General features: G+C 46.7%; 10 protein-coding genes and 2 long non-coding RNA genes across 19 annotated transcripts in view; 6 read left to right on the top strand and 6 right to left on the bottom strand.

Moving 5' to 3' along the window:
- Positions 1 to 64,007: 64,007 nt before the first annotated feature.
- CHCHD3 (coiled-coil-helix-coiled-coil-helix domain containing 3) lies at positions 64,008 to 191,673 on the bottom strand. Of its 3 annotated transcripts, none has more exons than XM_066182655.1 (9): positions 191,536 to 191,673; positions 189,936 to 190,011; positions 170,768 to 170,852; positions 155,622 to 155,766; positions 114,741 to 114,755; positions 113,762 to 113,845; positions 89,099 to 89,169; positions 69,802 to 69,937; positions 64,008 to 64,689 (listed from the first exon to the last, which is right to left on the bottom strand). In XM_066182655.1, the coding sequence occupies exons 1-9, from the start codon at positions 191,614 to 191,616 to the stop codon at positions 64,663 to 64,665; spliced, it is 720 nt and encodes a 239-aa protein (XP_066038752.1). In that variant the 5' UTR covers positions 191,617 to 191,673; the 3' UTR covers positions 64,008 to 64,662. The 3 variants fall into 3 exon arrangements, with proteins under 3 accessions (XP_066038752.1, XP_066038753.1, XP_066038754.1); XM_066182656.1 differs by having other exon boundaries at positions 189,942 to 190,011; XM_066182657.1 differs by lacking the exon at positions 114,741 to 114,755.
- Positions 191,674 to 239,258: 47,585 nt separating this feature from the next.
- Positions 239,259 to 240,539, bottom strand: LOC136290092 (uncharacterized). Of its 2 annotated transcripts, none has more exons than XR_010720946.1 (4): positions 240,421 to 240,539; positions 240,047 to 240,159; positions 239,796 to 239,922; positions 239,259 to 239,709 (listed from the first exon to the last, which is right to left on the bottom strand). It is a non-coding gene; the product is annotated as an uncharacterized lncRNA (long non-coding RNA). The 2 variants fall into 2 exon arrangements; XR_010720947.1 differs by lacking the exon at positions 240,421 to 240,539 and adding an exon at positions 240,340 to 240,416.
- Positions 240,540 to 240,719: 180 nt separating this feature from the next.
- On the top strand, positions 240,720 to 545,726 carry EXOC4 (exocyst complex component 4). 3 transcript variants are annotated; one of them, XM_066182652.1, is made up of 18 exons: positions 240,720 to 240,820; positions 259,322 to 259,511; positions 264,624 to 264,818; positions 278,942 to 279,126; positions 280,618 to 280,727; positions 288,737 to 288,980; positions 294,051 to 294,228; positions 330,063 to 330,208; positions 333,190 to 333,278; positions 393,761 to 393,857; positions 469,854 to 470,073; positions 493,116 to 493,252; positions 499,830 to 499,985; positions 503,932 to 504,110; positions 520,356 to 520,497; positions 522,387 to 522,565; positions 523,867 to 524,026; positions 545,403 to 545,726. In XM_066182652.1, the coding sequence occupies exons 1-18, from the start codon at positions 240,735 to 240,737 to the stop codon at positions 545,638 to 545,640; spliced, it is 2,931 nt and encodes a 976-aa protein (XP_066038749.1). In that variant the 5' UTR covers positions 240,720 to 240,734; the 3' UTR covers positions 545,641 to 545,726. The 3 variants fall into 3 exon arrangements, with proteins under 3 accessions (XP_066038749.1, XP_066038750.1, XP_066038751.1); XM_066182653.1 differs by lacking the exons at positions 520,356 to 520,497; positions 522,387 to 522,565; positions 523,867 to 524,026; positions 545,403 to 545,726 and adding an exon at positions 517,688 to 518,011; XM_066182654.1 differs by lacking the exons at positions 393,761 to 393,857; positions 469,854 to 470,073; positions 493,116 to 493,252; ... (4 more) ...; positions 523,867 to 524,026; positions 545,403 to 545,726 and adding an exon at positions 340,285 to 340,551.
- Positions 545,727 to 556,262: 10,536 nt separating this feature from the next.
- Positions 556,263 to 602,745, top strand: LRGUK (leucine rich repeats and guanylate kinase domain containing). Its single transcript, XM_066184504.1, has 22 exons — positions 556,263 to 556,397; positions 557,006 to 557,128; positions 557,620 to 557,727; positions 558,401 to 558,482; positions 559,553 to 559,653; positions 560,031 to 560,112; positions 562,324 to 562,448; positions 565,667 to 565,810; positions 568,022 to 568,102; positions 568,702 to 568,788; positions 570,640 to 570,746; positions 574,495 to 574,614; positions 578,177 to 578,273; positions 580,642 to 580,755; positions 583,914 to 584,115; positions 585,216 to 585,323; positions 589,747 to 589,904; positions 592,768 to 592,826; positions 596,157 to 596,276; positions 599,117 to 599,146; positions 601,589 to 601,734; positions 602,013 to 602,745. Exons 1-22 carry the CDS (start codon positions 556,263 to 556,265, stop codon positions 602,162 to 602,164), a joined length of 2,481 nt encoding a protein of 826 aa, XP_066040601.1. The 3' UTR covers positions 602,165 to 602,745.
- Positions 602,746 to 605,778: 3,033 nt separating this feature from the next.
- Positions 605,779 to 619,883, bottom strand: SLC35B4 (solute carrier family 35 member B4). Its single transcript, XM_066182651.1, has 10 exons — positions 619,694 to 619,883; positions 615,223 to 615,336; positions 614,644 to 614,746; positions 613,350 to 613,399; positions 612,596 to 612,677; positions 610,812 to 610,872; positions 609,783 to 609,892; positions 609,532 to 609,607; positions 608,740 to 608,815; positions 605,779 to 607,932 (listed from the first exon to the last, which is right to left on the bottom strand). The coding sequence occupies exons 1-10, from the start codon at positions 619,768 to 619,770 to the stop codon at positions 607,698 to 607,700; spliced, it is 984 nt and encodes a 327-aa protein (XP_066038748.1). The 5' UTR covers positions 619,771 to 619,883; the 3' UTR covers positions 605,779 to 607,697.
- A 7,095-nt stretch (positions 619,884 to 626,978) lies between these two features.
- LOC136289162 (collagen alpha-1(VII) chain-like) lies at positions 626,979 to 738,835 on the top strand. Its single transcript, XM_066182650.1, has 84 exons — positions 626,979 to 627,051; positions 642,851 to 642,984; positions 646,229 to 646,409; positions 646,909 to 647,068; positions 649,269 to 649,362; positions 650,344 to 650,517; positions 651,480 to 651,640; positions 653,148 to 653,277; positions 655,581 to 655,697; positions 656,211 to 656,366; positions 657,864 to 657,980; positions 660,167 to 660,313; positions 660,447 to 660,566; positions 661,318 to 661,476; positions 663,218 to 663,346; positions 663,574 to 663,723; positions 665,941 to 666,078; positions 666,471 to 666,617; positions 667,411 to 667,530; positions 669,749 to 669,895; positions 670,030 to 670,218; positions 671,526 to 671,665; positions 673,230 to 673,353; positions 674,565 to 674,708; positions 676,298 to 676,488; positions 677,140 to 677,214; positions 677,748 to 677,828; positions 677,918 to 677,944; positions 678,133 to 678,177; positions 678,753 to 678,821; positions 678,920 to 678,997; positions 679,231 to 679,257; positions 679,425 to 679,478; positions 680,298 to 680,369; positions 680,614 to 680,673; positions 680,861 to 680,896; positions 681,395 to 681,430; positions 681,676 to 681,711; positions 682,743 to 682,775; positions 684,273 to 684,335; positions 684,627 to 684,686; positions 685,381 to 685,416; positions 686,601 to 686,663; positions 689,605 to 689,649; positions 689,860 to 689,931; positions 690,979 to 691,032; positions 692,466 to 692,504; positions 692,680 to 692,715; positions 693,430 to 693,555; positions 694,033 to 694,149; positions 694,956 to 695,069; positions 699,327 to 699,410; positions 699,597 to 699,800; positions 700,592 to 700,627; positions 701,199 to 701,243; positions 701,799 to 701,843; positions 702,442 to 702,477; positions 703,221 to 703,256; positions 704,443 to 704,502; positions 705,043 to 705,168; positions 705,728 to 705,799; positions 705,933 to 705,968; positions 706,232 to 706,291; positions 707,018 to 707,062; positions 708,471 to 708,506; positions 710,061 to 710,096; positions 711,823 to 711,879; positions 711,963 to 712,034; positions 714,073 to 714,144; positions 714,541 to 714,576; positions 718,827 to 718,907; positions 719,619 to 719,672; positions 719,929 to 719,982; positions 720,934 to 720,996; positions 721,393 to 721,455; positions 722,856 to 722,972; positions 726,609 to 726,690; positions 728,124 to 728,191; positions 729,812 to 729,860; positions 730,468 to 730,506; positions 730,955 to 731,110; positions 733,626 to 733,682; positions 737,124 to 737,294; positions 738,457 to 738,835. Exons 2-84 carry the CDS (start codon positions 642,915 to 642,917, stop codon positions 738,468 to 738,470), a joined length of 7,221 nt encoding a protein of 2,406 aa, XP_066038747.1. The 5' UTR covers positions 626,979 to 627,051; positions 642,851 to 642,914; the 3' UTR covers positions 738,471 to 738,835.
- An 18,092-nt stretch (positions 738,836 to 756,927) lies between these two features.
- UCN3 (urocortin 3) lies at positions 756,928 to 757,410 on the top strand. Its single transcript, XM_066184530.1, has one exon. It carries the CDS (start codon positions 756,928 to 756,930, stop codon positions 757,399 to 757,401), a length of 474 nt encoding a protein of 157 aa, XP_066040627.1. The 3' UTR covers positions 757,402 to 757,410.
- Positions 757,411 to 764,225: 6,815 nt separating this feature from the next.
- On the bottom strand, positions 764,226 to 774,420 carry TUBAL3 (tubulin alpha like 3). 2 transcript variants are annotated; one of them, XM_066184528.1, is made up of 4 exons: positions 774,403 to 774,420; positions 768,672 to 768,915; positions 766,874 to 767,022; positions 764,226 to 765,650 (listed from the first exon to the last, which is right to left on the bottom strand). In XM_066184528.1, exons 1-4 carry the CDS (start codon positions 774,403 to 774,405, stop codon positions 764,667 to 764,669), a joined length of 1,380 nt encoding a protein of 459 aa, XP_066040625.1. In that variant the 5' UTR covers positions 774,406 to 774,420; the 3' UTR covers positions 764,226 to 764,666. The 2 variants fall into 2 exon arrangements, with proteins under 2 accessions (XP_066040625.1, XP_066040626.1); XM_066184529.1 differs by having other exon boundaries at positions 764,226 to 765,606.
- A 13,296-nt stretch (positions 774,421 to 787,716) lies between these two features.
- On the top strand, positions 787,717 to 833,901 carry NET1 (neuroepithelial cell transforming 1). Of its 2 annotated transcripts, XM_066182648.1 has the most exons (12): positions 787,717 to 787,865; positions 803,221 to 803,287; positions 805,802 to 805,861; positions 826,546 to 826,653; positions 827,302 to 827,469; positions 828,163 to 828,225; positions 828,643 to 828,739; positions 828,840 to 828,916; positions 830,124 to 830,381; positions 830,735 to 830,905; positions 831,624 to 831,810; positions 832,794 to 833,901. In XM_066182648.1, exons 1-12 carry the CDS (start codon positions 787,759 to 787,761, stop codon positions 833,177 to 833,179), a joined length of 1,749 nt encoding a protein of 582 aa, XP_066038745.1. In that variant the 5' UTR covers positions 787,717 to 787,758; the 3' UTR covers positions 833,180 to 833,901. The 2 variants fall into 2 exon arrangements, with proteins under 2 accessions (XP_066038745.1, XP_066038746.1); XM_066182649.1 differs by lacking the exons at positions 787,717 to 787,865; positions 803,221 to 803,287; positions 805,802 to 805,861 and adding an exon at positions 822,341 to 822,487.
- Positions 805,315 to 823,786, bottom strand: LOC136289161 (uncharacterized). The gene is made up of 3 exons (XR_010720728.1): positions 823,542 to 823,786; positions 805,660 to 805,699; positions 805,315 to 805,338 (listed from the first exon to the last, which is right to left on the bottom strand). It is a non-coding gene; the product is annotated as an uncharacterized lncRNA (long non-coding RNA).
- A 5,111-nt stretch (positions 833,902 to 839,012) lies between the features above and the next one.
- On the top strand, positions 839,013 to 841,455 carry CALML3 (calmodulin like 3). Its single transcript, XM_066182647.1, has 2 exons — positions 839,013 to 841,032; positions 841,226 to 841,455. The coding sequence occupies exon 1, from the start codon at positions 839,407 to 839,409 to the stop codon at positions 841,015 to 841,017; it is 1,611 nt and encodes a 536-aa protein (XP_066038744.1). The 5' UTR covers positions 839,013 to 839,406; the 3' UTR covers positions 841,018 to 841,032; positions 841,226 to 841,455.
- Positions 841,456 to 853,897: 12,442 nt separating this feature from the next.
- Positions 853,898 to 860,586, bottom strand: part of ASB13 (ankyrin repeat and SOCS box containing 13) — a 12,106-nt gene continuing 5,417 nt past the window's right edge. Inside the window, 4 exon segments of the mRNA XM_066182645.1 lie at positions 853,898 to 854,109; positions 854,821 to 854,851; positions 854,853 to 855,013; positions 858,631 to 858,765. Of these exon segments, the coding sequence (XP_066038742.1) occupies positions 853,979 to 854,109; positions 854,821 to 854,851; positions 854,853 to 855,013; positions 858,631 to 858,765 (458 nt within the window). The 3' untranslated portion in view covers positions 853,898 to 853,978.

Below are 860,586 nucleotides of genomic sequence, written 5' to 3'. Positions count from 1 at the left end.
CCACCAGTACAAAGTGCACCGAGAGGAATACAGAATTTCAATCCAGGAGCTCCTGGTGTCTCACTAGCCTGAGGAATGTGGGCTCTGGGAAGGTTTTTGGGAGGTCCTGGGGGGTTAGGCTGATATCCAAACTGAATTTTATTGCCTGACATTGGAGGTTATCAGAGGACTCTGCATCAGCCATGGCTTCGAGACAACCTTCCCAGGAGCTCCAGAAAAAGGCTCAAAGGATTTTAAACTCAGAACCCCTGGGTTGATTTTAATGAAAGCTTAAAAGCAACATCTCCAGGAGAGGTTTTGTCCCAGACGCTGAACTTAGGCTGGAATGAAACTCTGCTCTTGTGGAGAGAGGCCTAAACTGGGTTCAACCTGGACATCCAACCTTCAGATGAATTACACTTGATCACATGGATTTATGCGTCTCTGATTTTAATTTTCTGTGTCTCTGATATTAATTTTCCCTGTCTCACAAACACTTCAGGTCCAAATAAAAGAAAAGGTTTATTAACTTATTTATCTAATTTATTTACATACTTATTCAGTCACAGAGACAATCTTTATGTTCCCTATTCCTTGGCTTGCCACCCTTTTTTATATCTAAAATAATTTATTTTGCTTTCTTGCAACAGCTCCAGCCCAAACAGAAGGCAAGGATGAATTAGTTACTTACTTATTTACTTATTTTGTGATACAGGCAATGTTTATGCTCCAAATTTCCTCGGGATTCAGCGCTTTCATGTCTAAAAGCATTTCTCTGGCTGTTGAAGTGGCTGCTTCGACCAAACCAATCCTTCCAAGAAGAGGGACAAACCAAGGCCAGCCTGCCCTGGTGTGATGGGATGAACACCCCTCAGCAAGGCTTTTGCAGCTCCATTTCTCAGCTTTTCCATTTCCACACTGTCCTTCCAGGAGGGAACTGACTTGGCAAAGGCAGGGAAGAACTGTGCTCATCCATACAATTGTAATTTTTTTTTGGTGACACAGTTGAGTTGTGGGCTTGGCAGTGCTGGTTTAAAGGACCCATGGTCCAAGGGTTTTTTTTTCCCAGCCTAAACAATCTTCTGATCTCACCTGTGCTCAAGAATCAGCTATGGAAGCACTTCTAGCTGTCCAAACCCTGCAAAAAATCCCATTCTGCTTGAGCTGGGGCTTGGGAGGAAGGCAGGGGAAGAATGAACTCTTCCTTGGGAGGGGGATGAAAACTGTGGGAAATGAAACAGAGCAGGCAGCAGAAAGACTGACAGCCAGAGCCTGCTGGATCTATGACTGTTGACTGCGAGTTTGGTTAAGGTGGCAGTTCCCAGTTATAGCATCAACCCACCTAAAAGCAGAAAGGAAATATCAATAATGAAATGGTAAAGGCACAAAAAATAAAAAAGAAAAGAAAAGAAAAAAAAAAAGAGCAGAGCGAGGCTGTGAAATAACAGGACTGCACTGATTAAGACAGACAGAAAGTGATGGTGCTGCAACAACTCCTGGCAGTGCTGGGAATGAAAGTCTACATTTCATTGTGAAAAAACATAAAAGGAGATGAATTTGCTCCTGTGCTGCCTGCAGCTTTTGGTAGACTGTAAAACAGTTTGCCTGGTTTCTCTGAAGGAATTGTTTTGAGCAAATACCCAAGTCAGGAGGATTATTCTTTTTTTTTTTTTTTTTTTTTTTTTTTTTTCTTATAGAAGGCACCTGGATATAGCACCTACTCCTCCAGTTCTGGATGGATCCACACCTCTCCATGTATTTTATGAGGTCTGAAATGGCTTGAGGTCAGTGGTTTCTGAAGGAAACAGATGAAGCAATTGGTTCTTGCTGCTTGGTGCATATTTTCCCATTGCTTGAGGAGAAAATTGGCCCTGGAACTGTGAGCATGCATCAGCGTGTGAGGGGAGCAGGGGTCAGGCAGGCACAGCACTGTTATAAATAAAAGGAAAATGTGTCCCTTCGCACGGTGCTGGGATCCAGGGCTCATTTCCCTGGAGCTCCACACGTCCCATGTTATTTATGACCTCTAATGGCCCCATCCCAAATGGTGGCTGCTCCACAGATGGGCCTGGCTCCCCAAAGGGGACTGTCCCAGCAGTTGGGCAGCACCGGCCACCTCCTCCTCACTCTGTTTTTGTCCAGGACACCCTGCAGGAGCACCTTGCTTTGGGGTCAGGCTCAGTTTTTTACTGCCTTGAAGAAATACTGGCTGTGCACAAAACTTGGAAATGATTTTGAAGCGCAAGGCAAAGTCATGTTTCGTGCAAGGAGTTTCCTCGCAAGGGAAGTTTTTAAGATTATGGCTTTCCTGCACTCAAGATCAGCACCTTAAATCCATGGATCTCCTCCCTCGTGGCAGCTCTAGGTTTTGTGCATCTTGCTCACAGGAAAATGTCACAAAATGTCTTTTCCAGATGCAAAATCAGCTTAGGAAACCTCGGCCTCCCTGTCCAGCTCCTTTTTTCCCACATCCAAAAAGCAGCCCAGGACAGCTGCTGGTGGGACCACACCAAAACTCACATCCCTGAAACATCTGGGCAAAAAAAATACCAGCTGGGGGTCGTTTTATTGGTGCTCTCTTAGATGAGGGGTTGTGCATTTAGGGGTTATTTTAAACCAAGTGGATTTATTCAGTGGATTTTCAAGATCATCCCTACTCAAAATATCAACTTTGTGGTGGAGAAAAATCTGTCCTTCCCTCCTCAGGTGGGGGCAGCTACTCTCCCTTATTTTTTTTACCCCAGACCAGCCCCTGCAGGTTGGATATTTGAGAAAATTTCTTCCCTGCAAGGGTTTTCAAGCCCTTGCCCAGGCTGCCCAGAGAAGCGGTGGAATCACCACCCCTGGAAATGTTAAAAAAATGTGTAGATGTGGCACTTGGGGATGTGGTTTTGTGGTTGGGCTTGATAGTGCTGGGTTAATGACTGGACTTAATGATCTTCGAGGTCTTTTGCAGACTTCTCATTCTAAGGGTAGCCTGCAAAAGAGAGGGAAAAAAAAAAAAATCTGTTTTACCAGGGGAGTATTTCCTCAGCTGGTGTAAAAATTGTAGCAGCGCATTTCCAAAGGCCAGGACGGATGACGGCAGCCCAAGGATTCCCCACCAAGCTCCACAAATTCTGGATGAAATAAGCACAATTCATTGCGAGTCCTTAGCAAAAACAAGCACACAGCTTGGTGCTTAAATTCCCCCACGATCTCAGCTATTTTTATGTACAGCCAGCCAGCTCTGTATTTATTTTCCCAGCATCATCCCCTGCTTGTTTTACAGGAGCGGGGGCTTGACACGCAGGGTGTCAGGCAAATAACTCGCCCAGTGCTTAAAAAAAAAAAAAAAAAAACAACAAAAAAAAAAAACAACAGGGAAAGAGTCAGGAATCACAGCCTGGCATCGTGCAAATAAACACATCTGTCCTCTGGCTGCCTGGAAAACTGTGGGTGTGGGATTTAGAGGAAGGTGAAGAACTGGGGGCAAGGGGGAAGGGGCAAGAAAAGGAGCTGAGAGCAGCCTTCAAGGAGTGTGTGTGTGAGAGTGGGAGCCACTCAGAGGCTGGTTTGTGGGGATCACTGCATCACACTTCCACATTCATCTCCCCTTTAAGCAGTTTGAGTTTCCTTTGCTCACTACCAAGGCAACAAACTCCCCCAGGGAAGCAGGGTGAGCTCCCATGGAGTGGTTGTAAGCAGCAGTGAGAGCAGCCACTTGTGGAGGCTCAATGGTCAAGCCCAGAGCAGCTCAAAAAATACAGAAAAAACCCACTTTTTTGGCATCTAAAAACATCTCCTTACAGAACCCTGGGATGGATCTTATGAACACCCAGCACAAGGGTGACCCTGTGAGGAGCAGGGAGTGTCAGGGGTGCCTTAAGTTTGAGCTTTCATGTTTTTCAGATTCTGCGCTGCCCAGGAGTACACTTCTGAGCCTCACATTCAGTGTCACCCAGCTCTCTGCACAGAGCAGGGAGACAAAACAAATCCTTTTCCTGATGAAGACCAAGGACAACTTTCAGGTCCAAAAGCGCAAACAAGGGTGGACTGAAGAGAGAAAACAAGGAGGATGGGACCTCACAACCTGAAGCTGTAACTGGACAATTAAACTCCAATATGCAAATGAACCAAAACTTATAAAACTGTAAGATCTCATGACCGGTCATGCATTTTGTGACCATTTTGGGTCCACCTTGGGTGTAGCCCTGGCCTCGCTCTTGTCCTGCCCCAAGGTGTCATCCTAAAGGCCTTTTAATAAATACCTACTTTATTCTCTAGCTCTGTCCAGTCTCTGTTTCAGGTCAGCCTTCCCAAGGCATCACCACATGCGCTGTTCAGAGGCTGAGGGGATGCTCAGACACGCTCAGTGACCTGTGCTGACGGTGCTGGCAAGTTTTCCTTCTCTCATCTGACTCCAGACTCCTCTCCCTCAGCTCAGCTGCTCTGCAAACTGAGCAAGGGGCAGTGGTTTGGCAGGAGCTGGGAGCAGAGTGAGCTGTGCAGGGCATCCTGTTCATGGTAATGATCTGACCTACGGGCACTGCAGGTGTCAGAGCCTGGGACAGACCCTCAGCAGCCCACACTGGGGCAGGGGACTGTCCCCAACACGTCCTGGGAGGAGCCCTGAGCCAAACCTCAGCCCTTTGACATGACAAGCAGAGGGGCAGTGTCCTGGTTTAAGGCAAATATGGGAGAAATCCTCCCAATGGGGTCCCTCTGTGAAGCAAACCCAAATGGCTCCTCCCTGCAGCCAGTCTGGGAAAAGAACCTCCTCAGAGAAAAGTGGAAAAAACAATTTATTTAACAAACAAAGCGCCCACAAGCATAAAAAAACTAATATCATGAACCAATAAAACCTTTCGTTGCTCTGAAGTGGGATGATAAATTCAGAAAGTCCATTGGGTAGCTCAGCCCTCTCAGTCTCTTATCAGACCCTCAGGAGACCCAGGCCCTGGTGGGCTGCAGGTGTGAGCTCTCAGTGCTCCTCTGGGTTTTTCAGTCCAGAGCAGGTTTAAACAGTCCCAAGAAAACAGAAAAAAACCCCACAACAATCCACTTCTCTGCCTCAGCCAGCTAAAACTAACTAAAAGCACAGGAGCTCTCTGTCCCACAGTCCCTCCGTGCTGCAGACAACACCATCCAGGAGAAGACTCTGCGCTGCTTCTTTCCCCCATTCCCTCCCAGAACCAGCCTTAAAGGCACAGAACTCAATATCCAGCACAAACAGGACAGAGGATTGGGGATACAAGCATCATAAAGTCACCCTAGGACAGGCAGCTTCGCCTGTCACCTCTCCCAGGAGGAGTCACAGGCCTCAGGGACAGAAGGGCTGGAGCTCAGCTGGCGGAGCCTTGGCTTAGTTACAGCATCGCTGGTGACCCCGTGGCCTCGGTGACAAAGTGTGCTCAGCCCTGGGGCTGCAGAGGTTGGACACCTCTGGCTGATTTATCCAGAGGCACCAACACAGCCCAGCAAGGTCCCAGCCCCGGGAAGTTTGTGGAAGATGGATAACGCAGCACAGATATTAATGGGCCAGAGGGGAAGGCAGCAGAAAATGCGAGGAAGGTCTGTACCTGACACTTGCCTTCCAAACAGAATCGTCCCTTGCCTGGTTGAAGGAGGGATTTGAACCTGGAGCTTCCAGTGCTGGAAGCACAAATCTCCAGGGGCTGCACGGAAGAGTGAGGCTGCACTGCTGACCCACCAACAGAGAGGTTCAGACCTGAACCTCCAGCCAGACATTCCTAGTTAACAACAGGAATAGAGGAGAGCGTCTCCATGCCCGTCCTCATTGTCTGCCCAAGAACAACAGAGAATTTCCCCACACAGAACTTTCCTCCCTCACAGCCAGGCGAGTCTGGGCTCCCTGTTGGCACAGCCCCTTGTTTGTTCAATCCGGGGACGCTCAGAGTGGCTTTCTATCCCACCAAAATCCAAACTGATCACCTGGTGCTTCCTCAAAACAAAAAATTACAGGTAATGCAACACACCCTAAAATACAGATGGTGAAGAGATCAGCCAGGCTGAGCCTTGGAACAGCGCTCCTGTGCGGCTTGGGATTGCTCAGCCTGGAGGAGGCTCCAGGGAGAGTTTTTTCTGACCTTTTAGTACCTAAAGGGGCTCCAGGAGAGCTGTAGAGGGACTGGGGACAAGGCCTGCAGGGACAGGACACAGGGAATGGCTTCCCACTGCCACAAGGCAGGGCTGGATGGGATCTTGGGAAGGAAGTCCTGGTTGAGAGGGTGGGGAGGCCCTGGAATGAAATTCTCAGAGCAGCTGTGGCTGCCCCTGGATCCCTGGAAGTGTCCAACCCCTTTAATGATGGCAATGTGAACTCTCCAACCAGGTGGAAGAGAGGTGGGAATTTATCCCTCTGCTACACAGGACAATAAAACGCATCCCAATTCCTGCCTTCGACCTTTTCTTGACAAGAGTCCTCCAATTATCAAAAGCAAACAGAGATTTTTGGGCACTTCTTTTTCCCAGGGACAATTTCCTGTCCCTTGAAGGGGATGGAGCTGCAGGAAGCCCAAGCCTAACCCTCTGAATGGCAAATCGCCCTGAACGGCTTCCCAGAGGCCACCTAAATATTAATCTTCCAAATTTCCTCAGAAATTGATTCCCTGTCACTGTACTCCGGTCTCCACCTGATTTTTCCATATATCCCATCATCTCTAGTGCCTGACTGTTTTCAAGGTTTGTCCACTGTGTTTCAGCTGAGGGTTTGAAGCAGCTTGAGGACAAACGGGGGTTTGGAGTGCTCCTCCCAGCCCATTTCCTGCTGGCAGCGCGATTTATCTTCACAATATTATGTGATTTTGATGTTCAGACGAACAATGATAATCAAGAAGACAAGAAGAGAAAGATTCATTTAATTTTTCTCTGCTCATGTGGTACGTTTCATGCTCCCGCCTCCCTCCCCCTGTTTACTCTGAGCTTTCACTGATTCCAGGATCTGTTACCGGGTATTCCTTGGAAACAACTCATCTCTGTTTACTGTCTCTGCAGGAGGTACCATTGCCTCTCACAGCTTAAATTATTTCTTTTTTTCCCCTGTTTGTTTGTGTTTTTTCCATCTCCAACCTTCCTTCTTGCCTCCATTTCCAGAGCACGTGGATATTCCAACTTCTTTGGAGACAAACCCTCGTGCGCAAGGATGCTAAAGGTGCGCAAGGATGCTAAAGGTGTGCAAGACAAGGGCTCGTGGTCAGAGGCTGCTCTGGGTGCCCTGTTTTGGTACCTCAGTGATGGAACCTCACCAGCCAAGGGCTACTCAGGGCCTCCTCTCCTCTCCATTATAACCCACGGGGTGAAGGGGAAAACTCCCCAAATTTAACCATTTATAGACTGAATCACCTGAGTATGAGACAGGACTTGTCTCCCAGGACAGTGGTGATTGATTTTGATAAAAACAGGGTGGTCTTCCGCCCTGGAAAGACCTCACAATGACTTCATCCATGACTTTGGACATCAGGAGGAATTTCCTCATGGAAAGGGTGGACAGGCATTGGCAGGGGCTGCTCAGGGAGGTTTGGAGTCCCCATCCGTCCCTGGAGGTGCCCAAGGAATTCCTGGATGTGGCACTCAGTACTCTGGGCTGGTGACAAGCTGGGGACTGGCCACAGCCATGGACTCCATGACCTTGGAGATCTTTTCCCATCTCAGTGATCCTGGGATTCTGTGACCCTCATTTCCATGGTCACCAATGAATGTACCTCTGCTGTTTTTCCTGAGGGAGTGCCAGGAGGTGAGGCTGGGAGATCAAATGGCTCCATGGCTTATTTTGAGGTGACAGATAAGCTGTAGCCCTCAGCTTGGTTGCTGATTCTACAGGAGCATTTTAAAAAGAGGCATATTCCTTTTTTATTTTTAGGAAGCACTCCTCATCTGGCAGTGCAGGTTCCCTGGGGTCAGTTCTAAAGTCTCGATTCATGTCCTGGGGTCAGTTCTAGGGTCTGGATTCTTGGCCAAGATCATCAGGATGGGCACCAGCCTCGTCTCCTCCTCCAGCATTCAGCTGTGCCAGAAGGAGCTCAGCCCAGTTCTAGGAGAAATGATGATGTGAGGGATGATCCTTCAGCCTGAGAGGGCTGGATAAGGCTGATGTGGAGCAGCCTCAGTTTGTGGTGTTTGTCCCCACCTGGGTGCCCCAGTTTGGGTCAGCTCCTGCTCTCCCTGTCCACAGAGACTTCCTGGAGAGGGCACAGCTGACCCAGCTCCCTGCAGGGTGCCAAGGACAGAGAGCAGAGGGGACAGAAATGGGAAAGCCCAGCAGAGACAGTGATGCCTTAAGTTTGAGCTTTCCTGGTTTTCAGATTCTGTGCTGTCTAGGGGTACAGTTCTGAGCCTCATATTAAGTGTCAGTCAATTCTCTGCACAGAGCCAAGAAGGAAATCCACAGGAATCACAGACCCCCAGGTATAAAAACACCAAGGAAAAAAGCAAAGTAACAGGCTGGCAGCTTGCAGAGATCTGGTGCAAGGCACTGCTGTTGTTCTGCCGGCGTTTGTGATTTCCCTGCCAGCCTCACAAGGTCTCGGGGTTGTCTTGAACCAGTGGAAGGATTTTGTGTGGAACTGAAGCCTTAAGTTTGAGCTTTCACGTTTTGCAGATTCTGTGCTGCCCCGGGGGTGCAGTTCTGAGCCTCACATTCAGTGTCACTCAGCTCTCTTCACAGAGCAAGGAGACAAAAATCCTTTACCTGATGGAGACCAAGGACAACTTTCAGGTCCAAAAGCACAAACAATGATGGCTGAAGGGAGGAACAAGAAGGATGAGACCTCATAACCTGAAGCCGTAATTGGTCAATTAAACCCAATATGCAAATGGACCAAAACTTATAAAAGTGTGAGACCTTGTGACTGGTCAACCATTTTGTGACCATTTTGGGTCCACCTTGGGTGTAGCCCTGGCCAGGCTCTTGTCCTGCCCAAGGTGTACTAAAGGCCCTTTAATAAATATCTATTCTCTAGCTGTGTCCAGTCTCTGTTCCAGGTCAGCCTTCCCAAGGCACCACAGCCTGTGGAAACCGGGCTGTCGCTGCCTGCACCGACCCTTCCCCGTGCTGAGCCAACACTGCAGCTCTCATTTCCAGGCAGCAAGCTGGAACTGTTTCCTTGCCTCTCTGCAGATGCCAAAGGTGCCTGAGCTGAGACAGAAGCTTTTCAGGGTGGCTCATCATGAAAATGCAGCACCACCAACCCTCCCAGGGCTGGAGCTGAGCTTTCCCCAGCTCCGTTTGTGTGGAAACTGTGCCTTGCTCCGTGGGCCAGCACGGCCTGTCAGGAGTGGGACAGGCACAGCCTTTGCCTGTCAGATGGGGGGATTTTTCTCTCTCTCTCTCTTTCCCTGTCTCGGTGCCTTTGGTGCAATGCAGTATTTTCTGCTCTGGCTGCTTTGCTCACTGGAGCCCTGCGAGTGCTGGAGGAAAAGAGGGAGCTGCTCTGCAAAGCTGCTGGATGCAGCCACCATTCCCATCTCCAGAGGGTCCGTGCTCAGCCTGGGGATGGAGCAGAAGCCTCAAGAAGGGATTTTACACCCTGGCTCTGCTGCTCTCGGTAAAGTGAGGACTGGGAATGGAGAACCAGCAAAGCTGTCCAGTGGGGCAGCCTCGTTTCTGAGGATTTTGGGTCCAGAGCAGCTCAGAAAATATCTCAAGATGTTTCTTCTTCTATCAGCTGACGTGGGGAGGGATTAAAGAAGACAACAGTAATGCATTGCTTGTCACATCTAGGATGGAAAAAAAAAAAGGGCAAATCCAGGGTTTTTCTGGCCAGCAATAGGGAAAAGCCCACATGCACCACCCTTGTGGTGTCAGTGTCCACACCACAGAGCACCTGGCCCATGGCTTGTCCATCACACTGAGACAGGAAAATTATGTTTTGATAGATTTTTTTTTAATCTCCAAAATGCCTGGAATGTAAAAGCAATTTCCCCCAAAAATGTGTTCAGGTTTAGTCTCAAAGGCACAAAAGGATTTGAACACAACTGGGGAATTGAGAGGAGGGAGGGAAGGAAGGAAGGAAGGAAGGAAGGAAGGAAGGAAGGAAGGAAGGAAGGAAGGAAGGAAGGAAGGAAGGAAGGAAGGAAGGAAGGAAGGAAGGAAGGAAGGAAGGAAGGAAGGAAGGAAGGAAGGAAGGAAGGAAGGAAGGAAGGAAGGAAGGAAGGAAGGAAGGAAGGAAGGAAGGAAGGAAGGAAGGAAGGAAGGAAGCCCAGAATTCCCATTTCCTCCTCACTCCTGTCCCCTCTAATGAGAATCAGGCAGAATTCCTCTTTCCCCAGCAGCCTTGGAGCCTGTTTGAAGCAATTTGAAGGCAATTGAATGAGAAGGAATAAACGAGTGGATATTGCAGTTTATGGATGGCTGAGTCAAACCCACAGGCAGTGATTAGAGGCCCACAGTCCCTTTCATGACCACAGTAAGAAAATTACTTAAATTTGTTCCATTTTAGCTCCAAACAGGAGGTGAAGTTGTAGTGGGCTGGAATGTCAGTTACGCCACCTTTTAATATTCATCTGGAGGGAAGGCAAAACAGAACAGATTTTTTTTTATTTTAATTTAAATAAAGTGTTGGTCAATCCAAAGCAAATTTCTCTGGCTTTGATCCTCTCCTGTTAGTTTGGATGCAAAGAAATGATGGTGGGGAAAACAGAGAATAAATAATTACAACTTCCCTACTCTTTCTCCCACCTTCATTTGCCCTACAAATAAATTCCAAAGCAGCTTTTTACCCACCTGGCCCCTTCTCATCATGATCTGTGATGGTCCCTCACCTTTTCCCTCACCTGTCTGCAGTCTTTGATATTCTTAAACCACCTTCTCTCATCAGCGTCACCCTCATGATTTTGGGTTGTTTGTTAATATGGAAAAGATACCATAAGATTTAAAATATATTTGTCAGCTTATGACTCTTACAGTCTTGTTTTTAGCTCTCCTGGGATTTAGCCATCATGGCTTCTGAATTTGGATATCAAACCTCATCCTCTGCAAACTGATGGGAATCTGACATTTTTCAAAGCTTTCAGAGACGTTACAAACAACAGCAAAAAGAAAAAAAAACAGTAAAAATAATCAGAAAAGCCACAGACACTTAAAGCATCAACTGCTGAAGACATATCACGTTTTTCAGTGGATAAAAAAAAAAAAAAAAAGAAGAGAGAGAAAACAAACACGTCGTGGATGCTGAATTTTCATGCTGCTGGTGGTAACTCTCACTCTGGTCTTAAGTGCTGCAGTGTTTGTGCTGTTGCTTGGCCAACTCCACCGGGAAGGGCTTTTTCCAGCTCACATTTGGCAAAGACAAAAAAATGTAAGGCCAAAAACGGTGCCAGCAGGACCCTGCACACCCTCAGAGCCGTGGGGTTTCCAGAGGGGAAGGAGGAGGACGGTGAGCACGGGCTGAGGTGTGGGATGGGAACCCAGCTCCTGGAACAGGTTGGTTTATGTCACTCTGTCACAAGGCGAGGATTTGTGAAAAAAAAAGATGGGCACTGGAAACAGCATTTTATCAGCTTTTAGGGAAACTCGACCTTTTTTTTTTCTAAATTTTTTTTTTCTGATGAAAAAATGTGCCCATTTAAAGAACCCCCTTCTTTTTCCTTGCTTATTTTTCTTTATTCTTTTCCTTTTTTTCCTTTTTTCTTTTTAAGCTTTTTTCTCTTTTTCATCTTTTTTATCTCTTTTTCTTTTTCATATTTTTTCTTTTTTCTTTTTCTTTTCCATTTTCTCTCTTTTTTCTTGTTTCTTTTCTCCTCTTTTCTTTTTTCTTTTTCTTATTTCTTTCTTCCTATTTTATTTTCTCTTTTTGTCTTTTTTAATATATTTTTCTTTTTTCTTCTTTCTTTTCCCTTTTCTTTTTTTTTCTCGTTTTTTTCCATGTCTTTTTTTTCTTTTTTTTTCTTTTTTCTTTTTTCTTGTTTTTTTCCCTTTTATTTTTATTTCTTCTCTTTATTTTTTTCTTTTCTTTTTTTCTTTTGTTACTTTTCTCATTTCTCCTTTTTTTTCCCTGTTTGTTCATTTTCCAAAATCAGTAACAGCAACAAAAATCAAGCAAACAAATCCAAGAACTTCCTATAAAAAAAGGTCCCAGGCTCCTGACCAAGCAAACAAGTGAGGAAATCTGATTTCCCAAAGAACCTTCAGGAACCCCCTCCGCCCCCCCCCCCCATTTTTATCAGGAATACTGCATCCATCAGAAACTATTCCTGCCTTTTTACAGGGACTCAATGAAAACTGTCCAAGATTAGGTCCTCTCCTTGGGATGGGAGATCTGGGCTTTGTTTTGGGTGGCCAATGGAGGAATTCCATCGACAAGAACAAACGAAGTGCTTCACAAAGCAACCCCAAACCCAAAAAATCATGGAATCTTAGCTTGGAAAAGCCTTCAAGAGCATCAGTTCCAACCACTCCCAGCACTGCCAAGGCCACCACTGACCATGTCCCCAAGTGCCACATCCACATGGCTTTGAAATCCCGCCAAGGATGTGATTCCACCCCTGCCCTGGGCAGCTGTGCCAATCCTACAGCTGGGGCCAGAGAAGATGAACATTGTCCCTGTCCCTGTCCCTGCACTGCAGCAAACACCAGTCCTGCCAACTGCAGATCCTTTCCCACCTCCTCCTTGCTCACGAACCATTTGGAGCTCAGCCACAGCCCTGGAAGGGAGCCCAGATATTGATGTTCCTGGACCTTGGCTCATGGCAGCCAGTGTTTGGTTTTGCAAACAACTGCTGATTAAACAGAAATTCCCTGCCGGGCAAACAAAAAAGAACCTTTTCTTCCCCGTTTTCTGCCCATCCATTTCTATGCCTGGGCTGGACCAGGAGTGTTTTGCCAGACAAAATCTCCTTGGCACAGTCCAAGCTTTGGCTCACACGCGTGCTGATGTTCTCAGGGATTCAGAGCCTGAAGAAACTGGGAGATAGTTTTGGACGAGGGGAAAGTTAAACTAGCACTTAGGTAAAATTCCAAATCGTCTTCAGTGCTCTCCATCAGCCCTGCAGAGTTTGGTTTCTGTCCCTAACATCAGTTTTCACTGGTGACAGCCCCAGTCCACAAACATCCCTTTTCACAGCCCTTCAAAGCACCCTCAGTTTCCCCAAGACAAAAATGATGTGAGAACTCTGCAGTTGCAAAGCTGAGATGCAAAGAAATTACGGTGAGGTAAACAGAGAATAAATAATTACAACTTGAGCCAAAATAGCTCTAATTTCACTCAATTTGGCCTCCAGGAGATCATTCTGTCCATCCCAACAAGGCTTTGTTGTCCCCAGCTGGAGTCTGTGCCTTCTCCAGGTTTGTATTTGCATTGCTCGTGATCCTGCTGCTTTCAGCTCCGGTGGAACTCTGTAGTTTGTGGTGCTGTACATCCCAAAATACTTATAAAGGGAATAAAGCAGACGATGTTTGGGAACAAAAATAATAAAGATAATGTGTTGGGTTTGAAGACAGGGGATGGCTGGAGGCTGGCAGTTCTTGGCCATGAGCTGGTATTCACAGTTCACAGAATCATGGAATATCCTGAGCTGGAAGGGATCCACCAGGATCATTCGGCCCAGCTCCTGGCCCTGCACAGACACCCCAACAATCCCACCCTGAGCATCCCTGAGAGCGTTGTCCAAACACTCCTGGAGCAGCCTTGGGGCTGTGCCCATTCCCTGGGGAGCCTGGGCAGTGCCCCACCACCCTCTGGAAAGGATTTCTTTTTCATCCATGCATTTAGGAATAAATGTAATTTTTCCACCACAAATTATTTCTCAAAGTGGTATTTTTTTTTCCCCCAAACTACACTGTTTCCCCAGCACCATCTTCAACACCAAACCCAGCAGCTCAGTGGCTCAAACCTGAAATGTTTGGGTGGGAGCATTTCTCACTTGCCTTTAGCCTCATTCTCCCACAGTGGGAGATTTTCTGCCTGGAATAAATCACGGAATCTCAGAATGGTTTGGGTTGGGAGTGACAATAAAGCTCCTGTAGTTCCAACCCCCTGCCATAAGCAGGGACACGAAATCTCTTAACAATGTTCCACCACCATTTTTCCCCTAAGATCCTAGAGAAAGATGCTTATCAAGAAACATATCCAGAAAAAAAATTGAGCAATTCTCTTTAGGCAGTGGAGAGTGATCCATTGGAATCAATTTTTCTCATTTCCTAGGCTTTTGTCTTCCCGAGTTAATATTTTCACTGAACTGAAAACTTGTAAGGATGCAAAGATAGAAATGTCTTCATCTAGCTGTAACTGCAATGGAATCCCACGGAATAAAAATAAACAGGGGATTTCCAGCCGTCTTTCATACTTCCATTAAAGTTAGTTCTTCTGGAGGGAGCTTGGCATCCCGCTTTGGGATGACAGAAAGGATGCTGGATGATTTCAGTGATGCCATTTCTGGGTTTGCTCTGCCACTGCTGCTCAACTCTGCTCAAGAGGCTGAAAAGTCATCCAAATTCCCTTGGACAAGTGACCCTCTGACCTGGACAGCAGCTCCTGTCAGTGGAAATATGCTTTAGTTGGATTGACTTTGAGTCAGTGACCTGGAAGGAAAAGCCTCTGGTGTTCCTTTACTAATCGTGGTCAAGCCAAAGGAACTTGTAGGACACGGTTACAGGAAAAATAGCAAAGCACCTGCATGGGTATTTTGAGTCCCAAACACCAAAGAGCCACTAAATCCACAGAGAACAGCTCTGAAAATAACATGTTTGGATGGAACTAAGTAAAGAAAAAAAAGAGCTTTATCCTGATTTATTCCTGATTCACACCAGCTTAAAAGATCTGGAGGAGACTGATAGCAACAGCTAAATGAAATGTGGTGTCCTTGGGAGAATGGAAAATTATTCCATTTGAGGGAGTATATTGGGCTGAACCCAATTCTCAGAGAGCTCGATCATCTCTGGACACTGAACTGAGTAACCCAGAGAAGGCTCAAGGTCTTATCTAGAGAAAAGCTTCTCTTAAAAGCCTGACTCTGAGTTTACAGGAGAATCTTTCACATCCTCACTTCCACTTGGATGGAAAATGGAAACAGAAGAGGTTTGCTGCGTTTAATTCCAGAACCAGGAAGTTCAAAACCAGAGTTAAACTCAGATATTGAAGAGAAGGAAAAAGGAGGGAAAAAAAACAAACCCTAAACCAGCTTGATTATGAGGTTTGGGACAAGCCTTGTTTTGTTCAAATCTGTATTCCCAGCCCCAGTGGTTTGGCTATGGGAACAGCTGGACCTCAGGAGTCACCAAGACATGGGATACAACCAAGGTAGCTCTTGATAGTCTTTCCCCAGAACCAGGAGAATTCAGATGAAGCCTCTTGTCTCAGACTGGGATGAAACTGGAAACTGGGATGTGCCTGGGTGCAGATCTTTGGGTGCAGTGGTGGAGAAGTCTCCTGCAATTTTCCCTCTGAAGTTTCCTCCATGTGGGTGAGCCACAGGGGCGGGTGCAGGGTCCCCCTTTTCCTTTTACCTCCTTCACCCCACAAACAACCCAAAACAGGGCACAAGGCACTCCCACCGGCTTTAAGCCCAAGTTTTAGGACAGAGAAAAGCAGCTGCCTCAAAGAGCAGGCCCGGGATGATGTTGCCCTTATTGAACTGCCTCGCCAGCGTTTTTTACGGCGGTTTAAAACACCATCAAGGCGTCATCAAACCGCCTTTCACTTCCAAACCCAAATGGCCATGGAATGGAGCCCAGAGTGAAATGCTAAATTGGATCCCATCAAACCAGCGTCAGATCACACAGGCTAAGCGGGAATGAATGGCTCCTAACGACGGAGTTCATCATTATAAAGTAATGACAAAGGATACAGAACCACCGAGGTCTCCAGCAGAGCAACCATCCCTTCACTCACCCCCTCCCCTCTCTCCAACGCCTGCTGATTTTTTCCTATTAGGGTGAAACTTCTTTTTTTTTCTTTCTTTTCCTGGGGTGTGTTTTTTTCTCCCTGCAACTGCCAAAGGGTTTCAGGGCTCATTCAGGATAAATTATTCAGTCTAAACCGAGATGCCATAAATCTTAAATGGCAAACAATAGATGATTCTCCCTTTAGACACACGGAGCCTGCAAAACTAATCTCCTGCTAAGCAATGGTGTGTCCCACTCCAGCTGCTGATGGCAAAATTTACAGGGGGTAGCGTTTGTTTCCTCACGTGCGTCTATATTTAGGTTGCCACAGGGCCTCCCCTTCCCACAACAACGTGTGAACTGGTCACCATGGGAGAGAGAGAGACAGGGAAACAGCTCACCCAGTTTGGGAAAGGCTCCATCACACAAATTTCCAGCTATTTTTCCTGTTAAATAAGGACACTTCAAAGTGGAAGAAAGGATGGAGCAGCTTGTGTAAGTGAATTAGGATTAGCAGCCCCATGTGTTGTTTTGCTGAGATTTAAGCCTCTCACGTAGCGGGACTTGTGCTTCTCTCTTTGGAAAGCTTGGCATGAAATCCATACTGTTTAAAGTAATTTTATGCACCCTGAACCCAGCGGGCCCAGCTGGGAGGAGGTGAAGCTTCAGACCCACCTGCAGCACTGTAATCCCTGCTCCATCACCCAGGCGAGCTCCTCCTTTTTTTTTTTTTTCTTTTTTTTTTTTTTTCTTTCCCTCCTCCAGAATTCAAAGCACACACTTAAGTTTGCAGCATCTGGAGGGTGTTGGTGCTCCTTAAGGAGAAGAACCAGCTCCAAAACACAGAAAATCTCCGGCACAGCTTCGGTGCCAGGAACCATTTGAAGTAACACTGTGGGCTAGCACCAGCTCCGGCCACCGCGCGGCAACGGCTGCCAGCGGATCCGGGGGAAAGCACATTTCCCCCTGGCTGGGTGAGGAGCTGGGGCCTTCTGTGTTTAAATCTTTCTTCACACTGCACACAGCCCCCACTCCTCCCCGCCATCTGCCAGGCGCGCCGTGCCCCGGGCCAAGTCTGGAGCCGGCTGCTTCTCCCGGCAGAACCTTTCCCCAGCCCGGATCTGCCCCAGCGCTTCCGCACGCTCCAACTGCTCCTCTCTCCACCCCGAGAGGAGCCAAGTCGGGAGCTCTGCCGCCGTTCCCCCTACCCCCACATCAGCTGGAGCAGCAGTGAGCAACTGCTCGGGCTTCTCTCTACCTTCCCGGGCCATCTGGACAAGCTCAGACCCGGTGCCGAGGGGGGATGGAGGAGGGCCAGCGGCACCTTGGTGTTGTCAGGCGGGGAGAAAGTTATAGTCTGGAAGCGGGAGGTTTATGTGCGTACATGAAACGCTCACGGCTTCCTCGAGCTCCTTTATGTCTGCCGAGTCCTCTGGGGATGGCATGGACTCCTAATGGATGCTGCATTAGCTAATCCAGTGATTCAATTACTCCTAAATACTCTCTGGTGGCCGGGGCTGGCCTTCCTGCTCACTTACTGGAAATAGTTGCTCTTCCAGGGGGATGGGAGCAGAGCTTCCATTATAAGAAGCAGCCCCCTCTGTTTTCCTTTGTGTTGTCCTTCCACACAGCTTCCAAGGGCAGGGATGGAGGCAGAGAGACCTGGCTGAGATCCAGGGCCTCCCTCCCCACGGGACGGGCACAAACCCTTCCTGGCTCCATGGCTCAGCCATGCCCTCAGTAGCCACCAGGCGCTGGGAGCTGGGCTGCACCCACCTGGCTCAGGTGAAGCCAGAGGTGCTGAGTCCTGGAGACACTCAACTCCCTGGAAACAGAATCCAGGTGATGTCACAGGTCACCTCACCCATTTGCTATGGTCATCCTTCAGCTGGACAGCCCTGTGTCCAGTGTTGGACACAGTGCTGCGTTCGTGACAGATACTGAGGGGCTGGAGTGTGTCCAGGGAACGGAGCTGGGGAAGGGTCTGGAGAAGCAGGAAAAGCTGAGGGAGCTGGGAAAGGGACTCAGCCTGGAGAAAAGGGGGATCAGGGGGGACCTTGTGGCTCTGCACAACTCCCTGACAGGAGGGGACAGCCAGGGGGGTCGGGCACTGCTCCTAGGGACAGGGACAGAAGGAAAGGGAATGGCCTCAAGTTACACCAAGGGAGGTTTCTACTGGATATTGGGAAAGATTTCTTTCCTGAAAGGATTGTCCAGCCATGATACAGCTGCCCAGGTAGTAGAATCACCATCCCTGCAGGGATTTAAAGCCATGTGGATGTGGCACTTGGGGACATGGGTTACTGGTGACCTTGGCAGTGCTGGGGAATGGTTGGATTTGATGATCTCAGAGGGTTTTCCCAACCTAAATGATTCCATGATTCTATGATCCCTAAAGGGGATGCCAAAACTGTGGATACTGGGCTGGACCAACTCCTCTCCAAGAAATCATTATGTCTTCCGCTGCCCAAATTCACATTGCAGCTTTAAAGGGACATCTCTTCTTTCCCTACACACTCTGCCTCTGGATGGATAAACCTGTGTGCCCTCCAGCAAATCTTAGTGCTTTGCAGTATGGACAGAGCTTTGTAAGCCTAAGATCATCTTTAGTCCTAGTTCTTGAAAGTACTAGGAAAGTACGAGGAAGTACATCTTGAAAGGTGGGATGAAAGATAAATTTGTCACTCGGAGGAGTAAGGAGCTCCTGCCACAGAAGAGGAGGTTTGACCCTGGAATGTAGGGTGGCTGCAAGTTGGGGTGGATACACGCATGGAAATAGTGCTCCACTCTGGAAAGTGCTCAGCCAGGCCACGGGAGGGGTTGCCATCAGTCTCAAGTGGCTTTTACATAGTAAAACACTTCCTTAGAAAAAAAAAGTTCTTAGAAAAACGAGGAAAAATTTTGCACGGAATGGGGAGTGCCAGGCACAATTCCCTTTGATTTGTCAGGGATGAGCTGTCAAAGAAGATCCACTTTTGGCTTAACTTTTACATTAGGATTTCTGTGTTCACTTTTGACCAGGGAAGAGCTGAAGTACATACAAAAGACATTGTCTGCATGGCCTTGAAAGGGAAAGATAAAATCTAACAAGCTTCTGCCAAAAACTTCATATGGCCAGAAACCACAAGGCAGATTTCTTACATTGGTTCTTAGCCCTAAAGAGCAGAAGAGACCAAATGGATGTATTAAAAATATATATAAAAAATTAAAGCACATTAAAAATACAAATATTAAATATTCAAAATTATATTTAATATATATGTCTGTATGTACACAAATACTTGTGTTCAGGGCTGTTCCAGTATTTTCAGGGCTGAAAATTCCCCATTCTATTTAGGGAAAACCCCTTGTCTTAATCCAGCAGTCATAGGTGGGGCACATAACATAGAGAGAGTGGAAAGGGAGGTATAAAGAGAAAACCTGCAACACAGGGGTGAAGAATCAGACAGACACAGCCTGAAATTCAGATAAATAGCACCTTTTCTTTGCATTGCAGAACTAATTTAGAGAAGAAATTATGGATGAGGAAGGATTGGAGTCACCTCGGAAGGTGGAACAAAGTATGAGATGACTTTTGTTCCTGTAACCCAGGAGGTGCAAAGTTCCTGCTGCTCTTGACCTTGGTGGGTCTGGAGACAACCAGGTGGTTGTGGGGACCACTCAGCCCCAAGGACAGGCTGACAGGGGACAGCCAGGCCAGGCCCTATTTAACATCCCTAAAATCCTTACCAACCCTCCAGACCAAACCTCAGGCATTCAGGAAGAGCCAGAACGAGGAAGGAGGACCACGGGCATTTCCAAGCCCTGTTTGTGCACCTCAGTGGAAGCAGCGATGGAGTTAACTCTGCTCCCATCTCCATGTGGAGCAGGCAGCCTGCCAGAGGCTCCAAGTCTGGGAAATCAGCAGGCACATCTTGGCTCCCTGGGAACAGATTGTTACCTCGGCTCAGCTCCGAGTGAGAGGATTCCACGGTCACGGCCGAGTGTCCCCGTGTCACAGCGGTGATGTCTTGGGAAGGCTGACCTGGAACAGAGACTGGACACAGCTAGAGAATAGATATTTATTAAAAGGCCTTTAATACACCTTGGGCAGGACAAGAGCCTGGCCAGGGCTACACCCAAGGTGGACCCAAAATAGTCACAAAATGGACGAGTGGTCACGAGGTTTTACACTTTTATAAGTTTTGGTCCATTTGCATATTGGGTTTAATTGTCTAATTACAGCTTTGGGTTGTGAAGTATCATCCTTCTTGCTTTTATCTCTTCAGTCCACCCTTGTTTGTGCTTTTGGGTCTGAAAACTGTACTCATTGTCCTTGGTCTTCACCAGGAAAAGGATTTGTTTTGTCTACAAAGTCTCTTCTCTCTGTGAAGAGAGATGAATGACATTTAATATGAGGCTCAGGACTACACCCCTGGGCAGCACAGAATCTGAAAAACATGAAAGCTCAAACTTAAGGCATCAGCAGGGAACTGGGGACCTGCAAAGAGGAAATGGCTTTGGATCTCCACCAAGTTCTGGCAGTTGTTGCTCCACCAGTATCCCCTGTCCTGGTGTGACCTGCTGATACGTGGATGCTTTGTGTTCCACCCCTGGCAACTCCCAGCCCTCCACGCTGCTCCCAAGGGCTGGAAGTTCCCCAAATCCGCCCTGAACCCTTCCCCACGTGCTGATCCCAGTGCAAGCACCCCTAGAGTTGCTGGTTTGAGCTGCAGCAAAACCAGTTCAGTTGGGTGACAGGGCACTGACAGGCACTGAAATCTTGTGAGAGTCCAGCAGGGGCAAGGTGGGCACAGCACCATCCCCTCTCCTGCCAGCCACCTCACCCAAAAGCTCACATATTCAGGGCTGTGCAGATGAGAACCTCTGAGGAGCACCTTCCCAAGACAACAGACAAGATCCATGAGGGAGCTGCCTTTATTTCTGGGGCAGGACCATCAGCTGAGCTTCAGGTAGTGGAGCCACAGAATCAAACCCCCTTCTAAAACCTGCCAAATCAGAAAACGCCGCTGTCGGGAGACCTGAGTAAATTCTGGAATGTGATCCATTTAGAGGGGGAAAAAAAAACCCAGCAAATCCACAGCTCACCCTGTGCTGTTCCCTCAAGCTGGAGCTCAGACATAGAATTACGGGCCTGTTATTTGGGCTGGAGGGAAAATCCATCAGAAGTCACCGGCGAAGGGCACGCAGTGCGCATTGGAGCAGCTTCAGCTCGGGCCAGCACAAGCCGGAGGGACTCCATCTGCTCCAGCCAGCCTTGTCACAGTGCCACACTGGCATTTTATTTGTGCATCCTCGCTGCCATGACCAGGATCTACACGGGAACCTTCTCCCCAGCCCCTGTTTGCTCTCAGCATGCAGCGAATTCAAAGCTGAGCTCCCGACAGCACGAGGAGTTGGAGCAGAATTGGCCGCAGCGTCACCAAATCAGCTGGAAAGTTTGCAGAGCTGCAGCGAGGCAGGCAGGCTCGTTTTTTCTCAGCTGATGAAAAGCCTGGAGAGCATTTTTATTAAATCCATTGAGGGGAAACCCCAGGATCAGTGGCAGAAGGGGACAAGGGGTTGTTATGGAGAAAAATCCTCTCTTAAACCACACAGAACTCTTGGAGGGAGGCCCAGCAGAGGCACGATGAATTATGAAAAATTATCAACAACTCTCTACAAATGAAATGGCCACAGCGCTGTAACAAATCAGCTCTGAAAAATACACACTCCAACCCCACTGGGAGTTGGAATCCAGAGTGTGTGACGATATGGCTTCATCAAAGCCCACACAGCAACCAGGGGACAAGTCCTTTCTCAGGCACAGAGCTGCTGTTTGCTCAGCAAACCCAGAACAGACCCACCAGGGTTATATCCAGCAGCCAGACACCAAGCAGGTGCTGGTGAGAAGCATCTCTGTGATGTGCAGCTTTGAAAGCCTGTCCTGTACTTTGAATCCTTGCTCTGAACCCATCCCAGTCCTTATCCCTTCTTTACTGAAGCCTTCTGCTCTTTGGTGTCTGTCCCTGACCAAGAATTCAGCTGTGTGCCTGCTGCTTACCCATCCCTTTCCCTGACACAGTGCCTGATGCCAGCTTCTGCTCCTTCCCTGCTTCTCAATTTTGTGTCATGCTCTCTTCACTGGTTTTTTTGCCTTCCATCCAACTCTAATCATCCCCTGTCCCAATTTAGGGACCTCCAACAGCTGGCTTAGCTTCCAATCATGGAATCATGGAATGGTTTGGGTTGGAAGGGACATTAATGTTCATCTCATTCCAATCCCTTGCCATGGGCAAGGACATCTTCCACTATCCCAGGTTTCCCCAAGCCCCATCCAACCTGGCCTGGGACACTTCCAGGGATCCAGGGGCAGCCACAGCTTCTCTGGGCACCCTATTCCCACAAAAACCTGTATCCGAACATAACAAATATCCAGGTGTCCTCTTTCCACTGCAGGATTTGCATCTGCAACCTTCCTTTTGCACGGAATGCAGGATTTGAAAGCAGCCTGGCAGAAAAATGGGGGGTTTTAACCATCAAAGAAGCCAAAAGGAAGTTGGCCAAGTGCCTTACCCATAGGGAGCCTCTGTGAGGGAATCCCTCACCACCGTGGAGCATTTCTGTGGAGATGCTCAGTGGAGTTGATTAGAGAGAAATAATCTCTCCCTCCCAGACCTCCCCTGGCCTTCCCTCTCAATTCAGGTGGAGAAAAGGGGCTGAAGAGAGAAATCTCTCTCCTTTTCAAGTGCTTCCTCCTCCATGCTACAAAGTGCTGTTCCCACCCTGCAGCGGCCTGCACGAAGCGGGGACGTGCAGCACATCAACCTTTCCCTGGGAAGCAGGCTCCCAAGGAACAAGCCCCACTGTTTCCTGCAAGTGAACTTTAAAGAGGAGGAAGCCTTTGTTTCTCGGTTCCTTTCAGGTGCTGATCAATACCAAGAGCTTCAAACCCCCACAAACACACCTTCCCCTGCAGTCAAACCAAGCCTGGAGGCTCCTTTTGCTCCTTCTGATGCTGGGTGGCTTTTCTTCCAGCCCTGTTTCCCCACCCTCGTGCCACCAGAACGGGACCCCGAGCACATTCTGTATTCCAGACGGCTCCACATCCACCGAGCCAATTATTGAGCAGGGCCGGCTGCCAGGGGAGCGGTGACCGATGCCACCTCCCGGGGTGGGCCAGCAGAGACGGTGACATCTCGGTGACACAGGGCAAGCCCGTCTCAATCCCAGCTGCGTGTCCAGCTCATCCATAATGCAGCCGGGCTGCTCACGGCTTCTCCCTGTTGCTTTCGATAGCGGATGAGCAGGAAAATCACTGATCATTAGCAACAACAGACAGAAGGATCCCAAGGGCAAACTTAATGTTGTATTCATAAAGCCAACCTTCCTCGCAGGCAGTCTGGGTCCCCGTGGCAGGGCTGCTGCTCAGGGCATCTTGGAAAACGCAGGTTTTATTTCAGCAGTGCCCAAAAATCAAGGCCACCTTATGCAAGGCACAACGCGGTTTAAGGAGATCATCCCTGCCCTGTCGAGTTTAAAATTCAAATAGTCAAGAAAATGTGGGAAGGGAGCAAGAGATTTAGGGAGGTGAGCTGGCTTTCCAAAATCGGATTGCAAATTAGTTCAGGGCTGGGAATGCCCCTGTGGTGTCCAGCCAGAGGCAGAATCACAGCAGCGTGGTGGGACTGCCCTGTTAAGGACACGTTTAAATATTCCAGGTGCTGGAGTGTTTATCATTTTTCTTGGTCCTGCACCCTGGCCACCAGGAATTGATATCTCTGATATTTAACCTGACGTGCTACTCTCCCCAGTCATAAAATCCAGTTTGCTGCCCAACATTATTTCTCTCCTCTGGTTTTTGCACACTTCAGAGGTCTTTAGTGTTTTAGGATCTGTTGGAGGATGTGCTCCTGCCTGTCATTGCCCAGTGGAATTGCACACCTGCCCCACTCTCACTGCTCTTCCCTCAATAATTCTGGTTTGTGAAAGTAATTCAGGTTACACTGTGCCAAATTACCAGCCCTGGTAATTTGGAGGTAGCTGCACAAGAGAAAACTACTTTTATTCGAAGATCATTCCAGAAAATAGTGTTTCCCACCCTAAATATGTGCCACCACCATGTGCAGGCACCTTGCAGGTACCTGACAGGATGGCACCAAAATGTCACACACTTAGCCCAAGCCTTGGTAAAGTCACGTCAATTTAAAGTGAGGCAAGGCCTGACAACTTCTTCCCATCAAATCAGCTGGGAGCAGCATTGCCTCTCTTTGGGAAACAGCTGATCCCTCAGTCTGGATTTATAGGGATTAAAGAAAAACCTCTGACCTCATTTGGGACCCATAAACGGAAACCATAACACCTGATGCCAGCCCAATACCATGAACGGCTGTGGCCAAAATTATGCGTAATTGCTAGATAAAAACTCATGTTTGAAACCACCCTCCATGGCTGCAACATCCTGTGAGGAGAAGACCATTCCTTTGGAAACCAGGGAAGGATGTTCATAGCAACATGATCCATATAGAGAAATAAATATATAAATATAGAAAGGAAGTAATGCAGGTTCTGAGCAACCTGGAAGGTGTCCCTGTCATGCCAGAGGGGTTGGAACAAGAGGGTCTTTAAGGTCCTGTCAAATCCAAACCGCTCTGTGATTCTATAGTTTAATTATTTTTTTAAAAAATGTTGGCTCATCCAAAGGTAGTTTTTAATGTTGGCTCATCCAAAGGTAGTTTGAAATCGTGTTTTGCAGAGCTGGAAAAGCACCAAATCTCATCAGGATCTTTATTTGGGACTGGTCTCCTATAACCTTTTTTTTTGTTACTGATTCAGACATGGGGGGTCATCGAATTTTCTGCAGATAATGAAGTGAGGGCAGTTGTTGGGATTCAGGAGGACACAACCATTTTGCAGTCTTATCTTAGCAGAGAAGGTGAGGAGGCACAGAAGTAGAATACGAAATTTAATGTGGCCGGGCGTGAAGTGACTCACAGGGGTAAGAGCAGTCTCAAGTTCAGTGCAGTTTAAATGATGCTGAATGAGAAACAAAAAGTAAAATTCAGACTTCACCCACGGAATCAGCATTTCACAGGGATGCAATATAATGTCTGGGGGGTCAGGGGGTCAGCAGGAGAAGCAGGTGAGGGCAGCAGCAGGCTCAGCTAACGACCACTAAGGTAGTTAGAAGGAGACTCATTTGCTTCCCTTTCTGATGCCAAGCCCCATCCTCAGCTGCTCCTCAAAGCTGTCAAGGGCTCGGGCTGCTCACACCCTGCTTCCTGATCTTTATCACTTTGCCAAAGTTTAATTGGCCCAGCTGATGCTTCCCTGCTGCAGGCTGGGGAGTTGGTTGTGTTGTTATTTGCAAAAGGAGGAGGGAGCAGGGAGGAGGGGAGGCAGCTCAGGTTTCAATACAAAGTGAGTGCAACGCATTCCGAGTCAAAATGCATCGGACAAACTGTGAGAAAAGATTGTTTCAGCTTCCTAGGGGAGCAGGGCTGGCTCTTCCATGCTTTGGAATAGGGTTTTGACACGAGAAGAGAGAGATGGAGTCATTCTGATACGTGGGGAATGGCTTCTTCTGACTCCCTGGGAGCCGTGTACTTGCTAAGTTAAAAAACCTCCAAAAACTTCAGCTTTCCAATTATTCAAGAAAATTGTGTTAGTACATGGTGACCACATCCCCTGAGTCATTTGTGTTCACTGGCCATGCTCCGTCCCCTCACCCATCCAAGAAAGCAGCTGGATAAACCCTGGAAAGATTTGCCTTGCTAGCCCATCCCAGTGATGGGTCCCCTCATATTTAGGACAAGAATTTGGAGCAAGACAATTTTTCTCCATAAACTCATCAGGGCCCCTTTTGGCTTCCCAGGCAATGACTGAAGAAAAAGGAAAGGAAAGGAAAGGAAAGGAAAGGAAAGGAAAGGAAAGGAAAGGAAAGGAAAGGAAAGGAAAGGAAAGGAAAGGAAAGGAAAGGAAAGGAAAGGAAAGGAAAGGAAAGGAAAGGAAAGGAAAGGAAAGGAAAGGAAAGGAAAGGAAAGGAAAGGAAAGGAAAGGAAAGGAAAGGAAAGGAAAGGAAAGGAAAGGAAAGGAAAGGAAAGGAAAGGAAAGGAAAGGAAAGGAAAGGAAAGGAAAGGAATATAGAATAAAAAAAGAGAGGAGGCGAGGCGAGGCGAAGGGCAGGGAAGAGAAGAGAAGAGAAGAGAAGAGAAGAGAAGAGAAGAGAAGAGAAGAGAAGAGAAGAGAAGAGAAGAGAAGAGAAGAGTTGAGTTCAGTTGCAAGGGCCCTAGAGTGACCATCCTGCCCAACTCCTGACCAATTTAGGGCTGCCCAAAAGTTCAAGCCTGCTTTTAAGGGCATTGTCCAAAGGCCTCTTCAACACCCACAGATCTGGGGCATTGACCACCTCTCCTGGAAGCCTTTTCCAGTGTTTCGGTGAAGAAATGCTTCCTAATATCCAGTTTAAACCTCCCCTGGCAGAGTTTTGAACCATTCCCACATGTCCTGTCAGTGGATACCAGGGAGATGAGTGCCTCCCTCTCTGCTTTCCATCCTCAGGAAAATGTAGAGAGCCTCTCAGCCTCCTTTTCTCCAAACTAGACAGACCCAAGGTCCTTGGACACCCATCACAGGACATTCCTTTCAGCCCTGTCACCAGCAAGAGCAAAGAACACAGAAGGAATGAGAGAGGAGAAGAACTTGACACAAGCAGATGTTGGCTGAGAGTCTCTGGATTGACAGGACAGATATTGACTGTCCAAATCATGACAAGGCATCATTTTGGGATGCACTGTTGGGCTTGGACCGAAACCTCTCCAAGAATCCTGCTCCCAGCCCAAATCCTGGCTTGCGTTTGTCAGCACTGACGTAGCCTGGTGCTCCTATCCCACAGTTTTCCCACTGTCAGGAGACAGAAATGAGACTTTTCTACTCTCACCTGCTGCTCAACACAGAGCACCTATCACACTCAGCACAACTCTGCAGGATGAATCTCAGAAATGAATCCTGGTGACAACCAACAGAGCAGGCACGAAGGGGGAATTCATGGAAATCCAGCCTTTTTCCTTATAAAAACAGGAGAAAAACTAAGAAGAAGAAAGAAGACGTTTATAACCCTGAGCAAAATGAACATCAGTGTTTTAAAATCGAAGCTAGGAAATGCCCAATTTGCCAGTGTGGATATTCGAATCCAACCCCTTTCATATCTATTATTACATTATAATGTTGATTACCTGGCTGAATGGGTTTTGTCTGCTGAGCTTGGTTCCCAGGACACAACTTTCTTACGGAGTCAGGCACCAGGTTTTCTCCCTGTCACTCAGGGGGTGACCCCATCCCTTCTTTCCACGGGATTATGAATTTCCTTTCAAAACACTCTCCTGAGATGAAGCTGTGGTGTGATCCTCACATTAAATTCTAGGAACTGATACATAGATAAAAAAAAAAAAATACATCCATTAGGGCTGTTTGATTTCAGCTGCAAAAACTCATTTCTTTCCAAAGCAGAGCCTTTTTTCGAGCTTTCTTTGTTAGATCTCTAAGGTACCATTAATTTTTTAGCTGCAATTCTAACTATTCAACATTTTTACGAAGTGGATTACTTGGTTTCAATGAATGGTCAACAAAGAAGATTTTAGTCTAAATTACTTTCTGTGTGTGCAAGATGAAGGGACTTTTGTGGGAAAGCCAAGGCTGAAATAGGGCTGGTCACACCCCAAAAATTCTCTTTTGACGGAGGAGAAATGAATAATCAAGATTTAGTTTTTAAAATTAGTAATCAGGATTTAGATGTTTAAAACACACTAATGAATCCAATACCTTCTACAAAGGACGAGAGGGCAAAAAGAAGTAGAGTGGTGGTCAGGTTGTGTTTCTGGAATGAGCTAAGGCCAAAATTTAGTCCCTGATCTGAATCAAACCACTGCTGCAGACCACAGCCTTCACAGCTCCTCTGCAGTAAAGGAGACCGACCCTGTTTAAAAAAAATGGGATCTTTATGAGTTTTGTTTCCCTTAATAAGTCAAGGAAGCTGGAGATTGGGCAAACCCCAGAGTTTTAAGCGAAAATACCACACAGTCTACAGGAAACAAAGAATAAATTGGAGAATCCCTAAGTTGGGTGTCTCTGGCCCAGCTCCCCACTCAAAGCAAGGCCAACTCCAGAGTTAGATCAGCTCTGAATTTAGATGAGGTTGCTCAAGGTCATCTCTTGGGCTGTGGGTTCAGCAGAGAAACAACCCAGTGTCGTGGTTTGATCCCAGCTGGAAACAGCTTCACACATCTAGGGGACAGGGAGACAATGGGAAGGGTAACAGTGAGAGAGAAAACTCATGGGTTGAGATAAAAACATTTTGACAGAGAAAGCAAAAGCCACTCATGAGCAAAGCAAAACAAGGAATTGACTCCCCACTTCCCATCAGAGCCATTCCCAGGGCAGTAAGGCTCCATCACGTGTAAAGGTGACTTGGGAACACAAACGCCATCACTCCAACCATCCCCACGTCCTTCTCAGCCTCCCAGCTTTATATACTGACCATAGTGTCTGGAATGTCCCCTTGGTCACTGGGGTCAGCTGTCCTGGCCATGCCCCTTCCCAAGCTCTTGGTCTGGAATGTCCCTTTGGTCACTGGGGTCAGCTGTCATGGCTGTGATTCCTCCTGTGACCCCCCCAGCCTCCCCAGGGCTGTGTGGGGTGAGGAGTTTAAAAGACCTTGACTCACTGCAAGAGTTGCTGAGCAATAACCAAACATCGCTATGATAGCAAATCCAAAACAGCCCAATTCCAGCCACTGTGATGAAAATTTACTTCATACCAGCCAAAACCAGCAAATCCAGGGATTTCCCTTGGAAAGGTTCCTCAGTCATGGGCAGACATTTGTGTCCAGAGGCTCTTCTACCTCTGCTCAGGAGTGCTCCTGGCTATAAACGTGTCCTGATTCACCAGAGTAATAAACTGCCTTGTCCACATCCCATCTGTAAGACGTGGATGTGTCCATCCACTGCTCTAATCCAAAAACATTCTCGCTTTGGAAACTGTCACCAAAGCTGCCTTACTTAGCAGTGGGATAACCCAAACCATGTTCCCTGCTCTCTCTGAAGAACTTCACAGCCCTCATAATTAAAACACATTTAATTGCATCCATTGCGTGTTCTATACAATGTCAAGCCAAAGAAACGAGTGCTGAGCCTGTCACCAGCCAGAGGTGTGACAAAGGTGATGTTCCAGGCCGAGGGATCATCTCATGAGGGAGCAGCTTCAGTGACATCCTCCCATCCTTTACCCTCCTGCAATTAGAGCTCTTCTCCTAATGCCTGTCCCCACGTGGGCACAGGCCACCAGCATCCTGCCCCTTCCCAACTTCTGAGCGCTCCTCTTTGTAGCCTTCATGTCCTTTGAATGCAGAATTTGGGATGTAATTATTTATTTACATGACTGTGCAGCCTGGAGGGGCTCGCTTACAAGGCTTGCGTGAGAGGACTGTGATTACTGGGGCTTTGCAGAAGATGATTAAAGCAGCGTGACTAAAGTGCTTCAAGTGATCTGTCCTGAAAAAGGGCAACGCATAAAGTGCCCTCTTCCTGCAGCTGCTGCCTGTGTTCAGAGACAGATTTGTTAACTGCAGTGACAAAAGGAAGCTTTTTTCCCCCTTATTCCTTCTCATCGCCTCGGCGTTAATCAAATACAGCCCGCGCTGGTTTTTACTCCTTCCAGTTGCCCGCTCAAATTGTTGACTCATTTCCAGGCAGCTCCACGCTCACCAGGCTCTTGACAGCAGCGAGGTGGGAGACGGGTCCCCAAAGGCATAATTTGAAGACAGGATATTTTACAGAGCTGTCAAGAAGTTCTTCATTTGGGCTGCCGAGCCTTTATTACTCGTGACGCGCTGTAAAACAGAGACGGCCCAACTCGCATCTCGCATTTCAGGAAGTTTGCAAGAGTGAAAAAGAAAAAAAAAAAAAAACCCACACCAGCAAGAGCCCTTCTCTTCAGGGTGGAGCTTTATCTAAGCTGCTGCTCACCAAGGGAGATAAACGTGGGCCCTCTCAATCTGATTATCACAGCCATTTCACAGGCTCGATACCATCGTTAATCCGCGGGCCACTATGAAATTAAACTGGCTGATCTGCTCGGATAGAGGCCAGGCTTGAATGGCTGAGGGATGAAAAGGAAGGGTGTAAAAGGGGAGGATGGAGGAATTTCTTTTCATCCCTTGGTTTGTACGGAGCCGGGTTGAATATTCATGGTGGGTGGCAAAGTTTGGGAGAAACGGTGAGGGGATAAAAAAACAGCAGTAGGAAATCTTAACTTGAGGGAGTTTGTCTGGTCACAGATATTTTCTCTGAACACTTACAATGGAAATGCTGGATGCTGCCTGCTTTTGGTGCACAGATGGAATGAGCTACCTGCTCCAAAATCACAGAATAAACTGAATCAGAGGACCCTCAAGTTCAACTCCAAGCCCAGCAATGAGAAAGGAAGAAACCGAGGTGGAATTTAGAAGCATTTACTGGTTTTTTAGAGCATTTTCCAGCTGGACAAAGTGGGTAAGATGTACCTTGGAATTACAAAAACTCTCCTGAATAGTAGCAGCAGCATCCTATCGCACCTGTGAAAAGGTCAGGTTTCCATGAAAACTATGATTTTGTGGGAAAATCATGAAAACCATGATTTTTGTGATCCTGTGGGAAAAATCATTGGCACGGCCGTGTGGCCTTATCCAGGAGAAAGGGGAGAAAAAGATGAAGCAACGGCTGAACATGGTTTTTATTTGTGAACATGACACTCACAAGGAGGGATCTCATGAAGGAGCCACTTTTCCAGAAGACAAGACCCCTCCTTCTAAATAATCCCCACCCTACGCAAATACCAGATTTACTCCCCAAAATAGTTTCTCCTCAAACAGGGAATGAAAGGAGGGAATTCTGCCCCGTGCAGCCAAAGTGTGACTTTTCTGAAAAGTGACAAACTCGGCCGGTTTCAGTGAAGTCACAGGGATCAGAGGTGGGGCTGGGTGACACGGATCAAGCCTCGGATTGTCCCTGCCACTGTGGGCTCGCTTTGGTCCCATCAAACTTCCACCTCAGCAGCACCAATCCCACAAAAAACAGAGGCAGCAGGAGAGTGTGGGAGAGACTGGAAAGGCTTTCGTGGGAGGAGAGGGGGTAAATTGGAGAGGAAACCTCCCAATGGGGTCCCTGAGAAAAGCAAACCCAAACGGCCCCTTCCCCCAACTGGTCCAGGAAAAAAAAATCTCCTTAGAGGAAAGTGGAAAAAACTATTTATTTAACAAAGTGCCCACAAGCACAAAAGAGGAATAACATGAAACAGCAAAATCTCACTGATCTGAAGAGACATGGCAAAATTGAAAAGTCCTTGCTGTGTGTTAGCTCAGCTCACTCAGGGCTCGGTGGGGCCGCAGGTGTGAAATCCGGGTGTTTTCTGAGTTTTCAGTCCAGAGCAGCTTTAAACAGTTTCAAGAAAGAGGAAACAAAACAATCCAGGGAACTTCTCTGCCTCAGCTAGCTAAAAACTAACTAAAAGCAAAGCAGATCCCTGTCCCACTGTCTGTCCCTGCTGCAGACAGCACAGTCCAGGAGCGGAATGCGGAGCAGTGAATGCAGTTTTTGCAAACAAACTGCAAACTTCTTTTCCCCCCTTTGCCCTCAAAACCATTCTTAAAGGTGTAGAACTTAATATCCAGCATAAACAGAACTGACAATTGGGGATACAAGCATCAAAAAGTCACCCCAGGACGGGGGGGGTTGGTCACCTCGCCTCTGAAGAGGCAGAGCCACAGCTAGGAGTTGGATTCTTCAGAAACAGAACCATGTGAGGAGTTATAAATGGAGGGAGCTTTTAATCTCCGAGCGAGCTACAAATCGAAGGTGAACCTCATTAACTTGGGCACTTTGTGTGTTAAAAAATGAGAAGCGTTTCACCTAATGAGGAGCTCTTAATAGGTGTTGGTTTTTTGCTAAATTATCATATTAAGCAGAAGATAATTAACAAGCATTTTCTTAATGTGGTGCTCTGCTGATAAAATCTCATTGTCTATAAATCATCAAGACACCGCCAAAAAAAAAAAAAGCCAAAAATTGCTTTTTAATTATGCTGGGCATGATGGACAAAAAGTACAGGATGATTTCAATTGTTGGGGAACTAGGAGGGAAAGACAAGAATTTCCAACCTGCTGGGACATGCATGAGGTCCCTTCAGGTAAATCAAACCCTTAGGGCTGGTATTTAAAACACTTTACAGTACTTAGGGACACTGATATGTCATTTTTGAAATGGCTTCCTCAGGGGTATGGTGTGGCAGAAGTTTCAGAGAAAATGTCAGCTCTAAAGTGCTACTTTAGAGGCGATGGAGGTGTCTCCTCTAAGGAAAAAAAATATCCTGGAAAGGAAAGTGAGCCAAGATGAAGCCTTCAAGGTATTTTCTGAAAGTAATGGGATATTTAGTCCCAATTTGCTGTCACAAAGATGCAGCACAGTGACGATGCACTGGCCAATGTGGCCTGAGAGCAGGCAACTGCCAACACAGCCATCCCTGGATGGCTTGGAGAGCAAAACTTGGGGAATTTCCAAAGCACCAAGGCCTCACCAAGCCCCTTTCAGCTTGGCCAGCACTTCTCATTGCACACCAAGCCAGGAGATGTTGGAGGGGGCCCTCCGGTAAACCCAGTGCTGGAAAGACAGGTTGGAATTGGTGGGAAGCTCATCCCATTCTACGTGACAGTTCTACAATGCCTTGCATTCCACTTTGATTCCTACCAGTTTTTACTCCATGTAGCCATCAAAAAAAAAAAAAAAATAGCTAAGAATGTCCTGTATTAATTCTAATCCATGTCTCTCTATCCCTTGCTTAAAGACATAAGAAGGCTGTGGTTAAACCCAGAGCTGACCTGCAATTTCCCAAGTCCCTCCTGTTCCTCCCAACTCAGTTGTCTGTTTATCAGCCCAGTGTCTGCACAGGAGAATGGTTCTCATTTCTGGCCACATGAGTGGGATGGAGGCAGCCCTGAGTTCCCAACACCCAACACCATCTGCTTTGCTGGGACATTTATTTGACAAACCCTCCCTCCCAAGCACAACTGACTTGTGACTCGTTTCCAGCCAGGTGCATCCTCTCAGCTCTTCCCTGTCATTTGCACCAGGCTTCCTCACTGGGAAAAATCCCTGCTTTGGTGGCTTTCAGCCTGGATCTGACCAGCCTGGATCTGACCAGGATCTTATTGTTCCTGCAGAAAAACCACAGAGCCGCTGGCAGCAATTCCTGAGACATCCTGGTAGCTTTCCTAGAACTGCTGAATTAATTTCAGCCTGTCCTCATAGTTCTGCTGTTCCACAGCTCTGCCTTTCATATCAGCTTTGCCCTTTCTGCCTGTAGGGGAATTTGGGTGGATTTTGCAGGGAGGAAAGGGATTCCCTGCCCACATTCCCCCAACATTTGCAAACTGTGCTGGCTCAGAGTGATACCACAGCAGTTTTTTTCTTGCAAGTGACCACTTGTTGTTGACCTGGGTCAAACCAGAAGCAAAGAACAAAACCACAGAAATCAAGCACAGAAGCTAAGAGGAGAAAATCAAAATCTTCAAGCCCAAATCCTTTCCAGGCATCTTGGAGTTTGGGTATGAATCCTTCATTTCTAATGGAGAATCCAGAGCTATCCAGAGCAGCCCAGCTGCCCTCAGGAATACTCACAAATCTGAGGGCATGGAAGCAGATCTCAGATCTTTCTGCTCTCGTGGAAAGTCACTGGAACAAAAGGAGCTTTCTCATGGTCACTGTCAAAACCGTGATGGAAGTCCTGTCCTGCAGTCCTCAGCCCACCTGGAAAACAGTCATGAACCTGTTTTTTTTCCCAGAAAATTGCCTTAAATACATCACATGGTCATGTCCTAAAAATAACTAGACTACCCTCACGTGGTCAGAAAGGATCTTGATGAATATCCCGATGTTCCAACTACTTTCCATCCTTCTATGCTTGATACATGGAGAGGAGAGGCAGAGTTCCAGTGCAGAAAACCCCAAAAGGCCTCTAATAGTTCCTAAGAGGGAAAAACTGGAGGACCGATCAATGGATGGATAAATGAATGGATAAATGGATGGATGGATGGATGGATGGATGGATGGATGGATGGATGGATGACAGATGGATAAATGGACAAATGGATGGATAAATGTCACTCTTTGGGACACAAAAGAATGAGGCAGGCAGCAGCAGGTCAGCAGGAAAGTTCTATCTTTATTTTTCTGACTCCATCTTATATACACTTTGATCAGAAGGTAAAAGATTAGCTACACAAGTTGCCACACTCTTCGACCTCGTTGGGGAACATCACCATCAATCACATTTCTCCTCCCGGAGGAGAAATATGTAAACAAAATAGATAAATTCTAAAAATATCCATAGTTTTGTTGAAGCTGCGTGGGAGTAAAATGCAAACACTGAAAAGCAAGCAAACTTAGGGCGACAGATAAATGGATGGATGGATGGATGGATGGATGGATGGACGGACGGATGGATGGATGGACGGATGGATGGATGGATGGATGGATGGATGGATGGATGGATGGATGGATGGCCGGACTGGTGAGGAAGAGCTGGGGTCATGCAGGCTGGAGATGTGAGAAGCAAGAGGTTGGGATTCTGCCCGAGGAGTTGGCAGGGAATGGTTGGCAGGGAATGGCTCCTCTCTGTCTTGTCCTGGGACCAGCACTGAGGGAATGGATGCTGCTCTGTCTATTCCCCAGCTCCCGTGGGAAAATGAGAGACAGAGCTGGAGAGACAGCGGGAGGTGAGAACAGATGAAAGTGGAAAATAAGGGAAGGAGAACAGAGCCCTCAGCGTGACCCTGTGTTGGGAGGGGACAGGCTCCAAGCACAGCCCCCATGTTTGTAACCCGCCCTTGGCACTTTATTTCACATCCAGCAGCACGAGGACTTGTTGGAGGTGACTCAAGACCACCAGGAGCCTTCACCCAGAGCTCACACGGTGCAAACTCTTCCATCAACACTCCCTCCCTGACAGCTCCTCTCCCTTTCCTCCTTATCTCACCTCTGGGTTACAGCCAGCACTCGACTGGAATTACCTGGGGCTGCTGCTGCACCAGCTCTGACCTTTGCTGCAAATGTTTTCAGGGCAGGGTGACCGACAGGGTCCCTGGGTGTCTTCTCCCTCCAGCCAGAGTGGGGAGGGCAGGGTTGTTTGGGGCTGTTACAGCGAATTTCGTCCGTGATTTATGGGCAGGGAAGATCCATTTGTAATTTAAAATTGCTTTCAGCACTTGTGTGTCTGCATGTAGGTAATATATATATATAAAACATAAACCTTAATTATATATATATATATATATATAAATATATATATATTATATCTATTATATATATTATCTATTATATCTATTACATATATAACCTTATATAATATATATAAAATGAAACCTAACAAAAGGGAGAGGCACAGGGGAGTTTGCCAGGCTTGCAGCTGGGAATGTGCAGCAAGTTTTACAGTTACCACGGCATTTCCAGGGCATTTGGCCACAAAAGCTCTGGATTGAATTGCTTAGCATCCCTCTCTGTCTCCCTGTGACTCCTCCGAGCATCACAAAGCTCGGGAGCACCATTTGAAATTTCAAAAGGAGCTGTTTTTTGTGAATGAGATAATCAGTGCTGACTAATCAGCCACTGTGGCTCCATCGTGTAATCCCTGCACCTCCAGAGCAGGGAACAAAGCCACGTCCAGATAATCCCCTTGGGCTTTGCCTTGAAGCTGTCCCTGGGCCCTGTGGCAGGAGAGGAAGGAAGGATTATCCTGTCAAGAGTAGAAACAGGTCTGTGTTCTTACAACTGGGGCCTCCTCGGGCCAAATTCCAGGCCAGGAACTCCAGGAATGAGGCATGGGGCCACCAGCCATGTCCCAGCCACTTTTGTGTCCCTGTATGGCTGGCACAGAGGTGACCAGCAGTGGGAAAGTCCCAGAGCCTTGCAGATGGGACATCTCACCCACGAGATTATCATATCCTCCAGCAGCTGAGAACGGGCCTCAACCACAACTTCACATCCTTTTAGGAGGGGAAATCCCTTCCCAGCCCATAACCTGTGCCAGGCTGCCTCGCTGAGAGGTGCAGAACCAGGGGAAAAGGAAAGCTGGGGTTGCTGAGAGTGTAACCTGGTGCTCAGAGCACCTGAGGGAGGGAGAGGAGCGTCTGTGGCGTCTGGACTGCTCCTGCATTTCACTACAGAGCCCTGGATCACACAAACAGCAAAACCCGGGAGAAATCCCATAAACTTAAATCCCCTATGGATTTATATGCCATGGAGGAAGTGTGTGCTGTGCAGGGAACGGTGGGCAGCAGCGCAGCCGTGCCCGTGTGTGAGGGTGCACAAATGCACACCTGAGGTTGGCAAAAAAGCACATTTCTGAGCCCACATCTGCTGCAGGAGTCGATTTGCTGGTAAAACAGCCTCAGAGCTGCCTTGCTGAAACCAACAGGAGTGGTGAACATCCATCCTTGGGATCTAAACTTGCTCTGCACTTCGGTTTAAAACACAGAAAGCTGCATTCCCCTTTCTACAAAATCCACTCCGGAAAGAAGCAGCTGTTCCTGCTGACTGTCTTTGGAGAGCCCCGCTCCCTCCAGACCGAGGACTCTTCTGTGCTGACACACATCCACACCCACTTCTTCCTGCTCTGAGCGTCTCCAAAGGGAGCCATCACTCTCTCCAAAGCACTCTGCTGCAGTCAGTGGTGATGGGCAATGTAATAATACCTTTTATTGGGTCAATACATCAGCTGGAAAACAGAAGCCATCCCTTTCTGCAGGCCAAAGAGTGACCTGTGTGAGTGGGCAGGATGGGCTGCTCCAGCTCTTGGTCTGGCCTGAAAGGCAGGAGGGAATATTTTCCTCTTTTCCAACAGATAGGAGGGAGTGTTTTCCTCTCTTCCAACAGGTAGCTGGCTGTATTTTCCTCTCTTCCAACAGGTAGCAGGGACTGTTTTCCTCTCTTCCAACAGGTAGCAGGTTGTATTTTCCTCTCTTCTTTTGTCTCTCGGTGCTTTATTGCATTTCCTGTTCCCTGAGCAGCCTCAATAAAACATCTTTCGGAAGGGTTCTGGGCTGTGCAGTAAATATCCTCCTTCATCTGCCAGCTTAGATAGGGATCAATCAATCAGAGGAAGTCCCTGGGGATGCCAGGGTGCATCATTCAAGGTTAGGGACCAGACAGGCAGGTGACAGCAGAAGGATTGCAGTGCTTCTGCTAGAAATTAACTCCCCCCAACCCCCCCCATCCACACCCTGCTTTCCAAAGTAATACTTTAAAAAAAAAAAAAAAAAAAAAGGAAAAAAAGAAAAAAAGAAAAAAAGTGTTGGAGACCCTTCCAAAGATGGGAAAGTTTCATGTCCCATCCTGGGCAGGGTTTCCTCAAACAGCCTGGAGGGGAACGGGCATCCCTGGGATCACCCATCTGGGCTCTCCTGCCAGGGGACATCAAACCCAGCCGTGGATTGAGGGGCCCCACAAATGCAACGGCTTGGGAACCTTCCTTGGCAAGGTGGGTCAGGACCAGGGTGGAATATTGAATTCCCAAATTTTGAGTTTGACTTCAAAATATTGATTTTGGAATCCCAAAGAGCCAGGTGTGATCAGCTCTGTGAGGGTTCAATACCTCTGAGGGTGTCCAGCACCTCACAGCAAATGGCTTAAATAATTTTGTGAAACGGCATGGTCGAGGGTGTGTTGAAAAAGCAAAAAGGTTTTGATTAAAGAAGAAAATAATACAGAAACAAAAGAACAAAACTGAGCACAGTGTAGGGACAGGTCCCACACACCTGCTACAACACCCCAAAAATGCACTGAGAAGCCTCGTGCTCTCCCTTAAGTATTGGAAAATTTGGGTGGGTTTTTTTTTGCAAACAGCCCCATAGAGAACAGCTGTTCCCCTTTCTGAGGCACAGGTAAACACACCTACCAGTGCCTTTGTCTTGGAACTGAGCCAGTCACTGCCAGGAGAGCAAAGAAACTTCTGGTGTTCTTCCCTTAAAAGGTTTTGGGGTGAGTCTTAAACCTTCCCTATACGGAGACACCTGTTCAGGTGTGGAAATGTGTTCCTACAGTGGAATAATCCCCATGGGCAAAGACTGATGGTGGCTTTGTGCTGCCAACGCAACGAGAAATGCCTTTCCCAGCTGGAAAATCCAGGGTGGCTCCAGTTTGGTGGGTGCAGCAATCAGCAGCAGAGCAGGTGACAAGAAATCTGTCCCCACAGAAAGAGTTTCCCGACAAAGCCTTGACAACAAGGTTCTCCTGCTGCCTCTGAGCATCTCTGGTATTAACTCTTCGGTGCCTTCCAAAAGGCAAAGAGGAATCCAAAGGATGAACTTATTGCTCCGTTGTTAACACATTAAAATGTCAATATCGGCCTTGGGTGGGACAGGGGACTGTGCAAGCTCCTCCTGCGAGGAAGCTGCGGCCCTAAGTAACAATGACCTTTTAATTGGGCCATTATAAGGTCGGGGCTTGGCCAGCACTGCCGGGAGAGTTCCCTAAGCAGTTAATCCACTTAGCAGAGCCTGGATCTTTGGAGAGGGTGTAAGTGCTGTGGTTGTTGTCTGAGCTGCATTTGAGAGTCATTAAAGGGTTGCTTTGTGCAGGAAGAGTCTCGTTTGAGCTGGCATCAGCTCCCGGCTCCAGCAGGAATTACCCTTCACTGGAGCTGGGACCAAATTCATCCTCTCACCAGCTGGAGGGACATTCCTTTATAATAACAACCCTTGAACTTCCATCTTTCCAGCCCTGCTTCATCATCTCTCACGGCTTGGACCAGGCCTTGCTTTGGCTTTGTGAGGACCTGACATCCTAAAATTGTCCTGGAATTTCCTTTTGCCCAGGAGGGATGGGAAAAGCAGCAAAACCAGAGCAGCAGCCAGTTTATTTCCACCACTGCCCTGCAGCTCAGCCTCTCCTCCTTCTCTCCCACCTCCAAATCCATCCCAAATCTGCTGCCTACTTCACCTGGGACACTTTGGTGCTGCTGGGCATTTTTGGCAGCAAGGGATTGAGAGAGCGGCTCCATCAGAGCTTTTTGTAACCACAGGCTTAAATTCCTGTGAGCTGTTTTATCCTCTGACCCCTAATGAAACTGGAGGAAAGGAACAGTGATGAGCTGCTGAGCTTGGACCATCTCTGAGAGTTTTTGGAGATCCCTGAGGAGGAAGAGGCTGAGCCAGGAGGGATTTGGAATTGTTCTGTTTTGGTTTTTGTTTTGTTTTGGGTTGGTTTTTTTGTTTGTTTGTTTGTTTTGTTTTCTACTTTGCCTTTTTTTTTTCTTTAAAAGCAAACAAAAAGTACCCATGTGCACCTCCAGCACTGAAGTGCTCTGTGCCAGGAAATGACAAAAATACTCATGGCTTGCTTGGGTACCTGAGTTTTTTAAGCTCAGAGAGAGTTCCTGGGCAGGTGGCAAAGCAAAAATAAGAGAGTGGAGTGGGAAGGGGAGAGATGAAGAGGGGAGACAAGGAGGAGGGCGTGGTTGGCTTTCATCTCTTTCAGCTGGGTCTCCTCAGGGTGCTCTGGTCAACCAGAAATGCCCAGCCTGGCTTGAATGGACTCCATCCTTTACAAACCAGGCTCCCAGGTCAAGCTGATGTGACTTTTGGGAGGGTTTTGTGCCCCAGCAGATCCCTCCTGCAGCCCAGGGCGCTCCTGCTGTGTGTCCTCTTCGATGTTCCTCTCGCCACTGTTGGGTGGACGCAACAAAATCTGCTCTGATTGCAGAGCAGGAGCCTGGAATAAAAGGGGCAAGGACAAAATCATGTCCAAACACAGCTCTGCAGAGGCTGCTCAGGGTGGAAGGTCCACAGCTTTAATTTCATGTATTTTTGGAGTGGCTGAATGTTGTTTTTCTATAAGACACAGCCCAGTGCCCAAGGACATTTCTTTAATCACTTTATCCCATCGTGGGTGGGATAAAACAGATATTTGCTGTTAATTCTTTCTCCCATTTGTGCCTCTCTGCACTCAGATTAACTCCTTGGTGGGGCATTAAGAAATCACCAATAAAACAAACACTCTGGAATGGATTTTCTGACCAGGAGCAGTTCCTGGCTGAACTCTGCAGTTGGGACAGGCGGGATTTGAATGTCAGGTATTGGCAACACCTCCTAAAGTGCATTGCAATTTGGCAAACCCTGGGGTTTGTGATCACTGGATGAATAAAGACTGCATTTCATAGATTAATCACAAATTTAATATTTTTTAATCCTTTTTTTTTTTCCTTCAAGTACCATCTTTTCCAAGCGTCACATTCCCAGGAATGGAGAATAAGGTTGGAATGAGCAAAATAAACAGGTCATGACGAGACCGCTTAGGTGGTTAGTGGAGATTGGATCTTTTGTACCCTCACCTAAAAATGAGTGTGGATGAAAATAATCCAAACCCAAAATCTTTAATTTTTTTCTTTCTTTTTTTTTCTTTTTTTTTAATTTAATGAATGGGACCATGAGCAAGATGAAAAGCAGATGGTGGGAAGACAACATGGAAATTCCTAATTGCCCTCCAGGAAAAGTATCCATCAGGAATATTCCCAGCAATGGATAGATGGCAATTCTTGAGTGATTTCAGCTTTGGATGCTGAACACAAAGTTCCTGCTAAAAGTTTCCTCCGAACCTTCCTGTGGAAACTGTTTGTTTAGAAATATTGGTGTTTTGCAGTGAATAACAATGTCAGTGAAAAAGTCCTCCTGGAATATTTGCCATGAATTCCCCCAAGCCTGTGCATTAATCCAGGTACCATGTTCATTTTTATCAGGTTTATTCTTCCCTAGAGGCTGAGCCAAAGAGCTTCCAATTTACCCAGGTCATTAGTGATTTATATGATAATTGGATCTAAGTTGATTTTAACTATTTGCTTTAAATCTCCCGGGATTTGTATTCTTGGACATTTTAATGCCACTGGAAATTTCACTGATTAAGCAAAGACAAGGATGTGTACTTAATTAGTCCTGAAACCAATTAGTCTTTTGTCAGTCAAATTAATCTTGTATCTGGACTTTAAATGAGTTCTAAGAATTTTGGGGTTTGACCTTTGTGGGCTCGAGGGTGGAGTTCAGCACATTCCCCCTGGGATGCTCAGCTTTGTCCTCCTTTTTTTTTTTTTTTTTTTTTTGCTGCCATGGAATGTCTGAAATGCAGTCACTGGTGATCATCAGAATGGGGAAAAGGGACGTGGGAATGATGGTGGAGCTGATCTTTCGAGGATGGAAGGCAACAAGAACATTGAAGTGCTCTGCTGGGTCTTCCTGCCCTTGTGGCAGTGGCCAAGGGGGTCTTTGTAGTGCCAGGACAGACTGACAGCATCCGTGGGCTGCCTGGGGTTGTCTGACTGCAGCCTGGGTGCAGGAAGTGTGATCTTCTTCCCATGCAGAGTGCAGGTTTAAGACCTCGTCCCAGTTGGGGTGGTTTTTTTTGTTTTTTTCATTAGGATTGGGATGGATATCCCAAGATCACAGAATGGGGAAGGTTGGGAGGCACCACTGGAGGTCACCCAGTCCAACCCTCCCCTGTTCCAGCAGCTGCTCAGGATTGTGTCCAGACAGCTTTTGAGTATCTCCAGGGAAGGAGAGTCCACAACCTCTCTGGAGAGATCTGTTCCCAGATCCCTTCTATCCTTGCAGGACCTCCTGAGGATGGCGATGACCCACCTGCATTTCTGCTCTTTGGGACCCACAAGGACTCTGGCAAGGTGAGCGTGACACCCCCACTAATCAAACTCATTGTTTTCCTCAATTTGGCGTGATCTGGTTTTGCCCACCACAAGTTTTTGGGTGTAGGACCCCAAACTCTCCAAGAATGTGGCCTGTGGACCCAGAGGCCAAGCCTGACACTTGAGAAATGCCAAAATTTTGGGTTTTTTCCCAGGTTTGAGGTGTGCAGCAATAGGTGGAGGGGCATCAGTAAGACCAATGTCCCCAGAGCCGGGGAGGAAGGGGCAGATTTGGGGTCTGGGTTTATCCTGCCCAGAGGAGGAGGAGGAGGAAGAGGAAGCTGTGCTGGGGAGGGCTGGGATGTGGTGGTGGGAAAGGTCTGGGAGATGAAGAAGGTGTGGCAGTAAATCTGCAGAATTCCCCTTGTGTCCTTGCAGTCTTTGGCCATCTGGGATTCTGGAAAGTCCAGAATTGGATTTTAGGCTCAATTGCATCAACACTTGTCCACCCAAATTTATCCTCCACCCTTTGATCCTCCTCCTGCTATGAGCACTCCCGGTGGATACCCACTGCAGCAAGGAGTGACCCCTGGGCCAAGGGTCAGGGAGGAAGTCTGAGATGGAGCCAAGAATAGACCCCTGCTCCATTCAGCTCCCTCTCCTGCCCTTCCCAGCAAGGCAAACAGCTGGACACATCCAGCCTGCCGGGGTCGGGAGCCGAGCCAAAGGTCAGAGCTTGGGCACAAAGATGGTTCTGTCTGCAAGGCTCTGATCTGGGCTGAGGCTGAGAGTCAAAGCTGCCTCAGATACAGATGGGGCTAGGGGCTGGGAGGCTGAGGCAGAGCAGGGATGATCTGGGAAAAGAAACTTGGAGAGGGAGGAGCGTGAAGGGATGAACGGGTGGAGATTGTGCAGTTCTGTCGGTGGGGCAGCTCCTCCCAGGGCTGTGGGCACCAGGAGGAGCCGTGGGTGCCTCAGGTCTGTAGTAATGCATTTGTATAATTTGAGCCATTCTGATGTACCAGCAAAGCTGTTTGTGAGTAATCTTATCAACCACCTGCAGTTACTGTTATCAGAACCCTCAAAAATTCGTCCAAGTTACTAAGAAAAACAGAGCTAAAATAAAAGGAAAAGAGCCTAAGAAGCTGACTACCAAGAATACAAAACCTAAATAAAAGAAGCACAACGTGATAATAAACTCTAACCAATTAAATATCTTAAAAAATATGTGCTTGCCACGTAGACAAGACAAAAAAAATAAGATAATGCGTAAAGGGGTAAACAAGCAGCTTAAAATCTGTGACTGTAACTTAATGTAAACAATAAATTTAACCTCTCCTCAATCACGATAGTTAGCTAGTTGTAAAAATACCTGTTCTCCTACACAGGTCCCCCGTCTGACCCTGACTCTTGGTGTCATCTTGCCACATCTGAGCCGTGTGGCCTTGCACCTACAGCCTGAGCTCTCCTCCCTGTAGATGATCCCCCTGTAGATGATTCCCATCATTTTCAGGAGAGGACCTGCAGGACTTTGTCCTGTTGCAGCCTCGTGGAGATCCCTGGGGTCTGAGGGCCCTTGCTGGGCCAGAACTTCCATCCGCCTTCTCATTTCTCAGTACCTGGGGATCTTTGTCTTGGAGGAAACGTTCAGGACTGTCCCTCTGGCCAGGGAAGGATTTAGAGGGTCCCCTGCAGTTGGGATAATCATTTTTGGAAGGTGAAGAGCACAGCATCCCAATGCAGATCCACCAGAGTGAAAGGCAGGGAGAGCAGACAGGGGAAGGAAGAAAAATCCACCCTGTTGGCTTTGAGGTTTCACTCAGGCTCTCTCTCTGTAGCATCTCTTTAGTGTTTTTAGCCACTGAGAGGCCTTAAAATGCAAGAATTAATGAATGGCCATGGTTTTCCTCTGATAACCATCCCCACCATGCAGGACAGGACCTTACCTTCCTGTCATTCCTGCAGCCTCCCCCATTCTAACCCCAAATCCTTCGGATTCATTTGTTGTCTCATCCTGTGAATTTATCAGAGGACAGAATGTGGCTGGTGCTGTCTGGTCAGGGGTTTCTGTAACTAAACAGTGACACCCTTCCCCTTAGGATAAACCTTTTGCAAATCCCAAATTGGGGAATCAGGAATTTAGGAAACTCTTCCTGCAAACCTTCCCCAGCCTCTCCCCGCCTGCCCAGCTGGAGAGGAGCTGTCTGCAGAGAGCTGGGGTTTAATTCACTCCCGAGCCTGGATGGATTGTCTGCTCCCCCACTCCAGTTGGAAGCCCTTTTCTAGGATGTCTGAGAGCTGTCATTTATTACCCACAGAAACTATAAGCTGAAATCTATAGCTGCAGCTCCAGTGAAGGGTAATTCCTGCTGGAGCCGGGAGCTGATGCCGCTCAAACGAGACTCTTCCTGCACAAAGCAACCCTTTAATGACTCTCAAATGCAGCTCAGACAACAACCACAGCACTTACACCCTCTCCAAAGATCCAGGCTCTGCTAAGTGGATTAACTGCTTAGGGAACTCTCCCGGCAGTGCTGGCCAAGCCCCGACCTTATAATGGCCCAATTAAAAGGTCATTGTTACTTAGGGCCGCAGCTTCCTCGCAGGAGGAGCTTGCACAGTCCCCTGTCCCACCCAAGGCCGATATTGACATTTTAATGTGTTAACAACGGAGCAATAAGTTCATCCTTTGGATTCCTCTTTGCCTTTTGGAAGGCACCGAAGAGTTAATACCAGAGATGCAGCAAAGCTGGGAAACACAGTGGGACCAAATTCATCCTCCTGAATGGAAGATCTGCTCCTACAGCTCCCTGCCAGGATCTCAAACACCTGCCAGGATCTCAAACACCTGGGCATCACCCAGGGCTATGGAGCAACACCCTAAGAGAAGTGAGGGAGCACCAACCCCTCCCTGTGCAGGGCCCTCCTGGGGCTGATGCTGCTTCAAAAGGCTGGGAAGAAAAAAAAAAAACACCAAAACCCACTAGGGCTGCAAACCAGTCCTGCAAGGACAATTCCCACCTGACAAACCCCAGCTGGATCACCCTGATGTTACCTCAGAGGAACTCCATGTTTCTAAGTCGCTTCCTGCTTTTTATTCCATTTATTCCATCCCCGTGTTGTGTTACGTTATGAAAGTATCCAGCCTCATTTTATATTAATTTGTGGCCTCACTTGGTGGCTCTCTGCCCGGCTCCACAGGCAGGCACCGTGTGCTGAGTTTGCCCACCCAGATATTCCTCACACTGGATAATTCCAGGCTGGGCTAAGCCAGCCCAGGTCCGCTCAGCTTGGCCCTGGGCCTGAATTTCAGAGTTAAAAATACCTTTACGTCTCTGAGAGCACCGACTCGGCTGCACTCGGGCAGGGAGGGATATCCAAGTGGAAAACCACGTCCTTCCTCACGTGACAAGTCACATTTGGCCTGGAGAAGTGGCTTCTCTCTGGGGAGTCAAGTCTTCATCTGTAGTCAGTTCATGAGATAAAAATAGGTCAGATCTTGTTCCCCCTCAGGGTTCTGGGCTGTGGGTTTGGGGTTGTTTTTTTTTTTTTTTTTTTTCTTTTTGTTTGTTTTCTCTTTGTGCTGGTAAAACCCTCCCTGAGATCCCAGGGAGCTGAATCTGGGATTTCCCTGCACACTCACCTGGTTGTCCCCAGAGCTGTGTATTTGGGGTGGAAAGGCTGGAATCTCTCTGCCGGCTGCAATCCCCAGAATTTCCAGGGGAACACCCACAGCCAGGGCAGCTCAGCACAGACTGAAGCATCCCCACAATCAATGGGAAGCTGAAATTCCCGGTCCCCGTGGAGTGTAAATGTTGGCAAACACAGATATGGCTGTTGCTAAGCTACAGTGGAGCTGATGGGGGAGCACAGGGAAGCCCAGATCCCAAATCCATGGGGTGAGGAAAGGGCTGTCTGTGCACGGGGAGCCACGGGAGACTCTGCTCCCTGCAAATGCAGCCTTGGATAAAATCTGGCATAAAATCCAGGGATAGCCTGGGGCTGGGTGACATGGAAAGCACACAAGGATGCTTGAAGATGTGTCTCTTAAGCTCGTGGAGGCTTTACAGAGCTTAGCCCCTCGCTGTAAAAATAAAATCAAAAGCTGTTATGTAACTCCCAACCCCTTTAAAGCTTCCAGCGCATCCCTTGAACGTAAAAAAAAAAACCAAAAAAATCATTAAAAAAGAAATGGGGATGATTTTAATCTGGAAAACCCCTCAACCATCAAAGCAGTCCAAAAAAATCCTAACAGGCATTTCAAGCAAAGCAAATGAGCCCCACACCCTGACCAGGGGGAAGTTGCAATACAGGCAAACTGGGAGCCTTCACCTCCCACCCTCACCGGGGTCTTGCCAAAGTCAGGGCAGGTCTCTGGGGGTTTTGCCTGCAAGTTTTTTTGCTCGGGGGGCTTTTCCTCGACTTTTCCACTTCCCACCACTGCTGTTGAATGAATAAAGCCTAATCAATAGTCCTAATAAAGCTTCCCAGGTGGTAGGAGGGAAAGAGACGCCCCAAAATTACCATTACAGTGGGAGAATTGATTCCCCCTCCAGTGACTCAGCACCCCAGGTCACGAATTTGACATTTTGTTTAGCTCTGACTGGTCATGGCCTCGCCAGCGTGGACAGATGTCCCCAATGTCACATCACCCACCCAAGGCAGAGAGCCCAGGGTGTCCCAGCTGCAGCCTGAGGTGATTTTCCAACATCTCAGCGCCCCGTGGAATTGATTTTCCTGGGAATTGGTGGGGTTAATGCCACATAAATCCACCCCGTCTCTTGGCAGGTGCTGCTAAGAGCAGGGTTTGGCCTGGCTGGTGACCAAGGAAGGGATGTCACTGCCTGGCTGGGGAAAGTTTACCTTAGTGCCTCCTAGCAGGACGTTTTTTGGGGTATTTCTCCTTGGAGAAACTTTTTACGTGTCCAGGGTTTGACAGCAAATGTTTTCTGTCTCCAGAGCAACACAGCTCCGTGAGCAGGGAGAGCCTGAGTGCTCCTCAGTGGGGGGAGGAGAAGCAGATTCCCTGGAAAATTCAGCTCCTGGTTCTTCTGCCGAGTCCACCAGCAGTGGCACCAGTGGGTGCCTCTGTACAAACCCCTCTGGGCTGGATCCAGCGTGATCCCCTGGGTCTTTTCCAATCCAAACAATTCCATGATTCTGTAATCAACAGCCTGAGATGGGGCTGAGCCTCCTGCTCCTGCCAGGCTGCTCTGGGACAGGGAAAACCCAACAAGCCCCAGGTGCTCCAGGTTCTCCCTGTCCAGCTTTTTTGTGGATGAGTCAAACCCAAAAACTGGCCTCATGAGAGAAAACTGCAGCATCCAGCAAAGAGCAGGGATCAGCAGGCAAGCGGCTCCCTGAGGATCCTGAGGACGGGATTATTTGCCCAGAAAAATTCCCTTAGGGGCACAAAGGCCGATGCTCCCCTGATTTTGTCCCACGTTTGATGGAGACAGGGACAAACAGGGAGCACAACCTGCAGCAGCACAGAGAACTGAGGAGGGAAGAGATCAATCTCTCCACGTCCAGCATTCCATCCTGAGATGTCCTGCATCATCCATGGTCACTCAGAGCAGCAGCAGCAGGGCCACAAAGGGGAGCTGGGGATGTTGAACCTGGAGAAAAGGAGACTCAGGCGTGACCTTATCACTCTCTACAACTCCCTGAAAGGTGGCTGTGCTCAGGTGGGGTTGGTCTCTTTCTCCAGGCAGCAACTGACAGAACGAGAGGACACGGCCTCAAGCTGCACCAAGGGAAATACAGGCTGGATGTTAGGAAAAAGTTTTTCACAGAAAGAATAATAAAAAACTGGAACGATCTGCCCAGGGAGGTGGTGGAGTCACCATCCCTGGATGTGTTTAAAGAAAGACTGGATGTGGCACTTGGTGCCATGGTTTAGTTGAGGTGTTGGGGCTGGGTTGGACTCGATGATCTTGAAGGTCTGAAGAGACTGAAGGTCTCGTCCAACCCAGTGATTCTGTGAATTCTGTGGATTCTGTGAATCCTGTGAATCCACACCCTCCAGGATCTCACCCAGCCCTCCCCACGGGAGAAGAGCATTCCCAGCCCCCTGGATGGAGAGCTGAGCTCAGCACTCAGCACAGAGCAGACCTCAATGCCATTTTTCTGTCCCTGTGCTGAAGTGTTCCCAGCAGCAGCTCCAGCCACGATTCCACAATTCCATGCAGGAGCAGCCGAGTGGGAATGAAGACAAAGCGCTGGGAGGGTTTGATGGACGACAGGCAGAGCTGCTTCCCAGCCTGGCCACTCACCCAGCACCCAGAGGAGGACACAAATCAATGCAAAGTGTTGGAACTCCAGAGAGAAAGGGAAAATCAACACATCCATCACACCCTCGCACACATCCGCTCGAGTTTGAGCACTGGCAGAGCTTTGGAGCAGCTGGATTAATGCAGGCTGGGATGGGCATTCCAAGGGGGTGAGGTCCCTTTTCCTTCACTAAGAGGGAAGTTCTTCCCAGTCACCTTCAGTATCATCGTTGGGCTACACAATTTTTTCCTTAAAAGAAAGGATTTAGCCCCACTTTAAGGAAGGGGCACTGAGGGGATAAATCTCACCCCGTGGCTGAGCTTTGGAGAGGAAGAATAAATTTGGGTTAGGGAAGATATTGGGGAGGAATTATTGCCTGGGAGGGTGGGGAGGTTGCCCAGAGAAGCTGTGGCTGCCTCTGGATCCCTGGAAGTGCCCAAGGCCAGGTTGGATGAGGCTTGGAGCACCCTGGGATAGTGGAAGGTGTCCCTGCCCGTGGCAGGAGGTTGGAATTAGATGCATTTTAAGGTTCCTTCCAACCCAAACCATTCCAAGATTCTATACATGAAACAGAAGAGGGATAAGAAGCCAGATCACAACCACAGACCCTCACTTTTTCCCTAGCTCTGGAATATGGAAGAGGCTCCCAGGGACCTCCTGTCCCTGTCTGTGTCCCCACCTCATTGAGGAGATGGAATTCAGTGCAGCCCAAGTGTGACTGTGAGGGCACAGCCTCGATTTTATTAAACCCTGTCAGGCATTGATTCCTTTCCCTTGTCAGTGATCAGCATCGTTTAGGAGGGTCCTGGGCATACAAATGAAGGTTTATCTGGATTCCAGAGAGCTTGGTTGGTCAGATTTTTCTTGGCAATACCAGAGGGGGAAGTTGTCTTCTCCCCAGCCTGGTTGTCTGAAACACCACAAGGTTTCTGCAGCCTGCTCCTTCTGCCAGGCTGAGCCGTCCTCTTCCTTCTGGGAACCCCAAACAATCCACCCTAAGAAACAGCTGCTGCACACAGTTTGTCAAGGTTATTGAGATCATGGCCATCAGACTGCTCTGAGCATTTCAAAATCCCATTTCTGTGGTTCTCTGAAAGGGCCCAAGAACAAGGAACACATTTATAAAAATCAGATTTAATGAGGAGGTTCTCAGTGGTGGGAGTCATTTAGTGAGACTTTCCCACCTTGCAGCAGTCACTGGGCTCTGGCAGAGTCTGCTGCAGAGGTTCAGTCTGTCTGCACACCCTGCTGGGCTCTTCCAACCTGCTGCTTTGTGACGGCTGGGACCTGACTTTGCCCAGAGAAAAGCACAAGTGCACGTTTGGATTTGTCACAGAACCAGGGAATGGTTTGGGTTGGAAGGAATCTTCAAGATCATCCTGTTCCAACCCCCTGCCATGGGCAGGGACACCTCCCACTGTCCCAGGGTGCTCCAAGCCCTGTCCAGCCTGGCCTTGGACATTCCAGGGATCCAGGCGCACCCACAGCTTCTCTGGGAATTCTGTGCCAGGGAAGAATTTCTTCCCAATATCCCATCTAATCCTGCTCCCTTCAACCAGATTTGGAGAGAAAAGCACCAGGACCAGCCTCCAGCTCCCAAATCACCTGGTTTGGATCTTGGACAGAAACACCAATGCAGAGATCCACTGAAATCCATAATAAACTCTCTCCTGAGCATTCCCAAGGCTCACACAAAGAGACTGGGAGGACTTAATCAGAGTTAAACCCAGATGTAAACTCATTTCTGAACTTGTCATTTTCCAAGCTCACAAGGTTGGAGCAGAAACCCTCCAAATTCCTGTTTTTTTGCTGGGATCCAGCAAAAATGAAAACTTGAAGCAGCCCCCTGGGTATTCCCATATTCCCTCCAAGGATCAGGAGACACTTTATGGGGAGCACTGGCTCCCTGCTGCCCCTATAACATCCCAGCTGCAGAAGGCATAAATCCCTCCCTTTTCCCCAAAAACAGGATGCAGCCCTTCTGGATTTCTCCAACCCGGGGTGTGAGTGCAGGATTTTTTTTTTTTTTTGGAAGCAATGTTGGTGTGAAAACAGAAGGTTTGGAAAATGGACTCATCAAGGACACTGTAAACTCTTGGATTTAGGGAGCAGGTTTTGTGCCAGTCCATGTGGTGCCAGCCACAAAAGCGTGACCAGAGATGCTTCAATGATCCCAAATAATTCCCTTTTAATGGGCAAAAGGAGAGTTGGTGCAAACTGGCCAAACATCTGCCAGGGAGGGGTGAGGTGAAGTTCATCCTGCCCCAGGGTGGGAAAAGATCTGCTGGAGCTGTCTGGGGGCTTCATCCAAAACATCCAAATCCTTTTCTGTGACATCTCCTTCTGAAACCTCTCCCTCACCAGCCTCCCAGGCCCAGAGGGACAAAGTGCACCCAGACCCCCAGTACTGCAAATTACAACAGCTCTGGATGCAAAGAGAAGGCAATTTTGTTATTTTGTTTGGGTTTTTTTTAAAATTTTTGTTATTTTACTGGACATCTGAAATGGCAGGAAGCTCTGAAATGTGTAAAACAGGGCTGCACTTCTGTTTCCCCAGAGACACTCAGCCGGGGTTTCTCCCCACCATGGCCAGGCTCACCTGGGATATTCCCTTTTTACAACCTCGGGGCCAATAAGGAAAACCGGTGCAGGGCAAACCAGTGAACATCGAACCAGTGAATATCAAACCAGCGCCCATCAAAGCAGTAAACATCAAACCAGTGCAGAACAAACCAGTGAGCATCAAACCAGTGCACAGCAGTTACCCAAAAACTCTCCCTGAGCCCCCCATGCTTCCCCCCACCTCAAAATCTGGGTGCTGATCCCCTGTTTCCCCCATCCCCAGCCTTCCTTTTCTCCTCATCTCCCTTAGCGGAGCCCCCAGTATCCTGTTCTTGTCTCTATCTTAATTTTTAAATCACTGAGAAAATGACCAGAATAAACATTTGCCTTTTCAATCAGAGCACACACGAGGAGAGCCCAGCAGCTGTGGCCAGATGTGTCCTCAGGTCCCTCCCAAGGCTGTTGTCACTCCCCAGCACCCCCAGGAGCAGGCAGGCACGGCTGTGTCTATTACAGCAAAGCAGACAGGGTCAGGGCACAGGGCAAAGTCCTGCTCACAATTACACATCTTTTTAAGCTCTGGCAGCTCTGTCACAGCCTCAGAGCACCCTGAGCAGCCTCCCAGCAGACCTGGGAGGTCTTTCCTGGGCTAAAGGGCTCTGAACCATGGGATGGTTGGGGTGGGAAGGACCTTCAAGCTCCTCTTGTCCCATTACACCTTCCACCATCCCAGGTTGCTCCAAGCCCTGTCCAGCCTGGCCTTCCCAAAACACAGACTGGGTTTGGTCACCCTGTTGTGGAAAACGAGGGAATTTCATCGTGGAAACACAACTGTGCCATGCTGAGTGATCTCTTTCCCATTTTATTTGTGGTGGACAAACAGCCCTGGGCTCTGGAAATGCCACCTTAGTGCAGAGTCCTCCTCGCACTCCAAGGGTGGATGTTGTTCGGAGAAAGGGGCAGAGAGGGTTGAAGGAGGAATTCTTTAAAATAAAACAGTCCCCAGGCTGCTCCCCAGGATCTCCAAAAGCTGGGAACAGCGTGGCCCTTGAGAGGCAACCTCCTGCCCGGAGATCAGCCCGTGGCTGCACAGCTCCTGGCCGAGGGAAAAGCCTCACTCAGCCTCAGAAGAGTTTGGGGAGAGCTGTGACCAATCCTCCCCACTCCTGCACCCCAAATTTCAGTGCCTGATGCTTTTACATTTTACCTTTGGGAAGAAAGAGGAGCCCCTCTCCCATCTCCAGGGAGAACGGCTGGGATGGGAGCCCGCCCAGCAGGATGGGGAAGATTTGGGGCGTGTGGGGAGCCTGGGAGGGGTCCCCCATCCCCTCCTGCCATCCAAACTGGGGGAAAGACTGAGGAAAAGAACGTGCTGAGAGGTTTTCAGTGTGCCGTCACCATGGAAACCCCTTCCCCAGCATCCCAGGGATGCTCAGGGTATGGGGTGGCCACAGAGCCCGGGGAGGGAACGGGGCAGGGGAAGCAGAACAGGGGAATCTCCGCCCCTAAAGGCAGGACAGGGTCAATCTGCACATCTCAGCCACGGGGAGTGGCAAACTGAGCCCTGGCACTGCCTGGCAGATTTGGGCAGCCCCTGAGGAGCCTGAAAGGATGTCCTGGGGGCCACGAGGGGGAACGGGACCAGTACAAGGTGCTGCAAACTGATAAAGGGTCAGAAGGAAACTCCCTTTAGTCCCATCCTCTGGAGTGACCCACCGTGGGGAATCTGCTCCTGGACACAAAGCCAGGAGAGCAGGACAGGGAAAATATTGAAAATGAAAATACTCTGCTCAGCCTTGCGCCCTGCAGCAGCTGTCCTCAGGCATCCTGAGGACCCCAGATCCCTTCTCCACTCCATGCTCGAGCCAACCTCGTCCTGGGCACAGAAAAAAAACCCCCAAACTCACAGGGTGGTCACAGGGAGCTGTGAAATCCCCTTCTGCTTCCCAGGAAAGTGGTGAAGGAAGGATGGAGGATGGATGAGACATCCAGACCTCGCCATCAGTGTCTCCTCCTCCTCCACCACCTCAAGAAGCTGCTCCAGAGCGTTTGCAAGAACCAGGTCTGCAGGACAGGAATTTCGGGGCCACACCATCAAACCCCACCTCGAACGAGGTTTCAGGCTCCGTTGTCCTCAAGGGAAACTGAGCTGCATCAGGATGAACATTTTGTAGGTGTCTGACAGCTTTTCAGGGTGGTTTTTTTTTCTTTTTGTTTGTTTTGTGCCGCACAAGTATTTATTGTGTGTTTTACCAAACGGCAAGAAAGATGTAAACAGCAAATGATCAAAGCAAGAGATCTTTTCTATCTAAAGGCAGGCGAGGCAGATGGAGTTAATTAATGAAGATGTTTAGCAAGAGAGGGGCTGGTATGCAAACAGGTTGTTCCCAGAAGTGTCAATCTAATCCAATAAACAACTTGTGGGGGTGTAAGACACTGCTGCTTTTGTCCCTTCCTTCCCTTGACAAAGAGCTGAGTGAAAACTTTTTGTTTGTTTCATCCTGGCAAGAAGGGTTTGAATTAACAGCACGCAAAAAATAATTCCCTGCTCCCTTTGGAAACATCTCTGTCTGCGTGTCCTGATCCTGTGGCTTGAGGCAGAAGAGGAGTCAGGGATACAGAAGCAAATTCCACGCTCAGCCTGCCAGAGAGGGAATTAATTATGGCCAACAATAACAATGCGGACATCGCTGCAAGAACTGCAGCCAGCCAGGAAGCCTCTTCCCCATCAGAGGGTAATTTGGGATGTTGTGTCAGGTTTTATTTTTATTCCACGAGATATTACCAGACATAAACCTCTGCGCTGCCCCGAGTGACGGCCCCTTCAATCACCCTGCTCTGTGATCTGCTCCATAACTCAGGTTTACAGTCCAGCTTTCTGCCACAGATTATTGATCAATTATCTGGCTGGGGCTGCAGCAGGATGAGAGGCCGATCCAAGGGAAGAGGAGCTGGCAGCCCGCTCTGGGACAGCAGGGATGGGTGCAGAATTCCTGGGGGCTGCAGGGATGGGGATCCGGCATCTCCCAGCAGAGAGAGGAGTGAGGTGGGGGAGATTCCAGAGCAGAGCAAGGAGTTGGCTCCATCTAATTAATCCAATTAATTAGCTGCAGGATGGGCCGTGGGGACAAAACAATGATCCAAGTGTTATTCATGGAAATCCAGGCTGGTTTTGGGTTGGAAGGGACCTTAAAATTCATCTCATTCCAGCCCTCTGCCATGGGCAGAGACACTTCCCACTGTCCCAGGCTGCTCCAAGCCCTGTCCAGCCTGGGACAGTGGACACTTCCAGGGATGGAGCATTTAGGAAACCACACCAGGTCCTCACTAAGGGCAAAGGGATGTTATTTTTGTGCAGAAAAAAGAATCTGAAATCTGTTTCTGTGCACCCTCACCTGGGTTTTTCCGAGCTCAGGGTCGGAATGTTTGAATGCTTCTTTTCTGCTGGAAAAGAAACATTCAAACCCTTCTCAAAATGCGTGTTGGAAGGGATGGAGGGGGACTGCAGGAAGAAGAGGCACTGACTCAAGGGCTTCCAGCTCTAGGTGATGAAGAGGGGGTGGCACAACCATGAAATAAAATTATCTTGATGTTTTCTTTCAAGAGCCTGCTGTGACCACAGCAGCCTGGGGTTGCTGAGGGATCTTCCCTCAAGACCAACGGGTTTAGAGCAACTGTACCAAGGACACACGCCAAACAAGAGTTTCCCCTGGCTGAAAAAGTCTCCCGGCACCTCAGCACCTGCACAGGGGCCAGACTCGATGTGTCTCAAAGCAGGAAAGTTCCCAGCTGGGGGATGACGGAGCAGGAATGTGACTGGGAAATGGCCTGGCTCACCTTCACCTCACATTTCCACCAGTGCGTGGTGGAAAAGGAGGTGGAAGGAAGGGAAGGTTTGGATGGTTTTTGCAGGGGCAGCCCTGCGTTGGCATGTCCACAGAAGATCCTCTCCCAGTGGGAATGTGGTTTGTGGGGGTGAACATTCCCTCCGGGGCTCCTGAGGGAGTGAGGTGATCTCAAAGGTCCCTTCCGACCCCGTTCTGTGATTGTGTGAACTTTTCAGGGAAGGTTTAGACCCAAATGGGCTGAGATTTGCTGTGTTATCCCCACACCCTGCCTGGTTTCAGACCCACTGACACCCCGTGAGCAGACACCTCCCCAGCCTCCCCCAGCACGGATCGATAACAGCTTCTAAAAATGATCCTAAAGGAACGAAAGGTTTGGCATTCGCACCCCCCTAGGTGGCTGTAAGTACAGCGAATTAACATGGAACTGCAGCCGGAGGGACCTCCCTGGAGCCTGGAGCGGCCTTGGTGACGTAAATTTACGTGAAGCAGCAGCGATCTTTTGTGTCTCCTTCTCCAGCAATTCGGCTTCTCTCCGAGTCTGCCTTGAAGGGAGATTTCCTGGCCATGGGGACAAGGCCACTGCACTGATGGGCGCCTGAAACCACAGACCAGGTGTATTTAACACTGGAAGCACAACCCAGGTGTATTTAACACCTGAAACCCCTGACCAGGTGTACTGAACACCTGAAATACCAGGCCAGGTGCATTTGACACTGGAACCCCAGCCCAGGTGTATTTAACACCTGAAACCTCCAGACCAGGTGTATTTAACTCCTGGAACCGCAGTCTAGGTGTATTTAACACCTGAAACCACAACCCAGGTGTATTTAACACCTGAAACACATCCCAGGTGTATTTAACAATTCAAACCACAGCCCAGGTCTATTTAACTCCTGAAACCTCCAGCCCAGGTGTATTCAACACCTGGAAGCACAGCCCAGGTACATTTAACACCTTGAATCCCGGCCCAGGTGTATTTAACTCCTGAAACCCCAGCCCAGGTGTATTTAACACCCGAAACCACAGCCCAGGTGTATTTAACTCCTGGAACTGCAGTCTAGGTGTATTTAATACCTGAAACCACAGCCCAGGTGTATTTAACATCTGAAACCCAAGACCAGGTGTATTTAACACCTGAAACACATCCCAGGTGTATTTAACAATTCAAACCACAGCCCAGATGTATTTAGCTCCTGAAACCTCCAGCCCAGGTGTATTTAAACCCTGGAAGCACAGCCCAGGTGTATTTAACTCCTGAAACCTCCAGCCCAGGTGTATTCAACACCTGGAAGCACAGCCCAGGTACATTTAACACCTTGAATCCCAGCCCAGGTGGATTTAACTCCTGAAACCCCAGCCCAGGTGTATTTAAGAGTGGTGTGCTCAGGCCCACAACCCGTCTGCAGGCACCTGGGACACTGCAGCATCCCAGGGATGGAGCTGCACTGCAGGTCCCCACATCCCCACACTCCTGCTGCTTCTCCCAGGGCTGGAACAGAAGAAAAAAAGGATTTAGGTTTTGTTCCTTTCCTGTCCCTCCTCAGCAAAGAGAAGGGTGCGAAATGCAAGCAGGTTACAGAGAATTTCCCCGGCAATATTTCACACTGCCCCCGGTCCCTTTTTTTTTCCTACTGAGGATTCCCAGGGTGAATATTGAGTAACCCGAGCTCCCAAACACTCTGGGAGGTGATGGATTGCTGCTGAATGCAGGCTGAAGTTTTAAGCCAACAATTACTTTCCTCTGAAGACTTTTTTCCCCACCAGAAGCTGGTGGGCAGAGCACCTCCGAATTGTTTTTATGACCAATGTTGTCTCCTCCAGGGGAACTGGGATCTTTTAAGGGATGCCAGGTTATGAATTGCTCTCATTACTGGTGGGGGGGGGAAAAAATGCCCAGGGCCATGTTGGTGTTTTTCTGTACATGATCCTGCTGTGTGTGAGGGGATTAATCACCACTTTTAAGGAGGATCAGAGCTGAAATTATTTAACCTCTGAGCAGGAACTCCATTTAAAAATGAAGGAGCCCACTCAGAGCCTGCTTGGATCCAGAGCCTTCTCTCTCCTGCAGCAGGGAGGAGATTGAGGCTCCCCAGGGGCAGCTGGGATGGACCTGGGCAGAAGTTTATAATCCCTTAAATCAAGTGGAGAATAACTTCTGGCAGGGGAAAGAGATCACTCAAGGACAAACCCAGGAGAAGGGCTGAACCTCCAGAACATCAGTTTGGTGTTTCTGCTGCTTGTCATTGGTTTCTTGGAAGTCAGAGTGTGACACATCGAACACCACCCCCTAAAAAATTAAGCAATCATTGAAAAAAAAGCCGCTTTCCCCTTAATCCAACATTAAACACATTTAATAAAAGTTTGTCTCCGCTTGGGGGTCATGAACTTCCTACAGGCAACTTTAAGCCTGCCCTCAGCACCTCATGGTCTTGAGCAGGTGATTGTTGCAGGCTGAGATCCAAGGGAAAAAACACCCCGTGATCCACAGGGCATCAGGGACAGCAGTGACAAACTGAAATTTTGGTATTTTTAAACCAAGCTGGGCAAAGTGGTTGTTTGGACTCTGCTGTTTCTCACCCTGTTTCTCAAGGGCAGAGCTGCCGAAGCATTCCAGCTTTCCCAACAAATCCCTGGGTGTCCCAGGGTGGCCACACAGCTCCAGGAGAGATCCAACACCATTCCTTAATGCAGCTCATCCAGAGCAGAACTCAGGAACAGGAGTGAGGAGCAGCCACCCACGCAGCCAGAGCCCACCCTTGGTGGGTCCATCACACATTCCGTGCCCACAGGTTCTCTCCTCCAGCGCCCATGGAGCCTTCTCCAGCCTGGCAGAGCTATTCCCACCAGGAATCAGAGGCATGAAAAGGCTGAATGATGCATTTAGTGATGCTGAAATTAGAACCCACATCCCCCGATCACAGAACCATTGGGGTTGGAGGAGATCTCTGCGACTGTCGAGTCCCAGCTGTGCTCGATGCCCTCCTTGTCCCCACCCCAGAGCCCTGAGTGCCACATCCAGGAATTCCTTAGACACCTCCAGGGATGGGGACTCCAAACCTCTCTGGGCAGCCCCTTCCAAGGCCTGACCACCCTTTCCATGGAGAAATTCCTGCTGATGTCCAACTGGGGTGACCCTCAAGGAGCACTCGGCATCTCCTGCATGGACCAAAACTCAAATTCTGGTTGGTTCAGCTGGGGAAAGAAGGGAGGTTGGTGCCTTGAAAGGCTGACCTGAAACAGAGACTGGACAGAGCTAGAGAATAAAGTAGATATTTATTGAAAGGCCTTTAGGATACACCTCGGGCAGGACAAGAGCCTGGCCAGGGCTGCATCCAGGGTCTGCTATGAATAGTCACACAAAATGGACGGCCGGTCACGAGATCTTACATTTTTATCAGTTTTGGTCCATTTGCATATTGGGGTTTAATTGTCCAATTACAGCTTCAGGTTGTGAGGTCCCATCCTTCTTGTTCCTCCCTTCATTCCATTGTTGTTCGTGCTTTTGGGCCTGAAAGTTGTCCTTGGTCTCCAGCAGGAGAAGGATTTGTTTTGTGCCCCTGCTCTGTGCAGAGAGCTGGGTGACACTGAATGTGAGGCTCAGAGCTGCACCCCTGGGCAGCACAGAATCTGCAAATATGAAAACTAAAGCTTAGGGCATCAAGGTGAAACCACCTTTTGGACTCCTTGTCCTGAGTCCCACTGCCTGGAATGTTCAGAGAACACCTGGAGGTGGCACTTGAGGACGTGGCGTGGTGGTGGCTGTGGGTTGGTGGTTGGATCTGATGATGTTTAAGATCTTTTCCAACCTTAACGATTCCACCTTGAACACAGGGGCCCCTGGGACCTGCAGGAAGCTCCAGCCTTGCTGGGCAGCAGAAGGGAAGGACCTGAAAGGCCAGCAGGTCCCAGAGAGTGACCCCAGGTAGTGGGAGGAGCAGCCCAGCCAAGAGCAGGAGCTCTGTGGGAGCCCTGAGTCACCGAGGTTTGATGACACACACGGGTTTGATTCTCTCTCTCTGGTTCCTTGGTAACAGCTTTGCTCAAACCCCCCAAAGTGCTGCCACGTCAGACTAAAATCCTTCCATTTAAAGGGAAAAAAAAACCAACAAACAAAAAACCCACAGCAAGGCCAGGCTGGGTGGTGATTCACAGTGATGCTGCTGCAGAGGCTGCACTCGGCATTCGAGGAGCACACGGAGCTCACTGGTGGAGTGAATGATTCTCTGAGCAGATGCACATCCCAGAACTCGGGGTGCTTTCCCAGGAAAATACCCACTGCAGAGGGCCTGGAGTGGGTCACGACCAGCTCTTGTTCCACTGGAGGCTATTTAAATCCCTTGCTGTCTCTCTCACACCTCCTCTCTCCAGAAATGTCCCCCCAAACCTGCAGGAACAAAGAACTCAGGCACTCATTTGCCACAACATTCCCTTGCTGCTCCTCTGACACCAAACTGGGAGTTGGGAGCACAGGAGTTGGGAGATTTCCCTTCTGTTTGATGCTAAAAAAAGTGGTTTTCTTCCTAAATCAGTTCCATCCACCTGCTCCAGCCTCACTCAGGTGTCCCATTCCCAGCACTTCACATTATTCCCAAAAGCAGCAACGGGATGGACTTCCACAGTCTAAAACCACAAATCCTCTCCTGCTCTGTTCCTTTCCTGTGCTCCTGCAGCTGCAGCTGGATCCTGGTCACAGATTTCTCGTGGCAAAGGTTAATTTTTTCAGGCAAAAGCAGAGGTTTCATTTGTCAGCCCACTTCCAGGAGTGGGACTTTCAGCAAAAACAAAGATCAAAGCCCTTTCCCTGCCCTCAAACACCCCCTGGCTATCAGCCAGACCTCACCCAATGCTGCAAACCCCCTTACAACACATCAGGCTCTGCTGTTTAAAGGCAGCTCTGGGATACAGAATTCTTGTTTGCCTGCTTTTCACCAAGAGTCAGCTTAGAAGACATTCAAGCTGACTTTGACCTTTTCAAAGCAGGCCAAGTGTTAATAATATTAAAACTGAGAAGGGGGGGGGAAAAAATTCTCACTACCTGACACAGGAAACAGGAGAGAGGCCCAGTGAATTCTCATGTCTGGCAAAAATATTTCATCCATTAATGGACTTTCATCTCCTTGCTCCCACTGCACCTCTCCCACTGAACCCTTTGCAGATCTGATCCCTCTACCACGATCAAACTTGTGAATTTGTAGCTCTCAGATTTTATGGAATAGTGGACCCCAGCATGTGACAAGTCCCTCCCAGCCCTGCTATTTCTGTATCAGCAACAGATGAACACGAGGGAGAATCTGCTTAGTTTGCACTTTACCGGGGAATTAGAGCCACTTCCTGCAGCTCCAGCCTCCCAAATGAGCACTGGCAGTTTGATCTTCATTTTGGGATCCCTGGGACAGCTGCACTGCCCTGTCCACCCACAGGATTTGATGAGGAAGGAGGGATGGTTTTCCTCCACAGAGTGGGCAGAAAATACCTGGTTTCATATGACACAGGCAGAAAAAAAAAACCCTCACCTCCAGCTGCTGAGCTGCACCCCAAGCTGGAAATGGCTCCAAGGCCAGGTTGGATGGGGCTTGGAGCAGCCTGGCCTAGTGGAAGGTGTCCCTGCCCATGGCAAGGGTGTGGGATGAGATGATCTGGAAGGTCCCTTCCCACCCAAACCAATCTGGGATTCCATGGAATGCCTCTGCTGAACCAGCAAAGCAGCCCAGGGGCGAAGAAGGGATGTGAGGGATCCAATAAAAGAAGCAGGGATCAAGGTCAGCAATGACACTGGGACACCTCCAAACAGCTCCCCAAAAAGGGTCCCCGGCCAAAAGGTGACCTCAGCCTCGGTAAGGAAATATAAAATCTTGCAATAAACACACCACTGATGCCTTGAGTTTGAGCTTTCATGTTTTTCAGATTCTGCGCTGCCCAGGGTTGTAGCTCTGAGCCTCATATTGTCACTCAGCTCTCTTCAGAGAGTAGGGAGACAAAACAAATCCTTTTCCTGCTGGAGACTGACAACTTTCAGGCCCAAAAGCACAAACAAGGGTGGATTGAAGAGAAAAAAGAAGGACGGGACGTCACAACCTGAAGCTGTAACTGGACAATTAAACCCCAATATGCAAATGGACCAAAATTTACAAAAGTGTAAAACCTCGTGACCGCTCGTCCATTTTGTGACCATTTTGGGTCCATTTTGTGACCATTTTGGGCCCACCTTGGGTGTAGCCCTGGCCAGGCTCTTGTGCTGCCCAAGGTGGATGTTTAAAGGCCTTTCAATAAATACCTGCTTTATTCTCTTAGCTCTGCCTAGTCCCTGTTCCAGGTCAACTTTCCCAAGGCATCACCGCTGCTGGGTGAGCTGCCTTAAATCCTGCCCTGACCATGGCACAGGCACTTGTGAGCACCATCAGAAAGCGGCTCAAAAGTTTTTTTGGCACAAGCCCTCTGACAGACTGGGGGTTTAGGGTTATTTTCCCTCCAAACCACCCCATTTTCACCACTGCCAGCTGCAGCTTCCCATGCAGGGGGTGAAGGGTTAACCTCGGGGTGTTGCTGCAGCCTGAAACTCAAGGTGCTCCCTCCAGCACTTCCCAGCAGTTACTGGCTTGAGAGAGAATCAAACTAATTACCTTAGTAATTACCAAACTAATTACCTCTCTAATTACCCAGTGTCTTTGTTCTCGTGGAGCTGACATTCTTGCAGAGCAGCCCTGGCTCAGTGCCCCATGTTCTCCTGGAATTTTGCTGCCTCTCTCAAGGACTTGAAGACCCAGGTCCCCCCTCACACCATGGCCGAGCTCAGGTCCTGTCCCTGTTTCCCAGGAGGGGCAGGTGCTGCTCCAGTCCCTTGGCTGCTGAACACTGATGATCAAATGTTCATGATCATTGAGATGTCCTTGCTCCCAGGCCCTGTTTGACACTTCTGAGAGCAGCCAGGGAGGTGACGGAGCCAACACAGAGCTGACAGCAGCAGGGTGTTCACCAGCTGGACCCCCCAGCAGCGTCCCTGGCACCCTCACTCCCTGTGGATCCTGCCCTGGGCTCTGGGGGTCCCTCACTACTGTCCTGAACTCTGCTGTGGCAGTGGGAACAGCCCCCAGCTCCTCAGGGAGTCAGTGCTGGAATGCAGGGACATGAGTGGTGTCACTAATGCTGGCCATGACCCCCAGAGGGTTTTCTGGGAAGGGCTGGGGGAGGCTGAGCACAGAAAGGACTCTCCTGGCTGCAGGAGCTCGCCCTCCTCTGCTCTCTCCTCCCACATCCCCTCCTGTGTCTCCAGCCAGCTCCCAAAAGTGTCAGCTCAACACGAACCATCACAAATTATGTGATGTGGACTGTCCAGGTCACAGAATCCACATCTGCAGCTGTCTGCACCCAAATCTAAACCCTTGTCTGCTTTTATCTGGCAGCACCCAGCTCCTGAAGGAACAGGTCTGACCATGGGGAGGGAGCTGCAGCGTTCTGTCACCTGGCATGGGACAAACCACAATTTCTGGGTGCTGCAAATCACATTTGACACTCTGGACAAAAATCCTGGCACTTCCCCACTCTCTGTCCCTGCTACTTGTGAAGGAGGCTGGCCTTGCTCTGTCCCAGCAGTTCCTGCTGTCACCAGCAGCTGGTGTTGGTTTGGGATCTGCAGGTGCTGAAACAAGTTCACAGAATCGTAAAATCATGAATAGGATGGAAACTTCTCCATAGGTTTTCCATACTCAAAAACCCCGGGAGACTTCCAAGATTTTAAGATTTCAGCACCCACAGCTGCAAGTGGGGAGAAGGAAGAAATCAAACGCCTACAGCAGGACAGGGATGCAGGTACACAAAAGGAGAGGTGGCAAAAGCAGAGATGGTGGTGAAACTCCAGAAATATCCAGAATTATCACTGTGCTTTAAAGGCAAAGGTTGTCCACACCAAGGACAGCTCTGAAGTTCACACCATGGGTGTAGGAGAAGGGAATACAGGTGACCTTGCCCCTGATAAACAACAGCTGTGTTAATTACCCAGTACAGGCTCACCCCTGATGAGTCACAGCTATATCCAATAAAGATAAGTGTGATAAAAGGGAGTGGGTTAACTGGTGAGGATGATGATGAAGAAGGATCTTGGGGAGAGAGAATCTGTGCTGTGAGGTCAGTCTGGGGCTGCAGAGCCTGTTGTTGGAACATGCAGCCACAGTCTAGCTGGGTAAAAGCCTGCAGTCAGAGTCTGTAAACTAATTCCTGCAGTCAGAGTTTAGCAGGAAATAACCAGCAGTCAGAGGCTGCAAGGGAAACCCACAGCAGGAGCTGCTGCAGCCAGAGTCAGGGAATGGTTGGAGTCAGGATGGCTGAGCTGTGAAGAGGAATAAACCAGGACCCTTCTCATGCTGTGATAAACAAGAAGTCTGTGTCTCGGCTCATTTCTACCTCTGACAAGAGGGCTGCTGCAACACATGGACAGCTTTAAAGTCCACACCAGGAACAGTTTTAAAGTCCACACCAAGGACAGTCCTGAAGCCTTCACCAAGGCCGCTTTTAAAGTCCTTACCCTGCTGCTGCCACCAGCCTCTCCCAAGTCACACAGGCTGCAGATGCCACCCCTGATGCCACAGAAGATGTTTAAAGAACACAACACCTCAAACACAGTTGGAACAAAGCAGGCAAGGCTGACTCTCATTGCTCAAGGCTGTCAGGATGAGAAACCAATAAACATTTGGCAGTAACAGAGACCTTCCTTCCCGACACAGCTCTTCCCCTGATTTTACAGCATCATCTGGCCTGAAAAACGTCTGCTTTTCCTCTATGCTGCGTTTTGCTGCCAATTCTGAGTCTGGCAAGGCTGGCTCTGCCAACTTCTTGGCTCTCTGTTACAAAAGAGAACATTAGAGAGAAGGATTTGTGAGTTAGCTGATTTGTAAACACTACAGCAAGTCACCGTGTAAACAAGGTGCTTATGGCCCTGTTGTTTCAGTTTACCTGGCACCTGATGTTGAACTCCAGGATCCTCCCCTCCCACCAACATTACAGTTGCTTGGTGTGTAAAAAAAAAAATCCCAGCTTCTCCGGGTAGCAAAAAAAAAAAAAAAAAATCCTTAATTAAACAGTGCTCACAAAGCATCTTGATAATTAGGAAAGTCACTGGTAATATTCTGCATGAATAATAAATGAGATCCACAGGTGCGCCCACAGTTGTTCAGTAGGACGAGGTTCAAACACAGCCAATTAGAGGGGGAGAACAGGTAAATAAACAGCAGAAGGCTCCAGACTCGCTGCTCATTTGACATCATTGCTTTCACTACTGGGTAAAAAGTCTCCTCTAAGATTGCTTGGGACAAGGAGTGTGGCAGTTTGAAACGGAAGAAAAAGAATTAAAGGAAACTGTGTGCTTGCATGAAGCTGGTTTGGAGATTCTGGGGGTGTTTCTGCCCTTGGACAGAATCCCAGAATGGTTTGGACTGGAACCTTAAGACCATGTCATTCCAATGCCCTGCCATGAGCAGGGACACTTTCCACCCTCCCAGGTTGCTCCAAGCCCATCCAACCTGGCCTGGGACACTCCCAGGGATGGGGAACCCACAACCTCTCCAGGCAACAAGAGCTTGTGGTGCTCCATTCACAAGCATTTCCCAAGGAGGGAAGTGCTGGTGGATAAATCACAACACTCCCATCACGTGGGATCCTTTTAGGTGGCTGTGATGGAAAACAGCTCAATCCAAACCTCGTTCTTGACACCAGGGCTGGTTGTGCATGAAAGTCTGAGCTTGAAAGCTTCAGCAACAACATCTGCTGGGAAAGCGTGATTGACACAGCAGAGGGAACACCATCCACCCCCGAGGAGTGGGAAGGGAGACAGACTGCAGCATCAATCTTGTGCATAAAATAGATTTATTGTTGGTACAGAGCGAGGCATTTTTGTCAGGACTTGATACGAGTGAGGAGCACAACAAAACCATCCCACGGAAATAAAGGCCAGTGGAGCACCCTAAGTGTTGGATCACGGACACCATTCCAGCAGAAGGCCTGCAGAGAGAGCCACGTCATTTGGGGAATAAGTTAAAGCACAGTTTACAATTCTACACTGCGAGGAGAACTCTGATATCGGGACCAGCGGCCGCATCCCGGCGCCGCGAGGGTTACACCCTCCTGCCTCTGACAGAGGGATGTTTCTGAAGAGATGCTACAGTGAAATAGCAGCATTTGAAGGATATCTCCCCCCTCTCTGAGGTCAGGGAAAGGTTCTTTTCTTTCCCTTCCTTCAATCACCAATAAGTGGGCTTTGATAAGGAGGAACAGCGGGCTCGGGCGGGCGAGCTCTGATGGAATAAGATCCAGGTCTCGGCTTCTCGAGCGCTCATGCTGATTGAGTCGTGAGGATGCTGCCCTTCAAATGGCTCTTCCACTTCTTCTCTTTATTGGGCTGCCCTGAATATGGGCTGCTGGATCGTTCTTGGGGAGGAAAAAAAAAAAAAGCTCTTCTGCTGAAATTAGTTGATGGTCTTGTGCTTGATTCGGACGATGCCTTTATCCTCCTCTGCCAAGCATTCTCTGCTGCAAAAACGATCGGAGGGGAGGGAAGAGAGAGGGAGAAACACATATTTCAGTAACTCTGAGTTATTCCAGACACTCCCTGAAGTTTGGCTACAATTCGTCCCTAAGATCTGCGATTTTTTAAAAAATAAAAATACAGAACAAGAAACCTTGTTGATAAACGCATCATGCCAGAGACAAGTCACAGAAGCAGAATGAAGCAATCTCAACAAGGCAGTGGCTTGGAGGCCTGAAGAGTCTCACTAATGATCCATTTTCATCTCCCCTCATGCTGTCATGGCTTTAGTGCTCTGGCTATTAACGGAAATTAAAACACCTGACCTTACAGTAAGAAAAAAAATCCCATTCCCAGCAATTAAACTCTTGAGGAAAAATATCCTGAAAACATCCAACACTCAGTATCCCTCACCTGACTCCTTCCCGGGTTCTGAGTCAATCAAAACCCCAAGAGTCTGAACATGTCGCACTCCTTTTGGGTTTCATTACAAAATCACAGGTGATGGAATGGTTTGGGTTGGAAAGAACCTTCAAAATCATTTCCATCTTTTCACTAGACCAGGTTTCCTGTGCCTCAAAATGTTGCAAGCCAGGCTGAACAGGGCTTGGAGCAACCTGGGATAGTGGGAAGTGTCTCTGCCCATGGCAGAGGGCTGGAATTGGATGAATTTTAAGGTTTCTTCCAACCCAAACCAGTCTGGATTTCCATGAGTAAGACTTGGATCATTGTTTTGTCCCCATTGCCCATCCTGCCCACGGCAGGGGTTGGAATGAGATGATCTTTGAGGCCCCTTCCAACCCAGACCATTTTTCTTGCCTACAAAACCCATCAAACGAGCGAGGACTAATTATGAGTCTCCTTGCAAGAAATGGTAGGAAGGGATTTGATAATTCTGAGGCTTTATGTCAGGAACAAACACAAATTTAAGCCTTGAAGTCTTACAGGTGACCTCCAAACAGCTGATTCGGGTGTCTGAGCAACAGCAGACAGCCTGGAACTCTGGACTGCATTGACAGTCATGGAAATTAGGGAAAATTAACAGTAAAGGGGATTAAAACCATGTCAGGTTTGGCTTCAACCAAATTCTCATATTCCTAAAAATAACCTGGTAAACTGTGCTATTCCACCCAGCTCCTGCAAGGGTTAAGAGCTGCACTTAGATTTGAGGAAAAATGTCTTTCCCAAAAGGATTGTCCAGCCTGGCACAGGGGGCAGAGGTGGAGTCCCCATTCCTGGAGGGATTTCAAAGCCCTTTAAAGTGTGCATGTGGCACTTGGGGACATGGTCAGTGGTGGCCTTGGCAGTGCTGGGAATGCTTGGACTCGATGATCCTGGAGATATTTTCCAACCATAACAGTTCTGACTTTAAAATTCTCCAGGGCATCCACACAAACAGACGATGCCTGTCCACAAAATCCTCCAGAATCCACAGAGGAGAAGAAGAGGCTGATGGAATAAAAGGAGCCAGTTTTGTGCTCCGTGGGTGCATTTGCAAACAAAAATTTGGGGAAGTTTCATCCGTTCCTAAAACCTCCAATCCACGGCACCCCCATGGAGATTTCTGGAAAGCTCAGGAAGGCTCCTCTGCCTGGAAAATTCCTTTTTGCAGAGGAATTATAGACTCACTCCAAGCCATCTCTGGGCTGAATATTAACTTTATGTTGATTTAACACTGAGCAAGTTAACAGGGGAAACTCCCAAGGGATCTGAGAAAAAAACGGGCTACTTTTGGTTAGTGTCCTAAGGAAAGAAATTGCAGATATTTGTTCATCATATCCATATTTCTGCCCACAAAATTTCACCTTCAGACAAACGGGGGGGGGTTCCAAGCCTTGCTTTGGTTTTATCTACATTTTGGGGTTTCTTAGTGTTTTTTCTTGCCTTTTTAAATCAATGCATTTAAAATATTTTCCCTTTTTTTTTTTTTTTTTTTCATAGCTCCATGAAGGGAAGCTGATCCATAATAAACCTCCTTCAATGAGGGCCGCGTTAAATGATGAGGTCTTTTTGTTGCATTTCAATTCAGTGTTTCCAGATACACAAATTCCATCTGTTTTTTCTCTTAGACTGGAAATTGGTACCAAGTAAAAATACAGGAGGATGAGGCTAAAATCCTGGTTTTATTCTATTTAGGATGCATAATTAAGGACCCACTTGATCCAACAAATTAAAATAGTGGTTACAAGGCTGAAGGATAACATTTTGCAGCCAGGCTGTCAGGCACCAGCAGCTGCTGGTATTGTTATTTTAAGTACTCTTAAACCTCACCTGCCTGCAGAGACCTGAATCCTTCTGGAATTCAATGGTTTAACAGGAAATTATTGCACAGATCTGTTAAACCATGGACTAGTTGTGTTTTTATGTAAGAATCAGAACCTCGTGTAGCCCAGGGTGAGGAAAAAATTGAGGGAAAAAACCTCCAAAATGCATATTTTAACAGCTATTGTCCATATCCATGGCTGGAAAACCAGGAAAAAGGATTAAAAAGCCATGGACAGTCTGGCTGGAGTTACTTCAGCAGTGGCAGCACAAATAAACGCCACCCACAATCCAAATATCTTCCCCTTAATGGCTCCATTAGGTTAAGTTTTCCTCTCCATTACTGGCATTATCATTATAATAACGTGCAAACATTAATAACAGAGTTTAATTTGTCTCCCCAGCTCCTCCTGACTTTGGGAAGAGATTTCAAGGGAAGATACAACAATGTGTCAAACCCCTCTGAATTAACAACTCTCTGGGCTTTTCTAAGGAGGGGAGAAAAGGACAGATAGAGACATGAGATTACAGACAGCATGAGAAATAAGGAGCACACAGAAGAGAGGGGGAGATAATTATAAGCAAGATAGGAAAGAAAGAGGAGTCAATAAATTCAATTTATGAAAAGCACAGAGTGTGCTCAGCCCGAGCACAAGTGCCCAGACTCACCGCCAGGAAATCGGATTAGTTCACTTATTTGCTTTCCAATATCTTGCTCTATTCCCTCTAGCAAATTTTCTTCTTCCTTTGTTTCTTGTAGCCAGTGTCAGTTAACTTTTTCATTTCTGAATCTGCCATTTATCCCCCTCCTCTGGCTCCCAACCAGAGCGCACAGAGAAGGTAATTTTGAAGTGATTTTATAGCAGCGTTTAGGAATTATTTCAAAGTAACTGTCTGGACTTGTGGGCAAACAGGGAGTAAAAATAATTACAATTACAGCTGCAGCACGTGGAGGATGGGCTGGAGTTCGTTATGAAAAACAATTGCTCCTGCTTGCAAATATTTCCATCATAAAAGGCTTCTCCTTCTCTGTTATCATGAGAGAAACCTCTCTGAATTCTCATCTTGAAGCATGTGTGAAACAGAATAAGAAACATTTAGGAAACACTTTTAACTACTTGACAGGCTTGGATGAAGATCTTCAACAGAAAAGAAAGGTGTTTAAAAGGGTTCAAAAACCTAATGCTCATATTTATGCAATTTGCTTTTCCTGCACCTTCTGAACATGAATTAATTCATCCTCATCAGAGTCTTCTGAAGAAATTCCTATCAGATACAAACTCGAGTTAGAGCTTAAACATGTCTGAGTAATTAATCCATCTTCTTCTGGTTACTTTTAAAAATAATAAAAAAACATTATACATGCAGTCAATTAGTGCTGCAGATGCTGCAGGGCCATGGGGAAACCCACTACAGAACAAACCCAAACAGGGTTACAAGTGACAGAACAAGAGGAAACAGCCTCAGGTTCCACCAGGAGAGGTTTAGGTTGGATGTTGTGGAAAAATTTCTTCACTCAAAGGCTTGTCCAGCCAGGGCAGGGGTGGAGTCTCCATTTCTGGGGGGATTTAAAAGCCTTTGGCACTTGGGGACATGGCTCAGCGGTGGCCTTGGCTGTACTGGGGAACAACTGGACTGGATGGTCTTAAGAATCTTCATGATTCTGTGAGTCTCGTGTTATTCACTGGACTTCTCCTAAAAAAGGAGATTGGTGCATTCCGAAACGGGCAGGAGGAGAAAACATGGAATCACAGAAGGGTTTGGGTTGGAAAGGACCTTAAAGCCCATCCAGTGCCACCCCCTGCCACAGCAGGGACACCTCCCACTGTCCCAGAGTGCTCCAAGCCCTGTCCAACCTGGCCTTGGCCACTTCCAAGGGCGGGACAACAAATCTCAAGACAGGATATATTAAAGGAAGTGAATTTGAAGGGACAGGGAGCTCTCAGTGCCTGAGGAACAAGGAGCAGTGTTCATTCCAGCAGATCTTTGGGAATACCAGCTGGAGGCTGCAGCATTTTAAAGCAAAAGGTCACGGAGAAGGATCAGAGCCAAAGTCTCCTGGATTTTCTGCCTAGGCAGAGTTAAGCCCAGGGAAGGTGATTACCATGATCAAACACCAGCCGTGCTCGCCAGGTCTCCACAATCACATAAAGATGGGTGTCCTGACGTGCTCAAATATTAACTCACAGTTTTGGGCAGAAATAAAAGATCAACAGACTGATTGAAGCACTTTTTACACATCCTGCACGTGGGCTGTGAGCACATTTCTTTTGTTTAAGAGCACAATTGAGGTCAATATATGCATTTCTGTATTTAAAAGATGCAAGCTGATGAGAAAGGGTAAAACTGAGAAATTGTAGCTTCTTTTAATTTGATGATTTACATATTACTGTCATTTTCCTTCATGCTGCACTAATAAAGCATAAAGATTTTAATTGGCAACGACATCCATACCCTACAAAACTGGAAGAAAGGAGGGCAAGAGCAGGTGAAGGGCAGTTTTAGAGCCTTGCATAACACACGACAGAAGAAATCAAGAATTCCAAGTGGAGACCAGTGTAGTTTGAGACATCCATGATTTTCTCATATTTATGGCAAAGACTACCAGGTATTTTAATCCCCTTGTTTCACTGCTAAAACTGCAGATAACAGGAAACATCTGCCAACAGCAAGGGCTCCTACACTGAACAACAGCTTCCCGGGGGAAGAGATGGAAACCCGAGCATTTAAATCAACTCCGAGTGGCCTCCACAGAGCTGGAGTCCTGGGAAATGCTTAGGCATGGAGGAAGGACTAATTGGAAATCGCTCTGCTCATCATTCCATCATTTTTCAGTGAGAATAGGTCCAGCTCACCTGTTTGGCGTTGTTGACACAGTGCAGGTACTGGCTGGCCAGGGCAGAGCAGCTCAGGGTCTCCTGGGCATGATCCCGGTAGCACTGGAGGATTTTCTCCTGCAGTTCCCCACAGATGGGGTGGGACTCGTATCTCCTGTGGGAACAGAGAACAGCTTCATGGTTTCCTTCTAAAAACATCTCAGGAAAGACAAAAATCTTGTATTAGTATTATTATTATTATTATTATCATTATTGAATTGGTTTGGGTTGGAAGGGAGTTTAAAGCACATCCAGTCCCACCCCCAGCAGGGCAGGGACACTTTCCACTATCCCAGGCTGCTCCAAGCCCCATTCAACCTGGCCTTGAGCACTTCAAAGAGGAAAGAATTCTTCCCTTTGAGGGTGGTGAGGTCCTGGCACTGATTGCCCAGGGTTGCTCCAAACCTGGAAGTGTCCAAGGCCGGGTTGGATGGGCTTGGAGCACCCTGGGATAGTGGAAGGTGTCCCTGCCCATGGAAATGAGTGATCCTTAAGGTCCCTCCCAACCCAACCCAACCCAACACACTCTGTGATTCTAATTCTCATTTTGCTGACTGGCCAAGGCAAATCTATTTTTCTCCAGCAGGGAAATGAAACACGAAGCACAAACTCTGCTCCTCCAGGGAATTGATTTCTTGGCAATCACTGAAGACGTCGTGCTATAAAAAGGGAATGTTAAGTCACCTTGATTTTACAGTACATACCTATATAAAAACATCTCTCCCTCCTTTCATTCATTACCCTGCATCTGTGAAATCTAAACCAGAATTTAAATGCAGTCCCAGGTGCTTCCACACTTTATGATCTCCAAGTTCAAACTTCTGCAGGCTCTTACAGAGAAGGATTTTCCCTTAATCCCCCCTCTGCTGAGATCAGCACGTGCTTCAAAGGCGTGCCAGGCATCAAAATGTGCAACCACAAACTGCTGCACGTGCGGGGAGGATGGCAAGGTCTGGACTGGGACAAGGAACAACAGAAACACCAGGGATGTTCTCTGCACACATCTCCCAGCAGTGATGATTTAGGTCCAACTAAACCAGAGCTCGATTAAAATGCCCAAACCCCTGGTGTGAATTGATAAATCAATACAAGAGCGCCTGAATTAACTGAAAATACCCACAGTAAACCTTGCTGTGCCTTTATTCACAAGTGATTTTAAAGTGAATTCTTATGTACAGGTGGAGAAAGAAAGGAATGGACTGCTGTAGCATGGCTGCATAAATCCTGTCAATGTATTTAAAGCCATTTCAATGGGGGAACTCTGTAACTCACGATAAAGAGCTTTTGAGTTTTTTTTTCTTTCTCAGAGCCACATCATCAGTGACCAAAATCCAGGTATTATTCCTTCTTGGAATGTTTTAAAGGATTCTATACATTGCCAACCATGTGGGAGCCCTGTGAGACACATCACCTCCTGCCCCTCACTGACTTGTTTTCACACTCTGACTTTTCAAGGGGGGATTTTGGAAAACCTGCCCTCAGCCCTGTCCTTCCAGGCACTGCAGGTCAGTGAGAACAAGGCCACTTCCTTCAAATCAACCAAGTCCATTTCTTGGATTAATGTGAAGGTGAGCACTGTCTCTGTATTGATCAGCTGTGCTTGTTCCACTCCCCTAATGCTCTGCTGGCACTTTTGGGAAAGCACTAAATGAAATCACTGCCTGGCATTAGAGGGCCATAAACCACGGGCTGCAGGATCTCCTGTTGGGAAAGGAGGCTCCATCCTCATTATGGGAACCCCTCTGAAGGGGTTTCCCATTGATTTCTGTCAGGGATGGATCACAGGACTTATGGATGGTCAGAAACAACAGCAAGGAAACTCCTCCAAAGGAGAATGAAATATCTCCGTAACAGAGAACCTCCTGAAGTTGCTATGATTACATCAATTAATATTTAAATGGGACATTGGGAAGGAATTCCTGGCTGGGAGGGTGGGGAGGTACTGGGATGGAATTCCCAGAGAAGCTGTGGCTGCCCCTGGATCCCTGGAAGTGTCCAAGGCCAGGCTGGAAGAGGTTTGGAGCAACCTGGGAAAATGGAAGGTGTCCCTGCCATGGCAGGAGGTGGATTTGGGTGGGCTTTAAGGTCCCTTCCAACCCAAATCATTCTTTAGTTCCATGAACAAAGGTCATTTTACAGAAGCATTTGAGGGTCTGTGGGGTTTGACTGAGAGAAAAGCTCGTAAGAAAAGGTAAATAGTGCAAACCCAGCAATTACATGGAATTTTTGGGAAAATGTGGAGGTTTTAAATGCCTGAGTGGATAAAGCAAGCTGGTCTGGTCCCAGGCAGGGTCAGGAGATCCTCAGAGCAGGAGGTTCCTTTCCTGAACTATCCCATGTCCTGAGAGAGATCAGTATTTTGGGACATGTGGCAGGGAAAGTGTCACCAGAGTATCATGGAATGGTTTGGGTTGGAAGGGACCTGAAAGCTCATCCAGTGTCACCCCTGCCCTGGGCAGGGACACCTCCCACTGTCCCAGGCTGCTCCAAACCCCAATCCAACCCTGGACACTTCCAGGGATCCAGGGGCAGCCACAGCTTCTCTGGGAAATCCATCCCAGGGCCTCACCACCCTCCTAGCCAGGAATTCCCTCCCAAGATCCCATCTAAATCTCCCCTCTTTCAGTTTAAATCTCTCCCCCCTTGTCCTATCACCATCTGCCCCTGTAAAATAGACAGCATCGTGTCCTACATGGCACTTATTTATTTACTGAATCGCTCAGGGATTTCACAACTAAACTGAAGGAAACCCACAAGCCATGGCACAGTGCAGCAGGAATGCCAGGGAATGCTGACAGATCTCCAGCTCCACTCAGTGCAGCTCCAGAACTCCTGAAGAGAACCAAATCTCCAGCCCAAATCTCCAACGCTCGTCTCAGCGCAAGTCAACACAAGCAGCAGCCACATGGCATATGAGGAACAGCGTGGTTTTTATTAAGTTTGCAATTCCTTGATCTGCTTTCCCTTCTCCAGCTGCTCCTGAAGCACCTCCCATGCCAGAATAATCTTTCAGTGCTGGAATAAACCTCTGAGGGAGCCGTGCACCCACCTTCTCCAGCAAGCTGATGCATCACAACCTCATAAAGGTAACAGGATGAAAACACAAAAGGAAACGAGAGAGAGAGAGACAGCCTTAAAAAGAAATCTTCTATGCTAAAGCATGAAAAGGAAATTTAATGAAGGGAACTTTGTACTCATCTGGGCTCTCTCAAAGAGCATAGCTTATTGTGCTCCTGGGGGCTCGGGGAGACGAGCCCCTTCATGGCATTCAAACAAAATGTCTACTAAAGAGGAAATTTGAAATCACCACGGTGAGCTTTGCGAGTTTCGTGCTAAAACTGACACTCTCACTGAAGGAATCTGAATGGCTGATGAGTTTCCAGCTGTGCAGGTATCTGGCATAATCCACCCCCTCCCAGATCAGGACTCCAGGCAATTGTCATAAAATATGGGGGGGGGAAAGAATAGCAACAAAAAAAAGCAGAGCATGTGATAAAAATAGTGCCATGAGATGGGCAGGAGTACCCAGGGCTTAATTTAATTCCTCATTAAAGTGCTGACACCTATCAAAGGCAGCTGATTTTATTTGTGTAACCCTTGGCTACTTGTGAAGTCCTGAACAAAACAGACCAGGCGGATCCTCTGTGTCCGAGCAGCACAGAGCAGCCCAACCTGCAGCTCTTTCAGATCAAATCTTGCTGTGCCTCCTCCACAGAGCAGCCCAGCACATCCAAACCACAACCTGGGGGTGGTTCCCCACACGGGGTCATGCTTGGGAAGTCCAGAGAAGTCTTAACAACAAAACCCTAAAAATGAACGTGATCCCACTGGGCCCCAGAGCACCAGCACAGGAGAGTGCTGCAGAGGATGTTCTGACCTGTTTTATTCAGTCCTACTGATGGAGGACAGGAGCCAGGCTGGGACCAGACCTGGCAGAATGCAAAATAAACAACAACAACAACAACAACAACAACAACAACAAAAAATAGGAGGATGTTTCTTTCCTCAGTGTTCTCAGAATAAACACCAAGAGAAGGAGGAACATATGGTGAAACAAAAGGAAACTGAGGCAATCCACACCCTCATGAAGTGTGTAACAGCTTCATTGTTTTCCGGTGCTTTATGAAGAGCCAGGAGGGGGTTCAGAAGGATTTGTGGGAATTTAATCAATTAATATTCTCTGTGTCCAGCAGAAATTCCTTCTGAGAAAGAGCAAAACGTGTTTCATGGAATCATGGAATGGTTTGAGTTGGAAGGGACATCAAAGCTCACCCAGCTCATCCTGACATGGACAGGGACACCTTCTGCTATCCCAGGGTGCTCCAAGCCCCGTCCAACCTGGCCTTGGACACTTCCAGGGATCCTGGGGCAGCCACAGCTTCTCTGGGCAGTTTGGGAAGAGAATGAGTGAGGGGTACAAGGTGGAGTCACAAATTCAGAGAGGAAGTCAGTAGGGACCTGGAAATAGCAGGGAAGCAGAAATGGGACATCCAGGGCTTGGAAAGCTCTGTGATTTGCCTGGATAACACTGATGAGGATGTGGCAGGATGAAAGGGGGATGATGTGAATTCGGGATAGGAAAGAATCTGCAGCGCTGCTTTCACCAGACACAGTCAGGGCAAGGTTCCACTCCTTTTGGCCAGGAGGAAAAAAAGTGTAAAATAAACCTTGGTAGCCTGAGCAGAGATGGATTTAGCTGAGCAGATGGACAGGAAAGGCCAGAGTGGAGGGATTTTGTATGTGGGGGCAGCAAGAGAGAAACGTGAGCCCAGCTCAGGAGATCCTGAGGGAAGGGCAGCTCAGAGCTGAAGTGTGAACACCTCTGAAACAGCAGCAAGGCTCTTGTGCTCTCCATCACCACCCAAAAAGGTGCTGGTGAGAGGATTCTTCTTATTTTAACATTACCTCACCCAAAAAAAGCCTCTTCCAGCAGCACCGCTGCCAAACGAATCCACGGGACGGGTTTGTAGCACAGAAAAGAGTTGTAAAACAGAACCCAGGGAAAAAAAAAGACAAAAGGGCATATGGTAATGAAGGTCCTCACTGCTGCAGCATTATTTTTAGTTTTTACATTAATTTACTCTTTATATTAAACTATTTTTAAAGATTGTCTTCACACATGCAAGTAGGTGATGGCTTGAAGGCGCGTTACGAAACGTGTGAGGCACAAACCAAATGGTTCCGTTCTCCTCGGAATCGTTTGCAGGGAATAACACAGATCTGATTGCTGAATATCTACAAATGCTGGTCCCTAATCAAGCTGTGCCCACACAGAGCCCTCACAATCACTGCGTGGGAAGTGCTGCCAGCAAAAGATCAAGTACCGCAGAGTTGATTCTTGCTTTTATTTACACTCCGATGCGGAGTGTGACTCCTCCAAAAGGTGTAAAAGGAAGAATTTTCCTCACGAATCTCTGCTGAAATGCTGGAGGAGAACCACGGTGGTTTCTGCTCTGCAACTGAGAATGTAAAATCCACGGAGTAATACTGAATAAATGACTGAAAGGTTGAAATACAACTTACTCCACCTTTTGTGCTACTCATAATCAAGTCCAGTGTTAGTCTCCCCTGTGTTTTTTTTAATATTCTTTCTACAAAAATCCCAGCACCCTCAAAATCACAGGCAAATGTTTGTCATCCTCTCATTCATTTAATCTCTTGGCCAGCCTTGTCAAAAGCTAATAAAGATGGAGAGGAGAGGAGAGGAGAGGAGAGGAGAGGAGAGGAGAGGAGAGGAGAGGAGAGGAGAGGAGAGGAGAGGAGAGGAGAGGAGAGGAGAGGAGAGGAGAGGAGAGGAGAGGAGAGGAGAGGAGAGGGCATTCACACACACTCACTGCACAAAGAGAGACATTTAATTATGTCTGGGGAGCACCAAGTTCAATATGTTGACAAAATCCTGGTTTTACAGGGCTGCCTGTCAGAAAGTCCTACTGACCTTTCTAGAGGGCTGCATTTTTAACCTGGAGAGTGTTTCCCACCTGGTAAAACACCTGGAATGCTGGCTGGATACTGGAGCAGCAAAGTGGAAACAATTTCCTTGGTTGTGAGGATTCATTTACTGCACACAGGGAGGGAAGAGCTTCTCTGAGCTTATCAGAGAGAAATGATGACCTTAAATCTGGCAAAACAAGTAAATACAAGCAGAACTCCAGGAGAGCTGCAGAGGGACTGGGGACAAGGCCTGCAGGGACAGGACACAGGGAATGGCTTCCCACTGCCACAGGGCAGGGCTGGGTGGGATCTTGGGAAGGAATTCCTGCCTGGGATGGAATTCCTAGAGAAGCTGTGGCTGCCCCTGGATGGACCATTGGGGCTTGGAGCAGTGTGGGACAGTGGAAGGTGTCCCTGCCATGGCAGGGGGTGAAACTGAATGGGTTTTGAGGTCACTTCCAACCCAAACCATTCCAGGATTTGCACATGGAAAGTTATGCACATCCTTAAAGCCTTTCTTGGGCAAGCACTTAAGAGGAAGACAACAGGATGGGGATCGGGAAAAAACATCCTGGTTGTGAATTCTAATTTGTTGGAGTAAGTCTTGCCAAGGAAAATCTTCAGGCCCTCAGGACACCACATGAGGATCAGACCTCTTCAGCCCAGAGGAGGACAATTGCAAGAGCTGAATCTCAATTATCAATGAATTATTATCAGTGAATTACAGGATGAAATGATCAATGGATCACAGGACAGAGGCAGCCAGACAGGTTCCTAGCAGTGGGTTTACAGTGAAGAAAGAATCCAAACCTTTCCCAAAGAACAGCTAATGCAAAGCTGGAACTCACTGTCAGGGGATTCTGGGCTCATCAAAAGCACATCTGGGTTCAAAAATAATTACACAGGACAGTGTGAGATGACCATGAAGAGATTCCAAGCAAGATTTGGCTCAGGAAAGCCCCACAAATGATATCACTGAACACTTCCCTCGTTTTTACAGTTTCCCTAAAAACCCACTCCCAGCTGTTGCCCAAAAAGCGCAGGAGACTCTGATCTGACCTGCTGTGGTTGCCTGAATTCCAAATATCTCTAGGAACAGGCCATCAAATGAAGGCAGGATTCCCATCTACCCTGGCAGACAAGATGAGTTTGAATACTTTTATTTAAATTGATATGAACCGACTTGGATTATCTCAAACCACTATTTGTTTACAAAATTCCCCTCCAAAAATAGAAGGAAAACCCTCTTAAAATCCAAAGCACACCAAAAGAAATGCACAAACGTACCTCTCCCACAGCTGGTTCCTGCAGCTGCAAAGGGAGCAGCGTGTTGGAATTACCCAAATTTAGGATGCACTTTTCTTTTTAGCTTTAGGGACAGTTTTTCGTGAATAGCAGGATACTAAAATAAACAATCACATGGATGGCAATGATACAAATTCCTTCTAACAGGGGCATGGATGCTGCTACAAAGTAGGAAAGAGAATTTAGCAACTTCAGGCTTTAATTAGAAGGAACTCGAGGAGAAGCAGTTTTATCTCTGTGGAATATTTTGTAGTACCTACATGTTATATATAGAAATACACAGAGAAATACTTCTTGGCCTTGCACAGATCAAACCCAGCTCCTAATTTTGACAAGTTCAGAGACAAAGAACGATCCCAGATGTAGCCAAGCCTGTCCCAGCACTGCTGAGGACAAAATCCAAACTCTTCCCAGCTCCAGAGTTCAATCAGCTCAGCGTGGATGGAGCCAACCCCTCCAATTCCACGATGACATGATCAGCAAACCAACATTTGCCTTCCAAACCTCATCATGTAAACCCAGATCACAGACTATTTTTAGAGCTTGCATGTGGCATCACTTGAGCTCAGCCTTACTCACCCGACAAAGAATTATTTAATGAAGACTGGCAAGATTCCACTTGGCCGTTCAGGAGAGCACAAGTCAAGGATCAGCCCTGCAAACAACGCCATGGGCTAGAATTCCTTACTATTTACTCCTTATAAGGAATTTGGAGGAGGTTTCTGAAGGTTTAGGGAAGCAAAGGAATTGAGGCTCTCCTCAGCTCCAGCTCCAGCTCATGGAAAGGCAGATCCAGGCTCTGGGAGATTGAGCTGATGTTTTGCTATTTCTCCTTGAAGTGGTTGATGCCAGATGCAGGACTACTTGGATATATTAACTGCCATTACATGACAGATTAAACCTGAATATTTCTAATTTTTAAAGGAAAAAAAAAAAATCCTGCAACAGTTTGAAACCTGCTCCTGTACGAAGGTGGCAAAAAAGACAGAGTTTCATCCACTTAAATGATCCATTTTCATGTTATCTCCGTCCCTGCATTAAAACTTCCACTTTACCTCACTGTGTGTGTAAAGCACACACACCAAAAAAATAAAAATACAGACAGACCCAAATGAGCAGCATAAACCAAATCCAGGACAGCAGAGCACATTCTGGATTTATTACTGCCACTTATTTCCCAAGAGCTACAACTCACCGCAGGCTTTGTAAAGACCTAACATCACATCATCATCCCCAAACCGTGGTGATAAAACCTTCACTGAGCCTCACACTAAAAAAAAAAAAAAAACACAACCCAAAACCAACCAGTTTTGCTTTTCCAAAGGTGCTAAATAACATGTTCTAACAAGCAGACGCTCTTCTCCTCTCTAGCAAAGGTCAACTGCAGCACTCAACACAAAGCACCACAAGACACTAACTCGTGGCACATTATTATCCAAATATTACTCTCCAGAGCAATATATATTTAACTATTCTCTTCAGCTATAAAAGGCCCCCAAAAACCCTGTTAACTGACCACAAAAATAAAAGATATTATGGGCAGAAGCAGCGTCCAGAAAAAGCAATCACCAGTTAAACACTTCAAGCCTCGCCGCTCGCGTGGGTGACGATTACTCGAGGGAACTGAAGGTTGTAATCTTAAGAGACAGCAGAATAAATGCCAATTTTTCATTTGGGCATGAAGTTATTTAAGAAAACAGGCTTGGATTCACTCTGCTAAGCCACAAAGGCCACGTGCGATTCCACAAGTCTTGGATTGGGATGAGCCCGAGCCACTCTTCTCATAAAATACAATCAGCTGGGCTGCAGCAACAATCAAATGCCATCAACTCCAACAAAGAGCAATAATCCCACTGAGAACGTGCTGCCGGACCTTGCTCTGAGATATCTCAGCCTTAAGGTGATGTACAGTGTGATACAGAAACATTAAAAATGCCCGCAACATCCTTTGTGGCACCCGAGGAAGGAGAATGTTCCTCTCACCAGGACCAGGTCAGGAGCTGGAGGGTTCAGCTGGAAATGACAACATTCACAATTTTTCATAATTCTCATTATTTAAATTATTTTTCAAGTTTTCAAGTAATTTTTCACTGCCCGTTGGTGTGTGTTTCCCTCAGGCTGTTGTAAGATACGAAAACAAAGATGCTCCCAGGGCTGGAGACCCTGGCAGAGCTGGGAATGTTCCCCTGGAGAAGGGAAGGATACAGGGAGAGCTTCCAGCACATTCCAGGGCCTAAAGAGGCTCCAGGAGAGCTGCAGAGGGACTGGGGACAAGGCCTGCAGGGACAGGACACGGGGAATGGCTTCCCACTGCCACAGGGCAGGGCTGGATGGGACCTTGGGAAGGAATTCCTGCCTGGGCTGGAATTGCCAGAGCAGCTGTGGCTGCCCCTGGATCCCTGGAATGTCCAAGGCCAGGTTGGACACTGGGGCTTGGAGCAACCTGGGACAGTGGGAGGTGTGCTTGCCCATGCTCCCTGCCCAGCCCTGGATGTCTGGAATGTCTCTTCCAACCCAAACCATTCCCTGGATCTCTGAGGGCACCAGGGGGGCAGTTTTAGGCACCAGGCAGAGGGTCCTGATGGAATCCTCAGTGCCAGCTCACAAAGACCTTTCAGAGGTCTCTCCTCACCCCCTCCGTGTGCTGGCAGAATTAATTAGACATTGGCTTATGAAACAGAACTTCACTCTGCTCCAAGAAAGTCCTTCTTGTGTTTTCTAACCTCAGCACCGAGGATTTTCGAGCTCCCATTTCTTCTTGCAAGGTCTTCAGGTAGTTTGGTAAAGGGATGCTTTTAAGCTAAAGCAGCTCAAGTTTGACAAACTTTAGATTAACCACTCACGTTTCCCCCAGTTGGGTCGTGCCCCTTGATTTCCACTGGTTCTCACTAAAGTTTGCTGCTAATTGCCGCTGAGTGAAGAATTCAGCTTGCTGCTGCTGAGGCTCGTCTCGTTACAAAGGACGGTGCCAGGCTGGGAGAAGGAAAATAGTTCTGAAACCTGGTGATCTTTGCCACCCTGCTGGGATTTTTTGGGTTTGTTTGGAAGGGGCTTAAACGCAGCAGTCTGAAATAACCCTCACAGAACTGTCATAATTTAGGGGAAAATGCATCAGTGAAGGGAATTGTAAGAGAAACAGCATTTTTTTTAGCACAGACCTTTCCTCCTCCTCCTCCTCCTGGCATCACCTGTGCACACAGGTATGAATTCAGTGACCTCTTTCACTCCATACAAAGAAAAAAGTCCTCTCTTGGGGGTGCTGCCACTAGAAACCAGCAGGATTTTCTCACATTCATCCCACTCCCTGGGAAAGGTGAGTCGACTCCAAAGCTGAGGAGGGAAAAAGTGCAAAAACCTCCCCCCAAAAAAGGTACAAGGGAGCTCAGAGAGACAATAATGAACATAATTACAGTCAGTTATTGTTTGCTCTACTCACAAGCCTACTTTATAATGCTCCTGCCAGCAGAGCTGCTTTATGGGATGTCTTTTTCATGCAGCAACCTTTTCATAAATCAAAGCCCCCAAAAGCAATAGCAGGCAGTTTCTCCTGCAGCCTGTTTGAAAATAAAAAGTTAACACCGAGCTCTGGCTGTTATCAATCTTCATAAATGTGTCCATGATACAGCAAATCTGTTCCATATTACCCCAGCTCTGCTCCTAATGCATGCACAGGAGCAAACCCAGTGGCTTTATGGAGCTCCTAAATGTCCTGGAAGTGGGAGCCACGTTAAGTGGCAAGGGAAGTTTGAAAGGAATAACTGCTCTTCTCATTTCTTTCCATGCAGGATGAAATTATTCCCCTTCCAGCTTGAAAAATGTGTATTTTGCTACAACTGGAATTTTCACAGACAGAATAGAGACCCCGGGACAACATGGGTCGTGTCCAAGGAACTGCAGCTAGAAGGGGAAATTATCAGGATTTCAGTCATTGCTTTTAGCAGAGATCAGTGGGACTGAGGGTTTTTATATTCAGGCCTGAAAACCTGACAGAATTAATAAACTTATTTCAGAAGCACCCACACCCTCTAAAGGAGGAGAAAGGGCACCTGGATCTGTCTTAATTTCTATTTTCCAGGGCCTCAAGGGGCTCCAGGAGAGCTGCAGAGGGACTGGGGACAAGGCCTGCAGGGACAGGACACAGGGAATGGCTTCCCACTGCCACAGGGCAGGGATGGATGGGATCTTGGCAAGGAATTCCTGCCTGGGCTGGAATTCCCAGAGAAGCTGTGGCTGCCCCTGGATCCCTGGAATGACCAGGGCCAGGTTGGACAGGACTTGGAGCAGCCTGGGACAGTGGAAGGTGTCCCTGCCATGGCAGGGGTGGCACTGGATGTCCTTTAAGGTCCCTTCCCACCCAAACCATTCTGTGATCCTATGGTTTAACCACTTTATATGAAACCTAAATGCTCGTTTTACAAACCTCATTTTCTGAGGTTGACAGCCCTTTGCAATAAAACCCCAAATTTGAGATTATTTCCCCAAATATTTACTGCCTACTTTGCCTTTAAGCTGTGATTTCCCTCAGGTGCAGTCCAAGCACAACGGCTGTGGTGGATTTTTTTTCCCTGATTTTCCAACACTACTGGAAAGAAGATTAAAAAAAAAAGAGGGGAACCACACATCATGTGCTAACAGAGATAATTGGTAATTCATTCTTCACCCTGTACCCAGGAACAGGTGAATTCTCCTAAAAAAAAAAAATTCCCACCACCAGCTCTAGGAAACATTCTCCCTTCCCCAAAGGAAGGTTTGTGCTGGAGGCTCCCAAGTGAGATTTGTAGGATTTGATCCTACAGATGGCTTGGCCTCATTAAAAACATCCTCAGAAAAGGTATTTGTAAATCTCAGCCACAAAAGATTAGGAAATACAGAACAAATTAATAATAAAAAGGAGCTGCTGTGGGGTTTAACCTCCCAGCTTTAATGCTGTAATTGGGAAATCCCAACAAAGGATATAAGGCATTAAAACAAGAGGCTTTATTGCTTGTTTGGAATAAACCTGGGGAGGGAGCAGGCAGCCAGATGTGCCCTGGCAGAGCCTGGAATGCCAAACACACTGGGAGGAGTTCCCAAACATGCAGCCAGGGAAGGGATTGTCCCCAGTGAGGGCAGCCAGGAATTCTCCCAGCTCTCGGCTGAATTCTTCAAAGGAGAATCAAAACAAATTCCACTGGGCCCACAGAGGTGTGAGGGCAGAGTTTCACTCTCTGATTTCACAGGGAAGTCCTTAAAATGACTCTGTGTTCCTCTGTAAGCAAATAGAGCAAAGCAGCAGTGCCTGAACACATTTCTCTTTCCAACACATCCACCCTGAACAGGAAAAGGACCTTCTGGATAGGGAAAGGAGCTGCAGGTCAGAAAATCACAGAAGGGTTCGGCTTGGAAAAGACCTTAAAGATCATTAACTTCATCCAGTTCCAACTCCCCTCCCACAGGCAAATTTTCCCACATAGTTATCCCACAATATCCCACACAGTTGTCCCACTGTAACCTACACAGTGATCCCACTGTATCCTACAGTTATCCCACTGTATCCTGCAGTTATCCCATTGTATCCTACACATTTTCCCACTCTACCCTACACATTTATCCCACTGTATCCGACACAGTGACCTCACTGTATCCTACACAGCTATCCCACTGTATCCTACACAGTTATCCCACTGTATCCTGCAGTTATCCCATTGTATCCTACACATTTTCCCACTCTACCCTACACAGTTATCCCACTGTATCCTACACAGTTATCCCACTGCATCCTACACATTTATCCCACTGCATCCTACAGTTATCCCACTGTATCCTACACAGTTATCCCACTGCATCCTACACATTTATCCCACTGTATCCTAAACATTTATCCCACTGTATCCTACACAGCTATCCCACTGTATGCTACACATTTATCCCACTGTATCCTACACAGTGATCCTACTGTATCCTACACTGTTATCCCACTGTATCCTACACAGTTATCCCACTGCATCCTACACATTTATCCCACTGTATCCTACAGTGATCCTACTGTATCCTACACTGTTATCCCACTGCATCCTACACATTTATCCCACAGTATCCTAAACATTAATCCCCCTGTATCCTACACAGTTATCCTAGTGTATCCTACACAGCTATCCCACTGTATCCTACACAGCTATCCCACTGTATCCTACACAGTTATCCCACTGTATCCTGCACAGTTATCCCATTGTATCCTACACATTTTCCCACTCTACCCTACACAGTTATCCCACTGCATCCTACACAGCTATCCCACTGTATCCTACACGGCTATCCCCCCACAACAATAATTATCCTGTTCGACCTGTCCCACCTCCCAGAAAATATTGTATTTTACATATTAATTCACAGAAAATTTAAAAAAAGATTCCTACTCCTGACTCGGTGCTTTACAAACATTAAGATTGCTTTCTCCATTACAGAGAGCAAAAGATCTCACTGTGTGAAAAACTGGGGATAGCCTGAAGGGAGATTTAATGAATGTATCCATGCTTTCTAGAAAGGAGGAAAAAAAAAAAAAGATTATGCCAAACATGGAAAGAATTGACTTGCCCTCTTTATTAATGTGCTATCTAAATTTTGAATAATGGATTTTAAAAGTTAATGTAACTCTCAAAAAATACCGTCAAGAGCTTCAATCCTGCTTCCTGACCAAACAAGCCCATTTAAATTCCACATCAGAGCTCAGAGATTTCAGTGAAAACACATCCCCATGCACAGATTCTCTGTGAAAGAGAAACACACAGATATTCCACCAGGCTCCCAGTTTGTTCTGAAGGAATTTGCATCCAGCTCCAAATGCCCAATTCATGTTGGACCCAGCCCTGCTGAGAGCCCTCGCTCCTAATGGACTGCACTGATCAAAGGAACCAAGTTCAGGATCTGCCTGGCTGCAGGGAAACCCAAAGTTGTCATGTCTGCAGTGACAATCACAGGAAAACACACTGCAAATGGCTTTAGGGAATTCTGAGATTCCAAAGGACTCTTTTATCTGTTTACAGGTGCAGAGCAACTGAGACGGGGGAACTGGTGCCCACCAAAGTCCCCTCTTTAAACTGGAACTGGATGGTTTTACAGGTCCCTGGGTCAAAGCACAATCCCTTGTACAAAGCAGCAGAAACTCCAGCAGATTTCTTGAGTGAGCTCTGCTCCTGCAGCCCTCGGATGACCCCATGAGGGCCAAGCCCTGACTGAAAGAACTGTGCAAAGGAAAGAGTTTATTCAAAAGGAACAGGGTTTGGGATGTGCAAGATAAACAAGAGGCTGGAAAGGTTTATTAAAGTCACTTTACCAAAGTCTCTTCCCACCTGAAGCAGCTCTGTGCACTCAGAATCTGGACTGGTCTCAAGCTAACAGGGGTGACAGCATCACCTCCATGCAGGAAAATTGCACCCACACTTGGCTTGTGGAGTGAAATGTGTTTGAGATCAGACACCTCTGCCTGAAGCACTTTTAAAACCTCTCCTGGTGGCAGCACAGCTGTGTGAGAAGAGGTGCAAGAGCAGAAAGAGAAATAAGATCTTTGGGTACCTCTGTTGCTAAGAAAAGCTCCGTGGCTGAGCTGAGTTATGGTATTTAATTCTTTAATTCCCAGCATCACTTACAAACAGCTCACAGCTCGCTAAGGGATGTCAGGAGTAACTTGGCACCATCATCCCCAGACAGAACACATGACAAAAAAATCAAGGACACCACCAGCAACAGTGTCATCAGGGCAAACTACCCTGCAATGATTCTCTCCTGACAAAGCATCACCTCTACTTGCCGTATTTGTAAGAGACAACATTAATTCAGGAGGTCTCTGTGCAGAGCTCACTGCCCTTGGTTAAGCAGAAAAAAAAAAAAAAAGCTTAAATAAAGGCACAAAGCCTGCAGGATTTTTTTGTAGCTTCCTATTTTCTGTTATTGAAACAACAGTAATGTGTTATTTCATCCGTAACTGGTGATTTGTAGTTGTAACTTTAGGTTTTAAAAGCAGCAACTTTTAATTCAGGGCCAGGTTGGATGGGCTGCAGCAACTTGGTCTAGGGAAGGTGTCCCCCCATGGCAGGGGCTGGAATGGGATGAGCTTTAGAACCATTTGGGGAATCAATGATGTTATTTAAGGTACAACAGCAGCTGCTACAAACTGGAAGTCTGGGTTTGCACAAAGCACAGATTCTCTGCCTGGCTCTCAGATTTCTGTGTTACAGAGCACTGAGTGCAGCACGATGGTGACTGGAGATATTTGCATTAAGAAACTATCAATATTCCTAATTTACAGGCAGTGCAAGAGCCCTTCAAAGTCACCATATGTGCCCCAACATCAGAAGGGTAACGAGGACAGGGAAATAAAGCCACGCTTCCCTGGACTCGCTCCAAAGTCATCAATAAAAAGCTGTTTTTCTCTCTCTACCCTGCTTTTATTCCCCTCAGTGTCCAGAGAATTGGCACCACTGCTTTTTGTGAGACAATTATATCTGAATGTCGAAGCGTTGCTGTTATTAATTTACTGTGGCTTCATTACGCTCCTTCTCGGCTTCACAGTTCACAACAGCATCAGTCAGAACTCACAGGAAATACTGTGAATATTTCAAATATTCACAGCTGAGCATCAAACAGAACTTCATGGGGGAGGTGTCCATGGCAGGGGGTGGAGCTGGATGATCCTTTAGGTCCTTCCAAGCCCAAACCACTCCGTGATTTTCTGATGATAACAACGCCTTAAATTTTATTTTTAGTAAACATTAACGACTTCGTGATAGAGAAATCCTAATTAAAGGAAGAGATGATATTGATGATTTGTCATTTCTTCCCATTCCTTCTAGGGGAATTGATGGAGTGAGTCACGTCCAAAAGATTCATAATAAAGGGATAAAGCCTCTCAAATCTGTGATTCAGAATAAACACCCAGACGATGCAAACCTCGGGATTACAACTGTCAGTGCCCAAGCAAACTTCGGGGAATTAATTCCATTACTGGGGGAAACCTCACCCTAAAATGACCAGCCAATCCCCCAGGAGCACTTGGGGTTTCCATCAGGGTGGATGGCTGGGAATTAAGTTTTTTCCCCCCCAAAAAACCCCAGCAGCAAGAAGCAATTCCACGCTGTCCACCAGAGCAGCAGAGCAGGAGAGGAATGGCAGAATATTTAGGGAAAAACCCTAATGCACAGCTATGAATTCTAAATATACCGCCAGAAATCAAAACCCACCGAAGATAAAAAAAACATATATTTTAGGCTGCCTTCGCCCTCTCTGCTTCTCAAATGAATAATGAAGATGTCACTTGGCTCGAGACACCACGGGGGAATAAAATGTCACCACCGCAGCTGCCGAATTTCCCGCTCCCAGCCCTCCAAATTAAGGGGAAAAAAACCCCACAAAACAGAAGGGAGAATTTGATTAGGAAAAGTTCAAATCCTTGCCCAAAGCCCGGCTCTTCCTGTAACGTTGCATTCTTCTCTTCTTGTGTAAACTCCTCATTATAACAGAGCCATCTTCATAATGGAATAATTGGGGTTATAATGTAACTGTGGGAAGATAATTCCAGCTTTAGGAGGGGCAGCATGGCCCTGTAATGTTGTTTTAATGTGATTTGGGGACTGCAGGAACTGCCTGAACCTGCTCATTTAGGATTTGATCAATGGGAATTAGGCTCGTAAAGAGATGAAGCATTTGATAATTCCCAATTTGATCGATGTTGAATCAGGGCCTTTGTGGAGATAAAAACATTCCTCGTGGACATTTGGAATATCAGTTTAATGCAGGCAGCAAGAGGAACTGCAGACACGAGACTAGCCAGGTCTCTGCTCCAAACCCATGTGGGATATTTGTATTTTCTCCTCCTTTAATGGGGTTTAATTATCCCTAAAGACTGATGAAGCCACAGCTGATGAAATTTCAGGGATTAAATGGAGGAAGGAAAATCCAGGAAATATTTAATATATAACAACACCCTCCACTTCTTGCTCTTGGAAGTGATGCAGCTTAAAAAGTGGAAGAAATTCAAGTTATATCACTAAAACTGGGTACCTAATTCTAGACATGCCTAAAATAAAGTCAGACGATTTGCTAATAACACCACAATTAGATCCATTAATCTTGCACTTGGAACCTGCAATCACAGGCAGCGCATGGCTTTATGCATTAACAAAATTCAGCAGCTCAACCTTATTTAATTCTTCTTTTACAGCCAATTAAACAACTCTTTAAACACCACTGGAGCCTCTGTCCTCTCAATCCTCGTGTGCAATTAAACTGCACATGAGAAGTGCCCGTGACACCAAAAGTGCATCTTTAGGTGTCACTAAATCATTCCTCATTTATCCATCAAGTTCCATAAAAGAGGCAGTGATAAAATAACATCTCCTGCATTGAAACCTTCAATAAAAAAAGACACGGTGTTTAAAAGGATTTTATGTAAGGAAAAACCTTTAAATTGTAAAGTAATATTGGTATTTCAGGCACTTCATCCAATCTGCCACAATTTATGTGCGTATTTCAGGTGCCTTTTTACTCCCTGATTTTTTTTTTTTTCCCTTTTGTTTTCTTGGAAGGCAATGGAGCAATACTGGATCCACTGATGTAAAAATTCAAAATAATTTTTAGGAAATTTGGTTTCAAGTGCAAAAGCAGCACAGTAATTGCAGTACTGTTATCACAGACCACTCAAATGGATGATTTCAACTTATACCTTGAGTTTCTTGAAAATTAAGGAAAGTCCAATCCCATCAAGTGTTAGGAATGTGATTCCCTGTCCAAATCCTCCTCAGTAAACATTCCTTGATTTCTGCACCTTATAAAATGCTTTTCTTCAATTTCTTTGATGCTCAGGACTGGCCCCTGCTCTATCAATCAGCTCCATTTGTGCACAAAAAGGAACCCAAAGTATTTGATTTACTTTGGAAATCCTTTATGCATCGGGAGGAAAAACCAAATCCCAAACCCATCTCCCGCCTCTGCCCACTGAACCCACCCAGAGTTCTTCAGCAAAACTTCAAACCCCAACAGAACGTTATTTGGGAATAATGCAAGTGAAATGAGGGAATCACTGGATTTAGAAAGCCGGAAAACATCCCTCTGTAACAAAGGAAGGAGACACCCAGGTGGGAATTTTATCCCAACCTTCCTGGGCTTCCAGACGTGATGGAAAACCCTCCAAATTATGCTGAAATCAGACGTTGATCAATGGTCATCCTGTCCCTCCTGTTTAAGGGATGGATTAATTTAGTGCTCAATATACTCTCTGCACCATTAAACGCCACAAAATTTTTTATATATACACCAGAGAATATTCAACAATTCATGCTGTTAAGAGATAAAATGAGTCTTTTCTTACACTTTAAAAATTTTATTTGCGTCATTATCAGCAGCTCAGAAAGGACTTTTCTCTTCCCGCTCATCAAAAAATCCAAAGAAAACACAAACCAGACGAAAATCCCTCCACAAATCTACAAAAATCGCGGCAGAATAATTCATTTTCTGCAGCATTCCTTGGTTAGAGGAGGGAATTGAGGCTGTAAAAAGTTCTGTGTCCTCACTAAAATGATAAATGGAACCTGGAGCCTGAGGCATGAAGCGGCCCAAAGGGAAGGTCCAAGGCTAAGGGTCACTGTCACTTTGATCCATCAATTACCAGATCTTCTCCTCACTTTCTTCAGGACTGATAAAAATTATTTAATTTGACCTTCACTGTTGAGGGCAGAGCGAAATTCCTCATTTAAATCCTTCCCATGGTGTGACTGTGATGCAAAGTTGGAATCCCATTTTTGGTGCTCCATCAGGGAAAGGGAATCTATTTTTAGATTATTTCATGCTTCTTATCAACTATAAATTAATAAATGTGTACAAAGTGTGCCTCCCACTTCTCTGCAGCTTATGGTGCCTATACACTGGCCTCCAAATTCTCTCAAATTCCCTGCTTTCAACAACCACAGGGACTGATAGGATCTGTGAGGGAGGAAAGGGGAATTACTGTGCATTTTAATGTGGTAAGAACTCATCCAGCTGCCAGGAAAAAACAGGAGAAGGGACTCACTTGAACCGAGCTGAGACTTCATCAGCAGCTTTTTGGTATTGCTCAGTGGTGACCTTGTAGAACTGGGCACTCTGGAAGAAAAGATCAGAATAAAAACAGATTTCAGATAGTATCGTTTACAGGCATGCTAATATCGAGTCAATAAAGCTGATTTTGGATTTAAGCTGTTTCAAAAAACCCTCAAAAGTTAACCATAAAATGACAAAGTTTTGCAAATCTCTCTTTTTGGGGTGTTTTTTTTTTAAATCAGTGTGTCTTGATCATGCAAAAGAAATGGCTCTTGGGGAGGAAACACTAAAGGGACACAGGGTAAGAATCCCATATTTAGCACAAGGTGTTCCTGGAGTCATTGCAACTTCTTCGGTAGAAATTAAAATCAAAATCCTGATTCTTGACTTCTTTGCAGTGCCCTTTTTGTGTTCCTCACACACATCTCCCCCCCCGCCTCACAGGTGACACTCGAGCCAAGCTTCAAAGTCACACAATAAATTAACTACGGCTCCACTTTCCCTTTTGCTCTTTGCCTCGGAAACGCCTCTCTAAGGAGTTCCTGGAATATTCCAAACTCCCAGGTCACTTCAATCAGTTGCTAATTTTAATTTTTAAAGCCAGGCAGCTTCAGAACAGATTTTCATCTCCCCTGAACCCAGGGGTGGCTTTGACTGGGTTCTACAAAATCATTCATTTCCAAAGGACAGGTGAGAGGTGCTCACCAAGCACCAGAAGTTTTCAAGGTGTGAAAATGCTGTGCCAGGGGAGGTTTAGCTTGGATATTGGGAAAATTCCTTCGTGGAATGGGTGCTCAGGCACTGGAACAGCTGCAGGGGCGGAGTCCCCATCCCTGGAGGGATTTAAAGCCATGTGCATGTGGCACTTGGGGACACGGCTCAGTGGTGGCCTTGGCAGTGCTGGGGGAACGGTTGGGCTGGATGATCTTAAAGGTCTTTTCCAGCCCAAAGAATTCTGTGATGCTACAGCCTGAGATAAATGCCTGGAATGTTGTTTTGCTTCACGTCTCAATAATACAGAGGTGGCATTTTTCAGGAGGTTTTTATAGCCTCGGCACAGTTGGACCTCAGCTATAATAACCAAGGCACCTGGCTGCCCAGCTGGAGGGAGAAAGCAAAGTTAGAGCAGCTCAAAGCTTCCCTGAAACCATTTTCCTCGGAATGCTGACGGAAACAGGGAGTGGAGAGGCAAAAAGGTTGTGCAGGCACTTTGCAAGGACTCTGGTGTAGCTTTGAGTCATCGGCATCCCAGGGAGTGATGTTAACATGGCAACAAAATCCTGACAATCCCACACTGTGTGATTACATCAAAACCAGCTGAACCCTCCCTTTAACAACCTGGGACCTGATCCCGTGCTTTGGAGTTATTGATGCCTCAGTATGGATTTGGCATCGTTCAAATATTTCACTTGTGTCAGGCTGAGGGAGCTGGGAGTGTTCACCCTGGACAAGAAAAAGCTCTGGGAGAGCTCAGAGCCCCTAAAGAGACTCCAGGAGAGCTGCAGAGGGACTGGGGATGAGCCCTGCAGGGACAGGACACAGGGAATGGCTTCCCACTGCCACAGGGCAGGGCTGCATGGGATCTTGGGAAGGAATTCCTGCCTGGGCTGGAATTGCCAGAGCAGCTGTGGCTGCCCCTGGATCCCTGGAATGTCCAAGGCCAGGTTGGACACTGGGGCTTGGAGCAGCCTGGGACAGTGGGAGGTGTCCCTGACATGGCAGGAGGTGGAACTGGATGGGCCCTGAGGTCCCTTCCAACCCCAACCATTCCATGATTCCATAACACACATGGATGCCACGATCCAGTCCATGGGAAGCACCATTCCAATTTTAATTCTGGGTAAAATGAAGCAGTTTAGCTTAGGACACTGATGTATGGAAAAGCAATATGATGACAACACTTTTAGGGGAGGAAAAAAATAGAAAAGGCTGTAAGTGGAGAGATCACTGTTCCATAAAAGTCACAGGATGACACAGGCCTGTGGTCACTGGGTGAGCAAACATGTCCTGAGGAATATTCATCATTTTATGGGCAGTGCAGGTCTCACTCCTGCAAAAACACTTCCTGAAATTCCAAAAGAGGCAGCACCAACTAATGAAAAAAAAAAAAAAAAAAGAAGCAAAGAACAACATTTTTCCTTCCCACTGAAAGCTTTTTTCATCCTCCGAGCTTCTTCCTTGCGAATGATAATCTTGAAATGCACCGAAATCAGCGAATAAAATGCCAGCTCCAGACAGGGGTAAAATTGTATTGCAGGGCTAATATTTTCTCACAAATGATAACAAATTGGGTAAGAGGCACTGCAGGCAAAGGTCAGGCCTGGATCAGCAGGAGCAGAGGGCTGTGCTGCACTCCCCACCGCCAGCCCCACACCTCATCACTCATTTGCGCTAAAGCCCGGCTTTCCACGCACAGCACCGGCGCTCATTTATTTCTTCATAAATCATCGTCGGCCTGTGAGAAAATGAAAGCGAAAATTCTCCTCACACCAGCGACCCCCTGGCATTCAGCAAGGCCAGCTGCCCAATCCCAGCCAGGCTCAGGCTGCTGGGATGGGATGGGATGGGAATGGGATGGGATCCATGGGATGAGCCCGTGATGGGCAGCAGGGCGAGCGTGGCCAGGGCAGAGCTGAGATGATGGATGGTTCTCCATCACCCCCTGTCCCCTCCCAGGCCAACATGGACTAGAATCTTATTTAAGCTGCCATTTATCTTTCTTTGGCCCGGTCAATAAAGATGAACACAACAGTTGTAAGGATCGATTGCAATTTTTTCTCATTTTCAAGCATGAAGGAGCATTTCTGACATAAAAACAATATTCAGGGTGTACTTGTTCTGCTTTTTAATTGCAGTTCAAGTGATCAACTGAGCTGCTCTGTATGCCCACAAGTTTTAATCCCACAAGCTATCAAGAAATCATTTGTTATCTTAGATGAAGTGTGCTATTTGTTGGCTCGGGTCTACTATTGAAATTCACTCAGATTCTCTTTTAGAGATAAACTCTCCGTAACCCAGAGATGAAGTTTCGTTTTCCAAGTCCTCTCCAATCCTTCAGATAAAAGTGCAGTGGTCATTTCCCTAAATACAGATTAAAAATGGTGCTGTAACATCATTTCCTCATCTCCAGATAAAAGCAGACATTTATTGTCCTCATCCCTGAAGTGTCCAAGGCCAGGCTGGATAAGGATTGCAGCACCCTGGGAGAGTGGGAGGTGTCCCTGCCATTGCAGGGGTGGCACTGGATGAGTTTAAAGTCCCCTTCACACCCAAATCCAGTGGTTTTGGCCCGAAGATAATGAAGATATTGCAGTAAAAGTGAGTAACAAGTGGCGCCTTTTCCAGAGCCACCCTCCAAGTGAACTGAGAGAAATAGAGGCTGAACGAGAAGTTAAAAAGAACTTCAATTTTAATTCTAAATCCATCCAATTTGCCCTGATACATACACAGAGCCACAGAAAATATAAATAATGCCCTAAGTCAGGAAGAGAAAAATGAGATCTGGCCACGGGTGAAAGTGTTTTCACCACGTTTGCCACTGAAATCATTTTCCCTGAGCGAAAGTGGGAGCAGAAGCTTCTTAAAGCTGGAGGAATAAGAGGAGAATTATTTCTCTCCACAGCTCTCATTTCAAAGGTCTGTGTAAGAAAATAAATTGAAAATAAATTCCTGGAGCCCCTCAGAAGGTCACTGTTTTGTCTGCATGGGGGACCTCAAAGCACGAACACACGTTTCACTGCGGGCTGAAAACCTTCAGATTTGCAACCAGGGAAAGTTCTGAGAGATCCTGTGTCATCCACGCTGATAAAAGATTATCAAAAGAACCAGGAGAACTTGAGATCCCTCATTTAATTTCACCAGAGATACTTCACCTATATGCACTATTCTATTAAAGACGTGGTGGAACTGTTTTTGCTGCAGACAGACCACGACTGATTTTGGCATTGAATCGTTGCTTTTGAGCCCTTCAAGAGATTCATTATGAGAGTAACATTCAGGCAATCTATTTAATATTTTTTAAATTAAATAGTTACGTAGTTAACAGTTGATTTGACAAAGAAAAGAAAAAAAGACTTTTGACTTGCATACAAAAGAGACAAACCTGCCCTTTGCTTCAAGTCAGTGCTGGGAAAGACAAAAATGAGCCCAGCTTGACTCCAGCTCAGCTCAGCACCTGCTCCACCCACCAAAGGAACCAAGGGCTTGGGCTGTTTGGCACCTTTGAGAATCAGGGGAGAATTTTTAATTTAAAGACTTCTCTTTCCTTCTCATCCTCCCCCACAGAAAGACTCAAAGCATCGGGCAGGCAAAGATTATCCTGCTCCCTGAATGGCAAATTGGGAAGTTTTCTGTGCCTCTTTTTAATCCATTTCTGCTGCAGTTAAGCTTCTTTTCTCCTTTAATTGTACTTGTGGCCATTTCATCTCGGGATCTTTAACGAAGCAGTTTGTGGATAATAGGGAGCATTTTGTTTTAATCATCCTGTTGACACAGAGCCCGAGATCTGAGCGGCCTCTAAAGAGATTTCCACAGCCACAAGGAAATTGTTTCACTTATTTTAGTCCAAACTCAAGCATGACCAGGCTGCTCCAAGCCCCACCTTTGGACTTGGACACTGCCAGGGGTCCAGGGGCAGCCACAGCTGCTCTGGCAATTCCAGCCCAGGCAGGAATTCCTTCCCAAAATCCCACCCAAATCTCCACTTTTCCAATATGAAGCCATTTCCTGTGTCCTGTCCCTGCAGGCCTTGTCCCCAGTCCCTCTGCAGCTCTCCTGGAGCCCCTTGAGGCCATGGAATGTGCTGGAAGCTCTCCCTGGATCTTTCCCTTTTCCAGGTGAGCATCCCCAGCTTTCCCAGCCTGGCTCCAGAGCAGAGGGGCTCCAGCCCTTGGAGCAAGTCTGGGGCCTCCTCTGCACTACAGAGAAAAAGGCAAGGTTAGAAGAAATAAAACTTTAAAAACATCCAGTCATGTTTCATCTTTGGAACTGCCACCAAGCGAGCGAGGAGGGAAGGAATTAGGGAAGAAAAAAAGAACAACAACAAAAAAAAAGAGAATAAAACCATCAACTGTTCTGTGCCTCCACCCCAGTTCCAAATTACAGCTTTATAAATATGACCATTCCAATGGCATTTTCACTTGGATTTCAAGCCTCTATTTGTCCCTGAATTGATTTTAATAAGCAATGGAAAAACCAAGCATTTAACATCAGACAGCTTCCCAAGTAACACTGCATCTTCATTCTGCCTCCAAATGATCTATGGATGAGGGAATTTCTTCTGAAATGTCAGCAGATCAGGCCTGGGCTTGAATTTTTAGATAAGTGATTCATTTTACAAGTTCTGACTGCTCTCATTTGATCCAGCTGCTCTAGTCAGTCAATTGGTGCAGTTTTTATTCCAGAGACGAAACTAAGGATGTCCAAATCCGCATTCAGAGATCCTACAACTTCAGACTTGTACTCTTGTTTTTAACTCCTATTATGAGCTCCTTTTCAATGAGGGGACTGACTGTCCTCACGGGGGGAAGTTCTCTGAATCTGCCACAGGACTGAAAATCAGCTTTTTAGGAAATTTATCCAAATGGAGCATCTTTCCACAAAAAAAGAAAAAAAAAAAAAAAAGAGGTCTCTGCCCAAAGCAAACCAGTTTTCCAATCCTGAACTACAGCATAAAAGGCGCCTTTGCAGAAGGACCCAACAAATCCCTTCCAGTACAATTCAGGACAACTCAGGGACTAAAGATGAATGGACAGAGCAGGGGGTGAGTTTTTACAGCAGAGGAGAACTTTTTTATGTGCAGTAAGTAGGAGAAGTGGCTGCAAGGTGGGGAGAGGGAATTCAAACTGAAAGAGAAGCCCCAGAGGAAAAAAGAAAAAAAAAAAAAAAGGAAAGAAAGAAAAAGAAGCAGCAAAGGAAGCAACCTGGGATCCTGGACTGAGCCTACAGAGGACACCCAGGTAAGGAAGTTGAGGCTGAGGAAATTATCAGGATTTTGGTGGTGCTTGCCTAGAGCTCCCTACTTCAAATTCAAGTGCAATTCCCTCTCTTCTGCCTTTAAAAAACTCCCTCTGTCCATTTTAAGAAGCTGGGTCAGGACCAGGCTGTGCTGTGACAGAAGAGATGCCTGAACTGTTACAGACTGGAGGGAGGATTTGGGACACCCAAAACCACCCAGCAGCTGTCCCTACAGAGAGATAAAACCCAAAAAGTATCCAAAGATGTTGAAAACACCACAGAGCCACCCAAACAGAAACCTGGGAGGCATCCCTGCCCATGGCAGGTTGGAATGAGATGATGTTAAAGGGCCCAAACCAATCTGTGATTCCATAAAACAAAGGAGCCCTGCCTGGCAAACGTCCTGCAGGAAGGAAATTCACTTCCCACCAGTGTCTGCTTGATTCCACGATGAGTGTTTGTCAAAGATTTCAGTGATATCCAAAGATCTCAAAGATATTCAGAGTGCAGCAGGGAGGGTAAAATACTTAACTCAGTTATCAGCAGAAAACAGGGGGGGGGGGAAGAGAGCGATTTTTGACCTTTTCTTTCAAATTTTCCAACTCTGGTTTTCAGGGACCACTAACTAATGCCTTTAAACTGCAACTATTAATGGCTCTGAAGTTTCTCCCCAGCCATGCCTCACTTCACTTTTCTGCCCTGCTACAACATCGATCTCTAATTTGTTAACGCTCAGAGCTGCCAAAGAAAATGAAAACCTTTGTGAAAAGGACAAATCTATTCCAAGTTCTTACAGCTATTCAGCCAAGCAGCTAATCTGCATGTAATTGTAGTAGTGGTGTTAATACAAACGTGCTCAGGCTTAGAGATGCACCTGAAAATGCACAACTTGTATTTATGGCCCCTCCTGATGACAAGAAGGCTCATTTAAATCATTCCCATTTACAATTTCCCTTCTTCTCAGCTCAGCCCTGTCACTATTGCATGGTTTAAATTATCTTGTCCTAATGGGGTTGGTTCTCCAGGACCTAAAGCAGGCTTTGCCCCCCCAAAAATGAACGTGGTACATCTTTGAGGCACACAGGAATGGGAATTGCTGCTGCCAGGGGTGATGCCCAAGAAATCTAAGCTGGGAATTCCCTCCGTTGGTGGCATTGGGTGCAAGATGGCAGCACAGGAATGAGGATTTCAAATTCCTGTTGCTGGTTTCCAAAATCCTGGAATGGTTTGGGGTGGAAGGGACATTCAAGATATCCAATTCCAACCCCCTGCCATGGGCAGGGACACCTCTCACTAGCCCAGGGTCCCCTCCAGGGATATTCCAGTGTTTTATTCCAAGGTACAGAGCTGTCCATTCTGGCACGGATCATTTCCAAACACACAGCTTTGCTACAGCAGCACCAAGTCAGCTCAGCCTAAATATTCCATCCCATTCCTGCACAGCTCAGCTCATCCTGCATGGATGACTCCCACGAAGTCCTGAGGTGTTGGAGACTCAAACGAAGACAGTTTGAGGTGATCCATGAAGTTGTTTTGGCCACACTTCAGCTGAGTTCAGGGCAGCCCTTCCATGGTCTACAGCAACCACGGTTTTAAGAGGAAATCTCAAAGTCAGAGAAACTCTGGGGAAATCCCTTTAACCACCACTTGTTTTTCCAACTCGTTTTGGCCAGCTTTTGGAGGCAGAGATCCCATGGAAGTGGTCAAAAAAAGTACTTCCCTCCAAGGATAAGTAAGGGACAGGGATCATAAGAGGTTGTGGTATCTCCAACCTCGGAGGTCCCCAAAAATCCCCCTGTAAAAGCCCTCACCAACCTGCTCTGAGCAGGTGCTTGGACCTCCCAAGGCCCCTTGCAGTCGGAACAACTCCATAAATATGGAAACTCGGATCGGTTCTCAGGGTGAAAATCACTTTTGGCTTGTAGACGTGCAATCTGCTCTGCAGCTGGAGGTGAAATTCATCTTGTGGCAGCAGCCCAACAGAAAGAATCACAGATTAGCTCTGTCTTCTTTCAAATCAATGGAAAATAGCTGGGTTTAGCTCTGTTTATTAGATCTCCCCTCTCACTGCTGCCTGAGATTGGCTGCCTCAGGCCATAATGAGTGCAAAATTACCATTTTTTGAAAAGCACAAATAACGCTCACGCGCCAGCCCGAGAGAGACCACGGATAAAGTTCCTGAAAGAAATTCGAAAATATTCTGTCTCTTTCAATCCAACAGCCCTGGCAACAGTGTCACAGCACGGGCTTGGGGTTGTTTCTCTCGCTGCTTTAAAAAGTTTTGTCTGTGTTGGGTTTTTTGGGGTTTTTTCTGAGCTGGTATTTGTGGGAACTTTCCTCAGGAAGCAGTTTGATCAATCCTATCAAATTCTCATTTTGTGGAATTATGAGCTGCATGATCCAAATAGGACGAGTTTGACACTCAAAACCACTTTAATGTTTGCATTTGGTCAGAGCAGTGAACTTCTTTAAGAGTTGCTGCCACAAAACACAAATTTTGGTGTCGCTATCAGGTGTTATTTTGATGGTTCAGAGATCAGCAGCAGAGCAGAGAGGGGGTGAATACGGAGAGCAGATTTTTCACCGTGCAAAGTTCATGATCCAAGTGAGAACAGCCACAAGAAAAGGCAGAAAATCTGATACCAACTGACTGACAGCTGATGCTGCTACAGCAGAAGCCAAACTGTAAAAATCTACGTATCAATAACAGGTTTTGGTGACGCTGAAGCAACTGAAGAATTTCAAGGATGGTTCTGGCAGCAGGACACCAGGGGAGAGCAGTGAGGAGGTATCAGCACTGGTGCAACAAAAATGCTGAGGATATAAAAAACCCCTGATGAAAAACAATGTAGGGATTTGTTTGGGTGAGTGATAAGCACCTGAATCCAAGAAAACTGCATTTTACACTCAGATTAGATGGAGAACTCTGCTCATTCTTAATTTTGGGACGAGTAAGAAAGGAAATGAGCTCTGAGCACGTTTAAATCAAAGCGATGTGAGAATTTTTCAGTGCTCCACCAAGAGTGGATCCCAGCAGATCCACTGAGCTCAGGAACTGCCCCTTGGAAGAAAAGCAGCCACAACTAAGGCAGGTGGGCTCTCCCTAAAAACCTGCTCAGACCGATTCCAGGACCTAGGACAATGAAAGCATGACACAGTGGAATTATCAGCACCAAATCCATTGATCTGGAGGTTAAACAGTCACTGCGTTGCTCTCAGTAAGGCAAAATCCACAAAATTCCTACAGCTGGATGACACATGAGGCCAAACAATTCAAACACAGACTCCTACAAACCTCCCTGATTTGTGACTGCGTTTTGTGACCTCTGAAGATGATTCCCACTCTTTCCTGGGCTCCTTTTCCCTGCATTCCTCATGGGTTCTGTTTATTCCCACTGCCCGTTCCCATCTCCCTCCCTCAGTGCGTTGTTGAAGCCAGAGCCGTTATTCTGCATTTCAGCCATCCCACAGGTCCTTGGGGGATGTTCTGCCCTACAAATGGATTTTTTTTTCACTGTAACCCTTATTTTTCCTTCCCATTCACCTGCATTTCTCCAGGCATTTCCCCTTTTCCCTCCTTGACCCGAAGAGACTTTCAGTTGTTTTTGTGAATGCACTTTGTGTCACACACATTGTCCCCCTACCATGGCCATTTTTAAAATAAAATCTGTGAATTCAACATTTCCCTGTGTAGGGTTATAAAAGGTTTGCCAACCCCTGTCAACTCCATCCTGGAATTTGTCTTTTAGGATGGGATTCAGCCCTGGAAGTGTCCAAGGCCAGGCTGAACGGGGCTTGGAGCACTCTGGGATAGTGGAAGGTGTCCACGGAACTGGATGAGTCCCTCCCAACCCAAAGCACTCTGAGATTTACAAAGACACCATCATTTAGACCCACAAATGCTCTGTTAAAGACTTGTGTTATGCCCAAAATAACACCTCACAGCTGAGGGAAAAATTCCACATTGTAGCTCTTTCAAAAAGCCACAAACACGACCATCATCATTTACAATTCTCCTTCACTCCTCACAGCAACAGGTCCAGCTGGATAAATTCCATCTCTGTATTGATTCCCCAGCTGTCTGAAAATACATGGAGATACTTTTAAGTTTGGATTTTTGCGTTTTACTTTGTAAAGTATGAGAGCATTGAGGATGAATTTGATGTAATCGATGTTTTTTCTCCTCTTTCTCCCTCCAAAGTACCAAAGTGACTCTCAAAAATTCCCACATCTTTGATTTGGGCAGCTACAGGAAAAACAACCCTTTTGTTACTATAAAATCTGGAATTACCTCATAGGGACAACACTCTCAGGCACAGGGTGGGAGTTTTGGGGTTGTCCTGTGGAGGGTCAGGAATTCCAGCCAGCAGGAATTGTGTTTATGGCACCTACACCCTGAAATTTCCCACTAATTCTGTCTTCAAATGCTTAAATCCTGGGCAAGAAGTGGAATAAAACACTGCCAGTAAACTCAGTCACATTAAAAGAGGTTCACATGTCTGAAAACTTTTAATTGCATCAACTACTGCAGTAAAAAGACATCAAATGGCCCCTCAAACACTGGCACTAAATCCTTGTTCTGTCAACCACTGGTAAAACTCCCACTTCAAAAATATCCCGCATACCGCATGGTACAAACACACACAGCACTTTGCACTTGATTTTCCAATATAAAAGCACAGGTCTTGTAAGGATTTTTCAGTTTTTCATGAAGTTCTTTCAATTTTACAAGTACCTGAAATAATCTCTTGTCAGTTCATGGCAACAATTCAAAGAAAAAAAAAACCTCATTGATGTTTTCTGAATTTAAAAGGGTCATTTACTGCTTTTTAAAAAGCCTTTAAAAGACCCCAATTTCTTCACATTCTCTAACAAAAGGAAGCCCAACCTCGATTATTATCCAATAACTCATCTCACCTATACACAACATTATTTTGTTTTGCTCAGTTGAAATCCCACTGAAAAAACTCCTGCCTGCTCAGCCACAAAAGATTCTCAAATCATCAGCGTTCTGCACATTATTTTAAACATATAATTAAAGAAAGTTTCCAAAAAATTCAGTGACAGGAGCAGCAGAAACTCGTGAGAAGGAAGGAGGCTCAAGAAAGCTGTTTGAGATGTGCAATGAATACAGTCTGGGCTGGATTTGTTTCACAGGGCGTGTTCAGCTGACAAGGAATTATTTGGAAGCGTAAAGTCAAAAAATATTGCACCTATTCAGTGGAATTAGAGGGACATGGGAGAAAGGATATCAATAGTTTTTGATTTAAACACAGCCTCAGCTACAGGGAACTGCAGTGAGTAAGGGCAGACTGAGCTCCTGAGCCCTGGCACACAGGGAATGGCATTCCCTGAGAAAAGGCTCTGATTTCACACTGGGGCTCTTCTTTCATTCCAAAACAACTTTGATTTTCGTCTTAAAGAATCACGGCATGGCTTGGGTTGGAGGGGACCTTAAACCTCATCTCCTTCCACCCTATCCATGGGCAGGGACACCTCCCACTGTCCCAGGCTGCTCCAAGTCCCAGTGTCCAACCTGGACTTGGACGTTCCAGGGGTCCAGGGGCAGCCACAGTTGCTCTGGGAATTCCAGCCCAGCCAGGAATTCCCAATTCCCAAGATCCCATCCAGCCCTTCCCTGTGGCAGTGGGAAGCCATTCCCCGTGTCCTGTCCCTGCAGGCCTTGTCCCCAGCTCCTCTGCAGCTCTCCTGGAGCCCCTTCAGGCCCTGGAATGTGCTGGAAGCTCTCCCTGGATCCTTCTCCTCTCCAGGTCTGCATCTCCCACCCTGGATCCGTGGGAACTGAGGGGCTCCATCCCTGGAGCAGCTCCATGGATTCATCTGGATCTGCTCCAGCAGCTCCAGGTCCTGCTGCTGTTGTCCCCAGGGCTGGGACAGCTCAGCAGGTGAGGTCTCACCTGAGAGGGGCAGAGGGAGTGAATTCCCTCCGCTGTTCCTCTTTACAGAGCAATCCAGAGCTTCCAAAAAATATCTTTTTGGTGTGTTGTGTCCTCTTCCAGTTTCACCTGCTGAATGCAAAGCTCTCAAAACCAAAAACCAGCAGGAGATGGGAAATGAGAAAAAGAAGGAAAATCTTTGTATTATTGTTGTAATCCCAACAAGCCACACACACATCCAGCCCCTAAGGCTGCTGCAAATACCACCAAGCAGGGTTTGCTGGAAACTGATGCATGAGGTATTTCAGGATAACCCAGAACAGTCCCTACTCTTCGGTTTTGTAACCTGCATTTTGCTGTTGCACTGCACTGCACAGCAAATCCACGTGAAACAGGAGCTGCCCGATACGAAAAACAACAATTGCCCATCTTAAAAGCTGGAATCTGATCCAAAAAAGGGAAGTAGGATGCACACATGTCAAACAAGGAGTGCCAGAAATGAGTAAATATTCATTCAAAATCACGCCCTCACAAGTTGCTGAATAAAATGGTTACAGGAAAAGATTGCACATTTTAACTCCTGTCTCTGGATAATGAATTGTGTGCTGCCTCCTTGTACAGAATTCATCCGAGAGTTCACTCGATATCTGGATGGTTCCACTGCTCTTCTCTCGCCTGCTGAAAGTGAGGCAGTGAAAAAAAATGGTGAATTTCCCAAGGGATGAAACAGAAGCAGTTCCAGTGAGGACCCGGCAGAGATTTCCCAGAGAAGCTGTGGCTGCTCCTGTATCACTGGAAATGTCCAAGGTCAGGCTGGACAGGCCTTGGAGCAACCTGGGATAGTGGGAGGTGTTGAGATTGGAACTGCATGAGCTTTAAGGTCTTTTCCAACCCAAACCATTCTGTTTCCATGATTCCCTGAACTCCTGACATCCAGAGGAAGTTTGGCATGAACAGACATCAGAGTTGGCACGGAACAAAAATGATCTGCAGTGCTTTTAAAAACACATATGGCATCAAACAGCAGGAAATATTCAGCAGTATTGTCTCAGTCTGTGGAAAAAAGGGAATATCTTTATTGGGCTTTAAGTTGATAAATACATAGACAATTTTTGCTGCAGGAAAAAACTCTGAAAAAAAAAATATCTCTGATTAAAGCAGCACCAGATACGAAAAACAATCTTACCTTATTAAGGTAAGACATTTAAAACAATCATAACTCTCTTCTGAGAATCAGACAAATGTTTGAACTCCTCTGCTATGGTTCATTTGGATTTGCTTCCTAATTACCACAGCTCTGCTTTGATGTTTCCCTGTGCATAAATTTCCTGAGTGACTGTGGCCTGCAAAGGGTTAAACTCCCTGACATGGGGGAGAAAAAATAAAGATTTCTAACACGGGGGAAAAATAAAGATTTCTAAAGTGGCAGGAGAGCATCCACTGATTTCAAACACGTGATTATCCTCCCCTGTTCCAAAAGGAAAGGCCTTTTGAGGCACAGCAATATGCATGTGAATAGATCTGCATTGAAAAGTCCCAGCTCTCAGGTATGAAAATGCTTTTTGGATCCAAAGGAGACAGATCTTGGAACTTTCATTTCTCCCCGACAGCCTGATGGGGCTGAACACGCCACCAGCGTTTCTGAATTTCAAAAATGGTCATTTCTGTCCCCAGTCCCAGCTCTGAGGGTTCATCCGCTTGTGCTGTGTCAAATTCCCAATTAAAAGCAAGAGCAACAACGAGCCCAGCCCAGCAGAGCTGGGCCTGTCTCATACTGAGCTGGAGTCAGACACAGAACCCACAAAGAGGGTGGAAAAAAGTTAAATCAGAATAAAAAAGAGAAGGAATTTCCACCTTGCAAGGATTAGTGTAAAAATGACCCATTATTTTTCCAGGAGGATCTCACAAGTACAGAAATCGATGTCATCTCATCTCTCCTGAAGGAATGGGCGGTCAGAGATTTCAAAGGAAATTTGCAGTGCCCAAGACCAAATGGTTTTGCTCTTTAAAGCAAAAATTTGGCTGTAAAGAAGTTGTCACTAGGCTGGTCACCAAGTCCATCACTCTGATTTTCTCTCTTCTCTCCTATTTTCTCCCATTTTCTTCCCACAACTCCCTCTGATCATCTTTAATGAGAGTTCCTGCTCCCAGTATTAAATTTATTGTTTTAGTTTCGAGGGAGAACACAGAAAAATACAGAAAATACAAAAAGAATTTTGCCTTACTGTAGTGAAGGCATTCTGCCTTTCTCAAGGCAGAAGAAAAACCTTCACTGAAACTTTCATTCCTGTGGCCAAGCCTGGCCAAAGCTGGGACCTGAGCCACAAATAACGTTAGAAAGAGCTGGTACAGCTCTCCTCTCTCTGCACTGCGGTCACAGCCCCGGATTTTGGTTCAGCTCTCACTGTGGCCAGACTCTCCCCGATTTTAAGGATGTTGCCACTGGACACAACCACTCCTGGGCAGGGCTTGACCTCCTGCACGTGAAAAGCACAACAAAGTGAGGTGAAAAGATGATAAATCCAGAGCAGGACGTGGTGCAGAGCCCAGATTTCCTCAGGCACTGTAAGAGCTGCATCCTTCACACAAAGCTTTCCCCAAACCCAGCATCCTCTGTGCTTACACTACCTAAACAAAAAAATTATTCTTTCTTTTAACACAACGGTGAACCAGCAAAACTCATCTGGAAAAAGCTGGGCCGAAATCACAGCTTATTGTTCATAAACCTGAATCAAATGCCCAAAAATCCATCGCTGAAAGATGTCAGGGGTCCATCTCCAGCTCCTCTGGCTGCACAGATCCCCCTATCACACCGAAGGCCAAGTAATTAATAAATTGTTTTTCAACTTAGACTGGATTGATCATTTATTTTCAAAATCCTTTTTCCCATCATTTACTCATTACCCGCCTCCTCTTGATGGAAGAGGACATTTATTGCCTTCTGCATTTATTGTGCTGGCAAACAGAAACGTTCAGCAGCATTTCCTGGAGATTCTCTAATTTATCTATCAGTTATGGGACTGGACTATTTTTAGGGGCAGGAAAAATTAAAATATCACTCAGAGTGACAGCAGTGAAAATGAAGGCAGCGAGTGTTCCTGTAATAAAGGAAGAGTATTCCTACGATTCCATGATTTCAGCCATTGGGTTTGCAGGATTGTTTACAATAAAAAAAGACTTAATTTCTCACAAACGTTATTGCTTTCTAATGAGAATAATTACTAACTAATGCTTGGGCAAAAAGGGATTGTTTGTATCTAATCATAAAATCATTAAGGTTGGAAATCTCCTCCGAGGTCACTGAGTCCAACCATTCCCAGCACTGCCAAGGCCATCAGTGTCCCCTATCCCCAAGTGCCACCTCCACAGGGCTCTGAAATCCCTCCAGAGATGGGAATTCCACCTCTGCCAGGCTGGGCAACCCTTTTAGGAAAGGAATTTTCCCTGAAATCCAAACTAAACCTCCCCTGGCCCAGCCTGAGGCCGTTCCCTCTCCTCCTGTCCCTGTTCCCTGGGAGCAGAGCCCGACCCCCCCGGCTGTCCCCTCCTGTCAGGGAGTTGTGCAGAGCCACAAGGTCCCCCCTGATTCCCCTTTTCTCCAGGCTGAGCCCCTTTCCCAGCTCCCTCAGCACCTCCAGACCCTTTCCCAGCTCTATTCCCTTCCCTGGATACTCTCCAACCTCTCCAGATCTTCCTCATCCTGACCAGCCCAGAGCTGCCCCAGGATCTGAGGTTCCTCAGCAGGGCCAGCACAGGGGAGTGGTCACTTCAATTTAGAGTTGCAATCATTTCTGATTATGTTACCTCAGCTAAGAAATCCTTCAAAGCACCTCCCTGAGGGTTGCTTTAATCCGGCATTAACTTAGCACAGTATTTGTTCCCAAACTTCAGCTTGTGATGGGAAGATGGTGGGAGGAGGGAACAGACCCGGGTGAAGAGAAAGCTGCTTATTCATTAACTCCCCATATGTTAAAACATTTTGCCACATCCTATGCAAAGCGATAAACACAGCTTTTAACATTCAAAAAAGCCCTTCAGTTTGTTCCTTTTTTGCCTATTTTAAACATTTCCCTCTCGTGACAGTTTTTAGGGTTTTTTTTTTTTCTCCGTAAGAAGGAGAAGGGAAAAAGGGAGATGAAGCTACTCAAAAAAAACCCCACGGTCACCAAGAGGGGCTGGGCAATGCTGGAATGTTGACTCAAAAAATGACTGGTGCTGGATAAACTTGACCTCACTGGGATTCCACCATCTCAGGCAGCTCCAAGCCCCAATGTCCAGCCTGGCCTTGGACATTCCAGGGATCCAGGGGCAGCCACAGCTGCTCTGGCAATTCCAGCCCAGGCAGGAATTCCTTCCCAAGATCCCACCCAGCCCTGCCCTGTGGCAGTGGGAAGCCATTCCCTGTGTCCTGTCCCTCTGTCCCTTGTCCCCAGTCCCTCTGCAGCTCTCCTGGAGCCCCTTTAGGCCCTGGAATGTGCTGAAAGCTCTCCTGGATCCTTCCTTTCTCCAGGCTGGGAATTCCCAGCTCTCCCAGCCTGGCTCCAGAGCCTGAGATTGGATCCATCTCCTCTCCAAGAAATCAGTGGATTCAGGGGCTTCACTTGGAATCTCAGGAAACCATGAAGAGTCTCTCTTCCCTTTCCCTCTCTTTTCTCTCCCCTTTTCCCATAAAAATCCCTCGGGATGGATTCTGAATGTCCCAAATCCCAGAATCCAGGAGCAGTTTGAGTGGGGAGAGAACTCAAAGCTCATTCCAGTGACACCTCCCACGATCCCAGGCTGCTCCAATCCTTCCTTGGACACTGCCAGGGATCCAGGGGCAGCCATAGCTGCTCTGGCAATTCCAGCCCAGGCAGGAATTCCTTGCCAAGATCCCATCCAGCCCTGCCCTGTGGCAGTGGGAAGCCATTCCCTGTGTCCTGTCCCTCCAGGCCTTGTCCCCAGTTCCTCTCCAGCTCTCCTGGAGCCCCTTTAGGCGCTGGCAGGGGCTCTGAGCTCTCCCTGGAGCGTCTCCTCTCCAGGCTGGGCATTCCCAGATGATCTGGAGCAACCTGGGATGGTGGAAGGTGTCCCTGCCCATGGCAGCTTTTAGGATGAGCTTTTAGGTCCCTTCCAACCCAAATTCTTCTATAAACACATCCCAGCTCCAGGGCTCTGACTTATCAATTTCCACCCAGATACCATCACCTCTATGACTTGTGCTAATCCTTCCAAAAGAAAAACTTGGAATTAAGTCATCTTTTTCCCCGAACTAAAGCTACAAAATAATCAGAAGTCTTTCTAAACATCTTTTTTTTCTTTGCACATGCTGGAGGAATAAAAAACTGCAACAACCTGTATGAAACTGTGGCTCCACATTAAAAGTTATCAGGTGTCTTAGTGCACAGCAGGAAAAATCCTGGAATATTGGTTCTGACTGGGGTTTTTTTGTTCTCTGTAAAGACACACATACATAATGGAAAAATAATCTATAAACAAACATTTAGAGAAACATCAATAGCTGCTATTCAGCGTGGAACAACTCCTCATTTTGTTATTAAGCAGCATTTCAGCCTTGCTATCGATTGGATATGTGATAGTGAAAGATGAGACTGAACCAGGTATTTTTCATGGTAAATATGAAACTCTGCATTTTTGGTGCACTTGGGGGACAAAACCACACGGCTGAGGTGTGTGTTTAATAATAAACATCTCAGCTACTTAGTCAGAAATGGTAAATAAAAGATTACGAGGAGGAAAAAAATGAAATCAAGGCTGAGACCCAACTGTTCAGAATTATGATTGTGGCTGGGCAAGATATGGAGGCAGAGCATTAAATACAACACTCCAGCCCGGGCTGTCAATCACGTGGAGGTTTCAGATATTGTAATTGGTAGCAAGTTTCCTAATCTCAACCTGCCAGGCAAGAAGCAATTCAACAAAAGCTCCGTCCCCCAAACAGAATGAAATCTGAAAAGAGGAATTTTCTAATATTGGCAAGATCACGGGGTGGGTTGACAGCTTTATTATGCTAAACTGACAAAAACATTATGCCGTGGTCAGTGCTAGGAAGGGTGGGTTTTTCAGGAGCAATGTGGAAATACAAAGCACTGGGAAAGTCGGATGAACTCCTGCTTTTATCTCCCTGGTGCAGCACATGAGCTGAGACACAGAAAAGTCTCTTGGCCCAAGTACAAAATGAGAAATGAATATATCTTGATTTTTCTCCCCAGGTCTCCCACCGCAGCGATTTGGGAGAGCTACAAGAAGTTGCTGTGGCAGCTGAATATCCATTTAAAAAGGAAAAGAAACCACTAACTTCACAGAAATAACACAATTCATTAACAATGAGATGATATGGCAGCCGGTGGAATTCATCACATGGAAGCTGTAATGTATTTTATTGCTTCTATTGGAAAAGTGCTTGGAAACAGAGTTAAAGTATTGACTCTATGTGTGTGTGTGTGCATATATACATTTATTTATTTGATACAGAAAAAGAAATAGAGCCAGGCAAATAGAAACAGGACACAAACACCGAGAGCGTCTCAAAAATAGGAGCAGAGTGGGAATGATGGAACTATTTTCTTTCAAACCACGGATATTTAGGGAATATTGGAGTAATTCCATGCTTTCATGGGAATAAGAACACCAGGTTTGTTGAGCTGATCCTGCCTTTTCCCTAAGTGCTCATCAGCCAAAATAATTTCCTACTTGGCTGGATCCAGCCTCAAGTCTCCAAACATGCACCTACATCCCTGCTAGTTGGCTTTGGAACGTGTGAAGGAATGCACACAAAATGTGGGGAGAGTAAACATGTTTGCTCTGGCAAAAACAGGCTTCTAAACATGAGAGGTGAGAGCAGAATCATCCTCTGCTCCTGGAATTCTCGCTGTTACAGCCACGTGAGATCACAAAGAGTAAACAGACTGATAACTGAACACAAATAGAAACAAACAAAAAAAAAACCCTTTAAATTGCTAAATTACCTCGTAGGGAATGAAAACGTTTGTGGTTATTATCCTGCTTTGTACCAGTCCCCCCTCTATTATCTACATCTTGCAAACTCCACTTTAGAAAAAGCCCAGCAAACAGCTGCTGATTACTGAGTTGTTGAGATCTGAAAAGGTAAACAAGGCTCTGAAGCATCTGAACAAATGCTGGGCTGGCATTGTTGGCACCTGAGCGCTTCTGCTGATGAGAAACTCCCACGAAAGCCAATTCCTGGCCGGGAAGCTGCGGATCAGCTCCTCGGCTCAGCACTGGGGCTATCACTGCAGAGCATGTTGGGCCATGCTAAGCCTTGAATAGAAAAAGGAAGAGATCATTAAGTTATAATTTCCCCACACAATTGGTATAAGCATTTCCTACCAACAGGATTAGGATGAATACAAGATCCCAGAATAAAGCTGCTCAGCAGTGAGGATGGCAGTTTAGTGTCTAGTAAATTTGATTTCTCTGAAAATCCTGACACATCATAATAGCAAAATCCTATTTACTGTAGCAAGCAGGATGGATAATACCATTTAACACCTGGGATAGAATGTGCCATCAGCTCAGAGCTTTGTGCTCCATGTGCTCATCTTACCTTAAGGTTAATGCTCCTTGACAGCCTCCATGGAAAGCAGAATCCCCAAATTAAGTGCCGAGCTTGGGATTTGCAAATCCTTCCTCGACGTTGTAAGTCAGGGGAAAAAACGGATGCAGGGAAGTGGATCAACATTTCCTGAACTTAATGTCTGTATTCCCAGGCTGGGATCCAGCACTGAGGCCTCTGAGGAGCAGGAATGTCCCCACACCAAGGCCACCACAGCCCCACCACGAGGTTGTGTGGGGACCGTGGAACGGGCCAAGAACTGTCAGAGCAGCGACTTCTGGGCCGTTAAATGTGTAGTGAATCCAAGGGAACACTGAAACCATTCCTACAGAATGGCAGAATCGTGGAATTGTTTAGGCTGGAAAAGCCCTCTGAGATCAGCAAGGCCATCAGGGAGCCATATCCCCAAGTGCCACAGCTTCAAGTTGTTTAAATCCCTCCAGGGATGGGGACTCCATCCATCCTTTTAGGAAAGGAATTTTCTCAATTTCCAAACCTCCCCTGGCCCAGCCTGAGGCCGTTCCCTCTCCTCCTGTCCCTGTTCCCTGGGAGCAGAGCCTGACCCACCCCTGGCTGTCCCCTCCTGTCAGGGACTTGTGCAGAGCCACAAGGTCCCCCCTGAGCCTCCTTTCCTCCAGGCTCAGCCCCTTTCCCAGATTTGTGCTCCAGGATAATCCTATTACCTCACCCCACAACCACCTTCACATCCCAAACTGCTCAACACTTAAAAAGCATTTCTAGGAAACTCAGGAGCATAGAAACTTGGCTCCAGTGGAAAATATTATGATTAATATGAGGATCCATATCTTGCTCATTCACACTGATAAACTAAATAGTAGTGTCATGCAGCAGGGTATTAAAATTAATTTCCTTCTGCTCCCATGACTTGGGGCAGGATTCTCCTAATGATGCATATTAGCATTAGGAAGCAGTGCAACATGAAAATAGCTGGGTTTGCTGGAGGAAATTGGAACTGGGGAGTCCCATCAGTCTCAGAGACAGAGCAGGAGCAGACACAGCTCACTGAGTGTCTGCGTGATGCCAAAACTACGACGAGAAGCGGGAGAGGGTCATGTGTCCTCCAGAAAAAAAAATGTTGTAAAGCAAAAGTTTTGTAAAGCTTTTTGTAAAGCAAAAGCAACAGGGTGAAGGAAAACTGGGATGGGAATTGCTGGGATGTCAGCTGCTCTGCATGAAAATCGTAGGCAAGTGTTGATGGGGACTGGAAGCTGCAGAGCAAAGGGACACTGGAGATGTAGAGCTGGTTATGAATAAAATCCATGGGGCTTGGGACTGGCCCTGAAACCAGGCAAAAATACTGCACCTCTCCACTGGAAATAGAGGGACAAGACAGCAAAGATATCAACAATGTTTTCCTGTAAACACCAGAAATGGAACAGCTTCAGCTCCAAGGACAGACAGAGATCCTGAGCTCTGGCACGCAGGGTAGGAATGGCATTCCTTGAAAAAGTGTTCTGATTTCACACTGGGGCTCTTCTTTACTCCAAAACAAATTTAGTTTCTCCTTAGAGAGTCATAGAATGGTTTGGGTTAGAAAAGACCTTCAGGATCACCCAGTTCCACCTCCTGCCATGGGCAGGGACACCTCCCACTGTCCCAGGCTGCTCCAAGCCCCGGTGTCCAGCCTGGCCTTGGACATTCCAGGGATCCAGGGGCAGCCACAGCTGCTCTGGCAATTCCAGCCCAGGCAGGAATTCCTTCCCAAGGTCCCATCCAGCCCTGCCCTGTGGCAGTGGGAAGCCATTGCCTGTGTCCTGTCCCTCTGTCCCTTGTCCCCAGTCCCTCTGCAGCTCTCCTGGAGCCCCTTCAGGCCCTGGAATGTGCTGGAAGCTCTCCTTGGAGTCTTCTCCTCTCCAGGTATGTATCTGCCAGCTTGGATCCGTGTGAACTGAGGGGCTGCAGCCCTGGAGCAGCTCCATGGATTCCTCTGGATCTGCTCCAGCAGCTTCGGGTCCTGCTGCTGCTGTCTCCAGGGCTGGGACAGCTCTGCAGGTGGGGTCTCACCTGAGTGAGGGACAGAATCCACCCCTCCCCTGCTGCCCACAGGGGTTCTGGGTCCCAATGCCCACAGCCAGGGCATGGCCAGCTTCTCATTCACCAAAATCCCCAAGTCCTTTTCTCAGGGCTGCTCTCCATCCTTTCCCCGCCTCAGCCTGGATTTGCGCTTGGATTGCCCTGACCCTTGTGCAGGACCTTGCACTTGTAACTAAATAATTAACACAGTGTGGGGTGCACACAGCTCAGCGACTTCAGCACTGTTTTCTCTCTGGGTTTTGCTGCAGTCAAGAACCACTTTCATCCTGTAGGTGCACAGTGAAAAGCAGTGACAAATTCCCCTCCAAACTTCACCGAAATCACAGCTGCACATCCCAGGCAGATGCAGAGCAAGGGAAGGCTGTTCTTTAACTGCTTTGTTCAACTCTCTGCTATTGCTCTGCTGCTGTGGAGCATGTAATAACTAATAGCTTATGTGCTATCTTTGACCTAGAAACACTGGCAGCTGTTAGGGGAATTGCTGGGGTTTGGGGAAGTATCAAAAGGTTTTTAGCACATAAACCAAATTTATGAACAGTTATTCCCCCAGAGAATGGAATTGTTGATGTTTTACTATCGCAGCTGTCACTTGTGCACAGTTATTTTGTCCTGTATTAATAATACCCTGTAAAGGTTGAGCATCTTCCCTCAGTCACTGGAAATATTTTATAATTGACAGGCTTCATCTGGCACTGAATATGGATAATTTTCTCCATAAGGAGCACGCTGTGCTGACACTAATCTGTCCTGTTGTCATCTCCCTTTATTATCAACGTCTGCATTGTTTTTGCAGCGGCACCGAAGAACACAAATACGAAGCTTCTAATTGAAAAGGCTAAGTAATCAAAAAGCCAATTAATCATCGAGATGAGCTCTGACACTCCATGATGCAACAGCCAGAAATACCACATAGGCATAACTGAAGTGTTTTTAAAGTGTGCTTATTTGATGTGGGAATGATCTGAGATTGTAATTAGCATTCTTTGTCACAGGTGACAGACTCGGATTGAACATTTCTTCACCCTGACATTAATGCTCTGAGCTCCACTTGCTCCCACCCCACCTCCTGTTCCGAAATTTCCCTCTGCTGAGCAGCCCATGCTCTGTCTCTGTGCACCTTCCACTGAAATCAGGACAGGTTCAGGAACAACAAACCAGCCTCTTTTCATGCTCTGTCATTTGCACACCTTCCTTTTTTTAATTTTTTTTTTTTAAGCTCTATTTCTATCCCAGTTTTCAAAGTTCCCAGCAGAGAAGCTCACAGGTGACCCCACTGAGGGCCACGGGGAAGGTGGGATTGCAGGAGGTGTGACCTCTCTGCTTGTCCAGGTTTTCACTCCAACATCTCCACCTCTCTGAAGAAATTCCAAGTCAGATTTGGAACACAGAGCTCGCTCCTCTCAGAGCTGGAACAGCACTTTTTTTTGAGTAGGAGGGAGATGAAAATTTACCTTGATGACAAACTGGGTGACAACTCGGAAAAGCAGAGGGTTTTGCCTCACAAATAAGGAGTCAGAATGAAAAGACAAAGCTTGGTACCACAAGAATTCTGCTCTGAACGCAGAGCCAACATCACCCATGGTATAGAACAAGGAATTCAGAACTACTTGCTGTAATCCTGGGGATTTCCAAGCCAAGCAGAGAAACCAAGAGATGGCAGAATTTCCTTTTTCACATCCCCTGGGGGTGGCACTCCAGCAGAACTCCAATGAAGTTACTTAAAGTTCATGATCTCCCTTGCACAGCACAAAAATGTATTTACACCCGGAGTCTTCACTGACAAGAGGAAGTGAAGCCACTGTACCAGTGACTGGCATGAACGGGAAAAATGACCAAGAAAAACATCTCAAAAGATGTAAAAGGTTAAAAAAAGGTGAAAGAAAAAGCTGTCCAAGATCCATGGTTTATCAGACATCCTTTGCCATGAATTATTCCACACTAAGAGCACAGCTAAAACCACCCCAGAAAAATCCAGTCTGGATCAAATCCCACTGAAGCTTTTTTTCTCAAACACCAAGGCAGTAACTGGAGAAGAAGGAAAGTGTTCTGTGGCATTTTTTGGTGAAGGATCTTAATTTTTACCTGTTTAAATAATGCACCGGTTTAGAATCATTAAACTGATTTCCTCTCATCCTTTCAAACTCCTTTTCATTGCCAAGAGCATGGGACTTCATTAATGTCACCTTCAAAAAGGGAGGACAAAACCCCGAGATGGTATCGGATGTACCCTCCATTTAAAACACTCATTAAGACCAATTATGCACACTGACAATTCATGCAACATGTTCTTCCTCCTAATCCAGAAAAACAAGGGGTTTTCTTCTGGCCTGCTAAGCTGCATCAATGAATATGTATCTTGTTTGATAATTCTTACAACCAGCTAACGAAAAAAAAATCCGAATTAATCACCAATATGTAAACTCAGGAAGAAGGCAGAGGGGTAAAGGAGGCAAATGTATTCAGGCTGGAGGTTACAACCAACCTGGGAGCCAGGAAATGATGACAGCAGTAATTATTTGAAATTAACATCCTATAAAATAATACCCTGTAAAGAATAGGAATGTTAACAGCAATATGTTAAGCCACTGTAAGCAAGTCCCACAGCTTCCCAAGCTGCTCTCTACAGTTTAATTTCAAGTCTGTGATGAGATAAAGACACAGAAGTGCTTTTTAAACATGGTATAAACTTGGAATTAAAATTAAACTCTCCATGTACTGATGGAGGAATCACTAATTCCACCCACTGAAAGCAGAAATTCACTATGTGCCTTCACACTTCACTTTTTTTTTTTTTTGTGGTTGTTGTTATTTTAATTTAAATTATTTTACTTGGTGACACTTCTTCACTTCCACTGGCTCTTCAACAGCAGTGGTATAAAATAACCTCATTACTTCATTTTTCTGTCTGTAATTACCGTGACAGATGAAATCCCACAGCGAATGTGAGAACTTTGTTAGTAAAGAAAACAAAATATTCTCCCATCAAACCTTCCACCTTGTCAATATTAAGCCAGAAACAGCAGCAGCAATAGAAAAATAACCCCTCTGGCCAGAATTTTAATCTTTATCTCCTTTAAAAAAGTCATCTTGTAAATATAACCAGGAGCAGAAATGAACAGAAAGGGAAAAAAGGGGGAAGAATGTTCATTAAAAGGGAAAAAATTGGTTTTACCCTCTCTTCCAGCCGAGCCAGCTGCTCTTTGTAGTAAGCATCATGTTTCTTCAGCTCCCTCTCCTTCTCTTCCACCTGTCTGGCCTAAAAAAAAAGAACAGAAAAATAAAAATATTGAATTTAGGATATTATCCATAGTTCTGGGCTTTTTCCTCCCCTCCTCAACAGCTCTGCCCGAGTTTGCCCAAATGGATTTGGAAATGTCACCAGAAAGCTCCAGGCTGGGATTTCTTTTGGTTTTTTATAATTTGAATTAACTTGGCAAATCACTTCTAAACTTAGGAAAACCTAATCCTAAACAGGTGGATATTGGGGAAGAACAAAATCCTTTTGTGCATTTGCTAAAAAGTGCATCCAAAACTCTCCTGTCCTCTTTAGTTAGGAATTAATTCTCCTCTGGAAACTCCCAGATTGGTTGAAGTATCCACTAAGCTGAAAAATTTGACCCTGGGTCAACTCCCATGTCCAATAATCCAAAATAACACAGAATATTTTAAAATATTTATCTTTTCAATCCTAATATGACCTGAGTGTTCTTTTAAGAGACGCTGCTCCCAGCAAACTGATGTTTTTGGCTTTTCATCTGCAGTATTTCCCATTTTCTTGGATTAAGGGGACTCATTAAAAATTAGAAAATACATTTAAAAAGCACACATGCACAGAGGAATTTATTAAAAATATATAAAGCTGTAAGTCCTGCAGTGTAAATAGCAGACAAGTGATTTTTAACAAGCTATGAAGGATTTAACGCCTAAATTATCAATGCAAATACTTTCCAGGTTCACCATTTTTTAATAAAAAACCTCAGTGACTAATAATTATCTAATAAAGGTCATCACAACAATTACACCACATATTGCACAGACACAAGACTTGCTTCCCTTTGTCAAGATTAATTTTGGGGGTTTTTTTTAGCAAACACCCAAGGAATACATTAAAAAGTTTGGATTTTCCCTCGTTTCCTTTTTCAACTGCTTACCTGTGTTTCTATGTCCTGAAGCATGTAAAAAATGTTAAAATTCCAATTAAGTTTATTACATAATGGTGAACAGAAAGAATACAAAAAAAAAAAACCCACATGCATGTCAGGTGTATCTGGAAAAATGGACAAAACTACTTGGAAATTGTTGGTGTTTTTCAAGCAACTTCTTCAAAAATGACCTGAAAATTCATATATTTATGAATCAAGCTCTGTCCTCTGCCAGCATCTCCATCAGAATTCCATGGAGCACATGCCCTGTCCACCAGCACTTAAATCAGCCTTGCCTCACTAATTACAGGTTTTCCAGAGCTCATTCCATGAAATATTCCACAGCCAAATTCCCATGGTTTGTATCGATCAGGGTTTGTTTCTCCTTACAGATAATCCCTGATGATGTCCCAGATCTGGTGGTTACAGAACCACGTAAAATTCACTGCAGGTTTTATGTCCCCCTCAAACCATCCTCTGCCAAATACGGATTCATGGAATGGTTTGGTTTGGAAGGGATCTGAAAAATCTTCTCATTCCAACCCTAACATCTTCCACCATCCCAGGATGCTCCAAGTCCTATCCAACCTGGCCTTGGACACTTCAGGGATCCACGAGTAGTCAAGTTTCTCTGGAAACTTGTGCTAGAACACTTCACATTCCAGATCTAATATTCCAGATCTCATACTTCACATCTCATATTCCTTATCTCATACTCCATATATCATAATCCATATCTCATATTCCACATCTAATATTCCATATCTCATATTCCAGATCCAATATTCCAGATGAAATATTCCAGATGTAATATTCCATACTTCATATTTCACATCTCATCATCCATGTATCATATTCCATATCTAATATTCCAGATCTCTATTCCATATCTCATATTCCAGACCCAATAGTCCATATCTCATATTCCAGATCTAATATTCCATATTTCATATTTCACATCTCATCATCCATGTATCATATTCCATATCTAGTATTCCAGATCTCATACTCCATATCTCATATTCCAGACCCAATAGTCCATATCTCATATTACAGATCTAATATTCCATATCTCATACTCCATATCTAATATTCCATATCTCATATTCCAGATCTAATATTCCAGATCTGCAAGGCATCTTCACGGGTACCCAATGCAAACATTCCATGTCTAACCGTCCCATGATCCCCAAAACACAGAAGATCTCCAGAGCATTCCTGGTGTGCAAAACAGGCCAGTGACAAAGAGAAGATAAAATTAATATTCCACAAAGCCCAGGAGAACTCAGGTTCAGTTCTTACAATCCAGTCGTGTTCCCCATGATTCTGTCCACGACCTGGAACTAAAACTGACTTTGGAAAGGCAATGGGATGGAACAAAACCCAGGGAAGAACCTCCTGACTGAATTCACTCATCCCATTTCTGACGATTCAGAGCTTTGCAGGGTGTAAAGCACAACAGGTCAAGGGCACAGCAACGACAGAAGAGACAAAACCCATCCTTATCCTCCAGGTTTAAACTGAGCTTAAATCCTTTTCCTCTGTCCTGCTGTGATCAGGGAACGCAATAACATTTATTCCAAGGATATCCCTCTGAATGGAAGATTTTGCCCTGGAAATTTGATTTACTTGGGAAGTTGGTTTGTTTCTTGGGTTGATTTTTGGGTTTGGTTCACTGTCCCCCTTCAAAATAAGCAACCAATCATCCAACCAGTTGGATTTTACTGCTCTACAGTGACACTGCTCAGTGCCCTGATCTGTCACTGATAAGAGAGAAATATTGTATATAAAATACTAAATAATCTGTTTACCCAAAGGTTTGCTTCCCTGCGTTTTGAAGGTAACTGGAAGATTTGGTTGGCAAGTAAGAAATTCAGCAAAAAGGAGTTTTTTCCACCCCTGACACTTGTACAGTAACGCAGACACAGCAAACTTCAAATGAATAAATAATAAATAAAATTATTCATTTATACAGGAGACTATAAATATGCCAATAGAGGAGAACTGAGTGCCAAAATAACAACCTGTAAAGTAATATTATATTTATGGGGCTGCAGCAACAAGATCCCCGTGAATGCCAATAAGCTGCAAGAAAATAATTAAGAATAGCCATGTTTTCAATTAGCTGAATGCTGCACTTCAGGTGTAAATGAGATACTGGAACAGGCTGGTTGTTTCTTCATGAAAAAAACTCTAATAAACAAAACCTTTGCTTGGGTGCTTTGTGAAGAAAAGCTTCAAAAAGCCACCTCTGGTTCCCAAAACCACCCAAATTTAATGCCCAAACCAGATCACTCATATTAAATACAGGTTCTCCACAATCCCAAGGAAGTGGGATAAAGGTCTAAAAGCCAACCTGGGTTTTGTTTATTGGTAGGAGTTGCCATCACTGGAAAAATGAATTTCTTCCCTAACAAAAAAAAAAAAAAAAAAAAAAAAAAAAAAAAAAAAAAATCCAGGAATCACCTTGTACCTGGCTGCAGAGACACCTGCAGAGCCATCCCGTGACAAAACCAAGCCCTGCTCCCACTGGATACAACAAAACCACATTTATTTTGTCCTCTGTGAGGCAGAACAGAGCAAATATGCAGCTGGTTGAAAAATCTGTGTTTAATAATTAAACTTTAAAAATAAAAAAGGGAATCTATTGCTGGATGGAACAGGATTCCAGGTGTGTGTGGTCATAAATTGCTATTATTTAAGGGGAGGATAAAAAATCATTATCAGGTGGTTTATTGTAGGTTTGTAGGCAGATTTCAGACTCAGCCTTTGGCAGTCCCAGGTTTGGAGCTGCCCCTCAGCACAAACTCCAAGCTGCAGATTCATTAACATCCCAAAAATTTACAGTGGAACTGCTGAGATGGCTCCAGTTTGGGTTTTTCTGGGAAAAGAATGATCTGCTTCAAAATGAGAATTTTGAATTGAATTGAATTTAGTTTGAATTTATAAATGGACATTGGCCAGGCAAAATTCTTTGAACGTCTTGCTTCAGGGTCATCTCACCAAACATCAGGAGATGGGGTGGGTGGACACCAAGGGACTGGTGACCCCCCAAGGCACGTCCAAGGATTCCAGACCTGGCACTGGGGCCAGAAGAGCTCCTGTCACATCAGGTTTGTGAGTGAAGATTTGCCAAAGGAAATGCTGAGCACAGCAATGAGGGCTCCTCTCATGGGAAAGCCCAGATGGAATATCTGCAGGTCTTGGGATGAGCTTGAAGGAAAAAATCATGGATTAAAGGTTAAAAGGAAGTGGTGGCAGCAGCATCCCACAGGAGATCTGCTGGCAGCTCAGGATGGGTAGGATCCACCAGCACAAGTGAGACCTCAAAACATGATCTTCTCGAAACATGATCTTCTCAAAACATGATCTTTTCAAAAGATGATCCTCTCCAAACTTGATCTTCTCTAAACACGATCTTCCCAAAACATGATCTTCTCTAAACACGATCTTCTCAAAACATGATCTTCCCAAAACATGATCTCAAAATACGATCTTCTCTAAACATGATCTCAAAACATGATCTTCCTCTACCACTTTGTTGGAGGTTTTCCATGTTTTTTTCCAACCTGAGGTTGGCTGGATGAGCATATCCATGGATTAGAGCTCCTGTGAATTCCAGAGTTCGGAATTCAGGTCCAGGCTGTGAGTGTCACATTGTAAAACAGTTTTTGGGCATTTCATAAATCATGGTTTGGGCTGGAAGGGACCTTCAGGATCATCTCCCAAACCCCTGCACAAGCAGTGACATCTTCAACTCCATCAGGCTGCTCAGAGCCCTGTCCAGCCTGACCCTGGATGTTTCCAGGGATCTGACATCCACTGAACTCCTCTCCCACTCACCCAGGTATAGCTCTGTGCACCCACGTTTGCACATTGATAAAATCAGATGAAGCTTAATTATTTGCACAGATTATTATGATCAGCAAAACTGCTCTCCTCTTCCACTGCATGGAGTGTCCCAAGAAAAATGATTCCCAATTTCCACATTTAACGGACGTTGAACTGCCCCAGTTTTTATTTTTAACTCTCTATTTCAGCATATAAATACACCCATCATTCCAAACAGGCAACACCAGGAACTTATGGATATTCCTGGGAACAGATGCTGGTCCCTTCCCCCACGAAGAATTCCTTTTAAATTTTCACTACACACCAAATCATCCCAAAAACAAAAAAAAAATCATGTGGACACATCACTTGAAAAGAGGGCTGTTCATTTCCACTTGTGAAGGTGGAGAATTGTTAGAAATTGGAAACGGCAGCACCAATAATGCATCATAAAATGGAGTCTTTGACAAGTGTAATTAAAACAAGCTTTTGTAATTACCACTAAATGTGCTACAGTACATTTTCTAAAAATAATGAAGTCCTAAAAAGAGTGAGTCGAGCAGATAAAAAAGATCATATTGAGAGGAGGAGGCTAATGGAGAAAATTAAAAAATTGAATTTGTGAACAAGTAAGGATCTAGTGTAGAACAGAAGATGTGACAAGAAGCTTCATTTACTGAATCTCGTTACAGACCAAAGGAGAAGAACACAAATGTGCAAATGCCACGAAAAGAGTTACAGATTCCAATCCTGATGTGAGTCATGGGAATACTCACAGGAAAACCCACAGGAATGTTGCTCTCCACCAAGGCAGAAATTCAGTGAGGTTGTTGCCCCAACAAGAGCAGCTTCTGTTCTGCCAGAATAAAAAGCTGAACAAGATAAATCTCAGAATCACTGAGGCTGGAAAAGCCCTCCAATATCATCAAAGCCAAGCTGTGCCCAATCCTCACCTTGTCCCCAGCCCAGAGCCCTGGGTGCCACCTCCAGGAATTCCTTGGACACCTCCAGGGATGGGGACTCCAAATCTCCCTGGGCAGCCCCTCCAGAATGTGGGACACCCAGAGGAGGAGGTGGAGGATTTAGAGAGAGCAGAGAGAGATCCCAGAAGTTTCTCCTCAAGCAGGGGCAAGGAAGAGGCCACAGCTGGCACCCCAAGGCCATATCCAGCTGGGATAAAACCTCCCAGCACGGAGACAGGAAAGCTCTGCTGAGCCTTCTCCATCTGCAAGGACCCTCAGACCCCGTGCAGGACAAGGCTCATGGAGGAGAAGCAGCAGGAGGGAAGTTCTGGGTCACCATCACTTGAGAGGATCCCGAGTTCTTCCAGCCTGATTTATTTTGTGATCCTACCCCAAAACGAGGGCAACAAAGTCACCCATTTGTACGAAGTGAGCAGGAAGGAGCAATTACAGAATCCCAGACTGGTTTGGGGTGGAAGAGACCTTCAAGACCATCTCATTCCAACCCCTTCCACCAGACCAGGCTGCTCCCAGCCCTGTCCAACCCGTCCTTGTACAATATCACCACTAAAGGAAAGCTGCCACTTCCCACCAAACTCCGAATGAACCATCTGGTTTGCTCAGCTCCGAAACAACAGACTCCGAAGACTTTTTATTTCCTTGCAAATAAAAATTAAAATACACTCATGACTATTCTAGTGATTAGCAACAGGCAGAAAAGCCGTGTGTTTCCATCCAACCGTGGTTCAAAGGAAAAAAGAGACGCTGAAAAAAATCTGAATTACATCTCTGCATGTCACTGGGAATGAAAGAGAGGCATGACTTACTCCTGAAACTCTATCCATGCTTTTCAGTCAGCCAACACAGTCCAAGGAGATCAAACATTTTAAAGACTATCTGTACTGCTGCCAGGTATTTGTAGCAATTCAAATATTGTCTCTAACCGTGGCTGACAGCTTCTGATGTTTCAGTCATATGTCAAATATGTAGTTTTTCACTAAATTGAAAGAAGCAGAGACTGCTCCATATGAGCCAAAGTGGTTTTCTCTCTATAAAACAGAGCAAGAGGACCGTTATCCTGTGAAATTCAGGAAGAAAAAACCTGTCAGGAAATTGATTTAGGACTGTGTTCTACTTCCATCTTTGTTGTTACACCGCTATTGTAGCACATCGTAAATGTTTTTTGCCATTTGTTACTGTGTTCAGAATTGATATTAATGATGATTTTGCAGAAATACTTTTAAATTCCTGGATTAAACAACGGAAGGGTAAAGAAAAGTTATTGCTAAGCACAGTCAGCCAAAATTTGATGCATTTTTAAGCAAAACATGATGTAAAACAAAGCAAATGTAAGGAAGCACCGCACTTCCAAAAATTCACCACTGAAGTCCAAAACTAAGCCAGAGAGAAGAAATTTACACCTCAGTAACCTCATATCCAAATATTCTGAGAAAATTTTGAAATTTAAGCTTTCCACCTAGGACCCTTCACTGTTCTGTCCAAAACCCAGCATCATTTATCAACAGTGCCGTATTATCATCATTTTTAAAGCCCCGGTTCTTGTGCTTTGCAAACTGAAGATTCAATGGACTGCACATAGGGAGTGAAATAATTCTTAGGGATGCTGCGTTAATAAAAGCAATAAAAATTCACCACCTCATTGAAGCCACTTCAAAGCCAATCTCATTTGGAATCCCATTGAAAACCTCCCGTATTTTGCGTTTATTAGAGGCCTCTCAGCATCAGAGGCCGTTCTCCGGAGTTATTTTCCATCTGTGAATATCCCACTTCTTCTATCAAGTGATCCAAACTCGGCATGAATTGATATCATTCCCTCCCAGCACAAGTTGCCTCAATCTGTGATCCCGGGAAGCAATTCCCACTGAAGGCAAAAAAGTGATGATGCCCATCACAAGGAGGGAAATCCACTTTGGAATGGCAAATAAAAGGACATTTATCGCTGCTCTGCTATTCAAGGGGTTGATTTCTGCTCAAGACACAGAACTGAGCCACTTGTAATTACATCAGGCGTTTCTCAATTTGAAACACACAACACAGGCAGAACCTTCATCTCTGGATGCTCAAAAAGGCACTAAAAATACAGATAATCCGTTGTCTTAAAGGTATTTTATCTTTGTTTTTCGGAATTTTGATCTTGTTAAATTGAATTCTTTTATTTAGTAATAAAAAACCCATCAAAACTCATTGATTCTGTCTCAAATTATGCAGCCATTTTATTTCCCAGAGATTTTCCAATTCAGTTTGAGAATAAAAGAACTGTAACCGGCAGATAATTTCACACTGAAGATGTAACTCAGAAACAAATCCATCTTTAAACAGAATATTTGACTTAACAGTGAAATTCAGGGATTAACTTCTGCATTGCCAAGGGAATATAATTTTGTGAGAACTTTTGCAATGTCCAACTTTCCCCAAAGGCCTTTTGGCATCGAGACACAAAAAAAATTCACATGGTAAAGAAAATATTTACAGGTGACTGATGTGCACATACATGAAACTAAACCAATTAATAAGTCAGTTTTTAGCTCTGTTTCATTTTTTTCAGCCCTCTGAAAACTCATTTCAAACAATTAATAGGACAGTTTGTAGTTCTTCACTTCATATCCATAAAATATTTAACTAAGTGTGAAAATCCTCAGTTAATACCACGCAGTTACCGTAACTCTTGAAATTACTACCTACAAACAAAGATCCAGCAAAGCCTTGGGAAAGTGGGAGAACACAGCAGGATTTAATGCTCTTTGTATTTTAATTACTAAATTACAACGCTGGTCTTTCAGCGTCTTCTTTAAAGATTGAACAACTTATTCAGAAATAAAAGCACCAGAGAATTATTACTTTGAGTAGAGCAGCTCTGAAAGGGGCTGGGGATTGATTTATGCATCGATTATTGGTGAGCATCTTCCTTTTATATAATCCTATAACACGTGTCATTGAATTTCTGTGTCCAACTTCCACTCACTGCACTTTTATTTCTCTTCTCATTTGATTGCAGGGTCTCCAGGGCAGAGCCTGGAACTCACTACACATCTGTGCAGTGTTTAACATAATTATACTTCAAGCTCTGCTGGTGTTTGTGTTATTCTAACAGAAATAAATAATATTGTAAGCACTGAAAATATTCAAACTGGATGGAAAAAGCAGATTTAATGCAAGGCAGGAAGGGAAACAAAGACTTGAGTTATGTGGAGACCGTAACAGAAAAATAATTTACAATAATTTATTTTTTTAAAAAGCCTTTGCCCTGCTCAGATGGTGAATGTTTGAGTGTGCCAGGAATTTGGGACTGGGCAACTAAACAAACCCTCAAACTTATAATTAAGTAATTGGAGGCTGGAAATACATGCAAGAGAGGGACTGATGCTGACATTTCTATTCCGTGCTCTGACATCCCCCTCATGAACATTTGCTGATACAACATTTAAAGGGTTTAGCACTGCAGGGATTGTCACAAAAACAGGGTTCTAAATGGTTCTACTAAAATGTTTATACAGTTTAGTGTAAATTTTTGTCACATTTGGAAAGAATAAACCAGCTGTCCAACACCATATTCAAAAATAACTCAATAGCATCTCATGCACAGAAAAACCTAAAGCAAGAAATAATGGACTTCAATGAAAATCTCAAGGGTTTCATAGAAATTCCTGGATTGAAATGGCCAAAAACATCAAACCAGAGAAGATCATGGCAGGTAAAATCCCAGAAGGGTTTGGGTTGGAAGGGACTTTGAAGTGCCATGGCAGGGACACCTCCCACTGTCCCAGGGTGCTCCAAGCCCCATTCAACCTGGCCTTGGACACTGTCAGGGATGGATCCAATGAGGATGAGTGGAAAATAACTTAGAAGCAAAAGTCAGCACCAGACAAATGAAGTTTTTTTTATCGTGACTATAAACCCCCAGAGAAAAACTTGATATTCCTGCAGGAAAAGCCAAGGAAAACTTGTCCCGTGTGTTAAAACAGCAAAATAAAAACAGAAGGGGATTTATGAAGAAAAGGGGAAGGAGAAGACAGCACCACACTGAGATCACAGTATTATAATAAAATTCAGACAGTCCCAGAGCTCTGGTCACTCTCTGTATATTTATATTCTGGTCACTGCAGAGAAAAGCTTTGGAAAAGAAACAAGCTGGAGATACATAAAGACCAAACCCCTGAGAAGAGCTCTGTGTACAGGGGAGAGGTACACAAAATAATTAAATGTTCAGAGAAGGTGAGCCAGGCTCTCCTATTTACTCCCTCTCATAATACAAGACCGAGGAAATATTCAGTGAACAGTGAAATTGAAAAGCAACAAATTTGAAACCAATTAAATGCATAATTAACCTGCAGAACTCATTGCCACAAGTTATCAGCGAAGCCGATCGCTCAGCGAAACCCGAAAAAGTTGAGATGTTTGTATTACCTCTGAAAACATCCACATTTTTACCTTTGAGCTACCTCGGACTCTGGATTCCTTGGAGCACTAAACATCCTTTAGCAATATAATATTAATATAAAACAATTAAGAATGATGAAATCTGTCACATATCAATTGAGATCATAAGCAGAAGGAAACTCCGAGGAACTACTTTATTTCTGGTGGTGTCTGACAAAAACCCTGATTTGAGTCCCAAATTTGAGCCCCTTACAGCTGCTTGGATGCTGTTTTTCAGTTTAAAATCGACCTTGCCAGCTTTTTTTACCATACTCAAGATGAGAATTTATGTGGGGATGAGAGATGCACACCCAGAGCTTTGTGCAGAGCAGCCTCTCCTTGTTTGGGGCAACAGCTGAAGGGGGGTGAGGACCTGCTGTTAAATGGAACTCAAGGTATAAAACAAAACAAAGAATCTCATCAGCAGGGAAAATAAAGAGCTAATGAGGAATTTAATACTGCTGAGCCACGAAGCCTGACTGGATCCAATGGCTTGAGCAAGTCTCTGCTCATTGTCCTGAACACAGAGAAATCCAGGCAGGAAAAAGAGCAATTTCCAGCCTGAAGAAGAACAAAAGTGCTGAGAAACACATGGAGGACAGAGACAGTGATTCCACGTCCCAGACTGACCAAAGGAAACCACCACTGGTGGCTCCTCAGGCTTCTGCCTTCCCACTTCTACTCTGGGAAAAGAAAAGGATCCAGGGAGAGCTTCCAGCACATCCCAGGGCCTCAAGGGGCTCCAGGAGAGCTGCAGAGGGATGGGGACAAGGCCTGGAGGGACAGGACACAGGGAATGGCTTCCCACTGCCACAGGGCAGGGCTGGATGGGATCTTGGGAACTGGGAATTCTTGCCTGGGCTGGAATTGCCAGAGCAGCTGTGGCTGCCCCTGGATTCCTGGAATGTCCAAGGAAGGATTGGAGCAGCCTGGGATCACGGGAGGTGTCACTGGAATGAGCTCTGAGGTCCCTTCCCACCCAAACTGCTCCTGGGATTCTGGGATTTGGGACACTCAGAATCCATTCTGAGGGACTTTTATGAAAAATGGGGAAAGAAAAGAGAGGGAAAGGGAAGGGAGACCCTTCATGGTTTTCTGAGATTGCAAGTGAGGTCCCTCAGTCCATAAATTTCTTGGAGAGGAGATGGACCCAATCTCAGGCTGGGAGAGCTGGGAATTCCCAGCCTGGAGAAGGGAAGGCTCCAGGGAGAGCTTCCAGCACATCTCCAGGGCCTCAAGGGGCTCCAGGAGAGCTGCAGAGGGACTGGGGACAAGGCCTGCAGGGACAGGACACAGGGAATGGCTTCCCACTGCCACAGGGCAGGGCTGGATGGGATCTTGGCAAGGAATTCCTGCCTGGGCTGGAATTGCCAGAGCAGCTGTGGCTGCCCCTGGATCCCTGGAATGTCCAAGGAAGGATTGGAGCAGCCTGGGATCGCGGGAGGTGTCACTGGAATGAGCTCTGAGGTCCCTTCCCACCCAAACTGCTCCTGGGATTCTGGGATTTGGGAAACTCAGAATCCATTCTGAGGGACTTTTATGAAAAATGGGGAAAGAAAAGAGAGGGAAAGGGAAGGGAGACCCTTCATGGTTTTCTGAGATTGCAAGTGAGGTCCCTCAGGCCATAAATTTCTTGGAGAGGAGATGGACCCAATCTCAGGCTGGGAGAGCTGGGAATTCCCAGCCTGGAGAAGGGAAGGCTCCAGGGAGAGCTTCCAGCACATCTCCAGGGCCTCAAGGGGCTCCAGGAAAGCTGCAGAGGGACTGGGGACAAGGCCTGCAGGGACAGGACACAGGGAATGGCTTCCCACTGCCACAGGACAGGGCTGGATGGGATCTTGGGAAGGAATTCCTGCCTGGGCTGGAATTGCCAGAGCAGCTGTGGCTGCCCCTGGATCCCTGGAATGTCCAAGGCCAGGCCGGACATTGGGGCTTGGATCACCCTGGGATGGTGGAAGCTGTCCCCACCCAGGTAATCCATGGTGCCCTTCCTGCATCTCCCAAAAAACCACCCCAAAATTGAGGAAGCACCATCCTGTGCAGGAAGACGAGCTGTGCCCTCAGTTCAACTCCTTGTGCAGCCTCAGGAAAGATTTCTTTCCTTTCCTTTTCCTTTTTCAGGCTCTCAGGGCCGCCTGCCAGGAGTCTGAGGGCTGTCTGCAGTGCTTGGAGACTCCCCAATCCATGCATTTTCTAAAGGAATACCATTATTTTAACACGAACTGGGGGTTTTTTTTCTGTTGTGGGTGAGAGCGTCTGGAAGGGAAAGCAAACACTTAAAAATGCTTTCTAAAAAAGAGGTTTCATCCCAGTCAATAGGATGCTTCAGGAAAAGAGAAGCTGCCAAGTACTTCTATAACTATGGGGAAAAAAAAAAAAAAACAACACAAAACAAAACAACAAAACCACCCTCTTTTGGGAGTTGCTAAAACATGTCAGTCTTTACACAATCTTTTTGTGCTGCCCAACGCTGTGAGCGCTCGAAAGCAAAGCTCTCTGCTGGATTTGTGAAGCGTTATTTTCTTTTTTTTTTTTTTTTTCCCTGCATGCCTCCAATCTATTTGTCATGCAATACAGCCTGTCCCAGCCCACAGTGAGAATTAATGCTTAATTTTCTAAACGTGGAGAGACACACCAGCTATTTGCACAAGTAATGGCACTGGTATTTGCATGAAATTGAGAACGGCAAAGAATTGTTCAGATTAGATTAATTTAAAAATGATAGAAGAGTTACAACTTTGCTCTGTCCTTTAAGAGGGAGAGGCAAAATCTGCGGAACAAAACATGACTGATCATAAATAGAGAAAAGGATCTCATAAAATGTTTATTCATCCTCTATAACACAGAGTACACGACACCCTGCTGAGATGCAGGTTATTAAACAAGATGTGGCTCTGCAATGAAACAGGAAAAACACCTGGGCTAGGGATTGGAGGAATGGATTCTTCCCCTGGAGGATGAGGAGGGGGTGGGATGGAATTCTCAGAGCAGCTGTGGCTGCCCCTGGATCCCTGGAATGTCCAAGGCCAGGCTGGATGGGGCTTGGAGCAACCTGGGACAGTGGAAAGTGTCCCTGGCCATGGCAGAGGTGGAACTGGATGAGCTTCAAGTTCCCTTCTACCCCACTCTTAAAGAGATTCTCCTTTTTAAAAATTTTAGGACTAGAGGAGTAACAAATACAACAGAGGTTAAGAGATTTCAAAAAGAAATTTCAAAAAGGGAAAAAAACCATACATTTTTGCAGTGCAGGGAACAAGAAATTATATCACATATTTTATATTTAGCTATAATTACATTTAATTGCCTTGCTACTATCAGCAAGTTATCCCATCTATCAGCGTGGAAACTCAGATACTCAAGTTCACCCGACACTCTGCCTTTATTTAACACAGACACCAATGGATGGAGAGGCTAAAAAACCTGGTTTTCCAAGAGAAATCCCACTTTTTTTTTCTCATAATAAATTTTATTCTGTGGCAATCTCTGACCATTCAAAATGATATAAAAATTATTTATGTGCAGGAAAATACTCACAGGGATCTTTTGGTGCATTTGGAATTATGGAATCACAGAAGAGTTTGGATTGGAAGGGACCCTAAAATCATCCAGTGTCACCCCTGCCATGGCAGGGACACCTTCCATTGTCCCAGGCTGCTCCAAGCCCCAGTTTTCTCCATGGCAGAGAGTCTCCAGCCCTGATTTTAAACGCAGATAAAACCCATCTTTTACCTTTCCAAACGCAGCCAGCTCCTGGCAATGACAATTTTTCACTCCTCTGTTTATTCCATAGAACTCGATCAGCCATCTCCCACATTCTATTCCATTTCCAGGTGGACAGGGCTGGGTTTTCCATGCCCAAGTTAAATTGTGGATTTTCCATGCCCAAGTTAAATTGTGGATCTTCCATGCCCAAGTTAAATTGTGCTTGGGCACTGAGATCCTGACAGGGAAACTGTGGTAGAAGCGCAACTGTGATTCCTGCCAGTGACTTACAGCTCCCAGACATTCCAGGGGAAAGCTGGAATTGTGAATCTCTTTTATGTGGAATATCACCCTGGGTGCAGAAATTCAGCTGTTATCCACTAAAATTCAGGAGAGTCTTGTTTGCTCCTGTGGAAGCTTAATCTGTAACACAGAGTGAGCAATAATCTTATTTAATGATGGGGAAAAATTCTCATATCTCCTGCAACTTAACTGGAGTTGATTAAGAACAAACCAGACGCAGCAGTTTGCCCTGAAATTTAAGCTGTGAGGGTTTAAAATCTTAAGAGAAATACGAATTTCTAGTTCTCTAAATCTGTAACAAAAAAATCCAAAATGCACATGGTCTGTGCTGCACGTAAACAGAGCTGCTGCATCAATGAAGATTTAAAAACAACCCAAAAAAAAACAACCAAACCAAAAACTGAGATAAAATCAATGAGCAATTCTCAGAGTGGAATGTGTCTATTCAAACCAGACATCTTATTTTCATTATGTTTGATTTTTTTTTTTCCCTGTCGGGGAGTTGTGGAGGTCTCACCTTTCAGGGTTTTTACTTCTGCCAAAGTCTACATTAATCTAAAAAACCAGAGAAATATTCTAGACAACACATTTTTATTCCCAAATCGATATTCCAGCAGTAAACAAGCAGATTTTCAAGGAACCACGGAAGTATTTAATGTTCAGGACACTCAGATTAAATGAGAGCCAATAATGGAGCTGTGGTCAAGTGACATAAAAAATGCAGGCAGGGATTTGGAATTCTTAATTCCACCAAAATTAAGCTGGAGAGCAAACACAGGTGGATTTTTTTGGTTTGCTTTAGGCACACAGGTGGATTTTTTTACTCACTCTGAGTATAAAATTTTGCACATCTGTGTGATTAGAGATCAATATATTTTTATTATTTATAAATGTGTTAATTATTTAATTTATATTTATTTTATCTTAAAATATATTCATACATCTAATTATTTTTATTTATATATTTATTTCTTTTTATTTATGTCTATACTTAATTTATTATCTAAGTATAAATCTACCCCCAAATTCTGTGGGACCAAAATCAGATATTGATACTTCTACAGGTTTTGGGGTTTGTTTGTCTTTTTTAATATAACAGGGAGTGTCAAATATTCCCTGAATATTTGATTTCCTCTTTGCTCAGCTCCTCACAAAGCTTTAACACAAACATCCCCAAAGTGCTCAAAAGTGACAATATTTCAAATGCATTTCTTGCACAACAGAAAAGAAAATCTGAAGACAAAGATTCACCCTTGTAGGGGTATAAAAGTTGGAGGTATAAAATTGTGTAAAATTGTATAAATAACTGGTAAGGGTGCGAGCACAGGTACACTCCGGGTGTTTTGAGCTCCACGAGAGGAATCACTTTTATCCTCCTATTCCCTGAGTATAATTTACTTTTTCTGTCTATTATTTAAGGGAGGAATAATTGTGCCGAGGATTTTATTCCCCCTCTCTGCTTGCAGATATATTTCCACGTAAAAAACCTAAAAAATTTATCAGAAGTTGAGTAGCAGAGATGGTAAAATCCTGAGCACAGCCCATCTCCTGCTCCTGAGATGTTCCCAGAGCAAGACTGATAAATGAAGAAGACACCAAAATGCAAGAATTATGGAAAAATGGAAATAAAATGGGGGAAAAAATTCAGGATCTGGCAAGAAAACAAGGAAAGCTGATAGAATTCTCTTCCTGAAGGCTACAGAAGGTTTGCTGGGGAGGTGGGTGAGGAGGCAGAAGACAGAAAGGTTCTCCCTGAACATTTATTCCCCCCTAAGGAAGTCAGAGAGGAAATTTGGGTTGGAATCTCCCATTTCCATCAGGATAAATCCCTGATTTATGAGGAAATCCCTGATTTTAGCAGGAATCCTGGGAGGATGAGCACGAGGTTCTGTAGCTCTGGGATCTGGAATAAGGATGGAGGAGGATTCTCCTTCCAGGTCTCACACTTGGCTCAATTCTCACCTTTGGACACCACCAAGGAAATGGGAAAGGAGCAGAAAATCCTTTTGTAGCTCTAATTTTATAATTCATACAATTCCAAATTTATAATTTATAAAACCAACTGGACAAGGGGATCTGAGCCACCAAACGACCTCTTCCACCTCCTCACAAGCTGATTTCCTCAAGGACGGATTGCAGGAGGTAAGAAAACCTTTTTTTTGGTCCACACAAGCTTTAAAAATAAGATTTCTGATGTGCCATCAAGGAAAAGAACCAAAAAGAAGCAAATCGAGGCAAGAAAAGTTTCAGCTGAGGAGAGACACGGTAAAAGGTGACAAAATTCCAAATTATGGCTTGAGAACCTGATTTACCAAAAAAACACAAGGAATTGCAACTGGAAAAAGGGAATTTTCTTATTTTCCTGAGGATTTTTTTTTCTTTTTTTTTAAGATATTGATGGATTTTTTAAAAAATTAAGATGCACAAACAGCATGAGGAATGGGAGATACAATCATGCTGCTCTTTTCCTCAGGATGTCAGCAGTAAAATGATTTCTAGTATTTCCAGAAGTGCAAAAAGAAAAAGCCGTGGAATGCTCAGAAATTCGTGATTACTCCTGTAAGCAATTCAAAGATTGCCTTAGTATTAAAAAAAAAAAAAAAAAACCAAACCTCTGGATAAAAAGGAATAAAAACATTTAAGAGAATAAGTTAAATGGAGTAGGTTAATAATTTGTATTATCTTATCACTGAGGTTTAGACAGTCATAAGCCCATAATGGCAAGGAAATTTAGATTTACAGGAGAAATTACATCTATAACCGTGCCCACTTGCCTGAATATTAAATTTTAAAAAAAATTAATGATCTGCTTATGAAAAATATCAGATCAGAACCATCTGAGCACAGTGCAGAGGGAGGTTGGATTCCCATTAATTTTGAAATCATTCCCACTGGTGCTCATGGCTAATGGGAGCGCTCTGGAATTCCATCAATAAAAGTCATTATCATAAAACCTGGCTCCACTCTGCCCTACTCCTTTCTCCCCAAAACATTGATTTATTTTTTTTTTTTATACAGGAAAAATTATTTACATTTTTCACCAGTGCCCACATTTGGGAGAGGTCTCAAACATCCCTTCAGGCTTAAGAGCCAAAGTTCAAGGGATCTTCTTTTCTAAAATTATTGCTGCTGGCCCCAAAATTCCTTAAAAGATTCACAGGGAACAAAAATTATGTCAAATAATCGAGTTCCAAACACTCCTTTTTTAACAGCTTTGAGTGATTCTTTTTAGCACAACTTTTTCCTGCTTTAAATAAACTACAGAGGTTTTTTGTTTGTTTTTTTGTTTGTTTTTTTTAGATCGTATGGAGTCTATTTTTATGTAGAAATATTAAAAATACATATTAAAAAAAGCCAAGCACTCAGCATGCAACAAAACCCAGCCATGCAAGCTCCACATGCCCACAGAGAGATCTAAGGCAGGAACAAATTAACTTAATCTTATTATTTGAAGGTGCAGGACTGGAAAGAGCTGTTGAACATTTGAGGGGAACCTGTGTCACTTTGATCTGCGTTGTCACAGAAAAAGCCACGCGACGTTTTCAAATTCAAACCATTCCTAATAAAGGAAAGCAGGGCAGAGAACTCTGAGGATTAAATGTGTTCAGGAGAGACAGAGGGTGAAAATAAATAAAAATAAGAATTTTCTACAGCGCTATCCCACCATAGCAAGTCCTTATTTTTCCTAGATTTTGTCCTAAAATTACTTTTAATCACTACATCCATGAAAACCATGGTGGAAGGAGGGATGCACAGTAAAATATCAATATCTGATATCATTCTGCCCCTGCCTCCAATGCAACTGTGACTAAGAATTAAATCAATCCAGAAACAGAAGCGGGAACTTTTCTGTTCTAAAATTAAAAATCAGAGGGCAGGAGTTTCATTTTCCCACCTGTTAGTACAGCAGGGTTAATTTAATCCATTCCTCTGTCTTTCAATCTCTATTTCCAGAAAGAAAAACTGGCAGTGACAATTTTATACAATATTTGATCAGCACTGACGCTGGGCGTGCAAAGCAATCAATGCTCACTCTTATAAACAACCCAGGTAATGTATTAAATACCTTAAAATTAAAATACTGTGATAATTCAACCTCAGGGTTACTTCAAGTTGGTGTCTTCAAAACCCTTTTTTCATCAATTTTCTGTGCTCCGAGCAATATTTTAGTGATGATCACGTGAAGATCTCCACCAAAAATTATTAATTCAAAATAGAGTTTTGGAGAGAGGCTTTCGTCTTGTTTTGTTTTATTTGGGTTTTATTGGTTGTTTTTTTTTTTTTTTTTTCTCTTCTCAGAACGAAGCTTTTTTCACTGTTTTAACCTTCTCGGAAATATTTCCATCCCTGGAGGGGTCCAGGGCCAGGTTGGACAGAGTTTGGAGCAAAGCGGGACAGAGGAAGGTGTTCCTGCCCATGGCAGGGATGGAATGAGATGATCCCAAAGATCCCTTCCAACCCAACCCAGTCCTGGGATTCTGACTGCTAAAAACAGGTTTTGAGGAAAACCATCCTCCTTCAGCAGGGGGTTGGAGCTGGATGATCTCCAGGTGTCCCATCCAACCCCAGCTCTTCTGGAATTCCATAAAGACATTTTTGCTTTTCATCCTGAATAGCTGTCACCTATTTCGAGCTGGCAGTGCCCCCACTCAGAGTTCATCCATTTGGGGCAGACTGGAAGTTGTCAGGACTGCCCTGCCCACGCTCCTTCTTAAATATTCAACCAGCAAAGCTTTGGGAAGAGAAAAAATTCCTTCCCCAAAGGGTTGTCCAGGGCAGTGCTGGAGTCTCCATCCTGGCGGGATTTAAAGCTGTGTGGATGTGGAACTTGGAGACATGGTCACTGGTGGCCTTGGCAGTGCTGGGGATGGTTGGATTCAATCTTGAAGGGTTTTTGCAACCTAAATAATTCTATGATGATATGAGAGAGTTCTAAAGCGCTGCAAACTGCAGATGATAATTTCATTCTTCAAATCTGCAGGTGTATTTTAAAAAAGATCTTTTTAAATGATCTTGGCTTCGCAGAATTCTGGATTGCCTCTGGTATCATCCCAGAGCTGAGTGCAAACACCCCAAACTCATGATTTGGGACCAAATGCTGTGGTCAGAATACGGTTTGTTGACTAAACTTGTTTTAGTTGAAGTGATGTTTTCACTTCTGCTTGCAAGTTTGAGCTCCTTTGATGTTTTCTGCTGCAGAATTCCGGAACTGGGCAGTGCTGCATTTGAGGCAAAGTTGCAAACTCCCAGAAATATCTTCAATCAAATCTGATGGAGTTATAAAAGCACAAATTCTTGAGCTGCCTGAAGATATCAATTTTTAGCAGCCCTGAATGCAGGTTCTTTCTGGCTGTGCTTGGTTTTTTGGTTATTCCTTGTTGTTCAGTTGTGCTCAACACCCCGGACCTCAAATCCATGACTTATTTCCCAAGAAACAAAAGAATGAGTAATCTGGGATCATCTGCTTCAGCAGCCACCCCTGGAAAAGGATCCCTCTCCAGAAATGAGCAGAGGCTGCGATGCCTTGGGAAGGCTGACCTGAAACAGAGACTGGTCAGAGCTAGAGAATAAAGCAGATATTTATTAAAAGGCCTTTAGGATACACCTTGGGCAGGACAAGAGCCTGGCCAGGGCTACACCCAAGGTGGACCCAAAATAGTCACAAAATGGACGAGCGGTCACGAGGTCTCACACTTTGATAAGTTTTGGTCCATTTGCATATTGGGGTTTAATTGTCCAATTACAGCTTCGGGTTGTGAGGTCTCATCCTTGTTTTTCTCTTCGGCCACCCTTGTTTGTGCTTTTTGGCCTGAAAGCTGTCCTTGGTCTTCAGCAGGAAAAGGATTTGTCTTGTCTCCCTATTCTGTGAAGAGCTGACTGACACTGAATGTGAGGCTCAGAACTGCACCCCTGGGCAGCACAGAATCTGGAAAACATGAAAGCTCAAACTTAAGGCACCAGCTGAAGCACCGAGAGCAGGAGCTGCTTCTCCATCTCCACCAAAAGGCAGCACCAGCACCAGAGCCGATCATTTCCTACCATTTCCTACAAATACAAATTCAACCAGAGCAAGCAGAAATAACCAGAAATCCAAGCACAGCCAGAAAGAACCTGCATTCAGGGCTGCTAAAAATTGATAACTTCAGGAGCAGCTAAAGAATTTGTGCTTTTATAACTCCACCAAATTTGTTTTAAGGTATTTCTGGGAGGTTTCATCTTTGCCTGGACCTCAGCACTGCCCAGTTCTGGAACTCTGCAGCAGAAAACATCAAAGGAGCTCAAACTTGCAAAGCAGAAGTGAAAACATCAGTTCAACTAAAAGCAATTTAGTCAACAAACTGTATCTGACCACAGTATTGGGTCCTAAATCATCAGTTTGGTACCTTCCTGATGCGTGTTCTCCCTTTAGCTCCACTATCAAAAAAAAAAAAGAAAAAAAAAATCACCTTTAGAGACCAAAAGGATAAAACCACCAAAGAAAAACCAAAATATTTTGCTACTTCAGGCCTGGTCTAGTGGAAGGTGTCCCTGGCCATGGCAGGGGTGGCACTTTAAGGTCCTTCAAACCCAAACCATTCCATTATTCTATGAAACAAGAACAAGTTAGGATGAAAAATTCCCTCCTCGCACCTACACCCATCCTTTGTGCCTTTGAAAATATTGTGGTGACAAGTCCAGCACATCCAGACCGTGGCAATTTCTCTCTTTTCATTCCAATTGTGTTGAATTATTATCTTTTATGTGGACAACAGTTACAGGCATGACACCCAAATGATCAGGGAAGGTCATGTAAAAGGAAATTAAAGACAGGAACAATGATTATGGACGGAAGGCTCAGTTTGATGAAGCTCATTCTCTGAAATTATACTTTATCTCAGCCCCCCATCAGCACTCACCAGTTCAAGTTACAGCCTGGTTTCCTCCAGGAAATTTTTATTATTAACTGCAGCTCTTAATATTAACTGTGCCGAGGTAAAAACAAGCTGATCGAGACACAGCCGTGTTTTGAAATTAAAGTGCCACTACGGGTCGTGCTGAAAAATAAAATGACGGAAGAAATTCTGTGTACAAAAGATCCTTCCCAACCACTGAGTTAAAGAGCATGAAAAAGATTCAATTTCAGGTAATTTTGTGCATTTTTAAGGACTGGCAAGAAGTATTAAGATAAAGAAATCCTCCAGACACACAAAATGCATTCCTGCAGGTGTAGAGTTCTTCGTGGGCACGTTAAAAATTAACCCAAAAATAAAATAGCTGTGCTGGGGAAAAAAGGATTCCATGGAGTGATTAGTGCAGGGCTGGAATTGCTAAACTGTCATCCACAGGTTTTAGCTGTCCATAAAACCAGCCAAAATTATGATTTTTTCTTTTTGAAAAATTACATCTTAAAAACTACTCTTTTCTCTTCAAGTGAAACATATTGTTGGTGTAAGTCATGTTCATTCTCTTTTTATTACACTCAAATTGAATTTCCAAACGAAAAAAAAATACTTTAAACAATAAAGAATTGCTAAAATATCTCTACTTGTAAATATTTAACTCAATATTGGTTGTATTCTGCTTATTTTCACACCCTCCAGCTTGAAAATAATTTCTCCCATAAGCAGAAAAAGAAATAAAAGACAACTAATAAGGGGGGAGGAAAAAAAAAAATCTCTATTTGCTTTCTGAATTGTTTTTCTCTCAATGCTTGTCAGTTTGCAGCCCCTCAAAGCGTTCTCTGACTAAAGATAATAATGAAGAATTCTGGAAATTAAAGCTGGAATGTTGCTGCACTGCAGGGATTTGCCACATGGGGGATCCCAAAGTGAATGGACTTGAAAGGAAGTCGGGGGAGAAAAGCCAAGAGATGATGACATGGAAAAGATGGAAAACTCAGGGTTTACATTTTAAAAAGGACAAATCCAACCAGACCTACATAAACATGGAAACGTGTTGTTCACTAAGCAGCTTTAGAAAAATAACTTATTTTTTCCACTCCTCTGAAGCCAGAGCTATAAAGGCAAATTGCTTCTAGCAGTATAAAAGGATAAAAATTCCATAATTTTATTTCTTTTCAGCATTTGAATCTTTTCTATTTTGCAGAGATGTCAACTTAAAAAGGAATTATCCGTCTATAAATGCATGCCCACACAGCAATGGCTGCATGGACATTAGCACACATGTCAAATCTCTATTTCATGCTTAATATTTTCACTATTATTTCAAGAATTCACACTTATTCACCCCTAGGAGTAAGTCTGAGGTCTAAACCAAACCACATTTCATTCCTTGAGTAAATTAAATTTAGTTTCATTTCATTGCTGTGGATGTGGGGGCGGGAAGGAGGAAGAGGTTTTTGCTGGCACTGAGATTGGTACCAATAATTCGGGCATTAATTTGTACTATTTGTATTCCCAACACCTTTAACATCCCTTAGACTTCAGCAGATCGCAGCACGCAGCCGGCAGCTGCTCTCAAAGAGAAAAAATCCATGAAAAGGCCATGTTTAAAAACATTTCCAGTCCACAGGAAGTGATAGAAGACATGGATAAAAGTCCCATTTTTTCATCATTATATGTCACTGCCTGTTTATTTTACTTTGTTACCAATTTGGAAGGAGATCTTTCTGAGGCCAGCACTTGATAAAAACTGCACTAGACTCAGTGGTATTTTAAAAAGCATTTTAGATCAAAGCCTCAGAATAATTCAATTTCAGAATCATTGAATCATTTAGGTTGGAAAAGCCTTCTAAGATCGAGTCCAACCATTCCCACACTGTGAAGGCCACCACTGCCCCATGTCCCCAAGTGCCACCTCCAGAGGGCTTTGAAATCCCTCCAAGGATGGAGATTTCCCACTGCCCTGGGCAGCTGTGCCAGGGCTGGACAACTCTTTTGGGGAAGAAATTTTCCCAATATCCAACCTAAACCTCCCCTGGCCCAGCCTGAGGCCGTTCCCTCTCCTCCTGTCCCTGTTCCCTGGGAGCAGAGCCCGACCCCCCCAGCTGTCCCCTCCTGGCAGGGACTTGTGCAGAGCCACAAGGTCCCCCCTGATCCCCCTTTTCTCCAGGCTCAGACCCTCTCCCAGCTCCCTGAGCCTCTCCTGGGGCTCCAGACCCTTCCCCAGCTCCATTCCCTGGACGCCCACCAGCTCCTCAAGGTCCTTCCTGAGCTGAGGAGCTCAGAAGTGACCCCAGGATTCCAGGTGGTCCCTCAGCAGTGCCCAGCACAGGGGACAGTCACTGCCCGAATCCTGCTGCCCACTCCATCCCTGGTAAAATCCAGGTGCCGTCAACCTCTTGCCCACCTGGGCACACCTGGGGATGGTCCAGGCTCTGTCACCAGCACCCCCAGGGCCTTTTCCAGCTTTCCAGCCCCTCTGCCCCAGCCTGGAGCATTCCATGGGGTTGGTGTGACCCAAATGCAGGAGAAGGAGCAGCCCCAGGTCTCACTTCATTCCCTCAGACTCTTCTCCAGTCATGTCCACTAACTCCAACATAGGAATTTTGTGGCTCCATGAATTAGTATCAGGACAAAGCTGGTCCCAAATAAACTCTGGCTGCTGCACCAGACTAGATCTAACCCAAAAATACAACTCCCCAGATCAACCTCACGGTAAAAAGCAACAGTCACAATTCCCACTCTAGACAGAGCTTAGTCCTTACCTAGGAGTCATTAAAGCTCCACACAGAGCTGAAGACCACGACAGATGTTAATTCCACATCCTCTGCTCTGAAGGCAATCCGAGCCTTCCCCGAGCTCATACTGCTGATTAATCTTAGGCTGAGCTTGTACTGCTCTTCCTCTCTCTGTTCTAACACAGTCATCATGGAACACTGGTTCTTAACAATACAAGAACTGTATTTTTCTCATTTCACATAGATCTTCACACCATAAATCGCTACTGTGTTCTACCCCAGGAAAAAAAAAAATATTTCTGTGAATAGTGTGAGATAATGTACTTAATTATATATTTAACTTGCAAAAGCCCTTTGAGAGCCCCGGAGAGAGAATTCATTCTATGGAAGCTCTCTTTATTAATAAAAGTACTTATCCCAATTACTTTGAACTTCTATAGACAGTGCCTTATTTCAAACTATTTTAATCAATCCTCACAAAATCTCTTGGCAACGGCCTGCAGAAGTACACAGAGGCAAGGGAGCCGTGGTGCTTCAGTGGAGCTACCAATTCTTTATGCTTATTATTCATCCTTACTATGCTTTTTAATTAATCACACAAAATAAAACCAATGTGGTTTGCCAGCCTCCAAGTTCTCCTTTATTAAAAAAGTGATTACATCCAGTAATCTGGAGTTAATATTAGAAAGGCTTAGAGAATTTTCCAGTCTGTACTACTCACAAAGTAACTAATCATTGCAGGAGATTTAAATTAATTTGGGTCAAATGAGATTCAACATCATCTTCCAGGTGCAGCTGCTCCCTCTGCAAAGGTTACTGATCCCACTGCCACGGGGCTGGGGCTGCTCGTGTCAATCCAGCGGCGAGGGAATCGGATTAGCTCAAACCATTCATCCCAACTTTTCCAGCAGAGGGATAAAGCCCAAAGCGAAGCAGGGAAGTTTTGCATGAATGGCTGCTGAGCCAGTTAGTGAGGAACACTCAGTTCCTGCCAGGGAAAAAGGAGGAGCTGCTGGAGGCTTTCATTTTCCCCACTGATATTCCTGGATGGAGAAGGTGGTGGACAGAGCCCGGAGTCTGTCCAGACAGGAAATGACAGGGATGAGCCATTCGTTGACTGCTCGTTTCAACTCCTACCCTGTGATGCTCTGCCTGCCAATAATCCTGAAATTATGGATAATGGGATGGGATTTTCTCTGGAGCCAGGATGGGAGAGCTGGGGGTTTCCAGCCTGGAGAAAAGAAAGATGCAAACAGACCTCAGAGCCCCTGGCAGGGCCTAAAGGAGCTCCAGGAGAGCTGGAGGGACTTGGGGACAAGGCCTGGAGGGACAGGACACGGGGAATGGCTTCCCACTGCCACAGGGCAGGGCTGGGTGGGATCTTGGGAAGGAATTCCTGCCTGGGCTGGAATTGCCAGAGCAGCTGTGGCTGCCCCTGGATCCCTGGAATGTCCAAGGCCAGGTTGGACACTGGGGCTTGGAGCAGCCTGGGATAGTAGAAGGTGTCCCTGCCATGGCAGGAGAAGAAAATGAGAATGTTTAAGGTCCCTTCCCACCCAAACCATTCCAGGATTCTCTGTCTGAACACAGTTATTCTCTGTAATGAAGGGGATGGAATGGGACGAGCTTTAAAAATCCCTCCCAATCCAAACCACTCTGTGATTCCATGATTTATATTTTATGGAATCATTAATACATTTTACACAAGAAATGACAAATGTCTTAAAAGCACAGAGTCACCTCTTCAACAGAGAAGTTACTGATCATAAAAACCAAAAAGAGCTTTATTTTACAAGCACCCATTTCATTTCCTACTGAGATCAAGTGACCTCAGCCCAGCCTTAAGGGTTACTCTGACTTGTTTATTCCATCTTTGGAGCCAAATCCAGCTTGAGGACAACGAGCAGTGCCAGATTCTCTCCAGCTGACGGCTCATGTTAAGCTAAGCCCAGGCTGGTGTCCATTAGCAGGAAAAGTGGGATAGCACAGGCAGAGCTCTGCTGGTGGTGCCCGCGTGGGAGCTCAGTGATTTAGAGAAATCACCAGCAACTGCTCAGTCAGTAATTAAACCATAAAGGCCAGACCTGAAAGCTGCAGCCTTTTGAAAGCAATAACCATCAGAATTCCCAGCACCAGTGGAATGGTTCCCATCTCAGACCATCAGCACTGTCTGTGCTATCATCCTCTCCCTTCCTGTGGCTTCAGCCCAATCACCCCCAGCTCTTTTCCTCACTGCTCACTCTAAATGCCCAGCCCTCACCAGATCTGCAGCTATTTCTTAGCACATGATGGGGATGAAGTTTTAGCAGCTCTGTTTATTCATTCCCAGCCTGGCTGTCACCAGGATACTAAAAAAAAAAACCCACCATGTGAAGTCAAATAAAACTTGAAAGACTGGCCAATTGTTTTCTTCCCATTTTTTACACCAAAGGCTGCATTAGCTAAATTTCACGATTCCCCTAAGTGCCTTTAAAATTACAAGCAATTTAGACTGTGATTCACTTTCATGCAGCCTCTGACTGCATGCAATTTTTTTCCCCCCATCTCAATTATATCTTAATATTACGGGGGCTGAAATGCATTAAATAAATCATATTTCATAGTAAAGCAATAATACTTACATGCATTTTAGAAGAAATCGTCCTGCGTTATAAATGTATTTATAATGTCATTACCTTATTTTCCACATTGACTGAAATATTAGACAGCAGCCACTGCTCCGAGCTACGGATGGAAGCTTTTAGCAAACCTTATGTTTATTCTGCTCTGGTAATTAGCTGGTTTAGTTAATATAATACAACGTTTACAAACAGCAATTTATCCAATATACAAACTCGCTCCTGTAATTAGTGAAACATTGTTATTGATTAAGATTTAATATGGCTGCTGCTGTTTCTGCAATGTTCTACACAAAGGGAACCATCACTAATTTGTCCGAGGACAGTTCCCCAGTCAAAGTCATCTCCTGGCAGAGGACCATGAATTTCATTATCTAGAAAATATTTTCTGCGATATTCTACCCAGGTTTAAGCGGTTTTAAAGGAGCAGGTAACAACAAAGAGAAATTTGAGATATAATTACACACCCACTCTCTCAGAGAGATCAAAACTACTTGATTATTTCTTTAATGCAAAGCAAATTTAAAGCGATATTTCTATTATAAAGATGCACTAAAGGTACACAAAAATACTTTGAAGAACACACACAAAACCCAAAAAATCTCTGCCATCGTTTAAAATTCAACACTACAATGGTATTAAACACAAATATCAAGTGTTTTATCAGTACTATCAGTGAAATAATGAGCATTGGAACAGGTCTCCAGGGCAGGGATGGAGTCCCCATCTCTGGAGGGATTTAAAGCCATGTGGAGGTGGCACTTGGGGACATGGTCACTGGTGGCCTTGGCAGTGCTGGGGGAATGGTTGGACTGGAGGATCTTAGGGAGTTTTCCAACCCAAATGATTGTATTTTGTGTAGGAGTATAAAAACTGATTGGTCCAAAAAAAAGATTATTTTGGGAAATATTTGCAGTCTTCACAGGAAAATAAAAAGTTGATGTTATGTCCTAGCTTTCAATGAAAGGTGTAACCAAAAGTGGGGCAGTGTTCTTTGACTCTTCCAGGACCCATCCTCCCTCCAGGGGAATCTTCTGTCCATGGGCCATCGAGGCTCACTGCACGGCTGATACAATTCCATCATCCCAGGGGGAGGAGCCCAGCATTCCCACCTGGATAAAAGCCGAGATTTGGAACTCCAGCACAGCCCGTTTGCACTGGATTCCCAGAGGAAAACCAGACCCAGCTCAGCACCACTGGACCTTCAGAGGAAAACTTCACCCTGCTACAGGATCATCGCTCCAACAGAACCACATCTGTCACTGCAGAAGAACTGGATTGGGATGACACCAACACCCTGACCAACAGGGGGCAGGTCGTGTTCTGACTCTGTCAGGGTTTTCTTTTTGTTTGGTTGGTTTTTTGTGCTACTGCATTTATACTTTAATTTTCTTAGTAAAGAACTGTTATTCCTATTCCCAGATCTTTGCCTGAGAGCCCCTTAATTTCAAAATTATAATAATTTGGATGGAGGGGGTTTACCTTCTCCATTGCAAGGGAGGCTCCTGCCTTCCTTAGCAGACACCTGTCTTTCCAAACTAGGACATGTTACCTCATTAAGGATGAACTCCCACTACCAACACTGGAACCAGAACTGTAATTTCTATTAATGGCACTCTGGATTCAGTCTTAAATCCAGCACTGTCACCCCAAGTCAAATATCAAATCTGGACTCTTCCACTGCATTAAGCAGTTCCCTTTTAGGAATATCGCATTTTATACTTTTATTAGCAAAAGGAAATCAGGCAGCTCTAAGTGAAGCCCCATTTTAGCCCTTTAGAGTTTCAGATGAGGCACCACACCTCAGGAAAACACAGCAGTAACAAACAGTCTCAGAAGCACCAAAACACTTTATCAATAAACAGAACTCGTTCTCCATCCAGACATTTTTCTCCAATTTTGAAAATTTCAGTTAGCTTTTAAATTCCACATTTTAACAACTGCTGCTGTCCAAAAGACTTCAGTTTTGTTGTCTGGGGTTTTTTTAATCTCCAGGCATGTTTTATTTTTACAACGCTATTTTGTTTGGAAGAGTTTTTCACTATGAAAAAATGAAGAAATTTTCACTAGCAAAGCAAAGGGCATATTTAAGAACACAAAACAGCCCCAAAACCTTCCTGTAGTCTTGAGAAAATATATGAATTATCTAAAAGTTCAGTATAAAGTAGAAAAATCATCAACATTCTGGTCTGGAAGAGACATCCTCATAATATTACATGACGTGTTTAGACACTTCCGGAAATGATAGCAATAACCAATAAAAAAATTAGAATATTAATTAAAATGAGCAAAATTATTTATAGACACTACATATATACACTGCTCAAGTGGGTGACATCCCTGCCTAAAACAGGGGGGTTGGAATTAAATCATCTTTAGGGTCCCTTCCAATGCAAATACATTCTGTAATATAATTTAAAACCATTCCTAGATACTTGTGGAACACAGAGCAAGACTCAAGGACTCACTTTTGAATGTACTCTTACAATTTAACCCGGTTGCATCCACATAATGACCAGGGGAATATTGCAGGAACGAGGTTTCTGTTACAGAGAAAGTCATGAAAATGATGATATCCATTAAAATGCTCCGAAAATGTCGAGTTTTATCATCTTTGCTACAGAACAGAGCAGGCTGAGCATAAATTATTTATGATGTGTAACAGTTTAATGGAGTATAAAATAGCTTTTTTTCTTCTCACGAGTAGTACAAGCCCTGATTTTTTTGTTGTTGTCAGCTCCGCACTCGGCGATGTGCTCGACCCATTTACAGCTGTGACATGCAACAATTTGTAAAATTGTTCTATAGAAACTCTAACTTAAAGGAACGACTTACACAAGCTATTTATTACTCTCTTAAAGTGCTATCACAGCACCCTGCCAAGAACACAGCAGGAAATTCCAGGAAAGCACAAGCAGCTCCTCCAGAAATTTTAGGGAAGCCCTTGCATGAGAACCTGCAGCACAACACCAAAACCTCTCTGTGGGAAAGGGCTCTTCCATTCCCTTGTGGCCACATCCATAATTAATCCTGCAGGACATGCCCCAATCTCAAGGAATGCAGGAACGAGTAGAAATTTGGGATTACTCACGGGACCAAAGGGATTTTAAGGTCGAAGAGGTAAAACCTTCAATTAACAGAACTATGGAATGTACAACAGATCCCAAAGGAAAAAGGGTAAAAAGTGTAAAACCCCTGAGTCCCCCCAGTTCTGCACAAATTATTAAAAGGAAAAAAAATGTTCTGATAGGGAATCCTGGAAGGGTTTGAGTTGGAAGGGACCTTTGGGATCATTTAATTCCAACTCCTTGCCATGGGCAGGGACACCTTCTGCTATCCCAGGCTGCTCCAAGCCCTGTCCAACCGGGCCTTGGACACTTCCAGGGATCCAGGGGCAGCCACAGCTTCTCTGGGAATTCTATTCCAGGGCCTCCCACCCTCATCACATAAAACTTCTTCCTTCAATCCAGTCTTAATCCATCCTATTTCAGTTTCAAACCACTGCTCCTTGTCCTGTCACACAGGATGTTTCTGTTTTATAATCAGCAGCTTTTGTGTGCCTTGGATGTGGAGGCCATGATAATATTTACATCTTTTTTGTGGAAATCACCTTCATTATGGAAGTTGTCTGGAAGACAACCAGAAGCCCTCAAGCCAGAGAGGAATTTACAGTGACACGGACACTTCTTCAGGAAAATCCACTTCATCAGAAAGCTGAAACAGCTCAGATTGCATTCTGAAAGCACCTGTTTTTCTTTAATATTTAAGAGATCTGAGGGTGAAAATTTTTGGCACAGCTAGATTCTGGTTACACCTGTAACCACCTGAGATGTAGGAAGGGAAAATGTTCCTCTCTTTGCCAGTGGCTGTGCAGGGATACATTGGATTAAAGCTTTATAGCCAGGCCACTACACAGTAAAAAATCTAAATACTAAACTTTTAAGGCAGCATAAACTGGAGATTCCCCTAATTAGTTTTGTTCCTCTGCATAATTAACCATCACACCCTTGAAACCAAATGTGAACAGTAAAACTGATTTTAAAACCCCCTCTTTTCCTTCCAAATTATGATCAGACTTGCACTGAAAACTACTGGGAAAAGAAATAGTTGTCTCCTTACTGTTCCACCAGTAAAAAAACCTTGTGTCACTCTCTCCATAAAATAAAATTACTTTCCATTCATTTTCCACTCCACAGACCCTCAAGCTACAGTTCTAGAAGCACGAGAGAGAGTTAAAGATGCTCCACGCTTCATCTCCACCTTTTCTGAAGGCCTAAGCCAAATTCATTTCATCCATGTCACAAAAAGAGAGAAAACCCTTCACTAATATTAAATAGAATTTCATTTTCTTCTGCTGAGAAATTTCAGCATTTATGGAGTTTCCGAGGAATCTGGTTAGAGCCAGCAGAGAGGCGCCCACCGTGACAGTTTCAGGGCATTTCCTCCTTTTACGTCCAATAAAGTCAAATTTAACTTAACCACGTCCATAAGACACTGGGGAAAAAATAAAATGAAATAGAAAAAAGGGAGCCCAGAGATCTCCAGAGCTTTGTAGAACACAAAAAGTCCTCCCAGGAATGCAGGGATTTATAGGGAATTCTGCTTGTAATTATTCCTTCCACCGACTCTAGAACATTGCAACATCAGGGAATAAAGGCCGAGAGGACAAAAAACTCCCAGGCATCAGAGAAAAGAGGCAGAAGTTTGTCCTGAAGATACGGACAAAAGGATGTTGTTGTTCTTCCATAAGGAGAGGGGAAAAAAGGGAGAGAGCTGGAGAAAAAGAAAGCAAAAAATGAAGAACTGGGGGGATCAAGGGAAGGAGGAACCTCCAGGAGCTGGCAGAGATGGAAAGAGACAGATCTGAGAAAGAAGTGGGATACTGGGAAAAATTCGGACAGAAACAAGTCCAAAAAAACCAATTTAAGAGCAGAATTTATGAAAGAAATAGCCACATTTAAAAAGAAGAATTAAAACTCACATATGAGCCTACACAAAACCAGCACTGAGTCACAATTCCAACAGTCAAAACTACTTCTTGTTTTCAGGACAACTTGGAAAGCTTAAATGATGTCCTGGGTTTGTCTAGCAGCTCACATGGAATAGGAGTTGTATTCCTCTCCTCAATATCTAAAATGTGATAAAAACTTATCTGAACTTTAGAAAGATGAAGAAAAGGAAAATTTGTTTTTTAAAACAGAACATTACCGTCAAGCAAGCGACACGAAAACAGCAAAAGACAGCAAAATCATGATTTCAGGAGTTATTTTATGTGATATTTCTTCTCTGGTGAACTTCAGTTCTGAACTTTGTATTTCTGTAATCTTTAAATCTCATTTCTTTATCACCTTTACCCATTCTCAGGCACCAGACCGTCAGCACTCTGAATAAATAATTACAAACAGCTTTTTCCATGATATTCCACATCCAATTCACCCTCACAGGGAAAAATTTTTCCCTGATCTCCAATCCAAACCTACTCTCTGTCAGCTTGGTGTCACCTGCAGATGTGCTGAGGGTCAATATCCCTTTATTTTCCTCAAGGTCGAGTCTGTTGGTAGAAAAATTTAAAATTAACTTTCCAGACCGATCAAAAGTTGCTATTTTTGTGCCGTGCATTCCCTCGCTCGCAGGTAGTGGGTTCAAAGAATGATTTGCTCAAGTTCAGTATCTCCTTCCTACATCATTACTCTGAAAAGGAATAACTACAAGGGTTTGGGTTTTTTTTTTTCTCATGCTTCAAACAGGCAGATAAAAGTGAGCAGGAAAATTAAAATATGACATGAGTTACTACGATGTAAAACAAAGAGCCAGCTGACCTCTCCATCTGAGCACTTCTTAGATGTCCCTTTATGAAGGCAGAAACAACCCCCACTAATTATCCTTCTTTCCAGTGCATGAAAACCTGAGAGTTATTCCACAGAAGTATTTCCTCACTCCAAAATATTATGTGCATGAAGCCATTGCTGTGATTCTGCTGGCATGACTTGAGTATTTGAAATATTTGAATATTTCAGTTGTTTTACGCACTGGAAATGACTCGTTATTGCTGCACACAATAATTCTCTTCCCTTCCAGAAGATTTCCAAGCAGCTTTCTGGTTCCAAAGGCAGGAACCACCCAGCAAACGGGTCCAGAAGTCCCTCATTGGATTCTTCACAGGCTTAAAGACATAAAAAAAACTTTCAAAGTCAACCTGTAACCTCCAAAATTACTTCAACTGTTTCAATTCATACTCACACTCTTCATGCTGACACTCCAACTCTTCCCTCAGCCCAAAACCGCTCACCTGCGCCCCAAAGTCCTTTCTCAAAGTCGTGGCTTTGTGCCTTTATTATGGATTTGAAATGCCCTGATTTTGGCATGCAAGCACTCAAGGTGTGTTAATGACTCGGAATTGTGACAGCTGCTGCAGAAACCAGCCCTTGGCTCCAGCACAGCCCCATTAAGCATCCATCAGAAACTACTCTGGATTTGCTCATTTATTACTCGTGCATGGCCCAAGGGGGGAAAAAAGGGGGGACAGCAAGACTTTCTTCCTCTGAAGCAAAATCAAAAGCCACTTACTTATCCTAATGTCACGATTCCCACTGTTTATCTGCATGATAATTAGGAAAATGAGGAGTAATGAGGTTTATTTATTTATTTATAAGCGTGATTTGAATTCAAAGATCTCTAAAAAAAAAAAAGACACTGCAGTATCTTATTATGTTATCAGAGGGGTGGATTTTCCAAACTCTTAATAAATTACTGAAAGTAATGAGACAAGAAATATTATCACCTTCTTTTGCCTCAGCCACCCCGAATTTATGTGGACAAACTTCTCCCAGACCACTCCTGTGTGAAATTTTTTACGGCATTGACAGCTGAAACCAAATTCTGCTTTCAAAATTAAAGTTTTGTTAGCTACTTGTTCAAATCAGGTCTTGTGCGAAGTGGATGGTGCCTCTTTGTCATTAAATCTTTATATTATATACATTATTGAAAGTTTATTTTTGTTTTCCATTGGGAGCAAGGTGTCAGATTCCTCAAACACCCAACTGTGCACATGAACTCCAAATTCCTGGCAGGAGGTTGAATTTCCAACTCCAAAGTCTCCTGCGCTTTGCAGGGCTGAGTGCAATTAAAGACCCTCAGCCTTAAGAGGAGTGGGCTATCAGGAGAATAATTCTTATTACTGAACTAGAAGGGTGTTTTAACATCCCCAATTTATTAAGCCTTACATTAAACTCCTCCTTTCTGTAAAAAAAAAAGAGGCAGAGCAGTTTTTCCTCCAGGCACATCGTACTACAGCTACCACAGAACAGATCATATAACACTTGACAGGACTGAAAGATTTCTTAAATTTGTATAAAACCTCCCAAAACCTACAGACTTCACCGTGACATTCCACGTTTTTTCCTCATCCTCTCCCTGAAATATCCTTTTTAATTCATTTGTGTGCACTTGCTTTAGCTATATTGGCACCTATTGCTACAACACTTGAGCACCTCAATAAATTCCAGACAGCCACTGACATGAAAAGATAGTAAAAAAATATTTAAAAACCCTTAAAAACTTAAAATTACATCTAAAAAGGACTTCCCTCAGGCTATTCTCCAAGCTGAGCAAACCAAGTGACCTCAGCCACTCCTGAAAACAGCAATAAAACAAAGCGCCTGATTTTCATCCCTCTGTCCCCCAAAACACCTAAACCTGGTAATTCAACCCGAAATGAGGACAACCAGAGCACCCTAAAGGTGATGCCTCAACTTTGAACTTCCATGTTTTTCAGATTCTGTGCTGCCCAGGGGTGCAGTTCTGAGCCTCACATTCAGTGTCACCCAGCTCTCTGCACAGAATAGGGGGACAAAACAAATCTTTTCCCAGATGGACACCAAGGAAAATGGTTACAAGTTTTCAGGCCCAAAAGCACAAACAAGGGCGGACTGAAGAGAGAAAACAAGGATGAGGGGATTTCATAACCTGAAGCTGTAATTGGACAATTAAACCCCAACATGCAAATGGACCAAAACTTATCAAAGTGTAAAACCTCGTGACCGCTCGTCCATTTTGTGCCCATTTTGGGTCCACCTTGGGTGTAGCCCTGGCCAGGCTCTTGTCCAGCCCAAGGTGTACCCTAAAGGCCTTTTAATAAATATCTGCTTTATTCTCCAGCTCTGCCCAGTCTCTGTTCCAGCTCAACCTTCCCAAGGCATCAAAGGAGACACAAATGAATATATCCCTACCCAAAACCAGCTTCATCTGAGAGCAAAGAAATATTGAATAAAAGTCAAGAGTCGGAGAGGCCCGGGCGATTGTTTCGCCGAGTGGAGGAGCCTCGGCGCCGTCGTGCTTCCAGCCTGGTGTCACACGAACACGTTTTAATCCCTCGCATGCGTTTGTAGCGTGTCATGTACAAGGACAAGCCTTGACAAGGCTTTGATGTGGTTTTTGTTGTGTCACACGACTGGCAGGGTGTACGAGCTCCAAAGGCCCACAAGTAATCAAAAGGAGCCTGGCTTGGAATATTTATAGACAAAGAACGGTATTTAAAACGTTCTTCTGGTGCTACCTCCAGGGCAGAAACAAGACTTGTCCCTGGAAGGGGGGAAGGTGTGTGGAAAAAGGGATTATTAGCCTTACTTTTTGCCCATGCGTGACAAGGAATGATGATATTCATTTGGGGAGATAGCACGGCAATTCTGTTACCGTTCAATAAAAAGGGAGTAGCACGAACAAATTGGTTAATGAATGAGGGAGGAGAGAGCAGAGTATTATGCAGTGAATCTATAAAAATGAACTCAATTTGAATTCAACCCAAAGAACAAATTGATGGAGCAGCAGGCTTTGTAAAGCACTAGATCTTCATCTGAATGCCGAAATAACACAGTGATTAATTTTGCTTCAGTCAAATATCTTAGGGTTTGCTATATAAGAATTAAAAAATAACATGCTTTAAATGCTGCTTGACTATCAAAACATATTCACCATTCAACAAGAAAGCTTAAAGGGAATAAATGCTCCTTCTCTGTACTTTGCTTGCCTTCAAAATTCTCATTTTACTGTGGTTTTCCTGTCTGTCAAAGTTTGACACAGAGGGAAAAAAAAAGCCATTAACTGTTACATAGAAAAATTATAAAAAAGACATCTATAACATGCTGCCAAGTGAAATGCTGAAGGAAGGAGAAAATTATTTCTGTTGTTCCACTGAAACAAATATTTTGAATGTCAGCATGGACGCTGTAAAGGGACAGAAGAGAGATCCAGGAAAAGGCAACTTGTGGTTCCCAGGCCCTTCATGGCAATTTCAGCGAGGAAATAAAACATTTATTTGCCAGTTTATGTGACATATCACACTGGGATTCCAACTCCAGCACCACCCACAGGCTATTTTGAATTCTTTTTACCGTTCTCCTCTATCAAGGTGGAGGAAAAATTTTTCACTTACTAATTTTAGACATCAAATGAGCCTTCACTTCTTCAAGACCAGGTAAAAAAATCACTCATGATTTGCAAATATGTGACAGCCAGCCCCTTTTCCTTACTGGGGATAAAATTATCAACTTTATTTGTTTAGCAAGAGTTTCTACCTCACGCAGCAGTTTCGTATCACCTCTTCAAGATCCCCTAAAAGACCTAGCCCAAATATCTGAATTTCTATCCCAACCTTTCAGTGCTGCAGTAGAAATACCAAAAAAATAGGGAGAGGAAGAAGGAGTGTGTGCCAGGAGAGACATAAACCAAAGGAGCAATATTCTGTTTATTCCAAGGAATATGAGTGCAGTCAGTGCAGTAGAATTGTGTATATTCCAAAGATAAATGTCTTGCTCATTGTATCCCAGTCTCTTCTCTAAAAACCAACCAAATGTCTTTCCCCCAAAACAAAACAAACAAAAAAAGATAGATCCCATCCTCAATATTCCAAAATACCTTCTTCCTCCTGTCTTCCATGACAGGAACAACCAAATCCAGGTTCCTTTTGCCCATAGGAAAAAGAGTTTTTGCTGCAAGAAAACTGCCACTTCCAAGCCATAAAAACATCACAAAAATAACCATGTGCATAGGACTAAATCGAATTTTATGAGTGAAACTCCCCAAATCTCCACTTTCAACGAGGTTCCATGAAATATTTCTACTTTCTAAATTATAAAACTGAGGAACAAGAGACAAAACAACCACCAGCAGATTTAATTTCGTACCATGTGCTTCCCAAACCTTAAATCTCATGCTCAAATATGAGCCTTTAGTACTTTTACTGCCATAAATTGTGAATTACAGTCTCTGCTCGTGCTTGCTTCTCCAAAAGCCGTCCCTGCAACAAGCAATCCTGTTTTGCCTCAGGCTGTGTAGTTTACCTCAGATTATTTCAGAATCATCTAAAAAGATTCATTTTTCTATTAAAATGATGAATGAGCTAAATGAGGTATGTAATAAATACTGCAGGTTTGTAAACAGACTTTTCTCCTGAGAACTAATGCCTTAACTCATTTAATTCTTCCCCCTGGTATTTCCTAGTGAAGTCATCCTTAAAATATGGTTTGTCCAGGCCTGGCTGGAAAGAGCAGGAAGGGTCAGGATTTAATCTGTTTATGGAAAATAGGGAACATCCTCACGACAAAGTCAATGAATTGAGGACAGGAAAAATAAATGCAGCCCCAAAGGGGAGGTCATTGCCCAGCACTGACTGGGACCAGTCACCCCAGGGTGATGGGGAAAACACCAAACCAGTTCAGGCAGAGAGGAGCAAAAGACTCCATTTTAACAACCTGTATTCAATTATGACAACAGGTCAGATTTCCTCCTCACATAACTCAACACACTTCAGCTCTGATATGGCCAGGAATGTATTTTGTCTATTGATTTCAGGGCTCAGAGAAGTAAAAGAACTTCACATCTCAAATAGGATTTTGCTAGGGAAAAAAATCTCCAATAATCTGATTATCACAGTGACCTAAAGTGCAAAAAAAAAAAGTGCTTTTTAATATAAAGATACTTCTACCACATTGATTTTTTTTTTTTTTTTTTGAGCGAGGAGTTTTTTGATAGAACTTCTTGCACGGAAAATAATTTACAAAACAATGAGATTCCTCAGCACCAACAGATTTCACTCTCAAACAGGTGCTTCAATGAAAGCCTGGAACAACACACGGGCAAATAGATATAATTGCATTAGTATGGATACAGACTTCTAATGATAGCAATAATCAAATTTTAATGTTCTGGTTACAGCACATGAACAGAACAATATTTCTGTGCCTCTTCAAAGGGAAATGAGACTTTAATGTCATTGGCAGCTCAATAAAACCATTTTCTAACATACAGGCTCCTAATGACAACTCGTTTCAGCCCAGACAGAGGAGCAAATGTGTTCACAGTAAACTCCAGGTCATTATCAGGAGATGGAAATACAACAGGTCCTCTGCACTTTGGATAACTATTGATTTTCTACTCCATATTCTCCTCGTCTCACCCTGACTTTCATAATGACTCAAGTGATGGAACATCAATAAACTATTTATGGCAAAGCCACCACATTGAAAGCCACTCCACAAGACTGTGCCCAACTCAAGTAGGCCCAACTTTTAGATTTGCAGCAAAAACCTCCAATAATAAATACGGCAGAGAACACGTCTAAGTGATAAAATATCATAAAAGTATTCTTGGAGCCATCATAAGAACCTTCAGCTTCAGCCTTTGCTGCAGAGAACCACACCACCATCAAAATTCTTTATGGCTGGGCTGAAATAAAAGATTTGATTTATTCTGAAGCCCTTTCTCAAGAGGGACGGGCAGAAAAAACCATCATATCCACACTAAGAGCGTGTGGAAAAAAGAAGTATTTTTAACCAGCTGCAGCTCTTGACTTCAAGCACACGATGCACTTTGTCCTTTGGTGAAATCACACTGAGATGCTTTGCAAATGTCACGTCTCCAAAGTGAGTAAAGCTGAAGGTACAAAACCACCTCGTTCGGTGGCAAGGCCAGTTCAAGCAGCTCTCATTTTGCTCCCCTGACAATTGCCCTCCACACACACACACTGCAATTTCCTCAATGGTTTTGGAGTTGTTATAAAGCAGATTGGCTGCATTTGGAAAGGGCTCCGAGATGGGTTTGTGAAGTATTTGCCTCAGTTTGTATCTGCACTGACACGACAGAAAAGGAGAACTGCAAAGAAGAAAATAAAGAAATTCTTTACCACCAAAGCACCCCTTGAACCCAACCCTGAGAGCACTGAAAACAGCCCTGAAGAAAAGCAGAGGGGGGAAAAAAAAAAAAAGGATAATCTTGGAATTATAGAATGTTTTGGGTAGGAAGGGCTCTCAAAAATCATCTAATTCCACCACCTGCCATGGGCAGGGACACCTTCCCCTACCCCAGGCTGCTCCAAGTCCCATCCTTGGACACTTCAGGGATGGAGCAGCCGCAGCTTTTCTGGGAAAACTGTGCCAGGACCTCCCCACCCTCATTCTTCCCAGGTTCAGCTCATTCCAGGATCAAATATCGCACAGCCAGAGATGAGGGAGAAGCCAGAGGAGATCCAAGACCTCTCCAGCACCTGGAGAGCGTCACTCTTCCAAGACACAACCCCAAATCTGTGGGATAAGGAAAGCCAGGCTGTGTCCAAAATATTCCCAGCCAGGGGCATTTCAAGGATTGCTAAAGGAATTGACAGCAGCTGCCTTAATTTCTGCTGAGTTAAGCACCAACAGTTGATTAAATTCTCACACTGACGCCACAAGGGATTTCCAGGGTTTGGATCAGGGTCTGGAAATTCCACTCTGAACAATAATTTCTACTTTTGCTGGCACAATGTCACAATGTGTCCTTTGCAAACCTTTGGATTGCTTCAAAATACGTTTTTGTGGGAGCTGACATCCCACCAGGAGCTTGCCAGCCTCCCTGAACTGAGGGAACTCCCTGGGACATGTCACAGCACAAAAGCAGTTCAGGTATTAACACATCATTCCATCCTTTGTTCTTCCTCGTCTGTATAAAGAGCTAATTCTAACTTTTGGGGGTGTTAACACCACAGATTTCTTCTTTCTGAGATTATAAGCAGCACTGGTATTAAAATTCTTCAAGAATGGGAAATATGACTTCATTTTACCTCTATTTATTAAAACCTGAATTAGCACCCTTTACAAAGGAAAACTCAAATTCTTCCTTTCTCACTGTAATTTCTTTTCTCTTGCACTATCTGAACAATTCAGCAGCAGCAAAGGAATTTATTTTGCCACCGGCACTTTGGGAACACTTTTGTTTTTTCTCCAAGAAGAGTCTGACAAATCAAATCTGGGCTCCATAAAATACAAACCTGCTGTTTACTAGAATACAGAATTCCTCACAGTACCTGACAAAGGATACACAGAAGTGCCTTTCCCTGTGGTACAGATTTTGAATTCAGCTTTGATACAGGAAATAAATGCTCAGGTGGGGTAAGCAGTGAAGCCAAAGAAATAAAATCTGACCAATTACAGGAAAATAAAAGAGTTCACTTATAGGAAGGTAAGAATTACCCAGTATTTTCGTATTTAAGGAAACAGACAAAACCTTCTTGCTATTTTGTAATCTTAGAGTACACACTTCAAAGAATGAACAAGCCAACAGTGGAAATGGCAAATCTGCAGCGGTGATAACAAACCAGCACCCAAAAACCACCAGATATTTCCAAATCACACAGATGGAACCGGGAAGATTGATCAAAACCGAGATGACCCAACTGCTAACTTTGATATTCTGAAGCAAATGAAAATTAACCAGCAAAATAACTAAATAAAGCAGCTTCATATCCATAACAAGGAATTTCTTGAGCATTTGGCAGAGGAGAAATCAAGCTTGTGCTTCCAAAAATCACCACAACAGGGAGAAAAAGATGCAAACCCCCAGTAATTATGCAAATCACAGTCTACATTATAAATCTTCAGCTCCTCATTAGCTCCAGGCCACAAAACCCTTATCTCTCCCAGACAATATTAAGAATCCAAGGATTTAAAGCACATAACTAAGCCTGTACCTTGGTCATAATTCCTTTCCATTCTCCTTTGTTCCCATGTTTTACAATGACAAAATATTCAACATTTGTTTACAACACTGAAATTATTCTTCAACAATAATATCACCACAGAGGTAGAAAAACATCCAGAAATGGCTGGAAAAGACACCAACGAACACTGAGGTGGAATTGGTTTGGTTTTAAATTGGGATTTGGAAAAATAACATGAAGATCAGATTTTAACTCCCACAGCATAGAGGAAGCTATCAATATTGAAGTGATTGATTACTAAGATACCAACCCATAAACCTTAAAAACCTTGGATTTTCCTCCATATTTAGAGGGCCTAACAAATATTTATGTTGCTGGTGACATAAGTAATTCCCATTTATTTTCATAGCAATGCTCACATTAAGTATTTTTAATTTTTTGCCTTGAAAATACCAATTTCTTTAGCACTCACACTCAAGTATATTTACATTTCTAAGGCATATTCCCATCTCAGAGAATAATGATTATTGTTAGAAAGAAGAGTCAATAGAGACTCACTAAAGCAAGCAAACACTCTACAAAGGAAGTTATAAATCTGTCAGACATTTGAAATGGACTGAACTGTATAATGTCAGTTTTCCCAGGAAAACAGCCAACCATATGTTCCAATTTCCTTGTCAGGAAGGTTTGATACGTCAGCTCTAACGAGAGATGATCCTTTTAAACAGAATTTTTCACCAAGCTGGTTCCAAAGTTGGAAACGAGCAGCAAAAGCTCTTATAAGAAGGAATGTTTGAGCAAAATAAAATGACACGCTGCTACCTGGTTGATACAGGTTAGCACATGGTCAGAGTGTAATGAACCAGGTGTAAATGTATCAACCTCTGAGGGTCCAGCCCATCCAGAGAAGTGGCTAAAATTAATTAGCCAGACTGCTCTTCTGAGGTGTTTCGTAAAGTAAAAGGTTTAATCAAGAAAAATATCAAAATAACAAATGTTACAGAAAACAAAAGATAAGCCACTCACAGGTGTCTGAGGAAACCTCTGACACCCTGCTAGAAACACTCCAAAAAGCCCTTTACTTCCTTTGTGCTCCTTCCTAAATACTGAATGTTTTAGGAGGGAAAACCTGGCCTGCTGCCAATAAGGAGAGATACAGGATTTAAAAAAGGGTGACAAGGTCCAATCGGTGCTTATCTCTTGGCCCTGAGCCAATTACTGTCAGAAGGGTCTGGAAAAATCCAGGTAAACTTCTTTAAAATATCTAGAGGTGAACTGAAACTCTTTCCCTATTTGGGAACACCTGCTGGGGGTGTGGAGTGCATTACCACACCTGATCACGACAAAAAAACAAGAAATAACGGGAAGAGACCTGCTCTCCTCTTGTACCAATAGGCCTGAGGAGAGAATTGCTCGGGAAATCTGTGATTTGTGTGAAGTTAGAGGACTCACAAGGCGCTGAGCCTTCTGCCGCTCCTCCTCCGTGGCCGCTCTCTCGCGAAGGATGGCTCGAGTCAGGTGCTCGTTGGAGGAGATCCTCTCCCGTTCCAGGAGCTTGCCAAACTCATCCCGAACGTACGTTTGCTCTTGTTTCAACCTGCAAAGGAGGTGCAAGGAGATTGAGGCTCAGAGAAATTTTCAAAACCTACTTGCCAAGCTGTAGTGGTTTTACGTTTGCCGAATTCCGTTTTGCCAAATTTAGCGTAGTGGTTTGAGCGTCTGCTTTCTTGTCTTTCTGGGAGAAAAAGGCAAAGGCAAAACAACACACAACTCTTATCTACCCAAAACAATAAGGCTACCCCACCCCTAGATATTTTACTACAAGTGTAGTTTCAAAGTAGAGCAGCGCCTTTGAAAGCTGCCACAGAAATGCTGTTTTTACTCTTGGCTTCGTAAGATGCTTAAATACAAATACTCACTAAAAGAATCCAGAAGTTTATTTCAAATGGCAGTATGAAAATCTGAATACACAAAAGTTACAAGTTTTCACACCACTGTTCATTAAGCCATACAAAGTACAACTGATTCAATGAAATATATTTTTAAGTAAGATGCAGAGAATTCTGTTGGTTGGCTCGGCTTTCGTCTGGTTTTATGGAACCATTTTTCCAGGAAAATCCTTTTCCCACCAGCCAGCAGGCACTCAATTTCCACGTAAAAGCTTTCCTGCACTGGGAGAGTGCTTTCCTCCCTCTAAACACACCATAAACCCAAGGACTTCATCCATTTCCCAAGCTCCACGAAGATCGAAGGACCATAATCAACCTTTCCCAGCAATTTGAGAGGAGGAGAGAAAATAGTTATTGAACTCGTTGCAACAGAGGTAATAAAGACAACTTCAGGCCCAGAAAAGTCGCAATATTTACATGTCACAAGCCATAAATAGATTTGAACCCTTCGGTGGAGCACTTGAGACAAGCACACCGTGTCTCATTTTCATGGAAACACTCGGAAATCGCTCGGTGAATAAAACCCGTGTGTTGTGACACCGAGCACGGAACTCAGAGCAGTAATGGAGCTATGAAACACTGGGTTTCAAAAAGATTTTTTTTTTTTTTTTGAAAGAGTGATGGAGAGGAAGCTTCAATATTCTCAGTGCATTTGTCTGTTGTCAAGGGAGCTCTGGAGAACAAATCCTAATGAGTCGGGTCACTTTGTAAAAGGTACCAGCATTAGAGTACATTAGATTCTTCCCCAGGGAATACATTTAAGTGAGGTAGGGAAGAAAAAAGACAATTACAAGATGTATTACTTCAGTGCTCAGCTCCAAACCCTCTGAAACGCAGCAACCAACTGGGAATCTTTATAAAAGTTTATTAAGCTGCATCTTCAATTACTTGAGGAAAAAAGAAATAATAAAAAAAATAAAAAAAGGCAGATTATGCAGACATGGACCAAATTCCATTAAGTGATTTCCCAAGGTCCCCCAAATTATTCCAGCAGGATTGATATAACAAATCCTTCATACAATCATAACAATCCTTCATACGGCACAGTCAAAACATGATGGTTGTCTTTTGGATTGGAGAAATCATGTTTTGCCTAAAAAGGAAAAAAAGTGTCAAAATAGTAGTCTCAACACCTTTTTCTGGTGAGCAACAGAGAGAGAGCATTTAATGCTTCCTTAGGCTGAAAGAAGATCCTTCCTCATCTTTCTTGGATTTGATCTCCTGCAAGTGGTTTTCCCTGAAAAATGTCTCTTCTTTATGTTGCTGTAGATAGCAGAGTAATTAAAAGATATGAAATATACTTGACATATAAAATAGCTGAAAAATCCAGCCAAAAGTTTCCACATTTTAAACTCTAAAAAATTAAAAAAACAAAAAACAAAACCCACAAACAAAAAACACCCCAAAAAACCCCAAAATTAAACAACCCCACAACACTCAGAAATTTACATTTAATTCTTCTTTACATCAAATCAGGTCTTCTTCCTAATCTCTCATTTAAATCTAGATCAAGACACTCAGATCACCTCAGTTGAAGAAAATGCATTTTACTGTTTGGTTTTTTCCTCCCTTTCCCTTTCCTTGCAGGGTGTTCTACCGTAAAAGAAAATTACACTATTTCATTATCGAATTTCATAAAATTTAGGTCAAAAAAGGAACTTTTTTTACGTCCAAGACTGCTCCTGGCAGCACCTTCAAGCAAAAATTTCAAGTCCTTTTCATCAACTCTCACCCTCACTCGTGTGACCAGGATCACACAACACGACGAGTTCAACTCCTCAAGCATCCACCGAACTTTCATTTCGGGCAGTTTTTACTCACAAAACAAAATTCCTAAACAGCCATCCTCAACTGATTGAAATTCAGCAGAGTTTTTTTAACAAAATAAGCGGGATTTTGAAGTAATTTTCATTTATTTGAGTTCCATAATTGGGTGGCTTGTAGGAGCTTAATGAAACAAACACTCGGCAGATCCCGCTGATCGCAAACATTCGCCTGCATCAACCTCCAGTAGGTTTTTTTCCTTGGCATTACAAATTCATTTGCCTGGCATTCAGCATGTACTGAACAAAGGCAAACATCAGCTGGATGTACAGTAATAAATTATTTTATTATCTGGACAAAAGTAAAATATATATATATATATATATATATATATATATATATATATATATATATAAAATAATAAAATAGAGAGAGGCAATTTGTGAGGAGTTAAAACAGCACAACTTGTCACTACTCCAGGAATTCCACAGGAAATTTTTCAAGTGACATTTTTAATTACAGCAGAGATAAAGGCTCAAGATAATGGTTCTTGTGTTTGAGCACAGAACTCCAGACAACAGAGAGTGTTACACTGATCATTTATACAAAAAGGATGTTTAAAAAAAGCTGCTGAAGCAGCAGAAAAGGCTGCTGGCTATACATTTTCCCCACACAATTGATATCTTTTTGAATAAAATCCTTCTAAATAATTACGAAATACTGCTTTAAGAAGTGTGGAGTGGCTGATTTAATGAAGTGTGGCATGCAAGGCAATCACTTCTCACGGTGCTATTGGAAAACACACATAAAGCATTAAGAAGCAGCTCCAGTTAAAGTCTGCGTTAACACTTCACAATATTTCATTTCTCAACTGCTTTATAGCACACAACCAGTACCAAAAAAAAAAGCAACAATTCCTGCCTTTCCCCAGCACAGTCGTTGAGAACTTCAACACTCTCAACTTGATGCTATGAAGAAAATTTATATATCTGTATGTTTTTGTAAGAGGATGGGTAAATCCTGATAAACCAATCACCCAGGATTTAGGGATCCCCGAAGATTTATTCCCGGCAGAGGGGCATAACAAGAATTTGAGTATTTTTGTTAGCACATTGTCATATTTAGGCTCCACTGTAAGACAAATTTTTGACTGTCTTAGTCCTAAAGTCACTTTAATCAAAATAATGTTTGCAGTACATTCCACCTCTAAATCAGATTCGGCTCACGCTGAACACAAAAGGCCTCCGCGTCACCTCGAGGAGCAATCACGCAACAACAAGCAAAAAGAATTCTGGAAGACACTCCCAGATATAAAAAAAAAAAAAATACATAAATATAAAAAATATATCTTAAATGCAAATAAATAAAGAGGCAGTTTTTGCTAATTTAGATTTTTTTGAGACGTAGGTAGGAGGTACGGAAATCAAATACATGTGATCAAACCACCCATCCCAACGTCCTCTCCAGCAGGGCTTCAGACCAAAGGGAAAATACTTCACCCAAAATAACATTTCTGCTTCTGCATTCCATCTTTTCATTCCTGTCTTTTCTTCCTGGAAGAGCAGGGAATGTGGGATTTTAGGGGCATTTGTTATTGTACGGCTTTTGAACTATGAATGTCCTACGTGCAAGATTAAGCAAAGGAGAATTCACCTGTGAATTTATCAAATATTTCAGAGCATTATCTAAGACAGACTGAAATGCTTAACACACATCTCTTAAAATCAAGTAATAACAACACAGTAACACAAAGCAAGAGGAAAAATAATTTCTCAATGAAGTAATGACTTAAAATTAATAACTGACAACCATCATATCAAGTCCAACAAGATTAGAGAAGCCAAATAGAGAAATGGCTCCACTTTCCAATTAGAAATTAGAATTTGAAACACAGAAATAGAAATTTCAGACCCAAACAAGAAAGCATCTCTGAAGGCCAAGGAGTTTTCTGCATCACAAGAAATACAAAAACACACTCTAAAAAAAACAGATTGAAAAACCTTTGATGCACTCCAAGTAGTTTCCATCCTTTCCACATCTAGTTTTTAATTAAGTTCAAGAAAAGCAAACTGTTAATTTTGCCATGTGGATTTGTGGCCCAGGACTCTCCTTGTGCCCAGCATGACCCCTGTTAGCCACAATAACAAGATGAGTAATTTAATTCTAAATCCACAAGAACTCCCTCTTTTGTTTACTTCAAAATATCCATTTCTGTTGTTCTTGAAAAACACCTGCAGACGTTAATTAAGGAAAAAGCACCTTTTAATTCAGAGACAACAGCAACACGCTGAGAAAAGCCGAAAAACATTAGTTTTGTGCTTTGATGGCCACTCCACGGTTTATTCTACATAAATCAAGAACCCACAGAAATCCAAAACTGGCAAACAATACTCTTAGAGAAATGCAGTGATTTGTCATTTTCAGCCCTCATTTTCAGATATTGGAAATTTATTACACTATCAAAGCCTAAGCATTTCCTTTTTGCTATTTTTTTTTCGGGGCAGTGATTACTTGCCAGTTGTTTTATCTTTATTACAGTCTCCAAGCTACACAATCTGATGGATCTGCGGCGTTCCGCGATAAACTCGCTCAAGTCTAAAGCGTGAACCGTGTCATTTTTCATTACTTCCAACCAAGCAAAAATCAAAATATTCCCCGTTCCAAAGTCCACTGTCAGGAAAATCATCCTGTCCTCTATGAATTAGAGAAAAATTTAATGAGGTATCATTCAGTATGGAACCCAAAAAGTCACTCCAGCTGGAGATAAGATACAACATGAGGAGGATACATGAGGTTTTCTGCTTTCTTGGACCTCAAAAAGCTCCTTAATTCCTCCTGACGGACTCGCTGGAGATCCCAAAATGTTTTGAGCAATGTGTTTAGGCCACGTTGCAATATTAACGAGTGAATAATGTTTGTGAGTGCTGAGTTTCAATATTTCATGAGCGGAAGGCTGGATGTGCCATGGAAAGCCACGGCTGGAAATCACCGGAGCTGGCGAGGGATTTGAAAGGATGTGAGAGACGTCAGGAAAACATTCTCCAAGCTGAGCTGAGCTCTGAGAGGTGTGAAATGGAGATTTCTCCGACTCCATTTCACCCGTCTGCAAAGTCAGAGAAATTACCTCAAGTTCGTCTCATTCTACAAACACGTAACTAAGGAGAGAGATGGGGCAACAAATTATCTGAAAGGTCAAGTCTCAGAAAACACAGAAAAGTTCTTCAAAACTGAAGTTTCTACCACTGTTCACTCATTAAAAACATTATTCTCCACTCACATAAGACTTTGCACAGCACAGGTGACAGGAGCCGTTCCTAACACTAGTAGCAACCACACTCTTAACAACTGTTCTAAAATTTCACTTTTAAACCTTTCAGATCAGGCAAATATTAACAGAAAATATCATTTTTCTGCACCTGAAAAGCCATGGTGTCAAAAGGACATTTTTGCCTTCAAATTTTTGCTGCTGCTATTGCTCAGGCTGGAGAAAAAGAGGTTCATGGGGGACCTTCTGGCTCTCCACAACTCCCTGACAGGAGCGGCAGCCAGGGGAGGGTTTGGGATCTAATCCCAGGGAACAGGGACAGGAGGAAAGGGAATGGCCTCAAGCTGTGCCAGGGGAGGTTTAGCATGGATATTGGGAAAATTTCCTCATGGAAAGGGTAGTCCAGCCCTGGTACAGCTGCCCAGGGAGTGTTGGGAGTCCCATCCCTGGAAGGATTTAAACAACTTGAAGATGTGGCACCTGGGGATGAGGTTCAGTGGTGGCTTGGCAGCGCTGGATTGATTAATGGTTGGACTCCGTCTCAAATGAATTTCCAACCTAAAAGATTCATGATTTCAAGATTTCAAATCCAAACCCAAAATGCTGAAGCTTTAAAAGGATGGGAATACGAACTCAAAAAGGATCATGCAGCCCATCAAACCCAGATGTATCATCATTTCATGAGGCCTTAGTGCAAAACCAGTCAAATGTGACGACAGGGACCCAAATTGGCCCCACTTTACCCACCAGAACCAGCACCATTAAAACTCTCTGACAAATCCATCACAACTGACCAAGAGCTCTCATGACTCCGGCGCAGGCACAAGAGGGAAGGGATCACACTTCCGAGCAATTACGCTTGAACTTCACATTATTAAATTTAATGAGAACTCCATCGCTTTATTCCATACCCACTTCTTCCTCAGGGTGACTGCTCCTCCTTAACATTTGCCATACACGCATATAAATTAGCCCTTGATTCATTACACACGGTGCTGAGAACAGCAAAGTGGTTCCAGCACTGATCCCTGAGCTGCCAGTGACCTTTTCCCATCCCAACAACCCCTCCCTCGTCTTTGGCCCATCCCACACTGTCACACAGCTCCCACAGGAGTTTGGGGAATATTCCATAGCAGCAACTTGGATCTTTGCCCAAGGAGGGCAAGGGATCAGGGGATTGTGATCTTTCTTCAGGCTAAACTCCAACCTGGAGTTCTGTGCCCAGCTCTGGGACCCTCAACAGCAGAAGGTGGAGCTGCTGGAGCAAATCCAGAGGAATCCACGGAGCTGCTCCAGGGATGGAGCCCCTCTGCTCTGGAGCCAGGTTGGGAGAGCTGGGGGTGCTCACCTGGAGAGGAGAAGGATCCAGGGAGAGCTTCCAGAACATACCAGGGACTAATGGGGCTCCAGGAGAGCTGCAGAGGGACTGGGGACAAGGGACAGAGGGACAGGACACAGGGAATGGCTTCCCACTGCCACAGGGCAGGGCTGAATGGGATCTTGGCAAGGAATTCCTGCCTGGGCTGGAACACCCAGAGCAGCTGTGGCTGCCCCTGGATCCCTGGAATGTCCAAGGCCAGGTTGGACACTGGGGCTTGGAGCAGCCTGGGACACTGGGAGGTGTCCCTGCCCATGGCACGGGGTGGAATGAGATGAGCTTTAAGGTCCCCTCCAACCCAAGCCGTGCCGTGATTCTTTAAGAAGAAAATCAAAGTTGTTTTGGAATGAAAGAAGAGCCCCAGTGTGAAATCAGAGCCTTTTCTCAGGGAATGCCATTCCCTGTGTGCCAGGGCTCAGGAGCTCAGTCTGCCCTTACTCACTGCAGTTCCCTGTAGCTGAAGCTGCTCCATTTGCTGTGTTTAAATCAAAAAACTATTGATGTCTTTTCTTGCACTCCTGGCTGGGAGGGTGGGGAGACCCTGGCACAGGGTGCCCAGAGAAGCTGTGGCTGCCCCTGGATCACTGGAGGTGTCCAAGGCCAGGTTGGACAGGGCTTGGAGCAATCTGGGACAGTTGAAGGTGTCCCTGCCCCTGTGGGATGAGATGATCATCAAGGTCCCTCCCGACCCAAACCATCCCATGATTCCAAGATTCCATCATGTCTGTTCTCAAACCAAAGAAAACACTGAAAATACAATTTTAAGAGTATTTTCCACCTCGTCTCACATAACCACCAGTGCCTCAGTTACCCCTATTTGAAACACCAGACTTGTCACAGCACCCAAACACTCAGTCCAAGCCACACCATCCAGCAGAACGACTTCATCATCTCTTTCCCAGCTGCCTTCCAACCCCAGGCTAACATCTGTCAGTGGAAAAATCCCTGCTAATGGCCACGTGATTTTTTGTGCCAGTCCTTGATCAGAAGATCCAAGACACTCATTTGAAAACTCAGTTATCTACTCAACTTACTCCAATTAATTCAATTTATCAACAGCACTTCCACGGACAGCTTGTGAACACTCAGAGCAACAAAGACAGTGACTCTTGTCAGTGGTTGAGTTTTCTTGGAGATTCCTGAGTTGTGGGGGTGTTTTTGAGGCAGTGTTTGATGCTGGAAGGAGGAGAGGTGAGTAGAAAAGGGGGCAGCTTGTTTGAGGGGATTTTTAATTACACTTCATAAAGCCACTGCCTTTAAAATATGTGCATTTAGATCAGTATTATATGGAGACAAAATAGATGAGCGGATTCCCACCTTTATGCCAGAGGCACGCAGAAAACCCGAGTCAGAATTGTAAAACTGCTTTACATAATTTGTGTATGTTTAGCTAGCCACATAACTCCACTTGAAATTACTTTCCAACTTAATATCCTTCCCCTTGGGATCTGCAAAAGCAGTCCTGGAATTATGACAACCTTAATTATCCGTTAAAATGAAGTGACAGTCAGAAAAATTTTTATTAGTATCGTTATTATCATTATTATTAAGTGTTTCTCTGCTGCTCATCTGCTGCTTTTCAAAATGAAAGAGCTCATCAGTTTAAAAGCAAAGGTTTGTTTAAACTTGCCAGGGGGGGAATAGTTTTCTTCTTTCCTACCTGAACCTGAAACTATGAAGCAGGATTATTTTTGTGGACGCTCTCTCACTGGCTCCAAGTCATTTTCGCATCTCTCCTAGAAATAAACTGATCAAGATGAAGCTCGGTATCCAAGTTGTCAGCTGAGATGGCAGGTTTTAAAATCCAAGTGAAAAATAATCCCTTGAAAATTGGGGTTTATACAGGCAGGAGTGAATTATAGCTCTGCTTTCTCCAATTTCCACCTCCCATCTCCAAGATTCATCTCTCCATATCCTGAGAGCCAGACATAATGGTATTAATGGAGAATCAGAGCAGGAAACCTTGGAGAGTAACTGCCACTGCCAAACACCTTTTTTCTTCTAAAAACATTACTTTTTTTCACTGAAAACAACAGAACTTGAACAGGCTTCTAAGGCAGTTTGATACTTCCCAACTTCACAGACATTTTTATGCTTCCTTGGCGTTCTGCAGGTAAAAATCCCACACTAAACTTCCCTGGTTTGGAGAGCTGGCTGCCCAAAAAGGCACCAGCTACAACAGCTCACCTGCTCACCGTACTTATTTCAGAGTTATATCGCTGTTTAAATCCCAAGTTCCTTAACACTTAATCCTGGTTTCTTCCCTCACCTGCAGAGGGGCAGCCCTGGCCCAGCCTGACCCTCCTCCTTCCCTCTTTTCCCTCGACACGGCAGAATTATCCCCTAATCCTACAGACCTCAGGAATATTATGATGGCTGCTGAGGAATAAATCCACTGCTAAATCTTTTGCTGAGCGTGAGATCAGACAAGAGGAAAAGTCTGCTGAGAGAGGGGGGGAAAAAATGTTGGGAGAGATGGAATGGCTGGGAAGGAAAAATAGGAGGAACTCAAGGTGGGAAGTGAGGCCAAAATCCGCTGCTGTCTCCACAGCCCTGAGGCTGAAGGGCCCCCTTCAGTACTCCAAGGAAAATAGGTTTATTTTACTTTTTTATAAAATCAGTTGCCCCTATAAAATCACCTGGCTTTCCTTGATGTGATTATCAGTTAGGATCTCTGGTTTTGCAAACCAATGCAGCTTCTCTTGCCAGGAGATATTGAACTCTTATTTTTGAGCTATCCCAAGTCAAAAGAATTATAATCACTTTTACTGCTTCAGAGTATTCCCAGCTTTTCCTTTGACTGTCAGCAGCAAAGAAGATGGGAGTTTTCCAGACTCTTTTCCCACTTAATCCAAACAATACCAACAGGTCCCTGCGGCAGAAGACAAAATAACAACTGTTTCCTAAAAAAGAGCTTTTTGTTCCCCCTGAGGACAATCCTACAAGACAAAGCAGGCTTCCTAATTCAACATAGCTGATTCCTTGGGAAAAAATAACCATTTAGGAGGAAAAGAATGCTTGGAAGAAGTTTTCACCACAGTTAATTCACTTCCCATATGAACTGAGGATACATTAAGATGCTCCTCATACCTTTACCTCATTGAAATATAAAATGAATATTGTAAAAAAATCCACTGTTTTCTTTTCCCCCTTGTTCTCCACACCTGTGCCAGGAAACTGGAATAAACATGTCATTGCAACAGAAATCAATAGGAAGTTTTAAAGTATCCACTAGCACAGAAAGGTCAAGCCCCGGTATTGATTTTAATATAACAGTTTTGGTTTGCAGTTTCCCAAAGGCTTCTTGTCCAATACTCTTCCTCATTCTGCTCCCACTTTACATTTCACTGGTGAATTTGTTCTGCACCAGCTCTTTACTCCAGGTTTACTAAGAGCTCATCATTTATGCAATGTACTGCTGAGACAGGAGAAAAAAAAAGCTTGGGGGGGAGGCACTCAGAGCATCAATGAAACCCCAGAGTGATGAGCAGTTATCTCCAGACCCTCCTTGAAGCACAACAACAAAATAACAAATTTAAAAAAATAAAAATCTAATGGTTACAGTTATAATAACTCGCCACAGAGCAACTCTGTGCACCAGGGCAGAGTCAAACCTGATTAAGAGTTTAGAAAGATTCCTCCAAACAGATGAGGATGTCACAAATGAGGTTGCAAACAGTTGTCCAGGTGATGACAGATAAAATGTCACCCCCTCTGGAGAGCAGTGAGGCATGGAGAACAGAATCCAGCAATTCATCCCCAGGGAATGCTCGATGAGCTCTCGTCTGTATTACTCAAAGAAACGATTTTTCATGTGCTGTCCAAGAGAAAAGTTACCCAGGTTTGACCACCTGGTCACAGGTGATGAGATGGCAGAGACACAGAAAAAACTGAGAAATCAAAAGTCACTGCAGAATCCTGGAATGGTTTGGGTGTGAAGGAGCTTAAAGCTCATCTCATTCCATCCCCATCCATGGGCAGGGACATCTCCCACTGTCCCAGATTGCTCCAAGACCCAATGTCCAGCCTGGACTTGGACATTCCAGGGATCCAGGGGCAGCCACAGCTGCTCTGTGCCAGGGCCTCCCCACCCTCCCAGCCAGGAATACAAGAAAAGACATCAATAGTTTTTGATTTAAACACAGCAAATGGAACAGCTTCAGCTACAGGGAACTGCAGTGAGTAAGGGCAGACTGAGCTCCTGAGCCCTGGCACACAGGGAATGGCATTCCCTGAGAAAAGGCTCTGATTTCACACTGGGGCTCTTCTTTCATTCCAAAACAACTTTGATTTTCTTCTTAAAGAATCACAGCATGGCTTGGGTTGGAGGGGACCTTAAACCTCATCTCCTTCCACCCTATCCATGGGCAGGGACACCTCCCAGTGTCCCAGGCTGCTCCAAGCCCCAGTGTCCAACCTGGCCTTGGACATTCCAGGGATCCAGCGGCAGCCACAACTGCTCTGGCAATTCCAGCCCAGGCAGGAATTCCCAGTTCCCAAGATCCCATCAAGCCCTGCCCTGTGGCAGTGGGAAGCCATTCCCTGTGTCCTGTCCCTCCAGGCCTTGTCCCCAGTCCCTCTGCAGCTCTCCTGGAGTCCCTTTAGTCCCTGGAAATATTCTGGAAGCTCTCCCTAGATCCTTCTCCTCTCCTCCTCTGTCCTACCTTTAACACTTTTAGAGCAGAGCTGGCAGCAGAATTACTGAAGGGCCACCAAAGCAAAGCAAAGACTATTTTTAAGCCTTTTCCTGCCTTAAAATCCCTCCTCACAACAGGAGCTTCCCCTTAAGAAACAACTCCTGGAATCACAGCACGTCACAGGACAGACAGATTTCTGGCACACCAACACAGTCCCAGGGGTGAATATATTGAAGACTTGAACAAAATACACTTCCTGCACTATTGAAGGCACTGCCATGCCCAGCAGTTTGCAAAAACACCTCACTCTACACATAATTAATATTTGCCCCGAGCCAAATCGTATTTAGAAAGTGGAAGCTGGAAAGCCAAGCAAGAAACTGAACCCCGCCCAAATATAATTAGCCTGATCTAAATGATGAGCGAAATAGAGAGAGTGAAATTTCACTGATTTTCAGGGGGGAAAAAAAGGCAAGTCATCATTCAGGAACGTTCAATTTCCATGGGAAATCACATCCATCACTCGCCTCTGAAGCAGTGGTTTGTATATTTTAGTGGAGGAATCCAGCACTCTGATGAGGTTGGCAGGATCTGAAATTTGATCATTATGCTGATGATAGAAGTTGTTCTTTTTGCTGCCTCAAAATACTTTTTTCCTTCGCCCGCACTTTCCATAAAGCAAACTTGAAAAACAGATTTACTGAGAACCGTCAGTATCGTGGAGCCCAACAAATGAGCAGCTTTGTATCCAAGGACAAAGGTAATGGATGGAGTGGATAAATTCCACTCTGTTCTCTGATGGGAGAAGGTAATTGACTTATTTCTCCGATGCCTGTTCTCAAAGCCGTAACATTAAGAATTTTCTCATTTTCTTGGGAAATTAGAAAAAAATGCTAAACATTTGCTGAGCTCGTCCAGAATAAGAAAAGAGAAAAGGCAAAATGCAAATTATCACTCCCTGGTCCATTGAGTCATGTGGATTTCTCTTATTATTCAGAATTCTTCTCTTTATTATCATTTAATACTTGTCACCACTGTCAAGCTCAAGTTTTTGTGTCCATCCTCTCATTTTTATGTTCCTTTGAGTATCACACTAAGACTGCAGCTCTGACACATTAACTGCTCACAGTTACTATTGCAGACACTGCAAATTCTGTGGTAAATCAATGATAATCAATTTTCTAAATGAACTTTCCGAAATGAAAACGCTTTTCAGATGAAACATTTGAATTTGTTCAAAAACCAAAGAGAGGAACAACAGCTGGGCTGAGTAAAAGGAGGAGTAAAGTGGAAATCAGTGCAGAATTTTGGAAATAAGTTCTAAGGTGGGTCTCAATCACTACTTTATTAATTATTCCAAGTCCTCTTAAATAGAAGCTGTAATTCATATATTGTTAGAGAGTTGATGCCATTAAAATACAATTTAAGAATCATTCTTCAGCTCTAATCCCCAAAATAAGCACACTTATATACTTATCACTTTATATAGAGCAGCCCATCTGTACCGTGCATGGATGTGTGAATAAATAATTTATCCAGGAAGTTCAAATTAAGATTTCTTCCCTTCACAGTCTGAAATGAGTAAAAGACATTTTGCAATCAAACCCAAATGTGGTCATACACTGCTCAGGGAACAGCACCAAAACCAGCTATTAGGCAGTTGGAATCAGACAACAAGCAGTCAAAAGTTTCAGATAATTTTATGTTTAAATGTTATTTCATTTAAATATTGGGAAAAAAAAAAAAACTGGTTTAGAGAAAGAAGTGAGAATATAAACATGTAAAATACACCATCCATGGTGAAACAATCCATAAGATGAACGTGCAGGTAAAAACTTTAATTTTTATGTCGCATCTCAACAGGATTGTTCTTAAAATCAGTAGGTTATGAAAAGAAATTGTTAATAAATCACAAGGGCAAGGTCAAGAAGCTGAAATGAAGATCTCAGGTTTTTGTTCTGTTTTCCAACACTGCATCAATGTGTTTGAATTTATGTCACAAATTATTACAGTTTCATAGACAGAAACATATTCCATGTTTCTATTAGCTGGAACATTCTGCACATGCAAGACAAAATAATTTATCTGAACGAGTTTCTTGAATGTTTTCAAAGCAGAAACCTCCACCAGAATTCAGCCCATAAAGACCTTAAGTTTTACTTATGGAAAAAGATTTGCATCTTTTACATCTTTTTGTTTCATCCAAGACAAAAACCCCTCTATGCCCTGTTAAAAACAGATTTTTATAATTGCAAATACTGCGTAAAAATGATAATAAAACAACCCTTGCTATGGCTAAAAATTAACTAAATAAATCAATACAAGAAGTAAAGCTGTTAACAAGTTTTGATGTTTTTCCTTTCTTTATCATCGCCATCATCAATTTATTTTGATATTTTACCCAGTCTGCTCCCTCCGTTTCACAGATCAGTGCACAAGCTGAATTCTGGAAGGTACTGAAAGTGTCCCATGATAAAACGCTGAAGTTGCAAACCAAATATTTCCACATTTTAATCCCATTTAGCTGAAGTCTTGAGCACTCCAGAAGCTCAAAAATAACCCAAGTTTTCCTGTCAAAGCCCAGTTGAGGAGAGAGGGGGGGATTTCACTGTAACTTATTGATTTCCTTTACTGCTGATGCAAAAAAAAAAAAAAAAAAAAGAAGAGAAAAGCCTAGTTTGTTTTTTTTTTTTCCCTGGGACATTAATATAGTCCTATCTAATTATATACTCCATCAACCTAACTCAATTAAATAACAGAATGCTGGGTAGGAAACGGCTGAGATCTATGCAGACAGTTGAAGTAGTACTAATTACAGCCTAATTTTTTTAATCCATCATAATGAGCCTTTCTCCCCATTCTCAGTGGAGGACAATGTGGAATATTTGTATTAAGACTCGGTGTGTTGTGTTATCTATTTACAACAGTCACAAAGAAACACAGAAGTTCAGCAGGTACCAAAATTTCTACATTGAAAGAGGAATTTTTAATTGCTAATAATGGCTCTGCCCAGGCTTCCACGGCCACTGCAATCTCTGAGAAAAAAAAATGCCTAAGAAAGGAATATTTCAATATAAAGAGAGGAATCAGAAGGATTTTACTGCTGTGAACTGGTTTAATAGAAAATTTTACATATTCAAAGTACCTCAAAACACCCTGCAGCTCCCAGAAATCTCCAGAATTCCCAGAAAAATTCCAGAAATTCCCACTTCTGCTGCTGATCCAAGGTACTTTTGCTCAGCCCCTGGGGTCACAGGGACCCCCAGCCCTGCTCTGTCCCTGCAGCACAAAGTGATTATTTGGGCTCCAGAGAAATCAGCAAAGCTTGAGCTTAAAAGGCAGCAAAAAAAAAAAAAAAAAAAAAAAAAGCCACTCTCAGGAGGTCAAAAGGGATTTAGAGCAACAGTTGGGATCAGCTCTTACAAGGAAATTCCAGCTCATTTGTTGTTGAACATGGATTTAATATCCAAACCTGCTGCAGCCCCCAGAGCTCTCACAGCCAGCTTGTCTCAGGGCACAAAATTCAGTCATTTCCAGTAAGCAGATAAATAAAATAAAATAAAAAGCATTAAGTTTGTTTGAACTACTGTTATTAATGAACCGACCTCCTCTTCTGAGCTTCAGAGTCTCTCCTGGCTCGTTCCAGTGCCAATTCCTCAGCTATTCTTTTCTTCAGCTCTTCATCATTAACTGTAATTAAAAGAAAATTCAATGAAATGTTAGCAGAACACAAGTTATTCCCAATTACAGAAACAACTGCGTAATACGGTGCCCTCGATTGTTTATTTGCTTTTTTTCCTCACAGCAGTTGGAGTTGCTTTCTTGTGGTTTAACCATCTTTGAAATTTTAGCACGACACCAGAGAGCCTTTAAAAATTGTTTCTTATTAAACAGCTTTTCAATCAGTGCAATCTTTTGAAAATGAAACATCATGGACTATACATTAAATTCAATTTTTTTTCTTCAAAATATGTCTTTGTAAAGTAGAACCATGATGAGACAAAGACATAAACAGACAAAAAGTCATAAAATGCTGCTTTTTGTTCATATAGAACCAAAAGAAATATCTTTGTGTAACAAATCAATATTTTCAGATGCATTTTACACAACAAAGCTCTCACAACATCCTAAATATTCATATTTCTGGTTCCTTGACCAAGATTTTGCCCCAGATTCTCCTGATTTTGTTTAATCAAGCAGATATGGAAAGAATATTTCCTTCACTTTGATTCTGTCAGATGAATCAATGAAAGTCTTGTTAAGAACAAAAAAGGCAGGGAAGAAACTTCTTCAAGAATGTGAACAGAGGGAGAAAAGCCGGAGAGCCACCAATCCTACATGGCTGCAAGACCAAAACCACTAAAATCCAGCTTAATCCTAATCCTGCCTGGAATTAAGCCCTTCCTACACCGAGTTGAATCTCTGCTATGCTCTGGATTTCCAGGTAATTCCCTTGCAAAAAAAAAAAAAAAAAAAAAAAAAAAAAAACACTAAAGAAAAATTTAAAAATTAAAAAATAAATTAAACAAAATTTTAAAAAAATTTAAAAACCACCCAAATTCTGGCTCAAATTCTCCTCCATGGAAGCCCAGAGCTCCAGGATGTGATCTCACCCAAAACACCCAGGAAAACAAGAGCTGCTGAATCCTAGAAGGTGCCACAACCCTTGGTGCAGTGAAAAAAACCCTGACAGGGGAAGTCAAGCCCAGGGAAGTTCATTTTCAGGCAGTGCAGGATCTCTGTGACCTCATCTCCAGGAGCTGGATTTATCTGCAAAGATTATCCAAAATCATTATTCCACATTCCTGTCATAGATCAGACTCCCAGCGATTCTGCTGATCCTAAAGCAGCCTCACAAAAGAGGTTTTTATGAATGAATGAAGCAGCTTCATCAATTTTATGGGAGTTTTGGCCAACTAATCCAGTTAAAAACATCTTAGGAAAAGCAGCAGGAATCGATATCCAGCGTGCCAGGCTCAGGAAATGCTGAGATCACAGAAACAGGGGGAAAAGTGGGGGGAAACTTGTGAATCACCAGCGAGACCCCAGCCTAAAAACATTTTAAAATTAAAATTCAGAGGGAAATAAGAACCTTTCAACAGATCTCTGGCACAAAGGTGGGGGAAAAAGGAAACTCCCATTTTATCGGGATTATCTTGACTGACATAACAACGTTAATTATCTTGTTCACCAGCATCTAGAGGATGAAATTTACGGTTCTGGTGGACAAAAAGGAGTGCAAGAACTCCAACAGACCAGAGGATGGTTTATGTCATCATGAGGAAAGATTCGGGCAGCAGCCAATAAAGACATTTGACCTTAACAATCAATTAGGCCGTCCATCGATCGGCCAAATACTAATAGGGAATAAAAGTGGAGCTATAGATCATTCAATAGAATTATTGTAAGATATAATTGGGGAGCTCCCAAATGGGAGCTTTATGATGTTTTGGTTTAAAAAAAAAAATTAAAAATTGCAGTTCCACACGGAGGTGGGATTTGTTCTAGGGGGAAGAAGCATTTAAAAAGGGAAAAGATAATTTATTTGAGAGAGGATCAGAGAAAAGATTGTTTAATATTAAATGTTAAATAACGGTTCTGACGGCCATCTCTGCTCACACTGCAGGGCACTAAAAACACACAGCTGACCACTGAAATATTAGAAAATGTTAAACCTGGGGCGTGCAAGATTGCTAAAATATTAATATATTAATATTATTCTATTAAAAATTAAATTATTGCACAGCCATTCCCACCACCACCCCGTTTAACATCAGAAGTTCCTCAGGGTGCTGAAATCAGGGCCAGCTCCATCCCAGAGCAGACAAAGTGGGAAGATTTTCAGGCAGGAACATTTGGGAAGGACACACCTGCACCCCAGGGCTTCCCCTGCTCCTACAGGAGCACAAAAGTGAGTGTGAGAGTGTTTAATGCACAGCTCCCATCACAAAGCCATTTGTGAAAGGAACACACCCCAAAACCCCCCAGGAGCAGCTGCTCTGGCCCCTCAGCACACCAAGGGATGGGTGATTGATTGGCAGCGTTCTCCTGGGATAATGGGAATGGAAAAGCCCAAAAAATGGATAATGGGGATGGAGCAGCCCCAGCTGAGGCTGCAGAAAGCCCCGAGAGGCACCAAACTGCTCCAAGAACAGCCCAGACACAGAATGGTTGTACGGGGTTTGTGTGGGCAGGGTTTGGTACCGGGGGCTACAGGGGTGGTTTCTGGGAGCTTCTTCAACGTACAGCAGAGCCAATTCCAGCCAGCTCCAGGATGGACCCACCACGATGGACCCACCACGATGAATCCACCACAATGGAACCCACCAGGATGGACCTACCACGATGGACCCACCACGATGGACCCACCACGATGGACCCACCACGATGGACCCACCACGATGAATCCACCACGATGGACCCACCACGATGGACCCACCACGATGGACCCACCACGATGGACCCACCACGATGGAACCCACCACGATGGACTCATCAGGGTGGACCCACCATGATGGACCCACCACGATGGACCCACCACGATGGACCCACCACGATGGACCCACCACGATGGACCCACCACAATGGAACCCATCAGGATGGACCTACCAGGATGGAACCCACCAGGACGGACCCACCAGGATGGAATCATCAGGATGGATCCACCAGGAGGGACCCACCAGGATGGACCCACCAGGATGGACCCACCAAGATGGATCCACCACGATGGACCCACCATGATGGACCCACCACGATGGACCCACCACGATGGACCCACCACGATGGACCCACCACGATGGACCCACCACAATGGACCCACCACAATGGAACCCACCACAATGGAACCACCACAATGGAACCCACCACAATGGAACCCACCACAGTGGAACCACCAAGATGAAACCACCAGGATGAATCCACCAGGACAGATCCACCAGGATCGTTCCACCAGGATGGAACCACCAGGAATGGTGGTGATGCCTCTGGGGTAATGGATGTAAGAAGAAGAAAAAAGAAAGTTTTGTGCAGCAGGACAGAGGAGAGTGGAGTGAGAATATGAGAGGAACAACCCTGCAGACACCCAGGGCGGGGCAGGAGCTGCTCCAGAGCTGACATTCCCAGGAGATTCCATGGGAATTCTATTAATTCTATTTTCTCTCCCCTGCCCAGCTGTGGGAGAAGCTTTGGTGGGAGCCTGGAATCCAGACAGGGTCAACAGTGACAAAATCCAGGAAGCTCCTGCCAGGATCTGGGCAGACCAAGCAGGGACTGTCCTGGCACAAGGAGGTTTTGCCACTTTGGTGGCCTCTGGGATACAGCTCCCTGACTTTTCCTATTTGTCCACTAATTCTTCGGGAAAAGTTTGAAAGACAATTTCTTCCTAAAATCGAATCCAAACCCACCCTCCTTCAGCTTAAGGCCACTCCCCCTTGTCCTGTCACTACAAAGCAGATTTCAACACTTCAACATTCAGTCTTCTCCAGAGACCAAGATTCCAATCCCTCCAACATCCTTCGGGAAACCTGAGAAAGGCTTATTCCACCATCTTTTTAAAATGCCACAAACCCTGATTTCTATTAAAAATATATTTTAAAAGAGCGCATCAAGCCGTTTGCTTACCCCTTTGTATTTACTCTCCCGCTCGTGCTTCAAAATCAGACAAATAAGGAACCAGAAAGCCAAGGTATTTCCCAGGATTCCAAAGGTTTTGGGAAGTTTCAGGGACAACTGATAAGGACAGAGATGCAAAAGGGACTGAAGGACTTCCCAACAGCTCCTGATGTTCCAGATGCATAAAATGTGCTCTGCTTTGGAACTCCAAAGGCCACCCATGAGCAGGATGGGAGCAAAGCTTCACGTGATGCCAATCAGCAATTTTATCCTCCACGTCTACAACAGTTTGGCACAGAAATATGTTTTACAACTCTCGTAGTATTTGACTCCAACTCCTCAGCTCTTGTTAATCACAAACCCATCCCTTTTTCCTCTCTCTCTCTCTCTCTAAAGCAGTTGCTTCACGGAAAAGAAACAATCAGCGGGATGTCAGGATTACACGCCGAGCAGTAAACAACAAACCTCAGGGAAAGCAGACACCTGCAGCCTCAGAAATGTTAGCCAGAGAAATCAGGAATGTGATATGGACAAATTATTCAAATAACTTCCAACCTGCAGAGCTGGGAATCTGCCCATTAGCCCTGCAGTTGGGAAAAAAAAATCCATTAATGCAAACAGCATTTAGTAGCAGGCACCTTCACTAAATTCTCTGGAAAGGGCAGGTGCATTAAGTTATTAATGAAGAGACACTTAGGTTTGATACAATCAAATGCCTTTTAGAAAATACTTAGCTAGGTAATGTTCAGATAATGAATTTTAAAAACCAAAAAAAACCACCAAAAACACACACAAAAAAAAAAAAAACTCAAGTTCTGGTTTTTCCTTCTAGTTAAGCTTGGAAATTTAGAAGAAAATTGCTGTCCAGTGAACAGGATACTGGAAGGTTGTTCCAAGATCTCCACACAACCTTTTTTTTTTCTTCTCCAGGCTGGACAACCCCAACTTTCTCAGCCTCTCTTCGTAGGGGAGGTGCTCCTTTATTAAAGTTGTGGCCTCCTCTGGACTTACCCAACATGAGAAGGCGGAAGGCTGAAGGGAAAGAGAGGGTGTAAAGAATTAAAGAATATGAAATATTAGTCAAAAAGGAGGCACCCCCACACTTCCTCCAGCACCGTGTTCAATCAGCCTCTCCACATCACACCTCAAGCCAGGATAAACTTGGCTAAAATCTCTTTTGCTTCCATCAAAATTCATGGACTTAACACAACAATCCCTTTGAAACATTCCCCAAACAGAGAACGAAGCTCCAAGGAACCTCCCAACCACTGCCAGCCACGGGAAGACTCCTTTTTGTGCTGGAAAAACCAATTCCCAGTGAATTCCTGCACTTTCTTGCTCTCACCTCTGGCATTTGGTGTTGACAACCAACACCAGGGCAATCAAACCATGAATCTCGTCCAAGGGGAAGTTCTCCCATCCCTTTAAGTAGGAATATTAACCAGATCCTTTGGGACAGGGCACCTCGGGGCTGCCTTCAGCCCCATCATCTGCCTCAGCCGCTGGCACAGGGCAGTGGCAGCTTTGGGGGGAATTAATGAAGACGTCACCAGGAAAAGTCCTAATTGTGCAATTAACGCTCATAAATTTTGGATCAGGAAGCCCCAGGGGCCTGGTGCCCTCCCCAGCTCACACACATCGGGGCTCTTCCACAATTAAAACTATTTCCCACCCACATTCAGATGAGTAAAATGCAAATATTATAATATGCAAATCACCTTGATTTATTCTTTGTGCCTAATAAAAACTCTGGTTTGGTCCGTATCTAAATTCCAGAGATCACACAAAAATCTTCACTACCAACAGGAAGAAATTGTTCCCTCAGACACTGAAGAGGTTGCCCAGGGAAGCTGTGGCTGCCACATCCCTGGAATTCTTCAAGGCTGGGCTGGATCAGTCTGGGATAGTGGAAGAGATGATTTCAGTGTCAGTTAAAGCTGTAGGGAATTTATTTGGTTTGTTTAAATCAGGTGGGAAGACAATGACACCCTGAAATCTACTCTGCTTCCCCTAATTTTTAATTCTCCAAGAGCCCTGGATTTGCTGGGAGCAGCACAGGAGAGAAAACAGGAAAATGTTGTAACTAAAGTGCATCAGTATTTCTGGCAGAGAATTATTTTAAAAATTTGGTGGGTTTCAAACACTGCTGTACCTGATCTTTAACCTTATAAACAACCCAAGTAAGCCTTGAACTCAATGAAAATAATAATGAACCATCCCTTCAGCCTGCCAGCAGAAAAAAAAACTAAAAACACTAAAAAAGTCATTTATGTTCTTTAAAACCCAGCACTTAAACTGCTGTGGGCTTTCTTAAATATTATTATTTTTAAAGAGCATTCTCAAGAATAAACTCTACTTTCATATTCACACAAGTTTAATTACCAGCAACTTTTTAACATCCAGCAACTTTTCCACTGGAATTCCAAATTCCAGGCACTTCCTCCAATCAGGAATTCAGTACAAACAAAGCTCCCCTCCAAGGACAGAAATTTTTATTAACCGTTAAATATCGGTAATGCGCAGGAATATTTTCAGACGAGCTCATAGGATAATGAAATACAAAAACAAGGCAATTAAGTGTGCATAATTTAAAAATATTTAATATTTTACTTTCCAAAGGCGCTCTTGCATAGATTACACTCCCTATTTTCCAATGTAAATGTGGGGTATCAATCAATTTATACTAATTCCAATTAGAAACAATCAGTGCGTGGTCTAGAAGTAACAAAACAAAGTTAGTTCCTATTATATTTGGAATATTCTCCTTCCAACATCCCGTTAATGTTGGGATAAAGCAAATCACACTGGATTTATGAGGGGGCTGGAAAAAAACAGGATTAGGAGGTTTTCCCCCTGTGATACTCTGAATTAAGTTCTACCTGCCTGTGCTAACAGGTCTGATTTACAAAACTAATTCATTTCTGAGATTCACATCACCAAAAATATGTGGGTTTGACATATTTTTGATAATTTGAAATAATCTTGTCTTGGAGGACTTGAATTTGATTAAGAGGTGACAGACACAGGGACGCTGTGCAAGAGAAGAAACATGAAATATGTTCGGTACATCTCAAAATATGTGAGAGCCCATAAAATCAGGCACTTCCCACCAATAAGTGCATTGAGTTTAAAAAGGCAGTTAATAAAAAAAATTCCCCTAATTTTTAGTTTCTGCAGGAACTCCTGCTGTGTGGCTAATGACTGTGTGGAGTTTTAATGTGACTTTTTCGATTGTTCTCATTGCCCCTGGAAGGGAGGGAATTATTTCAATCAAACTTTCTTCATCACCCATCCTTCCCTCCCCACCCCTGTAATCAAATACAGAGATAATAACTTATTTCGGCAGCTGTTTAGCCATAAGTCGTTTTGCCCTCCTGTTAATTTCAAATAATTAATAAAAATAACGAAACAGAAGTATCAAACCCCTTTAAAATACCATCTCCCTGCCTTAAACTGAATACAGCAGTGGAGAAAATTCCCATTTCAGCTGGTTTAGTATTCCCTGCTCCACACACACACACTGGAAGGTTTTTCTTGTGGAACACAATGGATGAAAGCATCAGGATTCTGTAATTCAACATTAAAAAAAAAATAATAATCATATTGTAAGCAACGATAAGAAGGATTTGATGATTCTGCTTTCAAGAGGATTAAGCACGTGGTGTCCTTTCAGGACAATTTAAGTTGTCCAGTTCCTGATCTTTATGGTTCAAAAGTTTATTGTAAAGCTATTTTATCTGACAGCGCAGGGAAATTCACTGGTGTTCTTTTCATCTTCTTGGACAAAATCTGTTTTAAATTCTTTCACACGCTGTTTCAACAAACTCCTTCCACCACCGCAGAGGGCAGGGAAATAATCGTGGATTTTTACACGTAGCAGGTAAGTAAAAAGGGATTTATTTTTTTTTTAACTGAAACATCTCTTAGAAGTCACCACTAATGGCAGAGAATTGCCAACCACTCCTGCTTCAGTCCAGCTCTCCCAAATGGGCCTCCCTGCACTGCCAGGGCTACAAAAATAGCAAATTTTGATGTTGAGTTCATCCAGCACCACCGTGCCTAAGGAGGAATCTCCAGCTGTGATTGTGCACTATCAGTGGCACTGAAAAGTCAATCTTGCCCAATTTCAGCTCTTGGATTGGAGCCACTTCGGGCAGGAACAAGGAGATCACAAAGCTGCTCATCACTCACTCACAGAGGCCTTGAGGGAGGGTATTTTTAGACCTTTCCATGGGCAGGAACACAGGCTCCAGGCACGGAATTTTACTGTCAAATGTTCACATTCCAGCTCTTTGTGGGGCAGGCGGCTCCGCTTTTATAGATCCACACCCCAAACCTGCACCCACCACCCAATTTACCCAAAGTTCATTAAAGCCATTCATTAAGTGCCACGTCCAGTTGTTCCTTGATGTCACAGATCAAACGTGTGTGACATAAATTCTTTTTTTTAAGGTGGTGACATTGGCACAGGGTGCCCAGAGAAGCTGTGGCTGCCCCTGGATCCCTGGAAGTGTCCAAGGGCCAGGTTGGACAGGGCTTGGAGCACAAAATGATCTTTAAGGTCCTTCCAAGCCAAACCAGTCCATAATTCTATGATCTTAAGGGGTTTTTTTCCAACCTAAATGAGTGAAGAAATCCAGCAAGGAGGAGGATGGAAAGAAAAATGCAGAATTATAAAAGCATCGGTAAGGTGGAAGGAGAAGCAGGTGGGACTCAGAGAAGCAAATCTACAATGAAAGCAGGAAAAGACAAGAGTGATGGGAAAAGCAAGTGGCAAATAATGATGGGAAAGGTGTTTTAAAAGAGGTTTTGTAACCATTCTGTAGCAGATCTACATCCAGTATGAAGTTTCCCCATCTGAGCACATCCCCCTGAAGAATTTTCTATGAAATCCACAAAACTCTGCAACAGTGCCACTGACACCAATCTATTCACAAGATTTCAAAAAAAAAAAAAAAAAAACCTATATGAATAAATTAATTATCCTTGAGAAATCTGTTTAATAAAGATCTGTTTTAATCTAAAACTGGTTAATAACTTTAAAAGCTGTTCTGGAAGAGAGGAAGGGAAAGAAAAACATAAGAGTCCCTAATCCTGTGGAAAAAAAAAACAAAACCAAGCAGTGGAAATGTCCTTACAGGTAAAGGTTAATGAAAGAAAAAGGAAGATAACACTCATCAATACCTCTGCTGATCCCACTAAACAGATTTCTCAGTCCTTGGAGTTGCATGGGAAGATAAATCAGGATATCAAACTTCCACATTGCACACATAAAGCATTAAATTTTAAAGGGATCTAAAAAAATTTTTCCCAGCAGAAGCTGAATATTGAGAAAACTAAAAAAAAAAAAAAATGTGACTATCTCCATATCAAGTCCTAATTTCATTTATCCATGACATGGGCACCAAAAGGCTGCAGAAATCCTGAAAGCAATCACTCCATCTCAAATTGGCTACAAAGCAAGCAGCAGTGAGAAATAAGTGGATCTTTAGCAGCTGTTGTGGTGTGCTCAAATCTCATCTCCTGTTCATTCACTCAGGTGATAACAAGAGGCTGCTACAAAGGATCCATCAGAGCACAGCAAACCATAATTGGAGGATTTGTTTATTCAGCTCTGATGGAAACTCCAGCACGTTCAGCCTTGGAATTGCTGACTGGAGAAGGGATGGGGGAAAGAATTTAAACATTTGTACGACGTCCTGGACGCGAGAATCGCTTTTATAAAGGAGAATTTCCAAGTGTTTCCTTATTCCTTGAAGATTTCCATATTCCAACACCCCACACAGCAGCTTGTTTGTTTTGGAGAATAATCTGGAAGTGAGTTCAGTGACCAAGTGGAAAAAAACATTTATTTCATGTAATATTAACAGCAGGAGCCAAGAAGTCAGCTTAGAAATCGCCAATATTCACATTTCAAATATCTGCACCCTCAAGTAACTCCTTGTGCGCAGGCACAAGGAATTAATTAACGAGAATTAATCCTTTCTCTCAAGGAAACTGGAGGTGATTTACACACATTTTGATGTTTTTTCTCCAACTCAAAAGCAAAACCAGCTTTTTCTATCGAATTATCATGCACACAGCTACAGCACTGTCAACCCTGAAATGTGTGTTTTCAGCCCAATATTCAGCCCTGCATTGCTGCTTTCAATAATAACTGAAAACAGGCTGTAAATAAAACGTGATTATGATGTTTATTGTTGTTTTCATTATTCAGAAATTGTGTAAAAATAAAAGATAATGCTGAAATGCTTGAAATTCTCACAACATCATTAATCTAACACCTGCATTTTTAATGATTTGCAATGAAATCTGCTAATAAAAATCATTTGCACCAATGGCTGGGCTCAGCTGATGCAATATTCGCTACAAATGGTGTTTTTTTAGGGTTACAAATTGTGAGCAGGAAGAAAACCAAGGTACTACAGGGGAAAAAAAAGAAGTTGAAGAGGTGAAACGTGAAAATCTTAAGAAGAAAGAATAACCTGATTATCACAAAGATGCTCCCAGATAATTCAGGAATTCCTGAGGTTCACTTTGAGTAGAACATTGTATTTTCTTCTGCCAACAGAGCGGAAAAAAAGCAAAAATTAATGTGTTCAACACTGGCACAGAAACACAAAACCATAATTTTGAATGGTGCCCCTCCATGAATTCCAGCTTCCTTAGGCTTCTGATCAACACCAAAACCCTTCTTCTAAATAACCACTGCCTTTTAATTCTTCCTACCCATTTCTCCTGATATTTTTTTTTTCTCCATAAATTTCCTAAATTGGTGCCATCTCCCTTTGTTGAGAAATGTCCATCAGTAGCATTGGGGATAATAATCCTTTATCAAGGATAAACTGCCTCCCTCTCATGGAAGGGGAAAAAGGAGAAGGGGAAAAGGAAAAGGGGAAAAGGAAAGGGAAAAGGGGAAAAGGAAAGGGAAAAGGGGAAAAGGAGAGGAAAAGGAGAGGAAAAGGAGAGGAAAAGGAGAGGAAAAGGAGAGGAAAAGGAGAGGAAAAGGAGAGGAAAAGGAGAGGAAAAGGAGAGGAAAAGGAGAGGAAAAGGAGAGGAAAAGGAGAGGAAAAGCAGAGGAAAAGCAGAGGAAAAGCAGAGGAAAAGCAGAGGAAAAGCAGAGGAAAAGCAGAGGAAAAGCAGAGGAAAAGGAGAGGAAAAGGAGAGGAAAAGGAGAGGAAAAGGAGAGGAAAAGGAGAGGAAAAGGAGAGGAAAAGGAGAGGAAAAGGAGAGGAAAAGGAGAGGAAAAGGAAAAAAGGTGAAGCATCTTGGACAAACCATTCAACTCCTTCAGTAAAAAGTTCCAGAGATAAAAGGAGGAGCAGAACCTTTCTGGGAAGAACCCTAAAAAAGCAGCTGAGATTAAAAGCTTGTTTTCAGGTGATTAACATGAGGTGAAATCAAACGTGGTTAATGAAGCTAAAAATGAGAATCTGATAAATAGGCTCCGTGAAGCATTGCCAGAGGCACACAACAAATGTCCTTCCCTTACTTCTTAAATTTCTATTTTAACCGTCAGGTAGGAATATCTGAAGCCAAATTTTCAGCCTGGTGTTGGCCAAAACTTTAATATGACACCATTGAAAATCAAGGAGTTCAGAACACAAGCGAAGCAGGACGGGGGAAAAAAAAAAAAACTGTGGTAATAAAAACTTCTCCCATTCCCCTGAGGCTGAAGAAAAAGATCTCTAAGTGGTACCTCCTGTTTAACTAAAAAACAACTGCACAAAGCTTTCAAGCAGCAGCAGCACCAACAAAACACTTAACCTGCCTCAGCTGACAAGCCATGAAGAGCTTTAGGAACACTTTGCTGAAGCCTGAAGATGAAAAGAATAAAACAAAGCTTTTCTTCTCATCTTTAATGTGATTAAATCGTCCATTTAAAGTGTTCTTTTCTACCACACTGAGGAGTCTCTGGCTGTAAATAAATTGGGACGGGAAGAAAAGTAGCAATTTACTGTTAAAACCTAAAGGTTTTATTACTTGGAGGTCTCCTCGCGCTGCTGAAGTCGTGTTACATCTACCGAGTGCTATTTTTCAATAATTTTCAAGGAAACAAATGCACTTAAAACTCCTCTGCTCCTTCAGTCGGTGCAAAGATAAATTTGGGTAAGAATATCTGTTGTATTATAAAACCAGAGAGGATTCTCCACAGCAGAATGACAATTTCTTTGCTTGGTGCCATCAAGGCTCGTGTTGGTGAAATCAAACAGCTCGAATTTACTCGTTGGGTTTATCTCGTTAAAACTGTCAATGTTGGGTTTTTTTTATTTTGTTCTTTAAGATTAAGAAAAAAAAATCATTCAAACTGCTTCAAATGACTTCTGTTCCAACAATCCTTTAAATTACAAAGCTCTTTATCTGAGCCAACTATCTGAGCTTTCTGACCTATAATCCCAGGAAGGTCTCTGAAGGACAAAGGAGGGATGGGACAGAACACAGACAATTCTGCAACAACACACATGGGAGATTTCTAACAAAGACCAAGACAAATGGATTCCAAACAAGCCTTTTCTTCCATCAAATTCTGGGTTTTAATGCATAAAGTAGCCAAAATAAGGGAAAAATGAAAGGAAAAAAAAAACTAAAATATGTTGTTAGACAGGTTTTTAATTAATTTTAACATACATAAAAAGCCCCAGTTCAAAAACCCTACCACACAAGTCTGGCTCATAACCAGTAGATAAACTCTGGCTGCATTTTCAGTAAGCTCAGCCTAAGGCTGGGCTCAAAGGCCTAAAGCTTTGCCAGGATTTAAGTACAAAACAATTTACTCAGAGCTAGTAAAAGGCAACGGCACCACTTCCATCCATAAATACATAAAGATTCAGTCCTTAAAACTCATTATTTCCTGATGTTCTGCAAAGGGCTCCACGAACTTAATTCTTCCTCCTGAATTGAGCTCAGTAGAAATTAAAACAAGAATCACACACCAGCCACCAAGAGTTGTTTTCCAAAACGATTTTCCCGCTAAGCGCTGGAACACGAGGCTTTAACAAGCACAAATCTTGTGCTCCCACATTAAAAAGCAGAAGGTTTTAACTTTTAACTCACAAGCCATTGCTAAGCAAATACTTTGGATGTGCTTGTTAAACAGCAGCCACGACCAAAAATCCCTTTATTTGTGCGCTGCACAAGATTTGGAGAGGCAACGTCTGCACTCAGCAAACCCCTAATAGAGCACAGGCAGCCTAGAGCAGAATAGCATGAAATTTCATTTCCCCAAATCCACCAGAGACCCAAAAAAAAGCACATGGAAGGCAGTACATAAAAATTACCTGCTTCTAAGAATAGATGGAAACAAAAAAGCGATGCTGCTAAATGAAGGCTCCTTGAAAAACAAACCCTGCCTCTCTGCAAGGAGCCACACGCAGAAAATCATTCGGAAAAGGCAAAAAAACTACAGAAGAAAGTGACTGTCACTGCAATGAGTGTGCCTGAGACCTATTTCCTTCCACTTATGAGGACAGAAGCTGGCACATGCAGGGCTCTTCCTTTACATTTCATTTGGAATAGCCCAAGTTCTCCATCAGTTGTAAAATAAGAAACCATTAAATCAATTAAATGTCCCCGTGATATCTGACAGTAGTCATGGGATAAATTGGCTTTCGCCCCGGCCCTCGTGTAGGGAAACAAAACCAAACCACAGCTCAATCCCACAGATTGAAAAAGTGAATTCCTCCATTTGCAGAACCCTTGGAAACCTCAGAATTCGTTTCTTTAGTTCCCTTTCCAACACTTAATATACAAATAAACAAATAAAGCACCAGTGGGAGCAGGAAGGGGGCTGGGAATCGCTCACTGCAATTCCAGCCTTCAGTGTCTCCCATGCAGGGGCCACTTCTCCCACACAAAATCGAGCAGGATTATTTAATTCCAAAGAAAGAAACAAAAAGAGGAAGGGAGAGAGGCAGAGAAATAAATCCCCTGCCCCATTTGGTCTGGCCTGTCAACTGCAGAGTCACAGAAACACAGAATCCCTGAATGGTTTGGGATGTGCAGCAGGTGTTTCTGAACAGGGAAAAGAGTTTCAGTTCACCTTTAGACATTTTTAGGAAGTTTAACTAGAAATTTCTCTGGTTTTCTCACAGCAATTGGCTCAGGGCCAGCACAAGAGCACGGATTGGGCTCTGAGAGTGTAACTTCATTGGCAAACTGTCCCTCCTAAAACATTCAATATTCAGGAAAGAGCAAAAAGGAAGTAAAGGGCTTTTTGGAGTGTTTTCAGCAGGGTGTCAGAGGTTTTCTCAGGCACCTGCGCTGCGGCTTTTCATTCATTTTCTGTAACATTTGTTATTTTGTTATTTTTCATTATTAAACCTTTTGCTTTACAAAACAACTCTGAAGAGCAGCCTGGTCCAATTATTTCAAACCAATCTGCAAGGGCTGGACCCTCAGAAATTGATACATTGATGTAAGACTCTGACCATGTGTTAACCTGTATCAAAGATGTACTTTCGACTTTTCAGCTGGTCCGGGAACAACTTCACTATCCCACAGTGCTCCAACCTGGCCTTGGACATTTCCAGGGATCCAGGGGCAGCCAAAGCTTCTCTGGGAAATCCATTCCAGGGCCTCCCCATCTTCACTGTAAAAAACTTCCTCCAGCCAACCCCAATTTATATCGTGTTAACACAAGTGGCATTTCTTGGAGCACATTAAAATATGTTTAATTATAGATTTAAGCTGCTCTTGTGGGGAGTTTCTGGTGGTTTAGATCACTGCACACCACGTCAGGATAACAAAGGACACGAGGAGATGAGGTTCATTGTAACATCAGTTATGGGTTAAAAACACCACATTTGCAGGGGATGTTCCAACACCTTTTGCCTTTTATTCCTGCTTGCCTTTAGTGGAAAATACCTCGTTCCATGGGATGTCTCAGCACTCGGAAAACAACTGAACCCAGAGGCGCAGGGATGCTGAAATCCCACCAGCAGGGCTACAGTGGAGATTCAAAATGCTGCTTGGGAATGAGACAAATGTTGGGAATACTAAACCAAAGAGTAATCCAGCTTTTTCATTCGTGCCTTGTAAGATGAAAATTCACCAGGTTCTAGATGTTCATGGGATGGTTTGGGTTGGGAGGGACCTTAAAGCCCATCCAGTGCCACCCCCTGCCACAGAAGCGACACCTTCCACTGTCCCAGGGATGGGGCACATCCCTTTTACACGTTTATGGATATTTTCCATATTCAACTCCCATGATTTGCCATTTTTTCCCTGGAATTTCAGCACCATTTGACAAGGGCCTTACCCAGCCCACAGAACACCCTGCACATCACCCAGACAGCAAAAACTTTAATTTCTGCAGTGCTTCCTCCAACTCCAATGCATAATTCCATGTTCCCTATACTCCTGCAATCCAGGGACAGGAATGTCAAGCTCCACTAAAGATTTGCTGGTCCACTGCCAGCACTAAAACTTTGACATTTTTAGCAGCCAAATATGTTTCACCTTTGGATAATAAAACACTTCCATCAATACCTTTAACCCAAAGGGTATCAACGCATATCACTGCAAAGAAAAGTCATCTCCAAGAAACTCTGTGACAAAAAAGTAGCAAAATATTATTATTAATATTAATAATAATATTAATTTATAACAAGCAAATCACGACCTTTCAGGCTTTCAGTGATCCAGAACCATCTCAGTGTTGCCTGAGGGTCCTACTCGATTTATTTCAGGTTTTCAGTACGAGTTTAAGAAACCCTTTTTAGAAAGAATTCCCAGAGCTGTTCATAGAGGAGGGCAAATAAACACAAATGCAAAACCCAAGTTCTCCTGGCTCCTGCTGCAGGAAGGAAAAGTGGAAAATCCACATCAGGAACTTCCTGAGCTTTCCAGGTGTCTCACAGCAAAGGGAATCAAGCCAGGCACTGCCAAACCTCTGCTTTTTTCCCCCGTTCTAAAAATAAGAGGAATTCTAGAAAGTAACATCACAAATGTCAGTTCATTTCATCTTTCAGTTCATGCAGAGAAAAAGGAACAAAAAGGTGGATGGAAGCAATTAATACATGAAAGGGCAAAGAACTGCCAGGGTTTATTTGCAGAGGATTCTTGCTTAACTGGCAGAAATTCAGCTCAACTCTCTAAACTTCCAGGTGCTCACAAAAACTGAAAACACAGAATAACTCTCAGAAGCAATACCCAAGAACCTCCCTCTCATTTCTCCTGAGACATTCCAGTTTTAAATCCAGCTTTTCATGCAGTACTCAGCTATCCATAATTGCTAATATCATCAGGACATGGTGCAGCTCTTTAGAAACATTAAATTTAAAAAGTTAATAATCCTGATTTCCCTCAGGACTGGAATGTGCTTCCCTGCACCAGGAATAGGATGTCCTTAAGGATCTCCCCACCCTCCCCAAATGTGTCCCCGAGAGCTTTCTCCTGTGTGACCCCACAAGCAAAAGGTGAAGTTCGTTCTCCTAAAGTTCAGTTTAACCCTAAGTTTGCCTCCAATTAGAACCCAACACTTGAAATCCTCAGTCCCTGAACAGCCCAATAATATCTTTATGTGTTTCTGACTGACACAAGGTATCCAGGGCCACTGAAACTCCACCCAAAACCAGACAGCAACACAAACAAAGACACCAATCCACCAAAATTAATCCACGAAAACAAGCCAGGTATGACCCAGCTCCTGAGGAGGCTCATCTTACTACACCCCTACAGAATATTTTGTGACAGGGGGCCTTGGCTGATTCATTTAATGAGGACATGATAATAAATACAGTTAAAAAAACAGGAGAAAAATCCTCTGTGCCCTTAAAAGAATCTGTTTCTGCAAAGGGGAATAAAAAATACTGTCTGAGATCCTGAGACTCTTGACAATTTAAGAATTTATTATTCTTTTTTCCCCTAATAAACTATTAGTTTTCCCAATATCCACTAAGCTAAAATGAATTAAACCATCCCCTCTGTCAGAAGTTTTTGGTATAACACACCCCCAAGGAAAAAAAAAAAGAAAAAAAATTGGCCTTGTCTGGCCAAATTACTTTTCATCAATACTGCTTTAGGAATTACAGACAAGACCTGAAAGATTTTACACTTGTTAAATATTTTAGTGCATTTAATATTACTCAGAAGCCAGCAAGTGAGCCAAGCAAGCTGAGATGCTTTCAGACAACTGTCTTTAGGTGTCAGATTTCGGTGTAAGTGGATGTAATTTCATTTTCTGACCCCAAACTGAAGTCAATAAATTCATCGTCATTGGCAAGCAACAACAAGAAACAAGGTCTTCCATGTAACTTGAGCCATTTTTCCTCCACCAAAAGCAATCAGAGGCTTGCCTGGAAGAAAGGGCTGGCTTTAAGAGCTCTGAAGTTTCTCCCTCTAGACATCTGAGCTTATTTTTGTCAAGTGTTATTTGCCTGGGGTACAGAAGCACTTTCCCCCAAAATCACAAGTTCTTAAAGGAAAGCTACACTTAACATTTTCCAAGCTTCAAAAGGTTGAGCAATTCATGGAATTATGGAATGGTTTGGGTTGGAAAGGACTTTAAAGAGCTTTTAATTCCATCCCTGCCATGGGTACAGACATTTCCCACTGTCCCAGGGTGCTCCAAGCTCTGTCCAACCTGGCCTTGGACACTTCCAGGGATCCTCTGGGAATTCCAGCCCAAGAAGGAATTCCCTGTGTCCCATCCAGCCCTGCCCTGTGGCAGTGGGAAGCCATTCCCTGTGTTCTGTCCCTGCAGGCCTTGCCCCCAGTCCCTCTCCATCTTTCTTTAGGTCACCCCAAACTTCTCCAAGCTGAAGAATCCCAATTTTCCAAGCCTTTACTCACAGCAGAGGTGCTCCATCCCCCGGATGAACTTTGGACTAATTTCAAATCTTTCAACAAAAAGAAAAACCCAAAACAAACAAACCAAATCAAAACAACAACAACAAAAAAAAACACCCCAACTAACCAACAACAACAACAACAAAAAGTCCTATTTCCCACAAGCAAAGAGAAACAAAAATGAAAAGCTCAAGACATGCAACAGTGTGAATGAGCAGAGAATTCCTGGGGTGTTACAGCCCTCCCACACCCCAGAATCCCAGGAGCTTGCTCACAAGGGCCATTCCCATAATTCACATTTAAAGATGAACAAACACCACAGGAGAGCAGGGAAGACAAGCAAGTGTTGTTCCATAAAAATCCTTTTTATCTCAAATAGTTTCTTCAGCGCAGTGAAATGCAGGGACATAATGAAAAAGCTACTGTTTAAAAAAAAAAAAACTTAAAAAGAATGTTCTCTTTCCATGGTTCCCTGCTCACTGCAGGGGCTTGGAATGAATCTTTAAAGTCCCAAAGCAGTCTGGGATTCTGGGATAGACTCCCCCAATTAACAGACAACCCAATTTATGCTCCAGAAGGAAGGAAGATGTTAAATTCCGTTTATTCAAGTCTTGCTGCAAGGCTGCCACAGGACTGGTGTTTAATCAGGGCTGAGTTCCATGGGATTTCCTGTAAGCATCAAGGCAAAAATGGGGAATTCTGCTCCCATGAGCATTTCTGGAGCGCTGAGAAGAGCCTCACTTGAACTTTCCAGGTTTCTGGGAGTCCACAAATCACCTGTTCCAATCTCTGCTCAGTGTGCTGCTGAAGGGTTTTAAATCAGAGCAGAGCATTCCTGGCAGGAGGTTTTGACACATTTCAACTCCCTCCACCCCCCTCAATAAGGAAATCTAAGGAGTTAAGAAAGCCATCGATCTGTGTGAGCTGTACATCACTTACTTCCACCATTCCAGGGTAGGAAAAGAGCATATTCTCCTTTTAATATTTGCTTAAAGTGTCTTTCAGCAGAACCTTCCCAGACTAAAAGTCATCTTTGATTAGAGGACCAGGAAATTTCCCTTTCGGAACTCAAGACATATTTGGACATTTGCTGGTTTCTGGGGTGTTTCGGAGTTGTTTTTAAGTCTTTAACAATGGATAACAGTGTGGAAAGCCAAGCCTAATTTGTGTTTTACACTTGAATGTCAGCCAGAAGAAAACAAAAAGGGAACTTAACTCCTCTAAAAAAATCTACAAGCTAAAGACGAGCCAAAAAGTTAATGCCAAAAAAAAAAAAATCATCTCTGAGAAAGGGCAATGGGTTCATTAGGATGCTCTGAAGGGCACAAATGATTCCTTTTTTCACATTAAAAGCTGCAAAAACCAGGAGCAAACCTGCACCTGCTCCTCGGTGCTGTCTCCCACCGGGCGAGGAGGGCTCCTTCATCCGATCGATGACGCTGTCGGACAACTGCAAAACACAACGGGGGCACACCTCAGCTCCCCATTTCCCCTCCAAACGTACAAAACTTCATAAAAACAGAGCCTGGAGCCTCTCTAGGAGACATGCCCGCTGCTAAAATTCAATCCCCGAGAGAAAACAATCCCATTATTAGTGAGGTGAGTGCAGAAAGAACAAGATGGGTTTGGCTGTCACAGAGGATACAGGGAAGAGTAAAAGGAAATAACACCTTTGGACACGTTGCTGGTAATTAATCTGCATTTCTGCCTCTCTCAGTGGTTTAATTTGCCCCTCTGAGGTGCAGAGCACTCAGCCCAGGAGGAATTTCATCCTGGGAAAAAGGACTTGTGCAATAGAAATGGTCACAGCCGAACACAAAGTTCATTTCAGTGTTGACACAGACACACACAGAAAAAAACCTCAAATTACGCAGAATCCAACAGAGTAAGAGCAGCCTCCAGCTTCAGATCTGTGGAAGCCCAGGGATAAAATTAACAAAAGGGAAAGAATTATTAGCATAAGAACTTCTGGTTTCCAATTTCTGTCATCAAATCCCAGGTTTATTTAGGTTGGAAGAGACCTTAAAGAGCTTTTAAACCCAACCCCTGTCATGAGCAGGGACACTTTCCACCATCCCAGGCTGCTCCAAGCCCCATCCAACCTGGCCTTGGACATTTCCTGGGATCCAGGGGAAGCCACAGCTTCTCTGGGCACCATGTACCATGTTTCAGAGCACATAAACTCCATTCCATACAGAATATATAAATTATATTATATTTATATCACTGTCACCTTTTTATTCAAGAGCATTAAATGCTCAGAAATGGAAAACACACCAGTTGGCTGAAACAGGATGAACTCCCAGGGCTCCTCCTGCACATCTCCTCCCCTAAAAGCAGCAATAAATGATAAGTTATTATCATTCTTGGTGTGAGCTACGCAGTGACTGACATGGAAAAATTCCTAAGCTGCAAGAATTCTTGAAATTCCTTGTGTCACAAGTTCTGCTCTGGGATGTGACAGACAGCAAAGGTGACGTTCCCGTCACCTGCCCTAGAACTGGACGTGGCTGTCCCATCTCTGGAAGCGTCCAAAGCCAGGCTGGACGGGGCTTGGAGCACCTGGGCCAGTGGAAAGTGTCCCTGCCCACGGCAGGGGTGGCACTGGGTGTCCTTTAATGTCCCTTCCAGCCCAAACCTCGCTGTGACCGATGATAAGGAGGCCGAGCCGGGCACAGGAAGTTGGATCTCACGACCGCAGGACATGGGAAAGGGAGGAGCTCCGGCGTGTGGAGGTCAGGGAAAGACAAACCCAGCTCCTGCAGCCACACATTTCCCCTAGAACGGCTCCTGATCCCCACCGGGCTGCAGAGAGGCGAAATCACCGCGGGAGAGGGAGGGAAAGGGGACAGCAGCGGGGACACGGCAGACACAGGGAGGCGGGAGAAGGGGACAGGCAGAGTGGGAAAGTGGAGCCGGGGCCAGACCAAGCCCGCAGCGCTCCGGCGAGCCCCGGGCCGGGCCCCGCGCTCACCCGCACGCCCTTGACCACGGTGATATTCTCATTCTCGTCCGCCTCGAAGGTGACGCGCCGGGTGCTGCCGCCGCCGCCCATCTCGGCCCGCGGACACACGGACGGCCCCAAGGAGACTCGGCGTGCGCGCTGCCAGCGCGCCCCGCAGCAACGCCGCTCCCCATTGGCCCGCCGCGCGCCCCCGCCCGTAGAACGCCGCTTCCTATTGGCTGAGCCGGCGCGTCGCCATGGAAACGGCGCAGCCCCCTCTGCCGGGGAGCGACAGGTACCCGGAAAGGTGCGGGAACTTTTTCGGGGCGAAACTTCACGTGGGGGGAGAAAGGACTACAAGTCCCGTGATGCTCCGCGGAGGGAGGAAAGGGGCGGGAGGGCCCGTCCGCGCGGTGCGCGCTGGGTAGTGTAGTCATGTCCGTCCCTGAAGCTGTGGGGTACCGAGCGCCTGCCAGCACCTCCGGGGTGCTGAAAATCCTCAGAGGAGCGGCTGAGGGAGCTGGGAAAGGGGCTGAGCCTGGAGAAAAGGGGGATCGGGGGGGACCTTGTGGCTCTTACAACTCCCTGACAGGAGGGGACAGCCTGGGGGTCGGGCTCTGCTCCCAGGGAACAGGGACAGGAGGAGAGGGAACAGCCTTGGGGAGGCTCAGGGTGGATTTTAGGGAAAATTCTTCCCAAAAGAGTTGTCCAACCCCGGCACAGCTGCCCAGGACAGAGATGGAGTCCCCATCCCTGGAGGGATTTCAGAGCCCTGTGCATGTGGCGCTTGGGGACATGGGGCACTGCTGGGGAATGGTCAGACTTTACCTTAAAGGGCTTTTCCAAACGTCTCTGTGATTCTCTGATATGAAGTTCCTGCTTGTTTTCCAGATTTTCAATTAAATACCTGGAGTTTACCAGTTTGAGATGGATTTTCTGCTTACACACACCTGAAGTGGGTTCAGATCAATCAACATCAGAAACAATTAATAGATGTGCACTGATTGCTACACTTTTCTTTTTGCCATTCTGCTTTTTTGTTGTCTTTTTCCCTGGCAGAAATGTACTCTCTGCTAACCACTGAAGGGAACTCCTACCAGCCCATGCACCACAATTACACTACTCCAAAAAGAAGCACTTTATTTACGGCCTCAGGCTGGGCCAGGGGAGGCTCAGGGTGGATTTCAGGGAATATTCCTTCTGAAAAGTGTTGCCCAGCCCTGGCACAGCTGTCCAAGGCAGTGGTGGAGTCCCCATTCCTGGAGGGATTTAAAGCCCTGTGGATGTGGCACTTGGGGACATGTGTCAGTGGCCTTGGCAGTGTGGGAATGGTTGGACTCGATGCTCTTACAGGGTTTTTCCAACCCCAACAATTCCACGATTCCCTCTGTGCTGTGGGCTGAGTGCCCCCTGGCCTCGCTGCAGCCCTGGGTTGGAGCTGGTGCCCCGTCCCCTTTTCCACATGACATTCCCATCAGCACAGCGCCTTCGGGCATGTCATTTTCCTTCCAATAGATTAATAATGTTATTAACGAATTGTCTTTTCAGCCTACGAGATAAGCTGCGTCTGGATCTGGCTCTTCTGGGGGCCTCTTTTGCCTCCTGAAGTCCCAAATCTTCTGCTGGGTCAAATGCAAACAAATAACAACACAACCATGATAACTGGGAAACTTTCTCTTTGGTTCTTTTCCCCTTCCAAGCCGTTCATTTCTTGCCTCAAGGACGGAAAGCCAATTTGCCCCAAAGGGACACCAAAACCTTCCCCTCCCCTTTTGTCCCAAGGTGGTTTTTGCAGGGCAATCCCGGCAGCTTTTTGCAGCCTGTTTGTGAGCTGACACCTCTCATTTCTCTGCCTCCACCCAAAAAAACCACCACCAGCATCCACGGGACTGCTCCCGCATCCTTGATACATTTTCAAACCATTTTTATTTGGATATAAAGTGCCTGTCAGCCGACGTTGCGGCAGCGTCTGCCTTCCTTGGGGCTTAAGATATTGCTGGAGCCTTGGCTGATGGCCACTTTGCTACCAAATAAAAACTGCTGGGGAATATTTCAAGGGCACAAAGCTGCTCTCCTGAAGGGTGTGACGTGATGTTTATGGGCTGTTTTTATAGATGTTAAACCAATTTTGACAAGGGGGCACGGTTAAGAATTCACCATCCCTGAAACTGTGGTTTGTTTGGTTTTGGGGGTTTTTTTTTCAGGGAGTAAATGTGGATCTCTCTGTCTTCATTCCGAGCACCAACAAACTGAGAGCATTGAGTTTTCTTCATTTTTCTCCTCTGGGGACTTTTTTTTCAAGGGTCAAATTGTGTTTATTCAGTGAGTGATGGGACTTGTGGAAACGCTCAGCTCCAAATCAAGCAGCTCTTCCCAAGATATTGGGCAGAGTCCAGACACAACCCTCGCCTCGCTGAACAGAAAGATTTATATTTGGGAATTAAGGTTTTAACAACAGCTCTTTCCTACCAGGGGCTTTTTTATGATTGTTTTCTATGGCTGGAAATTACAGAACATATGCAGAGATTTCAGCGGAGAGGGGCGGGGGGGGAAGAAGGGATAAATGGGCAGAATTAAATCTCAGAATGGCTTTGGGTCATTTCTGCTGTGTCTGGGAAGTTCAGTGGCCGTGGAAAGAGCAGGGCTGAGGTACCCCAGAATTTACGGCTCCCCTGTAATAGGTGGAAATGAAAGACTCCTTGCTGCAGGCCAGGGTTATCTATATGTCAGGAGCTTCTCTCTGTGGGCTGTCAGGCCTATTGGAGAGCTCTTTTGAGGGTATTGCTAAATGGGAAAAAAAAGAAAAGAAACACTGTTAGGAATTAATGTTGGAAAAAGCTGGAACAAATTTCCAGTCCAAAACTCATTGGTTAACTACTGGCAAATAAACTGGCGTCCAGCTCACAACTCTCAGGAGCAATTTGCAAATAGAAAGGGAAGTTGTGCTGTGTAAAAGTGAAACGTTTTATATGTTCACATAAATAATGTGCTTATTTTAGGAGTAGTGTAATTGTGGGCTGGTAGGAGTTCCCTTCAGTGATTAGCAGAGAGTACATTTCTACCAGGGAAAAAGACAATAAAAAAGCAGAATGGCAAAAAAAAGTGTAGCAATCAGTGCACATCTATTAATTGTTTCTGATGTTGATTGATCTGAACCCACTTCAGGCGTGTGTAAGCAGAAAATCCATCTCAAACTGGTAAACTCCAGGTATTTAATTGAAAATCTGGAAAACAAGCAGGAACTTCATATCAGAGAATCACAGAGACGTTTGGAAAAGCCCTTTAAGATAAAGTCTGACCATTCCCCATCAGTGCCCCATGTCCCCAAGTGCCACATGCACAGGGCTTCAAAATCCCTCCAGGGATGGGGACTCCATCTCTGCCCTGGGCAGCTGTGCCAGGGCTGGACAACTCTTTTGGGAAGAATTTTCCCTAAAATCCACCCTGAGGCTCCCCTGGCCCAGCCTGAGGCCCTTCCCTCTCCTCCTGTCCCTCTTCCCTGGGAGCAGAGCCCGACCCCCCCGGCTGTCCCCTCCTGTCAGGGACTAGTGCAGAGCCACAAGGTCCCCCCTGATCCCCCTTTTCTCCAGGCTGAGCCCCTTTCCCAGCTCCCTCAGCCACTCCTGGGGCTCCAGATCCTTCCCCAGCTCCATTCCCTGGACACACTCCAGCCCCTCAAGGTCCTTTTTGTCATGAGAGTCCCAAAACTGAACACAGGAATCGAGGTGGGGCCTCACCAGAGCCCAAATAATGGTTAGGTTATTGTTATTATTATTTTATTTTTCGGCGAAAAACTTTCACTCTTTGTGCCGCCATGTGCTTTTCCACATTTTCCATTTTTGTGGCCGGGTTATAAATGCCTGATCCTTGGTTAAAACACAGCTCTCTTCTCCAATCCTGTTTGTCCTTGCCTGAACATATCCCATTGTGGCAGAAATATTTCTCCCACCACTTAATACTCAATTTTTCCAATGTACTCATCCAGTACTGAAGGGACAGCCTTGCCAGGCATTCCCAAATAAATCCCAATGAGCCCAGGAACAAATAACCGTCAAAATTCAGGCTCTTGTGTCAGGAATTTTAAAATGCCATGGAAACCCTGTTTAGGTGAGGTGCTGACGGCTCATTGCACTCCTGCTGTCAAGTTTTGTTCTGTGGAGACTCGTCCTGCTCGGTCACTGTCACGCTGAGCACGTTGCACCCTGAGACTTTGCCAGCTATCCCTTGGTGGTCGTCTGCTCCTTGGAAGTGTTCGGTGTGGAAGGGTTGGGATTGTTCCTCAGCCCCTCCTCAGCAGCCACTGAACATTGCAAGGTCTCAGAGTGTGGAAATGGCTCCTTCCTGTGGCGTGGGACACGGAGCCTTCTGCTGGAAATGGGGATCCGGGAGTAAATCGTGGAATGTGTCTTCAGGATGTGCAGACAACCCTGGGATGGTTTGGGTGGGAAGGGACCTCAAAGCCCATCCAGTGTCACCCCTGCCATGGCAGGGACCTCTCCCACTGTCCCAGGCTGCTCCAAACACCAATGTCCAACCTGAACCTGGACATTCCAGGGATCCAGGGGCAGCCACAGCTGCTCTGGCAATTCCAGCCCAGGCAGGAATTCCTTCCCAAGATCCCATCCAGCCCTGCCCTGTGGCAGTGGGAAGCCATTCCCTGTGTCCTGTCCCTGCAGGCCTTGTCCCCAGTCCCTCTGCAGCTCTCCTGGAGCCCCTTTAGGCCCTGGAATGTTCTGGAAGCTCTCCCCGGATCCTTCCCTTCTCCAGGGGAACATTCCCAGCTCTCCCAGCCTGGCTCTCCCAGCTCTGGAGCAGCTCCATGGATTCCTCTGGACTCTCTCCAGCAGCTCCCGGTCCTGCTGCTGTTGTTCCCAGAGCTGGGGCAGCTCTGCAGGTGGGGTGTCACCTGAGAGGGGCAGAGGGGCAGAATCCCCCCCTCCATCCCCTGCTGCCCACGGGGGTTCTGGCTCTCAGTGCCCTCAGGGCACGTCCAGCTCTCACCCACCAACACCCCCAAGTTCTTCTCCCAGGACTCTCCACCCATCCTCCGCCCAGCCTGGATTTGTGTTTGGGTTGTCCTGAGCCTCGTGCAGGACCTTGGCACCCACCCCTGCTGTGCCAAACCCTGCTGCTGTTGGCGCTGTTGGCACGAGTTTCAGTTCCTGTCAACTTCACGCTCTGATCGACGATGAATTTTTCTTTTTCTGAGCAAAACAATAAGAAGGAAAGGTGAGTTCAGCGCTTAGCGTGTTGCGTGCAGGACCCTCGGATTTACCTATGGGCTTCAACGTGTGACATGTTAACACAACGTCACATTAATCCGTGATAATTTATGTTGATATCCTTTTGTCTGACCGGTGTGGTTCCCATCAGCAGCAAGTGAGCTGTGGGATTTGTAGCCAGCCCGACTGTCATCTCCAAGTCCAGATTTGATTCATGGTCTCATTTCCTCTTTTTTCCTCCCACTGCTCACAGACCTATTTTTTTTTTTCTTTTCTTGCCTTTTCCATGGTCCATTTATTAAATGCAGAGTTAGAAACACAATTAGAATTTACTCAAGTCTATAATGTCTGAATATTAAATCTTTGAAGCAATAAAAATTCTTTCCCAAACATTTCTTATCTGTGTTTTCTCTTCAGCTGATGAGCTCGGGCCTAATTACTGAATGAGTGACCAAAAGAAAGGACCTGATTTGATCCATTGCAAGCAATCACTGTGTGAATAATCCTGACATCCCCAAGCACAGATAAAACTCCTCTAATCTTAAATCAAACTTCATTTTAGGGAGTTTTAAATGAACTTTGGGGATGACTTCTCATCCATTCCTCAGTAAAAATAAAGTATAAATTAAGATGGTCATATAGAGAGCGTTGTGTATCTGGGTTTTTGTTTTGTTAACAGACAGAAAGGGCCAAGGGACTTCCAAAATGAATGTTTAGGTGGCTGTGTACAGCAGAGTGGATGGACTGGATGTCACAAAGAGCTCCATGAGTTCAGGTGACCCCTGAGGGATCAGGGATTGCCTGTCAGGGGTGGTCTCCTGCGCCTGGGTAAATCCAGGAGGGCAGGGCTGAGCACAGAGCTGGGCTCCAGCTGCTCGGGCAAAAAAGCAGGAGGAGTTCGTGTTTAACATCAACGTCAGCTCCAGCGTTCCCTGACCTTCCCCAGGCTCTGCCCCCCGTGGAGTTTTTCATCAGAGAACTTGGCTGGGCTGGAGCATCATCCAGGCCACATCCCAGAGCCTCCTGCAGGGAGCATCAAGGGCTGGGGACTTCCGTGGAGGGAGTTGCTGGTCACGAGGCCTGGGAGCTGAGCTTTCACCATCAGGGTTTTGATCATTGTCTGCCCTTTCTGCTCTGTCTGAACAGAGGGAGAGAGAGATTTGAAGTTATCTCAGTTAATATTCGCTTCTTTCACCGCATCGTTAAACACCTCCCTCCCTCCCTCCTTTTGTTGTTGGGGGTTTTTTTGTGGGGGCTGAACTGCAGAATTCCTCTCTGGAAAATATTTTCTGATGATGTCTCTGGGTGGTTTGTTTTGTTTTGTTTTGTTTTGTTTTTTTTGTGCTTCCTCAGCAGCCAGGAAGGCCAGGCCTGGTCTGCACAGGGAGGAAAAGAGCAGCATGGTCATGGTGAGCTCCACGGAAACGTGGGAGAGTCACTGGGAAGGGACTGGGTGTCCATGGGGACGTGGAGATCACTGAGGAGCTCAGCCTCAGCCTGGGGGGGGTCTGGCCACCAGGAAAAAGGCTCGAGAGGGAGAGAAGAGAAAGGAAAAATTAGAAGAGAAATTATTTTTTCCAATGTGCAAGGTGAGATGTCCCTGAGGGAGCATGTGAGGAAAAGCTCGAAGGCACAGAGGATGGGGAAGTCTTTACTGTCCCCCAGTAATGCAGGAAAGGGGGTCTGAAAAAATCAGGATACAAATACTTGCTTGGAGTCTTCACCCTCCTGTAATTAAATTTTCTGTGCCTTGTCTCTTTATTTATGAGTAGGATCTTTCTACTTCCCCACTGCTTTTGTCCTGAATTCCCTTCCCAGTCCTTCCAGCAGTCATCCCATGTCAGGACATCAACTCCACAGTCACTAAAATAGATTTTTTTTTTCTATCATGCAGCTTGTCCAGGCTGTCCAACATATCCAACATCGTGTGAAACAGCAGCTCTAACAACAGTAAACTAAGTGGAAAACTTAAAAACTGTGTAGGATGCAACTTCAAAACTGCAATCCTACTTAAAAATGGAGTAGGATTCATATGGAATTCTTCAGAGTTTTTGATAGTTTACTGTTCAAAAGAAAAAGCAATTCTTAGCAGTCCTGGATATTCTTTCATTGAAACCCCTCCATTTCTACAGGGAAATTCAAGCCTCAGTCTTAGGGTTGATCACTGGGGGAAAGTGAAACCCTTGGTTAAATCCAGTGGCCTAAAGTTTATTAGAGGAAAATGGATCACCATCACTTTGCTCCATGTTGCCTAATGCCAGAAATATTTTATTCTTGAAGAGACCTTAATTCCATGTATCCAAACCCAAAATGGAGGAGAGCAGTCAGATCGTTTCTTCACACAATTTTCTTGGAGAGCTTCCCCCAGGGAGATCGTGGTGCTTTAATTGAAATGTGCCTGTATTTCCTTCAGCTCATTATAGGAGCTTTAAACAAGACCCAGCCTGTGGGAATCAGCAGGGAAAAGTCCTCTATTTGCCATGCAGGTTACTCCACTGGCACTGTTTGCTTTTCCAAGAGTAAATTTTCCAACAGGCTGACAGCTCCGTTGTTTAAGCGCCATCATAATTAAAGAGGAGATTAAACAATTCAGGGGAGCAGTGACTAATTGAAGGAGGTGCATTTCCCTCTGAATGCAGCATGAGGGACACCCAGTGATGACATTCTGCCCCAAAAATGTATTCCAGAGCTTGGTGCACTGTGGAAAGGAGCCCAGGCAACAACTCAGTGGTTGAAATAAAGCTTGACAGTGAGTCAGGGAGCTCAGTGCTCCTGCCTTGACTGAAAGATGACTGATGGGTTATTTGATTACAGAGCCGAAACACTTCCACAGGGAGAAAATATTGGAGCTTTTCAACCTCACAGATGGAAGTGGAACAGAGGATGGGTGTTAAAGGAGGAGAAATACATTTTGTGAGAGAGATCTGCGAGGATTTGGGGCAAACCTGAAGGAAAAGTAAATCCTCTGTGTCCACCCTGGGTGCCTGGAGCAGAGTCTCCTTCAGCAGTGTTGGCAAGGGAAGGAAACAAACACCAATATCAAAGGCAGGAGGGCGAAGAGGATTAACTGATGACCTCCACTGATGTTAAAAATCCTGTCCCTGCAGCTGCCAAGGATTTCAAGATCATCAATTAATCTGCATATTGCGGGCACGGGGAAGATGAGGAACAGACTCTTGCAGTGCTCTGAAGACTCAGGTGTCTGCTCAGATTGGACTGGGGACATCCTGTGAGAACTGCAGGGGGAAATCAGGGAGCTGTGCTGTCTTACTGCTGGTGTCAGACACCTCAGTCTGCTGAAGATGTGATTTTAGGAAGAAATTCTTTGTTGGGAGGGTGGTGACACTGGCACAGGGTGCCAAGAGAAGCTGTGGCTGCCCCTGAATCCCTGGAATGTCCAAGGCCAGGTTGGATGGGGCTTGGAGCAGCCTGGGACAGTGGAAAGTGTCCCTGCCCATGGCAGGGGTGGCACTGGATGGGTTTTAATGTCCCTTCCCACCGAAACCATCCTGGGATTCTGTGATTCCCAGAAATGGGAGCTGGCTGAGCCTTAGATGCCTCAGAGCATCCTGGCACTCCAATTTTTGCCCAGTACAATTCCTTCCAGCCAGGTCAGAGCCTTCAGTGCGAGCAGGATGAAATCTCTGCTCCGTGGCTGAGTTTGCCTCACCCTCCCAGGGAGGGAGCAGTGGCCCTTCCATGATGAGCTTGAAATGGGAAAACAGCCTAAAAAAGGATTGTGGCAATCAAAGCGGAAAAGAACTTTGGTTGTCCTTTCCTTTGGCACAACCATTTCAAGGACCTCTTACCTTTGCTGGTACCTCAGCAGATCTAACAGATTCAAACTAAACACCTTCCTGAATTATTTTCCTCATCAGGTTCTTATTAAGATACAATAAACCAACCTAAAATGAATATTTCTGTCTGTTGTGGTCACACACTGGGGAAAGCTGGATCGTGCCATGTTTCTGCAGATGTTTGATCCCTTACTGGGGAAGGTTTTTATCTCCGATGTTCCACTCACACAGCCCAGTGCTCTCAGATTTGTGTGGGGAGCTTCTCCAGAGGTTTGTTCTGTGAAATTTGTTCTTTTTCTTTCTGGAAGAAATCATGCAGTCAACTGCTTGTGTGTGCAACGGAGGCAATCCAAGCAAAAGCCAGAGTTGTGTGTTATTTGCCAGGACGATCAGGAATGGTGAAACAGCAAACTGATTAATTATGCATGACCCAAGCAGATTATTTACTCAGTCAGACACTAACACAGGATCTTTTGTCTTGTTTTCGGTCTTGCTTGCTAATCTGTTTGATTTGGCAGTTTGTAAATAACTGGTTAATAAAATTTGGGAATATTAAACCTGAGTGGTGAGGAAAGGGCAGCCAATGCTCACATGGAAGGGCAGTGAAAGAGACGGATCTTTTTTAATCAGCTGGAAGGGGGAAGAAGTAACAAAGCAGGGAGAGGAAACAAAGACAGGCACCCAAAATGCAGTTTTGTGACCCCACCTGGGGTGCTGTGTCCAGGTCTGGGGCTCAGAATCATCTCTGCTAATGCACCATTTCTGTCTGACATTACCCTGTAAACGCTTTATGGTTTTAGCAGCTTTTCCCCTCCCATCATTGAATATTTACCAGTTCTAATTTAACATTGGGTTGTTTCGGTGGAGCTGTTTGGGCCATGGACTGGACTGTGCAGACGAGAGGAAATTAATTGTTTATCAGTCGCACATTGAGGTAGGACTTTTTGTGTTTCCATCTCCAGCCCCTGTTATCACACAACCTCTCATATCAAGGTTGTGGCTGTCCCTGGATCCCTGGAAGTGGCCAAGGCCAGGCTGGACAGGGCTTGGAGCAGCCTGGGATGGTGGAAGGTGTCCCTGCCCATGGCAGGGGCATGGAAATAAAAGCACTTTGAGTTCCCTTCCAACCCAAACTATTCTGTGTTTCCATGGTTATAGTTTCAAAAAGCTTTAATTAACATTGAGAAATGCACCTACAAAATAGATATTATGTATTATATATTATATACTATATAGTACATAATATATAATATATAATGTATAATACATTACATATTATATATTACATATTAAGTATTTCATAATATATGTTTATATGTTATATGTTATATGTTATATGTAATCTAAGTAATCTATGTAATTTGTAATACATGGAATATATTATATTCAATATATGATATGTAATGTCTAATATATAATGTATAAATCGATAATTGATATTGAATAACATTTTGCTCTCAAAGGCATTTGGAAAGTGAAGCACTTTCCTCCCTGTTTTACAGATACAAAAAGCAAGGCGCAACACAGAGCAGGAGAGTCTCTGGCTCGGGATCACACAGCCCCTGGCAGGGCTGAGAGTTCCTCAGGGTTTACCCTCTGAGGAGATGGACCCTGTGGAGCACCCTGCACATCTGGTGTGATTCCCATCCCATCCCATCCCATCCCATCCCATCCCATCCCATCCCATCCCATCCCATCCCATCCCATCCCATCCCATCCCATCCCATCCCATCCCATCCCATCCCATCCCTGCTCTACGTTTATTTCCAGCTCCATGCTGTGCTCCACAAGGTGTCTGACCCTGCAGGGGACCATTTGCTGATCCCTCACAGTGTCTGTGCTGCAGGAATGTTAAAAACCTGATCCCACAGAGGTTCCTCGTGCAGGACACATCCCTTCTGTGCTGGGATAACGGGGTGGGTTTGATCAGCAGCCCTGGGAGGGTTTGTTTCCACACCCTGGGGTCCTGTGTGCCCCCCACACTTTTATTTCCTGCACACTCTTCAATCCCAGCTCTCCAGGCAGTGATTAATGCTCTCAAGGACTTCTCCATGGCAACAATCAATCTGGCATTCCCTAATTTTCAAGTGCTCTACTTTGCCACATTAACAGGGTTTCCTGTTAAAGGACGTGTGTTGTGTCCTGTATGTTTTTAATGCAGGATTTGACTCCTGAATGAGGAGCTTAAATTTGTCTATTTCCTTTTATTCCAAAGATTCCTGAGGTAACAGCAGCAGAGTGCTTCTCCCTCCAGATGATGTGTCGACCTGTGATAACTGGGAAGATTTTTTGTCCTATATTTCTATCTAGGGTTAGTAAATGAACGATTCCACGCTGCAGAGATGCAGGAGCTGACAAGAGCATCGGAATCCATTGGAAGAGGGAGGTAGGAGGTCCAGACAGACACGGATGGGAACAGCAAGAAGCAATTTCCTTCTCAATCACGGCGCCTGTGCCCAGCAGTGTGTCCTCAGCAGAGTCCAGTATGTAAATTGGGTTTCTATTTTCGTGGCTTCGAGGTAACCAGCAACAGATGGTGTTTTGAAACACTCATAATTTTGGCTAATAGAGTCACTGCTGCCAACTGTCCTGTCCTCCAAGCAGTGATTAATAGATTATTAGTAATAAATAATACCTCATGATGATACAAACAGTCCAAACCTTGGTGTCCTTAGTCCTGAGCAACTCCCACATTCTCCAAGACTTGGTGCTCCAGCCTTTGGATGACAAAGTCGTTCCGCTTGATCCGCATTCCCAATCCTCATTTTTATTAACACACGTCCTATCGGCACCTTCCAGCTGCCACCTCTCCAGTGGGAATTCCATATGGCCATCAGGAACAGAGCTTGCTCATGCAGGACTCTGCCATGGAAACTTTGATCAGAGCTTCCATTAAATTCCCAGAGCGTGAGAGGCAAAAAAACTCTCGCCGGCTCCGCGCACTCGGATCCAGATGGTCCCTTCCAGCTCCATGGGAAGAATTGGAAAGGAAAAGTGAAATCCTCTGAAGGTCATGAGTTCAATCCTCACTTTTGATGGTTCTGGGCACCATTTGTGATGGTTCTGGCTTCTTTTTCTCTGCCAAGGTCGGGATGAATAGAAAACGGGGAACATAGATTTCGAGTTCGGACTTGGATATTTATTGTTTCTTTTCTATTTACAGACTCTAAGAGCTCCAACTAGCAAGTTAGAGAAATGAGGCTAAATGGAGCACCTCTGACTCTTTCCAAGGTTATTTAAGCGATAATTACCCAATAACAAGGTGACACCTCTATTATTTATGGTTTTGACCCAATAATGACCATCCAAGGCCCGCAAGGTGGACCTTTTCACCCAATTACAGAAAACCACCCAAACCCATGAAGAAGAAGGAAGGAGAAAGTGAAGAAGAAGGACTCAGACAACGCCTTAAATCTTCCATATTGCTTCACATATACTACTATATACTAAAATCTTAAATCCAAGTTTTTCACCCTGTGAGATCACACAATACTGTTCATACCACACACCCACAACCCCAGTGCTATCACTCAATCTCGAGAGCCAGTTCCAAAGCTTCAAGTCAAACGTGGTGCCTGCCCGAGGATCAGCACCTTTTAGCTCAGAAAGCCTGAAATTTTCAGCGTCCAGGGTTCTGACAAAATCCTATCTTTTATGGTTATTGAAATAACCTGGATGTGGCAGTGACTTCTGCCTGAGTGAGTGAGTGGTGCAAGGCCAAACATTCCCAATAAAGGAGCTTTTTTTGTCCCTGCCTGTCTGGAAACAGGACACAGCATATGGAAAATGCAGCAGAAGGTGGGAGACAGTCCAGCTTGTGGCCAGGCTTTAAAAAAGGGAAGCAGGATCACCCTGGAAGTCACTGTGCTGTAAAAGCAATGCCTGCACTTAAATGAAGGGGAAGAATTATGTGAGGGGGAAAAAAGCACTTCAGGATAACTCAGTGTTATCCTGAAGGATCAAGGGAGAGCCAACAGAGTGAAACAGAGATACTCGAGCCTGGAATGACAGGTGCAGTACAAGCAAAATGCATTATATTATATTATATTATATTATATTATATTATATTATAATTACCCTATACCATATTATAATATCATTTATATTATATTACATTGTATTATAGTATATTACATTATCCGATCCTATACCATATTATAATATAATTTATATCATATTCTAATATATTCATCATATTGTAAGTTATTTTATGTTTGTTATGTTATGTTATGTTATGTTATGTTATGTTATGTTATGTTATGTTATGTTATGTTATGTTATTATTATATTATTCCAGGTGGAGAGACACAGCTAAAGGAAGGTGCAAATGCCTTGCACAGCTCAGAATAACCTCCCCAAAACCAGCATCCCAGGAATATCATCCCTCTCTCAGAGAAGGCAGCAGCATTTCAGTTCTCTCCTGTTTAACGCATCCAACGTTTTCAGGCTGCTGCTGAAAGAAAGAACTGCCTGCTCTGAAATTCCTGGATTATTCTCAATGCCCAGGTGGGACATGCTGCCGTTCCATGTATCCTTGCTCTTACTCCTCCCCACACTTTGCTCATCCACACCAATTTCTCCGGCACTTTTGCCAGAGAAAGCACTGATGATTTAAAAACTTGGCCCAAAACTTCAGAGCAGCAGAGGCAATAAACATTAGTCACTGTAGCAAACTAATTTGTTCTCCATATGGCATTTTCAATGGAGTGTGGAAGATTCACAAGTGAAATAATAATTACAAATGAGGAATACTTTGAAAAAAAGTGTTTTTCTCCCAATGCATCACTTAAAAGGGTTTCTAATTAAGTCAATACTTGATTATGCTGGAGATGACATTGGCTGCCAAATTACAGTTTGTTGGGTTTTGTTCTCAGGGAAAGATTGTTCCCAAGGGCAGTAAAATTCCTGCATCTATTCAGCCTGCGGGGCTGCTGAGATGTGAGAGAGGTGAGAGAGGTGTTTAGTTCCCTTGGGAATATCAGGAGGTGAACATTTTCTTAATAACACTCCTGCCTATAATAGAAAATTCTGCTCAGCAAGATGAGGGTCTGATATTACTGATCCAGCCGTGCCGAACACAGATGCCCTGAGATACCCTTGATGTGTACCTGGCAAAATCCAAATCCAAATCAGAGCTGGGAATTATTCTCCAAGGGAAAAGGGACAGAGCTTCTGGAGATCTCAGCCCCAAGATAACAGAAATGCTGAACACCTTGTTCTCCTTCCAAACTCTGTTGTGGGGGGTTGTCACCACCCCGAGCTCTTCCCTGCCAGGGGTTTGCTGTCCATGGGGGGTTTCTTCTCCTCTGGGTGTCCCCAGGGGTGTGTCCATCCCCCTGTTCCCACCCAGGGCTGTTTTTTCCTGGGCAGTGGCCATGGGGGTGTCCCCAGAGCTGAGCTCAGGGACAAGGCCCTTGTTCAGGGGACATTTGTGGTGACAGGGACACCCAGCTCAGCAAGTCCAGAGCTGTCCTGAGACCTGAGACCGTCTGGTGTTGGATCAGTCCACAGGTTTCTGCAAGTGATGTCCAAAATCCCATTTACCAGGCTGGAGTTTCAGCCCAGACTCTGAAGCACTGGCAGGTTTGGATCTGGAGATTCAATTTTAAAATATAAAATGTAAATTTTGATGAAGATCCAAGACCTGTTTCAGGTCTCTGTTCATTTTCCAGTCTAGTCTTGTAAGGACATTCTTCCCTGCAGGGAGTTTTGCAGGGATTTTCTACCTGTAAATAGGAAGAAATGTAAGAGTGATTTCTTCCTACTCCCTTGTATTATAAATACATATTATATTATTGGCTTTTCACAAATACTAAGATGAATGCTACATGTATAATGTTAAAATAACTTTATAAATATAGTTTTTATTTCTGCTATTAACAAAACTTAGAAATAGTAATGAGATAGCTAATATATAGTTATGCTTGTAATTGAACTGTCTGCTTAGTTAAGATAACATCCAATAAACATATAATGAAGACCCTACTACTAACATCTTAACTATCAGCACCTGCTGCCTGAAAAAAGTATAAACCAAAGCCCAAAGTAAAAGTCATAATAAAAAAAACTAAAACCACAACCAAAAAAATACACAGGCTCTAAAAAAGCAGACGCAAAGAAAGGCCGTGCAAAATAGTTCCTAAAATATGTAAACTAGTTTGTAAAAAAGTATAAATATACATAATAGTCTATAAATATACAACAAGTTGTTATAATAAAAACAAAATTTAAAGTATCTCCAAAAATAATAAGCAAGTTCTTGACTAAATACCAAACATCCGACCATTTAACCCTTTACTTTATCTCCTGTTATCTTTCTATTAAACCTTTTAAATTCTACCAAAAAAAGTAAAGCTGGTTTTTCCACTTGTAACCAAAGTATTTGACAAGTTTTACTCCAACATCCATTTTCCACCTCCCAAAGCAGGTTCAGGCCAGTTCTCAGCTCTGATTTTCACTGCCAGCCCATCAGGGAACTCGCAGAAGTGCCACATCCACAGATGACCGAGCCTGTGCAAAGATTCGGAACCCGTGAGTGCTTTTTTTTTTTCAGCCCTCCAAATGCTGATCGTGCTTTTCTTTCTTTCATGCAACTTGGGCCCTGTCTATTCAGATCTTTATACAAATTTGGATTGCAGTTTCTTATCTTTTAATGGTTGTCCAGCACATGCACAGAGCCGGGCCGTGCTCTGGAGGCAGAACATCCTGACGGCAGCAGAACGGGGCTGGATTAATTAAATGACCCTCACTGAAAGACAGCCAAGGCCTGAGGCCTCACATCCCACAGGGAAACCTCCACTTCTGGCACATTTGTTGTTCCAGGGCCTAAAATGCTTTAAGGGTGAGATTTTTTTATTTTTTTTTTTCAAAAGACCCTGTGGAGAATGTAATTCATTCTTTCTCTCACTCGACTCCTTTTGGGAAGTGCCCAAACCAGACATTTCCTTTTGTCAGGATTATCCCAAAATAGGCCACAGGCCATGCTTTGCTACGGCTGAATTTGGAGGAACGTTTTTTCTTTTGCAAATATATCCAGTCAGCAGAAGAGATGGAAAAGTTAAATCAAAGATTCATGGAAAGGTTTGGGTTGAAAGGACTTTAAAGCCCATCCAGTGCCACCCCTGCCATGGGCAGGGACACCTTCCACCATCCCAGGCTGCTCCAAGCCCTGTCCAGCCTGGCCTTGGCCACTTCCTGGGATCCAGGGACAGCCACAACCTTGATATGAGAGGTTGTGTGATAACAGGGGCTGGAGATGGAAACACAAAAAGTCCTTCCTCAATGTGCAACTGATAAACAATTAATTTCCTCTCGTCTGCACAGTCCAGTCCATGGCCCAAACAGCTCCACCGAAACAACCCAATGTTAAATTAGAACTGGTAAATATTCAATGATGGGAGGGGAAAAGCTGCTAAAACCATAAAGCGTTTACAGGGTAATGTCAGACAGAAATGGTGCAGAAACGATTCTGAGCTTTAATATCTGATTTGAGGCTATTCCAGGTCTGGGAATATGCAGTGCTATTGCCATGGAAATTTATGAACGAGCTCCTGGGGCCACATTTGTTTCCCATTTATTGTTTTTCCTTGACTTTCATGACTCCAGGGTTGCCAGTGCTGGAGGATAATTGATGTTGATTTTCATTGTCTGGTGTTGTATCATCACCATTTCCCACCTGGGTTTTTTCTTTTTTCTTTTTTGTTTGTTCGTTTGTTTGTTTGTTTGTTTTTCGGGTTTTTTTGGTTGGTTCTTTTTGTTGGTGGAATTCTAGAATATCCTGAAACTAGTAAAAGTCAGAGCACAGACCTCTAATGTGACTATCAGAGATATTGTCTAGAAGTCATTTCCATCTGCCCTCTCCCCATTCTCCCTCACCAGGATTATGCTGAACATGACAGATTTGGTACATAAAGTGCCTGAAGTGCAGGGAGGAGGATGAGAGACGATTACCCCACATCACAAAATGCAACTGTGAGCAGAGGAAAAACCCTTGCCCTCAGGAGAGGCCTAATAAAATTAACTTACACGTCAAGATCCTCACTTTGAACACAAAAAAGATTCACATCACATTTAAAAGATGTCAGGAGAGGATTCAATTGTGTCATTGTGCAGTTCAAGCCCTCAAAGAACTTTGCCAAAATTGTTAAGACTCTCTTCATCCTTGGGTGTTAATTAAGTGAGATAATGCCGTGGTATTACTGAGGTTGCAGCGTTTGAAACGGTCCCTGTCAGCTGCTGAAAACTCTGCCAAAATACTGCTTTGGGGGTGACATTTTTCACAAGGTTTGCCTTCAGAGCAGGGGGAAAAGATGCCTTGGCATGATTTTGGGGAAGAGCCCACTTAGGAAAGGCTGTTGTGCACGAGCCAGCCGAAGTCTGCTAAACTCTGGGCATCCACAGCTCCTGTGGAACTGTGTCAGGTTGGATTTCAGGGAAAGGCTTTTCTCCCAGAGGGTGGTGGGGGCGCTGCCCAGGCTCCCCAGGGAATGGGCACAGCCCCAAGGCTGCTCCAGGAGTGTTTGGACAACGCTCTCAGGGATGCACGGGGTGGGATTGTTGGGGTGTCTGTGCAGGGCCAGGAGCTGGGCTGGATGATCCTTGTGGGCCCTTCCAACTCTGGATATTCCATGATGCTCTGATTCTCTAACGACAGAAGAGGGGCAGGGGATTATATCACTATGGAACTGCGGGGTGGGGGATTTGAGGCAGAGATCACTCGAGCTGGAATCCAGCCAGGTCACTGGATTAACCCCCTGGCTGCTGGGAAATGCTGAGGGGTCTTTCAGGGCCCGGAGTGTGGAGGAGCTCATCTGGTCTGCTGGCAGGAGAAGGGGGCGAATTATTTACTCTCTTTAACACTGGGCTTCTGCACCGCCAGCGTCACAAAAGATCTTCCTTCTCAGGCAGATGTTGGCTGCCAGTGGGAAGCTGAGAAACGCCAGTTTTAATTAAAAGCTTTATTTTCAAACACAATCCGGAGATTATAAGCGGTAAGAGGGACTTCTCCGCTGGGAGGCTTCAATGTGAGGCCCTGAGCAAAACAGCAGTAATTGAAAGACAAGGCCTAATTCCCCTTCTCCCAGCTGGGTCTGAGCACGAGGCTGGGACATCAATCCAGCCCTTGAAGGAGGGCTGGCAGCATCTCGGGTTTGTCATAGCCTCTGTTGTCAGAGGGAAGGCAGCCAGAGCAAGGCTTTACATCCTCCTGTCCCTTCTCTCTAAAGTCGGCCTAGGAAGAAAAAACACAAAGGAGAGGGGCAAAAAAAGGAGGAGGCTGTGCAGATTCCCAGTAGAAAATGGAGTTTTCACCCTATTTTTGGTGCACTTGCACCCATTCCTACCCGTTCCCGGATGGTTCTGGGTCACAGGAAGGCTTTTCTGGATTCAGCAAACTCATCCATTTCCCACCTCAAATGAACACATAGGAAAAATGGGACAACACCAGACAGGAGCACTCCATGCTGCTTTTCCTTAGATGGATAATCCCCAGGGCTTTTATTGGCCACTTTTAAAGGCATTCACTTCTTTTTAACAAAAAAAAAAAATCAGCTCACATCAACAGCTCCATCTGTTCCACAAGTCAGCCTCAATGTACCCACCCTCACTCTTTGGGAGGGTTTTTTGTGGTGTCTGCACATCAACTTCTGATTCCTTGATGGGTCTGTTCTGCTTCTCACTTACTGGAAGTCAAAACAAAGAAAACAGAATCAATAATTTCCCTTTAGGATGTAATTCCTGCTTTCAGTTATCCACACATCATCCTTTTGTCCTGGACAGCAGTGACCAAAGCCTCGCAGGGAAACTTCTTCCACTGCCTGAGCAGTCTCATATTCAAACTTGTCCTTATTTCCAGGCTGAACCTCTCCTGCTTCAGTGTCCATTCTCTCCCACAAAACATCACCATGAAAAGCCTGGTTGAACTGGTCAGGAATGATTTATGCTTGACAAATCCATGCTAACCCTTCCTGATTGTTTATTCTCCTTGTCCCCAAGGATACGTTACAAGAAGAATCTCACCATGGTTTTTCCAGGGATCAGAGTCCTTTACATTCCCAGATTTTATTTTTTTTTTTTTAATCAGCCTAATCACAGAATAATGGAATGGTTTGGGTTGGACGGGACCTGAAAGATCATCCAGTGCCACTCCCTGCCATGGGCAGGGACACCTTCCACCATCCCAGTCTGCTCCAAGCCACATCCAACCCAGCCTTAGACACTTCCAGGGATCCAGAGGCAGCCACAGCTTCTCTGGACAACAACCTCTGAGGAAATTCAGGTCACCTTATCTTATCTAGTTCTACTTGAATATGAAAACAGATTGAAGAATAACAAAAGAAGGATAATGATGCTCTTTTTAGTGGACTGATGAATAAAAATGGGTTTGCTTTTAAAGATCAGGGAAATCCAGAGTTAAAAGCTTGAACTCTGAGGGCTTTTTATGGAATCATGGAATACACTGAGTTAGAATGGATCAACAAGGATCCAGCTCCTGGCCCTGCACAGACACCCCAACAACCCCACCCTGTCCCTGGGAGCATTGTCCAAATGCTCCTGGAGCTCTGGCAGCCTTGGGAACATGACCACGGATTTCTGGGAATTTATATCCCAGGTTGTGCTTGCCCTCACCTGAGATAAATGTGACTCCTTTCCCTAAGTCCTTGTTCTTATTTTGTATTGGCCTGAACGTGGAAAAACCCTAAACCGGGGCAGATCTGCAGGGTTTTTCCTCCCCCTTTTCCAGGCTTTTTTTTTTTTCCCTGCCTCTCCCAAGCCCCGCCGCTGTTGTACCGTCTCGAGTTCTGTACATATATTTAAATGTAATAAGATAGATTACAAGAATTGATTTTCCCCAGGGTCGGGTCGATAAGGCTGCATAAGCAGGGAATGTACAATGGATCAGGAAAGAGCTGGCTGGAGTAGATTAATTAATGAGATGCAGGATAGAAACATCCAAGGAGCCGTGGCTCCTCTCGGCTCACCTGAGCTATTAACGGGAATCTCTGGCGGCATCGAACGCTCGCTGCCAACCCAACAATACACAAATTTCTCTTGGAGTAATCACAGCAGTGACAGAGCTTTTGAAGATCCAAAGGTTACTCTGCCCTCACTCTTTCAAGGAGAAATCACAGTGGGAAGTAAATAAACTTTGGAGCGGCGCAGCGCTGACCTACCTAATCTTTATTGCGATCTAACGGGGGGGAAATAAAAAAACCCGCTGTAAATTCTGAGCCCCTTCTTGTTTTCCCAGGGATATTCAGTGTTTGGAAACAACAGGGAAAAGAGGAGAGGGGATAAAAAGAGACGCTGCTTTCTGGCAGCGCTGGGAAAAATATATTGGGTCGTCTGTACCGAGTACTATATTTTTATTCATAGAATTCTTAAGGTTGGAAAAGATCATTGAGTCCAACTGCCAACCTGACACTGTGGTCACCATTAAGTCATGTCCTCGAGTGCCACATGCACACATTTTTTTTAACCCTTTCAGGGAGGGGACTCCACCTCTGCCCTGGGCAGCTGTGCCAGGGCTGGACAACCCCTTTGGGGAAGGAATTTTTCCAGTGTCCACCCTGAGCTTCCCCTGGCCCAGCCTGAGGCCATTCCCTCTCCTCTTGTCCCTGTTCCTTGGGAGCAGAGCCTGACCTTGCATGTGCTGCATCCTCCTTACTACATTTTTTTTTCTTTTATCCTTTCTTGGTTGTTTTTCCTCTCCTCTTGTCCCTGTTCCTTGGGAGCAGAGCCTGACCTTGCATGTGCTGCATCCTCCTTACTACATTTTTTTTTCTTTTATCCTTTCTTGGTTGTTTTTAGGGTTCTTTTTTTTTTTTTTTTGGCTCCAGACAAAATATTTGTTTAAATTTTTTTTGAAAAATTTCCCGTGATAGAAAAAGATACTTTAAGTAGCAAAACTTTCTTCTGAAAGACATTGCCAAGCTCATCAGGAAGAATGGGTTAAAAGTTCAGCCTGAGCCAACTCCAACACATGGTGCAGTCACTGCAACTTCAGGATCATTTCAGAGCAAGGACAGGGTGTAGCTCTGTGAATTAGGACAGGCTGGACACAAAAGAACCAGGGCTGTAACACTGGATTTTCACACCAGCTGTGATTTTCCAAGCTCGTTCCCCAAGCAGTGAGATTTTCCTAACAGGTTGCTTGACCTTTTCATTACCATTATTTATGGGCCAGTAATGTGCAGCATCTTTTAAAGCCTGCTGGGTGAAAGGTTGATATTTTAAGGGAACTTTCTTCGGCTTCAAGTTTATTATTGCTGAAAGCGGCGCTGTCGACATCTGACATTTATGGAGTCTGTTTAACCTCTGCTAATCCCTGAACATTTGGCAAATGAATGACCAGGTGCTGAAGGTTTTCCTGCCTTCTGCAATATCACCAGAGACATCCTGATTTACACCGAATGTCTGTATGGGGCCTGGCAAGGCAATGTCCTTAATCAGGACAACTGATTCCTCTCTAGGAGATGAATTTTGGGATGCTTAGCTGCTTTTTTATGATTTTTCATGATCCTTAGAGAAGCTGGGGGCCCTCAGCCCTTGTCTGTGTTTTCCAGCTTTTTTTTTTTTCTTGATCAATTGATCACCATTCCCTGTCCTTCAAATCATTGGGCAGCCACAGAAGGTCAACATAGCTCTGATTTTGCCAATATTTCCTTGGGTTTTGTGTGTGCCCTGAGCAGGGTGTGCAACACTGGATTCCTGGTCTTGAGGAGGATAAAGTGGAGCTGGAAAAGGTTATATGGGAAGGACGAGGTTATATGGGAAGGTTGGGAAGCAGCAGGGTGGCTCCCACAGCAGGAATAGTCATAGAGGTACCACAGGTCTCTGTGTATGGGAAAATGGGGGGAAAAAAACAAGGGGAAAGGGAGAATGATGTTAGAAACCTGTAAAAAGATGAAGGTCTTGGGGAAAGTGAACTGGAAACAGTTGTTCACTGACTTTTTAAGCCAAGAATTAAGGGAACATCAGTGAAATGAGGGGATGGCTGGGTCAGAGCAGGGAAGGAAAGGCCTCACACTCCCCACTGCAAGAGGTGGGGGATAGAATTTCCCAAGCAGCTCAGAGAAGCATGAGTGGATGAAGCCCCTAAAACTTATTAAGCACAAAGACGGCAAAAATTAAACACAAATAATACAAAATTCACTATCTGCAAATTTCTGGAGGCTGGAAGAGCACACCGAGCAAGTCTGTTTGGGTGTTTGAGCAGGACACTGAACAAGATACACCTTTGGGCTGAGCTGGGATATTTTTTCTTACATTCCTGTCTATGAATTTGTAAAATTCAGGTCCCTAAATTAAAGAAGAGGTAAGACCTACCTATTTTTTTTGTGCAGTGGAATGACCCACTTTTTGCTTTTTTTTCTGTGGCTGCTTTAAACAGAGACCCGGCAACTGAGATCTGTTTCATCTGGAAGCAAATGCACAATTCACAGCGTAAATTGGAGTAACAGAACCACTGGGATGTTTTCTGAATGGGAATTGTCGTGGTGCATTTGATGCAGACCTCGGGTTCTTGATGTAATCTGTTCCTCTGTCCAGGAAATGCTTCATTTGTCTTTTCCTCCCAAAGGTGATTTGACTCGGTGTTTTCATTCCGGGGTTTGCAAGTGGCGGTAGCACAACGTGAAATTTAGCAGCAGTGCTAAATCCATGCTGGGGATGTTCTGAATTAGTTATTCCCCAATTGTGACTGCAGATGGAAAAAAAATGAAATAGATGCTAAGAGAGCAGCTGAGTTTTATTTCATTGATGTCGCTGCCTTGCCTAAGTGCTCTGACATATTGCACGTGTTCCCAGCATGTAACACGAGGGTGACACAGTCTGCTGGGCTGGATCACTTCAGCCTGGGTTCCACAGGGCTTTGACATGACAGGTTATGACAGAAAGTGCTTCATCCCACCCCAGAGTGCTCAGCTTTGCACACAGACCAGACTCAGGATGGTTGTGGGATCAACAAAGATTCCTTGCGAGGGATCTGCATCTCCACATTAAACCAGACAAGCTGGGGAGTTAATCTTTGGTTTTTCCTGGGCAGGAGATGTTCCCTGTTTCAGCTGTCTTAACCTTCTGCTCAGCAATGCCCTTGGAGCAGCTCCAGTCTCTCTCCATTGTCTCTGCAGATAAAAATCAGCCAACGTAAACCAGAGAACCACAAAAAAAATATTCAATGGGAAGGGACCTTAAAGCTCATCCCATTCCAACCTCCTGCCATGGGCAGGGACACCCACTGTCCCAGGGTGCTCCAAGCCCTGTCCAGCCTGGCCTTGGACACTTCCAGGGATCCAGGGGCAGCCACAGCCTCTCTGGGCAACCAGTTCTACTGCTTGACCACACTCTGAGTAAAGAATTTTTTCCTAATATCTAATCTAGCCCTGCTCTCTGTCAGCTTAAAACCACTACCTTTGTCCTGGCACTATCTGGCTGTATAAAATGTCCCTCTGCCTCCTTTTTAGAAACCCCCTTTAGGCACTGGAAGGGGTTGGAAGGTCTCCCCAGACCCTTCCCTTCTCCAGGTGAACACTCTCAGCTCTCCCAGGCTGTCTCCATAATGAAATAATGTGTAAATATTCACATCAATAGGCTTTGCAGTATTTGGACGTGCAGCATTATCGAATATGACACTAAACCAGCATTGCCATGGCTCAGTACCAATGCCAGAAGCAGGAATGCTGTGGGTCTTCTCCTCCCTCTCCTCATCCCATCCAGTTCGTTATCCCACTGTCATTATCCTGGATGTCTGAACTGCTGTGGTGCTGCTGCGATGCAAAGTGAAGTTCCAGCAAAGCGGCCCTGCTGCTTCTCTGGGTATCTCAAGCATGTCTGATACAGGTTCACATGTGGTCAGAGTCTCACTCACCCAACAGGCTGAAGTGAGGAAAAGAAGGGACGTTTATTATGGTTTGGGGTTTAAATAAGATTTGGAGTTTGATCGAGGATTGGAGGACAAGAGGGACACCTCTCTGACCCCAGTGGTCATTTCGGAAGTCCATCACAGAAAGGAATGAAAACAATCTACTTTGTTTATGGTACATGCATGCGAATTTCCACTAGAAATGTGTAAACAATCATCAGAGGGCTGAAAATCAGGGCGACAGTCCAGCCTTTGCAGAGAAGTGGCTAAAATTAATTAGCCAGATTGCTCTTCAGAGGTGTTTTGTAAAGCAAAAGGTTTATTAAGGCAATATAGCAAAATAACAAACATCACAGAAAACGAATGATGAGCACAGGTGTCTGAGAAAACTCACACCCTGCTAAAAAACACTCCAAAAATCCCTTTATTTCCTTTATGCTCTTTCCTAAACACTGAATGTTCTAGGAGGGACAATCTGGCTTGCAGCCAATGGAGATACAGGGTTAGAGGAACGGTGACAAGGTCCAATAGATGCTTCTCTCTTGGCACTGAGCCAATCCCTGTCAGAACAACAAAGAAGTTTCTGGGCTCTTTACCTTAAGGGGTGAGTCTTAAACTTTTCCCTGTATGGAAAACACTTGCTGGGTGTGTGGGGTGCATCACTGCACATGTCCATGCATGGCAGCCCTGCTGTGCTGGCCCTGGTGGTCCCAGGACCCCACTGGCACCCTGGATCCACTCCAGCTGTTCCATGGATGGGCAGACATGTGGGAAAAGTCGGAATTTCAGGTTCCAATGGTCCCCAAAGGCAGATTGCTGTGGTTACAGCACCGTTGCTTCCATTGCCTGCTGGCGGAAACAGCAAATTCTATGCTGGGAATGACATGGAACAGGTGGAATGAAGGATGGGAACACCTCCTACGCTCGGGGATCAGCAACTGTGTGGGGACTGCGGCTGTGTAGGAGCAAGGGCTCTCTGCCAGTTGACATTTGCAATTATTGTTGCTATTTGTCACTCTCCCAGTCAGAAAACCAGGTCCAGAGTTGGGCACAAAAGACATGGACCTTGCCCAAAATAGATGCACCTTGCCATGAAATCAGTCCACTACAGGATGGGTTTTCCCTGGATGAGGATACCAAGCAATTAAGGAGAAAATGAAGCATTTATTGACCTGCTCTGTGAACTTTGCCTTCCTCAGGGGGCACGAAAAGCCAGGGAGGCATCTCAGCATGTCTAGAGAGTCTGGGAAAAATAAAATCTGGGACAGAGATTGGGATGTTTATTAGTTATTAATCATAGAATCTCAGAATGGTTTGGGTTGGAAGGGTCCTGAAAGATCATCCAGTGCCACCCCCTGCCATGGGACAGGGATACCTTGCATTAACCCAGGGTTCCCCAAGCCCCATCCAGCCCAGCACTGGACACTTCCAGAGATCCAGGGGCAGCCACAGCTTCCCTGGAAAACCTGTGCCAGGGCTTCAGGAGTCGCTCAGCATCAGTTGTGTATCTCAAGGCGCTTGGCTCCAGCAGTGCCTTGTCATCAGTGCCATGGGAGCAACATTTTAGGGATTGATGAAGCAGAGATAGACAGTGGCATATTGATTTAGGAAAGGTGGGAAGGTAATTTAGCTGTCAGGACAAATAAGGGAGGGGTGGATTTTCGCAGAATTCAGTAGGAAAGGGGAGAAAAGAGAAGTCAAACATGATCTTGGGTTTCATCAGCCAGAAGGCAAGAAGAAGAATGGTGTTATTAAGTGTGTTTAGTTAACAGAGGTAATAGAGGGAGTTTAGAGGGAAGTGACTCCTTTGGGAAGCTGGAGCTGAATTCTGCAGCTCCTGGAGTGCCCCAGTGGAAATTCAGATAAAGCTGTAAACAACTGCAGATGAGTGGAAGGTGAAAATGAATGATGGGATAAACAAGATCCCGAATATGAAATGAGGTCAGGCAAAGCAGATTAATGTCACCTAATTTGTGCTCCCTGGATGAAAGAATATGCAAATTGAGACCTCGGGAAGGTGAGGGAAGATGCAAATCAGAAGAGATGGACTGGAGAACAGAAGGCAGATCCCTGCAAACCACTGATGAACAGGAGAGTTTCAAACCTGCCTTGGATGGGTACAAAACCCCAGGGGATTGCAAAATATAGGAAAAAAATTGGAGGGAGAAGGGGACGGCCGCAGAGAGAGAAATACTCAGGGAATATCCACAGAGAAGACAGGGCCACCAAACCGTGAAAGTCAAGAGAAAGCAAGAACTCAAAGGGAAGGATCACAATGGGGGATAAAAATAAAGCAAGGTTTGGCCACTTGCTCAGGTAGGAATCATTCCAAAGTGGTTTCCAGGGAGACAGATGATGCTGGATGGACGCAGGTGAATGGAGAGGGGGAAAAATGAGTGTAAGAGAGATACACAGATAAAAGAAGTGAAAAGAGATGGGACAATAACTGGAATCACAGAAGAATCTAGAAGAGTGTTTTTTGTGGAGGGGAGAGTGTTTCTGAAAGGGGAATTGAAGTATGAAAGAGAGGAGAAAATGTCCGTAGAGCAGACAGGAGGGAGTCAGGGAAGTTGGAGCTAATTTTAAGATTTGAAAGTGAGGTTCATGCAAAATTAATTTAAACCAACACAAGAGTTGAAAAGCTTCCGAAGGAGCAGGTCCCACTTGTGCACATCTTATTTGAAAAATTAAGAACAGCTACATTTGCACACAGATGAGATTTTAGACCCAACTGTTCCCAGCTTTATTCCCATTCCATGTCCGCCCTGCACTGAGCTGATCGTGGCAACGTCTGCTTGCTGGCAGCTCTGGGTCTTGCCAAATCCCTCCGTACTTAAATTGCAGCCCAAATTTAATTTACAGAGCCTGGATTATCACACATAGTGCCCAGACAGAGAAATGAGCTCTCCTCTGCTTGTCTGCATTAAAAACCAGCTCTGGTTTGACAGCCGTGGAGAAGCAGGGCCTTGGGAAGCCAAGGTAGGGATTTAATTCCTGATCCAGAGCAAAGGTTACTGAGGGATTCTTGGACAACAGTGTCCAAACTTTCCACGGACTGGGAAAACCCACCAGCTCTTCTCCTGCAACTCACAGGATTGCCTGAGGTGTGAGTCTTGACCATGAAATTGCCCCGCATGGAAAACAATGACATCTCTGCCCTTCCCAGGCAGGATTTCCCTCTTTGGTTTCAGAAATGGCTCAGTCCAGGAGCCACGGCGGACATCACTCATTTCACCCTGTCCCTTCCAAAAATTCACACCCTGGTAGGAACCTGCACCACAGAGGTGCCACTTGGTGGCTTCCAGTGGAGTCACTTGGGGCATGGCCAGGACGAAGCTGCAAATGGAAGAACATTTCCACATTTAAATCCCTTTATCCTTTCTGGGTTTAAGCCCAAGTGGCAGCAGCCATAGAACCATAGAATTATAGGATGGTCTGGGTTTGGAAGGGACCTTAAAAATCATCTCATTACAAGCCCCTGCTATGGACAGGGACACCTTCCGCTAAACCAGATTCGCAGAGTCTCTACCTGGGCCCCATCCAGGGCTCCCCTGGCCAAAGCAAGGTGCTAAATTGCTCGGATTTATCTGAAATCACCACTATATCTGACTAAAAAATACACGATCAGAACGGCTCCTCTGTGTGTCTTTCCACATCCATTCGCAAGAACGATGGCAGATCATAAAAAACCCGGCGACATCCCCCAAGCCCAGAGGGTTTAATGAAGAATTAAGGAGATTGTAACAGCATAGCTGAAATAATACTGAGGAAATTGAATTATTCCACCCATATTAAATGCATATATTCTGGAGGGTTTCTGCCAAAACGACTCTGCTAACCCGTGTTGTGAAATCCAGGCTGTTTTCACTTGGGTGCATTAAACAAAGCTGCCTGCCACAGCACAGCAGCTCTGAAGAGAAGGGAAAGGCAGCAGGATGAAAAAGCGCGGCCGACGTATGGTTATGTCAGCTCTAAATTGTCTCACAGATGTTCCTGCCTCCATTAGATGGAAGACTGGGTAATTTATAGGAGTCATTTTTAACAATTTGATTGTTGGTATATATCTGCTGAATTGATTGGCTGGGGAGACAGATCTTTATTTTTGTAATGGCAATAACATCCTTTGCAGATTACTGCTCAATTTATCCCTGATGTTAACCGTGCTAGCCAGCAACTCTCCATTTATATGCTGCTGTTATTTCTTAATTATCAGTCTAATTGCAGGGAAGAGTCCAAGACAGATGAGATTGGCTGGGCTGGACAAGAAACCACACAAGTGAGGGGTTCAGCACTTTCTCCTTGGATCTGCTCCCAGCTCCAGCTGAGATCAGTGGGATTTAAACACTCAAGCTTTGTGCTTTTAAATCTTTTTTGAAGTCTGCTAATCCTGTGTGGATTAGAGTGATAGTTCCCACTGAAATCAACGGGAATTTGGTTACGGATGAGACCGACTCAGACAATGTTCCCATTTTTGCAGCTAATGATGCTGGAGATGCTCTTCCTGGCAAAGGAGGAGTTTCCTATTCCTGGAAGCTTGGAGGAATGTGGGGATGTCCATGGATGACCAGAGCAGTGGCTGTGGAATTCCTGGCGCTGTTTTTGAGGGCAGTCAGTGCCATTTGACTCCCAGGTGCCTCAGCTCCTCCCTGCTCTGTGTGTTGGGAGGAATTTTTTCCTGGCCTCTGAGAGTCAGGTTGTACTTTGTTGGCAGTATTTTGTCTGCTCTGAGCTCTTTTTGAAAAAGTGCCTTTGTTTCAGCTGCATGTTTGAATTTGACAAAATAGCACCCACACCTTTCCTATCTGTCCTTCAAGTCTCCAAGCCTCAGCACTATTTTGGGACAGTGAGATTTGCAGATTAATTAAGCAATCTTTGATAAAATACCTTTTTACGTTACCTTTGAAATTGTCACCTCTCAGCTTTTTCTCTCTGTTCTCAGGATAGGACAGAATGGGAAGTCTCACTCTGTTCTTCATAAATTTCTGGTTTTCCTGCATATTTCTGTCAACTAAATAATTAATATTCTGAGTTGTCTTCTGCATTTTGAGTCATTTACAAGGGCACATCACTCAGTTTAATATACAAGGAACTCAAGTCTTCCCCAAATTCCGGGCTAAATTCCTATGTTTTGTGCTATTAAAAACTAGTCCTTAGTAGATTAAATTCTTCTTTCAGGTGTTCAGCTCAAAAACCAAATGCAGGAATTATATTCAGTGTTTCCCTGACCTTGGAGAGTGTTTTGTTTGACCAAGAATACAGGAGAGGAGATTCAGTCCATAGTCTGGTAAGCAAGGGACTCCCTGAAATACTCTGGATTTCCTGGAATGAAAGGATGGAGGAAAGGAATGAAAGAGTTTGTCGGAAAATAATGGAAGGACCTTTTCTGCTTTTTGGACTGTGGAAATTTTGAGGCAGGAAGGAAAAGCAATGAAAACAGAGGTAATTCATTCCTCCCTTGCTCAGGGTGAGTTAATAGGAGGTGTAGTGAGCACTTAAAAATACGGGTGCTGTTTACATGTGGTGCTGCTGCTGGAGAGGTTTATCCCTCTCTTTTCATGTCATGATTTATAGAATTCTGTTTTTTTCATGTCATGATTTATAGAATCATGGGATTGTGGAATGTTTTGGGTTGGAAGGGACATCCAAAGTCATCCAGTGACACATCTGCCATGGCAGGGACACCTCCCACTGTCCCAGGCCGCTCCAACCTGGCCTTGAACATTCCAGGGATCCAGGGGCAGCCACAGCTGCTCTGGCAATTCCAGCCCAGGCAGGAATTCCTTCCCAAGATCCCATCCAGCCCTGTCCTGTGGCAGTGGGAAGCCATTCCCTGTGTCCTGTCCCTGCAGGCCTTGTCCCCAGTCCCTCTCCAATTTATGTCACGCGCTCTTCCCTCTCTTTCATCAAGGGGTGAACTGTTACTGAGATTCTCCTCAGAAGTTCTTATTAACCCCTGGATTGTTTGGGGGTTGTTGAGAGCAGGATCAGAGCCCTGGATTGGGGTGGGTTTTTTTGGTAAAATCTGTTCTGTATGTATTAAAAAATTACTGTGTCCGCATTGCTTAAATGTCACCAAGCCCAGCAGGCTCAGGGTGACATCAATGGCTCCGATACAGAGAGGCACCAGCTCCCCTGGAGTTTATCGGTGCAAATCAAACCAGCCTCCACTCAGCTGGTAATCCAGGGCTTCTAAGTGATGCTCAAATCCAATTTATTAAAAACACATTTGTTTTTCAAGCACCCAGGACTCCTGATTAATTCCCAGCACCGTGGGGTATTTAATGCTGTGGGTTTCGTTGTCATCTTTGATTTTCCACGCGGCGCTTGATTGATAGGAGCCATTGTGAGCCCGTTCTTTGAGCACATTGTTCTTGTCAAACAGCAACGTGCATCTCATTGATGGGAAGTCAGCGTGCCTTTTCTGGATGGCAAAACCAGCCTGCGAGCTCGGGGACCATGTGCTGAGCATATGCACCAATGAAGGAGGGCTGGGAAATTCCGCCAGGAAAAGTTTAACGTCGTCGGGAAGTTCCTGTGCCAGTCGAATTCAGCTGGTGTGACATACCCAGCAAGCCATGACTCAGATGTTAATCAGTGTTAGATGCTCTTTTTTATTTTCGTGCTACTGCTGAGCGCTACAAAAATCAAGCGTCTTGTACTGGGAGCGCGAATCAATTTGAAATTAAATTAGCCTTTTGTTTGGGAGGCACTTGGGATTTGTTTGGGCTTTTGTTAGCTGCCCCCAGCAATGGCTTTGCAAATTGCAGGTGGTAAAGGGGAGGAAGAAGCCTCTGCCTCGTGTTTTGGTTCATCCTTCTGCTGCCTGTAGGATTTCGCCCTGTACAAAACCATCTCCTGTGCCCCTGGAGAGACAAATCTTCCCTGCTGCTCCGAGGTGTTGCCGAGGGAGAGAGTGCAAATTGCTTTTTAGGGGAGCAGTGAGATCTTCAGGCATGAAAACCAGGAGTGAAACTCTGTGCTCCTGTCAGGGCACCCTCTCAGCTCCCTGTTGTGACACTGGTTGAACTCACGGAAATGCAAATCCGAAGGTCGGGCAACTTGGGAGTGGAGCTACAACCTGGAGGAAGAAGTTTCTCACATTCAGGGTTGCTTTACGAGTAGAGGAGTCACCTCTGAATATCAATAGGCACCTTCACAGGTCTTTCCACTAATGATACATGAGCCACAAAAGTAAATATTTTCCTTTTCTCCTTTTGTTAAGGATAAAGATAAAGATAATATCTTCTCGTTCTAATCCCACATAATCAAATATAGGACAGACAACACGTTAGAAGGTGGAAGACAGGAATTAAATTCTTTATATTAGAGTCTGGGAATTAAATTGTTTGGATTAGAACCTGGGAAGGTGAAGAAACCACAATGTTAATTTTTTTTCTGCCTTTTTCTGCACTTCTAGCAGGATATTTCTGGAGGATTCTTTGTAGGACTAAGGACTTTGTAAGGCCAAAGACCTTGCACATGGGAGAAAAGTTCAAGGGTGGCTCCATCCCATATTTGAGCAGAGCCAAATCCTCACCATGGACTGGCAGCTGTGTCTGGGTGGGCTCTTCTGAAATGAAATCAGATGAAAACACCCACAGTGAGCTGTGGTGGGCCAGGCTGCTTGAAAGAGGATTTTGTGATCAGAATCTTGCTAATCTTCAATCTAAATCCTCATCCTTATGCCACAGCAAGGCCTCTTCATGGGGACTTTTTGATATTAGGGCTCATGTCCATGAGTGGTTTTAAGTCAGCTTGACTTTTGGCAGTTCTTACTTTCTAAACTCCACGATGAAACTTTCTTGGCTGGTCAAGCTGTCCATAGAGATGCTAAAAAAATCTTTTTGCATCCTCTTTCCCCGTGAGGGAAGGCGTGTGATTGTGGGGGTTTTCTTCCCTGCTATTTGGGGGTGTGAGGGATTTACTGCCTCTGTTTGCCAAATATGGGTTTTTTAGGGGAATGCATGAGTCAGGATAAGAAAAATGGCTGGGAAAACTCACAAACTGTGGAAGAAAGTGGCTTAAACCGTCTCAGCTCCAAGCCAGCGTCTTTGACTCTGGGCTGAGCTCCTGTGTGCAGATTTTGAACCTTCCCTTATGAATCAGCCCCTCTCCACAGCTGCTGTAAGCTTTGACATGAAGTTGTATAAATCTCCTGCGAAAGTCCCTGATTTTCCCAGTGCTGGTAAAGGAAGAACATTAATTACCTGAAATTGTCTCTGCTCCACTGAGGCACAGCATTTGCCTCCAGCATAGCTGATTTTCCAGGATGAAAGCGATTCCACACATGCCTTCCTTTCCTCTTTACTCTTACCCACGCTCCTGAAAAAAAAATCCCCTTGTACCCCTCAGCATAAAAGCCCCAAACTTTTAGATTAATCAAGATATAAATTGCACTCCTGGGAGGGAGAAATTTTTCTGTGTCTCAGGAAAAGAAAAAGCAAAAAATCCACACTTTCTACTGTGCTGCAGTCCAGCACTTTGGCTTCAACAGGTGTGCAAGGAGCTGAGAGCCAACAGATTGTCTGCTTTGAAACTGAGACACAGCAATGCATCAAACATGCAAATCTGCTCTGCTGCTGCAGCTCCTTTCCAGGATATTTGCCCGAGGGAGCCGAGCAGCTGCTGCAGGAGCTTTGATAGTTTTAGCACGGAAAATCTATTATTCATACACACACACACTGAAGGGAGGATTAATGGGGCTTCTAAGTCGTGCAAGGATGTTCCAATCTGTCCAAGACAAGAGTGGAACCTCCAGCTGAAGGAACAGGGTGGGAGTTGGGTCAGCTTTTGAGAGGAGCAGGACTGACATCTCTTCCAGGTGCTGGATGAATCACAGGATCACTGAGGGTGGAAAAGACCTCCAAGGTCGAGTCCAACCTTTGATCCTCACCTTGTCAGCCACACCAGAGCATGTCTAGTTCTTCCTGGAATGACTCCTTGGACTGTTTCTCTGGAAGCTGTGGGTGTGACTGTGCTTTGTTAACCCTGTGTGAGGAGCTGTCCTCTCCTGCCGACCCTCCTGTCCAGCATCTCCTCCTGCCGTCACGGAATCGTGGAATCAGTGAGGTTGGAAAAACCTCCAAGGTCATAGAATCCAACAATTCCTGCCATGCCGACCCTAAATCCATGTCCCCAAGTGCCATGTCCGTGTGGCTTTGAAACCCTTCCAGTGGGATCCTTCTGCCCACTCAGGTGAGGTGCAGTACCTGCAGAGCTGCCTCCAGCTCTGCTCCCAGCACAGGAAGGACTTGGAGATGTTGGAGAGAGTCCAGAGGAGGCACCAGGATGAGCAAAGGGATTGTTCAGCCTGGGGAAGAGAAACTTTGGGGTGACCTCATTGTGGCCTTCCTGGACCTGAAGGAGGCAACAAGATGGAAAAGGACATTCCTTGTTTACAAGAGATGGAGAGACAGGACAAGGGGGAATGGCTTCAAATAGAAAGACAGTAGGTTTAGATTGGATATTAGGAAGAAACTCCTGTCTATGAAGGTGGTGAGGCCCTGGCCCAGAGCAGCTGTGGCTGCCCCTGGATCCCTGGAAGTGTCCATGGCCAGGTTGGACAGGGCTTGGAGCAACCTGGGATAGTGGAAGGTGTCCCTGCCCATGGCAGGGGGTTGGAATGAGATGATCATTAAGGTCCCTTCCAACCCAAACCCAAACCACTCCATGATTCTGATTCTCTGGTGACTCCACCACTGCTGTGGGCAGCCAGTTCCATGCTTGATCACCCTTTCGGTGAAGAAATTTTTTCCAACATCCATCCTGGACTTCTCCTGATCCCTAAACCTCCCCCATGTTTTCTCACCCAAGGCACTTTCTGGTGTGCCTCAGACCTTCAGAAGAGACACATCTGCACCTGAGTCTGTCCAGGCACAGATCAGGAGCTGCTACCTGGAGATAACACAGAGGTACCCACAGGTGTCTGGAGATAACAGAATTTTCACACTCTGGCTGGGTTACTTAAGTATTGGAATATTTTAGCTGTGTATATCCATGCCTTGTAAGATCATAAAAATTTTACAAACAGCCACCAGCAAAAAAAATAGAGGAGAAAACAGAATGATTGAGGTGGGAAGAGACCTCTGGATGTCACCTGGTCCAAGCTGCAGTATCTGAAGTAGTGAAGGATTAGTGGAAGCCTTTGGGTGAGTAGACAATTAAATCCCTGTGTCCTGAGTCACGCTAATGGGAAAGTCACAATAATGTGTTCTAAAGTCCTCAAAATTCTCTCTGAAATAATCAGAGCCCCAGGGCTGGAGAGGAAACTCAGAGGGTGCAGCACTTGAGGAGACTGAGAAGAATAAATTTTAAAAAGCTCATGTGGGGTCCTCTAGCCTTGGGTCCCTCCTAAACAGGACAGACAATTGCTGGCATCTTCCTGCAAAAGCTTTTTGACATTCCGATGCATCCTTTTTAATTCATCAATAAAAGCCTATTTATTTGATCATCCAAATTTCCCTGAAATCCTGATTTCCCCAGAGCATCTTGCTAAAAGTGCAAAACCAGAGAGAACAAAAAAAAAAAAAAAAAAAAGAAAAAAAAAAGAGTAAAATGGAGAAGTCCTTTTCTCTTTAATGAGTTCATTTGCTGGTGTTCAACTCACAGATTTGCTATTAATGTTAAATTAGCTGGTTAAATTAGCTTATTATGGAAAATGTGTACAATACTCTCCATTTGGGATAACTGGCAGAGAACAGCTACACAGTTAAACTGAGGAAGAAGTTACTTTTTAGACCAAATAAATTAGAAAAAAAGGAAATATTCAAATCAATCAGTGATTTGAATCTTTGCTCAGTATGCTGAGTGTCCAAAATTCAGTATTTGAGCAGCCTGGTCTGGTGGAAGGTGTCTGCCCATGGCAGGGGGTTAGAATGAGATGAACTTTAAGGTCCCTTCCACCCCAAAAATATTCTGGGATTCTTTGAAAGAAGAGGTCACATGTTTTTGAGGGAGCTGCATTAATACATGATACATTTTTACACTTTAACATGCCTGCCCACAGGCTGTGTTTGTGTTCACACTCACTTTACACATGGAAGGAAATGGGAGGGGCCCTGTTAGTTTGGTGTCCTTGGACACTCAGGAATTCTGGATTCTCTTCCCGGCTCTGCAACCACCCTTGGCTTGAGAAAGTCATAGAACCAGAATTAGTAAGGCTGGAAAAGACCTGCAAGATCATCAAATCCAACCTTCAATTGAATGCCCACTAAACCACGTCACAAAGGGCCACTTTTGCTATTTTTTTCAACACTTCCAGGGATGTGGACTCCACCTCTGCCCTGGGCAGCTGTGCCAGTACTGGACAATCCTTTCAGGGAAGATATCTTTCCTGAAATTCAATCTAAACCTCCCCTGGCCCAGCCTGAGGCCGTTCCCTCTCCTCCTGTCCCTCTTCCCTGGGAGCAGAGCCCGACCCCCCGGCTGTCCCCTCCTGTCAGGGACTAGTGCAGAGCCACAAGGTCCCCCCTGATCCCCCTTTTCTCCAGGCTGAGCCCCTTTCCCAGCTCCCTCAGCCTCTCCTGCTTCTCCAGACCCTTCCCCAGCTCCATTCCCTTCTCTGGACACGCTCCAGCCCCTCAATGTCCTTCTTGTCATGACAGGCCCAAAACAGCCCCCAGGTTTTGAGGTGCCTCAGCTGGAAGGTGATTTTACCTTGGGCAAATGCAGCCAAATAAATGCAATTTGATTCAATTCTTGGTGTCTCCACGAGCTGATTCAAATGACTCCTCCTATCCCCTCTGTGTCTTTTGCATTCAGGCACCACACAGAGATGCCTTTGACAGGCACTTGTTGACACTTCAACATAAATTTACACTTTTTGCTGCCTGTGAAAAGCCAGCATATCTCATTAAAAACCGATATTGATACACCGGCGTGGCACCTTGCTCGGGATGCGAATTCAATTTCTCCTCGCTGCCGTGCCCTGTTGAGCAAACATATGTCATGGCCTTTGAGGCTGAACGTGACAGATGTCTAATTGACCTAAATAAATCTCCGGCATGCACCAGAAGGTCCTAGAATCCCCTACCAAATCTTAATCAAACCTAATGAGACCAACGAGTGAATGCAGAGATGAGTTGTGCGATGCAGCAAATGCATCTAGAACCTCGGGTGATTGATTCAACCCCAATTTTCTCCACCTGGAGCTTCAGAGGACTTTGCTGGCTGCAAGGCAGGGAAGAGGTTGAAGCAGAGCCATTTTAGATGCAGTCCAGGTGGATCCCATCCCAGCAACAGCATGGAAGATTTCTCCCTTCAGAAGGAGTGGTCCTTGTCAGGGAGGAGATATTGTGAATAGACCTGACATGAAATGAAATTTCATCAAAGATCGGAGCCAGAAAGCCACAAAACCCTGTAGGACAGAAGTGCTTTGCTAGTAATGAGCTGTCTGCCCTTGGAGGAGAGCCAGACTGGTTCCCAAATAATTCTTCAGCTTGAGCTTTCTCTTGCAGCTACCTGCTGGAGTGATGGAATTTGTGCTCCCAGCCCAGATGTAGCTGGAACTTACGTTAAAAGAATTTTAAAAGGAGCAGGGTCATGTCAAGCCTTAATATCAAATGTGGTAGAAATTCTGAGGTTGAGTGTGTGGGCCTGGGACATCACCCCAGCCTTTTGTCACTCCCCCTAATTAACCCATTCAGCCAAGACTGAGGTTTCTTATTCCAGCAGCACTTGCTTGTGCCACCACATTGTGCAAACCAATTCGCAAATATGCAAATTAAATCGTATTTGCTGCTTGTCTTGAAGAGTTTACAGTTCCCATCAGTAACTCAAGGGAAAAGTCTGGACAGAAGAGGTGCCCAGCAAGCAGGAATCCCATTTTCAAAGAATTCAGGAGATAATTCAGAGGAAAGTAAGTAAAGGCATGGAGCAGTTTAGGTTTGTGCTTCAGAGCCCATAAGGAACCAGTCCCAGGTAAGGAGAGGACTCAGGAGTCCTGAAATTGAGGCAATGTGGGATAGATCCCAAAAATGACCCAGGAATCAGGGAATGACTGGAGCAGCATCTCACTGAACTCGGGGTATTCTGCATAAACAGGGAGTTTTTGTGAGTTTTCATCAGGTTTAAGTGAAGGTAAATTTGCCGTTTGATCCAAATTTTTCTTTCTGTTGTGGAATCTTGTGATTTAAGCAGATGAAATGGCCTTTGAGCCTGCCAAGAAAATTTGCCTCTGCTTCTGACCACAAAAAGCCTCAGAGCTGCTGCACGAGCTGAATGTGCCTTTGGGAAATTTAATCAGATCCTTTTTGTCAGGGCTTCCAAAGCAGGACAAAAAATTGGGTGCCTGACAGAAATCCACTAGGTTGGAGCAGGGAAGGCAGGAGCTGGGAGAAGGTAAAGCACAAAAATGTGTGTTTGCTGTTTCCTGCGTTACTGCTGTATTGGAGGTGTCAATCTGCCACGGAAATTTGGGATGCAGAGATGGTGGATTCAGATTCAGCAAGCCCATTACATTTACAAAAGCTCAGGAGAGATGTCCCAGCAAGACAGTGATGTAATAACTACACGAAAACGTATTTTCAAAAAGATGGGCCCTTGGCTAAACTGTGTGCACCGGGGGATCTCTCAGCAGAAAGCTTCACTTATTACTTTCTTAAAATCCTTATTACATTTCCAGCTCTATAAAAACTGAGTAATTACTGTCTTCAATTACCTCTTGGCGCCAACTTGATTAATGTCCTTTACACCGATTGCTTTGTGAACTGTTGGAGAGAAAAGATGATCTGGGTCAACTCTATAAATGACTTTTTCAATGCCTTGTTAAGCTGAAAAGTAGGAACTTGTGTTCTCAGGGAAGGGTCATCACTTGATGGCTCTGAGGTGCTGGAATGGATGGACAGGTGGGAGCCAGATTTCAAAATCAGGGTCCAAAATTTTGGTGATCCAGTGGATGAGCCTTTCAAAGTTGGTTCTCTCTCTTTCCCTGCAAATTCCCCTGCTCTAAATCCCTGTCCCTGAGGCTACAGAGATGGCACTAAGTGGGAGGATCAATGGTTGTCTGTTCTGGCTTTAATAATTAAAGTTATTGAGCCATTATGTCTTGGATCAACAAACAGGGCTCACAGGTCACTCTGCCTGGCCTTGTAAATTGATTTTTCTACAGACAGCATTAGGGTCAGGGGGTTTGCCTGACCTGTTCTCCTAGGTCTGGGTATAAACAACTGCTGATTGGGACCATCTGGTCACGCTTTGGCTCAGGCCATTCATTATTCTCAGCACGAAAAGACTTTTCTCCTCCAGCAGAAGTGAGCAGTGTGTCAGTACCCTCAAGCAGGGACCATGGAATGAGACAGCAAATAGAATTTGCTGCTGGTTTAGTTCTGCTACAACCTCAGCATCTGATAGCTCATTAAAATCCTGTATTCTCTCTGTTGGCCCAAGTCACTTTGGGTGCTGTGAATAGCTGGGCAAGTGCTCCAGAAAACTTTAGCAGCTGCTCATCACCTGATTCAGCACCCAGTGCTGACAACGAGGAAAACACAGGAATTTCTTGAACTGTCAGGGAATGATCTGGAAGTGGGTAGAAGGAAGGTGGGAGACGAACACGGACATTTGATCAGTGTTGAAAATACTCCTTAATAACTCAAACTGCCTGAAGAAATCTCACTCTGCCACTCGGCCTCCTGCCCCACAGAGCCCCATTCCCACTGGTATTTGGCTAAGCCAAGTCCTAAAAGAGGAGGGTTAAGTGTCCTGGAATGGCTGCTGGCTCCTTCCCTCAACACAGCATGGAATGTTGTGTTGATCCACAGAGCACTTCCAGAATCCAGGCTGAGTCTTTCCCTCACGCCACAATCTCCCTTCTTCCTTTACGAAATCAGCCAAGCACTTGTCTTAACTTCCTGATTCCGGCTTTTTTGTGGATCCATCTCTTCTCCAAAGGTTCCCACACCATGAGCAACTTGAGGCAACTCCAAGGCCCCACATGGGCCAGTGTGTCCTGGGAAGTGCCACCACTATGGATACCTCCAGCTAAGAACCCCACCGTTTGCTGCCAGCTCATTTCCGGGCTGATGACCTTCAAAGAACCCCAGCTGCCAGGTTCCAGTTTGAACCCACAGAGCCAATTACCAGCAGCACTAATTAGAGGGACGCTGAGCTAAACACTGCAGCGTTTCTGCCTTCTCTCAGGCAGGGCTTGCAGCTGGCTCTGAGCATCACAATTGTGGATGCTGCCCCTCTCTCTCTGCCTCCCCAGACAGCTTTTAAAGCTCTCCCAGGCACATCCACATGGTCTGCAGCCACTCTCTGATTGCAGCATAAATGTTTTCATTATGATCCAAGCCTCGGAGACACATTCCAAACCTCTGGCTCTTCCTCCTGCCCGGCTTCTATGTGGCAGGAGAAGGTCAGCCTGAAAACACTTTGTAATTGCTGAGGATTAATGTTGTTTTGCAATGCCAAATCCAGATCCGAGTTGCCAAAGGTCTTCTTTGCACAGAGGATTTTCAAGCAGAGACAATGGGAAATTTGCTCCTTGCAGCACAGTAGAACAATTCCCAGCAGAACGTTATTCCATGCTTGGGTTTCACTCTGTTATAATCTCACCTGTCTGTACTTTGATATTTAACTCCAAACTGTCCCCTCTCATTCCTTCAGCAGGCCCACAGTGCCACTTTCCTGATCAGGGCTTTCTGCATCCCTCATTCTCAGCCTGAATTGTCTCCCTTTTCCTTTGATACCTGCATGAGTTCGGAACACTCGAATTTTACCTGGCTTAATGCCAGACCTCGATTTTTTTCTTTCTTTCTTTCTTTCTTTCTTTTTATTTAATTTGTTTTGCTCATTTTCACATTTTGGGTGGATTTTGCAATTTGAAAAACTTCAGCCTGGGACTGAACCTTACTGATTTCAGTGTGGGGTTGTATGGTCCCCCAGAGGGGAGGGGTTAGAAGAACTCCTCAAGGTTGGATGAATGTTCTAATCCCTGTGCTACCACCACAGGAGGCCACTGCTTCCTGTGACAGAGATTCAGACAGTGAGCTGTGTTCATCTCAGTGTGTATTGGATGGGGAAAGGGTGACAACACCAGATTTTTTCATGTGGGAGACAAGACTTGTCTCTTTCTGGCTGAGAACAAGGGCAGTGAGCAGCTCTGCCAGGGTGAAGAGGCTTCTGAGTTGCAGAATGAAAACTTTCTGTCTCAAGGGATGGCTACTGGTGAAAATGTTGGCACTTAGAGAGCCTGCAGGGATTTCCAAAACAGAATTTTGCTGCATTCCCAAGATCCATTATCATGCCTGGACCCCACAGTGACACCTTCCAGAGGTGAGAGCTGGACCCAGAGGTTCCAGGTGTGTGCCAGCCCAGCTGCTCCGTTTGCTGTGAGCCTTGGTGGCTCCAGGCTCCTCTCTGTATTCCCTGCTCTTTCCCAGCTCAGGGAGAACTGAGCACATGGGGACACCATGGAAAGAAGGAACCCAAACAAGGGGACAAAAAAAATCTCTAGATTTTCTTTTCCTTCTGCAGCATGTTGATTTATATTTCCAACTGTGGTGGGAATAAAGTTCTCCTAGGTATTCCAGCCCCTTCTTATTCTGTGGAAGCAGAGGAGCATTCACTTTATAAAAAATACACTGAGGAATTGCTGTACCCCCATGGCTTTTCCTGCCATCACATTCCAGCAACTTCTGTATCCACTGAACTAAAACCACTTCAGACAAACAACTTCTTGCTGAAGAGGCTGCAGCATTTTGCAAAGGTTCCAAAACTTACTGAACTCGTGATGACCACAGCCGGTTGCCGAGACTGCAACTGAGAGACCAAGAGGTTCATAACCCAAGGCTACAAACTTATTGCTTCTTCCCTTGGAAAAATGAAAGTGTGTTTATCTCCTCTGGTTCCTTTCTTCCTCGGTGTGAAAAGCACACAGCAAAGGCTGTTCACTCTTCTGCACTTTTTCAACTCTTTTTGTCTGCCTGAATCCATGGCTGCCCTGTACAATCCCATGAGCCTGGTTGGGTTGGGTGGGGCCACTCTGCTCCCTGGAGCAGTGATCCATGAGGGAATGGTTCTACCAATAGGGAGAATTGCAGGAGAACACAAATCTAGCATGGATATTTGTTGTTATCACACATCCAGGTTCTGTAGCCCCCAACACAAGAAAGATGGTGACCTCAGTTTCATGAGGGTGTCATCAGCACAGGGACAGAAGAAGGTGGAGAGGGCTGGAGATCTTCTGCCATAGTGATGTCAAATCACAGAATCATGGAATGGTTTGGGTTGGAAGGGACCTTAAAGCCCATCCAGTGCCACCTTCCATTATCCCAGGGTGCTCCAAGCCCCATCCAAGCTGGCCTTGGACACTCCCAGGGATCCAGGGGCAGCCACAGCTTCTCTGGGCACCCTGTGCCAGGACCTCGCCACTCTCCCAGCCAGGAATTCCCTGCCAGCATCCCATTCATCCATCCCTGCTCTCTGGCAGTTTAAATCCATTCCCCCTTGTTCTAACACTCCAGAGTCCCTCTCCAGTTTTCTTGCAGGCCCAAGAAATGGCTGAAGGCCTGGGGAAGGTAAAACAGGACACATGGGACACAATTTTAGTAGGAAGAACAATTTCTGCAGGGGCAGGGACAGGGTATGATGGGCCTGGGTGAGCAGCCCATCAGCAGATCTTTCTCAGTGACAATTTCCTGCAGGACTCACTGCCTCAAGTCCCCTTATCAAAATTATGAAACAAGTAAGGAAAAGTCATCACGTGTTCACTTTAAGAGCAATGGAACCAACGTGGGTTCCACAATTTACATTTCAGCCTTCACTGAGGTGTATTTTATTATCCCACTTAATTATGCTACATGAATCTCCACTACGGTACAGTTAAAATGTGGCCTCTGCCCCGATGAGTTTATAATTCAAATAGATGAGGTACATGAGTTAAGGAGAAAGATCTAACACAGGAACCAGCAGCACAATCATTTGTAAATTTAGGCTGTGTCACTACAATGTTAAAAACGTCAGCGGTGTTTAGTGGAAGACATTAGGAAAATGTGAGGATGAAGGAAGAGGGGACACAATGGGAAGCAGGAGATGATTTGGGGAAGGATGGGGAATGGAGGGTGGCAGTGATGGGGTGATGAAATTCAGCAAAAGGAGCAGCTGAATGGCCTCCAGTGCCCGGTCATCTCCAGCACTGCTCTGACAGACGCCTCTTAGTTTGTGGGAAATACCTGTTACTTGTGCTCATCTAATTTCTCACCAGACTCCTGGAGCTGGGTATTCCTTGAAGTGTTTTTCTTCCCCAAACTTGTAAAGATCATGAGAAAAAAAAAAAATGATATTACATTGTAGGACTTGCCTTTCCTGAAGGGGAGTTGTTACACAGAACAGCAGTCACACCAATGCCGTTTTTAACGCAGAGATGAAGAGACCTTTTAGTTCATTTTATCACATTACATTTCGTTTTATAGATGTACTGCAGGTAACACCTCATTTTCTTGCTGAGTACTTAATATTGCCTGACCAGACTTTCAATGGGAATCACAAGACCTCTGCTGAATCGTTTGGATACACCACCACCTCTAGGAACTTTTCAGGTGCACTGACAGCTTAAAATCCTGCAATTCCAAGCAGATCTTACAAGAGACTCATCTTTCTTGTGTTCCAAAGGTCATGTGGACCTCAAAGGTCACCTCTGCTCCACTGACATCTTTAAAAGCGCTGTCAGATCTTCTGGTGACTGAAAGATTATGGGTGAAACAGCCCAAAATCTCCCACCCTGCCCTGTCTCCAGCCCCACAGCAGCAGTGAAGGAGTCATGGGGTTCATCTGCAAAGATTTTGTCCTTCTTGCTGACAACAACAGAAAAAAAATGAAGACATCAGTCTTCAGCCTTATTCAGTGCCCACAGAACGCTGCTGTGCAATAAAGTTGATTTAAGTCTGTTCCTGTAGATTTGGTGCTTCACTTGGCCCTTTATCACAAGGCTTTCAAAGCCTGCAGCTCTCTGAGCATCCTCACTCTGCACACGAACCCTTCACACCACCAAATATTTGGGAATTACTATCACTGACCTCGTGCAGATTGGCTGCTGCTCAACAGGTTCCAGTTGGAACAAGGCTGCCTGATGGGTTTGTGCAGAAATTTTAGATTTGCCCAGCCTGAGAAGTCAGGGCAGTGACTTCGGGGTTTATTTTCCTCACCAAACTGGACTAATTCCAACGTGATGCATCGTAAAGTTTTTGGGCAAAGGGTAAGTCAAACCCTTCTCCATCACCTAAGCTGCAGAGCTGAGTCTGGGCACATAAAATAATGGAATTGTTAAGGTTGGAAAAGACCTTTAAGACCATCAAGTCCAACGATGAACCCAGCACCACCATGTTCCCCATTAAACCATGCCCTCGTGTGCCCCATCCTCACATTTTTTGAACACTTCCAGGGATGGTCACTCCACCACTGGCCTGGGCAGCCTGCTCTAATTCTTTACAACCTTTTCCATGAAAAAAAAAATCATAATATCCAATATAAACTTCCACTGGCACAACTTGAGGCTGTTTCCTCTCATCCTGATCTCACGGTGTCCCAGGTATGGGCAGGGGGAGGGATCCCAACAGTGGTCAGGGTGATTTTCATTGGCACCATCAAAGGCCACACAGCCAAAACCCATCAGCCACAAGTGACAGACACAGGATCATTGAAGCTCAGAGAGGGATATTACAGTACGGAAGGCCTGAAGGGATTTTTCTTAAAGAAATTCCCCAAAGAACCCCTTTTTCTCCCTAATTTTTATTTTTTAGTGAAAATGAAGGACAAGAAGGTGCTGGTCAAATAGTGGGAGGCTCAGATTTCTAACAGCAGTGTGGGAAGTCCTTTCAAAGGCACCTCTCATTCTCTGTAAAATCACAGAATCACTCGGGTTGGGAAAGACCTCCAAGACCATCGAGTCCAACCTGTGCCAAATCCCCACCTTGTCCCCAGCCCAGAGCACTGAGTGCCACCTCTAGGAATTCCTTGGACACCTTCAGGGATGAGGACTCCACCACCTCCCTGAGCACTCATTCCAACACTTGACAACTCTTTCCATGAAAAAATTCCTCCTGATGTCCAAACTGAACATTCCCTGGTGCAGCTTGAGGCCGTTTCCTCTTGTCCCATCACTTTTTCCCTGGGAGCAGAGCCTGACCAGGCAATTGGTCTTTTGAATATCCTTCAAAGTTCCTGTGTTGAAGACCGAGCACAGATCATTCCATTTTCTTCTCCTCTTGGCAGCAAATCCTTGAGATTGTCAGGTAAGTGGGGATTGTTGTTGTGTGCTTGATTTCAGCATCCGTGGGCCACAGGCCCCCTGTGAAATGGGGGACAACCCTTTCCATGGAAAAATTCTTCCTGATGTCCCAACTGAACGTTCCCTGGTGCACCTTGAGGCCATTTCCTCTCATCCCATCACTTTTTCCCTGGGAGCAGAGCCTGACCAGGCAGTTGGTCCTTTGAAGATCCTTCAAATCCCTGTGTTGAGCTGCAGACCGAGCACAGATCATTCCAGTTTCTTCTCCTCTTGGCAGCAAATCCTTGAGATTGTCAGGTGAGTGGGGATTGTTGTTGTGTGCTTGATTTCAGCATCCGTGGGCCACAGTTCCTCCTGTGAAACGGGGGTTGTGGTGCTGTCAGTGATAGATTCACTTTGTCAAAAGCGCTCTAAAAGTACAACAACCGTCGTGTTATCCTGCTCTTTTATCACCTCGGAGCAAATTAAATTTGAGGCCAGCAGGGCTGTTCAGCTGCTGAATCTTGTGCCCCATTTTCTGCAAGACAAGCCTTGAAATTGGCTGGCTGATGTCTCATTTCAGGAGGATTGATACCGGCGCCGCTTCCCTTGGAAACACAAGAGCGCGTTGCTGGTACCGGGAGTTTTACTCACTTCAGTTCAAGTTCTTGTTGTTTCTCTTGCCTGGAGCTTCTGCTGTACACAAACCAGAAAATATCCAAAGCTGCATTCGGCAGGATGAAATATTTCTGTGAGCACTGGAATTTCTGAAGTCTTATCTCCAACATTTGTCATGCTCAGCTGGCTGTGGTTTAATAAGGTGGAGCTCAGATCTGGGGGTTTTTCCTGGGGTTGAGGCATCCATTAATTCTTCCTCCCAAAAGGATTTGCTGAGATAGATGATCCAAGTGGTTCCAACTCCCCCTCAGAGCCAGCAGGACTTCTGGGACTTCCTTTTCTATCCAGCCACCAGCTTTCCCCCAAACTGTAGGAATTTAGGCTTGGATATCACCTGAGGCAAGAGCTGATGCCCAACAAATCCACAAGTCAAAACATGAGGAACCTAATGGAGCTGGGTTAAAATAAGAAGTTCTAAAAACTTCTTTACAGAAGTGGGGGAAAAAACCCATAATTAAACATGGGGGAGTTGGAATGGGAGTGTTGTTTTTCATGTCTCTCATAAACCTGAGGTTTCCCATGGTTCCAAAGGAAGATTAAGACTTAAGGATTTTAATTTCAAGAAGCCAACAAGCAGCCTGCACCCGTTCACCTGAGGACTTGGAAAATGCCTGTGGACAATTGTTAAAATAGCATTCCCTTTGTGCGGATAAGTGAAATAAAGGGAGGAAAATAAATCAAATAATCGGATTTTTTTTTTTTTATGGTTAAGAGGAGGAGAACATCCTCCCTTACAGCATTTTACCTGCCTTTGAAGAGCAACGCTTCACACCTGCTCTGCTTTCCTTCAGGGACTGCATTACCAGAGGTTCTGTGGCTTTGACATTGGAAAAGCAGCAGTATTTTTCCACTTAACCTAATCTTAGCTATTATTCTTCTGCAGCAGCAGAACACAGCCCAACGTGGGAAATGTCAGGAGGCAAAAAACAATAAGGAGACATTTGAGTCACATCTCTGCCTTGATTCCCAGCATTGAGCCAGGCAACTTCTTCTCCCACCCCAGGAGTTTCTTCTTATTCACAAAGACAAAAAGAATTGATGGCAGCTACGTGCTGGGAAGAGAAACTGATTGTTGCTGTGCAGAAAATCCAGAAAACAAAGTTAACCGGCTTTAGTTCACACTTATTTAATGGTAAATAGGAATAACGAGGTCATCCAGGTGTGTGACTAATCCTACAGCCAAATCCTGATGTTTCAGCACACTTGTAGTCAATTCTTTACTCAGGCAGTTTGGCAAAGCTTGGTAAAGCTTCACAGGAAAACCAGAATTATTTGTAAAGAGGGTGGCTGCCACCTGATTCTTTACCCATGCACCAATTTCAGCTTAATGCAGCTGAAGTGGGGGTGACCAGCTCTGTAAGAAGGGTAAAATAGATTTTATTAAACTGGCTTGAGAGATGCCAACAGGATTAGGCTCACTTTCTACAGCCAGAACTGCTCCTACAGCTTAGATGAAAATTCTGGCCTTCCCTCTGGTCCCATCTCCACTGCTGGAAGTCAAAGGGGATTTCATTATAACCAGTATAAAGACGTTGCACGCAAGGCAATTACACCTGTAAGAAGTTGGTGTGAGCTGAACCCTTTGGTCTGACATTTTCACTGATGTTTGGAACGAAATAACAAAGGACTTGCCGTCTTTTTTTTTCAAATGTTAAAGCTGTGGTTGAGAGACCACAGCCCTAAATCTCTTAGGTTAAGGAATTCCCAAGAAATTCCCAGGAAACACTTAGAAAATACCAGGAGATAAACTGTGGAAAGGGAATGCAGGGAAAATTACCTCAGGAAAGGAGGGAAGCAATCCCTTAATGTCACACAAGTCATCTGGGGAATGGAACTCTGGCCAGTGGAGTTTGTAAAACACTTCCCAAGGGAATAAACCACATTTCCCAAAGAACTGCTCTGCCTCTTCAGAATTCCCTTTGGCAGAACTCTGCACTCTGTGGTGTTCCGTTGGGAAACTGGCCCAGTTGATGAGGAAGAGCTCAGTACAAACTCATCCCTCCTTTCCTTTTTTATTATTGGAGGGAGGATGAGGAGGAGGAGTGAAACCGTCTGTGATTCCCAGTCCCTTCTGAATGGGGGGACTCTCCACTGAGCCAGCCTGATCTCTACTGACAGGGCTTCATTCATCGTCATGAACCTTTTGTTTGTCAGTTTGCATTTTCTTTGGTTTGAGTAATCCAGGAACCACCCACTTTACCAGATACACCTCAGAGTACTGAAATACTACGTGAAAGGAAGGTGGAAAAGAAAAAAATAAATTCTTTCCCCTGTTTTCCCTTCCATCAGTTTTCAGATTGAGACCCTTTTTTTTTTTTTTTTTTTTTGTGAATTGTGTAAGGAAAAATGATGTTCTCATGATCCTTCAGCCTCATCATATAATATATCAGAAATCAAGAGAGATCTCAGCGTTCACCGGCTGCATCAGGCTTCTGTTGGTTTCTCCCGTTCCATTCAAAGAAAACATAAATTCCCACTTGTGGTTTTGCTTGGGTGAGGAGCGAAGGGAAAGGGCTGGTCAATGAAAGCAGGCAGTGGTTTAGCAATTAGAGCCCAGGATTGAAAGGCAGCCAGGTCACACTTCTGGGGGGAAGATTTGCTGTTGTTTGTCCTGATGAAGTTTCTCCTAAATGAGGTGATTATTGCAGCTGTCAGGAATGAAAAGGTGGGGCCCATCGATTTCACCCCCACCGCAGGCTCCAGGCCGTGCGGGTACCCAGCAGTCGATGGGAATTGCCAATTAACAAAAACAATATTGGCAAGTCGGCGGTTTGAGGAAAAGCTCCCTCCAGCCAGTGCACAAACCTCTCGCCATTCAAGTCACCGTCTTCGGGCAAAGGCATTGGCAAGCCTGCTCAGAAAATCAAGGAAAAGGAGATTTTTATTTTGGCATAGCTGAATAGGAAACTGTGGAGCTGCGAGCACGCCTGCACAGGGGAAATGTAGCAGAACAGCTACAGGGGAAACACACTGAAGTGCACACCCACCTGGAAATAAAAATCACTTCACTTTGGAGTAATTATTCTGTTCTGAAAACACATTGCTTATTCAGGAATAAAGTGTCTTTTATTTCAGAATTAAAGTGCCCGTGCTCTTACTCTGCCTTTCTGCTAATGATCATGGATACAGCTGTTGGTTGTAATAAATAGAGGCTCTTCCACAACAGCTACGGTGGAATTCTTCCCCTTGTAAATAAGGAATTATCATGCTTCAAATTACCTCGTATTTCAAACACAGCTCATATAAATGGGTACTCTTGACTCACCTACGGATTTCAGCGACTTCCATGCATTTAAATCGTTAAGGCGCAGCTTTGGTCAGAAAAAACACCTCTGGAGGAGCAGGGTGTTTGACGTGATGGAGTGAACCTGGTTTAGAAAACACCCAGCAGCTCCAAGTGATGCAAACGATGGTTGTTCCTGCCTTTCCCACGGATTTCTGCTCCTGCAACAACAATCCTGGGGTTTGCATGGTGTTTTTTAACACAAACTCTCAAAGGGTCTGACTGGAAGAGTGTCTTTATCCCTCACCTAGAAATGGGGAAAGTGAGGCAGCTCTTGGGGGAGGTTTGTTTCATGTTTGGTGAAAAATAAAAAAGCTTTGGATTTCCAGCCCCGGACAGAGTGACATCCACATTTCCTTTTATCAAAGGTGATCCTGTGGAGAGGAGGGTGGTGTTCAGTATCGTGGAACCACAGCACTGTAGGATCATGGAATATCCTGCGTTGAGTGTTGGATGTCGGAGCATTTTTGAGGTTGTGAACAAATTCCATTCCCTCACCTCCATCTGCTCCAAAACCACAATTCCTGTGCCAGGGTTTGCTTTCAGAGCTCTCTTCAAGGACCACCTGAGCTGGTTCATCTTCGGTCACCTCACTGCCTTCCCACGGAAAACTGGGGGAAATTATTCGGAATAACATTGTAGCTTAAAGACATTAAATTAAGGGGAGAATCAGCGGCTCTTGTGGGTGTATTTGTGACCAGGCTCGTTCAGGCTGTGACACGCTGTATTTAGCATTATTAATTCATCGAACAGGTTAATTTAAGTACTTAACCCACTTTACCCACTTTTACCTCTATAAACGTTTAAATCCCTCAGTGTTCAACCAGCCCTGCTCCGTGAGGGCTCTAAGGGGATGCTTTGGTTCCTCATACCTCCGTTTCTTGCCGCTCCCAGAGTGAATGACGGCTTTTGGGCACAGGTGTCTTTGCAGGTGTATCTTGTCAAGTCGGTAATTTTTTCACCTTTTACTTCTTTTTAACTACCTGTCGAAGGTTTGCGTGGGAATTCGCGTCACCGCCGCCATAAAAACTACAACTCCCAGAAGGCTCTGCGGCGCCGCACCCCACCTTGATGCCGTGTGCCCCGCCCTCCTCGCCTTCTATTGGGTGACAGTCCGCCCTGCTCGCCTATGATTGGCTGCGGCGCGCCAGCACGCGTGTCTGCGCCGTGTTTGAGGGGGCGCAAGATGGCGGCGGGTGACACCGTTGGGAGATATCGCGGCACGGTGGGCAGGAGTAAGGACCCCTCGGGGCTGCTCATCTCGGTTATCAGGTAGGGGCGGCCCCGCTCCGCATCCTCCGCGCCTCTGAGGGTGACCCAGGGCCGGGTGCGGGCCCTGCTGTGCTGGGGAGGCCTGCCCGGGCCGGGCCTCTGGGGTATGGGGTCCCTCCTGGGCACTGGGTGACCCTAAGCTTGGCTTCCTGCTGGCTTTGGAGCGCTGGGGAGGCTGCAGTGCTGAAGGAAACCTTGTCCTGAAGGTTGTCCCCGTCCCTCTGCCGTGCCCGGCTCACTTCCTCCTGCTCCCAGTGCTTTGCTTCATCCCGGGGTCAGAGAGATCAGGACCGGCTGGATCGAGGGGCCGAGACCAGCGGGATGAGGTTCAACAAGGCAAAGAGCCGTGTCCTGTGTCCTGGCCACAATAACCCCCTGCACTGCTCCAGGCTGGGGCACAGGGGCTGGGAATTCGTGCAGCAGAACAGGACCTGGGGGTGCTGCTTGGCAGTGGCTGAACACGAGCCCAGGTGGGCAGGAAGGGTAATGGCACCTGGTCTGTGTCGGGGAGGTTCTTTTCCCCTGTTCTGGGCACTGATGCGGCCGCACCTCGGGTGGTGTGTCCAGTTTTGGGCTCTCAGCTCAGGAAGGACCTGGAGGGGCTGGAGAATGTCCACGGAATGGAGCCGGGAAGGGTGTGGAGCCTCAGGAGAGGCTGAGGGAGCTGGGAAAGGGGCTGAACCTGGAGAAAAGGGGGATCAGGAGGGACCTTGTGGCTCTGCACAAGTCCCTGACAGGAGGGGACAGCCGGGGGATCGGACTCTCTTCCCAGGCAGAGAGGGAATGGCCTCAGGCTGGGCCAGGGGAGGTTTAGGTTGGATATTAGGAGGAATGCCTACACAAGAAGGGTCTTCGAACACTCCAGGAAGGGACTCCATCATCCCAGGGGCAGTGGTAGAATCCTCGTCCCTGGAGGTCTTGAAGAAAAGACTGGGTGCAACACTCAGTGCTCTGGTGGGGGATCTGTCACAGGTTGGACTCAGTGGTCTTGGAGATCTTTTCCAAACTCCCTGAGGCTGTGAATGAACCCTGCAGGCAGTCCCAGCTTAATGACATTCCTGAAGGCCAAGGCATTGTCACGTTATTGCTGTGGAGTCCATAAGTGACCCCCACCCTCGAGCACAGCAGCACTGAGTGCAATTCATCTGCCTGGAAACCTGGAGGAGCAGGAATTGCAGTGGGTAAACTCCATCCTGTGTGGGGATGCCAGAGTGGACAAAGCCAGCCTGTCTTGTTGGGATTGAAAAGCAAGAGTTGTGTCCAGTCATGTTTAGACGTTGATTTTTGTCTGCCCACATTCCTGGACTCGGCTCTGCTGGAGGATGGTTCTGTGATAGACTTGGATGTGAACTCACTGTTTCCTTCCCCCAGTCCTTTCTTTGACTGCTTGCAAATCTTTTCTGTGCTGCTTCAAACCAGTGGATTGGCAGCTGAATGCCCACACTGAAGGTTTTAAATGTTCTTACATGTTTTAAATGTTCTACCATGATTTGAATGTCCTTACACAGTTGGGTGTGGGCAGCTGCAGTCACACCAGCAGGATTCTGTCACTTGTAATGAGCTCCCGAACTTTGGATCCTCCTCCAGTGTCTTGGAGAGAAACTGTTGTCATTCTGTTACTCTGGAGAAGTTGTTGTGGCACTAGTTCTGTATGTAAGACATGTTATGATTTAAATATCCTCTGTGAATGATGATGTTTTGGAGAAAATTCCTGGTTTTTTACATCGCTCTGGCCTTTAAAATCTTGCAAAACTTGAGGGAGATGTTGGCTCTATTAAAAAAAGAGGCAGCTGGTGCCTGTGTCTGTGGAAGAATAATAAATGTGCACTGGCTGTGCAGCATTTCCTGTTGTAATCATCTTTTTTTCCTGTCGTTTCCAAGAGTATTTTAAGGGCTTCCTTTTGTACCTCTATTTTAATAAATCCGGGCTTATTAAATTTATTTCAAAGCAGAAGAGTGAGCTCACGGTGCTCTGTTCTCCAAATAAAAAGAAACGTTTGTCTCATAATCTTTGGCTTCCAGGCACTGATAGCTTGGCCAAGTTTAGGCCCACCGTTTAGACACAACACTGAGTTATTGACTTTATGAAATTAAAGTTATTCAACAGAACAGCCTGATAACTAAACTTCCAGAATTTAATTAGGAACTTGGTTTGGACATGGAGATTCTCTGCAGAGCTTGACGTGTCAGGTTGAGCCAGACCATGAAAACCTGAGGGTAGAACTGATTGCGGAGGAAGGAAAAAGTGTTGTGGTAGTAATAATATTGATGTTTCTTAGGCTTAGCCAAGTGCAGGAAAAAAATGGTGTGAAAAGGAATTTAAATCACTTTTTTCCCTTATGTTTTGTGTAGGAGCTCAGGTGAGGATGAACTTGCCAAGCAACAGGTGAATTTTTTTTTTTTAGAGTCGTGCATGGTCATAAAATACAGCACTGCAGACAAATCTAAACCTGGGTGGCTTAAATGTAGTTTTACTCAGCTTCAGGAAAATACTACAAATCTTTAACAGCGGCGAGCTGCTGGTTTGAAATGTGACCGAATTTCCTTTTGTTGATGGCTTTATTTCCAAAACATTTATGCATAATAGAGGCTTCTGGCAATTCTTGTGGTTTTACACTTGCCCGTTCCTGTTTATTTAGGCTGTTTATTTCTCCCTTGTTGCTGTGTGAAAGGTCCATAAAGGGAAGAGTGGATGAAAAACGGCAAAAGTTTGACTGCATTTTTCTGCTGTAAAACGAACAAAACCCGAGGAGCTTCTTCAAGTATTGATGTTTTACTCGGTTATAGCAAAGGCAGGGATGTTTTCCAAAATTCAAACCTTGTTTAGGTCTGTAAAACCTGTTGGTATTCTCTGTGAAATGCTTTGAAGTGTGAAGCTGAAAGGCCTTCTGTAAATAGAAATTATTTTATTAATGAAGGGATAATTTCTGCTATTTACTCGAGCTCAGCAGCTCTCACTCACAAGAGACTGAATAATTCCCTTTTCTGTGATCCCAGATTTAGGGATTCTTGTAGTTTTGTGACTGGACTTCCCAGGAGAAAAGTGTCTCACTTCCAGGGAGAGTGTTTGGGGTGAGATCCATGACAAAGTTTAACTTGCATAGCAGCACTGAAATCCAGTCAGAAATGGAATTTTCTGGGGTCTGGGGCTCTGGGTTGGGAATTTTAAGTGATTCCTGCTCTCTGTGGTGCTGCTTTTCAGCAGCTCTGAGATGAAGGAAAACCCAGCAGGAAGGAGTGTCCCACTTGTGATTCCTTTCTGTCCCTGGGAAGTGTCACTTTTTCCTGTCGTGTCAGGGAGCACATTTGTTCTTTGGGAACTGTTTCCTGTGGGAGGATCCATGGATTTCACCTTGGTTTTCTGGTTGTTGCCAAGAATAGAGACTGAAGGCAGCCTCAAGGATGGATTCATTGGGAAGAACATTCCATGAGCGCTGTCAGGAGTGAGGGATGTGCAGCTGTCCCGGGGCAGGACTGATCCATCCCAAAAATCCCCAAATTTAGGAAGGTGTAGTCACACTGAATCCTTGGCCAGTTCCCCTCCTGTTTCTCCCGAAGGAGAAATAAAGGGATTGCCCACAACAATAAATCTTTTGGAAGTAAAGAGTGTCTGGGAAGCTTAATGAGTGTTTAAATTCCCACTTTGCCCTTAAATTCCCGCTTTTGCTGCAGCTCCAGGGAGCTTTCCTTCATTTCCCTGTGCCTTTACAGCTATTGGGAGTCTCTTCAATTTGTTCTTGTCCTCAGAGTGCTGAGAAGAAATGAACATTATTTGCTACAAGAAAACAGCTCCTGGGATTGTGACTTCCAGAGTGGATATTGGATATCAGGGTTTTATCCCTGTGCTGCTGCACTTGTGCTCGTTCCTCAGCACACCCACCTCCAAAACCTGCTCATTCCTTCCTGGAGGAGAAAGATCCCTCAAGTTCCTGAAATATAAGTACTTTGTAAGGTCAAGATGCTGGCACAGATGACCAGAGGCTTTTGTGGAGAAATCTCCTGCTGATCCCAGAACTTTTTTTTTTAAACCCGTGCAGATAAGGGAGCAAATTTGGCTCACCTGCTGGAGGACAATTTGGTAATCTCTTTTCTTTTATCACTCAGAGGACAAACACGTGTTTGTATATTGATTTTTCTTAACCTTTTGTTTTGTTGGTAGTTGGTTGAAGCAGCTTTTGTATTCTGAAACGAGCAACCTGGCATTTAGCAAATGCTTTTTTTTGCTGTTTTTTCTCCTTCAAGATCTTGTCAGATTTTTAATTGGTGAATGTGTCTGCCTTTTTATTTATTCTTGGGTGTTTTTCTTCCCAGTTAAAGGTTGCCATTTTTTTTAAAGCTGGCCTTTAATAGCTTCTTTAATTGGGGGGAAAACAAACTTTAGCAGTGACTCCAGAAGACCTCAGTGAAATCTTCGTGCTGAGTTTTCAGGGGAGGAAACGCACCCAGCAGATCTCTGCAGGCAAAACAGCTTGAACACACTTTATTTTTCACACGTGGGGATTCTTTTTCTTTCATGCTTGTGGCCACTGTTTTCATTGTAAGTCAACTTGCTGAATGGGATTTTTGCTAATGACCTGGCATTTGGTCTTCTCTGTGTGTCTAAAACAGCAGAGCTGAGATGCCAGTTTGTGATGGAGGATGTGGAGCTCTTGCCCTCATCATTGCATTTGAGAAATAGCTGCTACAAGGAATAAACTCGAGTTATTCTGATCTGTAATGGTCTCTTAAAGCCACTTTTATTGCAAATGGTGTTTTTTCCACTGTTGTAAAGGTAGCAGTTCTTCTACGAGGGAAGTACTTCGGAAATTCCCTGAAAATAAATTGTAGATGGCAGAGTGTGGTTGTAAACTATAAATTTCCTTGAAATGATCTCCAGGCACTTGTATAAAATGTTTAGGTATTTGGCAAGTGTTGGGTTGTGTAGCTTGATACAGACCCTTGGTTGCATTTAAAAATGGGTAAAGGAGCACATGTGAATGCAAAACCACACAGAAAAGGACAAGAGCTGTGACTGTGCCAAGTTAAAAGCTCAACGTGCTTTATTTTTCAACTTTTATTTTAGCTTTAGCCACTGCGGAGCTGGCGTTACACCTACTGTGGCAAAACCAGGAAGTGGAAATTCTGGGTTTTGTTAGGAAATTATTCTGGGTTTAACTCTTTCAAAGGTTGTTGCTTTCAACAGCTCTTGGTTCAGCAATTGAAACCTTCAGGTGAATGATGAAATTCCCCAAGGCTCTTGCTGGTTCCTGCAGGGCTGATACCAGGGGTGGATTCATGGTACAGCATGAGCAGTGGCTTCCAAAATATTCTTTAATTATCCAGGTGACAGGTCTGAGTAGCATTGTCCATCCTGTGCTCTTGCAGGTCTGGAAATGCTGATCCTTAGGGCTTTGACTTTCTCCTGGGAATGTGGGAATACCTGGAATGGCTGATTTAATTCTTGGATCTAAGATTAATTGCCGATAGAAGAGTTGGTCCCTGTGCGTGGAGGCAGTGGAGTGGGAGCTGAGTCCCTCTGCCTGTGCCTGGAGCTGTAACTGCTGTTTCCTGGGGCTGTCTGCTGCCTCCAGCCCTGTTCCCACATGGAAAATGTGCAGCTGCCTGGTGTCCCTGGGCTTTTCCTCTGTGTGGGATGGAAATTCTTCCTGTGCTGCTGAAGGAGAGGAATTCTGTTGAAGCCACTGCAGTCCAGTCTTTGTTTCAGTCACTCGCTCCCCTGGCATCATTTGCATTGGTGTGAGGAGATTTGATTAAAGGTTGGTTAATTTAGCAAAATAAAGAATTCCCTGCTGGTGTTTGTTTAGATGGCTGGAGGCTGCTCAGCCTTTTCGCTGCATCTCTCCTGTACCCATGTGCAAGTCCTCAATGATAAAAAGATCACCAGCTTCTGTTGAAAATGCTCTAACCAACTGTGTAAATAGCATGAAAGATTAATGGAATGTAAGTAGAGGAGGAAAATGTTTTAAAATGCTCTGTTTGCTCTGGGTGCTTAACTGGATTGTGAACAGACTTGGTGCTGCTGCTGTTCCTGTAGGGAGTTATTTCTTTGCACGGGGGAGAGGGAGTTCTCTGCAGGCTGAGTGCTTTGTGTTCCCCTTGGTGAGGGTGGAGCGTGCTGGCCTCGGGATTTCACTTCTTTTTTAATTTATTATTTATAATTGTTCAATCACTTCTCAGAACACCTCATTTCTCGTGCCCATTGGCTTGGACACCACGATTTTTGACTCCCTGCTTCTCATCACCTCACGGTCTCTGTGAAGAAATCTCTTCCCTGAATGCTTTAATGCATTGCCTCAAATCCAGAATTTCACGGGCACAATCCATTAACCTGTGAAAATAATGAGAAAACATCCAAGGTGTTGCTGCCAAGTTAAATCGTTAAATACCTTTTGGAGTTATATTTTTTATTTTTTTCCTTCTGTCTGGTTTTGTTTTATAAAGACCCAACTTTTCCAGTGGTTTCCATGAACCTCTGGAGAGGTTTTCAAAACATGAATTATCAGATTATAGACTTTGAGGTTAAATAGTGCTGGAAGCTGTAGATCACCCCACCTGGGACTTGTCTTTAAGACAACAGTTTTCAATTATAAAATTCAAATAAGTCCATTTAGTTTAATGAACCTGTGGAAATTTGTAGCTCAGTGGAGACCCAGTGGGTTGGGGTAGAGTTGTTCTCGTCCCAGGGAGCTTTAATAAAACATTTTTCGATGTGATCTCTTGAAATGGAGCTGCTTGTGATGTTTTGTGGTGGCTGTAAGAGCAGTCAGGAGGGAGAATTTTTGCTGAACTGCTCTGGACAGGCTCCTTCCCCCAGAGAGGATGTTTTTACACCCATAAAAATAAAGTTGGAAGAAGCGGGAGGGGAAAATACGAATAAACCCCTGAAGATTTTATTGTTTCCTCACTTAAGCATTTTATCCTGATTTACTCGGGGACTTAAGTGAAGTAAATGTGTTCCAAATGTGTCTTTGATTTCAGGTGCTGCTCGATATTTTCACTGCCGGGCGCAGTCCTGGAAACGATCAGTGTGTGATGTCGTGTTTCCAGCTTTGAGGGGGAGAAGGCAGTAACAAATGAGTGCTTTTGTCGTGGGTTATTGCTGGCAGAGCCCTTCAATGCATCTTGCACACCCTTGGGAAGTCAACACTTGATCCTCCCGACAGCTTGCACTTCCAGCTCCCCTCGCTGCAGCAATTCCTGGGATCTCTTTCAGCTTGACAGTGCCCGAGGAACTCTCTGGGCAGTGACATGTGGGAGGTGATTCCTCTCATCTCGCTTGTTTTGTTCCTCTCCCTCACTGACCTCTCCTCTCCTCCCTGATGTTGTTCCCTGGCTCTCAGCCTTCCTGCCTGGCACTTTAGTTCTGAAATAAAAGATTCCTCGGGCTCGGTGCTGCTGTTTTTCTCCTGTGGCTGTCAGAGCGCCGCAAATGCTGCAGAACCATCCCAAAGGTTCAAACCCGAAGAAAGCAAATGCTGGGATTGCTGCGTGGCCACAGCCATCAGCAAGAGTGGCCTGATGAGAGTAACTGCGTTCTCAGAGGTTTCTTTTTACTCTGCTTTGATTTTTTCCCTCCTCCTTTTCTAAGACTGAAGTTTCCTTGGCACATTGCGGTTGTTTCCTGCAGAGAGGAGACCGAGCTTTCTACACATCCACAATGCTCTGCTTGAATTATTATTTGTTGCTTCTAGCAACTGCTTTCTTTTGTTTAACTCCACAAATCCTTTGTTGTTCGCGATTGTCTTTTAGCTCAGGCTGTACTTTGCTTTTCTTTACCTTGTTGTACTCCGGTTTGTGTTTTGGGTCCTTGGTGTGGTGTAACATGGAGAATAACAGGACAAAAGAATCCCTTTCATTTTCTTTCCTGAGGGGTGATTTTGATAGTTTTAATGCTGTACTGTTTATTTTGGACTGGTGCAAGTATGTGTGATAATTATGTGACAGTTATAATATGAATTCCCCTGTGCTGGGCACTGCTGAGGTCCCATCTCAAATCCCGAGGGCAGTTTTGGGTCCGGCTTGATAAGAAGGACATTGAAGGGCTGGAGTGGGTCCAGAAGGGAGCTGGGAAGGGTTTGGAGCCCCTGGAAAAGCTGAGGGAGCTGGGAAAGGAGAAAAGGGGGTTCAGGAGGGACCTTGTGGCTCTGCGCAAGTCCCTGACAGGAGGGGACAGCCGGGGAGGGATTTGGGATCTAATCCCAGGGAAGTGGGACAGGAGAAGAGGGAATAGACTCAGGCTGGGCCAGGGGAGATTTAGGTTGGATTCTAGGAAAGATTTCTTCCCTGAAAGGATTGTCCAGCCCTGGCACAGCTGCCCAGGGCAGGGGTGGAGTCCACATCCCTGGAGGTGTTAAAAAAAAAAAGCAAAAGTGGCACTTTGTGACATGGTTTAGTGGGCATTCAGTTCAAGGTTGGACTGGATGATCTTCCAGGTCTTTTCCAGCCTTACTAATTCTGGTCCTATGACTTTCTCAAGCCAAGAGTGGTTGCAGAGCCGGGAAGAGAATCCAGAATTTCTGACACCAGACTTAACAGGGCCCTTCCCATTTCCTTCCATGTGTAAAGTGAGTGTGAACACAAACACAGCCTGTGGGCAGGCATGTTAAAGTGTAAATATATATCATGTGGTTTAGATTTTTGATAACAGGAAAAAAATCCTTCTGGGAAGGGCTGTCCCGGGTAGTGGTGGAGTCCTCATCCCTGGTGGGATTAAAAAAAGTGTGGATGTGAGACTTGGGGATGTGGGTCAGTGGTGGCCTTGGCAAGTTTGACTTGATGAATTTATGGGTCGTCTCCAGCCTTAATGTGATAAATTGTGAAACACAGTCAGCATTTTACAAGACTTCTGTGTAGAACCTCCCCAGCACATTTGTTATCTGCAGATTTCTGAGCCAGCAGTAAAAGAATTAACCTTCAACTCTCACGCAAGCCATAAACCAGTGAAACCTTCCCCCTGTTTCTTTGGGAGGAATGGATCTTGTGTATCCCAGAAATTCTGCATTTTGCTCAGGGCTGCTGCTGTTAAACCGATTTTTGGTGGGTTTTTTTTTCTGGAGGAACAGGTCAGTACATCAGTGAGTCCTGCCTTGGCCACACATGAAATGCAGCTGGAGCTTTGAGCAGGACAAGCTTTCAGCCACACTCTGAGCAGCTGGTACCACAAACTGTGTGTTTGGAGCTTCAAAGCGGTTTTAAAGTGAGGGACTGGGAGCCTCAACAAGGTTTGTGATACAGCACAGAGCCCTTGGAACAGGGGGTGTGAAGTTTACTGTGGAGTCCTGTGAAAATTGGAGCTTCGTTTGATTCAACACTCAGTTCAAATGCACTTCACAAAAATGTTCTTTTTCCTGATCAGATGAGAAATATTTAAATTTGATCAGCTTGCTTTTTTTTTCCTCTTTATTTTGGTGGTGTTTCCCGCTGTCTTTAATGAGTATTTTCATTTGAATGAGCAATGCTGAGTGAAGAAAAGCGAATTGCACGCTCAAAGAAACCTGATCCAGAAGGAAAAGAGGATTATTCCTGGATTTCCAAGCTGCACCTGTGCATCCTGTAATACTCTTTTCTGCCTTTAACCACAAATATTTACATAAGTCTGCTCTGATTTCGGGGAGCAGAAGAAAAAAGGCTTCTAGAAGGACAAAAAGATGCTGCACACCCACAGTGATGGTCAAAATCAGCAGGGTCTTAAAGCCTCCTTTCCTGTAAAAATTATCTGGTGCCAACTGAGCATTAATTTCCTAAAACTTGTATTTGCCTTATCTGTTCCTTCAGTTTTGCTTCATGAAAAGAATCCGCAGAAGCATAATGCCCACATACTGTTCCTGCAATGTTCTTCCTGTGAAACAAATTTTCTAGTCAAGAAATTGATAATTAAGCCTCAGTTTGCCATCCACAGCTTAGCAGTAATCACACTTAACAGGGCTGGCCCTAGGGCAGGTAGAATAGGCAGGCAGTTATCCACCCAGCCTGGCTGGAGGCATCAGAAAAAGCAAATTTACAGAAATGAAACATGTATTATTCATTAATGTTAACACTTTTCTCTTAAGAAATTGACATAATCTAATTTTCTTGGTGTTTTATTGGGCAGGTAGGAAGCTGTCAGCAGGCTGGCAAAAGGAATTGTTCATCTGTACTAGAAAACAGAGGGAAAAATAGAATACAAACTGTGTGGGGAAAAAAATGAGTCCTCAGTGTAAAGAAAAATTCTTGCTGAATCTCAAACCAGATTCCTGTTCAAGGTGTAGTTGTGAGGTTGATGCTGTAAATGGATCATCTTAAAAGTTGTAGCTGAAATTTTTGCCAAAGTGCAAAATTTAACGAGGTGGGGTGCAGCAAAATGCAGGATTTGGTGGGAAAAAATCCTCCTGTGAAGGGAATGAAGTGACAGGGGATGAGATGAGTTGGGGGGGTGTGGATGGCACTGCGAATTCAGGGTCACAACACTGAGTTTGTGCCTGCTCCAAAGGCATTCAGCACCTTCCAGACCTAAATGGGGATGGACTGTGGGCATTTGGAGCTTGAAAATCCCTGGATTTGTCTCTACCTGAGCTATTTTTTGTTGTTGGCCCTTGTGGAGTAAATGAGAGGAGAAAATAGGACAAAGGAGAATGGATTTAAGGTAGAGGAGGTTGGATTTAGATGAGGTTTAAAGAAGAAATTCTTGGCTGGGAGGGTGAATAGGGACTGGGATGGAATTCCCAGAGAAGCTGTGGCTGCCCCTGGATCCCTGGAAGTGTCCAAGGCCAGGTTGGACAGGGTTTGGAGCAGCCTGGGACAGTGGAAGGTGTCCCTGCCATGGCAGGAGTGACACTGGATGGAATTTAAGGTCCCTTCCCACCCAAACCATTCCATGGAAATGGAGCTGCTGCTGCAGTGCTTCAGTCTGAGGTAAATTCACAGGGTGCTGTGTGCTAAAACTGAACTTTCCCCATCAAACAGGAAATAGACCTGAAAACAGAGGTGGAGGAGACTCCAGATTTGTTTAGAAACCCATTTTTCCCCCACATTTGCTGTGGACATCTGTGTGAACAAAATACTCCATCCCCTGGAAGGTTTGTGGTTTGACAACACCAGCTGAGCTCTTTGGCCCTGTAAGACCTGCCGTGGTGCCAGGAAAAGCATTTCTTGTGGTTTTTCTCAGTTTGTGCCGAGCTTCCTGGTCTGGGGACTGAGCAGACAAATGTGGTGTGCATTTCACCCCCATCAAAGCTCTTCTTGTAGGAGTTAGGTGCAGATAAGCTGCCCACACTTGTGGGAACAGGAGTGACATACAGAATAAAGATGAACCCGTGTGTGATGTGTGTTCTCTGGTGGGATCCACGGTGTTAAATCCTGGTTTGAGGCTGGGATGCTTTTGAAGCTGGGAAACAGCATTTTTGCAGAGGGAGGTGAGTGGTTTCGTGGTTCTGCAGCTGATCATCCCTGTAGCTTTGCTGTTCTCCTGGAGTTATCTGTTGTGCCACAGTGGTGTTTGTTTACTGCTGCTGCTGACTTGTTCAGTGTTATAAATGCACATTATATAGTTGGCTTTTGATAAATATTAACATGAATACTCTATGTATAATTGTACGGTGTTATGTTTTATTAAAAGAGTTTAGAAAGGTAATGAATGTATATTTTTTTGATTGTACCAGAAGGTTAACAGTAGAAAGACTGGGTTGTTTTTTTTTCTTCTTCTTTGTAACATCTAAACTGACCAAGCCAGAACATATAAGGAAAAGGTCATCACCTTGTAACCCACCATAAAAACTACTTTGTTTGTTTGGTTTTTTTTTCAAAATGAAAATAACCAAAAACCTCAAGAGAAAGATTTCTAAGACCCATGTTACCAGACAGATTGGAGCCACCCACAAATAAATCTACCAGATATTATGATTGGGGATACTTGAAACAGATAAAAACTCAAAAAGAATGTTTTGAATTGTGCATTAAAATCTATTGAATATGTAACACAGCAATCCTTAAAACACGGTATTTGAAAGAGAACTGTGTGCTTTCTGGTGACGCACCCCAGCTGAAACTTTTGCTCTTCTGTCTCCTAAATTATCTATTTTTATTTTTTTATTGAACTTATAAATTTTTCTAAGGGAGTGGAACTTGTTTTTCACACTCAGTAAACATCATGTTCTCTCAGCTGCCGACAATAACAGGAGTGTATCAGCTTGTGAAGAAATAATAACTTATTTTCTGTCCTTTTACAACACCTGCCTGTTGTTCTCTTGTGTTGTTTGGATGCTGGAGAGTTTCCTATTTCTTCCTTTCCTCCCCAAATTAATGCATCGCAGTGTGGGAGTAATTTTAGCCAGCAGATGAGGCTGGGCGGTTGTTGTTCATTGGGCACATGCACCTCTGGGCCAGATCTGTGCAGAACATTGATTTGTCAAAGCACAAAGAGGTATCCAACACTGGCTGTGGTGTGAAATAACTTCCTACAGAGTGTATGGAGTGTGCTGCTGTTGGATGTTGCTGGGACCAGATAAGTCACATTGGTTTGTAGAGAAAAATGTCTTTTATCCCTGCAGAATGTGTGGCATTTTTGAAGCTCTGTCTCTATTTCTGTGGTAAATACACACCACAATTTTCTACCTTATAAAAATGAGACGTGGTGTGACTTCAAGTCACAGAATAGCTGGGATTGAAAGGGACCTTAAAACCCATCCAGTTCCATGGGCAGGAACAACTCCCACTATCCCAAGCCCCATGTCCAACCTGGCCTTGGACATTCCAGGGATCCAGGGGCAGCCACAGCTGCTCTGGCAATTCCAGCCCAGGCAGGAATTCCTTCCCAAGATCCCATCCAGCCCTGCCCTGTGGCAGTGGGAAGCCATTCCCTGTGTCCTGTCCCTGCAGGCCTTGTCCCCATCCCTCTGCAGCTCTCCTGGAGCCCCTCTAGGCCCTGGAATGTTTTGGAATCTCTCCCTGGATCCTTCTCCTCCCCAGCTCTCCCAGCCTGTCTTCTCAAAACTGAGCATTTTACTGAGAGAACCATTTCATTTTGCGCCTCAGAGGCAAATTCTGAGACTCTGAGGTCTGTGGGGAGGGGAAAAAGCTTTAATACCACAAGTGGGGAGTACTTAGTTGGCCATTTATTATAAATATGTAAATGAAAAATCTTGCCTTTCTCTTCACTAAAAAGTGAATTACCCTTTAGCTTTTGATGGCTGTGGTGTGTGCAGCTGATTTGAGAGGACAGGTGGGAGTAAATTCAAACTTCTTCTGAGTTGTGGCACTTTGTCCCTTTACCTGAGGTGCTGAGGCAGGAAGATTCTTGGAGAATATGGAATTAATTCAGTTTTTTAGGGAGTTGCAGCCTCATGCAGAAGTGACAGACCTGGCAGTTATGTATATAAATATACATAAATGTGAATACTTTTCCCTTTGTATTTACCTTTGGAAATGAGCTATCCCTGGCTTTGATGTGAGCTGTTGGAGGAAGCAGTTGGAGGCTTTGGGCATTTGCACAATTTTTCAGGACTCCTGAAAAAGTCTTTCCATCTCCTCCCTCTGCTCGTTGGGTTGGATGCTGGAAATAGGAGATGAAAAATGCTTGTGACCTACAGATCAACTTCTACTAAAATGAATAGTCCCAAAGGACTTTTTTTATTAATCTAATTCCAGTGTAAATTCAGTGACCTGAGGGAAATAACAAGGTTCATTTATTTTCTCCTGAGAAAAGTGCTGCACATCCCATGATAAAAACATTTCAGGATTGTGTCTGATCATTTTCTCTCTCCTGTCTTCCATCTGTGGGAGTGACTCCAGTGAATTGAGCGTTTTGCATTCGTGTAATCTGTATTTTTAACTGTGTAAAATCAGAAGTCAATGAGATTTGGCTCAGTGAATTTCTGTTTCACTGTAGCATAAAAATGTCTCTCAGCAGACTCCCAGGCAGTTGGAATTACTGTAATCTTGGTGAGCTCTTGCTAATGAGACAGGCATCTGCAGCCATCCAGCTGCCAAGTACAAATTCCAGGTATCTTACAGAGGAGAAGGAGGATTCTCATTTGGAAAAAATCAAAATGAAAAAAAAAAAAAAAACAAAACAAAAAAACCCCAAGCGAACTGCTCAGGAATCCCCCCTGGAAACCCCCCACCGAGTTCATCATCTGCTACTCGGGATCTAAACTGATTTTCCTTCTGTTTGTCGTCTGCTTGGAATATTTTTTCAGGGAGTTCTGAAATGCTGATGTGTATTTATCATCTTTTCATAATCCTGTCCTGTTTTGTGATTTCCCCCTTCAAAGTTCTTCCTGCAAAGATCCTTTCCCAAACAATTTGGATCCTTTCTATTTGACAAACACTGTGTTGACTTTTCTTTTTCCTTGCGACACATTTTAATAGGACTAAAATAAGCAGAGATGCCCTTGGCTTACTTTTCTGCAGTGTTAGCAGGAGCATGTATGATCTCAAGAATATTAAGTATTCCTTGCTTTTCTCTTCTCTTTTTTTGTGCAGAGCAAGAAAAAGAAAAGCTCCTGTACCATGAGATTTAGATGGGAAATTCAGGTGTACAAAGTTTCAAATTCCACGTGATTAATCCAGACTCGTTATCACTGGAAATAACCAGGTCCTAAACATCAAACCTTACATTTCTAAAACTTACTGGGTTTTTTAGTAAAATGTAAGGAAAAAAAAAAATCTCTGTTGCTTTTTTCCATTTGGGTCTTGGGTTTTGATTTAAACTCTTAGACCCTGCATGTAAGGAAATAATCTACTGGTGTTGAAGGTAAATTCAGGTGAGTGGAGGGCTAAGAAAAAACCTTTTGGGGAAAATTTGTTGTTGTGTGGAATTTTTTATCCTTTTTGGTGTAGGATTTGTTGCCTGGAAACATTATTTAGTGGTGCCCTTGGCAGTGCTGGGTTAATGGTTGGACTCCATGATCTCAGAGATCTTTTCCAGTCTTAATTATTCTGTGATGTTTTGAACCAGAACAGATTAAAGGACTGTCAATAAATACAAACTTTCTGCTCAAAATATGAGTGTTGTGGTATTTTTAGTGGTGATTGTTCCCACAGTATTCTCCCAAACCAGGTAATTAAGAAAACCAGGATGTTCCCAATACAGGTGTTTTATTTCCAGCATAACCAGCTGGAAATCCTGGAATGTGGCAGTTGACCAAGCCTGAAGCTTTTGTTCCTCTTGGTTTAGTTGCCTTTTCAAGGGTGAGAGGAAACCAGAACTCTGCTGGTCATTGTATGATCTCAGTAGAAATAATCTGGTGGGATCTCCAAGGTTTCTGACCTGGTTTTGTCCTTCTGCCACTTTTGGGGTTTCTGAGATCAGGAACTCACAAACAGCTCTGCTTTGCTGGGCAGATGTCAGGTGTTTTTAGCAAAATGTATTTTTCCTGTAGACAGGACAAGCTAAATTCAAATGCAAAGACAAAAAGACTGAGCAACGCAATACAAACCTGCTTATAAAATATGGCTGGGATTTGTTAGGAAGCCTGAGTTGGAAGGCAATTTGCTGGAGCAGTGGAGTCCTCGTGGCATCTCTGACATGAGCGATGTTAGTCTTAGCTTTGGAGAGAGATCTTCAGCTTTTTGTAACCAACTGCTGGCACTGCAGATGGATTCTTTGGCAAATCCAGAATTGTGAAATTGAATTTTGTTTGATTAAAGCTACAGAACTTTCCCAGCCTGTGCTCTGGGCCAATTTGGTTCTGCTGCTCCTTTGTCTGTCTCCATCCAGGATTCTCCTGTGATCTGTGCCTCGGGTCAGGGAGGATGGATGTTTTCATTAACTGCTGGGACAGGCAATCCTGTGCAGCTCCAAACCCAAACAAAATGTCAATTCCTGACGAGGATATTCCTTGTGTCCACTGTAGCCATGCTGAAGGACATTCTTCCAGCAGAAATAAGCAGCTCTTCACAAAGAAAATGGATTTATCTCTTAACCGAGGTCGACTTTCTGCCAGCTTTACACGTGATTTTTGTTTGAGTATGGAATGGTTTGGATTGGAAGGGACTCGAAGATGGTCTGGTTCAAACTCCTCTGCTATGGGCAGGGAACTTTTCACTAAAATTTATATTTTCTTGGCTCTGAGCAACCTTGTCTAGTATTCTTACTTTTCAGAGCCTTTTTAAAGAGCTTTGGCTAAAATATAATTAAAAAAAATCATTTTGTTTGTGAAAAGCTGAATTAAGACACAACTAAAGAAGTTTGGGAGCAGAATATTAATGTAATATCACGAGAAAGGATTCCTGTTTCTGTTACTACCATGCAGCATGGAACTTGAAGTGCTGTAGTGAATTTTATGCTTTGGAAGAAGCTGCTTTGAGGGGAGACTCGTGGGGGGCTGCAGCTTCTTCAGGAGGGGAAACTCTGATCTCTGCTCTCTTGGACAGGGACAGTCCTGAGGGACTTTATTTCACTTATGTGCAGGTACTTTAAAGGTACATGGGGCTGGGTCAGGGGAGGTTGAGGTTGGATATCAGGAAAAGTTGCTGCTCTTTCCTGGGATTTTTATCCTCTCAAAGGGAGAAGGTGAAGATTTTACTGATTCTTGAACAGATATTTGGAGTGACATCATGGAGCTTTGAGCTATGTTCCTCTTTACCAAGTTTTTAGCAGTTTTGTTGCAATCTGAAACTTAATTGATTTCAATAAAAAATACAAAAGAATCTTACTACGTGATTTAGTGGTTAAAATAATTGAGGGGAGGAAATAAGGTCTTGGGGCCTTTTTTTGTTGTGCTGGTATAGATTTGAAAACTGACTGTTGGAAGACCTGGATAGATTTGTAATGGATTTCTCTGTGTCCCTGTGACATCCCTTACCTTTGGCAGGTGAGTTATAGGAACCACAACAGTGCACAAGCTGCTCTGATTCCCAAGACTGAAGTTAGGATTTTTTCCTTATAGCTCTTCATAAATAATAAATCAAGAAGTATTTCAGATGTTCCATTGTGCCTGTATTAATGACTGTCTGGCAGTGTGATAACCAGTAGAGAACTTCCCCTGAAAAGGGGAAAAAAAAAGCTCTGAAGGGTTTAAAAACTGGCAGAGCAATAAGCCACAATATTGATGGTTTTTATTTTCTCGCAGTGCATTGATCTCTACCGAGCACCGGCCGGTTGGATTATCCCTTTTTCTGACCCACAAATGGGGCAACTGAGAGGTGTTTTTAAAAACTTTTATTCCATTTTCAGTCTCATGTAAAGGGTGAGACAGTACAGATGTTACAATTCACGCCATCACAATCAGAAGCCAAACTATTTCCTTATTACAATCCATTATAAGCGTTTTTTTGGCCTATCAGCTTTTGCCACACTGTGCTGTTAAATGCCTTAAAGCCAATCATCTAAAATTACCCCTCGTGGGTCCTACTATAATGCATCTTTTGTAGATCTGTTTCTCCAAAGTATCTGGTCTATTTGCAAGGTCATCATTAGAAATTTGTTCCATTTCTCTCTCAACAATGTCTGTCCTATTCCATGGCCTTTCTAAGTCAGTATTTTTTATCTCAAAGTTTGCATACAGATGCATGTTGGAACCCTGGGCACTGAGAATTTTAGGATTTCTGTGCTGACAGGCCCTGACCCTCAAGAGAACACTTCATTGACCTGAGGCCTTGGAAAAGGCTCCCAAAATTGAGTGACAGCACTGAGATTATGGGTGTGGAGTTTGAATAGAAGTGTGTGATATCACAGGGTGGAAAACTTAGAATTTAAGGGTTTAGAATATAGTAATAGATATATATAAAGCAAGATGGAGGTTTTAGGGCATAGGCTAAATTCTTTTTCACCACCTTCTTCACAGGTCTGGGTGATATCTTATAATTGGGTAGAAAAATCCTCATTGCAGGCCACGGGTGGTTGGTTATTGGGTTAAAAGTAGAAATAATTTAGATGTCATTTCTTTATTGGACAGTTTGTGCTTTTAAAAGGCTTTGTGTAGAGAGATATAGACAGAGCCATTTTCTACTTTGTTAGCTAGAACTCACAGCTTGTGAGACTGTAACATAGGTAACAAGTAATAAACATCTGAGTCTGGACACAGAAACTGTTTCTCGAGCATTTAATCCTGACTGACAGAAAAGAAGATAGAAACCCCACGTTTAATGGTGCCCCGCGTGAGGATCGAACTCATCACCTTCACACTCAGATGCATACTATGTAAACTTCCTGTCAAGCTTAAAAAATTCTCTACAAATCCATTTCCCACACTGTAGCCCTGTTTTCGTGCCTAAGACGTTCTAGTTTTCTGAAATTCTTTTCCCAGGGAATTTTCTGTAAACAAGAGACACATTTTTGTAAGCGTAAACTTCGTTTACATTCTTTTCCCTCGGAAGGACTTCTTCTTGATGTCCCTCTGGTCTGACCAATGTGATTGAAGAAATTTGTCTTTGTTTCACCAATCAAATTGGTCTGTGTAGAATAATATAAAAAGGGAGATACATCCCAAAACCAGAGGAGTCATTTTCGGCTTTCTGCAGTCAGAGTCTGTGTTGCTGTGGTTTACAACAGCCTCTCTGAAATAAACCCCTTGATGCACTCAGGACTTTATCCAGCAGCGATGACGTGGAGGACCGGGAGAATGAGAAGGGGCGGTTGGAGGAGGCCTACGAGAAGTGCGACCGCGACCTGGACGAGCTGATCGTGCAGCACTACACGGAGCTGACCACGGCCATCCGCACCTACCAGAGCATCACCGAGCGCATCACCAACTCCAGGAACAAGATCAAGCAGGTGAGAGCCGGCCCTGAAGGGTTTTCTGTGCTTCTGACTGTCGCTAGATGGACACGAAAGAACCACGTTCACACAGTCAGGGTGTATCTTGGGTTTTGTAACCAAAAAGAAAAGGAAAAAAAAAAAATTCTATTCCATCTGTTGAACCCTGGTTGGGGAGATTTTTCTTTATCTGTTGTAACTCCAGAAGGGAGGGAGTAACTGCCTTCTCTGATAACAAGCCAGTTGTTAAAACCAAGTGGCGCATTGTTATCTCTGCTCAGCCTCCCACTCCCTCCTTGGGGATATCTCCTGTTAATGGGCCATTAAAGCTCACCAATGACAGGACACATTACATCATCCCAGTGTTCCTTTTGTTAATGGGCCTTTAAAGCTCACCAGTGACATGACACATTACATCACCCCATTGTGAGATGCTCTACCCAGGGAGGAGGAGCCAAACCATTTCCATCTAGATAAAAGGAGCCACAAGTGTCACCAGTCATCCAGTGTTCCCAAGGGACTCCCAAGGGAAGACTGGACCCTTGGCTCCACAGCACCATCCCTGCTTCCAACAGGACCACATCTGCCCCTCCAGGAGGGTTTACTTTTGGACTGTTTTCCAACACCCTGACCAACAGGGTGTCAGGTTGTATTTCTGACTCTTTCAGGTTTTTTCTAGGATTTCTTGTTTGCTTGCTTGCTTGCTATTCTTCTGTACTACAACATTTGCATTTTTTATATCCCTAGTAAAGAACTGCTCTACCTATTCCCAAAATCTTTGCCTGACAGCCTTTTAATTGCAAATTTATAATAATTTGGAAAGGGGGAGGGCGGGGCTTACATTCCAAGGGAGACACCAATCTTCCCTGCCAGATACCTGTCTATCCAAACCAAGACAGGGTGTGAGAGCAGAAAGAGGGACGGTTTATTATCAACCTCGAAATATATAGTTTTTGGAGTTTGAGCGAGGATTGGAGGACGAAGTTGACACCTCTTTGACCCCACTTGGTCAAACTAAAAGTCCATCAAATTTCCTTCCTCCGGAAAGGAATGCGAAAACATCGCTTTGTTTATGTTACAAACATCAGAAGGCTGAAAAAAATCAGGGTGACATCTGGCAGCTCCACAGGCTCTGCTCTGTCGCGATAGGACACGAAATAAAGATGCTTGACTCCAGTCAGGAGGCAGTAAAAATCTTTAGAAATCTTTTAGAAGGTTTTATTTACAATTCATTCAGCCCTTTTATAACGTGCTGCATTAAGAAGACACGTTATTGGACAATAGGACTGACACCTCTCCCATTGGCTAAGGAACAGAAATAGCAAACAACACCTGTTGTTATGGGAAAGGAATATTGTCACCCTGATTTTTTCAGCCTTCTGATGTTTACATTTTTGTACTGGAACTTCTCACAAATTTAGGTAAACAGAAAGTGATGTTTTAAAAACTTTGCATTCCTTCCTGGGGGAAAAGGCAAATTGATGGACATTTAGTTTGACCAGTGGGGTCAGAAAGGTGGCAACCTCATCCTCCAATCCCTGACCAAACTTCAAAGACTATGTAAGTCGAAATCCCGAATAGACTCCCCTTCTTTTTCGCTCTAACACTGACAGTGTGAGTGTCCTTTTCGTGTCCTCTAGCGACAGAATATTGTTTACACAAGGTTGTTTTGGGAAAAAGCAAACTGTTGAAAAGTTTCCCTTGGGAAGAGCTAGCAATTCTCAGGCTGAGAAAATATCAGGTCCACACTGCTTCAGCTGCAAATCTCCTTTTTCTCCTGGCTGCTGCTGTTTTGTTGGTGGTTTTGTTACCAGTAACTGCCAGTGATGGAAGCTCTGAGCTCCTGTTTTTAAGTTCTTGTTTCTCCCTCTGTTTTTCCAGCGTCTCGTCTTCATTCTGAATGGAATGAAAATTGAGTTGTGGAAGTGCTGTTGCCACTAAATTCCTGCCAAATCCTCACCTGGTGTACTGTGACCAGCCCTGTTGGAACAGGTCCAGAGGAAGCTCTGGAGCCAGGCTGGGAGAGCTGGAGGTGCTCACCTGGAGAAAAGAAAACTCCAGGGAGAGCTCAGAGTCCCTGCCAGGGCCTAAAGGGGCTCCAGGAGAGCTGGAGAGGGACTGGGGACAAGGCCTGCAGGGACAGGACACAGGGAATGGCTTTCCACTGCCACAGGGCAGGGCTGGGTGGGATCTTGGCAAGGAATTCCTGCCTGGGCTGGAATTGCCAGAGCAGCTGTGGCTGCCCCTGGATCCCTGGAAGTGTCCAAGGGGGCTTGGAGCAGCCTGGGACAGTGGGAGAGGTCCCTGCCATGGCAGGGGGTGGAAGAAGATGATTTTTACGTTCCCTCCAACCCCCACATCTTGGCATGATTCTAATTCTAAGCTAGGCCTGAATACCAGTGACTCTGTGTCGCTGCAGGACCATCCAGTCCTGCCATTGTTCCAAGCTGTGTCTCACTGGCAGCATTTTCTGTAGGATCTCACTGAGAACAGAAGTTTTTGAAAGTCAAACTGCGAGGTGGATGTGAAGCACAAAGCTTTGCAGTGCCCCTGTTCGTTTATTGTCTGGGCATGTTGCTCTCAGGTTTTTGAAGTCTCCAGGGCTGCTGAGCTCACACCTTTCCATCTCATCTCTTCATGTTTTGCTATCTTGGCCTCCAGCCACCTCCTGAATAGTCTGGGTGATTCATCAGCTTGCTTTTTTGCTCACAGAATATGAATTCTGATGCCGTTTCCAAGCTCAGCTGTGTTGTGTGAACGCCCCTGAACTCTGTGCCCCTGAACCTTTCTGCAATTTTGAGTGCTCACACTTGGGTATGGTGCAAGTAAATAACTCTGGCACTCGTGGCTGGGGAATTGTTTGAGCTGCTCTGTCCCTGCAGCAGCAGATGAGTTCTTTGGGCTCCTGTCTTACACTTCTGTGCAGTTTGCTGAACCTAAACTTTGCAGACCAGGCACCAAATTTTTCTTACTTCATTTTTTTTTTTTCCTGGCTCTGTGGAAATCTCAGCTTAAAACCTTTCCCAGCAGTGCTTTAGGAGCAGCAGATTTTTACCCTTGTTGGGGTTACATCCCGACCCTTCTGGTTTTGAAAATTCATTTAACATTTTCGAAGCAAATGAGAGCATTCTGCTGCTTTCCAAGGGTAAGAGTTCATTCCAGGATTTATAGATGAAGCTCAGCACTCTGAAAGCAGAGATCAATTCCACTAAATTTGAAATCAACTGTAGGCAGTGGCCTGGTTTCACACAGTGTGCAAAGCTCTGCAGGGGTCAACACAAGCAGAGAGTGGGGTGACCTTTGGGTCCCACCTAGAGGAATGACTGTGAGGGTGAGGGACCTTTTGATATTTAAGTTTGCTTATTAGTTTTGGTCAATATGTATTGAGGTTGTTTTGACCTAATCACGCAGGAGGGCCCAGATCTGGTTTGTCATCAATCTGTGTTAAAACTCCCAGGCTTGCTCTTCTTGTTCCCCTCTGTGCAAGGTGGCAATTGCACAAGTGACAGATTTTCCAGATCCTTCTATGGAGCTGCCTTTTGTAGTCAATTCTTGTGTGAAATCCTGGTGGGAAAAGTTTAGTTTTGAGTTGAACTACAGAGGTGTTGCCTCTGTAAAACAGAATTATGAAGCGGAACAAATTTGGGCTCCCAAGGGGAGGTGTTTTTTTTTTAAAGATCTGCTGTTCATTCCTTGCCCTGCTCCCAGCTGTGGATGGAGTTGATGATGTTTCTTGCAAAGACAGGAGCAGGAATGTCTGGTGAGATTCCTTCTGGCCCCATGATTGTTTTGCTGACCTAATTTGGCTCTCTGTAGCTGCAGTCCAGTGATGAAGCTCTGCCAGGTCAGTGAAACATTTCCAATTAATGTCTTGAACAGGGATTAGATGTGAAAAAATCTCAATGTGTGTTTTAGTTTGCCTCTGCTTTTTAGGACACTCTTTACTGAGGGTTGTTTGATTTTTTTGGCTGAGGATTTTTCCATGCTCTTCTTTTCAGAAGGATATTTTGGAGTGCAGGATTGAAATCTCAACCTCTCCTCTGGACAGAGGCTGTTTCATGGAGCTGTTGTTATTTACCAGTGTCCAGTTTTGCTCCACTGATGTGTTTTTTTCACGTGTATTTTTTTTTTTAAAACTGCCTTCAGGTGAACAAGGTAGGAGAAAGTGCAGCTGAAGTGGGATTTGTGGAGTGCTTTAAAGGCTCATTATTTAAAAATAAATTGAAGGGCTCCTTCTGAGTGTCTCTCTTCATGTGTAATTCAGTGAGAGTTCAGCCTGAGATAAGGTTGGGCTCCAAGTATTCATAGCTTATCACCAAACAAGAGTGGTGTGAAGGCAATGTGTGAAGCTGTGCTGTTAATTGCTTCCACGTTTTAGTATGGATTGTTGATTTGCATTCTGCAGGAGAAGCTAGGTGACACTGACCTTACCAGGGAGAATCTGAAAGCAGGGAATGCTGTGAGTTGAGAGAATGGAGAAGGAAAACTCTTGGTGTTGCCTGAAGGGAGAAAAATTAGAGATTTTTGCCACTTGGAAGATGGCATGAGGCTCAGAACCAAACTGCATGGCAGCACTAAAGGGTTTGTAATGGCTTGATAAATAATGGAAATGCTGAGTTGAAGTCATAAATGTTCTGATTAAATCTTCTCTTCCAAAAAAAGATATTGCTCAAGTTATTGGGAAAATCGTTTTGCTCTTAGCTGGTCTTGTTTCAGAGAAATAACACCAAATTTGAAGAAAGGAGGAGACTGCCAAAAGATTTAATAGGCAGATGGAAAATGTTTGCAGCAGGAAAATTAGCGGTGGCTTATTTGCTTCCACGGAAAATTGGATTCTTGCTGTTTGCCAAAATACTGAATTGGTTTTGGGGAAATGGCCTTGGTTGTGGTTAACAGGATCTGGTGTTTAATTGCATGTGGTACTTGAATTGCATTTTCACTAGCGGTATAAAACTTGGATTAAAGAACATTTCACTATGAGAGAAGTTTGGGTTTTAGGGTCTGTAAAGTTCTCCTGAGCCAAGGCAGCATGAAGGAAATCGAATTTGCTTTTAGCCCGGTGATACTTTTGGAATTCCTAATAAAGCAAAGGTGGGGCAGATGTCATTGACCCTTGCCGTGCTGCTGCAGGTGAAGGAGAACCTGCTGTCCTGCAAGATGCTGCTGCACTGCAAACGGGACGAACTGCGCAAGCTGTGGATCGAGGGCATCGAGCACAAGCACGTCCTGAACCTCCTGGATGAGATTGAGAACATCAAACAGGTCCCTCAGAAACTGGAGCAGTGCATGGCCAGCAAGCGCTACCTCAACGCCACGGACATGCTGGTACTCCTTTTCCCCCTTTTCCCCCTTTTCCCCCTTTTCCCCCTTTTCCCCCTTTTCCCCCTTTTCCCCCTTTTCCCCCTTTTCCCCCTTTTCCCCCTTTTCCCCCTTTTCCCCCTTTTCCCCCTTTTCCCCCTTTTCCCCCTTTTCCCCCTTTTCCCCCTTTGCCCCCTTTGCCCCCTTTGCCCCCTTTGCCCCCTTTGCCCCCTTTCTTTTAAAATTAATTTTCCAGACACCTGCCTGGATCATCTTCTTCCTTAAAAACTTGCCAATTGTTTCAAACTCGTTTTTATTATAGAAGGAACTGTCCTGTGTCCCTCCTCTTCCACCCCCAGAATGCTTTGGTCATTCCTCAGAGGGGAGGTCACAGCTTTGGTCGTTATTCAGAGGGGAGATCCTTGCACAGTTTATGTGACTTTGCCTCATTGTCTGGATGAGAGGACAAAGTCTCAAGGTTTAGGTTGGGCATTAGGAGGAATTTCTTCACAGAAAGGGTGATTAGAGGTGGGAGTGAACTGCCCAGAGAGGTTTGGAGTCCCCACTCCTGGAGGTGTCCATGGAATTCCCGGAAGTGGCACTCAGTGGTGGGGATTTGCCATAGGTTGGACTTGATGACCTCAGACATCTTTTCCTATCTAATTGGTTTTGTGACTCTGATTCTTTTCCCCGGGCTCTTGATCCTTTCTGCTTATTTCCAGCTCTTATTTAGTCTCTTTTTCTCCCTTCCTTCAAGTGTTTTTTCTTTTCAGTTCCATCTCTTTTATAAGCTTGCCTTTCAGTTCCAGTCTTGTGCAGGAGTCAGAAGTTTCCTGGATTTCTCTAATAACAACTTCTTTTTCTAAACTTAACAAGCACATTTCCTCACCAGGCTCCAGTCTTTCCTTTCCTGCAACTGTCTCCTAGCAATTAAAAACAAGAGAGGTGATTTTTCTCTTCTCAATCCTGACATGTGGAGTGCTCTGTCCATTTCTGGGCCCTCCAGTAAAGGCAGATGGAGTTACTGGGTCCAGTGGGGGATGACAGGGATGGTTAAGGAGCATCCCACACATGGAGAGAGGCTGAGAGAATCCTCAGGGAGATGGTTTTGATGGTTAGTATTGTTTCATAGAAAACAGAGCCAGACTCTACTTGATGGTGCCCAGGCTTGGGAGAAGAGGAATGGGCACAGTCTGAAACTGAAACCCAGGGAATAGTTTGATCCTAAACCAGCCCTTTTTTACTGGAGGGATGCTTGAACACTTGAACAAGTTCAAGCCCTATAGACCCAGAGAGGTTTTGGGGTCTCCCTCTGTGGAAAATTTCCTAGTCCAGACTGGACATGACTCTGGGTGCCCATGCTTGGGCAGAGAAGTGGATTTGATATTCTCCACAGGTCCTTTCCATCCTGACCCACTCCGTGGTTAAAAAGTCGAGACAAAAGTTCCATCTCCATTTCTTACTCCTCTTTTCCAGACAGTGCCTTTAAGGCCATCTTTTTATTGCCTTATTTTTTTGGCTTTTTTTCACTTTACTGTCCTTTGTTGTCTCTCTTAGCTGTGCCTCTTCATTTCTTTTTAATAAGTCATTACCCAACAGGAGAAAGAGCTGGAAATTGTCACCCTGAACTTTAATTTCCTCCTTTTTGCTTTATCTTATTTTGAACTTAAACATGACTTTGTGAAACTTACCTTGTTCCCTCTGCTGGATTTCTCACATTTGTTTGTTTTTGTTTAGTGTTTTTTTTGTTGGGTTTTTTGGGGGGTTTTTTGTGGGTTCCTATTCAAATTAAAAGAATTCTTCTCAAAATTCCAGACAAGTAATCTATTTCCTATTCAAAATCTGTGTTTTAGGAAGTGTGAGAAGAAAAATAGCCTTGCTTAAGATTTCTCCTACATTATGCTTTGGAAATGGTTTTCAACCTGTGTATTTGATATCTCACTGGTTTGCAGTATTTTGTGTATGTTATTTTAAGTATAAACACTTATGTATATATAAATATTTGTGCTTGGGTGAAGCTGCCTGTGGCTATGAGGGAGAGACAGCATTAGATCTTTCTGATTTATACACTTCTGCACCATTTCTGTTGCTGCTCTGTGTTTGGTTGTTTTTTGTTTTCAGCATAGCAAATACTTTCTAATAAATCAAATAATAATGATGGAAAAAGCAGCTGTTACTTCATGGGCTTTTTTGAATATCCATCAAGGAATGCAGAGAAAAACCTCAAGTGGAAATTGAACACTCAATTTCAGCCACTTGCAATTCTCATTTGAAGACAAATGTGCCTGGATAAAGAAACAGTAATTCACCTGCATTTGCAGCTTTTTCCCTGGCCAAAAATCACTGCAGGCTCATTGGCTTTTGCCATCTTGTGTTAACACAGCTCTGCGAGGCTGTGATGTTGTAATCACTCACTGGCTGCAGGATAATTCCCTTCTCCTTTGATATGATAGGAACATTATGTAAAATCATTACTGATCTGTCAGGGAGGCACAGTGTCCATAGATCTGCCTGTCCTTTGGTTTCATTCCTCAAGGTAAACAGCTGCCGGTGGCTCAGGAAAAGCCCAAAGTGATCTGACAAGGAGTTTGCAGCCCTCACCCTGCAACTGCAGCCCTGATTGATGCTGTTCCTGTAGCCTTGTGCTCCATCCAGTCAGAATCAGACCTTTGCAGCCCTGTGCAATCCCTCCAAAGGCATCATTCCAGCCTGCTGCATCCCATCCCTGCAGCCTGCTCTTTGTATTCCACTCACATTAATTGGAAGTAATTTTGCCACTGAAGCGTGTTTCAAACCTCTGCATTTAAATTGAAATTTTAATTCCCTTATTGTTTGGAAAAGACGGCTGAGGATGGCTTGTTACAGGTTTCATTATCACTCAAAACTCTCCAGCTGCTGGTTCTAATGTGCAGTGACTGAGTAATGCAGGCAAGGATTGTTAATAAAAGACTGGCAGCTTTTCCCAGTCGGATAAACACAATGCAGAGGTACTTTGTGACAGCTTACATTTGTATGAAGTTAAATTTTTTTTTTTTTTTTAAGTGACAGCCTTTTTTTTTTTCTTTCTGATTCTGTAGCCAGGCAGAGCAGCACACAAATATCAGGTGTTCCCGTTGTGTGTTCCTCTCCAGCATCTTGATAGTTCCAAGAGCACGAGGCAATAGGATCACATTAGCTGTCCTATAATTGCACATTACAGGGTGTCTAAAAGAACCCATTTCCAGCATGCTTTGAATTGTGAAGCTTTGGAGAATTTGGGAATGCCTGGAACAGATAAAATGCCTGTTTGAGCTGGAATGCATTTTAGGGCATTTTCCATCTCTTTATGTGCCAGTTTTATAGAGTGAGTTTGTACATTTGCCTGAAATGGAGCTGTTCTTTCACACGCTGAATTACTGACAGCAATATTCACTTTTATGGGGCACTTGAGTGCACGTGCAGCCATTTGTGGGTGGTTTTTGTTTAATGTAAAACAAGGAAAGGGTTCTGGGGGGACCTCCTGGCTCTGCAGAACTCCCTGACAGGAGGGGGCAGTCAGGGAAGGTCAGGGTCTGCTCCCAGGGAACAGGGACAGGAGGAGAAATGGCCCCAAGTTGTACCAAGGGAGGGTCAGGTTTGATATTGGGGAAAATTTCTCATAGAAAGGGTGGTGGTGGTGGAGTCCCCATGATGCCTTGGGAAGGCTGACCTGAAACAGAGACTGGACAGAGGTAGAGAATAAAACAGGTATTTATTGAAAGGCCTTTAGGGTACACCTTGGGCAGGACAAGAGCCTGGCCAGGGCTACACCCAAGGTGGACCCAAAATGGTCACGAGGTCTCACACTTTGATAAGTTTTGGTCCATTTGCATATTGGGGTTTAATTGTCCAATTACAGCTTTGGGTTGTGAGGTCTCATCCTTCTTGTTCCTCCCTTCAGCCACTGTTCGTGCTTTTGGACCTGAAAGTTGTCCTTGGTCTTCATCAGGAAAAGGATTTGTTTTGTCTCCCTGCTCTGTGCAGAGAGCTGACCAGCACCTAACATGAGGCTCAGATCTACACCCCCGGGCAGCACAGAACCCGAAAAACATGAAAGCCAAAACTCAAGGCATCACCCTTTCCTGGAGGGATTTAAGATCCATTTGCATGTGGCACTTGTGTCCGTGGGCCAGTGGTGGCCTTGGCAGTGCTGGGAATGATTGGACTCAATGATCTGAGAGTTCTTTTCCAACCTAAACCACTCCATAATTCTGCTCTTGAGGGGAAATTGTGTCCCAGGAGGAGCTTCCTAAGACCAGTCTGCAGAGAGGGGAGCAGAGCAGGGGCCAGGGACAGATTGATGTCACTGCCCTGGAAGCCTGAGCTTGGCTGCTGGAAGGAGGAATCCAAGTTCTTCCAGAGGAGCTGTTTTGGGAGTGCTCCACACCACCAGAAACCAGAGCAGAGATCAGCAGCAGTGGCCGGGACAGGAGATTCAGCCTTGGAGGAAACAGTTTCATGTCCAGTCTCTCCAACACTGGACTGTGCATTGATCACTGCATAGTAATTAATAAACTAATTAGCTCAAGATCATGGAGATCTGTGCTGTTACTTTAATTCTTCTGGTTCCACTGTTGACCCATGAGATCCCCGTAGGGAAAACTTAATATTTGCCATTTGTTTCTATAATTTAAGAGCTGAAATGCTGAAAACAATGAAGAAATATTGAATAAAGTCATTCAAGGTCATGTCATATAATTAAATAAAAAAATCTTTAGGCAACTTTGGTTTTGTGTCTGCATTTGCCCTTGTGGCAGGTAATAAACACTGCAGAAATTATCCATGGGATAAGAGGGAGGATCATTGCTATTTCCTGCTGATTTTTTTTTTAATTAGGAAGACAAGAAGGAAGAATGAAGGTGGGGAGGAGAGATGGAGCCCTTTGATTATTCTTCACTTAACTTCTCCCATCCTTGTGATACAGAATGAGGAGTTGGTGTTTTCCTCACGGGCACATCCTTCTCCTGTGTCTTTTCCCCAGGAAATAAAAAGCTGTCAGCATTTTGTTTCTCCAAAAGCAGGGAATGCTCCAACACCTACTTTCTTTCCTTTTCCAGTGCTGACTTCAGGTTTTTTAATGTCAGGAAAACAATAAATCTCTTTCTCTGCTTTCTGATGTGAGTAACAGCAGGAGCATTTTTTGAGCTTTCTCACTGCACATTTGCCATTTTATTAAAAAAAAAAGTTTTGTATTTTAAAGGCAGGACTTTACAACACAACTGAGTGACTGGGTGACAACAGGAGCAGAAGTGGAAGGGTGTTAATAAATAGAAATGCTGTGCAGAAGTTATGGAACCCCAGGATAGTTTGGGTTGGAAGGGACCCAAAAGCTCATCCAGTGCCACCCCTGCCATGGCAGGGACACCTTCCACTGTTCCAGGGTCTTCCAAGCCCTGTCCAACCTGGCCTTGGACACTTCCAGGGATCCAGGGGCAGCCACAGCTGCTCTGGAAAACAAATAAAGGTGGCCCAGGAAAAGGAGATAGAGGAGAAATGAAGCAGGGCAGGGATATCCTGGAGAACAGTGAGGACAAGGAACCCCACTGGCTGTGGGAAGAGGCAGTGAAAATACTGAAATACTTTCTCAGGAGCTGAGGGTGTTTTTTGCTCTGTGTGTAAAATATTTATCCTCTTCCTACTCAGCCCATAATGAGCATCTCATTCCAGAGAAGCTGCGGCTGCCCCTGGATCCCTGGAATATCCAAGGTAGGGTTGGATAGGGCTTGGAGCAGCCTGGGACAGTGGGAAGTGTCCCTGCCCATAGCAAGAGGTGGCCCTGGAAGAACTTTAAGATCCCTTCAACCCAAACCATTCTATGATTCTTTGTCCTGCTCCATCACTCCTCACTTTTCTGTGCACTCCACATTAATCCTCTGGAAAAACCTTTGGAGTGAGAACACCTCCCTGCACAACTCGGGCTGTTTGTAGCCCTGGGCATGGCTGAGAAATTCCATTTTTATTACTTGACTGCAGCTGCCACCTGTGGCTTTGCTCAGGATGGCACAAGGAGAGGCTTTCAATTAAAAACGCCTTGTAGTGAGCAGAGTCCTTACACCTTAAGTAGCCTGGAATAATGAAATAAATAAAAAATAGCAGTGCAGTTCTCAGCCTGCATTTTATTTACTGCCCTGCCTTTCAGCTGGAACAAGGAAAATCAATAAAAACACTTTCATTTTGTTTTCTGCATTCCTTAGTGCAGTGCTGGGATTCAGGTGCTGCCGTGGAAGAGGTTTTTTTTATCTTCTGGAATTAAATAAGTAGAAATAAGAGACCTGGGTTTGTTTGGGATTCCGCAGAAATTCTTTTATAGGTAAATTTAAATTTGGGCTCTGCTTGAAATTCTCTTTTGAGAAGTGACATCTCCAGGGCTGTATCTCATTTCATGTGAGGTTTCTGTTAATTGCTAATGATTGGCAAATCTGCTGATTTCTTAGGGTGAGGGACAGGAGAGAAAGAGGCACCTTGGGTTTTGTTAATTTTATTGATTCCATGTATACTTGTAATGTGTTCTGGTGATTCACAAAAGATGGAAATCATGGCCTTGGTGTGTCTGGTGAAAGGTCAGGGGCTACACAAGGAGGACCTGGAGGAATTTGGTTTGTCCAGGTTGAGTTTGGTAGAATACCTGTAATTTCTTTTTGCAGAAGGACTGGGGGTGTTTATTCTTTGATCACTTTTCACCTCTTTTCTGTAATTTTTTTCCCCCATCTTTTTCTTAAATGCGGCTTTGATTATTTTTTAAAAGAAACTTTAGGCCGGTTTTAACCACATTAGAACACCAAATTTCTGTCCCTTAGAAACACCTTCCTTTTTTTCCCCTGGGCATAGTTACCAATGTTATCAACGATTTTCTCTCATTCTTTTCCTGCTGTAATTTACATTATCAGGGCAGTCTCTTGCAGGAAGTTTTAGTACCTGAAGCTGTTTAATTTGCATGACCCCAGCTCCTCCTCAGGGCCTCTCAGAGCATCATCAGGGGCTCTTGGCTCTGCTAATTACAGCCCCTCATTTGAGCTGGTGAAAGTTTATTTAAGAAGAAATCAGCCTGTGATGAAGGTGGGGCAGGGTTGGAATACAGAGGATGCTTTTCCAGCAGTCACTGGTCTTTCCAGGAATTCTTTTTTAAACTCTGGTGTGTAAGACAGAATTTTATCCCCAGTAAAACATTGCAGCAACACCACGAGAAAAATTGTTGGAGGGTTATGGGGGGCTATAAAATAATCCAGATAAATCTGATTGAATTACTTTGGAAATGCAGCTTTAAAGCTGGCAGAAAGGTGTGATAAATTCAGTTTTTCCTAAAGCATTTGAAACATTTGGGATGAAAATGGAAATGAGAAGTGAAAGGGAAAAGTCTTGGGTGATTTCAGTGATGCCAGTAGATAATTCTGCCATTTCAGGGAAGTCATTTGTTCATGCTGGTGGAGAAATTGCAGAATTTGTGTTCAGGTCCAAGTGAGCAGTTGGATAAAACTCTTGTTTTTAGCCCCTCTCTTCCTCGAGCACCACTTTTGGTTCCAGCACTTTGTTGCTAGAAAGGCATTGATGAATTACAGCGAGTGGAGGAGGAAGGAGAATGATTGATGGGTGACTGAGGCAAATGCAAAGGAATTAAATTTCTGTAGCTGGAGGAAAGGACAGCAAGTGAGGAACATAATTTTATAAATATTTAAAAGTTTGCCGAGGGAAAACAGTGTTTGGTCATTGCCATTGGAACACTCCAGAAAAATAAGAGCTGCTTGTCCTTTGTGTAAAGGTGTTTCAGACCAGGTTTGCCCAAAATAACCCTTTTACTGTTGTCTGTACGTGTTTTTCTCTCCATCCTCCCTCAGATCAGTTTGCTTGTCCCAGGATGAGCTGTTTTCCTGCAAAATGAGCATTTTTTTGGTGTGTGTAGCTCAAAAATCTTTCAAAGAGATTTTCCAAACCTCTCCCCCTCTCAGCTTCAGTCATCTGTGTCATTCCCCCCCTTTTTGTGCATCATTTGCCCACAAATCCTTTCATGCCGTGGAGTGAGTTCAGCCCTTCCCAAAACATTGCAAAGGAACCATAATCACAATTTACAATTCTTTCTTTGCTTTTTGCTTGTTGATTCTTACGAGGTTTTTAAAGGTGAACAAAACTGGGAACAATTTCGTCCCTCACCTGTATATCCATGGTGTTAACACCCAGTGCTGTCCATCAGCTCCTTGTTAATCCTCATTAATGGTCCATTAATGGGTTCCTTTGCTCCTTTTCCTGGTTTTAGGGAGAAGGAGGCAGTAGCAGTCAGGAATATCGTCACTGATCTCTGTGCTTTCCATGCTTTTACCTGAAGACTCTCTGCTTTAGGATCACCAGGGTGGTTTTTTAAGTTCAGGGTGATCTTAACTAATTCCTCTTCACTGATTTGTCTTGATGCCACCTCGCACTGTGCCGTGGCAATTTGGCAGCAGACAATTCCCAACCTTTGGATTTCTTACTTCTTAAGTTTTCCTTGTATCCTGTTATTTGGCTGCCCCCTCCTCAAAGGCTGGAAATCACTTTTGAACTTCATCCTGATTCACCTTGCAACCAAAATACTGCCACAAATTTACTGATGAAACACAACCTTGATAAAACTTGTGTCAAGGTTGGAATTAAAAGATATAAATACAGTGTAAAGCAGGTTTAATCAGGTACTCAAAGTGTTGCCAGCAGTTGAGGCTCCAAGTGCTTCAAAGACTTTTGGGGTTTTGGGTGTTACTCTGTGATGCCCTGCATTGTCCATCAAAAATACGGGAATTTTGCAGCCCTAAATTCAGGAGCTCCTTGCTTATTTTACTCCTAATAAACTTAGGAGTGATTTGGGGTTTTGAGGTGGGTAAAAAACAGACAACACAAACAAACCCTGCTGAAGTAAATGTTTTCTCACTGCTCTCCAGGTACAGTTCAAGTCCAACAGCTTTATTTATTCCCCTCCCTTTTCTCAAGTTGCTTTTTCCGTGGCTTTTGCTCAATCTGTCACAGCTCCTGTGCCGAGGCAGTGGGTGGCACAGGAGTTGGGTGGCACAAAAATTGGGTGGCACAGGAGTTGGGTGGCACAAAAATTGGGTGGCACAGGAGTTGGGTGACACAGGAATTGGGTGACACAGAAATTTGGTAGCATCTGAGAGGGTCTCTTGCTTCTGTTCTGCCTCTCACAGCGCTTTGGGTCACAGGTTTGGGTTGGAATTGGGTTTGGTGTAGCCACAGGACATAATCCTTGTGCAGCCTAAAGGATGAGACCTCCTGGGCTTTTTCAGTCATGACTTCAAGCAAATTAAATTTAAGCCATTTTCTCCCCATTTGCAGGATTTGGAATAACGTGGGGTTTTTTTGGTGTTTCTGTAATGGAAAGAGGAACAACCGTCAAACACCATTGTCACTATCTTCTTCTGACACTTTTCTACTTAAAGTCTATCCAGTGCCACCCCTGCCACGGGCAGAGACAGTTCCCACTGTCCCAGGGTGCTCCAAGCCCTAGTGTCCAGCCTGGCCTTGGACACTTCCAGGGATCCAGGGATTGCTCCTGGAATTCTATTCCAGGGCTTTCCAGGGAAGAGAGGGCTCAGCATTTGTGGGTCTTGTGTCTCTTTGCCAAGTCCTAAAAGCTGCAGTGTGAGGACTTGGCTGTTTCCAGGCTCAGTCCTTATCTCCTGCACCTCAGGTGCAAATGGAATTCCCTGACCTGCTTGTTTAGATCTGCCTACATTTATTTAAGCTGGTTTTTAGTCATTTTCCCTTCCTGTACCTTGTGAGAGTGAGTCCCTTGTAAAAGCAGCAGATCAATTCTCCTTTTAAATGTCAGCTTTGTATTCACCAGCGAGGCAGCTGGAACCTTCTGGGTTGTTGCTTATTTATTTACTCTTTCATTCTGAGGGCTCAGCTTTTTCCCTTTTGTCAGATTGTGTTTGTGTATGGCTTTTTTTTTTTGTTATCTGGAGTTATGACCCACCACGTTGTTTTCTTTTAACCTTTCTCAGTTGCGTGTTCGTGTTTTCATATCTGTTAATCCAAATTCAGAACGGGCTGGTTTCTCAGCCAGAAATGATTTGGTTTTCTAGTAAAATCGTTAATAACTGAGGAAGGAATTCTTCCCTGTGAGGGTGGTGAGCTTGCCTGGAGAAGCTGTGGATTCCTCATCCCTGGAAGTGCCCAAGGCCAGGTTGGATGGAGCTTGGACCACCCTGGGATAGTGGAAGGTGTCCCTGCCCGTGGGGACTGGGTGATCTTTCATGTCCCTTCCAACCCCAAACCATTCCATGATTCCATAATTTTTTGATTCTATCATTATTTTGGGGGTTTTTTTTTCACCTCCCTGAAAAAAAAAAAAAAAAAAAGCATCGAATTGAGACTTTCCGCTTTATCTCTGCTCACTTCCAGGCCTGTGGGGGGTTCAGCAGAACCTCTGAGAGAATAAATAGATTCTACTGTGAGCAGATTGGAAAACTTTGGCTGAAGTCGGGGAAGAAAGAATTTTTGACAAATACCTTGTTAGCACTTAGGTTCTCGTTTGTTGTAAAATGCTGAATTAAACCCTTCCAAATTGCCTGTTACACTAAGCAAGTGTTTAGCTGTGTTTTCTTTTTGAGGCAATTAAGCCCTGCTATAAACTGCCTGTGACCTTTAAACAAGCTGCCTAATGGTGCTGGTGCCACGGTTATTTTCTATAAACTTGCAATTTTTAGCTTATACTAAAGCACAGCTCTTTTTTTTTCAGGCTTATTTCATCTCCATTTCCTAAAGGGTCTTTGCTTTATTGTAGGTACTAATGAGTAGAGAGAGATAAGAAGATTTGAACATCAGGAATTACTATCAGATCATCGAAGCCAAATTCTCTGCTAATCCAGGCCAATATTTTAATTAGTGTTTGACTAAATCACAGTTATTTGTGTGTTCACGAGCAGCTTTCAATGGGACAGAGAGCTGAATTCAAGAATTAAAGGAGGTGCTGGTGGGGACTGCCCATTCTTTTGGTACAATTTGCTCATTGTGAAGCAGTTTCATCCCCGAGAATAACAAGTTGTTTATTTTTATTCTCTTTTCCAGCTGCTCTTGTGTTGCTGTGGCTCCTCTCTGCACCCCAGCCCCTGCCAAAAGATTCATGTGGGGGAGCTCTTTTACCTGTAATTATCCTTTGTGTCTAGCTAGTCTAATACAGTGCCACGATTCCCCTGCAGAAAAACAAACAAAAATCACTTTATTTCCATTTAACTGAGCCGCGTGTGTAGAAAAAAAGAGCCAGGAAGAACCATCAGCTGCTTTTTCTGGACCCTTGAACCACTTGTAGTCCTTCTGTACATCTCATTTCCAGGTTTCCTTGGGCTGCTTTTCCATTTTCAGTATTAACTGGAGCCTTGCAGGGTAACTCTTCTTCTCTCTGTCCAATTCCACACCTTTCAGTCCTTTTGGATGCAGCCAGCAAGTGATGGGAGTGTTAAAAACCAGGGAAAGCTGATTGGCATCTCTTGTACAATCCAAGTTTTGGTGTCTTAGGAGCTGAGTGGGGGCAAAAAGTCAAAAAAGTTGATCTGCCTTTAGTGTGTATTTCATTTTGTGCATTTTTTAATTGATGTTTTTGCTTCCTTTTGGTCACTTTTGCTGTTCTGGGCTGGTTTTAACCTCATATTTTTTATTCTGGGATATAATCTTGGGTGCTGCTTTATTGCCAGGACCTAAATCATCTTTTTGTGAGCAAATTTGTGAGCAAAACTGCAGAGACAAAAAACGTTTGGTTTGGTTTTTTAGCATAATATTTATATTTGTTGCCATCTAAACCAACTGGAGACTTTCCTTTGACTTCCATGAACATAATAAATGGTTGGATATTCCGTTTTTTCCTTAAAAGATGCCCTTGACAGCTGTATTTAATATTTTTGTGAGCAAGGAACTCTAGAGGAACTGGCAAGACAAAATCAGAGCTGAGTGGAAAATTTAAGTTCCCATTCCTTGCATTTCAGAGAAAACTTCTCCTGGATGGCATGGAATTTTTTTTTAATGTCACTTTGCTCTGGATTTCACTTCTTTTCTGGCTGCTTTTTCATCTCTCTGTTTCTCAATATGGCAAATGTGCTCTGGTGGGATTTTTGGCTCAGCTCCCAGGGCAGTTGCAGCTCCCCCGAAGCCATTGGAGGGGTTCAAGCGCCTTTGGAATGGGGAAATTTGGGGAAAAAATTTCCACCTGCCAAAGGAAGAAGAGAGGAATTAACACTTCTGCCTGAGTTTCCCACGTGGTGTCTGCTGAGCTGCTCCACTTGTGTGAGCTCTGCCACCTCCTCTGGGGAGAGGGAAATCGGGTTTTTCCTTCATCTTCAGGGGGGTTTAATGATGTGTGATGGCCAAACTTCCCTAACTTTTCCCAGATGGATACTGGGAAGGAAGAGGATGGACAGTGTTGTGTATCAAGTGAGGAGATTTAAAAATGAATATAAAACGCTTGGCTGTCCCATGGATATTCCAGGTTTTTCCTGGGCTTGGAGGCCAGCAGAGGAACACACTGGTGATGGATGTTCTTTCAGCACAGTTAATATTTACTGGTACTGAGGGAGCAGCTCTCAGCTGGGCCAGCTGCTCACTGTATCTTTGCTTTTAATTTTTAATGTTTGGCTGACAGGTTTGTTCTGAACCGAGATCCTGAAGTGCAAGCAAATGTCTTATTTCACTGACAGCATCCTCAGTTAGCAGCGAATGGGTTTTTAAATTTTATTTTAAACCTCTCCATGCCAAACATGCTCTTTCCAGTTTCTTTCAGCATCAGCACTGAGAGTTTGGAAGCTGCAGAGGGATGCCATCACTTATTTATTAGTAACTGGAAATCTCAGTTAAATAGAAAACCAGCTGCGAGGGATGCACAGCTTTCAGGCACTGATTTGTCATTCCTGGTGGGTTTTGTCTGTGTTTGGGTTTTGTCTACATTTATTTTTTAGGGTAGAAAAGGAAATAAGGGAATTTCAGTGCCCGTGAGATGTCAGCTGGTCGTTATTTCAGATTTTCAAATGGTGTAGCCACAGGACAGCACCCTTGTGCAGCCTAAAGGATGAGGCTTCCTAAGCTTTTTCAGTCATGACTTTAAGCAAATGAAATTTAAGCCATTTTCTCCCCATTTGTAGAATTTGGAATAATGGGGTTTTTTGGTCTTTCTGTAATGGAAAGAAGAACAACCATCAAACACCATTGTCACTATCTTCTTCTAACACTTTTCTACTTAATAATCCTCTTATTTGGGGATAAACCATGCTTTGATTTTTATTAAAGAACTGTGTTTTCACTAACTTGTTTTATACATCTGCTTAATATTTGAAGGCTGCGCATTAAATCTTAATTATTTGGATGTTGGGCCCTTCTACGTTATTTGTTTGGGAGCAGAAATAAAATATTACTTCAAGATTTTCTGCTTTAGAAGGGTTTTAAGGATAGAATCATCCTGGGATTCAGACACTCCCCTAATCCAAGAGGAAAATTGCAAAATTGAATGAATTGATGGTGGAAGTTGAATGAATCAATGTCTGAAAATTGTCCCGTTTCCCCCCCTGGTGGATTATCCCTTTTTCTAACCCAGAGATGGGGCAACTGAGAGGTGTTCTAAAAAGTTTTATTCCATTTTCAGTCTCATGTGAAGGGTGAGACCATACATGTGTTACAATTCACGCCATCACAATCAGAAGCCAAACTATTTCCTAATTACATTATAAGCGTTTTTTTGGCCTTTCAGCTTTTACCACACAATGCTGTTAATGCCTTAAAGCCAATCATCTAAAATCACCCCTGGTGGATCCTACTACAATGCACCTTTCGTAGTTCTATTTCTCCACAACATCTAGTCTATTTGCAGAGTCATCATTTGAATCTTGTTTCCAGTTCAGTCTCTCTCTTAACAATGTCTGTCCTGTCCCATGGCATTTCTAAGTCAGCATTTTTTATCTCAGGGTTTGCACACAGATGGACAAGACTGTGTGAGCCTTCTGTCAGGCTTTGAGAATTCTCTACAAATCCATTTCCCACTTTTCCCCCTCTCTCTTGAACGGGATTCAGAAACTCCTCTAATCCAAGAGGAAAATCGCAAAATTCAATGAACTGATGGTGAGAGTTGAACGAATTGATGTCTAAAATTTGTCCCCTGTTTTTCCCCCCAGGTGTCAGCAGTGGATTCCCTGGAGGGTCCCCTCCTGCAGGTGGAGGGGCTGAGTGACCTGAGGCTGGAGCTGCACAGCAAGAAGATGAACCTGCACCTGGTGCTGATCGACGAACTGCACCGGCACCTCTACATCAAATCCACCAACCGCGTGGGGCAGCGCGGCAAGGACAGAGCCAGGCTCGGGTGGGACAGCCTTCCTCAGCCCCAGCCACAAACCTGGCACACACAGCCTGCAGCTGGCACCCCAAACTTGCATTTCTGCCGCGCAAATCCCTCAGGATTGCGGCTGTGGAGAGCAGGAAATTCAGATTTGTTGACACACCTCCGAGCCTTTTCTTGATGCTTCTCATGGGGTTTTGCTGCTCCCCACAGCTGCTTTGTCCATTCTCTCTCCTCTGATGGGAGAGATTGCACAAATCCCTTTGTGCATTTTATCCCTTTCCTACAAATGTCACGGTCATGAGGCTCAGGTCAGGGAAAAACTGCTCGTTTTCTAGGAAATATCCAAGTTTTATAAGCCTCCCAACCAGCCGTGCAGTGACAGGATGGAGGCCACAATAGTTGAGTGTCTGAGCTGAAATGTGTTGGTTTTGATGTGTTTCCAAGGTGTTTTAAAGGTGTTGAAACTTCTTCCCTGGTTGGTGCCTGTGGTCAGTGGAAATTCAGTTAATTTAGGCTATTTTTTCCTGATTTTGCTAATTCTGAGTTGTTGCAGGGAAGGAAGAAAGTGGCTGGAAGAGAGAGACAACAGTGTTGGGAGATAATTTTTGCAGGGTAGGAGAGGTGGGGAGCAAAAGGGGAACCAGCACTTGATAGAGATGCAGAGAAAAGATAAATCAGCTTTTTATTGTGGGAATGAATAAAAATCTGCTTGCCAAAAATGCGAGGCAAGACAGCCGGTTGCATTAAATGAATTTATGAAAGAAAGGATTGATTGAAATTGAAATTTCTAGGAAGGAGGGTTGCTAGCAAGTCATCAGTCTCTTCCTTACTCATCTTCTTAATTAAAAACAGCCACAAAGCTTTGGTGTACCCAGACTGGGGGACTTGCTAATTAACTCCACTTTTGTGTGGCTGCTCCAGGGACCTTTCTTTTACTCTGGATTCTCTTTTTTTCACTTTCCCTGATGCACAGTGCCGATATTTGATAACATCAGCTCTTGCAGCAAGGGTGGCTTGTTGCTTTGGGTGGTTCTCCTGCAGGATATGAAGCCTAACCCTTGTTTTTTCACATCTCCATGAGCATTTTGACCTCTAAGCAAACATCCTGAGCTCCACTGTGGGCACCTTTCATATTTCTTTCTCCTAAAAATGATTTCTTGCTTGTGTCCCCTTGCCCCTTGCAGTGGGACACATTTTTGGCAATTAATACAATGTGGATTTATGATGAAAATGGCCAAGCAGAAAATGTTTTAATTTTTTGGTAAGGAGGTTCATTTTGGGAAGGGATGCTCCTGGCTGTGCTTGGAACAGGAATGTAAAGGGCAGGAAAAAGGGTGGAGGTTTCTGGTGGGAATAAAGAAGTTTGGAGGATTAAGAAGCTGACAGAAGGCATGGAAATGGGAACATCTATTTCTTAGGCTTAAAATGTAAGGAATAAGTGGATTATTTGTTGTGAATAAATATTGTAAATAATAATCAACTGTTTGCTTTAATTCTTGCCCCCTCACACAGGTCCCTTGTGAAAGACGCTTCTCCTGTGCCTCTGATGGATGTCACTAATTTATCTACACCTCGGAAATTCCTTGAGACTTCCCAGTTCAGTACTCCTGGAAGCTCCAGCAGTGAGTATTTGAGCCATTTATATTCATTTGTAGATCTTCAGCTGATTTTTTTGCTGGAGTAGGAGGAGGCAAGTCATCCCCTCGTGGCTCAGGGGAGACAAAAACCTGGGAGGTGATTTGTGCAGCGTCACAAAACGAGTGGGTGTTGTGTCTGGGGGCAGAACTTGCATTTTTCCCTCGTGGAAAATCATCTTTTCCCTCTCCTAACCCCCAGAAGCTTCAGTCTCTCCTGCCTGTTCTCACCTTGATCGTGTTCTTGATATCTTGAGCAGCAGAGATTTGCAGTGGGTTCATTCTGTGTGGAGGTTTCCTCAGCATTATTTACTGCAGGCAGCCAGGTTCGTGTAGATATTACTGAAGTTTTTGATTGTGTGGGAGCCAAAAGGTCAAATCTGTTCCTTGTGGGAGCTTTGTAACTTTGACTAAAGGTCTGGCTGTACACAGGAATAATCTGGAGCTGATCTTTTATTCGTGTTACTGCAACAAACACCGAGGAAAACTCTTTCACTGGTGCTTTTGTTTGAGCCTTTGGAAGGGCTGCAGGGAGGGGAAATTAATCTTTGTATTGTTTCAGGAGATTAATAAGTGGGGTTGTCCTTGATGAATAATACAGAAGTGACCTCCAGTCTCTTCCCCCTTTCAAACCTGTTTCAGTATTCCTGAAATGCAGAGAATCTTTCCTTCTCTTTCCAGCCTTATTAATTCTTTTGTCCTTTTGTATCTAGTTTTGTCACACTCTGCCTCCGAGATTGTTCCATTTGATTACTCTTATCTTCTGCTCCTGGAGGGGTTTTGTTCTTCAGCTCTGCTCCTGCCAGGCTGGTCTTGGAGTCTGGCGCTGTTTTTCTGTGTCCTGGAGGTTTGTGAGGAGTCACAAACTTCCAGAGCTGGAAACTGCAGCCTGGTAACTCGAAATCGGGAAGAGAAGATCCGTATGAAAATCCTGAGGGAAAAACTTTAGAATTCCTGTTCTGCTCTGTGATCAGTGGGAGATTCAGTTCAGTCTTCTTGCAGAAGATCACAGGATTTTGAGGAACTGAGGAAACAAACCACAAAAACCTGAATCCCAGCCTCAACCACTGGAAATAAAATGGTTTGGGTTGGAAGGAACCTGAAAGACCATCTAGGTCCAACCCCTCTAAATGTTAAAATACTCATTTTCCAGTGATATTTATAGTGCCTGCTATTTATTCCCCCTAAAATACTGACCTTATGTATAGTGATAAAACCCAGAAGGTCTGAACTTATGGAGCTGATGGGGATCTCCCACCTCACAGCTGGGGAACGGAGCAGGAGGTGCCCCTCCTGATCTTGTTTTTGCAGATCTCTTCTTGCTCTTCACACCCAGCGCACCAGCAAATCTCTTCCTTGGCTTCTCTTTGTGCTCTGCATCCCTCAGTGTAGTGCTGGGCAAGTGTCCCTCAGCCTGGCAAAGATGTGGATTCTAACAGAAAACATTCGATCGGGCATAAAATAAAATATGCACATGGTTCTGCTTCAAGTGCACAATGTACTTATGTAGATTATTTTTTATTCCCCGTGTAATTTTATTTAAAAGTAGCCTTTTCCAGGACTGCACAATTAGCAGAGAATTTCAAACTTATGCGTATGCATAACAAAAGCTGTTTCTGCCTGTAGCCACTTAAGTTCTTTGGCTCTTTTATTGATGAAACAAAGTGTCTGTGCATATTAATGGGTGTCATTCTAAAGCACTGAATCGTTCATCCTATCCCAGCAAAGATGCCAAAATTTGGAGTCCTTCCTGCACTCCCTTCCCAGAGGAGATGTTACCTTGTGCTGTAGAATCTTTATAAGGAAATTAAAGCCGTTCCCGCCGCGCGTAAAATAAACAAACCCGTCGGTAACGCTCACCTGAGGATTGGAGATGTGGCAGCTCACCAGTAACACTTTCCCTTCATGCCAGTTCAGAGGAATTAATTTCTATTTCTCCTCTTGAACTTTCTGTACTCTGAAGGGTATTTAGGAAGGTTCCTGCTTTGCCAGGCTCTTCCTGGAACTCTGAAATGTGCTCGCAAACCCAAGAGTACCCTTTCCTGGGAAATCTGGGACGATGCTTCTTAGAAATCCAGCAGAAGATGAGCTGGTGGGGACAATAAATACTGCTGTGGGTGGCATATGTAGATTTGATGCTGAATTGCTAATTTATTTCAATGATTTTTTTTTTTTGGAGAAAAAAGAGTTTGTAGGGCCAGGCAGTGTGGTGGTTCTGAAGTCAGGGCTAGGAACTGCTCCTGGTTCTCTTTCTTCGAGAACCAAAGACTTCTGCAGAATCCCTGCAGGAGCCAGAGCTCAGAATGTCCAATTTTCAGGGTGAATCTAAGAAATGCCATTGTGCCAGTTCGCTGTCACAGGTGCCTCTACTCCAAACATGCTCAATAAATCTTCAAAAGATTTCTTCTCTTCTTAGGAGCCTCACCTGAGGATCTGACACCAGCTGGGTAAATCGCCTTTCTCATTTTTTCTTAAAATATAATGATCTGGGGATGTGTTTGGGGAAGGAAAGGGAAAATCAAGGAGATTTTAGATCCATGTGGTCAAAGCCAGGAAAGTAACACATAATTGCTCTTTCTGTATAATTTCATGAGTTGTTCCTGTGTGTGGTCCCAACATCAAATAATTGGCTGCAGTGCACTATTTTTTTTTATTTGGAGACTTGATTTTCATGCTTGTACAGATTAGGAGGATTTTTAAGTGGGTTTTCTTTTGGGTTTGGTAGCAATGCGGAGCAGAAAATTCCCAAAATCTTCCAAGGACCCATTTCGGTAGGAATTGCCCCATTTGTAGCTCCATGAACGTGTCAGAACAAGGATTCAGCCCCAGGAATTAGCAGGTGATGTTCCTTCAAATCTGAAATTATGCCTTTGGGCCACCAGGAACTCATGTGCTTTTTCTCTGGAAGGATTGAAGGTACAAAAGGATATCACCAGAAGGACATAAATCGTGGAAAGTAGTACATTAAATTTTACAAGACTCCCATAAAAGCCCTTGGATAATGAAACCTTCAGTAATGAGGAGCAGCAAATTTTGGCCGTTCACTGGAATGAAAAACAAGACCCAAGAGCCTTTTCTTTCAGCTGCTTTGCTTAAATGAGTTCCCAAAGTTGGCTTTTTAGGGATCAGACCGGAGCTATTAAAAAGCTCCTTGCAGCAGGTTGGTTCCTTGGGAAATGGCAGCGCTGAGCAAATGAATTCCAATTGGAGCAGAGGTTTTTGTAGGGCATCATCAGAGCAGGGATCGGGGAAGCTCCCCCCCTCTGTAACTCTGGAATTAACTCATTCATTCCTCTGGCGGGGAAATCAGTGACTCACATGGTTCAGCTTCTAGGAGTTTAACCCACGGCTCCACTTTTGCCTGCTTGAGCACAGAGTTGAGCGTTTCCAGGTGAAAAATGGTTTGGTTGATGAAAAAATTGTGAAAATGGCTGCAGTTTTATTAGAGAATGTGGCGAAATCATCATTCCTTCAAGGTGTTGTCTTAGAAGGCTTTTGATAAGATGCTGTTAAGTGTTCTGCTTCACAAGAGGTTTGCAGACTTTGTTAGGACAAGAGGATCAGCCCAGTCAGAGTGGATTCAGGAAAGGCAGCTCCTGCTTGGCCAACCTGGTCTTCTGTGGACAAAGTGACCCCCTTGGAGGATGAGGGAAGGGCTGGGGATGTGTCAGGTCTACCTAGACTTTGGTCAAGCCGTTGTTTCCCAGAACATTCTCCTGGAGAAAGCTGTTGAGCCTTCATCAAAGACTTGGGTGAGGGGATCCAGGGCACTCTCAGCACTGACCCTGGGCTGGGTGGGAATTGGTCTGCCGGAGGCTTGGAAAGCTCTGCAGAGCCCTTACGTGGGTCCCATCTGCCCCAGGGACCTGTGAGTGTCCACATGGTGTGGATTGATCATTTCCCTTGGATTCTGGGGCTTCCTTCTGCTCCCCATGCCTGCCTTCCCCTGGTTGCCCTGAGAACAGGGGTTTGCTGCTAAAGGCTGAGATAGAGAAGGCGTTTGGTGCCTCAGCCTCTTCCTTCTGTCCCTATTTCCACCACATCCAGCAAAGGATGGACATTCTCCCTGGCCCACCTTTGATTGCTTATGTATTTATGGAAATATTTTTGTTGTCCTTTATGGCAATACCCAGGTCCCTTCACAACCTCACAACATCATTCCATTCCTCCTGGGATGCATTCTGCTTCTTCCAAAGGCCAGGAACTCTCCTTTGCCCCTGAATTCCAGTCAAAGCTCTTTGTCCAGCCAGGCTGGTCTTCCTCCTGCCTGCTCATCCCTTGGCTCCTGGGGACAGCCTGCTCCTGTGCCTTTAGGATTTCCTTCTTGAAGGATGTCCAACCTTCCTGGACTCCTCTGCTCTCCAGGACAGGCTCCCAGGGGAGTCTCAGCCAAAGTCCTGGACAGGCCCAGTGCCAGTCCAAGGTGGCAGAGCTGCTCTCCCCCCACTTCCTTCCAAGAATCAAGCTCAGAATAATTTCTGGATCCCAAAGAATAACAAAGTTATTCATGTTCCCAGTTTAGGAGTAAAAACAGACAAAGCTCTCCCTTCTGAGAGCTGATCTCTGGGGACAGCTTTCCTCACCCATGGATTCCTCTGCCCACAGGGAGCAGCATGTGGGGTGCAATTTTCCAGGAGAACTCCTTAATAAATGCCTGGGTCCTTTGATGCCTTTCTGGAAGAGGAAGGGGGCAGGAGGAGCTTGTTCCTGTGACGCCTCAAATTTGAGCTTTCATGTTTTCCAGATTCTGCGCTGCCCAGGGGTGCAGTTCTGAGCTCACATTCAGTGTCACTCAGCTCTGCACAGAGCAGGGAGACAAAACAAATCCTTTTCCTGATGAAGATCAAGCACAACTTTCAGGCGGAAAAGCACAAACAACGGTGGAATGAAGGGAGGAACAAGAAGGATGAGACCTCATAACCTGAAGCTGTAACTGGAGAATTAAACCCCAATATGCAGATGGACCAAAACTTACAAAAATGTGAGACCTCGTGACCGCTCATCCATTTTGTGACCATTTTGGGCCCATTTTGTGACCAATTTGGGTCCACCTTGGGTGTAGCCCTGGCCAGGCTCTTGTCCTGCCCAAGGTGTATCCTAAAGACCTTTCAATAAATACCAACTTTATTCTCTACCTCTGTCCAGTCTCTGTTTCAGGTCAGCCTTCCCAAGGCATCACCTGGGCCAAAGCTTTGTGGTCAAACAGCCCCTTGATGGCAATAAATGGCAGGAGAGGATGTTTGAGGTGCGAAAGACACGAGGAACAGGACAATCCTCAGTTACCCAGGGTTGGGATCTTGGCAGATCAACGGATCAACGGGCCCCCAAAGCTAACCCAGAGCTCCGGTTTAATAGGGACAATGTGCAGGGAACACACTGAAAAAAGGTTTCGCACAGTTTTATCAAACAGTCAGATCTAACAGAGCCTCCAGACCCGTGTGCAGCTCCCAGATATCGAATTGTTCACTTTGCTCTTGTTTGGAACAGATGTAAATCAATGTCCTGACTGTTTGAGGATGCTGGAAATTGGTTTGCTCTTTGGAAAATGGAAGAGTGTTTGTCTCACTGTGCTGGCAGAGTTCTCAGCAAGATTGCTGCTTTTACTCCTCTTAAATGCTGTCCTCACATTTGGCTACAGCTCCATTTCCTCCCTCTTGGGTGTTCATTGTGTGATATTAAGAATAATTTACAGGGTGCTTACAGAAGGGCTGCAGCCTCATGATGGGACCTGTCCTCTGAGAGGCTGCTGGGGCTGGGAAGTATCTGCACTGAACTCAGAGAAACAAGATATTTAGGGTTTGGTTTTCTTAAAGAATAGGTTAAACCTTTCATCCTGTAGCATTTCCACTGTTTTTTTCACAGCTCTGGTTCCAAAGAGCTCATTTTCTGTGTCTGTGCCTGAGTTTTGCTGTGGATTTTGGAGGATAACAATAACAGAGTGGGCAGAGACCTGGCCAGCAGCCACAAAGTCCTTGGCAACTCTGTGGGGTTGAAAGGTCTGTGATGGAGCAGAGCTTTGAGCAGGGATAGTTCTGCAGCCAGTTGTTAAATTCCAATTGGTGTTTGAAATGTCTTTCTATTATCTTTTTTTACTGTTTTTGTTCTTTGTTTTTTTTTTTAATTATTGCCTTCTGGGTGTTTCTAGTTGCTTCTCCTGTAACTTGCTCACGTTTAATTGAAAGAAGCGTGTGTGAGAGAGAAGTAAGCACTGTTTGATCTTCCTGATGTTCACTGTCAGAGGATCATGGAATAATTTGGAGTTGGAAGGGTCTTTTTAGAGGTAATCCAGTCCAGCCCCCCCGCCATGGGCAGGGTCATCTTCCACCATCCCAGGCTGCTCCAAGCCCCAGTGTCCAACCTGGCCTTGGACATTCCAGGGATCCAGGGGCAGCTGCTCTGGGAATTCCAGCCCAGGCAGGAATTCCTTGCCAAGATCCCATGCAGCCCTGCCCTGTGGCAGTGGGAAGCCATTCCCTGTGTCCTGTCCCTTGTCCCCAGTCCCTCTGCAGCTCTCCTGGAGCCCCTTTAGGCCCTGGCAGGGGCCCGGAGCTCTCTCTGGAGTTTTTTTTTGTCCAGGTGAACATTCCCAGCTCTCCCAGCCTGGCTCCAGAGCAGGATCCATTCCCACCTCACTCTCTGCTGCTGCTCTGGGTTCAAATGTGAGACCATGTGAGCTGTGAGCTCGGTTTGAGCCACAGGCGCAGAGTTTGGAATCACACTGCAGGAAAAAAGGAACCTCTTGATTGACTGAGCCTGAGTTTGGTGTAAACTGGCACTGAGGGGAGCGTTACTCATTTATTGTGATTATTTATAAATTGGCACCATCCTCGGCCTGTTGTTTTCTTGATCTTGCTCTAACTTAGCCCTGGTGCTGCTCCTCTGGTCAGGGCCCAGCTCCAGGCAGCTCCCTCTGCCATTTCTCACTCCTTCCATCCTTCTGCTGGATCTTTTGACATTCCTTCAGCTTCTTGGAAAAGTTTAGAAGGGAGAAAATCTGTCGAGGAGTTGAAACCATGGGAGTCATCTGTCACCCAGCAGCCTTTTCAGAGCTCAGCCCCAGTCAGATGAAACAGCTTTCGGATTTTAATTTTGATCCAAGGATCTGGCGTGGTGGATGGCACAGAGGGGCTGTAGATCTTCCAAGATTCTTTTCATTCAGTTTGCCTTGCAGACACTTACTTCCCATAAGTGTTTAAATATATTTATTAAATGTTTCACCCAGTCTTTAAGAGAGCCACACTTTTGTTGTTGCTGGGTGTTATCTGTAAATTAAGAAATGTTGCTTAATGAACCTACTTAAAACAAGCAGAGTCTCTCTCTTGCTTTCCCATCCCCTGTCGCTTAGCAACAGGATTTCTCCCTTTGCAATCCCTGTTACTTCAGGACCATGTCAGCACTATCCTCTCTAATTCTTCTCACTTTACCCTTCTAGAAGCCTTGCTGGAAGATTTGAGTAACTTCATCAACCCCATGACAGACGTAATAAAGCAGAAAAAGATAAAATCAAACAATCAGTCACTCCGGCAGCGTAAACTTGGCTGAATTCATCAGCAGTCCCTTAAGCTTGATAGTGTTTGTAATGAAAATTCCTCTCTTGTGAAGAAACTAGCAAGGAAAAAACAGCTGGGGAAGAACTAAGTGGGTTTTGGCTCCTTGAAACCCATTCAGGGGATTTGTAGGGATATTGTACCTTCTCATTTATGAGTATCTCAATTGCACCAGACTTCCCCTATTTCCCAACACAGAATTTGCACCATGAATTGTTCCTAAATCAGTCCAGTGTGCAGGCTGCTGTATTTATGTCTGGGGAAGCCCTCAAGCAAACAGAAACATCCACTGCTTCCCCCCCAAAACCCAAGTGTTTGTGGTTTCCTTGTTCATCCTTGGTTGCTCCACGTGCTGGGAGTTGTGTGAAGCCAGAGGAGCTCCCGTGCTGCTTCTTCAGGGCGCTGATGTTGGGTTCAGTTGATAAAATGTGGGATTGAAATCTCTTCCAGTGCGAGACTCAAGCCTTCTGGAGCTCAAAGAGGACACAGACCTGGATCCGGAGGAGAACAGCGCCGTCTTCATGGGAATCCTCATCAAGGGGTTGGCCAAGCTGAAGAAAATCCCAGAAACGGTGAAAGCCATCCAGGATCGCTTGGAACAGGAGCTCAAGCAGATTGTGAAGCGCTCCACCACTCAGGTGGCTGACAATGGTTACCAGAGAGGGGAGAATATTTCCCAGGAAAATCAGCCTAGGTAAGGATATTTCAACTCTCAGCCCCTTGATTCCTGCAAAAAACAAACAGAAAAATACTAAAAAAAATGAGAAAATTACAATTCAGCTCGATGATTTCGGATATTTCCAAGGAAAACCAGCCTAGGTACGGATATTTCAACTCCCGGCCCTTTGATTGCTGTTAAAAAAAAAAAAATCCTAAAAAAAAAAAAAAAAAAAAAAAAAAAAAAAAAAAAAAAAAAGAAATTTAACTCGGTGATTTTGGATATTTCCCAGGAAAATCAGCCTAGGTAAGGATATTTCAACTCCCAGCCCTTTGATTGCTGTTAAAAAAAAAAAAATCCTAAAAAAACCCCCAGAAAATGAGAAAATTCAGCTCAGTGATTATTTCCCAGGAAATATGAATATTTCCAAGGAAAATCAGCCTAGGTAAGAATATTTCAACTCTCAGCCCCTTGATTGCTGTAAAAAAAAAAAAAATCCTTAAAAAAAAAAGAGAAAATGAGAAAATTCAGCTTGGTGATTTCAGATATTTCCCAGGAAAATCAGTCTAGGTAAGGATACTTTACCTCTGAGCCCTTGATTGCTGCAGAAAAAAAATAAATTTAAAAGTCCTAATTGATAATATGACTTGAAATGAGAAAATTCAGCTCGACGATTATTTCCCAGGAAATATGAATATTTCCCAGGAAAATCAGCCTAGGTAAGGATATTTCAACTCCCAGCCCCTTGATTGTTGCAGAAAAAAAAAATTAAAAAATAAAAAAGAGTCCTAATTGATAATATGACTTGAAATGAGAAAATTCAGCTCGGTGATTTCGAGTGTAGCAGAGTCCAATTAAGCTGATGCAGGTGCAAAGCTTTGAAATCATGTACGGAACTAATTCTTTTCACAAATGTATGGCCAAGTCTCTTAATTGTTTTGCAGCCCCATTTCCGTTAATAGCAAGGTGTGGAAGCCAACTGAGCACTGTGTTTGTGCTGCTCCTCAGAAATTCGCTGCAACTGGCCTTTGGAACAAAAGGATTCCAGCAGGAATCTCTTCCAGCTGAAATGTTCATCTCCACATTGTCGTGAGCGTTGTCCAAAGGGAATTAATGGCAGAAAATTAAAGTGTGCGTCTCCATTATGCGCAATGTTTGTAGTGGAGAATCACTCCCAAGGAAAACATCAGCTTGATAAAGACTCCTTTTTTTTTTTTTAATTCCTCTCATTAGCACTGCTGTGGAAACAATTCCTTTTTGAAGAATTTGTTGAGATACAGGGCTGATAACTCAGTGAAAATGAGCTTTTTTTAGATGGGTCAGAAGGCAGAATTTTAGTTTCTCATGCCAAGAGCGTGACACATTCTTGATACTTGTTTTATGAACCAGTCTGGAGAGGTTGTGTGGCTCCTGCTTGTCTGTTGGAATTGATAAATTGGATCAGATCATATATCAATGCCATTAACCTGCCCAGAGGGTTGAGTGAGGCACAGAAAGGTTTAATGGCTTCTGGCATCTGTTGGAGAGTGTGAGCCTTTAAGATGCTCATATTCTAGAGCCATGGAAAGTGTCTTGAATTCCTGTTGAATACAGACATAATTAGAGCTGGTTCTAAACCTAAATCACACGTGAAGTTTACAGCAAGCAGGTGAATTCATTTATATTGAAAAGAATAAATTACAGTGTGGAAGGGTGTCCCCACCCCTTAAATTAGCTTCAGTTTTAAATCAAAGCTCAGAGACTTCCCTGCTGTCAGGGGAAAAATAAATCTGAACAACAAGGCCCTGCTGCTTCAACAGAGCTCTGTAAGACCCAAAATTTGAGCGCAAGGCAGTGCCCAGAACTGCTGAACTGTTTATTAGGCTGTCAGGTGATCCTTGAGCTCCCTTCCAACCCAAACCATTCTGTGACCGAGGATGAGGCAGAAGATCTGCTTGGGGAAATTGTGGTGTAGTTCCTTTTGAGACCCCTTGCAGCAATTATTTAGAGCCCCTCTCATTGTCCAAGAGGGAAATGATTTGTAGAACTTTGCCAGAAAAGCTCCAGATCTGATAACAGCCACTGCTGATCTCATTCTTTTTAGTTTTTCAATTTAACTCTCTTTTCCTCCCGTCCTTAAATAAGCTGTTCATGTAGGTTTGTGCAGCCACCTTTTACATTTGTGTATAAAAATGTTGTTAATTACTCCCAAATTTTAACACTCAAGACTTTTCTGGTTTCTGATGACTCTTTGGGTGTTCTCTCAGATCCTCAGAGCTTCAGGAAGGGCAGGAGCAGGTTCTAAGCAGCTCCTTGGCCCTGGGGGAGGATAATTTTGAAAACTCTGCCTGAGTCTCACCGTGTTTTTGCTGAGCTCAGCTTTAAGTGCACAATTTAAAATTCTTACATATTCTTTTTTTCATTCTTCTTCAATTCATTCAATTCATCCATTCATTCTTCTTCAATTCTTAAATTTTTTGTTTAAATTCTTAATTCTTAATGGTTAAAATTATTTAACATTTTTAGATCTCTGTGCTTGGAAGAAGTTCATGGAGAAAGGCTTAAGTGTATGAATTGCCTCTGTCTTATCCTTAATTAGTGGCTCATTAGTCACACCTTTACATTTAGAAATCCTTACCTGGAGTTGTGGAGGACAAAGTTGAGTTTCCTTGGGGTGCTGCTGCACAAACCTGTGGGGCCCTCCTGAATTTTGGAAGAGTTTGGACTTTAGAATAACAATGTGGGTGGATCCCTACTTGAGGGACAGATTTATGGGACATTTTGGTCAGGAAACATTAAAAATCCAATCTAAAAAGAGATGGGAGATTTGACACTTCTGCTCCTAAATCCTCTTGCTTGGATTCCATGTGCTTTTCCCTACACTTCCATATTATATTTTGAGTTTTTCCTTCTTCTCCAGGCTTTGAAACAAACACAGGAATTATGTCCAGGCCACCCCTCTGAACAGGCACAGACTGAATTGTCATTAATGTCCTTGCTCAGGTGGCAGCAGTCACCCACATCACTCCCATTATTGCCTGGACCATGCAATTCCATGAGTGTGTCACTGTTCCCAACACATTTCCCCTCTCTCTGGGTGCAGGGGTGGCTGTGACAAATTGCCTGAGCCAGGCTCTTGTCCCTGCCTGTCCCTGTTCAGCTCAGGGCACTCCCTACTCCATTCCCATCCAGACCAGGCTGGGTTTTCAGCCCTATTTGATGGGTTTTGTCTTGTTGCCTGTGTGTCTTTTGGGTCACCTTCTTTCAAAAATGACCTGAACAGATTTATAGGACTTTGAAGGAAAAGAAAAATTAAGGTAAGAGGTGCTGGCTAAGCTGAAAACAGAGAGGTGTGGGAATACAGTGATGAGAATGGAAAATGTACTGGAGTGTGGATCTGGGGGATTTCATGTCCATCAGTCTGGAACATGGGAACAGGGAGACGCTGGAATTTCAAACACAAAGTGTGGTAATATCTTAGTAATGGCTCCATGAAGAAATTGATAATGTGAGGTCGGGCTCACCCAGTGAGAATAAAGTGAACTTGTCCAACCCTCCAGGTAGTTCAGTTCTACCAAACTGTTCTTTCCTGGGGCGGCAAGGAGCTGCAGGGATAACTGAGTTCTTCTTCATGGGATATCGGTGGAAGCTGGGCTGGCACTGAGAACATTTTCTCAGCGATAGAGAATTAATTTGGTTCCATAATGCCACATTTTTTTAGCATTTTCTGCTATTCTGAATTCTGAAGAAAAGGGACACACACACACAATTTATTGGGTTTTGTTTGACTAGCTGTCTTGGTTCCAGTGGCTCTTTGGTTTTGGGTTGAGAAGGTCACAGATTAATTCAGAGGGCTGGACCCAGGCTGGGAGAGCTGGGGGCGCTCACCTGGAGAGAAGGATCCAGGGAGAGCTTCCAGAACATTCCAGGGCCTAAAGGGGCTCCAGGAGAGCTGCAGAGGGACTGGGGACAAGGCCTGCAGGGACAGGACACGGGGAATGGCTTCCCACTGCCACAGGGCAGGGCTGGATGGGATCTTGGCAAGGAATTCCTGCCTGGGCTGGAATTCCCAGAGAAACTGTGGCTGCTCCTGGATCCCTGGCAGTGTCCAAGGCCAGGCTGGACATGGGGCTTGGAGCACCCTGGGATGTTGAGGGTGTCCCCAAAGCCATTCCCTGTTCTGTGAACGCTGGAGGTGCTGGAGAATGAGCGGGAGCAGCTCCAGCTCCTGCCCTGGGGATCGCAGCTTCTGCTGGGCAGACTTGGAGCATGTGGTGGCTCCAAAGCTGCTGCAGGAAATGTGATGGAGCCTGTCTGTCAGAGCTACAAGTGCCTAACATATGGATTTGGGAAGTGTTATCTTCACGTTTTGGTGGGGTGACGTGGGGACTCGAGTTGCTCATTAAACGGCGAACTCCAGCGGGATTTTTCTCCTCTCAAACAGTAAAAAGTGTGCTGGCTCTGCCTTACCACAAACTGTTCAGGACTTTGCAAAGGGGCTTTAATTACGACAACTGGGCAGTAAGGAACCATAGTAGCAGGTACAGTGCAGTAGATTTAGATGATGTTATAGATATAAAAAATAGAGGAGTAAAATCATGGCAAGTGCTGAGGGTTGGTATTTTAGCTTTCTGATATTTCCTGTCGTTTGAGACCTGCCGTATTAATTGAAGAACTCAAAAAGAGAATTCTTTTTATCCTGTTTGTGTGAGTCAGTCAGTTTTTATTGCCTTGGGACTCATACTTTTTTTCTGGGGGAAGAGCAGGTTGTTTCCCTCCCTCCTTGCCTGCAGCCCTACCTGGGGTCTCGCAATGGGCTCTAATATGATGTTAGTCCAGTTTAATTACCGTGGAGTTATTAATGGTTTTGTCTTCCCTGTAGCCCTAAACAGGACACTTTTCAAGTGAGCAGTGCTGATACGGGCAAGGGAGCGAGGAGAAAAATCCCCAGGAATGTTCGGATACCAAACCTGAGCTGAAATTAACCCACAGAGAGAATTTGAAGCCAGGTGCCCTCAGCATGTCACAAAAGAGGACACGAAACCACAGTGCCCTGTCTCCCTTGCCCTGCTGTGTGCCCGTGGAATGTTCCAGAAGCTGAGCAAGAGCTGTTTCTCTGGTTCCCAGGTTGCTGCTGGAGCTGCTGGAGCTGCTCTTTGACAAGTTCAACGCCGTGGCTGCTGCACACTCGGTGGTGCTGGGCCACCTGCAGCAGACTGTGGCCTCCCCCTGCAGCCAGTACGACGGGGAGATCAAGCTCTACGACATGGTGGACGTGTGGGTGAAGATCCAGGATGTCCTGCAGGTAAGAATCCCTCAGCTGGGCACCTTTCCACCCTTGGAACAGCCTTTAGAACCGTGCTCAACGCTCAGCAGTGCTGGGATTTGTCTTTGGGTTGGTTTGGTTTGGTTTGGTTTTTTTTTTTTGGGAAGTGGCCACATTTACAACAGATTGTAAAACTCCAAAGAGCTTAAATATCAGCAAAAAAAAAAAAAAAATCCCGTGGATTCATCCTTATGGTGTTTGGAAAGGTTGATTCCTTTTGCCTACCAAGTGATTTATCAGCAGCTTTCAAAGTGACATTTTTGTTCTGTGTTACCATGTCATGCCTGTCTTATGAAGTGTCACAGCTCTAATGGCTTGTCTTCTGCTGTCGTTATGGCTGGGTTTAGGCAGCTCAGACACTTGCTGCCGGCGTGTTTGCAGCAAATTCTTATTTGATTCTTCCTCTGAACTGCAAGAGACTAAAGCTGTACCTTGCTTAGGCTTCATTCAGGTGCTGTGCCTCTCGCCCAGGGATCTGAGGCTCTCTCAAGCAGCAGAGCTCTCATCTGTCACCTGTCTGTTCTCTCATTCTTGCTCTTTGAGTATGTTCAGTGTTACACTAAACACATGTTTAATATATATTTTTAAATTTATTTATTTGGAAATTAGCTTTATCCACAGTGCACAGATGTGGAACTTCACCTGAGATGTGATGGAGGAGGTCAAAGGAGTGAGCCTGGCATTGTTTACAGGAGGGGGAAGGATTTATTTTATTTGTGTTGGTCATTCCAGCTCTGGGCTGGGGATGGACAATGCTCTGTGCCTCGTGCCCTAACTCACTTTTTCGGTTTGGGGCTGGTTTGTAGCTGTTGCTGTGCAGGATTGTTTGAGTGTGCAGTGATGCAGACTTTTTTCCTTACACAAATATCCCAGCAGTGTGCATGGTATGAATTTAAACACTTGCACATGATCAATGTAAGGGGCCTTCAATCCCCTCCACTGAATCTTTACCCACATATTTGTCTTTCTAGAGGAATTATTATTAAAGAAATCTCGATCATTTTTCCTCATTCCACAAACTTGCAGCTCCCTTCAATACTGTTCTTGCAAAAATTTGCTTGGAAATGTCCAGCCAGAGGTTCATGAGGGGTTTCCTGAACAACAGGGTGTCACACAATTGAAGTGACAATAAAGAAGTGAAGAATAAAAGGGAAGAATTCAATTTAAGGATGTATGGAATGGGTTTGGAATGGGGAATCTGCAGCCATCTTCCTGTGGTCCATGAGGTCCAGAAAAACTTTGAGCCTTGAGTTCTGCAGATTTTGCTCCAGAAAGACAAAACCTTTGGAGCAAGAACCCTCCCACGATTGTTCCTTCAGTGTAGCAGAACATCGAGGTTGGATATTCCCGTCCTCTGTGGGAGTTTGGGATGGGTTCAGCCCTGGGGTGTGGTGAAATTTGGAGTGATTTCTGTTGGCCGCTCCTGAGCAAGGTTGATGGAACTCGAAGCCTGTGGAGATGTGAAGAGCACTGAGGAGACAATGTCTGACCAAGATCTGTGGGAAAAGTCTGCCAAGAAAAACACAACAACCCTCTTGGAAAGGTTTCATTGTTCTTGGGTGTCAGGGGGAGTCGGAAAAGCTTCCAGAAGAGCTTTTACAATGCATAAAAGCAGCACTTTAAGATCCATAATCTCTTGCTGGTTTAAGGTAAGAAATGAGCATTGACTGGCATGAGAGGGAGGAAATGCTGCATTTCTTTGTTCAAAATCTTGTGGGTGTTTGTACCTTAGTTCCGCTGGAGTGGCTTAAAATATTTTTACCTTAGAGTGTAAAAAAAACCTTTGATCCCAAAGCTTAAATTATCTCTAGCCTTGCTTTTCTGAGTAAGGATAATTTTTGGAGAGGAGATCTTAACGTTTGCAGCAGGGGGAGCAGAAAACTCAGTTTTAAAAGTGTTTAAAGCCGTTGGGGGAGGCTGAAAACTTGGAGCAGGTGGCTCAGGGAAGCGGTACAATTCCTTCAAATCCCAGTGAATGGAATTTGGTCACCCCAGCAGAGCGACGTCACACGAGTGCAGTTCACTGAGATAATGTTCTGTGCGCTGTGCACCTCTGCCTGTGAAATTCCTTGCAGCAGGGTGATCTCTCCATATCTGTACAAAATAACAGGTGGTGGGCTGGAAATTGGGGGTTGTGGGGAAGGAGTTGTTTTCTGCAGCTCCTTTTTGGAGCTGGATTTCTGAATAATAACTACAAATATTTATATATATATATATGTATAAAACTGCAATAATTCCCTACTAACTGCACCAGGCACTCTGGTGTAGTGTGAGAGGTGGCTCAGTGTTCAGGTACAAAACATGCAGATATTAAATATTTTTGACCTTCTCTGAGAATGGAGGAATAACACAGAAGACAGAGTGACCTTTTCCAGTTGGTAGTGGAGTGCTAGAAAACAAACAAACAAACAGAAGCAGTTTATCAAACTATTAGAGCAGCCTTGTTCAGGAGAAAAAACTGTTTGAAGTTATTATTTCCTTGTCTCACAGCCAGCGTAGCCCTTGGTCATGTTGTTCCATCTATGGGAGAGGGGGGAAATTTGTTTAAATTTTAACTCGCGGTTTGGCATTTTGTGTGGAGCTAATTGAGCTCTTCAGTGCAGGAGTGGGTGGAACATCCTCCTGAAGAACTTCATTAATGCAGGATCAGGGCCTTGGCTGGGGAGAACTGGGAGCTGGTGAGTGATTGTGTCAGGATAAATTGTGAGAGGATTCTGAGGTTTCCTGGGACAATTCAGGGTCAGGAGTGTTGGGATGAGTCAGAGGAGCCCCTCTGCTCTGGAGCCAGGCTGAGAGAGTTGGGAACATTCACCTGGAGAGGAGAAGGCTCCAGGGAGAGCTTCCAGCACATTCCAGGGTCTAAAGGGGCTCCAGGAGAGCTGCAGAGGGATGAGGACAAGGCCTGCAGGGACAGGACACAGGGAATGCTGCAGGACCCTGCTGCAGGAGAAGCCACCAGTGACTTGTCCTGTTGGTGACATGTCCTGTTAACGGCTCAGGCTGGAGCTGTTTGCCTCCAAGGAAGAAATCTTCTTTCTTAGCTGTGAATTTTGTCATTGATGATTCTCAGTTTTTTGGGGCCTATATTTTTCTCCCTCCCACAGAAGAGAGGGAAAATCACACATATTTTCTCTGGGCCATAAATCTTTAGCAGGCTCTCTGGTGGGCTGTCTGCTGAGAAGACACTGACAACTAATAACGTTCCTTTTTTGGGGGGGGTTCTGTCTAATGCTTTCCTGTGTTTTCCAAAATTGGTGTCATTTAGCAGCCCAAACATTGCCGAAACCATAAGGAAACAGGAGAAGGAGGAACTGAAGCCTCCTCTCTGCCCACACACTCCTGTTGTGGTGCTGCAGAGCTGAGGATATCAGACTCTGAGCTTTGAGAAGCCTCTCCTAAGGATGCTCCACCATCCTCACATCCTTCCTTATAAAAAGGAACAGCATTTGATGGAGGGAGCAGGGAAATGAGATCATTTTTTGCCTCACATCTGGGTCTGGTGGTGGGCAGTGGGAGTGATCTTGCAGAAAAGCTGCATTTAAATCTCATTTGCTGTGTCACGCTTGTCCAGGAGTCCTGGGAGCGCGCTTGGGGATGAATTTCAGGGCTCTGCTGAAGAAACCTGAGTCCCTCTCTGGTTTTTAAGGGCATTAATGGCATAAAATACTGGAGCCCTTCTGCAGCCAGGTGAGCAGGGGAACGTTTAGTGCAGCTCAGCAGCCTCAGTTACTCAGTGGGAAAGGTGTGGAGAGGTTTCAGCTCCATCCCAGCCTCTGCCAGCTGTGCTGTCATCCCACTCTTCCTTTTCCACAGCCCAGGATGTTTTCCTTGCTCTGGCAGCTCTGCTCATTCTCCTGTCAGGAATTTAATTGGCGGGAGTTGTTTTGGCCAAGGGTTTGCTGCTGGCTGCCTTTCCTGCTCGCTCAGGTCCCTGAGCTGTGGCAGGGCTGGCACAGGAGCAGCCAAGGGAGGGAAGGCACAGTGGAAAAAGGAAGGGAAAGGGTTTTTTCCAGAGCTCTCATCTGTCACCTGTCTGTTCTCTCATTCTTGCTGTGTTTGTGTGTTCAGTGTTACACTAAACACATGTTTAATATATATATTTTTATTTATTTGTTTGGAAATTAGCTTTATCCACAGTGCACAGATGTGGAACTTCACCTGGCATGTGATGGAGGAGGTCAAAGGAGTGAGCCTGGCATTGTTTACAGGAGGGGGAAGGATTTATTTTATTTGTGTTGGTCATTCCAGCTCTGGGCTGGGGATGGAAAATGCTCTGTGCCTCATGCCCTAACTCACTTTTTCGGTTTGGGGCTGGTTTGTAGCTGTTGCTGTGCAGGATTGTTTGAGTGTGCAGTGATGCAGTTTTTTTTTCCTTACACAAATATCCCAGCAGTGTGCATGGCATGAGTTGAAATATTTGCACATGATCAATGTAAAGTGTGAACCTTCAATCCCCTCCACTGACTCCTGACCCAAGGGAAGGGTTTCTCTGCCAGCTCTGCTCTGTGGAGCTGCTTATGGAAAACCCAGGTGGTTTCTGCTGGGTGGCTCAGCACAGGTCAGAACCTTTGCATTTAAAAGCTGAACGAGCTGTTTGTGTCACAGTTGGTTCTCCGAAAGTAAAATCAGCTCCTTGCACGAGAGCTGTTAATGTGCCATAAATCCTGGCTGGAATGCCAGAGCAATATCTGAAATTGCTGCTGCCTTTGGGAAGTTCACCAGGTGATGGTTTGAACCCAAGGCAGTTATTTTTCACCAAGTGTCTGCACAGATATTTAATGGCTTTGTGGTCATCCTCCAAATAATGAGCCTGACAGTCTTTGTGGTTCTTTTGAAAGGGTGTGACATGTGTGGGACTGCTGCCCTTGGACTCCTGACTGGTTTGTCTCGCTAATGCTCATCTCGTTGAGAGACCACTGGTCATAAAAGGGATTTGTCTGCAGCGTAAAAAAAAAAAAAAAAAACCCACAAAAAACCAGCTTCCCTCAGTGTCTAGCAGGAGAAAGTGAGGAGGGAGAATTCCACTCCTCAGAATGCTGATATTTAAAAATGGAATTTAAATAATTAGAGTAGGTGACTTGATATTTTGCCCTTCCCCCCTGTTATTTGAAGTGAGCTCAGCACATGCAGGAATAAATCCAGCAGGGTGTTACAGTGTTTTCTGCAAATATGTGCTGCTAAGAACATGAATTTCTGGGGAAGTTTATGGTGCAGGAAGAGTTTCATCTTTCTGGATCTAAGAAGGGAGCAGCTGATTTTGCAGGAAGGTATTTCTTTAAAATTGGGCCTTGCCAAGAAGGTTTGTGATGTCCTGCCTCCCCTCTCTATTGAAATGTTTTAAAGATTTGCTCCAAATACACCTAAAAATTGAAGTCTTCTCGCAATTTCAAACAGCAAATAAATTGGTACCTTTCTCAAGCTCTTAAGAAGGTGCACTTGGAATTTGGAGTGATGGAAATGGCCTGGTTAAAGGAGGAAAAAAAAATGTGTCAGGAAGTGCAGAGAGATTTCATGGAATCAGCAGGAGACAGCAATGACATCTTGGCCTTTTAAAAACAAAGAATATGAAGTAAAAATGCCCCAGATCGATCTGTTTTCTCTTTGACTGCACGATCCTGGCTGAACTGTGTTCAAAACTAACTGAATTATGTGGTAACAGGTACCTGGACCAGCTCCAGAGCTGAGCTGGCTGCAGACTTTGGATTATTTTCTTTCCCAGGGATGGCCCTTGTTAACCAAGCTGTGCCATATTTTGTTTTATATTCTGTTTGCAGGGTGACAGAGCAGAACTCTTCTCCCACACTCCTGCATTAACAACTTTTCTTTGGACACTTTTTATCCTGGAGCTGTTGATCCAATGCATTTCATAAACACCAACATCGATGCTGAAGTTCAAAGAAATCAAGCCCAGAATAGAAATGATCTGTTTGAACAACACACAGTCACTTGTGGTGCTCATTGCAGAAGAGGTCAATGGGCTTTGGGGAGATTTTAAAAAATATTAACTCCTTTAATGAAATATTTGCAAGTTTATGAGCCAGGAAAAAAATTATCATCTTTGCTCCATGCTGTAGAGCATCAAGCTGCTCTGAACCTCATTTAAGGTGGATTTTTCTTTTAATTCTTTATCACATTTAGTTATATTATAGTTTTAGAGGGGGTTTGGGGAGTTTATGCCTAAATATTCATGTAACTAAATCCATGTGAGTTAAAAGCAACTTCAGCTTCTGCTGAAGGTGCTGAAAAAGGTGCCCAAATTCTTGTAGAGAGAAATAATTTCAAAAAGCTGTTTGGTGGAGTTGTGAAAGTCAGAGTCAGCTCTGCTGGGTGTTAGGCTGAGAGGAAAAGGTTGGGAATGCAGGATAGGGAATGACACGTTCCCTACTTCAGTATTTGGCAGTTGGCACAAAACCTGTGCCTTGTGAACCCTGGGCCATCATTAAATTCCTTTTAATTGATACCACTTGAGAACACGGAATTTTTTCCAGCTTTTTTTTTTTTTTCCCCCCCAGTGATGCCACTTGGAAGGTTTTCTTTCTCGAGTTGGAAGGTTCTGTGACAAGGACTAAGAGGGGTGTGAAGTGACCATCACACCTGATGTGTCTCAGTGATTCCAGCAGGAACGTGAATTTTGGAAGTGAAGGATGCAGAATTCCCAGCCTGTATAGGGCTTGTTAGCCTTCATCTTCTTGGCGCTGATAAATAATGGGATGATGTGGAAGAAACGGGAACTCTGCTGCAGACTTGTGCCTGATCTTTTATTTTAACTATTTTTGAACAGTTTTGTCAGCTCTGATGTGGATTTTTTTTTTTCCCCCATTTTCTGTCAGTGTCTGCTGCACTTCATCCCTGCCGTCAGCTGTTTTTAGGAGGTGCTGCAAGGAGTTCATCAGCATTTGTGGACATGTTTTATAGGACTATAAAACCTCTCTTTTGATGTGCTGAGCTCATACTCTATCCCTGGCTGAGTGCCTTTGAAGGCAGCCACTTGTCCCCTTCCAGCACCATCAAACCACTGTGAAAGGAAAAAAGGCCAAAAACTCCTCGTGCCCTCCCTGCAGGGCTCCTCCTCTGCCAGCAGAGCCGAGGGATCCATGCAGGCAAATTCCTGCTAATGGGAGAGAGGAGCTGATCTCTGAGGGAAGTGATTAGAAATTGTTTTGCTTAAAAGCCTTTTCTGCTCCTGTGCTGTTCTTTTTGTGCTCACCACGCCTGACATTTGCAAAACCTTAAGGTAGAATCTTTTTTTTTTTTTTTCCCTGAGGTTTTTCCAGCTCTTGCTGTTTCTTTCCTTATAGGAAATCTCTGATTTTATTCTGGATGCCTGAAGGAGTTTTTTTGGTTGTTTGGTTGGTTGACTGGTGGGGTTTTTTGTTTGTTTTTTTTTTTTTTGGTTTTTTGGTATGTAAGAAGCTACAGAATTGCATCAACCAAAATTTTTCCAGGATCATAGAATGGTTTGGCTTGGAGAGGATCTTGCAGATCATCTCATTCCAACCCTGTGCCATGGGCAGGGACACCTTCCCCTAGACCAGGTTGCTCCAAACCCCATCCAACCTGCATCTGCAGGCTTTGATATTTTATTTTGTACATTTTTTTTTTTCTTATGGTAGTGCGGCCCAGCTGCCTTTTGAAGTGGTTTTGTTTACGAATTTTGCAAATATCTCTCGGTGGGTTTTGAGCAGTAGATCATTGGGTTTCGATGTGCACAAGGGTTTCAGCGGATAAAACTTAGATAATAAATAATGGATAATAAAGGCTTGAGTGGGACTGTGATTCTTGAGGGCAGGTCCATCCACCGAAAAAAATATTTAAGCCCATAATCAGCCTCGAAACTTTTCTCTTAATCACTTTACATTCACTTTTTTTGGCTTCAGCCATATTTGCTGTACCAACTTTTAGCCCCTCAGCTCCAAAAGGATGTAGTTCTTTCTTCCAAATATCTTGTGTAAATGTGTCTGTACAAGCCAGCAGCAAGTGGCTGATGATTCACTGGTGTTCTCAGCGCTGAGAGAGGCTGCAGAGCTCCAAGCCTGCGTGTTTTGAGGGAAATGAAAAACTCCCAGTTCATGCTGGGAACAACCAATCCCCCTCCACCCCCAAACCCTTCTGTTTCGCTCAGCGGGGTTCTGGTCGTGGCTCTGTGGGTTCGGCGTTCTTGGACATCTAAATATACACTCAAAACTCCATTTATTTGTCAGGAATAAACTGGGGAGAAGCTGCTTTCCCTCTGTTTTCATGGCTGAAATGGAAAAATCTGGATTGCATTTCACCCCTTCGTTATATCATCCTTCCTTTGTGGGAAGTGCCAATATGACGGAGGCAGACTCAGGAATTATTTTGTATTTCTTTATTATAAATGTTCTGATTTCCTCTTTTTAAGTGAACTGAAAAACTATTTCAAAAATCTGAACTAAAATAAAAGATTAAATTTGTTTCAGCTCACTTTATTTTTTTTTTTTTTTGGTGTTAGTTTTACATGCTTTTAGATTGGAGGAATTTTGCTAATTGGAGAATCACGGAATGGTTTGAGTTGGAAAGGATCTAGAATTAAATGAGCTTCGAGATCCCTTCCAAGCCAAACCATCCTGTGATTCTGACACAGGAAAGACCCTTGCCTATCAAAATACAGATTATGAGTACAAAAACAACAGCAGGATTTACCAACATGTGCATGGGTTGTAATCAAACAACTGGAAAGGAGTCACTGTGTCCATGCTAGGAACCATGGAAACCAAATTCCTCTTGGAAAAGGGGGACAGGAGGGAATTAGGTAATTAAATGTGGCCTCTACACAGTGATTTTCCTCTCAGGGTGTAATTAAATGCCTTGGAAAGCTCTTTGGGGTCTTCATTTACTGGCAGAGGCTGAAGAACTGTAGCTGGGTGAAGCTGGGAGCTGCAATCTGATTAAAAACCAACAGTGTTGCATTGTTAATCCATTCTTCCCAGTCAGAAAAGCTGCACTCCCTCTGCTTTGAATTTGCTAGGAAAAAAAAACCCCAAAACCTTTTAGTACAGCACCAGGAAAGAATGAAAAATCCCTGTGTCCTACACTCCGTGGGCCCAGTGCTTTCTTTGAGTGGAGCTTTCCCTTTATTTTTTAGTCTTCCAGAGCCCTGGAATGTCCCTGATCATCTCTTGCCACGGTTCCTGTGGGTGAAATGTGATTTTCCAGTGGAAAATGTGCTGGTGGTGCCCACTCTTCCCAGTGCAGCATTGACTGAGGAGCCCTGGGAAGTGCTGCAAAAATCCTTCTCAGAACTGTTAACTCAGGCCTTGCTGTTCTGCAGTTTCTGGTGAACCACCCCATGAATTTCTGTGATGGATGAGGTTTTCCAAAAGAGCCAAAGGCATTTAGGATCTAACTCCCTTGGCAATCTAGTGGGAATTGGACAACTAATTACTTTGGATTCTTTGGAAAATCCCAGATCTAATTTTGTATTATAATAACATGGTTTTAGAGGAAGGTAAACCTCCAAGAAAAATAACATTCAGTGTAATTTTTTTTTTTTAACTTTTTTTTTTTTAATAGACGGGAGAGCTGTTTTTCCGGCCAGTTCTCCTGTGCTGAACCTCCTTTGGAAAAGGCTTGGAGCAGGAGGTTGGATGGATTCTGCCTTTTCCTGTGGCCCTGTGCAATACCTGAGATGAAAACACGAGCAGGACTCTTGTCCGATGCACTCCAACTGCACAGAGGTTAATTGTGTCATTAATTTTCTCTCCTGGCCTTAAGCAGTTGGAATTTGCTGCCTTGTGACAGGGAGAATAATCCAAATTAGTTACACCTCCCAGCAGGTCAGTAAGTAAATAAATCAGAGCGTAATACCCCAAAATCTGTCTGTTTTTACTGACAAAGGACACTGGGACAACCCAGCAGATTCGTCTGGGACACAATAAAAGGATGATGTCACTTTATTACAATGATTTGGTGCTCATTCCCTCGCTGCTTCTTCAGGGTGTCACATGCCTGGTGCCCTCTTAGAAAAAAAACTGCATTTCCCAGCCCCTTTTTCCTGCCAAAGTGATAAATGATGGTGCCTCTGAATTGTTCCTCTCGTGATGGTTTGCATCAAATCACGAGGGTGACTTTCCCTTAGAGCCCAGTCTTGGTGCTGAGGTGGAGGAAATGAAGATGTTCGCGGAGATGCTGTGGATGTGACAGCTGTGCTGGAGAATGTTCTGAGGACTTTGCGGTCTCTCAGGAGAAGTGGTGCTGATTCCTCCCTGTTCGAGTCGCAGATGCTGCATTGCAAGGGGATTGCAGCTCTCCCACAGGACGCTTCTCTTTCCAGTGGGACCCATTTTCAAGTGTGGATTTGTGAGGGTTCATCTCTGCCAAGTCCACACTGATTTTTTTTTCACTGTCCTGCCTGCCTTGCAAGTTCTTCGGTGCTCACCAGCACTGCTCAGGCATTTAGAAAATAAGAGATTTGGAAGTATTTCTCAGGAAATCTTTCACACTCAAGAGGAGTAGTGGAAAAAAAAACAAGGATTCCAGAGGACGGCACGTTTGTGAAAATCACTGTGAAAATAACTTCCAGTGCGTGGTGAGGTTTTGGTTCTGCTTTTGGTGTGGGGGCAGGCCAAACCCCTGGAAAACATCACACTGCGAGCAAAACTTGAGCATCCTGATGCAGCTTTTTAGTGGGAAGTGGGATTGGAGGAGAGAGAATTCCATCCCTGCCTTCATGTGTGGCTCAGGACAGGGCTGTCACACCAGCAACTCGTTTATGCTTTGCCTGGAGCAGAACTGTGACTCCCTTTCTGTTAATTATTAATTTGTCATTTTCAAATCTTAGCATTTTGGAGCTGTTTGGAAGGATGAGGGAGCTGGAAGTGGATGAGCTTTAAGGTCCCTTTCCCAACCCGTTTCTGTGATTTTCTGATCTTTGTGCAACAGGCACCTCAGTGCATCTGGGTTTATGCAGATCAGAGGAGGTGATTTGCAGGAATTTGTACAGTCAGCCTTCCCTTAATGGCAACCTGTGTGATTCCCTGAATTCTCTGAGGTTGCAGGTTGTATGAAACAGGTTAGAATTTGATCCTCGTATTCCCAAATCCCTCCTTCCTTCGCAATGATTCTTTCAGCATAATGTTCTTTGCTTTAATATTCTTCAGAGGCTGAGTTTGAGCGATGCTCTTTGTTACTTGTGCCTCATATCTGCTGTTTTGCCTCTGCTCCCTTTGCTTTATCTCTTAGCTGGGTTTTCTGAGAGCCAGCCAGATGTTAATCTGAATCTTTTTTTTTTTTTGCACTGACAGCCTGAAATGTGCTTCAGCACCAGCAGCAGCAGAGTGATTTCCTCATGTTCACAGTCCACCCAAACACGCTTCGACATTGGCTGCAAAGTCACTGGGATGAAAATCCCAACATCAAACACGGACTGAGGGGATTCTGCAGGTGCAGAGGGGGCTGAGATTTTAGGAGATTTATCCCCAAGGTCACCAAAACGTGCTTTGCCTTTCCAGGAGTCTTTGTTGTCACTCTGGGTGGGTCATTCCTCGTGTGCTGCTCAGCGCCCTGGGAGGTGCCAGCCTTGGCATTTTCTCATTTCTGTCTTTTTTTTTAAGGCCAGGAGTTCAAATGGAAGGTTTGGTTAAACATTCCTCTCTTTTACATTTCGTGTTGCTGTGAGCTATAAAATTACCAATTTCCTGAAAGATCAAGCTGGGGGTTCACAGATTAATTGGTGGTCTAAAAACAGCCTCCTGTGATATTTCCTCATGGCCTGTGTGGGATTATTGTGTGATCTGGTAGGGGATTGTTCTTTTGGATGCATAATTTTGTGCTGTGTTCATGATCCTGAGGGCTTTTGGCTTTATTTTGAAAGGTGGTGTAGAAAGAATGTGAATCCCTTTGACATTTCCAAGCTACAGCCCCCTCAAAATTGTAACTCAGTGTCTGCTGAAGGAGTAGATGCTGGAAAACAGGAGCAGCGCAGTGAGCAAATGCATCCAGGGCAGGGCAATGCAGTTAAATTTAGGGGGAATTCAGTAATTTGGAATTTTTTTTTATTTTATCTGAGGAACAGACGGGGGGCTCTTCCACACCCCCACCTTCCCTGTCATCCAGTGTCCATGAATTCCTGAAAATGTCTTTATCATTCCACTGTAGTCCTGGCTGAGATACTGGAAGGGCAAAACTTCCTGAGGGTGTGGAGAGTATTTAAAAGACCTCGGTGAGCAGAGAACTGAAACTTCTGGAATTTATTGGGTGTCTTTATCTGCTCAAAAAGTCTCTGCATAATATTGAAAGAGCTGCCCGGTGAAAACGTGGTTGCAGGGGGTTGTTGCCCCTTTTAAGTTACACAGTGCCGCGTTTGGGGTATTTTGAGATGTTGTGCTGATGTGGCATTAAGGAAGGGGAAAAAAAAGCAGTGGCTTTTCCATTTGTTTTGGTTTAGGGTAAATTTGGGAGGAAATTTGTAAATGGGTTTTTTTTGGGGAGCAAATTTAAACTTTTTGGGTTTTTTTTAGTTGGTTTGGGAAAAGAACTTTTTCGGAGAAAAGTGGGAAAAAAATTTATTTAACAAATAAAATGTTTATAAATATAAAGAATGAATAATATGAAATAATAAATATAAATAATAAATAATAATAAAATCATCATAACGTCACCCTAGGACACCATTATAGGGGAAAAAACGGATCATTTGGGGCCGTAATTGATTTGTATTTGCAGAGGGTTTTTTTTTTTTTTTGCCTTGCTAAATAGTCTGGCTGTGTCAAAATAATCCCAGCCCCGGCACCTCGGGAAGATCCTGATGATGTTGGCATTTCTGCACCTGCTTAATTTGGGTTTGCAAGGGAGGCCAGCGAGGCTGCCTGGGAGACTTCACTTGAGCGATGTGCTGGCGTGGCAGAACAGAGCCCGGTGCACTTTAATGAATCTGAAATCATTTCCACCACGTATTTGCTGAACCTCAGCTTCTTTTTTTGCAATCTTGAAAATGCCTCATTAATTGCTGGGAGCCCGAACATCCCTTTGGACAAAAGAAGTTGGGGCCAAATTAAAGTTTCTCTTAAGCAGAGCTGACTTGTTCCCTTTGGATTGTCACCAGAGCGGCCCTGGGTAGTTGTGTTTGTTTTAAAGGAGACTTTGGGTTGAAAACATGATATTTTTTTTTTTTTTTTTTTTTTTTTTTTTTTTTTTTTTTTTGCTTTGTCTGCCTCATTTCGAATCTGAATTTTTACAGAATCGTAGAACGGGTGATGTTGGCACACACTGCTAAGTTTGAGCCTTCTCTGCTGCAGGCTGCCCCTCATGCTGTGGTCTCTCCACTCACCCAAACTCCTGCTGGCTTCTCCCTCAGCTTCTGAACCATCCCATCCTTGGATTAGGATCACTTTTGCTGGGATGATCTGTTCATATTTTAGTCATTTCCCCATCCATGTTACTGTGTTTCACTGGAGGGTGAGGTCGTGCTCTACAAATACTCATATAAGTTGTAAATACAATTTGTACAGCTCCGTGCTGCCGCTTTCCTGCTCAGATTGAAAAACATCTTGCATTTAAATCTTGTTTTCTTTTGGATCTCAGGTGCTGTAACATCCTCTCAGATCCTTGTTCTCCTGTGGGCTGGTTGATGAAACAAGCTGGGTTATTTTGAAGTGTCAGATGGAGGCAGAGGCTGCTCAGGAGCTGTTCTGTTGCTTTCCTGGTGTGTTTTCCTCATTCCCCAATCTCCCATCCTCCCTGAATTTACTGCTCTGCTCCTTCCTTACTGCTGCACATTATTGTCTGCAATACTTCCTATTGATTTTGTGCGTTGGGGATGATTTTCTTTGCTGAGCACAGTTGTGAGGAATTGGAAGTCATTTGCTCAGAGAAGGGTTTGGGCTTCCTAAGATCTAGAAGATTGTTTAAAACCTCTTCTGTAGCTTGATTTGAGGAGGTCTGGTACTCTTGTTTGGAGAGTTGTCATTTTATTAAGGCCACTGGGTGCATTCCTGTCTCTTTGGCTGGCTTTGTTTTCAGCCAGCAGGAAAAGCTGTTTCCTTTAAGTTTAAAAAACCTTACGTTATGAATTAAATTTCATATTCCATTTTGGGGTTCTCCAAAGTGTTTACTGAGAACAAAAATCAGAAAAAAATTCAATTTAGTCACTGTCAGATCAGTCTGGTGGAGACTTGAGGGAAAAGGAGCATTTTGAGGTGGGAAGAGGTTTATTTCCAACATTGCCCTGCAAGGTGTGAGTTGTTGAGAGGTGAATAATCCACATGCCCATAATCTGTCAGAACTGTAACTTGGAAAATGTTCTATTTCTAGGATTGAGCCAAGAGTTTAGAAATCACCTGTTTCTGTCTGATGTTTGAGCTGGGTTTTCCTTGTGCCTGAATTTGCACTTGAGAGGGCCTTAGGATTGTCAGGGAGGTTTGATCCATGGTGTGGGGAGTTCTGGCCCTGATCCAGAGGAGCAATTAATGGGATGAGCTGATGGAAGGACCTTTCCCAAGCTGGAAATAGTGCCTGAGGGCTCTGCTGGCTCCTGGCCAGGCTGCCCAGCACCCTGCAGGATAAAGGCATTATTTTTATAATAAATATTGCATTTAATATAATACTTTATATATTTTTTAAAATTTTATAGAATCCCTAAAATTTTGAGGGATTTCAAAGTGTGTGAGCAGGGCCAGGAGTTGGACTGGATGATCCTGGTGGGTCCCTTCCCACTCAGGATATTTTGTGGTTATTAGAAATATTTTACAATAAATAACCACAAGTCCAGCCTTTTCCAGAAGGTGGTGGCAGCTCATTTCCATATCTTGACTGGGAAATAGCCCAGCCTGAACCTCCCAAGGTTCAGAGTGTGTTTTGTGGAATATCAAGTGTGTTTTGTTGAGTATCTCTGGCACTTCTGGACCGGGAGGATAAGGAAATAAAGTTGTCATTTGTATTCTGCTGTTTGTCAGCCTGCAAACAGGGGGGATCTGGGGATAACAGTTCATTATTTACTTAACAAAATCTGTCACGTTGGGGATTAAAAATGTCATTTCTCAAGAAGTGGAGGGGTTGGATGTGCTGCTGGAGCCAGGCACCTGTGTCAGAGCTGTTGTGTTTCCATATGGGAATGGATAACAGCATTTTCTCCTGTGCTTTCAGCCCTGCCCTGCGCTGAAAATGGGGAATTGACATTTTTGTAAAGACAGGGGCATCTAATTGCTCCAAGAATTGAAGTGTTCTGTATTCCTGCATTATCCTCATCAAAAAGCTGCCTTTGAAACTCCATTCCTGACCTGCTGAACAGATTCCCAAGAAATCCCAAACCTAAATAGACGAGGTTGATTTACAGCTCCAGTGAAATCACAGAATCACGGAATCATCCAGATCATCTTGTCCAGCCCTCAACCTGGCATCGGAGGAAAAACAACGTGGGAAAAGTAGAAAAGTTTTGGGGTTTTGGTTGTGTTGGGTTTTTTCCTTCTCTGGTTCTCCAAACTCACCATCTTCCCCAAAAAGGAGAAGAGTTTCCGAGTCCAAAGGTTGCTCAGCTCCCGTGACGTTCGTGTTTGAGGCACTTCTGAAATCCTCAGTTTCAAACCCTGACCTGGGTTGAGAGAGTTGGATTCAAGTGGAACTTTTTGCAGAGAACTTGCTGCAGAGTGTAGGGAGCAATTAGAGAAGGCAGGAGACACCTTCTTGCTAAAAAAATCCAAGACAGCTCAGTGACCCAACAGCTTAAGGTCACAGAGTAAAGGAGAATTTTTTACTGATTATTTTTTAGAGAGAGCAAGTGAGGGGGTTTTTTTTGTTTTATTTCATTGAAGAAAGCAAAAATGAATAATAGACCCTTTCTGCAAATATAACTTAAATATGAGATCTTGAAGGTAGTAGGACAGTGACAAAGAAAACCCTTCCTCCGGTTTTACCTTTACAAATGGAAATGTCTAAAATCCGTGATGGCTCTTCAGTCAGAGGCGGATGAAGGGGTATTATGTGGATGCATCTTGTTGTCATGATAATTCAAGAGGGACCATTTTCTTATCCATCTGAAAGCTGGGTGGTGATAGATGTCAAATATTTGTCCTGGGTGGTAAAGTAAATATTTGCCACCTACCTGTCCCCATCAGCGAGCAAATCGCTCGCAAACAACACCATATTGCAGGAGAAGAGGAGGAGGAGGAGGAGGAATGAAATGGCATAAAAATTAAAGGTGAAGCCACTGAATGAAAAGGAGACACTAAATAAACCCAAGAGTTAAATAAAAACGAGGTGGATGGATTCCCTCGTGATGGAGAAAGCCAAATTACAGAGTGCATTATGCAAAGGTGGGGAGATGACAAATGTCAGTGGGAATCTGTAAAAGCTGTTTGCAGACGAGGCACGGAAGACAGACTTGTTGTAGGAGGTGGAGGAACATGCCTTTATTTAAAGAATTCCTCTGTCTAGGGAGAGAAGAATTCAGAGTAAGAGGGGGCCACGTCCAGGGACAAAACCCCTGTGCTGCAGGGGCTGGAAGGTGTAGGCAGGAATTCTATCTGGGGGCCGAGGAGTGGGAATGGAGTGGATTTTTTCCGTTTATTTAATGGGATTAAGCTGTGTCAGGAGATGTAGGCTGGATTTTAGGAAAATTTCTTCCCCCAGAGGATGGTGGGCACTGGAAAGGCTCCCCAGGGAATGGGCACATTCCCAAGGCTGCTCCAGGAGCATCTGGGTAATGCTCTCAGGGTGGGATTTTAGGGAGTTTGGATGATCCTGGTTGGTCCCTTCCCACTCAGGATATTCTGTGATTAAACATCCAGAGGAGCAGGCTGACTATCAAATAATAAAATCACCAGAAAAGGAGGTAAGAAACCCAAATTCCAAAGTCTTAAGCAGACAAAGGAAGCGAAATTCCTCATTGGCTGCTACTTCTCACTTGTCCAGTCTTGGAATGATCTTGCTCTGGAGAGGAAGAAAAGCACCAAACAGACAAACATTACAGCTGCCGAGGTTGGAACTGTGTTTATTTGGCACAAATGACTTAAAATGTAGAAATCAAGCCCCAGGAGAGCTGATAAGCTGAGATGTTTTTTGAGAGGAGGCTGTAGGAGGGAAGTGAAGATGACTCTTGTGGGTTTTGTGGATCAAATCTATTTGATGGATCTTTAGACCCTTAAGAACAGGACACCTGCAGAAGGCATTGTGGGTTTGTTGAATTGCACAAGATTTTGTGTTTAAAAAAAAAAAAAATCAACATTACGGGAAAGAGAAATGATTTCTTTGAAACCAGTCTGGAGTTGTGAGAGTGTAGACGAGGAAACAACCCAGAAACTCTTCCCTTCTGATTATAAAAACACCCAGGCAGAGCTGGAGGCTTTAGAAAGAACTTAAAAATGAATTTAAGCTCCAAGGCACGATGTCAGAAGACTTTTTTAGGAAGGAGGAGTCTGAAGTCACTGAGGAGCCAGGAAAAATCAGCAGCCTCTCCTTAAAGCCTCCAGCTGAGGATTGGAGAACAAGCAGAAATGTCTTATTTACATCTACAAAAGAGCCTGCAAATTATTTATGTAGTGGAAAAAAATTGGCTCTTGTGAGCTTTATTTATTTATTTAATCACTCAGAGCACTTGAAATGGATAAAGAACTTTGCAATGGGGTTGTTTTGTTGCTTGCCGGGGTTTTTTTCTTTTGTTTTCAATTGACCAAAAAAGAACTGACCGGGAGATTTCAACTGAGAATCGATGGAAAATTATCAGAATGGAAGGAAGAAAGGGTAATTCTGGTTCGGTGATGATCCTTGGGGTGCTGATCAGGGCTTCAAAAAGGGCTGTGCGGGGTGACAGCAAATTTTGATGCCTGCCACAAAATCTTCCGTGTTATTTGGGACAGGAAGGGACTGATGGATCCATGAGATGTTTACATAAGTGTGGTGAGGGGGGAAAATAAAATTATTTGTGGAGATTCCGTGGTTCTAAATGAGGCAAAGACAGGAGAGTGTCATTTTTTTAGGAGGCTCAGTGGCAGCTACTGTGAATGTCCCAAGTGTGATGCACACTGGGACATGGCGGGGAATGTAAAGGATGGAAATCCAAGGAAATTTCATATTATTTCATAGAAAGGAATTCTGGCAGCCTTTCTGGTGTCTACCGGGAATTGGCTGGGCTCACCCTGAAGGATAATTGCAGGACAGGAAGGGATTAGGATTGGAGCAAGGGGTGTTTGTAGCACATTCTGCCCTGGGGAGAGAGGCTGGAAAAGTTGGGTTTGATTCCCTTAGGAAGAGAACAGATGAGGAGGAATGATAAAATAATGGGTGGGAAGGAGAAGTGGCCAATTCCTGCTTCTTCCTGCCCCAAGACACAGAATTAGGGAATGATTTGGGTTGGAGGGGACCTTAAAGCCCATCCAGTGCCACGGGCAGGGACACCTTCCACCATCCCAGGGTGCTCCAAGCCCCAATGTCCAACCTGGCCTTGGACACTTCCAGGGATGGGACAGGGACCATCAGCAGGGCTGTGGGGCGGGAAAGGTTTTTTGGGACTGCAGTTGAATGGAGGAGCTGCTTCTTGAATCAATCAGTGCCTCTGCCAAAGGCCCACGTTCATGGAACCGTGGAATTAAGGTTGGAAAAGACCTTGGAGATCACCAAGTCCAACCATCGCCACCACCATGGTCACCAGTAAAATATGCCCTTAAAATGCCACATCCGCACGTTTTTTTGGACACTTCCAGGGATGGCGACTCCACCGCTTCTTCCTCATTTACTGTCTCTGTATGGGTTTAAAATTTACAACTGGAAATGGACTGAAGGAGGCACGTGGGGAGATGTTCAGGCATGAAGTATGTTCAGAAAAATCTGTGTTTCACACAAGTTGTTGCAGGTGGATTTACAGGTGAAGTGAATGAAACTCCTTGTCTGCTCTGCCTGACAAATGTCAGATTTAAGGAGATAAATCTGTGGGGTTTAGATGCTTCTCTGTGGGTTTTGTTTCCTCTTGCAGAGAATTTTATTACGGGCTGTCGCCCTCTTCTTCCTCTTTGTAGTACCAGAAACGAGGTCAGGTCTGAGGGAATCAAAATTAGCTGAAAAGTTGGACAAATGTGAAGAAAATATTATGAAACTCGGTGATTATTATAGTGCTGTTTTATGTATATATATAAATATCTATACCTATATAGATATAAAATACTGTGAAACCCAGTGATTATTATAGTGCTGGTTTATGTATATATAAAAATATCTATACCAATATAGATAGATATCAAATATATATCAGTATATTTATAATTTTATATTTATTTATTATATATAAATATAATCTTTATTTATTATATTGATTATATTTATTTTAGTGTTTATTTATCATAGTGCTATTTCATATATATATATGTAAAAATCTATATCTATATATAGATAAATATAAAATAAATATAACAATGTACTTACCACTGTGTGGTGCCTTCCAACTCAGAATATTTTCTGGGATTATTGTATTCTCTGAAGAAAATACTACGAAATCCAGTAGTGCAGTGGTGGCCAGGTTGTGCCAGGGGAGGTTTAGGTTGAGTGTCAGGGAAAATTTCTTCATGGAAAGGATTTTAAAGTCCTGGCACAGCTGCTCGAGGCAGTGGTGGACTCCTCATCCCTGGAAGTGTCCAAAACCAACTTGAGGACGTGGTTGAATGGTGAACATGGTGCTGATGGTTGGACTTGATGGTCTGGGAGGTCTTTTCCAGCCTGAACGATTCCAGGATTCTGTGATCAAGGATTTAGGAAAAAACTTAAGGTGGAGGGAGGCCTTTGGCTTCAAATCTGTCAGGAGAGTTGGGAAGGGGAGTGTAATTGTGTTTTCCAGGCTGTGATCCTGTAGGAAGTGCTGAGTTTAAGCCTGGCCAGGGAGACTGGAACATTCCCTGTTTTCCTGTCTATCCCAGTGGAGAGTGTGTGATGTTTTGGGATATTTATTGTGGATCCCTCTGAAAAACTTCCAAACATCTCTCAGACAGGACAACATTCCTTGGAGGTGTCAGGGATGGACTGGGTGATCTCCTGAGGTCTCTCCCAATTTTTTGCGATCCCTGCAAAATCACTGGGATTCAAGCCCTGCCGCCCACAGGGATGGGTGAAACACCAGAGAGCCAAATCCCCCAGCTCAGGGCTGTCAGGGCTGTGGAACTTTCCCTGTGTGATTCACTTCTGCCTTCACTTCTGCTGCCCCGCCGGTTGGGATTGGGAAGAACGTGGCAATTAAATGTGGAATTAACGGGAGGGGGAAGGGACGTGTTGCATTTAACTTCACACTCGTGATTTAAGTGCCAGAATTAAAATCATCAGCTCCCTGTGTGGTCTCCTTATTTGTAAGAACTCGAGTGACATTAAAATTGGATTAAAATGAGCTTTTGGTTGAAGGGCCGATATTAAAATCAAGGGAAGCTTGAAGGAGGAGGGGAGGGGGTGGTTTCCCTGCAAAACTCCCCGTTGGCAGAGGGGAATTTTGTGTGTTTTTACATGGATTGTGCGCACCCATCCTCCTCCTCTTAAAAGCTTTATCCTCACTGCAGCCATGCCCCAGCCTCCTACTTGCCTTGATTTATCAATTATTTACACTTGGGCTGTAATGCATTTAAACTTTAGGAAAATAAAGGTGGATATTAGTGCTGCATTTCTGACTGATAGGATCGGGGGGGGGGAGCTGCAGCAGACTAATGGAAGGGAATAAAGGGAGCACTTGGGAGCTGCTGGCTCATCCTTGACAGTGATTTGTGTGTCTGCAGGATTTCAAGTGCTCAGAGTGTTTAAAATGTGCCTGTTGCCTTTCCTTTGTCTTGGCTGCAACCTGTGGGCCTGGATTTTTTTTTTTTTAATTTTTTTATTTTTTGCCCTTCCTTGGATCCTTCTCTTCTCGATGCCATTTTTATTTGAATCTCGGTGATATTAATAAATGCGCTCTGGATCTCTTTGGATTCCAGGGCCTGGAGCTTTGTTCCACCCTGTGTGGTCTCTCCCTAAGCCTCTTCCTTTTATCCCTTGTAAATAAAAGTGACAAATCTCCCTGCCCCGATGTCCAGCTGAGTAATGGAACTTCTTCCATCCTTCTCTCCTCTCTCAACTTCCATGAGCTGTTGCTGTGAGGTTTTTTTTAACTGATTTTTAAAAAAAATTTATTTTATTTGAAATAATTCTTTTGGCTGGAAGCTGTTCCTGCTGGGAGGAGGAGGGAGAACTCCTAACTAAGAGCTTTTTTTAATCCATGAGAAGGGATTGGTGTCACACACCAATAAATAGGTGACTCTCCTCGCTGCCAACGTTATTAGATTGCAGGAGACAGTAAATTCACAGACTCCCTCGTGAGTCACAAATGTCTTAAAAAAACCTCACAAGTAATTATCTGAAATGGAGACAAGTTAATGTAGGTTTGTCTCTTCTAATTCTTGTTCATGGTTAGAAGCCATGGAGTAATTAGCTTTTTCTCCTGAAGTTGTATTTAGATATGTTAAATGTACCGTGGCATAGCTGGACATGTAAACTGATGTACTGACAGTCCTCTTGATATTTTTTGAGTTACAAGGGATGCAAGAAGGCTTCTTTTAAAGAACTGTGATAGCTTGAAGTGATGGGTGATGTTCTGTGCAGCATCCTGAGTAAATAAATGCACTTTTAACCTCTGAAATTTCAGAGCAGGAGGGAGATGGTGCAGCGGGAGTGGCTGAACCTCCAAGGACGGAATTTGCCGTGGTCGTGGCAGCTTTTCCTCTGAGCAAGCAGTTGGAGAACTGGCGGCGTGCAGGAATGGATGCTCAGCCATCTGCTTTATCCTGGCTCCACCCTGTGGCATTCCCCTGCCAGTGGCACGAACATTCCAAGGAATTCTGCACGAACCTGGACCCGGGGCTTGGTGCCAGTGCAGGATTTGGTGTTTTGGGAGGGTTGGAGTGTTAAAGACGTACATTGTATTTTCCTGCTGCTGTCCCAGGCAGGGTCGGTGTTGTTTGGAATTCTCTGTTTCTGTCCTTGTCTTTGTTGTTCAGTGCCATGTACCGAGAAAATGAATATTCAGGGGTATTGGAACCTGAATTCAAATATCCAGCCCTCTGGGCCGGATTAGTTGCTGAGGTGATACGTTTTTTGCCTCTTCTCCTTCAGTTTTCAAACCAAACCAGTCCCCAGCTCTCTCATGCAATCGCAGTGCAAGCAAAGAACATCATCATTAAAAATCTCCTGAGGTGGAATTTCAGCAGGAAGGACCAGGCTCTGGGAATCCTGTTGGGGACAGTCTGGATGAATTTACACCCCAAACCATGACAGAGGTGTTCAGCAGTTAAAGGCAGGCTGGAGATGTCAGGGTGCTGTTCGGGAGAGGCTCCTTCTGAGCAGCAGCGCCAATCCATTGTTTAAATCCTATAAAAACACAAAGTGGAGGGGGTTTCGTGGGAGGCTTTTAGCTTTAAAGTGGATTCCTGTTGCTGCTGCATTTACCCTCCCTTTTGGCAATCTGAGGAATTGTTTTTACTGAGGGGAACAACGACGTGTGTGATTGGGTTGGGTATCGGAGGCCGCCGAGTGATTCCAGCAGCGCTTACACTCCTCTGGCTAAACAGAAGTGATGGGTGCAGGTCTGGCTGGAGCAAGTTCATCTCAAATGATTTGAACACTTGCCAAATCCAATGTGTTCTAGCAGGGCACAGAGTGTTCTCAGGGCTGGGGAGTGCTTTGGGAATTAAGGGGAGGATTCAGGGCTTTCCAGCTGGAGGCTCTGGTGGGGCAGCCACAGCTTCTCTGGGAATTCCAGCCCGGCCAGGAATTCCTTGCCAAGGTCCCATCCAGCCCTGCCCTGTGGCAGTGGGAAGCCATTCCCCGTGTCCTGTCCCTGCAGGTTTTGTCCCCAGTCCCTCTGCAGCTCTCCTGGAGCCCCTTTAGGGACTCTGAGCTCTCCCTGGAGCCTTCCCTTCTCCAGGTGAGCACCCCCAGCTCCTCCTTTTCCTTCTCAGTTCCAGCTTCATTCTGATAATCAATTGGCTTTTTTACCTGCCATTAATGGAGGAGGAAAGATAATCTTTACCTGGGAATTGAAAGGCTCTTGCTTCTCCCTGCCCATTCTCGTCCCTGTGTAGGAATTAATTTCATTGTTCCCGCTCCATCCCTTTAAAGGAGTCAGAAGTGTCTTGAAGGTCACATTCCTTCAAGAAACTAATGATGGTGTTTTTCCTAATCCCATTACAAGGCCCCTGGTATCATTAGATGGAGCTGGTACTGTTGAGCTTCATTTGATAAGCTGATGAAAGAGGGAGGAAAAGGCTCCCTGATGCAGAAAGGCATTCAGGGATCTGCTGGAATGGAACATGTTCACAAACATTATAATCTGCTTAACAGTGGCATTTTGGTGCTGCACCTTTAGAGAGCAGCATAAAAGGCAGAAGGGAGCAATCCTGATGGATGCTTTAAAAGCTGGAGTGCCTCATGCACAGCAGCTGTAAACAGCTGGAAATTTTTATTGGGTTGTTTTTTGGTTTTTTTTTTCCCCCTCGGGCCTGATAATGGGAATCTTGTCTATGCTGTGAGCTCCCCCCTCTGGCATCACAGTATTTGGAATAAAGTCAAAGACCCCGAAGCCTCACAGAAACAGATATTTCTGGAACGAGCTCAGGGCCACTTTTCCTTGTTAAAATCTGATTTTCAACCTTCAAAACCAGAGCGCTGCCAGCGCTGCTACAACTTCCACCCGTTTGGGAAGAGGATGAATATAAAGCCATGGGTATTGTAGGTTTGACAAAGAGGTTCTGCAGTTCTGCTCTCATTTCAAAGACGTCGGTGGCCTTAAAGCTGGGCTTGAAATGGTGGCTGCTGGGTTGGTGTCAAAGGGGAACGTGCCCTTTCATCAACCTCTTGGTGGCACTGGGCTCGTTCGTACAGAAACCTCCATTTCTGCCCTGGAATTTCGCTGTTCTTTTGTAGGAACTCTTCATGCCACTAATTTTCGGGGCCGTGTCTTCTCTTCCAGGTGCTTTACCTCTCTGGGCCACAGTTGTAAGTTCAGGCGTGGTTGGATCTCGAAGGGTTTGGTCAATTAGAAAATGCCAAATGTGGGTTTCCGAGGGGTCAGGAAAGCGTTTGGGGTTGGTCTGGTGCTTGTTAAAGGGGCGGATGGTGGGTGCCAGGGTCTTAAATCTGAAAAGGGTGAGATCTGGAAGTCAGTTCTGACATGGAAGAGATGAAATAGGAATTTACAAAATGAAGGATTCTTAAAATGCAGCATCAGTGCTCTTCCTGTGACTGTTTAAAAGCCTTTTATAGATAATGAGGCAACAACCCTGAGTTTAACTATAGCAGATTTCCTTTTTTTACTCCACTTTTCCTCCTTCACACTGGTTTGTAAATCACTTTTTGGGTGATTTGTCTCCTGTTACAGCAGCAGATTACGAAGAGGTGGGTGGAAGTTTCCTGGGGTGGAAGTTTCCCTGCTCATCCTCCTTTTCCCAAGTCACTGTGATGACGTTTTTTAATTGATCTGGAGGAAGATGAAGCAGCTGGTGGCTCTGTAGTCCTCTTACTCACTTTCATTAACTTTCATTGTCTTTACACCATTTCTTTCTCACTCTTTTCTCTCTCTTCACATTCTTTTCTCACAATTTGCTATTGCAAGGCAAAAGTCTCTGCTCCTCAAAGCCCTTGCTCAGCCTTCTGAGCTAATCCCAGGTGCAGCCGCTCTTCCCTCAGATTAGGATTTGAACGAAATACTTACTTTACAATATTTTGGCCTAAAGCATCCTGGGATGGCTCCCAGAGCTGTGTGTGGCTGCTGGACAGCCCTGCAGGGAAGGGCAGGGTGCACAAACCGATAACAAAATCCACATACCCCCGCCAGTGAGTTGAAATCAGAGACTGGTTGATGAGAATAAATCTTAACTCAAGTTGAAAATAGGGCTCAGACTCTTCTCTGAGCACCATATTCAGTTTTTATATTGGTTCTAGCAGGTCTGGAGGTTATAAATGTGCAAATCCAATAAATCATCAGCACGAGGGAGGGAGCCCAGGGCTTGACTTCCTCACTGGGAGCATGGTGGGTGGCTCAGGGCTGGAGCTGAGGAGCAGCAAGCAGCACTCTGGCTGCTCTCTGGAGTGTCTGGCACCAAAGCACGGTGCAGACACACTAAATTTCCTCCTGCTGGAGAAGTTTGTGTACTCCTGACTGGTGCTAATTGATGGGCTGTGCCCTGGAGGGGCATCAATCTCTGCGAGTCAGATTTATGAGGACCCTTATGTTTGTTTGGCAGCGTGAGGCTTGTTCCAGGGATAAATGGAGCGAGCAGGGAGAGCTGACACGCTGAAAAATGGGAGATCCTATTTCTCCCCTGGAATCCTGCGCTTTCAGAGCCATAAAACTTGAATTCCTGGCATTTGGGACGAGCTGGGGAGCCGAGGACGGGGAGATGTGCAGGTGTTTCCTGAGGGAAGGATCCCCAGGTATTTTTGTTCCCGTGTGTGCTGGAGGGATATCACACGTTTTTTTGTCAAGTGCCTGATTAAGTTTGACATTTGAAAATAGAACTTCACGGCGAAATAAGTACTGTACTTGTGAGTATTTAATTAAGATGTTTAGTTCCTGTCAAGGTTGGTAGTTTCTCTTTCCTGTTAAGGGCAATACGTCTTCAACTGCTGAAATTTCAGAAACCTGTACTTAACCTTTACTCGTCGTTCCATTTACATCGAAATCTGATTAACAACTTTGAAAGTTCAGAAGCTGCGACTAAATGCAATTAAAGCCCTTGTGGAGTCTGTTATTAAGAGCTGGCATTTAATGAAGACTGAGGGCACACTACTGTTACCATCCACACTGGAGCAGGATGTCTTCAGCAATTAGTTGAAGGCATGGAATACACAAAGTGTGCTGTATTACCCAGCACGGAACATGGTTGGTATTTAAGCAACATGCTGCCTTTTTTTTTTTTTTTTTTTTTAATTTTTGCCCTCTCTTTGCTGCATTTTCTGTGAAAGTTTGAGCTGCAGAAGCTCAGCTCAGGTGGGCTCAGCACAACCCTGGTTTTGGTGTGCATTAGAATTCTTCCCTGAAAGGTGGATGTGTGGCAGGCACTAAACACGAGTGGAGGCATCCTCTTTCTTGGTGATTTAAAAATGTTTAGCTTTACTTCAGTTGTGAGTATGAATTTCTAGCTGTATTCTTCCCCTCCTCCAAATTGTGCAGAGCCACTGGAGCTTGGCTAAATGATAATTGCAGGGCAGAAATCTGCACTCAATTACCTGTTCAACTCTTCCACTCCTCCTTGACCTTTCTGTGTGCTGCACGAACAAAAGGAAGTCCAGTCAAACTGAGAAGGGGATTTAATCCTTCAGGGAAATGCTTTATTTTGTGCCATCTATGAGGCAGGTGGTAATTGGACTTTCTGATCAGGTTCATTGTTTTGGTGAACTGCAGGGTGCATTTGGCTCATAACTGGACCAGATTTATATCACCAACTTATCACTCCTGTCAAAAGGACCATGTGCTAAAGGGATGCATGGACTGGACTTGTAGAATCGTGGAATGGTTTGGGTTGGAAAGGACTTAAAAAACCATGTAATTCCACTCCCTGCCCTGGCCAGGGACATCTTCCACTATTCCAGCTTGCTCCAAGCCCCATCCAACCTGGTCTTGGAAACTTCCAGGGATCCAGGGGCAGCCACAGCTTCTCTGGAAATTCCACTCCAGCCCCTTCCCAACTCCCAGCCAGGAATTTCTTCCTAATATCCCAACTCAATCTCCCCTCCTTGTGTGTAAATGTATGTGCAGACATATTATATAAAACACACACACACACACAAAGATGTTTTTATTTGGTCATCAAATCGTAGCAAGTACAAGCTCCCACCCTGAAGCTCACTTGTCAAAAATCCCAAAAGATTTCTTTTTCTTTATTTGTTCTGTGTTTTGTTTGGGTGCCGAGAGCCTGATACCAAAATGAAGAAGTGGCCTTGTTACTCGGATCATTTCTGCCTCTGTAATCTGTGTTTGCAGAACAGCTGAGGTGCCTGGAGAAAAATAAACGCTGTCCATTTGTTTTATGACCCAGTTAGTCAAATTGACTATCGGTAGCTTAAATAAATTTGTCACCAGTGTTTGTTTCTCTTTTATTAAAATATAGAAACAAACCAGCAGAACTACCGTTCTGAAAGATGGGAGGAAAAATGACAGCTCAGATCTTGTTCCCATTTATAGAGACCAGGTTAGACATTGGGACTTGGAGCAGCCTGGGACAGTGGGAGGTGTCCCTGCCCATGACAGGGAGCTGGAATGGGATGAGCTTTAAGGTCTCTTCCCACCCAAAACCATTCCGTGATTCAACACAGCACATCTGCCTTGAAACTGCACCATCAAAATGAAATCACTTCTAATTTTTCAGCAATATTAACACGTGGGCCAGCCCGAAAATCCTGGCAGCACTTGGCCTCCAAAAGCAGCCTCAAGTTTCCCTTTCCCACCGCCCTGAGACATTCCTGCTGCTCCCCCAGTGTCACTGGCCTCCATTTATTCCCTGCGTCTGCACAGCCCCAGTTTGCCACTTGTTCTGCTCTCATCGTCCTCTGGAGGATTTTAATAAATCTCCTCTTTCAGTGTTACAACTTGTGCTCCGGCCCACAGCAAGACAGAAGCTGGAAATCCACTTTAAAGGCAAGAAAACCCAGATATTAAAAATATCCACTTAAAAGCCAATAAAAACACCTCCGTTTAAATCCTCAAGACTTGTTACTTAGTCAGGGTCCCTTTCTTGGCAGCTGTGGCAGTTGGGATGAAAGTTTTGCTTTTCAAGTAATTTTGAGGTTTGTTCCCTCCCTTCCTCCCTCCCTGGAGGGAGATGAAATTTCCCAGGTCTGCAGTAATTCACAATTAGCATTGATAGTGAGGGGAGCACTGATAGCATTATCTGCAGAGTTTGGAGGGGATTTTTTTGCTCTTTCCCAAAAATGAAAAATGGAATTCTTCTTGTACGGGAATGGAATTGGGAGGTGCCTTTAAAGAATTAATTCTGGAAGGGATTTTATTTTTATGTTTCAGTTAAATTGGAGGAGCAACAGGAAGATTAGATAAAGCAGGTTGAGCAGCATTAGAGGTGTTCAGAGCCCCTAAAAATTTAACTTTCGCTTTTTCAGACTTCCCTCATTGCTTCCTCCTTTCGTGTGTTTGCCACATGTGTGCTCAGCCCATGTTCTCTGTGTGATAAAACTGACACAGGAGGCTCAGAGCTCTTACAATTCAATTAACTGTTTCTCTTTGTTCATTGAAATGCCACAATTCCTGCAGCATTTTAATTATCAGGGCTTTTGATACAGCAAATTACTGGCTAATTAGCTACAGACTGCTGCCTCACCAAGCTTTTCTTGCCTGGTTTCTGGCGTTTTGTGAACAGTTCTTCTGTCTCCAGAGCTTGGAATCACAGAAAAGTTTGGGTAGGAAAGGATCTGAAAGATCTTCTGGTCCCATCCCCAATCCATCTGTCAGGAATGATGATGCCTCTTTCCAATGGTTACAATAAGTGCCCAGCAATGCATCCAGCTTGAATTCCCAGCTTTTTTTTTCCCGTCAGGATTCATTTGCAGTTGCTTTCCTTGCCCCTGGAATCACCTGTGGCTGGGTATCGGCATCTCCCGGGAAGGTTGTGCCTTCCCTCCGTGTTTGCTGATCCCACCGAACCCCGGGATGTTGGAGAATTGGAACCTGCTGTTGTGTTTTTAACCAGCTTTCCTCGTTGGAATCCCATCAGGAAATCTCTCTTCTGCTTTGCCGGCCCAGCTGCTGATTCCTCCTGCTTGGTCCAACTGAAATGTAATCCCAAAGCTCTCTCAGGGGCTGCCACACCTCAGGAGGAGCCCACAGCGTTTCTGTCCAGGGTACCAGAGCATTAAACTGAATATAAATCTTCCTGTCAGAGCCTGGAGTTGGACACCAAAATGTCAGAGACATCCTCAGATACCCTGGGGGTCGTTTCTGTGGGATTTTCCCTCTTAGACTGATCCCTTGGGAAGGCTGACCTGAAACAGAGACTGGACAGAGCTAGAGAATAAAGCAGATATTTATTAAAAGGCCTTTAGGGTACACCTTGGGCAGGACAAGAGCCTGGCCAGGGCTACACCCAAGGTGGACCCAAAATGGTCACAAAATGGGCACAGAATGGTCACAAAATGGAGAACTGGTCACAAAGTCTCGCAGTTTTATAAGTTTTTTGTTCATTTACACGTTGGGGTTCCCTCAGAGCCATCAGCTGGAGTTTCATTCCTGGTGGTTTCCAAAGCCAGGCCTGGGTGAGAAGTTCTCACTGGCACAAAGCCGGTCCCCAAACACAAACCTTATCAGCTGCTGGTTTTATTTCTCTTATCAAGTGGAAATGGTCCCAAAAGGTGCTGAGTTCCAGGGGGGATGGTTCCTTCGTGCAGGAGCCTCAGAGTTGGCACTGGGTGGCTTTAAGCTGAAGGAAGACAGGGTTAGATGGGATTTTGGGAAGGAATTCCTGCCCAGGAGAGTGGGGAGGCCTTGGAATGGAATTCCCAGAGAAGCTGTGGCTGCCCCTGGATCCTTGGAAGTGGCCAAGACCAGGATGGAGCAGCCTGGGATAGTGGATGGTGTCCCTGTCCGTGGCAGGAGATGGAATTAGATCAACTTTAAGGTCCCTTCCAAGCCAAAATCATTCTGTGAGTGGTGCTGCAACTTTGTTGAGATCCCCAGAGGACACAGAGCTCTTGTGATCTCCTCACCTGATCCCTGGGTAAGACAAGCCATGGGATTTTCTGGAATTGATTCCCATTTGACAGAGGGCCTGTGCTTTAGGAAGACATCCAGTCCTGACTGGGGGAAAGAGGAGTCAGTGACAGCAAATTGGAACCTGTGCTATCCCTGGTTAATTTATGCTCTGGAAGTTTGTGGCTAATCCTTCGTCACAACCTGTCCCGCTTCAACATTCCAGCCTCTGGATTTTTTGACAAAAATCCAGCAGGGAAGGTGTTTCCCCAGCGCTGTGCCCTCTGTGTCCTGCTGGCTGCTCCAGCCACCCCTAAGGCTGCTCTTCTCTCAGCTAACGAGCCTGAGCTCGTGTGTTGCTGGAATTCCTGTTCTCCAGGCTTTTCATAATTTCCAGGCTGCTCTTGGACACCTTCCACCTCTTTTCCCTGATTTCTTGGTTTGTCACGCCAGGGTTTGATTTGGCATTCCAGATGTGAGGTCAAAGCTCTGCATTTTACAGCCCTTCCCTCTGAACTCATCAATACCCATTACTTTTAATATCCCCAAAATTTCCAGAGTCAACTTTACACCATAATCTTGTAGATCAAGACTTCCTTCATTTTCTGTGGAAACTTTCCTCTGCTGACATTGAAATCCTTACAGTACATTGATTATATTCTTGAAAATAGGAATAAAAAGCACTAACAGGAGACATGATTTTCTGTGTTCACTTTATTACTTGCCATTTTTCTCCCCAAACATCATCATTTATAAACCTTCTCTAGTAATTTTCCATAGGAGTGTGAGCCAGGAAAACTTCAGGTCCGTTCAATCCAGAAAGGGTTTGGAGCAACATTTAAAGGATTTAAATTTAATTCACATTTAAAGCCACATTTAAAGAATCGTGGAATGGTTTGGGTTGGAAAGGACCTTAAAGATCATCCAGTTCCAACCTCAACACCTTCCACCATCCCAGGTTGCTCCAAGACCCAATGTCCAGCCTGGCCTTGGACACTTCCAGGGATCTAGGGGCAGCCACAGCTTCTCTGGGAAAAAAACCTTTTCTTGTGCTTCCATTGATCCAGCTTCTAATTACTGTTGTTTTAAAAATGAAGATGGACTGAATTTAGACTGAAAATGACAAGGTTTCCATCCAACAAAAGAAAAAGGGGCTGGAATAATCTGGTATTTCTCTTGGAATACAGAGGACAAAAAGAGGAATTAAGATTTCTGGGAGCTTGTAAAATCCAGTGTCAGTGATTTTCTCATTTCTGGTTGAACATTGTACTGCACCTGCCTGGATTTCTTGGTTGAGTTCTGGTGTTTTGTTTGGCTTTTGTCACATCCTTGGTGGACATAAATCTTTATCTCTTTCTGTTTATTTAAAGCTAAATTTGTCACCATCATGAGAATACTTTACCCAGGGTTTTTTCATCTTCTGGAAATCCCTGTCGCTGGACATGAATTCTATTATTCCCCCTTAATTATTTTTTAATAGAATCTTCTATCATCTGTTCTGTGATATTGTCTCTGATCAATATGAGGTGGAGAGGCTGGTAATTACCTGGGCTTCTCATTCACCCTTGAAAAATTCATGGTGTAATGGTTTTCCTTGGATTTTCTGGACCTCCCCCAGGCACAGGAAGAATGATGAAAATCAGGGTTTATGGTGTGGAGTTTGAAACTGGTTTGGTGATGGAGCAGAGTGTCCTCACTGCAGCTTCCATCTGAATTCAGGGTATGTGAGGGTGTGAAATACCAATTAAAGCTTTTAATTTATAGAACAGAATTTATTCAGAGCTCGACCCTCCTACCTAAAACCTCACAAAAGGTACAAAAAACCCCACAAATTAATTTATCTGTCCCCCTGGCCAGGTGTGTTTTACTGCCCATACTTTGTTCAGGTCAATCTTGGGCATGACAAGGCATAAAAACCTATCCAGCTTCTATTCTATCTAGGAATTTTCAGCAAGGCTACATTATTTTTGTTACGACTAGAATTTAACTAACTTGGCAAAAGGCAATGTTACTGAACTGTAAACTAGGTATTAGGTCTTCTTCTTACTTACTGACACAGGCTCTTTTTTTGTTTAAGGGGCTTTAAAAATCCTCTATTTATTTAAAACTAAACTTGCATTTCTAGCTCAGGTCTGGGCGGATTTATGTATCTTCATTTCTCGGAAGGTTTTAACTCAATCCTCACATTTTTGGACGCTCCTGGGCCTGTGTGGAGAGTCCCAGGAGCAGATTTGTCCTTGTGCCAGTTCAGAAGGGACAGAGCAGAGCGAGTGTCACCAGCTCAGCCAGGCCACACACGCTGCCCTGACCTTTTGGAACTGGAGAATTGAACGACGCCTCCAAATCCATAAAAACCGCTTTGTTCATAAACCACTTCCTTGTTCATTTTCCTTCCACAAAGAGCAGTTGGGTGCAGGGTGCTTTGTTCTCCTGCATTTCTGGACAGCTTTATTTGTTTGAGGGATGTAAACACAGCCCACGGATGGCAGGACTCAGCCACGGAGCGCAAAGTCCAAGTCCTCGTTCCAGATGAATGGGATGCTGCAAACTTCCCAGTCCCTCATAAATCTTGCTGTGCGGCCACGTGATTAATGTCTTAACGAGGTTTTTGATTGATGCCTCAGCAACTCCTAATCAGGTGTTGTGGGAGCAAATCAGGAAATCCCTTACTTGGCTGCTTCAGAGCTCCTTTCGCCTACAAAGGCAGGAAGAGCCTGGGTTTTCGTGGCTTTTAAGTGGATATTTTTAATATCTGGGTTTTCTTGCCTTTAAAGTGGATTTTCAGCTTCTGTCTTGCTGTGGTTTTTAACAAGTACAGGGCCTGAGCACAACTTCTAACACTGAAAGAGGAGGTTTATTAAAATCCTCCATGAGGACGATGAGAGCAGAAGTCTGAAAAAGCGAAAGTTAAATTTTTAGGGGCTCTGAACACCTCTAATGCTGCTCAGCCTGCTTTATCTAATCTTCTTGTTGCTCCTCCAATTTAACTGAAACATAAAAATAAAATCCCTTCCAGAATTAATTCTTTAAAGGCACCTCCCAATTCCATTCCCGTACATGAAGAATTCTGTTTTTCATTTTTGGGAAAGAGCAAAAAAATCCCCTCCAAACTCTGCAGATAATGCTATCAGTGCTCCCCTCACTATCAATGCTAATTGTGAATTACTGCAGACCTGGGAAATTTCATCTCCCTCCAGGGAGGGAGGAAGGGAGGGAACAAACCTCAAAATTACTTGAAAAGCAAAACTTTCATCCCAACTGCCACAGTTGCCAAGAAAGGGACCCTGACTAAGTAACAAGTCTTGAGGATTTAAACGGAGGTGTTTTTATTGGCTTTTAAGTGGATATTTTTAATATCTGGGTTTTCTTGCCTTTAAAGTGGATTTCCAGCTTCTGTCTTGCTGTGGGCCGGAGCACAAGTTGTAACACTGAAAGAGGAGATTTATTAAAATCCTCCAGAGGACGATGAGAGCAGAACAAGTGGCAAACTGGGGCTGTGCAGACGCAGGGAATAAATGGAGGCCAGTGACACTGGGGGAGCAGCAGGAATGTCTCAGGGCGGTGGGAAAGGGAAACTTGAGGCTGCTTTTGGAGGCCAAGTGCTGCCAGGATTTTCGGGCTGGCCCACGTGTTAATATTGCAGAAAAATTAGAAGGGATTTCATTGTGATGGTGCAGTTTCAAGGCAGATGTGCTGTGTTGAATCACGGAATGGTTTTGGGTGGGAAGGGACCTTGGAATGGGAAAGCTCATCCCATTCCAGCTCTGTGTCACGGGCAGGGACACCTCCCACTGTCCCAGGCTGCTCCAAAGTCCAGCCAGCCTGGCCTTGGACATTCCAGGGATCCAGGGGCAGCCACAGCTTCTCTGGGAATTCCAGCCCAGGCAGGAATTCCTTCCCAAGATCCCATCCAGCCCTGCCCTGTGGCAGTGGGAAGCCATTCCCTGTGTCCTGTCCCTTGTCCCCAGTCCCTCTGCAGCTCTCCTGGAGCCCCTTTAGGTCTTCTGAGGGGCTCTCAGGTTCCCTGAATCCTCTCTCAGGACATCACTCCCATCCCCTTGGCTGTCCTGTCACTTTCCAGTTAATTTCTTCATCCTGAAGAATTTGTGGAACTGTTGAATTCAGGGCACTGGAGCAGAAAGAGCTTTGATCTGCCCAGCCCAGTTTCTCATGTGCTTGAATTTTTTAACTGAAAAATGAACTCCCAATTCCTGTCTCACTGGTTTCATCTTCTCAGAGGTATCCACGTCCCTGGAAGTTTCCAAGGCCAGGTTGGAGCAGCCTGGGACAGTGGAAGGGTCCCTGAACATAGCTGGGGTGGCACTGGATGGGCTTTAAGGTCCCTCTCAACCCAAACCATTCTGGAATCTGATGAATTTTGTGGATAATTATCAAAATCAGCTTTTACAGCTTCTGATTTTTTTAGAGCTTTGTATCCAACCATCCTCCCCTACCTTTCTAGTAAATAGTTTAATTGAGTAAATTAACAACAAATTAACATTTTTCTCTCATTTTTCCCAGTTTTTTGGCATTTTTTGATATCTTAGAGCAAACTCATCTCCTGGTTCTCTGTTTCACCTGTTACCCACAAAGTTAATTCATTCTCCTCCCATCCCAAACCGCTTTAGGCTTATTGTAATCCTGGATTTCACACTTAATCTTCCCAACTCCTGAATATAAAGTGACACCAAAATCATGGAATCCATCATAAATAGGTTTCATCCATAATGGAAGAACAAATTGCTTAATGTTTTTCTTTTTTTTTTTTTTCAACTTGATTAGGTTTGAGGGTTTAATTAGATTTTTGTGGCGATTTTCAGGTTGTTAATTTAAGTGGAGAAGATGAAATGCAAATAGGTGAATACGAACGGGTTTGGTAAATTAGTGTCAAAAATTAGCAGAGTGATTATTTTTTACCAATAAACACAAATTTTCAAAGCCTGTGCTCAGGTAAAGTTTTAATTGAGAGGGTTTAGGAAACAGATTTTCTGTGTGTTTGTATTATTATTTTATTTTTCCAAGCCATCCCAAATTGTTTCTAATTAGGGGCACGATTCCATTTGCCCGGATATTTATTCCTGTGTAATTTGTTTCAACTTAGGCAGCACAGGAGTGATGAATTCTTTTCATTACCTCCAACTCTCTTTGATGGGCTTTGACTGGCTAATTATTCACATGGAACATAATTCACAACACCCTCTGAGCAGGTAAAAAAAAATCCTGAAAATAAACAGACTTTTGAAATAACACTGACAAAAGTTCATTTTCTAAGGCTTTCGTTTCATCTTCAGACACGAGGAAATGAAAATGGAATCGCTCGGAGTCTGGTTTTACTTCTGCACCTTGAATTCTTTCAAATATTGGGCTGTAAATGTTTCGCAGGAGGGACCCTCATATCACAAAGGGAGCCCCCAACCCCTCACAGAGTGATTTGGGATTGGAAAATCAATCCTGAGTTCCACCGGCAGCTGTGGGAATTCATATTTTCGATGATGAGAGAAGCATGTTTGGGTTGGGAGCTTTTAAAGGACAATTTTTGCAGCTTTCCAGGGTGTTTTCCATCACATGTGACCCCCAGCACACACATGGATGTTTTCAATTTCTTATAAATATATTGGAAGTATTTAAGCACGTAAATGCATTTATAAACTCAAGGTATTGTAGCTCCACTGCTCACTATTGCAAACCTTTGTTTTTAAGAGCATTAATTATATTTATAATCAGTGTATAAAGCTCAGCCACCCTCTCCCCATGGCCGCCATGGATGGAATCACTTTTGGGAACTTTTTGCAGGTTCCTTTTGGGACCATCAGGGTTTGGAGCAGATTGAGTTGGTCAAAAACCCCGTGCCTGGAAGTGTCCAAGGCCGGGCTGGACAGGACGTGGAGCAGCCTGGTCTGGTGGTCATGGCAAGGGATGGGACTGGATTATCTTGAAGATCCTTCCCAACCCAAACCATCCTAAGGAATATAAAATAAATTTTTATAAAGCAGACCCACTCCTCGGGATACCATTTTTGAAAAAAAATAAAGCCGCGTTTCTGCCAATTATAATTTTGGTGAGTTTTGGTTGTTTTCCCACACAGAACCTAAAAACCGCCAGGCACTCCAGGGACGTGCTGATGCTGTTTTAGCCCAGCTGCTGAGCTCTCTCCCTCCCTTTTCAGATGCTGCTGACGGAGTACCTGGACATGAAGAACACGCGCACGGCCTCGGAGCCCTCGGCCCAGCTCAGCTACGCCAGCTCCGGCCGCGAGTTCGCCGCCTTCTTCGCCAAGAAGAAACCCCAGAGACCCAAAAACCCTCTGTTTAAGTAAGTGCAGGGCTTTTTCGAGCTGTGCCTAAGCTGCCTTTGGTCCCTCCAGTGCTGCTGGTAATCGCAGTTTCACAGTGGGAGAGGTGTGGAAGTTGATGGGGATTTAACGCCCGGAGCTGAAGATGTGTTACGGATTCAGCGCCTGCTTTTAGAGCTGAGCTCTTCCCAGGGCTCATTGCAGGACTGGGAATCCCATTACAGGAGCTGCTGCAGAGCATGGAGTGATCCATTCTGCCTCTCTTTGTCCGTGGCAAATTCAGGACCTGTTAGAGGGAGCGATAAAGGGCACTGGACAAAGGGAATTAAGATAAGTGTGTAATTACTGCATAGACTAAGCACTTAATCCTGTCACTAACTCCTTTAATTCGGCAGTCAGGCTCTGCAAAGAATTAAGTGGTTGGGAAGAGAGTGTAAGAGAGAGGAGGATGAGAGAGGCTGGCTGGCCAAGGGAAGGATTTGGGGGAGAGCAAATTTCTGCAGCAATAAGGAGTGAGGAGTTGCTGAGCAGCGCTGGTGGGAGAGGAGATTCACACCTGGATTTGGGGGAGCTGTGCTGGAATTTTCTTCTCTTCCACCCCTTACCTGTGCTGGCCGTTCTCTTGGGCCTCTTGAGGATTTTGGAGAGGACCTTAAAGTGCTGTTTTGGCAGAAGTACTCCCTGTAGGTGTCCTCTCATACTACCTGAGATCCCAGTTAGAGATCCGAGTCTTCCACATTCTTGATAAGCTCTCCTGTTATTAAAGAGTTGCCTTCTTCCCCTGTCAACCCATGATTATGACCCCTCACCTGTTTTTTTTTAAACCCCTCTATGGCTGTTTTGGGCTGAAAATCCCACTTGGAATTTACTCTGACCCTGCAGATGGATATTGGAGCAAAACAGGGCTGCTCATCCCTGTTTCCACATGTACAAGGACCCAAATTTGGCGTTTGAGGATGAAGTTTGGGATTCAAGTTTGAGGCATGAGGATGCCCTGGCTCACCTGGAGCAGGCTGAGGCTGGGTGGAGTTTGTCAGCAGAGAGGAGGCGGCTGTAGTTGTTCGGAGGAAGGTGAATCACCTCGTGGGGAGCAGCGTCTCTCCCCACTGCTGGTGCTGTCACCGAGCGCTGCCGTCCCCGCAGTGACAGCAGCACTTAGTGGCATCTCTCGTTTGGTTATCTGGGCGCTGTCAGCTGTCACCATATCTATGGAGATCTCCCTTGAAATGGGATTTCTCAGCCCACTGAGGTTTGTACGTGTTTGACGGAGTGTTGTTCTTGTCTCCCTTCCCATCTTCGGGGCTTTCCGTGCCAGGCTCCTCCATTAGCTCTGTCCAAATCCAGGAGCTTTCCTCTTGTCACCACATTTCACTCCTCAGCAGTCTCTAAGGGCAAGGCTGCACCTCGTGTTTTGCTCACAGGGGGATGCAGGTGGTGGTGCTGTGTCCTGTGGTAGCTGTGAGCTCGTTTGATTAATATTAAATATTGAGCTAATTTAATGAATATTAAATATTTCTGCTAGTTGTGTCTTCGAGGAATAGAGGGAAGTTGTGTCCTGCTCTCTGGAAATCAGGAGCTGGTGTTTAGATGAAACTTGGAATCCTTATTTTCTTTAAAATGGATATAATAATAATAATAATAATAATAATAATAATAATAATAATAATAATAATTTTAAAAAAATCTTATTTAGTTGCAATGTTGGCTTGCTAAAGAAAGCTTCACATGAAGAGTAATTTGGGAATTTGGATAATTCATGCCATCACAGACCTGGCTTTCTTCTCTTCCCAAAAGTAGCCAAGGGCGTGCTCAGGTTGCCAGCTCAGATTTCCGAGATGGAAATCGGGAAATAATAAGGCAGGAGTGAATTGTACAAGCAAGAGCTGAACACCCAATAAATCAGTCCCAGACTTGGCTGTAATTCTGTGTAATTCCAGAGAAAACAAAAATATTTTGAAAGCTTTGTGGGAGGATCAGCGTTGGGAAGGGAGTTGCAAGGGTAGAGGAGTTGAGTGGGAACGGGAGTGTGGGAAGAGCAGCTCGAGGAGGTGGCAGAGGAGGGGAAATAGGGCAGAAAAACTGGATGGTTGTGGAAAAGAAGGGATGAGATCTGGGTTTGGTGCCTGGAAAGACCTGTGGGATATATGCTGCTGTTACTGTCTCACTGAGGCCAGAGGGGGAACGCAGAGCCAAGAATTTACAGCTCATTTAATTAAAATCAGAAGGGTTTGCTGTATTTTGATAAATCGTTATTAGTTCAGTTGCAATAACACCAACACTCACAGTCCAAATTAAAGCAGAAAGGCCTCATTAATAGTAATAATCTTAACACCAGTGCCCAGGAAAGCTGTGAAATGCTTTCCCCCTGTCCCTGGTGTGATGCTGGTGTCCCTCTGGGCACCACCGAGGCCGATTCCATCTTCCTGAACTGATTGGGGAGGGAATGAGAAGTGTTACAGCAAACCTTCAACACCTGGAGGTTTTCTTGTGACAGAAGTTTCCTTTCCCAGTCTGAGGCTGTTTGAAGGTGCTTTGTCCCCACCACAAGCTCCTTTCTCCCTGGTCCCCAGAGCCCATCCAGGCACTCCTAGGGTTTTTTTTTTTTTTTTTGGGAAGTGCCTGCCTGGAGCAACAGCCCTTGGCCATGAGGGTATTCCCAGCACTGAGCTGAGGCACAAAGCCCTTGGCCATGGGACACTTGTGGTCACGGGGACATTGAGCTGTCTTGAGTCACTGAGGTGGCACATCAGGGCCCAGTTTGGGGCCTTTTTCTATAAGAGCCAAAAATCCTCTTGATGGGGCAGAAATAGCTGGAAAATGTTTGGATTGTTCCTTGTGGATTCTTAGAGCCATGCAATAAATAAGAATCCATTGGTCCCTAATTTCCAGGAGAATAATAAATTTGTATTTTGTATTATTAAAGAGCTGAGTGGTGCTCACAAGAAGGATGCTTCCAGGGCTGGCTGAGTGCCTGGACTGACTGAATCCCTTTGAATTCCAGGTTTGAATCCTCATCCCATGCCATCAGCATGAGTGCCTACCTGAGGGAGCAGAGGAGGGAGCTGTACAGCAGGAGTGGGGAGCTGCAAGGTATGGAAATGGGAAAATTCCCTCCTGCAGGAGCTGGAGTATCCTGTCCAGCCTCTGGCAGGTATTGATCTCTGCTCTGAATCTCTCCAGGTTTTAAGCTCTTGTTGATTATGAGGTTGGGAAGGGTTTCTCTTGATTCTCTCAGCATTTTCAGCTGGAGGTCCAGGTCTTAAAAACTATCCATAAAAACAATAGGTGAAATACAAACAACCTCACCTTGAGCACTGGGTTTGGGTATTGGAGCTACCTTGGATATTTATCTGCAATTTATTTCCTTACTGTGATACTTGCCCTGCATTGCTTTGGGAGCTGAGCTCAGGCAGCTCGAATTTGAAGCTGGATGGACTAAAGTGAACAATTCTTTGTGTTTTGTACACTTGAGGAGCTGCAGAGTGTTTGCAGATGGTGAATCCGGGCACTTGGGCTGCTTTTGCTGATTTTTATTGCCCATGGCAGGTGCTGTGTGTGGCCGGGGAAGTGTTCCCTGCTCCAGGCATGACATCATTGCACTTGTTTTTTCCTGAATGACCCAGTGGTTGGGTTTGGCAGCAGAATCAAGGGAATATCCATGTACAGCAGGACTAAATTCTTTTGTGTCCCTTACTCCACTTTCTTCTGGGGCTAACCATAACAAGAAAATAATTTATGCTCTTCAAATATCACAGCAATGACCAAGGGCAGAATTTCTCCTGGAACTCTCATCCATGATAATTTTCAGCTGGCTTTCAATTGAGAACGTTCTATAATTTGCAAGAGAATTTTTGGCTGCCTCCTCCTTTCATAACCTGTCCTCAGCGACAACTTAAACCCACGAGGGTGTGAAAAAAAAGCCTCAAGAGGCAGAGATTGTTCTTGTGACAGCTTGACTCACTTGGGTGACTGCAGAGGTGATCTCAGCGTTGATGAGCAGGGCTGTAATGGTTCCGTTAATTCTGCTAATGGTTCTGTTAATAATCTCTAAATTCTGACATCCTTTTGGGTGGACTGAGAATGAAGAACCTGAGCTCATGCTGAGGATGACAGCTGCCCAGCCCCTGATCCCACAGCGTGTGGGAAGGAAGGGAAGTGGAGGTACCTGGCAGCTAAATTGGGATCTCACCTCTTACACACCTGGGAGGTGCTGAGCTCACAGCTCTCTCTGCCTTTTGGGATTCAGGTTCTCACCTTCAGAAGTGTCACATGTCCAGGGCAGCCTGGGAGATGTCCCCAGGGTCAGTGGGATGTGGCTGAGCTGTTCCATCCCATTATCAGGTTTTATTCCAGGAGGATTTCAGTGGTTACTTCTCCACAGTAAGGAGCTCTCTGTTACAAACTGAGTAGGACAAATGTGGGCTCAAAGCCAAGAATTCTGCAGCTGTTGAGAATTTTGAGCTTTTTGGGGTTGTCAGGGAGCCTGCAGCGCTTGCTCCAGAGTTTCCTGTCCCTTTGGGAGGAGTCCTGGTGCCTTCTGTCATTCCCAGCCGTCCACGTGGCTTTAAGAACAAGCAGAGAACGGAATTGACTCTCTCCATGTCCATTTCCTCTTCCAGGGGCCTTGTGGCTGAGATTTGGGGATTTTTGTGGTTATTGCTACAAGAACTGTTAATTGTTACACTGAGGGTTTTAAGGAGCTGCTGTCCCGGGTTTGGAGCTCGTTCAGAGCCAGATTTCACGGCAGACTGATTCCTTATGGATACAGGACAAATCCTGGGGCAGTATTTGGGATATGAGCAGGACACTGGGAGAGAAGGACGCAGCAGAGCTGCTCAGGCTGCCCAGGGAGCCCAGGGTGGGGAAGGACAAAGCCCTGGAGCTGCCAAAGAGCTAAAGGAAAAAACAGGAATTGGTGTGGGAAGGGCCAAAATCCTGCTGCCCTTTGCAGCTCACTTGGAAGAGCCTGGACGTGATGCAATAGGTGACAAAAAGTCAGTGTGGGGAGGCAGTGGGGACAATAGATGAGATGACTTTGCTGGGATTCTTTGCAGCTGAACCATCAAGAAAAGTTTCCCTTTGAACTTCACGTTAAAAATGCAGTAACCTCTGTCTCTATTATGAGCTGCTGTTCCCTTTTAGGTTGCTCATTAATCTTCCTGAATCCCAGACCACAGCAAGATCTGCATTTGGGGGGTTTTTTTAAATATATATTTTTTTATTATTTTTTTATCCCTTTTAAAGAGAAATACAGTTTAATTGTTCAATCAGGTTGGTGGAAAGCAGGCATGTGACACTCTGTCTTCTGTGAACACTGCACAGTTTCTGTTCCCAACAGCCTTATCCACAGGGATGATTTTTCAGTGGCAGCAGGGGGAGGGTGACTTGTTAAGGAATCTTTTTTCCTGAAAAGATCTTCAAAGAAACATATGCATGAAAAGAAAGGAATTTATAAAAGTTTAGCTCACGCCAACTTTCTGAAATAAGAATTTAATTTAAATAGCCTTAAAAATGTGTGAAGATCAGAGTGGTGCTTTGTCATTAACCCCTTTGATTTGGACTGAAATAGTGCAGAGCATGAGGCTCACATTATCCCTCAGTGGGAGAAAGGGACCTGCTGCAAGTGATTTAGAGCTGGAATTCTTCGGTCTCATTCCACTGACATTGCAGGGGAAAGATCTTGGCCATGTGTTTTTTTTCCCTTGAAGCTGGCCACACAAGTTCTCTGACAACTGTCATTAATAAAAAAAGGTGGGGGCAAGTACAGAAGTGAAATATTTCCTCCTGGACTGGTACAGTCTGGGGAGAGCTGGAGGTGCTCACCTGGAGAGGAGAAGGATGCAGGGAGAGCTTCCAGCACATTCCAGGGCCTAAAGGGGCTCCAGGAGAGCTGCAGAGGGATGGGGACAAGGCCTGCAGGGACAGGACACAGGGAATGGCTTCCCACTGCCACAGGGCAGGGCTGGATGGGATCTTGGCAAGGAATTCCTGCCTGGAATGGAATTGCCAGAGCAGCTGTGGCTGCTCCTGGATCCTTGGAAGCGTCCAAGGCCAGGTTGTACAGAGCTTGGAGCAGCCTGGGACAGTGCTAGATTTCCCTGGACACTGGATGGGCTTTGAGGTCCCTTCCAACCCACAGCATTCCATGATTCTCCAAATGGCATGGAATACCAGCTGCCACTTCACCCCTTACCCCTCTTCTGTTTTTTTGCACTTGGCTTCCAGAACAGATTTCTGTTCAAAGGGAAACATTTAGGAATTGTACAGTCTGTTTAGGTTGGGTTTGGTTGGTAATTCCACTCTGTCAGGTCAGCTCTGCCCTGTCCTGGGGCTGGGCTGGGGCTGGCCATGGAATGAATGGGAGAATGGGAAGTGCTCCAAAGCTCCCGTGGTTCCCAAGGGTATGAATGGACTCCACACCTGCTCAGCACCTCCCAAAATTTAGACTTGTTTCTTTTCCCCTGGAAGCTCAGTGGACTTCTGCAGTAATTCCACTTCCCCGTGGCTTTGTGGAGCAGGATTTTCTTGGGAATGTGCCTGTGGGATGGATTGTCCAGGGAAGGATGATGGGAGCAGGAGTAGGGTCAGAATTCCAGAGTCAACACTCAGTCCCATGTTAGACCCCGCTGGTTTTTATTGATTATTGAAGGTATTGATTAATAGGCATACAAATAGTGGCTGCCCGGCATGGCAGGGGATGCTCCATGTGCTGTTCCTTGAGGAATCACTCCTACAAATACTTGTGTTCCATTGAAGGATAGAAAATATTCTTGGAATTTTTTTCATGCCTTTGGTTTTTTTTCCTTTTCATTTGTTTTGGGGGTTTTTATGAAAAGTTCTGTCTCTGATCCTGCTGCTTTGGCAGCTTGTGGATGAGTTTGTGCTCTGCTGGCACTGGAATTTGGGACAGGGCTTGTTGTACAAGGAAAGGAGAAAAAAAGTCGCCTGACCTCACAGAGAAAGTCTTGAATAGAACAAAGAATGAAATTTGTGCCCCAAAGTTGAATCCTCCCAGCTGCTGGGCACATGTTGTGTGCTGAACTGAAACAGCAAAAATTCGATATTACTGTATAAAGTTATTTGGGCAGTTTCTGTCCAGAGCATTCCAGGGATGCAGTGCACTTCTTCCTGCTTCAAAAAACAAAATTGGATAATTTCCCCTTGCTTCTGTTTGGAAGAACACGAGGGGAATTGAACGAGATGATTTCTAAGGACCCTTCCAACCAAACCATTCTGGGACTCTGTGAAGTTTCAGTTTTGCGGAGGTGATTTTAAATACCCAGAACTTTTGCAGTAGTTATTTTTCTCGTGTTGGGAGGAGTAAGAGTATTATATCAATTTATTTATAAACTAAAAATCTAATGCAAGAGGCCCTTGTGGCTTTTAAATATGCAGCACTCAAATATCTAAAAACTGACCAGTGGTTTAGCTGGAAGTGGAGAGAAATTCCACACCTTGGAATGTCCAAGGCCAGGTTGGACGGGGCTTAGAGCACCCAGGGACAGTGGAAGGTGTTCCTGCCCATGGCAGGGGTGACACTGGGTGATTTTAAGGTCCCTTCCAGCCCAAACCAGTCTGGGATTTTAGGAACCTTCCAGGCTGCTCGCCTCTGGCAAAGGATGGCAAATGTGGCAGTAAAACAAAGCTCTGGTATAACGGCACAATAAATTGTAGTGGATAATTTTTAGAAACTCCACGGATTTTTTTTAATTTTTTTTTTTTTCTTGCTGGCTGGGTGATAAATGAAAAGCCTTGAACACCCCTCTGACACAAACTTAAATTTGGGAAGTGGATTTGTGTTAATCCCCACTCTGCTGCTCAACCGTTCTCCACGCCCAAGCTGAAAAAAAAAAAAATAAATTCCTTACCATAAGGTTTTAAGTAATTAAAGAAAACCAACCAGAAACTCTGCTAATTAAGATTTTGACGCCAAGAAACAGCAGCAGAGACACACAGGATCTGATATGACAAGGGCACCGTGTAAGGCCAGGTCCAGGGAAAATGCAGTTATTTGTAGGTGCCTTGTTCCATTTGGATTCACCCAAGGGCTGCCGGAGGGAGCCAGCTGTGCTCAGCGGTGACAGAAACCAACGCTGACATTTGGGATAATGAAAATTCGGTTCAGCACCTCGCCGAGATGCGGATGATAATGTGTTGTCACTCAGAGGTGGTGGGGACGGCGGGGGGGAGAAGGCAGCAGGATTCGTGTCTCCTTAAAGGAGACGTTTGTGACAAGTGGCCTGTGCTGGTTAAAAATATTCCTCAAGGAAAGGACGGGGAATAAAATCAGCCGAGGAGGGGGAGCTGATGTGATATCCCGAATTTCCTGTCACACCGCTGCTTTTTGTCTCCTCGTGATGTGCAGGATCACAGTTTGAGCTTGGGCAGGGCTGGGGGGAGAGGGGAGGACAGGGGTTTGCAGGGTTTTGCCAGCTCTGAAGCAATCAGCTCCCCCAGCCCCTGGAAAGCCACTCCTGGTTTCCTCGGCGTGTGTTTGTCCCGGTGTAGCGGATTAGCGGCACGGCCTCTTCAAAGGCTGCCCAATCAAGGAGGGGTTATTAAAACCAGGCTGCTTTATGACTGAGAATTAATTAGAGCAGCATTTTCATGCAAAACATCCAATTTTTTTTTTTGATTAGCAATGGAGCGGGGCCACAATTAACACTCTGGGAAGCTTAAATTTCCAGCGTTTTGATTCTCGGGAAAATGAGATTATCAAACTGGGGTCAAGCCCTTGACAGCAAAAGGGGGATTATGTGTAAGAATATCATTTGTTTCTTGATTTTTTCCTCAGAGATTGTTATTAAAGCTACAACAGTTCAGAGGGAGATACCTAAAAAAAGGAGGCAGGAGGGTCCCTTTGCTTTGTCAGTGCAAAGAGCTCCTGGTGTTGGGGAGAGCACGTTTGGCATTTCATCTGCAGCAACAGGTTCCCATTGCTGGGTGGGGTCAGCCCTCCTTTTCCCATCCATGTGGGTTTGGTTTTTTCCTTGTCAGCACTGTTTTTGATCCCTTGCAGGTGTCTAAACGTGTGTATTGCTGCTTATTAAAGGCTGACCTCAGCCAGCAGTCGAGTCTGTGAAAAAGGATCAGGGCATCTCTCTTAATCCTGGAGAACATTTAGAGGGGGGTTGAATTTCCCACTTCATTCTTGTCGCTGCTCAGGGAGGTGGGAAGTGTTGAAAGTCAGGCTTGGGCTGTGAAATCTCTGCTTTGTGTCGGGGACTTTGAGCAAGGTAAGGCAGGAGGAGGAATTTTGGTGTCAGGGCGATATTTGCTGCCAGCACGGGGAGCGTCACTGTCATGGAATGGTTTGGGTTGGAAAGGACCTTAAAGATCCCCCAGTTCCAGCCCCATTTCCATGGGCAGGGACACCTTCCACCATCCCAGGCTGCTCCAAGCCTCATCCAACCCAGCCTTGGACACTTCCAGGGATCCAGGGGCAGCCACAGCTTCTCTGCACCTCCCTACCTCAGTCTTGACCTCAAGCTCCTCTTCCTTTAATCTTTGGGCCTTACACTGGTCTCTCTTCAGAGCCCAAACACCCCTCTGGTGCCACATGGTCCTGTTGGAACAGGAAAACCAACAGCAGGAACATCAAGGTGGTTTATGAGGAGAGGAGCTTCTCAAATAGAGATGGGGAATCAGTGCTGGAATCAGCTTTGAGTTCTGTCACCAGCCTGGATTCTCCATCCTCACAACTCTCCCACTTCTGCCATGCTTCTCTCCCCTGTTCATGTGAGGGAGCACGATCCTCCTTTTATGAAATATCCCAGAAATCCTCCACTCTCCACTCATTTTGCTGGAAGCTGCTCCGGCTGGGACTGGTTGGGTGGTGTTGTTACAGTTGGGACTCGCTATGTCCCAGTGCCTTGTTTGCAAAGCAATCCTTGATTTTCAAGGCATTTATTTACAGCTCCTTTCCAGCTTTGAATCTGGATTACTGAAGCATTTGAGGGCTTTGTGGCGAATTTACAAAGACAACATGGAATTATCTTGTATTATGCAGATTAGAACAGAATAGGTGGAGAACGTTTATGCCTGTGAGGTATAATACCCTGTTTTATATCAATTTTCTGGATTTTTTTTTTTCCAGGAGGAGCAGGCTTTTGGAAGTACTGAGCCATGGAATTTGTACTTTTGCCTGAATGTCAGTAGTGAACCATTTATTTAAACGCCACGGAGTTAGGCTGTGAAATGAGGAATAAAATACCCATGGGAGTTCAGATCAGCTGGGTCAGAATTCAACCTGGTGGAAGCTGAAGTTGATCAGTTAATCCTGATTTTTTTTGGATTTTGACTCACCAGACTGGCCAAAACTGCAAAACATTTCCTTTATATGAGATTTATATATATATATATATGTATATATATATATTTGGACTCTGATCCTTGTGGGTCCCTTCCAACTGAGGATATTCTATGATTCCATCTTCCTTCTAGAGCGATTAATTGCTACGTTGGCACTGTACTTTTTTTTCCCCTTTTGTTTCTTCTGGCCTTTTAGGTAGAGTCCTGAGATGCTCGTGGATGTTTATGTTTTCCGTGTTTACGTTTCCTATTGAAATCTTGCTGACATTTGAATTTCTCATCAAGTTCTTCTTTTCGTATTGAAGTTTCTCCGCATCCATCATTTTTGCAGGTCAAATTTCTTTGTTTTCACCAGCTTGCTTAGCAAGACCTTGATAAACACATTGCTGAAACATCCCTTTTCTTTCTCCCATTTGATGGAGTGTACAATCAACAGCCCAACGCAATTATCTGTGGGGACTGAGTCGCTTTCTTGCCTCTTCTGCAAATTTTTTACCTTTCAAGCTGAGACTTCTCCAGGAAGTAATTCCACATCACAGGGGATGGCAAATTCCAACAGGGACCTTCAGGGGTGAGCGTGGAGGGAGCTGCTGCTGCTCTTGTACCTGTTCAGGGGGTAAAGGAGTGTTTAATCTCTGGCCCTGTCATTCTGCTGCCTCTAATCTGTGTCTGAAATCCTTTCAAAATGCGACATCGTTGTTTTTCAAGGAGCATAACAAATGCACCCCAGACAGCTGTTATTAGCATTTGGGGTTTTTCCCTCGCAGCCAAGAGGTTTTTTTATCTTAATAAGGTTGAAATGGAACTTTTCAGTGGCAGAGGAGTGGGCAGGCTTAGAAAACTCGGCTTTCAAGGAGGGCTGAAGCCATTTAGGTGAGCATGAATTAACGTTTCCCTCGTCTTGTAAAGGTCAGCCTTTAATTGAGATTCACCACGTTCAGCCCAAAGCCCGGGTTCCAGAGCCCTCTCTCCGAAAAGGAGGCACAAATTGGCAGCATAATCTCATCAGAGGCTGAGGTTAGGTGGTAATAAATCACTCAATTCAAAGAGAACGAGGCTGCCACGGAGCACAAAACACGCCAGATGCTCCGAAGACTTTTGTGGCTTCGAGTTGGAATAACAGTTGGAGGATCTGTAGATGTCTTGAGTTTTTCCTAATAAGGAAGAACTGTTGAGGAGAAAGTAATTTTTACCTAATTAAAGGATTAAAATGCTACACATTTGATTCAGTGTTGGCTGTTATCCGTTTTACACACATAGGAATTGGAGGTGTCGCTCTCCTGTGTTTCCATTTGTGTATCATAGATCAGAAATTATTGCCAAAAAAAAAAAAAAAAAAAGAAAAGACAACAGCTTTCACAGATCCATTATTCCCTGCCTTTTGTGAGGAGATAAATGTGTGCTGAGGAGGTGTTTCTCTTTTGCAGGATGGAGATGGAACTTTAATCAATGAAGGGATGTGATTTAGGGGTCTGAAGATACAAAAGCTGCCAGTTTCTCAAGGGCTCCGTGGGCCAAGTGCGTCAATTGCTGTTGGAGTATTTGTTTAATATATCACAGACAGTGTTAGAATATTTTCTTACCAGAACACAGAGATACGGATTTTTTTGGGGTGAGGAGAGTTTCCTTGAATAAGGTTTTGCATCCAGTAATAATGTGAGGAGATGGACAGGGAAAAGGGTGTTTTTATGGAGGCTGGAGATGGAGAAAAGGAATGTCTGTGAGAATCATGGAATCAGAGACTGGCTTGGGTTGGAAGGGACATTAAAGTCCATCCAGTGCCACCCCTGCTATGGGCAGGGACACCTTCCACTGTCCCAGATTGCTCCAAGCCCCATCCAGCCTGGCCTTGGGCATTTCCAGGGATCCAGAGGCAGCCACAGCTTCTTTGGGCACCCTGTGCCACAGCCTCACCAACTTCATGGGGAAGATTTGTTTTTTCCTGATAAAAGCATCAGAGCTTTAAATCCTCCTGTCCATGGGTTTTTAAATCTCTTATCTCCTGGATTTTTGTTGGTTTTGAGGCTTGAATAGAATTGCCCATTCCGGACATGATGGTTTGGGCCTCATAATTTAAATTCCATTCAAAGGTCCATCAGGTGAAGTCATAGAAGGACATCATGTGCATGTTGAATCCATCTTTAAAGGAGCTAATTTTTGTGATTATTCCAATTTAACTGGCCTGAGAGGTGTGGACTTGGATGCATTCATTGAAAAATTTTGGAATGAACCACCTAGCACTGAGAAAATGGAACCTTTCTCTCAAACTGGCCGAGGACCTCTCCAGCTTGATAATAATAATAACGTGAGGAGTGGAGGCTCCCTGTGGTGATCCTTGTGGTCAGCTGCCTTTGGGACATGGCTGGGTGAATCCACACTCTTCACCAAAGGGGAAGGCTGCGCTTTGGGATCCATTTGAGTTAACTGTCACCAGAAAATGTGATTTTGGGCAAAATGAGAGGCATTTCTCTCCGTCAGTTTCCCGGAGCATTTTGGAGTGCGACAAGTTCTCAGGAGTCCCAGGATTGTTGCCTTGACGCAGCTTTTCTTGTGTGGATATTCCCTCTCTCCTCCTCTAAAATTACGAGGCCCCTTTTTCCTTATGACAACGAGTCTCTTTTCATCAGTAGGTTCAGAGTTTCAGCAAATGTGTGGTGCTGCCACAGAGTCCTTGAGTTTTGTGTCTCCAGTGGCGACCAGCATGGCATTAATTGCCTCCGTTTGGGAGAGGAGTGCTCATGTGAAGCTTCCTCGCCAAAAATTCATTTGATTGTACACCAGACAGAGATTGGTCACCCTTTATAGTCATTAATGTGCCACATTTGTGAGATTTCCTAAAGCAGAGAGGACGGAGAGGGTGTTCCACGTTCCAAGTGGTGTTTGCAGTTCCCCACATCAATGTGCACACCAGGGCCTGCATTTAAATTCACGCTCTGGCTATCAATTTCCCAAATTCTCCCGCTTCCCTTGCCAGTCTTTTAAGCCTTGCAGTCACCACAAAGGCGGAGAAGTTGTTGAAACCAGATTTTTCTGTGTTTTCTCCACATAAAACTCACGCAGCTGCCTGCAGGAGGGTTGTTCCAAGTGTGCTGGGGAAAGCCAGACTGATTCTTTTTCCTCGAAACGTTGGGTGCAGCAAATCCACGCCACAGATCTCATTAGTGTTTTCATATCTCATCGTAATTACTTAATAATATAATACCAAAGCCTTGCTGCTCAGTAGCTGGATTTTTACATAATATCAAAAAAATCCTGTAAGTGATTTGGGGCCTCGAGTACATCTGTGCTCCTCTTTGGGGATTTTAATTGCACTGATCGTGCGGTTGTGTTTGACTTAATTGTCATCAGGAGTTATTGGATGAGCTCCCTCTAAGCCCCTGCATTCGCTGCACCTCAGTGGCATCCAGGAACGTGGGGACAAATGGAACAAGTGGCACTTCCTTTGTCTGCTTAATGAGTGTGGAAGTGATTTCAAATGGCCTCTTCCCTCACGCGGCCCTTCCATAATGGGGGATGTGTTCATACGATGGGGGAAAGCTGTAATTCCAGTGATAAGGGGTTTATATCACTCAGGGCTGTGCCCTCAGCGAGGTTAGATGCCAATTTGGCCTGACCCCAGGGTGAGGAGGGGTGTGCCCAGTGGGTGGTTGTACAGAAATCAGTGCTGGCGCCTTTCTAGCTGCCGTGGAAACGTGAGGATTTATCTGGAGTTGGCTTCGAGTTATTGGAACCGCAAGCGGACAAAATTTAAAGTCTTAAAGGGTTCAGGAGCCGTGATGTGAAATGGAATCATGATCTTGGAAAAGCCCTGGAAGATCATGGAGTCCAAGTGTTCTCCCAGTAGTGCCAAGGCCACCGAGGTGCTGAAGGGCCAGGAGAGGCTGGGGATGCTCAGGGGAGAGGGGACACAGCTGAGGGAGCCCATCCATGGGGATCAATATCCAAAGGGAGGCTCCAAAGGATGGAGCAGGCTCTGCTCCAGGGCCCAGCAGTGGCACCAGAGGAACCGGCAGGGACTGAGCCCAGGAATTCCCCCTGGACAGAGACCAGAGAGGGGCAGGAGTCTCCTCCCTGGGGACATTCCAGAGCCACCTGGACACTGCCCTGTGCTCTGGGAGTGGCGCCAGTGACTAACTGTGGTCCTTTCCAACCTCACCCATCCTCGAATTCCATCTCTGGAATGACAGGCTGTATTGTTCCCTGCATTGTTTCCACCTTTATTATTTTTCCATGTGAGTTAATTTGTAAGTGAAGCATTTTGATGCAGAAAACAAAAATAATTCACCACCATCAACTTCTTACACCATTCCCCTCTCTGACTTAAAACCACCTTGAGATACTCCTAACTGCAACTTTCACATTGAAATGTGGATAAAAACGAATTCCTTGCAACCTTTACTTCCTAATTAGTTGCCTGGAAGAGGGAAATGCTTGGAATTCTATTAGTGGTAATGGCTGGGGCGTGTGTGTGTGTGTAGAGAGGACCTGATGCTTTGCAAGATGCATTTCCATGTAAATTTTGGGCATCTCTTATCCTTAATTGAGGAGTTTGGTGGGGCTTTGGGAATTGATCTGGGGAAAAAAAGCCTCAACCAAAGGCCCGTCCTTGCTTGATAAGTGAAGAAGCCAAATGTTTGTTCAGAGGTGTGTTAAGGAACCGACTTCAGCTCCTCTCACAAACACCTCAGGTCTCACTTGGAGTTTCAGTGGACCAGTTTTGAATTATTCCATCAATCCCAACAAACCGAGCACTTCTCTCTGCTCTTCCATTGTCTCTGTCATTATGTCCTGCCTTGCTGCTGGAATATTCTCCCAGAGCCTCTCTGGAACATAGAATAGAGCATTACAGAGAAAAGCCAGGGGTGGGTTTTACTCAAATATTTGTAGCTCGTCGTCCTTCTTGTTGTTTCAGGAACTCATTTCATTTATAGAAGTTTATATAATTGATTTCATTGATTATTCCATGATTCGTTATCAGAGCCTGTGCTTTTTATCCAGAATCTTTGAGCAGTTCACACATTTGTGCGTCTGAACTTTTCAGACCACGGGGCGTTGCGTTTTCATCGGCACGGGGATTTTGGGGTGGGTCTACCCTGAGCCCCTGGGCTGGGTGGAAATGCTCCTGTGCCACCTGCGCACCTCAGATCCACCTGGTCTCCTGCAGCTGCGAAGTCTTTGTGTCTCTAAAGGCTTTATTTTTATGACTCTTGTAACTGGAGGATCCAATTTAGGAATTTAACAAAAAGTCGCCCGCTGGAGCTTGGCCTTTACCTTTGTATGACAAAAGATGCTTTTCCTATTTCAGGTGCTGCAGCTACAAAACAGAAAGGGGAGAATAACTTTATTTTTCTTTCTGTTGAGTGGTGATAGAGATCTGAAATACAGAGGGAAATCTGCTTGGGAGAGGAAAAAAAAAAGGCATCTCTTGTCTGGGAACTTGAGGAGCAAATGCTCCATTCTCATTCCTATTCCCATTCTCATTCCCATTCCCAGTTAAAAGATGCTACCAATAGGGAGATGAAGGAATTCCGGGACTCAGAACTGTGTCCTTCTCTGCCTCTGCTTTGACTCCTTTGGAAAACTGGAGTTCTTGCACAGAAAACTTGGTGTTATGGTAAAAAAAAGATTGGTAGTAGTTTAAACATATGTCATAGAGGACTGGTTTTTGCTCATCAAAGGATCACCATCGAAGGTATCAGCCAAAAATGATACCATTTGAATTCATAAAAATGGGAATTGACATTTATGGTTTACTCTTGTAACTCTGTGGATGTAACAGCCAAAGGGAAATGGAGTTAGAATCGATTTAGAATGATTCCCACAGAGAGCAAAAATGCAAAAGGACAAGGGAAACCCCCCCCCCCCCCCACTGGACAACAATTCAAGGGAATTAACAGCATGGATCTCGTTAGGATGGATTTAACACACTGCCCAGCAAATTCCTGAGGGTTTGTGGTGGATCGGGGATCTCTGCCATGGGTAAGGAGGGATCTGTCTCAGGTAAAGAATTCCAGGTCTTGAGAGACGTCTCAAGGGAATTTTGAGGCATTTGGAGTATGGTAGGTAGAGCTTCGTCCTCCATCCAAGGAGTCATTTCTGATACCTCCTCTTTTATTGACTCCATTCACATTCTCCTCAGCCAGAGGTGATTAAAACCAAGTTAATTGGAATAATATGTTCTCCTGGTTTAATGGTGCACTGTGAACCCTCTAGTAAAAGACCAAAGAAAAGAAATTTTAGTTGAAAATTTCTTTCATTTCTTTTGTAGTTTTTTAATTCCGTGCTATAATAGCCCAATCCCTATCACCTTAAAAAAAAATAATCTTAAAATGTAATTAGTGTAATCTATCCAGAAGACACTTGGTTTACCATCTTTTCATTAGTAAAAATCAGTCCCAGGCTGCCTTTCTGGCCTAGTTTAGTAAATGAATCTGATCTCTCAGGGCAACACAAAATCAGCTTTAGGTGGGAAGCGCAGTGGTTGTGTTGGTTTTTTGGTTTTTTTTAAAGTTGTTAACTCTGTGTTTAGTAGATGCAGGAACTCAGAGAGAGAACCATGGAACGGCTTGGGTAGGAAGGGACCTTAAAGATCACCGAGTTCCAACCCCTGGCATGAGCAGGGAACCCACAAAATCACATAGAATTAAATCACAGAAGGAGAGTAGGAATTAATTTCCCTCTTTTCCTATTGGAATAAAGGAAATTCATATGAATCCCAGATGATTTTTTATTTTTTTTACTGGTCTGGGAGGTTTTCTTGGAAATGTTCTGAGCAAAGCCCGGTTGGGTTGGGGTGTTGGATGATGCATTAGCCATTCTTTCTCAGCTTGTAGGAAATCACTTGTGTTGGGGTACAGCCACAAATACCTTATTGCCAGGACCAAAAATGCTTCCTTTTATCTTTTTTTTCCAGTCTTTTTTCCCCTCACTGGATGTAGAAACTTCTGAATTAGTCCAAGCCAAGCATAAACCATGTCTTGTGCACTGAGTCATTAAAACAATTGAATTAAATGTGGAGGAAGAAGATTTAAACCTCTTTCTCTCTGTTTTAATAGGAAGTTGATGGAAATGGCCGTGGATAAGCAAATTATAATGCATTTGGATGAAGAAGTGGCAAGTTGGAGTGAGAGGTTGGAATGTCTGGATGGGAAGTTAATGATGCAGTTATGAAGCAGAATGAGGGGGATGGATGTGGTGGATGTAATACCAGGGAAATTAAGCAGGTTAATTCCAAGCCTTGCTGCAAGATTCCATTACTCTGCACTCTGAGAGCAGATTATTACAGTTATTTAATGTCTTTAACCCACTTAATGCTTTTGGATCGTGCTTATGCAGAAAACCAGGGAATGGAAGTGTTTTAACTTCACCGTTTTTGCAGAGAAAGGGATTTTGGTTTTAATTTGAAAATAGCCACATATGGCACACTCAGTGTGCAGCTGCTGATGTTCCCATGGAGAGCAGAGCAGGGATTTAATTGGAAATATTTACCTGGAGAAAAGGGCTCTGCTTGTCTTCCGAACTGTTTTCCAGTGTGGTCTTTCTTATTTTATTTGTTGCTAAGCTTCCTCCTTTCCCCTCTTTCCCTCATTCCCTCTCTTTCCTCCCAAGGTTTTTCAGCCTGGAGAAGAGAAAACTCCAGGGAGAGCTCAGAGCCCCTTCCAGGGCCTAAAGGGGCTCCAGGAGAGCTGCAGAGGGACTTGGAGAAAGTGAAAAAATCCTGAAAATTTGGATGCATGCCTGGAAGTTTTGTTTCTTCACTTAAAGTGGAACTTGACTTTCCAAGTACCTTAGCTGACCTATTTTTGCTTTAAAATGCTTCCGTTTCTCCTGAGCGTCTCAGAAATGTCCCAAACCAGCTCTTAAGCTGGGTGGTTGGGTGCAGGTTGGGCTGAGCCCTCAAAATTGGGGGGGAAATCATTTTATTCCAGTTGTGGTGCCTGATTTTTTAAGAAATACATGGACAGGCTCTGAATTTCCCTGGGTGAATGCATTGAGTGGCCAAGTCTTTCATGCAGCTTCCAGCAACTTCATATCCTGGAGGTCTCACCATTTTTTTTGAGGACCCAAAAGTTTTTGGGATTGAGAGACTTCGGAGACTGGGGAGCCTCAATAAATAGAATTGCATCTGCCTTGCTTTCTGTAGAAATTTGCTCAAAATCCAGGGTAATGTTACTACTTTTTACCTCACGAGTTTTACATAAAACACATAAATATGCTTTTAGTAAGTTTTGGTCAGCATTCACAAGGGAGAAGTGGAGCCAGCAAAGAAATAGGTATTTTGGGGCATGAAGTTGATATTTTAGGGAAAGAAATAGGTATTTTGGGGCAAGAAATAGGTGCTTTAGGGCAAGAAATGGGTATTTTAGAGCAGGGGAGGACAATAGGAGGCTGCTGGGCTGGCAGGTCATGGAGCACGAACCTTTCACACCTGTGAGGTCTGTTCTGCTCTTCCTTAAAAGTGCCCGTAGGAAGAACCAGATTTCTTCCCACAGTGTGGGTTTCAAATGAAATTGAGTGGAGACTGCTGTTAGGGATTATTCAGGAAAACACATCAGGAAATTATCTGTATTCCCACCTAGTTAACTCAGGGGGCAGAGATGGTTTAGATGGCAGCAGCACCGGTGCCTGCCTCGGCTTTGAATGATTTTTGTTGTGCCCTGAACCATCTCCCAGGAGCACCTGAACTATTTAGGAATAACCTGATCCGTGGAGATGGATTAGGAACCTGCAGGTGTTTTGTGCTCCCGGTCCATACCCCTGAACTGACGCTTGGATTCACTGCCTGACCATGATCTTGGCTTTTCTCCATACCACACATTAAAGGTGTTTGGGTTTTTTAGGGTTTCTAACAGAGCCTTCCCATGGGATGGTTCATGCTGGGCTTTTACAGAGAAATCCTCTGCTTTTTGAGCACAGCTGCTGCTGTTGGGGGAACATTTCCACGGATCAAATCAGCTGTGCAGAATTACTTCCCCGGTGAGACCAAGGCACCTCCGTGTTTCCAGCTCTGCATGGAAGTTTCAGGGTATTGGTGAGGGGGAGAAAAAAGAAATAAATCTGTTCTTTGACAGGACCAGCAAATGTTCCTGGTTTCTGAGAAGCAAGAGCTGTGTGTATTTACTTGGACCTTTTCTATTTGATGCCTGCTTCTGACATTCTGGACGTTTATGGATGTATTTGCTTTGTCTGGCTTTCTAAGGAGGAAGCCATCTGGTACTGTCAGTGTTATTGGATCACCCTTCCAAAAAGAAAAGGAGACTTTTGCTTTTCATCTTCCATTTGAGATAGCTCATTAATTAGAAATATACTTATTGAGAGACATAATACATTAAATATATATTATATATAGGGAAATGTAATGCACTGGGCTGTGCACTGATCTTGGATTGTGCAGGGGAGGGCACAAGCCAAGGAGAGAAGTTCAAACCTCACTTGGCAGCAAAATCAGACCATGAAGTCCTGTCAAACACTGCACATAAACAGTGCTGGGGGCAGCGGGAAGGAAGGGGAGGCAAAGCTTTCCCTCAATTCTCTGCACTTTGTGCTGGAGTTGAGCATCATTTCCAACCAAAGGCTAAAACCCCAAACGTCTTCATCTTGTTGTTTCTCAGACATTCCTGGTGGGTCGTTCTCAGCCAGTTGCCTCGACAGCTTCTCCTCAAGCTGATAAATGAGGGTTGCATTGTTTTTATTACCCTCAATATGTTGTCTGCTGTGCTGTTAATGCTCAGTGGCAGGAGAAGTTCCTGCTCAAGCTCATGCAGGGAATCGCTGAAGTATCCAAGAGGCCCCAGAAGCAGATGTGAGGGATCTGATTTTCTCTGCTTGTTAACTTATATACAGAAGATAAAAATGAATCTTTTTCGCTTCAGAAATTCTTGAGGGCAAGGTCATGGATTCATCCTGACAGCTGGCAGAGAGTCTTTAATGGAATTGTGAGCTGGGCTGCTGCAGCATCTCTCACCTTCCTCTTCCAGGGCCACGTGCAGGGCAGCGAGGTGTGAAAATTGGGAAAATTCCTCTTGTCCTCTTCTGGGAGCAGGACACTCCTTCAGACAGGAGATGTTTTATACCTCTCTCCCAGGATTTACACGAGCAGTGGACACGTTTTGTGGCAAGTCCTGCCGTGTTTTTCTCCATCCCTTGTGTTCTTGCCCCTTTGGGGTGCGTCTTGTCCTGGAAACCCGAGGAAGCGGCGGCGCTGGCCCTGCACACGCTGGTGAGGCTTTATCTGCCACTGGAACTCCTCTGTCATCCCCAGCCTGACCATGAGGGTTCTTTTGCCACCATCTTTTTTCCCTTTATCTCCCAGATCGCGTGGTGAGCTGGGGAGCGCCGTCCTGAGGGAGAGGGCTGATGCCATTTCCCCGTTGTCCTTCTGATGCCTTTTGGGACTGCCTAAAAACTGAGGCCACACAGAATTAAGAGGATAAAAAGCAGTTCTATTTTTTGAAGGGCCTTCAGGTACATTTAGGGCAGACGAAGCCCACCCAGGGGCTACACCCAAAAAATGGACCACGGGTTTTCATACTTTTGTAAGTATGGTCCATTTGCATACTGGGGGTTAATCATCAAATAATAAATCAGCTAATAATTATAATAAATCAAATAATAATTACAGCTTGAGGTAATGAAGTAATTTACCCCAAGTTTGCTCTCCCCCAACTCACTTTTGTTTATATTTCTGAGGGTCTGAGGCTGTGAGGTGCCCGTGATTCCCAGGCCCGGAGAGGAATTGTTGTGTCTGACCAAAATGGGAGAAGAGTGTATAACAGAGTTACACACTAAAGAATTGCAGGATTACAAACACATGAAAAATATAAAAGCTGAAATCCTAAGGCATCACTTTAAGCCCCGCGGTTGCCAGGGAATGCCGCCATCTTGGGGAGGGGCCCTGCCACCATTTCCCCTTTGCCTCCCTACGTGTGGGTTCCATCTTGGGAAGGGCACTGCCACCATTTTGGGGAGGGCCCTGTTGCCATTTCCCCTTTGTCTCCCTACACGTGGGTGCCATCTTGGGAAGGGCACTGCCACCATTTTGGGGAGGGCCCTGTTGCCATTTCCCCTTTGCCTCCCTACATGTGGTTGCCATCTTGGGAAGGGCACTGCCACCATTTTGGGGAGGGCCCTGTTGCCATTTCCCCTTTGTCTCCCTACGCGTGGGTGCCATCTTGGGAAGGGCACTGCCACCATTTTGGGGAGGGCCCTGTTGCCATTTCCCCTTTGTCTCCCTACGCGTGGGTGCCATCTTGGGAAGGGCATTGCCGCCATTCTGGGGCCTCTGTGTTCCCCTGGGATTCCTGAGATTTGATGACTTTGTGTCTATTGATTATTTACTTCTCCATTTCTGCCTGTTGCCATTTTGCTTGTTGGTAAAGCGTTATTTTTTCTCTTTATCAACTCATAGTCATTGCTTATTGGCGGTAGGGGGTTGGTTGAATTTAAATGGAGGTAACTTATTTTAGTCCACCTCTTTAAATTGTCTTCAGTCAAGACAGGGGGCTCCAAGAGGGCTGGAGAGGGACTTTGGACAGAGGCCTGGAGGGACAGTACAAAGGGGAATGGCTTGCCACTGCCACAGGGCAGGGATGGATGGGATCTTGGGAAGGAATTTTTGCCTGGGCTGGACTTCCCAGAGAAGCTGTGGTTGCCCCTGGATCCCTGGAAGTGTCCAAGGCCAGGTTGAACGGGGCTTGGAGCACCATGGGACGTTAGGAAGTGTCCCTGCCCATGGCAGGGGTGGCACTGGATGAGATTTAAGGTCCCTTCCAACCCCAACCATCCTGAGATTCCATGTATTCCATCACCAACCTCTAGGAAACATTTCCCAGGTTTGGGCAGTATTTTATGATAATTTTTTTTTTGGCAACACAGATGTCAGAGGAGAGGGAAGACTTCTGACTCCAGAAAAACAAACCAAGTGAAGGTCTCTGCTCTTTCTGACCTGACTGATAAGGTTGAGTTTAAATTTCAGGTTTGTATCGTGCCCTCAATACCTGAGCGTGTATATTCAAAGAAATGAACCTATTCAGTTGGTAAACAATGTTCAGGAGGAAAAAAAAAAAAAAGCTGCTCCATTGATTTGTTCTGTGTATTTGTATCTTTGCATTACGTACTCCTGTGTTCTGGGACTGCTGGAGAAGATCTCAAATGCAGGGAGCACAAGTCTAATTATTTTGTTCACTAGAGGCAATAATTGGCTTGTTCAGAAGTAATGAGATAATTCAGATGTAAATTCGTTTTGGAGAGGGGGAATTTTAATAATGGATAATCTAGGAAATTATATCATGAATGAAAGAATATTCTGTTTATAAAAGGAGCAAGTAGTGTAACTACAGAAGGTTGGGGCCATTTCAACTCATTCACAGCTGGAAGGAAAATCTGGGTGATTGCTGTTGACTCCTGTGTAAGTGCTGGGTGCTCTGAGCTGGTGCAGAGGGGTTTTGACAAGGCTCTTATCCTGCGAGTATTTCCAGCATTCAGGAACTTCCCCATGGAGAGAGTTTAAGAGCCGAAATTTGTGTTGATAGCACATGGGGGGCAATTGTAAGTGTAAACCTTATGAACATGCTCTGGTGAACAGAATCCAGACTTGAGCAGCTGTGTCTTGATATTTTTTTCCTTAACTTTTTCCTTAGCATTCCTCAGAACATCCTTCAGGCAGTTTTGCTCAGCCTGGTGTGTGTTTCCCTATAGAAACAGGGTTTGCTGTTTGCTGTCACAGCTCTGATTTTGGAGGGCTGGGCTTGGTTCGTTTAATGTCACAGCTTTATTTTCCTGATTTTCAAGCAGAACTGCTCTGTGCTGATTCCACATCCAATGGCTGGCTTCCTCTGGAGCTCCTGAGGAGTCTCCATGCCTCGGACTTTCAGCCTTGGCCTGGTGAGCTTTGCTCTAGTGGAAGGTGTGGAACAAGGATGATCTTTGGGGTCCTTTCCAACCCAAACCCTCCTGGGATTCTGTGAGCCTGGTAAAGCAAAGTGTCGGTGTCCAGTGGTGTCCCCAGGAGCTGTAAAGGTGAGGATGGGATAAGTGGGCACTTTCTGCCCTCCACTTTAAGTTTTGACTCTGACTCTTTTGTCTGTGAATTCAGGGAATTGAGCAGCAGGGGAAGATTTGAGATGCTGAACCTTGCTGAAGGATCCTGATGCCTCCAGAGGGGGGAAATGATGCCTTGAGTTTGAGCTTTCATGTTTTTCAGGTTCTGTGCTGCCCCGGGGTGCAGTTCTGAGCTTCATATTAAGTGTTAATCAGCTCTCTTCACTGAGTAGGTAGACAAAACAAATCCTTTTCCCGCTGGAGACCAAGGACAACTTTCAAGCCCAAAAGCACAAACAAGGGTGGGCTGAAGGGAGGAACAAGAAGGATGAGACCTCACAACCTGAAGCTGTAATTGGACAATTAAACCCCAATATGCAAATGGACCAAAACTTATAAAAGTGTGAGGCCTCATGATCAGTCATCCATTTTGTGACCATTTTGGGTTCACCTTGGGTGTAGCCCTGGCCAGGCTCTTGTGCTGCTCAAGGTGTGCCCTTTAAGTAGCATAAATACCTTCTTTATTCTCTAGTTCTGTCCAGTCTCTGTTTCAGGTCAGCCTTCCCAAGGGATCAGTCCTGGATTTAACCAGAAAACATTTGTTGGCATTTTTAGCATCCTTCTGCTCCTTTCCCCTCACCTTGCCCTTTGTTTCACCCTCTCCCTCTCCTCTGGAAGATCTGAGTTAACGTGTCAAGCCCTTCTGGTTGGTCCTGTGCTGAAGAGCTGAGGCTAATTTTAATCAAGCCTGAACTGTCATTCCGGTTCATCAATGTCACATTAGCGTCATTTCTCTTCATCAATGTCACATTAACACCAAATCCCAACTCCCTGATTATTAAAGTGGATGGAAATCACAGCTCTGTGTGTGGCCAAATAGCTGCTCATCAGCGGGGGGTGCTTGATGGGCGCCCTGATCGTTTCATTCAGGCCTTAATCAAGGACCCTCTGTTCTGCTGGGTTTGTCCTCGTGCTGTGGAGTCACATTAACAGCTGCACACACTCCCTCTGTCTGTTCCACTCACATCTGGAGCAGAAATCTGGATTTCAGCTGAAGCACTGCTGGAATTAACAGCTTCAGCCCTCGGTGGTAATGAGACAGAATTAAGAATTGGTGTTTAAGACTGGGAAGATTGGGAAGGTGGGGAATCGTTAGGGAGGGAGGATGAACAAATGTGTTTAGTGCAGAGCACTGCCTGTTTGTCCCTGAGATAAATCTTCACTGCCTCATTAACCTGGGCTTTGTTTGATTATTGCCTTGATTTCTTCTCTTTCCCCCCTGTTCTTTCCCTGTATCTCTGCCTTGCCCCACGCCCACAAGTTTGTCCCAGTTTTGATCCAAACTGGTCTGGTTACAACTACAAAACTGTTGGTTGTGCCTGAATTTGTTCAGGGTCATCCACGCTTGGCTCTGCATGTCCAAGGTAAAGCTGTGGGGTTTTAATCCAGACTAACCTTTGTTACTTCTGTGGGCTCTGTTTGTCTTTTTGTTTTGTCTGTGGCCAGACGACAACTTCCACATTTCAGCAGAACGGGTGTTTTGACAGAAATGATCATGGGATGTGATTTTGGAAGCACAGATGATGCTCAGGTTGGAGCTAGGTGGTCTTTAAGGTCCCTTCCAGCCCAAACCATTCCATGATTCCATGAGGAGTGCAAATCATCGCCACAAAATCTTGTGGCTGCTGTTACTCCTCAAATCATTCCGTGCCCTGCTGAATTCCCTTGAGGCTCTTGCCTACCTGTGACCCCTTATTAAAGAATAAGTTGCTTTTCCCCAACTGGCACAAAAGATCCCAGGCCAGTGCAAGGAGCATTTTGGTAACTCATTAGTAATTAGCTGAAATTGCAAGTTAACCAGCAGTGGTGCCCAGTAACGTAACAGGAGAAGTGACAGGATTAAGCTGCTCAGGCACCAAATTAAATTCCTACGATCCCTTCAGTATCTCCACACTTAGAAGAGTATATTTGTGATAGAATTCCATACAAATACCCATGGATATGTGAGCATTTAAGACTCAGTAAAGGAGTAAGAATTGAGCAAAGGGGTTTGTGACGCATTTTCTGCACTCCAGCCCAGGCTCTTTCTGCCTGAAGCCACCTGAGCTGCTGAATTTCCAAGACATCTTTTCCCCAGTTCCTGCCTCAGTTTCTGTGTGCAGTGAGTGCTTTCCCAAGAATTTTTACCCAACTTTTAGTGCATAATTGAGTCAGTCCTGCCACAGACTTCACTGGCATTAGACTTAATTAGTGCCAGCCTCTTTAAAGGGAAGAAAAAAGCCTGTCCTGGGCTGTTTGTCAGTGGCAGATCCGCTCTGTCAAGGGGAGTTACAGTTAACCTTTAACTGGTTTGGATGGCAGCTAAAAGGTGCTTCCATCCTCTTCAGCTGTCACCAGGCCTGGTTAAAGGTCAGCATTTTGCTTCTGGCACTGGGATCCTGCCAGGGCACTCTTGTTTTCCCAAGAGCCCACCTCATCCAGTCTCTGATTTCCAAGATATACCCTCAAAAGACGACCAAAAAGCAAATAAAATAAAGAAAATGCAGGATCCATCTTAAAAACAACCAGGTAGCAGAGCACATGTTTTGGAAAGAACGAATTCCTTTGTTCTTCATGCCTGAATTTCATTGGAGTCCTTAAACCAAAAGCCCTGGTGGCTTCTTTATCCTGATGTCACTTGTCAAAGAATCCACTCATTAGGAAGAAGCTCAGCTCCTTCTTTCCTCCTGCACTTTCCTCTTTTTGGGGTCTGGTTTTAGGGTATGCAGTGAATTCTGGAGTCCATAAAAATCGGAGTAGCTGTGGGCAGGTGTAAAGTGTTTGCCTTTCTCAATATTTTATATCTTTCGTGTTGTTAGAGCTGTGTGATAAATAATGGGGTTATTGATATATTGGTAGGTGGTTTTGTAAGGCTTTAATTGAGCAAGGAGCCTTTACAACTGATTTCAAACTCATTTGTGGGTGACACTGTGAAACACTTCTTTATTTTGGTAAGCTGCATCTTGATAAAACCCAAATAATTTTGCCTTTTTTCAGTGATATCCACCCATGGTGGAAAAAACACCCATTTTTGGGGGGATCATTTCTCAATGAATTGGTGCCGAGATTTTCCTGGAACTGCCACACAGGGGAAATGACAAGCAACGACACAATTTACAAACAAGAGTAATTTCAGCTGTTTGTACACTATTACATCTCTGCTCCCCAAGGAAACTGCTGAAGGAACATTGTAAGTTTAAGAACAGCTTTATTTTTATAAACACTTCTTTTAATTGCCCAGCTGAAGTTGTGTTTATTACTGAAAATTCCCAAGGCTTTCTGCAAACACTGCCATCTCCATTTAGTTATGTGCTTTCATCCTCCTGGTTATGCTCTGTTTTTCTCATCTCTTCTTAAACTCATTGAGTCTCCAGGTTTCCATATATTATGGAAATAATAATACATTATTATTATTTTGCCTGTTTGCCGGAGACCAATTCCAGCTTTCTAAGTGAACAATACTAAAAGTTAACGAAAGACTTTGTTTTTAAATACCATCTTCATATAAGGCTTGGAAGTGTTACAGAAATACTCGTATTTATTCAGTGTAAGCCTTGTCTGAAGTATCTTAATGTTGATTTTCCAGAGTGTTAAAAGGAACAGAGAGGGATTTACCTCATGTATGTGCAGCACCAAAGGCTGTATTTTATAACTGTTTTACCTTTCTTGGATATCATGGACTGCTTTGGGTGGGAAGAGAGTTTAATGCTCATCCAGTGCTACCCTTGCCATGGGCAGGGACACCTGCCACTGTCCCAGGGTGATCCAAGCCCCAACGTCCAGCCTGGCCTTGGACATTCCAGGGATCCAGGGGCAGCCACAGCTGCTTTGGGAATTCCAGGAATTCCTTCCTTTGGGAAAGTTCCTGCTTCCTCTGTCTTCCTTTTGCCTGAAGTGTGCAAGAGGATTGAGCTTTATTCCACCTTGCAGTGATCCCTCCTCTTCTTCTGGTTTTGTCACTCATCCAGAATTCCAGTTTCCCATCCAAGGATTAACCTGTGTCCCATTTTGGGGAGGAGGAGGAGGAGGAGGAGGAGGAGAATCCATTTCACCTTGCAATGGCACCTCCACTGCTGGAGGAGGATCCCTGGCTGGCCCTGATCCAACCAGCACTGAGTGAATGTGAAAGGTTGGACTCCCCTGGCTCAGCACTCCATTTCTGCAATTCCCTTTGAAACCTTTCCCGGTGGATTCAGCAGGATTGTGACCTATTTTTGCTATTGCTGCCTTGAAAAAATTCAAATTACACTCCGTGAGTACTCCAGAGCTGTTTTATAGTCAATACAAAAAGCAGCTGGGATGTGCTTTTCTTTCTCAGTCCTGTTCTGCTGTCCCAAATATGGTTTTTAGATAGAAGCTGAATGTAAACTCCTGTCTGTGGTTGGGTGAGAATATAGGATGATCCCAACTATTCATTTTGGGACTGGTGAGAATTTCTTAAAGCTCAAGTGACCTGACAAATGAGCATTTTTTTTTGTTTGTTCTTTGATTTTTACTACTTCTCCCCAGTCTCTCTAATCCTTTCAGCACATGCAGAAACGGATTTCTTGAAAACCTCTCACGGCGCAGTGACCCATCCTGTGATTCCCACCAAACACTCATTACCTCCTGTGTGAAACCCATTTCCCTAAATTCTCCCAATTCCAACATCTTGATTTCCGAGTGCCTGTCCCACTTTTCTTTCTCTGCCATTAACAGCAATTTCTGAATACATCTCCTTGCAACAAATTAAACGAGGTTACAGCTTGGCGGCCCATCCTCACAAGAGCCTCAGCTCGGCTTTGTGTCTTCAATCTTTGAACTTTGGCTTTGTCCTTTTGCTTGTTGTTCCCTGAATGCTCTGGGCACGAGGACAAAATTAAAAAGCACTTTAGCCGCCGCTGAACGGTGGCTGATGCTGAACCCCTGGTCTTGAAATGGAAATGAAAGCCCCATCTTTTTTACATCCCTTTTCTTAAGCAACAGGATATTGATCCGCTGGGTTGAAGTCTTTAAAGGAGCTGCCCTGTTATCTTTCTCGCCGGTTTATTTTTCTGGAGGAGCGCGTTTCAGCTATCTCTGCGTTCAGCGGCCTGAAAGAACGCGGAGATCAGATTTAGGTTATTAGGGGGATAAATCTCGTGCTTCATTCGGCGTTTTCTTATCCCGCCTCGTGCCGCCGATGAAAGCGGCGGGATCTGAGGCCCAGCTTTGTCTGGGAGTTTTTTAACTGTGGGAAGGGTTCCTGTTAAATGCCTATTTGAGATTAAAGTCAGATGCATCAAAACCGTTGATGTGTTAAGCCCGAGCGAGCTGAGTTCCTGTTTGGAGTTTCGATGTGTTCTAGTGCAGCTGGACACGGATCTTTGTATGGGCACTGTCCCAGCTCTTCCATGGAGTCGTTTCCTGGGAGCTGCTGCGTAAGAGCCGAGCTTGGACCCCTTTTGGGAGCAGTTGTGGCTTTGTAGTGGCTATTCCCAGCAGCCAGACCCAGCTCTAGGCAGTAGTATCTGTGTAGTAAGGGCTGTGTAGGCGCTCGCTGCTGGCAGCACATTCCAATCCACCTCTGCTCCATCCCTTCTTCCCAACTCTGGAGAGATTTCAGGAAAGATTAAAAATCGGCTCCTCCACACTCAGTGCCTCACAGAGAACTTCTGCAGCACGAGTGGAAAATCCAGCTCCTCGAGGTCAGGTGGAGGGGGAGGCACTGCAGTGTCCTGGGGCTGTTCCGTGATCCCATCCCAGGATGGATCCCGTCATTCCCGGATGTGCTGCTGATGCCTTGGACTGAGAGGTCCAAGAGAACCTCTTGGACCACTAGAACAGAGTTAGAGAATAAAGTAGGCATTTATTAAAGGCCTTCAATAGATACACCCCGGGCAGTGCGAGAGCCTGGCAGAGGCTGCACCCCAGATGGACGATGGTCATGAGTTTTTCAGACAATTATAAGTTTGGTCTATTTGCATATCAGGGGTTGATTGCCCAATTACAGCTTCAGGTAATGAAGTCACATTCCCCCAGTTTGCTCCTCCCCAATTCACTTTTGTTTACACTTTTCAGGCCTGAGGCTGTGAGGTGTCCTTGGCTCTCAGGCCTGGAAGGATTGTTTTGTCTGACCAAGCTGTGCGGAGAGCTCACAAACCCTCTACATGGAGTTCAGAGTTACACACTAATGCAGTGCAGGATCTGAAAAATACAAAACCTAAAAACCTGAAGGTGTCAGGGGAGGCACTGCAGCGTCCTGGGGCTGTTCCACCATCCCATCCCAGCATTCCATCATTCCTGGAGGCGCTGCCAGAGCAGATGGATCTCCATATGGACACTCGCTGGGGCTCTGCCACCTGTACTCAGGCTGGGCTTTGCCCAGGAGATGAAGCAAAGGGAGTGAAAGCAGCAGAGAAATCAGGAACCACTCCAGTTTTTATGGGGCTTGCTGTTGTCACAGCAATTACTGGAACAACCGAAAAAAAAAAATAAACAAATGGATTTAATGAGCGTTTGGGTAATCCAGGAACAAGTGTTTCCAACACCTCATTACTGGGGTGAGGTGGGCTCTGCACGTCCTTGTCTCCAGAAATACAAGATGATTTGTTTTGATACAGCTTTGGGGAGGAAAAAAAAAAAAATTGAATTAAACAAGTTGGTTGTCATTAAAAGTATTGCTGCTGACTGATTTAAGCACGTCTTCATCTCCCAGAAATAATGATGTTCCAATTAATAGTTAATGATTAATGGGAGCAGGTGTGAATTTTTAAAAAGCAAGGAAAATACATCCTATGAACGATTTGCCATAGATTTATTCTGTTAAGGTGGGGGGTTTTTACAACATAAATATGTAAATCTACTTTTAAATCTAAAATTTCTATCTGAATTCACTTCTTTTCTCTTTTTTCAAGCAGCTCTGTTACTGCTTTGGATATTCTGTATGAGGTAGATCCTGTATTAGTAGGGATTTTTTTTAAAAAATAAATATAAATATATAACTTTTAACAGTTTGGGGGTTTTTAACATCACGTGTGATCTTGCAATAATCTGTCACTTGGGCGCTGTTTTATATTTCTCAGGCTTTGTTCTGATGTCAGGATTGCAGTGAGAGGTGTGCAATATTTTATAATCCAAGGGAAGCAGCACCAGAGATCTGAAGTTCTGGTCTTTCCAGGAGTTTCTGAGGTGGATTTAAATCACTCCAGTGTGTGCATCAGGGACACTTTTAATGTATATTGGATGGTGTTCGGGCTGGAAATGATGGATTTAAGGAGTTGGATGTTACAGGTAACAACTTGAGGAAAAATCAGGAGAGGTTCACTTTGTCTACACGAGGAAGTTGCTGAGGACCTTCCTTTCCCAGTAACTCCATGGGAAAATTCAGATGTGTGAATTTACTTTGTTACCTCCTATTTTATTTAAAATCTTTCCTGTTCAGGTACAGCCAAAACAGTTCCAGTCATGGACTGAAAATTCAGCATTTTTAGCTAATCAAGACATTTTTTACAGCTCAGTGTCCTCAGGGTCGTGGCCATCTCTATTTCATTTTCTGTCTGTTAGGGAAAGAATAGAGAAGTCCCATAACATTGATTTTTTTCGGTTCTCTTTCCACCCAGTGTATCAAACATACCCTGGAACTGAATGAGCTTTAAGGTCCCTTCCAACCCAGGCCCCTCTGGGATTTCCTGAATTATGCTTTTAATGTTCCCGGTTCCCTAGGAATTCACTGAGCATGGAGAGGACAGGTTTTAATGCCCCATCCAGCTTTGACATGCTGGGCCATGGGGCAAATTGTTCCACTTCCCAGGAAGAATTCAGGAGTGAATTCACATCCCAGAGGAGTGAATGTGATGCCAACGAGCCCCCGTGTCCCTGAGGAAGGTGCTGATTCCCAAAATCCCACAGTGTGTCCAGCAGCACGGAGTGAAGCCATTAAATCCAGGCAGTTCCCTGCACTCCCGATGTGCCACCAGATCAGTTCCTAATGGATTGGTGTGGCTTTAACGACTGAACTTGTTTTCTCCAGGAAAAGCTCTTCCCAGGGACCTGACAGATCACCTCTGCCGTGCTTCCAGACGTCCTGGCTCTCTAATTCCTCTCCCTAACGAGTTTTGTGCTGCACGATAAAATATTCATGTTCCAATAGGTTCTAAACTAATTATCTGCAGCCGGCACTTGCCTGAGCAGTCGTTTGCTGTTAGCTTGGCTCAAGTTAATGGCTTATATTTCAGTACAAATAGTCCCTCCTGGCTGTTTCCTGTCACTGATTCTTATCCTAAATGGAATTTCCATATGTGTCTGCGGCTAATTCTTGTGACATCCAAAGGAGCTTCCACCTCCTGCGCCCAGGAAGGGGAGGAGGATGTGTTATAGATAATATTTTATGTATTATGCAGTTGCTGCAACTGCGTTTTCCTTGGAAGCAAAATGTCTCTGGTCTGATCTCTCCACGCTGCGCAGGTTGTACTCAGAGCTTTCCTACACCTCGTGCATTTTTATCAGCTCTAAAATACGAGTTGTTTTACAGACAAGGGACCATTCTGGTCAGGTGTTGAAGTTAAACAGCAGAAAAAAAGGGAAGGAATTGATCTATCACAGGAAAACACATAGGTGAAATAACCTCAGTGTTCATCTGGAGGTGTCACATTAAATTTGAGCATCATCAGAAAATCCTCATGATGTTGATTTGGAGCTTAAAAATGCCCTTAAAGCAGAATATGATAAAGGCTGAATAAAATGGCACTGGGTTCCAAAAGGGCTAAAAACATGGTGAATTTTCATTATTCTGCCTGTGGTAATCAAGGGTTTTTCTCTGTCCTTTTCTCAAGAGACAAGCCTGTATTTAAAATATTGACAGATCTTAATCTTTTAATGTTGCCATATGTCCACTTGGAGTAAAAATGTAAATACTTCCATACTCTAAATGTATGGCAGTGATTTTGACTAATCACATGTCCATATGCCTAATTGTTGCTGGGATCAAGGCCTGCAAGTGTGCTAACATGGAAATAAATTAGAAATCTTTGGTTTTCCTTCTTTTTTTTTTAAAAAAAAACCTTCATATTTATAGCAACTAATTTAAACAGCTTGCGGGAAAAAAAAATCTGCTGAAGTTTCTGCTATTTTTTTTCCTACGTTAGTCCTAATGGGATGTTGTATCTGCCATGTCTGAAAAATTCATTTAGACATAAAATTTAGTAGAGATTTTGTGTTACAGAAGTGGAGACAGAGTCCTGCTTGTGGGTGTTTGTTTGATACCTGAAGAGATTATTCTGTTTTCACTTAAACTAATTCAGACTTTGTGCAGTCCAGGGGATGTTTCCCAGCTCTTCATGGGTGGGTGCACCATTGGAGAGCTGCTGGGAACAGAGGGGATCTGCTGGAAAAGAAACTTCTCCAAAATCCCAGACGTGGCAGAAATGAGCAGCACCAGTCCCCAGCCTGCACAGGTCACTCCACCTCATCCCAGATCCATTTTCCCATTCCTCTGGGTTATTTATTGTGCCATTTCACCACCAAGCCAAGTTTGTGAGTCTGGTGAGCATCTTTAGGTCTGTGCATCTGCAAAGCCCCTCTAAGATCTCTCATTTGTGGGATTCCATCTTTAGGTGAACAAAACTCGGCAGAGGACACCAAGCTGGGTGGGAGTGTGGATCTGCTGGGAAGTGCAGAAGGGTCTGGACAGGCTGGATCCAGCCTGTTCCCATGGGCTAGGAACAGTTGGATTAGGTTCACCAAGGCCAGTTGTTGTGTCCTTGGGTCACAACAACCCCATAGAGCACCACAGGCTGGGGCAGAGGGGCTGGAAAGCTGGAAAAAGCCCTGGGGGTGCTGGTGACAGTGGCTGGACATCCCCAGGTGGGCCCAGGTGGGGAAGAGGCCACTGGCACCTGGATTTTGCCAGGAATGATGTGGATTAGAGAGGCAGGATTCGGGCAGTGACTGTCCCCTGTGCTGGGCACTGCTGAGGGACCACCTGGAATCCTGGGGTCACTTCTGAGCTCCTCAGTTCAGGAAGGACCTTGAGGGGCTGGAGTGTGTCCAGGGAATGGAGCTGGGGAAGGGTCTGGAGCCCCAGGAGAGGCTCAGGGAGCTGGGAAAGGGGCTCAGCCTGGAGAAAAGGGGGATCAGGGGGGACCTTGTGGCTCTGCACAAGTCCCTGCCAGGAGGGGACAGCCTGGGGGGGTCGGGCTCTGCTCCCAGGGAACAGGGACAGGAGGAGAGGGAACAGCCTCAGGCTGGGCCAGGGGAGGCTCAGATTGGATATTAAGAAGAATTTCATCATGGAAAGGGTTGATAGGAATTGGAAGGGGCTGCTCAGGGAGGTTTGGAGTCCCCATCCCTATAAGTGTCCAAGGAAGACCTGGATGTGGCCCCTGGGGACAAGTTGGGGCTCGATCACAGGTTGGACTCAATGGTCTCACAGATATTTTCCAACTATCGCTGTTTCACACTGATGTTAAATTTTGCACATCCTCTGTATTTTATGAAATTAAGGAGTCTTTAAACAAAACCAATTCTCCCAGCAGTGCAGATTGGTGCTCATGGGATTTGTTCCATTTCCTCCTTGGCTCCGTTATCCAAATAATCCTCGTCTCTGCAGAGTGTGAATATCCAGGAAGGCTTGAAGTGCTGAGACTTGAATCTCTCATGCAGGGAAGCAGAGGAACAATCCTTTAGTGTGGGACTTGAGGGAATATAAGATTTTCCCTGTGTTATTTGTATTCTTGAATGGAATTGTTTTATAAATCCATCATTTACTTGTGCTCTTCCTTAACTGCTTGTCCCTCTCCAAGTGGTGTTGAGGAAAATAATTTTCTGCTACATGAAAGATGTCTGATAGGAGGTAAAAATTGATATCTTGATCCTGGCTGTGCTTCCAGGTAGTTATCAGTGATAATTTCTTCAATATCCTCTTGATTTGGGGAAAAAAATAACCCTGTCTCTTCAGAAGTGACTGGAATGAATGTTATCTTACCATGAGATGAATGTAGATTTAAAATTCACTTGATAGCAGCTCTATTGGGGTTTTAGCTTGATTTTCTAGGAAATGAGTCCCATCCTCAAGGAAATGAGTCCTTTAGGTTTGTCCTGTCCGTCCCTCCCCACTAATGGGATCGATATCAGCCAAATCTAAAAGGAGCAGGAGGTGCAAAGACGTGAAATTCTGGGGGGGAGAAAATTCTGAGCATCAGCAGCTGCAAGAGGAGAAAAAACCAGGGAAAAACAAGGAAAATTTGGCCACTGTGGTTGGCAGAAGCCGCTGGCCAGGGATGAGAGACAGAGCTTCAAACCAGCCCTGCTTGGTGTCTCCTGGGCAAAGGCCATAGGAATAGATGGAGATTGATGGATATATGGATTTATGGATATTGTAGTGTGGAAGGGATAAAGGCATCACGCCTGTTTCTCCAAGTGGTGATCCTTCGGTGGTATTTTGGAGAGCTGGAAGTGCAAATAGGATTTAGTTATTCCCAGGCATCTTTATTATATTGGCTTGATTTTTGTGTTCAACATCCTCCAGTCTGCTCAAACTGAAAAGATACAAGAGTTCATCCTGTCTGGAAACAGCAGAACTTTCTTTTTCTCAGGTTGGAATTGAGTCCCTCATGGACATTTCTTTCTCCCAGATCCCTGATTCTTCATTAAATGTAGTTACATATCAAAATTAACTCCTGCTTCTTCATAACTTTGCCTCAGATATCTTGATTTTGAGAGATGTAACGAGGCTGCACAACTTCCTGGTGTTCTCCCAAAGACAGGAGCATCCTGGGGACTTGCAGCACCTCTGGAATTGGCATCAGTGGAATACTGGCTGGACAGCAGTGAGATTTTCATCTTGCTTTGGGCGGAATTTAACATGGAGTGTGAGCAGGACAAAGCTGTGAATGAGCACAGGGGCTGCTGAGGTTAATTAGCCCTGGTGAGAGGCACGGAGCACATTTGTGTCCTGCTGGCTGTGCAAATGTAATTAAGGAGCACGTGTTTTCATGTGTCTTAGGTTTGACCTGGGTCCTCCTCCTAGGAGTTCTCTCAGCTCTGCGTAGGTTTAGCTCTGAGGTGGGTCCACGTCCACACATTTATTGAACATTTCCAGGAATGGTCACTCCACCACGACCCTGGGCAGTCTATTCCGATGCTTTACAACCCTCTCCATGAAAAAAATTCCCATATATCCAACCTAAACCTCCACTGGCACAGGGCTTGAGACTGTTTCCCCTCATCCTGTCTCTCGTTTCCTGGGAGAGGAGCACAACCCCCACCTGGCTCCACTCTCCTTTAATGCTTCATAGGAATATTTATTTAATATTTGTTTGGCTGCTTCTTATGTGAAGGAGAACATTGGCCACACTTGAGCATTTCTCTAAAGGACTTAAGAGGGAGAAAAAGAGAATTAAACCCAGGTCCTGAGTTGAACTGAACTGATCCTGAGTAAATCAGGAAAAAATCTTGGAAGAGTTGTATTTGCACCAAGTAGTTCAGATATGGCACAAAGTGTTAAAGGGCTCCAGGAGGAAAACAAAAACTTAGCATGACATGAATTGTTACAATTCTAAATCCTTGACGCATCTCTTTTTATTTTTTTCCTTTTTTTTTTTCTTATTTTGCTCCCTGGTTCCCCATGGCCTCACAAAAGTCCTCATTAAATTTGATAATAGAAAGAATGCTTAGCCAGGTGTGTGGTTCTGCTGGGAGAGAGGATGGTTGAGGCTGATGAAAAAGAAAGAAAAAAATTTCTTGAATTTCACTTGAACTCCCCGAAACTCTGACCTGAAACTGGAAGAGGAGCCAGAGAGGCTCCAGCAGGGAAGGGTTAAACGTGAAGTTCGATCTCCTCTTTCCCAATTTTGGTGGCATAAATAGGAGTAAAAAAGGCTGTAAACTTCATTTGGAGAGCCCTTTAAGAAAAGTAACCTTTGTGCACCAAGTTTTTAAGAAAAGAGATCAATTTGGTGCCATTGTGACTGAGCATTCTCCAGGAACATCTGTAAACTGTTGAGTTTAATTGCCCTGCAGCTGACTCTGGATGGGGCTTGGGGGGCATTTTTGTTTCCATTCACTCATTTCCTTTTCCCTGGGCTCTCCTGGTGTCATTTGTTTTTGGGTTTTGGCGGGTTTTTTGTTTTGGTTTGTTGTTTTGTTTTTTTATGTTAGAAAATAAATAATAACACAAGCACAGCTCCTTGGAAGAGCCCTGAAGAGAAGAGGGCTTGGCTGGAGGAACATCAATGGGTTCCAGCTGCTCCCATCCAGGAGTGAAAGGTTTTGGGAAACTTGGTTTGTTGGATTTGTTTGCTTTCCATTCAGATTTTTTTCCCCCCATTTTTAGATTCTTCTCAGGATTGTTTTTGGTGTTTAACAAGTGAACAGGCAGTGCGGGATGGTTCACGGAGCAGAGCTCAGCTCGGACTGGCAAGAACAGGAAGGACAAACCATTTTCAGCTGACTTTTCTTTTGTCCAGCTGAGCTGTGAATACAACAGTGGGGTTTTAGTGGGTTTTCTCCCCTCAGAATCCCTTGAAAAGAATATAAAGGATGAGTTTGGGTGTTTTTTTCTTGTGGAATCAATGTTGTCATCAACAGAGGAGACAGAATTGGGTGACAACAAGGGGCTACGAAAGTGCAGCTGGGACCTTAAATTTATTTTTGTTGTTGTTATTAGTGAGAGTTGGGGAGGGACTTGGAAGGACAGGACACAGGGAATGGCTTCCCACTGCCAGGGGAAGGGATGGATGGGATCTTGGGAAGGAATTCCTGGCTGGGCTGGAACACCCAGAGTAGCTGTGGCTGCCCCTGGATCCCTGGAATGTCCATGGCCAGGTTGGACACTGGGGCTTGGAGCGGCCTGGCATAGAGGATTCACGTCCCTGCCCATGAATTTTAACTGGATGAATTTTAAGGTCCCTTCCCACCCAACCCATTCTAGTATTCAGTCAATCCTGTGATTATTATTTTCTCCCCAAAGCAACTGATCATTTTTCCTAGCTACTAAATAACTAATTATTCAGTTTTATCATTTGTTGAACTTAGAACGTTAAAACGGGCTCTGCAGATTTAGAATGTGTCAATTTTTTTTCCCCTTTCCAAGATAAAGATGCACTTTATATTGGAAAAGGGCTCAGTAGTGTAACATCTATTAACACTGGTAAATCACAGAACCTGGATTTTGCAAAACCTTAATCGGCAAACTTAGGAAAGAGCAGCAATAATGACAAAAACTAATATTTTTAGAGGGGGTGGAATCACAGAATCACTGGAAAATCTGTGCGGAGAGGGAGCCAAATATGTATTTACATCTAATATTAAATAAAGGCATGCTAAAAACTCAATAACATTTGATGGAACATCTGGCAAAGTGTGTGTGGCATTGTTAAAAAATATTTTAAACAGCCAAAATATTTGCTGTTACAAAATGAAAACAAACTTCTGTGTGTCTGGGGCTGGGATATAATTGCATCCAGAGCAGAATATATTATTTTCTAAAATCCTGTTAACAGCCTTCCCTGCTGGAGATGGATATTTCCAATTAGGATTACAGCCTTTGGAGCGCTGCCTGCGTCACCGAATCCAGCTCCTGCCTGTTCCTGAGGCAGGGAAATCCTTCAGTCCTGCTTGGAAACTTTTGTCACACCCTGTGGGGACAGCGGCGGCCGGGGACGTGTCACCTCCCAATTCCTTGGGAAGGGTAATCCCAGCATCTCTCCTGTTGGGAAAAGCCAAAAGTTGTTAATGACCCGTTTTCCTACCAGCTTGGTCGTGTGCCAGGAAGGATTAAGCTGTTTGTGAGGAGCAGCTGGGGTTTTTTCTTCGGGAGCTGTGGGATACGAGGCGGGCTGGATGGATAAACCTCCGTCAGGGGGGAAGTTGGCGTTGCTTCAGTGGAGGAAGGAGCGGGATTAGGGAATGCCAAGGACCGGCCTGAATGGGACACGCGCACTCAGGTGGCACTGCAGTGACCCCACAGCAAGCTGGGTCACTCTGGTTGTTGTGATCTCCAAAGGAATTCCTGTCTGGAGGCAGCTCAAGGCTCCGTTTTGGAATTACTTTTGGAATTATCACAGGAACGACTACAGAGCTTCTGAACAAGAGGCCAGGATGGTCCGGCAGATATTTATACCTTTGAAGGATGGCAGGCGAGTTAGAAATCAAAAAAACTTAAAGAAAGAGAAGGGAGGTGAAGTAAGTTGAGATTTAATTATTATCTGGCCTTTTTAAGAACCACACGTCTCTTTTAAGGGGAAAATTGAGCTAGGAAAGGTGCATGTGAAATGGCTGTGGGAAAAGCAGTGAATGGTGAGGGACAGGCTGTGGAGTAAATCCAAAGCAAACAGGAATTGATGCCTTAAGCTTTAGCTTTGATATTTTGATATTTTCGTTGGTATATAACTCTGAATTTCATATGAAGTGTTAGCAAGTTCTCTTCACAGTTCAATCAGACAAACCAATCCTTTTCCAGCCTGAGAACCATGGACACCACTGCAGCTTCAGGCCCAAAAAGTGCAAACAACAGGGAATTGAGTAGAGCAAACTGGGAGGATGGGACTTCATAACCTAAAGCTGTAATTAGACAATTAACCCCAATATGGAAATGGACTAAAACTTACAGATAGTGTAAAAACTCGTGACCTGTCATCCTTCTTGGGCAGAGCCCCAGCTGGGCTCTTGCACTGCCCAAGGTGTATCCTTAAAGGCCTCTTTAATAAATACCTCCTTGATTCCTTTAGCACTCCCTAGCCTCTGATCCAGGCAGCCTCTTTAGGCATCAGAATGACTGCAGAATTCAAAAAGGGGTTGGATTGGAAGGGATCTTAAAACTCATCTCATTCCACCCCCTGCCATGGGCAGGGACATCTTCCCCTGTCCCAGGTTACTCCAAGCCCTGTCCAGCCTGGCCTTGGACACTTCCAGGGATCCAGGGGCAGCCACAGCTCCTCTGGGAACTCCACCCCAACTCCTTCCCACCCTCACAGTGAAGAATTCCTTCCTAATATCCAATCTAAACATTCCCTCCTTCAGTTTAGGACTGGGGGTGAAGTTGAGGGAATAAAAACAAAGCAGACAAGCAACCTGGAGAAGAGAGGCTGTAAGTGTTTTCAGGGATGTGGATGTTTTTCCAGAATGCTCCCACCATCAGGAGAAAGTGGAAAGTTTAGGGAAGAAGGTAAAATATCAGTAAGAATGAGGTTGATACTTAGCAAATCATCATAGAAGTGATTTGGCTTAATGTTGTGGAAGGAACAGATGTCAGAGGGAAAAAAATCCCAAGGGAGGCAGAAGAACATGGAGAAATGGAAGGAAACACCAGAACAGGTGATCAGATGTGGCAGATTTCTGAAATCTGGCTGAACTCCTAAAGGACCACATTGGGAAGTGTGAAAGTGGGATGGGAGCTGAGCCAGCCTGGGGGAAACAGACTGGTTTAATCCTTTGGTAATAATTAGGTTTTTTTGGGGGGTTGGGTTGGAACAGTAGCCAAAGAAAATATTGTAACTTGTGAGTGGTCAAACACCAAGAAAGACCAAAAAAACAAAAAAACCCCAAAAAAACCCAAAAACACAAACAAAAAAAACCCCAGGAATAACTTGGCTTTTAGCACTATCTGCTTTTTCTGTATTTTATCTTTTTTTTTTTTTTTTTTAAATCCTGGGGTTTTATCAGCTGCATATTATGGGAATGGAGAAGCAAATTCATGTTAGGGCAGTGGTGATGTGAGAACTCCACCGTTCCTCAGCGCTGATCTTTATCCACGTGCAAAATCAACACGTTAAGCACAAAAAAAAAAAAAAAAAAAATTCAGTTAAAATGATTCCTAAAGATACGACGAAGCTTCAACGAGAAGAAGTCTGAATATCTGGAATCTGTTAAAAACTGCAAATTGTGTATAAATATTTATGAGGAGGAATGGTGCTGGTGAGGGAGCAAAGCCATCTCGGGAGGCTTCCTGTCAATCAGAACACCCAGATACGTTCGAGATGATTGAAATTCCTCGAAAGGTGGATCATTCACAATAAATCTCCCATCTGAAGGGAGTGAGGGCAGGAAAAAAAGCATCAAGGTTTGGGAGAGGGCGGCTTTCTTTGGTTCTTGGTGATTCCTTGTGGGTTAGTGCTGAGTTTAGTGGCACGGCTGGTGTGAGGGAGTGGCTCCAGCCCACGGAGCATCAACTCAGGACCTGCTTGGATGGGGAGAGAAGGAGAAAAACTGGGGTGGAAATGGGTCAGACTGATTTGTGGTGCGGTGCCATGGCTGAGGAAAAAGGGAATTCGAATTTTTTGGGTGGCAAGGATAGGGATAAAAGGGAATTCAAGGATGTAAAGGCAAGACCTTTCGTAGGGCTTGGAGTAGGTATTCAAAAGATGCCTCAAAAATGGGCAGGGACACCTTCCACTGTCCCAGGCTGCTCCAAGCCCCAGTGTCCAACCTGGCCTTGGACATTCCAGGGATCCAGGGGCAGCCACAGCTGCTCTGGCAATTCCAGCCCAGGCAGGAATTCCTTCCCAAGATCCCATCCAGCCCTGCCCTGTGGCAGTGGGAAGCCATTCCCTGTGTCCTGTCCCTGCAGGCCTTGTCCCCAGTCCCTCTGCAGCTCTCCTGGAGCCCCTTTAGGGACTCTGAGCTCTCCCTGGATACTTCTCCTCTCCAGATAAGCACACCCAGCTCTCCCAGCCTGGATTCCTGGGAACTGAGGGGCTCCAGCCCTGGAGCAGCTCCACGGATTCCTCTGGATTTTCTGCAGCCGCTCCAGGTCCTGCTGCTGTTGTCCCCAGGGCTGGGGCAGCTCTGCAGGTGAGGTCTCACCTGAGATGGACAGAATTCCCCCTCCCTCCCCTGCTGCCCACACTGGGGGTCACCCCCAGGTCCTTGCCATCATTGCTGCTCTCATTAAATTCCTATCAGCGTGGATTTGTACACCTTGACCCTTCGTGTGCCGCATCTTCTCTCCGTGTTGCTGTTGTTTGCGGCAGGTTTTACTGGTTTACGCTACAGAGCTAAAAATCAAATTGCACCGAGATTAAACAAGAGAAGAAACCTCTTGCTGAGTTCTTACCCCTCATCCCTTGAAGTAGCTGAGGATTCAGAATCCAGGGAAAGAGATGAGCTTGTGCAGAATAACCAAGAGGCTGCAGAGTTTTGCTCACGGGGGACGTGATTTGAGCTCCTTTTCCAGCCAGGGGAGGTTACAACTTTTTTTGTTTGTTTTCCAAAGAGCAGAGTTTCCTTGGACGGTTGTTGGCCAAGGGGTGCCTGGTCTGCTGAGGGTGGCAGCAACTGGAGCCGGTGGCTTTTGAAAAGAGCAACCAAACAAACCTGGCACGGGCAGGGATGGGGAATGTTGCAAATCCCGGCCCGCGTTACCTCAAAGGGGAGAGGATTCCTTGATGAGCCGCCTTTTGTCCTAAACTTGCCTCTGTTCCAGCTGAATAAAGCAACGATCCTCCCAATCCTAACGACCACGGCTTTCTGGAAATGTAAAATTACCAGATCTCATTAATGCCGGGCTCTATCATTCATCAAAGCACTTCTTATGCCTCATGCTGGCTCCTTTTCTCTCCCCCTCTTAATCTTTCTCTCATTATAAGGATGTGTCTGCCCTTTGGACCTATCTGCTTCCAAGGAGTTGACACCTGCAGAGATCTCATTTGGGAAAGACTCGTTAACTCTTTGAGAGTTGAAACAGCTGAAATGTAGGGAAAACAATCCGGTGGGAGCAGAGGATGCTGTAAATACCCCAGGGACAAAGCCCAGGCAGAGGATGGCACATGAAGGAAAGGGAATTCTTTGTGTCCCTGTGCCTTTATCCTGATAAAAATCTCAGTCTCATGGTCAACAGGTCCCTGCAAATGCAGTTAATGGCTTGATTTATGTTTTTTTTTTCCCCCCCCCTCTTTTCTCTTACAAGGATTTTCTGCTGCTTTGGAGACTTCTCCCAACCTAATGCACTTTTCACATGTGCTTCATGTTGCTGGAAAGCTGAAAAAAAAAAATATAAAGATTTCAAAATGAGCCCAATTGCAATGAAATTAGACCTGGCTGGGGACAAAAGCTTTTGACACATACGTGGAAACTGCTCCTCCAGATGATCTTCAGAGTTCTGTAGCAGCTTTTATCTCAAGAACTAAAGCACTTTGCAAACAGTCAGATTACAGAAGTGCTGCACTGATCAGGTATTTTAGCCAAATAAATACTATTTATAAAGGAATTTTCAAAAGAGCTTTCAGAGATACCTGTCACAGTTTCGGCATCTTTATTCAGTGACTCGAAGCTCTTATCTGTCTCAGTAGGGGATGCCAATTTACTGATGTACTTTTCAGTTAAAATCCAGCTTCCATAAGGCAGATTAACAGTGAGGAAAATGCAAGTCTCTTTGGGGGAAAAAAAAAAAAAAGAGTTTGAAAGTTGTTTTAAAGTCGATTCTGTGATAAATGAGCCAATTGAGGAGATGTATCAGGTGCCACAAAAAAAAAGGAAAAAGTCACTGGAAATTGCTGGATCTGTGTTGTTCTGAGCACCCCACCTTGCAAGCCAAGCAGCTGAGTTCTCTTGTTCATCCTTTCCCCTCTGTATCCATCTGTTCCTGCCTCAAATCCCATTTCCTTTGTGAACTCACGTTTTTGTCATTAGGAAATGCAAGCCCGTCCTCTGATCAACATCTCCGCTCCCAGATATCGGTAGTGCAGCTTTTAATTACTTCATTAAATAAAACACTGTTTCTCGTGTAGTGTTTGCCAGGCTCCTGTCAATATTTGATCCTGACGGAGCTGATGGGGTGTAAGAGTTGTCAAAGAATATTGGCTTGGAGGGCTGCAGGAAAGTTCTGCAGGAATGAGGTTGAGTAGAGGCTGTATTTCCATTAATCATCTCTAAATACAACATGACAGCGTTGGAGAGGCTGCTGGAGTCAATTCACTCCTTGAGACAACAAATCACTCAAGTAGAGGAACATTTTTATCAAAACTTGGCCTTTCTTTGATCTTCTACTGAAAAACCAGCCCAGGAGTTCACTGCTTTGACATTTCTCCATGTTATTTTGATAATCCCATCTGGATTTTATCATGGTCACTTTGCATTTCATGTTTTAATACAGCCTCAGAATGTCTTTCTTCTCCTCCCCTGTGTTTCCTCATCTCATCTTTAATTTCATTAATTGTTTGGTTTTTTGTTTTCTTGTAAGATCAGCTAATGCTTCTCCTGGCATCTCAAGAATTCCTTAAATATTAATAGGATTCCTCTCCTGACCTCGGTGGGAACAGAGCTCCGTCTCTTGGCTCGGGTTTGTTTTTATGGCTCCACAGTCTGTGTGGCCCCGGGACTTCCTGCGACTGGTGGAAATACTTGAATTTGTCTTCTGAAATTCCAAGTCATGCAGTGTTTACCTCATGGCAAACATGCTCGGCACGTGAATGCACTGAAATAGGCAGCAGCAAATTATATTCCCTCACTCCAGTGGCCATGGAGTATCCAATTCTCCTGTGTGTTGGTAACGACTTCATCTCTGGTTTCATCAGCACCTGCTTTTTGCACATTGACTTCTGATCAGAGAATAAGCAGGAATATCTCCTTAGCTCATCTTCATGGATTATGATTAGGAACCTCTCTGCAGTGCAGAAGTTGTTCTTTCAGTATAAATAATATATATTTTTTAAATTCCTTAAGTTCATTAACACAGTCCTGTTACCTTTCCTCCCTTCTCCACCCTGGCGTTTCCTTTCTCTCTGCGTGCTTTTGTTACAATTACTAAGTCATTAAAGGTATTATTGAAGAAACTTGGTTCAAATACCAGAGCAGCTGTGGCTGTCCCATCCCTGGAAGTGTCCCAGGCCAGGTTGGATGAGGTTTGGAGCACCCTGGGATGGTGGAAATTCTCTATGGGTGTCGTTATAGAGCACGAAAAGAACGACAGTCATGCAGCCAAGTCGTCAGGGCAAAAAGAGGGCGTTCATTTTTCTACATCGATTTATGTAGATTTTGGACAATGACCAGGGATTGGAGGATGAAGGTTGCTACCTCTCCAACCACACTGGTCAAACTAGAAGTCCATCAATTGTTCCTCCTCAAGAGAGATATGATAAACAACTACTTTGTTTACATGAAAATTCATGAGAAACTCCACTACAAAAATGCAAATATCAGAAGGCTGAAAAAGATCAGGGCGACACATGGGGGGAATTCAATGATATTTAAGCTCCCTTCCATCCCAAGTCATTCTGATGGATCATATTCCAGAAGGAATTCAGCACTAAAACTCGGAATTCTCTGCTTTTCTGCTCATGGGTGGTACCAGCACCATGGGAGCTCCTACTCACATCCGTCCTTGTGGCCACCACCGTCACCAGCATTCCCTGAGCACCACGGAAACATCCCAAGATTTTTGGCTGCTGTTTCCCCCCTGCAGCCACTGCTCCCCTGCTCAGGTCCCTTTTCCCAGAAGGACGAGCTGCTTTCATCAACTCCCATTTCATCAATTTGATTTCTGCTGGCAGCCGGGCTGGCTGTGGTTGACAGATTCTGTCTGAGAAGGGCTCTGGTAATTGCTCGTTCTGTTCGGTGCCTGTGTTGGTGACAGATGGTCACACTGAATGTTTAAAATGTTCAGGACCCCTGCATGATCCCGAAGCTTATGAACAACAAACTTTGCCAGCATTTCTGTTGTCTATTAATTTAAAATGTTTGCTCGAATTACTATTTTTTCCCCTTACGTTCCAGGCGTGTTTTGCTGGGTTTGTACTTTTCTAAAACGTTCTCTTTTCCCTTTTTTTTTTTTTTTTCCTATTAAAGAAAGTCTCAAGATGTTCGTACAGACTGGCAGAAGAAAGTGCCAACTGCTGTTGCAGACTTGTTAACAAATTTATTTTTGCCTGAGAATGGCACATATGGCCCAGAGCGGAAATATTAGGGGTCTGTGGTCCTTGTGAGGGCTGGCAGATATTGTCTTGGAAAAAAATAGCTTTTGGGTCAGTCATAAATTTCATTTTTATTGCTGGAAGGACTTCTCAATTTTTAATTTTTTTTTTTCTTCTTTCTGAACTGATGGTCTTCAATCATTTCACAGTCCCAGTGACAGCTCCAGAGCTGCAAAAAAGAGGCGGTGGGGAAGTGGCCAATTTATTTATGGCCTCTCTTTATTCCACTTGAGTAGCTGCAAACGAGGGAAGTTGGTTTATGAGGCCCATTGGAATTTCATGGACCACAGCCCGTGGTTTAGGGTGGCTTGGCTGACCTGCAGGGTTTGGTGCTTTATCCCCTGCATCTTTATTCACAAGACTTGCAAATCCAAATTAAGAGGACAAGAAAAATTATAAGGTCTTGTATCCTTAATTCTCATTTTTTCCCAGTTTGAAAAGTTGGACATCTTTTTTTCTAGGTAGGTTTTTTATCCTATAAACTCTAAAAGCAGAACAATGTTTGGCTTCCTACAGATTCCTTCGGCCCCCTCATGTTCTGATAAAGAATGTGACTTACTATTTTTGCTTTCAGGGCCAGGTTGGACAGGGCTTGGAGCACCCTGGGGTAGTGGGAAGTGTCCCTGCCCATGGCAGGGGGCGGCATTGGATGGGATTTAAAGTCCCTTCCAACCCAAGTTTTTCTGGGATTCTGTGATTATTTCCAAATTCAGGATTGTCCTGTACAGGACTCAACAATCCCTTCAGCTCAGGATGTTCTCTGGTTCCCTGATTTCACGGCACATTTCTGTCCATGCACAGCTGGATTTCTACACCACGGACCACCGTGGTCAAATCTTTGCTGCTATCTCAGATTCTTCCTTGCTCTGCCGAGCTGGCAGTGAGGGCTGCAATAACCTTCCCCAGGTTTATCCCGCTGGATCAGCTTTGTGTATTCAGCTGGTGTGGGCTGAAAATGAGTTCCTTGCTCTTGCAATCCCTCCTGATGGATGTCTGGATAATTGTCCTATCTGCATATGTGAGAAGGAGATGATGCCATCACCGGCTCCTCCGAGGAGTGAAGGTTATTCTGGAGATCTGGAGGGAGGGGATTGACGCAGCCAGGATGTGTTGGAATCAAATCAGTAAATTAATCAACATCTTGTTATCCAGCGTTGAGTGCTGGATTTAATTAGGCAAAAAAAAAAAAAAAAAAAGGGAACTGATGTGTGCATAAATATATATATAAATATATATATAAATATATATATAAATATATATATAGGTGTGTGTATTTGGAGGAACGGTTCAATATGACCAGACTGTGATTGCCTGGGATACACGAGGGGAGAAGGCCAAGGATGGGTGAGTTTTCCCCCAGCTGGCAGTGGGAGATGCAGGTGGATTCAGAGCTGGAGAAGTCTCTGCCCACAGCACACCTGCACCTCTCCCTGCTTTTCCTCGGTGAATTTTATGGGGTTCTGCTCTTTTGAGCAGACCTCTGGCTATAAATGCAGTATCAGCCACGTTATTTCAGGTTTTTTCTTTATTTACTTTGTATTAGGCACCTCTGTTTTCTTTCATTCGGTTGATTTAGTCCAAGATTTATGTGGTGTTTTTTGCCTGTTTCTAGATAGGATGTTTTTAAATTAAAATTTCATGTAAAGAATCCACGAGCTTCTCAATATTCCCTGGTTGTTGTGGTGTTTATATAGAAATAGTTTGACTGGATGATTTTAAAGGGTTTTTTCCAACCTAAATAATTCTCTGATTCCTCTGGCTCCTTTTCTCTGTTTCTCACATCATTTCATTGATGAAATCCTCGGTGCTGCTCCTCCTCATCTTTGGATTGGAATTTTCAATCCTTGCATTCATTTTCTTCATTTAGTGGGAAAATACTGGAGCAGGTGGGAATGATCTCTGGTGCTTCTCTCCACTGCTTTTTTCAGTTTTTTTCTTTGAAGCTGTATTTTGAAAATGAAGGACTTGGATTTCCAAGTGGCTCCTGAACAAGTGCCTCAGCCCAGAACTGGAGACTTAAATCAACAACAATTTCATCACCTGCAGGAAATCTGCATTTAAACACACTGAGATACGGAAAATATTTTTGTTTTCCCGGTGTTTCAGCTGATTTGAGGAGTGCAGGCATCCCAGACCGTGCTTTGCTAAAACCCTATGTCACTCCGAGGATGATTTTCATCGCTCTCTCCAAGGCTTGTGGATGAGCTGGGATTGTCATGGGTGCTCTTCACCCTCAGGGAAATGCATCAAAATACTCATTTTTGAGTAAACCCTGTGCAGGTTGATGGTTGTTTGAGAGGTTCCAGGGTGGGTCTGTCCTGAGAACCAAACCAGAGCTCGTGAAGCTCCCCAGGAGCCACCTGAGTGTGGTGGCAACGATCGTAGACATCAGCAAGATGTTGGTTGGGCACTGGAGCAGGGAATGGTGGCATTCCCAAGGCTGACAGAGCTCCAGGAGTGTTTGGACAATGCTCAGGCACGGGGTGGGATTGTTGGGATGGGCCTGTGGGATCAGGAGTTACACTTGATCCTTGTGGATCAAATCAACTTGAGATTTTTCTCCAATTTTAGGAAGACAACACAAACACGTGGCAGCTCTTGGCCTCTTCCCAAGGAGCTCAAGACTCCTTGTGGGTCACTTCCAGCTCAGACCATTCCATGATTCTGTGGTGTAGGAGACTGGGAAACTCCCAGGACACTTCTGGGAAAGCCTCTGTGGTCTGACTGCCTCAGGTCTTTGAGATTCCTTTCCCCGTTTAGGTGCTCCAGATGATTTGATCAATTCTTTGGGATACTCTGGGACTGATTTCCACCAAGGACTGCTCTGTTCCAGAACATGGCTCATTAGTTTCTAAGGTAATTAGAGAGATTAATTAATATCCAAATTCCTTTTTTCCCCCCTCTCCATGGAAATGGGACCAGATAAAGCCAAGGAGAGGGAATGAATGAACCCATCTGGTTCACCTGGCAGGACATCCACGTTGTCAAACTGTCACCTCCAAAAACTCCAGTCCAAAGCTGAAGTGCTCCAGATGTGCGGCGACCACCTCAAAAGTGTTACATCTGGGTGGTAAAGTGGCTTTAGGTGGAAAATATTCCAAGCAGGAAGGTCACACTCGGCTGAGCCAAGGGCAGCACAGAGCTTTGCAGGATCTGCTTTTCTCTGTGTCCAGTTTGGAGCTGGGATGGAGCAGGAGCTCTTTCCACAGCACTGCTTTTACTGCAGGATTTGTTCTTGCCAAACTTACTTGATTTTAAAACTTGTTTTTTTAGCTGTTGTTGAGGTTTTGGTAGTGGCAGTGTATTTCTGGGAATGATTCCTTCCCTCAGGAGCTGCACGCTCCACCCTGAGGTGCTGAATTCTCCTTCCCTTGCTTTGTCCTTCAGAGTCTCCAATTCCAAAGGTCAAAACGCAGAATTAGCACAAGTTGTGCCAGATATTGTTCTCGAATGATGTCGGTATTTAATTGGCATTTCGTCGCCTGGTGCCTTTCACTGCCCTTCAGGACTCTGCTTTCTCATTAGGTTTGTTTTAGGAGATGTTTTAATGACTGTCAATCCTTGCAGTGGTGGCCACAGTGATGGTGAAGATGAAATAACCTCCAGGAGCTGGGTGATCTTGGGAATCCAAGGAAAAGGGATGAAATCTGATGCTGGAGGCACCAGGGAATTGAGCTGAGCTGAACTTGGAGCTAATCCATTGGAAACAGTGGGAAATGAGGAAAACATTTGGTTCCAGAATTCCTCCAAGCTGCCCAGCAGAGACTGGACAGTTTTGATGTCACTGTACAAGTCCTCTGAAATGCTGGATGCAGTTTCTGGCTGTTTATATTGGGGAAAAAAGGACAATTTCATGCTGGAATTTGATGCCATTGCCTACAAAAGGCATCAGGCACCTCCAAGGGCTGGGAAAGAGCTCCAGATTGAAAACTGGAGTTGCCACAGACAGGAATGAAGTGGCCAAAAGGAATTTTAACCTGGAAATGGGAAAAAAAAAAATGTTTCTTAGCAAGTTGAGTAGTGAGATCTGAAGAATGAAGGCAAGGACTGGGTTTGAGCTTGAGGTGAGTGTGAAGGGGAGAAGTTTGGGGTTGTGTGGAGGAGCTGAATGGGCAATTAATGGCCCTGACAGCCCTTTCAAGCTTTTTGTCCTCATTTGAAATCCTTTAGGTTTTAGTTTGTATAGAAATGGAGGGATTTTGAAGCACCTGCAAGTTGAACCTGCAGGAATCATCCAGAGTTCGTTGTTGGTGGTTGCAGCTGCAAAGGGAAGAAATGGATTTATTTTAGAAAACAGCTGCCACTCTCTTTCTCACAAAACCCGAACATTTTTCACAGAATCCCAGAATGATTTGGGTTGGAAGGGACCTCGAAGCTCATCCCACCCTCTGCATGGGCAGGGACCCTTTGCACTGCCCCAGGTTGCTCCAAACCCTTTCCAGGTACTTTTTGTCGGTGCTGAAGTCTAAGAAATGTTGAAATCCTCAAAGACTTTTTGGTTGCTGCCTTCTCCTGGGTTTGTGAAAAATATCAGGTGTTCACAGTTGGAATTAGCTCAGAAACAGAAGCTGGATCGTATAAAAATAAAAATTCTTCCCCAAAATGCCAAATTCAGGGGGGGCAGATGACTTTGAAATAGTCCATGATGACCGATCCAGTAACTGAGATTTGCCTTCTGTGTCAAGAGCCTGAGTTAGTCCAGAAGAAAAAAAAATCAGCCAGTAGAACCAAAATTACATAAATAATGAAAGAGCTAAAATTGCCTCAGTTTTGTAATGTAGATGAAGGCAAGGTGTCATGACAGGAGCACATTTACATACTAGAATTATTTAATTATCGGATCTTGTCCTCTAAAGAAGCAAACTGATCATGAATATTCATGCCTTCAATTAAAATATTAATGGCAGGCTGAAGCTTTGGTTTCCAGGTCTCCAAACAGCCGTAAACAGATTTATTTAAATGCAGTGAGGAGTGGAGGTCAAAAAGGAGCTGCCTCTTTGGGTTTGGGTGCAGAGGCTCCTGTTCTCCTTGAAGGCAGGAGGGTTTTATTTGCTCCACATTTGCTTTGGGATGGTTTTGGAGAGGAATTTTGTGGATTCCTTTGCTCTGCCCCCACGTCTGGAAGCATCTTCAGCTGTAGCTGTTTTCACTTCTTCAGTGCCACCACCCCGAGCACGTTTGGTGTCATCCCAGAAATGAAGTTAGACCATCCTGCTGGCTTTCAATTAAGGAAGTTGAAGGTTTCATCAATAATTAAATGTACCCAGGCGCAGGCAAAAAAAAAAAAAAATATTTCCAGCGTCTAAATAGTTTTAAAGAAGAGCTCTTGAGGTGGTAAAGCCTAATGAGGGACTGCTCCAAAAGAATTCTACTCACTCTTAAATCTGATTTTGCTAATAAAAAGCGATTCCTTGAGAAAAACCAGTCAGAAGAGATGCAACGCTTTTGGATTCATCTGCAGGGAGGAGGAGATGCGTTTGATGATTTCATTTCAATGGTGCGTTTTATTTATCCAGCAAAAACAACTTGTCTGTTTTTCCATCTCTGTCTGGTGCATTTTTCCATTTTCTGACTGTTATAGGGACACTGACAAAGCTCCTGGAATTAAAAGTCTCTTGGAATTGGGCTGAGTTTGCCAGGTAGGAGGTGAGGAAGGAGGAAAGATCCCTTGGAGGACACAAGGAGGTCGTGGACGAAGGAGCTGAACTCCAAGAGCCCCACTAGTCACAGCTCTGTACAGACCTCATTTAATATTTAATACACAACTTTTAGATTTCTATAAAAAAGGATGTTCCTGTTTTTGACAAAGCCCCTTCTCTCCAAGGTTTACATGGAAAATGGAGACAGGTTTTATGGATCCACGTGGATGCTCCACCAGGAGGGTGAAATGAGATGATCTTTAAGGTCCTTTCCAACCAAACCCACTCTGGGGATCCGTGAGAACCCTGAGATTTTCTGAATTGTTTTCATATTGAGCCATTTTGCAGCTTTTGGTGACAAGACTCAGAGGGGGTTTTTTGCTTGCAAAGAGTTAAAGGCAGCTCCTGACAGCCGGGCCATGAATTCTGCATCAACAATCCTGCATTTGTTTTGAACTTTAAAAAAAAAAAACAAAAAAAACCCAATGCTCTGATTAGTTGGAACAGCTTTTCCCTGAGGAAAGGCTACGGAGTGGTAATTTCATTACAAAATACAGTGCTTGGAGATGAGCTGGAGTTGGAATTTGTTTTTTTTTTTCCCCACCCTAAGGGATTTGACATTTCTATTTCTTGACATTTCTCTCATTGTTAGACTGGGGGGTTTTTTTTGTGCTGTTTTTTTCCCCCTCCCTTGGTGCAATTGGAGCTCTCCTCGAAGCTTGGAGCGTCTCTTTTCTTGGAGGTAAAACTGATAATAGTTTGAATTAGTTCAACAAGCAGATGGTTGGGAAAGGAGCCTGCGTGGAAGTGTGGAGCGCTGGGGCATGTGATCTATCGCCAAAAAAGAAAAAAAAAAAAGAAAAATAAAAAAGAAAATACGAAGCACAAGGCTCTTCAACAGGGATGTGTGTAAAATTGTCATTAGGGAAGGATGTTGTGTGGTAAAAAGAGATGTAAAAATAGCACTGGGTTGCTCAGAGCTGGGGCTTGAGGTGTGACAAGTGTGTCAAAAGCAGCACCTGAGGCAGGGTTGCTCCTGGAGCCCATTATTTTAAGGACAGTGGATGTTTGGACAATGGATTCCTCGGATTTCTTCCTGCAGTCTCTGGGTTCAGTGGCAGCAAACTCAGGCAGCTCCTCCAGCGCCTTGGAAGGTTTGTCCTTCATTCCCGGGGGGGTGTTTTCCCACCTCCATCCGTGGTGATTCCATGGGGAGGGATGTGTCCTGCTGTGTTCTGGGAATGGGGAGCAGCCTCCTGGCAGAATTCCCTGCCAGCACAATCTTGGGAGTGCTGGGGAGGTTTTATCCCCTACAACCAAAATTCCAGCTGAAATCCCAGCTGGACAGACAAGGGCATTCAGCACTTACTGTGGCTCCTTTGCAGAGCGTGGCTTTGTTTTAACTCTGTGCGTCTATTTTATATCAGCCTCAATTCATTCTCTGGCACCGTCTTGTTCACAGCTCTGTTTTGATCCCTCCTAATGTTTCATCTGGATATTTTCTTGCAAATGGAGGAAGATTTTTATTCCAGCAGCTGGTTGGGGGTGAGAGGTCCAGAGGAGACCCCGGAGCTGCTCCAGGGCTGGAGCCCCACAATTCCCAGAGATCCAGGCTGGGAGAGCTGGGAATGTTCCCCTGGAGAAGGGAAGGATCCAGGGAGAGCTTCCAGAACATTCCAGGGCCTCAAGGGGCTCCAGGAGAGCTGCAGAGGGACTGGGGACAAGGAACAGAGGGACAGGACACAGGGAATGGCTTCCCACTGCCACAGGGCAGGGCTGGATGGGATCTTGGGAACTGGGAATTCCTGCCTGGGCTGGAATTCTTGGATCCCTTCCAGCTCAAGATATTCTGATTATCAATGATTCTCTGATTCCTCAATGCCCATGAAGGCAATCAAGTCCCAAAAATCCAAACTTCAGGAGGTGGGAAGCTGTAACTCTGCAGCTTCTGCTGCTTTGTGGGACCTTTTATTCCCAAGTCTTGCTCCAAACATCTGCTTGATGTTTATAGAAGAAAAAAACATCTGCTTGATGTCAACATCAAGTTGACTGTTTGCTTTTGCCATTTCTGGTTGCCCTCTACCAGTGGGTGCTCCTGCTTCCTGCAGCTGGACACGAGAGCAGAGATTTCCTTTAATTTTGAATCTCTAACATCAAGAATCCAGATTTTCAGCCTTTCCCAACTGCTCAGTTCCTCTAGTTGGAAGCTGCTGAATCAGCAGAAACCACAAATTAATTTTTTTTTTTTTCTGGTGAAGCTGAAACGTTCAAGTTTGGCTTCTTTAGCACTTAACCATTGAAGTTTTTAAGTGAAATTAAAAATAAGGAGATTGGAAGTAATTGATTTTTTTTTTCCCACATGTACTTCCTGAGCTTTTCATGAACTGATAGAATGGTTTGGGTTGAAAAAGGATCTTCAAGATGATCCAGTGCCACCCCCTGCCATGGGCAGGGACACCTTCCACTATCCCAGAGTGCTCCAACCTGGTTTTGGACATTCCCAGGGATCCAGGGGCAGCTTCTCTGCACAACCTGCTCCAATTTTCTTATCCCTGATACCTGTGCAGCAGGAGCAACCATTAAAAAGGAAACAAAAACGAAGAAATCAGTTCAGATTTTTCTATAAAACCGAGTCCTTGGTTGTTATTTTGGGGGAAATGTCGAATTTCCTGGCGATAGAAATGTACAGAAACATCTGGAAAAGGCTGGTCAGCCTTCTCCCTGGAATTTGTGATATTGGAAACATCCTGATCCTGCCACAGCGGCTGCTGTGAAATGGTGTTTTATTAAATCACCAGGTTATTCTCGTGCCACCAGTGGCTTTGATTAACGCTGAATTAGGGTCATATCCTACAATAACAGCATTTGGAAATCCCTGGCTGCGTTTGAAAGAGTTGTGATTAAAGTTCTGGCTGTTTTCCTGCGGTTTCTGATGTCTCTGAGGGCCCAGTCCCCTCCTCTTTATTGGCATTTGAGTTTGGTCGCAGCCCCTGGGGTTTGGTGCCAATATCAGCGACCGTCTCAGGGGGAGCAATTCCGGCATGAAAATGCAAGAAATAATAATAATAATAAAAAAAAAGCTGTAACAAAATTAACACAAAGAGCTCAACGAATTACCAGGGACCACGGTGGGGGTCGTTCCCTCGAGTCTTAATTCAGCTTTGATTGAATTGCTGGCCGAACAAAGCCAGGAGGACGAGGAGGTGGGGGAAAAACCATCTGAAAAAGAGATTATGGATGAACAGGTTGAAGGATGCTGCGTGACAGGTCCCACTCCTGCTCTCTGTGCATTTTGTGGGCAATCCACTGCCATTCCCAGGGGGAAAAGCTGGGTTATTAGCAGGGATCATTGTGCATATTGCTGGAAAATGAGTTTGTTCCCAGCTGTGGAGGCGCAGATGAGGAGTCGGGAGGTTCCTTTGTTGGTGTAGATTTATGGAGGCGTCCCTGTGTGGAATCACCGAGGAGGATTTATTCCGCCTTGTTTTACCTGCCAGGTTTGTAATATTCCCAAGCCTTGTCAAAAGATGGGTGAATTTATCTTCATTACAACCGACTCCTTCATTAATACATGGAAAACAAGCCCATGACAGCTTTCCTGGGGGCTGCTGCATCCCAGCTGAGTGCCAACCTCAAAATTCCCTTTTTTTTTTTTTTTACCACCATGGTAAAAACTGAACTCTTTTGGAGCTCTTGGTTGGACTCAATGGTCACAGAGATCTTTTCTAACCTTAATTATCCCATAATTTTGTGTCTGCTTCTTCTAAAAGACCATACAACATTTTATTTGTCACTGGGGACAAGGCCTGCAGGGACAGGACACAGGGAATGGCTTCCCACTGCCACAGGGCAGGGCTGGATGGGATCTTGACAAGGAATTCCTGCCTGGGCTGGAATTCCCAGAGCAGCTGTGGCTGCCCCTGGATCCCTGGAATGTCCAAGGCCAGGCTGGACACTGGGGTTTGGAGCACCCTGGGATGGTGGAAGGTGTCCCTGCCCATTAAAACTGGACAATCTTTAATGTCCCTCCCCACCCAAATAATTTCGTCCTTCTGTAATTCCAGCCAATTCCTTTGTCTAAAACGTCCCAGAGCTTCTAAATATTTAAAAAAAAAAAAATGAAACAGGGATTTTAGACTTAAACAGCTTGTAAGAAAATAAACCAGCAAATGACACTGTGCCAGGAAATATCTTACTTTGTTTCACTTGCTTTTTGTTACTTCTGGATGGGTTTGTTTGGTTGGGGTTTTTTTTTTTCCCTTTCTGACATTAAAACTGAATAGAAAACATGTCAGGGATATAAAAAATTCAGGTAGGAGCCATTTGCTGCTACAGGAGATAAGATAAAGGAAGAAAGCTCCTGAGCAGAGAACAGTGTAAAAGTGGATGCAGGGTGTGAGTAATCGCTGCTCATTAGCTCCAGTGCCTTTTCCAGCTCGGGATAAGGAACTCTGCTGCAGCCAAGCTTTGGAAGAGCTCAGCTCTGTACACGGGGTGTTTTAGGCAAACCAACAAAAAAACCTAAATATGCAAGTTGACAAATCCATTAATCAAAGTGCCTGCTGCTCGGTCGTGTGGCCTGGGGGAGAGGAGGAAAAAAATAATAATAATAATAGGGAAAAAAAAAAACCCACAACAAGAAAAAGAGGAGAAATATGCATTTTAAACAATTTCTGTAGCTGGAAGGAGACTTTACATATGTGGCTGACACGGTGATCAAATGATAAAGGAGCCTCAAATTGAACCCCAACCTTTTGTGCAGGCTGTGAAAGCCGAGGCACGGCGCCGTTTTTCAAGGCAGATGGAGTGTGAGCAACTAATAAATCAGGTTTTGAAACATTAAAGAGCAACTTATTTAAATGCATATGGTGTTGGATCTCAGACAAGGGATAGGGGAGCGGGGAGGGGTTGGGAACATCAGCACAGCAATATGGCAGAGCAGGGGCTCGGGGGCTGCATCCAAATCAGGCGCAGAATCCTGGGATGTGCCACGGGAGCACGCGGTTTCAGGCAGGAATTTTGGAATTGCTGGTCAGTTTGGGGCATTCTTCTGTGTTCCATGGAAAGCTGAAGGCAAAGCATGAATTTAAAACGGGGAATAAAAACGTCGGCGCCTTTTTTTTTTTCCCTGACATTTCTCAAAACGGCTTTGCCAGGGGAAAGTTGGAGCCACAATCTCAATCCCCCCTTTGGGGAACTGAAATGCAGAAAACCTGATCGGGGTCGGAGAGGCCACATCAGTCCTGTGGCTGGAATCCAGATCTGCCTCTCCTGCTTTGGGAAATCACTTTTCCTTCAGGTTTGAAGCTGAGTTCGATCGGCAAACCTGAACGCCAACCCCAGCTCTGCTCAGAATCCCAGAGTGGTTTGGGTGGGAAAGGACCTCAAAGGACATCCAGTGCCACACTTCCATGGGCAGGGACACCTCCCACTGTCCCAGGCTGCTCCAAGCCCCAATATCCAACCTGGCCTTGGACATTCCAGGGATCCAGGGGCAGCCACAGCTGCTCTGGCAATTCCAGCCCAGCCAGGAATTCCTTCCCAAGATCCCACCCAAATCTCCACTTTTCCAATGTGAAGCCATTCCCCGTGTCCTGTCCCTGCAGGCCTTGTCCCCAGTCCCTCTGCAGCTCTCCTGGAGCCCCTTTAGGTCCTGGAATGTGCTGGAAGCTCTCCCTGGATCCTCCTCCTCTCCAGGTGAGCACCCCCAGCTCTCCCAGCCTGCCTCCAGAGCAGAGGGGCTCCAGCCCTTGGAGCATCCTATCCCAATCCCTTTCCACTCCTTCTTTCCCATTTTTATTCCTGTGAGGGATTTGTGAAGGTTCGGCCATTAGGCTTCACTTGATTTGACCATCCCTTAATTTCTGCCCGACATTTTTAGTGTTTCACTGGAAGATTTTAGGTTGGAAGCTGCCCTTGCACCCCACGCTGGGGACCATCACCCCAAACGCGGCTTTTTCGGGAATTCATCACTGACGGAAATACTGAAATGGGATGAACTTTACAGCCTTCAGGGTGAGCTGAAAGTATTTCCAGAGTGACTGGAGAGACGTCAGCAGGGAATGCTGTGGCTTTAGCGTGCTCCTGCCCTTGGCTGTGCCAGTTTGGTGTCCCCTGTGCCCTGTTCAGGCTGGTGACAAGGCGCTGGGAGCTGGGAGCAGCTCTTGGAGTCACTCAATCATCTCCGAGCTCCCTTCCTGCCCCTGCGGGTTCCTCGCCCCAGGTCTGACAGCAGCCAGTGCTTTACAACTCGTTACCACCTAATTCCCATCAGTTTGGGGTCTTCCGGGGTTCCGCCATGGCTCTGATCTCCGTTGATTTTGGGAAAATGTGGGTGCCCAGTGTGCTTTTAACCATCAGCCCCTTACTCCTGCCGGTCTGATGTATAAATTCCCACTTGCCATGATTAAAAGAAGAGCGGGGTGATTAAGAGAAGCAAACAAGAAATGCAATCTTTCCTCTGTCAGAAACCTCTGCTAAATTGCTTCTCCCCTCAAGCAAGGAAGTAATCAAGTGTTGGCTGGAGCTCATTCTTGTCTATCTTGATAAAGGTGGATTTTTTTAATCTGGTGCATCTCAGTTCCCTCATTCCTATTCCAGGAAGAGGGAATGGGAGCCCCACGTGCTGGGTGAGAGCAGGGGGTCACTCACTGCCAGTCTGGGGGTGGAGAGGGCAGAGGGAACAAAAATCACCGTGACAGAAGAACAGACAGAAAAATGTGCCTGAAATAATCCCCAAAACGCCACTGGAAGTGTCCAGGGTGAGGTTGGATGGGGCTTGGAGCACCCTGGGACAGTGGGAGGTGTCCCTGCCCGTGGCACAGGGTAGCACTGGATGGGTTTTAAGGTCCCTTCCAAACCAAACCATCCTGGGATTCTCTGAAAGGAACGAAGTTTGAGGACTGAAGACCTGCGAAAGAATTTGAGAGGTGATGAATTGTGTTTGGTTCCATGTGAAAATAATTGAAAGGTGTGAGTGCCAGTGCAGTGAATCAGTGCAGGAGAAACAGGACCTGATGTTCATGTCCTGTGTCCTTCATGGAGCCAGGCTGGGAGAGCTGGGGGTGCTCACCTGGAGAGGAGAAGGATCCAGGGAGAGCTTCCAGCACATTCCAGGGCCTGAAGGGGCTCCAGGAGAGCTGCAGAGGGATGGGGACAAGGGACAGAGGGACAGGACACAGGGAATGGCTTCCCACTGCCACAGGGCAGGGATGGGTGGGATCTTGGGAAGGAATTCCTGCCTGGGCTGGAATTCCCTGAGCAGCTGTGGCTGCCCCTGGATCCCTGGAATGTCCAAGGCCAGGTTGGACACTGGGGCTTGGAGCAGCCTGGGACAGTGGGAGAGGTCCCTGCCCATGGCAGGGGGTTGGAACTTCCAACCCAGATCATTCCGAGATTTATCTGGGGGGGTTCTAACATACAGAAACCTGAAAACTCAGGAGATTTCCATTATAAAACTCCACAGTTGCTGTTCACAGATCCGTCCCCTCTCTCTGCTGAGCTGTTTTATGATCACCTGCTTTGCTCTCTTCGGGCATCTTTTGCTTTCTTCCCTTTCACGCTGAACGAAATGTGAATTTCCCTGCCTTGGAGATGATGTGCAGGCAATAACTGTGGCGTTGATTCCCACACAGTCAAGAACTTTTGGGAAGCAGCAGGCCATGGAAACTGGTTCCTTTCCTGCTCTCAGCTTGTGCTGCTCCCTCAGAGTGGAGGAGCTGCCGGGATTTGCAGGATTCGTTGATTGCTCAATTGTTGCTTCAAAGCCTCATCCTTTATTCTTCTTTATTCCTCTGTTCTGCAGAGATTAACATGGAAAGGTGCTCTGATCATGGAGAGGGGCCCAGGAATTCTTCATTCCATGCCTGGAACCTGTTGAGGTGAACTGTGGATTTCAGAGAGGTCAATGAGCCTGTCCTGTGCTAACACAGGGATGGGAAGGGAACTGAAGTTTCCCTGTGCTCCTCGTGATTTTGGGATTATTGATGTTTTCCGTCGGTCCCAAATGAATATTTCTTGGATGTTTTGGAAAGAGACTTACTTATCAGGCAAATGCCTCTGTGTCTGAAAAGTTTTAGTGACTGGTAGGATTGAAGATGTGGCAGGACTGAGGATGAAACAAATTTAGACAGATAAAACTCTGAAACAATGAGGTAACGTCTGATGGCTCCTGAAGTGACAGCGTAAGAAATCTCACCCTCTTTTAGCTCTCATGTGAGACACAGACAGAGCTTTTCTCAGGACGTTGTTAAAAAGAAAAAGAAATTACTTCATTACTTACCATGAATTTTAAAACCTGCACAGCAAATCTTTCAGGGGGCTGAGCTGCCTCTTCCCTGCTGTGCTCAGGGCTTTCCAGGAGCAGGTAAATACAAAGAGAAGTGTGTGATTCCTCCTTAGCACCTTGGAAGAGCCGAGAGAACGGAATCCCAAAATGGTTTGGGTGGGGACGGACTTTAGAGATCATCCCGTTCCACCCTTCCCCTCTGGAAGAGCTGGGAATGCTCACCTGGAGAAGGGAAGGATCCAGGGAGAGCTTCCAGAACATTCCAGGGCCTAAAGGGGCTCCAGGAGAGCTGCAGAGGGACTGGGGACAAGGGACAGAGGGACAGGACACAGGGAATGGCTTCCCACTGCCACAGGGCAGGGCTGGGTCTTGGGAAGGAATTCCTGCCTGGGCTGGAATTGCCAGAGCAGCTGTGGCTGCCCCTGGATCCCTGGAATGTCCAAGGCCAGGCCGGACATTGGGGCTTGGATCACCCTGGGATAATGGGAGGTTTCCCTGCCATGGCAGGGGTGGCACTGGATGGGTTTTAAGGTCCCTTCCAACCCAAACCATTCCATAATCCCACCAGGAGCGGAAATGCCTTTTTTCTTCTCCTTATCAATGACCACCAGAGATCTAATCTGGAGCCTCCCAGCCTCACAGCTGAGCTGGCAAATTCTGCATTGCCGCTGTTTTCAAGAAAATATCCCAAACTTTCCCGTCTCTCATGAAGCACCATTTTCCTCTCGGGAGCAAAGTTTGCTGCTTTAATCTGCCTGGTAATAAATTACGAGGAGCAAAAGAAAAATAAGGAAAACTTGGGAGATGAAGCGAAATTTGTCACAGAGTTAATGACACCCTCCTGCCGTGCTGGCAATGAAGTGTGCCCACCTGAATGTCACCGCAAGTGGTGACAGAGACAGGGCCATTAGTGACAGAGCTCGATGTGTCTGAAATGGAGCCTAAAATGTCAGGCTTCAACATGAAAAAGGAGATGAGCAGTGGAACTGGAATCTCTGCGGGCGCTGAAAGTCAGAACAAACATTAGGAGAGCTTCAGTTTTCCATTCCGCTCGGTGCGTTGAAATTTAAACGTTTGCACGGATATCTTCCACGTTTACAGAAAATGTCAGAGAATCCCAGGATGGTTCAGGTGGGAAGGGACATTAGGGATCACCCAGTGCCACCCCTGCCATGTGCAGGGACACCTCCCACTGTCCCAGGCTGCTCCAAGCCCCCATGTCCAACCTGGCCTTGGACATTCCAGGGATCCAGGGGCAGCCACAGCTGCTCTGGCAATTCCAGCCCAGGCAGGAATTCCTTCCCAAGATCCCACCCAAATCTCCGCTTTTCCAATGTGAAGCCATTCCCTGTGTCCTGTCCCTCTGTCCCTTGTCCCCAGTCCCTCTGCAGCTCTCCTGGAACCCCTTGAGGCCCTGGAATGTGCTGGAAGCTCTCCCTGGATCCTTTCCTTCTTCAGGGGAACATTCCCAGCTCTCCCAGCCTGGATCTCTGGGAATTGAGGGGCTCCAGCCCTGGAGCAGCTCCATGGATTTGTCTGGACTCTCTCCCTTCCTTCCTCTGCAGCCTGGCCCATGGAAGGTGTCCCTGCCCATGCAGGGGTTGGAACTGGGTGATCTTTAAGGTCCCTTCCCACCCAAACCATTCTGGGGTTCTCCACTCCCCGTTTTCTCCAGAGCTGCCAGTTTTGGGTTATTTGGATGAACAATCATTCACCTCCCTTCAGGAGATACTCTTGGAAGAATCAATCAGGATGAAGGAATATTCCTGGTGTGTTTTATGGAGATGTTCCCAGCACAGGGAATTGGTTGCCGTGGAGGAATCATGGCTGGTCCATGAAAATAAAACATTTCAGACCTTGATACAATAGAGAGAGACCCCCGTGGAGATCTCCAATTCACAGGGAAAGGAATCCTTCAGGTGGGGATTTGCTCCAGGATTTTCCGTAACAAAATTCCAATGTCTAAAGCAGTGAAGGTGGGAGTGGAATGACATTAAAGTTGCAGTACAGAACTGTATACAGCTGGATATGCTGGATACAACTACTGTGTAGTTTGGGATGTCCAAAGCATCACCAGGAGTAGGATTTGCACCTCAGCATCTTTTTTGGGGTAAAACATTTAAATACAAACAAAATTCTTTCCTCCCTGTAGCCTGCACCTACCTGCAGAGCACCCACGGTTATTAACGGAAGGCTGAGAGCCAAGGAGATGTAAAAGCACATTTTTCTCTCAGTGCCAGAGCCCTGTTCTCCTCAAATCCATCATCATCTGGCCCAGCAGATCAGACAGATTGTTTTATTCCTCGCCGTGGAGTTCATCCCAGTCAATAATATTGATTAGTGCAGGGTGACTTGATGGAGCAAGAATAACACCCCTCTCTTAATTGGAGCCTGCATTTCCTCGTCCCTGCCTCAGCAGCTCATGCTTGGCTGGCTTCTTCAATAAGTCTGTTCAGACACGGAGCCCACTGGAAATTGCAGGATCTGACATTAACAGGGAAGTGAATAATTTTCTTTTCCTTGAACTCGCGCCTCTTTTCTTCCACGATTAAACTGCCGCGTTGTGAGAGTTCACTCTTTAAACTGCCAGCTGAAATCCCTGGATTTTTAATTTTTTTTTTCCAGAGCTGCCTCTTTCTAAATACCATCAGGAAAGTTTAAAAAACTCTGTCTTCGGTTGCTTTGTGCTCCCCGTGTCCATATGCTGGGGTGGGATTTATCAAGGAGCTCTGCGTGCTCAGGGTTCGTTCGAGGAGCTGAGTCAGCTCTGGAAACGTTGTGACTGCAGACTTCCAGTTTCCCAGGATTTCCCACTCCATGGGGAATTCAGGGCTGCAGCTTTTACTCTTTGAATCTATGGCAATTCTTGTAGGAAACACTCCTGACCTGGAGGGATTATTTAGGGTGTGGAAATGCTGGTGTGGGTGACCTGCTCAGTCCTTGCACGTTGCTGCAGAAAGATCAAATAAATTAAGTCACCAAAGAGCTTTTTCTGTAAACTGATTGTTCTAAGGCACATAAAATTCCCTTGGAAAAGAAGGTTGGAGTCTCTTCCTCATCAGTTGTGTTATTCCTCTTTCCCATTTGGAGAAACCCTTTTTGTTTGGAGGCAGAGGAGATGTCAGGGTCAAAAACTCCAAAGACCTGCTGGGGTAGTTTTGATTTCCAAACCTTGTCATTTCCTTGCCTCTAAAGCTGCCCCAATAATGTGATTGGCTTTTGTATTTAGTGTTTAATATCAGACTTTAAGGAGAGTTCACATGGAAAGGTCTTGATAATACCTGGGTTATTCAAACTTTGCCCAGGTTCCTTTTTGGGGAGGTTTTGGAATGGAATTCCCAGAGAAGCTGTGGCTGCCCCTGGATCCCTGGAAGTGTCCAAGGCCAGGTTGGATGGGGCTTGGAGCAGCCTGGGATAGGGGAAGGTGGTGTCCTTGTGGGATTGGAACTGGATGGGCTTGGAGGTTCCTTCCAACCCAAACTGTTCCATGATGATCTGTTTATGTTGTGGGGTTTCTGGCCCGTCATCCTAAAAATGTTTTCTTCTGGAATGGTTCCATGTGGACTCTGTTGCTATCAGGACATGCAGAGCTTGCAGGAAGCTGATATTTCCCCTCCCCACTCTTTTCTCTCCCAATATCCAAATTTAATGTACTTTGGTGTCAGGAGGTGCCTGTGGAAGGAATTTTGGAGTGACCCAGTGACACTGGTCAGGTTTTATTGCCACTCCAAACCCTGGAGCCTGTGGTGTGTCACTGATGTTCCCTGAGTTGTGTTCTGCTGCCAGACTCTGCAGATTTATTTTTCCTGTAGCTCAGAGCCTGTTTGTACTCAGGTGAAACTCAGAGGAGGCAAAGCTCCACGCAGGAATTACCAGACTCAGAGCTGGGAATGAACTCCTGGGAGAGCAAATAATTCTAAATGCAATAAATGAGTTAAAATGTCAGTCACTGGCATCCAAACCAAGGCTGGAATTGTGCCATCCCCAGTCAGAGGTGTTGGAAGCAGGAAAATTCTGGGAATTGCTGCTCTCCAGACCCTTTCCAAGCACTGTGGGCTTCAAAACACACCTGGGCCACATGGCCAAGGGCTTGGGTGTTTGTCAGCCTGGGTGAAGGACCTGGATTTGGTGGATTTTGTGCCAAAATGTCCCCAACTCTGGAATGAGGAGCCCGAAGTCACCTCCAAGCACCGCCTGCACTGTTCCCTCTGCCCTGGCAGTGCTTGGGGAGGGCACAGAGGGCAGAGCCTCCTGTTAATGACTGATCTTTCACCAGGAAAGAAGCCTTTAATTCCTGTTTAATTATCGCTCGCTAAATGTTTAATTATCACTTACCATCCGGAAATCAAAGGATGTGGAGATCCGTTAGACAGCTTGTTCCTCGTTGTTTTCCAGGAGGCCCAGATGATAACTTAATTGAAGGTGGCGGGTCCAAGTTTGTCTGCAAACCAGGAGCCAGGAACATCACCATCATCTTTCACCCCCTGCTCAGGTAAAATCCGCCTTTCTGTAAAATTTCTGCAGCTGCAAAGGATTAGAATAAGTGGAATTAAGCCTCTGGTCTGTGGGGATGGTGGGCACATTCCAGTTCTGAGATCCCAGAGGAAAGGGTTTGCTCTGAAGTTGTTGACGTCGTGAAGTTGGGTGTCAAAAAAAACAAACTTGACAATATTTTAAAATCTTTTTCAAACTGAACTGTGATGTCCGGTGGGATTTCCTGTCTGGGTGACCCTGTGTCGCTGACCAGTGTCATTTATGGACCTAAGCTGGGTGAAGTTTATTTGCAACCTGCCACAAATCGTTTCTTGCTGTTCTTCATGCTTATCAAAAAGTCAGAGGAACTACAAGGTGAGTTCATTGATGAAACACTGTGGGCTGGGGACTGCAAATTAATTCCTGATCCAGAGTGAGCCAGCGATTACCAAAATTGTCACAGCTGGAACTTTAAACAGAGCAAGCCTTTAACAAACCTCACTGCATCGTTCACCTCTGATATTTGAATTTTGCTGCTTTGCTAACAGTTTGTCCTGTTGGTTTTGTGGAAATTAAATATTAGAGTGTTTGTCTCGGTTCATGTCAAGCTCCCACCTCTTCTTTCCTGGGAGGGTTTTCCTTTCTCCCCAGACCTGGCCTTTCCCAGCACCTTTGGAGAGCATTTCCCTCCTTACTTGTGTTTGTATGAATTCACTGTCCTGAGCCACTTAACAGCAGGAGCTTCTCTCCAATGCTAAAACCAAGAAGTCACAAAACAGCCATAAAAAGTAATTGGAATCTGATGCCCAGAGGGAGGAATCTCCTCCTGACACCTCCGTGCCTGAGAGCTGAGCTTATTTGTGACTTCTCTGGACTTCAAAACACAGGTGGAAAAGGCAAAAATTCCTCCAAATTTAAATTTCTGGTGTCAAAACAGCAGAGATTTGGAGCAGTCTCGAGAACATTCTGAAATGTGTTAGGGTGTGCATGATCTTGCCTTGAAAAAAGAGTTTATTTCTTGCTACGTGCCCATAACGAAGTGGAGAATTCCATAAGCACATTTCACTTCCACCTCTGTCTCTTTTAAACTGAAGAAATGTGCTAAAAAAAAGAATTTGCTACATGATAATTTATAGTTTTCAGCTGTTTTATGATGGGAAAAGATGGACAACTGAAATTCAGCGTGTTCTCCAAGGTGTGACTATGATGATGTGGTCTCCAATTTCTAAATCATTAATGAATTTACAGACATCTTGCAAGCCCAGGGGGTGGTGATGCTCCTATTTTTATTGATGAGATCTTTCCCATCGACTGAAATTCTTTCTCTTTGCCTTCATGCTTTATTTTCCCCCCCTTTTCTTTGCCTCCCATCTGAGCGAAACACCAGAAGTGCTTTAAATAGCACTTCTCCCAAACACTTCACTTTGCATTCCCAGCCTGCAAGTCAGGCAGGAGGAATCATTTGCCTCATAAAAAATAATTGCATCGAGATGAAGGTATCTGTGTACAGTGTTATTTTTCATGCCAACCACCTGCAACATCTTCACTCCCTTGCGTTGAGGATTTCATCAATAACTGCAGGAAAAGAAGGAAAACATGGAATGACCCAGTTTGCCCTTCTCCTCCTGTGGGATGGGGGAGTTTGGGGTTTGGAGAAGGCTCTAAAAACTATTTTAATGGGATTTTATCCATTTTAATGTTGGGCTCAGGGAATGTGCTGAGAGATTCAGCTCACGATGACTTAGGGATGAATGGGATGCAGAGAACCTGGGATGATCACAAGGTTTCTTCAGCTGACAGCAATTCCCTACAGGGAATTCCGTTCCTGTTCCATAGCCATGGCCTGTCCCACCAGCAGCTCAAATGCTCAGTACGGTGAATTTGCTGAAATATTGATGCTTGCAGTAATTTCTGGCACGTGGAATCATAAAATCATGGCATCTTGGTTAGATCCTTGTTGCCCTTTTCCAGATGCTCCTGTTTTAAATGTCCAGCCCTCCTGGAGGTAATTCCTGCAAAGCCGTGAAGTTTCCACCTGTTTTATTTTCCTTTTTGAGGTTCTTTATGACTTGCCATCGTCATCTTTCAAGCCTTTCCCCTGTACATGTTTGAAATGGATCTGGTTTGAATTAAAATGATCAATATTTTATTTACAAGGAGGGGTTTTTTTCCCCCTTTTTTTAAATCAAAGTCCCATAAATACATTGCCAGTGGAGCTTCAGCACTGTGTGGACTCGCTGATTTTATGAGACAGCTGAGTGCTTCTGAAAGCATTAAAGCAACTGGATCACTGAGAAACCAGACCCTGGTGTGCTGATTTAAAGCCTGAGCGTCACATAAAGCGATGGCTTTGAAAATATAATTCAGCCCTGAGATGTTGAGGGGAGAGTTGGAAGCAGAGCGTCCATACTCATCACTGGGAACTTCTCTCTTCTGTGCTCCTGCGATGAGAAGTGTCAGTGCTGATCACAATCAGAGGTGCACAAGCGCAGGGACAAATCTGCTGCTTAGAAAGCCACTTTTAAATCCTTTTTTATTTACAAACTGAGGGTGGAACTTGGCTCCAGATCCTCGTGAAGAGCACGGGGTCAGACTTGATAACCAATAACCAAAGTTTAGAGAAACTCTTAATTAAAACCATGGGCAGCGAAAGGAAAAATACCTAAAAATGGTTTCCAAAGCTTTCCTTGCCTTTGAATTCCTTTAGAGCAGGGAGCCAGAGTTGAGATTGGTGGTGTTCAGGATGTGGGTCCCTAATTTCCACAGGGACACCTGAGACACACCAAGGCCCAGATTAATTACCAGCACTTAATGACTCCACCACACGCGGAATAAACGAAGAGTGAATTTCTGAGATGCAAGTGGGTGTTCTAGAGGAGGTGATTCCTGGGAATAGGTTTTCCTAACTACATCTGGAATCTAATTGCGCTCAGAAATTGAGGCAGAACCCACCTCTCATTTTCCTTAATTACATTTCATGGGAGGTGCCAAAGTATAAAAGTTACCAAAGGAGGCCAGTTGCTGCCTTCATCCTTTGCTGGCAACCAGCACTGGAGTTCCTGGGCTGAGGAATAACATCTCCCTTTTGGAAGAAGGAATCACAGGAGCAATCCCAAAGCCCTTCATCCTGGAATATGGAACAGCCTGAGCGATGTCTGTCGTACCATTTGTTTGGTGGGGATTTTTTTTGATGTCTTTGATTTTTTCTTTTTCCATTTTTTTTTTTAAATGTTTATTTGTTTCAGCTGGCATTTGAAAGGCACTTGGCTCCTCAGGGTAATAATCATTTTACATATGCTTTATAGAGTGTGTTTATTACCAGACAATTGAGGAACAGATGTCTGCAGTCTCGAGGCTGGAGGGGGAGGAATGGGAAGGGTGGGAGATGGAGGGGATGGATGGTGGTGCTGGATGCTGGATATTGAGGCCGGGAGGGTTTCCATTTATTACCATCAGCCACACTTCATTAGGATCAAGCAGCAATTAAAAGGCTTGGAGGATGGAGGAGAAAGCCAAGTGCTCATTGATTCGGAAGGAAGAGTCACTTCCCAACAGGACGTGACCTTGGGAAAGGAGGAGTGGGGAGGAGGAATTCTCCTGGCACCCTTTGGGTCTCCCCTCTGCCAGGTGGGAAGGGCTGGGATGTGCCAGTGGTGTCCTGATCTCTGCCTTGGGTTTGAGTCTGGACAGAGAGAGAGAGAAACAAAGATTTGTGTATTGGGGTAGGAAAAAACCCACGGGGATGAAGGAAAAGCAGAATTCCTGATTTGCCTCTGCTGTTGTTGTTTGGGATGCAAAGAGTAAAGTTTAATGCTCTGGGGTGGGGTCCAGGGCACTGCAAAGTTTTCTGCCTCTTGTTTCTTGGGATTGACGGGAGTGGGGGGAAGAGAGCAGTAATAATTTGACCTTTTCATGTAAAATGAGCTATTTCTGTTCATTTCTACGGTCTCCATCACTGAAAGCAGTAGGCTTGATAGCAAATTAGAAATTAACTGTTTCTTCCAGTTGTTTTCATGTAAATAAAAGAGGGATTGCTCTGCTGTTAAATATGAAAATCCTTTAGGGACTAGTCAGGGAGGGTGCTGACGGATTTTTGCTTCCTGTTGATATCAGAACGTTCCTCTCCAGTGGTGGCTCTGAGCCGCTGATGGCCAAGTCTCAGATCCCAGGAATTCCCTGTCCTTGGCGTCCTTGGTCTGCAAAGTGCAGGACAAAGTGCATCCACCCAGGTGCACGAGTATAGCAGGGATGTTTTAGGGGAATAATCCTGTCAAGCTGCTGTTGGATTCAGGATATGTCAAGATAAAAGTTGCTGGATGTAGAACTTAAATCCTGTTTATTTTGAAAATGTTGGGAAGGGCACAGCCAAGTTGTCGTGGGACATCAAAATCCTTTGGTCTTTGAGCATCAGCTGCTGTTGGTGTTAAAAACCACATCACTAAATTGATCTAAAACTCAGAGCCCCTGCGTATCTCACCAACAACCCCTTTTGGTATATCTGTACAGTTACAATAATAATAATCATCTCGTTTTATTTTAAAATATGCTGTAGTATCTTGTGGTTGCACAGTATAAAATGAATAGTTGATAATATAGGGACCGTGGGTTTTGGGAAGCAAAAGGAGTGTGAAAATTGGATGAATTTGTTACATTTAAACTATGCTAAATCACACCAAATAGGTGAAGAAAGATACATGGTATTTTAAAGTCTAAGGGTTATTTATTATTAGTGAAGTAGATAGAAAATGTCAAGTCCTCCTGTGGCACAAATAGTGCTAAATAATGAGAGCTGATGCCTTCAGCTTTCTGAATCAAACCTGAAATACTTGAGTTCAGAGGAATCAATAAGGCTGACTCAGGCTGGGAGAGGGAACTTAGAATGTTGACTGCCCAAAGTTTGTGTTTCCGTCTGAGTAATGCGCAGATCATCAGGGTAAATTAAAAAAAAACGTATCTGAGGTGCTGTTAAGTGAACATGAAACATGATTTGGAAACTTTAAGAGGTCCTTGAAAAGAGCCCTCCAGATTTCATCAGGTCTTACATTTCGACAGGCTCCCTTCAAGGAGTGGGAAAATATCACTTAGCTAATGAAATTCTCGCTTCTGCAGGGTAGGGAATCTCTTCCTGCTCTCTGGGGCAGGGAGGTGGGGCCTCTCTGTGCTGAGACAGACGAGGCTCACATCAGATCACGAATTCCCAGGATCGCTGAGGCTGGAAAAGCCCTCCAAGGTCATCCAGTCCAAGATGTGCCCGATGCCCACCTTGTCCCCAGCCCAGAGCTCTGAGTGCCACATCCAGGAATTCCTTGGACACCTCTGGGGATGGGCACTCCAAACCTCTCTGGGCAGCCCCTGCCAAGCCCTGACCACCCTTTCCACGGAGAAATTCCTGCTGGTGTCTACCCTGAGCCTGCCCTGGTCATTCCCTCTCCTGCTGTCCCTGTTCCCTGGGAGCAGAGCCCGACCCCCCCGGCTGTCCCCTCCTGTCAGGGACTTGTGCAGAGCCACAAGGTCCCCCCTGATCCCCCTTTTCTCCGGGCTCAGCCCCTTTCCCAGCTCCTCCAGTGCTTCCAGACCCTTCCCTGGACATGCTCCAGCCCCTCTAGGTCTCTCCTGTCCTGAGGGTCCAAGCACTGGACACTCATGAGTGACCACAAGCTGGACACTGCCCTCGAGGGGCCTCAGCAGTGCCAGCACCAAGAGATCTCAAATCCTTATTCCAGAAACACGAAATTAAACACTGGAAACAAGGAAAGGACCTTAAAGATCATTTCATTCCAACCCCCGAACGAGCAGGGCACCTTCCACTAGGAGAACTGGATACTTCCGGCATTATTTTGGAAGTGCCACTCTTTGAGTTGACTTCTCATCCACTCTTCCTTCCACTGGCCTGAATGGGAACCTTAAGGGAGCAGCAATTTCACTCCTTCCTCGGGGACGTTTTTCCCTCCCTTCCCCGCGGTTTAATGAGTGTTTAGGAGGCTTTGAGCTGACGAGTCCCTGGCTGTTGACTCTCTGTCTGTCAGCAGCAGGGATGGATGTTGGTGGCAGGCGAATCCCAACCCTTCTCCTCCCTGCCAAGCCCTCAAAGAGTCGGCGTTGCTGAAGGATAAGGACACATCTCAGCAGAGCTCGTTGTTGTGACACTGCGAGGAAAAGGTTTCCTCCTGACTGGGGCTGTCGCAGGGATGGGGAACAGCTTCACATTTTGTGCCTTTTTTTTTTATTATTTTTTTTCTTTCCCCCCCCCGATGCTTTATGAGGACTGACAGTCTCGCTGTGTGTGTCTGATTAAAGATGACAGTTTATAAAAACCTTAAGGTGAGGCTGTTCATTTCCCATGACAGAAAATAAAGCGATCCCCACCCCGCCCCCCCCCCCACCACCTCCCACGCAAACAAAAACTCTCACACGCCAAAAAAAAAACCCAAAAAAAAAAAACCAAACCCAAAACCCTCTTAATATGTGAGGCATTGATTTTATATTGTCTGTCAGAGAACGTGCTTCAGCAGATCAGTCAAGTTTGGAGTTTTCAAACATGCTTCATCCAAAGGGAAAATCAACAGCCTGTCAGAAATTTCACATGTCTCCAGCTCCTCCTTCCCTCTGGATGAAATACAAGCTGAAGGAACAGAGAAATTTTGACATTTGCAAGAGCTGGGGCTGAATAGCTGAAAACAGTGTTAATGTAATTCCATGGTAATGAGGTACTTTGAACCAGGCTTGTGTTCATTGAGCCAACAAAGCAGGATTAGCTCCTTCCTTAATGGAATCACAGAATAATTTGGCTTGGAAGGGACATTAAAGAAAACCCAGATCCACCCCCTGCCATGGGACACCTCCCACCATCCCAGGGTGCTCCAAATCCCAATGTCCAACCTGGCCTTGGACACTTCAGGGATCCAGGGGCAGCCACAGCTTCTCTGGGAAACATTAAATTTACTTCCAGGATTTCAGTCGTGCTCCGGTGGAGGAGGATCGAGCTTCCCCACATTGCTGAGCACTGTTGCTCTGATTCTGTCACAAGGATTGTCACGTGAATTTTCAGTGCTTTATTTATTCCTTGGGAACTGAAAAGTTCCGTCAGGAGGGATCCAAGATGATGTCTTCGTCCAAACTGCCTGAGCAGCTCAGGGCTGACGACGTGGCCAGGGAAGGTCTGAGCAAAGCTGGAAGGGCAGAACAGATCCACAATTCAATTGAACCGTCTCAGGTACAAAATTCCTGAAAAAAACCCTGAGATCCACATTTGAGAATCACTAAGGTTGCAAAAGATCATCAAGTCCAACCGTTAACCAGCACTGCCAGGGCCACCACATGTCCCCAAGTGCCCCAAGAATTATCAAACACTCTAAATCTCAACCACAACGTGAGATCCTGCCATGCAGGAGTTGATGCTGTTAAAGCAACTCCTTTGCTATTGAGGGATGAACTTCCAGTAGTAGCTAAAACTTGATTTAATAGCCCCAACTTTCACTTCAAATACAGGAAATAATACTCTGACATCACCAAAAAAAAAAATCTGTAGAGCAACAGAAGAGCTCCCATGGCAGAACCAGAAAAGCATCTTTGATTTTTGTGCTGGAAGAAAAGGGAAAAAGAACTTGACAAAGTCTAAATTTGTAATCTGTCTGTGGAAGCTGTTCAGAAAATACTTCAGTGAGGGTTTTCCCCGAATGGGGGAAATCCAAGGATGAAAACACAGCGTGGTTTGAGTTCACTTTATGGTATTATTGCCTTGAAAAGTTTTCTGCAATGCCTGTGGTTGCTTTCATCAAGCTTTATGAATTTTTGATTGAAGGCAGGAGAGCTGCTGCTTGATGAGAACAACAAAAAAAAGGTGATTCCTGTATTTAGGATTTGCTGTTAAAAGCAAAGATCTAAAGCCTGGAATGACGGTGCCTTTTGGACCCCCACTTCCCCCACGGAGCCATCAGAGCAATGAAAGGAAAGATTAATAATTGAATTTTTTGTCATTATTGTATTTTGCATCAATGTGGTGGTGTTCAGCTCAAGGGTTTTCTGGGAAAAGCCTTTGGTAGTGAGCTGGAATTCCCTTGGAGTTGGGCACTTGGTGTGGGAGATCTCAACTTTTTTGTTTTTTTTTTCTTTTAAACCTTTTGTACAGTTTAAAATGTGATTTGGGGAAACCGGAGCTGTTCCCTCAGAGCTTGGAGGTGAATTCCTGTCTCCCTCCATGGATGCTAAAAGAGAAAGAAGGGAGATTTTCACTGTGTTTAATTTTCATTTATGATAATCTGAACTGTTTATTTCAACTGTTCCCCTCTTTTCAGTCTCCTGAGCCGAGCTACAAATAATGGGCGTGAAGTTCCTTCAGCACTAAGCTGCATTTTCCCGTTGTGCTGAATTCCTGGATATTGAAGTGCAGGACCCTCATTTTTTCCTGTTTTATTGGGATTATTTGGTTCAGACACATCAGATGTGGCTCCACAAACACTTCTGCAGGGTTTTCATGGGCACGTGGCAAAAGGAAAGTCCTGGCAGAACCTCAGGAAAAGCCTTTTAGGGATGTCAGCCCATGGAAAAACAGGTTTTTCAAGCACCAGGTCGTGACACTAATTAACTTTTTGGTGGGATATTCCTGAGGGATTTAACTTTCGATTCTGTTGACTTTTAGAGATCTGCAGGATAGGCATAAATACATTTTGCAGGCCAGAAGTTGGCCTTTAGTTTGGTTATTTTGTGCCTGGGGAATCTTGAAATTCGGATAGCTCAGCAGGAATTGCACTTTGCGGAATGTCACTGAAAAGCGCTTCCACAGTTCCTTTCCTCTGGTAACTTCCAAACTTTTCAGAGACAAAATTCATTCCCACCTAAGGGTGAAATTGCTCTGTCCATGGAAATCCTGGTGCTGGAACTGCCAGGGAAGAAGTTGTGGATGAAGTGTGGAGTTGAATGGTCCTGAATCCTGTGCAGATTTAGAATGTATGGGAAAAACTGAGAGTCTTAAATTCCCCACTGTTGTTAATCAAGCTCCCTATTTCCCATTTTATTGCAATTTTTCCTCTCCAAGTTGTATTTTCACATGTTCACATGGAGAAAAGAAAGCTCCAGGAAGAGCTCAGAGCCCCTTCCAGGGCCTCAAGGGGCTCCAGGAGAGCTGCAGAGGGATTTCTGACAAGGCCTGGAGGGACAGCATCTCTTTTTTTCCAAGTTTCATTATGGTTTATTAACCAATCCTTGAAATAATATTCCAAAACGATGGAGTGGTGGTGCCTGGGATGCCAAATGATGCCAGAACACTTTGGAACACAAGCCCACTGTGCTTATTTAGGTTTTATTTTGGCTCATTTACTGTGGGATAAAAAGGTTGGAGAGAAGGATGTGTGCCAGCAGCGCTCTGCCTGCCGGAAAACGTGATGATGATCAGGTTCTTTGTGGCTTTAATAATTTTTGGTGACTTTTAGCAAGCTCATTGTCTCCGGAGTAACAGTGAGACAGCGTTTTCAAAGTGGAAAAAAAATAAAAATCAAAGCTTTGCACACCCTATGTATATATAAATTAAAGGCTTTATACACCCTATATATAAAAAAATTAAAAGCTTTATACACCCTATATATATGCTGCTAAATAAGTGTATTTTAAAATTTTAATATTTTATAAAAATGTAATAAAAATTAAAGCTTTATGCACCTTATAGATAAGGTGAAATAATGCTGCTAAATAAGTGCATTTTAAATTTTTGATATTTTATAAAAATGTCATAAAAATTGAAGCTTTATTCATCTTATATATGGTGAAATAATGCCGCTAAATAAGTGTATTTTTAAATTTTTTATATTCTATAAAAATGTAATAAAAATTAAAGCTTTATGCACCTTATAGATAAGGTGAAATAATGCTGCTAAATAAGTGCATTTTAAATTTTTATATTTTATAAAAATGTAATAAAAATTAAACCTCTATACACCTTATATATAAGGTGAAATAATGCCGCTAAATAAGTGCATTTTAAATATTTTATAAAAATGTCATAAAAATTAAACCTTTATACACTTTATATATAAGGTGAAATAATGCCGCTAAATAAGTGCATTTAAATTTTTTTTTTATATTTTAATAAAATGTAATAAAAATTGAAGCTTTATACACCTTATATATAAGGTAAAATAATGCTGCTAAATGAGTGCAGGTCCCTCGAAAGTTCCTTGGTTTTGGGATGCCCAAGTTTGATATTTTTTTACCTGAGGCAGGGAACTCATTCAGGGGATACAAGACTGAATTGTTCCTTACACAGAGAAAAACTGGAGACCTTCTAGAAATAACAGTAATTGCACCAAGAAGGGGAAAATGTTGACAAGTGTCATTTTCTAGCAGCTCTCCCAGAGGAAATCCTGGTGGATTTTGGAGTGACAGCCTGGTCTGGTGGATGGCCAGAAACTCAGAACTGCTGCACAGAGTAGGAAAATTTATATACTCTAAAGCTTTATTATCTTACAGGGAGGAAATAAAACCATCCCCTCGTGCTGCATCTTTGCAAAAGGTGGAGGCGGGTCTGGAGTCTGGGATAATTCCTCATTTTATTCCTTGGGGTTGTGCAGTTTGTCACTGCAAACCGTCACTGAGACAATCGCTCCTCTTGATGTGCCCAGGCTGAGGGATGTGAGGGAGAATTGGTCTTGTGGTGCACCCTGACAGCCAGGCTGGACTTGCAGCACAGTCATTAATCTGAACTGGAAAAAAAAAAAAATTGTTAGTAAAAATGAATAAAAGTTGATTAACTGCAGGGAATCCCTCGATTGCTGGTTGCTGTCTTATCTTAACATTTGGATTTTGATGTCTCGCCGTTCCCTGGCACCTGAACTGTTGTTTCATCTCCTTCCCAGGCAGTTATTCCAAGTTTTTCATGGCATTTTGAGTGTTTGGAATAAAATAGAATTATAGAATTATAGAGTCATGGAATGGTTTGGGTTGGAGGGACCTTGACGCCCATCCAGTGCCACCCCTGCCATGGGCAGGGACACCTCCCACTGTCCCAGGGGGCTCCAAGCCCCAGTGTCCAACCTGGCCTTGGACGCTTCCAGGGATGGAACAGCCACAACCTCTCCGTGTTTTCTGCTTCCAGGTCAATCCTTCTTGCGTGCAGGAGGTGCCAGACTTTTTGCTTTGGTGATACAAAAGTTCATCCCGATGCCTTGGGAAGGCTGACCTGGAACAGAGGCTGGACAGAGCCAGAGAATAAAGTAGATATTTATTGAAAGGCTTTTAAAGATCCACCTTGGGCAGGAGAAGAGCCTGGCCAGGGCTACACCCAAGGTGGACCCAAAATGGTCACAAAATGGACCCAAAATGGTCACAAAATGGACGAGCGGTCACGAGGTCTCACACTTTTATAAGTTTTGGTCCATTTGCATATTGGGGTTTAATTGTCCAATTACAGCTTCGGGTTGTGAGGTCTCATCCTTGTTTCTCTCTTCAGCCACCCTTGTTTGTGCTTTTGGGCCTGAAAGCTGTCCTTGGTCTTCATCAGGAAAAGGATTTGTTTTGTCTCCTTGCTCTGTGCAGAGCTGAGTGACACTGAATGTGAGGCTTAGAGCTGCACCCCTGGGCAGCACAGAATCTGGAAAACATGGAAGCTCAAACTGAAAGCATCAATCCACGTTCCCCTCAGCTGCCTGGTCCCCGCTGCTGACCCCGTCACCTGTGGGGTTCTTCATTCCACCTCACAAAACTCACTTTTCCCATCTGCCATCTGCATCCCTTGGGAGCCTCCTAGGGAAAAATTTTGCCACCTCTTCCCTGTTAAAAAAAAACCAAAACAAAACAAAACAAATAGAAGTTGTCAAGGATGGGGAGCTTTTGTGGCAGTGAGCAGAATGGGTGCTTATTATCAGTTATGGACACGCCCAGGTCAAGAGTGAAGTGGATTTTTCTGTTTAGTTTGCACAAAGGCTGGGATGGGTTTAATTGCTGGTTGTCATTTGTAATGGAGTAGATGCTGTATTAGAATTATTCAGATAATTTGTTGTAATTACCCACCATCAGGAGCTTTACAATGCTCAAAATACAATCTTCGAAGTAATGGAACTGAGTCCTTTGAATGGAAGGCTGCAGCTCTTGAGAGCACAATATCATTTATAGCTGTCAATCAGCTCCGTGAGGTAAACAAAACAAAGGTGCTGGGCTTCTCCATAAATTCTTCCCAGTGCCTTAAACCTTCCCAAAAATCTTGGCAGAACAAGCACCATGCCTGGAGCGCTGATAAATCAAAGCTTTTGCAGAGTTCCTGGAAGCATGCCGGGTTTGAAAAGCATTGTGCGCCTCGAAGAAAGCGTTAATCCAGAAAAACCTCCTCGTGTCAATCCCCCAGGGATCGTTATTCATTCTGGCTCTGCTGCAGGAGGAGAGAAAAAAAAAATATATCTCTGGGGTGGTGCTGCCCCTGATTCTGCGTGAGAATCTCTGGTGAGAAGTGGGAAATGGGGCACAGCTTTCTGGGGACGCAGAGGTTCCGATTTGCATTGCCCTCCTCTCCACACCCAAATGATCCAACAGATGCAGGCGGAGCAGGGGAGGCTGAACTCCCAAATTTGTATTCTCCTGGCTCGGGGCCTCAGCCTCGTCTGGCAAACACGGAGGGAGGGAGTGAAAAAACCCCAGAGCCTCGTGAACAGAAGTGTGGGCTCCCAGTGACCTTCACCCACTGCGATAATTGTGATGTAGAGCAACCGAATTCCTGGAGATGTTTAATCAGCAAAGTTGAATTCTGATGAAAGCGCGTGTCACAGGGCCATTACTGCTGCAGGAATTAATTCTGATTCATAGCAATGTTCTGGCTCCGTGAGGATTAACACCACTGAACTGTCACCTTTTCAAATTCCGGCTCTGGTGGCCCAGAGCTTCATTTAAGATGGAAAAAATGTCAGCTGGCATCCAGAACCCACTGAGCGCTGGGCTGATCCCACAGCAGGGGATGGGAATCCTGTCCCTGTGTCCCCTCAGGTGAGACCCCACCTGCAGAGCTGTCCCACCCCTGGGGACAGCATCAGCAGCACTTGGAGCTGCTGGAGAGATTCCAGAGGAATCCATGGAGCTGCTCCAAGGGCTGGAGCCCCTCAGTTCCCAGGAATCCAGGCTGGGAGAGCTGGGAATGCTCACCTGGAGGGGAGAAGGCTCCAGGGAGAGATTCCAGCACATTCCAGGGCCTCAAGGGGCTCCAGGAGAGCTGCAGAGGGACTGGGGACAAGGGACAGAGGGACAGGACACAGGGAATGGCTTCCCACTGCCACAGGGCAGGGCTGGATGGGATCTTGGGAAGGAATTCCTGCCTGGGCTGGAATTGCCAGAGCAGCTGTGGCTGCCCCTGGATCCCTGGAATGTCCAAGGCCAGACTGGAGGGAGCTTGGAGCAGCCTGGATTGGTGGAAGATGTCCCTCCCCACAACCTGGAAAGATCCCTTCCACTCCAAACTGTTCAATAATTCCATGATAAGTAAACCAGCACTGGGACATCAAACTCCACACCCGCTCAGACACGGAATTTATTTGGGTAACAAAGCATCAAACGAAAGCTCAACTAAGGCATCGTGTGTATATATTCTGCGTTTTTGGCCTAGATTTTGGATGAGGAGGTGTAAATTGATTATATTTTAATTTGTCTCCAGGGAAGCACATTCATGATGGAAATGACATCACTGCAAATTCCCTAAAATCATGACCCAGAATGTCCTTTAACCCAGGCATTTAAAAAACACTCGTTCCTCTAATTTAATGTATTTTAGCAAAAATCAGAAACGAAAAGTCCAGTGCTGTGACGACAGTGACGTTTTTCTTCTTTGAAACAGAAGCTGAAAACAAAATCTTTCTTAGAATTCCCAAAGCTCAGGTAGATCCTGTTGGAGACTCATCTTTCCTTCAGGTGTCCCATGGAATTTCGAAGGCAATTGAAAATATGTTGTTTTCCTCTCTTTTTCATACAAATCCAGCTGGGATAACTGGGAGTGACAGTGTATTTTTCTGGAGTTTAATGGGCATAAATCTCTCTCTGGCTGGATTCAGCCTCGGGAGTGATGAGCCGAGCTCAGGAGATGATCCGTGTCCGTGTGTCCCTGTCCCTCACGGGCACTTCCCAAGACTTCCCCGGGTTTGCTGGCAACTCCCAGCAGCTCCACAGGGGAAAAAAAGAAAATCAAATTGTCAAAAACCATCAGTGGCTGTCACTTCATGGACCTTCACACTGGAGTTCCCCCTTTTGGAGTTTCGCTGGAGTCATTCATTTTTCCTCTACTTCAAATAAGTAGGACAATGTTGGGCAAAATGGCTGGAATTGAACCTGTTTGTGGCTTTTTTGGTTATGGCTGTGAAACAGTGGTGAATTGAGGAGTTTGAGACTCAGTTCTGTGCTCTGCCAGGAGCTTTTCTCCTTCTAATTATTCTTTTTGGACTCAAATTCCCCAATACCTCTGCTCCAGGTCCACGTTGAAGCTATGCCACAATAAATCTCTGATCCCATCTCCTCCAGGACAACCCTGCTCCAAAGAGACCACTGAAACAGAAGTCTGAGGGGGATATTTGTTAAATAAATCATTTTTCTGTCCCTCTGACTGTGAGAAGTGCATTTTGGGAGCCTTATTTACACTTTTTTTTTTCCCCCCAGATTCTCAAGGCTGCTGAGCCTGTGCTTCGTGGGAAGTTATTTTTACAGATTCGTTTTCTGCACAAAGTCATCCCGAAATAGAAAGGTTTTGCTTTCGTCTATATGCTTTGAATTCCCAAATTTTGAAGCATATATTAGTAATGCTTCGGTTTCCTAATTAAACACCTAATTATATTTAGCAGTTTTAGGGGGTTTTGCCTCTTTCTGGTGGCTTTTGCTGCTCCGATCTTTGCTGCTTGTGACATTTCCAACATATGTTTGAATTCTTCCATCTCCTGTGCCTTGTCATTTCGTTGCTCTTTTTATTTTTTTTTTAGCACTGATATGTAACTTCTGCAAAATAATTGCACAATAACAACTCCAGTGTTTTTTGGGTTTTTTTCTTTTTTGGAAAGCCACAGGAGCTGTAAGTATTCCCTCAAAGAGAAGGAATAGCAACTGTGGTGCTGCAGGTGGGCAGAGAACAAGGATCCAGCTGATTCTGGGAGTAGCAGAGTGGTTGGGGAGGTGTCAAAAAGAGTTTTATGTGTATTTTTACATTTATTTGTGTAAAGTCTGCCCTTGGGAGCAAAACATATTGAGGGGAGAAAAAGAAAAGCAAAACAAGAGCATGGAAGTCACCTTAAACCTGGCCTGGAGGTGCTTTTTACAGTAAATCTTTTGACATTTTTGATATCCGAGTCACAACAAAGTTCGGGGGGGAAAAAAATTCCCACCTCGTGTGACCAGTGACCCCAGAGAGGGCAGCTGTGTCACAGGCCATTAGCGTCCATCCTCCCAAAGCTCAGCCTGGCTTTTCCTTTGTTCGTGGTGGCCAAGAGGGATGGAAGGAGGGAAGTTCCAGGCTCCAGGGCTGTCTGTGTGCTGCAGCATCTGGAAAACGCTGCTGGCCCAGCAGGGATTTGTGCCCAGTGCCTGGCGAGGGCTGGGTGACTCCAGTGTCACTTTGGGTTTAGCAGAGAATGTTGGTTTATGGAGGGAGACGAAGCCTGGGTGCCTCAGGGGGATGGGATTGGGTTTTGGGATGGAGATGTGGGGATTGAAATCCTCAGGCCTTTGCAGCAGCAAAGCTTCCCCGTGGTGCCAGCAGGGATGGGCAGCTGGAGAATCCCCAGCTGGAAAATCACTGCCTGTGCTTCAACTTCTCTGCTTTGGGGTTTGGTTTTGTTGTTGTTGTTGTTGGGGTTTTTTTTTAATTCCCTTTGTTCAGCTGTGGAACAAAAAGCACAGCAAAATGGTGCCCTCACTTTTCACACGTCTCTGTCCTTTTTTTGGTCGTGTTTCTGTGCAAAATTCTCTCACTTGCATTGAGGACACTGTGAAGGTTTTGGGGCACAACGTGAGGATTATCAGATTTTGTTCACTCTAATAGAAATCGCTGCAGTAACTCGGTACTGGTGCAGTCTGCCCTGTTTTTATGGAATCCAGAGCAGGATGAATGAAAAAAGATTTGTGAGTTATTGGGAGGTGCTGAGCTGCGTTAGTGTGAGAGGAAAATCAGCTTTTTCCTGCAGTCACAGAATCCCAGAATGGCTGAGTTGGAAGGGGCTTAAAGCTCATCTCACTCCACCCCTGCCATGGGCAGGGACGCCTTCCACCATCCCAGGCTGCTCCAAGCCCCAATATCCAACGTGTCCTTGGACATTCCAGGGGCAGCCACAGCTGCTCTGGCAATTCCAGCCCAGGCAGGAATTCCTTCCCAAGATCCCATCCAGCCCTGCCCTGTGGCAGTGGGAAGCCATTCCCTGTGTCCTGTCCCTCCAGGCCTTGTCCCCAGCCCCTCTGCAGCTCTCCTGGAGCCCCTTTAGACCCTGGAATGTGCTGGAATCTCTCCCTGGATCCTTCTCCTCTCCAGGTGAGCACCCCCAGCTCTCCCAGCCTGGATTCCTGGGAACTGAAGGGTTCCAGCCCTTGGAGCAGCTCCCTGGATTCCTCTGGAATCTCTCCAGCAAGTCCTGCTGCTGTTGGGTGGGCCTGGGCTGGTCCGAGCCTTCCAAGGGCTCCTCCAGCTCCTCCTCATCTGATGGCTCAAGGACAAAGCTGAGCTGATAATGAAAAGTGCACATTTTCCTCCAGGATATTTATAACCACGGTGAGAATTTTCCTCTTGCTCTGCACGTCAAATAGGTGGGAATATGAATTCCCACAGACATCCAGGGGTGAGGACAGCGTGAACGGACTTTTTCACCTTCTGAGTTGCATCTGAAAGGGAGAGCAAGAACCAGTTCTGTGCTTCCTGGAATGAATGTCTGAAAGGACATGGCCTCATTATCCTGCTTCCCCTTTTCCATCACATGAGCTCTGGCAGCTTTGTGGGTGTTGTTGAAAGCCGCTGATTTTTGCCATTGATCCTAGAATTTCCATCATTCCAGCATTCACCAATGAAGTGGTGAAGTATATGTGTATTTAATAATTATGCGATGACATGCAAATGATGTCTTCTAGGTGAAGAACCCAGGACTCTGATACTGATGAAAAATTTAAAAACATTTAAATTTTGGTTAAACTCAGCCTATGGCAGTCTCAGGGTAATGATTTTCCTTCCTTTAAGTCCCATGACTTTTGGTTTTGCTGAGTTCGCAGCTTTTCCTTAGACCTCTCCAGTCAAATATCCAAAGCGACCCCATTTCCTTGAATTATTGGGAACATTTATTGTTAGAATAATTATTACCGTTATTTTAATGCTTTATCTTTTAAGTCACATATTACAGTGAGGGTGGATGATTTTTATTTCTCATGGCCGCATTTCACAACAATTAATTAAAACAGGGAAACTTCTGGGAAGAAGGCGCTGAAAAGAGCCCTGTGGGGGTTGAGACATCAGTGGCTCTTCTCTTATTCTAAATTGGGATGAATCAAATCCTTGTTTTGCCTTTTCCCCTTGGGCTGAATCTTCCACTGAGAAGCTCCTAAAAGGAGATGGGGTGGGTGCAAGCAAAGCATTTCAGGTTTGAGATCAAGGCTGGTCGGACATTTGAGGAAATAACTTCGAGCTGTGTCAGGGGAGGTTTAGATTGGATATTAGGAGAAATTTCTCCATGGAAAGGGTTGTCAAGTGCTGGAACTGGCTGCCCAGGGAAGAAGTGGAGTCCAGTCCATGGAAATGTTCAAAAAACGTGTGGATTGAGGTCATGGTTTGGTGGTGAACATGACGCTGGGGTGATGGTTGGACTTAAAGGTCTTTTCCAACCTTGTCAATTCCATGTTTCTATAATTTCCGTCCAAAAGATGAACCTGTTGTCAAAACCAGCTGGAGTGGCAGCACCAACTCCCCTCTCCCCTAAAGGTGTTTAAACCTGCTTTAATAGGAATTCCTTCTTTCACTGCCACAGCCCATTGTGGATAAATCCTGGAAATTTCACCCCATTTTCATCTTGTCTTTGTTTTTTTAAGGACTCTTCCTCTTTTCTGACCATTTTGGTGCAAATGAGCATCACAATTGTACGGAAAATTCATTTTTCTAAACTTTCTGTTACTTTACTGCCATCTCCCAGAGACCAGAGCAGAAGGGATCAAACCTTATCCCAGCCACAAATTCACTTGGGGAAGGGTTCGGATCCTCCTCTCTTTAATGTCACCGCTGTCCCACGGTGACCTGATGCTGAGATGGATTTGCTTCCCCCCGACTCGTGTCACAGCAGATACTTGACCTGACCTTTACAAACAACACGTTAACATTTATAAATTTTATTTTCCTGTGGCTTGCGGAGAGAAATGGTTCCAGGTGGACGGCAGGGATCCTTCTGTCACGGCATTGCTTCATTCCTGGGTGTGGCAGCACATTCCCAATGCATCCCTTTCTCATCCCATCCACTCTCCCATGTTTCTTTTGTCTGGGCCTGCTCGTCTTTGGCTGTAATAAATTGCTTTTTATATTTTCCACTTCGTGTGAAACATCACCAAACACAGATTAAAGGCAAACCTTCTGTAGACCGTGGTTGATTTTTGGGGTCTTTGGGGAAGGAGGAGTTTTCTTGGTCGTTTCAGTCCAGTTTGTGATGGAGGTACCTGACGGGGCTTAGGATGATCCTTGCCCGTTTGTGAGCAAATCTTGGAAAATCCTGGATGTGTTCTGGCCCTAAGGTGAAGTTTTCTCCCGCAAGAGAAACACAGACTTAGAGCTCACTCTCTTTGGGTTTGGCTCAGTGGTGGCAAACTTTAAATGTCATTTCTTGCCACCTCTCCTGAATTTAATTACGAACCAAAACTGAGTCTGAAGGGGAAAATGTGATTGCTATCCATAATTATATCCCATGAACAATCGCAAGTAGCAATTTGGCTAAGGAATAAATGGATATCATTTTCCCTTTCCATCCCTTGGTAAGACACAGTTTGTTGTCTTTTTTCCCTCGCTGTGAATTCACATATCTGAATTCTGTGCTCACGCTCTTGGCACTTGTGTATTAATTTTTGGTTTCAAACTGGCTTTAATAATGCAGATTAATAAAAAATGGCCTGAGAAACAAAGCATTAACATGCTGTAAAGGACAGCTCTGGAATGCAGCTGGTGGGGGCAGGTGTTTGTGTGGAGTGACCTGTTCTGTGCCTTGGTTTCAGCACCGGACTTTTAGAGGTTAAAATAGAATTAGGATGAAAAATGAAATGTCAGTTTTGTGGTCTGAGTCTGGTGTATTCCCCAGAATGGATGGGGAAGCGCAGGAGGTATCCTTGGGGAAGGTGCCCATGGTTGGAACTAGATGGTCTTTAAGATCCCTCCCAGTCCAAACCATTCTGTGCTTCCATGGTTCTGGTGCCTCATTCTTGGAAGACCAGCATTTCCTGAATATTTTCTTTGGAGGAGAATAACTTAATAATGTCTTCACGCACAGGACACGGAGCTTTAAATAGTCCATTTCAGGGAGACTTCGACTTGCAGGATTTGGGAGGAGTTAAAGGAGTCCTCAGTTTTGCTTTGCAGAAGGACCAAGATATTCCTCTCACTTTGTTACTGCTCTGGATCAGTTTGGGCAAACTTAATTTGTTTTTAATTCATAAGAAGAGGATTTTAAAGAAGGTGAAAATTTGATACAACTCCCAGAATTATGGAATGGTTTGGGTTATGGGATGTTAAAGCTCATCCAGTTCCATACCCTGCCATGGCCAGGGACACCTTCCACTATCCCAGGTTGTTCCAAACCTCATCCAACCTGGCCTTGGGCTCTTCCAGGGATGGAGCAGTGTTTTGATTAAAGCAATCAAACCTTTATCGAAAAGCTTTTGTAATTGAATTGAAGATCCAGAAAATGGGATCCTGCTCCTTGCAGGACTCAATCCCAGCTCTCCCATTGATGCCAGGTGCTCCTCCGGCACAGAAGAGCTTTGCTCTGCCTGGTGAAGATCATCTCGTGTCCTACCCAACTCTGCCATCACAAAAGGTTTGAGGATGGCGGTGGATGTGTCACCAGCTGGTTGTCACCATGCCCCTTTCCCCTCCCAGGGTGTGGGATTTGCTCAAGCAGCCAAGCAGTTGTTGCTTAATGAGCATCCTCCGGTAACGACTGGAATTAATTTCTTCGAGATGACACTGTTATAATTAATACAGCCCTCTTGGGCTGCATGGCGTGGAATTGAGTCCAGGAATTGGAGATATTAAAGTGTCATCATCCTTGTCCCCACATGTGAAATGTCATCATCAGCTCCTGCAATCTGCCTTTATTACAGCCATATTAAAATGGATGTTTTACATCTTCATTGCAGCCTATTAACAGCATTTCCTTGATTTGAGGAATGGCTCCGGGATGCAAACGCAGCCCCGTTTCCATGAATAAATTTAGCACTTTAATGCTATTTATTTACTCCACGCTGTAAAATGGAATAAGATAAATAATGGGTCCCACTGGGGCGTGGGGTGAGGTGGTGATCAACGTCTCAGCAGGTCGGGGAACACAGCTCCAGTGAAGGAATAATGATGGAAATTCACAGGGCTCCCAGGGATGCCTGGATCTAATAAAGGAGGAATTACAGTGTTAACAACGTGCCTGGCACTGGGATTGGGATGGATTGAGACCAGCAGGGGGGATTGTACAGCTGGATCACCGGAGTCTCAGAGTCCCATTGGAGCTGGGGACAGCGGGAGTTTGTGGGATCTGATGTCCCATCCATGTGGAATTCGCTGGCTGTTGGGTACCTAGGATTGCTTCTTTACTGCCTGGAAAATCCAGTCCAGGACAAGCTTTCTGTTCATCCAGTCGTTCCTTGGACACCTCCAGGGATGGGCACTCCCCTGCCAAGCCCTGACCACCCTTTCCATGGAGAAGTTCCTCTTGATGTCCACCCTGAGCCTGCCCTGGTCATTCCCTCTCCAGCTGTCCCTGTTCCCTGGGAGCAGAGCCCGATCCCCCCCTGGCTGTCCCCTCCTGTCAGGGACTTGTGCAGAGCCACAAGGTCCCCCCTGATCCCCCTTTTCTCCAGGCTCAGCCCCTTTCCCAGCTCCCTCAGCCTCTCCTTGTTCTCCAGACCCTTCCCCAGCTCCGTTCCCTTCCCTGGACACACCCCAGCTCTTTGAGATCTCTCCTGTCCTGAGGATCCCAGAACTGGACACATCATGGAAGCTGTGACGTGTCTGGAGACATCCAGACAATCAGAAATAGTAAAAACCCAATTGAGGTTGCCTCAGTTTCCAGCTGGATGAACCGTTTCTATTTTCAGGTGCTGTCTTTTGTTTTCAGCAAAACACCAGCTTTGCGTGGAGCACATGGGCTCCTTTAACGGCAGCGAAACCATTTAATAGATAATTAATTCCAGGGAAAAAAATTGCGGGGATGATTTGTGACCACCCTTAGTGATGGAAGCTCCGTGGATCCACAGGCACACCCAGAGCAGATGCGCTGGAGGAGGAACAAGCACTTCAGACTCATCCCTTTTCCAACCAGGCCCGCATTAAATCCGAATATAATTTACATATCGTTGAGACGGGCTGGAATTCCCAGTTGGACAGGAGGCTACGTGTCTTGTGTTCCGTCTCCCTTTCATTCTGGTTAAATAAATCCTTCCCCTGTGTGGGAGAATAAAGCTTTCCATGAGCTTTGGTATGCAGCAGCTCCTTTCCATCAGCAATTCACACAGCGCTTTGAAAGGAATCTTGCAGGAACCGCCTCCGTTGGATATTTTTAGGAGGGGGAGGATGGCATCAGGAAACCACTAGAGACATCTCTTGTGCCTCTGGATACACATCCTGGAATAAAAGGAGCCGGTTGCTGCCTAATCAAAAGAGGAATTGGAAGCCTGGCACTGACTTTGGCCAAGATTTTCACCTTCCCGGGCAAAACCCGCTCTCATTTCTCTGCAGAAAGCTCCAGGAATTGTGTGCGGAGAGGAGGAGTGAGCAGAAATAACTGCTGGATGAAGTAAATTAGTTCAGGGACATGGCAGGCTTCCCTAGTGGATGCTGGATATTTGTGGAGGTGTGGGATTGAGGCAGCCCTAATTGCTCTGGGTGAGCGAGGTTGATTTGTGTGTCTGCGTCTGCCCCGCTCTCATTTCTGGAATCACAAACTCTGCATCCCTGTGCTCTCCTAGGTAGGACAACAGGACACAAAGAGCAGGAATCCAGAGGGGAGAACTTCCTTGCTCTGCTGTCAAAGCACCTAAAAACCCCGATGTGGAGTGTGTTGGAAGAAATGCTGGTATTTCCAGCAAACTCCGCATTGGAGGAATCTTCTCACTGGTTTTTGTTTAAGAAACAAGGAATCAGCGACATCCTGGGGGCAGCTCTGGGCTGAAGGGAGAAGTTGCTTTACCAATGTAAGATGTTTAAATATTCCAGGGAGAGCTCAGAGCCCCTGCCAGGGCCTGAAGGGGCTCCAGGAGAGCTGCAGAGGGGCTGGGGACAAGGCCTGCAGGGACAGGACACAGGGAATGGCTTCCCACTGCCACAGGGCAGGGATGGATGGGATCTTGGGAATTGGGAATTCCTGCCTGGGCTGGAATTGCCAGAGCAGCTGTGGCTGCCCCTGGATCCCTGGAATGTCCAAGGCCAGGTTGGACACTGGGGCTTGGAGCAGCCTGGGACAGTGGGAGGTGTCCCTGCCATGCCAGGAGGTGGAACTGGATGGGCTTTAATGTCCCTTCCAATCCAAACCATTCTGGGATTCTACAAGCATCTTTTGGGATGTGCAGGATTGGGAATGGAGCATGGCCTTGCTTTTCCAAGACACGCAAAAAACAGAATAAGGAAACAGAAGAAATGATGAAGAGGAAAACCCACTCCTGAACTGCAGGTGGAATTCCGTGCTGGGAAGAAATCCCAGTTTCTGATGCTGTAGGAGAACAACTGGGGAGGAAGAGGGAGTGTTTGACTCTTCTCACAGATTTTTGCAATAACAGTGCTGCTCTTCAGCCTGAGAAATCCAAATATTCCGTCTTTGTCTTTCTGTCCCTACATGGGAGCACCCTGTGACATCCAAAACCACATCTTTGGTGGCTCTGTCCACATGGTGTGAAAGATCTCATAACGCTGGGAATTAACCCAGGGCCGTTCCCTCTTAATCCAAAATGAGTTTTGATGTCCAGAGTTGCCCTTGGCTACTGTTGGAATGAATTAAGATTCCAGCGTTGCCTCGTATTTGCTAACTCGCCGTAGAATGAACTCGGAGTCAGATCCTCATTTAGTTAAAATAAATGTACTTCCATGGTTTTAAACAAATTTCAACCAGTGGACGATTTTGCCTGGGGGGGATTTAAGAGCTGAGATTCTGAGTTGCATTATAATGAGCAGGAAACGTGGAATATGTGTGGAATTTAAGAGGAGAGGTTTATGCCGGGCTGTTTGGTTTTTTGTTTGTTTTTTTTTTTTCCTCATGCCTCATTTTCCTAATAGGAACGGAAACAAATGATTGTGCCATTGAGCCAGGGTGGAAACAAATGGATGTGCCACCATACGTGTGGCTCCAGGAGGAGATTTAGTCAATACAACTTTGGAATGAGCATCCCTTCATGTTCAGCCGGTAGATGCGGCTTTCCCTTCATGTTTTTTGTTGTTTGGGCCTTGTGAAGAAAACATTTCAATGAAGGAAAAGAGATCAAGGAATGTTTTCAAAGTCAGCTCTTCCCCCCCCACAAACCTTTCAATCTCCCGGCTCATTTTCCGTACTCCGTGACCCTCTTGAATGTCATCTGCTCTTTTCCGACTGTAAAGCTTTTCCCTCTCCCTTCCTTCTCCTTGTGGGTCTCCTCTCTTCTGAGCTGGCCTTTCTTCCCTTTGTGAGCCTTCCCTCCTCCTCCTCATCCTCCTCCAGCTGCCTCACTGGTGCTGACACCTTTTGTCAGCCTTATCAGGCAGATCAGAGGACTCCGGCTGGGGGGAACTGGTACAAATTCTTCCGGGTCAACAGTTTTGTTTCCCGATGATCCTTTGATTTCTCAGGACAAGGTGTCATTGATCCATGTCAAATTCGTGGCTAAGCCCAAGTTTGAACGAGCGTGGGTTTAACCAGCTGAGGGTTTGTGGGGGGTTTTGTTTGTTTGTTTGTTTGGTTTTTTTTTTTTTGAGGGAAACAGTGATTTGGAGGAAAGGAGAGAGAATTGGTGGTTGAGTTTTTAGCTCTTTTCCCCCTGAACTTTGCATCGCTTGGGTTTTTATTAAATGGTCTCTCCGGGCAAAACAGGGTAAGAAAATGATCAGGATGGCCAAGGGAGATACTTGAAATTTTGGCAGGTTTGGCTTGGTTTACTGTCTAACTCTTCCAAGGAATTCTGTCAGGCCTTCATGGATCCACCCCCACAGCTGGGAGATGCCACTGGGTTGTTCCCACCTGTTCATTTTGAACCGTTGCTGCATTTCCCTCCTCTGACACTCAGCAGTGGCTTTCTGGGTGTCTTTACAGCTGGGGTTTCAATGAACATCCCTTGACCTTACATGAAAGGCCAAGAGCATCCCTTTAGATCATGGAATTTATGTCTTTTTTTCCCACTCTGTAAAATGTTCCCCATCTCTCTTGACATCGAGCTTTCCTCTGCCTCCAAACTGGAAGGAAGGATTTTTTTCTGTGCTTCCAAATTCATGAATATTCACTCAAGAATTTCAGAGTGCTTGGAGCACAGGGGCCTCAGTTGTTCTTCACAAACCTCCCAACCCTCCCTGCCTAAGTGATCCATCATCACCTGTGGCATCCGTGGCCCAATTCCCAATCCTGTCAGCCCAGCCCGAGGAAGGGTCTGGAGCTGGTTGTGTTTCTGGGTCTCCTCAGGTCGGTGGCGTCACCCATCAATCAAAAAGCTGTGAAAAGAACTCCTTGGAGCTCTGCCAGCTCCTTTTGCCCCAAATTGGGGGACGAGCTGCCGACAGCTCTGGGGGACCTGCCAGCTCCGTCTCAGTGTGGATGAGGAGACTTTGGGATTGCTCCAGGTGTACCTGGACAGACCTGACCCTCGTGCTCCAGGTGCACGTTGGTGCTTTCATCATAAATCCTTTTTTTTTTTTTTTTTTTTTTTTTAAGATCTCCTCTCTCAGATCTCACTAAGCAGATGAGGTCAGTTTGCAAATCCTGGAGAGGGAATTTTTATTCCATTTTTATTCCATAAGAACAATTTGAGGCTTGCCCTACAAAGAAGGAAAACCCAGCGTGCTGATGTGCTTGGAGGGACCCAAACGATGCCGTTTTTCCAAAACCACTTCAATCCTGCCCTGTCCCAGTGGTGTCACTGGGGTTGGGCCTCTGGAAAAGAGCCTGGCTTTAATTACAGACTTGTGAAGAGTTGAGAAGTTCATATTAAAACATAAAATGGCAAAACCTACCAGACTCTCTCCACCACCTCTCTAAAACAATATTCTACAGCATCTAAGTCAGCCAGAGTGAAATGCAATTTCAGTTTGTATTCGACAGTAACTGAGGTTGGAATGAGCACCCTGTGCTTTATTTTCTGCCCTAACGTGTACTTAAGGGGAATTACGACTCTTCTTAAATCTTTTAACTCTTCCAGTTTATTCTTTGCTTGCTGCAGGTAACTGGATACATCCTTGTGGTTAAAATATTTCTCTCGGTTTTGATAAGGAATAAACACTTCTGCCCTAACTCTGATCTGTGGCACGGTTTGCTCGGTGAAGACTCTGTTGTGTTGTTAAATGCTCTCATCTTTATTCATGTCCCGGGATGATTTCAGCCCGCAAATTCCAGGATCAGGAGCACTTTTACAACCTGTAGGAGTTCAGCTGGCATCCCGAATAAACTGGGGGGCTGTTTTAAGGTCTGGGTGATTTGTTCGTGCTCGTTCAGGAGGCTCGGGCTGAGCTCTGGTGCGGTCAGGTCGGGTTGGTTTTTTTTGGGTTTTTTTTTGTTTTTTTGTCTTTAATAACTTGCCGAAAACGCGGTGCTGAGAAGGAACTGGGAGATTTTGGCTCTCTCAAATGATGAGAGATGCCCTCAGAAGCGTCGCTGGCCGCCATCAATGTAAATTCCCTGTCTGGATTCCTTTAAATCCGTCTAAAAGCAGAACTGGGGGGAAGATTAGCGGCTCCCTCTGAACGCGGGTAATTCACCTCTCTCTGAGCTGTGCTGGCAGTAATTACCGCGTGAAGTTCCCTCTGTTTGTTCATCCTTACAGTAAATTAGGAAAGGAAGATTTGGGACTTGTCTGGAACTTGATGGGCTTTGCAAATAGAGATGCGCCTTCAAAGAGTCATTTAAAGCAATTATTTGAGCGCAGTTCTTTGCTGATGGAGACAAAACTAGCTATTAGAAGTCAAAAAAAAAAAAAAATAAAGAAGATAAGACCAGCACAGCAGTTATTTTCTTAATGTGCTTCAGTTTATGGCTTTTTAGTCTGGAATCGTGGAAACCTCCAGCTTCTTACAACTGTTTTTATACATTAACAGGGATTTTGAATCGCTAGACCCGTAGCTCTGCTCCCAGGAAACCTCCGGTTGAAGGGCTGGGTTATGATACCTGGCTATATTTAGATGGATTTTTTCTGACTGGAGTGGGGCTGAGTCGAAAAATCTTCGTTGTAATATTCCTGCGTGTGGTGGTTTGGGGGGGTTTTTTTTGGTTTTTTTTTTGGTTTTTGGGGTTTTTTTGGGATTTTTGGAGGGGGGTTTTGTTGTTGTTTTGGTTTTTGGGTTTTTTGGTTTGGTTTGGGTTTTTTTGTTTTGTTTTTGGGGGGTTTTTTTGTTGTTGTTTTTTGGGGTTTTTTAATTATTATTCTTGGAAAGGTGGCACTCTGCCTTTTCCGGGAAAGCGTGTTCCCACCAGGCAGTGGGACAGATGGATCCTCCTCCCCACAGGCACATGGGGATGGGAGAGATTCAGGACCTGGCACCAGAGTTTGTGTGAGCCCCCAAAAAAGACACCCTGGATCTCCAGTGAATCTTTGCAGTGATGTGTTTGTGTGTCAGCTGAGATAAAAATGCAAATTCTGGTTTGTGTCTCCTCTTAGGGAGTTGGCCCACTCCTCTTTTATTCACTTGGGGTGTACCCCCAAAGGTCGGCTCCTCTCAGACTTCCCAAAACAACCTCCTGCTGCTCCATGCATTGGAAATCATCGCTCTTTTGAGGTTTGCACAAGTCCACGGTGTATTCCTGAGCTGCCCTTTGCAGGCAGGTCCAGTGTGGTTTGTGGTGATTTATTTCTCTCCCAGGGAAACATTCTGTCCCATCTGTAGAGTCAGCAGTACCTGCAGCTTTCTGCTTTCTCCATTTTTTTTTGCGTTGTTCTGAGTCCAGACACGGTGAAAACTCACATTCTGCTTTAGCTTTTCTCATTCCCTGGCTGAATTGGTCTCGGTGGGCTGAAATCTCCCGTTCTCACCTCCAGCCCCTTGTCCTGCTCTTGGGAATATTAATCCACAAATGCCAGAGGTTTATGTCCAAAAAGGAGACAGAGGACTCCTTTTACTTTACTCGAATAAAGGGAGAGGCCATGGGGCGTTTCCCCTGGGGTCTCTCAAATTTTTGGAGAACACAACCTCCTATTTATCCCAATTTTCTGGCCACATTTCCCTCTCTTTCCCCATTAGCTGAGGTGCTTGAGATGTACAGACTTCCCGGAGTGCCTAACACCTAAAATTCCCCTTTAATGTATAACCCCCCCTTTTAATTTTTAATTCTTATGGAATTTATGAGTTTTTCCCATTGTTTCTTTCATCTTTCAACGTCTAATTTCATTTATCAGCAAACCCACGGTTTGTTTGTAAAGACAAATATCTCCTTTTCCATTCATCCATCCATCAGTGGAATCCTTCCCATTATTTATCTCTCAGCGCTGGTTTTATCTACCAGCAGACCCACTGCTTGTTTGTAAAGCCAAATCTGTCATTCCCCTCACTGCCCATCCTCGTTCCTGTCTATGCCAGCTCCACTTTCACAGAATCACCACTGAAGGGTTTGGGTTGGAAGGATCTTCCTGATCACCCAGTTCCACCCCTTTGCCATGGGTAGAGAACCTTCCACGAGATTTATTTCCCCCCCTGAAGATTTCTCCGGGGCACAAAATCAACCCAGTTTTCCTCCTCGTGTGTCGGTTGTTCCATCCTGCTGTTGGAACCTGCGTTTTTAGGGACACACGAGGAGCAGCTCTGTGTGACCACATCTTCTCTGAGCTGCTGTCCAGAGTTATCCCTGCACATCCAGAGGTTATGGGAAGTGATAGAGGAAATCCTGGGAGAACAAAGTCCAAAAGGAGCTCTTGACTCTGCAGCTTTCATGATCAGTTCAGGGTCTGTTCTCGTAGCTTGTTTGCTCCTTGAATGCATTAGGACACTTTGGGGCAGGTAATTCTCAGTTCTTCCCTCTCTTACTTCCTTTCAAAGGCAAAGCAGAGCCTGGGGTTCAGCTCAGCTGCCTCTTGGGCTGCAGCATTCCCACCGGGCTTCCTGCTCTCCTCATTTTTGTGGCCTCCTCTGGACTTGCCCCAGCGGCTCCAGGTCCTTGTGATGTCGGAGGCAGCTCTGCAGGTGGGGCCTCACCTGAGCTGGGCAGAGGAGGGTGATCCCACCCCTCACCTCCTGCCCACGCTGGCCCAGGATTCTCTTGGCATTCTGGGCTGAGCGGACATGGCCAGGGCATGTCCAGCTTCTCATCCACCAGCACCAGTCCCTCTGGTCAGGGCTGCTCTCAGTCCCTTCTTTAGGGAAACCCTGACCCACTTCAGCACCTTGCACTTGCCCTTCTTGAACTTCATCAAATTCACCCCTCCTCGAGCTGTCAGAAAACCAAAGCTTTAATCAGTAACTATGACAGGAATTAAAACTTCGGATTTGGAAGCTGCCCCGCTGTCACTGATGCATCCCCCTCCCCTGAGTGCTGTACCACGGTGTTTTTCTTCACAAAAACGCCTGGAATTGGACACTTGTGCTGTTCCAGGATGTTACTGGGGGCTGTTAAAGACGGAGGAGTCGTCGGAGGTGGGATCAGAAAAGGGGATGAGGAGAAGCCATCAGCTCTCTTGTTGCTGAAACAATGGCAGATGGGGTAACACAGAACGAGCTATTGAACGACAGCAATCGAAAATGAACTCTATTATTTCTCCCTCGCTCCTTCTGTCAGCTATTGAGGCATTGCAGAGCACAAGCAGGAAAATAATAGGTTGCTTTCACAATGGGAGAAGTTTAACAAGTGCTAAATCATTCATTCGACATCAGGGCTGTCGTCAGTGAGACTTCACCGAGTGCTGCTGCTGCCTGGCTCGTCCTGATTGCTCCATTTGCCTTTCACACCCAATCTCCCGGCAGCGAGGCCCTCAGCATCCCAATGTGCTGCCTCTGGAGTGGGATTGAACCTCTCAGGGTTCTGATGAGGGAGATGCTTCAGGGTTGAAGGCTGAACGCAGAGGTTTTCACAGAAATCCCCTGCCAGGCTCTGCTTCCCCTGGCCCGGGGCTCCTGAGGTGGGGCACAGGATGGAAGTGGAATATTCTCCGTGGGTACTGATGAGCTCTTTGGCCTTGTGTGGGTTCCCTTTCTGTTGTAGAGTTTGACTTTCCGGCCTCTGTGCCTGGCAGAGCTTTACTTGGGGACTTGGTGTGAGCTCTTCGTTCAGTGTCTGTCACTCGTGTCCAGGAGGTTCATCCTAAAGCTGGGTGTGCACTGGGTGTCCTTATAATCGCTTGCTAATAATCCCAGGAATATGGCATGGTTTGGGTTGGAAAGGACCTGAAAGATGATTCCAACCCCTGCCACGGCAGGGACACCTTCCACTGTCCCAGGCTGCTCCAACCTAGCCTTGGACATTCCAGGGATCCAGGGGCAGCCACAGCTGCTCTGGCAATTCCAGCCCAGGCAGGAATTCCTTCCCAAGATCCCATCCAGCCCTGCCCTGTGGCAGTGGGAAGCCATTCCCCGTGTCCTGTCCCTCCATCCCTTGTCCCCAGTCCCTCTGCAGCTCTCCTGGCAGGGGCTCTGAGCTCTCCCTGGAGTTTTCTCTTCCAATTCCGAGCCTTTGCATCTCAGCTGATGAGTCTGCTGGGACTTAAATCGGGACAGCTGATTTCTAAGGAGGTTTCTGCCTAAAAATCAAGAAGCACCTGGCGGGTTCTGTGTTTGGAAGGGTCATTGTCCTGTTCTTTAATGGATGGAAGGGCAGAGGTGTAGGAGAAGCCATGAATAGCACAGAGAGAGGCAAAGCTCCCATCTCTTTGTTCCCACTCCCTCCATGTCACCTCTGCAGATCTCCCCCACCACTGTGGCTCTGAAAGCTTCTCAAAATGATTTGCAAACAATCAAAGCAATAAGAGAAATAATTTGTTGGTTTATAGCAGGAACGCAGTCCAGGAGGTGACCTTTCTATTTAACTTTTACTGTAGCCACTACCAGAAACATTCTCTGCCCTCTGGGCTTTTCCTCTTAATTTCCAATGCACTTGTAGGAACCCAGAAACAAATTTTCCTTTGAAAATGTGACTGTTGAGTGTGGGGAATGGGATGAATTGGAGCTGCTCTGCCTTCTGCCCATGTGGTCATGTCCAAAATCCTCAAGGCAGGACGTTGCTCTAAGGACAACAGTAACAGGCAAGAGGGGAGAAAAACGGGATTAAGGAGAGGTGAGTGAGGAAAGTCTTGACAGCATCTCTCCTCAAACTGATGGGAAAATACTTTTTTTTTTCCCATTGCTTCTGCTCTGCCTGTCAGGCAGAAGCTCTGCCTGCCCACAGAAAATCCTCCTTAGAGCAGAAACAGTGGTGGCACAGCTCTCCCAGCTATCTCAGGGGTGCACGGCCACATTTCAGCCCAGCCCATCCTAAAACGGGCTAAAAACAGCTCAAGGTGATCAGCTCACAGCGGCCACATCCCAGACCCCATCAGCTTTCACTTTCATTTGGATTCAGTCCAAAGGCCTGGAGATCAAAGGCTTGGGGTGTGAAGAGCCCATTCATTATTCCAGGCTTGAGTCTTAATCACCAGCAGCCTAATTTGGCCCGTCAGGAGCAGTAAATATCCGAGTTAGGGTGTGCAGACCTCTTCACGCTCCACTCCCTAAAATTTTGAAATATTGCCGATTAGTTAAAAAAAAAAAAAAAAAAAAAACAAAACAACAAAATAAGAACTCACCTGTTGTGTATTCGTCTGAAAATAAAAACTGATCATTCCCTCTTGGAACAGAAGTTTTTTGTGCCTTGATGGCCATGGACCCCTGAGAGGAATACATGAAATTGTTAGAAACATTTTCTCCTTTTCTGTGTGTGTGTGTGTGATTTTTTTTTTTTCCCTCCCTCATTTATTTCCTATTCCTGTGGTTCAGGGCGTACAAATCAATATAATCACTCTTTGGTCCTGATTTAACATTTTTTCAGCTCTGAATGCGGGAATTGAGTTACCTCAGAGAAGCTGCTTCGCTCTGGGTAATTTGGAGGCTTGTTGCTAATATTTAGCAATTTGGGCAATTTGTGCTTGGTTGCTTTATCCTCTTTTCACTGATCTCACTTCAGTTCCTCTCTCTGTTTATTTGTGCCCCTCAATAAAGCTGTGCAAAGCCTCTCTCCCAGGATTTTCACCCATCCAGGGGGGAAAAGAGAGACTTTGCCCCTCCAGGGCGCATCCTGAGTTGGAATGGACCCACATGGATCCTTGAGTCCAACTCCTGGCCCTGCACAGGACACCCCAAGACCTGTCTGTAGCTCTCAGAGGAATAATCCAGCAACATTAGGGCCCAAATTTGGCAAATCTGAGCCCAAGCTGCTCCTTCCGCAGCGAATTTAGGGAAACAGAGACTCAACAGCTCCGTGGAAAAGACTGTGACACAGCCAAGCAGCAAAAAACGGGATAACCTTTGCTTTCCTATCCCATCAAATACAGAGCAGCAGAACATTCTCATCGGCTGAAGGAGAAAAATGAGGGAGTTTCCCATGATTTATGGAGATCTCCTGCCTCCTTCGCTGGGAGTCGGCATTTTGCCCACCAGCCGTGGAAGCCTCGCAGGACGTGGATGTTCCATTCCCGAGCAGTTCCCATTGGCATTTCTTTAATGAACTCATAATTTATGGGCTGTGTTTTTTTACATCTCCTCCCCGTGGCCCCAAGAGTTTGTTCCAGCCAGCTCTGAAGAAATGAGCTGTGGAGTTGTTGCTCTCCTTGATTAAGTCAATAAAATCCATTTTGTCTTCTTAGGTGTGGAGCTGCATTTGGCCTCCCAGATTCTGCTTTTTTGGGGGGAAAAAACAAACAACAAACAAACCAAAAAAACCAAATCAAAACAAACAAACAAAAAAAAAACAAACAAAAAAACCCACCAAAAAAACCAAAAAACCACAGCCAAGGCAATGATAAAAAATGTGAGAATCAGAACTGACCAGGCAGTGTCTGGAATTGAGGTGATGATCTGGAATTCTCAGATGGGGACAGTGATTGCTCTACTGAAGAATGTTTTGTTGGTTTTAGTTGATGGATTTTAATGATTTGGGTGGGGTTTTTAATAAATTACCATTGCTGTGAAAGAGAGGAGATGGTTCATGTGCTGTCTTTCCTAAGGATCAGCCAGAGTTCTGCTCCTTCATCCCAAAAAGTCACATTCCGGTGTTTCACTTGTTATAACCTTCACAATATCGTCAAGGCCAAGGTTTTTATCTTTATTTTTTATTTTCATTTTCATTTTCACCTGCTGTGATGCTCAAATTACACCTTAACGGGCTCCTTGTCGAGGGTGGCGGTTCCGAGTTTAATCTAGTTTAATAAAAACAGTGTTTGTCTATTAACTTCCTTCCTGATTGTGAAAAAGCTCCTCAGCTCCCTCGAGAGAAATGTGAAATAGAATTAAAACCCAGCCTCTATTAAGGTATTGGAATTTGGATCCCTGGAAGTGTCTTAGTCCACGTTGGCTGAGCTTGGTGGGAGCAGCAGCACTCAAGTGGATGTGGAGGGATCACAGTGATTTTTATTTATTAATTATTATTATTATAATTCCTGTAAATTTTGGGAAAACACTTTCCTGAGAGAACAGTGCCTTGACTTCACTAAATTGGTTTTATCCCGGTTTTGAGCACTGCCAAACCCCCAAAGGATCGGCAGGAGCAGCAAGGACCAGACTCCTCTTGAATTCCTCTTCTGCATTTTCTCCCTGTGCTTTTGAGTGTCTGTTCTGGTGTTCCAGCTCCCACACAAAACCAGCCCAGGGATTCCTGCTCCTGGTTGCACCACAGCAGGAAAAAGCCAAATTTGGGCTGTTTCCTGTGATTATTTGACGTGAGCTGGCACTGACACTTCAAAACAGGCAGAGTTTTTTGAGCACAAACATCCTCAAGAAAACTTTCCACTTTTGGAATGTCTCTTTTCACTGTAAACTCCCAAATCCCTCCTGGATTGGAGTTGCCTCAGAGCTGTCACGTTTTGGGCTGCTGTTGTTCTGCGGCGCCTTTGCAATTGCCGATTCACAGAGCAATAAACCCCCAGGACTTTGGATTGGAATCTCTGAAAAGAAAGCAGCACACGAGGAATGGATTTCACCTTGCCACGAGGAGCTCTTGGCAACATTCAGAGTCTGGAGAGACAATTCATCTTCCTCTCCCTTGTAACTGCTGTGCTGAAATCCCATTGTGAGGCAATAAAAAAAGGGAATATTCTCATTTAAGTTGGAGTTTTTGCATCAGATCACCTTTTTAGAGCTCTCTTGGAATGCTGTCTGCTCAACTGAGGTACCGAGCCGGTTTAACCAGTGGTGGGTGGCACAGTGACAGCTGCTAAATTGAGATCATTCCGTGTTTTCTGATTAGCAAAAACCACAAAAGCCAGAGGTGAAAAACCATTTTAGATTATCTGGGTGTTTGTTGGGAGCATTTCAGTGATGAATCAGCCCTTCAGCCTCAGTGGGGGCCCAGCAGGGCGCAGGCAGATGAAAAGAGGATGAAATGTGGCTAAAGTGGGCAAACAAGGGATGAGAGAACAGAAGGATAATTACCCCCATTTTATGGATGGGGAATGAACACCCAGGAAGATCGAGGGATTGATCAAAGAATGATTAAGAACCGTGTTCATCAGTAAACCACGGCCTCAGGTGCCACATCCAGGGGATTTCTGAATGCTCCCGGGGATGGTGATTCCAGCCCTTCCCTGGGCAGCCTCTTCCAATTCCTGTTCCAATCCTTGTGGGCTGTTCAGTCCTGCAGAGCTCTGCACTGCCCCAGCCTTGATCCAACAAACACCTGGAGCAACTTCAGACTTCAATTCCTTGGAGCTTTAGGGAATCAGGAGCTGAACCAAAATTCCCCTTGAGTCCTTAAAACCTGATCCCATCCACCAGCTCAAGGAATAGTTTTCCTCCCATTTCTCAGCTTTGCTGATGCATTTGAAGGCAGCAATTGAACGTGTTTTGGGGAGAAAAAAAAAAATAAAACAACTCCAGATGCTTTTTTCAAAAGGGAAGAAAGCAGCATTGTAAAAGCTGCATTTAAGTCGTTATCTCTTCTTATTACTGCTGCTTCTTTTAAGAAATCTCTCCAGTTTGGCTTTCAGGGATAACAAACACAAAATGGGAAGGAGAGGTGGTGGCTGCTGGGCTATTCAACATCTGGGGGCTGGGAGGCAAAGAGAAAGGGGGGAAATCTATGAACTATCGCAAAGTTTTTGGCTTTTCATTCCCGGATCGATGTGGGATCTCTTGGCACATCACAATGCGAAATGGTGCATAATATCACAGTCCTAAATTGGCCCAAATTATTGTGTTTTTAAGCCAAGCCAGCTTTGTTTAAATAATGGCTTTGCCATGGAGATTTGTCTCATTGATTGGATACTTCGGAGTGGCAGAGTGAGAAAAATGAATTTGTGTCGGGCTGAATTACAGGTTTCCATATATTATTTAAGCGTTGCTCTTTACCTCTCCCTCTGTCAATCATCATTTCCTTGCAGATTGCTCTATTTTTAATATTTCTCAGAGTTGAAGGTTACCTTCTTCTCCAGCAGCAGCTTCAAAGCAAGTGTTACTTGAATGATGATAGTAGAAATTAATAATTACGGGATTTGTGAATGTGTGTGTTGCCATTCGCCCCCTCAGCTCTCCTGAGACCTCCACCTGCAGAGCTGCTCCTGCCCTGGGGACAACATGAGGAGGACCTGGAGCTGCTGGAGCAAATCCAGAGGAATCCATGGAGCTGCTCCAGGGCTGGAGCCCCTCAGTTCCCAGAGATCCAGGCTGGGAGAGCTGGGGGTGCTCACCTGGAGAGGAGAAGGATCCAGGGAGAGCTTCCTGAACATTCCAGGGCCTCAAGGGGCTCCAGGAGAGCTGCAGAGGGACTGGGGACAAGGCCTGCAGGGACAGGACACAGGGAATGGCTTCCCACTGCCACAGGGCAGGGCTGGATGGGATCTTGGCAAGGAATTCCTGCCTGGGCTGGAATTCCCAGAGCAGCTGTGGCTGCCCCTGGATCGTTGGAATGTCCAAGGCCAGGTTGGACATTGGGGCTTGGATCACTCTTGGGTAGTGGGAAGTGTCCCTGCCCATGAGTTGGAATGAGGTGATCTTTCAGGTCCTTTCCAGCCCAAACCATTCCATGATTTTGTTATTTATGGGCAAGAAGTTTTTCTCGTTGCAATTTCTGATCAGCTGTTCTCCTGTCCAATCCCTCTGCCCTTGGGCAATCTGCTGCTCCCCTTGCTGTAGGATTAGAAAAGGGGAATTTCAGCACACAGTGGGACTGGGACTGGAAATCAAGAGCTGGAAGTAACAGAGCTGGAAGTGGAGGCTCCTCTTTTAGCCACCCTCACTGTGAGCTGCTCTCACACTGCTCATGGAGATGTCTCCCGTTCCTAATTTCCATGGGTTTAAGAGATCCCCAAAGAGCCCAGTGAAATCCCACATTCCTTGTTCATCGGCGGAGCGACGCTGAGCGGGAATGAGCCGGAGCAAAAGTCAATAACTATCACTTTTTCATCAAACCTTTAAACATTCCGTTAAAAATGGATTGTTTGAGATTCCAGAAGGGGAGCACAGCAGAGAGGGAAACACTTCAGGAAATCTTCAGATAATTTTTACAGACCCAACTGCTAGGAGGAGCAATTTCTCCCTTTTTGCAGGAAAATCGTTGTCCCTGGGTTTGTTCCTACAGGAACCTGAGCTCACATGGAGAAGAATAGAGCACCAAAGATTCATTCCCTTTCTCTTTCCCTCTGGTTTGAAGATTTCTTCCCAATTAATTGTCAAGAAGCAGGGCAGGTGAGAAGACCTCAGGTGCTCTTGTGCTGCTCACCTGGTGGGTTTTGGAAAAGAAAAGATGGACGGAAGCTGCATTTTTATTGTGGAGCTGGTATTTAATAGTCAGGAGTGCTGCAGGTGTAGCCTGAGGAAAAGAAATTCCAGATGGGAAGGGGAAGAATTTGCTGCTGTGCAAGTGAAGAAGCATTCTAGGGATAGATTCTTATCTAGTGATAAATAATCCATGGTCTGGAGGGACACAGTCTTCCTGACAGGAGGCTGGATCCAGAGTGGGATCGAGGGAATGAGCAGCAGGATGAGAGCAAACAGCCTCAGGCTGGGCCAGGGCAGGCTCGGGTTGGACATCAGCAGGAATTTCCTCATGGAAAGGCTGCTCAGGCACTGGAAGGGGCTGCGCAGGGAGGTTTGGACTGCCCATCCCTGGAGGTGTCCAAGGACGTGGCACTCAGAGCTCTGGGCTGGGGACAAGGTGGGCATCGGGCACAGTTTGGACTGGACGGTCTGGGAGGGCTTTTCCAACCTCAGGGATCCTGGGACTCTGTGGGTGCAAAACCAGCTGGATGGCTGGGCCCAGAGGCTGGTGGGGAGTGGGTTTACACCAGTGCTGTCCAGGGGGGCCAGTCCTGTGTAAGGTCTTTCTCACAGGTCTGGAGAAGTGGATCGAGGGCACCTCCAGCCAGTGTAGCCCTGGTTCGTGCCTGAGGTGTTTTGGTTTTCTGAAATTCTTTTCCCAAGGAATTTTCTGTAAACAAGGGACATGTTTTTGTAGTTTTGACTTTGTTTTTCGTTCCTTTTCCTAGGAGGGACTTCTTCTTGATGTCCCTCTGGTCTGACCAATGTGAGTGGTGAAGAAGTTTGTCTTTATGTCACCAATCAGATTGGTCCGTGTAAAATAGTATAAAAGGGAGACACGTCCCAAAAATAAAAGAGTCATTTTCAGCCTTCTGAAGTCAGAGCCTGTGTCATCATGGTGTAAAACAGCATCAAGCCAGCTCTCCAATCACACTGGGTTGGGTGGGATGTGGATCTGCTGGAGGGCAGGAGCTCTGCAGAGGGATCCAGACATGTTGGATCCATGGGCTGAGGCCAGTAGGGTGAGGGACACCAGGACCACGTGCTTGGGTTGTGCCCTTGAGTCACAATGACATCTAATGCCACAGGCTCCATCCCACAGCCGGATTTTTGATGGGAAGAGCAGTTTGGAGGAGGACAGCCAGATGTGCTGCAGCCAAACATCTCCCTTGTGTCTTTTCCCAAGGCCACCAGTGGGGCTGCTCATCCCTTGGGATGGGACGTGGCTTGAACCTCTCCCTGTTACGGCACCGCTCCTAAATCCCCATCTCTGACATTTGGGATTAGTTGGATATTAACGAATCTGTCTCGCAATTAGAAATGCTGGCACAGTTCTCGGAGCCACCTGGTCCAGTGGAAGGTGTCCCTGCTCGTGGCAGGGGGTTGGAACAAGATGATCTTTCAGGTCCCTTCCAACCAAATCAGCCTGGGATTCATTCCATGAAAAATCACTTTTTTTATACTCTGAACAAGGCCAGTGTGGGAGCAGTGCTGAGTTCCACCATCAAAGTGCTCTTTCCTGTAGTTGTGGCCGTGGTTTTGTCACCTTGCAGTTGTGTCCTCTCAGATGACACCATTTATAAGGTTTTGCAGAGGAATTGTGGAGCAACCGTAGGATTTCATTTTACAACTCATTGCAGAGGGTGAAATTGTTTGTATTGAGCTGGGGTGTAAGTGCTAGGGGTTTTTTTGCAGGCAAAATATCTTAAATTGACCGTCCACTCTCCTTGTCCAGCCTCGCTAAAAAAGCAAGAAACAAACCAGACTTAAATTAAATTTTAGTTTGGTTTCATAACCAGAAAGACCAGGTCAATATTTTGTGAAACAGAGGGGAAAACTCTTCTTGGAAGAATTTTCTTCGTCTTCAGAGTGTGGTTTATTGTAAAACTTCATTACTTAGAGCTGAATTCGCTGAAAAGTTCTAAGTGCTGACAGCTCCATTCCATTCCATTCCATTCCATTCCATTCCATTCCATTCCATTCCATTCCATTCCATTCCATTCCATTCCATTCCATTCCACCCCATCCCATCCCCTGTGTTTAGAACCTCTGAATAATCCTGGAGAGATGATTGCACGTGGTAATTACCTTTGCAGACATTATTGAACCATCTCACTACACCTGCTGATTTCTCCCCCCGGTCAAACAGTTGAGAACGATGCAGTAAACATATTTTAATATTAATTTTAATATTTTCTTTATCTCATTAATAGCTTTTCATCTTGAAAAAAGCGGAGTAGTTTATTTGACCTGCACCATGCCTGCCCTGTCCCTGAACACTGTAGCTCTTGTTTGAAAAATACCATCATTTTTCAGTGCTAAAAATTCGTATGTGGTTTTTTCTTTGAAAAAAAAAATCATGATTAGCTGGAAGAGAGCGGTAATGAAGAGAGTGGTATCTGCAAACTCAGGAGTTCTTCTGCAAGATTTATGCTACTTTATGCTCCTTATCATATCTGAAACAACCTAGGAAATCAATTCCTGCAATCCCTATCCACGTCAAACCAGGCTTATCAACGGGAGCCTCCTGGAAGTTGTTCTTGTCTGTCTGAAAGCAGATGGATCTTGAGGATTGGGATACAATTCCTTTCTTCTGTTACACTTGCGGGTGATGTGGAATGAAGTTGGGTTTTTCTTTTTTTTTTCCCCCCCGCTGAAGAAGGGTGATAAAAATTGCTCATTAAATTGTTCCAATCAAAGCAGCTTTTCATAAAAGTTTGTGGCGATAAGAGCAGAGCTCAGCGAGGTGGGCATTGAACAGCTGGAAATGAGAGAGGTTTCGTTTTGGTTTAGTGGTTGGAGTTGAGATGGTCAAAAAATCAATTAGAGCCAGGGGGAGGAATGAAACAAAACTGAAAAAAATCCACAAAAATTCCTTTGGCCAGAACTGCTCCAGTGAATCCAGAGGAGGCCCCGGAGCTGCTCCAGGGCTGGAGCCCCTCAGTTCCCAGGAATCCAGGCTGGTAGAGCTGGGAATGTTCCCCTGGAGAAGGGAAGGATCCAGGGAGAGCTTCCAGCACATTCCAGGGCCTCAAGGGGCTCCAGGAGAGCTGCAGAGGGACTGGGGACAAGGGACAGAGGGACAGGACACAGGGAATGGCTTCCCACTGCCACAGGGCAGGGCTGGATGGGATCTGGGGAAGGAATTCCTGCCTGGGCTGGAATTGCCAGAGCAGCTGTGGCTGCCCCTGGATCCCTGGAATGTCCAAGGCCAGGTTGGACCTTGGGGCTTGGAACAATCTGCGACAGTGGGAGGTGTCCCTGCCCATGGCAGGGGTTGGAATGAGATGAGATGAGTTTTCAGCGCCCAAACCATTCCATGTTTTAAGAATAAGGAATTGAATGCAAGCACTTTGGGAATGCAGGAGATAAAGCAACGTTTTCTGGACGAGGACATTGCTCCCTTCACAGAGATCCAGCTGTTTCTGACTATGGACAACACCAGTGGGGGTTTTCTTTCAGGCTTTACTTTTCCTTCTTTCCTTCCTTCTTCTTTTTTTGTTCCCAGTCACAAATGTTCGGCAGGATATTGGGTGACTTAACTGCATTTTGTTTTTCGCTGGCTGCTGTTCTTATCACGGCAGCACAAGACTCCGGGAGTTCAGTCAATACTTGCATGATCAATAAAAAGATGACAAAGGAGTCCTGGTAATTAGGGCAAAGCTGCTGCTTATGATTTTTCAATAATTACTTCAGCTTCCTCCTTCTCCAACATCTCCAGAAAATGGGGGCTGATTGAAGGAGGGGATCTTGCTTGACTGAGGACGTGTCAGAATTCCACAGATCCAAGCGGGAATTCAAATTGTGGCTTTTTGTTTCAGCACATGAAGGGGTTCTCAAGGAGACAGGGGAAGAATGGGGTTGATTTTTAATTTTTCCATGGCACCACGGAGCAGCTGTGCCATTCTCTCTTTACCTGTTGGGCCTCATTTTCCTGTCCCGGAATATCAGCTGCCCTGGCAGCAACCCAGGGCTTGGATGTCTGGGGAGATGAAGAGAGGGAAGACAGAAAGTTTTGAGGGATGTGTTGCTCGTTTCTCCTCGTCTTTGTGCAATCCATGGATTTCTGGGCCCACTTATTTCCTGGATAGTCTGAGATCCAGAAGGGAAAGGGGAGCTGATGGCTTGTCCACATCAGGGTTTTTGGGGATGGGAGGGGGGAAAAACCCCAAAACCCATGTGCTTCAGTGCTGAATCATCCATAAAAACATTCCATGGCAATTTCTGATCCCCCCCCTTTGCTCAGCCAGGGAATCCACAGGTTGGATCCATGAGGGATGATCCATGAGGTGGATCCGTGAGGGATGATTCATGAGGTAGATCCATGAGGTGGATCCATGAGGGGTGATCCATGAGGGATGATCCATGAGGTGGATCCATGAGGGATGATTCATGAGGTGGATCCATGAGGTGGATCCATGAGGGGTGATCCATGAGGGATGATCCATGAGGTGGATCTGTGAGAGATGATTCATGAGGGATGATCCATGAGGTGGATCCATGAGGTGGATCCATGAGGGGTGATCCATGAGGTGGATCTATGAGGGATGATCCATGAGGGATGATCCGTGAGGTGGATCCATGAGGGATGATCCATAAAGTGGATCCATGAGGGATGATCCATGAGGTGGATCCATGAGGGGTGATCCATGAGGGATGATCCATGAGGGATGATCCATGAAGTTGATCCATGAGGTAGATCCATGAGGGGTGATCCATGAGGGATGATCCGTGAGGTGGATCCATGAGGGATGATCCATGAGGGATGATTCATGAGGTGGATCTATGAGGTGGATCCATGAGGGATGATCCATGAGGGGTGATCCATGAGAGATGGTCCATGAGGTGGATCCATGAGGGCTGACCCATGAGGTGGATCCACGGGATGGATCCATGAGGGATGAGATCTTCACTGCTGTGCCAACAGATCCTCTCCGAGACGGTGCCGAGCAGGGCTGGGCTCACAACCTCAGGTGCCGCCTTTCCCACCCAAGTCCTGCCTCTCTTGGAGTGGGAACACCAACCATCCAGAGGAGCAGTCTGGGTGGTGGGAGAGGTCATGTTAAACTCATAAATAAAGCGGGGAGCAGTCACAGGATGGTTTGGGTTGGAAGGGACCGTAAAGATCATCTCATTCCAGCCCAAACCATGGGCAGGACCTCCTTGCACTATCCCAGGGTGCTCCAAGCTGGACTTGGACACTTCCAGGCATGAGGAGCCCCAGCTGCTTCTTGGTTTTGGTGTGTGAAGGCACTTTAATGGTCCTTCCCTGGCCAGGCTGGGGAGGACTTTCTGCCCTTAACACTTTCTGCCCTTAACAGGGAGAAATCTGTTCCGTTGCCCTGCACTCTCTTCCCTTCTCCGTAAATTGGCTTTTTACCCCAGGGCTCAATAAAAGCTCTCATGTCCTTGAATGTCCTTTTCCAAAGCAGCTGTGCTGGAGAGGAGCAGAACCCTTCAGCTCAGGGACTGCTGAAGGACTGAGCTCGTTCAAAAGGGACTCAGAGCCCTTCCCAGCCTTTCTCTCCATCCTTCCAAGCCATGGAAATCTCCCCTGTGTTATTCCTGCATCCAGAGGAGCCAGAATATGGATCCCACACAATCCTGGCCCTGAGCAGCACCTTCTGCCCAGCAGAGATCTCACCACAGCCTCGGAAAAGGGAGAAAGGAGCAGGATGATTTTTTTTCGATTGTTGTTTTTTTAATAGTTGAATCTATCACACTTCCTTTTACCCCTGTTTCCAAAAGTTCCGCTTTTCATGTGGGAAGTGTCGGAATTAATTTGGAAGCGTTGCTGAGCAGTCCTGGTAGACACAGCTGTAAAAGCACCAGGACCTGCAAAAAGCCCCCAAAGAGCTGTCAGAGCTTGGCTCTCACTGGAGAAATCTAAAATTTATATATTTTTCCATTTTTTTTCTTTTTTTTCCTTTTTTTCCTTTTTTTTTTTCATTCCCCCAAATGTGCAGAAGCTTTTTTGTCATTTCTGAAGATTCCAAGGCAGCTTTTTAAAATTTCAATTTGTCCTGGTGCCGTGCTCCTGCTGTGCTGCCATATGGTGGTGACCCAGGTGTCCCTGCTTGGTGCCAGTCGTGACTTCATAGGGAAGGAGGTGGAATCGTGGAATTTTAATGATTCTACCCAAGGAGCTGCCCCCTCCTTCCCCTGTTCTCACCAAGGCACAGACCATTAACAGACTGAACCCTTCAAAGGTGGCATCTGAGGTGTGATCTGTAAGATTGTCACATCATTGCAGCCCTCCGTTTTCTCCCCTTGGTCTCAAAACCTTAATAATCAGCCAAAGCTCGGTGTCTGTAGCTGATATTTTTATGAGGGAGAAAGATGGGCCCTCCTCTCCATCCTGAAAATTCAGTTACGTGTTTATTTTGAGACAAAAGTTGCCAAATATTTGGCTGTCGATGGCCCAGATGAGCCACACAAAGAAACCCTGGGTCAATATTTTTTTAGGCGTAGTGTTGTGGCCGCTGATCTCAAGATCCTAAAAGTTCCTCCCAGTTCCCTTTTAGGATCATCTTTGCTGTTGATCAACAGGCACAAGTTTAAAGTCGTTCTCTCTAAAAGCCTCCTGTTGGCCAGTGTTGATGCCAAGTCCAATTCTCATTTGCTGGGTTTAAGAATGAAAAAAACCCAAAGGCAACACCAGCTTTTGTGCTAAGAAAGAAAAGTTTCTCTGAGCACACGAAAATAAAATGAGATTCGGAGCTGTCATTGAAATGATGACAGAAATCTGTGGTTCCTTTTGCTTTTCTGTGGGAGACTCAGTTCCTGCAAGGAATTAATCTTGATATGGATCAATCAGGACATTAAAGCATCTGCTGGTGAGGCCCTTGATGGTACTTTGTGGTCTGAGCTTGGGTTTGGGCTGTTTAACTTCATTTTAAACTTTCCTGCCGTGAGGTTTGGCTTTGTGGCTGTCTGAAGGACCAAGCAGTGATTCTCCTGGAATGGTTTGGGTTGGAAGGACCTTAAAGATGATCCAATTCCAACCTCTGCCATGGGCAGGGACACCTTCCACTGCCCCAGGTTGCTCCAAACCCTGTCCAACCTGGCCTTGAGCATTTCCAAGGATGGTTGGTGGGATTTGGTCACCAACGTTCTCCTGAGCCTGGTGCAAATCTTCCAGCTCGATTTCAGCCTTTCCGTGCTCCTCCCCAGCCAGGTCTGCCAGCAGGACCTGCAGGGAAAGGGGGACACGGGGGGATTCACTTCAAAAGCATCGTTCTCATGTAGCTGCTTTATCTTCATTAGCGCTTCCCGGCGTTTGCCTCCCTTTGGAGTGGCTATTTGATGCAAATCGGGTTTCAAAGCCGCCTCAATCTCTGCTGTTTCCCGGTTAATTCAGTGGCCAGGCTGAGCCGCGGCTTTGTTGTGCTCTTTGCATTAGTGAGGACGGGCATGAAGCCTTTTCAAGCTGAATCTCCAGCGATTCCCCTTTGAAGTGGAGAGGAGTTTGTGCAAGTGTCGTTCCCTTGTCACATTCACCTCCCCAGCTCGAGGAGCCAACCCGATCCCAGCTCTAACTTTGCATTAGAGCATTTCTGAAAAGGTTTTTCCTGGCGTTCCATGTGGTGATTACGAAATGTGGGGTTTGGGGATGGTTTTACCCGGTGAACTTTTCCCCGCTGCTCACCTTTGTGGCCTTCACCAGTGAGATGTACCAAGGAGTTAAAGGAATTACGGGATGGTTTGGTCTGGAAGGGACCTTGAAATCACCCGGTTCCAACACCTTCCACCATCCCAGTGTGCTCCAAGCCCTGTCCAACCTGGTCTTGGACACTTCCAGGGGCAGCCACAGCTTCTCTGTGAATTCCATTCCAAGGCCTCCCCACCCTCCCAGCCAGGAATTCCTTCCCAATATCCCATCTGATCCTGTCCTCTGGTATTTTAAGGCCACTCCCTTTGTCCTGTCTATCTGCTTGTGGGAAAACTCCCTCTTCCTTTTTTTGAGCTACCTTATGTGCTGCAGGGACCGATAGCCTCAGATTTCCAAGGCACAGAGAATACTGGGATTAAATTCCAGCCCAGTCCTTTGTATCATTTGTCCTCCTGTAAATGCAGTAAGTCACTTTATACACTGCTCTCTCTTGGAAGGTTCTGTAAGGGTTTGGGAAATAAATATCCAAAACCACACAACATCTGGAAAGTTGTAGGTCTGGAAGCAGGAATATCATTTCTTCCAGGTGGCAAATTCTCCCTGTTCACACCAACGTCCAGAGAGCCTCGGGAAGGTGCTGGAGATTGTTGTGCTGCCCTGACTGCTGACAAAAAAACTCCCTCAGCTGCTCCCTTGAAGGATTTTCTTGCTTCTCCATCCCAACCAAGTGTCATTAATTAGCTTTAGTCTGGTTGTTGTAATTCCGCTGGTGTTCCCTGCACCCTGTTGGAATTCCATCAGTTCAGGTTGTAGCTACAGCCTGAAGCAGCTGAAACCAAAATCTGGCTGAAAACATATTCTGGAAATGTGTAATTCCCATTAGTGAAGTCCTTGGTGGTGACAGAGCAGACAAGGAGCCTCAGATGAGCTGTGCCATTCCTGCCTCTCATCTTCTGCCCGGATTTGCCATCCTTATTAATCACAATTAATTATTGAGGGAAATATCCTCATCATAGAGGCAAAAACCCCAGGTAGGGGAAGGGACGCCAAGGATCATCAGATCCAACCTTTCCTGGCAAAGCACAGCCTGGACGAGGTGGCCCAGCAGCCTGTGCAGCCCAATCTTGAAATTCCCAACCCTGGAGAATCCACCATTCCCTGGGGAGATTATTCCAGTGGCTGCTTGTTCTCCTCGAGAAAAACTTTCCCCTTTGTGGGCCACCGGAATTTCCCCAGGAGTAACTTGTGCCCATCACCCCTTGTTTTTTCCATGTGACTCCTGGGAAAAAGGGATTTCCCTTCATTCCTAAGCAAGGCACTCAGCTTGGGATGGAGTTTTCCATAAGAAGATACCTGGGTGTTGGAAGCGGGTCACCCAAAGCCTGTGGAGTGGTTTCAGAGGATGAGTGAGGTTGGAAAGGACCACAGTGGGTCACTGGTGCCACTCCCAGAGGACAGGGCAGTGTCCAGGTGGCTCTGGAATGTCCCCAGGGAGGAGATCCAGCCCCTCTCTGGTCTCTTTCCAGGGGGAATTCCTGGGCTCAATCCCTGCCCGTTCCTCTGGTGCCACTGCCAGGCCTCTGTGATAGTTTGGGACTGGTTTAGAGGGAATCTTCTCCAATTAAATTAAAACAGCAGCAAAAATGGGATATAAAACCCCTTTTTATTGTATTTTAATAGGATATCCGACACTCCAAGTGAGTTGTTTACCATTATCACCGTACCAAGATTCAGCTTCTGCCCCATCTGATGGAAGCAGAACCTTTGGAAGGTGTTTTCTTTCCCCCACTTTAATCCTATCCTGCAAAAAACCCCCTAAACTTCAGATTATTCTACAGAACAAGTTTTGTTCAGCAGCACAAACTGAATCAATATCCAAAATCAACCAACCTGCCCTGGGCACAAGTTCAGGTGGACCCCAACTTCAATTTTATTGACTTTGGTGGAAAATTGCGATGCACAACCAGAATCTGGGGGGTGGAAATTGAACATTCGGGCCCCGGAGCAGAGCCTGCTCCATCCTTTGGAACCTCCCTTCGGATATTGATCCCCATGGATGAGCAAATTTTCCACCAAATTCCCGTTTTTCTTGGGAAAACCTGGCTGGAACTTGTTCAGCCAGACTATTAATAGCAAAATACTCCAAAATGAAGGTATTTCTGTCTGATCCCTCAGTAATGCCGCTGCTGCTTTCACTTGCTAAACTCCTGCGAGCCAAACTGCTTTTCTGTGTGTTTATAATGCATTAAGGTTTTATAATCCATTACACAAACCCTCCCTCGCTGCTGCAGCTGGATTTCCTCTGATCACCTCGATTCCATCACCCCAGAAAGCATTCCTGATCCAGAGAGAAAAAGCCTTTCATCCCATCCTCTGATCATCTGTTTGCTCACAGTAGGTAAAACAAAGGGCTGAGCGCCATCCCAGGAACCCTTTTGTGCATTTTCCCTGTTTTAAATTCCCTGTCAGGGATTTCTCCCAGGATAAGCAAGCGTTAAAATCCTGGTTTAGCCCGGCTGAGGTTGGTTTTTCTCCCAACATACTGTGCTTTGCAGGGAAGGTGGCGGATACAGGTTTCAGAATTAGATTGTTTCCGAGAGGAGATTTGATTCTGCTGGAAGTTATTGGGCGTAATAACATTTTATTGCTCTTTTTTAAGCAGCTCAGAGTTTCTTGCAGAGGCTTTGACAGAAGGAGAAGTGAGAGGAAGAGGGAGGGAGTGGAAACCACAGGGCAGGAGGAAGGTGGTGCAGCTGTGGGAAAGGCAAATGGGATCTAGGGAAGAGTTTCATCAGGGAATTAACGAGGTATTAATGAGATTTGTATTAATTGTTACACTGGACTCGTTTGGAACTGGTTGTTCAGCATCACAAAAGGGCTGAGAAGAGCTCTAGGAAAGAACAGAAACTCTTGCAGGAGCAGAGTGAAATAAAAATATTGAGTGGCTTCTGTTAGGGAAAGGAAAGGTTGGATCTGGGCAAGCTCCAAACTCCAGCCAGAAACAGGAGAGGAAAACTCCAGGCCAGGAACTGGAGAGGGAATCCCCTCTCTGCACACAAAACCTAAAAAAACATTCGGGGTTTTGCCCAAAATGTGCAATTTCTCCCCCCAGATTCTGGGTGTGCATCACGATTTTCCACCAAAGTCAATAAAATTGAAGTTAGGGTCCACCTGAACCTCTTGATTGATTTTGGCTATTGATTCAGTTTGTGTTGCTGAATAAAACTTCTTCTGTAGAATAATCAGGAGTTTAGGATTTTTTTGCAGGATAGGATTAAGATGGGGGAAAGAAAACCTCTTCCAAAGGTTCTGCTTCCATCAGATGGGACAGAGGCTGAATCTTGGTGCAGTGACAATGCTGAATAACCCACTTGGAGTGTCGGATATCCTATTAAAATATCATAAAAAGGGGTTTTATATCCCATTTTTGCTGCTGTTTTAATTTAATTTAATTGGAGAAGATTCCCTCTAAACCAGCTCTGATTAAACAGCTGCACCTGTGTTTATATTGTCCAACTTACTGCTTTTATTGGGAATATTTTATACGCCTCAGATGAATTCTCTGTTGTTTAATCTCTCATTTCTTCGGGAGGTTTATTTGCAAGATTTCCTTTCTTCCCCCAGACCAAGTTCTTTTAGATTTTCCTTCAAGGTTGGAGTGGATTCTGAGCAACCTGATCCTGATAAAGATGTCCCTGCCCATGGTAAAAAGGTTGGGTCAGGTGACCTTTGAAGGTCCTTTCCAACCCGTCCTGTGATTCCTGAATTAGAAAATATCTCCGCAATGCTCATTTCTGGATTTAAAGGCCAGGTTCTTTGGGACCAGGGTGGTTTTCCGGAGATTATTTGTGTTTAGACCCAGCTTTTTTGGGATTCTGTGGATGTAACACAGCTGCAACAGCAACTTCCAGAGTCTTTGGGATGTGTGTGTCCATCTCTTGCTTCAGTTCTCTGGGGTGTTGGGGCTCTTTTAGTCATGGACAGCAGCCTTTAATTTCAGCAGCTTTTTAATTTCATTAAATTCTTTATGGATCCTCCAGCCTCTTAATCACAAACATGCGTGCTGACATGACACATGTGGCCATCAAAACACAAAAAAAAAAGTTCAAAATGAAATAAAAACCAACTTTCCTGCTTCAGATCCAAAGATCTTTGATGAGAAAGTGCTTCTGTTGTGGCAGAGGGGAATAAAAACATCCCATGGTGGGAAAACACCCCCAGAACCTCGAGCAAACTCAGTGCGTGCAATTCCAAATCACACCCTGAGTTCCTGTGGTCCTTACTCCATGAATTTTAAGCCAGCAGCAAGCCTGATCTTCCAGTTTATCACCCAGAAATGAAGTAAAAAATAAAAGGAAAGGGGAAACCGTGGCTAAATCAGCGCTCCTCAAAGCCTGCAGGCACCACGGTAATACAAATAATGAATTGGGAAATAATAAAGAGCAGAGTGGTGGTGAGGAGCTTCGGGCTGAGAACAGGATTGATAAACACAGAATTTAGCATAAAGAAAAAAAAAATCCTTTGGGGCTTCAACCTTCAGTAATTATAGAGTGTCAGGAAAGAAATTATCATTTTGGTTGTTGTTGTTGCTGTTTACCTCAGAAATTTTAGGAAGAGATGGAGAATGGGAAAAAAAAAAAAAAAAAAAAGATGCTCCAAGGAGCCCTCCTGGAAAAAGTCCAAGCATTGCAAAGTTCCACTGATGAATTGATTTAATTAGGCTGTATCAACACTGCTGCTGCTGCTGCTGCTTCAGAGACAGACTCATAAAAGATATTAAAGATGCAGTTGGGGTGTTGCATTTTTGTTTCAAAGACGCCCACAACTCCTCAGCCGTAAAGAGCTTCCCCCGATTCCTTTTTCTTTACTGATTAAAAATGCCTTCACTGCCTGGAAATACTTAAACAGGGACAAAAGCGAGGCAAAAAATCCTCATTTCTGGGATGCATAAATTATTTAGGAGGAAATTACAGCCTTAAAAAGATTGAGGATGAAACTGGTGAGGGGAAAACGGGGTTGAGAACAAACAAAAAGGGATTTCTCTCCTCTCTGGAGGATCTGTGTTGGTGCCAGTGTCCATCCAGATACTGGTGAATATTTGGGGTGGGAGGATCTTCCTTCGGCTTCTTGGTGATGCTGAATTCCCTGGAGTTCGTTCCACAGGGACAAGAGGGATTTTTTTGGGAATTTACAAGGTGAATTTTGAGCCTTCGTCCCTCTCCTCACAAACACAGGGATGGATGAAAGCCCTGGGGGAAGTGAGAGTGAGCTGGGAGTAGGGCAGGTGTAGGAACTTCCAAACCTCGGTGTGAAGGGTTCTGAGTCCTGGACAAACCTCTGCTTAACTCCAGGGATTTGTGGGAAAACCATCTGGTGAAATTAGAGGTGTGTTTCAGGAAAAGTTGGGAGGTTTTTTTTTTCCCGGAACAAAAACCATGATCACTCCCGGTTGCTCATGGTGGTCTTTGTGACGGAACTTTCCAAGTTTTTTTGGGGTGGTTGGAGACACTTTTTTGTCCAAGCACTGATATGACCTTGGGGATTATCCCACGCTGTGGTGGAAGGAGGATGAGAAAATCCTTCTTCATGCAAACTTTCCGGGCTTATGGACTGTCAGAGGGAAAATGCCAGGAAAATCCAAGTTTTCCACGCTTGATACCGTGGACTTGGTATCTACAGGCCTGAAATCCGTGATTGAAGTCAGGATATTCCACTTCAACACGAGGGAATTCCACCTGGACATGAGGAAAAACAACTTTCCCGTGCAGTGACAGGAATTAGTTGTCCACGGAGGGGGTGGAATCTCCTTCCCTGGGGATATTCCAGAGTTGTCTGGATGTAATTCTGTGCCATTGCTCTGCTGCCGGAGCAGGGAGCTGGGACCGGATGATCCCACTGTGCTCCTTTCCAGCCTGAGCCATCCTGGGATTCTGTGAACATCAGGGAACAGGTTTTTCCTGTGAGGGTGTCAAACACTGCAGCAGGTGGCCTGTGATGGTTCTGGCTTCTTTTTCTCTGCCAAGGTCGGGATGAATAGGACACGGGAAATCCATTAATTTTCAAAGGGTTACAAGACCTGCAGATAAAGCAGGGCACTAACTTCTGTGAGAAACCAGAGAGACCCTAAAGCCTCAAGTTAACCCTTCCCGTGAATGCTGTTTCAGTTTGATTGCTTAAGGAATCCTGGACACATTTCTTCTTGTATGGCTGAATGTAGGAAATAGACTGTCCTCTTTTCTCCTGTTTTAAATGGCAGCTGCTGTTAGGAACTCTGAGATGGGTCAGACCTTTTTATTTTCTTTCATGAAGCCTGGGAAATAGGGGTGTTATGGGCTAAAATGTTGGGTGTTTTTTTGGGTTTTTTTGTTGCTGGTTTTTTTTTTTTTTGTCTTTTGGACAATTTAGGGCTTTTGACATTGGCCTCTTCTCATGCCTTTTTTTGATTTACTCTATTATGATGGCATTTTCCTAAGTGTCTAATTTAAGGGACAGAGGGCCTTATGGCTTGGAGAGTAACTTATAATTTTCTTCAAGCCAAATCTGCAGCTGCTGAATTTATCCTTATGGATCATTTTGTGTTTGTGTCTCCAGTTTTACTAGGGAAGTTTGGTCTTTTGTTAAAAATAAACAACAAACAAAAAATGCTGTCATTTGCCAAGAGAAACCCCTTCAGTTCACCCACTAATGAGGTTACAATATTCAGGGGACCCCTGGTGTTCATGATGGTCAATCCCCCAGATTAAAAAAGGAGACCAAAAATTTTACTTACACCCTTTTCACATGCTGAGTTGTCCTCTTTTGGGAAGCACAGACAATAAGACACATCCAATAATCACCAGTTTTTTAGCTTGTGCTCAGTGAAATGAGTGATGCACAAAGCATACAGTGATGTACCATAATTGTATCTGCTTCTACTTTCACACATTTTTGGATATGCTGTTGTCTTCTCATTTCACAGAGGCTGACATTTAAAGACATGAGTGCCATTTAATACTCTTAGTGTTGTTCCTTAGTTGAGTTTTTGTTCCTCAACTGCCCAAGCTCTTCTCTGTTCATTTTCACAGTTGCCATGTGACACTGTACTTTGGCAAGAAAAAATACAAAGGTGTGATTGTATTTTCCTGTTGCTGGAGTGATTAATAAGAGATTGTTTCCCATGTGGAGAAACAAGACCTGTAAGTTTTTATCAGAAAATCCATGGATCCTTTAGGATTAATCAAAATTGAATGCAGAAGAGTATTAACTGACATCCTATTCAATAATTGGAGTAGTAACTCAGAGGAGTGCTCTAAAACTTTACTTTGGTGAGCACATCTAACTTTGATGTCCTACCTAACAATTTCTGAACCTGTTGGAAGTTTCTTAAAGCCCTTCAAATTTGCCTCACCCCTTGTGTGAGGGAAATGTTTCTACATTTCTTCTCTCTAAGAATCCACTTTCCCTTCCTTTGTGTACTCAGAGTGCTGAACAGCCAAGCCCTTGTAGCTGTAAGCAGATCCTCCTGAAGCCAACTGCAAACACAGCTGTGGTACAAGGTTCTGTAACACACACTGCACTTCACAGTTCCTTCTCTCTGACCAGACCGACAAACACCCATGATTCTAAGAACAGAAAATTTCTTTCCTATCTGCCAGCATAGCACACAAACTAGAAACAAGGAAACACTCATCCATCTAAGGCTATTTTTTTAAGCTAAATCATTCCTATATCCAGGTAGCTTCTCCTCTGTGCCAGTCCCTAAAGCTTGTATAGTGAACCAGGCATGGCAATACAACCAGCTGAGAAGCAACTCACAAGGAGTGGGAAAAAATGTATTCTCAGCCAGATTTCAGTCCAGCTTATCCAAGATATTCATGCACAGTGCTGGTACAAGTTGGAAGGAGGCAGGAACTCAAAAGGAGCAAGCTGTGATCAAGACCTAGCAGGTACAGAAAGTTGGAACAGTTTCTAATGGCAGCAGCCTTAAGAGGTCCAGTAAGGCTGGCTGGCACCTTTGAAATAGATCACAGTACTGTAACAATCTATGCAAGCTGGGGACAGACAAAATAAATTAAAACAAGGAAGAAGAGTGACATTTTTTATCCAATATAGACTTTATTGAACTCTCCATTTTTTTCCTTTCAAAACTTTATGTTGTACTTTTTGTCCACGGTACATAGCACAGCATACCTTCCCTACAAATTCCAAAAAGCTATTCCTGGAACCAAAAATCTCTACCTGAATTATACTTTACAAGTTCTTGTCAGTACTAAAATCTGTAGTTTACATACTAGAAACAGTCACTGAACTCCAGAAGTTTATGGCTACATTCATCTCCACAGACTGGCAATCATGTGAACTCCCTTCTCTAGTGGCAAATGATATCCAACCTTGCTCTCCCATGAGCCTGATACTTCTGCACTTATGAACCAGGGTGAAAATATTCCCGTGGAATAACAGCATGCTAAAAATGACATCAGAGAAGAGAGCAGGGAGCTCCCATTGTACAGATAACTTCCATGACTTAAAAATGTTGGGTGCACAGATGGCGGAGAAACTTTCCATCTGCTTAATTCAAGGATTAGAAAACTTACCTACACTGATACAATCTATACCAGCAGTTTATTCTTGAAGTCATGACGTAGAGTAATTATCACTTCGTTTTACATTATTTTAAACAGTCCAGCAGCTCTCTCAAGAGTTTCATGACTGAAATATCAGAAGGCATGTGTCACCCTCATTCTCTGATTACAGCTTTCTTTCAACAACAGGTTTTCTCACAGCTCCAGAAATGCAAAGCACTCAAAATGAAATTTAGGTTACGACCTGAGCAGAACCTGCTCTGCCTAAAACCGAAACAGAAGTGACAGGCACGGCACAAGAAACACAGCGAAGAAATGATCGAGTTCGGACTTGGATGTTTATTGTTTCTTATCTATTTACAAATTCTAAGAGCTCCAGCTAGCAAGTTAGAGAAATGAGGCTAAATGGAGCACCTCTGACTCTTTCCAAGGTTATTTAAGCGATAGTTACCCAATAACGAGGTGACACCTCCATTATTTATACTTTTGACCCAATAATGACCATCCAAGGCCCGCAATGAGGTCCTTTTCCACCCAATTACTAAAACCACCCAAACCCATGAAGAAGAAGGTGAAGAAGAAGGATTCAGACAACGCCTAAAATCCTCCATCTTGGCTCACACACATTACTATAAACTAAAATCTTAAATCCAAGTTTTTCACCCTGTGAGATCACACGAAACTGTTCAAACCACACACCCACAACCCCAGTGCCATCACTCAATCTCAGGAGCCTGTTCCAAGGCCTCAAGTCAAATGTGGTGCCTGCCTGAGGCTCAGCACCTTTTAGCTCAGAAAGCCTGGAATTTTCAGCCTCCAGGGTTCCAACGGTGGCCCAGGGAGCCTGTGGAATTTTCATCCTTGGAGATCCCCAAAACCCGCCAGGACACGGTCTTGGACAATCCTCCAGTTTCAGTTCTTCCCTAACTTCATGCCTTGACATCAGGGTGCATTTTCCAGGCTGTCAGAACAAGATAAAGGGTTAGAGATGACAAATTGAACTTTTGCATTGTTTTAACTTAGAGAATCAGGGATTTTCCTTCATAATCCCAAAAACCCAGCACTCTTCAAAGTTTTTTGTGCACAGCTCTCCCGCATCACAGAAAATAGGGATGGGACAATGCAGGGAATTCCACAGCATTTCCTGGGCTCTGTGTGTGTTTCAGAGGGGCTGGGCAGAACCTGATTTCTTCTCTACCCAAAATTGTTTTGTGATCACCGTGTAAAAGTAAAAACCACGTTGGCGAGGCTCCGTACAATTACTTTGTTGTGCGTTTCGCTGTGCTGGTGTATTTGTTTAATTAAGTTCCTCGCTAATTAGAGCTGTATGTACTTGTGTTAATTATTATTTGCTTAACACAATCAGCAGTGTAATTCTTTTCTGAGAGGCCACACACTTTCCAGTTCGACTAAATTACCGATTCCGTGGGCTCTCCAAAAGAATAGTTGCTCCATTTTTGTGAAATGAGAGGTTGCATTCTTTAATGTGAATGAAATTCAATTTAGATTACCTGAAACTTCATATAATATATTGTATTTTTAATTGGTGATTAAGCAAAGGAAGAAAAAGCTGGTTTGATTTGTACCTCGGCACAGAGATGTCCTTTTTTTCTGACTGGATTACAAAATTGGACAGCTCTGCTATTTATCACCCTGCAAGACCTTTTTCCGTCTGACAAAGAAAAAGTACATTTGTCTTCAGGCTTTGGAAAGAAACTGCTTTCTCATGCTAGAAAAATGTAACCCTGTGCAACTTCTGACCTTTTACCAAGCTTTTAATTAATTTTTTTTTATTTTTATTTTTTTAAATGCAGAGAGCTATAAACACATTACACAGCCAGAGCCCTCTCGGGGTTTTAATGCTGTGCCCATTTCAGGGGCAAATTTCAGCCCCTAAAGCAGAAAGGAAAGGGGTGCCATAAATATCTTTAATCGTGTTCCACAAGGGAGCTAATAACCAAGCATTGTTATTCATCCATAGGGTTTGTGTTCATCCACACACCCACACCCATCTGGGCTGTGTCTCTGTCTGGGAAATCTTTAGGGTTTTGACTTCTGCAGGTTGTTGTTTATTTGAATTGCTGATCAAAATGTGTTTGGTATATGGGGGAACCACCGTGGGTAAATGTTTTGCTCGGGAATCTCAGCAAAGCAGGAGAAGGAGGAAGCAACTCCTACAGGAGGAGCAGATGGAGGAAATCATTCTCCTGAAGGAAAATATAAACACGGCCAGGATTATGGAGGGAGATAGGGAGGATTTGTCCTCATCCCGGGAAGGCTGGGGATGTTTCTTTGCATTTCTTAAGAAATGTGGCGTTGAATGGGAATTTCATCAGCAGAGGAGCAGAATATTAATGAGTGTGTGGAGCCTAAAAAGTCCGTCTGTGCCTTCATAAACTCCGAAATGAAACAGGCAGATAAGGCAAACTCTTGTGGAGTCCTCTGTAATTCACACACGAGCCAATCTATTCATCTTAAACACTCACTAATTGCGGTTATTTTCGACTCTGCCACAAAACCAGCAGAGAGGTTTTGTTTAAAAAGACAAACTCCCAACTTGGCTCACGGGTATGTCCGTCCAGTTGTGGCATTTTTTCACCTGTGGTTTGACTTCTGCCCCGTGACTGAGTTACGTTGGGAATAGAGGAGTGAAACCAGCAAGAATTGCAAAGTGCTTCCACGGCACACAGGCTGAAATGCTTTGCTGAGCAAATGTTCAAAATGCCCCTTGGCTGTTCATAATCACCGTCGAAAACGTGCCAGGAAATGGGCATTTTACAGAAAAGAGGGATTTACTCCTCCCTACAGAACGGTGGGCACGAGGGCACTGTTGGACATTGCAATTGAAAAATCACGGGGGAAAAATATAAAGGAAATTGAAGAATCACGGGAGAAAATACAAATAAGTGGAAGAATCAATAAAGGTATTAATGAGAACTGCTGGAAATGCCCATTAGTGGGAATCACTGTTTCAGGAATCATCTCCAGCCACCAGTCCTGTTGCCTTCCCACAGGAGGAGCATCTCAGGGATGTGAACCAGTTCCCAAAATTCCCAGAACCATCATGGTTCATTGGAGGATTCTCCTTTACCCCGATGCGTTTTTCTCACAGAGGATGTGTGAAAAAAAACATCAGGCGGCCCCCTGAGTCCCTTGGCACTTCTGTTGTCCACCTGGAGAATGGGGAGGAGAATATTTCCCTGTGGAAGAGTGAAGGAAAAGTTAAATAAAGATTTCTTTGGTGGAATCTTGCTGATGGTGCCCTCAGGAGGGAGTGGTTGAAGGAATTCCGGAGCAGCTGGCAGCAAGGTCAGAACTTCCCGTGGGCATCGCAAGCGTCCACAGCAGTGAATGAAGGGATAAAACGGATATCAAAGAATCAGGGAATGGTTTGGGTTGGAAGGGACCTTAAAATCATCCAGATCCACCTCCTGCCATGGCAGGGACACCTTCCACCATCCCAGGTGGCACCATGCCCTGTCCAACCTGGCCTTGGACATTTCCAGGGATGGAAGGTGCAGCCACGGCTCCTCTGGGAATTCTATTCTAAGGCTTCGCACCCTCATAGGGAAGAATTATCTTTTACCCCCTTAAATTCACGCCTGAATCCATAAATTTGCCTTCCTTTGGGTGACTCTGTGCAGCAAAGGGGTCGATGTCACCAGGATTTCCATGAAGAGGTTTCCATCCAGCTCCTCTGCTGCGCTTGCAGAAAACAGAGCTGGATTAATTTAAGCCTGCTCTAATTAATAAAAAAAAAGACAGAGCCAAGGTCTGACTGTGCAGGGGGCTGCACAGAACTCAGCTCCACGTTCACTGTGGTTGTTTGGATGGAATTGTTTCTTTTTGTCCTTGTTTCATTTGAACCTCCTGGTTCTGCAGAGCTCCCACTTTCCCCTCTGTCTGCGTTCTAATCCTTCTCCTTAGGGCTGCCTACAGCAAGGAGGAAGAAAAGAAACACTTTTAAATCCATCATTTATTCCAAACAGGCGGGATTTAGGAATTGGGGAGGTAGGGAATGTTTAATAAGACAACAAAATCCGCTCACCAGCTCGTTTCAAGGAGGGTTTTTAGTATTCTGGAGGTAAATTAGCAGATCCAGCACCGGCCCCGGGCCCTGACATGTGTTTGCTAATGACAGTTAATTAGGGGCTGTCTGCAGCAATCATGGGCTGTCAGGCCTCATCCAGGCTGGGAACGTGAGGGACACGAGAGCTGCCTCCCCCCTCCTCCCCTAATTGGAGTGGTTTGCCAGGATTAACTGTGAATATCCAAGGAGGTGCTTTGACACTCAATAGAGCCTTTCCCACATGCCATGGGCTGGGCTGGAATTCCTGCTGGGCTGGGGTGTGGTGAGAGGGATACGATTTCCTGGAATATTTCTTAATTTCTCCCCATCTCCAGCCTTTCTCAAGGATTACTTGTCAGGATTCCCAATGAAAACTGAGATGTTTAATCCCACACGAGTTTTCCAGTGGTGCTCCTCTCCTCCCAAAGCTTGGATCCTCATTATCCTGGGAAACGTGGGTCGAGTTCTAGGAAGGAGGTAGTTCTGTTGGCACTCATGCAAGCTTTTATGGAATTCTGGAAGTCCTGATTGCCGGCAATTCCTGGTGCTCCCTGTGGCGTTACAGGAAAATTGGCTTCGGAGCAGCTGCAGCGTAGAACCAAGTTCTCCTCCCACTTCATTTTTTATCTCAGTAAAGCACAGAATGAGATGGAAGGGACCTCAAAGCCCATCCAGCTCCAATCCCATGGGCAGGGACATCTTCCACTGTCCCAGGCTGCTCCAAGCCCCAGTGTCCAGCCTGGCCTTGGACATTCCAGGGATCCAGGGGCAGGCACAGCTTCTCTAGGGAATTCTGTGCCAGGGCAAAATTTCCAGACCGGTCACCTATTTATGGATGTATTGGTGCTTTTCAGAGCTCCCCTCTGCACTGGGAAGTCCTTTGAAGTGAAGTTTGGTGTTGGGATTTCATCATTTAGGGCGTTTCCCTGGGTTTGTGTCATTCCTGGTTTACCAAGTTCTTTGTCTGTTTTTTTGTATTTTGTTGGTTTGGTTTGGTTTGGATTGGTTTGGTTTGGTTTTTGGGGTTTTTTTGGGTTTTTTTTTTGCTGACCTTGAGGTTTGGTGGGACAAAGTCGTCCCCAGCTGATGTTCTGGAGGCAGCACCAGGGTGTTCAGAGAGTTCTTTTGGGCCTTTTATTTAAGAGATGGGTTTGATCATCCCTGTGGGTCCCATCCAACTCAGAATATTTGTGAATCTGGGACTCCTCACCCTCAGTTGCCTCTCGGGGCCCAAGTGGAGGAATCCCAGAGCGGGGAAGGTTCTTGGTTTGGTTGGGAATCCTGTGCGACCTGGAAATCACAGCTGGATTTGGGAGACGCTGAATTGGAAAACCTCTCCCAGGAATTTTTGAGCGGGAAAACTCACCTGGCTGGACTTCTCAGCGCTCTTGAAAACCAGGACTCTTGGCAAGTGTCCTGCAGTTCAGGATCACTTGGAATTGTGGAATTCCAAGATGGCTTCGGGGCAGTGATGGTGACAAACTTGGCATCTTCTTGCATCAAATTTTTCTGTAATGGCTCCATCTCATCCCTTTTCGGGCTCTAATGCTGCTCCTGTCACGTCAGACTTTTTCAAAGTTCATTTAAATAAAATGTTGACAGTATTTTCCTCCTAATTTGCCCCTTCCCTGTCCGCTCCAGAGATTGTTGTGGCATCAATCACGATTTCATGGTCACTCCATAGGAGTGATACAATTTCCCCCCCGCTGTGTCTTCAAACAAGGAATCTCCAAATTTCCCTGGGATGTCTCCCACTGCTCCAGGAGACTTGATAAAATGGAGAGCTGATAAAGCAATCAAACAAATCCTGTTTATGCATCCCTGACAGGAAAATTCATGCACCGGTGAGCGCTGGCAATGGGAAATCGCCTTTGGAGTTGAAATTTCCATTCCGAAGTTGCATTGTACTTTTGTTCTTGCAGGCCGCGAGTTTCTGCTTGAAATTTACATCCAGTTGCCACTTTCACTGTACAAGCAAAAAGCCTGAATGCAAAATATTTGATGTGCCTGTCTATAAATTGATATTTTGTAATCGCTTACTCGATGCTGCTGAATTTTGCATTTTGTCTCTGGCTTCTCAGCAGCTCAAACGTACAGTCCTTTATGTGAGGGGTGTTTTTTTTTTTAAATCTAAATAACAAAAACAGCAGTTGGAAATTGATTTTCTGGGCATTGTTCAACATTCTCACATCCCCTGTACTCTGTCATCGTCGCTCACTTGGGGGTTTATTTGGAGTATAGAAAAGTGGGAGATAAAGCAAGAAATTTGAGGTCTTTTTTATGCTGGATTCCTCATGGAAAGGGCTGGAAGAGGTTGGAAAAGCATTGGAAAGGGCTGCCCAGGGCAGGGAGGAGTCCCCATTCCTGGAGGGATTTCAAAGCCATGTAGATGTGGCACTTGGGGACACGGGCAGTGGTGGCCCTGGCAGTGCTGGATCTTCCAGGCTTCTGTCTTTGCTTGTTTTGTTTTTTTTTATTTTGGGCATCTGTGCTGTGTGGGACACCTGTCTGGCTTTCACCCATTCATTATTTTTCCTAATAATCATTAATCCATGAGATATTTTGGGCAGGAGTTCACGCCCAAATTTTCCAAAGAGGGAAACACCCTCAAGGTTTGTCACGTAGAGCCACCCCGAAGGTCAGGAACAGATCCAAGGATCTTGGTTTTTCCCTCCTGCTTTGGTGGTTTGGCCTTCATAAAATCTTTAGAAATCCTGTTTGGGAAGTGGAGGAATTCCCTTTTGTCTGGAGATGTTCAGGACTGACAGAGGGTAACTCCATGGAATGTTCATGAAATCTTTAGAAATCCTGTTTGGGAAGTGGAGGAATTCCCTGTGTGTGGAGGAGTTCAGGGCTGACAGAGGGTAACTCCATGGAATGTTCCAGGCCAGGCTGGACAGGGCTTTGGGCAACCTGGGATAGTGGAAGTTGTCTCTCCTCAATCCTTCTTTCCATCCTTTCCAAGCAGCCTTTGAAATCTGACCAAGCTCAGGGAAAAGTTCCAGGTTTTTTAATTGCGTGATGACTTTCTGTCCAGGTGGAATAATGGAAGGAATCTTCTTCGTTTTTTTTTTCCCGAGGATGCCTTTCCTTGCCTGTTTTTCCTCATTAATCTAATTTTTGGCTGCTCAGTTCTTTGAAGCCGTGGCAAACAAAGGTGGTGAGAGGAGAGCACAGCAGGAGGGATCAAGTATGGCGGATATTATTTTTTTTAATTAACTTTTCTTGACTTCGTTCAGACCCTGCTCCACTGTCAACACGAGGCTTTGTAAACCCAAGGAGTGCTGAGGATGTTTTTGGCTGGACATCCAGTGTGGGGCCTTTTTAATGCTGAGTGCATCTGTTGAGATATAAATCCATTACTTTTCCACATTCCATACCCTGATCCTAAAGCAGGGATGAATTAAATGGGTAAAGAAACACAGAAGGTTTTCTTTTCTATTTCGGTTTTTTTTTCTATTTAATTAAAACATCCAATCAGGTTTTTTTTCTTTAAGTCCTCCACTGGTCCAGGACTCAGAGTTTGGACTGATTTCCTTAACTTGATCTTAAACTTTTCCATTTTTTTTTTTTAATCAGAGCATCCCTGAGCTCTGCACGTCCTCAGTTTTCAGCTAATTCTACTGAATGTTGTTAATCACTTTTGGAATTTGCTTCCCACACCACTCTTCCATGGAATTATACATCATGTATTTTGTGTTTTGTCTCCTCAGTCCCCATCCCATCGCTCCAACCATAAATATCCCCGTTGGTTTAATTCCCACAGTGCTGGGGCACTGTGGTTTGCGCTCACAAACACAACCTTTGATGAAATTTCGGACAAAAACCGTTGATGAACTTTGGAACTTTGGATCGAAAATTCCAAACATGGAACTTTTTGATGGGATTTTTCCTTCCTCCTGCCCCTGTTTTTGTACAAACCCAGGCATCCCAGAGGTGATGGATCTGTTAGGAATGCCAAAGGTGTCTCTTCCCCAAGCCCTTTCTTCCTCCTCCCTTATTTCTCTTCTCCAAGCCACTGACCAGAAACATTCTGTTGTCATTCTGCCATTTCTCTTTTTCCCTCACATTTTGTCCCGTTTCTTCCCACTTTTTGCTCCTCTCAGAAACTCCTCCTGAGAACTGCACGTCTCCCAAATCCCTCAGCTTTCAAAGATAAGCTGATCTGGAGCTACTTAGGCAGAGCCTATCTCCAGTAATGCGCGCTTGCGATACGGACGGAAATATTTATAACGCATTGAATTCTTTGAATTGGCAGAATCTGGGGTTTATTTAACGTTTTCCGTAGACCCATCTGCTGCTGCTGCTGTGCTGCTATCGGTGCAATTATGATTTCATTGATAGGAGGATGGAGGGGGGGTTAATAAATATAGAGAGAGGGAGGGACTGAGAGGAGTTTTTCTGAGCTGTTTTTTTCACTGGGGCTGAGCGCTGCATGCTGATGATAAAGGGGAGAAATCCAAGGAGAGCAGAGCTCTTGGGTTCCTCTTCCTGCTCTCCTCGCTGGAGTTTCTCTCTTGAGGGACGTGGCAGAGGTTGGGATTCCATCTGTGTTCAGCTTTCTCCCCTAAATTCTGTAATTAGATGACATCACAGAGGTTTAAATTCATCAGCTGAAGGCTGGAACATCCCATAAAAACAAAAAGGAATTTGAAAACCACCTAATCCCAACCCCCGGCCATGGGAAGAGACTCCTCCCACTATCCCGGGTTGCTCCAAGCCCTGTCCAGCCTGAAACACTTCCAGCTAAACTCAATATATTCTGAAAATGTATTTCTTTACAAGAAAAAGAATCAGCATCGTCATAAATTCGGCTGGAAAATAAATTATTCACAGTGTTCAAGCACTATTAGTTAGAGGGAAAAGATGAAATATGCAGAGGACTAAAATGATTCACACAGGGCTGGATGAGTTAGGACAAGTATTTGGATTCCTGGTGCAGTTTTTACAGTGCAGGGCAATAAAAATTCATGGAAAAAATCCAAACTAAAACTGCTGCAACATCCATCATATCCATGAAGCTGCATTGCTACATTGTGCACATATTTTTTCCCCCTCTTTTTGGTAATTGAAAAGACTCAGGAGTTGTAAGGAGCGGAGGTGAGGAAACCGAGCAGAATTTACAGTGCAGGTGGCCACAAAGGCAGGGTTTATATCAGAAAAACCCACTCAGATTTTCTCAGATTGCTGCTGAATATCCTGGTGGTTCCCAGGATTTGTTTCCACCTCTTTCAGCTTCCCAAGCTCGGAGCTGTGTCATGCCCTGCAGGGATATAGACACAAACACGAGGCTTTATTTGCAGGGAGATTTCTGAGTTCAGACTGGGAGAATTCCCACCCTTGGTGCTGCGAAATCCTTGCAACCCAATAAATTTGGGGTTATTTTAAACCAAATGAATAGGGGTTTGCCATCCCTGTGGAAAACCACGATTTCCGGCTGGCCCTGTGCTTGTGGGATTGTAACTGGATCAGGAGGAACTCTTTAATTGACAGTGAAGAGTTAATTAGGCTAACGACGTCCTGGCACGGTGCCTGTGGAGTGTCCCTTTGGAAAATCCTCAAGTTCTGAGCGTGACCCCCTCATCCCATCATGACAGGGAGCTGCCATCCCATCCCTTCTCAGCAGGAGTGGTGCTGCCTGGCAGGGCAGGGTGGGATGAAATCCTGCTAAACCAGCCCATCTGTTCCTGATCCTTAATTAGTGTCACTCCTGTCAGGAACGGGAGATTCCCCATCCTCGATGTAATTATGGACACGTTTCACTGGAGGGTTCCTGTTCCAGTGGGTAACGAGAGCTCAGAGCCCCTGGCAGGGCCTCAAGGGGCTCCAGGAGAGCTGCAGAGGGACTGGGGACAAGGGACAGAGGGACAGGACACAGGGAATGGCTTCCCACTGCCACTGGGCAGGGCTGGATGGGATCTTGGGAATTGGGAATTCCTGCCTGGGCTGGAATTCCCACAACAGCTGTGGCTGCCCCTGGATCCCTGGAAGTGTCCAAGACATTGGGGTTTGGAGCAGCCTGGGACAGTGGGAGGTGTCCCTGCCCATGGATGGGGTGGAATGAGATGATTTTCCACATATTTTCCAACCCAAACCGTTCCATGAAGCCTCAGGAGAATTCCCAGCTGCAGGGAAGCGGGGTCCATGTGACGTTAGCACGGAAAAGGATGGGACCTGTCCCTTTCCAAACACTGATTTGTGACAGGGGGTGGATGAGGCCAGTGGCAGAGTCACCATGAGCAGTGCCAGGCGCTTCGTGCCCCTCATTATGGGATGGGAGTTCTCTACAGCCTCACAGATATCTGAGCAGCCTCTTCCAGCTGGATTTGAGAGGAAAATTCCTGGCCAATTCCCTGCACTCGGGTCTGCTCTGTGTCTGTGGGTAAAGATAATTCCTTGTCACACCAAAACACCACCCTTTGATCTGATAATCTGTGATTTAGAGCCAGATTGTGCCTCGCTCTGTCCTTCCAGCCCCACTTGCCACAATTCCCTGTTGAAAGAACCAGACCTGCTCCTCGTGTGCCCATGTGTCAGCTGTGCACTGTAATTATGGGATAATCAACCTGACACACCCGTGAACATCCAGTGACATTTCCCAGGGGCAGGAAATGGTTTTCCCACTGGCAATAACAGCCCTTGGATGCGTCTGTGCCCTTGTTTGCAGCGGCGTTATTAGGTAATGAATTAAGTGTGATTTGTAAGGATCACTCTGTGGGCAGAAGCCAAGTGTCTGGGCAGGAGACAGCAGCTGTCAGGAATTCCTCGTTCCAGGTTTGAGGATCAGGAGCTGGGGAAGGAAAAAAAAAAAAAAAAAAAAAAAAAAAAAAAAAAAAAAAAAGTCAGCCACAAATGGGAATGAGTGAAATTAGTTTGATTTGGAATAATGTAACCCCTGGTGTTGAGGCCATTGGAGCAAATGCCTTCGCTCCTTGGAGAAGAGGAATGAGATCCTTAATGGAGGCACAGCATCCAATTTGTCCAAATTTGCTGCCTCCGGCAGCACAGGGCTGTTGCAAATCCATTCTCCTCATTAGCCTGGCCCAGACCCTGGATGCCAAATGAGGCAGATGATCCAAGGCAATCCCAGATCCCAATTTCTCATCTCTGTTTCCCCTGGAAGCTGATTCTGTTTGCACATCCTGCAAACACTCCTCCTTGTAAAAGGCGCCCACTGAGCCTCCTCTCAGCCCTCCAGAGGAGCAACAAAACCCCGGTGGTGTTTCCTTGCCATAAATTCCTTCTTGTGGGAAACTTCCACTCATTTTTGGGGCGTTTTGAGCCAGAGCTGCAAACTCGGGCTCTGTGGCCAAGGTGTGAATTTATTAATGGCCAAAGCCTGGAGCACAGCCGGGTTTTGATCACTGGTTCTTGCCTTCCTAAATGGCAATATTGGTGTGTCCCAACCGAGCTCAGTTTCCCAGCCAATTAACTAATGAAAGTGATTAGCTTGGAGCTGTGAGTAGGTTAAAGTCACCTGGTTGGATTTGCGATCTCGACCTCAAAGGTGCAGAATTGTTACCCTGGCAGCTCTTTGTAAACAGGATCTTTGTGTTCCTGTGCAAACACCTCTGGAACTGAACGCCACAGAATGGTTTGGGTTGGAAGGGACCTTGAAATTCATCTCATTCCACCCCCTGCCATGGGCAGGGTCTGGAGAACCAGGAGGGGCTGAGGGAGCTGGGAAAGGGGCTCAGCCTGGAGAAAAGGGGGATCAGGGGGGACCTTGTGGCTCTGCACAACTCCCTGACAGGAGGGGACAGCCGGGGGGGTCGGGCTCTGCTCCCAGGGAACAGGGACAGGAGGAGAGGGAACGGCCTCAGGCTGGGCCAGGGGAGCCTCAGGGTGGATTTTAGGGAAAATTCCTTCATGGAAAAGGTTGTCAAGCATTGGAATGAGCTGCTCAAGGCAGGGGTGGAGTCCCCATTCCTGGAGGGATTTCAAAGCCCTGTGGATGTGGCACCTGGGGACATGGCTCAGTGGTGGCCTTGGCAGAGCTGGGAATGATTAGACTCCATGATCTCTGAGGACTTTTCCAACCCGAATGATTCCGTGATTGTCCTCTCCACATTCCCAAGTCAGGCAACAAGGCACAGAACTGATCTGGGATCTGTTTTTTTCTACTCCATCCCATGTCTTTCTAGCTCTTACCAACAGCTTTGGGTTCATGACTAAAGTGTGAAAAACAGGATGGAAGAATGGACTTGATGTTGACTGGGATAGAGGGAATTCATTCTGGTGTCTTATTTCCAGCTGTTAAATGAAATAGTCTGGGAATTCCACAGGGTTGTCCTCAGGGCTCTGTTTCTCCAAATACATCCATGGGCACAGGTTATGGAGTGTTTAACTGGCCCTCCCGGCCTCTTCTCCACGTTGGATGATAGAAAACCCAACTGCTGTGAGAGGACAGCCAGAATCACCCCTCACACCGCCCCGGTGGTGCCACAGGCTGTGATGCCCAACCGAGGTGTCCACAAGAGGACATCTCAACTTGTCCCACGTTCTCCAAGGTTCTCCAGGTGGGCTCTGGAGTTGCAGCCTTGATTTGGGTTTTCCTTTGCCCTGGTGTGTGTTTTTAGGATTTAACTGGCTGCGCCCACCCCAGAGACTCGGGAGTCAGTGGGATGCTAATGAGGGATTGTGCTGTCTGTCATCTGGTTTATTGGAATGTCAGCACGAGGCAGACGGGACTGAACGGAGTCACAGGCACAGACAGTGCTCTTTGCTGTCTGGTGGTGCAGCAAATCTGCTCTGATCCTGGCTCTTGTAGCCTCACAGAACCTGCCACACCAAACCCAGGGGCTTTGAAACCTCTGGCTGCTCCCAGCTGCTCTTCCAAAGCCGTCCCTGCGTTCCCATTCCAAATCAGAGTAACACAATCTAAAATAACTCCCCCAGTTTGCCCATTTGTAAAGCTGTGTCACTACAGCTCCTCTGTGAACAGAGCCATTTGAAAGATTTATCCTCAGCATATGTTGCTTTTTAAAAGGGGCCAGATTGAGACCTGGGGGGGGGGGGTGTTGGAGCACAAAGGACGAGCCGCCAGATCCGATTGACCAAAAAAAGAAAAAAAAAAATGGGAATAACAAGTTAATTTTTACAGAGCTGTTGTGCTCAGGAGAAAATGTGACGTTGTGGGGGGTATCATTACATTCCAGTGGTGGTCAACAAAGTGGATGTAATGGGACATTAAAGGAAATGGGATTTAATAATGGGAAAAGCTGAAGTTAGTGAACGTGGTGTTTCGCTTGGTTAATAGGGTGGCATTATATGGGGGCTCTGTTAACATAATTATTGCTGTGATACCCGAGTGTTTTACACACATTTAATGCTGCCTCTCACTATTTCTCTGTGACTGGCAGGAATTCCTGTGGAATTGTCGGGATTGTTTAAAATTACAGCGGTTATAAAGCAGGGCTGGATGTATTTTCCACCCTAAGTAGCAGAGAAATGGCATTACCTGTTGTGGCAAATAAAGCCTTGACTTTGCTTTTATACGACTTTTAAAAAGGAGAAATGGTGGGATCCTCCCAGGTTTGGCTTCATGCCCTGGGTTCAGATGAAACAAGGACACCACGGAGAGAGGGATTGATGGAGTATTTGGAACATTTATCTTCTGTAGGGTTGGATTTAAATTACAAATGGATCAGCGGAGGGTGCTTTAGTCCAGTGGTCATGTTGGGTCATCATCTCCATCTCGGAGCAATCCCATCGCTTGCAGGCAACTTGGCTCCACCTCAGTCTGGTTTTGGGCTGGAAATTTAGGGATTCAGGGATGGCAGAGGAGAAATTTGGTGCAAAGATCAAAGAGGCGGCTGGAATAGGAGCTGGGTTTGCTCAGTTCGGTATAAAGTGAAGATATGTTAATTATTCATTTATTTTATCGGTGACAAAGGATGAAGTAGGAGCTCATCAAAGCTGGTTTTGAGGCCCAAGGTGAAGCCTGGTGCTGTGCTGAGCTGGACGTCCCAGCTCTGCTCCCCATTCCCTGGAAAAGCAGCATTTTACATTTCCCTATTCCTTGGATGTGCACAGTTGGGTTTTTTGGGGTTTTTTTTGGTAATGATCCCATCTCCCCCGCTGAAGTTTGGAGCATCTCTGGCTTTGCAAACATTAATTCCTGGGGAAACTCAGGCTCTGTGTACCTGGACACCGCCCAGAAAGGTCCCCCATAAATGAGGAAGAGACAAAACCATTCTCTCACAGGTTTCCTGCTCCCAGGTTCACGTTGCAAAGAACCTGCACCTGCTTTAGGGGATGAAAAGCAGCTTTGTGGCACAGAAGGAGTAAAGCTGCTCCCCGTTTGCTCTCCAGATGAACTCAGAGGTGTCCTTTGGAGTCTGCAGGGGGGGAGCAGGGTCAAAGCCTCCCCAAAGCCTTCGGGATGGTGGGGCTGTTCCACACTGGGGGATTTCACCACACACACCCAGAGCTCTGCAGGAATGCAGCTCCTGGAGGGAGCCAACGTCACCCCCTGAGCTGTCCCTGCTCACCAGGGACAGGGGTTGGGCTCAGAGAGCCTTTAGTTTGTCGGATTATTGTCAGGGCACCGATTTTGTCAGATTAAACCCTTTTCTGACCCAGAGATGGGGCAACTGAGAGGCCTTTTAAAAACTTCTATTCCATTTTCAGTCTCACGTGAAGGGTGAGACAGTACGGATGTTACAATTCACTCCATCACAATCCGAAGCCAAAACTGTTTCCTATTTACAATACATTGTAAGTGTTTTTTGGCCTATCAGCTTTTGCCACACTGTGCTGATAATGCCTTAAAGCCAATCATCTAAAATTACCCCTGGTGGGTCCTACTACTCCTATCTTTCATAGTTCAATTTCTCCAAAGTATCCAGTCTTGTTTGCAAGGCCATCATTTGAAATTTGTTTCTCGTTCAAATTCTCTCTCAGCAATGTCTGTCCTATCCCATGGCCTTTCTCAGTCAGCATTTCTTATCTCAAAGTTTGCACACAGATGCACAAGACTGTGTGAGCCTTCTGTCAGGCTTTGAGAATTCTCTACAAATCCATTTCCCACGTTAGGGTCCAAACAAAGCTTGAGTTTTATCAGGGTTGGATCTAAAACCTCTGCAAAGGTGGGGGGCAAACTGGGGCCATCTGCTGTAGGGGACTGAAAGCCAACACCAGTGCCAGGATGGTTTGGGATGGAGAGACCTTAAAGCTCATCCAGTGCCACTCCTGCCATGGCAGGGACACCTTCCACCGTCCCAGGGTGCTCCAGCCTGGCCTTGGACACTTCTAAGGATCCAGGGGCAGCCTGAATTCTCTGGGAATTCCATCCCTGCCAGGAATTCCTTCCCAGCCTCCCATTTAACCCCTTGGTCTTTCAGCTCAAACCCATTAAGCCATTCCTTAAGTGAAGTAGCCTCCTTCCCTTGTCCCACACGATATTTTTCCCGGTGTTTTCCCATTGCCCGGGGCAGTGACGCTGACACATTTCACGGTGACAACTCTGAGTCGAACCATTTTGTTCCGTTTGGAGCTCATTTTCTCCTGCCTGCTCCTCGTTCAAATCTCCCCACGCTGAGAAAATCCCGCCTGGCTCCTGGCTGAGGTTTGGCAAAGCGTGGAATTGCTGCTGATCCCTGAATTTCCCTCCTGCCCTCTCAGGAGATGAGAGGATGGAGAGCAGGAGATCTGAGCATCCACCCAACCACACCAGAAACTTCCCCTGGGCTGGGGTTTTGGGATATTTGGGAAGGACGAGGGAGGAATCTGAGCTGCAGGGCATGAGGTAAACATTTCTCCACGTCGTGGATCTCTGGATCTGATTAATTCTGCCTCTACATCTCCTGGTCCCAAATACGAGCCAATATTCCCCTCTGGAGACATCAGAAGAAACTGCACCTTGAGAGAGCCCCCGTTCCATCAGAAATCTGTGTCCTTCAGGTGGCAGCTGAGCATTAAAGAAACAACATTTGTATCAGCAGTTGAGAGCTAAATTTTGATTTAATTTCTTTTCCGGAGTGTTCGTGGGTGTTCGCAGGACCTCAGAGACAACAAAACACTGATTTTTTTTTTTTTTTCCTGTCTCACCTGCAGGGGAAGAAGGCATTTCTTACCTCAATCTCATGGCTGAGCAACCACAACACAGAAATCGATTCTTTAAATCTTGTATTTTTTTTTTTTTTAGCTGCCGTTAAAAAAAGAGAAGTCCTGGGCTCTTTCATCTTCCAGCACTAAAGCTCTCAGCTCTGTGGGGACAGAGAACCTTTTTACAGTAACCAAAAGAATTACCTCGAGTAGCCAAGCCTTTTTATGGTTGGGGAATTTGTGTTTGTACAGGGGAAGCACTGAATTTGGTGATTTATCCAAAAGAACCCATTAAACTCAGCTTGGGGTTATGGGAACGGCACTGGCTGGTGCTGCCAGGTACTTGAGGTTAATTATTAATTAATATTTCAGAGAAAAACACCCCAAATGTCATGTTTGCTGTGAGCAGCAGTCATTCCTCTGGTTGTCACCTTTCTGGCTGTTTTCTAGGCTATTTAATATTTCAAAATAGCAGAAAATTCATGGGTTTTGTCTGGTATTTGGTGATTTTATTTTTTTGGGGGGGGTCTGGTTTTGCTAATATTTAAAACACACTTAAAGTAGCCGAAACTCCTTTGAGTCTCCCAGAGCTATTTATGCTTTTCTTGGTGGCAATTTTAATTTTAATCACATTTCGGGGTCACCTAGAAAGGATCTTAAACCTTTTCTCCTCTCTTTGGAGTGACTTTGTACAGAATCAGCTCAGTTACCTTTCACACCTGCCAAGGTGTGAAACATCAATCCTGGGGTGACTGATCATGGGACAAAAACATTCCCTGAAGTTTTTAGGCAGAATAATGTGATTTCTGTTACTTTAGGGATCTGACTGGTTGGTGTTCGGTGGCAATGACCCGTGCTCCATGTGCTGCAGTGAATTATTTGAATTTAATTGCGTTTATTTTGTTCAGCACTTGTGTAACGATCAGCGTCTTTTGGGCTGGGAGCATTTCCAGGCCTCACTTTGCTTTTCCAGGGCCCAGAGGGGCTCCAGGAGAGCTGCAGAGGGACTGGGGACAAGGGACAGAGGGACAGGACACAGGGAATGGCTTCCCACTGCCACAGGGCAGGGCTGGGTGGGATCTTGGGAAGGAATTCCTGGCTGGGCTGGAATTCCCAGAGCAGCTGCCCCTGGATCCCTGGAATGTCCAAGGCCAGGTTGGACACTGGGGCTTGGAGCAGCCTGGGACAGTGGGAGATGTCCCTGCCCGTGGCTGGGGTGGAATGAGGATCTTTCAGGTCCTTTCCAACCCAATTCTTTCCATGATTCCATTAACCCCCTCAAAATTCCCACTGTTGAGGTGAGGTGGCTTCCTGAGTGTGTCGTGGGACAATGTGGGATCTTTCAGGTTTCTCTCTTGGTTTAGTGCGTCCTCAGACTTTCCCGAACTCACAATCCTGGTTGTTTTATCCCTGATTTCCTTGAATACGGAAAAATTCTGGATTTTTCCATTTTGTCAGCAGCTGGGATCCAATTGAAGAGATTTCTGGCGTTTCCTATAATATTTCCTTGCTCCCCGAAAGGTTCATCCCGGGTACTCGGATGTTTCACGACTAAGGCAGAGGGAAGAGAACAGTTCAGGATCACACAGAAACGAAATGTAAATTCGGGCTGGATGTCAGAAAAAATTCCCTTAATAAGGTTCTGGAATATCTGATATTTCTTCCTGTCATTCATTTGTTTGAGGAGGCAATTTCAGATATTATTACCATCATCATTAAGGCGAGGAGTCATTGATGCTCAGCACTTCCAATGCCTTCAGTTTCCTTTAATGATGTTTCGGAAGACATCTGAGAACAAGGAGTCGGGAGAAAGCCTTGGGAAGGCAGGAGTTGTAGGTTTCTAAATCAATTCCACGCAGCTGTTTTTCGGTTTTATGCTTTTTATCCCACACTTTCAGCTTAGGTAAGACAGTGCTCACAGCCAATTAAGTCATGAGTTAGAATGAATTAAATTTTCTGAAATGAGGCGCCTTCTTTTTTCTTTTTTTTTTTTTTTCTTCTTTCTTTTTTAATCCAAATGACTGTCATTTACCAAAAACTACTTCATTTCCCTGAAAGTGCTTTTCTGTCTAAGGGGAATGCTTAATTGCAGCCACAAATCACCTCAAATGCTTTTATAGGAGGATAAAACAAGTTGAAAATTGTGCATCATTTTAAAAATGCAGGTTCTGAATTCACGATAAGGTGCAAATTTCTATTTTTTTTTCCCCCCCTTAGCTGCTCTGTTGAAGAATTCCATCCTCACTGTGACATCTCCTAAAAGTGTCCTTCAGAGCTGGGACATCCCCACGAGCCTTTTTTTAGGATTTCAGGCAATTCCCAGGAATGCCTACAGTGACCATGGCCCAAAATTGGTGTCACCCCTCAATCTGAATTTTTATTCAGACAAAGCATTTGTCTGAATTTTTATTTTTGCATTTTCGCATTTCGAAGGTGGGACTGAGATGATCCTTGAGGTGTCTTCCAACCCAAACCATCCTGGGATAAATACTGAGTTCTGGGATTGCTGTGGGTCAAGTTGCCTTTTTTGACATCTAAAAGTTCTGTGCATGGCTTGGATGAGTAACACAACATTTTTTTGGAGTGGGCTCTTAGGAAGTATTTTTTTCCGTGCTGTTAAACACTTTTCTGTTCTTTATAGAGACCAAATTCTGTTGGAACAAGCCAGCCAAGCAGCATTTGAAATTGAAATAAATAAATAGCACCGTGTGTGGCTGTGAATGTGTGGCCGTGTCTGCCAGGCAGAAAATAGGGAATATCTGTTGGTGCTTTAATTCCACCCAATGTTTCCCATTTCAAACACTCATTTTCAGTTCCTTGTCGTTTGGCTGGTCTTTTATTGCCAACTGGGGCTGTTTTTATAGAAAAAATATGTCTGAGATACTTGGGTTTGTTTTTTTTTTCCTGAGAAGAAGAAATACGTCAAATTCTGGTGAGTTTTCCTTTGGCTGAAAATTTCTGTTTCTACATTCTCAGTAAGAGGAACTGTTGGATGAAGGGCATGGCAAATAACCCCAAATTTGGCTTATTTGGACCCCCTGGAAGAAGTGAAGTGCTCACATTTCTGCTTCAGGGCAGCCGAAATTCCCTGTGGACACAATTCCAGCCGGAGCTCAGCAGGACCAGGACCAAAGGCCAGGGCTGGTTCCTGAAACAACAACTCTCTCCCCTCGTGGTGTTTTTGTGGGCTCCCAAACCTGCTGGGCTCCTGGTGGAGAAACACAGGACGGTTGAGTGGGATTGGGAACCGTGGAAAATAAGAGAAAAATTGTGAAATTCCCACAAACAGGAGGGATGTGATGGGATGGGAAGGCAGGAAGAGGGAAGCCGGGAAGCAGAGAGAGCAGAGAGACTCTTTGTGGCAGAAGAGTCACTGCTGGTGTCACATTTATCCAGCTGTGTGTTGGTGTGACTCGGGAATTCCCAACGCTGTGACATTCCCTGACCATCCCATTCCTTGCACAAGACCAGGATCTGCTGACCAGAGCAGGACTGGGCCCTGGTGGCATTAAAAACGAGGCTGTGATGTCCTGCACAGAGGGGCAAAGGGAGGGGACACAAACAGCTCTGAGCTTTTTCCTCTGTTTGTTCATCCTGAATTCATGGAATCGTGGAATGGTTTGGGTGGGAAGGGACTTTAAGGATCCTCCAGTGCCATGGGCAGGGACACCTCCCACTATCCCAGGGTGCTCCAAGCCCCATCCAGCCTGGCCTTGGACACTTCCAGGGATCCAGGGGCTGCCACAACTTCTCTGGGCAACTCTCACTTATCTTAAATAGAAAAAAAAATTTTTAAAAAATCATATTTTCCATTTTTATTCTGTTCTTAATGGAATCCTGAGTAACCTTCCCAACCCGGGACACGGAAGGGTGCACCAGTGCTGCCATTTAATGTCCCAGAAGAATTCCTGGTGCAAATCTCCCCTGCACCTGGAACTTTGTGACTCCTGTTTGAGCCCCCTGCTCCTGTGCCCGGCGGGGTTTTGAAGGTTGGAGCTCCAGAGTGGCTGCCTCGGGAGCAGAGCAGTGTGGGACTCATTCCGCCTGCTGGAAATCTGGAGAGGACATCTCTGAGCCACAGCAGGTCCCAGCAAACGGGATCCCAGTTGTCCCCTGAGGCTGTAAAAAGTAACTTGTCCCACTGGATTATCAAATCCAGGAGCTCCCGGGCAGTTCCCTGCTGTCAGCCACACTCTGACATCCGCGGTTCATTTTTCTTTACCTTTTCTCTGCTTCCATTTCCCCACGGCAGAGATCTTTGGGATTAAATGAAGACTTCCCCGGTTTCCATTCCCATAATCGTTTCATCAAACTATCCTTGAGCAGCCCAGCTGAAGGTCTTCCATCCGGATCCTCCAGTTCCTTGTGCCCTGCAGGGCTTCAGTCTTAATAACTTCCTGCTGCTATCGAGCTGAAATCTGCTTCCTAAGCTCCTGATGATTTGTTCTTTATCACAAGTGATGCTGAGCGCTCACAAATCCCCCCTCAGTCGGTGCTGTCTGGCAGCTCCCTCGTAATCCACGATTATTTTATGGTTCCCATCAAGGAAAACAGGGATATGCTTTGATCCTGACCAGCGTTAGGTGAACCACTCTTGTCTTGTCCGTGCCAAAACTTAATAGGGCACATCAAGGAGAAGTTTTGAGGAGATGAAGGCGCAGATCTTTAGGAGAGGTCTGGAGTGGTGATTAATTCTCCCCCTAAAAGGCTTCTTCTGCTTGCTTTTAGCCATTTTTGAGCGTTTTCTGGATTTTAAAAGTGTTTAAAAGTTGTTCCTGTCACTTTGCTGGACGATGCTCATTCCCAGTTTGAGCTCCTGCGCTTCTCCTTCCCACCCGAAAGGGGTTTAATAGCAAAATTCACGTTTTGGGGGAGTTTTGTGCTCTGTAAATAAACTTATAAAGGAAGAGTGGGAGATTTACTGACAGCCATGAAAGGACACAGTAAATTAATTCAGCACAGTCCCATCAACCCTGGCAATGTCCCTTTAAGGACATGAGTGTCACTCGGGGCTGGTGACATCAACTCTGATATTTCTGGGATCAGCTTCATGGAGTCTCTGCTCTCCTCCCAGAAAACTCCACTGTTTCCCTGTTTCACAAAGCTGATTCCCATTCTCATCCTGTGAAGTCCAGGGAATAAAGCTGCCAGGCTCTGTGATTCCCTCCCTGCAGCCTCTCTCTCTTTGGAAAACCAGTCTTCCACCTGAACTCCAAAGGGATCTCCCCACGGGAGCTGCATTGTCCAAATGTGTCACTCCAGACTCGTGGAGTCAACAGGGAGGGGATTTGGGGAGAAAACAGCTCAATTTGGAAATAAATCATCCATGGGAGTTGGCCCCTCAGTCAGTGCTGGGAAGGGAAGCGCCTCCTCTGGAGTGAGAAACGTGGAGGTAGAAAGTTACGGATAATTAAGCAGATCTCATTGAAGGGTTGGGAATAGGCCAGTGGTAAGGAATAAAATCATGGAATCCTTGAGGTTGGAAAAGACCTCTAAGATCATCAAACCCAACCATTGTTCACCACCAAACCATGTCCTAAGAGCCACATCCCTGTTTTTTTGTCAGGGATGGTGACTCCACATTTCCCTGTCCGCCTGCTCCAATTCCTGACCACTTCTCGACTGCATAAATTTTTCCTAATATCCAACCTAAACCTCCCCCAGCACAGCTCACAACAGCGTATCTCGATCCAATATGGCTCCTGATACTCCATCCCCGATTATTTTGGAAGGAACACCAATTCCACTGCCTCAGATGTAGTTAAAGGCATGACGAGGTAATTTCTGGAATGAACTCCTCCGTGGTAACCAGATGGCAGCACAGAAATAAAGAGATTTTTGCAGGAGATGGCAAACATTTGGTGCTAAAATATTCCCAGAATCGTCCTGCTGCTCTGTGTGCTCAGGAATTGGGATCCTGGGATGGAACAATAAAGGGTGATAAAAATACACCATAACACAGACATCCATAATGCAGGAGGATAACGGCGTCATGCACAGACTTTGCTTTTTTTTCATGATTTTTTCTGGATTTTGAGCTGGAATATTCTGTTCTTCACCTGTGGGAATCAAGTGACCATGTCCAGAAGGAAGTTTAGCTTTTTAAAGGGATTTGTGGCATCTTAACTTTTTAAATGGTGGTTTTATTTTTATATGGACGTCTTCCCAGCATGTCCCAAATGGAAAAGCCAAAATTTTTTTTGGACAAACAAACAGGAATTGTGCCTGGGATGTGGATTTGCTCTCATTTTATTTGTCCTTCTCCAGCAATTTAGTCTTTATCTCACCAATTGATTGTATTTTATCTTTTTTTTGTTGTTTGTTTGGTTTGTTTTTCCCCTAAAAGTACCCTGTGGACCTTTTCTCCACTTCATTCCTTGTGGGCCTGATATTTCTGGGTGAGAGATTTTAGCCTGCTAGCAGCTGCTAACTTTTTCCCAAGGAAAAATTTCTCAAGGAAGCTTCTTCTCAAAACAATCTTGGCAAGCAACTCTCCTTTCTCAAAAAAAAAAAAAAAATCTTTCTCCAGGTGATGTTTTGCTGTTTCTCTAGTTTAAGCAAAGGGATTAGAGAGGTGTCGTTCCTATTCATCAACCATATTAAGTGTGTATTGGAACGCCTTACAAAAGGTAGTAAGAATTAGACAATAAAGGCTTTTTTCTATGCTCTTTGCCTTCTGAAATTCTTGTACTTCGAGTCCAAGATCCCCCTAATTAGGGTTTTTTTCCTTTTCAAAGCCCCGTGCCAGAGTTTGAAAGGAGAGTGGATCTCGCAGCTCAGTTTTGAAAGATGTTTATTAAGTTTTTTATCTGAAGGTGAGTGCACTGTCTTTTCAGCACACTGCAAAGACACCACTGCCAAGAACACCAGACCTGGTGTCCAAGGTCTCTTAAAGGTTTCTCATCCAATAAATTCTTGAAGCGTACTATATTTACTATTTTGTACCAATAACTGCTACCAATCCTAGGCACGCAATTTTCTACATCACCTACATTCTACCAATGTCTCCGTGCCACCGTCACAGCAGAAGATGGAGCAGAAGGAGAAGAAGAACTTGAGACACCGCCCAAAATTCTCCATCTTGCCTCTATCTACTTCCACTCTAAAAACCCAAAACTACAAATTTTCACCCTGTGACAAACTAAACCACTATCTAATTTAAATTTTTGTTGCTCTCATTTCACCCATAAGTGTTGGCAGTTTTCCCCATGGATTAAGGTCAAAGGCAAGGCTTTCCTGGGGTCTCCCCAGGGCAGTTTGAGGGGTTTTCCCCGTGCCTTGGACTCCAACATGAAATATTTGGAGCCTTTCTTCTTTCTTTCATGTCCTACAGCGACAATTCCTCAAGCTGGGACAGACATTCCCACACCGCTGGAGCTCGGCTCTGAGACGCTGGAATGGCAACGGCAACACCAACAAATCTAAAGTGACTTAATTACAATTTATCCCTTCCCCTCTCCGTTTCCCAGGTTCATCCAGGAGATCGAGTTCGCCATGGAGCTGGGCCCGGCCAAGCAGTGCCCGCTGAGGGAGTTCCTCACCATGTACATCAAGAACATCTTCCTCAACCAGGTCCTGGCCGAGATCAACAAGGAGATCGAGGGCGTCACCAAGGCCTCGGATCCCCTGAAGATCTTGGCCAACGCCGACACCATGAAGGTCCTGGGGGTGCAGAGGCCTCTGCTGCAGGTAGGAGCTGAGGGACCCCTCAGGACATCCCTGGTTGTCCATCTCCAGGACATCCCTGGTTGTCCATCTCCAGGACGTCCCTGGTTGCCCATGTCCAGGATGTCCCTGGTTGCCCATGTCCAGGATGTCCCTGGTTGCCCATGTCCAGGATGTCCCTGGTTGTCCATGTCCAGGACATCCCTGGTTGTCCATCTCCAGGACGTCCCTGGTTGTCCATATCCAGGATGTCCCTGGTTGTCCATCTCCAGGACGTCCCTGGTTGGCCATGTCCAGGAGGTCCCTGGTTGTCCATCTCCGGGACGTCCCTGGTTGCCCATGTCCAGGATGTCCCTGGTTGTCCATCTCCAGGACGTCCCTGGTTGCCCATGTCCAGGATGTCCCTGGTTGGCCATCTCCGGGACGTCCCTGGTTGTCCATCTCCAGGATGTCCCTGGTTGTCCATGTCCAGGATGTCCCTGGTTGTCCATCTCCAGGACGTCCCTGGTTGGCCATGTCCAGGACATCCCTGGTTGTCCATCTCCAGGACGTCCCTGGTTGTCCATGTCCAGGATGTCCCTGGTTGTCCATCTCCAGGACGTCCCTGGTTGGCCATGTCCAGGACATCCCTGGTTGCCCATGTCCAGGACATCCCTGGTTGGCCATCTCCAGGACGTCCCTGGTTGCCCATGTCCAGGATGTCCCTGGTTGTCCATCTCCAGGACGTCCCTGGTTGGCCATGTCCAGGACATCCCTGGTTGTCCATCTCCAGGATGTCCCTGGTTGTCCATGTCCAGGATGTCCCTGGTTGTCCATGTCCAGGACGTCCCTGGTTGCCCATGTCCAGGACATCCCTGGTTGGCCATGTCCAGGACATCCCTGGTTGTCCATGTCCAGGATGTCCCTGGTTGCCCATGTCCAGGAGGTCCCTGGTTGTCCATCTCCAGGATGTCCCTGGTTGTCCATGTCCAGGATGTCCCTGGTTGTCCATGTCCAGGACGTCCCTGGTTGCCCATGTCCAGGACATCCCTGGTTGGCCATGTCCAGGACATCCCTGGTTGTCCATCTCCAGGACGTCCCTGGTTGCCCATGTCCAGGATGTCCCTGGTTGTCCATCTCCAGGATGTCCCTGGTTGTCCATCTCCAGGACGTTCCTGGTTGTCCATCTCCAGGATGTCCCTGGTTGCCCATGTCCAGGATGTCCCTGGTTGCCCATGTCCAGGATGTCCCTGGTTGCCCATGTCCAGGATGTCCCTGGTTGTCCATCTCCAGGACGTCCCTGGTTGCCCATGTCCAGGACATCCCTGGTTGTCCATCTCCAGGACGTCCCTGGTTGCCCATGTCCAGGACGTCCCTGGTTGTCCATCTCCAGGACGTCCCTGGTTGTCCATGTCCAGGACGTCCCTGGTTGCCCATGTCCAGGATGTCCCTGGTTGTCCATCTCCAGGACGTCCCTGGTTGTCCATGTCCAGGATGTCCCTGGTTGTCCATCTCCAGGACGTCCCTGGTTGCCCATGTCCAGGATGTCCCTGGTTGTCCATCTCCAGGACGTCCCTGGTTGCCCATGTCCAGGATGTCCCTGGTTGTCCATCTCCAGGACGTCCCTGGTTGCCCATGTCCAGGATGTCCCTGGTTGTCCATGTCCAGGACGTCCCTGGTTGTCCATCTCCCGGACGTCCCTGGTTGCCCATGTCCAGGATGTCCCTGGTTGTCCATCTCCAGGACGTTCCTGGTTGTCCATCTCCAGGACCTCCCTGGTTGCCCAGGTCCAGGACATCCCTGGTTGTCCATGTCCAGGACGTCTCTCGTTGTCCATGTCCAGTCATGGCCTGGTTGTGTATCCAATGAGGAAAAATGTGGAGCTGCTGGAGCAGGTCCAGAGGAGGCCACGGAGCTGCTCCAAGGTCTGGAGCCAGGCTGGGAGAGCTGGGAATGTTCCCCTGGAGAAGGGAAGGATCCAGGGAGAGCTTCCAGCACATTCCAGGGCCTAAAGGGGCTCCAGGAGAGCTGCAGAGGGACTGGGGACAAGGCCTGCAGGGACAGGACACAGGGAATGGCTTCCCACTGCCACAGGGCAGGGCTGGATGGGATCTTGGGACAGAATATTTTCATGTGTGTCTCCCTTAGAAATTCTGGGGACAGCTGCCAGTCCCAGAGCTGTGCCATCAGGCTGAATACACATTCCATGAGGAGCAGGGATGGTTTCCAATCCTCCCAAACACTTCGGTGATTGATGTGGAGCCCCACGGGTCCCTCCATCAGAAAAAGATGTGAGGGATTTGGGTTTCAGATGGAGTGTTTGTAGGAGAAATCTCCTCTGAAACACCTTTTTTGAACTCCAGGAAAGTTGGAGCAGTGATAAAAGCAGCAAGTTGGCATCCCAGCTCCATGGGGAACAGGACAGTGTGGAATCCCACCCCAAAATTCTGAATTTCATGCGTTGCCCCAAAATTCTGAATTTCGTGTGTTGTCAAGCTCTTTTAATCCTTTGAAGTTATTCCCTCGTTCCTGGGAAATCCCCTTGTCAGGGATGGATAATACCAGCAGAGTCCTTAGGAAGCAGCACCTTTATCCCAAGGCCCATGTGGCCATTTCCTATCCCAGCATACAGCAACACAATATCCCAACTACAATATCCCAATTATAATATCTCAGTTACAATCATTACAAAATATTACAATATAATTACAATATCCCAATTATGATAGCCCAACACAGGGATATTACACTGCCACGCAATAATAAGAATAACTGCTATTACTGTTTCCAGAATTTTTGATGGATTAATGGTCCCTAACTCTGTGCCTGTCTGGGTGCAGCAGGGCTGGGATGATCCTCCCAGAGCCAAAGCAAAAGCAAATTCCAGAAGTCCCTAGAAGGGGAACAGCTTCTTTAGAAAGGGGCCAAAATTCTCTTTGCAGGAGTTGAAATGATGTTTTGGAGCTGCACAGAATCCCTGGATTGTTTCCTTCCCAAGCTTTACCAGCCTTAATATGGATAAAATCTTTTTAGTGGCTCGTGGCTTCATTTCACAGGAAAATGTGTTCTACAATGGCAATATATTTTCTTAAAGTGCGTTAGGGGTTGAAGACTCAGAGTGGCTTGGATTTTTCTCGTCCAGTTCCTACAGTTTGTTTCTCATGATGGATGGAAATCGTTTGGAACCGGAATTATTCTTGGTCAAACTGTCCGTGGTCAGGAGGTCTCCTTGTTCCCGACGTTAGAGAAGGTTAATTCTCTGAAAAGAGAAGAAAAATTGCTGCCTCTTTGAACCAACTCATCCAAATAGCTCCCTAAAATAATCCTACTGATTTTCCATTAAAGTGGGGAGGGAAAAAAAGGGCTATTTCTGCATGACAGTGCTGGAGCTTGGAATCTTTGCCCCCACCACCTCGTGGATAGGGTGGAAAATGATGGAAATGTGGTGAGTGAAGCTCTCCCCCAGCTTTTTCCTGTTCGTGGGTTCCTGCTTTAACCATCCCACTCTTTGCTATCCCAAAGATCTCTCTGAAGCCTCTGGGGCTGTGGTTGGAACACGACTTGGGAATTTATCAGCCCCCACTGCTGGGGCTGATAAAGTTGCTTTGGGGATCACTATCAGCACACCTTTGAGCTGAATTAGGTGGGAGATAAGAGGTTTTCCAGCATTGTGTCCTCACAGATGAATCATCCATCCCTGTGAAGATTATCCTTAAAAAAAACCCAAAAAAAAACAACAAAAAAATTGTCCTCTCTAAATATTCCATTTTACCGCCTTGTTTTCCATTCTTCCCTCCTCAGATGTAAAACACTTGAAACCGTTTTCCTTTGCAGAGCGACTTGAATCACCGTGAAACTCATTTGTCTCGAAATTATTCAGCATTAAATTTCAGGCTGTAATTGTTTAAATCGATCCTAAATTAGGCTACAAGTGCCTCGACAGCTTCTTACAGCCTGTTCTTGTTGGGTTCTCAACGAGGTGATAAATCTTTCCACCCAGGTGGTCACTGGCCTTAAAAACCTGTTGCTCCCTCTCCAAAAAAATGCAAATTGCCTCGCTGTGGAGCAGCAGAGCGGGATTTTTCCTTTCCTTCAAAGCCTCTGGTGTCTCTTATCTCAGCATGGTGTGGATGATGCTCCTGATACTTTTCTGGCCAAACTCCAGCGGCTGAAAATCCCCAGAAGAAACTCCTTAAAAAGTCAGGGCGCGCAGCTGTTTCTCAGGATAATGACTTGCTGGAGCTAATTACCGCAGCACCCACTCCATGCATGGAGTCACTCACTTGTGACTTTCCAAGGAGAGACATCCCAGAGAGCTTCTGGAATGTTTTCTTCCCGTCAAACGAGTGGTTATTAAGGAGAAGGATGGTCCCAGCCAGCAGCTTTCCATGGCTCACCAGTGCTGACGGCTCCACGCTTTGATGGAGTCTGGATGTTATTATTTATTATTGTAGACAAATTAATTGTCTTTCCAGACTGGCTCCCAGCCAGCAGCATCCATTAAGGAGCAGGCATGGCTGATCCATTGGGGGTTTTTTTCCCATTCAAGGATAATTTTAAAGCAGTTTTAATGGTTACGAGCCTCATATTTCAAGTTTTGTTTTTTGCAGTGGCGTGGTGTTACAACCAAGATACTTTCAGCTCTTGTTTACGTGTTTCATGTCAAGAGGGTAAAACCCACCGAGTGCAGAATTTGTGCTAAATCTCCTTTTCTAGCTTAAAATGCGAGACAAAATTATCTCTCCGTGGGAGCCTGACTCCCCCTGTTGCTTCCAATATTTCTTCAGATAATTTTTCCTCCGGGGGAGGGAACATTTTAGTGCCGTCCCTGCCTTTTGTGGAGGCCTTCAGAAGGCTCCCGTGTAAGTCAGCTGCAGATGTGTGAGTCCTCCACCTCAGAGGAGTTCTGAGCTGCACAAAAGCCATTGCTTTAGGCAGAGCGTCAATGCTTCAATTTATTTTAAAAACTTGCAGCCCATCCCAGGGCAGGGTATGCGTGTGGACATTTTCAAGCAGTGCCCCTGGCAGGCAGGATTATTTTTGTCCTCTTCAGATGTGCAGAAGCAGGGTCACGCTTCGCAAACCGTCCCACGGATGTGAGTCGTGTCTGACCTGAAGGGAACAGCCCCGTGTTTGAGGGCTCTGCCTCCCTTTAATCCCTGAAATCCCTGGATGCCTCTCCCACCTTGGAGTTGGTCAGGAACTGGACGAATCATTAAATTGTGGGATATTTGGGGTTGAAAGGGACCTTTACAGGCCTTTCAGTCCAGCCCTGCTGCCATGAGCAGGAATATCTTCCCCTGTCCCCATCCAACCTAGCCTGGAGCATTTCCACGGAGAGCTGGGTGCAAAAATGTTGATCCTGGTCCTCTCTAAGGCCACCAACGTGTTTTGTTCACCTCAGCCATGTTCTCCCCCATGAGGGTGGGCACAGAGTGCCCAGCAAGTGCCCTGGAAGTGTCCAAGGCCAGGTTGGATGGGGCTTGGAGCAGCCTGGGATAGTGGAAGATGTCCCTGCCCATGGCAGGGAGTGAAATGGGATGGGCTTTAAGGTCTCTTCCAACCCAAACCATCCATGAAGGGACCTCACCCTCACCCTGGCCTGTGCAGCTTCTTTTCATTGCCAGTTCATCGAGTGCTCTCTAGACCCATAAAACCACTAAAACTGAGAGGGGGGGGGAAACATGGGAAATGGATTTGTAGAGAATTCTCAAAGCCTGACAGAAGGCTCACACGGTCTTGTCCATCTGTGTGCAAACTTTGAGATAAGAAATGCTGACTTAGAAAGGCCTTGGAATAGGACAGACATTGCTGAGAGAAAAATTGAACTGGAAACAACTTTCAAATGATGACCTTGCAAATAGACTGGATGTTTTTGGAGAAATGGGACTATGAAAGGTGCATTGTAGTAAGACCCACATGGGGTATTTTAATAGATGATTGGCTTTAAGGCATCAGCAGCATTGTGTGGCAAAAGCTGATAGGCCAAAAAAAAACGCTTATAAAGTATTGTAATTAGGAAATAGTTTGGCTTGTGATTGTGATGGAGTGAATTGTAACATCTGTACTGTCTCACCCTTCAGTCAGACTGAAAATGGAATAAAAGTTTTTAAAGGCCTCTCAGGGTCAGAAAAGGGACAATCCAACATCTCTTGCTTTCAGTTTTCCCCTCAGAATTTGGTAGTAACCCACATTCATCTGCCCCCAGCCTCCATCCCAGGCCTTGATTGATTATTTTAATTACCCAAAGAGCCCCGCCGGGCTCCCTCAGCAGCAGCATTGCTTTCATAAATCCTATTTTTGTCTCACAGGGCTGGTGTGAGACCCAGCCCCTGTTACCTCCCTGGCCAGAGGAGAAGTCTTTCAGCCTGGCCACCCTCCTGCCTGTCTAAAGCTCCAGCTGCACATTCCTCATTTGCAAACTCCTTAAGAGCCCCTGGCAGCAGAGCAGGGCCCTGGGATGCTGAGGCAGAGCAGCTTCTCCTCAGCCCGAGGGTGCTGCTGAAAATCCATTGTGAGGCCACAGATCCAAGTGCCACAGCAGTGACGCTCCCCCAGTTTTCAGTTTTTCCTCCAACTCCTTTTTTTTTTTCCCCAAGGTTTTCTGCCATTTTAAACCAGTGCTTTGCCTTCGCTGGGGTTGTTTCGGTGATGGATGAGCTGCAATTCCAGGAGGAAACTGGAAAGGCAAAGTCTGATAAACTTCATTTAAAGGAAGCTGTACTGCTCCAGCACCAACATTCCTCCAGGAATTTCTTTCATGGAATCCCAGGATTCTTTCATGGAATCAAGGAGGGTTGGAAGGGACCTTAAAGCCCCATCCAGTGCCACCCCCTGCCATGGGCAGGGACACCTTCCACCATCCCAGGTTGCTCCAAGCGCTGGCTTTGGACACTTCCAGGTCTGGAACATCAGAAACTTCCACAAACATCTCCAGGAAACATGGTTCTTCCATAACTCTCTTTTCCCTAGGAAAGTTTTCATATTTGCTGTTCCAAAACCCACCAGTGGTTCGATTTGGGGCCTTGGTTGGGCTGGGCTCTCTGCGCCCATCAGCTGAAGTTTGGGTTCCCCTCTCAGATCACAGATATTTTTCCTTTCCCTCTGCTTGTTCCGCTCCATAAATCCCAAATCCAGCCTGGAACAGTCTCACATGAAGCACCTGATGGATGGCTCCAAGAGAAGAAACTTCCCTGTGTTCTTGCCGAGGCTCCTCCAAAGCCCCATTATTTTTCTTCCCTGGCATTTTGAAGCCTGGGCCCATTTCATTGAGGAAGAATAACTCTCATTCCCAGGTTTTGAAATGTTTTCCTAATCACAAGTGCAGCGTGAGAAGAGCCATCACGTTTTGAATAATTGATGGCTACTTTATTGAGTTGTCAGCACTAATTCATCCTCCTTTTGAAGTGCTGCGATGTTCAAAGGACGTTCATCCTTTCACAACGTGCTCATTTTTCTGAGGAAAAGTTCATTTTTATAATTACTTTTTTTTTTTTTTCATTTTTTCCTCCCCCACTGTGGAATGTAATTGTAGCTGTGTGGCGTAGAGGGAAGGATGAGGCACCTTCCAGCTCGTGCACCTTCTGAAATGCCTTTATTCCTCCTTTGGCTGCTCACTTCTCTGCCTCCCTCCTGTCGCCCAGGTTTTAATTATACCTGTTTTAAAAGTGCATTTTGAAATATGACACCCAGCTCTGCCGCAGAACAAAAGAGACATTAATCTGTTGTCGAAAGGGAAGGTAAAAAGCTCATTTTTTTATGTGTGTGGCAGGGGCTGCCCCTCCCTTACAAGTTCCGTGGGAGTAGTTGGGATTTTGGAGGCAGGGACTTGTCAACAGGAGAATTTTAAAAGGAACAACAATGCAGGAATGCCGCCACCCCATTGGAATATTCCTGGCACCCTGGGTTTCCTCCCTGCCTCTGGAATCTTCCTCCTGAAGTGGATAAACTTTGCAGTTGGAAGGTTCATAGCGCTCTAATTTACATCTGAAAGAGCTGAGGGAAGGCAGTCAGTTAAAAGTTTTCCCCTCCTGGTTCTAATCTGTAAATAGAGCCTTTCCATTAAAATAAAATAAAATAAAATAAAATAAAATAAAATTAAATTAAATTAAATTAAATTAAAAAATAAAACAAAATTTAAAATTTTGACACCTTTGTGTGCATGACCGAAACTGGTTTGGTTTATTTTATTTTATTTTATTTTATTTTATTTTATTTTATTTTATTTTATTTTATTTTATTTTATTTTATTTTATTTTATTTTATTTTATTTTATTTTATTTTATTTTATTTTATTTTATTTTATTTTATTTTATTTTATTTTTGCAAGTCATCTCCTTGTGTGCTGGGATTTCGGCTTTGTGTGAGCTGCACTGTAGAGAAGGGAAAAACTTTTCCCTCTCACCATGAAGCTTTTGGGGAGTACCAGGTCTGGTCATCCTGAGGCTGATCCAGGATTTCCCTGGGAATTCACACCATTGGGATGAGCTCCATAATTAAAATATTTAAAGACTTTGTGCCTGTAAAGAAAAGTGCTACAGGGTGTGAAAATCGAGGAGATGCTACAACTCTACAGGAGAGCCCTGGCCAGGGCTGTTTTAATTAATTAGGTGCTAATTAGAGGCTGCTGGAAAAGGTGAAGGAGGAGAAGACTGACGGGTATTGGATGTGCAGAGATGGAATCTCAATTTGGATCTCTCCTGACCTCGAAGTCACTGGAGCAGCACCAGATTTCTTTCAGTGGGAGGGAGATGAGATCCATCCCATTGGACCTAAAAAATGCCTAAATAATGTCAGACGTGGGAACAGGAAAGGACAGAAGGAGATCTGGTCACTCAGCTGCATCCCACTCCTCTCTGAGGGAACAACATCCCTCAATAACCTCAGGAGTCACACACAATTAAAAGGAAAACAGGCCTGGAAATGAAGAAAGCAAAATATTCCAGCCCCCAAGGGAGCCCCGAGATGCTTTTAGCCCAAGGCACTGAATTTTCTCTGTTTAACTCTTATTTTTTTATCCTTTAGGGGTGGTGTCAAACGTGGTGTTGAGGGACAGGTTGAACCCTCGTTGGGCATTCCCTGTTTAATTCCTGCTCTGTCATTTTCCATCACAAAACGAAAAACATTATTAATCCCCAAGTCCTCCTAATTAGCAAAGAGATGTTGGGGATGCTCCAGCCCTGGAAGTGTCCAAGGCCAGCTTGGAGCAACCTGGGATAGTGGAAGGTGTCCCTCCCATGGCAATGGGGCGGAACTGGATCATCTTGAAGTTCCTTTCCAACCCAAATCACTCTGGGATTCCACGACCCATTTTCATTTTATTTTCCTGGAATATGAACTGCCAAAATATGCAGGAGCTGGGGTTTCAGGGCTCCAGGTGCTGGAGAAGCCATGGACCTGAAAATAAAAACTCAGTGGGAATAATTTGGGCTGTTCCTTGACTTGTTTTGATCAAGAACTTTGTGTCTTGCTCTGGAATTTCAGTTTACTATTTTTCTTAAGTAATGGAAGCTGATGTAGCCACATCCCTCAGCCACCTCCGTACTGCTGAAGTGGAAGATCTGCAAATTCAGATCGACCTCATGTTGCAGCAACCGCTGAATATTTAAAATTCCTCTTTCCTCCCCAAAAATTCCTCTTTCGTCCCCAAAAAATCCCTTTTTTCTGGCCCAGTGATGGACCCAAATTGTCTGTTTCCTGTGCTGTACAGACCCCAAAAGGGATGATCATCCCATTTCTCCAACATTTCCACTGTTTGATCCACGTTCCCCATCAGGCCTGGCCGTGTGTTTTTCTGGATAAGACGGGAAATGTTTTTTCTACATAGGTTTAAAACAAAAACCTGAGCTAGCAGTTACCGAGTAGTATCCTGGTAGTAACTGAGTAGTAACCTGGTAGTAACTGAGCCACTCCAGTTCGCTCCCTCTGTGTGAAACCGAGTGAAATTTGCTGCCGTTAATCGCAACAACATCGGAGATGAATTCCCGCCATTCCATCCGCGGGAGATCAATTTCTCCTCGGCTCTCTTCGCATTCCAAGGGCTCTCCCATGAGCGATCTTGAGTGCCACCTGCCTTCCCAATAAAAGCCTGGAATCCATCCGTGAATATGACAACAAATATGACAACAAATACGACAACATTCCAGAGACAAACGATCTCCGCTCCGAGTTAATTCCTGCTTCCCAGCAGGGCTCCGCCGTGACCCCGCTGGGTTTGGAAGCGCTGCTGTTTGGTTAATAGATGAATGTTTTGTGTGGATGGCTCCATCCCAGCCGAGTTTGGCTCCCTCCTCTTCCCACTGAATGCCTGCATGGATTTATCCGCAGGACAGTCGTTAGCCCCGGGAAAACAACGGGCGATAAAACAAAGCGTTCCTTCCCCGCCATCCATAACTGCCTGGGAGGCCTCTCGGAGCTGCTCTGGCTGCTGGGAAGGGGAGATGGCTCTGTCAGGAAATGATGCACAAATTCCATGTGGGAAGGGAAGATCCATGGCCTCATCCAGCCTGTTTTCCAAGAGGGATTGCTCGTTATTCCTGGGGATTGAACAACGGCAGCGCCGCCGTTATCAGACGTCTCCCACTAACGAGCTGACCCGGTGGGTTTTTCACTTCACAATTTGATGTCTTTTATTCTTTTTTCCTCCTAAAATGTGATTTTTTTGGGGCGGGGGGGAAGACAACTTCTCCCCGCTGCTCTTTTGCTGGATTTTGGGAGTGGGGTTTTGCCGTCGCATGGGGCTTTGCGGTGACAGAAATCCTGAGTTAGGAGCAGGTGGTGGATAAAATGCTGAGTAGCTCCTTTAGTTATTTTTACTTCTTCCCAGCAGCTCAGGGAGTGGAAATGCTCAGTGCTTAGTGTAGGAAACTGTGAAGTGCAGCTGGGTAATTTTTTGCTTCATTTTGGTTCGGTTTTTTGGATTATTGGGCAGATCTTTGGGAAAATCGTGATAAAAATAGTTGGGATCTGAGGGAAGCAGTGGTGTCCTTGATGTGGGATTCAGGATTTAAATTTACTACAAGGGATGGAGGGACAGGACACAGGGAATGGCTTCCCACTGCCACAGGGCAAGGCTGGATGGGATCTTGGGAAGGCATTCCTGGCTGGGATGGAATTCCCAGAGCAGTTTGGCTGCCCCTGGATCCCTGGAAGTGTCCAAGGCCAGGCTGGACATTGGGGCTTGGAACACCCTGGGATGGTGGAAGGTGTCACTGCCCATGGATGTGGTGGCACTTGGATGGACTTGAAGGTTCCTTCGACCCCAGATCATTCTGGGATTGCTTTGGCAGTATCTGTGTCCCATCTGTGAGATTCCCAGAAAATCACAGAATCCCTGAGATTGGAAAAGCCCTCCAAGACCATCAAGTCCAACCTGTGGCCAATCCCCACCTTGTCCCCAGCCCAGAGCACTGAGTGCCACATCCACTCCTTCCTTGGATGCCTCCAGGGATGGAGAGTCCCCCACAAGTCCAAGTGATCCCATTTCCACACTGGTTTAAACTGGTGTGGCCGAGCTTTCCTAGTGGAGAAGGTCATTCTGGAAGGGAAAGTGCCCTGCAGGCCTCTGGCATTTTCCAAATCCATTCCCACTTCCAGAAATTAGGATCCACGACTAGAGCTCTCATCCTCACACCATGGCTCCTCCTTCCTTTGGGAATGGCCCCACCCTTGGACCTGTCACCAGGTGGGGCCTGAGGCAAGAAGAGACAACAGAAGGAGAAAACAGCGGGTTAAAAATATCCCGATTTTGCTCCCAGCCCACGGATCTCTTGTAATTCCTGCTTCTCCTGGCAGGAATCAAAGGCTGGAGTTGCCTGTTCTCCAATCTCCCCATCTCCAAGGTTGTCATTCCCACATCTCCAGGGGTTCGGGGTGGTCACTGTGGTTTGATGAATTCCATGTTAACACGAGCTGTGGGAGCCTGGGAGCAGCCTCCACGCGTGAGGAATTTCCAAATAATCCTTTGGAGACATCCAGGGACAGAGCTGTGATCTCCTCGGGCTTTGATGTGCAGAGCACAAGGCTGAATTTATGGAATAAATCACCGGTGGTGCCGGCACGTGCGGCTTCCCTGAGTTTTCTCCCGTCTTCTGCTTTTTGGGGGCAGCACTTCAGGCTGGATTTTCCCTTTTAGGATGTGGAAAGGTCCCCCTGAATCACCCTTAGATTGGTCAATTCGACCCCTGCTCCTGCCATCATGCAAAAATGCAGTATTTTCTTGTTTGTTTTGAGGGGATTTTTTTGGTCGAGTTTTTTTTTTTTTTGGTTGGTTGGTTTTTGTGGGGTTTTAGGGTTTTTTGGGGGTTGTTTTTCTCTGTGTGTGTGGTTGTTTTGGGGGGGGTTAGTTTGTTTGTTTCATATTTTGGTTTCTCGTGGTTTTTGGTTTTTGTTTTTTTGTTATTTTGTTTTGTCATGCAAAAAGTAGTAAACCAAAACAATAAGCGAAATTCCAGATTTTTTTTTGTAATGTTTCATTTCGCAGGACACGAGGCAATTCTCTTTGCAGCTTCCAGCTTGGGAAGCTCCGCATAATGCCAAGTGTCCCGTGAAATTAAAATTTGGTGGGATTGAGGATATTTGAGTTCTGTTCTTGTGTGGAGACCTTGGGTCCATCACCTCCCATTTCCAAGTGGTTTCGCTTTTTGAATCATTCCTGGGAGGAGCCCTCAGCTCTGCTCAGGTTCTATCTGGAGTTGCCTTGGGATTGCTCCATCCCAGCACTGGATTTGTTTGAAATTCTTTGGAATCAAGGGAGATGGAGATTGGGAATTCCCATGTCGTGCTTGTCTTGGAGTTCAGTTGTTCCAGCACTGGCCTGTGCCATAAAATATTGAAATTCAAGTCCTGCTGAACGAATGATCTGAGGGAAAAATTTTTCTCCTTCCTATCCTTTTCCTAAGAATTCCTCTCCTTTCCAATGGTTTTATGTATAAATTGCATTCCAGCACTGGAATGTTCTAATGGAAATGTGGAAAATCTTGCCCATTCTGTTGAGAAGCACCTGAAGGACCAAACTCTCACCCTCTGGCCACCTCTGGCTTCTTGTGTGGAAATTGGGGTGGAAATTCCCCTTGGGAATATCTTTCTCGTTTATTTTTAAGACCAGCCTTAACCCTGCATAAAATCAACCCACAGAAAATAAACCAGAAGTGAATTTAACTGCCAGCCGTGGTGTCCTTTGGGATGCCTCAGAGGGATGAATCCATAGCAAGGGCCTCTGCTCTCTCCCCATGTTTGCCAGGGATTGCTTTGATGAACAAAGAATTCTTCATCACGTTAATTAGCGTAGGGTTAACGAAGAGTGAGACAGAAATGTGAATTTTGGTGCTGAAAGGTGAATTTTGGTGCTGAAAGGTGAGGTCTGAGTGTCTTTTGGGATCTCCCCCCTATACCAAAACCCGCTGGCGACACTGGCCTGGTCGCTCTGCGTTCTCTCACGCCTACAAATGAGACTTTTAGACTCTTATGCCAAAATCTGACGAATTGCCTTCTAATTTCAGTGAATTGACATCTTTGTGAGCCCAGGATCTCAGCCTGGTCTAGCTCAGGATCCCTCTTAAGCTTTTACCCCTCATTCCTGGATTTCACCCTTTGTTTTCCGGTGATCTCTTGGCATTTTCATCAATTTTGTTGAATTTAGACCATAATTACAGCCTTTACACTGGACAGCACCAATCCAGGGGCACAACAACATTTTATCGTGGGAGCTCAGCCCTTCTAAACCCTTCCCAATCCATTTTTTCCCAAATTTCTTTCGGTTTCGCGTCATCCAGCTGCCTTTGCCGTGGTCGCTGTGTCTTTCCAGGAGCACCACTGAACATTCATACTCACCATCTCCAGCAAGACATTTTTAAAACAGATAAATATATTTTAAATACTGGAGCTTCGAGACCGAAGAAAAAAAAGAAAGAGAGAGAGAGAGAGATCTCAGAGCACATAAAGAATAACACTGAGGGGTTTTATTCTCCAAACTGGGCCAGCTTGTATGAAAACATTTATTAAAAACGAGCTCCCAAACGGACTTCTCTGCTCCCAAGCATCATTAATTCCGTGCTCCACGTTCCGTTTGTGCCGTGGTGCAGCTGCTAATGATGTTCTAGAGCAGGGATGACAAAGGAGAGGGAAAGCTGCCACTCACCATCGGTGAAATAAATTTGTCACCTTGCCACCAAGCTCACCTGTAATTGGGGGAGCTGTGTAAAAAAAAAAAAAAAACCCTGAGTAAAAGCCACTTCTAGGAATATTCAGGGATGGGGATGAAAATGTCAGGGATGGTGGGGTTTGGGTTTTTTTTTTTCAGCTCCTGCAGCACAAACCGGGCTGGGAATCACTGGCTGCGAGTCCCTTTTTTTTCCCTGCACAAATGTATATTGATTAATAAAGGGAGAGCCTGGCCTGTGCTGGCACTTTTAAGTGATAAACAGTTCTGCAGCAGTGCAGAGGGTGTATTAAAGGCTAAGAGCTAATGACTTTTCTGGTGGATGTAACACATTAAAAGCAGCGGGAAGCTGCAGCTATTTTATCACCCCACTAATGTCCCTGACAACATTCACTTGGTGGGAGTGAATGGATGGGAATCCATTTGGAGGAGTAAATTAAAATACCTTAAAAAATGCCTTTAATAATAGCTCCAGAACTCAGCGGGATCAGAGGAGGGAAGAGATACAAAAGACCAATTAAATTACCCCGTCCATCTCCCTGCCTGGGCACTGATATTCCTGATTATGCCGCGGCTGCTGGATCATTCCAGGAGGATTTCGGGTGTCTCAAGTGAGGGAATAATGCCAGGGCTGGAAGTTGGGGCTGTCACAAACCTCCCCCCGTGTCCAACCAAATTTTCCCTTCCCTCTGCACTGCACATGAAATGGGAATAAATGAAAGAAAACCCTCGTCCAAGCGGCAATTTTCCTATTCCTTGATTTTAAGTTTGTAGCGAAGCTGGGATCAGGGATTTATTGGTTTGAAGATTGTGGAAGGGCATCTCCTCACGTGGATATTTCCAGTCCAGATGGGATTTTTGGAGGTACTGAGACCACCTTGGCAGGGAATTCTCGGATTGTCCAGCACTGGAACAGCTGCCCAGGGAAGTGATGGAGTCCCCATCCTTGGAAATGTTCAAATGTGTGGAGGTGGCACTTGGGGACGTGGTTTGTTGGTGGCCATGGCTGATGGTTGGACTCAGTGATCTGAGAGGTCTTTTCCAACCTTCACCTTGATCCTGCTGAGATCCAACCCTTTTTTTGGGATGCTGGGAAGCACCCGGCTGGAGTTGCTGTGCTGAGAATTCCTGTTTTGTAGGGAATTCAGGAGATTTGATCAGTTCTGGTGCGTTTTGGGTGGACAGATTCACTTTGCTGGTGCTGGAGAATAAAATGCCGCCACTTTTAAATATTCCAAGGTCAGAGCTCACCTGTTTTTGTTGGATTGGGGTTTTTAAGGATAACTTGGCTGTCTTTTGCTGTGGAATTCGAGCTCAAAATCAGAATCGATTCACCGGATCTGCAGCACAATCAGCCAGCAAAGTTCACCCAGGGATTTCTCCACCCAGTAATTTCCTCACCAAGTCCACAATTCCGTTGGGAATTCGGCGACTCTCCCAGGAAAGCACCTGGGCTGGATTTTGAGCCTGTCAGAGATGGAGAATCCAGCACACCTCCAGCTGTTCCTGTGGTTAATTAAGAAATGCAGAGCTCGTTTCTGCTCTGCTGTGATCCAGCTTCAGCTCCCATCTGCTGGATCTCCTCATGGCTGGCTGGGAAGTCTGGAACGAAGTAAAAAGGAGGAGCTTGGAAAGGATTCCAACGTCACAGGCGTTCAGGAGGTCACAAAGCAAAGGGGTTTTAACCTTTTCCTGTGCAAATATCAAAGCGTCACGAGAGACAAGCCCAGGTCCTCAGGGCTACGTGGAACAGGCAGCTGAGTGGAGCATTTCTCCTTGGAGAAAACTTTCCCTGTGGAGTTATCCAGCCACATTTTTCTGTCTTGACAGTGGCAAAGTTCGTTTCTGCTGGGACAAACGAGCTGAAGGTGATGGGAGTGAACATCACACTTCAGAGTGAGGGCAGAGGGGAAGAGCTGAGCTGCAGCCCAGGGGTTAAATCCATGTCCTGCATGAGAATCCGTGCTGGGAGAGGTTGGATGGTTCCGGGATTCTGTGGGAAGGGACTCAGTTTAATTGGAAACTAGGGAAATGGAGCCAGGCTGGGAGAGCTGGGAATGTTCCCCTGGAGAAGGGAAGGATCCAGGGAGAGCTTCCAGAACATTCCAGGGCCTGAAGGGGCTCCAGGAGAGCTGCAGAGGGACTGGGGACAAGGGACAGAGGGGCAGGACACAGGGAATGGCTTCCCACTGCCAGAGGGGGAATTCCTTCCTGTTGGGGAGGAATTCCTGGCTGAGAGGGTGGGGAGGGACTGGAATGGAATTCCCAGAGCAGCTGTGGGAATTTTTGGCAGTGTCCAAGGCCAGGTTGGACACTGGGGCTTGGAACAACCTGGGATAGTGGAGGGTGTCCCTGCCCATGGCAGGGAGTTGGACTGGCTGATCCTGAAGGTCCCTTCCCACCCAAACCATTCCAGGATTCCGTGAAATCTTTCCAAGGAAGCTTTTCCTTGCAGGAAAGCTCCACCTGGAGCACAAGTTTATCTCAAATTTAACAAAGAATATGATGAAAAACCCCATTTGTCCACACCCCGTCCTTGTGCCTCCTCTCCAGTCTTCCCAAGGTTTGGGATTTGGCCTCTCAAGTGTTTTAGCCACGAGTGTTTTAGCTCTGTGGGCTGAATTTGAAATTCCAGAGCTGCTGATTTAGTTTTGAATCCTTTCAGAGTTTGCAAACCCTCGTGGCAGCCTCCCCTCTCTGTGCTTTAACTGTGTCTGACTGATCCTGCGTTCACTGGGCTCGTGCAGGGCTGCCCAAGGAAATGTTAACCTTGTGTCCCAGTCTGTGAAATCCCAAATACTGAACAGAGTGTTTAGAGGAGGGAAACTCTCCTGCATGGTCACAGCAATACAGCAATGAGCAGATTTTATGGTTCACGTTCTCCTTTTTTATTTATTTTTTTTTTTTAAACAAATGTACACTTTGCTCTTCATCGATATTCCAGTTCACTGGAGCAAAGCTTTCCCGGATCACACAGTGCCAGGTAAATAAGATTTATCCAAGACCTTGTTTGTGCACTCATTTGCCTCCTGCAACATCACATTTAAAGCAGAGAGAGAATTCCAGCAGATCCTGGGCTCACATCCATGGGGTGAATTAAATCTTAAGACCTCTCAGGATAAATCCCGTAAAAATTAAAATATCACCTGCATTGAAACAGGTGGAATTATGGTTAGAAAAAGAAAAAAACCCTTGGAATAAGGAGCATTTGGGAAACGAAGTTGTAGTATAACCATAGTAACGGGCACAACTGGTAGTGGAATAATGGATTTTCCTGGAAAAAGGCTGGGGGAGGAAAGCAGGCAATCAGATTCGAGACTGTAAAAAGAGATTTTGCTGCTAAACGCGGGTTTGAATGGGATTGATACATCCTAAAAACCCCAGCCCTTTGTAAAACCTGGATGTGCCACAAGGAAAAGTGGGAAAACGCTGTTATCACTCCACGTGGGATAACCACTGATCAGCAGAGGAGGGAATTTAGACTCTCCTCTGATAGCTAAAAAAAAAAAAAATGAAGTCAGTTGGTTCAGGGCTGGTTTTATTCCTCTGTTTTATTGTTTTACTATTCTCTTTTGTTTTAGTGTTGGTGCTGGAAAAGGGCTCCAGGTGTGCTCCCCAGGGCACTGATGGATCCAACTCTTCCCATTCCCACTGCCGTGACCTCAGGGCTGCTGTTGGCTACTTTAGAGCCACCAAAGGGAATTAAACAACCCATTTATCCCAAAATTCCAGGCAAACTCCTGCTTTTCAGGTTTCAACGATTCCCATCTCTAACTCTGCTCATTTAGTGAGAGTTTTTCCAGTGGCCTCATGAGGTATTTGGGAGAAATTTGGGCTAAAAATTTCCAATTTCTATCATCTCCCTTTCCCATTGCCCTCCAAGGCACTGGCAGCACTTGATATTTATCAGCTCACCAGAGCCTGGCCAGGTATTTGAGCTTAAGGAATTTAAGTTTTGTCCCTTGGGAATGGTCCCAAATCCAGATTTGTGGCTCCGCACTGAGCCTGAAGAGCTTTGAAAACTTTCCCTCTCTCCTGTCCTGCTTTAATTACAGCTGGGCTCCGTTTGGTGCTTAAAAATCGTGAGGAGTCAGCTAAACTCCAGCTTAAAAATTAGATCAGGCTTTATTAATTTTTATTTTTTTTTAATTAATGCCTTCTCCTGTGAGGCAGCCACGTCCTGTCCTCATCTGGTGCCTTCCTCTGCCAAGGCATCTCAAGGAGATATTCTGTGATGGGCAATAACCAACGAAAAATGGGCAACTTTTCCAGTGCCAAGGTCTCTTCCCCCATCTGCTGTGCTTTGGTGAAGACATTTCTGAGCAGGATATTCCCATCTTTTGTCTGCTTTCCCCCGGGAAACGGAGCGAGGGAATGGAGATTGTCCCTCCCAAGGCATGGGAAAAAAAAAAAAAGCTGTGATTTCTGCACAAAATAAAAATAATAATAAAAATGTTGAGGGGGAAGATTGTTCCTCTAATCCAGGTGCTCCTCACCAGGGAGCTAGAAAAATAAAATTGTGCACTTCCCATCCCCGGAAAAGAGGGTTGGATGGGGCTTGGAATAACCTGGGACAGGGGAAGGTGTCCCTGCCCGTGACAGGGGTGGCACTGGATGGGCTTTAAGGTCTCTTCCAGCCCAAATTGTTCTCCGATTCTATGAAAAGCCGAACGTTTTGGAGGTTTGAGCTCGTGGTTTGAATTTCTGCGCGTCGAGGACTTGTTGAAAATCTCCTTTATTGTCCTGAAACTGCATTTTTAGGGGACCCTTAAAAACACCCCCCCAGCTGCCTCGTTTCACCTCCAGTGCTCCCTTTCTCCAACCATTTCAAACCCCCTTTGCTGGGCAAGAATCCCAAAGGAACTGCTGGAATGCTGAAATCCCAAAGGAACTGCTGGAATACTGAAATCCCAAAGGAATGGCTAAAATACAGAAATCCCAAAGGAACTGCTGGAATACTGAGATCCCAAAGGAATGGCTAAAATACAGAAATCCCAAAGGAATTGCTGGAATGCTGAAATCCCAAAAGAATGGCTTGAATTTTGAAATCCCAAAGGAACTCCTAGAACACTGAAATCTCAAAGGAATGGCTGGAATGCTGAAATCCCGAAGGAATGGGCGAAATGCTGAAATCCCACAGAAATGGCTGGAATTCTGAAATCCCAAAGGAACGGCTGGAATACTGAATTCCCAAAGGAATGGCTAAAATACTGAAATCCCAAAAGAATGGCTGGATTACTGAAATCCCCAAGGAATGGCTGAAGTGCTGAAATCCCAAAGGAACTGCTGGAAAACCGAAACCCTAAAGCAACTGCTGGAATTCTGAAATCCCAAAGGAATGGCTGAAATCCCAAAGGAATAGCTGGAATACTAAAATCCCCAAAAGGAACTGCTGGAATATAATCTCCAGGTCTGCTTGTTCCGTGTCACCCCGCAGGCAGAGCAGGAATTCTGCCTGCCCTGGAGCTGCTTTACATCACCTGAAGCCCCAGCCCAGCTGGGAATAAGGAACAAATCAAGGGATAATGGCAAATGTTTGCAAACCCCGTTAAAGACAAACCCCACAGTGTTAATAACCAGCGGCGCTCTCTCTGTTTTATCCTCAGCCGAGTGACAGGAGGGCGTCAGGAGGGATTTCATTTTTATTTTTTAGCTCCCTTCAGCCTCTTTGAAAACCTTCCCGGAGGAGTAATGAACCACCCCCTCGGCGTGGTGTTGGGATTCAGGTGTGAGGGGTTGGATATTGTTCCCTGGATGAGTCTTCCTTGTTAGTGTGGGGTGGTTTGGTTTTGTTGTTTTTTTTTTTTATAGGCTCCATTGAAGTGCCTCGCCATAAAAATTAAGCTTTGATCACATCCATTTGCTGCTAACGAAACCAGATGGGGGCAGAGGCAACGGGGGTTGTGGCTCCGGGATAATGTGTGAGCTGCCTTTCATTTTGGGGGCTTTCAGAAGCTCCAGGCCTGGCCCAAAAAAGCCTCCTCAGACAGGGTGTCCTCTGCAGAGGTGGCAGCAGGGCTTTGGGAAAGGTTAGGATGTCGCAGGGAAATGGCCATTACGTATCTTGGCAGTGTCTTCTTTCATATGGTAATTCCCTTTTTTTTCTCCCTTTGATTTTTTTTTTTTTCCCCCCCAAATCATTCAAGTAGCATTCTGTTCCCTTTAAACCAGTCGGGTTTTATTCTAAAATCCAGATACTGGCAGGAGCTTTGGTGGAATTTTAGTGTTGTCGAGGAAGATAAGCGGGGAAAAAAAAAAACTCCACAAAAGCCACAATGCTTTCCGTTTTAACATCCACTCGTGGGTTTTTTTGGTTGCTGCTGTTGTGTTTTTCTCCAAACGCTGAGTTACGAAAATAAATTGAAATGAGCTGGATCAAGGCCAGGTTTGATTCCTCCTCCTCGTGTGGTTTTGTGTCCAACCCAGCAGGGTTCACATGAGGATTCCCGGCAGGACAGATCCTGGGAAGGTGCAGGAGATCAGTTGGTACCACGGTCCTGCTGCAAACCCCATTCTCCTGCCACCGCTGAGATCCTAATGGAAAAGGAAAAATGTGATTATCCACACAAAAAGGAAAGGGATTGCTTTTGTCTTGTGTGTTGCTACGTGAGCTAGGGAGGATTTTTCTTATCTTTTTTATTCCTGAGGGATCAGTGGTGACTTTAACCCCTCACCACATTTCTCAGCCCATCGTGGGCTTGACTTCAGTCCCAAACCACATCAGGCTCTGCTCAGGTGAGACCCCACCTGCAGGGCTGACCCAGCCCTGGGGACAACAGCAGCAGGACCTGGAGCTTCTGGAGCAAATCCAGAGGAATCCATGGAGCTGCTCCAGGGCTGAAGCCCCTCAGTTCCCAGAGATCCAGGCTGGGAGAGCTGGGGGTGCTCACCTGGAGAGGAGAAGGCTCCAGGGAGAGCTTCCAGAATATTCCAGGACCTCAAGGGGCTCCAGCAGAGCTGCAGAGGGACTGGGGACAAGGCCTGCAGGGACAGGACACAGGGAATGGCTTCCCACTGCCACAGGGCAGGGCTGGGTCTTGGGAAGGAATTCCTGCCTGGGCTGGAATTGCCAGAGCAGCTGTGGCTGCCCCTGGATCCCTGGAATGTCCAAGGCCAGGCTGGGCATTGGGGCTTGGAGCAGCCTGGGACAGTGGGAAGTGTCCCTGCCCATGGATGGGATGGAATGGGATGAGTATTTTTTCTCCAATTGCAGTTGGAAGCCAAGAACGTGGCAGGAACAGCACAGGCAATGCCTGAGACTTCAGGGAACCCTTATCCCGAGGATTTGGGAGAGTTCCCAGTGAGGATGAGGTTGGAAGGGGCTTTTTTACCAAGTCAGGGAATGGAGCAGAATCAATTCCTGTCCCTCAGGGGTTGCTCTGGAGGAGCAGGATCAGGGATGAGGGCGATGCTGCCGCGCCTTAATCCGGAAATCAGTGGAGAGATGGAAGTTGGGCTGTGGCCAAGGTGGCGATTCGGGGGTCGATGAGATTTTGCTCTGAGTCACCAACTTCTCCTCACGTCCTGATGAGCACAGAGGAAGGGGGGCTCTTTCCAAATCCCTAGGATCCCTGCCATACAATTTGAGTCCAGAATTTCTCAGATCAGCCAGAGTTCCCAAATGCTTCAGTATCTTCCTTCGCTGCAGTTCAGGAATAACCCTTCACTCTACTGAGACCGTTAATAATTCAATTTATATCGACCTGGGACTTCCATGACCTCCCCTCTGTCTTGTTTGCAGCAACAACATCAAACACAGCGGGAAAAATAAATACAAACTGTGCCAAGTCACCTTGGGGGGGGCTCGGAAATCCCAGAATTCATATGGAGCTGTTGGAATCTTGGACATTGTTTGGTATATGGTGGATATTCCTCCTGCAGGCTGGAAGAAACCAAACCTGCTCCTCGGGGTTTTCAGTGGCACTCTGGGCTCTGTTTGGGGTTGGCAAGGTGGGGATTGATAAAGGTTGGACTGGGATGTTCTGGGAGGTCTCTTCCAACCTCAGTAATTCCAGGATCTGTAGGACGTGGAGCAGCGCTTTGGGCTGTGTGCGCCTCTAAAAATCACATTTTTGCCTTTCGAGGTTTCACCTAAGGAAGGGAAGACCTGGTGGACTTCAGCAAGTGGCTCAGAAATCCAAACTTCCCAGGCTGATATTTAAACCTTTAAACCACTTCCCTCCTTTTCTTGCCCAGGTTTTTTCCTTCCCCTCCTTTATTCAGCCTCTCCAGCCCCTGCTCGGCGTCAGGGAAGCATTAGCCACACATCTGCATCTGTGACAACAGCCAGCAAAGCAGGAGAGTGTTGGAACCCTGGGCATGGAGAATTTCAGGCTTTCTGTGCTGACAGGCACTGACCCTTAAATAAGCACTGCATTTGACCCGAGGCCGTGGAAAAGGCTTCCAAAAATTGAGTGACAGCATTGGGATAACGGGCGTGGAGTTTGAATAGAAGTGTGTGATATCACAGCGTGCAAAACTTACATTTAAAAGATTTTAGTATCTAGTAATATATATAAAGCAAGATGGAGGATTTAGGGTGTTGGCTGAGTTCTTTCTTCTTCGTGGCTCTGGGGAGTGTTCTGTAACTGGGTAGAAAAATCCGCTTTGCGGGCCACGGGTGGTTGGTTATTGGGTTAAAAGTAAAAATAATTTAGGAGTCATCTCGTTATTGAACAATTAGTGCTTAAAAGACCTTGGAAAGAGAGACAGAGCCATTTTTCACCTTGTTAGCTAGAACTCACGGCTTGTGAGCCTGTAACAGAGATAAGAATTAATAAACATCCGAGTCCGAACACGAGAACTGCATCTCCCGAGCTTTAATCCCGGCTCTAAAAGAAGAAATGAAGATAAAAAACCCACAGGAGAGGGCCGAGATAAAAGATTCACGGAGCTTCTGCTCACCCCTGGGCTTTTTTCCCCTCCCCAGAGCACGGTGATCGTGGAGAAGACGGTGCAGGACCTGATGAACCTCATGCACGACCTGAGCGCGTACTCGGACCAGTTCCTCAACATGGTGTGCGTGAAGCTCCAGGAGTACAAGGACACCTGCACCCTGGCCTACAGGTACAGCCCAGGGCGACATCCAGCGGGGAATTGCTGCTCTTTGGGCTTGGCTCTTCTGCTGCCAGCAGTCGGGAATTGCTTCTTGAATCCTCTCCGCTGGGGTGGTCCGAGGCTGGTTCCTTCTAGGGATAACAAAGCTGGGATAACGGTCAGTGGAATGTGGGGAGTTGGGGTTTCCCAGTGGATTCGTCCACGTCAGAGCCTGGTTTAGCGTCTTGAGACGTGGATGACAGTGGTGGTAGAGCTTAGAAATTATTCCAGTTCTTCCCTTAGTCAGGCAGGATGAGACCCTGCCAGGGCCTGAAGGGGCTCCAGGAGAGCTGCAGAGGGACTGGGGACAAGGGACAGAGGGACAGGACACAGGGAATGGCTTCCCACTGCCACAGGGCAGGGATGGGTGGGATCTTGGGAAGGAATTCCTGCCTGGGCTGGAATTGCCAGAGCAGCTGTGGCTGCCCCTGGATCCCTGGAATGTCCAAGGCCAGGTTGGACATTGGGGCTTGGAGCAGCCTGGGACAGTGGGAGGTGTCCCTGCCATGCCAGGGGGTGGAATCATCTTTCAGGTCCCTTCCCACCCAAACCATTCCATAATTCCGTGATAAAAGGTGACCTCAAGTTGGCCGCTGAGAGTCTAAAGCGTCATCTTTACAAAGAAATGGCTGGATGTGCCTTTTGCTCGCTGGTGAAGCAATTCCGGTTCTTCATTTGAACATTTGCAAGGAGTTCAGCTTTATTTGCATGAATTCTATTGAGATTTGGGTATTCAGGTCTCATGGCAATTTAGGAATTTCAGGGTGAGAGGAAATGGCCATAAGTTGCACCAGGAGAGATTTAGGTTGGATATTAGGAAAAATTTCTTCCTTGAAATGTTGGTCAGGCATTGGAAGGGGCTGCCCAAGGCAGGGGTGGAGTCCCCATCCCTGGGGGGATTTAAATCCCTGTGGAGGTGGCACTTGGGGACATAGGTGGCCTTGGCAGTGCTGGGAATGGTTGGACTCAATCCTAGAGGATTTTTCCAACCTAAATGATTCCGTGATTTAAGGAATCAGTAACCACGTGAATCCACACACACACTGGGTTGGGTGAAAGCTTCCCAAAACAATCTTATAAACTGACAGGGAGTCACCAAATGCTCTGTCCGTGTTCCATTGGAATTTGGGGATGATCCATCCCTCACATTCCCCAAACAAAGCTTGGAAGATCAAGGCACCACAATCCCACTGGCCATGGACGTGTCTGGCTTAAACCCTTCAAGTACTTGATTTATTTACAGAGATTTCCTGGGTAAATATCAATAAATAACTTCTGAGGACATCCCAGGTATCCATCTGTAAAACAGCCCTCCTGGACAGGAAAACCAGGATCACGCCCCATCCCACGGGGATAAATAATTCCATTAAAAACCGCTGCAAGATGCTGCAGGAATGTGGGCTGGAGTAGCTGCTCCACATCATCCCCTCCATGGCTGTTGAGCCTGAAAAAGCTCTCGTGCTTCCTGACCAAGAAATTACTTCCCATCACCTGATTTTATTCAGGAAAAACTTCATCCGGCAAACAGGCTCATCATCATCATCATCATCATCATCATCATTATTATTATTATTATTATTATTATTAAAAATAGCAGCGAGCAGAAGCTAAACTTTGTCTGAACACCCCCCCCCCCCCTTAAATCGGGAACTGCTCGTGTGCCATTGTCCAAAATATTCCTTTTCCACCCAAAACTTCCCCTGCCTGGAGCCAGACAATGGGTTTGATTTGTTTGGCTCGAACTCGACGGTCCTTCCTTCCTTCCTTCCTTTTGCCATTCCTGGCTTTGGCACCTGCTGGGGGCTAATTAGGACAGCGCTAATTTGGCCATCTCCTGATTGCAGCGAGAGGGGAGAAAAAAAAAACCACAAACAGGAAATGTTCTCGTTTTGCTGCTGGCAAAGGACTGAAATAGAAACCCGGATCCATTCCCGGGAATGCAGGGGAGAGGAGCAGCTTCCCGCTTCCATCCGCAGGGATGTTATGCCCTCTGCAGGGATCTGGGCTCCACACAGCCCTGCCCCTTGCTCCAGGGTTTTCCCCGGGGTGTTGGGATGGATAAATCCTGCTGTTGGTAAAGTTGGTGGAGTCAGGATTATTTACAGCTCCCTAAAACCAGGACTAACTCCTGGGAGCTGGGAGTCGATCCTCTCCGGAGCAAGGGCTGCTCTTGGGATGGCAAAGGGGGAGAATTTGGGAAGCCAGAGGGGTGTTTTTGTAGGATTTGTTCCTTCGGGGGGGGGAAATGTGAGCAAGTGTGAGTGAAAAGCATCCAAAGGGAGGCTCCTCCAGGCAGGATTTTATCCGGATTTCTCTGCGGAACAGCTCGGGAAGGACGTCAGCACTGGGAAATGCACAGCTGAGATTGTTCATGCCTGAGCTCCGTTTGGCTCCTGTTTTCCAGGGATTTAAAAGGAAAAAAAAAAAAATCAAACCCAAGGGGGCTGGATGGGATTGGGCATCCCTATAAATAGCAGCTCTCGTGTGTTAATTGATGACGAATTTTGATTTCGGGACGTTCAGTGTAGGTGAGGCGCCTCCTGCAAATCGCACTTTTGTCCAAATTCCAATTCCAGTTTGCCACCCAAACTGTTTACAAACGTCAGCTCTGATTTCTGACTAATTGATGAGGGGCTGGGGCTGGAAATGCAAATAAAAACGGGAGATGGAGCCCCCAAACCTCCTGCCGTGCTGGCAGCACTTCCCAGTCGTGTCCAACCCCCGTCTCCAGCAGATTTTCCAGGAGAGCAGCTCAACTCCGAAGTTAAAAACCATTTTATGTTAAAAAACCTGAGTACAAAACCATTTTTTGTGGGATTTTTGGAGGTCCTGAAAGGAGAAACCTGCCCAGTTCACAGTTGCTGCCCTTCTTTTTAATTTTCTGCCAACACCCTTCTCCGACAAAATTTGCTGTCTCAAATGCTAAAATTAATCTCTTTCCATGCCTTTCTACGTGAGTTTGCCAATGTTTACTCACGTCCACGCTGAAGTTGCACATTTTCATTTTGTTGTCCACTCTAAGCTCTGTCTTGTGTGTCCACCCCCCTTCTTCTCATCCTCATCCTCACCTTGTTCATTTTTGAACCTCTCCCAAGGCTCTGAGTAAAGGGATCCCTCACCCAAATGAGTCTTTTTAGCCTTAAAAAGAGATGGGCATCACCAAAATGTGGTTCAGAGAGTTTAAAAAGGGATTAAATCCCCTGGAGGTGCTCAGCTCCCACGCTGGACGCAGCGTCTGGTGACCAACCTCCTTCAGCTAAATTTGAGGGGAAAAAAATGGGAAATAACTGAGCCCGGATCGCTCAAAATGGTGAAGAAAAGAAACCCCTCCTGCTTTCCAGCCGGGCAAAATAGATCTGAAATAAATCTTCTTTTAATTGAGAAAGAGCAGATTAATTCAGCCAAAAAGTGGCAGCCAAACAGGATTTTTTGATTGCCCAGGAAATGCTTTCACCACTCGTTTTGCTGCTTCTTAGTGGCATCTTCCCCTCCTTGCACAAACTTTTGGGATTCAAGTTGCCTTTTTGACTCTTTTTTGGGGCAGGGCTGTCCCCTCGGGCTCTGGGTGCCTGGCCCAGCTGCTTTTTAATTATGTTTTATGATGTCTGCTCCATTTAAAAAAACCCTTTTTGGGTTTGGTTTTGCTTTTTTTTCCCATCATTTTTCCTCCCTCTGTCCTCTGAGGAGGGGGAGGGATGGAACAGCTTGGTGGGCACCTGGATCCAGCCGAGGTCAGCTCCCTATGGCAGCAGCAGGAAAAAATTATGGAGGAGTTTGGGATAAGGGGAGTGGGGGTGAAAGGAAGAGCCTTGAGCTGTGCTAAAAGGTGTCACCCTGTCCTGGGATAATTCACTCAAGGACTCAGGCTGGATTGACACTGACTGAAGGTACACAGGGGGAACACTGGCTGAGGAGCTGGGAAGAAAATGTGGGAGGAAGGAGCTGGGAAAAAGCTGGGTGTCCATCAGAGGTGTTCTACCCTCTTCAGCATCTTCTCAGTGAGGGGTGGTTGGAGTGAATCCGTCAAAATCAGGAGGTGTTGGAGCCCTGGGAAAGGGTGGGGATGTAATTCCAAAGGATCCACATTGTGCTGGGGCTGTCCCAGCACAGATTAATTTGGAGCTCGCTGATTTCAGTGGATCCATGGATCTTGTCCAGAGAGGACTTCCCATCCCTGGAAGTGTCCAAGGCCAGGTTGGACAGGGCTTGGAGCACCTTGGGATTGTGGGAGGTGTCTCTGCCCATGGCAGGGGCTGGATCTGGATGGGCTTTAAGGTCCCTTCCCACCCAAACCATTCCAGGATTCTGGCTGGACCCATGGGTACCGCCAAAAGGTGAGGAGAGCGGGAATCGTGGATTAGGATCCTGGAAAACTCTGACCCTGGAAAAGCAGGGACACCGGGCTGAGTTTGGAGCATCCCAAAATCCTCCCCCGTCTCCTCCCCAGCACTGACTCCACAACCAAAATTGGGATTTTGAGGACAGAGGAGAATAAGGATCATAACACAGAGAGGAGGCTCTGTGTGACTCCATCAGGACGCTCCCAAAGATTCCTTGGAGTCGTGGACGTCTGAAGGGCCACGATAAGGCTGGAAATAATTGGAGAGAGCAAACAGTGGACGTGGAGAGAGCTGAGCTGAGAGGGGAAATAACGGGGAGTAATGGGATGAAATTGAGGAAAATAAAACACGAGCTCGGTGTCAGGAGGTGTTTTTTTTATTTTTATCCAAGAGTTGGATTTGTTCAAGTGTGAAATAGACTCCCAAGGGAAGGAGAGTATTACTGCAGTCATTTAAATGTGCAGAGGACAAAGCCCTGGCTGATGTATTCCCTGGAACAGTCGTCTTGCCTTGGCACACCGATGCCCAGATATCATCAAATCCCCTTTCTCCATCTCAGATGTCAGAGCTGCTGGTGGAGCTCCTTTATCCCCCGTGCTCAGTTTTCCCCAGGGTGAAAAATAAAAGACCATTCTTTTTTAAATCATTGTTTTCCTCCCCTGAGTGGAAAAACACCAACTCCCTCCCAGCAGCAGAAGGCCAAACGGGAATGTTGACGCCGAGGCCTTGTGTGGCTGGAAACAAAACTCAGCCTTTTGTGTGTGACAGATTGAACGTGAAACTTGGAGGGAAGGAAAATTTGTTTGTAAGCGCATGTGACAAATTTCGTTTTCACCAGATCCTGTGCGGTCCCCGAGCTGAGCTTGTTTTCCTGGTGGATGGGGAAAGGGTGGGAAGAGAAATGAGCTGTTCTCTTCGGGATGGATCAGAGCTGGCTCCCGTTCCTCCTCTTCTCCTTGGCAAAACGCAGATGCTCGGGGGGGTGTTGTTTTTATTTCTATTTATTCCCCAAATCCCCACCTGAACGCTGCTGACATCTCGTCTCTGCCCCGGCATTCCAGCCTGGATCTGGGAGAGTGTGGCTGGAATGGCTCTGCCAGGGCCACGCTGGGGGTGCTGGGGTGTGGGCTCCAACCTGGAGCCAGGCTGGGAGAGCTGGGAATGTTCCCCTGGAGAAGGGGAGGATCCAGGGAGAGCTTCCAGAACATTCCAGGGCCTCAAGGGGCTCCAGGAGAGCTGCAGAGGGACTGGGGACAAGGGACAGAGGGACAGGACACAGGGAATGGCTTCCCACTGCCACAGGGCAGGGCTGGATGGGATCTTGGCAAGGAATTCCTGCCTGGGCTGGAATTGCCAGAGAAGCTGTGGCTGCCCCTGGATCCCTGGAATGTCCAAGGCCAGGTTGGACACTGGGGCTTGGAGCAGCCTGGGACAGTGGGAGGTGTCCCTGCCATGGCAGGAGGTGGAAATGAGAATCTTTAAGGTGCTGGATTGACTCCTCCAAATACAGCATCCCGTTTGTCTCCTGAAATTCCCGGTCAGGAATTCAGGTGAGTTGCCCAGCCAAAAATACGAAACAGGGAAATTTTTCCTAATTGGAACACACTGCAATCCCTGACTCAGTTCCCCACTTAGGATTTAGCTGGAATCTCCATCAGGAGATGCTTCGGATGACTTGGAAAGAAGATCCTGGACCCTTCATTCCCCTTCAGTGCTCCCTTCCTGGTCCCCAGGCTGGGCCAGCTGGGGAGGGAAGGTGGTGGCCTCCAGCCAGGTGTTCCTGGGCTTGTCCCACCTTGCAGTCACCCCACCATGGGCAGAGGCTGCTGAGCTCCACTGAGATTCCAGAGGAAAATGATCCTCTGGAATCATGGAGACAACCAGTGCAGGGTGACCTCCTCCAGCTGGGTGCCAAACTGAATTTCCAGGGTTGGAGGATTTAGGAAAATGGCCTTTTTTCCCTTTAAAAGATGTCCCAAAGTCCACCAGGAGCTGTGTGTTTAAGGGAATTTCCTGCCCTGTCCACCCACGTTGCTGTCCCCTCCATGTGAGCTCTGTGTGGAATTCCTCTCCGGATCCTTTCCTCACTGCTTCATCCCCATTTGTGCGATGTGGAACTGAACGGACAATACGGAATTGAATTAAAAGTGGCACCAGAAGCACGGTTTTGCTCCCGTCTGAGGTGGTTGTTGCTGCTTTCCCTGCAGGACCATCGTGCAGTCGGACGAGAAGCTGGTGATCAGCGCGTCCTGGGCCAAGGACGACGACATCAGCAGGCTCCTGAAATCCCTGCCCAACTGGAGCAACATGGCTCAGCCCAAGCAGCTGAGGCCCAAGAGAGAGGAGGAGGAGGATTTCATAAGGTAAAATACGGTGGGAGGCCGTGAAAAGGGTTTCGAGGAGAGCAGCAGCAAAGGGTGGGAACAAATTCACGGTGTTTTGGTGGCTGTCGTGTCCCCATGAATGAGGAGAATTACGGAATCATTTGGGAAGTGGGAAAGACTCTGGAGATCGAGTCCAACCATTCCCCAGCCCTGCCGAGGTCACCACTGACCGTGTCCCCAAGTGCCACATCCACATGGCATTGAAATCCTTCCAGGGCTGGGGACTCCAAACCTCCCTGGGCAGCCTTTGCGGGGAAGAAATCTTCCCAATATCCAACCTGGGCTTTTCCTGGTGCAAATTTCTGCTCACTCTGTTGTTCAAACAAAGCCATGTGGAGAGTTGTCTTCGTGATCCAAGTGAGGGAAGTGCCTGGGATTGTTCTGAATCCAGGCAAATCCTTGTCCTGCTGGTTGGTGCTGCCCTCGTCACCCACGTGATGAAGGGAGGGAGCAGCATTTTCTCACCTAATGGAGGAGCCAGCTGGTTGTACTGGGCAGGAATTCCCAAAACTAATGCTGTCAAAGGAATCTTTCATTTGAGCCGCGACCTGGCAGAGTTTTCCCTCCATCCCAACTCCAGGAACTAACTCGGGAGAGCAAATGAAAAATTCCGCTTTTTTCAGCGGGAATTCTTTTGGAGACAACTCTGTGTGCCCAAAGCAGGTCGTTCCTACCTTTCATGGCAGTGAAAGCCTGCAAGGAGGCAGATTCCCTTTCCCTGCATGCTGGGAATGGCTCAGCTCCTGTGAGATTCCAAAGCCTGCACATTCCCATCCCTATTCATCACTTCCTTGATTGGCACTTTGGCTGTAAAACTGGAGGAGGAGGAGGAGGAGGAGAAGCTGTTGAAAATAACAAGTCTAATTTCCCCAGATTGTCATCTTCCTCCTTCCCTTCCTGGAAGCCCCGTGACAGGGAGGATGCAGCCTGGAGAGGGTGGGATTTGTGGGGTCACAGAAGGGTTTGCAGCTTGGGCAGGGATTTAAAACATCCCCAAAGTGGAGCTGCAGAGCCCCTGAGGTCTCTGTGCGGTCCCCGAGTTGAATTTCCTGGCTTCAGTCCTCACCTGCCTTCACATTTATCCTTCATTTCCTCACCTGGGAAGCCCCTCCGGGCTCTTCCTGTGATTCCTGATCCATGAGCGTGGGATAGCAAAGCTCCAGTGGGCCCTGCTGGCTGAGAGGAAATTCCTGGCCAGGCAAAAATGGATGGCCGAGCTCAGCCTGATGCTGACAAAAGCCAACATTTGAATCCTGAGATGCATTTTATTCCACTTATTCCGTTCTCCAGGCCATTAATTGAAGCATTTCGTGACACTGGATCAGAGGAGCTCCAATGGAAAGCCTTTAGGAGAAGCCTATTAAATCACCCACGTTGAATTTCCTGGGAAAAAAATCTCCAGTGCCATGGCTTTTTTCAGCCCAGGCTGCAGGACAAAGACCTTTTCTCAGTATCTGTTTGCACAGAGCATCGTCTGTTAAGCCCCAGTTCCTCCCAGTGCCGTCTGAACGCTCCTGTGGCATTAATTTAAATCATCATAATTGGTCTGGGCCAGATTTAGCCATCGACAGCTTAGAGATGGGTGGTGGTTGAATAGATCCCTCCTGAAAGCTTCAAAATAAAATTAACTGCTCGTCCAATTTTTTTTTTTTTTCTTTTTGTCATCCTCTTCCCATTTATGCAGCCTTTTCCCAGCCCTTTCTCCTAATACAAAGGGACATGATTTCTTCACTGCTGCTGCTGCTGCTTTCTCTTGGCGCTGCTGATGAGTTGTTGGGAATAATTCTCCCTGGACACTGCAGTGGAGCCAAAGGGAGGCAGGTCCTGTGGATTCCTTGGTTAGCAGGGAATGGGAGAGCTTGGGAGAGCTCATTTCACTATCACTTAACCTCTAAGATATTTAAAAATTCAATATTTGACGTTCGTGGGCCCTAATTCTTGGCCAGCAGGGCAGGACTGCACGTCCCTTCCTGGAAAAGAAGGTTCAAGCCTGATGAAATTTGGGAAAATGTTCTTTTTTGGACATGGAGCTACTCAGCAGCATCCCTTTATGAATATTGGTGAATTAAACAAATCCTGAAACTTCCACCACCAGTCTTTGTCCCGTGACAGCAAAAAGAGATCCCTGCACAGCTTTCCTTCCCTGCCCAACTTCCAGGGATCCAGGGGCAGCCACAGCTTCTCTGCCATCTTTCCCTGCCTTGGGATGAGCCAAGGTTTTCCTCAAAAGCTGAATCTCAGGTTGTTCCAGCTGCTATCCCTGACATCTGCCAGCTTTTTATTGCAGTGTTGGGCTTGGAGCTTCCCATTATTTTTTATTCTCCTTTCCCGTCTCTGTTTTTCCCGCCACGGGTCCTTTCCTGAGGTCTTCCCCTTCCTTTCCCTCTGAGCTCCCCCATTCTCGGCTTTTCTGGCTCTCTTCCCTCCTTTCTCTCAAGTACAAAAGATCTCCTTCTCCAATCCCTCAGGCTCTATTTATTACGTCCACAATACTTTTAAAAGGTGAAAGGACAGGTTTGTACGACTGGCAGCAAACCGGAGCCCTTTTTTTTCCCTTCGGGAACTCTTTTTTTCCCCCGTCTTGGGACTATGAATCCGAGTTTCCCATAGGTGTGAATCATTTCCATTTGATGACAGTCTGCTCCTTCATATGAAAGGGGCTTTTAGACATTTTCATCCCAGGCAAAAATGAGTAAATCCTGTTGTTATCAGGAGTTTCACCTCAGAGGTGCTAAAACAAGTGAGTACCTGGATCTTCCCTCCACATTCCAGAAGTTTCCTTCTGCTTTTCCTTCTCTGGTGAAGGCAAAGGAGTTTTGGAGGATTTGGGGGTTATTTTTGAGGATTACATAAATTCTGAACCCGAATCCAGGAAGAATCTCTCCAGTTTCATTAATCCTAAAAGTTAATCTCAAAAAGTTCCTGTTTAAGGGAGGCTATTTTTTGGGGTTTTTTTGTCTTTAATGAACCCAGCTGAGCAATTTAAAACCATTTCAGGATGGGGAATTTTTTTGGTTTGGTTTTTTTCCTTAAATGCCAGTGAATTCCCACAAATCTGGGGATAAAATCCGGCCACAAAACTTCTCAGACTGACCAGAAAGTGCCACTGCTGGGGGTGATTTTGGTGCTCTCCTTGGAGCTCTTCTGCTCATTGGTGATTCCAAATGGTGAACTCAGAAAAGAGCTGATGGCAGGACGTGGAGATTTGCAGAGCTGGATGGAAAGTGGAATTCCAATTCCCAACAAAACTGTCCCGATTTTTTTCCATTCTAATGATGCCCAAAAAGTCATGTGGAGTCTCCCCTTTTTACCTGCAAAATGAGAACACTCCTGGGAAACAAGCAAACATTTTTCTTCACGGAGACAAGGATTGGGAAAGCTAAATCTGGATGGAAAACGCGGAATGTGTTTAGAAAGAACTTTTTTCCTGCTTTTTTTGGGGTTAAACACGTTTCTCTTGGTCATTATTTCTCACCTGGTGGCATCTCCTTGGCTGTCAAATAATTCATGGACTGATATTCCAAATCATTCTTCTGTCATGATCAGCCATTGGGGTTCCACCAGGAATTTCTTTAAAGGGATGTGGGGAGCATGAAGTCAATCCTGGATTGGAAGAGCTGATTTCCAGGAAAAGTGTTATTTACGGAAATCCCAGGGAGACACGGGAAGCACCTGCAAGGTGTGAATTCCCTGTGGGGTGAGGAGGGGTGGGAGTTGGTTTGGGATGGAGTTGGCAACTGTGAGGAGTGAGGTGGGATTTCCAGGATTGTAAATGCAAGGAGAAGGATGGTTTTTTTTCTCTGGAATTCCCTCAGAAAACATCCCTGGGACGGTCCCACAAGAGCTGGGTTGACCTTCCCTGAGGCGTAACTGAGACTTCCTCCTGATCCCCACATTCCTGAGGGGGCTCTGCTTTCCATTCCAGGGCTGCTTTTGGCAAGGAATCCGAAGTTCTGATTGGGAATCTGGGAGACAAACTGATCCCTCAGCAGGAGATCCTGCGGGACGTCAGCGACCTCAAGGCCTTGGCCAACCTGCACGAGAGCCTGGAGTGGCTGGCAGGACGCACCAAGGCGGCTCTTTCCAGCCTCTCAGCATCCCAGAGTGAGTAATTCCTATGGGAAATCTCTGCCCGGGGATGGGAACAGCACAAATATGGGATTTTAGCAGGAGCGAGCACCTTCTGTTCCCGCTTTCCAAGCAGGTTTGCGTCAGAGGGAAGCAGAAAGCGGAGCAGCTTCCTCTCTGTTCCTCGTGGGGGTACCATGGGAGGGCTCCAGGAGCATCACTTCCAACCTGGAAAAGTCTTTCAGCCCTGGAGCTTCCCAGCAGTGCCTGCTGGTGGCATTCCCAGGAGCAGGAAGCAGAGCCGGGGAGGTTTCACTCACTCCGAAGCACCAAACCATCGCCAGGCCGCTGAATGTTTAAAAGCAGACCTGTGTTAGAAATCCCAGGGGCAACGGGAATATTGAAAAGGTGTGGTTAGAAATTCCAGGAGGAATTGGACGGGATTTAATGAGGAATATCCTTCTGGGTGTGTTCCCTGGGTGAAGTGAGGTGCCAGCAGGGCAGAGGCAGCAGAGCCTGGAGACCCCAGTGCTGCTCCTGCCTGCCAGGGATCATTTCATTCCCCTGGGATTCAGCCCTGGTTTATTCCTCTTCACAGCTCAGCCATCCTGACTCCAACCATTCCCTGACTCTGGCTGCAGCAGCTCCTGCTGTGGGTTTCCCTTGCAGCCTCTGACTGCTGGTTATTTCCTGCTAAACTCTGACTGCAGGGATTGGCTCGCAGACTCGGAATGCAGGTTTTTTACCCAGTTAGACTGTGACTGCAGGTTCTGACTGCAGACTATCTTCTTCTTCTTTTTCCTCTCTCCTTCTCTCTTCTCCTTTCTTCTTCTTCTCCTTTCTTCTCTCTTCTTCTCTCTTCTTCTCTCCTCTTCTTCTTCTCTTCTCCTCTCTTCTTCTTCTCTCTTCTTCTCTCCTTTTCTCTCATCTTCTCTCTTCTTCTCTCCTTCTCTTCTTCTCTCTTCTCCTTTCTTCTCTCTTCTTCTCTTCTCTCTTTTTCTTCTCCTCTTCTTCTTCTCTCTTCTCCTTCTTCTCCTCTCTTCTCTTATTCTCTCTTCTTCTTCTCTCTTCTTCTTTCTTCTCTCTTTTTCTTCTCTCTTCTTTTCTTCTTTTCTCTTCTCCTCTTCTTCTTCACCTCTTCTCTCTTCTCCTTTTCTTCTTCTCTTTTTCTCTCTTTTCTTCTTCTTCTGTCTTCTTCTGTCTTCTTCTTCTGTCTTCTTCTTCATCTTCCCCCTCTTCTTCCTCCTCCTCCTCCGCAGTAACTACCACAGCTGTCACTTCTCAAGGACAAGGTCACCTGTATTCCCTTCTCCTACAATCAGTGTGGTTTCTCTCCTCACTGTGGTCAGCAGGGCCTGCACAGAGCCACGTCCACAAAAAGCTTGGCAGGGACTGACCTCAGCTCTGCTGCTTCCCAGGCAAACCTTCCCACTGCCAATAATTCCTGAGGAATCACCCACAGCTCATGCCAGGACCAGAGGGTTGGGTGTCACCTGCCAAAATTCCCTAAAGCTGCTCCACGTCACCCCGGGCAAGGTGGCCTTTGTCTTCGTCTGCCTCTTCCTCCTGCCCTGGAATTAAATCCCTGGAATTAAATCTTGTGTCTTTTACAAATACTGACCATCCCCTCCTGGCTCAGGGTGTGCAAGGAGGCAGCTGAAACCTGGAAAAAAGAAAAGCGTGAATAAAAAGTCCACGCAGCTCGAGGGGATCCCGGGACTCAGGGGAATGTGGATTCCTGGGGATACAGGGAGTTTCTGCAGTTTGGTTTGGAAATTTGGAGCAGAATCCTGGGGGAAGGTGCCCAGGACTAGGGGCAGCTGAGCTCTCCTGGGAGTTGGGAAGTGAAAATCAGCTCAGATTTTTTTTCTTTTTTTTTTTTTTTGGAATTCATTAGGGAAATTTGCTGGTGCTGAATAAAATCACAGTGTTTTATGTTGTCTTGGTTTGGCAAGACAGGTATTTTCCAGGGAGAGCTGCAGCTCCCCTTGGAAGCGAGAATGTAAACCCCCCTCCTTCCAAATCATTGTAATTTTGCAATTAGGGGCTTTCAGGCAAAGATAGAGGAAACAGGTCTTTACTAAGAATATTAAATATATTAAATATTAAAAATACAAAGGTAGCAGCACAAAAAACAAGCAAACGAGCAAGCAAAAATCCTAGAAACCCTGACAGAGTCAGAATACAACCTGACACTGTGTTGGTCGGGGTGTTGGTGTCATCCCGAATAAATCCTCCTGCAGTGACAGATGTGGTTCTGCTGGAGCGACGATCCTGTAGCAGGGTGAAGTTTTGCTCTGAAGGTCCAGTGGTGCTGAGCTGGGTCTGGTTTTCCTCTGGGATTCCAGTGCAAACGGGCTGTGCTGGAGTTCCAAATCTCAGCTTTCATCCAGGTGGGAATGCTGGGCTCCTCGCCCTGGGATGATGGAATTGTATCAGCCGTGCAGTGAGCCTCGATGCCCCATGGACAGAAGATTCCCCCTGGAGGGAGGATGGGTCCTGGAAGGGATAAAGAAACACTTTTCCCGCTGGTTTTAACCGCTGGCCCATTAACAGAAGGCACCTGACCCCTCCCCCTGGAGTTAAAAGGAAAAGCACCCCTTCAACTGGTTTCAACAGACTGGGGATCGAATTTGGTTTTGGTTATATATTTGGTTTATACCTTTGGTTGTATTTGGTTAAATATATATTTGGTTTTGGTTATATATTGCAATGCTTTTGGTTATGTATTGCAGCCCAAGACATGTGTCCATTAAATCATTGTCCCTTGGCAGCAGAGCCTCTCCGGGTGACTGAAATCCTTCCTGTGGCTTCTAACTCTGCTCTAGAGCAGGGCTTTAAACTCCTCACTCGGCTTCCCATGATCAGATCCTTTGGATCCAGAAGGATAATTAAGGTTATACAATCAGTTAACAATTTAAACCCAAATTACTCCAGGTAATTAACAAATGCTCCAGCTTTAACATTCCTGTAACCCAGACTTTGACTTCTCAATACCTGGGTGACAACACTTGCTCAGTTCTCGCTTCAGAGGAGACTGAACAAATAACGAAATTAAACAAAAACCCAGTGGGAAATGCTATCAAAGCTCAGTAGCCAAATATTTATTTAGTTACTAGGAGAGTTCTTGGGGCTGAGGATTTATGTTCTAACAGTCAGAGCTGTTAAAATAAAACATCATTTATAATTTCAGGTCTGGTTGAAACTCAGATTTTTTTTCTAATAAATCAATATTTCCCAGATATTAAAGGGCACGAGCGTGACTTTCGGGCCTCAGAGTTCCACGCAGTGGTGAATAAACATAAAAGCACAAAGCGTAATATTTCACTTGGCAGCGTCCTCCTGACAATGAAAATTCATCTTCCTTTGTAAGAACTTCGCCCTGAAATGTCTGTACACAAATGCCAGGAGTGGCTGGAACAAGGGGAAGAAGGGGCAGTGGTAGGAAATGGCAGAGGCTGTCCTGACCTCGTGCTTATAAATGAGATTTTCATCCTTTGATTGTTTCTCTTTTCTGCCCCAACAAGTTGAGATTCAGTCCTGGTCCCACTCAGGGCATCACCCAAGTGTTCAGTGAGTGATCAGGACCTGAATTTTCGGGACAATGCCAAAAATTCCCTAATCCCAACAAGCCCGTGACGTGGCCCTGGCGGAAGGCAGCAGTTTTTTCCAGCAAAGCTCCCTTTGGATGCAAACAGGGAATTTATAGATTTATAGGCACAGCTCTGAACATCCAGAGAGCACAAGGTGGAGCTGGGCAGGTCTGATTTTGGGAAACCTTAAAAAGAGGCAGGACCCGCTGGTGGCTTTGGGGTGAGGCTGTCAAAGTCCCCTTCCCAGAGATAAAAATTCAATAATCTTTGGCTGTGGATGTGCCACAATTATCCCTCATTTAAACCGGTGCTAACGGAGAGTTTTATCAGGCTGGGCAGTCTCTGCACTGTTCATTATTTGGTGTTTGCTGAGCTGATGGCTCCTCCATGGCTCTGCCCTTATCTGCTCCCCTTCAGAATTGGATTTTATATTTCCCGAACCAGTCAGATACGACAAAGTCATTTCCTTCTGCTCTTGTCTTTGGGGGGAATACAAACTCCTTTTTAACAATAACCATTTTGGGATTAAAGTTGCTGGGAGAAGGTGGATTTGCTGGGGAAGTCGAGTCAATTTTAAAGGGGTTTTACGGGGAAATGGAAGTCGGGTTTCCCCTCCTCATCTTCTGCGCTTCGTCGGCTGCAGACAGAACACAACCTCATCCTTTTCCTTTGAGGAGCTTCAGCCTTCTGAGGTTCCCTGAATATTTTAGAGAAGGAGCCATGAAGGAGTTGAGACAATTCTTTTTAAAGATTTTTAACATTTCTAAGAGCATTGCTTGCTGTGTGTAGGGAGGAGGATGAAAGATGAGCTGTTGGCTTCTGGAGTTGGAGCTGCCCTTTAAATTCAGCTGCTCTTGGCGTCTCGTGACTTCAGATTGTTGTGATCACCAGGGAATGGCTGCCAGGCTTCCAAACTCTTGAGTTTGGAATTGCTTTGTCATGGAATCAGATGGTTTTGGTGGGAAGGGACCTCAAAGCCCATCCAGTTCCAATCCCATGGGCAGGGACACCTTCCACCATCCCAGGCTGCTCCAAACCCCGATGTCCAACCTGGCCTTGGACATTCCAGGGATCCAGGGGCAGCCACAGCTTCTCTGGGAATTCCAGTCCAGCCAGGAATTCTATCCCAAATCCCATCCAGCCCTGCCCTCTGGCAGTGGGAAGCCATTCCTGTGGGGTTTTTTATCTTCTTTTCTTCTTTTAGAGCCGGGATTAAATGCTCCAGAGACGCAGTTTTCATGTTGGGACTCAGATGTTTATTAATTCTTATCTCTGTTACAGGCTCACAAGCTGTGAGTTCTAGCTAACAAGGTGAAAAATGGCTCTGTCTCTCTTTCCAAGGTCGTTCAAGCACTGATTGTCCAATAACGAGATGACACCTAAATATATTTTTAACTTTTAACCCAATAACCGACCACCTGTGGCCTGCAATGTGGCTTTCTCTACCCAATTACAAGATACCACCCAAACCCATGAAGAAGAAGGTGAAAGAGAAGAAATTAGCCAACACCCTAAATTCTCCATCGTATATATTATGTATATTACTTTATTTTGTATTTTTTTATATATGTATATATATTGCTGTATTCTGAAACGTTAAAATCTAAGTTTTGCACGCTGTGATATCACACACTTCTATTCAAACTCCACACCCGTAATCCCAGTGCCATCACTCATTTTTTTGGGAGCCTTTTCCCCGGCCTCAGGTCAAATGCAGTGTTCTCTTGAGGGTCAGTGCCTGTCAGCACAGAAAGCCTGAAATTCTCAGTGCCCAGCGTTCCAACATCCCTGTGTCCTGTCCCTCTGTCCCTTGTCCCCAGTCCCTCTGCAGCTCTCCTGGAGCCCCTTTAGGCTCCTCCAGCTCAGCTCAATCAGGATTGTCTTTCTCTTCCGGAAGGTTCATTGGAATTAAACCTTTTGCATTTGTTCCGTGTGTCCGTGGCTGGCACAGCTGCTCTTCCCTCAGCCCCTTCGTGTGGAGAAATCTTTATTTGCTCCGTGTGTCGTGTCCGCCTTTCTCTCTGCGGGCCTTGTCTGGGTCACCCTTGATGAGTGAAAACAGCGTTTTCTAACTGGAAAAAACAGCCACCAGCCTGAGGAGGGGCCTCCTGTGCTGTCACTGCCTTCTCCACAAAGAGAAAAATCTCTTCAGCAACAGCTCCTGAGGCCATTCAGCCTCTTCACTGCTTCATCCCGTGTCCACAGCAGAGATTTTCTCCTGTTCACCCCAAATTCCAAGGGGGTGTGGGAGATGTTTTCACCTTTTCCTCTGCTGATGGGCAGCACTTCCCCCACAGTCCCTGTTGGGGTGAGCTACGACTTCATTCAAAAGCAGGGGAGGAAAAAAAAAAAAAATGAGGTTTTCTACAGCTTTTTTACCAAAATCCTGCATTTCTCTGCCACTGCCCGGCTTTATTAACGATCACGCCGAGCATTTGCATCTCATTTTTCCCAGCCACGGATCTCAAAATGCTTTTCAAAGCTTCCCGAGGGCCATTAGAGCATCAAGACCATCCTGGACCACTTTGCCCCGGGAGCATCATCAGCCTCTCTCCTTTGCTTCCCCGAGCCTGGAATGGGCTTTGATGGCTGAGAGGGATCATCCTGCCCCACTCCAGGCACGATGATTCTCAAATGGACAGTGCAGCCCCTTGCTGCCACGGGGAGCTGTCATTTAAAGTCACTTTAGGGCCCCTCCGGAGCGGTGCCAAGGGGTTTTCAGCACAAATGAAAATCAGGACCGGTGTGGAGGGGAAATTGCTGCCTTTCATCCTGCAGCCAGGCCACCCAGCAGTGCAGGGCTTTGTGTTTAACCCCCTAATGAACTGAATTCAGCTCTAAAATGGGGCTCTGTTCCTCTCAAGCTGCAGCTGATTTTTTTTTTTTTTTTCTTTTTTAATCCCCTGTCACTGAACTTGTAGCACATCTTGCCGGATTGATTGCTCGTGAGGAATTGATTCTTTTTTTTTTTTAGATATATTAATAGAGGACCTTATTTAAAAGCCAGATTGAAGATGATCGGCACGGGCCTGCCCTGGGGCAGGGGAAGGGCTTGGTGAATGCTGTGGCTTTGTTGCTGCAACAAAAGTAAATTTCTGTCTAAGCCAGAAAAAGCTGCACATTTCCACCAAATGCAAACCATCTGCCGTTAAATTAACAAGGTAAATCTTGAGTGCTTTGATTATTTGGTGAATATCTGCTGCTTCAATCTGACATCATCTAAGTGACAGCTTTTTATTTGAGTTCCACAAATAGCCTTATTTTCCAATATTTCTTCTTTCCCCACTGCCTGGAGGGGTCGGGGCTCTTCTGGAAGAGGACAGATCCTGGCCAGCTGCCCTTCCCTGAACTTCCTTTGTGTGATCATCCCCAAGTTGCTGTGCCCCCGTGCACGGACCTGCCCTGGGTGCAGGAATTAACCCGGCCTGGGACCTGCTGGTGGTGGACAAAGTCACTCACATCTCGTTGGTTCTGAAGAGAAGGAACAGCTCTCCTTGGGCGTTTTATCTGCTTGGCCATGGCTCACGTCCACAGATCTTTCTGTCCATCCCACAGCTCAGCCTGTTGCTGTTCTGGGGTGATCAGAGATTCCCAATGTTCTCCACAGGCTGGTCCAAACCCCAGCACATCCACAGCGAGCTTGGGGTGGTGTCTGATGAAGGAACGAGGTCCCTGCCAGTTTGGGGTGGTGTTTGATGAAGGAACGAGGTCCCTGCCAGTTTGGGGTGGTGTTTGATGAAGGAACGAGGTCCCTGCCAGTTTGGGGTGGTGTTCAGTGAAGGAACGAGGTCCCTGCCGGTTTGGGGTGGTGTCTGATGAAGGAACGAGGTCCCTGCCAGTTTGGGGTGGTGTTCAATGAAGGAACGAGGTCCCTGCCAGTTTGGGGTGGTGTCTGATGAAGGAACGAGGTCCCTGCCAGTTTGGGGTGGTGTTTGATGAAGGAACGAGGTCCCTGCCAGTTTGGGGTGGTGTCTGATGAAGGAACGAGGTCCCTGCCAGTTTGGGGTGGTGTTCGATGAAGGAACGAGGTCCCTGCCAGTTTGGGGTGGTGTCTGATGAAGGAACGAGGTCCCTGCCAGTTTGGGGTGGTGTCTGATGAAGGAACGAGGTCCCTGCCAGTTTGGGGTGGTGTTCAATGAAGGAACGAGGTCCCTGCCGGTTTGGGGTGGTGTTCGATGAAGGAACGAGGTCCCTGCCAGTTTGGGGTGGTGTCTGATGAAGGAACGAGGTCCCTGCCAGTTTGGGGTGGTGTTCAATGAAGGAACGAGGTCCCTGCCAGTTTGGGGTGGTGTCTGATGAAGGAACGAGGTCCCTGCCAGTTTGGGGTGGTGTTCGATGAAGGAACGAGGTCCCTGCCAGTTTGGGGTGGTGTTCGATGAAGGAACGAGGTCCCTGCCAGTTTGGGGTGGTGTCTGATGAAGGAACGAGGTCCCTGCCAGTTTGGGGTGGTGTCTGATGAAGGAACGAGGTCCCTGCCAGTTTGGGGTGGTGTCTGATGAAGGAACGAGGTCCCTGCCTGCTCTCCTGGCTTTCCCAGGTGGGAACACTCTTGAGCAAGGACAAGCAGCTCTGCCACCCTCACCCAGAGGGAAATGGGATCTGCCGAGTCCAAACCAAACCAGGGGTGATCAGCTGCTAATTCATCACCATTTGTAGGTTTGATAGGAGTACCAATGGACTTGGACTTAGCAAAGCGGCTGCAAACAGCTGGGAGAGCTCAGAGCCCCTGGCAGGGCCTGAAGGGGCTCCAGGAGAGCTGCAGAGGGACTGGGGACAAGGGACAGAGGGACAGGACACAGGGAATGGCGTCCCACTGCCAGATGGGATCTTGGCAAGGAATTCCTGCCTGGGCTGGAATTGCCAGAGCAGCTGTGGCTGCCCCTGGATCCCTGGAATGTCCAAGGCCAGGCTGGATGGACTTTGGAGCAGCCTGGGGCAGTGGGAGGTGTCCCTGCCCATGGGATTGGAACTGGATGGGTTTTGAGGTCCCTTCCCACCCAAACCATTCCAGGATTCTACAGCCAAGAGCCGAGCAGAGCAATTCGGGCAGAGAACAAGAGTCCAGCTGAGTTGACTCTTGGAGAACTAAAACCATGGAAAAACTGGGTTAGCGAAGTGTTAAAACACCTTCAGGATCAGCAGGGAACTGCTGACTTCACGGAGATAAAACACCTGGATTGATTTACCTGAGCATGAGGAGAGTATTTTGGTTTATTTTAGAATTTTAGCACGAAAATGTCGTAGCTTAAAAACGGCTCTGCTTTGCTGGAGCTCGGGGATTGAAACCTCGCAGTCACCAGTCACCTAAAAGCTCCTGTTTTCCCATCTAAGTGATCTCCTGGTGCCTTCCAGAGCTTTTTTTTTTTCCCCCTCTGGAATATCTGCAGTGAAGCTTTTCCCATGGATCGCAGCCTTCCCCAGCCCCGGCGCTTTCCATCAAATATTTAAAAGGATGAGGAAATCAGACGTGGTTTCCCTGCCCTGGCAGCTCATTTTGTGGGTCGTTGTGGGAGACAACACCGGGAATCTGTGCAGGGATCGATCCGCGGGGTCAGCACTTAACTCACCATCATCATTAGGCTAATTACTCTCATTCCGTCTTTCCTTCCTCCCACCCCACCGGCCCTAAAGGCGAGGGATTGTCGTGTAAATGAGTGACCTGATTAGCAAAGCTTTCAAAGCCTTTTACAGCCGGGATCCCGAGTGAGCAATGCCAGGAAATCTCGGGGTTTTTTGTGGGATCGGCTCCACGGAGCCTGCTGGTCACTCCTGTTGGATCGTCCCATTGACGTCCTTTCATCTCTTCTGGAGAAAATGATTCCCTGATGGCAAAGATGGAGAGCAGAGAGTCCTCCCTGCTCCTCCTCGGTGTGACAGAGGTGACTCCTTGCCCTGCTCTGGAAGGGGCAAAACAATCGTCAGAATTACGGGATGGGGGTCTCAGCATCACAGTCACCATTGGGTCACTCTGATCTCAGCAGCGCTTAAATTCCCCTGGGATTTGGAGAAAATCACTCTCAAATAACCAGGAATTGCGGAGAAATCAGGCCGAGTTTGACCATTCTGGTGCTTGTCCCTTTTTCTTTCCCGTTCTTCACCCCGGATTTGAAAACTCTTCGTCATTCCCATGGGTGTTCCCATTCCCACCTTCCTCTGGGTTCCCTTGGACAAAACTCGGTTATTCTTTGTCTTCCAGACCTCCGGGCTGCTCCTTTTGCTTTGCAAACCGATCTGTTAAAACCGAACAGCCCTCAAAAAAAAACCCCACTTTTATCTATAATTGTAAAAAAAAAAAAAAAAAAAAAAAAAAAAAAAAAAAAAAAAAAAAAATTGCTAAGGATCTGTTTCACTGTATTTATTTTCATTAGATTCTACTCCTGGGCACCAGGACACTGATTAACTGCAGGAATTTTATTCTTTTCTCTTCCACTAAGCCCAACAGACTGGGAGATTTAAGGTTCTTTTGCAAATCCATCCCTCTCAGAGCCGGAGAAATCCTGCAGGGAGGTTTTGAGGGCGTTTTTTGGGAAGGTGCAGCTCAGAATCCTGGAGGATTCTGAGGAGAAGGGGGGTGAGTTTTTGAGTTGCTGTAGATTGATGGAAGTGTCTCCATGGAGCTGTGATTTTCCCTGTTTTTAAGGAAAATTTGGTGAAGCACCTTGAAGCAGGCAAAAAAAAAAAAAATCCTTCCCAGAATTCAGAAGAAGCTGAAAGAACTTTTCAAAATCAAATCACTTCTGAGATAATAGAATTCAGCCCAGGAAATAATAATTCGGAGAAGGGCAAGTTCTGGGAAAGCTACATCATAAATGATTGAAAACAGAGGAATTTTCCCAGTTGAGGAGCACTGGAACAGCAAATCCTGGACTTTTTAGGGAATCCTTCCATAGTGAAATCAACTCTGTTCCTAACCCTGTGTTGGGATCCTGCTCTTATTTTTCCCGGAACAATTTTGCTTCCTACAGCGGAAAAAAAACCCCATTTTTTTAGTGAAAAACACCTGCTCTTTGGAGGTTTTTTTTTAATGAACCAATTGTTTTGGGGTGCTCTTCAAGCCTTTTCCAGACTGCAAAGTGCTTAAAGAAAAATGTGGATCCACCAAACCTTCCAGGGGTTGTGGGATGGAGCTCGAACCTCCCCACACGCTTTTTATGTTGCCCCTCTATTTTTATTTAACAGATTCCTTTTCCCCAAATATAATCCTTTTATTTTTTTTTTCCCCCTCCCAAGGCTGCATCCTTGCAGAAAAAAAACCCAGAAAACAAACCACTTTTTGGAGGAGTTATTGCCTTTTAAAAAGTGCTAATTTCCTGGGGAAATTTATGCCCGGCAGCGGAGGCAGGCGGAGGAGCTCCGCAGGCAGCGCTAACGAGACAATTCATTAAGCGCCGAGTGTACACAGGCCGTAAAAAAAAAAAAAAAAAAATAAAAAAAAATTAATTCCCCAAATGAAAAACTAATAGAGTGTTTAGGCCGCTCTTTATCACCGGTGACAGTCTGGGCTCTGCTCATCATTGCTGTTTACCCAGCTGATGGGGGCTGCAGCTCTCCCTGACCACCTAAAAGGTCGGGATGCTTTTTTATTCCAGCTTTGTCCCCTCCTCCTGCACTTGGATTTTAAGGACACAAAGGCCGTGGGAGGAAGTTCTCAGTGCCAGCCCTTGATTTTTGTCTTCTTGTTTTCCATTTCCTTCTTTCTTGCCTTTTTTTTTTTTCTCCTTGCAGTTCTTCCCTGTGTCGCTGTCAGAACCTCGAGGAGATCTGCGAGGGGAAATCCCTTCCTTAACTTTCCTCCAACCCAACCCTATTTTTTTTTTTTCTCTCCGAGGAAACGCGACTAATTAGTGGGAATTTGCTCCAAGGTTTATTAATGAGCGGCTCTCCCCAAGCTCGTTCCCTCTTCACGTCTGTTTGTCCTACCCACATAACTTTGTCCCTTTGGCATTGATCCCAGTCAAAGGTGAATTCCCAGTAAAATGCTGGGAATTTAGACCTTTTTGACAGTTCACATCCCAAATCCAGGTGTGAGGTGCCAGTTGGACTGATGGGCCTTTGAAGTTCCCTTCCAGCATTCTTGGTTCCATTCCACGATCTTGGAAGTCTTGGGAAAAATCATTCCGCTGAGTGTTTTGTTTCCCTGGGTTTAAACCCTACGAAAGAGAACCATTTCAGCAATAGCTGGGTGAATGTCTGAAGTATTTGTTGGTTTCTAGGAGGCCCAAATGTTCACACCTCAGGGAAGCCCAGGGAAGGTGTCAACCCCCAAATCCAGCTTTGCTTCCTGAATTCCCGTCGCTCTGAAATGAATCCCGTGAACCGTGGGAGAAGCAAAACCCAGCTCCAACTTTTCTGGCTCATTCCAGGCCTGGAATTCCCAGCTGGAAATGGACCAATTTAGGAGAAGGCAGTGACTGATCTGTACCTTGGAGTCACCTTTTGGTGGGGTGTGGACACCTCGGGGACAATTCCTGTCCCCTCACAAAGTTTTCCTCACCAGCAGCACCTTTCCCTTGCTCAGCTGAATCCCACACAGAGGTGGCTTTTAAATAACGAAATATTTTAAAAATTACTTTTTTTTTTTTTCCATGCTTTTAGGGTGTTAAAGTCAGAGGTTTCCTGGCAGAAATCCCGCTGAAATAAATCCTTGATGTTGGACCTGATGTTCACACCCTGCCTCCTTTAAAAAATAATCACACCTCTAATTCTGCCCGGCTTCACCCAAACCTTTTTTTTTTTTTTTTTTTCCCTTTGAACACCAGTTATTCCCCTTTTTGGAGGTGTTTTAGCAGCGATTTTGTGTCCTTGTGGCATCGTCTCCTCGTGCTGCTAAAAGCTGTGGGAGAACTGAGTCAGCTGGAATGGCAGTGATGGATAAAACCCCATTATCCAGGTTCTGCCTGCTGGGAACTCAAGCACTGAGAGACAAAGTGATGCCCGAGATCCCCAGGAAAGCCTCCAGCAGAGAGAGGAGTTAACCCCGACTCTTTAAAGGCTTAATCCAGCACCTACCCCACGACAAATTCCCTTTTCCCTGTGTTTTTTTGGAGTTAGCCCTTCTGGAGAAGAAGGGAGGAAGAAATTCAAATTTAAGGAGCTGCGAACTGATCCTTAAATTCAGCAGGAGCTTCTTGCTGCATCTCTCTCCCAAAGAAGAGGGATTTTTCCCTCAGCAGAGCTGTAAAATGCCTCAGTGAGCCTTTCCTTTGCCCCATAAAGCAAATCAGGGAATGCTGTGCCAATCCTGAGCTTTTTGGAGGTTCCTTCCTCAGCTTCAGGGCGCAGAGTTTGTCTCCTGGGATAGATTTTGCTCCTCGTGCTTTTAAACCACTGGTGTCTGTCAGTGGTCACTCTGCTCACACCTGAGCGGCTCCAGGGGTTTGGTTTCACATTCCAGAGGTCTGGAAATCTGCACCCACGGATTTAGGAGGCACAACCTGTCAGGAGGGCACCGTGGAACTGCAGGGTGACTGAAATCGTGGGTGACAAGGCCTGGGCTGAGTTTATTTATTTATTTTTTTGTTTCGTCAGCTCTGCTGGAATGAAACGTTTCTTTCTCCTCAGAGGGAGAGAGGACTCGGCTGTGATTTCAGCCAGGGAGGAGAAATCCCAAACAAAGCTGGGTCTTCTATCCAGCAGCATGGAAAATTCACCTCGAGCAAACGAGTCTGTGAAGACTCCAGGATGATCAAGGCCAGTGGAGCAGGACATTGGCCAGGAGTTGGAAATGAGTTAGGAAGGAGGACAAGGGGCAGCAAGAATTGGATGGCTGGTCTGTTTTTTCCAGCATTCCAGATTTTTTTTTTTTCTCCCTTTTTCCATCATTTCAGCAATGAGAGATATCCCTCCCTTTTTCAGTGTCGTGGGTCCACAGCCCCAGGAAGGCTCAACCTTTACCCAAAGAAATGCCCAACTCCACAGCCAGCTCCAAATGGCTTTTTTTTTTTTTTTTTTTTTTTACTCAAAGCCCTTTAATAATTCAGGCTCTGATTATTTTTTTTTTTTTTTTTTTTGCTGCTCCAGCTCATTTGTTGGCTTCGTGCTGCCAAGGATGATGGAGTAAAACTATCCGGAGTGAGACTTAAAGGAATGGGATTTTCTCTTCTGGACGCCCAGAGAAGAAAGGAAAATTGATGGGCTCTGAAAGGGCTTCCTTTGAGCTCCAAAAGCAAAAATAAAAAAAAATCACACACAGGAGAAATTCAGATTCATCCCCCCCCCCAAAAAAACCTCCTCCCTGAACACCCAGAAGGATTTCAGAGCAGATTGTGCCCACCTCCCTCCTCCCCTTATCTCCACTGACAAACACAATTACAGCTTCACTTAAAGTGCTGCAAATGAGTTGTGGAGGGGGGAAGAATGGTGCGTGAGCATCTCCCTGCAGCAGGAAGGAGCTGACTCCTGCTTTTTTCGGGTGATGGCTCCATCCATCTCCAGCACTTCCAGGGTGGCATCTCTGAGAGGGAGCTGGCTTTGCTGAAGAGAGATGATTCCTGCATCTCCGGGAGGATAAAAAACTTCTCAAAATGTAGGATTTGGGGCTTTAAAAAACGATATTTTTTTTTTTTTTATGTGTGGTAAAGGTGGAGGTTTTCTGCTTTGTCCTGTCACCAGATAATTATCCCTAGACCTGACCCCAAGTCCTGCCACCCTCCAGTGTCACCTGGAGGACAAACAGCTCTGCCCAAGTGCCTCCTGAGAGTCCTGGGATAATCTGGAATTAGAGGCGGTGTAAACAAGCCCCTCACCCCCTCGCTGATAATTTCATTTCCTTTGTGGGGCAGAGCTCAGAGAACGGCTGGGAGGAGTCTCAGGGAGGGGGAATCCTCATTCCCACCCGGGCTGGATTGTCACCCTCACTTCCCTCTTTATTCCTCTTTCACTCTCCAGCCCAGTTCATTATTTCCAGCAGAATTTGCCAGCCTGGGAATTTCTCAGTGTTCCTTGGCTCAAAAAAAAGGAAAAAATTACTTGGTGAATTTTGCTGTGATCTCAGGAGCTGCTGGGAGAGGTTAATTCATGGAGTTAATTCATGGAATGGTTTGGGTGGGAAGGGACCTCCAGGATCACCTCATTCCAACACTTCCCACCATCCCAGGTTGCTCCAAGCCTTTTCCAACCTGGCCTTGGACACTTCCAGGGATCCAGGGGCAGCCACAGCTTCTCTGGGCATCAAAGATCATCTACTTCCATGTTTGTGATTTCCACACTTTATTGTGCAGTTCCCTCTTGTTTGTTCACCACCTCTGCTTTAATTTGTTCTGTTAAAAAAAAAAAAAAATGGGGTTTTTATCTCCTCACTTTCCTTTTTTTAGTATCTTTTCAGCCTGGATCTGAAGGTGTGTTTAATTTTAGGCCAATTATTTTTAGCGTTCAATCCCAAGTTCCTCTCCCAAAGCAGGGCCGGGGATGTACAGAAGTCACGTTTCCTTAAATCAGCGCCACTCAAAGTGGGAGCTGTTTGTCTGCAGCTCCTTGGGATCGCACAGATCCCTCCTGTGCAGGGTTGTGTTGGATCTGGGAAGGGCCTGGAGCAGCTGGAAAAGGGGCTCAGCCTGGAGAAAACGATTCCATGATTCAACAGAGAGATGGAGAACTCCGTGAGGGAAAGAATAATGTAAATATAAAACATCAAAGAATGAGGTTGGGCTGGAAGTTCAGTCCCAAACTTTGCCTTCCCTGTTGCAGAACGAGCCAGCAAGGGTAGGAATCTTTTATATGGCACAGGAATCTCTGCCTGAACCCATGGGACACAGGGATTGTGGGGCTGGGATTTGGAGATCCAGGAGATCCCTTCACGATCCCATTATTTAATTCAGGTGCTCCAGGGCAGCCTGATCTCGCTCTGCTGATCCCCCCGGGCTGGGTGTCAGCTCCCAAGTGCTGCTTGAAGCCTTGAGCTCAGGTATTTGGGATGCACTTCCTCAGATTGGGGTGGAGTGTGGGATAACAGAGGGACCCTCTTGCAGGGAGGGGGTTCAGGGCTCAGGCCCTGGGGTGGAATACAAGGGATGAAGTTACGGAGTTGGAGCTGCTCTGGTGGCTGGGATAAAATCCCAGGAGCTTTTCCAGAGGTCTCAGTGGGAGGGAAACGATCCATGAGCAGGTCGTGGGTGTTCCATGTGGTTTCATTTCTTTTTCCTGCCACGAGGGATGAAGTTGTGGACTTAGACCTGCACTCACAGCTGGGATAAAATCCCAGGAGCTTTTCCAGAGGTCTCAGTGGGAGGGAAACGATCCAGGAGCTGCTCAGGGCTGTTCCTGTGGTTTAATTGCCTTTTCCTGCCCAAGAGCTGTGGTTAAGGACCAAAACCAAAGGAAGGCTCCTCTGAGGGGATGGGGACTCACCTGAGCTTCATGGGGACATTGTGGTGACCACAAAGGACCCTCTCACCTCTGGGTGCCGTGCCCTGGCTCCCAAGCAGCTCCTTCCTCCCAGCAGAGCAAGATAAACGCTCCTGGACTCTGCAGCCACAGGAATTCTCACCCCAGAGCAATCCCTTCCCAGGAAAATGTGTCCTGGTGGTCGATGAAACCCCTCAGATCCACGTGGGAGTTCAATCCGTCGCAGGAGCGCTTTGCCCCTTGATCCACTCCTGAGTCCGAACACCCAGAGCTGGGACGGGAGCGCACGGGAGGCTCCGGATGGGATGGAGAATGTCCCAGATTGAACTCTTTTCTCTCTTTCCAGCCATGTCCCCAGGCCAGGACAGCCATGCCAGCCTGGAACACCTTCCTGCATCCGAGCAGATCCTGCAGAGCCTGAGTGAGCTGGCCAGGTCCTTCCAGGAGATGGCTGATCGCTGCCTGCTGGTGCTGCACTTGGAAGTCAGGTAAAAACCTGGAATTTGGGGATGGAGTGGGGTGGGTCTTGGGAGGCTGCAGGTGAAGATCATGTCCAGAGGAGACAGATAAATTTGTCCACGACAGCATCCAGAAATTCCAGATCACCGAATCATGGGATGGAGGCAGGATAGCCAAATTTCCTAGGGAGGTTTGTATCTTAACTAAAAAGAGAATTCAGGAAGAAATTCCTTGATGTGGGCGTGGTGAGGTCCTGCCAGGGGTTTCCCAGAGAAGCTGGGGCTGCCCCTGGATCCCTGGAAGTGTCCAAGGCCAGGCTGGATGGGGCTTGGAGCAGCCTGGGACAGTGGGAGGTGTCGGTGGCACTGGATGATCTTGCAGGTCCCTGCAACCCAACCCACTCTGTGATTCCATGATTATGCTTCAGAGACCAGGAAAAATGTGAATTTTGGGGACTTTTGCCCTTCCAAAACAACACAACGGTGTTTTCATGGTCTAACAGGTGTCTCCACGGGTGTTTTTCTGGGGATTACAAATAGGAGTTTCTCCTACTTTTTCAAACAGTAACAGGAACTGGGGAACCAGCTGGATTTTTTTTTTTTTCCAAGGGCTGGATAATTTCATGAAGTCTCTTTGCCTTCTCATGCAAAGATCAAAGGCAGCAAATCCCTTTCTTCAGGCTGCCAGCTGTCCACTCCAGGGCTGGGAGGACGTTTTTCCCTGGAGAACTGTTTAGGCCAGGTGTATTTTCATTGCTTCCCTTTGCTCTGAGGCATCAAATAGGAGGGGAACGTCAGAGGTTTGATGGATCATCAGCTGGGCTGGAAAAACGGGAAGACAGGAGGTGATGCCTGAGGTAACCCCGGACTCGTGGGATGGGTTTCTGGCCTCTGTGGCTTTTTTGTCACACTTGGGTTAAGCAAAAATCCCTAAAATTGAATTCAGGGATAAATTTTTTGGTGGAATTTAGAGCGGAGCCCGGCCCAGCTCCTCCAGTTCTTCCAACAGGAGCCGAGTTTGGAGCTGTGAATTCACCAAACCACCGTGTCCAAAGGGTGGAAGGGATTGATTCAGGAGAACCCCAGCGGGGTGGGAGCTTCCCTGGATCCCTCACTCTGCATTTCCAACCACCTGCAGTAACAGGGAACAATCCCAGTCCCTCTGGTGGCTGTTCCCAGCAGGATTCTCTGTTCCTGCCCCCATTCCCTGGATCCGTGCCATTTCCAAGGTGCACAGCACAATGGGACACTCAGGGCACACTTGGGACGAGCCTGGTGAATTTACCCCACCTCTGGCTGCTGCAGGTGCAACCTGAGGAGACACCAAAACAGCCAGGAATTCGGGAATTGTCTCCTGGAATTCTCCAGGAATTTTGGGATTTCGACACAGTTATCCCCTGACTTTCTCCTGCCCCAGAGCCCCTGTTCATTCCAGATGCAGGTTGGTGTTGTCTCCTCCTCCTCCAGTACCCCCCTGGACATGACCCTGGGGTCACTGAGATCCTGCTCCTTGGATTGGGATGTGCTCCTTTAAAGGAGACATTCACCAGGCCATGGAATCACATCCTGAGATCCTGGCAAGGTTTGGGTTGGAAAAGACCTTAAAGATCATCCAGTGCCGCGGGCAGGGACACCTTCCACCATCCCAGGCTGCTCCAAGCCCCGTCCAGCCTGGGAATGGAAGCAGCTTTTGTTGGAATAACCGTGAAATTTTAGGCTACCTAACGTCTGTTGCGGGATTTTCCTATTTCAAAACAATAAATAAAATTACATGCAAGATGCTTTTACTCTGGGAACGGCCCTAAACTGGACTTGCCAACGACGGGCACCTCCAAGGGTGTTTTCCAGGGGACATGGAAGCCAGGAGATCTCTGTCACAGCTTTGGGCCCTGGTGACGTTTCCCCCTCGTGCCTGGCAGGGTTCACTGCTTCCACTACCTGATCCCTCTGGCCAAGCAAGGGAATTACGCCATCGTGGCCAACGTGGAGAGCATGGACTACGACCCGCTGGTGGTGCGGCTCAACAAGGACATCAGCGCCATCGAGGAGGCCATGAGCGCCAGCCTGCAGCAGCACAAGTTCCAGTACATCTTTGAAGGTCAGGCCCTTCCCAGCCCTCCCTTCCTTGACGAAGGGTTTTTCCATTCTCATCCCAGAGCCCCCGCGCGATTCCTTCCGGGGATGAAGGAATTGTCACCTTCAGGACACGGATGAGTGAGGACCGTGTGGGGTTTGAGCGGCTGGGAGAGCTGGGAATGTTCACCTGGAGAGGGGAAGGCTCCAGGGAGAGCTTCCAGAACATTCCAGGGCCTCAAGGGGCTCCAGGAGAGCTGCAGAGGGATGGGGACACAGCCTGCAAGGACAGGACACAGGGAATGGCTTCCCACTGCCACAGGGCAGGGCTGGGTGGGATCCTGGCAAGGAATTCCTGCCTGGGCTGGAATTGCCAGAGCAGCTGTGGCTGCCCCTGGATCCCTGGAATGTCCAAGGCCAGGCTGGAGCAGCCTGGGACAGTGGAATGTCCTTTGTCCATGGATGGGGTGGCACTGGATGGGCTTTGAGGTCCCTTCCAACCCAAGCCATCCTGGGATTCTGTGATTCCCTGTTTGTTTAGAAGAGGGAGATGACTCCACGCCGAGCCACGGGGACCATTCACATCCTGCTGCAGTTGAATTCATATTTATGATCCTCCTTAATCACAGACAGCTCTTAAGCCTGAGTCTGGGATTTACAGATGCCCCACACTGGCTCCCTGCACGTGAACCCAACCCTTAATTTAGACTTTTAATTGGCCTCTGGGCTTGCCCAGGCCTGTGCAGTGTAAATCAGGCTGGGTTTTTGCTCTCTGTAATGTGACATGAGTGGATGCATCATTCTGGGGATGGCTGTGCCCCTGAGCCCCCAGCTGTGTCCTTCTGACATCCTTCAGACACAGGAAACTGTTCAGGACTGATCAGAGAGGGGTTGTGCATCAGGGGCATTGAAATGCAGCTCATTCCTGCTCCTGGAGACTGAGTTTTCCAGGGAAAACAGGGAAAACACCGTCCTGGATAACAGATTAAAATCCCGTGGTTTTACAGGCGCTGCAGTGACCCATGACCCCAACCCTAACCCTTGCTCTGCCCAGACAGGGAGAGGGACTGGAAGGGACATTTTGCAAAGCCTGATTAAAAATCCGTGCTCGTGATAACACAGCTCTGACTTTTGGGGCAGTTTCGTGGTTTTTACTAAAGAGCTGGAAAGCCCTAAACCGCCCCATGAAGATTCCTGAGAGTTTTCCAGGTAAAATCCAATTATCCCTTGACTCAGCTGACATGCACCACTCAACAGTGCTCATTTTTTGGGGGGGTTTTTACAATGAATTATTGGCACACCAAACCTCTTTCCCCCTCCTTGCAGGTTTGGGCCACCTCATCTCCTGCATCCTCATCAACGGCGCCCACTACTTCAAGCGCATCAGCGAGTCCGGCATCAAGAAAATGTGCAGGAACATCTTCATCCTGCAGCAAAACCTGACCAACATCACCATGTCCCGGGAGGCTGACCTGGACTTTGCCAGGTGAGCACGAACCTCGGGGGGTTTTTTCTCACTTTTTGTCACTTTTTTTTTGTGGCGCCCACGGGAGCAGAGGTGGCTCTTTCCAAAAGTCTCGGGTGGCCGGATCAGTGTCAGGTGGGAAGGTGCTGGTGGCAATTTTGGCTTTCCTTTTGGCTGAGCAGCGTTCTGAGGGGCGTGGAATCATGGAGTCAGGGGGGTTGTTGAGGTTAGGGAAGATCTCCAAGGTCATCAGGTCCAAAATGGGGATCAGTTGAGGTTGATGTGAGGTCCCACCAAAAAGTGTCTGCTTCCTTGGGGCTTCTCCAAGACCAAAACCCAGGCCAGGGAAAAGCTCCCTAAGGGAGTGGGTAGAATTTAGGATGAAATTTGGGCTCGGATTTATTCCCAGGTGAGAAATATTCAGGTCTGTTGAAGGCTCAGGGTCACCAGATCCAGGTTGGCTTGAAGGGACATCTCCCTCAAGTTCTGTTACCCTGAAACGGCAGGAGCAGCAAAACAAACCCAAAACCGTGTGTGACATTCCCCCTGCAAACCTCTGCCACATTTTGGGATTTCTTCACTCAGGGAGGACTGAGGGATGAGCAGATGGGTGAAGGCAAACCCTGGGCAGTGGTTTGGGCACCTGGGAGCTCCTCAGGTGATCCTCTGTGGCAGCAGCTGGGTCAGGAGGGCACAGCTGAGCCCAGGAACCGCCACAGGAAAGGTCTGGAACTTGGAAAGGAGGGAATAGGGTCAAATGAGAGAGGTTTGTGGGAAACTTGGATCTGACCCACCACGAAAACACCGGGAAAACTTGGTGCCATCACTGTTGGAGGCTGAATCGGGCGGGAAGTTTGAACTCCCCGGATGAGGAGTGTGACTGAGGAGCGATCCTCGTTCGTTTGGGATCCCATCTGGGCATGGATCATTATTGAATTCATTTCTTCAGACTGGCCTGAGGAAGTTGTGAATGCTGAGGTCTGCAGGAGGGGGAGGGAGACAGATCCATTAGGAGCTCTGCAAGGAATAAACATCCCAAATTTCATCTTTTCTGCCTGAAATGACCACCCTGTGGTGAAGGGATTTTCTTGATATCCAACCCAAACCTCCTCTGGGACAACTTGAGGCCATTTCCTTGTGTCCTGCCCCTTGTTCCTTGGGGGAAGAGCCTGATCCCCCCCCTCCCACAGCAGCTTTGTGCAGATTTCATCCCATCAAATCAACCCAGCAACATTTTTCTATTATTGCTTTCACGGCTTCGCCACTCCCCTCTTTTCTTTTGGGGCGTAATTCCACGCTCTGAGGAGTCTGTTTGATTCTTTAGCTCTTCAGATGACTCCTGAACGTTGAAATGTTTATGACCCGGGCTCTCCTTTCACACAAACAAGGCTCTGGTGAGCAGAGCCCTGCCCTGCTCACCTGAATTCACAATCACCTCGGCAAGGTTCTCACGTCACCCCAGGGACTCCACACCTCACCCAGGTCTACTCAGACTGTTAAATAAACATAACAGTTCCCCTCCAGAGAGCATAAAACAACATCAGGCTGGGATGAAAGCGATTTGTCCCTCTGTGATACGGCTCAGGCAGGAATCTGGAAATGCTCTGTGCTGTGGTTAACTCTCAGTTTTGCCTTTTTCAAGGTAAAGCGGTTTTTGGGGGGTTTTTTTTCTTCATGTGCAGGGGCAGTGGCAGAGCTGATGGAGAAATCCTCCCTTCCCCTTGCACCTCCTGGGATAAATATTCCTTCCCTGTTTCACTTCTCCAGGGAGTTGGAGGATCATGAGTGGGGCAGGAGATTCCCAACCCTGCCTGGATATTTCTGTGTCCAGAACACTGAGGGTTCCAGGAGCAATTAGCCACAATTAACAATCAATGCGTCACTCCCCACACAGCCCCTCTCCGTGCATTCAATCCGAATTCTGGAACACGTCCCTTTTCTCAAAGTGAACCCGTTTAAAATCAGTTTGCAGGAAAGACCAGACCAGTTGAGAAAGAACCAAAAGTTGGTGGGTTTTTTTTTTAAGGATTTTCCCGAGCTTTGTGCTTTTGATTTTGCTTTTATTTTTCACTTCTGATGTGGTCTTCAAGGCTTTTTAGAGGCCTCAGAGAACGCTGGGCACCCCCTTTCTCCTCTGAAGCCAAAATCACGCGGAGGATTCACAGCAAACCCAAACTGTTGGTCCAGGTGATGCTCTTGCCGTTCAAACCCCATTTTTCCAAAGCTCTGTGACCTGCAGGTGACAACAGCAGCATTTGCAGCTTTGGGAGCAGCCCCATGGCAAAGGGGAAAATGTGTTTTAAATGAATTTTGCTTGAAGATTCTCAGTTCAAGGCAGGGAGGGTCTCGGCAGAGCAGAGCAGAGCAGGAGCACGTTTCCTTTGGGGGGAAAAAAATTAAATTGCCAAGTGGTGTGAGGAGGTTTGTTTTTGTTTTTTTTTTTTTTTCCACCAGGAGAAAGGGTGAAACGGGCTGGTTCTGACTGCTGAGGTGTCACAAAGGATTTGTAGCATTTGCTAAATTTCCTGCAAATATTGATGGGTTTTTCACTCCTGTGTGTGTTCAGTATCCAGGCCAGCAGAAATGCAGGAGGTTGTTGGGGTTTCCACTGCTTTATTAAGGAAAAAGCGGAGTTTTCTCCCGGTGGAATATCCAGGCACGCGCTGCAAGGCCTGGGACTGAGCGTGACTTCCAAGTGCCGCCAAATTTCCAAAGTTTCACAGCCAGAATTAGATTTAGGGCAAGAAAGGGATAAGAGCTTCAAATTTGATTCCCTTGTGCCTTCTTTCCTCTATCCCCACCTGAAATCCTCTGGGATTTTATGAAGGTTTCATCGGAGGCGGTCACAAAGGGGGAGGATTCTGCTTCAGACTCAACCCTCGAATGAAAGAATCACTGAAAATACCCGCAGCTTTCTGAGTCACACAGGTGTCAGAATGGAGCGGTGAACTGAGGCGATGGCAAAGGGAACAGAGGGAGCAGGGATGAAATGGGAACATTTTCTCTAACGAGTGTCGCCGCGACCGCGGGATCGAAGGTTTCTGAGCAGTGCTGTCACTGTCCCCGGGCCTCAGGTGGTGGCAGCAGAGGGACCCAGAGGTGTCCCCACACCTGGAGTCGGTTGGAGCTTTCCCTGTGCTGCCATTCCACTCCTCCAGCAGGGACCAGGAATCTTTAATTGCTGTGGGTGACATCACCAGGGACAGTGGCTGTGACATCACCAGGGACAGTGGCTGTGACGTCACCAGGGATATTGGGTGTGACATCACCAGGGACAGTGGCTGTGACGTCACCAGGGACATTGGCTGTGACATCACCAGGGACAGTGGCTGTGACATCACCAGGGACAGTGGCTGTGACGTCACCAGGGATATTGGGTGTGACGTCACCAGGGACAGTGGCTGTGACATCACCAGGGTCATTGGCTGTGACGTCACCAGGGACAGTGGTTGTGACATCACCAGGGTCATTGGCTGTGACATCACCAGGGACAGTGGTTGTGACGTCACCAGGGTCATTGACTGTGACATCACCAGGGACAGTGGTTGTGACGTCACCAGGGATATTGGGTGTGACGTCACCAGGGACAGTGGCTGTGACGTCACCAGGGACATTGGCTGTGACATCACCAGGGACAGTGGCTGTGACATCACCAGGGACAGTGGCTGTGACGTCACCAGGGATATTGGGTGTGACATCACCAGGGACAGTGGCTGTGACGTCACCAGGGACATTGGCTGTGACACGTCCCTGTGGCAGATGTGGCACGCCACTGGCACTGCTGGTGGATCCCCAGGGAATTGGGGTGGGGAGGAGCCATCAGAGCTCCACTTGTTCCTGCTCTGGCCACCGATAAACCCAAATCATGGACTCACAGGATCATGGAAGTTGGGAAGGATTTTTAAGACCCTGGAGTCCAAGCTGTGCCCGATGCCCACCTTGTCCCCAGCCCAGAGCTGTGGCTGCCACATCCAGGAATTCCCGGGACACTTCCAGGGATGGGGACTCCAAACCTCCCTGGGCAGCTCTTTCCAATGTTTAGCAACCCTTATGGAGAAGGAATTTTCCCTAAAATCCACCCTGAGGCCATTCCCTCTCCTCCTGTCCCTGTTCCCTGGGAACAGAGCCCGACCCCCCCCGGCTGTCCCCTCCTGTCGGGGATTTGTGCAGAGCCACCAGGTCCCCCCTGAGCCTGCTCTTCTCCAGGCTCAGCCCCTTTCCCAGCTCCCTCAGCCCTTCCAGACCCTTCCCAGCTCCATTCCCTGGACACGCTCCAGCCCCTCCATGGGTTTGGGAAATGCTCCCATTACTCAAACTCCGTCTTTTTTCCAAGGTCAGGTTGGACACTGGGGCTTGGAGCACCCTGGGATAGTGGAAGATGTCCCTGCCCATGGCACGGGGTGGCACTGGATGATCCCTTCTCACCCACAGCATTCCACCATCCCCTGATCCTGTGAAAGGACAGGTTTAGGAAGGGTTGGGAAGGGTTAGGAAGGTTTAGGACCCTGTCCTGCCAGGCCGGGCAGTTTTCTGCCCGATCGTCCCCGGATTTCTGCTGTTCTCTGCCGCTCGAGGCTGTCCCAGGGATCAGCAGTGACCTGCTGCCATCTACTGGGAGCTGCCGAAGGAAAAAAACAGGCGCGTTTAAACATCCCCGTGCTCTGGAGGAAGACTTCTCATTGCCAAATCTCACTTATCTGTCTGATTTTACTCTTGATAAACACCGTGGTTGTGCCTGGGTGCCCAGGTTGCCTGAGGGTGGAGCTGGTGGAGGGAATTTTCCTCTGGGAGCCATCTTCGAGCTCGATTTGTGTGTGGAGAGCATCAGGCGCAGCAAATCCTGACCTGGATGCCTTTGTTCAGGGTCAGGTGTCTCTGCAGAGCTCCTGCGATGCTCCCCTGCCGCCTGTGGGTGATGGAAAACATCTCAGATGTTCTCCTTGGGGCTGCCCTCAAGCCAGGACTAAATTTGGGGTCTTCAAGGTCCTTCTGTTTGAGTAGACCCCACATTCGCTGAGTAAACAGGGTAATCCCCCCACTTCCTAGCCCGAATTGTGAAAGGTAAAAAAAAATCCCCAAATCTTCACAGTCTGGATCTCAGGAAGTCCCTTCCCTCCAGGGGCTGAGGAGCAGGAGAGGCTCTGGAGGAAGATCTCCCCCAGTTCCTATCCCGAGTTGTGAAAGGTTAAAAAATCCCCAAATCTTCACAGTCTGGATCCCGGGAAGTCCCTTCCCTCCAGGGGCTGAGGAGCAGGAGAGGCTCTGGAGGAAGATCTCCCCTTTGCTGTCAGCCGGGCAGAGATGTGTGCTCTCCACCTCAGAGTGGACTCCTGTGTGTCCTCGTTTGGGCTCGCAGCCTTTAATTAACAAAGCTGCTTTCGTTTTCAATTAAGGGCTCGGTTGCTACAAAACCCGCGTTTTCTTTCCCTTTTCTTTTCCGCCTTGTTTGCTCCGCACTCCCCCCGTAGTTTCCGCTGAGCTTTGATCTCAGTGCGGGTGTAATTAGCTGTAATTAGCGGTTTCACCACATTAATCAAAAATCCCCCCCCGTCGCAGAGGATTAAAAACCACCCCTCAGCTTGACGGCCTCGCCCTCACCTTCCTCCTTCTGCTTCCCCAGGGGAATTTGGGGGATCAGAGGGTCCCTGTACGGCCCTTCCCCAGACAGGTGCTGCCCCTGCATCCCGAATATCCACCTTTTTTATGGGATCATTGAAACTCCCCAGGGCAAATCACCCGTCCATGGATTTCCCCCCTCCCAGTTAAACCTGCGGCTGCCAGGAGTTTTAGGACGGCACCCATTTGTGTCTTCACGGCGTTCCCTGGAGCATTTCTTGGGGTGCCTCCCCTGCTTTCAGGACATTCGGAATCATGGAATTGTTTCGGTTGGAAAAGCCCTCTGAGATCATGCAGTCCAGCTGTTCTCCCAACAGTGCCCCGTGTCCCCAAGTGCCACATCCACATGGATTTTAGATCCCTCCGGGGATGGGGATTCCTCACTGCCCTGGGCAGGACAACTCTTTTGGGGAAGGAATTTTCCCAGTATCCAATCTAAACCTCCCCTGGCTCCAGACACTCCCCCAGATCCTTTGGCCTTTTCAGCCAAGTGCCTGCTCCAGGTTTCCCAAACTTTCGTCTTTCCCAGTCCTTCAGGAGCTCCTGGAAGCTCTGGCATGGCCAAGTCCTCTGCTGAAGCTCCCCAGCTCCTCAGCACAGGAGATTTTGGGATATTTTGGAGATTTTGGAAGACGTGACTCTGCTCTGAGGAAACCCTGCTCATCTTCCATGGATCTGTCCACTCCTTCTCCTCGGGGCTGCTCTCAAATACTCCTCCCCCAGGACAGCACCCTTGAGGCTTTACACCCCGTAGTAACCCCAGAGTAACTGGATTAGGGGCTAAATCCCCCTAATTCGGAGGAACACAGCAGTTCCTCTTCCCCCTGAGCACGCTGGATGTGGGAAGTCACCCACTCTCCATGGGGATGGCTCCAAGTGCCAGAAAGGAAGGACCTGGAAAATCTCAGCAGGCTCTGCAAGGCACCAAACCTGCTCAGCCCCCCCAGTGTTGACTCAATGTTTTATTTTGATCAGGCTTTTCAGCCCTGCCCCGAGGCCCTTCTAATCTTCGCTCCCGTAACCTTTAAAAGAGTGAGGTTTTCGTGGCCCCTGCAACGATTTTCACTGCCACGACCGAGGATGTCGGAGCTGCTCCGAGCAAAGAGATTAATTCAATTTTCCTAAACTGGAAATGGACTGAAAAACTGAGAGGCTTCATTGACTTTCCCTCGCTCGGTTCGTGGCGTGTTAGAGAAACAATCAATAGGGAGGGTGAACTTCTCTTCCCATTTCCAGGGAAGCAGCTCGGGGCAGATGGGAATAAACATTTTTTAAGAAGTCTGTTTTGGCCAGAGCACGTTCCCGCTCCTCCTCCTCTGCCTTCAAACCATCAGGATATATTCTCCTGGAAATGAATTACAAACAAATCCCTCATTTATCCCCGAGGTGACAGTCTTTTGCTGATACGTGCTTTCTGGAGACTAATAAGTTTTGAATGTCGGTGTAGGGGTGGGGGGGGAAGAAAAAAAATATCAAAGTAATTACTTTGTGTTCCCAAGCTCCTTATTTGTGTAGGTGCCTGTGTGTTTATCTCCCTCTGTCATGCTGCATTGCTAATGGTAATTAAAGGCAAGGGATTTTTTTTTTTTTTCTTGCTGGGAGTTTTTCCTTCTTATTTTCCACCTTTGGTGATTTTGGCCTCGGTGACGATGCTTTGCCACCGGCCAGTTACTTGTGGAGGTGCTTTAATAGAAGGTCTGAGTTCGGGAGACTCTGAAATTTTGGATCATTTTGTTTCTCCAGGCCTGTGGAATGTGAGGTGGGCGTTGTTTTTTTTAATCAGGCCAGGGTTTGAGAGCGCATCCTGGAGGAGTCAGTCCTGGTGGCCACTGCCATCTCTGTGGTGGCTCTTGGAAATCAGAGAATTCATCAATATTTGCTTTATTTGCCCAGAATTTGGGTTGTGAGTGGTGGCAGCAAAAACATGGAGCAAACCCACGCGGTCCATGGTCAGCAGTGGGGTGGCATGGGCTTCCCACAGGCCCTGGATTTTTGGGAAACCCAGCCAGCACACCTTGGCTGGGGCTCAGGGTGTGGGACAAGGAGTTGTGTCAGGTTCCCAGCCTTGCAGGAGACTTCAGTTTCTCCCTGCACTTCATTTTCCACATGGAAGATGTTTTGTTGGGAAGGGGTTTTGGCTGGGAAGAGGCCACAGGGCTTTCCCCACAGTCCCCCCCCAAGGCTGCAGAGTCTTAGACCGGCTCTAAAGTCTGGATCAGGAGGCCAAAACTGCAGCTCCAGATGGTGCCCAGATTCTGATCCGTTTTTCATGCCACAGAAGCATGAGGATGAGTGTGAAAGCTCATTTTTAGTTCCAGGTAAAGCCTCTGTGTGTGTGTGTGTGGTGGATCCACCACTGGCTTACTCTAAAACTTCCACAGGAACATTCCAGCAAATCCTCTCCTTTCTGTCCAACCCAAGGATTGGATTCCTTGATTCCCTGCACTTCCACAGCTCCAGGCTCTGGAAATCACATCCAGCATCACACCAGGGGTTGGGCTGGAGACAGGCAGCAGCGTGCAGGGATGGAAATGGGATCCAGGGAATTCTGTTGGTTTTCCTAAATTAAAGGGAGTTTTTTGCTTTAGGGCAGCAAAGGCTGGCACCTCCCAGCACAAGGAATGGGCTTCAGTGGAATGTCTTTGGATTCAGGGAATCATTTCCTCTGAGATCATCGAACCCCAACCCTTCACCTGTCACTGCCAAGGCCACCACTGACCCTGTCCCCAAATGCCACATCCACAGGGCTTTGAAATCCTTCCATCAAGGCTGGAAAACCCTTTTGGGGAAAAAACCTTCTCTGATATCCAGCTTAAACCCCTCTTGGAACTTGAGGTTGTTCCCTCTTGTTTTGTCACCTTGGGAGAAGAGCCCAACTGTCAGACTGAGCTCGAGCAAACTTCCAGAGCCATCCCACGGGAACAGATCCCACTGTGAGTGTGGGAATGTGAACTCCATGTCTGAGCCGTGCCATAAGACCTTGGCTCTCCTATTTGAGTTAAAAACTGCTTTATTTTTTTTTCTCTCCTGTTCTCAAAGGCGGGTTCTCTGCTGGACCCTGTCCTGGGAGGTTCTGATGCAGCTTTCAGGGAAAGGACAGATTTTTAAGGAGGGAGTTTGTGTGACACACATACAAAACAAAAAATTTAAAAAAATAGAAATGACAAAAAATAAAATAAAAGGAAGAACCATCAGCGTGTTGCCTGGCTCCCACCTGCAAATGGCAGCAATTAGGAAAACATCCCGCCTTTTTCACAGGAGGTGGCATCATCCCAGAGAGGCCCGGGCCAGGCTGGAGGGGCAGATTGCTTTGCCCTGACACTCGGATCTCTTTAGGAGAGCCTCAGACCCTGTTATCAGCCCGGGAATCACCGATCCCGGCGCTGGCTGGTGGCACTGGAGTCACCGCTGTCACCTCTCCGGGCTCTGCAGTCAAATCTGCCCGCGCTCCCTCTCCTCTGTCTTAATTAGATTAAGCCTGGAGTGAAGATTTCCGACCTGGAGTCGGAGATGTGTCCCGTGGAAGGGGTGGGAGCGGGCAGGGAATGGCTGGGAGGGAGGAAAATGTCACAGTTGGGACACGAAAGGGACAGTGAGGACATGGCCAGGTCTGGATGCAGGGCTTGTGAGGTGAGGGGAGGGAAATGGGATGGAAAAAAATAAAGAAAAGGGGAAAGGGGAGAAGGGAAAGGGGAGAAGGGAAAAGGAAAAGGGAAAAAGGAAAAGGGAGAAGGGAAGAGGGAAGGGAAAAGGGAGAAGGGAAGAGGGAAGGGAAAAGGGAGGGAAAGAAATGGCCCAGGGCCAATTCCTGGTGGGATAGAGGAGGGAAAAGGGAAACTGAGGAAAGGACAGGAGTAGCAGAACTGAGAGGACCACCAGGGTGAAGCCATGACACAGCAGTGGGGTAGAGCAGGGATGGCAGCAGGTGTGGCCCAGGAACAGCGGGGTTCCAACTCTTTAAGTCCTTCAGGAGAGATTTAGACTGGATTTAGGAACTTTTTTTTGTTCCCAGAAAGGGTCATAAAGCACTGGCACAGCTGCCCAGGGCAGTGGTGGAGTCACCATCCCTGGAAGAGTTCCAAACCACGTGGATGTGGCTCCTGGGGATAAGGGTCCGTGGAAACCGTGGTGGTGAAATGGTTGCACCGGACCCCTGAATTTTGCCAGGTTCCTTCATTTCCTCTGTAGTTAATTGCTCTTTAATCAACAAGATCTTTAATTCGTTGACTTTTGGTCTGGCTTGGAGGTTTTAGCCAACTCAGGGCTCAGGTGGTGAGTCGTGGTGCAGAGCCACACGTTCAGCTGGTGAACCCAAATAATCCTAAATAATCCTAAATAAGGATTTCCATCAGCTGAATTCTGGAGCCAGGAGTTTCATCCTTCCCCTTCTGCTGAGGATCCATGCCTGGGGATGTGCTGGTCATTCCAGGATCCGTCACATTCCCAGATATCACTTCTTATCTTCAGGGTTTATTCCCCTTGGCCAAAGAAAGTCCCCAAGATGGTTTTTTCCCACCTTTCAAATGCTGAGAGCTGGGGCTGCTTCTGCTGGGGCCACCTGGGGACCTTCCTTTGTCACTGGTGCTGAAGGATTGGTGATTACAGGGGGGATTTGCCCTCGTGCCAGGGAATGTTCTCAACCATCAGCCACCTCCTGGCTGTGGGATCACGGAATTGTGGAATGGTTTGGGTTGGAAGGGACCCTAAAACCCATCCAGTGTCACCCCTGCCATGGGCAGGGACTCCTCCCATTGTCCTAGGTGCCTCACCACCCTCACAGTAAACCCTTTCCTCCTAAAATCTAACCCAAATCTCACCTCTTTTAGTTTTAAACTTCCCTTTTGTCCTGTCACTATCTGTGGCCTGTGTAAAAAGTTGCTTTCCATCTTCTTCTTTTTTTTTTTTTTTTTGATCAATTAATTCTCTTTAAGGATTTAAGGCTGCGAAGGGTTTGGGGTGTAACCAAGGTTTTATGGGCTCCCTGGAGTCTGGTGGGGACAAGATGCGACTCAGCATTTCCTGACCCACGGAGGAACAGCTCCAAATCATCCTCTCCCCTCCCCTGCTCCCCTTTCCTCCCTCTTCAGCTGTGCAGTAACATCTTGTTTGGGGGATTCAGCCGCCCCCACGGCGTTCCCCAGGAGCTTTCCCGGGAAAGGCGTGCTCCATCCGAGCTGGATTTTGGTGTGATTGGCATAACTACCCTCTGACTTCCACCCACCCTCCAGCGAGATGAGACGACCCAAAAGGAGAGCTGTGATTTTTGCAGTTAAAAAAAAAAAAACAAAACAACAAAAAAACCCCCAAAACCCCAACAAATAAACTGAGAAATTATTCTTGAAGTGCCAAAGGCGAGAGGCTCCGGGGCAGGGATGAGCGGGGAATGCAGATCAGGCAACGCCGTCTATCCGAGGTGGAGCCTCTGCTGGGGCTGGCATTAAAAATTCCGACTCAAATGCGGGAAACGTGGAGCAAGGGAGGTGAATTATTGATGGGGAGCAGGGATTACCATATCTGACAGATGGAGACTGTCTGAGAACATTCTGCGGAGTGGCATCTGCACCGCGCCTGATTGGCGTCCCTGAACTTTTCGCGCGTCAGATGTCGAATATCAACAACACAAACTCTGATGTGGCAATTAAATCTGTCCTCTAATGAACCTGGGCCTCGTAGCCAGGAGAAATCCACACGCTCAGGTAAAGTCCAAATGCCTCAATTCTTGTTTTTTACGGAGATATTTAAATGATTACACCCAGAGCACTGCATTGAATACTCACACTCGTATGATGTCAACATTTAGATATGTTCAGGAAATTACGTCCAATGTATCATCTCCTACTCCAATTTTACTGAAGGCTGTAAAGCTCCCCTTGTGCTTTATAATTTGTATTCCGGATCCGAGCTCAAATAATGCGGAGAAGCCCTAAAATTCAGCTGCCACCTCACGTCACAGAGGTGCATTAACACCCAAAGTTGAAACGGGTCTCTCGAGCGCACACGGGAGTCGGAGATCAGACACGGGTTCCACGTTGTCACGTGTGGAAAATCAAAGAGGGGAAGGAAAGAAGCGCAGATAGGAGCAAGTTTGATGCTTTGGTGGGGAGCAGCCTGGATTGGGAAGAAGCAAGATATCAAATATGGCTTTTCCAATAGGATTCAGTGCCTTTGGAGTTATTTTCCTAAGCCCAGCCCAACGTGGGAAACGGGTGGATTTTTCTGCCGTCTGTTAAAAGTGGGGCACTGGAGGAAATTCAGTTTTCCTTCATGGAAAATGTGAAGATTTTGGGAATTACCAGGAAAAATGCGCCTTTAGTCCCTGGAGGGGCTTTCAGGGGTGGAATCTGGGAGGTTACTCAAGGACCATCAGTATTAGGAAAAATCTCTTCAGCCAAAGGGTTGCCCCAGGGCAGGGCTGGAATACCCATCCCTGGAAGGATTAAAAGCCATGTGGGTGTGACATTTGGGGACATGGGTCAGTGGTGGCCTTGGCGGTGCTGGGGATGGTTGGACTGGATGATCTCAGGGGGCTTTTCCAACTGAATGATTCCATGATTCTGTGATTCCATGATTCTGTGGGGTGGATTCATCCCGTTGGACACACAAGGAGCTTCCCTCTGGCCCCATAACCACCAAAAGGATGAGGTGAGAGGGGACCACGGTGGGGTCGTTGCTCCTCCTCACCCTCCAGGCAGCCTTTGAGAGAACAGAGAAGTTCTGGACGTGGTGTCTCCAAAGCAGCTCAGGAAATTCTCAGACGGGAACCGCAGGAGGTGGATAAATTAGTAAATTACTACAGAAAACTCCAGGTTCAGCTCTCCCAGCAGAGCCCTTTGGAGAGCCTGGAGGTTTTGTGCAGTTGAAGACGCGTTTCTGGAGGGAGATGAAAAGCAGTTCAGAGAATTGCTGTGCTTTTGATGGCTCTGAACTACTCCACCACCCAGAAGCAGTGCAGGGGTTCTCTTCTCACTCTGTGGGCACCACGTTTGTTTCCAAGGAGCTGCTGTTGCACTGCAGTGGAGTCTGTCCATAAAAAAGGGATGCAACTCCAAGATATTCCATGAGTAAAACTCTTTGTTCCATGCAGTGGAGAGCGGAGATAGAAACCCCATGAACTCCAGGTTTTACCCTGCACTGACATTGCCTTGACAATATTTTCATTTTAAATGCTCAGATTTGTGCTACCTGGCAAAAAAATATTGTAGGGAAGCTCTGCTGGATGAAAAAGTTGGGATGATTGGAGCTAAACCCACCAGGAATAGCCAGAAGAGGCCACCACGGCTGTGCTGCACACAGCAGTGTGGGAGCTGCTCTTTTAGGGGTGGTGGGTTTCAATCCCTCTAAATATGACTTTTGCCCTCAGAATGATAGAGAGGGAAAAGCACTTTCAACCAAAAATGCTGGAAATGAGCAGCAGCTGCCCATAAAAACCTGTGGCCTCAAACCCGGAGGTTTCCAAGCATCAGGAGAAGTGTTGAGAAGAAATGTTCCTCGGGCCAGTGGCCAGCACAGAAAGCAAGGACGAGAGGGTTGAAGCTCTTCATCCCTCATCCGGGAGATCCACAGTTCCATGCTGATGTCCTCCACTTTCTGGACATCTCAAATTTTGGCAGTGAACACATCCTGGTTTCTTTCTGCCCCGTTTCTTCTCCTGGGGTGGTGGCAGTCGGTGTCCTTGAGGTCGTGGTGGTGGTGGCAGTGATGAGGTGGGTCACTGGGTCGGGTTGGAGGTTGCTTTGTTCCCTCCTGGTTTGGATAACTCCATGCCTGGCAGGTCCCTTCCCAATCTCAGCAGTTTCCAGGCTGGATCGAGGCACCAGGAGACAAAAAACACGGCCATGAGGCAAGAGAATAATAATACAAAAAATAAACTCTTCCATGAAAAACATCGATGCCATCAACAAAAAATTGCAACAGATTTGATTTGCTTGTCCACAAAAAAAATCTCCTTTCCCTAATTTCAGAAGCCACTACAGCATTCCAAGTAAATCAAAAGGTGACCAGGAAAAAAATCTGGAGTGATGTTTTCAACAAACTGGGGCTGTTGGCCCAAACCCTGGGGAAGCTCCTGGGAATCACCAGGGCCTGACCATGACCTGCTGCAGGGGAACACCGAGTTGTGGAACCCACCCACAGCCTACTACAGGCTGACACTGATTTGTTGAACCTGACCATGACCTACTACAGGCAGACTTATTGGACCTGACCACAACTACTACAGGGAGACACTGAGTTGATGGAACCCAACCACAACCTACTACAGGCAGACACTGAGTTGTGGAACCCAACCACAACCTACTACAGGCAGACATGGAGCTGACGAACTCAACCCAACCTACTACAGACAGACATTGACTTGTTGGATTCAACCATAATTACTACAGGTAAACTCTGGCTCTACAGCCAACTACTGCACCCAACCACAACTACTACAGACTTAACGGACCCGACCACAACTACTACAGACTTAGTGGACCTGACCACAACTGCTACAGGCAGACATTGAGTTGATGGAGTCAACCACAACCCAGCACAGACAGACACTGACTTCTTGGAGCTGACCACAACCTACTACAGGCAAATAGATCAACCTATTCCAACTTGTTGGAATCAACTGTATTTACTACAGGTGAACAGTGGCTTGTTGGACCCAACCACGACGTACCACAGGCTGACACTGAGTTGTGGAACCCACACCACAACCTACTACAGGCTGACATTGATTCGTTGAACCTGACCATGACCTACTACAAGCAGACCTATTGGACCTGACCACAACTATTACAGGCAGACATAAAACTACAGGTGAACCACAACCTACTACAGGTGAACACTGACAGGATGGACCCAGCCACAACCTACTACCGGCAGACACAGAGCTGATGAACTCCACTCAACCTACTACAGGCAGACATGGAGTTGTGGAACCCAAACACAACCTACCACAGGCAGATACTGACCTTTGGAACCCAAACACAACCTGCTACAGGCTGACATTGACTTGTGGAACCCAACCATGACCTACTACAGGCTGATATTGACTTGTGGAACCAAAACACAACCTACTACAGGCTGACATTGAGTTGTGGAACCCAAACATAACCTGCTACAGGCTGATATTGACCTGTGGAACCCAAACACAACCTGCTACAAGCTGACATTGACTTGTTGGACCCAACCACAATCTACCACAGGCTGACAGTGACTTGTGGAACCCAAACACAACCTACTACAGGCTGACATTGACTTGAGGGCCCAGCCTGATCTCCTGCCCCAGTTCACCGTTCTGTCCCCATCCCACTGTGGGATCCCGTCGTGTCCTTCACCCATGGGCAGCTCCCAACCATTCCTGGTTTATCACAGCTCAGCCGGCACCACTGAGCACCTCCCCAGTCCCATCGAGTTCCACGTCACTGGATCCTAAATACAGCTGGGGGGTTGCCACAGTGATCGTTGTTCCCAAAGGGAAGCGAAAATTCGTGGGATTTTTTTGCTGACTGGAGCAATCTCCGCAGCCCTTTCCGTGGAAGTGCTGACTCCCTCTTCTTTCAGGCTACATTCATTTCCCCGTTCCCTCCAATTTATGCATGAGGCAAGGGGGAAAAATCCCTTAATATTCTCTATAAACTGGCAGATGGTATAGATGATTTTTTTTTTTTTTACTATATGCAGTAAAATGCAAATGTGTGTGGCTTATTTGCAAATGCTGGCATTAATAACCAATATTTAAACAGGTCAGATTAACACTTTTACTGATCTATTAAAAAGATTCCTTTCCAATCATTTGCACACCCGAAATCAATTTTAATACAACACGTAAATTGAATTTAATTTTTTTTATACAAAATTGCATTTATCTTCCTGAGCCATTAAATTTACTGTTTAATATGTACTTTCCAGCTCACTTGGCTAGAATTTCATTGCTCTTTATCTGTATAAATTTAATTAGCCTTGATATCATCAGTATATTATAGAACTAATTAAAGATTTAGATAAGTGCTGAGGGTGCTTGTTTAATACCCTATAAAGTTCCATTTGGAGAGCGAGAATTTCCATCTTTCATTAGGATCAGCCGATTTGGAGCTACGAGGAGTGGCTCAGACATTGTTTTTTGGTGGGTTTTTTTTTTGAAGAATTATTTAATGGGCTTTAATGGATTTATCCTTCCTTTGAAAAGCCGTGTAATTACCGTGTCCCTCCGCAGGCTGGGAGGTGTTCAGGGATTGGGTTTGAAGGGCTCCGTGATGATGATGATGATGCTCAGAGATCCCCATTCCCAGAATCCCGGGGTTGTTGAGGTTAGAAAAGCCCTCCAAGGTCACGGAATCCAAATTGTGGATGCCCACCTTGTCACCAGCCCAGAGCCCTGAGTCTTGGACACCTCCAGGGATGGGGACTCCAAACCTCCCTGGGAAGCCTTTTCCAGCTTTTTTTTCCATGAGGAAATTCCTTCTGATCTCCTCCCCTGGAGCTCGTGTTCCCAGCAGGGCAGCGTTGTCCGAGTGATGAACCCCAGGGAGGAAGGGAAAAGGAAATAAGAAGGAAATATTAATGAGAAAATGATAGGTGAATAGCAGGGTAAAAAAGAAGGAGGGAGAGCAGGAGAGAGCTTTGGGAAGGGTGGGGATGTTCTGCACGTCCCTCGCCCTTCCCTTTGCTAATTAATTCTGCATCTGAGAGGTGATTTCTCATCTGCGTGCGGCAAAAAGCTCTGCGGCGGTGACAAACCCAGTGACAGAGCTGCACGTGGCACCCAGAGCTGTTGGCTGGGGGGATTTTTATCCAGAATGGCTTCGTCTCTATAAAAAGCAACCCCCAGGTGAGCTGATTGGTATGTAGGGCTTCATACGCTGTCTCTGTGCTTTAAACTTTAAAAGGGAAAAATAATTGGATTTTCTAACGAGGTTGTCTCTAATTAGAAGGCTAAGCCTGTGCCCTTTTGAATAAATACACTTGTTTTTCTTGCCTGGCTCTGTACCTGATCAGAGCCCTGTGTGGGTACTGAGCAAGGGGTGAGGGCTGATACTTTTTCCTGCCTTGGATAAATGACTTAATTTTAATTACTCTTCCAAATTTTTTTTTAAAAAGCCCCAATATTATCTTTCCATCCCTTGATTATTTATTAAGGGGCTGTGATTTGCAGAGCTACCACAGGAGCGTGAAGCACCGCTGCACTCAAAATTCACTTTTATTTCTTCCTCCCCTGCTTTGTTTTCTTCCCCAAATCGTTTCCCGTCTTGGAAGTTTGCAGATTTTAGGTTTTTAATGTTTTTTTTTTTTTTTTACGTTCTTGTGGTAGCACAGCCCCAGAGGCATCAGTGCCTCCTGCCCCAAATGGTGCCAGGTGTGGTGATGGGGCAGCTGCTTCCAAGGGGCCGTGGATGATGTGAGCACAGAGAAGATGGAGATCACAGTGAGAGGAACATTTTTTGGCCCCATTTTGGAGTTTTTTCAGTCCATGGAGGGGTTCCTTGTTCACCCCAGGCAGGCAGGAGAAGCGTCCAGGTCTTGGTGTGGTGCCTGAGAGGAACTGGGGTTGAGCAGAGCAGCAAAACCTTCTCTGATGTGAGCTCCCCTGAAGCACTTTGGGTTCTTCTGGAGGCACAGAATATTCCCGTTGCTGTCCCCAGAACTGCTCCGGGTTAATCGAAAATCAGGGAAGAAATCTGAAGAAAAGTCGATCAGGACTGACATTCCCTGGTGGAATGGTGTCCCGAGGGTGACGTCCCTTATTTCAGGGTTGTAGCTGCAGTTCAGGATGAGCAGTGGTCGGAAAGTGGAACTAGATCCATCCCTGGGAGTGTCCAAGGCCAGGTTGGATGAGGCTTGGAACAACCTGGGATGGGGAAGGTGTCCTGGTTGGAATCTGATGATGTTTAAGGTCCCTTCCAACCCAAACCATCTGTGATTCCATGAAAGAACATGATGCAGCTGTCACCTCCCATCCCTATTTTTCCACCTCACCATCAGAAGCTCGGAGATGGAACCAGCAGCTCCCACGCTTGCAGATTTTCGATTTAAAATGCTGCTCACCGCCACGTGTGTGCAAACATCCCCGCAGCCTTCACGAGGTGCAGAAATTACAGTAATTGCTGCTTTACCTGCATTTTCCTTTGCTGCTCTGAGCTTTCACAATTCTCTTTGCAAACTCCTGGCTGGAACTCATCTCTCCTGCCCCATATCCAGTGCCCTGAAACCATTCTCAGCTCTTCCCCATTCCCACCTCTAATAACTCCACAGGGAAAAATGCCCCATGGGATTTTCTCCTTGGTCAAGCCAGGCCTGAAAATCCATTTCTTCTGCAATACTTGACTGAAGTCACCTCATTTCTTGCTCTTTTTTCCTTTTTTTTTTTTTTTTTTTTGTCTTCACTCACTCATCTCCCTCTATTTAAATGTCATGGTTCCAGCATGATCTTCAAATATCAAAATTGAGTGATTTTATGACCGCAGCTTCGGTCTTTTTTATCACCTTCGGTTTCTTGCTTGTCCTGTCTGGTGATTTTTCATAAAATCACAGAATTTGGGAAAGACCTTAAAGATGATCGAATTCCAACCCCCTGCCATGGGCAGGGACACCTTCCACTATCCCAGCTTGCTCCAACCTGGCCTTGGACACTTCCAGGGATCCAGGGGCAGCCACAGCTTTGCTGGGAATTCCATCCCAGCCCCTCCCCACCCTCACCGTAAAATCTTCCCTCCGTCCTGTCTCCCTCTCCCCTCATTTAGTTTTTATCCAGATTTCCCCTAAGTGCTCCCTACTTAACCTTTTTGACTTTCCCATTAGAGCAGCAACTCCGGGTGCTGCCAAAGCACCTCCCTAATCCCCCAAAAGAGAGGGAGATAAGGGACAGAATTTATATTTCTCTTGTTGTTGTTGTTGTTGTTGTTGTTGTTGTTCCCTTTGGCTAATTCAGCTCCCAGACTGGAATTCCTGCCCGGCCAATCCCTTCCTGTCTAATGCAGAGCAGGCCCCCAGCTAGAGCAGGAAGGAATAATTAAAGTGGGATCCTTTATCCTGACACATCACGCCGAGGTCCTCCTCTGAAGAAGAGATCAAGTCATTCTCAGGGAAATCAGGATTTCATTTGGAATTCACCTGGCCACCCTTTGAGAACTTTTTTTTGGGGGGGGTTAGAGGTGAACATTAGCATTTAAATGGAGAATGGTATTAATAGCCCTCAGAGGAGCTGGGCTCATCCTGATTGCCTTTCCCCAGATTTTTTTTTTCCCTTAAATGAGAAAGCTTCTTAATTTTTATTCTCTTTCTCCACGAACAGAGTTCAAGAGACCGTTTTTTAATATGGATATCTCTAGATATACCAGGTCAAAATGCCTCCTTGCAAAATAGGTTCGTGGTTGGCAATTTGCTGTTTTCTTTCAAAAGCGCTGCTTAAAAACCCAACAAAACAAATTGGTTTGGGGGTCAGTTGGATTCTGCACTTTTGGTTTGCCCGTGGGATGTTTTGTTTTTTTCCTGCAACTGGGATCCATTTCCATCCCATTAAAGGGATATTGAACCTTCCCTGTCTGCTCTTAGCACAGAGATGTTCCTCGTGTCATGGTGGATCCTCGAGGGGCAATTCCAGATGGATAAAGGGAGCAGGGAGAGTTCAGTTTTGTATTATTTGCTCTTTGGTTTGTCCTAAAAAATGCCCCCCCCAAAAAAAAATTCAAGGTAGCTTTGGACCCAATCCTATCGCCAGTGGTCAGAGGAACAGGCCATGGGTGTCTTGGTTGGGATGTGAGTTCATCAGATGAAAAACGGATTTTATTTTTTAAAAAAATTAACAAATCCTTGTCATCCAAACCATCAGAATTAGTTAATTATCCTGTATGAGCAGGATACTAATGATTTAGGATCCCTTCACTCCTTGTTCCCCCAAATATACCATCAACACTGGGGCTGGATGCCAGTGGAGAGGTTTTTTTTTTTAACCATCCTGAAGAGCTGAAGGCTTGGAGCAGATTAATTCCCTTGTAAAGAGGGACTGTAAATTCTTATTCCATAGGAATTTGGGAGAGATGCTCCCTAAGAACCTGTCCCGTGTTTCTGTGTGTAGAATCTCTCCTGTCAGATCAGCCCCACAAATCCCATCGGTGCTTTTCAGCAGAACACGAATCAGTGATAAGCTGAGGGTAAACATGGAAATAAAAGGATTTCTCTGTTGGGATGAGTCCCTGGGACACTTTGTTCCCATCAGCTGCATTCCCAAAATCCTAGAATGAGTTGGGTTGGAAGGGACCTCCAAAATCATCCGTTGCCATGGGCAGGGACACTTTCCATTATCCCAGGCTGCTCCAAGCCCTGTCCAACCTGACCTTGGACACTTCCAGGGATCCAGGAGCAGGGAAGTTTTGCTCCAAAGCAAAAAATCTGCAGGTGACAGAGCTCCTTCAAGGAAAAAAAAAGGCAAAAAAGGACTAAATCTGCACACACCGATCCCTGGCCAAGCCCAGCAGCACAGCCCCATCGCCTTCCTCACAGCTCCTCCCTTCCTCACCTGTCCTAAATCTGGGCTTGACTGAAGAATTCCTGCACCTCCCAGACATGGGATTCATCCGTCACTCTTCTCAGGATCAGATTATTTTTTAATTAAAAATTTTTCCTCTAAAAAATAATAAAAAGGGGAGCAGGCGAGGCAGCGGGGAGGGAGCACAAGGTGTGCATTTTTAATTGGGTGCAATTAAAAACCTGCCGCTCCGGCGTGGCAGCGCCCGCGGCCAAGCCCGATTTGCATGAGTAATTATTCACTCCATTACAGAGTCTGCTCGACTTTGCCTTCCTTGTCTTTGAAAGTATTAATAAATATTGATCAGACACTCTCCTGTTTGCCTTCGCCCAGGCAGCTCTGACGGACTCAGCCTGTGATGTTATCAAATAATGAAATATGAAAGAGGGAAGCGGGGATGAGCCTCTTGTTCTGTGATTTTTTATTTAGGCTCTTCATTTTTTCCTTTCACGAGTGTGTTTGTCCCTGCCATCATAAACCCTCTTTCGATTATCAAGAGGTGGCTGAGGAAAGCGAGTTGTAAAGGATGGGAATAAATAAACGGAGGACAGGTGAGGGGAATCTGCTCCGTGCAATGCTGGCCAACTGCTTCGTGCTTTTGAAGTTGAGGTTTAAAAACCAAGGAAAAAGAATTAAAAGTTAGCAAAAGCTCTTTTTATCATCTGACAAATAGGTTAATCAATAATTACAAGTTTAGAAAACCTAACCAAAGAGAAAATTTAGCTCCCCAGACTTTCTTTTGGCTTTTATGTGGGCACGGGGAAGCTGATTGACCCTTCCCAGATCATCAGCCTGGGCAGGAAAAGCTTCCAGGGCTCAGCCATGGGGGGAGAAGAGAGGAGATCAGAGCAGGGGTGGAGCTGGATGGGCTTTGAGGTCTCTTTCAACCCAAACCATTCTGTGGGTCTCAATAAAGGGGATTTCTGTCACTTTGACTTTGGGACCTGCCCACGTTGGGCACAGGGTGCCCAGAGAAGCTGTGGCTGCCCCTGGATCCCTGGAAGTGTCCAAGACCAGGGGGCTTGGAGCATCCTGGAATGGTGGAAGGTGTCCCTGCCCATGGCAGGGAGTGGAACAAGAAGAGCTTTAAGATCCTTTTTAATATTCTGGGATTTTAGGATGATGTTCGGCAGGAAGGTGTCCGGGCTCTGTTCATCTTTCTCTGCTCGTGGTGCTGCTGAATAAAATCAACAGCTCGTGGAATTGTGCAAAAAACAAAGGTCTGGCCCGCCCAACCCCAGAGCTGACCAGGGTGTGTTTCTCTCTTTGCAGGCAGTACTACGAGATGCTCTACAACACGGCAGACGAGCTGCTGAACCTGGTGGTGGACCAGGGCGTGAAGTACACGGAGCTGGAGTACATCTACGCCCTGAACCTGCTGCACCGCAGCCAGACGGGCGTGGGGGACCAGACCACGCAGAACATGAGGCTGCAGCGCCTCAAGGAGATCATCTGCGAGCAGGCTGCCATCAAACAGGCCACCAAGGACAAGAAAATCACCACCGTGTGACCCTCCTCTGCCACACACCTCACCGGCGGCCGGAGGGTGGCACCTCCAAGTTTCTTTTTTGTTGTTTTGTTGGTTTTTTGTTTTTGGGGGGTTTTTTTTCTGTTTTAATCAAAGAAAAAGTGGAAATCTCCTGGGCATTGTGGTGAGGAGGGAAATGCCGTTTGAGGTTTGGGGTTGTTTTGATGTGTATCCATGTAAGGTTTCTTCAATGTTTTCCCAAAAGGGATTGCACAGCAGGAGCCCCAGTGGGGTTTGGGGTGGGATATTCGGCTTCGCTCTGCTGCTGCTGCTGCTGCTTTGCCTTGAGATGTAAAGGGAGCTGTGGGGTGGGAAAAGGGAAAATTGGGTCTTGGAGGTTCAGACCACACTAAATGGTCAGCACCCTGCCAATCAGACCTGTTGATCACACGTGGGATCTCGATGGTTTGGAGATCTTTTTTGGAGCTCTGCTAGCGCTGTCTCCGAGCTCCACGTGAAATTTTCTGCTGTTTTCCACTGCTAAAAGATGCGATTGTTTGTTCCTTCAGGTGGTGATCAGCCGGTTCTGCACGTGGGAGGTAAACACGGGACCATAATTTGTTTCCATTTCTCCTCTTTCATTATCCCGGAGCCATCTGGCGCCGGCTCCTGCAGCGCCGGGTGGATGCAGGGGAAAATTGCCAATATAAAATAACAAAAAAACCCCAAAATCCAAAACCTTCCTGCTCTTGTTCTGGATATTATCTTTGAGTCCTCCCCAGCTTCAGAGATGTTTTGTGGCTGTCCCTTGATGCACTGGAAGGACAGGCAGGGTTGTGTAGCTCAGAACCAATGATCGGCAAGGGCAGGAGAGCGCCAAATCCAGGGTTTGAGGCACACCCAGGGCACCAGTTCTGCCCTGCCTTGACCCTCTAAATCCCCCCGGCAAAAGGTTCCCAGTTCCTCCAAAATCAGAATCCACTGCACTTGCATTTGCCAAGAAAACTGGGGACCCGGCTGGGTTTCCTGTGCTGAGAAAGGTTCTCTCTGAGCTGTAGGTGCTTTGTGTGTCAACCTTGAAAAGGCAGAATTAAAGGACGTTTAAAGGCTCTGGTGGTTTGTCTGGCTGTTTTTAAGAACTGTCATTCCTGAGGTATTAAATGATTCCTTTCCAGGCCCGAATTCAGTGTTCTCCAAAGCTCCATCAGTGTGGAAATGATTTTCTGGGTCATTCAGTCCAGCCCTCAGCTCCCTCAGAACAACTCTGGAGGCTGCTCACCACCCATGTAAGCAGCAGAACCCATCAGTTCTAGTTGTTAGGAACCTTCTGAGGGGTTTTTCCCTCCTCATTTTATTCATAATCCAGATTCTTCTCATGTCAGTATTGGCCATTTTAAAAACCCTCCCCTTCCCTGGTGGGTTTGCAGGAGGGTGAAGAATTCCATGAGGGATGGGTGATGGGATGTTCCTGGGATCACAGATCTGTGTTCACCTGCTCAGACACTGCAGTGTGCCGTGCTGTAGGTCCTGGAATGCTGGATATTCCCAACCTAGACTTTGGGAAAGGGAAAAGGAGCTGCTTGGTACAAGGAAATCCCATTCCAGACCCTTTGAGGTGTGGGAGTGATGTGTCAGCAGCTCTGAGTTCAGACTGGGCTGCTGTGGCCTAGTGTGCAACTGGTTAATTATTAATTTCTTAATAATCTGAGGCTCTGCTTTGCTGATCTCAGGCTTTGCAGTCCACATTTCCCACCCACCCAGCAGCTGTGCTGGCGGGGGCCAGGACAGATTGGATGAAACCAGGAAAAATCCCATCTTTGGGAGTAGTTTTGAGTCTAAAACAAATGATTTAAACTGTTTTTCCTTGAGCTGCTTCCTCACGTTGTCCATCACAGCCGCGCAGGGTGTGAACAGAGCAGCAGTGACACTCAGGGACTCACCTACAGCAGCTGGAGAGGAAAGAGAAGATTTTGCAGTTGACGTAATTAGAGTTCACAATTAACTGGTGTCCTCCTCAAGAGCTCAGACTCTCAGTCCTCTCCAGACCTTCACGAGGGAAGTAAATATTCCAGGATGACACCAAGGAGAAAGGCAGGAGCAGCGTGTGGAATGTGGGAACCCAGACCCCAAGCACCTCATTCCAGCCCCTATGGACATTCCCTGCTCCAGCTTCCTCTCTACACCACAAGAGCGTCGGGCTGGATGCTCTTAGAGGTCTTTTCCAGCCTTAATTCCACGATTCTTCCTTGCAGCAGCATCTTAGAATCCTCACCAAAGGATATTTTCCTCACCACAGGATCATTACTGGGTATTTTTTTTTTCCTGGGGAGGTGGTTTTGCAATGAACCGCGTTTTATTCCCACCAAAGGGTGTCCAGGTCCTCGCTGGGAAGAGGTTTGTCAAGCTGTTTGCAGACTCTGGGGTGATGGTGCAGTATTTTAGTAATTAACAACCGTCCAGCTTTACGTGTGTTAATGTTAACAGACATTAATTACGCCTGTCAGCTGAGATATTAGTAATTTTTGACTGAAACACTCCACGGATGCTGTGATTTCGAAGCACAGAAATTGGGTTGTTTATCACAGAGAGTTGCTGGAGAACAGGAGGCTCAGGAGGGACCGCCTCACTCTCTACAACTCCCTTACAAGAGGTTGTAGCCGGGTGGGATTTGGTTTCTTCTCCCCCAAATGACAGGAAACGACCTCAAGTTTTACCAGGAAAGGTTTAGGTTGGGTATGAGGGAAAAGATCCCCTTGCAAAGGCTCTGGCCCGAGTGTTGGTGTTTGTTCCAAACCCTCTCTCACTGACAGGAGATGCTGTGGGTGCGGGGGAGAGATTTTGGGAACAATTCCTGTTTACAGAGCTGGGCTGTGGGTAGAGACAAGCTGTCGTGGTTGGGAGTAAATAACTCCTGAGAGAATCCCCTCAGGGTGTCCACACACCCTCCTCAGCATCCCTGAGCCACACTCGGGGCCTTCCTCTGAAGAAGAGGGTGGCTCTGACACACCAGAGGTGTTTGCAAAGTCCCCTGAGGGCACATTTGGTCACCAGGTGTTTGAAGTCCTGTGCTCTCCACCACCCTTTTGGGTTTGGGCCGAGTCCCACAGTCCCCCACTGGTGCTCAGGTGTTGTCATGGTCATGTCTGGCTTTATCAGGCTCTGGCTGTCCTGGATTGACCAGTTCTTGGGGATGGAACAGAAGCTCAAGGCTCCTGAAAGCACCACAGCCTTTGGGAAACTTTTCTGCCTTCCCCGCACTGATCTTTCCTTTCCTTTCCTTTCCTTTCCTTTCCTTTCCTTTCCTTTCCTTTCCTTTCCTTTCCTTTCCTTTCCTTTCCTTTCCTTTCCTTTCCTTTCCTTTCCTTTCCTTTCCTTTCCTTTCCTTTCCTTTCCTTTTCCTTTCCTTTCCTTTCCTTTCCTTTCCTTTCCTTTCCTTTCCTTTCCTTTCCTTTCCTTTCCTTTCCTTTCCTTTCCTTTCCTTTCCTTTCCTTTCCTTTCCTTTCCTTTCCTTTCCTTTCCTTTCCTTTCCTTTCCTTTCCTTTCCTTTCCTTTCCTTTCCTTTCCTTTCCTTTCCTTTCCTTTCCTTTCCTTTCCTTTCCTTTCCTTTCCTTTCCTTTCCTTTCCTTTCCTTTCCTTTCCTTTCCTTTCCTTTCCTTTCCTTTCCTTTCCTTTCCTTTCCTTTCCTTTCCTTTCCTTTCCTTTCCTTTCCTTTCCTTTCCTTTCCTTTCCTTTCCTTTCTTTCCTTTCCTTTCCTTTCCTTTCCTTTCCCTGTTGTCTGGTTCCTTTTTCTTCACGCCAGCCTATGGAAATCAGTCACTCGGGGAATTTATAATTCATTTCCAGTGGAATATTGATTTCCCAAAGGGGAAAAAAACCTCAAGAGGGTGTGGTAAAATGTGCAAAAATCCGGGAACCTCCTTTATCTTCGATCTGAGCTGTGCAGAGCACGACCTAACCCCAAATCTGCCCCTGCGGAGGGACCCAGTCCTCACTCCGGGGTCTCTCACAAGAGCACAGAACATCTCCAGTTCTGCACCCCGTGCTGGGATCCAGCAGCAGCAGGACCTGGAGCTGCTGGAAAGAGTCCAGAGGAGGCACCAGAGCTGCTCCAGGGGCTGGAGCCCCTCTGCTCTGGAGCCAGGCTGGGAGAGCTGGGAATGTTCCCCTGGAGAAGGGAAGGATCCAGGGAGAGCTTCCAGAACATTCCAGGGCCTAAAGGGGCTCCAGGAGAGCTGCAGAGGGACTGGGGACAAGGCCTGCAGGGACAGGACACAGGGAATGGCTTCCCACTGCCACAGGGCAGGGCTGGGTCTTGGGAAGGAATTCCTGCCTGGGCTGGAATTCCCAGAGCAGCTGTGGCTGCCCCTGGATCCCTGGAATGTCCAAGGCCAGGTTGGACATTGGAATTTGGAGCAGCCTGGGACAGTGGGAGGTGTCCCTGCCGTGGCAGGGGTGGCACTGGATGGGCTTTCAGGTCCCTTCCCACCCAAACCATCCCAGGATTCTGTTCCTTTGCACCAATCCTTCCCCACAAATGGTTTTGCTGTCCTGACGTGACCCTGCAGGACACAGCAGTTCACAGACAAAGCCTGGAGATTTTGTTTTGTAAAGCCCCATGAAATGCCGGCCGCTCTGCCAAGATCATTCCAGGGAAGTGCTCCTTTGGTGCTTAAAAAGACAAGGAAATACTTCTCCAGACCGCAAACCCGAAATGTTTCCATGGGGGCCGTAAATGTTCACGAGGGTTTCACAATTTCCTTTTTACAGCCTCATAATCTTTACTGGGTTTTAATTATCCCACGATCTCGAAGCCTGTGCCAGACACAGTAGGAAAGGTGGAAGGAAAAGCAAATTGCTCTGGTTCCTTTCACAGTCTGAGTGTCAGCCTCCAACACGTCCCTTCCTGAGGGTTTCCTCCCTTTCTTTATCCTCTCAATTAAGGATGAAACAAACCTGCCTGGCAGATATAAATCCATACATTGGATGTACACACACGGGCATGGAGAGGACAGGGATGGATGGATGGATGGATGGATGGATGGATGGATGGATGGATGGATGGACGGACCCCCCAGGCATGTCAAGGTGTGGATCTCCCCCCAAACTCATCCCCTGCCATTCACAGACAGCTCTGGCTGGAGAGGTTTGCTGAGGGGCCTTTCCACTGAGGCTCTCTCTTTGTCTTTTACTGCAGCAGTTTTATTTTATTAGCACGAATCATAATTGCAAATCTCGTTCTGGCTGTGGTGGATGGCAGCGGAGGGGAGGGCACTCAGACAGGAGCGGGGAAGAGGTGCCAGGAGGAAATTAGCACTGCAATAAAGTCGTTTCTACTGCTCACAGACGGGCAGGGAGCTCTGTCTGAAGTGGAAAGGAGTCGTTTTGCAGAGCTGAGACACCACAAATGGCCACTTGCACGCTGAGGCTTTGGGATTCATTCCCACTGTGGAACACCCTGTGATACACAAGCCCCGCTCACCACCGCAGACCGCGGCCACAAAGTTGCCTGTGCTGTAATTCCAGGAATTTATTACCCAAGGATTCATCCCACCACACTTTAAATACCCACCTGATGCCTTGGGAAGGCTGACCTGAAACAGAGACTGGACAGAGCCAGAGAATAAAGCTGGTATTTATTGAAAGGTCTCCAGGATGCACCTTGGGCAGGACAAGAGCCTGGCCAGGGTTACACCCAAGGTGGACCCAAGATGGTCACAAAATGGACCCAAAATGGTCACAAAATGGACGAGCGGTCACGAGGTCTTACATTTTTATAAGTTTTGGTCCATTTGCATATTGGGGTTTAATTGTCCAATTACAGCTTCAGGTTATGAGGTCCCATCCTTCTTGTTCCTCCCTTCATTCCACCGTTGTTTGTGCTTTGGGGCCTGAAAGTTGTCCTTGGTCTCCAGCAGGAGAAGGGTTTGTTTTGTCTCCCTGCTCTGTGCAGAGAGCTGGGTGACACTGAATGTGAGGCTCAGAGCTGCACCCCTGGGCAGCGCAGAATCTGGAAAACATGGAAGCTCAAACTCAAGGCATCACAGTGACCCAGATCAGTTATATCCCAGGAGCAACCTGAGCCTGGATGTCCACGGCCGTGAGTGCAGAGCGGGGAATGGTGTCCCCTGAGGACTCTGTGCTCCGAACAGGTGATAAATTCCAAAGGAAGCTGAGATCCAAGGAAGTCTAATGTTGCTCTCCGGGACACAGCTCTCCTTGGTGGACTGGCCCTGTTCTTTCATTGCTGGCTGGGAAATTAGGATTCCATCCTAACCCGAGCTGGAGCTGCCCGTGTCCTGCAGTCCAAGTTCCCACTTTAGCACTGAGCAGGGAGCGTGCTCAGAAACGAGGTGTTTTACTTTATTTTCCATTCCTTCCTTTGCTGATTGGATCTAACCACTGAGCTAGGAACAAAAAAAAAAAAAAAAAAAAACAAAAAAAAAACCCCGAGGTGTCTGCAGCCAGCATATAATCATTAAATTTGCTTTTTGGATGACCTGTGCGAAATTCATCAGGCGCGATTTACTGGGAAGTTCATTGCGTCGGTGTTCATTATTTACTCTGTTAAGCTGAGGCACAGTGGCAATCAGGGGAGAAAATTGGACTGTTCAGGCCTCGGACTTGGGTGTTTGTAATTTCCTCTACCGAGCTGCAGCATGAAATGTGTTTGGCACGGACAGGTCCCCTCTCGGCCTGCCTCGGCTCATCCCGTGGCACCCGGCCACTGCCAGGAGAGGAGGAAGCAGGGCTGGGAGAAGGAGAGGGAAAAAGCAGCTGGAATCCTGCCCTTGGTGCTGAGCAATTCCAAAGGCCTGTGGTGACTTTAATTAGTATTATTTTCCATGCCTCTGTGCCCCAACTGGGGCAGAGCTGCTGCTCTTGCTCCTGGCTGAGTCCCCTCTCCATGGCTGGGCTCTGATGGGCACAGGGAGGCCGAACCTGAGCTGAGCAGAGCCAGGACTAAGGAGAGAGAAAGAGCTGGGCCCAGGAATGCCCCGGGGCTGGGACTGTCCCCTGTGCTGGCACTGTCCCCTGAGGGACCCCCTGGAATCCTGGGGACAGCTCTGGCCATCCTTGAAAAGAAGGTGCTGGAGTGTGTCCAGGGAAGGGTTTGGAGCCCCAGGAGAGGCTGAGGATCCAAACCTGGCACCACAGCCCTGCAGGGATGCAGGGTTTGGTAAAGGCTGGGGTTCCAGCTGCATCCTCCATCCTAAACCTTCCCACCCTCCCCTTTTACGGGATCATGGAATCGTGGAATGCTGTGGGTGAGAAGGGATTTTGAGGATCATCCAGTGCCACCCCCTGCCATGGGCAGGGACATCTTCCACTATCCCAGGGTGCTCCAAGCCCCAGTGTCCAACCTGGCCTTGGAATAAAGACGGGTTTTGAGTAATGGGAGCATTTCCCAAACCCATGGAGGGGCTGGAGCGTGTCCAGGGAATGGAGCTGGGAAGGGTTTGGAAGGGCTGAGGGAGCTGGGAAAGGGGCTGAGCCTGGAGAAAAGGGGATCAGGGGGGACCTTGTGGCTCTGCACAAGTCCCTGACAGGAGGGGACAGCCGGGGGGGTCAGGCTCTGCTCCCAGGGAACAGGGACAGAGGAGAGGGAATGGGCCACAAGAGGTTCAGGGTGGATATCAGGAAAAAACTTCCCCAAAAGAGTTGTCCAGCCCAGAACAGTGAGGAATCCCCATCCCTGGAGGGATCTAAAATCCATGTGGATGTGGCACTTGGGGACATGGCTCAGTGGTGGCCTTGGCAGTGCTGGAGAACAGTTGGACTCGATGACCTTTGCAGTCTTTTCCCACCACTCTGGGATGTCCCAAGCCACTCTTGACCCCTCATCCAAGACTTCCCAGATTCCTGCAGGGTGCTGGCAGCTGTCCCCACACGGGGCCTTCTCCACATTCCCGGCAGCCACCTCTGATGTGACACAGACACTCCTGCCACCCCCGGTGCAAAATTTTGGGAAGTTCCAGGAAGAAACACAAGGAGATCATGGGGAAATGAGCAAACCCAAGCCACTGGCTGCAGGGAACTGATTGAAGGAGCTTGGATGCGCTCCCAGCAGCAATCTCAGGAACACAGCCCCGGGAAGAAGCTGAAGGGAAAGCGTCAAATAAATTCCCATCGCTGCCCCACCACCATGAAAGCTGGACCTGCAAAGTTGAGTTTAATGGGATTTAAGTTGCCTGCTTTCCACCTCGTTTCTCTTCCTACTCAGGAGCATTTGGAGTTTCCTCCTCCTCCTCCCCACACCCAGCTGGGTCCTTTTATTGCCTGGAGCTCCCTGGTGAACCGCTGAGTGAATTTGTGTGGGGCTTTTACAAGTGCAGGGGGCTGCCCATAAATCTCCTTCGCATGTGGCACGGATTTGGGAGCCGATTGTTTTTTATAATTGAATAATAAATCAATGTATTTAAGGCCAGTGTTTGCCGTTAGCACTCCTGAGCAGGAAGTGCTCCCTCTGTCAATAGTGGGGAGGTTTTTATGAGGACAATAACTGCAGATTTACAACTTCAGCTTTGGGTTTTGGGGTTACTTTTAATGGCCATTCAGTGTCTGCTGTTCCAGAGACGGGAGAATTCGCGGAACGTTTCACGCCGCAGCCAAGCAGCGTTTGAAATTCAAAACAAGACGGAAACTTTGGGAGAAACAAATTTTTGGGGGGAAACAGGAGATGCGCCCCATCTCCTGTGGGGCCGACCCAATTCCCCGTGGTCACAGGGAGTCCTGGCACAGGAGAGGGGCAGGGGATGACAATCCTGCAGTTTGCAGAAGGGCAAAACCTGCAGACATGGGCTGTGAAACATCCTGGAGATCAGGAAAGCTTGGAACAGCCACGGCAGCACGACAGGGCGAAAAAAAATCGCTGCCCTTGAGCAGCTCCTGCTTGGCTTTGCAGCTCTGCTGACCCAGAATTGTTCTCCCGGGTGACAACAAACCCCAAAAACTTCCCAAACCCCGCTCCCAGACAGGGCTCCTCTTTCCCTTCCAGGGTTTTCTGTCCTTCCTGAGCACTCCAGCCTTTCCCTTTGTTGCCCATCCCTGAAGAAGCTGGAGCAGAGCCTTTGGATTTGGAGCCGGGGGCTGCGGGGCGCTCAGCGGAAAAGGAATAATTCCCATTAAAAGGGTTTTAACGTTTATGGCCGGCGAGATAATAAAAGGATGTAATTTGGGGGTGGCTTTATTGCGCTTATCATAATGTTTCCCTGAAGCACGGGGATAAAAGTCAGCGAGTAATGTCCATAAGGAGTTTTTATATCTTCCTCTTCATTTTTTTTTTTTTTTCCTTAGCAATAACCACCTCAGTTCAAAGATGGGTGTCACTTTATGGAAATTCATTGCAGTAACCCCATCCCCGATATTAAATTGTTTTACCACATGGATAAGTTCTTTCCCCGTGTTTATCTTGCAGGGATTTGTATTTGGAGAAATCTTCTCCTCCTTTTCCCCCTTTATTTTCTGCCTTTTCATTCTCATTTTACCCCTTTCTGCAATGTAAGAAAAAAAAAGGTGGATGTTAAACCCAAACCCTCAAATATCTTTAGCATTTTTACGCCAAATTTGTATTAGGAGAAGATCGGTGTCTGTAAGATACATGTGATATAAAAACAGGACAACACATAAAGATATCTCAAAAGCCGTAATTTTGCTTTCCCCTGCTGCGACAGTCTCGTCTCTCATTATTTCCCAAGAATTTGTCAAAATTATATAGATTTTTTTTCCCCCCATCAGTTCTGAAATTGTACCTTTTTCTTAAGGAAAAACAGTATTTCACCACCAACTACGGAACGGTAATGGTGTGTAGTGACAGAAAGTATAGTAGCAGAGATATATTTATATTTATATTTATATTTATATTTATATTTATATTTATATTTATATTTATATTTATATTTATATTTATATTTATATTTATATTTATATTTATATTTATATTTATATTTATATTTATACTATTCCCAGGTCTGCTCCAGTGCAATTGGAGACACAAAACTCACTTCAAGTCATCCCTTTAGGGGAGGAGAAAAGACACAGTCAATTACTGATCCCTAACATGAAGAGGTGTTTTCCCCTTCAGTCTTTTCGCCCTGAAATCCCTCTTCTATGCTATTTTTGGCCTTTCCCAATGGGAGGAAACAGTCTCCATTTGCATCCTCAGGGGTGTCAATGTCAACACACAAATCGGGCTTAATAAGGGTCTGGGTTACTTTATGGTCGACCAAAGACGTAGAATAAACTCTTTGGTCTCCTTCCACACACCCAGGCGGCAGTAAAGGCTCTGTGTTCGCCAGGAAGTCTTTGTGCGCCTCTTTATCTCCTTAAATTGACATATTGATAACGTTTATAACTTCGTTCTGCACCTGGAGGCGGGAGCGAGGCCAATGGCTGCCTCAGGGATGCGAACTACAACTCCCAGGATGCTCCGCGGCCAAGCGGACACAGCGAGGGCGCCCCGCGCTGAGAACTACAATTCCCATGATGCACCGCCGCACGCTCTGCGCTCCTATTGGCTGTCTGGGTGGTCGGCGCGATCCCCGCCTTCGGGCAGCGGCGCTTCCCGTCTCCACGGCAACGCGTAAACAAATGGCGGCGGCCAGGCCTGAGCGGGGTCGGGAGCGATAGCGGAGTTCCCTCCGTCTCCTCCCTCCTTATCACAGCTCATGGCGGGCGGCGAGCAGGACGGGAGAGAAGGCCGACTGGGGAGGCGGCTTTGTCCTTCTCAGGAGTCGCCGCAGCCCCTCGCTGAGGGCTTCCCCGAGGAGCAGCCCCAGCTCGGCCCGCCTCGCCGCGAGGAGGTGAGCAGGAGGAGGACGGCGAAGAGGGAGAGTCGGAGCGCTCAGAGGTTCAGCCCAGGGCTCCCCAGCTCTTTGGGGAGGGGTGTGTCCTTGTGAGGGAACTGCCCTTTCCCCTCCTCATCGCTCAGTGTAGATGTGGGGGAAGGAAGGGGGAGTGAATGGGGCATCAGGTAATTTGGGCTGTGTCCCCTCGCCTCTCCTTCTGGCCTTGTTTAGGGTCCCTTCCATCCCCGTGGTGTCCAGGGTATTTCTGGATCGTCCCCCTCTCTCACAGAATCAATTAGATTGGGAAAACACTTCGAAGACTGTCAATTCCAACCATTAACCCAGCGCTGCTAAGTCTCCTGGCCATATAAGATTAAGGATAAACTGGCCCATGTATGGCCAAATTAACCCCGTTTCCTGTTTAAATTCCCCGCCCTGCGCTTCCTTAAACCCCACGGACACGCGTGAATTTTAATTTTTTAAAGCCCCCTGCTGGGTTTTAAATCCCGACGCCACAAGACACCGCCTCCTGTTTCGCCTTGTGGAAATCATCCTGTGCTCTCCCTTGCTGTGACGCGTAGGTGCTACAAGGAAATTATGAAATTATTTATCTGGGCCCCTAGATTAACAGCCGCCGCGCGGCTCCTCGGAGCTCGCAGGAATGTCACGAACCATTGGCCGGTTTTCTCATTAAAGCCACGCCGCGGTTCATTAGCGCCATCTGTCAAGCCGCCTCTTTGGCGAAGGTTTGGTGGTTTTGGTTTTTTTTTTTTCCTCTGAAGAGCGGCGCTGAGCAAATGGGAAAGGGCTTCCAATAATGCGCGTTTTTTGGGGCGCAGCGCCCTGCGAAGAGCTGACCTGCCGAGATGCGAACATCCGTGATCGGTGGGCTCCATCAGCTCGGGGAAGGGGTGCTGTGCTTCAGCCAGGAGGGGAAAAATGAAACATCCCAGCAAAAAAAAAAAAAACCTGATGAAGCTTCTCAAATGGATGGAGCTGGCACGTGGCTCGTTTCTGTTTCGCTGTTTTGAGGGCAGGGTTCATAATTTTTTTCCCTAATAATAATAATTTTTTTCTTAGTGGGGTGGCAAAGCGTTGGAAGCAGCACTTGAATGAGGACTTTTAGCAACCCTGTTCCAAACTGAACCCCAGCAACCTCTGGATTCTCCCAAGTGTGGAATTTCCTTTCAGAAACCTCCCCTTAATCCGTTTTCCCCCTTTTTCCTGGAGTTTTTAGGGGCAGTTGAAGGGGATTTTGGATGAAGGCACCGCTGCTGAGGGACTCCACACCTTGGGCTACTCAGCCCCTGGGACTGAATATGTTTACCTTCATCTGTCACTTCCAGTAAGTACAAGCAAAAAAACATCACTTTAAGGTGCTTTTATGCACAAATATTTCCCCCTTTTTTTTTTTTTTTTTAAACAGCAAATATTTGGCCTTGTTAAAAAAAAAAAAATGCCAAGAGGCAGATTTTTGTCTCTGCCTGTTTCATGTACAGGGTTTTTGATAAGACTCAGAGTGGCTCCTGCTGACTGCCAAAGTGGAGGTTTTTAGGTTTTTTTGTTTCATGTAGTAGCATCAGCAGTGAGATTTTTTTTTTGGTTTTCTTTTTTCTTTATCCAGTCCTCAGGTGTGAAAAATGTATCTTCCTGCTCCAGACAGCTGGAGGGAAAAAAAAAAAAAGAAGGTAGAGGAATGTGTAAAACACCTGGAAATGCTGCATTCAGGAAGTTAAAAGTGGTTGTGTCTTTTCAAAGCCCTCTGCTGTCCCTCCCTTTTCCACACAGTTTTGTCCCCCTGGTGTTTTTCCTCACTGCAGCTCTCTTTTTGTTGTTTCAAAGTCGGGTTTTTTTTGGCATTTTCTCCGTTTGTGGCTGCTCCAGCATCACTTTCTGTAGATGTCACCTTGTCCTGCTGCAGCTGGAGGGACCTTGGGGCACCTCTCCAACGTGCCAGCTGGGTTTACACAACCAGTTATTAAAATCACGATGAAAATCCTTCCCTTTCCTTTTTCCAGGGTCGCGAGCTGAGCGACGTCAGCATTCTCTCCGGATACATTCACCTGCAGAAAATGGACCTTTCCTCCAATAAAATTAATGGTACGGAGCAAATAAACCGCAAATTCTCGGGTTGTGAAGCCGTTTCAGATGAGAAATGCACTGGACCCAGGGAGTTTCAGTGTCACAAAAGCCTGGCTGACATTTTAGTGCTGTCAAACATCCCACAGAACCGGGCTTGAACTCCTCCAAAATACCCAAAAAATATCCACGGCCCATTAAGACCAGCATTTGTCTATCAGTGGGAACACGGAGCTCCAACTCTCAGTTTATTACCCGGAGATAAAATCCCAGCAGATGTGTCAAGGTGAAGGTGGAGATCTGACATGTGCAGGTGGCACAATATTCAAGTTATGCTTGGTTTGGAAAACCCAGCCTCGAGTTTTCCCTTGTCAAGGTTTTCCATGGGTGACAAAAGGTAAAAAAAAAAAATTACATTTTTATTTTTTTACACTTAGAAAGGTGCCAAATGGAGGCTGGGATAAACTCCATCAGCTGCTCCTTGCCTCTCCTTTTTTTTTTTTTAAATTTAACATCAAGTGGAATAAGCTGTGGTGGGGCAACCACTTTATTTCTCTCAATTTCCTCTCACTTGAGGAGCTGGAGTCCAAGAATAGCAGCACTTTTGTAAAGCAGCTCCTCTCCCTGCTCATTTCAATAAGAGTTGATTTTATTTTATTTTATTCTTTTTTTCTGCAGAGGCCAGATCTGAACAGAGCAGGGACTTTTCCATAGCAACCACTCATTTACTCCTCAGTCATGGCCTAAATGCTTCCCTCCACTAATTGATAACTCGGGACAGAGTGAATCTGTCATTCTAGAGGTGGAGAGAATATAAAAATAAATTCTTGCTTAAAGGCAAGTCAGCTGGCGTAATGAAAATTAAAATGTCGAACTTGGATATTTATTCTTTGTGGTTTATAAACCTTTTTTTTTTTTTCCCCCTCTCTAGGAGAAGGTGTTAATATATCTGATTTCTGCATTTCAGGCATCACTTTCTGAATGTGCAGCTCCAAATTGACTCTTAATTGCTCCAGGATGTAATTACCACACTTTGCCGTTGATGATCTTTGCATTCAGGCGCAGGATTTGACATTTTGTTTCGTTTCTAGATCTTTCCTGTATCAGTCACATGCCTTATTTAACAGAGGTGAATGCTTCCAAAAACCAGCTGACCACGTATTTCAATTTTAAAGCACCTAAAAGCCTCAAGGTAAGTCTGCAAAAAAAAAAACCAAAAACATTTTCAAGGTTTAAATTCAAAACCATTCTCTGAATCTAAGTTAGTATTTGATCGTAGGCAAAAGTCAATTTTCATTCCTTCTTTATTCTTCTTTCTCACCTTATTTCACATTTTCCTTTTCCAAATGTTTGCCTCTGTCTTTTATTTATATTTTTATGTGCATTTGTGTGTATTTTATTTATATTTTTGTTTATTCATTTGTGTTTTATTTATGTCTTTTATTTCCTACCCCACTGAGCCCCTGCATGTGGTGGGAAGGTGGAACACACAACAAACTCCCAGCCAGAGTAAGTGCTGAAGAAATAACTCTGAATTCCTCTCTTGTTGTTTTTTTTTTTTTCCTTTAGGAAGCAGATTTTTCACACAATCAAATCCCAAAAATGAAAGATTTGTCAGCATACTACTCCCTCACCAAACTCCTGCTGGATTGTATCCTTTGGGGAATCCTGAAGGGGAGGAAAGCTGATTTTTTTTTTTCCCGTTTCTTCACATAAATACCTGTTTTCTTTGTATTTTCTCTTTCATGTCAGTTTTGTCCATAGAACCGAGATGAAATTTTTAATTTTGATTTTAATTTTTTATTAATTTAATTTGATTTTTTAAATTTTTTTTAAAATTGTGCTGAGACTGAGCTTAATTTACTTAAGCACTGATGGTGTTAAAAGTGGGAACATTTGGGGAATTTTCCTGCTAAAGGAACACAAAAACTCCTTTTTGTATCGTGGAGAAGTGAAAAGGGGAGGTGTCCCTTGCAGAGGTAATAAATAATAATAAAAAAAGGGATTTTTAAATCCCAAATGTTGACAGGGAATCAGCTTGGAACACTTAAACAAAAAAGGAATTTGTTTTTTCATCTCAGACCCAATTAATTACACAGGACGAGGCTGTTTAGTGAAAATTAAAATCATTTTTAAGACATAAAACTTCCTGGAGTTTTTGAGGGCGGCACACAGAGCAAAGGTTGTTCTGCTCCCCACTTCCAAACTCATCCCAATTTGTGGAATTAGAAAACACTTTCCTGGCAGAAACCTGATGAACAGGATCCTGTAAATTGACTTTTCACCCTGTTCTTTCCAAGGCTTCCCTAAAAATTCCTTCCTGTGCTTTCTGGAGCTCCAGGTTGTTCCCCTGCCTTCAAATTGCTTCCTGAGGGCTCCTGAACTTTCCCTTTTTTTTCCCCCTATCAGGAATTGCATCCTGATTCTCTGCTCCCTGAAAAGGTGGAGACAGGAAGGAGGTGCAGATTTTTCTGTCTCTTGCCCATTACCAACGGAAATTAATCCAATGCCTGTTTCAGATAAAGCATTTGCAGGGCACCCGCTTTATTTTTTTATTTATTTTTATTATTTTTTTATTATTATTATACCAATTATTATATTGGTAAGTTTATATGCTTACCAGTATCATAAAATAATATTTTATTATATTATTTATATTTACAAACCGGGCAGGTGACATGAATCCTGTCACAAAATGGCACCAAGCCACTCTTCTTTTGCAATCCTAATTTTCCATCATGGAGCAAAAACCCCTTCCTGCAAAATGAAAAAGGGGAGGGGGAAAAAAAAAAAAAAGATTTAAGATTTGTTTTGTGGATCTGATGTGTAGGTTTTGATTTGGGTTTTTTTTTGCTGCCTTGGATTTCTTCGTTTGTCAAGGAAGGTGTTGGTGAAATGGGGATAAAAATGTTTTCGTGTACCCAGTGAGGGCAGGATTGGAAATGCAGAATTCAGCAAAGTTGCACCAGTCTGGTTCAAACACTTCTCACCTGGCAGACAGAACAATCATAATTTTAATCACAGATGAAAAAATCCTCTCTGAAATATCCTGTGGAGGCAGAAACGTTTGGCATTCATTTCTCACTGACAGTAACTAAACTTTCCTTACCTTTTTTACGTGAATTATAATGAAGATGGTCAGGTCATTATCACTTTTTTTTTGTGCACACATGACAGTTTTCTAAAGGAATTTTTAGGGAGGAGTTGCCCAAACCAGAAAGGGGCACAACTTGGCCAAAAATATATTACAAGGCTTTACAGTGAGTCATTAAAAGGCTAAAATTGGATTTATTATTATTCAGTGCTGAGCAATTTGCTGCCTCATATTGGTGCTCGTGGCTTAAACTTGAATTTTTCCTTGTTCAAACTTCTGCCTAACTCCAGTCACCCAAGAGTCACAAACCTGGGGCAGAGTTTCACCTGATTTGGGGCAGATCCAGAGTCAGGTTCCTCTCGCTTCATCCATTTAAAGGAGAAATTGGAGCTGGATTTGTTGTCAAACGTTCTTTGTTTAAGGGATTTGAGGAGTTCTGTTAATGCTGAAGTTTGCTGAGAGCAATTCTTACTGCTTGTGCTGCTGTTTTTAACTGTAATGTTAATTTAAAATACACTTTCTCCTCTCAGGACAGATGGCCAGGACAGAACAGGTATAATTTAGATTGAAACAACCCCATAAAATTATAACTTGAATAATTTCTCTAGGATGCAGTGAGCAGTGGGATTTAAACCCCTTCAGGATGAATCCTTTCCTGTCCAGCTCCCCCACGCCATAAAATCAGACTGAGTTTGTTAATTTATCACCCAATTACTGCTCGGGTTTTGTGTTCTGGTTATTATTTTTTTTCCTGAAAGCTCTGCCCAGTTAACGAGATCGAGGAGATCACAGGGCTGGAGGAGTGTCACAGCCTGACCCAGCTGAGTTTGTCCCACAACAGACTCACTGCCATCAGGGGCTTGCAGAATCTGCCCATCAGAATCCTCAACCTGGTAAGAAACCAATAATTCTGATGGTTTTCCTGCCCCTTACCAGGATATCAAAACCTTAATAAATCTGAAGAGAATTCCATAACAGATTCCCAGAGATATCTGCAACACTATAGTTTATTATTATTATTTATTAGTAATACAAATGTTGCACAGAAACACAACCCAGACCTATTTTTAATGCAATCCAGTTGCTCTAAAAACAACAGGCTGCTTTTAAACAGCTTTTTCTTTGTAATAAGAAGTGAAGAATATTTAATGGAACTTTAAAAATGAGTCCCCAAAAAATCCTATACAGAGCTCCTACTGGCTACATTAGTTTTAAGCACCCACATAAATATTTGAAGTGAAGTGAATGAATCCCTTATCAGGAATAGAAATATTCTTTTCCAGTCCTTTTAAAAAATTTAAAGGTTTTTTCTTCTGTTCTGTAGAGATGATTGTAGAAAACACCAACTCGGATTGGCTGCTGCAATATTCAGGGAAGGTGTTCACATTTAGCATGTTTTGAATAATATATTCAAACAGTGTTAATAAAATTGTATTTCGGATCTAGGATACCTCCAGTGATTCCCCTCAGTGGCAATAAATTGGAATTTGGTCTCATTTTTAGCGGGGGAGATTAACTCAGGGTGGCCAAATCCCATCGAAAAGGAGCTCTAGGAGGGTGAAGATCTTTTTTTTAAAATACTTCGAAGCTCTTTTCTCTAAATTTGAGCCACAGCAAAATTGTGTTGCCCTGATTTCCTGGTTTGTTTAAAGGTCTAACAGGAATTCATTCCCTTGGGAATCTGCTCTGTCCAGTGATGGGAGATTGTCAACTGTTAAATCTTATTTAATACGAACAAGTTCCCTCATTTGGGGTTCTTAGGTGCTGATATCACTCTTGATAACACTGCTTGTCTTTTTTTTTAATTAGCCACGTGGAAATTATGGAAATCCATTTTAGCAGAGCATTTTCTTTGGTTAATTAGAATAAAGTGCAGTTCTTTTTAAAATTATTATTGTTTTTATCCCCTCTCTTCCCAGTGATTCAGCTTTCTCTCCCATTTCCCCTTGAGCTTTTTAGGTTGAAAAGAGTAGAAAGTTCTGAAGTTTGGGAGGAAGACTTCAAAACCTGTAAATTCTGCTTTGCTGTACCAAAAACCCCCTTTATTCCACTCGTGTTTGCAAAGAAAAAAAAATAATAAAATGGACTGGACTCTTCGGAATTTTCTGCTTTTAAAGGATCTATCCCCAAATCCCTTTTGTTCACAGAATTTTCTGTGCACATCTGCCTCAGCATTTTGCAACTCGAGCTGCGTTTAACCAGGGATGTGACAAAGCTCAGGAACAGAGAGGGAGCCTCCATGCTATTAATGGCCCAATTAAACATTTAAAAGTCAGGGAAAAATGTCAAGGACAGACAACTGGATTAACATTTGAGTCAGCTGGCTTATTTATTTCAACAGTTCCTAAATATTTATTAAGAGGAGATGAGGCTTCCGAGCTTTTTTTAGCACAAGGTGAGGCTGGTGGCGAAATAATAAAATTTGCAAGGTTATGGGAGGGAGGAATCCTGTGGAGAGGCCATCTGGGAATGGGATGAGCATGGAATTGTTATCCCCTGCTTGGGGTTTGTGGCAGGAATGAGTCTGATTTGTGAGGCCCTGAGGAATGAAACCATCTGGAGGCCAGTGAGAAATCAGGGCCTGGTTTGAAAAAAAAAAAAAACTATAAAGTTTTGAGTTTTGGTTTGGTTTTGGTAAAGTTTTGCTTCCGAGTTCTCAAAATTTTGGGGCATTCCACGTGGGAAAAGTCTGGATGAATTTACAGGAAAATAGTTGTTTTGTTTTGTTTTTTTAATTATTATTTTTTAAACATTTCTGTGCTGTCACTGACAGGGAGTGGAGCCTTCGCTTTATGTGCTTTGATATGGATTTATGTATTCCGGAGGGATTTTTGTATCATATCCGAGAATCGTGGAATCATAAAATGTCCCAAGTCCTTCTGTAGCTCTCCTGGAGCCCCTCCAGGCCCTGGAATGTTCTGGAAGCTCTACCTGGATCCTTCCCTTCTCCAGGCTGGGAATTCCCACCTCTCCCAGCCTGACATTGGATCCATCTCCTCTCCAAGAAATCAATGGACTGAGGGGCTTCACTTGGAACCTCAGGGAACCATGAAGGGTCTCCCTTCCCTTTCCCTCTCTTTTGTCTCTCCATTTCCCATAAAAATCCCTCGGGATGGATCCTGAGTGTCCCGAATCCCAGAATCCCAGGAGCAGTTTGGGTCGGAAGGGACCTCAGAGCTCATTCCAGGGACAATTCCATGATCCCAGGCTGCTCCAATCCTTCCTTGGACATTCCAGGGATCCAGGGGCAGCCACAGCTGCTCTGGCAATTCCAGCCCAGCCAGGAATTCCTTCCTAAGATCCCACCCCAATCTCCCCTTTTCCAATCTGAGGCCATTCCCTGTGTCCTGTCCCTCTGTCCCTTGTCCCCAGTCCCTCTGCAGCTCTCCTGGAGCCCCTTTAGGCCCTGGAATGTTCTGGAAGCTCTCCCTGGATCCTTCCCTTCTCCAGGGGAACATTCCCAACCTTCACCAGGTCTCCTCTCCATCCTACCTTAATTTTTTCATTATTTATTCTGTAATCACAAGTGTAAGTAGAGCCATGATTACGGAGGGAAATTCAATGTATTTATGCATATATATTCCATAATTTTCCATGCCTCTCTGCGTTCCAAATTTTGAGCTGGATGGTGACAAGAGCGTTCTTGGGCCGGCATCAGCTTTTAAAAAACGTCAGATGCTCTTTTTATTGCTGCTGTCTCTTCAAGGTGAGTTGGAGATGAGCTAATCAGGAGAAGAGTTGATTCCTTTTTTTTTTTTTTCCATGAGCAGGAATGTGACATATCAGGACGTGCATCAGGCTAAGGCAGAGACGCCTATTTGTGACAGGATTCTCCACGAGAAATGATCCTCAAATCCAACAAATAACTTTTTTTTTTCCTCCCAGAAATGTTGTTTTCCAGAGAGATGTATCAGCAGGAATGTAACACATCAGGATGTCCATGAGGCTACTTCATAAAGGCCGATTTTTAACAGGATTCTCCATAACAAAGAATCCTCAAATCCAACAAATAACTCTCTTTTTTCCCCCCTCAGGAATGTTGTTTTTGTTTTTGGTAGAGGTTTATTTACAGTTTCTCTGCTTTCATTTTTTTGTTTTTTTTTTTTCTTAGAGCTTTAACCAGATTGAGAAGGTGGATGAGCTGAAGACCTTGAAAGCTCTGCGGAGGTTGGATCTGTCCAACAATAAAATAAACAGTCTGCAAGGCTTGGAGGGACACGATGTACTGGAGATAATCAACCTGGAGGATAACCAGGTACCACCCTGAGCTCAGCTCCTTCTAACAACACAGAATATTTTAAATCTTTTAAGCACCCAGTTCCTCGAAGGGCTCCAAAAATCATCCAGCACTGCAAGAAATTAATATTAGAAAAGATTTTGGTGTTTCCCCACGTGGATTCCTGGTATCCTCTCAGCCTTTATTTCATATCTTAGGTGGGTTTCTCTTCACTCAGGTCCCACTTTAGTGCTCTCACACAGTGAGAATTTACCGTGCTGCCCCGGGTGGAGCAGACAGGGGATGAGTTTGCAGCTTTTCCAAATCGATTATTCTGCAGGATCTTTACTTACACCACAGCTCTGCTGCTGCCAGGCCTCGGGGTGGGGGTTGTTAATACCTCTCAGCCCGATTTTATGACCACAGATTCTTCTGAGCTCTCAGCTGGAAAGTCCCTGCGAGGCAGAACTGCAAGAACTCTGGTAAAAAAAGTGGATTTTGTTATGCAGCACGATTTTTCTCTACTGGAAGCACAACGGCACCATCCAAGTCATTTGAATTTTGAATGCCAAGCCGAATGTCCACCCTAATTTTGATATTGATCTTCCAACATCCTTAAATGAAAAAAAAAAAAAAATCAATTCAAGGATCACTTTGACATCAAAGACACATGAAAAAAAAGAAAACTTAAGAAAATACAAATACAAAGCAGCAGTGGAACATTTTCTGTAATTTTTTCCCCCCCTTGCAAGAGGATTTAATTCAAGTCACTGTGGATTCTTTCTCTCCCTGTGTTTAGGTTGACATTTAAAGGTGCCTCAATTGCAGCAGACAGGAAACTCTCTAATGCTGTGGTTGTTATTAACATTAATAGCACCACTTCCATTGCCTTATTTATTTTCCACTGTTCTTTACAGCACAAAAAAACTCTTTAATTTTACCTCATCAAAAACTTGCCTCTTCGAATGATGTCATTGAAACCGTTTAATGAGCCGCCCTTTTTTAAACTTTGCCTTCTGAAGAATAATTTAAAGGGGAGTTTTAATTAATTAACACATGGAGTTACGACCACACAGAATGATCTTAAATTCCCGGGTTTTTAAATTCCTGGGTTTTTTTAAAAAATGAGCACAACAGGTTTAGCTGCGAATGTAAACATTTAGTGATTTTCAACTGTTGATGGTTGGAATTCTGGGATTTATTTAAGAAATCCGCTCAAACCACTTTTAACTTCATCAAAAGTGTCCTGGGTGGGGTTTTTCCTATCTCAAATTGAGTTTTGAGTAGGCTGTGGTTGAGGTTTATCTTTTTAGACACTTTAAAAGGGTTGAGTATAAATGAGGGAGAATCCGAAGTCTTTTAGGTTCAGTTGGGCTTTCAGGGTTTAAAGGGGGGTTACGAAAGAGATGGAGAGAGGCTTTTTACATGGAAAAAATTACAGGCAGGAGAAAAGGGAATGGTTTTACACTAAAAGAGGAGAGGTTTTAGATTGGATTTGGGGAAGGAATTCCCAGAGCAGCTGTGGCTGCCCCTGGATCCCTGGAAGTGTCCAAGGCCAGGCTGGAGCGCCCTGGGACAATGGGATGTGTCCTTTGTCCGTGGCACTGGATGGGTTTGAAGGTTTCTTCCAACCCAACCCATTCCCCAATGATTCTGTGATCCCATCTTTCAGCAGCCAAGGAAAACCAGCTTTGTTTGGGCCACACAAACCTTGATTAACCCCAATGACTGAGTGCCCAGCTTTCCTGTGTGCAGCCTCTGAACCCCCTGATTTATCCCTCTGGACACATCCAAGGACAAAAATCCTGGCACTTTTCAGCCAAGTGCTGCAAAGTTCTATAAGATGAACTTGAACTTCAGTGAAAAGAAACTATTAGAAGGATTTTTTATTTTTTTTTTTAACTACCCAGCCAGAGCACGAATTTAACTGCAGAATTGCCTCACTTTAGCGCATCAGCACATAAAAAGCCAAATGTGTTAGGGCTTGACATTTTGGAAGAACTGGAAAAATGCAGGTGCATGGAAATTGCTGTGTGGATTATGCTGCTGCTCCAGCTAACAGCCAAGTTGTCTCCTTTTGTGCCTGGAAGTGCCTCACTGAGTGCAGTTAACATGTAAACCACTTTTGTGATTTATAATGGGGGGTTTTTTTATGCCCAGATTTGAAGAGCAGGCATTAAAATACTTCGTTTTCCCTGCGTAGTTCTCATGGATTCTCATGATTTATGCTCTGTTTCTGTCCCTGCTCAGGTGGCTGAGCTGAGAGAGATTAAATGGATTAAAGATCTGCCTCTCCTCAGGGTTTTAAATCTTCTAAAAAACCCTGTGCAGGTAAGAAAGAACCAAAAAATGAGAACCCAAACCTGACGGTTGGAATCCTTTTAGCCCCAGTTTCTGTTGTCCTGAGTGATCAAAGGCAATTCTATTCCCAACTCTCGTGATTTCTAAATTCTGTGTGAATTTTACAGTCATTTCCAATGCCAGGAAGAAGAAAAATATTCGGGGTTTAAATTTTTTTTCTTGTAATTGCCAGGTTTTGATTGACTTTTAAGAGACTGGTCTGTCGTGGCACACAATGAAATTAGCAGGGAAAAAAGTACCTGAAATCGGCTTTTCCTGGTTTCCCATCATCTGAAAGGTTTTTCCTGCTGAGATATCCTTCTCCTAAGCAAAGTCTGATCAAATCCCTTTCCATTTTTAAATTCTTTTGAATCTTGTGGTTATATAAACTTTTGAACAACTCACTTCTCGCTGCAGCAGCTGAGCTTGTGAAGGGTCAGTTTTGGGCTGTGTCTTGACACCCTTCAGGGTAAAAAAATCATTTTAATTTGCGACGTATCAAGGCAAATTTAATTCTAACCGACTGGAATGAAATATCGGCTGGATGAAATTAAGTATTTTTTGTCAAAAAGGGAAACTTGTTCCCTCAGGGACAAGACGGTTATTGGCTCTCGACGATTTTCATGTTGCTGCAAGTCACAGAACTGGATCTCAAGAAGGTTTCAGTGGAAGAAAAGGTAAGCAAACATCATTTCATGCTGGAAGTTTTCTAAATAAAGAATATAAAATCCAGGCTTGCAGCTGGGGCAAACCTCGTCCCCCAAAATCCTGCTTGACAGAAATTCTGTTGGATTAGAAGTCTTCCCCTGCTGTGTTTCCTTAACTGGAATTTGGTTGCTGCATGTGCTCTGTGGGCCCCAAGCCATGCTGGAACTGCTGGAATTCAGGGAATTATCCTCTCAGGAAATCCATCACTCCCACCCTTATCTGTAGAAATTTTGGGATTCTTGTTTAAGGCCAGGCTCTCTCCATCTTGAACATACAGACGATGAGACCAGAGTGTAATTTACCCCAACTACCCAAACGTTCCTCTTATTGTCTTATGTGCCAACCTGTTTTCCTCTCAATATAATTTTGAATAAATTAATGATTTTTTTTTTTCCTTCTCTGTGGGCTGTAAAAGTCATCCTGAGTGACTGCTTTAGACCAGGATTTCACTTCTGAGTGACAAAAAAGTTGTTTCACAAAACCCTCTCCTGCTGGTTTTTTAGGATGCCTCCTCTAGCCTCAAGAATTCTCTTGCCAGACTGAATTTGGAGGCACCAGCTCTCTGTCTCACTAACACAAAACGGTTTTACAGGGTTAGGTCAGGGTTAGATCAGGAGTGTGGTTTGGAAGTGAAGTTCCTACTTGTCCAACTCACCATGCTTGATTCTCACTGTGGAATAGTTTTGCCATAAAAGAACTGAATTTTCTTCAGAATTCCCTTGACGTGCACCAGGGTGCACCCACTGCGCTCCCAGCCACTAATTCAGAGCAAAGGAGCAAATCAGAGCTAAAATTGAGCTAAATTTTAGCTCTTAGCTTAAATTTAGAGCTTCCCTCCTCCCCCTTTCCCCCTGAAAAGTGGGGACATGGAGTTCTGAGTAGGGAATGTTTCCCCTCCTATTTCCCCACGCTGCTGGCTGGTATAGGCACACACACAACCATGGCATTCCAGGCTGGAAAAAAAAAAAAAAACCCTCATGGATTATCTGGTCCAGCTTTTTCTTGGGAAAAGCATAATCAATACAAAACGTCCCAGCCAAATCTTAAAAGTGGCCGGCATTGGTGAATCCACCACTTCCCTGGGGAAATTCTCACGGAATCCAGAACAGTTTGGACCTTAAAGTCCATCCTGTCCCACCCCTGCCATGGGCAGGGACATCCAATCATCCACCTTCCACCATCCCAGCTTGTTCCAAGTCCCATCCAACCTCCTCTTGATTATTCCAAAGGCTGATTGGTCTCTGCTGTGGAAATTTAATGTCTCGTGTCCCGTTGGAATTGCCTCGGTCGTTCTGAACCCGTTTCTGAGTGCGTGGCGTTAATAACCCCCCAAAATACACAACTCATTAGCGGTCAGCAGAGCTTTCCGCAGGATGGATGGATGGAGGGAATCCTCGGAGTCTGAGTGCTCTCCCTCCCAGGAAAGACAGGAAAGCACTGTCAGGAGTTTGCTCACTTTGTTAATGTAACAAACGAGTGGCTCCAGCCCCCGAGGATTTGAGTTTGGCACCTTCCACCTTCCACTGAGAGGATGCAAATTAAGGGCTAATTGAAACCTCAGCAGAGCTGCTTTCGCATCCTATGTGGCATCCTGTTTTCTTCCCAGGAAAAGGTTGAATGCATTAAGGATGGTGAGCTGTTGTCTGGCTGCCTTCCTTCCATCCATCCATCCATCCATCCATCCATCCATCCATCCCTCAAATCCTCCTTCAACCCCCAGGAAAGATTTCAGCACAAAGCCTGACCCTCAGGAACACAAAGCCATCCTTACTTACCTCTCCCTTTCCTTTTTCCCCTCCCAAACTAAATTTTGGGACCAGGTGGCTGCTGTGAATAAAGAGGACCCTCCCCCAGAAGTTGTGGCTGCTGAGGATCACAGGATTCACGTTTTGCACTACAGCGAGCAGCCCCAGAGAGTCCTGGACAGGTGAGTTCATTTCTCGGCCACTCCTGACGGCGGCACTCGAGTAAAAGCAGAATTTTGGTCACATTCCGAGGGATGTTTTTCCCCCCCCAGCCCCAAGGAGAACTCCTGCAGGAATTTTGTCAGCAGCCTGGAAACGAGGCAGAATCTGATTTGGGTTCGAACTGATGATGAAACGAAGCTCTTCGTTCACCTCTAAAGTCTGAGAACAGATTGTCCACGGCTCCGCTCCCTTTCCTCAATCTGTTGGAGCAGATGGGCATTTGCACCGCAAATGAGAGATGCAAAATTCCTCTCCCTGCCCACAGGCACTGGGAAAAAAAAAAAAAAAAAAAACAAAAACAAAAACAAAACAAAAAAATCCCTGGAGGCAGCAGAGAGCTGGAAAACTTCTCCTTCTCCCTCTGCCGATGACTTCTCTCCCCACTGCTGGCATCCTGTTGGGATAAAAAGGTTTTGTTTGGGGGCTTTGGGGCACATTTCGTGTTCATAAGGGGAAAATTCCATGTTTTACTGGAAGGAGGAGATGATTCCATGAAAAGTATGGAAGGGAGAGGCAGGTGGATTTTTTTTTTTTTTTTCTGGGATGACTTCTCCTCTGAAAAATGGGATTTTTGCTGCTCTGCAGCTGTGTTATGATATTTGAGGAATTCTTGGAAGATTCTTCCATATGATCTGATGGAATACACTATAAATATATGTGTATTATTATTATTATTATTATTATTATTATTATTATCATCATTATTATTATTATTATTATGTTGGCCCTGAGATTAACCTTTGTGTCCCACGCCCCGTTTTGGTGCTGAATTAATTCATAACTGAGAGAAAATTCGGGATTTAGTAACTCAGAAAATCGTATTTTTTATTGTGCCTCTGCTTTCTGGGATCATCCACCAAAACCAGGAACCTTCCCAGTAGTGACAACAGCTCTGAGAATTCTTTTAAAAACAAAACCCCGAAGATTTATTTATTTTCTCAAGGATGGAGATTTCTTAAAATAAAACCACAAAATTGGCTCGTTTTTCTTCTTAAAAAAACCCTAAAGGCAAAATAGATTTATTTTTTTTTTTCCCAGGGCTGTGTTTAAATATTTGCTTAGTGGATTTTGGATTGATGGAAAGAAGGAATCCTGCCTTCTGCCAGAGGAGCTGTGTGACACAAACACAAAAACATCAGCCCAGCCCTTTGGGCGACTGCCCCAACAAATTGTTAATGATGCCACCAAGGTTGGCCCGTGCTCAGCTGGAAAACATTCCAGAGTCATTAATGAAATCTTCTTAATGATTATTGCCTTTCCCCCCCCTAAAATGCTTTTTTTTTTTGGAACCAGATCGGGGGGAGTTCATTTACATCTCTCTCTCTCCATCAGGTTATAATTAATTCTGGGTTAGCCATATCATCATTATTATCACAAATAAAACCCGAAAACAACGCGAAAAGTTCTCCTCTTGCCTGCCCTGCAGGCACAAAATGTTGAATTTCCGATTCTTCTCTCTCGATTTGTGATTTCGTCTGTAATTATGTGGTAACACACACACACCAGTGAATATTATGGGTGTTTTCCCCTCCTAGAGATGCAGGTGACATTTGAAAATGTTGCTCAGAGTGACAACAGCTACGTGGGGAGCAGGAATTTAATTTAATCTCCAATCCGTTGGGCCAGGACAGGATGGGTTTTTTGGTACCTGGCTGTCGAGGAGAAACCCATTCAGAGAAGGACCGGAGCACGATTCTTTTTTGACAATTAAAATAATTAATCGTTTGGAACAACTCGCCAAGAGTTCTCCACAAGTGGAAGGTTTTTAATTCAGATATGATCTCATGGAGCCCCAGGTATTGGGCTGGAAACAGGAATTAACTAGAGAAATTCCAAGTGGGATGAGGGGAGGGTGATTTAGATCATCCAAATTGTCCCTTTTGGCCTTAAAATTCATTAATCTTTCACAGCAGTGCCCACAAAGACGAAGAAAGTTGAATTATGAGCCCAAAACTTTCCCCAAATCATCTTTCGAGCTGTAGGAACCCCCCAAACTTTTAGTGTTGAGAACCAAGAAGTGGTGATGTCATGAAAGACAGGATTCTGGAAATGTTTTTCTCCTGATGAAATCATTAATCCCAGGAATCTGAGGATGCAGGGAATTGGGAATTTATTGAAGGGAATTTGAATTTTGAGCGTGATCTTGTCCAGGGATGATTTATTTGGTGTAACATTTCCTCCTAGAAGGAAAAGATGCCAGAGGAGTTCTGCATTTTCCAAGCCTGGAACAGGTGCTGTGCAGGGAGAAGGAAAAAACCAACATCTTCATTTTAAGGATTGGGAAGGCCCTGTCAGAGGATTCCCAGAGAATTCCCCATCCCTGGAAGTGTCCAAGGCCAGGCTGGATAGAGCTTGGGATATTGGAAAACGTTGTGAAGTTTTGGAATGAGATGTGCTTTAAATTCCCATCCAACCCACCCCGTTCCATGGTTTTACGTGGAAAACAAAATCCGTTTTTTTTTGCCAGGATTATTCACAAAAAAAAATGAAACAAACAAACAAAAAACCCCTTTCTGCAACATCCTGATCGATTTTGAACCCTACTCGCTCCAGCTTTTTTTTCTCACCTCTGAAATGGTTCTTTTAGGATGGATTTTAAAAGGGTTTTTACCTTCATTTTTACCTCCGGCGGGATTTGAATGCACTCTGCTAATCAGCTTTTTGTGCTAATTATATCCATATATTCTGGTAGGTAACAGAGCCGCTTTGCTGCTCCTGAAATAGGAGTGAAGCCATGATTTTGGAATTTTTTTTTTCCCCTCCTTGATATATTGGAATGTCATCCTTATTCCTTAAAGAATGAGTTCTTTGCGAGAGGGGTGGTAAAAGAAATATGTTCTATTTTCAGGCGTCTGTGTTGTTCACCTCTTTTAAATCCCATTAAATGGACACGCAGAGAGGCAGTTTTCTTTCACTTAGAATTTAGTTAAAACTACTCGTTAAATTAAAAAAAAAAAAAATCACCGAGTTTGGAATTCTTTCCGTTATTTATGACGTATTTCCAAGTGGCCCGAACTTAAAACCTACCCGGAGACTTAAAAATGAGTTTTAAAAATTTAAAAGTGAATCTAAAATTCTATTTTTGAGCTGCCTAAATAAATTGCTGGACACTCGCAGAAATCCTCTTCGTTCTCCCACTCAGAGCTGGAAGTGGAAAATCTGAGGATTTAATCCTCAGCTCGGCGTGGAGAAAATGGAAAATTTCATATTTTTGCAGCACTTTGGGTCCTTTTATCATGGTTTTATTTGTGTCCAGTGGAGTTTTAAGGATCTGAGTGGGTTTTTTTTTCAATTTAATTGAAGAATTTTAACACCTTTACCTGGCACAGGACAGGGAAGTCAACGCAGGAGAGTGGAAAAAATCGGTAGGATCGAGTTTATTCCGGGTTTATTCCAGTTATCCCGCTCATTAAAATATTCCCGCCTCTGGAAAAAAAACTCCTCAGCAAATCCCAGCCTTTTAGAAAAGGCTGAAAACCAGGCGAGATCAGAGTGAAAACAACAATATTCCTTTTGGAAAAGGCACTTTAATGCAGATTTTTTTTGCTATTTTTAACGTTTGGAGCACCTCAATTTTTTCTCTACGCTGTGACCGACACGAGATGAGTCGGAGGGGTGATAAAATCTCCGCAAAGTTTTATAAAAAAGCTGCTGAAAATTGATTTTTAGGTGATTTAATGCCCTCTGTTTTTTTCCTTTTTTTTGCAGCACTTTGCCTGGTGCTGATGAATTCTACCCCATGTTGGTGTTACTGGGTCCTGTGGCCGGTGGGAGGAGGCAACTTTCCCTCAAAATCTGCAAACAATTCAAGAATTTATTCAGATTTGGGTAAGTTCTGCTCCCTGAGCTTAAAAAAATTAAAAAAACAAAAAAAAAAAAAACAACCAAAGGATCAAGGTTGGAATTGCTGCTGGTTTGACTTTTGGGGGTTTTTTGGGGTTTTTTTTTTTGTAAAGAAGTTAAAAACAAATTTGCTGCGTTTTCTTCTCTTCCTGAGGCTTGACGGTCTGAAATCATCAATGAGTGTAAAGATATTTAAATTATTATATTTAATTATTATAATTAAATTATTTAAATTATCAAATTCTTTTTAAAGGTGAACAGCAAACAAGCAAAAAAAACCCAAAACAAACAAATAAATTTTTAAAAATCACGAACTAAAATAGAAAAAAAACCCAACAAAACCCCAAACAAGCCAAAAGACACAAGAAAAAAACCCCAAAAGCAAAAAGAAAAACCCCCACAAAACCCAAAAAAACCCCCCAGAAAACACAACAAAAAAACCCAAAAAAACCCCCACAAACTAAAATAAAAAAGACCTCAAACTCTCCCAAAGAACCTGAACAAACAAGAAAACACAACCAAACCCCCTCAAAAAAAGAACCAAAAAAAAGACAAAACAAAAAACAAACTAAAACCCCACAAAAAATCCCAAAAAACCCAAACAAACAAAAAACAAAACCGAAAAAAACCCATGGACCAAAACAAAAAAAAAACACAAACCCCCCCAAAAAAATCCCAAAGAAAACTACGGCCAAAAAATCCCTCACAAACCAAAACAGAAAAGACCCCAAAACTCCCCAAAAAAACAAAAACAAAAAAACACAACTAAAAAAACCCAAAAAAAACCCCACAACCCAATAAACAAAAACCAAAACCCAAAAAAACCCTAAACAAAAAAAACCACAACCAAAAAACCCAAAAAACCTCCTCTGCATTCCCTTATTCCCCATTTTCTAAACTAATTTATCCATTCATTTCCTTTTGGAAGGGGAAAAAAAATCTGTTATGTCACTGTAAAAATTTCCTTTTTTTTTCTTCCCCCCCTTTTCTTTTAACCCATATTTTGGAAATGACGAACGAATTCAAGGCAACTTAAAATTTCCCAAACATTCCATGTTTTTGTTGTTCTTTTTGTTGTTTTTTAAGAGCATTTTCACATTTTGTGTTTTATTCCCTACAACTTCCATGAAAGAGGGAAAAAAACCACCCCAAAAACCAAAAAAAAAAACCCAAAGGGAGAGACAGAACCTTAACGGAGCAGAAAATTGCGACCATAAAAGCAAAAGTTGTAATTTTTAATTATTCCGGGGGTGATTTTCAGCCATTTTAACGGCTGGAAATTTTCAAACGTTCCGCTCGTTAAAAATGGATTTTTTTTCACGCGAGATACTCTGGCAGACTGAATGTAAACATGGCCCCGCAATTAAAAAGGGGCTGAAACATGTAAAAATTGCGGGAAATCAAGTGAAATTGGCCCCTCCAACCATCTGGCTCGTGCTCAGCAGTGACCTTTGGAGCCGGGTGGGTTTTTTGTCCCAGGGAAATTAAAAAAAAAAAAAATCATGGAATTTTACAGAGCCGGTGTGGAACTTGCTGCTCTCGTAATTTTGGGATAAAAGTGCCACCCTCTGATGCTGACGCTGAATTTCTTGAAGGTTTCCAGCTCAGCTCCTTGGAATAAATGAGCAGAAACGGGGAGAAAAATCTGATTTCCAAACAGCACGAGAGACGTTGAGTACTTCAGTCTCAAATTGTTTCCTGCATTAATTAGCTGTGGTTTTGAGGGGATTTTGGGGGGTTTTTGGGTTTTATTAGTGGGCTTTTAGTGTTTCACCCTGGTGGCTGAGGTTTCCTTTCCCTCCCTTTTTCCCCACTTTAATGGCAAAGCAGAAAGGAGGAGAAAAATCTGATTTTCAAACAGAACAAGAGCCACCGAGTACTTACTTCAGTCTCAAATTGTTACCTGCATTAATTAGCTGTGGTTTTGGAGGGATTTTTGGGATTTTTTGGGTGAGTTTTTAATGTTTCACCTTGATAGCTGAGGTTTATCCTCATGGGATGACAGGGAATTCCTTTCCCAGCCCTTTATCCTACTTTAACGGCAAAGCAGAAACGAGGAGAAAAATCTGATTTCCAAACAGAACAAGAGCCACTGAATACTTCAGTCTCAAATTGTTACCTGCAGTAATTACTTAGGTTTTGAGGGGATTTTTGGGGTTTTTTTGGGTTTTATTAGTGGGTTTTAAGTGTTTCACCCTGGTGGCTGAGGTTTCCTTTCCCTGCCTTTTTCCCCACTTTAATGGCAAAGCAGAAACGAGGAGAAAAATCTGATTTTCAAACAGAATGAGGGCCACTGAATACTTCAGTCTCAAATTGTTACCTGCAGTAATTACCTAGGTTTTGAGGGGATTTTTGGGGTTTTTTTGGGTTTTATTCGTGGGCTTTTAGTGTTTCACCCTGCTGGCTGAGGTTTCCTTTCCCTCCCTTTTTCCCCACTTTTATAGCAAAGCAGAAAGGAGGAGGAAAATCTGATTTTCAAACAGAACAAGAGCCACTGAGTACTTACTTCAGTCTCAAATTGTTACCTGCATTAATTAGCTGTGGTTTTGGAGGGATTTTTGGGATTTTTTTGGGTGGGTTTTTAATGTTTCACCTTGATAGCTGAGGTTTATCCTCATGGGATGACAGGGAATTCCTTTCCCAGCCCTTTATCCTATTCTAATGGCAAAGCAGAAACGAGGAGGAAAATCTGATTTTCAAACAGAACAAGAGCCACCAAGTACTTACTTCAGTCTCAAATTGTTGCCTGCAGTAATTAGCTGGGGTTTTGAGGGGATTTTGGGTTTTTTTTGGGTTTTATTAGTGGGCTTTTAGTCTTTCACCCTGCTGGCTGAGGTTTCCTTTCCCTGCCTTTTCCCCACTTTAACGGCAAAGCAGAAACGAGGAGAAAAATCTGATTTTCAGACAGAGCAAAGGCCACTGAATTCTTCAGGCTCAAATTGTTACCTGCATAAATTAACTGGGGTTTGGGGGGTTTTGTGGATTTTTTTGTTTGTTTGTTTTTTAGTGGGTTTTTAGTGTTTTATCCTGATGGGAAGCTCTGGTAACTGAGGTTTTTACTTTCCCTGCCTTTTATCCCACTTTTCTCCCCACTTCCAGGATTGTTCCTCCCCTTCCCACTAGGCACCTGTTTAAAAATTAGACTTTGGAGCTCTTTCTGAACCTCACAGTTGATCCCAGCTCCTTTTCCACGTTTAGGATTTGCCTTTGTGTCATCCCCTGAGCTGACAGAAGTGAGGAAAAAAAACGGATTCATCATTTCTCAGTCCCAGGCTGCTGTGACAGCTCCAGCTCAGGCCATCCTGGGTTTGGGGAGGGATTTATAGCCAAAATACCATGTTACATTTCACTTTTTTTTTTTTTGGGAGGGGGGGTGTATTTATGGGTTAATCTTTCAAATTCGCAGCGTTATTTCTCCTATTTCTTCGCTGCTTAAAAATAAAACGATTTATAGTTTTCCCTGCTTTTTCCCCCCACCCCAACTCCCACTGCTGTTCCGGAGGGATTGAAAACAGGTTATTTCTTTATCATCCCATAAATCTCCCAGGCCCTGTCACACCACCAGGACAGCTTATTTTGGGGAAGTAAACAGACTCGATTATTATTTCATTTCTCAAGAAGAATTTGACAAAATGGTGAAAGCAGTAAGTACCTGACTCCTGTCCTCGTAGCTTTTTCCTGCTCCCACGGTGAACTCGGCTTCTCTGTCCAAAGCGGAATTATTTTATTTTTTTTTTTAATATGAAGTTTGCACCTGGGTGTGAATGTTTATTCACTCTCGGTTGTGTTTTTAAGTTCACAGACGAGAAGCCACAAGTCTCTTGTAGATCTGTGCTGCCTCTTCTCCCGTAAATGAATTTACAGAAACCACGAAATGGGCACAATGGTCAGTGGGGAATATTTAAATAATAGTATAACGTAGAAATAAATTTATTTTCAGACACAAATATAGCTTGGGGTTCGTTGGTTCTATTTTTTCAACATTTTCCAGCGACCCTGCAGGGAATCCCTTGGAAGTTCAGCAAATCCCCCCTAAAGGAGTGAGGTTCCTCTGACGGATCTCTGCCTCCAGCTGCTCTTTTTTGCAACAAAACTTTGCCTTGAAAAGCCACAGCAGAGCCCGTTATTTGTCTTTCCACAAAATATTTGTCTATTTTGTATATTCCTACAAAATATTTGTATTTCTGCAGCAGAGCCTGGAACAACTGAGCCGGCCCTTCATGATAACAATTATCAAGGAGTTTAATTAAAAAAAACCCCAAAAAACAGAAAATAATCCGCTTCCATCTCTCCAGGGCTGCAGAACTTGGAAATGCCTCAGCCAACCCCACGTTCTCCTTGCAGATGTGCTGCACTTCTTCCTTTTCCTTGGAATCTCCCATTTTTTTTTTCCCACGGCTCGGCCACGTGGTTTGATGTAATAAAATCACCAGAAGGAAGCCCCTTGCTTTGGATTTGCCTTCCCAGGGGGAAGGAATAACCCAGGAATGCTGGCAGCGCTTTGTCCTCAGGATTTTGGAATTTGAGTCTCCACGGGCAAGGCACGAGCCTGGATATGGGGGCTTTTCTTTTCTGTTAATTTTGGGCTCAGTGCCGTCATTAATGCTGATTTTGGGCTCTCAGTGCCTTCATTAATGCTGATTTTGGGCTCTCAGTGCCCCCATTAATGCTGATTTTGGGCTCAGTGCTGTCAGTAATGCTGATTTTGGCACTCAGTGCCCGAAATAATACTGATTTTGGGCTCAGTGCCCTCATTGATGCTGATTTTGGGCTCAGTGCTGTCAGTAATGCTGATTTTGGCACTCAGTGCCCTCATCAACACTGATTTTGGGCTCTCAGTGCCCTCATTAATGCTGATTTTGGGCTCTCAGTGCCCCCATTAATGCTGATTTTGGGCTCTCAGTGCCTCCATTAATGCTGATGTTGGGCTCTCAGTGCCCAAAATAATACTGATTTTGGGCTCAGTGCCCCCATTAATGCTGATTTTGGGCTCTCAGTGCCCTCATTAATGCTGATTTTGGGCTCAGTGCGGTCAGTAATGCTGATTTTGGCACTCAGTGCCCTCATCAACACTGATTTTGGGCTCTCCATGCCTTCATTAATGCTGATTTTGGGCTCTCAGTGCCCCATCAATGCTGATTTTGGCCTCTCAGTGCCCCATCAATGCTGATTTTTGGGCTCTCAGTGCCCCCATTAATGCTGATTTTGGGCTCAGTGCTGTCAGTAATGCTGATTTTGGCACTCAGTGCCCCATCAATGCTGATTTTGGGCTCTCCGTGCCCTCATTAATGCTGATTTTGGGGCTCTTAGTGCCCCATCAATGCTGGTTTTGGACTCTCAGTGCCCCATCAATGCTGATTTTGGGCTCTCCATGCCTTCATTAATGCTGATTTTGGACTCTCAGTGCCCCATCAATGCTGATTTTGGGCACTCAGTGCCCCATCAATGCTGATTTTGGACACTCAGTGCCCCATCAATGCTGATTTGGGGCTCTCAGTGCCCCATCAATGCTGATTTTGGACACTCAGTGCCCCATCAATGCTGATTTTGGACACTCAGTGCCCCATCAATGCTGATTTTGGGCACTCAGTGCCCCATCAATGCTGATTTTGGACTCTCAGTGCCCCCATCAATGCTGATTTTGGGCTCTCCATGCCTTCATTAATGCTGATTTTGGGCTCTCAGTGCCCCATCAATACTGATTTTGGACACTCAGTGCCCCATCAATGCTGATTTTGGGCTCTCCATGCCTTCACTAATGCTGATTTTGGGCTCTCAGTGCCCCATCAATGCTGGTTTTGGGCTCTCCATGCCTTCATTAATGCTGATTTTGGACTCTCAGTGCCCCATCAATGCTGATTTTGGGCTCTCAGTGCCCCCATGAGCTCTGATTTAAACAGGAAGAAACTTTGTAGGGAGAGAAAGCCGGGAAATCCAAAGCGATTCCCTCATTTGAGGAAGTTGCTCCCCTTGGACCGTTTCCTTTGGCGTTATCCTTGTTCTGAATTTCAGGGGAAATTCCTGGCAACCTACAAATACGCTGGCCACCAGTATGGACTGGGAAGAGACACGGTGGAATCCATAGCCAGGGAGGGGCTGGCCGCCTGCGTCCACCTGGAAATCGAGGTGAGCATCACCTGGATGGGGCGATCTCCTCATGGGATTTTGGGACGGGCCAAGAGGGAACGGCCTCAAGCTGGATATTGGGGAAAATTCCTTCCTGGAGAGGATAAAAAAAGGGATTGGAGCATCCCCATCCCTGGAATTTTGTTCAAGAAACACGAGGATGTGGCACTTGGGGGACATTTGGCAGGGCTGGGGGAATGATCTTGGAGGGTTTCTCCAACTTTGGTTTAATCAGAATTATCTCTCTGCTGGTCTGGTTTTTTTTTTTTTAATTTTCAATTTCTGGTCTGTTTTTTCAACTTTCAGCATCACCAGCACTTCCCTTTCCCGCCTATCTCCACCCTACAGTCCAAATCACCCCTAAAAAAAACCAAACCAAACTATTTCTCCTTTGCTGATGAAGCCACAAAGGGCTTGAGGCAATATTTGGGGCAGAACTATTAAAAATTGCAATTTTATTTTGTCGGGTTGCTTTCCCCTCTCAGAGGTTCGTCAGGTGCTCAGAAGCTGGGCCACAAACAAATTGTCAAAACCTCTCTCTTGGAACCCCAAAAGCTGAAGTTTTTTCGCCAATTTTCTAATTAAACTTCTCATTCCCTTATGTCAACCTTTACCGGCTAGGTGAGGTGGCAAAAGGGAAAGACATTCTGCGTTTCCTTCCAGATTATTTCTTCCAAATCAGCTCCCGCTGGGTGAGATTCCAAAATGAGAGGCCTGGAATGTGGCACCGTGTGAAACAACAGAGATAAAAAAGACGTGGAGGAGAATGCAGGATGCTGAGCATCCTGATCAAAAACTGATCTTAAATTTCATGAATTACAGGATGATAATTTTATTGGGGAAACTGGTGATCAAAAATCTGGATTTTCACTTGAGTAAAACACCAGAGATTAAAAGAAATTCAGAACAATGCAGTGCTTAACACAAGATCCTGAGCTGAGCATCCTGGTCAAAAACTGATCTTAAATTTCATTTATTACAGGACGATAATTTTGTTTGGGAAACTGGTGATCAAAAATCTGTCTTTCAGCTGAGTAAAACACCAGAGATAAAAAGAAATTCAGGAGAACGCAGTGCTTAACACAGGATCCTGAACTGAGCATCCTGACCAAAACCTGATTTTTAATTTCATGAATTACAGGATGATAATTTTGTTTGGGAAAGAGGTGATGAAAAAAATGGTTTTGAGTTGAGTAAAACAAGAGAGATAAAAAGAAATTCAGGAGAATGCAGTGCTTAACACAGGATCCTGAACTGAGCATCCTGACCAAAAACTGATCTTAAATTTCATGAATTACAGGACGATAATTTTGTTTGGGAAACTGGTGATCAGAAATCGGATTTTCACTTGGGTACCTTGGCATCCGTGAGAAGTTTGAGCCCAAAATAAACCCATTCACATCCACCGGCTCTCCAATAAATGTACAAAAACCCACAACAAGCAGCGTGGCAGCACTAAAAAAAATGTTCCCTCTCTCAAATGAGCAACAATTTAATGCTGCAATGCTGCTTTTGAGTGCCTGTGGCTCGGCTGATATTAAAGATCAAATTAATAACTTCATCTCGGGGTAGCTCCGGCTCCTTTTTCCCCTCAGTTCTGACAGAGCTGTGAATCGCCCACTGACGGGCACGCAGCGTGTTCCTCGTCTTGGGGACAGGCCTTAAATTTACCGGAGCAAGGAAAAAAATAGGAGATTAAATCGGATGGAATCCCCAGAGCAGAGGTTTCATCACATAATTTGGGTGTCCCGGGGTGACTTTTTGATGCTTGTATCCCCAGTTGTCTGTTCTGTTTGTGCTGGATATTGAGTTCTACGCCTTTCAGACTGGTTCTGAGAGCAAAGCGAGGGGGAAAGAAGAAGCTCAGGGTTTGTTTGCAGAAACTGCACTCACCAACGAAACACCCACAGCAAGGTCTTCCTCAGTTTTGCCATCTTTCTTCAGGAAGGTTTTGTTGTTTCACATTATTCATTTTCTTTCATGCTTGTGGGCACTTTGTTTGTTAAATAAATCGGGTTTTTTCCACTTTTCTCTAAGGAGATTTTCTCCCAGACCAATTAGAGGAGAGCCCATTGGGGTTTGCTTCCCACAGGGACCCCATTCAGAGGTTTCCTCCCAAATTTGCCCTAAACCAGGACAATTACATTTATCACCCTCGGTCTCCACTCACCTTTTGAGTGCCTGTGGCTCGGCTGATATTAAAGATCAAATTAATAACTTCATCTCGGGGTAGCTCCGGCTCCTTTTTCCCATCAGTTCTGACAGAGCTGTGAATCGCCCACTGACGGGCACGCAGCGTGTTCCTCGTCTTGGGGACAGGCCTTAAATTTACCGGAGCAAGGAAAAAAATAGGAGATTAAATCGGATGGAATCTCCAGCCTTCTCAAGCTGTCGGTTCCTCACCAGGGCAGAGGTTTCATCACATAATTCGGGGGATGGAGCTTAATGGAACGTCGGTGTTTGTTCACGAGGAGCTGAACCCGGCAGCACGGGCCCCGACCATAACTTTCCATGGGAATTGCCAAAGCAGGCAGCTAAATCCCCTCTGTCACTGAAGTTTTGGGATCGCGCAGGAATTATGCAGGGTTTTGTATCACTGTGGGCTCCGGGAAACAATAATTGTGAGTTATGGGTGGGAATAGAAGGTGCTGAGTCCATTATCTGCCGCAGGGCTCGGAACAAAAGTGATTTAGCACCGTTAGAGGGAATTTTAATTATGGGCCGTGGGCTGAGACTGAAAATTTAGAGCTGTTCATTCCCTTTAATCTAGAGTCTATCTTGGGCTGATAAAGGAGACTGACACCAATTTTAAAAGTTAAGAATCTTGCTGAGCCTTCACTTGCAGTCAGAGGGGCTGCTGCAGGTCTGACACTCAGTTCTTTTTTACATTAAATTAAGTGTCTGCAGTGCTTCCCTTTTGCTCTGGTAGCCACTGACGCCTGCAGAGCAACTTCCAGCCAGTAATTCGGGAGAAACACAAATTAAAAAAAAACCTCAGGGTTTTTTTTTTTCAACAAAAGTCCAACGAGCACTCAGTTTCGGGAACAAACCCCTTGTGTTTTTCTGCTTGATTTTCAAGGAGAAAAAGCTCAGCTCCAGGTTCAACAAACTCTGAGTTTCAAGGAAAAAAAAATGTTTTTCTCCGCTTTGTTTTCAAGGGTGTTCGTAGCTTGAAAAATACCCACTTTAAACCCAGGTATGTCCTGTTGGTACCAATGGACAAAGGGAAATACGAGGAACACCTGAGGAGGACAGGATTGTTCAGCAGGCCAGAGATTGAAGAGGCAGTGTCCAGAGTGGACGTGTACCTCCAAATAAACCAGGATTTCCCGGGATACTTCGATGCAGTCATCAACACGGGTGAGTTAATTGCTTGGGGATAATTAGGAATTGAGGACAGCAGGTGGGGGAATCCATTCTGTGAAGAATCGCTCTGCAATTCATTCTCATGGATCAACTTTTGTAGAGGTGGTTTTTTGGGGTTCACCGCATTAAATTAGAGCACCGCCGTGTAAAATACTGCGAATTTGTAAATATGGCATTGTTTTGGTTTGGAAAGAACAGGTGTCTGCTAAGGAAGGCAGGAACCTCCCTTGGAATGGAGAGTGTAAACCCCTTTCCCTGAATTATTATAATTGTGGAATTAAGGGGCTCTCAGGCAAAGATATGGGAATAGGGATAACAGCTCTTTGCTAGGAATATTAAAAATAAAAATGCGGTCGTACAAAAAACCCAAACAGACAAAAATAAACCCCTGACAGAGTCAGAACAGGACCTGACCCCTGTCGCTCAGGGTGTTGGTGTCATCCCGAATAAATCCTCCTGCAGTGCCAGATGTGGTTCTGCTGGAGCGACGATCCTGTAGCAGGGTGAAGTTTTCCTCTGAAGGTCCAGTGGGGCTGAGCTGGGTCTGGTTTTCCTCTGGGAATCCAGTGCAAACGGGCTGTGCTGGAGTTCCCAATCTCGGCTTTCATCCAGGTGGGAATGCTGGGCTCCTCCCCCTGGGATGATGGGATTGTATCAGCCGTGCAGTGAGCCTCGATGGCCCATGGACAGCAGATATCCCCTGGAGTTATGAGGGATGGGTCCTGGAAGAGAGAAAGAGATAAAAACATAATAAAGAGATAAAACATTTTGCATTGCAACCCAAGATACACACAGAGCTTACAATTTAAATGTGGCCCTAAAGGAATAAACCAGCAGGAAAATATTTAGGTGAGTGCAGAGCCCGAATTTCAGCTTTTGTTGAATGCGCCGTTTATGAAGGTGAAAGTTTTTCTCCCCAAGAGATGTAAAAAAATGTATTTCTGTTTCAAAAAATGTATTTCTGTATTTTCTAGATACGTTAAAAACGTATTTCTGTGTCAAACTCGTGCGATTTGTATCTTTGCACTGATGAAAAGTTGTTTTTTATTCCGTTTCTTTTCTCTCTTGCATGAAATGCATTTCCCTCTCTGCAGATGAGCTGGATGAGGCGTTGACGGAGCTGACTCACCTTGTGAAGGTCTACCTGGGCTTGGAGCCACCTGAATTTCCGGACAACACTGAAGGCAGCAAGAGCAGGGCAGGTGAAGTGGCTGGGAACTACTGGTTTTATCCGCAGAATATTCCTATTTATTGTTAATTGATTTATAGAAATCTGTAAGTGACGCAGACCTGAAACCTCCACAAGCTGCTCTGCCATGGCTCTCCCAGGCTGATTGCTCCAGGAGGATGTTTTTGGGCTCTGGGTGGAGTTTCCTGACTCCTCCTCTGGTGGTTTTGGATTCTGGATGGATTTTCCTGACTCTTTTTTGGGCTCTGGATAGGGTTTCCTGACTCCTCTGATGGTTTTGAGCTCTGGATGGAATTGCCTGACTCATCTGAGGACGGTTTTGGGCTCTTGATGGTTTCTTGACTAATTTTTTGGGCTCTGAATGGAGTTTCCTGACTCTTCTGAAGATGGTTTTGGGCTCTGGATGGGGTTGCCTGACTTGTCTGAGGATGGTTTTGGGTTCTGGATGGAGTTTCCTGGATTCCAATGATGGTTTTGGGCTCTGGATGGAGTTTCCTGACTCCTCTGATGGTTTTGGGCTCTGGATGGAGTTTCCTGACTCTTTCTTGGGCTCTGGATGGAGTTTCCTGACTCCTCTGATGGTTTGGGGCTCTGGATGGAGTTGCCTGACTCATATGAGGATGGCTTTGGGATGCCTCCCAAACTTGAGCCACAAGAAACTGGGACGGCACCGGGACCTCCCTTCACTCTTTTCCCCAGAACGGCACAAAGAGCAGGAAAATCAGGATAAGGAGATGGGAGGAGAACTCAAAAATCCACCCCAAGTGCTTTTGGGGTGACCCACTGATCCCAAATTATCTGTGGGGGGTTTCACAGAAGCTTTTTAACCCCTGAATGGCTGGAGCCTCGTGGGCACTTCCAGCTACTCCAAGTGCTTGCTCTCATTCCTGCTTGTGTAACTTGGGTCAGGGAATGGTTGTGGGGTTTTTTTATCTTCTTTTCTTCTGTTAGAGCTGGGATTAAATGCTCTGGAGACGCAGTTCATGTTTGGACTCAGATGTTTATTAATTCTTATCCATGTTAGAGTCTCACAAGTTGTGAGTTCTGGCTAACAAAGTGAAAAATGGCTCTGTCTCTAATTCTTTACAAGGCCTTTTAAGGATAAAATGTCCAATTATGATATGAAAAGTAAATTACTTTTACTTTTAACCCAATAACCAACCACCCGTGGCCCGCCATGTGGATTTTTCTACCCAATCACAAGATACCAACCAAACCCATGAAGAAGGTTAAAAAGGACTCAGCCTACACCCTAAATCTTTCATCTTGCTTTATATAAATATATATTACAATATTCTAAACTCTTAGGATTTCCACCCTGTGATATCAGACACTTCTATTCAAACTCCACACCCATAATCCCAGTGCTTTCACTCAGTTTTGGAACTCTTTTCCAGGTCGATGCAGTGTTTTTTTGGGGGGTCAGTGGCAGTCAGCACAGAAAGCCTGAAATTCTCAGCACCCAGAGTTCCAACAAATGGTCCCACGCAAAATTTCGTGGAATTTCTGAGTGGGAAGGGACCCACAAGGATCATCCAGTCCAACTCCTGCTCCTGCAGGGACACCCCAACAATCCCACCCTGTGCATCCCTGTCCACATTCTCCTGGAGCAGCCTTGGGAATGTGCCCATTCCCTGGGGAGCCTTTTCGGTGCCCACCACCCTCTGAGGGAAAAACTTTTCCTAAAATCCAACCTAAACCTGGCACAGCTCCAGTTGTTTCCTGTCCCTGTCACAGGGAGCAGAGGTTGGAAAGACCCTGAGGAGTTTCCCCTCACCTCCTCCGGTCCAGGCCGAGCAAACCAGGTGCCCTCAGAACGTCCTCGTGTAAATTCCTAAATAAACACAGGAAAAACAAACCCCAAACCTGCCCCAAACTTTCAGACAGATTAATTCCGTGATCCTGCAGCTGTAGAGTTGGCTCCGGGAGTGAAAGGGAGGGAGAAGAACTTCACTGGAATAAAAAAAATCCCCAAAAATCCCCAAAAGACATGATGGTAAAAAGAGGATATGTGAGATGAATTAAAAATAAGCTCCTTTTTTAGGAATTTTTCCCTCTGATTCCAGGAGTTCCCATGGCTTCTGGATTTGGTTCCATTTTAGATCCATTGGAACAAGGTGGAGAATCAGTTCTCTCAGGAGCACAGAGCCAATATCCACGGCCCGTGTGGCTCGGGAAGGCTGCAAATAAAAGTAGCTGAAAAAAAGGGGCAAAATGTCTGAAATTTTTAATAAAGGACGGTGCAATATTCATCAGTTCATCATTTCATGTAAATTTGGATCCTGGAAGAATTAATAATAATAATTTCCCCAGTGGGCACAGGAAAAGCTTCCACATACATTGTGGCTTCTCAGAGCTACAGCAGTGAGGACTTGGCTGCAAAAAAAAAAAAATCTTATTTAGCCTTAAATTAAGTAGGTTTTATTTTAATTTCCAGAGCTTCCATGTTCGTCTGAAATGAAAAAGGTGATTTCCTTGCCTTATTTGCAACAATATTGTATTTTCTTGCCTTAAAAACTCTGGGGACCTTTTGTCTCAAAGGCAACAAACCCCACCGAACCCTAGAGAGATTATTAGAAAAGAAGAAAAAAGGGTGAGAATTAAAAAGAAAAGATTTTTTTTTTTAATAGAATCCTGGTATTTTTGGAGATAGATTTAAGCATCTGAAGCTCCTTTAAAGGACTTTGTATTCCTCTTTCAGAGAGTGACTTGTCACTACAGGAACTTCATTAACTCTGCAAGATTTGGGCAATTCCGCCGCTCATAAAGTAATTTTAAATTTACTACACACCATTAAATTCAATTACAGCCCCATTTATAGGTGTTTAAATAAGTTCAACTCTCCTGTTTCTAGGGATCCTCTCTTCTCGCGGACTGTGGGAAATAATTTATTTTCCAAACCTTGCCCCAAGGTTGTCTTCAAAATGAGACGTTTTGAGTGAGATTGGAGCAGGGGGAAGATTGGTTGTGGGAGATTATGACAGGTTTATAATTCTTTTCTTTTTTTTGTTTTAATGAACTGCTGGGCAAGATCTTTTGCTGGGTAAAAAAAAAAAAAAAAACTGGAAGAAAAGAGATAAGTTCTATTAAAAATTTTTTATTAACAGAAGTAGAACATTTTTTGGAGCTGATAATGCTTTGTACTTCCATTGGCAGCTTTTATCCGTGGGATCCAGTGATTTGAAACGATTAAAATCCTGGAATGGTTTGGTTTGGTTTGGTTTGGTTTGGTTTGGTTTGGTTTGGTTTGGTTTGGCTGGGAGGGAATTTAAAGCCCGTCCACTATCCCAGGGCTCTCCAAGCTGGCCTTGGACACTTCCAGGGATGGGGAATCCAACATTTCCATGGAAAACCAGTGCCAGAGCCGTCAGAGGAAAGAATGCCAAACAAAAATATTTATAAGGTTATTTCTATCGCTCCATTTCATATTTAGATGGGATGTTATACATGGGATAAATCCAAGTTTATAGTTTTTTTTTTTCTTTTTTCAATTTTTGAAATAATTTGAATCATTCAAAATCATTTTGGTTTAAAAAACTGAGCTGTGTGGAGGGACTATGGGCAGGGACACCTTCCACTATCCCAGGTTGCTCCAAACACCATCCAACCAGGCCTTGGCCACTTCCAGGGGTGGAAAATGACTGTTTGTCCCAGTTTGGAAAGAACAGGTATCTGCTAAGGAAGGCAGGAACCTCCCTTGGAATGGAGAGTGTAAACCCCCTCCCTCTGAATTATTATGATTTTGAAATTAAAGGGGCTCTCAGGCAAAGGTATGGGAATAGGAATAACGGTTCTTTACTAGGAATATTAAAAATAAAAACGCAGTCGTACAAAAAACCCAAACAAAAAATAAAACATTAACAGAGTCAGAACACAGCCTGCCCCCCGTTGGTCAGGGTGTTGGTGTCAGCCCAAATAAATCCTCCTGCAGTGCCCAGATGTGGTTCTGTTGGAGCAACGATCCTGTAGCAGGGTGAAGTTTTCCTCTGAAGGTCCAGTGGTGCTGAGCTGGGTCTGGTTTTCCTCTGGGAATCCAGTGCAAACGGGCTGTGCTGGAGTTCCCAATCTCAGCTTTCATCCAGGTGGGAATGCTGGGCTCCTCCCCCTGGGATGATGGAATTGTATCAGCCGTGCAGTGAGCCTCGATGCCCCATGGACAGAAGATTCCCCTGGAGGGAGGGTGGGTCCTGGAAGGGATAAAGAAACACTTTTCCTGCTGGTTTTAACAGCTGGTCCATGAACAGAAGATTCCCCAGGAGTTATGAGGGATGGGTTATGGAAGAGACAAGGAAAAAAAACCCTCCCCAGCCAGTTCCAACAGACGGCAACATAATACACGCGTTTGGTTATCACACCTTGCCTTGCAACCCAAGACACCGTTCCTTCCTGCTCGTGTCCGGGATATTTTTTGTTGAGGATTGCCTTGTCCACCCCAGGTTCCAGAACTCAGCTCTTCCCAGAGGAAGAGCCGTCCCCGGGCGAAGGAACTTCTGCGCGCTCTCGGGCTCCGTCTTACGGTGACATCTTGAAAGCTTCTGCCAAAAACTGTCCCAGAGACCTCCTGGAACTGCTGATCGCACCACCAGGCTCATTGGTAAGAAGCGGTTGCTGTTCCCTTAAAAAGGAGGAGTTGGGAGTCAAACCTTCCTTTCTCCAGGGAAAGTTGGCTCCTGTTCTCTTGTCCCATTTTGATTTCAACAATATTCCCCAGTTCTCCTGAATCATGGAATGGTTTGGGTTGGAAAGGGACCTTAAAGGTCATCCAGTGCCACCCCCTGCCATTCCGTACCTTCTGGAATTCCTGTTGTTCACATTCCCAGAAAAAGGGTGAAGGAGCTGAGATAGGAAGTTTTGGAGCTGAGGGGTTTAGGACAGGAGTTGTCTCTCCCTCCAGGGCTCTGGGTTGGATCAGTTTAGGGTTCAGGCACCAAAAAGGATTTAATTTTTTTTCCCATTAATACTCACAGCAATAAAAATAAAGGGGAGAAATCCAAATCCCAGGATCTGTTCCCTATTTTTTTTCCCTCATGATGTGGCCGAGTCTCTGTTTGTGTCCTTGGCTGTGGTGGAATCCTGGAATTGTTTGGGGTGGGAAGGGACCTTAAACACATCCAGTTCCATCCTCTGGACAATTCCCAGTATCCCAGGCTGCTCCAAACCCTGTCCTTGGACATTTCCAGGGATGGAGCAGCCACAGCTGCTCTGGGAATTCCATCCCAGGGCCTCCCCACTCTCACAGGGAAGAATTCCTTCCCAACATTCCATCCAACCCTTCCCTTTTTCCACTTAAGACCAATCCCCCTTGTCCTGTCACACCATTCCCTTGGGACTGAGGCAGCAAAACTCAGGGAAGAGCACAAATTTTGTGTTTTCTGCTCATTTTCACTCCAGAATAAACCCATTGATGATTTCATCCATTTGTGTACTGGTGTAAGGAGCGGAATTTCATCCCTCAGTTCTACACAACGCCGTGGAATTGTCCTGTTCCACGGGAACAGCTGGAATTGTCCTGTTCCACGGGAACAGCTGGAATTGTCCTGTTCCACGGGAACAGCTGGATGCAGTTCACAGGAGCACGAGGATTCCCTTATGAACATCATCCCATAGCAGTGGAAAACTCATCCAGCCGAGCCCTTCCCAGTTTAATTCCAGTGATAACTGCCAGGGGTCAAATGTAATCAATTTAAAAACCTAATAACTTAATTTTTCACCTGCTTTTGCTTTTTTTAATCAACAAAATGCTTGGATTTCAACCAACCTCTGGAAACTCCAGCTTCATCCCTCTTCCTTTTTTTTCTTTTTTTCTCTTTTCTCTCTAATAGTCCTTTCCCCCAGGACATTCCCTCTGTGGCCGCTGCTCCTTTTACAGCACAACAACGGCAAAAAAGAGGAAAAGAAAAACGAAAGCTGTAAAATCCGTCCCATTCCAGGGTGATGGTGTCATTGGGATGAGGGATTAGGCGTGGCAGGCACCTCAATTTCCCTCTCCCTGTGCATTTATAACTCCTCTGATGTCTAAAATCAGTGCTGGGGCTGGAGGAACAACCCCCTTCCCCCCTTTTCCCGGGATTGTGACTGAGAAATGGGTGACGCAAAACAGGGAAACTCCCATCTTTCATTTTCCTGGAATGGAATCCCTCTTTTCAAGTGCACGGTTCCCAATCTCCCTGGAGCTCTGTTCATTTTCATCCCGAGCTTCGTTGGTTGAAGGCGAGGGAGAAGCTGAAATATTTCCTTGGCGACACTCCGCCATCACTCCCAACAATTTCTACTTTTTTTTTTTTTTTTTTTTTTTTGGTTTTTTCACTTTTATTTTCAAAGTTTACATTTTGTGAGGCTGTTTATGGTGGAGGAGGCCGTCGTTCACCTCAGGTTTAACTCACTTGGTGGCCACAAAACTCTTTTTTTTTTCCTTATTATTCTCCTTTCCCAGGGATATCTTTGTGCTATTTACTGCTCTGAGTTTTCGTTCTGTTTTTCCACGCGGCAAAAGCTTCACAGTGTCAACATCCAAGGTGAAACCCAGATGCCTCTCAGACCAAATTAAATGGGGGAAAACCAGAAATAATTCTGCAACTTTAGAGCCAAATTTTGGCTCAGCTGTTACCTTTGGGACTGTAAATGATTTTGGCACCCAAATAACGTCCTGTCACCTCAATACCACACTCCCCTCACTTCACGGAGAAGTGAAATAAAAAATGAATGTGAATTATCCGTGAACAAAATAAGAATCTGATTCCTTGCAGCCTCCTCCCTCGTGACCAGGCCAGCCCTGCCCTCATTTTCTCTGGCTGTAATTAATTACAAAAGGTAACAACAGAAAGGTTCTCTACCTGTAATCCACCCAGGGATTTAAAAAAAAAAAAAAAAAGGGTCAGAATTCTATATTTAACAGAATAAAATGAAATTAAAACCAAGCTCAGTGGGCGTCTGAGCGGAGTAAAATTATTTATTTGGGATAAGCAGGGGAGGAATTCAGAATTGCGATGTGAGTGTTGAGCAGATAACCCGTGCTGTAAAAATGCTTGACAGATTATTCCATAAAGGAATTTTTTCCCTAAAATCCACCCAGAGCCTCCCCTGCCCTCTCCTGTCAGGGAGTCGTGGAGACTTTTTGATTTTTGATTGTTTGATTTTTTAAAAAATTTTTTGACCGAATTAAGCTTCGCTAGAGATCAAAACCCACATCATTCCAAGCCAAAAAAAAAAAAAAACCCAAACAAACAAAAAAAAACAACAAAAAAAAACCCCAAAAAAATTCAGACCCGACTTTGTTATTTATGTAGATCCAGCACCCCGTTAGTCCCAATCCAACCCCGCTGTTCTCCCAGGATATCTAAATTCAAACCCTCTAGAATCTTACCGGGAGAAAGGAGAATCCCAGACGTTGAAATCACCACAAATAATTTTTAAATTGTTTTGTAAAATTGGTGATTTTCTTTCCCTCTCTTTCCCAGGAGGAAGCCTCTCTCCAAAGACGTTTCTCCGCGGCACGTCAGGCGCTTCTTTTCCACAGGTAACCTGGAGTGATTCCAATGAAATTCCAATAAAATCAGCCCCCAAAACTCCTTTTTGTGGGGTTTCTTCCCCACTGCTCTGAGGGGTGAGCGATCAGAAACTCTCAGGGGTTGCAAATCTCACAGAAAAAAATCTCCTTTTTTTCTTTTTTTCAATCCAGTCCTCCAAATAAATCACAACCTCCCCCCTTGGCTTTTGACTTGGGAGTGCAGCAGTCCCCAAATGAACACTGAAAATCCCACAGCCACAAGTAACTTGTCCAAAACGATGAAATTATTACAAGTTTCTCTGAGAGAAGGAAAAAGGCGCATTTTTTTTGGCAGCTCACAGTCCCTGAGGTGACTTTTTTTTAGCACTAATAATTAGTGTTGGAAGGTCAACACAAGTTTTTGGGATTTTTTTTTTTTTTCTGCAGTGGATATCTCCGGTTAAATAGGATTTCTAAAGCTGATTCCACTTCTTAATTTTATTTTTTTTAAATTATTTTTTTAACGGATGTTACCTTGACTGCCTTTCTTCCTCTTCTTCCTCATGCTCAGAGCCCCCCAAAAATTGGTTAAAAACCTCCAGAAATCTCAATAATTCTTTGACTGATCTTTTGACGGCTCTCCTGCTTCCCCCCCTGGTGTAAACCTTCCTAACCCAAATTCTTTTCCTACCTGCCATGGAAAAAACTCACAGTTTTTGGCATTTAAAGCAGCAAAAGGAACAGAAAAGTTCCCAGTTCATTCCAGCCACCAAAAGTTCAGCTCCAGATGTGCTGGTGAGGATTATTCCAGTGGCAGAGTCTGGAGATTCAGACTCAAAATCAAAAAGAAGAAAATTATAAAAACCTCCAGGATTAAATTGTCTCTGTAAAAACAAAGGTTCAGGTTTATAGGCAGGTGCATCTTGCAAATATTTACTGAAAGAAAAGATTTTTTTTAAAGTGGTTGATTCATTCACTTTGGATTATTTTGAAATGAGGAAAAAAAAAATGGAAATCAGTGTTTTGCTGGAGGTTTGGGGTTTGATTCGCTGCATGAATCCCTCACCTCAATTTGCTTTAATTATTGATTTTTGGGGCGTTTGTTTGTTTTGTTTTGTGGAAGTTTTTTGTTTTGGTTTTTTTGTTGTTTTTTGGGGGGGGATTGTTGTTTTTTGGGTTTTTTTCCTTTGGTTTGGAGTTTTTTGTTTGTTTTGTTTTGGTTTGGGGTTGTTTTTTTTGTTTGTTTGTTTTTGGTTTTGTGGGGGTTTTTTTTTTCTCCCTTTATTCCACAATCTTCACTCCTGAGAAGCTGATTTTGGAGTTAAACTCTGGGGCAGGTGAGAGAAAATCCTGTCACCCCTAATCAGCATTTCCTGAGGAAATCTGGCCCTGAGGGACAGGTGGGAATGGGAGGCAAGAGCAGACAGACCCCAATCCCTTGCAGGAGTCATGTCCAGAGGGGCCACAAACAGGAATGTTAAAAAATACTTGGAATTCTGAGAGAGAATCTGAATCCTGGAATGCAGGAATTAGCAAAAAAAAAACCACCAACAAAACCCTGGAATCAGGCAGCCCAGCCAGGTATTTGGAGTACGTGCTTTGGAGAGTGTTTTTTTTTAAATTAAATCAGGAAAGAAATCAAGAATGAAATGGAATTAAATCAAGAAATATATTGAATTAAATCAGTGAGAGGTTTCACCTTGGGAAACTCCCCAAGGGTTTTTCTGGATCTTTCTCTGGATACGGAATTACGGAGCCATCCCTGGATGTGTCCAAGGTCAGGTTGGAGAGGGTTTGGAAAAACCTGGGCTAGGGAAAGGTGTCCCTGCCCATGGGATTTTTAAGGTCCTTTCCCACCCAAGCCATTCTGTGGAGCAGATGAAGGGAATAAAATTGATTAAAGCTGAGTAATTCCACATTATTTGGGGAAACACCAGAGAACTTTGCTCTGAAGGCTCTGCAGGAAACCTGAAGCAGCCCAAACCAAGTATTTTACAAAGAAGATCAGAATTTCAAAAGTCCAAATTCATCAATTAAGCAGGTAAAAAAATTCCGTGTCTTTTTTAGCACGTGGAAATACCAATTGGATCAGTTAAAACTTTCCACAATGGAAGATTTCTTATTTTTATTTTTATTTTTTTAGCCACTGGACCAGATTTTTTTCTGTATCAATGTTCTTAGCAGTGTTTTATTGGAGGATTTGGATCCTGATTCCTCCGGTTGAAAAGAGCTATCAGTGCAAAGCAGATTTTTTTTTTTTTAATTATTTATTTTTATTCTTTTATTTATTTATTTTTAAACCCAGGCATTTTTTCTGTCATGAAATGAGGAAGAATTCAGTAATTTTAGTATTTCATCAGTGCTGGCTCACCCACCCCTGCCCTTCCTTTTCTCCCACTGCCAACTTGGGATGAACGGATGGAGCTGCAGCTCAGGTTTTACCCAAGAAAAAAAAAACGAATTTTTTCACCCAAATCAATTTTCCTCCCTCTCGGAAAACCCATTTGTGCTGGAATCACGCTGGGAGAGCACTGGGAGCAGAAACACCTGGCTGTGACCAGAACTGGTAGAAGCCAAAGAACCCCATCCCAATTAAAAATAAATCAAAAATCCGATGAAATATCTGCAACTGCTGCCAAAATTTGCAAGGAAGTTCCTCAAGCACCTAAAACTTCGACTTTCTGGCGCGTCAGTAAAATATTAAAAGATGAATCTCCCCGTTGCACATTTTAATTTTAGACAGAAATACATTGCTCAGTTTTCCTGAGTCTGGCAGAAGATTTGAGGCGGTGTCACACACGGGAATCCAACTTATTTTATTTATGGCAGCCCTGCAGGCTTATCTGCATAAATCTGGATCCTTAAATCCAAATTATTCTTTGCCTCTGGCTGCGTGCAGGTGCAATTAAAGTCGTTTGGGCGTCTCACTGCCAGGCAATGTTTGGTGGTTTGCTCTGACTGATTTCAGTGGTTGTTTGGTGTGTTTTTAATTAATTTCATTCTTCAGAATCACAGATTTAGGGCGTCATTGAGGTGAGGAAGGACCTCTAAAACCTCTTAGCTCAGCATTTCGTTAAGAGCTTCTCTCATTTTGCTGCTCCCCTTGGGTTTAACTCTGGTTTAAGCCTGGAAATGAAGTGGCGTCCACGCAAATTTGCCAGAAATGCCGGTTTTTAGTTGTTCTAAAAGAAATTCCTCACTTTGGGGAGTTGTCCCACAAAGGGTGGGATTAATCTCACCCCATTTGGGGTGTGCTAAATTTAAAAAAAAAAATAAAATCCCAAATTCACTCTGAGCGAGTTGTCCTCTCCTGCTTTGTGTCCTGCGTGTGACAAGAACTTTATCTTTGGATCGTTTCAGGGACTTGGATCCTGAATCCAAAAGCTCCCATCAGCAGCTCCCGAAAAAACCAATTCCACCTGTGCCCTCATATGCCAGGAGTGTCCTCCAGGAGCAGAATTTGGCCAGCCCAGAGAGCAGGTGAGCTCAGTTTGGGGTGGGATGAAGGTTAATTCCAAACCATCGACATCCTGATGAAACCCGTGGTGCTGCAGCATCCAACCAACCTGGCGTGGAGAGGAATCATTTCATTTCGCCATCCTTCACACCCACGGGAAGGGATTTTTTTTTTTTTTCCAGAGTTTTCATTGCAGGGGATGTTTGAAGGGAAAAAGACGCTGAAAAAATTTTGGTGCAGGTGTGGAAAACCCAGAATCTGAGTGAGAAATAATGGTTTTTAAAACTAATTTATTCCGACGTTGTTACGTGATTGCCACGGTTCCTGCTGAGTGGCATTTTGGGAGATGCCGTGATCTTGGAATTCCTCAAGAATTGAACCAAGAACCTTGAAACTGGTGGACTTTAAAATGCTGTGGTGCCCTCCCTCCCTCAGCCTCGTGTCCTGAGGATCCTCTCGGCCCCTGGGTGATGAACACCCTCATTTATTTATTGATGGATTCCACGGCCAAACTGGTGACACCTCCTGTGTCACTTGAAGGGGAGTGACACCTCCTGTGCCATGTGAGGGAGAAGGACACTTCCTGCGCCATTTGAAGGGGGGTGACACTTCCTGTGGCATTTGGAGGGTGACACTTCCTGTGCCAGTTGAAGGAGAAGGACACTTCCTGCGCCATTTGAAGGGAGGTGACACTTCTGTGCCATTTGAAGGAGAAGGACACTTCCTCTGTCACTTGAAGGGGGGTGACACCTCCTGTGTCACTTGAAGGAGGGTGACACCTCCTGTGACATTTGAAGAGGAGTGACAACTCCTGTGGCATTTGGAGGGTGACACTTCCTGTGCCAGTTGAAGGAGAAGGACACTTCCTGTGCCATTTGAAGGGGGTGGCACCTCCTGTGCCATTTGAAGGGGGTGGCACCTCCTGTGCCATTTGAAGGGGGTGACACCTCCTGTGCCATTTGAAGGGAGGTGACAGCTCCTGTGCCATTTGGAGGGTGACACCTCCTGTGCCATTTGAAGGGGGTGACACCTCCTGTGCCATTTGAAGGGGGTGACACCTCCTGTGCCATTTGAAGGGAGGTGACAGCTCCTGTGCCATTTGGAGGGTGACACCTCCTGTGCCATTTGAAGGGGGTGACACCTCCTGTGCCATTTGAAGGGAGGTGACACCTCCTGTGCCATTTGAAGGGGGTGACACCTCCTGTGCCATTTGAAGGGGGTGACACCTCCTGTGCCATTTGAAGGGAGGTGACAGCTCCTGTGCCATTTGAAGGGGGTGGCACCTCCCGTGCCCTCTGGAGTCTGTAGAAAGGAGCAGATCTGAAGAGGAACCATCGTCACCATTTTCAGCCCTTCAGCTCCCCGTGTTTCCTCGGCGTTGTCCCTCACGTGGAGCCTGTGCCTTCCTCTGCTGCTCCTGTCCCCGGAGGAGACCTGAGCTCTGGCTGTGACCATGGACACTGCATTTCCCCCTGGATAATCCCATTGTTTCCCCCTCTCTCGGCCCTCTGTTGTCACCTGATGCCCACACAGGACACACAGCACGGCTGGATCCCGCTCCCACACCTGGAATTAGGGCTGAGCCTTGAGCCAGGTTCTTTGGAATGACTCCAAAGCTCAACTGAGAGCTGGAATTCAGAGCCAGCCGCTGCCTGTGCCCTGTGGAAAAGTGGCAAAGTGGAATTTCATGGAATTCTAGAATGGTTTTGGTTGGAAAGACCATCCAGTTCCACCCACCTTCCACCATCCCAGGATGCTCCAAGCCCCAATGTCCAACCTGGCCTTGGGCTCTTCCAGGGATCCAGGGGCAGCCTCAGCTTCTCTGGGAATTCCAGCCCAGTCCCTCCCCACCCTCCCAGGGAAGAATTTGATCCGGGGCTCCACCCCAGGCCTGATTCCGTGTTCTCCTCCCGCCCAAACCAAGGCACCTCTGCTGCTCTTATCTAAACACCAACCCATGGATTCTCCACCACCACGTTCTCACACCTTGCAAAAAATCACCATTAAATAATAATCACAGTAAATAATAATAATAACAGCGATTAATAATCACAGCAAATAATAATCACAGCAAATAATAATCCCATTAAATAACAATCACATTAAATGATAAGGTGCTTTTCCACATTAAATCACATGAGAAAGGCTCGACGTCTTTAGAGATTCCAACTCACTCCCTTCGTCCTGAAGCAGAATTCCGAGCTAAGAGAAACCCCTCAGAATTCCCTTTTATATCCCAGCCACTTTCCCAGGATGTGACGTCCAAACGTTAATTACGAGCACTTCATTAACACCCCGGAAAAATCCGGATCCGGAGGTCTCTGCAGTTCCGTTTATCCCAGGAATTTGTGCTGAGGGAGCTGCTGGGAGTGATTTGGGCGTGGAATGAGGGATTCCGCATCATCTGTCCTCAGCAAGAGGCAAAGACCTGGAAGCGTGAAGTTGGAAAAGTCTCGCCCTCGGCAGATGGGAAAAAAATCTGGATTTCCAGCCCGGCACGTTTGGGTGTTGTGACTGGAGCAGTGTTTGCGTTTGACACTCTCAGTAACAGGGTGGAGGAACAACTGCGAGGGGAGGAAAAAAAGCAAACTGCTCATCTGAGTCATTTCCCGGGCCTTGCAGCAAAATAGTGATGGAAAATTCAGGGGGAAAAAAAAAAAAAATTTGGATTTTAAAGGGCTGATTGATTAAAATCCTCTTCTGCAGCAGCAGCTGGAATGTTGGTGAGAAAAATCCCCCGTTTCTGGAATATTCTGGTCCGGCCTGTAGTGTTTTGGTTTTTTTAAAAAAATATTGAAGTGGTTTGATATTTTTTTCTTCTTCTTTCTCTCCAATTTTATGCTTCCAACTCTTGGGATGGAAGGAAGAGTAAACCAAAAAAAGCCATCAAGGGGTAAGAACGTCAATGTGTTGAGCTCCAGATATATCCAGTGAAGGAAATGACGTTTTCCAACATCAGGGGTTATTCCAGTCATGGAATCATTAAGGCTGGAAAAGACCTCAGAGATTATCAAATCCAACCCCAATTATTTTTTTTTTTTGCACTATTTGTCCAATCTGACAATTTTTATTAAAAAAAAATAAAAAAATCTGAATCTGTGTAGGAACAACATCATCATTCCTCAGGCCATGAACACTCCCCGGAATCAAGCCCTGCCGTTGTTCTGTTGCTTCTGCTCTGCAATTAAAATTAATCTAATTCAATTAATTCAAGTAAAAATTAAAGGTTTTGGTTGGACATCTTCAAAATTAATCTAATTCAATTAATTCAAGTAAAAATTAAAGGTTTTGGTTGGACATCTTCCCTCTGACCGGCAGTTTTCAGCAGGACAATTTCTAATTTCGCTCCTTAGGCCACAGCTCTGGTGTTCAACCCACGATCATTTATTTTTCCTGATTCCACACCGGTTTCTAGGGATTTTTGGGTTCTCCCACAGATGGAAATGTGGAATTTTTTTTTTTTTTGGCTGGAGCTTCCATTTGTTTTCACTTCCAGGTTTAACCAATTTATCCCTGCAGAGCAGGATCCTTTGGGGCAAAATACCCTACAACTGTCCTTTAAAGTAAATGGTAAATTCTTTAGGGCCCTGTCTGCTGTATTTCACTGCTCACTTTTCCCAGTAAACCTTATTTTATTTTATTTTATTTTATTTTATTTTATTTTATTTTATTTTATTTTATTTTATTTTATTTTAATTTCTATTTTTAATATTTTTTTAATTTTATTTTATTTAATTTACATTTTTATATATTTTATATTTTTATATTTTTTATATTTTTAAATTTTATTTTATTTTATTTTATTCTTCCTGTTTCTCATGTCTTTTCCATGTAGCTAAATGGGAAATTTTTACCGAAGGGAAAACTAAAATTTGGCTGCTTCACCTCTACTAATTCCCTGTGCTGAGATTCTCAGAGCAGGACTAAATTCACATTCTCCAAACTCATTTATAGGGAAAAAGCAGGAAGGAGAGGGAGGTTTCCATTCCTTCTAAACACCTTGGACATCTCCATGCCACAGACCTCCTAAGCTCAAGTTTTCCCTCGTATTTTTGACATTTTGGAGTAAATTTAGAAGTTTTTAATGAGTTTTACAAGACCTGGAGTCGTTTTATAAGAAATCTTGATTAAATTCCACATTTCTGGTGCCACTTGGACTAGAAGAGCCTTCCCTCTGGAAATGATTTCCCAGAGTTCTCCTGATCTGCTGCCCTTGGAGAAGGGACAGGGAATATTTTGAACACTGTAGGATTCTGGATTTTGACACAGTGAAGTCCTGGAGGATAAAATGTTCCTTTTTCCAGGATAAAACATTCCTTTTCCAGGAGAAAATATTTATTTTTTCCAGAATAAAATATTCCTTCCCCTTGAAGGCAGTAACAAAATTCCCTAAGACTTCCTCAGTACCTCTGGTAGCAAAAAAACCCTATTTCTCATGGAATTTCCACATTTTTTATCCCACTCTTCCTGATCCCTTCTTCTTCCCGCTGTGTGGATTTATTAAGCCACCACTGAATTTATTTTTTTTTTCCCCCTGTAACCACAGCATTCCCCACAAGCTGAAATGCTCCTTGCAAGAAGGACGGGCTGGAATTCTTTTGGATTTCTGCACCACGGATGGGATCCATGGTGGATAAACTTTGAAAGTGGATTGATAAATCCATGAATCCATCAATCCAGAGACATTCTGGAATGTCTGAAGCACTGCCAGAGAAATCCATTCTCAATCCAGGCCTTTTCCTTGCTTTCCTCGGGATAAATTGCTGATATCTGGATGGGAATGGGAAGCTTCCATCAGAGCGAGCTCCAGCAGGGTTGTTATCCCTGGTGAACTCAGATTTTAGTTCTGGATTTTCTGCAGATTTTAGATTTTTTTTTTTTTGCAGAATTTGGATTTTTCTGCAGGAGATTCAACAACTCAGAGGTGCTTTGGGTGCTCCTCGAGGTTTACGTTGTCCCTGGGGTATCACAGGAACCTTTCCAAGGGAATTCTTCTTTAATTTACTCGGAGTTCTTTCCTGCAGTGCCACACCACGGGTTTGGGAACAGGGAGCTGCAATCCTGATCTCCCACGTGCTGCTGAACCTCTCTATTGCCCCTGGTTAATTAAATCAGGGAATGAAAACGGAGGGATTGTGGGCGTTGTCTGTGCAAACTCCCCAAGTTCTGCAAGGATTGGGAACAGGTTTTGTGGGATGGGGAATTATTTCCCTCTGGAATTATTTCTCCCTCTCTCAGCTGAGCTGTGAGGCTTCAACACCACTAACTCCGTCGGACACGATGGATTTCCTTTTTTATTCCTCTTTTAAACCAGGAATCTTTTCCCCCCCCTCAGCTTTGGGCAGGTTAGGGGACACGTTTTTGTCCCGCCTGGTGAAGCTCTTGCCAAGGTTCCCGTTCCTCAGAGGCACCTGCCAGGAGAAGCCAAAGCCGAGCACCAGGAGCCAGGAGGAGCTGGAAAAGGAGCGGACACGTCGAAAGGTTGGAGAGATATTCATGGAATTTGGGTTGGGAAGGACCTTAAAAATCATCCTGCCACGAGCAGGGACAATTTCCACCATCCCAGGGTGCTCCGAGCCCCATCCAATGCTGGACACTTCCAGCATTCCAAATTAATATTAAAAAGAAAAAAAACAAACAGTGACCGATTAGGCATGAGCGGATGAGGTCAGGATAATTCCCCCCAAACCAGTGGAAAGCTGTGGTAAATTCTGAGTTTTCATTGGAATAAACCCTCTCCCCTTCCCTAATTCCTGCAGAGACTGAAGTGCCTGGTGGGAATCTCCAGAGGAAATCCAGCAGGGCCAAGCTGGGCTCTTCTCCTGGGCCTCAGCTCCAACCCCGGCCAGGCTCCCACTCCAAACCTGTCCTGCCTCCAATCCCACCCGGACGGAAAAGCACCAACCCCTGAGGACCACTTCCATCCCCAACTTTTGTCACACTGACTTCTCCAAACCCTGCTTTTCATCTCTTTCTCCTCAAAAATCTATCGAATGTTATCGCTGAATCCATTTCTGATTAACTCTCACCGCCAAAAAAAAAAAAAAAAAAAAAAAAAAGAAGTTATTTATTTATGGCTTTATTAAAAAGTAATTTCTGTATTTCCCAAAGCCACAGATTAGTTCCCTGGGCGTTCTCAGCTGGAAATGGTGGAGATTTTTTTTCCTAACAACCACGGGATTGTATCTTCCATTAATTTCTCTCTTTTTTCCTGTTCCTGTGTTATAGTTTTAATTGGTGTGTGGAAGCACCAGGGCTTCGGATAATATTGGCTGTATTGTAGGACTGGTGAATTATTTAGAAGAGGGATTTTGTGAAATGTTCAGTGGGAAATTGGGAGTGAAAACCAGTTCAGAGTTGGAGGGGTTTTTTAAAAAGAAAATGCGGTTGAGAGACAATTATTGGATTTGCAAGTGGACTCCCAGCGAGGAGTCATCAGGAAAAAATGAGAATTACTGAGAGCCAGCTGAAGGGGGAAGAAGTGAGCGAAGATTTGGGTTTTCACAAGACAATAAAACTCCTGAATTAACCTCTGTCCTGATTAATTTTCGTTGCCTTCAACTTCCAGAGCCCTTTTACCTCAGCAGGTTCCTCCTCAGAGTCCTTTCCCTGCACAGAAAATGGGATTTTTGTCCCAGTTTGGGGCCATGGATGAGCCCAAAGTGTCCCTTGTGGCCAAAAGGGTTTTCTTGATTAAACTGGATGAATTGCACCAAGCAGCTCAGGGTGAATAATTCACACTCGGGGAACCTCAAATTCCAAAGCTTTTTTTAGGAAGCACTTTCCCTGGAGCAGCTGGATGGATCCTCAAGCTGAAGATCGGCAGCTCTTCCAAGGCTCCAGATTTTCGTGGTGGGTTTTGGCAGAACAAGAAGTGATCCCGTAGCCCTGGGGCACAGGGAGCTCAGAGCCAAAACTGCAAAATTTGAGGATTTGGGTTTTTTTGGGGTTTGTTTGGTTTTTTTCCTGGCCAAGGCAGTTCTGTGAGGCGAGTGCTGGACTGGACCGGAAAAACCACCCAAAATCCTGCAGCAAACCATGGGATCGTGGAACAGTTGGGTGGGAAGGGACCTTAAATCCCATCCAGTGTCCAGGGACACCTCCCACTGTCCCAGGCTGCTCCAAGCCCCAAGGTAGGACAACCTGGCCTTGGACATTCCAGGGATCCAGGGGCAGCCACAGCTGCTCTGGCAATTCCAGCCCAGGCAGGAATTCCTTCCCAAGATCCCACCCAGCCCTGCCCTGTGGCAGTGGGAAGCCATTCCCTGTGTCCTGTCCCTCTGTCCCTTGTCCCCAGTCCCTCTGCAGCTCTCCTGGAGCCCCTTTAGGCCCTGGAATGTGCTGGAAGCTCTCCCTGGAGCCTTCCCTTCTCCAGGGGAACATTCCCAGCTCTCCCAGCCTGGCTCCAGCCCTGGAGCAGCTCCGTGGATTCCTCTGGATTTGCTCCAGCAGCTCCAGGTCCTGCTGTCGGTCTCCATTCCAGCCCTGTCAGTCTCTCCTTCCTTTTGTTTCCACTCCTGCCCAGTTCTCCCAGCCAAGACCACTTCCACACTCATCCCCAGCTCTCCACTCTTGGAATATTTGCTCCCTCCTGCATTAAACAAACCAGGTTTTCCCAGAATTTCCTCATCTTGGAGAACAGAATCCTGCAAAATCCTTGTGCCTCTTGAGTGACCTCAGCAATTCAATCTTCTCCTATTCACAGGAAACTTTAAACTTCCCAGTGCAGGAATTGTTTCTTTATTTGGATTCCGCAGAGCTGAGGGTACAGGTGGAGGATAAACATTCCTCTTATTTCCCAGCTGTAAAAAAGAAATTATTAGTTTTCCATGAGCAGGGGCTCGCCTGCATTTGTTTCAGGCAATAATGTTGGAAAATAATTTCCTATTTCGCGATCACTTCTTGAGCCCCGAGCTTCCAAAAGATCCCGCACGTGGACTTAGCGTGGAAATAGGACAAGGGATTTTAAAAGCACCAGGGAGAAGCTGAATTTCCTGAACTCAAACAAATTATCCATTTCTTGCCTTTCCTCCCTCAGGCTTTTCCGCCATTCCCTCTCCCGTGCTCCCTTCCCAGACTATGGATCAAATTCCTTCCCCAAACATCAAATTCCTTCCCCAAACATCTGGATTGTGCTGCCCCTTTCCTGCATCCTGAAGTGTGGAACATCCGGCTGAGGTTGAGGGCAGAATCGTTTTTGGATTGTATTTCTAACGTTTACATTCCATTTCCCAGATTTTTTTTCCGGGAATTCTGGTTTTATTGGCAGGGAGGAGTGTTCGGATTACAGCAGAGTCACACCTTAAGTTGGTCAAGGTCAAACTGAGCCTGGAGTTTTAGAGGATTTAAAGCTTTTTGAAGGACCTCAGATTATGAGGTTTTGAGGATCTGAATTCCTTTTGGAGAACCTCGGGTTCTGATGGAGACTTCAGTCTTTTTGGAGAACCTCAAATTCCAGTGGTTTGAGGATTTGAGTCTTTGGAGAACCTCAAATTCTGATTTGAGATTTTGATTCTTTGTGAAGAACCCCAGATCCTGATTTGAGGATTTGAATCTTTTCAGAGAACCTCAAGGTCTGATGGTTTTGAGCATTATGGATCTTCTTGGAGAACCTCAAATTCTGATGTTATGAGGATTTAAAGTTTTTTTGGAAAACCTCAAATTCCGATTTAAGTATTTGAGTCTTTCGGGAGAACCTGAAATTAATATTTTGATGATTTGGGTCTTTTTGGAGAATCTCAAATTTTGATGGTTTGAGGAATTGAATCTTTTTGGAGAATCTCAAATTTTGATGGTTTGAGGAATTGAATCTTTTTGGAGAACGTCAAATTCTGATTTGAGATTTTGAGTCTTCTTGGAGAACGTCAGATTCTGAAGATTTGAGTCTTGTCTGGGAAGATTCAAATTCTCAAACCATGAGAATTTTGAATCTTTTTTGAGAACCTCAAATTCTGATTTGAGGATTTCAGGTTTTTTGGGGAAAATTCAAATTCTGATGGTTTGAGGATCTGAGCCTTTTTGAAGAACCTCAAATTCTGATGGTCTGAAAATTTGAGTCTTGAGAGAACAAGATTCTCAAATTATAATTTTAGAATTTGAGTCCTTTTGGAGAACCTCAGATTCTGAAGATTTGAGTCTTGCCTCGGGACCTCAAATCCCAAATTTCCTCCGCCCCAACTGCTCCAGGCTCCCATTGGTGCTGGATTTTGGGAAACTTGGATCTGACGGTGAGATCTTCTCCTGAATCCCACCCAGCCAGGCTGAGTCTTTCCTGTTTTCTCTCATATTAAAAGGAAAATGGTGAGTCGTTAATTAGATTGGGTATTCATGGAGAATTTCTTCACGGAAAGGGTTGTAACAGGGCAGTGGAGTCCCCCATCCCTGAGGGGAGGTGGCACTTGGGGACATTCATCCAACGGCTGGATGATCTTGGAGGGCTTTTCCAACCTGAACAATTCCACGATTCCATTAAATTCTCCAGCCACCGGCAAAGCACGAAATGAGAAACAAACCCGACAGCCTTCGTAGAGGATACAGATTTATTTCACTTTAAAAAAAAACCAACCAAAACCCACCATAAACCCAACCAGCCACTCCAAGGGCGGTCGGGCTCCTTCCCCTTTTCCAGCCTCTGCTAAAAAATAGATGCTCTGATCTCTACACCAACATTAAAACCAAACTAATCAGCGGCCCGCATTTAATTAATTTTGGCTAACAACGCCCTTCGTGCCTGGACCTTCCCTCCTCTGTCTTCCAGCAGGAAGGGAATTGCTGCCTGCGATTCCATAAATATTCCAAAGACACTGATCACGCCGGGAAGTTTAAAAAAAAAAAAAAAAATCCTCCTGATGGCAACAAACGACCCATGGTTGATGTGTCGGGAGTGAAAAGGATGTGGTTAAAAAAAAAAAAGGGGGAATGCCCAAATCCCCCCAAATGTTGTTGGGGACAAGGTGCAAGGTCTTGGAGAGGAGGAGTGAGCCAGAGTATGCACAGGATGCGACACCTGGGAGCAGCTCCGTGTCACTCTGCTCAATCCCTGGATAAAATAATCCCTGGATAAAATAATCCCTGGATAAAACAATCCCTGGAAAAAACAATGCATGGATAAAATACTCGTGGACCTTGAGTTACGGCTCCGGTGTTTCCCCGCCGGGTTTGATCCCTGAAGAACCTCACCAGTTACTCCCCGTTCCTAAAATCCTTCATCCCAAATCCCTGTTGGCTTCCCCACCTCCCCAGTCCCAGCTGAAGCTCCGTGGGAAGAGCTTGGGAAGATTAAAAACAGGGATGAATAAAGGATTTGCTTCTTTCTAGGTCCTTCCTGGAGCCACCACAACACCTGACCTACACCAGGTCAGCCTCCCATCCACAAAATCCCTGGAAAAATCCCATGGCACTTCAAACTCAGCTTCTTCAGGCTCAGGAGAAATGGAAAATGGGAAAAAAAAAAATCCTTCAGGACCTCGGGATGGAGCTGCAGGTCCTGGCAGCACCACGCTGGCTCTGCCTGGGATGGAGTTCCCTTTCCCCACACTGGGATTTGGGGCTGGGGCTAAAGCAGTGCTCCCAGCACAGCCTGGAGCCTTTCCCTTTTCCCACACTGCCTCCCAGCAAGGATGAGGCCACGGAAAGCCGGGAAGGGGATTGTCCCAGACACCTGATCAAAATCGGCAGTAAAAACAGAGGGAAGCAGTTTTGGAAAGGTGACTTTGGCTCAGGGAATGCCCGGGAGGGAGGTGCTGCCTTTCCATCACTTTGGGATTTTTTTTTCCATCCTCCTTTATCCCTCCTGGATGCCTCAGCTGTCCCAGGTGAGCAGGGACAGCAGCACCGCCACGGGAACAAGGTGCTGCTCCAGGAAAACTCCAGGAAAACCAACCAGGCGTGACGTTGAGGGACAGGGAGCCTGTGCCAGGCTGACGCAAAAGCCATCAGGGGGCTGATCCTAAGGGATGGGGGAAGAACTGGGAAAGGGAAAATAAACCAAGTCCTCTCAGGATCCACTGGGCACACTGGAAGCTCCAGCTGGAGTTGGATCCCACATCCTCCCAGCACTGGAATTGGGCTCAGCCATCAGCTCCAGACACTGGGACAATTAAAGGTTGATCCAAGCCAACAGCACGAAAGTTTGGGCTCCCAGCAAAGCTCTGGGTGAGCTTTTCCTTAAAAAACGGGTCATTCCAATGGAAAAAAAAAAAAGGAAAAAAAAAAAAAAAGAGAGGAAAAACTGGAATCAAAAGGGGTCGCATTAAAAAATGCCGACTGGCAAAAAAAATCACCGGATTGTTTCTCCATGATCCGTTCCCAAAGTCCTCCCAGGAGCTTGGCACAGCCAACACCTCCCCCGTTATAAAAACACCCCCTTGAGGGGGTTTCCCTGCTGCTCTGCTCTGGAAAACAACAACAAAAATCCCTGCAAGGGGGAAAAAAAATCCCTGGATTCAGTGCTCCTTGCGCCTCCTGCCCCTGCCGAGGAGGCTGTTCCAGACCTCGGTGTACATCAGGGTGCCCACGAAGACGAAGGCAGTGCCCAGCCAGTGCCAGCCCGTGAAGGGGTTCTGGAAGTAGAGGATGGAGAAGATGAGGCTGACGAACTTGCGGAGCGTCACCACCAGGGTGACGGTCAGGGACGTGCACTCCGTGGTCAGGATGAACACGCCGCGGATGCAGACGTACCTGGGGGGCACGGGGTTAAGGGGCGGCAGGGATGGAGATCACCGGGGGAATCCCTCTGGGAATGGGGAGGAGCAGGGAGATGTGGATGGGGGAAATCCCCTCCTGGGATCAGCTGGAATGCTACAAACTCAGGGACGTCCCGAATTTCAGATTTGGAGCAGCTGGGGCTGAGCTGGACAACAGAAGTTCCAAATTCCTCCATTTCCATGGAGCAGAAGTCCCAGAACCCCAGAACAAACCAGGCTGGAAGAGACCTTTGAGATCATCAAATCCAACCTAAAAACCCAAAGCTCCCGTTCCCCATATTTTTGGGATTTCACCAACTGCAGCTCCCGAGGGCAGGGAAGACTCCAAGGATTTACCTTCTCTTGGGAGCAGGAAGTAAGAGATAGCAGGGATGGAAACTGGGGATTCCCTCTGGGAATGGGGAGGAGCAGGGAGATGGGCAGCCCAGTGTGGATGGGAGAAATCCCCTCCTGGGATCAGCTGGAACGCTACAAACTCAGGGACATCCCAAATCTCCCAGTTCCTCCAGTGTTGGCCAAGGGTGACAATCCCTGCCACAGACCCAAGGGAAGCTCCAGACTCCTCCACTTCCATGGAGCAGAAGTCCCAGAATCCCAGAACAAACCAGGCTGGAAGAGACCTTTGAGATCATTGAGACCAACCCAAAAAACCAGAAGTTCCCTTTCCCCATATTTTTGGGGTTCCACCAACTGCAGCTCCCGAGGGCAGGAAAGACTCCAAGGATTTAGGAACCCAGCCCCAATCCTGCTTCACCCCCCTGGGATGAAGGATGAAGGATACTGGGTGATGACGTTCATGAGGAGGTAGAACCACATGATTGGCAGGGTCAGGCCGATCACCGGCACCTGGAACAGCTCTGCGGGGAAAAAAGGATTGGGATGAGGTCACTGCTGGAGGAATCCCCCTCCTCCTTTTCCCAGGATTATTCATGACCCAGGGCTCCCTTGCAGCCTTGGAATTCCAAGAGGGAAGAACAGAAAATATGGAAAAATTGGGAAAAATGTTGGGAGAAAAGCTCTGTCTTGCTCTCCTGTGCCAGAGCTCTCATGCTGGAGGAATCCACTCTGATCCCGTGGCAAATCCTGGGGAAGCACCAGCAAAAACCAAATCCCAGCAGGTCCATGTTTACATCCCTTGTCGAGGATTAGCTCCTGGAAGTCCCATTTTTGAGCTACCACCTTCCTTTTCCCAGGGATCACTCCTGGATGTGGCTGGTGTGGGTGGGAATTTGTCAGAAACTTGGGCTTTCATCATGGAATCATGGAATGGTGACTTGAATTCCACCCCCTGCCACAGGCAGGGACACCTTCCACTCTCCCAGGCTGCTCCAAGCCTCATCCAGCCTGGCCTTGGACAGTTCCAAGGATCCAGGGACAGCCACAGCTTCTCTGGGAATTCTCCAACCCAGCACCATCCCACCCAAGAATTCCTTCCTGCAAATCCCTCAAAATTCAAAGGGCTTGCAACACCCCAAGATTCCAGCGCGCACAACTGCAGGAAGGAAACGTCCCAGAGGGATTTTCCAGAGGATGGGGAAGCTGAGGAGCAGGGATCCCTCGGCACAGCACTCACCAGACTGATTGAAGAGCACGGCGTGCTGGTAAATGTTGGGAGCCAGGAGCAGGAATCCAGGGAGTGGCAAGGCGTGCTGGGAGGGAGAAACAAATCCATGGTGGGATCAGGGGGATGGGAATCCACCCCAATTCCCCGCTGGAAAGCCGGGCAGGCTCCTCACTGCTCCACCCTGGCAGTGTGGGATCCTTTTTGTGCCCAGTCCAGGGGTGGAAGGGATCTCAGAGCAGGGAAAAACCCCGGGGACTCACGTTGTAGAACAGAGCTTCCTTGGAGTGCTTCCCGAATTTCTGGTACAGGGTCTCCTGGAAAATCCCCATCCTGGCAGACATCAGCAGGGCAAAGGTGAGGGCAGCAATACCTGGAAGGGAAGCACAGCCCTGCAGCTTTAATTCACCAAATCTGGCTTTCAGGGGGACAAAAAAACCCAAACCAAACCGCCCAGACTTGATAAGAAAACTGATAAGGATTCTGGGCTTTGATTGCAGGCTGAGATCCCAGAGATCTCTTAAAAATACCAGGGATGCAGTTTGTGCTGCTACTGATAATAATCATACTGATACTAATTATTAATTGATAACAATCCTGCACCTTCAACTCACCAAATCTGACTCCCAGGGGGACAAAAAAACCCAAACCAAACCGCCCAGACTTGATAAGAAAACTGATAAGGATTCTGGGCTTTGATTGCAGGCTGAGATCCCAGAGATCTTTCAAAAACACCAGGGATGCAGTTTGGGCCTGGTAATAATCTGATAATAATCTGATATTAATCAATCTCCTTTTGCTTCCATCCCTGCCCAGTTCTCCCAGCCAAGACCACTTCCACACTCATCCCCAGCTCTCCACTCTTGGAATATTTGCTCCCTCCTGCATAAAACAAACCAGGTTTTCCCAGAATTTCCTCATCTTGGAGAACAGAATCCTGCAAAATCCTTGTGCCTCTTGAGTGACCTCAGCAATTCAATCTTCTCCTATTCACAGGAAACTTTAAACTTCCCAGTGCAGGAATTGTTTCTTTATTTGGATTCCGCAGAGCTGAGGGTACAGGTGGAGGATAAACATTCCTCTATTTCCCAGCTGATTATGGATAATAATCAATCCCAGAGGGCCACCAACAGACCCAGGGTGGACTTTAAAGCCTCCTCTGTGAAATCTTGTGCTGAAGGAACGCCTGGAGGAGATCCAGCCCCTCTCCCTCTCGGCTCCAGGCAGGGCTGCTTTTGCCAAGAGAATTCCAAGGATCCTGCCAGCATCCCAGAAGTGTGGCCCCCACGTACCCAGCAACCACCAGAGGAACGCCTGGGGTCCGTCCTCTTCATTCAGGCTGGAGTCAGATGCCTGAAGGGAGACACAGGAGTCACCAGGAGCCACCAGGTGTGCCCCAGACCTCCCTCCTGTCCTGCCTCAGCAGGGCTGGGAGCAGCCACAGCCTTCCCGCCCTGCTCCAGGGAATGCTGAGATTCCAGAAAAAAAAAAGTGTCAGGAGTCTGATCCAGTCAGGATTTTCTCCTGGCAGGAACGGCCTGGTTTGGTGAGACTGAACCCATTTAACCCCAAAAATCATCAGGGTCACTTTTCCAGCTCTCAAAGACAGCCCATTCCCAGGTTCCTGTGTTCCCATTCCCAGGTTCCTGTGTCCCCATTCCCATTCCCAAATTCCTGTGTTCCCATCCTATTCCCAGGTTCCTGTGTCCTCATCCCATTTCCAGATTCCTGTGTCCCCACTCCCAGGTTCCCCTTCCCATTCCCAGGTTCCTGTGTCTCCATCCCCAGGTTCCTGTGTCCCCATTCCCAGGTTTCTGTGTTCCCATTCCCGGGTTCCCATGTCCCCATCCCATTCCCAGATTCCTGTTTCCCCATTCCCAGGTCCCCGTGTCCCCATCCCAGAGATGAGTGTGTAGGAAGGAACAAGAGCTCTGGCCAAGCCCCAGTCAGGAGCTAAAAGCAGCCCTAAAACCTGTCCTAAAAGCAGCCCTAAAACCAGCCCTAAAACCTGTCCTAAAAGCAGCTCTAAAACCTGCCCTAAAAGCAGCCCTAAAACCAGCCCTAAAAGCAGCCCTAAAACCAGCCCTAAAACCTGCCCTAAAAGCAGCCCTAAAACCAGCCCTAAAAGCTGCCCTAAAACCAGCCCTAAAACCTGCCCTAAAACCTGCCCCAAAACCTGCCCTAAAAGCTGCCCTAAAAGCAGCCCCAAAACCTGCCCTAAAACCTGCCCTAAAAGCTGCCCTAAAAGCAGCCCTAAAAGCAGGCCTGGGGTCACTAAATTGAGGGCACAGCTCCAGCCTGACTTGCCTCAGCTCTTTCCCTCAGTGCTTCAGGGAAAAACCAGATTATTCACCTTTGCCACAACCCTCAGCTCCACCCCAAAACTCCCGGATTAACCCAGGGCCAAGGCTGCAGCGCCCAGCCCTCCCTCCGCCATTCTGAGGATAAAAACCTCTGGAATTACGGGGAATTTTGGAGCTTTGACAGCTCCCTTTCCTTCCCAACCTCTCCAAGCTGGATTAAGAGCAGCCAGTTTTCACTCGGCCACCGCTTTGTGCCGTTTTATTTTTGTCATTTGCTTCCTGCTCTCCAAGCACAGGCACTTTTATTTCAGGGTCAGGCTGGATGAATTTGGTGTTTTCTGACCTCTCCTTAAGTAGAAACCCTCTAAGTGACTTCCCTGATCATCCCTCAAGCCTTTTTTAATTGGTTCATTATTTAATTAAAAACAGGCCTGGAGAAACCCAGCCTGAAAGGCGACAATCTCTGGTGGGATGGAAAGAGGGAAGGTTTCCCGTGGCTGAGTTTTGTTTAGGATCCGCCTGATCCTGTCAGGATTCAACAGCTTCTTTCTGTTACCTCTGAGGCCAGAAAAAAAAAAAGAAAAGAGATTTATTCCCAGCAGTGAACAGGTGAAGAGACACCTGGAACTGAATGAAATCCCACGTGTCTGTGCACCCAAACCACAGGGAAATGAAGCCAAGAGAGGAAAAGCAGATGCAGAGGCAGGAGAGACCTCGTGTCTCCACGAATAACCCGGCAAAGGGAATTCCAGAGGCCCCTTCCCAGTCCTTACCACTTGTTTTGCAGACATGAAAGTGCAGGTGAAGATGCCCAGGGACACCAGGGCTATGGAGGTGTATTTTGACACGCTGTACCTGCACGGGGGACAAAGGGACACGTCACCAACCCCGCCTGAATTCCTGCTCCAAACCTGGCAGAACATTCCCACTTCCTACTGACTCCAGCTCAGCACCTAGAGAAGCTTTTCTCCCAACCCTTATCCCAGTTTATCCCAACGTTTATCCCAGTTTATCCAGCCTTGACTCTGTGCAGGCACAGCTCAGCGTTATCGGCGTGTTATCAGTGTGTTATCAGCGTGTTATCAGTGGGTTATCGGTGGGTTATCAGCACTGCTGGAGCCACAATGCCCAGCAGAAAGGAGGCACTGAGCTCCATCCCAGCCACAGAATCCCCCCAGGAGCACTTCCAGAAGAGCCAGGAGTGAACACAGAGGCTGCAAAATCTCTTCCCAGCCCAGAATTCCACCCAAGAAATGAGGGAGAGGTGGAAACACAGCTATTCCAGAATTCCACCCAAGAAATGAGGGAGAGGTGGAAACGCAGCTATTCCCAGCCCAGAATTCCACCCAAGAAATGAGGGAGAGGTGGAAACGCAGCCATTCCAGCCTCTATTCCACACTCTCTGTCCCAGTTTCTCATCATTAAAAGAAGAATATTTAACAGGGGAAAAGTTAAATGGCACGAAACACCCACCAGGATTAAGCCCGTGGCAGAGAATTCCCTAAAGATGAGAAGTTTGGGATTTACCTTTTCTTCAGGATGACGATCCCTAGAGCCATGCTTGCTATGAGGGAACCTGGGGATAAAAAAAGAGAAAAAAGAAGGAAAACAAAACCCAGGAGGTCAGCAGGCCAGAATTGCCCAGATTGGGGAATGCTCATCCCAAACTCCGTGTGAGGAGGCCAAACACCACAAGAAACGCCAGGTTTGAGCAGGAAAAACTGCCAGGGAGAAGGAACAGCTTCCTTAAGGCTGGATATTGGAAAATTCCTGCCCTGAAAGGGTTTTCTCCCCATCCCTGGAGGGATTTTCCAAACCTGTGGAGGTGGCACTTGGGGACACGGGGCAGTGGTGGGGAATGGTTGGACTCCCTGAGTTTCAAGTTCTTTTCCTGCCTTGATGACTCCATGATTTTGAATCCCTTCATCCAGGAAAAGGGGAGAAGGTGAGCTGGGAAGAGGATATTGGGTTGGATCTCCTGGCCAGGAGATCTCCTTCTTTTTTTTTTGGTGTCTGGGACCAGAAACGTGGCCAAATCCCACTGGTTTAACTGGGAACAGGAGCCCAGCTCCAGGGATTGATGCAGGACCAGAACCACCCCTCCCGCCCCACGTGGACCAGAACGCGGCCATTAAACTGGAATTTAATCACCAACACCACAAAGTGAAACCTTTGGAGTGAGGCTGCTCTCCCAGCAGCTGGAATTCAGGGTTTCCACAGGGGTTTGGTGCTCTCAGGTGCAGGACACGTGGAGCAGGGGTAATTCAGCAGAAATGATGGAATGGGAGCCCCAGGAGGAGGAGGAGGAGAAAAAGGAGAAGGAGAAAAGAAGGAGAAAAAGAAGGAGAAAGTGGAGAGGAGGAGAAGGAGAAAGAAGGGAGGAGGAGGAAGAGGAGGAGAGGAGAAGGAAAAAATGGAGGAGAAAAGGGAAGAAGAAAAGGAGAAGGAGAAGGAAAAGGAGGAGGAGGAGGAGGAGAGGAGGAGGAGGAGGAGGAGGAGGAGGAGGAGGAGGAGGAGGAGGAGGAGGAGGAGGAGGAGGAGGAGAAGGAGAAGGAGGAAGAGGAGGAGAAGGAGGAGGAGGAGGAGAGGAGGAGGAGAAGGAGAAGGAGAAGGAGAAGGAGAAGGAGAAGGAGAAGGAGAAGGAGAAGGAGAAGGAGAAGGAGAAGGAGAAGGAGAAGGAGAAGGAGAAGGAGAAGGAGAAGGAGAAGGAGAAGGAGAAGGAGAAGGAGAAGGAGAAGGAGAAGGAGAAGGAGAAGGAGAAGGAGAAGGAGGAAGACGAGAGGAGAAGGAGGAGGACGAGGAGGACAAGGACAGGGCTCACCGAGCGGAAGATCATGTGCAGCGGCATTGCGATGTTGAGGTTCAGGGCGTAGTTATTGACCACGCTGACGGTGAAGAACATGGCCACCATGATGAAATAGTTCCTGAAAAATGGAAAAACACCTGGGAGATGTGCAGGAACCTCCCTGGGATGCTGAGAGACCCCTCAGGAAGGATCATGGGACGCACGGACAGTCTGGAGCTCCCGGGTCCCTCACCGAGCTCATCCCCAGCGGAGAAAGGCGAAGTGAATTTGGGTGATTTTCCAGGAAACTCTCCCTTCCCCACTCCCACCACGCCAAATCCCAGGGATTAAAAAGCTCTTTAAGCACAGCAAGCTCTTCCCTGTGCAAAACTCTGCCCCGTTCCTGTGACAGGGAAGGATCTGGTGGCAAATTCCCATTAACAATTCCTGATAAACGAATGCGTGTTTTACCCAGCCTGACAGGTGTGGCTCCTGCCGATGCTGCAGGATGGGATTTTCCACAGGAGAAGTGGAAAAGCCACTTGCTGAGAAGCTTTTCGGAGATTTAAGAGGGATCCCAGGGAATTCCTGCTTGGGAAAGCTTTGGGATTTTACCTGATGGGGATGGCCGGGCGCTTCCTGCCGAAGTCGGCCTCGAAGACGAAACCTTCCACGGCAATGAACAGGAACTGGGAGAAGGTCACGATGTTCCCACATCCTGGGAACTCCCTGCAGGCAGGGAGAGACAAGGAGCAGGGAAAAAGCAGAGAAAAAAATGACAAAAAAAATAAAATTTAAAAAAAAAAAACAACCCAGCCTGAAAGGCGACAATCTCTGGTGGGATGGAAAGAGGGAAGGTTTCCCGTGGCTGAGTTTTGTTTAGGATCCGCCTGATCCTGTCAGGATTCAACAGCTTCTTTCTGTTACCTCTGAGGCCAGAAAAAAAGAAAAGAGATTTATTCCTGGAATTAAATGAAATCCCACGTGTCTGTGCACCCAAACCACAGGGAAATAAAACCAGGGGGAAAAGCAGACGTGTCTCCATGAATAACCAGGCAAAGCACCGGGATCCAATAAAAGGAGGAAGCAGCTCCTCATCCCAGAGCCACAGTCACCCTGGAGAGGTTTTAACTCGGGAGTTTGTTCACCTGAGCCTGTGCAAACACCTGCAGGCAGCCCTTCCTCAAACATTTCCCGAGAGGAACTGGGCGGTCAGGTCAGGAAGGGAAAGAAAAAACTGCCGGATCTCCCTCTGAAGTGAGGGAACCTGCCTCTCCAGGAGGAAAAGGCGGCTGGAAATTCAATATTCCTCACTCCAGCTGCAGGAGGGAAGTGCCAAGGTCAGGTCTGTGCTGGCAGATTTGGTTCAGATTTCCTCGATTTCCTCTAAAAATGCTTCAGCTCCCCTGGGATTTCTGGATGCCAAAAAAAAAACCAAACCCAAAAAACCCCCAAAACTTTGGTTGTGGGTTCCAGAAGGGACTAAAACCCCTCACAGGAGCCCCCCCCCAAAAAAAGTCCTGGCAGTAAATCCCACGTGACCTTGTTAATGTGACACCGACTCCCCAAGGCTTCCGAACCCACGGAATTCTGCCTGAGCTCCACAGGGACCCCCCTAATCCCTTTTTGTCCTCCCCTTGGAGGGACCCAGGAACACAGAAACGCCACCACCGGGTTCGTGTTTATCCCGTGGGAACAGGAATTCCAACGGGGAATTCAAACAACGCCGCCCCTTGCACCCTGATCCTCCCTAAGGGAGCTCCCAGGGGAGCAGGGAAGGATTTCCTGGGAAGCAGAAGCTCAGAGGAGGCCGTGACTGGGGCAGATAATGAGAAAACTCCTGGGATGTAGAGGGATTTAGGGAATCTTTCCCTTTTTTTTTTTTTTTTTTTCCCTGGTGCAAGACAGAAACTGAGGCCAAAGATTCCTGCGAGAGTCCTGCTCCTCCTCGCGGAACGCGCTGTCCCTGGATGCAGTTTGGCAGGATTTCAAGCTGGGAGATGCCCTGGAAGACTGGAATTCCCAAGGTGCCTCCTCCAAACTCTCCTCTGTCACCCCCACAGAGCTGCCAGGAGCAGCTGGGGGGATGCAGGGCTCACCCAACAACTGCACCTGGAAAAATCCCCTTTTCCCTGCTTTTTTTTTTTTTTTTCCCAGGGCCACTCCCCTCTGTCAATTCCCACATTTCCCCCAGCTTTCATTATCCATTCAAACTTCAACCCCGAGGCTGAAAGGTCCAAAAGTTCCTCGGGGAGGGCAGGAAAGGGAAGAGAGACCTTGAAGCAGAGCCAGAAGCTCAGAGGATTGCAGATCTTATCTCCAACCTTTCACCTCCAGAGGGGATCACCAGGATCCTGCAAAACCTGGGATAAACCCAAGGCTGGGCTTTGCCTCCTCCCACGGCACAGATCCCTGGGCACGACCCCGCTGGATCAGCGGTGTTGGCACTCAGGGGTTTGGGCTGCCTGATAAGAGAGAGATAAGATAAGAAAGGGCCCCTTCTTCGGCCCAGATACACCTAAGAAAAATGAGATAAACCTGGGTCTGGAAAGAGTCCTCCCAGCAGGAAAGTTTCCCCGCTCTCCCTCCTCCTTCACCACGTGGAAAGGGAGAAAAATCCTGATTTTCTGGGCCTGATTTACATCTTTACATCCCCTCCACAGCGATTTAAGCCCCCTTAAATTAAGGCATTTGGGATTTCTCCTTCTGCCTCCACAGCCCAGCTGAAATATCATTTCTCTCCTCTCCTCTGCAGCCACTCTTCACACATTTAAAGTTTTTTTTTTTGTCCGCCCTCTGCCATTTCCAGACTTCTCATTCTTTTATTTCCCTTATAAATGCTGAGAAAATTTATTCCCCATCACCTTTGCTACTCCTTCACTGCTTTTTCCTGGGATCCCGCTCCAGGATTTTGCTTGTTGTGCAAATATCCATGTGCAGGAGGAACTTTTCCTTCCAGAACCCAACCAAATCATTGGTGTTTAGTCCCAAAATCCAATTTTGGGACTAAAGGTGAGCAGGGCAGGTAAAAGCCACAGGAACTGAGCTGTTAGGAAAAATGGGGGAATTTTTAAAGTGGATGAGAAGGGGCTGCTGAAAAGAAAGTCCTGTGTGAAAAGCAGCTTGTCCTTGATGTCTGCAATTGGATTTCTGGAATTTTGCAGCTCTGGGGTTTAGTCACCTTCGAATAATTCAGTCTTTGAACAGAAGTTTTGGTTTTAGGTTTGCTTGGAGGAGTGGCAAAAAGCCAAACCCAAAGGGGGGTTTTTTGCTTCCAAAGGGATTTTTTTTTTTTGCTTCCAAAGGGTTTTGGTTTTTTTGCTTCCAAAGGGTTCATCCCTCTCTTGTCACTGATGCTGCAACACAAGGCAGGCAGGAAAGACAAAGTTTGGAGTAATCCCCGAAAGGCAACTCCTTACACAAAGTCTTTTCTTCTTCCAGGAACTGCTCCTTGGTTTATCCAGGGATTGTGCAACCTGCCGCGAAGGCACCTGAATCCCGGTTTGGATTATCCCAACTGCTGGGTTTTGCAATCCCTTTTCACCTCAATAATCTGGGATATTGCTGGGCCGGGAGGGAGCAAGGTGTGTTTTTGAAAGGTGAAATGCACTGAGGGCTCAGGGGGTGCAGCCCCACGCTGACTCACGGGGGTTTTACACACACCAAACCAGTTCAGGCATCGCTTTTCTTTTCCAGTCAGGCTTTCCCAGCCCTTTCCCAAACCCTTCCAGCCTTCCTCCATCAGGGTGAGGATGGTGAGATCCCCAAAACATCAGGGTGAGGATGATGAGATCCCCAAAAACATCAGGATGGGGAGATCCCCAAAAACATCAGGGTGAGGATGATGAGATCCCCAAAACCATCAGGGTGAGGAAAATGGAATCCCAAAAACATCAGGATTATGAGATCCCCAAAAACATCAGGGTGAGGATGACAAGATCCCCAAAACCATCACGGTGAGGAAGCTGAGATACCCAAAAACATCAGGATTATGAGATCCCCAAAACCATCACGGTGAGGAAGGCAAGATCCCCAAAAACATCAGGGTGAGGATGATGAGATCCCCAAAAACATCTGAGTGAGGAAAATGAGATCCCCAAAAACATCAGGGTGAGGATGATGAGATCCCCAAAACCATCTGGGTGAGGAAAATGGGATCCCAAAAACATCACGATGGTGAGATCCCCAAAACCATCAGGGTGAGGAAAATGGGATCCCAAAAACATCAGGATGGTGAGATCCCCAAAAACATCAGGGTGAGGAAGCTGAGATCCCCAAAACCATCAGGGTGAGGAAAATGGGATCCCAAAAACATCAGGATGGTGAGATCCCCAAAAACATCAGGGAGAGGAAGCTGAGATACCCAAAAACATCAGGATTATGAGATCCCCAAAACCATCACGGTGAGGAAGGCAAGATCCCCAAAAACATCAGGGTGAGGAAGCTGAGATCCCCAAAACCATCTGGGTGAGGAAAATGAGATCCCCAAAAACACCAGGATGATGAGATCCCCAAAAACCGTCAGGGTGAGGAAGGCGAGATCCCCAAAACCATCAGCCTCCAGTCTGGGAATTCAAGTGGACCCGGTGACTTTGCAGCCAGTGACGATTCCCAGGATCGCACTTCCAGGTGGGAAAAGATTCATTGCAGTGGCCAGGGAGAGCTCCCGCACGGCTTTTCCCCGGGATGGGATGGGATCCATGGGATGGGATGGGCTGGGATGGGATCCATGGGATGCACCGGGGACACGCCGCTCCTTGTCCCCGTGGAGAGGGGACAGGTCACCGACACGGCTCACACCGAGGGGACAACCCCAAAACCTCCCCAAATCCCCCTCCAGCCGGGACACAGAGCCATGATCCAAGTCTGGGCTCACCCATGAGGAACCCCAAGGCCTGAGGGGCTAAAACCCCCCTCAGTGCCAGCCGTGGGTACCCCCCGCACCCCAAATCCCCCCCAAAAAACCCCACCCCGGCCCCGCTGCTGCCGCGTCCCCTCACAAACCCTAAAGGCCTCGCCCCGATCCCATAGGAACGAGCTCCCTGACCCTTCATCCTCCCTCCAAACCCTCCCCGCGGCCCCGCACCTGGCCAGCAGCTCCAGGAACACCACGTTGCTGCAGCAGCCGCCGAACACCAGCCCCACCGCCACGGCCGGGTGCATGGTGGCGTCGCTCCGGGCAACGAGGCGGCGTCCCGGGCCGCGCCCGCATCCCGATCCCGGGACTCGGCCCCGCTCCCGGCCCCGGGCCCGCCGCCCCCGCTTCCTCCGGCCGCCGCTAGTCCGCGGGGACTACAACTCCCGGCAGGCTCCGCGCCGCCTCAGCGCCGCTCCCGGCGGGCGCCCCGCCGCGGGGCGCGATGGGAGTTGGAGTTCCGAGGGTAAAAGGTGTCATGGCGGCGCCGAGGTGGCGTCAGGCGGAGGCGCGGCTGGGGCGCTGTTTTGCGGGCGAGGAGCGGCCCGTAATTGACTTTTTGGGGTTATTCAGTGGCCCCAAAACGCCAGTCAGAGGCAGCTCCTGAGGATTCCGTGCCAAAGAGTTCTTCCGCAGCTCGAAATAATAATAATAATTATTATTGAGAGGCTGGGAGAGCTGGGAATGTTGCCCTGGAGAAGGGAAGGATCCAGGGAGAGCTTCCAGAATGCTCAAGGGGCTCCAGCAGAGCTGCAGAGGGACAGGACACAGGGAATGGCCTCAGATTGCAAAAGGGGGAGTTTGGGTGGGATCTTGGGAAGGAATTCCTGGCTGGAATGGAATTGCCAGAGAATCCCTGGAATGTCCAAGGCCAGGCTGGACACTGGGGCTTGGAGCAGCCTGGGACAGTGGGAGGTGTCCCTGGACACTGGATGGGATTTAAGGTCCCTTCCCACCCTAAAAAAATTCCGTAATTCCATCGTGGGTGGAATTTCCAGTTGCAAGTTTTTCGTGGGATCCCCTCAAAATCATCTCTCCTTACTCTGTGATCGGTGGAAACCACGTCGACTCAGAAGTGGGAATTCCACCCTAGAGATATTTCCTTTTCAATCCGTTTTGGATCTGAATCACGCCCTGGTCTCTTTTTTTTTTCCACCTTTGAATACCGCGGGTGTGAAATCCCATGAAGAAACCCCCAGGAGCCACAATCACTCCAAGAACGAAGCGCTGCTTTTTTTTGTGACTTTAAACCTTTTGCAGCTCCTCTGCTGCTCAGAGCTCCTAAAGACGGGGAAAACTGACAGAATTATCCTTTTTTTTCTTCTTTTTTTTTTTCTTTTGGCTCACTGAGAGAGTTTTGGGGCTCTCTGACTCCAAACTGGAGATCCCAAGGTTTCAAATTCTCACCTGGGGAGAGATTGATTCAATTTAAGATTGATTGGAGCTCCAGGACTCAAAAACTTAGAAACTGAAGCAACAAGAGCCAGAAATTTTTTTGGAGAGACCCTGGAAACCCAAAAGTTTTTATTTATTTATTTTTTTTTTTTGGCTGAGCTCTTGCTCTGTGTTTAACCGGAGTTCACTGTGCCCACACCTGACACAAAATAATTTGGTGTTAAATTAAATAATTTTAAAAATAATCCTGACCCCTCTCTAGGTAGAAACCCTCCGAGTGGCTTCCCTGATCTTCCATCGAGCCTTTTTTAATCGGTTCATTATTAATTAAAAAGCACAGTGGGTCGTTAGCAGGAAAACAAAGCAAATTTCTGGGTTTTCCTGGCACTTTTTTAAATATTCCCAGGTTTTCCTGCTTCCATCCCCTCAGTTCTGCACAGGTCAGGATGATGGATTTGTTTGGGGTTTTTTTTTTTTTTCCCCTCTTCCCTTATCAGCTCTTGCTGCTTTTGGGCCTTTTTAATTTTGCTTTCTTGGAGCTTCCAAGGGAGGCTTTTTTGGGGGGGAATTGAGGTGGTTTTGTTGCCACAAAAAAAAAATGCAGCAAAAAATTTTTTAAAATTGGATTAAAGCCACACCATAAATCGGTGTTTTTGAAGTTCTCCAAAATGTCATCTCTGGGAGCTTTTGGGTTTTTGGGGGTTTTTTTTTTTGGCCATTTCCTCCCATCCTGTCGCTTATTCCTCGGGAGAAGAGCTTGAATCCCACCTGGCTCGGAGAGAGATTGAATGATAAAATTCACTGCCAATAAAGTTAAAATCAAATTCGTTCTTAACTCAGGTCACGTCAATCCTGTGGCATCCGAAGAAATGGCAAAAAATGATGTTAGAAAACAGAAAAAATTAACGTATGTATTAACATATCTAAATATTAATTACATATTTAGATATATAATATTATATTTTATTATATACATTAATTTATTATTACATACAATGTATGTTTTATATAAATAAATAATATAAATACGTAATTTTTTATATATCAATAAAAGTCATTGAAGAATTCGCCTTCACTGTTACAAATCTGGGGCTCTCCGAGCTTTGGGATAAGCCCTGGCAGCAATTTGAGTTCCTGACTTCTGGAATTAAGGAAAAAAAAAAAAAAAACAAAAAACCAGGAATTGTGGCCCCTCGGGATGTTGGGTGAAGGATCAGGAATCTTTCAGCTGTGCCCAAGAACCACAATCGGAGTGATCAGGGAGAAAATGGGAGCAGGGAATTCACAATCCCAGATTTTTTATATTTTTTTTGGTAGTTTGCCGCTTTTCCCAGCCCCGATTCCACAAAGAATCGATTTTTGGTCTTTTTTTTTCTGGGTGCAAACTCACTGATGAAGGAAACCAGGCAGAGCTGGTTTGTCCTGTGTGGAAAATAATTAAAAAAAAATAATCTGATTTTATCTCCAGGAAATCATTTTTTTAAACCTGTTAAATGAGGGCAAAATGTGATAAAACACCAGGAAACGTGACTGTGACATGGAGAGGCTGTGGGAATTCCATCCCTGGATGGGGCACCTGGAATGACCTGGATTTTCTCTTTTCTTTCTCTCTGTGGTTTTAGGAGCTGAGAGAAGACGAATCCTGATGATTTTTATGGCTTTGGAGCGCCTTGAAGATTCCCGGGTTTTAGCGGGATTTAACAACTCAATAAAAAACTTGGGGGGAAAAAAAAAATGCGCTGAAACATCTCAAAATGATTTTCCTGAAACGCCCAGATCCCTCCCCTGGCTCCTCTCCTTCCCGTTCCCGTGTCTGAATCCCATCCTGCTGCTTTTCCCAGAGAAAAATGAAAAATTCCTGTGGGATTTGGCTCTGCAGACAAGGCTGGACTTGTCCTCCCTTCCAGGCAATTATTCCCTGAATTCCCCCTCAGGATAAAAAAAAAAAAAAATAAAATAAAATTGGAACCAGTTGGGAAATGATACCCAGGGGGTGAATTTGGGGGGTTTATTTGGGGGTCTCTTCCCTGGTTTTCATCCCAAATTTCTGGGAAATGGAAGTTTCTGGGTTTTAGTGGGATTTGGAATGCTGAGTTGGATTTTATATTTTATTTTATTTTATTTTATTTTATTTTATTTTATTTTATTTTATTTTATTTTATTTTATTTTATTTTATTTTATTTTATTTTATTTTATTTTATTTTATTTTATTTTAGGGATTTTTTGCCCTCAGCTCTTCGGCGCCCTGTCATTAATTCCGTTTTTTTAGTGGCTTTAGGTGGGGGAGACTCTCCCACAAGATTCCCAGAGCAGCTGTGGCTGCCCCTGGATCCCTGGAAATATCCCAGGACAGGGTTTGGAGCAGCCTGGGATAGTGGGAATTGTCCAGAGGGTGGAACTGGATGAGTTTAAGGTCCCTTCCCACCCCAAACAATTCCAGGATTCCTCCACAGCCAAGGACACAAACAGAGACTCGGCCACATCATGAGGGGGAAAAAAAAAAAAAAAATAGGGAACAAATCCTGGGATTTGGATTTCTCCCCGTTATTTTTATTGCTGTGAGTATTTATGGGGAGAAAAAAAAAATTAAATCCTTTTTTTTGGTGCCTGGATCCCAAACTGATCCAACTGATCTCCTGTCCTAAATCCCTCAGCTCCAAAACTTCCCATCTCAGCTCCTTCACCCTTTTCTTTTTTTTTTTGGGAATGTGAACAACAGGAATTCCAGCGCTACGACCCCACTTCCACTGGAAATGCCCCAGCCCCTGGAATTTTGCAGCTGGAGGAATTTTTTCCTTCATCTCTTGGGAGGATTTTGTGGTTGTTGGCTTTAAATTCCCACTGTCTGTGTTCTGTCACCTAAAAAATTGCCCAAATAAACTCCCGGGATATTTTTGGGCGCTTTTGAAGGGCGGAGTGTCTCTCCTCTCCTTAAATTGTCGCGTTCTTGGGATTATTTATTCCATCAAAAACTTCCAGCTCCCAGAGATTTTCCCCGGAATTCCAGTTATTTTCTAGAATACGTCTCTTTTTTTGTTGTTGATTTTTTTTTTTTTGGAGATTTCCTCAACTCAGCATTCCAGAAATTATCCCTGTTTCTCTGGATGGAGAGGAGAAATTCCTGCTATCCCAAACTTTTCATTTTCCAACGAGATCCAGGAGATTTTTTTTTCTTTTTCACTCCTGGATTTTTTCCCAGAGTTTTTTTCCCTTGGTCCAAAGTTCCAGGCTCCTTTTCTCCTCATCAATTCTTAAAGTTCTCCCCAATTTTTTATTCCTTTTATTTTCCTCTGCCAAGTTTTTTCGGGGGGTGGGAATGAATTCCAAGTTTTTCCCGCCGCTCCAGCTGCCTGTGTGTGTGTTGGAACTTGTCAAAAATAGTAAAGCCTACAAACTCCGGGCATTTTTTGGGGGGGAAAATATGAAATAATTCTTTTTTTTATTATTATTTTAAGCCCTCTCCCCCGTTCCTCCTCCTCCTCCACATTCCTTAAGGTTGTTAAATTTGACATCCCTGTAAATGAGCTGGAAAAACTCCAACCTGAAGGGCTTTTCCCTTTGGAAAACCTCCCTGAAATCGGATTTGTCTCTCCGTGCTTCAGGCAAGCGACTTTCCGGAGGTGATTGATGGGAATCTTTTCCATTAAAATTCCCTAAAAACGTGCAAAGAGGAGAAAAAAAAAATTATAATTTTTAACTGTTTCTTTTTTCCTTATCCAGAAAGCGAATCAGAGCCATCTCTATCCAAACATGTTTGGATTTGGAATTTTGTTTTTGCCTTCAGTGGGATCCAAGGGAACCATCCCTAAAATGTTTTTCTCTGGGCTTTGTGTCCTTTTAAAAATTTTTTTCTCCAACTTTTTCTGCTTTTGGCTCCCACATTTGGGGAATTACGAGCTCCTCCCAACCTCATGGAACCAAACTTTTGTTTCAGAGCACTGCAGGACATGGAGGATTTGGAAAATTTGGGAATTCGAGCTCTTCCCAACCTCATGGAACCAAACTTTTGTTTCAGAGCACTGCAGGATGTGGAGAGGTTTGGAAAATTTGGGAATTCGAGCTCTTCCCAACCTCATGGAACCAAACTTTAGTTTCAGAGCACTGCAGGATGTGGAGAGGTTTGGAAAATTTGGGAATTCGATCTCTTCCCAACCTCATGGAACCAAAATTTACTTTCAGTCCACTGCAGGACATGGAGAGGTTTGGAAAACTGGACTTCCCTGTCTTTTTGGAAGAAGTTCCATGGTCCAGCAAAGACTTTTGGAATTTTCCGTGAGGAACCTGTGGGCTCCAACAAACTTTCGGGATGCTGCTCCAAGGGCTGGAAAACTTCTCCCACCCCATCCTTTCCCCGTGGTTCTTCTCCGTCTCCTCCTGCCTTGCTTTGTCCCGCTTTTCCTTGACTCCAGGAAATTTGCTCAGAGAACGGACGTGGCATCAAAATCCCGATTTCTTGCTCCCCTCTCATCCCCTCCCGTTGTGGGGGTCTAGGAGAGGTCATTCCGTGGGATTTGGGCTCCCGGATCAGTGGATGGACAGTTTATTCCATGGTTAATTATTCCTCTTCAAGTGTCCATGAATTAATCCATTTCTTCATAAATTACTCAATTTTTCCATAAGTAACTCCGGTTGTCCATAATTTATTCTAGTTGTCCATAAATTACTCCATTTCTTCACAAAATACCTCCATTTTCCCATAATTTACTCCAGTTGTCCATAAATTACTCCGGTTTTCCATAAATTACTCCATTTTTTCATCAATTACTCCATTTTTTCATAGATACCTCTTTTTTCCCATTATTTCTTCCATTTTTCCATCCATTACTCCATTTTTTCCATCAATTACTCCATCTTTCCATCAGTTACTCCCCTTGTCCATAAATTACCTTTTCCCCCTCGGCTCCCGGGGTTTCCCCGCAGCTCAGCCTCGAGGGAATCCTATTTTCCTCCATGGATTTTCCAGGTTTTTTTCCAGCCTCCACAGGCACTCCAGGGCTTTCCAGGTCGTGGTGGTTTTGTGTCATTTGGGATGTATTCCCAAGCAGTTCTCCCAGATTTTAAAAACCCAAATCATGGAATCACGGAATGATTTTGGTCGGAAACGACCTCCAGGATCATCAAGTCCGACCCTGAATATCCTAAATCACGTTGTCAAGTGTCACATCCAGGTTTTTTGGGTTTTTTTTTTTGGACACTTCCAGGGATGGAGGCTCCACCATTTCCCTGGAAAACCTGTCCCAATTCCTGACCACTCTACCACTGAAGGAATTTTTTCCCAAAATCCAACCTGAACTTCCTCCGGCACAACTTGAGGCCTTTTCCCCTCATCCCATCACAAGATCCCTGGGGAGAACAGGCCCAACCCAAAACCTCCTTCCCGGGAATTTTGGGATTTTCCTCGTGCAAGAATTGAGTGGCAGCAAATGAAACGAAGGACTGAGGTTGGAAATCGAGGAGAGGAGATAAAAAACCTGTGGAAGTCTTCACCACAGGACTGGGAGAATGTTAAAAAAAAAAATCCAATTATTTAAAAATTTAAAGATTCCCAGAAGGTTGGCGAATTCACATCCCAACCCAAAACCTCCTTCCAGGGAATTTTGGGATTTTCCTCGTGCAAGAATTGAGTGGGCAACAAATGAAACCGAGGGTTGAGGTTGGAAACCGAGGGGAGGAGATAAAAAGTGGGATTAAAACTTGTGGAAGTCTTCACCACAGGACTGGGAGAACATTTTTTAAAAAAATTAAATTATTAAATAATTTAAAGATTCCCAGAAGTTCCTGCAGGGTGGTGAATGGAAACACATTCCCAGGTGCATCCAGGAGTTTTGGATCCCTGGATCATGGAAGGACGGAGCTGTCTCCACGTGGTTTTCCTGCTCTTTCCCTCATCCCTCGCTCCCAACATCTGCTGCTTTTGCAGGAATTATTTCCCTGGCACCAGCTGCAGCTCCCTGGCAGCACCAGAGGCAGCAGGGTTGACTCCCAGCTCCTTGATTTTTTTCCGGGAATCTGCAGGATTTTTCAGCGTGTCCCCGGAGTGCTCAGCTCCCTTTTCCATCTCCGGCGAGGATGAAACGTCTCAAAAAGGCCGAATTTTGGATGCTCCCCTTTCCTTTTGTCTCCCGTGGAGCAGGTGAGTGACAAATGGGAGAAACCTCTGGAAAAACGGGGGAAAAAAACTCTGTTGTAATCCCTGCCCTCCAAAGTGAGGACACGAGATAAGGTTGGGATTCTGAGCCTGATTTAAATTCTAAAAAAAAAAAAATTTAAAAAAAAAATTATAAAGGAGGGAAAATGAGATTTATTTTATATTTTGTTACTGGGGGGTGTTTTATTCTGTGACCTTCTCATGAATTTTCAGGCTGGTAAATCCGACTGGGAGCAAAAAAATTCCTGGAAAGGGACAAAAAAAAAGATGTCTGTGAAGTTCCTTGAATATTCTTTGGGACGCTTGGATTCTGGGGGATGATGCAAATTTAGGGATAATTTGCCTCCCTCCTCGCATTAAATCAAATCCCGCAGCTTCACAGTTACAGGGAAGATAAAATCTGAAGTGGAGGCTTAAAAATCTCATCCGTAGGAGTGGCTCTGGTTATTTTTAGGGATCGCTGGCTGTTTTTTCCGTTGGATAAATCGGAATTCCAAGCTGGCAGCAGTTGGGGGGGTCCTGTGGCCTGGCTGGGGTGGGTGATTTTTATCCTTCTCCACTTATTTCTCTTCCAAAGAAAATGGCTCAGCTGATATTTTTCCGTGGCAAAAATGGGATTTTTTTTTTTTCCCCCCTCCCCTCTCTTTTCCATCTAATTCCCTGTGGAACAGCCCCGAATTTCATCCCATGGAAAAAAAACCCCAAAATATCAAACCCCCAGGACGGGCTGGTGACAGAGGCCACCTTTTCTCTGTTCAGAAAAATGCAGGCAAGAAAGCAAAAAAATTATTATTTTTTTTTATTATTCCCACCATTCTTTTCCCTTTCCGATTCTTTTAATCCTGGCAATATTAATATTAGCGAATGTTATTAATATCCTAACAACATTAATATTATCAATACCCTGATAATATGAATATTACTATTAATACCTTGATAATATTAATATTATTTCTTTGAGGCCAGACTGGAGGTGGCACTCAGTGGCTCCAGGCTGGTGACAAGGTGAGGATTGGGCACAGCTTGGACTCTGTGGCCTCGGAGGACTTTTCCAACCTAAATAATCCCGGAATTCTGTGGAATGTGATCCAGAGGATCCCCTCCAGAGCTCTGGGAAACTTGGCAGGGTGAAAGGGAGAGATTTTATTTTGGCGGTGAGCAAAGTGAGACCTGAGGAGATGAACCTTCTGGAAGTTCCTTAGATGCTTCCAACCGGGAATTCCGTGCTTGGGATGGGGATTGGGATCCACGGCTTAAACCTGAGGGTTTCCCATCCCACGTCACTTCCCAGCCTGTTGGAGTCCAGGGCACGGGGAAAAACCCCCAAACTGCCCTGGGGGACGCCAGGAAAGCATCGCCTTTGACCTTAATCCATGGGGAAAAACTGCCAGCACTTACGGAGGAAAAGAGAACAACAAAAATTCAAATTAGATAGTGGCTTAGTTTGTCACGGGGTGAAAATCTGTAGTTTGGGGTTTTTAGAGTGGGAATAAATAGGAGCAAGACGGAGAATTTTGGGCGGTGTCCTAAGTTCTTCTTCTTCTCCTCCATCTTCTGCCGTGACGGTGGCACGGAGACATTGGTAGAACGTGGGTGACGCAGAAAATCGCGCGCCCAGGATTGGTAGCGGTTATTGCTACGAAGTTGTAAATTTATTTTGTGAATATCTACAAAACCCACGAGAATATTTTATTCACAAAATAAAAATCGGTGCAAAATTCGTAAATAAATTCGCAAAATAAATTTGGTACGTTCCAAGAGTTGATTGGATTAGAAACTTTCAAGAGACCTCGAGCGCCAGGTCTGGTGTCCTTGGCAGCGGTGTCATTCAGTGCCTGGTGCGAGGCGGCGCGCAAAACTTTTGAGATAAAAATTTAATAAAAAACTTTTAAGACCGAGCTGGAAGTTCTGCTCATCTTCTAAATCCTGGCACGGGACTTTGAAAGGAAAAAAGAAAAACCCTAATTAGGGGGATCTTGGACTCGAAATACGAGACCAGCCTTTCTCCAGGGACAGAGGTGGCTGACGCCTCCCGGAACTTCCATCCGAATATCCTGGGAATTTAGAGGAGGCTCTGAGGTCTGGGAATGATCAAGCCGGGAATAAACGCCATCCCAAAAAAAAACCCGCCAGAAATCGGTGCTGGATTGCCACCAAAATTGCGACCAAAAAAATTCCCAACGCGTGGAATTGCAAATCCCATCCTTTCCTGGAGCTCACGGGGCAGAGCAGGCTGGGGAAAAAAAAAAAAAACAAAAACTTGGGAAGAGGTGGGAAAATGGTCTGAATTCCTCAGTTTCAGCAGTGAGGGAAGCTTTGGACAGCAGCAACTTGGAAATGGTTCTGCGTCAGCAGCTCCTCTGCTGGGGGATTTTTTTGGGGGAGGGATGTGTTTTAGGATGTTTTTAGGAGCTGGAATCCCGTTGGGTTTTGGGATGGGAATATCTACACGCGCTGGATTTCCGAAAGTGGGAATGGATCCCGTGGAAAGCTTCAGCCGTTTCTACTCTTCTGGTTTTCTGTCTTGAGTTAAATTTTGGGGTTTTTAACAGCAGGATTTTGACTGGGTTTGTCCTGCTCCCAGTTTGGGGTGACCCAGCCTGCGGAGCGATCCCTGACCTGTGGGAATGGGATGAATCCAGGCCTCGTTGGATGGCTCAAAAATCACAAATTCCCATGAATTTCCCTCTTGGTTTTTTTTTTTTTTGCCGTCTTGCTCCCCACAGGGATCATCCCAGGAGGAACGTGCTCCAGGACTGAGGGCACGACCTTTTGGCCTCAAAAGCGTTGGGAGGAGAAGCCACGATTGGGTTGGGAAACGGAAAAATTGGGAAGTTTGGATCTCAGGCCGCTCCTGTGACCAAGCTGAGGTGGCTTTTTCATCCCTGGCAAAGTTTTTTGTCACCTGTCCCACCGTGGAATTGCCACCAGTGGAGCTCTGGGGCTGGCAGCAGCACGTCCCAGCCTGGAAATCCCAGAATCCCGGGATCACTGAGGTGGGAAAAGCCCTCCAAGGTCATCCAGTCCCCACCTTGTCCCCAGCCCTGAGCCTTGGAATTCCCACATCCAGGAATCCCTCCAGGGATGGGCACTCCAAACCTCCCTGGGCAGCCCCTTCCGATTCCCATCAACCCTTTTCCATGTGGAAATTCCTGTTCCTGGAGCTGCTCCCTCCGGATCCCACGTTGGGATGTTTTCCCTGATTCCTAAATTTCCCCTCCATTTCTGGTCTAAATCTGCTTTCATTTCCCACCTTGAAACATTCCCAGCGAAATCCCGCACCTTCCGAATGAAAAACCCCCTCTCCCAGGGTGATTTCGCTCCCCCTAAACTGAGAAACCCCAAAAAGGTCCTCGGTGCTCCAGAGGAGATCCTTGATGGATTTGAATTTTTCCAATTTTTAAATGAACTGGGTGGATGCTCCAAAGGAGATCCTGAAGGGATTTTTCTTTTCTATTTTTTTTTTTTTTAAAGGAAGCTGGTGAAGGGTGGGAATGTTTGGAATTGTTTGCCTCGACACTTGGATGAGATGTCACCTCTGGCTCCTCCCTGGAACTCAATTCCCTGCAATCCGGCCGCGCTTGGATTCACTCTGGAGAGTGGAATCTCCAAAAAACCTGAGCAGGGCACCAGGACTGGTCCCATCTCCTCATTCCTTAATTAATTTTCCAAAGGTTTGGAGCAATCCCCTCCTGCCAGACCACGTCACTGCTCCAAGGGGCGGCTGCTTTTTTTTTTTTTTTTTTTTTTTTTTCCCCTGGATAAAATCCTTGGGTTTCTCCAGGTGTTTTTGGCTGGAAAAGGAGCAAGTTTGGGCGTGGCCATAAATTAATGAAAGGCTGAAAGGTGTCTGTGGGGAGAACCAGTTACACCAGTGGTGGGCAGGAGGACACTTCCCATAATCCCATTGACACCCCTGCTGTGGGGTTGGTCATTCCAAGCCGTTCCATATCCGTGTTTTCCATTAAAAAAAAAAAATGGAGGGAAAGGGATTTTTTTTTTTTTTTTAATATGGATATAGTGACAGGACACAGGGAATGGCTTCCCACTGCCACAGGGCAGGGCTGGATGGGATCTTGGCAAGGAATTCCTGCCTGGGCTGGAATTCCCAGAGCAGCTGTGGCTGCCCCTGGATCCCTGGAATGTCCAAGGAAGGATTGGAGCAGCCTGGGTTAGGGAAGGTGTCCCTGTCCCTTCCAGCCCGTTCTGGGATTCTAAACCCACCTTTGCTGGGTTTTCCACGGAGCAAAGCGGCAAAAAAATGGGAGAGTCCAGCAAGGAGAACAGCTGGGAACACGATTTCCGACCAGGGCAAAAGCCACTCCAGCCATCTGGGGGCCGAATTTATCAAACAAGAGTCTTTATCTCAGAGATAAGAACCATCCTGGGAGCTGGAAACCCTAAAAGCTCCTCAGGGCTGAGCGAGGCCTCGTGGAGCATCGTCCCTCCAGCTCTGCTTGGCCTCTCTCATCCCAAAAAGTCAATTTTGGGGCTGCCCCGGCCGCTTCCGAGGCCTCGGGAAGAACGAGGGGACAGAAACAGGGGCTGGGGGCCTTGCTGGTGTTTTTCCAGAGGGGCTTTTGGCATCGGAAAACGCTGCTGGACCTTTCCCAGTTTTTATCTCATGGGTGAGGCGTGGCTGCCAGGGTTTTTAGCTCAGTGTGAAGCCTGGATTCCAGCAGACGGAAAACCCTTCCCTCTCCAGAGGGGTTGGCACTCCGGGAAAGCGGCGACTGCACGTGAATGTTCCTCTTTGTTTGCTCCCGAATATTCCTGATTGCTCCAGGAGCTGCTGAGGAGCCTGGCCTGGAAACCTCCCAAATTCGCTTCAGCACCGTTTATTTTTGTGGTTTTCCATTTGGCCTGAGTTTAATGTTTCCCCATCCTGGGATTTTTTTTTTTTTTGGTTTGGTTTTTTGTTTGTTTGTTTGGTTTTTGTTTTGGGTGTTTTTGTTGTTGTTGTTGTTTTGGTTTGGGGGGGTTTTTGTTTGTTTGTTTTTGGGGGTTTTTGTTTGGGCTTTTTTTTTTGGGGGGGGGGGGGTTAATTTTTTTTTTTTTAACAATTAAAGAACTCGTTTTGTTCTTCATCCCCTGCCCCGGGTCTTTGCTGGAGCCTGTTTGACTCCAGGGTTTGGGAGTAAAAACACAAGAATCGCTCAGCTCCAGGTGTTCCCATCACACCTGTCAAGAGCCCAGCATGAAAATTCCACATGGCCAGAGCCCAGATCCATGGGGAAAGGTGACCCATCCCAACATTTTTGGGCAGGGACACCTCCCACTGTCCCAGGCTGCTCCAAGCCCCATTTTCCAACCTGGACTTGGACATTCCAGGGACCCAGGGGCAGCCACAGCTGCTCTGGGAATTCCGCAGGGTTAAACCCCGCCGGACCCGGGTTAAAACCGCAGCTCCTCGTCCCGCAGAGTTTTGAGCACTCCCCAAAACATCAGCTGGAGCCCCCGATCCCGCCGGGAATTGCGCTGGGAGCCGCATAAACCCCTCCCGATCTCCCCACGCCGGGTTTGGGAGCGCGTTCGGGGGCTGAATGCAGCTCCGATTGCAATTAATCCCATTCAGCTCCCTAACGAGGCATTCGGGATGCCGGCGGGGTTTAATTAGGCTCGGTTGTTAAGCCTGAGTTTACGGAGCGCTCCTCTGGAGAACGGGATCGGATCCCCAAAACTGGAGCCGCCCTGGAGAGCTTGGAGGCAAAAAAATGATCCGAAAGGGAAGGGGAAAAAAAAAAAAAAAAAAAAGTGGATATTTACGGTCAGGAAGCGGTTAATTCCTGGGATTTTCTGCCGGAGTGGGGGAACCGAGTGATTTCCCTGCAGGCTCAGGCCGGGAAGAGCAAAAAAAAAACCAAAATTCCACCTCTCCCAGCTTTTAAACCCGGGGATGTTTGAACACCTGGAGGCTGCCGGGTTGATTTAAATCTCTTCTAGCAGCTGTTGGAGGCGCTGGTTTATTGTCGGGGCTGCGCTGATCCTCTGGCTTCACCTGGAGCCGGGCGGGGCTGGGATTCCCTGGAATTTTTTTTTCCCTTCTCAAGCCCAAGCGTTCACCCTGGAGGCTCCTGGTTTTCCTTTTTTTCCTCCGTCCTTGACCTTTTTGGCCCGCGTAGCTCCTGGCCGGAGGATCTTTAGGGACCCACCAGGGCGAGATCTGCTCTTCATCAGCTCTGGAATTCCCGGGACCCCGGGCACGGAAATCCTCGGTGCAGATCCCCTGCAACGAGCAGGAGAACTCCTGGGTTCGGGGGATGTGGGGGCTCTGATTCTTCCTATTTTATTTTATTTTATTTTATTTTTTCCTGAGCTGAAATCTCCTCTGTGTCATGGGAGCTCCTGGGGTGGCTGGATTGGGGTTTTCCCAGTGGCTGGAAGCTGCCTTGGGATGCAGCTCCGGATTTACCTGCAGGAGGAGGTTGGAGCTGAGGGGAGAATTCAGATTTATTCCCGGGATTCTGTTTGGAGCCGGGGGTGAGAATTCAGATTTATTCCCGGAATCCTGTTTGGAGCCAGGAGTGAGAATTCAGATTTATTCCCGGGATTCTGTTTGGAGCCGGGGCTGAGAATTCACTTTTATTCCTGGGATCCTGTTTGGATCCAGGGGTCCCAGGACGGTGAGAATTCAGATTTATTCCCAGGATCCTGTTTGGAGTTGGGTGTCTCAGCAGGGTGAGAATTCAGATTTATTTTTGGAATCCTCTTTGGAGCCAGGAGTGAGAATTCAGATTTATTCCCAGGATCCTGTTTGGAGCCGGGAGTGAGAATTCAGATTTATTCCCGGAATCCTGTTTGGAGCCAGGAGTGAGAATTCAGATTTATTCCTGGGATTCTGTTTAGAGCCGGGGGTGAGAATTCAGATTTATTTTTGGGATCCCATTTGGATCCGAGGGTCCCAGGAGGGTGGGAATGCAGATTTATTCCCGGGATCCTGTTTGGAGTTGGGTGTCCCAGGAGGATGAGAATTCAGATTTATTCCTGGGATCCCGTTTGGATCCGAGGGTCCCAGGAGGGTGGGAATGCAGATTTATTCCCAGGATCCTGTTTGGAGCCAGGAGTGAGAATTCAGATTTATTCCCGGAATTCTGTTTGGAGCCAGGAGTGAGAATTCAGATTTATTCCTGGGATTCTGTTTAGAGCCGGGGGTGAGAATTCAGATTTATTCCCGGAATCCTGTTTGGAGCCAGGAGTGAGAATTCAGATTTATTCCCGGGATTCTGTTTAGAGCCGGGGGTGAGAATTCAGATTTATTCCTGGGATCCCATTTGGATCCGAGGGTCCCAGGAGAATGAGAATTCAGATTTATTCCCGGGATCCTGTTTGGATCTGGGGGTGAGAATTCAGATTTATTCCCGGGATCCTCTTTGGAGCTGAGGGGAGAATTCAGATTTATTCCTGAGATCCCATTTGGATCCGGGGGTCCCAGGAGGGTGGGAATGCAGATTTATTCCCAGGATCCTGTTTGGAGTTGGGTGTCTCGGGAGGATGAGAATTTAGATTTATTCCCGGGATCCAGTTTGGAGCTGAGGGGAGAATTCCGATGTATTCCCGGGATCCAGTTTGGAGCCGACCTCCCTCCACCAGGAATCCCCATGGAACGTGTCCCACGCATTCCCCGCCCACCTCACCCAGAGTTTTTGGGGTGGTTTTTGGGGTGGTTTTTGGGGTGGTTTTTGGGGTGGTTTTTGGGGTGGTTTTTGGGGTGGTTTTTGGGGTGGTTTTTGGGGTGGTTTTTGGGGTGGTTTTTGGGGTCGTTTTTGGGGTCGTTTTTGGGGTGTTTGAACCTCAAACCTGCCTCGGTTTCTCTCTGCTTCCCAATCTCCTGACCCGGGAGACGATTCCTAAGAAACCTCAGCTGCTGGGAGGTGACACCAATCAGGATTTCGTTTGTGATGCCCTCACTCGATCAGCCCCCCCGGCAATGTCAGACTCCGAAATTTGAACCATAAATCAGTTTTTCACCCCGCTCCCGGTGTTTTCCACCCTCTCCAGGTGCCGATACCTGGAGTTTTTTTATCTCCCCGGGGACAAACTTCTCCCCCTTTTCCCTGCGCCGGCCCCTTTGCCTTGCGAACATCCCAGTTCTTTTTATTATCATTTTATGTCCACGAGGCAATAAAAAAATGAAAGAAAAAAAAAAAAAGAAAAGAAAACTTTTAATTTTTTGAATTATTTTTTTAAAATTCGACTTAATGATCAAATAATAATTTAATAGCAATATAATGATTAAATCATTTAATTTTCAAGCTATTTTCAAAATAGCTTAAATCTGAGATATAATAATTATTATAAAAATAAAATAATTATCTTAATGTTTTATTTTATTAAAGTAGGAATTCTTTTAATAATTCTATTCAAAACAATTATTTTAATTAAATTTTAGGGGGTTTTTAAATTTTTTTTTTTTTTAAATTTGAAATTTTTTTCCCAATATTTGAAATTTTTTTTCCCCCTTTCTCTCCCCCTCCTTTTCTCCATTCCCGCATTCCTGCCCGGAGCGTGCGGGGTGGCATCTCCTGCCCCTCCATCCCCAAAGGGGGGGACACGCCTGGAGCAGCCCCTCCTCCTCCTCCTCCTCCTCCTCCTCCTCCTCCTCCTCTTCCCGCCCCATAACTCCGGGAGTTTTCCCCCAGCCTCGGGAAGTTTTCCTCCGCCGCGGATTCCCGCTGGAAGGATCCCCGAAAAGCCGAGGAGGGGGCGGCTTGGCCCGGGTGAGCACCAGGGGAAAATCTGTCCGTCCGTCCGTCCGTCCGGGGTTTGGGCTCCGTTTTGGGGCTGTTTGGGGGTTTTTTGGGTTCGTTTTGGGTTTTTTTTTCCCCGCTTTTCAGTCTCAGGTTGCAGTGAAAGAACTGCGGAGGGGAAGGAGGGAGAGGGGCCGCGGGAGGAGGAGGAGGAGGAGGAGGAAGAGGAAGAGGAGGAAGCAGCAGCTCCCGAGGAGGAGGAAGCAGCTGGTCCCGAGGAGGAGGATGAGGAGGAAGAGGAGGGTGAGGAGGGAGCAGCTTCCGATGGGGAGGAAGAGGAGGCAGCAGCTCCTGAGGAAGAGGAAGGATGAAGAGGCAGCAGCTCCTGATGGGGGAATAAGAAGAGGAAGAGGAGGCAGCAGCACCTGAGGAAGAGGAGGATGAGGAGGATGAGGAGGAAGCAGCTCCCGGTGAGGAAGAAGAGGAGAGGGAGGAGGGAGCAGCTCCTAAGGAGGAGGAAGAGGAAGGTGAGGAGGGAGCAGCTTCCTGATGGGGAGGAAGAGGAGGCAGCAGCACCTGAGGAAGAGGAGGAAGAGGAGGATGAAGAGGCAGCAGGGGGGAATAAGAAGAGGAGGAGGAGGCAGCAGTTCTGGAGGAGGAGGAAGAGGAGGATGAGGAGGCAGCAGCTCCCGGGGAGGAGGATGAAGAAGATGAGGATGAGGAGGAGGCAGCAGCTTTCAAAGGGGAGGATGAGGAAGATCAGGAGGCAGCAGCTCCGGATGAGGAAAATGAGGAGGAAGAGGAGGATGAGGAGAGTGAGGAGGCAGCAGCTCCCTGATGGGGAGGAAGAGGAGGATGAGGAAGCAGCCGCTCTGGATGAGAGGAGGATGAGGAAGCACCGCATGGGGAGACTGAGGAGGAAGAAGAGGTTGAGGACCTCCCGATGGGGAGGATGAAGAGGATGAGGAAGATGAGGAGGATGAGGAAGCAGAAGCTGCCCCAGCTTCCCCCTGCCCTGCCCCCCTCGGTGCTGTCCCGGAAGGGCCCGAGGTGTCCCAAACGTGTCCGAAATTGGAATTTTCGGGATGACTTTTCCCTTCCGCCGGTGGGACGTGGCTCGGGGGCATCAGGAAGGAGATTCCAGAGCGTCCTGGAATATCCAGGGGGTCACTAAAATCCCGCTCCCGCCCAGGACAATCCCAAAATCCCAGCACGTTCTTGAGGGTGTGTCCCAAATGCTCCTTGGAGCTCTCTCGGCTTTGCCAGAATTCCCGTGGTTTTGTTTCGGGGTTTTTTGAGGTGGTTTTTTTTGGGAAGGAGCCAACTCCTGTTGCTCCAGGAGGGGTCTGAGCGTGGAGTGGGCAGAATCCGATCCCAGAAAACTTCCCACCAGCGGGATCAGGAGATGGATTTTCCTCCTCTGATCCTCTTCTGTGCCGGGTGGCTGAAAGCAAGTCCTGGACCAAAGCTGTGATGACGATGGAGCAAATCCCCCCGGGAACGGCGATAATTCCAAGAAAACAGAAATTCCAGCGGGCTGTGGGGGAAGCAGCGGGAAGGGTTGGTCTGGAAGAATTCCCGAATTCCGGGGTGGAATTCTCCTTTCCTGCTGCAGGTGTTGGCTGTGGCGACGGATGCAGGGGATTGCGCGGCTGGAATCCACGTCCGGCTCTGGGTTTGCTCCTTTCCCAATCCGGCTTTTCCTGCCCCAGGACCACCAGTGATCCTCTTCCCAATTCCCAGTTTGCGGATGCCGGAATGATGTTCCGCAAATTTCATTTTGATTCCCAATGTTTTGGGTTTCTTTTTGGGCTTCTCCTCGTCTTTGGGCCCCAAAATAACGGGAATTCTGCTGCAACCAGGAATTGCAGGGAAGTGCTTTTCACCCGGGGGAGAGGAGGAAATTAAACATGAGGAGACGATTCCTGGAATGTCCCAAAAGCCTTCGGGGCTCTTTGGGGTTTGGGTGGAAATTTGTAGGAATTGCTGCCTGTGCCCCGTCACCGCAGGTGGGAGGAGGAACAGGGAAAGGGCCCGGGAATGTTGGGGCTTTCCCAGTTTTCCTCCAAGGATCCTCAGGAAGGGCTGGAGGTTGTGTTTGGAGGGTTGGCACAGGGATGTGGGGACACGTCCTGGGTGTTGTTTGGTCCTTTTTCGGTGTCATGGGATTTTTGGGATCACTGGGGTTTTGGGTGTGTCACTTGGTCCTTTTTGGGATCACTGGAATTTTGGGATCACTGGGGTTCTGGATGTCATTTGATTATTTTTGGCGTAATTTGGTCATTTTTGGGTGTCCCTGGATTTTTGCTCCTTTTTGGGTGTCACTGGAATTTTGGGGTCACCGGGTTTTTGGTCCTTTTTGGGATCACTGGAATGTTGGGATCGCTGGGGTTTTGGGTGTCATTTGGTCCTTTTTGGGATCAATGGAATTTTGGGATCACTGGGTTTTTGGGTGTCACTTGGTCCTTTTTTGGGTGTCACTGGGATTTTGGGATCACTGGATTTTTGGTCCTTTTTGGGATCACTGGAATGTTGGGGTCGCTGGGGTTTTGGGTGTCATTTGGTGCTTTTTGGGATCACTGGATTTTGGGGATCACTGGGGTTTTGGGTGTCATTTGGTCCTTTTGGGGATCAATGGAATTTTGGGATCACTGGGTTTTTGGGTGTCACTTGGTCCTTTTTTGGGTGTCACTGGGATTTTGGGATCACTGGATTTTTGGACATCATTTGGTCCTTTTTGGGTGTCACTGGATTTTCGGATCCCCGGATTTTTGGGTGTAATTGAGTCCTTTTTGGGGTGTCACTGGATTTTTGGGATCAGTTGGGTTCTGGGTGTCATTTGCTCCTTTCTGGGTCTCTGGGTGGAATTTTGGGATCCCTGTGGGTTTGGGGTGTCATGTGGTCATTTTTCGGTGTCACTGGGGTTTTTTTGTGTCATTCGGTCCTTTCGGGGTGTCACTGGAATTTTTGGGTTTGCTGGATTTTTAGGATCACTGGGATTTTTTGATCCTCATTTTGTCCTTTCTGGGTGTCACTGGAATTTTGGAACCAGTGGGGTTCTGGGTGTCATCTGATCCTTTTTGGGTATCATTTGCTCCTTTCTGGGTGTCACTGGATTTTTGGGATCACTGGCTCTTTTGGGTGTCATTTGGTCCTTTCTGGGTGTCACTGCATTTTTGGATCGCCGAATTTCTGGGTGTCATTTGTTCCTTTTTTGGCATCACTTGGTCATTTTTGGGTGTCCCTGGATTTTTGCTCCTTTTTGGGTGTCACTGGAATTTTGGGGTCACCGGGTTTTTGGTCGCCATTTGTTCCTTTCTGTGTGTCACTGGAATGTTGGGATCGCTGGGGTTCTGGATGTCATTTGATTATTTTTGGCGTTATTTGGTCATTTTTGGGTGTCCCTGGATTTTTGCTCCTTTCTGGGTGTCACTGGAATTTTGGGGTCACCGGGTTTTTGGTCCTTTTTGGGATCACTGGAATGTTGGGGTCACTGGGGTTTTGGGTGTCATTTGGTGCTTTTTGGGATCACTGGATTTTGGGGATCACTGGGGTTTTGGGTGTCATTTGGTCCTTTTTGGGATCAATGGAATTTTGGGATCGCTGGGTTTTTGGGTGTCACTTGGTCCTTTTTTGGGTGTCACTGGGATTTTGGGATCACTGGATTTTTGATCATCATTTGGTCCTTTTTGGGTGTCACTGGATTTTCGGATCGCCGGATTTTTGGGTGTAATTGAGTCCTTTTTGGGGTGTCACTGGAATTTTGGAACCACTGGGGTTCTGGGTGTTATTTGATCCTTTTTGGGTATCATTTGCTCCTTTCTGGGTATCACTGGATTTTTGGGATCACTGGCTCTTTTGGGTGTCATTTGGTCCTTTCGGGGTGTCACTGGAATTTTTGGGTTTGCTGGATTTTTAGGATCACTGGGATTTTTTGATCCTCATTTTGTCCTTTCTGGGTGTCACTGGAATTTTGGAACCAGTGGGGTTCTGGGTGTCATTTGATCCTTTTTGGGTATCATTTGCTCCTTTCTGGGTGTCACTGGATTTTTGGGATCACTGGCTCTTTTGGGTGTCATTTGGTCCTTCCTGGGTGTCACTGCATTTTTGGATCGCCGAATTTCTGGGTGTCATTTGATCCTTTTTTGGCGTCACTTGGTCATTTTTGGGTGTCCCTGGATTTTTGCTCCTTTTTGGGCGTCACTGGAATTTGGGGGTCACCGGGTTTTTGGTCCTTTTTGGGATCACTGGAATGTTGGGATCGCTGGGGTTTTGGGTGTCATTTGGTCCTTTTTGGGATCAATGGAATTTTGGGATCGCTGGGTTTTTGGGTGTCACTTGGTCCTTTTTTGGGTGTCACTGGGATTTTGGGATCACTGGATTTTTGATCATCATTTTGTCATTTTTGGGTGTCACTGGATTTTCGGATCGCTGGATTTTTGGGTGTAATTGAGTCCTTTTTGGGGTGTCACTGGATTTTTGGGATCAGTTGGGTTCTGGGTGTCATTTGCTCCTTTCTGGGTCTCTGGGTGGAATTTTGGGATCCCTGGGGGTTTGGGGTGTCATGTGGTCATTTTTGGGTGTCACTGGGGTTTTTTGTGTCATTCGGTCCTTTCGGGGTGTCACTGGAATTTTTGGGTTTGCTGGATTTTTAGGATCACTGGGATTTTTTTGATCCTCATTTTGTCCTTTCTGGGTGTCACTGGAATTTTGGGGTCACCGGGTTTTTGGTCCTTTTTGGGGTCACTGGAATGTTGGGATCGCTGGGGTTTTGGGTGTCATTCAGTAATTTCTGACTGTCACTGGATTTTTAGGATTGCTGGATTTTTGGGTGTCATTTAGTCCTTTTTGTTGGTGTCTCAGGATTTTTGGAATCACTGGGTTTTTAGGATCACTGGATTTTTTGATCATCCTTTTGTTCTTTCTGGGTGTCACTGGAATTTTGGGATCTCTGAATTTTTGGGTGTCATTGAGTCCTTTTTTGGGTGTCACTGGAATTTTGGGATCTCTGAATTTTTGGGTGTCATTGAGTCCTTTTTTGGGTGTCACTGGAATTTTGGGATCTCTGAAGTTTTGGGCGTCATTTTCTCCTTTCTGGGTGTCACTAGAATTTTGGGATCCCTGGGGTTTTGGTCCTTTTTCAGTGGGTTCGCTGGATTTTTAGGATCACTGGATTTTTGATCGTCATTTTGTCCTTTCTGGGTGTCTGGGTGGAATTTTGGGATCATTGAGTTTTGGGTCTCATTTAGTCCTTTTGGGGATCACTGGAATTTTGGGATCACTGGATTTTTGATTGTCATTCGGTCCTTTTGGAGATCACTGGAATTTTGGGATCACTGGGGTTTTTAGGCATCTCTTTGTCCTTTCCGGGTGTCACCGGAATTTTGGGATCACTGAGGGTTTGGGCGTCATTTGGTCCTATTTGGGTGTAACTGATTTTTGGGATCTCTGGGTTTTTGGTCCTTTTTGAGCGTCACTGGAATTTTGGGTTTGCTGGATTTTTAGGATCACTGGATTTTCCATGCCCAACCTGGCTCCTTCCATGTCCTTATTCCAGGAAAAGTGAACCCAGAGGCAGGGAAACCTCAACGGATTCCTGCTGGGAGAATTCCTCCTGCCCCCGAGGCTCCCAGGGGACGCAGAACCTTTGGGATCTCTTTATTTCCTCTGTCCCAGCTCCCGTCCCCCTCAGGAGCACTTGGAAATGTGGATAACCTGGAAAAATTCCAGCCAAGCACTCAAATCTCTTCACCCATCACTTTCCAAACCCTTTTTTTAACCCCCACCTCCTTCAATTTCCCCACAAATCCCCGCCTCTCCTCGGCCGTGAATCCTGCTTTTCCCCTGGAGATTATCCCTTTTTTGGGCATGTGTGATCCCATTCCACCTTTTTTAAGGGAAAACAGAGGAACAAACGTCACCCCCCATGGGTGCCCCGTGTGACAAAACTGCAAATATCCCGTTCTTTGTTCCATGAATCCCGTCTGATGAGCGGTGATTCCCAGCAAAATTCCCCTTTGGAGTCGCCCACCCCAAACCTTCCCTCCTCTCCTGGGATTTTTTGCAGGAATTGGGGCTCAGGGATGGGCACCAAACCTTTTTTTTCTTTTTTTTTTCCCCAAATTGTGCTTCCTGGAGAGGGAGGAAGGCTCTGCCTGGAAGTGATCTTCCCGAGAAACTCCCGACTGGAATTTTCTGCTCGGAAAAGCCTCTAAATTTAGCTTAAAAAAAAAAAAAAAAGTGTTTTTAATGTGAAAATCGGATTTCTTGAGAGTCACCACGGAGCGGGAAAAAGGAGAGGAGGCTCTGGGTGTCATTCCCAAGAATCTCCAGGTGTTTTTTCCTGCTTTTCCCCTGGATGCTTCTGAGCTGAAATCCTCCATCCCAAACTCCTTGGGAACATTCCTTGTCACAGGGATCCTTATTCTCGTTAATCCCTGGCGTTAATTGGAATGGAATCCCTGGAAAAGAGCGAAACTGGATGAAGCCACTGAGATTTATTTTTTTTCCCCCTAAATCCGTAATTTCCACCTGGAAAACTGTCCGTGCTCCCCTGGGGGCAGGTGAGGCTCAGAACAGGAGAAGAACTTTTGGTTTCCCATTAAAAAAAAAAAAAGAACAAAATTCCTTTTGGCAGCACCGCTTCTGCTCCACAGGGAGAATTCCCTGTTTTCCAGAGGGGGAATTCTGCTGAAATCTTGGGGAGTGATTAAACCACCAGCAGTAACCAAAATTCCAGACTCCTCTGGCACGGTGGGGCTGGATCCTCAAGGAAGCTCATCGTGGATTTAGGAGCCTGGAGAAAAGGGTTGGATGCAGGTGATTCCTTATTTTCCCGGCCTTTTCTCCAGGATTAATGGAAGTGGGAAGTCCCTCTTGCATTTATCCCACCGCCAGCATTCCCATTTGGGGAGGGCGAAGCTGAACTCTCAGTATTAGCAAAGAAACGAAGGAATTCGAGGATTTATGGATTTTTAATCCCAGTTTTCCAAGCCAAGAGGAGCCTTTTTAGCCGGAATAAAGCTTTTCCTGGCGCCGAGGGCGGGCGGGAGCGTCACCCCGAGGTGGCCCCGGCTCCAACCTCTTCCCTTCTGCAGGTCAGGGTCTCTCCAGGCTCTGTGCTGACTTCCAAGGATTTCCAGGAGCTGCTTCCCAAGGGAAATGTTGTGTGCCCAGATCTTCATCCTGGCAGTAGCCATGGGGCCGTTCCGAGCTGGGGCTGTCCATGAAGGTGAGTGACAAGTGACAAGTGACACCTGGGACACTTCGGGGAGGAAAATCCCTTTTCCAAGCAGGTTTTCCTGCTCCTGGCGTGGATCCGCGCATGGATCTGTCGGGGTGGGGCTGTGGTGCCTTTGATTTCCTGCGTGGGATCCTCTTAGTTTGTGGGATCATCTGGACGACAGAGGAATTCGGGGCCTGAATTCCTGCTCTGGGATTCGTGGAGGAATCGGGGCTCTGCTCAGTGCCCTGCCTCCGCTCCAGAGGGAAGTGGGGAGAGAGGGAAAGCAGATCCCAAATCCCGATTCCTCCTCTGGATTCCAAGGCCAGCACACAGGAAATGGGAGAGGAAAAACCTCGAGGAAGCCTTGAATCCTTCTCCTGCTTTTTTTTTTTAGGGAGTTGGGATGGCACAAAGGTTCACCTCCCTGTCTCCATGACAGCCCACAAAGGATTTTTGGGGATGAGGGGCTGGATCCAAAAAGGAGGAGGAGAAAGAATTCCAGGGAAGATCCTCATGGATGGCCCGGGGTGTATTTTTGGTCTCGGGGTGGGAGATCCTTAGGTGGATCCTCCCGAGCTCCCAGGACTGGGAGGGATCCTCCTTTTCCCAGCAACCCCCAGGTCTGGAGGTGCAAACCCACCCAAATCCCTTAAATTCAGCACGGAGTTAACGGGATCCATCAGCGTCAGCTCGGAAATTAACTTGATTAAGCCGCCGTCCGTCAATTAACCAACAAGCTCGACTCTGAGGCTGTTCAATTCCGAGCTGGGAGCGAGCGGGGCAATAAATCAACGTTTGGAGACGTCTCTGGCAGGGCCGTGATGGATGGAACGGGATCGTTCTGGAATCTGGGAAATCCCAAATCCAGCCCTATCCCCCCGTGGTCAATAGAGCTGTCCAGGGGTGGGATTTTCTCCGGAAGTTACCAGTTCCAAATATCTTTTAACGACCCACGTTTCCCGTGACAGCTCCGGGTGCCTGGTCCGAGCAGGAATTCCGAGGTTTTGGGAATTATTTTCCCAAAAAAAATCAAAAAAAAAAAAAAAAAAAAAAAAAAAAAAAAAAAAAAAAAAAAAGGAGAGACCCCAAACGGCACCATCCCACCCTTTGGAATCCCGTATTTGCTGTTTTCCTCCTCGTTTTCCCTGAGGGTGGGGTGAGGAAGATGCTCAGAAACCAGGATGGGTGGAGGAAGCTCTCCGGGAATTTGGGATGTGGATGAGGCAGCAAATATCCCTCTGATACCGGTTTTGAGGATGTTTTCCCAAAATCAGGGCCAAAAAAGCAGGAAAACCTGCAATTCCTGGATTAGCAGCTCCAAGAGTTGGGTGGTTCTGGGTTTTGTCGGGAATTTCTTGTGGGAATACAGGGTCTGGTTACCGTGGGATTTCTTGAGAAATTTTCTGGAAAATCCTGCTGCAGGATTTCCACCAGTCCTAAGGAGGGAGGTGGGATTGGGATTTGCTTCCCTCCATTTTTTCTGTGGGAGCAGGGACGTCAAAACCCCAAAGATGAGGAAAAGGAATCGATTCCAAATTTGAAACAGCAGCTGGGAAAGGAGCTCCCGGTGATCCGTGACAACACCCAATTTGTTTGATTCCAAACACCCCTGGACAGGGAGATCTCTGGGAAGGAAAATTGAAATAATTTTCTCCTCTTTTTCTCAAGGAAAAGTGCTTTATATTCCAAATTTAACCCAAAAAAAACCCCAGCCCATCCCTATTTTCCTGCATCAAACAGAATTATTTTGGGAAGAACTCAGTGTCAGGAGCAAAAAGAAGGATGAAAACCCCCAAAATCCTTGGATAGCATCCACCCACAGCTGGAAAATGATCCCTTCTCCTCCTGCTGGTGGCCAGAGAGGATTGATCAGGGACACAGCAATGAAGGGACAGCACAAATATTTCCAAGCCCTTTGGGGATCCTGCTGGTAGGAATGGGATAAAAAAAAAATCCCGGGAATTGAAGAGGTCGGGCTAGAACAGGTTTTCCATGTGCAGCAGAATCCTGGGAAGCGCATCCAGGTCCTCTTCCTGGAAATTGGGACAGATTCTCCAGCCTGGCTGGAGAAGGTTTGGGCTCCAGAGCTGCAGGTGGAAGTCAAGGCTGGGTAAAATCCAAAATGACACAAGATGGGGGGAAAAAAAATGGGGATAAGGTTGATCCCAATCCCAGTGAGGAAAATCTAACCCCTCCTCCAGCAGGGTCTGGAATAACTGCCTGCAAGGGAGAGAAGTTCCGAGGAAAATACAGATTTTCCATGTCCCTGGCGGAGTCTTCATGAGTTCAAGCGTCCCAAAGAGTCGTCAGGTTCCTGTCCGTGGGATGGATTTATGGAATGCCTAAAAAAATACGGAATTCAGTTGGGAAGGGGAAAACGCCTTGCTGCTGGCGAAGGAAATTTCCCTGTGCTCCTGCCCCTTCCCTGCCATCAGAGCTGTCGTGGGATGGCTGGGAAAAACGCTCCAGTTGTTCATTCTGCGTGAAAAATTCTGCTCGCGCCCAGGGCTGGGTGGTCCCACATCTCCTCGGTGCCCCTGGCATGAATCCCAGGATGGCTGATGGGATGGCAGAGCTGCCACATTCCCAAATTTCAGTTTTGGGTAGCTCAGGGGTCTGTGCGTGGCTCTGGGAATGTGGGAATCCCCAGGCTTGGGGTTCCACTCTGGAGTTCCCTTGCTTCCAGAGTGTCCTGCACGCCTGATGGAGCTGGGATTTGGGGTTTGTGCTGAAAATCATGGAATAGTTGGGAGCTGGAAGGGGCCTTTTAGAGGTGGTTTAGTCCAATCCTGCCATGGACAGGGACCTTCCATAATCCCAGGTCGTCCTGGCCTTGGGCACTTCCCAGGATGAAGACCTTCTCCTGGGTCAGAACATCCAAATGAGGAACTAGGAGGAAATTAAGGACAACACAACACCTGGGAAGCACCGAAACGTGGTGTCTCCATCTCCTTCCCTTGGGTATCCTGGGAATTCACATTCTGGGGGGTTTCCCTCATTCCGTGGTGTGGGATGAGTCCTGGCCTTGGGCACTTCCCGGGATGGGGCATCTCTGGATGAAGAACTTCTCCTGGGTCAGAACATCCAAGTGAGGAACTGGGAGGATATTAAGGACAACACAACACCTGGGAAGCACCGAAACGTGGTCCCTCCATCTCCTTTGGTATCCTGGGAATTCCGGTGGCTCTGGGGGGTTTTTCCCCTCATTCCATGGTGTGGGACGAGCCTCCCTGTCCCTCTTGTCCCCCAGCCTGCAGGACAGCCGAGGTGGCCAACGTCCTGTTCCTGGTGGGGCAGTCGGAGGGCGCAGGGCAGGAGAGCTCCCGGCTGCTCCGGGATTTCATCGGGAGCACAGCCAGATCCTTCGAGAAGGCGGAGATGGGAAGAGGAGGCGTCCGGCTGGGCCTGGCTCTCTATGGGGAGACACCAAGGTGGGTCTGACCATCCTCCTCCGGGGATTCCTGGGATCCAGCTCAGGGATGAAGAGCTGCTGCAGCTCTGGGGAAGCTCTGAGCGAGAGCTGAACCCTCAGCGGGGTCATCCGGAGGGGCTCGGCCACAGGGAATTCTTTCGGGGCAGGAAGGGTGAGTTTAACATTCAAATTCCAAGTTTTAGATCCTGGGTTGTGGGACCACGGTCTGGGGCTCGTTCCCTGCCTGCTGTGAAGAGAACTTCTTGGCATGAGTTAAATCCATGGAATGGTTTGGGTGGGAAAGGACCTTAAAGACCAATTTCATTCCAACTTCCATGAGCAGGGACACTTCCCACTATCCCAGGGTGCTCCAAGCCTGGCCTTGGACACTTCCAGGGATCCCGGGGCAGCCACAGCTTCTCTGGGCAGCTGGAAACGAAATGTCAACATTATTTCTGGTTGTGGCCGTTTTCAGCGTGTCCGTTTCTCTTTATTCCCCCATTTCACTTTATTCCCAGGATGAGCGTTGAGCTGACGGATTACGTGACCATCAAAGAAATGCTGGATGCGGTTCCGGATCTCTCCTTCAAAGGCAGCCGCCTCCAAACAGGCTCAGCCCTGGCTTTTGCAGCTCAGGCCTTGTCCCACCAGGACACCTCGAGAGAGGGGGCAGCAAAGGTGGGTGAGCTCCTGGGGTGGGAGCAGCTGGGTCATTCCAGAATCCTGGAATGGTTTGGGTTGGAAGGGAGCTTAAAGATCATCCAGTGCCACCCCATCCATGGCAGGGAGACCTCCCACTGTCCCAGGGTGCTCCAAGCCCCAATGTCCAGCCTGGCCTTGGACATTCCAGGGATCCAGGGGCAGCCACGGCTTCTCTGGGAATTCTATCCCAGCCAGGAATTCCTTCCCAAGATCCCATCTCTCCCTGTCCTCTGGCAGTGAGAAGCCATTCCCACTTTGTCCTGTTGCTCCATGATTATCTTGGTTTGGCAAGACAGGTGTCTGCCAGGGAAAGCTGGAGCTTCCCTTGGAAAGGAGGATGTAAATCCCCCTCCCTCCAAATTATTATAATTTTGCAATTAAGGGGGCTTTCAGGCAAAGATATGGGAATAGGAATAACTACCAATATTTAAAAAAATAAATAAATATTAAAACAAATCTTCAAATCTTCAAATTTAACGTTAAAATTTTACTAGGAATATTAAAAATACAAATGTAGTAGTACAAAACAAACAAGCAAACAAAAAAAAAATCCTAGAAACGCTGACAGAGTCAGAAGACGACCTGACCCCCGTTGGTCAGGGTGTTGGTGTCAGCCCGAATAAATCCTCCTGCAGTGCCAGATGTGGTTCTGTTGGAGCGACGATCCTGTAGCAGGGTGACGTTTTCCTCTGAAGGTCCAGTGGGGCTGAGCTGGGTCTGGTTTTCCTCTGGGAATCCAGTGCAAACGGGCTGTGCTGGAGTTCCCAATCTCAGCTTTCATCCAGGTGGGAATGCTGGGCTCCTCCCCCTGGGATGATGGAATTGTATCAGCCGTGCAGTGAGCCTTGATGGCCCATGGACAGAAGATTCCCCCTGGAGGGAGGATGGGTCCTGGAAGGGATAAAGAAACATTTCTCCACCTGGTTTTTGCAGCTGGCCCGTTAACAGAGTTATGAGATAAAGAAGAAGCAGCTCGTCAGCTGGTTCCAACCGGTTGGGAATAGAATACACACTTTTGGTTACATCTTGCCTTGCAACCCAAGACAGTGATCTTGCAAGTTGTCCCTCTCCGCAGGGAAGAATTCCTTCCCAGTATCCAATCCAAACCTAGTCCTCCCTTAGGATCTGCTTGTGAGGTCTTGTAGGGATGAATCCTCTCCCTGTGCTGGCAGGAATTTCCTCCTGGAGTTCCTGCCCCAAGCAGGGATGAGACACGAGGGCAGGAGGGCCATGCAGAGGAGATCCTCAGAGGAGCAGCTCTGCTCCTTCCCAGCTCATGGGAATGATTCCATGGGAGTTCCCTCAGAGATGCTGGGTTTTTGAAGGGTTTAATTCCAAGAGAGGGATTTCATCGGTGCGAAACCCCACAGCTCTCACCGTGACCTCCTGATGTTGTGCCCGTGTCTTGGTTTGGGAAGACAGGTATCTGCCCAGGAAAGCTGGAGTTTCCCTTGGAATGGAGAATGGAGATCCCACCCTCTTCCAAATTATTATAGTTTTGCAATTAAAGGCTTTACAGGCAAAGATTTGGGAATAGGAATAACAGTTCTTTACTTAAAATATTAAGAGTACAAATGTAGTAGTACAAAAAAACAAGCAAACAAAGCAAACAAAACAAAAAATTCTAGAAACCTTTACAGAGTCAGAAATGCAACCAGTTGGTCGGGGTGTTGGAAGCAGTCCAGAGTGAGCCCTCCTGGAGTGGCAGATGTGGTCCTGTTGGAGTTGAGATGGTCCTGTAGAAAATAATCCAGAAATGGCGACATGGGCCTGGTTTTCCTTCGAAAATCCGGTGGAAAAATCAGGATCTGGTTTCCCTATGTCTCAGTTTTTATCTGGGTAGGAACGGTTTGGCTCCTCCCACTGGGTGGAGCATCTCTCAGGGGCATGATGTAATGTGTCATGTCATTGGTGAGCCTTGATGGCCCATTAACAGCAGATATCCCCACGGAGGAGGGTGGAAAGAGATAAGGAGCAATGCCCCACCCGGTTTTAACACCTGGCCCGTTATCAGAAGCCACCCACGCCCCTCCTCCCCTCTGGAGTTACAAGAGATAAGGAAAACACCTCCCCAGCCAGTTTCAACAGATGGAATAGAATAAACCTGCTTGTTTTGTTTTGTTTCATAACCCGAGACAGCCCGTTTCTCCCCTGGCTCTTATCCCAACTCCTGCAGGTGGTGGTTCTGATCACGGATGGGAAATCCAGCGATTCCGTGGAAGAGGGAGCTCGGATCCTGCAGGATGGGGGGGTGACGGTGTTTGCTGTGGGTACGTGTGGCCACCAAAACCCTCTGTGTGACCAACCTTCGTTCTTCTCCCTGGGGAATATTCCTGATTTTCACAGGACCCCCTTCCTAAAAAATGCTCCCATCGCCAGGCTCTGGAAACCACATCAAGTCCAGGAAAATTGTTGTGTTCTTGGATGTTTTTGTTGTAGTTAATAACTGATTTATTTGGTGGGAATCGGTGGTTTTGTAGCTGTCAGAGCCCCTTGGGAATCTGGAACGAGTTCAATAAACGGTTCCATAAAAGTCAAAATGTCATCAAAATGTTTTGATGCGACATTTAAAAAAAAAAAACCACACAACCAATTGAAAATGCTTTTGCTTCTGAAGGTTTCTCTTAATGGGGTTCAGAGACTGACTCAGAAATGTTCTTCAAAATAATTCCACGAGCAAGGAAAGGTTCCACTGCATCGCCAGGAGTGAAATTCCACCAGCCAAATCCCTTCCCTTCCCCAGATATTTCAGGGAATGACAGGAGTGGTGGTGGGGTTTCAATACAAATGGCAGCCAGGTCGATTTGAGCCAACGTGAGGTGAAAACTGGGGAAGGATTGGTTGGTTGGCTGGATTGTTCCCCCTTTTTTTTTTTTTAATTCAGCCACGGGAACACCCTGGAACTTTCAAACGGCCTCCCGAAATCCCATTGTCTGCTCAGCGCAGGAATTTCTCCGTATCCAATGGGAAGGACAATTTCCTGCCCTGTTCCCTCTTTTCCCACCTCTCAGCCCATTAGCAGCACTGAGACAATCTCTGTGACACCTCTGGAGAAACCCTGACTTCTTTTCCCTGGTGGAAGAGGCTTCCTCTGCCTCCCCCATCCAGCCTGAGGCTCCGTTCCTCGTTCCCTCCTTTTCCTTGGTGGCACAACCCAAAACTGCCCAGCACGTTCCTCCCCCTTTCCCAAGCCTGCCCTGCCCCGTGGACGGTGTCTGATGTCCTCTTTTCCTGCTCTTTCCCTCCCCTAGGGATCAAGCATGCCGACAAGAAGGAGTTGGGCAGGATTGCTTCGGATCCCGCTGCGGAGCACGTGCTTTACGTGGAGGATTTCCAGCTGCTCCCGAACGTGGCTCCCAAACTCTCTCGGAGGCTCTGCTTCACCGCCTCGGAGCCGCCACGTCCTGTCAGGCAGAGGGGGCAAGGTGTGTCCAGGCTCTCCCTTGATCCCGTTTTCCATCTGCTCAAACCAGCCTCTGGATGTGCTTCCATGGGGATGAACTTCCCTCATCCCTCTGAGGGAGCTTGAGGGGTTGGGTGATCCTAGAGGAGCCACCGGCTCATGGAGCGGCTCCTGCTTTGGTGCAGTGCTCCTGGGTGTTTTTTTCTTGTGGCTGCCTCTCCGTGGTTTGTTTAGGGATCCCAGATCCTGGGAATTTTGATGCTGGACCAGACAATGGGATGGAGCAGCATTTCTGCTCCTTGGGGTGTTTCGTTGTGGGATCGTCACCGCGAATTCTGGCAGCACAGCTCGGGGTCTGGGGAAGAACTTCATTCCCTGCCGAAGATGCAAAGAGCAGCTGAAAGGATTTCCAGAGAGATCTCCAAAGAGATCCAGACCTCTCCTCAAAGAGATCCTGACACTGCCATGAATCCAGAGGCAATGGCACTGAATTCCTGCCCCTTCTTGGCTCATGAGCTCATGAGAAGATGAATTAAGAGCTTGGGGTGGAAACAGGAAGGATCTCACCCGAGACTTAAAAGGGTCTCTCTTTTTTTCTGGCTTCTTCTGCGGTTCTGCAGCCCCTTCAGAGCTTCCTGTGACATTCCATGGAAAACCCAGGCCTTCTGTGACATTCCATGGAGAGTCCAAGCCTCCTGGCAGTGTTGGGAAGGAGAAGGGCAGGGAGGAGATGCTGCCCCGTGCATTATCCGGGTCTTCGCTGGGGAAGCATAACCAGAACCAATTTTGGTTTCCTGCTTTGTGCCGGCAAAAAAACTGGCCAAAAAACCCCAAAATTTCTGCTGGAGCATCTCCTGTCTGGAAACAGATCCCAGGTGTCCCTGTGCTCCCAGCCTGAGCGACACCCATGGATTTCTCTGTATGGAATATGTTGACTCCATCCATGAACTTCCAATCCAAACTCTTTCCTTTGTGTTTCCGCAGCTGAGCAGATCCTGGGCCCTCGGGAGCTGCGTGTCAGCGAGCTCAGCCACAACTCCCTGAGGCTCTCCTGGGTGGCAGCCACGGGCAGGGTGACAGGGTACAGTGTCCACGTCCACCCCTCGGTGCCACCGGGGCAGCCGGAGCCGGAGCACCAGCGGCAGGTGGGGTTACGTTCCCGTTTTCCAGGGCACCAGTTGGGATTCAGTTCCCAACGTTATGGAGTCGTCCCCTGTTGAGGGCACAGCTGGGTTAGGGGGTCACACCATGTCCTTCAGCCATCCCGGTGACAGCAGGATTGGCGGGAATTCCTGAGGGTTGAAGTGAAGGTGTAGATCCACCATTGGGATCTTCCAGTTTCAGTTCCCATTTTTGGGATTCAGTTCCCAGTGTTGGATTTTCTTTCCCAGTGTTGAGGGTTCATCCCATGTTGAGGGCACAGCTGGGTTAGGGGGTCACACCATGTCCTTCAGCCATCCCGGTGACAGCAGTATTGGCAGGAATTCCTGAGGGTTGAAGTGAAGGTGTAGATCCACCACGGGATCCACCAGTTTCAGTCCCCAATGTTGTAGGGTCATCCCGTGTTGAGGGCACAGCCTGGTTAGGAGGTGACACCACATCCCTCAGCCATCCCGGGCACAACGGAATTGGCAGAAATTCCTCAGGGTTGAAGTGAATCCGTAGATCCACCATGGGTGTGGATCCACCATGGGATCCACCAGTTGCAATTCCCAGTGTTGGGTTTTCTTTGCCAGTGTTGAGGGTTCATTCCGTGTTGAGGTCACAGCCTGGTTAGGAGGTGGCACCACGTCCCTCAGCCATCCCAGGCACAGCAGGACTGGCAGGAATTCCTGAGGGTCGAAGTGAAGCTGTAGATCCACCATGGGTGTGAATCCACCATGAAATCCACCAGTTACAATTCCCAGTGTTGGGTTTCAGTTCCCAATGTTGCGGGGTCATGCTCGGTTAGGAGGTGGCACCCAGTCTTCTCAATATCCAAAATCCTTTCCCTCCTTATCTTTATGATGCCGCCTCTCAATCCCATCCAGCCTCCCTGGCAGCATCTCCTGCTCCTCCTGCTGCCAGAATTGTTCCTTTTGGTAACATTTCCGTGGGTCTGGGGATTTTTCCATATGCTTGTGTGAGTGCCATGTGGCCCTGCTCATCCCACACCGCGCAAAGTTTGAGAGTTAAGACTGAAAGGTAGAAGATATCTGCCCTAAAAGCTTTGATTCCTAATAATAGAACAAAGCTATGAAAGCTTAAATTATTTAGGTGAAGATTATTAATTGTATTAATTATTAAAATTGTATTTAACTGGAACAATCATCCTTGGCAGCTTCTGTGTTTTCCCTGTTATTATGAGATCCCGAAGTTCTGTTTCCGTCCCTTGCCCTCAGGATAGATCAAAATTTCCTCCTCTGAGCTTCAAAGGAAACTTTCTTGGTTGTTTCCCCTTCACTTTCTTCAAAGGGATTTGAGATCACCTTTACCCTTAATGCGTTCTCCATGTTTTATTCCCTGGGCTATTCCATGGGCTGTTCCACAATTTGAGGATCGCAACATCTGGGTGAGGGTTTTTAAGGTCACTTTGAGTCACCCTGAGCAGGTGTGGGAGGTGACCTGATGTCGAGCTGTGGTGGTGTAACCTTGTCCCCCTGTGTGTGACAGATGGAGGTGGATGGGGACACAACCACGGTGCTGGTGACGGATCTGAAGCCCAGCACCAAATACGTGCTCACGGTGAGGGCCAGCTACGGAGGGGCCCTCGGGGAGCCGGCAGCCACCAAAGGGAAAACAAGTGAGTGTCCCCTGGGACGTCCCTGAGGAGAACACCCACCCCAGAGCTGGAGAAGGGAGGGACAGATGGAGGGAGGGACAGATGGATAGATGATAGAAGGAGGGAGGAATGGATGGATGGATGGATGGATGGATGGATGGATGGATGATAGAAGGAGGGAGGGATGGAGGGAGAGATGCATGGTGGGTGGAGGGAGGGATGGATGGACAGATGGATGAATGGATGGATGGAGGGAGGGATGGATGATGGAGGGATGGATGGATGGGGGTTGGACGAATGGATGATGGATGGATGGATGCATGCATGCATGCATGCATGCATGGATGGTGGGATGGATGAAGGATGGATGGATGGATGAGGGACGGACGAAGGACAAATGGATGAATGGAGAGTGGGATGGATGGATGGAGGGATGGATGATGGGATGGATGGATAGATGGATGGTTGATGGATGGATAGATGGATGCATGGACAGATGGATGATGGATGGATGGATGGTGGATGGACAGAGGGATGGACGGAGGGATGAACAGAGGGATGGATGAATGGATGAAGGACGGATGGATGGTGGATAGATGATGGATGGATGGATGATGGATGATGGATGGATGGATGGATGGATGGATGGATGGATGGTATATAGATTGAGGGATGATGGATGGATGGATGGATGGATGGATGGATAGTGGGATGGACGGATGGATGGACAGATGGATGATGGATGGGTGGATGGATGGGTAGATGGATGGATGGATGGGTAGATGGAGGGATGGAGGGCAGGATGGACAGATGGATGAATGGAGAGTGGGATGGAGGGATGGATGATGGGATGAAAGATGGGATGGATGATGGGATGGATGAATGGATGGATGGACAGATGGATGATGGATGGATGGATGGATGGATGGATGATGGATGTATGAGGGATGAATGGATGGATGATGACATAGGTTTGGGGCTTCAGAGTTTATCAGAGAAGCTCCCATTGAGTCCCAAGGTGCTGGAAGGACTCCTTGGCTTTCCAAACTCCTCCAAGAGGAGCCTGGATGGGGCTGGACCCAATCCCAACCCCAGGTTGTCAATGGATTAAATCTATCTAAGGAATTACAGAGGTGTGGTTGAACCTTTATCCAAGGATTAAAGATGGCAAACCAGGTATAATTATATTAAAATTAATGATTTCCTATGATAAATGAGTAGATGAAAAGATCTTAATCAGAATTATTTACTACACCGTAGAGAAGCTAAAACCACCAGGATGGGACAGAATCGTGCACTTTATCAGAGTAATTACACTATACTAATTATATTTAAGTAATTATATTAATTATAATAATGTAATTGTAATAAAATTAACAAAAAACCCCAATTATTGAAGGAGAGATTGATGCCACTCACCCAGACCAATGTCCAGGGGCAAATCTCTTCTGGTGACCCTCAAGGGGTGACTTTTGGGTGTCCCCACCCAACGGAGGGATCTCCATTCCCAAGAAGGCACACGGGGATACGTCAGGAGAACGTTGGAACGTGGGACTGGGCTTTTATCATCTCTGCTTTTGGGGATTCTCAGAGTTTAAGGGGTTCGCTAATCCCACTGACATCCCCCGGACGAAGCACGGATCCTGCTTTGCCCGAGGAGTTTGGTGAAGAATTTCCCCTTTCTTTTCCCTGCCTTTTGTTCCTCCTGCTCCCCACCACCACCTCCCCTGCGAGGTCTGGAGTTGTTTGTCTTCTGGAAGGAAGATCTCTGACAGGATGAATAAATAAAGCTCCTCAATGAGGTCTGACTCATCCGTACTTGCCAGGGAGAAGATGGAATGTCTTTATGGGTGGAAATAAAGCCGTTTGATCTCTCCTCTTATTATCCCCGACACGAAGCCAGAGGCAGGAGCCATAAATCCGTCTGCCATGGCTGGCTGGATCCAAACGGGCTCCTCTCCCTTGGAATTGTGGCCCTGGGAGCAAAGCAGGCTTTGATTCATGGCTCTGATTCCTGCTCAGGCTGCGAGAACTGCAGAGCTTCCCCCTGCCCAGGGTAGATTTCCTCTATTTGTAAGAAGATATTCCAGATCCCAACACCATTCCCAGAGAAAACTCCCGAACTTTCTGCCTTGGGATGTTTCATCCCGGTTTTCAAATGGGAAAAGGGTTGGTAGGAGGGGGATTGTTGGTTTTAAGGAATCGACTGAGGGAGAGTTGGTGCTTCTCCTCATTGTATCTCTCTGTCCCTGAAGACAAAAGATTTTTCCGAGGATCTTTTCCGTTATTCCGGCTCCTCCTGCCCTATTTTTGTGTCCCCAAAGCTCCTGTGCCTCCAGTCACCAATTTCCGTGTGATAGAAGAAGGACTTTTCAGCCTGAAGGTGGCCTGGACGCCTCCCCTGGGCAAACTGGAGGGCTACAAGATCTACATCCCCAGGGGTGAGTTCTATTAATTTCTAATTAATTTTGTAAAATTTTAGGCAATTTTAATCGATTTTTCTGTATTTTTTTCTCGGTGTTTGGTTTAAAAGGAGCAGTGATCCAAGGACAGGGAAGGTGCTGTTAACTCCTGGCACGACTCTGGGTAGAGTCCAGGACAGACTTTTCCAAATATTGTGGTTCATCCAGGATAGAGGAGAGTCCCTGGAAGGACTTTTCCTCGGAGAAGAACAAGCTGAGGATGATGCTGTGACTTCCTTATTTCCTCTGGCACATCCCGATGTTTTTTCCCGCTCAAGTGCCTGCTCTGGTGGGGATTTGGGATGAGTTCAAGCCTTTGGGATGCCTCCCACTCTGCTCTGTGGGATCTGAGGGCTGGGACAGCACGGCCAGAATTCCGAGCGACACCACATGGATCAGGAGACCCCAAACATGCCCATGGTGTGACGACTTCCCTGTGGAATTCATCTTCATGGAAAGGCTTCACCATCCCTCTTCTCCTTGATTTTGCAGCCAACAAGCCCGGGATGACCCTTGAGCAGATCCTGCGGGGCGACGTCTCTTCCCACCTGCTGGAAAACTTGCAGGAGGACAGGGAATACAGCATCAGCATCTACGCCGTGTATCCCGAGGGCCCCAGCCAGCCCGTGGCTGCCCTGGGGAGGACACGTAAGAGCTGCGACCCCGTGGTCGGTCCCTTTTGTCCCCAGGTGTTGTGTCCCCACCTCGGGGCTGGTGTCCTGCCTTGGTTTGGAAAGACGGGTGTCTGCCAGGGAAAGCTGGAGCTTCCCTTGGAATGGGGAATGCAAACCCCCTCCCTCCAAATTATTATGATTTTGGAATTAAGGGGGCTTTCAGGCAAAGATATGGGAATAACGGTTCTTTAGTAGGCGAATTAAAAATACAAATGGAGTAGTACAAAAAAAACCCAAGCAGACAAAAAAAAAAAAATCCTAGAAACGCTGACAGAGTCAGAACAGGACCTGACCCCTGTTGGTCAGGGTGTTGGTGTCAGCCCAAATAAATCCTCCTGCAGTGCCCAGATGTGGTTCTGCTGGAGCAACGATCCTGTAGCAGGGTGAAGTTTTCCTCTGAAGGTCCAGTGGGGCTGAGCTGGGTCTGGTTTTCCTCTGGGATTCCAGTGCAAACGGGCTGTGCTGGAGTTCCAAATCTCAGCTTTCATCCAGGTGGGAATGCTGGGCTCCTCCCCCTGGGATGATGGAATTGTATCAGCCGTGCAGTGAGCCTCGATGGCCCATGGACAGAAGATTCCCCTGGAGGGAGGATGGGTCCTGGAAGGGATAAAGAAACACTTTTCCTGCTGGTTTTTACAGCTTCCCTTTAACAGAAAACACTTGCCCCTTTCCCCCTGGAGTTATGAGGAATGGATGATAGAAAACAAAACAAAACAAAAAAAAAATCGAAGAACACTTCCCCAACCAGTTTCAATGGATGGAAAATGGAATACACACTTTTGGTTACATATTGCAACCCAAGACGTGCCCTCACGCACCAAGACCTTCCCAGTTCCGTCCTAACTCTTCCCTCATTGACATCCTCAACCCCATCCTGCGGTTTGGGGGAGTGTGGGAGATCCTTTTCCCTATTCTCTCCTGCTTCACAAGGCTGGTGCTCGGAGGTGTTTGGTCCTGGACAGTCACAGGTTGGGCTGCTCTGCCTCTGGTTTGTGAGATGCCTTCAGCCCCTGGGCAGGAGCTCCTGAAAATCCCTCTCATGGAATCATTAGTGCTGGAAAAAAACCCTCCAAGATCCCAGAATCCAACCGTTCCCAGCCATATCCACATGTGCCACATCCACGTGGCTTTGAACTCCCTGCAGGGGTGGAGGATGGATTTCTCCAGGGGTGTGACTCCACCACTGCCCTGGGCAGCTCTTCCAAGGCCTGACCACCCTTTCCATGAAAAAGCTTTTCCCGATATCCAACCCAAACCTCCCCTGGCACAGCTTGGGGCCGTTCCCTCTTGTCCTGCCCCTCGTTCCGTGGGAGCAGAGCCCAGTTCCCACCTGGCCACCTCCTTCCGGGTGTTCCCTTCACCCAGCTGAGCTGGAGGGGCATCCATGGAGGGGTCTCAAGTCTTGAAATTTTCATAAATTTCCAGATTTATGAGGAAGCTCATAAAAGTTTCTTTCCCGTCCTCCTTCCAGTGAAGCTCCTGCCTGTGGAAAACCTCCTGCTGCAGAACGAGACCACGGACACGCTCCAGGCCAGGTGGAGCCCTGTCCGGGGAGCAACGGGGTACAGGCTCACCTGGACATCAGCAGGTATGGATAAGGGTGGGATTCATAATCCAGGCTCACCTGGACATCAGCAGGTATGGATAAGGGTGGGATTCATAATCCAAGCTCACCTGGACGTCAGCAGGTATGGATAAGGGTGGGATTCATAATCCAGGCTCACCTGGACATCAGCAGGTATGGATAAGGGTGGGATTCATAATCCAGGCTCACCTGGACGTCAGCAGGTATGGATAAGGGTGGGATTCATAATCCAGGCTCACCTGGACATCAGCAGGTATGGATAAGGGTGGGATTCATAATCCAGGCTCACCTGGACATCAGCAGGTATGGATAAGGGTGGGATTCATAATCCATGCTCACCTGGACATCAGCAGGTATGGACAGGGGTGGATTCAGGTTCACCTGGACATCAGCAGGTACGACCAGGGGTGGGATTCAGGCTTCAGGCTCACCTGGATGTCAGCAGGTATGGACAGGGGTGTGCATCAGTGAGCAGGGCATGGAAGGATGGGAGCTGTGAGATTCCCAAGGTGTTGGATGCCCTTTGGATTGGATTGGATTCCATGTTTGCCCAGAGGGAATTGGGTTTGTTTGGTTTTTTGTGGGGGGTCTGTGACCAGTGGAGTTTTCTCTGCCACGGACACAAAAATTCCTGCTGTGGCTCTGCCTGATGAGGCAGGCTGCTGGATATCCAGCCCTGTTCCATGGAATTAGTCTCCTATGGATTTACTGGACCCTGAGCAGCCTTGGAATAGCTGAGTGGAGCTGGGAAAACCCTCCCTGCAGAGCTGTGCAGCCCCTGAGGATTTGGGGTCACCCTTTTTTGGGGGGGGACCGCCGAGTACGGGATTTTTGGGGGCACAGCCCGGAAGTGCCTGCGTTCATTTTGCTTTTCTCTCTGCATCTCCCAGAATCCTCATTTTTAGGCAAAAATTTGGAAGTTCAGAGACAGATCCACCTTTGCAGCTGGAGCTTTTTCCCCTGCCCTGAACCCAAACATATTTTCCCCGGTGCCGGGAGGGGGGAGCAGGAGTGAGGAATTCCAGTTTGGTGGCAGGATTTGGCCTTGGGAGATGGATGTTTCTGGGGCTCAGGGGTGTCAGGACACCTGGGCTCTATCCCAGGCTTGGAATAAAAACCAGATTTTCCTCTCCCTCAGCTCCGCTGGTTGTGATGGAAGGAGACATCTCCCACCAGGGAAGGGAGGGGGGATTAGTGGGAGAACAGCTCCAAAGGTCGCCAGGAGGGAAAAATCTTCGCAGGGGAGAGGTGAAACAGCTTTTATGGCTTTGTGATGAACTTTTTCTCACGGCAAACCCCAAAACTCAGCAGTTTGCTCAACATCCCAGCTAGGCATGGAGCTGGGAGTGGGGACACTGAGGGGACAACGGGACGAAACCTCCTCAAGGTGGAGCAGGAGGAACGCATCGCCTCCACCCCGCATTTCCAGCTGCTTTTTCACCTGCTACCAGCTCACCCCAATTCCAGGCGTGGAAAAATCCCAAGGGCAGCCTCCCCACACACACTCTGGGTCCTCTTCCCACACTCCATCCCACCCCGGGTTTTGGGATGTGGTGACGGGATCCAGATCCTGCTGCCCGTCCCAAGCGCGGGAGGGGTTGGGTTCTCCTCGTCTGACTTTTAAAACCGGGATTAGGTGGACACAAACTGGATTTGGGAGCTGTGGGGATGTGGAGAGCAGGCGGGAAAAGGGGGATGGGGCTCCGGCTGCTGCTGGAACGGAAAACGGGGACGTGGCACCATCCAGTGACCAAACTGGAAAAGGCATTTAAACTTCTTTCAGAGGTTTCCCTCGACATCCTGCCGCCCGCACCTCCCTGCCCTTGGGAATCAGGGCTGGATCCGCAGGAATTCGGTTTTAACTCTTCTCCTGCCGGGCACGTTTAGCTGAGCTGGGTTTAGCCCACAGCGAGGATGTTAAAACTGGGTTTTGGAGTGTTGCTGGCTTCAATTCCTGCGGGGAAATGACTCCAGCATGGAGTCACCCAGGGCTGGGAAGAGTGTGGACCCTTTTATGGGATCACTGCCAGACCTCAACGTGCCCAGTTTGGGGTTTTCCTGGTTTATTCCCTCTGCAAATCCATGAGTTGCCCCGGTGATCCCTGAGCTCTTCCCGGGTGGATGTGGGTTATTTCCACCTGCACCTGCCTGGGGTGGGCTGAGCCTGGGGACATCATTTCCCTTCACAGAGGGCAGTGTCCAGGACGTGACTTTGGGCAGCTCCTACAGCTACTACATGATCCAGGGGCTGGAGCCGGGCGTGGAGCACACGGTGACCATCAACCCCATCTTTGGGGACATCGAGGGGCCGGTGGTGACGGGCAAGGCCACCACAGGTGAGTGTCCATGCAGACATGGGGGTGCCGGCACAGAGTTGGCGTCACTTCTGTCACTCTTCTGCATCTTTGGGCACCTCTTTGAAGCTGTTGGGACCTCGATGGAACGGGGCAACTCTTCTCTCCCTTGCAGTGGCATCCAGCACCGTGCAGATGCTGAAAGTGAGCGAGATTTCCATCAACAGCCTCCTGGTGTCCTGGGATTCGGTGGCGGGAGCCACCGGGTACAGGGTGGCCTGGGGTCCCACACCAGGTGAGATCCGTCTCTGCTCTCCCTGGAATGGAAGAACCTCAGGAGTGCTGGAAGTAGGGCAGGCCCAGCTCATGAACTGCTCCGAGCAGCCTCTCCCGCAGTTCCAGAGTGGATGAATTCAGGGATTTTTCCTGGCCCTGATTATCCAACCTGGCCCCCAGCCCAACGCAAGAGTGGGTCCCCGGGAAGGAGACAGGGAACGTTCCCAGATTCCTCTGGATGTGAGATGGTTTGGATTCAGTTCCTCTCAACCGGTTTGGGTCATTTAGGTATTGAAATTCCAAAATGAATAACCACTCCCTAGCTAAATAAATATATAAACTAAATAAATATGTAAACTAAATAAATATATAAACTAAATAAGCATATATAAATATTATGCTAAATAAATAGATAAACATATATTAATATATAAATATTATTATGTAATAAATAAATAAACTCTCCCTTGCCCCAGTGAGCACAGGGAATCCCAGCATCACTGAGGTTGGAAAAGACCTCCAAGCCCAACCTGTGCCCAATCCCCACCTTGTGATGGAAGTGCCACATCCAGATGTTCCTTGGACACCTTCAGGGATGGGGACTCCAAACCTCCCTGGGCAGCCCCTGCCAAGGCCTGACCACCCTTTCCATGAGGAAATTCCTCCTGAGTTGCGTCCTCCAGCAGCGGGAACGTGGTAGATTCCCCAGGATGCCACAGAGCTGCTCTCCAGACTCTTTCCCCCCTTGTGTTTTATTTTCTCTTCCGAAGAATTCTTTGGCAAGGACCGTCCCCGTCACCTGGCCCTCAACAAGTCGGTGACGTCCCACCAGCTCCGCGGGCTGGCCCCTGACACCGAGTACGTGATTTCTCTGTCCGTGCTCTTCGGCCCCGGGGAGGGCCCCGGGATCACCACCTCGGCCAGGACGGGTGAGTGCGGGTGGGATGTGGAGTGGCTACTACAGAACGCAACCTCTGTGTATCTGCTTCGACCTCGTGTGTCCCTGAGCGGGTCTGTTCCTGTGCTCTGGGCTTGGGGAGAGCTTCGGACTCATAAGATCCCAGGTTGGTTGAGGTTGGAAGAGTAGCAAGGTTTGGGAGGTTTGAAAGAGTTGGAAGGTTTGGAAGGGTTGGCAAGTATGGAAGAGTTGGAAAGGTTGGAAGAGTTGGAAGGTTCGGAAGAGTTGGAAGGTTCGGAAGAGTTGGAAGGGTTGGAAGAGTTGGAAGGTTCGGAAGAGTTGGAAGGGTTGGAAAGGTTTGGAAGGGTTGGAAGAGTTAGAAAGTTTGAAAGGGTTGGAAGGTTTGGAAAGGTTTGGAAGAGTTCGAAGGGTTGGAAAGTTTGGAAGGGTTGGAAGAGTGGGAAGGGTTTGAAGGGTTTGAGGAGTTGGAAAGTTTGGAAGAATTTGAAGAGTTGGAAGGGTTGGAAAGTTTGGGATGGTTGGAAGAATTGGAAAGGTTTGGAAGGGTTGGAAGAAGATGAAGAGTGGGAAGGTTTGGAAGAGTTGGAAAGTTTGGGATGGTTGGAAGAGTTGGAAAGTTTGGGTGGGTTGGAAGGTTTGGAAAGGTTGGAAAGTTTGGAAGGGTTGGAAGGGTTGGAAAGTTTGGAAGGGTTTGAAGAGTTGGAAAGTTTGGGAGGGTTGGAAGAGTTGGAAGGTTTGGGATGGTTGGAAGCTCATCTTGCTCTAGCACCTTCCTCTATCCCATGTTGCTCCAAGCCCCATCCAACCTGGCCTTGGACACTTTCAGGGATGGAGCAACCACAATTTCTCTGGGAAACCTGTTCCAGGGCCTCCCCATCCTCCCAGCCAGGAATTCCTTCCCAAAATCCAACCTCAACCTGCTCTCATTCCATTTAAAGCCACTCTCTCTTATCCAAAGTCCCTCCCCAGCAGTGAAGTGCCCAATCAGCACTCACTGAGCTTCCAGGTATCCCGAAATCCACACCAATATTAAATCCTCAACATTGTTACAATCCATCTGGAAAAAAAAAGAAAAATCTGAAAAATAGGAAATCTGGGTAAAATCCGCTGTAGGAAACCATAGGAAGATAAAGAGGGTGGAACATCCCAGTGCAGCCCTTTTTGCTTGGTGATAAGGGCTGTCTCCTGCCTCAAAGAATTCCTTAATTCCAAAGGAATCCTTCTGGGAGATCAGATTCCCCGGACAAGAGGCAGCAGATGCGAATCTTTTATGTAAAATGGGGAAATCTGGTGGACAAACCTCATCCCTCTCTCTCAAACTCCCGGGCTGCTGCCCTGGGAGCAGGGGAGAGGCAGCGCCGCTGACCCAAGAGCAGAGGTTGGGATTCTTGGAAGAGGTTCCCAAGTGGCAGCAGGTGACTGGAAAACCCTGGAATACCACACGGAGAACCCTTGCGAGGAGGAGACCAGGGAATATTCAGCAGCCGTGAGGGCTCTGGGTGGGTGTTTCACCTGGGGCACTGGGATATGGATCTCCTGACTCCATGGATCCCTGAACTGCCTGACTCCCACTGGATCTGGGGCAGAACGTGCTCCTTGATGACCTCAAGGAGTGGTGAGGATGAGGAGACACCAAGGATAAGCAGAGACGCCATTTTTAACCCTTTGGTACAATTTTGACTCATTAACGTGTCAGTGATGAGCCTTTGGGCAGGAATTAGGACACTCCTGATGTTGTCTCCATCCTGCAGCTCCTCTGGGATCTGTCTCCAACTTCAAGGTGATGTCCCACACCAGCACCAGCCTGTCCTTGGCCTGGAGCACCACCGCCGCCGCCACCAAATTCAAACTCACCTGGAGCCCCGTGGGAGCAGGCAAAGGTGAGCAGGGGAAGGACATTCCAGGCACCTTCCCGAATTCCTGACCCACCCCTGGGGGTAGCAAAGAGATCCCACAGCCTGGAAACTTGCTGCTGGCGGCTCCTCCTCTTCGTCTCCGTGGTTTTATTTATGGAGATCATCCCCAGCGCTGTGGGACGGCAGTGCAGCAATTCCCTTGGGAGGAAGGAAGTGGGCTCCAGGCTGTGAAATATCCCTGTTTTTTCCAGGAAAACAGGTCGCCAGGACTCGGTACCTGGGCAGCAGAGTGTTGGATCATCGGATTGAGCACCTGACGCCCAACACCCTGTACAGGGTCAGTGTCCGGGCTGTGTTCAGCAGGACCGAGGGGCCGGAGGTGACCCTGACTCACCGCACAGGTAAATCCTGCCGGGAAGAACCCATCCTTGAGTTGGGATGCAAAGCCTGGATTGGTCTTGGGCGTGGGATTGGCTCGGTTCTGGGAAAAACCCATCCTTGAGTTGGGATGCAAAGCCTGGATTGGTCTTGGGCGTGGGATTGGCTCGGTTCTGGGAAAAACCCATCCTTGAGTTGGGATGCAAAGCCTGGATTGGTCTTGGGCGTGGGATTGGCTCGGTTCTGGGAAAAACCCATCCTTGAGTTGGGATGCAAAGCCTGGATTGGTCTTGGGCGTGGGATTGGCTCGGTTCTGGGAAAAACCCATCCTTGAGTTGGGATGCAAAGCCTGGATTGGTCTTGGGTGTGGGATTGGCTCGGTTCTGGGAAAAACCCATCCTTGAGCTGGGATACAAAGCCTGGATTGGTCTTGGGCGTGGGATTGGCTCGGTTCTGGAAAAAACCCATCCTTGAGTTGGGATGCAAAGCCTGGATTGGTCTTGGGCGTGGGATTGGCTCGGTTCTGGGAAAAACCCATCCTTGAGCTGGGATACAAAGCCTGGATTGGTCTTGGGCGTGGGATTGGCTCGGTTCTAGGAAAAACCCATCCTTGAGCTGGGATACAAAGCCTGGATTGGTCTTGGGCGTGGGATTGGCTCGGTTCTGGAAAAAACCCATCCTTGAGTTGGGATGCAAAGCCTGGATTGGTCTTGGGCGTGGGATTGGCTCGGTTCTGGAAAAAACCCATCCTTGAGTTGGGATGCAAAGCCTGGATTGGTCTTGGGCGTGGGATTGGCTCGGTTCTGGAAAAAACCCATCCTTGAGTTGGGATGCAAAGCCTGGATTGGTCTTGGGCGTGGGATTGGCTCGGTTCTGGGAAAAACCCATCCTTGAGTTGGGATACAAAGCCTGGATTGGTCTTGGGCGTGGGATTGGCTCGGTTCTGGAAAAAACCCATCCTTGAGTTGGGATGCAAAGCCTGGATTGGTCTTGGGCGTGGGATTGGCTCGGTTCTGGGAAAAACCCATCCTTGAGTTGGGATGCAAAGCCTGGATTGGTCTTGGGCATGGGATTGGCTCGGTTGGTCAGGGTCTGGTGATAAAAACACCCAAGTTTTGGGTTTAAGCATCGTGTTCATCCCTTTGAGAGTTGGACTCCGTGATCCTGGTGGATCCAGCTCGGGATGTCCCGTGGACGGTGGAGGTGTTGGCGTTGAAACACATAATCGCAGAATGATTACCTGCGGGTGCTTTTATCGAAGAGCTCTGGGAATCAGGGGTACAGGGTACAGACCCCAACCCGACTCCGGCACGGATTCGAGATGCACATGTTTTTATACCCTTTCCTTATATAACTCTACACATTAATTATTAAACTAATATTGTTCTGCTGTATGCATTGATCTTATCCAAGCATGAATTCTTGTCGTTTCCGTCAGGCCTCCCCCCAAATATCGTTTCTCATGATTCTTATTATCTTAATCATATCCAATTACCAAACAATCCTTACAATTAACAGTCGTATCATTTATTGTATGATGATTACGCAGGTGCAGTTTCACGTGATCTAGTAAAGACAAAGCCTAACCTTTCGTTCCCAGGGCCTGCGTAGTTTTGGTTCCCTTTCCCAGGCCTATCCAGGCCCAACCTTTCTTTCCACCTCCCCTGAATCCATTGTATACAATTTCCATGATTTTTAGAAACATTTCGACCCTATGCTGTCAGGGGCACGAGCAGCCCTGGCTGCTGGTGGCAACAATCCATGGCCGTTCCCATGGGAGGGAGAGGACACGTCCTTCTGGCACATTGGACAGTCCTGGATTTATCAACGCAATTCCCGGAGTTATTTATCCACAACCACCTCAGGAGTGCAGGAGCCTCTCCTCAGGCACCACCCGGGGTCACTCACCAGCTTTGGGATCACTCTTGAGGCTTTGGGAATTCCTTGGATTTTGGCTTTGCCTCTTCCAACATGGAGCTTTGGCTCCTTTCAGTGTCTTTTTCACCTGGGTCCACCTCAGTGAGTTTTTTCACGGAATTTGAAGATGTGTCTGGATGATCTGAGGAGTTTTCCTCAGCTCGGAATCCATGGATCCTTTAGGAATTTCGGCCTGGCTTCCTGGATAATGTTTGGAAAGTAGATCTTCAACGAATGCCCAAACTTTTCTCCTCCACCACAGCTTGGAGCCGTGGTGCTGCTCTGGGACTGAGCTGAAATCTTATCCTGGTTCGTTTTTCCAGCTCCTTCTGGAGATTCCAACCCCATCCCGACCATCCAGGACCTGAGGGTTACCGACGCTGGTGTCAACACTTTGAGGCTGGCTTGGAAAAAGCTTCCTGGGATAAGTCACTACAGGATATCCTGGGAGCCATCCAATGGTAAGAATCCCGATCCGTTGGTCTGGGAGCACAAGGAGCCCACAAAAATGGGGAGTTTGGCTCAGGAAATTCCTTTTTCCATGGGTGGTCGGGGTAGGTGGGGACTTTAATGTCTACAGGGACAGGTTGAACTCTAAATCAGCCCTAAGCTTTAGGCTCTAACCAAGGATGTAAATATAGCTGGGATTTGGGAATTCCAAGAATTCATTCCTTTCCGCATTTGTGACCGGATCTCTCCGCTCCCTGTGCCTCAGTTTCCCTGTGGGCAAAATGAGTCCCTGACTCTCCTCCCTGGCCAGGTCCTGTCAGATGTGTGCGAAGCTGCTGTAACAATGACTCTGATACTTCCCTTTCCATGGAAACCACGGATTTTTTGGGATGTCTCCTCCCAGGTGACTCGGAATCCTCCCAGCTGGTGCCGGCGGAGGCCGTTTCCTTCGCGATTCCCAAACTGAAGGACAACACCACCTACACCATCTCCGTGTCTGCGGCGGGACAGGGACAGGAGGGAATCCCCACGGTCCTCACGGCCAAAACCTGTGAGTGTGAAATCCATGGATTGGGATGAGAGCGTCTCCATGGAGAGTTTTAAAAAAAAGAACAATTTTGGCTGATGGACACCTCATTCCTGGAATTCCAGAACGTTTTGGGTTGGAAGGGCCCTTGAAGATCATCCACTTCCAGCACCTTCCGTAGACCAGGTTACTCCAAGCCCTGTCCTTGTTTCTTAGATCCCACCAGAAAACAGGCATTGATCCTTTCTTCTTTTCACCGAGGAATATTGGGATTTCCCTGTCTTCCCCTGCCAATAATCCCCGTTTTTCTGGCACTTTATCTTGGGATTCCCTCTTTGTGCGGTACCTTGACCATTTCCAGCAGGTAAAGGCCGACATCCCTCATGAGTTGTGCCAAAAGGGGCAGGTTTGGAGATCAAACCCAGGAGAAAGTCAGGGATGTGGGGCCAACACTGGGATTTCAGGGAGCACCTGGGAAAAAAAAAAATCACTGGAAAAACTTCATTACCCACCCCCAAAAACTCAAATTCCAGTCAGTTTAGAGTCCAGACTGAAGATCTGGAAAAACTCCCACCAAATGAGAGCCTGGTCTGATTCAGCTTCTTAGAAAACACCTGGAATGCTGGAAGAACTCCTTCCTCTCAGGAAAATTTTATTTTCCTGACTATTTTATTTTATTTTATTTTATTTTATTTTATTTTATTTTATTTTATTTTATTTTCATTTTGGTTTATTCCAGAACCACGGAATTTGGGAGACAGAAACATCCCCAGAGCTGTTTCCAGCCCCTAAACTTTGTTCCTTGCTTTTCCTGCAGCGGATTTGCCCAAAGTGATGGAATTCAGAGTGCAGGAGGCGGCGGATTCCAGCGTTTTGTTGTCCTGGGGTGCTGTTCCTGGAGCATCCCTGTATTTACTGACGTGGGGATTGTCCTCAGGTAACGTTTGGAGTGAGAAGGAGACCCTGATCCATCTCCTGAACTTCCTCTGGATCTGGTTTTAGCAGGAGAACCCTGGGGGTTTCTATGGGTTCCTTCATCTCAGCTTCTCCATTTGGCTGGAAAAAGAGGGAAAAAATGGGAGCTGGAGGAGGCTCACAAAGTGTCCCATTTGGCCATTGCGAGATCCATGGGGGAAGGAAAAAAGGAGCGGTGGGAAGTAGCTCAGGAAAAACGAATTTGGGTGTTATCTGTGTCCCTTCCTGTCCATCAAATCCACCAAAAAAAAAAAAAAAAGGTGGATTTTTGTCATCCATAAAACCTCGTTCTTACCCGTTTAAAATCTCTGCTCTACTGTGAAAAGCTTTTAAAATTTCCGTAATCATTCCTCACCATTCCTTTTCCCAATCGATTTGGCTTTTCAGGATTTGCCCTTTTAAAGCACCGACTCCATGTTGGGTTTTTTTTCCCTGGATTGGACTAAAATCCTTTTTGAATTTGGAGTTTCCTGTCCCTGTGGCTTCAACCACAAACTTCTTCCTGGGATCAGTTCGTGTCCAAAGTCAATAAAGAAACCAAATCCAGCAGAATTCCCTGTGCTCCCGGCAGAGCTTTTGGAGCTACCAGGAGCTTTAATTTGTTTTTTTTTTTTAAGTTTAATTTAATTTTTTAATTAATATTTTTCAATTAATAAGGATATTTCAGGATTGGCAGCTCCATACTTGCCGGTTGTGTCTGTCAGGATGAACTGTCCCATGACAGCAGCTTTTTCTTGGGATAAATATTATGGAAAAGTGATTTGGGAATGAACCTCTGGATCTCTGGGGTGCTTTGAGTGGTCTAAAGCCACCGTTCCCTTTCCTGTGCTGTGCTGTTCAGATATTGACCCGGAAATCCTTTCGGAAGGATTCAGAAATCCCTGATTTCGGAGTTGTCTGGGAATCAGGAATGGATAATCCCACATCTGACAGTCCTCCCCGTGCCCTCCTTCCATCGATCCTGCTGGAATGGGTTTATAAACATTGATTTCCCATTGCCAGCAGGTGAATCCTGATCCCTGCTTCTCCACAGGATAAAATTTATTGCTCCTGACTGAGTAATTCCAGTTTTTTTCCTGGGTAATTATCCCGGCTGCCAACATTGGTGTGTGTAAAAGCAATTAAGAATGTGGTCCTTGTTTTTTTTGTCTTGATTCATTTTGCTCCACACAACTTGATTTTTTTTTTTCCTGAATGGATGATATTTTATAAGGCATTTTCCTTGCTCCTTTTAAATTAAATTAAATTAAATTAGTCAAAATTTAATGCCCTTTTCCCTGCGGATTCCATCCAGCCTGTCCCATAAAAAACCAAAACGGATCCCTTTCTTTTCCACTTGGGATCATTCCACCTGTGGATCAGACAAAATAAACCAATTATGGCTATTTTGACTCGACTTCCCAAAAAGGGGGAAGCACAAGAGTTTAACCCAAATTTCCAGAGGGATTTTACTATTTTATTTCAAGGAAGGTAAACGTCCCTTCCAAAGATTTTTGTGGGGAATTGAGAACAACGAACCGGATTTGATCTTTGGAGATCTTTTCCAACCTTAATTCTACGGGGTGATGGCGGTGGAGCAGATTAATTGAGCTGATTTTGGTTTTTTGCCGTAAAAACTGAGATTTTTGGGCAATTTTTTTTATTTTAAAGTAAAATGTTAATTCGGAATAAAAAAATGTGCAAATTCCACTTAGAATGGTGTCAAATTCATCATTTATTATTTCTAAAGGAAAGCACTTAGGAAATGTCAATCATTATTATGACATTCTTTTTCCTATCATTATTTTAAATCAAAACTATGAATTGTGTGCCACCGAATTTCTCAGTCAAGTTTCATTTTGTTCTTCATCAAACTTTCCATTCATTTCCAAAAAAGAATCTTATTTCTATCCGTAAGAACCGCTGGATAGAAATTGGTCTCTGAGCCTTGAGCACCACTTGCGCCAAATTCCCTCAATTTTTTGCATGAATTCCAAATTTTTTTCCTTCTTAATGCACAAAATCAACCTCATTTCATCTGGTTTAGCACCTGAGTGTTGCAGTTTGAAAATTATTTACTTTTGCCTCTCCTCCAAATCCTGGGAATCATCCCCAAATTCCTGTTTGCCAACAGTGATGCCCCAGAAACGGGAATTCCTCTGAGATGGGAATTACAGTCACGTTTTCCCTGTTTCCCACAGCTCCAGCTCTTTCCCGGGAATTGTTACCAGCAGCTTCCCGATCCTACCGAGTGACAGGGCTGAGCTCCAAGGAAACGTATTTGTTTTCCATAAAACCAGTGTTTGGAGACTTGGAGGGACCGGAGACAACGCTCCTTGGACAAACAGGTACTGAGGACGGCGACCTGGATTTTCCAGGGAAAACTCCTCCTTTTTGGGTTTTGTTTTTCTCTTTGCTGGAGAGTGACACGGTGGCTGAAAAAAGAGGTTTAAAATTCACATTTTCTGTTTGGCTCCTACAGCAGGAGCTCCCAGGGAGTCACCGACTGCTCCAGTGGCTCCCACGCCGTCGGATTCCAGGGAATCTCCATCGGGATCTCCCGGCAGTGTGGGGACCACTCCTCTCCCAGTGCCCACCAGCACAAAGCTCCCAGAACTCCCAGTATGGACCAGCGCGGTGTCGGCACTGCCGACAACCCTGCCTGGGCCAAGTGAGTGTGGGGATGATGATGATGATGTAGAAATGATGATGATGATGATGATGATGTAGAAATAGCCAAAACTTCCAGAGGCCAAGACCTTCTCTGGTCCCAGGAGCTAAAACCAGTCGTAATTCCTTGGATAATGAGAGTGGACAATGTCAGGGAAGGCTCAAACCCCATAAATGTGGTGAAGGCCTCAGCAGGAGCTAAAACCGGTCTTAATTCCTTGGATAACGGAGTGGACAATGTCAGGGAAGGCCCAAACCCCACAAATGCGGTGAAGGCCTCAGCAGGAGCTAAAACCGGTCTTAATTCCTTGGATAACGAGAGTGGACCATGTCAGGGAAGGCAAAAACTCCATAAATGTGGTGAAGGCCTCAGCAGGAGCTAAAACCGGTCTTAATTCCTTGGATAACGAGAGTGGACCATGTCAGGGAAGGCCCAAACCCCACAAATGCGGTGAAGGCCTCAGCAGGAGCTAAAACCGGTCTTAATTCCTTGGATAACGAGAGTGGACCATGTCAGGGAAGGCCCAAACCCCACAAATGCGGTGAAGGCCTCAGCACTACCCCGAGGGGTGAAGGTGCTGCTGCTCACCCAAGAACTGGCATCACAAGAGGTTTGGTGTTGCTTTTAACCTTCTCTTTTCGCCAGAGTCGGGATTAAACGCTCGAGACGGTATCTCTTGTTTGGACTCAGATGTTTATTTATTTTTATCTATGTTACAGTCTCACAAGCTGTGAGTTCCAGCTAACAAAGTGAAAAATGGTTCTGTCTATCTCCTTCCAAGGCCTTTTGAGGATAAACTGGCCAATTAAGAAACGACACCTAAATTATTTTGACTTTTAACCCAATAAGCAAACACCTGTGGCCGACAATGCGGACTTTTCCGCCCAATTACAAGATACCACTCAAAACCATGAAGAAGAAGGTGAAAAAGAAGGACTCAGCCTCTGCCCTAAAACCTCCATCTTGCTTTATGTATATATTACTATATTCTGAAACCTTAAACTCTCCAAAAATTAAACTTTAAAACTCGAAGTTTAAAACTTAAAATTTTCCACCGCGTGATATCACACACTTCTATTCAAACTCCACCCCCACAATCCCAGTGCTGTCACTCAGTTTTGGGAGTCTTTTCCGAGGCCTCAGGTCAGTGCAGTGTTTGCTTGTTTGTGTCAGCACAGAAAGCCTGGAATTCTCAGCGCCCAGGGTTCCAACAGTCCGGGATTTGTTTCGTTGCTCTGAACACACAAAGCCCCAGGATTCTGCTTGGGGACCCCTCAGCTTACGGAATTCCTCCCTTCCCTCTGCAGTTTGTGGGAAGCTCAAGGCAGACGTTGGGTTCCTGGTGGATGAATCCTCGAGTATCGGCCAGAGCAACTTCAATAAAGTGAAGGATTTCCTCTTCCGGATCGTTTCCTATTTCCCCAAGATTGGGCCTGAAGGGGCACAGGCAAGATTTTCTTATTCCGTTTCCTGAAGTTATTTTCCTTCTGTTTTCTCCTTCTGCTCAGCCCTGCCTAGAGGAGAGTCTGCTCACCCCAGAGTTGTGGAGCAGAAAGGGCAGGGAAAGACCCGTGCGGAACGAAAAAGACAGAAATTAAAGTCTCCTCGGAGTCAGATTTCCCGTTTGGATAGATTTCCATTTCTTAGTTATTTTACCAAGACTGAATCGTTGGGAATAAAGCAAATTCCACACCTGAAATGCCATCTAGGTTAGCCCAGAGACCTGTTGGGTGCATATTCCCCTCTCGGATCCCATTTCTGACCTCATTCACGGTGGGAATGGTTGGAAATCCAGAGTGAGAATGGTTGGAAATCCAGAGTGGGGAATTGTTGAAAATCTGGAGTGGGAATAGATGGGAAACCAGAGAGGCACTGGCTGGGAAATCAGAGTGGGGAATTGTTGGAAATCCAGGGACAAATGGTTGGAAATCCAGAGATGGATGGTTGGAAATCCAGAGTGAGGAATTGTTGAAAATCTGGAGTGGGAATAGATGGGAAACCAGAGAGGCACTGGCTGGGAAATCAGAGTGGGGAATTGTTGGAAATCCAGGGACAAATGGTTGGAAATCCAGAGATGGATGGTTGGAAATCCAGAGTGAGGAATTGTTGAAAATCCAGAGTGGGAATGGTCGGGAAACCAGAGAGGGGACAGTTGGGAAACCAGAGTAGGGAATTGTTGGAAATCTGGAGTGGGAATGGTTGGAAATCTGGAGTGGGAATGGTTGGAAATCCAGAGTGGGGATGGTGGGAAATCCAGAGGAAGAATGGTTGGGAATCCAAAATGGGCATAGTTGGGAATCCAGAGTGGAAATGGTTGGGAAATCCGGAGTGGGGAATTGTTGGAAATCCAGAGAGGGAATGGTTGGAAATCTAGAGAGGGGAATTGTTGGAAATCCAGAGTGGGAATGGTTGGAAATCCAGAGTGGGGAATTGTTGGAAATCCAGAGTGGGAATGGTTGGAAATCCAGAGTGGGAATGGTTGGAAATCCAGAGTGGGGAATTGTTGTAAATCCGGAGTGGGCATGGTTGAAAATCTGGAATGGGAATGGTTGGAAATCCAGGTGTGGATCCAAGTGGGAAATGCAGCTCCCAGCAGCTCCCTCTTCCAACAGAGAACCAAAGGTCCAGGTCATGATGGGAATCACCTCCAGGGCAAATGAAGCCTGAAGGGTTTAATGACAGCAAAGCCAATGGGAAGACTCAGTTCCTCATTTATTTAATTAATGTCATAATTAAATGAGGCAGGGAGAGTTACGGAGCTCCGTTTAAGTTGAGCAGGAAATGAGAATTTCTTGGGCTCCGCTTGGAGGTTTGAGGTGAAGGATGAAGTTACCCCGGGTCAACAAATAACTCCAAGAACACAAAAAAATTTCGGTTTAGGCGAGGATCTGACTCCCTTTTCCCAGGGAATTCAACCTCTTCCCATTCCCGGCGCACCGCGCTCCGACTCGGGGCGGCCTGTCCCATTCCCCGCGGATTGGGGGGATTCTAATCCCTGATTTTTTCGGCAGGTTGCTGTTGCTCAGTACAACGAGGAGCCCAGGGCAGCTTTTCACTTCAACCAACACCGCGACCGCAACGGAGCCCTGGGAGCCATCAAAGGGCTGAGCTACTCCGGCGGCAACACCAGAACAGGTCTGGGAGGGGGCTTGGACACCTGGGATGATCCTTCTGGCCCAGGATGGAACCTGGAAGCCGAGGAAAACATTCCTCCAAGTGGTTTGGAGCCATTTCCTGGGTGGGAACGTTGTGCCGGAAGTTGTTTTAAATCTGAGAACGGATTAAATTTAATTTTCGCGAGTGGTTTTTCCAACCACTTGGTGCTTGATCCATGTCCTGGTTTCTCCCCTGGGTTTTTTCCTGATTATTTGATGATTTTTGCCTGCACTTGAGGGAGGTTTTTACACCATAAACATGAGGGTGGCTGATTTGAAGCGTTCTTGCATCCCAGAAATCCGGGTATTTTGTCTCGTTTAAAAACCTCAGAGGGGGATGACACTTTCCATGTGCTCATTCCCAGCTGGACACTGGGAATACCTGGTTCCCTGGAGGAAAACAACCAGGAATGGTAAATTAAAGACGGTTAATTTAAATTTAATAATTTAGCCCAGTTGGCTGGAACCTGGTGCCAGTAACTCCAAGATTTAATCCCTCCATGGATCATTCAGGAACTGGACTCGATGATCCTTGTGGATCCTTTCCAGCTTGGAATACTCTATAATTTTGTGATCTTTAATGAATTCTTCACATCAGGAGAGCTTTGACGCACCCAAATCCCTCATCCTGCCTCAGCGGAATTGGACGAGAGCACAAAAGAAAAAAAGGATAGTCAAAATACAGGAATTTCCCTGGGATTGCTTAGGGAAAGAAAGCCTGGAATTGGTCAGGCTGGAAATTCCTGGCTAACCTCGCCTCTAATCCTTCTTTTCATGGAGTTTGTGTCAATAAAGACATTTTACTCCATGTCGGAATCTTTCCACAGTGTTTTGGAGCTTCTTGACTATTTCAATCTGTGGGGGGATTTCTTTGTGAAACTTTCTTGGCCTTTCCCAAGACGTTTGGAAATGGGAATTCTGTGGGGGGGGGGGTTTTCCAGAAGTGTTAAGAAAAGTGCTTCAATTTTCTGAATATTTTGGTTTCCCTTTCCCAAAACTATCTGCTGATTCCACCAGAACCATTCCAGCCAAGCTGATTTCCTGCTGTTATCCTTCAAAAGGCGTTTTCCCATGCCCAGGGCTTTCCACTTACGAGGAATTCGCTTCATCCTCCACCCGTGGAAGGAGATCCAGAGTCCAAACCTGTGGAATTAATCCAGACTCCCACCCTGTCTCTCCCTGTCTGCTCAGGCCATGCCATATCCTACGTGCTAGAGGAATTATTCCAGCCCTCCAGAGGGATGAGACCGGGTTTTCCTCACATCCTGGTGCTCGTGACCGATGGACAATCCCAGGATGACGTGCTGCCCCCAGCCAGAGCAGCCCATGCTTTGGGTAGGTTTTCCCAGTTGTGTTTTCCATGGTTCTCCATGAATTTTCAGAGGTTTTAGGTTACCTCATTGTGTTTTCCTCGGTTCTCCATGAATTTCCGGAGGCTTGAGGTTACCCCATTGTGTTTTCCTTGGCTCTCCATGAATTTCCAGGAGGTTGAGGTTACCCTGTTGTGTTTCTCTCAGTTCTCCATGAATTTCCATGGGGTTGGTGTTGCCCCTTTTTTGTTTCCATGGTTCTCCACGAATTTCCAGGAGGTTGATGTTGCCCTGTTTTGTTTCCATGGTTGTCCATGAATTTCCAGAGGTTTGAGGTTGCCCCGTTTTGTTTTCCTCAGTTCTCCATGAATTTCCAGGAGGTTGATGTTGCCCCCTTTTGTTTCCATGGTTCTTCATGAATTTCCAGGAGGTTTGAGGTGGCCCCGTTGTGTTTTCCTCATTTTTCCTTAATTTCCAGGAGGATAACATCACCCCATTGTGTTTTCCTTGGTTTTCCATGAATTTCCAGAGGGTTGATGTTGCCGTGTTTTGTTTCCATGGTTCTCCACAGATTTCCAGGGGTTTGAGATTGCCCCATTTTGTTTCCATGGTTGTCCATGAATTTCCAGGGGTTTGAGGTTGCCCAGTTGGATTTCCCTCAGTTCCCCATGAATTTCCAGGGGTTTGAGATTGCCCCATTTTGTTTCCGTGGTTCTCCATGAATTTCCAGGGGTTTGAGGTTACCCCATTGTGTTTCCCTCACTTCTCCATGAATTTCCAGGAGATTGATGTTGACCCATTTTGTTTCCGTGGTTCTCCATGAATTTCCAGGGGTTTGAGGTTGCCCAGTTGGATTTCCCTCAGTTCCCCATGAATTTCCAGGGGTTTGAGGTTGCTCTGTTTTGTTTCCCTCAGTTCTCCATGAATTTCCAGGGGTTTGAGGTTGCCCTGTTTTGTTTCCCTCAGTTCCCCATGAATTTCCAGGGGTTTGAGGTTGCCCAGTTGGATTTCCCTCAGTTCTCCATGAATTTCCAGGGGTTTGAGGTTGCCCTGTTGGATTTCCCTCAGTTCCCCATGAATTTCCAGGGGTTTGAGGTTGCCCTGTTGGATTTCCCTCAGTTCCCCATGAATTTCCAGGGGTTTGAGGTTGCTCCGTTTTGTTTCCCTCAGTTCCCCATGAATTTCCAGGGGTTTGAGGTTGCCCAGTTGGATTTCCCTCAGTTCCCCATGAATTTCCAGGGGTTTGAGGTTGCCCTGTTGTGTTTCCCTCAGTTCTCCATGAATTTCCAGGGGTTTGAGGTTGCCGTGTTTTGTTTCCCTCAGTTCCCCATGAATTTCCAGGGGTTTGAGGTTGCCCTGTTGTGTTTCCCTCAGTTCTCCACGAATTTCCAGGGGTTTGAGGGTGGTGCACTGTGTGAGGAGTCACTTTGAGGGCACTCTTGGTTCCTTCCCTCCCTCCTTTCTCTTTTCCCAACTTGGTTTGCTGCAACTCACACCCAGCTCCCGGTGACTTCTCCATGGGTTCTACCCTAATCCCACCAGAGATTTTTACCAGGTGTGGGGTTTGGAAACTGATCCCAAGAATTAGGAGCGGCGGAATCCGTGTCATTCCAGGGCTCCGTGTCCTTGCTGTGGGGGTGTCAGGAGCTGACCCCGTGGAGCTCCACAGGATCCTGCTGCAGCAGAACCCCCAGAACGTTTTCTACGTCAGCACCTTCGATGACCTCCCCCAGATCCTCCAAGAGCTGATAGAGGCCATTTGTTCTGATCCTCAGCTCCCAGGAACCCAAATCCCACCGGGAAAGGTGAGTTCCTACTCCTGGGAGTAAATCCACCTTGGAGTGGGTTGGTAAAAAAGGCACAAATTCCACTTTGAACAGCGTCAAATTAATCATTTATTATTTCTAAAGTAAAGCACTTAGGAAATGTCAATCAAATCATTATTATGACATTCTTTTCCTATTAATATTTTAAATCAAAACTATGAATCGTGCGCAACCGAATTTCTCAAGGAAAAGCTTCTCAAGGAAAAGCTTCTTCCCTGAGGGAAGATTCCAAAGCAGAATCAGAGCGGATTCAGGATATCACGCGCCATCCTGACCTCACTGCCCAGCCCTGAAGAGCAAAACCTTTGAAATCCAGGGGGTGGAAATGGGGAAGCCGGGATAGAGCTGGGAATGTTTTGATGGATGAAGCCACTGCTGAACACTTATGAATATTAAAAATTCATACTATAAATTCATAGGAACAGACTTTAAATAGCTGAGAATTCTCCTGGATGGTCGACTTGGCTTTTCCCTTTTTTTTTTGCCTAAGCCAAGGAATGTTTCAGTCTGTGTTTCCTGGTCGCTCCGGTTGATTCGCTATCCTTTTGTGGATATTAATTCCCTGCTAATTTTTTTTTTCTTTTTTCCATTTTTTTTTCTCTTTTCCATTTTTTTTTTCTCTTTTCCAAGAGCTCCAGAGTCTCAGCAGCTCACAGGGGTTATGACCTCCACAGCTTCACTACGAAGGGAGAGAAAGGGGAGCGGGTGAGTCACAGAACATTCCCAGTTGGAAGGGACCCACATGGATTCCCACAGCTCTAAAGGGGATGGCACCACAGCATGATCCACCTGGATAACTAATGTCATGGAATCATGGAATGGTTTGGGTTGGAAGGGAATTCAAAGATCATCCAGTTCCTACCTCGACAGCTTCCACTATCCCAGGGTGCTCCAAAACCCCAATGTCCAACCTGGCCTTGGACACTTCCAGGGATCCAGGGGCAGCCACAGCTTCTCTGGGAATTCCAGCCCAGGCAGGAATTCCATCCCAAGATCCCATCCATCCTTGCCCTCTGGCAGTAAATTCAGCCAAATTATGACCAAGGAAGAGTTCAAGTGAAGAATCTCACCCTCAGATCTTCTCTGTTGGTGTTTTGCTCTTCTTTGAAAATCCTGGAGAAGGGAATTGCTCTGGGATCTGGGAATGCTCTCAAGTGTTACGGTGCTGCATGAAGCCGTTGGGGTTTGCAGGCCTGAGGTCATCCCCCCTCCACGCTGTGATTTTCCATGTTTTTTAGGGCTTCCCTGGGAAGGACGGCATTCCTGGGCTGCCAGGCAGGCCGGGCCGGCCGGGTCCTCCAGGCCCCCCTGGAATCGTGGTATGGATTGGTCTTAAAAAACTTTTCCCGAGGGCCATTCCCAGACAAAAGTGACCAGTTTTGTCAAAAAACTCTGTCCTGTTTTGCAGGGGCTCCCTGGCAGCCAGGGTGACACTGTGAGTATTTGGAACCCCAAGCGGGGCTGGTTTGGGTGGGAAGGGACTTTAAAACTCATCCCACCTCCCACTATCCCAGGTTGCTCCAAGCCCCGTCCAACCCGGCCTCGGACACTTCCAGGGATCAGCAACCACCGTCCTGTGGGTGTTTTTCTCTTTAACACTGCAGAATTTATTTTTAATTCCAGGGATCTCCGGGCTATCCAGGACCGGCGGGGCCAAAGGGAGACAGAGTGAGTTCCATCCCTGGATTTCGCTGGGAAAAATCCGTTTTGTTGTTGTGCCCTCTGTTTTCCAAGCGTTTTCGCCAGGATCTGTGGTGAACGTGGACTTTTAAAGCCGTGTCTACCCAATCCTACACTGCCCGTCCTCAGCTTGGGGAGTTTCCCTCAGGAATTTCATTTCTTTATGGAGAGAAGTGCTCAATCCTAATCCCAGGTTCTGGGCACAGTTAATTAGTTAATTAACAGCAGGAGAAGGTGGGGTCATTCTGCCTGGAGTTCCCATAATTAACAAACTTGCTTTAATCCGTTCAGGACAGTAAAATATTTCAGTATTAACTATGGACAAATCCCAGGAGGAGCTTCCTGCCCTTCTCCCTATCTCCATTCCTCCTCTTTCCTCGGATTGGGAATGGATCCTGCCGAGAGACAACTTCCATTTTTTCCCTTGGGATTAATTCTTTTTTTTCCATGCCAGCGAGCAAAACTCAGGTCACGGCCGTGTGGTTTGGGGGTTGATGGGATTGTCCCCTAAATCACCCGATTTCCATCTGCTCCTGGATCTCCCAAGGTGCCTTTATCCACAGGGAGAGCCAGGCTACGTCCTGGGAGGAGTGGAGGTGATTCCTGGCCGGAATGGGCAGCCTGGCTCCCCTGTGAGTATCAAACCCCAGGTGTGGGGGGAGCCTTCAGCTTCCCAAGGGTCGGGAGAGATCCCAAATCCCTCCCTGTCCCGTTTTTTTCCTCGTTGCAGGGACAGAAGGGGCAGCCGGGGGTTCCTGGGGTTCCAGGGCCACCAGGTTCTCCAGGGCCACCAGGAATCTCCATCAAGGTGAGTTTGCAGCACAGTTCTCCCAGGAAAAGGAGACCCAGCACCAAATCCTGCAGGGTGGAGGTGTCTGGAGGCCTCTCCTGAAGCTCCGCCTGCCGCTGGGAATTGGGAATTTTGCTCTCTTGGATTGTCGGACTGTGCAGGGTTGTTCTGGGGTTTTTTTTGCTGGGATGAAGTTTGGTGAGGAGCCCCTAAATTCCCCATTGGAATTCTTCTCGTCCTATGTGTTTCAGGGTGAACCAGGGGATTCAGGAATCAGGGTGAGTACCTGAGGGCAGCCTTCACTTTGGGATGAAAAACCCTTTTTTTTTTTCCCCCCGTAATTATTTCCAAGCTGCCCGGGAAGTTCTGCCTTCCAAACTTCCCAAAATTCCGTGGGGATCCATGAAAGGGATCATGGAGTGAGACTTCCCTGTGCTTCCCGCAGGGTCCCCGTGGGAGGAGTGGCCTCAAAGGTGACAGAGGGGACACGGGAGAGCCGGTGAGTGGTCCCAGGGAGTCAGGGAAAAACTGGGGCAGACCCAGGAGGAAGGAAAAATACGGATCAAGAGCGTGGGACAGCAAACGGCCCGAACTGGCAGCAGATCCAGAACAAAATTCTTTTCGAAATCCAAAACAATTCAAGGTTTCAAGCTCCAAAACAATTTTCTTCCCAGAAATCATCCCGCAACGAGGTTTGGGGCGTGGGAGGTTTGAGTTCAAGGGGAGATAGGAGAAGGGAAAAAAGTCCGTGGAAGATTATTGACACCAGGATCGGTTTGGGAATTCTCTGTGCTGCAAATGGCCGGATCTAAAGGATAATAACATCCATCAGTGCTGTTCTTTCCTTCCCTCCTGGATCTGTTTTTGGGTTGGTTTTGCCATCTTGGAGAGCTGTATCCCATAAACCAGCCCTTTCCATGGGTCTGGATTCACCATTCCCAGCCTCTGGCTTCCATTATTTCCCCTTCCCGAGTAAAGCCAGGGATTCACAACTGATTTGTGGGGGGAAAAGGAAATTTGGGAATTCGCAGGCAGCTCTGTGATCCCTCGGTTTTAAAGGAACTGCTCAGATCTGAATATAAAAATATATAGGATCTGTATATAATGAATATTAAATATTTATATCTGTATTGATTTATTACATACGTATCCTATGTATTTATATATAGGATAAAATTTTAAAAATAAATAAAATAAAATAAAATAAAATAAAATAAATAAAAATATTTACCTGCAGAATTTAAAATAAATTCTTTCCAGTTTGGAGAGAAAAAAAAATAATAAAAATAAAGATTTGATGCTGTTCCTTCCTTTCCAGGGAAAACCTGGTTTGCCAGGCCCTGTGGGGCTCCATGGGGTTCCTGGACTGCCCGGACCACGGGGAGAAAAGGTTGGATATTTCCTGAATCCCTCAACCCAGGGGGAAAATGAGAGGAATTCCAGGGTAAACTTGTGGGAAAGACGTTTTGGGATGTCCCAGCATTCCTGGAGTTTACCGGCTCCGCTCAGAGCCAAACGTTTCCAGAGGAAATCTCCCCCCTCCTGTTTTGCTAAGGAAGACTCTGGAGCAGAAATCTGGGAAGGATGGGTTCTCTGGGATCAGCATTCCTGAGGATTCTGTGCTTTCCTTGCAGGGAATGGCAGGAATTGGCATTCCTGGCACTGCTGGCATGAAGGGGGAAGAAGGAGAGCAGGTGGGTTGGGAATCTTGAAGTGAAATTTGCATTAAAAATCCTCTCGGGAGTGTTCAGTGTCTCCGAAATCTGCTCCAATATTTAGGTTTTTTCCTTGGAATCCCGTGGTTCCTCATGGAAAAGATGAGAGAATGAAGGATTTGGGGTTAAAAATCGGAGCTTTCACTGTTTCCTCTGTTGTTTTCAGGGAATGATGGGACCTCCAGGAGCACCAGGACCAAAGGTGGGTGCTGAAATCCTGAGCCCGAGTTCCCGGGCCTGGAATTCCGGTTCCAAGGAAATTTTTCTGCCCCTTAACCAGCATCATAATTAATCTCCGTCATAATCCCTGTGGGAACCACTGGATCATGGAATGGTTTGGGTTGGAAGTGACTTTCCGAGGCCACCTGCTCCAAACCCTCTGGACCATGCAGGGACACCTTCAACCGGGCCAGTCTTTCCCTCAAAAGGAAAAAAAAAAAGGGAATAATTTTCCACTCCCTGGACTCTGGAATTCCTTGCTGCCAACAGAGACCCCAGAATGGCAGCGAGGTGGGATATTTTAAATAAAAACACGTCACTTTTGTGGCCAGGGAGACTCCAGAGTTCCAGGCTGGAAGAGCTGTCCCGAAATGAATGGAAAATGCGGTCGGAGAGCTCCATCCTTCCCTCCCTCTGGATGGAACCGAAACTGCTGGATCTGTTTTCGTTCTGGTGGAAATTTCCTTCTGATTTCTTCCAGGGAAACCCAGGACCTCCGGGGCAGAAGGGAGACGAAGTGAGTGGAACAGTAAGGGAACATTTGACCAGCTCAGATGCAATTATCCTGATTTTTCCCAGCTTGTTCCCTGTGGGATCCCACAGGGATATCTCTGAGCTCTGTCCTCCCCTCTCCTTGCCTCTTGTGCTTCTGAGATGACTTTTGGGCACTTTTAAGGAATAAAAGTCGGGAAAGGAATGAGCAAAAAGTTTTCCTTACATTTTTCACTCCATTGGCCACCGTTCCTTCCTCTTGCCTGGCAGGGAAATCCAGGATTTCCAGGTGCTCCAGCCTTGGAGGTAACTTGGAGTGGCTTTAGAGCCCTTCTTGTCCTTCAGCTGCGCAGCCTCCATCCCAAAATTCCGGGAATCCAAGAGTTCTGTGTCCCGCAGAACCACGGGAAGAACTCCCAGACCTTTTTCCCTGACCCTCCAGCCAACTTTGTCCTCTTCTCCCTCGCTCCAGTTCCCGTATTCCCAGTATTCCCATTGTCCCCTCCGAGGAGCTTCACTGCTGCCCAGGAAACACGAGGACGAAAATTCCCACCACTGAATCCATGTGCTCCACCTCCTCATCCACAGGGATGAGTCCTGCTGGACACCCACAGCTCTCCGTGTCCCTCCAAATTCCAGCTTGGAGGAGAAACCTCGGTGGTGGCCACAAGATTCCTTATCCCATAACAATTCTTATCCCATAAAAATTCTCGCCTCATAACAATTCTTATTCCATAACGATTCTGATCCCACAACGATTCTGATCCCACAACGATTCTGATCCCACAACAACTCTGATCCCATAACAATTCTGATCCCATAAAAATTCTGATCCCATAACAACTCTGATCCCATAACAATTGTTATCCCATAAGAATTCTTACCTCATAGTAATTCTGATCCCATAACAATTCTGATCCCATAACAACTCTTATCCCATAACAATTCTTATCCCATAAAAATTCTCACCTCATAACAATTCTTATTCCATAACGATTCTGATCCCACAACAATTCTGATCCCACAACAACTCTGATCCCATAACAATTCTTATCCCAATAAAATTCTGATCCCATAACAATTCTGATCCCATAAAAATTCTGATCCCATAACAATTGTTATCCCATAAGAATTCTTACCTCATAATAATTCTGATCCCATAACAATTCTGATCCCATAACAATTCTTACCTCGTAACAATCCTGATCCCGCAGCAATTCTTACCCCATAACATTCCTTGCCTTGGAAAAGGCACCATGAAAAGGAGATTTTTAAATCTTATTTTTTTTCCGCCAGTATCAGAGGATTTCTGTCATTTTTTTTCTTCTTCTCCTCAGGTTTTGGGACCTCCAGGCACTAAAGGTGTCAGGGTAAGTCTGTTAATTGATTGTTTAATTAATTAGCGTTGCTTGAAAAGGCAAGTGGGGGTTTTTGTTTAGTTGGGGGTTTTTGGGTGGGTTTGGGGGGGATTTTTTTGGTTGATTTTTTTGTTTGTTTGGTTTGGTTTTTTTATTGGGTTTTTTTTTTTTTTGTTGGCTTTTTTGTGGTGGTTTTTTTTTGTTGTTGTTGTTTTTTTTCTCCTTTTTTCTGGTTTCTTTTTGTTTGGGGTTTTTTGGGGGATTTTTTGTTCGATTGGTTGGTTTTTTGGTTTGTTTTTTTTTTTTTTTTTGGAAGATGGGGAGGTCGTTCCACATTTCCCGAATTCCATCTCCCTTGTGATTGACCGGAGAGGAGAGCTTGGAAAAATCTTGTCCTGGGGATATTTCTCTCACTTTTATTCACGTTTTGTGCCTGGAATTCCCATTCCAGCCCGAATCTGGAGGGAAATTTGGGATTTCAGGAGGGAGACAGAAGGGAGCCCAATCCCAGAAGATACTTCCAGCCAAGGGAGGCTGAAATTAGGGATAGAAGAGATTTCTGGAGATCTCCATTCCCACCTCCTGCTCAAAGCAGAGCCCACTCCAAAGCTGGGTCTGGTCTCCTGTGCTGAGAATTCCCAGGGATGGAGAATTCCCACATCTTTAGGCCCCTGATCCAGAGTTTGGCCTCGCTGAGAGAAAACTGAATTTCCCAAACCAAGGAGCTCTCTGGGACAGAGCTGTTCCCTGCCTGTGTTTTCCATGTTTTCCAGCTGCTTTAGACAATTCCAGTCACTTTCTCAGTGGAAATATGAGGTGGAACAAGACCCGGAATATTTTAAATGGAATTTTTTACCTTTTTTTTCTGTTTTTCAGTCTTGCTCTCTCTCATTGCCATCCTGCCCAGAACCTTCTGTCTGTGAGAAGGATTTACTGCAGGGCTGATTCCGTGTGGCTTTTCCATGGAAATTCCCTGCGGTGCTTCAGACCTCCCTCATTCCATAGGCACAATGGATTTTGACTTTTTTTTTTTTTTTTTGCTGGGATTGGGTGCTGGAATTACCTCCTTTTACTGGTCTTATTGCCCAGACTGTTTAATCTTGGCTGGCAAAAATCCCTCTTTCCTTTTAGGCTGAGCTTAAGTAGCATCCCAGGAATTTTCCTGTGGCCTTGTGATGGAATGTGGCCTGAAATATCCGATTCTTTTTTTTTTTTAATTATTCCTGATACTTCACTGCCAGCCTGCAGAGAAATGGCAGGTGTTAATTTTATTCAGTTTAAACCAAGTAAAAATGCGTTTTTGGTGCTTTGTAGTGTGGCAACAACTGAATTTTGGATGGCAGAAGGCAGGTGCCATGGGAAAAAAAAAAAATCCCTATAAATCCAGGATGGGAATTTTTTTCCAGGGTGCGGCAAAAGTGCAAAAAGCAGCCCTAAGGAGTCACTAAGGGAACAGGGCTTGGCTTCCTGCAGGATATTCCCGATTTCAGGCGTGTCTTTTATTCCCAGGGAGATCCCGGACCAGCTGGGCCGAGAGGAGACAAAGGAATCCCGGGAGAAAAAGGGGAGAAGGTGACGATTTTCCCCTTCCTTTAGGGATAAAAATGATTTATTCTTTTCTGTGGCCACCAAGGAAACTCTGAGGGAGGTGGAATTCCTCCCCGGGTCATCCATCCAGGGATCCAAGGTGGAGAATTCCACGTGTAGAAATCCAAAGGAAATCAGGGAGGGAGCAAATGCTCAGCTCCCTGGTTGTCCATGGGGATGGAAATATCTTGGATCTGCTCTGGATTTTTTCTGTCCCTGGAGGTTTGTCCTGAACTTGGAAAAGCTGACCCCGAATCCCTTTGTTTTTTTTCCCAGGGAAATCCAGGATTTGGAATTCCTGGCCAGCCAGGGCTAAAGGGAGACATCGGTGACAGGGTGAGAGGGACAATGGGGTGGGTGTGGAATGGGCAGAGCTCAGGGGACAAACCAGGAGGTTCAGGGACAAAATCCCCCCGTCACCTCCATGGATTTCATGTTGGCCTTCAGCCCTGAGGAGATGGACGCTGGGGAGGTGACAAGGAGCAGGGCAGGTGACCCTGTGGAGGTCTGGGGTGACAGGGTCGTGAGCTCCGTCCTCAGGCCGGGTGCAGGGCTGGGATCCCCCAAAACGTGGAGAATTCTCCATGACTGGAGGAAAACACGGATGGTCAGTGACCAACTGGTGGCTCTGTGGGCAGAATCCAAGGAAATCCCATTCCCAATTATTTCCTTTCCTCAAAGTCACCTTGATCTTCATCTTCCTGACTTTTGTGTCTAGGAAGGTCTTGGTGGCTCCCATATGATGTCCAGGAAGGGTTGGCTTAATCCTTGCTGTTCCCTCCTCCAGGGACATCTCAGTCCCGTTCATTTTAATCCAGCAAAGATTGGGAAATCCCAATATTACGGAGGAGTATCTTTGGAAGAGGAGTGGGAAGCTCAAAACATTGATGGTTTCAAAGCGGGGGAGACTCTGGACGGGGTGCGCATGGTGCAGCCCCCTGTGGGACATTCCCCGTTTTCCCCTTCTCTGATTTTATCTGCCGACTCCTGGAATTGTCTTACCCGTGTCGTTCCTTCTGTGTTTCTGCAGGGAAACGTGGGATTGTCTGGGAAGCCGGGTCAGAAGGTGAGTCCGTGGAAAGCTTTGTACCCTGGGAGGGCGGCACAGAATTCCTAGAGAAGCTGTGGCTGCCCCTGGATCCCTGGAATTGTCCAAGGCCGGGTTGGATGGGGCTTGGAGCAACCTGGGATGGTGGAAGTTGTCCCTGCCCATGGCAGGGGGTGGAACCAAGTGGTCTTAGAGGTTCCTTCCAACATCTTTGATCAGGCCTTAAAAAAAAAAAAATTTCCTGCTAATCCTCACCTGCAGGATTTTTCCCAGGAAAAGTTCAAAAACCAGTCAGGAAATTTCCGGAAAAGATCCCACCCGTGGCAGTTGCTCAGTGAGTGTCTCTCTGTGGGCATTCCTCAAACAGGGATCTCCCCAGACTTGGCTGGAGGAGGGGTTGGGTTTGGGAATTGTTCCATAGATCAGTGAATGGAATATCTAGGCTGGATCAGCTTCCAGGGCATGGAAAAATGGGACGTCACAAGAGATAAACGGGATGCAGCCAAGCCAGGAGGTGTTAACGAGATGTGTTAATGAGGTTGCAAAGTGGAGGCAAGGAAAGGTGTTTGGGGTTGGGAGAAGGCCGGGAGAGGTGGTGTCGCGAATTTCCCAGATTTCACGGAATATTCTGAGTTGGGATGATCCACAAGGATCATCCAAGCCAGCTCTTAAGGAAGTGGGATCAAATCCACGACCTTGTGGGACAAACATCAAACAGGGCAGACGAGGACCCATCCATGGGAGCTCAGCTGATTTATGTGGGAATAAAAATTAAAATGCGGGATGGGAACTGATCCTGCGTCCACAACTGGATCCATCTCGAGTCTCAGCTGATCTGAGCTGCTCCTGGAGCAGGAGAACCTCAACAGGTTCTGTCCTGAGTGAATTCCAGGGATGGCTGTGGAGTCTGGATAGATGAGCTTAGAGCGGGATGCTTTCCAGCCCAACAATCCTACAAAAATGATAATAATACTATCATTAAATAAACAGAAATACTATGAATATGTATTAATAAATAATAAATATTAATAATGCAAATCCTACAATCCCAGCCCTTTCTAGCACAGGGTAAGTGCTCTGAGCCCAAACTTCATCCAGGATTGTGGAAGCAACTCCACGACCATGGATGTGCCGCTGGAATGTCTGAAGTGGGAGGGCCGTGGAGCGCAGGACAGGAATGTGACGAGCCTTGTTTCCTTTAGGGAGAGAGAGGTGAACCAGGATTCCCTGGAAAGCCAGGAGAGGCCGGGCTGAGAGGAAAAGATGTGAGTAAAGGCAGGATCCAGGGGGACGGAGCTGCTGATCCCTGGGGACCAACCAACAACCCCAGCTCTGCCCTGCACGGACAAACAAGGGACAACTTTTCTTCCTTGTAATTCAACATCAGCGCCCAGAGCGGCTGTGGCTGCCCCTGGATCACTGGGAGTGCTGGCTCATGGGTCTTGGAGAAACCTGGGATCATGGAAGGTGTCCCTGCCCATGGCAGGGGTGGCACTGGATGGACTTTGAGGTCCCTTCCAACCCAAACGATTCTGGGATTCTTTGATTGGGATTTTTGTCACGTCTGCCTGATGTGGATTTAGCAGGAGGTGCAGCCGCACCGGCCCTGAAGGGGTCACTGAGCCTCAGGTGATCTCAATTGGAAAGGATCCATAAAAAAATCATGGAGCCCAGCTCCCTGCTCCTCACAGAACTGCCCCGAATAATTCCCTTCTGCGGCCAAACGAGGTGGGTCCTCACAAAAACATCAGAACAGGCTTCTGGAAATTTCTCCTGACTCCAGTGAAGAGCTTTCCTCAGCTCTGAGGGCTGGGTTGATCCCTGGAAATGGAGCAGGATCCCTAATAGGAGTTCCCTCTTGGGATCAGAGGAGGTGGGCCCTCACAAAAACACGATGACCCCTCACAAAAACAAGTTTGCCCCTCACCAAAATCAAGATGGCCCCTCAGAGAAGAAGATGGCACGTCACGAAAACAAGATCGCCCCTCACAAAAACAAGATGGTCCCTTGCAAGAACAAGGTGGGGCCTCACCAAAGAAGATGACCCCTCACAAAAGAAGATGGTTCCTCACAGAAGAAGAAGGCCCCTCACAGAAGAAGATGGCACCTCACAAAAACAAGATGGCCCCTCACAGAAGATGACCCCTCACAGAAGAAAATGGCGCCTCACAAAAACAAGATGGTCCCTCACAAAAACAGGATGACCCCTCACAGGAGAAGATGGTCCCTCAGAGAAGAAGATGGTGCCTCACAAAAACAAGATGGTCCCTCGCAAGGACAAGGTGGGGCCTCACAAAAGATGGCCCTTCAGAGAAGATGACCTCTCACAAAAGAAGATGGTTCCTCACAGAAGAAGAGGGCCCCTCACAAAAAACAAGATGGCCCCTCACAAAAACAAGATGGTCCCTCACAAAAACAAGATGGCCCCTCACAGAAGAAGATGGTTCCTCACAGAAGAAGAGGGCCCCTCACAAAAAACAAGATGGCCCCTCACAAAAACAAGATGGTCCCTCACAAAAACAAGATGGCCCCTCACAGAAGAAGATGGTTCCTCACAGAAGAAGAGGGCCCCTCACAAAAAACAAGATGGGCCCTCACAAAAACAAGATGGTCCCTCACAAAAAACAAGATGGCCCCTCACAGAAGAAGATGGTTCCTCACAGAAGAAGAGGGCCCCTCACAAAAACAAGATGGTCCCTCACAAAAAACAAGATGGTCCCTCACAAAAAACAAGATGGCCCCTCACAGAGGAAGATGGTTCCTCACAGAAGAAGATGGCCCCTCACAAAAACAAGATGGGCCCTCACAAAAACAAGATGGTCCCTCACAAAAAACAAGATGGCCCCTCACAAAAACAAGATGGGCCCTGAAAAAAACCAAAGGGGTCCCTCACAAAAGAAGATGGCCCTTCAAGGGAGAAGATGGTCCCTCACAAAAACAAGGTGGCCCCTCACGAAAACATCCTGACTGGCTTCTGGAACACTGGATGTTTTAATACATTGGGCTTGACGTCACATGATCTGGAGTATCCCTGCGGCCAGTTTGGAATATCCCTGCGGCCAGTTTGGAATATCCCTGCGGCCAGTTTGGAATATCCCCGCGGTCAGTTTGGAATATCCCTGCGGCCAGTTTGGAATATCCCCGCGGTCAGTTCAGGTCACCTGTCCTGGCCCTGTCTCTCCTCCCAGCCTCCCATGAATTCCCGACTTTCCTCCTGGAAAACCTCTCCTGAGCGCAGTCGGTGAAGAGCTTTCTGCAGCTCCAAGGGTTGGGTTGATCCCTGGACGTCGCGTGGAATAGGATCGCCCGGGGAAATCTTGGGGGGATAAAAAGGGAAGCAGCTGCATTCCAGCAGCCCCGACTTTGGTGTCGCGATTCCAGAGCTCTGAATTTGTCTAGGAAATGATGGTAAAAAACTTGGGAAAACCCAGCACTTCTGCACTTTTTCCTCCTTTCCTGGGAGAAAAGGCTCCTCTGGGACCAAGGTGATCCCACCCCTTCCCGAGGTGCCAGGAAAACAGCAGCTGGAAAATTAAACTCTTGGATTCGTCCTGAAGTTCATCCCTGCTCGTTTTATTTCCTGTTTATTTGTCCTTAAACGAGACCGCGGAGAATCCCCTTCACCTTCCTTTTACCTTGGATTTTCCCATTCCCAAAAAGGCCGGAACGGAAAAGCCAAAAAAAAATGGAATTAAACTGGTTTTTTGTTTTCCTGGGAGACGCTGAGAACAGAGCGCCACGAATGGAATCCCAGAATATCCCGGGTCGGAAGGGACACGCCAGGATCATCCAGCCCAACCCCTGGCCCTGCACAATCCTGATCCAACAATCCCATCCTGTCTCCAAAATCATTTTCCAAACATTCCTGGAGCTCAGAACGTTGGGATTTGGTGGCAATCGCCTCATCCTACCCCTAAATGTAAATATTCCGCTCACCCCACACCTTGCGCCTGTTCTTTCCTCGTTTATGGGAATGCTGTAAAACACCATCCCTAATTTAAGGCATCCCAGATATCCCGAAACTTTCCTCTATCCCAGTTTTCCAGGCATTAAACAGGGTTAAAGAGATTTAACCTCCATCAGAGCCCCTGGAATGTTTGATGGACTCGCTTCCCTCCCTTTAAACCGTTTCCTCCAGGTTTAAGTGCAAGAAAATTCCCATCCCTTGATGGAAAACCATTTGGAAAGCTGCTTCCTCTCTTTTAGGGAGAAGCTGGAGTCCCTGGAGAGCCGGGAGTGAGAGGAATCAGGGTAATAATTCCAATTTTCTCACGATTATTATCATTTCCCGCCCTGGAGAGTGGTGGGGCTGCTCTGTTTCCCTTCTCTCCATCCCAATGGGAGCCCTCCACTTCCAAATATTCCTTTCCTGTGGGGAAAAGTAATATTTTTCCTTGCTTTTTTCCTTTTTCGGGCTCTGTTTGTGATTTTTTTTTTTCTTCTCTCAATCTCTTCTTGCAGGGTCCTCCTGGACTCCCAGGACGACCTGGGGAGCAGGGAATGAAAGGAGATCCAGGAGAACCTGGAAAGGATGTAAGGGATCCTTGAAGGTGCAGCTGGGAGAGATTTTATTTATTCCCAGCGTTGTAAATAAATAATATTTATTTCTTTGGATCCGGGTTGGATGGATCCAACATGGATAGATCCAGCAGAGATGGGTTCGCTCCATCCTTTTTTCATCCCCGTGGAAAAAAAAAGCGTCGGGGAAAATGTTACCAAATTTCTCATGACTTTACCTAAATCCTATTCAGGAGATTCCCAAAAATATTGAAGCAGCTCCTCCCCCTCTCCCACCCTTCTCCCTGTGGCCATTTTAACAAGAACTGGGAGTTTCAATTTGTAATTTAATTATTTAATTTACTTTATTTAATTATTTAATTTACTTTATTCAATTATTTGTTTGTTTTTACTTAATTTTTTTCACTTAATTATTGAATTTATTCTATTTAATTGCTTAATGCATTTTTAATTTTATTTATCCCTGCTGTTCATTTTGTGGGGATGGGGAAGGACACGAGGCAGAGCAGCCGCAGCAGCAATTCCCAAGAAATTTTGCTGTGCTGGGAGGAAAAAAATTTCATTCCCAGAGGTCCAAAGGGTGTCTTTGGATGGATCCTTTGCAGCCATTCCTGCCGAATTCCTGATTTACCCGCAGGACTCGTGTCCTGAGTCACAGGAAAAGTGGGATTAGGAGAAAAGCTGCAGGAAATATCCCCCATGGATCTAAAAGAGATCCAATCCCAGGCTTTCCCAAAGAAATGGTGTTGCTTCCTCAGCCAAGATGTGGCGGCAGGGAAATAAAAGCAAAATTTGGGTTGCACGAGAGGTAACTCCATTATTCCAGGTGGGATAGCAAAGGAAAAAGGGAAAAGCAGGAAAAACTCCCCGGAATATCAGCCCTCCCGGAGGTCAAGCTTCAAGTGAAGAGCAGAATTGCCCCAAGTTTAACTTAAAAACCAGAATTAGGGAGACACAGGGAGGGGTCGGTTGTTCCCTCTGGAAAAGGCGGAAAAGTTTGGGATGAGCACGCAGGAAATGGGAATTTTACAGAGGAGCTAACACATTCCTGCTGGTTTTCAGGGAGATCCTGGGAAGGACGGCCTGAGAGGTGAAAGAGGCCCCCCAGGCCCAAAGGTAGGTCCTGAACCCACATTTTTGGGGTGGTGGCACCACCCTGGGCAGGTCAGAGGGGAGGGAAAACCCAGCTCAGGTCTCCTCCTCTGACCCCACGAAAGTTCGGGATTTCAAAGCGGAGCTCCTGGGATGGGCTCAGGAACTCGTGGTCGCCGTGGTCCCAAATCCCCGCAGAGCTTCTTCGGGAGGAAGAATGTTCCTCAGGAGCCAAACGGGATAAATTTCTGGAATGTTCATGGATTGTTCCTCCCTTTCCTCCCTCCTTCAAGCTGGAGAGCACGTGGAAAGGGGTGGAAGGAGGAATTTCATGGCTTCAGATCCCACACGTCCAAGATCTTTAGAGGCGGGAAGCGGCTCCTTCCCTAATGGAGAGGACAACGCTGCAGGAAGCAGCGCCAGTGGGGACAGGGAGATTGCCTGGTTGCCACGAGAACCTTTGGAAAAGCCAAGATTTATCCAGGGGACGGGGCATCCCAAATCCTGCCTGGAGGAGAGGCCGGAGACGCCATCAGGGCCTTCCTGGTGCCCTTCATTCCACCGGAATCCGTTGATGCAGAACCCGGATTTCAGTGGAGTGAAGCCCCTCAGAGAGGCGGGTCAGCCCCACCTCAGCAGAGGTTCCTCACCCCAGGAGCCCTCAGGATGGGCCTTCCAAAGCCCCACCTGCAGCTCATCCACGATTTCATCTGTGCACCATCCGAGATCTCTCACCCAAAGATGGAATTCCATCACTGTGACTTTCCATGAGAGCCCATCCCGCTGAAGATGTTGGGCCCCAGCCAGGTGTGGGGCCACCAGCACCGTGACCACCTCCAGAGAGGACCACCAGCCATGGGGACACCTTGGCCATCATCCTCCTTGGTGTCTTCTGCACTGGTGGCACTGAGGGACCTCAAAAATCGTTCCTTTTCCACAACTCCCCCTGCAGCTCATCCACGATTTCATCTGTGAACAATCCGAGATCTCTCACCCGGAGATGGAATTCCATCACTGTGACTTTCCATGAGAGCCCATCCCGCTGAAGATGTTGGACCCCAGCCAGGTGTGCGGCCACCAGCACCGTGGCCATCTCCAGAGAGGACCACCAGCCATGGGGACACCTTGGCCATCATCCTCCTTGGTGTCCTCTGCACTCATGGCACTGAGGAGCCCCCAAAATCTTTCCTTTTCTCCACGTTTTTGGAGAAGGGGATGGAGCAAAGCTCTGGCCCAAACCTCCCTTGGATGCCGCTCGTGGGCCGGGCTTTCCCTACAAAATCCAGTTGGAAGGAGCCTGTGGAGCAGGGTGGGATTCAAACCCCTGAGTGGGATTTATTCGGGGTTACGGAGCGGGCTGGTGGCAGACGAAGGGGCAGATATGGGAATCCTCCCCTTCCTCTCCTTTCTCCTCACGGAAATGACGGAATTAATGAGCTGATCTCGTTCATTCCAAGGGAGAACCTGGCCCGCCAGGAAAAGCGCTGGAAATGAAGGTAAATAAATCAAAACTAAAGACCTTATAAATGTTGGGAGCGGCCCAGCTCTCTCTGTCTGGCTTGGGATGGCAGAGGGGACCCGCTGCGTGTCCCCTCGGCCCTCAGCCTCCTCCAGGAGAAACCTCCTGGAGAGCCGAGGAGGAGCAGTTGGGACCTTTCTTTCCCCTTGCAGGACCTGGAGAGGCTTTTTGAGGCGTACGGGATCCAGGTAGGAGAGATCCTTTGTCCTTCCAATCCCGACGGGGGGGTTGTGATTTGGCTTTTCCGTCTCCTCCCTCTGGAATCCTGGAGGTGACATTTGCTCCCCCAGCAACCCCAGGAAGTTCACTCCGTTTCCTTTTCCAGGTTATATTTAAGTGTTTTCTGGGACAGATTTTTTTTAAATGCCATTTTATGGGGTGGGTGGTGGCTTTGAGGTCCCTGTGACAGTGACACTTGGGCCTTAAAGTCCCTTTAATTCCAACCTCAACACCTTCCACCATCCCAGGTTGCTCCAAACCCCATCCAACCCGGCCTTGGGCACTTCCAGGGATGGGGCAGTCACAGCTTCTCTGGGAATTCCGTTCCAACCCCTCCCCACCCTCCCAGCCAAAAATTTCTTCCCAATACCCATCCTAAATCCTCATTCTGTTTAAAACCCATCCCTCCTTGTCATATTCCCATGGAAAAAGCCACTCTCCCTCTTTTTTAAAGTCCCCCTTGAAGTCCTGAAAGGACACAAATGTGGGATTTTTATTTAGGATGGAGAGAGACCCCACAAAATCTCCATGGGATCAGCTCCTTGATCCCAAACCTGTATTTAAACCACCCCACGGCTGTCCCTGCCCCGGGAATCCGTCATTCCTTGTTTTGGGGTGGCTGCTCTGGGATTGTCACCTGTTGGGGACAGCGGGGTGACACTGGGCTGCCACACTGGTTCCAGCTGGCGCTGCTGAGGGACCTCTCCAACATGATCCTACGGGATGGGCTGGACGGGCTCCTGGGGCACCGGGGCGGCTCCAGGACCGGCGAAACTTCCCGGGAAAACCAGGCGGCCGTGTCTGTCACCGTGAGTACAGTCACCTGCCGGGAGTGACAGGACCTCCAGGGAATGTCGGAGGTGGGAATGAGCCACCAAAGCGGGTGGGAGAGGTGATGGCTGGCACCAGGATCTGGGATCTTTGGGATAAAGGGATACAAAACATTCCTTTTTTTTTTTTTTAGTGGGAATGAAGGGATCAGTCAAGCTTTGTTGTCCGTAGAAGCCATTCCCAAAGCCACCAGAGTGTCCTTGTGCCCTCTGGGAGCTCTTGGAGTGGTGGAAGCAGCAAAAGGGATCCCAGGGAGGGAGGAGGATTCCTCAGAAGGAATTCCAAGGAATCGCTGCCCACTCTCCCCACCCTGGCTCAGCAATGTCACCAAGTGTGACCCCAGAGTATCCTGGAAGGTTGGAATGAAGCCACCAGGATCCAGCTGCTCACGCCTGTGGCTCCTGGGAGCTCCGGGCTGTCCCTGTCCCTCCCATCCCTTGGTTTTGGTGTTGCAGGATCCTCTGGTGTCCGACACTTCCCGCCCTGTCCCGGCCACCACCGAGGTGACAGGAGGAGGACAGAGCCTGGAGCTGGAGGATCTGGAAGTGCCGCTGTCCGGAGGATTCCCTGAGGTGAACGTGAACAGCAGGAAAGACGAAATTTGGGGTTTTTTACTGCGTCCAGTTCTGGGCTCTTCCAATCAGGAAGGACATGGAGCGTGTCCAGGGAAGGGAATGGAGCTGGGAAGGGTCTGGAGGTGCTGGAGGAGCTGGGAAAGGGGCTGAGCCTGGAGAAAAGGGGGATCGGGGGGATCTTGTGGCTCCGCACAAGTCCCTGACAGGAGGGGACAGCCAGGGAGGGATTTGGGATCTAATCCCAGGGAACAGGAGCAGGAGGAGAGGGAATGCCCAGGGCAGGTTCAGGTTGGACACCAGCAGGAATTTCTTCATGGAAAGGGTGGTCAGGGCTTTGGAAGTGCCCAGGGAGGTTCGGATTCCCCGTCCCTGGAGCATCCAAAGAACACCTGGAGGTGGCTGTCCCGGTTTGGAAAGACAGGTGTCTGCTGAGGAAGGCAGGAGCCTCCCTGAAAATGGAAAATATAAACCCCGCCCCCTCCCTCTCCAATTATGTGTAATTTTGAAATTCAGGGGGCTCTCAGGCAAAGGTTTGGGAATAGGAAGAACGGTTCTTTGCTAGGAAAATTAAAAGTGCAAAAAAAAAAATAATTGAAACATGGACGGAGTCAGAACACAACCCGGAATTTTGACTTTTGCCCCTGTTTTATTGCAGTGGGAGAAGAAATTAGGGCAAGGATAAGGATTTCTGCACGGATCGGGGTCGGGGCTTGGGAAAGGGTCCCGCTGTCCGTTTTTTCCCGGGTTTTTTTTCCCAGCAATTAATGGAATTTTGTCGGCATTTATCCATCCCTCTCTGCCAGAGCTTGACTGTGACCCCGCCACATCCAGGAGATCTGCAGGAAAACCATTCCCTGGATCTCCTCCAGGCCTCGGAGGAGGGGCTGGAAGGACAACTCCAGCAGGACACCAGCCAGGTACGTTTTTCCAAGGATTTCGGACCAGGGAGGGGACTGGGATGCAAATCTTAATCCTGGAGAACAGCAGAGCTCCTGGAACGGGCAGGAGGCTGATGGGAGTGACAAAAATCCCTTGGGGAACGTTTTGTTGGTTAATTCCACAATTTTTTTTGCGGGGGGAAACCGGGATAATCCCATTTTTTCTGATCCCATCTTGCCACGCCATCCTTGTGTTATTCCAGCTTGGGTGACTGAAGAGTCGATGTTTCCCAAGATTTTTAAAAAAGGGATAATGCAGACTCCAAATAGGGAATTTAAAATATCCTGCGAGATGTTTCCTTTTCCTTCCCACTTTCCGTGGATATGGAAGTTCATGGACATGGAAATTCATGGATATGGTCTCAGGATATTCCACAGATATTCTGGGATATTCCTGCTGCGCTCTGGAGCATCCGAGTCGTTTGAAGAGGAGGATTTCAGGGTCAAGGCGGGAATTTGGGGATTTTCTCTGATCCCTAAAATCCCACTTTTCCCTGCTTTCCTGCCCTCCTGGGCAGGGATTCCCTTCCCCAAACCCCGCTCCGAACCCAGCACTCTCCAGTTTGGACATCGCTCTATCCCTCTGGAATTCTTGGAAATACCCAGAGGCCGGACAGCAACAGGAGGGAGAAAAATCCCTCGGATATTTCCTTGGAACCAGCCAAGGATATTTTTAAGGATGGAAAAACGGGAGTAAGTGGAAGTGGGGAGATCCTGCCCCAGGAAATCCTGTTTTATCCAGTTTGCCGAGCTCTTCCTCCTGCTCCCATCCCTGCCCTGGCTGGGGAAATGAATTCCAGGGTTAATCGCGGCGCTGGAATCACGGCGGCTCAGCAGCCACGAGAGGGCTCCCGGCTCAAAGGCAAAATCCTGGAGCGGGAATTCCGGCTCCGGAGGCGCCGGGATGCGCCGGGAGCATCCACGGGCTCTGCTTGCTTTCCTTCCTGGATGCGGCAATTCCCGCTCCTGGGAAAATGGTTAAGCTGGAGAAACGCGGAGGACGGAGCCCGAATCCTTCCATGGTTTTGGGATTCGTGGAATGGTTTGGGTGGGAAGGGATTTTGGGGATCATCCCGTTCCATCCCCCTGACATGGGCAGGGAATTTTCCAGCATCCCAGGTTGCTCCAACCACATCCAGCCTGGCCTTGGACATTCCAGGGATCCAGGGGCAGCCACAGCTGCTCTGGCAATTCCAGCCCAGGCAGGAATTCCTTCCCAAGATCCCACCCATCCCTGCCCTGTGGCAGTGGGAAGCCATTCCCTGTGTCCTGTCCCTCTGTCCCTTGTCCCCAGTCCCTCCGCAGCTCTCCTGGAGCCCCTTTAGGCCCTGGAATGTTCTGGAAGCTCTCCCGGGTCCTTCCCTTCTCCAGCGGAATATTCCCAGCTCCTCTAGCCCAGCTCCAGAGCAGTTCCAGCTCCGTGGATTCCTCTGGAATTGCTCCAGCAGCTCCTCCAATGATCCCCATTTAATCAGGAGCTTTATAAACACAGAGCAACTCCCACAGATTTTTGTGGATGCTCCAAACTCCCTCAGCGGGACGGGATCTGCATCCCAGGGATGATTTCCTCCCTCACATTTGGAGCAAAATCCCGTTTATCCTCATGAGAAGGGAACTGCTGATTCCAAAGGCAGGGAAAGAGCAGCTCCCACATCCCAGGGATGCCAGGGAGGGGTGGAGCCGGTTTTCCTGCCGGTTTTCCTGCCGGTTTTCCCGCCTGTTTTCCCAAAAGCAGCAGCGGGAATCACGAATTTCCACCTGCTCCAAGGCTGACGGAGCCTGGAACAGCCCAGGAGCTCCATCCCTGAGGAGCAATTCCTGCCAGGAGTTAATTGGAAGCCCAGGAACCGCTGGGAAGAGCGTGATGAGCCCAAACCCACGTGTCCGGAGCAGGGCTGGATCCTCATCCACGGATGAGCCACTGCTTTGGGGTTGTGGGACCATCCCCAAAAATTCCTGCTCCTCCATCCCTGGATTTAAGCTTTCCAGAGTTAATTTGGATAAATCCCCCTCATCTCCATAGGGATAAACCCACAATTGCTTTGTTTTCCTCCCTGAAATCCCTGACTTTTTTTTTCTATTTTTCCCATTCCTTTTTTCCGGGAATTTTTTTTGTTCTTCCCTCCTTTTCTTCCTTCCCCTCTTTTCCTTCCTTCCCCCCGCCCCCCGCCAGCAACAAATCATTCCTTGAAGAAGCAGCAGCCTCCCAGTTTTTCTTGGAAGTTCCTGGAGCAGGAAACTGCCAGAATTACGGGGGAATTACGGCGTGAATGGAGCCTCATTACGCCCGGCAATTTCCCAGTAAATGGGATCCCAGGGAACATTTCCAAACCTCAGCCAGGTCTTGGCAACCTCTGGAATCCCGGGAATTGCCTCCACGAGGGTCTGTGGAGCATTTTAGAGCCATTCCCGGGGGAATGAGCAGTGCCCGGGAAGGAGGGATGGGAAAATCCATGTGGTGCCATCCCACGATTCAATTTCTGGGAGATTTTTCCCTCTTTTATCCCAAAAAACTCACTCTAGGAAGGAGGGGTGGGAAAATCCACGTGGTGCCATCCCAGGAGGCCATTTCTGGGAGATTTATCCCAAAAAACCCACCCCGGGAAGGAGGGATGAGAAAATCCGTGTGGTGCCATTTCTGGGAGATTTTCCCTCTTTTATCCCAAAAGGCCCATCCTGTATGGATTCTCCACATTCCAGGGTATCCTTCATCCCTCTTTTTTCCCTTTTCCCCCTCATCCTCATCCTCTTCCAGTAAAGAATTCCAGTTTTAATTGGCTCAAAATTGTTTGGTTTGTTTTGTTTTTCCCCTTTGTGAGCCAGAAATTTGCTGGGTTCGTTATCCATGGGGTGGAATTATCCCGTGGGTTATTAAAATCCAGGAAAAAAAACCTCACCAACATTCCCTGGAAGATTAGGATTTCTTTTCCCTGCTTAAACCATCCAAAACTCCATGAAATTAATGGAGGCGAATCCAGACTTTTGTTCCTAAAAAAAAAAAAAAAAAAAAAAAAAAAAAAAAGGGAATATCCCTAAATATCTGCACCACATCCTGATTTTTCCTTCTCTCCCTTGTGCTCCTGGAAGATCTCAGGACTTTTACGGCAAATAAATTCAATTTTTGCCTTCGGATCCAAACATCCCCCAAATATTTGCCTCAGGAAATAATTGCCGGGAATATCCTCGATAGGAATATCCTCGTTTTTTTTTTTTTTTTCCAATGGGTCATTTCCTAATGCCGCTCTGGAAAAGCAGGAGCAATTTAGGAGCCAGGTCAGGAATTATTTGCTTTCCTTTGCGTCCCTTAAATATTCCCAATTATCACCGAGGGGCTGATTAACATATGGCCGTTAATTGGCATTATTCGGTGGTTTATTCCGATTGGATGCTCCAGGTGCGATAAACACGGAGTTGCCCGGGAACGGCTGGAGTGGGAAAGGATTTCGAGTTCCGAGTTGGGATATTCCGGGCGGGGTTTTATTCCTTTGAATCGGCCGTGGATTTGTGGCCTGGTGATAAATTGGGAAACGGAATCATGGAATTCTTGAGGTGGGAGAAGATAATTTTGGTTTGTTGATATTAATATTATTATATTAAAATTAAATTAATATAAAAAATATATATATAGTTATATATATAATAGTTATATATATAACGACTATATTATATTAAGATCTCATGGAATCATGGAATACATTCATGGAATATATAATATATATTATATATATATCATATATACAAAAATAGTAACATAGATATAGTTTTGTAATATATATATATTAAATAGTTATATATATATATAACTGTTATATAGTTAGGATTTCAAGGAATCATGGAATACATTCATGGAATATAATATCTATATATAAAAATATATAGTTTTTTATATATAGTTTTTTTAAATATATATGTTAAATAGTTATACACACACATATATATAACTATTATTTTATAGTTAGGATTTCATGGAATCATGGAATATATTCATGGAATATATTTTTATATATTTATATATATGTATATATATATAGTTGTTTTAATATATATATATTAAATCGTTTTTAATATATATAACTATTATTTTATAGTTAGGATTTCATGGAATCATGGAATACATTCATGGAATATATTTATATATATATATATAGTTATTTATATGTGTTTATATATATAATTTTTTAATTTTATCTATCTATATAGAAATAATTATATATATAATTAATATTTTATAGATAGAATTTGGTGGAATCACGGAATGGGCTGGGAGAGATCCTAAAGCCCGTCCAGTTCCACGGGCAGGGACACCTTCCACCATCCCAGGTTGTTCCAAGCTCCGTCCAAGCTCACCTTGGACGCTTCCAGGGGTGTGGAATCCACAATTTCTCCATGAGACTTTTCCCAGGGCATTCCCTGGGTGAGGAATCCTTTCCTCCCATCCAACCCAACTCTCTCCTCTGTCGGTTTTAAACCGTTCCTTGTCCGTTGATCAGGTTTCCCTCCCCGCAGGAAAACGGGAATTCCGACGACGGCTCCGCCATCCCAAGGCACCGATCCAGGAGATCTCCCGGCCGTGAGGGACACCCCGTGAGGATCCCATTCCAGAGCCATCCCTGTGATCCGGGAGGAAGCTGTGCCCCTTCCCTGGAGGCTCCATCACCAGCTCATCCCCCCGGCGCTCCGGGAGCTCAGAAATTCCCGTCAGGATCCACGGTGAGCAGTGGAAGTGGATCCCTGTGTTCCCACCTGGGCATAGACACGACGAATGTGAAAATTTAGGGAGAAGTATCCATAAATAAAGCGGGAAGCAGCTGCTGCAGGAGCCGTTTTTCACGGACAAACGGATCCTTCTCCATGAATTTATCCAGGGAAATGAGGGAACGGAATAATCTGGGTTTTGGGGGAAACAGGACAACAGGAATCCCTTTGGAATGTCAAAGTTAATTTCCCTGGGGGGGTGGTGATAAACCCGCCCATTCCTGACACGCCTGGACATTCCAGGGATCGCTAACACAAGATCCCAGAAATGGGGGGGGGGGGGGGGGGGGGGGGAAAGTTGATTTTTATAAAATTTAAGAGCAAAAATTCCCATTCCCGGCTGTTAAGGATGGAAAATCCGGGACGGTTTTTCCCATGAATGGATTTCTTTGAAAGCCGGGAGTGACCCTCACCCTGCCTTCCCAGGAGGAATGAGCTGAGCTCATCCACACCGTCTCCAGAAATTCCAGGGTTAAAATGGGACACTTGTGCCAATTGCCAAAAGCCTGGAATTCTTCAGGAATTCCTCAGGAATTCCTTGGTCCTGGCAGCTCCCAGATGGGAGCCTGGAGGCCACCCCAAATCCAACCAGGAACTTTCCAAAGGATCCTGGTGATCCCTGGAAACCCTCTGGGATTCCCCACGTCCTTCCTCACGTCCCGTTCCTCAGAGGTGTCTTTTCCATGGCTCAGGGAAAAGCTTTTCCGGCTGCTCTCACACTTCCCTCTCCTCTTTTTGCATCCAAGGCGTATCCAGGCCCTCACCATCCAAGGAGAATTAAGGTACGGAATTCCTCCTGCCCTGCTCTTATCCCAGGGAGGAGGCAGCTGCTCCTTTCTCCCATCCCGTGGATCCCATGGATACCATCCCATCCCATGGATCACATCCCATCCCATGGATCCCATCCTATCCCATGGATCCCATGGATGCCATCCCATCCCATGGATCCCCGTCCCATCCCACCCTATCCCATGGATCCCATCCTATCCCACAGATCCCATGGATACCATGCCATCCCATCCTGTGGATCACACCTCATCCCATGGATCCCATCCTATCCCATGGATCTTATGAATCCCATCCCATCCCATGGGTGCCATCCCATGGATCCCATCCCATCCCATGGATCCCATCCCATCCCATCCCATGGATCCCATCCCATGAATTCATCCCATCCCATCCCATCCCATCCCATCCCATCCCATCCCATCCCATCCCATCCCATCCCATCCCATCCCATGGATCCATCCCATAGATCCATCCCATCCCATCCCATTCCATCCCATCCCATGGATCCATCCCATCCCATCCCATGGATCCCATCCCATCCCAGTGCGGTTTTTTTCCTCGCAGAAGGAGGGAAGTGTCCCAGCAGATCCCTCCTCCCGTGGCCCAAAGGTCAGTGCTTTTATCCCGCTTTTCAGTGCGCGTTCCCGGGATAATGATCCCTTTTCCCATTGTCTCACTTTGGAAACTGAGGAATCGCAGGAAAAAAAAAATTGGGAAATTCAAGATGAAATCAAGTGTTGCCACTGGTGATGAGCAGAAATTCCAGGGTGGAATCTTTCACAGCTGATCCAGACATGGGATTTGTGCTTTGGGAATCCTCAATCGCTTTGGGATTCCTCCCGTCTCCCTCAAATTCCTGGAATTCTTGGAATTCTTTAACATCTGAAGTATCTCAGGACAGGGAAACCCGTGATTTGTCACTCATCCCTGGCCTTTGCTCCAGGATTTTTGGTTTTCCCTCTGCATTCCCAAGGCACAGGACAATTCCCATCCACTGTGGGAATGTGAACACGGGAAATCAGGGATTCCTCCATGGATATTTGCCAAAAAAACTGGAGCAGGGATGAGGGCAGCACCCGCCTGCTGCAAAGAGGGAAGGGAAAATTCCTTGGAATAATGAATTTTTTGGGATTGATTTTTGGGGGGGGATTCATTGTTTTCCAGGGAGAAATGGGAGCTCCTGGAGCCCGTGGAGACAAAGGAGAAAAGGTAGGGAATTTTCCAGCCGGAAAAAGGGGTTTTCCAGCCCGATCCTTTGAAACCAAAATTCCGTGTGCTGAGAGGGTCTGGAAATGGAAAGGCAGTTGGGAATTGCAGAGGGAACAATCAGCTCCAAAGGAAACTGGGATTGGCACATTCCCACCTTTCCCCCCCCCGCCAAACCTTCCTGGGGGTTTTTTTCCCAAAATTCCAGCAGTTTTTTCCACTCATCTGCCGCGCTCAGGAGGAAATTTCAAGGTCGGATTTAGTGATTTTTGAGGAATTCTCCAGCCTAAAAGATGGAATTATTTTGTTCTATGGCGCCAGAAATCCAAGGGGGGCGGTTCCCAGTGTTCATTTTCCGCTGGATAAGAGAAGGAAAAGACGGAATGGGCAAGGAAAATCCAGCCTTGGCACGAGGATGGGGAAAAAATGCCACAAAAAACCTCCTTTGGGCAGTGGGAATTCGTAGGGAGCAGCTGGCAGATCCAGTGCGGCGGGACACGGAATTTCAGGAGAAAGGCGGAATCCCGTGGGGGATTTTGGACGGAATCCTGGGAGAAAAGGAGGGAAGAGAAGCGGCTGGAAAGGGAATTTTGTCTTGCAGGGACAGCCCGGGGACATGGGAGAACCTGGAGAGAAGGTGAGTGCTGGAATCAGCTCCAAAGTTTTTTTTCGGGAATCTCCTCCGGGAGCAGCCTGGGGAGGGGCTGGATCCAATCCCAACCCTGGAGTGTCAATGGATGAAATCCAAGGAATTCCACATCTGCGCATTAATGGTGGCAAACCCAAAATATTGATGTAACAATTCGTTATTAATAATAATTGTTATATTATATTATTAATAATTGTGTTGATAATTATATTAATAATTATATTAATAATTACTATTAATAATTATTATATTAATGATAATTTATTAATGATAATGATTAATAATTAGGCACAAATATCTTCATCAGAATTATTTAGTGTGGAGAAACCAAAACTCCCAGGAGGGGACAGAACAGTGCCTGATACCAAAGAAATTAAATTAAATTAAATTAAATTAAACTAAATTAAATTAAATTAAATTAATTCTTTCGGTGTTTGAAAAATCTGAATTAATGATTTTAAAGCGATTGCATTAAAATTAATGTAAAAACTCCGTTTTTATGTAATGCAAAAACCCCCCAATAGCTGAGAGTCGGGATCGATGTCACTCACCCGGACAACGACCTGAGAAGGTTCGATGTCCCCTCTCATCCCATCGCTGAATTCCTTGGAATTGGGGCGTTTTCCCGGGGTATTTCTTTCCCCCCTCACATTCCAGGCGGAGAATCCCTGGAAATCTCTTGCTCAGGGGTGACAATTCCATGACCTGGGAATCCTCTCTTTATCCCCCAGGGCGCCAAAGGAGACCGAGGGGAAGAAGGTCAAAAGGTAAAGGACGAAGCTGGCGCCGGCCAGGGGCGACTTTTCCTCCTTTTTCCCGGATCCCACCTCGGGATCGGTGTCCAGGTCACCTCCTGAGGCCTGGCTGGGGACCAGGGGGAAATTCCAGGAGGATCACACGGACAGGACACCTTGGGAATGAGTATTCCCAAGTATGAGTATGCCCCTGGGTCAGCCTTTGGGAATAATCCCAAAGATCTGCTGGGAATGGACTGGGAGAGCACTTGGATCAGCCTTTGGGAATAATCCCAAAGATCTCCTGGGAATGGTCTGGGAGAGTCCCTGGATCAGCCTTTGGGAATAATCCCAAAGATCTCCTGGGAATGGACTGGGAGAGCCCCTGGATCAGCCTTTGGGAATAATCCCAAAGATCTCCTGGGAATGGTCTGGGAGAGTCCCTGGATCAGCCTTTGGGAATAATCCCAAAGATCTGCTGGGAATGGACTGGGGAGTTCCTGGATCAGCCTTTGGGAATAATCCCAAAGATCTGCTGGGAATGGTCTGGGAGAGCCCCTGGATCAGCCTTTGGGAATAATCCCAAAGATCTGCTGGGAATGGTCTGGGAGAGTCCCTGGATCAGCCTTTGGGAGTAATCCCAAAGATCTGCTGGGAATGGACTGGGGAGCCCCTGGATCAGCCTTTGGGAATCATCCCAAAGATCTGCTGGGAATGGACTGGGGAGAGTCCCTGGATCAGCCTTTGGGAATAATCCCAAAGATCTCCTGGGAATGGACTGGGAGAGTCCCTGGATCAGCCTTTGGGAATAATCCCAAAGATCTCCTGGGAATGGTCTGGGGAGTTCCTGGATCAGCCTTTGGGAATAATCCCAAAGATCTGCTGGGAATGGACTGGGGAGCCCCTGGATCAGCCTTTGGGAATCATCCCAGGGTCCTGGCACAGAATTTCCAGGGAATGTGTCTTACCCAGAGTCCTTGGACAGCATTCCCGGGAATATTCCAGCTCCCTCTTTCCCAAAGCTGATTCCCAGCAGCTTTATCTCTCCAGCTCAGATCATCCAGAGGAGATAAGGGCTCCATAGGAACCTTTGGAATGGGATCAGCTCTGTGGGATTTCAGCTGGATCTCCATGGAGCAGCACGAACCAAACTCTCCCTGTGCTGGGTTGACACTGGAAGGAGAATTCCTGATTTTTTTCCCGACTTTTCTTTCCACAGGGAGAACCAGGAATTGGGTTCAGAGGTCCCATTGGCCAGACGGGGCCACCTGGATTTAAGGTAAGGTTGGATCTCGCTTGGATTTATTTTTTTTTTTCCTTGGGTTTTTCCTCTTTGTCATCCTGGTTTTCCCCTGCTGGATGTGGAGCAGAAAATCATCCCGGAAAGGCAGGAGAAGGATTTGGGATAGAGGGAATTCTCTGTGTCCTCCGAAAGACGGAATCATGGAATGGTGTGGGGTGACCTCTCTGCAATCAGCAGGGACACCCTCAGGCTGGGAAAAGAAAAAAGAAATCCAGGGAATTGTGGGCTCGGCAGGAACGGGTTCCAGGGATCCCTGGGATGTGTGGACTCACCACAGGTCAGGAGCTGGAGGATCTGTCCTTGTCTAGCCGTGGAAAAGCCCTTTTGTCACCAAAACTTGGGAAGGAAAGACATCCCAAAGTTCAGGTGACGATTTCTCCAGCCCTTGGATCTCCTCATGGATCGGGACTGGGAGCGGTGTCCAAAATTCCGCGCGCTGGTCATGGGAATTGGAGGAGACTTTCTCCGGGAAAATCCAACCCAGCATCCCAAAATCCTTGTGATTCCCTTCCCCAGGGCGAGCCAGGGGCCCCGGGACCTCCAGGAGCTCAGGGCATCCAAGGAATCCGCGGCAACGCCGGCACTCCCGGATCCCAGGGGGACGCAGGTGCTCCAGGTGTGCCCGGAATTCCGGGACAGAAGGTGAGGAGACTCCATGGGGAGTCACCCTCGAGGTGACCACAGTGACTGAACTGTCCGTGCCCAAACCCCCGCAATTCCAGGTCTCCCTGAGCCTGGATGCAGGCAGGGAAGTGGGAACAAATCCCGGTTGGGAAAGGAAAGGTACCGGGAATGGCTGGAACGATGGGATGATCCTCAGGTTCCAAAGGAAAAGAGTGGAGCTCCCAGGCAGTTGTTCTTCCTGGGAATTTAATGGTGTGGCCATAGAATGGCAGCTGGAATTTTGGGATCATTAATCCCTGGGAACAGAGGGAGGAATCCCAGGATCGCTGAGGTTGGGAAAGCCCTCCGAGGTCTTGGAGTCCGAATCCAGGAATTCCTTGGACAACCTCAGGGATGGGAACTCCAAACCTCCCTGGGCAGCCCCTTCCAACGCCGGAGCACCCTCTCCATGAGGAAATTCCTGCCAGTGCAGGGAACACCGGGATCACCAGTGATCCACTTTTGTCCGGATCAGGGAAATCAGGGAAATTTCCCACCCTCTGTGTGTTCTCCTCTTGAAGGGTTTTTTTTTTTCCAGGGGGAACGTGGCCGGAGAGGCCGGAGCGGATTTCCTGGGCCCGTGGGACCGTCGGGATCTCCAGGAAAAGAGGTGGATTTGTGCATAATTCCCTGTGCCCTTTTGGGAGGGGTGGATGAGGGATCCGGGCCGGATGGACTTCGATCCGTTGGGAATGTTGAACTTCCAAAGCGAATCTTTCCGTTTTGTCCTCCTTGTCCTGCAGGGAATTCCTGGGACACCTGGACCCAAAGGCAGCAAGGTCGGTGCCACCCTCCCGGGAAAGTAAAAATCCTGGGATGGGAACGGGACACATCCCTGGCTCCTCATCCCTGATCCCATTCCACACTCACGCCCTTCCTTCCATGGTTCCTGGAGCACCCTCCAGAGGGAGAACAGCAGAAAATCCATGGAATTGAGTCTCCCGAGTCTTCCTGGGCCTTCAATCCTGGCCGGGCTAATCAGGAATTGTGTGGCGGGGTCTCCCTGCCCCGAGCGGCGCCTCTGGAATTCTCTCCTTTCCAGGGAGAAGTCGGCATCGGAGCCACCGGCCCGAGAGGTCCCCGTGGATTCCCCGGCCCTCGGGTAGGTCCATCCCAAACAATTCCAAGCTCAGATTCCCGCAGCCTCCTTTGGAGGCAGCTTCATCCATCACCTCGCTCCCACCCGGGCCAGAAATTCCCTGAAGGGTTTCAGGCAGCAAAAATTCCCATTTTCCACCCATCCCCGAGAAGTTTTGGTCTCCTTCCGGCAAGGACGGGCTTGGAATCGGAGGCCGCATTTAAATTCGCCGCTCCCACAAATAAATCGGGATTTTGCGGCCCAATCCATCGGGGGAAAAAACTCCCCGCCTGCTTTTGGACGGGGCCCCCGAGGCAAAAAACGCTCCCTGGAAAATGTCAACAGCTGCGGGTAAACCTGGCTGGAGCTCCGTTATCCACAGGAAATGACGGGATGACGTTCCTGCTCTTCCGGCTCCGGCACAAATCTGAATCCCGGGATCTCGGGTTGCCTTGGCTTCATATGGGAGAAGAAAATCTGGCCTCATTTTTTTTGGGATTTGGACAATTCCCCGGGTTTAAAGGCCGTAGGGTCAGCTGGAGGAGGTCATAAAAGGCCTCCATGGAGCCTCCAGCTCATCCCAATCCATAAGAATTCCCAGCGCTTAATCCTGATGGAGGGATGAAGAGGTTGGAGAAGTCCTCTGGAGACGGGGAATTCCGCCTGCCCCGTTCCCAGCGTTCCCAGCGGGACGGTTGGTGGCTTTGGGATCCGCTGTTGTTGCTATCCCTGCCCCTCTGCATCCCCCAGGGCGACGAGGGCATCGTGGGAATGCGGGGTCCCCCTGGAATGATGGTGAGTCTTCCGATATCCCGGAAAAAAACACGGATCCAGGGGCGGAAAAAAACCCCACCGTGAGCTGTGGGAGAAATAAAACGGGATTCTTCCGGTGGGAAATAGAGATTTGGGAACCCGAATTCCAGCGGGATGAGGGACTGGGAATGCTGTGAATTCCTTCCCGTCCTTGTCCGTTTGAGTGGCTCATCCCAAGGTTTGGAAATAAATAAAACGGGATTCTCCCGGTGGGAAATAGAGATTTGGGACCCCGAATTCCAATGGGAATGCTGTGAATTCCTTCCCGTCCTTGTCCGTTTGGGTGGCTCATCCCAAGGTTTGGAAATAAATAAAACGGGATTCTCCCGGTGGGAAATAGAGATTTGGGACCCCGAATTCCAATGGGAATCCTGTGAATTCCTTCCCGTCCTTGTGCATTTGGGTGGCTCATCCCAAGGTTTGGAAGCCGTCCTGGAACGTCAGACCCTCCCTGCTGTTGTCAGGTCTGCGGAAATTTCGGGAATTTCAGGAATTTCAGGAAATTCAGGAATTTTAGGACAGGAATTTCAGGCTCTTGTTCCCCCTGGAGTAGGGAGAGACACAAATGACAGCTGGAATTCGGATAAACTCATTAATTTTTATTATTAATTATTAATTATTGATTATTGATTATTGATTATTGATTATTTTAATATTTGTTGATTGTCATTTAGTAATTATCATTTATTAATTATTATTTATTAGGCTGTTTTTTTTCATGGAATGAAAGGAAGAGGATTTTTTTTTAAATAAGGACACAGAGCAATAGGAAATGGGGGAATGGTTTTAGACTGGAATAGGGCAGGGAAACATGGGAAATTGGGAAGAAATTCCCAATTCCCTGTGATGGGGGAGAGGCCCTGGCACAGAATTCCCAGAAAAATTACGGCTGCCCCATCCCTGGAAGTGCCCAAGGCCAGGCTGGATGAGGCTTGGAGCAGCCTGGGATAGTGGAAGGTGTCCCTGCAGATGGAAATTCCCATCTTCCTGCAAATTCCTGGGAATTCAGCCAACAGGGGTGACCACGATGGTTTTTCCAAATGGAAAATGGCTTGGCCTCCCAGGGATCTGGAGATCCCCAGCAGGGATCCACCTCCACCTTGGAGGAACCTCTTGGAGCAACCCGGCTTTTCCTTGATGCCGAGGGTCCAAAAAATCCCGGTGGGATCCTCCAAACGAGGGAATTTGGCCGAATTGATCCACCTGCCGGGAGAGGTGGACGGAGGATTGAAGTGGGAGCTCCCGTGCTGGTGCTTCCAGAGGTTTTTCCCGTCCCTGGGAGCAGCTCTGCCTTTGGATGGAGGCTGCTCCTTCCCAGATTTCCCGGATTCCCCACTTTCCTCCTGTTGTGGTGGATCCTCACGTAGTTTTTAATGTGTTTTTTTTCCAGGGTCCCAAAGGCTTCCCGGGAGTGAAAGGCCAAAGAGTAAGAGCTGATCTTATCTACAGTTCTTATCTTATCTACAAGCCTTATCTGCAACTCTTATCTTACCTACAATTCCTATCTTGTTTACGACTTTTACCTGCAACTCTTTTCTTATCTACAACTTTAATCTACAATTTTGATCTTATCTACAACTCCTATCTTATCTACTAGTCTTATCTGCAGCTCTTATCTCATGTACAATTCTTATCTACAACTTTTATCTGCAACTCTTACCTTATCTACAACTTTTATCTACAATTTTTATCTTATCTGCAACTCTTATCTTACCTTATTTACAACTTTTATCTATAACTCTTATCTACAAATTTTATCTACAATTTTATCTTACCTGCAACTCCCATCTTAGGTACAATTCTTATCTTACTTACAACTTTTATCTACAGCTCTTACCTTATCTACAACTTTTATCTACAATTTTTATCTTATCTGCAACTCCTATCTTATCTACAACTCTTATCTTCTCCACACTATTCCCCTGGTGTTGTGGGCAGTGTGTTTTTTTCCCACTGGTTTAAAAGTGTTATTCCCATTTTTAAACCTTTGGGAATTGCTGGGAATGGTCTGGGAGAGCCTCTGGATCAGCCTTTGGGAATAATCCCAAAGATCTCCTGGGAATGGTCTGGGAGAGCCTCTGGATCAGCCTTTGGGAATAATCCCAAAGATCTCCTGGGAATGGTCTGGGAGAGCCTCTGGATCAGCCTTTGGGAATAATCCCAAAGATCTGCAGGGAATGCACTGGGAGAGCCCCTGGATCAACCTTTGGGAATAATCCCAGGAATTGCTGGGAATGGTCTGGGAGAGCCCCTGGATCAGCCTTTGGGAATAATCCCAAAGATCTCCTGGGAATGCACTGGGAGAGCCTCTGGATCAGCCTTTGGGAATCATCCCAAAGATATGCTGGGAATGGTCTCGGAGAGCCCCTGGATCAACCTTTGGGAATAATCCCAAAGATCTCCTGGGAATGGTCTGGGAGAGCCCCTGGATCAGCCTTTGGGAATAATCCCAAAGATCTGCTGGGAATGCACTGGGAGAGCCCCTGGATCAACCTTTGGGAATAATCCCAAAGATCTGCCGGGAATGGTCTGGGAGAGCCCCTGGATCAGCCTTTGGGAATCATCCCAAAGATCTGCTGGGAACGGACTGGGGAGCCCCTGGATCAGCGTCACGTGCTCTGCACTCCAGCTCCTATTCCATCCGGATTCCATTAAAAGATTTGAGGGCGAAATGTGGGAAATCCTTCCTTTTCAGGATGCCCCGCCCCACCCCTGCAGGATGGAGATGCTGAATCCCATCGGGATGGGAAATCCAGCAGGAATTCCGCCTCGGCCCTGCGGGGTTTTATTCATTGCCGGCGCCGTAAATTTGGGTTTCCCACAACGTTTCATGGCGAGCTGAGGGTTTTCCAGAGGATCTGACTCCCAGCTCCGGGAGGTTTTAGTGCCTTGGAGTGGGAATCAATGGCCTGAGCAGCACAAGAGGGAATAAAAAGGGAACAATTCACCTTTTTTTTTTTCCTTCTTTCCCTGTTTTTAGGGTGATCGGGGACTTCTGGGAGCAAAGGGAGAACGGGTAAGGACATTCCAGATTTTTTGGGGGGGTTTTTCCATTCGCTGTGTGGCTCCAAGAAAAGCCCGGCTCCATCCTCTCCTTGTTGCGCCCATGAAATTAAGAGGAGACAACCCCTGGATTCTCTTGGGAGCTGAGTTTGTGGGATGGATTTGAAGGGACCCTACGAAGCACGGGAAAAAAAAAGAAAAAAAAAAAGGGGGAAAAAAAAAAGGTAATTTTGGGAACGATTTGCTGGGGCATAAAAATCCTGAATTGGGGGAGAAAACTCCCCCTGAATTTTTGCGGAATGAGCAGCTGACCCCCCAAAAAAACCAAAAAAAAAAGTAAAAAAAAATAAAATAAATGAAACAAAATAAAACAAACAGACAAAAAAATCCCCAACCGTAATTTCCACCAGCCCGAGCTGGCCGCCGACAGCTAATGGGAAAAAAAAAAAATAAAAATAAATAACTCCTCAAAATGCTCCTGGAAAAATGCTCAGAAAACCGCTGAACTCGTGCCCGGCGCGTTTTGTTCAAAGTCCCTTTCCCGGCTGGTTTGGAAAATGAGGTTCGGAGAAGAAAAAAGAAAAAAGAGAGAGAGAGAGAGAAAAAAAAGCTCCGTGGTGCTGATGCCTTCGAGTCACGAAATATTCGGTGATTAAGGGCCCATTTGTCTCCGAGGAGGCTCCTCTGGAAAAGAACTCGCCCCGGAGGCCAATCCATTCTTAATTTGCTTCGTGAGGAGACCTCGGAACTCTTTCCCCCCTCCCCGAGCCCGAAGGAATGTGGGATGCGGGTTTGTTTTTCCGAAGGAAAAAGATAAGGAGATAAAACGAGAGCGGGAGGGGGGGGGGGGGGGGAAATTGGCTCGGGGTTTGTTCCGCCTGATTTGCGGCTTCATTTCCCGTCTCGTTCTCCCTGGATCGGCGCGGGGATAGCTCCATGGATCCCAGGGTCGGATTAAACACTGAGCTGCAGGGGTTTTTAGTCTCCCTTTTATTCCCGGAAAATTTGTTGAGCCCCATCCCGTTGGAGAGCTGGGAAGCAGGAGTGTGCCTGAGGCCAGAATTGGGGCAGGGTCCTGTGGTGATGGGATGGACAGAGCCCCCCAAAAAAACCGCGGGATTTTTGGGAATATTGACGGCCGTGGGGTTGGCGAAACCCCAGCGGGGCAGAATCACCCAGATCCAGGAATATTTGCACGGAAGGGAGTGGAGCGAAGGGAATTTTCCCCGGAGGGAACAGGGCTGCGCCCACCGGAAGGTGCCTCATCCCTTTGGAGGCGCAAGCAGAGCGGAGACATTCCTGGGAGCAGCCTTGGAATCTCGGGACAGATTCCACGGGGTTCCTGTGTCCCTGTGGCTCCCAGGGATGACACTTCGGGGGTGTCGCCTCTCCCAGATTCTCCCTCTGGGCGGTGACCTCACTCCCATTCCTCAGCTCCGAGCGCATCCATAAACCGGGACACCATGGACAGCTCCATTCCCTATCCTGCCCTTCCCAAGGCTGGGAAGAGCTGGGAAATCCCGACCCCACCCCCCCTCCCCCCCCCGAGGGATATTTTTAGGGACAGGAGCTCCCTGGGAAACCTCGGGATTTGGAGTTTTCTAGGCCCGCTCATGATCCAGCTTTTAATTAAGGCTGATTAACCCTAACGATTAATGCCGTTGTTAATCGCTGCGTTCCCGGTGGGATCCATGAGCTCCCGGTGGATCCCTTTCTTTCCCTGTCTCTCCTTTCTCCAGGGTGAATCCACGACTATTTTTGGACCCCAGGGCTACAAAGGCACCAAAGGAGATCCCGTGAGTTGGACTTTTCCAAGCTGGATCCTTCCAGGGGGGACGGGAGAACACGAATCCACCAAATTCCCGGTTTTTCCTTCCAGGGCGAGCAGGGACTGCCGGGTTTTGATGGAGACAAAGGCGAGAAGGGAGAGGACGGACCCGTAGGAGAAAAGGTGGGGAATTCCCAAAGCCTGTGAGGAAGGGGCTGAGGGGGGGTGAACGGAATTCCCAAAAAAATTACGGGCTCCCCTGGATCCCTGGAAGCGTCCAAGGCCAGGTTGGACGAGGCTTGGAGCGACCTGGGATGGTGGAAGGTGGGATGGAACTGGGTGACCTTCAAAGTCATTCCCATCCTAAACCATCCTGGAATTCTCCGGTTTCTGCTGGAAAAACAGAAACCTCTGGCACGGGCAGGGAGAGGAGAGGGCTGGGCAGGGCCTTGGGGACACCCAACACATCCCAATCCGCAGGTGTCCCACCGGGAAAAGCGACCATTCCCTTCCCGCATCCCCCTCTCCCTGCGGGAGCTGCTTCCGGAGCCTCTGGAATGATCTCGGGAAGGCTTGGATGGCTCCCGTGTCCCTGTGGTGTCCCCCGGGTGGTGGCTGAGCTCCTCCCTCTCCCTCCTGAGCTCATCCCAGGTCCCAACCTCGTTTTCCCGGGAGGAATCAGGGAATTCTCCCACTCCCGGCTGAGTCACCGCTCCCGTCTCCGTGTCCTACTCATCCCAATTTCCCATCTCACGGAAACGGCTTCGGCCTCGCCAGCCTGACCCGGGGCTGAATAAATTGAAGCTCCTACGGCAGCAAAATGACACATCCAGCTCCTGTTATTTCCCACCGGAAGCTGGATCCTGCTGTGGTCCAGGTGGGAATTGATTGGTCCAAGGTGGGCACGTCCCTTGGGAAGAGGCAGATCCTGCCCTTTGTCTGATCCCGCTGCTCAGGCCCCCCCGAAGTGAAGGAAACTCTTGGAGTTTCTCCCAGTTCCTGTGTTTTAAAGTCGGATAAAATTCCATGTACTTTATTGGTCCGACTGGACCCTGGTGAAAAATACTCCAAAAAAAAAAAAAATAATACTCCGTTTGAAATACTCCATTAAAAAGAATCCAATAAAAATACTCCATAAGAAATACTCCACTAAAAATATTCCATTAAAAATCCTCCACTAAAAATAATCCATTTTTAAAAATCCATAAAAAATAATCCATTAAAAAAATTCCATTAAAAATACTCCACCAAAAATAATCCATAAAAAATAATCCATTAAAAATACTTCATTTAAAAATACTCCATTAAAAAATACTCCATAAAAAAATACTCCATCAAAAATACTCCACTAAAAATAATCCACTAAAAAGAATCCACTAAAAATAATCCACTAAAAAAATCCATTAAAAAATACTCCATAAAAAAAAATCCATAAAAAATAATCCATAAAAAATGCTCCATTAAAAAACGCTCCATTAAAAATACTCCATAAAAATATTCCACTAAAAATAATCCATTAAAAATACTCCATGAAAAATAATCCATAAAAAATACTCCATTAAAAAAATCCGTTAAAAATAATCCATTAAAAATACTCCATTAAAAAATGCTCCATTAAAAATACTCCATAAAAAATACTCCACTAAAAATAATCCATAAAAAATCATCCACTAAAAATAATCCATTTAAAAAATCCATAAAAATGCTCCATCAAAAATACTCCATTAAAAAAATAACCTATTAAAAATAATCCATCCGAACAAAATGGAATATTCCAGAAAAAAATAACTCCATGTAAAAAAAATTCCAGAAAATATCCCGGAAAAAAATAACCCGTGTGAAAAAATAATCCATAAAATATTCCATGGAGTAACACACAAGCGTCTCTTGGAGGAATACCTGGATGCCTTTGGGGAGTGGAATCTCCAGCCCCAGTGAGCCCAGCGGGGTCTTCTCCAGGATTTTTTTGCCTCATCCCGAGGATCCAAACCCCCTTTCCTGCCTGTTTTTCCCTTCAATCCCCACTCCCGGGCAGGGAATCTTTTCCATAGGAATTCCCAGAGGTTCCTGGCACCGCTGGCTTTCTTCCCTGGGATGGAATTTCGATATGGAAACGCTGCTTTTGGTCACCTTTCTTATCTCCATGAGTATTTCCATGGAAAAAAATTCCAGAGGGGAGGGCGCTCAACATTTATTTATTTAATTTATTTGGCATTTTTAGGGAATCAAAGGAGAAGCCGGATCCAAGGGAATGATGGGACTTTTCGGGAGCAGAGGGCCCGCGGGACAGAAGGTGAGCTCCACTGAGGTGGAAATTCCCATCCCCGGTTTTCCCATGGGAATCTAATCCCTCATTCCCTCCCCAAAATTGCTGATCGGAATGACGGAGGCTCTGGAAAAGCGGGAGCAGCTGGAAAATCCTAAAGATTTTAAAGGAGCAGAGCGCTCTGGGAGCTTTTCCAGGCTGGAATGCCAAAATTCCCAGAGGGAGGAGAGAGACGTTCTCCAAGCTCCATTTAGAGCCGGTGGAATCCGTCGTTTTCCGGATATTTGGGATATTCCCGGGGTTGCTGTAGGGAGCTCCTCAAAAGCTCTCCTCGCCCCTTTTCCCAGAATTCCTACAGCATTCCCTGTTTCCAGAGGGATCCCGGCTCTTTCCCAGGGTCACTCATCCCCGTTTTCCTCGCAGGGGGAGCCAGGAGAGCCGAGCTCGCCGGGATCTGCCGTGAGTGGGGAAAACAATTCCCTGTCTTTTCCAATCCAAAGCCCCAGGAATGTGGGAAAGGGGGTGGGAAGAGGCCTTGGGAACTCGGAGCCGCTCCCCAAAGTCCGTGTTCCAAGAGGTTTTGCTGGAAAACCGGCGTGGGATCACAGCCAGAGGTTTGGGATTATGGAAGAAATTCCTCTCTGTGAGGACAGAGAGGCCCTGGCACAGAATTCCCAGGAAAATTATGGATGCGCCTGGATGCCTGGAAGTGTCCAGGGCCAGGTTGGGCGGGGCTTGGAGCAGCCTGGGATAGTGGGAAGCGTCCCTGCCCTTGGGAATTGGAACTGGATGAGCTTTTTAAAGTCCCTTCCCACCCAAACCATTCCAGGATTCCATGATTTGGCATTGAGGAACGCAAGAAAAATACATTTCTTTAAAAACTTTAATGCCTTTGGAGCATTCGCCCCAAAGGGAAAAGTCTCCGAGCTCCAGAGATCCTCAGAATCACGGGAATCGTGGAATATTTGGAGTTGGAAAAGACCCACCAGGACCATCGAGTCCAGCTCTTAAATTGAGGGCTCAAACTCCAAATTTCCAAGGTTGTCCAAAGGAAGAAGTCCCCGTTGATTCCTGGTCACAGCCACGGAATTACTGCCAGGCCTGGAATTCCCGGAGTGGGAATTGCTCCCTGAGGAAAAAGGCCCTCATCTGATTTAATGACATTATTAATTGTTATTATTAATAATTATGAATTATAAACAACCTTCCGAGCACCTTGCCAAAGCCTGGAGGCCGGAACAAGACCCGGGATCAGCGGCGGGAGGTGTCGGATCGAGGATATTCATGGAATTGTTTCCTGGGGAACACCTGAACCCACGGGGTGAATCCATCCAGGAGCAGAGCAAAGTCTGCTCAGCGCAAAGGGATCCCAGCATTCCTGCCCGGCCCTGGATTTTAGGGATAATAACTCCTGCCATCCACCAATCTGAGCAGATCTTCCTTCTGGGAACAGCCTGGGATTCTGCTGGCGAGGGGCAGAGCTGGGATTTGGTCACCTTCAGCACATTCCCAAAATCGCGAGAGAAAGCCGGATCCGAGCTGGGAGATCCAGGATAAAATCTGGGATTCGTCCCACCTGGAATTCCCAGCCTCTGCCAGGTTCACCTCGCACTGCTTTTGTTGGAAGATTTTGGGAATTCTCATTCCCATCCGTCCAGGCACCTGAGGGAAGATCCTGCTGGGAATTAAGGTCCCACTTTATCTCCTCAATGCTCCCACTTTTATTCCTTCCCCGAGTTATTCCCCAAATCCTCTTTTCCCGAGGACAGAACTCCCATCCCGCCTGGATCCAACTCCAGATCTTTCAGGTAAATCCCCCGCGCTCCTCATTTTCCTTCATTTCCCGTCTTTTGTTCCCACAAATTGCCGGCGATTGCCGCTCCTGCCGACCTCCCCGGCGGCGATTTCAGCTCCTCCATTTCCTCTCCCGGTTTTTCTGACCCGCGGAAGCTCCCATTTGTGTCTTCTCCCTGCAATTATTCCTGGGAGAATTTCAATGGATCCGCCTGACTTCAGTTTTGATATTCCGGGCACCTCCTCCTCCTCCTCCTTTTCTCCTCTTTTCCAAAAGCTCTTCTCCCCCTTTTTATTTCGCTGCTCCTGCCTCGCTTCCCTCTTTTGTGTTCCAATTGCCGCCCGTTATTCCCATTAACTCATCGTTTGGATCATTTGGATTCGAGCTTCCAGCTCCTCTTCTTTATTCCCTGAGATTGTGCGTTAAAATATTTTTGAAATAACAGCGGCTTAACCCGTTATTCTCCCCCAAAACTCTGATTATTTTTTTTTTTAAATACATTCTTTCCCCCCCCATTTCTTGCTCCCTGCTTTGGTTTCCCAGGGATTCTGAATCCCTGGAGTCCGGAGTGCACCAGGCTCGGACTTCAGCAGGAGTGGGAATGGTTTTTAAGCAGGAATTTCAGGGGTTTTATGGATATTAAGTTTCCCGGGAAAACTGGGATCGCACAATAATCCTGAAATGCTGAGGCTCATCCCCTTCCAGATCCTCTCATTCCAAACCCCCTGCCAAGGGGAATTTCCAATTTAATTTCCAATTTAATTTCCAATTAAATCAGGCAATTCCCACCCCAAACACCTTTTTTTATTATTATTATTTTTTGGGGGGGGGAAAGAGCTCAAAACCCCCTTACATAAACAATCCTGACCAGACTCCATCCCTCCAAAACCCGGGAAAGGAAAAGGGATTAAAAACCACAACTGGAGCTCCGAGGCGGAGATTCCATTTGCATCATTCCCCATCAAATATTGAGGAGCAGGAGCCCGGGAGGTGGGAAAAAAAAAATAATTAAAAAAAAAAAAAGCTTTTTAGGAGAAGTTTGGGGAATTCATCCTCTTTTTTTTTTTTTTTTTTTTTGATGTGAGGCTTCAAACGGCTCCAGCCTTTGAGGGAGGAACATCCCAAAGGATTCCAGCCTTTCCCAGGGTGTCCCTGCTCCTTCCCAGCTTCTCCTCCTGGAGCTCTGCAGGAATTTTTTGCCTGGAGCATCCGAGGGTTCTCTGCGTCACAGGATCGGTGACTCAGAACTCTCTGCGGTTAAATCCCAGCCAGGTTTCAATCCCGACCCCAAGGAGCCGGTTCCCAGTATTCCCGCACTTAATCGCCTCCAAATTGCCATTTAAATTTTAATTTGCTCCCGTTTTGTTGCCCGGCCTTGGTTTCCCTGGGATGGATAATCCGAGGGAACGAATTCCCATTTGGCTTCTTCGCGTTTTTTCTTTTCCTCTTTTAATTCCTGCCATCCCATCTTTTCCCTGTCACCTCCGTGACCACCTTCCTCTTCCCATTTTAAACCTTCCAAATCCACATTCCAAAAATCTCTCCGGCCCGGCGTAAGCAGGAAACCACTTACGGAGAGATAAAACCCGATAATAAGATGAATAAATCTCATTTATGTTGCCTGGACTAAGTCGGCCCGGCTTAGGCCCATCCTTAACTGAGTTTAAAACTTTTCCTAAAACCATTTGGGATTCTCTCAGGACGGAGAAGGATCTCATGGAAAGCAGGAAGATGAGTCGGGCACGGACGGGAAAACACGGAAAACCCGGCGCTGGAGATATTTGGGATAATTAGGAGAAATGTTAAAGTTAATTAGGAGAGCTCTAATTAGTGTCGGGGGGTTTTTTTAGTGCACCTAAAGAAGCTTTTTGAGTCATCCCGGGTCTGATCCCAGCTCCCAGATCCCGCAGAACTCCGGGCACTTGAAGGTATCCCGGATTTGTGGGATTGAACCGTCACACAAAACGGTTCATTACCCTCCGGCCTGTCCCAGCGAACGGAGACATTCCCATTTTTCCCGGGGTTTTATGGCTTATTTACAGCCCCAGATGGAATTTTCTATTGATTGTGTCAATAAACAGCCACCAATAAAGAGATTTTCGTGCCTGATAGCGCCTGGGATATGGAGGGACACGGATTTTTCCCTGATCCAGGGAGTCCCCGGCACACAAATCAGATTTTTTTTTTAAATCTTTATTTTATTTTTAATGAATTCGTTTCCTCCCGACGACCGCAGAAAATTCCAAGCAGAGAATTCCGCTCCTTCAGCTCCCGAGGGGCCGATTCGTTCTCCCCTGAGAGAGCTGAGGGGCTCGAGTGGGGATAAATCCAATTTTTCCTTCGCATCCAGGTGCTGGGAAATGCCATCAGGATTGGGCCGGGAGGGATGAGGAGACCGTGGCAACCTTGGGAAAAAAAAAATAATTAAAAATTAAAAATAAAAAATAAATGTTTGGGGTTTATTTTAGCAGCTTCATTTGCTGCCAGCAACAATGGGAGACTCCAGGAAAAGACGTCCCAGTGCTGGATGTGGATCCAGAAGCCAAAAAATTCCCAAAAAAAATTGGATAATAAACCCGCAGCCCCCCGGGTCACACGTTCCTTAAATCCCTGTTCCCGTTCCCAACCCCATCCAAATCTCCTTTTGCTGCCACCATTTCCCCAGCTGGAATTCCAAATTTATCCCTTCCCGGCTTTCGTTCGCCAGGGGTTCACAATCCCGTGGGATTTGAGGTGAGGAATGGGAGCTAAATCCCCACCTCAGCTCCCGGGGCTGCTCCTGGGGCTGCTTCTGACCTCGGACTGAGGGATCCTACAGCCGGGTTTCCATCCTGGATTGTCCTCATCCCTCTTCCCTGAAAAAAAAAACAGGCTCTGGAATGGATTTTTCCCAATTTTCCCAACTTTCTGGCAGGGTGCAGCAGGACTGGATGGGAAGAACGGGATCAAGGGAGCCAAAGGGGACAGAGGCCTGCAGGGACAGAAGGGGAAGCCGGTGAGTGGCAGGAAAGGGTCTGGGATTGTTCGGGAAAAGGTTCTGCTCCTTCCCAAATCCCACATTCCTGGATCCCACATTCCTGTCTGTGCTTTCCTGGATCCCACATTCCTGTCTGTGCCTTCCCAAATCCCACATTCCTGGATCCCACATTCCTGTCTGTGCCTTCCTGGATCCCACATTCCTGTCTGCTCCTTCCCAAATCCCACATTCCTGGATCCCACATTCCTGTCTGTGCCTTCCCGAATCCCACATTCCTGGATCCCACATTCCTGTCTGTGCCTTCCCGAATCCCACATTCCTGTCCCTTCCTACCCCCTGAAGGCCTCAAGACCTTCCTCAGGGTCTTTCCCAAATCCTGGAAAAGTCTCCAATGCACATCACGGCCTGGTTTTTAGGGGTTGTCCTCCTCCATTTCCCAGCGTGTCCGTATCCCAAAATCTCTCACTTATCCCACGTTTCCCAGCCCGAGTTTTCCTCTGTTTCTTACCAAAGCCCAAATTTCAATTCCCTTCACATCCCAAGTCTCTCCCTGCCCGACGGAGAGCAGGAAACCGAGGAACCCTTCCCTAAATCCCTCCTGGACCTCACTTTTCCTGGGATCATCTCCCTCACCGCAGGGAGGCTCCCAAAAACCTTCCTGCACCTGGATGGGATTTTTGCCCCAAAATTCCTGAAAATTCATCTCCTTTATCCCTTTTTCCCACGCAGGGGGCGAAAGGTGACCCTGGGAGCAGCGGTGACACCGGGCAGAAAGGGACAAAGGTAGGACCTGGATGAGATCCCGGGAAATCTCCATCCTTGGAGATGCCCCAAAGTCCCTGGGAACGTGGCGGGACAGCTTTGGATGGCGCTGCTTGGATCGGGAGTTGGAGAAACCTTCTCCGCCTGCCGACCTCAACCGCTCCATGATCCTGGGAAATAAAGGTTGGGACAAGCTCCCAACGCCTTCAGAATTCCTCCTCCGCCCTCATTCCCTGTGGATTCTCCGGTTTTGTTTGTTTGTTTGTTTTTCTCCCAGGGTTTGAGAGGGTTTCCAGGCCGGATCGGCGCTCCTGGAGCCAAAGGCGCCAAGGTGAGCCAAGCCTGGGTTTCCACCCTCCAGCTGCCCCATTCCCAGAGCTGCTTCCCACTCGTTCCCAGGGAAGCTTCGTGCGTGGAATCCCAAAAAATCCACCCCATTTCTGTGGGAAAATCCCTCTTGGAAGGCCCAGGAAAAGCAGGGAATCGCGGATTGGGAAGCTTTGCAGGGAACTTTGGGATAATCTGGAGTTAAAAACTAAACCAAACCCAGCCCAAATCCCTCCTGATCCGTGGAATCCTGAGGAATCCACCCCATTTCTGTGGGAAAATCCCTCTTGGCAGGCCCAGGAAAATCAGGGAATCGCGGATTGGGAAGCTTTGCAGGGAACTTTGGGATAATCTGGAGTTAAAAACTAAACCAAAGCCAGCCCAAATCCCTCCTGATCCGTGGCTTAGCAACGGGCTTGGGCTCAGTTCTAAATTCGTGCCGGGCTCTTATCAGCACCATTAGTCCCTTATCAGTAAACAACGCTAATGAGCCCTAATGGGCTTTTTATGGAGCGTTTGGAAAGCTTGATAAGAGGAATGGGAGCTGTCCGTGACGGAGCCGATGTTGTCGTCGTTGTTATTGCGGCTGTAATAATTTTTAATTAATATTATTTTTATCGTCGCCGTTATCGATGTTTGGGAATATCGATATTGTTAAATTGTCTCGGGAATTTCCCACCGACTTCCCTCCAGGCGAGCTCGGAGTTTGGGATAACCCCCAGTTTTGAGGATTTCCAATTATCTCGGTTATGGGTCGGTGTTAATTGGTTAATTTGTCTCGTTCGTTATTAGTTATTTTTTAGCGATCTGAATTTTCTAGGCCGAGGTGGAGACTTCATCTCTGAAAGGATTATCCCTTTCCTTGCTTTTCCAGAGTTTTTCCAATGGTTTTTTTTGGAGGGGGGGGGGTTGGTTCTTTGTCCTCACAGCCCCTCCGCTGCTTTTCCATCCGCAGGGAGAAACTGGCAGCCCTGGAAAACCGGGAATTCCGGGATCGAATGGACAACGTGGGCCAAAGGTGAGGATCTGAATCATGGAATGGTTTGGGAGGGGACATTTAACATCATCCCACAAGAGTTTTCCCAGAAGTTTTCGCCTCTGGAAAACGCTCGTTTCTCCCAAAGGGCATAAACTGGGTTTTGCTGGATCTGTTCCCATAAATCAGCACGGATTGGGTGAAGATTCTTGGATATTGGGATTGGGATCTTTCCTCACCTCCTCGACTGAGTCCGCCCACCCCAATCCTGATGCTCCACAGGCTCTTCTCCATTTTAATGGGAATTTTTCCCGCTCCTGGAATACCACCAGTGCCCAGACTGAGGTGACACTCAGTAAACAACTCTAATCCAAGGAAAAAACCAGTTCGTTCCCCAAAATCCCGGCTTTTCCATGATTTTACCTTGGCTCCTTCCAGGGCGAAGCAGGAGCCTCAGGGAAGGACGGCGCCTCGGGAATTCCTGGGGAGAAAGGAGAGAAGGTTGGTGCTGACCAGGCTGCCGTTTCCAAGGGATAAATCCCCACATCCATCAGGCGGAATTAAGGGAATTGAACATTTTCCACATCACCGGTGCCCTTTCCAGAGGGGAAAGGTCAACGGGGCCGGAGCGTTAGGGTTGGGAATGCAGGTGGAAAAGGGCAGGAGGGAGAGGTCTCGTTAAACTCACCTCTGTCCGTGGATGAAATCCCAGGAGGAGCCAGGGAAAAGTTTGAGGAAAAGCCATCCAGAGGGGCTGGGATTCGTTGGCAGAGTTTATTCCCTGGGATAAATCCCTGGGATGGTCTGGGGTAGGAAAAGTGGATCGGGCTGTGGCCGCCTCGGCTTGGGGAATGGGAAATGTCTCCAAGCTGATCCCGAGTTCCGTTCTCATCTCCCTGAGGAATTCCCACCTGGATCAATCCACACCAATCCTCCTTCTCGGCATTCTTTCATTTCCTGCTTTATTCCTTAAAAAAAAAAAATCACACCTGTAGTTGTACTTTTCCATAGGGGGAAAAAAATTCAGGATTCCCTAATTTCCTGCTTTATTCCTTAAAAAAAAAATTGCACCTAAATTTGTAGTTTTCCATAGGGGGAAAAAAATTCAGGATTCCTTCATTTCCTGCTTTATTCCTTAAAAAAAATTTGCACCTAAATTTGTAGTTTTCCATAGGGGGAAATAATTCAGGATTCCTTAATTTCTTGTTTTATTCCTTAAAAAACCCCACACTTAAATTTGTAGTTTTCCATAGGGGGAAAAGAATTCAGGATTTCTGTTAAAACAGTAAATTTTTCAGGAAAAAAAAAAAATCCCCAATCTCAGCAGATTCCATTAAATCCCTTGGCATTTTCCAGCCCCTCAAGCCTTTCCCGCATTCCAGTCTCCAGCGGATTTGGGATCCTAAAGGATTTTATTGACAACAAACCTGTTCCTCCTTCCCTGATGGCCGAACACCTCCTGAAGCCTCTGGCTGGAGGATTCCCGGGAAATTCTCATTCCCTTCCTCTCCTGGGCTTCTCCTCTCCCGCAAAATTTGTTTTTCCACCGCCGCTGGGTGTCGGGTTTTTCCTTCTGCTGGTTTTCTGGGAATATTTTCTGTTCCGGGAGCTCCGGGAGAAAGCTCAGGGGTGGAGTGGGAAATCTGTAGGTTTGGGAATCTTCCTCCTTCCTCGTTTTTCCCAGGGTTACAAATGAAAGGGTTCTGTTTGGGTGAGTTGGGAATTTAGGAATTCTTGGGAATAACTGGACGGAAAATCCGCCGAGCACCTTGTGGACGAGGAAAGGCGGAGAGCAGAACTCCCACGCCAAAGGAATGCGCAAGGCGTTCCCGCGTTCCCAGCGCCGTGGAAGGGTTTGGATGGCGTTTCCTACGTCCCTACGAACCCCCTGTGATTCCCAGGGAGCCAAGGGAGTTCCTGGACTGGGAGGATTCAAAGGACAGCCGGGATGGCCGGGGAAGCCCGGAGGGGCCGGAGCGGCCGGACCTCGGGGGCCACAGGGCGAGCCCGGCCCACAGGTGAGCACAAATCCCACAGATCCCGAATCCCAGCAGGTCCTGAATCCCAGAAGGTCCGGCATCCCACTGATTCTGAGTCCCACAGATCGTGAATCCCACAGATCCCGAATCCCAGAAGGTCCTGAATCCCAGAAGGTCTTGAACCCCACAGGAATCCCACTGATCCTGGATCCCACAGGAATCCCACAGGTCTTGAATCTCAGCAGGTCCTGAATCCCACAGATCCCAAATCCCAGCAGGTCCTGAATCCCACAGGCCCTGAATCCCACTGATCCTGGATCCCACAGATCCCTGAATCCCACAGATCCCAAATCCCAGCAGGTCCAGAATCTCAGCATGTCCTGAATCCCACAGGAATCCAAACAGGTCCCAAATCCCACAGATCCTGAATCCCACAGGCCCTGAATCCCACAGGAATCCCACAGGAATCCCACAGATCCCGAATCCCACAGGTCCCGAATCCCACAGGTCCTGAATCCCACAGATCCTGAATCCCACAGATCCTGAATCCTACAGGTCTCAAATCCTCCAGGTCCCAAATCCTACAGATCCTGAATCCCACAGATCCTGAATCCCACAGGTCTCGAATCCTACAGACCCTGAATCCCACAGGGATCCCAGCAGGTCCTGGATCCCACAGATCCCAAATCCCACAAATCCTGAATCCTACAGGTCTCAAATCCTACAGGTCCCAAATCCTACAGATCCGGAATCTCACAGGAATCCCTATAGGTCCTGAATCCCACAGATCCCGAATCCCGCAGATCCCAAATCCCAGCAGGTCTGGAATCTCAGCAGGTCCTGAATCCCACAGATCCTGAATCCCAAAGGAATCTCAGAAGGTCCCAAATCCCACAGGAATCCCACAGATCCTGAATCCCACAGGTCTCGAATCCTACAGGTCCCAAATCCTACAGATCCTGAATCCTACCGGAATCCCTAGAGGCCCTGAATCCCACTGATCCTGGATCCCACAGGAATCCCACACATCCTGAATCCTACAGGATTCCCTATAGGCTCTGAATCCCACAGATTCTGAATCCCACAGGCCCTCAATCCCAGCAGGTCTTGAATCCCACAGATCCCGAATCCCACAGATCCTGAATCCCACAGGTCTCGAATCCTACAGACCCTGAACCCCACAGGAATCCCAAAAGGCCCTGAATCCCACAGATCCCGAATCCCACAGGAATCCCAAAAGGCCCTGAATCCCACAGATCCCGAATCCCACAGGAATCCCAAAAGGCCCCGAATCCCACGGATCCCGAATCCCACAGGAATCCCAGCAGGTCCTGAATCCCACAGATCCCGAATCCCACAGGGATCCCAGCAGATCCTGAATCCCACAGATCCCGAATCCCACAGGAATCCCAGCAGGTCCTGAATCCCACGGATCCTGAATCCCACAGATCCTGAATCCCACAGGGATCCCAGCAGGTCCTGAATCCCACAGATCCCGAATTCCACAGGAATCCCAAAAGGCCCTGGATCCCACAGATCCCGAATCCCACAGGGATCCCAGCAGGTCCTAAACCCCACAAATCCCGAATCCCGCCGGGATCCACCCCTGGGCTCCCGGGCGTGACCCCTGAAGCGTCCCCATGTCCCCGTCTCCCAGCCCTCCCCGGCTTTCTCCCACATTCCCTCTTCCTGCGGGATCTCCATCCACAAATTTCCATTTTCTCCCGCTTCGTTTCCCTCCGGAGATTTTTTTTTTTTCCCTTCGTCTCTCCCGGCGGGGCCGAGATCTGACCTCTCCACGGAGAGAAATAATTCCCGGTGATCCGGACGAGGAGTCGTTAATTATCCCGGGATCAGGATGCCGAGGCTCGGGTGCCTCTCCAGCTCCCGTTTTTTAATGGATATTTTTGCATTCCAGCCACGCCGGCCACCTTTAGAAACGCAAAGGGGAGGGAAAAAATAAGAATAATAATAATCCCGGGGAAATGAGATGTTAATTCCGTCCGCGAGCAGGATCACCCTGCCCTGGAAGTTTTCTTGAGGCAGCTTCAAAAAATGAAGAACTTTTCAAAGCGGAGGGAAAAAGAAAAAAAAAAAAAAGGGCTGGAAGTGAAAATTCCCCTCCGTGGTTTTGCTGGGAGAGTTTCGGGCTTGGATTAGAGAATGCAAAAAATTACAAAAGATCCAAGAATAAAAGAAAAGTTGGAATAAAATAACCCAAAAAAAAAAAAAAAATAAAACCACCCGAATTTTATCCCATTTATTTTTTTATTATTTTTTATTTAAAAAAAACCCTTAAATTTTTATGGAATTTTAAGACCCTGCTTGATTCCTGACAACGACGGCAGTAATTTGGATTTTGGGGGATGGGAGTGAGGACAGTTCCTGATTTTCTGGGAAAATCTGAATGAATCTGGACCTCATCCGATCCGCTCTCCTGGATCTCCTTATCCGACGGGTTTTGGCAGGAATTCTGACACGGATGGGTCACTAAAAAAAAAAAAAAAATCTCAATTCCACCTCATCCCGGCGGAATTTTCCTCCTTTTTTTTTCCCCCGAGCCGATATCCATTGACAACTTTTGCCCCACATCCGCCCCGTCAGGATCAAATACTGACGGGATTTGGGCAAATTCCACGTGAAAATTAACGTTTGAATTAAATTAAGTCATTAAGTCATTATCTTGAGTGGGAGATGTTGATCAGAACACGAGGCTGCTCTTCAGAAAGGCAAAAAAAAAAGTGTGATCCCGTGGAATTCCAAAAAAAAAATGGGATTTAAGGCAAGAACAGAGGGATGCAGAGCAGAAAGGATGAACAAGGAACTCAACCCACATCCAGCAATTCCCAATAATTTGGGTTTGGTTTTTTTTGGTGGCACCAAATCTCCGTAATCATCTCCTTCCTCACAAAATCCGCTTTAAAACGACTCCCAGATATTTCCTTTTTCCCCCCAAAAAAGACTTGGATTTTCTCCCTGCTAATTTTCCTTATGGAAACTGAATTTTATCCTGGAAAATAACCTCTGGAAATCGGCATCTTCCTTAAAAATAAGAGCTTGGAGTCACCGAATAAAGATGCCGGAAGTGTGACAGGGATCTTTAAAGGGAATTTTGAAGGGTGGTTGTAGGAAGAAGGTGGGAAAAGGTCCTTCCAGAACAATAAAATATGGATTAAATCCCCCTCCAGCCCCTGGAAACAAAATTATCCTTCCTCCTCTCGCTCCCCGGGCTGCGCCTTGCCATGAAAAATAAATCAAAGGGATCACAGGAGGAGGAGAGAGCCGAAAGTACATGATTCCCTCATGGATATTTAAAAAGACTGGAATTTTTGATGTTATTCTCCAGCCCAGGAAAAGCCCGTCTGGGATAATAAATGGCTTTATTTTTATTTTATGGACACTGATTAAAGAGAGGCTGCGAGGTGCCACTTTTCCCACCCACGCTGCTCCTCGGCTTCTCCTGGAATTAAATTCGAGGAGGAAAAACTCCGGGAATGGCTTCGAGGGGTTGGGACAGAGGGGGGGAAAAAAAATCCCGGAGGTGAAAAAATCCCACCTGGAGAGCACCTGAGCGTCTTCTGCTGATGCCCAGGTTGGGTTTTTGGGGGGAATATCCCGAAGGAATGTGGGATATGTCCGGAAGTGCTGACTGAACTCTCTCCTTTTCCTCTCCAGGGTCCACCAGGGAAAAGAGGGAGATCCCAGCTCTGCCTCCAGGGGCCCCCGGGCATGGATGGGCCAAAGGGAGAAGTGGTCAGTAATGGGAATGATCCTTCCCAAAATTCCAAACGGGGGCGGGATGAGCCTTGGATCCTCCAGGTTTCGTTTCTCAGCTCTCCGAATTTTACACCGAGAGCAAATCCCAAATTCCAGGCGTTGGACGCGGGCAGTGCTGCCCCAAAATTTCTCCTTGGAGTTTTCTCCAGCTGGGGGAAAAATTCCTTTGGGAAAACATCCAAACTTCGGATCAGCGGGTCCTCCAGGCAAGAGCAGGAATGAACCAATGATCAGCCCAGGGCAATTAACGGCGCAATTAACAGAGAATTCCAACAAGAGCTCCGGATCCCCAATCCCGATCCCAAGTTGTTTGGGGTCAAGTCCCCACACCCTGCAAATCCCAAAGTCCCCGAGGGGTTTTAGGATCAGGAGTGGCACTAACTCCATGTGCTGCCGGTGGATAATGTGATTTTTCCCCGGCGCCGGGATTGAGAAAAATGATCCTCCCGGGTTTAATTGGGATCATCCTTCTTGTGCTCCTCGTCCTTTAACGTTTTTAAGTGCCCTTAATCCACAAATCCGGTTTCCAGCGGTCCCGAGTGGGGAATTTGTCAGGGTGGTTTTTATCCCTCGTCGACAAAGCTCAGCGTCTCCTGGGTTTTCCGTCTTTCCCAGGGCCGGAATTGCAGCTCCAGTTGCAAATGACGGTCGGATTAATTGAGTCATTAAAAATTACAATATGGATATCTGGAAGGGGAGATGTTGATCAGGACACGAGGCTGCTCTTCAGTGTGATCCCGTGGAATTCCCAAAAAAAAAAAAAAAAAGGGATTTAAGGCAAGAACAGAGGGATGCAGAGCAGAAAGGATGAACAAGGAACTCAACCCACATCCAGCAATTCCCAGTAATTTATTTTTTTTTTTTGGTGGCACCAAATCTCCTTAATCATCTCCTTCCTCACAAAATCAACTTTGAAACGACTCCCAAATATTTCCTTTTTTCCCCAAAAAGAGACTTGGATTTTCTCCCTGCTAATTTTCCCTATGGAAACTGAATTTTAGCCTGGAAAATACCTCTGGAAATCATCCTCTTCCTTAAAAATAAAAGCTTGGAGTCACTGAATAAAGATGCCGGAAGTGTGACAGGGATCTTTAAAAGGAATTTTGCTTGAGGTGATTCCCAAAGTTTCCGAGCAGGCCAGACCCTCTCCATGTATCCACCTGGAAAAAACCAACCTGACTTGAGGCGTTAAAATCCATGTTGTTGGGATGGAGCAGAGCTCCCAAGGAATTTGGGATCTGATGGACACATGGCTGAGGCCGATCGTCTCCGCCCACTCGCAGATATCCCAAAAAATTTATAGGAAAACGCGTGGGGCCTTTCCCACCCATCTGTCATCCCTGAAGAGCTCTCATTCCCGGAGCATTCCATGGAAAATCTCCGTGGAATCTGGAGGTTTGGTGACGATGGGAGTGTTTTTTTACAGGGGGGAAAACGGTCCCGCCGGGCAGAAAGGAGCCAAGGGAGAGCCGGGCCTTTCCGTGAGTGATTTATCCCAAAATTATTTCCCGTTCCGAGGGGAAAAAATGGGGGAAATCGGCCAAACCCGGCCCTGAGAAGCCGAGGGGAGGAGGGAAAGGCTCAGAAATGGATTCGCTCCAAGAAAATCTGGGAAATCAGGAAGTTGGTGTCACCCAGGGACGGCAGGGAGGGCCGGGAGCAGAGCTGGGCTCTACAAAGCCAAGCCTAAAGTACCCCAGGCGGATTTTTCCCTCCCTCCCCAATCTTTCCCAACTCCTGCTTGTCCCACAGGACCTGATCCAACCCAAAGGAAAAGCAGGAGAGGGAAAATGGGCCCCGTTTTCAAAGCCTTTTTTTAGGGAAAAAATCCTGAGGAGGAAGGAGGGGTTGGCCCACGTGGATCAGGAAAAAATTCCCGTTGTTGCAGCTCCCTCCACTCCCCTTCATCCCGGATTTCGTGCCGCTTGCCCGACACGAGGCAATAATCCCATTTTTTCCAGGGCGTGGATTAATTTCCCAAGCGGGATCGATTTTAGCTGGGGGGAGGGGGTTTTGTGGGAAAGGATCTCCCAGATCTGGGCTGCTGAAAATTCCGGCGAAACGCCGCAAAGTTTGGAATTCCCAAGGAGGATAAGAGGTGGTGACCCCCCAGGAAGTCCAGCAGGACATCCACCATCCCAAAGGGAAGATTCCCGATGGGATCGGTGGCGCTTGGCTGTCCCAGGGATGAAGGAAGGGCTCCAAATCCGTGAGATTGGAGCTCTCATTCCATGGGAAAGCGGCAGGGAAAGGAGGAGGAAGGCGCAGCTCCAGATCATCGGGTGTGGTCCCACAGCTCATTCCCAAGGGGAAATCCTGTAGGATCACTTGGATGCAGGCGGCTCCGTGGCTTTTCAGAGCTCAGGGAAGTCTGGGAGATCGTGGCTTTGGGGACAATGCCAGGAGGGTGGGGACACTCCTTGGAAAGCCAGCCCAGGTGTGGCATGGATTGGGATCCCATTCCTCTTGGCCGGAAATTCCTGCTGGCTGCAGGAAAACCAGGAATTTTCAAAGGGAATGAGCCACAAAATTTGATCCGAGCTCCCTGTGACACCAAATCTCCAATTATTGCACCCAAAACGAGGTGGCTCCACCTCGGTGGGACAATGGCAGGGAGGGTGGGGACACTCCTTGGAAAACCAGCCCAGGTGTGACATGGATTGGGATCCCATTCCTCATGGCCGGGAATTCCTGCTGGCTGCAGGAAAACCAGGAATTTTCAAAGGGAATGAGCCACAAAATTTGATCCGAGCTCCCTGTGACACCAAATCTCCAATTATTGCACCCAAAACGAGGCGACTCCACCTCGGTGGGACAATGGCAGGGAGAGTGGGGACACTCCTTGGAAAACCAGCCCAGGTGTGACATGGATTGGGATCCCATTCCTCTTGGCCGGGAATTCCTGCTGCCTGCAGGAAAACCAGGAATTTCCAGAGGGAGCGAGCAAACAAACCTTGAACCGAGCTCCCCAAATCTCTGCTCCCATGACGCCCCAAACGGGGTGACTCCACCTGGGTGCGACAACCAGGAGAGATGGTGCCGGCGTCGGAATTCATCCCTAAATCCCGTTTTTTGGGGTTTTTTTCCCCGCTCTGGCGCAGGAGGAAGAGGTGAAGGAAGTGCTCAGGAGCGAAATGAGAGGGATTTGCGGTGAGTCGGCCCCGCGGCGACCCTGCCAGCAGCTAAATTGGAGGCGTTTCCGTGCCAGCACGCCTCCAAATGTCACCCGTTAGCAGCGAGGTGGAGCTGGGGCCCCTCTCCGGGAGCGTGGAATTCCAGGCCCTGCAGATTCCTGACCTCCTGAAAACTCTTCATTTTTAATCCCTTAACCCCCTCCCCTCTCTCTCTCTTTCTCTCCCCGTTTGGTTTTGTCGGCAAATCTTTTCCCACAGGGAATAACTGCCACCGGCACCCACCAAAAATAAAAAAAAATAATCATCATCATCCAGATTTGGGGATGGTTTTATGCCAGAATCTCAACCTTTGAAGTTTTTTTGGGGGGTCTTTCTTTGGTTGCCCCGCAGAAATCCATTTCTTCGAGATCCAGCAGAACATTCCTGCCCCATTCCCTGGGCTTTCCCTATGGATATGGAAGATTTTTCCCGCAGTTGTTAGGCGGGATTTGGATCCTTGAAAAGGGCGGGGGGGGGGGGGGGGGAATAATCCATAAAAATAATTATTTCCCCGAAAACTCTTATTTATGTTGTGGGGAAAAAAAAATAGCAAACCAACTCTTCCCTGTCTCTTCTGGCTGCAGGTTGCGGAGGTGAGTTGGGAAGGATGTCCACGGAAAAGGGTAAGGCTGGGAATTCATGCAGGAAAGGATCTTCTCCTTGCCCCAAACCAGCCTGAAGCTGCAAGTGAAAAGTTGTTTTTAGGGATAAATGGGTTGGTTTTTTTTTTTTCCTGGGATTCGTTGTAGAAAATGTTGGATCACCAACAGCTTTTGGATCCTGGTTTGAGGGGAATGGATCTTCCTGAGAAGGAATCTGAGGGATCTGACACCTGGAAGTCCCCTGTTCCCACCCTGTCCTCCAGGACATGATCAAACCCCTTCCTCACTCCCAGCTTTTCAGAGCTGAACCCACAGAAATCCCAATCCCCGCCCACAAAATCCCGGGATCGCTCCGCCATCCCCGGGAGGAGCTCCGGGACTCATGGAATCCACAAATCCACGGAGCCTGGAGAGCTGATCCTCCGACCCCGAAGCATCGGATCCACCCTCAGTGACCCTCAATCCGCAGGTCTGGAGGCGGCTGAAGTCCACGGGAGGCTCCGAGGGTTTTCCCAGCCTCGGGAATTCGCCGGGAACTGGGAAGAAAATCTCGGCACAACTCACGGCAAGACCACGTTGGAGGCTCCGGTGAAGCCTTTCATGGAGCCACCTCCGCTTCTTCCAGGTGAGTTCAGCTGCCTCCTTCCCATCTTCCCAATCCTCTTGGAGCGTTCCATGGACGTCGGGATGAATGGAACTGGGCGGGAATGAGGCAGGGATGGGATTCCCAGCGAGGGCTCCCACGAGCTGAGGAAAACCTAAATATTCCTGATCCCAACCTTCCAAAGGGTTCCTTTCCAAAGGCTGGCAGGAGGCAGCCGTTTCCAGGGATGATTTTGTCCCGTTTTGTTTAGGTTTGGTTTTTTTTTCCCACCACATCCCCGGCAAATTCCAGCAAAACTTCCAGCCGGGCAGAAATGGCATCTCTGAGATCAAACACTCATCCCAGGCTGTTTCTGTCCAGGGCCTCGGGAACGTTTTAAGGAAGGGTAAAAGCGCGGCTTAAAACCCGTGGAAAAAAAAAAAACAACTGGATCTGTTCCTGTTTGCGTTTTCCAAGAGGGAAGGGACCCGGGAGACCCAAATCTGCTCCTACAGCGGGGCAAGAGCCACCCCATGGACCTCCAGATCTCCTCGTGGGGGCTTGGGTTTCCACCTGGAGAGAGGGAAAACGGGACGGGGGGGAAACTGCGGGATTAGGGAATAAATTTGTGGCAGGACTTGGAGCTCGAAATCCAAATTTCAGGGCAGGATTTGAGAGGAGGGAGAGTTCGGGATCATTTTTTGTAACTGAGCGAATGGAGATGCTCGGATTTTGTCACCAGGAGGAGGAGGAGGAGGAGGGTTGGGTACGGTGGATGACGCAGCCAGAGAAATAATTCCGAAGAAATTAAAAATCCCATTGCACTGAGCAAGACACCCCAACGTTTTCCCCTTTCACACCCCAAAATCGGTTTTACGGGTGTGGGCGTTTATTATGGGATGCAAGCGTGCTGTTCTTTGGGAATTTCTTCCAAACTGGAGGGATGGAGCAGCGGAATGGTTTTCCAGCCTGGGGCTTAATTAAACCTGATCAAACACTGTCATTAAATCCTCTTTGTCACCCCAAAAATATCCCGTAGGGGAGGGCTCGGTGCTCCGAATTCCAGCCTAAGGGGGAGTTGGACTCCGTGATCCTTCCAAAACCTTCCAGCTTGGGACGTGGAATGGTTTGGGATGGAAGGGGCCTTAAAAATCATCCAAATCCAGGTCAGGGAATCCAACAGAGATTTGCATTCCAGGGTTTTTACAGACCATTCCAATCTGGGACATGGAACGGTTTGGGATGGAAGGAGCTCTAAGGATCATCCAATTCCAAGCCAGGGATTCCAACAGAAAGTTGGACTCAGTGGTCTTTATTGGTTTCTTCCAATTTGGGACATGGAATGGTTTGGGATGGAAAAGGCCTTAAAAATCATCCAGTTCCAGGCCAAGGAGTCCAAGAGAAGTTTGGATCCCAGGGTTTTTACAGCTCCCTTTCCAACTTGGGACATGGAATTGTTTGGGATGGAAGGGACCTTAAAAATCATCCAATTCCAGGCCAAGGAGTCCAACAGTAATTTGGATCCCAGGGTTTTTACAGCTCCCTTTCCAACTTGGGACATGGAATGGTTTGGGTTGGAAGGGACCTTAAAAATCATCCAAATCCAAGGCAGGGAATTCAACAGAGATTTGCGTTCCAAGGTTTTTTCACATTCTTCCAATCTGGGACATGGAATGGTTTGGGATGGAAGGGACCTTAAAAATCATCCAAATCCAGGCCAAGGAGTCCCAACAGAAATTTGGATTCCAGGGTTTTAGAGACATTTCCAATCTGGGACATGGAATGGTTTGGGTTGGAAGGGACCTTAAAAATCATCCAATTCCAAGCTCATATTCTATGATTCCATGATTCCCCAGGATGGAGAGCTTTGGGAAGAGCTTTAAGCCAAACCCATCGACGACGGCCCCACGTAAGGAACGAACGCATCCCAAAAGAAAAAAAAAACCTCCAGCCAAGCCTGGAACCAAACCCCAACAACCCCCGCTCCCTTCCCTCCCCGCTCCGACGTCTGTGCCGGACGTCAAAGTCTCCCATCTGGATCTAAACTCGATTTCTCCCGCGGCAGCGCCGTGGGATCAGACGGATGGGGACGTTCCAGGTGTTATTGAATCACGGCAGCAGCCAACAATCCCATTAGGAGCCGGGGCCCGGGGCGGGGAGGGCTCATAAATCCCCGCGCTAAGTGCCGAGCTCCGAGCGGCTCCGAATGCTAACAGGATTTCTGCCAGCCGGAGCGTTATTGCCGCCAGATTCCGATCGCTCCCGGCTTTTCCGAGGCCCTTCCCAAACTCCTCCAGCCTGACATTTATCTCGGGCAAACAACCACGGGCTCTTCCATTTTCTCCCGACGGACGCCCGGCCTTTCCCACGGAGTCGTTTAACACCATTAGGAAAGGGGTTTTATTGCCGTGACCGGTTGCTCCGTGACATTTATTAGGAGGGCTCGTTAGCCAGCGGAAGGTTTCCAAGGATATTTATTTAAATGAGGGATAATTTGTTTGCACGCCCTCGTTCCGTGTGATTTCCTTGGGTTTTGTTTTGGTTTTTTTTTTCCCAGACCGGGCAGAGCAGACAACGGGAATCTCTCAACCAGAAGGCGACGGGCAATTGCCAGGTGAAAATCTGGGAATGAAATGGCATTTCGGGAAGACGCTTCCCAGGTGGGAAGGGCAGCTCTTCCCAGGTGAAAATCTGGGAATGAAATGGCATTTCGGGAAGACGCTTCCCAGGTGGGAAGGGCAGCTCTTCCCAGGTGAAAATCTGGGAATGAAATGGCATTTCGGGAAGACGCTTCCCAGGTGGGAAGGGCAGCTCTTCCCAGGTGAAAATCTGGGAATGAAGTGGCGTTTAGGGAAGTCACTTCCCAGGTGGGAAAGACAGCCCTTCCCAGGTGAAAATCCGGGAATGGAGTGGCATTTCGGGAAGTCACTTCCCAGGAAGTCACTTCCCAGGTGGGAAGGGCAGCTCTTCCCAGGTGAAAATCTGGGAATGGAGTGGCGTTTCGGGAAGTCACTTCCCAGGAAGTCACTTCCCAGGTGGGAAAGGCAGCTCTTCCCAGGTGAAAATCCGGGAATGGAGTGGCATTTCGGGAAGACACTTCCCAGGTGGGAAGGGCAGCTCTTCCCAGGTGAAAATCCGGGAATGAAATGGCATTTCAGGAAGTCACTTCCCAGGTGGGAAGGGCAGCTCTTCCCAAGTGAAAATCCGGGAATGGAGCAGCATTTCGGGAAGTCACTTCCCAGGAAGTCACTTCCCAGGTGGGAAGGGCAGCTCTTCCCAGGTGAAAATCTGGGAATGAAATGGCATTTCGGGAAGTCGCTTCCCAGGTGGGAAGGGCTGCTCGGCCTTGGGCTCGAGGGACGTGGCACCAAAGGAGCTCCACAAGGTTAAAACTGAGTTTAGGCTCGGCTTAAAGCAGCCGGGTTTGCCCCAGGGGTGCTGGAGGGGATTTTGATCCAGGAAAACACAACCCGGAGGATCCTCCTGGAATTCCCTGAAGGCAAACATTCCCATGAAAACGTCCCACCAGGTTTGACCATCCCTTTGGAAAGGTCAGGGGCCGCCCATGGTGGGAATCACGGGGATGGATGGTGGAGCAACACGGAGCTCATCCCACGCTGGGAATTCCCTGCTGGATCCCCTCCCTTATCCACTGTGGGAATCCACTCCTGGATATCCCCGTTTTTCCACTCTGGGAATCCACTCAGATTCCCTCCTTTGTCCAATATGGGAATCTACTCCTGGATATTCCCTTTATCCATTGTGGGAATCCGCAGCTGGATGGTCCCGATTTTTCCACTCTGGGAATCCAGTACCGGATGTCCCATATTGTCCTCTCTGGGAATCCACTCGGATTCCTTCCTTTGCCCACTCTGGGATCCAACCCCTGGGTGGGTGTGGAGTGTTTTCCGGAGCAAATCCAACCCATGGGGGGTTTATGGGGATGTTTTCCAAAGTGTGGTCTTTTCCCTGGATCCCGCCAGGATCTAATCCATGGGGAACGTGGGGTGTTTTCCCAGTGGGATCCAATCCATGGGGAACGTGGGGTGTTTTCCCACCTGGAATCCCATCCCTGGGGAACGTGGGGTGTTTTCCCAGTGGGATCCCATCCCTGGGGAACGTGGGGTGTTTTCCCACTGGGATCCCATCCCTGGGGAACGTGGGGTGTTTTCCCACCTGGGATCCCATCCCTGGGGAACGTGGGGTGTTTTCCCAGTGGGATCCCATCCCTGGGGAACGTGGGGTGTTTTCCCAGTGGGATCCCATCCCTGGGGAACGTGGGGTGTTTTCCCATCTGGATCCCATCCCTGGGGAACGTGGGGTGTTTTCCCAGTGGGATCCAATCCCTGGGGAACGTGGGGTGTTTTCCCAGTGGGATCCCATCCCTGGGGAACGTGGGGTGTTTTCCCACTGGGATCCCATCCCTGGGGAACGTGGGGTGTTTTCCCACTGGGATCCCATCCCTGCGGAACGTGGGGTGTTTTCCCAGTGGGATCCCATCCCTGGGGAACGTGGGGTGTTTTCCCAGTGGGATCCCATCCCTGGGGATCGTGGGGTGTTTTCCCACCTGGGATCTCATCCCTGGGGAACGTGGGGTGTTTTCCCACTGGGATCCCATCCCTGCGGAACGTGGGGTGTTTTCCCACCTGGAATCCCATCCCTGGGGAACGTGGGTTTTTTCCCACCTGGGATCCCATCCCTGGGGAACGTGGGGTGTTTTCCCACTGGGATCCCATCCCTGCGGAACGTGGGGTGTTTTCCCAGTGGGATCCCATCCCTGCGGAACGTGGGGTGTTTTCCCACTGGGATCCCATCCCTGGGGAACGTGGGGTGTTTTCCCAGTGGGATCCAATCCCTGGGGAACGTGGGGTGTTTTCCCACTGGGATCCCATCCATGGGGAACGTGGGGTGTTTTCCCAGTGGGATCCCATCCCTGGGGAACGTGGGGTGTTTTCCCACTGGGATCCCATCCATGGGGAACGTGGGGTGTTTTCCCAGTGGGATCCCATCCCTGGGGAACGTGGGGTGTTTTCCCACTGGGATCCCATCCCTGGGGAACGTGGGGTGTTTTCCCACTGGGATCCCATCCCTGGGGAACGTGGGGTGTTTTCCCATCTGGATCCCATCCCTGGGGAACGTGGGGTGTTTTCCAATCTGGATCCCATCCCTGGGGAACGTGGGGTGTTTTCCCAGTGGGATCCCATCCCTGGGGAACGTGGGGTGTTTTCCCACTGACATCCCATCCCTGGGGAACGTGGGGTGTTTTCCCACTGGGATCCCATCCCTGGGGAACGTGGGGTGTTTTCCCAGTGGGATCCCATCCCTGGGGATCGTGGGGTGTTTTCCCACCTGGGATCTCATCCCTGGGGAACGTGGGGTGTTTTCCCACTGGGATCCCATCCCTGCGGAACGTGGGGTGTTTTCCCACCTGGAATCCCATCCCTGGGGAACGTGGGGTGTTTTCCCAGTGGGATCCCATCCCTGCGGAACGTGGGGTGTTTTCCCACTGGGATCCCATCCCTGCGGAACGTGGGGTGTTTTCCCAGTGGGATCCCATCCCTGCGGAACGTGGGGTGTTTTCCCACTGGGATCCCATCCCTGGGGAACGTGGGGTGTTTTCCCAGTGGGATCCCATCCCTGGGGAACGTGGGGTGTTTTCCCAGTGGGATCCAATCCATGGGGAACGTGGGGTGTTTTCCCACTGGGATCCCATCCATGGGGAACGTGGGGTGTTTTCCCAGTGGGATCCCATCCCTGGGGAACGTGGGGTGTTTTCCCACTGGGATCCCATCCCTGGGGAACGTGGGGTGTCTTCCCACTGGGATCCCATCCCTGGGGAACGTGGGGTGTTTTCCCAGTGGGATCCAATCCCTGGGGAACGTGGGGTGTTTTCCCAGTGGGATCCCATCCCTGGGGAACGTGGGGTGTTTTCCCAGTGGGATCCCATCCCTGGGGAACGTGGGGTGTTTTCCCACTGGGATCCCATCCCTGGGGAACGTGGGGTGTTTTCCCACTGGGATCCCATCCCTGGGGAACGTGGGGTGTTTTCCTGCAGCCCGGTGCCTGCAGCCCATGGATGAGGGCTCCTGCCAGCGCCATTCCCTGCTCTGGTACTTCCACGGCCCCACCAGTTCCTGCCGGCCCTTCCTGTTCGGGGGCTGCCGAGGGAACAGCAACCGCTTCCCATCCCGCCGGGAATGCCGGCGCCGCTGCCAGAGCTCCACAGGTGAGGCCCCAAATTCCCTCTTTTTCCCAGCCAGGAGCAGGAAATCCCATCCAAGGTTTGCCCATTCCCGTTTCCTGAGGATGCCCCCACTGGGAAGTTTTGGGATTTTCTTCCCTTCCCGTTCCCAGGTCGTTCCCAGGAGCTCCTGGACATCAATTCCATGGGTGGGATGGGCATGGATCCAGCTGGACACCGGGTCCTGGCATTTTGGGCTTTCCTGGTCTTTTTGTGCTTCCCAAGGAGTGAAATTGGTGGGAATTTGGGGATTTGTGCCCTCAAAACCCCGGAATGTTCCGTCCAAGCACATTCCGGAATCTCCGGCCTCCAGGCAGAGCCTGAAGTTTAATCCGGACCAGTTTAGGCCTGGATTAACACCCCCGGATTGGGGTCCCACCTCATCCAGGGGTTCAGTGGGAAAAACTGGAAGCACAGCCTGGCTTCCTTGGCCAGATCCAGGGGGATTTGGGACCAGTTTCGGTGGATTTTCCCTCATTTCCAGGTCATCCCAGGGAAAACGGGGCCTGGCAGGAATGCGAACCCAGCTCCAAGCAAGGCAGGAGCTCTGGCTGATCCCAGACTTCCAAGGAAAATATTCCTCTCTCAGAAAAAAAAAAACCAAAAAAAACAACGAAATTCCATAAATTCTCCATAATCCATTAAAAAAAAAATCCCTGGCGAGGTTCGTCTGCTCTGGGCTTGAGGGAAACTTTAAAAAGAGAGAGGAATTAAAGGCCCAGATCCATAATTTTGGGAATCGCTCCTGGAATCCAGGCCCAGCAGCACCGGGAAATGAGTGAAGCTCCTCCTGCCCCGTTTTTATTTTTTCCGGGGAATTCGCTTCAGGAAATTTGGGAATTTCACGAAGCAGCTGAAGGTACCTCCAGCGCTTTGGTGGGAAGAAACAACCGCTGGGAATGGGATTCATCCCAATCCAAGACGAATTCCTGAGTCCTCCTCGTGCCCCATTTTTTCCTGGCTGGATGCAGGAAATTCAGGATTCAGCCAGGAGAAATGGGATGTTTGGGATATTTGCTTTTCCTGGATGTGGGACGGGACAACCCCCGTGGTGTCAGGGACCTCCCGAGTTTGGGAATTCCAAGTGGGAAACCCAAACTTCCGACATTCCCAATGTTTCCTTTTCCCTCTTTTTTTTTCTTTCCAGGCAGAGGGAGATGAGCAGCTCCAGGTGCTTCATCCAAATCCAACGGGATCGGGAGGAGCGACGGGACGGACGGGAAAAACAAACTTGTGAAAATATTTGGGGGGGAAAAAAAACCCAAAACACCAAAAAAGTGGGAAAACGAGGAGAGGGAAACCTCTGGATGCTCGGGAACAGGAGGATGGGAGTTTTCCAGTTCCCAAGTTTTATTTTTGTAAAATAAAAACGCCGCGGAATTCCGGGTCGTTCGCCCAGGGAGAAGGAAACCTTGGGAATGGCAGAGAAAGGCGGGAATGTCTGTTTTTCCAGCTGGATCAGGTGGGAAGGTGGAGCCCCATCCCTTTTGGCCTGGCCCTAAATTCCTTGGGGTCTTTGGGAATTTCCTGGGATCTTTAGGAATTCCCTGGGGCCTTCAGGAATTCCTGACTTCTTCTCCACTTGGGAATTCCCTGGGGCCTTTAGGAATTCCCTGGGTCCTTTAGGAATTCCTTGGGTCCTTTAGGAGTTCTCTGGGTCCTTTAGGAATTCCCTGAGGTCTTTGGGAATTCCCAACTTCTCCTCCACTTGGGAATTCCCTGGGCAGGTTAAAAGGAGTCATCCCAAAATCTCCATGAAAAAGAAAAACAGGGATCCAAGGCAGGCTCCTCCCTAAAAAACCGCCACTTCCAATTCCTGGAGGAGCCTGGAGCTGCAGCCTGTGGAATTCCAAAGGGAGGTGTGGAAATCCAGTGAAAGGGATTTGAAATCCCAGGATTTTGGTCCCGTGGAGACACGGACAGAGCAGAGAGGGGAATGGAACGGGACATTCCATGGGACAATCCCTGGGGAAGGACACGGGACTTCCAAGGGGAAAACAGGGATTTGTTAAAAGCTTTCCGTGTAATCTGAGCTCAGCTTTCCCGGATTTCAGATTTCCCAGGATTCGGGGTTGGCTCTTTGCTCCTGGTAGCACATCCCAAAATCCCAGGATTCTCCTCACTCCTAAAATCCCAGGATTCTCCTCACCCAAAAAAATCCCAGAATTCTCACCCACAAAATCCTGGGATTCTCCTCACTCCCAAAATCCCGGGATTCTCCTCACCCCCAAAATCCCGGGATTCTCCTCACTCCCAAAATCCCAGGCACTCTTAAAGAGAGATTTGGGGATTTTTCTTCCTTTTCCTTCTCCCCCAAAAAAAACCCAAAAAACCAAAACAAAACCAAAACCAAACCAAACCAAACAAAACAAAACAAAAAAAAACACAAAAAAAAACAAAAAACAAAACAAAACAAAACAAAAACCAAAAAAAACCCCAAAAATTCCTCCAAAAACTAAAAAAAAAACCCAAAACCAAAACCAAAACAAAACAAAAAAATACCAAAAAACCGAAAAACAAAACAAAAAAACCCAAAAAACCCAAAAAATTCCTCCAAAAACTAAAAAAAACCCCAAACCAAAACCAAACCAAACCAAAACAAAAAACCACCAAAAAACCAAAAAACAAAACAAAAAACCCCCAAAACCCCCAAAAAACCAAAAAAACTCCTCCAAAAACTAAAAAACCCCCAAAACCAAAACCAAACCAAACCAAAACAAAAAACCACCAAAAAACCAAAAAACAAAACAAAAAACCCCCAAAACCCCCAAAAAACCAAAAAAACTCCTCCAAAAACTAAAAAAAACCCCAAAACCAAAACCAAACCAAACCAAAACAAAAAAAACACCAAAAAACCAAAAAACAAAACAAAAAAACCCCCAAACCCCCCAAAAAACCCCAAAAAATTCCTCCAAAAATTAAAAAAAATCTCCAAAACCAAAACCAAAACAAAACAAAACAAAAAAACCCCAAAAAACCCCAAAAAACCCACAAAAACCCAAAAAAATTCCTCCAAAAACTAAAAAAAAAACCCAAAACCAAAACCAAACCAAAACAAAAAACACCAAAAACCAAAAAACAAAAAAAAAAAAAAAAAAAAACCCCAAAAAATTCCTCCAAAAATTAAAAAAAAGAAACCCAAACCAAAACCAAACCAAAACAAAAAACACCAAAAAACCGAAAAACAAAACCAAAAAACCCCAAAAAAACCCAAAAAAATTCCTCCAAAAACTAAAAAAAACCCCAAAACCAAAACAAAACAAAACAAAAAAACACCAAAAAACCGAAAAACAAAACAAAAAACCCCCAAAAAACCCCCAGAAAATTCCTCCAAAAATTAAAAAAAAAACCCAAACCCAAAACCAAAGCAAAAAGCCCCCAAAAAACCCCAAAACAAAACAAAACAAAACAAGAATAAAGAAAAAAAAAGCGGAATTTTGGAACCCTCGGCCAGGAGCCATTTCCGGAGTTCTTCCCTGAGATCTCCTTGAGCAGGAAAAAACATTCCAGAAAAACATTCCCTGGGAGAAAACGTTCCGGAAAAATATTCCCTGGGAGAAGAAACGAAACGTGGGATTGGGTTTTCCCGCAGGGCTTGGGAACCTGTGGAATTCTGAGAAACTTTCCCGCCTTTTCCCGTTTTCCCGGTGGGAATTTACTGAAGGATTCCTTGGGATGCCGCAGCCTCGGGAATTTCACATCCCAGGAAATGCGGAACGAAGTGGAATTCCAGCCGCCGGGGAGTTGAGACCATCCAGGGAAATAAAGGATTTGAAAGAATCGGAGAATTGGGGAAATGTCCTTCCCAAATTAAATGGGAAAAAAAAAAACAATCGGGGAAACGGAGGTTTGGAGGAGCCGAGTTGGGAAAATAAAATCATGGAATGGTTTGGCTTGGAGGGAATTTAAGGATTATCCCGTTCCTCCCATGCCATGGGCAGGGAATATCCCACCATCCCAGGCTGCTCCAATCCTTCCTTGGGCATCCCAGGGGCAGCCACGGCTGCTCGGGGAATTCCAGGAATTCCTTCCCCAGATCCCACCCAGCCCTGGCCCTATTCCATTCCCTATTCCATGCCCTGTTTTCCCATATCCTTACTAAAAACCCTCTTCCCTTCATCCCGTTAAGGATAACAACCTATTCCAGAATCAGGGGCTCGTTAAGAACTCCAAGTGGATTTTTGGTTTTTTTTCCCAAAATCCAAGAGGGAAAAAAATCCCTCATCGCCTCCCCTGCGGATCCCTCGGCATCGGTGCGCAGCAGAAATTCCATGGAAAATCGTTTTCGGAGCCGGGAATTCTCCAGGCTGGAGGCAGCAGGAGGGGAGGGATGTTGTGGGAACACGTGGGAATTCCTTTCCCGGGTGGTTATTCCCAGGAATTTTTTTGGACGATCCCTTCATTTTCCCTTTCCCAGCCCGGCGCCATCCCTAAAAACCCAGACCTCGCCTCCCCGGCTTCGGGATTTCTGGGCTGCTTTCGGCTCCAAATCCCGAAATCCGCGGGAAATTGGATTCCCCGAAGCCTCCCAAGGGAACGGTTCGGCTCCAGCTCCTCGTTCCCGGCAGATCCAAGATTTAATCCGGGTTTTTTGGGAGAGCCGGGAAGCGAGAGGCGGCGTTTCGGCGGGCCTGAGGTGGAGCTCGCCTCGGATTCCCATCAGAGGCCGGGAATTGTTTCCAATCCCCTTCGCTCCGCGCGTTAATGGAACGTTCCCCGCGGATTCGCGCTCCAGGCTTTGGGCAGGGGCCGGAAGATGCCGGGAATGGTTTCCCTGGAAACGGCGCGTGGGCCCCATCGAGTCCCTCGGGATTATCTCGGTGCGGGAGGGGTTCGAGGGCTGGCGGGGTGCCAGGCTCCCCGGCAGAAAATTCCTGAGCATCCCTGGGGGAAAGCCTGGGGGAAAGAAAATAAAAATAAAAATAAAAATAAAAGAAAATAAAATGAAAAATAAAAATAAAAATAAAAATGAAAATAAAAATAAAAATAAAAAATAAAATAAAAATAAAAATAAAAATAAAATAAAAATAAAAATAAAAATAAAAATAAAAATAAAAATAAAAATAAAAATAAAAATAAAAATAAAAATAAAAAATAAAAATAAAAACAAAAATAAAAAATAAAATAAAAATAAAAATAAAAACAAAAATAAAAATAAAAATAAAAATAAAAATAAAAATAAAAATAAGAAATAAAATAAAGAAAATAAAAATAAAGTAAAATAAAATAAAAATAAAATTAAGAATAAAATAAATTAAAATAAAAAATTAAAATAAAATAAAAATAAAAACAAAATAAAGTAAAATAAAATAAAATAAAGAAAGAAAATAAAGAAAATAAAGAAAAGAAAATAAAGAAAAGAAAATAAAGAAATAAAATATACAAAATAAAAATAAAGTAAAATAAAATAAAAATAAATTTTAAAATAAAAATGAAATAAAATAAAATAAAATAAAATAAAATAAAATAAAGAAAATAAAAATAAAGAAATAAAATAAAGAAAAGAAAATAAAGAAAAGAAAATAAAGAAATAAAATATATAAAATAAAAATAAAGTAAAATAAAACAAAAATAAATTTTAAAATAAAAAGAAAAGAAAAGAAAAGAAAAGAAAAGAAAAGAAAAGAAAAGAAAAGAAAAGAAAAGAAAAGAAAAGAAAAGAAAAGAAAAGAAAAGAAAAGAAAGAAAATAAAGAAAATAAAGAAGTAAAATATATAAAATAAAAATAAAGTAAAATAAAATAAAAATAAATTTTAAAATAAAATAAAATAAAATAAAGAAATAAAATAAAGAAAATAAACATAAAGTAAAATAAAATAAAAATAAAATTAAAAATAAAGTAAAATAAATTAAAATTAAAAATTAAAATAAAATAAAAATAAAATAAAGTAAAATAAATAAAATAAAATAAAATAAAATAAAATAAAATAAAATAAATATAATAAAAAATAAAGTATAGTAAAATAAATTAAAATTAAAAACTAAAATAAAACTAAAATAAAACTAAAATAAAATAAAATAAAATAAAATAAAATAAAAGCAAAATGAAAACAAAATCAGAACCAAACAAAACGGACGAAAATGTCAAGCCAAGGGCCGGCGTTGAGCAGCGGAGGTCTGGGATTAGAAGGAAACCCTCGGGGAAGCTGGAAATAGAAAAGGGCCTTGGGATCGTGTCCTGCCGGGATGCAAATCCACGGATCTGGGAGCACTCCGGCCCTTTCCCGGCGGAATTCCCGCTGGATCCCACCGGGGAAGGCTGAAGGTCTCCCGGCGGTTCCTAAGCAACCCCGGCCGAGGGAAAGGCGGGCGGGATCATTTGGGAATGGGTTTGATCCGGGAATCCATCGATGGGTTTGATCTGGGAATCCATCCATGGATCCAATCCGGGAATCCATCCATGGATCCAATCCCGGAATCATGGAATGGGTTTGATCCAGGAATCCATCGATGGGTTTAATCCGGGAATCATGGAATGGGTTTGATCCGGGAATCCATCCATGGATCCAATCCTGGAATCATGGAATGGGTTTGATCCGGGAATCCATCCATGGATTCAATCCGGGAATCATGGAATGGGTTTGATCCGGGAATCCATCGATGGGTTTAATCCGGGAATCCATCCATGGATCCAATCCGGGAATCATGGAATGGGTTTGATCCGGGAATCCATCCATGGATCCAATCCGGGAATCCATCCATGGATCCAATCCGGGAATCATGGAATGGGTTTGATCCGGGAATCCATCGATGGGTTTAATCCTGGAATCATGGAATGGGTTTGATCCGGGAATCCATCCATGGATCCAATCCTGGAATCATGGAATGGGTTTGATCTGGGAATCCATCCATGGATCCAATCCGGGAATCATGGAATGGGTTTGATCCGGGAATCCAACCATGGATCCAATCCGGGAATCATGGAATGGGTTTGATCCGGGAATCCAACCATGGATCCAATCCGGGAATCATGGAATGGGTTTGATCCGGGAATCCATCGATGGGTTTAATCCTGGAATCATGGAATGGGTTTGATCCGGGAATCCATCCATGGATCCAATCCTGGAATCATGGAATGGGTTTGATCTGGGAATCCATCCATGGATCCAATCCGGGAATCATGGAATGGGTTTGATCCGGGAATCCATCCATGGATCCAATCCTGGAATCATGGAATGGGTTTGATCCGGGAATCCATCCATGGATCCAATCCCGGAATCATGGAATGGGTTTGATCTGGGAATCCATCCATGGGTTTGATCCGGGAATCCATCCATGGATCCAATCCGGGAATCATGGAATGGGTTTGATCCGGGAATCCATCCATGGATCCAATCCGGGAATCATGGAATGGGTTTGATCCGGGAATCCATCGATGGGTTTAATCCTGGAATCCATGAATGGATTCAGTCCTGGAGTCCATCCATGGGTTTCATCCTGGAATCATGGGATGGTTCCGTTGGGAAGGATCTTTGAGCTCATCCCATGGGCAGGGACACCGCCCTCCATCCCAGGTCGTTCCAAGCCTCATCCAGCCCGGCCGAAATCTTGGAAAAGCTTCTGGGACTCCCTCAAACCGCTCCGGGAGGTTTTCCTGCCGTCAACAGTCCTTTTGGGATGAAATCCCCGTTCCCCGTTCCCAAATCCTCATCCCTGATCCCAAATCCCCATCCCCGTTCCCAAATCCTCATCTCCATCCCCAAATCTCGATCCCCCAATCCCCATCCCCAATCCCAAATCCCAAATCCCTGTTCCCAAATCTCCATCCCTGATCCCAAATCCTCACCCCGTTCCCAAATCCCCATTCGCAAATCCCCATTCCCAAATCCCAAATCTCCATCCCTGTTCCCAAATCCCTATTCCCAAATCCTCATCCCCGTTCCCAAATCTCCATCCCCAGTCCCATTCCCAAATCCCAAATCCTCATCCCCATCCCCGTTCCCAAATCCCCATCCCCATTCCCAAATCCTCATCCCCATTCCCAAATCCCCATCCCTGATCCCAAATCCCAAATCCCCGATCCCAAATCCCCATCCCCATTCCCAAATTTGCATCCCCGATCCCAAATCCCAAATCCCCATCCCCATTCCCAAATCCCAAATCCCAAATCCCAAATTCCCATCCCCATTCCCAAATCCCAAATCCCCATCCCCGTTCCCAAATCCTCATCCCCATTCCCAAATCCCCATCCCTGATCCCAAATCCCCATCCCCGATCCCAAATCCCCATCCCCGATCCCAAATCCTCATCCCCATTCCCAAATCCCAAATCCCCATCCCCATTCCCAAATCCTCATCCCCATTCCCAAATCCCCATCCCCGATCCCAAATCCCCATCCCCGATCCCAAATCCCAAATCCCCATTCCCAAATCCCCATCCCCGATCCCAAATCCCCATCCCCATTCCCGAATCCCCATCCCCGATCCCAAATCCCAAATCCCCACCCGTGTTTGGAGCAGGAGCAGCCCCTCCATCCCTGATCCCAAAGGGAATTCCCATTCCCACCCCAAGGCTGGAATTTCATCCCCAACATCCCTGGGAAAGCAAAAAACTCCTTGGAAAATCCCGGAAAACCGCCGATGCAACTCGGCAACTCGGCAAGGGGGAAAAATCAGGATGAGTTTTTTTCCTGGAAAACCCAGGGAAAAAAAAATCCCACCTGGGGCTGTTTGTCCTGGAAAATCCCGGGGGAAAAAAAAATCCCGGAAAGGCACCAAAACCCACCCGGGGGGAATTTTCCCCTCAAATCCTGAATTTCTCAGCAGTTTGGGATTTTCCTGGGAAAAACTTGGGGAAATTTTCCAAGAAATTCCTTCGCTTTTCTGCCTCCTCTTCCCTCATTGTTTTTTTCCTCAATAGAAGAGAATTCCATGGCTGGAGCACGGAAAATTCCGTGTCTGGAGGGTGGATCTGCCTCCCTCGAGGAACATTTTCCCTTCCCAATAAAGCTTTTTGAAAATTCTTTATTCGTTTTATTTATTCATTAATTTATTTCTTTATTTACAATATTTATAAATATTCAATTATTTCATATTCTATTTTTATTTATTTTATTTATAAATATTTGTTTTATTTTTTATTTATTTTATTTCAATTTAATTTTTTAAAAAATAAGTTAAAGAATTAATAAATATTAAAAATCAAGAAATTAAAAATTATTAAGTACATTTCATCATTAACTTTTTTTAATTATTAAATATTATGTAATTTTTAATTAAAAATTGATTTTTAAAATTCCTTAAATTTATTATTTTAATTTTTAAATTTTATTATTCAATATTAAAAGTTAAGACATTAAAATTTATTAAATGCTATGTCATCATTAACTATTTTTAGCCTTATTAAATATTATTTAATTTTTAATTAAAATTGAGTTTTAAATTTCTTAAAATTGATTTTTTTATTTTTTACTTTTATTACTCAATATTAAAAATTAAGCCATTAAAAATTATTAAATATCGTTTCATCATTAAATATAATTTTTTCAAGTTTTTAAAGATTATTTATTTTTAATTAAAAATTGATTTTTAAAAACGCTTTAATTTAATTGTTTTATTTCGTAATTATATTATTAAATATTAAAAATTAACAAATTAAGGAATTATTAAATATTATTTCGTCATGAACTATTATTTTTAAATTATTCAAGTATTTAATTTTTAATTAAAAATTGATCTTAAATTTTTTTTAATTTAATTTTATTTATTTTTTAATTTTATTATTCCATATTAAAAATTAAGAAATTTAAAACTATTAAATGTTGTGTCATCATGAACCATTTGAACATTATTAAATATTATTTCATTTTAATTAAAAATTGATTTTAAATTTTTCTCAAATTTAATTTTTCATTTTTAAATTTTATTATTCAATAATAAAAACGAAGACATTAAAAATTATTAAATATCATTTCACCATTAACTATTTTTAAAATTATTAAATATTATTCAATTTTTATTTAAAATCGATTTTTTTAAATTCCTTAAATTTATTTTTTATTTTGTAACTTTCTTACTAAATATTAAAAATTATTAAATCAAAGAATTATTCCATATTATTTCATCACGAACTATTATTTTTAAGTTATTAAATATGATTTGATTTTTTAAATTCAACATTTTTAATTGTTTTAATTTTTAAATTTTTTTTCTCTTAAATTTTGTTTCTTTTTTTTATATTTTATTTTATTTTATTTTATTTTATTTTATTTTATTTTATTTTATTTTCGGGAAAATAAATTTGCGGGCGAACAAAACTCCGGGAAACATCCCAGGATCTGATCCAAAGGCGGAAAACTCTCTCAGTCCCGCACCCTGATCCTCCTTTTCCTTGGAAAAAAATCCCTCCCACGGATTTTCCACCCCAAGCTCCTTGTGTCGAAACCTCCTGGGAATTTTTCTTTCCCAAAAAACAGCTCCAAAAATTCCAAATATTCGGGAAAAAAAAAGAAAAAATTCCCAGACCTCAAGGAGAAGGAGAAAAACCAAAACCTCCTCCCAGGAGCTGGAAATTCCAAACCGAGCTGGGAAAAGGCGGAATTTCCCGAGAGGCCGATCCTGATGGGGCAGAATTCCCGAAGTTTGGAGCCCAAGGGAAGCTCCCAACCGTTCCCGGCTCAGCTCCTGGATGCTCCTCCAGGAATTCCCGGAATTTTGGCTCCTTTTTTCCAGGCCAGGAGTGGGAGGATCCCCCCGCCCTAAATCAGAGCCAATCCCGGCTCTCGGCTGCCTCCAGGGGTTTCCCAATGGATTCTCCCCAATTTCGGCGGGATTCGCCCCATTCCCAGCTCGGCAAAGGCTTCTCCAGGGAAGGTTCCGGAAGGGATTTGGGTCTCCCGGAGCCTCCGGGAGAATCCGGCCCAGCCACGAATCCCACAAATCCACGGTGGGACCCTTTGGAGGGATCCGAGCTGAGATCTTCCTTGGGGAACGTGGAGAAATCCCAAATCCCCAGCCCCGTTCCCAAATCCCCATCCCTGTTCCCAAATCCCTGTTCCCAAATCCCTATCCCTGATCCCAAATCCCCATCCCCATTCCCAAATCCCCATCCCTGATCCCAAATCCTCATTCCTGTTCCCAAATCTCCATCCCTGTTCCCAAATCCCTGATCCCAAATCTCAAATCCTAGTTCCCAAATCTCCATCCCCATTCCCAAATCCCCATCCCCAAATTCCCATTCCTGTTCCCAAATCTCCATCCCCATTCCCAAATCTCTGTTCCCAAATCCCTATCCCTGATCCCAAATCTCCATCTCCATCCCGAATCCTCATCCCTGATCCCAAATCCTCATTCCTGTTCCCAAATCTCCATCCCTGTTCCCAAATCCCCATTCCTGATCCCAAATCTCCATCCCCATCCTGAATCCCCAACCCCGTTCCCAAATCCCCATCCCCAAATTCCCATTCCTGTTCCCAAATCTCCATCCCCATTCCCAAATCCCCATCCCCGTTCCCAAATCCCCATTCCCAAGTCCCCATGCCCATTCCCAAATCCCAATCCCGATCCTCCCCTGCTCCCAACCCTCGGGAAATTCCAGGAGTTTCCAGATTGACGCTGGGAGCCCACATTGGGAATTTTCCCCGTTCGGGGATGATCCAAGTTCATCCTGCTGGAATTTTAGGGAATTGGAGAATTCCCTCCCTCATCCCAGCCCTCAGCCTCATTCCAAAGCTGCACCTGGGGATCGGGCAAACAAATCCCGGAGGAAAATTCCCCCAAAATTTCCATTTCCCAGGGGTGAGTGGGAAGAGGGGAAAAAAAATCCCTAAAAACGGTGAAAAGGAGGAAAAAAACCCTTCCGAACCCCCACTCTGGGAATGAAACCCCGATTTTGGTTTTTTTGGGATAACAAACCCCAACAGGACATCCTTGGAGCCAGGAAAAAAAAATAAATAAATAAAACCAAAAACCTTTGGAATGACAAAATCCACATCCTTGCCCCCCAAAACCCCCCCCCGGGGGTGGGGGGCAAAGATTTGCGTGATCCCACAAAACCAAAAACCTTTGGAATGACAAAATCCACATCCTTGCCCCCCAAAACCCCCCCCCGGGGGTGGGGGGCAAAGATTTGCGTGATCCCACAAAACCAAAAACCTTTGGAATGACAAAATCCACATCCTTGCCCCCCAAAACCCCCCCCGGGATGGGGAGTGAAGATTTGCGTGATCCCACAAAAACAAAAACCTTTGGAATGACAAAATCCACACCCTTGCCCCCCAAAAACCCCCCCGGGGGTGGGGAGTGAAGATTTGCGTGATCCCACAAAAACAAAAACCTTTGGAATGACAAAATCCACATCCTTGCCCCCCAAAAACCCCCCCGGGGGTGGGGGGCAAAGATTTGCGTGATCCCACAAAATCTAAATTCCCGGCACTGACGCCAGCCCCGGTTCGAGGTGGCTCATTCCCAGATTTTGGGACGTCTTTTCCCGGTTTTTTTGGGGGGGTTTTTTTTTTTTTGGGAATTATTTCTTTTCCCTGCGGATGGGGAGAGGCTCCCGTGACGCCGCCGCCGCCGCCCCCGGGGGCTCTGAGCTCATTTTAATGAAATCATTCCCTCCCCCCGCCTTCCCCTCCGAGCGTCTGGAATTACGACTCCCGACCCCGTGATCCCGGTTTTTTTTATAAATACTCCAGGGAACGGGAGGAAAAGGTTTCCAAGAGAAGGAGAGAGAAAGAGGAGGGGAAAAAAAAAAAAAAAAAAAAATTATCCCGGTCCTTGGGATTTAAAACAAATTAATTAATTAAAAATCGAGGGACAGGCAAGGGAGGAGAAGTTGGGGGAAAGGCTCTTCCCGATGTTTTTTTCCCGGCAGTGATTCCAGGGGGAAAAAAAAACCAAATAAATAAATCCTTCCCATCCCGAGCATCCGGGAGAAGCAGGTGAGTGCCCGGGTTCCCTTTATTCCCCCCGGTTTGCTGAAATTTGGGATGTTTCGGCGAGTTTTTTTCTTTTTTCCCTTCGGCAAAGCAGATTCCGAGCGGGATTTTTAAAGGGGGGAAAAAAAATAAAATAAAATAAAATAAGGGATCTTTTGATGTCAAAGGGGTTTAAAATTTCCCCTCCTGAGGGGGGAAGAAAAAAAAAATTGGGATTTTTGGGATTATTCCGGCAATTTTGGGAGGCGGATCGGGATAAGGCAGCGTGGGAAGGATTGGGGGAAAGGGGAATTCGGGAGATAAATCCACACCCGGCAGGATTTTGGGGAATCAGCGTCGGGAAAAGCTCCGGGGGAAAAGGGAAAATTGGGAGATAAATCCGCGTTCCCCCCCCCCCCGAGCCCGGCGGGATTTTGGGAAAAGCTCCTCGGGGAAGAGTTTCGGGAAGTCTCCAGGTGCCAGCCGCAGTTTTATCCCGGACTTACTTTGGGTCGGGAATTCCTGAAATCCCGCTCCATCGCGGTCCTCTGGCGCCGTGGAGCGGCAGAAAATCCCAAATCCCCGATCCTGCTTTTCCAGCCGTTCTTCTTCCCAGCCCAGAGGGAGATTTTATTATTATTATTATTATTATTATTATTATTATTATTATTATTATTATTATTATTATTGCCGGCTCGGCAACATCCCCATAAAATTCCTGGGAAACGCTCCCGGCTGTCCCAGCGATCCCCGTTTAATTCCCGTTTATTTCCCATGGAATTCCCATTGAATCCCCATTTTCCTCAGATCCACCGCGGGTGGTTTTTCTCCTTTTCCCGCTTTTTTTTTTTTTTTTTTTTTTTTTTAAGCAAGGAGGAAATCCCAATTCCAGCTTTTTGTTGGTTTGTTTTTTTTTTTTTTCCTGCTCCATAAAAACTTCCCGGAGCGTTTGGGGCACAACCCCCGGCAAAAAAAAAAACCCAAAACAAAAAAAACCATCCCAAATCCCAAAAAATTCCGCTTTTCCTCGCTTTTCCCCCTTGATTCCTGTTCTTTTTTGGCCAGGATATCCATCCCGGAATGGGTGTGGACGGCTCCAGCCGCGTTTTCCCCTCGTTCTGCTTTTCCCTTTGCTCTTTTGGTGACATTCCAGGATTTGGGAGCGAGGAAAAAACCCCAATCCCAAAATCCCCCACCCTGCGGGAGTTGCGGGAATTTGCCGAGGGTGGAGCGAGGTGGGGGAGGAAAAAAAAAATGGGAATTTTGGGGGGTGGGAGGAATCTTGGTCCTGAAGTCCTCGGGGAGCCTCAGCCTTGGATCCCATGGGAAAAAAAAAATCCCCAAATCTCCATCCCCCCCCCCCCCCCCTTTTTTTTTTTCCAAGGAAGAAATGAAATCCCGGGATGTTGAAACGGCCAAATGTGGGATTTGGGGCTGGAGGAGAGGAAAGTTCGGGGTCCTAAACGATCCCGAATTGATCCCGAAATGATCCCGAAATGATCCCGAAATGATCCCATGGGGAGTTGGAGGGCCTGGGATGGAATTTCCTTCCTCGATCCCGCAGGAACAGCTTTTCCTGGATCATCCCAAGGCTCTTCCTCCTCTTCTCCCACCCAGATCCAGGGAAGGGCGGAGGGGATGGATTTTTTGGGAGGGGGGAGCTCTGTGGGGTTTTGGGAAAGTTTGGGAACGGAGAGGATTTGGGGGGGGATCGATCCCGGATCTCCCCTTTTGGGGGGGATGGAAAAGGGAGAAGAGTTCAGGGAATGGGGCTCCCAAATCTCTGCCCCTTTTCCATGGAGAGCGAAGAGCAGGGTGGAAGGGATAAAGATTCCCAAAATTCCCACTCTGAGGAGCAGGAAAGGGCAAATTGAAGGGGGGAAGGCATTCCCAAAATTCCCTCTCCAAGGGCCAGGAAATGGGCAGAATTGAGGGAATAAAACTGCCCAAGATTCCCCCCAATAAGTGATGGCCAAGGGAAGAATTAAAGGGATAAACCTGCCCAAAATTCCCACTCCGAGGGATGGCAAAAGGCAGAATTTAGAGGATGAAAATTCCCAAAATTCCTCTTCCAAAGGCCAGCAAAGACCAGACTTAAAGGAATAAACCTGCCCAAAATTCCCACTCCGAGGGATGGCAAAAGGCAGAATTTAGAGGATGAAAATTCCCAAAATTTCCCCCTCCATAGACAATAAAGGGCAGAGTTAATGGGAATCAACCTTCCCAAAATTCCCACTCCGAGGGATGGGAAAGAGCAGAGTGAAGGGAATCAATCGGCCCAGAATTCCAACTGTGAGGAACAGCAGAGGGAAAATTTAAGGAGAAAAAAATTCCCTCCCCAAGGGATGGCAAAGGGAAGAGTTAATGGGATAAACCTTCCCAAAATTCCCACTCCAAAGGGCGAAAAGCGGCAGAATTCAGTGGATGAAACTTCCCAAATTTCCCCCTCCCTGGGCAATAGAGGGCAGAGTTCATGGGAATCAAGCTTCCCAAAATTCCCATTCCAAGGGATGGCAAAAGGAAGAATTCAGAGGAGAAAAAATTCCCAGATTTCCCCTTCCCGGGACATCCCGCTGCTCCCCAAAATCCCCACGGGAATGAAATCGGCCGTTCCCGATCCCAAAATCCGGGATGGAATTCCCGGCTGAGGTTTCCCGCCGGGAATTGTCGTGCGAGGCGCTGGCCACAAGGTGGCGCCAAAGGATTGGGAATGCCAAAAGGACTCCGGGGGTTTTTTTGGGAATGCCGGCAGGATTCCAGGAGTTTTTGGTAAAGCCAGCAGGATTCCAGGTTTGTTTGGGAATTCCGGGGGTTTTTCTTGGGAACGCCAGCAGGATTCCAGGGATTTTTGAGATTACAGGTGTTTTGGGAATACCAGCAGGATTATGGGGTGGGGGCGGTTTGGGAATGCCGGCAGGATTCCAGGGGTTTTTTTGGGAATTCCAGGGGGGGGTTTTGGGAATTCCAGGGTTTTTTTGGGGAATGCCAGCAGGATTCCCGGTTTGGTTGGGGGTGGGGGGGGAAATTCCAGCAGGATTTCAGGTTTTTCAGGAATTCCAGCAGGATTCCAGGGGTTTTTGGGGGAATGCCGGCAGAATTCCAGGTTTTTTGGGGAATTTCAGCTTTTTTGGGGAATACCAACAGGATTCCGGGGTTTTTTTGGTTTTGTTTTTTTTTAATGCCAGCAGGATTCCAAGGGGGGGTTTTTTGGGAATGCCAGCAGGATTCCAGGGGTTTTTTGGGGGGATACCAGCAGGATTCCAGGGGAGTTATTTGGGAATGCTAGCAGGATTCCAGGTCTTTTTGAGGGGAACACCAGCAGGGTTCCAGGGTTTTTTGGGAATGCCAGCAGGATTCCAGGGTTTTTTTGAAAGGAGATTCCAGCATGATTCCAGGGTTTTTTGGGGGGAATGCCATCAGGATTCCAGGATTTTTTAGGAATGCCAGCAGGGGTTTTTTGGGAATGCCAGCAGATTCCAGGTGGTGGTTTTTTGGGAATGCTGGCAGGATTCTAGGGGTTTTTTTGGGAATGCCATCAGGATTCCATGGGGGAGGGGGAGGGGGGGTTGGGGAAATTCCAGCAGGATTCCAGGGGTTTTTTGGGAATGCCAGCAGGATTCCAGGGGTTTTTGGGAATACCAGCAAGATTCCAGTTTTTGGGGGGAATGCAAGCAGAATTCCAGTTTTTTGGGGGAATTCCAGGTTTTTTGGAAATGCCTGCAGGATTCCAGCGGTTTTTTTAATGCCAGCAGGATTCCAGGGGTTTTTTGGGAATGCCAGCAGGATTCCAGGGGTTTTTTGGGAATGCCAGCAGGATTCCAGGCGCTTGGAGAGCCCTCGGGGCTGCCCGGGGACATTTCTCCATCCCGGGAATGGTCACGGGAGGTCCCCGGTGGCTTTTTGGGGAGGTCGGACGGGGACAAAGGGAGATGGGGAGGGTTTGTGGAGCGGGAGAATCATCCAGGGATTTACAGCCCCCCAAAAACGGGCCGGAAAGAGCCCAAAAAAGACCCAAAAATGACCCCAAAAAGACCCAAAAATGACCCCAAAAATGACCCCAAAGTGACCCCAAAAATGACCCAAAAAATGACCCAAAAATGACCCCAAAATGACCACAAATGATCCCAAATGACCCCAAAATGACCCCAAATGACCCCAAAATGACCCCAAAATGACCCCAAAAATGACCCCCAAAATTACCCCAAAATTACCCCAAAGTGACCCAAAAATGACCCCAAAATGACCCCAAAGTGACCCAAAAATGACCCCAAGTGACCCCAAAAATGACCCAAAAATGACCCCAAAATGACCCCAAAAATGACCCCAAAATAACCCCAAAATGACCCAAAAAATGACCCCAAAGTGACCCCAAAATGACCCAAAAAATGACCCCAAAAATGACCCCAAAGTGACCCAAAAATGACCCCAAAAATTACCCCAAAAATGACCCCAAAGTGACCCCAAAATGACCTAAAAATGACCCAAAATGACCCAAAAATGACCCCAAAAATGACCCCAAAGTGACCCAAAAATGACCCAAAATGACCCAAAAATGACCCCAAAAATGACCCCAAAGTGACCCAAAAATGACCCCAAAATGACCCCAAAATGACGCAAAAAATGATCCCAAAAATGACCCCAAAATGATCCCAAATGACCCCAAAGTGACCCCAAAATGACCCCAAAAATGACCCTAAATGACCCCAAAAATGACCCCAAAATGACCCCAAAATGACCCCAAAATGTCCATATTCCAGGTAGGAGGACCCTGGGGGTGGAGAGGATGGGAACGTCATCATTCCCACTTCCTTCGGGGACCGAGGGAGGTGGGATGGGCTTGGGGGACATCTCAGGGTGAGCAGGGGACAGGGAATGTCACCTCTGCGGCACCGGTGGCACCCGCGGGCGCTCCCATGGGGACCGTCCCCGCGTCCCAGCTGGTGTCCTGCAGCAGCCACACGTGTCCCGTGGAGGAAAGGCCGAGTCCTCTCACCCATGGGAGCTCCATGGAAATTCCACGAAGGAAAGGCCAAGTCCTCTTCTCCATGGAAGCTCCATGGAAGCTCCATGAAGGAAAGGCCAAGTCCTCTCATCCATGGGAGCTCCATGGAAATTCCACGAAGGAAAGGTCAATCCCTCTTCTCCATGGAAGCTCCATGGAAGCTCCATGAAGGAAAGGCCAAGTCCTCTCATCCATGGAAGCTCCATGAAGGAAAGGCCAAGTCCTCTCATCCATGGAAGCTCCATGGAACTTCCATGGAAGTTCTGTGAAGGAAAGGCCAAGTCCTCCTCTCCATGGAAACTCTGTGGAAGCTCCATGGAAACAAAGGCCAAGTCCTCCATCCATTGAAGTTCCATGGAAGCAAAGGCCAAATCCTCTCGTCCATGAAAGCTCCACTAAGGAAAGGCCAAGTTCTCTTCTCCATGGAAGCCCCCTGGAAGCTCCATGGAAGCTCCATGAAGGAAAGGCCAAGTCCTCTCGTCCATGGAAGCTCCATGGAAGCAAACGCCAAATTCTCTCGTCCACAGAAGTTCCATGGAAGCTCCATGGACATTCCATGAAGGAAAGGCCAAACCCCCTTCTCCATGGAAGCTCCATGGAAGGAAACGCCAAATTCTCTCGTCCACAGAAGCTCCACGGAAGCTCCATGAAGGAAAGGTCAAATCCTCCCCTCCGTGGAAGCTCTGTGGAAACTCCACGGAAGTTCCAAGAAGGAAAGGCCAAGTCCTCCTCTCCATGGAAGCTTCATTGAAGTTCCATGGACATTCCACAGAAGGAAAGGCCAAATCCTCTCGTCCATGGGAGTTCCATGGAAGTTCCATGAAGGAAAGGCTAAATCCTCCTCTCCATGGAAGGCCTGTGGAAACTCCACAGGAACTCCACGAAGGAAAGGCCGAGTCCTCCTCTCCACGGAAGCTCCATGGAATTTCCATGGAGGAAAGGCCAAACCCTCCTGTCCATGGCGGTTCCATGGAAGCTCCACGGAAACTCCACGAAGGAAAGGTCAAATCCTCCCCTCCACGGAAGCTCTGTGGAAACTCCATGGAAGTTCCATGGAAGCAAAGGCCAAATCCTCTTGTCCGTGGAAGCTCCATGGAAATTCCACAAAGGAAGGGTCAAATCCTCCCTTCCATGGAAGCTCCGTGGAAGTTCCATGAAGGAAAGGCCAGATCCTCTTGTCCATGGAAGTTCCACAAAGCAAAGGCCAAATTCTCTCCTCCATGGAAGTTCCACTGAGGAAAGGCCAAGTCCTCTTCTCCATGGAAGCTCCACTGAGGAAAGGCGAAGTCCTCTCCTCCATGGAAGTTCCACCAAGGAAAGGCCAAGTCCTCTCCTCCATGGAAGTTCCACTGAGGAAAGGCCAAGTCCTCTTCTCCATGGAAGTTCCACCAAGGAAAGGCCAAGTCCTCTTCTCCATGGAAGTTCCACTGAGGAAAGGCCAAGTCCTCTCCTCCATGGAAGTTCCACTGAGGAAAGGCCACGTCCTCTCCTCCACAGAAGTTCCATGGAATCCCCATGGAAGCGAAGCTCCTTGGATATCCCACCCCAAACCCCAAAACCAAGGGCTGGGGGCTGCCCTCCAAGGAAGCTCATTCCCACCTGCCCCAACCTTCAGACAGCACCTGGGAGGTGACTCCAGGAACGCGGCGAGGGGACTCTGGGATTGGGAAGGGACGAGGAGAGGCCGGATCTCCCGCGGGTGCCGCGAGAACCTCACGTCCCTCTCTGCCCTCCCCCCGGGTGTCCCCCAGGCCACCGCCATGTCCCACCCCAGGCTGCTGCTCCTGCTCGTCCTGCTGGGAGCCGCCGGCGCCGGCCGCGCCCTGAGCCTCTCCAGCGCCGCCTCCGTCTTCGGCTGCCTCAACGCCGCCCTCTCGGAGGCTCAGAACATCCATCGCCGGGAGAATTCCGTCCTGGACAAGCGCGGCTCCGAGTCGCCGTCCCTGGAGGAGGCGTCCGAGGAGGAGGAGGTGGAGGAGGAGGAGGACGGGGAGGAGGAAGAGCTGGGCAAAAGGACGTTCCCGGGGGACGGCCACTACAAACACGCGGCGCAGGCGAAGGGCAAGGCCTCGCAGAACCGGGCCAAGAGCGACCGGCGCACCAAGGTCACGCTGTCCCTCGACGTCCCCACCAACATCATGAACATCCTCTTCAACATCGCCAAGGCCAAGAACTTGCGGGCCAAGGCGGCGGCCAACGCCCACCTGATGGCCCAGATCGGGCGGAGGAAGTGACAGGGCCACCGCCGGGGGGGGACCGGCGGCCGGGGGTGACACCGGCGGCGTCTCGTTGACCCGCCGAGCGACCTCGCGTGTTCCTTCTCCTCCCCTCCTCTCGTCCCCGCTCTCTCCTCTGTCCGTTCCTTCCGGACGTTTCCGTGCGCAGGGAAGAGGTTCCTGTCCTCACCCGGGAAGGATCCTGATTAAAGCTGCCGTCTCTGGAGTTTCCGAGGCTTCGGTGTCCCGACTCCCGCCCCGGGTGCTCCGTGGGGATTCCCAAACCTCCCCCAGCTCGGCCTCGTGGTCCTGTCCCCACCATGGCCCATCCCAAATCCCACCATGAGCCGTCCCAAATCCCACCACGATTCATCCCAAATCCCACCACGAGCCGTCCCAAATCCCACCACGATTCATCCCAAATCCCACCAGGAGCCATCCCAAATCCCACCACAATTCATCCCAAATCCCACCACGAGCCGTCCCAAATCCCACCACGAGCCGTCCCAAATCCCACCACGAGCCGTCCCAAATCCCACCATGAGCTGTCCCAAATCCCACCAGGAGCTGTCCCAAATCCCACCAGGAGCCATCCCAAATCCCACCACGATTCACCCCAAATCCCACCACGAGCCGTCCCAAATGCCACCACGAGCCGTCCCTGCCACAGCCACCAACCCACGGGAAGGGAGAAGTACAGGGACAATCCCTCAGGCGGGATTCCCCAGCGGGATTCCCCAGTTCCTCCTCCTGGGATTTCCCGGAGTTTGTCACCGGCACCTTCAGCATCAACCTCCCACATGTCCCCGGTGTCCCCAGATGGGTCCTGGCCAAGGTGACCCCATGTCCCCGGTGTCCCCAGATGGGTCCTGGCCAAGGTGACCCCATGTCCCCGGTGTCCCCAGATGGGTCCTGCCCAGGGTGACCCCATGTCCCCGGTGTCCCCAGATGGGTCCTGGCCAAGGTGACCCCATGTCCCCGGTGTCCCCAGATGGGTCCTGGCCAGGGTGACCCCATGTCCCCGATGTCCCCAGATGGGTCCTGGCCAGGGTGACCCCATGTCCCCGGTGTCCCCAGATGGGTCCTGGCCAGGGTGACCCCATGTCCCCGATGTCCCCAGATGGGTCCTGGCCAAGGTGACCCCATGTCCCCACTGTCCCCAGATGTGTCCTGGCCAGGGTGACCCCATGTCCCCACTGTCCCCAGATGGGTCCTGGCCAGGGTGACCCCATGTCCCCACTGTCCCCAGATGGGTCCTGGCCAGGGTGACCCCATGTCCCCACTGTCCCCAGATGGGTCCTGGCCAAGGTGACCCCATGTCCCCGGTGCCCCCAGATGGGTCCTGGCCAAGGTGACCCCATGTCCCCGGTGGCCCCAGATGGGTCCTGGCCAGGGTGACCCCATGTCCCCGGTGTCCCCAGATGGGTCCTGGCCAAGGTGACCCCATGTCCCCAGTGTCCCCAGATGGGTCCTGGCCAGGGTGACCCCATGTCCCCACTGTCCCCAGATGGGTCCTGGCCAAGGTGACCCCATGTCCCCGGTGTCCCCAGATGTGTCCTGGCCAGGGTGACCCCATGTCCCCACTGTCCCCAGATGGGTCCTGGCCAAGGTGACCCCATGTCCCCGGTGTCCCCAGATGGGTCCTGGCCAAGGTGACCCCATGTCCCCGGTGTCCCCAGATGGGTCCTGGCCAAGGTGACCCCATGTCCCCGGTGTCCCCAGATGTGTCCTGGCCAGGGTGACCCCATGTCCCCACTGTCCCCAGATGGGTCCTGGCCAAGGTGACCCCATGTCCCCGGTGTCCCCAGATGGGTCCTGGCCAAGGTGACCCCATGTCCCCAGTGTCCCCAGATGGGTCCTGGCCAAGGTGACCCCATGTCCCCGGTGTCCCCAGATGTGTCCTGGCCAAGGTGACCCCATGTCCCCGGTGCCCCCAGATGGGTCCTGGCCAGGGTGACCCCATGTCCCCGGTGTCCCCAGATGTGTCCTGGCCAAGGTGACCCCATGTCCCCACTGTCCCCAGATGGGTCCTGGCCAGGGTGACCCCATGTCCCCGGTGTCCCCTGATGGGTCCTGGCCAGGGTGACCCCATGTCCCCACTGTCCCCAGATGGGTCCTGGCCAAGGTGACCCCATGTCCTCAGGTGGGTTGGGACTCCAGGAGCCTCAGGGAGCTGCTCCAAACCCACCCTGGGTGGTCCCACCACGAATTCCCGCCTGTCCCTTCCCGCTTTCCCGCCGCTCCACCTCAGTTCTCCCGCTGCTCCAGCTCCTCACCCACAGCCCGTCCACGCTCATCCCGCTCTTTTTCCAGGCTGGAAATGTCCTCAAGGGTCCCCAGGGGGACAATGAGCTCCTGCCTCAGCTCCCAGGGTGCACCGGGTGGGGTTTTTTCCCGTCGCAATCCGCCGGAATCGTGGATTATACGGATTTTGATCTGGCCCAGCAAATTCCCGACGTCCTCATCCCCGTTTTCCGTCCAGGCAAACTGAGGCACGGGAAGAACGAGGTCACAGCTGCTCCAGGTGGACGCTCGTCATCCCCCCGTGGCCTGTCCAGGTGTCCCGAGGATCCGTGGGAGGAGGGACAGAGGGATCCGCTGAGCCCAGCGGGAGATCCCTGCTTGGAGCAGGAGGTTGGGAGAGGTTTTTCCAGTGGGATCCGAGGTTGGGAAGAGCTTTTCTCCGCTTGGGATCCTTCCCCAGCTCCTGGCTGGGGAAGGAGAACAAATTGACCCTTCCCTAATTAACCCTTCCCTAATTAACCCTTCCCAAATGAATCCTTCCCAAATAGATCCTTAGTTAATGGATCCTTCCCGAATTAACCCTTCCCAAATGGATCCTTCCCTAATTAACCCGTCCCAAATTAATCCCTCCAAAATGGATCCTTCCCAACTGGCTCCTTCCCAAATGGATCTTTTTCAAATTAATCCTTCCCAAATTAACTTTTCACTAATTAACCCATCCCGAATTAATCCCTCCAAAACAGATCCTTCCCAAATGGATCCATCCCTAATTAATCCTTCCCTAATGGATCTTTCCCTAATTAATCCTTCCCTAATGGATCCTTTCCAAATTAACCCTTCCCAAAGTCACCCTTCCAAATGGATCCTTCCCAAATGGATCCTTCCCAAATGGATCCTTCCCTAATTAACCCATCCCTAATTAACCCTTCCCAAATGGATCCTTCCTAAATTAATCCTTCCCTAATGGATCTTTCCCTAATTAACCCTTCCCTAATGGATCCTTTCCAAATTAGCCCTTCCCAAAGTCACCCTTCCAAATGGATCCTTCCCTAATTAACCCATCCCTAACTAACCCTTCCCAAATGGATCCTTCCCTAATTAATCCTTCTCAAATTAATCCTTCCCTAATTAACCCTTCCCAAATAGATCTTTCCCAAACGGATCCTTCTCAAATTAATTCCTCCCAAATTAACCCGTCCCAAACGCATCCTTCCCGAATTAATCCTTTCCCAATGGATCCTTCCCAAATGAACCGTTCCGAAATGGATTCTTCCCAAACGGATCCTTCCCAAATCAACCTTTCCCAAATGGATCCTTCCCTAATTAACCCTTCCCAGTCTCTGCGCAGCGGGGCCGGGGAGCCCGGAGGGGCGGAGGCACCGCGGATTTCCTGAGGAAACGGGACGGGAACGGGAGCCCTGGGATCTCCACCGACCCTCCCGTGGGGCCGGGAGCACCCAGAGCTCGGGAGTGCCCGGGAAGGGCACCCACGGGCCAGGTCCCTCGTTCCCTCTGGAAATGGGATCCAGCTCCACTTGGCTCCCCATGATCCGGGGCTTGGGGTCAGGATGGAAGAGGATCCAAAATTCGGGATTATTTGGGTTCAAGGGGCTGGAGCTGCCCCTCCCCCCCCCCGGAGCTGGGAAAGGTCAGATTTTCATGGATCCGGCGCTGGAAGAACCATCCCAGCGCTATGATCCCAACCCAGGAGCCTCATCCTCAGGAATTCCAACGTTTGGGAAAGCAGAAATCCCGCAGGTGGCAAGGGGAGTTTGGGAAACGAGCTTTAGCCTTTAAACAAATTAATTTATCTTAAATAATTTAAATAAATCATTAATAAATGATAGTTTAAAGAAATTATTAATTTATTATTTAAAATAATTTAATTTAATAAATGGATTTCCCCCACCCCCAAAAAAATAATTAAAATAATTTTCCTGAATTCCCAGGAGTGGATGTTAGAGGGAATCCAGCGCTGAGGGAGGATTTAAGATCCAAGAAAACTCCACATTCCGCGGGTTTGGAAATCCTCCAAAGCAGCTCCGTTTCCCACCCCGGCATTCCCAGAACTCCCGGCAACTTTGCGTCCTGCTGTCCCCGGTGCCCACCCGAGCCACGAGACCCTCGCTGCCACCAACAAACAATTCCAGCAGATCATTCCCGCACTTCCTGCGCGATCCAGGGCTGGGGGTTTTTTAGGGAATTTCTGGATTTTTGGGGGGATTTTCCCACTTCCAGCCAGGTGAAGCCCACAAAGGGCAGATTTGGAGGAGTCCCAAGAACATTCCATGCGTGTCATCATCCCATATCCAGGACATCCACAGCTCCCAGGAGAGGATTTTTTTTTTTTCCAGGAGAGCTGGAATTCCCAAAGCTCCTGGAGCTTCTTCTCTACCGGAGCAGCACTTTAAATTCCAGAGGCTTTTCCCAGCTCCCAAAGCTGCTGGAAGGAGCGATGGAAAAGCCTCATTCCCTCATTCCCTGTCCTGGGAATGCTCCAAGGGAAAGGGCAGCGGGAGGTGAGGCAGCTCCAGGGGTTTCCCACCTCGGGGAGCTCCGGTGAGGAACGGTCCAGGGAAATTGGGATTTAAATCCCAATTTAAATCTTCTGGTCACTCAAACATTCCCGAGCCAGCCCTTCAATTCCACCCTGATCCAGCTTTTTTTTTCCCCCTCGGATTTTTTCCTTTTCTTTTTTTTCCCCCCCCACCTCGGAATTTTTCCTTTTTCCTTGTTTTTTTTGTTTTGTTTTGTTTTGTTTTTGGGTTTGGGTTTTTTTTGTTTTTTCCCCTCGGATTTTTTCCTTTTTTTTTTTTTTTTCCCCTTGGAATTTTTCCTTCCCCCCCCCCCCCCCCTTCGGAATTTTTCCTTTTTTTTCTTTTTTTTTTCTTCCCCTCGGATTTTTTCCCTTTCTTTTTTTCTTCCTTCGGATTTTTTCCTTTTTTCTTTTTCCCCCTCGGATTTTTTTCCTTTTTTTTTCCCCCCCCTTGGATTCCCTTTTTTCCATTCTTCTTTCTTTTTTCCTTGCCCAGCTGCTTTTCTTGGCTCCCTCCCTGCACGGGGGAGCCCCCAGAGGACGAGGAATAACCCTGCCGCAATCCAGGGAAGGGCAGAGGTCAGGCTCAATCCCCTTTTCCAACTCCTTTCCATCTTCCAGGGATTCTTGCATCACGTCTGGGAGCAGCAGGAGAGCGAAGGAATTTTTTTTTTTCCCAGACTTTTACAGGAGGCCGACAGAGCCAGAGTGCTGGAATTCCCATCTCAGTCCCGGTTAAATTTCCAGCCCCGGCAGCGGGACGGGGATTGCTTTGGCAGGAACGAGCAGTTACAGGGTTCCTTAGGGAACCGCTGGCAAAAGTCTGGGGAGGGGAAAAAAAAAAATTGGATTTCACGGAAAAGCGAAAGCGTGACCAAGCTCCTCGGCAAAGCTCAGGCTGCAGCTTTCACTGGGTGGGTAAAGCTCAGGGAGAAAGGGAAATAAAACCTAAATCTGAGCGATGAGAAAGTAAAAATAAACAAACAACAACAACAACAAAAAAAGAGCTCCAAAAACGTGGGGTTTGGGAGCGGACAGAAGGAATAAGGGAGATCTTCCCATGGAATTCCTGAGGAATTAATCAAACCGAGCCCCTCCATCAACAATTGAAAGGGGTTTTTTTAACCTTTCAATTAAAAAAGAAATTAAATTCCAATGAAAGCGCTTCATTAATGGCCCAGTTAAAACGATTTAACGAAAGGTTCTGGGGAGCTCCCTGCCAAAGCGATTTACTCGACGTCTTAATTGTGACTGGAAGGGAATTAAGAACGGTGGATGGGCTGGAATTCTGTAGGAGCAGGGAAAACAAAGCTGGGGTCCTTCCCTGAGGATTCAGCTTCTTGTGGAGGGAATTGGAGGTCCCAGCTCCTCAAAAACTTTGGGATTTTCCCCCAAAATCCCTCTCCCCTCCAGGGGACACAGCAGCCGTCCCCTTCCTCGTCCCCATTCCTGGCTGGAATCTGGTCCCAATTCCAGATTGCCCTGGAACCTTCTCAGGGGGCAGTCAGGGTTTTGGGGGTGACAACCTTTGGGGTGAATCCATGGGGCCACCTCCAACCCGGTCCTGATGTCACCACCCCCTCCCACCCTCCCCCCTCCGGCCTTTTAGGGCCACCAAAGAGGTTTTTTGGGATCCTTCCACCTCCCTGTCCCAAATACCAGACACAGCTCCCTCTCCCTGCCCGGATTCCCTTGTTTTGGGAATATTTTCCCAAACCCTCAGCACTCCCCCAACCACCTCAGGGAACATCTGAGCTTCACCAAAGGTGGCGGAGGAGGCCAAACCCCACCAAAAAAAAAAAAAAAAAAAAAAAAAACCCAAACCAAAACACTCCCCTCGTCATCCAGAGGTGACTCCCTGCTCCCAGACGTGGAATTCCCAGAGCAGCTCCAGACAGAAATCCCCACAGGATACAGGACGCCTCCCCCGCGGCGCTAATTAGGGCTGATGACTCTCCCGAGAAGATCGGTTTGCTCTTCTCCTGGGGGGCATCAAGCCGGCAGGAGACTCACCCACAACAAAGCACCCGGGGGTAGGGGGGAATCCAAGGAATTCCGAGCCAACCGAGGAAAACCCCTCTTTATTCACGTACAAAAAAAAAGAAAAAAAGCCGCTTCGCGCAGAAGTTTACAGGTGCGTTTCCTAATTCCAAAGTGCTTTTACAAGGAGAGAGGGGGATAAAAAATAAAATCGAAAAAAAAAGAAAGAAAGAAAAGCCAGAGCGAGAGAGAGTTTGCCATTCCAGCCAAAAGCAGGCGAGCTTGCGGCGTTTTCCCTGGATTAGGATCTTCCTGGCTAGGCGGGATGTCAGGCCTAAGTCAAGCCTCGCTCGTCAGTAAAGAGCAGTGGGGTAAAGCTGAAGGCAGCCAGGCTCAGAGGAGCCCAGACTAGGCAAGCAGGGGGCGGCTTTAACACATCAAAACACGGCGCAGAGGTCCAGGCCGCTCCTCCGGGAATTCGGGACGGGGGAAGTCCCAGGTCAAAAAGCGAGCCCAAAGCCCGTCAGTACTCATCCTCATCGCCCTCCTCCTCCTCTCCGTCCGCCGAGTCCCTCCCCACCTCCTCGTAATCCTTCTCCAGGGCGGCCAGGTCCTCCCTGGCCTCGGAGAACTCGCCCTCCTCCATTCCCTCGCCCACGTACCAGTGCACGAACGCCCTCTTGGCGTACATCAGGTCGAACTTGTGGTCCAGGCGCGCCCAGGCCTCGGCGATGGCCGTGGTGTTGCTGAGCATGCAGACGGCGCGCTGCACCTTGGCCAGGTCCCCCCCCGGCACCACGGTGGGCGGCTGGTAGTTGATGCCCACCTTGAACCCCGTGGGGCACCAGTCCACGAACTGGATGGAGCGGCGGGTCTTGATGGCGGCGATGGCGGCGTTGACGTCCTTGGGCACCACGTCGCCGCGGTAGAGCAGGCAGCACGCCATGTACTTGCCGCGCCGCGGGTCGCACTTCACCATCTGGTTGGAGAACTCGAAGCAGGCGTTGGTGATCTCGGGCACGGAGAGCTGCTCGTGGTAGGCTTTTTCCGCCGAGACGATGGGCGCGTAGGTGGTGAGGGGGAAGTGGATGCGCGGGTAGGGCACCAGGTTGGTCTGGAACTCGATGAGGTCGACGTTGAGGGCGCCGTTGAAGCGCAGCGAGGCGGTGACGGACGAGACGATCTGCCCGATCAGCCGGTTGAGGTTGGCGTAGGTGGGGCGCTCGATGTCCAGGTTGCGGTGGCAGATGTCGTAGATGGCCTCGTTGTCCACCATGAAGGAGCAGTCCGAGTGCTCCAGCGTGGTGTGCGTGGTCAGGATGGAGTTGTAGGGCTCCACCACGGCCGTGGACACCTGCGGGGCCGGGTAGACCGAGAATTCCAGCTTGGACTTCTTGCTGTACTCCACGGAGAGACGCTCCATCAGCAGAGAGGTGAAGCCGGAGCCGGTGCCGCCCCCGAAGCTGTGGAAGACCAGGAAGCCTTGGAGTCCGCTGCACTGGTCAGCCTGCGGCAGAACATCGGATATTGATCCCGAGGACCCGGAAACTGCCCCAAGAATGCTGGGAGTTGATCCACTTAAGGACTGGGGTAACTATCCCAAGAAAATGGATATTTTCCCCTGTAAGGACTGGGATAACTATCCCAGTCACGGATATTTGCCTCTTTTGCAACTGGGAAAACTATCCCAAGGAAATGGATAGTTATCCCTGTAAAGACTGGGATAATTATCCCAGGAAAATTGATTTTTTTTTTTCCCTATAAGGACTGGAATAACCATCTCAAGAACACTGGATATTTATCTCTTTAAGAACTGGGATAACTATCCCAAGAATACTGGGATAACTATCCCAAGAAAATGGATGTTTATCCCTGTAAAGACTGGGATAATTATCCCAAGGACTAGAAAACTATCCCAAGAATATTGGATATTTATCTCTTTAAGAACTGGGATAATTATCTCAAGAAAACGGATTTTTTTCCCTGTAAGAACTGGGATAACTATCCCAAGAAAATGGGTATTTATCCATTTAAGGACTGGGATAATTATCTCAAGCAAATTAATATTTATCCCTGTAAAGACTGGGATAACTATCCCAAGAATACTGGATATTTATCCCAAGGACTAGAAAACCATCCCAAGAAAAGGAATATTTACCCCTTTAAGGACTGGGATAACAATCCCAAGAAAACGGATATTTTTCCCTGTAAGGACCGGGATAACAATCCCAATACTGGATATTTATCCATTTGAGAACTGGGATAATTATCTCAAGAAAAGTCTTAATTATCCCTTACAGGGAATAACTATCCCAAGAATACTGGACATTTGTCCCTGAAAGGACTGAGATAATTATCCCAAAAAGATGGGGTTTTATCCCTTTAAGGAGTGGAATGACAATCCCAAGAATACTGGATGTTTCTCCCTGTAAGGACTGGGATAACTATCCCAATCACGGATATTTATCTTTTTAAGGACTGGGACAACTCTCCCAAGTAACAGGGCACAAAATCCCGCTTCGAGCACTCGCCGAGCACCTTAAGCCCAGTTTTAACAGCTCTCCTTTCCCAAGCCCCAAAACCAAACCCCAACAGCAACAACAGCCCTTGCACCTCACCTAAAGACCTTTCAACTTGAGACTTTTTTTATTTTAAGACTTCGAGCTCCAAAACTGCGTGATTTTAACCCGAAACGGGGCGTTTTTTTCCCTCCCCCCCCCCCGCCCTCACCATTTTGCGGATCCTGCTGAGCACGGTGTCGATGATCTCCTTGCCGATGGTGTAGTGGCCGCGGGCGTAGTTGTTGGCGGCGTCCTCCTTGCCGCTGATGAGCTGCTCCGGGTGGAAGAGCCCGTGGTAGGTCCCGGTCCTGATCTCATCTGCGCCGGGAGGAGAGGTCAGGACACAGAGGAAGAAAAATCCGCGGAACGTCCAGCAGGAGGTCACGGCATGGTTTGGGAAAAGGGAGGAGTGAACTCACAGAGATCCTACCAAAACCCCATCGTCGCCCTACACCTATCCCAGAATCCTAAATTAATCCGGTTTAATCGGTTGGCAAAATCCGCGGAACGTCCAGCAGGAGGTCACGGCGTGGTTTGGGAAAAGGGAGGAATGAACTCACAGAGATCCTACCAAAACCCCATCGTCGCCCTACACCTATCCCAGAATCCTAAATTAATCCGGTTTAATCGGTTGGCAAAATCCGCGGAACGTCCAGCAGGAGGTCACGGCATGGTTTGGGAAAAGGGAGGAGTGAACTCACAGAGATCCTACCAAAACCCCATCGTCACCCTACACCTATCCCAGAATCCTAAATTAATCCGGTTTAATCGGTTGGCAAAATCCGCGGAACGTCCAGCAGGAGGTCACGGAGCGAGAGGTCAGGGAAGGGTTGTGGGAATGAACTCACAGAGGTGAGGTCCTACCAAATCTCCACCTTCGCCCTACACGTTCCCCGAAATCCTGAATTAATCTGGTTCAATCGGTTAGCAAAATCCGTGGAATCTGCGGAGCGGTCAGGGAAAGGGGAGGAACGAACTCACAGTGAAGGTCCCACCAAATCTCCATCTTCACCCTACACCTGCCCCAAAATCCCGGATTAATCTGGTTTAATGGCACCACAATTCCAATTTCTGTGGGATTGGCTACCGCGGGCAGCTCGGAGGAGAAGTCTGGGAGCTCCAGCTCCGTCCTCTGCTCTCCGGCAGGGAAGGGACGCAGACAAAGCTCCTCCAGCGTTGACATTTCCACCTGACTCGGCTCCAGAGGGGTTGTTAAATCCATCCCAACACCGGGCACATTCCATAATTTCCTGGCTCACTCATCAAGCTCTCCGTACCTTAATGAGGTGTCTGGAAATTAAGCGGCACCCAAACAAAAAGCCTGCCTGCAATCCTTTTAATTAAGACCTAAGGAGTCGCATCCCAGATGTGACTTTTCCATCTTTCCTTTTCCCAGATGGAAAGACAGGAGGGGAAGCCTGGAAGGCAGGAGTGGGGTGCTTGGATTTGGAGTCATTTCCATTAAAAAAACAAAAACAGAGATAATTATTATTATCTCTCATAATTACAATTATTATTTTCCACCTCAGATTGGGGTGCCGCACAAAACGAACACCCAGAGATCCCCCCGAGGGAGCTGGGAGGGGAAGTGGGGAATCTTTTGGAACCCACCAGGTTGGAAAAAAATCCCCAAAACGTTGGCCAAACAGGACAGAAACCCCCGGAACGTGTGGCACCCGAACCAGATGTGCCACATCTGGCCACGGGACGGTGGAATTCAGGCCAGGACCGCCGGGGCCGCCAAATCCAGGGGTCACTTCCCAGCCGCTGGAGGCACCAAAAGGAGGGAACAAAGACAACCCACGGGTTTGTCACTCCTGGTCCCTTCGGGAAGGGAAAATTCCGCCCGCTCCCAACGGCTGGGGACATTTCACCAGAGCAGAGGCGCCCGTGGAATAAAGGCTTGGGAATTACGGACAAAAGACGGATCAGGGGCCAAAAAAAACCCCCAAAATTCCCATTTTTACCGATGACAGTGGGCTCCAGGTCGACGAACACCGCCCGGGGCACGTGCTTGCCGGACGCCGTCTCGCAGAAGAAAGTCTCGAAGGAGGAATCCGCCTGCTCCGAGGCGGGATCCGTGGATTTCACCTGCCGGGGGCCGGGGATGGTGCCGTCGGCCCGGATGCCGTGCTCCAGGCAGTACAGCTCCCAGCAGGCGTTGCCCATCTGCACGCCGGCCTGCCCGATGTGGATGGAGATGCACTCCCTCTGGAAAAGGGAAGAGGGGAATTTTAGGGGGTTTGACGCACTCTCCGCGTTGGGATCGGGGAGTTCCAGCCCTCACAGCCATCCTCGGAGCCGTGCTGAAAAAAGGGAATTTTACAAACCCTGGGCATTGGGATCAGGGAATTCCAGCTCCCACAGCTCTCCTCGGAGCCGTGCTGAAAAACGGAATTTTACAAACCCTGGGCATTGGGATCAGGGAATTCCAGCTCCCACAGCTCTCCTCGGAGCCGTGCTGAAAAACGGAATTTTACAAACCCTGGGCATTGGGATCAGGGAATTCCAGCTCCCACAGCTCTCCTCGGAGCCGTGCTGAAAAAACGGAATTTTACAAACCCTGGGCATTGGGATCAGGGAATTCCAGCTCCCACAGCTCTCCTCGGAGCCGTGCTGAAAAACGGAATTTTACAAACCCTGGGCATTGGGATCGGGGAATTCCAGCTCCCACAGCTCTCCTCGGAGCCGTGCTGAAAAAACGGAATTTTACAAACCCTGGGCATTGGGATCGGGGAATTCCAGCTCCCACAGCTCTCCTCAGAGCTGTGATGAGGGAAACTGGGAATTTTACACACGCTGTGGATCGGGATCAGGGAATTCCAGCCCTCACAGCTCTCCTCGGAGCCATGCTGAGGAAAACAGGGAATTTTACACACCCTGTGGATCGGGATCAGGGAATTCCAGCCCTCACAGCTCTCCTCGGAGCTGTGATGAGGGAAACTGGGAATTTTACACACCCTGTGGATCGGGATCAGGGAATTCCAGCCCTCACAGCTCTCCTCAGAGCTGTGATGAGGGAAACTGGGAATTTTACACACGCTGTGGATCGGGATCAGGGAATTCCAGCCCTCGGAGCCGTGCTGGGGATGCTGAGGGAAGCAGGAACCGGGATCTGCCGGGCAGCTGGACACCGCATTCCCGGGAAAGGCTCTGCCAGCCCAGGGCACGAGGAAGGAAGGAGCTGCTGGGGCAGGAAGCAGCTGAGCAGCTCCAATCCCCCACATCCCGATGGGACATCAGCAACCCCGGGCTCTCGACCCCCAATAAAAATCTCAGGGAGAAGCCAAGCTTGGAAAAGCTGAGCCAAGGCGGAGCCCCGGCCGGGAAGAGGCTGGAGAAAACAGGGATCGCCCCGGGGCAGAGCCGAGGCTGGGCTGAGTCTGGATTTATCCAGGTCGTCTCCAGCCGCCTGTGACTCCAGGGGCACTTCCCTGGGTTAATTGTCACCTGCTGCTGCCACCACGCCGGGATCAAAGCCTCCCGCCCCACATCCCAGCCCTGAATCCCAGTGATCGCCCTGCCCGGGATGGGGCCGGGATCAAAGCCTCCCGCCCCACATCCCGGTGATCGCCCTGCCCGGCATGGGGCCGGGATCAAAGCCTCCCGCCCCACATCCCGATGATCGCCCTGCCCGGCATGGGGCCGGGATCAAAGCCTCCCGCCCCACATCCCAGCCCTGAATCCCAGTGATCGCCCTGCCCGGCATGGGGCCGGGATCAAAGCCTCCCGCCCCACATCCCGGTGATCGCCCTGCCCGGCATGGGGCCGGGATCAAAGCCTCCCGCCCCACATCCCAGCCCTGAATCCCAGTGATCGCCCTGCCCGGCATGGGGCCGGGATCAAAGCCTCCCGCCCCACATCCCGGTGATCGCCCTGCCCGGCATGGGGCCGGGATCAAAGCCTCCCGCCCCACATCCCAGCCCTGAATCCCAATGATCGCCCTGCCCGGCATGGGGCCGGGATCAAAGCCTCCCGCCCCACATCCCAACGATCGCCCTGCCCGGGATGGGGCCGGGATCAAAGCCTCCCGCCCCACATCCCGGTGATCGCCCTGCCCGGCATGGGGCCGGGATCAAAGCCTCCCGCCCCACATCCCAGCCCTGAATCCCAATGATCGCCCTGCCCGGGATGGGGCCGGGATCAAAGCCTCCCGCCCCACATCCCGGTGATCGCCCTGCCCGGCATGGGGCCGGGATCAAAGCCTCCCGCCCCACATCCCAGCCCTGAATCCCGATGATCGCCCTGCCCGGGATGGGGCCGGGATCAAAGCCTCCCGCCCCACATCCCAGCCCTGAATCCCGATGATCGCCCTGCCCGGGATGGGGCCGGGATCAAAGCCTCCCGCCCCACATCCCAACGATCGCCCTGCCCGGGATGGGGCCGGGATCAAAGCCTCCCGCCCCACATCCCGGTGATCGCCCTGCCCGGGATGGGGCAGCGCTGCTTCCCCAGGGATCACCGGGACGCGGAGCTGATCCCACCCGGAAAGGACGGGCAGATCCCACTGTTTGTGGGATCATCCACGGTGAGGGTCAGGTGTGACCTCATCTCCACAGGTAAACCCGGCTTAGGGAGGGGCGGTGGGAGCCGCAGATCCCAAATCTCCAACCACCCAAAGTGCTCCAGGAGATTCCAGCCGGACGTTCCACCCGTGGCAGGGAAATGACCCCGCGGAATTTCCCCGGCGCCGTCCGCGGCCGTGGACGCGCCGGGATTTTTCCCGCGGGCGGGCAGGAGAGGGCGGGAATCGTTCCCGGGACGCGGGGACAGCGACCCGGCGGTGCCCGAACGGCCCCGGCTCCCGCGGGGGACACAAGGGCCGCCCTTCCGCGGGGCGCGGGGGCGGCTGCGGTCAGGGATCGGCGGGATCGGACTGGCCGCACCCGGGATCGTTGGGATCGGGGGTGGATGGGATCAGAGATTGTGGGGATCAAGGAACTGCTGGGATCCCATTCCTGCGGACCAGGGATTGGTGGGATCCCATCCCTTCTGGGATCAGGGATTACCAGGATCCTATTCCTGCTGGGATCCCGTTCCTGTCGGGATCAGGAGCTGCTGGGATCCCATTTCTGCCAGGATCAGGGATTGTCAGGATCAGGGATCGTCAGATCCTTTCTAAGATCAAAGATTGTCAGGATCAGAAGGTGCTGGGAACAGGGATTGCTGGGATCCCATTCCTGCCGGGATCTGGGACTACTGGGATCCCATTCCTGCCGGGATCAGGGATCGCCGAGATCCCATTCCTGCCAGGATCAGGGATCGCCGGGATCAGGGATCGCCGGGATCAGGGATCGCCGGGATCCCATTCCTGCCGGGATCCCATTCCTGCCGGGATCAGGGATCGCCAGGATCAGGGATCTCCGGGATCCCATTCCTGCCGGGATCAGGGATCTCCAGGATCAGAAATCGCCGGGATCCCATTCCTGCCGGGATCAGGGATCGCCGGGATCCCATTCCTGCCGGGATCAGGGATCGCCGGGATCAGGGATCACCGGGATCCCATTCCTGCCGGGATCAGGGATCACCGGGATCAGGGATCGCCGGGATCCCATTCCTGCTGGGATCAGGGATCACCAGGATCAGGGATCGCCGGGATCCCATTCCTGCCGGGATCAGGGATCGCCGGGATCCCATTCCTGCCGGGATCCCCCTCGCGCCGGGATCCCAGCTGCCGCGGGCACCGTGCGGGAATGCAGCAGCCGTGCCGGCGGCGCGGTTGCGATGGTTCCCGTGGCGGATTTCCTGGGACAGCTGCTCCTCTCCCATTCCCCGCTCCCAGCACCTGCCGCGCTGCCGGCGCTGGAATGCGCGCGGCGCGGCCGGGGGAACAAAGAGAAGGGGAAAAGATAAATGGAAATGTGTAATTAAAAAAAAAAAGAAATTAAAAATTGGAATATGTGTTTTAAAAACGAAATCAAAAATTGAAGTGCGTATTAAAAAGAAATCTAAAAATGAAATACGAAAAATGAAATAGAAAAAGGAAAAAGAATAAAATAAAAATAAATATAAAGATGAAATATTAAGAAATGAAATTAAAAATGAAAGAAATATATATATAAAAGAAGCATAAAAAAACATAAAAAATAAACCAAAAAATGAAACATAAAAAACATTAAAAAATGAAACAAAAAAAATGAAAAAAATGAAACGTAAAAAAAAGAAACGTAAAAAAAAAGAAACGTAAAAAAAAAGAAACGTAAAAAAAAAGAAACGTAAAAAAAAAGAAACGTAAAAAAAAAGAAACGTAAAAAAAAAGAAACGTAAAAAAAAAGAAACGTAAAAAAAATGAAACGTAAAAAAAATGAAACGTAAAAAAAATGAAACGTAAAAAAAATGAAACGTAAAAAAAATGAAACGTAAAAAAAATGAAACGTAAAAAAAATGAAACGTAAAAAAAATGAAACGTAAAAAAAAGAAACGTAAAAAAAATGAAACATTAAAAAAATGAAACCTAAAAAGTGGGAGCTGCTGTAAGGAGGAAAAAAAACGTGCAGAGGTTTATTGGAGCTTTTCCCCTCCTCCTCTAAAATATTCCAGAGGGATTTTTTTTTTTCTTTTTTTTTGGGATCTTCCCAACTTTTGCATCCAGCTGAACTCTGCCTTTTCCCCACTCAGCCGATTGTTTTTCCAGCTGATTTTCCCGTCGGGAAGCTCCGCGTAAATATTTAACACTTTGACAGCCGGCCCAGACCACAGAGCCACAGATTAAAGGGAAAAAAAAAAGTTCAAAGCCAAAATCCCTGGGAGCCGCTTTGAAGTTTTCTCCCTTTTGCAACCTGATTTGTTTTTTTTTTTTTTCCCAACGAGTCGCTCCTTTGCATCCACAAAAAATAAAAATATTAAAAGTTCCAGTTGGGATCCTCTTCCCTAAAAAGTTTCAGCTGGATCAGCCAGAATTAATCTGATTTTTTTTTTAATTATTATTATTCTTTTTAAAGCTCAATCCACTTCGGTTTCCCCAGCTGGAAACGTTTTGGAGCAGGGGATTCCATGGGGGAAAAAAAAAAACAAAACTCCTTGGAAAAAAAGGGATTTTTTTTTTAAAAAAAATTCATTTAATATCTAATGCCAAGAGTTTGGAGCAGACAAAGGCAACATGGCAGCTCATTCCTAAAGAGAGAAAAAAAAAATCCCCCCAAAATCTAAAAGTTGCGCTTGTTGCGGCACATCGGGAGCGTTAAAATTTGGGGTGGAAAAAAGTTGAGGAGAAAAGGGGGGGGGGGGGGGAAACAGGATGAAAAATTTAAATTTTGATCCGTAATGGAATTGAGAGGAAAAAAAAAAAAAAAAAAAAAACCACGCACCAAAAATAAAAATAAAATGAAATAATTAAAAAAAAGCTTTTTTGAGTGTTCCAGACCCCCAAACTCGGCAGGGAAAAAATAAAAACCAAAACCCGCCCCGAGGCCGCTCCGACAATCCCCCGGCACATCCCTCGTTTTTCCCTTATAAGGAGCAAAGCCCCGAACCGACTAAAACCCAGAAGGTTCAAAACCCACCCACCCCCCTCCAACAAAGCTGGAAATCCAGATCGAAGGATTGAAAAAAAAAGAAGGAAAATTCAAAAAAAAAAAAAAATTTAAATTTAAAAAAAAAGGGAATTTTTGAGCTCGGAAGCTTTAAGATGAAGAGGGAAAAAAATTAATTAAAAAAGAAGAATCGAAAGGGAACTCTGGGGATTTTTCAAGCTCTTACCATGGCGAGGCTGGGCGAGGTCGGAGCGGAGCAGCTGCTGCCGCCTCTGCCCCGCAACTTTATAGCCCGGGAAATCCCGACTCCACCTGGGCTCCAAAAAGTTCCTCCGAGCTTAAAGGAGCAGGGCTCCTTTTCCTCCCATCCCGAGAAACGGAACGAACTAAAAACCGGGCTCAAATCCCGAATCTCTGGCAGGATTTTCTCGGGGTCAGGGCGGTGAAATGGGAAAATTTTTTTTCCCTTTTTTTTTTTTTTTTTTTTTTAAATCTGAAGGGGAATAAAAGTTGATTTTTTATTAAAGGGTTAAAAAAAAAAAGTGGTTTTGTTTGTTAGTTTGTTTGTTTATTAAGGGGTTAAAAAAAAAAAAGAAGGAAAGGCTGGGAAAGTTTTCCCCGTATAATTCGCTTTATTCGCAAAATCCTGGAAATTTGGGTCCTTTTTTAATTTTTTTTTTCCCCAATTTTTCCACGATTTCACGGGAATTTGCACCTCTGGGATATTCAGGTGGAGGCTCAGCCTCCTCAAGGATCTCTTAAAGAATAAAAGTTGATTTTTAAGTGTGGAATTGGTTAAAAAAAGAAGAAAAAAAGGGAAAAGTTTTCCCACAGAATTCACTTTATCCAGCAGGAACAATCCGCCTTTGATCCCTGCCATTGATATCCTGAATTTTGTTCATTTTCAGCCAAAATCTGCAATTTTTGGTCTTTTTTCCCCCAATTTTTCCACGATTTCACGGGAATTTGCACCTCTGGGATATTCAGGTGGAGGCTCAGCCTCCTCAAGGATCTCTCAAAGAATAAAAGTTGATTTTAAGTGTGGAATTGGTTAAAAAAAGAAGGAAAAACCGGGAAAGTTTTCCCACAGAATTCACTTTATCCAGCAGGAACAATCCGCCTTTGACACTTGCCATTGATATCCTGAATTTTGTGGATTTTCAGCCAAAATCCTGCAATTTTTGGTCTTTTTTCCCCCAATTTTTCCACGATTTCACGGGAATTTGCACCTCTGGGATATTCAGGTGGAGGCCCAGCCCCTCTGCATCCCTTAAGGAATAAAAGTTGATTTTTGAAATGCGGAATTGCTTAAAAAAAGAAGAAAAAAAGGGAAAAGTTTTCCCACAGAATTCACTTTATCCAGCAGGAACAATCCGCCTTTGATCCCTGCCACTGATATCCTGAATTTTGTGGATTTTTAGCCAAAATCCTGCAGTTTTGGGTCTTTTTTTACCATATTATCCATGATTTCACGGGGATTTGCACTCTGGGTTTGTTTTGCCCTCCCGCCAAGGATCGGGAATCACTTTTGGCCCCATTCCTTTGGGATTTTTCCGGATCCCAATGAGCTTCTGGTGACTTTTCCCCTAATTCCTTAATTTATTCCCCATCTCCCATTAAAAATTCCCAATTTTTTTTTTTTTTCACCCATTCATCCACAATTCCAAACCGGGGAAATTTGGATCAGGAGCAGGAATTTTTTTTCCACTTTTTTCCGCATTTTTTGGGGGGGATTTTTTTTTTATTTTCTTCCTGGGGCCAGTTTGGGTTTCCCGGTATAAAACCCAAAGTGGTAAAACTGGAGCGAATCCAAATCTGAAATTTTGGGGGTTTTTTTTGGGGGGGAAATGGGAAGGAAAAAAGGGAATTTCTGGTGGCAGAGAGAAACTTCCTGGAGAAAAGGGAAAATGAGGAATTTTTTCACTAAATGATGGTTTTTGGGGCAAATCCAAAATTTTGGAGGTTTTTTTTGGGGAAATGAGATGGAAATAAAGGGAATTTCAGTGATTTTTTTTTCCACTTAATGATGGATTTTTGGGCAACAAAAAATCCAAAATTTGGGGGTTTTTTTTGGGGAAATGAGGAGGAAAAAAGGAATTTCTGGAATTTCAGTGATTTTTTTTTCCACTAAATGATGGGTTTTTGTGCATCCCCAAATCCAAAATTTTGGGATTTTTGGGGGAGAACTGAGAAGGAAAAAAAGGGAATTTCTGGAATTTCCGTGGTTTCTTCACCAAATCCAAAATTTTGGAGGTTTTTTGGGAAATGAAGAGGAAAAAAGGAATTTCTGGAATTTCTGTGTTTTTTCCACTAAATGATGGATTTTTGTGCATCCCCAAATCCAAAATTTTGGGATTTTTTTGGGGAACTGAGAAGGAAAAAAAGGGAATTTCTGGAATTTCCGTGGTTTCTTCACTAAATGATGGTTTTTTGGACAACCCCAAATCCAAAATGTTTTTTGGGAAATGAGGAAGGAAAAAGGGAATTTCAGGTGGCAAAGAGAAATTTCCTGCAGAAAAGGGAAAATGAGGAATTTCGGTGATTTTTTTTTTCCACTAAATCACCTTTTGGGCAACAGAAAATCCAAAATTTTGGAGGATTTTTGGGGGAAATGAGAAGGAAAAAAGGGGGGGATTGTTTGGTGGGTTTGGGGGTTTTTTTTTTTGGTAGAAAAACCTGTAAGAGAGGAAAAAAAAATTCCCCTTTGCTTCCGGGATTTTTCCCGGTGTTGACCTGATTTTTTGCCAACATTTTGCCGATTTTTGCGCTGATTTTTTGATGATTTCGCTGATTTTCGCTGATTTATTTGCTGATCTTTTTGTTGGTCAAAATTTTGCTGGTTTTGGCTGAATTTTTTCTGACATTTTCCTGAATTTTGCTGGGTTTTTTGCCAATATTTTTCTCTTTTTTTTTTTTTATTTTTGTGCCAATTTTTTGCTGATATTTTGCTGGAGTTTGCTGATTTTTTCCTGATTTTTCCTGATTTTTGCTGATTTTGCTGATTTTTTTGCAGATTTTTTTTTGCTGATTTTTGTGTTGATTTTTTTCCTGATTTTTGCTGATTTTGATGATTTTTTGCCGATTTTTGTGCTGGGATTTTTTTTTCTGATTCTTTTGTCAAGAGTTTGATGGGTTTTGCTGATTTTTTTTTTGCTGATTTTTTGCTGATTTTTTTGCTGATTTTTGCTCTGATTTTTATGCCAACATTGTGCTGATTTTTGCTGATTTTTTGCTGATTTTTTGCTGATTATTTTGTGATTTTTGTGCTGATTTTTTCCTGACCTTCGCTGGGTTTTGCTGGGTTTTGTGCTGATTTTTGCTCTGATTTTTATGCCAACATTTTGCTGATTTTTTTCTGATTTTTTTTCTGATTTTTTTCTGATTTTCTCTGATTTTTTTTCTGATTTTTGCTGATTTTTTTCTGATTTTTTTCTGATTTTTGCTGATTTTTTCCGATTTTTTTTCTGATTTTTGCTGATTGTTTTCTGATTTTTGCTGATTTTTTCTGATTTTTTCCTGATTTTTTTCTGATTTTTGCTGATTTTTTCTGTTTTTTGCTGATTTTTTCTGATTTTTTTCTGATTTTTGCTGATTTTTTTTCTGATTTTTTTCTGATTTTTGCTGATTGTTTTCTGATTTTTTTTTTTTTTTGGCCGATTTTTTGCTGATATTTCCCTGGGTTTTGCTGAATTTTCGCTGAATCTTTGCGCTGAAGTTTTGCCAACACTTTGCCGATGTTTTGCCGATTTCTTCCTGATTTCTTGCTGATTTTTTGCACAGATGTTTTACCAATATTTTTCTGGGCTTTTGCTGATTTCTTGCCGATATTTTTGCTAATTTTTTTCCTGATTTTTGCTGACTTTTCCCGATTTTTTCCCGATTTTCCCCCGTTTTCCTCCAGCCAAACTCCATCTCCAAACGCATCCAGCAGTGGTTGCGCCCCCAAAATAAAAACAACTGACCTTGCCACAAAAAAAAATAAAAATTATTACTACTGATTTAATAACAATTATTCATTAATTAAAATCTATTTTTAAATAAAGCCTTTGGCATCAGCCGGAATTCTGATGTTCTGGGATCTTTGGACAATCCAATTTTTCCTATATTTAATTCCTCTATTTAATAGAACAATCAATTTAATGATTCTTTTAATAATTAATTCACCAACGAATTCCTTTATTTCTTTTGATAGCATGCGGATTTATTTTAATGTATTCGTAATTTCTGCTCTCCTCCCTTTAATTTAAGAGTAACGAGGGAAATGCTTTGAGGAAAATGTTCCTCTTAAAATGATTCGGAGAAAAAACGGGATTGGGGATATCCACGTGAAAAATGGGATTTGGAAACATCCAAGGAAAAACTGGATTGGGAATATCAATGTGAAAATTGGATCGGGAATATCCGCGGAAAAACGGGATTGGAAATATCCAAGGAAAAACGGGATTGGAAACATCCATGGGAAAATGAAATCTGGAATATCCAAGGACAACGGGATTGGGAATATCCACGTAAAAACGGGATTTGGGAATATCCATGTGAAAACAGGATTGGGAATATCCATGGAAAAAAGGGATTTGGGAATCTCCAAGCAAAAATGGGATTGGGAATATCCATGGAAAAAAAACGGGATTTGGAAATATCCATGGGAAAACAGGATTGGGATTGTCCATGGAAAAACGGGATTGAAAATATCCATGTGAAAACGGGAATGGGAATATCCAAGGAAAAATGGGATTGGGAATATCCATGGAAAAATGGGACTTGGAAATATCAATGGGGAAATGGGATTTGGAAATATCCTTGTGAAAATGGGATTGGGAATATCCATGTGAAAACGGGAATGGGAATATCCAAGGAAAAATGGGATTTGGAAATATCAATGTGAAAACGGGATTGGGAATATCCATGGAAAAACAGGATTGGAACTATCCAAGGAAAAACTGGATTGGAAATATCCATGTGAAAATGAAATCTGGAATATCCAAGCACAACGGGATTGGGAATATCCATGTAAAAATGGGATTTGGGAATATCCATGTAAAGATGGGATTGAAAATATCCATGTAAAAAGGGAACTGGGAATATCCAAGGAAAAACTGGATTGGGAATATCCAAATAAAAATGGGATTGGGAATATCAATGGGAAAACAGGATTGGGAATATCCATGGGAAATGGGATTTGGAATATCCGTGTGAAAATGGGACCGGGAATATCCATGGAAAAATGGGATTGGGAATATCCATGTAAAAAAAATGGGATTGGGAATATCCGTGGGAAAATGGGATTGGGAATATCCATGTGGAAAATGGTATTTGGAAATATCAACATGAAAACAGGATTGGAAATATCCATGGAAAAAATGGGATTGGAAATACTGTCCATGTAGAAATGGCATTGGGAATATCCATGCAAAAACGGGATTGGGAATATCCGTGCAAAAACGGGATTGGGAGCATCCGTGTAAAAATTGACTCAGGGAATATCAGTGTGAAAACAGGATTGGGCACATCCACGTAAAACCGGGACTGGAAAACCTCCGGCCCCGTTACCACCGCTTGGAGTCGGCTTTAAGAACTCCAGGGAAGGAGGAGGAGGAGCCGGGGAGGCTGAGGTCGGATTTGAGGACAATTCCTTCCCCCGGAGGGTGAAGGCTCCTAGGGAACGGGAACATTCCCAAAGTTGCTCCCAGGGGTGCACGGGGTGGGATTTGGGGGTGCCAGGATGATCCTGGTGGGTCCATCCCAGCTCAGGATGTTCCGTGATTCCGTGACCCGTCCATCCTTCCCTTCAGACTTTTCTCCTCCCTGAACCTGCAGGGGAGCACCAGCCTCACCGCGTCCAAAAAAAGAAAAAAAGCAGCAAAATTTTGGAAGAGGAACAGCTCCTTCCTAAAAAAAAAGGGATCCAAGAGGGAGTAACAGCCTCACCTCGTCCAAAAGAGGGAAAAAATCCGCAAAATTTTCAGGGAAGAGAGGCTCCTTCCTAAAAAAAAGGGATCCAAGAGGGAGTAACAGCCTCACCTCGTCCAAAAAAAGCAAAATTTTGGAAGAGGAACAGTTCCTTCCTGAAAAAAGGGATCCAAGAGGGAGCACCAGCCTCACCTCGTCCAAAAAAAGAAAAAAATCAGCAAAATTTTGGAAGAGGAACAGCTCCTTCCTAAAAAAAGGGATCCAAGAGGGAGTAACAGCCTCATCTCATCCAAAAGAGGGAAAAAATCAGCAAAATTTTCAGGGAAGAGAGGCTCCTTCCTAAAAAAAAGGGATTGAAGAGGGAGTAACAGCCTCACCTCGTCCAAAAAAAGCAAAATTCTGGAGGAGGAACAGCTCCTTCCTGAAAAAAGGGATCCAAGAGGGAGCACCAGCCTCACCTCGTCCAAAAAAAGCAAAAAATCAGCAAAATTTTCGGTGAGGAGCAGCTCCTTCCTAAAAAAAGGATCCAAGGGATCCAGCATTCCCACCTGGATGAAAGCCGAGATTGGGAACTCCAGCACAGCCCGTTTGCACTGGATTCCCGGAGGAAAACCAGACTGGCGCCGCAGGAGGATTTATTCGGGCTGACACCAACACCCCGACCAACGGCGTCGTCTTCTGACTCTGTCGCTGTTTAATTTTTTTGTCCTACGGCATTTTTCCTTTAATTTCCCTACCACGGAACGGTTATTCCTGTTCCCACACTTCACCTGAGAGCTCCCGGATTGCAATAACTTGGCTCAGGCTCCGTTATCTTCCTGCAGGGAAAACCCGATTTTATTTTTTTTTACTATCCCAACTCGTTTTGGACGGTTTTGTCTTGGGTCGCGACGCAAAACGGATTTTTTAAAAAGTTACCAAAATTCCATATTCTGTCACCGGCTGGAGAAATGTTTCTTTATCTCTTCCACCCCTCGTAACTCCCGGGGAATCTTCCGTCCACGGGCCACCGAGGCTGACAAAATTACATTTACATACGATGTATGTAAATGTATGCAAATTACATTTGCATACAATTACGTCGCTGACAAAACTACAGGTCGTGTTCTGACTCTGGCAGGGGTTTGTCTTTGTTCGTTTGGGGGTTTGTGCTAATCCATCTTTATTTTAATTTTCCTGGCAAAGAACCGTCTGTTCCTATTCCCAAATCTTTGCCTGGAAGCCACTTTAATTTCAAAATCGCCGTAATTCAGAGGGAGGGGGTTTTATATTTCTAATTTCTCAGGGAGGCTCCTGCCTTCCTCAGCAGACACCCGTCTTTCCGAAGAAAAGACAGCAGCTCCTTCCTAAACAACAAAAACCCAAAAACCCCAAAAGGGATCCAAGAGAACCAACCCCGGAGATCCCATCCCGGGATCCGCTCTGCCTTCCCAAACGAGGATTTCAGCGGAGAAAGTCTCCCACAAGCACCACGCAAAGACGGAAAAGAAATTCCCGAATTCCACGGCTCCGACTGCTCCGGCTGGGGCGGAATCCAGAGCTCGGAGCTGAACGCCAAGAACGGGAGGGTTGGGAACTCCTCCAAAGTTTCCAGGAGGAACACGGCAATTTTTTGGGGAATGGCTGATGCGGAAAATCGGGACAAGGCAGCCGAGGCCGGGGAGAAGGGCCGGGAAGGAGTTTGGTCGCCGGAGATAAAATACCTCGTGGATTCCCAGGAACAGCTCCCAAGCCAACGTAAAGGAAAACGTTGAGCGAGGCTTTTGCTGGAGTGTTTGGGTTTGAACCCGGACGGAAACGTCGCAGCCTGGTCGTGTTAAACCCGGGCTGCGAAGAATAAAATAAAAACAATCCACTTGTAATAAATAACAAAAAGAAGAAAAAAGAGAAAAAAAATCAATTCCCTTTATTCCTTCGGCGTCATTTCCACGCCGAGCCCGAGTCCTCTGGCGCCCGGGAATGCTCCCTCTCCCATCCCAGTGGATGCTCTTTTTTTTGGGTTTTTTCCCCCCCAAAAAAAGGCACAAATTTCTTTCTGAAACCTTTAAATCCTGCGCTCTCACACCTGGTTATGTGCAGCCCTTGGGCAGCCGTGAAGAGGGCGCGTCTCCTCATCTGAACACCGCCGAACCCGTGGGTTGGGCATCTCTCAGGAATCCATTCGTGGTGGGTTTGTTGGCCGGTTTTTTGAACTTAAATCCGGCCAAGAAAGCCAAATGTGCTTTGGGGTTTCGTTTCTCGTGGGTCTCGAAAAGAATTTAACGGGTTCCGCGAAGAATTCCATCCGTTTTCTGCCCAGAAGTTGAGCTCAACCCCACGGCCCCGACGGAGTGGGAAAGGCTGTTCCAGCTCTGGGGTGTCGGAGTTGTTAAAAGGAGATTTTTAATTTATTTTTTTAAGTTATTTCTTAAATCTGTCCGGTCCAAAGGCAGAATTTTTCGCTCCAGAGGAGATTATTCCCGATTTTACGAGCAGGGAAAAGCCACCCCCCGAGGGGACAGAGCCCATCCCCATCCTCACCCCCGTCACTTTTCTGGGTGAAAAAAAAAGCTGAAACGGAGCAAAACCCCAAATCTCAGCCCAGCGGGGCAGATTCCCAGATTTTCCCTCACCTGAGAGCATCCAAAACTTCACCTGACCCCTGCCGTGGGACGGGAGGAACAGCGGGGCGCTCCTGGTGGCTTTTCCGGGCAGGATTTGGGGGATTTCGGGATTTCGGGATCTGCTGCTCCGTCGGGCCAAAGCAGCTGCTTTTTCCCCCAGCTCGGCCAGACCCAAAAAACCTCGCCCCAAAAAACCTCGCCCCAAAAAACCTCCCCCCAAAAAACCTCGCCCCAAAAAACCTCGCCCGAAAAAACCTCGCCCGAAAAAACCTCCCCCCAAAAAACCTCCCCCCAAAAAACCTCCCCCCAAAAAACCTCGCCCCAAAAAAACCTCCCCCCAAAAAACCTCGCCCCAAAAAACCTCGCCCCAAAAAACCTCCCCCCAAAAAACCTCGCCCCAAAAAACCTCCCCCCAAAAAACCTCGCCCCAAAAAACCTCGCCCCAAAAAACCTCCCCCCAAAAAACCTCCCCCCAAAAAACCTCGCCCCAAAAAACCTCCCCCCAAAAAACCTCCCCCCAAAAAACCTCGCCCCAAAAAACCTCCCCCCAAAAAACCTCGCCCCAAAAAACCTCCCCCCAAAAAACCTCCCCCCAAAAAACCTCCCCCCAAAAAACCTCCCCCCAAAAAACCTCCCCCCAAAAAACCTCCCCCCAAAAAACCTCCCCCCAAAAAAACAGGTTCAGGCCGTGGGTTTGGGCCACGCCGCCGCTCGAGGGTTGAAATCCCTGGGGGGTGTTTTCGGAGAGGTGGCCGAGGGAAAGTTTTATATTTTTTTAGGAAGGAGCTGCTTCTCCTCCAAAATTTTGATTTTTTTTTTGTGGTTTTTTTCTTTTTTTTGTTTTTGTTTTTTTTTTTTTTTTTGTTTTTTTTGGTTTTTTTGTGTCTCTTTGGGACTGGGCGAGGCTGTTGCTCCACTTTTCGGGAAGAACCTTTTTTTTTCCTAAAATCCAGCCTGACGTCTCATTTTTTTCCTTTTTTTTTTTTTTTTTTTTTTTTTTTAGGAAGGAGCTGCTTCTCCTCCAAAATTTTGCTGATTTTTTTTTGTTTGTTTTTTTCTGGTTTGGTTTTTTTTTTGTCTCTTTGGGACTGGGCGAGGCTGTTGCTCCACTTTTCGGGAAGAACCTTTTTTTTTTTCCTAAAATCCAGCCTGACGTCTCATTTTTTCCTTTATTTTTATTTCTTTTATTTTTTAGGAAGGAGCTGCTTCTCCTCCAAAATTTTGCTGATTTTTTTTTGTTTGGTTGGTTTTTTTGGGTTTTTTTTGTCTCCTTGGGACTGGGCGAGGCTGTTGCTCCACTTTTCGGGAAGAACCTTTTTTTTTCCCTAAAATCCAGCCTGAAGTCTCATTTTTTCCTTTATTTTTATTTTTATTTTTATTTTTATTTTTTTTAGGAAGGAGCTGCTTCTCCTCCAAAATTTTGCTGATTTTTTTTTGTTTGGTTTTTTTGTTTTTTTTTTTTTTGTCTCTTTGGGACTGGGCGATGCTGTTGCTCCCCTTTTCGGGAAGAACCTTTTTTTTTCCTCCTAAAATCCAGCCTGACGTGTCATTTTTTCCTTTATTTTTATTTTTATTTTTTAGGAAGGAGCTGCTTCTCCTCCAAAATTTTGCTGATTTTTTTTTGTTTGGTTTTTTTGGTTTGGGTTTTTTTTTTTGTCTCTTTGGGACTGGGCGAGGCTGTTGCTCCCCTTTTCGGGAAGAACCTTTTTTTTTCCTAAAATCCAGCCTGAAGTCTCATTTTTTCCTTTATTTTTATTTTTTTTTTTTTTAGGAAGGAGCTGCTTCTCCTCCAAAATTTTGATTTTTTTTTTGTTTCGTTTTTTTTGGTTTGGTTTTTTTTTTGTCTCTTTGGGACTGGGCGATGCTGTTGCTCCCCTTTTCGGGAAGAACCTTTTTTTTTCCCTCCTAAAATCCAGCCTGACGCAGCTGCGGCCGTTCCCTCCCGGTGATCACGGATGGAAGCGGGAATGGACGGACGGAATTCCAACGAGACCAATTCCAACGATTCCTCCTCTTTGACCGCACCAACCCCACGGAATGCTCCAGGCTGCGGGAAGCTGGGAAAAGCCCTGGGGGCGCTGGTGACAGTGGCTGGACGTCCCCAGGTGTGCCCAGGTGGGCAGGAGGTTGACGGCACCTGGATTTGACTGTTGGAAGGGTTTGGAGAACCAGGAGAGGCTGCGGGAGCTGGGAAAAGGAGAAATGGGAGCTCAGGGGGGACCTCGTGGCTCTGCACAACCCCCTGAGAGGAGGGGACAGCCGGGGAGGGATTTGGGATCTAATCCCCGGGAACAGGGGCAGGAGGAGAGGGAACGGCCTCAGGCTGGGCCAGGGGAGGCTCAGGGTGGATTTTAGGGAAAATTCCTCCATGGAAAAGGTCGTCAAGCATTGGGATGAGCTGCTCAAGGCAGGGGTGGAGTCACCGCGCCCGGAGATGTTTGAGGAACGACTGGACGTGGCGCTCGGCGCTCAGGTCTGGTGCTCTGCCACAGCCTGGACTCGATGCTCTCCGAGGTCTCTTCCATCCTCAGTAACGCTGCGATTCCCGGGAATACCAGGATGAGGAGGGCGATGTCGCCTCCCCGTGCCGCAGGTTACCCGCGGACGGGGCGCGCTCCGCCAGGGGGCGCTGCGCCCGCCGCCTCCCCCAGCCCGCGCAACCATGGCCACGCCCCCGAGGCTTCTGATTGGCCGACACCTCACCGGCCACGCCCCTGCGGCTCCTGATTGACCAACACCTCACCGGACACGCCCCCGCGGCTCCTGATTGACAACACCTCACCGGACACGCCCCCGCGGCTCCTGATTGACAAACACCTCCCCGGGCACGCCCCCGCGACTCCTGATTGACCAACACCTCACCGGCCACGCCCCCGCGGCTCCTGATTGACCAACACCTCACCGGGCACGCCCCCCGCGGCTCCTGATTGACCAACACCTCACCGGTCACGCCCCCGCGGCTCCTGATTGACAACACCTCACCGGACACGCCCCCCGCGGCTCCTGATTGACCAACACCTCCCCGGACACGCCCCCGCGGCTCCTGATTGACCAACACCTCCCCGGACACGCCCCCGCGGCTCCTGATTGACCAACAACTCATCGGGCACGCCCCCCGCGGCTCCTGATTGACAACACCTCACCGGACACGCCCCCGAGGCTCCTGATTGACCAACACCTCACCGGACACGCCCCCGCGGCTCCTGATTGACCAACACCTCACCGGACACGCCCCCGCGGCTCCTGATTGACAACACCTCCCCGGACACGCCCCCGCGGCTCCTGATTGACCAACACCTCACCGGACACGCCCCCCGCGGCTCCTGATTGACCAACACCTCACCGGACACGCCCCCCGCGGCTCCTGATTGCCCAACACCTCCCCGGGCACGCCCCCCGCGGCTCCTGATTGACCAACACCTCACCGGACACGCCCCCCGCGGCTCCTGACTGACCAACACCTCACCGGCCACGCCCCCCGCGGCTCCTGATTGACCAACAACTCATCGGGCACGCCCCCCGCGGCTCCTGATTGACCAACAACTCATCGGGCACGCCCCCCGCGGCTCCTGATTGACCAACACCTCACCGGACACGCCCCCCGCGGCTCCTGATTGACCAACAACTCATCGGGCACGCCCCCCGCGGCTCCTGATTGACCAACAACTCATCGGGCACGCCCCCCGCGGCTCCTGATTGACAACACCTCACCGGACACGCCCCCCGCGGCTCCTGATTGACCAACACCTCACCGGACACGCCCCCGCGGCTCCTGACTGACCAACACCTCACCGGCCACGCCCCCGCGGCTCCTGATTGACAACACTTCACCGGCCACGCCCCCGCGGCTCCTGATTGACCAACACCTCCCCGGACACGCCCCCGCGGCTCCTGATTGACAACACCTCACCGGACACGCCCCCGCGGCTCCTGATTGACCAACACCTCCCCGGGCACGCCCCCCGCGGCTCCTGATTGACCAATACCTCCCCGGACACGCCCCCGCGGCTCCTGATTGACAACACCTCACCGGACACGCCCCCGCGGCTCCTGATTGACCAACACCTCACCGGGCACGCCCCCGCGGCTCCTGATTGACCAACACCTCACCGGACACGCCCCCCGCGGCTCCTGATTGACCAACACCTCACCGGACACGCCCCCGCGGCTCCTGACTGACCAACACCTCACCGGACACGCCCCCGCGGCTCCTGATTGACCAACACCTCACCGGCCACGCCCCCGCGGCTCCTGATTGACCAACACCTCATCGGACACGCCCCCCGCGGCTCCTGATTGACCAACACCTCACCGGGCACGCCCCCGCGGCTCCTGATTGACCAACACCTCACCGGACACGCCCCCCGCGGCTCCTGATTGACCAACACCTCCCCGGACACGCCCCCGCGGCTCCTGATTGACCAACACCTCACCGGACACGCCCCCCGCGGCTCCTGATTGACCAACACCTCCCCGGACACGCCCCCGCGGCTCCTGATTGACAACACCTCACCGGGCACGCCCCCGCGGCTTCTGATTGACCAACACCTCCTCCTCAGCCCTCACAGCCCTCTGGCCACGCCCTCACGGCTTCTGATTGGCCAACACCTCCCCGGGCACGCCCTCACGGCTTCTGATTGACCAACACCTCCTCCTCAGCCCTCACAGCCCTCTGGCCACGCCCTCACGGCTCCTGATTGGCCAACATCTCCCCGGACGCGCCCCCCGCGGCTCCTGATTGACCAACACCTCACCGGCCACGCCCCCGCGGCTCCTGATTGACCAACACCTCACCGGACACGCCCCCGCGGCTCCTGATTGACAACACCTCCCCCTCAGCCCTCACCGCCCTCTGGCCACGCCCTCGCGACTCCTGATTGGCCAACATCTCCACGGACGCGCCCCCCGCGGCTCCTGATTGGCCACCGCCGCCACCGCCGCCACCGCCGCCATTTTCAAACCGCCGCCGGCGCCATTTCTCCCCGGGCTGAGGTGCCGCCGCTGCCATCCCCGTTCCCGGTGCCCGGCCCCGTTCCCGGTGCCCGGCCCCGTTCCCGGTGCCCGGCCCCATGGAGACAGAGCCCCCGGGCCACAAAGCCCCAGCGCGGAGACGGAGCGGGGCCAGCACGTCGCCCCCGGCGGGCGGCAGCCCCGCTGCGGCCGCCTCCTGCAGCCGGTAGGAGTCGCGATCCCGCCGTGAGGGGCTGAGGGGGAGCCGCGGGCAGGGGGAGCCCTCCGCGGAAGGACGGTCCCTTTAGCTTCGTTACTGCCTCGTGAAGGGGATTTTCCAGGGAAATTCCCTCCTTTCCCATCTCCTGAGGGGAATTCCTCGCTGTGGGAGAATCCTTTGCCTTTTTTGCCTCATGAGATGGGCGCATCCTTGCCCGTCCCCTCATGAGGAGAGGGGCTGTAGCTGCTCCTACCACGGGATTTTAAAGGGTTGAAATGATATTTAAGGATTATCTAGTGGGGAAACCTCCCACTATCCACAGCTTCTCTGGGCTCCATGTGGTCATCTCCTTCTATCCTGATTTTTTTTTATTATTATTTTATTGTGGTTTTTAAATCCTCTCTGTGAAATATCTGTCGCCGTCACTCTTGAGATGTGGAACTCGGGAGATTCTCCTGACACAAACTTGGCGAAATAATTCACCCCGATTTATCAGCTTCATCTCCATTGCGTTGACCCCAAAACGTTGCTTGAATTTAGAACTGAAACGGATTGAAAACCTTGAGAAAATGTCCCAGGGGTGTTGTTAATTCGGCGAGAAAGGCGAAATAAACGTCGATGAGTTGGGGTTTTGCGCGGATTGTTCAAGTTGTAGGTTGGAAGGGCTTTGAAAAAAGAAACTTTTCCGCCGAAATCTCCTGTTGAAAATGAAACTAATTAACGCACTTGGCAAAGCAAGAGCCTGACTGGGGGCTTGGATGGCTTGGGACGGTCCGGAATTCCTGGGTGAGGCTTTTTTGATGTGGGAATTGGGCTCAAAATTAGAAAGGAATGAATTACAGGTGAGAATTAGAGGTTTTAACTCTCCGCCTGGCCACTCGGGGTGATGCAGAGAAATTCAAGGTGCTGCTCTTGAGGCTCCTTCAGAATAGTCAAAGTTTCCCTGAGAAACCTCCAGGACGATTTCAGATTTTGGCATGGTCGGGGGGAGCTCTGGAATCCTCCAAGGGCCGGGATTTTCTCGCCTGGATCACGCTCGCTGCGGGAAAAATTCTCCTGGTGTTGACAGGGGATGGTCCGTGCTGCGGTTTGTCGGCGTGGGAGGGTCTGACAGGGGTGGAGACGGCGCTTCAATCCCTTTTCACCTTCCTTAAATCCATTTTTATACCTTCCCAGAGTTCCTTTTTTGACCTTCCTTGAGTCTCTTTTTTACCTTCCCCGGGTTCCTTTTTTCTACCTTAAATCCCTTTTCTACCTTTCTTAAATCCCTTTTCTACCTTTCTTAAATCCCTTTTATTAACCTTCCCTGAGTCCCTTTTTTACCTTCTTCAAATCCCTTTCTTTTACCTTATTAAATCCCTTTTTTACTTTCCCTAAATCCCATTTTTACCTTCCTTGAGTCCTTTTTTTTAACTTCCCTGAGTCCCTTTTTTACCTTCCTTGAGTCCCTTTTTTTACCTTTCCTAAACCCCTTTTTTACCTTATTAAATCCTGGGTTTTACCTTCCTTAAATCCCTTTTCTTACCTTCCCTGAGTCCCTTTTTTACCTTCCCTAAATCCTTTTCTTACCTTCCTCAAATCCCTTTTTTTAACCTTCCTTAAATCCCCTTTTTTACCTTCCCTGAGTCCCTTTTTTACCTTCTTCAAATCCCTTTTTTTACCTTATTAAATCCCTTTTTTACCTTCCTTGAGTCCTTTTTTTTAACCTTCCTTAAATCCCATTTTTACCTTCCCTGAGTCCCTTTTTTACCTTCTCTAAATCCCTTTTTTACCTTATTAAATCCTGGTTTTTACCTTCCTTAAATCCCTTTTCTTACCTTCCCTAAATCCTTTTCTTACCTTCCTTAAATCTTTTTTTTAACCTTCCTTAAATCCCATTTTTACCTTCCCTGAGTCCCTTTTTTACCTTCTCTAAACCCCTTTTTTACCTTATTAAATCCTGGTTTTTACCTTCCATAAATCCCTTTTTTTTACCTTCCCTGAGTCCCTTTTTTACCTTCCCTAAATCCTTTTCTTACCTTCCTCAAATCCCTTTTTTTACCTTATCAAATCCCTTTTTTTTCTACCTTCCTTGAGTCCCGTTTTTTACCTCCCCGAAATCCCTTTTCCCCTCTGCTCTCGGTCCCTTTTTTTGCACCTGAGCATCTTTTTGCCGCAGTTTCCTTTCCCAGTCTCCAGATGGGATCTCCCCAAATCCCAACTGGCATCATTTGAACTTCCGCCGACACCAGATTTTCAATCATTTCATCCTTGCAGCTGTTGGGGAAGAGGCAAAGCAGGACAGAGTGACAGAAGGTTTGGGGTTTGGTTTTTGTGGGGTTTTTTTTTAATTAAATCCACCTGGGAAAAACCAGTTCCACTCTCTAAATCTAATTAAAAAATAAAAATAGACAATCAGGGCAAAACCAGAAAAAACCACCCTTCTCTTTCAATTACTGTGCTTTAAGGGTTCCTCTTTTACACATTCAATAGATATTAAAACATTCTTTTTCTGAGTTTTTATTTGTTTTAAATATCCCCGACCATCTTATTTGGTAGATTGGTTTGTGGGTGGCTTCATTCTGGTAACACAGGTCTCATAAATCTTTCTCCTGAGGTGTTTTTGGTTCTTTTCATTTTGGTTTTAAAAACGCAGGAAATGAGTATTTTTTTATGCGGGGTTACAAGAGTTTTCTCCCGGATCTTCTGGCTTGGTCAGTTTAGATGTTACAAAGAAGAAGAAAAAAATTTAAAAAACAGGTTTTCTTTTACTATTTACGCCGTGTCCCAATCAGAAAATGCATTTCTCACTTTTTAAAAATCTATTAATAAAGCACAATACAGTACAATTTTTCCCCCCCCCCAAAAAAAACCCCAAAATCTTTTCAAACAGAACTAAGATATAACAGCAAATTCAACGGAATTGATGGCAAAATTCCCCGATTTTACCAGGATATTCCAAGATTTTCCCCCAGACTGCTTTGTCCAGTGGATTAAAATTCAATTTGCCTGCCATGGGATGTTCCCACCTTGGCTGGTTTACGAGAATTTCCCCTCTGGATCCTGGGAAAGCTTCACCCCGGTTTAACTCCCATCACTTTTTGTATTTTCTGGGGGGTTTTTTTCTCCCTTTTCTTTACCTGTCAGTATTTTTTCATCGATAAAAGCATTTTCCGCTTTCATTTCTGCCTCTCTGCTCTTACCAGGAGATCTGGGCGAGCCTCAGACCACAAAAAATTAAAAGTAATTTTCAAAATGCCCAGGAAAGGAAAACAAAGCTAAACCAATAATCTGTAGCAATAAGAATTATTAATATTTACATCCCTAAATCCTTTTCAATCCCAATTTTGCAGCTTGGTTGGTTCAGCCCTTTTTGCTGGGGGAGATAAAAAAGAATTCCAGGGTTTTCTCTACGCTTGGAATGCCAGAAAATCCGGATTGGTGGTGCTGAGGAGGGAAACACCTCATTAAAGGTGTCCCGTTAACTGGAACGAATTATTAATTATTATTAATTAAAATTAAAGCGAGGCTCTCCCTGTCATTTTAGGAGTGAGAAAATAAAACCCCTCCAGTTATTCCAGCCCCGACTCTCAGAAGTTCGGGTGGATCCCAGGTGGAAAAAGGAGATTTTTTTAAAAATCTTTTTTCCTCCTTCAGCAGCACCCTGTGCTCGTCCTTTCCCTTTGGATGAAATCCTTCCTCTCCCTCTGGATTAAACCCTTTCCTTTCCCTCTCTCTAGATTAAATCCTCCCTTTCCCTGCAGGTGTCCCCACTGCCTTGGGAATTAGAATTTTTCCTTTCCCTTCCATCCCCGGTGGCTGGAATTCCGCTCCTGCTTCCAGTGAAATAGTGGAGATTTCCAAAAATCGACCGGCTGGGATTGCTTGTGCTTTACTCGGCCAAACACAGCGAAGGCTGAAAGGAAAAAATTCCTGAAATACTTCAAGGTGATTTTTTTTTTTTTTTTCCCCTCCCTTCTCCTGCACTAAATTATGAAATCACAGAAAGATTTGGGCTTGGAAAATCCCAAAGGATTTTCAGGACCTTAAAGCTCATCTCTTACCGTAGGCCACCTCCACAAGCCCAGCTTGCTCCAAACCCTGTCCGACCTGCTTTTAAACATCCTTAAATATCCTAAATTTCCTTTCATTTCCCCCCCTGGCCGCTGCCACGTCCTTTTCCCGACCCTTTTTCAAGCTCCAAAGGTCACTTGGAAAATGAAATTAAAGTTCGAAGGGAGCGGGTGAAGGGTGTCCAGGCTCTGAGCCCGTGGGTGGCCTGGGAGCGTTCCCCACCTGTGCCTTCCCCAAAAGTTCTTTTTAAAGAGCCAAAAGTCGCGGCTGGGTGGTTTTGGTGAGAGAAACGCCACAAAGGTCGACGGTGAAAAGGTGCAGTGGACGTGATTTCCCTCCCACACACACCCCCAGGAAGGTTTTGTTCAGACTTTGGAGCTGCTCCGTGTCTGGCTGGGCGGGAGAAGGATCGCTTCCAGAGCTCGGCTCGGTTTAAACTCAGCTTTAAACTCAGCTTTAAAGAGCTTTTTCCAATGGGTCGGAGTGATTTTCATTGCTATTTTTAATTCCGGTTGGGCTCGTGAGTCCATTCAACTCCTCCTGGATCCCTGCAGTGTCCAAGGAGCCCCCTGGGACAGAGGGACATCCCTGCCCCACGGAATTCCTGGAATTTTTGGAGATCCTTTCCAACCCTAAACCGTTTTTAGTCTGAACTGCTTGAAAAAAATATTACCCCAGAGCATTAGGAAGGAGTAATTAATGAATTAATGACCTGCGCTGATGACTTTGCTGTTTGTTCCTGGATTCCTGGAAAAAACCTTTAAGGTCCTTAAAATCCCTTGGAATTTTCCAACCCCGAATCTTTCTGTGATTTCATAAATTCCTTTTTTTTTTTTATTTTTCCAGGCTGTTTTAACCTTGAACCAGCTCCCTTTTCCCAGCACTTTGGAGATCCCTGGATTCCCTTCTCCTGCAGATTTTCAGCCCTGAACTTTGGGAAGTCTTTGGGCTAAACCTGCACTCACAGGAGCCCCAAATCAAACCCCAAATCGAGGTTTCTCAGCCCTCCGTGTGTGTTTGGAGAGCTCCTGATTTTCCTGTGACCTTCCTCTCCCTTCCTGATGGGGAAGCAAGAGAGGAAAATCACCTCCGCAATGATTTGGCTCAAATCCTGGATGGATTTTCCAGGTTTTTTTTCTCCTAATCCAGGCATGGATGGTGGCAGGGAGCAGGCTTGACTCCAATTCTCCTTGTGGGGATGAAAATCTTGGAATTTTGGGGGTTTTTTTGCTTATTTGCCCCATAGAGGTTTTCGAGGCAGGAGCAGACAACGGACAAAATAAATTTTAAAAAAAGCTTAAAAGGAGAAGGAAAAAAAAAAAAAAAAAGGATCTTGAAACTCAGCCAAAACAAGAGTGAAGGATTAAGAAAAGCGGGAAAAGCTGCAGCAGAGGAGGAGCTGTTATTCTGATTTTTTGGGGGGGTTTTCTCCTCGCCGTTGCACTGTCACTCACCCACGTGGGAGGGCAGCTCCGACCCCAATAAATCCCTTTTCCTGGTGTGCTGGTGAATAATCTTTACAGCAGGCACATGAACTGCCCTCCTCGCTGCCCGGGAATGTTCTCCTGCACGTGAGCTCTGTCTAGCAGACTTTCTCCTCTCTTTAAAATAAAATAAAATAAAATTCGGGTGTTTTTTCCTTTCCCCCTGCACCGGGAGATTTCTTTGGTGTGTGGGTGGGTTGGTTTGTTTTGAGAGCTGGAAATGCCAGCGAGGCTTTAATAAAACTCCTCTGCCGATGAAAACTTGGCAGGCAAAACTTCAGGTGTGTTGATGTTTCTGCCGTGGAAAGGGATGAGAGAGGCTCTGAAATCTCCTTTTCTCCCCGTGTTTTGTGCCTCGGCTCCAGAAAATCCTCCCTGGAGGCAGCAGCTCCTCGTCTGCTGCAGCTTTTCCTGCCTGCCTTAAGCCTTCCCCCTTGTTTTGCCTGAGCTTTGAGCTCTTTTTCTTCTTTCTTCTTCTCCTTGTAGGCTTCTTTTTATTGTTATTGATGTTATCCCTTCTCTGTTCCTGCCTTCAGAACCTCCACGGGTAAATAACCAAAAAAAAAATCCAAGATTTTTCATCCCCACAAGGAGAATTGGAGTCAAACCTGCTCCCTGCCACCATCCATGCCTGGATTAGGAGAAAAAAAGCTGGGAAATCCATCCAGGATTTGAGCCAAATCATTGCGGAGGTGATTTTCCTCTCTTGCTTCCCCATCAGGAAGGGAGAGGAAGGTCACAGGAAAATCAGGAGCTCTCCAAACACACACGGAGGGCTGAGAAACCTCGATTTGGGGTTTGATTTGGGGTTCCTGTGAGTGCAGGTTTAGCCCAAAGACTTCCCGAAGTTCAGGGCTGAAAATCTGCAGGAGAAGGGAATCCAGGGATCTCCAAACTGCTGGGAAAAGGGAGCTGGTTCAAGGTTAAAACAGCCCGGAAAAAGAAAAAAAAGAAAAGAAAAGTGAATTTCTCTCTCCTGAGCACAACGGAAGCGTTTGAAACGGCCGGAATGAGACAGAGCGAAGGGGCGCAGCTCGCCGCCCCCTCCCAGCGCGGCCCCGGCGGCCCCAAACGCCTTGGCGCCCTTGGAGCTTTCCATTTTGCATTTCAGGGCGGAATGGAAAGGCGACTGCGCTCCAACTCTCCTTGTCGGAGCCGAGTCCACCTTGGCCTCCTCGGGCTGTTGAAATATTTCGCGTGTGAAGTCACTCGGCGCCGCTTTACCGCCCGCACCTGGTTCTCGTCGTCGTGCAGACGCTTCCATCCCCAGCTCCGCCCCGCAGAAGTTTCCTGCCTCCCGCTCTTTTCTCCTTGTTCTTTTTTGCTCCGTTTTTTTCTCCTCCTCTCCGGGATTCCCAGGCTGTTCTCCCACCCAAATCTACCCCTGGCCCCGTTTCTTTATTTTGTTTTTCTGCTGTGGGATAAACGTGAATCCCCCTGAGCAATGCAGGGCAGATTTTTAAAGCAGGCGAGGTGAACTTCCCCTAAAAACAAAAATCCCGCCGCTCCCAGCAACGAGCTGGGTGTTTCTTTCTCCTTCACTCCATCACTTTTTGGGAATTTTCAGCTTTTCCTGATTAATTTCTCCGCTTTGGCCAGTCTCATCCTGATCCCGCCAGGAGAACTTGTGGGCAGCTCCAAGTTCTTCCTTTGGGGTGTTCCCATCGCTAAAATTGACAAGAAAAAGGGGGAAAAAATTATTTAGGGATCTGACCTCCCCCAGCTCGATCCCACTGGATTTTATGGCTTCTGCAGAGCTGGAAAAACGCCGATTTTAAAATCTGAGCTAAAAACGGGGGAGAGTTTGCGTCTGTAACAGGGGAAGGGGCTCGTGGCGTGGGGATGGTTAAATCCCGTTCATTCCAACTGGAAACGGCCAAAACTTGAACCGTTCTCCAGAGGCTGGCGCCGTGGGAATGAAGGGAAGTCAGGCACAGGTGATTTGGGAGGGTCTGTGCTGGGTTAAAGCGTCCAGGGCTTCGCTCTGCTCCAGAAAAACTCCTGGACAATTCCTGAGCTGCCAGTGCAGGCTCTATGGGCTCTGCTTTCCTGCAGGGATTTCTCTTCCCGATATTTGCTTCTTTCTCCTTGGATGAACTCCAGGCTCCTCAACGTCCCTTCACGGCGCTTTCGGACGTCTTTACATCGACAAACCTGCTTTTCTTTGGATTTTCTTCTCTGGATTTTCTTCTCTGGATTTTCTTCTTTGGATTTTCTTTTGACTTTCTTCTTTGGATCTTCTTTGGATCTTCTTTGGATCTTCTTTGGATCTTCTTTGGATCTTCTTTGGATCTTCTTTGGATCTTCTTTGGATCTTCTTTGGATGATCTTCTTTGGATCTTCTTTGGATCTTCTTTGCACCTCTTGGTGGTTTTTCTAGACCACAGAACTCCAGGTTCCTCCACCTCCCTTCATGGCGTTTTCTAACACCTTTGCCTCGACAAATCTGTTTTTATTTTCATTTTCTTTTGATTTTCTTCGCACCTCTCGGTGGTTTATCTAGAGCACAGAACTCCCTCCAGATAAACTCCAGATTCCTCAACCTCCCTTCATGGCACTTTCAAACATCTTTACATCGACAAATCTGCTTTTTTTTTAATTTGATTTGGATTTTCTTTGCACCCCTTGGTGGTTTTTCTCGACCCCAGAACTCCAGATTCCTCAACCTCCCTTCACGGCACTTTCTAACATCTTTGCCTCCACAAATCTGCTTTTCTTTGGATTTTCTTTGGATTTTCTTTGGATTTTCTTTGGATTTTCTTTGGATTTTCTTTGGATTTTCTTTGGATTTTCTTTGGATTTTCTTTGGATTTTCTTTGGATTTTCTTTGGATTTTCTTTGGATTTTCTTTGGATTTTCTTTGGATTTTCTTTGGATTTTCTTTGGATTTTCTTTGGATTTTCCTTGTACCCCTCGGTGCTTTTCCCAGACCCCAGAACTCCGTGCTGACCTTGGCACTAAAAATTCCCGCAGGGCTATTTCGAGCCGCCTGAAGTCAGGCTTTATTCTCAGCCTTTCCAAGTACCTGCTCTCCACGCCCAGCCGGGACGACACCAGGCAAAAAATGGATTCATGAACTTGATGTCTGGAAATTTCGGGAACTGCTAGAGATTCATTTCACCTAAAAATCCCATCGCTTCAATCCGAGCCTCGGCCGGGTTGGTTTGGTGTTTTTTTTATCATCCCCGGCGGCAGGAGAGGCGCCCGGGGTGGCTCCGAATGTTTGTCTGGAGCGTCGCTGTCCCCGACAGTGACAGCCCGAGCAGCTGCTGGGGGTGACATCAGCCCGGGCGAGGGGAGCCGAGCTCCGGCATGTGCCGATGGCCCTCCCCGGCCTTTTCTTTTTATTTATTTCGGCTTTAATGAGCGGGCTTGGCCCCCGGCGCCTCTTTCGGGGCTGATTGACAGGGGCCGGTGTGCCCGGATTGTGCTCCGGGGGATTTGGGATCCAGCCTCGGCGGGTTTGGGGTCCTGGGATCCGCTGCTCCCAAATGTTTTGGGGTGCTGGGATCCGCAGCTCCTGTGCTCCTGCAGCTCCCAAATGTTTTGGGGTGCTGGGCTCTGCAGCTCCTGTGCTCCTGCAGCTCCCAAATCTGTGCTTCAGGAGTTTTGGGGTCCAGCTTTGGGAGATTTTGGGGTCCAGCTTTGGGAGATTTTGGGATCCAGCTTTGGGAGATTTTGGGGTCCAGCTTTGGGAGATTTTGGGGTCCAGCTTTAGAAGATTTTGGGGTCCAGCTTCGAGAGATTTTGGGGTCCAGCTTTGGGAGATTTTGGGATCCAGCTTTGGGAGATTTTGGGATCCAGCTTTGAGAGATTTTGGGGTCCAGCTTTGGGAGATTCTGGGGTCCAGCTTTGGGAGATTTTGGGGTCCAGCTTCGGGAGATTTTGGGGTCCAGCTTCGGGAGATTTTGGGATCCAGCTTCGGGAGATTTGGGATCCTGGGCTCTGAATCTCTTGAGCCAGGGCTGCTCCTGCAGCTCCCAAATCTGCGCTTTGGGAGATCTGGGGTCCAGCTTTGGGAGATTTTGGGGTCCAGCTTCAAGAGATTTTGGGGTCCAACTTCGGGAGATTTTGGGGTCCAGCTTTGGGAGATTTTGGGGTCCAGCTTCGGGAGATTTTGGGGCCCAGCTTTGGGACATTTTGGGATCCTGGGATCTGCATCTCCTGTGCCAGGGCTGCTCCTGCAGCTCCCAAATTGTGCTTTGGGAGCTTTTGGGGGATCCAAATTTGGGAACATTTAGGATCCAGCTTTGGGAGCTTTTGGGATCCTGAGCTCTGCATCTCCTGTGTTCCTGCAGCACCCAAATTGTGCTTTGGGAACTTCTGGGATCCAGCTTTGGGAGCTTTTGGGATCCTGGGCTCAGCATCTGCTGTGCCAGGGCTGCTCCTCCTGCAGCAGGGACAGACCTTGCGTGGATGCTGAGGAGCAAAATATTTTGGCAGCAGCTGCATCGCTTCCTCCTCCTCCTCCTCCTCCTCCTCCCATCCCAGCCTGGAGAGCAGGAGCAGCTCCTGGGAATGTGCTGACTCACGGAGCTGCTGACGCTCCTTCCCTCGGCAGCTTTCGTTTGTCTCTCAGTCAAGGAGAAAGTTTTCCTCTTATTGCCATGATCCTCCCTCCCCTGCCTGGGGAACGGGGAGGAGAGTTTATTCCTGCCATATTCCCCAAAAAAAAAAAAAATATCCCCCCGTGGATGTTTGGTGAGGGGTGATAAAATAAAGGGGAAATGGGGGTGAAGGAATTCTCTCCTGTGAGGGTGGAGAGAGCCTGGAACTGAGCTTGGCGCTGCCCCTGGATCCCTGGGATGTCCAAGGAGGGATTGGAGCAGCCTGGGATGGTGGGATTGACCCTGGAATGAGCTCTGAGGTCCCTTCCCACCCAAACTGCTCCTGGGATTCTGGGATTTGGGACACTCGGGATCCATCCCGAGGGATTTTTATGGGAAACGGGGAGAGAAAAGAGAGGGAAAGGGAAGGGAGACCCTTCATGGATTCCTGAGGTTCCAAGTGAAGCCCCTCAGTCCGTTGATTTCCTGGAGAGGAGATGGATCCAATGTCAGGCTGGGAGAGCTGGGAATGTTCTCCTGGAGAAGGGAAGGATCCAGGGAGAGCTTCCAGAATATTCCAGGGCCTGGAGGGGGCTCCAGGAGAGCTGCAGAAGGACTTTTCCCATCGTTGGGAATGTCCTTTTTCCATTATTGGGATTACCCTGGAAATCACCGCGCTTTTCAAAGGCCATTCCCGGGGAGCCCCCCGGCATTCCTATCCGATCCTCCTCTCATTCCCCAGTTCATCAGGATCCCGCTGGAACTCCAGCCTGCCTCCACCAACACCATCTTTTCCTCTTCAATAAAACCAAAACGTCGAGTTCTTCTCTCTGGTTTTCAGCTCTGACAACGGAGTTCTCTTCCGGCGAAGCTTTTTCCCCTGGAGCTTTGATAAGCCCAGCCTGAGCGCCCTGAGTCAGGCTTTGTTTGCCCACAGCTTGGGAGGCCTCCTCCTCCAAACATCAACTCTTAACCAGTTAAAAATCTTTTTTTTTTTTCCCCCCTTTGCAGAAAAGCCTTGAAATTAAAACTCCAAAAATTCTTTGTGGAGTTTTTTTTTTGTTGTTTTTTTTTTTTTTAATCATTCCAAGCAGGATTCAGAAAAAAAAAAAACCACCACCCAAATTTTCATCTACTCCCGTTCTGTTCGTCATCTTCAAACTGGTTTATGTTTAAGAACGTCTTGCTCTGAAAAACAGCCGAAAAGGAGAAGGAGGTTGGAAGTCGGAAAACAATCTGTGTCTGGGGCAGGCCGGCGACGAGAAGATTAATAACGACCTAAAACGCGATCGGGAAAATTGGCTCGCTCTCTTTTAATGTTTTAACCAACAGCTTTGAGATTTTGGGGAGGGGTGTTTTTGAAACTGTTGAACTTCTCCCCGAGGTCGATCGTCAACCTGGCGGCGGGCGCGATTCCCAGGAAAGAAACAAAATTTGTGTTTCCGTGAGATCCTGGCGGGAGGATCCCGGTGTTTATCCAGGGAAGGTGGGGAACAATGAGCTGCTTCCTACCCCGAAACAATCGAGGTGCCCTTATCAATTCCTTATCAATTAGTTACCCAAACTTCCTCTCCTGAGATTATTGGGGCCACTTCTCCTCCTCCTCCTCCTCCTCCTCCTCCTCCTTCAGGGCTTTTTCCCTCTCTGCTGCTTTTCTGACTTGGAAATCCGACTGGAATTCTCGATTTTAGGGATAAAAATGTTCCCAGCTGCTTTTCCATGTTGAAAATCCGACTGGAATTCTCGATTTTAGGGTTAAAAATATTCCCAGCTGCTTTTCTGATTTGAAAATCCAACTGGAATTCTCGATTTTAGGGTTAAAAATCTTCCCAGCTGCTTTTCCGCCTTGAAAATCCGACTGGAATTCTCGATTTTAGGGTTAAAAATGTTCCTTTCTCTCCATTTTAACGTTAAAAATATTCCCTTCTCTTGATTTTAAGGGTAAAAAATGTTCCCAGCTGCTTTTCCACCTTGGAAATCCAACTGGAATTCCCGATTTTAGGGTTAAAAATGTTCCCAGCTGCGTTTCCGCCTTGAAAATCCGACTGGAATTCCCGATTTTAGCGTTAAAAATATTCCCAGCTGCTTTTCCACCTTGAAAATCCAACTGGAATTCCCGATTTTAGGGTTAAAAATGTTCCCAGCTGCGTTTCCACCTTGAAAATCCAACTGGAATTCCCGATTTTAGGGTTAAAAATGTTCCTTTCTCTCCATTTTAAGGTTAAAAAATATTCCCAGCTGCTTTTCTGATTTGAAAATCCGACTGGAAATCCCGATTTTAGGGTTTAAAATGTTCCCTTCTCTCACTTTTTGGGGTGAGAAATATTCCCAGTTGATTTTCCAACTTCAAAATCCAACTGGAATTCTCGATTTTAGGGTTAAAAATGTTCCCAGCTGCTTTTCCACCTTGAAAATCCGCCTGGAATTCTCTCCGTTCTGCGGTTAACAATCTTCCCGCTGGATCACGGCAATCTCTGTTTGGACAGAAAGGTTTCTCTCTCTCTCTCGGCACCGTTTGTTGGGAAGAGAGCCCAGGACATTTCATTTCTCGCCGCAGACGCCGGGTGCCAAACCAGAAATGTTTGTTCCCTCCCCGACTTCGGAGGGATTTGTTTTGCCTCCCGTGTTTTTACATCTCCGGACTTTTTATTTTTGTGCCCTAGCGGTCACCCCCGAGGTCGTTAATCACTCCGGGGGCGTTAATCAGCCTGCCCTAATTAACTCTGCTCCTGCCGAGGTCAGGGGAGAGGCTCTGGCTGCCCCAAAATTTGGTCTCTTCGCGTCCGAAAATGTTCCGGCCAGGCCGCTCTGAGCCGGGATCCAGCCGTCAGCGAGCGGGTTGTGGCCGGCTCCGCTGCGCTCTGCTTCTGCCGCGGGGATCCGGGGAGGGAAAACTGCCGGGGTCCTTCCGGGTCCGCGTCGGCCAGGACCTGGAATTCATCCAGGACCTGGAATTCACCTGGACCTTGAACTCATCCAGGACCTGGAATTCACCTGGATCTTAAATTCATCCATGAGCTTTAACTCATCCAGGACCTTGAACTCAGCTGGACCTTGAACTCATCCAGGACCTTGAACTCATCCAGGACCTGGAATTCACCTGGATCTTAAATTCATCCATGAGCTTTAACTCATCCAGGACCTTGAACTCAGCTGGACCTTGAACTCATCCAGGACCTTGAACTCATCCAGGACCTGGAATTCATCCAGGACCTTGAACTCATCCAGGACCTGGAATTCACCTGGATCTTAAATTCATCCATGAGCTTTAACTCATCCAGGACCTTGAACTCATCCAGGACCTTGAACTCATCCAGGACCTGGAATTCACCTGGATCTTGAACTCATCCATGATTTTTAACTCATCCATGACCATTAACTCATCCAGGACCTTGAATTCACCTGAACCTTTAATTCATTCAAGGCCTTGAACTCGTCCAGGACCTTGAACTCAGCTGGACCTTTAATTCATCCATGATTTTTAACTCATCCATGACCTTGAACTCCTCCATGACCATTAACTCATCCAGGACCTTGAACTCACCTGGATCTTGAACTCATCCGTGACCTTGAACTCACCTGGATATTTAATTCATCCGTGACCTTGACCTCCCCTGGAGTGGCCTCAGGTCCATCGCAGGGATGCCCCCGGAGCAATCCTGACTCGGCCCCAAATCCAGGGATCCACCTTGGGATCTCAGGCAGGTGACTCGGCTGGGGGAGAAAACCCAGCCCAGGCCTGGTGCCACTGCCCAGGGCTGGCCTGGGACCTCACCGTCATCATCATCATCATCATCATCATCATCATCATCATCATCATCATCATCATCATCTGATCCAAGCCCCAGTGTCCAGCCTGGCCTTGGACATTCCAGGGGCTCTGGGAATTCCAGCCCTGCCAGGAATTCCTTCCCAAGATCCCACCCAAGTCTCCCCTTTCCCAGGATTTCCCTGTGTCCTGTCCCTTGTCTCCAGTCCCTCTGCAGCTCTCCTGGAGCCCCTTGAGGCCCTGGAATGTTCTGGAAGCTCTCCCTGGATCCTTCCCTTCTCCAGGGGAACATTCCCAGTTTTCCAGCCTTGCCCCTGCCCATCCTGGAGGCTGGAATGAGGAGGAGGGAAGAGCAGCACCTCTGGGCCAGGCAGAAAATCCCGGTTTGGCAGTTTCCGGCCTGACGGGAACTTTCCCATTCCGGCATTCCAGCGTTCCTCCCTTTTCCCGGGAATTACTCACTGCATCCCCTCCCCCCCTGAGCTCAGTGACCAAGTTCAGCTGCTGGAGCTGGAGGCGCAGGAATTTCCCCTCCTGGAAAACCCAAGTTCCCTGGGAGGGTTTTTCCCATCAGCCATCTCCTCCCTCCGGCTGAAAACGCTGAAATTCCCAAATTTATTCCTCTCGTGGACATTCCTCCGTTTTTTTTTTTTTGGTGGCTGTATCATCCTGATCCGGAGGGTTGGGAGTTTCCCTGAGCGGTTTTCCAGCCTCCTGTGGCTTCCAGGCCACGAGCTGGGGTTGGAAATGAAAATTCCTGGGATTTTCTTCCTCCCAAAATACAAATTCCTGCCGCCCCGGAGGCTCCATCCGTTCTGCTTTCGGATTTATCAGAGACATTCCTTCCCCAGAATTTGGGAATGAGGGGAGCAGAGGTCCTGGATTCATCAGATTCCTTCCCCAGAATTTGGGAATTCAGCGAGTCAAATCCCTGAAATCCAGAGGATTTGCAGCTCTCTGTTATTCCCGGATTTCTGAGAATCCCGTGGGATCTCAGGATTTTTGCCAGACACCAAAAGGGGGAAAATCTCCCAATTAAAAAAAACAACAACAAAAAAGAATTTTTGTGGTTCATTTTTGGGACTAAAAACCCCCCAAGAGACACAAACCCCTCCAGCCTCCGGCCAGAAGAATCTGAAGGGGGGGGAAATGAAATAAAATGAAATAAAATGAAATAAAATGAAATCCCTTCAATCCATCCGAGGGTGGGGAAAAGTTGAAAAAAGAGGAGATTTTTGAAGCCAAAATTCCGAATTTTAGGTGGGGAATGCTGGCAAAGCCTTTGGCTTCCTCCTTCCCCCCCCCAAAAAAAAATAAAAAATAAAATGAATTTTAGGATTTCTTGTCTGGGCTGTGCTGGGCAACTGATGGGATTTAGCAATTCTGCCGCATCATAACGACTGTAATTAAAATCACAATAAAATTAATCATAAAACCATGCTAACGGTGTCTTAATTAATATTTGTTGTTATAAATTAATGATGACGATTTGATTTTTCTGCTCGCAGGTACCCCCTGAGACGAGGCAGCTCCTTCACATTCCTGACTCCAGGCTCACACTGGGATTTCACCCTGGTGAGTGGAAAAGCACAAATCCAGAGGGGAAAACGCGGGAAGAGGATGGGGGGAAAGGAAAATTTTTCCACAGGATTTGGGGGCCACGAGAAGGGGAATTTTCCCCTTTAAAACTTTGGGAAAAGGAAATTTTTTCCAAACAATTTCAGGACTGGGAGAAGGGGAATTTTCCCCTTTAATAATTTTGGGAAAAGGAAATTTTTTCCACACAATTTCAGGACCGGGAGAAGGGGAATTTTCCCCTTTAATAATTTTGGGAAAAAGGAAATTTTTTCTACAGGATTTGGGGGCCATGAGAAGGGGAATTTCCCCCTTTAAAACTTTGGGAACAGGAATTTTTTTCCACAGGTTTTGGGGGCTGGGAAAAGGGAAATTTTCCCCTTAATAACTTTGGGAAAAGGAATTTTTTCCACACAATTTAGAAGCTGGGAAAAAGGGAATTTTCCCCTTTAATCGCTTTGGGAAAAGGAATTTTTTCCACACAATTTGAGGGCTGAGAAAAGGGAAACGACTGGGATCACGGCTGGTGAAACACCCAAAAATGTGAGGAAAAACCCCATTTTTCCGTTGCTTTTCCCATGCCGTGCCTCCGAATCCTCGGATTTGACCCGTTGCCCTTGGAATTTTTTTCTCCTCCTGGCTCAGGAGTGCAACGTCTGAGATTTCCTCCGGATTGAAAGCTGGGCAGAGGAGATGGAATCCTGAGTCTCGCCGGTTTAAAAAAAAAAAACAACATTTTTTTGGCCTCAATTTCGTGGCTGGCTTTGGGCTGGAGCTTTAGGGGGGGAAAAAATTCAATCCTCCACCCCATAAGGAACCAATAAATCCCAAAAAAAAATTAAAAATCTTTATTGAAGCTTTTCTTTTTTTTTTTCTCCTAAAGAAATCCTGAAATCCTTGTTTTTTTTAGGGGTGGGAAAAAGCTGGAAAAGTGTGGCCAGAGAAGGGTTGGAGAAAGAACTGAGCTGGGCGATTTCACTGATCTCAAAAAGCAAAAGGAAAATGAAAAGCTGGATTTGTGTTTCCTCCAGGATTTCGTGGCTCTGGAGAAAGGATGGAGTCAGAAATCTGGGAATTCAGGGGAATTTTAATTTTTTTTTTCCCTCTCTGCTTCAGCAAATCTGTGCCAGAACGGATCCACGTGAGAATTGGGATTTTGTCTTTGCAAACTCAGGAAAAAAAAAAAAAAAAACAAAAAAACCCCCAGAAAAACTGAAATAATTGAGGGATTTTTATCCTTGGAGCTGAGGGGGGGAGAAAAAAAAAGCACCAAAATAGCAAAAAAAAAAACCCCCCAAAACGTCAGGAATTATGGAGTGAATTTCTGTTAAACATCACCCTGAGCTGCGTAGATTTAATGTTAAATCACAGCGCGGTGTGCCCAGGCAGAAAAGAAAAATGTTAAAAACGTTATTGAAAGTATTAAAAACTGTGGGTTTATGGCCTGAAAACATCCTAAAAAAGGAGCTTTGACGGCAAAAAAAGGAGTTTTTAAAGCCCTCCGAGGCACCTCAGCTCCATCAGCAGCGTTTGAAAACCGTTTTAATTCATCTTTCTAATCAAATAACGGCAAGGTTTCAGCTGGAAAACGCCTTGAGAGGTTTGGAGGCGTTTTTAAAACGCTCGGGAAAGAGGAATCGCGCCTTTGGCTCCTGCCAGGAGGTGGAAGTGCTGCAGTGGGAAGGGTAAAGCAAAAACAAATAAATAAATTAAATAAATAGGAGTGAAATTTGAACTTTGGAGTGAGGGAGGCTGTTCCTCGCTTGATAACGACGGAAAAATCCTCCGGAGTTTAATTTATTTCTTTTCCCCTTTGTGAAGTGGTAAGAGGATGGAGTTGAGTCACTGGGAAAGGGGCAAGGGTCAAAAATCAGGATTAAAATTCCAACGGTTCTGTTCTTGGGAAAAAAAGAGCTGAGAATTCCCAAAATTTCTCATTTTTCTCCCATTATAAAAATCCTTTGGGTTTGTTGTTTTTTTTCGGCCATTCCCATTTGCAGCAGGAATTCTGCTCCGTGCCCAAAGCTCTCACACACACAGGCAGGGACGTCCTAAAGAAATGATAAAAATTAAAAGATTTAAAGGGAAAAAAAAATTAATCCAGAACTTCTGGAATGTGCAAGGTCAGGTTGGAGCACCCTGAGATAGTGGAGGTGACAAATTTGGAACGGGGAGGAATTTTAAAATCCCTTTTCAAGCCGAACCGGTCGCCGATTTTATGACTTTAAAGAAATCCCAAATCGTTTCCCGATGCTGCCGCTTCCTGCTTTGAGGTTTAATTCCCAACCGTTAATTGTCGAGAAGAAACTTCCAGACAAATAATTATTTCCACGTGACCAATCCCATGAAACAACCACAAAAACAAAATTTACCTTGGGCTTTGAATTTTGGAGTTCGGACACCTCGCTGGGGCTGTGAGAAAGAAAAGGAAACGTCTCCAGATTATTGCGTTTAAAATGACGATTCGGGACCCCCCCAAAATCATTTTGTTTCTTTGCAATTTGTTGTTGACAGAAGAGGAAGCGCCGAGAGAAGGACGACGACGTCGTCAGCCTCAACAGCCTCGACTTCAAGGTACTGAAAAGGAATTTCCGCGGGATTTCCAGTGGATTTCCGGTGGATTTACCCTGAATTTCCCCTGAATTTCCACTGAATTTCCACTGAATTTCCACTGAATTTCCACTGAATTTCCAATGAATTTGCACTGAATTTCCAGTGAATTTCCCCTGAATTTCCACCGAATTTCCCGTGAATTTCCAGTGAATTTCCAGTGAATTTCCCGTGAATTTCCACTGAATTTCCCCTGAATTTCCCCTGAATTTCCCCTGAATTTCCACTGAATTTCCACCGAATTTCCAGTGAATTTCCAGTGAATTTCCAATGATTTTACAATGAATTTCCACCGAATTTCCCGTGAATTTCCACTGAATTTCCAGTGAATTTCCCGTGACTTTCCAATGAATTTCCAGTGAATTTCCACTGAATTTCCCCTGAATTTCCACTGAATTTCCAGTGAATTTCCACTGAATTTCCCCTGAATTTCCCCTGAATTTCCACTGAATTTCCCATGAATTTCCACTGAATTTCCACTGAATTTCCACCGAATTTCCTGTGAATTTCCAGTGAATTTCCCGTGAATTTCCACTGAATTTCCAATGAATTTCCACTGAATTTCCCCTGAATTTCCACTGAATTTCCACTGAATTTCCACTGAATTTCCACCGAATTTCCCGTGAATTTCCACTGAATTTCCACTGAATTTCCCGTGAATTTCCACCGAATTTCCCCCAAATTTCCCGTGAATTTCCAATCCCTTCCCTCCCCAAGTTCTCCTGGAAGCCTTTCTGCCCTTTAAATTCCGGGTCGTGCCCGAGCTGGGTTTGCTCCTCTCCCAGCCCTGCTGCTCCTGCCTCGACCCCAAATTCCGCACCCGCCGGGGCTTGGATGTTAAAACGACCTCCGCTAATTGCTAATTACCTGGAATCCTTCAACAGGATGGTGATTAAATCCTGAGTCACGAGTTTTGCCCGCAGCATTTCCCTTCTTTTCTTTTTCCCTCTCCGGCCCCTCTCGCTGCAGCACTTGGACCCCCCGGCAGCCGCCAAAGCTGCACTTCCTGTCTCCTCAGCATTCAAAAACGCGTCCTGAGGGGAAACTTTTCCCGCTTTTCCCGGGAAAAACTCCTTCCCAGAGTCCTGAGGTGAAACTTTTCCCACTTTTCCCGGGAAAAACTCCTTCCCAGAGTCCTGAGGTGAAACTTTTCCCACTTTTCCCAAGGAAAAACTCCTTCCCAGAGTCCTGAGGTGAAACTTTTCCCGCTTTTCCCGGGAAAAACTCCTTCCCAGAGTCCTGAGGTGAAACTTTTCCCGCTTTTCCCGGGAAAAACTCCTTCCCAGAGTCCTGAGGTGAAACTTTTCCCGCTTTTCCCGGGAAAAACTCCTTCCCAGAGTCCTGAGGTGAAACTTTTCCCACTTTTCCCGGGAAAAACTCCTTCCCAGAGTCCTCAGGTGAAACTTTTCCCACTTTTCCTTGGGAAAAACTCCTTCCCAGAGTCCTGAGGTGAAACTTTTCCCACTTTTCCCGGGAAAAACTCCTTCCCAGAGTCCTCAGGTGAAACTTTTCCCACTTTTCCTTGGGAAAAACTCCTTCCCAGAGTCCTGAGGTGAAACTTTTCCCACTTTTCCCGGGAAAAACTCCTTCCCAGAGTCCTGAGGTGAAACTTTTCCCACTTTTCCCGGGAAAAACTCCTTCCCAGTGTCCTGAGGTGAAACTTTTCCCACTTTTCCATGGAAAAACTCCTTCCCAGAGTCCTGAGGTGAAACTTTTCCCGCTTTTCCCGGGAAAAACTCCTTCCCAGAGTCCTGAGGGGAAACTTTTCCCGCTTTTCCCGGGAAAAACTCCTTCCCAGAGTCCTGAGGTGAAACTTTTCCCGCTTTTCCCGGGAAAAACTCCTTCCCAGAGTCCTGAGGTGAAACTTTTCCCGGGAAAAACTCCTTCCCAGAGTCCTGAGGTGAAACTTTTCCCGCTTTTCCCGGGAAAAACTCCTTCCCAGAGTCCTGAGGTGAAACTTTTCCCACTTTTCCAGGGAAAAACTCCTTCCCAGAGTCCTGAGGTGAAACTTTTCCCGCTTTTCCCGGGAAAAACTCCTTCCCAGAGTCCTGAGGTAAAACTTTTCCCACTTTTCCTTGGGAAAAACTCCTTCCCAGAGTCCTGAGGTGAAACTTTTCCCACTTTTCCTTGGGAAAAACTCCTTCCCAGAGTCCTGAGGTGAAACTTTTCCCACTTTTCCGGGAAAAACTCCTTCCCAGAGTCCTGAGGGGAAACTTTTCCCACTTTTCCCAGGAAAAACTCCTTCCCAGAGTCCTGAGGTGAAACTTTTCCCGCTTTTCCCGGGAAAAACTCCTTCCCAGAGTCCTGAGGGGAAACTTTTCCCGCTTTTCCTTGGGAAAAACTCCTTCCCAGAGTCCTGAGGTGAAACTTTTCCCGCTTTTCCCGGGAAAAACTCCTTCCCAGAGTCCTGAGGTGAAACTTTTCCCGCTTTTCCCGGGAAAAACTCCTTCCCAGAGTCCTGAGGTGAAACTTTTCCCGGGAAAAACTCCTTCCCAGAGTCCTGAGGTGAAACTTTTCCCACTTTTCCCGGGAAAAACTCCTTCCCAGAGTCCTGAGGTGAAACTTTTCCCACTTTTCCTTGGGAAAAACTCCTTCCCAGAGTCCTGAGGTGAAACTTTTCCCGCTTTTCCCGGGAAAAACTCCTTCCCAGAGTCCTGAGGTGAAACTTTTCCCACTTTTCCTTGGGAAAAACTCCTTCCCAGTGTCCTGAGGTGAAACTTTTCCCGCTTTTCCCGGGAAAAACTCCTTCCCAGAGTCCTGAGGTGAAACTTTTCCCACTTTTCCTTGGGAAAAACTCCTTCCCAGTGTCCTGAGGTGAAACTTTTCCCGCTTTTCCCGGGAAAAACTCCTTCCCAGAGTCCTGAGGTGAAACTTTTCCCGCTTTTCCCGGGAAAAACTCCTTCCCAGAGTCCTGAGGTGAAACTTTTCCCACTTTTCCTTGGGAAAAACTCCTTCCCAGAGTCCTGAGGTGAAACTTTTCCCGCTTTTCCCGGGAAAAACTCCTTCCCAGAGTCCTGAGGTGAAACTTTTCCCGCTTTTCCTGGGAAAAACTCCTTCCCAGACTCCTGAGGTGAAACTTTTCCCACTTTTCCTTGGGAAAAACTCCTTCCCAGAGTCCTGAGGTGAAACTTTTCCCGCTTTTCCCGGGAAAAACTCCTTCCCAGAGTCCTGAGGTGAAACTTTTCCCACTTTTCCTGGAAAAACTCCTTCCCAGAGTCCTGAGGTGAAACTTTTCCCACTTTTCCTGGAAAAACTCCTTCCCAGAGTCCTGAGGTGAAACTTTTCCCACTTTTCCTTGGGAAAAACTCCTTCCCAGACTCCTGAGGTGAAACTTTTCCCACTTTTCCTTGGGAAAAACTCCTTCCCAGAGTCCTGAGGTGAAACTTTTCCCGCTTTTCCTTGGGAAAAACTCCTTCCCAGAGTCCTGCGGTGAAACTTTTCCCACTTTTCCTGGGAAAAACTCCTTCCCAGAGTCCTGAGGTGAAACTTTTCCCGGGAAAAACTCCTTCCCAGAGTCCTGAGGTGAAACTTTTCCCACTTTTCCCGGGAAAAACTCCTTCCCAGAGTCCTGAGGTGAAACTTTTCCCGCTTTTCCTTGGGAAAAACTCCTTCCCAGAGTCCTGAGGTGAAACTTTTCCCGCTTTTCCCGGGAAAAACTCCTTCCCAGAGTCCTGAGGTGAAACTTTTCCCACTTTTCCTTGGGAAAAACTCCTTCCCAGAGTCCTGAGGTGAAACTTTTCCCACTTTTCTCCGGGAAAAACTCCTTCCCAGAGTCCTGAGGTGAAACTTTTCCCACTTTTCCCGGGAAAAACTCCTTCCCAGAGTCCTGAGGGGAAACTTTTCCCACTTTTCCCGGGAAAAACTCCTTCCCAGAGTCCTGAGGTGAAACTTTTCCCGCTTTTCCCGGGAAAAACTCCTTCCCAGAGTCCTGAGGTGAAACTTTTCCCGCTTTTCCCGGGAAAAACTCCTTCCCAGAGTCCTGAGGTGAAACTTTTCCCGGGAAAAACTCCTTCCCAGAGTCCTGAGGTGAAACTTATCCCGCTTTTCCCGGGAAAAACTCCTTCCCAGAGTCCTGAGGTGAAACTTTTCCCACTTTTCCAGGGAAAAACTCCTTCCCAGAGTCCTGAGGTAAAACTTTTCCCACTTTTCCTTGGGAAAAACTCCTTCCCAGAGTCCTGAGGTGAAACTTTTCCCGCTTTTCCCGGGAAAAACTCCTTCCCAGAGTCCTGAGGTGAAACTTTTCCCACTTTTCCCGGGAAAAACTCCTTCCCAGAGTCCTGAGGTGAAACTTTTCCCGCTTTTCCCGGGAAAAACTCCTTCCCAGAGTCCTCAGGTGAAACTTTTCCCCCTTTTCCCATGGAAAAACTCCTTCCCAGAGTCCTGAGGTGAAACTTTTCCCGCTTTTCCCGGGAAAAACTCCTTCCCAGAGTCCTGAGGTGAAACTTTTCCCGCTTTTCCCGGGAAAAACTCCTTCCCAGAGTCCTGAGGTGAAACTTTTCCCACTTTTCCTTGGGAAAAACTCCTTCCCAGAGTCCTGAGGTGAAACTTTTCCCGCTTTTCCCATGGAAAAACTCCTTCCCAGAGTCCTGAGGTGAAACTTTTCCCGCTTTTCCCGGGAAAAACTCCTTCCCAGAGTCCTGAGGTGAAACTTTTCCCGCTTTTCCCGGGAAAAACTCCTTCCCAGAGTCCTGAGGTGAAACTTTTCCCACTTTTCCTTGGGAAAAACTCCTTCCCAGAGTCCTGAGGTGAAACTTTTCCCACTTTTCCTTGGAAAAACTCCTTCCCAGAGTCCTGAGGTGAAACTTTTCCCGCTTTTCCCAAGGAAAAACTCCTTCCCAGAGTCCTGAGGTGAAACTTTTCCCACTTTTCCTGGGAAAAACTCCTTCCCAGACTCCTCAGGTGAAACTTTTCCCGCTTTTCCCGGGAAAAACTCCTTCCCAGAGTCCTGAGGTGAAACTTTTCCCGCTTTTCCCGGGAAAAACTCCTTCCCAGAGTCCTGAGGTGAAACTTTTCCCGCTTTGCCTCCCCACCCCCGTCTGCTTTTACGATCAAACTAAGCGGGGAAAGGGTTTGTTTAATTTGCAATTAACTGATGGATTTCATTGAATTCATTATTTAATTCATTGATTTCATCGAGGGTTTTATTAATTTATGACATTTATTTATTGGGATTTATTTATTTATTGATTAGGATTTCTTTTCGTTCTATTAATTGAGGTTTTGTTGGTTTTTTTTTTTTCTGTGGAGCTTTCGAAAGCTCCCGGTATCCAGATTATTCCACGCCCTGGGAATGTGGGATGAAATGCCTTTATTTTGATTTATTTCCTTCCTTTTTAATTTAAAAAAAAACCAAACCCACCCCAGATCCAAGAAATCTTTGAGGTGCAGCCTAAAAAAACCCCAAAAACCTTCCAAATATTCCCCAAAATGTGAGTAGGATTCCTTCGGCCTCTTCTCTTGCGCCTCCTTTGGGGAGAAAAAAAAAAATCAGGAATTTTCTCTTGGGATCGTGCCTGGAGCTGCACTGGAATGTCATTGGTAGTTGACTATTGCAAACTTGGGAATGGGGGGCAGGAAATTCGGGTTTTCCTGCTTTAATTTCTGCATTCCAGGTGAGTTTGGGGTTGTTGGTGATCCCAAACCAGCGCCATTATTGACTATAAGAAATATGGGAACAAAGGGCAGGAAACTCTGTTTTTCCTGCTTTAAAGCCGAATTATTTCTGCATTCCAGGTGAGTTTGGGGTTGTTGGTGATCCCAAACTTTGACTATAAGCATTATGGACATGGAGGGCAGGAAATTCGGTTTTCCTGCTTTAATTTCTGCATTCCAGGTGAGTTTGGGGTTTTTTATAATCCCAAACCAGCCCCATAACTGACTATTACAAACATGGGAACAGAGGGCAGGAAATTCAGTTTTTCCTGCTTTAAAGCCGAATTTTTCCTGCATTTCAGGTGAGTTTGGGGTTGTTGATGATCCCAAACCAGCCCCATCATTGACTATAAGCATTATGGACATGGAGGGCAGGAAATTCGGTTTTCCTGCTTTAATTTCTGCATTTCAAGTGAATTTGGGGGTTTTTATAATCCCAAACCAGCCCCATAATTGACTATTACAAAAATAGGAACAGAGGGCAGGAAATTCACTTTTTCCTGCTTTGAAGCTGAATTTTTCCTGTGTTCCAGGTGAGTTTGGGGTTCTTTATAATCCCAAACCAGCCCCATAATTGACTATTACAAAAATAGGAACAGAGGGCAGGAAACTCACTTTTTCCTGCTTTGATTTCTGCATTCCAGGTGAATTTTGGGCTGTCGGTGATCCCAAACCAGCGCCATTATTGACTATAAGAAATATGGGAACAAAGGGCAGGAAACTCTGTTTTTCCTGCTTTAAAGCCGAATTATTTCTGCATTTCAGGTGAGTTTGGGGTTGTTGATGATCCCAAACCACCCCCATAATTGACTCTAAGCATTATGGACATGGAGAGCAGGAAATTCAGTTTTCCTGCTTTAATTTCTGCATTCCAGGTGAGTTTGGGGTTGTTGATGATCCCAAACCAGCCCCATCATTGACTATTACAAACATGGGAACAAAAGGCAGGAAATTCGGTTTTTCCTCCTTTAATTTCTGCATTCCAGGTGAATTTGGGGTTTTTTATAATCCCAAACCAGCCCCATTATTGACTATAAGAAATATGGACTTGGAGGGCAGGAAATTCGGTTTTCCTGCTTTAATTTCTGCATTTCAAGTGAATTTGGGGGTTTTTTATAATCCCAAACCAGCCCCATTATTGACTATTACAAAAATAGGAACAGAGGGCAGGAAATTCAGTTTTCCTGCTTTAATTTCTGCATTCCAGGTGAGTTTGGGGCTGTTGATGATCCCAAACTGTCCCCATCATTGACTATTACAAACATGGCAACAAAAGGCAGGAAATTCGGTTTTTCCTCCTTTAATTTCTGCATTCCAGGTAAATTTGGGATTTTTTATAATCCCAAACCAGCCCCATAACTGACCATAAGAAATATGGGAACAAAGGGCAGGAAACTCACTTTTTCCTGCTTTAAAGCCGGATTTTTCCTGCTTTAATTCCCGGGGAGTTTGGGGCTCTCGGTGATCCCAACCGCCCCGGGGCTGTGTGAGCTGGGCCTGAGTCAGCGAGGAAGCAGGAGGGCGTTTTTTTCACGGCCTGGGCGGTGGATCCTCAAGGTCGGTAGCAACTAAATAAACACAAAAACCAGCTAAAAAACCCCAAAAATCCACGTTTTGGGTGGTGTTTTCTCCTCCTGTGAGGATTTAGGGACGGGGATTTCTGAGGGGAGGAGAAATCTCAGTGAGGAGCCTTTTTTTTTTTTCTTTTTTCGGTCACAGGATTTCAGGCTGAATTTCCAATTTCTCCTGGAATTGGAGAGGTTTGGGCAGCAGAATTGTGGGATGGTTTGGAAAAGGACCGTTAAATCCATGTCGTTTCCAACCCCGTCCCCGGCAGGGGAAAAGGAACAGGCTGGGAGGATAAAGCTGGTGGGGACAACGTCTCCAGGCCGGGCAGAAATTTTATTGGATTTTTAATGGGAAAAAAAAAAATGCTTTTAAATAAAAAAAAAAAATAGAGAGAAAATCCTTGGGAATGGATTTTCTTCTCAGTCCAGACTTGAAGCCATCAGGGTGTCATCCCATGGCCAGAGTTCTCCCAAAAACCTTCTCATTCCTCCCAAAAACCTTCTTCTCTCCCAAAAAATTTCTCATTCCACCCCAAAACCTTGTTATTCCTCCCAAAAACCTTCTCACTCCTCCCCAAAACCTTCTTTTCTCCCAAAAAATTTCTCATTCCACCCCAAAACCTTGTTATTCCTCCCAAAAACCTTCTCACTCCTCCCAAAAACCTTCTTCTCTCCCCAAAAATTTCTCATTCCACCCCAAAACCTTGTTATTCCTCCCCAAAACCTTCTTTTCTCCCCAAAAATTTCTCATTCCACCCCAAAACCTTGTTATTCCTCCCAAAAACCTTCTCACTCCTCCCAAAAACCTTCTTCTCTCCCCAAAAATTTCTCATTCCACCCCAAAACCTTGTTATTCCTCCCCAAAACCTTCTTTTCTCCCCAAAAATTTCTCATTCCACCCCAAAACCTTGTTATTCCTCCCAAAAACCTTCTCACCCCTCCCAAAAGCCTTCTTTTCTCCCAAAAAAATTCTCATTCCACCCCAAAACCTTGTTATTCCTCCCAAAAACCTTCTCACCCCTCCCAAAAACCTTCTTCTCTCCCCAAAAATTTCTCATTCCACCCCAAAACCTTGTTATTCCTCCCCAAAACCTTCTTTTCTCCCAAAAAAATTCTCATTCCACCCCAAAACCTTGTTATTCCTCCCAAAAACCTTCTCACCCCTCCCAAAAACCTTCTTCTCTCCCCAAAAAATTTCTCATTCCACCCCAAAACCTTGTTATTCCTCCCAAAAACCTTCTTTTCTCCCAAAAAAAATCTCATTCCACCCCAAAACCTTGTTATTCCTCCCAAAAACCTTCTCATTCCTCCCAAAAACCTTCTTCTCTCCCCAAAAAATTTCTCATTCCACCCCAAAACCTTGTTATTCCTCCCAAAAACCTTCTCACCCCTCCCAAAAACCTTCTTCTCTCCCCAAAAATTTCTCATTCCTCCCAGAAACCTTCTTTCCTCTCAGAAACCTTTTCGTTCCTCCCAAAAACTCTCATTCCTCCCCAAAACTTTCTCATTCCACCCCAAAACCTTGTCATTCCTCCCAAAAATCTTCTCGTTCTTCCCAAAAACCTTCATTCCTCCCAAAAACCTGGTTCTTCCTCCCAAAAATCTTCTTTCCTCTCAGAAACCTTCACGTTCTCCCCAGAAACTTTCTTAATCCTCCAAAAAACTTTCTCGTTCTTCCCGAAATGTTGTCGTTCCTCTCAAAAACCTTCTCGTTCCTTCCAAAAACCTGGTTTTTCCTCCCAAAAACCTTCTCTTCTCCCCAAAATTTTCTCATTCTTTCCCCAAAATCTTCTCATTCCTCCCAAAAACCTTCATTCCTCTCAAAAACTTTCTCATTCTTCCCAAAAACCTCTTCCTCTCCAAAAACCTTGCAGTTATTCCCAAAAACTCTTCTCATTCTTCCCAAAAACCTGGTTTTTCCTCCCAAAAACCTTCTCATTCCTCCCAAAAACCTTCTCTTCCTTCCCAAAAATCTTCTCAGCCTTCCCAAGAACCTCCTTCCTCTCAAAAGTTCGAGGGTTGATCTTCTAAATATCCCCAAAAATTCCTAAATATTCCAAAAATATTTCCTAAATATTCCCAAAATGCTCCAGGGTGGATTTTACCTTTCCTAAATATTCCCAAAATGTTCCAGGGTGGATTTTTACCTTCTCTAAATATTCCCAAAACGCTCCAGGGTGGATTTTACCTTTCCCAAAGAGATTTCCAAAAAGTTCGAGGGTTGATTTTCTAAATATCCCAAAAAATTCCTAAGTATTCCAAAAATATTTCCTAAATATTCCCAAAATGCTCCAGGGTGGATTTTACCTTCTCTAAATATTCCCAAAATGCTCCAGGGTGGATTTTACCTTCCCTAAATATTCCCAAAATCTTCGAGGGTGGATTTTACCTTCTCTAAATATTCCCAAAATGCTCCAGGGTGGATTTTACCTTTCCTAAACATTCCCAAAATGCTCCAGGGTGGATTTTACCTTTCCCAAAGAGATTTCCAAAAAGTTCGAGGGTTGATTTTCTAAATATCCCCAAAAATTTCTAAGTATTCCAAAAATATTTCCTAAATATTCCCAAAATGCTCCAGGGTGGATTTTACCTTTTCTTATTCCCAAAATGTTCACAGGTGGATTTTACCTTCCCTAAATATTCCCAAAATGCTCCAGGGTGGATTTTACCCTCCCTAAATATTCCCAAAATCTTCGAGGGTGGATTTTACCTTCCCTAATTTTTTCCGAAACGCTCAAGGATGGGAGTTGATTTCTTTTTTTTTTGTGGCTGTCTAAAGGAGTCGAGTGGCTGCTAATTACAGCCAGCTCCCAACATCCCAAAAAAACCCCCTCTGGATTCCAGAGCGGCTCCAAGTTTTTGGTCTCTGGTTGGATCCTCGCCTACTTTTGCTCGTTTTCCAGAATCCTGCTCCCAAATTTATATTTGGGAAACTTCCCCCTAAAAATAGCCCGGTAAAAACCAGCTGGGAAAAAGGGGCGGAAGTGGGATTTCACACTGGGAACGGGGACGGGCGGGATGATTCGCTTTTCCCTGGGATCTGCAGCCACCCAAGGGGTTAAAACAGGTTCTTGTGGTGAGGGAATCGAATCCAGATGTCGGGGACATTCCGGGATCTGGGAAAACTGGGAACAAACTGCCCACTGAGGAATGCCCAGCTCCAATGTCCTCCTCTGCAGCCGGGGGGAAAACTGAGCTCTCGGATTCCTTTCCTTGGATTTTGCCTCATTTTGGATTAGGGATCAAACGGAGCCATGCCGGAGTTTCCTGGGAATGGTTGGGATTGGTGGCCTGGCCACACCAGGGTCCTGGAAGGATTCTCCATGTGAAAATCCCAATCCTGCCGGGATTAGGGTTATCCCATGCCAATCCTGGGATTTTTGTGTCTTCCCGTTGCTCCAACACCTCGTTTTCCTTGAGTTTTTCCGAGAGAAAAGGCGGGATGAGGTCTGTGCGTGTCCACCACCCTGGGGACGTTTCCAGCTCTTGGGGACAACATTCCTGCATGGCCACACTTGGACAACCCAGTATTTACATCCCTAAAAACTTCCAGCAGCCTGGAATTGCATCCTGAATTTTGGAATTTGCGATTTCTTCAGAATTCATCCTTTGTCGATCTCAAATTCATCGGATGAAGCTTTTGGGGGGCTGAAATAACAAAAACTGGCACGGCCACACCCCGGGGAGGGAATTTGATTTGGTGGCAGCTCTTCCAGGAATAAATTCCCAGAGCAAGGAATGTCACAGGGGATGAGGGGCTGCCCAGGACTCAAGGAACGGCTCCGTGGGAACGAAATCCCAGCCTGCGAACGAGAGGAAAGTCGAAGGTTGGGGGATTCCCTGTCACTCCAACTCTTCTCCCAGCCCCCGGATTTGATAACAGGAGAGGAGTCTCCGAGGGATTTCACTCCTGGAAGTGGAAATTTCCGTGGGAACGCGGGGCAGGAATGCTGCGGATCCCCCCGGGCGGGAGAGCAGGAAGAACTGGTCTGGTCTCCACGGCCAGGCCCGGCTGCGTTCCTGAGGCTCCTGCAGGGACAGGGAACGGGGGGAAGGGATTGAAGGCTGGAATTCTTGGATCGAAGGATGTTATTCCCAAGGTGGGATGACAGCGCAGGGAATTTCTGTATAGGGAAATCCATCAGTCTGGTTTGTTGTTCCTCCCTTTTCCCATGTTTTGGGTTTTATCCGAGGGTTCCCAAGTTCCGCGGCCTCGTTGAGGATGGGTTGGGATCCCGAAGGATTCCTTCCATTTAAAGGAATTCCCTCTTTGATGGCGGGAGTGGAGCAGAGGCGGGTGAGGAACGTGGAGCTGCTCCAGGGCCACGTTGGACATCCCAGGGACGTGATCCTGGGGGAAAAAGGGGGTCCTTGGAGCTGTCCTGGGGCACATTCCAGCCTGGCTGTCCGCAGCCTTCTCCAGGGTCACGGCCGTCCCTGGGTGCTCATGTCCATCCCTTGGTGTGGTTTATGGTGGTCGTCTCCATCCCTTGGGATGGGTTGTGGTGGTCGTCTCCATCCCTTGGGATGGGTTTGTGGTGGTTGTGTCTGTCCATCCCTTGGGATGGGTTTGTAGTGTTCATCTCCATCCCTTGGGATGGTTTATGGTGGTCATCTCCGTCCCTTGGGATGGTTTATGGTGGTCATCTCCGTCCCTTGGGATGGGTTGTGGTGTTCATCTCCATCCCTTGGGGATGGTTTATCGTGGTCGTGTCCATCCCTTGGGATGGGTTTGTGGTGATTGTCTCCATCCCTTGGATGGGTTTGTGGTGGTCGTGTCCATCCCTTGGATGGATTTATGGTGATCGTCTCCATCCCTTGGGATGGGTTGTGGTGGTCGTCTCCATCCCTTGGCATGGGTTTGTGGTGGTTGTGTCTGTCCATCCCTTGGGATGGGTTTGTGGTGTTCATCTCCATCCCTTGGGATGGTTTATGGTGGTCATCTCCATCCCTTGGGATGGTTTATGGTGGTCATCTCCATCCCTTGGGATGGTTTATGGTGGTCATCTCCATCCCTTGGATGGGTTGTGATGATTGTGATTGTGTCCATCCTTTGGGATGGGTTTGTGGTGCTCATCTCCTTCCCTTGGCATGGGTGATCGTGTCCATCCTTCAGGATGGGTTTATGGTGCTCGTGTTCATTCCTTGGGACGTGTTTATGGTGCTCATGTCCATCCCTTGGATGGGTTTATGGTGATCGTGTCCATCCCTTGGCATGGGTTTGTGGTGGTCGTGTCCATCCCTTGGATGGGTTTGTGGTGGTCGTGTCCATCCCTTGGATGGATTTATGGTGATCGTGTCCATCCCTTGGATGGGTTTGTGGTGGTCGTGTCCATCCCTTGGATGGATTTATGGTGATCGTGTCCATCCCTTGGCATGGGTTTGTGGTGGTCGTGTCCATCCCTTGGATGGATTCATGGTGATCGTGTCCATCCTTTGGGATGGGTTTGTGGTGGTCGTGTCCATCCCTTGGATGGGTTTGTGGTGGTCGTGTCCATCCCTTGGATGGATTTATGGTGATCGTGTCCATCCCTTGGATGGGTTTGTGGTGGTCGTGTCCATCCCTTGGGATGGTTTATGGTGGTCGTGTCCATCCCTTGGATGGGTTTGTGGTGGTCGTCTCCATCCCTTGGATGGGTTTATGGTGGTTGTGTCCATCCCTTGGATGGGTTTGTGGTGGTCGTGTCCATCCCTTGGATGGGTTTGTGGTGGTCGTCTCCATCCCTTGGATGGGTTTGTGGTGGTCGTGTCCATCCCTTGGATGGGTTTGTGGTGGTCGTGTCCATCCCTTGGATGGATTTATGGTGATCGTGTCCATACCTTGGATGGGTTTGTGGGTGCTCATCTCCGTCCCTCGGGATGATTTGTGGTGATTGTTTCCATCCCTTGGCATGGGTGATCATGTCCATCCCTCAGGCTGGTTTATGGTGGTCGTGTCCATCCCTTGGGATGTGTTTATGGTGCTCATCTCCATCACTCAGGACGGATCTGTGGTTTTTATCTCCGTGGCTTGGGATGGATTTGTGGTGACCGTGTCCATCTCTTGGGATGAGTTTGTGGGGATGGCCTCCATCACCTGGGATGGGTTCGTGGTGATGATCTCCGCCACTTAGGGTGGATTTTTGGTGTTTATCTCCATCCCTCAGGATGAGTTTATGGTGGTCATCTCCAGCACTTAGGATGGGCTTATAGTTATCATGTCCATCACTCGGGATGGATTTATGGTGATCCATCACTCGGGATGGATTTATGGTGCTCATGTCCATCACTCGGGGTGGATTTATGGTGATCCATCACATGGGATGGATTTATGGTGATCCATCACTCGGGATGGATTTATGGTGATCCATCACACGGGATGGATTTATGGTGATCCATCACACGGGATGGATTTATGGTGATCCATCACTCGGGATGGATTTATGGTGATCCATCACTCAGGATGGATTTATGGTGCTCATGTCCATCATTCGGGATGGATTTATTGGTGCTTGTGTCCATCACTCAGGATGGATTTATGGTGCTTGTGTCCATCACTCGGGATGGATTTATGGTGATCCATCACTCGAGATGGATTTATGGTGCTCATGTCCACCACTAGGACGGGTTTATGATCATCATCTCTATCCCTCAGGATGGATTTATGACCCTTTCCATCCCTGGGATGGGTTTATGGTCATGTCCATCCCTCGGGATGGGTTTATGGTGTTCTCCATCCCTCGGGATGGGTTTATGGTGTCCATCTCCATCCCTCGGGATGGGTTTATGGTGTCCATCTCCATCCCTCGGGATGGGTTTATGGTCATGTCCATCCCTCGGGATGGGTTTATGGTGTTCTCCATCCCTCGGGATGGGTTTATGGTCATGTCCATCCCTCGGGATGGGTTTATGGTGTTCTCCATCCCTCGGGATGGGTTTATGGTGTCCATCTCCATCCCTCGGGATGGGTTTATGGTGTCCATCTCCATCCCTCGGGATGGGTTTATGGTGTTCTCCATCCCTCGGGATGGTTTATGGTCATGTCCATCCCTCGGGATGGGTTTATGGTGTTCTCCATCCCTCGGGATGGGTTTATGGTGTCCATCTCCATCCCTCGGGATGGGTTTATGGTGTCCATCTCCATCCCTCGGGATGGGTTTATGGTGTCCATCTCCATCCCTCAGGACGGGTTTCTGGTGCTCCCCCTCCACCCCTCAGGATGGATTTTGCCCCAAAGCATCACCGACCTGTCCAGACCCCGCTGCCTCACACAAACCCTCCCTCTCCAGCCTGGGCCAGCTGGGAGCTGCTCCCCGCGGGGAACTGGTGTCTCCCAGGCCCTGCCCGCCCCTTTCCCCAAAGGAGGAGCGTTTCCCAGGACACAAATCCCTGTGCCTGGCCCAGAGCCAGCCCCGGAGCTGTGTCACACCTCACCGTGACCTCACCCGAGCCGTGCGTGCGTCACCTCCCCAAAGTGTCACCACAAAGTCAGGGATCAGCCCACCAGGGCCCTGCCCCGGGGACAATTCCGCACCCACGTCACCCAAACGCCTCAGCCAGGAGCAGGAGGAGCTCGGGGACATCACGGGGACATCGCGTCCTGGCAGTGCCCAGGAGGTGTTTTGGTGTCACCTCGGCGTGACTCTGCTTCACACCTCCCCGGGTGTTCATCCCTTTGGTTTTAGTTGGCCTCTTTCCATCTCCCTGGAAAAGAAACGAGCTCCTGAACCTTTAGGTCAGGTTTAACCAGGCTTGGAGCTTGGATTTTAGGAGAAATGGGTTTGATACCCTCTCAAAAACCCCAAAAAATCGAGTCCTAGGGAGGCTCTGTCTGCTCCTCGGCAGAGTCAGCGTTGCTTTGGTGTTAAAAATGGCAGATTTCGGTAATTCGGGAACGCATTTCTGTGTCTGCAAGAGTCACGGCCTGTCCTTTCAGCGAGCGGAAACGCCGTGTATCCTGAATTTCTGAGAATCCTCCGTGTCCTGCCCTCGCGTGGCAGAGGTTAAGTGGGCGCAGATTTGCTGAGAGAAGCAAACCGAGCCAAAAATTAAAAACCCGAGGGAGGGAACAGCAGGATTTTCCTTCTCCTCCTCCTCCCGACTCTGAAAAACGCTGTTTGCAAACCTCCCGCTGGAACCCGCCCCAAACTTCTCTCCTGGAAGCCTCAGCTTGCTCGGCGCAGGTAGACAGCCGGATCGACTCGAGTTTATTTTTACCAGCACAAGAAAACTTTTCTCTCGGAGCTCTGCGGCGCTGCCAGCAATAAAAAGACTCGAACAAACAAACAGAAAATCCAAACCCTGCGCAGCTCCAGCCGGGGCCTGCCGGGACAGGCTCCCCTGGGGAGAGCAGGGGGAGAGGCTCAGCCCAGCCCCAGAGCTCTGCCAGCACCACTTGAAAGCTCCGAGCGGACTTAAAAGCACAGGTCTAGACAAGAATTAATTTATTTAAAAAAAAAAAAAAGAAACAAAAACAAAAAGGTTTTGCGGCAGCGAAGGGTTTTATGCTCCGGCGCTGGCAAGGAGAGCCGCCGTTAGGAGGAGGTTGTCCCGCCAGGCTGCGAGTGCCAGGAAAAAACAGTAAAAATGGGGGGAAAAAAACCAAATATCAGCTTGGCTTTGAGGGATGGGACAGCTCCGATTGCCCTCCTTGCAGCAGAGCCTCTTGGTGCTCCCGCTTCTTTAGAGAATTCCAGGGCGGGTGAGGTTGGAAAGGACCGCGGTTGGTCACCGGTGCCACTCCCAGAGCACAGGGAGGCTCTGGAATGTCCCCAGGGGGGAGATCCGGCCCCTCTCTGGTCTCTGCCCCACATCCAGGGGGAATTCCTGGGATTAGCCCCCATACCCTGCTCCATCCTTTGGATTTTGCTCCCCATGGACGGGCTCCCTCAGCCGTGTCCCCTCTGGCCTGCGCAGCCCCGGCTCCCTCAGCCTCTCCAGGCCCTGAGCCATCCTCACATCCCTCCTCTGCCCCTCCTGTCCCGAGGAGCCCAGAGCTGGACACATCCCTCGTACAGGTTTTTTGGGAAAGGGTTGTTTGGGGGGTTTTTTTTGGGAAAACTGTTGGAAGAATTTGGGGCTCCGGCCCCGGGCACCCGTGGGGGCGTGGCTTGGCCCGAGGGGGCGTGGTTTAGGCCGGTGGGGGCACGGCGTGGCCCGAAGAGGGCGTGGTTTGGTTCGATGGGGCGTGTTTTGGTCGCTGGCCCCGCCCCTTGCGGTGAGGTCGGGGGCGCGGCGCGCGCCGGGCTCAGAGCGCGATGAGCGCCGGCTGAGGGAGGGTCGGCGTCTGGCCGCGGCCATGGTGGCGCACGACGAGCTCGGCGGGCTGCTGCCCATCAAAAGGACTATCCGCGTCATCGACGCGCAGAACCAGCACTTCAGGGAGCAGGAGGTGAGCGGAACAGGGGGAAAAAAAATGGGGATTTATTTGAGGGGAGAGTGCGGAGGGGGAGCGCCCTCAGCTTCTCGCTCTGCGCGTCTGAGGGGAGGCGGCGGGCCGGGCAGAGGGCACCGTAGTCGGCGATTTAAAAAAACCTATATATTTAACCCCATCTCTGTGTATACATATATTTTATGTGCATGTATATATATGCAGTGTATTTAAGCTCATTGCCCCCAAAGAGTTCAGGCAGCCAGAACCGATGTCGGCGCCTCACCCAGCGATTTAAAAAATCTGTCTGTATGTTTAAGTCCATGTATATGCATATATCTTTCTTACATACGTTTTATCTACGCATATATACATTACATATATATATTTGAGTTCGTAGCCCCCAAAGAGAGAGTCAAAACCAACCTCGGTGCCTCACCTGACCCCGCTCCCCCCAGGTGGCTTTTCGTTAAAAATTCGCCTGTTTTCATTTTAAAACCCGCCCGATTCCTTTAAAAAACCCACCGTGTCTCTCAGCGCTCTTTCCACTGACGGGATTTTTCCTAATTAGGTGCTTGTTTGCTGCTTAAACCGAAGGGGGGAAAAAAACAAACCCAACCCCAAACCCTCTGGTGGGGTTTGTCGTTCGTTTGATGGAAGTTATTGTTATTTTTATCGCGCGTTGTTATGCAGATGGCGATGATTGCGCTCCCGGTAGGTGTTCCCAAGGCTCCTGCTGCGACAGGGGCAAAAGTTCAGCAGCCAGGTAGGGCCTTGGGCTGGGTTTATTGCCCAGATTAGTGGCGAGATGAGGTGGAAAAGTTTTTTTTTTTTTTAAAAAAAAAGGCGTTTCCAGACGCGGCTGGGGTTTGAGGGCTCAGCGCCGAGTCACCGACCGACCAACCTCAGCAAATCCTTTGGCTTCGCAACAGCCAAACTTGGGCAATGTCACTGTGCAAAAGGGAAACCAGATGTCGGGGGAGAAACTAACAGAAAGCAGAGAGCTCCGGGAGGGGAGTGAATCGCCTTTAATTCCGAATGGCCCGAGCCGACACTTCCCCCGGGCTGCGCTTACCGGCGGACGCCCCTCGGATTGTTCATCTCGAGCCTCAGCGAAGCCCTCGCCCCGTCAATTTTACACCATGCTCGATGATTTCTGGCAGGAATTATTCAAGCCGCTGACTAAAATCCCCCTTTTATTTTTCTTTTTCTTTTTTTTTTTTTTTCCTCGCCCTGCGTGGTTTCGCCGTTGGGTCACCGTGTTTGCGTGTGGGGCCGGGGTAGGAATTGCACTCGAGTAAAGGGATCCTTGTAAAAACCACTAATTATTACCCAGCGCAGGGGAAAGGTCGTGGGCGTGCTGCTGGAAAAAAAAAAAAACACACACACACAACCCTTCCTCCAACCTGGTTTTCTTTCCAGCAAGGTGCAATCTTTTCCTGAGTTAACCTGCGCTTAGCAGCGCTGGCAGGGATTTCAGGGCTGTGAAATCTCGCCTGGCACAAAATGAGCTTTAGTGGCCGCGCTGGTGATGTGTTAATTCGCTTTTAATAGAGTCCTCTGGAAAAAAATCGTAATAATTCCTGATGGAACTGTTGACCCCGCTGGGGGTTTGATTATTCCTGAGCGCTGGAACACCCCCGGATTGTTACAGCAACCTCCCAGGCTGTACTGTAATCGGCTCCTGTAAGGAAGACGGCGCGGAGACAGGAGAGTCATTGTTTGAAAGTCCACAGCTAAAAAAAACCCTAAAAAAAAGCCCTAAAAACCCCTCCTGAGCCCGAGTTATCCGCAGTATGAACCGCCCCGAGTCTCGGCTTACACCGGGCCGTCCGTGACCCCGGGCTGAGCTCAGCCAAGGGGGAGTTTCCAAGCACGGCGATTTGTATTTTCCTCCTCCCTGCTCCGCATCAAACGAAACTTCAGGAGCACAAGAAGAACCAGATGGGGTTTGGGTTTGGTTTTTTTTTTTTTTTTTGGCAGTCGAGCCGTGTCTGAGAGGAGCGCCCAGACACAAAGTGGGAATGGTTTTGGTTTTTGGTTTTTTTTCCTCTTTTGAGAGAGGGAAATTTGCTTTTTGCTGAGCTGAATTCAGGAATCGCCGCTGCCAGCCCTGGGGCACGTGTCACTTCACGGATGTGCTGGGGAGGCATTCCCGCATTCCCCTGTCGCTGGATCTCCGCAGAGCCGCGCCTCTGACCCTTCCCCGGTGACCTGGTGGAGCCTCCCCACGGCTTGAGGTGTCTTGCTTTCCCTTTGCAGTGTCACATCTCGCTTTTCCAGGCTATTTTTAGCCCTGGCCTTGCCAGAGCCGTGGGTGGCTTCATGTCTGCATCAGTCCTGCACTTCCTTAAGCCTCTCTTGGCCCTCGAATCCATCCCTTTATTTGTCCTCCTGCCCTGACAGATGATTTTCCAGAAGTAAACACGCCTCCCTTTTCTTGCACTCAGAAACATCTGCCATTAATTAAACCTTCCTCCTTGTCTTTGAGCCTGGCCTGTCTCTCCAACCTTTTCCTGCCTGTCCCTGCCTTGAGCTCGGTGAAGAAGTTCCCGATGTCCCACCTGGAGTTTTGGTGTCCCAGCTGAGGATCGAGGACACTTTTAGAGCTTTTCCCATCCTTACGGTGCCTTCCTGACTCTGCCTTTCCCCAAACGTTCCTAGCGCGGCTCTGTGCCGTGCCAGGAGCTCTTTTTTCTCCCTGCACGGCTCATAAATTTGTTCCTTTTCATGTTCCAACCCCCCCCGCCCTGCAAGTTTGAAGGCTGAGCTCAGGGTGAGCTGAGCTCAGGGTGAGCTCACCTCCTCCTCCTCCTCCTCCTCCTCCTCCTCCTCCTCCTCCTCCTGTATTGCCCAACACCCCGTGTGGGCAGGGCCGCTGCTGGGGTCGGGTTGCTGAAATCAGATCTTACACACACACGGAGCTTTTATGCTCCTTCACGCCTGGAATCCAGCTCTGGCTGTTCCTATTCCCCTTTTTCCTTGATTTTTTTTTTTTTTTTTAACTTTTGTTTTCAACATTTGTCACTTCTGAGCTGGGCTGGGAGTGGAAACGGCGCCAGGGCTCGTCCTCAGCGGCCCCCACAGCCCTTTGAAAGAGCAAAAACTCAACACTAATTAACCGGTTTTAACTGAGATCGCCCCAAACCGGGGCTGCTTTAGCTTCCCTGTCCTGATGTGAGCTTGGTGCTGAGCAGCCTCATGAGGCTGAGTCACGAGACTCAGATGTTTGGGAGCACCAGGACAATCCTGGAGCCTTTTCCGAGCCTTCACTCAGAGTTATCTCATGCCAGCTCTCCCCTGTGCACACCTTCTCCTGCCCAGCCCTCGCCACACGATATTTTTTTGCTGTCAAACATGTCGAGTTGCCCACGGAATTCCCAAAGCTGCCGCAGCAGGAGCTTTCCTGGGGCGTTTCCTTTGGGTGGGGACGGGCTTGAGCTCCTGGTGGAGAGAAAAAAAAAAAGCAGAAGCTCCCAAGTTTCGAATCTAAACCACGTGTCAGAAAAAAAAAAAAAAAAAAAAAAAAGGGAAAAAAAAATTATCACACGGTGATCGCAGGGGGTGGGGGAGGAGGAAGCTTTGCGAAGTGAAGGATTTCAGCTTGTCCCTCGCAGGAATGTTGAGCTTGTGGTTGTTCGAGGCTGTGCTGGGCCCCCGCTGCTCCGCTCTCCGAAATAAAACGGAAAGAACGCATTCTTTCTCCGGAGGAAAAGATGAGAAGATGGAGGAGCAGATCCCAGCTCCGTCTTTAGCTGCCGCAGAGCGTCAGGGAACACTTTAATCTATTTCTGTTCAAAGCATGACAGTCCCTGCTGGAGCCCTAGTTTGAATTCTCGCTGATGTTCTCTCACCTCTTTTAACTCTGGGCATAACAAAAACAACCCCTCTGCAGTTTAATCGCAGCCTTAAAGTTCAGACAAATATTTATAGCCTGGAAAGACGAATGGCTGCTCCCAAACGCTTCTCCTCGCCCTGTTTGCCACTCCTTCCGTGGGTTTTGTGCTTTTGGAACCCGCCTGAGAAGTTTCCCCGCGGGAGGCACAGCCGGGACAGTTTGTTCTCGTCTCCCTTCGCAGGAGCCAAGCACGAAGCGGGTCCGGCCTTTAGCACGAGTCACCTCCCTGGCAAACCTCATCTCGCCTGTCAGAAATGGGGCGGTCCGGCGCTTTGGGCAGACAATCCAGGTAAAAACAGCAGGCCGGCCTGGAGGTTCGGGCAAAAAACCGGCTCCCCCTGGGATTTGGAGAGTCTCAGTGACCTTTCTTGGGGGTGAGGAGTGCAGCCTCCCTCGGGAGTGCTGTGTAAACACAAACCAAACCTGAGCGCTGCAGATCAAGAGCTGATAGACGTTTGCCCCACGTGTGCTGCAGCGTGAGGGCAGCTGGCCCTGCTGGCCCGGCAGAGTCGTCCCAGGAGCTCTGTGCTCACACCTGCGGATAACAGCAGCCGGCTGGCTTTTAGGAGCCCTGCAAAACACCAGGGCAAAGGTCAGGTGGCTTCTGATTCACCTCTTCGTGGGGAGGGTTACGATCCTCCTTTATTTACTTCCTCCTGCCTTGGAAATAAACTCGAGCTCTGCTTTCCCGTCTTCCTCCCCAGTGGATCAGTGCAGGGAGAGGGCCATGGAAAACCCTGCCAAGCTCTGGCCTTTCGCAGCAGCTTGGTTAAAGCCTTCCTTTATCTGAGGAAAAGTCTCTGGGTGTGTTTTCCTGCCCTGGACAAGGAGGGTGAAGGATTGGGAGTGGGGATGGAGAATACTCCTTGTGCTTCTGAAATGTTGGCTCTCCACGTTTGTTTTTAATATTTTATTATTCTTCTTTTAATCCCTGCAGTCGTTCACCCTCCGCAGCGACAGCAAATCCCCTGGCTGTTCCCAGAAGTCCTGCAGCAGATCCGCTGCTCCTACTCCCCCAAAGAGAAGGAACAGTGTCCTTTGGTCAGAAACGTTGGACACCAACACGAAGGAATCCCTGAGCACCAAAGAAATCAAACGCCAGGAGGTAACCGCCCCTGGAAAACGGGATTGGGAACAGCAGCCCTTTTGTCCCTTCCCTCGCTGGGGAGGGAGTAACAACCTTTACAGGGGGGAGCCGCATCTTCCTGTGCACCTAAACCCGAGATTTATGTCTGCATCAGCCCTGGGGAAAGGTGGATTCCGCTCTGGAATTCATCTCCCCGGCGTGACCCTCGGGAGACGCCAAACTTCTCCGCGGCATTCCCGCGATCCCGGCCCCGCTGGCTGCTCCGCAGCTGCCCCAGCCTCAGGGTCCTCCCAGAGCCAGCTGTCTTTTCTCCTAAAGCTGCTGACAATTGGTGGGAGGCCAAGCAGCAAAGCCTTGGCTGTCCTTTTTTTCCTGGAGTTCTTGGACGATTCTTGTGGAGACGGCGGCGCGGGAGCCGCCGGAAGCTGCCCCGGGCTGTGACCTCTGCGGTTTCGGGGGGTTTTGTGTTTGCAGCCTGGCCTGCCTGCAGGCAGTGATTTAAAAGGCTCTGATATTTGATTTGGCTCGTGCAGGGGCCAGCGGGGCTGTCACAGAGCTGCTTTCTCAGGGCTGGGAGAGCAGATTTACTCAGGGTTGTCATGCCCAGGTGCCACCGAGGGGTCGGGGCGGCCAAAAGCCCGTTCAGGGCAGGCTGTACATCCCGGGAGCTGTGAGAAAATAACTCGGCATGCTTTATCCCCTCCCTCCCAGGCCATCTATGAAATGTCCAGGGGAGAGCAGGACCTCATTGAAGACCTGAAGCTAGCCAGGAAGGTGAGTGGGATTTTTTTCGTTTGTTTGTTTTTTTCCTGCAGTCAGTGACGACGTTCCAGGGAAATAACGAGGTTTGTTTTGCATCTGCAAACATGACGTGGGAGCTTTTTATCAGCCCCAGAAACCCCCGGCTGGAAAGCTGGCCCAGAAAGCTGACGTGAGCTCTGGGCTGATTGCACCTAAGCCAGCCATAAAAGGATTGTGCTGAGCTGCCTGGGGACTCCCTCGGTAGTCCAGACAGGAAAATCCTTCTCGTTGGAGCCCCCCACACTTGACACACAGGGAATCTCTGAGCATCGAATCAGTGTTGCTCTTCGTTGCCTTCACTTCTTCCACCTGATAAACCCCCTTTAGCTTAAATCATCAGCCCTGGGGCTTGCCACGTTGAAATACATTTAAATATATTTTATTTGCCAGGCCTACCACGATCCCATGCTGAAACTCTCCATCATGTCTGAGGAGGAGCTCACCCACATTTTTGGGGACTTGGATTCCTACATTCCTCTGCACGAGGGTAAGAGCAGCTGGGTGCTTTGTGCTGGCTGCGGTTTAACCTCTCCGCTTTCTCCTGTGGTGGCATTGCTGCAATTCCTCTTTTTCTCTTCCCGTGCCAGACTTGCTGGCGAGTTTGGGAGAAGCAACAAAGCCAGATGGAACGGTGGAGCAGATTGGGCCCATCCTTGTGAAGTGGGTGAGTTCGGAGCTTGGCTGAAACTGAGCTCAGAGAGAGTTTCGAGGCAGAAGCTGCAAAGCTCTGGGGCTGTTGTGGCCCTCAGTGTGCGATCGGAAGGGAAATCCTGGCAGTGCTGGAAACTTTGGGATTCTCTTGGCTGGACTGGGCCCTGATTTCAGCCCAGAGACTTGGAATGATTTGCTGGTTTGGGGTTGGAGCGTCTGTGTCTGCTGGACTCTGTCCCAGTGTGAGTCCAGGAGTGTTCTCCCTGAGAATCCCAAACACTGGGAGCTCCGTGGGCTCTGTGTGCTCATCATCCTCCTCACAAAATCCAGACACTGGGAGCTCCGTGGGCTCTGTGTGCTCATCATCCTCCTCACAAAATCCAGACACTGGGAGCTCCGTGAGCTCTGTGTGCTTATCATCCTCCTCACAAAATCCAAACGTTGGGAGCTCCATGTGCAAATCCAAACCCTGGGAGCTCCGTGTGCTCCTCCTCCTCACAAAATCCAAACCCTGGGAGCTCCATGTGCAAATCCAAACCTTGGGAGCTCCGTGTGCTCCTCCTCCTCACAAAATCCAAACCTTGGGAGCTCCATGTGCTCATCTTCCTCACAAAATCCAAACCCTGGGAGCTCCATGTGCAAATCCAAACCTTGGGAGCTCCATGTGCTCCTCCTCCTCACAAAATCCAAACCCTGGGAACTCCATGTGCTCCTCCTCCTCACAAAATCCAAACCCTGGGAGCTCCATGTGCTCCTCCTCCTCACAAAATCCAAACCCTGGGAACTCCATGTGCTCATCTTCCTCACAAAATCCAAACCTTGGGAGCTCCATGTGCTCATCTTCCTCACAAAATCCAAACCTTGGGAGCTCCATGTGCTCCTCCTCCTCACAAAATCCAAACCCTGGGAGCTCCATGTGCAAATCCAAACCTTGGGAGCTCCGTGTGCTCCTCCTCCTCACAAAATCCAAACCTTGGGAGCTCCGTGGGCTCCTCCTCCTCACAAAATCCAGGCACTGGGAGCTCCATGTGCTCCTCCTCCTCACAAAATCCAAACCCTGGGAGCTCCATGTGCTCCTCCTCCTCACAAGATCCTCCCTGACCTTTTTTTTGGGAAAAACCCCCCAGCCAGGGCTGTAGAACCCCACGAGTTCTCCGTGTCAGTGCCACCTGCTCTTCGCACAGAGAACCTGACTCCCCAATCTGCTCTGTTCCCTGCAGTTACCCCAGCTCCACGCCTACAAAGGCTACTGCAGCAACCAGCTGGCAGCCAAAGCCCTCCTGGACCAGAAGAAGCAGGACAGGAGGGTGCAGGATTTCCTGCAGCGCTGCCTGGAGTCTCCCTTCAGCCGCAAGCTGGACCTCTGGAGCTTCCTGGACATCCCCCGCAGCCGCCTGGTCAAATACCCCCTGCTCCTCAAGGAGATCCTCAGGCACACCCCCAAGGACCACCCCGACCTCCACATCCTGGAGGAAGCTGTGAGTAATCCTGGTTGGTTTGTTCTCCCTCAGGATGGGATCTGGGAGCTCCAGAAATCTTCCTTGGAAACCCTCAGCAGTTCCCAGGTCGAGGGGCACAAAGCTGGGACGGGGGAAGTGAGGGGAAAACTCCATCCTTTTGCTTATTCTGGCCTAAAAATGCGATCTGGGAGCTTTAAAAGTCTTCCTTTAAAACCCTCAGCAGTTCCCAGCGGGGTTTTCTTGAGGGACACAAGGCTGTGAGAAAGGGAGGGGAAAACTCCATCCTTGGGAGTTGTGAAGGAGCAGCAAGCAGAGGTCACTCCCGCAGGGGAGGCAGTGAATCCCTCCTCACCATCCGTTTGGGATTTTAGATATCCATCATCCAGGGAGTCCTCTCTGACATCAACCTGAAGAAGGGCGAGTCCGAGTGCCAGTATTACATCGACAAGCTGGAATACCTGGATGAGAAGCAGAAGGATCCAAGGATTGAAGGCAGCAAAGCTTTACTGTGCCACGGGGAGCTGAAGAATAAAAACGGACACGTAAGTCCCTGGTTTTTTAACGAGTTAACTCTCAAACCTTCCCTCAGGGCTGGTGTAAATCCAGAGCAGGACTGGGAGCCTCCCACCCTTAGGGATAGTTTGGATATTGGATAGAAAAAAAAACAGAGGACAATCCCTTCTTGGCCGCCTCATTTCGGGCAGTGAGGGAAAGTTTCCTGCTGACCGCTGCACAGTCAGCTGGGGGAAGCTGGAAAATCCTTAGCACGGGATCCTCGCAGGGAGTGCTCTCCATCCCGAGGGATTTCCCGCCACCGTTGACTTCCGGGTGCTCTGACATTCCCCAGCAGGAGCCCTGGCTGCTCCAAACAAAAGGGTTCCTGCAAAAAGCCTCTTTGGAGTTTATCTCCCACCCGCTGCCCTCCAGGCTTCCAACCTCAAATCTTCCCATGTTTTCCTTGGCGATTTGGGGTTGGTTTGGTTTCTTTGTTTAATTGGCTGTTTTACTCCTGCACACGAGGCTGGAAAGATAAGGCCTCCTAATCATCCTCTCCCTGGCATCTGGGAATCATCATTCCCTTTTCTGGGCAATCAATAAAATAATCAAGCCGCTGATGTAACCCTGCCGCGTGTGCCACACCTCGGCGTTGGCACAGGAGACCGAAAACCATCCTGGGTGAAACTGCCAGATAAAGGTGGCCTTGAGCCCCACAGCATGTGTGAGCTCACGGGGCGAACGTTGGAATGTTTTCCCTTCCAGAAGCTCTACGTGTTCCTGTTCCAAGAGATCCTGGTGCTGACGCGGCCCGTGACCCGCAACGAGCGCCAGGCGTTCCAGGTGTACCGCCAGCCCATCCCCGTGCAGGAGCTGCTCCTGGAGGACCTCCAGGACGGAGATGTCAAAATGGGAGGCTCCTTCCGAGGGGCTTTTGGGAATTCTGATAAAGGTACGGGCCCACTCTGTGCTGGGTGGGGTCAGCAGGGGACGCGGAAGAGCCGCACTCACTGTCCAGTTGTGCCGGCAGAAAGGAGGTTTGTTTCGGGATCTCGACTTAGGTAGTCTTTGGAATTTGGTCAGGGATTGGGGCACGAGGTTAACACCTCTCTGACCCCGCTGGACGAGCCAGAAGTCCATCCATTTGTCCTTCCCCCTGGAAAGGAGTGTGTTGTTTAGCAAGCATCACTCTTTGTGAGCAAGCTCCGGTGCAGAGTGTAAGTGAGAAGGCTGAGAAATCAGGAGGACAGGCTGTGAATTCACAGCTGGGTTAGAAAACATCCTTTTGTCTCCCGTTTTACACCACAGCAACGCAACCTCCCAACTTGAGAGGGCTGGAAACAGCTCCTTGATTTTTGGGATGTGTCTGCCTTCTTTTTATCCTACACAGACCAATCGGATGGGTGAAAAAAAAGGCAAAACCTCTTCAGTGACACTGGTCAGACCAGAGGGACATCAAAGGAAAAGGATGATTTTTCCCCCTAGGAAAAGGAATGAATAACTTAGGTGCAGTTTACAAAAACACTTCTCCTGCTTACAGAAGATTCCCTGGGGAAAGAATTTCCGAAAACCAAAACCCCTCAGGCACAGAACCAGGGCTGCGGTCTCCCTGTTAGAGGACACGGGAGAGCTGCGCTCACCCGTCGAGCTGAGAAGTGAGAAAGAGGAAGTTGACGATGATGAGGGGTTTTTATAGGATTGGGAGACGAGAGTGACACCTCTCTGACCCCAGTGGTCGACTGAGAAGTCCGTCAGTTTGTCCTTCCCCCCGGGAGGAACGCGTTGTTTACAAAATCCCGGTCTCGGATGAGAAAACTCCGGTAGAAAACACGAGAAACATCAAAGAGCTAAAAAAAAAAGTCAGAACAGCGCTGCTGGAAACCCGTGACGGAACCTAAAATCAGCTCCTAACTGCTGTGCTTTTTTTCTCTGCAGCCAAAAACATCTTCCGTGTCCGTTTCCAAGAGCCGGGCCCGGGCCAGGCGCACACGCTGCAGGCCAACGACGTCTTCCACAAGCAGCAGTGGGTGAACTGCATCCGCACGGCCATCGCCCCCTTCCAGAGGAACATTCCCCCATCCCAGCTCCAGGAGCTGCCGGAGCTGAGCGAGGAGTCCGAGGAGAACAACCCCAACGTCCCGGCCCGGAGCCGCCAGCCGGGAATATCCCACATGGAGCTGGATGAGAGCTCGGCCGAGTGCGGCTCCGTCCTGGACTCGGGGGAAGCCAAAGGGGTCAAATCCCACAGAACCTCATCGTCTGGGCGCAGGAAATCCAGGGAGAAGCAGCTCAGCGGGAAGAGGAAAGAAACGTTGGTGTAAGGAAACAAAAAAGGAGCCCCCCCGGTGTGTGTGCCCCCTCTGGGGGGGGTGGGGGAGGGGAAAACTGTTAATTTATAAATAATTCCGTGGACATTTTTTTTGTACCGGGAGCGCCTTGGGAGCCGCTCTCCGCATCCGATCTGGGTTTGTGTTGGAATGGCAGCTACTGGTGTGCGGTTACTGTTGAGCTGGGGTCTGGTTTTGCACTTGGAATCCCTGAGGGAGTTCACAAAACTAAAAAAAAACAAAAAAAAAAAAACCTCTCGTGGCAGAGCAAATTTGGGTTTCGGGAAGTTTCCCACAGCCCCGTGGTAGAGGATGGAAAACGAAGTGGGATTTCGGGCAGCAGCAGCGGCGGTTTTGATCAACACTGCAAAAGCCCTTTAAAGGATTCGACACCTGAAGTCGCTCTGGTGCGTGGTCACGGCAATTCCTGCAAATTTGCATGTTCCTAAAGGAAAAACCCTAAAAAAAAACCCCAGAGAACCAGACCCCGAGCTCAACAGGTTCTCAGTTCACCTACTGGAATCTTTGATCGCTCGGTGTCCTTTGTACATTCCTCTGTCTCACTCTTGTATCCTGCCGGCTATTTAATTTTGTTATTCGTTCTTGTTCCCACTTTGAGGGTTGGGATTTTGGGTTGGGTGTTTTTTTTTGTTGTTGTTTTCTTTGATCAGTCGGGGGTTTTTTTATTTTTGTATTTTTGTCGCTCAGACTTGGCATTTCCTTTCCAGTACTTGATCCTTCGTGCTCCGAGGGGTGATGTCCCAAACTGTCCCTCGCATCCCTCAGGAGCAAATCCACGGGCTGGGAGGAGACACTGCTGAAAGAGAACTGCTTTACTCCAGGGTGTAGGAAGGTCGTAGGCACGTCGTAGAAGGGTTTTTGGGGAGCAGTGAGTAGAGGGGGTAGCAGGGAGAGGAGGTAGATTCCGTGTTTTTTGTTGCCTTTTGGAAATGAAACTCTTGGATTTGGAGGCAACGCCAGGGGTTCTTGCATGTGGTAGGAAGGGAGAGGAGAGGAAGAGCTGGAGGTGTGAGGAGAGGGGAAGGGAGTGGTTGGAAATACTCAGGGCGGCGGCACTGCCGGAGCTCCGGAGATCCAGGGAGAGAGCCAGGGAGAGAGCCAGGGAGAGATCCAGCTCGGGAATGGCGCTGCAGGGCGTTGTGGGTGACAAAGTGGGGACAGCTCTGACAACAGCGGGGTGTCCCCGAAATCCGGGATTGGGGAGAGGGATCCTGAAATCCGGGATTGGGGAGTGGGATCCTGAAATCCGGGATTGGGGAGTGGGATCCTGAAATCCCTGCAGTCCAGGACTGGGGAGAGGGATCCTGAAATCCGGGATTGGGGAGAGGGATCCTGAAATCCAGGATTGGGGAGTGGGATCCTGAAATCCAGGACTGGGGAGAGGGATCCTGAAATCCCTGAAATCCAGGACTGGGGAGAGGGATCCTGAAATCCCTGCAGTCCAGGATTGGGGAGTGGGATCCTGTAATCCAGGACTGGGGAGAGGGATCCTGAAATCCCTGCAATCCAGGATTGGGGAGTGGGATCCTGTAATCCAGGACTGGGGAGAGGGATCCTGAAATCCAGGATTGGGGAGAGGGATCCTGCAATCCAGGATTGGGGAGAGGGATCCTGAAATTCCTGTAATCCAGGATTGGGGAGTGGGATCCTGAAATCCCTGCAATCCAGGATTGGGGAGTGGGATCCTGCAGTCCCTGTCACCTGAAATCCGGGCTTGGGGAGCCGTGTCCTGCAGTCCCTGTGTTCTACAATGCAGGATTGAGGAGCCAAGTCCCCAAAGTCGAGGCTTGGGGAGCGGCGACGGCGCGTCCAGGGCTCGTCCCCGCGTGTCCCCGGCGTGGCGGGGAGCTCTGGGGCCGGGCGGTGCGCGCACACGCACACGCACACACACGCACCGTGCGGTTCTCTGTAAATGCTGTACAGTTTCCAGTGCCAAGTTCCATTAAATTCCTGACGGCCTCTCGCCCGCCTCCGCCGAGTCCTGCCTGGGAGGGCGGATGTGTCTGGGTGAAGAGCGCGCCGAGCTCAGGCTCCAGGGGGAACGCCCGTCCTCCTGCTGTGATCCCGCAGGGCCCAGCTCCATGTCCTGTTATTCCATGTCCTGGCATTTCCCAGCTCCCTGTGCTGTTATTCCATGTCCTGGCATTTCCCAGCTCCCTGTGCTGTTATTCCATGTCCTGGCATTTCCCAGCTCCCTGTGCTGTTATTCCATGTCCTGGAATTTCCCAGCTCCCTGTGCTGTTATTCCATGTCCTGGCATTTCCCAGCTCCCTGTGCTGTTATTCCATGTCCTGACGTTTCCCAGCTCCCTGTGCTGTTGTTCCATGTCCTGGCATTTCCCAGCTCCCTGTGCTGTTATTCCATGTCCTGGCATTTCCCAGCTCCCTGTGCTGTTATTCCATGTCCTGGAATTTCCCAGCTCCCTGTGCTGTTATTCCATGTCCTGGCATTTCCCAGCTCCCTGTGCTGTTATTCCATGTCCTGGCATTTCCCAGCTCCCTGTGCTGTTATTCCATGTCCTGGCAGTTCCCAGCTCCCTGTGCTGTTATTCCATGTCCTGGCATTTCCCAGCTCCCTGTGCTGTTATTCCATGTCCTGGCAGTTCCCAGCTCCCTGTGCTGTTATTCCATGTCCTGACGTTTCCCAGCTCCCTGTGCTGTTATTCCATGTCCTGGCATTTCCCAGCTCCCTGTGCTGTTATTCCATGGCCTGGAATTTCCCAGCTCCCTGTGCTGTTATTCCATGTCGTGGCAGTTCCCAGCTCCCTGTGCTGTTATTCCATGTCCTGGAATTTCCCAGCTCCCTGTGCTGTTATTCCATGTCCTGGAATTTCCCAGCTCCCTGTGCTGTTCCTCCACTGCCGCGGAGTTGATGGACTCTCCTTCGTTTCTTGGGAAAATGGAGCCGTGGGATTCTCCTCCCCCACAGAGAAGGAGAATCCCCGTTTATGAAATCCTTGGGAAGGGGGAATCCTGCTGGGCCGATCCCGAGGAATCCTCCAGGGAGTTTTACCAGGACAAACCCATCCAGTCTTCCCGGTTTTCCCAAAACCCTCCAGCCTGGCCTTGTAGGGGGCGTTGGGGCACGGCTGCGGCTCCGGGAGAGCGATCCCGGCTCCAGCAGCTCCGTGTTTAGGGACAGGATTTCCAGCTGAGCTCTGACCTCTGGAGCTGCCGAGATCCAGAGGGAATCCAGCCCTTCCCCGGCCGGGAGAAGCTGGAAAAACTCCTGCCCCTCCCCCCCAGCCAGGCTGGAACCTTGTGGCTCCTCATCCTGCGGCCCAAGATCCTGAATTCCCTTTAAATGATCCCCCAGAGCTCCTGCTGGTTCCTCTCCCCGCTCCGTGGCCGGAATTCCACGGGATCCCGACCACCAAGACCCCTCCGCATCCCGCGGGTGTGGAACCTCGGGATAAGATTCCCAAGGGCCCAGGGACATCCCGGTGCCGGGAAAGGGACGCTGGGGACATGCCCGTGGATGCGGCACCTCCGCCCTGGGTAAGCAAATCCTCGGATCCGTGTTTGCCTTGGGATCCACCCAGCGCCGGAGAGGAGCCAACACCTCCAGGGCTTCCAGGAGGGACCTTCCCGGAGCTGGGATCGCTCCAAGAATTCCCGACGTCCCCATTCCAGCCTCTTCTCCGCGGGGACATCAGGGTCCCTTTGCTCCGGCTTTAGGAGCTGCCCTTCATTTCGCCCTTGGATTTGGGAATCTCCTTGGAAGCAAAGCCTAAACCGAATCCCAAATTTCACCCCGCCACCCCCGTCACGGATCAATCCTGAGCCCAGCCTCGCCGAAATCCCGTTTTCCACACTAAACTCAGCGCGGGATTTGTGGAGCTCGTGCAGGGGCCCCTCGGAGCTTTCCCTGTCGGAGCCGTTTCCTTCTCCACCTCCCGGCTTTTCTCCTTTTTCCATGAATTCATCCCCCTGCCGCCCCCCTGCCCCGTCTGCAGCTGCGAACCCAGACACATCTGTGCACATCTGGGCCGCCTCCTGGGGAGAATCCCAACTGGAAGCTTTTCACCTCCTGGATTGCGGGAATTTTTCCCCCCCCCCGCCCCTTTTCCTTGGATTAGGCCCCTCGAAAGCCAGACGCTGAGCCTGGAAAAACTCCGTGCGAGGTTTTAACGGGGCCCCCCCCTCCCCTGGTCAAAGCGCCGGCTTTCCCAGCTCCAGGTGGAGACATCCCGGGAAATTCAGCTGCCAAAAACCCGGCGGCAGCCGCCGGCGCCGGCTCCCCGTCCCACCGCGGTGGTCTCCCCTGCCCCGCCCCGGGGGCTGTCAATGGGATCAGGCCGTAAATCCTGGGATTTTATGGGCCAGCGGGGAGTTTTACGGGAATAATTGTCCTGAGGAACGAGGCGCAGTTTAGCCCGGACGAAATCAGGGGGCTGGCTTTGAACTTATCCTGGGAATTGATGGCGGGGAGGGGATTGGGATCCGTGGGATGGGATCTATGGGACGGGCTGGGATGGGATCCGTGGGATGGGATCTGTGGGATGGGACTCATGGGATGGGATTCATGGGATGGGATGTGAGGTGGTGAGTGCCGGTAATGAGTCACAGGGATGTAAAGGAATGGGGTGGGATGGGAGGTGATGGGTGCTGGTCATGGGAATGGCATGGCATGGGATGGGATGGGATGGGATGGAATGGGATGGGATGGGATGGGATGGGAGGTGATGGGTGCTGGTCATGGGAATGACATGGGATGGGATGGGATGGGATGGGATGGGATGGAATGGGATGGAATGGGATGGGAGGTGATGGGTGCTGGTCATGGGAATGGCATGGCATGGGATGGGATGGGATGGGATGAGAGGTGATGGGTGCTGGTCATGGGAATAGCATGGGAATGGGATGGCATGGGATGGAATGGGATGGAATGGGATGGGATGGGATGGGAGGGGATGGGTGCTGGTCATGGGAATGGCATGGGAATGGGATGGGAGGTGATGGGTGTTGGTCACGGACAGGTCATGGGGAGATGATGGGTGCTGGTCACGGGGATGCGATCCATGGGATGGGATCCGTGGGATAGAAGATGATGGATGCTGGCAGTGGGTGCTGGTCACGGGGATGGGATCTGTGGGATGGGTCGGATGCCAGCAATGGGAATTTCATGGGAAGGAAGCAGCAGATTCCAGCTTTGCTCCGCCCCCCGGACCCCACAACCCCTCCAGGTGACTCAGGGCCCCCCAGTCCCCCCGATCTGAGCTCCAGCCCCTCTCCCGCCGTTGGAACCAACACCTGAACCCTCCCGGGCCTCCAAACCCCCGGTGCTGTGTCGGGATTTGCTCCTCCCGGGCGGCTCCGGGCCAGCTCCACCTCTGGGCTCTTCCCAGCGGTTTGGATTGGATCTAAACCTGGAGCGGAGGAGGCAGCGTGGGCGAGCAGACGGCTCGTCGGGGAGCAGCTCTTGCGCAAGAGCAGCTGCCGGGGCCTCTCCTCCCCAAAACCTCTCACCAGACAGGTTCCCAGCGCGGCGCCCGCAATTCCTCCCGGGAATCGCAGCCTTCCGCATGCCCCGAGCTGCTTCCACGGGGTTTTTATCCCGAGTGTCCCGTGGGCTGGGGTTTGGTCTGTGCCCTTCCCTCCAAACCCCACAGCTCCGGTTCCTCCTCGCTGGGTTAAACTGGGATCAAGTGGTGCCGATTTCCCGCGGCCCAGGAAGTCAAATTGTCCTCTGGGGTGGAAGGTCCTGGTGCTGCGGCTCCGTGAGCCGGCCGGGGAAGGTCGCTGGGCTGCTGTGGGCAAAGAGGGAGGGAGGGAGGGAGGGAGGGATAATGGATGGATGGATGGGATCCATGGATGGATGATGGAGGGATGGGATCCACGGATCCATGGATGGATGGATGGATGGATGGATGGGATCCATGGATCCATGGATGGATGGATGGGATCCACAGATCCATGGATGGATGGATGGATGGATGGGATCCACGGATCCATGGATGGATGGATGAATGGATGGATGGGATCCATGGATGGATGATGGATGGATGGGATCCACAGATCCATGGATGGATGGATGGATGAATGGATGGATGGGATCCATGGATGGATGATGGAGGGATGGGATCCACGGATCCATGGATGGATGGATGAATGGATGGATGGGATCCATGGATGGATGGTGGAGGGATGGATAAAGGCGTGGATGGTGGGATGGATTTGATCCATGGATCAAATGGATGAATGGATGAATGGAATCCGTGGATGAATGGATGGGATCCATGGATGGGTGGATGGATGATGGGATGGATTGGATCCATGGATGGATGGATGGATGGATGGATGGATAAAGGCATGGATGGTGGGATGGGTGGGATCCATGGATGGATGGGTGGGATCCATGGGTGGATGGATTGGATCCATGGATGGATGGATGGGATCCATGGATGGATGGATGGGATCCATGGGTGGATGGGTGGGATCCATGGATGGATGGGTGGGATCCATGGGTGGATGGGTGGGATCCATGGACGGATGGGTGGGATCCATGGGTGGATGGGTGGGATCCATGGGTGGATGGATGGGATCCATGGATGGATGGGTGGGATCCATGGGTGTATGGGTGGGATCCATGGGTGGATGGATTGGATCCATGGACGGATGGGTGGGATCCATGGGTGGATGGAGAACCAAGCACCGCCTCCTTTGTCACTGTGCCCTCCTTTCCTGGCCGAGGAGCAGACGAGCAAACGCAGCCTTACAGCGGGGCGAAGGCTCCGCTGGCCCCGGGGTAACGGGGCCGGACCCCACGGCCCTGCGCTGCTCCAGCCCCGCGTCACCACCCCGCATCCAGCCCTGGCAGCGGCTCAGGGCCCCGGCGGCTCCCGGCAGGAGCAGCAGCTCCGGCCGGGCAGGCGGGATCTGCCGGGACCTGCACCGGGGGCTCCTCCCTCGGCGCCTTTGATGTTCCGCCAGCACCTCCTGGGGCTGGGGAGACTCTGGGGGGCGGCCCCTCCGACTCCTTTGTGCATTCCCAAAACAACCCAAAACCCGGGAAAAAAACCAAAAAAAAAACCAACCAAAAAACCACACCTCGTGTGTCACCGCCGCCGCCTCGCCCCGAAACCACGGAGCCGCAGCCCCAATCCCTTAATTCGGGCTCGGCTGGGACGTGGCCCCCACGAAACACCACCGCGGGAGCAACGGGACCGGAGCCAGGGGTGTCCCAAAGCGGGCGGGGTTGGCCCGCTCTTCCTCCCCATCTCCCAAAAGTTCCGCGTCCATCCCCATTCCTGCCTCCTCCTCCTCCTGCTGCTCCCAGGAGAGGCTGAGGCAGAGGGAGGAGGTTCCATCTCCTCCTCGGCGTGCCGGGGCAGAGCCGGGAGCGGCGCCACCGCCACCGCCATGGCCGAGCGGCTGTCGGAGGAGAAAATCGCCGAGTTCAAGGAAGCCTTCTCCCTCTTCGACCGCGACGGCGACGGCTGCATCACCACGCGGGAGCTGGGCACCGTCATGCGCTCGCTGGGCCAGAACCCCACCGAGGCCGAGCTGCAGGGCATGGTGGGCGAGGTGGACGCCGACGGCAGCGGCACCATCGACTTCCCCGAGTTCCTGTCGCTGATGGCCAGGAAGATGAGGGACACGGACGGCGAGGAGGAGATCCGGGAAGCGTTCCGCGTGTTCGACAAGGACGGGAACGGCTACATCAGCGCGGCGGAGCTGCGGCACGTCATGACCAACCTGGGCGAGAAGCTGACGGACGACGAGGTGGACGAGATGATCAAGGAGGCCGACTGCAACAACGACGGGCAGGTCAACTACGAGGAGTTCGTGAGGATGATGACGGAGAAGTGACGGCCGGCCCCGAGGGTAAATCCCCTTGGCGTGGAGAAATCCCCAAATCCCCCCCCAAAATCCCCCAATTTTGGTTTTCCCCCATCCCACCCTCCTCGTGTTGGTGGTTGGAAAAAATCCATGTTTGCGATCCCTTTTTTTTTTTCCCGCCTTTTTTCTTAATTTTTCCGTTTGTTTGGTTTGGTTTTGGTTTTTTTTTTTTCCGTAGGGAACAGAGACGTCGGTGGTTCTCCCCCAGCCCCTCCATCCCCTCCCACCTTCTCCAGGCTGGGAAGAAAACAAAAAAAAAAAGAAAATTTCCTCTTTCTGTCCCAACCGGAGCGTCACCAAGCGTCGCCTGCACCGGGCGCGGGATGCGGATGGATTCGGGGTCCCCCCACGGGATGGCCGGTGTCTGTTCCAGAATATTCCCTGAGCCCAATAAAGAACCTCCCCCCACGTCCTGGTGGCTGCTTCCTTCGCCTTCTCCTCGGCATCCCTGCTAGGAAACGTTCCCTCCGCTCGTCCTGGCCAGGCTCAGGCCTCATCGCCGTCCTCTTCCCATCCCTTTTCCCACCACGATGCTGGAGGCCGGGATGTGGCCGCGCCCATCCCGGCTCTCGTCACGTTTGGGATCTGCCTCCAGCCCCGGGATCTCAGGGATCCTTTTCCCCCCTTCCCAAGCTAAGAAAATCTGGATTTATCCCTAATCCCCAAAGGATTCACCTTCCCCAGCCGTAACCCCGAACTCGCCGTGACTCGGTTTCCCCACGCCTGGGCTGGGCTCATTCCCTCCGCAGAGGGGTTGGGAGGAAAATTAATGGCTCTAATTAACGCCCCGTGGCTAACGAGCAGACGGGGCCGAGCTGCTCCGCGGGGGAACTTTGGATCCGCCAGGACTTCAGCCCCGCTCCCAGCCCATCCCTGGGGCCGGGAACTTTGGCAATCCCAGTTGTTTTCCCGGGAGAACCGGGCGGGTCCCGGCAGAGCCGAGCGCACCCACGCTCGCTCCCAGCTCCGGGATGAGAACGGGGCAAAGCCCAGCCCCGAAATCCCCAAATCCGGCAAAACCCAGCCGGAAAAACAAATCCCAGAGTGACGGGGTCACGCCGGGCTACGGTGACGGGGTGGCTAAAATTAAACCTGGATGATTTATTTCACGCCGGCGTCCAACTCCAAACCCATCCCGGTATTTTTAGGCCTGACCTTTTTTTTTTAGTTTTTTTTCTCTTTCTATTTTGGGGATTGTTTAATTCCCGGAGCGTTTTGTTGGGTTTTTTTTTTTCCTGCTCCGTTTATCCCGGGATGGGTTTTCCCGAACGGGAGGCTGGATCCTGGCCCGGCAGCTCCATCAGCGACGGAGAGATTTTATCCACATTTTCCCATTTTTCCCCTGAATTTGGTGCTCAGGAGAGATTTTATCCACATTTTCCCATTTTTCCCCTGAATTTGGTGCTCAGGAGAGATTTTATCCACATTTTCCCATTTTTCCCCTGAATTTGGTGCTCAGGAGAAGGTTCCCATTCCCATTCCCATTCCTTGGGATGGACACACGGATGGATGGACAGGATGGTCCCGGGGGTTTTCTCGGCACTGGAAAAGGACGGAATTTTGCTTCCCAAATCCGGGTTTTCATCCCCAAATCGTCCCTCTGGAGGAGAAGGAGCTGCTGGGATTGCAGGAATTCCGGCCGGTGTCGGTCAATAACCGGATCCATCGAGGTCCAGGGGATGCACCGGGAGCCTGGGAAGGTTGGAGGGTCCCTGGTCGCCTCCACGTCCCGATTTTCCACCCTAAAACTCGGTCAGGACGTTCCCTGCACCTGGGGACGGGGATGGAAGGGTGGGATGTGGGACTGGGATCACCTGGGATGGATCCTGGAGGATCATCCGGGGTGGGATGTGGGACTGGGATCACCTGGGATGGATCCTGGAGGATCATCCGGGGTGGGATGTGGGACTGGGATCACCTGGGATGGATCCTGGAGGATCATCCGGGGTGGGATGTGGGACTGGGATCACCTGGGATGGATCCTGGAGGATCATCCGGGGTGGGATGTGGGACTGGGATCACCTGGGATGGATCCTGGAGGATCATCCGGGGTGGGATGTGGGACTGGGATCACCTGGGATGGATCCTGGAGGATCATCCGGGGTGGGATGTGGGACTGGGATCACCTGGGATGGATCCTGGAGGATCATCCGGGGTGGGATGTGGGACGGGGATCACCTGGGATGGATCCTGGAGGATCATCCGGGGTGGGATGTGGAACTGGGGTCACCTGGGATGGATCCTGGAGGATCATCCGGGGTGGGATGTGGAACTGGGATCACCTGGGATGGATCCTGCAGGATCATCCGGGGTGGGATGTGGGACTGGGATCACCTGGGATGGATCCTGGAGGATCATCCGGGGTGGGATGTGGGACTGGGATCACCTGGGATGGATCCTGGAGGATCATCCAGGGTGGGATGTGGAACTGGGATCACCTGGGATGGATCCTGGAGGATCATCCGGGGTGGGATGTGGGACGGGGATCACCTGGGATGGATCCTGGAGGATCACCCCAGAGTGGGATGTGGGACTGGGATCACCTGGGATGGATCCTGGAGGATCACCCCAGGGTGGGATTTGGGACGGGGATCACCTGGGATTGGAGTTGGAGGATCACCCCAGAGTGGGATTTGGGACGGGGATCACCTGGGATTGGAGCTGGAGGATCACCCCGTGGGGGATTTGGGACAGGGGTTACCTGGGGTGGCACCTTGGGATCATCTGATACGGGAATCTGGGACAGGAATCACCTGGGATGGATCCTGGGAGATCACCTAAGGCAGGACCTGGGGTAGGGATAACGTGCCATGGGATCTGGGGGATCATCCCGTGTGGGATTTGGGATCATCCCGTGTGGGATTTGGGATCATCCCGTGTGGGATTTGGGATCATCCCGTGTGGGATTTGGGATCATCCCGTGTGGGCTGCTCCTCCACCACGGAGCATCTCCCACCACTTCTCCGGGCATTTCCCAAAAAAAACCCCCCAAACCAGGGATCCAGCTCCGCCCCCCGTTTTTCCCCGAAAATGGGATTTTTCAGGAAAAAACCAGCTCAGGAACCCCCCCCGGCATCCCCCGCCCCACAGGGCCGGAGCTGTTTGCTCCAAGCCTGTGGAATCCGCCCCAAATTCCCCCCGGCCCCTCGAATTCCAGCGACCCGAGACGTTTTCTTCCCCCCCCTTCTCCAACAAAATTAAAACCACGTTAATTAAATCTGGGGGGGAAAAACCACCGAGACCTCCCGAGGTTCTCCCGAAGGAAAAAAAAAAAAAAGGATTTTGATTTTTTTCCCCCCGTTTTTTCCCCCCTTTTCCGAAGCCTCAGGATTCGTGGTTTCCTCGGCAGCGGCTCTGCCCTCGAGCAAACGTGACGTGGTGCCTGGGAAATGTCTGGGATGGGGAGGCCCCGCCACATCCCAGGGCCAGAAAAAAGTCTGGAAAAATTACTCTGGGAGCGGGAGTGAGCCAGGCTGAGGGAGCCGGGCTGGGAAATCCAAGAAACCCAGAAAACAGACCCCGGGATTCCATTTGTAAACTCGATTTTCCAGTTCACTTTGGGGGAAAAGGAATTTTTCCATTTCCCAGGGATTTGTTTTTTAAACTCTTTTAAAGGGATTTTTTTTTCCCCCCCCTCTGGTTTTCCACTTTGGGGTTGTTTGTGGAAGGAGAGAATTGCTCTCTTGTCTGCGGGGGGGAAAAAAAAAGGAAAAGATCCCAGACAAATTATCCACAAAAATGAAAAAAAAAAATCCCAGACAAATTATCCCAAAATCCACAAAAAAAAACCAACCCACAAATTATCCCCAAAAGTAAAAAAATAAAATAAAATTTTAAAAACCCACACAAATTATCCCCACAAGTAAAAAAATAAAATAAAATAAAATGAAATAAAATAAAATAAAATAAAATAAAATAAAATAAAATAAAATAAAATAAAGTAAAGTAAAACCCACAGAAATTATCTCCAAATTCCTTGTTTTTCCTTTTTTTTGGGACATGAATCCCTGATGGAATCCTGGGCGCGGGGAGATGGGAATGAGGAGAGGGAAATAAAGGAGAGCAGAGCTGGGGACAGGAATTGGGGAGAGGAAAAAGCGGGAGCCGGGAAAAGGTGATCCCGACGTGGAATGATCGATCGATCGATCAATCGATCAATCAGTCAATCAATCGATCGATCAATCAATCAATCGATCGATCAATCAATCAATCAATCAATCAATCAAGGGGACCGGGAGGAGGGGACAAGGGACAAGGAAAAACGGGAGGAAAAGAGGGAGAAAAGCCGGAGAAGGGACAAGGGGACGAGGACAAGCGGGAACGGGAGGAGAACGGGAGGGAAAAAGGGACCTGGAAAAAACCGGGAGCTGGGGACAAGGGGCGCCAGGGGACAAGGAAAAGTTGGGAGGAAAAGATGGAGAAAAGCTGGAGCAGGAAGGAGCAGGGGACGAGGAAAAGCGGGAACAGGGGAGGAGGGAAAGGGGGAGCGGGGGATGAGGAAAAGGGGGAACAGGGGATGAGGAAAACGGGGAGCGGGGGAGGAGGAAAAGGGGGAACGGGGGACGAGGAAAAGCGGGAACAGGGGACGAGGACAGGGACAAGGCCTTGGGATGGGACAGTCCCAGCCCCTCCGACCCGTTTTCCCCCATTCCCGAGATAAATCCCGAGGGATTTTCCCTCCCGGGAACCTCCACATTCCCCGCGGCTCCTCTCCCCTTTCCCGTCTGGAAATTTGAGGAGGATTTTGGGGGAAATTTGGGGATTTTGGGGGAGAAATCCGATGGGAATTTCGGGGGATTTTTTGGGGGTTCCCGGGGCTTTCCCAAAACTCCAAATCCCAAAATTATCCCCGGCGGATCGATCCCGAGGGAATTCGGGAGCGTGAAATCCCAGCTGAGAATTCCAACATCCCGGGACGGGCGGAGGCTGGAAAAAGGATTAAACTGGAAAAGGAGTTCGGGAAAATCGGGAAGAAAAAAAATTCCCAAATCCCGCGGGAGCGGCGCCTGCGGATTCCAGAGGGAGGCGAGCACCCACCCGCAGGGGGTGAGCTCCAACTCAAATCCTCTTTTCCAGCCCAAAATTCCTCAAAAAAAACCCCCCAAAAAACCCACCGGGAATTCCGGGTTAAATTAAAAACCCACCCGAAATTCCCGCTTTGGTCCAAACTAATCCCAAATCGGCTCCGGGAAGGAGAAATCCCCAAAAAAACCCCAAAAAAAAACAAAAAAAAAAAAACAAAGAGCCCGGGCGGGGCTGAAAAGAAGGAATTACAATTTTGCGACACCCCCATTTTCCCCCATTTTTCCCCATTTCCCCCTATTTTCTCCATTTTTCCTATTTCCCCCATTTTTCCCCATTTTCCCCCATTTCCCCCATTTCCCCATTTCCCCCCATTTCCCCCCATTTTCCCCATTTCCCCATTTCCCATTTCCCCCTTTCCCCCATTTTTCCCCATTTTCCCCCATTTTCCCCCTTTTCCCTATTTTCCCCCATTTCCCCCTTTCCCCCATTTTCCCCCATTTTTCCCCATTTTCCCCCATTTTCTCAATTTTTCCTATTTCCCCCATTTTCCCCCATTTTCCCCCATTTTTCCCCATTTTCCCATTTCCCCCTTTCCCCCATTTTTCCCCATTTTCCCCATTTCCCCCTTTCCCCCATTTCCCCCCATTTCCCCATTTCCCCCAATTTTTCCCATTTTCCCCCATTTTTCCCCATTTTCCCATTTTCCCCCATTTTCCCCCTTTTCCCCCATTTCCCCCTTTCCCCCATTTCCCCCCATTCTCCCCCATTTTCTCCATTTTTCCTATTTCCCCCCATTTTCCCCCATTTTCCCATTTCCCCATTTTCCCCCATTTCCCCATTTTTCCCCATTTCCCCCCTTTCCCCCCCCTTTTTTCCCCATTTCCCCCCATAGTTTCCTCTATTTTCCCCCTATTTTTCCCTGTATTCCCCCCATATTTTCCCTCTATTTTCCCTATTTTCACTCTTTTCCCCTATATTTCCTCCCCCTATTTTTCCCTCTATTATTTTTCCTATATTTTTCCCTATTTTTTCTTATTTCCCCCTATTTTTCCCTCTATTTCCCCATTTCCCCCGTTTTCCCTTATTTTCCTCTATTTTCCCTATTTTCGCTCTATTTCCCCTGTATTTTCCTATATTTTTCCTGTAGTTCCCCCATATTTTCCCCCTATTTTTCCCTAGATTTCCCCCACATTTTCCTCCATTTTTCCCTATATTTTCCCTAGATTTCCCCCTATATTTTCCCTGTATTTTCCCATATATTCCTCTATTTTCCCCCTACTTTACCCTATTTTTCCCTATTTCCCCCCATTTTCCCCTATATTTTCCCTTTTTTTCCCCTCTATTTTCCCTGTATTTTTCCTATTTCCCCGTTTTTCCCTATATTTTTCCCTGTATTTTTCCTATTTCCCCCCTATATTTTCCCTATATTTCCTCGAAATTTCCCCCTATTTTCCCCGATATTTTCCCTATTTCCCCCTATATTTTCCCTATATTTTTCCCCATATTTTCCCCTGTTTTCCTCTATTTCCCCCTATTTTTCCCTGTATTTTCCCTCTATTTCCCCCTATATTTCCCCTTTATTTCCCCATATTTTCTCCTATATTTTCCTCTATCTCCCCCTACTTTTCCCTATTTCCCCCATTTCCCCTCTATTTTCCCCTCTATTTCCCCTATTTTCCTCCTATTTTCCCCATTTTTCCTATATTTTTCCTAAATTCCCCTCTATTTTTCCCTGTTTGCCCCTATTTTTTCCTATTTTTTCCTATTTTCCCCTATTTTCCCTATTTTTTTCCCTATATTTCCCCTATTTTTCCCTATATTTTCCCTATATTTTCCCTATTTCCCCCCTATTTTCCCCTATTTTTTCCCTCTTCTTCCCCATTTTTCCCTATTTCCCCCTATTTTTCCCTATAATTTCCCCCTATTTCCCCCTATATTTTCCCTATTTTCCCCTATTTCCTCCTATATTTCCCCTATTTTCCCTATTTTTCCCCTATATTTTCCCTATTTCCCCCTATATTTTCCCTATTTTCCCCCTATTTTCGCCTATTTTCCCTATTTTCCCCTATTTCCCCCTATTTTCAGCCCCTGTTTTCCCCTATTTTTTTCCCTCTTCTTCCCTATTTCCCCCTATTTTTTCCCTATTTCCCCCTATTTTCAGCCCCTATTTTCCCCTATTTTTTTTTTCCCTCTTCTTCCCTATTTTTCCCTATTTCCAGCCCCCCCACGGAGGCACAACCTGCCCGGGCCTCTCCCTTCGCTCCCTCTCCAAGTCTTTCCCGGAATTCCCGCTTTTCTCCTTCAAAACGCGCCCGCCCCGAGCCCAGCTCAGAGGGAATTGCATTCCAGCCGGGAATTCCAAATCTTTTGTGAGGATCGGGAGGCGGGGATCGAACCCTCCGGAGCTGATTTCTTCTTCCCAAAAAAAAAAAAACCCAAAGAGAGAGAGGAAGAAAATTCCCGAATTCCCAAATGCGAGTTTGCCCATTTGGGAATCAAAAAAGGGAATTTCGGGAATTTCGGGAATTTGGGAATTTTCCCTCCCGCCCACGGAAAATAAAAAACCCGCCGGGGCTTGTTGGGGAGAGCGGAATATTCCAGGTTTTTCCCGGATTTTTGTTCCTCCGGGATGAGCGGGGCTGGAGCAGACCCTGCCGGTTGGAAAATCCCATTTTTTTTTTCTTCCCGGGAGGTTTTTTTTGGGATATTTTTCTTTCTTTCCTGGGGGCAGCAGCTCCGCCAAGCGGAGGGAAAAGTTTCCTGCGGCTTTGGGAAGTTTTGCTTTTTTTTTTTCCTACAAAATCCCTCAAAAAATCCCACGGGCGGCTCCGGGATGAGGGGAAAAAATCTGGAAAACGAGGAGAGAATTCCTAGGGGGAAAAAAAAATGGGATCATCCCGTTTTTCCTCAGCGTCGTTTTGTTTTTTTGGTTTTTTGTTTTTTTTTTTTCCTGCCGGTTCCTTTGGAATCTTCGCGGGCTCTGTTTCCTTGCGGAGCTCAGGAATTCCCGGGGAAGATTCCCCAAATCCCGGGATTCGGTGAGGATTCCCTGGGAAACGAGCAAAGGGAAGTTTCGGGAAGGGGATGAACGTTGTGGGGGTTTCTTTGGGATCAGCCGATTCCCACCCATCCCAAGGGCAGGGAATTCCCAATCCCGGGGGGCTCCAGCCTTTCCTTGGATATCCCAGGGATTCGCTGGGAATTCCTGCCCAAGATCCCACCCAAACGACTCCCGCCCGGAACGGCCCCTGGCCTGGGCGCCTGGACCCCGGGAAATCCCGGGAAAATCCGGGAAAAGGCAGGGAAAATCCGGGGAAAATCCAGGGAGAATCCAGGGAAAATCCGGGAAAAGGCAGGGAAATCCCGGGGAAATCCCAGGAAAAGGCAGGGAAAATCCAAGGAAAATCCCGGGGAAATCCCGGGAAAGGCAGGGAAAATCCCGGGAAAAGCCAGGGAAAATCCGGGGGAAAGGCAGGGAAAATCCCGGGGAAATCCCAGGAAAAGCCAGGGAAAACCCAGGAAAATCCGTGGAAAATCCCGGGAAAATCCCGGGAAAAGCCAGAGAAATCCAGGGAAAATCCAAGGACAATCCAAGGACAATCCAAGGAAAAAACATGGAAAATCCAGGAGAATCCGGGATCTCCCGCTTTTAGGGCAGCGCCAGTGGCTCTGGGTCCATCCGAAGAACGAGGGAATTTGGGATTCGGGGTTTTTCAGGATCCGAGGATTTGGGAGGTGGGAAAGGCCAAAGGATTCATCCCGATTCTCCAGAAATCCCGAGGGATCGGCGGCACTCCATCCCCCCGCGGCTGTGGGGTTGGGATCTGCCGGATCTCCCCTTTTCCCGGGAAAAGGAGGGAAGGGACGGAGAGGGAGCGGGGGGAAAAAAAAAAAAAAACGGGAAAACATTCCAGATTTTCGGTGGTTTTGCGGATTTATTCCCAAATCCGGAATTCCAGGACTCATTCCAAGGGCTGCAAACCTCGGGGAGAATTCCTGGGAATTTTTATTTTCCCTCCTCACACCCAAAGATCCCCTGAGGCAAAAACCCCAAAATTCCCAATCCTGGGTTTGTTGGGATTCCCAACAAAATCCTTTCCCAGTTTTTTTTTTTTTTTTCCCGGGGATTTGCCTCATCCAGGGAATCAAGGAGCGGGAATTTTGCAGCTTCCCAAGGAATTCCTTCAATCCCACTTTGTTTTCCCGGGATAAATTTCAAATTTTTGGGGGAAAAAAAAATAAAATTGGATCCGGTCAGGAGCGAATCCCAAAGATTTCCAGGGATTCTTTGGGATCATTCCCTGCCCTGCTGGGAAGAGGAATTATCCCCAATTTTTCAGGATTTGGGAATAAAGGGTGAAGGAATTGTCCCCAAAGTGATCCCAAAGTCAAGGTGGCCCCAATCCGGGTTATTCCCGATATTCCAGGGGATTCCCAGAAATTCCCAAATTCTCCCGAATCCGAGGGTTCGGATCCCAAAATTTTGATTCCCACAAAATCCGGGGGAGAGCCCGACAAATTCCAGCTGGGATCAAAAGCGGAAAATCGGATTGGTTTAATGGGGCTGGAATTGGTGGGATTGATGGGATGGATGAATGGAATGAATGGGATTAATGAATGGAATTGATGGATAAATAAAGGGAATGAATGGATAAATGAATGGAATTAATGGATAAATAAAGGGAATTAATGGATAAATAAAGGGAATGAATGGGATAAATGAAGGGAATTAATGGGATAAATAAAGGGAATGAATGGGATAAATAAAGGGAATGAATGGGATAAATGAAGGGAATTAATGGGATAAATGAAGGGAATTAATGGGATAAATAAAGGGAATGAATGGGATTAATGAATGGAATGAATGGGATAAATAAAGGGAATAAATTAATGGAATTAATGGGATAAATAAAGGGAATTAATGGATAAATAAAGGGAATTAATGGGATAAATAAAGGGAATTAATGGATAAATAAAGGGAATGAATGGGATAAATGAATGGAATAAATAAAGGGAATTAATGGGATAAATAAAGGGAATGAATGGGATAAATGAATGGAATTGATGGAATTGATGGAGGAAAATGGGATGAATGGAATTGATGGAATAAATGGAATAAATAAATGGAATAAATGGGGAAAATGGAAAAAAATGGGACAAAATTAATAAAGGGAATAAATTGAATGGATGGAATAAATGGGGGGAAAATGGAATTAATAGAAAAAATGGAATGGATGGAATGGATGGAATAAGGGAATAGATGGAATTAATTGAATTATCTGAATTAATTGAATAAATGGAATGAATGGAATAAATGGGGGAAAAATCAATAAATGGAATTGACGGAAAAATGGAATTGATGGAATGAATGGAAAAAAATGGAAAAATGGAATTAAGAGAAAAAATGGAATTGATGGAATGGATGGAATAAAGGAAAGAAGGAATAAATGGAATGAAATTAATTATCTGAATTACTTGAATAATGGAATGAATGGAATAAATGGAATTAAAGGAATGGATGGAATGGATGGAATAAAGGGATGAAAAAGGAATAAATGGAATTAATTGAATTATCTGAATTAATTGACTAAATGGAATGAAGGGAATAAATGAAATAAATGGGGAAGAATGGAAAAAATGGAAAAAATGGGAAAAATGGAAAAAATGGGAAAAATTAAAGGAATGGATGGAATGGAATGAATGGAATAAATGGAATTAAAGGAATGGATGGAATGGATGGAATAAGGGAATGAAGGAATAAATGGAATTAATTGAATTATCTGAATTAATTGAATAAATGGAATTAATGGAATCAATGGAATCAATGGAATAAATGGGAAAATGGAATAAATGGAATTAAAGGAATGGATGGAATGGATGGAATAAAGGAATGAAGGAATAAATGGAATCAATGGAACAGATGGAATGGATGGAATTCGGGGAATTGAGGGAATTAATAGAGAGAATGGAATAAATGGAAAAATGGAACGAATGGGAAAAATGGAATAAATAGAATAAATAAAGTTAATGGAGCTAATTGAATGGATGGAATGAACGGAATAAATGGAATTAATGGAATGGGAATGATGGGAATAAGGGGAACGTTTGGAATAATGGGAATGGGACCAAGCAAATCCCAGCCTGGCTTCTCCTCATTGCTGGTGTTGAGGCAAAGCCCAAGGGATAAAAATGGGATCAAAAATGGGAAAAACGGGATCAAAAATGGAGAAAATGGGATCAAAGTGGGGAAAATGGGATCAAAAAATGGGAAAAACGGGATCAAAATGGAGAAAATGGGATCAAAGTGGGGAAAATGGGATCAAAGTGGGGAAAATGGGATCAAAAATGGGAAAAACGGGATCAAAAATGGGGAAAATGGGATTAAAGTGGGGAAAATGGGATCAAAAAATGGGAAAAACGGGATCAAAACGGAGAAAATGGGATCAAAATGGGGGAAAATGGGATCAAAATGGGGAAAATGGGATCAAAGTGGGGAAAATGGGATCAAAAAATCGGAAAAACGGGATCAAAATGGAGAAAATGGGATCAAAATGGGGAAAATGGGATTAAAAGGGGATAAAAATGGGATGAGAGGGCTCTCTGCAAGAAAAAATGGGATAAAAATGGGGAAAACGGGATAAAACCAGGATGAGAGCTGCTCCAGAGCATGGAATTCCCAGCTGGAATGATTCCCACTCCAGTATTCCCAATTCCCTCCCCCCTGGCTGGATCCCACACGGGAAATCTGGGAAAATCCAGGAAAATTCAGGAAAATCTGGGAAAATTTGGAAAAAAATCTGGGGAAATTTGGGAAAATTCAGGAAAAATCTGCGAAATTCAGGAATATCTGGGAAAATTTGGAAAAAAATCTAGGAAATCTGGGAAAATTCATGAAAAATCAGGAAAAATCTGGGGAAAAATCAGGAAAAATCTGAGGGAAATCTGGGAAAAATCTGGGGAAATTTGGGGAATTCAGGAAAAATCTGGGAAAATTCAGGAAAATCTGGGAAAATTCGGAAGAAAACCTGGGGAAATCTGGGAACATTCAGGAAAATCTGGCGAAAATCTCGGGAAAATCTGGGAAAAATCTGGGAAAAATCTGGGGGAAATCTGGGGGAAATCTGGGGAAAATCTGGGGAAAATCCGGGAAAAATCCGGGAAAAATCCGGGAAAAATCCGGGGGAAATCCGGGGGAAATCCGGGGGAAATCTGGGGGAAATCTGGGGGAAATCTGGGGGAAATCGGGAAGAGCAATCCCACCTGGAGGATCCCAAAATCCCGCCCCCCCCCGCCGCCGGTGGAAATTCCAAGCAAAGCCAGGGCAAAGAGGAATTGCAGACGGATTTGTATTTCCAGCGGGGCTTCCCGTTACATCGAAAGGGATTTCTCCGGGGAGGCGCCGCGCCGAGCCGAGCCGGGCCGAGCCGAGCCGAGCCGGGCCGAGCCGAGCCGAGCCGAGCCGGGCCGGGCCGAGCCGAGCCGGGCCGGGCCGGGCCGAGCCGAGCCGAGCCGGGCCGGGCCGAGCCGAGCCGAGCCGGGCCGGGCCGGGCCGAGCCGAGCCGAGCCGAGCCGAGCCGAGCCGAGCCGAGCCGAGCCGAGCCGGGCCGAGCCGAGCCGAGCCGAGCCGGGCCGGGCCGGGCCGAGCCGAGCCGGGCCGGGCCGAGCCGAGCCGGGCCGAGCCGAGCCGAGCCGGGCCGGGCCGGGCCGGGCCGAGCCGAGCCGAGCCGGGCCGAGCCGAGCCGAGCCGAGCCGAGCCGAGCCGGGCCGGGCCGGGCCGAGCCGAGCCGAGCCGAGCCGGGCCGAGCCGGGCCGAGCCGAGCCGAGCCGCGGGAGAAGGAGACTCCTCCAGGACGGGGAATTCCAGGACGCGCTTTGCCGGCCGCCTGCCCAGTTCCAGGGATTCTCCTCAGTTGTAGGAGAGGTACTGGATGAGCCGGGGAGGGATCTGCAGCTTGGAGAGCTCGGCCAGGCCGCGGCGGGCGGCGGCCGCGCGACGGACCGTGACCCGGCACAGCTGCGCCAGGCTCAGGGGGGTCTCTGCGGGGGGAAAATGGGGTCAGAAACGGGGGAAAATGGGAAAATTGGGAGCAGAAATGGGGAAAATGGGGTCAGAAATGGGAAAAGTGGGAAAATTGGGAGCAGAAATGGGGAAAAAGGGAAAATTTGGATCAGAAATGGGGAAAGTGGGGTCAGAAATGGGGAAAATGGGAAAATTTGGACCAGAAATGGGGGAAAAGGGAAAATTTGGACCAGAAATGGGGGAAATGGGGTCAGAAATGGGGAAATGGGAGAAAAATGGGAGAAATGGGAGAAATGGGGGAGAAATGGGAGAAATGGGGGAGAAATGGGAGAGAAATGGGGAAATGGGGGAGAAATGGGAGAAACGGGAGAGAAATGGGAGAAATGGGGGGGAAATGGGAGAAATGGGAGAGAAATGGGGAAATGGGGGAGAAATGGGAGAAATGGGAGAGAAATGGGAGAAATGGGAGAGAAATGGGAGAAATGGGGGAGAAACGGGGAAATGGGGGAGAAACGGGGAAATGGGGGAGAAACGGGGAAATGGGGGAGAAATGGGGAAATGGGGGGAGAAACGAGGTCAGAAAGGGGAGAAAAGGGAGAGAAATGGGGTCGGAAACGGGAAAAACAACCCGGGAGCAAAAGGGGAGAGACGGGCCCAGGTGGTTCCGGTGCCCAAATTCCCCGAGGGGGGAAGAAGAGCGAGAGCCGGGCATTCCCCGGCGCGCTCACTCTCGTAGTACTCGAAGCACTTGGCGGCGGGGGCTGCTGCTCCAGGTGTAATCCGAGGGTTTCTTGCCCCGGTTGTCGCGGGCGTAGATGTTGCCCCCGAACTGCACCAGCATCTCCACCAGGTCCACGTTGCGCACCTTGGCCGCGTGGTGCAGCGCCGTCTCGTGCAGCTTGGCCGCGTTGACGTTGGCGCCTGCCGCGGGGACAGCGGGGTGGAGGGGAAAGGGCGTCAGCCGGGGAAGGGGTTGGGAATGGGGGAATGGGGGAATGGGGGAATGGGGGAATGGGGGAATGGGGATAATGGGAGAATGGGAATAATGGGGATAATGGGGGAATGGGGATAATGGGGGAATGGGGATAATGGGGAAAATGGGGGAAATGGGGGAATGGGGGAATGGGGGAAATGGGGGAATGGGGGAAATGGGGGAATGGGGATAATGGGGGAATGGGGATAATGGGGGAAATGGGGGAATGGGGGAATGGGGGAAATGGGGGAAATGGGGGAATGGGGGAAATGGGGGAATGGGGATAATGGGGGAATGGGGATAATGGGGGAAATGGGGAATGGGGGAATGGGGGAATGGGGGAAATGGGGAAATGGGGGAAATGGGGGAATGGGGGAATGGGGAATGGGGATAATGGGGATAATGGGGATAATGGGGGAATGGGGATAATGGGGGAATGGGGGAAATGGGGGAATGGGGAAAATGGGGGAATGGGGGAATGGGGGAATGGGAATAATGGGGATAATGGGGGAATGGGGATAATGGGGGAATGGGGGAATGGGGGAATGGGGGAATGGGGATAATGGGGGAATGGGGGAATGGGGGAAATGAGGGAAATGGGGGAATGGGGGAATGGGGATAATGGGGATAATGGGGGAATGGGGATAATGGGGGAATGGGGGAAATGGGGGAATGGGGGAATGGGGGAATGGGAATAATGGGGATAATGGGGGAATGGGGATAATGGGGGAATGGGGGAAATGGGGGGAATGGGGAAAATGGGGGAATGGGGGAATGGGGGAATGGGGGGAATGGGGGAATGGGGATAATGGGGGAATGGGGGAAATGGGGGAATGGGGGAATGGGGGAATGGGGATAATGGGGGAAATGGGGGAAATGGGGGGAATGGGGGAATGGGGGAATGGGGGAATGGGGGAATGGGGGAATGGGGGAATGGGGGAATTGGGGGAAATGGGGGAATGGGGGAATGGGGGAATGGGGGAATGGGGGAATGGGGATAATGGGGGAATGGGGGAATAGGGGAATGGGGGAATGGGGGAATGGGGGGAATGGGGGAATGGGGATAATGGGGGAATGGGGGAAATGGGGGAATGGGGGAATGGGGATAATGGGGGAAATGGGGGAAATGGGGGAATGGGGGAATGGGGGAATGGGGGAATGGGGGAATGGGGGAAATGGGGGAATGGGGGGAATGGGGGAATGGGGGAATGGGGGAAATGGGGGAAATGGGGGAATGGGGGAATGGGGGAATGGGGGAAATGGGGGGAAATGGGGATAATGGGGAAAATGGGGGAATGGGGGAATGGCGGAATGGGGGAATGGGGATAATGGGGGAAATGGGGAAAATGGGGGAATGGGGGAATGGGGAAAATGGGGGAAATGGGGGAATGGGGATAATGGGGAAAATGGGGATAATGGGGATAATGGGGGATTGGGAATGGGGATAATGGGGAAAATGGGGATAATGGGGGTTTGGGAATGGGGATAATGGGGGAATGGGAATGGGGAAAATGGGGGAATGGGAATGGGGATAATGGGGGTTTGGGAATGGGGATAATGGGGAAAATGGGGGAATGGGGGTTTGGGAATGGGGAATAATGGGGAAAATGGGAATGGGGATAATGGGGTGTTGGGAATGGGGGAAAATGGGGGTTGGGAATGGGGAAATGGGCATTTGGGGAATGGGAAAAATGGGGATTTCAGGTGGGAAAAGGGGAATTTGGGAAGGGGAAAGAGGATTTGGGCAGGAAAAAGGGAATTCCAGGTGGGAAATGGGTAAATCTGGACAGGAGAATGGGAATTCCAGGAGGGAAAAGGAGATTTATAAAGGGAAAAGGGAATCTGGACTGGGAAAAGGAATTCCAGGTGGGAAAAGGGGATTTATGCAGGGAAAAGGGAATTTATCCAGGAAAATGGGAATCCAGGCAGGGAAAAACAGGATCAGAAATGGGATCAGAGGGGTCTGTGCAGGGAGAGCCGGGATCAGGGATGGGATCCCAGGGTTCCTCCTGGGATCAGGGATGGGATCCCAGGGTTCCTCCTGGGATCAGGGATGGGATCCCAGGGTTTCTCCTGGATCAGGGATGGGATCCCAGGGTTTCTCCTGGATCGGGGATGGGATCCCAGGGTTTCTCCTGGATCGGGGATGGGATCCCGGGGTTTCTCCTGGATCAGGGATGGGATCCCAGGGTTTCTCCTGGATCGGGGATGGGATCCCGGGGTTTCTCCTGGGATCGGGGATGGGATCCCAGGGTTTCTCCTGGGATCAGGGATGGGATCCCAGGGTTTCTCCCGGGATCGGGGATGGGATCCCGGGGTTTCTCCTGGATCAGGGATGGGATCCCGGGGTTTCTCCCGGGATCGGGGATGGGATCCCAGGGTTTCTCCTGGATCGGGGATGGGATCCCAGGGTTTCTCCTGGATCGGGGATGGGATCCCGGGGTTTCTCCTTGGATCAGGGATGGGATCCCAGGGTTTCTCCTTGGATCAGGGATGGGATCCCAGGGTTTCTCCTGGATCGGGGATGGGATCCCAGGGTTCCTCCTGGGATCAGGGATGGGATCCCAGGGGTTTCTCCTGGATCGGGGATGGGATCCCAGGGTTTCTCCTGGATCGGGGATGGGATCCCGGGGTTTCTCCTTGGATCAGGGATGGGATCCCAGGGTTTCTCCTTGGATCAGGGATGGGATCCCAGGGTTTCTCCTGGATCAGGGATTGGATCCCGGGGTTTCTCCCGGGATCGGGGATGGGATCCCGGGGTTTCTCCCGGGATCGGGGATGGGATCCCAGGGTTCCTCCCGGGATCGGGGATGGGATCCCAGGGTTTCTCCTGGATCGGGGATGGGATCCCAGGGTTTCTCCCGGGATCAGGGATGGGATCCCAGGGTTCCTCCCGGGATCGGGGATGGGATCCCGGGGTTTCTCCTGGATCGGGGATGGGATCCCGGGGTTCCTCCTGGGATCAGGGATGGGATCCCAGGGTTCCTCCCGGGATCAGGGATGGGATCCCAGGGTTCCTCCCGGGATCAGGGATGGGATCCCAGGGTTCCTCCCGGGATCAGGGATGGGATCCCAGGGTTCCTCCCGGGATCAGGGATGGGATCCCAGGGTTTCTCCTGGATCGGGGATGGGATCCCAGGGTTTCTCCCGGGATCGGGGATGGGATCCCGGGGTTTCTCCTGGATCGGGGATGGGATCCCGGGGTTTCTCCTGGGATCGGGGATGGGATCCCGGGGTTCCTCCCGGGATCGGGGATGGGATCCCAGGGTTTCTCCTGGATCAGGGATGGGATCCCGGGGTTTCTCCTGGATCGGGGATGGGATCCCGGGGTTTCTCCCGGGATCGGGGATGGGATCCCGGGGTTTCTCCTGGATCGGGGATGGGATCCCAGGGTTCCTCCCGGGATCGGGGATGGGATCCCGGGGCGTGCGCTGGGAGAGCCGGGCCCAAAGGCGGGTGTGCAGGAGCGGGCTCCGAGGGCCCTGCCCAGGCCCCGCCCCTGGGGAGGATCCCGGGATCCCGGGAATCGCGGGAATCGCGGGAATCGCGGGAATCGCGGCCGTACCGGCCTGCAGCAGCAGCTTGACGCAGTCGAGGTGCTGGCGGGCGCAGGCCACGTGCAGCGGGGTGCCGAAGTGACAGTCGTGCGCCTCCAGGTTGGCGCCCACCTCGATCAGCAGCCGCACGCACTCCGGGCTGCCTGCGGCGGGAGAACGGCGGAGAACGGCAGGAGCCGCTGAAAACCGGGAATTCTGGGCCCGGGAACAGCCGGAACCGGGAATTCTGGGCCCGGGGAACAGCCGGAACTGGGAATTCTGGGCCCGGGGAACAGCCGGAACCGGGAATACTGGGCCCGGGGGGCAGCCGGAACCGGGAATTCTGGGCCCGGGGAACAGCCGGAACCGGGAATTCTGGGCCCGGGGGGCAGCCGGAACCGGGAATTCTGGGCCCGGGGAACAGCCGGAACCGGGAATTCTGGGCCCGGGGAACAGCCGGAACCGGGAATTCTGGGCCCGGGGAACAGCCGGAACCGGGAATTCTGGGCCCGGGGAACAGCCGGAACCGGGAATTCTGGGCCCGGGAACAGCCGGAACCGGGAATTCTGGGCCCGGGGAACAGCCGGAACCGGGAATTCTGGGCCCGGGGGGCAGCCGGAACCGGGAATTCTGGGCCCGGGGAACAGCCGGAACCGGGAATTCTGGGCCCGGGAACAGCCGGAACCGGGAATTCTGGGCCCGGGGAACAGCCGGAACTGGGAATTCTGGGCCCGGGAACAGCCGGAACCGGGAATTCTGGGCCCGGGGGGCAGCCGGAACCGGGAATTCTGGGCCAAGGGAACAGCCGGAACTGGGAATTCTGGGCCAAGGGAACAGCCGGAACCGGGAATTCTGGGCCCGGGGAACAGCCGGAACCGGGAATTCTGGGCCCGGGGAACAGCCGGAACCGGGAATTCTGGGCCAAGGGAACAGCCGGAACCGGGAATTCTGGGCCCGGGGGGCAGCCGGAACCGGGAATTCTGGGCCCGGGGGGCAGCCGGAACCGGGAATTCTGGGCCCAGGGAACAGCCGGAACCGGGAATTCTGGGCCAAGGGAACAGCCGGAACCGGGAATTCTGGGCCCGGGGAACAGCCGGAACCGGGAATTCTGGGCCCGGGGAACAGCCGGAACCGGGAATTCTGGGCCCGGGGAACAGCCGGAACCGGGAATTCTGGGCCCGGGGAACAGCCGGAACCGGGAATTCTGGGCCCGGGGAACAGCCGGAACCGGGAATTCTGGGCCCGGGGAACAGCCGGAACCGGGAATTCTGGGCCCAGGGAACAGCCGGAACCGGGAATTCTGGGCCCGGGGAACAGCCGGAACCGGGAATTCTGGGCCCGGAGGGCAGCCGGAACCGGGAATTCTGGGCCCGGGGGGCAGCCGGAACCGGGAATTCTGGGCCCAGGGAACAGCCTGGGTGTCTTTGGAGAGGGAAAAATGGGAAAATCCAGGTGAAAACTGGGAATTCTGGCTCCAGGAAACAGCCTGGGTGGCTTTGGAGAGGAAAAATCCAGGTGAAAATTGGGAATTCCTGGTCTCGGGAATAGCCTGGGTGTCTTTGGACAGGAAAAAATGGGAAAAGCCAGGTGAAAAATGGGAATTCTCACTGCTGGGAACAGCCTGGGTGGCTTCGGACAGGGAAAAATCCAGGTGAAAACTGCGGGAGAAAATGGGGAAAATGGGGAAAAGGAGATCAAAAATGGGATCAGAGGAGTCTCTGCAGGGAAAAATGAGGGGAAAAGGGAAAAATTGGGAAAAATGGGATCAGAAATGGGAAAAATGGGATAAAAATGGGGAAAATGGGATAAAAAATGGGATCAGAGGAGTCTCTGCAGGGAAAAATGGGATAAAAATGGGATAAAAATGGGATAATGGGATAATGGGATAAAAATGGGATAATGGGATAAAAACAGGACAAAAATGGGAAAATAGGATAAAAACGGGATAAAATAGGAAAAAATGGGATGAAAATGGGATAAAAAGA

The sequence above is a fragment of the Chamaea fasciata genome, unplaced genomic scaffold (assembly GCF_029207755.1).
Source record: "Chamaea fasciata isolate MVZ Bird 193981 ecotype frontalis unplaced genomic scaffold, bChaFas1.0.hap1 SCAF_5, whole genome shotgun sequence".
Taxonomy (NCBI): Eukaryota; Metazoa; Chordata; class Aves; order Passeriformes; family Sylviidae; genus Chamaea; species Chamaea fasciata.
Note: the sequence above shows the minus strand (reverse complement) of the source record. Positions and strands in the feature narration are given on the sequence as shown.

Excerpts from the sequence above, each read along its gene's own strand:
- CHCHD3 (XM_066182655.1), bottom strand. The coding sequence starts at position 191,616 with ATGGGCGGCGGCGGCAGCACCCGGCGCGTCACCTTCGAGGCGGACGAG. Across the intron at positions 190,012-191,535 it reads CCGTGGTCAAGGGCGTGCGG|TTGTCCGACAGCGTCATCGA; the intron begins GTGAGCGCGGGG and ends TGTGTTTTGCAG. Across the intron at positions 64,690-69,801 it reads GTGTCAACAACGCCAAACAG|CAGAGAATGCTTGGCAGAGG; the intron begins GTGAGCTGGACC and ends TCGTTTTTGCAG.
- EXOC4 (XM_066182652.1), top strand. The coding sequence starts at position 240,735 with ATGGCGGCGGGTGACACCGTTGGGAGATATCGCGGCACGGTGGGCAGG. Across the intron at positions 279,127-280,617 it reads AAGGACAGAGCCAGGCTCGG|GTCCCTTGTGAAAGACGCTT; the intron begins GTGGGACAGCCT and ends CCCCTCACACAG. Across the intron at positions 520,498-522,386 it reads GTGCTGCACTTGGAAGTCAG|GGTTCACTGCTTCCACTACC; the intron begins GTAAAAACCTGG and ends CGTGCCTGGCAG.
- LRGUK (XM_066184504.1), top strand. The coding sequence starts at position 556,263 with ATGGCGGGCGGCGAGCAGGACGGGAGAGAAGGCCGACTGGGGAGGCGG. Across the intron at positions 557,728-558,400 it reads ACCTTCATCTGTCACTTCCA|GGTCGCGAGCTGAGCGACGT; the intron begins GTAAGTACAAGC and ends TCCTTTTTCCAG. Across the intron at positions 565,811-568,021 it reads TCAACCTGGAGGATAACCAG|GTGGCTGAGCTGAGAGAGAT; the intron begins GTACCACCCTGA and ends GTCCCTGCTCAG.
- SLC35B4 (XM_066182651.1), bottom strand. The coding sequence starts at position 619,770 with ATGCACCCGGCCGTGGCGGTGGGGCTGGTGTTCGGCGGCTGCTGCAGC. Across the intron at positions 615,337-619,693 it reads TTCCTGGAGCTGCTGGCCAG|GGAGTTCCCAGGATGTGGGA; the intron begins GTGCGGGGCCGC and ends CCCTGCCTGCAG. Across the intron at positions 607,933-608,739 it reads CTCATGAACGTCATCACCCA|GTACGTCTGCATCCGCGGCG; the intron begins GTATCCTTCATC and ends CGTGCCCCCCAG.
- LOC136289162 (XM_066182650.1), top strand. The coding sequence starts at position 642,915 with ATGTTGTGTGCCCAGATCTTCATCCTGGCAGTAGCCATGGGGCCGTTC. Across the intron at positions 642,985-646,228 it reads AGCTGGGGCTGTCCATGAAG|CCTGCAGGACAGCCGAGGTG; the intron begins GTGAGTGACAAG and ends CTTGTCCCCCAG. Across the intron at positions 722,973-726,608 it reads AGGGCGAGCCCGGCCCACAG|GGTCCACCAGGGAAAAGAGG; the intron begins GTGAGCACAAAT and ends TTTCCTCTCCAG.
- UCN3 (XM_066184530.1), top strand. The coding sequence starts at position 756,928 with ATGTCCCACCCCAGGCTGCTGCTCCTGCTCGTCCTGCTGGGAGCCGCC.
- TUBAL3 (XM_066184528.1), bottom strand. Across the intron at positions 767,023-768,671 it reads CCTGGAGCCCACTGTCATCG|ATGAGATCAGGACCGGGACC; the intron begins GTAAAAATGGGA and ends CTCCCGGCGCAG. Across the intron at positions 765,651-766,873 it reads TCAGCAGGATCCGCAAAATG|GCTGACCAGTGCAGCGGACT; the intron begins GTGAGGGCGGGG and ends GTTCTGCCGCAG.
- NET1 (XM_066182648.1), top strand. The coding sequence starts at position 787,759 with ATGGAGACAGAGCCCCCGGGCCACAAAGCCCCAGCGCGGAGACGGAGC. Across the intron at positions 803,288-805,801 it reads CACACTGGGATTTCACCCTG|AAGAGGAAGCGCCGAGAGAA; the intron begins GTGAGTGGAAAA and ends TGTTGTTGACAG. Across the intron at positions 830,382-830,734 it reads TCCACATCCTGGAGGAAGCT|ATATCCATCATCCAGGGAGT; the intron begins GTGAGTAATCCT and ends TTGGGATTTTAG.
- CALML3 (XM_066182647.1), top strand. The coding sequence starts at position 839,407 with ATGGATGAATGGAATCCGTGGATGAATGGATGGGATCCATGGATGGGT.